This window comes from Macaca mulatta, chromosome 7 (assembly GCF_049350105.2).
Source record: "Macaca mulatta isolate MMU2019108-1 chromosome 7, T2T-MMU8v2.0, whole genome shotgun sequence".
Lineage (NCBI taxonomy): Eukaryota > Metazoa > Chordata > Mammalia > Primates > Cercopithecidae > Macaca > Macaca mulatta.
Window position 1 is genome coordinate 151,442,855 of NC_133412.1, and position 1,072,894 is coordinate 152,515,748.

The following is a 1,072,894-nucleotide window of genomic DNA, read 5'->3' on the forward strand; positions in this document are numbered from 1 at the left end:
CCCTAGTGAGATGAACCCGGTACCTCAGTTGAAAATGCAGAAATCACCCATCTTCTGTGTTGCTCACGCTGGGAGCTGGAGGCTGGAGCTCTTCCTATTCAGCCATCTTGGACGTGCCCCCGGTTTGTTTTTCTTTATTTACCTCTTGGTTTTTCCTTTGTCAATGTAATGCAAAAACGCTAGATCTCCACCCTAAGAAAAAAGGTATATCAAAATATATTTAGGGATATTTCTCACAGTTTTATTCATAATGTTACTGTGAGAAAAGTTTTAGAAAGTTGAAATAGCCTAAGTTCTTAGGATAGGGAATTACTTAAATTAATGGTGATAATGAAATACTATGCAATCATCAAAATAACGTAATGGTATAGGGAAAAATCAAGCTATAAAATATGTACATTATGATCTAAATTAATAATGTGCATAGAAGAAAGACTACAAGGGTTAATGTTAATCATTTCTAAATGGCATAATTGTGCTTTTTCTCTTGCATTTTCAAAAGTTCCTAGCAGGTACATGTATTATTATTACTATCATACACAAAACAAATGTTAGCATAAATTCTAAAATATTATACATGGCAATAATGAGCTGTAAGTAACTGGGTTTTGGGTCACTTAGATTCTACTGAGGACTTTGTGGGTTGTGGAGCCTTTTCACATTCTTTGAGGTTTGTGGAGCTCTTTGGAAGTTTACAGGACCATTTCATAGGAGGGGCTTCTAAGGAGGCCAGAGTCAAAGTGCGGAGACCAAGAGAGTAGCTTTCCATCTGACCTTCTGCCCTTTGTGTTGATGGGGGCGCAGGTAGTGCAGGAGAAACCTATTTCAGTGTCCGCTGCCCCAGCCCACAGGACATGCTGGACATGCCACCCAAGGTACCAGTGGATCTCAGGATCACTGCAGTTAGTGTTTGGAGACTGAAGGGTTGGGAATGCCAGAGGGTTAATGTCTAAATATCACTGTGGGCACTGATTGGATGTATTTAAGTATTTCTGATAATGACAAGTATCGTGGGGACAGAATTCTATGCCAATCCCCTTACCTACTGATGAGGAAATGGAGGTCTGGGGGGATTAAGTCCCTTGCTCATGCAAGCATCTTTATTTTTCTTCCCCATCCCAGTGTCCCACTGGCATGGTGCAATATGTTATGTGTTGGGTCTTTTCAGATTGGCTGACATGATGCACGGCATACTTGGATGTTGTTGAAGTACTTACACATTGCTTGAGTAGAGTTTGAATGAAAGAGGATTATTTAACTCTTTGAGTAGTAGGATTGGGCTTCCTGGAGGAATTGAGGTGAAAGATCAAAAAGTTGACTGTTGCTTGGCTTAGGCCAAGAGGGTAAAGAGGAGTATTCCGGGTAGAGGGAACAGTCTGTGCAGAGGTAGAGGGACAGCAGGGTGCACTAGAGACAAAGATTGCTGAGGGAAGAGCCAGCTGCATGATGAGAGGGATGCATCTAAAGAGGTGGCAGACAGCTGGGAAAGTGCCTCGCCTGCCAGGCCAGAGTTTGGACTCCATGTTGAGAGTCACCAAAAGTCACTGAAGAGCTCTAAGGAAAGGAGTTGTGTGCTCGAACTGAAATTATGCCAAGACCATTTTGGCTCCAGTTTAGGAATGGGTGAGAGAGGACCAGGACTGAATGCAGAGAGATAAGTGTGGAGTCTAGGTCAACTATTCAGGTAAGAGATGGTGATGGAATTAAGTGGCAGTGAGGATAGAGAGGGGTAGGCAGGCAGAAGGGAAGAGTTTGCATTTGTGGGTGCCGATTGATGAGGCCAAGAAACCAGATCACAAAGCAGATGTGGGGGCTGCTGGGAGGTTGATGTATCCAGGTTGCGGCATATTGTGTTTGAGGTACCTGTGGGGCACAAAAGTGGAGATGCCCTGTCTTTTTGTTTTGTAAAGTACCCAGTAGAGGCTCACTTTTGTCCTGTGACACCATGGAGGAGTTTCTCTATGTACAATGAAGCTTTTCTTCCAAAACCTTTTCATGACTCCTTCTCCCAGGTGTTCACACCATTCCTGTGAAGTGGACGAGGGGAGCTTCTCTTAATGCAAAGCGTTCAGACACAGTATCCCATGAAATGGCGTTCATGTTTTCTTGGAATACAGCCATGCAGGGGTTTCCCACACTCTGCTTGGATCACTCATACCCCAGGAATGCCAGGTTTCTCCTCCTCCAGTCTGCCCAGAGGAGGGTGACTGGAGTGGGGAAGAAACTCTCTCTTGTGCCCTGAGAAGAATGCTTCTCTCTCTGTAAGTAAAGAGGAAGAAAGGCCCAGAGGGCCTAAGAGAGAGAAAAAGAAAAGTGAAAGGCTGAGATGAGATTGCTCCTATTGCTTAACTAGTGGCCTCCTTGGTTGGTAGGGCAACTGGCAGGACTACTGACTGGACTCCTTCCCCAAAATCACTGTCCTGAATGTTCTCAGGGTGGTTACACAGACGCATCTTGAGGTCACTTCGTGGTCCCGTTTCATAACTGGCAGGGATGTTGGAGATTATTTTTTATTTTTTATTTTTTTGAGACGGAGTCTCGCTCTGTCACCCAGGCTGGAGTGCAGTGGCGCGATCTCCGCTCACTGCAAGCTCCGCCTCCCAGGTTCACGCCATTCTCCTATCTCATCCTCCCAAGTAGCTGGGACTACAGGCGCCTGCTGCCACGCCTGGCTAATTTTTTGTATTTTTAGTAGAGACGGGGTTTCACCAGGATGGTCTCAATCTCCTGACCTCGTGATCCTCCCGCCTTGGCCTCCCAAAGTGCTGGGATTACAGGCATGAGCCACTGCACCCGGCCGGATGTTGGAGATGATTAAGTCCAAACTGTGGCTCAAAGTGGGTGGCGAGCAACTTGTCCAAGGCTACACAGTGAATTGGCCTCCAGGCTTCTTTTCCTATTTTGCCACATTGGACTTTCTTTTTTTTTCTTTTTTCTTTTTTTTTTTTTTTGAGATGGAATCTTGCTCTGTTGCCCAGGCTGGAGTGCAGTGGTGCGATCTTGGCTCACTGCAACTTCCACCTCCTGGGTTCAAGTGATTCTCCTGCCTCAGCCTCCTGAGTACCTGCAATTACAGGCGTGTGCCACCATGCCTGGCTAATTTTTGTATTTTTAGTAGAGAAGGGGTTTCACCATGTTGGACAGACTGGTCTCGAACTCCTGACCTCAAGCCATCAGCCCACCTTGGCTTCCCAAGGTGCTGGGATTACAGGTGTGAACCACTGCGCCTGGCCTTCCCACATTGGACTTTCTAAGGAATATTACCTAGCCACAGATCTATAGGGTGTGTTTGTTTCTTCTCCTTCTTTTTGGTTTGTTTCTTTTATATAACCCTTAAATGTCTTTCTCCAGAGCCCTGCCACCCACCTTCTTCCTGTGCACTCTACCTTTTCTCTCTCTGATATCTTTTCTAATCCTATGCTTTTCACTGCTATTCAAGGGTGGATTACTCCCCAGTTGATATCCCCAGCCTTGAACTCTCTCATACACCTTACATTGCCTGGCTTCTGGTCCTCTCTACCCACAGGCACATCAGGATTGACAGCTGCAAAACCAACAGTGTTGGCTTCAGAGCTACACAGGCAACTCCTACTTGTTCTTACAATTGAGAATCCATAGTAAGTTGAGAATTAGACTTAACACACTCAGGTCTGCGTGTCATCATTTCCTGCATATCTGAGTGGGTAGCATCTCCATCTATCCAGGAATCTGAGCTGGAAAGGTGGAAGCCAACTTCAATATCCCTCTTTCTCCACCACGTTAGTCATCACGCCCTTTTGGTTCTTCATTTAAAATATCTTTGAACTCTACTTGTTCCTCTGTGTCTTTCTTGCCAACAGATCATTATCAGCTTTCAACAGAACACTTTAGTGCCTTCTTGGGGGGGTCTTCCTACGACCCATTCTTTTTTTTCTTCTGTTTTATGTTTTTCTGACATATGGTGGTAGAAATCTTGAGGAAATAAAACTAAGCACAACATTCCTTGTGTGAAATATTGCCTCCCCTGTAAAATCTTGTTAATGTAGCCTAGGTAGTGGCTAAAAGCCTGGACTCTGGAGTCAGACTGCCTGGGTTTGAATTTCATCTACTTGCTGAGTTAGCATAGGTAGGTTATGTAATCTTTCTGTTCTTCAACTTTCTCACCTATAAAATGGGCGATAATATTAATACCTAATTTGTCGGGTGTTAGAAGGATTCAATGAGTTAACATTTGTGATATGCTTAAAAAAGTGCTTAGCACAGAGTAAATACTATATAAATAGTATTTACTATGTGCTTTGTTAGTGTGTGCCTTGTTAAATAAAATAAATATATATCCTTAGCTTGATCTGGAGGCCTTTCAAAACTGGACACTGTTGACTTCTTCAAGCTCAAGTTCTCTATCCTCCTGCTCTTGACACTGTGCCTCCAATAAAAGTCCAGTTTGCCGTTGTTCAATACCACATTGTTTGTGCTTTTCCTCATGTTTCTTCCCTCTTCCTTCCCACCTCTTCCCCCCTTATAATCCTTCAAATCAGTTATTCATATTTTAAAATCCAGATCAAATGTCTCCTATCTGAGGCCATCCCTATACCAGTGGACACAGGTAGCACTTCTTTCCCTGAGCTACTTCTGTGCCCATGTGTATTTTATTAGAGTGGTGAGACTGGAGCCTCTGGAATGGGACAGATGTAATTCTAATTCTGATTTGGCCACCTTCAAGCTCTGTGACTCTGGGCAAGTTACTTAACTTCTCTGAGCCTCATCTGTAAGATAGGAGTAGGTTATCTACTTGATGAGGCTATGTGAGGATTATATGGCTGTGTGTGTACTAAATGCTGGGTCCAACTCTCAGCACATGGTAAGCTCACAGCAAGTACTGTGTTGTTATGATGATTTCCACTAATACAGCCATTAAGTGCTATTTAATTTGTAGTTTGCATATGTGTCCCCATGATGGTTGGGGCCCTGTTTTACTAAGCTTTATAATTCCAGTATCTCCTGTAGTAAATGATCACTAATATTGACGGTTACCTGAACTTCTGGGCCTGGACACTCATCATCCCACTTGAGATAAAATCAGTGTCTTGGCCACACAGACCTCCTAAGCCTTGTCCCCAGCAGGTCAGTTTTGTTTTCTTGAAACTTGTCTGAAGGAGGTGAGTCTGCACCTGGGAGGTGACGAGATGTTCTAAACCAAGCAGGTGGTGTGCAGCAAGGTGTGAAGGCTTGCCTGGGAGATGTGACTGGAGGTGTGAGGGGGGCCTGAGACCTTGGTGGGCAGGACTGTGCCAGCTGTGGGAAGAGAGGCAGGTGAAACAGGAAGAGCATGGAGAACCTGAGGTAAAGGAGAGGGCAGCCAGAGGTGGAGGATTGTGGAGCAGGGCTGAAGGAGAACACAGAGGCTGGACAGGTCTGCTCTTAGGGCAGGTGCGATTACCTCACCTGTCTTCCTCTCTGCTCATGTGCTATATTTGTTCTCACACTGCTATAAAGACATGTCTGAGAACAGGTAATTTATAAAGAAAAGAAGTTTAGTTGACTTACAGTTCGGCATGACTGGGGAGGCCTCAGAAAACTTACAATCATGGCGGAAGGGGAAGAGGCACATTTTACATGGCATCAGGTGAGAGAAAGCTAGCAAGAGCAGGGAAAACTGCCTTATAAACCCATCAGGTCTCGTGATAACTCACTACCACAAGAACAGCATGGGGAACCACCCTCATGATACAATCACCTCCCACTTGTCCCTCCCTCAACACGTGGAGGTTATGGGGATTATAATTTGAGATGTGGTTAGGGTGAGGACACAGAGCCAAACCACATCATGTACCTTGCTAAGAAGGGGGCTTTCCCTGAACCCTTTGTTTTAAATTGCAGTCCTCTCCCTCAGCACTCTTAATTCCTTCTTCTCTACTTTATTATTTTTTCCAGAGTACTTGTCACCATTGGGCATACTATTTGTTATATTTATGTATTTGCTTATTATCTGTTTCTCTCCACTAGAATTTAAGAGCCACAAAGGCAAGTATTTTAATCTGTTTACACTGATGTGTCACCAGCACCTAGAACATTGCCTGACACATGATAAGTGCTTAATAAATATTTGTTGAATGAATGAATCCCACCACACAAGGATCACTGCTTGTCTTAGTCCATTCAGGCTACTATAGCAAAATACCTTCGACTGGGTCATTTAGAAATGACAGATATTTTTTACTCATGGTTCTGGAGAGTGGGAAATCCAGGATCACATTGCCAGCAGATTCAGCGTCTGGTGAGAACCAGTTCTTGTAGGTGGCATCTTCAATGTGTGCTCACATGGCAGAAGGGCCGGAAGGGATAAATAAGCTTCCTCTGGCCTCTGCTGTAAGGACACGAATCCCATTCATGAAGGCTTCACCCTCATGACCCAATCACCTCCCAAAGACTCCACCTCTTATTATCACACTGGGGATGGTTTCAGCATATAAACTTAGGTGGGGGAATGTGAGCATTCAGACCGTAACACTGCCATTTATATTTTTGTGTTCATTTAGTAAGTAGGTTTCCAAAAATTTGTTTGAGGTGTAAGCTATGTACAATAAAGTACCTCAATTTTCTAAGTGTACAGTTTGAGTACTGGCAAATATATACATCTGTGTAACAAACACCATAGTCAAGATAGAGAACATCCCCATCACCCCCCAGAAGTTTTTCTGTGCCTCTTGGTGGTCTCTGTCCCCACCCCTGGCCCCAGGCAACCACGGATTTAATTTTTATCATTATTTATGGACTTTTCTGTTTCTGGAATTTTATGTAAATGGACTTATGTCTTGTTTTGCTCAGCATAACATTTTAAAGATTTATTTATGTTGCAAGCAGCCGTGGTAAATCTGATTTTATTGTTGAGCAAATCATTTTTTCTTAAATTTGCCTTGTGGTGTTTTGTGACCACGAGGGAGCATGTGCTCTAGATCCAGACTGCCTGGTTAGTTTTGGCTCCACCACTTACCACCTGTGTGACTTTGGGCAGGTTTATTCTCCCAGTGCCTCCAGCCTCTCATCTGTTAAATGGGGTAATGATCATACCTACCTTATAATATTCCAGAGAGAAGAATTAAATGAATTAGACACAAAAAGTGCTTAGAATGGTGCCTGGCACATAGTAAGTATTCAAAAATTGTTAGCTGTTATTACTTCCATTTTGCAAATGAAGAGAAAAACTCCTGAGGCACAGAAAAGTTGTTTGTCCAGTGTTATTTGGATTGTAAGAAGAATTAGAATTGAGATCTGTCTGATTTCACTCTTTGTCCTGCCATCTCCTAGAGTCTGGTCTTTCTCTTTTGGGCTAGGCTGTTGTGGGTAGCACACACAGAAGGGGTATAAAGGGAAAAAGCAAGTGCTCAGCTTGGGGGATGTCTGAATCCCCACCTCAGTGTTCACTTAGTTTTTCTCTACTGTTTCACCCTCTCCACCACTGTGGGTAGAGTTTCACCCCCTCCTCTGATCTGCCAAGGGAGTGGAGTTGGGCCTTCTTGCCCTTTGCTCCCCTCCTGGGCCCTCTCAGGCAGCTGAGCCTTGCATCAGGAACACCTCTTGCAATCACACAGCATCAGCCCTGTGAGAAGCTAATTTGATAAACCCCACTTCAAAGCTCATTGAACCTGTCTATAACGATGCTTAATTAAAGTGCAGAAACTTTGAAGAGATAGCAAGTTACTGCTTAATGCAATACCAGAGTGCCAGTATTCTACCATCTGCCTCTTTCTCTGCAGTAATTGCTTCCTGACATTTGTTTATTTTAATTAGGAGAGCAGTCTTGATCAAGAGGGAGGGCAGGCAGGGTCAGAACTGTTAGGGAGGAGGAAGAAAGTGGAAAAGGGGGGCTGTGCTGTTGTAGTGGTGACCTAAAGGGGAATCACTGTTGTCTTTATGGTGTAAATGGTTTTATCTTTCCATAGGAATGGAACTGTAGAACTTCCTACCAAGAGTGAAAGCATAAGGCTGACTCTGGGATCATATGCTTAGGGTCTGGGGGTGTCCTTTCAAAAGTATGGGAACTTCTTGGCTAGAAAATGGAGCCTCCTGCTTTGTTAGAAGGGAGAGTGTAGATGGAGCTGGCAGATCTCAGAGTGGTATTCTGAGCACAGCTAACTAGATTACTGTGACTCAGTGGAGACACTTCTAGTACCAATAGGGTCTCAGAGCTGAGAGAGAGAGATGCTCACTCATATCTGTTAGTTTTAATGGTTCTCACTAGTGGTTTCACAGTGTGTCTGGTTATCTTTGATTGCATGCTGGTCATTGTACATGAAAATGATTTATAAGTATAAATTAAGCCTGAGATGAAGAAGGTGCCTTCCTCTACAGAACAATTTTATTTTAGTTTTCTGGCAGACACTTGAGGACACTATAAATCTTGCCCCCTGCCCCCACTTAAATGAAATTAATGGCTTGAGGCTTCCTCAAAAACAAATGATTCAAACCCAGTCTATAGATTATCTTGAGGACTAGTCAATTTCTGATTTATCCTCACCCTTAGGGACCCAGGTTGTTGTGAGGAGGGTCTACTTTTGGTCTTCCTGTTTTATGTGGGTTCTGGTTGTGGATTTTTTTTCTCTTTTGCCCTGCCAGGCTGTCAAAATAAAGATCAAATTTGCTAGACTCAGAAGATGTCTTCAGGGCAAAAGTGATTTTCATACTTGTTTGGATTCCTGTTTCCTTTCACTTTTAGGCTAGTCTTTTCTTACTATCTGATCAGCATTTTGGTGATTTTAAGAAGATACATTGTGCTTTTTATCCAGATCTTTAGTTGTTTTTAATGGTAATAGCCTGCCATTCCCAGAAAAAAAAGTCCCCTGGTAGCAGTTTTTCAATTAGATATATTTTTACTTTTGGCAGTGGAACCTTTTTTTTTTTTTGATCAAATGAAATCTTACATAGAATCTCAGTACCAAAAACAAAACAAAATGAAATAAAAAAGATAAAAGTGGAGCTGTTCTGGTTAAAGTGTGGTTTTGGGGGTCTCCAGAGCCTGCCAACTAGGCCTCCCTTTTGTTAGACCCACTTAGAGCACCTCTAAGGCCCTGGGTTTTATGGACATGGCTTAAAAAACTGTTCTGAGGAACTCCCTGGTTTGACTGATTTTGAGGAACCACAGCTTTGGCAAAACTCATCTAGTGCTTTCCTTGGAAACAAATAGTTCTTGATAGTTTAGGATGGCTGGAAGCCTAGGTCTTGGGCAGCATGCTATAAGAAATGACAGGATGTGCTGCCCAAGTCCCAGAGAGCCCCCGTATGAGTCAGGCCAGGTTAGTGGGAATCATCTTAGTCCTCTTAGGAAGACTGATCTGAGATGGGGGGAAGAGAATGGAAGGGGAATTAGGATGAGTTCTCCAAGAGGCAGACATCAAAACAAGATTGATTAGACATGCAAGAATCTTACTGAGGGAGATGCCTATGTAAGATTAAAGGGGAGGGAGAGTGTTCAAACCTTGATGCGGACCTGAGTTCGATGAAAGGAGAGCTCAAGGAAAGATTGAATAGGAAGAGCCTCCTCTGCAGCACAGCTCTGAGAAAGTCTCAGCCAGGCTGATGGGAAGTCCCCAAGCAAGAGCTGATTGTTAGAGGAATCATGAATTGGATGGGAATGGATTGGCATGAGTACTCCAATGTGCTTGGTTGTTGGCTGGAAGCAGCTTTTGGGGGAGTGGCTGCAATGTGAATGCAGTGATTGATCCAAAAGGTGGTAGCTGTGCTGTTGTAACTCTGCTCTCTGCAGCATGTCCTCTTGAAGGAGATCTCAGTGGTACACTTCCATGGCTACCCTCATAGGGGAGGGCCAGGCCACCCAGAGAGCAATGAGGCATTTGCAGAAACACAGCGAGAGGGAAGGGAGAGCAAAACATATTTTTCCAGACCAGGGGACAGCTATAGTGAACTGTTGTCTGTTTATTCGCCAAAAACTCAGCGTCCAAGCAAGTGGGATTTGCTCAGCTCATGTGAGCACGTTATCTGAGTTTGTTGGAGGCAGGCCTATAGTAGCAGATCCCTCTTCATTACCTAAGGATACCCTGATGTGTCTGGTCCTGTGGTCCCTTCTACTTTACCTCCAGCTTCCTAAAACCTTCCAATGGTTTCAACCGCTCTTAGCATAAAGTCTATACCCTTTATCCTGGCCTTCTGGGCCTGGTCTGGGCCTTTCCTAGCCCTCTATTATTATTGCCTACTATGCTTTCCTCCCTGTCCCTGTTCCAGCCCCACTGGCCTTTCAGTCTCTTGCACTTGCCTTGCCCATTCCTACCACAGGGCCTCTGTCCATGATGTTTCCTCTGCCTGGGGTGTTCTTCTTTCCCCTCTTCTCTTTCCTTCATGTCTCTGCACAGGAGTAACTTCTTCAGGGAGGTCTGGAGTCCCCTCCTAGTGCTCTTTAAGTACTGTGTTCAGGCGTGGTACATTCTGCCTTAGTGACACTTGTCACAGTCAAAGTTTCACATCTTTCCTGGCTGGAATCAGAAATTTCCAAGAATTCCTGATTCTTCTAATAGGCTAAAAGCTCCACAAGAGCAGGGGCTACCTGATGATTGTCCCTCCATGCCGGACACACTGGGGATGCTTAGTCATGATGTTTTGGTCTGGTGGATAATCTACAAAGAGAGTGGTAAAGAGAATAAATGGATATTTGATAAGTAAAAATAAAATAAGTGTAGAAACCAAATAAAAGGCAGAGGGAGGCACACTCCTCCAGAGGTGGGAGTGACTTTCAAAGTCCTTGTTTGCCCAACCTCCTTGTCTCGCATTAGGAGAGACCAAGCATCGGGAGGCCGGTGACTTCCCTGTGTTTACATGGCGAGGGGTGCCAGAGCTGGGGCTCACACCTTTTTTTCTCAACTCTGACTCTCGTGTGCTCTTTGCTGTGGGGGGTCTTGCATGGTCATGGAGCATGAGATTTGAAGGCAAATGCCTGGGTTCCATATGGGCTGTCTTCTCAGAGTTGATATGATCTCGAGTAAGCCATTAACCTGTTGGACTCTTTCTTCATCTGTAAAGTGGGGGTGATCATGTGCATTTTAAATAGAAACTTTGAAGATTAAATGAGATAATATATGAAAGAGTGCTTTTTTTGTAAACTCTTAAGTATTTTACAAATGTCAGTACTGTGCCACATCTTAGTGTTTTCAAAGAAGCCTAAACCCACTGGAGATGGGGGTGGATGGGGGTACCGTCCAGACCCTGTTGCTGATCCTGTTCCCAAGCCCTCTCTGACCCTCTCCCACTGACCCTGTAGATGAGATCTTTTTAATGTATTTCTAAAAAGGAGCTAAAAAGTTTTTGGAGCGTCAGCTCTATGGAGGAGAGAGGAGGCCTGTGGGATGGCCCAGTGTTTTAGCTTCTGGGTCCCGGCTCCCTCATCAGTGGAAGGAAGGGGTTGCCTCATGTCTAAAGGCTCCTTTCAGCAGGAAGCTCCATCAATCCTCATGAACAGGTTGAGCTCAAATTAGGAAGGCGAGGCTATTACCAGACAGGCTCCCAAACAGGGCACAAAGCAAGAGGCGGCGGCATGGCTTCCAGCTTGAGAGATTTGTTAGATCCCAGAAAGAACTTTCTGGCATTCAGAGTGGTTAAATGCTGGAAACAGAGAAGGCAACAAAGGTCGTGGAAACTGCGTTCTGGAGGTCTTTATAAAGAGAAGAAAAATTCAACTGGAGCTCTGTCAGAACTGGGGAAATAGACTAGGAAGCACCCACAGCTGTCTCCTGCCACTGCTTGTTGGTGCTGGGGGTTTCGTTTGTGCTGTGGGAGAGGGGTGGGGGTTCATTTGTGCTGGGGGTTTTGTGCACCTAGGTGGCCATTCTTGGGATCTCCCACATCTGTTCTGGGTTCTAAACTTTGACCCCGTTTCTACTTCTTCCTTCTTAAGGGCATCCTTCCCAGGGCTTGGTCTGGGTGCCATAGCTCCACATACTAAAACCTCGACATGGTGATTGATAGACTGCTTTGTATGTAATGATAAACATGGGGAATTTCCTGCTAAGATGACCAATCAAAGAGAAAACAGAGGAGCAAGTTTTATTAAAAATTTTTAAGGAGCATGGTATAAAAACTTCCATTGGTTTTATTTTTGCTGCCATTTTTTCAGTGTGTATCTGTCTCCCTTCCTCATTTTTAACCCTCTTGAGACTGGATAGAGATTTCCCAATCTAGTATAAAAGTAATTATATTCAAAGACAGATTTTTTTTTTTCTTCCTAAAGGTATCAAGTTAATTGTCTTTTCTGGGGCTGATTGTCTTTTTTTAGTCCAGGTGTGAAATGATAACTTGGTGCTGATGATAGTTTGCATTTGTAAGTCCTTTTCATATACATGATCTCATTTTGTCCTCCAGATGTCTCTGTGACTTGTTCTTTTTGTTCCATTGCTCAGATGAGTAAACTGAGGTCCCACTCGGCAAAGCTCACAGAACCAGTGTCAGCTCTGCTGTGAATACTGCTCTTTTCCCATCTTGTTCTACCACTATACAACACAGCCCCAACAGTGGGGAAGCTACAGGGTTCCTTGTTCTCTAGCTGGCCGGATCCCCTGAGCTTCCCTGTGGCTGGCAAAGGCAAGCTGGCTTGAGACAGTGTTTTCACTGGTTGGTAGGAGAATGAAGACCTCCTCAGCAATGCAGTGAGTTTGAAAAGGAGCATAGTTTTATGCGTTAGTTTCCTGGGAGAACTCTAACAAAGTACCAGCAACCGGGTGGCTTAACACAACAAAAATGTATTAGCTCATAGTTCTGGAGGCCAGAAGTCTGAAACCAAGGTGTTGGCAGGGCCACACACCCTCTGAAGGCTCTAGGGAAGATTCCTTCCTCGCCTCTTCCCGGCTTCTGGTGTTACCGGCAATCCTTGGCGTTCCTTGACTTGTAGTGGCCTCACTCCAGTCGCCACTTCCGTCATCACATGGTCATCTTCCCTGTGTCTGTGTCCATATCTCTCTCTCCGTCTAAGGACACCAGACATTAGATTTGCAGCCCAGCCTACTCCACTATGACCTCATCTTGACTTGATAACATCTGTAAAGACCCTGTATTCAAATAAAGTCACATTCACAGGTACCAGGTGTTAAGACTTCAACATGTCTTTTTCAACCCACAACACCTCATCTTAGTCTAGCCTTCCTGCTTGTTTGATTTAAAAATTACCCTTTTAATACATGAAATTACAGTTCTCATAGATGGTAGTTTTTATTTTATAAATGTATGAGACTCAGAAAAATAACAAACCGTCATATTTCTATCACTCAAGTGAACAATTGACATATATTTTCTTACAATATTTTTTAAGAACAAAAAATTACAAATATAGATTTAAAAATTATTGTTAACCATCTTCTCACTTACATTATCTTCTCTTTTTGCTGAGAGCAGTGGTTCTCAACCAGTGCAGTTTTGGGGGTGCTACTGTCATCTAGTGGGTAGAGGCCAGGGATGTTGCCAATCATCCAACAATGCAAGGAGCGCCTGCAACAAGGAATTATCTAGTCCCAAATGTTAATAGCACTCAGGTTGAGAAACTCTATTTTAAAGAGAAGAAAAATCATGATACTGACCTACATCCTTCTAGAAATATTCATGCTTTTTCATACATTTACAAGCCTGAATGCTGAATGTTATTGTATTGTGCATGAGTATTCTCTTAATGCATACAAATAGTATTTTTTTTTTTTTTTTTTGAGATGGAGCCTCACTCTTGCTCGGGCTGGAGTGCACTGTTGCAATCTTGGCTCACTGCAAACTCCGCCTCCTAGGTTTAAGTGATTCTCCTGCCTGAGCCTCCCAAGTAGCTGGGATTATAGGCGTGTACCACCATGCTGGGCTAAGTTTTGTATTTTTAGTAGAGATAGGGTTTCACCATGTTGACCAGACTAGTCTCGAATTCCTGACCTCAAGTAATCTGCTTGCCTTGGCCTACCAAAGTGCTGGGATTACGGGTGTAAGCCACCACATCTGGCTTAAATAGCATTCTCTTAATGTGTATAAACAGTGTTATCACATATTTTGCATCTTGCTATTTTCCTTTCTTCAACATTTTTAAAGATTTATCCATGTTCATATATGTATGTGTATATAATATACTTTTGTGATTTCTTTTAACTGGTTTGTAGTTTGTTGCTTTATAAAAAGGCCTTTATTTGAGGCCCAGTGTTCAAAACCAGCCTGGGCAACATAGCAAGACCCTGTCTCTACAGAAAAAAAAAGTTACCTAGGCATGGTGGTGCACACCTGTAGTCTTAGCTACTTGGGAGGCTGAGGTGGAAGGATTACTGGAGCCTAGGAGTTTGAAGCTATAGTAAGCCATGCTCACGCCACTGTACTCCAGCCTGGGCAACAAAGAAAGACCCTATCTCTCTCTCTTTTTTTCCTAAAGTCTTTACTTGATGAAATAAAAAATTAATCTTATGTCCTTATTAGGCACATTCTCTTTTTGGAGGGATCAAATTTTACTTCCCCATAACATCTGTAAGTCTGGAAACCTGGCCCGATGCCACAGGGTAGACCCCCAGTCCTGGTTAGAAAGCATCTCCATTTTCTGGGATATTAATTCTCTCTGAGAACTTAATCCTTCTAGAATAAAGCAATATCAAAGGCCCCAGGAGTCCTCAATCAGTTGCTAAGAAGAATGAAATTGCATCACAATTCTAATGTGTAGCATCAGTAAGGCATGGCCTTCCTTGGCTTTTCAAATTCTCTACCTTCCCTCATTTCTTTTTCTTACCTTTGGGATTGGAAGAGTCAGAAGTGCCGGAGTACCTAAGCTGTGAGAATTTCCTTTAATGCTTGAGGATTTCTGAAAGAGAGCCCCTCTGTATTGGTTTGAAGGCTGCCATAGTAAACTACTACAGCCTGGGTGACTTAAACAGCTGAAGTCTATCTTCTCACAGTTCTAGAGGTTGAAGTCCAAGGTGTTGGCAGGACTGATTTCTTCTGAGGCCTCTCTCCTGGTGGGCAGATGGCTGCATTCTCTCCGTGTCATTACATTGCTTTCCCTCTGCGTGTATCTGTGTCCAAGTTACCACTTGTTATAAGGACACCAGTTGATTGGATTATGGTCCACCCTAAGGGCCTCATTTTAACTTAATTAGCTCTTTAAATAATCTAACTCCAAATACAGTCACATTAGGTACTGGGGATAAGGAATTTGGGTGGGAGAGAGGATTCAGTTCAGCCCCCAACAATTCCTGTCCAATATACAGGGTGACTATTTCCAGGGGATAGGGAGAATCACTGGAAATTTTATGTGACATCTGATGCTGAGATTTTTAACCCAATGTTAAATTTAAGGTTAGTGGGATTAGAAAATTAGACCTCTTAAAGTGAGGTCCACTGAGATTTTGGTTTCCAGGAGACACTGAATAGCGTGAGAATTTGAAAAAGGCCACTGTTGAGAAACCTCATCAGATAAACACAGACGACCATGTAGCCCAAGTCCAAATTATTAATCTCAAAGGCTGACCAATAAAAGACTCAGTGGAAAGCACCCTGATCCAAGTTAGAAGGCTTGGGTTTCATCTTGGCCCTGCCTCTTGGCCGTGTGACCTCGAACAAGTTACTTAGACTTGATGTCTTAATTTTCCCCATCTCTAAAGTGGAGGTAATAATACATCAGTGGATTTATGCAAGGATAAGATGAGCACAGTGCTGGGTATCTGGTGAGTTTTCAAAAATGTTATTTGTTCCTAGAATCTGAATCTAAGGAGCTTGGACTCTTTCCTATTGGCAGCAAGGAGCTTCTTTAGAAGCCGGGGAGTGATCTGCTTAAATGTGAGTTTTAGAAAGTTAATTCTGGCTTGGAAGCAGTACATTAGGAGAGTTGGAAGGAGAGAGAGGTTGGAAGTACAAAGATCAGCTATTAGGCTTTTGAAATAATCCAACTGATGAAGACCTGTTTGAACTGAGTTACTGAGGTGGATGGGGATGGAGGGTAGAAGGGGAGAGGGGTATAGATAGAGAAAAGGAGAGAGAAGGAAAGGAGGGATATTGAGGAGATAGCTTCAGAACATAAGAAAATTGATTGGATGTGAGAGTATGAGAGAGAGGAGATGAGGAGAGTGGGATAATGCCCAGGTTGCTAGCTGGGCCTACTGAGTGAATGAATGAGAATACTAAGGAGGATAAATTCAGAAGGAACAGTTAAGAGAGGATGTGAAGGAGGAAAACAATGAGTTTGGTTGTAGTCAGAGTATGTCTGAGTTGTGTGGGGGGCATTCAGGACTAAGAGGGTCAGGGATAGTGAGTAGTTTGTGAAGAGATCTGGAGATGGAGCTCCAGGGTCCCTGACATCTGAAGGGTATCTGAAGAGTGACAGGGAGAAAAGGAGCACCTGAGAGTGACTTTCAAAGGTGTGCAGAGAGGGAGGAGGGGGAAGTACCCAAACATGCCAGGAAGGGGGCCCGACAGCAGCAGATGCAGCAGGAAGGCCTGGGAGGTGGGAACTGAGAAGAAGCTCTGGTATGGTATTTTGGAAGCCACTGGTAACTTTGGGGAGAGCTGTGTGAGTCAGGGACATGTGGGGGCAGAAGCCGGAATGCAGAGGATGAGGATAGAAAGGGAGAAATGGAGATGATGAGTTTTGATGGAGAAAAGGATCACAGAGAATATCTTTAAGGCGAGGGAAGAGGGAAGAGTCCCGTTTTCTTATAAGGTAACTGGCATGCTGCTGGGGGAAGGGGGCGAGTGGGGAACCTGTAGAGGTTTGAGAAAGTGTTGATAGAACAGGGTCCCAGGGAGGTCGCAGGGCTGGGAGAAGGAGCACTGGGGAGAAGTCAGTTTTAAAGGGACCATTTTTCATTGAGAAGGGAAGTAGGGAAGGTAGGTAGGAGAGAAAGTGAGTAGCCAGAGGGGAGAGAAGCACAGGCCTTCATGCCTAAAAGCCTCATTTTTTTTTTTTTTCAGTAAAAAAGGATCCCCTGTGGCATCTGCTGAATGAGGAAGGGGAAAAGGGTTTGGAAGAGCTGGAGAAAGGAGCATATTGGGGAAAAGTTGAAGGATTGCTAAGTAGCTGAGGTTGAGAGTGACAGAACCATACTGTAGTTGCATTTGTTGGCGTAGATGGGGTTTTGATTTCTAGTACCTATTTGTTTATCAGGAGCAGGGGAAGTGGTTGCTTAGATTCCTCAAGATAGAGAACCAGAGGGTGGTGGAAGTTCAGGGGGTGAGGGAATGATTGACTATGAAACCTCTTCTAGGTAAGAAGTGAAGAGAATGGAGTATGGGAGGGGTGATAGACTGTGAGTGAAGAGATTAGGGTGCCATATAGCTTTGGTCAGGTTAGCAAGGAGGGTTAGGAAGAGACAGGACATAGAAATAAGATTTTTCTGAGATAGGTATTTGTTGGAGAGGTAATTCTGGGTGGGGTTGAAGTCCAGATCGGTGATAAGGGAGTGGGAAAAAAGGTGCAGGTTACTGGAGAGGAGGCACAAAGGCCATGAAGCCAGGGCACTGAGCACATGGACATTGATCACCATAGTGGGAGTCAGGGTGCAGAGGGAAACATAGCCAGTTACATATCTCAGTGGATGTGGGAGAGTAATCTTGGGGTGATATATGCAGATATTACTGCATAACAAACAATCACAAAAAACTAGGTGGTATGCAATACTAAGCCTTGGTTTAGCTTCCACATCTGGAGGCAGTTGATCTAGGCCATACTCGTCTGGGTAATTCCACTGATCTTGCACCTGCAGTTTGGATGGGGTTTGACTAGGTTGGTCATAGTTGGGGTGGGTGGCTGGAATAGCTCTGGTCATTGACCTCTTGGGACTGGTGGGCTAAACCAGGCATGCTCATCTCATCATGAGGACAGAGGTACCACAGAGCAAACACTTTTCAAACTTTTGGTCATGTCATGCCCACTGATATTTCCTTGGCTAAAGCAAATCATGTGGCCAAGCCAGAATTCAAGATATGGGGAAATAGACTCCACCCGTGCAGGCAGAAGGGGACCATGAGTGAATATTTCTGAACAGTAACATAATTGACTACAAGTGGTAGGTGAGAGCTGTGAAGAGGGAGAGAGGTGGGGTTGCAGATGGCATGAGGCCCTTGAATGATGACATAAGCGCAGAGGGGAAGAAAGGATGCTGTCTACTCTGCTCCCATCCTGGGATACACATGGCCCCAACACAGAGCGTTTGGCAAAGAAATCATTTGATTAGAGAAGACGTAGCTTTCTGTATTGCAAGGAGTCAAATACGAACAGTGGGAACTCTGGAGGGCACAGAGGGAAGAATTCAAAAGAGGCATCGGGAGGCGCAGTTGGCTACCCAGGGCCAGAGAGCAGCCGCTGGAGCAGGAAGGTCCTAGCCTTAGGAATAAAGGACACACACACACACACACACACACACACACACACACACACACAGCTGCTAGAAGAGCGTGGGCTCACCCGAGGTAAACTCTCTCAAAGCCTTATTATTTTGGGAAGGTGTTGTAAAGACCAGCCGCCACGTTGCCTTGAATGAGACTTTGGGTGCTTCTCTCTTCCGGACTAACTGAGGAGGGCAGATGCTTCTCAGCGAGGAGATAGTTTTAGGGGGAGGTGGTCACAGATCCGTACTATACTTGGGATTTCACAATTGCTTTTACTCTGGCAGGGTGTTGGGAACTTTTTTTTTTTTCTTTTTGGCACTACAAATAAGGAAGCCAGAGGGTGAGTGTGGGAAGAAAACTATTTAAATGAAGATACAGTAATAGAAATAACATCCATCCTTGGAAAGAGAGGCTCTACAAGAAAGGTGGATGGGGTGGGGCACATCAGACCTACACTTTATCTCTTTGCAGAGCCTCTCACTACTTTTTGAAGTTCTTGATCTTTACTTTCCCACTAAGCTCTAAGCTCCTTGTAATCAAGGCTGGACTTGTCTTATTCATAGCTTTATGCCCAGTGCTAGCAACACACTCAGAACATAATAGGTGGATGAGTAAATGCGTGATGAAAAATTTACAAGTTAGTATATCCATCTCCACATAAAAGAATTCCAAACTTATTTTTGGTAATGTCACTCAACAAATATTTAGGGTCCTCTTGAATATTAATCAGGATGACTAGGCATTCGTGAAGTGTGAGACACAGTGCTTGCCAGATGGTTGCTTGACTTCACTTGCAGCGTTGGGAACACTAACTAACAATGCACAGCCACGTGAAAATGTTTCAGACCTCAGTTTGTCCACCTGCAAAAGGGGGAAGCTGAAGCATTCATTCAGATTTCTTTCCTCCAGGGCCTCTTGGAATCTTTAATATTCTATTGTTCATTGTGATCTCTAAAATGGGGAAATAGTTTGATGCTTCTAAAATGTATATTTTTCTTTCTTTTCTCTTTTTGCCTTCAGAGCATTTTGTGGGACTGGTCTTCTGTGGAGCACATGTTTGGAAATGTGGGCTTGACTAATTTTGCTGGATCAATTCTTGTCAAATTTCTTTTGAAGGTCATTCCCCTCCCACCCTCCTAGATGTGCTTGTATCAAATGTAGTAGTACTTTTTTCTCCTTATGCTTAAAATGGGATGGCTGCTTTTTAGAGCACCCAGTGGATTCAAACATCTGGCTATCTTTTGTTCTGATGATGTTGGAGGTGGATGTTTAGGTTTCAGTGCTGGGTTGTGCCTGCTAAGCTTCTACTTTGGTCCACTATCCCCAGAGCACCCTGAACTCCATGGAGGAATTGAAACATCCAAGATAACTCTTTCCCTGAGGGACAGGGGGACAAAGGGACTGGCTTATGTAGAGATGTGGCCAGAGGTTGGGAGGGCGGGACATGCTGACCGGGGACAGGATCAGGAATTCTGAAATTCAGGCAGTTCCAAGGTAAGGTACAGAGTCTAGAAAGGAGGCTATTTGCTGTGTTCTCCGTTCTCACTCTTTCAGATTATGTATCTGGATAAGATGCGGCCTCAGATATTGGGACACCCTGGCTGCCCAGGTGTATGGAGAATGGCCATGGATAGTTGAGAACTAGGCATGGGGATCAAGCTCAGGCCCCTGTCCTGTCTCCCCTGGATATAAGCCATGGCCTCCTTATTAGTCTTTCTGTGTCCTGCTGTATTCCTTTCAAAACCAGGTCCCACACCATCGAAAATACATGGATGGACTTTGTTCCATCACTCCGTCTGTTTAAAATCTTCCAACAGCTCCCCAAGACTTTCTTAGCTTGGCATCCAGGACCTTTGGAACTCTGCCCCCAACATGACTTTTTAGCCTTACATTTTTTTCCCACTATTCCTTCCCACCCATCCTACGTTCCAGCTAGATAGAACTTCTTATGGCTTCCTGAACACACCATGATCTTTCCTATCCCACTGTCTTTATTTGCGATTTTCCTGCTGTTGGGACACCTACCCTGTGGCCGGGTCTAGCAAAACCACTCGTTCTTTAAGTATCTATGATATCCTCTTATGGTTATTGCTCACACGTCTATCTCCCTTCACCCACTAAACTCTGGCTGGGATCTTTGGGACTCCAGGAACTTCTTACAGGGTGCCTGGCAAGTAGCAGGTTTTTTTTGTTTTTGTTTTTCTTTCTCTTGAGATGGAATCTTGCTCTCTCCCCCAGGCTGGAATGCAGTGGCCTGATCTCGGCTCACTGCAACCTCTGCCTCCTGGGTTCAAGCGATTCTCCTGCCTCAGCCTCCCGATTAGCTGGGATTACAGGCTCGTGCCACCATGCCCTACTAATTTTTTGTAGCTTTATTAGAGACGCGGTTTTACTGCGTTAACCAGGATGATCTCGATCTCCTGACCTCATGATCCACTCACCTCCATGTCCCCAAGTGCTGGGATTACATGCGTGAGCCACCGAGCCCGGCCCAAGTAGCAGATATTTATTAGAGTGTTGTTGATTGAATGAATAAGTGTGTGTTGTGTTGAATGAAATGGAGGTTGTGACTGCTTAACTCCCTCTTGTTACCTTCACCTTTCTGCATGTATTAAAAGATTTATCTAACCTGGAATAACAAATGCCCATCCTGGCATAGCAGAAAGATGGGTATTTTAAAAAGAAAGGCAGTTTTGTTACCTTTCAAGCATAGCAGGTTTTTGAAAGCTAAGGTATAAATAGGTACTAATAAGGAAAGTGGGACAACTAATGGAAAATTACAGGTTGTATTAGTCCTGATTGTATAATAATGGATCATAAACATTCCAGAATTATCCAGTGCGCCCAGAAGTTGAAGCCATGCTGATAGAATAATTTTTTTGAGACTTGGGTTTGAAAAATATACTGACTTTTTAATTTAAAAAACTTTGAAATACTTTTTGTTGTTAAGTAAAACCTGAAACTTGGTAGAGAAAGATATAATTGGGACTTCTATCTTTTGAGGATCATGGAAACTGTATTCAAATTATTACAATCCTGGATAAGCAGCCCTAGATGAGAAGGTTTGATATTATATAATAACTCACTGTTTCAGGGCAGAGTCTGGCATAGGTGGGCCCATTGTGTGCCATCCAAATGCATTTAATTACTGCAGGATGAGCCCATAGGTTTTATTTCGTATGCCCGTTGCAACTGATGGGAAGGTAGCACTGTCGGACTGTTGGGTTGAGAAGGATTCTGAAGCTCCCTCTGGGCTCAACATTATGGTACCATGACTAATTAATGATTGATTATTGAAATGTGCTGTGAACACGTGAAGGGAAGATTCATATATTTTGCCACCTTATCTAACATATCCCAGGAACAGTGGTATAATAGTAACCAGTGTGATATATGATAGAAATATGGGGCTTATCATTCAAAAGCTTGAATTTAAGATTCAGTTGCATCACTTACTCTGTTGTGACCCTGAACGAACCATGTTCTGTCTCTGAGCTTCAGTTTCTTCATAGGTAGAAGGGAGTTGAAAAAAAAAATAACACCTTATTTGTCATATGGAGGTTAGATGAGAGAGAGTTACTTTATATACATTAGTGCCTAGCTTTCCTAATCAGGCTTATGAGATAATTGCTGCATGCAGTTAGTACTTACTTGTTTGCTCTGTGCATGTTACATATGATGGTTTCTGTGCGTATTGCCTGTTTTCCATTCTCAGCTCACAGCACAGGAAGCTGTGCTGGCTCACTGACTTTGCACACCCACTAGCCTAGGGCTCTCACCAGAGCACCTCCCACCTCTTTGGTTCTCTGTGGTGACGTCCTTCAGCATAGGCAGTTAACACTGAAGCAGATGAGGCTGAAGTACATCGTGGCACTTATAGGCTTGGAAGTTCCATTCTACTTAACTTACTATGTTAAGTGCTCGTAGTAAATTTGGAGCTAAGACTTGGACTTAAGTTTCCTTAGCTGCCTCAGGACTGCGTCTCTAGAACGTCATAAAGTTTAAGCCTTGGCCAGGAAAACTGGGATGACAGTTCTATTCTATGTGTCTCATCCTCTAGGAGGCGAGCGTGGGCATGTTCTCATGGCAAAGGAGCAAGAGTGAGCAAGCAGAAAATATGAAAATGCTTTTCAAGCCTCTGCTGGTGTCATTTTTGCTAACATGCCATTCAGCCAAAGCAAGTCTCATGTCTGAGCTTAGTGTCCAGGGCTGGGCCCCGTGATATTAAATTGCCAAGGGTGTGGAGATAGGGAGAGTGAAGAATTTGGGATATTAATACAAACTACTACACAACGTTATGGGAGAGATCTCTGAATTGTTTTTTTTTTTTTTTTTTTTTTTTTGAGACAGAGTCTCACTCTGTTGCCAAGGCTGGAGTGTAATGGCGTGATCTCGGCTCACTGTAACCTCTGCCTCCCAGGTTCAAGCGATTCTCCTGCCTCAGCCTCCTATGTAGCTGGGATTACAGGCACCTGCCACCACACCCAGATAATTTTGGTATTTTTAGTAGAGACAGGATTTCCCCATGTTAACCAGGGGGATCTCAAACTCCTGACCTCAAGTGATCTGCCTGCCTTGGCCTCCCAAAGTGCTGGGATTGCAGGCATGAACAACTGTGCCCGGCTAGATCTCTAAAATCATAGTGTGAGTAAGGTGAACAGAAAAATAGTAATGATGATAATGGGCATGGCTAACATTTATTGAATGCTTGTTATCTACCAGTCTGTGCTGGGAGCCTATTGCGTTTTATTCTATACTGAATCCTAACAACACCCTTTTGATGTAAGTGCTAATATTACCTCTACCATTTTACAAACGAGAACACTGGGGTTCAGGGAGATTCGGTAATTGTCAGAGGTTACAAAGTGCCTCAGTGGTAGAGCTCTGGAATGAGGATCCAGTTTTATCTGACTCTAGTCTAGCTCTTAACTGAATCCCAGAATACCAGAACCTTGGGGCAGGGACACCCCTTGAAATGTACTGCAGAGGAATCTAGGCCAACAATGAGTAACTCCATTTCATGCGGAGGGTGATAACCTCAAGGAATGTGTCCCCCACATGAGTATTTACCGATGGTTCCCTCATGCTCAGACCTGTGAGGCTGGTAAAAGTTATAAGACTCAGTCTTGAGCTAGTATGAGTAAAAAGGAAAAATCTGTTTAAGAATTTTTTTGCACATTTGTGCAAATGACAGGTCCTCTGTGGCTTTTTGAGGGGAAAGTAGGAGATTCTAGGGATGGTCCCTTAAATGTTGAGGTTGGTATAGGTGCAGTGGTTTTGAAACTGTTCTTTGGGACTCTGTAGGGTTTCACACTATAAAATCTTGAAGACCACTGTGGTTGTCATGGTGGAGGCTGAGAAGCAAGATCCACCTCCTACTTCTGCAGAGAAGCTCTACTTTTAACTGTCTTACATTTTGTGGTTTACTTCTCCTTTTTTGTTTTTTTCTTTCAATCAGAGTCTCAGTGGCTTCAGAAAGGAAAGCCCTGTTATAATGGAAGGAACCCTGGTCAAAGGGTCCTGACAGTTGAGCTCTAGTGCCACTTCCACCACCATCCAGTCGTGTAATCTTGCACACTTGCTCGATGATCCCTGGGGTTCTTCTTTCTTCATCTGTTGAATGAGGGGTTTGGGCTGGTGATCTTCTCTGTCTTCTCCAGCTCTGATATTCCTCATCTTCCAGGAGGGGCATCTGTGCCCTATTCTACTGCCAGGGGTGAAGTTCTAGAACTGGTCTGCTGGTGATCTGAACCAGAATCCCTCCCTTGAATCCTTCAAACTTCCATCTGCTTTCCCCCCTTAGTCCAGTCAGCAAGCACATGTCTATGATCGACTCTGTGCCAGGCACTAAACCTGCCATCTTTCTAAGCTCTGCAGGTCCTAATACTTGTCCTGGCCTGGGAGGGTCTGAGGTGTGATCTCTTGCTGTGTCTTTTCTTTGCCACTATCTTCCTTCCTTTTCTTTCTGCCTCACATGTTTATGTCTTCCTACAGGACACAGTGTGAGGGTTGGTAGCAACATATACTTTCTAGGGGTTAGCAGTGGAGGGGATAGTAAGTGGGGACCTAAGGATGTTGCAACAGATGGGCTCACTGGGTCACTGTTCTCTCTCCAGTTCTCCTCAGCCATTGACAAGGATGCTAAGTTCATCTGATCAAAGTGCTTTTCCAATGTAGATCCCTTTATTTTTATATATTTTGTATTTTTATTGAGACAGGGTCTCCCTCTGTCACCCAAGCTGGAGTGCAGTGACACGATCTTGGCTCACAGCAACCTCTGCCTCCTGAGCTCAAGTGATCCCCCCACCTCAGCTTCCCAAGTAGCCAGGACTACAGGCATGAGCCACCACACCTGACTAATTTTTGTATTTTTAGTAGAGACAAAGTTTTGCCATGTTGCGCAGGCTGGTCTCAAACTCTTGAGTTCAAGCAATCTGCCAGGCTTGGCCTCCTAGATCACTTTCTTCTGGCCACCTCTCTCTCTCTCTCTCTCTAGCAGTGACTTCCTCAGCAAAGGGCAGAATTGAGGTCTAGTTGTTTGGTGGGAGGACCTGCATCTTTTATTCTTATTTCCTAGGTGATGGAGAGGCTGGGGTGACATGGAGGGGCACAGTTTCCCTACAAAGCTATGGAAGGAGAGAAGGCTGGGGAGTGCTAGCTGGTATCCCCAAACAATTTTAAATGGAGGAGACACTGGAGTGGGGACCCAGAGAAGAGGGAGTCAGCCATGAGAAGGTTTGAAGAAGGGCATTTCGGGCAGTGGGAAAAGCAATTGCAAAGACTGTGAGGTTGGGTTGCACTTAGTGAGTCCTGAAAACCCCAAGGAGGTAGCATGGCTGGAGCACAGTGAACAAGGGGAAGAGGAGAGTAGATGAGATTGGAGAGGTGGCTGGTGCCAGACCATGGCCATGTGGGGTCTCATGGACCACAGGGAGGACTTTGGATTTCATTCTGAGTATGCTGAAAACCACTGGAGGGTCTTGGATGGGGGAGTGATGACTTCCATTTTAAAAGGTCATTCTGACTGCTGTATAGAAAATATTCCATAAGGAGCAAAGGTGGAAGCAGGGATACCTATTGGGAGAACAGTATGTAGTCCAAGAGAAAAAGAAACACTGGTATAGTATAATTGATCAGAGTGCAGCTTACACCCTCCCCTTAGGAGGTCTTGGGACGTAGGGCCAAACCTGGAATATCCTGTCAATGGGTAAGAAAACCCTGGGGAGCCTGAAGGTAGAGAAGGAGAGATGGTAGATTGGGTGAGGGGCATGGGATAAACTCTGGAGCCACACCCATTTCTGCTGTTATTCATTTATTCATTCATTCAACGTATAGTATCCATATTCTTTTTTTCCCCAGAGAATAGATTTTCTTCAGCCCTTAAGGACTCAGCTTCTTACATGGACTTTGGCAGAGGTCAGGGGTATAGTGCCTTGGCTCTAAATGGGGTGAGGGTGTTTGGTCCTTCTAGGCATCACAGTGATTCCTGACTACCTTGCTGTGAATGGCACTACTTACGTAGTACTGTTGTTTCACATACAGCTTGGGAGGCACAAAAGCCTTGAAGATACATGGTTCACACATGTCCCGATGGCTGCAGCCTCTGCTGTGTTTTGGATGATGAGCTTCTTAATGGCCTTGTCCTTGGCTACAGATAGGGCCAAATTCGTGCAATAAATAGGCTGAATATGGCTGTGGTTCTTTTTTGCCATGACTGTTGTTCCTTCTCTTCATTGTCATTTTGGAAGCGAGGAGCTGAGATCTGCACCCTTATTAGCATGTGACTTTGGAAAAATGACTTAATTTTCCAGAGGCCTCAGTTTACTTATCTCCAAAATAGAGATAATAATAGTCCCTACTTCACAGAGGATTAAATGACTTCACGTGTACCATACTTGGCATAGCACATTGCCCAGGGCAAGTGTAATATGCGTGTTTGCTGTTGCTGCTGGTGTTGTAAGATGTGTGTGCTGGAGGAACTGTGTAGGAGCCTTTCCAGTGGCTTTCCAAAGTCACAGAAGGTCCAAATTGCCACGGGGTTTGGGTCCTGAGCACACTGATCTACACTGTCCCCTTTCTAGGGGCTGTGTGTCATCTGCTCCTGGCTCCCAGGCTCAGCCTTCACCCTCATTGTAACCCTTCCTGGAGATACCTTTTGTGGGCAGGAAGCAGGTCCTGCCCCTGCTTCCTGCCCCCTGGCATTGCATTGCCCTGCAGGAGGTGTGGTCTGTGCCTCATACCTGTGAGGTGTGCCTTGTAGATGGGGCTGTGCCAGGCCCCATGTCTGGTCTGGGTTCACACAGTTCAAGTCTGTCCAGAGCCTTGCCAGTTTGTTCTGTTCTCCTCGCCAGCTCTGGCACCTCTTGCTCCATTAATGGAGAATTTGTCAAGTAATGGGAATAATTAGCACAGTGGGGGCTTTACTGTGTCCTGGAAAGAGAACAGAGAGAGCCCTCCCGGCAGCCCCAGGCATGATTGCTGGGCAGGCTTATTTTCTCTTGTCTGTGCCTCTCTCCCCTTCTCTTACATGTGTTTGATTTTTTTCCCCCTCTTTGTGTGGAGAGAGTTGGCTAGGAGAAAAGACTCGTAAATTGCACTCTTGCTGGGCTGGTGCTGCGAAAGCTGGATAAGATTGTCTTCTAGGGCTGAATAATTTTCCTCTCCCCTTACCCCCTTTGTGGGGAAAGATCAGCTAGGCACCTAGTTCATTTTCCCCTCCTTTTCCCTCTCCATTTTTTTCTCTCCCCCAGCCCTCCCCGCTTCCCTTCCCTATCCCCTTATGTAAAGAACTCACTGGCTTTCAATTGAATCTTTTTTTAATGGTCCCAAGAGGCGAGGATCTTGAAGGGTGATTATCTTCATTATAAATTATTAACTCTCCCAGCAGCCAGATGGCTTTCCAAACCGTGGCTGGGAACTCCAGGCTGGGGAGGCCCACTGGCCAGAGAGGAGGGGATGAGAGAAGCCGAAGAGTAAATGGCCACAGCTTCTTGGGTCCCTGGCTGTACTGAGGTTGCTGGGGAGCCTGTTGGCACCTTACAAGACCTGAATTCTTTGGTGTGTGGGGGAGGAGTTTGTTGTTGTTGTTGTTGTTGTTGTTGGATTTTGCCCACTAGATAACTCAGGGTGCAACAACTAGGCTACCTTTGGGATGCAGTAGAGGTGGTAGGTGGAAAAGAGACTGTTGCCATGAGTTGCTTTTGGTATGAACCTTAGAAGATTGTCAAGGTGTGGTAAGAAGGCATGATTATTTCTGTCCTTTGTGTCGTCTTTGATGTGCACATCCTGGAAGGTGTATTCATTGTTCTTCCTAATTTACAGGAGAAGAACAAAAAATTGAATAGGTCCAGAGGTATCCATATGGTCGCTTGGCCAATAGTTAGTGGAAAGACAGTCTGGTTCTGACTTCCAATCTAGTGGTCTTTCCCTGACACCAGACTTCTCTTCCCCAGTTGCTTATGCCCTACTTGTCCTTCAAGTTTCCTTGCAGGTTCCTCTCCTCTGAGAAACCTCTTACCACGCCAGCCCTGAGTCATCTTGTTCCTCTGGACTGTATTGTGCTCCCTGCATAGAACTACTTAGTACTAGACATACAACCCCTAAAGATGTCCGGTCTCTTCTGGGTCATCCCCAGTAACAGGGAGCCCACTTCATTTGGAGGTAATCTGCTTCTAAGATAAAGACATAAATACTCTTTGTAGAACTTCCATTCACTAGAGAAAATTCTATCCTGGAGGTCAATAAAGAAACTGTGGGATCTTTCTTCCAATTTAAGAATGCTTCCTTCTCCTGCAGACACTGATCCTGCCACTGCTGCATTGCCTATGTTAGCCCAAACACCCTGACACCTCCAAAGATTTCTCCTATAGAGACTCACGTCTGACTCTGCACATTGTCTGTGACATTGGAATGAAATTTAAAAGAAGTCCATCTACCCCGCTTACTCTCCCTAAGCAGTCCCCGTGATATGGTTTGGCTGTGTCCCCACCCAAATCTCATCTTGAATTGTAACTCCCATAATTCCAACATGTCATGGGAGGGACCTAGTGGAAAGTAATTGAATCATGGGGGCAGATCTTTCCCATGCTGTTCTCCTGATAGTGAGTAAGTCTCATGAGATCTGTTGGTTTTATAATGAGGAGTTCCCCTGCACAAGCTTTCTCTTGCCTGCCCCCATGTAAGGTGTCCCTTTGCTCTTCCTTCATCTTCTGCCATGATTGTGAGGCCTCCCCAGACATGTGGAACTGCAAGTCCATTAAATCTCTTTCCTTTATAAATTGCCCAGTCTCAGGTATGTCTTTATTAGCAGCTTGAGAACGGACTCATATACCCCATGAGACACCAACATTAGCCATGCTGCTAGCACGAAATAATAAGCATCAAGGACAACAGTGGACAGCAACAGTAGATAACATTTATTTGGTGTTTATTTGTGCAGAGCATTGTCCTAAGGGCTTTCACTTGTACTAAGTGCCTACATATGATAATTCATTGTTATCATCTCTGTTTCACAGAGAAGACAACGGAGGCACAGAGTGGATAAGTGACTGGCTCAAGGTCACATAGGCGTCAAGTAGCAGGTCTGAGGTTTGAACCCAGGAAGTCTGGCTCCAGAGTCCGTACCTTTAACCACTACATTATCCTGCCTGCATGAGAGGGGCACTTATCCTAGCACCAGTGTTCCACTTTGGACCCTAGAGGCTAACCATCACCATATCAAGTCCACACTTGGCAGAGTCTGCTTCTCACATTTTGTCCACCTCCTTTTATTATTTAGGCTCATGTCTTTCCTTTCTACTAATATATAAGTGCCTTTCAGGGCTTGAGCTATTTTTTTTTTATCTTTATGTCTGGAACATGAGTGCTCCATGGTTAGACAAAATGAACGAAAAACTTTCTTTCCATTCACTACCTTCTGGCTTACCTACACCTTTCTCAAAGAGTATGACTCAGAATAAAAATTCGGTGACCGGTGTCAGATTGACACAAATGATGATCTCTTTCTTCCTGTAAGTTATATTTCAATTAATATAGTCTAAAATTATATTTGATTATCTAGCAGCCACAAATGCTTCTATATATATGTGTGTGTGTGTGTGTGTGTTTTTGTGTCAATTTAATTTCTCAATTCTTATTTACTGTATAGTTACAAATTGTACCTTCCATCCCTATGGGTTGTTTATATTGGGGGATCAAGTTGTATTACTTCCATTTATCTCCATCAAATTTTGTCTTATTAGATATAGGGTGTAGTTTTAGCCTACCATGATCTCTTGGGGTCCCTTCAGCCTCACCCGGCACACTCATAACTGTCAGTGTCAGTTCATCTATACACAAGACTATTTGACTCTCTCCCTCTTCACTGGTGCTCTTGATAAACATGAAAGATGAGATCAGGCCTGACCTCCCACAAGAGCCTGTGTCCTAATGGGCTCACACCTTCTTTGAATGCTGTTCTTTAGCCAGTGACAAGTCTTCTTGGTCTATCTGCCTCACAGTCCTCATATCATGAGAAGATCTGCTGAAGTCCATATATAACTCCTGTGTATCTCTACCATAACAGATCAGTATTCTTGACAGAAAAGGAATTTAGGTTAGCCTGACATGACTTCTTAGTTCTTGTGAAAAACTTAGTTTTTAGTATAAAAAAAAAAGTGTTACAGGTTAAAGGTTTAAAAAAAAAAGTCTCTTCCTGTCTCTCCCCATCTCCATCCGCCTTTCAGCACAATATAAACTTCAAATGCCCTTTTCTATGTGTCCATTTGTTAAGAACGGAATTAAGGTCCTTGGAGGCTATTTCCCCTTCTTTTTCCTAAAGGGTAAGGATGATGAACTCAGGATGGTATAAACTTGGTGACTAAGACTAGGTTCAGCTCCGCAGATTTCAGGAAAAGAAGAGAAGATGCAAGAAGGGTGGTATTCCTAGACATGACCAAATTATGGGAGAGAGGACTAGGGTATAGAGTGGGCTGAAAAGAGAGGACAGTGAGCTTCCTATTGCAAAGCATGGTGGATATTTGCCCCTAGTTTTCTAGAAGAGAGGTTGGTTTTGACTTGGGGAAGTGTAAGAAGGAGATTCCAGCCTAAAAAACAGGAACTAGTAATAATTTTCTTTAAAACCTTTCTTCAAGTGACATAACAAAAATAATAGATTAACATGTATATGTATCAGGAAGCGTATTAAGTTGCTTTTTTTGAAATATAGCATACATATAGAAGAGCACATACATTGTAAGTATACAGCTCCCTTGTTGCAATTTCACAAACTGAACACATTATGCAGCATCACCCAAATCAAGAAACAGGATTCCTTCACCCCTTTGCCTTCTTCTAGTCATTAACCACTATTCTGACATTTAACAGCATAAAACAAATAATTTTGCTTCTTTTTATGGTTTACATAAATGAAGCACATACAGTTTGTGTTCTTCTGTGTCTTACTTTGCTCAATGTTGTGTATGTGAGATTCATCCACGCTTCTGTCTGGAGATGAAGAGCAATCATTCTCAAAGCTGTATAGTATTTTGCACGAATAGACTACAACTTATCCACTCTACTGCAGATAGACATTGGGTGATTTTCTAGGTTTTGGCTATTATGAATAGTGTTACCATGAACATTCTCATGCATATTTTCAGTTGGACATTTGTAAGCGTTTCTGTTGGTATATACCTAAAATGATAATTGTGGAGTCCTGTGGTAAAAATGTTCAGCTTTAGTAGATACTGCCAGCATAATTTTCCAAAGGTAGTTACATTTTTATAGATTTTTAAATTTAATAAAGTTCAAAACTGCCCTATGAGATAGGTATTATTCCCCCCCACTTTTTTTGTTTTGATGAACAAAGACTCAAGAGAGTTGCCCAAGGTTCAGTAGCTATAGAAACGAGACTCTGGGTTTAAATTCAGCTCTGCCTGCCTCCAAAGCCCATGTTCTTTCTCACTACTGTGAACTACTTTTGTATCTTTGAGAGAATTCATGACTTAACCTCCCCCACTACCTGCAGTAGAGTCTTTGCTGTTGTATTAAGGTAGATAGTGCTGACTATGTTAGGTTGCCCTAATGGTGTGGTGTCTGGAGAGGTATAGTTTAGTTGAGGGAGCACATTTCTGAGGTTCTTGTATAAGAACAAGCCTCTGTCCACCTCCAAAACACACAAGGAGAGAAGGAACATGCCCGTATCCTATGCCTTTGTTCAAGTGCATGGGCGAATGGGTGTGGAGAGCATTGATGGCGAAGGTGGGTAAGACACGAGGCTCAGGTTACAGGGAGTCCTTCTGGGTGTAGGTGGCCATATGAGATGGAAGCTTCTGCTAGTTTGTCAGTGACAAGAGTTTTTTTTAATGGTTCAGTATTAGGAGTGTATGAATCAGGACTCTTGGTCACAACCCAACTCAAACTTGCTAAAGGGAAAAAAGTTTTGGTTCATGTAATGGAAGTCACAGGATTCATTGGGCTTCAGGTCTGGCTGATCTAGGTGTTAAAACAACATCACTAGAAATCTGTTTGTATCTATTTCTTGGCTCTGATTTCTTCTTTGTTGTTTTCCTTATTAGACAAAATCCTCTCCAATGGTGGAGATGGATCATACTCCACCAGTAATGATGGTGTCTGTCAAGTTTGAGCTTCACTCTAATAATTTGATGATGTGGTAAGAAGAGAGAGAGGATCCTTTTCACAATAATTCCAGTGAAAGTCCCGGCATTAACTCAAATTCAACTTCAAGTTTGGGTGAGAGACCCATCTTGAAACTAATCATTGTGACCAGGAGATTGGAATGTCCCAGTTGACTAAACTGAGATCATATGATTTGGGATTGGGATGAACCTTATCTTGAATGACGCAGAGCAAGTTTGGTGGTGAAAATCATTTACCTGCAAAGTGGGGTGAGGGGTGCAGGGAACATGGGGCAAAACCACCAGAGAGCCATTGGAGAGATTTTCCAGTTCTGGTGAGGGCAGGTCATAAGAAGCTTCTGGAAGAAAACCTGGTAAGCCCCGCCTGGGGACTGTGGGATGCCCACAAAGGCAGGGCAGAAGGTCAGTCATCATCATGACTTCCTAAATAAAATCCACTTCTAGACACAGTCCGACTTCCTTGAGTCTGTCTCGAGCTCAGCTAAAGCTCCAAGCAGTTGGAAAAGGGAGCAATGGAATTGGGAGGAGGATGGGGAGGGCAAATGGCAGCCAGATCTTCTGAGCCACCCTTGTGGCAAATAGCCCACATGTCAGAGTTGTGTGAGCCCCCCCACTGCACCACCCTGCCGCCTCCTAAGCAGCCGGCTTATGAGACATTTGCAAAGATGTTAACCCCACATAAAAAGTGTGCCGTTCGATAATTATGCAAATTAGCTGGCAATTAGATAATGTCACTCACTTTCCCTCTCTTGCTTGATTCCCACACAACAGACAAGTGTTCTGAGCTTCTGCACCAGCCCGGGCCCTGCATGCAGGCTCTGGGGCAAACCACCTGTGTGTGTGGCTGCCTGCATTCTCCTATGGCTCAACAGAGGGTGGAAGTTGTCTGGTCAGGTGAAGAGGGCTCCCTGGCTCCTGTTTTGCCATTTCTTGAGTCTGGCATGCCCTACCAGAGGGCCAAAGAAGGCTGAAGCATAAACGTTGGCAGCAGTTGGAGGCTTGCGATATTTAGTGTAAGGGCATCTCTAGCTTTTGGCCATTTTGGCAATTTCCCAGAGGCAGCATGAATGTCCAAAACCAAGAATAAAATGGAAGGGCTGTAGGAAAGAATGTGGATAGACCATCGAGGGTTAAGTCTACATAAGCCCACTTCTGATGTTATCACTTCTGAAACTGGATTCTGCCTGTGGGAAAGAAAGCCTGGGTTTCCTCAGTCAGCCTTTTCGATCCCCCACAATGCAGGGCAGGGAACGGTGGTATCTCCAGTGCTGGTCTGGGCTGGAGGGGAAGGACAAGGGACTGAATGAATGGAGAGGCTCAGCCTGGAAGGGGTGTGTGGCCCCAACAAAGCAGGCTAGGTAAGTGCCCAAGATCTTCCCCCACAAGGGAATGTTTCTCGGCAGCACAGTTTTTCATTCATGGGTTTCCCCAGGTCATTAAGCATGTGCTGCCTTGCTCATTGGGGTCATGTGAGGTTGGCATCCAGAGAGGCATGGGGGCTCAGGATTGCCGTCTTTGTGTAAAGTTGGGTTGTATGGAGGCCACTGCATGGAACAGAAGTGAAATAATCCACAGGGATGCTTTTCCACTTCTGCTTTTACTGTTCATTCTGTCTATAAGTGCTTCCCAAACTCCAGCTCCATGATGAGGCCCTGTGGCAGGCACTGTGTTGAAGCAGTCATTGCCTCCAGGGAGCCCCCCATAAGCAATCTGGTTCCAGAGCCTGGGCTCTTAATTGCCATGCTTTACTGTCTCTGAAGTAAACTTGTCCCTCACTAGTTTGTGATGCCCTGGAGGGTGAGATTGGTGTCTTTATTCTGCTTTGATCCGGTAGTGCCTGGAATGAATTGGAACTCAATAAACAGTTGAATTGAAGGGTTTTCTTTTTTCATTGAGATGTTGCCCTTTGACTTGGTTGGCATACCTCACCTCATACAAGGGTCATATTCATAGAAATTGAGTCACATTTCATGTCCTAACCTCCTGTTATCCACGTCTGACTTCATGTCGTCCACTCACTCCACTCCAACAGCAGCCACCTCCTGCTGTTCTTCAAATATACCAGCTTACTCCAGCCTCAGTTCTTTTGCATTGACTATTGCTTCTGAAACATTCTTTCCAGATACTTACATGGCTGGTTCCCTCACACTCTTTCAAGTCTTTTCTTTTTTCTTTCTTTTCTTTTCTTTTGAGACAGAGTCTTGTTCTGTTGGAACAAGTGGATGGAATACAGTGGCACGATCTTGGTTTACTGCAAACTCTGCCTCCTGGGTTCCAGCAGTTCTCCCTGCCTCAGCCTCATGAGTAGTTGGGATCACAGGGTCCTGCCACTAGGACTAATTTTTGTATTTTTAGTAGAGATGGGGTTTCGCCACATTGACCAGGCTGGTCTTGAACTCCTGACCTCAGGTGATCCACCTGCCTCGGTCTCCCAAAGTGCTGGGATTACAGGCGTAAGCCACCGTGCATAGCCTCAGGTCTTTACTTAAATTTCACCTTCTAAAAGACTCTTTGTGGTATTTGCCTTTTTTTCTGGGATGTAGATACTCCTTGCTTGTTTATTTCATGCTACCAAAGTCATGCCGACCAGGTCAAAGTTTTTGAAGTTTTAGCAGTTGGCTCTCACAAGCCTTTGTGAGTTGGCACCAGCACACTCCTGTGTCCATGTCTCAACTGAGCATCCCTTGAACCACTGGGGGTACCTGTGTGTATGGTAAAAGGACTTGATAATAACTTGAGCATACCCTGAGAATGACGCTGCATGGCAGATGCACTTGAATATATGTCCCAAACTAGGGAAGCTGGGAGTGGCCAACCAGAAGATTCATTCCTTCTCTATGAGCAACATATGAGCCCCTGGCCGGTCCCATGGAACACTGGCTATACAGAGGATCAAGGCCCTTTGTTTTAGGGTAAATGAAGGTTGCCAGATAGGGGCTGTTATGGGGAGGGTGCTAAGTAAATATGCTGTGTAAACTGCATGCTTTTGCAAGCAGTTGCAGCTCTCCTACCCGGTTCTCCACCACTGGACTCTCCTCTGGATGTAAGCTCCCAATAAAACTCCATGTCTCATTTGCTGGCTCTGGGATTCTTCTTTTGCCTCTTGAACGTGGTACCTTCCTTGTCGGAGTCTATGGAAGTTTGGCACAGCACCTGTGCCACACTTTAGGGAACATTGCTTGGACAAAGGCTTTTATAGAACAAAGGCTTTCCTTATGATGGATTTAATCAGCCTCTTGTTGGTTGGGTTTGTTTGTTCCTTGGGAATAGGTGTTTGTTCCTGGTTAAGGAACAGCAGCTTCCTCTTCAAAGAAGGGGTAATAACTAGCTTTGCTGATGTGGTTATCATAAAAATAGTGGATAGCAATGTTCTGATGGAGACCATGGTGAATTATCAAATGTGTCAGGTAATAAGCAACCTGCACAGCTCCTAGAAATCACACTCACTGTTTGATCTGAACAGAGAACTCAGTTAGGTGGGCCAGAGTCTGCCCTCAGAAACCAAACTGCATGCTGGTACATTTCTAACTGTTTCTGAATAATCATAAAATACATGTAAAATACTCTAGGTCATTCGGAACTATCCATTATAACTCTGGGAATTTCTTAACTATTCAGTTGTCATCCATTCTGCAGTTTTCATAATCTTTTTTAGTATTTTTGTTTTTACACATTGCTCACTCTATAGCCATACATACATCCACACATACACAGACATATACAAATAACCCCTCCTCCTGTCCCTTCCCACTTCAGAAATAAAGGAAGAAACCTAGGATTTGTTGGTCACCTACTATGTGTAAAGCCTCATGTGGCCGGCGGCAGTGGCTCATGCCTATAATCCTAGCACTTTGGGAGGCCTAAGTGGGCAGATCAGAAGTTCAAGACCAGCCTGGGCAACATGATGAAACTCCGTCTCTACTAAAAATACAAAAATTAGCTGTGCATTGTGGCACATGCCTGTAATTCCAGCTACTTGGGAGGCTGAGGCAGAAGAATTGCTTGAAGAGGTAGAGGTTGCAGTAAGCCCAGCTCATGCCACTGCATTCTAGCCTGGGCAAAAGAGCGAGACTCTGTCTCAAAAAAAACAAAAACAAAAACAAAAAACAAGAAAAGCCTTATGCTAGGATTGATTCCTCTCTTCAATCTTGGGAAGAGGCTATTATATTCTCTACTTTACAAATGAGGAAATAGAAGCTCAAATAGATTAAGAAATTTTCTCAGAGTGCCACATACAGGAGCTAGGATTCAAACTCAGCCTTTTTTTTTTTTTTTTTTTTTGATGGAGTAAAATAACCCTTCTCTCAATATTCAGTAAGAGAGGAGGATTATTTTACTCATTACTCACCTTCCAGTTTATTTTCACTGATTTTTATGAACATTTCTTTCACAAATTTAGGGGTAGCACTCTGCCTTAGGCTTCCTACAGTGAGTTGTCAAATTGAAAAGGAAAAATCTAGAAAAAAATTTAATGTCATTTGCATGCTTTTAATAGGTAAATAAGTAAAAATCAGGTGTGAGCATTTGAATACATAAAATGTTAGCACTTATCTTAAAAATACATTTTGGCAATGTGACCTTGTGATGTGAATATTGTAAAAATGTGCTGATACGGCTTTGGGGATTTTCATTATTTTTACATATGGAAAACCTGAGTGCATCATTAGGACCTGGGTTCGGGTCTTATAGTGGCTCTGGAAGAACCCAGGGCCTCCCTCCTGTTTGAAGCACTAAGCGCTGTAGCAATCACTAGAATAGCTTGGCTCGAAGTCAGCTTTCCATCAATACTTGTGAAATAGGATGCAATGTTTTCCTGATATATGGCCCTAATCTTCCTCTCCTTCTCCCTCCCCTTCTTCCCACAGGTCTTTTCTCTGGAGTCCTGGGAGGCAAGTTATGGGCAGCACTGCCTCTGGCCGCACCATGAAGCCTGAGTCTGCTTGCGCTCTGCCCTGGGCCCTGCTCTGTCTGAGCATTGGGCTTCTAGCTGCCCCCCTCCCCACAGCCTGCCGCTGCTAGGAGGTAGAACTTTAGGACTGGTCCTTGGCCTATTTCTACCTGTCACCTGGCTCACCTCACCACTCACTCCTCCTCCATCACAGCAGCCCGGCCTTGTCCCTGGCCTCCCTGGCTAGGGCGTTTGGGGGTCCGTTGGGAGGAGTGCATCGCTAAAGACTTCTTCCTACTCTCCTGCACCTTCTCCTCCTTGAGTCAAGGCCTCCGGATCCACATGGATAGCTGAGATCTTTTCTTGGAGAAAGACGCTTTCCTCTTTACTCCAGTCCCTCACTTCCCCGCCTGATTTTCCTCCTCTTCTGCTGGTCCTATCTTTTTCTACTGCCTTTATTCAATTTCTTGCTTGTGTGCCCTTTTGGGACTCTCTTGTACACTTTCCTCCCTCTCCACCATCTCAGGATCTGTGTGTGTGCTGCCTTCCTCCTGTGTGCTTTCTGTCCCTTCATCTCCATCTTGTCTTCCTCTCCCACTTCTATTGCCAAAGGGAGAGATCCTCTCTGGGCTGTTCCCTGGCCTGTCTGCTCCTCTGGGCTCTGTCCCAGCAGCCACAATGAGTTCCACACTCCACTCGGTTTTCTTCACTCTGAAGGTCAGCATCCTGCTGGGGTCTCTGCTGGGGCTCTGCCTGGGCCTTGAGTTCATGGGCCTCCCCAACCAGTGGGCCCGCTACCTCCGCTGGGATGCCAGCACACGCAGCGACCTGAGTTTCCAGTTCAAGACCAACGTCTCCACGGGTCTGCTCCTCTACCTGGATGATGGCGGCGTCTGCGACTTCCTATGCCTCTCCCTGGTGGATGGCCGCGTTCAGCTCCGCTTCAGCATGGACTGTGCCGAGACTGCCGTGCTGTCCAACAAGGAGGTGAATGACAGCAGCTGGCACTTCCTCATGGTGAGCCGCGACCGCCTGCGCACGGTGCTGATGCTTGACGGCGAGGGCCAGTCTGGGGAGCTGCAGCCCCAGCGGCCCTACATGGATGTGGTCAGTGACTTGTTCCTTGGTGGAGTCCCTGCTGACATACGACCTTCTGCCCTGACCCTTGATGGAGTACAGGCCATGCCCGGCTTCAAGGGATTAATTCTGGATCTCAAGTATGGAAACTCGGAGCCTCGGCTTCTAGGGAGCCAGGGTGTCCAGTTGGATGCCGAGGGACCCTGTGGTGAGCGTCCCTGTGAAAATGGTGGGATCTGCTTTCTCTTGGACGGCCACCCCACCTGTGACTGTTCTACCACTGGCTATGGTGGCAAGCTCTGCTCAGAAGGTAAGACCCTCTCCCTCTCTTGCTAGAGACCCACCCATGGGATAGCTGAGGCTGGGGCTCCTGATAGAAACCAGTTCTATATGGATGCACATCTTTAGCTTCATGTTAGATCACTGGGCCCCTTGCCCTGAGGAGGCAGTGGAAATCCTTTGCCTACTCTCAATGGAGAATCGAATCTGTCAGATCTCAGCAGGAGGAGAACACTGGCCCCTGAACCCTGGGCTCTGTACCCTACTCAGAGGGTTAGATGAAGTAGGGTCTGTCCCAGCTTGGCCCCTCTCACTGCAGCACCGTTTATCACAGTCAACCCAGGGCAAGAAATCAGATAGAAACTGGCAAATTTCGGCTAGGCACGGTGGCTCACACCTGTAATCCTAGCACTTTGGGAGGCTGAAGTGGGCAGATCACTTGAGGTCAGGAGCTGGAGACCAGCCTGGCCAACATGGTGAAACCCTGTCTCTACTAAAAATACAAAAATTAGCTGGGCATGGTGGCACATGCCTGTAGTCACAGTTACTCACAAGGCTGAGGCAGGATAATGGCTCTAACCTGGGAGGTGGGGGTTGCAGTGAGCTGAGATTTCACCACTGCACTCCAGCCTGGGTGACAGAGTGAGACTGTCTCAAAAAAGAAAAAACAAAAACAAAAACAGAAATTGCCAAATTTCTACCTGTGTCCGTCCTGACCCCTTGAGGTTTGGACCCTTAGGGATAGTTGGGAAACTCCCCATCACTTCCTCTTAATCGTCCCTCACATGAAGAATGCCTGTGTAAAGAAAAATGAACCCAGTTCCTTTGTGGCCCGCCCCACCTCCCAGCCCTCCAGGAGGTGTCTGAAAGGTGGATGAGGCATCTGGGCCAGGCCCTTCTTGCCTCTTTGTTTTGTCAATGAGGATTTCTCACATGAGGTACCTCTTTAGATGTGGTTCCCTTTCCCATCCTCTCCAAGTACTGAGAACATTGCAAAGAGGAACAGAGATTGACTACAGCCTTGTTCAGCCAAGCCTCCAAGGGAGCTGAGAGTATACAGCATATCTGGAGAACCTCCCAGGTTCAACTGTGACTTCCCAGGGAGAAGCAGGGAGGCACAAAGGCTTAGGCTGCCCTCCCTTACTCACCAAATCCTGACTGTTTGGGATTAGATCTAAGAGAGGTGACTCAAACTTTCATTCGACAAATACTTAAAATCCAGACTCCTGGATTCCTAGACTCACTCACAGCTTAGATTTGGGTAGCAGAAACTGCTGGAGAAGCTGAGAACGGACCATACAGGTATGTATGTTGAGAGGTTAGGGTGACAGGAGGCAAGGAAGTCACATTTCTTCCTATTCTTTTTGGGTTAAGCCCTGGATTCTCTTAGACGGGTTTTATGTTGCCATCCCCTACTAGTCTCTTTGTGGAGGTGATGTGAGGTATAGGGCAGAACAGTGGTTCTCAACTTAGCTGCATGTTAGGATTGTCTTGGGGGAATTTAAACTCCAGACCACACCCCAGGCTAATTAAATCAGAATCTCTTGGCATGGGATCCAAGCATCTGTACATTTTTAAAGCTCTCCACATAATTCCAATGCACAATCAAAGTTAAGAACTAACAAGTACAAGATCAAGGGAGGCCAGATGGCTGGTGCCAGGTGGGTGGTGCCAGGTGGGTGTGGCCAGGTGAATGCCTTGCCACTGACTCCCAAGATCTCTTCATTCAGGTAAGGCCCTGCTACCTTGGGATTTGTAATTAAAAACTGCAGGTGTTCCTTAAGTGTTTCCAGAACATCCCAACCCCTAAAGCAGGTTGTGCTTGATGTGAACTTTAGCTATCAGTGGCTATTTAAGAATATTTTAAAAAATTAAAAGAAAATTTATTTCCCAGGCGGTACCTACTGGAGACTAGAACACGTCAGAGGTCTTGTCATGCATGGGCTATTGCAGGAGCTGCCTGGGTCTCCACTCCTTTCTTCTAATGGGTTAGGCATCACATCTTTCTCTCTTCCTGTGGGTGGGCTGTCAGAGCCGGAGATGCCAGGCATCTATACTGTCCTTATTTGGCTTCTGTTTTTCCTCCACTGAACCCACTGGGAGAAGGGGTGGGGAAGAGGCAACCCCAGTCTACAAACCATTTTGGGAATGTGGTTATTGAAGTGCTTCTCACAAGCAGGTGCCTTCTGGAGCTGACTGCTGTTCCAGAGCTTCTTGGCTTTGGAGAAAGTTCTGCCTGAAGACGCTGACATGATCACTTGTTTTCTTATTCGCCCAAAGGATCTGTTCTGTTCTCAAAACTTGTATTGAAAGCTGGCATTCTTCCTTTCTAGGGACCAGGGTGTTTGCAAGTATGTTGTTAACTTGCTGATTATCCCTGATTGCATTTTTGTGTTTAAAAAGAACTCATTTCCTTGGGGCAGGTTTGGATCAGCACTTTTCTGCAGGAAAAAAAAAAAAAATCTCTATACTGTATATGTATACAATTTGCTTTTCTCTTCTTTTTCTTTTTATATTTTGTGTGTGTTCCAGTTCCCAGTGGAATTTCTTCAGAGCAGATTGTGTGCCGTTGGTTTTTAATAGCTAAATGCAATATGTATATTTTAATAATTGTTTTTTTTTTTTTTCCTACAAGGTTCAGATCATCTCCTGTCTACGGACTGATACCCCTATCTGTAGAAGGCAAACACACAGCGTAACTCATTTATTCTCCCGGTACATACATAGAGTAAATAAACTGCCATAACAGTAACACTTGGCTGGCTTGGAACACAGCAGTGCAAAGGTTGAGGTGAGAGGATGTCGCAGGAGGTAACAGAATCTCCTGTTGATTACTTGGAGCCTGTTGATCCTGGTAATTGTCATCATGTCTAATCAATCACAAAAATGGATCGCAGGCTATTAGAAAATAACCGTTGCCTCCACACATAGTTAATTTTTAGAAAGTACGCAGGAAAAACCCACCTGTAAAATGTGAAGGGAAAGGAAATCACAGCAGCTGCTAAGTGTCAAACAGCTCTACACAAAACAAGATAATGTCTGCCCATTTTTCCAAAGATAATGTGGTGAAGTGGTTAGAGAGAAATGCATCCATTCTCCCCACCCAACCTCTGCTGAATTGTCCATGTCACAGCACTGACTCCAGGGGGCTTATTCCCAGCAGGCAGAATGTGCACCAAGCACCTCTTGTCTCAATTTGCAGGCTAGGACCTGCTATTTGATGGTGTTAGGGTTTGCACCTGGCATGAAAGGTCCGTTTTGTACTTCATGCTTTAGCAGTTCAAAGAGCAGGGAGAGCTGCGAGGGCCTCTGCAGGTTCAGATGGATGTGGTCAGCTCATTGGAGTCGCCTTCTGTGGTCCATTAGCTCCTAGCCCACCTGCGGTGTTGCTGTTTGCTTGGCTTGTCTGGCTCTCCATGCCTTGTTGGCTCCAAAATGTCATCATGCTGCACCCCAGGAGGAATGTGCAGGCCCATCTCTTTTATGTGCTTTGGGCTATTTTGGTTCCCCATTGGGTATATTCCCTAGGTAAGACCCAGAAGACACAGGAGGTAGTTGCTTTGGGAGAGTTTGGACCTATGGGTATGAGGTAATAGACACAGTATCTTCTCTTTCATTTGGTGAAAGACTATTAGCTCTGGCTGCAGACTGAATTCCACACAGCTTACTTGGGAAAACTTTATTTCAAATAATAGTCACATTGAACATTGTGGAGAATGATGGACAGAGAAGAGGCCCTAGATTTTTACATCTGGGTGTTATGTCTATAAATAAAATGCTTTGGTGGTCAACTAGACTTGTTCATGTTGACATTTAGTCTTACCTTTTCAGTGGTGATTTTAAAATTATGTATATCTGGTTTGGAATATAGTGGAGCTATGGTGTGGCATTTTCATCTGGCTTTTTGTTTAGCTCAGCCTGTCCTGTTATGGGCAGCCTTGAAGCTCAGTGGCTAATGAAGAGGTATCCTCAGCTCCCTCTAGAGAGTGGTCCCCTCACGGGTCATTGAGAATTTGTCAGCACCTTGAAATGAGTTTAAACTTGTTTATTTTTCAAACATTCTTGGTTATGAATGTGCATGTATTGAATTACTTGACAACCTTATGGTTGTGAAGAATTGATTCAGTGCTAAGGTGTATAAATTTCAGGACCAGTGTCTCTGAAGAGTTCATTTAGTATGAAGTCAGCCTGTGGCAGGTTGGGTGGAGCCAGGGAACAATGGAGAAGCTTTCATAGGTGGGTCTCTACTCCCAAATCTACCTATGTCATATATCACTCATGCCAAAACATTTTATATTGATTCAGTAGAGGGATAAGGTTGATTCGTAGAGGGATAAGGTTTTAGTATACCAACAAAGAAAAAGTTGATTACTTGTCTTCTGTCTTGTCCTGCAGACTTGAGTGGGTGCCCAGACCAGAAGTGGTTTGTCTCGAGACTTAACTGTTACATTTTCAAGTATTGGAATCCTCTAGTGAAGTGTCGTGGTGGGTGTTGGTGATAGGGACCACAGCCTTGTTATATGCACACTGTTGTGTGGTCCTCAGTAGTGACTGTCCCCGCTCCCTCCCACTGCCTGAAGCTCAGATCCTACTCAGGTCCGTTTGATTGATGGCTCAACACCACTGTGTGGCCTTCACATGCCTTCCTGAAAGTGAATTTCAATTACCTTTTTTTTTTTTATTGAGAATTTATGACTCTTGCCCCATCTCTCAAAGCCAGGACTAGGATGGAATGGCATATACCAAGAGGAGGCTGCTTGTTCCTGAGCATTTGCTGAGATCCAGAGACATCAGATACTGTAGTGCAGGGACCAGTGGTTGCCTCAGTTGGATCCTCCTGGTTTGGGCACTTGTGTAAGGACCGGGTCATTTCCTCTTCCTCTCCACAGTGCACATGCTGCTTGAATTATAACATGGCATTGTTCCTAATCTGTGTCAACTCTGAATGGCTTTGAGGAGGGGCGGTGGACTGCAGGGAAGTGGTGCGTAATCGGAGAGTAAAGGATTACTCCTTTCTAAGTCTTCCCTGGTTTGGGGAGGAGAGAACAGAAACAAGGCCTTAAAATGTACACAAAGGAGGGACTGCTGCTTCTGAGACTTGATTCCCCACCCAGCATTCAGGCTTTCCATGGGACCAGCCTGCCTCTCCACCAGCCCAGCCAGCAGGGGCTGTCACTAAATGGAGCCTGAATAGGGGTCTGATTGCTCCTTTTTCCTCCTTTCCTCCTGATTACCAAGTGAGATTTCCTGGGTATACTGTATGCTAAACGGCAGAGCAGCCGCCTGCCACTTGCTTCAATTATCCCTCTTTTAACTGCTGAGGGAAAAGCAGTTTTTTAAAATCTCCCCCTCCCCAACATCTCTGCCTCCTTTAACGAAATAAGACCCTTCTTCCATGTTCCCCCTTCAGTGAGGTGAAAGCAGCCTTCTCCTTTTGCAGACACTGCACACCAGCTGCAGGCTGCAAAGAGGGTGGGCAGTGGATAATGCTTTGGTCCAAATTCAGCAAGGCTGAGGGTCAGGCAGGCATTTTGCCAGGAGCCTCAGAGTAGCACGTGAACTTGCATTTGCATTTGGTAATAAGATACCACAGGCCCAATGCTGGGGGCTAATTATTTTCAAGACCCCTATCTCCCTTTGCAGCCTGCTCCAGAAAGATGGTTTCCAGTTTCTGGGGCAGCTGTCCTTCAGCTGGGTCCTCTTTCTCCTCCACAGGGCAGATGAGGTGGGGTGGGGTTGCAGGTTGCACTTGGGTGAAGGGACTAACATCACCCCCTTTACTTGTAGTCACTGGCGCCACAGTGTGGGTCCGTCACAGTGAGGCCCTGGAGGCAGAGCTGGAGTAAGGGAGGCTTTAGGGCAGGGCTCCAAAGGTCGAGTGCCCTTCCTTACACAAAATAATAATGATATTATTACCATTGCTCTTATTAAATACCACCCTGCACCTGACATTCTAGGTGCTTTTTGTATTCATTGGCTCATCTGTTCCTCACAAAACTCCTATGAAGTTAATATCATTAGCTCCATTTTACAGATGAGGAAACTGAGGAACCGAGAAATTTGGAACTTGAACCACGTTTAGCATAGTGGATAAGGGTATGGCTGCTGGAGGGAAAATGATCCTAACTTAAATTTGAGCTTGTCTCCTTACATGTTGTATAGCTCTGGAGAAGGTTTTTGAAGCTTCAGTATCTTCTTTAGTAATAATAATAGCTAATAATCACAGAGCACTGGCTCCAGGCCCACACTGTCTTAGGTGCTTTTCATTCACTAGCTCTTGAAACCCTCACAACCACTCTTGACATGCTATTATGATTCTCATTTTTTTGGATAAGGAAACTGGAGGGCAAGAGGTTAAATAACTTGCCCAAGATCATGCAGGTATTAAGAGGCAGAGGTGCGATTTGTGTCTAGGCAGTCTGGCTTCAGAGCCTACACTGTCAACCACCATGCTATCTTGACTCTCAGTGAAATAGGAATCATAAAGAAATCATACATCATGGAGTTGTTGAGAGGATTAAATGAGATAAAACTTGAAGTTATCTGCTTACACTCTAGGAAAGAGCAAGTTCTGACTCTGGGCTGTTGGTCTCCTGGCCTGTGTAAGAACAAACTGCACATCAATTTGGTTTCACAGGAGATTTGATGCTTTCTTTTGAGCGACCCCTGCCTCCACCAGTTTCCCTTATCCCAGTCTGAAAGGTGGTAGAGATAAAAGGAGGGGAATTTTGGAAGTGTACAGAATCCAATTTCATTGCCATTTGCTCCTGCCCAAGACCACGGGGCTGCTGACAATGGTTGTGACTGCAGGATCGGATTCAGGGCTCTGCCTGCAAACGTATGGTATTCTGACCTCAGCAGCCACCCAGTGAGGCAGGTAGGGCAGGCCTTAGCATCTCACTGAATAGATGAGGAGACCCAGACCCTGAACTTGTTGTGGGTACAAGGGTATGAGGGCAAGTGTGGATGCTGCCTGTTGGACAGCCGTCTCTAGGACCTGAGAGCCCAGACCCCCAATGTGGCATTTTACCTCTGCCCGTGGGCTCCCTTCATGAGCACAAATGGCCTGTGTCTCTGTTGTGAGGTGGAGCATTGCCTCCGTGGATGCAGATGATAAGCAAAATGTCAAGTTCCTGGTGCAGGAGGCTATCAGCTTGGTCTGTCCCAGGGGCCTTGTTCCTTCTAGCCAGAGAGAGAGAAAGAAGGAAAATAGGAACGAAAATGAAAATGAATGAATATGAGTACAGTGTTCAATTCCCAGCCTCAAGACTCTGGTTTTAGTGAAGTGACTGGGATTGGACCCAAGGGTCTGGAGGTAGTTGGGGCACAGATACACCACACCGGAGCTTCACTGGACAGGATGACCTCTTCAGACTTACCTTTGGTTTCCCAGGTACCAGGCAATGCCCATTACCTCACTCAGGGTTGGTGGTGAGAGTTGGAGTTCCTGGATTCCTCTGTCAAACTCTTCCTAGCTTTCCTGCCTTCAGCTTCTCTCCTCACATAATAAAACCAATCTTTCTCTGTGTTTCTTCTTGTCTTTTCTTTTGTGTGTGAGAGAAGGGGAGATGATTACAGAGGTGGATTTGCCATGAAACTAAGCCTTTCATACATTCTTGGTTGCACGGGTCCCTTCTAAGTCCCCACACCTAATTTCGATTTGCAATTTCTTTTTCTTAAGGAGTCCCAAATATCATGAGCACCAGGTCCCACCTCTGTGGATCCCCCTCTGTTAACATGACTTGTTGCTGTCCGGTAACAGCAATGTTGCTCTGGGTGTATGTGTGATTTTCTTTTTTTCTTCTAACCAGTGACCATTCATCACAGACACATTTTCCACTTCATAACCACCATAGGTGGACGAATCAGAACTAGGGAGTACAGGAGGGTGCAGGGAATATAGGAATGTCATTTGGGAAGGTGTGGTGGGAAGAGGAGATGCCTAGGATATCCACTGGGTAAAGGGAGGAAATGTTTGGAAATATTTGCTGTAGATTTAGAGGAACAAGGTGGTATTTGGACAGAGGGATCACTCTAGTCATCCTCCTGAGGGTTTTTTCCCTGCTAAAGTTGGGAGGTTTAATTTGCTGTGGCTCACAAGGTAAGAGGGAGTGGGGGTACGCTGGGAACTGTGTTGCAGGTGTCAGGCTGTGGCTGGCAGAGGAGAAGGACAAAGTGTGGCTCTACAGGCCTGTCTCCCTGGTCTATTTGGGAACTGCACTGCCAGTTGGTTGTCATTATTACTGTTGTTCTCCAGAAATTGATGTCTTTGAGTGACCTATTTAAAAGCAATACGGGGCTCCCTTTAAATGTGTCATGTCTGTATCTGCTCTCAAATCTTGACTGTGGCCACAGTGTTCCTAAATAATGTATCTTCCAAAGTTTTTTTCTTTTTTCTTTTTGAATCCTGGAACAGGTACCAGTAGCTTTTAAAAGCAAGCTGACTTCATAGTCATCCAGAGAAACTACCCAGTTGCACTCTATGGCAAAACTTACTTTGTATCTAGTCCTAGAAATTGTGAACCCTTTGGCTCTTTGGGGGAAAAACAGTGCACCATGCAAAGGTATGCAAGGGCATAAAGAAGGTAAAGATGAAAGAGAGGGAGGGACAAGAACTGTAGGCAATGTAAAGCTCCCGGCTCAAGTTTTCTAGCTGTGAAATTCATGTAGGATCCTTTTGGTTTTACTGAGAGTCTAATTTAAGTACAGTGTCTTTGTAGCTAAGAAAATGACTCTGGGGAGTTTTCCTTTAAGTTTCTTGATGAGACGCTATTCATCCGATCCTCTCCTGATGCTTTTGCCTCTAATCTGCCAGTTTGGTTCTCCTGAAGTTGTTCTGTTTGCCTGTGTGATGTCCTTAGAAGACAGAGTCCCAACAGCCCTGTGGTTGGTTGTTGGTAATATAGGACTGGTGTCTCCACTCTAGCAAGCAGTACATTTCAGGCAATTCTGCAGTCTCTCCTCCAGGTATAATTGGAAATGTGTTGCCTGCAGCTCCTGGAGAATAGAAGTACAGGGAGAATGTGTACAGCTCATTTACTTAATAAGTTGCTTTCAAATAGAAAGGAGTACCCCACTTGTGAGGAGGGATACACTGGAAAGCAAAGCTGAGATCACTTCTTTGTGATCCACATCATGGAGAAAGCGCTGGACAGGCTGGGAGGTTACCAGACACTCAGTTTCTTCCTTCCTCCTCATTCTCTCAGGCTTCTTTTCTTTCCAGACAGGGCCCTGTATCTTGCATGGTTAACCTTGAGAGTTAAGAGAATGGGAAAGACTGGGCTTGGAGGATGCTGAGCTCTGACCTGTGGAATCCTTGAAAGACAAATCCTCCCACAGTCTATTTGCTCTGTCTGGGCCAGAAAAGACAAGGCTGGAGTTTAGGCAGAGGTGTTGTACAATCACATGGTGTAATTTGACTCACTGCTTATTTTAAGGAAACACACTGAAATTTGGGGAGATTCTGGTGTTGCAGGAGAAGTCTGTGAGGAATGAAATGTGGATCGTGTGACCCTCTTAGAGGATGCTAAGACATTTAGTATAATATATTGCTTTCTAGCTGTGACTTTGCCCTAGGTAATGCACTGGAAACCAAGGTACATTATAAGGTATCATGGGAGTCTGGATGCTGTGGCCCATGCCTACAATCCCAATACTTTGGGAGGCTGATGATGGAGGATTGCTCGAGCCCAGGAGTTTGAGGCCTGCCTGGGCAATGTAGCGAGACATCATCTGTACGAATAATTGAAAAATTAGCCAGGCAAGGTGGTGCATGCCTGTGGTGCCAGCTACTTGGGAAGTTGAGGTGGGAGGATTGCTTGAACCCAGGAGATTGAGGCTGCAGTGAGCTGAGATCACACCACTGTACTCTAGCCTGGGCAACAGAGTGAGACCCATGTCAGAAAAAAACCAATCATGGGATAATAAGTTTAAAGGGAACTTCAAAAGTCATTGGATCTAACTACTCATTTCTCATCCTCCTCTGTACTGTGTAAAATGAGCCTCCCCTTGCCCTCCTCCCCGCCCCCCTCCACAAAAAAAACCTCCTAGCCAACTGCAATAATGGGAGCTTGGTGCTTTTCAAGGCAGCCTGATGTACCTCTCAATTCTGAGTATCAGGGAGCTCTTCTTTATATCAACCCCAGCCACTTTCTCAGTGGTCCTCATTCTATTTAAAGTAATCTGACCTTTGCAATGGGCCATGTGGGTGAAGAGGATGGGTGGGTTGATCCTAACAGTTCTGAATGATGCTTTGCAGGAATTAACCCTTGTGCCAAAGTAAAATTCATAAGGGATTCTCTAATATGGTGCTAGCAGTACATATACCACTGAGTTATTTAGAATTAACTGCTTGTGATTAATCTGAAACAATGTGGGAGGGCTTGATGTAGGAAGAGATTTGATGTAAGCAGGTGACTCATACTCCAGTCATTTTGGTTCTGGGGAGCTTGCACTGTGAAAGATTCGTGGTTAGCCCCATCTCTGACTCTTTTGTCAGTGCCTCATTTTATCCCTCTGTGATGTCCCATCTTCCCCCATACCCAAATAGGTTTTTAGCATCTCTGAATTTCCAAGGAGCTTCCTGGAAATCCTGAATTTCTCTGCAATGAAAAGATGGGGGCTGGGTGCAGTGGCTCATGCCTGTAATCCCAGCACTTTGAGAGGCTGAGGCAGTCGGATCACGAGGTTGGGAGATCGAGACCATCCTGGCCAACATGGTGAAACCCAGTCTCTACTAAAAATACACAAATTAGCTGGGTGTGGTGGCGGGTGCCTGTAATCCCAGCTACTTGGGAGGCTGAGGTAAGATAATTGCTTGCACCCGGGAGGTGGAGGTTGCAGTGAGCCGAGATCGTGCCACTGCACTCCAGCCCAGGTGACAGTGTGAGACTCCGTCTCAAAAAACAAAACAAAATAAAACAAAAAGATGTGAAGTTCTGGAATACAATAGAGAAGATGAAAAGGGGATGGGGTTAGACTTGCCTAACAAGCCCATCCTGGTAGCCAGAGTCAGGCACGCCAACAGAAATGAAGATTTCGCTAAAAGTCCTAGCAGTTTTTTTTTCTTCATTTTTTTAGAAGATAAGGACATGACATGAAGCAGTATTGAGTACCTGCTCCTGGAGACAGGCCTTGGAAGAATATGCCCTTTGTGAAAATGCTTCCTACTCTGCCAGGTTGCTCTGGGTATCTCATGTTTTTGGCACTGTTGGTCAGGAGTCTCCCAGGGAAAGGGCTTAGGCAGGGCTGGAAGATCTTGCTCTCACATTGGCATAGACTGGAAACCTGCCAAGCAAATTCACTCCTGCACCCTAAAGGGGATGAGGCTAGTCTTGGCCGCCAGCCATCTGCCCATTGACAGTCATTTTCCTGAAACAGTAGCAGAAAAAATAAAAAAAAGGAACTCATCTCATCATTTTGTGGTTTAAAATAGTTTACTTTTAAGAGCAAAGCCCACAGACATCATTTTGAGTCCAAGAACCGAAATGTAGCGAGAGTCACCAACTCGTCTGTGGTCTCATTGTGCAGCCAGGCCTCGGACCACACACGTGTGCTGGGAAGTGGGTGTGACCACCTCACACCATCATGTGGTCATTGCCACGTGGGCAGAGAATGGTTGAGTTTCAGTTGCTGTGGAAACTTTGCTATTTGCTCATCCTGATGTTGAGTTTTCAGCCTTGTGTTAACGCAGATTGGGGCTATTTTTTCCTTGTGTAGAATATATAACCAGTGGCTACATTTTAATGTGTCTCTTGTCTCCCTTTGGCTTTTCTATCCTTAATGCAAGTTGCGATTGCTCAACTGGGTTTCCTGATTGCTGTGGCAGGAGTATGTGAGGAGGTATTCTCTTTGGGAACTGTGATACATGAAGCCAAGGGTGGGGGACTCTGTTTCCCTTAGTTAATGCACTTACAGGCTTGTGTGCTAAATGTCATGTCTCTGACAAAAAACAAGTACTCAATAAATGTTTGTTGCCTTAATCACATTGTGTGTATATGCATGTTTTGTACGTGTACATACGTGTCTGTGTTCATATATGTGTGTGTATGTGCTCCCTAATGTGTGGTGGATGGAGGCGGTTCCCAGGAATATGAACTCAAGAATATCTGTTGAATAAATTGGTCAATGAAGGCAAGTCCAATCGGACCACACTGGCCACTGTTGGAAACACCTTCTTTCTTTTCATGGGAAAAGCGTCAGTTTTGTTGTGGGACAGATTTTGTTGAATCTGTGTCAAGCACATACACATTCCACTTGGTTTGATCTAGTTGAGGATGAACTAGAAAGACTTTTTTTGGTTTGTTTACAAACCAATGATCTCCTATAACAATTATAGGCAGTAGCCAGCCTGGGACTGTGTCAGTGCAGTGGAATGGCTGTTTGAGGCAGGCACATTGTTGTCACGGGAGATGGAGAGGCCCCACTTGCTCATGTGCATTCCCTGGGGAAGATGGAGCTCACTAGAGACAGGATAATTATCCTCAGATATCGGAAGTGCTGCCATGCAAAGGAGGATGATGATACACTGGCGGGAAAGCCGAAGGAATCTGAGCCACAGAGGAAGAATTCTCTGATGGTTAGAGGTGTTGGACCACAGAACACACAGCTTTGGCAAGCTCTTTTCCCAAAAGGGGCATAGCAGGTGCTTTTGTGAAGCTGTCAGGAGCATGTGCCAGCATGTGCATACCTTCAATCCAAGGACTCTGTGGTTTTGGGGTCTTGGTAGCCAGGCCCACCCTCATGTTTGATCATGCACATCATGCATCCCCTTTCAGGGGATGAGGAAGATTATTCTCTAGATCAGTGGCCTCCAAATAGGGCACAGGCCAAGACCATTTTTTGGGGATGCAGGATCTGACTTCATTGATTAATTTGTTCAACAGATGATATTGAGCTCGTATTCCTGGGAACCTGCATCCATCCAACATACATAAGTTAACAATGCATTGATAACTCATATGCAAGTTTTTTAATAAGTAAATATGCATCTGTTGTGAGAGCGTAGTAAATTTTTCTTTCTCATGGGGAATTTGTTCAGAGAGAGTGGGAGGCCACTGATCAACACTCAAATCTACCTTTATCTCTCTTTAATTGGTTATAGTTACTCATGACTGCCTGTAGCAATCCCTTACCCCCAGGGCTTGCAGCTTTCGGGGGCAGGTGATACCTAAGGCATTCCTGCTGCCAGTGGTGTATGTGTTGGGCTCCTCACCTCTGCCTTCACCTCTGCCTGTGGTGGTCTTGATTGACCTGCCAGGTGGCTCCGAGGGCTCCATGGGGAGATACTCCAGTCACAGTTCCTTCTTTAGAGGCCTCACTCTGTTCAGGATTACTAATGCTATCATTTTTAGTATGAAAACTATGGTATGAGCATTTGCTGGGGCAACTTCGTTTTGTGTAAGAGAGCAACGTCTCTGAACTATCTCCAAGCTTTTGCAAAGCAATCTTTGATGTGTAATCATCTGCTTGTTGCGACAGGCCATCACTTTATTGGAATAAGTTTATTCATCTGACATTCACTGCATGGATGTCTGTAATGTACCAGTGTGATCCCTGCCCTTAAGGGACTTATGGTCTAGTTGAGAAGCTGTATAGCACATATCAGAGTTTCTGTAATAGCAGGTAGAATGTTTGTAAAGCAGCTTAAAAGGGAGCGTGTTATCCTACCTGGGTGTGGATATGCGCATGTGCACTTGGGGTGAGAGTTAGGGATTGGAGGCAACTTTGCAGAGCAAATTCTTGGGCAGGGCTTGGAAGCTTTAATTGGGAGACTGGGAGGAAAGGACATTCAGGGCAGCTCTATGAGAGAGCAGCACGCTGTTTCCAGTTGTTTGCAGTAGTTAATGTGGTTGGACCAACAAATTGAGGCCAACAGAATGGTAAGGAGAGGATGAGTTAGGGAGAGAACGTCTTAACTGCTTTGTAGGAATTTTGGACATTATTTTTTCCACAACTGGGAACCACTGGAATGTTTTCAGTTGAATTGTGACACAGTCAGATTTGAATTTTAGAAAGATGACTCTAGGACCAGTTTGTACAATGGACTAATGATAGAAAGGCTTGAGCAGGGAAGCTAGATAGAAGCTATTGTGTGGTTTTGGTGAGAGAGGAGTCTGTATTAAGGGGTGGGTAGTGATGGAAGAAGGGCTGATTACAGAGATATCAAGGAGAGGAACTTGATAATTAGACAGGCATTAATTTTAGTTATAGAATCAGATTGCCTGTCACACTAAACTGCAAATTTGGGCAAAGAATTTCACTTCTCTGTATTTCCATTTTGCCATTTGTGAAATGGGGATGATAATAGTGTGTACCATTTAGGACTATTATGAGATTTCAATGAGATAGTGCATGTAGAGTGCTCAGGACAATGCTTGGCACATAGTAAACCCTTAGTGAATGTTAGCCATTATTGTAATTGAAAAGAGAAAGACAGAACTTCAGTAATATGCCCTTCTGGTTGTAGGAATATAGCACTGGAAAGCCATTGTGAGGAGCAGGTTTGGGGTGAAGATGAGAGAGAAGTAAAAATAGATTTTGATTTGGCCATATCCTGCCTTCCCTTCAGAGCTTATAGGACTCTTGTGGGGAGATGTACAGGGGCAGGTGAGGGCAATTATTGGCATTGACTGGGGGAGGACGGGGGCTGCCACAAGTGTCAGGGTGGTGGCTGTTGTGGTGGGAAAGGCCTGGACATGGATAAGGCTGCCCAGGGAAGGAATGTAGTTTAGAGGAAAAGGAGCCTAGATGCAGAAACTTTGGGAACTGTAATATTTAGGATGGTAGGGGAAAGGAATCCATAAGATAGACTACAGCAGATACCCAGACATGTAGAAGGAAACTAGGAGTGAAAAAAATGCTTTAAAATTCTTCACTGGTGAATACGTGAAAGAGTATACCTTCTTAACCTGGTTGAAATTGGGGCATGCATTTGAAAACAATAAAATGATAAAGAATTGCATCATTTAGTTTCAAAAACTATTCACTTTGGTTTTTCTTCTACCTTCAATGTAGTGAGGTCTGATCATTTAAGAACATTCCTGGCTGGGCATGGTGGCTCACACCTGTAATCCCAGCACTTTGGGAGACTGAGGAGGAAGAATCACAAGGTCAGGAGTTCGAGACCAGCCTGGCCACCATGGTGAAACGCCGTCTCTACTAAAAATACAAAAAAATTAGCTGGGCCTGGTGGCGGGCGCCTGTAATCCCAGCTACTTGGGAGGCTGAGGCAGGGGAATCGCTTGAACCCGGGAGGTGGAGGTTGCAATGAGCCGAGATTGTGCTACTGCACTCCAGCCTAGGCGACAATGTGAGACTCCATCTCAAAAAAAAAAAAAAAAAAAAAAAAAAATCCTACGCATAGAAACTTGTGTCTTATATGCAGGTGATGGTGAACCTGAGGGTTTTGAATGTTTTTGCACATGACGGAGTTTCTGGCTCTTAGAACATCAGGGTCCCATAAGAGCAAGAACTCAAAGATCTGAAAGAAACAAATGCAGAGAAATGAAGTGACTTACCCAAGATCAACAAATTGGTATTCTAATTTGAACCTTGCACTTTTTTGAGACCATGTGAAATGCTTTGGCTAAGTTTTTCTTAGGGTCTGGTGTAGAACCCTTGGGGGTGCCAGTGCTAAAGCTCAGCTCAAAGCCATACACCTCTAGGGATCAAGGGAAGAAATTCCCCTACCTCTGGTCTCTGTGGGCTGAAAGAGCGAGATGCCCACTTAGGAGATGCTGGAAGCCCTGGCTCAGCTAGCAATATAAGTGCTGGTAATTAATTCACTTGTGGTTTCTTTATCTCTGCCCAAGGGTGGGATGCTTGGAAAGACAGTAAAATAATTTAAGAAAATTGAGGCTCAGCTCTGGTTGCCTGCTTGCTGCCCTTCCTTCTGCCTTCAACTCTCTAGGACTGGGGGTGGGGGCTGTGTCTGTGCTCTGAATGCTTGCTGTGCATCAGTTTTCCAGGAATTTCAGGACACAGGAATTATCACCCAGCTGTGTTGTGTGTTGCTGTTCAGCAATCTGAAGTTGCTTATCTAGCGTAAGTCAGAATGGGGAGCCTAGGGAGGAGGGGGAACGCCTTCATTTTTTGAAGCAGAAGAAATTGAGGTATTAGGGGCCCAGCTGGTATGCGATGAGAACCAAGAAATGGAGCTTACATGGACATGCATGCTTTACACAAACTCTCTTACTGAAACTTGGCTATGTTATCAGAAAGGTACCTCTTTCCACTTCATCCAACAACAATGCACACTATTTGAGGTTCACTCTGTGTCAGGAGAAGCATCGGCGGTAAGACTGGTGAGCAACACAGGCACATCCTGCAGCTTAATTAACCAAGCAATTATAGAGTGGTGTATGCTTTAAAGGAGACATATGTATAACAGCGGTCTCTGTGGGTTTATTGGTCCCTCTTCACATATGGCAGAGAAAAGACCTCGTGAAGTTCAGGAGTGTGATTAAGATACTCCAAGGAATCACACACAGGAGGTCCAGAGCTTTTGCTGGAGTCACTGTTCTCAGACTGGCTCTCCTAGTCTGGGTTTGTTGGCTGAGGACCACAGATGAAGCCAGTAGACTTGGGACTTAGACTTCTTAGTGCCCAGCTCTAATCATGCTCCCAAGTAGGCCTTGATGATGCATTTTAGTTTCATGCAAGTTGATATGATATGACTCTGTGTCCCCACCCAAATCTCATCTTGTGGCTCCCATAATTCCCACATGTTGTGGAAGGGAGCCAGTGGGAGACAATTGAATCATGGGGGCAGGTCTTTCCCATGCTATTGTCATGATAGTGAATAAGTCCCCCAAGATCTGATGGTTTTAAAAATGGGAGTTTCCCTGCACAGTCTCTTCTCTTGTCTGCCGCCATGTGAGATGTGCCTTTCACCTTCCACCATGATCGTGAGGCCTCCCCAGTCATGTGGAACTGTAGGTCCAATAAACCTCTTTCTTTTGTAAATTGCCCAGTCTCGGGTATGTCTTTATCAGCAGCTTAAGAATAGACTAATACACAAGTCTTATGATTTATTACCTTCTTATTTTGATTAGGTAAATTTAATAATAATGACAGTTAACTAATTCTCATGAAGCAGTTACTGTGTGCTGGGGACTGGTCTAAGTATGTTCATATGTGACTTCCTTTCATTCTCTCAGTTGCTCCTACCCAGGAAGCAGATGATGGTTGTCCTGGTTTTACAGATGAGGAAACTAGCTGAAGAGAGAAAGCAGTCTATCTAAGGAAAGAGCCCAGGCAGTGGATGTGGAGTTTGAGCTCTTTACTCATCTCTCTCTGCTACCCCCTATTCAATCTGGCATTGAATGGGGGCTCCTGTGGATATCAGTGACCCAACCCTGTCCTCGGCTGGCCCAGCTGGGGTGTCTCTAGCATGCAAAGACACTGCCAGTATTCATTGACCTGTCTTTTGACCTTCTCCCTCTCTTGCACATAATTGATGTGCTCTGCTCTGATCCTGATTCAGACACATGTTCTGCAAAGAGAAACATACAAGCTGCCCTGGACCGCTTTTTATTCTATTGTCTTATTCCATCTCACTGGCCATCACTGAGATGGATCTAGAACCATGCTTGGGCTAGAATCCCATATTCTCTCCATCTTTTAAAACTTATGACCTCCAGGTAATTTTTGTTATTGTTTTTATTAGTCTGTTGTCCACCACTATCCAAAAAGCTTTTTGTCAAGCTTTAGTGAAAATCTTTTACTTGTATTACATTGTAAAGTGAATATTATTTCAATTACATTGTACAGTGAATATTATTTCAATTTGTGTATTTCCCCAACTCATGCATTTTGTTGCTTTACCCCTTCCCCCTCTTAAGCATCATAATCCAACCCTCTTTTATGAAACTGACTTAGGGAGGCAAGGTGACTTACAATAGGTCACTCAGGTAGCAAGTGCTGGGGACTGGGACTAGAACCCAAATATCCTAACTCCTAGCCTAGCACTCATTCCCCTATATCACTCTGAAAAAAGATTTTGGCTAAGGAGAATTAATTGATTCAAAAGAACATCAATTGCCAAGCACAATCAGGGGTGATCAAAACAGTTATGGTGCCTGTCTGCAATGAGCTTACAAACAAGTGGAATCTTTTTATGGAAAACATAAACCAGTAAGTGTGTAATTACTTGTAATGAGTACTGTAGATGGAAGAACAGAGTGAGGGGAAATCTAATGAAAACCAGGGTAGTCAGGGAGGTCTTTCTGAGGAGGTGACATCCAAAGATGAGAAGGAGCAGGGAGAAAGCCAGGGAGCGGGGCTGTATGTGTTCATTGTCATTTGCTTGGCTGAAGAACAAGATTGGTTAGTTTAATACCCTTGGCCAGAACTATGTCTTTCACTTTCATGTATTTGCTTGGAGTATGGTTGATAGGTAGTGATGGATGGATGGATAGAGGGATGGGTGGAGGACTGACTGGGGATGGGGAAAGAGAGAAGCCATCAGTGTGATAGGATGAAGGCAGCTGACCTTGGCTGGTAAGTGGACACACACATGGCCCTCTCCTTCCAGAGTGCAGAATCTTGGAGGTGAGGATTTGGGGGTAGAATGTCTATGTAAAGGAAGCTCTCTTGTGGGAGAAGGGTAAAAATGAAGGGCTGCTGGGACAAGAAAGCGATAGTGTAATTTGCCACCAGCCTTGAGAAACTTATTGCTCGAATAGCTGCACCATGTGGCTCCAATCCATAGTGCCATAGATCAACCTGAAAATTCCCAGATAGCTTCTCCTTCTTCTTAATGTCTCAGTCCTGCCCTCCCAGGTCCTCCCACCTGCCACAGTGTATTTTCTGGGTACATGAAGAGAAATGGGATGTTATCTTGATAGATCTATGCTCTTCAGCTGTTGTTTGCAGGGACATTTATATTCCAGAACATCTAAAGGGTTTTCAACTTAGAGGAGTAGTGGAAAATGAGGCTGGGGAGTCAGCCTGATTCTCGATGGGCCATTCTTCCTTGGTTTTAGGCCAACATCTATTGACCTATTACTACACTTCGGGCACTGTGAATAGCTTCACCTTTTATTCCCATTTTACAGATGAGGAGACTGAAACCCAGAGACTTCCCAATCTACCCTCCACCCAGTAGTACAAAGATACACAAGGAGCTAGAGTGAAGTTTTTCTATTCTGCATGAAAACAATAAAAGTAAACAAACAATGTAGTACATTTTTGGTGAAGTCACTTTTTTTTTTCTTTGTTTCTGGGATATGCCCTTTTATTTTTGGGGCATGAAAAGACCTTTTCTTTTTAAGATAATATGATGATATAAAGTGTCAGATTTTAGTTTTTGTTCTTTCTTGGTAGTAGAGAAATACAGTTGGCCAATGTTAGTTTCCAAAATTGCTTTAGATATATTAGAGGTAAATAAACTCTATCAATCTGAAGACCACTGTTGCAGATGTTAGCTTAGATTCCTTTAGGAGTAAATTATTTGTATGATTTTATTCACTTTTTATTCTGATCTTTTATCAGAAAAACTTGCAAATAAACAGTAGCTCCGAGACCGTATAATTTATTTTTATTCAGCATTTATCAAGATATTTTGATTGTACAGTTTTGACCCTGAGACCCTTTACCTCTATGTTGGCATAATCAGATTTAGACAAAGACTGTAGCATTTTTATCAAGGGAGTATTTTTCAGAAGCAAACAGTGCAGGGGTCATGTAATTCCTCAATTCATTTTTTCTTCAGCACAGTTAAACCATTCCTTATTTTTTCAATTCAGTTTTATCTTACTGAATTATCTTTAACAAGATCAATTCTGCTCCATGTGCATTCTATAATGAAGATTTGATTCATCAATCAGTTATTTTTTCTGTGCCTATCAAATTTTACCTACACAGCTTCTACTATTGTGAATGTTCTTTTGTGGCCATTATTTCTACCACATCCAATTTTCTCACATCAGATTTGCAGGTCTAGATTTTGTCAAGAATGTTTGATTCTTTCTTCAATTTTTTAGTCAATAACAAATTTCACGATGTGCATTTTTAGCTGCTGTCAGTTCTATTTTGTGTGTGTGTGTGTGTGTGTGTGTGTGTGTGTGTGCGTATTTTCCTGACAGGTCTAATTTTTTTTCGGGTCAGTTTTTGCAGTTTGAAAAACCAAATCTTTTTCCTACAACTAAAGTCAGTCCCTTTCCTAATAGTTTCTCAGGAGTGTGTCCAAAACATATTCAAGGAGTCAAAACATCAGGGTCAAAATAGCCTGTGTTGTTTACAGAGACCAGCCACCCAGAAGGATTAAGAAACTTACCCGAGGTCGTACATAAAGTGGGCAGCAGATGTCTGTTGGGTCACTTTAGAATATACAGCCCCTCTTGTTCAGTGAGGGGCAGAGTAAGGATGTAAAACTGGGATGAGCTTGACCTTGTGCCTTCCTCCTTCTAGCTTCTACTTCCCAACCCCTCTGCTGAGCTAACAGAATTTCCACTGACCCAGCCTCCCCAAGAAATGGCAGCTGGGGCCACAGTTCCAAGCCTCTTGACTTCTCCGTGCTTCCTAGCTAGGTCCGCCTTAAGCTGTGTGTGCACTGGGGTGGCATGATTTACAAATAAGCAGGACCAAAAAGGAAAAATCCTCTCTTGTGGAAAATTAGGTCAGTGGCAGAGTTGGGGAGGGGAGGGAATCCGGGCCCTGTTCTTCCATCCTTCAGTTCATTCCCTTTTCCTGAAGCCAGCAGGGTAGAAGCCGATGGTGCTGTTGGGAGCAGACATCTGGGGGTGAGGGAGTGGGGAGCAGTGCCCATGCACATGTTCTTATGTGGATATGTGCGAACGTGAAAGTGGTATGTTTTGCAGCCACTTGGGACTCCCCTGTCTCTGAATGTATTTGTCTGGATTACTCTAAGGGGGATATTAGTGTTGTCTAATAACAGCCTTAGATTTATCAGGGGATTTGTTTGATTAATTCCAAAGCAAAGTACAGCAGATAGATTAGAGCTCAGCCAGTGCAGTGGGTCTATACTACCCATCTCTGCCCTTTCTAATTCCTCTTGCGGGGGGTCCCCTCTCCGTCTTTGTTGTCCTGACGGTTGAAGGCTCTAATGTTTAAGACCCCACTGTGTGATAGGTAAAACCATTTCCCACTGCTAAAATGCATGAGTGAGTGTCTGGGCTTAGAGATAAGTTTCCAAGTTCACACTGTTGTTTCTCTACAAAAGCTGGAGAAATTTGGCTACTTGCTTTTCTTTCCCAGTTGCCACTGCCATACTCTTTTTTTGAATACTAAAAATATTTTATTGCATTTATAAACACAAGCTTTTGGTGATAGATTGTCACTGAGTCCTTTCTTTATTGAGAAGTTGTAGGGCAGGAGCAGGAGTAGAGAATCCTGTAAGTTTGCTTTACAATTTTTTTTCAGGGTGCACCTGTTTAAAGGTGTGTAGAGGATAATGAACTAGGGGAGGTAGAAGTAGGTTAGACTTAATAGATTTTCAACAAGTTACCCAAAACCAGTGGTGGTAGGTGGCATCCTGATGCCTGCTAGAGTTGTGGAGAGGGGAGAGGACACTGATGAGGCAGATGATATATTAAGAGTTAGCAATAAAACACATTTGTATGGTATTTTGTATTTTTAAAGCATTTTCATATACATTATCTCATTTGAGTATCAACCCCCTAAAATATATTCTTCTATTTTATATAGTAGAAAATACTGGCACAAAGAGTTCAAGGTCATTCAATGAACTAGTGACTTTTAGAACTGACACCACCTCTAAATCCAGTGCTTGCTCCCACCATACTCTTAATGCTGGGTTCTTCTCCCAGACCCCCAGTCCAGGGTACCGGTACCCCAGCAGAGGCACAGTGGGAAAAGCAATGACCCGGGATGCAGATGACCTCAATTCTGATTTCAGCTCTGACATTGTCCAGCTGAGTGGACATGTTAATTCCTCTCTCTTGGATCTGTGTTTCCTCTTCTGTGCCTAAAAGTGTCCTAGACAACTCTACAGCACTGATCACAATTATAATTAATTAATTGCTTGTATGATTATTTGTGGCCCATCTTCCTGGCTAGACTCTAAGCTCCAAGAGTGCAAGACCTGTGTCTGTCTTGTTCATCTGCCATCACCCCAGTGCCTAGCACCGTCCCTGGGACATAGATAATGTGCAATGAATATATGTCAATGAAATGAACCTGTACAATGAAAGGAATGAACCTTACTTGAAATCCTAAGACTCTTCGACTTTTCAAATTCTCTGCTTTTTCTCTATTATCTCTGAAACAATCTCAGAAACACCCCCTTTTTTTGTTTTCACTGTTTTTAAACTGTCTTTAGAGTACAACAGAAGTTATAAGATAAAAATAGTGATTAATAAAAATCCTAATTATAACTCACAAAGCATATTATTAATATGTGAATGTGAAATTGAAATTCTTTTTAGGGACTCTCTCTCCTCTTAATCTGTGTTTCTTTCTTTCTTTCTTTTTTTTTGAGATGGAGTCTCACTCTGTCGCCAGGCTAGAGTGCAGTGGCATGATCTTGGCTCACTGCAACCTCTGACTCCCTGGTTCAAGCAATTCTCCTGCCTCAGCCTCCTGAGTAGCTGAGATTACAGGCATGCACCACCACGCCCAGCTAATTTTTGTATTTTTAGTAGAGACAGGGTTTCACCATGTTGGCCAGGATGGTCTTGATCTCCTAACCTCATAATCCACCCACCTTGGCCTCCCAAAGTACTGGGATTACAAGCATGAGCCACCGTGCCCAGATTAATCTCCGTGTTTCTTGGAAGCAGAATGTCTCCTTGTCTGGGTTTCTGAGCTCCCTCTGAAAGGGCCTGCCGACTCCTGTTGAGCCTTCGGAATGGGACTGGTACTCATTAGTAGGCAATATGCATGGACCTCAGACTCAAAAAAGATTATTTTAGGTCCAGAGCTTTACAACACCTCCTTACTTTACAAAGGAGAAGAAATCAACCTTGCTCTTTTTTTTTTTTTTTTTCTTAAATGGGGGAAATGGAGGGGTACAAGGGAAAGCTGAAAAGCTGCCAGGGGGCTTAGAAGTCAGAGAGTCTTCTAGTAGGGCTACTTGCTTTCTTCTGGGGTTCCCTAGGTCACTAGAAACTCATTCTGTCAGGGCAAGGACCCATTGGGAGGCATTCAGTTGAATGCTCTCTTGAGCCAATATGTTACCCCTTCCTTCTCAAGTTCATCACAAACCGTGCTAATCAACCATAAACTTCTTTTTATCCCAGGCCCATGTGTAGCTTCAAACTCTTTCTTAACACAGTATTCCAGGATGACAGCAATCAAAGAACAGGGAATTAATGTGTGCTGAGCATGGTGTCAGGCAGGTCATTAGGCATTTTATAAACAATTGCCTCTTTTGATAAGCTTGACAACTCTGGAATTGATATAATGACTCCCAATTTACAGATGAAGTTTAAGGGACTTATCCAAGGTCAAATAATGAATAGCAGTATTGGCATTTGAGCTCAAAACTTTCTACATACCTCTCAGTGAGCCCAGCCCTCAGGGGTGTCCATCTGACCATCGGCCCATATGGTGAAATGTCTTTACAAAAAATTCCTCAGCTAGGTGCAGTGGCTCACATCTGTAATGCTGGCACTTTGGGAAGTTGAGGTGGGAGGATTGCTTGAGGCCAGGAATTTAAGAACAGTCTGGGCAACAAAGTGAGACCCCTCTCTGTACCAAAAGATAAAAAGAAATGTTAGCCAGGGTGGCATGTGCCTGTAGTCCCAGCTACTTAGGCTGAGCTGGGAGGACCAGTTGATCATGCAGCTATACTCTAGCTTGGGTGACAGCAAGATACTGTCTCTTAAAAAAATAAAAGATTTCTCTCCACTCAGTTGTTGCTGTCCATCCTAGGGGGACATTTTAAGGTTTCTCCAGTCAAAGACTTTGAAGCATTCTCTGTCAACTCTAAACTCCCAATTAATGCTAAGTATGGTAATAGAAGACCATGTAGAGCCACACTATCATGTTGACATTGTCTCTTGGTTCATGAGATTGGTGACTAACAGCATCAGAGCCGTCTTTTTGAGTCTCTAGTGCCTAAGTCAGTGTCTGGCATGCAGCTATTTTGAGTAGAACCAGACACAAAGGGTCAGGATGAGGACGAAAAAAGGATGAGGATAAAGGCTTGTGGTAAACTGTAAACCTTCCCAGCTTTTCTGAGAATCCCAAAGCCAGCCTTTCTCAAACTGTGTTCTGTGAGATGTTATTAGATTTTTAATGGGGAGATTGAGGGAGAATTTTCAGTGACCTAAAAACATATATCCCCTATGGACTATATCTCCTCTTGGACTCCACAGTGTACCTTAGTATAGATGAAGTTTTCTGAAGACTTGGGATATTAAAAAACAAACTTGGTGTTTTCTAAATTTAGTGTACCACAGATTTTTTTTTTTTTTCCAAAGAACACCTGTTCACATCTTGCTGGATGTTGTATTTTTATGGAATTTAGTTCTGGATATGCTACCCCAGCTTGTAATCCTTTCTCTGAAATGTGGCTCCTGAGATCCCACGCAGCATCGGATGTTGCACATACAACAATGCACATTATACTCTAAAATACTTAATGACCATCAATTCCTTCTATACTTTCCAATGGTCTCAGCAAGCACACACTAATTTCCTGAAATTTGTCCTTGTGTCCTAAAGGATGATAGATTTGGGTGGTGAGACCAGTAAGAGAAGAAATATTTGTGGTTGGAAGTGTGGTACTATGGGAAGGAAAAGGAGTTTGGAGTCAGAGAAATCGGAGTTCACAAGCTGACTATTATTTATGAGATGCGTGAACTTGGGCATATTAACTTCCCTGAGCCTTAGTTTCCTTGTCTGTTAAGTGGAATAACAACAGTATCTACATCAGTAGGATTAAATGAGGTTATTTACATACACTGTAGTTGTAGGGGCCTGGTATACAGGAAGCCCTCAGTAAATGGCAGGGATTATAATCGATAATAATCCCTGCCCCACTGTCTTCTGGATCATGTTTTTCAAGTTTCTTTTATGATGTTATTGTGAATAGGGATCCCACTTAAACCTTTTTTTGACACTAAGATCTAGCATATTGGCTAATAAGGAATTGCCCCTCATTAGTATTTCTGGACTGAATAAATGAATGATATAGCACTCTGTTGTTTACAAAGCACTTACATATTTATGCCTCATTCAAACATCGCAGCAACCTGGACATGCACTTAGTGTCATTCTTCCCAGTAGTTGGGGATATGGAAAATGAGACTCACAGAGGCTCAGTTGGTGAAAGTCACACAGCTAGTAGGAAGCTGAGAAGTCAGGCCTCAAAGCCAGGGCTTCTGTAACTAAAATGTGGACTGTACACACAATGGAATATTATTCAGGAAGAAAGACAATTCTAATACATGCTATAACATAAATGAACCATGAGGACATTATGCTAAATGGAATAAGCCAGTCAGAAAAAGACAAACACTGTGTTATTCCACTTATATGGGGTACCTAGAATGGTCAAGTTCATAGACATTGAAAGTGGATTGTTAGTCTTCAGGGGCCAGGGGAGGGGGTGAAGGGAATTAGTGTTAATAGCTATAGAGTTTCAGTTTTGCATGATGGAAAGGAGTTGTGGAAGTGGACAATGGTGGTGGCTGTACAACATTACGATTGTACTTAATACCACTGAACTGTACACTTAAAGATAGTTATGATGGTACATTTCATGTTATGTGTATTTTATCATAATTCAAAAAAACTGGGAAAGCAAAACTAGTACCAGGGCTTCTGACTCCAAACTGAGGGCTCTGTCCCACACCCTGTATCAGCACCTCCTACAGAGGAGCTATGGTATGCCTCCTATTCCAAGGCACTTTATTTTGTACTGAATTGAAAAGTTTGCAGAACTCACCTCCATTGAAACCCTAGGAGACCCACCTGCTTCTGCTAGAACATTCATCCTATTGGCCTAAACTCTGGGAAGTCGGAGTCTTTCCAGAGAGTAGGGACTTCTTTGAAAGAGGGCAGATCCTCTGTCTCAAGGAAATCACTGGGGTCAAGTAATGCAATAATTATGATTGCCAACCTCAATGACTACTTCCTGTGTGCCAGACACCTTGCTGAGTGCTTTTGCATACATTAGATCTTTATAATGCTTACATCAGTCCTGCCAGGCAAGTAGACTGTCCCCATTTTACAGATGGGGAGGTTAGGGCTCGAAGGGGTTGATTAACATGCCTGAGCTCATGTGTGCAAGAGCCAGGATTGTCATCCAAGTCTACCTGACTCTGGAACCTGCCTCTTAACCTCTATGCGATCTAAGAGGAGGGCAGAGAAATTGGAGATGTCTATGTCTAGAGTGTTTTCCAACATAGGAATTGACAGATTTCTCTCCCCTCCTATGATACACTTTTCCCTCTCCCACCAGATGATGGGACATCCTCTGATTTAGGCCAGTTTCTGTTTTGATTTCCTGGTGTCCTCTGAGATGCAGATGTGTATTCCTTTCCCTGGCGGGTCATGCTGCAGTGTGAGAAGGACAGCATCCATTTCTTTCCCTAGGAAGTTGATATGTGCATCCTGTTCCCTGGCAGTGCCCATCTGCTATGAGGACTTTCCCAAGGCCCTCACCCTGTTGTGTGGGAGACTACTGCAGGTGCCAACCTCACGGCCTAAGGCTGGGAAATATTATTCGGCTGGAAATGCCTTTTGTTTGCAAAGCTTAAACAGGTCAATAGAAGCTCAACTTGTCATTTTCAGTTTACAAGAGATGAGTCAACAAGCCAGCAGAAACAGTAATAATTTCAATAAGTTTCTTGAATGTTTACTATGTGCCTGGCATTGTGCTGAACAACTTTATATGGATTATTTCACTTAATCCTCACAATAGTCATATAAATTAGGGACAATCAGTTCTGTTATAACACTTGTTTTGAAAATGCAAATTTGTTCAAATGCAATTGATATTAGGGAACATTTTGAGCATAATAATTCTGCTTTTGATTATGCATGATTTTGTCCATAAGAAACACTAGGTGAAGGCAGAAAACTAGCCAGCAGAAGCAAGCTGTGTAGGAACACTCAAAGTGTACACATCTCAAACCTGTACCAGCAACTTCAGCTACCATGTGTGTTGTGAGTCCCACCCCACAACTGATGTTTCAACTTTGTGTCCAATTCCAGGAGATCCTCTTCCTACACTTTACAACAATTCATAAGCTTCCCACTTTCACAGACAAACTTCAGGTCTGTTAAAAGTGCCATATTTATTGTAGTACTTATGTACTTCTTAGTGATTTAACATGTATAAAACTGCTTCCTCTATTTTATTATATGTCACTGATGAAGTTTATAGGTGTTGCACCCCAACTTCATCTTTCCAGTTAAGCGCTGTGATTTTTACTGTATGATTTTGCACAGCAAAATGACTTTTAGGATTGCATCTATGCTTCTGGAAGAACTGACTTTACTACCATTACTCCTGTGTGGCAGAAGAGGACCAAAAAGCTAAGAAATTTGCCAAAAATATTTTAAGTGACAAGTGGCAAAGCCAGGATTCAAACCCCAAGCTACCTTACTCCCATGCCTGTACTCAAAATTTCTAAAGCATTAAAAAATAAAAAAATTTTAAAAAAAAGGCTGTCTGCACTGGTCTCTGATTATATCTGTAACAACTAGATTGCCTCTTCTCCCAACTGTCAGTCAAATCCTGGTTCCTCAAGCCAGAGCCACTGCAAGTATGTGAGAACCCCTGAAGGTGTTTGAGTACAGCAGTGACCCGGCCCACAGAAATGCTTGCCTTGGTCCTTCCTCTTCCCCTCCTGGCGGCTGCCTGCCCAGGCTGACTGGTGCCTGATATAGCTGCTACTGATGCTCTGTCTTGCAATCCGGAGTTATTAGCATCAAAGAACAAAAGCAAACAGCACCAGGGCTCTGGGGCTCAGTCCTCTACGAAGGTAGATGAATGGACCCTTATGTCGGGGATAAAGCTAACACGACCCGGCCTTTTATGGAGACAACTCTTCCTGTGTTTGAAGAGCTCAGATACTGAGAGCCAGAAAGAGCCCTAGAACGAAGGAAACAGCCTCCTCGCTGCTGGAAGTTTGCTTTAGTTCTTAACTAAAAAAATTGTTTCTGTGTTTGTTCTTGGAGAAGAAGGGAAAACCTTATGTTCATCTTCCCCGGGGGCAGGAGTCAATAGGCCATTGGGGAGGTGCAGTCTTTGCCTTTTTCTTTTTTTTCCTTCTAACGTTATGGCTCAGTGTAATCCTCAGTGGAAGACCTGCCCTGCTATCTGAGAGCCTGAGGCAAGACTATACATGGAGGCCAGTGGCCAGCCTCCCTTGTCTCACTGCTAGCACCAGGAAGGCCCTCATGCATGTTTATGTGATGCCCCAGCCTGTAGAAGCCCACAACTCCTGCAAGCAGCTTCTTCCTGGCCACTTCTTGACACTAGAGTGCACATACCAGTAGGCTGGTCTGCTTTGAGAGAATGGACCCTGGGAAGAGGCCCATGTGGATTTGGAGCAAGTGGGCGAGGAATTCTGGGTACCAGAGCATATTCTATAAGGGTGGGGGCAAGTGTTGCTGGCTGTAGGTGGAAACATCTATTTGACCTGTGGACTCTTCAGTTCCTGGGCTGGGATGTGAGTGCAGAATGAACACAGTGGGCCCCTCTAAAATATATAGCCCAGGGCAGGGGCTCCAGTTGCTCAGGCCTATGGCATTACTGCATTTCACCCCTTTCCTCTGACTCTTGCAATACCTTTTTCTTACTTCCGTGAGATGCCCGATATTCTCATACCTAATTTGTAGTTCCATGGGTCAAATGGTTTCTGTCCTGGTTTGCTCTTACATTGAAAAATATAGTTTGACCCTTACCTGATGCGCTACTGAGTCTGAGAGGTATAATCATAGTGCATCCTCTCTAGATCTTAGTTTCCTTATCTGTAAAACAGGATGAATAATGTTTCTACCTGTTATAGGGTTATAATGAAGATTAAATAAGATGATGCATATGGCTAGGGTAGGATGCCAACTCCTTTAAATCAATCTTATTTGGCTGTAAACTGTCCTTTCTTCTGCAGTTTACCCCCACTTTTTGTCTCTTAAAAAATCAATATGCACATATGTATATACACATATTTACATAGATATTTCCTCAGGCCATCCTGGGGCCCAGTGCTGCTTCCCCATACACAGACTCCAGCCTGTATAACAGCACACAGAGAATGCTTAATAAACATGAGCTTTATTAGGATTAATATTGCTTTTATCCCATTTTGTCCTCACGTTCACCCTCTGATGGGGTGATACTGCCAGGACGGTAATTGACAGAAAGGGGAATCCACAGCTGGGTTTCCAGGATTCAGGCTCTGGCTCCACAGGCTGTGTGACTTTTGACCAGTTACCTACGCTTTCTGTGCCTCAGTTTCCTTATCTGTAAAATGAATGTGGCAATAGTTCCTACCTCATTGGGTTGCTGTGAGGCACTTAGAACAGTGCCTAGTACATAGACAGCCCTCAGTCAATGTTAGCTGGTGATTTTATTACCTTCATATATGAGAGGACAGGAGTATTCTAAAAATCGACCCCAAGCCCTTCCTCTTGTCACGCAGAAGCAAGGCAGACAGAAGGGATGCAGCTGCAGGTGTTTCTGACCCCTTGCCTTGCTGCGTCCCCATTTCCCAGGGTCTCATCTGTACAGCTCCCTCTGCCTGTGGATGCTACTGTTAGACCAGCTGGAGTCTGGGTATGGAGGAGCAGCATAGGGCCCCAGGACTGGCCAGAGGAAATACACAGGTTAATATGTGTGTATACATATGTGTTTATCAATTTGTAATAGACGAAAATGGGGGCAGATTGCAGAAGAAAAGGCAGTTGACAAACCAGGTAAGATTGATCTAGGGGTGGTAGCATTTTCCCCTGTGCCAGCACACTCCTCAGCTACCTCTTGCTGTTTTATTTTCTCATACTGCTGGGCCTGTAGTTTTCCAGAGCGCCACTGCATTTAAATCTATATTCTATTTTCTCTCCTAGAAAATAGGTCAGACTCAAGGCAGAGTTCACCAGGTGGGGTCCCGGAAGGTTTGACTGGGACTCGCCTACAGGAGGCTGGCTGTGCAGCCTGTCCCATGTTCCCCAGAGCTCCTCCAGAGGCATGGGGGAGTTGAAGTAGCAAGTCAGGGAAACTTGGACTCATACCTGTCCAGATGATCTAGTACAAATGAAGGGTGAGGTGGGAGGACTACCCCGGCTGAGCTAGATTCTGCAAGTGCAATAGTGGTGAATGATGGGTCCTTTCTTTTCCCCCCAGTGGTAATGTATTAGTCTGTTCTCATGCTTCTGTGAGGGAATGCCCGAGACTGGGTAATTTATAAAGAAAAGAGATTTAATTGACTCTCAGTTCTGCAGGGCTGGGGAGGCCTCAGGAAACTTACAATCATGGCAGAAGGGGAAGCAAACATGTCCTTTTTCACATGGTGGCAGGAAGGGAAGTGCTGAACAAAAGGGGGAAAAGCCCCTTATAAAACCATCAGATCTCGTGAGAACTTATTCACTACCACAAGATTAGCATGGGTGTAACTGCCCTCATGATTAAATTATCTCCCATTGGGTCCCTCCAATGACATGTGGGGATTATGGGAACTACAATTCAAGATCAGATTTGGATGGGGACACAGCTAAACCATATCAGGTTAGAAGAACCAGGTTCCCCAAACTGCAGAAAATTGTTTCCCTTGGACTTGAGGATAACCATGCTGAACATATGCACTTGTGGCTGAAGTTATTGTTGAATATGCAATAAGTGTCCATGGGGCTCTGAGTGGAGGCAGGAATGCCCTAATTTACTTCTTCCCTGGTTGTGATGCTGAACAGAGTGGGTGAAAGATGGAGGTGGGTTTCCAATTCTTTCTTTCCTGTTTTGTTCCTACTGTTTAGAGCATGGAGATCCTAAGGGAGATAGCTGCAACTGGGCCAGAGCTAGTTTTCATCAGGATTACTTTTTCCCCCGAATATTTATTGAGTACCTGTTACCTACTGAGGACGTGTGTGAATGGTAGAGCTGGGAAGGTGGGAGAGGGAAGGTAATGTGAGCCAGTCCTCGGTTTTTCTATCATAACGTAGAAATAACTAACTGAGCAGATACAGCCTAGATATTTTGCATTTGCTGTTCCCCTGCCTGAATAGTCTTTGTCAGGTATACATAAGAGTGTTTCTCACCTTCTTCAGGTATCAGCTCAAATACTACTTCCTCAGAAACACCTTCTTTAACTACCTTCTCTAAAATGGGGATACTTTGCTGGCACTTACTCTACTTTTCCTTTCTTCATGGCTCCAATCACTATTTGACTTTATATATCAGTTTTTATTCCCATTAAAACCCAAGAGTATTGTCTGTTTCATTCGGCTTATGTCTCCAATGTTTAAAGCAGAGTTTGGCCTATGATAGATGCTTTGTCAATATGTATTGAATGGTGAATAGATGATCTTCATTGATAAAACTCACAGAAATAGATACTTTTAGTATCTCCATTTATACATGAGAAGTTTGAGGCTCAGAGAAGCTAAGATACTTGCCTCTAGATGAGGGGGTGGAGCTGGGATTTGGTTCTAGGTCATCTTAATCCCCTTATTAAGAAAAGCTGTTTTCTTCTATGCTCCCCACATTTTTAGGTAAGCTGTCTTCACGTGGTAACAAAGATGGAATATGGCAGCTCTAGAGAAATGAAAGCACCCCATTTCCTGATAATTCCAGTAAAATTCCATGGGTCGACTCTTGTTGGTTGGGCTTGGGTCACGTGTCTGTTCCAGAGCCAATTATTGGAGATAGAATATTCTCAAGACCTGGACTGAGTCACATGACTACTACCCTTGGAGCTCAAGTGGGAGTGGGTCACCTCTAGCAAACCACGTGGGCTAAGGCTGGGAAGGGAGGCTTCCCTGGGAAACAACTGAGGATTGTTACAAGCAGAAGAGGAAGGGGATGCTGGATAGGCAGTCTGGTAGATGGACACTGCTAAGGTTTTGATCTTTACTTGCTAGCCATCCCCCTCCTTCATCTACCTCTTGCCTTTACCATTTCATGCTGTTAGTCAGAATTGAGTCCCGAGATTCAGGTCACTCACTGCTTCTTGGGCCAGGGGCCAGGTGATAATGTGTCTCTAGTCCTAAAGTTGGAATAATGCTTAGACCTGCCTCCAGGTCAGTGCCACAGCTAGGAACTGAGCTTGGACCTTGATCCCCAGCCAGAAGGTTTTGTTCGTTTGTTTGTTTTTGGTGGGATTGTTGCCCCTCTTTGACAGGAATAGGTGTAGTATTTTTACATTCAGGACTAGAACTATGCCAAATTGAGACTTGAGGAGGGAAAACAAAAGAAATAAGGATGGAATTTGTTTTGATCCTTGCTTCTGTTCACTCCTTCACTTCGCACTGAGGAATGGGGTGGGAAAGAACCAGAGGGAGGGGAGATCAGGAGCAGACATCCTTATTCGTAAGCAGAAAAGTGGAACCAAAATCACTGGCTTCATTCCTGTGATTTCTTAGTGTTTCCAGTGAGCCATCTGGTCAATATTTTTTTGTATTTCTGTCTGTGGTAATTCAAACTGATAACAATCAGAGTCACTAACATTTATGTAACATTTGCCTTGTACTTAGTTCAGTGCTTTACAAGTATTTAATCTCATTTAATTCTCATAACACCCCCATGAGGGAGGCTCTGATATCATTCTCATTTTATAGCCAAGGAAGATGACTCTTAGAAGTTTAATGATGAGTCCAAGGCCACAGAGAGGCTGGGATTTGAACCCAGACCTGTCTGTCTCTGAAGTTTAAGATCGTAATCACATCCCCAATGGGCTAGTAACCGGTACTGAAAAACCTTTGGAGTTCCAGGGAATTCTGTCTCCCTGGGACTTGGTGTCCCTAAAGAGCCTGTTTGTATGAGCAATGGTGTTGACATTCTTCTGCCACAGAACTCAGCCACATGTAAATAGTTTGATATCCTGTTTAATTAAGGGGTATTTTAATATCTATTCTAGGCAATCCATCAGTAACAATTAATGGCCCTGCCTAGTTATTTATACAACACTTTTTCCCTTTCCACCTCTTCTCTTCTTCCTGCCACTCATCCCTAAATCTAACACACTAGAAAACCTGAAGTGGGGGTGTGGCTGAGGCATGATTCAGAGCTTTCTAGAAGTTTCTTTGGGCAGATACAGCTTCTAGGGGAGGCATGGTGGGGGCTAGAGAAGTGCTCAGCTGTTGCTATGGGTATGTTTCTCTTTCGTTCTGGACCACAGCTTAGTTGGTCAGCACCTGGATTTTCCTGCGACAAGAGCCCTAAGGATACACTGGAACTTTACAAATCTGATTGCAGGCATTTCATTATTGGTTGGCATGAAGAACATTACCCATCCTGTTCAGGCAGCAAATTAGAGGCACAGAGAATAAACCATGACCCACTCATAGGGTAGTTGGGAGACGCTCACCCAGCTTCCCCAGGGCTTCAGCATGATCGCTTTAATCTGCAGACCAAATTCAGTTCCTGTATGCTCTTGAGGGACCTAGGCTTCAGTTGAATGGAATGATGGACTGGGTGGGATTCAGGAGATCTAGGATATTTTCTAGTCTCTGCCCCTGAAGTAGCTGTGTGACCTAGTACAAGTCTCTACTTCTTTCATCCTCCATCTTTACAAAAAAGAACTAAACTAGGTACTTAGTGTCTGTGGCTACTCCAGATCCACTGTTCAGTGATTCTAAGTGAGCTATCCAAGACTGCCGGGTTGGTCAGTGGTTTCCTGAAGCAGCCCCTTGTTCCTTCTCCTCTGCTGTGGTATATCCTCTCAGATTGGGCCTAGGGGTTTTAACAGTGCCTTGGGATGCTCTGGGTTATGCTTCCCCAGCCCAGTTCTATTTCACATCTGAGGAAAGGATGAGGAGATTATGTTGTTCATGGAGCTGATAGGAGTGAAGCGTTCTTCATTTTCTGAAAGTTCATTGGCTTAATTCAAATATCAACCTTTCTAGGGTTGGGTGTTTATTCGTAGTTGTCAAAAGTGATTCCAAATGGCAATTTCTGTCATTAGTGATGGGGTGAAAAGCAAGGAAAACAATTAAAGGAGGAGGCAGGATTTCAATTTGTATGATGAATGATCTACTCACACACAATCTCATGCACACACACTGCTGTCTGTGATGAAGCGTGGTCACTGGGTATACTGGGGAGGGGGGGATTTGTAAATATTTTGTGATCTTATGTCCTTCAGTCCTATGTGGCGAATAAATCTGTAACTTGCTCTTAATTGTTATGCCTCTTTTGCTTGTTTCTCAAGGGAGTGGTCCATTTTTACTTTTTCTCTCTGCTGGGAAACCTTGCTTGACTTCATGTCCAGTGTTTGGTATCTGAAGAAGAGGAGGAGGAGGATTTTCTTTGGTGTCAGTGTGCAGAAATCAACCAGAATATTTTAACCAATATTCTTGCAGGATTCCAGTCTGCTTGGCTGTTTGAAGCCCTATCTGATTCCAGGATGATGTCTTTCCGGACAGATGTGAAGCTTACCTCTCTCGCTACATGCAAAGTGAAAAGGGAGCCTGGCCCCTCGGCTTGCATGGGTGGTTTTTGGGTGAAGGTAGAACTAAGTGCTCAGAAGCTGAGTACCTTTGGGGCTTGCATGAACTTGATAGTCATGCAAGTGCATATTGCATTGTGTGTGTGTGTGTGCTGCTAACACTCTTCTTCCTTTTTCTCCCCCTTTCTCTCCTCTCCCTTTCCCTCCCTTTGAAAATGCTGCCACAGATGTCAGTCAAGGTCCAGGTGAGTCTTTGTGTTTGCACAGCTGCTGTGGGAATTTCCCCTCTGCTAGATTGTGCATGGTTTGAGTCTGAGTGAGACTTTTAGAGAGACAAAATTCTGAGTATATTGCATTTTCACTGATCTAGGTTTAGAAGAAGAAATGCTTCGAATTAATGGATTTGTATTGGTTTTGAAGAACCATTTTAAAACCAAAGGAATATGGGTCTCATACTTAATATAATAACTTCCTTCTCCTTAGTATTTCTGGGTGATTCAGAAAATGAGCATTTTTGGGAAAGTATTTGTAAAGATGTTCTTAGATAAGTATTCTCCAATTTAATGAACAGGTTTTGCTTTGTCTTCCACACATCTGCTTATCTTTTGTAGCTTCATATGGTTGAAAGCAGAAGATATGACATACGTAGCATGGAAAATATGATGTGGGTGAAAGGAGCTTTCTTTCTGTTTATTCTAAGAAATGTATTTTTCACAAGGAAATCAGCAATATTTATTGTTTTTCCTGGTTATGTAAATAATACATGCTCACTGTGGAAAAAAAAGTGGGATGGTTTGAATAAATGGTTTTTGTCAATGGAAAAAATAAAAGAACCACCTTTATAATAATTAAGCATTTCTCTTTTTAAAGTGTGTCTTCATCCAGAGTCCTGGTTTTAAGCATTGTGTGTGTATAGACAAATATATATGCACACACACATACATAGAATCATGTGAACTGATGCAAACATTTATGGATAAGTGTCAGATGACTTAGAATGGTTTGGAGACTATTCTGAACTGGCTAGAACTTTGAGTTAAAAAGAATAATTAACTTGACCAAATAGGAAGGGAGCATCATCTCAGGTGTTTTCACATATTTTCTTGTTTAGTCCTTTTAACATTTAATTTTTTTTATAGCATTAATACAAGATAAGTATCATTATATTCATTTTAATGTACAGGAAATTTAGGGCCTGTTAGGTTAAGCAGTTTTGCCCACAGTCATAGAGCTTGTCAGTGGTAGCACTGGGATTTGAACTTTTGACTCTCCATTGGAACATGCTAGGACTCATGAGTGAAAATTCTCAGTGATTAAAGATTTTGTAAGTATTTCCTAATGAGACTATTGCTTATTTGTTTGTTTTTGCTTAGAGATAATATGACATTTTCTTTATTAGCAGCCTTCTTTCTGAATGAATGTATCTTTTTATTGTTCTTAAATATCTAAAATAACCAGACTTAAGTAACATTCTTCTGATCATTGTTCTATGTGGGATCGTACACCACATAAAAGTAGAATACAGTTATTCTACTTATGCAGAGAGTTTCTCTCCATTTTTTCCTGCCTGCTCCCTACCTTTGAAAATAATTGGTGTTTGAACCAAAGCCCAGGACAGCATTTCCTAGGAAGATGCCATTAAGTTTATTATTTCTATTTAATAATATTTTAGTTCAATCACTCACTCAACGAATATTTATGTTCCAGGAACTGTTCTAGGCCATGGGGACAAAACAGTGAACAAAACAGAAGACAGTCAGTACCCTCATGGACCTTTTATTTTGGACAGAGGCAGACAATGATCTAAAATGTACACACAGACACACACATATCTATGTATATATACACATACTTTATATGCATACATATATACATGCATATATGCATGTTATGTATATATTACATATATATAGTGTCAGGGGGTGGGTGAGAAGTGCTGTGGAGAAAATTGAAGCAGGATAGAGGAGAAGTCCCTAATTTACAATAGGCAGTCAGGGAAGTATCCTCTGATAAGATGATATTTGCTGGGAAACCTCAAGGAAGCGAGGGAGTAAGCCCAACACCTTGTTTTGTTTGTAAAGTGCCACGTGGCTTCTTCTCTTTCTGGTTCCCAGTAGAGATGTGACCAGGGGTCATCACATAGAGCTGGGCCCTGCTTAGGGTCTCCCAGCATGGGGGTATGAATCCAGCCTTTGTTCCTCTTGCCAAGCTGTGTCCATGCGGCTGCCTCTGACCAAAGGGGCATCTTTTTCTAGTGCTCATACAGGCGCCATATTGGTCCTGGGTGAGATAACATGGCGGAGTGAAACACAGTGGACCAATAGGCCTTCTGCCATCCTTTCAAAGGGGTAGAGGTCTGTGAGTCACCCTTCCTCAGATAACAGCAACTATGATCAGCCTGACCAACACCATTTCAATTTCATGGCTATTGTCTCATTTTGTTCTCTTATCCCTCTGAGGTGTGTAGCCTGAGCGCCATTTCAGTGCTGAGGAAGTTGGGGCCCAGGGAAGTTAAATGATGTGTGACGGTCACCCAGCTGTTGAGCGGCAGGGCCAAGAGGGGATTGCAGCCTAATTTCAGATCTTGTGCTCTTCATTCTGTCCTTGAGGTGTCAAGGGCTGATTACCAATCTTGTTGCCCTACCAACCCCTTGCTTTTTCGTGGTTTCTGAGCCTGAAGCAAATCACTGGTTTGGACCCTTCCCTTGTGACCCTGGACGTGGCAGGAGGTGGCCTGAGCATGCCCAGCCCTGGCTGAGGTCAGCGGGGGCCTCCTGCCTCTCTGAGCCCCTGGCCAGGCATTCTGGAGCCAGCAGCACTGTGGTTCTGAAACAAGAAGCCTTTAGTGGTTCTCTGACTTTTTTTTCCTTCCCCTCAGGAAGACAAATTGGGGATTTTATGAGCTAATGTAACTATTTACCAGAGGCCACTGGAAGACTATAAAGGGACGATTGATTAATTGATTAATTTTACATGTGGAGGAGATGAGTTAGAAGTAACCCTAATGTAAAAGTCTGAGATGGGGCCTGGTGGGCAATACCTTTCCCAAGGTCCCAGAGACAGGCTGGAGACTTGGAGCAAGAGCCCAGGGCACCCAGGAAAAAGGGGCAGGCACATTTTCTTCGACTTCATGGGGTGAAATCCACATTCCCTCCTTGTAGCCTTTGGGGAGGAGGTTCAGAATAATAACAGTAACAATAAGCACTTGGCAGGTGCTGAAGAGGGCCTGGGAGCCCAGCTCTGACATTCTCTTAACCCTCCATGTCAGCCCCTCCAGGTTGGTGTTACCATCCTCAGCACAGAGGGAGAAAAGTTGCTGCAGGGAGTTCAGTAACTTGCCCAGGTCACCTCCTGCTAGTGACTAGGCCAGGATCCCGGATCTGTCTGCCTTCAAAGCTTGTGCTCTTGTTCTTCCAGACCCTGCTTTTCACATGACAGAGCTGTGGGCCAGGCTGTGTCCTATTTGTGTCTGCATTCCCAGCTCTTTGCATGGCACATGGCACAGAGTTTAACCTCAAAAATTTCTATTGAACAAGAAGTATGGCCACAAGCACATGGGAAATTTTGAGTTTGTAGGGTTCCAAGACATGGTGGAGCTTAAAGGGTATCCTGTCCAAGGAGTGCAAACTCAGGCCCAAGAAGGCAAGGGACTTCTCTAAGGCTATGTAACCCATTTGTGGCCTGGCAGGGACGCCTGTCAGGTGCTTTATCCCATGCTTTTGTACATTGGAATTTGTCACTGGTCTTCCTGGGCTGCTTGTAGGGCAGAGATGGGCATCTCTGCCCTGTCTTAAACCCTCCCCTGCCTTTTGCCTGTTCCAGAACTCTCTGGAAGCCATTTGGAGGTGACGAAGAGACAAGAGTAGTCGAGTAGTCAGTTAGAGCACAGGGAACAATTCTGGGACCTTCTTCTCCCCTCCCTCAGTGCTTGTCCCTCCTGCCTGGAGGGGCTGTTTATGGTGCTCCAATGACAGCCTCTCTCCTCAGAAGGGATAATTTCTCAAGCTCTGTCTGCTGATTAGACCTGGAATTTAAATGAATAACTGTGACCTTGTGGAAGTGCCCTAGTTATTCAGAGGCCCGATGAGGAAATAGGCCTCCTGCTTCCGTCCATCAGAGCCCTGGCAGGCACGGCGGGAGGGGCTCCTGTCTGCTGGGCCCCCAGGAGGCCTCTGTCTGCTGTTGCCAAAGGAACAGACGCCTTTGCTGGAGCCTTCCCCTACCCGCTCTTGATCTCCGCCCCGTATTGTCTTCCTCCTCCATTGTAAGTCATCTCAGGCTGTCCTTGGGGAGGGGACCTGATTATATGTCCTGGACCTTGCCCTGTCTCCAGGGAGCCACTCAGTCCAGCCTGAACCCAAAGCCTGGAGGCAGTGCGAGTCTGACTTGTGTTTGTGGACACAGAGGGGATGCCCTTGAAGCTTGTTGCTCACAGGGTGACCTGCAGGACCGACCAGCAGATTCTCAGGCCTACTAAATCAGAATCTGCATTTTATCAGGACCTCTAGGTGTATACTCATTAAAGTTTGAGCCACACTGAGCTCAAATTCCCACTCTCTCCTCCCTTTTGGGACACTCCTCAGTAACTTCTTTACTGAGAAGTTGCAGTCCACCTCGCTAAAGTCCTCGCCTTCCTCTCTTGTGCTGGCCGCAAAATGAGATATCTGATCTGGTTGTGGCGAAGAAGAAGGAGAACGAGATTTGGGAAGGGAACGAGAATGAGCATTTACTGACCACTTAGTCTGTGCTGGTCACTGTTCAGGCACACTCTGTCTGACACCTTACATCTTTCACGTAGATGTAAGGTGAGATAGCATAGGATGGAGCAGGAGTTGGCGAACTATAGCTTGAGGGTTAAATCCAGCTTGCAGCCTGGTTTTGTATGGCTTGAAAGCTAAGAATGGGCTTTACATTTTTAAGTGACTGGAAACAGTCAAAAGATGAACAATTTGTAAGACAAAAATTTTATGAAATTTGAATTTCTATGCCTGTAAAGTTCTTCGGGAACATAGCCACACCTATTCCTTTATTCCTTTATGCGTTGTCTCCGGCTAACATTTTTTTTTTTGAGATGGAGTTTCACTCTTGTCACCCAGGCTGGCATGTAATGGTGCAATCTTGGCTCACTGCAACCTCTGCCTCCCGGGTTCAAGCAATTCTCCTGCCTCAGCCTCTCAAGTAGCAAGGATTATGGGTGTGTGCCACCACACCCAGCAAATTTTTGTATTTTTAGTAGAGACGGGGTTTCACCATGTTGGCCAGGCTGGTCTAGAACTCCTGACCCCCTGTGGTCCACCTGCCTCGGCCTCCCCAAGTGCTGGGATTACAGGTGTGAGCACCTCACCTGGCCTGTCTTCAGCTACTTTTGAGCTGCACAGGCAGAGTTGCATAGTTGTGATAGAGCCTCACAGCTCCTGAAGTGTTTACGATCTGGCTCCTTATTAAACAAAAGTTTGCCACCTCTGTCTCTATCATGGCACTATGACCTATTCAAGTTACTTTACCTTTGTGGGGGTTCTACTTCTTTCATCTGCAAAATAGGGAGAATAAGAGAACCTGCCTCACGGAGTTGTTTCGAAGATTGTGAGCTTGTGCATGTAAAGTCTTTAGAACAGTGCCTGGCACATAGTTAACCATATATGAAATAGCTATTATTACAAATGTGAAAGGAAAATAAATCTTGGGGCCCTCAAATCACTAAGCTAAAGGGAAAAGTCAAGCTGGGAACTGCTTAGGGGAAACCTGCCTCCCATTCTATTCAAGGTCACCCCTCTGCTCACTGAGATAGGTACCTATCTGATTGCCTCTGTTGGAAAGGCTAATCAGAAACTCAAAATAATGCAACCATTCATCTCTCACCTATCTGTGACCTGGAAGCCCCCTCCCCACTTCCTGCCTTGGCTTCAAGTTGTCCCACCTTTCCAGACCGAACCAATGTACTTCTTACATATATTGATTGATATCTCATGTCTCCCTAAAATATATAAAACTAAGTTGTTTTATATATTTTGGGCACATGTCAGCAGGACTTCCCGAGGCTGTGTCCCAGTGGGTCCTTGGCAAAATAAACTTTCTGAATTAACTGAGACCTCAGATTTTCGGGGTTCACATAAGTTATCCAGTTGATCCTTTAAGCACATGTTTCCATTTTATAGATGAGGATACTTTGGCTCAGAAAGGTTTTTTTAAAAACAGAAAATCAACTCACCATTGTAGCTGTCTTGGTCTCCCTAATCATCTTGAGGCATGCTCCTGCGCAGCGCTGTAGAACCTCCCCAAACACATCTGCTGTTCTCTCCTGCCGCATATTCTCTCCTATCTGTCCTGCCCTTTGTGCTTCCAGTGGAGAGGTCCCTCAAACTTAGATCCCAGCCATTGTTCTCAAGTGGGGCTTAGGAACCAGTAAAAGGGGGCAAAGGAGACCAATATTTTGTAGAGAACCCACAGTGTGCCAGGCACCTACCACTTCACCGATGAAGAACCTTGAGTTCCAAGACATTGCATCCTTTGCCCAAGGTCGGAAGCAGGTATGGTAAGTTTCAGAATGTAAATGCAGGTCTGGAATTTCTGCTTGGTAGTTCTGCCACTCTTCCCAGGAGCTGTACGCCCTTGGGCAAGTCATGTAACCTCTCTGGGCAAATAGGCTTCTTTTCTTTAACCTGATAGATTAAATCAGATGACCTTTCAGGCTTCTTTGACTCTGAAGCTGTATGCTTAGATCATCTGACTGAGCTACCTTGGGGAATAGCAACCAGGAGAATGCCTTCTCCATTACCAAAGACTGAAACCTTCTATCTCTAGTAGTGCCTATGAGATATTTGTTTTTTCTTTGCTATTCTTTGGGTCAATACTCCTACTTACTGTTCTTCCTTATTACCTTATGAGAAAAAACACTTGAAATTTTTGAGCTTGTATTTTAAGCCAGGCATGGAAATATTAAGTTTTACATGCCTCATTTAATGTTTTTGACATCCCTAGGAGGTAAATTGCTATTTGGCCCATTTCACCCATGAACAAATTGAGGCTCAGGTACAATGAGTACGTCACTGATATAACCCAGTAAAAAGTGGTGGAACAGAATGCAAACCCTGGTAGGTGTGGCCCAGGAGACATCTCCTAGGGAGTTCCACTAGAGTGTACACTGCACAAAGGTACACTGCTGTTTACAACTGTGTCCTCTTAGCCTAGCACAGTGCCAATACATCGCAGGCACAGAAAAACGCTTACTGAATGAATCAGCAGTGCTTAGGACTCAGCTCTTTGTTTTATCCCACATCCCGCTGAAAGAAAGTCCGCTTTTTATTGGGGTTCACCCTGAGACAGAAGGTAATTGAATGAATCTTTATTCAGTGCCCATCTTGGGCTTGGCTCAGTGGGAGATGGAGGCTGCAGGGAAATCTACCTCCTTTGCGTGTAATTAGATTGGAAGGGGGCCCTCAGCTAGGCTAACAGTGCTCAACTCCCAGCCAATTGCCCGGCTGGGGCCCAGGAAGACCCCCCTGGCTGCTGTAGCTGTTCTCAATGAGTAAATGTGAGTAAGGAGCTGCTTCTCAACCTGCCTGCAGCTTGGGCTCACTCAGGGATGCAGATCACTGGACCTTGGTGCTTTTTTCTAGAGCAGTTAGAAATCCCTCCTTTATTATCTTAGGCAGGCAGACCCACTGGGGTATTGGTTTTGGTCATATTTCATTTCCCAGTTCTGGAGGGCAAGGCCAGAATTTTAGCTGGAAAAATCATTCGTGATATCCTGCCCCTGACCTTGCCAAATGGGCGGAGGTGTTTATTTGTTGCTCCAGTGTGGAGGGGCAGCAGTGGCATTTAGAAGGAAGGGGCAATGAATGCTAAATGCGCTGTGATATGCAGGAGAGCCTCATTCAAAGATTTGTGCTGCTCAAAATGTCATTGATGAGGCCATTGAGAGACTGTTCCAGAGCAGTTCCTTCCCTGTCCAGGAGGGGGAAATGAGGCAACAGACCTCCCGTGTGACTCAGCTAAGCCACACAGCTAGTTTGGGACAGCCTTGGAGACCCTCCCAGTCTGCAGACCTGCCTAGGAAGGTCTGGTAAGGACGAGGCTAAGCTTGTCAGTTTGCTGGGCTAGGCCTCAGGAGGAGTGAGGAGGTAGAAAGCAGCTGAGAGTCGAGGGCAGTGGGTCCTTTTATGGGGTAGCTTAGCTGACTGTGACCATGTAGGGAGCCATCTGAGGATGCAATGGGCAGGTGGTCTGCTAGTGCTGCCAGCTTATTAGAGAAATGGTGTTGGCAAGAGATGGAGGGCAGGGCAGAGAGAGGACCTAGATAGACCAGTCCCCTAAATAATGACAGCAATAACTACATGCTTTTGAGCCCTTCCTGTGTGCTAGGAACTGTGCTAAGTGTATTCCGTATGTGGTTACGTGTGACTGTCACAGTGATTCTGAAAGGATATTTTGCAGATGAGAGGCGGGAAATTATACAGATATTTTTCAGATGAGAGGCAGAAGGAAGTGCAAAGTTAACTTGCTCAGAAGTCCCACAGTTAGTGAGAGGTGGAGCTAGAATTTGAATCCAGGCTTTGGATTATTGAGAGCAGTGGTTTGCAAACTCTGGTATGCATCAAAATCACTTGGAGAGCTAATGAATGAGATCCAGGCTTATTAAACTATGATAGTTCTCCCAGGTGGTTCTAATACAACTGAAGTTTGAGAATCACTGTTTTAAAATAAAGTCATCTTGAAGGTGAAGGGACCTGAAAGCTTCGCTCTTCACTGCAATTTTATACACCCACATATATTATGAGTAGTGTGGGAGATTGTGAAGAGGAGGTAGAAAGGAGGATGGGATGGTAATCTTCCCTTGAGTTTCCCATGGCTTTTAGGACATAGGGCTAGTAAAGCCATCATGATGATGTACCATAGTCAGCTGTGTATTTTCTGGCCCCCTGATCTGCTACTATGGGAACTTGAAGGGCAGCAGTGTCCTACTCTTTGAGAACGGAGATTTATCCATGCCTGTATCCCCACTACCTGCCATATTGTAGGTGCTTATAAACCTGTGGTTAGAATCAGCATTTCAGGGAAGGAAGAGGCCCAATAGATTGTCAAGGCTCTCTGTGCACCTAATTTTTGAATCTCTTCTGTAAGAGTTAATTCAGACTTGGCTTGGACCCCTTCAGAGATGAGCAACTCATTGCTCCTTTAGCTTTTCCATTCCATTCCAACAGCACTGAATGTTTGAAAGCTCTTTCGTATCCCTCGTTGCTATAGCCTCCACCACCTGTATGGCTTCCAGCCCTTAGAGACACACAGAATAGCTCTAATTACACTCCTAGTGTTTGAAGACAGGGCTTTTGTCTTTAAGGATCTTCTTTTCTAAAGGCTAAAACATCTCCAGTTTTTTTTTTTTTTTTTTTTTTTTTTAAGCATTCTCCTACAAGCAGTTTTAATTCTTTCTTCCAGGTCACTGTTCTCTGAAAAATGACACATTTTATTTTCTGCATCCTTTCCAAAGAAGGATGCCCTCACCACATACAGTATTCTGAATATGATTGGGATCAGTTCAGTTCATTGTAGAGTGGTCTCAGGATCCCTTTTTTGTTTGTTTGTTTTTCTTCTTTTTTGAGATGGAGTCTCGCTCTGTTGCCCAGGCTGGAGTGCAGTGCCACAATCTCAGCTCACTGCAACCTCTGCCTCCCGAGTTCAAGCGATTCTCCTGCCTCAGCCTCCTGAGTAGCTGAGATTACAGGCACACACCAACACACCTGGCTAACTTTTTATTTTTAGTAGAGATGGGGTTTTGCCATGTTGGCCAAGCTGGTCTCAAACTCCTGACCTCAGGTGATCCACCCGCCTCGGCTTCCCAAAGTCCTAGGATTACAGGCGTGAGCCACTGTGCCTGGCCTAGACTCCCTTTTTCTAGACTAGATATCTATTAATGACAGCACCAAACATCTTAGCCTTAATAAAAAAGATTATAGTATTAATTGAACTTAATGCCAATGAAAGTCTTTACTATTGTAATGTCAATGAAAGTCTTTACTATGTTTGTGCCCATTTCTCTCCCCTTCCTGGACTTGCGCAATTGGTTTATTTGACTAAAGCTTGGGATCATTCTTTGACTTTGTTAAATCCAGCACACCGTGATCTATTTGGGTGCAGTGCTTTTATCTAGCACCTCAGCTGTCCTTTCTAGCTTCATGTTATTCATGAATGAAGAACTGTTTTAGGGAAGTTCATGACAGCTGGAGAGCAAAGACTTTCTTTCCTTTGGAACGATTCTTTTCTAAAAGTCATTACTGCTGCTCCTTTAGCCCTTAGAGTGATGGGCATAACTACCTTTGTCTCTCTGTCTTCCATGGCATGAATGCATAAGGAAACCTCACCACTCCTTCCCCACTAAGAGATGGAATAGCTTGGGAATAGGCTGGAGACATTCTTTCCCCTACCCTGTAATAATTAGGCCATATAGAAGCTGTTGGTTACTCATGGGCATGATAGGAAGAAACCCTTTCTGTTCAGTTCAGCCACCATGCCATAAGAACAATATTGGTCTAGTGGCAAACAGTGAGTTGGCTGGTATGATTACATACCACAAAAGGCTTGGTGGTGAGGACAGAACATGGTAGTATCAAGGAAAGACAAAACTCAGAGGCTGGAATCTGGGCAACCCCTATCTTGGAGAATTAGCAGCAGGATCTCTCTCTTCTGAGTCTCTGGAAATCATCATCATCATCAGTCCAACTATTCAATCCATTCTCAGTGCTGTGTAAAGCTTGCAGAAAAGCCAAAATCCTATATGTAAATCCTACATGATTATCCTGAGTGTTAGCTCATAATTGCTGTTAGGTGATTATTTGAAGCTTTGTGTAGCTTGGCTGTAGTGGTGGCAGGCTGTTGTTGAAGCCTGCCATTCTGATTATGGGTAGTGTTCTCAGGGGATTTCAACTGTATTAAACCACCATTTTTATGGGCCAAAGCCAGTCACCTATCAGCAGTTTGATACAGTTCAGCCCAATATGTTGCTTGGTCTCTTTGGAGATCATCTGAATTCATAGAGGCAAAGAATCTTAGAGTTGGGAGGACTTTTTGGTAGATTTCTCGTACAACCTCATTCTGACTCTTTTTTATGGCCTTTCTGGCAAATAAAATTTCCCTTATTATTTTACCCTCTGTTCATGGCAAATGTACTTGCTTTTTATGTTTTTCATCATGCATGTACACCTTTAAAAATGCTCGATGGGGGCTGGGCGCGGTGGCTCACGCCTGTAATCCCAGCACTTTGGGAGGCCAAGGTGGGTGGATCATGAGGTCAAGAGACCGAGACCATATTGGCCCACATGTTGAAACCCCGTCTCTACTAAAAATACAACAATTAGCTGGGCATGGTGGTGTGCACCTGTAGTCCCAGGCACTTGGGAGGCTGAGGCAGGAGAATCGCTTGAACCCGGGAGGCAGAGGTTGCGGTGAGCCGAGATCGTGCCACCGCACTACAGCCTCCGCAACATAACGAGACACATGCTTGACGGCAGCTCTCATGTTCTTCCATGAGTTTTTTACGAAGTAGCTCTCTCTTGTTTGGGCTACACATAGTGGTTCCTTGAGCTGTTCTGCATGTCAACATGTTTTGGGTCCCTCACGATCCTAGGTATTCTCCTGTGGAATTAATACCCCACTTGACTAAAGCCTCTTCTAATGTATGGCAACATACACTGAACCAAAGCCCTATGTCTGGTACAGACAATGCTGAGAAAAGGCGAGGCTATTGAACATTTTTATTTTGGTGGATTGAGGGTAGAGGATGGCACTTAAATGCCAAAATTTACATTTAGCCCTTAACATTAAATTTCACTTTTGCCTGTTCTCATCCTTTTGGACCCTAATTCTAACAAATCGGTTATTTTCAAGTTGAGGTCATCACAACATCCAGACAGCATGCCGTGAATGTCTTCAGACACATCGTTGATCCAAATGTGGAGCAGGCCCAGGCTCTGCTGTGAGGAACTAGCAAACCCTGGGCAGAAAAAGTAGATTTAAGTTCACAGTGAAGGTCAGGGAATTACTCAGGGAAGGGCTGGTCTGAGACAAAATTATGGATTTTGCCTGTAATCTCGGCTACTCAGGAGGGGATGAGGTGGGAGGATCGCTTGAGCCCAGAAGTTTGAGGCTGCAGTGAGCCACGACTGCACCACTGCACTCAACAGAGACCTTTTTTGAGACCTTGTCTCAAAAAAAAAAAAAAAGAAAAAGAAAAAAAAGGGAGGACTTAGGTAGAAGGTTTCTTCAGACCCTTCTCCTTTCCTGTAAGCATTCTTCTCAATCCCACCCTGTCCCCTGTGCTCTCCTCCCACCCATGGTGGCAGACTTCTTCAGCCTGTATGTCTCTGACTTTCTCTATTCAAAAGCTCCTCTGCATGCCCGTCTTGGATGAGAGACCTTTAGCCTGGCTGCCCTGATGATCTCACACATGACAGTATCCATGACTGGGGAGTCTGAGTGTGTCTCAGGTTTAAATTTGCATTTTAAAGAGAGAAGTGGCTTTATGCCACTAGATAACTTGAGGAAAGAAGAATTTCAGGTTTTAGTAGATTCTGTGGATGAGGATTGAGGAAAGGGAGAAGACAGCCATTTAAAAGGGCTTCTCCTTAACTCGTCATTTACATTAGGTATATCTCCTAATGCTATCCCTCCCTGCTCCCCCCACCCCAGGACAGGCCCTGGTGTGTGATGTTCCTCCAACATGACACATGTATACATATGTAACAAACCACACGTTGTGCACATGTACCCTAGAACTTAAAGTATATAAATAAATAAATAAATAAATAAATAAATAAATAAATAAAAGGGTTTCCCAGGGCCCTTTAAGCCCTGCTGGGCCAGGGTCATAAATGAAGCTGATGTCTAGGCACTATTTTCTGCTTCTGGATTCTCTGAGCTATGTCTCCTTTCTTCTCCATTAGCACTGAACTAGAGGGGGTAACTGGTGTCATGGTTACCATCACAGGCTGTAAAGTCCATCTGCTGGTGCAGAGTCCTCACTTCACCCCTCACTAAGGTAGTGTGACTTTAGCTCTTAGCCTCGGTTTTCTCACGTGTAAAATTAATGGTATAGCAATGTCTTTCACATAGAGCTGTATTTAATGAGATAACATAGCCATGTCTTGTCTGTGATAAACAACCAACAGATATTAGCTGTTGTTGTAATTCTCTTTACCAAGTTAACTGAATTTCTTCTCTTTAGTGCTCAGAATGCTAAGATGTGTATTTCAACTGGAAGATGAAATTCTTCCTTTCCCAGGTCATTTTTGGGAGAGTTATCAAGCCACTTCCCTCTTTAAAATGCAAATCTGAACAACATGAGATTTTCTCCCCCTTCTCTCTTTTCCAAATTCCTGGTCACCCTACGGACACTTTTGGCTTCTGTAAATTCAGGGGCCTACCCTCTTCCCCCTTCAACATCTCCCTAGTTCTTCCAGAAACGTCAGGTGGATGTTTCTATGACCTTCTGATTTTATGTAATTACTCTTTTAAAAAGTCCTTGTGGCTTCGTAAGAATTCATCGTTGGCACTTGGCACTTGCAGCAATTAGTGACATTTAATTTCTCTACTTCACTATGAAAAAAAGAGATGATATATGTGGATTTTTCACTGAGATAAAAGTTACTCTGAAAGCGAGTGAAATAAAAGTCTTGGCAGAGATAACTTTTTTTTCTTCTTTTCTGAATCTTTTTCTTTTCTTTTCTCCCCCTGAGTGACTTCCTTCCTTCCCTGAAATACTTTTGCCAATTACAAGGCCGGGGTGAAGGAAAGAAGGATGGATTTGAAAACCATCTGAGGTGGGTGGGATATTATAGATTTAAGGGGGAGACAATATTAGCTTAAATGATGGAGGCCTTCAACTTCTGGCCTGGTTCCTGAACATTACATCTTCCTCTTGCCTGTTTCAGTAAATGGTTTCTATTCTCTGTATTAGTCATTCTCATGACAGGCTTCATGATGGCCACAGCTGCTTACAAATGACTTTGCTTTCATAGCCATTTCCATTTTCCCGAGCTGAAAAAGCAGCTATAGCTATCTCCATGGGGATTTTCCCAAAGGGTGTAACATAGTTTAGAGGGCCTTACGTGTACTTTGCATATAATTTACATATGATTTGCAGTCTATTCTAAGGCAGTTTCAACTTTGTATGTCTTATCTCCTGGTGATCTTTTTCTTCTCTTATTCCTCTCTGTACCCTGAGAACCTGTGCGCCACAGATAGGCAGGCACAAGAAGGGTGGACTATATTAATAGGACTAGAAAGAGGGAGGCGGAAGGGTCAAAAGTATCAGACATCCTGTTAGGATCCAGCTGGAGTAGCACTTTTTCAAGGTGTGACATCAAACAGGAGACATTTCCGTTGCTTTCTTATATTTCTGTAATTTTTTTTTTGAGAGGAATTATAGTTCCACAAGAATTTGACATTGGCAATTCTTAATTTCCTGCCTATCAAAGGGTTATCACAGCCCATCTCCTGTTCATCCTTAGGTGAACTTTAATGGTGCTGGATTTTGAGTCACAGTTGAAGATCTGTTCAAGGCCAGAGCTGGTAGTGAGACTCTTTTGGAAAGATGTGGTCCTCTCGGCTTCCATGAGCCCCTGTTTTAGCCTGTGCCTTTTCTTTTGGCAGCCCTGGAATATCAAGCCCGGAATAAATGCCAAACTCCAAACCCAGCCAGGGTGCTGGTCCTAGGGCTGGCAGTGTGGCCTGGGAGATTGCTGCCCATGGGCATGCATTTTGACCCCCTGTTTCTGAGATCGACTAGAAGGTCCATCTTCATTTTTACCTCTTCCTCATGAACAACATACAGAATGCATACCTCGCATAGACTCTATTTCCTTTCTTGCTAATTATACCCTCCTCAGTTAAGATTTTTTGAGCATTATTTTCTATAATTTATGTTGGAAAACCATATAGTTCCTTTTTCTTTTTTCTTTTTTGAATGTAAAATTATTTCAACATTTATATCTTAATGTTGAATATACTTGGGAAAAAAGAACCTCCAGGATATCTTAATATCTCCCCACTCCTCCCAGGTTAAGACTCAGGGCTCCAACCCCCTTTCCTTTGGGGTGTCATTCACTGACACAGGTGCTGACCCTCTCGTCCATGAAGGAGTTGTGAGAAGCCCTTATATTAATATTTGTCCTGACTCTCTCAGACTGTAGTCTTACATTGTTAAGGGCACACTGGATCTTTTGCTTGACTGATTCCTCCTTTCAGCTCTTTATATGTCAAGTAGAACTCATTATCCACACCACTTTGAATCCATCCCCCTACTCCATCCCACCTTCTTATTTCTGTTACTGTTTCCCCCAGTCTCCCATCCACCCCTCCTAAAGCATCTCATCCATCACCAAAGCCTGTTCAGTCCTCTTTTTCTTTTTCTTTCCCACGGCCATGATACTAATTTAGGCCCTTCCCCTGTAACTGATCTCTGTGCCTCCGTCTCTTTCCCTCTAATCCATCTCATCCACAGTATTGCAAAAATAATCTTCTTCGATATCTTCCTTGGGTTTTTCTTTTGCCCACGAACCCTCGATGTCTCCCATCAGGGACAAGATCAAGTCTACTTTGCTTAGCCTTGAAACCTAAGACCTCCATACTCTGATTCTTAGGATCGTCTTTCACTTTTTCCTTATATGAACTATGCACATGTATTCATTCCTTTATTTGTATGGCATCCTATTACGTCCCAACTATGTGCCTGGCAGTGTCCTGGTTGCTTCTGAAAAACTGAACAGAAAAGTGCTTACCAATGCACGTTGTGATCATGGGATCTCATGCTGCTACCTGGAGTGTCCTCCATCTAAACCCTAAACCATTTTCCAAGACCGTTAAACATTCCTCTGTCCTCCAGAAACCTTTTCTGAGTACCTGGGACCCTCTTTATAGTCCCTACTGGTCTTGTTGTCTGAATTAATCATTTGACACTTAGCAATTATCCATTCACTCCTCATTCAGTCATCAAACACACACTGAACACCTATTGTCTGTCAGGTACCATAATAAGTGTTGCCTTACATGTCAGTGTATTTTCATAGCATAATAAAAATAACATCAACAACAACTGTTATAAAGCTCTTGTCAGGCTGGGCATGGTGGCTCATGCCTGTAATCCCAGCACTTTGGGAGGCTGCGGCAGGCAGATCACCTGAGGTCAGGAGTTCGAGACCAGCCTGGCCAACATGTGGAAACCCCATCTCTACTAAAAATACAAAATTTAGCCAGGCATGGTGACACACACCTGTAATCCTAGCTACTCAGAAGGTTGAGGCAGGAGAATCACTTGAATCTGGGAGGCGGAGGTTGCAGTGAGCTGAGATTGCACCATTGCACTTTAGCCTGGGCAACAGAGTGAGACTGTCTCAAAAAAAAAAAAAAAAAAAAGAAAGAAAAGAAAAAGCTCCTATGTGTAGGTACAAATTTATATATATTAATCCTTAAAATAACTTTAGAGGTAGGCATTATCATTAGTCAAAATTTATGATAGGAAAATCAAGGCAAAGAAATGTTTAACAACTTTGCTAGTGTCACAAGTTAGAAAGTAGCACAGATGGAAATCAAATCTGGCTCTGAAGTCCTTGATCCCCCATGCATCACTGTCAGGTATCAGTATATATGTCAAATGTGTATGTGTGTAAATATAAGCACATGCATACCTTCCCAGCTAGACTGAACTCTAGAGGTCAGGGATGATATTCCACACTTACTTGTATCCCCACTAGTCTATGCATGTGGTAGATACATGAATTGTTTGGATAATTGGTTGTTGGTACTTCCATTCATTGTTGAGGGGCTTGAGATTTTTAGCAGCAAGTAGGAGTGTTTGAGGTAGAAGGCGGAGAAGCAGAATTTCAAAATAGACCTGGGCATGATGGAATTCTTGGTTTCTAGTTTTTAACTCTGCAAGCTCTGAGGACAGGTTTGTGCAAGAAAATGTACTAATTTTGTAAAAGCCCTTGAAAGTGGAAGAAAATTCTTTTCTCAAAAAGCAAAATGAAACAAATCATATTATGGTTACGTGGTTTCTCCCCCCAGTCCTGTTTCCTGTCACACTGATTCATATCCATTTTGCTTTATTGGCTATAAAAACAAAGTTTTGGCATCAGGATCGCATATCTCGTTTTCTGGCCTAGTATTTCTATTTAAGGGTTTTATAAGTCGAATATGAACATTTTATTTGAGTGGCAATACTGCAACTACATATGTAGTTTAATAAAACCTGATAAGTACATATTTGAATTTTTAAAACACAGGTGGTGAGTTATTTGCATTTTAAAAGGATTCTTCCCTTTATGAAAGGGTCCACTGCAGGTTTCTATTAAATATCCAATTCCCCTTAGTGCATTTATTATACGATTTAATTTACCAAAACGTGATTTGTAGGCCACTCTAAAGGGGTGGCTCTCAAGTTCCAGTAAGCATGGGAATCACTTGGGCAACTTGTTTAAAATTCAGATCTGGCCCCCATTCCTTCCCCAAATTCTGATCCATTAGGTCTTGGGTGAAGCCCAGGATCTTTGTTTTTAAATAATCATCTCCAGGTGGCCGATATAGATCGTCAGTGAAATACACTTTTTGGGAAGCACAAGATAAGGTGCAACTGTAGGGGTTTTTATGAGGCTTGAATCCCCTCTTACTACGAAATGTCCTGTTCACTCTTTATTTGGTAAGTTTAAAAAATATTAACATGGGTCAAATAAAGACTCTTCTACTTCTTCCTGCAGCTGCCAAACATCTTTAATCTCAGGAGTGAAATGTTTGCCCTTTTTAACGCTGTATTTGACTCTTAGGTAGCTCTTCAGATCTTCCTTATCCTTGTTTTTCTTTTTTTTTTTCTCTCTCTCTTTTTTTTTTTTTTTTGAGACAAGGTCTTGCTCTGTCACCCAGACTGGAGTGCAGTGGTGCGATCACAGCTCAATGTAGCCTCAAACTTCTTGGCTCAAGCGATCCTCCCACCTCAGTGCCCACCCAAGTGGCTGGGACTACAGGCATACACCACCACCCCAGCTAAGTTTTTAATTTTTATTTTGTAGAGATGGGGTTTCACTATGTTGCCCAGGCTAGTTTTGAACTCCTGGACTCAAGCTATTCTCTTGCCTTGGTCTCCCAAAGTGCTAGGATTACAGGTGTGAGCCACTCTTGTGAGGGTCACCTACTGAATTCATACACCTGTTCTGTCCCTATTTCCCTTGCCACATACTCCAACAGACATTTTAAGAACAGTTATTTCTATGGAAGTTTCTCTTAATCAAGTCTAGGGCCTTTTCTCCTGTCTTCTTACTATACCCTTCCCCCACAAAGACACAAAATGAATTTTTTGAACAAAACAAATCATGAGAATGACTTGTTTTGTCATGATTTCATTCTTCCATGAATATTTATTCTGGTTCTAGAGCAACAAATACTAAAATTGTCTATTTAAAATATTATTATAGTTTAATGAAATTTGTTTAAAAAATAGACCCCATGACATTCGTGGCATGTGTATGTGTGTATTTAATATATCATTGATCTTTTAAAAGTCGGTTGCTTGACCTATATTTTGTCTCTGATTACTTTTCTAAATCTCTAGTAATCTCCAAAAACATTTAGAGATTTCCATACTTTAGAGGTTTTTTTTTTTTCCTTTATTAATCCCCTATATCCCTGAATGTTGCTCAGAGTAAAGGTTCTCTGGAGTGATTTGGATATTGTCAAATATCTCCAGTAATAACCAATACAAGAGCAGATAACTGGTACAGTTGGTTCCTGGTTGAAAATCTTTTCTTTTTAATAGATTTATCAAGGCTTGTGCTTTCCTGAACCAAGGAGCTCTTAATATACCTGTTTACCTTCCATAATAATATAACCAGAGGTTCTCTTATCTATTTACTTGGAATTTACATAGCTTTTATAACCATTCAGTGTTGGGCTAGTCCTCCCTGATCAAGTGTGGAGGCCTTTCCAGGAAAGATGGTAGGGGAGAAGTGGAAGAAGTGGTGTCGTTGTCCCTGGGCTAACATGACAGTGATAGAAACAGTTCCAGGCTGTCTGAGCAACTCTTGCAAGCAGGAACTTATTTGGTACATTCCATAGGATTCAATTTTTGTAGAAAAGACTATCTAGAGGAAAAAAAAAATTGGATGGTAGTCTCTGGAAGGTGGGATTGCAACTGATATTTTTATTTTTATTCTGATGATTTTTCCCAAGTTTCTACAGTGACCGTGTATTACTATTATAAGTAATTTAAAAGAAAGAAACCAACTTTACCTGGCGTCTTAAGTCTGCTTCCCAAGGGACTTAATCTTTAACAGATCTATCACAAATCCTACTTTTTGCACAGAACAGTGGTAAAAGGAAAGTTCTGGAGATGAGGCCCAGAGCAGTTCCGCAAACACAAGACTGTAAGCTAGAAAGCCAGGCTTTCTGCCCAGCAGCAGGAAGGCTGGGGTGTCCATGCTTGTTGCGTGTCCCAGGATATGTGCATGTGGAGTCTGTGACGTGTGAGCAAGCGCGTGGCCCTTGCCACTCCTTTTTCTACTCAAGAATTAAGATTGTATTGCTTTTGAGATTTTAACTTTGTCTTCTTTCTTTTTTTCCTTACCCTTCCCCGCTCCTCTTCCCTTTCTCCCTTTTTCTCTTCCTCAGGCCTCTCCCACCTCATGATGAGTGAACAAGGTAGGTGCTTTGTGCTTGTGGTCCTGCAGCTGCCTGAACCGCTTGCCTCCCTGCCTCTGGCTGGTCACAGAGCCTCATCGTCACTGGCAGGCCATTCGCTGCGCTGCCTGTCCTTCCCGCATTGGGCCAGGCTGGCTGCAGGACCCTCCTCAGTGGGGGTGGGGGCACCTTCCTTGATGCATCGTGGTTTCCCATCCCCATTGTCCCCTTGGCTTCTCCATTCTCCACCGCCATTTGTCATTTTGGGCGCTGGCCCTGCTGGGCTGCATCCAAGAGGGAAGCATGAAACCAGGCATGACGGTGTCGATAATGGGGGTGAATGAAGCTAATTTCAGAGCAACCAAGCGGTTAACTTCCTCCTGCTCCTCCCTAGGCCCCATGCCGGGGCTCCAGGATGGGGGAGAGGAGCTGGGCTCCTCCCTGAATTTCCCTCTGAGGAATGGTTTGCTTTTTGTCTTCCCCTCCATTCCACTGCCCATAATGATCTGCTCTCCATGGTCAAAGGAAGCCGTTGGGGGTTTGACTGTTTTCAGTTTTATATAAAAGCAAAAACCACCTAAAGAACATGTTAATGTCCTCATGGCGGAATTCTAACTCATTATACACCCTGAAGAAAACTGCATATAAAGATCTGTAAATTCAGCATCTGCAACCTAAAATATTCAAATATGCAAGGAATGAACTGTGCAGGAAATTCAGCTCAGCTAAGCACAGGGTGGGCTGTGAATGAAGCCTTTTTCTCCTAAATAAAAATTTTCCACATTATCAGCCTAAATCAGGAGTTGAGAGCTGAGCCTACTTAAAATTGTCTTTTCCTTCACAGTTCAATTGCTGCTATTGTGTTTCTTCTGAGCCTTGGGGTGATTGCAAGATTGGTCTACCTGCCTTGCCCTATAACCAAAAACTCTAATTTTTCTTGACTATGTCTTGTTGAAATATACATGGGACTCAGTACCTCTTTCAGAGGACCAAAGAAAATGGGAAAGAGGGATAATTCCATATTTTCCTGTTTTTCTTGATCTCATGAGGAGGGTGGGACTTCCTCTCCCCTGCTCCCTGACATTGAGTCCATCAGACATTTTTGACATAAAGGGCAGTATCATCAAATCAAGGAACTGCTCAAGGCTGGAAGAAGTTTGTTTATGGTATGCAGTTAGCTGTGGAAGTGGGCAGTCAAGGGCATCCTGAATTGACAAAGCAAGGTAAGGAGGAAGCCTGCTTTTCCAATGTAAATGCATCCTCCAGACCTAAGCCAAGATCAGTGGTGTAGACTTCAGCAATTTCAATAAAGAAATGATTTGGTAGAGAGCATATGTCAAAAAATAGAACTGGGAGAGGAGATAGGTGAGTTCTCTAGTATTAGAAGGCGCTCCAGAAGAGGCTGAGATCAAGTTTCTGTTCTTGCAGTTTAGCCAGGGAGGGAAGGGCCAACAGCAAGTGATTATGAGGTGGACATGAGTAGGGGATGTGCCTGACGTTGAGCATTGTCCAGGTAGCTTGAGAGGGTTAAGCACATCTCTTTGAGGAACCGAGCTCTATGAATTGCTGGAATTTGATGACTCAACTTTGGTGACAAGTTACACCAGCAAAAGCAGACTCTTAGAGTCCCAACCTCCCCCTACATTATTTTTCCCCTCCTATATTCTTTAGCCTTATGCTCCCAGGTGCCCCTCAGGAGTCCTCCAAGCTTTATAGTAGCCTGGAGAACTAAGTGAATCACATCATAGGACAGAGTGTGGCAGGTGGGATAAGCTGATGGGGAATTCCTTGATCTTGATTTAGCTTATTGCAGACACACTGATGCAGCATGGATATCTTGGAAGGTTAAATCCCAACACTGGTATAAAAAACATTTGGACAGCCTATATTATATTCCTTATGCACAACACAGAGCTTCAAATACAACCATGCTCTGGGGGAATAAGTCTGGTACCTTCTAGAAAGAGAGAAAGAAATAATGACAGACATGGATGTTGTGAATTCCTCTTTCAAGAGGTTTTCAAGAAAGGATGCAGAATTCTTCTGGGTGACTGGTGCTACTAATATTTTAAGTTGCAACTTGAAGTTTAATCTGTTTTTAAGGCGGTCCTTTGACTGCATTCCTCTTCCTTTCATTCTTTTTCATTTCCTATCCCCTTATCTGTTCTCACCCATTTGATGATTACCTAAAAAACTGATACTCTTCTTCTCACCAGTACTCCTTTCCTTTTCCTTATTCCTTCAACATGAAAAAAGGAGGTTTCTGTCTGGTTTCCACTGAATCTTATTAATTTGTTTTTGATGCCCATAAATATGTGTGGAAATATTTACATATGTTGTGTGTACACCACCTATACATGTATGTTATACTCTTGGTCCTCATAACTCATATTAATGTTAGGAAAATACAGGAGAACCTATCTTCTCTGAGATGTTCCCTAATAATTTTTATATTAAGTGCATGCAATTTCACGTACAGTGCAATTTCAGGCTGTGCAGTGCTGTTTGCATGCAGACTTTGTCATGTTTCTGAGGATGGGACTGAGAAGAAATGAATGGGATGGAGCTTGAACATGAAGCTGAGGGAGCAGCCTTGCTGGTCACAGCGTTTACTGCTTGGTTAAACTTCCACGTTGTATGTTTGTTTTGCGCTGCCTCCTCAGGATGTTGCAATGCTACTGCCTTTACTGTTGCGAGTTTTTGTTTTGTGTGTTTTACGTCTCTTTGTGTGTCTGCAGTGTGCTGATGTTTGACTCTCCTTGCTCTCTCTCTGTCTCTCTCTCTCTCTCTCGCCGCCTCCATGGTGGGACACATGCTTCCTCTACTTACTTGGACCTTCATTTCTGTAGGTAGAAGTAAAGGTAGAGCTCACTTTACTTTTATCATTATAACTATCAATCTGCGTCTTGAAATATTCATGCATCCAAGAGGATTGTCGATTCTGAATGCAGTCCAGATTATAAATTAGGATTGTTGATTCTGAATACAGTCCAGATGAGAAATTAATGATTTTAACAACAACAGAAAAATAAGAATAAAAATAAAAAGCCAGTGCTATCATTTCCCTTCAGTGCACTTCACGTTCAGTGTTTGGGGATGATTCTGTATTGGCCTGCCTCCCTCTAAACTGAGGGTGGGCCTTCTGCATGATCTCGTACTCTTTCTAGCAGGAATGGGGGACTCTGAAAGTGGTTACACAGTGTGGGGAAGATACATGTTACTTCCATGCAGGGTGTTCTAAGATCCCCTCCTAGTAAATATATTGAGGGAACAGGGGAAGTATGAAATTATGCATCATTATTGCTATTACTTGAAATAACTGAATTTGGGGATAACATTGGTGGGGGAAGGATGGTAGACGAGAAAGGGAGAGTATTGGTGAATTGCCTGAAATTTTATTTAATGTGGAATTGCGAGGGGGGATATTTATTTATTTATCTTTTTTTCCTGTGTTGTATTTCCTGTATATGTGGGATTTGGAATTTTCTGATGGGGTAATGGGTTCAGAAGGGTGGGACTGGGAGGGTGTAAAAGAACACAGGAATGAAAATGTGTTATACAGTCAGGAGTAAGAGGAGAAAGAGGTAATGTAGGATTTTTACTTACAAAGCCAGCCTTTTGCCAGGTGGGCAGAGAAAAGTAGAGAGGCTGAGTGCGCGAGCTTGTGCCAGCACTCTGACATGCCTTTCATTGCATCACACCTTTGGGTAACGCATCCATTTCTAATCAAAGCTCTCAGAGACCCAAGCCTAGAGAACCTGGCTCACTAGCTCAAATTGGATTAGTTGTTCAGGAGTGAAGGGAGAGGTTAACTGATAAATTATAAGTATGTGTCTGCATCTAGTCTTCCCTGCTTCCTCCTTCACTCTGCAGCCCCTATCTCAATGAGTATGTGTGCTGTCTCTTCCTTCAAAGACTGGCAAGTAACAGAAGTAGGAAGTGTGTTTTATGCCATGAGGATGTTGAAGAAAGAAGGGGCCGACAAGTTATTGAAAGCATGGATTCAATGACGCGTCTGTGAGCTGGCTATCTCTTATTTGAGTTTTATGCTTTTCTGGGTCTTTGAAAAGTTATGTATGGTTGCCTTGGAAGCAGTTCAGTCCTTTCCACTTTGGGGTTGGTTGATTGCCTGTTCCTTTTATGCAAATCCCAGGTGGCTTCATTCTCAGAAATCTGTCATGGGGAACCCTTACCCCATTGCTAAGTTGGTATCTTTTGAAAGGAGGTAGGTGGAAAAGCGGGGAGAGGAAGAGGAATAAATGATTACAGGGCTACATCTGGCTGTATCTCCACCTCACCACTGACGCTACTCAGTGGAAGGCACTGGTGACCTCAGAGGCACAGCCACCAATCTGCCTAGGACTCAACTTTTCTGATGCATGTGGCACTGTTGCCTCTTCTCTCAATGGCAATGCATTAGAGTCAGTCTCTGTCTCCTTGTCTTTCCCTAATCCCTTACAACATCCCATAAAATAGATGTTTTAAGTGTTTTTTAGATTTTGCACGTGAGTATCTTCTTTCTCTGAGTCACTGCTACTACCACTACTAGAAGCTGTTAACACTTACGGAGTACTCGTCATGCACCAGCCATTGTGCTATATGGTTAATGGACTTGTCACACTTAATGCTCATAACTCGTCTGTGAGGTAGGTGGTGGCATTATTCTTGTTTTATGGATAAGAATAAGGCTCAGAGTCAGATAACATAAGTTGATGACTACTAAGTGAGAATCGAGCCCAGAATCTGTGCCCCTAACCCCTACTCTACACTGCCTCTCCCGGATACAAAGGTGCCCTCCATGTTTAAGCCTTCTAGCTACCTCTCTGCACTGACCTGTCATAAGTTCCAGCCTACCACCTTGCATTCTCTGTAACATACGTCTATGTAAATGCCCCACTAAGGGAGGCACTTCAGTAGGCTCAAAGTCAACCTTCTTATCATCTGCCCACAAACCAGCTTCCCTTTATGATGTCTCCCCGTTTGTTAATGCAGTTCCCACTCGCCTTATCACCGGGTGTGAAACCCAGGAATTACTTTCTATCATTCTCCTTCCTGAACCTTCCTACTCCCAGGCAATTGGTAGAGAGAGAGCTTGTTGAGACTCTCCTCCGGAAAGTCTCTTGCATCTCTACTGTCAGCTCCCTGGATCAGTTTCCAGTTAGCACTTACTCAATTATTGCCCTCTCCTAATTAGTCTTTCTGCCTCTGTTCTCTTCCAGTCTATTCAGTGGTTGAGAATTGCTTAAACTCTGCCACCCACCAAATGGAGTGCAGGATTAGTTATCCCACTTTCAAAGCCTTCCCTTATATGGTCCTGTTTACCTTTATCCTGCTCCTCCGTTAAGTTTAGCTACAAAATTGCTGCTCCAGCCAAGTGGAATACCAAATAACCTCTCTAGAATTTCCTCATCTCTTACCTTTGCTTATTCTGTTTCTCTACCTTCTAACAGCCCCTCATCCCCTTTTTTCTGCCTGTTGAAAAATACATATATTTCATTTCTTATGTGACATTTTCCTTGAATGCTCCATTCAGAGTTGGGCTCGTCCTCCATGTACCTCTCTAACAATTTATATGGAAGTTAATTGGGAATTGGACTGCTCCCCTCTACTAGATTGCACATATTTGACAAACGTATTCATTTGTTAACATCCAGATGTGTCTGGCATAGTGTGTTCCATGCAGAAAGGACTCAGAATCTCTAATCCTCTTATTCTGCTGTCGTTTATCTTCCTGAAAGTGAAAATAAAGCAAAATTAAAATTAAATCGGGTCATGTAGCTCATCTGTTCCAAAATTTTAGGTAGATTCTTGTTGTATAATTGTCAAGGTGCCTTCCCTGCTTTATTTTCAGTGGGCATACCCCCTCTGCCCACCATCACTCCTGCCAGCTCCTCCATCTCCCAAAGTCCCCAGGTCACTCTGCTTGCATCCACACTGTGTTCTCCCGCCTTCGGACTTTTGCTCAAGCTCTACTACTCTCTTTCTTGAATGTCCTTGAACATGCTTCTCCCTCTTATCCTTGAAGATCCAAGGCTCCTAGGTCTGCCAGACTTTGTGCTGTGTTATAAGGTAACTATGCCAAACTGCCTTGAGTCACATTTACTCATGTGTTTCAATCCACTCCCCACAACCTGTCCCACAAAAGACCAAGACCTGTGTCTTTGCTGTCTCTGTCACTCATTCTACACAAACTCAGTACTAGGGCCAGAGTTGTACTTAATGAATGCTTACAAAATTAAGTAATGGTTTAACCGAACTAAACAACTGATTTTAGATATGGGGGAGGGGAGATGGACAGGATTAGATTTTCAATGCTGATATTAGTAATGAAATCACTCTACTTACTAACATATGTTCCTTATCACAACCCTCATGACCCCTAATCACTGAGCAAAGGAGCCCCAGTGGGTCATGAAGTGAGACCACGTGTTCTGGCTCCAGTTCCCTCCTCACTAAGGCCTTCTCTGGCCCTGTGTGTGCAAGTGTCAGAGGGAAAATTTTATAGATTACACCAGAATAAACATGGGAGAGGTCTTGAATTTATTCTTAGACATTTGTCAGAGAAAAGAAGGAATATACCTCAGATGTTGTCATTCTTTTAAAGCTGATTGATGAAGTAGTAAATCCATAATGGAAAGAATTGTCAAGTTAAATCTACAGAACTGAGCAGGGTGGGTAGGCTATAACAAAAACCACTCTGTTCAGGAGGCTGTTAGGCAGGACATGGCCAAAAACAAGCGCGAACTTACCTAGAAGTGGCTCGCACAGAGGACTTCAGCAACTAGCCTTGGTCAGCTGTTCTGAAAGCCCCCATTTAAGTGTTGAGAGTATATTTTGGCCTTCTTCCCCTTCTTCTAGTCCATTTAGGGATTACCCATTCTGGATGAGGTTACCAAATACCTTCCCTTGAAACTGAACTCAGGGCAGGGGTCACAGACCCAAAAGCCAGCAGGGTCCTGACCAGTATTATGAAGTAGACCTGGGGATAAATAGTGTCCTAGTGTAAGAGAAGCAATAGGTCATGGTGGGAATCATGACAAACTGGAGAGCGCAAGTGCCATCAAAGGCAGCAGCCTCCACTCTGCTCCAGCTAATCGCTGCCACGCAAGGATGCAGGCACAGTCACCAGATGCTCAAGAAAAGCCAGAAGTGGACGTGATAAAAATGTCATCTCAAGGTATCTTCTCCTCTATACGTACGTATGAACACACACACAGGTGTGTACCTGCGTGCCAGATGATTTGGTGCATGAGCTGTAAGTTTTTTACCTTTGGTTTGAGAATAAGGGAGGAGAAAAAGATGCCTTCAAAATTTCTTACTGGATGTCAGTAGTGGGAGGTAGTTTGATTAATTTTCTGTTTGACCATTGCTGTGATCAGTTACCAGGAATCCTTCCTACCCTTGGCACTACCTTCAGAGAGGCTGGTCTGTGTTGGGTAAAGTTGCTTTTGTAGAGTGGTGTGGGAAAGTGTGGGGAGGGTATGGAGAATGCAGAGCATGACCTGGGAGAGAGGTATCTGACATCTTCAACAATGATCAAGAACGGATTTTTAAACCTTTAGGGCAGCCGGGGCAGCAGGGGGATTTTGTTTCTTTTTCCCTTTGCTCTACAGAGTTTTGTATTCACTGGATTAGATAGTGTTGACCCTAAGATCTCTTCTAGTCCTTTAGAGTTTAGAAGGCCCTTTTGATTTGTTTATGTGTATTTTTCGCATGTAGATTTGATCACTGGCCTTCTAATGCTAAGCTAATCAACACTGGCCAAACTGGAAAGGGATAATCAAGCTACATGAATTTGAACATGATTTCATGTAGATTGCATTTTACTGGTAATAACATTAAGAAAGCTGATTTAAGGAGTTGAACCCTGTCTTGTCCCTGCTGGGACTCGAGAGCCCTGAAAATAAGTTACTGCCTTGATAGCCAACTGTGTATGCAAATTCATTTACTAATGCCAGCTACTAATTATGAAAATAAACTCATCTGTGCTCTATAAATATCTAATTATAATAAAATAGGGGCAGTATTACATTTCCATCTCTTGTCTCATCTGTTTCTCATCCACCACTGATTTGTCCTCTTGACAATGAATATAAAATCGCTTTGTTTTTTGAAGAAGCCTGTTTTCCATGTATGTTTTCTTCTTCTAATGTTTTGAAAGTCTGTGGGGGAAAATAGATTTATTTTAAACATAAAAAGTAAATTGCTTGATTTTAGCAGCTCTGTATTTTTGGCAGTGATGTCTTTGAGATGGTGCTTGAAAAATATGAAAAGTGTGTTTTTTTCTTGTTTAGAAATTTTCACTGGACACCAGACATTTTTTGCATGGATGTTTCTTGGAGCATTCAAAAAACTGTTAATGTGAACAGAAGATTTATTAATAAAATGTACAATGTATCAGTAGAATGTTTTAATTAAATTCCAATTGACAATACATAAAAGAAATTATTTCTCAGATTTTGAAACAACATGTCTGTCTCCTCCTCCTCAATGATCAATTTGGATTTATTGATTACTTATAGATTTTATGTCTGCGTATATATGTCATAAAAGACTTTCTCCTCTAAGGTATGAATAATGATCTATCCTTTGCTTATCTAGTTGAGTTGGTTAACCTTAGAAGATATATAATTTTCAACTGTAGATCAATATGTATACACACATAAATCTGACTTTGATAGCACCTACAGGCAAAGAATGTTTGGAATTGTGTTGTCTTTAAGATACATCTCATTTGCAAAGACTTTGAAAGAATAGTCTGATGGAAAGATATTTAATGAGAGAACAAGCACAGTGCATTTCCCTGTGTGCTTAAGCTTGTATATGCTATCATCTGTTTCTTAGTTGTGTAGGGCAGTGTATATCTGAGTATAGGTACAATTTGTGCAAATACATATTAATAGGCTTATACTGGTATATTGTGTTTTTATATGTAGTTGCCATTTGTAGGTGTACTGAAAATAATAGATTCCAGGGTGACATGTATCAGAATTTAGCAGATCCTCTGCTATAATATTAGAAAAGCAATGTGTATTTGGCATTCAACAAATATTGATGGAAAGCCAGCGATATGCTAGGTACTGAGTACACAGAAACTGAGCAAACATAGACCCAGCCCTCTGACACCTTGCTCACAGTCAATGGGAGTTTGAAAATAGCTTTCAGATGTAACAAACACCTCTCTTCAAGTAAAAAGTCTTAAATGCACTGTTTTTAATGTATTTTTATATATGCAGTTTTTAAATTAATTTTTTATTTTAAAGGGAAATTGTTAGGTAATCATTTAGTCAGATCACCCATGCTTTACATTATCAGAATCAGAAAAGAAAATGTGCTTTGTGTGTGAACACATAGGGAATTTTTTATTTGCTTGTCATTTATTTGCTTACTGGGGATAGCATACACAGTGCAAAGTATATAAAAGGCATGCTCTTAAGCATACAGCTTGAAGGTTTTTTTTTTTTAACCTCTGTATAGCTATGCAAATACCATCCAAATCAAGAAATAGAATATGCCCATCACTATAAGGTTCCGTTGTGACCCTTTCTGCCATTTTTCTTTATTAATTGATTTTTTTTTAAAATTGCCATTTATCTTTAATAAATACATGTATTTTCCCCACTCAATCCAAAATTGTGTTTATCCATGTAATAATCAGTAGGCAGGCTCTAGGTTGCTTAACTTTCTTTAAGAAGGATTAACCTTGTGAGACACCCAGGCAGTGTGGTTTTTCACTGTGTGTAAATAGAAGCAAAAATATTGTCCTCTTGTGAGGTAGCTTTGCCCTGTTTTTGATTAAGCACAGGTTTCCCTCTATACAAAGAGAATATCTAATTGATATTATTGAGTTTTTCTCTTTTTTTTTCCTAAGGCATTTAGTGGTAAGCAGAATAACAGAGGTGGAAAAGACCATAAGCTTTGTAAAAAGCCAGACTAATAACACTTTTTGATGGACATCTGATTGTAAAAGTGCTGCATCTTTCATTAAAATTTACATGTAAAGCAAGGGCAGGCGCGGTGACATGAAACCTAATGCAACTTGCACATCTTGACATAATAACAATCACAAGAAACTGGAGATCCCAGATGGCAGCTTGGCCTTTGCCATCCTTTTAATAAGCTACTAACTGCTAATTATTTCAGTCTTTTGGGCAAGTTAATTTACTGTTGACTCTTAAAGAGATACTGCTCTTTTTTTCCCCCAACCCACACAAAACCGAGACCTTCCACCTGGAGCTTTGAAAAGTGCTTCCGTGCAGGTTGGAAGCTTTCCAGCCAGTTGTAACAATGATGGCAAGTATTGGGATGAAAATGTTGCTTAATAACATTTTCTTGTTTTTTTTTTTTAAATGAATATAGATAATTTAAAAAATTTGTTTGAAGAGCCATTGTGTGCGTGTGCATGCATGTGTGTGCGTGTGTAAGAGCAATAGATGGAGCAGCCAATGCAGGGAGAAAATGTGAAATTTGGAGCCTATTTAAGAGTGAAAGAACAGCTGCCTTTTAAATGGTTGCTAATTCTGACAATTAATGCTGTTCTGTGAGTGTGTGATTTTCTGTGATAGCAGTTAGGAGGGATGATGGTGTGTAATAGCTCATTTCCTAAGCTTTATGGTAATGTAGCATAGTAAAGACCACAGAACTGAAAGAGAACTGGGTCCCCCATGCTCTGCAGCCCTTTTAAATGAAACCCCTGCAAAGCCTGCTTTTCTCTGTACTTTGACCTCCTTGGGATGATTTCATATTTTAGCACAGACACAGATTATTAAATGAATGATGTGCAAGTGGGCTTGGATGCATCAGATCTGAGTTTCGAAAAGAACCTTATTTGCAACGAGCTGCCTGACAATCAAAATATTTACTTAAAGATAAGCTAAGGACTATGCCTCACAAATGCCTGCAGATCTGTTATTGAAATGAGAGTCAGTACATTGGCTTGATACTATACAAAAATAAATCTCAAACCTCAAATACTATTGTGTGTGTGTGTTTGTGTGTGTCTATTATACTTCTCTCCAAATAAAAGTCTTTCAAACAATAAAGAAATACAGAAAAGTCTCTCAACCCATTTTCTTGAAATATTTGAAATAAATTTGTTACTATAATCCATTGTTCCTTGTTGCTGGTAATAATTGCTAAATGGCAAATACGCATTGAGCAACACACTCTTCTATTATTAGTGATATCTCTGAACCCGAACTTGATAATGTGAGTTTTGTGGTCCAATATTTTACCTATAATGGCTTGTGTGCTATGAAGTTGATGAAAGGACTGTGAAACTCAATCAAATATTAACCTCTTGCTTATTAAACCTAGACTTATTAAACCTATTTGTGTATTAACCGGGGAAGTTTTAAATGTTCTGTTTCTTTAAAAACAATGCATTATATGATTTCAAAATAGGCCCAAGGAAAAATAGAAATCTGGGTGAATTTGAGGAAGTTTTGTTGTCTTGTAGAACCTGGTATTATATAGCACGTTCAGCCAGATTGTCATCTTCCGAAAAAATTTTGAGAAATGCTAATAATGTTTATTGTTTTAACTTTTTCTTTAGGTTTGGGGTATATGTGCAGATTGGTTATATAGGTGAATTGTGTGCCATAGGGGTTTGGTATATAGATTATCTTGTCACCCAGGTAATAAGTATTATACCCGATAGGTAGTTTTTCCATCCTCTTTCTCCTCCCACCCTCCATCCTCTACCCTGGTGTCTTATTACCTTCTTGGTGTTCATGTGTACTCAATGTTTAGAAATGCTAATAATATTTCAAGGAAAAAAAAACTGGAAAAAGTAAGTTCTGAAAACATAGTTTTAAACTAAGCAGGTTTATTGACCGCGGGACTTCTCAGAGCCTTTGTTTTGACAAGGCAAATTACAAACTTCTGAGAAGGAAAATGTACATTTCAAAGTTACCAAAATTTATTTGACATGAAACCCTTTTTTATGATTTTCATTTTGGATGAAAATCGCTAGAATTAGAACTAGTTAGTGTTCAGTTAAAAAAAACTTTGGACGGTAATTTTAAAGTAGCTACCAAAGCTAATATTATAAGGCTTAATGACTGTAAAATTTGAAGGAAGCTTTTGGCTTGGCTTAACTCAAGAATCCTTTTAACTACATTGTCTGTTTTGATTGGGAATAGTTTTTTTGGAAGGGTTCATTTAAATAGGGAAATTACTGCTTCCTGGTAAAATACACACCACAGATGTTAAAACAACTGCAGTTTTAAAGATACTAGTCTGGTTAGAACACTTCCAGTTTGTATTACCTGAGTATTTAAACAGATACCCATATAGTGTGTGTAAACAATACTTCTGAGAATGGCTGCTTAATGCTAGGAAGAGCTGATCTCAGCATAACATGAGAAAACTACTAGGAACTTTAGTCTTATTTGCTTTCAAATTTGGAGCAGGTCAACAGTCATCATGGTTATTTCTCTATTGTCTATCTAATGTCATTCATCCTGAGAGTCTGGTTATGAATGACTTTTTTTTTTTTTTTTTTTTTTCCCCCAGACAGTTCAACATGTAGGTGAAGGAATTGCTTTCTGGTAGGAATTACTTGTTTAGAAGTCATTGGCTCAGCTAAGGATTTTGTGGGCTGTCTCAGTGCACAGCTGAGGACTTTGTCCTATTTATGTGCTGTCTGTTCAGTATGAAGTGGCAGCCATTGATCCATCTGTAGTACACCATTTGCCTGGAGCTGTTTATCTGGTCTTGGAGATGTAGTTTGCTGAGCCAGGCATACACTCCCTTGTTTCCCCAAGTGACCAATAATGAGTCTTTACAAATGCCTTGGCCCAAATTGTTATGAGTGAGGTTCCGCAGTTCTAAACTAATTGAGCCATGTGACAACTGAACCTGAAATACTAGATCTCCAGGTATGAATAATTCTAACCTCGGGTCAGCATTATGGAACAAATAGAACAGTGAGATATATGTGAGGACCTAATTCAGAATGCTGGGGAATAAAATATAGTGGGTTAAAGTACTGATGGTAGTGTTTGACCCTCACAAGCTATACAACCTTGTTGAACTTCATTATCCTAATAAGCAAAATGGGAGCAAGAATACTACATACTTCGTAAGGCTGCTGAGAGGACCTATTGAGACAATAATATTAAAGGCTTATGGTAGAGCTTAGCCAACATACATAAGCATTAGTTTAGTTATCTTAAACATTAACAACAAACTTTAATTATTATAAATATATCTTGTCAATATCAGCATCACTCATTAAATCTGGGAACTTTGAACATATTATTTCAATCTTTTTGACCATCTGTGTTTTTACCTGTAAAATGCCTACTTGGTAGGTTTGTTCTGGCTAATAATTGATACCATGCAGATGAAAGTGCTGTGCAAATTAAAATAGTACTACACAATGTTAAATAATAAGCAGTTCATGAGAATACAAGCTCCATAAAATCAGAGGCAGTATCTGATTTTGTTTGTCTTGGTATATCCAGTGCCTGTAACAGTGCCTGCCCCATTGTGGAAACAACTTAGTAAATATTTGTTGATGAGTTAAGTAACTTCTTAGCAGAGTTCTGCAACAGGGCCAGCCCCAAGCCTTCCTGAGATCCCATTATGTTTTCAATAGAAAGAGTCTGTGTACCTCCATTGCAAGAGGGAATCATTAGTCTCTTCCTTTAGAACAAGTTCGTCCAACCCCCAGTCTGCGGGCTGCACACGGCCCAGGATGGCTTTGAATGCAATCCAACACAAATTCTTAAGCTTTCTTAAAACATTGTGAGATTTTTGTGTGTGTGAATTTTTTTTTCTAAGCACAGCAGAAATCATTAGTGTTAGTGTATTTCATGTGTGACCCAAGTCAATTCTTCCTATTCCAGTGTAGCCAAGGGAAGTCAAAAGATTGGACACTCCTGCTTATGAGCCTCCCACACTAAAAATAGTAATCCTCATAAAACCTGTTCGTTCTTAGGTTTTTGATAGATGTGTCTGCTTTTTTTGTGCACACAAAGAGCTATAGGATTCCTTATATTACTTGATGGAACTATATGAGCCGAGAAGAAAACAAAGACATTTGGTTGAGTTACTTTTAAAAAATGCTGATTTGCTTCCTCAAATCTTAGAAGCATATAATTTCGGAGCTCAAAGGGGACTTCGAATTCCTTTAGTTCATTCCACAGTGATTTTGTGGATGACAGAACATGCTGAGAGGGCATGAGTGATGTGTTTGTCACTGCATGGAAAATTTGTAGCACAATCAGGGCTTAGACCAGACTTTCTGACTTCAGATGTTGTTTTCTTTCTCCTCCCACCAAGTTGCCTCTAAGTCCTGCCCATCTTCACTGTTGATGGTATTTGTTATAGATCATTCATAGGCTGCTGAGATCATTGTTGATAATGCCATATAAGGAAGATTCTGGAAGTCTCAGTGTGAAAACTTTCTAAAAAAGGTTATCTCTTAAATTACTCGTCTTCCTAGGAACTGATGCGACTCCAGCTTTCAAAGTTGTCAGTAAGCTGCTTTGAATTTTAGTATTTTATGATGCTTTGTACCACTTACGTACTTGCTTTGTTGATGGCTTTGTCTTGGCTGAAGTAAGATGGTGACACCAGTTGACTTTTAAAAAGCTTTTATACCCATAACTTTTTCTTTCTTGCTGTCCCATGTTGACTATTTGTAACAGTGTGGATGCATGTTGAGTGCAATAAAGATGAGCTGTGATGATATTCACTAGGGACTGATTTCCAAACTGTTGCTTAATAGTTGTTTGCACTTCCTTTATTCCTTTAAAAGTGGTTGTCATTTTATTTGTAATTTTTTCGACTAAAAAGAAACTTTTTTTTTTTTTTTTTTCAAATGAGAGTATTTATCTTTAAGCCAGTATCATTTCTGGGTTTTCTTTTTAAAAAACAATTTTTTCAGGGTTCTACCATGCATCTGATGGGTTAAGTTTAGTGCCCGTCCATGAGGCAGCCTTGGGGGATGTTGATGGGTGCAGGAAATCGGTTCTTAAATTGTTGCAAAATTGCCTCCCTTCAGACTGTTTTGATCACAAGGGCTCTCAAGTGTCAAAGTCATTTGGAGAACTAGATAGATAAAACGCATGAGCACTAAGCTTTTTTTCCAGGATAGAATAAATAAGTGTGTTTTCTACTGTGTGCTCAGCCTTTGATAGTGATTTGTTAAAAGGAAAAAAGAAAGGCAATGATATTAAATATTTACAAGAGTGATTTAGTTCTATTATCCTGTGCGCTGCATCTCTGTTTAATAGTGAAATCAGCTACTGTAGAAATAAATGCCATTAAACCAGTGGTGGTGTGAAGGTCACTGCCTAGGCAAGGTCGGAGTAATTTGTGGAGAATATTGACTTTTGTCAACATTCCAGATATCTTCCTGTTTTTAGCTGGCTTCCCTCCAAAAATTATAGGAAAAAAATACATTTGAGGATTCACAGGCTTACTTTCTCTCTTGCATCCCTTATGCCCTTTCTGGCCATCCTAACAGTTGGAAGACTTTGGTGCACTTTTTCGCTTGTTTCATCTGTTTAGTGGACAGAGACAGGTCTGTTCTCCCTGGAGATGAGTGGCTGCATCCCGTTTACTGGCTCTTCTGTTGGTTCTTGCTTGACAGCTTGTTTTGGAGAACCAGCACTACTTCTTTCTTAGAAATGGTTTAGCTTGTCTGAAATAATCCTCAAGTTTCCCTACTTTTACCTCTGCCTTTCGTTAAAGAAAAGTTTTTTTAAAAAAACTTTATTTCTCATATCAGTTTAAATAAATTTCTGAATAATTACATGGCGTTATCCCCATTTTCACAGGCAAAAAAACCAGAGGCCCAAGGTTACAAAGCTGGTTACAGAGCTAGCAGCAGTAGCAGCAGAACCAAGATTAACTGAGTTTTGTTTGACCCCAAAAGCCTGAGCTGACACTACATGCGACACCATCATTTCAGTTAAATTCACTGAACCTGTTTTCTCTTCTGTAAAATGGGGATGCTAATATAATATTCTAATATATTTTTAATTCATATAAATAATATTACATATGATGTATTATAAATAATACATTATTTTACTTTTGGTAAAATTGAGAAGTATATAATCTAACATATATTAAGTGCCTAAAAAGATGTCTAGCTCTCGTTATGGTTTTAATAAATATATTCCCTTCCCTCTCGACAGTAACAATAAAGTGTAATTGAATTTAACAAGTATTGAGCACAAGAGATACACAAAATGGGTAAAAATCAGTCTTTGTTCTTGAGCAACTCACAATAGAGTAGGAAGAAAACCCCTATATAATGAATTCCAAAAGCAATTCATTTTTTTTTCTTTTGTCTTGGGCTTTGTCTTTACCAAATGCCACTTAAAATATGAAAGACCTTTTCTGGGTGCAAGTAGTTTGTTTTCTATAGTGTTGAGATAGCATGTTGACATTGCAGTGGTAGCGACTTTTGGCTTCTCTGTTAGTCTGTGTTTACTTCATCCTAAAATCCAGAAGAGTGGGTTGAAAATGGCGGGGGAAAACAGGGAAGTAGCAATGTATATTAGTGAGGGCAGGCTAACTGCTATGACAGTTCCCAAATCGCAGTGGCTTAATACTAACAAAATTTTCTCACATTCCAGGTTGCAGTACAGATTGGTGGGTGGTGAAGTGGCGGATCTCTACTCCACACAGTCATTCAGGCACCAAGACACCTTCCGTCCTGTAGCTTTGTCATTTTCTGGAGCCTTGTCCTTCTTTGCAGTCTACTGGCAAAGGAGGAGAGAGCGAGCTTGGAGGATTTTTCCAAAAGGGCCCTGCCTGGACATAGTGTGCATCACCTATGATTGGCCAGGACTCAGTCACATAATCCCATCCAATTGCAAAGGAGGTTGGGAAATGCGATTTATCTCTGTGCTCAGGAGAACAGGGTAAGGGGCCTGGTGACTACAGTGACAGTCTCTGCTCCAGTGGATGAGTTGTGTTCTGTTCTTCTGTGTTCTGATCTTGTGTCATGCCTGTTAGCTTTCTTCAGCTCACCTTCATTTGAACAAAGGCAAGTATGGTTTCTATGAGATAGAGAATCACTTCCCATTCCTTTTTCTATAATACACATGAATGTGTATTTTGTGTATTTTTCTTTTCTTTCTTTTTTTTTTTAAGACAGTCTTGCTCTGTCACCCAGGCTGGAGTGCAGTGGCGTGATCTTAGCTCATTGCAACCTTTACCTCTCGGGTTCAAGAAATTCTTCTGCCTCAGCCTTCTGAGTAGCTGTGATTACAGGTGCTTACCACCACACCCAGCTAATTTTTGTATTTTTAGTAGAGACCCTGTTGGCCAGGCTGGTCATGAACTCTTGACCTAAGTTGATCCGCCCACCTCAGTCTCCCAAAGTGCTGGGATTACAGGCATGAGCCACTGTGCCCAGCCTGTATGTGTATTTTGTATTAAACAAAACTCTTCAGAGTTACATTATTGTTTTTCAAATTCATGAGAATCACCCAGGGAACTTGTGAAACTACAGACTCTAGTTCCTGCCTCAGAACTGTAGGACCTGCAGCTCTAAATTATTCTACGATCAGGTAAATTTGAGACACACTGTGTTATAGCAAATTTCAAGGAATAAAATGAATGGAAAGGAAGTGTATGAGACTTTAGTAAAAGTATTTTGTTGTATTTTAAATATTTAAAACAATTTGCATTTATGTATACCAAACCTATTTGTTATACATAGATTTTTGTTGCAGTTCTTGTTTTAAGGGATGTAACCTCTATCTTGCATCCATAACCCAAAAGTGATTGGGATCTTAGCTTGAGTTGACGGAGTGGGGCCAAATGCCTGATTCAATAGGATTTTGTTTTATTGTGATCACTGGATAAAAATATCTCAGTATTTTTTTTCCTCTTTATCATCTAAAAAGGGACACTTTTGATTAAGATAATTTTCTTGTTGCATTAAGACAATGATAGGAGTACATGTTTGATAGGCCTGCTTATTTTTTGTGACTGACTTGTGAACAGTTAATTGATGGCAACTCATTTTAGTTTGTAGATGTATCTTAATCTCTTGTATGCATAGGAACCATTACCTCCATGATATTCTGAAATGAAGCCCCTTCCTTTAAAGCTGTGCTTTTTTTCTCTTGTAGCAAGAGGTTGGCCCATTGTACTCTTGGAATGGATGTCAGAGTGTGGATAATTCTGGGCTTGTGATTTTTTTCTTTCTGCTATTTTATCTGCCTCTTTTTGTGTCTTTGTGAGCAAGTCTGTGATTACTATTGAGTTTTTTTTCCCTAAATGCCAGCAATTATCTCACAGGTGGAGGGATTAGGAAAGAGCTGAGAGAATTGCACTGGGTTTAGAATAAAGGCTCCCTGCCCCCACTTTAAATATGGTGACAGGAGGAAGTGTAGAGTTGGGGGTGGGGGTGGCAGACAGCTGTGGGGGTAGGGTGGACAATTTGCTTCTGATACTTAAATCCCTAGAAGGAGTAAAGGAAGAAATTCCAAACGAAAGAGAGAGGAATTAAAGATCTGTAATAAGATGCTTTGGGGTTATTGTTTCAGGGAGCTGGAGATGAAGGAAGGGAGGGGCAGCTACTTTTCTTAACTTGCCTCACCTGTCTCTTTATCTGAAAGGTGTTTGTTTGTTTGTTTCCTTTGGTCTGACCATTTATTTTTGGAGGAGAAGGGAGCTGGGAGGGTCCAATATATATGCCCAGGCCAAGGGAATTTTGGTGAGACATTCCCTTTCTTCCCAGCAGAGAATGATTTATTTACTTGATCTGTCAGAATGCTTTCAGCTGCAAAGAACAGAACTTTCAACTCAACTGCCTTAAACAACAAAGGGAACTTATGGGCTCAGTTTCTAAAAAAGCCCAGTAACTCAAATGATATGACCAAGACCTAGTGTCTGTCTTCCCCATTTTTTTGGCTTGACTTTCTTGGTGTTGGCTTCATTTTTGGCACCTCCCGCCCGTGTGATTTTAAGATGGCCGATGGCCACTCCCAGGATGATTTGCTTTGTGGTTCTTGTAAGTGAGGGAGAGTAACTCTCTTCCTTGGCTGTATTAGTCAGGGTTTTCCAGGGAAACAAAACCAAGAGGAGATATATATGGACATGTTGATTTTTACGAGGAACTGGCTCACGTGATTAGGGAAGCTGAGAAGTCTTATGATCTGCCGTCTGCAAGCTGGAAGGGAAGCCAGTGGTATAGTTTCAGTGTGAGCCCTAAAGCCTAAGAATCAATGGTGTCAATCCCAGTCTGAGGGCAGGAGAATACTGATGTCCCAGTGTAAGCAATAAGGCAGAGAAAGCATATTCCCCTTTCCATAGGTTTTTTTTTAAGTCAGGTCCTCAGTGGATAAAATCAGGAGTCTCCAGCCCCCAGGCTGTGGACCCATGGTGGGTGGTGGTTTATGACCTGTTAGGAACCAGGCTGCACAGCAGGAGGTGAGTGGCAGGCGAGTGAGCATTATCGCCTGAGTTCTGCCTCCTGTCAGATCAGTGGCGGCATTAGATTCTCATAGGAGTGCAAACCCTATTGGGAACAGTGCATGTGAGGATCTAGGTGTGTGTTCCTTATAAGAATCTGACTAACGCTTGATGATCTGAGGTGGAACAGTCTCATCCTAAAACTATCATCTCCTCCCTCTTCTCCCTTCCCCCTGCCACTCCATCTGTGGAAAAAGTATCTTCCATGAAATTGGTCCCTAGTGCCAAAGAGGTTGAGGACTTCTGGATTAGATGATGCTCACCCACATTGGGGAGGGCAATTTGCTTCACTGAGTTCACTGATTCTAATGCAAATCCCATTTAGAAATACCTTCCCAGACACACTCAGAATAATGTTTAGTCAGAGTACCAGGACTCAGTTCAGTTGACACGTAAAATTACACGACACAAGTCCACCCCTTGTCAACTTGACACTCATCTGTATCTCCTTAAATGATACTTAATCTATAAATAAAGATAATAAGATCATAATTTCACCTAACATGATACATTTATCCTGAGTATAACTGAAAATGCACTAAAGAGTTGATTTTTCTCCTGCAGTATATTGGATTTAGGGGGAGGCTGGATATTTGACTCTAAATTTTGGGAATAGGGAAATGGATATTGAGTTGCAAATGCCAGCTCCTCCTTGATAGAAGAACTTTAAAAATATGAAACCAAACTCAACTAGGTTCTTAATAAGGAATTGGGAAATTTGGGGGTATAAATTTTTCATCCTCACTGTCTGACGGTCAAATAGTCCTATTTCCATGAGGAGGGGATGTCAAAGAGGGAGCTTGTGCACCAGCATAGGTAACATTTGGAAGCAGAGAGGTGAAAGGGAAAGGCCATTGGTATCCTAGCATCTGTGGAATCAGGGACTCAGCATCTTAGGATCTTAGTTCATTGATATGAAAAGAGGCGGGGAAATGTCTATGGGAATGGAGTGAATGCCAGGCCCAACTTTCTTAAGTGGAAACTGCTCTGATGGCATCGTTTCCTTCTGCCTTGATCTCAGGCCTCCACTTAGGTCACCTGACATGGATTGCTATTGATGGATAGCTGAGTGAGGCAGCCCTGTAGTCTCAGGTGTGTTTTTAACAGAGTGGCTCTCAGTAAATACCTGTTTCTCAAATTCCTCACCTCATTCACAGAGTCTTTCTTTTTAGCTGCTGCCTAATCAGCTGCTGTTTCTTAGCACACTGACCTAATTTCCAACCACACATTTCATCTAGGATTTTGAGGCAGCAACATCTCCCCCAATTCCCCCAGTGTCACTGCTAGTGTTAGCTCTATCTTGACCTGTGGCCACAGTTCTTATTACCTGCTTTAGCCCTCAGTATAACAAGGGACAGCCAGTATGGCAGGTAGAACAGAATGAGTTCCCTAGGGTGCAATAAGTGGAAGGATGTGGTTATCAGGTTCTTCAAATACCATGAGAGCAAAGACCCTTCTTCAAAGGGCTAGAAGCCTCTTAGCACCAAGGTTGCATTTGACCTTCTCAAACCGCTTTCTAGGCCAGTGTGTCTCACAATCTAATGTGCGCATGAATCATCTGGACATCTTGTTATATGCAGGTTCTACACGGGGAGGGTTGAGGTGGAGCCTGAGATACTGCATTTTTAACAAGCTCCCAAGGGACGTCCATGATGCTGCCGGTATGTGGACCATACTTTGGAGGCACAAGTCTTTGAGGCCATCACCTTGAATGATCCTGCAAGTGAGGGCATCTGCTTCTTTCTCTCTAATAAGTCAGAATGCAAAGATCCAAAGGAGGAGAACAGCACTCCTTGGAAGTAGATGGGAGAGCTGGGACTCAGATTCTTAGGAATTAGTTGTTATCTTCAGGCAACCACGCAAGTGCCTGCTGAAACTCAAGCCTTCTCATCCCCCTTGGATAATAGAAGTGGGGTGTCAGTCTTTGCCTCTGTCTCGTGTCTGTATGGGGCATGATGACATTGACTTATTTCCCAGGAGCCTGGGAAACATGGAGGTCATGGCATATGTGACAAGTGCACATGTGCTGTTCCATTCCCACAAGGAGAGAAACATGGGGAGTAGCCTATAATTCTGTCTCTACGAGACTCCTCTTCATGCTCCTAAAAAGGCCTGTTTCTGTAACAAATCATCACCATGAGGACACATTTCTGGGGCCCTACATGATTCACAGACTGCTCATTGTAAGTTGCTTGTAATTATCCATAGGTAGGAAACTCATGTGACCCGTAAGCCCCAATCCCACCCCCTTGCCCAAATTTATCAACCACCTTACACACTGGTGGTTGCTGTGGGCTTGGGTGACCCTCAACAGCGATGACAATATACATTCTCAGTAACCTGGATCTGGCACTTGAGGCTGCAGCCCTGGACATGGGGTGTCCTCTGGGTATAATCTCACTTAACTTTACTCCACAAATGCAGTGTTGGTCTCGCCATCCCTGTGTTGTGTTCAGCCTTATTTGATCTCACTTTCCCTGTTTCCCGTCTGTATAATCCCCTGGGAAGAATGAGATCTAAACAAAAACAAAGGAGAAAATTCTTAAGAAATATAATCTGACTGTCTAACAAAGCAGATTGTTAACTCTCTGGTGGACTCCTTTGTTTTATTTGGATTAGAGGGAGGAAGAAAAAAGCTTGGAACTGCTGCTAGAGGAACAGAAATGAATTAGGAGGCTCATATTTCACAACTGGTTGCCAGTGTCTATATTGGCTGATGGCTCTGGTTTCCAGCTGGCAGTGGCCTGGGTTGAAATGTTTACCTGGTGTCTTCAGGGATGCTGCATCAACAGCTGTAAGTAGAGCTAGTTATTCAATCTCCTCTGAGAAAGGTTAAAGTGTGTGTCTTTGGCTTCCCCAGGGACTAATCCAGTAACAGGAGAGTCAGAGAGAACATGTACCACTTGGGAGGGGGGGCCTTCACTGGGATTTTCGTTGTTATTTTAGTTACAAATGGAAGCGTTTAAAACCTAAATCTGTATTTAGGCAGCGAGAGGAGAAACAGGGATGGAAATGAATTATTTATTTCATCACTGGGGTCCTGAAAGCGTGGAGTGGGCGTTAATCTCCTTTGAACAGGAGCCTCTGGGTCGGGCTTGAGGTCGTCTGTGTGAGATCTGACCTTATCTGCTCCTGGCCAGACATCTCGGCTTTGATGAAATTGACTTGAGAATATTCCAAATAAGACCCTTTACCTTGTTGTTCAGAAGGATGTGAATATTTACCTAGCATATAGTCAGAGGAATCGAAAGTGCTTATGTCTGTGATTTCTTTTAATCCCATTATTTCCCAGTAGAGCTGACGGGAGATCTAGAAGCAGGGGAGGAGTGCCTCACAATGGTGGTCAGCTGGGAGTTGGAGGCACTGTGTGGCTTTCCTGTGTGTTGTGCCCAAGGAATGTGTATCAGCTCATTTAATCTGCACATTTATCCAGTGAGAGAGCTGCTTTTGTTCCCATTTCACTGATGAAATTGAAGTTTAAAGAGATTCAGCATCTCACCTAAGATCACCCAGCCCTGGCTGGGTGCGGTGGCTCACCCCTGTAATCCCAGCACTTTGGGAGGCTGAGGTGGGCAAATCACGAGGTGGGGGAATCACGAGGTCAGGAGATCGAGACCATCCTGCCCGATATGGTGAAACCCCATATCTACTAAAAATGTAAAAATTAGCTGGGTATGATGGCATGTGCCTGTAATCCCAGCTACTTGGGAGGCTGAGGCACAAGAATCACTTGAACCCAACAGACAGAGGTTGCAGTGAGCTGAGATCGCACCACTGCACTCCAACCTGGCAACAGAGCAAGACTCCGTTTCAAAACAAAAAAAAGATTCCCCAGCCCTAAATTATCCCTGCTAGGATTCAACTCCAGGGTGCTCTTCAAAACCCCATCTTGAGCTCTTTCCACTGTCCCATGCATGCTGCTACTTTCCATCTGCCCCAGGCAGCATATCCAATAAACACATTTAAAAACTTTCCCAAGGCCAGGAAGGGAGAAGTAAATGGGTCAGGGGTTACAATCACTGGTAAAGACAGAACAAAATTTACCTTCATAAAGAACAGTGATTTGCCCTTTTACACTCTCCTGTCCTGTTTCTGTTTTTTTTTTTTTTTCTGGATTCACAAATATTTGTATGTGTATACTCTTGTATGTGTATACCCTGTCTTTCCTTTCCTCTTCTCTGCTCTTTAGAGGGCACAATGAGTTGTTGTTGTTTCTTAAATGTTCTTGCAAGGCTTTCTGCTGCATTAAGTTTATTCTTGCTAAAACATTTCTGAGACAGCTGTTGAAAGCAACTGGTGCTTTGTACATTTCTGTCTTCAGTCATCAAGGTGGGGTTCTTGGTTCCATGGCAGAGAGAAGGAAGTGTTGGGTATACTTCTTCCTTTCACAGTTGAGAAGTTTCAAGATCCCTAAACTGAGTCAAAAGAGGTATGTATTTGAAAATGCTTTATGCCTCCAAGGTCTCATAGGCTTCAAGATGTTGCTGGCTTCCCCTTCCAGATCCATTGCTTGAGTGTCTATTGTGTGCTGGACATTGGAGATTCAGAGATCATGTTCCTTGGTAACCAGGAGTTACCTTCCGAATGGTACCTGAGTGCAGATGAGAAGGGCTCTGAAAGCATACAGGGCAGGGACTTCTGATACACACTCCCTACTTTGGACTGTTTATCACCTTCAGTAAAACTACGATCACATTCTCATTTCTTCCACAATTCTTACTCCTTTCTACCACACTACCCTCAATCTGCATACCAGTCCTTTTTTTTAATCAGCTCTTAAATTTTACTCTAATCCCCACGGGTTATTAGGGGCAGGGGGATAGCATGAATAAAATAAGCCAAGCCCTCACCTTCTGAATCTTTACAATCCTTTGGGGGAAGATGGCTGTCAAATGTGTAATTGGGAAAGCCACAGATGTTAGGAAAAGGTGCAAAGTGTACTAGGAAAGTTGAGTAAAGAGGTTGCACTTCCTGGCTATTCGGAAAGGGGTGATCATTCCTCCCGGACTTTAGTTCTCTTTGAACATCCTTTGCCTTGCTCCTGCTACTCCATGGAAATGTGCTCTGAAGCCCAAGCCCTCCAGTAGTAGTATTGTGTAGTGTTGTAGCCTTATTCGATGCCTCTTTGTTCTCTGATTGTCATGTTGCTTGCCTTGATACACCACCTTCTGTGGGACTGCAGACAAATTCTCCTTAAACTCTGTGCTCTATGTGTCACTCTCCCAATGAAAAGACTTTTGATGACTGCCCCCATTCTCTAGAAGATAAAGTCCAAGCTCCTTAGCCTGGCATTCAGTACTTCACAGTTTGGCTAACCTCAGCTCCCATCCCACTTGCTGAAACCTTTGCTAGAACCCCACCCTGCTAGTCCATGATGCTTCACTATCCCAGGTGCCGTCTTATCTCTGCTCGTGCTTCCCCATTTATCATGGACATTTCTCCCATTTCTAGCCATATCTTGAAGTTTAATTTGAGCCTCACACCCTCTGTGACACTTTGCCTGGCCACCTCAGCTCTTTAGAATGCTGTACTGCTTTCTAGCTGCACCATGCATTAGCTGTCTGCCCCTCCTTTCTGCAATGTATGTCACCTTCGTGTCTCCCCAACCAGTCTGAAATGAGGCTGGACACCTTATTTCCTACTCCTCATGGCCACCATAATGCCCCTACAAATAAAGGCTTGATGTTATAGGCTAGCAGATTGACTGTATCTGATTAACTAGTGTTGTACAGGGTTTAACACAGTGCTCTGGTAGGGGATAAATAGGAAAAGAACTTGAAGATTTAAAGTGAATTTAAAATTGTATGTATCTTCTCAAATATCAACCTATAAACATGATAAAGGTATTACTTTCATTTTTGTGAGGGATGAGGTACCGTGGTACGGGGCTACAGAAATTGAGATTGGGGCAGAGGAGGAATAGTAACACAGAAGGAGGTGAGTTGGGAAAGAATGAAGAGAGACCTGAAATCAAAGTGTCCTGCGTGTGGATTGAGAAGCCTTGGATTTAAGTCCTAACTCTGTATTTCTGACTGCGTAGCTTGGGTAAGACGCAGCATACCTGGAACCTCATCTGTTGAAGGGGAATTTAAACCCTGCCATGCCTGCCCCAGGTTTGTTGGGAGATTAAATGTGTGCAGTTTGTAAACTGTAAAGTGCACTGTGAATGGAAGGGAGTGGTGTTACTATAAACAGCATCATCATTTATCAGCTAAATCGTCCCTGAGCCACACTGTGGCAGGGGAATAGATCAATAGATAGGTCTGTTGTGACAGGTAGGAAAAGACCAGACTGGAGGGAGCCTGTGGTCAGATCCTGTAGGCCCCATCTGTACAAATATTCTCATGCCAAGGAAGTGCTTCCCTAGGCCTCGTGAATAAAGATAAGCTGCATAGGTCCTAACCTTACCTGTGACAGGTACAAGTGGGAGCCCAGTCCCAGGATCCTGATGGTCAGATATCAGGTTGTGGGGTATGAATATGAACACTAGAACTAGCAGGAGAAGTGGGTTGTGGTCCTAGATCTGTACTTACCAGCCATGAGCAGTTTCTCCAAATGTAGTATTAATACACCAAGTGCCAGGGATGGAGTGCTTCATGGCCATTATCTCACTTCATCCTTGCAACAACACTATGAGCTGGGTGTATAGCAATATGTGTTATTATCCTCCTACTACAGATAGGAGAACAGGGTCAGGGATTGAGACTAGCCCAAGGTAACTAGCTAATGAGAAACAGGAGCTGGGATTGGAACCCAGGCCTGAGCTCTTAACCACTATGTGCTGCAGCCTTCAACCTCTTGGATCCTGTCTTTTCATCTGTATTATGGGGATAAACCCACTTACCACATGGGGTATGAGGATCTGATGAGAGACTGGACATGGAAGGACTGTGCATACTGCAAAGTGTCTATGGTACATTCACTGAGCACCTACTGCATGCCTGGCATTGCTATGGGTACTGGGATACAGTGGAGCCTAGGACAGCTGAGGCACCTGCTCACAATGAGGTGTGTTCTACCCATGATCTGTTCACAGAGGAAGCTGTCAGAAAGTGGGAAGAAAAAAATGCAGTGATCTGAGAATGTTTTTGTTTTCAAAAAGGAAGAACTCATGTTAATGGCCAGTCATTGCCCTTTAAGTCTGCCTTCATTCATTCTCAAGTATAAATAACAAAACCAAATTAAGAGATTAAGCAATGTGGGAAATTTACTGAGCTATTTAAACAGAGAAAAGCAAAGTGAGTGCATTAATAAAAGGACAAATCATGTCAGGACATTCTGATCACTGTAGAAAAGCAAATCACAGTTCTAGAAGGTGAGAAGTATGCAGTGGATGTAATATATCTAGAGTTTAGTAAAATCACTTGAAGGAGAAATGGCCTGAAATCTTGCCTGAGAAATTAATTCAAGTTGGCCAGGGGGATAGCCATGTCACTCAGAATGACAACTGGCTGGGAGATGGGAGTGAAGGTTGTGATGACAAATGGCCTTAGCTTTTGGGGTGTGATGGGGTCAGGTGAGAAGACCCAATTTAGCCATCATCACTTAATGATCTGGAAGAACAACTAAACTCCTGGTACTGACATTCATATGTGATGCTAAATTGGGAGGTGTCATGGTGATGGCTTGTGGAAGAAAGCATAGTATAAGAGGTCAGCAGTCAAGGACAGGAGGCCGAGGCAGGCAGGAAAAATGGGGGAGAGTACAGGCAAGGACAAATGGAGGGAATTTCCTTGAGGACAATCTGCAAACATTAAAAAATTTATAAATATATAGGAATTAGCATCAGGACAGGAATGAGACAAAAGTCCAAGGCCATCCAAGGATCTATCCTTCCATAATTTGAACTGAACGTGAGGGGTGGACAGGGGTTGTGTTTCGGGGAGTGGGAAGGCACCTGAGCCATGGTGGTCCTCATAGCCAGTGTTGCGTAGGACTCTCCCTTCCTCTGTCTTCAGTGTGATAGGCTCAGAGGCAGAAGTACTCTGCCTTTCACAGTGTCACAGATCGCTTGAATGAATGTACACTGTGCACATTTGCATTCTGTCTCTACTACCGAATCTGTAAAATGGGAAAATAATAGTCCTTACTTTGGGAATTTTATGAGGAATAGACAAATGTGATACACTAACACCATGCCTCACACATGGTAAGTGCTTGATAGATGTTACCTATTTTTATCGTTATTTTTATCATTATCCCCATCATTGCTCTGTGTGCCCAGTCTATACCTGATGGAATGGCCTTTCTCATTAAAGTGGGGGAAGAAACATCCAGAGAACAGTTTGAAAAAAAAAGCATAGGGTATAAAAAAAGCATAGGGTCAGGGGGTCTGGATTCTTTCCTAAGCTCTGCTACAGGTGACCTTGAATGAGTGGTTTCATCTCTCTGCCCCTGTTTCCATGTGTACAAACGTCTGGGGCTTGACCTGGTGATCTCTGAGGTCCCTTCTAGCTGGAAAAGTTTTCATATCTATACAAATATACAAAGTGAGTTGAGCTTTGTGTTATTCAGGTTGTCATTTTTGAGGGATATCTTCTAGCACATCTCGTTCTATAGACTTTTTGCCCAGCAGTTGCCATCCTAGAGAGGATGACAAACTTGTATACTTTTAGCACTGAAAGCCCTGCCTCTCAGAAACCCCCTTTGTCCTGGGCAAACCAGGATGGTTGGTTAGCCTGCCTATAGGATAACTGCTAGCCTGTTGGAGTGTTGCATGGAAGTCCAAATGCACATCTGCAAGAATGCAGGAGTTTTACTGAGCTCAGGGGAGTCATCCCTAGAAAGCCACCCACCATTTTTTATGCGGTGTAGACTGATCAAAGTTGGGGAAGTGTGTGCATTGGAGGTGTCAGAGACATGAGTACTTATAGAATGATCTCTGTGGCCATACCTCATCTCTACACTGACCCAGTCCCACTTAATATTTTCACTCAGGGTTCTTTTGGCTGCTAGCAGACTTAACATGTGCTGAGAGGAGAGTCATGAGTCTGAGAGGGGCACCATTTCACAGAATAAGTAAATGTGAAGCTACTCTGTGGAAAGAATGAGCTGAAATGAGGAGTCGGTCATGTTTTCCACAGCTCCGTCTGGAATAACATGTTCCCTTTTGGATTCCTCAGGGACCAGAAAGGTGACAGGTTGAAGGGACTGTGAGGGAGTCACGCATGTGATTGACAATGTAGAGGAAGTAATTGAAGGAGGAAAAAAGAAAAGAACAAAAGATATGCATCATGGTGAGGTGCACATGTTTGTGCAGGGAAAGAGAAGTTAACTAGGACACCCAGGAGCAGAGGGTAAGGTGAAGCATGGTGTTCACAGATCAATGGAGATCGAGGCAAAAGTTGCTCTGAAGTTACACATTTAATTCTGCAAATATTTATTTAGCATCTACTTACTCTGTGCTATGATCTGTTCTAGGTGTGGGGAACACATAAGGATGACTACCATCCTGTCCTTGTTCTAGTGGAGGAGACATGCAGTGTGTGTAATTGTGAACAGAGTGGATCTGAATTTGAATCCAGTTAGTCTGCTTACTAACTGTGTTGCCTTGAGTGAGTTACAAAAATAAAAAAATGCCCTGTGCCTCAGTTTCCTATCTGTAGAATGGGCATAATCATAGTACTGCCTATTATGGTTGTGAGGATTAAACTAATTTATATATTTTAAGTACTTAGAAGAATACTTGGCTCATGGTCCATGTTACTAATATTAAGTGAACTTACGCATTCAAAGTGCTCAGTGTAAGACTCAATAAATGTTAGCTATTATTAGTTATTATTAATGGTATATCGAAATGAGGCATAATAGACCTATGTTTAAAGTGCAAAGGCAACAAAGCCAAGGGAAAATCAGGTGGGGTTGGGGGAAGAATTAATATCACAGAAACCTACTGTCAACTTAAAGGTGATATTTGAATGGGGGTAGGAAGGATCAGTAGAGCTTTGCCTGCTGGGAAGAAAGGAATCCTAGGTGAAGCAAACAACATGAACACTGGCTCATCTCCTGAGGTTGTAGCTGGCAATTTGATCTTTTATTCTTTAGCTCCTTAGGAGCTTTTTGTAGCAATTCCTGCTGCATTTGCTGATTAATACAGCACCAAAAACAGTAAGTTATTTACCCTACTTCCTATTTATAGCTCAAACTCCAGGCTTGAACCCAACACATTACTTTATTGTTCTTCAACTACAAGGGATTTTTGTTGTTGTTTGGCAGACGCATTGACTGATTCGTTTATTCAATCATTCAGCAAATATTTATGGAGTGCCTATTATCTGCCCACCGCTCTTGTAGATACTAGGCATACAGCAGTGAGCCAAGAAACTGCTGCTCTCATGGAGCTTCCATTTTAGAGGAGGAGGCAGGCATCAAAAGTATATACTACATTATGCAGCGATAAATGCTACAAAGAAAGATTAAAAGGAGTGGGAGCCTCCCTCACAGAACTGAAAACATACACTTAGCCTAGGCCCAGGCTCAGGATCTGGAGGTGCTAAAGGAGGATCCAGGGGAATGTGGAGCAGTTGCAGGTCCAGACGCTGCTTCATGTCAGTGAGACGAATCAGCAGATCAGCAACAATGTGTATGGGCTGCAAAATGACTAGTGCTTTTCTTCTATCCTCCAAATTGCCCAAGAATCTCCCTTAAGGCCCTCTCTAAGCAGAAGCATTCAAGAAAGAGAATTCTGGGAAATGTAGTTCAGCCTAGCCAAGTTGACACATTACAAAGCCACCATACAGGGGATGGGATGGGTGGAGGCTCCTAAGACTCATTTTGCTCTAAATCATAGCTCTCTACAGGGAAGGCTTCTGTGAGTTAAAATCCCAATTGTTCCTAGGCAGTCTAGGAAAAAAAAATTCTCATGAGACATTTTTGACTGTTCGCTCAATAGATGATGACTCTCCAGTTAAAGCTGTTTCTCAGAGTAAGCTTCTTTTGATTTTCCAGCAACTACTCAAGTACCCAGATGGTAACTAATAGGAGATTTGATTCATGTTCCCTGGGGTGGAAGATGTGAGTTGCATCAATCATCATTAACCACAGCATCATATTCAACTATTTGACGCAATAGAATCCAATTGACATAATTATTCCATGTAATAGAACTAAAAAATGAAACAAGAGCTTGTCTCTAGGAAATAAAAAAAGCTAATGCAAATGTAAAGACAACTATCCAACTGAATTTGATCATTTATTTAGTCACTCATTTCACAAGTATTTGTGTTCAACATAGGCACATTAATGGGCTAAGCATGGAGGTGATGCATAAATATCCACACCAATCCTTCTTGGTATCAAGAATTTTCCAGATATGTAATTTTAATCCAGCTTAAGAGCTATGGATGGAGATGCTACAAGAGGAAGTGTGTAAGTCTCTCTGGGCAAAGAAGAAAGGCTTTGAGATAATTTCTTACTTGCATATAAGATGATATCCCCACTTTCAAAGAACTTAAAATCTACTTGAGGATTGACACGTATAGATGGCAAGGTACTATCTTACAACTGCAAACCTAGGCTGCTGAGGAAGTGCAGCAGGCAGTTGGGGTAGGGGTGGAGACAGGATTCTACCACATGGTCTCCATCACAGCTTTAAAAAAAACAGATCTTTTTGTGTTCGTTCCAGAAGCTGCACAGTTTCTAGAGACTTGTCTTTTCACAGGAAATATCCTACTCAGAAATAGTGTATTTGGCAGGAGACTATTCTCCTGCAATCTTTGCCTTTGTCTACAGCATGTTAAAATGAGAGAGCTTCTGATTCATAGGAGTTATAAAAATAATATAGTAATTACAAAGTTCACTTTCGTGACTCACTTTGCTCTAAATTATGGCACTCTACAGGGAAACCTTCTCTGAGTTAAAATCCCACTTGCTGTTTCTGGTTTGAAAGTGTCAGTGGGTCCACAATTTTGAGGTTGAATCATTCTGCAACATGAGAGCTTGGGGGTGAAGCTTGGAGGCCTAAAGAATGACAGTTTTCAAGCTTTGTATATGTCTCTTTAAAAAAGTAGGAAATAAATTGGCTGATTTGTCATGATTACATCATGTGTAATACTTGATCACAGAGTACCTTGTTTTGGATTGGTATTTATTTTTCTTTTTCTCCCTCCTGCTCCTATCTAATTGCCCTCTCCAGAATGAAGGCTTCCACTGCCTTTTGGCTTCATTAACAGCTTTCATTTTCATTAAGAGCTTTGCGCTAATGGACTATTATAAAATGCACAGTTGTTTCTTGCAGTCACAGCCAAATGCCTCCCATCCTGACCGTTTTGTGCATTAGGCCAAAAAGAAGGGAGAAAAATCCTGCGGGAATTAGTATCCAAGGGGAAGATATACCTACCTCTGTCCTTGAGGTTTTTTGGGGAAGTTAGGATCAGCACCTGGAAGCCCGTGTTTTCTCTCTGCTCTTTAAATGTCTCTTGATTTGGCAAATGAAAGAAGACAATGGGAAGCTCATTTTTTCTCATAATGTTTTGGAATTGGAGACTTGTTGAGAATTAGACTTACAGAGGCTTCACAAGAAGGAACATTGATAGTGATTAGATTTCATCAACCTGGCTCCAATTACACATACATTGGTTATTATTGCAGTTATGAGCATCAAAACAGCAGATACTCCCAGGGTAATACTTGGTGTACTGTCCACCATATGCAATGGAAGGCTCAGCATTGATGTATGGTTGCAGAGTTTGATTTCTTTATACAGTAGGGTGGTTTCTGTACTCCTAGTAACACAGTTAAACAGAGAATATTTTAAAATCTGAGGAATTTAAGGAAGCTTAGAGATAATTAATCCAATCTGCTCACCCTTTCATTTTCTTGAAAGAGAGCTTAAGGAAGGGGTAAGTGTGACCTAGATGTCAGTGGCAGTCACCTTGACCCTAAGAGATTTGGCTAAGCTTGACAGGAGCCACCACAATGTGCCTTATGAGTTAAACTCTACCTTGCCACCCCCATTCTCTTTCCTGTTCTCTCCTTCTGATCTTTTTTTTCCCTCCGGAACACTAAGAAAATTCTTCCTCTCATTTCACATGGAAGGAGCCCACCTAGTTTAGGTGGGCTTGGTAAACTCTTTCTCCACTCTCACCCCTTTCCCAAACAAATTTAAATCTTTCTCAGACAATTAGCAGGGAAAAATTTGCTCCCAGAGTTAATCTAAAACTCAGGTTTTGAATTTTGGAATCCATGCTGTTTCTGCAATATAATATATTTCCTTGACAAGGAGTACAAGATATGCTGTAGTGCTGAAAGCCATTTCCATGTATGATATACTTGGGTTTTTTGAAGTTGTCAAATCGTTTCTACTTTGTTGGAGGGGTCTAAGATTAGCCAGCTCCTTAATGGACAGATATCTAGAATCAAAGCTTAAAGTTTTTGCATTAACTAATTAAAATCTTTGTAATTATACACTTTTATGTAATTGATGTGGATGTTAATATAACCTAATTAATATCTTTGCAAACAAACTGATACTATATACAAATTTACTAGCAGTTTTTCATTACTGTGTAAGTACATACCTGTTGCCCCTTATTAAATAAAAGATATCAGTAAATTTCCTAACATTTCCCAGTTTTATGTTCTTGTGTATTTGAAACATAGGAGTCAGAATCTGTTTGCCTTTGTGTTTGAGCATGCAAATTTTTAAGGGTCAGGGCTCTAGTTCTTAGATTTTATGCAGGATATTTTGCTCATCATGAGTCTATAATGTCAAATAATAACCACAAGGATTTACAAAGCCCAGTTTGAGAAAGGTCACCAAAATATATGAGTTGACTTTTAGAGCTGATACTCTAGGCTTGAAGTGAGGATGATTAAATCTTAAACCTTCACTAAAGTTTGGAAAAGCCTGGCTGGATTTGAGTTTTAAAGACCGAGGCATGATTAGCCTTCTTTTTCTATCATACCCTTCTCCCAGTTTAGCTACGCAGCACTGTCTTTAAAAGTACTGTTGTTTTGATAAAAAAAGGAACGAAAGTATTACCTCATCAGCATTTAAAACATGAAAAAATGGGATGGGGAAAAGATATGAGATGAAAAGACTAGTTTGAAAATGTTCCAAGATCCCAAGATGCAAAGATACAAAGCATCATGGGGGCAGAGTACGTGGCTGCATGAGGTATCTCCAATCTCAGCCACATAAAAAGGCAGAGTGTTTACCAAGTCTTTATTTCCAGAAAGGACCAATTATAGTTGAATATAATCCAGAAAATTGTGATTGAAGGCTACTTCCTGGAACAGGTAGCCTCAGAGTTCCAGGATGTGTGAGCTGAGGAGGAAATGCTGTTCACTTCCAGAGAAATGACTGGTGAGTCGAAGGCGTCTGAAGGACAATGACTGACATCCTAAAGACTGGAGAGCGTGCAGAGGGCAAGCTGTTATCATTTGATGTATTGGAATGAGAGTGCTTGCTTACTCCATATAAAAATAGTTTTGTCCTGAGATCTGGAGTTTCACTCTGCTGCACATCAGTATACAGTTGTATAACCTTAAAACGAGGACCACTTAATTATGGCCAGCCAGGCCAATTAGAGAGAAAACAGTGAAACAGCTGAATGTTAACTATCTCTGGAGGTTGATATTGAGAAAAAAACCCATGAACTTCAGAGCTCAGTAGACTTGAGGTTAGAGCTCTCACTCTATCCATATCAACTGTGTGACTTTGGGCAAGTCATTTAACCTCTCTGAACCTCAGTTTCCTCTTCTAAAAACGGAGTAATAATGAGGACCTCAGCATGGTGTTTTCAAAGTAAATGAATTGGCACACATAAAGCAGATAGTGGAATACCTGGCATAAGGCAAACCGTTGATAAATATCTTTTCCCTTATTTCCCTTCAATTCTTTTCCTCCTCCCCATCATTGTTGCCCTCTTTGCCTTTGGCCCCTATCTTGTACCATATTTTCTTTTCTTTTCTTCTTCTTCTTTTTTTTTTTTGATGGAGTCTTGCTCTGTCGCCCAGGCTGGAGTGCAGTGGCATGCTCTCAGCTCACTGCAACCTCCGCCTCCTGGTTTCAAGCAATTCTCCTGCCTCAGCCTCCTGAGTAGCTGGGATTACAGGTGTGCACGTCCACACTTGTCTAATTTTTGTATTTTTAGTAGAGATGGAGTTTCACCATGTTGGCCAGGCTGGTTTTGAATTCCTGACCTCATGATCTGCCTGCCTCAGCCTCCCAAAGTGTTGGGATTACAGGTGTGAGCCACTGCACCCGGCCTGTACCATATTTTCTTAGAGCCGTCACATTGCCCCTTCCATGGAACTGGCTGACAAAGGCCTTAAATGTCATCTAACCCAAGTGTACTACCTATACTGATCTTTTAGAGGCAACTTTGAAAAATTTAAAAATTATTGTGACTTAAAGGAATCAATCTCTAATGGTAGAATTCTAGTTCCTGGCTTACTGGTATGGGAGACAGTTTTGTCTGGGGCCAGTCCCATCTTGCTATCACACTATATAATTTTCTGAGCATTTGACCTTTTCTTCATGTGGTCTTTGTCAACCTACTTGTAAAGCCAGCCTGCCTATAAAATGGAGGACTCTCCAGGACCACTTTAATCAGAGGTCAGAATAATTTACTGTTACTGTGCCAGTGGTCTGTGTGCCATGAGATCGTGCATAGCTTCATTAGCGAGTTTACTGTGCTGGGCCTTTCTGAAGATTGTGTTTCTTGATTTGGTCCCTGGATAAATTTGCAAGTGCTAATCTAGTTGTTGCTGGAGAGCATCCAAACCTAAGGCAGAACTCTTGCTCCTTGGATTGTTAGGCATTAGATTGGCAGGGTCTTGGACTCTGGTAAATTCTGCAGGCCTAAGGGAGACTGGTCATCCAGCCAGGTGTAGGGTAAAGGAATTATTGGGAAATATGCAGTAAGGGAGGCCTGTGAGGTCAGTACCATGAGGGATTTGTGCTGTGATTTCCAAGTCCAAATTCAACGGAGATTTAGTGTGTGCCTACTCTGTGCCAGACACCATTCTAGGAATTGAAGATGTATCAGAGAATAAGATGAACAAAAATATTCCTGCCTTTGTGGATCTTATATTCTACTGGAGGAGTAGGGCAGAGAAGTACACACATAAAGAAAAATCACAATAAATACACTTGCTAGATACATAGATAGATGTTGGTAGGTGATATATGCTATAGTAGAAACAAAATAGATCTGAGAAAGGGGTATTGGGAATGTGGGTGAGAGATGGAAAACAATTTCCTATAAGGCAGTTAGAGAGACCTCACTGAGGATATGCTATTTGGATATTTGAATGAAGATGACATAGGGAGGGACATACAGATTAGGAATTAGAGTGGGAAGTGGTTCAGGTGTGTTGAGGGGGGCATATTTTATAAGCCTTTGGCATCTGTGAGGACTGTGGTTTCTACCCTGAGAGAATGGGGAGTCAACAGAGGGTACTGGGTACAGAATCTCTCTCGTATTTTAATAGGATCCCTCTGGCTGCAGCAGGGCCATTTGGGAGGCTCCTGCAGTAATCCAGGTGAGAGATTGAGGGGGTGGGTGTTGGGCTAGGGTGGCTGCAGTGGACGGCGTGAGAGTGGTTCTATTCTGGTTTTGTTTGGAAGGTAGAGCCAGCAATATTTGCTGCTTGATTGGATATGAGTGTGAGAAGAGAGGGATCAGTGAGAACTCCAAAGTGTTTATCCTAAGCAACAAGAAGGAAGGTATTGCCTTTCACCAAGATGGGGAAGACTGGGGGAGGAGACAATTTACAGGGAAAGGGCAAGAGTCTAGCTTAGTCGTATTAAGTCTGAGATGCCAGATTTGGGTTTGCTAACCAAGAGGAGATATTGAGGAAGTGGTTGGGTTTGAGCTTACAGTTCAAACTCTAAGAGGGTCAGGCTGGAGGGTCACCAGCATACAGATGGTGGTTAAACCAGGGCACTTTCCAGAATCACTTCTTTCCCATGGCAGTTTCCTATCTTTGTGTCAGAACTCATACTCCCTAAGGGTGGATTCAGGTCAAGCTTCTAGCCATAGGTCCCTTCCACTTGCTTCTCCATCCATCTGAGGTTCATACCTGGATGGATTCCATTGTCTTCAGAGGGGAGGGCTCCTCCCCAAGGATGATATAAGGTGATCCCCTGGGATGTAGGACGAACACGTCAGAATCCCTATCTTTGATCTCGTCCAAAGTTGTGTGTGTGTGTATGTGTTTGTTTTTTATTGTGCTTAATATGTGGTTATATTTTATAAATTATTCATTCATTGAGAATGTATATTTAAAAAGTTCTTACTAGCGAAGTGGGAGATTTGAAAAGTTTGCATACCACGGTCTGAATGGAGAGGGAAACTTTGTTAATTCTGGACCTCTCCGTGGGGGTGGGTAGTAATTAGGGAGTCCTATTTCTTTGTCCCTGTTGGAGTAAGAGGGACACCGAGCTTGCCTATTGTAGAAGAGATGCCTTTTTAATGACTCTGTAAACACTTATTGAAGCACCTACTAGGGCTGGACGGAGCAGTGGGAATTTTTGCCAACCTTATATCCTCAGAGCAACCCCAGGAGTTTGGACCAGAGAATCACTTTCCATGAAGGAAACAGGAATGGGGAGGTGGATTGAAGGTGGGTACAGGGAATACCCCTCACTTCATAAATGAGGGGAGGCATCATTCCAGGCTCTCACCCCAAGGCCACTCTTCTCTAGTTTCCAGCCCACCCTTACCCCATGAATTCCTCATTTGAAATGTTCAACTTCTTTCCCTCTAAATCCCTTTTGAGTTTCAGAAAACATTCTCCTGAAGTCTGCACTTGAGATGATAAAGATAATTGGGCAATGTTAAGTGGTGGGCAGTGGATCCCCTGGGAGGAAAAAGGCTGTTGCATTTTTTTTCCCTTTTTTTCTCTCCCTTTTAAGACTTTTATAGGAAAACCTCAAGTTTTACCCATTGTCTGTGGCCCTCTGGCACTCTGTCAGCTCTTTTAAATCATCAGTTATCTTTTCATATGTTGATCTCTTATTTCTCAAGGTAGATTGTAAAAGCCTTGAGGGCAGGACTCTGCCCAAGCTGAGCCAGGCTCCCTTTCTATCACTCTCTCCTCTCTTAGTGCCTTGCACCTGGTGGGTGTTTAGTAATGACTGATTGATTGATATTAATGTATAATTAATATATTAATTACTAGTATTAGTTCAAAAGCTTTGATTATGAGTAAAATAAAATAGACACATTAATTCAGCAGTTCCCAATAGCCAGGAGCTGAAAGCAAGGCAGCCATGGCCTGATTCCTTCCTCCCACCTGCATTTAGTTTGCTAAGTATAAAGGGGAAGTGTTGTCTGCAGCTCTTGGAGGTCTGCTGAGGTCTCTGAGTCATGACAAAAATGACTTCAGAGACCGAAGCACTCTCTCCATGGAAAGCCCTGTCTCTAGCTCCATGGAATGTAAATCTGGGAACTGTTGGTGAAGGCACAGGCAGTCAGGTGAGGCTAATGGGAAGAGCCTGAGCCTAGAGAGAGCATCGCTAAGGTAACCAGAACCCCAACTCTGAAGGTTTTGCTTGGGTTCACAAAAGCCTTCCAGCTTTCCATTTTAAAAAGGAACTCCACAAAGTAGACTCAGGAAAATGCTTTGGAGCTATGGTCTTCAAAATCCAGAGCTCCTCAGAATCATTGGAGAAGCAAGGTAAACTCAGATTCCTGGGTCCCATCTCCCCACCCTCATAGAGTATGATTCAGTAGGTTTGGAGTTGGGGCCCAGGTATCTGCACTTAAAATGGAAGTCCATTTATTTATTTTTGGGTGTGAGTGATTCTAGAGATCACACTTTAAAGAGTTCCCGTATTTGACTTGGAGTTGCAGTGAGGCTGGGACCTGAGTTCTTGGAATTGGTCTGATTATCTTTAATGTGTTAATAATCTCTTTTTGCCAGTAGCTGCCTTTTCTTATGCTTCCTTGGTCGTGAGTTGACTTGAAGCTGTGCCTCCCTTCCCAGGCCTGAGTTTGAACTGGTATTTTAGAAGGAAGAAAGGAGACAAACTCATTATTTAGCAAGTGTGTACTGAGCAGCTACTTTGCTCCTGGCAGTGTTCTAGGTACTTGGGATGAACAGGGGATTGAGGTCAAGACCCTGCTCTCATGGAGCTGCTTCTATTCTAGGAAGCTCCTGGGTTTATATTTATGGTCAACAAGGAGTCCCTTCTCTGAAATTGAGCAAGTGTATGCTCCACAGGTCTTAAGTGGACATCCTCTACTCATTGTTTGATAGCTGAGGAGAGTAAGTGCCTCTAGAGGTTGAGTGACTCATCTGAGATGATTCTTAGTAACAGAGGTGCAATGGGTGGGGTGTATTTTCAGCTCCCAGCATACTCAAAGGGTCAGTATCCACATATGACCACCCCCAGGGTTACCTCTTATCTGCTCTCCTATGAGAAGAGTTTTGGGGAAGATGGCTAGGGAACAGCATCCTGTTGTGATACGATTCACTGGACTGGGACAATGACTTTCTACTAGGTTCTAAGCCAGGTCATTGAATCCTATGGGTCTCTGTTGCTCCTTGTGCAAATTTTGGTAGTCTTTGGATCGTATATATGTTTATAGCACAGGTCCTTTCTGATTTTCTAGAATTTCTAATTTTTTAGAATTTTCTAGAATTCAGTCTAAGCCCCTTTCTAATTTTTTTGAATTTTCTAGAATTCAGTGCCCAGACTTTTGTCTGAGCATGCCTGGTGTCTGCCTCAATTTTGTCTTAAGGTGTGAAATAATAACTAGCAGTAATTTCACTTATTGGGGGAGATATCAGGCATGTCTTCACAGTAATGGACACGTATGGAGGTGGAGAGCAAAGAGCCAAATGGAGGAGGGAGATGCAGTTTCCCTGACTGTACGGAGGGAATGACATGACCTCCCTGCCTTTGACCTCGAGCTTGGGTATACCACTTATTTTCACACCGTCCAAATTCTAACATTCTGGAGCAAAGAGTTGCTCACTTACCCTAGTTATGGGTTGTGTTGGATTGTAGGTACCAGGGATAATTAGTGAAGGTGGCAATGGGGGTTATGAGAGAAAAGGAAGGTAATGGGAACGGCAGGCACAGAAAGGAAGAGAAAACAGCTAACCAGCTTTGGGGATGATAAAGTAAATGCTCACCTGGGCTTAGGGACAGCCTCCTGCCTCCATCACAGTGAGGGAACAAGGGAGTCTTTAAGATATTGGTGGCTATGTGCCTGTGTATAGGGCTTGCTCTGGGTTTCAAAGGCTGTCTAACCCTGTGTGTTAGGCAGAGCACTGGATATTTTCTCTAAGCACTTAAGGTCTAAATGAAATTTAGCTTTCTCAAACATCCTAATTATTTCTACATTCCTAAAGCTCTGAGAAGGCCGTGTATATAGTACTGTTATTGTTCTCCCAGGAGTTTGGCGTCATGATTTTTAAACTTCCTTTGTTTAGAGGACCCAAAGATGAATAGATGAATCTGGAATGTTTGGGGCAGCAATGAAGTATAGAGTTGGGTGGACTCACAGTCAAAAACTCTAAGATCCTGAGGGTCATGACTGACAGCTTAGGCTGTCATGGCACTGAGTGACTTCAGAGTACCCAGCGGGAAGGTGTGCTGGAGGTACATGGATGGGGGGATGGAGAATGGGGTGTGGGTATTATGTATTTCTCTCTTCCCTTTGGTGCTTAGGTTGTTATTGCTAGGAGTGAGCCAGGTCTTTCTGTCCTCAAAGACTAAATTACTCCCAGCAGAGTAAATGCCATCCACAGACATATTGGTGACTTCCACTGAGGCTGCCCTTGATGCTGCATCTCTATAACATTTCCCTCAAAGCAACACCATCTGACACGGTAGCCATTAGCCACATGTGACTATATTTCAAATGATTAAAATGAAAAAAAATAAATAAAATTCACTTCCCCAGTCTCACTAGTTTAATGTGCTTATGACCACATGTGGCCAGTGACTAATGTGATGGGCAGTGCAGAATGGTAGAACATTCCATCACTGAAGAAGTTCCTGCTGAATGGAGCGGTCTTAAAGTCCTTTCTAGTCCAAGGGTCTAGAGCCCCCTTGGGCCAGTGTTTGCTGGTGGGGGAATGGGGACTCTTCCTTATCAGTGAGCCCTGTAGTTGTCCCATAGCAAGACATCTGATGGATAGCCTAGAAGTGGAAATGACAGACAGAGAGGGCAGAGGGTGGTACAGACTAGCTAGGTTTCCAAAAGTGGATAAAATAAACTACAGTGCAAGTGGGACAACTGAACCACTCAGATGCTTTGGGACCGGGGAAGTATATCAGTTATTTATTGCTGCACAATGAAGAGATGGCTTATAACAACAATTTATTTTTCATGATTCAGTGGGTTGACTCAGAAGTTGGCCGCAAGTTAGATTGAAGAAGAAATGAGAGCGGAATCCAGGACCACGAAAATTAGGCTTTGGTACTTTAGGTGAAAATTTTGCACTTAACACTTTAACACTTGAAAGGGCTTCTTCATTGTGGTTTCATTCACCTTATTTAGAAATGAGGAAATCCAGTTTCTGAGAGATTGTGTGACTTGCCCAAGGTGGTGGAGGTGGTAAGGCTGAGCCTAGGACCTAGGCTCCTGACTTTGAATTGTTGGCTTTTTTATTGGACCAAACTACCTCTCAACAAAAAGGAAATATTATGGCCTCATTGGGTCTGTAGTCCCCTGTGGTCAAACAAGTTGCTTTTCTTACCTGAGAAGGACAGATAAGGGCAAATAGACTGTTTCCCTACGGGCTGGCTGGTACCACTAAATCTTGTGACACCTTAGTTGGAGAAGTTGAAGGAAAGAGGTAAATATTATTTGTTGAATCTTTACCACACATGAGGCACTTTGCCAGGCCTTTTAAATATATTTTCGCATGGGAGCAGGCATTATTTTTTCCTTTTAACTGATGAAGAAACTGAAGCGCGGAAATGTTTAGAATCTTGCTTAAAGTCTCAAAGCTAGTGAGTAGATGGGTTACAAATCTAGGTCCATGCTACTCTAGAACCTGGTGTCTGCATCATTCCACAGCTCTGTGACAAACAGACACAGGCCCTTAGAGAGGAGGTACACATATAGCATTGACTGTGTCTGGTGGTATGTTGGGGAAGGGTGTCAGCAGAGCCTGGGTCACCCTTCCTTAGACATAGGATTCTTCTAGCCGTAAGTGTGAGGAGAAAAAATAACTTTGAGGTAAGGTGGACAAATAGGACTGCCAATTTCTTTGGAATCCAACTGCATGAGTCAAGAAGGGATTGCCTTCTTGAAATCACTGGCAGACAGGAGCTCCCAGCTGATACCTCCTCTGTACACATGTGGACCCTTAAGATGAGTTCCTCGGATGCTAGGATTCCAGATAGAAGTAAATATCTTTATGCAGCCATGTTGGCCCTAGAAATTAGTGCCAGAGACTTTCTTAAAGAGAATTCTAAGATTTTCTGGAATTCCTGAAGAAAAGTAGATGGGGAGCACTGAGAAGACAACGTACATCTTCTTCTCAGGACACCCAGTTAAATTTGAATTTCAGTGCTCCTTCTCCTTCTCAGTGACACAAAGGGAGACAGGAAGAGAGATATTAGACTCTCCCTTTTAATCCAGAATCTTCGGTAACTGGAAGACAAGTTGCTTTCTACCAACAGCCGAAATTCATGGAGGCAAGAATGAGTGAGAAGATAGCAAAAAAGAAAGCTGTTCATGGCTTAGAAAGCAGGTCTCATCCAATGGAGTGTACTAGTTTCTGGGGGAGAAGCATGCCTGGGAAATATCAGTTCATCAAAAGCATAGTTTGCATCTGCAAGCCTGAAGGGAAACAGAAAACCAGCCACCAACTTGGCAGGCAACAGAATTGTCTCCTCCAAGATGGTGAGTAGAGGAGAGAAGGCTGCCTTTTCCCAAGAGGACCAGTCCAGCCCTTGTTAGGCCATCTCTGAAGAAGTATGTTTCCTTTACCAGGTGTAGCCTTACAAGGAAGGGACTCTTTGGAGTGAAGCCAAGTGTCTACTTTGGGACAGAGGAAGTATATCAGTTATTTATTGCTGCATAACAGATGGTTTATAACAATTATTTTTCATGATTCAGTGGGTTGACTCAGAAGTTTGCCCCAAGTCTATTGCTGGGGTCACTTATGCAGCTGCATTCATTTGGCAGATAGGCTGGGTTTCATCAAGGTCTCTCTCACACATCCAGGGCCTTAGTGTTGACTGGAGGCTGAGCCCCTTGGTTCTCCTCCCTGTGGCTTCTCATCTTCCAGTGTCTCTTCTTGTGGCTCTTCAAACCAGAAAGATGGCCTGGGTTTCCTGATAGCATGTTGACTGGGTTCTAAAAGAATGAAAATAGAAATTGTTAGGCTTCTTCAGGACGAGGCCTGTAACTGACACAGCATTACTTAAGCCCACTTCTATTGGTCAAAGCAAGTCTAAAGGCCCGGCCAGATTCATGGAGAGGAGAAATAGATTATATCTCTTGATTTGATGGGTGGTGTGATTGGCAGCCACAATTGAAGGCAAACTGCCATAGGAAATACTTTTATACCTGCTTAGCCCAAATAAACGATAGCAAGCTTTCCCTTTGGTAGGGTTGCAATATTTAGCAAATAAAAATATAGGATACTCAGTTAAATGTGAATTTCAGATAAGTAATGAGTCAGTTTTTTATTGTAAGTATATTCCATTAAATGTTTGGAACATACTTGTAGTAAAAAAGTATTTGTTATTTATTAGAGATTCACATTTAACTGGATAGTTTGTATTTTATTTTGCAACTTTGGTAACAGTGGCTCTCCAAGGGCAAGATTCTCATGAGGGCATAAGTGGGGGTTTTGGAGGGAATTGGTTCCCAGTATTTGTAGTCCAAGGCATGGGTAATTTGAAAAAGCCTCCTAGGGTAATGCTTTTCAGACTCTCATGTGTACAGGAATCACCCGGAGATTCTGGTTTAGAAGTTTGGGGTAGCGCCCAATATTTTCCCTTTCTAACAAGCTCCCAGGTGATCCCCATGCTGGTCCATGGAATACAATTTGAGCAACAAGAAGTTAGGTCTGTAAAGGCCCAGATAGGAAATATTTTTTTTTTTTTCAGTTAACTTCTTTTTTTTTTTTTTTTTTAATTTATTTATTATTATTATACTTTAAGTTGTAGGGTACATGTGCATAACGTGCAGGTTTGTTACATATGTATACTTGTGCCATGTTGGTGTGCTGCACCCATCAACTCGTCATTTACATCAGGTATAACTCCCAATGCAATCCCTCCCCCCTCCCCCCTCCCCATGATAGGCCCCCGTGTGTGATGTTCCCCTTCCTGAGTCCAAGTGATCTCATTGTTCAGTTCCCACCTATGAGTGAGAACATGCGGTGTTTGGTTTTCTGTTCTTGTGATAGTTTGCTAAGAATGATGGTTTCCAGCTGCATCCATGTCCCTACAAAGGACACGAACTCATCCTTTTTTATGGCTGCATAGTATTCCATGGTGTATATGTGCCACATTTTCTTAATCCAATCTGTCACTGATGGACATTTGGGTTGATTCCAAGTCTTTGCTATTGTGAATAGTGCTGCAATAAACATACGTGTGCATGTGTCTTTATAGCAGCATAATTTATAATCCTTTGGGTATATACCCAGTAATGGGATGGCTGGGTCATATGGTACATCTAGTTCTAGATCCTTGAGGAATCGCCATACTGTTTTCCATAATGGTTGAACTAGTTTACAATCCCACCAACAGTGTAAAAGTGTTCCTATTTCTCCACATCCTCTCCAGCACCTGTTGTTTCCTGACTTTTTAATGATCACCATTCTAACTGGTGTGAGATGGTATCTCATTGTGGTTTTGATTTGCATTTCTCTGATGGCCAGTGATGATGAGCATTTTTTCATGTGTCTGTTGGCTGTATGAATGTCTTCTTTTGAGAAATGTCTGTTCATATCCTTTGCCCACTTTTTGATGGGGTTGTTTGTTTTTTTCTTGTAAATTTGTTTGAGTTCTTTGTAGGTTCTGGATATTAGCCCTTTGTCAGATGAGTAGATTGCAAAAATTTTCTCCCATTCTGTAGGTTGCCTGTTCACTCTGATGGTAGTTTCTTTTGCTGTGCAGAAGCTCTTTAGTTTAATTAGATCCCATTTGTCAATTTTGGCTTTTGCTGCTGTTGCTTTTGGTGTTTTAGACATGAAGTCTTTGCCCATGCCTATGTCCTGAATGGTAATACCTAGGTTTTCCTCTAGGATTTTTATGGTATTAGGTCTAACATTTAAGTCTCTAATCCATCTTGAATTAATTTTCGTATAAGGAGTAAGGAAAGGATCCAGTTTCAGCTTTCTACTTATGGCTAGCCAATTTTCCCAGCACCATTTATTAAATAGGGAATCCTTTCCCCATTTCTTGTTTTTGTCAGGTTTGTCAAAGATCAGATGGCTGTAGATGTGTGGTATTATTTCTGAGGACTCTGTTCTGTTCCATTGGTCTATATCTCTGTTTTGGTACCAGTACCATGCTGTTTTGGTTACTGTAGCCTTGTAGTATAGTTTGAAGTCAGGTAGCGTGATGCCTCCAGCTTTGTTCTTTTGACTTAGGATTGTCATGGAGATGCGGGCTCTTTTTTGGTTCCATATGAACTTTAAAGCAGTTTTTTCCAATTCTGTGAAGAAACTCATTGGTAGCTTGATGGGGATGGCATTGAATCTATAAATTACCTTGGGCAGTATGGCCATTTTCACGATATTGATTCTTCCTATCCATGAGCATGGTATGTTCTTCCATTTGTTTGTGTCCTCTTTGATTTCACTGAGCAGTGGTTTGTAGTTCTCCTTGAAGAGGTCCTTTACATCCCTTGTAAGTTGGATTCCTAGGTATTTTATTCTCTTTGAAGCAATTGTGAATGGAAGTTCATTCCTGATTTGGCTCTCTGTTTGTCTGTTACTGGTGTATAAGAATGCTTGTGATTTTTGCACATTAATTTTGTATGCTGAGACTTTGCTGAAGTTGCTTATCAGCTTAAGGAGATTTTGGGCTGAGACAATGGGGTTTTCTACATATACAGTCATGTCATCTGCAAACAGGGACAATTTAACTTCTTCTTTTCCTAACTGAATACCCTTGATTTCTTTCTCTTGCCTAATTGCCCTAGCCAGAACTTCCAACACTATGTTGAATAGGAGTGGTAAGAGACGGCATCCCTGTCTTGTGCCAGTTTTCAAAGGGAATTTTTCCAGATTTTGCCCATTCAGTATGATATTGGCTGTGGGTTTGTCATAAATAGCTCTTATTATTTTGAGGTACGTTCCATCAATACCGAATTTATTGAGCGTTTTTAGCATGAAGGGCTGTTGAATTTTGTCAAAAGCCTTTTCTGCATCTATTGAGATAATCATGTGGTTCTTGTCTTTGGTTCTGTTTATATGCTGGATTATGTTTATTGATTTGCGAATGTTGAACCAGCCTTGCATCCCAGGGATGAAGCCCACTTGATCATGGTGGATAAGCTTTTTGATGTGTTGCTGAATCCGGTTTGCCAGTATTTTATTGAGGATTTTTGCATCGATGTTCATCAGGGATATTGGTCTAAAATTCTCTTTTTTTGTAGTGTCTCTGCCAGGCTTTGGTATCAGGATGATGTTGGCCTCATAAAATGAGTTAGGGAGGATTCCCTCTTTTTCTATTGATTGGAATAGTTTCAGAAGGAATGGTACCAACTCCTCCTTGTACCTCTGGTAGAATTCAGCTGTGAATCCATCTGGTCCTGGACTTTTTTTGGTTGGTAGGCTATTAATTATTGCCTCAATTTCAGAGCCTGCTATTGGTCTATTCAGGGATTCAACTTCTTCCTGGTTTAGTCTTGGAAGAGTGTAAGTGTCCAGGAAATTATCCATTTCTTCTAGATTTTCCAGTTTATTTGCATAGAGGTGTTTATAGTATTCTCTGATGGTAGTTTGTATTTCTGTGGGGTCGGTGGTGATATCCCCTTTATCATTTTTAATTGCGTCGATTTGATTCTTCTCTCTTTTCTTCTTTATTAGTCTTGCTAGTGGTCTGTCAATTTTGTTGATCTTTTCAAAAAACCAACTCCTGGATTCATTGATTTTTTGGAGGGTTTTTTGTGTCTCTATCTCCTTCAGTTCTGCTCTGATCTTAGTTATTTCTTGCCTTCTGCTAGCTTTTGAATGCGTTTGCTCTTGCTTCTCTAGTTCTTTTAATTGTGATGTTACAGTGTCAATTTTAGATCTTTCCTGCTTTCTGTTGTGGGCATTTAGTGCTATAAATTTCCCTCTACACACTGCTTTAAATGTGTCCCAGAGATTCTGGTATGTTGTATCTTTGTTCTCATTGGTTTCAAAGAACATCTTTATTTCTGCCTTCATTTCGTTATGTACCCAGTAGTCATTCAGGAGCAGGTTGTTCAGTTTCCATGTAGTTGAGCGGTTTTGATTGAGTTTCTTAGTCCTGAGTTCTAGTTTGATTGCACTGTGGTCTGAGAGACAGTTTGTTATAATTTCTGTTCTTGTACATTTGCTGAGGAGCGCTTTACTTCCAATTACATGGTCAATTTTGGAGTAAGTACGATGTGGTGCTGAGAAGAATGTATATTCTGTTGATTTGGGGTGGAGAGTTCTCTAGATGTCTATTAGGTCTGCTTGCTGCAGAGATGAGTTCAATTCCTGGATATCCTTGTTAACTTTCTGTCTCGTTGATCTGTCTAATGTTGACAGTGGAGTGTTGAGGTCTCCCATTATTATTGTATGGGAGTCTAAGTCTCTTTGTAAGTCTCTAAGGACTTGCTTTATGAATCTGGGTGCTCCTGTATTGGGTGCATATATATTTAGGATAGTTAGCTCTTCCTGTTGAATTGATCCTTTTACCATTATGTAATGGCCTTCTTTGTCTCTTTTGATCTTTGATGGTTTAAAGTCTGTTTTATCAGAGACTAGTATTGCAACCCCTGCTTTTTTTTGTTCTCCATTTGCTTGGTAAATCTTCCTCCATCCCTTTATTTTAAGCCTATGTATGTCTCTGCGTGTGAGATGGGTCTCCTGAATACAGCAAACTGATGGGTCTTGACTCTTTATCCAGTTTGCCAGTCTGTGTCTTTTAATTGGAGCATTTAGTCCATTGACTTTTAAGGTTAATATTGTTATGTGTGAACTTGATCCTGTCATTATGATATTAACTGGTTATTTTGCTCGTTAGTTGATGCAGTTTCTTCCTAGCCTAAATGGTCTTTACATTTTGGCATGTTTTTGCAATGGCTGGTACCGGTTTTTCCTTTCCATGTTTAGTGCTTCCTTCAGGGTCTCTTGTAAGGCAGACCTAGTGGTGACAAAATCTCTAAGCATTTGCTTATCTGTAAAGTATTTTATTTCTCCTTCACTTATGAAACTTAGTTTGGCTGGATATGAAATTCTGGGTTTAAAATTCTTTTCTTTAAGAATGTTGAATATTGGCCCCCACTCTCTTCTGGCTTGTAGAGTTTCTGCTGAGAGATCTGCTGTTAGTCTGATGGGCTTCCCTTTGTGGGTAACCCGACCTTTCTCTCTGGCTGCCCTTAAGATTTTTTCCTTCATTTCAACTTTGGTGAATCTGGCAATTATGTGTCTTGGAGTTGCTCTTCTCGAGGAGTATCTTTGTGGCGTTCTCTGTATTTCCTGGATTTGAATGTTGGCCTGCCCTACTAGATTGGGGAAGTTCTCCTGGATGATATCCTGAAGAGTATTTTCCAACTTGGTTCCATTTTCCCCCTCACTTTCAGGCACCCCAATCAGACGTAGATTTGGTCTTTTTACATAATCCCATACTTCTTGCAGGCTTTGTTCATTTCTTTTTCTTCTTTGTTCTTTTGGTTTCTCTTCTCGCTTCATTTCATTCATTTGATCCTCAATCGCTGATACTCTTTCTTCCAGTTGATCGAGTCGGTTACTGAAGCTTGCGCATTTGTCACGTATTTCTTGTGTCATGGTTTTCATCTCTTTGATTTCGTTTATGACCTTCTCTGCATTAATTACTCTAGCCATCAATTCTTCCACTTTTTTTTCAAGATTTTTAGTTTCTTTGCGCTGGGTACGTAATTCCTCCTTTAGCTCTGAGAAATTTGATGGACTGAAGCCTTCTTCTCTCATCTCGTCAAAGTCATTCTCCGTCCAGCTTTGATCCGTTGCTGGCGATGAGCTGCACTCCTTTGCCGGGGGAGATGCGCTCTTATTTTTTGAATTTCCAGCTTTTCTGCCCTGCTTTTTCCCCATCTTTGTGGTTTTATCTGCCTCTGGTCTTTGATGATGGTGATGTACTGATGGGGTTTTGGTGTAGGTGTCCTTCCTGTTTGATAGTTTTCCTTCTAACAGTCAGGACCCTCAGCTGTAGGTCTGTTGGAGATTGCTTGAGGTCCACTCCAGACCCTGTTTGCCTGGGTATCAGCAGCAGAGGCTGCAGAAGATAGAATATTGCTGAACAGTGAGTGTACCTGTCTGATTCTTGCTTTGGAAGCTTCCTCTCAGGGGTGTACTCCACCCTGTGAGGTGTGGGGTGTCAGACTGCCCCTAGTGGGGGATGTCTCCCAGTTACGCTACTCAGGGGTCAGGGACCCACTTGAGCAGGCAGTCTGTCCCTTCTCAGATCTCAACCTCCGTGTTGGGAGATCCACTGCTCTCTTCAAAGCTGTCAGACAGAATCGTTTGCGTCTGCAGAGGTTTCTGCTGCTTTTTTTTTTTTTTTTTCCGTTGTTGTTGTTTAGCTGTGCCCTGTCCCCAGAGGTGGAGTCTACAGAGACAGGCAGGTTTCCTTGAGCTGCTGTGAGCTCCACCCAGTTTGAGCTTCCCAGCAGCTTTGTTTACCTACTTAAGCCTCAGCAATGGCGGGCGCCCCTCCCCCAGCCTCGCTGCTGCCTTGCTGGTAGATCACAGACTGCTGTGCTAGCAATGAAGGAGGCTCCGTGGGTGTGGGACCCTCCCGGCCAGGTGTGGGATATGATCTCCTGGTGTGCCTGTTTGCTTAAAGCGCAGTATTGGGGTGGGAGTTACCCGATTTTCCAGGTGTTGTGTGTCTCAGTTCCCCTGGCTAGGAAAAGGGATTCCCTTCCCCCTTGTGCTTCCCAGGTGAGGCGATGCCTCGCCCTGCTTCAGCTCTCGCTGGTCGGGCTGCAGCAGCTGACCAGCACCAATCATCCGGCACTCCCCAGTGAGATGAACCCAGTACCTCAGTTGAAAATGCAGAAATCACCGGTCTTCTGTGTCGCTCGCACTGGGAGTTGGAGACTGGAGCTGTTCCTATTCGGCCATCTTGCTCCGCCCAGGAAATATTTTTGGCTTTGCGGGTTGTAGAGCCTCCTTTGCATCTACTCAGCTGGTGTTTTATCAGGAAAACAGCCATAGACAATATGTAAACAAATAAGTGTGACTGTGTTCCAATAAAATTGTATTTCCAAAAATTGACAGTGGACAGGATATGGCCTGTGACTGGCTGTCATTTGCTGACCCTGAGTTAGATGATTCTTATGTGCTCCCTTCTCTGAAGATAATCTCTGGTGCAAGGAAGGGAAGGCTTGTACTAGAAGTCTATGATTTCAGGAGTTCAGAAAGGATTGCACTAAATCCCTTACTGCCAAACACAGATTTCTTTCTGCTCATAATTATTCAGATCTTCAGCTAATATTTTGTTCTCTATTGAAACGCAAATTCCCCGAACTAGGAATCCTGTTAAGCTGATAAACGGTCTTTACATCCCAGAGTAAATGTATTTAGGATCCCTTCTTGAGGGGACAGAGGACCCCAGAATAGGGAAGTTGGGCTCTCACTCGTATGTTTGCCTAGAGCAGGCCAGCTCCACACTTAAGGTGTGCTTGCCAATGTCAATAACTAAAATACTCATGTTACTAAAAGGTATTTAGGTGTGTGAACAAGATGTTGCTTTATCAACTGTCCAGGTTTGCCTAGGCCTGCAGGATTTCCTGAAATGTGGGACTTTCGTTGCTGAAACCAGGACAGTTCCAGGCAAACCAGGATAGAGAGAGGGAGGGAGAAGTCATTGAGCTGTCAGACAATTCCTACAATAATGATTTGGTGACCAGCGTATTTCCATTGAACTCAAAGGCGGTTAGAAGAGTCTCAAAGGAATATCCACTTTATTTTAGTTGAACTTGAGAAATACATGCCATTCTGTTCTGTACTTTTAGGGAGGCGTTGTTATAGGGAATACAAACACAGAGTTGGGAAGTGCTTGTAGGGCTACATTTAGTGGCCCTCTGTAATTAGGTGCCAGGCTTGCCAAGGGCGACATTCGTGGAGATGGTGGTAGTAATGATAATAGTTAATAAAAATAATCACTAACATTTCTTGGGTGCTTACATATATGTCAGGTAAATTGTATGTTTCACATTCATTATCTGATTAAATGTTCTCTCAGCAAACCTGTGAGCTAGGTACTATTAATTTTCTCAATTTTACAGACAATTACCTTATGGTTTAGAGAGTTGTGTTGACTTGCCCATTCACACAGCTAATACATTGGTGTTCAAATGCTTAAGACCTTGACTTCTTAATTACTCATGCATCCACAGCACCAAAGCTTTTCCTAGATTTTCTCTTGCCTCTAGGACCCCTTTCCTGGTCCCCACCCATCTCTGATGTGATGGGAAGCACACACTTGCTATGTGTTTTTGATAGGATATTTTACTTCACTGAGCCTGTTTGCTCATATGCTTAAAAACAGGGGGTAGTTAATAACACTTTAGATTGTTCAATTCTTTATTCCCCCTGCCTCCCACTTTCTGCCACAGTCATAATTGTTTCATTCTGCAGGGTGATTCTCTACCATCAGAGAAAGTTTGGTATAGTTCAGTGGTTCTCAAAGTTTGGCTACCAGACTAGCCACAGCTGGGAACTGTTAGAAAAGCAAATTTCTTGAGCCCCACGCTAGAGCTACCGAATCAGAAAATCTAGAGATGGGGTCTAACAATCTGTTGCATGGTAAAGCTTGAGAACCATGAGTATAATGAAAAGAGCTTGGGTTCTTAAATCAACAGAAGAAAGTTGAATTTTGCTTCTACCTTTTGGGTAATGCTCACATCAACACCACACTATAAGCTTTTTGAGCCTTTGTTTCTTCTTCTCTAGTATGGAACATCATAATCTCACAGTTCTATCTATGACAAGGGTCAAATAAGAAAATGGCACAAAACTGAATTTAAACATTAAAGCATCAATGTTGACATTATCCATCTGTGGGCACCTCTCCCAAATCGCTCATGTTCTACCTTCCTACTGATATATAAATCCTTTAGAAACTGATTTTTGGCTAAGAAAGGGTAAAACAGCCAGATAAGTAAGATTTATATAGCAGGCCGCTATCTTTACAGTACTTTGAAATGATTTTATTTAATTCTTACACCAGTTCTGTGAAATAGAGTTTTAGGGAGCTCTAAGGTTCAGAGTGTTAATGACTTGCCTGAGTTGCCACTGCAAGTGTGTGTGACAAAGCTAAGGCTTAAATTCAGTCTCAATTAAAAATCTGGTCCTTCCTCTAGATCACTCTGGTTAAAACCAGAGAGAAAGGTCACGCAGCTGCCAGCACAAAACCTCCTCCAGCCCACCGTTCTCCACCTTGGCTGCACATTGCAATCACCTAGGGAGACTTTAAAAGTCTCACAACCAATTAATCAGAATCTCTGGGCATGGGACCCCAGCATCAATATATTGTAAAGCTCCCCAGGAGATTCAGTTGCAATGAAGGTTGAACACATGGCTTTAAGCTCCCTGGCAGTTCTATTAGGCAGTGATGCTTGATGCTTGCTGCACATTAGAATCATCTGAGGAACCCTAAAAAAGTACCTGTGCCTGGCCTCATCCCACGGGGTTGCAATGTCTACGGTGGGTGGCTATTGTGGCTATTGTTATTTTTAAGTTTCTTGATGATTCCACTAGATATCCAGGGTTGAGAAGCACAGCATGTCTTTGGCTCCAAGCAGGCTTGCTAGCCCTCAGAATGAAGCCCACCTTTCTACTTCTGGCTTTATCACTTGGCAAAAAAGCACTTGTTAAAAGTGCACACACATGTGGGTTTGTCCTCTTCATGGTTCGACACCAGAATTTAAGCAGCTGATGGACAAGACTTATCCTTGGAACAACATCCAACATTCCTACCACAGGACATATTGGAGTCTCTCAACCAATGAGGGCCTATAAATAAAGCAGTCAGCATATACCTCCAGCAACTGCATTTAGGATTCTCTCACATGACAAAGTTTCCTAAACAGGTAGCCAAAGCCAGAGAAAGAGATGCTGACTTCATTAAAATTCCTCTGGGCATGTCCAGTGACTCACAACACATGCTCATTAATACAGCTGAGCAGGCATCCTCCCTTCCTCCTGCACGTGAGGCACATACACAGAGAGCTGGGCTGCCACCGGCATTCAGGATTGGGGAGCTGCTGCTCTGACGTGGCTGCTTTTGCTTGAGACCTTTTGGGGGCACTTTGATAACCAAATCTGAAATGAGCACTGATTCTACCTGGCCTTGTTCTGAAGTCCACTTTACTCTGAATGGTGGTGCATGGACACGACATTGCTTATCATTCTGTTCACTGTGCACCTGCTAATATAGCGTTCATTGCAGTATGGTTTTTTGGACCTCCTGGGAGTGCTTGTTACAAATGCCGGTACCCAGACCCCATCTCAACTCTCAGATTCTTTGAAAGGGGGTTGGGGCTGGAAATTTGAATCCTTGGCAAGCTCCCCAGTTGTTTCCTAGGCCTTTGAAATTGTGAGAGTCACTGCATTAACAACTTTGGCGTGATTTAGAAAGCCTGGTTCCACCAGTTCTTAGGAATAAACCAAGTGAGACCCTTGTACTGTAGAGAATTGTGTTGGGAGGGTATGAATCAGGTAAGTCAGGAGAAAAGGGAATTGTGAGATGTCTAGGGAATGGGATAAGGGAGGGCATGCCTGTGCGCATGTGCGTGTGTATGTATGTGTGCCTGTGTTTGGGTACATGTCTGTGGCCCATACTTGGGGGGCAGCTGTTATATTTGCTGCTTAGGTATTCATAGCCAATTGCTTTCACTGTTCCTTGCTTTATTAGCTTTTGCCAAGTAGTTCAGCTTTTACTAAGGGCACCAGGGTTTATGGCAGCAATATTTCTTGCAGTGTCAGAGATAAAATATCAAGCTAATAACAGACTCCCTGCTAATGTAAATCGCAGAAGGAAGGCAATCTTGTTCAGGAGGAAGTCCTACCAGGGAATTCTAAGTCTTAAGATTTTTGAAACAGCAGTCGGTGGGATTGGATACACTTTGCACTTGCTAAGAAGATAAAATAAATGATTTGTGTTAAGTGGTAGCAGCTGCAGAAAAGAGCATTTTCCTACACCTGCCTCTTCCCAAGGGACTTGGGGGCTTCCAGAGGCTCAGGCAAAGGGGCAGGGGCTTAACTGTGGGACTTAGGAAGAGATTTCCTTTCTCTCTTCCCCCTGTCTTTTATTACCACTTCTCAGTCTCAATGGATATAGCAAACCAATTGGTTTCCCTTATGGGTTATAAAGAGGAACCCATTTTGGGATGATGAGGGATCTGGGAAGTAAGTCTCCTGGCAATTTCTGAGATTTCCTGTCTTCTTCCTGGTTACATTCAGGCACCTGATGGGCAAACCTACTGCTGCCACTTGTTGCAAAAAAATGTTGATAAGATCGAGGGAAGCTGAGACTTGAAGGAACCAGAGGGAGCAAAGATGCTGCTTTTCTGTGGTGTCAGGTCCCTGGGGACAGGCCCTGAGTGTTGTGCCTACTCTAGCTCTGAAGGGCCTGGGGCAGATGTGTCAGGGACTTCTGAGAAGATGGGGTTGTTTTCAAATGGGAAGGCCATTAAAGGCTGTGACTCCAGGCTTTGGGACACCTGGGAAGCTGAGAGGAGATGCTCAGGAGAGGGAAAGGCCATGGGTGCTGGCTCAGCAACAAAGATCTGAAACTGCTGATGCTCTGTTGAGACCTGAAGCACGGGTGATGGGGAAAAGCAGGCATCTTCTGATGCACAATTTCCCCAGCAACCAGAAGGCCCCACAACCTCTGGCTGATCTCTGACTACAGTCTTGACTGCAACTCTTGTCCATCCTGGGTTAACTGGAATCAGATGTCCATCTTCCCAACTCCAGAAGGTTGGCCTAACTCTCATGTCCTTTGTATTTGCTCCTAAAAGAGGCCCCGCCCTTATGACCTCCTCCCCACCTGGTCTCCTGGTCCGCCTCAGTAACTCACATAATCATTTGCTATTTCCACTGGGGAAAAATTGGAGGAAAATGTCAGGCTCTGTGTGAATCAAGTCAGCCTCAGAAATAATATCATTGACTCCTTGAAACAGTTGCAGTGGCCCTGTGGAATAGGGGGCAGGTATTAGGGCCCCTGTTTTCTGGGTGAGGAAACAGGATCAGGGAAGTTAAATGGCTTACTCACATTCACACAGACAATACAACTGGGGTGAGATGAGCTCTTCTGACTTCTCAATCTGTGATCCTTCTAACACCCCACCTTACCCAGGGGAGCCTTGCACTGTTACTGCACTGTCTGCACCTGCTCAGATAACTGCCCAGACCACCTAACCCACCATGCCACAGGACATGTGGTTGAGACTCTGACAGCTCTGAGACTAAATGCCTGCCCCCAAGTGAGCAAAGACAATGAAAATCTCTACCTGGGAACGCAGTGGGAGGGAACAGGAGCAGGTGGCATGTGGGCAGAGGCTTGTCCACTAAATGTGGAAAGAGAAGCAGTCATGTTTTTGTGTGCAGGGAAGGAATGAGGACTTTGCTGACAGCCCAGGGTGATGGATGGTGTGGGAGACTGCATGGGGCGTGAGTAGTAATGTGATAGAGGGTGCACATTACAGGCAATTACAATTTGAATAAGTTATCAATGGAAAGAAGTAGAGGAGTGGAAAACTGTTTTATTAACCCCCTGAAGTTATGTTCACAGCATTTTGAAAAAGTTATGAATTGCCATGAATTACAGTCCTGGCGACAAATGTGGATGCTGGGAGAATCCCTGATTGCAGCTTCTGTAGCAGGCAATGTTTTATGGGGACGATTTAAAACAACAGTCTTATGTATTTTAAAACATCAAAGGAGGAAGAAAAAGAAAGCGCTCAGGGAGCATAGTGAATTTACCTGCTCGTGAGCAAACTTTGCTATAAATCTTACCTATGATTTTTCGGTGTTATCTGTTTTTCTTCTTTTGATGGTGTACATTTCTCCAGGCATACTGCCTGGGGCTAAGATGTGTCCTGTATGTTATCCCAAGGAGTGTTTTACCAAGTCACTCCCTGGATGAGAATAGAGCTCCAAATAGAGACTTGACAATGTATACTTTCTAAGCTGTTGCCATGCTGAAATTTCCCCTTCATTCCCCTACCCATATTCCCATTTCCAGAGAGCAAAAGGTAAGGTGGAATACAACACATGCATCCCTGCTTGAGGACTCCCACAGAGCTCGATTGTCCTCCAACAGACCTGACCCTGTTGTGCCACAACTCTCTGATTATTTATTATCTTCACCACCAAACTAGAGCCTCTTGAGGCCTTAGTCTCTGCGATGCTGGGAACAGCATTCAGCTTGGAATCAGGAGTCCTTGGTTGTATTTTGAGAGCTGCTGCAGGCTGGCTGTGTACTTAGTATATCAGAAGCTCGTGATTTCCTCGCCATTGAAAGGTTGATAAAATTGCCCAACCTCCCTGGCCCAAAAGGTTGGATAATAGGAAGTGAGAGAAGGGAAATACAAAGAAGTATGGAGTTGTTGCAGAAGGGTTTGTAGAGGGGCGAGAGGGTACTAGGGTGCTATGTAGTTTCCATATATTATCTTATTTAGCTCTTAAGTATATGGAGTAGGTATTCCCATTTTGTAGATGAGGAAACTGATGTTCTGAGAGGCTAACGGAATCACTCTGAAACATGTCGGAAGTCAGTTGAGCCCAGGTGTGCTTGGCATCAGACCTCATGTTTTTCACCATGCCGGCTCCTCTGTGTTTTCTTGGATACAGAACTATTCATTACCGTCACCTGGAAACAGCTTGGAAATGCTAATTCTTGGCTCAGCCTACACCTATGAGTTCAGAGGCTATGGTTAACAAGATTCCCAAGGGATTCCTATACACATTCTAAGTTGAGAAGCATAAAACTTGGGGACAAAAGCCTCCCCTATTTGAATCTGACCCCTTCATTTGTTGGCCAGTTGACACTGAACAAGTCTGTACTTTAATTTACTCTTTCAAGGGCTTGCGATAAGGATTTCTAAGATGTGGAAATGCCTAACACAGCATTCAGCTGAACACACGAAACATGAAGTTCACTGCCCATCTCTCTAGGTGTGGCCTATAAAGTTTGCTCAGGAAGCATGGGAGAAAGGAACATCTTTTTCTTAATCTTCACTCTTCCCCCATATGGTTCTTGGGGATGAGGAAAGTGTTAGCTTGGAGTGTAAGACTGGGTATCATTCTTTGGGGCAGTGCTTCTTAAAATGTGGTCCCCAGACCAAAAGCATCTGTTATCACTTGGGAACCTACTGGAAATGCAGAATCCCAGGCCAGTACCCCAGACCTGTTGAATTAGAAAGTCGGGGGGTGGAATCCGCCTCTCTGTGTTTTCATGAGCTCTGTGAGTGACTGGAGCACCACGACTTTAGGGGCTTAGAGGTCAGACCCCTGAGAAGTAGCTGGTGAGGGTAGAATATTTACAGGTGCTTGACTCCAGAGGCTGTCCCTTGTGGCAGACCTCAAGTGCTCCAATGGGCACTGAGGTCATGTTACAATTAAACGATCATGTAAAGGTGGTCACTGTGCAGAGGGCACACAGGCAGCCAATTCATTAACCAAGAGCAACTTTCTGTAAATTAAAAATTGTTACTGATCAGTTTTGAAGCATTGAGAGCCTATCAGGGACCACATGCCTGGAATGAGCATTTACCATATGGTGCCTTTAGAAGCTAATATTGATTCTCATTATTTTAAACGATTACAAACATTGCAGGTGTTTTGTAATAATCTCCATTGTCTAATTAGAACATGCGTGAAATGAGCTCATTGTGCCTGCTAACGAATATTGATTCGAACAGCAGAGCCCTGGTGCAGGGGGAAGACTGGGACTGTCTGGCCAAGTTGTCAGCCAGTATCACCCCTTTTTCTCTCTAACTTATGAATCCTGGGGATACAGGGCATTCTGACAGGCAGTCATTCATGGGGGAGGCCTAACCTGATTTGGACCTGCTCCAGCCTTCAATGCCTGTTCCCATCAGGATATTAGCTGGGAAATTTGGAATGAGTGTCAGCAATTTTGGAGCCCTTTCTTCCTTTCCGAGTCCCCATTTATCTTTTTCCCCAATTTCTCCCACGTGTTCATTTTAAAGTAGCTCTCCATCTGAATGCTTTAGGAGAAATCTGGATTGTGTGTCACTCATTTTAGCTTTCAGTTACATGTGGTCCAGTTATAGGCTTTCAGTTGTTTCATGTCTCAGTATTATTTCTCCAACAAGACTGTAAGCTCCTTGAAGACAAGAGATACGTCCCATCCTTGCTTTGCATTCCCCTTCAAGGACTAGCAAGTGCTTCATAGACACTCAATATAGGGTAGCCTTTGTTATCAGTATTATTCCTGGTCATTGTCAAATGAATGAATAACACAACTCAGGGTGCTACTGTGTGCTCAGTGGGTGTTTCGTATGTGCATGCATATTTTAATTTATTAATTGAACAAAATTTACTGAGCACTAATTATGGCATGGGGAAAGAGCTTTAGGACACCTAGGCCCTGCCAACTTGAAGCTCCAAATCTCCCTGGGGAGAAGGCAGTTAGAGTGTGGTATGGTAACTATTGAAATTGTTAAAAGAGGGGCGGGGCACGGTAGCTTATGCCTGTAATCCCAGCAGTTTGGGAAGCTGAGGCGGTGGATTACCTGATGTCAGGAGTTCGAGACCAGCCTGGCTAACATGGTGAAACCCTGTCTCTACTAAAAATTCAAAAAATTAGCTGAGCATGGTGGTATGTGCCTGTAATCCCAGCTACTCCGGGGGATGAGGCAGGAGAATTGCTTGAACCAGGAAGGCGGAGGTTGCAGTGAGCCGAGGTCACGCCATTGCACTCCATCCTGGACAACAAGAGCAAAACTCCATCTCAAACAAACAAACAAACATACAAACAAAAAATTGTTAGAACAGGATTCTCTGGGAGGCTGGAAAAGGGGCCCCCGAATGCAGGCTAGGGTGACCAGGGAAAGGTTGCTGAGCCCAGTGCCAAAGGACAAATAGTAAGGGGATATATAAGGGGAGAAAAAGTGCCCCCACAAAAGCATGTAGGAGTTGGGGCTTTGGGGCAGCGAATGTGGCCAGAGCAGGGTGTGTGTGGGAGAGAGGCAAGGACTGGCATTTGGGGCCAAAGAGGGAAGCAGAAGCTGGATTATGGAAGGTTTTGTCTACCATTAAAGAAGCTAGGATTTTATTCCAAGGGTGAAGGGTCTATATTAAGAGAGTTAGATTTGCATTTTGTTCGACAATTTTTAAAAGATTTATGTTTCAGAAAAATCACCCTGGTAACACTGTAGAGGTGGAAAGAGGAGGCAGGGAGATTATTAACGACCTGTATGAGAAGGGATGAAAGTCTGAGCTCAGGCAGTGAGATGGAGGGAACAGTGTAGACATATTTAGAGTGTAAGAGTTTATATACAATGTGAGAACATTTATATGCTTTTCATCCCTTGCTTCTGAAAAAATTAAAATAGAAAAATCTGGAGAATAATACAAACTCCTAAAAACCCATTACCCAGAATGAACAAATATTTACGGTGTATCTTACGTACTTCAGATCTATTTTTATTATAAAAATTAAAAAATTACAGATAGTCTCTCCACTTAGTTCCATCCACTACTCCATTGCCAGAGGCAACCTTTGCCAAGAATTGGCATTTATCACTGTAGTCCAAACTTTCCTATGTTAGTCTCATACTTAAGTGTTCATAAACATATAGTACTCACAGAAATGGTTTCTATAGTTTTCTGCAAATTGTTCTACATAGTGTTGATACGTTTAGCTCTAGGGCTTCTATTTTTGCCTGCTGTATAGGGTTCTATCAATAAATATACTACATTCCTTTCTTCTAGTAGTAGACATTTAGATTGTTTACAGTTACTAACTTTTGCAAACATTTCAGTTACTGTGAACATTTTTTGCATACATGAATGAGGACCTTTCTAGGATATATTACTAGAAATGGAATTTTTAGTCTTAAGGAATACATATTTTCAAATTTATTACATACTGCTGAAGACTTTCTGAAGTGATTGTATCAACTAAAATTCCCGCCAATAGTAGACATTCTCTTTGTCCGTCTTCTCCAACGCTTGCTATTATGGGCCTTATAAATTTTGCCACTCTGATGTGGGTGATTTTTCTTTGCTTTTCCTTGATTACCAGACAGAAAGAGCAACTTTTTGTCTGGGTATTGGTCTTGACATTCCCTTTTCTGTGAGTTATTTGTTCATATGCTTTGCTCATTTTTCTCTTGGGTTGTCATTATTAATTTTTCCTAGATTTGTTGGAATTCTTTATTATTCTGGATAACCAATCCTTTCACTGGAAAGGATTATATAATATCTTTCCCAGTGTATCTCTTGTCATTTAACTTTTTGGTATTTTTTTTTTTTTTTTTTTGCCAAAAAGAGGTTTTAACATTTTGATGTTGGCAAATTTATTAATTTGGCTCTCCATAGGTTGTAATTTTTATGCCTTATTAAAAAAAATCTCCTATTTCAGTGTCATAAACATAGTAGGCATTGCCATACAAAAATTAGCCAGGCGTGGTGTCGAGCACCTGTAGTGCTGGCTATTTGGAAGGCTGAGGCAAGATAATTTGCTTGAATCGGGAGGCAGAGGTTGCAGTAAGCTGAGATTGCACCACTGCACTCCAGCCTTGGCAACAGAATGAGATTCTGTCTTGAAAGAAAAGAAAGAAAAGAAACGAAAAAAAGATAGTAGGCATTTTGCCTTGTATTTTCTTCTAATAGTCTTAAAGCTTTTCTTCTGACCATTAGGCCTCTAGTGCAGCAGAATATATTTTTGTGTGTGGTGCAAGAGGTAGGGAATATGATTCTCTTATTTATTTTCTTTAAAAGCCAATTACCCCACAGCATTTGTTGAATAGTCCATCCCTTGCTCACTAACTTACAGTGCTCTTTTCATTATGTACACAGCTCCTCTATATGTCCTTATCTCTGGAAGGCCTCTTTCCTTTCTCTTGCTCTGTGTGTTTCCACTGGGTAAACACCGCAAAGAAGCCAACACTTTACCCTTCCCCCGTGCCCATGTAGCACCATTGGTGACCTTCTCCTAGTAACTCTAGATAGCTGTAGTTGAGTCTGAGCCCACCATGACCCCTGGTTGAAGAAACCTGGTCTCCTGGCTGGGCTCCTTATCAGAGGGATTTACCCTCTGCACTGTCAACAGGCTTTGTGTGGACATCAGGGCACAAAAAGCAACTCCCTGGATTTTCTGCCATCTCAGAAATCGCTTTGAGATAAGAGAGATTTGCATTTAACTGAGAGACTGAATGAGGACATAAGGGGAAAACATCTCAGTGGTTGCAAGCTTTGTGGCACCTGAGACCTAGATGTAAGCAGAGAGCACGGCTGTCAGCTGGGCAGGCCCTTCAGGGGCTTGCTGTCATCAGGAAGGCTCTGCGAAGCCACAGAAGTCAGGCTTCATCTTTCTCTAACTTGGGGAGAGAAGCTGTTTTGCTCCCCTCAAATCTGCATGTGCAGTCTGCTCCTGTCAACACAGTGATCCAAGAGCTTCAGCCATTGAAAGGAGGATGGGATTGGGTTGGGAATTTCTGACTCTTCCTTAAGATCATGAGCAGGGAGTAAGGATCGATCACATTCCCTGCAAAAGGTGTAAAATTCTAGATTCTTAGGACTGGAAGGACATGCCAGATGATCTTGTCCAACATGGATTTTTATTGTTATGGATGAGGAAACTGGACTTGAGAGAGGCTGAATAGCTAGTGCAGTTTATAATGCCAAGGAAAGGCTGGGAAAGCACAAGACCCCAGGTCTCCGTTTCCCACACACGTTCACTCTTCACTGCACTGCTCTCTTTGACTGGATTGTCTCAGTCCATTTGGGCTACTATGGCAAAATACCATAGACTGAGTGGCTTGTAAATGACAGAAATGTATTCATCATAGTTCTGGAGGCTGGAAAGTCCAAGATCAAGGCACCAGCAGATTCTGTGTCTGGTGAGGGCCTGCTTTCTGGTTCCTAGCATTTTTCTTGCTGTGTCCTCACATGGTGGAAGGGGCAAGGCAGCTCTCTGGGGCCTCTTTTATAAGGGTGTTAGTCCCATTCATGAGGGTATTACCCTCATGATCTAACTACCTCCAAAGGCTGAGGTCACATTGGTGATCAGGTTCCAACACATAAATTTTGGGGGAACACAAACATTTAGACCCTAAGAAAAAACAATTTTGAAGAAAAAAAAATCTGCAAACATTTTAAATGTATATCCCTTCCTCTAGTGGCCTGAAAAGGATAAAGAAGTCTAGGCATTTGGGACTAAGGGAGAGACAGCAATTCCAGAGATGTTTGTACCTGGAAATAGGCAATTTCTATATCCTCGGAGATGAGCCTCGGGGGAGGTACAGATTGAACTTCGTAAGGGGATAAAATAAACCTACAGTCCTGAGCTTCTGGTTCCTCATAGAAAAAGGCAGTCAGAGTGCACTGTGTAGTTTATGAAGGCAGACTTCAGTTTATTATTATATTCCTTAAAAAGGCCATTCATAAACCAGACCTTTAAAAATGAAGTCCTTTTTTTTCTCATTGACCTGCACTATTATTTCAAAAGTCTTCTAGCTTCATTTCTGATTGATATTTACTTGTAAGTGACTGTTCACACTGTAGCTTTAGGTTCTTTTGTTGCCATCTAATAGATTTTCCCAAAAGGAAAGCTACTATTAATGAAAATCTGTTTGAAATAGGAAGTATCCATTTGAAATACGGATGATCATCTAACTTACTTATCTCTGTATCTTCAAAAGGAGGAAGCCTCTGTAGACATCTGGAGTTTGGAAGAGAAAATGGCACAGTATCACATCCATTGTATTCCACTGGTCAAAGCAGCCATAGGACCCAAGGCAGCCATAGGATCCAGAGGACATAGACCCTGTCTCTTGATGAGAGAAGTATGAGAGAATGTGTCGTTGCCACACTTCCTTTCCCTGTGAAATTTAGAGCAGACATTTGCTCCAGACTGTTGTCCCAGCTTCTCCCATCTAGTTACCCCCAGTCTACTGAAACCAAATCATTCATCTTTGAGAGATGAGATGCCAAATTCTCACTGACTCTTTCTGCTCCCTGTGCAGCTGAATGGTTAGTACTCAGTCCTAAGACAGGTACAATCTTGAATGATCGTTGGGGCAATTTTCTAAAGAATTGTCCCTCAGCTGTTCGAGTACTTTTGGATACATGAAAGGTTCTAGGACTAGGTTTCCCTGTTTCTAGAAGAGCTTACATCACCTTTTGGCATCCAGTGTCTTACCATGCCTGAAAGATGTGTGTTTGCTCAACATTCTCTCTCTATTGCAAGTGACTGTTATAGAATAAAAATTCAACAACCAGTAAGAAGGTTTATGTGCTCTCTGAAGGAACAAGGACTAGAAAATCTCTGCAGGGACAAGACTTTTAATTGAGTAAGGCATCAGTGTAAAGTAAGAAAACAGAGGCGGTGGTACCAAGGGACAGAGGGAATCTACTCTCCAGGTTGAGACCTGAGTGGTCAGCACACAAGTCCCAGGGAGTGACACCGAACAAGGTGAGGCAGAGAAACAAGGAGACCCTACCTTGAACCAGGTAAGAAGAAAGAGGCTGCAGCCATTGTGTACGTGTGAACCCTCCCCACCTTTTGAAAATTATCCATTAAGCCGACATGATCTATTTGCCTGGATCACAGCCATAGACTCCTGATTGGTTTCCTCACGTCCTTAACTAAATTCATGTTTTCAAAATAAAATCTTTTCATGTTATATCCACCTTTCTCCCCTGCCAAAGTTTCCCAAACTCTTAGGATGAAAACAAAACCATATAAGGCTGCCTATCTTGTTCCCTCATCTCTCCCTTTGAGGGAGCACAGTGAGAGATGGGAGAACAAGATAGGCAGGTGCAATAGGCTCTAACCATATTGATTTTAAAAAAAATCCGGTCTCATATGAACCCATTTCTTTCAGTCATAGAGTCTTTTATGTTTTTGTGTTTTTCTCCTGAGACAGAGTCGCACTCTGTTACCCAGGCTGGAGTGCAGTGGCACAATCTTGGCTCTGCAACCTCTGTCTCAAACTGGGTTCAAGTGATCTTCCCACCTCAGCCTCCCAAGTAGCTGGGATTACAGGCACATACCACTATGCCTAGCTAATTTTTGTATTTTTTAGTAGAGACAGGGTTTTGCCATGTTGACCATGCTGGTCTTGAACTCCTGGCCTCAAGTGATCCACTCAGCTTGGCCTCCCAAAGTGCCGGGATTACAAGCATGAGCCACCACGCCCTGCTGACAGAGCCTTTACAAACGCTGTTCCCTCTACCTAGAATGCTTTTCCTTTTCTCCTTTTCTGAGATTTCATGGATACATCATTCATCAATCTTTAATGCGTGATTGGTAAGGAGAGGTGAGGCATTCAGAGAATCCTATAACCATAATAGGAAAAGGGCTAACTACAGCTGCTTCCAGCTCTAGGCAACAGTTGAGCTCCTTCATTCATTGTAGCATTCAGTTTTGTTCCATTTGTGGTGGAAGTTGGCTAAGTCTGAGGGCAACCTTAAACTTTCCCTCAAAGGCAGCCTCAGAAACAGGTGGTGAAGAATCTTAACTTAGTTCTGGAGAACGTTTGATGAGAGAGGAGAATTTTACAAATGTGATTGCAAAGGGAAAGGACAATTGTTGACACAGAAATTCTCACCCACATTGCCTTCATGGGCTGGGTTGGCCCTCTCTCTTCTCAGATGATCTTACAAGCCTTAAAAAATCTCTGGATCTGAGCTTTCTGGATATTACCTAGATATGATTTATCCAGGGTAATCCAGTGAGTTAATAAGAGAGATGGGACTAGAATCCAAGCCTCTTGACAACCAGTTCAACTTGCCCTTTTTCTCCTGATGAGGAATATGGAGAAGTCAGGAATAGATATAAGATATTTCAATTCTATGACTCACCTCAAACATCCACAAAGAACCAAATATATGTTACTTTCCTCAATCCTAGAAAGGATCAAACCTGGGGCTCCTCCCAGGTCTTCAGTGACTCCCATACCCCTTTAACCCCTGCTTCCACCTTTGAATTCTCTGCTTTTGCATTCACCCAGTCTCCCTCCAAGTGGAAACTCATTCCTCGGGGTAATCAATGTCCCTCTCAGCCAGAACCCCGTTACCAGGGAAACCATTCCAGGCAGCCGACTTCGGCTCATTGAGATGCAGCTGCAGAACCCAGGGCCTGTGTAAGGGCAACTGCTATCAGAGTGGGCAGTTTTTGGCAACTCTGGAGTGTATTGTACCAAATGGGACATAGTAATTATGTATTTGTGGCTTTCATTATATGCCAGTATAATTGTCACAAATTCATTGTTGTTTCTAAGTTTTTATTTTATTTTTTTCTGGACTACTCAGCAAAAGAGGGAAATTGGTGCCATAGGGCAGGTGTCTTTCTTGAAGAGACACTCACTTGGATGAAAAAATAAATGCAGTGACTTAATGTCATTTGATTGGTCAGGAAGTTTTCCCTGTATGGCAGGGGAACAACCCTGACATGGGTGTCTCTGGGCCCTCACCAAGGGCCTAGAGCTGTGTCAATATGAAAATCGACAATAGAAGGTGAGTTGGGTTTGACATGATGGGCTGTCATCCCCCTTGAAGAGAGGGGTATATTAGTCAGTTTTCATGCTGCTGATAAAGACATACCTGAGACTGGGCAGTTTACAAAGGAAAAAGATTTAATGGGGAACTCATGGTTCCATGTGGCTGGGGAAGCCTCACAATCATGGCAGAAGACAAGGAGGAGCAAGCTGCATCTTATGTGGATGGCAGCAGGCAAAGAGAGAGAGCTTGTGCAGGCAAACTCCCTTTTTATTTTGAAACCATCGGATCTCATGAAACTCATTCACTCTCATGAGAACAGCGCAGGAAAGGCCTGTCCTCATAATTCAATCACCTCCCACCAGGTTCCTCCCACCACATGTGGGAATTGTGGGAATTACAATTCAAGATGAGATTTGGGTGGGGACACAGAGCTAAACATATCAAGGGATCTTAAAAAGACATGGTCCCTTTTCTTTTTAGGCTTTGTTTCCCTACTGGTGAATTTCTGACTGTGGGACTGTAGGTTTCTGAAGTTGGACTTTTTTTCTAAAATCATACCTTTGCCCTGTCCCTCGCCCATGACAGCTTGGAAGCATGGCTTCTCTTATTTTAAGCATAGCCAATACAGAAGACTCTCAATGTAGGTGTGGAATAATTAAACTAGGTGATTTTAATCATTTCACCAGGAAGAATTCGATTTTTACCAAAGGGCTTAACATTGGATTCACTAAGATAGCCAGCTCTTCACATGAATCTATGATATGGTGAATATGGTCATCTTAAATGCAATTTTTCTGGAAGTTTATCAATTATGTGTTAACAATAGCAATAATAATAGCAATAGCTAACTTAGATTGAGTATGTGTGATATGACAGCATTCTACATTATCTTCTTCAGTCTTTACTTAGAGCAAGGTATGGTTGCACTACATTTCATACATCCCATAGAAAGGCTGCAGAGAGAGAGAGTCTCTGCTCAGTTCTCAAGTCAGGTGAGTTGAGGGGGTTGAGAATATAAGACAGAAAACACGGGTTCCAGCCCTGGGCACTACTCTTACTGGTTTTTGGGTCCTGGAGCCCATTGCTTAAGCTCTTTGAACCTTGGTTTCATTTTGGGAAAAGAGAGAGAGAAAGTCAAAAGTGTTTTGTGGAGTGCCGTGGGGATGGTGGTAATGAGGATAGTAGCTAGGCTAACATTTACTGAGTGTTTACCATGTACTAAGCATGGTTGTAAGCACCATGTGTGGATTATCTCATTTAATCATCATGGTAATTCCATGGTACTTTATTAGCTTCATTTTCCTGATGGGAAACTGAGGCACAGAGTGGTTACACGGCAACTAAGTTGTGGAACCAGAATTCTAACCCATGAGATTTACCTACAAATCATTCCCTGTCTCTCCGTTGCTGATTGAATCAGAATTAATAACTTTAGTCCTTGCTGCTATTCTGAGAGGGCTGGTATAACTGCTTGCTTCAAGAACACTAAAAAGACATTGGCTTCTCCAATGCATGTTGAGTCTAAGATTCCTGGGGAGATGTCTCATTTCTCCTCTCTTTACTACGTCAGTTCATCTTAGTGGCTGCATTTGTGGCTAAGAACGTTTGGGTAGCTATGCATACAGCTGGTTGCTGCCCAGCTATGATGCTTGGATGATCATCCTCATTTGATCCTGTCTCTTGGGATAAATCTCAAGCTTTGGTCTTGGTGACGGTCAGATTCTCCTGCCTTAACTGAGCATTCTGTTCAAAGATCGATGTTGTTTGGAAGGACCTTGTGTCATACATTATTCAGAAGGGTAGACAAGCTCTGGGCCAGTGCCCAGACCTTGGAAGAATGCATCTGGTAGAGCCAAGAAAATTCAGGAAGGGGCCTTGCAGGAATTTAGCATGGTCTCCATTGCTCAAGCCATCTCTTATTTTTGGTTTGTATGGTAATACATGTATTTATTATAGGGAGAGATTTACATTCTTTTCTTTTATACTAATAAGCCAGTTTATGGGAATAGGTAGGTGGAGAAATGTAATTCATTACTGTGTAAGTGGGTCTACAGCCCATTTTGTAGGGCCATTATGTATTTTTTTCCATATAGAACTTATTTAAAGAAAATGATTTCAAAGCTGATATTAAGTCAGATTCTATGACAAGTATGCAGTGGTTCTCAACCTTGGCTGCACATTGGAATCAGTGGGGAGCTTTAAAAAATTCTGATGTGTGGTTCTCACCCCCCAAAGAGTCTGGTTTTAATTGGTCTCAGGTGTGGCCTGGGCACTGGAATTCTCAAAGGCTCTCCAGGTGATTCTAATGTGCAGCCAGGCAGGGCAGGCTTTGTGGGTAAGCAACTGTGCAATCACAGAGGGCCCCATGCTCAGAAGGGCCCCATATTTGGCTTAATGCTCTGCCATTGCCTTCTTAAAATTCTTCATAATTTTCCAACAAAGGATTACATATTTTCCCTTTGTGCTGAGTCCTGTACATTATGAAGACTGTTCTGCAGCTAGAGTTGAGCTACTGTATTAGAATAACATCCCCATATAAGAAACACTCCTTGCACGCCAGCTGATTGTCCTCATAGAAGCAACATATCAATCAAGCAAAGTCCAGGAGGGTGTGGACGATGCCTTGATAATATTGTACCTAGAGGTACTTACTTTTCAAGAGAGTTTGAAAAACTGTTCCTAAGATAGTTCTTAACCTTGGTCTGAAGTACTGGTTGAGAAGTACACACTTGTACTGCTAGACACAGTGCCAAGGGCCTGGTGTGAGCCTGTCTATCTAGGCGGGTCTCTCTTTCTGTGGAAGTGTTGGCAGGTGGACTCGCTGTGGTTGCCCTGCACCCTCCTGCCTTCTCCAGAACCTTATTCTGTCATCAATATCCCCCTGTCTCTCTTGAATGTTTAATCTCTCCTTTTCTTCTGGCACTTTTCCCTCACCTAAAAATAACTTTTCTCAAAGTACTATACCCTTCACCAATGAAGTTTTAGGAAGAAGAGCTGCCCCTCACCAACTCCATGACCTCATAACCATTCCTTAACTCTTTGCAGCTTAGCTCCCAACACCCCAACTTCCTGAAAGGGCTTTCTTCAAGGCTTCTGGTTCCGTTCTGATTGTGAAAATTCCTTATCTCAGACCCCAGCCTGAGCTTGTCTAGGGAATCTGACAGTGTCAAATGACTTTTCCATCTTGTTAAAGATGCAAGATCATGGGCCCCATCCAGGCTACTGAATTAGACTGTCTAGGGGACCGGGTCCTTTCACTGTTTAAACAAATCTCTTCCAATGAGTCTTGTGCATACAAATATTTGAGACCACTGCTTTATATATATTTATTGAATAAATTGCACCCTAGCACTTGTAAGGCTTGCTTTTAGTTTTTAACATAAGGTGTTCACTTTATGTCTAAGTTATGCACTACTGATGGGTTGTTAAGAGTAATGATTAAAAGCATGAGCTCTGGAGCCACTCTGCCTAAGTTGGAATTCCAGCTCTGCCCTTTACTACCTGTGTAGCCCTGGGTGCCTAGTTTCTTTATCTCCACAATGGGATAATAATAGCACCTACCCCATGAGGTTATGCTAGGTTTGGGTAAGTTAATACACATAAGGTCCTTAGAATAATGCCTGTGCATAGTAAGGGTTCAAGAAAAGTTAGCTTTTAGATTGTATATGTATGCTTTTTAAAATATATTTACATTTACATTTTCTTTCCATCCAAAGCTAAAGTTAAGATGATCAGCAGAGGAACTCCAAATCTGATGGGTTTCTATTTTTGGCAGCTCTCCATGTAGTCAATTGCTCCTGATGCAGTTACTTGGGAAAGTTGTCTTTTCCCTCTGAGTTTAAAGCCATAAACCTCAACCATTTTTTTCCTGAGGTGCTCCAATCCACTGAGGTAAATCCTCGCAACAGTGATGATGATTTCTCACCCCAGTGGTTCTCAGCTGATGCTCCTTAGCCAACTGGGATTCACTGATTTATTATCATCTATGATATTACAGAGAGCCTGGTAGTGTTGAGTTAATTTTAACATGCCCAGTAAGAAAGCATTCAAAGCTGGAGAATGAATAACTATCACTGAATCTTAGCCCTTTCTGAACTAACCACTTTAGGATCACTTGACTATTACAAAGAAAGAAATACCAGTAGCATCCAGGTCCCACCCCAGATCAATGAAGTAAAAATCTTTGGGCATGGGTCCTGATATAGTTATATATCAAAAGAGTCCTGAATGATTCTAAAGTGCTACCGGAGTTGAGAGTCATTGATGTAGAGTAAGACATGGGATTCCATATTGGGAAGGAGGGAATGGGACTAAGTTTCTTGGGAAAAGGAACAAGCCCTGTATCTGTTGACCTGTACAACTTGCTTAGATAAAGTGGCTCAAATATATTGAAAGAGAATAGTCTGCAAGGGACCAAGAGGGAGATGGGGATGAAATGGATGATTTAATGGGTCATCTCTCCTGTAGTTAATTTCTCTAAATCTCTTGTGCTATATTGATTTTGTAAATAGCTATTGTCACATCTGCCCCTTCTGCCTGTGGGAACTAGTGGGTCTTAAAAAATTGAATTGGGTGAGAGTGTAGATTAATCAATACCAAGATTTATTGACTCGGGACATTTATATTAACTGTAGTGAAGTCAAGAATAATTTGAACCTTTTCAATACTTCATTAAATGGCATAGTGTATTATCTATTGTGTATTTTGAAAGTATCCTTCATGGATTTGGTGCAGTTCTCACCTCCACTTCCTAAAATGGCTCCCTTTATTTGTGAAGCTATTAGGATTTATATTATAATAGGAATCACATCAAGGTACTTTTCAAAGGCTAAGTGAAAATCATAAGAAGAAACTGTAGTTTCTGCTTGCTCATAACTTCTTTCAGATTCCTCCCTTTGAAACACATTTTTTTTTTCCAACTGGGGTTAGGTTTTCAGTGAGTTTAAATTCAGGCATTGGAACTAGAGATACGCATATCTTAATATTTTGTTCTTTGTGAAAAATTTGCCTATTGGTTTTTAAAAAGTCAACAATAATTTGTTTAATTAAATAATTAATGTCTCTCCTTTTAACAAGAAGGAGTTACATCATCTTTTTCCAAAGGGCCTAAATTAGAACACTTCAAACACAACCTGTTCTTAACAGGGATGTTTTTCGTATCTATTAAGAAGGAAATAATTTTGAGTTGTATAGTCATGGTGAGAAGGATAGATCAATAATTATTAACTTATCCTATCTCTTTTGGTGTACTTATAAAAAAATTGAATAAATCTGTAAGACTTTGGTTTTGTTTTAGGGATATAGTTCATGGCTATCAGTTAGATCAAAGCTTACTGTTTTCCCTAGGAAACAGTACACACGACTTTGGACTTGGTAAGCAGCTCATAAGACCCTCTAAAATGAGGAAAAGATGCTATATTCACATGAGGGATTGTGGTAGTGGGGGAATACTGTTGAGGGAAGACTTTCAGTTGTTTCCTCAAGAGCAGAGTAGCACAACGTAAGGTGTGGAGAGCCAGGTTGCTTGGGCATGGCTTGAGTCCATAGGTATTGCATGAGAAAAGTTAGATTGGTGCGAATGATTTGCACCAAGTGAATCCTGTTTGTTGACAAAGAAGTAAGATCCTCTTGTCAATCTGCCAGGCCTCCTGTCTTCCTCTTTGCCCTTCACCCACCTCATTTAGGGAATCCGTGAGTCCAGAAGGTCATTCCTACTGCAGGCTGCCAGCTGCCTATCTGCCCCTCCTCCAGCCTGGCCCGGTTTGTTGCTTTGTTTTCACTGCTCATCATCTGTGACTTCTTGGCAAAGTCTTGCAGGGCATGAGCATCCACTCTGCATGGCCCGCCATGAAGCACTCCTCTAACCTCTGATGTAGATAAGCACTTGCCAAGCCTAGCTCTTAAGTACTTGGCAAATGATAGCTATGCCTCATTTATTTCCTTTTAAAGATGGGCTAAGCAAGGGCAAAAAGAGTGAATAATGATGGTGAAGAAGAGAACTTTTTATTGAGAACCTATGACTTGCCAAGTCCTGAATTCTATCAGGTATAGCTGCTGTTTCATTAAATGATCATAAAGATGACACAAAGTAGCTGTTATTATCCCCACTTTAGTTATGATAAGACTGAGGCACATACAGGTTGATTAAATTACTCATACAGTTAGTGTCAGAACCTCAACTTGAACTCAGCCCTGACTTCCAAACCCATTGCAGTGCTCCACTCAGATATTTACTATTCGGCCTATGACTAGGTGCTATCTGGCTGGAGAATCTGCTGTGTGTTCTGCCCTCTGAGTGCCCAGGGAGGCTTGCTCTTCCATGTATCCACTGTGAACTTACCTTCTCAAGGCTCCTGATTAAGGGCATACAATTCTGAAATCGTCTAGGGCTTCTCTTATCCTGTGTTGTCCTAAACTGCCCTCAAGATTTTGCTGAAGGATAAAATACTCATCAGATAAAATGCTTATTGTTTTTGAGAACCTCCCTTCTCAAATTCTTGCCAAGATTTCCTCTATGGAGCCCTCATGTGGCCCACTCAAGCTAAGGCTCTCAGGAGCCTCTTCTCCCACAACACTTTATTTTTTCTGAAATACAAGGACTATGTTGACTTCACTGAAGAGATAGTCAGGTCACATCTGGATATCATAACTTGTAGCCCTGGGGCCTTGTCACCAGTCATACTGCCTGCCAGTCACCACCATCTTTAGCATGTGTATATACTTGAGTGGATAAGATAGACCTTTATTTCTTTTATGATTTGCCTTAGGGCAAATCAAAGAGAGCTTCACTAATAACTTGTAGTGTTACTTGGAAAAGAGACCAGGGCTTCTAGCCCATGTTAAGAAGTAGAACTCTGGCCTTGGGATAGGTAAGGTAGGATTCTACAGTGGGGGAGAGTTTAGGCAGAGTGACATCTGCCATTTTACTGTATGCACAGCTGGGAGGCAGATCATGGACTTCAAACTTCAAGAGTAGTAGAACTTGCTGTCCAAAGCACCTGCTGAACAACAGTCTCAAAAACAAGGCATGCCCATTTCAGGGTTCGTAGGTGCTAAAACTTCCACTTATTTTACAATGAAAAAGAAAAATTTTAAGATGAACATATTTTTATATGTGGATTGACACTGGCATTTTCAAATAATCTGATGTCAGGTGGATACATGTGGCAGATGGATACCTATGTCATATGTATCCTGACAGGAGGGCATGTTTGATGTTAGTACTTTCTTTTTTTTTTTTGAGACGGAGTCTCCCTCTGTCACCCGGGCTGGAGTGCAGTGGCCCGATCTCAGCTCACTGCAAGCTCCGCCTCCTGGGTTTACGCCATTCTCCTGCCTCAGCCTCCCGAGTAGCTGGGACTACAGGCGCCCACCACCTCGTCTGGCTAGTTTTTTTTGTATTTTTTAGTAGAGATGGGGTTTCACCGTGTTAGCCAGGATGGTCTCGATCTCCTGACCTCGTGATCCGCCTGTCTTGGCCTCCCACAGTGCTGGGATTACAGGCTTGAGCCACCGCGCCCGGCCGATGTTAGTACTTTCATATGTTCATTGGCCTTCAGTGAACTGGCTCTCATCCCATTTTAGTTGTGCCTAGGTAAATGGATTTATGTGTTAGATGATCTAATTTTCATGAAACAACATCCACAAAATAGACAGGTGTCTTATACAAACTCTCCCAAAGAAACTGTGGGTGGAGGAGAAACCAGCACTACCTGAGAGCAACAATGAAGTGGCCGAGCTGTCACTTCCACTCCTGATTTGAGTTCTTTGTCCAGCCATATTCCATGGTGAAAACACTAACAGTACATTCAAAACTGACACAAACTCATCCCCCACAAATATCAAGGATACCATTTGAAATAGAAATTTGTTTTCACTATTGTGAATGATGGACCTTTCCCTAAGTTCCACCGTGCCTTGAAATGTTGCCTCGGAATGCAACGGAACCAACAGGATTAGCAAGAAATTTAAAAAAAATTAATCTGCCTCTCATTCTTTTTACATTTTATATTTTGATATAGGTTTTATAGTTAATGTTATAGTAGATGTACATGATTTATAAATTTATATATATATGTGTGATTTGAGCAGGCTCTGTATAAATTTCTTTGAATAGGCCATATATATACAATATACACAAATAATTTTTAACTGATATGGATGTACATTAGTTGAGGAAGACCAATTGCTTTAATAAATGACACCGAGATCTACTGAGTTAACAAAACAAAGGTTTATTTGTTGCTCACGTCTTGTCCCAGTACAGGTCAGCTGAGCAGAGTAAGGCTTTACTCCATGCAGACATTCAGAGATCCTAGATTCTTTCATCTACCGTCTCTCTCATGCCTCCAGCTGATAAATGAAAAAACAGAATGTGGAAGATAAGGTTTTGCAGGCCAGATTCGGAAGTAGCTATATCACTTCTGCTCAGATTCTATTGGCTAGAACTCAGTCATGAGCTCATTCTCAGCTGCAGGGAAAGCTGGGACATGTTGAGTGGCTGTAAGTCCAGGAGGTAAAGAAAAACTGGAGAACATTCACCAGTCTTGATCAGAGTGGAAGATGAAAAAAATGTGGAGACTAATATGCTCATATGAGGTTGAAAACGCAAGGATAGAATATTGTGGTTAGAATTTGATGTACTGAAGTTTGTTCATCAATCCAACAAATATTTACTGAGTATCTATTATATGCCAGGCATTCTTCTTGGCTCTGGAGATGTAGCAGTGAACAAAACAAATAAAAATTTCTACCAAGAAGCTTATGTTTGAGAGCGTACCCCAAATGAAAGAGAAACAACCAAGAGTGGAGAAAAGCATAAAAGATAATGTTTGGGAAAGTTGCTTTGATTTGAACCAAGTGGTTTAAAACTATGGACTCAGACAGATCTGGCTTTATATACTGGTTTTGATAGTCACCTAATTGCCGTGTGATCTTTTAACCCGTTATCTAACCTCTCAAGCCTCAGTTTCTTCCTCTGTAAATGGGGATAATGATAGTGCTTATCACATAAGAATGTTTTGAGAATAAAGTAAAGAGATTAAACGTAAAGTACTTAGTACAGTACCCTAACAGACTCAGCTCTCAGTAAAAGCTAGCTATTATAATACCACCAATAAATAGTAACAATTATTAAGAAAGATGCTTCCATTTCCCATGCAGGTTTCCTGGGTTAATTGTTTGTCAAACCAAGGTAGCTCTGAAGAGAGCTTTCTCTTTCTTTTTGCCACCCAGATGGTTATCAGGTCATTATTGTGCTCGATATTTAATGTTTTTTATTAAAATGCACATTTAATAAAAAATTTGTATTCGAAATTAGTGCCTATCTGCTGAAAATATTAAAACTTATAGAAAAACATAAAGAAAAGAAGTAATTTCCTATAATTCCGCTATTCAGACACAATGACTTTTATCATGTTCGCTGTATTAGTTTGTTTTCATGCTGCTGGTAAAGACATATCCATGTCTTTTCATGCTGCTGGTAAAGACTGGGAAGAAAAAGAGATTTAATGGACTTATAGATCCACATGGCTGGGGAGGCCTCACAATTATGGTGAAAGGCAAAGAGAAGCAAGTCACATCTTACATGAATGGTGGCAGGCAAAGAGAGAGAGCTTGTTCAGGGAAACTCCCATTCTTAAAACTACCAGATCTCATGAGACTTCTTCACTAGCATGAGAACAGCATGGAAAAGACCCACTTCCATGATTCAATTACCTCCCACTGGGTTCCTCCCATAACATGTGAGAATTGTGAGAGTTACAATTCAAGATGAGATTTGGGCGTGGACACACCCAAGCCATATCATTGGTGTATTTCCTTCCTGTCTTTAATCTACTTGGGCTCAAGAGTGAGCTACTCAGCTTGGCACCACCTCTGCAGTGATGACAATCAATGTTGTCTTTTGTCCCTTCAGAGGCCTTTAGTGAAGAGGTTCTCCATAGCAATAGGGGCAGTCTATAACCAATCAAATGGACTCATTGCCCACTCTCTGATTCTCACTCCTGATGCTCTCTGATTATACAATTTCAGCTACTTTATTTTAAATGTGCTGGAAACTTCTGTCCTCTGAATACTAACTAGGGTTTTTCTGCTGCTTCTGTGCTTCTGGGCAATTGGTGGAACCAGGTGCACTCATAAAAATATGCATCTCTCAAAAATCAGAGGTATAGTTTCCTGGCTTTTTCTTGCTTAGTCTGTGGTTGTCTAAAACTTGCATTGGGCTGTGGGTCTGCGTGTGAAAGGAGAAAACCACCGCCACCAAGAAAACCTGCATTGTGCCCTGGAAGTTACTAAGTTCCATGAACTAAATTTAAAAGTAAATCAATCAATTAATCAGTCTTCTTTTGAGGAATGAAGCAGCCCAATACTTAACAGTGGTCTGATAGTGACCTTATTCTCATCCTCCAGTAATACTGATTTTATGCTTACAATTCACAACCAACCAGCATTTATTTGCATGTCACCTACTCTGTGCTGACCCTGTGTGTGAGGTCTTTCTCATGTATGTGGCATTATCTCCTGAGAGAAACAGAGACCACAGGATAGAGGATTTTGTTCCCTTGGAACCAAACCTGCCTTTGGGAAGGACTTTTTGGAGGAGAGATTTTAGGAAAAGTTTTGGAGAAAGAAAGAAAAGAATAAACTGGCAACTGTGCCTTGGGAGCTCCTTGGCATTTTTCTGAATCTGATTCTGATTTCATTTAGATTTCCCCTATCTGAGCTGAAGTTTACTTTTGCTTCTCAAAGGCTTGCTTCCAGGGTCTGGATAATGCAAATTAATAATGTAAACAAAGCTGTGGGAGAAAGATGGGTATTTATTATAATACTTTAAAGACAAATATTTCCTTCATTTCTATCACTAAGTAGGTTTTCAACAAAAGTCTAGGGGATGACTTTAAAAGGCCTGGTAAGTGCTTATTGCTTACAAACAATTCATATGCTAATTGAAAGCTGCTCCTATCTATTCATTGAAGCCGTTACTTCAAAAATTTTACTAATGCTTTGGCAGTTTTAGCAATGGGAAAGTAAGAAAACTACCGTTTAAAATGCCACTATTTAGTCTTTTTACTAAATTAGGCTGGCCTTCCTTATCCCCTATCCCATTAAGCTTGCTTGAAGATTTTATAATTGAACGTGCAAAGTGAAACATGTTTTACACAGAGAAAAACTCAAGAGCGTTTAAAACCAACGTAGAAAGTAACTGCAGTTACTGAGGTATGGAGCATGGAAATAAATTTTACTTGCAGGCACAACACCAGATTGTGGCCAGGGTTGTCTGGGGTTAAACGTGGGTGCCCTGGTGGGATTCTATTTCTGTCATGCACATGCTTTATAAAATGGGATGTGAAAAATTGGAGACGGCTGGGCTCAGTGGCTCTCGCCTGTAATCCCAGCCCTTTGGGAGGCCAAGGTGAGAGTATCACCTGAGGTCAGGAGTTCAAGACCAGCCTGGTCAACATGGTGAAACCCTGTCTCTACTAAAAATACAAAAACAGTAGCCAGGCATAGTGGCAGGCACCAGTAATCCCAGCTCCTTGAGAGGCTGAAGAAGGAGAATCGTTTGAACCCAGGAGGCAGAGGTTGCAGTGAGCCGAGATCACACCATTGCACTCCAGCCTGGGTGACAAGAGCAGAATTCCATCTCAAAACAAAAACAAACAAAATGGAGATGTAAAAAGTCCATGGGTATGGCCACATGCTATGGATTTAGACAATATTAAACTCTTATGAATTTTTAAGTCCCTAAGAATGGATTTATGAGGTTTTAAGGGGTCCTAAGAATTATAATATGGTCATGAGAGGTCACATCCTGACCACTAGAACTCCTAGTTGAGCTGAGAGGCAGGGTTGCCGAGTGAACACCATTTGTCTGTGTTCTACAAATTATTCCTTACCTAGGGTGGGTTACTGGTGTTCTGGGATGGACCAGCTCCACAGATGAATGGAAATACTCACTGAATTGGGAATCAGAAAATCATAGCTCCAGTTTTGTTTCTGTAGGTTCTTGGGTTTCTGGATTAATTGCTTAATATGGGCATCTAAATTTATCTACCTGTGAAATGAAATTGATAAAGTTTACTCTATGAACCTCACAAGGATTTTAAGCATCAGTCTTCATCTCCATTTTATAAATGAGAAAAATAAGGCTCAGAGAGATTAAATCATATATCCAATGCAAGTGGTGGAACTACCAGATGCAATAGTGCTTTGCCAATAAAAGTTTATGCAAAAAAAAAAAAAAAAGGTGCTATCACTATGTATTTGAAGACAGCCTTCAGTCCTAGACTTCTTTGCACATGGTCCTATTTCCTACTTTCAGGGATTTGTTTCTTCCCAAGTGCCTCATGTCCAGTTGCTGTTCCCATCTTTTTCCCTTCCCTCATCCCATTCTTTTACCTACCTTTTCTTGGATCTACTGCTTGGAAAGTTTTTGGTGTTTCTAATCATGTTAATGAACTTATTCTGTGTGTTCCTTCAATATGTATCCTCCTGGCCTCCTCTTTGTTTTTCTGACACTTGTTTAAATGGTCTAGTGTATTAACCACCCTAGGCAATGTGTTTTAACAGTTACTTATTGGAAAGACTGCTTTGATACAAGGTCTAAGACAGAACTGTTTCTTTTTGGGAAGTGAAGATTACATTGAGTACAGTCAGTTTATAAGCTAGTGTAGGTTCTGGTAGAGAAGAGGGTCTCGCTTTGGTGTGGGGCTTAATTAAGTGTTATTAATGGTGTATTGAGACTGGGTCAAAGAAGAAGAATGTGTAAGCAAAAGCCAAAGACACTGTGGAAAAAGTAACACTCAACAATCCCAAGTGGCAAATTTTAAGACCAGCTGGAGAGGGATTCTATATAGTCATTAGCCTGGTGTTGAGGGAAAAAAAAAAAAAATTCACTTCATGTGTCTGCTCAAGTTAAGTATATTACCAAGAATGGCAAATTAGGGTATTTGAGGTTCATCTTTTTCCCTGGTCACTGCTTATTTATCACCAATCCAGCCAATGCCACTTACTGAAGATCTGTCATAGACATTCCCTCCTTTCCAGCCACAATGCCAAGGCTGAGATCATGCCACTATCCTATCACCTTCCCTGGTCTCCTCACAAATTTCCTTGTCTCCAGTTCATGCTTACTCCAATCATTCCAACATAGTGATCTGGAACCCAAACCTAGCTTTCTGGCCTCAACTCTTGAAATCCACCCAATGTTGCCCATGCACCAGCCACACAGAATTTCCCAATTTTACCCAGACACTTTTTTTTTTTTTTTGAGTACTGCATACTGTTTCCTCTTGAAATGTCCTTTGACCTCTGTTTGGTGGATACTTCTTCATCCTTCCAGATGTTGCTCAAATATTAGTTACTTCTTTAGGATGCTTTCCTTGAAGGAGTTGAAGAATTCTTTAAACTTTTACTTCATTTGTGATAGCACTTATATAATGTTGTAGTTTCATTATTTATTTATCTTTACTCATCTCTAAACTCTAAGTCTTTCCTAGTACACATCATAATGCTTACTAAAAAGCCAGTGTCCCTTGAATGAATAAATGAACATGTGAATGAATGATGAACAGTGTCAATTTTATACCATTCAAATACTTTGAGCAATGTCAATTATATTGTTATTGCCATGCTAAATTTAAAGTTTATGATCTTTACATATAAGAAGAGGAAGGTAATGGGAAGGGTGAGAATCACTGGTCTAACTTGCTTAACTATGGATGTCTAAGATTGAACTTCACTGTAAACTTTGGAAACAATGCTTGCAAGCCTGACAATAATGGTCTTGATGGATGAAGCTGTTTCTACATTGTGTGGTAAGGGCATTAGTCAATAAAAGAATTAATTCATCAAACTACAGAGTACCTGTGTGATACTAGTATGAATACAAAAAATAGATTAATCTGATTTTCAAAGAGCTTATATGTATCTGGGCAGCAATATTTACCAAAATGATGAATACTTGTGATATGGGCAGGAGGCAGGGAAATACTGGGTAGAAGAGGGGAGTTCTCCAGCAAAGGCCCCACCCTCAAGCCTGGAAACTGTGGCCCTAAATGAGAACAGTTATCCCTGTTTTCCTTCCCAAATCCTACCTTTCTGGCCTGCCTCGCCCCCTATCCTGTGCCCCTATAAACCCCAGACCCCAGCTGGCAAAGAGATAAGTGGCTGAACGTGGAGAGGAGAAGAAGCAACTGGGTGTTAAGATACTTTGGATAGATGTGGCTTAGCTTCAGATGGCACAACTTCAGAGAGAAGCTTGGCAGTCTCTGGCTGGGCTTCGGGAAAAGATTACTTTCTTCCTGCTCCATCCCCCTTCCACCTCCCCTTCTGCTGAGAGCCACTTCCACTGCTTAATAAAATCCTCTGTATTCATCACCTTTGAGACTGTTCATGTGACCTGATTCTTCCTGGACACTGGACAAGAATTCAGGATGCCCTGGATGTGGGAACCAAAAAAGGCTGTCACGCTGACTGTTCACTGAGCTGTTTAACACTTAAGCTGTCTGCGTACAGCAAAGCTAAAAGAGCATTAGTTGTAACACACCCCTAGATTGTTGTGGAGCCAGAGCCCAAAAGTGCTCATCCTGGCCCTGACACCCACTCACCTGTGTGCTCCATGCCATGAGGGGTTGAGTCCAGAGGGTTTGAGCAAGTGGTGTTTGTCCCTGCTGTAGCCGAAGTGGCCAGATGGACCAAGAGCCAGTGTACTCCAGTTCCTGGCCATGAAAGGGTCAAGGGAACCATTCTGTCTCATTTGTATAGTGCTAACTATGCAGTAGGTATTGTTCTAAGCCATAATTTATGTTAACACTTTTGGTCTTCGCTGAAACCATAGAAGACAGGCATTAGTATTATCCTCATTTTACAGAACACAGAGGCACATTGAGTGACTTGTCTATAAGTCATGTGTAGCAATGACTAAACATTCTGGCTTCATAGTCTATCCTCTTAATATTGTACACACAATGACAGAATTACACTCTACAGAATTGCAGAACAGTATGAGAGAGTTTGTCTTAGAAGAAAGCATATTTATTTTCTTTCTTTCTTTCTTTGTTGGATGGAGCCTTGCTCTGTTGCCCAGGCTGGAGTGCAGTTCACTGCAGCCTCTGCCTCATGGGTTCAAGCAATTCTCCTGCCTCAGACTCCTGAGTAGCTGGGATTACAGGCACCCACCACCATGCCTGGCTAATTTTCTTTCATATTTTTAGTAGAGATGGGGTTTCACCATGTTGGCCAGGCTGGTCTCCCACTCCTGTCCTCAAGTGATCCGCCCACCTTGGCCTCCCAAAGTGCTAGGATTACAGGCATGAGCCACCGCACCTGGCTGAAAGCATATTTTCTATGAATTAGAAAGCCTGGATTTAATTTCTGACTCCATTACTTGCAAGATACTGGTGCTATGCATGTTATTAGAGTGATTTGTGGTCATCTAAAAATTAAGGATATGATAAGGTATGTTTAAAACATCATGCACGGTTACACATAGTAGGGTTCAAATATTCATTTCTAACTTTTCTTTCATTAAAGAGTTTCTCTTCCTCTTCCTCTTGAATAAAATTAAGTAAAATATGTATGCTATAAAAAATAAAAGGGAATGTATCATAACACAGTAGACATTAGAAGAAGGCAGTTGTCACTAGTAGGGCAAGAAGCCTAGGTAGAATAATGAAGCTGAGGTAGAGTAATGACGTTCTGGGTTGAAGTACCAAAGGCTCTCAAATATTCATGGCATCACCATGGCTCTGGGCTTACTGGAAGGGAAGTATCTAAAATTGGTATGCAGGCTCAAGACTCAGATAATCTTGCCCTGTTTAAACCTTTAACACTTGAAGTATCTCAAATATATTAAACATTGGAGGTCAAGAATGCCAAGTCAAAAGCAAAAGGGAGCCTTTTACAGTGGATATGTGTGTTTCTCTGAAGTCTAAAGTCAGAGGGGACAGTGGTTGTAGGTAGGTTGGGAATAAGGAAGATGAGGTGGGGAAGATGTCATTTAGAGTGTGGCAACCTCAGACAGCCTTAAAGCATTTATCAAAGAGGAAGAACAAACACTACAACAGTAGCCCAAGGAAACTTTTCTTTCTGGATCTTCATTTTGAGCTGCTGAGCTGATATTCCACCTGTGTGGAGATAGCTTAGTGCAAAACAGCTGGGTTTTGAATATGTAAACACTCACCGGAAATCTGTAAATCGGGGGCAAAGCCATGTGGTTGTGTATCTTTTCTATGGTACCTGCAAACTACCGCTGTTCATGGAGCCAGTGCTTGTATTATGTGGCTGTGGGTGTCTCCTGATGGAACAGAGATAGATAGCACCTATTCTTTCCTCAATGTGGTGATCCAACAGCAAAGGAAGGACTGCTGGATGTGTAGGAGTGGGAGGAGGAGAAAGTGGTGTGATGGAAATGCAAGGCAGAGAGGGAATGGCTAGTGCCATCTGCAAAGGAGATGGAGCCCTCCTGAATTCCTGGCAGAGCTATTGAGATGAAATTGATAAGGAAAGTGAGAACTCATCACCCACATATACTGTATTTTCTCTGAGACAGAAAAAAAGACCTGTCTGTAATGAGCTTTTAGCTTGCATCTGAAGGAGTCGGCTAACTTGAGCTCCCAGAATAATATTTGCTGTATTCTTTTAAAAATATATGGGTTTTTATTTTGTGCTTTAATTCAGTGTTAAGTGAGTTGTTGACTGTTTTGGTTTGTTTAAAAAAGAAGTTAGACAGTTTGAATCCCATCTAGGTATAAAAGTGGGGTTGTAAAAATTAGGTCCCTCCTGGGTCCTACCACTTCCAACATATAGATACATGTTTAGTGACAGTGGGCATTAGAACAGCTAATTAATAACTAATACTGTAAATATTATATATTAGGATCTAGGATTCTTTGGTCATGTACCATGTTAGAGAAACAACTTCTGAAGTGCTATAGGTTGAGCTAGAAGTGTTTATGTGCCTAAGTGTGCTTTAGGTACTCCAAGCAAACCTTTAGTATAAGTTTTATGGTTGTCTACTACTTAAAATAGGAAAGCTTCACTAATACAGTGATTGTTATAAGTAAGGGTTAGTGAGAGCATATTAAATTATAACTGGGAGTTTATAGTTATTTAAATCTTGTCAAACTGTATTATTATTTTAAATGTGTCATATGACACAGTTTATAATTATTGTGAATATGTTAAAAAGCTGGTAGTGAATACTTTAAAATACAGGTGGCTCACACCTGTAACCCCAGCATTTTGGGAGGCCAAGGCAGGTGGATCACTTCAGGTCAGGAGTTTGAGACCAGTCTGGCCAACATGGTGAAACCCCATCTCTACTAAAATACCAAAATTAGCCAGGTTTGGTGGCATGCGCCTATAATCCCAGTTACTCGAGAGGCTGAGGCAGGAGAATTGCTTGTACCTGAGAGGCGGCGGTTGCAGTGATCTGAGATTGCGCCACTGTATTCCAGCCTGGGTAACAGAGCAAGCCTCCATCTCCAAAACAAACAAACAAACAAACAAAAAAACCCGCGCTGCTTAAAGACGTAATTTTCAGAAAAATTGTGCTCAACTAGGATGTTATATTTAATTATTTGAGATGTGTTCTATAATCACAATCACCACTGATTAGTAGTCAACCATGTTGAAGTTATAGTACCTGTGAGGAAATAGACTTAAACACTGAATCATATAAATATCAGAGCCATACTGGGAAATATCTTTATTAATTAGAAAATGTTTGCCATTCTGGCTTCTAAAAAAATCCAACTATTCTTGAGTTGCAGCTGTAACATACCCTTAAGTAAAAACCAGTTAGTTCATACTTCACAGTAGCAATCAACCTTTTGATAGACTTACTTTTCCTAAATTACCTTTTCCTAACTTACCTTTGATAGAACACTTCAACCTTTTGATAGACTTACTTTTCCTAAATTCCCTGCAATTAAGCCTCTACTTAGTCTTAGCTTAACCACCTTCAGTGATTGGGAGCTTACTCTTTTGCTGTTAAAGTGTTTCTATTTATTAGAAAGTCGTCTTTATAGTAGGGGAAATTTGCCTCTTTGCAAATTAACCATAGGGATGCCATTTGGAACAACATGGGACATACTTATTTACTCCTTCTTCCGGTAAACAAAATTTTAAATATTTTAAGAGAGCCATCATCTCACCTTTCAATATTTATAGTCCCAGATTCCTCAGTTGTTTAGCAATTCCGTGATTGTAAGCTTTTTAATCATCCTATTTTGGATACTTTCTGGTTTGTCAGTGTTCTGATAAAGACATTTCAGGACATGATCCATCCATTCGTTACATACTTAGTAAGCTCCTATTATGTGCCAGGAACTGAGGATTCAATGGTGAACAGGACAGACAATCCCTCCATGCTCAAAGGGATAGGCAATAAACAAGTATAAATATGTATTGTGTTTTCAGGTAAATGTTAAGTGCTGTAAAGGAAAATACAATAAAGGTGTAGAAAGTGTTGGCAATGGAAGAGGTCTATTTTAGATAGGGTCATTAGGGAAGATCTTTCCAAGTAAGTGGCATTTTATCTGAAAATCTGAGTGCAATGCAGTGCACCTGCAGTGATCTCAAAAAGGAGGTTCAAAGAAGGAAAACAGCGATTACCAAGGCTGTGAGGTGGGGATGATGTGACAGTTTATAATAAATTAAGGTCCCCAGCTTTTCCCTTCCCATGACTCCCAAGGAACCCTAAAAAGGATAAACCTACATGATTCAGTCTTAGTGAAAATTCTTTCTTTAAAATTTTTGCTGGTTCAACTTCTTCCTCCTCGACACACACACACACACACACTCATTCTCCTAAAGATAATGTCATCTCTGCTAGATCAGTTCTTTGAGATTTGTGATACAGAACTGAAAGACTGAGAAGAAAGAGAGAATTAAAGTAGCAGGACTAAAAATGGGCATGTTCAGCCAGGGAGGCATCATTGAAAGTTGCAAACTCAAAGTCCTACAGGAACTAGAACTAACATAAATGAGTGATGCAGGATGGGTAAAAAGCAATGAAGGATCATGGCTCACACTGTGGCATACCCCATCTAAAGAGGTCAGCTCCTACTCAGCTACAGCAAATTGTTGGAATGCATTATACAAACCCACTGTTGCCACATGTCCCAATTTTTCAAGAGTAGTAACAGATCTGGTTTTTACATTATTCAATTTTAAAAACACTGCCACAGGGACTCCCACTCCCAAAAAATAGGGTAGACATATTGGCCCCTGTTTCATCCTTAAGTACAATTAAAACCCATTGGCATTATATTTCATTTCAGAGAAGACTCTGAAACATGAGAGGGAAAAGGGAAACCAGTTAGGAACATGGTAGTAAGTTCCTTGAGTTTTCTTTTGCCTCCTATATTCCATATCGGAGCTAAAGAAGCTGAAAAGCTGGAAACATCAATGTACACAGACAAAAAAGCCCAAGAAAAGCCTGTTTTCTCTGGCCCCAAAACTGGAAAGGGGATGCCTACAGGACAGAAAACCCTATTCCAACTGAATAGCACAGAAATATTTGACAATTATATAATTAACAGGGGTGGGTAAAGGGAGATACATTTCACTTCACTGGAACTGGTAAAATGATGACACGAGTAGATTGTGATAAGTTATGTATATATAAGGTAATAACCAGATAAACTATTAAGAAAGCTACACAAAAAGATATATGCTTTGTATGTAAAAACATGGACAAATCAAAATAGAATTCTAAAAATTGTTCAAGTAATCAATAAGACAGCAGGAAAAAGAAAACAGAGAAATAAAGAACACAGAAAATAAAAAAAAATAGTAGAGTTAAGCCCTAACATATCAATAATTACATTAAATGTAAATGGCTTAAAAATTCCAATTAAAGAGATTGGGAGAAAGGATTAAAAACATGACCCAACTCTGTGTTATCTGTGAGAAATACACTTTCAATATAATTATGTAAACAAGATGAAAATTATAGGAAAGTATATATTATGCCAACATTAATTGAAAGAAAATAGGAGTGGTGATATTAATATCATGTAGACTTCAGAGCAAAGACTGTTGCCAGAGACAAACAGGGACGTTTTAACTGAAAAAACAGTCAGTGTACCAAGAACACTGCAATCCTAAATGTACATGTACAAAATACAGAGTTGCAAAATGTGTGAAGCAAAAATAGACTAAAAAGAGTAGACAAATTCACAGTTATAGTTGGAAGCTTCACACTCTTCTCAAAATTGGTAATAGGTAATAGGTAATAAATTGATATAGGAAATCAGCAAGGATATATGTATGAGTCTGCTAGGGATGCCATAACATAATGCCACACACAGAGTAGCGTAAACAACATAAATTTATTTTTCACAAAATAATGTGGAAGCTGAAAGTCCATGATAGAGGTGTCAGAAGTTTGGTTTCTTCTGCTGAGCCCTCTCTTCTTGGCTTGCTTTCTCAATATGTCCTCACATGGCCTTTCCTTGGTGTGCATGCACATCCCTGGTGTCTCTTCCTCGTCTTATAAGGTCACCAGTCTTACTGGTCACCCTGAACACCTCATTTAATCTTTTAAAAAATCTTGTCTCCAAATAAAGTCACATTGGGAGTTAGAGCTTCAACATATTAACTGGGGTTAGGAAACATAATTTATTCTATAACAATATAAAATAAAACCACTACCAACTAATAGGAACTAACTGACGTACATAGAATACCCAACAGCAGCAGAATACACATTTATTTTTTTGCAAGTATCTATAGAACATACACCAAGATAGACCACATCCTGGGCTGTAAAACAAACCTCAATAAATTCAAGAGAATTGAAATACACATTGTGTTCACTGACCAAAATGGAACCAATCTAGACATTAATAACAGATTGATAACAGGAAACTCTAAATACGTAGACACTATACAAGAGACTTCTAAATAACCCATGAGTCAGAGGAAGTTTCAAGAAATCAAATAATAGGCCGGGAACAGTGGCTCAACACCTGTAATCCCAGCACTTTGGAGGCCAGGTGGATGGATCACCTGAGGTCAGGAGTTCGAGACCAGCCTGGCCAGTATGTTGAAACCTCGTTTCCATTAAAAATACAAAAATTAGCCAGGCATGGTGGTGCACAACTATAGTCCTAGCTACTCCGGAGGCTGAGGTGGGAGAATCACTTGAACCCGGGAGGTGGACGTTGCAGTGAGCCAAGATCGTGCCATTGCACTCCAGCCTGGGCAACAGAATGGGGCTCTGTCTAAAAAAAAAAAAAAAAAAAAAAATCAAATAATACATTAAACCAAATGAAAATATGACATACTAAAATTTGTGAAACTCAGCCAAAGCAGTGCTGAGAGAGACAGTTATATAGCTAAATACATATATTAGAAAAGAGGAAAAGTCTCAAATCAAAAATCAAAACTCACATCTTAAAAATCTAGAGAGCAAAGAGCAAAATAAGTCCAAAGAAAGAAGAAAGGAAAGAATAAAGAGAAGAGCAGCAATCAATGAAATTTGAAAACAGGAAAACAACGTAGAACATCAATGAAACAAATAAATGATTCCATGAAAAGAAATTGACACAACTTTGGCGACACTGATAAAGAAGAAAAGAAGACAGAAATTGCCAATATCAAAAATGGAATACAGGATATCACTATAGACATTGCAGACAATGAAAGGCAATAAAAGAATACTGCAAAGCAACCCTACACACAAAAGTTTGATAACTTAGAACAAACAGATCACATTCTGAAAAAAAAAAAAAAATCTACCACAACTTGGCTAATATAAAATAGATAATATGAGTAGCCATATAACTATTAAGGAAATTGAGCTCATAATTTAAAAACTCCCCCAAAAGAAACTCCTAGGCCCAGACGATTGTATGAGAATTCTACCAATCAGCAGAGTTGGCACTAATTGCATATAAGCTCTTCTAGAAAATAGAAAAGGAGAAATCTCTTCCCAATTTATTTTATGAAGTTGGTATTACTCTGATACCCAAAACCAGACAAAGATAGTACAAAATCCCCAATACATACTAATGTCCTTCATGAATATGACACACAATCTTTAAAAAAAATTAGCAAGTCCAATTCAGCAATATGTAAAAAGAATTATGTACCAGGTACAGGGAATGCAAGGCTGGCTCAGCATTCAAAAATTGATATATCCCACAATATTAACAGGCTAAAAAGAAAATCATGTGATTATATTAATGCAGAAAAAGCCACTTGACAAAATTCAACACTGGTTTATGATAAAAACTCTCTGAAAAATAGTAATAGAGGGAAACGTTCTCAACTTTATAAGGAGCATTCACTGAGCACCTACAGCTAACATTATAATTCATGGTGAATGACTAAATGCTTTCCCACTAAGATCAGAAAGAAACCCAGAATAACTGCTCTCTCAGCTCTTATTCAAATAATGCTAGAAGTTCTAGCCAGTGAAATAAGGCAAGAAAAGGAATAAAAGGCATATAAGTTGGAAAGGAGGAAACAAACTGCCCCTATTTTCAGCAGACAGAGAAATCCCAAGAAATCTACCAGAAACACTCCTAGAGCTAACAAGTAAGTTCAGCAGTGTCACAGAATTCAATTTAAATATACAAAAACCAATTGTATTTCTATGTATTAGCAATGAACCACGTGGACATCAAAATTAAAATATGATACCATTTATAATGGTTCAGAAAGTAAAATACTTCAGTATAAATCTAACAAAACATGTGCACAACTTGTATGCTGAAAATTGTGCAATGCTAAAAGAAATAAAATCTGAAAGAAATAGAGGAAATTAAAAAAATCTAAATAAACGGAGAAGCTAACGTATCATGACTTGGAAGACTCAAAATAGTAGAGATTTTGGTTCTCCCTGAATTGATATCCAGGTTGTAATGGGTTGACTGTGGCCCCTCAAAAGATGTGTTTACATCTTAATCCCTGGAATCTGTGAATGTTACCTTACTTGGAAAAAGAGTCTTTGCAGATGTAATTAATTTAAGAATCTTGACATGAGGAGATCATCCTGGATTATCTGGGTGGGCATAAATCCAATAACAGTGTTCTTACAGGATACACACACAGAGGAGTACATAGACACAAAGGAGATGGCAACGTGAAGACAGAGCAGAGGGAAATGCAGCCACAAGCCAAGAAATGTCACCAGTACCAGAAGCTGGAGGAATTAAGAAAAGATTCTTCCCTAAAACCTCCAGGGGGAGTACAAACCTGCTTGATTCTCTGATTTCAGACTCCTGGTCTTTGGAACCGCGAGAAAATAATTTATTTTCTTAAACCATCAAGATTGTGTTAGTTTGTGTTAGTTTCTTACAGTAGTCACAGACACTAATACACAGGTTTAACACAATGTCTTTCAAATCTCATCAAGGTTTTCTGTTTTTTTTTTTTTTTTTAAAGATATAGACAAGATCATTGCAAAGGAAATGCTACCAGAATAGCTAACCTAATTTTTAAAAAGAAGAATGCCATGGGAGAAATGAGACTACTCAGTTTTAAAACTTATTATATAGATACAGTAATCAAGACTGTGTTATTGCTATAGGGATAGACACACAGATGAACAGAACAGAAGATCCGGATACGGCCACAAGAATATGTCCAATTTGTTATTGAAAATAGTGCAGAAGTAATTCAATGGAGAAAAGGTAGCTTTTCAACAGATGATGCTGGAACAATTGGATATCCACTGGCAAAAAAATGAACCTCAACGTAAGTATCACAACTTATTAAAAAATTAGCTCAAAGTGGATCACAGACATAAATGTAAAATGTAAAAACTTTTTGAAAAACATAGGAGTTTTTCTTCAGGATCTAGGGCTAACCAAAGAGTTCTTAGGCTTGACCCCAAAAACATAATTCCTAAGGGGGAAATTAATAAACTTCATAAAAATTAAAAACTTTTGCTTTCAGAGAACCCCCAGTAAGAGGATGAAAAGACAAGTTATGGAGTGGGAGAAAATATTTGCAATATCCTGCAAAGGATTATTTTCTAGAATATATAAAGCACCCTTAAAAGTCAACAGTAAAAAAAAGCTGTAGTGAAACTGGATCACTCGTACATTGCTGGTGATATGTGAAATGGTAAACCACTCTGGAAGAGAGTTTGACAATTTTTAAAAACTAAACATGTGGCTGGTGCAGTGGCTCACATCTGTAATCCCAGCACTTTGGGAGGCCGAGGCGCGGGAATCACGAGGTCAGGAGATCGAGACCATCCTGGCTAACGCAGTGAAACCCCGTCTCTACTGAAAATACAAAAAATCAGCCGGGCGTGGTGGAGGGTGCTTGTAGTCCCATCTACTCAGGAGGCTGAGGCAGGAGAATGGCGCGAACCTGGGAGAAGGAGCTTGCAGTGAGCACTCCACTCTAGCCTGGGCGACAGAGCAAGACTCTGTCTCAAAACAAAAAAAAACAACACAAAAAACAAAACAAAAAAACTAAACATTCAATAACCGTATGACCCAGCAATTGCAGTCCTGGCCATTTATCCCAGGGAAATGAAGGTATTACAAAATCCTGTACACAAAATCCTATACAAGAATGTGTATAGGAGGTTATATTATAATAGCCCCAAACTGGAGATAACCCAGATATCCATCAATGAGTGAATGGTTAAACAAACCATGGTACATCTATACTTTGGAATACTTGCCAGTAATCGAAAGTTAAATTATTGATTCTGTAAACTGGATGAATCCCCAGATAATTATGCTGAGTCAGAAAAGCCAATTCCCCAGAGTACATATTATAGGATTCCATTATTTATTCCTTCTTTAAATGACAAAAATATAAAACAGTGAACAGGTTCGTGGTTTCCACTATGTAGGGTTGGGGAGAGGGAAGAATGTGTGGCTTTGAAAGGGCAACTTAAAGCATTCTTGTGATGGAAATTTCCTGTATCTTGATTGTATCAACGTCAATATTCTGCTTGTGATATTGTACAATAGGTTTCACAAGATGTTACTGTTGGGGGAGACTGGATAAAGCATCCTTTGGAACTCTCTGTATTATTTCTTACAACATTCATGTAAATGTACAATTAACTCAATATAAAAATATAATAAAAAACTGTCAGCCAATCAGAACGTGTGTTCAGGCCAGATATTGCCTACTGGCTATACTTTGCATACTTTGATACGCATAATAAAGTACACTGAAGGCAGAGATAAAGGTGAGGAAAAAAGTTCAGTATGATGAGGTGGAAGAGAGGATTTGTGGGCTGATGGATAGAGATACTCTATAACAGCTGTGGGACATGGTGAAAGTAGATAGAACAGAGAGGATTTTTGTTAGTGATACATGTTGTGTATATGTTACAGGGACCTTTCTTGTTTCCAAGAACTTCAGGGAAAGACATTAAACAACGTGTTTTCTTAAACAGTGCTATTGCAAGGCTACTGAGCCACATAGATCTGGCGTTGCAAGTGTTACAAGTCAATGTTAGGAAACCCTTGTTGTTACCTGGAAGAGCCTAAACTAGTGTAAATAGGAGATTTAAGTGAGATATGGCTAAATGTCCATATACTAACAATAGTGCATGTTGCTTGCCTTGCAGGTCCTGCTATCCATTTTCTCTTGGCATGTAGTCATGGCTACTGGCACCTATTCCTAGTAAGGGGAAGCTTGGCTCTGAATAGACCCCTATTCCCTCTCCTTGTTTCCAATTTGTACTTAGGATTCTAAAGTAAGAGTACTCAGGATATGTGTGGAGACATTATCTCCTGGAGCTTCTGAGGCTGGATAGAGCGATTTAATAAGGTGCTATAAGGTCTGTACGATCTCTCTGATCTGAGATCACATTGCGGGAGTGTGTGTTGGGGGGAGGGGGGCAATCTCCCTCTGCTTGTTATGTTCAGTTTGGGTGTTCTCATGCCATTTAAGCCACCAACTGCTTATTCTGGGCCAAGAGCAAATGAGCTCAGGTGCATGGAATTGAAAGGTAATGAGAATGATTAATCAAATTCCTTCCAGTAAAGAATGCCACTTGCCAGACTCTGTCCTGGATAACCCTCCTACAAGTGAATCAGGGACTGGGCTCTGCCCTCAGGTATTTGGTATCTGAGGGTAGACATCTGTGCTTGGAGTGAACTCGGAATGACTGGAGGCCACTTTTGGCATGGTGTCTTTACTTTATCAGGCTTCCCTGCCAAGGTCTGCTCACAATCTCTTCTGGCCATGCTCATTTAGTTATGGAAAATAGGGTGAACATGAGTAATGGGAAATGCGGTTAGCTGTTGGGGCGAGATGGGCCCAGTGATTTCCTCCTGTACCGTGGAAAGCTCTACGTGGTGACTACAATGGTTTTAAACCAGTTCAAAGAGATACCTGGGGAGTGAATCATTCTGTTGTTAGCATATTTATTTATCTCATTATATCTATTTATCTACCTTTAATCTAATTTTAGGTAAATAGATAGAAATGAGTTGATCTCGGAAGACTGGTATTTTAACTTTTAAAATTTCTTGATGTTTACAATAGGTATATCATCTACTGTACAACTCTTAGTCAACAATATAAAACTGCATAAGATGCATGAACTTAAGTGTCTTTAGTTTTTTTGAGTTCTGTTCCTGACTTGGCAACAAATGAATTAGTCACTCATTGGGGTGTAACTTTCCTTACCAGTAAAATGGGGCTCATAATGTCTACCTTGAGAGTGGATAGAATGGAGACTGATGCCTGATACATAGCAGGTACTCAGTAAGTGTTAATCCTTGCCTTTACCCAACTTCCCACCTAGGATAATTTTTGTACCTTGACCTTATACAATTCCCTGATGAAGACGATCTATTCCAGTAGCAGTACATTTTTCCCAAATGAAGGTATTGCTTTGGTCTACATGGGGTCTGCATGGTAAAAGCCAATTGGCCCTGTGGCACAGAGAAAAGAGGAGTTGATTATCTGTGAGGAGTAATGGGTTCTCATATACAGTCTGTGTACCAGGAAGTGCTTCTTAAGATAAACATTGATTTACTGGAAGAAGACAGAATTAATGGGACCTCAGAGGAGCAGGTGTTGAAAACAGATAGGAACCAGTGGGTCTTTGGAGGACTATGCAGAAGGAGCAACCTGGCCAGATCTCTATCACTCTGAATATATTCGAGAATTATTTTCTCTAGATTTAGAATTAGGCAAGAAGTATCCAATTGGTTGAGCCTGTCACTTGTCTATGCCTTGGCTGCTTGAGCATGGGAAAGGGAGATTCTTCCCAATTATGCTTCTATAACATACTCGTACTCCAAGATGAGGAGAGGCTGGAATGTTGGATAACCATCCCCAACCCCCAATGAACAGACATCCACTAAGCTCTACATTAATTAGCTGTGTGACGATGGATACATCATTTCATATTTTTGACCCTCAGTTTATTCATCTGTAACATGAGAGGTCTCAAACACATCAGCAATTTTCAACTTTTATTTTTTAAACAATTGCTTACTTTCATAAAATGAAATTTTATTTAGATATCCAAGATGTAAAACATGAAAAATGTAGACCCACTGTAACTGGGGGAGTTCTTGAGGGTGGAAAGAGAGAACTCTGCTCAGCCTTCCTATTCTGCCCCCTGCCCAGATGCCCTTGCCCTTGATACTGGCTTTCCCAGCCTTGGAAGCTACTGGGGTACGTTAAGGATCCTCCAGGATTCCATGGAGCACAATTAGGAAACGACTGGATTCTGCAATTGCTCAGGCCTCTTTCAAACACACCATTTGGTGATTCCATAGCTTTAAGATTTAGAATACTACTAGTTTTACCTGTATTTATTAGCACCCCACTCTAGACTTCAAGACTTTGAATCTTGATTCAGCATGTAGCTAATTAAGAAGTTTGATTAAACTTTATTTTCTTTCACCTTAAAAAAAATTAAACCAGAGAAACCAAACACTGTAGAAGCCTCAACATTTTCTCTGTCATTCTTTATTAGTTAATGGTTGTCGCATATGCAATCTGGCTGGAAAAATCTGCTAAAGAATTGAGAGGAAATTTGCTTGAGGTAAAACAAGGACTCGCTCCCTTCTAAGAAACAACATGCTTTATACATGTCATGTAGTTTCACACACACAAATAAAAAAATGAAACGAAATAAATCAAAATGCTAACAGGGGATACTTTTGGATAATAGGGCTATGGGCAATTTTGAATTTTTTTGAAATTCTTCCTATTTTCTGAACTTGAAGCAACACACACATACACACACACACACACACACACACACACACACACATATAAAACTTCCCAATCATAAAAAATTATGAAAAGCGAACACATTTTCAAGCCAAAGTAATTAAGTTAATTTAAAAAATTATTAAGTCAGCACAAAAAAATTGAAATTAATTGTGTTAAAAGTAGTGTTCTATTGACTTTAAACCCAATGAGCCAGCACAGTTATAAATCTAAGCACCCACAATTCCTGAACTTACAGAGAAGAACCTCTTACCCCTTCATATGATGAATGTGCCTTATTTCTCCAGGGACAGAAGGCCAGTGATTGGAAAATATTCTGTGTATGAAATGGCCATTCTACTGGCCACCCACACAGGAAAGGATTCACTATTTTGGATGACATTTGGCTTAGTGCAGTTGTTTAAATCGGTAATAGATTCAACTTACACATCTAAGAATCCTCTTGTTTCTTAGTACCATATCCTGGACCTTCTCACAAGGTTTAGAAGGTACGACACTCTTTATTCCTCTATTTACTGCAGTCTTGTCCTAGTGACACCTACAAGGAAGCCCTTGGTAAGTGCTATGAGATCCAAATGTCAAGACTGAACCTTTAGGACTGCCTGTGACAATTGTTAGACCACAGCTTGCCCTTTTGAGGAGCAACTGAAGAAAAGTCCTCTGCTTTTTATTCCTTTTTCCTTCTATAAGGAGCTCTAAGGTAATTAGATTTTTTTTTTTTTTTACCAGCAAAACAAAAAAGCAAAAGAAAGTCCCATTTTCAGTATCTGATTGTCTCCTTAAAGAGAGATGGGAGGATAATAGATGGTAGATAGATGGGGGCAGACAGAAACAGTTATAGTGGCCAGACAGATCTATATTCAGTTTATTATATTTGATTTTCAGAGTTAATTGAGTGTTTTGCCTTAAAATTATCTTTTTCTTCCTCTTTCTCTCTTCGCTGTAATTTAAAAGGAGATAGATAAAAGCAAAGTCAATTTAAAAGTTTGCTTTTCAAAGTTGTTCCATGGTCTCAGTGGTCGTTAATTCAAAGCTAGCACCAGGTAGTCAGACACAGCTGGCTTTGTTGTACCCCTGTGATGAAGGCTCTTTGTGACTGTAGGTGAAGGGAAGAACAGGAAGGTGGAAGAGTGTCACTTATAGCATCTTATCAAGGGACCCAGAAGTCTTATATATTGTCTCTCATGGGTCTTAGTTTAACATCAGATCTTCATGTTCTGCCTAGCATGATGATGCCTTACATTTGTTTTAAAAAACACATTATCTGCAAGGTAGATATAATTATTCTTACTTTATGGATGAACAAATCGAAGGCTAGAATATGTAAGTGACCTGTGTCACACAGCTAGCAAGGGGCAGAGGAAGAACTTGAAACCTGGACTTCAGATACTAAGGGTGGTGCCATGTTCACTGCACTCCTTAGCCATGCTGATCAGGTTATAGTTATATTGTTTTTCTTTTTTTTTGAGATGGAGTCTTGCTCTGTTGCCCAGGCCGGAGTGCAGTGGTGCCGTCTCGGCTTACTGCAACCTCTGCCTCCCAGGTTCAAGCGATTCTCCTGCCTCAGCCTCCCAAGTTGCTGGGACTACAGGCACGCACCACCATGCCTGGCTAATTTTTTTTTGTATTTTTAGTAGAGATGGGGTTTCACCGTGTTGGTCAGGCTGGTCTTGAACTGCTGACCTCAAATGATCCACCCTCCTTGGCCTCCCAAAATGCTGGGATTATAGGTGTGAGCCATCGCACCCGGCCTATACTTAATATTGTTTTTGAGGTTATCTGCCATGCTGATCCCCAGCTCACAAGACCAGTGTAGTACTTTATGTATAACAAATGACAATAAAATGACATTTTATACTTTAAGTCATTTCTAATTTAATATTGAGGGAAATAATGATTTACTTGGTTTCGAGAATGTCTTTCATCCTCATAAAAAAAGTACCAAAGTATTTTATTTGTTTTTGGTTAGCGTCATGATTTCTTTTTTGAGTTATGCTGGGAACCAGGTTATAGGGCAGCAGATGGTCTTGAATATCAAAGAAAAGAAACACTCATCTAGAAGACCCTATGTGACCTTGGGGTGACCTTAAATAAGCGATTTAACCTCTTGACATCTTGTTTTTCTCCTTTCCATAAAGAGCTTGAAAATACCTGCCCTACATCCTGAAGGGGCTGTTTATCTAGAGTCACAAATCACAGTTGTAAAGCATTGCTACATGTGAAGTGTGATTCCTTGTAGGACTAGGGCTCCTGATTGAGATGTGGCCTACTTGGCCCCTCTCTTGGGAATGAAGACAATCAGTCTATGAATAGAGAGTTCCTGGGAAATTCTACAACAGGCTTCTTTCTTGCCATCTTCCATCCATATTCCTTTCCCTCCCTACTCCCAGAACATCTCTGATCCAATAAGGACTTCTTAAAGAGTGATATGGAAAGTGCAGCTGAGTCACTGCCTACTTTCCTATGGTGATAATGCTTATAATGTAGTCTTATGTTTTTGTGGCTGATATAAAGTATTTGGCCTGGCAAGTAAAAATACATAGGCATGTCATGGATGTGCCAGAGCTGCATTCTTGGACCACATGGTGGCTGTGTGGTTCAGGAAGAACAGGAGGTTTCTCTGCCTTTTGTACCCCTGTGCCACATCCTCCCTCCTCAACAAAGTGTAACTGCGGCTCTAAGCAGAACTCACTCTCATACTTTTCAAATAAAAATGTCACAGATCTTTAATGAGTACCTAATTTGTGTCAGCCCCGGACAAGATACTCCCACGTGTGACCTCATTGAATAATTGCGCAGGTGGGATGGATGTTACTATTGCTGTTTCACAGGTCAAAAACCTGTCACTTCGGTTAAATAATGTGCCTGAAATCACCTAGAGAGTAAGTGATTGAGCCAAAATTGAAATTCGGGCTTCTGACTCCAAGTGCGGGGCTCCTTTGACTACATTTAGGCTTGTTGTGTGTATGCACAGCCACAGGAAAATGGAGCCTATAGTGCCATAGTGAGCCATTGTCTTAGTCATGAGTGAGAAACCAGTTTGTAACCAACACTGAACTATTGATAAGGAAATTTTGAGGGAAAGAAGAGAAAGTTCTGATAAAAGATTAGTAAATAAAATCCATTAAAAACATTTTAATAAACACAAGATTATTTTTTTCTTACTAAAAAAGTAATTCATGTTCATATGGAACAGGGGTTGGTACACAGAGGTCTGTGCAAATAAAGTTTTATTGGAACACAGTCATGTTCATTTGTTTCCATATTGTTTCTGGCTACTTTTGCTTTACAATAGTAGAGTTGAGTGATGACAATAAAGACTGTGGCCTGCAAAGCCTTAAATATTTACCATCTAACTGTTTATAGAGTTTGCTGACCCTGATATAGATCACTTGGAAAACAGAAGTACAAAGGAAGTAAAAAAGGATTAATCTAGAAATAAATCCTACTGCGTTTTGCTGGGTTCACTTCTTAATTTTTCCTTACCAATCATTAAGTTTTTGGAGAATTTAACTTTAATGGTTGAATAATAGTCTTTATCATTAATATATCATACTTTAATTTGTCCTTTTTATATATATTCAACTTATTTCTATTTTTTTCTGCTATAGATAATGCTGTGATGTACATATGAGTACATAAATCTTCGTTTTGATCTTTGACATCAACTTGTAGCAGTGAGATTACAGGGTTTAGTGATATAAAAATGTTTAAGGTTTTTTTTGTTTTTTCTTCCCGAGACAGAGTTGCTCTGTTGCCCAGGCTGGAGTATAGTGGCACCATCTTGACTCACTGCAAATTCTATCTCCTGTGTTCAATCAATTCTCTTGCCTCAGCCTCCCAAGTAGCTGAGATTATAGGCACCCACCACCATGCCTGGCTAATTTCTGTATTTTTAGTAGAGTCAGGATTTCACTGTGTTGGCCAGGCTGGTCTTGAACTCCTGACTTCAGGTGATCCACCCTCCTCAGCCTCCCAAAGTGCTGAGATTACAGATGTGAGTCACCATGTCAGGTCTAAGGTTCTTGAAATATATTGAAACATTTTCTTCCAGGGAAGTTACAGCAATTCACCCTTAACTTACCTGCAGAGCATGAAAGCCAATGCCTGTCTCAATAAACCTTCATTAATACTGAGGGGTATGATTTTATGTTTGAAATTTTTATCACTTATAATGTGAACATATTCTCCTTTTAAATTTATTGTTATATAAAATGTTTATGTCATAGACCTATTATTTTCTATCAAGGATTTTAAGTTTTCCCTTTATTATTTTGATGAACTTTTAATTGATTAATAGTATTATTGCTTGGTATTATGAATACACACTCATGGCAAACATTTTTCTTTCAATTTTGCCTCTTAATTTTGTTTATGATGTTCTTTGAGGAGCAGAAATATTTAATGTTTTTCTCTAGTTAAAACTATTGAGACTCTTTCCTTTTATGATTTCTTCAGTTGCTTTTTTAATATTAAAAACTTTTCCAATTCAGAGATTAGATAAATATTCATTTGCATTGTGTGATTTTTAAGTTTAACTTTTTAATCTTTGAAATTGATTTTTGCATAAAGTACTAAACAAAATTACTTATTTTTGCTTTCCAAAGTATAAACTTTTCCAGCATAAGTAATTCATCTTATCCCTCACTGATTTTCAAGGATTCCTGTATTACATAAACTTTTGTATATACAAGGTTCTCTACTGTGTTCAATTAGCCTTTCACTGATGTTTGTGTCAGTATTACACTGTTTTAGTTATTGTAGCTTTATAGTACAGACTAACAGCGGGTATGGCAAGTCCTCCTTTATTATTCTTTATTTTTATGCATGCTATTTTAAAACTGTAAGTGCTTATTGGGCTATACCGATAAGTATCTAGAGCGGTGGTTTTTAACTCCTAATGTGGCCCACCACCTATTTTTGTAAATAAAGTTTTATTGGAACACAGTGATATTTTTTTCTGTATTATGTATTGTGTCATTTGCAGTACAATGGTGCCGTTGAGTAGTTGTGTCAAAGATTGTATAGACCACAAAGTCTAAAATATTTACTATCAGGTTTGCTGCCTCCTGATTTAGAAGATTTAGACTAGGAATTCAAGTAGACAGGAAACCAGTGTTACAAGGTCTAGACCTTACTTCTTGGGACACCCCACTCATTCCAAGTGGGACTTTAGCTGTTCGCTCCAACTTTTTGCATCTCTGCCTTTACCTTATTAGTAAGGAGAAAGTCAAGATAGGGAAAACACTCTCTAATCTGCCATTGGCCTTCACATTAGCTATATTGCTGTATTGACAACAAGCGTTTCTTCCTAGTCTCACTTCTCTCTACAATCCTAAGCATTTTTGTAGGGGGTAACAATATATCATGTTAAACACTTCCATGTACATCTATTGCTTGAAAGAAAATTATTTCATTGCTGGTTAAATGCATATTTTAGAAAATCTTTTTAAAAGTGTTGTTATTATTTTTAAGTTCCACGGTACATGTGCAAGATGTGCAGGTTTGTTACATAGGTAAATATGTGCCATGGTGGTTTGCTGCACCTATCAACCCATTACTAGATATTAAGCCCAGCATGCATTAGATCTTTTCCCTAATGCTCTCCCCACCTCCATTCCCCGACAGGCCGCAGTGAGTGTTGTTACCCTCCCTGTGTCCATGTTTTCTCATTCTTCAGCTCCCACTTAAAAGTGAAAACATGTGGTGTTGGTTTTCTATTCTTGCATTAGTTTGCTGAGGATAATGACTTCCAGCTTCATCCATGCCCCTGCAAAGGACATGATCTCATTCCTTTTTATGACTCCATAGTATTCTGTGGTGTATATGTACCACTGTTCTAATGATCTTGTCACTGTTCCTCTGCATGTACACAGGAGTGCAGAAGTTGACCACACATCTGGATTAGCTGAGGGCTCAAGAAAGTCTGAGAAGCTTTGATGGGAAGAGTAGGAGGTATGAGCTCATGAAAAGCAACAGTGTTTACTAAGAAGGTCAATTCTTCAAGTATGAAGGTGTATCTAAAAGTTCCTTCATGACCTTCTTTGTGGTAGGTGTGGCCATGTGCTCATGGGGTACTAAGTGGGGGCTTCAATAGATTTTTTAAGAATTGGATAACCATATCTCTCTAAGGACAGACCGTTTCCCACAGAGAACACTCACTCAAGCCTGTTTGGTTGTTTATTTTTATGACAGTTTTGGAACTGTAGCATATCTCGATGGGACATGCTAACCTTCTCTTTGTGTGGTCTGGAATGAGCTTTTATGTACTCAGCAAGGAGCTATATAAAGGATTGCTGTAACTAGTCAGGGCTCCATGAGAGACTGGCAGGAACACCTAAAAAGTTGCTAATATGTGCACACATGAACACACACATCCAATGAAGAGAAGAAAACAGAAAAGCAAAATAATTATTTTAAAAGTCATATATATTTTCTCATATAATCTCAGAATGATATAAAGAAAAATGTATTGGGTGCTAGCTTCTGTAATTCTCCTATAAAAAACTATTTTCACAACAACCAAAAATAGAGAAAAGTGCTTCTAGTATTATTTTTCACCTTCTCAGAATGGAAGGATGAGGTGTGGTTTCTCCAGCCTCAAGATATTTCATCCCTTCAAACTGTGCAAAGATTGATTCAATAAGGATGTGACAACTCCTCTGCCAAAGGAAAAAAAAAATCTAGGATATGAAGTAACGAAGAGAAAGGAAAAAGTGACTATAAACAAGGAGAAAAGGAGAAACCAATGAGAATGGGAAAAAGAATAAAAATATTGCAAAGAGCTACCAATGAGAAGTGTGTTGATGACAATCTTTCAAGAGAAGTTTGATCTTAGAAGAAGACTGGCTATGTCATGCTGACAAATATGTCAAGATATGCAACAGAGGTGGCTTAACCACTCATGGCTCCACTGTGGGAAGGTCAGGCATTGTTGAATATCTGTGCTCAATGAAATATGTGTTTTCCTAATTCTGCCACTCACTGTTATTGCAATGTATACACACTCCTCAAAGATCATAAGCCCTAAAAGTTGATAAGTGTTCAGAGAACAAGCTCTCACTCAGCACAGGAATTCTATCCTGTGATATTTCTTGACAGAATGGAATTGTTGAATTCTTAGATCTTGAAAGCAGTTTAAACCCTAGAGTAATGGCTAAGACTGGGGGTTACGGGGCCAGAGGGCCTAGATTTAAATTCATGCTGCCCCAGGTCCTGGCTGGTTCTTTGGTTAATTCAACCCTCTGAGCCTAAATAAGACTGTAAAATGAGGGTGATAATAGCATCTATCTTTTTGAAATGTAATGTGGATTTAGTAAGATGATATAAATCATTTAACATAGTGCTCTATACATGTAAAATGGTTAATAAATGTTGGCTATTATTGTATTTTATATATCTATCATTATTATCTCTTGTAGTCTACTCATTTTACAAATGAGGATCAGTCTGGAGAAAACAGTCATCTGCAGTGGATTGTAGCAAGAAGACCCTTAAAACTAGAGAAATCAAATAAAAATGTTTAATGCCAGGTACCTCTTAGTTGGTTGGATAAATTTTGGGTACTAGCTCCTTTTGCAGGCCCAAAGTGCTCATCACATGGGATAATAGATTTACTGCAAGAATAACTGTGATTTCTAAAGTATGGTAAAGTGGGTAAAAGGAGGGGAGATTAAATTAGCTTTATCTTTCAGAATCCAAAAGCTGGTGATGAGTTAGAAGAAAGGAAGTTCTGATTCTCTGAGCTCTAGAGTTTTCACTAATCTACTAGAAAAGAGAATACCATTCTTCAGTGATTATATATTGTAAACAGGGGCAAGGGCCATTTTACATACAGAGAATTCAAAGGAAAAGGCCCAGCATGTGAAATAAAAAGGGAATACACGTGATTTTTTTTTTTTTTTACTTTTTTAAAAATGAAACTTTTTATTTTGAGGTAATTGTATATTCATAAGCAGCTGTAAGAAATAATATAGCAAAATCCCAAGTACACTTTATACAGTTTCTTCTGTAGTAACATCTGGAGAAACTATTGTATAATGTAACAACCAGGTTATTGACGTTGATATCGTCAACATACAGACCATTTCCATCACCACAAGGATTCCTCCTGTTACCCTCTTATAGCCATACTCATTTCCCTCATACCTCACCCGCTACTTAAACCCTGGTAACCACTAATCTGTTCTCCATTTCTATAATTTTGTCATTTCAAGATGTTATACAAATTAAATTACATTATGCAACCTTTGGGATTAGCCTTATTAACTCAGCAAAATATATGTACCACAGTTTGTTGAACCAGTCACCTGTTAAATAATATCTGTGTTGTTTCTAGATTTGGCTATTATGAAAAAAGCTGACATAAATATTTGTGTACAGTTCTTTTTGTGTATGAATGTACATTATATCCCCACCAGCAATGTATGAGGGATCTACTTTGTCCACATCCTTGCCAGTGTGGCATTGTCACTTAGCCATTCTGACAGGTACACTGCAATATCTCCTTGTGGTTTTATAATTTGCATTTCTCTAATCACTAATGATGTTGAACATCTTTTCATGTGCTTATTTGCCATCTGTACATCCTCTTCAGTGAAATGTCTCTTCAGGTCTCCTGCTCATTTTCTAAATGAATTTTTTAAACTGTTGACTTTTGAGAATCTTTTCGTAATATAGATACTGGCCTTTTGTTAAGTATGTGTTTTGCAAATATTTTCTCCCACATGGTAGCTTGTCTTTTCATTTTCTTAACATAATCTTTCACAGAACAACAGTTTATAATTTTGATGAAGATCAATGTATTCATTTTTTCTAAAAAACTGTGCATTTGGTATCAAGTGTAAGAACTCTTCACTGAGCTCTGTATCTTGAAGATTTTCTCCTATGTTTTCTTCTAAAATGTTTATACTTTTACATTTTACTTTTAAGTCTATAATACATTTCGGGATAACATTTATATAAAGTGTGGGTCTTTGGTTGAAGTTCAGTTTTGGCCTAGACATAATTGATGTATAATTGTTCCAGGACCGTTTGTTAAAAAGGCTATATTTCCTCCATTGAATTTCTTTTGCATATTTCTCAAAAATCAGTTGAGTATATTTTTGTAGGCCTATTTATGATATCCCTATTTGTCTTTTTGCCAATACACTGAAGTATTTATTACTTTAGCTGTACAATAAGTTTTGAAATCATGTAGATTGATTCCTTCTACTTCGTTTTTCTTTTTCAATATGGCTTCAGGTATTCTAGTTTCTTTTAATTTCCATACACATTTTAAAATAATCCTGACTATCTCTACCAAAACAATCTTGCTTGGATTTTGACAGAAATTGTGTTAAATCTGTATATCAATTTGAGAGAATTAAATCTTCACTATGTTGGGGTTTCAATCCATAAACATATTGAGAGCTTCTTTGATTTTTAATAAACATTCCATAGTTTTCAGCATGCAAATTGTTTATATTTTTATATCTAAGTGCTTTATGTTTTTGAGCAATCATAAGTGGTATTTTTAATTTTGGTGGCTACCTGTCCACTGTTCATATAGAGGAATACAGTAGATTTTTGTATGTTTATCTTGTGTCCTATGACCTTGCTGAACTCACATATTGGTTCTAGGTGTGTGTGTGTATGTGTAGATTACTTGGGATTTTCTACATAGAAATTATGTCATCTGCAAATAATGACAGTTACATTTGTTTCTTCCAGAGCTGTATGTATTTTTTTTTTTAATTTCCTTATTTTACTGGCTAGAACTTCCAGCACTGTGTTGAATAAAAACAGTGTGAGCAGACATTCTTACTTTGTTCTTGATCTTAAGGGCAAAGCATTCAGTCAAGCACCACAGTTAGCTGTTGGTTTTCTGTAGCTGCTCTTTATTAAGATGAAGAAGTTCACCTCTATTTTTATTCTTCTGAGAGTAGGTGTTAAATTTTGTCAGATGCTATTTATGTGTCAACTGATATAACCATGTGTTTTTTTCTTCTTTAACTGAAGAATGTGCTGGATTATATTGATAGGTTTTTGAATGTTGAAACAATTTGCATCCTTGGAGTATACCCCAGTTGGTCATGGCATATAATTCTTTGTATATATTGCTAAATTCTGTTTGCCAATATTTTGTTAAGGATTTTTGTGTCTATATTTGTAAAGGATATTGATGTGTAGTTTTCTTTTTGTACTGTTTTTGTCTCATTTTGGTATCAGGATAATAGCTTCATAAAATGAATTGCAGTATCTCCCTTTTCTCTATTTTCTGAAAGTTATTGTATAGAATTAGTTAATTAATTTAAATGTTTGGTAGAATATTCCAGGGTAACTATCTGTACCTAGAGATTTCATTTTGGGAAGTATTTTAATTATAGATTTAGTTTCCTTAATAGTTATGTAGCTATTCAAATGATCTCTTCCCTATTGAATGATTTGGGGTAGACAGTGTTTTTTTGAGGAATTGGTCCATTTCACTTAAATTATCAAATTTATGTATGTATTATCAAATTTATGTATGTATTCCTTTATTATCCTTTTGATATCTTCAGGGGCTGTAGTGATATCCCTTCTTTTATTTCTGATATTGATAATTTGTGTCTTCTCTCTAACTTTGTCAGTCTTGCAAGAGGCTTGTTGATTTTATTGAGCTTTTCAAGGAATCATCTCTTTGTTTTATTAATTTTCTAGATTTATTTCATTTTTATTTTCATTAGTTTTTGCTTTTGTCTTTATCTTCCACTTGCTTTGGATTTATTATGTTTTTTTTAGGTTTTTGAGATGTGGCCTTAGATTATAAATTTGACTTCTCCCCTTTTCTAATATATGAAGTTAGTGCTATAAATTTTCCTCTCAGCACTGTTTTAGTTATGTCCTATAAGTTTTGATATGTTTTATTTTTATTTAGCTTAATGCACTCTTTGGTTTTCTTGAGACTTCCTTTTTGACTTATATATTATTTAGAAATATCTTATTTAATTTACAACTGTTTACTTGTTTTTGTTGTTGTTTCATTTGGTTTAATGTTGGCTGGCAAATGCACTGCATATGATTTCAGTTATTTCGATTTTGTTGAGGTTTGTTTTGTGGTCCAGGATGTGGACCATCTTGGAAAAAAATGTGTATTCTTTTAGTGTTGAGTGGAGTGTTTGATAAATGCCAGTTATTAATAGATACTGTTAGTGGATGGTGTTATTGAGTTCTATCTCTTTGTGATTTTCTATCTAGTTGTCCTATCGACTATTGAGAGAAGGGTGTGAAGTCTAAAACTCTGATTGGATTTATCTTCTTTTTCAGTTTAACAGTTTTTGCTTCACACACTTTATAGATTTGGTGTTTGGTACAGTTACATTTAGGTGGATTGACTCTTTTATCATTATATGTTAATCCTCTCTGTTTTTATGATTTTTTTTGTCCTGAAGTCTAATGTATTTGGTATTAATAGAGCCACTCTGATTTCTTTTGATTATCTTTGTGTGATATATCTTTTTCTATCATCTTATTTTCATCCTGTCTGTATCACTGTATTAGAAGTGAGTTCTTTGTAGATAGCCCAAGTTGGATCGTGTTTTTAATCTATTTTGCTATTTTCTGTCTTTTATTTTACATATTTAGACCCTTTATATTTAATGTCGTCATTTATATGTAAGGGTGTAAGTCTACTATTTCATTGTTTTCTATTTGTTCTCTGTGTTTCTCTTTTCTTTTTCTGCCTTCCTGTTGGTTACTTGAAATTTTTTTAAATTTAGTATTTTGATTTATTTATGATATTTTGAATGTATTTCTTTGTATAGCTTTTTAAGTGATTGCTCTAGGTATTACGCACACATGCCACACACACTCATACAATCATAGTCTACTAGTCTCATTTTAACAGTCCATGTGAAGTGTGGAAACCTTTATATGATCCTCCCTTTATGACTCTTTACCCTCTTCTATTTATAACTTTAAATATTTTGCCTACATGTACTTAGAACCATGTCACATAGTGTTATAATTTTTATTCCAATCATCACACAGAATTCAGAAGGCTCAAAGGAGAAGAAGAGACTATTTGTCCACATTTTTGCTTACTGTGTTGTTATTCCTGATGTTTTGATTTCTCTTTTAAAAAGTCATTTTCTTTGTTTAGGGAACTTTTGTTAGCCATTATTTGAAGGTAGGTGGTCTGGCAATAACTTCTTTCAATTTTCCTTCATCTGAAAATATCTTGAGTTTTCCTAATTCCTGAAGGACATTTTCACAGATAAGAATTCTAGGTTGACAGTCATTTTCTTTCCGCATTTGAAACATGTTGTGCCACTTCCTCTGGCCTCTATGGCTTTTGATGAGAAATACACTGTCATTCAAATTCTTTTTCCATTATAGGCAAGATGTCCTTTTTCTCTGTTTCCATTTTTTTTTTTTTTTTTTTTTTTTGGTCTTCAGTTTTGGAAGCTCGTCTATGATATGTTATTGTAGTCAGCTCAGATTACCATCACAATATCATAGACGGGGGTGGCTTAAACAATAGAAATTCATTTTCTCACTGTCTGTAGGCTACGAGTCTGAGATCAGGGTGCCAGGTGGTCAAATTCTGGTCCGGGCTCTCTTTCTGGCTTTCAGATAAGAGAGTTCTCTCTCTCTTCCTCTTCCTATAAGGCTACTAATCCTATCAAATTAAGACACTACCCTTATGACCTCATTTAATCCTAATTGTCTCCTAAAAGCCCTATCTCCAAGTACAGTTACATTGGGAGTTAGGGCTTCAACATGAATTTTAGGGGTGTACAATTCAGTCCATAGCATGTGCCATCATGTGGATTTAAACATTTTATTTAACTTGCTTGCATTTTACTAATCTTCTTGAGTCATTTAGTTTGATGTCTCTTACCACAGTTGGGGAGTTTTCAGTTATTACTTCTTTAAGTACTTTTTAGCCATGCCTTCTTTGTCCTCTTCCTCTTGGACTTCATTTACAGAAATGTTACATCTTTTGCTATAGTCCACAGTCCCTGTGGCTCCATTCACCTTCTTCTCTTTTCTTGCTGTTGTTTAGATTGGGTAATGTCTATCTTCCAATTAACTGGCTTTCCCCAGCCTCTGTGTCCTCCATTCTGCTGTTGTGGCCATCCACTGAGATTTTTATTTTGGTTATTGTAGTTTATCAGTTATTCTGGGTTTCTTTTCCATTCTTAAAATGTCATTTTTGTTCTTATTTATAGTTTCTTTTTAGTTGTGGAGACTTTTATTTCATTGCTGAGACTATACTCTTTGAAGCACCTTGTTTGTTTGTTTGTTTGTTTGTTTGTTTGTTCGTTTGAGACAGAGTCTGACTCTGTCACCCCGGCTGGAGTGCAGTGGTGCAATTTTGACTCACTGCAACCTCTACCTCCCGGGTTCAAGTGATTCTCCTGCCTCAACCTCCCGAGTAGCTGGAATTACAGGCACATGCAACCATGCCCGGCTAATTTTTGTATTTTTAGCAGAGACGGGGTTTCACCAGGTTGCCCAGGCTGGTCTCGAACTCCTCTGCCTGCCTTGGTCCCCCAAAATGCTGGGATTACAGACATGAGCCACTGCCCCTGGCCTGAAACACTTTTAAAATGACTGTTTTAGGGCTGGGGGCAGTGACTTATGCCTGTAATCACAGCACTTTGGGACGCCGAGGCGGGCAGATCACCTGAGGTTAGGAGTTTGAGACAAGCCTGGCTAACCTGGTGAAACCCTGTCTCTACTAAAAATACAGAATTAGCCAGGCATGGTGATGCATCCCTGTAATCCTAGCTATTCAGGAGGCTGAGACAAGAGAATTGCTTGAACCTGGAGGTTGCAGTGAGCTGAGATTGCACCATTGTATTCCAGCCTGGGTGACAAGAGCAAAACTGTCTCAAAAAAAAAAAAATGTAGATAATTTCAACATTTCCATCATTTTACTGTTGGCATCTATTGATTGTCTCTTTTTATTCATTTTGAGGTCATCTCAGTTCTTGCTATGACATGTTTCCATTGAAACCTGGACATTTTGGTTATTATTTTGAGACTCTGTATCTTATTTAAACTTTCTGTTTTACTTGGCTTTGTCTGACACTTCTCTGTCAGGGAAAGGTGGTTGGAGGAGCCACCTCCTTACTACTTGATTCAGGTAAAAAGTCTAGGTTCTCTACTTGGCCAATATTGATACATGAGAGTGGGGCTTGTTACTGTAGGGCAGAGTTTGGAGGTCTGGCTTCCTATGAGGCCTCCATTGATACCTCCCTATCTAAGAGTGAAAGAAATGCCTCATTACTACTCCCCATGTGGCTTCCATTGATACTGTGATGATAATGGTGGAATTGCTTCATTATGTTGGGTGTTGGGGGAAGTCCTGGCTCTCTAGTAGGTCTCCATGGATATAATGCCAGAGGGGTTGGGGAGTGGTGATTTGTTCCTGCTGAAAAGAAATAAAAATCCAGTCTCCCCATATGGTCTCAGTTGACACCATGGAGGTGGAGGGTTTTGTTGTTGCATGGCAGAGATGAAAGTCCTGGCTCCTGGCTTGGCCTTATCTGATACCACTCAGGCTGGCAAGTTGAGAGCCTATTATAGCTTGATAAGTGTGAGGGTCTAGGTTCCTCAATTGTTCTTCACTGGACTGGGTAGATGTGGGACCACATTCTTTCTGTGATGTTTGGCTGGAGTATGGAAATTGCTTTGTGAAAGTTTTTGTCTTCCTGGTTCTTTGGCTAGAGATAGCAGGCTTTCTATGGGGCTTTTATTCACATTACCAAATCATTCAATACTTAGTCTGAGAGATGCGATACAAAACAAAAACACAGAAAACTTATTGCTGTGTCATTCTTTAGGTCTCAAGGTCCTGAATTAGTCTACATTCTCTCTATCATTTCTTATGGTTGTTTTTATATTATATATAAATATATATATAAATATATATATAAATATATATATAAATAAATATTTTATATTATATATAAAACAACCACTTACATAATAAAAATACACATAATAAAATATTTAAAAATATGTTTGTTTTATATATAATATCTAGAGTTTTTAGTTATACTTAATAGAAGGAATAGAAACAAGCATCTATACTCTATTCTCCCTGAAAAAGAAGTCTGTGCACTTCTTTTGAAAACACCAAAACATTTGATAAGTGTATAAGAAATGATGGTCAATTACAGTATAGGCTCATTTTAGAAATGCAGTGTGTCCCAGGGAGCTGTCCAGGGTACTGGACTCTCCTTAAAGCTCTCAGACTCAGTGCATGAGAATTTTCCATTTCTCTGTCTTCTATTTTCTTCTTCTGTTTTCACCTGTTTTAATACCAGCCTCTAACTATTCTGCTCTACCCTTCCATATGCAATGTCTAAGTGCTGCCCGGTGAATTCGTGGTTAGTTGGCCCTTAATAACTAGCAATGCATTGGCTATTTTTGACAGTAATTTTTATTTGCTGTCCATTCTAGATATTCCCTAGTCTGGCTGAATCCTTGGGAAATTCATGACATTGTCATAGTCTTCAGTTGCTGTGTCACTGTTACTTCTAGCCATTAAGTCGCTCTGTTTTGCAGAATGGCAGAAAAAGTCCTCTGGAAAAATGCAAGGCAGCAGAGAGGCCTCTCCCTCAAGATGTTAATAGTTTCAGAGGAAAACTAGAATTAGCTACATAACTAGGGGAAATTTTCTCACATCATTTATCTATACTACATTTATTATTCTTTGTTTTTACAATCTATGGAACAGAAAATAAATAATTGACCATTTTGAATTTTGTTTTCTTTTCTTTGAGTATTTGCAGAGAAATAACTGTAAAACATTTTACTTCGTTCTATTAGAAATATTGACAGGGGATGAGGCAACCATGGCAGAAAAAGGCATTTTTACCCTTTAAGAGAAATTTCTCTCAGACATAGAAAAAATACAGCAGTCTCCTATTATGAGGTGACCTTGGAGCCAAGAAGTAGTAGTTATTCCCTCCATCCATTCCATTGCTAATACAACAGGTAAAAGTCAGAAAGATTAGTTTCAAAATTTCTATAACCTCTAAGTAAAGTTTCAGCTGTCTTCTTTTATCTGATAGTGTTTTTACTGGTGGTACTTTTAAGACTTAAACCCACTTTAGGCAACTATTTTCTCTTCTTGAGCATTATGGGCATCTTTTATAGAAACTTTACCTAGCTGTCAGTCTATTAACCCCCAAGTATTTACTTTGATTCATCAGATTGCAGATATTTCTAAAAGGTATACCCCACAAAAATACATGGGCCTGAGAATCCTCAAGGGGGTTGGAATCCAGTGAGCTAGTGAAGGATCTTCAAGGTGTTTATTGAGCACTTACTTATTCCCTGAACTTTGCATGATGCTATATAGGTATTATTAAGTTAAACCTGACAATTCTCTAAGTTATGGACTTAGTATATAAATGATGATCTCTGTCTTCAAAGTGGAGATACTCTTTCCCTGTGTTTATGAAAATCATTAAATGACTGCCGGGCTGCATGTATGCAGTGAGTTGTTCTCTGATTACCAGTGATAGATTATCATGATTAATCTTCACCATTTCCCATTCTCCTCTGCAGCCTCCCCCAATTTTTATGATAAAGGCCTTCTTCATCTGTTTGTGCTGCTATCATAACATACCTGAGACTGGGTAATTTATAAACAAGGGAAATTTATTTCTCACAGTTCTGGAGGCTGAGAAGTCCAATATCAAAGTGCTGGCAGATTCAGCATCTGGTGAGGACCCTGTTCCCTGCTTCCAAGATGGTGCCTTGTTGCTAATCCTCCAGAGGCGACAAATCCTGTGTCCTCACATGGTGAAAGGTGGAAAAGCAAAAAGATTTAAGTTAGTTCCCTCCAGCCATTTTATAAGGCACTAGTGGGGACCCAAAAAGCCACCTTTTTTTTCTGGGGGAATGGAGTCTTACTCTGTTGACCAGGCTGGAGTGCAATAGCGTGATCTTGGCTCACGGCAACCTCTGTCTCCTGGGTTCAAGTGATTCTCTTGCCTCAGCCTCCTGAGTAGCTGGAATTACAGGCACCCACCACCATGCCTGTCTAATTTTTGTATTTGTAGTAGAGACGGGGTTTTGCCATATTGGCCAGGCTGGTCTTGAACTCCTGACCTCAGGTGATCTGCCCTCCTGAGCCTCCCAAAGTGCTGGGATTATAGGTGTGAGCCACCACATCTGGCCCAAAGGCCACTTTTTAAATACCATCACAATGAGGATTAAATTTCAACAGTGGAAGGTGGAAAAGCAAAAAGGCCTAAGTTAGTTCCCTCCAGCCCTTTTATAAGTCACTAGTTGGGTCCCAAAAGGCCACCTTTTAATACCACCACAATAAGGATTAAATTTTAACATAAATTTTGGAAGGGACATAAACATTCAAGCCATAAGTCAAAGGCAGATGTTATGCTCCTTTGCTTACACAAATAGCCAGTCTCTGGCAATGGACCATTTTCTAACTTGTATAAAGCTAGCTGGCCCGCATGAGGATTCAATCCATAACTCATACTTAACTTCTTGATCTAACCAGCTAAACTACTCGTTATAGTTAAAAAGGCAATACACAATAGAGGGACACATTCTCTCGTTTTTCAGTTTTAATAATTTTTAATGCCTTGACTAGATCAAACTAGTAAGATACAAAGCCTGCGTTTGATTCCAGGTTTGCTGAATTCCAATGTTGTACAGCTTTAAAAAGGGAATTATTGCATGCTTTAAAATGGTGTTTCCGTCTCACTGCATGTGGTGAGTGATGAATCACTGAATGGATGATGAACTGTTCTGAATGGTGCGGTTTATTATACATTGTACATTGTGTGCTGTGCACCACTGACCTGCATAGGATCTATGCGTGTTCTTCTGAATATTGAAAAGATGAGGCAAATGGTACTTTTTATCTGCCCTGAGGATGTTATGTATATTAATAAACTAGCATCTATGAAGAAAAGGTCCACATGCAACGACCTTTTCATTTGATAGCAAGAAAAGTCTGAATTAGTGAAAAGTCAGAATAAGTGATTACTTGGAATTTTAAAAAATCACCTTCAGGAACATTCAGTAGTGAAAACAAAGATTTATTAAATGGATTGATGGATATTTTATTGAATATATAATAATTCTTAGGAAATTCATATTTATATGAATTATAAGTGAGTAGGTGCTGCCCAAGTGCTTAAAAACAGTTTGTTCTTTTAAGAATCTTCACCATTCCTTCTAAGACTTTGCAGCATTTGGTGATGTCCTTAACAAACCATTGTATATAGCAGAGGATTAAACTGGAATCACACACAAATGGTCATATACTCCAAATATGAAGATGTAAACAGTTTAGAGTCTACTCTGAGCACCTACTTAGTGTAGTAGAGCTGAGCAGTTGAAGTCATTTGTTCTAAAATCACATAGGTCTAATCCTGAAATCCCCTCTTAACCATGTGACTTCGGACAGGTTACCTAGTACTTCTAACATCACCTGTGCTCATTTCTAAAATGGAGAGAATACTGATTAGTCATATCTTATATGATTTGGGGGCTACTGAACAAGATACTGCATGAAAAGTACTATAAATCATATTTACAACATATTAAAGATCAGCTGCTTCTATTATTAATATTAACACTATTAATAAGAAGTAATTTTACAAATGATGCTCTCTCCCTGTGAGAGGTTATGGATAACAACTCAGTCTATATTTGTTAGCATCATAAGAAGACAACTCCATATATAGTATTCTGCTCCCAGATTTCTGCTTCTTGTTTAAGGTGGGAGCAAAGAAATGACAGGTTCAATCCAAAATATCTTTGAGTTGTTCAGCTAACCCTGGGATTGGGTGAAGGATTTAGGACGGCTATGTTTTGTGTCTGAAATAAGGGGATTTCAAGACTCCTGTATTTACTACAGAGTATTCCAAACCTTTGCAGCTACCTTGAAACTCTCAATCATAATCAGCCAATAGGAAGAAGGGGCCCCAGGTAACTGTTGTAGAAACACTGCTGGCTTTTGCCCTGACTTCTTTTCTGCTCACTGCAGTAGCAACTTAGCTTCAAAATGTCCTCTTTAGTCATGCACTCTGATCAAAGTAGTTATTTAAAGATTGTGGCTAATGGTAGAGTAGATACCCCTGGTATTTCCCAGAGCAGAGCTCGCATTCTGGGAATCTTAGGTCCATGTGACTTCCTGAGTCAGTGATTCACACTGAGAAAAGAGATAGGTTTGGCATGACACAATCTGCAGATTCAAATAAATCCCCTGGGAGAGGATGAGGCTGCCGAGAGTCCTCTTTGCTGGCTCAAGCTCCCAGTGTATGCACAAAACACCCTGTCCCGGGCCCCAGATGTGTGCAGGTTTCTAATTGCCGGTGCTGCACTAAGATTTGAAGGGTGAGAGAGTTGCAAAATCACGAACACCGAGGGCGGTGTTAGGAAGGCAGCTTCCTGCACACTGTTGTAGGTGTTAGTGAGATTATCAATTGCTCCGGGAGAGACACAGGACTGGAGGGCTTGAGGAATGTGGTGGTCCCTCTCTTCGCTGTTTCTGCCCCCTGAGGTTGTGCTTTCTCAGGGATATGCACTCTGCACTTCCATTCCTGCAGTGAAATTAACTCGAGCTTGGCAGGTAAGTCTTTCAGCTCACCTTTAAAAAGAAAAGATATGTGAGCTGCGGTGGGGGTGGGCTGTACCCCATTTTCCTTACATTGGACGTATTTTATTGGTGCAAAGTGGTATTTGGAAGCTTAAATGTGGGGCAGAGGTTTGAAGTAGACAGATGAACTCTGTGGCCCTGAGAGAAGAGAAAGGATAAACAAAAGGAAGGGAAGGGGACTCAAGCATTTTTCTCCTAATAAATCTCTCATTTTTCTTGGAAATTTTGCCTCCAGGCCAATGCCTGGCCCCAGAACAGGGTCTTTGGCATGAGTTATAGCTGTGATGTTCCCTATTTTCCGTTTTTTTTTTTAAGTTGTCGCTGCATGGGAGCAGGCAGACAGAAACAGTGTTGCATGTTGTCAATACAGGCTGCAGAAGTCAATAAGCAGCCAGACAGAGAGTGAAATTGGAGGAGGCAGCTATAGATTTCTTAGGTTATTTCTTGTGAGTTTTTCAGAACTTGTGTGATTCAGGCTTGTCAGATACTATTTTGAGCTGGGCTGAGACAAACACATTCCCCTAGTGCACCAGATGTTGCCTGCAGCTTCCCAATTTCTAGAGGCACCTGGGTCGGCTTTCTTGGGGACAAGGGGATATCCAAGCAAGGGTCAGGAATGAGGGAATTGGAAACTATAATGGGAAAAACGACTGTTTTACTGCTCTAGAATCTAATAGCAATCATAATGTCACCCTGGAGATAATTATTATGCTGTTAGTGATCGGCTTGAGATCAGGGACTGTGCCTTATTCAATTCACTGCTTGGATCAGAGTGAATACTCAACAAATGTGCAATGATTAAATGTTAGTATCAAAATACAAACTTTTGGGGTAAGCTCAGATAGATATTCTGGGCTCTGCTTAGGATGATAAGATGGAGTAATGAGGGAGACTAATGTTGATTGGTGGATAATTATGAAGAAATGATTTCTGTTAAATAGTAGATTAATATCTGCAAGTGGAATTATTTGATAAGGACACACAAACACAGGGTCTGTTTGCCTGCCTATCATCTGTCTACTTTCATCTCTCTCTTGTGTTTTACCTGATTCCAGAAGAATTTCAGGAAGCTTATAGGACAAGTTTAATGAAAATTAGCATCATTAGGGATAAAAATGACAAAATATATAGGCTTCATCCAGCAGTCGATCTTCTGTGGTTCTACGGTGACATGGAGTACAGATAATTGAAATGTAAGGGTTACTGTAACTTAATTTGCATTTATTTTAACCTCTTCCACCAATCTCATGCTTGATGCTGCAAACCTAGAGTAAAGTAGATGAATGTTCTGGCCCTGCCCTTGGTCCTAGTGAGGTAAAACTAGCAAAGGGCTGGTAACAGTCATGCAGGGGATTGAGTCATACATGGAGGGTTGGTTGAACATTTTGCCCTTTGGAGGTGATAAAGCAGATAATTGGATGGCTCTTCTCCATTCTGTGGGCTGGGCTGCTCTTTCATAGCTTCACAGTGCTTTGCTTACTTTTTCTTCCCCTATTTGAAACTGAATCAGGAAGATCATATTTCCCTTTCAATCCTGCTTAATAAAATATTCTATTATTTTCTCAGCTGCAAAAGTATCCTATTATCACTGATCATTTCCTCCTCATCTCAGAGTGTTTGTCACTGGCCACAGTTTATATACAAGCTACACAGGCTGCCTGGAACTTGTACTGGCTTTATAGTGGATGCTGGGGAAGGGGCGGGGTGTTCCGGGTATCTGATGAATTCCTGCAACTGCAGGGCTGGGAGCCTGGCGGGGAGCCAAAGGGATTGTGGACAGATGCTGTGATTGTGGTCGGCCTGGCTCAGCTAATATTCCCAGACTTGGAGCTGGGGGGACACATTCACTTCATTCAACTCATACAAAAATATGGACTTAGTATCGACTATGTGTTAAGGCATGGAATTCTTGGCATACTCAGGGTGTCAAACCCGGGAGTCCATTTTCCCCAAGTAGCCGACTATGCTACCCACATAGCAGGTGCTGTTACATTGTCTTGTTTATTTCTGTTGGATGGGGAAAGAATTTTATCCTATTCACAAATGAGGAAACCGAGACTCACATATTATGCACCATGCCTAAGATTGCAGGTAGTGAGTGGATGAATAATGATCGAGACTGTTTACTTCAACCGTACTGCACATCTGTAAGAAAAGACATTCAGAAAAGACTCTTACAAGGCAGCACATGCTAAGGGCTAGAAAATTTGGTGAGAGATGACTCCCATGGAGAAGTAGAAATTAAGATGGGCTTCAAAGCATCAGCAGATGACAAAAAACCCAACCCAAACTGGCTTAAACAGTAAGGGGTTGGTTATTGGCTCATGCCGAGTTGGCTTTATCCTCAACTCAGCTACCTATTGTCCTCTGGACCCTATCCCCCAGAAGCTGAAGGATGACTGCGGGAGTTTCAGACTCCTACATAGTTCCTGTGGCCACTTTCTCTCATTAGCCTCAACTATGACTGGGGGTAGGCAGGAGATAGTTTATTCTGTATCCTCTACTAAATAGCATAGGTAAGACTAATAAAGAAAACATTTTGCAAAAGGAAAATCTGAGTAGGAGAAGGGCAATGAATGGTTGGTAGCCCACTAACGTCCCATAGCAGAGGATTTAGAGAGGCAAGGGGGAACAGAACTCCTCACAGCACAAGCCCTAGTAGCAGTGGAGGGTGGGTAAGCCTGGGTTAGGAGTTATGATGTCAGTCTTCTGATGTTCCTGAGAATAGATGTTTTGGCCAGCTATGTGTTATTACCAGTGCCCTCTGACCCCAAAACCACATTGCTGCATCCTGATAGCTTCCTCCTAGACCTCAGAGGTTGGGGGTGGGGGTGTGGGAGTCTTAGTCTACTAAGGTAGAAATCAGTGAACCAGTAGGGTCAGATCATGTCAGTGGAAGTGATCCCAAGATTCCCTGTCTAGTCTGAGGCTGCATATACCCTGAACTCTAATAGCCCATTGATGTCAGCTCTTGGCTACCTGCTCCAGTGAAACTTTGGTCCTAAAAGTCAGCAGGTGCTCAGTGATAAAGCAGGGTACAAGGAGACAGAGACAGGGTCTTAGGGACTGGGATCCTGTTGAATGGCCCTAAGATGATGTGACATTTGTTGTTTCACTAACTCCTACCAACTCATGCCTAGGTTTGCTCAAAGGGCTTTTGTTTCTGGAGGCGTATCCTGAGGTCATGAGTGGGAAGCTTAGTGCTTGGCCCATCAAAACAGAGAACTCTTGTTTTCTTTTCCAGAAAAGCAGAGAAGCATCATGGGTAATGAAAAAAAAAAGACTGCACTAGAAGGAATCAGGAGACATGAGTTTGACCTGGGGTCCACATGTACTGATTCCTGTTTGACTTTGTATAATCTTTAATTTCTGCTACTAAGTCCCCTATCAAGGTGTTTCTGTTGTTGTTGCTTTTTCTCTTCTTTCCTCAGGTAGAATTTTTATAGTCAAGCTTTGTTATTCTAGCAAAGAAATCTGGGGTTATGCTTTGGAAGGCCATTTCTTCCTGTGTTCGAACCAAATTGAATTTAGCAGGTGCAAAGGGCTACAGAAGAGACTTGGTGGTTGATAGAATTATAGCCAGGATTCAGAGGGCCATCAGGAGTCCTAGGCATTGACTCTTTGAGCCCTGTGCTGAAATCACCCCTCAAGGTTTCCTCTATCCAGGCTCTGCTCTTCTGTGTGTAACACCATGCCATGCCCAGCCACACTTGGGAATAATCTCAGATTCTGGATCTTTACCTCTCTTTTTAATTTTGCTGCTCAGCCTCTCTGTGCTGCCTTCACACATCCCATTAGTCAACAAAGTCCTATTGATTTTATATCCAAATTCCTCTTAAACCCACACTATCTTGTTCATCCCCAGTGTTTCAGTGCTATCCCTCCCCCATTGGACCCTTATAATTGCTGCCTTACTGTGCATGGGATATGAGAGGTCCTCCACAAATAGCATTTGAACAAATGCAGAATGAGATAATTACACAGGTGAAATGGCATGAAACAGGCCTGGAGTTCTCAGTATTCTACTTATATAAGATAAACATGGGTTGGTATTTCTAGAAATAATTATAGGAAAGAACTAGGTCCTTTTGTAGCCAACTCACCATGTGTCTGAAGTTACCTTATTTCCATCTCATGAAGATGTTTAACAAGTTTACGTGAAACAAACAGTTTCTACTGAGAAGACAATGCCCAAGTCTTCCCACATTCTGACGATGTGCCACACCCTCCCCTGCTTCTCTAAGGTCTCATTTTACCTTCCTCATTTTGCCAGCCTCTGGGAAACTTGATCTAAGCCTATGCAATGCTAAAAGTGCCTGCTTAACAGCTTGGAAAGGAGGAGAGGCAATTTATTTGCTCAATTGAATTACCTGTTTACACTTCTGATCTCCCAAGCATATGTCAGAACAAGAAGATAATAGAAGAAATTGTTAACATTGCATGGAACTAGGGAGTCCACATATAAGAGAAATTTATCACATGAAAATATTTGCTTTCTTTGGAGGTGAATCTCTTTCACCATCAGAATTGCCTCCCTCCTGTCATTTGCCTTGCAACAAATTTTCCTTTACAGTATCTTTACTCAGGGTGCTTTCCCTCTGAAAACAGAAACACCTAGTTGACATCTCACCACTCTGCTGCTTTGGTCGCATCCTAGTGACAGAATGACAAGCCCACTCCATAGGTGCCTCTGAAGAGCTTATTTCAGGGAGCTGCAAGACAACTATTTGCTCAGAAAATTCTCATGAGGGATGGTTTTCAAGCAGGAAGGAGAGGGAATTCCTGGTACACTTCCCCCTCTGCATGCTGGAGAAATGAAGAAACACTTGAAGGCAAAGTCATAAGTCAGGTTGAGGATGGCTTCTGGTGGAGTGGTTTGGAGATTTCATCTCAAGTTGAGAACTGTTCCGGAACAGCTTCTACCTGACTTGTTTATTTCTCAGCTATTAATAGAACTAACAGAGTGAGGATGGTCCAGGAATCTCTCCCATAATGTCCTACTTCAGGGCTTGAAATTCTATTAGAAATTCAATTTTAATATCATGGGATAAAACATAAATGCATGAATCTCTTTGCAGAACCCCTGCCAAGGGACACCCTTCAATAAATACTTATGAAGCTGGACACTGGGTTGGTTGCTACAAATACAAAGAAAAGCAAGTCATATCATCTCCTACCAAAGAGCTCACAACCTGGATGATGATGCCAATTCTAAGAATAACAAGAACAGGTGTAGATGGTGGTTGCTATATGCTAGGTACCATTCTATGTGCTTTACATGCTGAAGTCATTGCATTATCACAAGCCTATAAAACTCTTATCACTATTTTGTAGGTGAGGAAACTGGGACACTGGCTTGTTAAGTGTCTTGCCTGAATCACAGGATTAACATGTACAAGGCACTATGAGAGCAGAGAGAAAAGAGGCGTGGTCAGGGAGTAAGAGAGACACATGTATAGACCACTGATGTGGACTCATCATCTCCATAACTGGCCCTTTGCCCTTCCTTTGCATTCAAAATTATTCTCACTCTCTCATTCAATTTAGCTATTCCTATGAAGGGGTGAAAATCCCTAACCTCTTGATATGAATTTAGCATTCAAAGGCACCTGAGATGAGAAAGACAAAAAGTATTCAATATAATTTGGGTCTGCTTGTTGATTTTTCTCAGGTTTGGTCAAGAGGCTGAGAAGCAAGTATAATGCAATGACACACAGATAAGCAGCATATTGAAAAGGTAGATCTCAATTTCTACTATTTCCACCAGACATTATGACCCTTTTTCAGTTTTGGTAGTCTTTCAGGATTATTTTGATTATAAGTGACAGGAAAACCCAACCCAAACTGCCTTAAGTCAAAGAAAATTTTAGAGGGTCCCATAAGGAGAAAGTCTGGGGGTTGCTCTGGGTCTAGGAATAGCTTGATGCAAGGTCTCGTGTAATATTGCTGGGTTTTCTGTTCTCATCTTTCAACTTAGTTCTACTCTCCTCTTGCCTCATGATCACAAGATTGATGCAGCAGCTCCAACCCTTACTTTGCTTAGCTTCTGTCTAGGGGGAGATATAAAAGTTACTTTTCTGAATTATCAGAAAGATTCCTGGGCTTTTCTATCGTTGGCCCTATTAGGTTGCCTGCCTATTTCTCGATCAGTAACTGTGCCCAGGGAAATAAATTACACTGGTTAGCTTAGGCCAATGGGTATAAGAATAAAATGAAAGTGGACAACCAGTAAGTCTCTGAGGAAATTCAGTTTATGTTGGAGACAGGTAGTGACATCTTCAATGGAAGCTTCTCAAGTGATCTATATTGTAGCTCTGTTAGATGGCTATACAGAGCCATCCCTCCAGGGCTGACAGCATCTATAATACCTATGTTTCCTTATTCTCCTCCTTACCTATCAATATGTCTGCTCTATGCTCAGGAATATTCCAAAGTGGCTCAGTGGCATGAAGAATAGGAAATAATGTCTAAATGGACTATAGGACATAAGCTGGGTTTTTCAATGACCTTTAAGTTTCTTAACTCCTGAGCCAGGGTTCTTCTTCAGACCAGAGGGACCCCAAACATCTTTGGTCCTACAGATGGTGTTGGTTGGGTATCAGCATATGGAGAGATATGTGGGTGGGAGCAGCTGATGTCAGAAGGCCTGAGTTGGAACATTGGAGTAGAATCAAAGGAAAAATCTTGAGCCTTCAGCTGATGAAGAAAAAACCTCCTTAGCTGAAAAATGCAAAACTCTGGCAGACTCCTTGTAAGGATGATGAAGAAGAGACACAACTTCCTGAAGTAATTAAAACTCCACAGGAGGGATATTATTATATATGGGGGTTACTAGAAGGAGAGTCAGGATTAGGGTTAGGATTAGGGGAGTTATTAGATGGGGAGTCAGGGCCTCCTGCCATGGGAACTTCTTGTCAGTGATTTCTTCCCTTGGCCCTCAGATAGGCAGCTTGGTGGAGAAGGCTTATACTTCTTAGCTGGGTGACCTTGGATAATTCACTTAATCTCGTTGAGTCTAGATTTCATAATCTGTAAATGAGGATAATAGAAAGACCAAGTTCATGGAGAAATTATGAAAATTAAATGAAAATGTTATGTTCAAACTCATGCAAGCTTGGCCAATAGCCAACAATTTGGTCAACATTAGTTTCAGTTATTTTCTCCCTGTCTGTAAACTCTAGAGTTTACAAACTCAGCAATTTGGAGGTTTTTCTCCCCACGCAGCACATGACTTCACAACACTAAGCATGTCAATAGTGAGTTAACTTGTCATTAATGTATGGGTTTTGTTATGTTTGTTTTTGAATTAGTATTTTGAGCAGTTATACCAGATCACAGAATAGTGGAGGGGTTCTGATTAAGCTGAGCCTTTCCCTGCTGCAGCACAGACCCTGGGTGAGGGCCATTTGTATTGGGATCCCTGCCTTGCCCCTGACTAACCAGATCACTTTGGTCTGTGACCTCAGTGTACTGATTATCAAATGGGGATAATAATACCTTCCCACAAGGTTATTGTGAGAATTTGAGACAATTCATAGAAAACCTGGCTCTTTTATGAACTGTGCATTCATTCATTGTTAGTGCCCACTCTGTGGGATTTTTCAATTTAAAACATCACTTCCATGCATAGCTGTCTCTGGAAGCCTATGGGCCCAGAGTACCTCATCTGGTGATGGGGAAGCCCCCTAAATTGCTTATACGTATACATGTAAAATCAAAATCCACCAGTGCAGTTCCCCCTGCACCTCCCCCTAGCCAAGCATGGGACCAGGGTAACTGCCAGCTTGCTTTTTCCAAGGGATGACCCTGTTTTCATGCTTCTGTGATTTACTTACAGAAAGGATTATCACATTGGATGAGAGGTTGAATTTCACAGACCTCAAATGTCCTTTTCCAACTCTGAGATTTTATGTGTCTGTGTTTTCATTTCCAAATAGAAAATAACCCTTATCATTGCTAATGGTATTCCCTTAAGCAAGTTATTTAACCTTTCTATTTCTCAATTTCTTATTTTTAGAATGGAACTGATTATATTCCCTACATCCTAGGATGGTTGTGAGATTTAAACAAAGAATGCATGTAACCTGTTCAGCACAAAGAAGTAAGACATTAGTGGTGCTCACTGATAGACATTTCTTATTTGGGACATAACAGAGTGACATTTCCTGACTCACTTGTCACTGGAAGGGGCTGTGTGACAAGTCTGGCCAATGAACTGTGAGCCCAATAAGGTCTGTGATTTCTGGATCAGGGCACTGAAGTGTGGATGGCACAGCAGCCATAACATTCAACATGGTGGCTGGTCAGTCAGCCTGGGTCCTGAGCATCCCAGCCAACATAATGGCAGGTACTGTGAGAGGGAAATAACTTGTGGTGTACTAAGGTGCTTGAAGTTTGGAGGTTTTTTTTTTTTAACTGTTCCATAACTTCACCTACATTGATTGATACACACATTTTTTTACTCAAGATAACAATAACTAATATTACTTGGGCATTTAGTATGTGCCAGGTGAGTATTGGTTCACATTTTGTAATACTCTAAAACATATGTGTTATTATTAATCTCATATTTAGATGGGAAAACTAAGATTAGAAATGTTAAGTAACTTACCCAAGGTTACCCAGCCAGTAAGGGGAAGAGTGGGGATTTAAACCCATGTCACGTGACTTCAGAGTTTGAGCTCTTAACCACTGCTCAGCCGACTCCATAGACCAAACCTGTGGTTTCCTGGTATGATCAACCAATATTAATTCTGCTTTCCCTTTCTCTTGAACTGCATCCCCTCTAGTTGCATTTGGAAGTGATTTTCTTTGTTGGCCGTTACTCTTCAGAGTGGTGGTGAGGTTGGGAAACCAGCAGAGTGGCCTGCTGTGGGGAATGAATGCTGATGTTGTCATAGGAAGTCTCTCATTTTCTTTGCTTTGCTTGATGACTTTTTGGTTTTTAACCTGTTATTTAAGCCAAAATCTTTGATATGGGAATAGGAAGCCTCTTAAGAGAAGGAAGAAGTGTTATCTTCTTACCTTTGCTTGAAGGCATCAAGAGGATCGTCATGGGTCAAAGCCAGAGCCTGAGATGGGGATTCTTCTTTAAGTGATTTGTTGAGGGAGTGCTCTTGGGGAAAAGCTATAAGGAAGTGAGGGAGGCAGAGTAGGGCGAGGGAAGCTAAGCAAAGATGTGGTATAGCTGAGGTCTAGCTCAGCCTGATCCACGGAGGAGCTGAGCATGACTTGTGACAGAGTTTGCTCTGCATTGAGGCAACAGGGCTAAGCATTTTTTTTTTTTTTTTTTTTTGGACAGAGTTTTACCCTTATTGCCCAGGCTGTAGTGCAATGACATGATCTTGGCTTGCCGCAACCTCTGCCTACTGGGTTCAAGCAATTCTCCTCCCTCAGCTCCTGAGTAGCTGGGATTACAGGCATGTACCACCATGCCCGGCTAATTTTGTATTTTCAGTAGAGATGGAGTTTCTCCATGTTGGTCAGGCTGGTCTTGAACTCCCGACCTCAGGTGATCCACCTGCCTTGGCCTCCTAAAGTGCTGGGATTACAGGCATGAGCCACCATATCTGGCCTGGGCTAAGCTTTTATACCCCTGCATCAGGTGGCCATTGGCCTTGGGTGTAACCTCCCAGATGTCTCCAGGTGAAGTGGCTCCCATTAGCTAAAGACAATTCTGCAGAGAAGGATGATGTGCAGTGCAATTAGCAGCCAACACCTGTAGCAGTTGGGGGATGAGTGCACTTGAAGGTAAAGGAGATCTGGAAGGGGCACCAAAAACATCCACTATAGTGTTTGAGGTCAGTGGCCCATCTGATACGGCTTAGCTCTGTGTCCTCACACAAATCTCACCTTGAATTGTAATAATCCCCACATGTCCATGGGAGGGACCTTGTGGGAGGTAACTGAATTATGGGGGAGGCTTTTTCCCATGCTGTTTTTGTGACAGTGAATAAGTCTCGCGAGATCTGATAGTTTTATAAAAGAGAGTTCCCCAGCTACTCGGGAGGCTGAGGCAGGAGAATGGCGTAAACCCGGGAGGCGGAGCTTGCAGTGAGCTGAGATCCGGCCACTGCACTCCAGCCTGGGCGACAGAGCGAGACTCCGTCTCGGGGGAAAAAAAAAAAAAAAAAAGAGTTCCTCTGCACACACCCTCTTGCCTGTCACCATGTAAGATGTGCCTTTGCTCGTCCTTTGCCCTCTGCCATGATTGTGAGGCCTCCCCAGCCATGTGGAACTGTAAGTCCATTAAACCTTTTTTCTTTGTAAATTACCCAGTCTTGGGTATGTCTTTACTAACAGCATGAGAACAGGCTAATACACCATCCTTTTTGGATTTGTGATTTTTTTTTTCTGGGGGTGATATTGTCAAGTTGAGAGGAGGTAGTGAAGTGTGTAAGGTGTAAGTGTAGTGGTGACATGTGGCCTTGTCAAGGCCTTAGCATATGCCTTTTATTGACACTCAAGTGTTGTGTGTGTGACTGTGTAAGGGCAGGGTGGGTGTTGTGCACACTGTCCTGATCTTTAGACCTAGAACTGACACATTGTGTCTAGTCACCAGGGGAGTTGTCCCTTTCTATCTTTTTAAATGGGCAAGTTGGATGCCAAAAATGTTTAGGCAATTCTGGTGGTGTTTTCCTTTCTCATGAAATAGGCAGTTTCAACCTCATAGACCAAGAATCAGCCACTCTGCCTAACAATACTAATACTAACACCAATGCCCTTTATTAAGTGCCTATTAAGTGCCAGGGGATTTATTTGTATTACGAGATCTATTCCTCTCCACGACCCTGCAAGATAGGAATCATAGGATCTGTTTGATGGTCCAGAATAATAAATATTAGGAAGAATCAGCATTTTGTCCAAGGGCACACCATTTAAACAGTTTGCGTCAAAGTAGCAAAGAAAATAAATCACAGCATCAAAGAACAGGAGATTAAGAGAAAATGATGAAAAACCACACGATCATGGAGGGGTAGAGAATACTATATTTATAATGGAGAAGTCTGACTCTTTGGATTAATATAAAAATCTTGCCATGTAGCATGTGGGAGAGGAGAGCAAGGGTGGCTCACATGCTGGAGACAGGATTTGGTTCCAAGCTATCTGACTCTAAGGCTGATGCATCTTTCTGTGCCATGGTATTTTAATAAGCATGTAATTTAGAAATGTCCACCCACTTACTTCTGAACCATAGATTTCATTACAGGAGAGTGAACACCCAGGTTTTGGATACAGACAGACTTGAGAAACGACTCTAAGACTTGGGCAGGTTATTAATCCTCTCTATGCCTCAGTTTCCTATTTGTTAAATGGGGATACTATTTAGCTTGTATGACTGTCATATGGATGAGATGTCAGCATATATACAAATTGTCTATCACGTAAAAAGCACTCAGTCTATGCCAGTTATTATAATATATTCATGAGGAAGTTTCAATTTTGTCAAGGAGAAAAGATGCTGTGTCAGTTCTTTACTCTTTCGTAACAAACTGTCACAACATTTGGTAGCTTAAACAATAACAATTTATTATTTCCCATGAGTTGATGGGTTGACTGGGTAAGCCGTCCAGTTAGTTATATTTCATGTAACGTTAGCCTGGTCATTTATGTGGTTGCATTCAGCATGAACTTAGCTGAGCCTGGGATGTACAGGAAGGCTCCTTCGCAAGGTCTCTCATTGCTCAGTTGTCTAACCCAGCTTCTTGCATGGTGACTAGATTTCAAGATCTCCAAAGTGGAAGCATCCCTGCTGCTATGGACTGAATGTTTATGTCCCCTTGAAATTGATATGTTGAAGCCTTTATCCCCAGGGTGATGGTGTTTGGAGGTAGGGCATCTAGGGGTCATTAGAGTTTGATGAAGTCATGAGATTGGAGCACTTACGATGAAATTAATGTCTTGAGAAACGAGGAAGAGATGAGATCTCTGCATGCATGCACCAAAGAAGGCCATGGGAGGACAGATCCAGAAACATGGCTTTCACCAAGAACCCAACCATGCTGGCACCCTGATCTTAGACTTCCAACCTGTAGAAACATGAGAAATAAATGTTCATGGTCTATTCTCTGCGGTACTCTGTTATACAGCAGCCTGAACTAAGACACTTGTCTTCTTAAGGCTTAGCCTGGAATTGGTGCACTGTCAATTCTATAAGTAAAGCAAGTCACGTGGACAATGCAGATTCAAGGGGAGGGAAATTAAACTCAGAGTATTATTGGCAGAATGGCATGATGGTACTTGAAAGGGGAGGAGTGATTGGCAGCCATATTTGAAGACTACCTTTCTTGGATACACTCATCCTAGATCATTTATAAACAAGGTGAGCTTATGAGAAGTTTAGTTCTTACTGCTCTGCATTTGGACTGCAGACATTTACCATGATGACTGCAGAGTGGGTTAGTGTTTTTAGACATGACTTCAGAGGACCAGGGGCTTCAGTTGAGCCCTGAATAAAGGACAGGAAATTGCTATGGAAGGAAAAGAAAAGAGTCTGTTGTATGCTTTGTTTTTTTCGCTCACATGAACCAGGACAAACTCAATGTACCTTGGGTAGGGAGGGTAGGGACACTGATTTTAACTGTCAAATTGATCTAGAGTTGTCAGATGGGATAATTTAACCCTCAAATGAAGGTGATTTATCCTATGTATTGTAATCAAATAGTCATCTAAGTCACTCCCCATGAGCTCTGGTAAATCACTTTTAGTACATATCAAAAGTGACAGTATTGTATTTTATTGCAGAATTGCGTCTTATAGTAATAACTAATGCATGCCATTGGCTTTTGCTCTAGCACTGAATTACACTCACTCGGAGGCACATGGATCCCGGTGGGCGCTGTTGCTTCCATTTGCTTGTCCACAGTCAGAACTGAGAGGCAGGTAGAAAAACTGTACTGCCGCAGCCTTTGTAGATTAGCTCAATTCAGAGACACCTGTGGTCTTGTGAAATGCAAAACTTTACTCCAGTGGCATTTGGATCAGTGTGAACTAGGATGGGCCTAGTAATTCTATTAGGTGAATGATAAGTGCTTTATAATGAAACGCAAGGACTTTATTTAAACAGAGATATAAGGACTGGACAGGAGTCAGGCTTAAATTATATCTTATCTGGGCTCCTGCTGTAACCTTGTAACTGGTCTTACCACTTGTGGTCTCAAGACTATTTTGTCCTGCAGCCCCCAGAGCAATCTTCCTGAGATGCAGAGACAACTATGCTGGCCCCCGGCTTAAAGCCATCATAGCTTCCCAATGCCTGTGGGATGTTGTCCACACTCTTAGCTTAGCTTAAAAGGCTCCCCATAGTCTGGCTCCTGCCCACCTTTCCAGCTTCATCTTGCACCACTACCCATCTTGAACTTTCTGCTTTCCTACATACCGTGATTCGCTTCTCCACGCTGTTGTTCATGTCCTTCTCTCTGCCTGAGATGCACTCTCCCAGTTTCCTGACCTTGACCTCCTTTGCCTGGCCAACTCCTCCTGGGGCTGGAAGATGCACCACAAACATGCCCCCCATGGGAGCATTCGCAGATGCTCTCAGGCTGTGATCATAATTTCCTGAGTATCTCCCCTCATCATTTCACTTCTCACATAGCATTATTATGACTTATTTAGGCCTGTAGCTCTACTACTAGACAGACTGTGAGTTCCTTGAAGGCAGGAACCCATCTTAATAATATGGGTATCCCAATAAACCAGCACAATAACTGGTTGGCCCAGAGGAGATGCTCAATAAATGTTTGTGGAATTTGTGAATTTATGAAAATACCTCTTTGGGTTGTCACAGAAACACATGAGCAGTGGAGACTTAGAATTCTCATCTTGAATCTGAGTTTCCTTTGATCTAAGGAGCTTCCTGTTTTGAGGTTACACATTTATTTTATTTATTTATTTATTTTTGAGACAGAGTCTCACTCTTGTCACCCAGGCTGGAGTGCAATGGCACGATCTGGGCTCACTGCAACCTGCACCTCCTGGGTTCAAGTGATTCTCCTCTCTTAGCCTCCAGAATAGCTAGGATTACAGGTGCATGCCACCATGCCCGGCTAATTTTTGTATTTTTAGTAGAGACAGGGTTTCACCACATTGGCCAGGCTGATCTCAAACTCCTGACCTCAGGTGATCCACCCACCTCAGCCCCCCAAAGTGCTGGGATTACAGGCGTGAGCCCCCACACCTGGCCTGAGGTTGCATATTTAGATTGGAATTAGTGTGCATGTTCTCCATGAAGGTGAAATTTGTATGGCTCTGGGACCTAAAAGCCTAGGCAAGGACACAGAGATATATTAGCCTGGGGGAGATTGGGGGCTGTTTTACTATTTAGCATTAAGTGAGAAATTAAGCAAGTCTTACACACATGGATTTGAGTTCTGCTCCATTTCTGGGGCTTTTGTGTGTTAGAAATAAGTACAGGTGATTAAATCATTTACGTTGGTGGATTGGGGGCTGCCAAGCTTCTCTGAAGGGCCCACATTTTCCTTTGGTACTCCATTTCTCATTTTGCCCTTAGAAATAAAGAATCTGGGAGTAAATTCCAGAGGTGGTAGGAGAAGGGAGAATGCATTCCCACGTTGGTGGCTAAGGTTCATAAGACCCTAGAAAAGAAGGGAAAGATCTCTGAGCTTAGGACATGGGACTCCCCTTTCTTACTATAATTTGTAGACAGATTGGGGCAAGTAACTCCGTGCAGGTTTGGAAACATGTCAGAGTGCGCCTTACAAGGAAACAAAGCAAATACAGGAGGAAAAAGGTAGGCCGTTTTTTGGTCTTTAGAAACAAGCATTTTCTTACATCCTTTTTTTCCCGGTATATGTCCTATGACATTCTGGTAGCAATGGTAATAGTACTATTAATAATAATGATGTACATATATTGGATGTTTTCAACATGCCAGGCACCATGCCAAGCTTTTTACCTGGCTTATTTCATTTCAATTTATAAGTTTATGAAGCAGATATATTTTCATTTCTATGTTACAGATGAGGCACAGAGAGGCATAGAAACTTGCCCAAGCTTGGAGGAGCTGGGATTTGAACTTAATCTAACAGCACTGTATGTTCTCAAGTTGGCACTATATTACCTTCCAAACAACATTTACACTAACAAGTGCAGCTAATGTTTATTGAGTGCTAACTCTGTGCTGGGCACGTTGCCAACCTCTACCTGAAGAGCCTCAGTTACCCCTCAGCACCATCTTTGGGGTAGGTTATTATTATCCTTATTTCAAAGATAGAACAACTGAGACTTAGAGATTCAGTAACATGTCCAAGGTCACATAGCTAGTTCACAGACCTGAGTTCGTTCTTAGGCTGCTTGTCTCCTAAGCCTCTAGTCCAACTTTTTTATTTTTTAAATTTATTTTTTATTTCTATATATATATATTTTGTGATAGGATCTCACTCTGTCACCCAGGCTGGAGTACAGTGGCGTGATCTTGGCTCACTACAACCTCTGCCTCCCAGGCTCAAGCGATTCTCCTGCCTCAGCCTCCTGAGTAGCTGGAATTACAGGTGCTTACCTCTACTACCTGGCTAATTTTTGTATTTTTAGTAGAGATGGGGTTTCACCATGTTGGCCAGGCTAGTCTTGAACCCCTGACCTCAAATCATACACCCGCCTCGGCCTCTCCGAGTTCTGGGATTACAGGCATGAGCCACCATGCCTGGCTATAGTCCAACTTTTAAATTTTGGTTTAGGAAGTGTTTTTTATCCAGATCTCCCTCTCATAGTCAGTTTTCACCTCTTCCCTGAGGATAGGGCTCAAGGAGAACTTTCATCATCTTCAAATGAAAAGACCATGTGGCAGTTAAGAGTGTGGGGGATTCTAAGCCCCTTCTGGTGATTGTGGACTTGAAAAACAATAGTGGTAATGAATAATTAAAGAGTTAAGCAAAGGGAATAGTTCTAGAGACTGGGTGAAGGGGGGCCTGTCTTATTCCACTGTGTTTGAAGCCAGAACACTGTGTCTTGGCACTGACATGCCTTGGAGACTTCGTATTGATGATCATGGCTAACCAACTCTTTTTCGGCTCATTCGCAGTCAGGACTTTACATGTGTGTGTATGTAATGAATATATATCTGTGCGTACATACACACACATACGTAAAGTCCTGACTACCAATGGTAATAATACATAGTTTTTTGGGGGAAGAAGGGATGCCTTTTGTATGCACAGCACTCAACTTCTGCTTTTGGGCAGGGAAGATGGAAAAAAGGTAAAATTGGGTTATTTGTCCTAAGTTGACTTGACAGTCTAAGCAGGGAGATAAGGTAGATGAGTATGTGAACAATATTTTGTTAGATTAGCTTGGTTAGTGGATTTTCAAACTTTTTGAAATTATAAAACCTACAAATATAGATTTTTAAAATCACAAAACCAAACCTTAATGATTCAGTAAAATTCTTATAATCTTTATACTGGAAAGGTAGTAGAGCAAAGTTTATATCAGTTTGCAACTAGAGATTTATGCCCTTACATATGAGTGACAGATGTATGAAATATGATTATTAATAATAAAGTGAAGAGGATGTTATAGAGAGGGATACAATAAAATTTATCTTTTTCATCATGTTCCTTATCTGGGTCACCATGAAACTAATGTGAACGGTTTCCAGCTCCAGGCAAAACATTTACACTGCTCACCTTTCAGTGCTATCATGTGTTGCACTTGGGAACAAATGTGCAGCTTCAGGGTGAGAATGGAAGAATATATAGGCAAAAGAAGAGCTAGGAAATAGATTAATAATGAATATTCTCACCTAAAAACTATGAATTTCAAGATCACACTTAAGGTCCACCTCAATTTAAAAAATGTCCTGAGGATCTGAACAGTGATAATTGGAAAATTAAAAGAGCATTGATAGCTTAAATGCCAATGAACTCAAGGCCAAGATCTCGGTTTTCATGCAAACTGGTGGCTCTGACTTTGTTCCACTGCTATAGGCTTGGCTTAGGATCTGACAAGTGGGTTTTTGAAAATGGATTCAGGTGGAGGCTCATGGAGAGCACCTGTTACCTCCATGGGGCAAAGGCTCGCTGTAGGCAACTTATGAGAGGTGGAGAGCGTGATGTGTGTTGTGTAGACAGCACAGCATGGGGACCCAGCACTGCCCCCATCAACATTTCTCTTAGAAAATGTGATTACAAGGCGGGTGGATCACAAGGTCAAGAGATCGAGACCACCGTGGCCAACATGGTGAAACTCCGTCTCTACTAAAAATACAAAAATTATCTGGGTGTGGTGGTATTACCTGTAGTCCCAGCTGCTTGGGAGGCTGAAGCAGGAGAATCGCTTGAATCCAGGATACAGAGGTTGCAGTGAGCTGAGATTGAGCCATTACACTCTAGCCTGGTGACAGACCGAGACTCCCTCTCAAAAAAAAAAAAAAAAAAAGGAAAGAAGAAAGAAAACGTGATTACATTGTAGGAGCTGGAGGATTGTTACTAAATCATTCAAAATAGTGACCAGTTAAAAATATTCCACTGGTCTAACAAGGGGGATATAAATAGTTAAATTATGATGCCTAGTAGATAGAATACTAGGAATATTTTTCAACCATTAAAAACTACATTTTAGAAGAATATTTAATAATGGGGATATTATAGATAAATAGAGATGGATGTAGGTATAAAAATGGAGAATATCTCTTTAAAGTACTATGTTGATTTTTTTAAGTCACTATATCCATCTCTCTTTCCCTAGCAAATATTCTCTAGAGAAACAGACAAGCATTTTTGATTGGCCATCTCTGGGTATAAGGTAATTTTAGTTTTCTTTCTTTCATTTTATTTTTTTAAATAGTGTTGCAGCCTCGCTATGTTGCTCAGGCTGGCCTCAAACTTGTGAGCTCAAGCAATCTGCCCATCTCGGCCTACCAAAGTGCTGGGATTATAGGCACGAGCCACTGTGCCTGGCCTGATTTTAATTTTCTTATCTGACTTTTTTTCTTATATAATCACATATCGTCTTTGCAACCATAAAAAAAGCAGCAAGCACCAGCTATTTCTATGGTGGCAAGTTAATCTCATGCAGTACTATAATGAGGGCAAGCAGAGGGCTTGGTCCTAGATGCTCCATTTATTATTTGGCTCATGGAGGATAAGCCTGAGCTTCTGAGATTCTTGGGTAAACAAGTGGCCCTGCCTTCCTCACGGGTCCCTGGAGGATTGGAGGAGTGGTGCGTGCTGTGCAAAGGTGAAGGTCTCTAGCCAAGGCCACTGCTGGACTTGCACTTCTGCCTTTCTCCTGGGGGTTGCTTTTTCTCTCTTCAGGGCTTGGCTCAAATGGTACTTCCCCAGGTAACCTTCCCTGGCCCCCCACATACCATCAGGTTTCCTCTTTGAATGCCCTTGTAACACTTCAGAACTCTTACCATTGTTACTATTTTGCATTTATTCTTGAGGTTATTGGATGAATGTGTGGCTTCTTCTCTGAACGGTCTGTATCTTCACTTTTGAACATCCCTCCATTACTGGCATAGAGTAGTCTCTTGCAAACATTTGGTAAACACATGAATGAACTCTTCAATGCAAAAGTTTAGAGTCAGCTGGTGGGGAGACAGATCTAGTATTTTGAGGTGGTGTTTGGAGGGACCATGGTGTTAGCCAAAAAAAGCTCTTAGCAGAGTCACTGTATAATTTTTTTTTTTTTTCTGGGAAAGATTATGTGTTTCAACATGGCAGAGAGCTAAGGCTTTGCATTGTAATATGGGTCAATGAATCAAGAAATCAATCAACACATATTTATCCAGTGCAGTCCATGTGTCCAGCACATGCTAGAGGTACTAAGACTTTTGGGAAGTGGCTTTGCCTCTTTCTTTCAGTTCACAAAATGAAGTGATTAAGACTTGCAGAAATCAGAAGTGGAGGAATGCAAACCGATCAGTGATTGCAATGACTGGAAAAGGGCTGTGAAATGCCAGTGCCTTTGAGCCCAAGCATTATGATGATGGAGTCTCACATCCTGAAACCCAGGGCTAATCCTCCCCGAAAGAGACGTGGATAGGAAAATTTCCCCGATAATTATTGCAAAAGTGTCATCTTAAAAACAAACATCACAAGATGTGTACCCAAACTCGAAAGCATGAAACACAAAAGCAAACTGTTTCTAATCAGATTAATTGTAGAGTTAGTGGCTCTAAATTGTGTTGGTTTTGCCAGTTTCTGCCTTTTGGAGGTGGGGACAGGGGAGATTTGGTTTAGCTTCATTAGCATTTCTTCCTGGAAATGTGACGATATAACCACCCTGAACTGTTGCTCAGTAAAAATGCAAAAAGAGAATTCCTCCTCAGTCACATTTATATGGAAACCAAGGACAGGAAGAGAAAGAAGACATAGGCTGTTAGGGGAAGGAATATATGGGCTACAGATACATTCAGATGTCAAAACCTACTGCTCGTTTTCAGCCTCTGGACTAATTTGTTTTCTCCTCCTGGAATCTATGACTATAGATTCATATCTAAGGGGCAAAAATCAGCCCATGCTCACAGCCTGCTAGGAGCGCTTATACATCCCCCTCCTCCAACCTCCCACTGCCTGGGACATTATTTTGGAAATGTGAGCAGAGTTGTCTTTGGAATGACAGTGCCTCATCGATACAGAATTTGTGAAAATCTGGTCCTTGGGTGGGGTTGAGTTTGTCCACATAATGGAGGTGGAGTCGGGAGACAGAGGTATATTAATTAAGACTAAAGGCCCACAAACTCTTTTCAAGTAAAGCAGCCTTGGCTACAGCTGATTCTTTTCTCTTGGTACAAACATTTATAAGTTTACCAAGACCCCTTGCATGTTCTCTGTTTCCACAGGTGCTAGAAAGTATTATGGTGATGTAAAAGTAATTGTACCAATAATACATCTGCATTTATTAAGCGTCCTTTAATGCCCACTTCACTATAGCTGTCCAGTTAGGGCCTATTAGCAAGGGTTTACCGTATTATTATGAAAGAATCTGGATACTAGCAGTGAGAGGAAGACTTTCCGCTTAAGGAAATATTGTTCCCCTAGGGGCAAAATACGTGAACAAGCATCTGCAAAAACTCCAGGCTAGGGTCAGAGCATCCTAAGTGAATTCCAGGAAAGTGGTTAATAGTCTAGATGGAAGAGAGAAATGCATTCTGTGGGGGTTCTTGACCAAACTCACGGCTCCCTCTTTGGACCAGAGTATGAGGCCTACCTTGAGGGGTGCAGGGGTTCCTAGGCAGGTTGGAGGTCTCTATTCCTGTTGAGGATGCAGCTGTCTTCTTCTTCTACATTTTATCTCCTATGTTTTTGCTACCATCTGGTTGTTTTCTCACCAATTTGTCCTTGCCTTTGGTCTGCAGTGGGCACCCTTAAGAAAAGTCCATTTAGATGTCTTCTTTCCTTGCTAGTCTTCATGTCTGTCTGTTCTGATTTTGCATCCAATGTCTGCCCTCGGTCCCTGGGCCTTCCCCTTGATGTCTTCAATGTGAAAGCTATTCAGCAGTGGGGACTGTGCTCCTCCCTTCACCCTCCTGTCCTCCAAGGGAAATCGGGAAGTATCTGGACAGACTGTCGGAACAAAGCAAAATATTTAAGTTCCCGTCGTCCTCCCACTGTGGGTTTTGATCATTTCTTTCAGTAACCAGTTTAGTTTAATTATTTATAGAAGGACATTCATAGTGCTAGAGGAAATGTCCTATAAAGCATTTATCAAAGAATCAGTCTTTGTAATCTGAGACATCCCCAGAGCAAATGCAAAGTATCTGGGCTGATGATTCAGGTATTACTTTTGGAGGGAAGCAGGATGAGATTTCTAGAGTTGGTGGAGTTTGAATCATCAGGCTGACTCCATGGATAAGCCTAAAATCTGTAGGACATACAATGCCTGTGCACGGTCCCAGTCCTTCCAACAACGAAATGGGGGGGTCATTGCCATGTGATCATTATACATGGAGAAACTCAGGCACAGAGAAATAAAGTGCATTGCCCAGAGTTTCTAAAATACATAGAGAAGTGGAATCTAGATTTAGAGAGAGGCAGTCTGATGTAATTGCTGTGTTATTAATACTCTGAACTCCTGTTGTGGACATGCTGGTGCCTTGGTTGCTCAGTGTCTGAGGACAGTGGCTTATCTGATTTTCTCAGCTTCCTCGAGATGGATCTACAAATTGTACTGAACTACAGACTCAGAAGTTTATAAGGAGTTTCATCTTGATAATTTGGTGGGACTGGAAGAGGTCTTTGACCGACAGACCAGCATCCAATGTACTCAAGATGGACCAGCCTGCTTCTGCCACTTCCTCGATCTTTAACTTACCCAAGCTATTTAATTTTTGAAAGTCTCTGTTTTCTCATTTATAGTTTAACAGTAGTCTCTGTCTCATTCTGTGTTGTTAGTATAAAAGAGAAGAGGGAGCACGTGGAAGGCACTTGGTACATAGTTAAGTGTTTCAGAAATGTTTCTAGATTTTGGCTGAGGTCCTGCAGCATCTTAGAGTATTGTCCAGGAATCCTGGTGGCAGTATTTCCCAAATTTTAGCATGAACAGGAATGACCTGTGGGGAAGGTGTCAAATCTGCATATTCCCAAGGCCCATCCAAGTGATTCAGGTTGGACCAGGTGGTGCTACAGTGGATGCAGCCGTCCAGATGCCACCACTGAGAAAGCTGGTTCACAGGCCAGCAGGGCCCCCTCCCACCCCTTAACTAAACCCTCTGCATTCCTTCAGACTCTTCTTACCCTGAGTGAAGAGTGCTAGAAACGTTCTCAGTAGCTTCCTAAAGTCTTTATAAGGCCAACAAGTAATAATTTGGTGATTTCAGAAGCAGCCCCCAGAATAATGTATTTTCTACCCCTTCCCCATCCACTCTTGGCTCCTGGCCCTACCTCCTACACCCCTCTTCGATTTGTACTATAGTCCGTGACATTTTTGAACTTCAGGGCTCCTGTCTGGCTGGTTATTTATTTAGCTGAGGAACTGCAGCACCTAATTAATAGGAAATTAGCTGTGAATGTAACATTTGGCCCATAGTCAAGGCCCAAGAAGTTATAAATATGCACCACGTGAGTGGCCTGGGCACCTGATTCCTGGAAGATCCAGAAGTGGTACTTCCTGTGCAGTTTCAGGAAGTGAAGTATGTGCTGCATAGGTTGTGGGTAGCCAGGAGCAGGCATTACCCACCCTGAGGCCAGCAGGACCATCCTGGGGTGCACAGGGGCCTATCTGCTTCTCCCCATTTCCCAGAGAGCTCATTGACTCTTCTCAAGTTAACTGTCTTTTCAAAGGCCAGGTGGGAGAGGACACATCAAGGAAATGAGAGCAGAGGCTGGAGGGGACTTAGGAGAGGGTATAGCGTCCCTTACAGGGTGGCCCAAACACTGTGATCCCCCAAAGACACTATGTCTGCTGCTGTTTCAGATACTTGCATTTGGCTTCTTCCAGGGGCATGTGAGGTACAGCTTCATCTAACACCTTGACAGCAGGGACTGTGCGTTGAAGGAGATCTCACTGCCATTCACAGGTTGCAGAGGAAGGGGAAAAATCTTTTCCTTCTACTCTTCTAAGTTCCTGGCTGAGGCCCGTATAACAAAAGATGGATTAAGAAGAGAATAGAACACAAAATTATTTACTATGTTTTATGTAACAGGGGAGCCTTCATAAGGAAACCAAGATTTGAAGAACAGTTAACCCTGAGTGTTTTTTATGGCAGGCTTGATGAAGGGTGGAAAGGCATGGAGAAACTTGTTAGGACAAACAGTGTGAGGTAAGCATAGTGAACTCCAGGAAACGTAGCCGGGCTTGTCTGGATTCCTCCCTGGGTCCCTGGTCTTGGCAGATAAGGGTGCTACCTTCCTCTGGGAACCTCTCATGTGAGGGTCTTATGACCTGCTTGAGGGGAAGGTCAGAAAATTCTTTCTGGGTTTTCTCAAATTATTTTAGATTAAATATTCAGCGTGCCAAAGTGCCGTATTTTGGGGTAGCATGTCCTGAGCCACATCACAGACCATGGGAACCGAGCCTTGAAGAGGTTAGAGATCCTGCCCAAACCAGAGAGAGGCAGAGTTGAGATTTGGAATAAACATGTTCAACCCTCAAGTTTGAGCTCTGCAGAATCTCATAGTTTCCTGATTACCTCAAAAGGAAAATCAGGCTGGGAGGAGAAAACTGGTTTTAAAAGCCCCAAGGAGGAAAAGACTGAAGGAGAAGGAGCAAAAGGGTCAAGGGAAAAGTAAGGGCAAGTTTAGGGGCTCCTAGGGAGGCAGCGGTGCCCCCATGGAAGGAGAAGGCGGTGTCTGTGGGTCACAGGCAAAACTATTTTCTCTAGATTTGCTTGATATCAGTTATCTCACTTTCTTTTTTCTCAACTTCCCCTGCAGGGAAATAGGAACTGGGCAACCTGTCTATTCCCTTGTGAGAGTTAAAAATCTGCTGATAAAAGGACCTGTTCCAATTCTAAGTGTGTTTATTATGAGCCAAACCCTGGGGCTTGGGAGGAGAGAGGTGCCTGGTTCCATGGCAGAGCAGGGCTAGGAGATAAAGCTTGTTGGAGGACATGAGGGAACAAAAAACACAGAGTAAGTGAAATATTTTGCCAGCTTTGTTTAAAAGATCTATCGAAGCCTCTTTAGCACAGGCTTCTACCTTAGAACTGGTATAATGAATCTGGCATTTATGTGACTCTGGAAGGAGTCTTCCGAAGAAGGAGAAAAATGTAAAAGAAATTGCATCTTCAGGTAGGTCCCAGAAGGGGTTGATATGAAGAAAGAAAATAACTCATTGCTGTTGTCTCAGAGCAGAAGACGGACATGGAGGCTGCTTATCACTTAGACTAAGGGGGACAGAGTCTCCCCTGGAAAGAAAGAATGCCCCTAGTCTCACTCAGGGAAGCGAGTTACAAATCAGAGCCCAGGCTAAGAACACAGGTATCACTGATGCCCTGAAAGAAAGATAATACATCTTCCTTTTCCCACCTCTACCCACTAGCCAGAGGCATTTCCTGACCTTCTACTGAGGAAGAAATGGGTCCCTCCTGGTTTCTTGTCCTTTGGGGGACATTACCAATTCTTTTTTTTTTTATACTTTAAATTCTAGGGTACATGTGTACAACGTGCAGGTTTGTTACATATGTATACGTGTGCCATGTTGGTGTGCTGCCAACATGGATACAACAAAGATACAACATACCAGAATCTCCGGGACACATTTAAAGCAGTGTGTAGAGGGAAATTTATAGCACTAAATGCCCACAACAGAAAGCAGGAAAGATCTAAAACTGACACCCTAACATCACAATTAAAAGAACTAGAGAAGCAAGAGCAAACACATTCAAAAGCTAGCAGAAGGCAAGAAATAACTAAGATCAGAGCAGAACTGAAGGAGATAGAGACACAAAAAACCCTTCAAAAAATCAATGAATCCAGGAGTTGTTTTTTTGAAAGATCAACAAAATTGATAGACCGCTGGCAAGACTAATAAAGAAGAAAAAGAGAAGAATCAAATAGATGCAATAAAAAATGATAAAGGGGATATCACCACTGACCCCACAAAAATACAAACTACCATCAGAGAATACTATAAACACCACTATGCAAATAAACTAGAAAACCTAGAAGAAGTGAATAAATTCCTGGACATATACACTCTCCCAAGACTAAACCAGGAAGAAGTTGAATCCCTGAATAGACCAATAACAGGCTCTGAAATTGAGGCAATAATTAATAGCCTACCAACCAAAAAAAGTCCAGGACCAGATGGATTCACAGCCGAATTCTACCAGAGGTACAAAGAGGAGCTGGTACCATTCCTTCTGAAACTGTACTGATTATTTACCATCCCAGGCAGTGTTTAGGCACCAAATGACTTTGGAGTCAGAAATAGCTGAGTTCAAGCATCACATTCCCACCTTTGAGTTTGGACATGTTTGATTATCTCTTGATGACCTCAGTTTTCTGATTTTGTTTAAAAATATAGGGTAATATCTACTTTACAGGGTTTTTAAAAGGATTAAATGAGGTAAAAGTCAAAATCACGAAGATAACACCTGCCATGTAGTTGAGACTTAAGAAGAATAAGTATTGCTGATATTGTTATGCAAGTAAAAGAATCAAGAATAATACTTGGCAGCCACTCAATAATCAGTTTCTGTTCCCGTGTTAAAGGTCACATCAGTAATAGTGATGCTAGACATTTTGTCTCACTCCACAACTCTCCCCTAATTCAACCCTAAGCCAAAACTTAGGCCAGCGCCAACCGTATTCCCAACCATATGCCCAGCTCTGTTCCCCAATCCTAACCCCAACCTAGACCAAACTATAACCCCAACTCTATCTCGATTTCCAACTCTATCCTAACGATATTATTCAGGGTTCTCCAGAGAAACAGAACCAATAGGATGTATATATGTGTGTGTGTGTGTGTGTGTGTGTATATATATATAGAGAGAGAGAGAGAGAGAGAGAGTGAAAGAGGGAGGTGGGAGAGAGAGAGCGAGAGAGGAGAGAAAAGAGATTTTTATTGCAAGAAATTGGCTCACATGATTATGGAGGCTGACAAGTCCCAAGCTCTACAGGGTGAGTTGGCAAGCTGGAGACCCAGGAAAGCTGATGTTGTAGTTCTAGTCTAAAGACTGACAGGTCTGAGATTGAGGAAGAGCTAGTGTTTCAGTTCAAAGGCCATTAGACAGGACAGATTCTCTCTTACTGGGGGAGGTCAGCCTTTGTGTTTTATTCTGCCCTTCACCCGATTGCATGAGGCCCATGCACAGTCAATCTGTTTTATTTGGCCTACCAACTTAAATGTTAATCTCATCCAAAAAAGCACCCTCACAGAAACAACCAGAATAATGTTTGTTCAAATATCTGGGTACCTGACAGCCCAATCTACATTGCACATAAAATTAATCATTTTAATCATCACACCAATCTTATCCTTAACCTGATTCCCAGTGATATTACAACTCTAACCCTAAGTCTAACCCCAACCTCAGACCAGTAATTACTATTATTATTATTGTTATTATTTTTTGAGACAGAGTCTTGCTCTGTCACCCAGGCTAGAGTACAGTGGCATGATCTTGGCTCCTGCAACCCTCCACCTCTTAGATTCAGGCAATTCTCATGCTGAGTAGCTGGGATTACAGGTGTGTGCCACCATGCCCAGTTTTTTTTTGTTTTGTTTTGTTTTTTTTGTTTTTGTTTTTTTTAAAGTAGAGATGGGGTTTTGCTATGTTGGTCAGGCTGTTCTCGAACTCCTGACCTCAAGTGATCCACCCACCTCAGCCTCCCAAAGTGCTGGGATTACAGGCATGAGCCACCACGCCCAGCCAGTAATTACTATTAAATATACAACATGAGCTACATATTGTTGGTTCCTCAGCTTTCTTCTTTTTAGTGTGGATACAAATCTGACTCTAGCTGCCAAAACTTATTAATCAATGTGATGAATCTGTATCATAAAGTCAACTTAATCATATATCTTCAGAGTATGGACTTGAAAGGGAGATGTGCTTGGAAAAGATTTTAGTCAGATAGTCATACAAAATGATTAGCACCTGCTTTGGCATGAGGAGCCACTCAGACACACAGAGACTTCTATTTGTGGTGCCAGCTCCTGCTCCATTCTCCTGACCAAGCCCTGCTTTAATAGGGTCTGTGTGGAGTTAGGATGGCGAGTGATGGAGGCCCTGGGCACAACACCCCAGAGATGTCTTAACTCAGAGAATACAGATTTGTAGACCATTAGGAGCTGAAAATATGTGTCAGTATTATTACTCATATAGATCACTTAGTTTTCTGTCAGATTTTTGTATCAGATTTATCCCCTATGATGAAAACGAAACTTACTGATTTCTAGAAAGATTCCTACAGAATCAATGAGCATTAGAATTGAAAGGGATGGGCTGGGCATGGTGGGTCATGCCTGTAATTCCAGCACTTTGGGAGGCCAAGGCAGGAAGATTGCTTGAGGCCAGATGTTTGAGAGCAGTGCGGACAAAATAGCAAGACCCCATCTCTAAAACAAATGTTTAAAAAAATTAGTTGGGTATGGTGTTGCATGCCTACAGTCCCAGCCACTTGGGAGGCTAAAGTGGGAAGACCACTTGAGCCCAGGAGGTCAAGGCTGCAGTAAGCAGTGATCACACCCCTGCACTCCAGCCTCGGTAACAGAGCAAGACCCTGCCTCAATTTAAAAAAAAAAATGAAAAGAATAATTATTTTATCCCATTGTTCTCAACTTTAAAATCACTGATGCTTGAGTCTTGTCTTGGACCAATCCATCTATCTGTGGGGTGAACTGTGGGTATTAGTATTTTTAGAGGCACTCTTCTAGCATTACTATGGCTAAATGTTTCCACCAATCTGGCTAAAACTTCTCATTTCATGGATGGAACAAGTGAGACTCAAAGAGGCTAAGTGACTTTCATAAAACCAGACATGCAGGGACAAAGCCAGCACCTAAGGTTTTATAAATACTGGCCCAGTGCTCTTGTCCAGACACCACATTCCTTCTCATCTTGTTTCCTTAGATTTATAGCCAAAAACAGTGGGACCATCAGGGACCCCCCCCCCAACTTAGGACTCTCATAGCGAGTGGTCCTCCAGCTCAGTCCATGTGCATCCAGCTGAGAGGCTTTCATACCTCTGCCCTGCGTAGCGCTCATTCAGAGAAGTAGGTGCACTGTGGTAGAAACAATTCTCTACTAACCCATTTGGAACAATAAAGAAATAAATCCTAATCCACCAACCTTGACCAGAAGGCTGAAGGTTGTGCTCACTTGGTGCTGACCTTGTAAAGATGGACTGCAATTTTGGGGAGTCGATTTTATTTTGTTTTTATTTTTTTTTCCTTCTGGGCACTTAGAGTTCATATTCATCCTAGAGAGTTCTGGGAATTGTAGGTCCAATGCTATTAGCATCTACTTCATTCCTCCGCCTTTCTGCCCAACTCCCTTGTTTTCTAATTCTTAAAAGATTTTTCTAAGACAATTTATACTGAATGAATTGTTATTTTAAAATAGGTGAGTGAAATCCACCTTAAGTACTGATTTGATGTATTTAGAAAACATGGAAGCCTTTGAAGCCGACCAGCAAGGCAGCCTGTGTATTTCCCCTGGGTGTGGTTCCTTCTTTATTACCAGAGGGTACACAGGAGAGTCTGCACTCATTCAGTCATTCATTCAAATAATGTTTGTGGATTTCATCCCCTTTAGGTCCAGGGAACTTGACTGGCACTAAGGGAAACTAAGGTGAATTACTGTCATCACTTGACCTCAAGAAGCTTAAATCTAATGGGGAGGGAAGAAGAGTATTCTCGAATACCCGTACTGTACGCAATGTGATGTTCCCTAAGGGTATGGCAATAGGAGTATAGGAATGACTGGGATTGTTTCTAGTTGAGGATCAGGGAAGGTTCTGTTGATTATTTGACATTTTGGCTCAGTTTTGGAAAATTGATGTGATTTTGACAGAAATAAGTATAAATCTTTTGTGTAGGCAAAGGAACAGCAGAAGCAAAGAAAGACAAAGGGGAAGGAAAGCATGTGCGTGTGTGTTGGGGAGTATGTCTTTGGTCTTCGTATGATAGGTGGGAGGGAGCATCTGAAAAAAATTACATGTAGACCTCATGGATGCTTATGGGTTGAAATTGGCTTTAGTGACTGGTCTACTTCCTCAGTTTTACAGATTATAAAGTAATAATGATAATAGCAATATTGGAACTTAACTCTCATTGCATGCTTTCTATAGGCAGTTACTAAGCTACATCCATTACACGAATTTTCTCATTATTTTCTTACAACATTTCCTTGGAAGTAAGTATTATTATTATCCCCACTTTGCAGATGAGGAAACTAAGGCTCAAAGGTCAGTAAGCCAGTAAAAGGTAGAGTTGGAATTTGAACCCAAGGCTACACTCTTTCTGTGGCCAGAGTTTTTAACCTGGGTATTCAGTGCTGGTGACATTATAGGGGAGGAAAAGATGATGGATTCATTTTGGACATGAGACCTCCAGAAGAAGAGGTGAGTCTGGAACTTGAAGAAAGAATAATTTGAAAGAAAAATTTGTTTCTGAAAGTTGTATCCTAACATTGGCATATTCAGAACACCAGTCACGTTGACTTGCCCTGAAGAATTTCCAGATGGGAATTCTAGCAGCTCACATGCCAAGGCTGCTCCTTAGTGTGTGTATGGCTTGCCAGACCCATCTTCCAAAGCTGCACTCAGGTTTTTTTTTTTTTTTTTTTGACATGTCTCAGCTCCTTTCTCCACCATGTGTGCCTGCAGTGCTGTCTCCTTTTATCTAAAGGAGTTTTGCAACTTGTCCCCTTGCTGCCTGCCAAAGTTTACCTCTGAGAAGTATCGAGCTGTTCAGCATTGGCTAGAACAAGCTCTCCTGACCCTGTCGGTCCAACGGTGAAAAAGTGTCAGTGTAGGGGAGTGGAAGATGTCAAGCATGTGCATGAGGAAGGAAATAGTTTCTTTTTAGCAGGTGAGAAGCCCAGAGAGCTTTGGTGGCCTGGACAAGCTCCTGTGCATCAGGTGAAAAAGAGACGTTCAGTAAAGCTGCCTTGCCTGGTTTTAAGTTATATTGTCTTCTAATTCCTTCTTCCCTCACCTTCCTCTTATCCTAATACCTTCAATTCCAAGTCCCTTGTGATTTCTTGACATACTGGCAGGTATACCTGACAGACAGGTATAATTGTTGGAATCAGGAATGTCTGACCAGTGGGGAAACTGTGGCAGTAAGGAGTGGAGAAAACTTAGTGAAGGGCTTGCAGTCCATGACTAAGAACCCAGAATTCACATTATCCTATAAGAAAACCCATCAGGGAAGAGATCTGAGGGTTGGAGTCTATATTATTCTGCTATTGCTGCTGTCACAAATTACCTCAAACTTAGTGGCTTAAAACAACATACATTTATTAGCTCACAGTTCTGTAGGTAAGAAGCAAAAGCAGGCTTTGATGAGTCCCTCTGCTTAGGGTCTTACAAGGCTGCACTCAAGGTGTTGCCTGGGTGGGCTTTTATCTGCAGATTCTGGGAAGAACCCTAACCCAATCTCATGCCTATTGCTGGCCAAATTCCGTGCCTAACAGTTATGGGATTGAAGTCCCCACTTTTTTTCTTGTTGTCAGCCAAGAACCACTCTTGGCTCCTAAGGGTCTCTTGGATTTCTTGTCACGTTGCCTACATCTTCGAGGGTAGCAATGGCGCATCAAAGCCTACTTATGCTTCAAATCTCTGATTTCTGCTACCTGCTGGAGAAAATGCTCTGCCTTTTAAAGGCTCATGTGATTTTATTGGGCCCACCTAGATAATCTTCCTTTTGCCATATATGTTAGCTTGCTAGGACTGCCATAACAAGCTGGGTAGCTACTGTGTTTGAATGTGTCCCCCAAAGTTTATATGTTGGGTACTTAATCCCCAATGCAACAATGTCGAGAGATGCGACCTTTAAGAGGTGATTAGGTCACGTGGGCTGTACCCCATGAATGGATTAGTGTCATTATCAAGGGAGCACATTAGTTATCATTGAAGTAGTTTCCTGATGAAAGGACGAGTTTAGCTCCCTTCCCCTCTCTCTTGTGTGCATGCTCTCTTCTACCTGCCACTATGGGATGATGCAGCAAGAAGGCCCTCCTGAGATGTAGGCTTCTTGACCTTGACTTTCTTAGCTTCCAGAAACTGTAAGAAATAAACCTCTGCTCTTTATAAATTACCCAGTCTCCAGCATTCTATTAGAACAGTACAAAATGGACTAAAACAGTGGCTCAGAAAACAAAATCTTGTTGCCTCCCAGTTCTGAAGGCTAGAAGTCTGAAGTGAAGGTACTGATGCTCCTTGACTTACAATGAGGTGATGTCCTGACAAACGCATGGTAAGTTGAAAATGTTGTAAGCTGAAAATACATTTAATACACCAAACCTACCAAACATCATAGCTTAGCCCAGCCTACCTTAACCATGCTCAGAACCCTTACATTACCCTACAATTGGGCAAAAATCATAAGGCAAATCCTGTTTTACAATAAAATATTGAATATCTCATGTAATTTATCGAAATGTTGTACTGAAATTGAAAAATGGTTGTATGGGCACTAAAAGTAAGGCGACTACTGAATGCGTATCACTTTCACACCATCGTAAAGCTGAAAAATTGTCAGTCAAATCTTCCAAAGTCAGGGACCGTCTGTATTGACAAGATTGGTTCCTTCTGAGGGTTGTGAGGGAGGGATCTGTTCCAGGCCTCTCTCCTTGGCTTGTAGACAGATGACTGTCTTCGTATTTGCATGGTGTTTTCCTTGTCCAAATTTCCTTTTTTATCAGGACATCCAGTCATATTGGATTTAGGCCCACCCGAATGACCCCATCATAACTAATTACGTTTGTAACCATGTTTCCAAGTAAGGACACAGCATCCTGAGATACTGGGGTTTAGGACTTCAGCATATGAATTTGGGGGGATGCAATTGAACTCATAATACCATATAGCATACATAATCACAACAGTCACATCTTATTTGCTCACACTCAAAAGGGAGGGATTTGGATAAAGGTGAGGGTCATTGGAGGTCATTCTTAGAATTCTGCTTGTCACACTGCCTCTGAGTCAGGATAGCTGCTCAGAGAGATGCTCAGGTCAGGATGTGAGGACAGCCATGATGAATAAAAAGAATACTACTGACCATGGTGAGAACAGCTACAGAGGAGTGGGTGAAGGCCATGATCAATGGGTTGCAAGTGAACAAGAAGTGAAGAAAATGCAGAGACTGCTCCACTCAAGAAGCAGCTGTGACCAAGAGGAGGCCAGGTGGTGAGAAGAGAGGGAAACAGAGATGAATAATAGTTCCACTAAAATCCAAGAGACCTGAGCTTGCTAGTTGTCTAGAGACAACTGACAGAGAGGGGCTTGCAGGCAGCTAAAGCTGTGCAACAGTTTCTGGTTGTCCACATGCCCCTTCTGTGGGAACTTGACTTAGTACCATGTAGAGGATTTTGTAGAACTCCACATGTTATTAAATGGCCTTTGCAGAGACATATGTGCAATCTGGCTGAATTATAGTTAATTTGGAGATTCATGTTTGCTTACTTGTGGCTCTGTAACTCTCAGCCTTAATATAACAGAAATGCATTTTTATCTGGTTTTCACTTTCCTGATTCTTTAAAAATTTTATGTGATTGTTATTGGAAGGAAAGCTTCTCTGGAATCCAGAAATAGTATTAGCCACTATTGATTGAGGGTCTGCTGTATGACACGCCCTGTGAGAAGTGTGCATGTGCATTTGTCCTCATTTCCTTTTTACCAGGTAGATTGTTACTTTCATTTCACAAATGGGGAAACTGAGTCTCAGAAAGCTTCAGGGCTGTGGCTGTTATAGTGCTGCTAAGTAGTATTGCTCTGCCCCCTGGCTTAGTCACCACACTCACATTACAGACATTTTTATTCTGAAAGTTGGCAACTTTCTTTTGTCTTGATAAATGTTATTTTCCTAGGACGTACTTAAAGCAATAAATGTTCTGTGAAAACAAAAGTGTAGTGTTCACATTCTATTCCCCTCCCAGTCCCAAACTTCTGGGCTTCCCAGTTCACCTATTTGAGAAATTACTTAATGAAACATTTTCATCTCCACCCAGAATAATTCATTGCCAGGCAAAGAACAATGCAGAGACATTTCAGCCAGTGAGACTTTTTCCAAAGGTCACACATCGACGTCCAGGGATTTGTGATGGACACAGTGCCCAAGGCACAACATCACATTTGCTTCTCTTTCTGGATGCGTTTTATCGTGAAAGGGTTTGCAAGGCTCCATCTGCTGACTTGCAGTGGGCTGTTCCCCAGAATGCGGCCCTGTTCTCATTTCCAAGGATAATCGCAAATCTTAGTTGGTATTTCAAGGGAATATGACAGGAGCGGGAACCCAGAGCAATCAGAATTCAGAATGGTGGAGTGAAGAATCAGCAGGCATGGCTGCCAGAGTTTGTAGGCTTGAGAAGCAATGAATTCTGCCAGGAGTGAGAGTGCTTTGGTGAAAACCATGGAGAGAAAATCACAGGTTAACTGGGTTTTAGAGGGAGTGTAGGAATCTGTCAGGTGGGCAGGAGGTAGAAGGTGGGAGAGAAGAACATCTCAGGTATAGGAGAGATACACAGGTTTAAATGTCGATGCTGTGGTGTCAAGTGGCTCAGGTACAATTGAGCATATTAGCAATGATGCCAACCACCCCCGTAATAATAAACACACACATTTTTATGTCACCTACTGTATGTCAGGCTACATTAATTATATTCTAAGCACATTAATTATATTAACTCATATATTCCTCAGTGCAACCACACAAGGTGAATACTATTATTATCCTTGCTTTACAGGTCAGGAAACTGAGGCACAAGGAGGAAAATAACCGTGCCAAAGAACTATCAGTGAGCAGATTTGGGATTTTATTCCAGCAGTTTACTCTGCAGCAGCCCTGTCCTGTGGAAATTTCAGTGATGATGGACATGTTTTGAATCCTTGCTTTCAGTAAGGAAGCCACCACCCACATGTACTATTGAGCACTTGAAATGTGGCTCGTGAGACACATGAATTTTACATTTTATTTAATTTTGATTGATTATATTTAAACTTAGACAGGCACATGTGGCTCATGAGGGCAGTATTGGACAACACAGTTACTTAGAGTCTGCTTACCTATAACCCTCTACTGCCTTTCAAATTGGGGAGTGTCAAATTGGTTCTGTCAGGATAGTTCTAGCATTGAAAACCACCACAGGAATCATGGCCATCATTTATTTAGCTCTTATGTGCAGGGCAACATGCTAAGTGCTTCCTGTGGGTTATTTCATGTAATATCCGTGACAATCTTATGGGTGATGGCTAAGAGCATGAACTCTGGTAGGTTTGAACTACTGGTGTTCAAAACCCAGCTCTGCTATTTGTTAGTTCTGCAGCCTTCAGCAAGTTGCTTATCCTGTCTGTGCCTCAGTTTCCTCATTTGGAAAATGGAGTAAATAATAGCACCCACTTCATATGGTTGTTATGATGATCAAGAGGCTATCCTTTGGAAGACAGCACAGTGCCTGACATGGGACAAATTCAGTATCTGGAGGTATTGCTATTATTAGCTTTATACTTTCGATGAAGAAACCAAGGCGTGGAGTGGTAAAGTATCATGCTGAGAGGTACAGCTAACTGAGGGAGAGTTGGAATTCAACCCACAGGTAGCCTGATTTCAAAGTTCAGGTTCTTAACAATTAAATAATGGTTTCTTTTTTTCTTTTCTTTTCTTTTTCTTTCTTTCTTTTTTTTTCTTTTTTTTTCTTTTTGAGAGAGTCTCACTCTGTTGCCCAGGCTGGAGTACAGTGGCATGATCTCAGCTTACTGCAATCTCTGCCTCCTGGGTTCAAGCGATTCTCTTGTCTCAGCCTCCTGAGTAGCTGGGATTACAGGCGTGTGCCACAATGCCCAGCTAAGGGCATCGTGGTTTTAGTAGAGACAGGGTATGTAGTTTTAGTAGAGACAGGGTTTCCTCATGTTGGCCAGGCTGGTCTTGAACTCCTGACCTCAAGTGATCCACCTGCCTCGGCCTCTCAAAGTGCTGAGATTACAGGTGTGATGAACCCAGCCCATCCTGTGGTTTCTGATCAGAGTTTCTAAAACTGTGGTTTGTGGAGAACTGGTATTAAAATCCTTCAGAGTGCTTGTTGAAAATATGATCGCCTAGACTCACTAAAAACTGTTCAATTAGACTTTTGGGGTCAGAGACCCCGGAATCTGCATTTAATAAATTTCCCAGGTGATTTTTCATGAACACCTTAACCAATAAGAAATCAATTAAAAATTTAATGGTAAGAGAAGTAGAAGGAGAGACCAGGTTTTCAGATGTAGAAGGTACCCTGGAGAGTGGGGTTATTCTGCAAACGGACTTAATTTTAGAAAGATCTTTCTGGTGGCTGGTGTTGAAGATGGCCTTGATAAAGAAGGTCCTGGGGGTAGATGTGGGGTGTGGAGATGGGGCTCATTAGCAGAGTGACAGAGTGGACCGGGAGGCAGGGACAGATTCTTTGGATATTTTATAGGTAAAATTGACAGGATATGGTAGATTACTAGAAACTGAGGAGAAGGAAAAATAATTGAGAGTCAAAAATAATCCTCAGGTTTCTATTTATAATACCTGAGTGGGTAATTATATTATTAACCAAGATGGACAAAGAATTTTGGAGTTTCAGATATACTTGAGGACTTCTTTGGACATCCATGTGGAGAGAATCATTAAACAGCTGGAAATTTGGTTTTGAGTTCAAAAGAGGAATATATAGCAAAAATAAAGTTTGGTGTCCCATCAGCACGAGGGGCGGTGTGTGACCTGTGCAGTGGGTGAGATTGTCTTGGAGATAGTAAGTGCTTAGCAGCTCAAATATTGCCAAGGGTGAGGGGTTGACATAAGTGTGTGTGTAGTGGCCTGGTGTAAGAGAACAGGTGTTAAGCTGCTTTTGTTGCAGCTAATCTAATAACTGCCCAATCACATAGTTTTTGAAAACACTCTATCAGCCACTCAGCCAGACAACACTGCCCCAAGCTCTTAGCCTCTACACACCTGGCACCTCGAGGTCAAAGCCTACTGAGTCTGAGCCTATTGAGAGCACTCAGGTGCTGCCCGTGCCAGAAGGGAAGGGCATCAAAGCCCAGCCCCTGAGGGACAACAACACTCAAGGGCTAAGACCAGGAGCTACTGAAAGAGGCACAGTAAAAGTAGATGGAAAAGAAGTAGGAGAACAAGGACAGAGCTGTGTTGGAAAGGCTGAGGGAAAGAAGGATTTCAATGAGAGGGTTGTCAGCAAGCCACATGCCACCAAGAGCTCAAGCTGAAGCCTGGGGAGAAGTTTTGGCATAGACTTGACAAGCTGGACATGCTTAGTGTCTTTTGCCACCAGTAAAGTAATGGGGGATGGAGCCACAGAGGGAATGAGAGTCGCAAGTGGAGGCAAAGGACATAGATTACTTTCTTCAGTGGGGAAAGGAGGGTGAAGGTTGCTGGCTTGACGGGGAGACATGGTTGGCACAGGGTTGTTTGTAGGATAAGTAAGGCCTGATCATGTTTGTAGGGAGAGGGAATACAGAGCCACTGGGGTAGAAGGATCTGAAGATAGCTTAAAAAATAAAAATAAAAAGACTTTTGGATCAAAACCCCAGAGGAGGGAAGAATGGTTTGTATTTTGAAAAAAACCAGGGTACATCTTTCTTTGGGATAGGAGGAAAAGGTAGAGAAAAGCTTAGATCTAGGGGCAATAATCTGTAATTGGAATTCTTGCTAGTGTAAATCTAGGTTGTCTATTTAAAACAAGGGCATTGGTGAGGAACAAGGATAAACATGGTAATGTCTACAGCACATTGAGCATCCGCACCTGTGTGCCAGGCATTGTTTAGTGCTCCTTAGGAATTGTCTTTTTTATTCCTGAAAGGTAAATGTAATTGGCATACCCATTTTACAGCCCACAAAGAGAAGTTAATTGCCTGTGGTCACGCACCTAGTAAGTGGTTGAACTGAGATCGGATCCTAGGAAATCTGAGTTTGGAGCTTGCTCTAGCTGCTACACAGTGTAATAATAATGATGACTTGCATTCTCATAGTACTTTTTTTTTTCTTAAAACTTTATCCCTATTTTACAGGTGTGGAAACCAAGGCAAAATTTGCCCAACTTGTCACCCATCTTGGTAGGGTCAGAGCTAGGATTAGAGTTGGGATCTCTTACTTTCTAGTCCTGTTCTGCTTCTCAGGAAGTGAACACCCACAAGTAGCTCCTGAGTAAACTGTGTTGCATTTCTGACATCTCATTCCCTCTCTTCCTGCTTCTATTCCAGTCTGCCTACTCCTACCCTGATCTGGACCCCAGGCCCCAAATGCCAGGAAGGTGGCCTGGCACCTGCTCCTTCCTTTTGGCTGGAATCTTTGTCCTCCCACATGAGGGCACTGCCCGCATTCCCCACCACCACTGCCTTGCTTTACTATGAGGGGCCTCGTACAAGCAGGCAGTGGGGTGGAAGGCCACATTTGTTTTGCTTTTTTTGTTAAATAATATAAATATCTTGGCTGCACCACCCACTGGTACATGAGTTGTGTGTCTTCCTGCATAGTTGCTAATGAGACAGTTAATCATTTGTTTATTCTGTATGAAGAGAGGTGGTGGCCATATCTCTCAAACCAGACATTGGACTCCAGGACCCTCAGGGAAGCTGCCCGCCCCTGGCACATGAGTCACTCACAGTCCCAGCACAATCCTGCCCTGCAGGCCCCATCACCTTCCCTGAGGAATGGCCAGGATGCAGGCATCAGCTGATGATGATGATGATTACTGTTATTGCAGCTATTATTTTTACAAATACTCCCTTCCCTGAGATCCAAAAAAAAAAATGTAATTTGCAAAGATGCTTTGTTGGGAGATAAGTAGGCTTCCTCTTGGGCTCGGAGTTTATCTCACTCGTGCACAGGTTCCTAGAGGTCGTGCAACTCACGAGATAAAGCTCCAGGATCCTCCCTAGGGAAGGCCAGAGTCAGTGTTCTGCTGTTTTCCTAGATCCAGGGTTAAAGAGGTGAAATCAGCTATGTTCATCCTGTAGGCTCCCTGGGGCCGAGGCTGCTTTTATTAGAGCAAATCAGGCCTGTCCAGGAGCTGTGCTATGGGGGAGGAGAGAGCCAGGAGGAGGTGAGGAGGGGTTGGGGTGGGGTGTGCTGCAGGGGATTGCTGTCTGCACCTGGGCTGCCCAATCTGAATGATTGTCTTAAAGGGCTCCCATCTCATCGATTTGCATGCTGTTAGCATCCTCCTGCTATTTTCTTGGTGTTTGTATAAATCCTATTGCCTGAAGCTTAAATTTCAATTAACTGGGTCCAACTGTCTGTGTCCTGAGGCACAGGGAATGCACTGGGGTTGCTGTGTTTTCTGCTGTAGTACTCCATCCTTGGCAGTCTGTCTGTCTGTCTTCAACCTCCTGTCTGGAAGGCTGCACCTCTCTGTGAACTGTTTGCATTCCACAGTCAGGGGCAGAATTACCCAGGGCAGGGCTTATGTTTTAGGAGTAGTTGACTGCTGGATCAAGAAACAAAAGCATGCAGTGGAGTGGAATCAGCCCCTTACGGTCAATTTCTAGCTTTTTGCTTCCCCCTGTGACATGGTGAAATACTTTTACTTTTACTTCCTCATCCAGATATATTCTTGATCTCATCCTTCTTTCTCCTCCTTATTTTCTTCTAAATATGTCTTTTTAACCTCTGCATCTTTGTTCTTGCAATTTCCTTCATCAGAATTTTCTTCCCTTCCTTTTCCTACCAATCCTTATCAAAATCCATCCTTCACAGCTCAATTCAAGCGCCACTCCCTCCAGGAAACCCTCCCAGTGTCCTTCCCAGGAGACTTGACCTTGCTTTCTGTGCTTCCGATTCCTTGAATCTCACAATTCTTCCTTCTTAGAGTCAGGGCTAGCATCTCATTCTGCACATCCCACAGTACAGTATCACACCATTCATTTTTTTTTTTTTTTGGTTTTGAGTTTGTTCTGGTTGGGCTTTTTGTGGATTGAATGGTGGTCCCCCCAAGAGATATGTCACATCTTATTGCTGGAACCTGTCAATGTTACCTTATTGGAAAAAAATGGTCATAGCAGATGTAATTAAGTTAAGGATCTTGAGAAAATGGAGAGATCATCCTGAATTAGCCAGATGGCCCTAAATTTAATGAGAAGCGTTTATATAAGAAATACGTAACTGGGTGCAGTGGCTCACACCTGTAATCCCAGCACTTTGGGAGGTCTAGGCAGGTGGATAATCTGAGGTCAGGAGTTCAAGCAGCCTGGCCAATGTGGTGAAACCCTGTCTCTACTGAAAATACAAAAATTAGCTGAGTGTGGTGGTGCATGACTAGTCCCAGGTACTTGGGAGGCTGAGGCAGGAGAATTGCTTGAACCTGGGAGCCAGAGGTCACAGTAAACAGAGATCATGCTGCTGCACTCCAGCCTGGGCAACAGAGGGAGACCCCATCTTCCCCCCAAAAAAAGGAAAAAAAGAGAAATACACAGGGAAGATTTGACAGAAAGAGGAGGAGACAGTGATGTAAAGATGGAGACAGAGATGAGAATGATGTGGCCACAAGCCAAGGAATTCCAGCAGCCACCAGAAGCTGGAAGAAGCCAGGAAGGATTCTCCCCAAGAGCCTTCAGAGGGAGCATGGCCCTGCCAACACCTAGATTTCAGACTTCTGGCCTCCAGAACTGTAAGACAATAAGTTTCTGCTGTTCTAAGCCATCCAATCTGTGGCAATTTGTTACAGCAGCCCTAGGAAAGGAAGTTTCCTCCTTCTCTGAAAGGGAAGACAGGGAGAGGCAGGAAGAAAACAAAATACCAGCATGAGGAACCTGCACCCTTCCTTCTAGACTTTATTACCGGCTTGGCTCCTTCCATTTTATTTCATACAATCCAAGTCTTGTTACTCCCACACCAGACCTTGGGTTGTCTAGGCAACTGGGTGAAAGTTCACATTTGTTTTGCTTTTATTGTTAAACAATATAAGGACAGGGCCTTGTCATAGTGAGAACATCAATACTGAATAGATAATCATATTTATAATACCAATAAGAGCAATTGACCTTTGTATAACCTTTACAATTACAGATTACTCTGACTTACCTCATTGCATTTTGTGTTTATGGTAAACCTGAGAGGTGGTTGTTGAAATCCTCATTTTACATTTGCGGAAATGGACAGAGGTGGGAAGGGGCTTGTGCATGACCATACAAGAGATGTGGTTGAGCCAACACTAAAAACCTTCATCTTTTGGTTCCAAATCTATATCCTTTAACTGTGCACATAATATTCTTTGATTATGAGACCCAGTGGATCAAATCTGTTTTTAAAGTTCTTTTCAAAATGGGAATATCCTTTGCCTGAGTTAGGGATACCTGGTTTCCTTCTTTTCCTCAAGATGTGCTCAAACTCAGCAGGGTTTGGTACTAGTGGAGAGGCTGAGAGAAAGCCCTGCTTATTCAGGGGTCTTTGTTTTACAAGTTATCTCTGTATGTCGATCCTCTATTATTGTTTGGGTAGGCACTGGGAACCTCTGTGCTTGCATGTGAGCATGTACACACATGTGCTGTCCGCTCTGCCAGATGTTACCCCCTCTGGTGGTCACTGGCATAAATCTGCCACCTGAACATCTAAAGTCCCAGTGAAAGGCAAATTGCTAGGCCAGGAGGGTCCAGGGGAAAATCAGTATATAGTTAGCATAGTTTATAGTTGCATCTTCTCTCCTTAAGAGTTACAGTGGGTGATTCTACTCCTCAAATGGAGCACCTCTCTCCAGGAGAGTAAGAAAATCACATAAATGAAAGAAAGTGAGCTTTGGGCTCCAACAGACATGGGTTCATATTCAACTCTGCTACGTAGTATCCATATTGGTTTGAGTTATTTAACCTTGACAATCCACACTGTAAAATGGATAAATAATAAATTCCCTCCTCTCAAAAGTGTTACAAAGTTTATATGAAATAATGTGCTTAAAAAGCTGGGTACATAGTAGGAGCTTAGTGATTGTTTATTTTCTCCCTCCTACCCACATACGATTCATTCTACTGTTAAAATTCTGCCTCTATTGTAACCACACTTTTATCAGGGAGCAATTAGTAATGTTAGGTTGGTGCAAAAGTATCTTTTTTTTTTTTTTGTAATTAGTTTTAAAGGCAAAACCAGCAATGACCTTTGCACCAACCTAATAGTTTTGTCACATTGTCCTCTAGTAATGATGCCCTTTTTGCAAAAGTGAAACCAAGGGCTTGAAGAGAGGAACTGAAACATTAAGAGATCAGAGTTAAGGCTTAAATAGAAATAGGGGTACTCATTTTCCTACTTTAGTGAGAAGTGAAATAAACCAACATTTATTGACCTCCTAATACAAGCCATGTCCTTCCCTCAAATATTTTATTCTCACAAGAACATGATGACATGAATAGTGATATTATCCCCATTTTACAGATGAAGAAACAGGCTTAGAGAATTTCAGTTGCTGTAGGTTACTCAGCAGAGAAGCTGCCCTCCTTCCCAGGGTTCCTGGCCCCAGGGTGCCCAGCTCCTGTGTTTTTCTGCCCCACCACGCAGCTTTCCTCGGAGTCCTGGGGAAAATACAGCTCATGGAGGGTCCATGTGTAAGGATTAATCAAGAAGAGCATCTCATTATCATCCCTCATTGCCAAAGAACAGAATCTACAGCCCCATTTTGCTTATTTCCTCCCAGTCATTCAGCTCTCAGTGTGGAGGAGTTAAGACGGAACCTGACTGGTAATATAAAGCAGGACCCAAAGTGTTTCCCTTAGGTCCTGTTGTTTATGGATCTGATGTCCACTATCATTTGAAGGAGTGTTTGGCCAGGTGCAGTGGCTCATGCCTGTAATCCCAGCACTTTGGGAGGCTGAGGCGGGTGGATCATTTGAGGTCAGGAGTTTGAGACCGGCTTGGCCAACATGGTGAAACTACATCTCTACTAAAAATACAGAAATGAGCTGGGTTTCATGGTGGGTACCTGTAGTCCCAGCTACTTGGGAGCCTGAGGCAGAAGAACCACATGAACCCAGGAGGCAGAGGTTGCAGTGAGTCGAGATGGCGCCACTGCACTCCAGTCTGGGCAACAAGGGCAAAACTATGTCTCAAAGAAAAAAAAAATGAAAGCGTGTTTGAGTAAGGCCACCCGAGGCAGATTGTAAGTTTACGTGAGTATAGTTGGAGTAAAAATAGAAGAAATTATATCTGTTCTTAAATTAAACTCCAGGGCTGTGTTTTGTGAACCAATTAACTAAAAGTTGGAGTAATCTTGTTAGGCTTTGCAGAGCAGTGGAGGGACTTGTGGGGAAATGTGGTTGCAAAGGAGATAGGAGAGAAGCTAAGGAGGCCGAGGAACCACAGATGAGCTACGAAGATGCTTGTAACAGCACGTTTCCCTGTTTGGTGGTTGGAAAACCTGTGTCCTAGTTCTTGATCTACTAGCTCTGCAGCATAGAAGTCATTATCTCCCTGGAACTGAGGTTGTAAAATATAAAGGTCCAACAAGATGATATCTAGGGTTCCATTCAGATATAAACATGCGTTGTTTTTTTTGAATGTTAGTGCAGCCAGAGGGCCTGAAAAGTGAGGGGAGGCAAAGAGCCTTATCAGATAGAACAAGCAGCGTTTCAGCAGGGTGTGGAAAGAGCTTGGGTAGCTGTCTCTGTACATGCACTGGGTCAAGAAATGGGTGTGGGCAGTGTGGTTGCATTAGGCCCCTCCCTGTGTTCTCTGTTCTACAGTGCCTTGAGCACAGCTTTATTATCTTAAAGCGTTTACCAGGTTCTAGTGTCTTTGGGCAGCAAATCCCTCCTCAGACTGTGAGCTCCATGATGGGAAAGACCGACTATTCTTCATTGTGATAGTTGAAAAAATGAATGCATCCAAACGCTTTTGGATTCCAGTTTCTCTAGAGATTTTTTTTTAATGCATGATTTTTGTATTTTGGTCTCTTCTCAATGGGATAATAGATACTAAATATCGAATTAGGATGGGCAGGTGAAAGTGAGTTGGTGCTTGTAGAGATAGATGGACATTGGAAGCTGTTCTTGAGTTTCTGATCAGAAAGCCTGCTCACTCTTAGTCCCTTTCCTGCCTGTGGGGGAGTGGGGGTAAAGCTTCCCTGCAAAGTGTGAGTGGCAGGCAAGGTTAGCTAGTCATTGGCTCACAGCATTGGCACAGACCCCATGCCCATTGCTGGCCTATGGCCGGGCACAGCAAGCTTGACAGTGCATGCACCCGACCTTGCCTATAACCATTAACCAGCCATTGTGTCCATAGTCTTCCCCACTTCTATAAACTACTGGGACAGTCACTGGAGGAGCTATCATTTTTTAACTCAGCGCAAGTTTTCTTCTCTTTAGATTTTTGGGCTACTCCAACAATTTAGCCTATTGCCTCTCTTTCTTCCCCAAATTTTATTTTTATCTTTGTAGCAGGTCAATGAGTTGAGTGGGGCCTGGGGAAGGATGATGAAAAAGGCCAAAGATATACATGCAAGATGGGGGCACACTTATGAAACTGTCCACTGGACACCCATTATGTGCTTTACATTGTGCTCTAGGCTTTTTTTTTTTTTTTCATTATCATCATCATTTCCCAAATGCTTTCCTCATGGCCTCTCTATATAAGGTATACTTCATACTTGCTATTATAGTTAAAGGATCAATTGATGACATAACATTTAAGTGTCTAGCCCAGGACCTGGCACAAAGTAAGAACTTAGTAGACATTAATTGATGTTGTTGCTATTGTGTTCACATTTGATAGTTTAGGGGTCTTCATGATATTCTGGAATGTAAAAGGAGAAAACAAACTTGGTTAATTGGAGATAGTCCATCATTTGTAGAGCAGGATAAATATTGCTGGTCATTAAATCATCTCAGACTTTAATTGGTGGAGAAAGAGTAGCTGCCTTGGTTAAAGACTGCATTTGCCTCAACCTATGTTGGGGATCAGAAGGGGAGGGGAAGGTGTCTGTTTCAGTCTCTGATTTGTTTCTAAGTGATTTTTATTGCCATCAACTTCAAGTTCTCAGGGTGCATGACATGGTCCCTCATTCCAGAATCCAGCCTCTGAGCTTTACTCGCCATTTAAAGAATGGTGTTGGGCCTGAGTGTTTCTGTCCATGGTGCTAAACACAGAACTCTGGGACTCAAAAGCAGATGGTACTACATGGTCGCTCTCATCTCCATCGCCTGCGAGATGAGACTGCTGTGAAAAGAAGGCTGGTTTGGGAGTTAGGAGATCTAGTACAGTTTCACTCACTTGCTGTGTTGCCTCAGGCAAACCACCTAACCTCTCTGTTGCAGTGTTCCCATTGGTAAAATCGAGTTGCTACATCCTGTCATCCATATTTCAGAGTGCTGCTGATTTCTGTGTGAGTAAATGAGATAACAGATGCTAAAGTGGGATATGAATGCATAGTATGATTATGCTGCAATTGCCTCTCAGTCTTTTAATCATACATTTTGACTGTAGCGTTTTAATTTACGGAGGCACCCTAAGGCCTAATAACATATAATGCAGTGTGCAGGAAATCAAACAAACAGATAAATGCACTGGAGGAAGAAAGAAATAACTTTTTAAATATGTTGTTTGCAAGTGGCTGTATGGCTGTAGACCTTGGGGTGTGTTTTTAAGAGGAAAGATAATGACCCAGTGAGGGGTCAGCCTTTGTCTGGAAGGAGAGAAAAAGACATAAAATCTCATCACCTCTCCAAGCCCCAAAGAGGAGACCCACTTTACTGTCACAGGCCTGAAATCTCAACATTAGCTTGATTTATTTTTTTAGCTTGGTTTTCCTTGTCCTTTACAGAATAATCACAATCTCCCTTTTGGAGTTAATCATGCTTGCTATGGCCTGAGATTTGAAGATGGAGTCTGTGGGTTTACGTTTTTCTTTTCCTAGTTATAGAAACTTCATAAAGCAAGTGAGGCTCTTATAGCCTAACCTTCTTCATCTGTGAAATGGGCTCAGTAGTAATACTATCTCCATTTGGGATGATTGAAAAGATGTAAAAATGGGCCTTATAAAAAATGTATCAATAGTTGTCATCGTTATTCCCTGACAGGCTCTGTTCAAAGTATGGCATGAGCAGGTTTTGCCTTTTCCCTGTGTGTTCTATTCTTTTCACTGGGTGTATCTTCTTCATCTCTTCTTTTCAAATCTCACTCCTTTAAAGCACAGGTCAAATACTACCTTCTTTGACCTCCCCAACCATGATAATTTTTTCCTTTCTAGAACTCCTAGATAGTCTATCATCTTTACTGTTCAACTTATGATCTCCTTGCACGGTGGCAGCTAGTCGAGTACATTGTTTTTACTTTCCTAAATAGATTATAAGACCCTGAAAGATGGCTGCTTATCTAGCACAGTGTGTAGCACAGAGCAGTTGCCCAATACCTGTTTTAATTGGAATGCAGGATGAATATTACACAGCACTCATGTCCTTACGTTTTTGTAAACATACAAGGGTTGCTGGAGGAGGTGACTCAATAGGTCATGGGTACTTGTATATGCATTAAGAGCATTGGGTTTGGGTAGCCAAATGAAGGTAGAAAATCTGGAGAGAACAAGTTAAATAAGGAAGCAGGAGCTGCTAAAACACGTTTTTTCACTGTAGCAGTTTTTCCTAGCCTGGTCGTGGTCTTGGAGGTGCTGTGAAACCATTGTATTGACTTGGAAAGATCCCTTAGGATCTCTGAACTGGGACAAAGGTTGCAATTCACGGACACCGGATATTGTGCAATATGCAGGCCTGCCAGAAGGTGGCACACTATCACTAATTCCACGGTCTGGCAGCTTTGCTCCTGGGGATCCCCAAAATTGATGTGGGTATTCTGATGGGTAGCTCTCCTCCGCATTTTGTGTGGTTCAGAGCTTCCTCTCTCTTATCCCCTCCCCTGCCTGCATTCCACTTGTAGAAAGATGAAACTGACCCCAGTCTTCAGCCTGAAGAGTGCCTTCCTTTGGGCTTCCACATTTGGGAAGATTCCCGCTGAGATGGGACAGAAGTGTCTCAGCAGTCTCTCAGTTCCTGCACAAGTTCAGAACCAACTCAAATCACGCTCTCTGCGTTGGAATCTCCCCACCCTGGGCGCGGAGAGAGTGAGCACTCGGTGCCTTTTTGGATAAACGAGGTAAAGAAGAAAACAAATGACTTTTTAGTACACTCTTTTATTCCTCATTCCTTCTGCAGCCTCCTATGACTTCTGATTTCTTGTCTGAACTTCAGGAACAGCACCTCTCTCTGTGTCTTCCTCATCTCACTCCTATATGGTGTTTCCTTCTCTTTATGGTGTTGTCACATTTATTATTTATGTATTTATTTATTACTTTTGAGATGGTGTTTCTCTCTGTTACCCAGGTAGGAGTGTCGTGGTGCGATCTCGGCTCACTGCAACCTCCGCCTTTCAGGCTCAAGCAATTCTCATGCCTCAGCCTCCTGAGTACCTGGGACCACAGACACACGCCACCATGCCTGGCTAATTTTTTGTTATTTTTACTAGAGATGGGATTTCACCATGTTGGTCAGGCTGATCTTGAACTCCTGGCCTCAAGTGATCCACCTGCCTTGGCCTCCCAAAGTGCTGGGATTACAAGCATGAACCATCGCTCCCAGCCTGTTATCACATTTATTATCTTATATTTTCACACAGTATCTCTAAAATGTGCCACAGATATTTTTCTCTATTTTTTTATTAGGAGAGCTTTCACGTTTATAGTTCTTTGTAATTATGGAAGCTGTTTTGCATGCACCGTTTAATTTGACTCTCACAGCAGCTATGAGAAGTTTTGGGGCATGAGCATTAACATTCCCATTGTACAGATGAGGACACTCACACAGGAAGAGTAAGCGATTTTCTCAGAAAGTATAAGATGTTCAAGAACCCATTCATCTTGTTGCTAATGTACTTCACTCTTCTTCTCACTATGGATGATGCAAACAAATCTCAAAAGGAAGATATGACTTATCCAATGTCCTAAAGTCAATGATAGTATAAGTGGGGCTGGAATTAATATCTCCCAATTCTCAATTCAGTGTTCTTTGTATCCCACTAAGGAACCCTTCTCCATAATCTAACAAACCATTGGCTATCTGTCCATCCAACTCATTTCCTATGTCTTCAAACTCTTAAGCGCACATCAATCAGCATTTGACAGAGGGTCCCAAAGGTGAATGCCTGAGGCATATGGAAAGCTCATCAGGAATTATTATTTTCAGTTTAAAATGGATAAAACAAGGACTGGCAAGAAAATTCATCAATCTGCTAACAATGACTGTACAAATGACTGGTTACAGGTATTAGAGGTATACTGCAATGTCTCTAATACTGTTACCCAGTCATTTGTACTGTTATTGTTAGCAGATTGAGAAGAGTGTTTTCATTTTTCTGTTCTATGTTTTCGAAATTTTCTTCAGTGAGAATGTTTAACTTTTAAAATGGAAAATAAACATTACAAAGTGAAAATAAAGAGTTTTGTGCCACAGGTTTGGGGTGTGTTTGTGCAGCTGTGTGCATGGGAGTGGCTGTTGCCACATTGTGTTAGATGGGACTGAGGCTGGGTAGGGCAGGAACTGTGTTCCAGTCTTCTTCAAGGACAGGGCATTGTGTCATTCTCTGGTTCCCATTTCTCCCCTAAAGCCCCAGCTGATGATTTTCGCATGTTTTACTTAATAACTTTCCCCCTACTTGGAGCCTGGTGGAATCCACAAAGCCATAAGCACACACCAGTCTGTTAGGTTGGGGCAGGTGGGAAGGGGCCCTGGGAGGCTGGGGCATCAGAGCTTCACCCTCTCTGGTCAGAGCTGTGGGCTCCTGAGCTTCTCCCTCTGCCTGCTGTGGACTTATGTAACACATTCACAGGACTTCATTTTCCAGTAGATTGAAAGCAAAGCCGCTGTTGATTTTCTCCAAAATGATCTATTTGGAAGTGCAATTGCCTGGAATTACATGGTGGCGCGAGAGGTTAGACCTTGCTGTAAATAACTTTCCTCTCAACCACACAGGGGCTCAGCTGGAAGCAGTGCCTAGGCTTTAGATGACGGTGTGTGTGTGTATGTGTGTGTGTGAGTGTGAGTACATGTGTGCATGGTCTTGGGGCCTTTGCTCACCTTGCTACCACTTCTACTTTTGGAGTTTTGCATTAGAATAAGCAATGAGGGCAGAGATGGGGAAGGATGGGGTTGCGCTTGTAGTTTCTTTCATCAACTGGTTTATAGGGCCTGTCTGTGGCCACCAACTCTCCACCTTATTGCTGCAGGGTCCTTGGGTCGTGTGAGGTTGAGTAACTCAGGCACACAGTGTGGAGTGGTGCAAAGAACAAGCTTAAGAATTGGACATATCTGAGTTATAACACCAGATGTGCCAATTACAACGTATGGGACCTTAGACAATTGCTTACAATATGACCTGCTATCTCTTTATACATTAAAGCAAACAAACCTAAACCAAACAACTGGTATTAGGTGTGGGAGTTGAGAGTACCTACTTTTCAGTATTGTTACAAGGATTAAAGGAAGTAATGCTGGAGAAATCACACTGCACAGTGTCTGACACTTGCTATGTGTTCTATAAATTTAGTTCCATTCTGTGCCCTGCCTTGCCTTTCATGACAGATTGAAATTAAAAGCAAAAGCAATGGGCTTGGAACCAGGATGGTCTAAGCCAAAGTTGTGAAACATGCAAAGTCTGGGGTGTTTCACTTCTTTCTATACTCCCTTCCCATATAGATAGCCATAGCATACATACATGATTCCCCCAAAGAAAGACTGTAATAAACGAACTCTCACTGTAGCAGATGGGACTTAATGCTGTCTGCTCCTGGTGGGCATTTGTATTTTAAGAGTCCTGCGTAGGCACGTAGAGGACAATGTTTAACCCAAAGATGGCAGCATTTTATGCAGGATGGCATTTAGATGGCGGAGCTATTTTTAGATTAGAAAGTCTTACATTTACTCTGGCCATTCTTCAGACCAGCCTTATCTTGCAGGCATTAGAATGGGATTATGTGCTAGCTCAAGTGGACATTTTTCTCTAAACTTACCTAGTGTTGTCCTTTTCACATTTCCCCATGAAATTTAGAAAACAATAAAATCTTATCAAATATGGACTACATCCTCAGGAGAAGACTTCCAGACAGTTCTGGAGAAGGCATCTAGCCACCCACCTACCTAACATTTTTTGGAATCCTACTCTGTAATATAATAAATATAGCTGGCATTTATGAAATATTTTGCTAAACTTTTATGTGCATAATCTCAGTTAATTCTTTCTACTTCTGGTGATACTGTTATTATGATGCTATTATTATAGCATAGTGGCCAAGAGCAAAGATGCAGGTTACTTGGCTCATATCTCAGCTCACCAGTCACTAGTAGTGTGCCCTTAGGCAAGCTGATTCTCTGTGGCTTGATCTTCATATATTTAAAGGAGGAATATAATAGTACTACTTCATAAGGCTGTTTTGGGCATTAAGTGATTCAATGTATATGAAGTGCTTAGAAGAATGTCTAGCTATTATTATCACCATTAAACATCTGAGAACATTGAGGATGAGAGGAGGGGAAGTGATTTTCCCAATGACACCCAGATGGTGACAGATCCAGGTCAAGATTTCATGTCTTAGGACTCCCAGCCTAGTGCTTTTTTCTTGGTATGAGGAATATGTGCAGGATCTTTTATTTTTCCCACATTATCATCTCTCATGACAGCTGTCAGTCATAAGTAACAGCATTTCAAATGGCTGAAAATCTAGATGAGAACAATTGAAAAGTTGAGAGCTTGTTTAATTAAACTCTAGTCCCTGAAAGCATGTAAAAAGAAGTTTCCTTGTAAAGTGGTGACCAATTTGGGTGCCCACCCCAGCTTGGCAGTTGCAGCTTAAGCACTAGTTAGTGGACTTATTAATCAATGGCATCAGAGCCAACATCCAGGCTACAGCTGGCCTTCTAGAGAGGTGGTGCTGCCAGATGCAATCCCAAGATGAGAGTCAACTTGTATGATAAGCATAGGTCAAGCTTTGAGTTTTCATTAGAAAAAAAAAGTGGCTACTTTATAAAATATGATAATTAACCATTGATGGAGTTGGGATAGAATGTGAAAGTTACATTTTCTTTAGAAGGTGTAAAAACGCTTTAGAGTTTTTATTTCCTAGAGTGACCCAGAACAAGCCTTCAATGGACCAAGTCCAATAATGCCTGATGTGTTTCAGATGGAGAGGATGGGCCAGATGAGGAGGGTGGTCACCAGGGAGTTCTCCTTTGTCTTCCTCCCATTTCTCTTGACCTCTCTTGTCATAATGACTACACTTTCACTGTTAGGGATGTATTATTTTGGGCATTGATAGTGTTTAAAGAGAAATTTAATTTCCAACATCTCCAAGAAACAACAAATTATGTAGCATCTTATATGGAGCTGTCTTCCTCCCTGTTCAGATGCAGTTGCCAACTAGCTACCTTGTGGCCAGCTAAGAACTGGAATATAAGGCAGGGTGCCTTGTGAGGAGAGAGGGTGGACAATATTTGCCAATTCACCATTTTGCTAAAGCCCAGGTCTACTTTATGTCATTTTGCTCTGCACAGAGCTGCTGGAAGAAGTTCTGACTGGAATTAAGTTAGAATAGGGAGCTCTGATCCAACATAAGAGAGCATCCCACTCAACCAAGATAATTAAGAGTTTGTCCTTTCTTCATTCCTTTTTCCAGCATAAGAAAGAGCATCCTACTTGTTTTGGATAGAATTTTATCCTCTCAAAAGATGTTGAAATTCTAACTCCCAGAACTTGTAAATGTGACCTTATTTGGGCCTTTGCAGATGATCAAGTTAACATGAAGTCATTAGGGTGGGCCCTAATCCAGTGAGTATGTCCTCATAAAAAGGGGACATTTGGACACAGAAACAGACACATATCCACAGGGAGAATGCCATGTGAACATGAAGGCAGAGATCCAAGTGATACATCTACAAGCCAAAGATTGCCAGCAAACCACCAGAAACTAAAAAAGAGGCATGGAACAGACTCTCCCTTAGAGCCCTCGGAAATAACCAGCTCTGAAACACTTGATCACAGACTTTTAGTCTCCAGAAGTGCGAGACAGTGAATTTCTGTTATGTCACCCACTCTGTGGTACTCTGTTGCCCTAAAAAACTAATACACCACGGAACCAAGCTAATTAAGAGCTTATGTCCTCTCCTTTCCTTCAGTCAATACTAGATGAGAGCCTACTGTGTGCCAGGCACAATACCAGATCCGGAGAACAATATTTTAGATAAGATCTTTGCTTTTAAGGAGTTCATAGACTGTCAGGGATACAGATAAGTAAGCAGGCCATTACTGGCTGTATAATAGGTATTTAATGTCTGTTTTCACCTCTAGACCAGTAGCTCTCAACCTTCACCATGCTCTAGATTCTCCGATAACTTAAAAGAAAATAACCTATGTCCAAGCCCCATGTCCAGGCATTTTGATTTACGTACCCTGTGGTGGGAACAAGGCTTTGGTATTTTATGAATCTTCCTAAGAAATCCCAAAAGGCTCTTATTGATGAAAACCACTGTTTTCAAATATATCCATCATCATCATGGCCCCAGTCCACACTAATAAAGTTGGAATGGTAGTGGTATTTTTTAAAAAGCCTCCCAGGTGATTCTAATGTGTAGCCAGGTTTGAGAACTGCTGTCTCTCCTGAGAGGTAGGGATTTGGTCTGTCTCGTTTAATGCTGTGGCCTCTCTACAGTGTCTGTCACAGAATAGACAGTCAATAAATAATTGTTGAGTCAGGATCTATGATGAGAAAAACATAAGGTGCTATGGTGCATAGAAGATGAGTGCTCAGGGCAGTCGTTAGAGAGCTGAGACCTGAGACCTGAAAGATGAGTTGACTTATCCAGGCAAGGAGGGAAGAGAACAGTGTGTCTGGCAGAGGGAATAGGATATGTATAGAGCCAAGGAGCTGGCTGTAACTTGGCACAGCTGTAGCAAAATCTGTGGGTGGTGAGGGGTGAGACTGGAAAGCTGAGCAAGGGCTGGGTCATGAAGAACCTTGCAAGCCACGAGGAGTTTGGATTCTGCCATAGGTTTGTTTGTGTTGCCCAGGGGCATAGTCATGAGCTCTCAAGGCTGATTTTTGTTTTCTTGGTCTTGGTGCTCACCCAGGTCCAGAGTAGAATCTTGTAATTTTTCTCTTTGAAGACAAAAGCCCAGGGAGGGTTGTTCCATTTTGATGCCCAGGCCTGTAGGCCCATCTCATGAGAGGAGCATTGCCATCTTTCTGGAGAGACCATCAAGTATCGCAGCTGCATTGCACCCCCTACATGGGACCTGCCATCACCAGGACTTGGGAGTGAGATCCCAGCCCTCTTTCTACACTTCCCCATCTTGGGTGGACCTTTGGGGAGCTTCCACATCCCTCTTTACACATCGTTCTCATTCCTTTCAGTCCAATTTTACCTGGACACACATGGTGAGGATGGAGAAGGAGGAGAAGACTCAGACTCAGTGTGATCTGCCCCAAATGGTCCCCTTAGGGAGAGCTCCTGGGCAGGGCAGGTTGATCTGTGCAGGAGGAACCTAACTCTCCATCCCAGAGGCTTGTGCACATATCTGTTGGGTGTTTGCTTGTCTGAGCTGTGCTGTTGGCATCGGTGCCCGATTTAGAACTCTGAAGATTTCATTAACAGCCTGCCTGTTCCACTTTGAGTTCTTAATGAAGATGTTAAATAAAATTTGACATTAGTATTGCCATTTGTACAGCACTTCATATTTACCAAGCGCCTTTAGGACATTTTTATTCTTTTCCAAGTGATAGCCCCAAGAAGTCGATTAGTACTGCTGCCCCATTCTACAGAGAGGCAGGCCCTTGGGAGTTCATTGATCTGTTGGAAGCCAGGTAGCCAGCCACCACCCCACCGTCTATCATCATGGGCATTACTCACCCTCTTTTGCCCAGAACTCAATTTGTTGAGCCGCTCTAGCTCCTCAGGGCCCAAGGGCCTCTCACATTCCTCCCTCCAGATTCCAGACTTTTCTCTCTAAATATTATTCCTCTTGTTCATTCTTACAATGTTGTGTTTTCAGTTTGGGAAAGCCTTAGTCTCCTCTCAGTCAATTTGAATGAATTTGCAAGTGAAATGTCCTGACACACATCAAATGTCTTGCTGACCGTCTAAACACACAGCGCTCCGCAGGGCCCCTCTTGCCCATCCTGCCTCTTCCCAAAGCCTGTCAATGGCGCTGTGTTTGTGTCTGGCATGATCTGTCTTCTGTAAACAGTCGCAGGGCAAACAGTATTGTTGTCTTCCTGAATATGACAGTCAACTCCCCCCAACCCTTTTTACTTGGGAAACCACAAATCAGAGGCTCCAAGTGGCAGCATCTCTAAAGAACCAAGAGAAGAAATAAACCTTGTAAAGAAAAGTACAAAAAATAGCTCAGGTTCGCTTCTATGAGCCTTGTCGGAGCAGTTGAATAAGGCATATTAATAGGTTTACTTAGCTCTCTGTGCCTTAGTTTTCTCATATGTTAGATGAAGCTATTAATGGAACACGGATATGTAAAGGGTTTTCTGCTTTAATGACATAAGCATTTTGGGAGGGACTTCTTGCAAGACTATTTTTGACTTCACACTTTTAAAAACCTATCACTAACTAACTTTCTTTTTCTACTATGCTATGCTGTCTTCATGTTGCCTTCTTTGCATGTACTCCATTTCTCTTTCTTTCTTCGTCTGGCTTTCTCTTCCCTTCTTATCATCTCTGTCATTGCATTCATTTATTCCTTCTTCCACTGCCCTAAATCTCATCACCCTCTTATTCTCTTCCTTATCCTAGCCCATGGAAGGGTCCCCTCTGCTGTTACTGACTGGCTTATCCCACAGGATTCTGCCTTTCCTCCCCCAACAGGCTCTGCAGGATTTCTTTCCTTCCCTTCCTTCTTTCCTTCCTTCCTTCCTTCCTTCCTTCCTTCCTTCCTTCCTTCCTTCCTTCCTTCCTTCCTTTCTCTTTCTTTCTTTCTTTCTTTCTTTCTTTCTTTCTTTCTTTCTTTCTTTCTTTCTCCTTCTTTCCTTCCTTCCTCCCTCCCTCCCTCCCTTCCTTCTTTTTTCCTCCTCCTCCTCCTTCTCCTTCTCCTTCTTCTTCCTCCTCCTCCTCCTCTTGTTTGTGTTGCTCTCTTCCTCTTCCTCTTTCTCCTCTTCTTCTTCCTCCTCCTCCTCCCCTCCCCCTGCTCCTTCTTCTTCTTCCTGTTGTTTGTGTTGCCCTCTTCCTCTTCCTCCTCTTCTTCTTCTTCCTCCTTCTCTTCCCCTCCTCCTCCTCCTCCTTCTCCTCCTCCTCTCACTCTGTGGCCCAGGCTGGAGTGCAGTGGCTTGATCTCACCTCACTGCAACCTCTGCCTCCTAAGTTCAAGTGATCCTCCCACAATGGCCTCCCAAGTAGCTGGGATTACAAGTACACACCACCACACTCAGCTAATTTTTGTGTTTTTAGTAGAAACTGGGTTTTGCCATGTTGGCCAGACTGGTCTCAAACTCCTGGTGATCTGCCCATTTGGCCTCCCAAAGTGCTGAGATTATAGGTGTGAGCCACTGCGCCCAGCCAGGATTACTTCTTGATGGAGGATTTGTGATGTGGTGTGGGAGTACACAGAGCGAGGATGATGGTAGAAAGATGCAAGGCTCCCTCACTTCATTATTAGGTGATAAGAGGAGAAGGTGACAGTGAGGTAGTAAATAGCTAAGGGGATTCTGAGTTCTTTGACTTAGGGAGCTACCTTCTGTTCCAGGATCAGGTGGTACTGAGGGGGTACAAAACAGGTCAAAATGGTCTGGCAACACATTAGAATGAAAAGAACATTGCACTGAGAATTAAGATTGTTAAGTCAGAAATTGTGAAGGGTCTGAGACTGCAGCCTACTTGCAAGCTAACAAGTTAATCTGCCACAGGTAGATATTATATATATGTATATGGTGTATACAGATATATATGTGTGTGTAGATATATCTGTATATGTGCATACACACATATCTACACTGCTGTCAGGTTACATAATGAGAGAAGATATAAACTCTAGATAAAACACAAAGATCATTGATTATTTATGGCAAATACAGCAATCAAGGTGATCTCTTGCATTAGTTCTCTGAATCCTGATGCCCATGGGTGATGTGGTAAGGGCCAGATGGTAACTGCACATATAGTGGAGCCTATTAAGCAGGAGACACCCCCACTCCAGTTTAGAGAATGCTGTGACCTTATCTAGGGCCTCTGGTGGTCCGCTTGTACTCTGCCCTGCAGAGAGAGAAGACCTTATCTTTACTCTAGAATGTGAGCAAATCTCAGAGAAAGGAGGGGGACCTAACTGTCCTGGAATGTCTCTGGGGAAGGAGACAGTCTCTATCTTTGTTATACTGGTCAGGAAACAAATCTGCCTTCTGACCTGGAGAGAGACACTCTATTTCATTTCCGAGAATTTTTACAATCCAACCAACCTAGAAAAATCTGTCAGTAGAGCCCTTTGCTCAGAGGACTCAGACCATACAGAAATGTGAGATATTCACGGAGAATTGTCTTCCAACAAGGACCCTCAGGTGTAAAATGAGGGGCTTAGACAACATTAGAGGCTTGGAAAATGTGGAATGTATGTACCACTGCTCTCCAAATCTATGCCCAAGGCAGCCATTGCTAATTAATTGGGGTTTTTTGGTACAAAACCCTAGGCAGTCTGTACTACACTGATTATTACTTGAGTCCCCTCTAGCTGTGTAAAATTATATTCTTCACGTTTCCTCCTGTGTTCCATCTTTTCTACTTTTGTGAATCTGTATATCTATTTATATCTTTATCTCTCTCTAAGTTGGGGAAAAGGAGAACATCTCTTCTGAGGCAATTTTGTGGTTTAAGATTTTCGTACAAAGCAAGTTCTTAATCCTACCAAACAACATTCTCAATTTAATCTTTAATCCAAGAGAACTGTAGCTATTAACTTAGAGATGTTTCCCTTGCAAACAGGGATTAATAGAAGAATAGGTTCCTGTTGTTATATTTCCTTCTCACCATTGGCTATGATAGTATTCTCCAAATTCCTCTAGATTGATGTATTGGAACCATCTACCTAAGGAGAAGATTCTAAAAGAAATATGGTGCAGGTGAACATTTGCTTGGAGAAGGGAATCCTACATCAGAATAGTTACGGTCTGAGACTCCTTCCAACTCTGAGATTGGACCAACAAGGTCCCCTGGGCACTTGGAAGATGTCCCTTTACCCTTTGAGTCGATTTGGACTCTACTCCCAGCACAGGTGATCTTTTCCTTCCTGTGCCCTATACTTCAAATTCTGCATTTATTCAGTGGGTAGATGTGGACTTACATGGCTAACATACTGGAGTTTCTACTGAAGGCCTGGTTATATTTTTTTATTGCCACTGAAGTGAAAGGAATCAAGAGAATAATGGGAAAAGTGTATGAACTGTGAGTAGGGCATCAAAAGATAGAGGATGCTGATTAGCTATGTGACCTTGGATACATTACCTAACCTCTTCGTGCCTCAGGTACCGGTACCTGTCTTGAAAATGAAGAATATAAGGCCTGCCTGGCTGTCTATCTCATGGAGATATTGGCAGAGCAAATGAGTTCATGTTCAGTGTATGAGGTGCTCAGAAAAGAGATGCCGGTTGAATACAAAGTTGGCCTTTGCTGCCCTGAATCTCATCAGCTTCTCGTCCCGCTCCAACCCATGGAAAGTCTTCCCTCTGCTGTTTCTGACTGGGTCATTCCACAGGATTCTGCCTTTTCTCCCCAGCCCCTGTAGGACTATGTCTTATAAGGGACTGACGGGGCACTTGTGGTGCAGTGTGGGACATACGAAGTGATGGTGGAAAAACCCAGTGTCCCCTCACTTTTTTATTGGGTGATGGAGTTGGGTGATGGTGAGGTGGTGAATAGCTGAGAAGATCCTGGTTTTTTGACTCAGGAAGTATAAGCCTATTAAAAAAACACACTCACTTTCTCGTGCTATATATTCACAACACAGTACTTCTGTGACGCCTGGCCATCAAAATGTGTGAGGATTTCTTCCCACCAAGCAATTCTCCAATAGACACCAGCTGGGTGGCCTCTAATTAAATTCGATTCTGATGCTGTCTACCTGGAGATAGTGTCCAATCCTACAGATTAAGGGCTCAGTCCCACAAGACTATCCTCCACTTCAGATGCCAGTTACAAGTAGTAGGTTGCGAACTGCTTCTGACCAACTGGCTATCAATTGGGGATTCCCACAACCCCCTCCCCAGGTTTGATTAATTTTCTAGAGCAACTCACAGAACTTAGGGGAACACTTTATTTACATCTACCCATTTATTATAAAGGATATTACAAAGAATACATATCAACAGCCAGATGAAAGAGATGCAGAGTGGGAGGTAGGTGGGGAGGGGTTTGGCGCTTCCATGCCGTCTCCAGCACACCATTCTCTGGGAACCTCAACATGTCCAGTTGTCTGTAACATCTCTAAACCCTGTCTTTTGGGATTTTTCTGGAGGCTTTATTCCATAGGCATAATTGATTACATCTTTGCCATCGGGGATCAGCTCAATCTTTAGCCCCTCTCCGTTTCCTGCAGGTTGGGGGCTGGGTAGAGGTGAAAGTTCCAAACCTCTAATCATGCCTTGGTTTTTCCGGCCCCCATCCAGGAGCTATGGTGGAGTCCCCAGCTGCTAATCATCTCATTGGCATTTAAAAGACACTATGGAGATTCCAAGGATTTTAGGAGCTGTATACCAGAAATGGCAGCTTGGGAAGGGTATAGAAAAATGTTGGGTGGGTTGGGGTGGAGAGTGAGGAGTTGGCAAAGACCAACAAAGACCAAATACGTTTTTCACACTGTCACAGGGAGCTGCTTTCTTGTCAGGAGCAGGTGGCACTAAGAGGTACAGAACAGATAAAAATAAGGCTAGCTTCGCACACAGATGAAGTATAATGGAAAAGGTTCATGGATTAGGTCTGAGACTCTATCCCTCTTGGGTCAATAATTAGTTGGTATGTGGCCAATGTATAGGGAAGATGCCCGGTGGTCTATGATATTGGGATTTTTTTTTTTCTTTTTGTTTCTTTGGGCCGCTGAAGATAATTCAGGAATTTACCAGAGGAGTACCCGTTCTGCCTGCTCCTTCCCTTTCTAACTTCCTTTTTCCTTCCCTCCACAAATATTTATTTGTACCTTGTTTGTAACTGAAGATAAGCACCTCTGAAGTCAGGCCTGTTGGTATATGTCTAAACACTCTTTAACTGAGAGATATATATTCACAGAAACATTTTTAAATGTCCATAAACTAACATATAGATTGTCGAATCCCTAATAACAAGGTTCAAATTGGAATCCTGACACTAATGTTTTTGAATGTTCTAATGCAGGCCACCGTTTTTCCTAGTACTCCTGTGAGTCTCATGTGTATGCATGTGTGTGCATGCAACTGTGTGAGATGCTTTCTTAATTAGCATTGTGAAGCTAAGTGCTCAGTGAAAAAAGTATTAGAGAATTGCTTATTGTCGTTAGAGAATTGTTTGTAAACACAATCAAGTAAAAGCTGTATTGAAAGAGGTAGATCTTGTCCAGAGCCATGTTACTAATCTCAGGTCTAGGGGTTTTGCTCTGAGTGTCTTGGTGGCCACATGGAGGTTCCTTTACTCTGCTTATACATATATCTACACACACACACACACCATGTATACATGTATGTATACACACACCATGAAATATTACTCAGACATAAAAAAATGAAATCATGTCTTTTACAGCAACATAGATGGAACTGGAGACCATTTATCCTAAGTGAACTAATTCAGAAACAGAAAGTCAAATACAGCACGTCTCACTTACAAGTGGGAGTTTAACAATGAGTACACGTGGGTGTACCAAGTAGAATAAAGACAAAGATGGCTTGGATGAAAAATTCCACTGCCATGGCTGGTATGCAACTCATTTTGCATGGATGTTCTCTCAGGTTCTAACCTCGTTTGTGTTCAGGTAATTCTGGTAATGGGACATTTGCCTCTTCCCTGGGAGACCATTTTTAGTATCTATCCATCCAGCCAGTTAGTCAGAGAACAGAGCCCTGATGTAAGTAGGGGAAGAGGTATTTGTAGAACTGTGGGAAAAAGAAAAATATAACACACTGACCTGTTTTAAGAGTGCAGGGTGGGTTCAAGGCTTTTAAAATTTGGTTTCCCAAGATGTTGGGGTCACTATAAGCTTTGAGAACTGGCAAGGCCCAAATCCTAAAAATTACTTTCATCTCAGAAAATTTGATTAGCAATCAGAATAATTGAAGTGTACCTTTCTAGATACTACTTCCTAAATAAAATGTATGTATAGGTGAAGTCAGACCTGATCTAAGATTAATCTTTCTTCCATTGGGCAGGCAGTGCTTTGGGGATAAAGGGAACTGGTTCCCAACTCCAGCTTTGCATTTAACTGCTGTGTGATCTTTAAGTATCCTCCTAACAAAATGAGGAGAGTAATACTTTCCCCATGGGCTTGCATGAGAGATAAATGAGATAAAGCCCCAAGCACAATGCCTGTTGCAGTGTATTCAGCACATGGTCATTTGCTTTCCTTGTCTAGGAAGGAGACCCAGCTTCTGGTCTTCTGCTGAGCTTACCCTGGGTTCCCAGAGGCTCCTTTGGATGCCTTGATCCATGGATATCTTCTAAGATGGTCATGATAACGTCAGTCTTCAAAGTAGCTGCTTTCCCTCCTCTGTATTGCAGAGACCAGGCACATACAGAGGCAGAAGGGTGGCTTTGTCTCTTAGGGTGGCTGTCAGCAGGTCCCACATCATTCTGTGTTTATGGGTTTGCTCTGATAAGCAGATGGGCGGGGGGGCTCATCCATTTTTTAAATTCAAGACATTCAAGTTCAATGTATGAGACACCAGGAGTAATTGTACTATGAACTGATACAAACTGCAACGAGGAAAGACCTTCTCTCTTCCCCTGTCTTAGATTTCATGCCAGGATGTGCTAATTAAAGCATCTGTCTCTCTCCAGCTCCCCTTATCAGACATCTTTATTTACTTGTTAAAAACTAAGAGGAGAATTTGTGCTTTGTTGGTTTTCCTCTTTATTTTACCGTCATTGTTATATACTAAGTGATCACTTGGCAAAATGAATAAATAAAATGGCTATAATTAAATATAATTCTATTTGATGTTTCCCTTTCAACCATTGGCAGTTCTTCTAATGACAATGACCTTGTAATTTAAAACATATCCTAGGGACATCTGTTTTTATTCTGGACTGCTCTGACACACTGGTTGAGGAATGACAATAGCAATGGCAGGAAATGGGTACCAGTGCAGTTTTGTTACATGTGTATATTGCATAGCAGTGAGGTCTGGGCTTTTAGTGTATCCATCACCTGAACAGTGTACACTGTGCCCAGTAGGTAATTTTTATCCCTCACCCCCTCCAATTCTCCCACATTTTGGAGCTTCTAATGTCTTTATTCTACTCGGTGCACCCACGTGTACTCATTGTTAAACTCCCACTTGTAAGTGAGACGTGCTGTATTTGACTTTCTGTTTCTGAATTAGTTCACTTAGGATAAATGGTCTCCAGTTCCATCTATGTTGCTGTAAAAGACATGATTTCATTTTTTTATGTCTGAGCAATATTTCATGGTGTGTGTATATATATGTATACATGGTGTGTGTGTGTATATATATGTATGTATATCTCAAATTTTCCTTATCCAGTCATTAGTTAATGGACACTTAGGTTGATTCCATGACTTTAACTTTGCTATTGTGAATAGTGCTGCAATAAACATATGAGTGCCGTTGTCTTTTTAATATAATGGTTTCTTCTCCTTTGGTAGATACCCGGTAGTGGGACGGTTGAATCAAACGGTAATTCTATTTTTAGTTCTTTGAGAAATCTCCATACTATTTTCCATAGAGGTTGCATTAATTTACATTCCCACAGTGTATAAGCATTCCCTTTCCTCCATACCTTGTTGTTTTTTTGACTTTTTAATAATAAACTATTTTTTTCTTTCTTCCATGATGGTGCACACATAATAGATTATCAATTTACTCTTACATGTTAGTTATATTAAAGATACAGATGCATACTAGGTGCAACACAGAAGAAAGATGCCTTGTTTCTGGCCATAGATTTGAGAGAGAGATCAATGAAGGCCGCAGAATTCTCTTCCTGAGTATTATTATGGTTGTTGCTGGGTTTATTTTTTAGATATAGCAAGTACTCAGTAAATTTTTGCTGAATACATTTACTTAGAACCAAGGGACACTGGCCTCCTCCAGCCAGCCACACATTATTTTATAGAGATCATTATGCAAAACACAGTTGTTCAGGATTGCCCCTTTACAAGATGCTCCTTGACGTTTATCTACGGGAAGTAACTGTTATTATTACTACTCATTCTTCTTTATGCTGCCTATTTATATATTTTTTAAACTTGAAAAGGATAATTTTTATTTATTTATTTATTTATTTATTTATTTATTGAGGCAGAGTCTGGCTCTGTTCCCCAGGCTGGAGTACAATGGTATGATCTCAGCTCGCTGCAGCCTCTGCCTCCTGGGTTCAAGCGATTCTCGCACCTCAGCCTCCCAAGTAGCTGGGACTACAGGCATCCACCACCATGCCAGGCTAATATTTTTGTATTTTTAATAGAGACTGTGTTTCACCATGTTGGCCAGGCTGGTCTCAAACTCCTAACCTCAGGTGATCCGCCCGCCTCAGCCTCTCAAAGTCCTGGGATTACGGGTGTGAGCCACTGTGCCTGGCTGAAAAGGAGAGTTTTTGATGAAGCACAATTGTGGCTAGGGAGTAAGGGAGGAGGGTGATGGGATGACTGAGAAAAGAAATCAAGAGTGTCTTAGAATCATATAGGTGAGCGAATTCAGAAGTCATTGATGTATACCCATTGAAGGGATTAGATTCTCTGAAGGCTTAAACTAGACAGTCTGACTTAATCTCCCTCTTAAAGGAAAAGGATTATGTTTTTGTTCTTCATACTTTAAAAATTATACAAGAAAAAATAAAAGCAAAATTTATAAAAGCCATTTGTATACATTGTAAAAATATTCAAATATTTACAAAACAGCATGAAGAGTAAAATTATCTCCTCTGAGTTCCATTTGCTAAGGATAAAACTGTAAAATGATTCTGTTCTTGGCTCTTCTCTTCACTACTAGGATTCCAACATACTTTTTATAAAATTTAGACAGTAGCGTCTGACTTTTTGCTATGACAGATTAGGGCCATATACGTAAATGCTATCTTCCACTCATCATTCTTCCTCCAGAATTCTCAGTCATACTCTTATTTATCCATTATCAGGGTACAATGACATTCATATTCTGTTCCCTAAAAGTAATTAGATTTTCACATGCCTTATAATTGATTCTAAAGAGTTCGTTTGGATAGAATGCCCACTATTCATTTTGTCGTTCATTTGTTTATTTCATTCAACACACACTGAGAGACTATTTTGTGCCAGGTGTAAGCCTATGCGCAAAGTATGTGCAAGTGTTCACAGAATTGTGTATAAGACAATTGAATGAGTTTTGTGCAGGAGAAGACACAAGATGCATATCTCAATTCTGTTTCTGAGGATGTATTAAAAGAAAAATTTAGATGAAAAGGCTTACATATAAGGACACTATCATACTTTTATTTAGAGAAAAAGCCCCCTGGAAATTGTTTAGATACCTAAAGATTGTCAAGTGTTAAATAAATTATGGAAACCAGATGTGTTGGAATCAGTCATTAAAAATTAAAATTTTGAGAACTATTAAATGATGTGATAAAATGTCGTGATCTAGCAATTTAATAAAATAAGAAACTGGGTGTAAAACTAGATCTATAACATTATCCCTGTTCTGTTAAATTTTAAAAAGATGATAAGGGAAAGAAATATCACAAGTGATAACAGTGATTTAAGGTTTTTTGCTTGTTTGTTTTTTGCATTTGTTTTTGTTTTGAGACGGAATCTTGCTCTGTCGCCAGGCTGGAGTGCAGTGGTGCGATCTTGGCTCACGGAAACCTCCGCCTCCCAGGTTCAAACAATTCTCCTGCCTCAGTCTCCTGAGTAGCTGGGACTACAGGCATGCACCACCACACCCGCTAATTTTTGTAGTTTTAGTAGAGATGGGGTTTCACCATGCTGGCCAAGATGGTCTCAATCTCTTGACCTCGTGATCCGCCCGCCTCGGCCTCCCAAAGTGCTGGGATTACAGGCGTGAGCTGCCGTGCCGGGCCTAAGGTATTTTTTTGTTTTTATTTATGTTTTTGAGAGGGAGTCTCCCTCTGTCGCCCAGGCTGGAGTGCAGTGGCCGGATCTCAGCTCACTGCAAGCTCCGCCTCCCGGGTTCACGCCATTCTCCTGCCTCAGCCTCCCGAGTAGCTGGGACTACAGGCGCCAGCCACCACGCTCAGCTAATTTTTTTGTATTTTTAGTAGAGACACGGTTTCACTGTGTTAGCCAGGATGGTCTCGATTTCCTGACCTCGTGATCCACCCGTCTTGCCCTCCCAAAGCCCTGGGAAGATTTCTTTCTTTATATTCACTTTCAATGAGAAAGTATTATCCTAACTACAAAACAAACAAACAAAAACCTATTATCTTCAAAAAAATTAAAAGTAACCATAGAATCATTGCCTTCAAGGACGAGATTTTCCATCTGGTGAAAGAGACATTTTAAGAAGTTGTCATAATGTAAAATGGAATAAAATCAGTGTCTGAGAGTCTGTACAAAGCGATAAGGATGGAGTTTTGATGGAGTCTGGGCATCAGAAAAGACTTCATAAGTAACATTTGAGTTGTGTCATGAAGACCGAGTAGGATTTCTATGGACGGAGGAGAGCATTCCTAGGCGTGAAGGGATGGAAATGAATGATGAGAAGTGAGCTATCTGAAATTGCTGGAATAGAGAGTGGGCTAAAAGATGTAGAAAAGAAAGTGGTTTAATGACTTGTGGAGAACCTTGGATGCTTTGCTGAAGAATTAGAATTTAATTGAAAGGCAATAGGGGCTGGGCGCGGTGGCTCACGCCTGTAATCCCAGCACTTTGGGAGGCCGAGACAGGTGGATCACGAGGTCAGGAGATCGAGACCATCCTGGCTAACACGTTGAAACCCTGTCTCTACTAAAAATACAAAAGTTAGCCAGGCGCGGTGGTGGGCGCCTGTAGTCCCAGCTACATCGGAGGCTGAGGGCAGAGAATGGCGTGAACCTGGGAGGCGGAGCTTGCAGTGAGTGGAGATTGCACCACTGCACTCCAGGCTGGGCAACAGAGCGAGACTCCATCTCAAAAAAAAAAAAAAGAAAATAAAATAAAAAGGCAACAGGGAGCTATGGAGGACTTTTTAAAGAGAGGGGTGGACTGTATTTTAAGATGCAAATTAAAGAGAGCAATCAGACAAACCTGGAGTCAAAATCCCAGCTCTGCCAGTTCCTTGGGATAGGTTCTTAGGCAAGTCAGTTAACTCTTCTCTATTTCGTTATCCATTAATTGGGGGCAGTGATTTCAACTTTACGGTGTGAACATAAGGATAGAACAACTTAATACAGAGTTTCCATGTCGTGAATGATGAATAGATCTTTTTTAAAGGTAAGAAATAATACCTGGCTGATGAAATAATCTGTACAACAAACCCCCATTACACAAGTATACCTGTGTAACAAACCTGCACATGTACCCCTGAACTTAAAAGCTAAAAAACAGAAAATCTTTGGATCCACCTATGACCTGTAAGCCCTCTCTTTGAGTTGTTCTGCCTTTCTAGACTGAAGTAATGTATGTCTCACATGTATTGATTGATGTCTTCTGTCCCTCTAAAATGTATAAAACCATGCTGTACCCCAACCACCTAGGTCACATGTTCTCAGGACCTCTCACGACTGTGCCTCAAGCCATGGTCACTCATATTTGGCTCAGAATAAATGTCTTTAATTAAAAAAGAAATATTTGCAGAATCTCACCCCCTAGTCTGTGTTAAATTATTTCTATTATAATTTTAAATATTTACAACAATAAACTTTGTTATAAATTTCTCAAGTTTCATGCTCTGCTACAGGTATAAAACCAAAACAAGTTTAAACATTACAAATAACACAAGCATAATAAAATTAAATGAAGCAATATTAATTTAATGACCCATTTGTAATCAATATGAAAATAAATGTTTGTGAATGATGTGAATATAGTACTAACTGCTACAGCCCAGGTTATTAAAGTTTGGCCTTTCCCATACTCTGTGTAGTATGTTGACTCAGTCTTTCCCCACTTTTCTCTACTCCAACTTATTGTTTATGCAGTGAACAGTGGTATTATTTAACCTTTGCTTAGCATGAACACATCTTCTATGTATCAGGTCCATCTCTCTTCCTCACTGGCCCATCACTATTAACATCTCACCACTGTAGACATGTATGCAGGTGCAAGCATTGAAACTGCATGGCACGACTCAATTATGCAGTCGTTATCTAGATGATTTAAAAAAATGTTATCAGTATGAAAATTTAGATCACACAGACACACACACACACACACACACACACACACACACACATTGTTCTCAGCCCTCTTATGGTTCTACACCTCCTGTGTGTAAATACATATATCGTAGAAGTCGTATTATTATTGTTTTATTGTTGTTGTTGTTTTTTGGGGTGGAGCCTCATTCTGTCACACAGGCTGGAGTGCAGTGGTGTAATCTCAGCTCACTGCAACCTCCGCCTCCCAGGTTCAAGCGATTCTTCTGCATCAGCTTCCTGAGTAGCTGGGATCACAGGTGCCCACCACCACGCCTGGCTAATTTTTGTATTTTTAGTAGAGATGGAGTTTCACCAAGTTGTGTCTTATTATTATTGTTAATGACAGCTTTATTATTGTTAGTGATCTTGGTTAGGTAGATGTGTCAGTTGGCTATTATTGTGTAATAAAGCACCCCAAAATTCAGTAGTTTAAATCAACCAGCCATTTATTGTTTCTCATGAGAATTAGGTTGGCTGTACAAATCTGCTGATACGGTTTGGGGGCACAATGGGGCTGTCTGTCATCTTTGGTCAGTTGCAGGTGGGCTCGTTGGCTTTGCTGATGTGGCTGAGCTTCCTCACATCTTCGAAGCCTTATCTGAGATGGCTTGGCTTTGCTCCATGTGTTTTCTTCATCTGCAGCAAGTTAGCAGAGACTTGTTTTTAGGGTATTCTGGACACATTCTTATGCTGATCACAGAGAAATAGGGAAAGAAATGGACGGTGCAGGGTCTCTTTAGGCCTCATGTTAGAGCTGGCAGACTACCACTTCTGTGGCATTCTATTGATTGAAACAAGTCACAAGGCCAATCCAGATTCATCAGCTGGAGACATAGACTCTATAGTCTATTTCTAGATGAGAGAAGCTACAAACTCAAAATTCAAAGAATATGGTTATAGGTATGTGTGAAGAATTGGAGGCAGTTTTGCAATCAATCCAGTAGAGCAGATAAGAGCATTGAAATCTATTAGGAAGTGACACAGACCTTCTTGGTAAGAGGGATCCTGCCTTAGGAAATAATGAATGTGTGAGATGCTCTGTCAGTCTTTGGTGTGGGAATGAGGGAGAGGGAAGTCAAAGATGACTTTGAGGAAACTGGGCTTGGGTGACTGAGAAGATGATAAAGCTACTGAGATGAGCTCTTCAGCAGGAAAAGTAGGGTTTATATTAGGGGGCCTGGGGCATGGGAGAGGCCAAAGATGGAGGGAGAAAATAAGTTTAGAGTTGAACAAGGTAGGACTCTTCCCACAAGCAGAAACCTTCTCCACCTCGTTACACATTAAAATCACCTAAAGAGCTTTTAAAATTGATAATTGAGTCTCATCCAAGACCAATTAAGCTGAAATTTCTGGGTACAGGGACTAGTATATTTTTAATATTCACAGGAAATCTAATGTATGGCAAAATAGGAATCATTATCCAAATCAGTGTTCTCCTTGTGCCCATACATTAGAATCACCTGGAAGCCTTATGAAAAATACTTATGCCTGGGCCCCACTACCGAAGAGTCTATTTGGTGAGTCTGGGATAGGACTTGGGCATCTGTATTAAAATAAAGTCTGTCTGGATAAATGTGATGTGATGTAATGTAATGCAGCCAGAGTTGAGAACCACTGACCTAGATAGTTAATTTTCACCGTGAATAATCAATGTTTTCAGGATTGCAAGCCATGGCAAAGGGACACTATGACAAAGTCTCTTTAAGCTCTTGGCAGGTCCAGAATTAGCATGAAATTGCTGGGTGCCAACCGGGGCATGGGGACAGGAGCAGTCAGAGGATGAATTCTATATACTTTGAAGACCCAACCTGGATCAACACCTGGTGTTTGAAGCACAAGGGCTTGTTAGTGCTAATCGTGCATCAAGTAGAGATGGTGGGAAATCGCCCTGAAAAGGTCTATAGAGTATTAAATGTCATGGTGCCATCTAAACCCCTGTTGTCCCATTCACACTGAGCTTTCTCTACAGTAGCACCTGAAAAATACAACTTCACCATTTCCTTTGAGAAGGTGAATTTGGTCTGAGATCTCAGTATTTGTTTTCCTTGACTGGAAAGCTAAAACTGCCTCTTCCTTGATTTTGTCCCATTAGTCTGAGTTTGACCTTGTTACATTTTAGATAATTCCTTGATATGCTTGTTGCTAATGCCTTATAAATATTTGCAGACCAATTATCTGTCAATAGGCAGCCACTGAGTCAACAACAGAATATCTGGGTTTTTTTTTTCTGTGTTCATAAATCATTCTTGGCAGCCCTTAATCATTTGGGTTTTTGGCTGGCCTCTCTGACTTTCCTCTAGTTTATTTTTATCCTCCATAAGCCTCATCTATTTTGGAGAAATATTTAATTGCATAAGACAGAAGTTGACTCCTGTTAGGTATGACACTGACAATCTTCCCTGGGTTCAGGGTTTCTTCAAAGTGGCATGAGAATCCCTTTGGGGGTGGGAGGAGTCTTGTGAAAAGGACATATTTGTGAGTCCCACCCCAGATCTCTGAGGGTGGGACTCAGGCATCTGGTATTTTCACTTTTTTAAAGGGTGGGTGATTCTTATGTAAACAGTTTTAGAACAATTGCTAAAGTTATTACTTCAAGTATTACACTTAGAGGAGAAGTTGGGGCAATTTTTTTCTTGATGGGAGAGGCTTTGCTCCATAATCTTCATCTATAATCAAGACATACACCTTTCCTTAAAGAGTTCCCAAAAATGTTCTACACGAGGAATCACCATTTCATGTCAGTGTTGAATATCAGTGGGTCTGGTTGGTTAATACATATGGATTGTATTGTGTTCATCTGACATTAAGATATGAGCAGAGTCAAAATAAGAGAGGAGGAAGAGTGAATACAGTGGATAAATAGTAAGATAGAAAAGAGAAGAGAAACGGAGATGGGGAGGAAATAAAGAAGAGATACTTGTGTAAATATGGTTTCATCTATGACAGTGTTTAGGATCATACTTTTTTACATTTTGAATCACTTTACAGTATAAAAAATCCTTTTATATGCAATCCTCACAACTGTCCTGGGGTACTGGAGCAGGTAAGTTTTAACATACCCATTTCACAGAAGGAAAAATTGAGACTTCTGAGAGCAACCTTCCAAAGGTCAGATAGCTAGTGTCAAAACCAACAATGGAACTCAGGACTTAGTTCTAAAGCAGGAATTTTCTGCCAATCCTAATCTATACTCAGCCTGGGTAACCTAGACTTGTTCTTGCTTGTGTAATGACAAGGCCTTCATTCTGGATGAGTGCTTTGATGTGATTTGATGTAGAGTGTTTCTTTGGGGAGGGACATGGCATTGGCACAGTGAACAGAGTAGAGTTGGTATCCTGAGGTCCTTGAAAACTCACATAAAAATCAACAAGCTTCTTGAAAGAGCTCATGTTACATCTTATAAACAAAGTAAAACTGGTACATGATTCATGAGTATCTTCATTCTTCTCTTTCTTCCCTTTCTTCTGTTCGATACACTCAACACACACACACACACACACACACACACACACACACACACACACACACACCCTCCTCCCCCAAGAAATTCACCTCTGGCTCTGGGATCTGGAGGAATTTCAAAGTCATGCAGCAATGACCATCAGCATGATTAGGCCTAATGGAATCAACAAGATAAATTCAGGGCCTCATCACCATAGGACATTTTCTTGGTCTAACCTATTGTGGTCAAAGGAAGGGAAGTCTCACTCAGGTCTGCTCCCCCTCCTTCATTTACTTACTGAGCAGGCTTTTTTGCTTTAGGGCATGGTTGGTACTGACCCTCCTGGGGCTATAATAAAAACTAACCTGGGTACCAGGGTTGAGTGTTGATGAGCTTTTTTACCCTCATTTTTTCTCTTGATCATTACAACAGCCTGGTTATATAGTTAATGATAATATCCAGGCATAATTACAATACCATTGGTCTAGTCATACTTGTATAATTCTCTGGATCAGCTACCTCCCTTAGAAAGTACTAAGGTAAATTTATGCACAGAGAGGGTGAAACAATGCAAAGGGACACTCTATTGCTAGTTGGGGCTTAGGTCCCTCAAATACTGAGCAGGATTCTGGTGAACTGGGCTGCACCACAAAGAGAAGCTGGGTGGACTTGACCAACCTAAGAGAAAAGTCAAACCTACCTTTCTGATTTTGGTTGGTAAGGGAAACCAAACTCTGCATCCCTGCTGAGAGTCCCCAGAAGAAAAGAGAGTGGCTATAAAAGATGGAACCTAAGCCTTTCCAAGGCAGAATTCTGTGCTTTGTAGGAAAAGACAGGCATCAGAAGAGAAAGCCTCAAAGACCTTTGAAGAGCAAGATAGCAAGATCTAGGCCACACCTTACTTTTTCAGACCTGAGTTCCCCTCAGTGATGGAAACTCCCATCATTATGGCCCGATGGAGTAGTTTTGCCTCTTCCTTGGTCATTGTCTTTGGGATATGGATGTGGTGTAGGTGCTGGAGAGAAGACGTGATACCCTGGGGTTACGTTTTACTGTGAGGAACTTAAGGATCAGGGAAGTTAAGTCGCTTACTCAACCAAAGTCATTTGTTTAGTGTGTGGGGAAGCTCAGATTTGAACTCTTGAATCTTGGCAACAAAATTTAGTGATTTTCCCATTTTGCTACCTATCCTCTCTACCAAACACCATTTTGTTCTTATGTGGAAAATTGATTCTACCCTCCTGGGCTTCCTCTGGCAGGAGCAGTGTCATTAAAACATTGAAAAGAACCCAAAGAATGTATTTTTCTCCACTTAATACTTGCTCAGGGAAGACATCCATGTCCATGGGAGTTGTCTGGCTCACAGTTTAGGAAGTATATTGCACATGGAGATAGTCTGCTAGCTGGGGCTTAGATCATAATCTATTTCATTTCACTGTTCCTCCTTAAAAGTTCGGATGATCCAAATGGCCACACTGTCCTCTAAAAGAAGCATTGGAGTTTATTTTGGGAAAGGGGCCTATTTTAAGATAAAGGACAGGGGCTCCCTGTTCTGCCACTGTGCTGGCTTTCTCCACTCCACACTCAGCAAAAACTGAATATTCTCTAAACAGTAGGTGACTCAGCCTTTGCAAAGTCTCAGGTGAAATGGATTTAGCCAGCAAAGACAGAAAATGTCTTTTTTTTTTTTTTTCATTTTTCCCTGTTCCTGTTTGATGATAATTCTCAGTGCTCCGTGCTCCTTTCATCCAAAGATCTGTAATTAATTAAGCCTCACAACTCCCCTGGCAAGTAGAGAGAGGTACAAGGATGTTCATTTAAAACAATCCTGTTTGATACAGTAGGACTGTTAGTAAGGCTCTTTAAAAGAAAAACCTTTCTATTGTGAAACTTCTTTTTAATGGGACTAAATTAAAAGAGAAAGGGAAGAAGTAATTTTATCTAGGATGTCTGCTCAGTTATGGCCGCAGACAGAGTCCTAAGTCTGGAGCTCTGATGTCATTCTTGGATTAAACTAGGTGTTTAAGCTACTGCTTTGTAACAAATCACTGTGAAACTTAGTGGCTTTAGACAATAATAAATATTTATTGTTGATACAGTTACTGTGAATCAGGAATTCAGGAGTGGCTTCTCTGGGTGGTTCTGTCTTGAGATCACTGTAAAGATGATAGCAAGGGCTGCAGTCATCTGAAGGCTTGACTGGGGCTGGAGGATCCACTTCGAAGATGGCTCACTTAGATGGATGGTGAGTTGGTGCTGGATGTTGGCAGAAGATTTCTTCTGTACATGGACTTCTGCAGAGGGCTGCTTGAATGTCCTAATGATGAGGCAGATGCTTCCCTATTGCAAGGGACCCAAAAGAGCAAAGGTGTAAGTGGCAGTGTCTTTTGTTACCTACCCTGGGATGTCACACTCTGTCATTTCCTTAATGTCCTGTTGACTACACAGGTTAGCTCTCAACATTATGGGAGGGGCCTACAACAAGGGCATGAATATCAGGAAAAAGAGTCACCGGAGGCCTGCTTGGAGACTGGCTACTGTATGAAGACATATTAAACAGATGTCCATCTGTAATATTACTGGTGCATCCTCTGAAAAGCCAGCTTAGAGGACTAAATATCATTCATCTGATAAGAAGAGAGAGTAAGAGATAGGTAATGGTGCAATTAACTTTATGGTTATTTGTAATTTTAGAAAAAATAGCCACCATTCTTCATGGTTAAGTGATTAAACCTATATTGAAGTGTATGTAACAAGGGGTGATGCTCCCATTTTTAGGAGCTGGATAGCTGTCCCAGACCTTATGCCAGGTCACTGGCTCCCCATTGTTGGTCCACGGACCAATGTTATATTAACTGCTAAAAGGCATCCCTGAGGCATTTATTAAAAATGCAGATACCAGCTTTCTACTCCTAGGGATTCTAAGTCAGTGCATTTGGAACCCACTGTGCTGGCTCACCTTATCATGCAGTGGTAGCTTCAAGTTATGAGGGGTGAGAATTATGACTTATGGCAGTTGTATTTGTTTGCTTAGCATCTCTCTATGATCTTTTTCTTGGTCTCAGAACACCAACTAAAAATAGGTTCCTGATTGCTAAGGCCTGGAATTGATAGTTGCCAATGTTGTTTGCATGCCATATTAGTTCAAGAAAGTGCAGAGGGTAGAAAGTTCCCTATTATAAGGGCTACTAGAAAGGCAGAGAGGAGATAGGGTTGCTGACCAATAGCAACAGTTTGGAGGATTATCATTATACAGAATCAATATATGCAAGTAACTGGTCTAATGACCAGGTACCGAAGTACTTTTGCATGCTGCATACATTTTAGTCCAGTGATTCTCAAGTACTAGTATCCAGAAGAATCACCTGGAGAGTGTTTAAAGGTACAGATCTTTAGGTTGGCCTCTGGGATTCTGATGCAGTGGGTCTAGGGTACCCCAGGTGGTTTTGATGTAAGCGATCTGGGACCACACTTTGATATACACTGTTGTAGGTGCAGCCTAACTTAATTGCAAGGTATTGACTTCCTATCTATTTAATCTCCAGCAGCAAGAGTTTAACCTATAGAGTGGGTGACATATAAGGGGTACTTTATAGAGTTTTCGTGAATGACAGTTGCTAAGTGAACTGATGACAGGCATGAGGGGGTACAGTGAGATTGGACAGGTGTGAAAAAGCATTTTATTAGTGTTATGTTTGTGGATGTTCACCTTCCTTTCAGATGATAAACTCTTAGAGGCAGGACCTATATGCTATTTAATATTGCAAATCCCGCAGAGGTTAGCATGGTACCCTGCTTGCATCAGGCTTACAATAGATGTGTTAACACATAGGGGCAAGTTCATCTGAAGTGGCCAGGAATTCTGCTGGGATGGGAATTGATTCATGGTACCCAGAGTATGTTGTATGTTGTGGTGACTGCTTTATGACTTTCGAAATTGAGTGACTCTAGGTTATTGCCAAGCTCTCCTCTCACCTCTTCCCTCTTTCTTTCAGGTATCTCAAGGTGGTATTGATAGTAAAATAGTCATGGCATTAATGAGTGTCTCCAGTTTGTGACTTTGGAGAGTGAAATGTAAATAAGAGTTGAACAGAGTACATCCAAAGCCTACAAATTACCACTGACAAATAACAGGGCAGACAAAGAGTATTTCAGCCCTACCAAACACCTCTGCTACAATCAGCTAAGAACACCTGGGCATGTCAGGTGGCAGACACAGAGCCAACAACATGATCAAGAAGAGGACATTTGATGGCAAAGAGCAAAGCAACAAATTGCTTGTGCATTGCTTAGAGAAGAAGGGGAAGAAGAATGATAGAACTACTGGCTTCACTCAAGAATAAGTTATTGAACTTCTACTATGTGCCAGTACCTATTCTAGGTACTAGAGATAAGGTATACCAAGTACACAAAAAGCTTATATTTTAGCAAAAGATATAGAGAATGGATAAGCAAATACTTAGTACATAATACAATGTTACATGGTGGTTAGTGTCAGTAAGAAGCATAAAGCAAGGGAGGGGAATAGACGGTAATATTAGAGTAAGTATAATTCCCAATGAGATTGCTATATATAATAATTTGACAAATCCATTAAACTAATACTTATTGAGTGCTTACTATGTGTCACACAGTACTGGGCAATGGAGATACAGTGGTAAGACAAGTTTTGTAATTTCATGGTGCCTTCTTATTTTTTTAGGCCAGGAAAAAGACTATAAACAATCCAAGAAAGACACATAAGAAATGTATGAGATCGTGATTTGTGCTATCTAGAGAATTAAGATAAGGAGAACTGGTAGAGTAACTGGGAAGGCTGCTTCAGTTTGGTTGAGGGAATTCCTCTGCAAGGAGGTGATATTAAATTGAAATCTGGTTGACAAAGAGGAGCCAGCTATGCAGAAAGTATCCCAGGCCAAGTGGGGAGGGCATGTGGATGAAGGCCCTGGACCTAGCAGATCTAGGGATAGGAAGGCCAATGTAGCTTTATAAACCAAGAGGGATTGGGGCCTGGTTAGAGTAATTAAGAAGAGAAATAATTTTTTGTTTTTCATATATATGACCTGGGGAATAAATATAACTCCTAAAAAACTATCATTCTTTCCATTTAAATATTGTCTAGTTCTTTCATCAGAGACAGGTGTAATTTTAAATCAATTGATTTATAATATGAATTTCTTCCTGTAATTAGTTCTCTTTTCCCCAGCACCCCTGAGATAATTCAAAATGCAGGGCAAGTGTTATTATAATAAAATTTTATTAGATAGTATAATTAACAAAAATACCACATAGTAATATGCCAGTCATTAAGCGTGTTGATTCATGTAGTAACTGGGAATTCTTGGTTAATATTTGTCTGCAGACCCATTTATCTTCCATAACACCCTACATGCAATGTTTCTTTTTGGGCTCGTATTCAAGATCTTGGGGTGATCTTTTTCTGTGTCTAGTTTCCATGCAATCTGAGCTCTGCAGCCGCCAGTGGAAAATGCCCTTAGTTGTCTTCAGTTTCTCTTCCTGGGTGCTGCAATCTCTTTAACCCCTGTCCATAGAGGAGCTTTGTACACTCTGCTGTGCTCTCCATCTAGGGTTCACATATCACCCAAATTCTCTTCTATGTCTCTGGGAAGGGCAGCAATTCTTTTTGCAGGTCTTCACTATTATCTTTTTCTTTTTTCCATTGCTTTTTCTGTGCTGTCTAGAGAATCACTTTCCATAGCATTGGGTCTTCTTTTCCCCAGTTAATCATACCAGAGCCTTTCTGCTCATTCATTCTCTACATTTCATGCCTCTCTGAAGTATTAATACCTTTCTCTTTACACTGGTAACAGATGTATATGCAAAGATCAAGTGGATAGATTATGTTTGCTGAGAAACTTTAGTGTTGAAAATGCAATGCAAATCTTTAATGTAAGTTTACTGTATATTTGAGTGTACTGTATATTTATTCTCCAATATAAACTTAGCAACTTTCACATTATGAATCACTAAGCCTTATGTTTCTCCAAAGAAGGGAGCATGACTTCTCAAAACACAGTATTGTTTTTAGAATGAAAATTTAATTTGTTTCATGACTAATGCAAATCAGTTCTGAAATTCCAAATTCCCTCAGCCTTGACTAGCTTTAAAATACAAATGCTACCCATAAGGAACAAATGTATTTTCAATTATTAAAATTGAATTTCAAGATTTGGTTTCCTATGATAAAAATGTTTGAATATATCTGAAAAATATTTCTTAAATTCTACTAATAATTAAAAAGGATAAAAACAGAAAGTTGAAGGCAATAACAAGAACAAAGGTTGAGTTACAAAAACCAAAATGTGTTTAATTTTCATAGAAGTTCTAAGGCATTACATTAGCAGCATTAGGGTAGGGAGACAGGCTTATGTCTCTCTCTGTGTCACACACACACGCACGCACACACACAGGCTAACAGGAGACAGACTCTCTCCTGTACACACACATACACACACACATAGTTGAGCCAATATGCTTTATCATCTGTGAAAATTAGGCTCAACATAGTGACTGAAATGAGAGACAGGATGCTGATCATAGTTTTGCTTTCTAACTTGAAGAATACAGCTGAGAAGCCGGGGTTTAATGGTTTTGATATTCTGGAAAATAGGTATCATGATAGTCAAACGTTTCTGCTGTGTTGGGATACAACAGAAGTATGATGTCTGTCCTTGGGAAGTTTACCAGTGATGTGGGGGGAAAATGGCTGTATATTATACAACTCATAAACAGTATGAGCCAGTATACACTTAAGCACTAGATCCTGCAGTGCATAGAGACAAGTAGTTATGAGAATCGAGAGAAAGGAACATTATTAATATTGTGTGGGGCCAAGATGGAATGCTTCATGCAGGAGAAGTTTAACTTAATTTGGAGGAAAATACAGAATTTAGTATCATTTTCTCTTTAATGATAGCAAGTCATTTTTATTAATAATATTGATTATCTGTTGACTCACAGATTAGAGGATGGAAATGCATGACAAACCCACAGGGTAACTATGTTTTAAAGGATTTTAAAAAAGAAATCAGAAAAAAAGAAAAAGCCTTTCTAAGAGCCTAGTCTTGGGGAAAATGTAGGAGGTGCAGAAGAGAATTAATGGCTAATGCTTATCATTTTGTATAAAGTAACCTTGACACAAATGGGGCAATTTAAAGACGGGTAAGTGACTCCCAGCCCACTCACCAAGGTTGATGGAGGAAATAATCATGGGGTTGAGGGCCGATTGGATAAAGAAGACGGAGGATAGCTTTCCCTTCTACATTATGTGTGTTTCTGATCTAGAGGTAGGAAGATCATAGCTGAAGGAGCATTTTAGAAACTCGGTCTCTTCCACTCTCCAATCTCTTTAGGTACTTAACTTGATCTAGCTGCAAGTTAGATGTGTCTCTTTTTTTTTTCCATCCTCCCTTAAGCTCTATGCAGAGATGTGATAGCCGTCATATCACCAACGTCCAAGAAGTTACAGTGAACAAGACACAGTTAGAGAACTAGAATAATTGTATATATTTTTTAATAGCAAACCAATGTGCTACAATATGTAAGTTAGGGTGTGAATATCTCTGTGCTTCATGAGTGAGAAAATTATTATTGCTCTAAGTCAATTTTCCATCTTGGCTACACATTAGAATCACCTGGTGAACTTTAACAATTACTAATGCCCAGGACCTTCCCCCACCTGCTCTCCCAAGAGACATAGTGAGTGTGAGAAGTGGCCTGGGCATTGGGGTTTCTAAAGCTCCCCAGGTTATTCTAATGTTCTGCAAAGTTGAGAACCACGCCTCTAACTGCTGATATCAACAAAGTGCAGCTGGAGAGTTTGTTAAACCACAGACTGTTGGATTCCATCGACAGAGTTTCTGATTCATTAGATCTGGGATGGGAACCAAGAATTTGCATTTCTAACACATCCTCAGGTGATGCTGATACTGCTGGTCTGGGGACCACAGTTTGAGAAACACTGATTTAGACTATTGAAGTCAAGACATTTCAGGTTGTACAAAGTCAGCATTTCCTAAGGTTTGTCCCCAGAACATACTTGTTAAAATGCAGATTCTGGGTACTCCCTAAACTCACTGAATTAGAATGTCCAGGAATTTGCAATTTTAAATTAGCTCTTCAAATTTTTCTTTTGGACGCTGGTGAACTATTGTGGAGATTAATAGTTTTATTTCTTTTGTCTCTTGCTCGAAATATTATTTTACATAAATTGAATGTTTGACCCTATGAAAGTTTTTGTAATTATTTTATGGTTTGTGTATATGTGTGTGTGTGTGTGTGGAAGAAAACCTCTATAGATTGGATTGCACTAGGTACCCTGAGGAATATCAGTAACCAAATTTGGGGAAATAAGGCTGGGCGGGGCGGTTCACGCCTATAATCCAAGGACTTTGGGAGGCCAAGGCGGGCAAATTACCTGAGGTCAGGAGTTCAAGACCAGCCTGGGCAACGTGGCGAATATCTACTAAAATATACAAAAATTAGCCAGGCGTGATGGCGGATGCCTGTAATCCCAGTTACTCAGGAGGCTAAGGCAGGAAGAATTGCTTGAACCTGGGAGGTGGAGTTTGCAGTGAGCAGAGATTGCACTACTGCACTCCAGCCTGGATGATAGAGTGAGACTCTCAAAGAAGCAAACCCAAAGAACAAACTTGGAGAAATAAGCTTCGTTATGGGGCTTATATTATAATAATAGACTCACCTGTTTATGTAGTGGCTGCAATTCTAGTTGCATCTGAGATGTTCAAGAAGTAACTTTCAAAACCATGCTTGGCACATTCAACATAATTAGGTGGTTGCACACAGCATAGGTTGTATAAAGGTTAGAGGAGCATCTATCAAATTTTAGAGGATATTGGAATTACCAGGGGTATTTGTTAAAAGTTATATTCCCAAGTCAGAGCTCCAGAGAGTCCCAGCTCTGGGTGGCATCCAGGAATCTTTATTTAACAAAAGTAGATGATTCTTATACAATGGGTCCAGGAATCTCATTTTAAGAAATAGTGGGTTGGGGAATATGAAGTAGAAAAATTGTTTTCACAGTTGGCCTGAGTTGCTCATAAACAATTTGCTATATGTTTACTTTTTTTTTTTTCACGTTAGTCAGTGTCCTAATAGCTAGGTGTAAGTGTAGGCTAAAATGGCAATGTTCAGGATACATTCTTTAAGGGCGTAATATTATTACATACATCTGTCTCCTTCTTTCTCATTTACATATTGTGCAGCTTTTTTTTTTGTCTCTTTCTATATTATTCCACCTTTTATTAAAAAATGGAGCAGACACGTGATTAAAATGAGGACCAGGTCAAATTTGCATTTAGCTAAGTATTCTTCCCTTTTATTTCCCTGTCTTGGCCAGCTTATTGTCATCCTCTTTTTCCCTTTGTTCTTTTGTCCAATTTTTTCCCTGCCAGTCCATGTTCCATCTTTCCTCTATGTTATCTCTTCTTTGTGACCTCTCTCTGTGGTCATTTCAGTGGGCATGAAGTGGGGGGGGGTCACTGGAGACCTTGCCAATCCATGGTTCTCTCTCCACAGCCAGATAGTGGTGGTAGAAAGTTAGTAAAGAAGACTATGCAAGTCTATTATATTCTGGTGTGCACGTGTGGGGTTAATAGAACTGAATAAAATGATTTTTAACTGAAACTCAGAGTCCATAGGTAAGACGGAGAGAGGTCTGGGCAAAAATTGTACAACATTTTGTTGGTGAATGATAGGCTCTGTAGGGGAACACTGTGCAAAATGAGTCTTACCTGATTTACAATATGGCTGGACATTCTTACCAAGTTAACTCTCCACTGTTTTGGATCACAGGGGATAGGATAGGATTATTTCTTTTTCTTTCATCTTTCAGACTTCCTTCTACCTGCGAAAATATTAGCTTTCACTCAAGAATCATCTCCCAGGCAGAAGGAAGGAAAGAAAGTCCTGCTAGAGGAGAAATCTTATTAAGGCTGGTGGTGATTCGGGAGTGACAGGCGGGTCTTTTGCGATGGACTCATCTGTTGTCACGGAGACCCACTATCCTGGAAGAGCCCAGGCAAAGTCTGAGGGTTTTGGCCATCAAAATGAATGATTGCAATATGTTTTGAATTGCACAAGCAGGAGGAGAAGTGATAGGTATTCTTTATGGAAAATCACAAAGAGAAAGAGCTAGCAATCTTCAAGCCTTTTTATCTTCATACCAAAAACAATACAAATACTTTCTATGGAGAAAAATTGTGGCAGCAACCTCAGCTGAGCATAACTACAAACGGAAAGGATATCATATCCTCTCCTACAGCCTTCAGAATCATCTGGCATTTTGCTTATCCCACCCCTGAACTCAAGACTCTTACTTTTATATTATAGAGTTCTTTTAGGAAATATTTCTTGAACTTCCCCTTATTTTTTAGGGTATCTTCCCATCTTTTTCACCCAAGAGCCTGAATCACTTGAGCAAGATATATTATCCATGTAAATAAGATGATAAAGGGATTCCTTATATCAAGGATTCAACTAAAAGCTTATCCCCGTGAAACAGAGAAACCCACCACAAATTGTAAAATCCCAAGAAAAGGTTTTGAGTTTTGACCAAAGAGCTAATTTCATTTCCCACAAATGCAAAACTTTAGATGTATTTATATCAGCTGACTACTGTATCTTTTCTCAAACTCCAAAGCCCACATAGCTGATATACTCTTGTCAACTGATATTGTTTCCATGGTACAGATCAGGAAACTGAGGATATTCAAAGTTACTGTATATGCATGGTCTAAGTGCCATTTATATACTTGTTTTTCACTCCCGTGATCTGCCTCATTGAGGTAGACAATGATTCTTGCTACTTCTTGGCTCTCCTATATACCCAGGGCTATCCTGTCTCATAATAGAAGCTTGATAAATATTGTCAAACTAGATCATATGCTTTGTTTGAGTCCTCAAGGGGAGACAATGAAATCGCTGGGGCTAGACCCTCCTCTCTCAGACATCTTGAAATGCAATCAGGACATAGCGGTGCTGAGCCCATTGTAAGACCTCAATAAATACCTGTCAGTGGCTTGACTGAAGGACTGATTCAAGACTATTATATTCTTTAGTACTTGTCTCATGTACTTCAACAAGGACTTTAGACTTAACTGATTTGATTGGTTATATTTTTAGACTTGTTGTTTCTATTTTGACAGAAAGAATAGACAATATGACTACAAGCATAGTGACCTTCTGGATTTGTTCCTGTGGATAATCTTGAGATACTTTGAAGGAAGTTTCCTAACTTTTTAAAGGCACAGGTGTCAGAAGTGACAGGCTTGATAATTAGTCAGCATTACCCCCCTCACTTCTCTTAATGTTGTTTCTCACGCTTTGCATTGGTTACTAGTCAATCTGGGTTGTAGTTCTGATTTAGATGTCACCTTACTCTGCTTTAAAGGTTATTTTGGATCTTTGCCTGTCTTTGATGTGTTCTAGTACCCATCTTCCTGTCTCCACCCCCAGCATCTGAGAACACTTCTCATTTCCCCACTAGATTGTTTTTTTTTTTAATTTTTGAACATGCTCTGTTTTATTTTCTGATTTTGAATGGCATTTTCTGTAGTCCTGGGAAGAGTGAGCTCACAAAAGACAGCTAGAGAACTAGCGATCATGACTATTATCACATCAAGTCTTTGGCTTAAGCAAAACAAAACAAAACCCCAAAAAACTCACAAAACTGGAAAGTGCTTAGAGCCCCTTCTACATGACTCTGTCTGTATCTGCAATAGGAAAGTTTACACTTACTGTTAACCTGCTGTTCAACTTGTTGGGAATGAATTAGCAACTCTTAAATTTCTCTGCATTTCCTATTTCTAGTAATTAGTTCAATGTCGCAGCTGAGGTTTTCTTACTGACTTCAGCATGGAGACTTAGCAGCTATGGAAAACAGGGGCTAGAGCTTTCCATCAACTGCATGTCACTGGTGACTCCAAGAGAGAATTCAACAAATCAACTACAATAATCCTTGCTATTTAAACTGTGTTCTCTATTATCCAATAACTTGTCTCTCAGTTATATCTTTTTAAGAATTCTAATAAGGCATTTAGTTTATACAAAGGAGGAGTCTGATCTATGTAGTAGAGATGAGAGACAACCAAAGTTTTGCTCCTCTTTCCAGTGGCATAGAGAAAAAAATAAAATTTAGGCAGAATTAGAATTCAGAACACCTGGGAGTTTCTCTAGCCTTGGGAAATTCCAGGTGAGAGGGGAGGACTCTGGAGCTTTTTAAAAAGACCGTAGAGTTCATTTTACCCAACAATTTTATTTCATAAATGAGGAAATTGAGGCCTAGAGAAGTATGGCTTGTCAAGGATACAAACTAAATTATGGAAGTTTTAGCTCATGGCTTATGTTAGCTAAACTGCTGGTTTGATTTTTCAGTGGAAGCCTGCTTTTGAAGAAGGGCAAGCCATTGGTTTTTCAATATAAACCAAGGCATGCTCTTACACACACACACACACACACACACACACACACACACACACACGGCAAATAAAGAATAGCCATCATAAAGATACATTTCTGTTCTGGATTCAAGAGGCAGAATTATTAATACAGGTAGACTGCCAGGAATGCAGAATGTTAATGCAGCTGCAGAATAATACACTAGTGCCACAGAGTTTAATAATACATGATGACAAATAATACAGTTGGGGAATTGTGTAATTCAATAACAGAGTAAATGACAAGGAAACAAATACACCAATGAATGTTTCTAGCGGGGACGCTTAGGTATTTTCAATTTAACTCACCTCTCCAGCCCTTTGGCCTACCCTTTTGAGAGGCAGGCAGGTCATGCAAAAATGTGCCCAGCTGGGGTTTTTAGTTTGTTTAGTGAAGTTGCAGGTTTCAGTGGCTGAGTCAGGAAGTATGAATTGTGCTCCTGGGCAGTTATCAGCTCATCCTTTTAATGCATGTATTACTTTCCTCCATGTCATGACTGGATACAGTTTCTTTTTTCACTGGGGGAGATGGGGCCTGGAAGTGTCCCAGGTTGGCCATTCTCTCCTATCACCACTCTGTAAATCATTGCATATGAGGGAGTGGTACTGGAACATGGAGCTTGAAGATGGGAAGAGACTGGGAGTTGGGGTGTGGGTTAAGGGTCATAATGGGAGGTAAAAGCTTTAGGCACAGCTATGGTTTAGTAAGCACACCAGTGATCTGGTGTGTACTTCCCTGTCCTCAGCTGCACTAGAGAAAGGCAGCCGCTGATCACTGTTAGACCTGTATTCTTTCTCTAAGAGAATGGGATATTTCCCTCTCATTCTTTTAAAATAAGATAAAAAGCAAGGGGTGGGGAAATTAATTAATGTCAGTAAATGAAGCATGAGACACTTGTCTGGATATGATAATGACTGTGAATTAGTGCAGAATAAATAAAATGGTATAAAAAATGAACCTTGCCAGCATACTCCTTTGGGATGGGCTCAGTCACCCTTATACTGCATTAACTCTTCCTTTGCTTTTTCCTTGGTCCTGTCTATGTTACTCTGTCAAGGCTCCCCTACAGTAGAGTCTCAAGGCTACAGTATTATAGCCTGAGGTGGCCAAAGGGAGCCCTGGCTCCAGGAGAGATTGAACCAGCTGGTGACTGCATACTTTATAATGTAAATAGAAGAACTTCACACCTATTTATTAATGAAACCACACTAAAAAGAAGCAATTGTTGTGTGTCCCCTGGTTGGGAGATTCAAGAAGGCAGACAGAAAGCCACTGGAGGAAGAAAAAGGGATGAGTTCCTCAAAATAAGTTGCTCCCCTTCCCCCAGAGCCAAAGTTTACCTTTGCGCTGTTGGTAAGTTATCTACCTCCTGTCTCTACTTTTCTGTAAGGGCCTCAGGCTGTGTGTCTTTTATATTGTCTTCAGATGACTACAACAAACACACACTAATTGAGTACTTCCTGTGTCCAAGCATTGTAGAATAAACAGAGAGAAATAAAGCAATCTCCATTTTCAAGTTTTCTCCTTCAAGGGTGTGGAGTAGTGCTTGACATGTAGTAAACACTCAACAAATTATTGCTATTACATCAGCATTGTTTCACTGAATTTAATCCCTATGAAGTCTGAAGACAAGTTCAAGAGGTTCAGAGAGCCCTTGGCCACTTTATTTTACTTTTGTTTCTTTGCTTTCCTTTTCCCCTTCATTTTCTTATCTCTTCTATGTTTCAAAGTTCTTAGATTATTGGCAAAGTAAATGCTAAGAACATGGTCGTAATAATCTTTGAATGTTAACACTTAAGAAATGATTTGCTATTAACAAAAACTCAGTGCAGTGTAGTCACCAAATATGAATCACTGAATTCAGAAATGTTATTAATTCACACTACAGTATGGGCAGGTAGACAAGTGTTGGAACACTAGTCTAGAGTTGTTTGTTGACAGCTTATATCTTTTTGTATGCTCATCAGTGGTGACTGTATTTGCAGAGTGATTTGGAAATAATACCAAAAGATTGAATTTGTGATGTTTGGTGTTTTCTTAAAATACTCTGGAACCACAACAAAGAGAGGCCTGGATGAAACCATGTGGACAATTATTGTTGAAGCTGAGCAATAGGCTTGTGGTGATACTTACTATTTTTGTGAATGTTTAAATACTGCTGTAATAAGGAAGGCTAAAGTGTTGAGGTATCCTTTGGGAATGTAAGCCTGGATGAGTGACCTCTTTGGGCCTCTACCTTTTTCCTGCCCCTCCAAGTTTGGAGGTAGATGGTGAATGTTTTACATTCCTGGTATGACTCAACATAACATTTTAAGGACAGTGTTAACATGAGATGCTTCCTATTCCTTTGGGAGGTCTCTAATTTTTCTCAGAAGGCCAACTTATAGTCCTGTGTGTGTACTCTGCCCATTCAGTCTTTGCCTTTGGTTTTTCTTTGGTCTGGAGGATCATAGGAGGCAAGTGTAGAAATACTTCTTCCTGGAGACAATGGCAGAAGAGAGTCCATTTATAGAAATGGATTTGCTAACCCTTGCAATGGCCTCCCTCTCCCCTCCTGGGATGGTGGAAGAGATGCTACTGAGAGTCTGGGCTTGTCTGGTGAAAGAATGGGCTTAAGGAAAAAGCAACAATAGGATCACAAATAAGACCCTAAATCTGTGTTTTTCCTTGTCCTCACTAGCTTATTAGAGATAACTACATCACATAAGCTCTATCCATGACTGGGAAATTTTGTGGTTTTGTCTATTTGAGGGTGATATCAGAGGCTGTTATCACTGGCATGAATGATTTATTTGGGCACAGGTAGACTTATAAAAGTGGGTGGGGGTGTTAATTAGAGGCAAGAGAACAGCCACTCACAGGCCAATGAGATTCTGTTTCATTTCCTAACCACCAAACAGATGTAAAGGACTTCTGTGTGCAGACCTCAAGATTACGCAGCCAAGGGGCTTCCAAAGGAATTTACAATTTGAGTGGAACCTATAAGAATCTAGAGGTGCCCAAGAGCAGACATAGGCCTGTATGTCCCCGTATGGTGGAGTTTTGATAATCCTCCATTTCCAGTCACTGCCACAGTCTGGCTGACCTTTTTTATGTACCCAACATTGGCTGGCTTTGGATCTATGATATAAGCTATTTTTTTTTTTTTTACTCATTAACATGTTTGAATTTCTGTGCTTAGTTTCTCAAATTCCTTTTTTTTCCATGTGGAATCTGGTTGATATTTTTGGAGAATAATTTAATTCAGTTCTAATTCCACCCTGTAGAACTCCTTTTGACACACGAGTGACTTTGTGTCATTCCAACTCTGGAGGAGGCCACTGCAGGCTTCCTGGGTGCTCAGAACACTGGCTGCCCTTGGAATTATGACTTTATCTCTGGGAGATAGTACTTCAAGAAAAAATGCCAAGGAAATGTGTGTCTTGGTGTATTTTTGTCCATTTTGCCTCAAAAAAGATTTGTCCTGCACAGGCACAGTGGTTCATGCCTGTAATCCCAACAGTGTGGGAGACTGAGGCAGGTGGATCACTTGAGGTCAGGAGTTCGAGACCAGCCTGGCCAATATGGTGAAACTCCATCTCTACTAAAAATACAAAATTAGCCAGGTGTGGTGGTGTGCGTCTGTAGTCCCAGCTACTTGGGAGGCTGAGGCATAAGAATCGCTTGAACCCAGGAGGCAGTGGTTGCAGTGAGCCAAGATCATGCCACCACACTCTAGCTTGGGCCACAAGAGTGAAACTCCATCTCAAAAATAAATAAATAAATAAATAAATACAGATTTGTCCTGAAACTTAAAGGATAAAGACTTGGTAGACATGGATTTTTTTTTTTTTTTCCAAATTTCAAAATGCAAAAGAGAATACAGGTAAATACTTGTATTTACTTCATAAATGCCCTATTTTTCACACGGTGTATCAGTATGCTTTGGGCTGCTATAGTAAAATAGCACAGGCTGGAGGACTTGAACAACAGAAATTCATTTTCTCACAGTTCTGGAGGGTATAAGTCTAAGACCAAGGTGCCAGCAGGTTTGGTTCCTCCAAAGGCCATTCTCTTTGTCTTGCAGATGGCCATCTTTTTCCTGTGTCCTCACGTGACTTTTCCCCCATGTGTAAATCCCTGGTATTTCTTCGTATCCAAATTTTCTCTTGTTATAAGGCTACCAGTCACACTGGATTAGGGCTCACTCTAATGACCTCATTATAACTTAATCAACTCTTTAAAAATCATCTATCTCCAAACACAGTCACATTCTGAGGTCCTGAAGGTTACAGCTTCAACTTATGAATTTGGGTAGCAGGCAGGGACACAAATCAACTCATAACACAAGATAAGGAATATTGTTACATGAAGAAAATGAAAACACTTGATCCCTACAATCTAAAGCCCTGCTCTGCGATTCTAGAGATTGCTTTAGAAGCTTGCATTTAGGTATAGTCGTAACATCCTAGAAATTAATTTAGAAAGCTGCTTTTACATTAACAATCAAAAAGAATCATGGCTCTGTACATTTTGTTTTATTTTGATGTTTCAAAGGACATTATTACTATTACCGAAATATTGTGGAGAGGGAAGGAAAGTTGGGAGTAGGATGAGAAAGAATCAAGCGTTGAGGGAAATTTTTCATGTTTGTTGGAGGAAAAGAGAAGACATGGGAAGGAAGAAAGATGAAAGAAAGAAGGAGATGGAGAAATAAGGAGAAAGAAGAGAAGAAGAAGGAGAAAGAAAGGAGGAAGAGGATGAAGAAGAAGAAAGGGGGGGAGGAAAAGGGAGGAGGAGATAAAAGAGGAGAGGAGAAGAAATGAAGAGGGAATGGGAGGGGAGAGGTGGAGTGGGGAGTGAAGAGAAGTGGGTGGAGGAAAGAGATGAGGAAAGGGAGAGGTAAAGAAGAGAGAGAAATTAGTGTAGGCAGCATTTACCCTGGGTTGAAAAAGAGAGTTCACGCTTTTCCTTCTCTTAGGAAACTCCCAGCTGCTTTTAAGAAAGTAAGAGTGACTATATCAGAGAGATGCAAACAGGAGCAGAAAGTAAATGGTGGCCCTGGAGAGGGAGAGCTTGGGTGTTGAGGTTTGATGTGGGTAGCTGAGAACCATCCAACATTAATGAGCACAAATGTGTGCACAGGCTGAAAATGTCTCTCCAGGGATGCTGATGACTCGAGCTTTGTGTGTGCCGTTGGAAATCATGAATGAGAAAATAACTGACTTGCTCTCTCAGACAATCTGGTTTATGGACCTAAAGCTCTTATTTGCTGTCAGGTCATTCATCTCCACGGTGCCTCTGTGAGATATTACTGAAACAGAACCCAGCACTGTCCTCCTTGCCAAAGTAGTTGACGTTGGCCTTAACTTTCCCCAGTTCTGAGACAGGGACAGACTGACTAATGTAAGTGTGCCCCATGGATGTGCAATTTAGAGGGACGGAAGGGAAAGTATGTTGTATGCAGCTAGGGACGCACACACAGAGGACATTTTCACTGATTCCTCTCTGTGGGCATAATTACTGTCTTGAAGGCCTTTGCTTTTCTGGTTTTATGATTTCCAAGCCTCTTTCCTGAATCTTAGAAGTCAAAACTCAAGCTAAACTGCAACAGAAACTTCATCTTTTCTCAGAATAAAATCTATTTTCCTCCCCTTTCCATGGTAAACAAATTATGTTGACAGACAAATGAGGGATTAGGTGAGGAAATTTGTGATTTTGGAAGCTCAGCCAAACAGATATCAGGATTCGGCTGAGAGGGAAGGATTCGGGTGGGGTGGGAGGGTACATGGAGAAATCAGAGGCTGTCAGGAGGCGCTATCCGAGATGAGGCATGGTGGTGAGATGGAGAAAGAAGCAGTTTCTAAGATGCCACTCAAGAGCTCTCTGGAGATTTACAGAGAGCTGGGCTTTTTTTCTTTTTCTTTCTTTCTTTCTTTTTTTTTTTTTTTTTTTTTTTTGAGATAGAGTCTCACTGTATCACCCAGGCTAGAGTGCAGTGGCACGATCTTGGATCACTGCAACCTCCTCCTCCTGGGTTCAAGTGATTCTCCTGCCTCAGCCTCCTAAGTAGGTGGGATTACAGGCACACGCCACCATGCCTGACTTATTTTTGTATTTATAGTAGAGACAGGGTTTCACCATGTTGGCCAGGATGGTCTCGATCTCCTGATCTTGTGATCCACCCAACTCGGCCTCCCAAAGTGCTGGGATTACAGGTGTGAGCCACCACCTGTGTTTAGAAAACACAGGCCTGAGTTTTCTAAACGTCTAGATAAGGCTGTTTTACTTTGGACATGACGCTAGACTTAACTGAGCCTCTATTTTACCTTCTGCACAGTGGGCATACTCTTTACCTTATTTACTTCACAGGTTGGCTTTGAAAACAAAATCATACAGGAAAAATATTCTGAATGTGCTGATGAGCCAGAAAACATAGTATTATTACTTTCTTGGTTTTGCTGTACCCAGGTACGAGTCTTTCTGGCAGCATCCCTGCTGCATGCTTGTTTCTGTGTCCCCATGTCCTGCCTCAGTTGAATGCATCTAGTGGTGGGGAGCTTCCTACCCTTTAAGGAAAGTCATTGTTAAAAACATATATTTATAATTTTTAATTTTTACAGAAGAATGTTTGCATTAAGCACAAGTCTGCCTAATAATAATAGCAATAAGCTAACTCTCATGTAAGGTATACTCTGCAGCAGACCCACTTTAGGAACTTTACATATATTAACATTTATTACATTTATTATTCTTGGCAACACTATAAGGTGGGTACTGTTATTATTCAAATTTTACATGCAAGAAAACTGAGACACAGGCAGAGTAGGTGACTTGTCCTAGGTCACGTGGTTAAAATTTTTACCTGCTGGCTCTTGTTTTTCTGTCCATAGCTGACCCAAAATATTTGATGACCAGTATTTTGTCCTCTTCGAGTGCTCCCTTTGCCGGGCTACCGTCTACTTTCCCTTGCTTTCTTCTGCATGTACCTCCTTCTGGAGTTTTCCCAAAGAAGGCCCCGCTCTCCAAGGGTGTTTCGACCTATTTAGAAAAGAGTTGCTTTCTGGGTCCCCTTGGGCCTGCTGCTGCTGGTCGGCTGGGGAGAATTATAAAGAAGAAAGGCCATTTTCAAGCTAAGCTCCCCTGGAAAGTGGTAGGATGGCATGAGCTGGTCCACAGGCCCCAGCTGCCAGATGATGGGAATTGGGATCAGCTGTGACCTAATTATGAGTCTCGTAAACCTGCATTGTGCCCTTCATTTTCCAGCTCATTGACCACTCAGAGGGGGAGGGAAAACGGATGAGATTCTGGTCAAGTCCTTCCTGCCACTACCATGTGGCCAAGGTCACAGGCCAATGATGTCCAGAGGGAGTTGGGGCAGGGGATGCGCTCTTTGTCTTCTCTGAATGAAGCGAGCGAGGAGTGAGGCAGAGAGGAAGGAAGATTAGCAGACAAGCGAGCCTCCCAGGAGCTTGTTGGATCGGAATGTCTTCTCAGGTCCATTGTAGAGACAGAAATTCCAGATTTAGCATTCTGTCATTGTCAGAATAGCAAATTCATATGTCTTATGCCCACACAACTATATATATGCAAATATATAGGCATGAAACTCTGAATATCTGGTATATATCATGTATTTTATGACTCTTTGGGGACAAAGACCATGCTGAGAATTCATTTTTATACTGATAGAGAACCCCAGCTCCCCACCTCCAAACTAAACACATAAACTCCACATCACATAGATGTGGGCGATTCAAACAGCTTTTTCCTGTCAAAAGGTAGCATCCATGAGTCACTAAGTAGAGTCTATGAAATTCTCAGTTGAGAATGTGTTTATAAAATTTCCTCCTTTCTTACCTTTTTAAATAAAATTATTAATTTCTCTTTCAAATCTCACTGTGGAAGCCTTAGGACTAGTGGAATATTGCAGAAAGAATGTGACGTTTGGGACCACAAAGGTGCTGAGATTTGGATTCTGCCTCTGCTGTTTACCATTTGGGCAACGTTGACTCTGGGCAAGTTACTTAGCTCTCTTTAGCCTCTGTTTCCTCATGAGCCAAAACTGGGAATAAATAATAACCATTTAGGGTTGTTTTATCTGTATGATTAAACAAAATAATAGATATGACATACATTATAGGTCTGTTACATGATAAATGCTTAAGAACAGAGACTCCTTTTACCTTCCAGTTATCCAAGGTATAGAGTATGAGAGGGGCAGATGGCTGTGCAGTGGTAAATCTTAGTGCATAATCCCTAGATTTTTGGATTTTTTTATATTGAGAAGTGGACTGCCAACATTTTTGTTAAATGAAAGTATTTTTAAAATAATTACCATCAATTAACATTAATTCATGAAAAAGACATTCTAACATCCTAAAGAAAGCCTTCAAAGGAGTGTGTGAAAATTAAATAAGGTCATGCATATGGTACTTAATAGTTTATGTTAGTTCCTAGCTTTGATAAGCATTTTTAAAAGTACTATGTATAGTTTTTAGATATATTAGTTTTAGTATTGGTGTAGTATAAATGTTATTATTCCAGATTCAAGTCCAAATTCTCTAATATGACATGTAAATGGCTGTTCACACACAGATATGCCATTTGTACCCCACAACCCAGTATAAAGCTATTTACAGACACACTCTACTCCAGCCAGGGGTCCCAGATATAAATGCTTGTAGGGGCTGGGTGGATAATATCATTAAGTAACATAGATGGTAGGTAGGAAAAACTCTGGCATAGTATTAGTCTATCTTTTGTCCTTCATTATTGTTTTAAACATGGATTCAAGCAAGCTCTGAATAATAAGAGCCAACATTTATAATGGCAAAGAAGAATATCATCTTGTTATATATTCAAGCATATGTTTATGTGTAAGCATAGCTTTGCCAAGTATAAAAATTAGTTTGGGGATCCTGTATGGACTCAATCAGCTTGGTTTTTACATTTTTAACCCTCTGATTTTGTCTTTATGTTTATCTTCACCAGTTCTGGCTCTGCATAGAAAGTCTTTAGAGGAAGGTACCCTCTCAGATAATGCTTCCAGATCCAAAGAATGCCTAGAAAGTGACCAGGAATTGCTTCACATGATTGAGTTTTACCCAGTTGCCAACGTTCTTCTGGGGATGCTGTGCATTTTGTGTCCTCATCCTAACTCCTAGGCACTTCAGGTTTTCATAGATGATCTTCAGACAAAAGTAGATTAAGAATTAGCCAGGAGGGGCCAGGCATCGTGGCTTATGCCTATAATCCCAGCACTTTGGCAGGATGAGGTGGGCGGATCACCTGAAGTCAGGAGTTCGAGACCAGCCTGGCTAACATGGTGAAACCCTGTCCCTACTAAAAATACAAAAATATTAGCCAGGTGTGGTGGCACACACCAGTAATCCCAGCTACTCAGGAGGCTGAGGCAGGAGAATCACTTGAACCTGGGAGGCAGAGGTTGTACTAAGCCAAGACTGCGCTGTTGCATTCCAGCCTAGGCAACAATAGTGAAACTCTGTCTCAAAACATAAATAAATAAATATTTAAAAAGAATTAGCCGGGAGTAATGACAAATAGATTTCATCATTTTACTACCCTCTTTAGGGGAAAGTTGTGATTCTTCCTCCTGCTGGTATTTAACGGATTCAGCTTCATATAGGGGATACTATCTTGGAAGGGGAGATACTTAGAGAAAAAATGACTTTCAGTGCTATAGCAAAATGGAAATTAAAAAATTTCAAAAGCCCCCAACCTCAGTACATTCCAAAGCAGGACGAAGTAAATACAAACAAAAAATCAACACCTAAACGAAACCAGGGTAATACAAAACAAAACCTACTTAAGGTCCAGATGTTTTTGTCCCAGCATTTAAAAGCAGTGCCAGCATGGATTGAAGTAAACACACTGCAATGATTTCTCAGCCTGGGAAACTGTCCTTTCTTACATGTGAGATGCCTACCGAGGAAGCAAAAATATAGTGATTTCTTTCCCTTGCTTTTCTGGGAGATGAATCTTAGTGTTTTTGTCCCTTGGTCCTGGCCATTTTAAAGAGACTGCTGCCAGAAGAACCACTTAGTGCAATTGTGAAAACCTAGTCCCCATCCATAGCAGAGATGCTTTCCTTTAAGCTGTACTTTTTGAGATATTATTGACGTCAATGTTTGTTAAAACCAACCTTCGTGGAGCTGTTGCTATGTAAAATATATTACACTTAGGTCACCAAGTCATTACTCCAATATAGGTATTTGGAAGTTGGTTTTTAGCCATTCTCTTTAATTCAAATGGAAGTAGAGTCAGAAGAAATGCTCAAGTCCTAATCACTTAGAAACCCATATTTGGCCTATTTTGTTGCTTGGGTAAAGGGAGTAAGACCTCATGGCTTGAAAGAGGCCTACCAGAGGTGTTTTTTTGTTTTGTTTTTTTTTTGTCAGATTTCCTTTTTCAAACTCGATAAGGCAGTAGGCAAAAAATGTCTGAGTCACCACAACAGGGGTTTCACAAATGAATGGTCTTGCTATAACCTAAAGTAAGGGTTGAAGTGGGGGAAGATAAAACAATAGGTGGCTGTAGCACTGGAAGAATATTTGCAGCCCCACAAACTATGCCTGGATGACTTAGGATACATCCCTCTGTCTACAGCCAACCCAATAAAATATGTGATTCCTGCCCTGATTCAGATAGAGATATCTCCAGGCTACTTATTATATGTATTCATTATAAAGTACATGAATAAATCACCACCCAAATACAGTAAATGCATTGCTATTAAAAATTAACACAGACTTTTTGTTGTTTGTCATCCCATCATTTTCTCTTTAATGAAATAACAGTCTGGAATACCACCTAATAGCCTGAGATGCCTCAGAGTGAGGTGTATCTTACCAATTCTTTAACTTAATCAGACTGGCCTCTTGATATGGGGCCAGGTTCTTCTGAGTAACTCACTCTGAAGTAAAAGCAGGATGGATTGATTCATGGAATATGGAAGTGTTTGCCTAGTGGGCTTCTTTACAAAAGCTCAAGAAACTTTTCTAAGGTCCCTGGTGTATCCTGAGGAAAAAATATTCTTGTCTTTTTTTTTTTTTTTTTTGTCAAACTGTATATGCGGGGTGTGTGTGTTTGTGTATGTGAAGTTGCATGTTGGTACATACTTGAGATGTCACTATAGCTTTTCTTGCCACTTTTTATTCCATTTCTACTGGGATGAGCAAAATTGACAGCTTCTAGACACCTAGAAAGAGGCTTTTGATCTTAGGAAGTGAAGTACATAATTGTGGCCAGTATTACCTCTGAGGAAGATAACTAAGTGGTTTCTCAAATGCTAGAATAAAAAATGACTTCCTGTTTTTCAAAACAAGGCACAGAGATCCCAATAGCAACACTGAATTGTTTCTGTTACGTATCAGAGCAGGAAAAGGGGAACTGAGGTCACCTTGGTTGATCACATACTGTGTGTCAGGCTTTCCACTCATTTGCTTGAATAACTTAAGTGAGAGAACAATGTTTCCACTAAGTTGCAACAAAAACTACAAATCTTAGACTTTCCTTAGTGACATCTTGAATCTTCAGGGGAGGCAGGGGGTGAATAATTGAAATAACTCTTGATTTCTTATATTAGGGACTAGGAATATGCCTTTGATAGGAAATCTGTCGTTTGGAGGTCATTTTGGCCCTTTCTGGAAGAAAAGGAGGCATTGAGTGCTTTGAGGTTCCAACCTTACCACGTACCGCGTAGTGAAGGTGACAGTCTTCTGGATCTCTGATCGGCACCCGGGCTGTTGGCCCCTTGTTGCTGCCCCCATCAGTCTGAACAGACTCTTTTCCCAAAGAAATTTGCTAACATGACAAATCAGTTATCACTGGCTATTAGGACATCCACTGCATCCATCCATCCTAATACCTTCCTCACTTATGCCTCAGCAGCATGTTTTACTTCTATTACTGATGCTACAGTCTTAACAAAAGTAGCACATTGATTATAGGAGTTGTGAGGCCTTGAGCCCTGACAAATGGGGACCACATTGAATAAAAAGGAGGGACAAGATACTAATACAGTTTCCATTAATGACCTGGATAGTCCCCAGGCATTGCTTATGTATTTAATTTTTGTTCTGATTCTTTTTAACATTGTAGGCAGAATACCAGAACGCCAGCCATCTTAGCTTCTTCAACAACATACAGTATAAGCCAGAGGGAAACCTAATTCCTCATATCATAGTTGAAATTGGGGGGAATAAATAAAGGTCAGCCTGCAAAATTTCTTCAGACTTTGATTAATACAATTGTAGATTTGAAAAAAATGTTTTATTTGCGTTTTCTTCCTACATATTTTGAGTTTGATGTAAAATATTTTCTTTTGAATTTGAAAGACCACTTCTCTAAGAATGGAGAGTTAATTAGATGATTTTCTTTTCTTTCTCATTGGCAGTATAAACCATGTTCATTTATTCAATAAATATTAATTGAGTGTCTGCTATGTGCCAGACACTGTTTTAGGAACCTGGAATACTTTCATGAACAAAAAGAGAGGAAAAAATATCCTTCCTTTTGTAAAGGAAGAAAGAGGCAATGCAATAAACATTACAAGTAAATTCCTTTTATAGTATGTTAGAAGATGATGAGATTATAGGAGAATACCAAGCTGAGCAGGGTAAGAGGATACAAGTACTGTGTAGGAGGATAGGTGACATGTGATCCAAGGATAAAGTGGTTGGTCATGTAGTTATTTGGGGAATATAAGACCAGTACATCTGGAGTGCAGGGAAGAGGGGGAAGTTAACTACTGGGAGCCAGAGCATAGTAGGTCTTTTTGGCACCTGGAAGGACTCCAGCTTGTACTTTGAGTTAAAATGGGAGCCACTGCAGAGTCTTGAGTAGTAGAGTCTTAACTCATGTGACTAGCATGAGTTAACTTGAGTTTTAAGATGCTTGTGTTGGCTTCTGTATCCTTAATGTACCAAGAAGAGTTTTTTGTCCTGTGATTCCAGTTTTCTATAAGTTAAGCCATCACTTGCTGCAAAACAGACCTCACCCACCATGACACTGGGCCAGTGGCTATTCATTCCTGATGAGGCATTGTAGGCTAGATCAACCTACTGTTCTTTCCAAGCTTCCTGATTGCACATTTTCATGGAAAAATGCAAGGGTATATAGTGCCTAGGAAAAGGACAGTAGAAACGGTAATACATTTTACTCCTGAACATAAGTTTTGATTACCTTTGTCATTATTTCAAGCCAATACAGCCACAAACGTAATTGGTGGTTATGAAATTATGCAATCACACTGTCTGAGGCCTCATTACTCTTTAACTCGTAAATCTGCCTTGCCGTCTTTCCATGATCCTCTTAAAGAATGTACCTACCCACCACCTACATAATAAAAGAAGCCACAAGCCCCACCCTTGGGGGAATTGTATTGATTTGTAAAGAGAGAAGCTATCACTTGCTGTTCTCATTAACCTGGAAATAGACACCACATTTTATCTGCTGCTCTGTTTCCTACTGTAGATCTATGTAGTAAATCCATTAATCTGTTGTTCATTCATCCATCCATGCATCCATCCATCCATCCATCTGTCTATCCATCCAAATTTCCATTTATAAAGTGAATATTTTGTGTCAAGTGTCATATGTGAGGCAATATATTTCATAGTTAGATGTATAGGCTGCATGTAGCCTCAGACTGTCTGGAATTAAATTCTGCCCATTACTTTAGCTATATGACTTCAAGTAAATTTTATTGTTTGAGCCTCAGCATCTTCCTCTATAGGATGAGAACAGTAATCAAATGTATCAAAGAGTTGTTACAAGGATCACAAAGTTAATTAATTCGAGGCCTTTTCGCTTTGTCCTGGAGGAATAGTTTTAGTAGTTTGAGTTTGCATTCAATCATCTCTCCTTTCACTTTTTCATCAGTTAATTCCTTTGCAGTTCATCCAGCAGCCTATCAAGGACCTAGTATATGTTAAGTATTATGGAGAGGTGGATATTTTTCTGAGAAATGGAGACTGTAGGTGTGTCCCTATCTCCTAAAACAGTGCTTGGCACATGGACAATGCCCTGTATGTATTTCATGGAATGGATGCAAGTCCCTGCCCTTGAAAAGTGTTTAGCGTGTCTATAGAAGGCCAGTGCCAGATGGGAGTATCATTGGGGCAGCCAGCTAGGGACAGGGAGCAGAGAAAGAACAATTGAGAATATCAGAGGGAGATGATCCTCCGGCTGTTTCTACCAGTCTGGACATTTGAAGGAATTTCTTACTGGGACTGGCTCTTTTGTTCTGTGGTTTGTTTTTCTGCCTTTGTACGGATGACTTGTCTGACGTTTCTGGGACTCCATCCTGATATGCAGGCCAGACAGGTGAGATCCCAGTAGGGAACTAGGTATGCCTTTCTGTGTATTCTAGAAAGAGTTTAGTCTTGGACAGACAGGGCTAGTCTTTTCGACTTTATGGTATGTTTAATATCAACACCTGGTTGGGGGTAGGGGTAATAAATGTTTGGCTTACAGGACTTGCAGTTTGGCAAGATATAGTGGTGGTGCATACACTTATATTTGTTGTGACTCATCTTAGTGCAAAGGCAATGGAATACCTCTAGAAAAATTTCACATTTAAGGGGATAATTTTAGTGGTGACGTTAGTGGGTTTCAGAAGCACGTGAGAAGTGAATGTGGGGGATTCTGGAGCTAGAATGCCTGGGTTCATAGCTCTATCTTTTCTTTTTCTTTTTCTTTTCTTTTTTTTTTTGAGATAGGGATCTCACTGTATCACTCAGGCTCACCTTGAACTCCTGCGTTCAAGTGATTCTTTGCCTCAGCCTCCCAAGTAGTTGGGACTGCAGGCATGAACCACTGTGGCTGGGCAGGTCATAGCTCCATCTTTTATTGGCCATGTTACCTTGGGCAATGTTGTTAGCTTCTCTGTACCTTAGTTTTATTGCTGTAAAATGGTTATAATAATTACAGCCTACCTCATTAGAAGTTGAGAGGAAAGTGCTTAAATTCTAGGCTTATAGTAAGCATTCAGTAAATGTGAGCTATTATTTCTCTTCCTCCTCTTCCTTTTTAATTTTTTAAATACTACCTCTATTACTATTTTGAATAAAGTCATTATAAAGGTGCAACTAGATCATGTTTGTAAAGGTAGGTAATTGCCTCACACAGGCCTGGCACGCATAAGCACTGAGAAAATGTTTTCTTTCACATGGGTCATGAAAGTCCATCTGTAAAGTCTCAGGGACTTTCTCATCATTTTCCCCAAACCTAATGCAAGATATTCACATTTCTTTTTGTGCAAAGAAGAATCTTAATTCAGCTGATAATCTGGGCCTTCCTTACCTTCCCACTGCTCACTATAACAGAGAATAAGTACTAGCTCATAACCTTTTATGATGTATTGAATTAAAATTACAATGCTTTATTAGTTATCCTTTGCTATTTAACACATTTCCACAAACTTGGCAGCTTAAACCATTATATATTTATTATCTCATAGTTTCTGAGAGTCAGGAATCTGGGCACAGCTTAGCTGGATCCTCTAGTTTATGCTTTTTTATAGGTTGCAATCAAGGTTTTAGCCAGGGCTGAGGTCTCATCTGAAAGCTTGACTGGAGAAGAATCAGCCTCCAAGCTCACCTGGTTGTAGGCACAACTTCATTTCTGGAGTGTTGTGGGATCGAAGGTGTCAGTTCCTATCTGGCTGTTCACTAGAGGCTGCCCTCAGTTTCTTGCCGTGTGGGCTTTCCCATCATGGCAGCTTCACCAAGTCACGAGAGAGAGAGGCAGAGCCTACTAACTAGATGGAAGTTGCAATCTTTTATAAGGTAATCACAGAATTGATATCCCATCAACTTTGCTGTATTCTGTTTGTTACACACAAGTCACAAGTTCAACACACACTGTAAAGGAAGGGATTATGTAAGGATGTGATACCAAGAGGTGGGGACCACTGGGGCTATCAGAGTCTGCCATAGCATGCCTGACCTGTGGGTTGTCTTTTAGATGCTTTATTTTGCCTAATTTTATTTTATTCTTTAACCTCAGTTCAGGGAATTCAATTTATTAGAACAGGTCTAAATGGTACCAAGGTGCTTTAATTACTCAGCAGAATTCTGGAAATTTTAAGTTTTCCAGAAATGTATAGTTTTGCTTTACTTTTTCTTCCCTTGTAAACAGAAACCTGTCCTTTCATGAATGAATGCTACAATTTCAGAGATGCTTTGTTTTCCCCCGATTGATTGTCAGTGGGCAGTAGCTTCTAATAAAGGAACAGTTTAAAGTTTCTTTTTCTTTTCAGCTTCACTGTTAAATGGTTAATGATCTGGAAGCAAGTACTTGGAGGTGCTTGGGGAGCTCCTATTTAAAGGAACACAGTGAAGAGAAGTTGCCCTCTACAGTAAAGAAGTGGGGATGATTAGTCCTTCATTTACATGTTTAGTAAATCTGAATATTTAGACTTCCACAGTTACCCCACCCCCACCAACCCCCACCAAATAGAAGAGCTGAAAGTACAGGATAGTACGCTACATGCATCTGATTGAGAAAGGCTTTCACTATCTCACCTTAGGGTCCTAAGAGAAGACAGCTGGATGGTTGCATGGTGGTAAAGGTGTCAGGAAAAGCTTCCTTGTAATTATTTTCATTCCTATGTTTCTACTCAATACTATTTAAACTGAAATGGGGCTTCATCTGCTCTTTTTGTTTATTCAGCAAATACTTTTGAGCATTTTTCATGATCCAGCCACTGTGCTAGGTGATGGGGTTACAATAAGATACAGTCCCAGACTTCAAAAACTTATTTGCTCAAACGTTATTCTCCAAATCTTTATTCTGTTTCTCATCTATCATTAATGGAAATAGACAGCTCATTTTTTTATTGTTCTGGGAGGCTAGAGAGTATAGGCAAATGCAGATGATCAAGCCTCTCTTATTGCCCCACTCCTAGTTGATTCCCTCTCCCTTTCTTTTACTTATGACAGGCAACTTCCACAAAGGCAGTTGATGTTAGTTATCTATGGCTGCATAATAAATTACCCTTGAACTTAGCAGCTAAAGACAATAACATTTATTATTTCACAGTTTCTGTGGAGGAGGAACTCAGGCATGCCCTCGCTGGGTCATGTAACTCAGAATCTCTCAGAAGGTTATCATTGAGGGGTCCCCTGAGGCTACAGTCATCCTAAAGGTCGACTGGCGAAAGGTCTGCTTCCAGGCTTTCTCCTGGTTGTTGGCAGGATTCAGTTCCTCACTGGCTATTGACCAGATCCCTCCCTCATTGCCTCACCACATAGACCTTTCCACAAGGTGGCTCATGGCATGGCAGTTTGCTTTGCTAGAGAGAGCAAGTGGGAAGAGCCAAAGAGTTATAAACAAGACAGAAGCTATAGTCTTTGGTAAGCTAAACTTCGAAGTCATATCACATCACTTTTGTTGTATTCTATTCAAAAAAAGCTGCTTACTAGGTTTAGTCCACGCTCAGGTGGAGAAGATCATTCTTGGGCATAAATACTAGGAGGTAGGGATCATTGTGAGCCATTACATAAGTTGTCTATCATGGGCAGAAGAATATTTCAATTCTGGAAGGTATCTGATATGGAAACTCTTAAGACACAATGAGTTACCCATGAGCTACCTCTTGTACATTTGTAGCTGTCCGCTCTTTTTATATTTTCTGTGGTCTCAGCACAGAGATTGGCAGCAGGGGGTGGAAGCATGGAATAAAGGATTAGATGCCAAAACTAAGAATTTTATTTTTTACAAAGCATTATTACATATTAATTCTGGAAAGAATATTAGAGGGCCTTATGCAAATGAATGAACTGGCCTAGAGGTCTTCTATGCAGTCCCCCAGGGTCCATTCTAACTGCTGACCCATAACAGAACACTGGATCTCCACAGAGAGCCAAAAGGCCCAGAGATGTGTTCACAAACATGTCATCATCCCACTTCTAGTTCCCACAGGAGCCTCATGGGAGATCATATGATCAGTATTTCACAGCTCTTTCCCCCAGCACAGAAACATCTGCCATTTTGAGAGGCCTTGTCCCTCTTCTAGTCCCTGCTAGAACCTCATGAGCGATCATGTGAACAGTATTTTCTAGCTCCTTCTCCCAGCACAGGAACACCTTGCCATGTTGAGAGCCTCATCATCTGCCTGCTACCTAGCAATACCTTCGTTACATAGGTTGATTCCGCCTTGTGCCTAGAAAAGAAGTCACGTTTAGGATTAATTATAGTTTATATAATTAATATATCTGCTATGCTTGGGCCAGCACATTTCATCACTTATCTGCAGGCTGGCTGTCTCCTGGGGGCCACTAGGTCTTGAGCTGCAGGCTGAGCATGCTGGGTAACAATGCTATAGGTTGCTATAAGTCTGCTTACTGGACCCAGTCCTATAGTCTATGAATATTCTTTTCTGTATTTGAATAGTAATAGCTGGAGATGCATAGGACTTGATAAAATAATTTTACATTTTTTATGTTCACTTTTTTTCTTGCCTGCCAAAAATGTCAGCTTTTACTCTCTGGCTTGCAATCTAAATGGACCCAATTGTACCTTAGCTACTTTGATATGGCATTAGCTGCTTAGGGCAATTGCAAGAAATGCCATACGAGAGTTAATCTCCCTCACCCTCCCATTCCTTTGATATGCTGTTGGAAATTTCAAAGTGCTCAAACACGGAGATGAGGGGGCAGAGGGTAAATGGATACAGAATGACTGGGAAAGGGAGTAGCAGTGGTTGGCTGCTCTTAAGGTCTCTCTCCCATGGCCAGGTGCCATGAGACTGTGTTCAGTGTGATTTTTGGCAATTTCCACATTCTATGTGTATTTGTGAAGTAACTGTTTTTGCATCAGACGATTTCTAGGAATAAATTATGCGTTACAGGAGTGTAGTTACTTGGGAGGGAAGCAGTGCCATATTATTTTATATTTAACATCACTGGCAGAAATATGAGGATGACTAAATGTCTCTTGATAATTTAATAGATTTTACCTGCCTAAATGACATTATTTGCAATCTGTTTATTTAGTTAGTAGCAAATCCTGGCATATTAGAATAATACCTAAGGGCAAAATATTGGATTGACTGTTTGCCCTTAGGTTATTTTTAAAAAGCTACTTGTATAAATTATAAAATAAAGCAAGGCTTGGTTGCTAAGAGGATGGTGGGATTTGTAGACTGCACAGGAGACTAATGCAAATCAAAAAGACAAAGAAGGAAAGGCCAGGAGAGCAGCAGACAACAGGTGAATATCCAGAAACCAGCAGATTCTAACAGGTAAGAGGTAGAGGCTCAGGGGGAGACAGATGATTGATTGGCTTCAGGGAGGTCTGGCAGGGGTCTAGGTTGTCAGCTGGGATTGTGATCTTCAGAACGGACCAGTGTGGGGCAAGCCTAAAGCAACAGCTTGGGGTCAGGCATGAGGTCAGGGCAAGGCAGTGGGAGAACTGTAAGCTTTGAGGTATGTATAGGTTAGGAGCTTGGTCAGGACCACCATCCACAGGATCAGGATTACGGCTCATGGGTCTTGAATTTCTCTCATTCTTCTTGACTAGAGGCAGGGCTAGTCCCAAGGCCTGGGGCAAGGATAAGCCTGAAGGTGGATATTATGTGACAACCAACAAAAGGAGGAACATCATGCTAGAGTCACCATATGTCCTAGTTTCTCTAGGACAGACCCACTTTACGTGTGCTGTTCCAGCATCATAATCAGTGGTTCTCCCCTTTCACTTGAAAGTGACAGACTTGGGTGAAAAGTTACACAGTTACCCTAATTATTTTCCAGAATGTGTTTCATAAAAATCTTTTTAGCAGAATGTCATCCAGAGACCACAAAAGCAGAGTTCTTTAGTCACATAAGTATGGCAAATCCAGAATGAAATGGAGTTTAATGGAGGATTCTTTACTGCAGGACTTCTCACTGCCTTTATATGCTAAATTATAATAGGAATGTCTGAGAGGGGAATTGAGTTCTTAGTTTCCCATCCTTGGTTGATCTATTGGTACACTTTAGTACTCCTGAGACTACTATTAATGTGGAACACACTTCGGAAAACCCTGGTTAATTGAATATGGGTTCAGAAAGGGAAACTGGTCATTGTTCCTCCTGTACTAAGGGTGCTTGTGAAGTCAGCAGTCACCAGTTAAATAAATAATTCTGGAGACAACAACTGCAGACTCTGACAAAATCTTCAATTTGCTGATTATTGATTGGCATTAGCAGAGGTATATGTGACTAACCCTAGCTGAGTAACTTTCTGAAGGATGACTTGTTCTCTAGCTTGTTGGCAAAACCACATACTAGTTAGGGCATGGGAAGAAAGAGAATTTTTTTTGTTAAGTCTTTAACTGCATGATGTTCTTAAAGGAGAGGTTAATGAAGAGATAATGGTGTGTATGTTAATGAAGAGATATCTGTGTACGGGGAAGGGGCCTCAGGAACTATGTATTTTTCACCAGCATTCCAGGTAATTCTGATAAAGGTAGGCCTCAAACCATTTATGGAGAAACATTTCCTCGGAGTTCTGTTGAGAAACTCTTAGTGATAAAACACCATTCATAGTGATCATTTCTTTAATTATGTGAGTCCTTTGATAGGATGGCCAGTGATCTGATATTTGCTAAGTTCCCACTATGTGCTACACCCTGTGTTACGTGCTTTCAGTGTTTAATGTATACTGTGCAAAATAGTCTTCATAGAAATTTAGCAATAGCCCCATTTTACAGAATATGTCTAAAGATAGACTTTTAAGTGGGCCCGACTTACTAGGCCATCTCATCCAGGCCCCACAAGAGGGTCATAGCTCTTAAACCCACCCCTCAGCAACTCCCTAGGACAAGGACACAATGAGGCAAATCTCTGAGCCTTTGCCCTAAGGTTACACAAAGCTCATTTGGAGCCTTAACAAGCGTTAAGAACATTCCATTACAAACAGGACCATATGCTGACACGTTTTATCTCTCTGCCTGGTGGAATGGGTCAATATCAAACAAGATAATCCAGGAGGGAGAATGATGAAGCATTGATTTCCTAGGCCGTACCAAGTGTGCAGGCTGAAGTCAACCTACCTAGGAAGGTATTTTTTTAAGATGAGGTGGAAGAGAGAATATATCAAGAAACACGGAGAAAGATTTGCTTTGCTTTTGTCATGGAGTTACAAATCCAGACAAGTGACATAAGCAGCTTCTTGTTTTTAGCTGGGCCAAAGAATGTTTTTCTTTTTTAATCTTATTGAAGACCCAGGATCTTTGTAATTCCATCAAGGATTTCAAACTCAAATGCTTACAGGGGCTTGGAACATGAGGAGTTTCAGAACTGCCTGCTGGATGGGATCTATGGTGACCTAAAGAAGACATGCCTCTTCTAAAGGGGAATCCTGAGAATAATGTATTGCTTATTTCAAAACAACCAAGAGTAAATTTCAAATGTCTTACCATAAAAATGCTAGATGAGCAAGATGATAAAGATGATAATTAGCCTGATTTAATCGTTTCACATTGTATATATACATGTATCAGAAGATCACATGATATTCCATATATCTATATAATCATTTGTCTATCAAAAATAATATTAATAACAAAAATAAAAAAGCAGACTGCACTTTTTAGCATCCAGAGAATAGATTGCCTACAGAAAATATGGCTGTTGTTTTCTCAGAAATTTCAACTTTTTAAACAAAAATTGAAAATCTATATTTTATGAAAATTTTTCTGATTTTTAAAAACAGCCTTATTGAGGTATGATTGATATACAAAGAGCCGTACGTATCTAATTTGATGAATTTGGACATATGCAAACACCGATGATACCTTCACCATAATCAAGGTAATAGACATATTCAACACCTCCCAAAGTGTCCTGTGCCCCTTTCTTTTTTGTGGGTAAGATGCCTAACCTGTGATCTACCCTCAAGAAACTTTGAAGTGCTCAATACCATATTATTAACTGTGGGTACAATGTTGTAGAGCAGATCTCTAAAACTTATTCATTGAGTCTATATCCATTGAACAATTCCCCATTTCTTCCTCCCCTCCAGTCCCTGGAACTAACATTACATTCTCTGCTTCTATGAGTTTGACTATTACAGATATGTCATATAAATGGAACCATGCAGTATTTGTCCTGTGACTGGCTTATTTCCCTTAGAATAATGTCCTCCAGTTTCATTCATGTTGCAAATGACAGGGTTTCCTTCTTTTAAAAAACCAAATAACAGTCATCTTTGGATGGCACCTTGGGTTGTTTCCATATGTTATTGCGAACAGTGCTGCAATGAACATAGGAGTGCAGATATCTCTGAGATCCTGGTATAAATTTTTTAGCTATATGTCCAGTCCAGAAGTGGGATCGCTGGATCATATGGTAGTTTTATTTTTAATATTTTGAGTAGCCTTCATACTGTTTTTCATAACTCATACTACGTTCCTACCAACAGTATACAGGGGCTCCAATTTCTCTACATCCCTACTAATAGTTGTTATCAGTTTTTTTGGATAATCACCCTGAAAGGTGTGAGGTGATATCTCATATCTCATTGTAGTTTTTTTTTTTTTTTTTTAGAAGATGGGGGTCTCACTATGTTGTACAGGCTGGAGGGCAATGGCTATTCACAGGCACAATCATAGCATACTACAGCCCTAAATTCCTGGGCTCGAGTGATTCTCTTGCCTCAGCCTCCCAAGTGGCTAAAAGTACAGGTGCATACTATCACACCTGATTCTAATTGTAGTTTTGATTTTTATTTCCCTGATAATTAACAATGCTGATCATCTTGTATATAATTGTTGGCCATTTTTATGTGTTTTGGGAGAAATATCTGTTCACCTCCTTTGCCCATTTTTTAACCAGGTTTTTTTCTTGCTATTGAGTTGTGGACATTCCTTATACATTTTGGGAATTATCCTTAATGTCGCAATTAATTTGAGTATTTAAAGTGTTCTATAGGCCAAATAAGACATACAAGCTTCTGGTCAGTGACCTCTTTCACAGCTACATGTAGGAGACGCTATGTCACTCAAATAACGGGACACTCATTTACTGGGTGTCTATGGTGTTGTAGACATTTCGTAAGCTACCTTATAAAGTTCTCAAAACAAATCCATGGCTTGAAGTAATCCTGCCCATCTTACAGATAAAAGTGAGGCCCAGAGAAGCTAAATGGTTTTTCCAAGTTCTTCACACAGCCTACCTGTGGTTAGTGCAGGTCTGAATTCTGATTGGTTTGACCAGAAAGAGCTCCAGATTTGGTGAAGTTTTGTTTTTCTCTCCTCTAGGAAAAAAGAGTCCCACTCAGGGTTATTCCATTACTGCCCTGGGGCCAGGGCCATGCCACTTTTCTCCAAAGGTTAGTCCCACGGGTATGTGATGCAGTTGCTGGACTGGCTCTCCTTTGATTAGCATGAGCTACAAGTTAGTAATTGATCATCTACCTTTCTGAGGTTGCCAAGCTTAGATTTATTATATTTTGTAACATCATCTTTCCACGTCCTTAAAGTCCACATGCATAGTCTATCTAGATTCTGATATTTCATGTGTGAAATTAATTCTCTTGGACTGTAATGAAAATGTGGCTGTTAGCCTCTAATTAGGATGTGTGTATACTGGTTGCAGTGGTCAAGTCTGTCCACTGATATATTAAAATAAATAAGCATCCATTTTATATTGGGAATTTTGTGACACCTCTTGAGACACCTTGAGTTTCTCTGAGTTGTTACAAAACCAGAGCAAACAGTCAAAGCTATAATTTCTGCCTATCTCTAGCTTTTGAATAGCTTATGAACTCTTAGAGGATTGGGTTTGTATCTGTATAGTTCTCTTTATAGAGAGATGAAGGCTTTCACAGCAGTATCTATAATTGGGTGTTTAATAAATGCTTTTTGATGAGGATAATGGTATGGAAATAAAACTCTTGAGATCCAGAGTTTGCTTGGATTTCTTGCCTCATTAGGGAAGAAAAGGTGAATGGGAATGCACGGGTAAATGTGAATGCCAATCTCAGGCAGGAAACCACATACTCTTCTAGCTTGAAATGCTGAAAAGAGAGAAACCAGAAGGGTGTGACTAAGACAGAAATTCTGTTGATTGACACTAATACTGGTATTTACCAATCTTCTGTAATGAGGCAGACTCCATTTAGAATCTGGTGATGTATCACATACAACTTAGATTGCTTGACAAGTCACACCAAGGTTTACTCAAAGTCACTGCCATTATGGTATATAATCACAGGCTCACCAGTGTCCCACAAGGGTGAAGGCGGAGGTTAATGGTTTTCTTTTTATTTGCATTATTACTTGATCTCTGGCTTTCCTGGTGAGATGGGTTTTCATAAGCTCTTCCTATCTCGCTTTTTGAAGTGTTTTAAAGCTATTTTAAGGCTGTTTTATAGGTGCCTTTTCTTATGTTTGTTTTGTATGCTAGAAAATAAGTAAAGAGGATCCAGGATATGAGCTATTGATAACTACCAGGCACACTAAAGTAAGTATTAAGTCTTTTATTAAGCTTTCTAAATGGCAAAGTATATTTCTTTTTCATTTAAAATATTTTTTAAAAATGTGATCAATTCTAACTAACTGCCCTAAATGTATCAAAAGGCCCTTAGAAGTTTTCTTCTTTGCTACCATGGTAAATCTTTCAAGCAAATTGATTTTAAGCTTGTATAACAATGTGAATGCAATGACACTGAAGTATATACTTAAAATGGTACATTTTATGTATGTATATTTTACCACAATAAAAAAATAGATTTTAAGCAGCTAATCAACCATGAGGTTATCAGACTGATTCGTAGAGAATGAGCAATATTTTGTATTCAGTACTATAAATATATGGGTAGAGAATATTACTCCGTTTTAGTCAAGTGCAAAAAATATCATATTATTTTGTTTTCCTTAAATCAAATTAAATTTGGGCTGGGCACAGTGGCTCACGCTTGTAATTGCAGCACTTTGGGAGGCCGAGGAGGGCAGATCACTTGAGGTCAGAAGTTTGAGACCAACCTGGCCAACATGGTGAAACCTTGTCTCTACTAATAATACAAAAATTATCTGGCATAGTGGTACGTGCTTGTAATCCTAGCTACTTGGAAGGCTGAGGCAAGAGGATTGCTTGAATGCTGGAGGCAGAGGTTACAGTGAGCCAAGATCATGCCATTGCACTCCAGCCTGGGCAACAGAGTGAGACCCCATCTCATAAACACACAAACAAAAAATTAAATTTGGCTCTGAGTTCTCATCTACTGGAAAAGTGTGTGAGAATCAATTGTGTTATATTTAAGGAAACCCATTTCTTAGGGGTCTTTGAAAATCTGAATGAGACTTACATGAGATCAGGAAAATGGGAGAGGACAGCTGCATTCTTCCCATGGGGAACTTTGTAATCATTTTTCTATTTGCCACACGGTGGAACTCTGCAATTTGGCTTTTCACTGCCTGTTAGGTTTATATGCTTGGAAGTCAGGGAGAGGCTCCTGTAATTGACCTCTCTACTGACCACATACTTGGCCAGTGGAACACCTTCTGTTCTTCTCCAGGCTGCAGTGTTGTTTCCACCTCCAGAGGAACCTGCAGCAATCCCTTTCACCTTTGGCATTGCTTCAAAGGGGACATGGGTCTCCATTAGTCACAGAAACTCAGCAAGATCTTATCTCACTTCAGAAAACAGGAGTTTTCTCTGGGTGGACTCTTCCACCTACTTGAACCCCAGCATGCAGCCAGCTCAGATTCTCAGACAAACCTTTGGATGAAGAAGGTGAAACTCTGGGTGCCAAATGACTTTGACTTGTCTGCCCTAAGAAACACAAATTGTTAGTGCTCTTGAAAGTAAAGGTTCTGAGACTCAGAACAGGATGGCCTAAGATCTTTTCTATATAGGGGAGGAAAAAATGCTTTTCTGTTTTCTGAATATCCAAGGCAGCCAGAACAAGACAAAAAACGTTTAATATATATATATACATATTTTTGGCAATGCCTAGATGAGTATTAGTAACATAATAGTTGCAAGGGTAGCTTTAGAGACAGAGAGCTTGGGTTTGAATCAGGTTGAAACAGGTTAAGTTCCCCATGCCTCAATTTTCCCCATCTGTAAAATAGAAATGACAGTAGTATTTTTTAAATCATGAAGTTACTATAAAAATAAATTAAATACAAATTAATATGTGTAAAGTACTTTAGTCTGGCACGTAGAAAGTACTCAATGAGGAAGCTATAATAATGATAACAATTAGTTAACATTACCAAACTGGTCATTCAGAGTTTAATCCTCTGGAACTCTATGCTTAGCTCTAATCTCAGGGAGTCCGGGGAAGCAGACTAATCCTCACTATTACATTTTGTATTGATTCTGGGATGTTTTCAAAGAATCCTACGTCCACATATCTCAAAGGACTGCTATTGATTTGATCATTTTATGAAATTCTTACCCTTTTGCTTTCAGAATTCTAGCTAGATGACAAAAAGAAAATAATTCACACATGTAAATTAATCAAACTATTTTGAAACTCAAACATTACTTGCAGAAGACTTGCAGATCGAGCCAAGCCCTGTTCCTTATTAACTCTGGATAATTTGCTTTCTTTGTTTGATCCCTGGCCTTTAAGTGAATGTCAATCTCTTGCTTTTTTTCCTGAAGGCCTATAAGCCCTGCTGACTAAATTTCATGGAAATTTTTTGAGATTCTTAGCTACAAGGGGCTGTAAAGGCCAAGTGCTATGGGTACTAGCGTCTCATTGTTTACACTGATATTTTACCTTGATAGTAACTTCCAACTTGACATGAAAGCTTGTAAGCACCAAATCTTTGCCTCTCCCCATGGTTGTGTGTGTTTGATTTCTTTGTAGAAAATTTTATTGGTTGCATGGCTTAGGGTTTCATAAATTATAAAAACGTTTTATTTCTGGTTTGAATAGAGTAGTAAAGCATATCCCTGATTTCTCACTTCTTCCACACCCCAGTATCTTCTCATTTCCAATGCCTCCTAATCTGATGTCACTGAGAAGATGTTTATGGCCTTGCTTGCCAGAGAAGTGAAAAAGAAAACAACAACAACAGCAGCAGCAACAACAACAATAAAAATCTAACAATAGAGTCAATACTTACTCATGCCAGTTCCAGGATTCCATATATGGGGACACTGGGCATGTTTTAAGCCATATGCTCATAACCTTTGTGTCATGATTCAGTTGGTATGTCTTGATCAGTTTCTTCATCTGTCATCTCTTGGAAAGCGTGTAAAAAATTAATCACAGATATCTGCTTGTATTACCTAGGTTAATGCTAGATGATTAGCAGATGAACCTTAACATCTCAGTGGCTTAACCAAAAAAAAAAAAAATATGTTAATTTCCCACCTCTTTATGAAGCCCAGGTGGCAGTAGGGCTGTGATCCACAAAGTCATTCAGGGAACCAAGCTGTTGAAGGCTCTGCCATTTCTAGTAAATGATCTCCAAGGTGGCTCTCAGCAAAAACATCTATTCACAGATGGAGAAAGAGATTTTGCACATATATTTTTTTAATTTTCACTTTGCAAAATGTCATAATAAGCAGGTAAGGTGGAGCCTCAGTTGGAGTTGTGGTTAGCCGTGGTGAAACAAGAGTTAAACAGTAAAATCGACACATTTTCTATCAGCTATTTATCCATTATTATTAAGAATTATGGAGTATTAGGCTTAGAAAAGGTTTAGGAATTGACTTGCTCATTTTCCTACTTCTAGGAGATCTGGTTCTAGAACTCAGGACTTCCAGCTCCCAGGCAAATTGAAGTGCTTCTTCTTCCACATGGGATCCACTTCTGTGAGAACATCAGTCTGTTAGGGTTAAGTCTAAGCTCCACCACTTAAGAGCTGAACAAGTTATATTAACTGCAAAGGGATAATTTTAGCAACTTCCTCATTAGGAGGTTGTATTAAATGCACAATGCCTGACACACAGAGCCTTACTATCATTATTAATATCCCAGTTTTTTTAAATGGTCACAATAATTCCCCTTGCAACTTCTGCCATATGAAAAAGCCCAGGATCGCTTGATGGATGATGATGAAGGATTCATGGCCAAGTCATCTCTACCACCTCAACCAACTTTGAGTCAGTCACCAGATAAGCAAGTCATGTAAGTAAGACCATCCTAGACCATATGACCCCAGGCAAGCCAGCCTAGATCAGAAGAACCACCCAGCCTACCCACAGAGCTGTGAGAATGACCAATGTTTGTTACTTTAAGCCATTAAGTTTGGTGGTGGTTTATTATCCAACAAAGGCTGACACAGAAAGGATCACAATTGAGGAGTTTATGTGAGCTCAATCCGAAAGTTTATATGAGCTAGATCTGCCAATTATTTCACTAAATTCATAACATGGCCCCACCTAACTCCAAAAGAGACTGGAAAATATGAAGAACTCAGAAAGAAAGGGAAATAGGCTCCAGGACAGCTGGCCAATATCTGCCACACTGATTTACCTTGATTTTGTAAAACAAAACCAAACCAAAACCCTTAGGTGGTAATCAGAGTGTAACAACTTTCCAGGCAAGTTCTTTGGGCCATGCCACTAGACAGTCACTTTTAGTTTATTTGTTTCTCACAGGAAGATAGAGAAAAGGAAATGCGACAGATGTGATGCTTTCCTGAGAGGCTGTCTGGTAAATCGATTCCTGCCAAGGTTCTCCTGCAACCCTGAGAGATAAAAAAGGAACCTGCAGGCAAAAACCATGAGGTAGGAAGAGTTTGAAGCTGTGATCTCTTAGAATAAGAGCTTTTCATTTATTCTGACTGAGAAGGAAGTCTAAAGCATCTGTCATTGAGAGTGTTATTGATACAATTTTGCTTTCTGCCCCATAGGATCTGAAGCAGTCCTGCCCCAGGCTTAGAGAAGTAAGGGCAAGCTAGCCCAATTCTATTTGCTCCAGCACATCTCATCCCAGACCATTTGTTGTAAGGCCCTCTTCCTTTTGATCGAATGTCTACATTTGGATGTCTGGTCTGGGAGGAGAAGTCTCAGAGGCTACGAATCTGATGAGGAAGGCAGCCTGGCAGTGCAAAAAGCACCCTGCTTTGGAGTCAGACTTTCCAGCTCCCAATTCTGCCTCTGCCAGATTAATTAGCTCTGTATGATCTCGCACAACTTCTCTAAGCCTTAATTGTGAGAATTAAAATTGTATTTATTAGAAGTATGGCACACGATAGGTACTTATTAGATGTTAGCTATCATCAACATACTTTGATTTTGCTTTTCTTATTCACTTTGATCTTGCCTCCTAGTCTAACAGGAGAAACATTACAAGTTGGTGGAGACGGCCTAGAAAAGGAAGGGTAGATTAGAGAGCAGGAGATAGTGAAAAATTGCAATTATTTCACAATTTAAATCCTATCCCATGTTTGCATTGTTAATTATAGTTTTCAAAAGACTGTCATCTAGGCAATCTCATTTCATATGACCGTTCTATGAGACCCAGGAACATGCAGTCTATTTTGGCAGATAAAAAATAAACACATGAGGAGTTAAGTAAAAACTGAGTTACCAAGACTGCAGTTACTTTTACAAGTCAATGTGCAAAATACTTCAAGTTTTTGGAATCAGATTTGTTGGACTGAAATATTTTATGGTGGTCTCTACCATCAGCTCATGAGCTCATAGACCAAACCCCACTCCAAATACCTGGTGTTCAGGATTATCAATGTAAAAATTGATTTAAGATCCCCATAATTCATTTACTCCTATTTTCTGACATGTAGAAGGCTTACTGCCACTAGGTTATTTCATCAATTTTCTCTGTCTTTCCATTACTAGTCTACCTCTGTACACTTGGCTTCTATAGCATTGCTTACTGGTCTGTCTTAAGGCATGTTCTTTTCTGAGTCAGTTCTCTTTAATCTATGGCCAAACTCTTGCTCAGATCTAGAAATGTGTCATCTATGTGCATCTTTGTTCTAAGCTGAACATTTCTCAGCACTATACATGAGTTTCTGCTGCCACCCTTCATATTCTTTTATGATTTGCAAAGCTAGCAGGAACCTGAAGGTGACTTTCATAACCAAATGTCCAGGGTCTCCAGGAGTTCAGGTTCTCTCTAGTAAACAGTTCTAAGACAGCAATGAAAGCGATGTCACAGAGTTGTATATAGTACAACATTAACTAATATTTGAATGATAAATTATTGCTATAACAAACTAGAGAAGGAAAGACACTTTGGGGTGGAGAGGTTAGGGAAGGTTCTGGGAGATGTGAGATCTGAGCTGTATTCTATTGGGTAGCTAGGTTGAGGTAAAAAATGCCATAGCCAAGAGATCAGTGGCATAAATATGCAAAGAGTCTTGGGTAGAATCACAAAGTTTAGCAGATGAGTACATGAAGGTAGACCCTTTGTGCCAGGAAGTAATTTTGACAGAATGTTGGAGATAATTTTGCCTGGAATGGTTTCTGATTGACAGTTTATTCGTTCATTCAATAATTTAGTTCAACAAATTCAATTTATTAAGAACCGACTATATTTCAATAACTCTTCTAGATCCCAGAGATACAGCAATGGACAGGAAAGGTTCTTTCCCTCATGCTGAATACATCTTAAGTGTGGAGACAAACAATTTAAAACAAGCAGATACATACAGTAATATCATATAGTCATAGAACTATGAAATGTTAAAGCAAGGAAACACAATAGTGACTATAAGGGTCCAACACCATTGTAGAGAGGAAAATCAGGAAAGACCACTTGGGTTGGGTGATATTTAAGCTGAGATTTGAATGAAGAATGGAAGCCATTCTTGTGAAAGATTTGGGTGATGGGTATTCCTGGCAGAGAGAACGGCTAATGCAAAGCTCTAAGGTGGTAGTGAGCTTGGTAGAGTCAAGGAGCAGCATGTCATTGCTCTGTAGTGCACTTGGAAAATATGTTCAGGTCTGGTCCTACTATTGACACATTAAGCCAGATTCTCTGAGATGAGGTCTAAGCCACAGTACTTAATAACACCTCTTCAGGTGATTCTAACAGTTAGCCAAGGTTGAAAACCATTGTATTAGAGAAAAGCCAAAAGATGAAGGGCTTTTTTTAAGCAGACAGAGAACACTTACTAGGGGAATTGATGGAGGAGTGAAGCAAAGAATGTAACTGTGCAGGAAAGGTATGCTAGGGATAGAGGGACAATCATCTTTGACCTGGTAATCAATGGCATCCAGATTAACCTATTACAAGAGTGGGGTCCCTGTGCTCTTTACATAGTCTCCCTTGTCACTTTCCTGAAATGTATTGTGCCAACTATGGTGGGAGTAAAAGCGTTAAGATTTGGCTTGTTTTGGGCAGATCGCAGAGATCCAAGACTCAGAGCTAGGGAATAGGCAGCTGACCCCAGGCTGGAAAAACTTTCCCAGATACTCCCTCCTGCCTGGGAAGTGGACTGTGAAAAAGCAGTTTAAATAATGGCAGCCTAAAATGTAGTTCTACATGCAACATTTTATTTCTATGAAAACTAGCTATTGCCTTTTACAACCTGTTAAAAAGTGGGAGATTTCACTAATAGGAGGGCAGGAGTTGAGCACAAATCCAATAGAGGAAAAGGACTGTCTTCAGGTAGATAGGGGATGTGCCACCTGGGCCGAGATGATGAGTTTCACAAAAAATAGAGTTCAAAAGAGGAGGCTCTTGAGTATAAAGATAATTTGAGGGGAAAAGAAAAAGATAAAATGTGATCGGAAGGAACGGAATAGGAAAAGCAGCGTGATATAGATGGAAATCTCCTCATTTCTTTGACATCCTTAACAAGAACATCAAGTGAGGCAGAATAGTCAAGAACTTTGACTCTAGAATCCAAATTGAATGAGCACCTTAAGCACTTTAATCCACAGTTTCCTCATCTTTCAAATGGAAACAACAGTGCCTAGGATTCGTTGCTGTGAGGACTAATGACAAATTGCATGTAAAAGGCTTGGCACAGTACCTGGCACTTAGTACAGGCCACACTCTATGGTAGTTCTCATTGTAGAATTAATCACCAACGTCAAAATAACCATAATAATTAACATTGCCTCAATCACAAAATTCATGTTATGTTCACCAACAGCCAATGGCTTCCAGATAAAAGTGAGAAGGCCAATATGGAGCTGGGGTTAAACGTGTCAAGAATTAAAAGCTATAGTGCCCCTGGCTATTCAAAAAGAGTAAAGATTTGACTAAATTCACGGCCAAATGGCATTTACCCCAGGTCTACCCCATACCAGTCACTGGTTCCTCTCTAATAGAGGTTATCCCTTTTAATTCTGTAGAGTAGAAAAGAAGGAATTGGGGCTAGGCTGAGCAGCAGAGGAAAGATTGGCTGCACAGAGTATAGATGACACATTAGACCAGGTGATCTCTCAGAAAAGTTTCTGTCATCTGTTGCTTAGATTGCCTGTTTTAGAACTCAGGAAATCAGAGATGGCTTTAAAGATAATGATGGCATTGAGAAGTAGTGAGATTGCTGGGGGTTTTCACTTTTCTGCTTGGGTGTTGGTGGAAAGCACCAAGGTCAACATCCGTGCTTGCAGTATAAAATTCTAGGTCTGTGTCCCCAAAAAGAAAATTGGTGTGAGCTAATGTGAAAGATTCGGTGAAAATTTGTGTAAAAAAATAACAACAAACACCAAATGCGTAGTTGAGTTCTCTGATGGGTAAGGTACAATATTTGAGAGAGTTTTTTGAGAATATTTCCCACTGAAACTTGGGAAATAACTATAGTCAATGAATTTTGAAGAAAAGAGTTAGCAAAGGTGAAAATAAGTCTGAGCATTAACATTATATACAATAAACTGAACTGGGAACCAGGAGACCTGTGTGCTAGACTGGATTACATTGAGTAAGCAATTTGAATTATCTAGGTCTCAGTTTCTTCAGTCTGAAAAATAAGGGGCATTAAATTATATTATGGCGAATCCATCTTTTGTTTAAATTTTTGTTAAATTCTATGGAGTACAGATAAGTTGATGGCTTCAGACCATCAAGTGAGAAAGTATTTTAATCTTGTTACATTTTTAGGCCATGTTCAAATCATTTGTTTATTCACTTTATTTTATTTGAATATAATTTAGGTTTTCTTTCTCATGGGGTGAATGAAAATAAACACTGCAGAAATTTATAAATCAGTGTGCATTTATTAGAGTATGGCCAATAACTTTATAAATAGAAAACGAGAAGAATGATTGAGCTATTTAATATGTTGATTTAAGTAATACTGGGTGATAAGTGGTAGTGAGAAGGCTCTTCTCTTACTAGGATATCACATGAACAGGTTCTGTCCTAACTCTGCCTTTGCCTCATACATATGGGTGACTAGAATTTGGTGAGAGGGGGCTGTCTGCTGAGCTACCCCAACTGTGGTTACAGCACAGTTACAGAGATGGATTTTTAAGTACACTTGTTTTCCCTGTCATTTGTCATGAAACAGACTCCCTATGCTCATTATCAAAAAGCCCTATGCTATCTTCAATTCACATTTTGCTCACCTTTTTCTCTTCATTGCATTAGTCAAGTTCGGAAACTAGACTGTCAGCTGCCAGACAGACTGCTGTTTCTCTTAGAGATAGGTGAAAACCATTTAGGAATTCATTATCAAAGTGTACAGCCCAAGAAGGTGTTTTTGCCTTCAATTCAATTATTCCAAAAAATCACACGATAAAGAAAAGCACCCAGGACAATTAGATGGACTATCTAGATGTCAAAAATCAAATTTTTACCTTTGCAAATGCAGGTTCATATTCTGTTCTTAAGTAATCAGAGGGAAGCATGTGATGTTCACCGTCAGTTTAGATTGTCAAAAAAAGCATGTTCAGAATCTGTAAAGTTGTCACTCCTCATGTATTTTTACTCAAGAAACTAGGGATCCAACTTCCTGTGCCTAAACTCTCTGACTAGACAAATGGACCTTTTGGGATGATAAGTGTGCCTTGGAGGAACATCTGAGCTGGAGCTGCAAATAGAGGAATCATCTTTTGTTAAGTTGTTAGAACCTAGATAATATAGGATATAGATATCTATAACATAGATAACTCTATGGAGTTTGAAAAAACTAAGACATGATACCCTCTCATGAGACCTTTGCAATCTATTTGGGGCGTTAAGGCATATATACCCAGACCTTATTTTTAGTGGTTCTTGGCAATTTTAAAGTTCCTGTAATATAGTACACCAGGTACCCAAATGTGATGCCCACAATGAGGGCTGTGGCAGGTCAGAAAAGAGGCTGTGTTTTGGTTTCTTAGGAAATGGTATTTTACATGGAGTCTCACCCACCTGGAAGGATTGCAGTCTTTATGTTTAGAATCACTTTTTGTTATTTAAATTTCTCTCTAGGCAGGAATCTAATCCAGTCCAGAGTTACAGGAGTTAGAGGTGGTTAGGAAGTGTGCCTAATTTTTCTTTTGCTTCCTATGTGAAATAAAATAGAAAAAAAGTGAGGGCCCCAAAGAAAAGGTAGCTTGAGAACCAATGAGAGTGTCTCCATGAACTTTCAAAACCTCCGGGATCCAGCAGAAACAGGGTTTGATTTAAGCTGTTTCTGGGTACAGAATGAGAGCTCTTATTTGGCATTTATCCTTGATATATATGGGAGCAGGCTTTACCAGAGGCAAGATTTCAATCAAAAGTCAGGCTTTCTGAATTTAGGTCTTTCTCTCTTCTTCTACTATAAAATGGTGAGGTCATAGCCCATGCCCTAATTGGTTCACAGATGGATATATCCTGAGGCAGGCGGGGGTAATCCTCAAGTTTTCCTACACAAAAGCATACCCCAGAACGAAGAACTATTCATTCTGGAGGTGAAGATAAGGCTTGTGATGGGTTGTCCCATTTGATCACTGTGGGTTTCCTGTCTGTGATATCTTCTGCTCCCCTGGAACCTAGTATTGAGGAAAAATAACCTTAACCAGGAATTGTCACTCTTCTCCAAAGAGTAGGAGAGTCAACTGGCCTCTAGCCTATAAAGAAATGTTCCTTGCAGATAGATTCTAGTATATAATGTCATTCTATACTAGATGTCAGGAAGTATATGTCAGGAAGTAGCTGAATAATTTATTATGCAACTTGTCTGTAGATCAGAGTAAATGAATAATAAAATCTTTAGTATGTAAAAACCTTACAGGAAAGTTGAGATTTATGGTAGCAAAGGATACAGAAGGGTTGGATCATTTTGTAGTTGTTAATAAACATATGCCTGTGATAAAGACCACTTTGGCAAACCGAGGTATCGGTCTCCCCATCATCCTCCCTCAGGAGAACTTGGGCTCTGATGAGCATGTATGTAATGATCAAATCCCCCACATTTCCAGTCTGCTCCAGTCATCATTGTGGTACATGCCTGCATGAGAAAAATGTTCATTTGTTCAATTCCTTGTCCACTTACATTCTCTGCATGTTTATTTAGGAAGCATTTTATTGAAATTATTCCTCAATAAGGTATTATGTGTAACTTAATACCATTTATTCATTAATTTATTTACTCAGTACACATTAATTGAGTACATACTATGTGCCTGGTGCTGGGAAAGCAAAAGAAAAAACCACCATACTTATCCTCAAAGTCATCTCAGTCTATTTGTAGAGATGAATAATAAATGATTGTGATATCTAGTGAGGAATACCACCACTGAGTCAGAAATTGCTAAGGGAGTTAGCAACTAACTGTCTAAGATGGTTGGGAGCATTCACAGAGAAGGTTATGTTTGTTGAGGACCTTGAAGAAGGAGTAGGAGTTTTCTTGGTAGATCAAGGAAATAAAGAGAATAAATATCAAAGGACCCACACGTATGAAGACACAGAAGACATAGGTTTAGAGAAGTTTAGAGATGTTTGCAGAGTATGCTGGAACACAAGAAATACTTTTGGAAAGACTCTGTAAAATATTTATATCCTAATACTAGGTATGCAACAGTGAACATTTAAAGTTTATTGAATTAAGTCAACCAAAGAAGACCCAAGTTGTGGGATTCAAGAATAAATAGCAAGGCTCTTTCAAATGCCTCTGAAACGGTGGAGGGTGGACCTCTCCATGGTGCTGAAACATCCCCTGTTCAAGTCTTTCTAGCTATCTGGATTATTGGCTCCTTTCCATGTTCCTAACCCTCATTCTGCATGCAGTAATTACCTGACTGACCATTTCACTCACTGACCCTACCAAAACCTTGCCTTGAATACTATTCTACCCAATGGTGAGCTTATTATTCTTTCCTTTAACCTGCACAAACCCTGGATGGGCATTTGATCAACTGAAAGAATTTATGGGTAGAAACAGATATTGTCAGTGAAGTCCTTTAGTTTCTTTCTGCTTGCTTTTCTCCCAGATATTTTAGCATTTAATTAATCTGGATGCAATTTATTAATTGCTTGGGTCTGAATTTATTTAGCCTTTTAGCCCAGATCACATATATTTATTATGTGTTTATTGGAATTTTCAGGAAACTGTAGTTCAAGGTGAAACTTTGCAGACAGACTCAAACAATGGGCATGTCTCATAGTGATACAGAGGACCAGATAAAAGCTGGTTGAATAGAGTAGAAAGAATACCGGATTTGAAATTACAAGTTCAAATCAGGGTTTCACCACTTAGAAGCTGGGTAAAGTCATTTAGTTTATTTTGAAGCCTCAGTATCCTTATTTGTAAAATGTAGCTAGGTTATTCCCTATATACTTACAAACTTGTGCTGGGACTCAAATATTCTCATGCTTATGAAATTAGTTTGAAAGTGATGCAGTTGGGAATGATTACTGGATAGGTTGGAAGGTTGTCCAACTGGTGTCCCTCATGATGGGAAGAGACAGAGCACTGCTAATTAGCACAGTGAAAGTTTGGGGCTGTGAAGACCCTAGGGGGAAGAGAAGGTACAGGCATTAATTTGATGGTGCTGAGAAGTTAATATCTTTCTTTTTAAAAAATAGCTCGGCATATAGCCTGTCAGTGGGGCTTTCTTCCCGGTCAGATTTATGACTTCTGAATAACATTGTTTTACTTTGCCATTTGGAGGATAAATAAAGCTGGAGAGAACAAGAGTTTTATTTTCCTATCGGTGGCAAATACATATCAATCAATGTAATTGAAGTTCCAGTGGAATAATTTATGGGGGATCCATTGCATGCTCCCTTGTGCTTTCTGTCTGTCTGTCTATCTTCCTCTCTCCCCACTCTAATTCCTTTCACCATCATTTCTTCCTGCCTCTTTCTGGTATTCAGTCTTGTACATATGAAAAGCATAAGCCAATCAGAAAATAATTGCTGTTACTCTGCTCGGCCCATCTTTCTTGATGTTTAGGTTAATTTGGCATTTTATTCTCTCCAAAGCACATATTTATTTAAAAAAAAGACATCTACCACATTTAATGCGGGGCATTTAGATATTAATCATCAAAGGTAAATAATGAAGAAAAATTTTAGTCTTTAATTGTTTCCTTAAAAGTCACATACACAGAGAGCTAACTGACCCATGCTATGCAGAAGTGCTCTGCCTGAAGCCCAGGGTTAATTTTTACAATGGCCACTTACCCAATTGAGGATGGTAAGTGAGCAATATTTTATAGACTCTTGTATTAATTATTTTGGGGGATGGATATAAGTTTGTAGATGGGGAAAACACTCTCAGATTATTCTAGGGGAGATGAATCATATATCTTTACAAACACTTATAAAAACCTTAATTTCAGTGAATGGTTTATAACGTAAAATACCACAACGGCATATAACTGGATAAGAGGGCTTCTCTGTGAGTAGAGCTTATCTGTATATCCTGATGAAATTTAAAAAAATATATGGAATATATGTTTTTGGAGGTTAACAAAAGGAAACTTGGGAACCAAGAAAAAGGAAGGATGTAAATTAACTTATTGTTGTCCTTTATTGTTTGAAAAATTCTTATTACAAAGGATGATAGTCCACTGATTTTTAATTTCACTGATAAGTGAGCAAGAAGGAATAGGTAAGAGATGAAGATGAATGATTTAGGTCATACTTCAATAAAATATTTTTATAATTTATTTCCTGTATCACAGGTTTTTCAAAGTAGAGCATTTCTTATCTGGTTGGTATGATTTAGGCATTATCTTATCACTAGAAAAGCCATAATGATGAAGGGATGGTATGTTTAAAGCAGAGGATTAATATTTACTACATATCTACTGTAAGAGAGTTATTATGCTTTTTTACATATACTTTTTTACATATCATTTAATCAACAGTCTTGTGAATTAGGCTATTCTGACAGATGAGAAAACTGAAAATCAAAGACATTAAATAACTTGATAAGTGTTACATAACCATGATATATCAGAGCTAGGACTTAAATCCAGGTGTGCCTAACTCTGAATTCTATACTCTTTACATTACAATATGAAGTCTAATATGTAATTTGGTTGAAAGAGTCGTTTTTATTCAAGATAGGAGGGTAAACTCATTGATTTCTCTTAGTCTTTTCTATGAATCTGTTATCAGAAATAGTTGACTATAATTAAAATAATTCCGGGCACTATTACACTACTAGACATCTTCGTGTCATGTAGCCAACATCTTTTTTCCTTTGCACAACATAATTTGTTTTCCCTATGGATAAAAATCACATTTTAATGATGGCGTGGAACTTCCTTTATTCCAATAACGTATCTGTAGTCAGAGTTGGGCACATAATTTAGGTCTGATCAGTCAGAGTAGCCTATTCTTCTGTCCACAGCTATTCAGTTTTAAGGTTTTCAAGCTGACTTTACCTTTCTGCTAGAGTCATCAGGGAAGATACCCTCTTTCTACTGGGGTTGTTAAGCAAGTAGAATGCAAGGCTAGATTACTAGCAGGCATCCTTCTCATTAATTAGAGAGAGAAGAGCTTGTCTGAACTATGGAGGGAAAAGTAGAGAATCAATACCTAATAGTATTCTTTAAGACCCTGGATCCAGCCGCACCTGAACCATTTTTCTAAAGGAAAGTAAATCCGTAGTGGTTTTCTTTTACCTTGGGTTTATGTTATTTGCAACCAAATTGATTTTAAAATATATTAAACTCTGGCAATGTTATTTTATTTGTGGCTGATACATTATATATCCATAGTCAAGGAGATAGCAGTAATCACATACCGTGACAGTAGACACAAGTCTGATCTAAACTCTGTATAGATATTGGCACTGCCCTTGTTTCCCAAATTATCTCTGGAGTGCTCTGAAGGATCAGTTGGTTGGCCAACAAATACCATTTGTGCCTCAGGCTCTTTGTAAAACCTAGGGGAATGTCTGAATTTCCCTCGATTGAGACATTTCCATTCCCTGTGAAGTCCTGAAGGGGCTGTAAACTCAAGGAATAATGCCAAAGGAGAAATTAGGTTCTGCCTTATTATCAGTTGTACTTGTGTTCATAACTCTCAATAACTTGGTTGGTGCATAGGGCTTAGCCTCAAATCTAAGCAGACTTTCTCTGCCCTGCAAATCAAATCTTAACTCTAGCCAGTGGTAAAACCACAGTGCCCAGGAATGGTTAGTAAAGAATACAAGAGAGTGTGATCCATAGTTCAGACTACTCAAGTCTAAATGTAGGTCTGCTTCCTGAACAGCCAGTAAACAGTGTAGAAAGGCATACTCAAATGAATTTCCTTTCACTTTCAGTGCATCCTTTCACTACAAAGCAGCCCAATCAATGTCCTGGATTCTGTTCACTCAGATTGAGAAAAACAAGTAAATCATCCATAGATTTTGGCATTTTTTTATTATCACAAAGTATGCTAGACATACACCTCATAAGTGATTTTGATGCAAAGATGTGCTGCAAGCACAGTGCTTGAAAAGTGGTCACAATTATGGATATCACTGTACTAATCTCAGAAATCTTAGTGTATTTTTTTTTTGTCTTTACTGGATAGTTACATATTTCTACCTGTATGTGGAGTTCTGTCAGGGCCACATTCTTCCAGGATATATCAGCGTGGAGAAAAGTCCTTACATTGTGGTACTGTGATTCACTGGAGGAAAGCCCTATATCTGTGCATTTTGCAAGAAGTCATTCTATAGCATGTGTATGTCTATTAACACAATCCCTGAACCAGAGCCAAGGTTCCAAAGGGACTACTTGAGATCATCTTTCTAACCCAGTGATTCTCAAGTTCAGATGCATGACAGAATGCCTGGAGGGTTTATTAAAAATACTGATTCCTAAGCTCCACCTAAGACCGATTGAATCAGGATGTTTCAGTGTAGGGTGCAGGAATATTTTTTTTATAACAACTTCCCCAGGCAATTTTTCTGCCAGTCTATAAAATGGCCTTTGGGGATCTCTTTACCTTTTAACTTCAAGTTAAAACACATCACTCTGAATCTTCATGAGCCAGATATGAATCTAACCTATATTCAAAGAGGTTTAGAAAAAGATACCTGCAACCTCTCTCAGGACATTTTTTTTTTTCCTAATAATCTCCCTTTTCAAAATACTTGAACTCCACCTGGACCTAGGTAAAATGTTTTAAAATGGCACCAGAGTAAATCAAATCATATTAACTTGAGATAGTGGGCGAGGATCATGAAAAAGGACAGAGCGAAGCCTGAATGTGAGTTTGTCTGAAGAGGAAATGATGATTCCAATAAGTGCCTTTTCTTTCCTTTTGCATTCTGTGGGTAGCTAATCCACTCGGCATAATCCTCTTAACAGCATGTGTTCCATCAGTATTTTATCTGATCTACTTCTCTGACAATCCTACGTTTGCTAGTTTCCTCTTATTTTTGAGGAGCTCTAGATGTTACATGGAAAATTCAACCTCATTTCTCTGTTTTCATACCAAGTTGGGTTCTTGAAATTCTTAGAAAATGGGGATGACCCTTTGCACAGGCTGAAGTTGTGTGAGAAGTCTGTGGACAGAGTTTCCAGCTTTCAAAATTTAGTAGGGGGAGACTAAACAGAGGCTTTCTTCCTTGTCTCAAAACTGGATTTTAATTTGCACACTTCTGGTATGGGTCAGGGTACTGTTGTGCTGAATCAGAGGACGTAGGATACAGGGAATCATGAAAATAATCATTGGCCCCCGTGCCTAGGTGATGAGAACATTCATCAGTAGATGTTAAGGTTCCTTTGTAAGCTTGACTATTGCTTTTATTTGTGTCACCAAGAAAATCAGAATAAGATGAGGGGTGTCCTTCATTTACCATAGATAAAGACAGGGATTCTATTACTGTGGACCCAGCCCTATCTGTGCACTTCCTCCTATGGAGAATATTCTGAGGGCTAAAAGGCATGACCACTTGCCACGGTACTAAAGTCCCTCAGCTGGACTTCATGCCATAATCACTTCATCCCATTGAGAATTCAAATCCCTCTAAATTAAAATACCTCTGAGATGGGTCTAACCTTAATCCCTTTATCAGCTTACTCTGTAATTATCAATTAATACTTTAGGAGAGATTAACTGGCAAAAAATGGAAATCAAGATGGCCATGACATAGTAAGTTCTCTTGGTTTTGCTCCTCGTTAGCAGAGTGACCTTAATTTTTAAATTTCTCTCGGTCCTGGGTTCTTCATGTGTGCAGTGAAGGAACTAGGTGATAGAATCTCTTACCTCTCTTCTGGTTCTGTTTTAGCGACCGAATTCACTAAATTCAGTTTCTGGATTCCTGACTGAAAGGGGACTGATAAGAGCCTTGCTTACTTCATGGCTTTCCTCATTATGTCCATGGAACTCAGGCCACATGATTGTGGGTCTAGTGAAACAAAGAGAGTGTGGCCAGAGAATGAAAGCCATAGGAAACCTAGATAGCCACAGAATTGCTTAGTTGAAAGCCTTTAACAGCTACATTCCAGAGATAAGTTTGCAAAAGAGGAGTATCGTATGGGATGTCACAGCTCAACAGCAGAAAAATAGGCTGATACGATCAGAAAGGATGCCAGGCCATTGTGGACATCTGCCATGCAGAATGACATCAAGTGGCTGTCTGAACACCATCTGAAATCTCTCTCTCTCTTGACGTTGAGAGACCCCTGGGCCTCAAACTTCAAATCTGCAAAGATAGCACTATAGCCAGCAGGCCTGGCTTTCTCATGTCAACATGATGCAAACGTTTCTGGGGATATGGGATATGGAGTCAGGAGAACTACATTCTAGTGTGACATCTAGCCAAAAACAAAGAAAACTAACAATGTTATTGTTAACTTTGAGCTTTCCTCTACTTTAAGCACTGGGCTAAATGTTTCATGTACTTTCATTCAAATGGTGACCTTGGGTTCTTCTGTGAGTCTTCATTTCTTTATCAACAAAAATGGAGTATTTCTGCTTTATTTGATAATGGTAACTAACAGCTAACTGCTTACTTGTGCACCACGCACTAGGGTAAGCACCTTTTGTGCATTATTATCTTTATACAATAATCCTAAGAGGTAAGTAGGGATGATGTCTATTTATAGATAGGAAAGCTGAGTTGGACTAAGCAAAATAAACAGCGATGAATAAAGTCTGTGGAAGAAAGGGGCGTCATATTTTCTATTCTTCCTGAATATCCAAGTCACCCAGAAATACACTAAAGAAGCTTTCAGTTTTCACACCTGGCTATATGAAGTTATTCCATCTCAATGAGGGCCAAATGGAAGACTATTTGTACCGGGCTATGTGGATTAAGGGAGTGAAGTGGCAATGAGAAACAGAATTCAAGTAATCTAGAGCTGGATAGAAACTACTTATTTAAGAGAGCACTTGGATTCCAGAGTTTGAGTAAAGGCTTTATTGACTAACTTCCTCAAGTTACAAAGAATATAATTATAAATTTAGTATTTATATAAGTTTATGTAATTATAAACTAAATTTATAATTAACTAAATTTATCCCTTTATTTATCCTTACACCTTTGTATTAGTCCATTCTCACATTGCTACAGATAAATACCTGAGACTGGGTAATTTCTAAAGAATTTCTAAAGAAAGAAGGTTTAATTGACTCATGGTTCTGCAGGCTGTACAGGAAGCACAGCAGCATCTGCTCTGATTCTGGGGAGACCTTAGGAAACTTATAATCATGGCAGAAGGAAAGGGAGAAGCAGGCACATCTTACATGGCTGGAGCAGGATGAAGAAATGAGGTGAGAAGGTGATACACACTTCTAAACAACCAGATCTCGTGAGAGCTCACTTGCTATACAGTACCAAGGAGGATGGTGTTAAACCATTCATGAGAACTCCACTCCCATGATCCAAGCACCTCCCACCAGGCCCCACCTCCAACACTGGGAATTACAATTGAGCATGAGATTTGGGTGGGGACACAGATCCAAGCCTTATCAACTTTCTTTTCTGTGTTATTTTTATGTCAAGCCTTACTAACTTTGTAAGCTCCAATTTTTTATGATCTGAAAAATGGGGCTAGTAGTAGCTTTAACTGGCTAGTGGTGGTGAGCGGGGGGTAATTATGAGAATTAAATAATATATCAGACATTAAAATATTTTGTCAGTGGCAAACTAATATGGATAGCTATTAGGCCTAATAGTGACTGTGTTGATGGCTGATTTATTATTTGTCACTGATGACAGGACAACATCTCTCTTATTTAGAAGAAATGCCTTCTTATCTTTATTTTCTTCTTTAAAAGATTATCATTTGCTTATTTTTTTCCTCCTCTGTGAAGTAAAACTATATCAAGAAGAATTAAAAATTTAAAAAAGATGTGCAGTAATTGGTAGGGAAGGATAACGAGAAGAAAAGCAGACAACTGTCTGCTGCTTAGCATATCCATGAGTGTGTTAATTTAATTAGAACTGCCCTGTATAAATATTAAACTCAATTCACTTTCATTATGATCCTTTGCTTTTCAAAGTATTCCCAGTTACAGATTATCTTTTTCAAATTATTCTGTGAGTTTGAGGGAGTTAATGGAAGTAAAACAACCCAAATTGGGATGAACCGAGAGAAGTTTTCGTCTTATCACACTTTGCTTCTTTCTGTTATTTTCCTTTGCCTAGTTCCTGGCCCAGCGGCAAAGGAGGTGATTGATTTTCAGCAGTTTTGCCTTTCAAGATGTTGGCAATGCAACAACTTCCCTTCAGTGGAATTCCAATTTTATGTAGTATTTTGGGGTAGAGGATTGAATTGCTTTACATCTCCACACTCCTGATTAAATGTGAACCCTCACCTGACTTTTCCAGGTCAGTAGCCAGGATGTGGGATGTAGTGTGGGGTGGTTGTTTCATTTGATTTTCCCCATAACTATGTGAGGGCAGGATATCATTGTCCCCATTTTACAGTTAAGAGTAGAGTCAGTAAGTCACAGAACCAAGCATGTTTGGATGCAAGTATAATTTCTAACGTTAGAAATTATGGGTTTAGTACCTAGATTCAGATTTTGATAGGTTCAAGATAAAGGTTGTGAAACAGTTGCCCATGGAATTGACTTGAATTGAATTAATGGGAATTATAGACTTCTATAGGCAGAAGGGATCGCTCTTAGAGTCTTTTTTCTTTTTTTGGTAAACATCTTTGTAGACAAATTTTAAAAGAATCATAGTTTGTCATGGTTTTATGTATCACAAGCATTACCATTTCAGATGCTTCTCAATATTCTCTGTAACTTACTCATATTCTTTCATTATTTATTTATTTATTTATTTTTTATTATTATACTTTAAGTTCTAGGGTACATGTGCATAATGTGCAGGTTTGTTACATATGTATACTTGTGCCATGTTGGCGTGCTGCACCATTAACTCATCAGCACCCATCATCTCGTCATTTACATCAGGTATAACTCACAATGCAATCCCTCCCCCGTCGCCCCTCCCCATGATAGGCCCCAGTGTATGATGTTCCCCTTCCCGACTCCAAGTGATCTCATTGTTCAGTTCCCACTAAGAGTCAGAACATGTGGTGTTTGGTTTTCTGTCCTTGCGATAGTTTGCTGAGAATGATGGTTTCCAGCTGCATCCATGTCCCTATAAAGGACACAAACTCATCCTTTTTTATGGCTGCATAGTATTCCATGGTGTATATGTGCCACATTTTCTTAATCCAGTCTGTTCACTGATGGACATTTGGGTTGATTCCAAGTCTTTGCTATTGTGAATAATGCCGCAATAAACATACGTGTACATGTGTCTTTATAGCAGCATGATTTATAATCCTTTGGGTATATGCCCAGTAATGGGATGGCTGGGTCATATGGTACTTCTAGTTCTAGATCCTTGAGGAATCGCCATACTGTTTTCCATAATGGTTGAACTAGTTTACAATCCCACCAACAGTGTAAAAGTGTTCCTATTTCTCCACATCCTCTCCAGCACCTGTTGTTTCCTGACTTTTTAATGATTGCCATTCTAACTGGTGTGAGATGGTATCTCATTGTGGTTTTGATTTGCATTTCTCTGATGACCAGTGATGATGAGCATTTTTTCATGTGTCTGTTGCTGTATGAATGTCTTCTTTTGAGAACTGTCTGTTCATATCCTTTTCCCACTTTTTGATGGGGTTGTTTGTTTTTTTCTTGTAAATTTGTTTGAGTTCCTTGTAGGTTCTGGATATTAGCCCTTTGTCAGATGAGTAGATTGCAAAAATTTTCTCCCATTCTGTAGGTTGCCTGTTCACTCTGATGGTAGTTTATTTTGCTGTGCAGAATCTCTTTAGTTTAATTAGATCCCATTTTTCAATTTTGGCTTTTGTTGCCATTGCTTTTGGTGTTTTAGACATGAAGTCCTTGCCCGTGCCTATGTCCTGAATGGTATTACCTAGGTTTTCTTCTAGGGTTTTTATGGTATTAGGTCTAACATTTAAGTCTCTAATCCATCTTGAATTAATTTTCGTTTAAGGAGTAAGGAAAGGATCCAGTTTCAGCTTTCTACTTATGGCTAGCCAATTTTCCCAGCACCATTTATTAAATAGGCAATCCTTTCCCCATTTCTTGTTTTTGTCAGGTTTGTCAAAGATCAGATGGCTGTAGATGTGTGGTATTATTTCTGAGGGCTCTGTTCTGTTCCATTGGTCTATATCTCTGTTTTGGTACCAGTACCATGCTGTTTTGGTTACTATAGCCTTGTAGTATAGTTTGAAGTCAGGTAGTGTGATGCCTCCAGCTTTGTTCTTTTGACTTAGGATTGTCTTGGCAATGTGGGCTCTTTTTTGGTTCCATATGAGCTTTAAAGCAGTTTTTTCCAATTCTGTGAAGAAACTCGTTGGTAGCTTGATGGGGATGGCATTGAGTCTATAAATTATCTTGGGCAGTATGGCCATTTTCATGATATTGATTCTTCCTATCCATGAGCATGATATGTTCTTCCATTTGTTTGTGTCCTCTTTTATTTCACTGAGCAGTGGTTTGTAGTTCTCCTTGAAGAGGTCCTTTACATCCCTTGTAAGTTGGATTTCTAGGTATTTTATTCTCTTTGAAGCAATTGTGAATGGAAGTTCATTCATGATTTGGCTCTCTGTCTGCTACTGGTGTATAAGAATGCTTGTGATTTTTGCACATTAATTTTGTATCCTGAGACTTTGCTGAAGTTGCTTATCAGCTTAAGGAGATTTTGGGCTGAGACAATGGGGTTTTCTAAATATACAATCATGTCATCTGCAAACAGGGAAAATTTGACTTCTTCTTTTCCTAAGTGAATACCCTTTATTTCTTTCTCTTGCCTGATTGCCCTAGCCAGAACTTCCAACACTATGTTGAATAGGAGTGGTGAGAGAGGGCATCCCTGTCTTGTGCCAGTTTTCAAAGGGAATTTTTCCAGATTTTGCCCATTCAGTATGATATTGGCTATGGGTTTGTCATAAATAGCTCTTATGATTTTAAGATACGTTCCATCAATACCAAATTTATTGAGCGTTTTTAGCATGAAGTGCCATTGAATTTTGTCAAAGGACTTTTCTGCATCTATTGAGATAATCATGTGGTTTTTGTCTTTGGTTCTGTTTATATGCTGGATTACATTTATTGATTTGCAAATGTTGAACCAGCCTTGCATCCCAGGGATGAAGCCCATTTGATCATGGTGGATAAGCTTTTTGATGTGCTGCTGGATCTGGTTTGCCAGTATTTTATTGAGGAATTTTGCATCAATGTTCATCAGGTGTATTGGTCTAAAATTCTCTTTTTTTGTTGTGTCTCTGCCAGGCTTTGGTATCAGGATGATGTTGGCCTCATAAAATGAGTTAGGGAGGATTCCCTCTTTTTCTATTGATTGGAATAGTTTCAGAAGGAATGGTACCAGCTCCTCCTTGTACCTCTGGTAGAATTCAGCTGTGAATCCATCTGGTCCTGGACTTTTTTTGGTTGGTAGGCTATTAATTATTGCCTCAATTTCAGAGCCTGCTATTGGTCTATTCAGGGATTCAATTTTTTCCTGGTTTAGTCTTGGGAGAGTGTAAGTGTCCAGGAAATTATCCATTTCTTCTAGATTATCTAGTTTATTTGCATAGAGGTGTTTATAGTATTCTCTGATGGTACTTTGTATTTCTGTGGGGTCAGTGGTGATATCCCCTTTATCATTTTTTATTGCATCTATTTGATTCTTCTCTCTTTTCTTCTTTATTAGTCTTACAAGCAGTCTATCAATTTTGTTGATCTTTTCAAAAAACCAACTCCTGGATTCATTGATTTTTTGGAGGGTTTTTTGTGTCTCTATCTCCTTCAGTTCTGCTCTGATCTTAGTTATTTCTTGCCTTCTGCTAGCTTTCGAATGTGTTTGCTCTTGCTTCTCTAGTTCTTTTAATTGTGATGTTAGAGTGTCAATTTTAGATCTTTCCAGCTTTCTCTTGTGGGCATTTGGTGTTATAAATTTCCCTCTACACACTGCTTTAAATGTGTCCCAGAGATTCTGGTATGTTGTATCTTTGTTCTCATTGGTTTCAAAGAACATCGTTATTTCTGCCTTCATTTCGTTATGTACCCAGTAGTCAATCAGGAGCAGGTTATTCAGTTTCCATGTAGTTGAGCAGTTTTGATTGAGTTTCTTAGTCCTGAGTTCTAGTTTGATTGCACTGTGGTCTGAGAGACAGTTTGTTATAATTTCTGTTCTTGTACATTTGCTGAGGAGTGCTTTACTTCCAATTATGTGGTCAATTTTGGAATAAGTGTGATGTGGTGCTGAGTAGAATGTATGTTCTGTTGAGTTGGGGTGGAGAGTTCTGTAGATATCTATTAGGTCTGCTTGCTGCAGAGATGAGTTCAATTCCTGGATATCCTTGTTAACTTTCTGTCTCGTTGATCTGTCTAATGTTGACAGTGGAGTGTTGAAGTCTCCCATTATTATTGTATGGGAGTCTAAGTCTCTTTGTAAGTCTCTAAGGACTTGCTTTATGAATCTGGGTGCTCCTGTATTAGGTGCATATATATTTAGGATAGTTAGCTCTTCCTGTTGAATTGATCCCTTTACTATTATGTATTGGCCTTCTTTGTCTCTTTTGATCTTTGATGGTTTAAAGTCTGTTTTATCAGAGACTAGTATTGCAACCCCTGCTTTTTTTTGTTCTCCATTTGCTTGGTAGATCTTCCTCCATCCCTTTATTTTGAGTCTATGTATGTCTCTGCATGTGAGATGGGTCTCCTGAATACAGCAAACTGATGGGTCTTGACTCTTTATCCAGTTTGCCAGTCTGTGTCTTTTAATTGGAGTATTTAGTCCATTTACATTTAAGGTTAATATTGTTATGTGTGAACTTGATCCTGCCATTATGATATTAACTGGTTATTTTGCTCGTTAGTTGATGCAGTTTCTTCCTAGCCTCGATGGTCTTTACATTTTGGCATGTTTTTGCAATGGCTGGTACTGGTTGTTCCTTTTCATGTTTAGTGCTTCCTTCAGGGTCTCTTGTAAGGCAGGCCTGGTGGTGACAAAATCTCTAAGCATTTGCTTATTTATAAAGTATTTTATTTCTCCTTCACTTATGAAACTTAGTTTGGCTGGATATGAAATTCTGGGTTTAAAATTCTTTTCTTTAAGAATGTTGAATATTGGCCCCCACTCTCTTCTGGCTTGTAGAGTTTCTGCCAAGAGATCTGCTGTTAGACTGATGGGCTTCCCTTTGTGGGTAACCCGACCTTTCTCTCTGGCTGCCTTTAAGATTTTTTTCCTTCATTTCAACTTTGGTGAATCTGGCAATTATGTGTCTTGGAGTTGCTCTTCTCGAGGAGTATATTTGTGGCATTCTCTGTATTTCCTGAATTTGAATGTTGGCCTGCCCTACTAGAGTGGGGAAGTTCCCCTGGATGATATTCTGAAGAGTGTTTTCCAACTTGGTTCCATTTTCCCCCTCACTTTCAGGCACCCCAATCAGACGTAGATTTGGTCTTTTTACATAATCCCATACTTCTTGCAGGCTTTGTTCATTTCTTTTTCTTCTTTGTTCTTTTGGTTTCTCTTCTCACTTCATTTCATTCATTTGATCCTCAATCGCTGATACTCTTTCTTCCAGTTGATCGAGTCAGTTACTGAAGCTTGTGCATTTGTCATGTATTTCTCGTGTCATGGTTTTCATCTCTGTCAATTCGTTTATGGCCTTCTCTGCATTAATTATTCTAGTTATCAATTCTTCCACTCTTTTTTCAAGATTTTTAGTTTCTTTGCGCTGGGTATGTAATTCCTCCTTTAGCTCTGAGAAGTTTGATGGACTGGAGCCTTCTTCTCTCATCTCGTCAAAGTCATTCTCCGTCCAGCTTTGATCCGTTGCTGGCGATGAGCTGCGTTCCTTTGCAGGGGGCGATGCACTCTTATTTTTTGAATTTCCAGCTTTTCTGCCCTGCTTTTTCCCCATCTTTGTGGTTTTATCTGCCTCTGGTCTTTGATGATGGTGATGTACTGATGGGGTTTTGGTGTGGGTGTCCTTCCTGTTTGTTAGTTTTCCTTCTAACAGTCAGGACCCTCAGCTGTAGGTCTGTTGGAGATTGCTTGAGGTCCACTCCAGACCCTGTTTGCCTGGGTATCAGCAGCAGAGGCTTCAGAAGATAGAATATTGCTGAACAGCGAGTGTACCTGTCTGATTCTTGCTTTGGAAGCCTCCTCTCAGGGGTGTACTCCACCGTGTGAGGTGTGGGGTGTCGGTCTGCCCCTAGTGGGGGATGTCTCCCAGTTAGGCTACTCAGGGGTCAGGGACCCACTTGAGCAGGCAGTCTGTCCGTTCTCAGATCTCAACCTCTGTGTTGGGAGATCCACTGCTCTCTTCAAAGCTGTCAGACAGAGTCGTTTGCGTCTGCAGAGGTTTCAGCTGCTTTTTGTTGTTGTTGTTGTTTAGCTGTGCCCTGTCCCCAGAGGTGGAGTCTACAGAGACAGGCAGGACTCCTTGAGCTGCTGTGAGCTCCACCCAGTTCGAGCTTCCCAGCCACTTTGTTTATCTACTTAAGCCTCAGCAATGGTGGGCGCCCCTCCCCCAGCCTCGCTGCTGCCTTGCCGCGAGATCACAGACTGCTGTGCTAGCAATGAGGGAGGCTCCGTGGGCATGGAACCCTCCCGGCCAGGTGTGGGATATAATCTTCTGTTGTGTCCATTTGCTAAGATCCTTGGTAGAGTGCAGTATTGGGGTGGAAGTTATCCGATTTTCCAGGTGTTATGTGTCTCAGTTCCCTTGGCTAGGAAAAGGGATTCCCTTCCCCCTTGTGCTTCCCAGGTGAGGCCTTGCCTCGCCCTGCTTCAGCTCTCGCTGGTCGGGCTGCAGCAGCTGACCAGCACTGATTGTCCCGCACTCCCTAGTGAGATGAACCCAGTACCTCAGTTGAAAATGCAGAAATCACCTGTCTTCTGTGTCGCTCGCGCTGCGAGTTGGAGACTGGAGCTGTTCCTATTCGGCCATCTTGCTCCCTAGAGTCTTTTTTTAAGAATGAGGTGAGTGAGGCAGAGTCACGCAAGTACAGATTTGGGGTCCTGTCTTTATTTAAATTTTTGATACTTTGTTTAGCATGGATATGTCCATTCATTTTTATGTTTTCAATGTTGCATTAAAATTATGTATCTAGATTACCAATTCTCTTGGTACCCCCTTAAATTTTATGCCTGATGCAAGAGAGGCACTTCCCTCACCCTATTCCCAGCCCTGTATAGCAGGCACAATGCTAGGTTGTTTACCAGTCATAGCCCCTTATTTTTCACATGAAGAAACTGGGGCCTGAGATCACAAAGCCAGCACCAATAACACATGGCTCTTGACTCACAGTACTATTCTCTTCTTGCTAGTGGAGCTAAAATAATAGGAGAGAGAAACATCAGGAGATTGTAACCTCATAATAGAGTCTGACTAAATGTGCCAGGGAAAAAAGTGTAATGTCCTCAAACTGTACAAGTCAGTTTAGCACCAAATCTTTCACTCAGCCAGCAAGTAGAAATAGCTGCACGTTGCAGAAGGTGGAATTTAGATTCAGTTCAAAGAAGAATTACTTGACAACGTGGGAAGTGACGTGCTACATTGGTTCCTAGAAAATGGCGTGAAATAAGAGTGGGAAATTCAAATGCCTTGAGTTGGGTGTAAATGGTGGCAACTGTGACAAACTGGAGAGAGAGATCATAGTAGAAACTAAGTTCTGTACTTAACTTGATTACTAGAGAAGCAATGTCTTTTCTTTCTTTCTGGGTCTCAGACATTCCTTTGATTTCGGGTCAAAATCATTTTCTTGAAGCAACATGAACCCCAACATGGCATCATCCTCTTCTCCCTCTCCATAGAACCTCCTTGATTCTACTTCTTTGTTTTGTTTTTGCAGCTTTAGTCAACAGAGGCTGTTCCCACAGTTCCTCATCCTTCCCTCAGTTATCTGTTTCTGTAGCTCTGGGTCCTGAATTACAGCATTTTCTAACCGTTTGATTTGGCTCTCTTCAGCTCTGAAAAGCATTGGCTCTTTCACAGTTACTGTACAGTATCCCCACTGTGGCATTTTCTGACTCCCATACTGGGCCATCTCATCCCCCATCAACAAATCACCTTACTACCACATGGCCTTTTGTTAACTGGCTTTTATATAGAATAACATACATGTAGAATGTGTGAGAGAATCATGCAGGCAGGAGCTTGGCATTGCTCTGCACTAAATACTTAGCACTAGCATAGTTCTCTGCTGTACAAGTAGGAAGTCAATAATACTTGTTGAATTAATAAATATTTACACAGTGCAATTTAATTAATTCCAAGTTTGACATCTTCTAAAATTCGTATAGGAATTTTCAACGTGGCCAAAAACCCCACATTTCATAGCAAAATCATGACTTGGCTAATCAAAGAGATAAAAGAAAGAAAGAGTAAAAAAGCTCTACTCTTTGCATGTGGCCTGATAAACAATTATGCTCTCCAGACACCAGGGCTGTGAATTCCATCTTTTTAAACACGCCCAGAGTCTGCTTATATGGAGATTTTCAGCACCGTGGACAGAGGTGTCAGGTTACTTTTTATCTGTCACTCCCTGAACAGCAGGATGAAGAAATATTCAGTTTGGGACAGGGTTCTCAGCCACTGTGGTGAAAGTCACCCCCTTTAGCAGAAGAAAATTTACTTAGAACCTTTTTATTTTCTCTTTCCCTTGGAAAAATTACATTTTCAGTTGTCAAGGCACTTAGGCTTCTACAAGTTATTTTTCAGGTACCTGGAGGATGGAGAAGGGTTGTCCTGGAAACTGATATCTTCTTCTGAGTTTGACTTAACAGGAGAACCACCAGTGCTCTTGCTGATGGCTGAGGTGTCTTTTATGCTAAGTGTGGCTCTCTTCCAAGTAACCAAGTGTAGACAGGAGTAGGCCCAGCTGTTCATGGAGCATTGGTTTTAGGACTTGACCTAAAACCTGGGTCATACTATTGCCAGGGCAAGAATTACAAAAGCAGGTAAACTCTGCCAAGATTTAACTAGTGGAACATACACATTCATGGGGATGAATCCTTCCCAAACTTTCAGGTTTTACTGTATTTGGCTGTAACATTCAAAAACCAGATTGACTAATTCTCAGTGCCTGTTAAATTCTTTTAATTTAACAGGCACTGTCCCCACCTCTGCCTTTCCTAAGAACTCATTTTTCCCCTTCTCATTAGCTGTATTCAAATGCAGAGCTTTACTAATGAACAGCAAAATGGCTTCTTGACCACTGGGTCTCTCACTTTGTCTTCTCCTGGACTCTGTAAGTAGCACTACTTTCATTTATTTTCTAACCTTTGATGCCTTTCCTTCATTTTCTTGAAGCACCTTTACTTTTCATAGTCTGTCTCTTTCTTTTTGCCCCTTTTATGGCCATCACACACAAATCTGAGCCAGCCCTCTTCTCATGGCAATAGACATCCTGGGCTACTTTCACTAGGAAGCTTAGGACAGGAGCTGATGGAGATTAGCCAAAATGTCAGAGTTAGCCTACCCTTTGACCTGGGCCTGGAGGTGAGGTTTTCTTCCTACACTTACTTTGGAATGAGAAATGAGAGAGTGAAGTTTTCTTCCTACACTTACTTTATGTCAATCTCCTTCTCAGTGTCTAATTGCTATGATCAGAATTTCAGAGTTATCCCAGGCTGGGTATTTGCATATACAGTGAGAATCACTACAACTAAGGTTGCTTGATGGAAGGGCGGGAGCTGAAATTTTACCTGAGCCAGCAATTTTCTCAAAACCTTGGCTTGAGAGAGAATTCAAGTTTTACCCAGAAGCATCTACATTTTGTTTTTTACAAAAGGGCTCATGATAGAACTCAGATACCTTCTGCTATCCATCTGTGCCAATCTGAACTGAATCAGAGTATCATTTCCTTTTTTGCATGTGCTGGTGTCTCCTGTGTTGACGTTTTAGAGTCTGACATGGTATTTGAGACTCTCCATGAGATTGGAAGGAGTTCTATTAAGTGGTAGATAAAGATGTAGCTGGTAGAGGCCAAAGGTACTCAAATACTTTTTATTTAACCTTCTTACTATCTTTCTGTCCTTAGGGAAACTGTAGACACTTTGAGACTAAGTTTATTTTATGCTTCTTTTCTAGGAGGTAAACCTTTTGGGGGAAGGTTTTATGCTTTCAGAATTTTCAGTTAACGTTTCTACTTTGTGGTGGTCTCCCAGTCCCATCTCCTTCAATGACGGCTCCAAAATATCACCACTTTTGTATTTTTCTTATTCAACTCTCAGTTTTATTGAAGAACCTTATTCCTGCTTCAGGGAGAAAATTGGCTGGGCATGGTGGCTCACGCCTGTAATCCCAGCACTTTGAGAGGCTGAGGCAGGTGGATCACCTGAGGTTGGAAGTTCAAGACCAGCCTGACCAACATGGAGAAACCCCATCTCCACTAAAAATACAAAAAAAAAAAAATAGCCAAGTGTGGTGGCACATGGCTTTAATCCCAGCTACTTGGGAGACTGAGGCAGGAGAATCGCTTGAACCCAGGAGGCGGAGGTTGTGGTGAGCCAAGATCACACCATTGCGCTCCAGCCTGGGCAACAAGAGTGAAACTCCCTCTTAAAAAATAAAAAATAAAAAATTTTAAAAAAAGAAAGAAAGAAAAGAAAAAGAAAATTGATGATATTTTGTGTGTATGTGTGTGTGTTTTTTTTTTTTTTTTTTTTTTTTTTTTTTTTAGTTCTCCAGCCCCCTTCGAAAGATTCTTTCTTCTATATCAATTCTCATTTCCTTTTCTGCAGGCTTAGAGATGACTTCTCTCATTCAAGACCAGTTCCTTCTCTCCTATCTTTCAGGAGATTTCTCTATAATTCATTCTCTCTCTCCATATTCACCCCACCCCACTACATGATCTTCAGCCTCTCTCTCTCTCTCTCTCTCTCTCTCTCTACTTGTCTTAATTCTGTCAGCTTAGAATCACCTTTCCTGTTTTCCACCAAACTTGCTATTCTTCGAGTATTTGCCATTTCTGAATGTGACACTCCTATCTGTCTCAGCTAGCTGTCTCAGAAACTTCACATCTTCCACACCCATCAAGCTCTATTTACTTTCTTCCTCAACAGGTCTCAATTCCCTGTCTCCTCTATTTCTGCTACCACTGCCTATATTCTGAGCTTTGTTGTTTCTTACTATGCCACTATATCAGCCTTCCAACTGATATCTCTCCCTCCAGCCACTTTTTTTTTTTTTTTTTTTTTTTTTTTTTTTTTTTTTGAGATGGAGTCTTGCTCTGTCGCCCGGGCTGGAGAGCAGTGGTGCGATCTTGGCTCGCTGCAATCTCCGCCTCCAGGTGATTCTCCTGCCTCCACCTCCCAAGTAGCTGGGACTACAGCCACCATGCCCAGCTAGTTTTTGTATTTTTAGTAGAGATGGGGTTTTGCCATATTGGTCAGGCTGGTCTCAAACTCCTGACCTCTGGTGATCTGCCCGCCTCGGCCTCCCCACCTCCAACTCTCTTCTAGTTGTTTATCCTCCCATATCACTAGTGTACACCCTCACTCATATTCACTGTGTAAAATGCAAAGCTGACCTGATTAAAATCTTTGTTACCTTCCTAGTTCCTGTAGGGTAATAGTCCAATTTTCTATGTAAGACTGTCCACAATCCAGCTCCTTCCATTTTTCCTGTGTTTTGTTCCAACCATCATTTACCTTGCTGTTCACCCTCCACAACACCCAGTTGCTAGTGGTTCCCTGTGTTTGATCCGTTTTTTCTCAGAAAGTTTGTGGTTTGTGGGAGCTTTCCCCTTTGCTAATATTGGCATTTGCCTATTTTCTTAGTTAACTCCTGATCATCTGTTGAAAATCGGCTCAGTATCATCTTTCCAGGAAGCCCTCCCCAACATTTCTGCACCCACTTTCTCCATCCCTTACCAAGGTTGAAGCACCTTCCCTTCTGTTGGTATAAAGTACCATGCATATGGCCACTATAGCCATTGCACTCATGGTACTGAGTTATGATCTGTTTTTGTATTTGTTTTCCTCAATGTGCCTCCATACTCTTTCAGTACATCATTTGTATCTGTAGTACTGAGCAAGGTTCTTGACACACAGGAACTGCTCAATTAAGTTTAATGAATTTATGACAAATTTAGAGCAGGTTTGAAGAAATCCAGGCTTTCCCCCATTAAGTAATGGTGTACCCCATTAAGTAACAGTGCACTGTGGGAGAAATGGGCTGAAAAAGTTTTAATGATAGCTTTTGCAGCCTATTTGCCCCAATTATGTAAATACTAATTTAAAACCAAATGACTTCTGGAAAGTCTGTAGTCAGTCTTCGCCATTGGGAGATAATGAGTCAACATGTATTTTGCTGTCTGTCTCTTAAATAACATGAATCTACTGTGGAGACTTTTAAGCCTATGATGATATTTTGTATCAAAACTGAGATAAATAAAAAATGTTCACTGACAATAATGACTATAGATAAATGCTGTCAGCTGTAAGGAAGTGTCAATCACAGACAGACGTCAGTGGATCTGTGAGGGCCACACTGAATTTTTGCATGTGTAAACTGTATAAAATAAGATTTTAAAGAATGTCATAATCATATTCAGAAAGTGGAATAAGCATGAGTGTGCATCTGAATGGCTGCCCAATCTATAATGAATATTCTCTCTACAGGGTAATAAGCAGAAAAGGTGATGCAGAGCAGCCAGCCAAATACCATCATCCTCATTTCTTTAACCTGTATTTCTAGATCCTATTTTGCTCAGAACATTATTATGGCATTCCTCAGAACCCTTTTAGTCTCTCCCTTTCTCTTTTATACTTAAAATTCTAAACCAGATTCTGGTGTAGAGTTCTGAGATGATCACTGTGCCACAGTGCCATTCAACATTCCTGGGATTACATTTTTCTTTACAAAAGGTAGCACTTTGGTATTCCCCTAGGACCCTCAGATTCTCCTTTTTTTCCCCCGTTGCTACTTACCAGAAACAGGTGCTCCTTAACCTGTATTTGTGCAGTGTTTTTTGCAATAGGCAATTATATGTACTTTTAGTGGTAATAGTTGTTTGTACATTAACAATAGTTTCACTTTTAAAATTGGTGTATTTTCCCCTCCCATATATGTGTATGTACACAAATGAATACAAACAAGGACAGACATGATTGTTCCTTTGTTATAAGTAAAGACCATCTAATTATAATGAAGCACAATTAATAATTGTGTATAATGAGCAAATTAGAGCAATAATACAAGAAAATGAGAGGCAATTCATTGAAATGTTTCTGTCTTATCTTTTAATTGAAAAACAAAAAGCCTTCCATTTCCCTCAGGTAGCGTGAGACTGACAACTGAGCTGCCCTGCTTCTGCCAAATATGAAGATATCTAAGATTCTGCTTCTCTGTTTACTGGGCAAAATCCTGGAGGGAGGGTGGGGAGGGGAAAGGAAGAAGTCTGTTGAATTTGGAGCTTAGTTTCACTCTGGATTATGTGGCAAATTGATTTTGATAACAGGCACCTACCCATTCATACCTGTGTTGTTTTTAGGATTATGCAGTAAAATAGTTTAATAATAAAAGGACAGAGCTTTGGTGTTAGGAAGGCCTAATTTCTGTTCCTGACTTTGCCACTTTACTAATTTGTGGTTTTAAGAAGCTACTTAAGTATTCCAACATTTAGTTATCTCAACTGTAGAAGGGGATCAATGATAGTGGCCAGGTCACATGGTTTTTGTGACACTTAATGGGATAGTGCTTACTTCAATGCCTAGCATGTAGTCAGAGCTCAGTCAATATTCTCTATGAGAGAAAGAGGAGGAGGAAGAGACTAAAAAGTCCAAAGGATGATATGATGTAGTTGAAAGAGGAGGCATTTAGACATTTAAATCCTGTATTCGTTTCTTACCATCTGTATTGTGTTGGTAAAGCAACTTGAACTTTCAGACTCATCATTTTCCAAACCTATAAAAAAATGGATAATCATGCTTAGTATAGAACAGTTCTGAGGATTAGGTAAGAAAATGTAAGTGCCTAGTGCCACATCTTGCTGTTAGTAAGAACCAAATAAATGCTATTTGTGGTGGGATGCCATTGATGTTGGGTAGAGCTTAGCTGTGATTTATGATACTCTCAAGTGACTTTTTTTTTTTTTTTACTTGTGTGAAGCCATGTGTTCTATTCTGCTCAAGTTTCTCATCAGACTCATGATTACTAATTCTTAAAGCAAAGAATAGTGCCTGAGAGTATTCCATGGTATGGCAGTTGCTGTCAGAACCCCTCCCATATTCCCTTATCCTCACCATGTCAATGCAACTTCAATCAGGCATGCATTTTTCTCTCTGGGGGCTTACTCTTTGCTAATAGATCCACTTTGTATCCTGTGCTATAGGCCAAAAGTGTAGAGAAATTAATGTTCCCTTTCCTCAGTATTCATCAAACAATGGCTGGTGGTGTTTTCTACTGGCTCCTAGACCTTCTTCAGTGAGCTAAAATTCTATTTTCCCTTGATAGTAGCTGGCTTTTGCCCCATCTGTAGGTCACATCCCCACATCATGTTTCAGATAATCTACCTGCACTTTACTCTTGGTCTGAAGGTTTGCTTCTGAGGAAACCCAAAGTAGGCATAGGGCTACTCTAGTAAGGCAGCCTGGTGATGTTTATGGTGAATTATCATAAGTAGATCTCAATACCAGGATTTTTATTATATTATACAGAACTGGTTGTAATAGAACTAGCTGTAGCTGGTCTGAGGCTTAATATGTAGGTTGAATATGCCTGAGACCTACAGATATTTTTTTCTTTTTAAAATTATACTTTAAGTTCTAGGGTACATGTGCACAACGTGCAGGTTTGATACATAAGTATACTGTGCCATGTTGGTTTGCTGCACCCATCAACTCGTCATGTACATTAGGTATTTCTCCTAATGCTATCCCTCCCCCAGCTCCCCACCCCTTGACAGGCCCCAGTGTGTGATGTTCCCCGACGTGTGTCCAAGTTATCTCAGTGTTCAATTCCCACCTATGAGTGAGAACATGCTGCGTTTGGTTTTCTGTCCTTGTGATAGTTTACTGAGAATGATGGTTTCCAGCTTCATCCATGTTCCTGCAAAGGACATAAACTTATCCTTTGTTATGGATGTATAGTATTCCATGGTGTATATGTGCCACATTTTCTTAATCCAGTCTATCATTGATGGACATTTGGGTTGGTTCCAAGTCTTTGATATTGTGAATAGTGCCACAATAAACATAAGTGTGCATATGTCTTTATAGTAGCATGATTTATAACCCTTTGGGTATATACCCAGTAATGGGATCACTGGGTCCAATGGTAATTCTAGTTCTAGATCCTTGAGGAATCACCACACTGTCTTCCACAATGGTTGAACTAACTTACACTCCCACCAACAGTGTAAAAGCATTCCTATTTCTCCACATCCTCTCCAGCATATGTTGTTTCCTGACTTTTTAATGATGACCATTGTAACTGGTATGAGATGGTATCTCATTGTGGTTTTGATTTGCATTTCTCTGATGACCAGTGATGATGAGCATTTTTTCATGTGTCTGTTGGCTGCATAGATGTCTTCTTTTGAGAAGTGTCTGTTCATATCCTTTGCCCACTTTTAATGGGGTTGTTTGCTTTTTTTTCTTGTAAATTTGTTTGAGTTCTTGGTAGATTCTGGATATTAGCCCTTTGTCAGATGGGTAGATTGCAAAAATTTTCTCCTATTCTGTAGGTTGTGTGTTCACTCTGATGGTAGTTTCTTTTGCCATGCAGAAGCTCGTTAGTTTAATTAGATCCCATTTGTCTATTTTGGCTTTTGTTGCCATTGCTTTTGGTGTTTTAGACATGAAGCCCTTGTCCATGCCTATGTCCTGAATGGTATTGCCTAGGTTGTCTTCTAGGGTTTTTATGGTTTTAGGTCTAACATTTAAGTCTTTAATCCATCTTGAATTGATTTTTGTTATAAGGTGTAAGGAAGGGATCCAGTTTCAGCTTTCTACATATGGCTAGCCAGTTTTCCCAGCACCGTTCATTAAATAGGGAATCCTTTCCACATTTCTTGTTTTTGTCAGGGTTGTCAAAGATCAGATGGTTGTAGATGTGTGGTGTTACTTCTGAGGCCTCTGTTCTGTTCCATTGGTCTATATATCTGTTTTGGTACCAGTACCATGCTGTTTTGGTTGCTGTAGCCTTGTAATATAGTTTGAAGTCAGGTAGCATGATGCCGCCAGCTTTGTTCTTTTGGCTTAGAATTGTCTTGGCATTGTGGACTCTGTTTTGATTCCATATGAACTTTAAAGTAGTTTTTTCCAATTCTGTGAAGAAAGTCATTGGTAGCTTGATGGGGATGGCATTTAATCTATGAATTACTTTGGGCAGTTTGGCCATTTTCACGATATTGATTCTTCCTATCCATGAGCATGGAATATTCTTCCATTTGTTTGTGTCCTTTTTATTTCATTGAGCAGTGGTTTGTAGTTCTCCTTGACGAGGTCCTTCACATCCCTTGTAAGTTGGATTCCTAGTTATTTTATTCTCTTTGCAGCAATTGTGAATGGAAGTTCATTCATGATTTGGCTCTCTGTTTGTCTGTTAATGATGTATAGGAATGCTTGTGATTTTTGCACGTTGATTTTGTATCCTGCGACTTTGCTGAAGTTGCTTATCAGCTTAAGGAGATTTGAGGCTGAGGTGATGGGGTTTTCTAAAGATACAGTCATATCATCTGCAAACAGGGACAATTTGACTTCCTCATTTCCTAATTGAATACCTTTCATTTATTTCTCTTGCCTGATTGCCCTGGCCAGAACTTCCCACATTATGTTGAATAGGAGTGGTGACAGAGGGCATCTTGTCTTGTGCCAGTTTTCAAAGGGAATGCTTCCAGTTTTTGCCTATTCAGTATGATATTGGCTGTGGGTTTGTCATAAATAGCTCTTATTATTTTGAGGTAATGTTCCATCAATACCTAGTTTATTGAGAGTTTTTAGCATGAAGTGCCATTGAATTTTGTCAAAGGACTTTTCTGCATGCATCTATTGGGATAATCATGTGATTTTTTTCATTGGTTCTGTTTATGTGATGGATTACGTTTATTGATTTGTGCATGTTGAACCAGGCTTGCATCCCAGGGATGCAGCCGACTTGATTGTGGTGGATAAACTTTGTGATGTGCAGCTGGATTCAGTTTGCCAGTATTTTGTTGAGGATTTTTGCATTGATGTTCATCAGGGATATTGGTCTGAAATTCTCTTTTTCTGTTATGTCTCTGTCAGGCTTTGATATCACGATGATATTGGCCTCATAAAATGAGTTAGGGAGGATTCCCTCTTTTTCTATTGAATGGAATAGTTTCAGAAGGAATGGTACCAGCTCTTCCTTGTACTTCTGGTAGAATTCAGCTGTGAATCCATCTGGTCCTGGACTTTTTTTGGTTGTTAGGCTATAGTTATTGTCTCAATTTCAGAGCCTGTTGTTGGCCTCTTCAGAGGTTCAACTTCTTCGTGGTTTAGTCTTGGAAGGGTGTATGTTTCCAAGAATTTATCAATTTCTTCTAGATTTTCCAGTTTATTTGTATGGAGGTTTTTACAGTATTCTCTGAAGGTGGTTTGTATTTCTGTGGGATCAGTGGTGATATCCCTTTTATCATTTTTTATTGCGTCTATTTGATTCTTCTCTCTTTTCTTCCTTATTAGTCTTGCTAGTGGTCTATCAATTTTGTTGATCTTTTCAAAAAACCAGCTTCGGATTCATTGATTTTTTGAAGGGTTTTTTGTGTCTCTATCTCCCTTCAGTTCTGCTCTGATCTTAGTTATTTCTTGCCTTCTGCTAGCTTTTGAATGTGTTTGCTCTTGCTTCTCTAGTTCTTTTAATTGTGATGTTAGGGTGTCGATTATACATCTTTCCTGCTTTCTCTTGTGGGCATTTAGTGCTATAAATTTCCCTATACACACTACTTTAAATGTGTCCCAGAAATTCTGGTGTGTTGTGTCTTTGTTCTCATTGGTTTCAAAGAAAATCTTTATTTCTTCCTTCATTTTGTTATGTACCCAATAGTTATTCAGGAGCAGTTTGTTCAGTTTCCATGTAGTTGTGCAGTTTTGAGTGTGTTTCTTAATCCTGAGTTCTCATTTGATTGCACTGTGGTCTGAGAGACAGTATTTTTGTGATTTCTATTCTTTTACATTTGCTGAGGAGTGCTTTACTTGCAATTATATGGTGAATTTTAGGATAAGTGAGATGTGTTGCTGAGAACAACATATTTTCTGTTGATTTGGGGTAGAGAGTTCTGTAGATGTCTATTAGGTCTGGTTGTTGCAGAGCTGAGTTCAAGTCCTGGATATCCTTGTTAACTTTCTGTCTCGTTGATCTGTCTGATATTGACAGTGGGGTGTTAAAGTCTCCCACAATTATCGTGTGGGAGTCTAAGTCTCTTTGTAGGTCTCTAAGGACTTGCTTTGTGAATCTGGGTGCTGCTGTATTGGGCACATATATATTTAGGATAGTAAGCTCTTATTGAATTGGTCCCTTTGCCATTAGGTAATGGCCTTCTTTGTCTCTTTTGATCTTTGTTGGTTTAAAGTCTGTTTTATCAGAGACTAGGGTTGCAACCCCTGCTTTTATTTTTTTCTTTCCATTTGCTTGGTAGATCTTTCTCCATCCCTTTATTTTGAGCCTGTGTGCATCCTTACACATGAGATTGGTCTCCTGAATACAGCACACTGATGGGTCTTGACTCTTTATCCAGTTTGTAGTCTGTGTCTTTTAATCGGGGCACTTAGACCATTTACATTTAAGGTTAATATTGTTATTTGTGAATTTGATCCTGTCATTATGATGTTCACTGGTTATTTTGCCCATTAATTGATGCAGTTTCTTCATAGCATCGATGTTCTTTACAATTTGGCATGTTTTTGCAGTGGCTGGTATCGGTTGTTCCTTTACATGTTTAGTGCTTCCTTCAGGAGCTCTTGTAAGGCAGGCCTGGGGGTGACAAAATCTCTCAGCATTTGCTTGTGTGTAAAATATTTTATTTCTCCTTCACTTATGAAGCTTAGTTTGGCTGCATATGAAATGCTGGGTTGAATATTCTTTTCTTTGAGAATGTTGAATATTGGCCCCCACTCTCTTCTGACTTGTAGGGTTTCTGCTGAGAGATCCACTGTTAGTCTGATAGGCTTCCCTTTGTGGGTAACTCGACCTTTCTCTCTGGCTGCCCTTAACTTCATTTCAACCTTGGTGAATCTGACAATTATGTGTCTTGGGGTTGCTCTTCTCTAGTAGTGTCTTTGCGGTGTTCTCTGTATTTCCTGAATTTGAATGTTGGCCTACCTTGCTAGGTTGGGGAAGTTATCCTGGATAATATCCTGAAAAGTGTTTTCCAACTTGGTTCCATTTACCCCATCAGTTTCAGGTACCCCGATCAGACATAGATTTTCACGTAGTCCCAAATGTCTTGGAGGCTTTGTTCATTGCTTTTTACTCCTTTTTCTCTAACCTTGTCTTCTCACTTTATTTCATTAATTTGATCTTCAGTCACGTATACCCTTTCTTCCACTTGATCCAATTGGCTATTGAAACTTGTGGGTGTGTCATGAAGTTCTCATGCCATGGTTTTCAGCTCCATCAGGTCATTTAAGGTCTTCTCTACACTGTTTATTCTAGTTAGCCATTCGTCTAATCTTTTTTCAAGGTTTTTACCTTCCTTGTGATGGGTTTGAACATCTTCCTTTAGCTTGTAAAAGTTTGTTATTACCAACCTTCTGAAACCTACTTCTGTCAACTCATCAAAGTCATTCTCCATCCAGCTTTGTTCTGTTGCTGGCGAGGAGCTGCAATCCTTTGCAGAAGAAGAGGTGCTCTGGTTTTTAGAATTTTCAGCTTTTCTGCTCTGATTTCTCCCCATCTTTGTGGTTTTATATACCTTTGGTCTTTAATGTTGGTGACCTACAGATGGGGTTTTGGTGTAGATGACCTTTTTGTTGATGTTGATGCTATTCTTTTCTGTTTGTTAGTTTTCCTTGTAACAGTCAGGTCCCTCAGCTGCAGGTCTGTTGGAATTTGCTGGAGGTCCACTCCAGACCCTGATTGCCTGGGTATCACCAGTGGAGGCTGCAGAACAGCAAATATTGCAGAACAGCAAATATTGCTGCCTGTTCCTTCCTCTGGAAGCTTTGTCCCAGAGGGGCAGCCACCTACATGAGGTGTCTGTTGGCTCCTACTAGGAGGTGTCCCCCAGTTAGGCTACACGGGGGTGAGGGACCCACTTGAGGAGGCAGTCTGTCCATTCTCAGAGCTCAAACACCATGCTGGGAGAACCACTGCTCTCTGCAGAAGTTGTCTGCTGCCCTTTGCTCAGCTATGCCCTGCCCACAGAAGTGGAGTCTGGAGGCAGTAGAGTTGTGGTGGGCTCCCCCCAGTTTGAGCTTCCTGGCCACTTTGTTTACCTACTGAAACTTCAACAATGATGGACGCCCCTTCCACAGACAGGCTGTCACCTCGCAGTTTGATCTCAGACTGCTGCGCTAGCAGTGAGCAAGGCTCCGTGGGTGTGGGACCCACCAAGCCAGGCATGAGAGAGAATCTCCTTGTCTGCCAGTTGCTAAGACCTTGGGAAAAGTGCAGTATTTGGGTGGGACTGTCCTGTTTTTCCAGGTAGTCTGTCATGACTTCCCTTGGCTAGGAAAGGGAAATCCCCCATCCCCTTGTGCTTCCCAGGTGAGGTGATGCCCTGCCCTGCTTCAGCTCATCCTCTATGGGCTGCACCCACTGTCCTACCAGTCCCAGTAAGATGAACCAAGTACCTCAGTTGGAAATGCAGAAGTCACCCATCTTCTGCATTGATCATCCTGGGAGCTGCAGACTGGAGCTGTTCCTATTCAACCATCTTGGAACACCCCCTCCAGATTTTTTTCCTGAAAAGAATACCTTTCTAAATACCTGTTCGAGTGCTTGAGTTGGTAGGGGCCATGGGAATGTTATCTGACTGATTTTGTCAGAAGGCATTGTGGATTTGACGCAGGGTGGGTAGGAGAGGATTATCACATTGATTCCAGAACTAAACTTACGGCTTGAGTCACTTTAGGTGGGGCAGAAGTGGGGATATCTGGCATACAATGAGATTTAGAGGGCCACTGTAGCCCCATAGGTACCCAGACTTTATAGTGTTTGTCCAATTAGGGATTTTCTTAAGCTGGCTGCCCTGATTTAAGGCGATGGTTATCTGAGGACCAGGTAAGGCCTGGGAAGGGTGGAGGCAATATGGCTAGATGTCCATTTCCTATAATCTCTAAATTTGGCCAGTCTCTAAATTTGTATGAATTGATACATTCATGACCTGAGATTATGAATGGAGTCCACAGAGTCCATAAACCTCCTGATATTTTATGTAAAACTTAATGTATATGTACACTTTTCTAGAGAAGTCACGAGCTTTTGGATTTTAATAGGTGTCCTCAACATATTGAAAACTACTTCAGCTTGATGTCCAATTTCAGTGCTAACAATTGTTGCGGAAGTGTTTTTGAGCACTAATCATATCAATTCCAATAATGGAGCTCCTTGGGGTCTCAGGTGAGCTGAGACTTGGAGCCGTGGGATCCAGAACTCACCTTTAAATAAGCATAGCGTCTCTCTTGGTGGGGGTCTGTGGAGGTACAGAAAGGTTGGGGAGAGTTGGCATTACCCAATTTAGTGAGGTTAAGATAAACACTGCAGAGTAATCCATAGCTGACCTCAGTGATGAGGTATCCATTCTGCAATCTGGTCTTTTATTAGATTGCTGTTGACTTTGTTGTTGTTACTGTTACATATTTGTTTTTCTTTGGATATCAATGCTTTTATGGGAATTATTTCTCATTTCCTTCAATCCTAGCCTAGTTCCCTTCAAAAGGGTCTTGAATGCAGGTAGCCTATTCAGGGTAGAGTAAAACAACAAAAAAGGCAAAGCCAAAATAAAGGGTGTGTTATCTATCACACAGAATATTATGATGAACCACTGAGGCTCAGTGCCACTAGGGACTCTCTCAGGAGTTGCATAGAATGAATCTTCAAACTGTCTGCCTGAAAGATGGAATAAGGCACAATGTATTTACTGTTCCCATTTCTGCTTGGCCAAGGGTTATTTCATGGGGCATTAACTGTCTTACATTTCCAGGTTTCCTCAGATGCTCTGCAGGTTCCCACAGGCTTCCCACATACTGATAGCAGAGGAACCCTGGGGCACACCATGAGAGATACATGATGCAGCTCAGGCAAAATGCTATCGAGTTATACCAAAGGCAGCTGTTTGCAGTAGCAATCCCTGGAGTGCAAAAGTGAACAGAGAGGATATGAGGGCACAAGAGGTGTCTCATACACCTTCTCCATTCTGGCGTCTCTCCTCATTGAGACCATGGTAATCTTAACTTGTAGGTATACAGTGTTAATAAATGAAGCCAAAGTGGTGGATCTGATCCCTGTGTAGGTCACTTAGCTGCCCGCAGTGAAAAGTAGCACCATGGACATCAAGTGAACAAATTCCTGCCTGAGTACTTATTTCCACGGATCAAAAGGATGGGGAAATGCGGATGGAGAGTTGAACTTTATAATCAGGAAAAGTCCATTCCCATAGGCTATTTTATTCAATTCCCAAATAGCCCTAGAGTTTATGTAGGTTACATGGTAGAATTCATGCTTTTACTCACAAGTAAGTTAAGGCTCATAGAGGCTGCGTGACTTGACTAGGGTCTCATAGTTAATAGACTGTGGAATATATTCCTTCTTTCTTCAAACTTGTTCACATCATCGAGCTCTCTGGCAACACATTACTGGACAAGAAAAATGGTTCAGAGAAGGATGTACTCATGAGGACTGCATAGAGTTGCAATCTTCTTTGGAGGGTACACATGCATGACCTGCCAAATCTGAAATATTAGGAACTTTTGCTTGCAACTGGTTCCATCTACAGCATGGATAGAGGTGGCAGCAGAGAGGTGATTGGGGAGAGGTTGCCCAAGAGACAGCAGGGAGATTCTGGGAATAAGCAGGAGTTGGGTTCTCAATTTGGCAGCTAAACATTCTTTTGTTATTACACTTTCTCAGGCTGCAGTGGAGCCCGGTTAACTTTAAAATTCATTTCCACTGGTTTCTTCTTTCATGATAGTTTTAGATGTTGTTTTATTGGCATTGCTATAGATGTAATTTAACATTGGTGGTACTGATGAACTGGTTGTTCTCTTGTAAGTTTTAGAAGGAAGGTGGAGAGTCTGGGAGAACCAGGACTGACAGGAGCAACAGGGTGCATTGCTAACTGGCAGCCTGTGCTCTGAGGTCAAAAGGAAACAGACAGGAAGGTGGTTTCTGAGGGCAAGACCTAGGCTCCTCTCTCAATTCTCTTTTGATTTCAAATTTTGTTTCTTAATTTACTTTAAACACACACACGCACACACACGCACACACACGCACACAACTTTACATAAATGTATACATGTGATTTTAGTATATTTTCCTAAGTATTCTTTTCTTTCCATTTTTGTTTGATGTCTTCCCTCTTCTCCTTTATGTCTATGTTGGTACCCTAACTCTACTCCAAGATAGTTCATGTTAATAACCTAGTATAAATCATGGCACATTTTTCTCTATGCACATATAATTTATACATATAGAAATATGTACAAGTTTTTCAGATCATTGTTTTATAAAATGGGATGTTATATACTTATTTTGCATCTTGATTTTCTTTTTAGAAAAACACTATTGTGTAGCATAGAATAAATACAAAAAAGTTTAAAACATATTTAGGTAATTTAAATAATAATAAAGCAAACATTCGTAATATATCTATCTACCCACTGTATTAAAGAAATAGGGAATTACCAGTGCCTTATAACCTGCTGTGTGCCACTTTGCAATCTCTTTTTCTTCTTTCCCTCAGGAACTCTACTTTCTGGAATTGGTCCTGTGTTTCTCTTTCTGAATTTTGCTTCTGTTGCTCAACATTACATTATAAAAATCTTGACTCTTTTTAATGGGTGCGTAATGTTCCAACGTGATGATATGTTATATATGTGGTATTCTCCTTCCTGTAAATTATAATTTTATTTCCATCTTACTTTTTTCTACCATGCACAATGTTGCAATAAATGTCATTGTGTATTTGCACTGGTGCTTTTATATCTGGTGCAGTCCAGATGTGGGGTTGATAAATAGAAGAGGATATGTATTTTAAATATGAACAAATACTATATGGCTTTTCAAAACATTGTAACACTTTACATACTCAAGCAATGTATGAGCATACCCTTTTCACACATCCCCGACAGTGATACAAATTATTGCTTTTTTAAATTGTGCCAGCTGAGAAGTGTAAAGTGATATCTCATTGTTATTTTAATTTGCATTTCTCAGACTATTAGTGAATCTGAGCATCTTTGCATGTGTTCGTAGGCCATTTAGCTGAGCACTTCTGCAAATGGGCTGCTCATGACTTCTTGTTTCTACAATGGAGATACTGTCTTTTTCTTGTCTTTCCAAAGTATTATTTGTTTACCTTGTTTAGGGTATATTTTGCCATCAAATATGTTACTTTTTAATGTACTTAGGTGTCTGTTTTTAACTTTCACATCTTCTAATTTCCAGTCTTGGTAGAGAATGTTTTCCCTGTCCCCACCTTTAAAAATTGTGTTTAGTTTTTTAGATTCTTTTAAAATCTTCGTTTTCATTTTTTATATTTAAATCTTAATTCATTTAGAAATTTTTTTGTGTGTATAGATGCTAGAGGTCCATGTTTACTTTGTTCCTGATGATAATGATAATAACAATAGCTAACACTTTACTGCTGCTATGTGGTAAGCACTGTTATATAGGCACTTTCCACGTATTAGATTGCTGACTTGGCCCTGGTCCCTCACAACTCTAAGACATAGATTTTCCTACCATATCCATTTTACACTTAAGGAAAATGAGGCACAAAAATATTGAGTAATTAGCCCAAAGGTCACAGAGAGGAGGTCAAGTGGTGAATGTGGGATTTGAACTCTGGGAATCTGGCACTGAAATCCACTCTTATTATAGTTGTTCTTATTTGTTAGGCCAGGACTATTTATGAAAAAAACCATTCTTTTCTCACTGAATAACATTAATTTTCTTGTCATTTATTCTCACATATACCAGAGTTTATTTCTAGATTCTCTATCTGCTCCCTGATCTTTTCATCTATTCCTAGCATTTTTTGTTGAGTTGATGATCATGGTCTTATAATGTCTGTTATCTATGAAGTCCAGTCTTCTGTCATTGCTCTTCCTTTTTCATTTCTTTTTTTTTGAGACAGAGTCTTGCTCTGTCACCCAGGCTGGTGTGCAGTAGCGAGATCTCGGCTCACTACAAGCTCCCCCGCCGGGTTCATGCCATTCTCCTGCCTCAGCCTCACGAGTAGCTGGGATTACAGGCGCCCATAACCATGCCCGCTAATTTTTTTGTATTTTTAGTAGAGATGGGTTTTTACCGTGTTAGCCAGGATGGTCTCGATTTCCTGACCTCGTGATCCACCCTCCTCAGCTTCCCAATTTCCAGGCATTCATACTTTCATGTAGAATTTATGTTTATTTTATTCATTTAAAGTAGCCAATGGGATTCTAATTGAAATTGTATTAAATCAATATATTAATTTTGGGACAATTGCCATGTTCATACTAATTACTCCATAAATTTAAAATATAGTATGTTTTCTCTTCATTCAGAAATTAATTTATATCTTTTATATATTTATATTTTATTGTCTTTTAAATTTTTTGGTGAGATGTATTTATAAATATTTTAAAGTTTTTGCTGATATAAATAAAAATATTTTTCTCATTTCTATTCTTTGGTGGTTGTTACTAGAGTAGAGAAAAGGTATTGATTTTGTATATTTTATATATAATCAATAGGAAGAAAACTATCAATATAATCTTTTTAATTAATTAAACAAGACAAATACATTCATGTCAACATGGGCTGACAGCTTTTTATAAACTTCAGCAGCTATTATTAACACAATTCAGGTAATATTGGAATAAAAGATGATTGCTTAGATATGTAAAGATTATTTACTAAAAACAGCAAAAGATTTAACAAACGTGGAGATCATTTCAGTTAAAATTAGAATGCATTTAGGGATGTCCATTATTACCTATATTAAACGTTGCTTTTGCAATAGCCTCCAAGGCCATAAAACCCAAAAATAAAATAGTTGGTGTAAATATCAGAAGAGGTAAAACTATCTTTTTTGCTAATGCTATAATTCCATATCAAGAAATTTAAACAACTCTAGTTAAAAACTTACAGAATGAATAAGATAATTTGATAAACTGTCTGGATATAAGTATATAATATCAATCACTTCTTTATTCTATCAATAATTAACAATTTTTAGTTCTCAACGTTCAAATTTCAGAGAAGGTGGCTTTGAGCTATATGTTGGATCATTTTCCACGACTTGGACAGGGAGAGAAAAGCTTCTTAGGACGGCCCCACTAGACGCTACCCAGTGGAACAAGGGCGATTGCTCAAATTTGAGCTGGAAAGGGAAATGGATGATAGACAAAAGTTTTTTTTTAAAAAAATAAACTCCACATACTGTATGTAACTGCACTTCAGAAGTCAGGTGTGTAGCTTTTAAGAGGATAAATCTAAATTCTTTGCCTGCTTCTTCTCAACTCCTTCCCAAATGCGTTTCCATTGCCCCCTCCCTGTTTACCTTTTCTACACTGCATCCCAACTGGTTGTTACATTGTCTCCTGCTCACATTTTGCCCATCCCTCTGTTGTTTGCCCATCCATTCCCCTCACTAGATATATTCTATTCCTTTTTCTTTCATGTAATTCTGATTCATCCTGTAGGGATCTCTGCACGATCCCATCAAATGCTTGTTCCATTATCCAAGCCCAGGTCCCTTCTCCCAAACCACAGGGGTTCTAGGAGCCCACTCTACCAAAGACCTGAAGTCCCTCCAGCTGTCACAGTCTCTTCACTCCTAGGACTGAGGAACTCATTCTTTTCTCCACATCTGATCCTGCATCCTTGTGACATCTGCCCCTACAATCAGACCAGGACTCTCACCTCCCAGACTATGCATTGTTCAGCTTCTTCTTTCCCCCTTTCTGACATGGAAATAGCGAGTGAAGATTTGAGGGCCAGTTTTTTTCTGTTGTTGTTTTGGGGTGTTTTTTGGTGTGCTGTCAAAGATTTTATTTTTTCATTCAGAGAAGCCAGGTCCAACCTAAACAGTTTCATACTCTAACCAAAAGGATGCTTTGTGTCCTTCACTGTTTCAAGTTTGTACAGGATTCAGGACCATGTTTTGCACCTAATAAATGAGTCTTCGTTTATCCAAACTATTTTGAGTTCTCACCTTTATGCCTTTGCTGTTGCTATGTCATTTCTCCTGAAGGCCCTTACCCCCTCTTTGTTCACTTGATTACTCTTAGTTTTTACGTTTCAGCTCAGGTGTCAACTGCTCCAAGAAGCGTTTCCTGAGCCCATGCTCCCCTTCACCAAACTGCCACAACAACCGGTGTGCATCTTGTTCACCAAGCTTACAGCGCTGTTTGAGATAATGATCTGTTCAAGTTTTGTTGTTTCCATTAGACTGTCAGTGCCTCATCAATGTGCTCAGCCTCTAGCTGTGAATGGTGCACAGGTGACCCCAGTGAATATTTTTTGAATAAAAAAATAAGTGTATGAATGAACTGAGCAATGTTTTGTTAGCATGGATGTTGGTCATATCATTTCATAATTTGCTCTCTAATTTTGCTGTTTCTCCTCTAATTCCATTACCCTCCCAACTCTTGTCTCTCTGTGTGAGCATGTTGTGTGAATGCCGAGTGAACTTTTAGTTTTCTATGCCTTCATAGTACATTCATTCCAGTATGCATTTCTTCCTTGCGTCCTGGCCTACTCCTTCGTTTTCTCTCATCTATTCATTCTAATCTTGTTGGAGCATCAGGCTCCTCCCACTGTCCATACTTTATCATCATTACTCTCCCTGTTAGTAACTTAGTAAAAAAGCACCTCTAGGATCTTTCAACTTACTAAAGACTTTTCCTAGAGGAAGAGACAAAGCTGATTCTGCAAACTTTTTTTTTTTTTTTTTTTTTTTTTGAGACAGGATCTCACTTTGTCACCCAGGTTGGAGTGGAGTAGTGTGATCACAGCACACTGCAGCCTCAACCTCCTCAGGCTCAGGTGATCCTCCCACCTCAGCCTCCTGAGTAGCTGGAACAACAGTCACAGGCCACCATGCCTGGCTACATTTTGTATTTTTTGTAGAGATAGGGATTCAGCATAATTCCCAGGCTGGTCGTGATCCACCTGCTTCTGCCTCCCAAAGTGCCGGGACGATATGCTCCAAGCCACTATGCCTGGCTGGCTCTGCAAACTTTTACTTCTATGACCCTTTCTTTCTCTTGGTTTCTCCTCGATACTTCTCCCCAATGAACCCATGGTGCAATATAGGAGTTGATGCCCCAAAAGTGACTACCTCCTCAACACTCACATCAATTATTAGGAAAATTCAAATGACAACTTTTTTATGGTAATTGTGTTTTAAAAGAAAACCTGAGGGATAGTAAAAAAAAAAAAAAAATCACGCCAAAATTTCAGGCAAGCACCAGTTGAGAATGTATTTTTGTGTGAGCAGGGTATTATCAGTAAGATTCAACATGCTCTGTAAAAGGGACTGGAAGCTCTGCCCAGTATGCATGGGGACAATCTTGCCTTACCTAAAGGTTGGACTGTAGGTAGCACAGGACTTCTGGGTTTGGAGATTTAGGCGATAAGTCTAGGCTTCACCCAAATACCAATGATAAGAACTTGAGTAGTTCCTGGGACCTCTCTGAGCCTAAGTGTAAAATGAGGACAGCAACACATATCTATACTGCCATGCTGTTATAAGAAATAAATGAGATAAGAAATATAAAGCCTTAGGAGTCAACATAGTGCCATGGTGGAGCATGAGTACGGCAGAGTCCGATTGGTCGGGTTCAAACTCTGGGCCGGACACTAATTAAGGGTTAATGACCTTGTGCAAGCTTTTAATCTCCGTGTGCCTCAGTCTCTCTATCCATATGATAAGGGATACAAGACCTTTCTCATACAGTGGTTTAAAGGTGAGATTAAATAATATATGTGAGAACATACATAGAAGAGCATACATATGAATAGCATTTAATGCTCAGTTAATGAGGCTCTTATCAAAGACACAGAGGAATATATGTCAATGTAGGGGCCTCCATGTAATCAGGGAGGGTCTGCTTAAGGCTCTATTGGCATTTGCTGAAGGATCAAGGCTTGCTATATTCCTATCTATGAATAGACCTATGGAATTAAAACCCAGTACAAGGGTTTGTTTTTCTACTTATACTTATGTATGTTCTTTCTCTCTTGCCTTCTTGCTAATTCAGAAGCAGAACTTGGTTTTATTACTGACTTCCAGAAGAAATTTCACAACTATCATAAAGCTTGTGATTTCTGTAAACTATACTGAACATTTAGGGACTCCCAGGGAGGATCATTTTAGTCAGCATACAGTAGTTTGCTCTTCCTCTTCCCTCCCATTTTCTTCTTTCCCTTTCTCCCCCTTCTCTACTTTCTTTATCTCACCTCCTCTCCCTGCCCCTTTCTATCCTTCTCCCCTCTCATTTCCCTTCCTATCTTCCTTCTCTTATTTCTACTTTCCCCCTTTCTCCTTCCTTCTCTCCTGCCCTCCCCCGCTCTCTCCTTGTCTCCTCCCCTTTCTCCTTGCCCTTCCCCTTTTCCCATCCCTCCTTCCCTCCTTCCACTTCTCTCTCCTCTTTCATCTCCCTTTCTAATCCTCCCTCCTCTCCCCCTTCCACACTCTACCTCCCCTGATTCCTCCCTGGAATTCTCCCTTTTTACTTTTCTTCAAGTGGGCTTATCAAAGTATTTTCTTTTTTAATAAAGGCAAGTCTTTCTGTAAGAAAAAAAGTCAGAAAAATATTTTCTTCTCATTATAGGACCAAAAGTGCCCTTAGAGATCAAGTATCCCAGTGATCTCCAGACTTGACTTGTTGGTCACGATACCCTGGGCAGCATTTGAAAGCCAGGCCCTGCCTCCAGTAGTGGTTCTGAATCAAAAGATCAGCATAGAGGCTTGGAGTGGCATTTGTGTGGGGTGTGCCAGAATATATTTATTTTAATTCAGGAAGATTTGGATTTCATTCCTAATTCCATCACTTGCTAATGGAACCATCTTGGCTGAGCTATTAAAACTTCCAGGACCTCAGTAACATTTGTAAGAGTATGGAAAATAATATCTTCCTCAAATAACTGCAGTGATCAGCAAATTGGCTGGCACATAGTAGGTGTTAAAAATTGTTTCTTTTCTTCCTTCCTTTTGGGTATGGTACAGAACCTTGGTTATCTCTCTTAACACACAGGTTGGTGATAAAGGAAAGCCTGCGTATTTTTGTGCCTTGTAGCATGTCTCAGAAAGGGAGAAGGGCTATTCAGCAGCACTGTTCATGCTCAGACCCCTGCCCAGCTGCCTCTAAATTTGGTCATGAGAAGTCTCAGACACTGGCATGAAGTCAGCAAATAAAAATAAACAACATAGCCAAGCATGGTGGTACATGCCTGTAGCCCCAGCTACCCAGGAGGCTGAAGCAGGACGATTGCTGGAGCCCAGGAGTTTGAGGCTGCAGTGACCTATGATCACACCACTGCACTCCAGTGTGGGCGACAGGGAAAGATCTCTGTCTCCAGTAAATAAATAAATAAATAAATAAATAAATAATTAGAAATAAATAAACAACATTTTTGAGGAGAAGGGATGAAGTTGATTAATGGGTACAAATACACTGTTTGATAGAAAAAATAAGAACCTAGTGTTAGAGAGATCAGTAAAGTGACTATAGCCTATAATAATGTATTGCACACTTCAAAATAGCTAGAAGAGAATAATTTATTTCTAGCATTAAGAAAATATTAAGATAAATATTTAAGTGATGGATATCCTAAGTATACTGATTTGATCTTTACAAATTATATCAATGTATTAAATTATCACATATATCTTGAAACTATGTATATCTATTATACATCAATAAAAACTAATTTTAAATCCCACTTATTGTGAATTCACTTTCCTGGTACTATTTAGTCATCATAACAACCTTATGAAATAAATGCTATGATTATCTTTAACCACATTGACTTGGTAAAATGTCTGTAGGCAGTTTTTTGATTTTTTTAAATTTTGGCTACTATTTGCAAGTCTGTATCATTTATGCCATCCTTTGTCTGTGTTTCTTAGATCCGAAATAAGTACTGAGAGGTTTTGTATTCATTTCAACCATACTGTATTGAGTACCTAATATGAAAAATCCAGCCTCTAGTTTGAGGAGCTGAGAGAATGAAGCCTGTGCAGTCCTGATGATCTGGGCTTATTTTCACTTGCTCTGTGAGGCACCCGAGCCCTGGTTGGTAAGCCCTGCTACAGTCCCCACTGAGTTCAAGACCCACTCTTTTCAAGGGTCCCCATGTTAGGTTTGCCTCCACACCTTAGCTCCCAAAGCTTTGTTCCCCCATGCCAGTGGGGCACTTTAGCCCCATCCACCCGTCCTCTCTCAGAGTTGTAGAAAAGGCTTCTATCAGCAAGAATCCAGAGAGGTTATTCATACATGGGACACTTGATAGTGGTTCTCATGCTTTGAGGAGGAGGAATACTTGTGATTTAATGGTAACAAAGTTCTAATTTTGGTAGCCTCAGTCCAGGGATCTGAGGCTAGAGCTGCTTTGTCACAAATCTTGTTTGCATATGTTCTGTATTTCTACCCATACCCTAAGTCAACTTATCTAAATCTTGCTCCTTTTCTTCCATTCTTGCTAATTTAATTTTATCCCTCAACTCATGGTTCCAAATAATCCCCTGTGTTAGTTGTGCCTACAGCAACTGGTTTAACTCTTTCTAAAAGGCAATAAGGTGGAGGGGCAGGGGAGGGATAAATGCAACCTACTTGTGTTTTATCACAGTTGGAAAGAAAAGGGAAAAGACATGCATAACACTTTTTAAAAAAGAACCAGAGAGGCAGAGAGAGAATAGTGTGTGGAGGGAGATGAAGGGTGCACTCTGATGGGAACAGATGGCCCAAAAGGTAAGTGGGTGGCAGAGAGTAAAAATAACCAGGGAGTGACCAAGGCTTCATTTGCTTTGAAACACTCACACTTTAGGGATATATTGAAACTGCTAATTTTGTTGGCACTTTGACACCTCCTCCTAATTAATAAGAAATTTATTAGGAGGATGACTGAGGTGAGCAAGCTGCTTACAGACAGAGAAGGGAGAGAATAAATTGAACCTATTCAGCTTGGCGGTCACGACCAAGTGAGGTGCCATTGGGTGTGTGGTTACTTGTGGGCGAGCTCAGGCAGAAGCCTGGGCTGGTCTCCTCTCCTGGGATGGAACCCTTCTACTGGTGGGCTCCTTTCCTCCTGGCTGCATGTACTCACTGCTGCCCTCTGGTTTACCAGCATAGCGGCACAACCCTAAAACAGGCTGCTTGGGGACCAAATTGGCTTTTGGATCTCAAGTGTGTCTCTGAGTCACTCCAGTGAGCACATTACAGGGCACTCTGTGCAGGTTAGTGGCCCCCAAATCTGACCTTCAAAGGAAAAGAAAAGTGAAATTCTCATGACTTTTACACTCTTTGTCCAAACTTCTGCATAGAGACCTTCTGAATTGGCTACATCTAGTCTGTGATTCAAAATCTCAAGCATCACCTGCAATTGCCCACATTTTTCACCCACAGGATGCTCAAGTTACCAGGAACTTAACAGAGTAAACTTGGGTGCTGACATTTTAGCGTTTGTGGGCCAGTTTTCTGAGATCAACATGGCGGGAGGTACCAGGGAGTGTCTTCCAACACTTTTCAGACTTTGAACAACTAACTCCATTTTCTGGGAGCGCAGGGTTACTTGACAAGTATCTAAATCCCCTGTGCCAGCCATCCACCAAGCCACCTGTTTGCCCTTCCAAATCCCTTATGCAGTTCATTATCTGTGCAACATAGAACACTCAAGAGCGTGGGCTCTGGAGGCCTATTGGGAGCTTATTCACTCCTCTGCTCTGCCATTCATCAGCTTGGGTTTTCTTAGGCAAGTCACATACCATCCTCTGTGTCTCTATTTCTCCTTCTGTAAAATGAGATCATGAATGGCATTCACTAATGGATGGTTGTGAGAGTTACTGAGGTAACAGTTATAAAGACGTTATTACTATGCTTGGTATAAACTAAGCACAAAATAACCAGCACTATAACAACTAACTTTCAAAATGATTTCATTAGCAATTTTGTGGCAGTGTCTTCATACACTGGGTAGTACAAAGTTTTAAAGAATATCCTTTAATAAATGGAAAATTGAGTCATGCAATGGATTGGTGACTTTCCCAAGGTTTAGAACTACAGAGGGATAGCATTGACTCTAGAGCTAGGTCTTCTGGTTCTAGTTTAATTGTTTATTCATTTGTTTCTATGCAAACATGTTCATACTCTTCCTGAGCATCTTCCATCCTATCTCTACTAGTGCAACAAGATGCTGAGAAGAGGGAAGAATGCCACAAAGCTGCATACACCAAAGATGTGTGGCTCAGAGGATACAACTTTTGACTTGGACAGTCACCATGCCTTGTGATCTTGGACAAATCATTCTACCTGCCTAAACATTAATTAATTCCTCAACTTTTAAACGGGGCATGATGATTATTTCCCTTTGTATGTGTATCTTAGATGTAGGCATGGAGCTAAAATAGAAACTCAAAATGAAATAACAGGGCTGACAATGGAATATTATTGATCTCAGAGAAAAAGAAAAATTTTCTTTCCAACATTGTGCTAAGATGGTGGCAAGGGTGGGGAAACCATGTGTTCTAGAAGAAGAAAACAGAAGAGGTTAAGTTGCCTCTTTATTCTTTTGTTGTTTCAGATTCAAAGGTTGTCTTTTTAACAAAATGAATAATGCAGTGGTGATTATGGAAAGATGTTAAATTTTGATGATGTTGAAATGTGAGATTGGGATCCTCTGAGTGAGAAGCTCTTGTCTCCTTTTTTCAAAGGCAAGGTTCCTTTGAAACCTTACACAGACCAGCCCTGCCTCTGTTGCCTGGAATCTCCCTTCTAGCACAGGCTGTTGCTGAAGAGGTGGTTCAGACCATTTTCCAAGGCAAATCCAAAGAAAATGATGGTTTCCGTTGGCTCTTCTTATTCTTCAGCCTTCCCAGCTTCCCGCACCCCCACTCCAGTCTTCATGACGTCACTCATTCATACATCTATTATGCAACTCATGCCAAGAGGCTGGTTAAATTGGAAATTACTTTGTTAAATAATAATAGTATAGATGGCGTTTCCATTTTAATCCAAAGCTCTTGAGATTCCAAAATCCTTCAAAAGTCAACTAAATTTTAAAAGGTATAAATCAAGCACTGCATTTTACTGACGCTAAAGGAAATGTTTATGTGAGAGTGACCTCCCTGGAGCTTCTTAAACTAGCCAGTGTTAATCTTGGTGCTGAGACATATTGATGGTACGTCACATGTAATATGTTACTAAATAATAATTCATATACTAAAATTATGCTAAAGATTTACTAAAAATTTAAATTAAGGCACATCAGGCTTATGGCTAAAATAACATCATTTCCATGCACCTGCATTCTGACATGCTCTCTGGAGATTCTTTGCTATGGGAGTGTGCCTTGTGTATAAATAGCATTTATGATGTTGGTTGCACTACAAAAAAAGAAATTTATCAACTTTAAGCTCCACTGAATTAACAAATACCTGATCTCCATTTTTGTAGACCATCAAGAAATAGTATTGTGGTCACTGGGCTTCTCCCTAGCAGTTGATGGTAAAATAAAAAAGACATCTAGGAGATTTCTTCCCTACCCTCCCCTTTCCTCCCCTCCCCTCTGCTCTCCTGCCCTCCTCTCTCTTCTCTTCTCTACCCTCTCTCCTTCCCTCCCCTCCCCGCCCCTTCCCTCCCCTCTCCTCTCCTCCCCTCTCCTCTCCCTCTTCTCTTTTCTGAGACAGGGACATACTCTGCCACCTAGGCTGCAGTGCATGATTGTGGCTGAATGTAGCCTCAACCTCCCAGGCTCAGGCTCAAGCAATCTTCCTACCTCAGCTTCCTGAGTAGCTGGGACCACAGGTGAAAATGATCACACCTGGCTTTTTTTTTTTTTTTGAGATGGGGGGGGTCTCCCTATGTTGCTCAGGCTGGTCTCGAACTACTGGGCTCAAGCAATCCTCTTGCCTTGGTCTCTCAAAGTGCTGGGATCACAGGTTCAAGCCACTACGCCTGACCGAGATCTTCTATCTTTACTAGTCCTCTTCCCTCCTGCTTAATTGAATGAGGAAGGGGCAGTGTCATACAGTGGAAAGAGCGTAGTAACTCTAACATCGATAGGTTGCGTGGCCGTGAACAAGTCACTCAACTGCTCTGAACTTTAGTGCGTCATCTATAAAATGGAGCTAACTGTAGTGACTAATTTGTTTTGAGGATGAGAACCAAGATGCCTAAAGGTCCTGACACAAAGCCAGGTGCCTAGTGGCCTTTAGTTCTTATGACAGCTACAGGATTACCATTGTCACTGTGATTTTACATCTTCTCCAGTGCCTGGTAAGAAGAGTTTATATATATTTCATCTGTGTAAGAACACAGGCTCAACTTCTAACTGTTAACAAGAGACAACTTTGCCTCCCTCACAGCTGGTACTTAAAGTGTCAAAGAGTATCTACACTCCAGATACTTGTTAAGATAATTCAGTGAGAATCGACTGCAATCTAGCACCTGCCAGAGGCTTGCTGAAGGCATGTGATATTTATTTATTGAATACATGATTACATAACTCTTGTAGTGTTTACTGTACACCCAGCACTGTTCTTAAGAATATGAACTTATTTAATTCTCACAACAAACCTGTGAGATAGGCACTATCATCCCCATTTTACAGTTGAGAGAACTGAGGCACAGAGAGGGTAAGTAACTTCCCCAAGATGACAGAGCTAGTAAGTGGTAGACCAGGATCTGAACCTAGGTGGTTTGGCTCCAGAGTTTGAGACCTTACAACTATACTATGTAAGAAAGACTGTCTAATTGTTATGTTCACCAGCCATTCTTCCAGATTCATCCGGTTCTTTCTCTGAGCTTAGTGAAATTATCAGAAAACAAGAGACCCAAACATGTGACTTCAGCACTCCCTTCCCCCTTCCAACAGCTTCATAACCATCCTTCAGTTCCTGAGTCACCTTTCTAGAAGGATATTCTGTGTCTTCGCCAAACTCCTGGTAGGCATTGTCTTCCATGTCATCCAACAGTTCTAACATGAAAACCCATGTGTTAAAGTATCTAAACAAAGTGTGTTTCTGCAAAGGACTTTTCCAGCTTTATTCGCTATGAAATGAAAATGTTGAAGTCCGTATAGTTTTATTTTCTATGAATATTTCCATTGATATGACTCTGGCTAACTTCTGTGCTCAGGTGTAGTCTCCATTTCTGCCCAGATACTTACTGATATTTACTTTTTCTGCTTCCTTTAGAGGGCATCTTTTCTGTTTTTATCCCTGACGGTTCTGTTTTCTTATTGATTAATCTTATATAATACCTCTGAATCTCTTGGTTGCAGGGAGAGTATAAACCATAAGCCAATAAGCAGCTTATGATGATTTTCTTACCATGTAAAATGTTTCAAGGTGTGTGGACTAAAGTAGAGGGAGATGAAAAAAAAAATGATAAATTATATTATCTATTATGGATAGCTACCATTTGCTCATTGCTTACTTTGCACTCGCACTGTGCTAAGTGCTTTACATACATTATTGTTTCTTAATCCTTGCAGACGTGGCTAATAAATGACAGGGCTCTAATTCAAAACCAGGTCTTTCTGATATCAGTGCCTGTCCTTGTAAACTACACTGTATATGAATTTGGCTCAGACACATATCTCACATTTTGCCCCAGTGAAACAAAGTGCATTTTCTCCTTTTGACCTCGGGTGAAGAGAGTTGAATATTAGTCTTTCTGTTTGTAACACACTATCATCAGTAGTGCAAGGCCTCCCTGGTTTTATTTATTTTTTCCTTCATCCCTGATTATATCTTCAATGGCCCTTCCCTAGAGATACCCATTACAATAACTTTTATATATATATATCTTTAAAAATGCATATACCCTTGTAAGATATGCAGCATGCTTTTCTTGTTAGGCATTTAAAACATATTTTATCGGCAGCATGCTATATATCTTGATGAAGTTTTTTACCTTTTCCATTCAATATTGTGTTTATGAGATCTTTCATGTTGCTATGTTTTCATTTAGTTGGTTCTCTGTAACTTCAGCACAGCATTTCTCTGTATACATTCACCACATCTTTGCCTCTGTTCCTCTAGTGCTAAAACTCTGCTTCAATTCCACAATTACCCAGAGTGTGGTATGTGGCCCTGAGCAAAAATTGCTGGGGGATATATTCCCAAAAGTGGTGTTCCTGAGTTGTAGGGCAAATAATGCTTAATCATACCAAATACTTTCAGATTGTTTTCCAGAAGGGCTGTACCAGTTCAGATTACCACCAGCCATGCACAAGAATAGGTTCCAAACTGCCCCTATTTTTGACAATACTCGGCATTATCACCTTTGTACTCATTGCCATTTGACAAGTATAAAATTGTATTTCATAAGTAAAGTTCTTCTGCAAGTTTGGAAAAAGTTGATTTGAACTTGAACATTCCACTAAGGCCGCCTAAAATGTCTTAGATGGGATGCTCATTGAGTGAATGCAGAGGCAGGGGAGGAGTAGGCTCTCATTTGAGCCCTCCTTGCAATTGATTTATGTGTCTCTTACGACAACTAACATTGTTTTGCAATATGCAATGATTATTTGTGTCCTTGTCTCCAGTGAGCACCGTATGGACTGTAAATTGCCTCTTTCTTCCTTACCTGTGTATGCCCTGCAATGCTTTGCTTTTAGCAAGACTCCAGTAAGTGTTTTCTGAAATAAATTGTCTGATCTCTGGAAGGTCCTGCCTGACAATAAGGGGCCATTGGCTAGGAAAGGGTGGGTAGGATCCAGGAGTAGAAAGTCACAGATGATTATTTTCTATTCTAATAGGGTGATCGGTTTATTTTTTTCTTTTCTTGACTGTTTTCCTCCCTACTTTAACCAGACGTGCTTGCATTAGGATAGATGAACTATATGAAACTGCTCTAGTAAAACCAAACTTTTGAACATACAGGATTTTTCCCCCTAAATTGACAATTAAAAATCATGCCGTGCTAGTGACTCATTGTCCTCTTCAGTAATCTTCTGGTTGGGATTGGGAAGGGAAATTTCCAGAAGTACAAACACTTCTCTTAGGGACTCAGGTTCCAGCCTTGCTGGGCAGAGTGGATGATGTGTTTCATAATGCATGAGTGTTTATTTAACAAGTAGCAACACTTTTTAATTAAATTGTTGTTGTTGAAGATACAGACTGTATAACCTTTCTCCAAGGCCTGGATGCTCACTGGCTCTTCCAAGATGCTGACCCCTCACTAGCCACAGGCCTCTGGGGCAGTACATGCTGTGAGAGTTATTAAAAGCCAGCTGGATTACAGGGCCACCTCTGTTGAATCATTCAGAAGCTGAAGTGTAGGCTCTGGGATGGAGAGTTTCTCAATATGCCAAAGCTGTTGGAATGCAGGCAGGTCTGGAGACACTTAACTGGAACCTGGGGGAAAAGAGTGTTCAAGATAACTTCATAGAGGAAACTCCCTACCACTTTTGGCTTTAAAGGATAATCATTGGTTATTGCTGGTCTTGTCCTACCACTTCCTGAGCTACTCTGAAATAGAATTGCTTTTAGGTTTCAGGTCTTCATTTATAGAAATATATCCCTAAAAGATTAGATACGTTTCAAGGGTATGTTTTTCAGGATGATTTTTCACATCATGGTGATTGTATTAGTCAGGTTAGACTTAATTATACTGCAGTAATACATTACTTCCCAAGTTTTAGTGACTTAGAACAGCATAACTTTATTTCTTACTCATTCTACACGTTTAACACTGGTAACAGTGGGGCTCTGCTTGTCACGGACGTTTAGGGACCTATACTCTCAGAAGATTGGCTGCTTTTTGATGTGACCATCTCAACATGAGTCTTTAGGGTTTTCTACAGCAGAGAAAGAACAGGAAATAAATTGTCTCTTAAATGTTCTTACCACTTTCATTGGCCAAAGCAGGTCACATGACCATGCTTACCTATAAAGTTCTAGAGAACTATAATTTTTCTGTCTTCCCAGAGAGAAGGAGGACTGGAAATGACAGATAATATTAATAATATCTACCACAGTGACATTGGGCATGAAACAATGGTGACACTTTGATAGATCTCAGAAAATTATATACAATGAGCACCATATACATGCCCTTGAAGAGAAGAGAGCTATAGACTCTTAAAAACGTACGTATCTCAGAGGAGATTTTGGCCAGTGAATCCGAATTATACAACTTGGAAGTCTACAGGTTTATGCCATAGGGGATACAGAGGGGAACAAGTGAGGAGCTGAGATGGGAATTTTTTTTTTTTTTTTTTGAGATGGAGTCTCTGTCACCCAGGCTGGAGTGCAGTGGCACAATCTCGGCTCACTGCAACCTCCGCCGCCCAGGTTCAAGCAATTCTCTTGCCTCAGCCTCCCAAGCGGCTGGGACTACAGGCATCCGCCACCATGCCTGGCTAATTTTTATATTTTTACTAGATACAGAGTTTCACCATGTTTGCCAGGATGGTCTTGATCTCCTGACCTCACGATCCGCCCGCCTCGGCCTCCCAAAGTGCTGGGATTACAGGCGTGAGCCACCGTGCGCGGCCTGAGATGGGAATCTTGCCCACACAGCTCCTTCAAATAGAGCAGCATAGGAAAGCATATACTTCCAAAATGATATGATTTTCAGTCCAACACTACCTTGAACACTCTTCCTGGAACATACTCCAATTTGTCATTGACTCCTCTTAAATTCAGCACTCAGTCATGAAAATGTTATTTCATACCTGGTCTCATCAGTGTAGAGGCCAGAAGACCTGTTGGTTTTCCTTGCTTTGGATTTGTTATTTTGGCAATTAACATTTTATTCATATTTCTGATGATCATACTATACCTTTGACTCATTATAATCCTCATATGGGTTTCTCTAATCCAAGGAGGGATAGGAGTTTAAAATAGGAAAACAGTAGTAGGTTGTGATGGATTGTATTTTTCAAAGAAAGTCACAATAATATTTCCTATCCCATGCACTCTTCTGCAATGTATCCTTGACATTCTGTCATCAAGATTAAGAGGTAGACTCTCTGTCTACCCTCTTGAATGTGGATAGGCCCTATGATGGCTTCGATCAATAAAATATGGTGGTTTAATGCTGAGACAGGCGGGGCGCGATGGCTCATGCCTGTAATCCCAGCACTTTGGGAGGCCGAGGTGGGTGGATCACGAAGTCAGGAGATCGAGACCATCCTGGCCAACATGATGGAACCCCGTCTCTTCTAAAAATACAAAAATTAGCCAGGTGTGGTGGCATGCCCCTGTAGTCCCGGCTACTCAGGAGGCTGAGGCAGGAGAATCGCTTGGACCCAGAAGGTGGAGGTTTCAGTGACCGGAGATCGTGTCACTGCACTCCAGCCTGGTGACAGAGTGAGACTATATCTCAAAACAAACAAACAAACAAAAAAAGTGCTGAGGCAGTGAGGCAGCTCTGGAAGTAGCCCTTAACTGGCTTGGCAGCTTCTGTTTTGTGACTCTTAGAAGCCAGTTGCCATGTAAGTAATGTGACTACCAAAAAATGACCACACTGTGAGAAGCCGAAACTTGGTGGAGAGGCCTTGGGGAAAGAGATAACCCATGAAGCAAGAAAGAGGCCAAGGAGGTCCCAGGCATGGGAGTGAAGAAACCAGCTTGCACATCCTGCCCAGGCTACAATGCACGATAACCACATGAGAGACCCCGAGATTAAACTACTCAGTTGACCCCAGCAAACTCATAGCACCATGAGAAATAACATTGTTTTAAACCACTATATTTTGGGATAATTTTCTTTAAAATATAAAATAATGGATAACCATAATAGAAATTGGTACCAGAATAAATTCCTTAAGACTCTTGAAAGCCATTTTGTCTAACAAAGAGTGTAAATACCATATGGCCTTAACAATCCTAAGTAATTTTTCTAGTTGAGAAATAACTGTAATCACCTGAGTGTTTTTCCACTCTATGCGACATCACTTGGGGCTGCAATCATTTGGTGTCTTGACGAGGTGGGACATTCAAGGTACCTCATTCACATAAACGGCTGGCAGTTGATGAGATAACTCAGTCAGAGAGAACCTATGCGTGATCTCTCCATGTGACCAAGGCTTCCCACAGCATGGTGACTGGGTTCCAGGAAGAGCTATCTAAAGAACAACTATTCTGAGAAAACCAGGCAGAAAAAATAAAATTTCTTATGACCTAGCTTCAGGAGTCATTCAGTGTCACTTTTGCTATATTTTATTGATTAAAAACAAGGCAAAGGGCTCTCCGATATTCACCAATTAGGGGACTACACAAAGGCAAATATTAGGAGTCATGGTTTATTGGGGGGCTGTCTTTGGAGACAAGCTACCTCGATGGATAGAAAAATGATAACAGAAATAGGTTTGATGAAAAACGTGGTTAATCTGAGTTGCAGTAGGTCTAATGGTTGGTTGGCAAGTTGTCCTTATTCTGGTGTATGGGTGAAGGGAATAAGCAGTGAATTAGCTCTTACCTAGATCCATGCCCTAGAAAGTAACTATGTCCAGTTACCAATGGGCAGGGCTTGTTGGGTGTTAAGCACAAGTAACCTCTATTTTTTTACTATGTTTCTGTGACAGTGGCATAAAACAGTTTTTTAATGAGACCTATTGAGATGCACTGACAGATCCCTTCCTTTCCTTTTGTGTCTAGCCCATCCACCTTCACGTAAATGATTTATCAAGAATAAGACCTAGGATTTTGAGATGGGTACATAAGAGCAAAAGAGAACTAGGATGAGATCATTCTCTTTCACCTGCCCTTCAGCATTCTCAATGCAAACAGGTTGGGGTTCTAAAGGCAGAGCAGGGATGACTGGAACCCTACAGCAGCGAGTCTGAGGAATGGGACCATGGGGGACCCAGAAGGAGGAAGCAGAGCTGGAAGATATTTCCATTCGGTGAAAGTGGCTTTTGGCTTTGAGGCAGCAACAGTAATATTTCATGTCTTCCGTGGTGTCTCCTACCTTTAAATGTCAGTCTCTGCAGCTGCCTTATCTCCTGTAGCACATTTCAATTAGGTATTCCAAATCATATTCTTTTCTTCCAGGACAAATATGCCAGAGGTGATATTTACTGTTACAGCAGCATTTAAAATACTTAGGGGGAAAAAGCCTAGTGAATAGCAATTTCTTCCTTATAATAATAATAAAGAACAATAATAATGGAGAGAGGAAGTGAATTCTGGCTTTGATGCCAATAACTGACTGACTTAAGTGAACATCTTTTGTCTCCGCCCTCTTTTGTCCCCCTCCTATTCCTGCCTCAGTGCGAAGGTTATAGTATTTGGCTCTGTCAAGAGCAACCTCACACATCTTCACTGGAGGCTCACAAATGCTTCCCAGAATGTTTATTTAACTAACTAGAGATAGTTAAATAGGGCTGGGCTCTGACTGGGCTCCTACTTCACCTATTACCTGTCTCTTCCTTTGTCTTCAGAATGTTTGCATGAAGCCAGAATCTCTGTTTGTTTAGAAATTTACCAGGCACCACTGCTTACTCCTCACCTGTGGGACACTGCAGCTCCTGATGGAACACCCTAGCCTCCCGTCTAGGAGGTATATGGGTTAGAAACTTATATACTGCAACTTTCCTCCTTGGAATCAAGTCCTTGGCCTGGTATGGAAGGTCCTTCGATCTGGTCTGCATTTACCAGCTCCATCTCCTACTAATCTTTCTATCCTTATCTACTGTTTCCCTAGGCTGTTGTCTTCATGGCCGCCATGGTAAGTTTTGCCTATCATCCCAAACCTTGTGCAGGCCTACCACAGCACTCGACATATGGTGGAGGTGGGGGTCTCAGTCAGTATTCTCTCCAATATTTAGAACGCTTCCACTAAATCTTGTCTTCATATTTTTGATTCCTGCTCAGGGATCAGATTATGTTCCACGTCCTCCACTGAGCCTTCTCTGACCTCCTCAGCACTCAGTGCCATTCCCTCTCTGAATTTCTAAAGTGCTCAGCAGCAACAGCACTCATTTGGCACTTGGTATATACTACCTTATGCTATTTTATATGACCATATGTTGTCTATACAACTAGATTATAAGCACTGGACAGGCAGGGATAACTGCGCCCTGTGTGTTTTTCATACCCCTTTGATTCTAAGATAGTTCCTTGAACATTGAAGATGCTCAGTTAATATTCATTGATTAAGTGGACAAATCAAGGCATAAATGAAAGCAAGGATCCTAAGAAGCCTGCCTTTTGGTGCTAATCTATTTAATTTGGAATTCACGAACTTGCCTAAAACAAGGCCTTTTATTTTCCTGTTTCCCCTATAAACAGGGCTGTACCGCCAGGATTTCTCAGAAGCTCTTTCTCTAGACTGAACCCTAAAACTGATGGTTTAGGTAGAGAGCTTTTCCAGTGTGAGAGAATTTTTAAAGCATCTGGGGTTTGGCACATCCAGTGCTTTGAAAATCAAGGTGTCTTGATCATTGGGTGAAGGGGATTAGAACAGCAGGCTGTGTTTTCAAGTTCAAGTCCATAAGCAGACAGGAATAGAATCCCACAAGAGTTTGTTCTGTCTCTGCCATTTACTAGTTAGTTAATCTCTCTATCCCTCAATTTCCCCATTTGTAAAATGGATTTAATAATGGCTGTCTACCTTATAAGGTTGCTATGAGGTGCCAATGTGATAATAAATGTAAAAGCACTTTGAATATTGCAAAACACTGTATGAATGTCAGGAATTAGGCAGGCAACAACTATTTCTTGGGGGTTTGTTCTGTATGTAGTCCTGCACTATGTGTAGATAGAGGCCTCTGTACATTCTAATAGACTGGCAGAGGCATTTGAAATTCATTATGGCTGGAATTCTGGCTCTCAGATAGATGAAAGCTGGAAAAAGTGTTATAGCCCAGCAATCACATCTGAAAAGTTAGCAGCAACAATTAAGTCAGAGAAGACGGGAGGTGAAGTATTGGCAAAAATTTGACCCTGGTCATTCTTTGAACACTTCGGATTTCCACAGATTCTATCCCTTTGAAGACATTTCTGAACGTTATGATTTTGTTCCCTCCTCACACTGGCAGCTCTGCCTCAATGAAACCGTGTTGCTTTTTTAGTTGATCAATTGTGCCCAACTTCCTGATCATACTTGTCTTGAGAGCCTGTGTTAAGCTCATGCCCCCACTCCCCCACCCCTCTGCCAAAAACAAACAAACAAACAAAAAAACAGACTCTCTAAAAACAGGTGCCCCGAAGGGCCAAATGGTGACTTCAGGTCCAGGGAGACTACTGTCCTCAGCTCTGTTTTCATGTAAATGTCGCTCCTGCTGAAAGGAAGTGGATGCAGAAAATATCTGCTGTGGAAGCAGAACTACCCCAGACTAAAATGTTGGGCCTTTTTTTTTTTTTCTCTCTCTCTCCCTCTTTTCTTTTCCTTCAAGTTTCCGTGTGGCATCAGCAGCTGAGTAAGGGAAAGCTAAGAGGTTTAAGTGCGCTGGGGCTGGCTGGGCTAGATTAATAACCCAAAGCCTTCCAAGCTGGCGGTGCGGGGTGAGACAGGCCAACCAGAAAGCGTTAGGTTATGGGCGCGCTGGTCATAGAGCCAGACCCTACCAGGGTGGAAAGTGAAGGAGCAGCGAGCCCTGGGTGCTTGCCCCGAGCCCCCACCTTCCTTCCTTCCTTCCTCCGCCCTCCTCCCTCTGCTTTCCTCCCATTTTATCCAGTCCCTCTGAGATGGCTGCGCACCACTGGCTGTAGCCTCTGACTGCTGCTGCCCTCTGCTGGGAAGAAAGCTTCGCTCGGTGTGAAAAGTGCTGAACTCTACCAGGGACCAGCTTAATGCAGACCAAGTCCACTGTCTGAGGCTAGTGTGTGATTTGGCCTGGAGGAAGGTACGACAATTCAGAAAGCCCTTGCACCACTGTGTTTCCTTAGTGGTTTCAGGTGGGGACAGAGCTTTGGAATCTATTAGGGAAGGATTGCTTGAATCCTTAGAGTTCTCTGTTCAAGAGGAACGTCCCTGGGAGAGGAGACTCCTGGCTCCTCTTTACCTGGGTCAGACATGATGTATGGAGACTCCACTGTGGATGACCCTTAAACATGATAGATGACTTTGGTTACTGGACACAATTCTTTCTCAAGGGAAGGTGACCAAAAGAAGTTGAGTCTTGAAAGGGCTGCAGGATGGGCCTGGAAGTCTCTTGGCTCCAAAGGAACCATCATAGAATGGGGATTCTGAGCAACCAGGAAGCAGCAGAAAAATATGCAGAGCCAGATGGGAGTGGGGAATATTGCCCATTAGTGGGGAAGAGTATATAGAAAGGTAGATAATAAACTGGCTTCACCACTTCTCAACTTTCCCCAGAGCTGGCTGTGCCAGTACACTGTGCTCAACTGGCTTTGGAAGAGAGAAGAAGAGGGTGCATATCTCCAGCATGGCTGTGGGGTCACCCTGCTCCATCTCTGTATCTTCAGCCTAGAGTGCAGCCCAGCCAGACAAGAGTGATGACCTCACTGACCACACGTAATGCTACTTGAGGGATTTATTTTCTTCCATGAGCTCCTGCCAAGACTCTTGGTTAGAGCTAATGGGGCTCCCCCAGCCAGTGAGTGTCTCCTAGTGATGTGTGTAAATAGTGCCAGGCAGGAAATAGGTTTCCTGTTCTTAATGGGCTTGTTAAACCTCTTATTGAGTGGGGTTTAAATGGCTTTATTATGAATAATAATAATAGTAAATATGCATTATTATTATTAGTAGAAAAATTATGATGTCAGCCCTGACTGCCCCTTCTTATTTTAATCTTGCCAACGTGGAGGCCTTTAGCCTCTAAGTGCATGAGAATGATGGTGAGTGACACTGGGACCTATAACTGGAGAAGATGGCAGAATTCATCTTCGTTGCCTGCAGCTTCCCAATCCTGAGCCCTTTTCCACTTTCATCGTGTTTCCTCCTCCATCATTCCTTTCATTCAGGGTTTTCATGCTCTTATTCTAGCCGAGAAGATAGAACTACATATCCCTCTCCTTCTTAGTTTTATTTAGGGTTGAAAGCCATGGACAGAGGTTCTGAGGTTAAATTGAGGTATCGGGTAGAGGGGGTTTTGGAGAGAGCAGTGGATGCCGGCAGGGGAGCTCAGTTAGAAGTGGGGTTCATGTTCTCATCTTCAGTGCTGAACGTCCGTGTCCCTCCCTCAGATTTATGTGTTGAAACCTAATCACCAATGATGAACTTTAGGAACAAATAGTTAGCTGTTAGGTATTCATTTCAATATGTAGTCAGTAAAAAACCTGGCTCACACATTGAACCCAGGATTTCAAAGACATTGCTTGTAAGAAGATGTGTTAGGGGGTGTTAGGAGGGGGGCCTTTTGGGAGGTTACTAAGTCATGAGGGCTTTGGGATTAGTGCTCTTATAAAATAGGCCCAAGGGAGCTTGTTCACCCCTTCCACCATGGAAAGACAGAAGAAGAACTAGAAGCCACCATTTATGAACCAGGAGGTAGGCTCTCAGCTGATGCCAAATGTGCCAGCACCTTGATCTTGGACTTCCAAGCCCCCAGAATTGTCAGATATAAATTTTTGTTGTTTATAAGCTACCCAGTTTATGGTATTTTGTTGTAGCTGCCTCAACAGATCAAGATAGCCAGTTTATAGCTGGAACTGGAGGTATACCATGTATCCCAGACTTTAGTAATTTATGTATGAGGTTCACTATTTTCACCATCACTCCCTACAACAGTTTTGGTTTTCTTTATACCAATTCTCTTGTTTGACTTAAGTAGATTTGACATCTTCTTACAAGCAATGTCTTTGAAATCCTGGGTTCAATATGTGAGCCAGGTTTTTTACTGATGACATATTGAAATGAATACCTAACAGCTAACTATTTTTTCCTAAAGTTCATCATGTGGCAAATGTGTCACACCATCCAGGGAAAACATACCACAACATCTGGAGACACTGTTGTGGGGTAGTGGTTCTCAAACTTTAGTGGGCGTAAGAAACGCTGGCAGAGCTTCTACCAGAAACACTGGTAGGTGACTGGGCTCTTCCCCAGAGAATCTGATTCAGTGGGTCTGTGGTGGGACATATGACTTTGCAAGTTTATTTTATTTTGTTTTATTTATTTATTTTTGAGATGGAGTCTCGCTCTGTCGCCCAGGCTGGAGTGCAGTGGTGCAATCTCTGCTCACTGCAAGCTCCGCCTCCCGGGTTCACACCATTCTCCTGCTTCAGCCTCCCGAGTAGCTGGGACTACAGGCACCCGCCACCACGCCCGGCTAATTTTTTGTATTTTCAGTAGAGACAGGGTTTTGCCGTGTTAGCCAGGATGGTGTCAATCTCCTGACCTCAGGTAATCTACCCGCCTCTGCCTCTCGAAATGCTGGGATTACAGGCGTGAGCCAACCACCACGCCCAGCCTTTTTTTTTTTGTTTTTTTTTTTTGAGATGGAGTCTCCCTCTGTCACCCAGGCTAGAGTGCAGCAGCGCAATCTCAGCTCACTGCAACCTCCACCTTCTGGGTTCAAGCAATTCTGCTTCAGCCTTCAAGTAGCTGGGACTACAGGCACCCGCCACCACACCCAGCTAATTTTTGTACTTTTAGTAGAGATGGGGTTTGACCATGCTGGCCAGGCTGCTCTCAAACTCTTGATCTCAAGTGATCTACCCGCCTCGGCCTCCCAAAGTGTTGGGATTACAGGCATAAGCCACCATTCCTGGCCAACTTTGCAGTTCTGACCTGGGCCAATTCACCCCTCCTTAGGCAAACCTGGTGGTCCCCTGCTCCCAGGAGGTTATCACATTGATGCTGATCTTAGTGCGTGTGGATACCCGATTGGCATAGCACACCACAGCCCAGAACTCCTGGACTCAAGTGATCCTCCTGCCTCAGCCTCCTGAGTAGCTGGGACTACAGGCCCATACCCAGAAGCTTTGCAGTTCTAACAGTTGCTCAAGAGATGTTGATATCCAGGGGCCACACTGGCAGTGGCACTGGGCCTACAGGATAAGGGCCTGTTCTCCATTTCCACATGTTAAAGTTTCCTCATTTGAAAATGGGGATAATGGGTGCTGTATAAAATGAAATAATTTTTTATTGGAGCCAATCTGTCTGTGCAATGGACCAAATGTTTGTATCTCCCCAAAATTCACATGTGGAAGCCCTGACTGCCAATGTGATATTAGGAGATAGAGCCTTTGGGAGACAATTAGATCATAAGAGTGAGGTCCTCAGAATGGAATCCATGCCCTTAGAAAAAAGATCCCAGAAAGTTCCCTCACCCTCCTTCTGCCATGTAAGGATACAATGAGAAGTAAGAAGTTTGCAGTATAGAAGAGGGCTATCACCAGAAGCTGACCATGCTGGCACCATAATATTAGACTTCCAGACTCCAGTACTGTGAGAAATAAATTTCTATTGTTTGTAATACCACGAAGTACCCAGTCTATGATAGTTATAGAAGCCCAGATGGAGTAAGTCAACCTGTTTGGCGTATTTTTGAGCTGTCATGCTTTTCAGGTTCAGCTTAAAGCTCAGATGGGAAACACAGGAACTTCTGCAGGTTAATTCTGGTTCTAAGTTCAAGTCTTAAGAATAAGCCCATTATGCAACTCTGGGTGGCCAAGCAGTTCTCCAGCAGCACCCAGGAAGTATTCTATCTTACAGAATCCTGGCAAAAGGAGACAGTGGGGGCCTCAATCTTCTCAGTCTAGTCAAGGGCTATGTCGAGGGTGAGGGAACAGAGGTGAATGTTCCTTGCTGTGCTCACCATGTTCTGAGAGACAGGCAGACAAAGCATAATTTACAGTTTGATTAAGTGATTGCGTTGCCGACTTTTTAAAGCCGCCCAGTGGTTGAGCCCCCTTTCTGCATTTGGAAGTTTACCAGTATGAGTCTAAAAGGGAGACAGTGCCCTCATTCCATGACTGAGTCCCCCAAAGCCTAATCTCACTTTCCTCAGGCTCAGTGAGCCACAGAAGCCAGGCTCAGTGTCTGGGAGGAGAAATCCCCTCTCATCGTGGCAGGGGTGGGGACAGCAGGCCCGCCGGACCCTGTGGGGACAGTCCCAGCAGCAGACCTTCCCAGTTGGGCTTATCCTGTGATGTTGGCCTCACTGTCTTGGCAGCCTCTGGCATTTCTGTTCCCTGTTCATCTTCCACGTATGGTTCTCAGGCTCACTCATCAAATCCCTTCCCATGTCACCCAGTCAATGATGCTGAAGCAATAATGGTTTTTAGAGCAGGGAAGTGACACAATCACAACTTACTTTAAAGGTAACTGACCACTCTCTGGAGTATGGATTGGAGGATGAGTGACTCAAGGTGGGGTGACTAGTGAGGAGGTGACGATGGAGATGAGAGGAAAGAGGAAGAAACACAGAGTAAAACTGGCCATGTCTAAAGACTGGAAGCCTGAGTTTCTCTTCAAACTCAGAAGACAAAAATGAATTTGTGGTTTTGGGTGCAGCTTTAGTTTTGTCTTTGGGGATGAGTATATATTTTGTTGACAAGGTGGATGCCCTGAAGCAGGGTTGGGAAACAAGATTAGAGGTTTTTGAATAAGACTGTGTTTGCATACAGCTTGGCTATAGTCTTCTCTATTTCAAGTCTGTTCAACTCAACAAATATTGAGCCCTTACTAGATATCAGACATTCATGGGTATTTAGAATACAGTGTATTTTGATTTTGGTGTTGAAAAAGGTGTGGAGGTATACAGGGAAAAATCTCACATGATTTTACCTATACACACACACATTCACGCAACACAAAGTACATGCATGTATTGGTCTTGAAATTCCTCAAGAACCCAAATGGACCTATGTGTTAGAACAGGGAATCTACCGTAGGTTCTTGGCTACCTTTTGTGAACCTTCTGTCTTCTTTCCTTCCACTTACAAGTAATCCCCTGAATTTTTGCCTCCTGAACCCTGTGATTTCAGGGGTTCACAACTAAATGCTTCTTATGCTGAGTGAATGTATACACTGCTAAAACCATGCACTCGCTCGTTGTGGTGTGTTTATTAGGAAGCTGCCACTTCTGTCTTCTCCATTCTTTGAAAAAGACTGAGTAAACACAGAGCACTGGCTATTTACATACCTAGCTCCTACCTGCTTTTTCAAAGCTCTTTGTTCAAGTGTCAGTGCTGGTTTGTAAAACATGAACAGAGTTGGAGGAAAAAAAGTAATTACAGTTCACATCTGGTGTTTCTACTGACATGATACGGAGCTGCCTGACTGCACTTCTTTCTTATCCCTTCTCTCATTCTGTCTTTTCAGTTGCAAGTTCACTCTGTCTGTGCCTCCCCTGTCTCTCCCTTGCTCTCACTCTCACTCTCTTGCTTGCTCTTCTGTGTGTCAGAAAGCTACACACATGAAAGTTAGCTGGCCTCATAGCCACTGGGTAGCCCATCCTTGAGAGCCTGGCCACCTTCAGTGTGTCGAGATGCCAGGGCCCTCTATGACTTTTTGCATAGGGACAGCTCTAGTATTTTCAGTTTCCAGAGCCCACGATGAGCATTCCTCCAAATCTAGATCTAAAACCAAACTTTCTCTTGGATCAGACAAACCCAGAAGCATTCTATAGTTTCAGGGCTGTCCAATCTTTTGGCTTCCCTGGGCCACAGTGAAAGAAGAAGAATTGTCTTAGGCCACACATATAATACACTAACCCTAACAACAGCTGAGAGCTAAAAAAATTGCAAAAACATCTCATCATGTTTTAAGAAAGTTTATGAATTTGTATTGGGCCACAGTCAAACACATTCAAAGCTGTCCTGGGCCCACATGTGACCCACAAGCTGTGGATTAGACAAGCTTGTATGGTGGAGACTTCTAATCTCTCTAGAGGGTATGTTTGCTGCTTGGATGCTATCCTAATTTGTCTCTCCATTTAACAATTCAATATATCAGGACTTGGTTATAGGCACATCCACACTCATACCTAAGCTTATCAGTAGAAACCTTTTTCTATGGTTATAATTCCATTGTTGTTGGTGGAAATGGGGGTATCATGTAGAGTAGTAATTGTCTAACTTACAGGTTTCAAAATAATATTTTAAAATTAATCATGGTGACCAACATGGCATTGCCAACTAAGAATCATTTTTTTCTTAATGTTTCATCAACTTTATCACCACCATATCATAAAAGAAAGAGACATTTTAACTCTAAAATATAACAAAGACATTCAGCATAAAGGACAGTTCTTTACATTAACTAAATGTACTTTTAAAAATCTGACTGTTTTTGAGAGGGAGAATGCTATTTCTTGAAATAGTGAAAATGATGCAATGTAATTTCCTACCCCTTACTGGGGGCAGGGTGGGTGGGGGTGAGCAGCAAAGGAATGTCTCATTTTTCTGTGTCTTCTGTAACTTTCAGCATAGTACTGGGCACCCAGTAGCCCAGCCTATGTTTCATCTCCCTTCCTGATTGAGAGATAATTCCTTCAACCTTAGGGGCTTAGTAACTGCTTGTCATTAATTGTCTTGTGCAGTTTGCCATTATTTTATGCTTGTTCATTGAACACAAATGTATTGTCTTGGACCATTACACCCACATGCACACACACACACATATTCTTTATTTTTCCACCACACAAAATTCTTTTCATTTTCTTTCTTATTTCTTTATTGGTTAAAAAAAAAAACACCATGATTTATCTTTCTTATGATTGCTGATTATAATCAATGTGATCATTAGCAAAATGTTATTCACTAAATAATAATGACATGATTTTATTAAAACAATTAATATTGAATGCATGTCATTTTTATAGCAAAAAGCTAAGGAAGAAGGCTTAGTGGATATAGAGTAAGCTCAGTTGTGGACATAGCAAGTTTGAAATTACAGCAGAACTTCCAGAAAACATCACACCAGAGTTTTGTTTCCTTCTAACTATATTTTACATTTTTTTGCTTTCAGAGGCTATGCTTTTTCTTCTTTGTTCTTCTCTTAGTCCAGCAATGAGCACATGGTAGATTATGAATGGATGCTTTAGGAACCATGTAGATGGAGGTTTGTGAAAATTTCCAGGGAACAAGACAGTTGAGAATTGGTGACTGATATGGTCTGGCTCTGTGTCCCTACCCAAATCTCACCTTGAATTGTAATAATCCCCATGTATCAAGGGTGAGACTAGGTGGAGATAACTAAAAAATGGGATTGGTTTCCACCATTCTGTTCTTGTGATAGTGAGTGAGTTCTCACAAGATCCGATGGTTTTATAAGGGGCTTCCCCCTTTGCTTGGCACTCATTCTTTCTCCTACTGCCCTGTGAAGAGGTGCCTTCTGCCATGATTGTAAGCTTCCTGAGGCCTCACCAGCCATGCAGAACTGTGAGTCAGTTGAACCACTTTTCTTTATAAATTACCCAGTCTCAGGTACTTTCTCATGGCAGCATGAGAACAGACTCATGCTGGTACCACAGAGAGTGGAGTTCTGCTATAAAGATACCCAAAAATGTGAAAGTGACTTTGGAAGTAGATAACAGGCAGAGGTTGGAACATATTGGAGGGCTCAGAAGAAGACAGAAGATGTGGGAAAATTTGGAACTTCTTAGAGTCTTGTTGAATGGCTTTGACCAGAATGCTGATAGTGATAATAGACAATGAAGTCCTCAGATGGGGATGAAGAACTTGTTGGAAACTGGAATAAAAGTGATTCTTGCTATACTTTAGCAAAGAGACTAGATTTGTGTTTCACCCCTGCCCTAGAGATCTATGGAACTTTGAACTTGGGAGAGATGATTTAAGGTATCTGGTGGAAGAAATTTCTAAGCAGCAAATCATTCAAGAGGTGACTTGGGTGCTCTTCAAATAATTCCATTATATGTATTCACAAAGATATGGTTTGGAATTGGAAATTATATTTAAAAGGTAAGCAGAGCATAAAAGTTCGGGAAATTTGCAGCCTGATGATGCGATAGAAAAGAAAATCCATTTTCTGAGGAAAAGTTCAAGTCAGCTGAAAAAATTTGCATAAGTAATGAGGAGCCAAATGTCAATCACCAAGACAATGGGGAAAACGTCTCCAAGGTATTCAGAGATCTTCATGGCAGTCCTTCCCATTATAGGACTAGAGGCCAAGGAGGAGAAAATGGTTTCATGGAGTGGGCCCAGGGCCTTGCTGCTTTGTGCAGTCTGAGAACTTGGTGCTCTGCATCCCAGCTGTGGCTAAAAGGGGCCAATGTAGAGCTCAGGCCATTGCTTCAGAGGGTGCAAGCCCCAAGCCTTGGCAGCTTACATGTGGTGTTGGGCCTGTGGGTGCAGAGAAGTCAAGAATTTAGGCGTGGGAACCTCCACCTAGATTTTAGAGGATGTATGGGAATGCCTGAATATCCAGGCAGAAGTTTGCTGCAGGGGCAAAGCCTCTATGGAGAACCACTGCTAGGGCAATGCAGAAGGGAAATGTGGGGTCAGAGCTCCCACACAGAGTCCCCACTGGGGCACTGCCTAGTGAAGCTGTGAGAAGAGGAACAGCATCCTCCAGACTCCAGAATGGTAGATTCTCTAACAGCTTACACCATGCACTTGGAAAAGCTGCAGGGACTCAACACCAGCCCATGAAAGCAGCCAAAAGGGGGGCTGTGCCCTGCAAAGCCACAGGAGTGGAACTGCCCAAGGCTATGTGAGCCCACCTCTTGCATCAGCATGCCCTGGATGTTAGACATGGAGACAAAGGAGATAATTTTGGAGCTTTAAGATTTAACTGCCCCACTGGATTTTGGACTTGCATGGGACCTGTAGCCCCTTCGTTTTGGCCAGTTTTTCCCATTTGGAATAGGTGTATTCACCCAATGCCTGTAACCCCATTGTATCTAGGAAGTAACTAACATGCTTTTGATTTTACAGGCTCATAGGTGGAAGGGATTTGTCTTGTGTCAGATGAAACTTTGGACTTCAAATTTTGAGTTAATGCTGGAATGAGTTAAGACTTTGGAGGACTGTGGGAAGGGCATGATTGTGGTTTGAAATGTGAGGATTAAGCATAAAATAATGGCAAACTGTACAAGAATTATTACAATTCAAGGTGAGATTTGGGAGGGGCCAGGGACAGAATGATATGGTTTGGCTCTGGGGCCCCACCCAAATCTCACATTGAATTGTGGTAATTCCCACATGTCAAGGATGGGACCAGGTGGAGACAATTGAATCACGAGGGTGGTTTCAGCCATGCTGTTTTCATGATAATGAGTGAGTTCTCATGAGATCTGATGGTTTTATAAGGGGCTTCCCTGTTTGCTTGGCACTCATTCTCTCTCCTGCCACCCTGTGAGGAGGTGCCTTTTGCCATGATTGTAAGTTTCCTGAGGCCTTCTCAGCCATGTTGAACTGTGAGTCACTTAAACCTCTTTTCTTTGTACATTTATGAATTACCCAGTCTCAGGTATTTCCTCATAGTAGTGTAAGCACGGATTAATACAATGGCCAAGAAGTGATCATAGGGTGGTAATATAATAGACACACGGAGGGGAAAGTGAGTGTAGTTGAGGGTTTTCAGGAGAAAATCTGAAAGGGGTGATCAAAAATGAGTACCTGAATGACGCAGCTTTTTGAAAAAATCCACTTATAGGTCATTAATAAATTGGGATTCAGGAAATCATCGTATGGTTTAAATGGGATAAAATTTTTCACTAGAACACTTGATCTCTGGGGATTTCCAGAAGCCCATTCATGAAAGTGGTTCATTCATTCAACAAATATTTTAACAAATGCCGACTATGTTGTAGAATTATTTTAGGTGCTAGGAAAACAGCAGTGGATAAAACAAAAATTCCTTAGAGTTTATATTCTAATGGAGAGTTATAGGTAATCTACAAAATAAATAAATATACAGTATTCTTGATGATGGTAAGTGTTTTAAAGGAAAAAGAAAACAACAAATAGTGATAGGACAGGCTGGGTGGTGGTGATAATTTCAAGTTTATGAAAGGTAAAGAAGAAGACATGGATAGACAGGAAGCCCAGGTATGGCATAGTATTCCAGGGACCAAAGCAAGATGTTCAGGAAGTGAGAGGCCTCAAATTCTCCAAGTGCAATCTGACTTTGCACCCCAATTAACAGTGACAGCATACTGCTTTAAAATAGGAAATAAAGTGGAAGGAAAGCAAACGCTTGATAGTTGACCTGACATTCACTGTTGCAAGATTGGAAATGTACAATAAATGTCACTGATGGAGCAATATTCATGAAGTAAAAATGTCAGTTTTCAATTTGGCATGAAGACAGTTTGACATGTATTAGCCATGCACAGAATATTATCATAATTAATGCATTAATAATGCAGCTGTCCTTTTTCTCCCAATCCTAAGTTAAAAGGGAAGAAATAGAGGCAAGTGAAAGAGCAGCTCTCGCCCTGATCAGACCTTTTCTCCTGGCATTTGTCTCTTCCTCTGCCCAACCATCTCTGTGGCATTGGCTTCTGATCAGTATCGGTCCTGATTTATCCATCTCAGTTCTTCCTTCACCTTTCATGAAAAATACCAGTGGCTTTGTCTGCTGAGGGCTTTTTCCTTAATTTTCAGCAATACTGAAAAAATATTTTAAAAGACAGAGAGAGATATATATAGTAAAAATGAGACATAAGCAAAATCAAGAATATAAAAATCTCCCATAAGCTCACTACCCAGAGAAAACTACTATTACTATTTTGGTGTTTGTACTTCAGTCTTTTTTCCCGAATTATGCATATCCACATTAACAGACATCAGATTATTCTATATATAATTCAGTGATCCATTTCATACCTATTAAATATATATTTTTATCTTAGTAAATGCTTTTCTGTAATATTCAATGGTTGAGTGGTATTTTGTTATACAGATATAGCATAATATAATTAATTTTCTCTTCCTGTCATGTAAGTTGTTTCTATGTTTCTGATATTATAAACAGTGTAGTAATAAGCATACTTATAGCCAAATTGTTGTATCTATCTATGATGATTTATTTTGGACAAATTCTTAGATATGGAGTGAATAGGAGTACTAGTTATCTACTGCTACAATAATGCTACAAAACAAAACCCCCATAATAAACATTATTGCTCACGTGGCTGGGATCTGCTGGATGGCTCTGCTAATCTTAGGGGGCCTGGTTTCATGCTTGAGGATTGATTGGCTGACTGTTGGCTGATCTCGGATAGCTGGCGCTGGGATGACTCAGGGGATTTGATTCTTCTCCACTGTTTCTCATTCTCCAGCAGGCTGGCCCTAGCCTATTCTCATCTCGTTGGCAGAGGCATGAGCAAGCTTATTCTCACACCTGCTTTTTAAGTCTCTGTTTGTATCACATTTACTAACATCACAAAGCAAATCATGTGACTAAGCCCAGTGTCAAGGTGGAGAACGTTCTGTCCTACCCGTAGTTGGAAGGTACTGCAGGGTTACATGACAAAGGTCACACATTTAGGAAGGGCAAAATTTGCGACTTCCTATAGTGGGTCAAGAGACACCCTTGTTTTCAAGGCTTGTGATAGGTATTTCCAAATTGCTCTCTAGAAAGGCTGAACCAACCCCACTAATAGTGTAAGACTTCCTGGCTTTCCAGTTCTCTTTAGTCTTGCTGATTCTGGGAATGATTTATGACCTTCCATCTGGGCTGTTTTGATTGGTATCTCTACCTGTCTTTTAAGGCTGCACAATTTTTCTTTGTGGTGATTCTTTACTTGCAGAATACCCCCAAAGCTCCCTAAGACTCTGGTTTACTTACCTTCTTCATCCTGATTTCTTCATCCTTCTTTCTTATCTAACACTTGTACTGGCTGACTCCCAGCTATCTGAATATTCAGTAATCCATGTAGGCCTACTCCCCAAGTGTTCTAAGTTGGTAGGAGTTACTAAACATCTTTTAACTTTGCTGCCTACACCAGCAGTAATGCAATTGTTGGTCCTCATTATTCCCAGAATATTGGAAATTTTAGGGTCAGAAAAGAGTTCAAAATCCAATCTCATTTTTATACAAGATTATTCCAAAGATATATGGGTATTTGTGTAGATGAAGATAAGGCTATAGATAGAAATTTGCATAGAAAAAAGGTTGAAAGGCATTGGCCACTGTTAACATGCTAGTATACATCTGTGTATGGGAATTATAGGTGCATTTTTTTTTTGAGATGGAATTTTGCTCTTGTTGCCCAGGCTGGAGTGCAATGGCACCATCCCTGCTCACTACAACCTCCACCTCCCAGGTTCGTGCAATCCTCCTGCCTCAGCCTCCTGAATAGCTGGAATTACAGGCATGTGGCACCACACCTAGCTAATTTTGTATTTTTAGTAGAGATGGGGTTTCTCCATGTTGGTCAGGCTGGTCTTGAACTCCTGACCTCAGGTGATCCACCCACCTTGGCCTCCCATAGGTGAATTTTTAAAAATATTTAATGTTGCATACAGAAACTGAGGGTCAGAGAAGTTAAATAACTCACCTCATATCCTAAATATAAATAATAGCAAAACTGACTAATGCCCAGTTCTGCTGATTCCTGGTTTAATGCTCTCTTGAGACAATACCACAATATGATCTCTGAGGCCTTGCTGTCTTTTGTTTGACTGATTGTATCCAAGCTGCATTGGCAGTTTGTTTTGGTTTTACAAGAATGCTCTGCTGATTGTGGATTCATAGAGAAATAAAGAAAATTTTTTAAGTGGTTGAGTCATCTAAGTCAGCTATGTAAATGTAGTGTGTGTATGTATATATATGTATATACATATGTAATATCTGTATGCATAAATTACCATGGCTTCAAAATTTGACAAATGCTTCAGGTAAATACTGGATTTTATATTTTAAATCACATTAAGGCTCCCAAGTGGATGCATCCTGAGTTCTGGACACATAATTTATCATAGGCATCATGGATTTTATGTAATTGTATTAATTATTTAGTACATACAAAGGTAAGCTCTGCAGAATTAGAACAGAATCAGATAAGCTTTTTAGGGACATCTAAATTGGTAAGATTGATTAATTTTCTTGCTATGAGTAATTGAGGGTGGGTCACTGTGATGGAGTGTTCTTCGCTGGAGCTAACCTTCACTAGAGCTATTCGGAGTAATTGGGAACTGGTTAGGAGACCAATGCATCAACATCTGTCCATAGGAAGTATGGATTCATCTGCTTTGAAATGAGTCTTTAGTTTATTTCCTGCTTGTTCTTTATCTCTTTTTCACCTGAACACTCTTTCAAGAATATTAAAAAACACAAAACAAAAACTTTTCCCCTGGAGAGTGGGTATGAGCTCAAGTATCACCACGATGATGAGAAACAGAAAACCTAGTTTGGAGAGTCCTGGACCTGGAGAACACCAAAAAGATGTTAGCATCTTGAGTATATTGTTCTGATCTAAAGTCAGATGTTAAATTTTTTACTCACCTAGGGCTGTCTGTGAGACTTCGTGGATCACAGAGGGAATAGACACTGAGAAATGAACATGAACTAGTGGGTACAAAGGAAAGGGGACCCGAGGCTGCTTCATCAAGCTAGAGGAGTGGGAATCTCAGCCTCTGAGAATGAGCATCTACAGGCTGTTTTTTCCTAGTGCTTCTGTGGTGTTTGTTTTTCATTGTGCCACTTGGTTTGCAGGAAATAAAAAAAAGGCTGCCCTGGAAGCTGAGGTTTTACGAGTGCTGAGAGAACGGTCAACCTATTATAGAATTCAGACAGAGACTTTCAGCTAGAGAGGGTTTAGGTATTCTGTGCCTGGATGGACTCTAGGGACTCATGCTTGATCATACCAGGATTCAAGAACAACACAATTGTTACTGTTAGCCCATGATCCCACACGTACCCAGACACGTGCTCTTACGGCATGTACATCTGCACCTGGACACCTTCTACCAGTATGACACACTTAAAAGTATCTTGGATAGGTCTTAAAGATCATTGTTGGCTGCTTCTTGATGGCAAAGTGCTCACTTAGAGCCAGTTTAAACAAGCATGTCACCAGAACTGAATAAATAGATTTTGATAAAATTGATTCAGTGAATATCTCCCTTAGGGTGAAGTTCAGCCTTCTCCACTTCACTGGTGCTATGAAAAGCCCTCGTTTCCAAGCTGTGTCTGAATTCAGATTTAACTGCTAGCCATTGTTTAAGACCACAGTGAGATCCACAGCGTAGTCTCAAGGTGTGATTAAGACATTTGGGAGTGGTGGTGGGTAAAAAAAAAAAAAAAAAAAAAATAGAGCCAAAGAGTAAGGAGGCAAGCTGGAGGCACATGGTTATATGAGGACAGAAATTGCAGTGAGGCCTTCTCGTCACCCTCTTCAAGGTCAATGTGATGGCTTCATAGAATCAAGTGTAAGTCTGTGGCTCCATCATCTCAATTGGCCAGAAGAGAGTGCTACTAAGGCAAAGGTGGGAGCATGAAAGTTCATCTAATAGCTTAGTTTTATTAAGTCTCATCGCCACAGTCTGCACCTTATCCTGATGTTCTCACTGGAAAATAACTAGCCTAGTTCCTGAGAAGGAATTCTGAACGGGGCATTGCCTGTTTGTTAAAAAGTTATTTAAAGTCACCCCGGCTCTTCACTCAACCTCTCTATGCCTGTTTCATCTTCTCGAAAATTACGGTAATCGTTATTATAGTAATAATAGAATAGTATCTATCTTATAGGGTTTTTGGGAGGATTAAATGAGTTAATAATCTGAAGATATTGAAAACCACGCCTGTCATATGGTAAGTGGTCTTCAAATGCTAATTGTTGTTATCTTTATTAACTGCCATACCCGTGTTGGATTGGCAGCAGCATCTTATATTAGTCTTTAATATTTCATCTGTAATTTCTGGGTTGCTCCTGCCACGGAGAAGGAGCACGGGAGCCATTGGTACTACTGTTGAATATTAGGAGGTGAAGACACGTTGACAACTGCTGAAGTGTACTCATGCCTGCCTGCTTGCCCTAACTGCACTTAGTGGCCTGAATTTAGGGGCTGCCAATCTCATTACACACCAGTGTTCACGACTATCCTCAACTTACTCCTTTCTTACCACTGCTCAGCACTTGTCCTCAGTTGACACCAGGCTCATTTGTAATTGTGGATTCACTTCTCCCATCTGAAATATTCTTGAGTTGGCTTCCAAGAAGCATTCTCTCTTTATCTCCAACTCAAGGGTGAGCTCCTTTTTGTGGAGGAACTACCGTGTGTATCCTTTCCCTCCCTCTCTCCATCACCACTGGCACTCAATTCAGTATTCTGCACATACAGGAATTTAGTCTCAATTTAAGGTAGGTCAGGTTTCATTCACCCTTGAGCTCCCCTTAGCACCCACCACAGACTCACTGGAGAAGTGACTATTAGAGATGCTTGTGGAAATGAATCTCAAATAGTGTCCTTCTGCCTGAGTCCTTCAATGAATACCTCACTTGTATACATGATTCATACTCTGGTAGCTTTGATCATTGTACAGAAGAAAAGTAGTAACTCTTCTTTGGGGCCAGGCCAGGACTGTGGGGCCCAAAGGGCTTTTTTCATCCCTCTTGGAATGGAGTTACCTGATCTGGATATTGGAATGTTTACATCCCTAGTCCTTGAAAAGGGGAAAACTTATGCTTATCCTCAATTTTTTAGCATGACCCTTCCTGTCACATCATACTGTTCTACGAACACAAGAATCATGGCTAACATTTGTAAACCATCTACTATATGCCAGGTACTCTATAACGGAAAGTATTTTACATAAACTTTTTATTTAATTCTGTGAATTAGGTATAATTCACTGCATTTTTAAAGTTAAAGAAACCGAGGCATAGAGAGCTACTTGACCAAGATCACAAGGCTACTAACTAGTACAAGCCATTTGATCTAATACTAACTTGTTATAACTAACTTGTCCTGCTCTTAACTTGTCATCTCAGTCCATTTGTGCTGCTGGAACAAAATACCACAGACTGAATAATTTATAAATAATGGAAACTTATTTCTCACAGTCCTGGAGGCTGGGAAGTCCAAGATCCAGGTGCTGGCACATTTCATGTCTGGTGAGGGCTGCTCTCTGCTTCTGGGCTGAGAGCTTGTTGCTGCTTCCTCCTAAGGGGAGGCATGCTGTGTCCTCACATAGCTGACCTTTTATAGAGGTTGTTAATGCCACTTATCACATTGGTGATTAAGTTTCAACACATGGATTTTAGAGGACAATCAGACCATAGCATTTCTTCTCTACAGGTTTATAAAAATACTTTTTCATCTTGTATATCTTTTCATTATTTTTCCTGCTTGAGCATACATTTTCATCTCTGAAGACAGGGACCCATTTATGGGCATTCCTTCCTCTGCTCTCTAAGGCTGCAGTGATTTTATGTGCACATATATACATTGAGAATGTGTAATTGGCTAGATCCTGGACCCCATGTAATAGCTTACTGGTTACTATAGAGCAGGAGGAACTGAAGAGAAAGAAAGAATCAATATCAAAGGTGCTCATACCTGTTGCAATGTGTATTTTGCTCACACCCTAGTTCAACCCATCCAAGGGCCAACCCTGATAGGGCTTAAATGTTCTCAGCATTAGCTTCTTTTCATTAATATCTGTTTGTACTTTTCTTTGATGCCATATCTATCCTCCATATGGTACTTATTAATTTTCACATCATCCTACTTCATGTTGTTTTGTCCATTATCTGTAAGGCTGGAATATAGAAATAAAGTGCATCCTTATCAGTGAGAGACAGCTCAGAGTGATTGTGGGTGAGCTCATGGTTTCCTGCAGCTGCAGGACTAGAGAGAGCTACTTCATGATTTTGGAGATCTGGAGTTTAGGAAGCCTAGGAGGTATCAAGCACCTGTCAGTCAGCTTGCCTTGCATTTTTAAAAGCATGACTGCAATTTTATGGTGTGCTCTCCTCTCCCACCTCTGTTCTTTTCCTCCATTACAGGTTAGGTCACTACCCTGAGAAAGAAGCAGCCATACTGATTCTTTATCTTTTACCAAAGGGGCAGCAGTAGCAGCATCTCTTTCTAAATTGTTATTATTAATAGAATAACTACTGTGGTTTGAATATCCCCTTCAAAACTTGTGTAAAATGTAATTGCCATTGTGACGGTATTAAGAGATGGGACCCTTAAGAGGTGATTAGACCACGAGAGCTCCATTGTCATAAATAAATTAATGTCATTATTTCAAGAGTGGGTTGATATAAAAATAAGCTTGCCCCCATCTGTGTTTCAGTCTCACCCTCACTTGCCCTTCTGCCTCTGTCATGAGATGACATAGCATGAAGGCCCTTGTCAAATGCCAGCACCTTGCTATTGAACTTCCCAGCATCTGGAACTATAAGAAATCAATTTGTTTTCATCGTAAATTATCCAGTCTATGGTATTCTGCTATAAAACAACAAAATGGACTAAGACAATAACCCATCCACACGATACAATACATGCTGTAGAAAGTAAATACACTGAAATAAGTACAGTGCAAAGAAGATCTTTGTTATCCAAGACACTCTGTGCTGTTCTGCAGAGCTAACAACCATCATATCTTTCAGATGATACTTCCTACTAGAAAATTCCCAGGTGTACACAGACATGTGTGTGTCACCCCGTTTTGCCTTTATAAATGGGATTGGCTGGAATGCTGCTGAGATCCCAGCTGCTGACTCTCCTGCCAGGTGCTTTGTGGTTCTCATTAGGGCCTCTGGGATACTAACATTCACATAGGCAATGTACTTTCCCTTCCTGTCACCTCTGGGGCCCACCCAGGACCATCAAACAGACCCTGCAAAGCTTAGGAGATCAATTCCCACAGAAGTCCAGAGACATGGTACTCTTGGAAAAATGACAAACCAAAATATGGAAGTAAGACTTTTTCTAAATTTTAGGAAGAATAAGAAAATTTAGTGGACTTATTTGTCCACTAAAATATTAAATGTGAGGAGAGGGGAAAGCAAACCTATGGATGATTATTTTCTTCTTTTTATATTTCTGTAACTTTAAGGATCATATATTTATAATGAAAACATTTATTTATAATTTAAAAAACCTCAATCTGTCAAAAAAACAAAAAACAAAAAATAAAAACGAAAAGTATTGCCAGTTCCCACCGAAGGGGAATCTTAGGCTCTCAACTTATTAAATGTACTAATAAAGTTTTTATTGGTTAGAAGCAGATACAAAATCTCTTTATAAGAAACCCAAAGGAACTACTAGCATTGTTTTCTAATAGTAAAATTGGGTCCTAATGAGGAGAGTGGTAGAAGTCACTGTCTGCAGAAATTAGAAACGAAATAGAGTTGATTCTGGGTATGTCTGCATTGAATTAGCAGAGTGTCTTGGAAAGTTTACTGGACTGTGATGTGCACGGTGGGTAACAGGATCTCCCAGGGTGTTCAAAGCAGCACATGATTCCATACCCAGCATGCCCTGCTTCTTGAAAATCACTCTCCAGGACAGTATTTCCTGTGCTGTGGGTTTTAGCCTCTGTGGGCCTGGAATATTACTGCTGCTGAACTATGGACCCTTCCAAACATAGCATACTGTCTGCCACAAATAACAGTTACTATTTATTGAGTGTTTATTATGTGCCAGCCACCGTTCTAAGAACTTTCATGCATTTACTTATCCAGTTCAGCAATCCAGTAAAGCTGATGGCATATTGATCACCTTATGATTGAGGAAACTGAAACACAAAGAGCCAAAGAAGGTTGTCTAGAGTCTCTCTTCTATTAGGAGGTGGGGTCATGTTTAAAAACAGCCACCTCCTAATCACTAAACCACGTCACCTCTCAGATTAGTGGATGACATCTCCTGTATGTGGACTGTCTGTCTGTATGTGTGCCTGTGATTGTTTTCCAGATATTTGTAGAGGTTGTTGAGATTAAACAAGCAGAAATTCATCTAAGAGCCATACTGAGTTTACATCAGCTTTTGGTCATCAGTATTTTCTCTGTCAGTGGATCTAAAAAGCCTATGGTCCCAAAGTCTGAACGTCACTGTTCTAGAGCAAGGATTTGGTCATCAAACATACACTATCCCTAGTTCTTTCTGAAACAGCTCTCCTCCAACTCTGTCAGTCTCCACCAGGATCAAATGGCATGGTCTCTCATTCTTTGTGATGTAGACAGACATTGGTGAGATAAATTGATAAGCACTGCTTTGGGAGTCATCTGTTGAAATACAAAAATAACTTTGTAACATAACCTCCTTCTCCTTAGAAGCAATTATTGGATGGAATTTATCAATTTTATATCTTGTGTGAGAGGCTTACAAAACCTCCAATCAGAAAGACCATGTTCTAGCATCAAATCATCCATTGTTTGTGTAACTTTCAGCAAGTCACTTTACCTCTGTACCTCTGCTTTTTCATTAGCCAATTTGCAAGAGTGGTTGCAGAGTTAAACAAAATGATGATATTATATATTTGTTTTTGGTTTGTCTATTTCTTTATTTTAAAGAATGTTCAATATCTACTCCATAACAGGCACAGCTTTAGCTTCAGGGATTCCAGCAGTGAGCTAAACATACAGAGCCCTAGTTCTCATGGGGCTGATTTCCTATTTGAGGAAGACAGACAAAAAGGAAATATATAAATACATACATTATCAGGTGGTGATAAATGCTATGGAGAAAAATAAGAAGAAATAAGGGGGATAAAAAGAGGGGTGATTAATTTATATGGACATTCAGGAAAGGCCTCAATGTTGAAGTAGTATTCAAGCTCATACCTGAGGATATTAGAGCCTGAGCCAAAAGGCTATCAGGGGAGATGGTCACAGGCAGCCAGTGCAAAGGCCCTGAGGTGGGGATGTGCTTGGTGAGTTGGAGGCACATGAAGGGGCCTGTGTGGCTAGTACAGAGGGAAGAAAGCTGAGAGTAGAGATGATATCTGAGCTTCCAAGGGGCCAGAGAATGGAAGGTTTGGGAGTGAGACGGAGCCATGGACAAATTGAAGCGGAGTGAATATGCTCTGATTTATACTGTTAAAGGTTGATCACTCCAGCAGAGTGCAGATAGAAATTTAGGGACAAGGGATGGTGGAGGGAGACTAGTTTGGAGACTATTGTCATAATCCAGGTGACTTGGCCATGAAGTTAGTGGCGGAAGAGGTCTGATTCTGGGTGTATCTTGAAGCTATGCTTGATAGGGTTATTGATAATTGGATCTGGGGTATGAGAGGAAGGGAGGGGCCAGGGTGACACCAAGCACATGGTTAAGGCCTGAGCACCTGGAATGATGAGCTGTTGTTGTTTGCTAAGATGGGTAAGGCTGAGAGCGATGCAGTTGTGGGGGAAGGGTTGGAAATTAGGGGTTCAGCTTTGGACTTGCATTTCAGTGTCTAGGAGACACTCTAGTAGAGATATGAAATAGGTGATGGTATGAGTAAGGTTGGAGTTTAGACAAAAATCTAGACTGGAATTATGGATTTGAGAATCTTTAGCATACACATGCTATTTAGAGGCTTGAGACTGGATGGAAGCATAGAGAAATTGAGTGTAGCTAGTAGGGGCCAAAGCATTGATTCTCTTCCCAGATGCTAGGGAGCCCTATTACTTGGAGCAGGAGTTGTCAGACAGTGGCCAGATTTTCATCTCTTTTTGTAAATAAAGTTTAATTGGAACGATTCATCTGCATTTCTTTTCTATTGTCTGTGGCTATTGTTAAGCTACAGCAGCAGAGCTGAGTAGTTGTGACAAAGACTCATGGCCTGCCAAGCCAACAAAATCTACCATCTGGCTGTTTACAGACAGAGTTTTATTTTTATTTTTTGTTGTTGTTGTTTTTTGACCCTTGATTTAGAGATCAAGGAGATGAGAGGCATCCAGCAAAGGAGGCTGAGAAGGAATAGCAAGAGAGGAAAGAAGAGTCCCAAGAGTTCTGCATTACAGGCAAGATGGTGCCAGGGTTTGAACCCACAGCATCAGAATACGTGAGGCTGGGCAAGTTACTTCCCCATGAGGACAGTAGTATCACAGGATTGGCATGAAAATGAAAGTAGATGATGCATGCAAAACACTTACAGCTGTGCCTGGTATCCAGTAAGTATTCAGTAAATGCTCCTACAGCATCTATTTCTATTTGCTTAGTCTGTAGTCCTCAGCCGAGGCTCTGTGCTAGAGACAAATCAGGATGTTTGAGGATTAGCCCCACTACCTGATCAGGTAGGCCCGTGATCTGTGCTTAGGGACCTGAGGAAGCAAGAAGGTGAACTATGTCCCCCCACTCTGACCCTGTACACCCTGTCCCCCAAGAGGACCTTGAAGGAGAGCCCTTCAGCATCTGCTTTTTCCTTCCTATCTTTGACAAACAGTCTTTATGGAAAGCTTTTGAGCAAACGGCAAATCCATCTTTATGAGATTACTAATGTCAACACATTTTGTGTATCAGGATTTTATAGGCTCCTGCTGGGCTGTGCCTGTGACAACATTGGCTGGCAGTGCTCGCCTGAGGAATTATGCAACATGCCCCTGATGCTGGAGAAGGATCTTGATATCCCACCGAGGCCTGGGACATTTTCTCCCAGGAAGGGTCTTGAATGAGAAGCTTGAAGAGGGGAGTTAGGTTTACTGGGGCTTTTCTAAAGATTCTGTGTCCAAAGCTTGAATAGGGAAAGAAATACTTTGCATCCATGTAGCAGGTTCTGCATTCAACGTAGCAGGTTTGCTCCTAGTTAAGAGTCGTGGAGCCCATGGGAGTGTTTGTTCTTTTGGGAATGTCATAAAAGAGAATTTGGCCTCTTCCACTCACGTGTTCTTGCATTTCTTATTGGTCCTTCTCTTACTATTATTGCTACTTTCTCTGGTCAGCCTCTAGAGCAGTGGCTTTCCAAGTGCCTTCTGTGGACAAGCAGCATCAGCATCATCTAGAAACTTGTTAGAGATGCAAATCCTCGCATGGAATCAACCGTTTTTAAAGTGTGACCTTTGGCAGGTCTCACCCTATGGAATATGGGAACATTAATAGCACAGGATTATTGTAAAGATTAAATGAGATGATTTTAATGAGTCTTCCAGGGGATTCTGATTATGCTACAGTTCCATTCCTCTAAAGATTCTTCTAAAAGATTCCCATTTTTGGACAATTAGAAGTTCCTGTTAAGAGAAATTTTCAGATTTCATCCCTCTACACGTTCTCAACTATTTTTAATCTGAGCTAATCTGCCAATCATCTTTCCAAAATGAATTAATACTCTCCCATTTTCTTAAAAATCTTGTAGGATATCAACCATTTTAAACTTTTTCTTAAAGACTCAGGGCATCATCATGAATATAATTATTGTTATATTGGATGTTAGGCCTTTGTCATATTTCTATATTTTGGGTTGTTTACCAGTTTTTTTAGCTTCTTAAAAAATGAATTCTTTAGTTTGCTGTCTTCTTCATTGTCTGGATATCAGCTGTTTTTTTTTTTTTTTAAATAGGTATATCTAATATTATCCTCATCACTTTCTATTTTTTTACTTTTAACTTGATTTTGCACAAGGACTGAAATAACCAAGATAATTATGATATACACAAAGCAAGAATAAATCAGTAAACATAATAGTAAATAAATGAGAAGAATTTATTGAGAGGATTTTTTTAAAGTATAAGCTTCTGTACCTGAGTTTTGCATCATAAAGTCTGGATTCTTGGGTGCCTTACTATTTACTTCTGATCATGTCCTAGTTGTCTTGAATAATTGAATAAGTGAAAATTTTTGTACCATACTCACCACTCAGTCATTCTCCTGAGTGTCCCGTGCTCATCATGTTATACCTTTCTATCCTGTGCATATATTGTTGACGTATACATTTTCCTAGATGATACAGTTTGTAACTGATATCTTCCAATCACAAGTAAATTAATGCTCTGTGGAATAAAAGGTAATAACTAAATGGGACATGCCCCCTCTTTCACTCCCTTTTTACTGTTGTTCCACTTTCCCTGGGCTCCTGATGAAGTCTAGGAGTATACAGGGCTGAGATGTGAACAACCCTAGGATCTAGGCTTGGCTCTGCCACTAAGTTACTACGTAGAACTAGGCAAATCTCTTGGCCTCTCTGGGCCATGAGCTGCAACACTGTAAATCGGGATGATAATGCTTGCTTCTCCTTCCTTACAGCAGTGGAACAAGAATCCAAATAAATAGTACAAGTGAGAACTCAACACAATCTCCATCTGTGAAGCATCATTCTTAAGGTATATCCAGGGCATTTGGCTCCACGTAGACCCAGAAGTTGCTTTCTCAATCCCTTGTCCCGCCATATCCAGCTGCCTTGGCTCAGAGAGTTTGGGACTGTGCTGTATTTTCTGTCATGCTTCAGAGTGTATCAAACCAACACAAATATAAAGCCACAAAGAGAAGTCTGATATTCACCATAGAAAACGTTGGAGGGAAAGACAAAAACACTCAACGACAACTTCACAAACAACCCTTATTATGGCTGTGGAAGACACAATAGTATGTGTAATGTGGTGTTTTGGCTGTATTTGCTGCTTGGGAATCTGGTGCATTCTGAGATGGAGGGAATGCCAAGTGTTTAGACAACATGCTGCTTGGCGCCTGCAGGTTCCTGGAAAGGACTGGGGTCTCCAGATCTAGGCTGCCAGCCAGGAGTCTCAGGCAGGGACATGCATTCCACTGGTTAAGGCCTTTGTAGACTTCAGCAGTGAGCTGATACAGGAGCCCTCAAGAAGCCCTGCAAAAGCCCGCCACCACTGAGATCCAGGACATAATATACATTCCTAAGAAGGCTGCTGCCTTTGGCTGAGTCTATTCGGGGGCTTCCTCTCCACAGGAGAGGATGCTAACAGCTGCTGTTCCTGAAGGACTCGTAAGAAGACTTCTGTGCACTTCCAGCCTCCCACATGAAGCTTCTGGAGGGGCTAACCCAGTTCATTTCATCTCCTTGCTGCCTATGCCAATCCTATCCACTCTTTAAAACCCAGTTTAAGTCTGACCTTCCGCCATGAAATCACCAAAGCCTTTAGTCTTCATGACCCTTCCTGCTTCTGGCGGCCTCTTGCACTTATTGCCTGAGATTCTCTTAAGCTCTTTTCATCTGCTGCCTTGTTAGTTAAATTTACTCTGAGTGTGTTTTACCTTGTTTCCTTGGCTGGACTGTCTGCATATTGGGGGAAGGGCAAGTTCTTATAAATCCTGGTTCTGTTATTGTGTCAGGACATGCCTGGGGCAGCAAGTGTGTCTTCCCCACCTAGACTGAGGAACTGTGTCTCAGGGGCTGGGCTGGACTCTGCAGGAGGGAGGCCAGGGCTGCCAAGGGCAGGAGAGCCAGAGGAAAGGATCAAATGGCCTTAAAGGAGAATCGCTTGAACCTAGGAGGCGGAGGTTGTAGTGAGTTGAGGTTGCACCATTGCACTCCAGCCTGGGCAACAAGAGTGAAACTCCCTTAAACAAACAACAACAACAACAACAACAAAAAACCCAAAAAACAAGCCTGGCAACTGCTGCCAAGTGTCTCATCCAAGGAAGGAAAGGGGATAAAAATTAAAGAATTGTGAAGTCACAGGATCAATAGTCAGGCAAGTGGCTAAGGACTCAGGCTGTGAAGGGTCCTCTGCCACAGTTAGGTTTCTTTGTTGTTTTGTGGTGCTCTTTGTGGTGTAGAAACAGATCATTTTTCTGAAAGGATTCATGCAGGTTGGACAGTTCCATCATGGCCTGTAGAAGGAATGACTTTTCTCCTGGTCCCAGGCCACACAGAGATCGTGATCCCATTCCCCTTACCTATACAATGCAGAGGTGAGACTCAATCCTTTCTCACTCCAAGGTCCCAATATATGAGTTGAGAGAATTGTGAGCAGACCAATCTCTTCTGTAATGACTAGATATTCCAGGGAATACTTTCAAAAAGCATCTTGCACCTACAAACATTTTTTTTTCATCAGCAGTGGAGGCTTGGGGTCAAAAGCTAGATCATTCCTAAAGGAAAGTTTGATAGTTTCTTCTTTGGGAGTGAAAACTCTATGCATTTAAGAACAGAAAGGAAAGCTTGCATGGGTCTGAAAATGGAGAATAGGCCTACTTCCTTTAAGAATAGTAAATTCCAGGCCGGGTGCACTGGCTTATGCCTGTAATCCCAGGACTTTCAGAGGCGGAGGCGGGCAGATCACTTGAGATCAGGAGTTCAAGATCATCCTGGCCAACATGGCAAAACCTTATCTCTACTAAAAAATACAAAAATTAGTCGGGCATGGTGGCACATAACTGTAATTCCAGCTACTCAGGAAGCTGAGGCACAAGAATCGTTTGATCCCAGGAAGCAAAGGTTGCAGTGAGCCAAGATCAGGCCACTGCACTCCAACCAGGGTGACAGAAAGAGACTGTCTCAAAAAAAAAGAAAAAAGAAAAAGAATGGTAAATTCCAGTTAATTAACAAGAGGAGATGGAACAAATGGTGGACAGCGACTGTCATTGGAGAAGTAAATGCTATGCCTGCAAAAAAGAGGTAAAGGCACAGTGATGCATACAGACCCCTGGTTTTAATTATCCTGTGCCTTGGTGTTACTGGTCCTCTGGAGATCTACTTAACAGGAAGTGGTGAGCTATGTCCCCACAAAAGCATCTTAGAGGCCATTTCTGAGCAGGATGGCCTGTGAGAGTAGAGTGGTCAGTTGCTATGGCAAGCAGAGATTTCCTCCTGAGAAGTCGCCCCTGTCTGTGCACGTGTTGGGTAGGGCGATGTTCCTCCAACTTTAGTGTGTTTACCATCCCCTGGGGATCTTGTTGAACTATACATTCTGATTTCATAGACCTGGAGTAGGACTCAAGACTGTGTTTCTAACCAGCTTCCAGGTGCTGTCCATGCTGCTGGGCTGTGTACCATGTTTTGAGTAGTGTGGTGTAGTGAACAGTGGAGGAAGAAGTGTAGACCTGAGCTCTAGCCCCAGCTCAGCCCAGTGTGTGTGGCCTTGGGCATGTCACTGACACTCTAAGACTCACAATTATGTTAATAATAGTAAAAAAGGAAAATGAACTAGAAAGATTCTCCCTGGTTCTATGATGTGGTGTTTCTGTTACAGTCCTACAGAGAATTTAGACCTCTATTTTCTTCTTCCTTAGAGTAGACTGTTGGCCCTGGAGATGTGCCTAGTGGTCATGCAACATGGGGATATGCTTGATAGATTTACTGTGCATGGGTTGTTTGACCAGCTTCTACCCAGTGCCCGTAAGAGTGGATACCAGACTCTATTTGTGTGTCATTTGAAAGAAAAGGGTAGAAGAGACAGCAATTCAGTGACACTTGCGCCATCTCCATTCCTCTAATGGTTCAGAAATAGCTTCCCCTCTTCCCCTGTGAAATGTTTAGATTCATACTTTTAACCTGTAGCATTTTCCTGTCCTTCCTGTCTAGGAAGCAAGTGCATTGGACCACCCTAAAAAATGCGTAGGCCTCAGACTTCTGAACTCGTTTCTCTGAGATGAGATGTCCAGTTTGTTCACTACAACAATAGTTGCCAGACCTATTACAGTTATGTAATAGGCTTCTTTTTTTAAACAGGTCTTGAAAATGTATGCATTATTCTTTAGGTAATAAATGAAATTAAAAAGGCTGAAAATAAATCAGCTTTGCAAAGTGGGGCTGAAGCTTTTCTACTAACTGCACCATCTTTTCTTTTTTATTCTTGCTACTTTTTAAGGAGCTGATGGCAAGTGATTTCTTTTTAATGCATTTTAAGGGCCCAGTTCATCTTGTACAATTCTTGTGCAAAGTCTCTACTGAGACTTTGGCCTGATGCTGAAGAAGAGGCCCTTAGACAATTATTCTGGGCATGGAGTGTGATTCAATAAGTTATTATCGTGTGTTCTCTGACACAGGGTGACTCTTGCTCCTCAAGGGTCCAACACAGAGGGGCCCAGGCATGCAGAATATTGCATGCCTGCCCTGTTTCCCCATCAGAGAAACCCTTTCCAACTGCCATTGTGGTTGTAGTAAGGAAGAACATGTCTTTCTGCCTGGATATATCAACTGAGGGATGAACGGTGAGAGAATGTAATTGTCTAAGGATGACAACAGGATCAATTTCCCTTTGACACTATAGGCCACCACCTCTTTGTCTCCATAAAATTCCATTAGCACTTGAATTTAGCAGATTGGCTTAGCTGTTGTGCATTCTGTTCTGTGTGCAACGGGCCCATTGTTCTACTCTAATTTCACTGGTTTTCTGATGGATGTGTTTATGATACCTCCTGCTGCGTATAGTGCATGACAACTGGGGACTCGATAACTAAACAATATCTGAACACAGAATCCCTCTGTCCAGGGAGGGGCTAAGGAAGTCACAACAGTTAATCTGTAGTAGGACTCACGTCCTCCCATCTGCAGGGATTGCTCTGTTGGCTTGCAAAGTGGAAAGATCTGGGAGGCTGAGGTCTGATGTCATCGTCGTCGGCAGAGCGACCCTGCTCCTCATTTGTGCGCACAGGCACTGAATGGAGGGAGCCTTGAATCATCTGATTTTGCTCCTCATTAGTATTTCTCTGCTGTGTTCCCTGACCACACTTTCCTCCTCGATGCCTGCAAAGCTATTAGCAACGCACACACGCGGCACATCTGTGGAGCCATTATTGCTGCTGGATAGCTGTGTTTGTGTAAAATATTGAACACCCTGTGAAGATTTATAATGGTTTCCCGCCCTGTCCCCTATCCACCTCCTCTTCTCTATTTAAAGACATATTAACATCTCTAGCTCTACCTGGAGGAAAAACTCTTTGAAGTGAGACCGCATGAAGATAAAATGCCTTCTCTGAAAGTGTCCCTGTAGAATGAGCATGGAGGGGCCTTCTGAGAGGCCAGGGAGCCACTTGAGGCACAGCGGTGGGATGTCTCTGCTGGAAGGCCTCAGGCCCCTCTCACCCTGCTTTCTGTCCCTACTTGGAGTCAGCTCTCCCAAGCACAGGCTGAGCAGCCTTGTGACCACACAGTTATCCGGTCCTTGTGAGACCTTGCTGGTGCCTTTCCTGAGACCCGAGTCCCGAGGCTTTAACAATGTGGATGTGCCTCGGCCAAAAGACATCCTCTGGGTTCCTTAATAATTGTCTTCACTCCTCTGTTTTGTCAGTGGAGATGCCAGCAGCTGTAATTTAGTCTTGGGTGGGAGAGAGCCAGAGGTCGAAGAGAGGGTGGGGAAACTGTCATCCTAACCCAGCAGAGAGGTCCTGACTTAAAGAGGCTTAACAGACCATTGCTCTTACCAGCAGATGCACCTAGGGCTCTGAGGGTGACTTGGGGCCTAGCTTCTTCAAAGGGTGCTGAAATCTCTCACCACCCCTGCTCAACCGTCTTGCTGCCCCCACCCCAATGGAGAGGGGCCCAGGCGTGCAGAATATTGCATTCCAGAGATGCTAGATTCATGTACATGATATGGAAGGGTCTGGAGGGAAGAGGCTGCTGGTGCCTATGGCCCTGAGGACCAGCTTGCTCCTTCCCCCACATCCCCAGGACCACCCCACCCAGAGCATGCCCTCGGCACACAACAAGCGACATGTTCCAGGGCCAGAGAGAGTGACATGAGGCAATGTCTGTGGCAAAGGGAAAAATGTGTGCTGAGCCTTGGGAGGCGCTGATTGGCTGGCAGTGAGGTAATGCAATGCAGTCTAAATGTGGAAGCAGCAGTACCAGCATCGAGGGCGTGCCTCCTCAGCAAGCCTGAGTCTCCTGCCAGCCGTCTGAAGGACAAGGCGCTGAGGGGTGCTGCAGACCTCGTGCAGGTGGCTGGCTCACATGGCAGGGTCTGGGTGGTAGAGATCAGATGGCAGGATCTGAGTTGTCACGTCTGTTCTGTATCCCTGAACCCACCAAATGCCACTACAATTCTGATATCTGTTCTTCAATGGGGATCTCTTAGTTGGGAGGGCAAAGAAGCTTGAAAATGAGGGTCTGGACCTCAGAACCACCTACCCAGGTCATGGTGACTGACAGTCAATATGACTACTGTTGAGGATTAGAATGGTTTTCTCGGTAACTGATGGCTTCCTTTTAATGATATAAAACTTCTCGGGGTCCTTCCTAAGCACAATTGTAGATTCATATTTGGGCCAGATGTCCACACTCAATCTCCCTGTCCCAGTCCACTTCCTATGACTTTGTGTCACTGGCAATGTCAGCTGGAAAGGATGGAGGAACTCAAGAAGCCCCTGTGGGCTATGCTTTCTTCTCTTTAATAAGACTCCTGTTCCAGGACAAAACTGGCCTCTCAAAAAAAGTCTTCTGAGGCCTAACAGCCTCCAGGGATCACAGTTGGTGCCCCATGAACATTTCAGGTCAATTAAATAAATAATAACTACCTATTGTCTTCCGGTGTCAGGACCACAGGAGTAACTCCACATCTTTGAGTTAATAAATAACTTTACTTACTTATTCAGTAAATATTCTGGACTATTTATGGCAGTTCTGACACTGTTCCAAATGTATAGGCTATGGTGGTGAGCAGAACAAAGTCCCTGGTCTCATGAAGCTAACATTGTAAAGGGAGATACAGACAAAGAGCAAGACAGCTAAGAAGAAAATGAAAGAGGGTAATGAAGTAGAGGGTGGCTAGTGATTGAGGCGACTGTAGTTGGGTGGTCAGGGATGACCTCTGTAAAGAGGTAACATTTTAGCTGAGATGTCAGTGAAGCCAATATGGCCATGAGAAGTTCTAGGAGAAAACTGCCTGTTGGCCTCAGAAATTAATTACAATATGAAACTTTAGGGAAGGCCACAGGGTTGAATACCTAAGGAGAAATATTCCAGTGCTTAATGACAACTTTTGCTTTGCCATCCAGAGAGAAGCAGAGCTTGTCATTGAGCTAGTACAGTCCTGTACACTCATGGGAGTAAGGTCACCTCGTTTCCCCAGGCACACAGTAATTCTGCTGGAGTACTGACTCCTGACAGTGTCTTGTAGCAAGGTAGACTGGGGGGTGGCAGATGCAAACTTTCCCTAAAGAGGTATCATCCTCAGTTATTTGCCATTCGCCCAAACCCTTTCTTTCCTCCAAATCATACTGGCTATATATCTTTGGATGTTTTCTTTGACCCAGATCCTATTCTCGGCTTCTATATACATTGTCTTGTTTGATCCTTGTAAAAATCTGCAAGATGGATGCTATAATTTGCATTTGACTAATGAGGAAACTGAGGCTCTAAGAGATAAGGCAACTCTTCCAAGATGGCTCTTTTGGGGAGATATAGAATTGATGTCCAAACTCCTAAGAAAGATGGAACTTTGACCATCTCCGTTGAGGATGAATAACTCATCAAACTATTGCTGGGGAAGGGGGTGGCAGAGGAGAGAGAGTTATTGAGACGGGCTAAATATCATAATACCATGGGTTAAACCAAGAGCAATTTTAGACCCCAAGGGGACAATTGGCATAGCTGCAGACATTTTTCCTTGTCACACTGGGGATGGGTGGGGAGCGCTACTGACATCTAGTGGGTAGAGACCTGGGATGCGGCTCTAAATGTTCTATGACGCACGTGACAGTGCCACAGCAAATAATTATTTGGCCCCAGATGTCAAAGGTGCTGAGGTTGAGAAACCTTCTGTTAAAATCTTACAGTGCTCACTGCTCTCTGCTTCCTCTGTCTTCCTTCTATTGCTACCCTCGGGGTTCCTGACACACTGGGTCTCTAGATACAGGACTAAAGTCAAAATGGAAATTTAAGATTCCATCAGGATGCTGCTTTTTTTCCCGAGCTCTCTTCACTATTTAAGTGGTTAGTGAAGGGAGGTGGAAAGCTTGATCTCTGGGCAAGTGAGTCCCTTGGGCGTGGGGTGGGGAGGGTGAAGCTCTGGTGTGGTACTGCATCAGCCCAATGGGAGGTACTTGCTAACCCTCTGTGCTGCGGCTTCCCCATCTGTAAAATGGAGGGGATAATACCTCCTCCTGCCACCTCTCAGGTTTGCTGTGAGAAGTCCGTGCTGTGTAAGTGCTTTTATAAAAGTACTATATACGTGTGTTATTACTAATTCTTATATCATGAATAAAATGAAATCATCATTATTCTGCCCCTGACAACACCAATTTGCTGAACCATTAGAGTTCTGTACATTACAGTCTTAAAGAGCCATAGAGAGAGCTGTAAGGGACCTCAAGAGGTCATGTGGTAGAAAATGGCCAGTGAGACACCTGGGAAAGATTAAAATGAGGTCAGAAGACACATGACATCTTATTCAGTTACTCAACTCTCCTTTGTTCACTTTCTTGCATCATCATTGCCTTTAGGAGTAATATAATAGCTGCATTAATAAAGTTGTTATGCTCTTCCCACCCTTGCCAGAGCTCTGAGGGCACAGTCTAAACAATTAATTAATTAAAAGGAAGAGAAAATAGCTCAAGTGATGGCTATAGGAGATCAAATAACAAGGAGGAAACTGCAAAAATGTTCCTTGTTATTTGACATTGAACAGTGCAGAGAGGGCTGGGAGAGTCCCAGGATCCCTGATCAACAGGGAGAGAGAGTATTCTGGGGGTTTCCTCTTTACTTCTTCCTTTTCTGCTCTGAAAGGTTAGGAAAGATCCTGAGGGCATGCTCTGACCATCTGGCCCAGGCCAGCATAGAAGACTGTGTGGGGGATGAGGTGGTCTGAGAAGCTGGGATAAATGCAGGATCAGCTGACGGGGAGGGTGAGGAAAAGGTGAGCTTAGTGTCTGACTTTAAAAATATGTAGATGAGCCCCCTAAATAAAATATCCCTCCACACTGTTCACTGGTGACTGAAATTCCTTTAAGAGAAAATAAGTATTTTCTTTCTACAATTAAAGATAAGAATCCTGTTTTTTCCAGGGAGAAGTAATATTGTCTTAAATTTATCCTACAGTATTACATGTTGATTACAAAAACTGAAGAATCTATTTTCTTCATTTTTTTTCCAGTTTCTATCTCCATCCCCATCTTGTGTCTCACAAAGGGCCTGATAGAAGCTTCATGCGGTACAGGAAAGAATATAGCAAGGACCTTGGAGGCCTCAGGCCTCGACCTGGCTCTGCCATTCAACAGTTTGACCTTGGAGAGCAATCAGAATTCTCAGGGCCTTAGATCCTCTGCCCGTGAAGCTGAGGTGTTGGGTTGGATATCTCCAAGGGCCCTTATAACAATAAGATTGTGGATTGGGGATGGCTTTTCTTCTTTCCATTTTGTTCAAGGAAGCCTCCCCTTCATCAACTCTCACCTACCACCCAGCTCCATATTTTCCCATATTTCAGTGTCCTTTCAAGAAGACATATAAACAGTGGCCATGAGTCAAGGGGATCCAAGGGTATGCCACGGCTAGCTGACGCCTCTTGGCATATTGTTACCACCTCAGAAAGACAGGAAGGGTGGGTTACAGACACCAGCTTCATCAGGGTTAAAAGCATGAGGACTTTAAGACTCACCCTCGAAGATGCAGAACTCAAAAGGTCTCTGCTTCACTGCTCTGGGCCACCTTGAAGGGCAAGTTGACAAGATAAAGCAAGCCCAGACAGCCTTACAGAGTAGCAGATTCTGAATTCCTCATTTTCATGGATAATTACCGTAGCCTTCAATTTGAGGAACATGGCAGTGATTTGTGTGCAGTTTACTCTTCTTTCAGGTGATGGAACCAGAGGGGGAGGCGTCGATGTGACTCTGTTGCCCTCTAGTGGTTAGAATGCAGTAGCATGCCCAGCACCCCCTCAGACTTGGCTTGGTGGTGCAGCTGACACGTGTGAGCAAGGGTTCCTGGGACACTGACTGCCAAGGGGGCTCAGGGAATCCTTTCAGCACAACTCCTGACCTGAGATTCTGCAGAGAGAAAGACACACACACACACACACACACACACACACACACACACACACAGAGAGAGAGAGAAAGAGAGAGAGAAAGTGCATCATCCTTTCTATTTCTGGGAGTCAGATTTGTAACAGAGAGAGGTCCTGTTTCATCCAGAGTAACAATGTACCCAGCTGCAGAGCTGGAACACTCCTGCCTCTTCTGCAGTCACATGTCCATGTTTTGGGGCAGCTAAGGCACCTGGGGTCTGCTCTCGCAGTCACACATTTGCTGTGTCACTTCCACCTCAGTTAGATATTGTCTCTAGCAAACAGATATCATTATGTGGTTTTCCAATTATCACTTCCCAAAGGGAGCTGGTTAATATGGATGAGGCTTTTTAACATTTGGCTTTGAAGACAGGGTTACATGTAGTTGTAGCAGAGGGAGCCAATATCTCAGTAATTGGCTAAGGTTTGCAGAAGAGCAAGGCAGTCTGGGGTACGTGCCATCTCTGGGACTCAGGGTCTTTGCAGAATGTGTTACTGTGGTGTAGTCTTTAAGTGAGTTCTCAGGTAAACTGGAAGGTGGGTCTAGGTGGGGATTATTTCAAGAAGTTTGAACTCTGGTCTCTGGTTACAACAAAAAAGACTGGATTGCTGAACATCATACAGGCATTGTTGATGTTGGGCTCAGGCAGAGAGTTCTTAGTAGGGTCTTCTTACCCTGACAGTTGCCCTTTGTTACAGGAAATAATAGGAGAGGATTAATTTATGGAGAGGCTGAAGAGGTTAATGGAATGAGAAGAGATGCAGCATGCAGGGACAAAGCTCAGTTTAGTACATCCGCTCCTTTTACCCTTTGGGACAAGAATCCCCAATTTACTTGGCAAAACTTCCCTCCTTCTACTTCCTCTTCCAAGAGTTTAACTCATGGAAAGGAAATGAGGGGAAATAAGACATTTCATGGCATTGAAGAGGGCGTCTTTGAAACATAGCGGCTTTCCACCTACAGACATTTGGAATGCAACTTATGCTGGCAAAGCTATTGAGGGTTTAAATGATTTGCTTTATAGCGTGTTGCATTTCTTCCTTTGAAAATGAGGAACTTGAATTACCTTTCTTGCTTCATAATAGAAATTTAGTCTTATTCCTTAGTCTATAGTTAACACATAGCAATCTGGTGCCTTCAAGTGACAATTTGCCTAAAAGTCAGTCTTACATAGATAGTTCTACAAAATCCAAACTCACATGCTTTGTCTGTACACTTCTTGGTCTTCCAACCTTCAGGATCACCATTGATTCCTTTTCCTGTACCCCTCCAACCCTTGACACTGGTAAACTCCATTTCAGTCATTCACCCAGTCCTGCAGACTTTTGCCCCCTACAGCCTAACATCAGCTTTTAATCAGATCACTCTTTTTTCACTCTATACCAAAATCTCTTTAGCCTTAAAGGCCCTCATGAGCCAAAGTGCCAGAGATACTTATGGTGTTCTAAAGTATTTGCTGGGACAGGTTAAATGGACAGGGAAAATAAAGAAATAATAGAGAGGAGGGAAAAGGGTCCCATGAAAAGCTTGCTGTCTGGTGGTGGGGAAGATGGAATACCACCAGCTATCATTATAGGCTGGGCCAGGCGATAGGTGGAATAAAGTGACTTAAGAAATTTCCAGAAGCACTTCACTGCACTGCAAGTCATGCCACTCTTCCTCAGCTCACAGGTGGCAGAAGTACCACTTTAAACTGGGTTCAGGCAAGTGTCCCTTAGACACATAAGAGAGGGGGTGCCAATAGGGAGGACAGGTGACCAAGGGGGGCAGAGGGACACATTCACTTATTACCCAGTTTTGTCCTGGATTGATGCTGGTCTTAGGTGTCCAACAGTGGAACCACTCTAGTGCCTGATGCACCTACTCTTTGCCCAGCTTTTTCACTCCCGATTGGGTTGTTATACAGCACCACAAATAGGGAAAGATGGCTGGGACTTTGAAGAGAACAGGTGGCTCCTATCAGCTGGTGCTAAAAGAGCCCCACCTTATAACAATGTATCTTACACTCATATGGGCCTTCCCTACTACAATACTGTCATAAAGTCAAAAATGTGTATCTCTTGTCCCTTTGGGCTCCCCCCAGTTCCATTTAATACTGTTCCCAATGTTTGTAACTAATTACAGAGTGGAGAAGTCATGAAACCACATCTCCCAAGAGGTAGATCTACTTTATTTTCCTTTGGCTTCTGTGACACCTGATTGTCCTCTTTCTTCATTCACCTTTAATGATTTGCTTCTTTTTGTTGCTTATCAAGGACTTGTGCTCCTGGAGGTTCTGTCCTCAACTCCCTTGTCTTCCCTTAACATTATCTTTCTTGGCCGGGCGCGGTGGCTCAAGCCTGTAATCCCAGCACTTTGGGAGGCCGAGACGGGTGGATCACGAGGTCAGGAGATCGAGACCATCCTGGTGAACATGGTGAAACCCCGTCTCTACTAAAAAATACAAAAAACTAGCCGGGCGAGGTGGCGGCGCCTGTAGTCCCAGCTACTCGGGAGGCTGAGGCAGGAGAATGGCGTGAACCCGGGAGGCGGAGCTTGCAGTGAGCTGAGATCCGGCCACTGCAACTCCAGCCCTGGAGACAGAGCGAGACTCCGTCTCAAAAAAAAAAAAAAAAAAAAAAAAAACATTATCTTTCTGGACAGTCTATACCACCTGAATGTTAATGAGCCTCAAATCCAAATTGGCAGCCCAGATCACCCTCCAGGGCTCTGGACCATGTCCCCAGCTTTCTATTAGACATCTCTACCTACTTGTCCCACAAGAACCTCAAACAACAAACATCTAAACCTGAATTTATCCTCTGTTCCACGAAAGTCGCTTCTCTATTTCTCATTAGAAGTATAGAAATTAGAAATGAACGGGAAGAATGAAAAACTTCCATCCAGGCCGGGCGCGGTGGCTCAAGCCTGTAATCCCAGCACTTTGGCAGGCCGAGACGGGCGGATCATGAGGTCAGGAGATCGAGACCATCCTGGCTAACACGGTGAAACCCCGTCTCTACTAAAAAATACAAAAAAAAAGCCGGGCGAGGTGGCGGGCGCCTGTAGTCCCAGCTACTCGGGAGGCTGAGGCAGGAGAATGGCGTGAACCCGGGAGGCGGAGCTTGCAGTGAGCTGAGATCCGGCCACTGCACTCCAGCCTAGGCGACAGAGCGAGACTCCATCTCAAAAAAAAAAAAAAGAAAAGAAAAAAAGAAAAAAAAAAAAAAGAAAAACTTCCATCCCTTCTATCACTTGGTATTAACCTAGACTTTTTCCTCTTGCTCAAACCCATCTCTTCTTTTGCCTTTTACCACAAATCTGTCACCAGATCTTACAATTCTACTTCTCAAATATCTTTCCAGATAGACTCTTCTTCTCCATGTCTACTTTACTGCCCTAGTTCAGGGTTTCATCACCTTGGTCTGGCCTTTGGTAGCTGCCTCCATGTGTCCAGGACCTGCATGCTAATCCCTGAAAGAAAACTTAGATACAGTTTTGCAGCTGAATTTTATTTTAATGAAATCTGCATTGTTATAGACAACCTTCCAACACACTACTTCAGTAATATCAATGACTATAGCAATAATAATAATATCAGTGACTATAACAAAAACGTTTGGCTTTAAAAAAAATCCATTTGCAATGACCTCACTTTCCGAAGTTCTCTACTGATAACCAGAGCCATTCTTTTTGGTCATATGCCAATTGTGTGAGTAAAATGTAGGGTTTCTTTATGGCCATACATTTCCTATGATGGCGAGCTTATGAGGGTGGTCCTTCATGCAAGTTTCTTGTCTTTCTGTAGCCTGAAAAGTACTGATTCTTTGAAAATGAACTCTTTTTGGCACCCTCATCTTCTGCCATCTTGGTCCATTTTGCCAATCAGAGTAGATACAATTGGTAAAAAGGTTTATTCTATTTATTCTCCCTCCAGTCTTGGTTCATAACGTGCTCAGTTAAATTTCTGCCTCCTTGAGTGTCTCCTCAAAGATAAATATTTTACCTTGGAAAGTCCGGTCATTTCTAAGGTTAGAAAAATGCTATCAGTCACTTTGAAGTTGCTTGCCTATGTCAGGTTGGATGAACTACAGGTTTAAGATTTGCTGTTCTGGATGCATCACAATGAAGTCATCTGAGATGGGCGCTGACCTGTAGCTCACAAGGAGTTTCAAGGTCTTCTGTCATCCTCCTTTCAAACACTCACAGTGATTAATTCTCCAGAAATCACTCCTGGTGCTATCACCTTCAGGAAACAATTTTCTTTCTGAATACATATAGAGTATATAGGCTTCTCTGTGATAGAAAGTTTGGTTTGCATTTCACATTAGCCTTTTTTTTTTTTAATTCCAAGGAACTCTACCTTCAAAAGCAAGCAAAGCATTCTCCTCCCAGGTGGCCCATGCACACTGAATTTTGGAGCCTGAGTTGTTATTTCCTCACTCCTGCCCTCCTCTCTTCTTGGTTTTCTATCTAGGGCACCTGATGTCCTTCCTTATTACTGATGGCAGCAGAGACTGATCCCCTGGGAGAGGAAAGTGAGCTGAGTAATTGTTTTGCCTTTTCATGTCTGATATATCACTCTGGGTCAGTGTAGCTTTAGTTGAAAGAGTAACGTAGTGACCCAGGAGCAGCTGTGGTGTCTCCAGACAACTCCAAGACCTCTCCGGTCCCACAGAGGTCAGTTTCTGGTCTGGGCATAATGGTCTTTTTTCCAGGGGTTGAAGCCCCACTAGAAGCAAATTCCTACTCTGATTTCTCAAGACTCTGAACACCCCCATGAGGGCAGAGAGTGGTGGCTGACTTTCTAAACCAGCCTTGTATGTCTTCAGAATCCTTGATCAGAGATAACTTGGGGAAAGTTGTGTCTCATAAATCCACTTTGCTACTGGGTCAGAGAGATGCCTTCAGAATGACCTTAGCTAGGGGAGGGATGGAATGTTGGTTTCCCTTTGTCCCCTGCCCTTCAGTTCATGGCATAGGGTTAAGGGAGTGTCAGGAGCCTGCAGGCCTGTTCTGTGCTTAGCATGGGGAGACATGGCAGCAAGTTGGCAAGCTGGGGTCCTCCTGTTCCAAATTCAGCCATTTCTTGGCACTTTTTTTTGTTTATTTTTCTGAGAGGTAGTAGACAGTGGAGCTAAATAAAATTTTCTCCCAAGAAAAAGTGTTTAGAAGCAGTGTGTCCCCTGCCCAGGCCTGATACCTCTTCATTCCCTTTCCCCAGGATTCCCAAAGGTCTTCTGCATTGCCCGCCTACCGTTCTCTTTCCTGCCCTGTTGGTTTTGATGGCATTAAAAGGCCTGCCTGCCTACTTTGAAAGGACCTCATTTCTTTACCCATCGTGTTTTGATTCTTATTTATTTATTTATTTTTTATTATTGAGGTTTGCAATCAAGGGCCCTTTAACTGAAATCCTGGGCTGCCTGCGGCAGTGGTGGGGTTCCCAGCCAACTGTCTCGTCCTCTGAGGAATAAATTCCCTTTGACAGTGCCTCTTGTGAAAACACAGAGCAAGTGTAGAGCATCTTACAAATAATTTAGAAAGAGAGAGGACTTATCGGTGGGTGGTAGGAAAGGACAGGAGATGGATTAATAGTTTTTCTTTATCACTTGGCATGTTAAACTTAATTATATTTCTTGAGAGACCTCTAAACAGTCATAATCAGAAATTATGGTAATAGCTGCGGTTGTCTTACACATGTTCATTTTACTGCTTGCTTCTTTGTGAATGTGGGCTGTGATTAATAACCACCAACATCACTAGGACAAGACTTCTCCTTGCCTGCTGGGACCACTTTGACTATGGATGGACAGCATCAAGGATCAGGAGCACCTAGACCAGCCCCATGAGCCATGGCCTTCATGGGCTAGATGGTCATTGGAAATGAAGTTGTTGGCACTGACAGTCACAGTTACGAAAATAAGAATTTGGATTTCAGATTTTTCTGCTCCCTCTTCTCCTGTGTATTAGTCCATTCTTATGCTGCTAATAAAGACATACCCGAGACTTGGTAAATTATAAAGGAAGGAGGTTTAGTGGACTCACAGTTCCACTTGGCTAGGGCGGCCTCACAATCATGACGGAAGATGAAGGAAGAGCAAAGGGATGTTTTACATGGAGGCAGGCTAGAGAGAATTAGAGCCAGGTGAAAGAGGAAACCCATTATACAATCATCAGATCTCATGAGACTGATTCACTACCACAAGAACAGTATGGGGGAAACTGCCCCCATGATTCAATTATCTCCAACCGGGTTTCTCTCACAACACTTGGTAATTATGGGAGCTACAATTCAAGATGAGATGTGGGTGGGGACACAGCCAAACCATGTCATCCTGTCTTGGTCTTTTTTTTTTTTGTTTTGGACTTACAAGTATCATTTATTCACTCGCTTATTTTTGTGCAGAGATGACAAGAGAGTCACGGGAATATCCCTAAATACTTATGGTATCGTTGTAAAGAGAAATAACCCAAGAAGAGAGTGAAAAAAGAACCCAGTCCCCCAACTGCTGCAGTTGAGTACTAACTACTGTGTGGTGAGAAATAGGAAATTTAGTATTAAGTTAAAGCAAAATCCTTTTTAACATTTCTGAGGTCTGTTCTCATGTTGACTGTAAATGGGAAAAGTGAGAATTAGCTTATTTCTAACCTAGCTGCCTGTTTGGCCCTACAAAGGAGTTTAGAGATCCCCTTTATTCTGTTTATTTTATGGAAGAGGAATTTGAGTCTGGAGGAGTTAAGACATTGATTGGGCAAAGAGGCCCAACCACTCATGTTCAGACCTCCCTGTGAGACTCCATATAAGAATATCAAGAGAAACCCTTTTACCCTCTAGGCTGCAACCTTAGAAATTTGTAAGAGCCCCCTTAGTAGTCAGTTATGAATGATAACAATAAAGATCCATGTTCAAAGTATTGAAAGCACTGTTTCAATAACGTTCTTACAGCATGGGTGTATGACAGACCAGAGACTAAATACAGAGTCCTAACTTTCAAGACAGTCTCAAAGGATATTCAAGATCAAGTTTAGAAAATACATTGTCAGAAGCCTGTCCCCCGGTGTCAATTCAAAGATTTTTCTCGGAGAAATTTTCCTAAAGGCATGATTCTAAAGAGATCTAGTACAAGGCAAAGGATTTTTATTTTTATTTTTATTTTCCCTACTACTTCCTCACCTCCACCCCACAAGTTGACCTGGAGTCATCTTCGGTCCTTTTGAGTTTTAGGTCATAATCTTACGTTTGGCCCAAGAGGAAGCTTGCTGTATTTTGATGAGACAAGTCACCTTTGATGTCACAGTTTTTACTCTTCAAGAACAAGGATTAATATCTTGACATCTAATTGTATAAGTTAAAGCACTTCCTGGAAGCTCAAAGGGAAACACTGAACTCTTAACACGCAGATTCTGCTAGAAGTAAATGACTATGCCCTATAAAAGGGGAAGAGAGAAATTCCATTTGAGTAATGCCATTGAAATCTTAAATTCAGAGGGAAAAAATCCAAGTGAATAATATATATTGGATCTCTGGCCTCTAATTTGACATTCAGGTCAGATCAAAACTAACCCTATGAGATCCTGGAATTTAATGTCATATAAAAATGCGACTGGGCAAGGAGCTTTATTACACATAGTCATAAAAAAATATGGGAGGTGCCATCTCTGGGTATTTTTCTATCAAATCTTTACTCATTTCACACTCTTTACAAACAGAAGCTAGAAGTGCTATATTTGAACATCTACATTTGTTGGGATTTCTTTAAAAAAAATAAAACAAAAAGAAGAATCACATTTTATACGTGTTAAATGGTGTAGTAGTAAACCATATTTAACAAGTTAGGAAAAGCTTCAGTTTTCATTGGTGCACAAAGCTGCTACATGTAAATGTTGGAACCACTTTTTAAAAGAGGATTGCTGCAGTCAGATTTTTTAAAATAATAAAATAATCACAAAGTTCAACATATGGTGTCTTCATGTGATTATAAGTGTGTGAGTGTGTATACATGTTTTTAATTCCTTAGGATTAGCAGAATGACAAAATGTGTGAAGAAGGATAGATGATTGCTATTTCAAGCAGCACAAAAATTTGAGGAGGAGGTGGAGACGAACAAGAGAGAGAGAAAAAGATTGAGCAGGACAAGGGATATGGGTATAAGACTAGAAGAAAGGCTGAATTTCTTTAAACTAGAAAAATCAAAGTAATCTGTTCCCCTTATGGCAGTAACCACATTTTTCTAGAAATTTACACATTAACACCTAAAAATGGATTTGTGCTATAAATACAAGCTATGCTCAATGCATGACTCTTGAATGACTTTCCCCTATGATTCCTCTGTAGTCATATGTCAAGGCCATGCCCTCATCTGACATTTTTTTAGTCAGGAAATACCAACTTCAGTTTTCTTTGATCATATGATTTCCTTTGCCTGGAAACTCTTCTCTATCTTTCCCCCTAACCAACTCTTATTCTTCTAGACTAACTCAGCTCTTTAATCACTGAGAAAACCTTCCCTGCCTATCTTGGTCCCTTCCTTAGTGTTGCTGAATTTGCCTGCCCTGTACTCTGAGAGCACATTATATTTAAATAAACACTTACAGTCTCTCATGCTAGGCTGTGAACTTACGTGAAAAGCCATGTTTTATTCAAATCTGTATTTCTGGAGCCTAACACAGTGTCCTAGATGCTCAATAAATATGTTTTGGACTAAAATGTGCTGCTAGTTTGATGAAGCCAGGGCTTTCTTTCCCAGGAAACAGTCAACTCAGGGGGCATGTTTGGTTTAGTACCTGCCAGCGTGTTGTTGACAAACACCATATACTCTCTGTTGCAAAGCCAAAACATGACCTTTTCCACAAACGGAGCAAGCTTTTATTGGGGAATAAAAAAGTATGATGATTGTTTTTAAGTAGCGTATGAACCTAAGTGTCTCAACAGAAATTGTGAGAAATATTTATTTACTGCAAGAGAAACATTTTTCTTAAGCTTTCATTGTTTTAGGTAGTCTTCATTTTCCTGTTCCCCATCCTCCTAGGATGAATTCCCTGATTCTGGTTGGCATGCTCATAATTTCTATGATCATAGCCCCATTGTCTGTTGGAGCTGAGGGCGTTGTAAGTTTTTGTAAGAAGCCTTTGATAAGTTTTAGAGGTGTAGAGGAAGAGCTCTATCTCCTCCCTGGGAGAATACTCCTTTCCCTACACCTCGGAGGACCAAATCATATCTTTATTAATATGAAGCATTCACTCCAGTGGCATATTTTATTCATTACAAGAGGATCAGTAGTTTGAAGAATCGAAGATGAATTCTAATATATGGAGTCCTTTCCCGCTGAGCTTCCATGAAAGCATTTGATCCTTTTTGGCCTGCCCCCTTTGAGCTGGCTCCTTTATTAATCCTAAAGGACCAAGGTCTAAGGACTCAGGCAGGACAACTATCTCTTTAGGCAAACCTGGGCTCTGATCTGCTTTCCTGACACAATGATCTCACCTCCTTCGGCTCAGTCATCTCCTTCATCATTGGCCTAGCTATGAGTCTGGAAGTCCCCACAGTGCCTTCTTTGGGTCAATACTATTATCGTGCACCTGCTATGTGCCTGGTGCTGTGCTGGAGACTCAGGATACAGATGTGTAGAGAGAAGAGTGTTTATTCTTGTGACCTTATCATGGAGAGCTTTCAGATGAGATTTATTCCTACCAAATTTATTATTTGAGTGAAACTGAACAGTTCCATTCTGATAAGTAAAGGAAGAACCAGGCATACTATGTTGCTATTCTCCACTATCTGTGTTAAGGTTTCTGTGGATGTGTGTGTGTGTTTACGTAAAGAAATGGCAATCTATCCCTCTTACATCCTCAGATATTCACAGAGCCCCTCAGTGACATTTTTTGGCCTAGGCTTTTTAACATTCTAGAGTAGAAGAGCTGACTGGTAGGAACGTTTCTAAGTGCTCTTTTGCACCATAAAGCAAGAGGAGTGTAGCTGTTAGGGGAACTTGAGATGTTGGTTAGTGTGTAAGTGATGTGAGAAAATTCTAAGTTTTCCAGTTGAAAAATGGAGACAGGAGGGAAATGGCCCTTTGTTCAGAAAACAATGTTAAGGTATAAAGAAAACGAGAGACATGAAACAGAAGTTGGACTCTGAGAGTCTTGGTGGAGATGGTGGTAGTTTTAGTCTGCAAAGGTCTAAAACCTGCTGTCCACTGGCATCAGAGGACACAATGGAGTCTTTGATGTGGGTCTGAACTGTTACAACTTCCCACCCACTTAAGGATGCTTGGATGGAGAATGAGAGATGTCAGTTGTGTTCTGAAAACCCTAACCTAGCTACACCTTCAGCTAAAAGAGAGACATGCTACCATGGTTATCATCTGAAGCCACTCTATAGAATATAGCTCAAACATCATTGTGTATTAAAACATTTCTCTTTACTGTTTTCACAAAAATAGATTAATTTATGCAGATATGTATTTATGTACATATTTGTGTATATGCCGCACTAAATCCTACCTAATGGGACATTGTTTAGGAATCCTGGCACAGGGTGTAGTGCCGACAAGGAAAACCTTCTTATTGAGCTCAGTGTCACTTGATCCATTATATTTAATGCCAGGAAGGGTATATGTACACGTTTAGAAATAACCTTATTTATTTGTCGACTGAGATGGGTAATCTACTCAATAACCATTTAATGACAATGCACAATGTTCCAGGATGCAGAATTGAATAGCCTAGCCTGTGTCCCTCCCCTCAGAGAAGATTGCAGTGTAATATGATAATCATTACCATAGTGCTACTCCTGGGGCAGAGGACACTCAAAGAAGGGGCATCTGATTTAGACATGGGGATCACAACAGCTGCCTGGAGGAGAGGAAGCTTGAATTGTGTTGGGAAGAGTGAGTAGGACACAGATTGGTAAGGAGGGGGTGGAGAGGTGTTCCAGAAAAAGGCTGGGCATAGGGAGGCTTGTAGCAATCTACAATATTTGGGAAGCTATAGGTGGGTTAATACTACGGGCATTAAGTGTGCTTTGGAAGGGAGTGAATGGGGATGAGGATTCAGGGGACAGCTGGGCCAGGTCACTAAGTGAGTGAGATCAGAAAGACTTTGAATGGCTCGGTCAGAATGGAGATTGATCTTGAAACTAATAGCTGGAGACCTTGATTGACTTGAGAAGGAAGAGAATGAGGTGATCCTATTTACACGTGGAAAGATCATGCTGGCTGTCATTTGGAGGAGGAAGTAGTTAAGGGCAGGGTAGAGATAGGCAGATATAATGAGATAACCTCCATGAAAGAAAGGGTAAGGTGGCAGAGGTGAAAGTAAACTTAGGAAAGTAAAGCCAGGATTATAACGAAAGATATTATTAATTAAACTTATTGTTTATGAGGATGATGGAGAAAGCTATGTCCTGGCAAAAATGGTCACACTGCTTTAAAGTTTGGGACCAAGAAGGAAATGAATTGGATATCATAAAACTAGGCTCTGGGATTTTCTTAGTTTGTAAGGAAATGGTAGAACTTAGTGGTTAAGCACTTGAGCTTTGAGTTCTGAAAGATGTGAGTGGATTCCTGGCCTGATATTGTACTGGCTACATGACCTTGGTTGACCCTCAGCATTCTCATCTGTTGAATGGGATAATAATAATATATGACTCCAGGAGTTCTTGTGAGAATTTAATCGGAAAGTACATGTTAAGTACTTTTTGGCACCTAGTAAGTGTTCAATAAATGACCACTTTGCTTATTTTTATAATTAGTAATTAAAAACCAGCAAAAGGATGCTTGTAGTGGAAAAGGCACTACAGGCGCAAGTACTAATGGGGCTTGGACTGCCAGGAAACCACCCTGTGGTCTCCTTCTGATACGTGGCACACAATTTTCAGGGATCTTGGAAAACGTTTACTTCATATGCAAATTCATGCATGGTACCAGCCAGCAGGGATCCTTGAAGAAGTGAATTCACAGCTGTCTTTACCTTCTACTATGTAACAGAATGTGAGATAGAGAGAAGGAGAGTGGGGAGGGAGGGAGGGAGAGAGAGAGGCAGGGAGAGAGAGGGAAAGAGAGAGAGAAATTAGATTATGGAATGGAAGGTTACATTTGGGAAGGTGAAGAGTTTTGTCAAGTTTCTTAGCCTTTCTTAGCCTCATTTTAAAATGATGTTGGACTAAGTCCAGCTGCAAACTGACAATCCATGTAACTAGCACGTGGAAATATTTTAAAAAGCTGAGTCAAAGTTTAAAAATTGGAAATTTGTCAATTGAGGTAGTTTATTCAATAGTAAGTTCATTTTTATTGTTTATACAAAGCTAAATAATTTTATTCAAAAATAGATTTCTGGATTCTGTTGAAAAATCCTAAGACCTGGCCAACCAGGCTCCTGCTCTTCCAAGGGCACAAGCGTTGCTGCCCCTTTTGGGCAAAGAATCAGGTTTCTAGTCCTCAAGGCTCATCACTTGGGGTCTGTGCTGGTCTCTCATGCCAGGTCCCCTACTCTTATTTGTAAACTGTCTTTGATATTAAAATTTGTGATGGGGGAACACTCACTGGTTTCGAAAACCCTATGTAAATTTAAATAATTGATGATTCTCTGAAAAAAACAAATACCTTCTAGAGAAAACATATAGGTTGGGCAGAGCCCAGGTATTGATGTCCTTGATGAAGCTGGTTTTTGTATTCTGAATGTTGGAGATTGAGAGATCCAAAGCCATTCTCTAAGGTTGACAACAAGGTGTGGGTGAAACCATGGGGGGCAGGCATGGGGAGAAAGGGAAGGAGCTGAAGGAAGAAATCTACGATTATCTCAGAACTCCACATCCACTCAGCTGCTGTAGAATTTGAGTTGAAAGGAAATGCAGAGAGAATCCGCTGTGTAGGACCACTGGAATATAGATTGTGTTTTGGAAATGGCTGATTTATCAGGTGAAAACAGAGAATGGTAAGCCAGCTCCATGCTGTTCTCTCCTTTGTCACGTTCCCCTGCCCCTGGCCCTTGGCCTTCCTCTCACTTCCCGCCCTGACACCCCAACCCCCTGCAGCATTTGCTCCCCCTCCACCCAACTCCTCCTTGCTTTCCTGGCAGGTTCACCAAGAAACAACCGGGTCTCCATGGCAACGTGAAGACAGCTGAAAAATGGCAGCTAAATGCAGCTGCCCCTCATTTAATATCGACTCTGGCACTGACAGAACAGATAATGGGCAATAACACACCATTATATTGTGGGAAAATGAAATGCTTCAGCAGAAGGCTGTCATGCTGGGGGGATTTATTTGTTACTGTACCAACACCAGTTTCTCTTTACTTCCCTTCTGTTCTTTTTGTTCCCTCATTTCCATGTCAGTTTCTCTCTCTTCCTGGTTTCTCTCCCATTCCTCCCTTCTATAGCTTCTCTTTATTGTACTTCCTTTCCCTCCTCTTTTTTTTTTCCTTCTCTCTGAATCACTTATGGGTATACCAGAAAGCATACGTATATAATGCGATGATTTGTACGATGACTTACAAGTTCCAAAGCACATTCAAATCCATTGCTTTTTCATTTGGAGGGTGAAGCAACCCTATGAAGACAGGTAGGGCATAGATGCTGATGTTCATTTTGCAGATTTTTAAAGGGGCTCAGAGAAGTTGAACCCAAGATCAGGCAAGTAAATGTCAGCAGCTGCATTCCAAGTCAGATTTTCTAGCCCCTAGACAGGACTCCTTCCTTTCTACTACATTAAAAACTTCAGAGTCACCAATTTCTACCCACTTTACTAGCACCCTGTTTTCTTACTGAATAATCTGCAGGTGCCAAAGAAAGTCTTCCAGGCTTTGCAACTTCAGAAGGTCTTTAGATCACTACTTATATTGCCAGTCACTTACAGATTCTTCCAGACAAGTGAGTTTGAATTGTTGAAAAGATTGGTTTATTTTTGTTTTCATTTTTACTCTTTAAACCCAAGACATCTATCTGCTCATTACCTCCTATTGCATCATTGTATAATCATGAAATGTTGGTACGCAGAAGGGCGTGGTGTGCTCTTTGACTTGAAAGTGGGGGCATTTTGGTGGCCAACAGCTTTCTGTTTTGCAAAAAATCATGGTACATTGAGGTCTAGAGGACATCATTGATGGACTTGGCATGAAGAAAACTCTTCTCTAAGTTGCTGCTGTAGTTTAAACTTACTTTCTTACATCTTCTTGGTTGGATCCTCATGGAACCTTCATCTTCTGTTGAAATATCATTTAGTAGACTCAATTCTGGAAAGATCTGAGATCAAGTTTCTTAGTTCTTGGGGCTTGAAAGGATTACAAATGGAGTGAGAATGGCTATTCCAAATATGTTTTTATTTCTAGTTATGGCTGATGAGGAAAGAACTAAATGACAAAAAAATACATGTGTACATCTGTAGAAGGTACACTATGAATAATGAATATAGTGGTTTTCGATTATATGAAAGAATGATTTATATTGATAAAGAGATCAATGTTTGCACTTCCCAGCAAAGATTTTTTAACCTGGGATCTCTGATCCCCTTGAAAACATGTGCAAAATTTTGTATGGATAAGTCAGTACAGTGTAGTGTTTCAACCCACTGGTGTTGAACATACTGACCAGGATTTTGGCTCTGCCACTTGCCATATTTGTCACTTTAGAAAAATTACTTACACTCTTCAGGGCTTAGATTTTTGAACTAGTCTGTGACTCAATTGAGATTTGCTATTCTGTATTGTTTCTTTTTTGTCTATAATGCTTTATTCTCATTCCCGCATACTAAAACTCTTCCTGCAGGTTTTTCTCTCTGGCAGCCATCCCCAGTTTTAGCTGTGGAAACTCAAGTAGTCCTCTAACAAAATGTTCTGTGGTGATGAGAAAGCTAAAAAAAAAAAAAAAAGCAGCTGCTAACATTACAGCTAGTCTCCGGTTGCTGTTGCTTGGTTTCTCTCACTGTGCAGTTAATTCCCATGCATGGTTCCTCAAAGTGAATGAACCTTAGTGTCATATCACGTAATCATGGAATGTTAGAACTGGCAGGAACCAGAGATGATTCCATTTCTGTGGTCTGCAAGTTCAAATCTTTGCTGTGTAGAAAGCAAGTCCTTGACCAAAGGCCTGCCTTGCCAATCAGCCTCCTTGCTATTAATATATTGTCCCTCTCACTCCTTTAACTTGTTTAATTGTGTTAAATTCTTAAGTGGACTTACTGCCATTCCTTATCCAGATCTGAGGCTGTATGATATAAAGATAAAAAACTAGTGTTTGTCTAGTACTTGTGCCATTTTAGTAGTTATATTTTATTCTTAAAAAGTAAAAGTGACTGGTTCAGGAAATAAGTACTCTCAGGATTGAGAAATATTTTTAAATGTTTTACTATTTTGATAAATTTTAAAATTAGATTTTGTATTAAGAAGACTGTTAAGAAATTATCCCCATTATCTCATTTTTATTCATTATTCAAGGAAATGTAAGAAAATAATAAGCCCTTTATCTAGCTATTGGAATTTTGGAACTTCCGAGGCAACCGTGAATCTAAAGTTAGCCAGAGATAAGGGGGCAGAGTCTTTAAGCAATAGGAGAAAACTGTCTCACAACCATGGGTTTTTTTGTTTGTTTGTTTTGTTTTTTGTTTTGGAAAGGAATAGAGCTAGCCAGAGGACTTAGGATCTAGTTTTCATACCAGGTGGGAGGGTTAGAGACAGCAGGTGAAACTGGTGGAGAACTTTGGAAGTTGTCAAATCTTCACTGAGTGAGAAAAATAGCAGCTGGAACAGAAGTACCCCAAGGGAGACCACAGAAGAAAATTCTAACAGAACATACATAGCTCAGGAGACCAGAAGCTTTTAGGTCAAAAGCAACAACCTCAAGATAACTCAGGAAAACCAACGGCATTCTTAAGCAAGAAAATTACACTCAGAAATCACGGAGAACTCAAGCAAAGGACTTTCAGGCACCAACCTCTCTTCCAAGCTCTATTATAGTACCAGTGAAATAATTGATATTCATGAAGATCATACAATTTTAGACTCTTTGGGTTGGTTGGATCTTAGAGATTATCTAGTTCAGGGCTGCTCAAAGTGTTTCCTGCAGATCAGTGCCATCCAAGAATTGTTTGTTACCGATCCATAAGGATATAAATATGGAAACTGAGAGTAAGCATTTAAGCACTTTCGTAGTAATTCCATATGTGGGAACATACAGGTGAGGGAGAGTTGACTGGTCTCATTCAAGAGGGTGTCAAACACTTAAGAATTTTCAAACTTACTTGGTGAGTCATTTGTGGCATGAGCTGGTAGTTCTTCACAGTAGGGCATGCATTCTTCTGAAAGGATGGAAAAATCTACAAAACAAAAATCAAACAAAATTGGCTGTTTACTAAAAAGATATTGCAAAGCCCCTATCGAGTTAAAAAGCCTCCTTTTACATATGAAAAGATAGATGATTTATCCAAGAAAATATAAAAAGATGATGGCAGAAACCAGAATATGGGATTAACAAAATTTATTAATTAAGCAAATTATTCCCAACATACTCTGCTTCTTAAGATAGGCAAAGCATGCAACACGTTTTAGAATTTTTTTTTTTTTAAAAAAACATTAAACATTTGAGATCTATGGGCTCTTAAAGGTTGAATCATTCCTCCATGGACTTCACATTTCAAATGAGATTTTGCCATATATACACACACAACTGTATCACCCCACAGAAAACATTTTGCATTTGAAGTTTGTTGATCTCTTGGGGCATTATTTTGTTTCTGGGAATTCTTAAAGAATATAGGGCTATATTGGATGGCAATTTTCTGGGTCAATTGTGCCCAAGGTACTCCCTGTAGTGAATTAGGTAATGAAACAACTCTTGTGGGCCCTTATGATGCAGTTTAGGGCACTGTAGTGGTAATAACTAGCTGGGGGCTCAGCAGCTAGTGGAACTCTAGGGACCTCAAAGCATGACTAAGCTTTCTTCAGTGCCCAGTTTTCTGCTGTGGGATGGTGTTGGGCCCAGGAAGAACAGAACCTAAATGCACCCCTCTACCCACTTCCACTGGGATCTTGGCCAGATACAACCTGAAGGTAGGGATGCTCCTCCTATTTCCATGGTTAGATTAGACTAATTGTCCCTTACAAGTTGAGGTTTTGAAACAACTGGAAGTAGATAGAATCACAATGGTCATATTACCATGATATTACAATATCTTACATGTATACCATTGAACTTTTATCTCATTAGGTCCTCACTATAGTCTTATAGAGTAGGCCAAGCAACTACTATTAGCTGCTTTGTAATAAGTAAGCCAAATAAAAGCTCAAAGATTGAACAGATTTATTGATTTTACCCCTCAATGAAAACTAAGATCCAGGGCCGGGTGTGGTGGCTCACGCCTGTAATCCCAGCACTTTGGGAGGCTGAGGTGGGCGGATCACGAGGTCAGGAGATCGAGACCATCCTAGCTAACACGGTGAAACTCCTTCTCTACTAAAAATACAAAAAAAAAAAAAAAAAAAAATTAGCCTGGCCTGGTGGCGGGTGCCTGTAATCCCAGCTACTCAGGAGGCTGAGGAGGGAGAATGGCGTGAACCCGGGAGGCGGAGCTTGCAGTGAGCTGAGATTGTGCCACTGCACTCCAGCCTGGGCGACAGAGCGAGACTCCATCTCAAAACAAAAACCAAACAACAACAACAACAAAAAACCTAAGATCCAGGCTGGGTACAGTGGCTCATGCCTATAATCCCAGCACTTTGGGAGGCCAAAGTGGGAGGATTGCTTGAGGCCAGGAGTTTAAGACCAGCCTGGACAACATAGTGAGACACAGTCTTTACCAAAAAAAATTAGCTGGATGTGGGCACGTGGCATATGCCTGTAGTCCTAGCTACCCAGGAGGCTGAGGAAGGGGGCTAAGGCAGGAGGATCACTGGAGTCTAGTAGTTTAAGGCTGAAGTAAGCCATGATTAAGCCACTATACTCCAGACTGGGTGACAAAGTAAGATCATCTCCAAACAAAACAAATCAACAACAACAAAACCCTCAGATTCATCCCCATGTCTCCATCTCCTCTGTCACTATCCAAGTCCATGCCGCCATCACCCATTACCTGGACAACTGCAGAAGCCTACCAATGGTCTCCCTGATTCACTCAGCTCCTCCAGTGGATTATTTACATAGCAGGCAGAGTGATCTTTTTAAAGTATAAATCATACCCTGTCTCTCTAAGCTTAAAAACCCTTTAATGGTTTCCATTTTTCTTATGATAAAGTCCAAACTTCTTGACAAGGTTTGCAAAGCCCAGCAGGTAGCACTTGGCCACCTCTGCAACTTCCTCTTACGCTGTTCTCTTGTTACTCTTGGTGCATTTGCCCCATTAGCTTTCAAATTCATCAAGTTCTTTTCTGCTCTCCCTCCCCTCCCAGAGGCTAACTTGTACTCATTTGCAGGTTTCAGTTTAAACCCTGCTTCTTCAAGAGCTTCCTTAATTCTTCATCTAAATTAGCTCCTTCTACTTTCTCTTTCCTCTCATTCCACCCTGATCTTGTCTCCAGAGTTTTTTGCACAATTCAAAGTTACGTCCATCTGTAGCCTTTTCTTTGTTTGAGGGCTGTCTCCCTCACTACAATGCAGGATTGATGAGGACAAGCCCCATGCAGCTTTGTTCACCGGTGAATATTCACACATAGCTCTCTGCTTCAGAGCTCTCTTGCTATAAATATGTGCTAAATAAAAGATGAGGGAATGATAGGCCCAAGAGGGCACAGATGGGCAAGGGTGATGTCAGATAATGCACTCTGCTTATGAAATAATTCCTAATTCCCTTTGGTTTTGTTCTTACTTAAAACATAACCGGGGTTCTTAGAAGAATATGCAAATAGGCAACCTGGCATATAGTAAGGGCTTAATAAATGTTTGAATACATGAATTAATATGTAATGAAAGAATGAATGCCATCGTTACAAATTATGCTGAGTTCTCCGTGTGTTTGTAGCGTTAGGATATTACTGTCCCCAGGTTGCACTACTGACTTCCTGGCGTTCAGTGGGCTCAGTGTCCCCAAACACCCACTCCTCACTGCACTAACCTAAATATCCTCTGATTGTTTTCTTTTTCTCTTGCTACTACCAAATTCTGTTCTGAGTGAGGAAGCAGCTTGGTTAAAGAACAAAAGCCCTGATATATATATATTTTTTTTCCTGAAGAATACCATCAGGACGAAGGCTATGATTAATACATATAATTGCTACAAATGGCAGCTTACTGCAGAAAACCACCTCCCAGCTGTTGGAGGAAGGAAATTGCTGACAGCCGCTCCCCATTGGGTGTTTACCAAAAGAGAGGAGCTCGCAGGAGCAGGAGAGAACACACATCACCATCCCACGTAACCCACAGAGATGACCCACAGGACTCTGTCTTACATATGAGCTTTGCCATAAAATGGTAGTGTTATCAGTTTTTAGGGCTGGGGATTAGAGCCAGGCTTTCCATGGCTAGGACTGGTTTTATAGGACATGCTGTCCTGCAGAATGAACATTTAGAATCCCTCTGGCCCAGCTGGTATTACTGCAAAACCCAGGCTGAATCCCCTTAGAAGGAGACAGACGATTCTTGGTTGGTCAGATTTCTTCTCTCATCCTTTCCTTGTTCATTTATCCCATTCTAATGGGATGGGGAGCACACAAACAAGGAATAAGACCTGGGTTACTTTGTGGAGTCTACTTTGTGACCTGAGCTTGACCCTTCACTTTCCTGGGCCTCAGTCTCTTCAGTCTGTAATATGAGGTGTTAGACTAGAAGATCACTGTTTCCTTAATTTTAAGCATCTGTGTTATGAAACATATGTTTAAAGTATGTGTACATATCATATTAAAATGTATATAAAATTATATCTATATCCATCTATCTATCATCTATTCTCTATTTTCTATTAGCTTGGTGCAAAAGTAATTGCGGTTTTTTGGCAAAAACCGCAATTACTTTTGCACCAACCTTATATTAATTATCACCTATTTGTCTTTCATCAGTTATTCATCATCTATCCATCCATCTATTTATCAATCAATCAGTCATTCTTATGTATCTCCATACCCTCATCTTCTCAGTCTACCGTTTTACAGTTAGCACCTGAAAAGTTATATGGACTTGTGTCAGTGTTAACATGTGTCTGGCTTAACTAGTCCCTTGTTCAGGTGCAGGAATTTATCAACATATAAATCAGAAGACAAAAAACTTCAAGCCTAGCACAACTCAATGCACATAAGCTTCTCCAGGCCACCACGTCAGAGTTGTGCATATACTTTTTTTTTTTTTTTTTTTGATATGGCAAAAACAAAACAACTTACAGCTAAACAGACAAAAAGCAAAGCTGCGGGCTATGGTATGCATTTGACGAAGCTCTCTGTCCTCTGGATCTTTAGTGGGAAGAGTTTTGCCGCTTGACACATATTCACCCAGCAAACCTACACTGGCAATGCTAAGGCAGTGAGCACAGAACCCAGGTCTGAAGTGTGCTGGAAGTTAGCTGAAGGGCAATGTCAGTGCACCAGCTTCGAAATTATGTGCAGTGCAGTTACCGTCCCTCTGGAAAACTGCATTCTGTGAATGCTGACTCTGGAAGTGCACACGCTGAGCATCAGGGCTGGAAAACAGCTGAGAGAGAATGTTCTCCCAGGAGAACAAACTTTAGTGAGCTTCCTCCATGTGTTCTGTACGTTTGCATCATCTCATTTCATCTTCAAACAATCCACGAAGTAATGCGATCTTCTTTATATGGTAGGAAAACTGAGGATCAGAAAAATTAACTGATTTTATTCAAGGATACCCCGTTAGTTGCAACCACTGGTAGTAACATTTTTTAGTGCTTTGGTGCCAAAAAAGAAAAAAAGAATTTTTGTTCTCCAAATGAAAGAGGACTTCTGTAGAAATTAATCAAGGCATTATTAGAAGTTTAGGAATTTTGCGTCTTTCTCTGCCCTCTGATTATTCCTGTGACTTTATGTATGACCCCCTAATGCAATGGCTCTGTTCTACCATTTGACTTGGAAATGTACACAATAGACCTTCAAACCCATTACCGCTGCAACCGAGACTACTCCCTTGAGGAGTTCCATCAGGGAGAGAGGAGCATCATCTAGACGTCAGAAGTCTTTGCCTGCTGTTAGTATTCTCCACAGAGCTCCTCCTCTCCCTCAGTTGAGGGTCACAGGATGTTAGAGAAATCAGAAGCCACTGGACATCAGGGAAAGATTGAGGAGCCTGTTACCTGTCACCTTTTCATTTAGATGACCTTGCTTCTAAAATTATATTCTGAATTTTCCATTTATTCTTGCTGCTATAGACTGAATGTTTTTCTCCCTCCCACACCCACTGTTCATATGTTGAAGCCCTAATCCCCAATGTGATGGTATTTGAGGTTGGTAGGGCCTTTGGGAGTTAATTCGGTTTAGGTGAGGACATGGGGATAGAGCCCCCTTATGGGATAAGAAAATGATTATAAGAAGAATGCTCGATATGGTTAGGCTTTGTGTCCCAGCCGAATCTCATCTTGAATTGAGATTCCCATAATTCCCATAATCCTCATGTGTCAAGGGAGAGACCAGGTGGAGGTAATTAAATCATGTGGCGGCTCCCTCATACTGCTCTTGTGACAGTGAGTGAGTTCTCATGAGATCTAATGGTTTTGTAAGGGGCTCTTCCTCTCTCTGCTTGGCATTTCTCCATCCTGGTACCTTGCAAAGAAGGTGCCTTGCTTCCTCTTCGCCTTCCACCACGACTGTACGTTTCCTGAGGTTTCCCAAGCCATGTGGAAATGTGAGTCAATTAAACCTCTTTCCTTTATAAATTACCCAGTCTCAGGCAATTCTTTAGAGCAGTATGAAAACAGACTAATACAATGCCCTTAGAAGAAGAGGAAGAGACAAGAGCCTTCTCTTTTTCTTGGCGATGTGAGAGCACAGGAAGAAGATGGCCATCTACAAATCAGAAGGAGGGCCCTCACCAGGCACCGAACCTGCCAGCACTTTGATCTTGGACTTCCTATCCTCCAGAACTGTGCAAAACAAATGTTGGCTGCTTAAGTCACCCAGTCTATGTATTTTGTTATAGCAGCCCAAACTGGCGAAGATACTGTCTTGTAGGTGAAACAGGGCTAAGAGTTATTTTACAGTCATAAAGTTACTTGTTTTTACTCTTGTGAGAATCGATTAGTGGGTTGGTATACTAATGGTAGGGTCTAAAAAAAGAAGAAAAACACCAAATGCATTTGAAGCAATTCCAACTTTGGGACGTTTTTTATTATTTCAGACAAATGCAGATAGAATGTTTACCAAGGTGTTGCCCTGGCCCTTTATGTAATATTTGGATAGCACAGTCCTTAGCTGCATGCAGATAACGTGTTAGGCAGCTAGAAAAATAACCTGCTTGAACTGCTTCTGATTTATTCCCCCTCCCCCTCACGTCTTTGTTCACAGTAAACACATCACTACAGAGTAGCTAGCAAATAAATGCCTTTTTATCAGAGGTGCATGCCCAGTTGGTGGATGCGACATAGAACACCAGATATGGCCAAAGGGGGAATCACTGACAAAACAGGCAGATCCTCACCAAGAGTGGATGGTGATTTTGGCGTTTGGGAGTCAGAATATAGAGGAAGATGAAAGCATTGTCATGTTTACGGTGATGGAAATTATACTGAAACTCAAGTAAAATAATGATGATAGTGATTATGATGATGATTTGTTGAATGTTTACTACAGGCTCTGATCTGGCATGCTTTCCATGTATAATTTCATTTATACTTTACTACAACCTCAGGTGAGAGCTACAGTTATTATATTATTATACCTATTTTATAGGCGAGGAAACCGAGATGTAGAGAGTTTAAATAACTTGTCCAGTGTCACATAGGTTAAGAACCAGGATCAAGATAAGAGCTTTCCTCAACTACCCAGGAAGGACCAAACAAGTTAAGAATCTCCATCAATTTGAGAGGAGGAATTATGATTCTGGAAGTTCCAATCTTTCTCTCCAATTTCAGAAGGATCAACCAATATTTTAAAGGAATGTTTAATCCTTGTGGTATGAGCTGTTGGGGTAAGAAAGAATATGGGCTGGGGTGAAGATTGAATATGAGCCAAGTTCAGTCTCATTACAGGACTAGGAAGACAGAGAAATCACAAGATCTAGAGCATTGAGGAATATTTTGATGAAGCTCTCTTGGCTCTTGCATGGTCCACATGAAAGCATGAATGCAAATCACCTAGAGAAATTTATTTTTTCCTAGATGAGAGGCACAAAGAAATGACAGCATTTTTCTTTTTTCAATAAAATTCCTTTAGTTTTGACTGCACTAATTCTATATTTTTCTTTTTTTTTTTTTTGAGACGGAGTCTCGCTCTGTCACCCAGGCTGGAGTGCAGTGGCCGGATCTCAGCTCACTGCAAGCTCTCTCTCCCGGGTTTATGCCATTCTCCTGCCTCAGCCTCCCGAGTAGCTGGGACTACAGGCACCCGCCACCTCGCCCGGCTAGTTTTTTGTATTTTTTAGTAGAGACAGGATTTCACTGTATTAACCAGGATGGTCTCGATCTCCTGACCTCGTGATCCGCCCGTCTTGGCCTCCCAAAGTGCTGGGATTACAGGCTTGAGCCACCGCGCCCGGCCTTAATTCTATATTTTTCTAATTTAGTCATGTTAAGCTAAAACTTACCTTTATACCATGTAGGTTGAGAGGAGGATTTATAAAACAAAAAGAGAAAGTGGTCAACCTATTCTATAGGATCAAGTCAGTAAATTACTACCAATCTTCACTACTTCAGGACAATTATTTTATTCAAATAATGAATACTCTAATTACAAAAGAATGTCCATTTTTAAATCACTTGCAAGAGTCCCATACACATTTAACAGAGTGGTTTTCTTGTCTTTACCTTATGTTCTTGGAGATAATAAATCAACATTTCCCTCAGAAAGCGTTTGTTAATTTTTTATTCAATGATACCAATCTTATGTCCAGTTAGGAGGCATTAGTGCAATTTTTTCCCATTAAATTGTACATAAGCACTGTCATCCTTGTTTGAATAATTAACTGTCACCTAGATGCCCTATGTGTTTTGGTTGATGTATTTGCTCACTTGCATCTATTGTTTGCTATAGCTTTGAAATTGCTGACACTTTCAAGCAAGATGGGCTAATTTCTCTGAAATGAAGCTGGAAATTTGGGTTTGTGACAGTGAGCTTGACACTTATTACCTTACTAATAGGTAGTAAGCATATACCCTCTATGTCCCACAAAGATTTACATAGAGGGTATATGCTTACAACCTATTAGTGCTAAGACATTGGTTCTGTGAGATGAGGCTTTTCTGGTTGGCAACTAAGGAAGTTATGTTCATAATTTAAAGTGAAGGGATGGGATGGGATAGAGCTAGATCAGTGCCCCATGGTGCTGCAGAATGAGTGATAACTTGGAGAATATTGCCCCCTACTCCCCGCCCAGCTGCCAGTTTGACTAGCCTTTCAAATAGCATTCACTTGTCCTCAATTCTCACCCAAGACAAAACATGCATGACTTGGAACAATAAAGCAAACATATTTCCAAAATGGCCAGGGCAGAACAGTGAAAAGGTACTTTGGTGTATCTTATGCCACATTTCACAGATCTTTTGTTCTGTGATGGTTTATGGAAGTGAAATACTTTATTATGTAAAATTCAGCCTGTTTTTGTTTGTTTGGCTTTTTTTTGTTTTTGTTTTTGTGATACTGCAGATCCATTTCACTATAGCCAAAGGACACGCGTTTGGGGTCTGGGGATCCGTCAGAGGATTCTCTCTTCTTCTGGTCCCACAAAGCAATCTTGAGCCTTAGAAAGGAATCCTAGGAAAAGCGAACAGTCTTCCACTGACATCCATTCTTTCTTATAGCTCACAATGAATACTGCCTCTTAAAGTGTCTTCTTAAAGTGGTACAAAGAGAGCACCTCTGTGAGTGCAGGGTGATTGGGCACGCAGTAGGAGAAGCACTCAGGGTTAGCAAGTGATTTTCCTGACACAAAACCATTTGTTGGCAAGATTTGTGAGAGAAACATTCTGGATTTTGTATTTCTTGACCTTTTCGTGCTTTCATTTGGTAAACTTGGCAAAGCAGAAGCTTTATCTTAAAAATTGTTGTGGTTTTGTATTAAGCTCTTTTGAAATAACTGATATGACTTATTTTGCTTTAAGACTTAAAGTACAATTTTTAATAAGCTGGTACCATTTATTAATTACTTGCTAATGATCCCAGCACAGTGCTTTCTGTATATTATGTCTCTTTGTCTCTATAAAAAACCCCAGGACTTATAAATTATTATTTTTCTCTGATTTGCAGATGACTAAACTGAAGCTTAAAGAGATTAAGTAATTTGCTGAAAATCACATGACTTATAAGGAGGGATGAAATTCTTTCTGACTCCAAAGCCTGAGCAATATTTCAGCACTGCCTTCCTTTATACATTCTGTATGTTAATTCAATGTTTTCCTCCCTTTCAGGCTACGGAACTCAGATTTCATGAGAAGTTATAGTTCTATTCTCTAGAATTTTTCAGTAACCCTTCTGTCTTTTCAGTAGAAAGGGAGAGTTGTTTCAAAAATAGGTAACTACTTATTAAGAAAGGCCTTTGACAATCTCTAATGTGTGAAAAATTCTTTTTGGCCCCTGGCATCTGATGACTCAAATTGTCAGTTGACTTGTTTGCTAACATGTTTTAGCTTCCATCACTCCCTTCCACAGACAGCATAAATAATTGGCCATAGTAGATAACCATGCTACAGTAGATGCCATTCATTTATAGCAATAGCCATTCTATAACAGATGCCATTCATTTATTTTCTTTTCCTTTATTTTTTTTTGAGACACAGCCTCACTCTGTTGCCCAGGCTGGAGTGCAGTGGCGTGATCTCGGCTCCCTGCAACCTCCACCTTCCAGGTTCAAGCGATTCTCCTGCCTCAGCCTCCTGAGTAGCTGGTATTTATAGGCACATGCCACTACGCCTGGATAATTTTTGTATTTTTAGTAGAGCCAGGGTTTCACCATGGTTGGTCAGGCTGGTCTCAAACTTCTGACTTCAGGTGATCCGCCTACCTCCGCCTCCCAGAGTGCTGGGATTACAGGTGTGCGTGAGCCACGGCGCCTGGGCTGATGCCATTCATTTAGAATAGTCATTCTTTTATAGTAGATAGCCATTCTGTAGTAGATATTATTTTCTATACTAGCATTACCCCTTACCATCTGACTAGAAGAAGAATAAGTAAGTGATTAGAAATAAGGCTCCTGGTTATAGGGTTGGTTACCCAATGAACAAGATGACTTGATTATTGTGCCCTTTCAGCCCAATGTAGGATTTTCTATGGACTGTGATTGAGAGCAGACACCTACAGATTTGTTTGCTTTACATATATAGCTGAATAGTCAAAATGCTATATTCACCTCAAATGGAGTCAGGATAAGCATTATGAAAAGTCAGAACTGGCAGTTGCTAGGTGATGTAATTTGAGGGACTCCATGGAGCATACCCTCCAAAAAAACTGTTTCTGATGCCTGAAATTCCACAGTTATGTCTTGATTACATTGGATTGAGCAACAGCTCCTCCTTTAAAAAATGAAAATTCTTCTCACACATGGAGGTAACTATTATGCCCCTAACACACTGGGTGCTTATTAAGCACTTGAGGCAGAAGAAAGGCTATGGATGAATGAAGAGATGGAAAAGGTTGTGCAGTGAACAATTTTGCTGAGAGCTGGCATGGCAAGAGGCGGGGCAGTATGCCCACTGCACAGGGGCGGGGCCAGGTGCTGGATGCTGCACAATGGGAACATGCTCCCCTCTGCCATCTCTTGTTGGGAAGAGGCTCACACAGCCTTTCCAGAAGAGAATTGCAGGACCAAGCAAAGCGCACTGGGAAACAGAAGGATCTGAAAGTCTAGGATGGCAGGATAGATTGGAGAGCAATAAGCAGACAACCTGGGGAAGAGCCCTGGCCTGGGACTCAGGTGATGGGGTGAGAGTCCTGGCTCTGCATCTGGCTAGCTTTGTAACCCAGTCCCAGGTCTCCTGACCTCTTGACTTCCTGTTCCTCTGTGTGTGTGTGTGTGTTTGTTTGTTTGTTTGTTTGTTTTGAGAAGGAGTCTCGCTCAGTCGCCCAGGCCGGATTGCAGTGGCGCGATCTGGGCTCACTGCATCCTCCGCCTCCCAGGTTCAAGCGATTCTCCTGCCTCAGCCTCCCAAGTAGCTGGGACTACAGGCATGCGCCACCATGCCTGGCTAATTTTTGCATTTTTAGTAGAGACGGGGTTTCACCTTATTGGTCAGGCTGGTCTTGAACTCCTGACCTCATGATCTGCCCATCTCAGCCTCCCAAAGTGCTGGGATTACAGGTGTGAGCCACTGCACCCGGCCCCTGTTCCTTATCTTTAAAATTAGGGCATTTGACTAAGGACATATCCAAGCTTCCTTCTAGTTACGAATAATACAATATTTTTAAAAAATGTGCTTGAATCTTATGAGAAACACGAGGGATTATTATCTTTGCTTTCAAGATTTATCTGTTATAGAGTATAAGATAAGCCATGGGACTTGCTTCTCTCCCAACTCACCACACCCAAAAGGTATTAATCTTGGTAAGATCCCACAACCAACACTATGCTTTGGCAAGAGCTTGTGACTAATCGAAGACCAGAAATACTAATCTCTTACGTCAAAGGAACGTTACTGGCAACCTCCTTGTACTCTGCAGGGAGGCATGGTCCTCTTGGACTTAGCCTGGGTTGTCTGCATCTGGGAAGAACTTGGACAGGAAAGACCTATGCACAGGAGCTGAAAGGGAACCTTTTTATCTTCAGACTGGGAGGACACAGGTTAATTCCTCCACCAGAGGTGCAGGAAAAATGATGCTCAGCAATCAGTCACAGCCTTAGAACTTCCCCAGGCTTGCATCCCTGGAAGGCTGAAGTAAGCTTTGGAGCTTCAGAGCAGGCATCAGTTGATGGATCTGAGTCCATGTGTGCATGAGGCTCAAGGTTACCTGGTGAGGCAGTACAGGGCAGTAGTAAAGAATGAATAAAGGATTTGGGGTCAGCAAAACCTGGTTTTGATCCTCAATGCTACCTCTTACAATGGACAGGTTACTAAGCCTCAACTCCCATGTCCGTAGAAGAGACTATCACAGCACTTGTCTCTGAGTTGTGACGGCTCCATACAATAGTCCAGGCAAGGAGGTAAGCCTGGTGCTCAGCATTGACCAGCTATCTAGAATTGGTCATTGCCATTATTATTAAACAGTGCAGCCCTATGGCCAGTGAAAAACAACTTTTAAGGCAACAAGGCACTTGTAGCATCCAATCTGGGGAACCACTTAGAACCCAGGAAAGGAAATTGCACTCCAGCAACACCTGACCCTTCTCAGATTCACTTCCCTTTACATAGCTTGTTACTTGGTGAGCTTTAACTACCGTGCACAGCTCTCGTCTCTTCAAGGGTGGGAGGATTGCACTGCAAATATGTCTAAAAAGGCACCTGTGTCAGTATAGTTTGTGTCATATTCAACAGGGAGAGCAAAATGAAATGCATCTTTCACAGATCTGTAGAAAACAATCATCATGGGTACTTCCTAAACTCCATCCAGAGAGTTAAAGGGATGAATCGTTATTATTTTTCCCTTCAAAATAAATATCAAGAATTTAAAACTACATATATTTTTTTGACTTCAGGAATGTATGTTTGCTGACAAGTAATTTTATTGCAAAATATTGAGAATGTTCTGACCTCTATGTGAACGGATGTACATATATCTCCCCGAAGTGGTCTGTGTCAATGTTAGATAAAAGTTATTCATGTATTTTAGATGAGATGGAAGAGGAATGCAGTTTGCCAAGGAGTGATGACATAAAGGAATGTGCTTATGGGGTCTTTAGAGGGCTATTCCTGCCTGGAGGGTTTTTGAGGGTAGGTATGAGGCCAGGTGGGTGGCTCCTCTGTGTTATTGAAAAAAGGAGATTGTCTTTCAGAGAGCACTGAGGCCTAGAGCACTCTTATCACTTGGAATGCCTGTCAGGCCTCACAGAGAGTGGAGAAGCATTTTATATATCACAAGCCATTGCATGCCATAGCTTCTCCTTTTCTTGTCCCCTTTATTTTCCCCTACCAGCATAGCTCTCAGATTCATTAACAACCCTTTCATGCCTTCTACAGCCACCAGGAAGAGAAATAAAGAGGTCTGGGAGAATCCAATCTTCTTCAGCTTGTCCTTTTTCACTCTCTTAGCTTTTTTTGTCTGTTTGTTTCTCTTTCCCTCTCTCCCTCCCTCCCTTCTCTCTTCTCTCTCTCTCTCTCATTTTTGTTAGACTGCTCTGCATCAGGCTAGAGTTTCTTTTTCAATTTCCCTCTTCTTTCACTGTTTTTAATTGTTTCAGTGCCTTTGTTTTTCCCTAGACTTGAGCACAGTGGGAAAGGTCAGCTGGCAGAAGAGGGGCTGTACACAGCTGATAAGGCCTTCAGGAGACTGGATTGGAGTCATTAGGCAGCATTCTCTCCCTGAAGTGGTAGAGGCAACACTGTTGCAGGGGGAAGAAAAAAAGAGCTCAATGAGTAGAAAAGGCAACTTATATCAAGTGAGCAGCTTGGCTATGTGAGTGCTAAGCAGTGCACTGCTTACCCAGAGCCCTTTTCCAGTGGCAGGTGCTGCCCAGTGCCAGCTCCAGTGACTCTGGGACATTGATAGAAATGTGAATCTGGATGAGGCACACATGCAGGAGGCTTGGAGGAAGGACTCAACTAGGAATTAGGCATCTAACATCCTGGAAATCAAAGCTGTCTCGTTAATATATCTGCCTCATGGTTATTTTACAACTAATGCACTTATATAAAAATCAGAAAGCCTGGGTTCTGGTCTTGGGTATATTGCTGATTACTTTGGGAAAGCATTAAACTATACTAGCCTTATAAAAAGAAGTAGAAAATGTGTGGTTTTTAAAGCACTTTCCATAGATAATATCTAGAATTCATCTTACTGATTTCATTTGCAAAGTAGAAGTGAGGAGGATACCCCTTCTTGGACATGGCTGTGAAAACCAGTTAATTCCTTTTTATGTAAGTACCTTGAGGTAAACCCAAAGTCAAAGCCCTTGGAACTCATCCAAATAGCCTATCAAAAAAATTCATGATGGGCTACTGCAGAGCTTTTAAAGAAATGGACATCTTCCAGAATGGGAAAAAGAATAATTGATATGGATAATACCATGGCATTGCATAATTCTTTTTTTCTTTTTTTAAGAGACAAACTCTTATGCTGTCACTCAGGCTGGAGTGCAGTAGTGTGATCATGACTCACTGCAGCCTCGAACTCCTGGGCTCAAGCAATACTCCTGCCTCAGCCTCCCAAGTAGCTGGGAATATAGACACATGCCACCATGCCCAGATAATCTTTTTATTTTTTGTAGAGATAGGGTCTCTTTGTTGTCCAGGCTGGTCTAGAACTACTGGCTTCAAGTGATCCTCCTGAGTCACCAGGATTGCAGGCATGTCAATATGGCTCAGCAAATTCTTTATGTTTTCAAAACTTTTTTTTTTATACTTCACAATAACCTGATTTAAAGATACTTCCTACCATAATGTGCCTGAAAAATATGACATGCTAAAATCTGACAGAACTCCTATTTTCACTGTCCACCTGGCACACAACAAGTATTCTCAATAAAGGTTTGCTCAATGAATGAATAAAATGATTGAGTGAATGAGTAACTTAAAGCCTTCAAGTAACACATAGTTAACTGTGTGTATTTGGCTCTCCTTGGTCAAGCCCAGTAATGGTTGGGTACAAGGAGGAATTGGGGTAGATAATGTTGGCCATAAAGGGTATAATCTGGTTATATTGGTAGTTCTGCTGTCTTGCCATAGAAAAGGGAGCCAAAGGGTAATAACTAGAGCTCTGTTACCTTGGGAGGCCCTTGGGAAAGAGCCACTGTCCAGGCTAGCAACCACAGAAGCCCTAGAAGATCATATAGTGAATTGCTTAGCTCCTGCTCTCACTGCAGTGCCTTTTACCCAAAACAAACTCTTGTTTTAGTAGGAGAAGCAACAAGGTTGGAGTTACACCCAAGTCTAGCTTCATTCTAAATTCCCTTGTCAATTATTATTCTAATTGGATGGCCCTGGACCCCTTAATCTCAGCTCCCCTCCTTGAAAACTATCAATAATAATACCTAAATTGGTTGTTGTGAAGATTCTATGAAAGATTAATACAAAGCCAGAGATAAAGCCCTGATACACAATAAGCTTCAAAAATGGTACCTGGCATCATCACTATCATCACCCCCATTTCAGGGGCTCTGGGAGTTTCCTGGTATGAAACAGTGATCGTGATGCTTACTGTCTAAGGTTATAGAATTGAGGAGATGATATTTGTAAAGAGCCTCTTGCAATGACAGGCATGTAGTAGAGAGAAAATAAGTATTGGCTCCTTTCCCTCTCCTTTCTTCTATGATGTCTTCTTTCTTTTCTACTTTAGCCGAGGTAGTGGTACATCATTACTCTTTCACAAAGTGACACAACGTCATTGAGGAATGCTCAAAAGTCCCCAGGAGATGAATGCTCATAGCTGGTTGAAGCAGACGTAGGAGGGTAGCATAGAGGGGAAGGAGGAATGAGCAGCACTCGGGAATGCAAGACAGATCTTTTCTGCCAAACCTAGGTGCACCAGAGGCTCCCATCCTAAAGCTTTTGTGAAGTTTCTGCCTGTTCCTGGAGTTATCCATGTAATCCTTGAGAGAACACTTCTGTTTGTACAAATCATTCCATACAACGTAATTAGCTACTTATAATACAGAGGACACTTGTGATCCCAAATTCAAACAATTGAAAAAGCAAACTCAGTTTATTCATGGTGGTGTACAATGATCATTGATAATGAGCTAGATGACTGTGAGGTGCTATGGAATCTCAAAGACTCTTCTGAATTCTCAAAGGGAGTTCACCTTATTCATAGGATGACTTTAGGTTAGTAGAAAATAATGGCTTTAAAAAGTGATATACCATAGCAATGAATACATTACTTATATTGTTCATGTGATTACTAGTTCTTCAAAAACCAAAATGCCAAATTTAAAAATGATTAGAAATTAATAGCCAACAAAAACATCCCACTAACTCAATGCCTGTTCTTTGCCAATGATTGTAGCTAATGGAGAGTTTTTACTTGATGTGCTTTATTTTTTTACCTTCTGACATCTGATCCATGTAGAATGACCAGCCATCCTGGTTTTCTAGGAACCAGCTATTCTAGTACTGAAAGTCCTGGTGAACTTCTCATTTCTAGGCAAATTGGGATGGCTGGTTACTCTACTTGAAGCACCTGGTGGACCTCTTTTCAGGACAGCACCATGTTTAGACCAACATCTGACTGACAACTCACAAAGAAAAGAATCTCCGGTCCCAGATTATTTATAACTTTTGGATCTTGTTGACAAAGAAAATTTTTATGAAAAAAGAAAATACAGTTGACTACTTTTCTATTTATTTAAATAATAACATTAACAAATTTTGTCTATCATCACTGTCGTTTTATAAGACAGGAAATTACAAAACCAAAAAAGTAGAAAGGAGTAGAATGTTAATTTTACAAGGGTTCTACAGTGATGTGTTTTTCACTATGTTCCCAGTGCCTATCACAGTGTGTGGTGTGGCATAGATCCTACATAAATATTTGTTGAATAAATGAACAGTGTATAAATTTAGCTTTTATTACAAATGTACTACACTCTTCTTATTTTTCTTTTTTTCTTTTATTATTTTGTTTGTTTTTGAGGCGGAGTCTCACTCTGTCGCCCAGGCTGGAGTGAAGCAGCATGATCTCGGCTCACTGCAAGCTCCGCCTCCCGGGTTCACGCTATTCTCCTGCCTCGGCCTCCCGAGTAGCTGGGACTACAGGCGCCCGCCACCACGCCCAGCTACTTTTTTGTATTTTTAGTAGAGAAGGGGTTTCACTGTGTTAGCCAGAATGGTCTCCATCTCCTGACCTCGTGATCTGCCCACCTCGGCCTCCCAAAGTGCTGGGATTACAGGCGTGAGCCACCACTCCCAGCCATTTTTCTAAATGTATTATAGATTGATGAAAACTTTCCCTTAGACCATTGCTTGGGAATCAATAATTGAAATCTAAGTCTGTGGACGGTAGAGTTTTTTGATAGTAAGTTTTTATTGTAAATTATTTTAATGGCATTCTTTTGTTTATGCTAGTCTCATGTTCATTATAGTTGGTGTGGTCCGCCGCCCGTGAGATAATCACTTGGATAAGACCAAGTTTCTGGGCCTTTAAATCAGAGAATCAAGTTCATTTAACGTCCTGTTACATCTCAACTTCTATCCGTAGCAAGATACATCTTTGCAGATACCTACATGGAGAGTTCGCTACATCTGGCAGGGATGAGCCACTGGTCCTCATTTTCTGAATTCCTGGACAATGTTTTTGTGTATTCTGACCAAGTGCTCTTGCTTTTCTTTGTTCTGTTTCATTCATCTACAAAGTATGGTCAGAAACCTTGACCAACTGCTGATATGTACAAATATCACAACCTCTCCAAGTCTGGGATCTCCTACCATAGTTGAGATATCCACATCATTCACAGTTTTGTCATAACTCATGGATAAAAAAAAAATCATTGATGAATCATACCCAGTATTTCTGAAGAGGTTTAGAATTTTGGTTTCATGGATAGTATAGGAAATGTAAATATCCATCATAAATGTCTCTACAAGCTACAAAACTAAACCAATTTGAGTCTTCATGTCAGAGAGTCTTAATATTCTCAGTTTTGTTGTTCTTTTTAATCACAAATCAACTAACCATTTCCCTTTCTGCAGCTACCTTGGCACAATCCCTGAGCATATTTCTGAACTTAGCCCTCTGGGGTCATTGCTCAGATTCTAGCTGTTTGGTCATGGATGGGGTTATTGGGGTGTTGCAGCATCTGTAAATGGTTAAAGGAGAATTAGAGTCAGTGTATCAGGCTCACGCCTGTAATCCCAGCACTTTGGAGGCGGAGGTGGGAGGATCGGGAGGATCAGGTCAGGAGATCGAGACCATCCTGGCTAATTCGGTGAAACCCTGTCTCTACTAAGAAATACAAAAAATTAACTGGGTGTGGTGGCGGGTGCTTGTAGTCCCAGTTACTCGGGAGGCTGAGGCAGGAGAATGGCGTGAACCAGGAAGGCGGAGCTTGCAGAGCCGAGAGTGTGCCACCTCACTCCAGCCTGGGCAACAGAGCAAGACCCTGTCTCAAGAAAAAAAAAAAAAAAGTGGATTTCCTTATTTATGCTCTCATAATTAAGATTATTTTAGCATTTATATCATGTAGTGAATATACACAATTCCCATGATTTTTCCTATTGTTTTATGATCCATATTTATATCCCCAAGTATATGGTTAATACCTCTAAGTATTTGCAAAAATCTAGCCTTATTGAGCAGATAGAGGTTCCTTTAACAGCTATTGAAGGGTGCTTATACTTTACAAAGTCAGATAATGTATGTGAAAGTGGTTTGGAATATGTGACATGCTATGCGAATGTGTATTTTTTTTTTTTTAAAGAAATGAATAGCTCATCTCCCATAGGCATATTATTGACAGGGGGCTTTTCAAAGGATACACCAACCTAAATAGGAAGCAGCATGATCTAGTGGAAAGCATGTAGTCTTTGGAGGTTAACATTGGCTTGTATTTTGGATCTGCTTCCAACTAGAAATTGTAGAGGATTTAGTCCCTTCTGAGCCTTAGTTTTATCATCTGAAAAATGGGCTAGTAAAACTTTATTTCACAGGGCTTTTGTGAGGGATAAATAAGAAATATACCAAGTATCCTAATAAAAAATTCTCATTTCAGATGAAATATGAGCATGTAGATATGCTATCTCTGTTAATAATTCATTTGTTCTGTGTTGTTTTGAACTCTTGTAACTTTAAATCACTAAAACAGGTTAATTCTTGTCCAATGCTATGTATATTGTGTTTGTTTAATTGGATCATAATACAGGTTCAATAAATGTTAATTTCCTGTTCTTTGTATGCTATAGCAAAAATAAAAAATCTTCTGATGCTTAAAAAGACTGGTAATAGACTGAGATGAAGAAATGACAAAAATGAAATAAATACTTTCTTCTAGTTTTATGCACAATATCAGTACTATAATTGAATATGCAATCACTAAAGATTTTCTTCTTTATTTAGGTTTCTTGAATCAGGTCACTGATTTTTAAGTCTGCGTCCATTTTGGAGAACTCTCCCTCCACACTCCCTTTCAACATATCCCATCCTCTTCCACCTCTCCATTCAGATTCTTTCATTTAATTATTCCAGACCCCGGGAATTAGCAGTCCCTTCTTGAAAGCATTGGAATGGGGCAATTTTAATTTTTATCAGTATCAGCTTCCTCCTCCTCACTGCCATATTTACCTCTTTGGGAGGAAAAGGAAGTGCATATGTAGCTATAAAAGAAGACATAGCCCAGGTTTCTAGAATTTGCACCTCCACATTCTCAGATTTCCCCAGTCTGTGTCTCTGAACAGGGTTTTAATCACTTGGGCTCTTGTCCTTGGCACTGAAAGCTTTAAGAGTACTGCAGAAATGGTAAATTAACCACATTTAACAAAACAGAAAATTTTCATTGTGTCATAAAAAGCCTTATTGATCTTGTCCAGGCATTGACTCCAGGTCCTTTTAACAAGCCACTCTGTCTAGACTTGCAGGCTAGAGCCCACCATGCTAACAAAGGAGGAACTGGGCTGCCCTCCCTCCCCCTGCAGGGGAAGGCTAAGAGGGTGGGCGCAGATTTAGGCTTCTCAGGGCTGATTTTCTTAAAGAGCTAGCATGATTTTATTCTGCTGTGGAAAGGAAAAGCATTAGGAGGCTTGTGGCAGATGTACCTGTCACTTATTCCAGACTGCAGCCTTGTTTGACTCTCTGTATCTGCCGTGGAACTCCCCCATGGTAACAGATTAAAGTGTCTTCCATATCCCTCAGCTTCCAGCAACATTTCCTCCTGTTGCCCTTAGGAATCTAGACTGAACTCTGATGCCAAGGTACTGAACAGTGGGTCTCCAGAAAGAGCAGGGAAAGCAACGATGGGGCAGGAGGAGGAATTGGCAACTGTAGAATCACTGTGACCAACGCAACTTCATTTCAATTCAATTCCGCAGATCTTTACTTAACAAATTTGGGTAAACAGGAGATTTTGAAAAGGCAAGAAAAATTGTAGCTCACAGCGTATGGTTAAAAAGTTGACACCCATAAATCAAGTAACCAAAGAATCATTCAAGATTTATTGGGTGGCTAGATGTTTTATTGGCAGCAGAGATTTAACTTTTCAAAAAATGATAAAGTATTTCAAACATAAAACATATAGAACCTATAGTAGAGGATATTACATATGTTGCTTTACCCATCACTCAGATTGAACAAATCTTAATGTTTTGCCATTTTTGCTTTATATCTTTTTGTAAAGACTTAGTCATGTTCGAATACCTCCCTGGTTCCATTTATTCTCTTCCTCCTCCAAAGTAACCACTACCTGAAGTTGATGGGGAGATTTTCTGTATACATATTTCTTATTCTTGTTACATATGAATAGAGCTGTGGTATCTAATAATTAGTGATCACCGTATAGCTATGTGTGTGTATGTGTATATGTTAGTGGAGGTCAGTTTTATCAACCCCTCACCATTTATATTCATTATTTTCCATATATTCTGGGCTGAAGGAAGGACATGTTAAGTAAAATTCTTTAACACCTTATACTTCCCTGTTCACCACCCAAGCAAAGCTTGGTACCAGTTCTAGATCCCACTTTCCTATTTTAGGATCAGGAAGGTTCACATAATATCTGGTTGTCTTGTTTTCTCTAGATACTTAAAGGTGGGGAGTTATACTGAAAATATAATTTAATTGCAGATTTATTAAGGCAGGAGGTAGATTACATGATCTTCTAAGATTTCTTCTGACACTATGGTGATAATTGTTACAGAGAATTCTTGTTTTCATCTTGGACTAAAGAGATATTTGATAGAAATAAATATTGTAAAGTTCATCTGGTAAAAAATTCATACTTATTGCTTTGAAATATCTAAATATCTGTACGAGTTTTCCAAAATTCTGAAACCTTCATGACTTCTATATTATTTTCTAAACATGTATGTGTGAATATAGTGAGTATCTAATTTTGGTAGCAATTAGGGTTGGTATGTGTGCTACTATATATAAAAAAAATTTCAGATGCTCTACTTCCTGCTCTAGATTCATTGTGGATATTTTTCATTATTATTAATTTTGTTCATATCAAAATTATACAAAAATATACAGTGTTGCTAGGGACACAGACCTCTCCTTTCCAACTCTGTGTCCTTCCTAACATTTTTTTCCTTATGAAGTCCACAGAATGTTGTGTGACAGTGTGGCATTTGCTATTTTGGTATAATAGCCTTAGTTATTGAGTGCTTTTGATGATTCTTTTTGGTCTTGGCCAAGAGTGAAAGGATATGTAAGTTTGTGGGTATGTGTATATTCCACAACTTTTTGTTCAAAAACTTTAAAATTCAATGTGAAACTTATTTTGTGGAAGTCAATTCTGGTTAAGTTCTCCACCATCCTAATTACTCATATACTCTGTGTAACTTCAAGAAATGTATTTTTAGGAAACACTTTGGGCTAGAGCTGGCTTTGCAATTATTGATATATTTTCTTGTCATCGAACTCACGTGGCTCCAGATGTGCCTGTTATCCCTCCAGTCACAGTGAAAGCAACCCAAGGACCAGTTTGATATCCTGAATTTCTCCTAATACCTTTATTTCGGTGCCTATTTCAATGTTTGTTGAGCGCTGAGGTGACAGCCATAACATTTCCCTTTGATTTCTGAACTGATTGTGTAAGACATAAGAGTCAAATCATAATTGTGTCAAGGATCCAAATATCAGTTCTACTGCTGGTAGAGTTAGAGGATGTGGCGTTTACTGCAGTCAAATTGGGCTTCTTTATAATTTTTCCCTTGAATTAAACTCACCTACTCAGCAACAGGTAGAAGAGCCAGACAACTGCAGGCCTTCTTCCATAAGGGCTGAGTTTACTGCGATAAGGATTACTGCTTGCGACCGCCTAAAGGAGATCTCACAAGCCTTGTAGAAAAAAGTAGAATAAAAGGCAGGTCACCTGGGAATACTGATTATCTAATTAGGAAACGTAGAACTAGTGTATCAGACCCTTACTACAGCACCAAGCAGATGAATCACTCAGGAGAATGAATAAAGGAGAGATGGTCAAAGTGTGACTCCAAAATTATTCTCTTCTGGGGAATGGGGAGGAGATGTTCACATGGAGTCATGGGGGCAGGGAAATGGATTCCCTCTGTAAGATGGACTGCACTATTTGTGTTCAATGCTTGTTTGATTGACTGACCCAGAATTAAAATGAGAAACGAATACTGAAAGAAGCATAATTACAGTTTTGTTTATATGGATCTGGTGGTTAAGGGGAAGTAAAATGTACAGTGCATTGCATAAATGATTGTAAGTGGGAAGACAGGTGTGTAGTACCATTGGCTCAGGTTGTGTATTTATTTTTTCATTTTTAATTTTTTTAGCAACATCCATCCTATCTTAGAAATGTCTCCTGGATCGCTATATTACATAAATTATTATAAGTGGGAAGATAGGCAGTACAATTGTGTGCAGTACAATTGGCAAACAATTGGCTCATGTTTTGTGTTTTTTTTTATTTATTTTTAATTTTTAGCAATATCCATCCTATCTTAGAAATGTCTCCTGGCTCCCTCTTCACATCTCTAGTCATTTGTCCACAAACTGGACCCCTGGTACAATACAAGTATAATTCTGCCACTCATTAGCTGAATTTCTTCTCTGCTAATTCCCCATCCCCAGTGCTCAAGAATGTTGTAGAGAAGGCCCCAGTCTGCATCTTGAACCTATACACGTGTCCATTGCTCTAGCCACCTTGCACTTTTCACCTTCTCCTAAATACTCTGTGCTCTTCTAATGACCACACCAATGGATATGCCGTTTCTTCTAATGAGCATTTCATTCCTCCCTTTGTAGGTAAACTCCTATTCATAACTCAAGACACATTTTAAGTATGACCTCCTGTATGGAACCTTCTCTTATGCCCAGGTTCAGTTATTCTCTCTTCTGTGTGCCTATATCACCTACCAAACACTTAACTACACTGGTAATTATTTGCTTGTGCATGCCTTCTCAACAACAACAATGATAGCTAACACTTCTATGGCTGGGAACTGGGCCTAGAACTTTATTGTATTCCTGCCTCACAGCAACTCTATGAAATATGTACTATGGTTATTCCCATTTTGTAAATTAGAGAAAGAAGGGTTAGAGAAGTCAAGTAATAAGCTAAAGTTCCATAGATTTAGGTAAGTTTCAGAGCTGGGTGTCAAACCCGCGTCTGTCTGATTCAAAGCTTTTATCATTACAGTTCATACCGTAAATCCACTGTTCAGCCAGGCAGAGTGCCCTGTTAACATGAATCTGTTGTCAGGGCCTGGCACATAGCAGGTATTCAAAATTTTTCAGCTTTACAATTCCTTTTTGTCTGTAAAATGTCAGCTAATGATTTATACTTACAAGGTTGCCATGTGACTTAAGTGCATTCAGCACTGAACACATTACCTGGTGCATAGTAGGCACCTGTGAATCTTTACTTCTTAAGTGAATAAACAAAAATGTAACTTTTATTGTAATGCAGTTGACAGCAATTCAGTCTTTAGGATACCATTAGCTTTCTAGTGATTTCAGTGAAGCGTGGTTTTCCAGGCCATTCTTCTGTGGACGGAGGCAGCTTCCCTCACCAGGATGCTGGCTGTTTATTTTCCAACTGACAAGTTGATTTACTATTTTCCTTCTCATCACTTTCAAGAAGCATCTGCAGGCTAGTGAGTGACCCAGGCAGTGTGGAAAAGTCCATTTATTTCTCTGCTGCGTCTTTCCTACAGAGAGTCTGAGGATAAGGGTTGGAAATGGCCTCAGGAGGTCAGATTTCCTGTGTGTTTTCTTTTGTAGTGCAGGATTGCTCAGGGCAACACAATTTCCTGTCTGCTGGTACACTCTGCTTTTAAAATACCTGTGTGATGGGATGTGGCAGGTAAAGGATTTTGTTGTTTGTCCTTGGGGGATGGCTCTGCAGTTTGATCTCTCTTAATGCTTTCTTTGGCCCTAAAATACATTGTAAGGGAAATGAGACAGGGAGAACCAAGAGTGCAGTTCACTTGTGCAATCTTTTGCCTTTCAACACAATCATTCTGTTCCTCCCTAAATTCTAGCAGGAAATGTCGTTAAGTGTACAATAGAATTCACTCCACTAAAAGGATTTCTACTTTCCCCTCATTTTTGCAAATATGATCATCTCACAGCTCAGCAGATAACTTGGATGTCTGCTCACAGCTTCCTAAGAGGCTCTTAGAGGTAGGTGTTCCTGTTCAGTGTATTGGATTCTTAGCAGGTTGGATAGTAAGGAAACAGACTTGTAGAGGAATGAACTCATACTTGCCATATTTTTTTTTTTTTTGCCAGCAAAAATACTCAAATTGCTGTTTTAGCTCAAGATACCTTTCAGCAATAAGGGTATATGCAGCCCCTCCATCCCCCAGGAATGAGTAGAATTGTGCTATCGTGGACTTATTCCCTAGACATTTATTTCTGCAGTTGTGTACCCTTTTGCCTTGGACCCATTACTTCTTTTGTCATTGCTGAGGCTTCTTTGCCTGGAAAGCACTGGCCAGAATTGGGTGATCTGTGAGTTCGTGACTTGAGAACCTTCAACCTCTGATTGCAGTTGCACTGGTGGAGAAGGCACAATATAGCCCCTGCTGGGTTTGTCTTCACCGAGAGCAAATGAGTTCACAGGGTGGCCACAAGACCACAGGCCATCTCTTTGCCTAGCAGGCAAGGCAATAGTAGTCCATGTGTTTTTTTGCCTCATTAGTTTCCAGGTGGGCCAGGCCAGGATGGGCAGCCAGGTTATCTTTGCATGAATACAGGCTAAAGTACTGCGCTGTGCTGCTGTTTGAGGCCAGTTTGAAGGACAAAGGCTGCATGCTACAGTGAGAACAATTTCGCTGTGTCTCTGAGGCTCATCATCAGGAAGCTGGCTCCCACTCCTTTTCTGGAGCTCAGCAGGTGTTCTTCACAGGACCACTGACTACAGCCACTTCAGAGGGGTCAGCATTTTAACAGGCTCTTCTAAGTATCTAAAAATTCCATTTCTAAGGCTCTCTGTTGGAGGTAAAGAGTGTTATCTTCTCAGATTGGCTTTTTCTTTTCAGTTTGGTGCTGAGAATTTGGAAGGAAAGTCAATGTACTCCCCTACTTGCCTGCTTGGTTTCCTGCTGCCTACCAGGGCTCTTGCCTACCATTGTCACTAGTTTTACCTTTCAACAGATTTAACTTCATGCAGCTGCAGAATATCAGATACAGGGTGCTAGGCATCTGCTTTGGGAATCTGAGTTTCTGGCAAAGTAGTGGTATGGTGTAGTAGCAAAAGCAATGGAATGAAAATCATGGCATTACAGTTTTGGAAATGGCACTCTGTAGTACCTTGGACGGCCCCTGTAAACTCTGTGTGTCTCTATTTCCTCACATTGGTGTAATCATAGCAAAATGACCTCACAGAGCATTGAGAGAATACCAATAATAATTAAGAAAGCATTTGGAAATCCACGACACATCTAGATACATGTAAATGCCTGCTTGCAAATGGTCCTAGAATCCTTCTTTATCAATGCCTGACGTGTTTTCATTTTCAGTCCTTTCTTGACTAATTCTTTGTCTTTTCCTGTCAAATTTTACCTTTGGTCTTCGGCTTTCCAATGATTGCACTTGGATCTTAAGTATCCACACTTTGGTTTCCTCCTGTGTTCTCTGGCTTGCTGGTGTCTCTGCCTCTCTTAGGTTGTTCTGCAAGGAACTTCTGCTTACATTCTTGCCCAGTGAAGTGCAAACCTCACTATATCCGGGAACTATATCAACATCTAGGCTGAACCAGTTCCAGGCAACCCCTGAAAAAGTAGTTCAAATGTATTTCTAAAAGATTATGCAATCTCTTAAAAATACAGATTGAATCCTTCTATCCCTCTCAGTAAAATTATGCAGTGGTTCCCTGTAACTTATAGAAGTTCAATTTTTTTGCCCTCAAAGCCCAGTCTGGGTTTTTAAGACACCAAGCCATAGGAATGGCAGGCCTAATTAAACAGTTATATGCATTTTCCCCACACTTCTTAGATTGCATAGTAATAAAATATAACACTGAGTATTTTAATCTGCTTTGGAATTTCTCAGAGAAATAGAGTGATAATAATATATAAATTATAAGTTGGGTGTCTTTTGGGGGAAAGGAGTGAAGAACAGAATTAAGTAAATGCTTATTAATACTAAGTATGTATCAGTATTGATTTATCCAGCCATTTGAAAGATCAGTACTTTATATATCTTATACAAACTGATTTAAAATCTTGAATTATACATATCTAGATTGCATCTAGTGTTTAATCAATTGGACGCTTACGAATAATGGATAAATGATTTTTTTGTCATACAGAATTGAGCTCTGCTTTTCATGCAGTGAGAATAACACTTTTCATTTTTACACTTATGCAATTGATTGTAAACTTTGGGATAATATAATTTAAATGGAGCTAAACAGTCCATTAGCTATGTCAGTGCCTCCTCTCTTGCCAAGCTGTAGTTTTATGCTAAGCTGTTGTGTACTGTGTTACATAATCCCCTGCATTCATTTTCTCCACCTGTTTAGCTTGAATATATACAAGGTGACTGCATTGTCTCTTCAACCTCCTTCTCAGTATAAACACCAAGTATAAACAGATTTTGGGTGCTATTTTGTTTTTTCTAATGGAGGATTCAAAGGATTGAATAAGGTTAGAAATGCATGTTTGTCACTATTTGGTTTTGCCCGTTTTAGTTACCCTTACTGTCAACTTAGTGTGATTTTCAAGGTGATAAGAGAGTGGTTGAGTCTCAGCTACTAGAAGGAAATTAAGATAGATTGGGGGTCTTATAAGAAAAATCATGTCAGTTGTGCAAGTGTACAAAACAGTGATTTCTTCAAGGTCCTAATTTTTTTCTCCTTCTCCTTTCTAGCCCTTGATATGCTCTTTTAGAGACTGGGTTATTGGGAGGCGGAGGTTGCAGTGAGCTGAGATCGCGCCACTGCACTCCAGCCTGGGTGACAGAGAGAGACTCCATCTCAAAAAAAAAGGCTGGGTTATGCATTTCTAGTGCCTCTTACAACATAACGTGTAGGGAAAATTATTTTATCACTTGAAAATGATATAAATTTGCTTATGTAGGATACGACTTAGAGAGAATATGTCAGTTGTCTATTGTTTGTTGACCAATGGAGGAGATATCCCGACAGGGTAATGCTGATCTTGGTAGCCTCCTCTGACTCAGGGATGAGGTAAACTGAGAAAATTCTTCGTTGGATGAAAAGATTGGGAAGGTTGTGAATGGTTACAGCAATTTCTGTTAAATATTTGCAAAGGAAGGCACTTCGCCACATAAAATCTTCATCGGTGTATTTGCATGGAGATTAGCATAAATATGCATGTGATTTGCATAGGCCTTTTCTTCCTCACATTGGTTTTAGTTCTTATTTATTTATGGTGATATTCTCTTCTCTACACTGATGCCATTTTTTCCCTCTATGGCCTCCCACATAAAAGAAGTGTTTTTGCTTTAAATACAGATCTAGGGAAACATTTCTTTTGGTGAATGAGTGATTCATGTAAGGTGAGAGGAATTGGTTTCTGGCTCAGTTTATTCAAAGTTTGGGATGGTTTGTCAGTCAATGTACCGTTCCATGGAATCATTTGTGGCCTTTGACAAGACAAGTAGGAGCATCTGGAATGTCCAGAGTGATGGGCAAAGGGAAGATAATGAGTGTTTAGACTAAGAAAAGCCCAGACATGCCCCAAGCCCAGAGTACCACAAACTAACTGTGTTGTCTCGGGCAACTCACTTATTTCTAGTCATCAATTTCTTCCATAATAAAATAAGGACATTAAATCAGGCCATCTCTAAAATCCCTTATAGCTCTAAAATTTATTATTTTGACAGACTCCTTGCTCTAATTATATAAAAAATATTAAGCACCATGTAGCACATTAAATAATATCTGGTGCCTTGCTGTTCTGTGTCAAACTTTTCCCCTTTGAAGGGTACTGGATGATTAATTTAAGCTTCTCTTTATAGGCACTACTTTCCTTGCTCATTTATCTCAGTTCAGTGGGCACACAAGGTATAACTTAAATGTTTATAGAAGACACCCATTAATATACCACTTGTGGTGCCAAGGACGTGCACAGTAGTTGGCTCTGTAGAAAAAGAGCTTAGTTGTGATAACGCCGTTTGATTTGTCACCTTCTACTCTAGATCTGGGTCACCTCCAGGTCTCCTGAACAGGGGCTTATCCAATTGCATTTTAACAAAGATGTTTCTTCAGAAATGAGGGGAGAGATCATGACAATAGACAGAACACTAGGGGATTGGATAGATCTACTTCAAACATGCAGACAGTGTTGAATCTCTGCTTTATTATTTTGGGGGGGCTATTTCTGCTAAAATCCAGCATGCGTTATGTGCTCACTACTTAAACATGTGCAAGCTACCCTGTGAGCATTTATAGGTGAACAGGTCTCTTTTGCTTATACCAGTGTGTGTGCAAGCAGACATATGCAGGTAGACACATATGACTGGGCTGCTCTGAAACACACAAGAGAAATTTGATCTCTTCTTTAATTCCCTGGAGTATGAAGCTGAGGTTGATGTTTTAATGATCTCATAATGCTAAGATTAATTTAACAATATGTAGTGGCTAGTAGTCTCTTCACATTATAAAAGCGTCTCCTTTTTACAGCTCTTACTTTATGATGAGAAAATATTTATTTTGCCTAAGAAGTTTACCTGGGGCTGTGATGGTTGATACAGATCTGAGCTGAAGCGGACTTGGCTTTGGTTAATAAGCCTGGATTGTAGTTCCGGCAGGGAAAATAGAATTCTTTCAACCTTATTTTGTAGCCTCCAATCTTTAGAGGGAAACTGTATATCTCAACTATTGTTGCCATTTTCTTTTGGTAATGAGGTACGTTTGATAGCTTTTGACCAACTCTGGTATGAGTTAGACCATTCTAAGTAAGGCTATCTGGCAAGAGGACAAATGGAATTTCATAACACTGTGTGTCAAAATTATAAATTGAAAAAACAAATAATTAAAGAAAATATATTTCATCCTCTTACCTTGACAAATATACCTTTATAACTACTTGGAAAGCCAGGTTCAAATTTAGAATTTTTGGATTCCTTGGAGTTCTGCATTGGGAAATAGCAGCACAGGGGGAACCAGCCAACCCCTAGTCCTCAGCCTATGGTCTGCTCCCTTCTCTTCCCACCTTTGGCTTTGTCCTATATCATGCCCCAGCCTCATGGACAAGCCCTATCCACATTTCTGCAAGTAGTCCCCCATGGCTGCTCCTCAGACCTTGCAAGATGTATGGTTTGCCTTTAGAAAGATGGATCCAGGGCTGGGCGTGGTGGCTCATGCCAATAATCCCAACACTTTGGGAGGCCAAGGTGGGCAAATCACAAGGTCCAGAGATTGAGACCATCCTGGTCAACATGGTGAAACCCTGTCTATACTAAAAATACAAAAATTAGCCAGGCATGATGTTGCACGCCTGTAGTCCCAGTTACTTGGGAGGCTGAGGCAGGAGAATCGCTTGAACCCGGGAGGCGGATGTTGCAGTGAGGTGAGATCACACCACTGCAATCCAGCCTGGTGACAGAGCAAGACTCAAAAAGAAAAGAAAAAGAAGGAAAAAGAAAGATGGATCCAGGGAAGAGGCCTGCACAAGCCCTGAAAAACAGGCTTAAGGTTTTTTGACTGGGCAATGAGAAGGTCCCAGTCTATGAACTATTGTCTTGAAAGAGAATATGGGCTCCAGTAGAATGCGATCTTGGCCCCGTGGAACCCTAGTTCCGTGGGGAAGGATAGTTCTGTGGGGAAGAAGAGAATGCCATATTAGCCCCGTGGAACCCTAGTTCTGTGGCCATAGGATAGTCCAACCAGGGTCATCTAAAACAGGATACCCTAGAGCAGAGAGTCTTGAGTTTAACAGTGGTATTGCTGTCTTATCAAAACATACCAAATTCATTCTCTTCCCTTCTCCTTACCTGCTATATCACCTGCTCAGGTCTAACCCCCTGCTTAACAACCCAGCCATGTTCCACGGGGCTTGGGACTGTACTATAGAAACCAAAGTTAGCTGAGTTATTGATGGATGAAAATCAGAGCCAGATCTTTCAGGGTAATTGATTTTTTAGTTATTGGTCAATAAAAGCTACCTGAAGCTAAAGAGTCCTTTGTCAGAACAGTTAATTATCCATTCGAAACCAGCTCTTCTACGAGCATTTAAAAGCAATTCCTGAAGCAAAAGCAACTTGAGCCTCACTTGATCATTTTGCATGAAACGTCCCTTTAGGTTTTTCTTTGAGAAAATGTGAAAGAAAGGCAGCAAGCTCTTTTGCACCATCTTGTTTGTCTTCTACCCTCGTGTGGACACGTCGTTTCTCTGCAGTCACCCCTGCTGCTGGTTTCCCGGGTGTTTCGATATATGACTTGCGGAAGAATGGAAGGGAGTGCTGTGTTGGTATTAGCACAAGAACAGGGGCAGTACCCCTGCGGTGTGTTCTCTTTGGTATTTGCATAGATCTGACTCTTGCCAGACAAGTGTTGACTTCTTTCCTCTTTTCTTTTCCTATAGCTCGAGAGGAGAATGTGGCCACTTTCCGAGGCTCAGAGTATCTGTGCTACGACCTGTCTCAGAACCCGATCCAGAGCAGCAGTGATGAAATCACCCTCTCCTTTAAGACCTGGCAGCGTAACGGCCTCATCCTGCACACGGGCAAGTCGGCTGACTATGTCAACCTGGCTCTGAAGGATGGTGCGGTCTCCTTGGTCATTAACCTGGGGTCCGGGGCCTTTGAGGCCATTGTGGAGCCAGTGAATGGAAAATTCAATGACAACGCCTGGCATGATGTCAAAGTGACACGCAACCTCCGGCAGGTAATGGCTGAGGGGAGAGAATGCCTGGAAGGCTCATCCTAGGTGGCTGGGTAGTAAGTTTGTGAAGCAGGTGACGGGTGTGAGGTGGAGAGGGGTGGAGATTCAGGGATAGAGATGTTAAAGTCTAGCTTTCTCCCAGTCTTCGCAATTTCACATGGAAAATTATTAAAATATGTTTCTCCGCATACTTCAATTCTCCCTCTGTGCTTGTTATTTAAGAAAAAAAAATCAGTTGTATAGATAATAAAAGTTGTAAGTACTTTCATTCCTTTTATTCTGCTTTCCTTTTATCATTTTCTTAATTACATTTGAATCTTATCGTATTATTGTTAAATTCAATTAGGGACGGCATTTTGTTTCTGCAGTTTCGTAGATTTTCCTCATTCTTTGAATATATGTTTTTCTTTTTAATTAAGTTAGCCATTGCCACAATGCCATAATTTTAATTCCTTCCAGAAAAAGTCTTCCTTTTTCTCTTTTAATTTACTACCCTTTCCCAACTATTTTTTTTTTCTTTTACGTTAATCTCTAGCTTTGGAATTAATTAGCCGGGATCTTTCTGAATTCCTCTGTTTCTCTGTTCCTTGATGCGGCGGTCCTACTCTATTGCCCCTGTCTCTCCCTCCGAGACTCTTCAGTTGACTGGGAGGCCTGGAAAGTGGAAGGACCCAAATAAAAAAGTCAACTTTGGAGCAGCCCTTCCTGGTTCTGTCCGTGCTTGGGAAGTCCCATCGCTTGCCGATTCTAAGCAGGCACCTCCGTCAGGTGACAACATTCTCAGAAAGCCTTAGCCAAGTGAAGCTGTTTTCAATTTCATGACTAATAATAATGATAACAATAATAATACCTCATCAGCCCACGTCAGTGAAAGAAAACCATTTCCTATAAAAATCAAAGTCTGTGCTGAGGCTGACTTTTCCAGCTTGCCATTGTTACTTGGTTTTCCTATTTGCTAATCTGTCATTAAACCCAGTTGGATGGTATCCAGGCTTTATTAACCAGAAAACACTATACTTTCTGAAGTGCTTATCAAACAGTGCTTACCAAATTTCCTTCTGCCATATGATTGATCTAATGCCTTCTAATGTCAATGTGAAAGCATAAGAAATGATAGGTGTTTGCCTATGTTTTCTGTTTGATAAAAGTGTAACTCCTTACTAATGCTAAACAAATGGTATAGGCTGGCACACATTTGAAACACATTTCCACACTTAGGTATGTCAAGGAAGCCATCCTGTTGGGAGATTACAGTTATCTCAGGTAAAAATACCAAATGACATAAGACTTAGAGTCCCCAATCATCTCAACATTCATGAATCTGATATTTTTGAATATTGTTCTGTGTTTTTCCTCTAAGGCCAAAGAACTCTATTGCTAATATCTTCTTTCATCATTCCCCATCCATACTTACCCAGGAGAGAACGTCTCAACTGTCAAGAGAACCCAAATCAAATATCCATTTGCTGATACATAAGGGCTTGTTACATGTGAGCTGCAAAGACTAGATCTGAAAGTGAAATACAACCTTTTGCTAGTTTTGATTGGCAGGTACAAAATAACACCCTTTAGGCATTAATCAGTGGAGGAGAGACTTTTCATGTACTTCAGAGCACAATCAGGTCATGGTTCTCACCAATTTGTTTCTCTAACTCTCTCCCACCACCCTTCCTTGCCATTCTGGAATGATTCCAATTCTCATGTGAAAGGCTCACTTTTGTTTCTACTAAAAACACTTTTCTAAAATAGTATCAGGCCCACTTAAGTCCTTTAAATGGAGAGAAGATAAACCAAACTGTAATTCAAATATTGTTTGTGCTGTTTTAATCAGAGCGGCTAGAGGAAAACCACCCTGGATGTTTTTCCCGCCCCTGCCCCTCGTGCTCTAAGGCCCAATTCTGCTCTGTGCCCTTGGGCAAGCCATTTGACCTTTCTCCACCACAGTCTCCATTTGCAAAATGGTGATTACAATCTTCTGCAGCCATGTGTGGTGGCTAAATATGCAAAGCACCTTATGTTCCAGAAGGATTATGAGCTCATCCGTGGTCTGGGTATAGACGTACTGTGACGTGCACATGATCTACAGGCTGAGCATTCTGTTTCAAAGGTGACTGCATCTGTCTGGTGCCAAGGATGCAGCTAAGTGCAATTCTCTGTGCTAGACAGGGGTACAGAGGCCCTACAGTATTGGGGGTATTTCTTGGCAGAGGGAGTATTAATCTTCTGTGAGAAAGTGAACCTAAAATTGAACCTCATTGAAATTCTGACTAAATTTTGCAACCAAATGCAATTTATTGAAAGAGGAAAATCTCTGAAAAGCAAAGTTGATTTTGCAAATTCAATTATTTTAATGTGAATAATGTAAGATTATTATTTTGCCCATTAAAATAATATTTATAACATCTGTTTGAGTTCCCTAGGATACATTTGAATGGTGGGACATTCCTGTCTATTTCAATTAAACTATAAATAGCTCCATAAATATTTGACAACAAACTTATAGCAGCCTTATTCATTCATATTTTTGGTAAGATTGAATGGCTTTTATGGCAAAAATTCATCTGAGTAAAGTTTACCTGGGGTTTGCTGGAGTACTTACTACCAAATGGAGCAGAACTCTCCTCATTTCTTCCTTCATGATCATCTATTCATGGGTTTGCCTTTAAGCCAGGTCAGGACCAAGGCCAGGTATTTTATTATGGCTTACAATTAAAGGAAGGAATGTGGACTACCTGTATCTGTTGCAAACTATTACTGGGATTAGGGACCAAGGTAGTGAGGAATTCGTGTGTTTGTATGTGGTAGTGGGTGGTAATTGGTCCTTGACCTTGCCTAACTCCAAGGTCATGGCTATAACTTTCATGGCTTTACCTCTACGTGTTAACTTTTGTTAAACCACAAACACAAAACTGAGGTTACCAGTCTTCCAGTCTTCCAGAGGGCTTTTCTAATCATGTTTAACCTGCCAGTCTTCCCTCCTATCCATACAATAAATTACATAAAAGCTTGAAAAGCATTGTTCAAGAGGAATTGGGGGAAAGAGATTCCAAAACATTCTGGCAAAGTAAACAAATTGATGACCTTATTGAGTAATAAAGAAGATTCTAACTTTTTTGATGCATTCTATTAATTCTAAACTGAAAGAAAAATGTTCCTCTCTGGTTGCACATATCCACAAAAATCAAGTAGGTTGTAGATGTTTAATTATCCATGGAAACCTAGAGTACACTACATAAGGCAGACTTTCTGTGCTAGGTTTGATCTGTAAATGTTTTAAGTTTTTTCCTTTTTGGGAGGAAGTCATGATCATTTATCTACCTTGTAGTCATAGTCAGATGTGAAAAAAATAAACCCCAAAATATTTGTATTTCAGTTCTTTGTATCTATTTATCTACATGTGGAATGGTACCTGTTGGGGTCTTTCCTTTCGGAAGAGGTGGAATGGGTTTGTGTTAGAGGGTGGGAAGGGAGTGGGCGGTATCCATTCAGAAGAGTCCTTGGGAAGTAAGTATGGTGCTAATTGTAGCGGGTGAGGTCTGGTCTGAGAGAGGTTTGGAAGAAGCAGGGAGCTGCAATGGCATGTAGACTGCAGCTCCTTTTCTGGCTGTGCCCCAGGTGGCATGGTTTTCCATAGAGTCCTGGTCTCATTGTCTTCCCCCCACTCTCTTTTTCTGTGTCGGGTGCCTTTTTTTTGAGAAACTAACACAAGATCATTCATGCAATGTGTCATTTTACTAACCGACTAATGTACTAACACCCTAACGACTCATCTTTGTTTTTAGTTTTTTTAATTAACAATCGTTCTGTTCACAATTTTTAATTTCCTTTCTTCCCCCTTCTCCGCAAAGCACTCAGGCATCGGACACGCTATGGTAAACAAACTACATTGTCTGGTAGATATCATTCTTATTGTCTCTTTTTTTGGGTTTGCCGTGTGTTGCCCCCGTTTTCCTCTCCAACCCCCCCTTTTATCCTCTTTAGACTCATTTCTTCTTTTAAGATTTTTGTTCAATTAAATGCAAGCCTTTCTTTTCCTTAAAAAAAAAAAAATGGAAGGGGATGCACTGTCCTAAAAATGATATTTGGTTGAATTTTGTGGGGAAGGTTTTCTTTTCTCTAGTTTTCAGTTTTTTCCCCCCCAAAAATGCTTTTCTTTCTTTCTTTTTTTTTTTTTTTAAAGTATCTCCATTTGGCTAAATCTGTTTTGTTTTGTTTTCTTATTTTACAACTTCCAAGTTACATACTAGAGACAACAGAGATTTATAGTGAGAACTTTCTGCTTTCTGTGCCTTCCTCTCCCTCTTACTCTTCCTCTTTTCTTTTTTTCCTCCTTTCCCACTCCTTAGTCCCTTTTCTCTTTCCCTTTTATGTGGCCACGGCTGCCACAGGTGATCTGGGGAGGAAAGTACTCAACTTCCTAGACTCTTTCTTACCCTTCTTTTACCTTACTCCCCTACCGTGGCCAAAAGGATATCCACGAGTTTTGTTCTCCATACAAACTCTGCATGGCATGTTCCTGTCTCGTGAATCTTCCTACCTACATCAGAATTTGTTTCCTCATTTTCCTCCTCATTACTAACAACTTACCAACCATCAACCCAATTTCACTTTCTTCTCTTTTATTTTTCCCCACTCTTCATTCTCCTTTCATCTTTCATATATTTTGGGGTTGGGTTTGGACTTTTTCTTTTCTTTTCTTTTCTTTTATTTAGTAAGGGAGGTGGCAGGCAGAGAAAAGACTACCTTTTAGTTTTGAATGCTTTTTTTTTCACTTCCATCTTGTTCTTCAGTTTGTTCAATGCATGTAAGTGTGAAGTGGATTTTTATTCTTTCCCTAATTTCTCCCCACCCTTTCCCAGTTTTGTTTTTCTTCCGCCTTCTCTCTTGGTTCCAGATGATTTCTGCATGGGTGTATCGGTGTATGGTGTGTGCATGCTTTGAGGCCCCATCGTTTCTCTCTGCCCTCTGCTCCTTTCATGGATGTTGGGTAAAAGGGTGCTATTTCTTTTCTGTGGGCATTATTATTTTTATTGTTTTGGTTATTATTCCTCATCATTCCTTTTGTTGTTGTTGTTAGAGTTGCCTTTTTGGTTTGGGTCATTTCTTCCCTTGGAGGTGGTGATGGGAGCCAAGGGAGGGTAGGGGTTGGTGTCCTGGGGCAGTCCATGGCATGTATCATCCATGACCATATCAGAATCAAGACCCTTCTCCTTCCCTCCCTGAATGCATGTTTGTCAGCGTGGTGTGAGCCAAAATAAATATATTAATAACAATAAAGATAAAAGAAAAGAAAAAAGAAAAGAAAAGAAAAAAGGAAAAACAAAACCATCAACAACCAAAGACCAACCCCTAACAAACTTCATCATCAAATGTCTTCTTTGCTGTTTTTCACTACCACCATGAATAACAATCATGTAACAAATAAGCAATCATTTTAGCAATGAACTGAGACAAGTGATATCGTCTGAGGATGGTTCCATTTTCTAGCCTGACTGTGTAAAGATTGCAATGGGTAGAACAAGGTGCCCGGCTTGGAAATTCTAACAAAGTCTTCCATGAGTCTGCAGGGAAATACTGAAGGCTTGAGACCCAGGGAGGCAGACCAGAAAATGGAACTTGGCTGCACATACCAAAATCAAATCAAATTAGAAAGTATACCTCATGAAAATCTTAATGAAAGTGATGCCACAAGTAGGGGAAGCCACTGCCTTATGTTAGGATCGTAAGGTCATTGTTGGGATTTTTTTTGTCCCTATGTCCCTCCACCAGGTGACAATCTCTGTGGATGGCATTCTTACCACGACGGGCTACACTCAAGAGGACTATACCATGCTGGGCTCGGACGACTTCTTCTACGTGGGAGGAAGCCCAAGTACCGCTGACTTGCCTGGCTCCCCTGTCAGCAACAACTTCATGGGCTGCCTTAAAGAGGTAAAGTTCACCCAACTCTATTTAATGCACCATGTGATTGTTTCATTTATAAACAAATGACATGTCTAAATCAATGACTGGATCTGTCCACAAATCTATGAAGTGATAGATTGCAGCATAAATGACCTTGGACTTGAAAGTAGGTATCCTACATTTTCATTCCCGCTTAAGCTGGTTGCATGACCTTGGGTTTGTCAATTTAGTACTGTGTTAGTCCATTTTCACGCTGCTGATAAAGACATACCCAAGACTGGGTAATTTATTAAGAAAAGAGATTTAACTGATTCCCAGTTCCACATATCTGGGGAGACCTCACAATCATGGCAGAAAGCAAGGAGGAGCAAGTCACATCTTGCATGGTGGCAGGGAAGAAAAACTTGTGCAGAGGAACTCCTCTTTATGAAGCCATCAGATCTTATGAGACTTATTCACTATCATGAGAACAGCATGGGAAAGACCCGACTCCATGATTCAATTACCTCCCACTGGCTTCCTCCCACTGGCTCCCTCCCACAACAGGTGGAAATTGTGGGAGCTACAATTCAAGATGAAATTTGGGTGGGGACACAGCCAACCATATCAAATACCCTGTGGTTCTCTTTCCTTATCTAACAAATTGAGGCTCTTATCCCACAGATGGCTGTGCTTATAAATTAAATGCAATCACACAGGTGAAAGGCCATTGAAATCACAAGGAACTAGATGAGTGTAAAGTTTGATTTTTGTGAGTTTGACCTGGCAAATAGGAAAGCTCTAGCTAAAAGTAGCTCAATTTGTTGTTGTGTGCCCTGTCTAAAATATAACATATGTATTATTTTACCTTCACTAAGCCTGGTGTTCCCAAGGGTCTCATTATTTGAGATGAAAGAAAATTCTTATAATGTAACATTAAGGCTCAGAAGACTGGTTTTTCCTTTTCTTCTTCTTCTTCTTCTCTGAGAGCTAGTAGCTGTGAAAAAACAGTGGGACTTTGCCATTACTCATTTATTACCATTGTAGCTGATGTGTTGACACCTCTGTCTGAGAGCAAAAGGAGCTTCAGCCAAGTGTAAGTGCAACCTCTAAGGTCAATTGTTGAGGCAAAAAGAATCAGATTTAATTTGGTAGAGCTCTTTCAGAACACTGTGGCATCAAAGCAGTGCATTGCACATTTTGTTTAAGCTAAGCTTGATTGCGTAAGTTATCTATACCATCTCCCTCGGGACATTTCTTGAGAAGCAAACAGTGTTCCTTCTTGTAGATAACAATCCCTTGTGACATCTTATGAGTCTCCTCTCAGGGCATATGTTTTATTCTTATTACGGTTATTTGAAATTTATTGAGCATCATTTGTATATGAGATGGCACTGTCCATGCGTTCATTCATGCCACTGCCCTGTGAGCCTTGTCCAGGCAGAAATTGTGTCTGTTAGGCATGGCACATAGATGCATAATAAGAATTTGTTTGTCCATTTATCTAATAATCATTGGGTACCTTTTTTTGTGCTGTAACTAAACTTGGTGGCTCTTTTAAGCCATGATCTGCATGCTCCAAGGCTTTGTCTTGTAGGAAGGGAGATGAGATCAGTGAGTGAGTAAGTATAGCATAGGAGAGCAAGTGCTCAGTGCCATAGACTAAATGCTGTAATTGAGTAGAGGAAACATAAATTTTAGGTGGAAGTCAGTTTTAGAGAAAGAGTGACATTTGAGGCAGGCCTTGTTGTAGAAAATCATGTGCAAATTGAGAGGAAGGGGTAGAAAAGAGAGACAATAAAGGAGGGAAAATCCAATTATAGCTTTGTATTGTTCTCAGCCTGTAGAATGAAATAAGAGGAGCACCCAAAGAGTGCTATTATCTCTCTGCAGGATGTTACCTAGGCTTCTGCTGGCTTCAGAGATTTCATCGTCATTTCTGATGGAATTATGGTAGGCATAGAGCCCTTCCTCCCTGGGATTTACTCCTATTTGGATAGAATAAAGGTATAGACTATGCACTGTCTAATGAACCCTGAAAGTCTCTTAAACATTGTTAAATCACACTACATTGGAACTGCATTCTCATCAGAAAAAGACTGCAACATTCTTGTTACCAAGGACATGGCTCAGGAATGAATGAGGCATTGGTTGCTGTGGAGTGCTCATTCAGTTTTGTAGTGCAACGGTCCTGAGCATGAAGTTTCTCCATGACAGGATTTAGGTCTGGCCTTTAGGATTAATTTTCTCCTATACACAATTGTATTGAGCTACCTCTCTATTATATACTTAGAGACAAAGGAACAATTTCCCAACCACGAATCTTCTATCTATTAATCAGGAAGGAACATTTTGAAACAAGTCTCATAAAAACACAAAGATGTTTCTGATGACTTTATCCATGTGGAAACTAAAGAAAATAAAATACACACACACACACACGCAGACACACACAAACACAGACAGACACCACACACACACACACACACACACACACACACACACACACACACACACACACACACACATATTTTTGCTGTCCAGAGAACAGAAAGCTTCAAAAGTCTGTCAGAAGTATTACTGAATAGCTTAAAAGTTAAAGGCAGTTCTGAAAAACAGTGTCGATAATAGAAATAACTATAATCAGTGATAACAATATATCCTTATCTTAGCTAGCAGCACAAATATGCATTTAAATTCAGACCAAGTTAGAAAAAGGAAAGTTCGAAACACTAACGGAAATGATAGGCAAAGCTAGAACTTGATAAACTCCTGCCCCATCTGTTTTCCCTGTACAGCATGATAGTCTTTCTAAGGCACTCGGAAGGCTTGTTATTTGTCTGAGTACCTTGAACAGATCACTTTGAGTCTAACGTAGTGCTAATATGTTATTTCTTTGCGTTTAATAATTACACTTCACTTTTCTGTGGGCAGGTCTATGGAGATACTTCTCTTGTTCTTGGTATTTGTTTTTGATAAATCAGTTAACATCAAAGGCTTCCAGATATGTTAAGATTCAACTACCTGATAAACCCCACTCACCCACTTAAACCATAGAACAGTCTCTAATTATTTCACACTCCCTTCTTCCCCTTCGTTTTCCTCTTGCTGCCTTAAAAAAATCTTCTCTCGCCATTTGTGGCTTTAAGTTGTTCTAAATGAAACTAAGTGATTTTATGTGTAATTTTCTTCGAATTAGGGACATGGCGAAGGGCCTATGCAATTTCTGCTCCAGATCATCAATATTGCTTTGTGTGTGGCACAAAACAGGTTTTGTTGTTGGGACTGTAATTACTTCACACCTAAAAACTAAGTTCTGGCTCCATGATTGTGCCAAAGGGACTGGATATTACTCATGTGCGTACTTCCTAACCTCATACCCATGTGAAAGCCACAACAAAGCATCCACATTGTCATCAAACTATGATAGTTCTCTGCACACGTTGGTTATCAATATAAGATTTGTGTCCACTTAAATATCACGAAGTCAGCATCTTGTTCCTTTTCATGTTTTAGTGTGTCTGTCTCATATTTGTTCTTATTGTGTCCCCAGCTCCTAGAATGGTTCTTGGCACTTGGTGGCTCTCAGTCAATATTTGCTGAGTGAAATCACATGATTGTACATTAATAAATACCTTTCCTAAATGAATGCTCTTAGGTACTATTGACCACTTGACTTACCTGGGATGATTAAAGAACATCTTGACATGGCAGTGGGTGAATCTTTCAAGAATCTTCTCTCCCTCCTCCTGAGCTATCAGATATGAGAAAAAGATTATATTGAAAGCCTCAGCAAGGCTAAGAGGAATGATTGGAAGTTCCTCTATGAAAAATGGGATAGAAAAGGCTGTGAGGGAGGCATCAAAGTATAATGAAAAGAATACTGGGCTTCAAATCAGAAAATCTGCTTAGGAATGTTAGCTTTATCACTGGCTATATAATAAGGTCACTGATCTTACTCCAGTCTCAGTTTTCTAACCCATAACAAGGAGATAATAAAACTTCTTTTGCATTCTTAAGAAAAAAAATGAAATGATGTACATAAAAGTGAAACCATACAGCATTACAAAATACAATGTTTTTGCTTATAATAATTGTTAAGGATTATATATTGCATTGTATAAAATAGTTTATAAATAGAAATATAAGTGTAAGTGAATATCCATTAGCACATGGAATCTCTATATTTCTCATATGAGCAAGTCATTGTCAGGAAAAAAACCCCATTATTCTGAGGTTTGCCCTACATAAATTCTCTCGTAATGCAAAAATAGGGATAACTCATCCTGCCTGCCCTCAATGATTACTTTGTTTTTTGCCTTTGGCCATTTATTTGACACTATGTTTTCCTTTCTTAAAATGTGAATTCCATGAGAACAGAGGTCTTATTTGCTTATAAATGTTTCCCCAGCACCTAGAATGGACCTTGACATTAAAAAAATGCACTCAATAAGTATGTCTGGAATAAATAAATAAATGAATGGAGCTCTGAAATCTGGTGGAGTTTAGATGAACAATGTATAAGTCCAGACTGCTATTAAAAAGTATCATAGGCTGAGTGGCTTATAAACAACAGAAATTTATTTCTCACTGTTCTAGAGGCTGGAAGTCCAAGAACAGAATGCCAGCCTGATCAGGTTCTGGTGAGGGCCCTCTTCTGGTTTGCAAACTGCTGTTTTCTTATTGTGTTCTCACACGGAAAAAAAGAGGATAAGAGTTCTTTAGGGTCCCTTTTATAAGGGCACCAATCCCACTCATGAGGGACCTTCATGACCTTCATGACCACCTCCTGGAGGCCCCACCTCCTAAAACTGTCACATTGTGGGTTAGGATTTCAACATATGAACTTTGGAGAACACAAACATTCAGTGCATAGCAAACAATATATCCCCCAAACCTATAATATGCCAAGGGCTGTGCTAAAATATAAATATGAGTCAAACATGGTTCCTGCTTTAGAAGAACTCACATTAGTGGGGAGAGGCAGACACACACATAATTGCAGTAAATAGCGGTTAATGCACAACATGAGACATTCTTAGTTACAATGTGGCTGCTGAGGAGAAGGACCTAATACATCCTGGGGTTCAGGGAGCATCCCAAGGTGAGGTGCTTGATGCCAAGTAGAGGGGAGCATGGAAGCATGGGGAAAGAGGTGCTCCAGGATGAGGGGCAGGGTGAGAAAGGCATGGAGGTAGAGCATGTCCTGGTGTCTGGGTGAGGAACATACAAACAGCTTGCTAATTTCAAGGCCCAAATTATAAGACTGGGAGCTTTGGACTGGTAGCTGTGGTGAGGTAGGGACCATGTCATAGAGGTCTTCATTTCATGCTATACCCTTGGACTTTGTTCTCTAGGTAATGGGGGAGCCATTGAAGGACCTTAAGCAGCAGAACATAGTCAGATTGGCATCTTACCCATCAGGCCTTCATTCTTTGAGGAGTAATGTTAATTCATCTACCACTTTCCGCTGATGTATGTTTTTGTCCTAGGAAGTTGAAGATCAGGGATAGAAAAGGTGGTCCCTTGGCTGGGCGCGGTGGCTCATGCCTGTAATCCCAGCACTTTGGGAGGCTGAGGCAGGCAGATCACGAGGTCAGGAGATTGATACCATCTTGGCTGACACGGTGAAACCCCATGTCTACTAAAAACACAAAAACAAAATTAGCTGGGCATGGTGGCGGGTGCCTGTAGTCCCAGCTACTAGGGAGGCTGAGGTGGGAGAATAGCGTGAACCCAGGAAGTGCAGCTTGCAGCGAGCTGAGATCGCGCCACTGCCCTCCAGCCTGGGTGACAGAGCAAGACTCCATCTCAAAAAAAAAAAAAAAAAAAAAAGAAAAGAAAAGGTGGTCCTTGAGCTTCAGCATTGGATTGGAGCCTGCCTCTCTGAATTTTAAAATTTCTACACAAAACTGCTACCTTCTGACTCCAATTTCAGTTTCCAAAGACCCTGCCTGAGAGGACATGCATTTCTCTTTTCCTCTGTCCTTGGCATTACTGAGCTGTTCAATGACAAATGAAATACAGGAAGGCCAAACCAAGACTGAGCTACATGAGTAGGGTCCCCATTAGGCTATTCAGGCCCATCACAGTATCCTCCCACGTGTTGGACCTTCTGTGTAGTTTGATTTGGTTCTTTCCACACCATCCTCCTTTCTCCTCAATCTGACACTCCTCCATTTGCCCATGTGGAGAAGCGTAAGTGCCACTGAGACCTCTGGGACAGACTGGACTCTCTCATCTCTCTATTCTCATGGCATCTCTAATGGGGAGGAAGGAAGAGCAGGAGAATTGAGAGAATAGAACACATATTTAAAGGAAAAAGGATTGGATAGAACATCATTGTGCACATTACATTCCACATCCCTTTGTGATTATTAGCCATTTAAAACCGAATGGAGTTTTGCAGCCAGAGATAGTCTCTGAACAGATGATTAATGGCTTAATCTGTAATAACTTTACATTTTATAGAACCCTGATAGGCGTCCACATCTGGTGAGCCAAGCTATTTAAGGCTGTGTTAATTCTGTTAATTGCTATACGTTTATTTGAATTGCTGGCACCTGCGGGCTTTGGGATAATGTGTTTGTTGTTGCTTTTTTTCTTCTTTAAAAAAATACTCATTTTATTTTACCCTGTCTTGCTTGCTGTCTCTTGTTGCTATCTCTCATGCTATCACTTAATTTCTTCTCTGGATTTTCTTTTGAGTTGTCCTCTTGCTTCCTTACTCATTGTCCTTCCTCCTCCCCTTCTCTGTTCCCTTTTTCTTTAATTCATTTGTTTCCCAAGCTGTTGTTTTGGTAGCCTTCCTGATTGCTCACGTGGTGATAAATGTCTCTCTGTAAGCAGGTGAATTCAGGTCATAGCATTGGGCCTAAATATTCCTTTTTTTCTATCATGAAGACTACTGTGCAGCGTAGGGCTAGTAAAGCCCAAGGGAGGCTTTTAAAATCAACATGAGACATGAGAAGAGGGTGGGCTTCAAAAGCTGAAGCCCAGGGTATGAGTCTTGCCTAGACTTGTTCCTTGCCAGTTGCATGGCTTTTAGCAAGCCACTCGACTGCTCTGAGCCTTGGTTTCTTCATCTATAAAGGGAGCGACTAATACTGATTTCATGTATTTTTACGTAGGGAGCAAATGGGATTAGACAATGGAGGTGTTTTATAAAATACAAAATACTATACAAATGTTAATGAAGTTGTTATTTATGTTATTAATTGAAACAAAATCAGTTAGTTCAGGCCAAAGAACCACTTACTGCTCTTCACCATTTCTGCAATTAAAAACGTGCAGAAGTTAGGAGTCCAACGTAGTTTAATTAAAAAGGCCTGCTACCAGGTCCAGTTCTAATGTTAATTAGAAAATTATACAACTTCTCTGGATATCCTTGTCTTGATCTGTAAAATGAGGATAGTAATCCCTGCTAATCCAAATGCACACTACTGTAGAGACCTTCTTGTAAATGTCGCATAGAAACACAAATTATTGCTCATTAGATTTTGGGTAGCAAGGTAAGTTTTATTCCATTAAGGAAGATGTACAGAAAAGCACTCTGTGGGTTTGGAGATAAGACCGTTTTGACAGAATGGGAGAATCAATACAAAAAGCTGACCAGAGAAATAAGAGTTGAGCAGGGTAGAAAGAAATGAAGTTGCAAATCAGAGGAAATGGAGGAACGTGGCAGAAGAAGAAAAGAAAAAGCAATTACTGCATCTCAGGAGCTATCTATCGGCTTGTCATAGGCTCAGTGATGTCCTCTGCAAATTCATATGTTGAAGTTCTAACCTTTAGTTTGTGACTATTTTTGAAGATAGGGCCTTTTAAGAAGTAACTGAGATAAAATGAGGTCATATGGATAGGCCCTCAACCTATATGATTGGTGTCCTTACAAGAAGTGATAATGACATGGATATACAGAGGAAAGACCATGTGAAGACAGAGGGAGAAGATAGCCATCTACAAGCTAAGGACAGAGGCTTCAAAAGAAACCAACCTTGCTGACACCTTGAACTTGGACTTCCAGCCTCCTGGAGTGTGAGAAAATAAGTTCTGGTAGTTTAAGTCACCCAGTCTGTGGTATTTTGTTATGGCAGCTCTAGTAAATTATAGAGCTTTTTTATGGGTTGACCATAAAAAAAATGGCCATTTTTGGCTGGGCATGGTATTTCACGCCCATAACTTTAGCACTTTAGGAGGCTGAGGTGGGGGGATTGCTTGAGTCCAGGAGTTGGAGACCAGCCTGGTAAACTTAAGGAGACTGTGTGTCTACAAAAAACATTAAGAAAATTAGCTGGACATGGTGGCACATGCCTGTGGTCCCAGGTATTTTGGAGGGAGGTGGGAGGATCACTTGGGCCTGGGAGGTTGAGGCTGCAGTGAGGCAAGATGGTGCCACTGCACTCCAGTCTGGGCAACAGAGCAAGACTCTGTCTCAGAAAACAAAACTGCCATTTTTTTGTGTGTGAGGATTAAAAAAAAAAAAAAAAGTCAAATATTGGCAATGTCGGGTGACTTAATTTCAGAATGAAATTTTTGTAAAGAAGATAGATTGAATCTTCTGGAAAAGAGATTACTTTCTGGATTACAAGGAATTTCTGTGGGCAGGAAAGAGAGAAAGAGAGAGATTGGCAATGTGAGTCAATTCCCATTCCCCTGGTCATGGCTGTTTTCTTTATAGGTGGGCTTCTAATGCAATTTGGACTCATAACATACGGAGGCACAGAGGAAGAAGGAGCAAAACCCTGAGCTACTGGGGACAGGGATACATTTGAAGCTTATTTCAGTAGGAACCAGGTGCAAGCATTTAGCCAAGGGTGGCTGTAAAAAAGTCGTATGGGCCTAAGGAAGAATGAGGAGCATGGAGGTCTCAAAGATCTTTGGTGTTTCAGTGCTATGACAGAGAGTAGTTCTTCAGTTAGTGCCACAATAAAATTACTAAAGAAGGATTTGCTGCATTTGTTGATGGGTTGTTGATGGAGAAGTAGATTAAAATATATGTATTTGGCAACTGGGTATTCATTATGCCTTCATCTGATATGTGTTTCTTGATTTTTATTCCCTTCATACTCAATCCCATGATTCAGTGGCACCTGCTCCACTCCCAGCTCCGTTAGTGAGCATGTGATCCCTAAATCAATTAGGGACTCCTATTCACCTGGTTATGGTTGCTTTCTTCATAGGTGAGCTCCTAAACCAATTTGGATCCATAACACACAGACTCAGGACTTTTGTCTATATGTTGTAGGGAAACAGCTCTCTCCTGTTTTGGGCTAGAACTTGGAGTGGTGTTAAACTAAGCTTCTAGCCACTATCTTGCCACCACAGAGACCAAACACAAAGCCAGGATGGAGAAAATCAGAGCCAAAACATGGAAGAAACTAGGCCTTAGCGACATTTTTGAAGGCCCTGGGTTAAACATTTTTCAAATTAGACTACCGCTTAATTTCCACTCGTGATTGAATAAAGTACCTCTGTTGCCTAAACCAGTTGCGGCTCTGTTTTCTATCATTTGCAGCAGGAAGCCCTAGGTGATGTAGCAGAATTCCTCATGTTCCTATTTTACTCCTGTTTTTTGCTGACAAAAAGATAGGTCCTTGGACAAGGAAAGACAGACAAAAGTAGGAAATGTAATACTGGAGCATCTTAGAAATCAGATAATTTGCTCTGTATTAACTCAAATTTCCTGCCTCAGATGAATGCTATCCCAGGATACAGAGAGAATTTGTAAATACAATTTTTGAAACATACTTGGTGGTTTTTGAGGAATGCTAGTGAATAGAGAAGGTTCCTAAAGACTAGACAATTGAAAAATGTGGATAATGCAAACAATGAACTTATGAGTTGAACTGAAATCTGGGTAGGATTTTGGAGTGCAATATTAACAGAATATATAAGCCCACAGCAGAGAAAAGAGTGATCAATATAACTGCCATCACTAATTAGGAGCACTAAGAAAAAGCTATATCTTATCAACCAAATTCATATATTCATTTAGTAGTATTACTGATGATTCATAAAAGTACCATGGACCTCATCTAGTTAAATAGCAGCAAAGTTTTTGAAGACACATTTTGTGATATTCTCATTAATAAGATGGAGCAATAGGGTTTGGATGCAAGAGCTATCAAGCTATTAAAATACCAACGGGCCCTGATTAAGTGGAATTTTTTGGTCTATATGAAAGTTTTTGTAAGATGGTACAAAGTTCTGTCTTACATTTATATTAAGGACTTGAAGAGATATAAGAGAACATGGCTTGTTAACTTTGTGGATGGTGGGGACAAAAAATGATAGAAATTGTGTATCTGTGTTATCTGAGGTTGAATAATAGAGGTCTGACCTACACAACAAAGGAGGTAACAGTTCTGCAGTGTAATTTATTGGTTAAGAAAGCAGGCTTTGGAGTTAGAGTGTCTGGCTGCAAAGCCTAACTCTACTCGCAGTAGCTGTATAATGCTGGGTAACATACCGAACCTTCTGTTACTTATTAAATGGGAACAACCCTACTTGATAGGGTTGTTGTATTGAGATCATGCATGTCAAATAGCTGACATGTAGAAAATGTTCAGAAAATTTTATTTATAATTATTATTACCATTGTGGTCACTATGTGCTAGTATAATTACTGGAAAGGGAAAATAAGCTTTTTTTTCTTTTGAGACAGTGTCTTGTTCTGTCACCCAGGCTGGACTGCAGTGGTGCTATCTCGGCTCACTGCAACCTCCACCTCCCGGGTTCAAGTGATTCTTATGCCTCAGTCTCCGAAGTAGCTGTGATTACAGGCATGTGGCACCACACCCAGCTAATTTTTGTATGCTTGAAAGAGAAGAGGTTTTGCCGTGTTGGCCTGGCTCGTCTCAAACTCCTTCAAGTGTTCCACCCACCTCAGCCTCCCAAAGTTCTGGGATTACAGGCATGAGCCTTTAACATGATAACTAATTGACAGATTAGAACATCTTTAGAGCTGAGCTCTAAAAACAAACAAACAAACAAAACAAAACCACACACACACACACACACACACAACAACTAAGGCATTCAAGTTCCTAACGTAAGAAGGCTTAACTGATAGAACCAGGGTCATTTAACCTGAAAAGTGAAGATGCCTGTGCCCAAGGTTTGAGAGTTGTCTTCATACATGAAGGACTGTCCTATGGAAGTGGGATAAAATGTGGCCCATATATCCTTAAGAAGAGAACCTAAGTCTAGTGAGTGGAAGCTGGGTACTTAACATAAGGAAGAACTTTCAGTGAGAGCTGTCAAAAACTACCTTCAAAGTAATGAGTTCTCCAACACTCAAGGCATCCAAGTAGAGACTGGGCAACCATTTTGCTGAGGTTATCGAGGGGATTCTGGAATCATATGAGTGGTTTTGATTTTATCAGTTCCTTTCTGATAGATCTATAGTTCTACGATGAATGACCTATCTGCAAAGAAAGAATAAGGCTAATTGATTAGCTCAGGTTCATCGTGTGAAAGACTTTCCTCATTAATCTGTAAATCAGTTGGCTTTACATGTCCCACAGACATTTACTGGGTTGCCCTTGTGGTAGGAGTTGAGGTTCCCAGCCACTATCATCACCTATTACTCACTTACAATAATTTATCTTTACTCAGTCCTTTACTTGATCATCTCGAAAACCATTACAACCACAGCAATTATAATCATAGCAGCAACAATAAAGACTAGCAATTATTGAACACTTAATGTGAACACATGTGAATTGTGTGTCTACATGGTGCTATGTACTTCAAACTTATTCCCTACTTATTCCCCAATTTAGTTCTCACAAAAAAACTTATAGGTTGGATTATATGATTGTTACTAACTTGAATTTAAAGAGAGTGACTGTCTTTCCCATTTACAACATTCTAAGTGTTGGAGTTGAGATGTAAATACTGTCAACATCCTGACTTTGCTGCCCTTTCCACCAAGTCAGTCATAAGAGTTAGTGATGAAGAAAAGGAAGCTCCTCTGGAAAAGGTTGGTGATTCTGTGTTTAAACTTACTGTAAGGAGTTGTCTCTCACTACCACTTAGAGGCTCTACTTCATAGGAAAGGTCGTTTAATCAGGCAAAAATGTTCTGTTGGGAGACTAGATACAATTACCTATTTCTTTCACCTTGCCATTGATTGTTCTGAGAGGAAGGCAGTTTTTGCTTGATTTCCCACTTTGGGCAAATTGATATTGCTCAACCTGCTAATGGAGGAATGATTTTCATCATGGAACCTGAGAGGGAAGTTGCTGCTCTTGGTATAAATGTCAAGCAGTGAAATAGTTTCGTCTTGAGATGGGCAGCACATCTTTTCTTTTTGTTCCAGCCTAATATTTTCCATGAAGTTGGAGCTATTCGCCTTTAATGCCTTCAAAACACCCAAATGAGGAGCAGCTACTATTTAGACTTCTTATGAATTTTCAGTCTGATTTTGGGAATCACTTATTTAGCTTTGCTTTTTTTTTTTTTTTTTTTTTTTTTTTTTTTTTTTTTGCTCGTCAAGATAAATTCAGTGGAACTCATTGCTTTCTAAAAATGTCACTTATTTACAGCAAATGTAATCTACCACAACATTCCTACTGAGACAGAATCTCTTGTGTCTTTGAATGCCTCAAAGGAGATTAAAAAAACACTGGTTCTTGTACACATATACCTACAGGGATAAAGCAATCATTGAGCTAATTAATTAGCTTATGTTTTCAAAAATTGTTTTGCAAATGCAGAAATGACTATTCCATTAGTGTTATGGTACTTTTGTAACCTTGTGTTCTGTTCCTCATGTAGAGAGTGTGCCACAAATAGTTTCTGCATAGATTTCAAGAGAGATACAAGGACACATTTTTCACTTCACAAATCAGTGAAGATGCAGCTTAGGGCAGCAACATTGCACACCAATTATCAACCAATAAAATTCTCCTCCTTCCCTCTCCTTCAGCTTTTCCCTCAACAGCCGATATCAGCAGATGTTCTAGCTCATACTCTGTAGGGAAAATATAAATTGTTCAGGTAATGCTTGCTAAGCTTCTTTCTCTCCACTTTAAGACTTATCATCAAATATTTTCATTGCTACCTTCTTCCCTGCCATCTTACAGAATGAACTTTCCCCTCCTCTTTTGCATCTTTTGAGATTTAGCCCCTTTAAAGATTCTGTTTCTTAATCTTCGATCTCCCTTTCTCCTCTGCTCCATCCCTTCAGCTAGAGACATACTCAAAATCACTTCTTTGATACTGTCTCCTGCTCAATTTACACCTTAGCTCATTCCTTACTTTCAATGAAAAACTTCTTGGGAGGATGGTACATACTTCTGATGTCTCCCACCTCATGGTTACTCTTTAACCCTCTACATTTGCATGTCAGACTCTGAACTCTAGTATCCGTAGCACTTTAGTGGAATTGTTTTCTTGTTTTACCTTGCTTAAATTAGAAGTACTTTATTATATGCTCCTATAGCCCTCAGTTCAAAACTTCAATGCATTGCAATTGTTATTATAGTCTTCATCACATTGCACTTTAATATGCATTGTGTTCATATGTTTCCTCAATAGACTGAGCTTCTAAAAGACAAGAACAAGGATTTATATAGATGATTGCACGTTCCCTTTGAAGTTAAACATAGGTCCTGACACAGGAATAGATGGGAAATATTCGTCAATAAATTAATAAGTATTTGTGAACATCAGTGATAGAATTATTGTTCCAAAGTTCCAATTTCTGCTTATATTCATTTTGTCAACAGCATGCCACTCATTTACTTATTCATGAATGCAGTAAATATTCATGGAATGCCTACTCTGTCATAAAATCTGTTCAAAGAGTGGGAGTGTGTGGTGAATGACAGCATGTATAAAGTCTATGAGCCTATGGAATTCACATTATGGTTGAAGGAGACTAAGAATAAATGCAAAACAGATAATTAAGATACTTTCAGATAATGATAAGTAGCATGAAGGAAATGAAAGAGAATAATGGGTGTATTAGTCCATTCTCACACTGCTAATAAAGACATACCTGAGACTGGGTAATTTATAAAGGAAAGAGGTTTCATTGACTCACAATTCAGCATGGCTGGGGAGGCCTCAGGAAACTTACAATCATGGTGGAAGGGGAAGCAAACATGCCCTTCTTCACATGGCAGCAGCAAGGATAAGTGCCAAGCAAAAGGGGGAAAAGCCCCTTATGAAACATCAGATCTTGTGAGAACTTACTCAGTATCATGAGAACAGCATGAGGGTAACTCTCCTCATGATTCAGTTACCTCCTACTGGGTCCCTCTCCTGACACGTGGAGATTATGGGAACTACAATTCAAGATGAGACTTAGGTGGGGACACAGCCAAACTGAATCAATGAGATAGTGAGTGTGTCTTCAGGAGACTGAGTGGTCAGGACAGGACTCCTCGAGGATGTAATAATTGAGACTTGAGATGAAAGAAGGACTCAGTCACACACACAAAACCTTGGGGAGAGGTCATTCCAATCAGAGGAAGCTACTAGGACAAAAAGGACCTAAAGCAAGGAAAGCTTGGCACATTCAAGAAAAGTCTAGGAGGGGATGGTGGCCATGGCTCAGTGAGAGAGGTAGTGAGAGGAAATAAATATCTAGGGCTGGATATACTGCTTTTCCAAAAAGATCCAGGCTAGGAAATGTCAATTTATCAAACTTAGCTCTACTTCAGGGTCTTCATCTTCCTTTTATCCCATATCTAGGTTGATTTTCTCTTTCCCTTTATCCTCGAAAGTGAGGTGTCCCTCTATCTTTGTAAGCTCATGTGTTACCTGTGCTCAGCATCTCCTTCTCTCCCTTTCAACTCCTGAATTCCTCAGTTATTTCCACTCTTTCTTGCAGTATATGTCTGTATTTTTTTTTGTTTTACAAATTGTGGTTAAAAAAACACATAGTCCAAAATCTACTCCTTAACAAAATTTTAAGTGTATGCTACAGTATTTTTGACTATATTCACATGGTTGTACACAGATCTCTAGAACTTTTCTCTTGCAGCTTTGATATTTGCCTATTTGTTTCTTCTTCTCAGAGTTAAAAACTAGTGTTAGTCTCTCTTTTCATAAAACCCTTCTCTTGACCTGCACTTTGTTAAGCTCAGGAAGATAAAAAAAAATTACTCTTTCTAGGAGATGGTAGGGAAAAAGGCAAAACAAAATGGTTATAAGGTTTGAAAAAGGAAAGATAAGAAAAGCAGCATTGGATGACCCATAACTTCTATAAGGGAGAGTGGGTACAGTGTGCTAAATGAGAGAAGGATGGGGCATGGTTATGTAGAATTCAATATGTTTAGAACAGCTCATACTGTCATTACCTATTCACTTGAGTTAGAAACCTCAAAGTGAGATGCGATCTTTCCTTCTCATTCCCCTTCTTCCTTTTTGCCCTCATTTAATCAAACACAAAATTCCCTTGGCAATTCCCTATATATTTCTCACTCATCTCTGTCCTCTGCTTCCTGGTCCCTTCACTCCTGCCTCTCCCTCTGCACCATAGTACTTCGCCTATCGTGGTGTCATGATGAGTCTTTCCACCTCTGTTCTCTCTGCTTTCTCTCCATGCTGCATTCTGCCCCGTTTTGCTCTTTGTGCCATTCTTTGGACACATCCAGTGCCCACCAGAGCATGTCTTCTTCAGCCTCCCACTCAAGGCCTTCTGCAGTTTGTCTTCAACTTGGCTGCCACCTCCTCATAGTTCCTCCCTACATTTAACCGGGGTAGTCTTTTCCTATTACTCTAAATGTATGTTTTCAGTTCTTTCGTCTATAACTTGTTTATTTGATTCTTCTAGCCAAGAAGTTCTCCCTTTCTCTTTTCTGTCTGATGCTTACCTTTTCTTCTAGAACCTAGCTCATGGCCACCTGCTTGACTGGTCACTGGGTTAACAGTGGTCTTTTCTCACTTCTGAATTCCAAACACACTTGTGTAATACAGGGTGTGTCAGCTCAGATTTAGGAGGTAGACTTCCAGGTTCAAATTTTTGTTTTTCCACTTACTACCTATGTGCCTTGGGCAAGTTAGTTAGCGTCTCTGAAACTCAGTTTATTTATCTATAAAAGTAGTATCTTAATAGCACTTACCTCAGAGACTTTTCTTATGAGGAGCAAATGAGATGATGCAATAAAACCTTTAGCTGAATCTGTTTCATAGTGAGTACTCAAGAAATACTAGCTATTTTGTCATTCAGTTGGTCCTTACAGAACCCATAGTCATTTGTTAGCTTTTCTGGCTTGCATACAATCCCTTTGAAAACACAGTTTTTGTAGTTACAGCAATGCTGTATATGATATCAAATTGTTAAAGACAGTGGAAAGGAATTTATATCCTCCAAATGAATTTCTTGATTGACTGTAAGAAAGCTGCTGTTTCTCCATATTACATTTTGACCACAATTGAAATGATCCCATCTGCCAAAGGAGAATAATTTCTTCTTTATGGACATTGTAAGAAAAATCTCACTCATGGATAAATATGTGTGCATATGTGAAATATGAATGCAGTGATTTCACATTTTTAAAATTCCTGGCAATCAAATGAGATTGTGATAGATTATCTTCTTTTTTTTTTTTCTGAGATGAAGTTTTGCTCTTGTTGCCCAGGCTGGAGCACAATGGCACGATCTTGGCTCACTGCAACCTCCACCTCCCAGGTTCAAGTGATTCTCCTGCCTCCGCCTCCCAAGTAGCTGGGATTACAGGTGCCTGCCACCACGCCTGGCTATTTTTTTTTTTGTATATTTAGTAGAGACGGGTTTTACCATGTTGACCAGGCAGGTCTTGAACTTCTGACTTCAAGTGAGCCACTCACCTCGGCCTCCCAAAGTGTTGGAATTGCAGGCATGAGCCACCGTGCCCGACAAAATTATCTTTCTTAGCATAACTTTTTTTTCATAGATATTGATGTAACTGTTCTTATGGATGATGTTTAAAATGCTTAAGGAAGCAAAACTTAGCTGTAAAATTGGGTATTGGCTTGATGATCACCAATGTCCCATTCAGGTCTAAAATGCTTATGAAGTTTAAATTGCTTTGCCGTGTCTTATGATCTTTCAGTTACCTTTAAATGATTGATTAATGAGCTTCTATGATTATATTTTAGGTATGGTGTTTGGAATGCAAAGAGAACTGGACAGTTTCTTTCCTGGAAGATCTTATAGTTCAGGGGTTGACAAAATTTTCCATAAAGGGCCAGGTTAGTGGCTTCTCAAGTGGAGACAAGTTTGACCCCAAGAAATATTTGACAATGTCTGGAGACTCTTTTAGTTGTTAAAACTGGGTAGAGGCGTGGTTAGAGGGGAGTAAAGGGATATTGAAGGGAAGATGCTGCTGGTGTGGGCAGAGGCCAAGAATGTTGCTACACTGTAGGCCTACAATGCACAGTACAGCCCTTCTGTGATAAGGAATTATCCAGTCCTGGGTCTCAATAGTGCTGAAGCTGAGACTCTCTGAACCAGAGAGTAAATAGTTTTGGTTTAATGAGCCGTATGGTCTCTATCACAACTATCAAACTGTCATCAAGCATGTGAGCAGTCATAGATACTATGTAAACAAGTAAGTATGTCTGTGTTCTAATAAAACTTTATTTAGAAGAGCAGGAAGTGAATTGGATTGGCCCCAGAGGGTTACTTTGCTGACTCTTGCTGTAGTTAAATGGCAGGCAAAACCTGATGATTATAATGCAACATATTAAACTCTATCTACCTACCTACCTACCTACTTAGATCTGTCTATCTACCTAGATAGATAGATCAAAGTTTTCACAGGTTTACAATGAAGCCCTAGATAAGAGCACTGAGCCTGATCTGAGATGTTAGAGATGGCCTCCTGAAAGAGAAAGAAAATGAACAAAAGTTTTAAAAAAATATTTTAAGAGTGAGGAGTTAGACAAAAACAATAATTCCATGGAGAGGGAATAGCATCAGTAAAGTCACAAAAATGCAAAATAACATGATAAGCGTAGAGAACTAATAATAAGAATAAAGGAAGTAGAAGTGGCTGTAATGGTAGTAGTAGTAATAGTATTGTTCCCGGAAAGGGATCCTGATCCAGACCCCAGCAGAAAGTACTTGGACTAAGAGAAAATTCAGGGTGAGTCCATAAAGTGAAAGAAGTTTATTAAGAAAGTAAAGGAATAAAAGAATGGCTACTCCATAGGCAGAGCAGCCCTGATGGCTGCTGGTTGGCTATTTTATGGTTGTTTCTTGATTATATGCTAAACAAGAGGTACCTATTTATTAAGTATCTGCTAAAGACCAGGCTCTGTGCTACCACACTACAGGTGTAGTTTGGCTTGATTATTATAGAGCTGAGGCCTGTTTGTGTGGATGTTTTTAGTTTCACACCCATAGTGACACATGGGTCTCTTCTTGCTTCATAGCTTTTTCCCTTTTTCTGGGAAAGGGAAGAAAGGGAGGGCAATTCCTGGGACTGAGGGTTCCTCTCTTTTTTAGACCATATAGGGTGTCTTTTAGCATGCTAATAACTGTAATTAGTGTATGATGAGCAGTGAGGATGATCAGAGGTCACTTTTGTCACCATTTTGGTTTTGGTGGGTTTTGGCCAGCAGGTTTTTTTTTTTTTAATTCATTTATTTATTTATTTTTAATTAACTGTAAGTCCTGGGTTACAGGTGTAGAACATGCAGTTTTGTTACATGGGTATACGCATGTCCTGGTGGTTTTCTGCACCCATCAACCTGTCACCTACATTAGGTATTTCTCCTAATGTTATCCCTCCCCTAGTCCCCCACCCCCTGACAGGCCCCAGTATGTGATGTTCCTCTCCCTGTGTCCATGTGTTCTCATTCTTCAACTCCAACTTATAAGTGAGAACATGTGGCGTTTGGTTTTCTGATCTTGTGATGGTTTGCTGAGAATGATGGTTTCCAGTCTCAGCCATGTCCCTGCAAAGGACATGAACTCATATTTTTTTATGGCTGCATAGTATTCCATGGTATATATGTGCTACGTTTTCTTAATCCAGTCTATCATTGATGGACATTTGGGTTGGTTCCAAATCTTTGCTATTGTGAATAGTGCCGCAATAAACATACGTGTGCATGTGTCTTTGTTGTAGAATGATTTATAATCCTTTGGGTATATTGGCTGGCTTCTTTACCATATTCTGTTTTATCAGCAAGGTCTTTGTGACCTATATCTTGTGCCAACTTCCTATCTCATCCTGTGACTTAGAATGCCTAACCTGGGAATGCAGCCCAGTAGGTCTCAGCCTTGTTTTACCCAGCCCCTATTCAAGATGGAGTTTCTCTAGTTCAAATGCCTCTGACAGTAATAGCGGCTAACATTTATTGAGTGTTTACCATGTGTCAGGAACACTAAGTATTTTAAGTCTGCTAACACATTTCTTAAACATAGAGCTCAGTGTTGCTGGAGTAATGTAAAATAAGGTTTAAGATGTGTGCATGCACAAGGGCTAGGGCCTTATTTTTAGGTGGGTATAACTGGGTATGAGAAGATCAACAAGAAGTGATGAGTAAGATTTGTTAACTGATTGGATGTTCCAGGTAAGGGCAGGAAGAAACCAGAAGTTTCTGGCTTGGCAACATTAATTGAATGTAGGTGTGCTGGAGGAGAGGCAGGCCTAATGGGGAAAGTGTGGTTTTTGATGTGTTGAGTGGGAAGTACCTGTGTTAGCTGGAGAACAAGGTCAAGTTGAATAGCTGGAGCTGTAACTGTAATTAAAATATAAGCAATAGAGTTAAATTAATTGAAATTGATGAGATCAGGTAAGAAACCACATCAAAAGGAAGAACAATGTATTTTAAAGAAGACTTCTGAGAGTAACTAAGATTTAAAAGAAGCCTTAAAAGGGAAAATTAGTGAGGCAGGAGAAGAACTAGAGAAAATGTTGTCATAGAAGCTAAGAAAGTAGGAAGTTTCCAGTTATATGGCATAGTCAGCAGAGGTCAGTGCCAAAGAGAGGACCAATACGTTGAGAACTGAAAGTGCCCTCATAGCTGGGAATTTAAACATCGTAGATAATCATTTTGTTTTGCTTTTGAATGACAGAGATAATCATTTTCAAATTCAGAGAGAAAAAAAGGCAGTGGAAGTGGAAAAGCTAAAGATATAGGAAAACTAAATGTTGAAACAAGATCCCAGTGAATAATTTCAAACTTCTGAAAACATATTTATTAAACAAAGTGCATATAAGAAACGTTGCTATTGGGTACTATGCTCAGTATCTGGGTGATGGGATCAATTGTACCCCAAACATCAACATCACACAATATATCAACCTGCACATGGACCCTCTGAAACTGAAAGTTAAAAGTATAAAAATAAGTAAATAAAGTCAAAAACATGAAAAAAGAAATATTTCATAGGCGTATTTTCAGTTGCTTTAAATTTTTTAAAATGCATTTCTTTTTTTTGCATTTTTCCTATAATTTGTGTTTTGCATTTATATTATCCTCTAATTGATTAGCTCTATCATTAGATTTAACTGATAATGAGAGTTTTATTGGCTCACCATCTATTTATCATAATACATTAAAAAGTCACAGTTGAAAACTATAAAACCTCAAGGATGTATTTATATGTTTAGCGAATGGAACACAAACCTCATAGATTTGTAACTTTGGGACACCGAAGAATATTGGGAGACACTATCAATGCAGTTGAGTTCAATTCAGTTTAAGGCATTTGTTGAATGCTATGCATTTTTAAGCGTGATATGACAGGATTTTTTTTTTCCTTTCAAAGCAGCTTGCCATCTTATCTGTCTGTATGTTTATTGCATAAAGAATTTACAGCAGATAAAGATGTAGTTGGTGCAAAAAAATACACAGAACTTGAAAGATCTAATCATAAAGAAATATAACAAAATGCTATATCATATGGCAGAGTCAGTGATACAAAGCAATTTGTACTAAAGACTTTGGGAGGGAGAGACCAACATGAACTAGAATATTGTGAGCATCTCCATCTAATGTTTCTGCCTAAATGCTATTCTTCTCCAGACAGAACTCAACCAAATTACTCTTAACAGAAGAACAAATGCGAGTGAAGAACCAAGGGACAAGCAAAGGCATCCAAATATTGTTTGCTATTTGAGGACCAACTGTATTTATTTATCTTTGTATCCCCAGGGCCAGGCACCATGGCTAACATGTATTAAGTGCATGCAGTCAGTGTTGAATTGATTACTTCTGGTCATTAGATTAGCACAACTGAGGTAGGTTGGACCATGTGCTTTGTGGATACTTCCCAAATAATGATGCTAATGACAAAGAGATTCAGGTCCAAGAGATAGTGAGTTGGGAGTATGCCATCTATAGAGGACTAGGAGAGAAAATATTCTTGAAAGAGAAGACTAAATGCTAGATGCACTATTAATGGGAATTGGTCACACCCATAGGACTCTTCCCTCTAGCATAACATACTGATGTATAAAAACATGCTTCCTGTGTGACTGAATGAGCCAATCCTGGCTTAACATAGACAAACAAAAAAGAAGTTGCCAATGCCTTCATCAGTTCCGTATCCCATGAAAGAAATGTAAGGTGAAGAGAAAGCTTAAATGAAAAAAATAAAGTGAAATCTGTAAACCTGGTTCTCATTTCTAAGGGCTTATTATACTGGAGATTTCATGAAAATAGTATTGAAAATGACTACTCTGTGATTTTTGCCAGCTTTTAGTCCCTATAGACAGAAAAGCATTTCTAAAAGAGATTTGAAAATTGTGGTCTCTGATAACACTGCTAGTTGTCATGTTTTTCTCTAATGAACAGCTTATCAGTAAATGTGCTCAGTGGTTAATTACCACATTAGAGTTTATTGGCATCAAATGTAGTAGAAAGCCCATTATCCTTATGCAAATTTGGATTTGCTGCAGGTTAAATCCTGTGACCTGAAATCTAAGTCACCTGTCATAAATTAATAGGCCCAGGTACTAGCCCTGCTGGGATTGGCAGTGACAAAAGACCCCACGAGTTGCGGGAATGAATCAAACCTGCATGGGTAAGATTCATTCTTTGGAATGTCTCACAAAGCCTGGTGCAGCCAATTGTGCTGCAGAGGCTGTGTGGTGTTTTTGTGTTGTTTTGATTTCGTTTCATTTTACAGGGCAGCCAGGCAGTCCAAGCAATGGTTCAAGCTACTGTTGATGCCAGTGGTGTCATCCATGAGGTGGCACTGGCACTTGGAGGTTATAGGAGTCAGGTGGAGCTGTATATGGTTCCAAAACACATGTCAAGTTTGGGGTGTGGGTACGAAAATAAAGACAGATTCCCAGGTGCCTCAGTCAGTTCAGGCTGCCCAAACAGAATACCGTAGACTGGGTGGCTTAAACAACAAACATTTATTTCTCATGGTTCTGGAGGCTGGAAAGCCCAAGATCAAGGCCTGCTTCTTGGTCTGCAGATGGTCTTCTTTTTGTATCCTCACATGGTGGAAAGCAGAGATCATCTCTCTTGTGTCTCTTCTCCTAAGGGCACTAATCCCACTCATGAGGGCTCCTACTCATGATCTAATTAGAACCAAAGATCCCATCTCCAAATACCATCATGTTGGAGATCAGGGCTTCAGTATATGAATTTGGGGAAAACGTGAACATTCAGTCCATGGCACCTTCCATAGGAAGGCTTGTCATGGCCCAATCTAAGCAAACTAAAGTTCTCAGTTGTCTCGGGTTTTTTGAGGAGAGCGGAATGTAAGGCTGCATATCCAAGACTATTATCCAAAAAGGTATGCCTATAGTGGGCCCATGTGACAGAGCAGATACGGCTGCCACCCAGTGGCCACATGGCAGCCCACAGCTCATGAGTGCTCTCTGAGTTTGCAGACTGAACTGCCTATCAGAAACTGGGAAACTGAGACAGAAGCAGCTATTATGCCTCCTGTCCCTGTTAGGACTGGGTCAGGAATGAGGGCATTAGGGCTTTTGTGTGTCTCTCAGATTAAACTCTGTTCACTTGAGGTTAAAACAAGGCAGAAGCTGGCCTGAGATAATCAAAGCCTCTTTCAAGTCTATTTGCTTATAAAGGCAAGGTGTTTTTGGTGTCTACAAATTTCTAACACATTTGTAGGCGCTGATTATTCTGCAAATAATGGGGGACCTTTCTGAAGCCCTGGATCCCTGGTCAATGCACCCTACTCCAAGCACATTGAAATTTTTAATAAAAATGAGAGATCCTCAGCATCTCAAGAACAGGAAAATCATTACTTCAATTGTTTCTTCAAATGAATCATTGGTGCTCATAAGGGAAAAGTCTTTCATGCCTAGGGCATGTATCTGGGTAATTTTGGTGGGTAATAACATTTCTTACCACATTGTGAGTGTTTATGTGGCTGGGACAAAAGAATTTGTGGTTTTGGTGCTGATCCATTAGCAGTGAGTGTGGTGGGTGAAAGTTCCTTAATAGGTCCCCAGGGTAAAAACATCGCGGTATTTATAGACTATTAAGGGAAAGGGGGTTGCAGAGGCAGGTGGCTTTTCAGCCCTACACTGATGACTTTTATGTCTTCCAGGTCATATTAAAATGTTTTGCTTGAATTAGAATAAAAGTAGTCCTTTTTGTCCATTCTAAATTCAGTGTCTTAGTTGGAAGTATCCACAGAAAACATTCCTCAGTCTTCGTAATTTCCCATTTACAATAGAGAAGCAAGGCTTTCTGTACTTAAGAATAGTACAAGCTATTTTCGATGTCAGATGTAGTCTAAGAATGATCGAGTCAACAAAAGAGCATGATGACAGTGATGAGTTCTCCACACAGCAGGTGCTCAGTGTAGGGTGATAAAGAACTAGAATGGCAGCTAAGTAGGTGGCACCAGACTCTGAAGAAGCACTTAGTCATTGTATAGAATGTGCCAGACCAAGTGCAGTTTTAAAGCTTTCTCTGGTCTCCTTGTCCTGTGAACTGACATAAGGCCTAAATAAGAGGCAGAATTGGGAGGCTTTTTCTTTGCACCTCACGTTCTTTTCCACCTGGCCTTCTAGGCATTAGAGACAGGAGAGAATCTCCCACATGCAAATCATCCCCCAGGTCATATAGCAACCAAAGCCTGGGCAAGAAGTGATAAAGGAATGAGTGGAATCTAGAAGTCTCTAAACATAAAGAAAGACCTGTAAGATGTCTCTCCTGAGAACGCATTATATAGAAAGGAGTCAAAGAAAGAAGGGAAGCCAAGTGCATGGATCTGGGAGAGTAACTGGTCCAGTGCATTTCTGTTGATCGTATCTTTATCCCTCTAAATTTTTTCAGCACTTCTGGAGTAGCTCCATTATATCCTTGATGAGTTAATTTTGCCCTAGAAAAATTTCAAAGCTTAAGGATACAGTGAGAAAAGAAGGTTTGAAATACCTTAGGGAAATTACAGGATCAAATAAGTTTTATTATTATGCCAGCTCAGACAGATTGGTAGTGTTGGGAAAGATTCTAGTGTCACAGGAAACAACTATTCGGAAGTTTCTGTGGAGTCTTCTGGGCCATATTTTAAAATTTGACTATTCAGGCATACTTCATTTTATTGCTCTTTACCTTCTCGCACTTTTGAGATACTGAATTTTCTTTTTTCAAATGGAAGTTTTGCCGCCACCTCGCATCAAGCATTTTCCAACAGCATGTGCTGACTTCATGTCTCTGTGTTGCATTTTGGTAATTCTGGGAAGATTTCAGACTTCTTCTTATATCTGTCCGTGATAATTTATGATTAGTTATCTTCGATGTTACTATTGTAATTGTTTTGGGGCGCCATGACCCATGCACATGTAAAATGTTCATAGATACATGTTGCATGGGTTCTGACTGCTCCACCAACCAGCTGTTCCTCCAGCCTTCTCCCTCTCCTCAGGTTTCCCTATTCTCTTTGATACAATAATATTGACATTAGGCCAACTAATAGCCCTACTGTGGCCTCCAAGCCGTCAAGTAGAAAAAAAGAGTTGCACGTTTCTCACTTTAAATCGAAAGCTAAAAATTAATACGTTTAGTGAGAAAGGCATATCTAAAGTTGAGATTGACTGAAAGCTAGGCCTCTTAGGCCAAACAGCCGAGCTGTAAAGGCAAGAGAAAAGTTCTTGAAGGATATTAAAAGTGGGCAGATGAATGATAAGAAAGTAAAACAGATATTGCTGATGTGGAGAAAATTTTTCTGGTCTAGGTGGAAGATCAAACCAGCCACACATTTCCTTAATTCAGAGCCTAATCTAGAGCAAGGCCCTAATGCTTGAGTTTTATGAAGGCTGAGAATGGTGAGGAAGCTGCAGAAGAAAGGTTTGAAATTAGTAGAGGTTAGCTCAAGAAAGCCATCTCCATAACATAATAGTGCAAGGTGAGGCAGCAAGTGCTGATGTGGAACCTGCAGCAAGCTATCCAGAAGATCTAGGCAAGATCATTGATGAAGATGGCTACACTAACCAACACATTTTCAATGTAGGTAAAAAGTCTTCTACTGGATAAGAAACCAGCTAGGACTTTCATAGCTAGAGAGGAAAAGTCAGTGCCTGGCTTTAGAGGACAGGCTGAACTTTCTTTTTAGAATCTAATATAGCTGGTGACTTTAAGTTGAAACCAATGCTCATTTGCCATTCCAAAAATCCTAGGGCCCTTAAGAATTATGCTAAATCTACTCTGCCTGTACTCTATAAGTTAAACAACAAAGTCTGGATGAAAGCCCATCTGTTTACCGCATGGTTTACCGAATATTTCAAGCCAAATTTTGAGACCTACTACTCAGAAAACAAAGGATTTTATTCAAAAACATTACTGTTCATTGACAATGCACTTAGTTACCAAAAAGCTTTGATACAAATGTACACTAAGATTAATGTTTTTATGCCTGCTAACACAACATCATTCTGCAGCTCAAGGAGAAATTTAGACTTTTATGCCTTATTATTTAAGAAATGCCATTTGTAAGGCTATAGCTTCCATAGATAGTGATTTCTCTGATGGATCATAAAACCTTTTAGAAAGGATTCACCATTCTAGACACCATTGTGAACATTTGTGATTAATGAGGAAAGGTCAAAATATCAACATTAACAGGAGTTTGGAAGAAGTTGATTCTAGCTCTTATGGATGATTTTGAGGTTTGGAAGAAGCTGATCACAACCCGCATGGGTGACTTTTAGGAGTTCAACACTTCAGTGGAGGAAGTAACCGCAGATATGGTGAAAGTAGGAAAAAGAAAACCCTGGAAGGAGTGCCTGAGGATGTGACTAAATTGATGCAATCTCATGATAAAACTTGAGTGGATGAGGAGTTGCTTATTATGGATGTGCAAAAAAACAGCAGTTTCTTGAGATGGAATCCACTCTTGGTAAAGACGCTGTGGACAATGTTGAAAAGACAACAAAGGACTTAGAATATTACATAACTTAATTGGTAAAGGAATTATAAGATTTGAGAAGATTGACTCCAATTTTGTAAGAAGTTCAACTGAAGGTAAAATGCTGTCAAACAGCATCACATGCTGCAGGGAAATCTTTTGTGAAAGGAAGAGTCAATCAATGTGGCAAACTTCGTTGTTGTTTTATTTTAGGAAATTGCCACGGCCACCCCAACATTCAGTAACCACTAGGCTGATTAGTGGTTATGAAAACTGAGGCAGCAAAAAGATTACAACTTGCTGAAGGCTGTCAAGTCAGATGACTGTTAGCATTTTTTTTTAGCAATAAAGTGATTTTAATTAAGTTGTGTACATTTTTTTTAAACATAATGCTATTACACACTTAATAGGCTACAGTATAGTGTAAACATAATTTTTGTATGCACTGGAAACCAAAAACATTTGTTTAACTCACTTTATTGGGATATTCGCTTTATTGCAGTGGTCTGTCACTGAACCCACAATATTTTTGAGATATATCTGTAGTGTTTATGTTCTTAAGCAATATATATTATACTTTGAGTGTTTAAAATTCATGTAAGTGGTATAATACTGTGCATATCTGTACAGCTTACTTTTTAAACATAATGTTTTCAAGATTTATCTATGTTGATTTCAGTCATTCATATTAACTACTATTACTTCATGCTCCATCCTTTTTTTTTTTTTTTTTTTTTTTGATATACAGGGTTTCACTATGTTGCCCAGGCTAGTCTTAAACTCCTGGGCTCAAGCAATCCTCCTGATTCAGCTTGGATCTAAAATCATCTCCCGCCACACCCAGCCACTGCGGTATATTTTTATCCACATTTGTGCCAGAGTTTATCTAGTACATATATCTAGAAGCGCAATTTCCTGCTAGGTCATAAGCTGGATGTTTATAACTTTACCAGGTATTGCCAAATTGCTTTCCAAAGTGATGTACAAATTCACACTCCCACCAGCAGAATATAAATATTCCAGTTTCCTTGCATCCTTGACAATTTTTGGTATTGTCAGTAAATCAAATAATATTGTATAAACCAACTCAATATAGTATAAGCCAGATTTACCCTGTAAAACATATGCCTAAAATTCCCGTTTCAAGGTCCTTGTTTCTGTTGAGAATCCAGAGGCCTCAATATGCATATATTGCACATTACCTCCCTCATTTCCTATTCTACTATGCCCCCGTGAGTGGCCTCCCCTAAAGGTGTCAGCTTGGAGCTGGTCTCTTCATTAGCAGCAACTTGCTGTCTTTTTAATTTAGAACTGTTGCAGTTCTTCTAGTCCTTGCAGAATTTCATTACTCTGGCCTCAATTGCTCACATGTACCATCTTTCAAAAATGTCAGGATAGATGAGAAGATCACAGGGCCATACTCTCCTTCAGATGATAAAGCAGAACACAAATCCTCAAACCAGATATGATTACTGCAGCAACAGGAAATAAAGGCACAAAAACTGTTATAAATGGTTGTTTTCATAGAAAAAAAGTATTACCAAAATACATTCTTTTTTTTTTTTTTTTTTTTTTTTTTTTTTACCAACTTTAGGCTTTCCTCGTTAGAGGCATTGATGGATATATAGGAAATCCTTATCATCTCTCTAGGTTTGAAATGTATAATTAACAATGGAGTCTGTCAGACCAACAATTCCCATCACAGAATGTCCTGTGTTTTAGTCTTTGTAGATCATATGGTTGACTTACCTTATCATTGCTATTAGTGTGGACCCTTTTTTGTGTTAGTCATTTTCTTCCATTTTCTACAATAAACGAAATATTTGCTTTTGTTGTTATATGATTTTAAAAACCTTATATTGTTCAGCTTAGCCTGAAAGTCCAACTGTGCAACAGAAAATGGCTCTGCTCTTAATTAATTAATTTCAATTTGATGAATTAACTTTAATAACATGCTAATGTATGGAAAGCTACTAAATTTTTCAGAATAAGTGTGTTGAGATTTATTTCTTTTCCAAGAGTGATGCTAGCTTTGCTTCCTTTATTTGTGACTGGGAAGTGAGGTTCAATGCTACAATGGCCTTATAGAAAACCCGAAGCAGTAGTTTGACAAGGATGGAAACATTGAAATCGTTGAATTATTGAGCTCGAGTAAACTTCTGAGCATTCATTGATTAATGTATCAAATAACCATGTATTAAACACTTCCATATGTCAGGCACTCTGCTAAGTGTTGGAGATAAAATGATGCTCAGGTAGAAGATATCCCTCTCCTGTTTCAAATCCATTGTCTAGTTACCATCAGCTTTTGAGTCAATGTGATGTTTAAGTACATGAGATTCTACAGCCAAATAGAAGGATTTCTATTTCTCTACATTTAACTTGAAAAGTAACATTAAGAATGACTAATCTATAATCTAAGACTATATAAATATATGTATAATTACATATTTTATATTGTGTATATATGCATATGCATTGTGTATCTACACATATTTTATATGTATATATAGTATCTAAAATATGTACATAATATATAGTATACATAATATGTATGTACTATATGTATATACAGTACATAGTATGTATGTTATATGTATATTATATATTACATATATATACATCTTATATGTATATATACAGTATATATAATATACTGTATATATATACAATTGTCTCTCATACTCATGGGGAACATGGGAGATTTATTCCAGGACCTCCCTTGGATGCTAAAATCTACAGATGCTCAAGTTCCTGATTCAAAGTGGTAGAGTATTTGCATGTAACCAACGCACGTCTTCCGGTATACTTCAGATCATCTCAGATTACTTATAATACCTAATAGCATGTAAGTGCTATGTGAATAGCTCTTGTCCTGTATTGTTTAGAAAATCATGACAAGAAAAACAAGTCTGTTTGTACTCGGTACACATGCAATTTTTTTCTGAATATTTTTATATGTGTTTGTTTGAATCCATGGAACCCACAAATATAGAGGGCCCACTGTATATATTCTTCTATTAAGTTCTAAATATTTTAACTGTGATAACAATTTATATTATAAATGTGTCCTGTATTCAATGACTGAAAAGAGGAAGATGGAGAGAGAGATGCAGAAATACACAGAAAGAAATCATAGCATGGTGTGGACATTTTAAAAATTCAAGTACATAGAAAGAGTGGTTGAACTAAAGGCTAAAAATTATTATAAGCATATAATTTTTATGAGAAAATGTCATCTCATCTTCAAATAGTGTTAAGAAGCTAGAAAGACATTTTTCCTGTGGTGATACTCTCATTGTATCTGTCTCCATTTTAATTCAGTTCAGTTTAGCCAACGTATATTAAATATCTATTATGTGTTAAGCACTGTGCTAGCCATAGGGATCCAAAATTGATACTGAATGGTTTCTTCCTTCATGGTTTCTTCCTCAGACCAGTTAGAAATATTGGCAAGTTGGATGAAAATAATTATAGTGATTTGAGGAAGTACAAAACATGTTATATTACAAAGATATTTAAAATACTATGGGAGATTTCTAATTATGATGGATAAGCTTGTACCGGAGTGACCCTGTCACTAAGAACAACTAGAAAAATCTGGACAGAGCATAAAATGATCAATCTGAAGGCATCATGAATCCACCAAAGCAGAGAGGACTTGACACCAAGATCCCAAGAAAAGAGAAGAGGACCACAAAGAGGTGGGATTAAAACTCCGGATACATTCTCCCTGCAGGACATTTCCAAGAAGTTAAGCAGAGAGTGGTGTCAAAGAGGCCGAAAACTTGAGTCAAACTTTCAGTTGTCTTAGGGAGCTGGGGGACAAAAACAGAGTCTGGATCTATCCATTGAGAAAGGCCCTGATAAATACCCCAGGTTTTCATTTGTGATCCTTGAAGGGATATCACCTAGGAATAAGAAGAGCTAACACAAATCAACCAATTCCTACAAAGATAGAAACATAACTTCGAATCAGTTCAGTTTTGGAATGGATTAAGAAGATCTACCACTATTTTTTGCCAGAAGCAAAAATATTTTCCTTCCTGGAAGAGATAACATTACTTAGAGCCTCAAATTATTATTTTTTGTTTTTATACACAGGGTCTAGCAGTTAATTAACTATTGCCAGGTATACCAGGAGATAAAACAATTACCAAAAACTAGGAGAAAAAATTAATGCTAGAAGCAAACCTATAGAGGAACCATATGTTAGAGTCATCAAAAATAGACTTTAAAATAACTGTACTAAATATCCAGGACAGGATAGAGAACTGTGGCTGAGAACTGGGATCAAGATAAAAGTATCAAATGATTGAAGAACATAATAGCGAAAATTGAGAACTCAGTAGATATGTTTAAGAACATAAGACATAGCTAAAGAGAGGATTATTATCTAGAAGACAGATTATAGAAGATTATTATCTAGAAGACAGATTATAGAAAATACAAGATTGGAGAGGCAAAGATGAAAACATCAGAAAAGAGAAGAAAATACATATGCAACATAGGAAAAGGTCAAATATACAGTGAATTAAGGTCAGAGGACTAGAGAGAAAGAATAAGGAATAAATAATAGTTGAAATCAGTTCACTGAGAATTTTCCAAAATGGAAAAAAGACAACAAGCCTCTGATTAATAATTGTCAGGAAGAACAAGCAGGATAAATACTAAAGAACACCTTAGGACATCTTAGAACACTTTAGTTCAGCTCGTACAAACATAACAGAGAGAAACTCTAAAAAGCAACCAGAGAAAAAGATGCATTAACATCAGGGAAGAAACAATAAGAATTGAAGTTGACCTCCTAAGATAAATGATGCTCACCAAAAGACAAGAAAACATATTCGGAATGCTAAAAGAAAATAATTGCACCCTGTTTTAGAATTCTACAATCAGTGAAAATAGTCTTTAAAAAATAAAAAAGAAATATGCTTTCAGACAAACCAAAAAATGAGAAAATTTATTGTTGGCTCTAAAAGAAATACTAAAATAAGTTATTTAAGCAGAAGTAACATGATCCCAGGTGGAACCATGGAAGTACAAGAAAGGATGAACAGCAATAAAACTTGTAAATGTAAAGAATTATTGAGAGTATAAAATTATAATATCTGATGGGTTTTAAATATATGTAAAATATCTTAAAATAAAAACGTGTCAGAAAATTGGGAAGAGGGTAAATGGAATTAGAGTTCTTAGGAAAGTGGTAAAAAATAGGGATGATGAGAAAAACTGTCAGAAGAAGAAATGGAAAATCTATCAAAGAAATTGAATTTGAAAATGAAACTTTCTTTCAAGGAGAACTCTTGGGTATATGGACTCACAAATGAATTCTTCCAAATGCTTAAACTGTAAGATGTTGGCATTAAACTAGATAAATGGATCAGGTGGACAGAGAGTCCAGAAACTGGCCCACACATGTGTAGACATGAATTATATCAAAGGTGCTACTGCATGACAGAAGGGAAAGTATAATCTTTCTATATATAGTTTTTGGTCAACGGGATACTTTTGTGGAAAAAAAATGGATATTAACTTCTGCCTCATACCATACACATAAACCAAATCTAAGTGAATTGTAGATTTAAATGTAGAAGGCAAAATGGGAAAGCATCTAGAAGTAAACAGATGCAAATCTTCATGGACAAAAATTCACAAGCAGGGCATGAAAAGTACTAACTCTGAAGGGAAGAACTAGTATGGTACTAGTATAGAAGTACACGCATAGACTAATGGAATGGAATAGGGAACCCAGAAATAAAGCCAAAAATGTACAGCCAACTGATCTTTGACAAAGCACACAAAAACATAAATTGGGGAATGAACACCCTATTTAATTAATGGTGCTAGTAAAACTGGCAAGCCACATGTAGAACAATGAAACTGGATCCCCATCTCTCACCTTATACAAAAATCAACTCCAGATGGGTCAAAGACTTAAATATAAGACCTGGAACTACAAAAATTCTAGAAGACAAAGTTGGAAAAACTCTTCTACACATCAGCCTAGGCAAATAACTCATGACAAAGACCCCAAAAGCAAATGTAACTAAAACAAAAATAAATAAATGGGACCTAATTAAACTAAAAAAGCTTCTGCACAGCAAAAGAAATAATCAGCAAAGTAAACAGACAACCCACAGAATGGGAGAAAATATTTGCAAACTACGCATCCAACAAAGGACTAATATCCAGACTCAAATCAGCAAGAAAAAAAAAAATCCCATTAAAAAGTGAACAAAGGGCCAGGCACCGTGGCTCATGCCCGTAATCCCAGCACTTTGGGAGGTCATGGCAGGCAGATCACCTGAGGTCACGAGTTCGAGACTAGCCTGGCCAACATGGTGAAATCTGGCCCCTACTAAAAATACAAAAATTAGCCGGGTGTGGTGGCATGCACCCGTAATCCCAGCTACTCAGGAGGCTGAGGCAGGAGAATCACTTGAAACTGAGAGGCGTAGGTTGCAGTGAGCTGAGATCATGCCGTTACACTCCAGCCTGGGCGGCAGAGCAAGATTCCGTTAAAAAAAAAAAACAAAAAAAAAAAAAACAAAAAAAACCGAAACAGCAACAGCAAAAAAACGAGCAAAGGACATAAATAGACATTTCTTAAAAGAAGATATATAAATGGTCAACAAACATAGAAAAAAATGCTCAACATTACTAATCAGAGAAATGCAAATTAAAACTACAATGAGATACTACCTTACTCCCACAAGAATTGCCATTATTAAAAAGTCAAAAAACAGTAGTTGTTGGTGTAAATGTGGGGATAAGGAAACTCATGGTGGGAATGTAAAGCAATACAATTTCTATATAAAACAGTATGGAGATTACTTAAAGTGCTAAAAGTAGATCTACCATTCAATCTAGCAATCCCACTACTGAGTATCTATCCAAAGGAAAAAAGTCATTATATGAAAAAGACGCTTGCATGGGTATGTTTATAGCAGCACAATTAGCAATTGCAAAGATGTGGAACCAATCCAAGTGCCCAGTGACTAATGAGTGGATACAGAAAATGTGATATGTATACACCATGCAACACTACTCAGCCATTAAAAGGAATGAAATAATGTCTTTTGCAGTGGCTTGGATGGAGCTGGAAGCCATTATTCTAAGTGAAGTAACATAGGAGTGGAAAAACAAAAACTGTATGTTCTCATTTATAAGTGAGAGCTAAGCTATGAGTACACAAAGCCATACAGAGTGATATAATGGACTTTAGGGACTCAGAAGGAGGAGAGTGGGGGGAAGCTAGGGATAAAAACTACACATTAGGTATAGTGTACACTAATGTATGGGTGCACTATAATCTGAAACTTCACCACTATATAACTCATCCATGTATCAGAAAACCACTTGTACCCAAAAGCTATTTAAATAAATTAATTAATTTAAAATACCAATATAAATACAAGAAAAATAAAGGGAAGAACTGAAAATTACATTATAATTAAGCATATGAAAGAATACCACCAACAGAGTAAGAAGTAAGTTCCAGAGTGGCAGAAGATATTTGCAATATATATAAGCTACAACAAGATATTGCAATATATATAACTACAACTCATGACCCAAAATATATAAAGAACTCTTATAAAACACTGACAGAAAAAAAAATCAGTGTTTTTTCTTTAAATTTACAAGAGACTTAATCAGGTTAAACAGATACATCACAAGTGAGTAGATTCAAATGGCCAGTGAACATAGGAAAAGATGTTCAAATATGATAGTCATGAAGTAAGTGTAAATTAAAACACCATGTAATACCACTACATACTCATTAGCATGGTTACATCAAAATCAAGTATTAGAGAAGACAAAATATATACACCATGGAATACTATGCAGTCATAAAAAAGAATGAGATCATATCTTTTGCAGAGACATGGATGGAACTGGAGACCATTATCCTTACCAAACTAACACAGGAACAGAAAACCAAATACTGCATATTCTCATTTATAAGTGGGAGCTAAATAATGAGAACACATGGACACATAGAAGGAAACAACACACACTGGGGCCTGTAGGAAGACAGAGGGTGGGAAGAGGGAGAGGATCATTAAAAATAACTAATGAGTACTAGGCTTAATACTTGGGTGATGAAATAATCTGTACAACAAACCCCCATGACACAAGTTTCCTTGTGTAACGAACCTGCACTTGTACCCCCGAACTTAAAAGTTAAATGAAGAAAAGAAGCACCTATTCTATTTATTACTGAAAAAAATACATATTGTAACCCTTAAAAAAGTAAGAGATGACAGGTTATTGAGCAGAAACTGTGATTCAGAATTTTGGATTGGCTGCATTTGAAATACTAACATAAAGACTGGTTTTGCCAGTGGAATCTGAGTTCGGAATTTGACTCCTTTTTTTCCTGCTACTCCCTTTCCCAGCTTGTACATGAATGCAGTCTTCTAGCTCATTTAAATTAGTTCTTTGACTTATAGCAACTGAAAGTAGACTGGTTTGATTTTATCAACTGGAACAAACAACTGAACAGTTTTTGTAGTTTTTGCCTGTTGCTGTCCCTCTCCTTTTCAGATGTCATTAAGTGACTTTCCTGGGCTTAAGACTCTACCTCGAGGACCTGGTTACCCTGGTTGGTTTCTGCCTGAGATGTCTGGTCTACCTCCTGAACCAGCGGGTCTACAATTTGAGGAAATGCAACCTAAATTGATACCCTGATATTTTCAGTGGGCTATGGATTGGCAGGAAGAGACCATAAACACACACTTTATTTAATTTCTGAGTTAATTACCCAGGGATAACAGTATTATCAGAAACATGGTGGCTACACAGGAAAGGAACAGATGTAGTATTCGCTAAAACAGCTTCATTTGGTACCCAGAGTCCTTCAGAGCAGCAAGCAGCTGATAGAGACACTGTCCATATGGCGGTTGAGTCCTTCCAAATCTTTCTGGAAAGCTCAGTTCTTTCTATGACACAGTCTTATGTGCTTGGGGCTTATGTCACATTCTAAAATAATTGACACTGATAGTCGATGCGTGCCCATTTAAAGGATTGTTTTTGAACACTGGAATCTGTCGGTTCTTGATGCAAATGTAGCATAGCAAGGCCACATCTTTGTCTGGAGCAGGAGTTAGAATCCACGTGCAGGTGTTTTGGACAAATGGCTTTGCTTCCAGATTTGCAAAATGTTCTTGAAAACCCTTATCCCTATGGGCACAGATACCATAAGAGAAAAAATAGAAATAAGTAGGAATCAGGATTGGGATTTGCTTGAATCTTTACAGCAAGACCCTCTCCATATTTTCAGTTTTCAAAATCAGTGAAATACTTCAGGTCAGTGGTTTGTAAATTGTTCTGTGGAAATCTCAGGTTCTTTGGTAATGCCAGAAGAGGAAACAGAAGTATTTTTCATTTGTTAGGACCTCAATCATTCCTGGATAATGAATTTTCAGAGGGGAACAGACTTGGTTTATTTTATAAACTGTTTGAGCCTAAAGGAAAATGACTACACCTCCCAAAGCAGATGACTAATTTTCAGAAATTGTTTTTTTGGAAAAGAAGGTCTCCTGTTTAATTTCCCATTCGCACCCCACGTATGTTCTCTTATCAGTGAAGGAGATGAGAAGCCACTCTGGGGAAAAGACATGTAGAAGATCAAGAAAGTTTTTCTTCATGGCATGACTGATACTCCGTTTTTGTTTTTTTTTTAAGACGGGAGTCTTGCTCTGTCATCAGGCTGGAGTCTATTGGTGCGATCTTGGCTCACTGTAACCTCTGCCCCCTGGGTTCAAGCAATTCTCCTGCCTCAGCCTCCCCAGTAGCAGGGATTACGGGCGAGTGCCACCACCATGCCCAGCTAATTTTTGTAATTTTAATAGAGACGGGGTTTCACCATGTTGACCAGGATGATCTCAATCTCTTGACCTCGTGATCCACCTGCCTCAGCCTCCCAAAGTGCTGGGATTACAGGCGTGAGCCACTGTGCCCGGCCGACTGATACTCGTTTGTTCGTTCATTCCAGTGCTAAAAATTGGGCTGGATTTGCCAAAACCAAACTGAAACTGGCTTTCTATGCCTGTGGATTCTGTTCCTATTGTCTGTCCATTCACTGTTCTGTTTAGTTCATGGATGGATTAAGCCTGCCAGCATCACGAAGTATCAGCAGTGGGAAGTTTGGTGCAGGGAAGATGTGAGCACCTGCACAAACATCTGATACTTTTTTTGAGGACATAAAAGCCCCAAAGAACCAAGTATGACACCTTGACAATCATTGGGTTTTTTGAGCCTGGGCCTTGTTAAGGTAGCTGCCTGTACCGCTATGGAATCACTTTAGCTACAGTCTAGCCCTCAGTGCATCAGAGCATCGATTTTAGCTAATAATAATTGTCAACATTAATTGAGCATTTACTATATGCTAAGCTATATATTTATAGCTTAGCTATATATATAATATATAATATTGCTTATATATAAACTATAAGCAATATATAATATATAATATATATATAAAATATATTTACTATAAGTGTCCTAAGTGCTTACTTGCAGGAACTAATTCAGTCCTCACAGTAACTCTAGGAGATAAATACTACACTGTCATTGTGGATGAGATGGGGGTTGGGTGGGGGATTGGGGTGGGGCTGGTCAGCGGAAAGAATCTAAAGCACAAAGATAGCTTTCCTAAGGCCATGCTGCTGATTTGGGTTTGGAACTGGGATTAAAATCCACATTCTAATGGGTTCCAAGCCCATGATTATAGTCATTATGTTCCACTTCCTCACTACCTCTTCACCAAGTATTATCAGAAAGCGAGGAATTATTTTTCAGACTAATGGAAATTTACTAGTGACTTAGTAATGCATCAGAATATCATGGTAGAAAATCATTCCAGAGCTTTGCTGTTTAGTACAGTAGCCACAATCCACATCTGGCTGCTGAGCACTTGCAATGTGCCTGGTCTGAATTGAGGTGTGTTATAAGTTTAAAATCACACTGTATATTGAAGACTTAATACCGAAAAAGTGAAGGATCTTACAAAAAATTTCTTATGTTAGTTACATGTTGAAATGATAAAATGTTGGATATATTAGATTAAGGAAAATGTATTATTAAAACTAACATCACGGGCTTCTTTTTACTTTTTAAAAATGTAGCCACTAGAGAATTTATAATTATATATGCAACTTATTTTATATTGCTATTGGGCACTATTCTAGAGAATTAAAAATGTACAGATTATCCACAGTAGACATTTCCTTATACCTGTGACACTCATTCATTCATCTGAATTAGCTTGTGGTCAGTTTGAGGCAGTTTGTCTAACGTTTGAGTTACGAGATCAGAGCACGAGGTGCTGGTCCATTTTAGAGGTAGTTTATTTAGCTTGTAGAAAAATACACTGAACCATCCTATTCCAATACAGAGTGCCCCAGCTTCACAAAGCAGAACATGGAAGGGTAGACTAGTGAAAATAAGTAAATACAGATAAATAGGTTTTGACGTGTAGTTGAGATTCAGATACATGGAGCAAGATTCTGCAGATTGCACTGTATTAGTGACAGTGAGTGTATTCTAAGAGAAGAGAGGATCTTTATGTGTGGTCAAGGTAGCTGGGGACCAAGTTGTTGAGAATTTTGTATGTCAGGAAAAGGAATGCCTTTGGAGTGACAAACTTTTGTCACTTTCCAAAGAGTCCTTCTTTTAGAATTCTTTATTGATCAATAGAATATTTTGTCGTGATTTACTTCATGATTTATGATATGTTAAAATTTCCAAATTTTCTGTTTATTTTATATTAGTTACATCTTAGATTGATGGTTCCCTGGTGGAATTTGGAAAGACATCTTAATCACACCAGCAGTATTTATGTAAACAGTTTTTAAGGATGGTTTACTTCTTAGTTAACTCTAAAGGATGGATAATGCCATCTGTTGAATAAAGATTCTCACTTTTCTACTTGGGGATCATATTGTCTTCTTAAATCTTTGTCCCTTAGGCTTTGATAATGGACTACATCTCATCTGGGGGCCTCTCTTCTCTGACTGTATTAACCATACTTATCTTGGAGCTGAAAGACCTTGGAAGGAAGCCAGGATCTAATAGTCAGGGTCTATGGATCTTTGGCAAGTATTACAGGGAGGCCCTGGATGTATGGAGTAACAGAGGTCTCTAATGAGGGGGCACAATAGGATTGGCTTATGTGGACATTATATTCTGAAATTGACACATGAGGTTAAAAAATGCTTATAATCAAATTTGGCCTGGATAAGGCTTTTAAACTACTCCGAAATTAGGGTGCTTGAAAGCTCCAAAGTTAGGAGTTAGCATTGTTGATTTTCTTTGTATTTCTTCTGAGACAACCCTTTCCAGGAGACATGAAAGTCAGGTCTACTTGGAATGAGGAAAAGGGTTATGTGGTACATAGGAAATTCTCAGGCCAGGCACAACGGCTGACACCTGTAATTCCAGCATTTTGAGAGGCTGAGGCAGGAGGATCACTCAAGGCCAGGAGTTCAAGACCAGCTGGGCAGCATAGTGAGTTCCCATTTCTACAAAATAATAGAAAATAAAATTAGCGTGCATGGTGGAGCACATTTGTAGTCCCAGCTACTTGGGAGGCTGAGGCAGGAGGGTCCATTGAGCCCACGAGTTCAAGGCTGCAGTGACCCATGATTGTATCACTATACTTCAGCTTGGGAGACAGAGCAAGACCTTGTCTCAGAAACAACAACAACGAAATATCCTACTCCCTCTCATTTTTTCCCTAAGAGTATTGAAAGCTGAATTTGTGTAAGTTATACATAAATATCATGCAATTGCATTGTACTGCTTATTTTCCTAATATGTTAATTGACTTGTATTATGCTTTACATATTTTGGGCTTGTTATTTGTTTGCGCCTAATATATGAAAGGCAGCTAGAACCTATCTTTTTAAATTGAAGAGCTTTAAATCAGTTAGGGAAATAGACAACTAAACTAAGGGTTATAATGCAAATTGAGAAGTACTTTAACAAGGCCTTTCCTCAGTGCTTTAGGACCACAGAGGAGGAGCCATTCAAGTGATCTGGGCATGAGTAAAGGCTGTAGTGTGACACCCTAGCCCAAGCTACCATCATTTCTCATTACATTGGTGCAACGACTTTCTAAATGCTTTCTCTGTTTCTGTTTTTGCCCTTGGATCTCCCTCTCTCCCAAGTCTATAGCTCCCTAGCAGCTGCAGTATTCCTCTTAAAACGTAAGAGGCACATATGCGCCTATCTACTGAAAACCCTCCAGTGGCTTTCCATCTTGCTCAGAATCAGAGCTCAAGTTCCAAAAGGCCTATAAGACCTTGTACAATCTGGCCCTTGCTGCCTCTCTATCCTCATCTCCAGTGTGCACCTCCTCGTTCACCCTGATTCAGCCACACCACCCTCCTTGATGTTCTTTGAACATGTTGCTCGCATGACTGCTCGAGACTTTTGTCCTTACTGTAATCTGTCTGCCTGGAATTCTCATTACTCAAATGTCTACATGGCTTGTTCTCCCATGTTTCCAAAACCCTGAAGAAATGTCACTTTTTTTTTTTTTTTTTTTTTTTTTTTGAGATGGAGTTTCACTCTTGTTTCCCAGGCTGGAGTGCAATGGCATGATCTCAGCCCACTGCAACCTCTACCTCCTGGGTTCAAGTGATTCCCTGCCTCAGCCTCCTGAGTAGCTGGGATTACAGACATGCACCACCATGCCAGCTAATTTTTTTTTTTTTTTTTTTTGTATTTAGTAAAGACTGAGTTTTACCATGTTAGTCAGGCTGGTCTCGAACTCCTGACCTCAGGTGATCCACCCACCTTGGCCTCCCAAAGTGCTGGGATTACAGGCGTGTGCCACCGCGCCTGGCCATGTCACAGTTTTATAGGCCTTTCCTGAATACCCTGTACAAATAAAAACAAGAATAAGCCTCTACCCTATCCTAGCACTCCTTCCATTTAGCTTGTCCATCACCATCTAACATGCTATAAATTCACTTCTTTATTTGTCCCATCCCCTTAGATTTTAAAGTTCATGAAAGTAAAACTTCATCTGTTTCATCTACTTTGGAACAGATCCTGGCACTTAGTATTTTAATTAAATAAATGTTTGTTGAATGAATAACTTACTTTTCGCTCTGGCATGGCTTCCACATTTATTTTGCCTAATGAGTGGATAGATAAATGAATGATGACTATATTCTCTTGGCACTAGCAGAATCTGTTATTTGCCAATGTACCATTTCTCTGGAATAACTTTACAGTTCTTTATTGGAACAAAATACTTTATCAGGACTTGTCATGAGCTCTTGGATTCTGCCAAGACAGCATCTCACTCACAGATGGAAATTGCCATTAATTGTCTGCTTTGATGGTGGAGCACAACATTGGAAAAGAAGACGCCTCCTGGAAAGCAGAGTTTGCCGTTGGTGAGAGACAATAAGAGTGAATTGGGCTGGCCACAAACAGCCTCCCTCATATTGAGAAACTCAATTGGTAATACTCAGCTAGCATACAGATTAGTAATGTTTGAGTGTCTGCATGTATGTGCATGCTTCTGTGTTTATATATTACAAGTGTACATGTGTACCTTTGTATATATAAGTAAAAATATATATGATGTAAAAAATCAAAATCTAATAACTAAAAAATCCAAAGACTGAACACCCCAAGGGAACACTCGGAAGTCTCAGCAGAACCTTTGATGCTTGGGGAAGTAGAAATATAGGGAAGCTTTGCATAATTCCCTGTGTTCACTACTAGCTCAATGAGTATGACTTTCTGCTGAGCCTAAGCATACAGCAATGAATGACAACAATAGTAACAACACATGGGGTCCCTACATTCATAGAGCTTGCATTCTAGTAAGTGGGGAAAAAAGTAAGCAAAGAAATCTAAGTTATATATGGTGATATAAATTCTATGAGGAGAGGAAATAAAGCACAGCGAGGGAGTAGGAGATGATGGAGTACATTTTAGAAATGGGAGTTGATAGAATCTGGGATTTGCTCGACAAAAAGTTGAAGGAGAAGTAGATGCAAAGACCTGAGATTCAGGTGCTTGTTGAATTCAAGGGACATGAAAAAAAAAAAACAAATTAGGGAAGATCAAGTTATATAAAGCCTTTAAGCTATGGTAAGAAGTTTGGATTTTATTCTGGTTACAATGAAAAAGCCATCAAGCACTATTTAGCAAGGGAGTGACTGGTCTGAATTAGGAAAACCCCCCGACTGTTCTATGGAGGATGGAGCGTGGTGTGTGCTAGTAGAGACAGAAGACATGTAGATGGCTCTTACTGCAACCCACGAAAGTAAACACAACAATATGAATTAGAGTAGCAGTGATGGGAATTGTAAGTAGATGAGTGTGGGATATATTCTGGAGGTAGAGTCAACAGGATTTATTGATGAATTGTACATTGGGTATGCAAGGTGAGTAACTGAGGATAACTTTATTAGTCAAGATAAGCTAGGCTGTGTTGTGGCAACAAACTGTTCCAAAATCTCAGAGGCTTAATACAAAAGAGGTTTATTTCTCAGCAATTTGTATATCCCTGTGTTTTGGCTAGTGGCTTTGCTTTGTTTATTGTTGTTCTTACTCTAGGACATGGGATGGCAGGGTAGCCACTAACTGGAACATTGCTGGTTGACATTGAAAAAGGATAAATAAAATTTAAAGGGTTTCACACTGGGAACGATTAAGCATTTGGTCTCGACATGACACATAACACTTCTGCTCAAACTAATTGGCCAGAAGTAATCATATGGCTCCGTCCTGCACAAGGGGCGAATAAATACAATCCTGTGTTATGCCAGGAGACAAAGGACTAGAGCCTACTCAGACAGCAACACTAATGACTCTATAATATCTTCCTGGTTTGAATAACTGTTAATGGCATTATCCAAGTGCGGGTATTCGAAAGGAATGAGCTTGTGGGATGTGAAATCCATATTTCTTTTTTAGCCTTTTTTAGTTTAAAAGCCTATTGAGTGGAGATGTCAAGAAGACATGTGGAGATATGATTCTTAAGATTGGAGAAAATCTAGGGGTAGAGAAATAAATTTGAGCATCCACAACATGAATATGACACTTAAAGTATCAGGACATATAGGTACCTGCTGAGAGCCCTCAAGTTCTATCTTTGGACTCCTATAAAGAAGTAATTCCTATAGAGAAGTAATCCAAAGACAGAACATGAGAGCTCTCAACAGGTAGAGGTCTTACAGAGAGAAAACCAACAAAGGAAATAAAAAGAGAGAGGTTCTCATGGTAGATAGAAACACAAGAGAGTATTGAATCTTAAAAGGCCTCAAGAAGTAAGTATTGCAAGAAAAAGGGAATGCTGACAGGTCAAGGAAAATGAGATTTAAATATTGGATCTGGCAAGCTATTGATCCTTTTACTGGTGTGGTATAAACAAGAGGCTAATTTAAAGGGGGCTGAGAAGAGAATGAAAAGTGTGGAATTGATGAAAATGGTCATAGACAACTTTTGGAAGGGTTTTGCTGTAATCAGATCAGTAAAGTGAGGTCAGTAGTGAAAAGGAACATGGTGTCAAGAAGATAGGTGGTCAGGAAAGGGAGCAGGTTCGTGGGCAAGATTATGGTTTTGTCTTTTGAAATATACTGACTTGATAAAAAAGTATTCAAATGAAAAGTACTCAGATATTAGTTGGAGATATAAGTCAGACATAGAGAAACACCAGTGCCAGCATAAACATGGAGGAGCCCTCTTCATAGAGAAAAGAGAACAGGGAACACAGATGGGCTCTGATAGGAAAAGTATAGAGAAAAAAGAGTCAGGAGATGAAGGCTGAGACCTGGGAAGCACTCACATTAATAAAGTCGGGAGAAAAAAGCAGATTATGTCCTAGAAATCAAGGAAAGAAAGTTTCAATACCTTTGCAAGAGGTTTTTCTTCCATTTCTATGTTCCTGGAAATATGTAGTCTATATTCTGTACTCTCTGGACAAATTTGAAGGGGACTATACTGTAGTTGATTAAATATATAATCTAAGAACTATGGAATAAAGGTAGGATTAAAAGTTTTTAAAATCTCAAATCAGTGGGGTTGATGCTCTTTGCTTTTCTGTTCTTTTTGTTATTGTCTTCTCTTGTTATTTTGAAATTTCTCTGAAAACTACTTAAATATACAGTTAGTGCCATACTCATCATTGTATTTTTCTTCTTTTTTACCTCCTCCTCCTCCTTCATCACCGTCCTCATTAATGATTATCATTAGCAAAATAATCATCACCATCAGACTTCGTTAAATTAATTATTTGGTATTTTAATAACTCAGAGCTATTTTTCATAATTTGGTTAGAACTACTGAGGGACATTCATTTTAGTATAATAGAGCATTTTTATAGCACTTCTAGTTATTTGAGTACTTATTAAATGCTTACTTTAAACATGGTCATAATTTCTTCCCTAAGTCCTTTTCAGTTAAATTTCCCAGGAAAGATACAAGAGTTCCAGGGTGAAAAAGAAGTGCTCAGAGGGAATACAAGAGATTAAGACCACAAATATATGGTGTCACTAGAATAATCTGGCAGAAGTTTCTATTTAGGTTAGTTGACTGTAAGAAACATATGTAGATAAATAGTATAGGAATATAGGTGCAGGGTAAAATGGTGACTCAATATCTTAATATCAAATGAAAAATGGACTGCTCCCTCCTTCTAGCCTGGAATAATGTCGTATTATTGACACCCCTTCTCTGGAGTATAATTTGGCTTAGTTCTGGTGGTCTGTTGAGTGACTTGGGGTCTCTCTCTCTCTCTCTCTGTCTCTCTCAACCTCTCTCTCCTCTCCCCCTTCCTCCTTTTTCTCTCTGCCCATCCATCCTTCTCTCCCTCCTTCCCTCCTCCCCACTATCTCTCACTCCTCCAACTCATTTCTTTCTATCAGTGACTTGACATCTACCTAGTTACCCTAGAGACCTCAAAGCAATTATTCTTTCCTTAAACATTCCTTCAAAACCCAGTTGTTCCTGAGGCCTATTGACTTGAATCATGTCTATCTTTGCCATTGCTACCTTCTTAGTTCAAATATTCATCATTATTTTCTGGGTTACCTCCATGGCCTCCTAACTTGTGCCTGCCTCTTTTGTTTTATTCCACTCCAATGATCCCTCCCATTCACATGCCTCTCCTCCAGCCTTCTCCCATCTTAGTTATTGTGCTTAAGAAAATTATGGCTCATAGACCAAGTATAGGATAGCACTGTGAAGAAGTAGATTGAGGGAGGGAGACATTGGAGTTGGAGTTAGAACTAGTTCGGAGGTTAGACTGTACTTGTCAATGAGAGAATCCAGATTCCATCTCTCTAGGACAGAATAGACCATTTCTATCTATATGGAGTATCCCTTACATGCTATCCATATTTCTCTCTTAACATCATTGTACACATGTTTACATGTGTAACACTTCTAATAAATTGTAAGCTCCTTAAGGTCAGAGACCATGTCCTAACATTCAGTAAGCTCTCCATGGTTGTTTGTTGGGTAAATAAATAAAATATGGTCTTAAATAGAACCAGTGTCAGAAGGAATAGGGTGGAGGGTGGAGAAAATGAATATAAAAAAGATTGTATATGGAATTACATGGACTTAGTAAAATATTAATTCTGTGACAATGAAGAGAGAAGGATCAGATATATCTATACAAATTTGAGCTTAGGTGACCATTAACAGAAATAAGGAAGTCGGGAGGAGGAACTGATGAGTTTGCTTTTAGGCAGATTGATTTTAAGGTTCTGTAGAGAATTTTAATTTTAAGTAGATGAATTGTTCCAGCAGACAATTCAGATTTGAAGACTGAAGCTGTGGAGAGAGTTTTGATCTAGAAGTAAAGATGTGTTAGTGAGTGAAATTACCAAGACACCGCAGTGAAAACAGGAAAGAGAGCCTTCATCAGATGCATGGGGAAAGCCTCTTTTTAAGAAATTCGGAAAAGGAGCTGATGACAGAAAATGAGTCTGAAAATGAGAGGCAGAAGTGAGTCATCAAAGAGTTACTTGGAAAGTGTACAGTCAGGAAACCCAGAAAAAGAGGATGTTGAGGAAGGAGTGATAGAAATGCCAGCTATTGCACAAATATTGCATACTATAAGAATGGACGCCTATTTAAATTTAAGTAATAGAACATCAGTAATATTATTTTAGAATTATTTCCTCATGAGTTAAATATGTTTTCTCTTAGGAAGCAACTAAGTTAAAACACGGTATTTAGAGTGCTGCAGAGACAAGGTTATAAAAATTCTCTCCTATATCATCAGTGGTTGAATAAAATTCCTTTATTGGTTTTTCTTGGACTGTACCCTCTAGCCAAACAGCCCAGTGGAATCCAGTGATAGAAGCCAAAGAAATAAAAGCTAAGTGTCTCAATTTATCCTGTTGTCACTTTCAGCTTTCTCTGCTCATTATTAGATACCAAGATAAGCAATAGATTTAGGTTTTTTGATGGAATTCAAGTGGGTGCCTTGACTCTCTTTGACCTGGATCTAGGGACACTCTAGTCAGATTCCAAATTTTTTTCTTTTTTCTTTTTTGCACATTCATGGCTTGAATAAGGGTAAGAGACACCTGGAGAGATACTAACAATCTTTCAGGTATAACAGGGCATGCTGTTAGTTAGTATTTTCTTCAAGGCAGCCCATGATTAGGCCAGAGGAGGAGGATGCCACTATTCACTTCTAACCTCCATCCCTGAATTATGGTAAACACAGAAGATGCTTGCTGGTCAGAAGAGAGTTGACTCATTATGTCAGGCAGTAAACCAAAGATTTTATCCCTTTATGATGAAAGAAAACTCAGATAAAAGCAAGACCAACAAACAAGCCATGAGAATTGGGGAAAACAGTGATGACGTGGGGTTAGTGCTATGAAAGTTCCCAGAAAGGTCTTTGAAAACTCTGGGCCTATAAATTTAATTATGTACTACTATTTGCTAATATTATATACTAATATTTACTTTGTTTGGAGGTAGAAACACTTTACTATCCACTTGTCTTTAGTATGAACACCTTCTTAGGAAGCATTAATGAAACACCTAATACTATCTACTTCCATGCCAGTCCAAAATTAAGCTCTAAAGATCGAGGAGTCAGAGGTAAGGGTCAGTAGGATTTTCTGTGGTCTTGACTTCTTCTCAAGACATCTATTTGATTTCCAGTAATAGGAAGTGGCTCCCAATTACATCTATTCCCAGGGTCCCTCGCTATTCTCTTGTCATCTTGATTTCAGTTTGGTCTGATTAGATGGTACTAAGTTTTCTATACGGTGATTTACATTACAAGAAAAATTGGTAAATGGTGTTATACTGCTTCAAATCTGCAGCAATATAGGTAGGTGTCTTTGGTGAGGTTTTGTTTGCAATTATAGGATTCCCTAGATGGGGACTCTTTCATGAAAAATCATAAGAGCAAGTGGTTGAATAAAGGTTATTTCTAGACTGTTTTCTCCAGACTAATTAGATTAGTACAAGGGCCAACCATGCAGCCTCATAGTTTCAAGAGTGCATTGCGAGTCAGATGGACTTGAGTTTAAATCTTGCCTCTGCCACGTAAAAGCTTTGTGAGCTTGGACAAGTCATTTACTTCTCTCAGCCTCAGTTTTCCCATCTGTAAAATGAGATGATTATGGCATCTTATAGAATTGTTGCGGTAATTTTTGATAGTCTAAATATAAAGTATTTGGCAGGCCACGCACAGTGGCTCATGCCTATAATCCCAACACTTTGGGAGGCTGAGGCGGCTGGATCACTTGAGGTCACGAGTTCGAGACCAGCCTGGCCAACATGGTGAAATCCCATCTCTACTAATAATACAAATATTAGCTGGGTGTGGTGGCACACACCTGTAGTCCCAGCTACTCAGGAGGCTGAGGCAGGAGAATTCCCTGAACTCAGGAGGCAGGGGTTGCAGTGAGCCGAGATCATGCCACTGCATTCCAGCCTAGGCAACAGAGTGAGACTCCATCTCAAAACAAAACAAAACAAAACAAACAAAAATAAAGAAATAAAGCATTTGGCACAGTTCTTGGCACTTAGTATCTATCCTTCATTATTAGTCTTAGATGGAAAACTAGATGCCTCAACAGACCCGGCCAGGACAGCATTCCCACAGTCTCCAACAAGTCAGCAAGCTTTATCAGCTTTATCTCTGATATTTCTTTCTAGACAATTCCACTCCTTTTTCATCATTACCACTACTGCCATAGACCTGGGCGCTACCTTCTCTTATTTGGATTTTTTGGCTATATATATATATATATTTGTTTGTTTGTTTGTTTGTTTGTTTTCCTCCCCACTGCTCAAATACCTGCTCTAGAGCCCTGGTCCTCAGCTTTGTACTTAAGATTAAGATTTGGTATGAACCAGTTTTATCAATTTAATCATCTATTTTTTATTTTCTTCATGCATTTCTCCCCAAACACACATATCATCCCCAAGCCAATAATAATTCCTTTCAAAGTACTTTTTATACTTTTGGTCTTATATATGTCATATTGCAGTAGCTTTTCAAGTTGATTTGTGTGTGTGTGTGTGTGTGTGTGTGTGTGTGTGTGTGTGTGTGTGTGTGTGTGTTTTCTCTGGCTTTCTTTTAGTTCATTCCCTATGTGGCCACCAGATTAATCTTTTATATAATACCAACCTGACCTCATCACTCTTCTGAACCAGAGTGATTTCCTAGTGCCTTTAGGATCAAGTTAAAACTTCTGAGGCCGGGCTCGGTGGCTCACGCCTGTAATCCCAGCACTTTGGGAGGCCGAGGCGGGCGGATCACGAGGTCAGGAGATCGAGACCATCCTGGCGAACACGGTGAAACCCCGTCTCTACTAAAAATACAAAAAAATTAGCTGGGCGTGGTGGCAGGCGCCTGTAGTCCCAGCTGCTTGGGAGGCTAAGGCAGGAGAATGGCATGAGCCTGGGAGGCGGAGATTGCAGTGAGCCGAGATCGCACCACTGCACTCCAGCCTAGGCGACAGAGCGAGACTCAGTCTCAAAAAAAACAAAAAAAACAAAAAAAAAAAACCAAAAAAAAACAAAAAAAAAAACTTCGACATCAGCTGGATGCAGGAGGTCTTCTGGGGGCATTATTCAGCCTCAACTCCACTGTCACTCCCACTCTACTCATGCAATTCAGTCATATTGATTACTCTTGAGACTACACATATGCCAAGATTTCTTACCCTCGTTTCTCGCCATCCATGCTATTTCTCTTACCTTCCTCTTTCACCTGACTAATGCCACTCATTTATCAGATCTCACCTTAGTACTCCATCCTTTGAAAGACATTTTCTGATTGCCTCTTCCATCTACCCACAGCTTGAATTAAGAGCTCATCCCTGATTTCATGGTAATTTAGAAATATCTTTTTAGAAACCTTTATCATGCAAATTGCTCATTTTGATTTTCTGACTGTCTCCTCTTCTAAAAGGAGGCTTACTTGCAGTATTTTTTAATCTTTGTATTTCCACAGAGCATGACACTCAATAAATACATGAGTGTCTGAAAAACTGAATAAATGTGTGTATGTCTGTTTCTTTTAACAGAGTAAATTATTTTTGGGAAGGGCCAATCACTCTTTTCTGCTTGTTGGCTCCACATTTCCTAGCATGGTCCTTTGTATATAATAGTTGATCAATAAGTAGTGTCTGAATAATGATATATGTGTCTATCTTCCCCAGATCATTCTAAGTTCTTCAGCAAAAAGATTGTGTCATAAGAATTAGATAGCCTCCGGAACAATGAATTACAAATACTTCATACTCTGTTTAATGCACATGTTTAATTTTTGCTTTGAGTTGAACTCAAGTTACAGTGCCTTATGAGAGAGTCAGGCAGCTTCTCTGTACTACATAAGCATGTACTTGATGAAGCTTGGGGTCAGAAACCTGGAAACTAAGTTTAGTAGGAAATTTAAACGCCAGAGACTGGATGCATCCTAGGAGTGGATTACCAGTATTGATACTTCTAGAGAATTTTCGATTCTTATTTGGTTCTCCATAAACCTGACCAGTCCATGTATCGCAAGCCTCAAAGGATGCAAGCCTTATTCTGGTGTTTTTTATTGCAAGTCAAAGTCTAGCAGGAGCTGAGGAATGAGCAGCAGAGGGAGGGTGTATTAATTTCCTGTGGTTACAGTAACAAATTATCACAAATTTGGTAGCTTAAAAACAGTAATTTATTTTCTCATAATTCCAGAGGTCATAAATCAGTTTCACTGGACTAAAATCAAGGTGTTAACAGGGCCTCTTAAGGGTCAAGGTGAGAATCTGTTGCTTGACTCTTCCCATTTCTGATAGCTGCCCATATTCCTTGGCTTGTGGCCCTTGATCTCTACCTCCATATTCACATTATCTCTCTGTCTGTATGTGTGATCTTCCTTTGCCTTCATCTTACAAGGATTCAAGTGCTTGCATTTAGGGCCCACCTGGAGAATACATGATAGTCTCATCTCAAGATCCCTAACTTAATCACATCTGCAAAGACACCTTTCCAAGTAAGATAACATTTACAGGTTCCACGGATTAGGATATGGTATCTTTGTGGAACATTATTCAGCCTGCTACAGAGATATGTTTCCCTTTTTGTAGATCTTCTAAGAACATTGTTTGCTTACAGACATACTTCAGAAGCAAATGACTTCCAAACTGATGGTCCATTGAAAAAAATCCTGGGGCTGCTTTCAGGAAAGGTCTAATTTAGGTCAGCCCAATGCCACTGAACAGATGTATATGGCAACATTCCCAACTCCCATTATGAAAATAAACCATTAATTAATACTTATTGAGGAGCTGATGAGTAACCGGAAGAGCTGGTCTGAGTTCTGGGCAAGGAATCAGTGACAGTCAGTTTCTACCATCTGGCTGCTGTGGGTAGATTGTGGTCCATATCTGTAGAATAAGGTGTGCACAGTTGGCTTGGCACTCGCTCTTCTGTGTCCAGCAGTAGCTCTTGCCATCTGTCTTATCAAAAGAATCAAAATGGATCTAGGTTGTCACTGGGAGATTACTGAGTATCAGTGGACACTATGAGCTCGAGTCGGCCACCCCATGCAAGGTTAGAGCAGGAACTTCACTGATGTTTGAATTAGGGAACTTCAGGACCTAAAATTGGGATGCAGACATTTCTTGACTCTTTCATGTCTTTTCCACCTCTTTCATATAATCTAAGGGGGATATGGACCTTGGAGAAGTCTTCCTCAAGGCTTTGGCAGGGGCTCCTAAACATGCTTCATCCATGCCTACTTGAGTGTAATCTGCTATCTTGAGCCACAGGCAGGAGAGATCAAATTTTCTAGTAATATTTTTTATAATCCAGCTAGCTGAAGAAGTGTGATCAAAGAATCTTAAAAGTGTGATCTTGAAGAATCTTAGTTTCTCTTCTGTTGTAGAGACAGGATAGTAATAGTTGCTGAGCCTATAGGCTCTGAAGCCAGACTTATCTCTATTTCCATGCTGGTTCCACTACCTAATAGCTGTGTGAGCTTAGGTAGATAATAAAATCTCAGATTCCCAGTTTTCTCAATTGTAAAATAAGGATAACAGTAACCAACATATACAAGGTGCCAGGAGATATTCTAAGCATGTTACATATATTTAATCTTATTTTCACAACAACCCTATGAGATAAATGTACTATTGTTATCCTACTTCAAAGATGGAAAAACTGAGGTACAGAGAGATTAAGTAACCTGTCTAGATCACATAGTAACAAGTCACTGAACAAGAATTTCAACTCAGAGTATATGCTTCAACTCAGAATATACTTCAACTCAGCATATTTGATGTTAACTGTGTTTTATGCTGCTTCTTCTGCCTCAGGTTGTAAGGATCAAATAGGATGGCCATCTATTCCAGGTCACCTTGGAAAGTTCTGGGTAATATCTCCTGTCCAGGTGAATTATTAATAGTGTCCCCTTCTTTTATTCTCAAAGGTAGTGTCACATCTTGGTTTGAATGTATTTCACATTTGGATTAAATAGTTTTTACATGTGAAACACTAAGAATGATGACCAACCCATAGGAAGCTCTCTGTTAATATTAGCTATCGCTGTTTCTACTACTGCCATCACCACCACCACCACCATCACCATCACCCACATTCATCCCAACTCTGGGACCTTTAGGGTTAGGGGGTTAACCCGAGTTCTGCAAATGCATATCATGGGAGCCACTGTTCCCAGTTCCCACACCCACAGCAGACATTGCTCGTTGATCACAGTACAACAGTCTTTCCTACTTAGTGTCATAGACAACCATTTTTGATTGATCATACTTGACGTGTGAAATGAAAATTATTTATCACACCTAGTTTTATTTAATCTCAGAATACAAGATCCCAGTGTATGGAGACTGAATTTAGTCTGAGCTTGTGGTTTTATATGAAAACTTATTTGATTCCTAGAAGTGATAATGAATTTGGGACCTCTTTAGACACCCTATGTCCCTTTTCTCCAATATTTCTTTCTACCTATTTCCCTATTATTTCTACCTCTTCTTTTATATAAATATAAAAGAAATTTAATTCATCAGTTTCCTATTCTCTGCCTATAATTTTATGTGTTATAATAAAAGACTATTGAAATACTACCAAAGTGGACACAATATAAATAAGGCAAAGGAGTGAGTCATCATAGGAATTACAGTTGGCACCCAAGATCAAAGGCTTAGAAAAGCTATCTTTAAATGTGATTTGTGTAACTGGTAGTGAAATTCATTTCAGGTTGATTTTGCATGGCATAAGGGACATCTAGTGGTTATCTAGGTCTCTGCAGATTTACTAAAGGTAATGCAAACTCGTAGGTATAAGTATTAGGGTTTATATACCATCACCTTGAAAGGGAGTCCCACGAAAGGAGGGGACCTTTTGTTGCATGACTACTTTTAAGCTAACAAAGTGTAAAGAAACCTTTTTCAGAAGAAAATTAATTCGAGTCCTAGCATTTCTATCTATGTTATTGTCAGTTTGAACCCAACTCTTATTTGCTGCCTTCTGTACCAGGTTGGAAATCATTCTGTTATCAGCTACCTGCCAGCCTGGTATATTCTTCCTATCACTTTCTCTACCTCTTTTGCTGATTGCAGAGGGACTCTTTGGACCACTTTGAAAAGCCATCTGATTAAAGCCTTCATTAGGCTAGAAGCAGAACTACTTCACAGGCCAGGCAAGAAATACTTTGAAATTGCTCCTGATGGGCAGATCTCCTTTGGAGGTTGCTCAGCCATCAGGAAGCCATATAGCACTGGTCCACGTGTATTTTGTATAAATTAGTGGGCTTGACATTATAAGAGATTGCCCCTATGGGCACTTAAAAGAGTTCTCCTGGAACTTACCTATTGGCCTGCGCCTCTTTATGGAACCCGTCTTACACATGGTTCTGAACTAACTGCTTCTGTCATCTGGATTGCTTTCAATACCTGCTTGCCTCATGTGCTACTATTGTTTCCAACCAACTATGCTAGACTTCTTAAAGGTTGTGTTTCATTGAATCTTTTTACAGTAATTTCTATGACTCTTTTGTCTTTGAGACTCTCATATTAGCTTTTTCTACAAAAGCTGTTTGGCATGCCTATTGTCAACTATTTTCTTTCAGAGTAGCTGCTAACAGCCAGAAGCTGCTAGTTGTGGCCAAAGGCCTCATTGTTGGAGATTCATTCTTGCTCTTTGACTCTAGGTACAGAGGATGAAGACTCTGAGGTACTGTCTCAAAACATCCATGTGTTTTCTATGACAAGTCAAAGCTACATTGTCATATTAGAGGTGTCCAGTAGCCCCTTAGCATGCCTCAGAGTGGGAGGTAGTGTTGGCACCGAACTTTGTCAGCCAGTCTCTTAGAGGACCTTACTGGAGTTTGTGATTGAGCTTTTACTTCTTCTGTTAGTATTCTGCTGAGACATATACTCTAATGATAGCTGCCACTCTGGGGTGCAGAACTTTCCATATAGATTGCCTTAAAAATAAAAGCGCATTTTCTACACATGCATGCTGGGGAAAACTCTACTAAATATTCAGTAGTTCCATCAAATGCCTTTTATCCATTTGTAATACTTTAGCTTTCTGCCTTTTCATCTTATTACTTATTTTCAGGCAGAATAGATATAGAGGCTTCTTTCTGCGTTATAGTCTTCACCGACTTAAAGGCATCAGGAAGTGGCCCTTGTGATTTTCCTTGCTATTATTCTTCCCATTTTTCCACCGCCTCCTGTAAGCACATACTTTGTGTCAGGTATTGAGAGATACAGAGAGAAAAGGCATAGTTTTCTCCCCTTGAGAGGCTCCTGGTCTACTGGAGGAAACAGACAATTCCAGCACAATATGATAAATACAATGATAGCAGTTAGAACATGAAGCCATGGGGGCAGAGAGGAAGAAATCAGCTTTGGGTGGGAGTGGAGTGGGTAGAAATATTGGAGAAGGGCTTCTCAAAAGAGGTGATGTCTAAACTGTGCCTCAAGTGACGAATAGTAGTTATCCAGGTAGAGAATCCAGGCAAGGCTTATCCCTGGAATGATAAATTGGAGGACCTGCTGAACTTTTGTCAAGGCTGGTAACAGTGAAGTGAGGACTAGATCAGGAAGAGGTTTTTATATAATGCTTCAAAGTTTGCATTTAATTCTGAAGTTGATAAAGAACCACTGAACAATTTGAAGCAGAGAATGACATGTTATTCCCAGACATGTTAACAGTGAGACAATTAGAGTCTTTTCTAGTCCTTGGAATAAAAATAACAGTAGTTTCCTAGTGGTTCAGCAAGGTATGTTTTAAATTTTCTCATCTTTTTAATGAAACAGCTTAAGGCTTCCTTTCTAGTCTGTTACCTTTTCCCCCTAATTGCATAATGTATATATTTTTAGAGCTTTTCATAATCAGGTACCACCTATTCATCTGATCTTAGTTCCTCTGCTTTGTGACATGTAACTTTTACTCTAGTGGAGTTGGTGCCCTCATCAAATATTCTAAGACAGAAGGAAATGTAGGCATTCTCTGGGTAGGTCTGTTTAGTACCTAAGAAAATGCAGGAAATGAGAGTGTGTATATATTGAGCTTCTACTATGTGCCATACACTTTGCTAAATACAGGGAATGCATTGGTTACCATATCAGAAACACACAACCCATGTGTTTATGATGCTTAGTTTAGAGAATCGAAACAGTGCCATCCCTGGCAACCAGAGGGTACAGAACTACAATTTCAATCAAGTTTATGGTCATAGGTTCTTGTACATTAATTGACATGACAAGTATATCTCACTCCAATTTTGATATGAAAAAATGTTCCCCCCTTAAGTATCCTTCAACTTTCTCTGTGCATGTTGGTGGCAGCAATTATGTCTCAAGGTCTGTCCTCCATGGTCTACCGCTAAAGATACAGTGGTTATTTAGTACATTTACATGGGCTTTTGTTTCTAATATTCTAGTATAGCTAATCAATTCATATTAACTTGGCTTTTGCATTAGAGGATAAGAAAGGTGGAGAATAGGTTCATCTCAATTTCTGGCTCTCAGTGACTGGTAGTTAACTTCTGGGAGCACTACCTTGAGAGGATTCTGAGGCTTCATCTGGGTTGAGTGGGAGTAGAATATAAATACATCGATTGATGATGAATGCCATCTGCTGGGAAAGGAGGATAGAGGCACTTATTTGCCGACATGGCTCTAAGAAATGGGAGAGCTGCTATCCAGTTGTGTGTGAAAAGATTAACTGGCAACTAGAAACTTAGAAACTACCCATTGACTAGTTCTGGCTTGGAGAACTATGGCCTATACTTGCCAGTTCATATCTTATGTCTCTGCCTGGGTCTGTCTATGTCAAGTTATTATTTATTAACTTAGTAGAAGCTTAGTAGACTCTGTGAAGATGATAAAGCCTGAAACAGCAAGCCTGTGATAGACTGTGATAGACTGAGCCTTTATAGTATCCTTAATGCTCCAGAAACTTGATTGACTGGAAACTTTTTCTCTTTCTTTTTATTTTTTATTTATTTATTTTTTTTGAGGTGGAGTCTCACTCTGTTGCCCAGGCTGGAATGCAGTGGCATGATCTCTGCCACCCGGGTTCAAGCGATTCTCCTGCCTCAGCCTCTCGAGTAGCTGGGATTACAGGTGATTACCATCACGCCTGGCTAATTTTTGTATTTTTAGTAGAGACCAGGTTTCACCATCTTGGCCAGGCTTGTCGTGAACTCCTGACCTCATGATCTACCTGCCTTGGCCTCCCAAAGTGTTGGGATTACAGGTGTGAGCCGCTGCGCCCAGCCTGGAAACTTTTTCTCTGGGATACACAAATACATTGCAGCCTGTTCCTCATCAACTGTTTAAGTGGAATAAAAGTCCTAAGAAAGTTCTTCTTGAGAAGAATAAAATTGAGACCTCTACTCTGAACAGGTATGGAGCATTCAATAAGGCAAAGGGTCGGAAATCTTGCTTAACTTCTTACTGTTCCCATCTGTAACTGGGCATAAACCTATATGATCATTTTCCTTTCACAAAGAATCCATCAAGTAAATACTCGTTAAAGCCTATGCTTAACTTGAGCACCAGTAGTAATGACTCGCATTATCAGTGGGGCTCTTGGGCTGGCACTCATGGCTCTGTGATTCATGAGGGCAGAGTAACTGACTGGCTTACAGCTGTCTCTCTTTTTCTGGCTGGACTGCCTGCATGCCTAGATGACTGAATGGCTTTTTTCAGAAGGAGGTATGGACTAAGGATTTTGCTATTTCAACATCAGTTTCCTGGATCTTTTCTTCTACTCCAGCTTGCCATATGTCCCTTTTATCTTTTCCTGGCCTCTCTCTTACAAATAGGGCCATAGATCAGAGAGGATGGCCCCATCTGGTGAAATCTAGCTTTCAGATATGCTTCATTTGACCCATAGAGTGTTGGATTACACAGAATTTTAAAAATTTAATTAACTGTCAACATTGTACTATTGGTTTCAACTTTATCTGGAGTTTTTTTAACCTTTATTTTGAGCTCTAGAACTTGGACATTTTCTGGCTCCTGCCTTGCAAGTCTGAACCTCAGTTCCAGTTTTCTACTTCTGGTGCTTAGTCTTTTATCTTTGGCAGATCCTGACCACTGTTAACAAAATATAAAGCATGAAAATGGTGGCATCCATCCGATGCAGCATTTGGGACTTTGAGCCTTTGAGCCCCAGGTTGGGTGTCAGCTGTATCTCAGCAGGTGGAGTTAGTTTGCCGACCCCTGTTAGCAAGACCAGAGATGCAGATGTGGCTCTGTTCATGCCAGATATTAGGTTCTTCTGACTTTGGGATCTAAGAGGACCATCTGCTGCCACATTTGTTCTTGGACTTCACTGTCGGAGTTTGATCAATGGCATCCTGTGATAAAAATTGATGTTCATGAATATGAATCTAAATCTGAGCAAGTGTTTGCTGTGTGTACATCTCATAAATGTCACATTAGGCAATTAAGTATATACAATTTATAAATAAATATATATAATTTATAAATACATATATGAAGTTCATAAATAAATATATATGACCTATAAATAAATGTATAAAGCTATGATTTTATAGTTTATTAAATCCAGAGTTTTTCTTTTGTTGTAGCCCTGCCTCTTAGGCTTGACAATTGGCTTAGAAATTATCCTCAGTGACAATCTTTCTTTTTCTTCTTCTTTTTGTCTCACTCTGTCACCCAGGCTGGAGTGTAGTGGTACGATCTCAGCTCACTGCAACCTCCATCTCCAGAGTTCAAGCGATTCTCCCACTGCAGGCTCCCAAGTAGCTTGGATTACAGGCATACCCCACCACACCTGCTAATTTCTGTATTTTTAGTAGAGATGGGGTTTCATCATGTTGGCCAGGCTGATCTTGAACTCCTGGCCTCAAGTGATCCACCTGACTCGGCCTCCCAAAGTGCTGGGATTACAGGCAAAAGCCCCTTTGCCCAGCCTGAATCTTTCCTTCTTAATAACTCCATGCTATACTGTCTGTTGGTTTATTCTGGCTTTTCTCAGTAAATAACAAAATTAATGGTGATCACTACCACTTACTGAGTGCTTATCAAGAGTCAGAAACTATGTAAAGTTCTTTTATATGTGGGACCATCATCTCCTTTGTTTCTTACAATCCTATGAAGTAAGATATTATCTACATTCTACAGTAGAAGAACATAGGGTGAGACAAGTTAAATATCATGCCCAACATAACACGGTAAGGTGTCCAAACTCTAGTTAGGGTGCCTCCAAAGGTCATGATCTTAACCATGGCGCTATACTGCTACTTCAATCTAACATCTAATTTAATAAAGATATGAACATTTGGTAAGCACCTATATAGTTAGGAGCCATTTCAGATTTTAAAAGGTGTAATTAATATTTCTTATTCATAAGGTGTTTGAAATCTATTGAAAAGACCAGACTTGTGCTATACAAAGATAACAAAGTTGAGAGTTTTAAGTGACAGGGAATGGAGTGGACAGTTTAGAGGAGGGAGAAATCACAGCAGGCCCAAGTCATCGGCTGCCTGAGGGAAAGAAGGGAAGTGGGGCAGAGACAGTGGGATGTGTGATTCCATAGAGACCCCAGAAGCAAGATTCTTTCACAACACTTCTTAGTCATTATTTTACCCTGAGTAGGAACGTTACACAATAATAAGATTAGCCCAAAAGTTTTATATAGAAGCTGTATCATCCTGGAAGCTGAAGAGAAAAAGTTCATTTCATTATTTTCTATTGTCAAAGGATTCAATTTGGGAGGGAGATAAGTATGTATTTTTTGCTTGTTGTGAGTAAACTACTTTGCAGTTAGGTGTACAGTGGAAAAGCTTTATTGAGATTTGTTGCCAACTCTGCTCCACTCACAAGTACCCCAATACTGGCTTCTCCACCATTCCATTTCTCCAACTTCAGAAAATGTCCCCAGCGTCCTTACTTTCAAACCTTCTCCACTGATGTGGAGTGGATCATCGGTGCTCAGGCCTCAAGTCACAAACCTGTGAATGGCATGGTCTTATCCGCTGACCTGGTGTTTTTTATTGAAGTTGTCTTCTATGCAGATACTTTAAAAACAAGAGAAAAGAAAGACCAGGTGGTAAACCTCCTATTCCTTGGCGGGAGAAATACTGCCAAGAAGCCATCTGGGTACTCTAGGGCACATGCCTACATCCCCTCATTCTTTCTAGTTCCCTTGCTGGAGTGCATAGGGATGGGGCATTTACAATAGAACATGTGGAAACACATTCTCAGAAAGGTGAGAACAGAGTGGCTTGGGATAAGATGGCAGAGGGAGAGAAGAAAATATTTCTCTGAGTGGGGACTATCTCCAATTCTTAGTTTATTCTCATACACCTGCCTTCTAACTCAAATACCTTGGAAGAATTTGAAGTAATAAGTGCATCATGTAGGGTTAGAATACTCTCTCTTTTTCCAATCAAGTGGGTTGGGCAATAGGGCAGACAGCTTCCTCATTGGTAGGTAATAAAAGGATTCTGATTTATCAGATTGTGGGATCACCAAGTACCAGAGTAGCCCGGGAAATTCTCAAATGGATTTGAAAATCTTGGTGAAGAGGCATCATTTAGAGAGGCTGGAGAGAAGAGAAAGGTACTGCAGCCTAGGAAACCCAATAAACAAAAATACAGAAGCAATAACACCTGGGTTCATACGGGAGCCTTTGAGGTGATACCTAAGTGGGGAGGTATAGATATCCATTAGAAATGGATTGTACAGGAGGTGAAGGGCTTTGCACAGCAAGATGGACTTGGGTGTGGTTTTTGTGCATGACTAAGGGGTTTCTGCTTTGTGTGTAGGCATGGGCTACAGGAGGGCCTAGAAATTGCCCTCTCTGGAGCATATCCTTACCCCAGTGCAGTCAGAGAGATAAGGGCTCAAGTCCTGTTTATGCATTTAATAGCCTACATGATCTTGGGCAAGTATGTATCCCTGCTGAGTCCCATGTCTGTAAAATGGGGCTAATGCTACCTATTTCATTTGCTTATTGTATATGATATAAAACAGTGTTTGCAAAGTACCTGGCACATGGTAGACTCTCAATTTTTGTTACATTGTTCCGGCTCTCAGCTTGTCTTACTCCTGGTATTGTTCCTGTATGTCTCTGTATTAAAGATCATGGAGGAATACAAGTATATTTTTTTTCCTGAGAGGCTTTGTCTTAACTCTGAGATTCTTTCCTCAGCTGTTTTACTGTCTGGTCTCCTAAGCATGAGTTATGTGTCCAAACAGTAGTCTTTACAAGCCCATGGGTGGGATAGTAAGACCAGCTTGTCACTGTTTGTGACTCTGTTTCTGTACCTCCCAGCCTGTGTGACATCTTCCCCCATAGGGAGTCATTTCTACTTTGTCTTTAATTTCTCCTCGCCGAGGCAACTTGTCAGCCAAGGCTGCTTTCTGTCACTTGATGCCACATCTCTTCCTAGTTCAGCCAGCCATTTGGGGACATTCATTTAGTTGACAGTCTGATTTTACAGACAACATTGTACCAGACACTAATTTGCCTTGTAAGGGGGTCCAGCAGGGTTTCCTGCCTCCATGCTGACCCAAGGTGCCAGTACACTTCTGCATGGCTGTGGCTGTGGTTCTGCACAGAGCAGGTGGGGAAGGTGAAGATATTAACAATGGAGAGTCCCAGTTGAGCATCACTGGGCTACAAGTCCCTTACCCTCCTGTCCTTTTCCTCTTGGTAGAAAAACCTTCACAGAACCTCAGTTCAGGACCCTGTCCATTTCCAACAGAAACTCAACACCACAGGCGATGAAGATATAGGATTATTTCTTCCTAGTTTTGTGTGCCAGTTTAGAATTGTCGTGTCCTACTATGTCTAACATCCCGTTTGATCTTGACAACAGCCCTGTGGGGTGGGAAAGAGGGACAGTTTGTAGAACAGATATCCAGGCTCTTACCTTTGGAATAAATAAAATGGAACTCAGAAGGGTTATTCAGCTGTCAGTGAGAGTGATGTTGGCTTTTTATTCACAACAGTGAAAATTCCGTATAAATAGACAGGTAATTTCAGGGCCATGGAGTAGATACAGCACTCACCTTCAAAGAGCCTTTGAGAGAAGTCTGGTTATCTCTGTCTGGCCAGTTTCTGGCCCTTGATTCTCTTACCTATCTCTTCAGAAATCTTCATTCCAGCTATTCATCTTCCCTCCCAGTCTCAGTCAGGTACCCTTCTCGCAGAAGAGTTCCTCTTCACTGCTCTTGTATGTTGTTAAAAGCCTTTTTTTGTTTTTCCTCCTTTTTATTCTGTCCCCAGCCTCCTGTAGGAATGCCTGATCTGTCTTTCTGTGTATTGTTCCATGGAGCCAAGCCTCCTTCTGTCCCTTTGGGATGACCTATTGTTATACATTAATAATTAACCTTTACTAGGAACTCTAGTCATAGGCATTTAACCCAAATGCAGAAAAAGCCAAAGTTTGTTTATGACAAAGAGATCTCACACGCTGAGGTATAATAGCGAGGGTTAGAAAGGAGAAGCTGACGCTCATTAAACTTTTATGATTTCTTTTCTGGTTTACTCACTTGAGTGACTGCCTGAGGATCCTGCAATATTTCCCTTTGCACATGGTCAGACCAGTTTAGCTAAAATGAAACATTCCGCTTTTGAATTGTGAAATTGAGCATGCATGACTTTCCATGTAATGTTAAAGATAAGCTTCACAGGTGCTGCTAGTGGGGCCTGGTTCAGAGCATGTGGACCCTGGGGCTCAAATGCCTAGGTTCGAGTCCTGCTCTGGCACTTATCAGCTGTGTGCCTGTGGGCTGGTTCCCTAACTACTCTCTGTGTTCGTTTTCTGCATCTGTAAAATAAGGGAATGATTACAGGTATCTCAAATGGGTGTTGTCTGTATCTAATGGGATGGAGAGGTGTTAAATCCTTACTACGGTGCCTGGTAGTAGGTGCTGAATAAGGGTTAGTATCATTATTTTCAATGTTATTGACTATGGTTAGGTCCATGGTCAAGGTTACATAATAGCGAGTCATTTTCAATGCTTCGTCATGGTTATATATCACTCTTACAATACCCATTAGAATGCAAACTGCTTTGCTTGATTCTCTCCTGCTGATGGGAGATGGGAACTAATTCTAAACTTGGATATGAGGGATTATATGATATGTGCTGGAATGACCCATCCAATTAACTTTCTCTCACAGATATGGACAGATGAGGCTTATTTTAGAAATTAGCCGTTGTTGTTTTGGAGATGATAATATAACCTTTTCAGGGCCGTGGAAAGAACAAAATGAGATTAACAGTAATGCTCCAAATAGCTGTGACTTTTGTGCCCTGATGATATCCCATTCCTAAGTGCTTTACATGTTTTAAATCATTTTATTATTACAAAATAGTTTGTTTATTCCTATATTCCCAATTTCAGGAGAGGAAACAGACACAGAAAATTTACTTTGCCAAAGTCACATAGCTTATAAGTAGTAAATGTGGAATTCAAACCTAAATCTGGGTCCTGACTTAGAATTTGAATAAGCTAATATAAAGAAAATAGCAAAGTAGTTGATATGCTCAATATTCAGATCCTTGTCTATTTCCCTTCCATTGTTTTCTGCTTATTAAGTTTTTATGGATATGACATTGCTCAGAGATCAGAGCACCAAAAACCATTCTAGGGTACTATATCAAATTTCAGTTCAAATAAGAGTAAAACTTTTGTGAAATTCTAATTTCAGGGAGAAAGATTAATTTCTGCTTTTAGATGGATTGTACCTGGTTTAGAAAATCATAACAGACTTTTTTTCATAGGTTATTGGGGTTCAGGTGGTGTTTGGTTACATGAGCAAGTTCTTAAGTGGTTATTTGTGAGATTTTGGTGCACTCATCACCCAAGCAGTATATACTGCACCCTATTTGTAGTCTTTTATTCCTCACCCTCATCGCACCTTTTCCCTCAAGTCCCCAAAGTCCATGTATCATTCTTATGCCTTTGCGTCTTCATAGCTTAGCTCCCACATATCAGTGAGATCACACGATGTTTGGTTTTCCATTCCTGAGTTACTTCGCTTAGAATAATAGTTTCCAGTGTTATCCAGGTCACTGCAAACGCAATTAATTCATTCCTTTTTATGGCTGAGTAGTAGTCATATATATGTGTGTCTGTGTGTGTGTGTATATATATACACACACATATATACACACGCATATATATACATATATATGTATGTGTGTGTGTGTATATATGTATGTGTATATATATATCACAGTTTCTTTATCCACTTGTTGATTGCTGAGCATTTGGGTTGGTTCCATGATTTTGCAATTGCAAATTGTGCTGCTATAAACATGTGTGTGCAAGTATCTTTTTCATATAATGACTTCTTTTTCTCTGGGTAGGTACCCAGTAGTGGGATTGCTGGATCAAATGGTAGTTCTACTTTTAGTTCTTTAAGAAATTTCCACACTGTTTTCCGTAGAGGCTGTTAGACAGTCATAACAGATTTTTTTAAACTGCCATCCTCACTTTCTCCACCTACCTACCCACTCTGCAGGACAGTGGCCATGGCTTTGCAGCAGTGTACACTAACCTTGGGTAGGGCACGGAGGCAGAAAGCTCTGCTGGACCTCCTTACAAGGTGAATTAGTATCTGGTTCAGTATTCTTTGTAAAATCAGACTCTCAACTAAATCAATGTCCCTGACTGACTGACTGACTGAAATAGGGCTTCAGGGTGTCTCATTCTACCACTATACAGAGGGCACATGCAATGTGGAAAAAATAAAAACAAAAACAGACCTCTGTCCCCACCAGCTTTTAACACTTAATCTTTTCTTTAAAGTAACACATCCACATGGTTGGAAAAAAGTCTAACACTATAAGAGGGCACAGTGAAAAGTAAGTCATCCTCCCATTCCAGAATATTAATCCCACAAATATACTCCCCAATGACAATTTTATAGTTACAAAGAGACTTTATGCTTACTGGAGCATATATACATATAATGCTCCCACACCCCCACACTTTTACACAATGATAGCATAATGCACCCTCCATCCTGTTCCTTGACAATTTCACTTAACAATGTGACTTGGAGAGCTTCCACATCAAAACCAAAAGCAATACCTTGTTTGCAAGGCCTGCCTAATATTCCATTATAAAGCTGTGCTGTCTGCTGTTGATGGTCATTTAGGTTGTTTCTGGTGTTTTACTAAGGATGCTTCAGTAAATCACTTTGTATGAGGTATGTGAATCCATGCAACTCAATCTCTCTTGATTTTTATTTGCAAGCTTATGTTGTATAACTATCTGACAACACAAGAAATTGGCCAGGAGACAAGAGAAATTCTGTAGAAATATAGAGGCTTTTTTAGAGCTTGTGTGCACATCAGATGTTTCTTCAGATACTTTTTTGATTCCTGTGTCTCATTGTTTCTCATGTTGTTTTGAACTACGTCCTGAAGCTTCTTCTTGGGTCATTTTTCCAGGTGCCCAGTGAGTGATGGATAGATACTGTTTGCAAGATTGATTCACATGGCACTTTTGTTTGGCTTTTGACAGGTTGTTTATAAGAATAATGACATCCGTCTGGAGCTGTCTCGCCTGGCCCGAATTGGGGACACCAAGATGAAAATCTATGGCGAAGTTGTATTTAAGTGTGAGAATGTGGCCACACTAGACCCCATCAACTTCGAGACCCCAGAGGCTTACATCAGCTTGCCCAAGTGGAACACTAAGCGTATGGGCTCCATCTCCTTTGACTTCCGTACCACTGAGCCCAATGGCCTGATCCTCTTCACTCATGGAAAGCCCCAAGAGAGGAAGGATGCTCGGAGCCAGAAGAACACAAAAGTAGACTTCTTTGCCGTGGAACTCCTCGATGGCAACCTGTACTTGCTGCTTGACATGGGCTCTGGCACCATCAAAGTGAAAGCCACTCAGAAGAAAGCCAATGATGGGGAATGGTACCATGTGGACATTCAGCGAGATGGCAGATCAGGTGGGAAGAGGCAGGATGTGTGACTGAAACTAGACAAAAGCTGTAGCTTCTCAGTTTGTTTTTTGGCTTTATATTTCTTAATTTTTGCTCTTGCATGCTTGTTGATTCTTTTGCTACTCTCTTTAATGGCTGTTGTAAAATTATGTTTCTGAAAAGATGCCTGTCTCATAGATGGCTCACATTCTCCACTTCTCTCTCTTGTCACTCACTGCACAATTGTCTCAGTGATAGCTCTATAATCCTGGAGCTAAGGATGGTTTTACAAGTAGCATTTCCAGTGTTACCAGAGCAACTCTCATGTCACTGGCGTGATCTGCCCCCATTCCCCCATTCTTTGCTTCTCTTTTTCCTCATCACCATGGAATCCGATTGTGACGTCATTATGTGATTATTCTGTAGGATAAACTTCACTGTGCAAGAGTTTATGCAACAACACACCCTTCAATAATTGGCAAGAGTCATGTTGCACGGAGAAATTATGACAAGAAAGGAAAAGGCAAATTGATTTTTCCTGAAGATACATTCAATTTAAAGCCTTCCTTTGGTGTAAAAGCCTATATTTCACTCTTTGTTCAGACCTCACTAACTCTCTCTTCCTCTTCATAACCTTTTACATTTTGTTTAAATAGCTTCATTTCTGCAGCTGCAGATCAAACAAGCTAGCCCCAGGCAGTACATAGCTACTATGGAATAGTAACAAAGTGGGGGTAGGGGTGGGGCAAAATAGTCAGGGATTTTTGAATGCCTGGATAGTCTGCCTAGCTTTCTCTGGACCATGTGGCAATGAAGGTCACATTCTGTGCTATCGGAAAGGGCATTTTCCCAAGAGCAGTAATTAGAGCATTAGCATTTCAGACTCATTTCTTGGTTCTCCATTTAGGTAGGATGTGTTCAAGAAGGGTCTTGGCTTCATGTGCCATATTTATAGAGATTCACTCTCCTGATGAACATTAAAAAGTCTTTATTTGGGTATTTTCTTTCTAGGTACATTTGGCCAGTAAGAGAGAGCAATAAGTTCCCCAAAAGGCTGAAACTGGGAGTGACTGAGCTTTGGTGGGTTGACTTTTCTGCATAATTCCAAAGCTAGGCTGATGGCAGAGATAGCAACATTGCCCTTAGGAAGAGCTGGATGGATTCTTTGCAGAGGGCAGACGGGTGGCAGATTGCAGCCCTGGCTATTTTATTGCCCCGTAGAAATCTTTATTGGTTGTCTGAAATCTGATCAGAACCAAGAGCCTTCAAATTAAATGTGCTCGTTAAGCAAGAATGGTGTTCTTTTTACACGGAAAAACACCCCCAAAATTAATTTCTTTGGAGGCTAAATCCCGCCACACTCCCCATCCTTCTTCGTCTTCTTTTCTTTCTCTTTCTCTGTTTTTCAGTAAAATGACAGCAAGGGCAGAGTCAGAAAGCTGTTCCAGAATTATAAACAAAACATTGCTGTTGGTTTTTAAGAGCATGTGTTTGGGATCTCTGAGGTTAGGTCATGGTGGACGGGTTTTGTGTCTGACTAACCTAGACCTTGGCACAGCATAAAAGTTACCTACCCATGTCAGAGGTAGGCTAAAACACATAAAATTGCCACATGTTCATTTCTGTCTGCTCCTAATACAATATATTTTTTTCAAGTAGTGGAACAATTTTTGTTGTTTGAACCACCTGTGGACCCAACTTCAACAAATATGTTTGAATTTCAGAAGTCTTAAATTTCATACCTGGGAGCTAAAGCACTGGCTAATTCTTTTTTTTTTTTTTTTTTTGAGACAGAGTTTCTCACTTGCTGCCCAGGCTGGAGTACAATGGAGCAGTCTCGGCTCACTGCAAACACTACCTTCCAGGTTCAAGTGATTCTCCTGCCTTACCTCCCAAGTAGCTGGGATTACAGGCACCTTCCACCATGCCTGGCTAATTTTTATATATTTAGTAGAGACAGGGTTTCACCATGTTGGCCAGGCTGATCTTGAACTCCTGACCTCAGGTGATCCACCCACCTTGGCCTCCCAAAGTGCTGGGATTACAGGTGTGAGCCACCGCGCCCGGCCTGGCCAGTTTTTTGAACTACTGATGAATTTGATCAAAGCCTATAAAAATGTACTGAGTAAACAAACAACTGTCCCACGAAAGCAGTATAATCTAAAATTTTAATACAATCTGTTAAACTTTCATTTTTTTCATGAGAATGTTTTCTGGTAACTTGTTTTAGATTATAAATCTATACTAAGGGGTAGTTATAAAAACAAGTGTATCTAAATGTGGTGCCTCCTTCCCTGCTAATCTTGAAGAATAATATGACTAACAGTGATCTAGAAAAACTTTTATAATCACTCCTCACCTGGGCAAGTGAGTCTTAGAACTTGTTAAGTGCACTCAAAACTGTTGTGGTCACACATTCAGAGGACAGATTTTCCTCAGGTTGTCTTTAAGGCTCTAAAATTTAAATTGATTCTAGTATTGTCTTTACTTGGCAATAGATGTCCCCCCGTTTTAGTTGGTGATCAGATTAGCCCTGTGGACATGTGAGGGGTAAAGATAGAAAACTATGCAACAGAGAAAATAGTAAGAGATACAGACCTCAACTTCCCCCTTTGTAAGATAGAGAAAATAATAACTCCTACCTCCCAAGATTGTTTTGAGGATCAAGTCCAAAAATGCACCTAAAATAGTTAAAATGGTGGCCAGGACATTATTGTTGTTATATGTGTTTGAAAGATTAAAAAACAAAAAGCGAAGCATATTTCTCTAGGAGAAAACTTCTAGGAGGGAGTAGGGAAGCAGATTGTTAAATTCCCCTTAATATCCTTTCTATGTTTCTATTCTTGTGTTGACTTTGTACTTTATTTATTTTTTAACTTTAATTAATTAATTAAATTTTTTGAGTGCTAGTCTCGCTCTGCCACCCAGATTGGAGTGCAGTGGCACGATCTCAGCTCTCTGCAATCCCCGCCTCCCAGGTCCAAGGAATTCTCCTGCCTCAGCCTCTCGAGTAGCTGGGATTACAGGTGCCTGCCACCACACCTGGTTAATTTTTGTATTTTTAGTAGACACGGGGTTTCACCATGTTGGCCAGGTTGGTCTTGAACTCCTGACCTCAAGTGATCTGCCCTCCTCGGCCTCCCAAAGTGCTGGGATTACAGGTGTGAGCCACTGCGTCCAGCCGACTTTGCACTTTAAAGTGTATATGTTTTATTCTTGATGTCGTTTGATTTTCACAGCCCTTCAGGTTATATACCCTTCATAGCTGAAGAAACTGAGAATGAGACAGAGGTGAAGGCTGACTGATGGATGGCATGACCCATTTATCTTGGTACCAATAAAGCACATCAAGAATAATAAATACCTATTTTTAAATTTCTGACAGGATGTTTAGATATCACCTAGTCCATTTCCTTAATTTTCTAGTTTGGGAAATTGAGCCATAAAGTGGTTCAGGGACTGGCCTAGGGTCATAAAGACATTTAGGACTAGAATCCCAGTTCTCAAGGTCCCAGGTTAGCTTGTGGAGTTTCATCTTCTACAATCTCATTCAATGCTGTCCAAACTCCATCCCCTTCCTGGGTCTGCTTATCTCTGACTTGATCTCCTGCTCACCTCCTCTTGCCTTCTCTGTTCTAGCCACACTACTTCCTACCTCAGGGCCTTTGTAGGTTCCATCCCCTCTGCCTGGCATGCTCTCTCTCCTGGACTTTGCATGGCTGCATCCTTCTCAACATTCTGGTTTCAGCTTAACTTTTACCTACCTAGAGAGACCTTCAGTGACTCTACATTTTAAAGTAGAATGCGTGAGTAGCTAGCACACCACCCATTTTATTCTTTTCCTAGCACCTGCCCTTAGCTAATTTATTTCATTTATTAGGTTACTTATTGTATTAGTCCATTCTCATGCTGCTAATAAAGACATACCCAAGACTGGATAATTTATAAAGGAAAGATGTTTAATTGAATCACTGTTCAGCATGGCTGGGGAGGCCTCAGTACATTTACAATCATGGTGGAAGGAGAAGCAAACACGTCCTTCTTCACATGGCAGCAGGAGAGAGAGAAGTGCAGTGCCAGCCAGAGAAATGCCAGATACTTATAAAGCCATCAGATCTTGTGAGAACTCACTCATTATCATGAGAACAGCATGGAGGCAACTGTCCCCATGATTCAATTCGCTTCCCACCAGGTCTGTCCCACAACGTGCAGGGATTATGGGAACCACAATTCAAAATGAGATTTGGGTGGGAACACAGCCAAACCATATCATTTATTTTCTGTCCCTCTGTTCTGGAACATCTGCTCAATGAGAGGAGAGACATGCCTATCAAGTTCATCTCAGTGCCTAGAACTATACCAGAGACAGAATAGGTCTTCCATACACCTTTATTAAATGATTAAATAAGGAATAATGTTTCAGTTAAAATGTATCACAGGGAATGCTCAAAATATTCACTGGCAGGGTTGGTAGTGAATGCCCAATCTAGAGAGTACCAGTGCATGGAGGGAGAGACAGAAGAGGAAATTCCATCTTTTGGGGGTTGGTGAGCCCTTGAAGAAAACCCAGGCAAACATACAGAGGCCTCATTCTGTCTCAGTCACTCTTAAAAGTACTTTGCATATATTTGCTCATTTAATCACATCAACCTATGAGGTAGGGACAGTTATTTTCCCATTTTACAAATGAGGAAACTGAGGCACAGGAAGGTGAAGTCACTTCTTCAAGGTTATACAGCTCATACATGTTAGAGCTGGAATTTAAATACAGGCAGGAACTGTGCTGCTTTCAACCTGTATGGTCTCAGCCAAGAGGGTTAAGTAGAGAAAAGATACACTAGATGTCAGGTTAGTGAGACTTTCCTGGGTCTTCCTAAGCACCAGGTTGACTTACCTGGCAGAGATTGGAACCAAGCGGCCTACATTGTCTTTTCCATTGTCTTGTAACATCCAGTTTTCTTGCTTGCATTGTTCTCTCCTGGCCAGCCGATGGCTGGTCTCAGCACTCACCTGTTAGGCTTCTTTCATTTGGTTAAGCAACTGGCAGACTCACCTGAGATCTGTCTTCCCACCCCAGGTACTATATCAGTGAACAGCAGACGCACGCCATTCACCGCCAGTGGGGAGAGCGAGATCCTGGACCTGGAAGGAGACATGTACCTGGGAGGGCTGCCAGAGAACCGTGCTGGCCTAATTCTCCCCACCGAGCTGTGGACTGCCATGCTCAACTATGGCTACGTGGGCTGCATTCGCGACCTGTTCATTGATGGGCGCAGCAAGAACATTCGACAGCTGGCAGAGATGCAGAACGCTGCGGGTGTCAAGTCCTCCTGTTCACGGATGAGCGCCAAGCAGTGTGACAGCTACCCCTGCAAGAACAATGCTGTGTGCAAGGACGGCTGGAACCGCTTCATCTGTGACTGCACCGGCACCGGATACTGGGGAAGAACCTGCGAAAGGGGTGAGTCAGCCTGGAGGATGGCAAGTGAGGGCCTGAGTGGGGCTGGTGTCTTATAGTTGGATCCCTGGACAGTCCAAGCCTTTGCATCTACCTGCGCTTTCTTTCTTCAAAGAGTTTTTGGGTTTACTGATTTCCAGATTGCACCCTTTCTAGTTTTGAAAGCTTGGGTTTGTTTGGCTAAGACTGAGTTGCAGAAAGGGAAGCTTTATAATAAATATTACTGTGATTCTGATACTTTTTGATTAAATATTTTTTATTTAGAGAGGATAAATAGTTCTCTTTTAGGACTCCAAGCGGGGCTAGCCAAATGGCTGTTTTATTCATTCATTTGACTTGTGCTTCTTTAGTGCTTTCTACAAGCTAACTCCTGGGTTCGGCTTTAGAAATACAATGTTGAACAGGACAGATTCATCTCTGTTTTATGGAGCTTGCTGCCTAGTGGAATACTTAGCCATTAAATAACTGATTACAAACATGGTGAGTTTTATAAGAGGCAGAGTGATGTATTGGTTAAGAACATAAACTCTGGGACCAGACTGGGTGAGAAATCTGGGCCTCATACAGTGATGGTAATTTCATCATGGTAGTCAATATCTCTGAGACTTGACTTCCTCATTTGTAAAATAGAAATGATGAGGCACCTACCTCACAAGATACTGATGATGATTAAATGAGTTAATATGTTCCTGAGCATTTAATGTTAGTGATTATTAAAGTCATAATTATTCTCATCAGCATCATTAAAGAGAAGGTATAGAGAAGCTTGGGAGGCCCTTGCAAGGAGACCCAACATACTATACAGGTTCACCGTATAGTGAGCAACCCTGACACAGTTGAGGACCTGAACAAAGTCCAGAATGAACTGGATGCTTTGTTCCTTTCTGAAAAATGTCCAGAATGGAATTGGGGAACTGTGGGGATGGGGAAGAGGGGCATGAGAGGGGACCAAAGAGATGAGGGCTGACCCTGTAGGCCAGGTCAGAATGGTGGGAGGATTCCCTTTTCATTCACCACGTCAGTATCTGACAGTTGCACCTGATTTACAGTTTAAGTAAAGGGCAGAGATAAAGGCAAGAAGAGGGACAACATCAACACAAGGAGATTCCTGTCAAGTTATTTGCAGATTGCAACTTGGTCTATTTTTTTATATGCTGAGCACACCGAATCAAGTCCACAGGCTGTCAGCTTCTAAATTCTATGAAAGGATAATTTGCATCAAGACCAAGTTTTTGCTAAGGGTATAGCTTTAGGGCTTTGAGAATGCTGTACCTGTATAGACATAGTTCTTGCCCTTAAGAAGTTTATCATTTATTTAGCTGAGGAGTTCAGACATCTATATAATAAGCTGTAATAAGATGATATAAGACAGTAGCATGTTAGTAGACAGAAAAGAAGGACATGGAGATTCAGAGAAGAGAAAATAAGAAGGTTTTGAGGAGAGACCTGCAGGGTCTCATCTCTACAGACCAATGGCCAGTGGCCAGAAATTGTCCAAGTATCAGAAGATAGGTGATGTGGATGGATCCTGGGCCAGGCCTGGAACAAGGGCTGAATGACCAGTTTTCAAGGCGTGGTTTTTGTGAGGCCAACTGTGGGGCCAACTGTGTTACTAGCGAAGGTATATTTCAAGAGAACTACAAACCTTCTTACAGTCAGATCAGAAATAGAATACAGGACACGAGGACAAAGGAGGAAAAGAGAGCTTTCTTAGAGCATATGGAATTAAAATTAAAATTCACGGAATTTTCAAGTCAGCAACCGCTAGAACAGGACCTATGATGAGGAAATACCCATCCAGGACAGAAATAGACTACAAGGGGCTGGTCAGTCTTTCAGATGCCTGGGCTCTTTCCAAATATCTTTGTAGGGTAACCTATTCTGGTGCTGGTTGGGGAAGATAGAAAGGTCATTTTGTCTCTGAGATGCATGAGACAGTTTTGGTGTTTGCCAAAATGTTGCGGATCTTCTGTTATCCATGAAGGCAGTATAAAGGTCATCTCAGACATCTCACTTCTTCTTCTTGGGTCTCTGCTTAACTCAAGGGCCTTGTGATTGTCAGAGGCAGGACACAGTGACTGTAGCCAGCTGTACAAGGTGTCTCTGAGCTCACCCATTTCAAGGGTGAATCAATGGGAGCTGGTCCAAAACTTGCCAAGAACAGTGAAAGTCACTGCAACTTTTACATTGTCACTTATGACTAGTCATTAGAAGGCAGCTGATTGGGGATATATGAGGGACAATTATTCTTGGTGCAGTGCAGCCAAGAGTTATCCATTCTGGCCAAATGAGAAGAAGCTTAGCAAATTTAAGATACTTGATGTATACATCACTCAAATCCCAGACAGTTCAACTGATTGTTTTGTTCCCCTACTAATTGTTTTTTGCCCCTGGATTGTTCCTGACACCATGTTCAGAATGAATCAGTGGAGTGTAAAAATTATAGGACTCTTCTCTGCTAGCAAAGAAAAGTTGAGATTCCCAAAGACATTGTTTTTCTTTATTGAAACTGATTCCTTAGTGGAGACTCTTTTGAGTATCTTTTGTTCATTTTTCCTACAGGACGTTGACATAGATTGAAGCCCTGGTATGTTCCAGGCACTATGTTTGAGGTTAGAAATGCAACAAACAAACAAACCAAAACAGAAACACCAACCTGACACAGTCTTTACTTTTGAACAAGGGGTGTATAGTCCTCCCAGAGAAGCAAAGGGAAATGTGAGAAATGTTTAACATGTGGTTGATGTTATGGCAGATATCTATAGGGAAACAGTAGGACAAACAGGTAAGAATGGCCACTTCTACATGGAAGGAATGACGGCCCAGAGAAGGGGATCCAAGGTTTCTTGGATTTTAGGTCTCCTGTTTATAACTTAGGCATCCACTCTAGGCACTTCTGAAGAAGAATGAAGAAAATGTGTTGGGCATTCTCTATACAGGAATGGGATCCTTTTTGGATTAAGGAGCCCTGCGCCATTCACCATAACAACGTCAACACAGTCACTCAGTTTGCCATTCTCTCTCTAATTTTTATCATGTAGAAGCATTCTAGAATCAATTCTAAGCCTAGAATGGATCATTTGTACTAAATGTGTTAAGCCCAAGACAGTTTTTAAGGCTGTGTGTCCCAGTAGCTCAAACTGTGTTCTCTACTGGAACTTCCTTGGGGGTGAGTCCCTTGGTATCACCGGACCTACACATGAATGGGAGTGTTAGAAAGAAGCACTTGTGTATATACACTGAAGAAAGCGTAGATGGAATGCTGAAAACTGGAGTTTTCATGGCCCAGGTCAGACACTAGACACTACATCAAAATAGCCCAATGACCCAAGCAAAGTCAGCAACAGATACGTCTAAGAGACAATTCCTGGACCAAAGTCATCAGCCAAAGATAAGAGAGTCAGAGAATAAGGCCTGGGAAGTAGAAAGTGTTTGTGTATATGATACTAAGATTAATTTGCATGGGTATATTTCTCTTATAGTAAAATTGGATAACTCCTGCTTCTACCCTCGTAAGAGTGCTTCTCCTGCTTGCGAAGATGAGCTACTCTAAATCTTGACGTCTACAAATCGGCTTGATATTGTATTTAGATTTTTTCATCATAATCTGCTGCTATTCTAAGATGTAGCTGTCTCTACCCATCCCAACTGTTTAGCTCTAGTTATTTTGGTTGGCTATTCGTAGTGATGTGAGAGACGTCTCCATGACCTAAAAAGCAAAGGCCTGTTTTAACTACTTAATTCTAATCAGATAGGTTGAAATTCTTTAAGGTTCTGGAAGACCACCTGCCATCCAGTGAAGTCCTGTTGGACAGAGGAAACAGTCTAGCTGGTCTTTAGCCTGCTCTGGAGTTAGTTCTACTTAAGGAGCTATGATCACTTGACCTGGGACAACATCTTATCTTTGCTGGTATAGCCAAACTGTCTAGTTCGATTGGTGAGTGTCAAGTTCCAGTAAGGCAAAGCCAAGGGTCTGATTTATTTGAAGGTCATGGAGCTTAAATTTTAGAGCATTGCTGAATCTATGCACTTTCCTGAATGGCTTTTTCTAAACATATGCTGGCATTCGTTTGGCAAGAAAGAAAATAAAGCTCAGCACAAGTTCATCCCAATGTCAAGAAAAATAACCTACAGTACAGCATTTATCTGACGTATGCACCAGCTGAACATGAAAAATACAAATATTTTCACTTCTCTCCAGTGACTCTTGTTCCAGTGGGAAAGGCATGCAGCTGCTGCTCCTGTCCACTCAGGGCCTCCCTTTTTAGGCAACCTCCTGTGTGATTCTGGGTAGCAGAAGCAGCAGCAGCAGCAGCAGCAGCAGCAGCAAATGATTCTGCCTGGAAAGGGTGAGACACCAGTCTTCAATGAGGCTGGATTGTGTCACTGAAATGCTACATATATGCCACATGGAAATCCTGGCATAGGAAAATGGCAGGGTTGGCAGAGGCCAGGTGTGGTGGCTCATGCCTGTAGTCCCAGCACTTTGGGAGGCCGAGGTGGGTGAGTCACCTGAGGTCAGGAGTTCAAGACCAGCCTGGCCAACATGGCAAAACCCCATCTCTACTAAAAATACAAAAATTAGCCGGGCTTGGTGGTACATGCCTGTAATCCCAGCTACTCAGGAGGCTGAGGCACGAGAATCACTTGAACCTGGGAGGTGGAGGTTGCAGTGAGCCAAGATCATGCAGTTGCACTCCAGCCTGGGTGACAGAGTGACTCTGTCTCAAAAAAACAAAAACCAAAAAAAAAAAAAAAAAAAAAAGAAGAAGAAGAAAAGAAAATAGGGAAAATAGTAGGGTTGGCGGATACCATTAGTGTTACCTGTACCTCATTCCTGTTTTGGTAAATGAGGAATTGGAAGCCCTGAGAAGTTAAGTCAATATCAGTTTAACTTGGAATAGCTATAGAATGGTTAGAATTCCTGATTCCTAATCCATCAGGCTTTCCATTACATTGAGAAGCCTTTCCCTCATATGTACTGTGATATACATATACTAGATGGTTTTTAAATGTTGGAGGGCTCCAGAGTTTCTGTTTTAGGTCTCTCCTTGGCCTGCACAATTCCCTTGGTGCTCTTTGCCATGATATTAAAGGTCATGCATATTTTAGTGACTTCCAAATTGAGGTCTCTAGCCTGGAACTCTCCCTGAAATCCCAGATTCTTATATCCCTAGTTGCCATGATATTAAAGGTCATGCATATTTTAGTGACTTCCAAATTGAGGTCTCTAGCCTGGAACTCTCCCTGAAATCCCAGATTCTTATATCCCTAGTTGTCTACTTGACATCTCCATTTTGCTATCTGATAGATTAACTTAAGCTACTTAATTAATAGCTACTTAATACATAGCTACTTAATTCTAAACAGATAGTTGGAAATTCTTTAATATACTGGAAGACCACCTGCATCCTGTGAAGTCCTCTTGGACTTAATCGTATCATTGAACAGCTTAATCATATCACTGTAAAGCAGAAATGGTGAGGTCTTCCTTCCTGCCCCAGACTTCTTTTTCTTTCAGTTTTTCCCCATCCTGGTAAATGGCATCCCCACTGTCCTTGGGCATTTTCTTTTATTTTTTTCCTATGATATTCAATCTATCTCAGCAAGTCTCATCCATTTCTCATGTAAACCCATCCTACTTCTTTTTTTTTTTTTTTTTTTTTTTTTTTTTTTTTTTTTTTTTTTGAGACGGAGTCTCGCTCTGTCGCCCAGGCTGGAGTGCAGTGGCCGGATCTCAGCTCACTGCAAGCTCCGCCTCCTGGGTTCACGCCATTCTCCTGCCTCAGCCTCCCGAGTAGCTGGGACTACAGGTGCCCGCCACCTCGCCCGGCTAGTTTTTTGTATTTTTTAGTAGAGACGGAGTTTCACTGGGTTAGCCAGGATGGTCTCGATCTCCTGACCTCGTGATCCGCCCATCTCGGCCTCCCAAAGTGCTGGGATTACAGGCTTGAGCCACCGCACCCGGCCAACCCATCCTACTTCTTTCCACTCTCTCCTCCATCACTATCATTTTAGATCAAATCATGCTTATCACTTCTTTGGACAACTACACAGCATGTAGTATATGATTATGAAAAATATATATTCATTTTGCATCTTCTTTAGACTATTAAAGTTAAATTATTAAAATTTCTATATTCTCAACACAGTCTACTTAAGTGGCTTTAATTTCAGTGGCGTTTGGTCCACAAAACTTTAGGAAATGAAGCTATGATGCTTCTTTGGAATTAACTTCAACATTAACATAGAGATTCCATAAACAGGTATTTAGCTCTTTTCTGTGTCAGGCTTTGTGAGCTAATGAGGATATACATTTATGTTAATAGGAGACACACTTTCTGTCCTCCATGAGCTCACAGCACAGCAGAGGGGATAGAGACATAATCTGCAAACTCTAATGCAATCTACCAATGTTAATGATTCAAGGAATAATCACAGGAAAGAAAAAGATAACAATTAGAAAGCAAGATACGACGCATATTATATACTATTTTATAATTAGTTCTGGATTCGCTGAGGTCTTGCTCAGACTATCTCACTGGTGTGGGAATAACAGAAACCTGGGCTTCCAAGGTCAAATATAACAATGATGGTTGCTTTTACTGGTCTTAATGCTATTGAGGAGGGGAATCTGTGTTATGGTTGTACCCTCATCCCTCATAGGTTTCCAGATCCTTTATTTAAATGTCTGACCTGGAGATGGATCCTCTGACCTTTCTTTTCTGCAAGAATATAATGATGCAGTTGGGTTTCATGCTCTCTCTGGGCCTTTTCAACTCTAAAACTCTGATTCTCAAATGTCATCAGCTTGGCAATGTCTTCCCTTATCCCGAGGAGAGAGAGAAAGGTGAATGAAGGGCAGGACAGGAATGTGAGTCCTTGTTCCTCGCAATCCGCAGAACTGTCTGGATTAGGACTCAGCTTAGTTATATCAGCACTGCAATGAAATTTTCATCTCCCTGATTCATTCATCTAAGAAAATGAATACCTTGGCGTACTGAGTACACTTCAGGCTCATCAGACCTGAGTTTTAATTGATGGATTAATGAATAGAACATTAGTTTTCTAAAGAGCACTAAAAGGCTGTTTCCTCTTTGGTCCATTGTTTACTGTTTTTGATAGATAATGTCATGTATCTGAGAAAGGGGCTTCCCAAGAAATGTACAATTCATTGACATAAATCAAAGTGTCTCCATATTTTTTTCTTTTCTGTCGTTGCTTAAGTCATACAAGTGTATCCCTGCTGACAGCCACAGCAGAGCACAGATTCAGCCTCTTTTTTTTTTTTTTTAACTTCCAGTTCTGCAAGTTTCCCTTTCCATAAGCACAGGATTTTATGATTCTAGGAAGCTTTTCCATAGTACATGAACCGTAGCTGAGAGTTATCCCACCAGGTGAGAGTCTGAGCTACCTCCGATCACAGCTGGTCCTGTTACTCTAAAAAAGAGTATCAGGGTTGTAGATTCTAGTTATTCTAGAGTCTTGAAGGCTTGAGGTCTAAGAAGGACAGGCTGGGGACTTTGGAGATCTTTTAAGAATCAACACCTATACCTACATTCAACCTGAGAATGTGAGGGTCAGCACTTTGGTGCAGTGCGTGACAGCTGCTTATGAACCATAGCACACCTGCTGCTGACTGCAGTGCTGTCAAATGCGGGGACTCGGTGGCCATTTACATTGCCTCTCTGTATCTTTATTACTGTGTGTGCTCAAAGCAGCTTAACTGTGAGCAGACATCTGCCCATAATAATGCAATAAATTGAAATGTGGCTAAATTATGAGAAACAAGTGCTTTGAAACACAACACAAGGGGATTGTTGCAGGCTTTTCTAGCATCTCTGGCTTCATGTTTCTTTTCACAGAGAGATGAATCCTTCTTCACTACAGTTTGGATTAAGAGGAAAGGAAAGTTAAAAGACCTAGTATTTATTGAAAAAAAAATGATGTGCCTTCTCTATGTTTGGTTCTTAATATATACTGAGTCATTTAACCCTCACATCCACTCTGCACACTGCATATTATTATCCTCATTTTCTACATGAAGAAATCAAGGGCCACCCAATTCATTCTGAATACCTACTGAGTGCTACGTGCCAGGGACTGTGTTGAGCATGTGGGACACAAAGGCATTGATTGTGGTTCTCATAAATTGCCATTATATTCTGGTATCCAAGGAATGGTGATATCAGTGCCGGGAGAAATATCATGGAAGGCATCACAGACTGGTGCCACTAGAGCTGAGGCTTGGTGGAGAATCAAAGATCTCCCAGGCAGACCAGGCAGTGAAAAAATATTCTAGGCAGAAGGAACAGATGTATAAAGGTGACTTCAATAAACAGTAAGTTTTCCATGTGGGTGGCATGTAGGGCTTAAAGAGTGAGGAGGAGAGATTTGAGGGGAAGTTTTCGAAGGTGCAACTGTAGGGGTGACAAAGCCAGTCATGAAACATTTTGCTCTCCCAAGAAGTTTAGGCATTATCTTATAGGAGGCATACCATATTTAACAATGGGATAACCAGGTCAGATCACTGTGGCAGAAGATAAATTGAATAGAGAAGACAGAAGACCAACAGGTCAGCATATAATAGTCCAGTTTGCATTGGTATTAATTCAGGATTGAGAGATAAGAGCCCTCCCTGAAGGAAGGAGAGAGGAGGTCGAGTTTTTGAACATATCTGATAAATAAAAAAGGGGCAATGTCAATAGGACTTAGTTAGTAATCAATTATACACAGCTAAAGAACAGCTGAAATTGGTAAGAGCAAGTGTCTGGCAATAGAAGCCTTTTGCTTCTTGCTTTCTTCTGAGCCATCTTGAATCAGTGGCAGATTCTTAGGAGGAGTGGAGAGGACTATGGTGACCATTAAGCAGATGTAGCTGAGAGTCAAACCTACACCCACTTTGGTCCCACTCAGAACATATATTTACCTTCTCTCTGCCTCCATTTCAATATTTACCACTGACAGTATTGGTGGTGGGTGTTTAACTGGCTTATTGTGAGGCTCCATTGTAGAATCAAAGTGTATAATGTGCTCATGTAGATAATAAAGCCAATATTCCCCTTTCAGAATCTGGAATTTAGCAATGCAAGAATTGAAAAAATGATCTGGCCGGTATTTTTATTCCATTTTTTTTCTTGTGTGGTGGAAATGACCCAGGTCTTACTTCTATGTTTAAGGCATATGATACAGGTTAACGTTGAGAAGGTTGAACCATAAGAGAACATACCAAAGCATGCTTTTCTTCATACTTTAAATGGTATATTTGGAATTAAATGTGACTCTTTTGTAATCCCGGGTTTTAAAGAATTGCATTAAGTGGATCTGTTGTAACTGTGGTGATCTCAGCCAAGCTTTGGCATGTATTTGGTAGAAACAATGAGTCGTAGTTTGTCTCTCTTTGTCTTGTAAAACTGGCTGTATTTGAAATTAAGCTAGAAGATTTTTTCCTTGGAGATAGAAAAATCGTATTTTGAACTTCTCCCTATTCTGGTCTCTCATTTGGGATTTATAGTGATGACACCCGATACTGAGTATTATATATGTGTCTGTGCATAGAGCACATGTGGATAGTTTTCCTCTAGCTTCTGAGAAGTTTTCTGTTTTATCATGGGTTTTGTTTTAATCCCACCAAGGATTGTTAAGAGGAAAAAGCAGCAAACATGTAGTAATCATGAATAGAAGTACCAAACTTAAAACCTAAAACTGGCCTGACCCAATGAAAACCAGGCAGAGTATAAAGGGTTGTATAATTACTTACCTTGCTAGTAGAATAGATGCTCAGATACTATCTAGCAAAACCACCCACCCCCAATTATAGATGAAGAAACTGAGGCCTCCAGGTAGGAAATGAGTGGTGAATAGAATAGAATAGAATAGAATAGAATAGAATAGAATAGAATAGGTTTTTGTTTTTGTTGTTGTTGTTGTTGTTGTTGTTGTTGTTGTTTTGAGATGGTGTCTCACTCTTTCACCCAGGTTGGAGTGCAGTGGTGCTACCTCAGCTCACTGCAAGCTCCGCCTCCCGGATTCAGGCCATTCTCCCACCTCAGCCTCCCAAGTAGCTGGGACTACAGGCACCCACCACCACGCCCAGCTAATTTTTTGTAGTTTTAGTAGAGACGGATTTTCGCCTTGTTAGCCAGGATGGTCTCAATCTCCTGACCTTGTGATCCACCCACCTTGGCCTCCCAAAGTGCTGGGATCACAGGCGTGAGCCACTGCACCCAGCCTAGAATAGAATGTTCTTAGTCCCTCACTTTGGTTCCTGTTTATTGGATTTTTCAAAGAAATACATATGTATCTGTGCATCTGTGCATATTTGTGAAGATATACTTTTATGTCTCATGATCTTCTAGGCAGTAGTCATGCCATTATAGCAAACCCATTTGGTAAGTCTCCAGTAATTTGTTCTAATTGATAAATTTTATTTGAAATGTTGGCAACTGATTTAGAGACAGGAAGTGTAGAAGGAAGAGATACGTATATATTTCTCTTCTCTTTCTCTTTCATCACTCATCCCATCTTACCCCAACAAATAACCCAGCCCAACAGAGAGGATATTGGAGTGACAAGTACATCTGGAACTTGAGGCTGGACCTCTCAATGTAAGTGGCTCTTGAAAGACCCCCTTCTGTGGGCTACTGGACAGCTATTTTTCTGCCAAGCCGATGCAGTCTTTCTTGGAGAAGATCATTTCATGCTTCTTAGCATGTTTAACCTTTATAGCAAGACATTCTCATCAAAATGACAAACCCCAACAGAGCCTACTAAGAGGCCAGTAAATCAGAAGCCTCATGAAATCTGTGGGATTAGCATGCTCCCCCTCTTTGTTTCTGCAGGGTAAGAAAGACCTGTGCATTTCAGATTTCAGTCTTTTCTGCAGGCCCCTTGTCTGAAACCTACTGCTGTGGCTCACTGGTATTTGAATATTGTTTTCATTTAGTCGCCTGGAGCCACATACTGACACCAGCTAAGGCTGGCACGTTGTTTATCTCCATCAGCAACGTTGTAAAGAAACGATAACTGCTCTGATGTTTGTTTAGTTGAATTCTCCCCATCCTGGAAAACATCCTCTCTGGGTCTGAAGATAGCCATTGATTCCTAATGTCATCATTCCTGTAGTAGCTCGCTGTTGCTCAGCAGGAGCTCATCACCAGCCAGTTAGTTGTTTCTGATCTCCTTGTCCCATGGCTCGGTCTGTAATGAAACTTTCACAAGCAACCTAGTATCTTCAGCCACTATAAGGTGGAGCCTCCTTCTGTGGAAATCCACAAAGTCAAGGCTGTATTGAGAGTAGAGGTAGAAGAAGAAAAAAAATGATGAATAACAGTTCTGTTATCTGTATAGATTATAAAATATTTATTAGGGGTTGTGGGGGGTGACTCTTTTATCGGAGTTTACACATTCATATTTTCAAGTTGAAAAGGACCTCGGAGGTTGTTGAGTCTAACTCAATATCTGATGCATATATACCCCTGGACAAAATTCCTAAATTGCTGTGTAGACTCTTTAGGAATATGTACTCTTATCTCCATATGATGTACTAAATGCTTAGCAGTAGTTAGCTTATTTAATCTTTGCAATAACTACATAAGATACGTGCTATTTTCATTCTTAATTTATATCTGAGGAATTGGGGTCAAGGATAGGTTAAGTAACTTGCCCAAGGTCACCCAAGAAAATGTTGAGGTGATCTCTGGGTCTTCCACTCCTGAGTCATCTCTTTTGTGATTGATATACTTTACTACTCTCAGTAACAAGGATGCTCACCTCTTCATGAAGCAGCCATTCCATTTTTGGATGTTGCTAAGTAGTCTAAAAATCTTCCTTTCACTATAGTCTCTTTTTTGAAACACTCTTTTTATTTTTTTTTCGCTTTTTTTTTTTTATTATACTTTAAGTTCTGGGTTACATGTGCAGAACGTGTGGTTTTGTTACATAGGTATACACGTGCCATAGTGGTTTGCTGCACCCATCACTCATCACCTACATTAGGTATTTCTCCTAATGCTATCTGTCTCCTAGCCCCCACCCACTGACAGGCCCCAGTGTGTGATGTTCCCCTCCCTGTGTCTGTGTGATCTCATTTTTCAGCTCCCACTTATGAGTGAGAACATATGGTATTTGGTTTTCTGTTCTTGTAAACACTCTTTTTTATTGTGATAAAATACACATAACATAACATTTACCATTTTAGCTTTTTTTGAGACAAGGCCTGGTTCTTTTGACCAAGTTGGAGTGCAGTGATGTAATCTCAGCTCATTGCAACCCCTGCCATCCTCCCAACCTCAGCCTCCTAAGTAGCTGGGACCATAGGCATGTACCATCACACCCGGCTAATTTTTGCATTTTTTGTAGAGATTAATTGTCACCATGTTGCCCAGGATGGTCTCAAACTTGTGAGCTCAAACCATCTGCCCACCTTGGCCTCCCAAAGTGCTGGGATTACAGGCATGAGCCATTGCACCTGGCCTCATTTTAGCCATTTTTAAGTGTATAATACAGTGGCATAAAGCACATTTACATTGCTATGCAACCATAGCCATCATCTATCTTCAGAATGTTTCTTTTGGCTTTTGTTCAGGCTTTGGGAGCTATACAGGATTTATTCACTCAAAAAACAAACAAACAAACAAAAAAACCTTCACTAGGTGCTTATCGTGCCGTGGATCCTAGGGATGTCCAGAACAGATCAAGCTAAAACCCTCCTCTACAATAGACCTTCAGTTATTCAAAGACAGCTATCATGTTTTTCACTGAAATGTTGTCAGTCATTCTCAGGATAAACATCACTAGTTTCACTAACCAGTTCTCATCTATTGTGGTTTTAAGTTCCTTGCTGAGTTAATCCAGCAGTCATTGAGAGAAGTGGGGGTAGATAGGAGAGGGTTCTGTGTTCACTGAAAGGAAGGATGGCTTCCAGTACTTCACAGGGGTCTTTGTGAAGCAGGCCACGCCCTTCCAAGGAGAAAGCTTGTATTATCAATGCAGTAACTCACATGAATATCAGATGTTGTGACACATATGGACTATGAGTTTGTGTGACTGGCAGGATTCACTGGTACATTTATGGTGGTGGTGGGGTTAGTGCTTTTATTAGTTTCTTATCCTGTAAAAATGCTTTGGGCCAGGCATGGTGGCTCACGCCTGTAATCCCAGCACTTTGGGAGGCCAAAGCAGGTGAATCACCTGAGGTTGGGAGTTCAAGACCAGCCTGACCAAAATGGAGAAACCCCATCTCTACTAAAAACATAAAATTAGCCAGGCATGGTGGTGCTTGTCTGTAATCCCAGCTACTTGGGAGGCTGAGATAGGAGAATCACCTAAACCCAGGAGGCAGAGGTTGTGGTGAGCCGGGATCACACCATTGTACTCCAGCCTGGGCAACAAGAGCGAAAACTCCGTCTCAATAAAAGCTTTGGCCCACTTCAGGTACCATCACATTTATCACCTCATCTTATTCCTCAAAATAGTCCTAGATTGAGTGTGTTAAATCACATATCTCAAAAGCAAAGCTAAATTTATTTTTGACCATAGGAACATCTTAGGGTACCACTAGACAAGGAAATCATGATTTTGACAAGTGTCAGCTGACACAGAATCATCGAATGCTACAGCTGGTCAGGGCCTTAAAAAATCAAGTATTCCAAGTGCTTATAATTTACAAAGAAATAACTGAGATTCAGAGTGGTTATGTAACTTTCCCAAAGTCACAGAGGTAGTAAGCAGCCACGGTGGGACTTATCACTCAGTATTTTGAATCCCCAACGAGAGCTGTCTATCCTAAAGCAATTTCAGAGGTGCTCTTGCTTTGTGCCTTTGGGCTGGTCCTTTGTAGCTGAGAGTAAGATGCTCTTGCTGTGTGGGTCAGAATATTTCTTCACAAGCTCAGTGGGTCCTTGTGATTGTTTTTACATGTAATCATCCCTTTATTTATTACAAATAAGCTTGTCGATTAATTTAGTTAGCAGCTTATGGTCTGGAAAATCTCATTACCCAAACCTTACGTTATCAACACATCTGTTAAAAAGAGATGCTTAAAGAAGTGGTCTAAATACGCAGATTCCTGGTCATCTTCAAGAAGGGAGCTACTAAAAGGCAACCTGGGAGGGAGTAGACAATTGTAGTGAGGCCACGAAAGTCACTGACATTCACACGTCAGGGAGTATAAAAAGGGAATTCACACTTACTGAGTACCTGCATGTGCCAGGTATAATTTGGTCCTTAAGTAAAATACACCAGGTTTGGAGTCAGACAAAACTGGATTTGTGGGGTGGGGAGGTGCGCGGTGGCTCATGCTTATAATCCCAGCGCTTTGGGAGGTCGAGGCAGGCAGATCACGAGGTAATGAATTTGAGACCAGCCTGGCCAACATGGTGAAACCCCCGTCTCTACTAAAAATACCAAAAAAAAAATAAAAAAATAAAAAAAAAAATAGCCAGACATGGTGGCAGGTGCCTGTAATCTCAGCTACTCAGGAGTCTGAGGAAGGAGAATTGCTTGAACCCGGGAGGCAGAGGTTGCAGTGAGCTGAGACTGTGCCACTGCACTCCTGCCTGGGCAACAAAGCGAGACTCCATTTCAAAAACAAACAACAACAACAAATTGGATTTGAATCCCAATTCCATTGCTCACTATTATGTGATCTTGGATGTGTTTTTAACCCCTTTTTAGCCTCAGTTTTCTGATCCATCAAAATGCCATTTTGGGGTTGTTATGAGGCTTAAATACATAATTGTGTAAAAATCTTGGCACAATGCCTATAATTTTGTAAGTGTTCGGTGCATGGAGGAATATTATTATTCTTCTCTCATTTAATTTTTAGAGCAGATCTTATAAAGTTTGTGGTATCATTCAGATTTTTAGATACTTAAACCAAGGATCAGAAAACTAAAATAAATTTCCATAGTCACAATGTTAGCAAATACTAAAGGTGGGACTTTTTCACCCAGTCTATCAGATTTTCTATTATTCTTTGCCATTCATTAAAACAGGAGGCCTTAGAGGTGGGATTAGGTACTGTGGGAGGGAGAAAGAGCTGTAAGAAATGAGATGGCTTTTTTTGTTCCTCTTCCAACCTTGTCAGTTCTCTGTTTTAGGACTTTCCAAGGGGCAAACATGAGAAATACATTAGGATGGAAGCTGTCATTTTGGAGTAAATTCAGTATTGAGAAAAGCAGTCAGGATCTTCCACATCTTTTCGTTCATACTCTTTGTTCCTAGGTGGAGGAGAAGAACTGTAAAGTTTCATGGGGCTGGTCCAGAAAAGCATGAAATGAGTATAGCTCAAAACTTAGAAAGACCAATTTTGCCTCATCACAATTTATCCAGGGCTGCAATATACCTTAACTCATACCTGCATCTTTACCCATGTGTACAAACACACATGCACACACAGACACGCACATGAATGCACTGACACAAATTCTTCGGCCATAAATCTGGACCTCTCTAATTTTTGCTTTGCTCATCTCTCCTTCTCTAGATGGGGATCCATAGACTACGTATCCCCAGTGCCAAGGAAAAGGAGTTCAATCCGTGTTTGTGGAGGAACAAATAAAAGAATGAATGCAAAGCAAAATGAAATGAATGGGACTATTTCTAAAGTTAACTATACTTTAGTTAGAATTCTGATTTATTATCTGACAAATTTGAAGAAACTTAGTACACCTGCTAGACATCTAAACTGCCCACCCTCACCCCCAATAATAAGTTAGGATTTTCATAGTTGGGGATGTGCCTAGAGAAAAATAATGAGAAGCTCCCCTAGGCTGGGGCCTAGCCTCTTGGCCCTGTAGCAACTATTCCTGTAACTCAATATTAGCTATAGAGTGGCAAGATTCAGTGTTGCTTAAAGTGGACAGGTGGGCAGGCATGGAATGAATGAATCTAGAATAGAGGAAGAAGCAGGCTTATGCATCCAAGGCAGGCATTTCTACCATCTAAAACAATGGGGTGACTTTGCAGCTCTCCTTGGTGAAAGAAGCACTTCGTGGATGATACCCTTTTGTTCCCATTCACTCCCTTTTATTCACCCCTCCCCTGTCCTGCTTACCTTTTCTTTTTCCTGTTTTCTCTTCTTTATTCCCTTTATTCTTCATTATTTTTTCCCTGATAAACCCCACACAGTCCTTTCTTCATTTCTATGTATCTTTTAAGCTTGATGCAGCAATAATTTCTATTGTTTAAAGGGCTTTTCCCTCCCCGAGGGATGAAATTGACCCTTATTTATTCAGAATGACTTGACTCAGAGCTGTCATAAAATGTGGGCTGCACAAAACTGCAAGGTGGCTGGTGCCTACCAGCTACCTAGGTAAGTGGCATCTGGTTGAAGGGGAGGACAGGCCCCTAAGGCCTCTTGAGCACGTTGTCTAACCTGGAAGTCATCTCCTTTTGAACTACAATAAATGAGAAAGGGTCTTAGCCAGACAAAACAATGACTATAAAACCAGATGGCTAAAATATGACTGAGGAATGCAGAAGAGTACCCTGGTATATCAATTTCTACTTGAGGAAATGATTTGGCTGCAGCACAAAGGAGCCTCTCTCTGTCTAACATTGGGTTTGTCCCTTGAGCTTTCTGCAAATGGAGATTGATGGTGGTGGCATGATGGTCAAGGAATGTGTCCTCAGATGATGCTGAGCAGAATTATTTCTTTGTAAATTTTCCTTTTGCCCTTTCTTCCTCCTTCCTTTCAGATATCTCACTTTCTCAGCTTTCTTTCACCTTCCTTCTTTTCTTGCCCGTGATCCCTTCAAAACACTTTAGTTTTTTTCTTATGTGGAGAACATGGTTGACCCATTCAATTTCTTTTCACTACAGAGTAGCATTCCTGGGGGCTTTGATGGGACAATTGATATAATGAATCTTGACTTTGGTAGGACTGTTATTCTGTCTTCATAAAATGCTACTCAATAAACCAATCTCTGGATTATAGCTCTGTTAGGAGTGTTTATCACTGTTGAAAAGAAGCCTCATAAAAATTGTCATCTGTGGGTTATTGCTAACATTATAGATTATGAATGTCCATTTAAAAAATAAACATTGATTTTTATAATTCTAAAATTTATATATATATATATATTTACTGTAGAAAATTTGGCACATGGAAGTTTATTAATTCAACTTTTTCTTTGGCCAACATTAACTGAGTACCTGAATACAAAAACCTGTGGTGGTTCTACAAAACCCATTGCATGGTAGACAAAAATAAACATAATTGAGTATAATTATACCAAGCAGAAATGGTTATTATTAACATATTGTTATGATTTATTCTATTATTTTGGGAATGTGTATATATATGTGTGTGTGTGTGTGTGTGTATGTGTGTATGTATATATGTATATATATTCTATTCTTGAATATACACTATTCATGAATATATGTACTCTATTCTATATATATATTTTTTGGAAGACATATGTGTATATATATAACATGTTAATGTATTTTGTAAGTAATTATTCTAATTTTTCCAGTTGCTGTTTTTTTCAAAAATTATCTCATAGTTGCATAATTATACCATAATTGCAATTCAGTGTTATATGATCTTTGTCTCAAATCATAAAATCTTGAAAAACATTATTTTTAATGACTTCAAAGTAGCTATATTTGCCAGCTATTGCCTCAGTAATGTTGTGAACAAGCCACCCCACACCTTTGTGACTTATAACAAGCAGTATTTAAATTCTATACTTATAGATTTATGGATAGGTTAAGGTGGCTCTGTTCCAAGCTGTGGAGGGCTGGAAATAGCTGCAAGTTTCAAGTTAGATTCAGATCGGCTCCCCCATTACCACATTCTTTTTGGACCAGAGGCTACCCAGGGGATATTCTCCTACTAGCAAGTGAAAGGAGTACAAGAAGGACCATGCAAGCACTCAGTACCTCCTTCGACCTAAGTCTGCATCTCATACGTTGTCACTACTGTCCACATTCTCTACATCAAGGCAAGTCATGTGGCCAAGCCCAACATAGGGTGGTTTAATACACTACATCCACTCTAGTGGAAGGGACTGCGAAGTCATAAGCAAAGGGTATGGGTATATAATTAAAAAACAGGGGAAGCATGACTAATTATGAACAATAAAACAGTCTACCATAGTAGACTACCTGATATTTTGTTATCACTAATGGTCATAGGTTGATAAAAGAAAACTAGTTTTTTATCCTTTCTGTTAACCTCTAATATGCCCCAATATTAATAAATACCATGAGACCTTTTTCCAAACACATAGGCTTCAGAAGACATCAGAGCCTTCTCCACTGCCCATTTTCTGTTTTGTGGTTCTAATGTATCTTCCTATTGATACTTCAACTCATCATAATCTCTAGGAGTTTGGTTTCTTGCTTCACAGAAGTCACTTAGACCAGGTAAGAAACTAGCTCTGATTTTAATGCAGAGAATGCTTATGACCATTATTTTAGATGGGTTTAACACAATGAGACCTGAGACCTAAAAGGGCCAGTTCCAGAAAATCATCAGCTTCAAAATCTAGACATGAGAGAAAGAGTTGATGGTTTGAGGGTGGTTCTACAAAATATAATGAAGGGAGGTCAGAAAAGGTTAGTTGGACAAGGTTCTCAGACACTAGATTCTGTAGGAGGAGTAAGGAGTGAATTTAGTTTTTTGTTTTATGGAAAATTTAGAATTGCTGAAATTTGCTCAAGTATGGGATTCTTTTTCTACTTGAAATTTTCTCAAAGCTTTGAAGACTATGCACTGCATAGAGTCTTGGTATATAGGCTTCATTATTTTTGGTTCCATTCTTTGTAACACTTGGGGTCCTGGTTCTTTGCTGACAGACCTCTTAAGTTTGTTTCTTTTGTTCTGTACCTCAGCTTTTACTTTGTATTTATTTTTTGAAATAATAATCTAGTTACCAAATTAGACACCATGCTTTTGGAAAGCTTGGACCATGCCTGCTTTACTATTTTCTGCTTCATGCTTGAAATAATAGGATGTGCTCAACACATTGTTGTTGATGATGATAGGTTCAGGTCACAGGTATCCTGTATCCTTGGTCTTTGCATCCAAAACTTGACAAATCCTTTTCTCACCCATTAGTCTCCCTCTCATGCAAACCTTCTTACTTTAGACTTATTTTTTAACAGCCAAACATTTCCTCTAGGACACCTAGTCTAGGTAGCCATTTCAAAGATAATTTTCTAAGGAAGAAATGTGACCTTCTAAGCAAAGTGTACTAATGTCAAGGAATCAGTGAGTGCTAGAAAAACCAATTCAGAGTGGTCCGAGGTAACAAGGAGACTAATTAAATTGATTAGGTTTAATAACTTGTATTGTTTCCCAAAAAGAAAGTAATCCTGGCCAGAATTTTGTCAAGAGCTTGTTGCTCTAAGTCAACTATATTGCATGAGGACTCAGAGAGTAAGTGTGCAGGAGGAGAGAAATCTATTTGGGAAGGTTTTGTACTGGAAGGGATATTATGTTAAGCTAATATTACAGAATGTTAGCTAATATTACAGAAACCATCTATTACCACTGTGGTTTACTACCATTTAGCAATTATTTATTGAGACCCTATTATGTAACAGGTACTGTGATAAGAAGAGAGGATACAAAGGCTGGCCTTCAAGGAGCTCAAGGTCACTCTAAGAATAACAGGTGGCTGCCTCCAGGAAGATAGATTGAACATTAAGTCTATCGAACAAAGATCCTTCTCTTGCTGTTGCATGAATGACCTTGTTTAAGATGCCAGACTGACTGTAGGTGGCAGAGGAGGGGGAAAGAGAATGGCCCTAAATCTCAGTCAGAATACAACTTCAATTTCTCTACTCTCAAATGCAATGAGCATAGTAATACTTTTCTCTAAAGAGGCAAAGAAACTTCTACAGTTGGATCAGGGTTTTAGTGTGAAAAACATCTAGGTTTAAAAGAGCCAAACACATGTACCTGCATCTGAAAGACACACACACACACACACACACACACACACACACACACACACACCCTTTTCATCTTACTAATTCCTTTATTTCCCATTACTTGAGTGATAAAATGAATTTCAGATGCAAGATCAAAAGAAAGTCATTTTATCCAAAGGGATATTATTTCAAAGACATACATAGATGAGCACTCCTGCATATCATGCTGTTCTTCACAATGCCATTTTAAATGATACTCAAATATTAGTTAGTGATGACTAACTGCCAGATACCATGCTAGTCCTTGAGAGGTACAATGGTGGGCAAAAATTGACCCATCTTTGGCCTCATGGAGTTTATAATCTAGTGACAGGAGAAAGACATTTACCAAATAATCAACAACTAAACATGCAGTTTCAAACTTTCAAACTTGAGAAGTATGGAGAGCCAGCCCTAGTTGAGGGGTGATCAGGGAAACAGCTCCAGAGGGAATGATGCTTGAGTTAACATTTGAAGAATAAGAAGGTGTTACCAGACAAAGATGGATGCAGTCTTCTAGGAAAAGGTTGTTACAAAGCCCAATAGGTAAAAAGAAGTATGGCAAGTTAGAGTTCAAGGAACAGAGGGTAAGTCAGGTTGGAGCACAGAAGGTGGAAGTGGGGAGGAGAGGGAAGGGGAGACAGGGCTTGGTCATGCCATCACCTACTGGTAGAGTATAATACTGATTTAGAATTTATCCTAAAAGTAATGGCAGACCCTTGAACAGCTATAAGCAGGAGAATAACATGACCAGATTTGCTTTTTTAAAGATCATCTTGGCTGTAGGATGGATAGTGGATTGGAGAAGGATAAGAATAGATGTTAAAATACTAGTTCTCCAGGAAGGAGTTGACGGTGGACTAAAAATTTGGACTAGGACATTGACTAGGGCTGGGAAGGGAAGTCGGTGAATTTGAGATATTTATAGAAGATCCTATATTTGTAGCACTTGAGATGTCAAAGAAACAAATCAGGACTTTGTAAGAAGAAATTTTTATTCAAAACAATTCTTGCAAGAGAAAGAAAAGGACAATTGCAAAAGGGAGAATCCTGTAACAATAAGGTTTGCAAACATCTCAAAATCAAACAGTAACAAAAATGTTTTCCTTTCATAGGGTAAAAGAGGAGGCTAGCAGAGATAAGCAGAATCTTTGGGGTGGGAGGAAGCTGGACAAGCAAGGGGAAATAATCCTTGGAGTCTGACAAGACCGAGGGTCTCACTATTGCCAGCTGATTCCCAGGAGAAACTGGTAAGGAGGTACATGTTCCCCTTTTATGTGTGTGCTCAGACTTGGGGACAAGCAGCATTCAGGAACCTGTAGAAATGACTGGTTTGGTCAAGGCAAAGCAGAAGGATGAGCAATTGTGAACACTAGGCTAGAGAATGTAATTCATCATGACTTAAAAGATGACTTCAAAGGGGTCAAGCAAGAGAGGTAGAATCTTCTCAGTGGATCAGTCAATTCTTATCCTCCTCTCTCTAGGGGACAATCGATATCTTGAATTCATATTAGGGGTTTATTTTAGGGGTTTCAAAGTTTTCTCACATCCTTGAGTTCGTTTACCTTCACAAATTTAGAGAGGTCTTTTAGAATTGAAAGAGATAAGTTAGAAGTCAGTTTTCTAGTCTTCTTATTTTACATATGAGGAAAACAGTCTAGAGAGGGAAATCTATCTAAGACATCCCATTAGATGGAAAATTGTGACCAGCATCCAGGACTTCCAACATCCAGTCTGGGAATAATTCCTCTTTCAGATGGCTGTTTCCTATCTGAGAATTCTCATGACGCTTCAATGTAGCATTGTAGATTCCCCCTATGGAGCAAACAAAGGTGATTTCCACCCACCTTATCCCCTATACAGCTACACACATAGATATTTACTACACACATACACATAGATCCATGTATCTTATTCTGAAAGCTGCCAGATATCAATCTGAAATTCAATTTAATTGCTTCCTTGAGTTTTCGGTTCCCCATCATCCTGCTTCACTTCGCTTAGCGTGGCCATCCTGGAGTTCAAGATATAGTTAAAAGGCAGGATGGTGGGATGGATAGACTGTAGGTTTTGGGGTCATGCAGGATTGGATTGAAAGCCTAATAGCTATGTCATTGAAGTGAAATTATTTAAGTTTTCTGAGCCTTATATTTTTTTCACTCATAGGGTTGAATAATCATAATTGTCTCTCTTGCTTTTTGCAACTATTAGATGGGGGTATAATAATATTAGCCACTATTTTATTGGGCATGTACTATGTGCCAGGCATTGCACAACATGCTTAAAGGACACTGCCCCATTTAATCCTTATGCCATAACCTGATGAGGTGGGTAATATTAACCCTACTTTAAAATGCTTGAGTTCCCAGCTCTAATAGTAATAATGACTATTATTCCCACAATCATTTATTTACACTTTTATTCATTCGCTTATTATTATGAAGTGCGTACTCTGTTCCAGGCATTCTTCTGGGCACTAGGGGTACAGAGAATAAAAAACTGACAAAGCTCCTTGCCCCCATGCAGCTAACAATCTAGTGAGGAGAAATAAAAAATAAGCAGAATACAGTAAAATATATGTAGCTTATTAGATAAATGTTCAGGACAAAAATAAAATAGAGAAAGGGGATGGAGAAGAGCCAGGATATTGCTGTGTGTCGTGTAGGGAGAGGTCATGGATGTGACCATTGATTGAAAATATATTTTATCATTTCAGAAAAGACTTCCTGGTAGATTACATGGACTGTTAAGCTAATTTGCTTGTTGGGAAAATTTGGCACTTGGTAGATCCTGTCATTCTTCCCTTTCATCTTCCTCCTTCCCTTCATCTCTTAATGCCTCACACATTTGTGATATTGGTTGTGTTAGTTGCTGAGAATGTAAAGAGGAATGTTTGTTTTATCTGCTTATCTACCTACCCTTCTTCCTACTTAATCCCCTATTTGTTCCACAAAGGATTAAGACACGTACAAACAAATATGAATGGTCCAGCCATTTAATTCCTCTGCTCGAGTTGTGCCCATCTGCTGGGGGTGATTTGGGATTTGGAAGCTGAATTGTCCTATTGGTACCCAGGGGTCCAAACACAGTTCCCAAGTGCACTACCGGAAATCCGGATAGAATTGGCACTAAGGCACCTTACCCTGCACCCCTGAGATGAGCACTAAAAATCTGCTCAGCTCATTAAGGGGCCTCCCAGCAGGGTGGCTCCAGTCTGTGATCTTTGCAGAGCAACGTGATGGGTGCCCTCATTACTGATGTAGTAGGCTCTTGACCCATGAGCTGCAGCTGCACACAGAGAGCTCTGCTGCCCAACACCCTCTCACCCCAGTCCTCAGGTGGGGGAGGGATAAAGTTTACCAGGAAACAGCAAAAAAAGGGGGGGGTAGGGGTATAAATGCAAACATTTTCAAATTAATTTCAGAAATCCAGTCTTAGCTCTAAACGACAGCTGTGAGTTTAATCACTGAAACTCTCTTTCTATTCAAGAGCAGCATGTGTCTCCTGAGGAGTGGGGGCATTATCAAGCAGTTAAGTCGTTGGAAGCTGCTTAGGGGCTGGTAGGCAGTCTGCAAGGAAGGGGAGGTTGGCTTTGCTTTTGGCAGTGACCTTGGTATAGTAGGCACTGCTTACCTGCTATCGTATCACCCTATCTCCAGCAGTCCCTGAGGATTGCTCTGCTGTGTCTGTCACTGCATGGGGTGGGAGGTAACATCTTGTACAGGGGAAGCCAATGGGGCCAAGAAAACCCATGCCTCAGCATCCAGCTAAAGATGTTAATGGACTTCTTGATTTTTAAGCGTTGGGGATTCAGGAGGGAATTTTCCTTTCCATCTGTTACCACCACCACAACAGTAACAGCAGCTGCAACTACAACACACTCCACCAACTACAAGAGCTAATTCTTATGAGGCACTTCCTAACTCCCTAAACATTCACGCCTTCATTCATTTATGATTTATTGAGCATCGACTATGTGCCATACATTGTGCTAAGCACTGGGAATAGAGCAGGGGCTAAGGCAGGTATCATCCTTCCCCTTAAGGAGCCAGCAGTTTAGTGGAAAAGACTAAATGGGCATCTGATGAACTCAAACCTGGTGCTCAAAGATGTCAGCTCACCTGTTCGAGGCATGAGCCTCAGCCTTGGTACCTCACTCCCAGGCTATGTGGGGGAATGTCAGCTGATATGAAAGTTTTATTCTCCTTTCCCATTTACCTGTCAGACCCCACCCTCAGAGTGGTGGTGTCTGTCCATGGCTCCCATCTGTGTGTCACTGCCCATCACTTCAAAGGAACCAGAAGCTTAAAGCAGAAAGCTTCATGTCATCAGCCATGGAAACTTCTTCCATGCTATTTGTTGCACTGGCCTATTTTAGGGAAAACTCTATGCACGAAGAGGGAAGCTGAAAAGACACAGGGCAAAAAGAAATACTCCCCTCCCCATTCTTTTTCCCCACTATGATTTTCTTCTTCTTTGTCTTTTGTTTTATCTATTTTACAATTTTGCTTTTCATTTTAACACTGTGGTGAGGGGTGGCAGTGGGGGGTACTTTAAAACCAAAGCCAGAAGAAAACAGGAATCAGATCAGGGAAATAAGAAGGCAGACGGAAGAATGATTTTTGAGTATAGCCCAGGCCCAGTGAAATCTGCCGTGACCATGCGGTGCTGATGTGGGCCCACAGAAAAAAAACAAAACAAACAAAAAGAACAACCCAGAACATTGCAGTCACAAAGTGAAAGTTCTGTGGACTGTGAATGCAGATTAGAATTAAAAGATGTGCTTGCCACACTGTCTCTATCTCTTTCTCAGAACCTGCCTCGGAACGCCAAACCTCCACTTTCTTCCCCAGATCTCATTCTCTGTCATAAGTTGTCCATCACACATTCTCACCTCTTCCATTCGAGTCTGGATTAACATAGTAGATGTTGCTCCTTTTCATCATTTTTCCTCTACCATGACCAAGAATAGTAGTTTAGACAAATAAAGATACTTTCTTCTTACATATCAAGAAGTTCCAAGCGAGGAAGCCCAGAGCTGGTAACAGCCCAACAACGCCGCTAGGGAATATAGTCCATATTTTACTCCACCACACATAGCATGTTAGCTGCGATCCTCAGGTTTGTTACCTTATGATTACAGTATGGTTCCCACACATCCAGGCATCATAACCTCTTTACAGGCTGGAGGAAGAAGAAAGCACAAAGAACTTTGGTTGCCCTCCACAGAGGCTTGGGTAGTCCTTCACAGAAAACTCTTTATATCTTTTACTTATTTATTTATTTTTGAGATAGAGTTTCATTGTTGATGCCCAGGCTGAAGTGCAATGGTGTGATCTCGGCTCACTGAAACCTTTGTCTCCTGGGTTCAAGTGATTCTCCTGCCTCAGCCTCCTGAGTAGCTGGGATTACAGGTGTTCGCCACCATGCCTGGGTATTTTTTGTATTTTTTTTAGTAGAGATGGGGTTTCGCCATGTTGGCCAGGCTGCTCTCGAACCCCTGACCTCAGGTGATCCAAAGTGTTGGGATTACAGGTGTGAGCCTCCACATCCAGCCATCTCCTTATATCTTATGTTCCCATCCCAAAACCAATCACTGGAGGAAGGGATACAATTACCAGGCCTGGTATGGACCAATCATGCTTCATCTTCTGATCTTCTGTGGGTATGGTAGGGGCCTACTTTCACTCAGAAGGACTTTCTAACCCTACCTTAACAAACCAGGCTTCTGTGGTTGGAGCAGAAGGGGAAGCAATGTAGTTGATAAGTAATGAGCAATGGGTGCCACTTGCCTTTGAGGTCCTCCTTTTACCTAGGTTGGGTGCCCTGGCATCTCTTAAGTTGGGGGTGGATGTGAGAGAGGTATCTCTTTATGCCAGTATTAATATTTTTGATGTTCAAAAGAAGCCCACATGCAGTTTCTGACATTCTGTTCCACTTTTAAACTCTCAGAGCCCTAGTCTCTGAATTATAATTCTAGTTTTAGAAGTTTTTCTGGGCTTGTTTTTCTATTAGAGACCATTTGGTTTTGTGGCCTTGTTTGAAGGTGCCATTGCTCACTGGTTAAACTGACTCCGTTTGCCTGAATGACTATCACCTGATGTCTTGAGGCTTACAGACCCAGAGAAACCTTTATTCTTTTCTTGTAACAGTTAATAATAAAGCACTTGTTCCCTTGTCTCCTTTTTTTTTTTTCTGCTACAGTATTTCTCAACCTACTATCTTTCCATCCTTTGCCAGCTAGTAGTAAAATTCTTCTAAAAGACACCCAAGTTCACCACTGAGGCTAATATCCTCACTTTCATCATATAGTAGAGCTCTTTTATTTGCAAAGAAACTTTTTTTCCACATTAGCCATTAACCCTGCACTACTGCCCTCCACATCTTTGTCCTCTACATGAAACTCCTGTAAAAAATGTCTGTTAACAACTAGTGTTCTCCTCCTGGATAATGGGGACCAAGGAATAACCCAACTTCTCTTTGCATGTTGGCTTACAGGAAACTTAGAGCTGAAATACACAGCTCAATCTTGTAAAATCTTATGCCCTAATTATCAGTGATAATTTTCTTCTTTGAGACTGTATCTTATATCTGCATTTACATTTTTTCTGGTTATGACACTTTTTTCTTTTGGGTAGCTCTGACATTTTAATTTTATACGTTTTCAATAAACATATAAAATCCTTTGTCAAATAAAATTATGTATTTAAAAGAAAATATCTCTGTGCAGTGGGCTTTGCTGTTCTTATTTTACATATTAGGATATTGGGAAAACTGAAAGTCAGAGGTGGCCAGGATGTTTTCCTATTAGGTACCCACTCTGGCTGATGGGCAGATTTCACCCTGGGATGTTATGTAGAGAAACATTGAGAATCTGCATCCCTCACTGGGATAGAGACTGTAGTTATCCATTAGCAGTGACTGTTGTAGGTTTCATGGAAGGAGGAGAAGGGTGATATCTTCTAAGGACACAATTTTCTGCCAGGAAAACTAAGCTTTACTTAGTTTACTGCCTCCATTATTGTCTGAGAGGAGAGCTCGTATATTGTCTGCTTTATGCAGACAAGTGTGGTTTTAAGAAGAAGTTGGGTCAAAAATCAAAGCAAAAAAGATTTGACGCATTTTATATCCATGCTGAAGGCTCCTACAGTAGCATTCCTCTTCCTCCCTCCCTCTCCCTCTTTCTCTTTCTACTGTAACAACACATGGGAAGACATGATGGAAGCAAAGAACGAAGTGAACTCTTCAGCTCAGTGGAAAGGCATTGACATTTCATTTGATTTGGAAGCCAAAGAAGCAAAGTCTGAAAACCTCACCAGCAATGCAAGGGAATGAGAGAAATATATAACTCACAAATCATTATAACTTCTCAAAGTCTCAGTTTTTAAATATTTACTCTGTATTTTCTTTTTTTTGTTTTGAATCACTTTATTGAGGTATGACTGACATACAAAAAGCAGAACCTATTTAAGGCATACAACTTGATAAGTTCAAGAAAAGTACATACTCATGACAAGTATATATTCATGAAAGCAACACCACATATCCATCACCTCCCACCTTTTTATTTATTATTATTTTTGCAATAAGAACACTTAACATAAGATATGCTCTCTTAGCAGATTTCTAAGTATACAGTACAGTATTGTTAACCAAAGATCACTATCGTGTACAGTGGATCTCTAGGACTTATTCATCTTGTATAACCAAAACTTGGTACACTTGGACTCAGCTTTTTTTCTGAATGATAGGTTAGATGCTAACTTGCCTGCCATACCTACAGAAGTTATCAGTGACAAAGGGGAAGATAATCTTCCCCTAGCCTTTCTCCCCTGTCTGGTGTTCAAATTGTAAAATTTTCTTAAACTGGACTAAATGCCATAAAGCCCTGGAATGTTGGTGTCTTTGAACCCTTATTTTGAGCTCTGTGGAGACCTAGGTTGTCCCTGGAGGTAGGGCAGCCTCGTTTCAACAAATCAAGTTGTCAAAAGGGCTAATTGTTTCCTTGCATTACTCTCCCTGAGAATTACCTTTCTTTAGCTAGCTCCCCATGGGAACTGATGGCATCTGGCAACTGTCGACTTCCAAATCTTCCTCTAGAATATTGCAAGAATGTCTGAAAGCACAACATTTTTGGACAGGCCAAGATGCCATGGGAGAAAACACACACACAAGCCTACATGCTTTCTCCAAAACTTGGCTCTGAAGACAGTCATATGGCAGTCACACCACAATCCAATGAATTGTTTTACTTCAGGTTTTGGTAGTTTCACTGTTTGCTCCCAATAGCTTGCATTAGGCCCTAAATAATAATAATGAGGAAATTCTATTAAGAATTATTTCAGAAGCTAGAGAATGTAATGATTATAAATAAGAAAGGGAATAAGCCACATCAATTGCTGCATGTATATTGTATAAATAGCTTGTTTTGCTTCAGCATTAGTTAAGCAACATTAAATTTAAAGAGTGTTTCTATTAGCCAAAGGTATGTAGCATGTGATATAGAATGATTCTTGGAACTTTGACCAGATTTTATGTCTGGGATGGGAGAAAATCTGGCCAGTGTGCCTTGTAGGTTGATCACAAATTCCTAATATTCATCAAGAGTGGAATAATGACTGTATAATGAAAGCCTATCTTTAACTATGTAATACTATTCTTATTCCATTATGTAGGTAATGAAAGTTTATGTGCAAATGAAAGTTTAAGCCTCTCTTTATAATAATTTATCACAGGAACTGCCTGCAAATAGACTCTAACGATAAGAATGTTCTTCTTTTAGCTATAAATCCTTAGTTTTCTACTTCTTGCAAATAAACAGCTTAGTTAAATAAACTCAATACACCATCATTAAACAATTCAGTAATTAAGGTCTAATACCCCTTTTATTATTAAGCATAATCACTTCTTTATTTGAATTGAGCTTTACTTAGTTTACTGCCTCCATTATTGTCTGAGAGGAGAGCTCTTATTTTGTCTGCTTTATGCAGGCAAGTGTGGTTTTAAGAAGAGCTTGGGTCAAAGATCAAAGCAAAAAAGATTTGACTATAAATCCCAGCTTCTTCATTAACCAGCTTGGTCACCTATCACAAATGATTACAGCCTCTCAAAGCCTCAGTTTTTATTTTTTTGAAAAATATGTTAGATACTGATTTTATATACTTTGTTCATAGTAGTTATTGCTGACATGGGGCAAGATGATCTTTATGCCCTCTGGTGTTTGAATTATAGAATGCTTCATGAATTGGATGAATTAATGTAAAGTTTTTGAATGTTGGTGTTTGTTTAATCAGTATTCTATAATACCACCAATCTCTTACTCCTTGCTATCCACATATCTTCCTGGGTGATCACTTCCACTTGCATGGAGTCACCTTTTGTCTGCCTGGATGACTCCAAATTCTATTCCTTTTGCGTAGAATTTCCCGTGAGCATTAGGCACACATAGCTCATTGGTTACCTGACATTTCCAACTGGATATTTCATAGTCAACTCTAAATCCACATGCCCAAAATAGAACTCTTATCACATATCAAGGTATCAAAACTAGATATCTGGGAGCCATCCTTAGCTGCATATAGTTTCTTAAGACCAAGGCACAAAATATTTGTGTAGAAGAGACAGGTGGCAAAGGAGAGAAGAAAAGCAAGAACAATGTTGTAAAGAACCTTGTATGCCAAGTAGGAAATGTTCGTCTTTATTCTGAAGGCAACGGAGGGATCCTTCATTGAAAGCTTTCTGAACAATGGTGTAACATGGTCAGATTTAAGTCTTATTAAGATTGCTCTAGGATCATCTAGGGGATGCAGTGATGAGAACTTTACTGAATTCAGGCAAGGCAAAGAGAAAGCTATTGCAGTAAACCTAGCATTCAAAGAGAACACTCCACTGTGGACAATAAAATCCTGGTTGTTTTAGGTCTAAACCTCGGCCTAGGAAGGACTTTTTATATAATCTAGTAAATTTTCCTTTACAAACCAAGCAACAGATACTCCAAAAGTTTTTAAGCTTGCCCAAAGTGACTCAGATGGCAGATGGCAAATACCAGGCTGATACCTGCAGGTTTTTTGTTTGTTTTGTTTGATTGTTTGTTTGTTTGTTTGAGATGGAGGAGTCTCACTCTGCCACCCAGGCTAGAGTACAGTGACATGATCTCAGTTCACTGCAGCCTCCGCCTCCTGGGTTCAAGGACTTCTCCTGCCTGTCTCCTGAGTGGCTGTGATTACAGCATACCTGGCTATTTTTTTGTATAGCTAGTAGAGGCGGGGTTTCGCCATGTTGGCCAGGCTGGTCTTGAATTCCTGACCTAAGGTGATCCACCCACCTCAGCTTCCCAAAGTGCTGGGATTACAGGCGTGAGCCACTGCTCCTGGCCTGATATCCTGCAGTTCTGAGATACAGTTTTGTGGGTTTGCCTTGGAGAAAAAGAGAATTTCAGTTGCCCATGATTCATACATTTTTATGTGGCAGTTTCCTTGAAAGGGTACAAACATTGAAGGGATTCATTTGGCAACATTATTCCCATTTTATAGATGTGGGTTTCTAGACTTGAGGAGGTTGTGACTTTTCTAAAGTCATGTAATTAATTACTGGCGAAGCCATTATTTAATGATAGCATCTCTCAATATCCACTTCCCCACCTTTTTTTACGATACTGCACTAAGGCAAGTGCCTCCTCTAGGATAGTTTCTGTTCTGTTCACTGCTATAACTGCACAGAGGCCTGCAGTTTGAATGAAGATACACACAGAGATAACTGAAGTGTCAACTAGGAAAGGGCAACTGGGGCATGCAGGGACAAGTGTCAACTAGGAAAGGGCAACTGGGGCACCTTACCGTGATGACTTCTTCATGGTTTCAGCCTGGACAGTAACCTTGCAGAGTCAGAATCCTGATCAGCAGTTTTGACCAGCACATCAAGAGTGTCTTTACCTCCCAGGCATTGACCCAACATTAGTCAGCTACAAGACACTGATAGAGAAAACCATAATGTCAGTTTACTAATGTACCTTAAGAAATAAAATCTCAGGAGACCTGAGCTCTCCTGTCAGCATGACTTGCACTTGTACTTTTCCTTTTTGCAGAGAAGCTAAATTATAATCAGAAAGTTGCTTTAGTGATCTTGGAATCAGAAAATAGGAGTTTAAGTCATCTGTTCAACATACGGCTTTCCTCAGCTGTGATAGCTTTTTCCTGCTGTCCAGTCTTCATGTGGAGCCTGATCAATAGCACCAGCATACTAAGTCTGCTGGCCAAGGTGCTGCCTCCTGCAGAGAGAGGAAGCCCATCAAAGCTGACTTCACTGACTCCCCCTTCACTCACCCGCCATCTTCCACTGCCAACCAACTCCCTTTTTGATTGGCGCATCATTTCTTTAGACACATTAATGACCTCCATATTACCACAGAGAGTTTGTTAGACTGGGAATCATTTTATTTCTTTGATCTGCTTCATCTTTCTCTGCATTGAGCCTGTGTGTACTAATTTAGATCTATTTTCTCACAAGATAGTCTATTTCCACTATATCTACATTTTCTAGTGGTTCTCTGTGTTTGCCTCTTTTCCAGACTATATAGTGTATAGTGCCAGGCACAGTTCATTTGTTTTAGTCTATATGCTGATAGGATCATCTTTTCCATCTTTATTCTAGATGTTTTATCTCATCCAGAGTGAAAGGGGGCACTTGGTCACTCCTTTTTGCATCTCAACAGTTGATCTTCTTTTGATTAAAAAATATTTAATTTCTAATAATGTGTGTGTTAGAGTGAAAATAACAGGAATTTATTAGGCCAGTCAAGATGAACAGTTCTTGACTCATAGTTCCAAATCATAGTTCCAAGATTTCCTTAATCTTTCTGAACCTCACTTCCCTCCCTAAAAAGTAAGAATGGCTATCATTACCTACCTCACAGAAATTATAAGGCTTCAGCAAGATTAAACGTACTAATTTAACACACATAGTAAGAACTATAAATGTTAATTTATTGTTACTTGCATTAGGATACTGATTTATGAAACATAGATTAAACACATTCTGCAAAAGGGCTGGTATTGACAGGCTCTGATTCTAATAGCTCAAAAGATAGGCCATGGCTTGCTAGAGAAAATGAAAAGATACTCAAGGCTCATTAGATTAAAAGGCGGCTAATGTTCTCTAAGCTGTAAGTAGATTTTTGCCCACATTTATGAAGGTTGATTTCTAATCAGATCAGAAATGACATAGGTTGCTGGCATCATCTCTGAGCTGCCACAGCATTCTTAGGAGACTAAGCCATATCGTGTTGGGTTGCTCTGAGAACACATAGAGACCTTATTGCATTTCACAAAAGCATGCGCTTTCCCTGGAGTGTGTAACTCTATGTGTTGACCTTTAGTGGGATAAGTTCTTACAATGGAGCTATTCTGGGTACAAAACATCACTACTCTGTGGGGCTTAGGAAGATAGCACTGTTAGCTGATTTTACAAGCCCACTCTGAGTGTCCTGATGCATCAAAATGGGAGTCCCTGAACGCAGAGGAAATTCACAACATCCTAAGCAATTGTAACAGATGAGCTTATCTAATGAGAACTGGGGAAGTCCTCTCTTTTTAGGGAAAGTGAAAAATGTGAACTAAATAGGACTTTCTGTAGGAGAGACGCCTGACCACCCATGGGCGTGCTCATTTCTACTTGTGCAGAGGGTCTGCACAACCCCATCTCATTTGGTTCTCACATCTTCTTTGTATTTAGTCACTCAACTAGGAGGGGGAATGGAAGAACACATTCTCCAAGAGTAGTGCCTTTGCAACATATTTTTCAAGTAAAGTGTTGATGCAATTTTTGTTAAGACTATGATGAAAAGACAATTTAGAAAGAATTGTGAAAGCCAGATCTTGACATATGCGTAAAAGTGCATGGATGCCTGGCCCTGGGCTGATTCATGATCTTTGGTTGTTAAAATCTAGTTATGCCTCCACTTGGGAGGAGTAGGTAAGCTCCCAGGGCAGGTATGAACCTCACCATTTTATAAAGGAAGAAATCTCAGTGTCAGGATGTTAAGTTAGTTGCCAAGACCTCAAAACTCATAAATAGCAGAGCCAGGACCAAGGGTTGAAAGTCTGGTGTTTCACATTCTGCCACATCGCCTCTCTGGCCAGTGTTGTATGTAAACTTCAGGACCAAGACTCCAGTTCAAATCCTGTGTGGATGTAGGTCAATTTCTTAACCTCTCTAAGCTGCAGTTTTCTCATCCGTGATGTGGGGATCATAAATTTACTTCTTACGAAGATGAAATGAAATAATATATGTGAGCAGTGTGTTCAATAATTGTTAGTTCCTTTGCCCTTCCTATTTTCTCACCAAGGAAATCAGGTGCAAAAACCTTTAGTGATCTGCTAAGGCTAGATAACTGCTAAATAGTGACAGAAGAGTGAGGATTCAACAGATGATTCTGCTGCTTATTTCACGTGCTTTAGTGGTATTTACAGGGCCCCGGTGCAAGAGTTTCTCTTTGTGCTTAGAGAAGTTGATTTTCTTTTTCCTAATTCCTTCTTATTTGAACTGAGGACCCTCTACTTCTCTCCATCCCATCTGTATTTTTTCTGATGAGTTCTGTAGAATATAGTATTGCATTCAGGCTTCATCATACTTTTGGTAGCACCTTTGCTTTCTACATGATAACTGTCATTTTAGCTGCAATTTCTCAAAAATCTCCTGAAACACTCTTCTCACACAATCGGCCTCTCTTAACTAACTTGTAGACAATTTCTCCCTCCTGCTCAAGACCTTTTCTGCCTCCTTTAGATTTCCTCCTTATCCATTTCTGTCTCTTCTCCCTATGCCTTGATCTAAAGTTTTGTGTACTATGGGACTTTCTCCCAATCCCTTTTGTAGTCATTCACTCATCTGGGATAAATGCACTTATTTAAGCACTTTCATTTTCATTTTCCATGAAAGAGAACCCTTGGGTACTGGTGAAATGCTTGGGTTAGCAATCCTCTGGGGAAGATATACAAGAGGCGTATTATGCATCTTGTCTTTCCCTCTTTTCAACATTTTCTAATTCAATTCTGTATAATAAATATTTACTGAGTATCTACTCTCTGCTGGGTATTGTGCTAGGTTCAGGGGATATATAGCTGAATGAGACAGAATCCCTTTCTTTACAGAGCTTATCTGATGATGTCATCTCAAGGGGAGCCCAGGGTTTCAGGTCACTTGTGTATAAAGTGAGAAATAAAGGCTGGCTATGAGTCAGCCATGGGAAGGGAATAGAATAAGAGGAGCATTCATGGTAAACAGAATACTATATTCAAAATTCTAAAGTATAATATGTTTGGAAAACAGAAAATACAGTATGGTCAGAAGGCAGAACTCAAAGGAGAATGAGAACCAGGGGATGAAGTAGGAAATGTGGGGAAGGGTATGATAAAGAAGTTAGGGGGTTTATCCCAAGACAATGAGAAACTATCGAAAGAGCTAAATGAGGAATTGGTATAATACGAAATTTTTAAAAAACAACTATCCTGATTGCAGTGTTCAGATGGGACAGGAGGGCAGGCAGCAAGTGGAGAAACAGAAGACACACAGTAAAGGAGCCAACTTAGACTCGGTGGTAACAGAGATAGCGATAAGTGAACAGATGAGAAAGATCTGGGTTTAGAAATGGCAGTACATGCTGATGATTGAGCTACAGAGGAAGAGGAAGGGAGGGGACTCAAATACCTGTCTATGCACTGTTCTTAAGAGAGTTAATCTAGTCAACTGTTTTGAGCTAAAATGTGAAAATACAAATGCTGTGGCCAGAGCAACCATAACTAGTAATTAGCAGCAACCCTTGGCATCTTCACCCAAAGCAATGACTACGCTGGGAATATCAGACTCTGCAGTAGAACCAAACCCAGGAGATCCATGTGCAGAGCCTACTCACATCACAGCGTCTAACTTTACTCACATAAAAGGCAGCATGAGGCATAACAAGCCAACTCAGAAATGCCTTTTTTTCCGGATGTTCTTTTCCTCACAAAACACCAAATAAGAGTCTGGCCACATTCTGATGATTTCTCTCAGAAACTTAGAGAAGGAGAGAACAATAATTTCCTGAGGAAGTGAACCAATTAAATTGTCAGATAGGCTGAGCAGTGACTTCTTCCTGGCTCTACTGTGGGACTCCTGATGGATGGACATGGGCCCTGTGGTAAAGAGATGGCTCTAGAAATGCACAAAAACTATCGATTCCAAGTTGACAAATGAGAAACAAATCCAATCTCACCAGCCAATCAGGACTCATCATTTTGCCAAAACAATGCCTATAGATTGCCTACCACTATTATTAAGAAAAGCTTTTATGCTCATTTCACTTTCAGTGCCCTTGATCCAAGGTCTCAGATTTCTCCTAGTTTCATTTTCAGTGAAGTATTGATTTGATAAAAGAAACGAATCCCTGCTTAGACACTTGTTAGTTTCACCTGCATATGTAAGGTGGCGTCGGCTGTAGTTCAAGCAATAGAAAGAAGAGGTACCATTTTAACAACAGTTTTCAAATCTGAAGCTGATGTTCTGGAAAAACCAGAGCCATTGGTTTATTTTATTGTTTCATTAATAATCTCAGTGTGCATGTATCTTAATTCTTTGGGAATAGAGAGATGGCTTCAGAGAGGCTGGCTGAGTGGGGAGGCAGGAAACATCCAACTCTGTCCCTCTGGGCTTCTATCTCCCTGGGGTTCCTTTCACTTCTCCTCCAACTTTGTTTCTTTAGGCCCTGGAGCTGGTACAGGAATTGCCAAAAACATACCTACGGGGTACACAGGTCCTGCATGTTCATGTTCTAGTAAGTGGTGTGAACGTGCTGTCTCTAGAATTCTCTTGTCCTATATCATCAGGAAAATTCCCTGCAGGTGTGAAACCCTCAAGCAATTTTCTCTATCTGAAGATCAGGCTGCGTTATTGATCTATAGTTCCTTCAGACTCCAAAAGCCCTGGCTGGCCCTCAGTCTTTGTTTAAGAACAGCATCTCTGTAAACAGATCAAAGGGATTCCCTGTCTAGAATGTCATGGAGGGTTCCTGAGTCCAGCTACCGCTAATACCAACCATTCTAGAGGATAAAGCCTGCCATTGCCAAAGAGTGATCCAGCCTCATGCATTGCCTTGCAAATATTCTTCAGGCCCACTGATGGGTGAAGGCCAGGTTTGAGAACAGCACCTTTGTAGCCCATGAAGTTTCTTGCAGGTTGACACATTTAGCCTCAAACACTTGCAGAGTAGATATAGTCGATATATCCTGGGCCCATGAATGAGCAAACTTTTCCTCATGCTGAAAGGCCAATCATAGGAGCCTCAGATTTGGAGGAAGTCCCAAATGTAGGAGAGTAGGTGATCTTGTTATGCTTACTATCTAGTGCGATGCTGGAAGAAAGACAGCCAAATTGGAAGGTTGGGGTGAGATAGGATGTGTCTTTTCTTTACGTTTAAAGGATAGTATACTGGCAAGATATTATTAAAGCTACAATAAGGCTACTGAGGAAGCTGCATGTCAATAAGGTTTTGAGATACTCAGAGAAATTAGACAAATCAGAGTAATGTTTTTACCTGCTTAATCTCCTCTTCCCCCAAACCATACCAATGAACAACATGGGCCCCAGCCCTAAATTCACAGTCTCTAATGTAAGAGCCTGACTAAGCATACTGGCATTAAACATAAGGATGTTTGTGTAGGCAAAAACCCCCAAACAATTATTTTAGTTATCTCACCATGCTTTCATGTCTGTTTATGAAGACTCTGAGGCTTCCTAGGCTCTCTTAGGGCCAGAGCTCTCAGAGCTCGGGAAGTAACCAGCATTGTACCTTTCTTTAGTTTCTCTTTGATAGCTTATTACTCAAGGACCCCAGGGGAACAATTTCCCAGAATTCTACCATGACAATTTTACAGTATTGAAAATATATTAAACCGACATTAACAGTGACATGCATAATTCCTACCAGAGCGGGGAGGTGGTTTTGTCATGCAGCTTAGCTGGAGGAGAGTTAGTAAGAGCTGTTAGGCTCTTTGAAGCCTCTTAGAAAAAAGAAGTCCTCAGCTTTTGACTATAATACCAGCTATACTCAAGCCTTTTTTCCCCCACTATATTCTTTACAATTTCACAGTTAGTCTCTGCACTGTGGTCTCTGTAGCCCAGAAGATGTTGCAGACAGGGAATTGAGAGGATGCTTGAGTTAATCTGCAGGGTCTAAGGTGGTAAAGGCAATTCAGCTGCCCTCACAGCATCCCTGACGTTCCGAAGAAAGGAAGCAGAGCATATGTTTTACGTGGGTATAAATTATCTTTACAGCTAATTAATTACCAAATGCCCCCAGTGTGATGATGCACATTTGGGGATAGATGAACTCAGGGGAGGAGTCCAGCTGCTAATTTTTTTCTCCCTTCCTGTCCCTCCTTGTGCTCCCCTCCTCCTTGCTCCCTATTTCTTGGAGGCTGTGTCTCCTATCTCTGTGTTTGTACAGCTAGTGCTAATCTAAAATCACAGTTATTAGATCACATTAAGCTCCTCAAAGTGGGTGAAGCATCTATGAGTGTCTCCTTAAGTCCTGGACACACATAGTCTTGCCACCCCTCTCTAATTAAGAGATCCCCATTCTTCCAGCACTGCTGGCTGCTTCCTAAAGAAAGTGTGCCTGCCCTGGAGGGGACAGAAGAGGGAAGGAGTGAGGGAAGTAAGGGCAAAGCTTCTCCATAGGCTGTGACCTTGCCCAGCAGTGTGGTCTGTTGGAGGAGCAGCAGTAGCACCTGGGAGCTTGTTAGAAATGCAAAATCTGAGCCCCATCTCAGACCTATTCAATAGCATTTTGTAGTTTAATAAGACCTCCAGGTGATTCATGTACTCGGCAAAGCACGAGAAGCACTGGGCCAGGAAATGGATAGACGAGGGAATCCCAGGATGCAAAGTGGCAGAATCCCAGTTGTTAGGTGAATCATGAGTCACTCCACAGGCAGAATTCATCTCGGCAGAAGCTGAAGCCACCAATGGCAAGTGTTGGTGTATTTGTGACATTCCTTGGGAATTGTGTTTGTCAGTGTGTTTGTTCTTGCACTTGCGATTTTACTTTTTAAAAGAGCATTTTGGGGCCAGGTGCTGTGGCTCATGCCTGTAATTCCAGCACTTTGGGAGGCTGAGGCAGGCAGATCGCTTGAGGCCAGGAATTTGAAACCAGCCTGGGCAACAGGGTGAACCCCTGTCTGGTTTCATCTCTACTACAAATACAAAAATTAGCTGGGTATGGTGGCACATGCCCGTAGTCCAGCCACTCGGGAGACTGAGGCACCAGAATCACTTGAACCCAAGAGGCAGAGGTTGCAGTGAGCCGAGATGGCACCACTGCACTCCAGCCTGGGCGACAGAGTGAGATTCTGTCTTTTACAAAAGTATTTTGAAAGAGTAAAAGGAGAATAATAATGTCATTGGACACATTTATTTAGAACCTGTATATGCCAAGAATTGGGAGTAGAATGCAAGGCAAACAAGTGTCTTAAGAAATTTACAGGGAGGGCAGATTCTGAAATAATATCTCTGTCTGCTCAGGACTCTCTGGGGATTCTTAAATATTGGGCTTATATATCTTGGAAGAAGAGATGTTAAGCTGAGATTTTAAGTAAGAAAAAGTATAGGCTTTGGAAGGGTGTAGCAGGCAGAAGCAGCTGTGTGGATAGAGGCCCAGAGATAGGAAGAGCCTTACCTCAGGGCTAGTTCAGACTGGCTGCGATGTGGGGCCTGACCAGAGAGAGATGGTGCTTGGCTGTAAGGGTGGGCCGGGGTCAGTTCATGCAGGGGGTTGTAAGCCTGGTTATTAGAAGCTTTATTCTGAGAACATCAGGAAGTTGATGAATTTTTAACAGAATTCTTAGCAGGAGATGTCAATGAATGTCCTGATTGTCATCCAGGTGCTGGCTGCATTGACTCAGTATTGGCCCAAACACACTGTAGTCTGAGGGTGTGGTGTACACACTCTGCTGCTTCCCTGGTGACAGCATTCCACTGACTCAGACGTTAGATACAGTGACCCCAGGTATCAATTCAGAAACCACACACCCACGTTACACTCTCCGTAAGTGACCAGCCGCTCAGGCAAAACAGGAGACTTGAGTGATGGCAGCAAAATGAATTGCCTCCAAATTCAATTGAATATAAAAACATGGATGGATTCTCATTTCCATTCAACAAGGAAGTTCTAAGTCTCACTTGGAACTTTTTAGGTACTAGGGACACAACAACAGTGAGCAAAACAGAAAAAAATATCCTGTAGGTCTGGAGCTTCCATTTGGGTTTAGGGGCTGGGTGACTTATATCGATTTCTGTCATTATGTCCTTAATTTCACAGACACTGAAACTGCTCTGGTTTTTGGCTATTTAGAGATTCCACTCTCTTCCTTTGTGGCTTAGGCTGTTGTCACCTTTACAGTAAGATATGTTACCTGAAAGAGCTTTTAAGAAAATTAAATCTATTTTCTTCTGCCCCCGTGGAGTAGAGGAAAACTTCCTATTGCCCGGTAGCATTTTTTTATGCTCTCAGTGAATAATGTGATAATGGCAGCTGAGATTCGAATGGTAACTTGGTGCCAGACATGGGCCTAAGTACTGCATGCGATAAATTTAGTCAGTCCTCACAAACCTGATTAGAAAGGAATTACCTCCAGCATTTTACAGAAGAGGAAATGGAAACTTAGAGCAGTGGGTAACTTACTGAGGTTGTAATTGGCAGAGCTGAGGTCCAAATCAGAGAAATTCAGCATCGATAGTGCAATAGACTCTAGGAAGTGGCTTCGTATATGGTTCTACTCAATAGAAGAAGCTAGAAAACGCTTTTCAGAGAATGAGATCTAGTCTTGTCACCTTCCTCACTTACCATCTTTTCTTGGCTTCCCAAGGCTCAAAGAATAATACACAGGAATGACTAAAAGATAAACTCAGGCACATTCAAATTTTAAGGAGTTTGAGTATTCAGCAATTCGTGAATCAGGTAACATGAGACTTGGGCTGTTCAGAGCTCCATGACAGGGGCGTGAGGGGAAATCTTATAAGGTGTTCACAGAAGCACAGGAAAGAAAATGTTTGACTGGTTAAAATGGAAGTTTGTAGTTCGAGGTTTGGCGTTAGTTTCAGATTGTTAAGCTTGAGTTATGCTTTTCTAGGCTATGACTCTTCACTCTGAGTTGGGTTTTGGTTTGCTTGGGTAGGAACCCACAGCACTGGAGCTGACGCAGACTAATGGTCTCCCAGTTAATTATTTTAACACTGTGGTGGGCTTACAAGGCTCTGTACCAGTTGGCCCCCATTTCTTTGTTCAGCCCCAGTCCTGGGTACTCCCCACCCCATACCGTTGTCTTCACTCCCAGCCACACAGGCCTTCTTTCAGTCCCTAATTTTTGCCCTGTTTCTTTCTACTACACAGGCTTTGCACATTCTCTTCTCAATGCCTAGGATATGTCTTCTTCACATATTTTCTCAAACACAAACGCAGATCTAGTTTCAAGGTAATTTGTTCTTGGAAGCTGCCTCTAACTTCTCTAACTACATCAAATCCCACTCTTCAGTTAGTTCTACCTTTCAGTTGCAATTAACAAAATTTTAATTTTATATTTACTACTGCAGTGGTTTTCAAAGTGCAATTGCCACATCAGTGACATCAGTATCACCTGGCAACCTGTTAGAAGTAGAAATTTTCCCACCCCACTCTAGATCTACTGAACCAGAAACTCTGGAGGTGGGTGGGGCCCAGCAATCTGAGTTTTACCAAGTTGTCCTATTGATTGTAATGCACTTGTGAACTCGATAACCACCATTTCAGTACACACTTTTTTTTTTTTTTTTTGAGACAGTCTCACTCTGTTGCCCTGTATCTACACCTTTTTAAAATATGCTTTTGGAGGTTTTTCCATCAAGAGGTGGAATATATTTCTCTATTTATTTAAAATACCTGACTTTGGACTTGTGTTGTCTAGTAAAAGGCAGCAAAGTTACATTGTGCCAGTTCCAAGCCTAGATGTCAAGAGACTCTATGCTCGTCCATTTACTCTCATGGAATGCCCAGGCTAAAGTGTAGTGGCACGATCCTAGCTCACTGTCTCCCCCAACTCTTGGGCGAAATTCTCCTGCCTCAGGCTTTCAAGTTGCTGGGACTATGGGTGTGCACCACCATGCCTGGCTAGTTTTGTACTTTTTTTTTTTGGAAATCGGGTCTTGCTATGTTGCCCAGACTGTTCTCAAACTCCTAGCCCCAAGCAATTCTCCTAACTTTGGCCTCCCAAAGTGCTGGGATTACAGGTGCGAGCCACTGAGCCCAATCTAGCACACGCCTTTAATTGATGCCATTCTTCCCTCATAGTTATTGGTTCAATCAGGACAGAGACTCAGTTGTTGTTGATTCTCTCTTGATACCCTTACTTGCTATTCAGTACATGTTAGCTATTCACTTAATAATTGTTTAGTCAATAAATGAATGAGCACCTTTGACTTTTGTAATGTCTTTTTAAAGAGGTATTATTTTACAGATAAAAAAAGCTGAGGCTTTGGGAGTTCTGTTGACTGCTGGGCATGAGTTATGTTGGGTCTTGTGAATTTACAAGTTTCTCCTTTGGAGAAGATAGCAACCGTAGCAGCTCTAGGTGCAAAACATCTTTGTTGAAGAGATTCCATTGATATTTCATGGATAGGCTGAGGAAAGGTATTTAGTAGCAGTCCCCTACCAACCTGAAATAAGCCTGTTTTGCTTCCTTCCTTACTCAAGCATTTCTTAAGGATACTGTAGCTGATCTTGGGATTACCAAAATGAATACTATCCTCGGAAAGCTTAAATTATCTGTATGTTTACCTATCTGTGTGTATGTAGATTTCCTATAGATATACATTTTTCTAAAAAATGCTAGGCAAGCAGTGACATAATACCAAATACTTCCAGTTGAAAAATATATATTGCTTTATGTATTTACATGATGTTTTTGGACATGGAAAATTTGAGAGATATTTCTCACAAGGCTACTTATAGCAAGTAAAATAACATTAGGGGTATTCTCTTTTTCATTGAATTATTCATCCAGAGTCATTGAGGGCTTCCCTAGACAATGTTTATGTATTTTGTGTGGAAAGTATAATAGCCAAGGAAAACCATTTTCATATTTTTTAACACTTCTAAATGGTTTACTAGCCAGATGCAGTGGCTCACGTCTGTAATCCCAGCACTTTAGGAGGCTGAGGCAGGCAGATGACCTGAGGTCAGAAGTTTGAGACTAGCCTGGCAAACATGGCGAAACTTTATCTCTACTAAAAATACAAAAATTAGTTGGGCATGGAGGCATGCACCTGTAATCCCAACTACTCAGGAGGCTGAGGCAGGAGAATGGTTTAAACTAGGGAGGCAGAGGCTGCAGTGAGCCAAGATCATGCCACTATACTCGGCTCTGTACAAGATTAGCCTGGGTGACAGAACAAGACTCTGTCTCAAAAAAAAAAAAAAAAAAAAAAAAAGGTTCACTGTAGAATGAAAGTTTGGTTGCACTTGCTTTTTTTTTTTTTTTTGAGGTGGAGTCTCACTCTGTCGCCCAGGCTGGAGTGCAGTGGCCGGATCTCAGCTCACTGCAAGCTCCGCCTCCCGGGTTGACGCCATTCTCCTGCCTCAGCCTCCCGAGTAGCTGGGACTACAGGCGCCCGCCACCACGTCTGGCTAATTTTTTGTATTTTTTAGTAGAGACGGGGTTTCACCGTGTTAGCCAGGATGGTTTCGATCTCCTGACCTCGTGATCTGCCCGTCTCGGCCTCGCACTTGCTTTTTAAAATCATGTATTCCATTCTCCCTTACCTTCACTCCAACTTTTAAAAATTGTCTTTGTTTAAAAAACAAAAAACAGCTGTACTTGGTAGCTGGTTTGGAAACATAGCTTTGAAGAACTGAGGAATTTGCACAATTAACAGCTATACATAGATACTGGTTCTAGGATGAGAATGTTTAACGGTGTGCCACCAACTCTGGTCTGTGTGATAGACTGATTAAATTCTTATTTACATTTCTTCAAAGTTCTTGCAAATCCTATATTTCTCCTTAATTTTCATTTGTTGGGTTATTAGATTTGGTTGAAGGAAAAGCTAATGCTGTTTAAGTGTTTAACAGGCTGTTTTCTTTACTCAGCTGATGACTATTATATTTCACATTTACTCTGAATTTGAAAAGTAGCTTTGCAATCTCAGCAGAACTTGTTACTCTCAGTCTGAATGTGCCCTGCCTCCACCTTAAAAGAAACCTGAATCTTAAGACTGATGGTTCAGATTTTCATAACAATGATTAAAATCGGATTCTGGGTGGGGAGCAGTGGCTTATGCCTGTAATCCTGGCACTTTGGGAGGCGGAGGCAGGTGGATTGCCTGAGCTCAGGATCTCGAGACCAATCTGGGCAACACGGTGAAACCCCGTCTCTACTAAAATACAAAAGAAATTAGCCGAGTGTGGCAACATGCACCTGTAGTCCTAGCTCCTCAGGAGGCTGAGGCAGGAGAATAGCTTGAACTCGGGAGGTGGAGGTTGCAGTGAGCCGAGATCGCCAGTGCTCCAGCCTGGGCGACAGAGTGAGATTTCATCTCTTAAAAATAAAAAAGGATTCTGCATGGCAAATTAATCATCAATCATGTACTTCCTATGTGCTAGGCAAAGCTCAGCGTTAGGAAAGGCTAGGCCTCAGGTAAGGCATAGTATCTGTCTTCAAGGTATGGTGTCTGTCTATGCTAGGCCTCATGAAAGGCATGGTGTATCTGTCTTCAAAACACTGAAAGTTTACATTTCCCAAAGGAGGATGGCTAAAGGATGAGATTCACATAATGACATTGTGAATGCCACATAATGACATTGTGAATGCAGTGTGGTATCCTGGGTCTGCTCCTGAAACAGAAACAAGACATGAGTGGAAAAACTGTGAATAAAAAATGTGAATAAAATCTGGGGTTTGGTTAATGGTAATGTGCCATTGTTAATTTCTTAGTTTTGACAAATGTACCAGAGTTGTGTAAGATGTTAACATTTGGCAAAATTGGGTGAAGGGCATATGGGAGCTTACATTAGATTCATAACGTTTAGATTCATAACTTTTCTATAAATCTAAACTTCCAAAATAAAATGTTTATTTTTAAATAAAAGTGAGCCTCATGTATCTGAGCCTCAGGTTTTTTTTACCTGTACAATGAACATATTGTTTTGCTTATGCAGACAATGGGACTACTGTAATGGCAAATTTAAAATAAAGCAATGTTGTAAAAGTGCTGTAATCACTGTGCTCTGAAAATGTAAGAAAGGTACTTAAACCTTCCAGCCATGGCCAACATGACTAATGACAGCTGAGTGGTACTTCTAGGTACTTCCCAGATTTGAGCCTTCGACAACCTGAACTCCATTGCTTTATTGAAGATGGAGAGACAAAGCTTTCCTATGAAAAAAATGGCTAAATGTGTGCTTTATCCTCCTCTGGTGGGTAGTCCAAGAATTGCAGCCTTTTATTGGACTTGCGCGTTATCTGCAAGAGCAGTTCCAGACAGCTCTTATGTATTGCAGTATCTCTGCTCCCTACATTCCACCTTCAGGGCAGCTCTATCCGTTTTTCTTTCTTATGGTGCCTCAAATGGCCTTACAACAACACTGTGCTATTAAATGTATCATTTTTTGAGAATGCACTAATGCTTTTCCCCTTATACCTCTAGGGTTTACTTTGTCACTCTGTCCTTTTATGGTTTATTTCAACATACTTAGCATAAAGCCTAGAGTGGTGAGATGCAATATCTTACCTTAGCTGAATTGTGGCCTGGGTCATCAATGTCCTTCGCAAAGAGGTATATATGTAGATTCTTCCTGGAGGAAAACCCCATCTAATATTAATTTTATCTCCTTTCATTTTGTTCTTGGTGTACCAGAAAAGCAGCAATGCTGGCTCAGGAAAGAGGGACTTTTCAGCAATTCATTTACCTCCTTAGTTTTGACCTTCCTCAAATGGATGTAGGAAAAAAAGATGTTCTCATTCTGACTTCACCCACACCACAAATATACATTGAGTACCTAATCCTCTGGACCAGATGTTAGGCACTTGAGGTTCAAAGGGTTGCTGCCCACAAGAGCTACTAACTGTGAAGACTGAGGCAATGCATTAAAAAGCTCACACTCTGCCTCATGTAATCAAGGCCCATCTGGTGGTATTTCCAGTTGGTGGTAATAGATAGTGATAACAACAAGAATAATAACGACAAACATGAAGTCAGCTCTGTGTACCAGCCTCTAATTAGGTGCATTATATACAATATATCTTTTGATATGTCCAACAATACTAGAAGGTAATACCTTTTATGATATTTTTACAGATGAGGATGTTGGGGCTTGATGAAGTTAAATAACTTACTCAGATATAACCATTGTAAGCAGAGGAATAAGTATTTTGGTTACATAAATATATCACTGAGTTCTGTCACTCAGTCTTTTCTTGTGACTTTTCCTCATTTGTGTCACACATCACTCATCAGCCTTGGCATATCATTTTCCCTCTGGAGATTCTGAAATTGGCCTCACATTACTTCTTAGCCCTGACTCTAAGCAGCCATGATTTCTTGATCAGGGTTGGCATAGAAGATAAATCCTATTTTCCATTCAGCAAATAAATGTTCGTTGAAAGAAAAGAGGAAAAAAATTCCTGGCTGAGGTGTTTAAGGAAAAGCTTCACAGAAGGAGTAGAAATTTGTCTCAGCCTTGGAAGAAAGGTGTAGGGCCTGGTAAGCAAAGTTTATTATGATAGTAGATTGATTATTGAGTTCTTAACTTTCCGTCAGCTTTTGACTATAGCCACCATCAATCCATTTAAAGCCACAGCATTTCTAGATGATACGTACTATTAGTATGTCCACTTTACAGATGAGAAACAGAGTTAAGTAGCTTGTGCAAAATCACATAGTCTACATAGTCTGTTCGAGGCAAAGCCAGGACCCAGAGCCTTCAGGCTTTTTTTTTTTTTTTTTTTTTTTTGGATGGAGTTTCACTCTTGTTGCCCTGGCTGGAGTGCAAGGGCACAATCTTGGTTCATTGCAACCTCCGCCTCCCAGGTTCTAGTGATTATCTTGCCTCAGCCTCCCAAGTAGCTGGGACTAGGCGCCCTTCACCACGCCTGGCTAATTTTGTATTTTTAGTAGAGATGGGGTTTCTCCATGTGAGTCAGGCTGGTCTCGAACTCCCGACTTCAGGTTATCTGCCCACCTCGGTCTCCCAAAGTGCTGGGATTACAGATGTGAGCCACTGCGCCCCACCTGAGCCTGCAGTCTTAATACACCATACTATTTTAAGAGGGCAAAGATGTCTGTTTACTGATGTATTCTAAGGGTCTGGAACACAGTAGGTGCTTTATATATAGCGAATGACTAAAAATTTCCTCTTTCTTTGGTAAAAGAGGAAAGGTATTCTAGATAGGGAAAATAGCAAAAGCAATGACAAAGAAATACCAATGATTTGTTAGTGATAAATGGATTTTTATACAACAAGAATTGAACATACATTTGGCAAGGCGGTTTTTGTTTTGCTCTCATTATCAGAAATCATCACTCCCTCCCTGTCCAGGTTTGCATAAACCATGGATGCTCTGTTTTATGGTCCCATATAATGAAGATTATGTGTAATTACTTCATAGTGGATTGCACTCTAGCAAAATTAACTGTCCACATTTCTTCTCATGAGCCCTTAGCATTAATAAATGATGCATTTGAGGAGGCAAAAATGGTTGGGATTTTCTGTGGGGGAATTCCTCATGAGGAGATAGGAGGAATCATGGAAAAGAGTTGGAAAATACCTGGTTCTAACAAGATCTTGAATTATTGACATCTGTTTCTTTGGCTTTTCAAAGTAGTAATTACCAAACAGAGTAGTATAGATCACTGTAGTGACATATTTGGAATTTTCTAAGAAACTCATGTTTCATATAAATTGAGGTATTTCAATGCGTTTCATTATATTAGCACCATAAAATGCCATATCTAGAACTGGGGAAAGGAAATTATTCATTAAAAACAATCTTCATGGAGAATTCAGCTAGAGGAAAAGATGGAAATGAATCAAAATTCCCTGCAATCACTCTTTTCCACCCACCATTCACAATATGTATTTCTTCTTGAGACCTCAATATCCTGAAAGAAAATCCTCTGTCTCTGAAAATGGAATTAATTCAGGTAATATTTTGACTGCTGTTACCAATAAAGTCAAGAGTAATGATTCCTGGGCTACCAGTGGGCTGAGTGTGTGAAAGTCAAAACCTGTTAGAAACCAGGGGAATTGCCCATGAAATAAGATGGCTTTGTGAATGCATAGGTGACTCTGATTTCCAGAGGGGATTTTGCAGTAAATCAATCTCTTCAAAGATATTTAGCTTGTTGAACTCAATGATATTTTCATTCATAATGCTTTTATTTCTCATCTCAAGCAGGAGAGACAGTATCATTTCTGCACAAAACTGAGCTTGAAGTTTTACTTGATTGTATTTTCCCATCTATAAACTCTTATCAAGGTGCTAAAACTGGGAATAAAACCTAGCAGTTTGAAAAAATGTAATCATTTTGTTAATGCAAGAGCCTGTGGCTTGTGGTAAAGTACACATTGGGGCCTCATTTGAAGAATTAACAAGGATTAAGGAAGAGCTGCTTTTCATGAGTGCTTCTCTCAGGAATATCTGTATGTAAACATATTAGAAATGAGGGCTGATGAGCACTTTTTGGACAGCATTTGATGTAAGCCCTGGGAGAGAGATGAAAAATAACAACCTGATGGTATTTAGAGTTTATTCATACATTTTTGTATATATTATCTTATTGGAATTCTCATAATAGTTTGTATCAAGCAGGGTGTTATTATCCTCATTTTACAGATAGGGAAATTGAGGCTCAGATGGATTCATTTACTCACCTCGGGTCCTGCAGAGGAAAAGTGAAAGCAAGTGTTTGAACGTTTAAACTCAGATCTCTTACTCCAAAGACCATTCTCTATCGTTAAACTATTGATTAGTAGTGATTCACAAAGGTCTGTTTTGTCTCTTACAAATGTGTCATTGTGTATGCATGACTGAACCTGTCTTCTTAGGACGTCATGATGTATTGGTGGTTCCTGATTTCCCTTTTAGCACATAACATATCTTTCTGACCCTGCCACCTAACACAAAGTGTACTACCATTCACTCATTCTGTTCTTGCATTTTGTAGATTCAAAAAGCATTCATTTTCATACCTACCATGGGAGACGGAGTTAGGTAAGCGAACGGACGAGCGTAGACTTGAATAGCAGCTCTTTTTCTTACCAGCGGGGACTTTGCCTCTCAGAAAGCTACACGATCTCTTTGAGTCTCAGTTTCCTCACTCATAATATGAAACTGAGAGTAGTACTGACTGTATATTTTTGTAAGAATAATGTCTGCCAGCCCCTAGCCCATTGGAAGTGTCAACCCATGGGGATGAGTTAAAAAGAGAAGGGTAAGACAGTCTCCATCATGAATAAATACTTAGTCCAAAGGGCAGGGGAAGAAGAAAAGTAATTGCAATCAGTGCAGTTTCCTCAGTTGAATAATTAATGTAATAATACTCTTTACCCAAAAAGATTGCTATGAGGATAAAATGGGATAATGCATGGAGAACACTTAGAATCGTGCCTGGCACATAGTAACTGCTCAATAAATTTTAGCTCTAATAATAGTAACTAGTAAGTGCTCCATCAGAGGCTTGCACTGGTACTATGGTTGCTCTGAGGCAAAAGCTTCAATCGTTGGGCTAAGTCAGAGGAGGCATCACAAAAACAGTGCCATTTGAGCTGAGTCTTGAGGCAGGTAGAGGAGCCTTCCACGCTGTCCAGAGTTCTTCACCCTGATGGCTAATTTCGTAAATAAGCTTAAGTGCAACGTGTAGAAAAACTGGAGTGAAAGTTGGCAATGACAAGAGTGCTGATATGTGTTGGAGTAAGGGTGGCAGGGACTACAATATCACTGCCAACAAATGGCAAATTTTATAGAAATAAAAATATCCTGCAAAGTGCGGATTCAAGGCAATGCTGTCCCCTTTGCTACTGATCCACTGCATTAATCACATCCTTTATTACGAGTGTCAACACATGATTGGGAGCAAAATTCTTTGAGGCTTAATCGTAAAGGAAGAAAGGGATAATGGCACAGATGCTGACTTCCATTCAAATCGTGCCTTACCACTAAGTAGCTGGGTGATCTTGGAGTAATTGCATTGCCTTTCTGAGGTTTCATTCCCCAGATCTTCAAAGGAAGTGACAATTATATACCTTGTAATGTTGTAAGCATTTGAGATAATAGGCATACAGTGTGTGGTGTTTTGGTAGATTCTCAGAAAAATTAAAATACTGTACATAATTATAAATGATTCTAATTTATATTTATAAATTATAATATATTTACAATTATAGCTAAATACCAAGCACTGTGTTAAGAGCTTTATAGGCACTATCTCCTGTAATGATGACATGATTAATAATGACACATGATGGTGATATGATTAGCAGAAAGATGCCAGCAGGCCCAGATGGAGGATATCAAGTTTCTTTAATGACAAGGATGCAGAAACATACAGAGATTGTATAGTACATAGTTTTAAAGCAGCATGCACCTAGAGAGAGGTGCAGCTTTCCAGGTCTCCCAGTGTTTCCCGGGGGCACACAGCTGGGGATAACACCACCTACCTAGAGTAAGGATTCTATTGGGTGCAAGAAGCTCCCTTTGGTGTCACAAGGGTGGTTTAATTCCTTGGCATTTCTTCCTTCACATCTGACTGTTCTGGAGATCTGTTGCAACTTAGAGTTGCAAGTAATGAATGCAAAGACACCCTAGGACATTTCTGATAGTTGACTGTGACACTAGGTGATGAGCATGTCAGTTCCCCAGGATCATTCCTTGTGAGAACTGGTTATAGGTCTGTCTAATGTTCACCACTACAGAACACTCAGTAACTTACCCAAGATCACACAGCCAGTACATAGAAACATTAGGATCTAAATGTGGTTTAAGTGTTCCTAATGACTGTCTGTCATTGTTCCCCGCTACAGAGCACTCAGTAACTTACCCAAGATCACGCAGCCAGTACATAGAAACATTAGGATCTAAACATGGTCTAAGTGTTCCTAATGACCATGCCATATCCAGTTAAGATTTGAATTGTGCATACAATTTGCAAATTAGTTAAGAGTAGAGGGAGGAAAGCCAAACATCAACTTCCAAAGCAGCAGAAGTTAGATACTCTATAATGAAGTTATTGGTTGCATGCTGCTGGCAGAATGACCAAAGGAGTTAAAGAAGACAGATGACCAAGGGCTGGAATAGCTGTTGAGGAGGAAGAATATTCCTGGCATGCAAGTGATTCATTGCAGGAGGGCTTACCACATCTGATATACCACGAGGCTTCCTTGCTTTCCAGCTGAAATACAACCACAACTTCCCCCTCACTTTCCTTTCCCATTAAGCTGCCCACCTATCACACTCCAAAACAACATGTGGGAAACATACCTTAAAAAGCTTTTAAACTTTTCTTAATTCTCCCCCCACCACCTCTTCTGGCTCCGTAGGGAATAACAATTGCTAAGCTTAAAACATGTTATAGAAATGTTAAGAATTCTTTTCTCACTTTGCCAAAGTGACTACTGGCTTGGAAGAAGGAAATAAGTGGTGAAAAGCAGCTTAGCAGAGAGGAAATGCATGGTCATTTCCTGAATGTAAAAAACACCTAGGGTTGGGATAATGTGAAAAAGAGGCAGTGATTAGATCAGGCTTCCAAGAGTTTTCAAGTGGAGTGCACCTTTAGACCTTGCTCAGTTAGCCACCATCCAAGGCTCCCTGATCAGTCTATTTGGCTAAGAGAGAACTGTGCCAACCGCCCCAGCCTCACTCAAGGACTGAGGAATCAATATCTGGGGGCATACTTGCAAACAATTCATAAATCTTGTGTAAAGTGATTTAGACAAGATTTGCTTTGCTAGTGAAGGGAGTGGGTAGAAGAATTATTTGACCTGCAGCTGGGCAGGTTAACTAGAGAGAGGAAGCTGAATGTATGCTATGGTCACCTCTGTAGAGGAAGAGAGCATAGAAAAATTTACCTTTTCCTGGATTACCCTCCCTTCTTGTTTGCCTGGTGTACTTTTAATTATTCTTGAAGACCCAAATAATTGCTTCCCTTGGAAGCTACCTTTCGCAGGCAGACTTCATAGCTTCCATATTTGTGCTTGAATGAACTCCTTAGGTTACAAGGGTTTCCTCACAAGTCTGTTTCTCCTATTAGAGTCACTGCGATTGTGATGGTGGACAGTGACTTCTCATCTTTGTATTGCTGCTGTCTAGTAGAGTGGATTTATTGGTTAAAGCATTTTCATTAAATGTTCGTTAAGTGAATAAATGTTGAAAGATATATGTATTCTCACCTTCCCCCATCCATTGTTTCTTTGGCTAAGGCAACCTGGGTTTTCTCTGTTTTGGTCTCTGTATCTATAGACTGCACAGACCTCTCACACAAATTTGCATTGCTAGTTGAGGTGTTCTTTGAGCTTCTCAGTGGTTATCACAAAAAGGACTTTAACAGTTTGTGACTGTGACCTGGAATCCTTCGGCAGACTGAAATACCTTCAGCTGAGGGAGACAGTATTTGTGCAGAAGCCCAGCACGTAGCCCATCAAGCAGTCTGAGGTTTCAGTTGGTGCCAGAGATAACTCCAGTGAGAGAATTCGGCCTAAGTTTTTAGACATTCTTCCCCAGCTAAAGATGACATCTTAATATAAAGGTTTTATAATCATGGATGGTCCTTTGTGGACATCTATTGCTATGGAAACTCTAGTTCTCTTTACCTTGAGTAGCTTCTTAAAAAGAAAAATAAAGAGAAAAACTAGCAGTGGGAGGGGAGAAAGGGTATCAGGTTGTATAAGCAAAGTGATTTCTCTGGCTTATGCTTCTGTAAACTTGTTTATAACCATAAACCTCTGGTAACAGGGCATTTGCAAAAGGAAAATATTTATAGAAGTCTACCTTGCCAATTACATTGCAAAAAATAAATTGCCTTTAGGGTCCTTAAAAAAATTCATATATGTTTTCCCTCTCCACTGCCACTCCCACATCAATAATTTGCAGCTTGAGGTCTATGTTTGAAGGATAAGAGTTTCCACAAGTTGATTGTGGATATCTGAAATCAAATTTAATTACATGTGATGGATCAACTTCTTGAACTCCCATATTTCTTTCATTGCCTTCTTCGGATTCCATGCCTCACCTTTGTGGAACCTGAAATATAGAGAAATGATAACATGATTCAGAGCCAGCCCTGCAATCAAAGGGGAGTCATCGAACCCAAATTGGTGAGTTCAGGTCAGCAGCATATAGTGTGTTGGAAAGAACATGGACTTTGCAGTCAGATAGACCTACTTGAAGCCCAGACTGTTATCAATTATCATTTTGGGCAGAGTTATTGAACTCTCTCTCACTCTCCTGATCTTTTAAAATGGGGTTTGAAATTCATCATGGAGCTAGCATGATGATTAAGGAAAATTTATCTGATATCAAGGTCCTCAACACTCAGATTGCAGTTGCCCTCCAACAGAATTTCCCAGTAATTCCCTATTCTAGTTTTCTTTTGCTGCATAACAAATTACTAGGGACTTAGCTGCTTAAAACAACACACATTGATTACCTCACCATTTCTGTAGGTCCTAGGTCCCTGTAGTTGGGTTCTTTGCTTTAAAACTGCACAAAGATGCAATCAAGCACAGGGTTGTGATCTCATCTGAGACTTGGGATCTTGTTCCAAGCTCACATGGTTGGCAGGATTTAATTCCTTGAAGTTGTAGGACTGAGGCCCTTAGCTCCTAGAAGCTGCTCAGTTCCCTGACATGTGGCCTTTCCATGGTGTTTCATAATATAGCAGCTTCTTCAAAGTTAGTGGTTAAGGCAGTAAAGAAATACATTTACATTCATATTTATTAATGTAATCACAGGAGTAACATCCTATCACGTTTGCCCTATTGTATTAGTTAAAAGCAAGTCACAGGATTCCCACCCATCCTCAAGGGAAGGGAATCACATGAAAGTGTGACTATCAAGAGGTGAAGAGGACCATGTCACCCTAGGGTCTATCTACTACACTGTCAAAGTGCAATAACCCTGGCACGTGTCACAGAGTGCCCTCCTGTTGGTGTTGGTTAATCATTGTTTCAGTGAAGTTAGACTCCTCTTTCCCAAGCAGTCAGAGTTGTGAAATGCTTGGGAAACTATGAGCTGTTTCCCCATCCCTCACTGGTGTACACAAAAAGAACTGATACAGGGCTTTTATTTCCTGTGGGTTCACACTTAGTCTCAGAATGCTTCAAAAGCCACCACACTAGACAGAAGCTAACATTTGGTCAGTATTAGAAAGTGTTATAAAACCTATTGGCCATTCTTGAACTATATTATATCCCGGTGGGCTAGAAGCATGGGTTTATCTAGCACCATTTTAAGCTTAGTGGAGAGAACTCATCTCAGCCCTGTCCCTGGGGCCCGTGATGTACAGGTGTCTTTAGTAAGGACAATGACAATTCATGTGGAATTTGTTAGTAGAAATTCCCACATATAAAATTTGTCATTCACTCTATTTCCTAACAGCAAAAAAAATCAAATACATTAAAACCAATTAGATGGCAACACAATCGAAAACAAATATGTTTACAAAAAAAAAAAAGTACAGACAGGTAACTAGGGAAATTGTTAACACAACAAAGAGAGACTGCGTGAGTCTGAGTCCCTTGGGAAGGATAAATATATTTGTAAATAAATTTATTTCTCTGTCAATGTTTACTTTCCTTTGTGTTCCTCTCCATGTGCTGAGAATTTCTTCTCATGCCTTCATGATTCTGTGAGTGAATTACTAGAAATGCTCATTCTTTTCTCATTAGTATCATCATTTTCATAAAAGAACACCTTATGCCTGTTGTTGGGCTCAATTTAAGTTAGAGAAAAACAAAATTCATGCACATGAAAAAGTTCTTATGAGATAGAAGAGACATACTATTGATCTAAGTCTTATTTGTTTTAATGGGGTCCTTAGTCATGAATTATCAGTAAAAATCATTTTATAGTAAGTGCAATTTTGGCAAGACCTTGCTTTTCTAGTTGCATAAGGAATCACTACATGATAAGAAACAACAAGAAAAGTTTACTGGCAGAAATAGAGAAAAGATATATACATCTATTTTATCTACCTAAACGTAAGTAGATAAAAATATGTGTAAATAGTTCCTTATGTTGGGAAACTGTGTCTGAATAGCTTTCTATCCTTAAAGGCCTGGCACAGTGCTAAGTACATAGTACACAGTAAGCATGTAGTAAATGTTTACATATTTCAGGGACTGAGTTTGGACACGAAAATGCCAGTATTTGTTTGGCTATAGCGATTTAATCCAGGAAAATAGAAATTAGTTTCCATGCTCTCTCTGGAACTTGCACACCAGTCTCCCAGCACTTTCATCTATTCACCAATCTAGCAGCTCTCCAGACCGCATGGTTTAAGGTTTTTAAGGAGGATCCATTACAAAGGCATGATTAATAAAATAATTGTCCACTGGTAATTGACTCAATCTCCTCCAGCTCCATCTCCATCTCGGAAGTCTTTTGGGGGGAGGCATTTAAAGTTCCAATCCTCTAATCACATGGTTGGTTTCTTTGGCAGCCAGTCCCCATCCTGAAGCTATCTAGGGTCCACTAAGAGTCACCTTATTAGGATAAACTCAGATTATGGTTGAAAGGGGCTACTTATGAATAACAAAAGACACTATCCTCCTGCCTGTCACTTAGGAAATTTCAAAGGTTTTGAAGCTCTTGTGATAGCAACTAGGAACAAAGACCAAATATATATTTATTATTATATCACAATATCACAGGCTGTCTCTGTATCTAAATTTCCCCCTTCCTGTAAGGAAATTAAATTAGGGCCAACCCTCATCCAGTATGACCTTGTCTTAACTTGATTATACCTGCAAACATCCTATTTCCAAGTGAGGTCACATTTATAGGTACTGGTACTAGGACTTAAGCATATGTTTTTGAAAGACACAGTTCAACCCACAACAGTAACTAATTGGCTCCCTTTCTCCTGAGCTACCCTGTGATTGAGTCACAGCAATTTTCTCCAAGGACATAGCACTTCAAAGATAGAGCCTATAATCAAACATCCTAGCTGCTCTTTAGGAGCTCAACCCAGGCCTAGCCTGCTCAGTTTAGTATAGTTCATTTCTACGAATAATACTGAATCCAGAGCAAGACTCTGACAAGGATCCAGGAAGCAGTGACATACCTAATCATGCTGTAAGGCAGAATAGAAGAGATATAACGGAGATGAAATGTGTAATCTAGAAAAGGGACATATTGATTATGCTGAGGAGGTAGGCATGGGAGGCAGGAGCCTTTTGAGAGGCAGAAGTAGCATGAGCAAATGCATAGGGACAAGAAACTTCCATCTATTAAGTGACTGGTTCCACTTAGCTGAAGTATAAGGTATGTTTGGAGGGACAGGGATGCCAGGATGTGGCAATACAGGTTTTTGCCTGTAAGTCTTCAATGTCTGAGAAAAAACAAAACAGCCACATGGGATGTTCTTGTCTATTTTTGCTGTTAGGTGATAAATAGGCAGGATATATCTAGGTACATGTGTGTGTGTTGCCAAGGGATCTGTATCTATACAGATTTAGTGACAACATTTATTAACACAATGGGGTGATAGGCTTTGGCATCAGGGTGTTGTAACAGTTGTAATTTGGCTTGTATCAATATCCCTATTTTTGCAGATGAGTAAACTGTGGCTTTGAACAATAAACACCTCACCCAGGGTCACCCAGCCCTGGTAAATGTTGGGTTTAGGAACTGAACCCAGGTCTGGTTGGTTCCAGAGTACACATTGGTGCTTTCTGTGCCAAGGCCTGTAGGTGACTTCTGAGGGAAATCACCTCCTTGGTGCTGAGGGCTTAGCCATGATTCCTTTTAGAGTGAGTTCTCCATGTCTTCTTGGGCCAGGTGCCTGTGCTCAGGGGGATTTTCAAAGATAATAGTGTCCACTGGAGGGAAATATATCTTGGAGCAAAGATGTGCAAGGACGGTCCCAGATTCTGCATTCCTATTTATGAAAACTGGCAGATTTGCTGACTGGGAACATAATGGCCAAAGGACTGAATAGATATGAGCATTTGAGAGTAAAATGTGTTTTGGGAAGCTTTAAATTCTTATTTTTGAAATAAGATAATAAGTGTCCAAATCAAATGGGAAATTAGTGACCAGGTTAAAAAATAAATTGAGGTCTTCTAACTCCAAGTTTAGTGTATTTTCTATTTTGTTAAAAAAGTAAAAGGAAATTGCAAAGAAGATACTTGGAGAGGAGGAACAAAGTAAGTAAGGCAAGGACATGATGGATACAGAGGGATTAATTGGGGAGGGAATGTCTGTTAAGTGTACAGAATTGGGGATTGGTGCAGGTGGGTGCAGCTAAAAGCTAAAAGGTGGGTGCAGCTAAAAGGAGCTGTCCTAAATCCTGGCAAAGGCCCTCCACTTTAATAAGCATTGTAACTTTCTCTTTCATTGCTGGAGGTAACACGGATAAAAGGAAAGCAGCAATCAGAACAATGCAGTTTCCCAGAGGGCCCTTTAGCAGAAATCTCCTGTGGTTCCATGCTGTTGTTAATGTTTCCCTCAATGTAGTCTCCTGGGCTTCCTAAATGCTTTGGACCACTTAAGCAAGGCCACACTGCTAATTGTGCAGAACACCTTCAGAGGTGGCACCGTGGAGCAAGACGAGGCAACTCAGGCTCTAATGGGCCTTGATTGTGGTCTCTGGAGCGAAAACCACCTCTTGAAAGCTGCTGGGAGACAGCTATTGGGAGGTCTGGTAGGAAGATTTAGTGCCGCTCTTTGAAGGATCGATGTCTAAGCTCTTTAGAACCTCCTGACACCTCAGATGGATTCTAGGTGGTTCCCCAGTGGTCACAATCTCACTATCATCCATGTAGATTTATCTATCTCCTAATAGGGCCTATCCCTGTATTATGAGGGCCTCAAAGCCTAGTTACGGGGGTAAAACAAGCACACATAAAGCAATGAATGAGTATTAACTGCTGGGTTGTATATTTCTGATGGCCTCTTCAAGGTGCAGAGAAAGAAGATCTCCTCCAAGGGAGTTAAATGGTCAGAACTGGGGAGGTAAATATTAGAATCTGAAGAAACTAAGCATGCTTTAGAGATACAGGTGATGGGCATCAGAATGAATTCCTGGCAGTGTGGAACAACCTGCAGACACGGAATAAGAATGTACACAGATTGACCTGAGTAGAATAGAAAATGTGTGTTTCTTTTTATTATAACAAGGAAGAAGTCAAGTTTGTTTTTAGTTTGTCTGTAACACCCACTCATTCTTACCAATTTCCCTTATTTGCAAAGAGATAGCAGTTCCCAGGCCTTTAGAGAGGAACAGTATCTACCTGTAATTTATTGGTATTTTATTTTCATTCTATAGATTGAGTATTCCTTATCTAAAATGCTTGGGACCAGAAGTGTTTCAGATTTTGGATTTTTTTGGATTTGGGGATATTTACAGGTACATAATAAAATACCTTGGGGATGGGACCCAAGTCTAAACATGAAATTCATTACATTTCGTATATACCTTATATACATAGCTGGAAGGTAATTTTATACAGTATTTTAATTCTGAATACCTGTCACATGAGGTCAGGTATGAAATTTTCCACTTGTGGCATCATGTCAGTGCTCAAAAAGTTTTGAATTTTGAAGCACTTCGGACTTCAGAGTTTCGAATTAAGGATGCTCAACCTGTATTTATTTTTACAGTCAACTTCTATAGGCAAGTGATACTGGTTTCAATGAAAATATATGTAAACAAAAAGAAGTGAAGCAGTTTAAGGAAAAAGATGAAATAATAATTCAGGCAGTATATAGATGGGGTAAAAATGTGTGACATTGATGCACCATTGACCAAAGTTTGGGAAAACTGTTGTTGACAAAGAGGAGTCATAATAAAATGTTGATCCTTGTGTTGAAATTTCTCATCCTCCTTGTACTACTCACCATAGATCCTCCAGAAAAGTGGAAGAACGAGTCAATAAATAAATCAGTCATGACTTTTCCAAAGGGAAAAATCCAACTATCTGCTAATAAGGGTCAAAACTAGGGTAATGACAATGATAAAAAGGAATCAATCCAGGTGACACTTGAGAGTAAGAAATAACAGATAACAGATCAGAGTTAGGTAAATGTTTCTTATACTTTAATATGCACACAAATCATCTGGGGATTTTATTAAAATGTAGATTCAGATTCACTAGATCTGGGGTGGGGCCTGAGATTCTGCATTTCCAGCAAGCTCCCGGGGAATTCCAGTGCTGCTAGTCAGTGTACCATATGTTGAGCTGCAAAAGTTTTAGGTGGTATCAAAGAGGAGAATAGTAGTGAACTCTGAAGTTTTGTGCTACTTTAAAATTTTGATTAAAATGCAATTTTAAATAAGAAATTAAAAAAAAAACTTCTACCCCTAAACATTCTAACTCGAAGGAAGTTCTTTTCCCTGTAAACGTTAGTAATGTCCTTCAATTCTATAATCTCTTGTTTGATTTCCATAACTCATTTTTGGTTATGTTTTGTTCTTCTCAGAAGCATAAAGTCCCAACTGGCCCATAATAAACTCTGAGTAGAAGAGCCCTCTGAAATACTGAAAATCATGATTTCATTAACATGGGTTGTTTGCACTTGAGGATGAAGTTGCCCAATGTTACACTGTAAAGGTCAAAGCTGCTTTGCAAACTGAAGTCCTCTAATTTTGGATGCTTTTGTGTGAAGACTTGTTGCTATTCTCATGTCTCTATACCAATAACAAAACCTTTCAACCCTCTGAGTTTGTCCTCTAGCTCCTGGGACTATGGGTGGGAGGATCTAAGGGTCATCTATTGATATTGAGTGTGGCAGGAGTGAGATTCCTACTCCTCTCCTTTCTTTGCCCTTCTTTTCCAAGGGCATAGAGAAGAGAGCATGGAGTGTCAGCCAGGCTCCATGGAGCTTCCTACCAGCCAGAACCTGCTAATTCTCATTTTATGGAAGTGCCTGTCGTGTTTGGCCAAATCTCCTACTGAAGGATAAAGGAATCAATACAGAATTCAGCTCCCACACTCCCCTGCAGTTATAAAACTTGTAGCTTTATTTAATTTTTATTTTTTTTTAAGTTCAGAACCTTCAGTTGAGAACTGCAAATTAAGTTGCGTTCAATAGTCTTTTCCAGCTCATATGCTGCTGCTAGGTTGCAATTATTGCTTGACACCCTTCCTCAGCATTGACATCTTCGCCAGCCTGAGAAACTAAAACACAATTATTTATTAATTTTAGGTGAGTTTTCTTCAATTTTAATAATTCCTGTAATTCTTTTATTTATTTATTTATTTATTTGAGATGGAGTCTCACTCTGTCGCCAGGTTGGAGTACAGTGGCACGATCTCGGCTCACTGCAACCTCCAACTCACGGGTTCAAGCGATTCTCCTCTCTCAGACTCCTGAGGAGCTGGGATTACAGGTGCCCACCACCACGCTCAGCTAATTTTTGTATTTTTAGTAGAGATGGGGTTTCACCAGTTGGCCAGGATGGTCTTGATCTCTGGACCTCATGATCCACCCCCCTTGGCCTCCCAAACTGCTGGGATTATAGGTGTGAGCTACTGCGCCTGGCCACTTATTTTCTTACTTGCATGCTTTATACCTGGTATTACTTAGTTCCTGTGATGTTTCCCAAAAATATGGAATTAGCTATGCCAGACACTATAGCCAGAATACTCAATAGTCACACAGCATTATGATGGTTAAATGCTAGGATTGAATGTTGAATAAATTTTAAAGTAAATTTTAAGTGGCTGCATAATAATTTATTGTCTATTCACTAATAATAAATGCTGAGAATCTAATATCCCAAGATAAATGAGCCCAAGAGTTTATTCAGACTATATTCTGTAATATTCTTTCTGAACAAAGGGAATAATTGGGTAGTTTGAGGGGTACCATGATTCCTTACATGTTGTACAACTTGAATATTATAAATATATCTTAGATCACATGCTACAAATTTCTGTTTTATCATCACTATTAATAGCTATCAGATATTGAACTCTATTAAGCATCATGTACTTTAGTCAATATTTGAAACCACTCATTGAGGTGGATGCTATTATCTCTACTTTATAGTTGAGGAACCTGTGAGTCAAAAATTGATGTTAAGACCAGGTGTGGTGCCTCACTCCTGTAAGCCCAGCCCTTTTAGAGGCTGAGGCAGGCAGATTGCTTGAGGCCAGGAGTTCAAGACCAGCTTGGGCAACATAGTGAGACCCTTGTCTCTACAAAACATACAAATACAAAATTAGCTGTGTGTGGTGGTGCACACCTGTAGTCCCAGCTACTTGGGAGGCTGAGACAGAAGGATTGCTTGAGCCCAGGAGTTTGAGGCTACAGGGAGCTATGATCATGCCACTGCATGCTAGCCTGGGTGACAGAGATAAACCTTGTCTCAAAAAAATAAAAATAAAAAAATAGAGGTTAAATAACTCATGGTTAATGAGTGGCCAAGCTTAGATTTTAACTTTTTAATTCTACCATCCAAGTTCTTAACCATTACACTATACCCATTTAATATTATCAGTAGATTTATCTGTATCTATCCTGAATGTATTTATTTTCAGCCTGTATACTTCTTGCATAATGTGATATATAATCAATATTTTTATTCCACCCCTAATGGGTATAATGCACTATGCTCACTTCTGTTGAGAAATGCACAGAAGTAAAAGCCATGGTGCTTGTTTAAGAGCATTTTGCAATCTTGTTAGGGGTGTGGTGTCTACATCTATACAAAGTTTAGTTTAGTAGAAGGCTTCAGCATCTATACAAGTTAGTAGGATAAAAGCTATCCCATACTCAGAAAAAAAAATTTGAATTCGTATCATGGTTAAAAGCAACTTGTCTAACCTGTGGTTCACAGGGAACACGTGGCCCAGGACGGCTTTGAATGTGGACCAATACAAATTCATAAACTTCTGAAAACATCGAGTGTTTTTGTTTTTTGTTTTTAGCTCATCAGCTATCATTAGTGTTAGTGTATTTTATGTGTAGCCCAAGACAATTCTTCTTCCAATATGGCCCAGGGAAGCCAAAAGATTGCACACCCCTGGAACTTTAGAGGAATGAGGTGCCATTGTGGGATAGGGTGGTCTGAAATATTCTGCTAGGTCAGTAAATATCTCTGATGTGGAGTATAATCACAGGTTATCATAAAATATTCTCTTTTTAATTTGAAGACATGTTCCTTTCTTTAGGTATTTCTCAATTTGTTAAACAAGGCCGTGTTTGATATCTGTATTTTAAAATACACTAGTCCACTTTTATCCAAGATTTCACTTTCCTCAGTTTCAGTTATCTGAAGTAATTCCTGTATGAAACTATTAAATGGAAAATTCCAGAAATAAGCAACTTGTAAGTTTTAAATTGTATCTCCCTCTGAGTAGCAGGTTGAAATCATGTGCCATCCTGCTCTGTCCTGCCCAAGGTATGAATTATTTTTTGTCCAGCATATCTACACCATGTATGTTACCACTTGTTAGCTGCTTAGTAGCCATCTTGGTTATCAGGTCAGCTATTGTGGTATTTCAGTGGTGGTGTTCAAGTAACCTTTATTTTACTTTGACCCCAAGGTACAAGAGTCGTGATGCTGGCATACTGTTATAATTGCTCTATTTTATTATAAGTTATTGTTGTTAATGTCTTATTGTGCTTAATTTATAAATTAAACTATCATAGGTATGCATGTATAGGGGAACAACAACAACAAAAAAAACCAGAGTGTATACAGGGTTCAGTAAACCTGCAGTTTCTGGCATCTACTGAGGTATTGAAACATATCACCTGAGGATAAGAGGGGCTAGTGTAATTCTATCTGGCCAGTTATTAGATTGTGTTAACTTTTCAGGAGTCACCAAGAACCAATGTTATATATGATCCAGGAGTCCACTTCAGTCACACACTCACACTCAGAATGCCAGAACTTGAAAGCCACTGTGTAAAATATAGTCTGGAAATTATTTTATGGAACATAGTTATATGGCATTACATGAACAGTTCTTCAAGCATGTATACATATCATGATAGCTATATTATTAAACTGTGCCAATTGCTTGCCCTACCCTTTCCACATTTTAACTCTGATTCCTAAACTGTTAGTAAATTCAGATTTCTAACTTAGTGTTGTGCAATTTCAAAGGACCTGCCCTTTTATCATACTGTTCTGTCTCTGATTAAATACCTTCTTTGTGTAGATCTTTATGTAACATAGAGACAGATATAATCCTTCTAAATGGTCTCGTAATTTTGTATAAACCCGAGAGGATAATCGTATTGGGGGATATAGGATTTAGAGAAATTTATTCTGATAACTATGAGAAGAAATTTATAGGTCAGTGTGGCATTATATTAATCCTTTTTCATCTTTTACACATTTGACTCAGGATATAAAATGTGTGCAGACATGAGATCTGTACATTAGGTAGTTATTTATTTTTCTTTGAATAATTCCTTTCTAAAACAAAATGTTGGCCAGCAGAGGTGGTAAAAATGCTAGATTGTTGGTCTTGTTTGCTAGGATTCATGACCTGTTTCATAAAGGACTTTGCTAGGATTTGTGACATGCTCCATGAAGAACTTAACTTGATTAGAGACATTAAACTTTGGAACTGAGAGAAATATCTAAGCCTGTTGAGCCCAGAGGTTCTCAAACTTCAGTGTACATCAGAGGCCAACTGGAGGGTGTATTATAATATAGTTTGCTTGGTCCCATCCCAAGAGTTTATGATTCAGTAGGTTGCGGGTGGGGAATGAGAATGCATTTTCACATGTCAGATGATGCTGATGTTGCTGGTCTCAGAGCTCTACTTTGAAAACCACTGCTCTATTGTAAGGCTTTCTTTTTATCTATGAGAAAACTGAGGACATGAGGGAGGCCATTCATGTACATGTATTAATCAAATCCTGTTCCTTTCCATCCAAAAGCCCTCGTGTGGTATCCTGTTGGAGTTTGAATAAAATCCCAAATCCTTATTATCTAGAAGATCTTGTAGGCCTGTTCTCTGCCCATCCTTCCACATCAGAGTCTCCATAGAGCCTTACTTGCCTTCACTGCAGTTATTCAGTGGACACATTCTTATTTCAGCATAAAAAACAACTAATATGGGCACATGGCACAGAAAAATGTGAAGGTTTGACTTACAGAGACTTTCAATTCCATTTTTCAATTCCTGCCATTTTCTTGGGGGGTCCAAATACAGCTAATATAAGCCACATGCTGAGTGTCTTGTCAGTGTGGTGGGTCCATCTTGATTCCTCTATTTTATCTATCAGAGAATTTGATCCTCATTATAATAGCTATTCATAACGTGTATTCATCAGCCGTGTGCTAGCTACTGTGTCAAGCAGTATTGAGATTTAGATGCTGACTGCTGAGGCTAGAATCTTCATTCTTAGAAAATAAACAACACTGCCCCTCTATTATATACTGAAATAATGCTTATGTTTGTCTAAAGAACCCTAGCTGGTCAAATAATTGCAACCCCTTCCCCTGGCTGCTGTTTTACTGACCATTTAACAAAAAATTAGTTGGTGCCTTTGGAGGAAGAGAAGGGAGATTTAGGTTGAAGGACTTTTTAAAAAAATTTATTTTTGAGACAGAGTCTTGTTCTGTCATCCAGGCTGGAGTGCAGTGGCACCATCTCAGCTCACTGCAACCTTTGCCTCCCGGGTTCAAGTGATCCTCCCACCTTAGCCTTCCAAGTAACTGGAACTATAGGTGCGTGCCACCATGCCCAACTAATTTTTGTATTTTGAGTAGAGACAGGATTTTGCCACGTTGCACAGGCTGGTCTCAAACTCCTGGCCTCAAGTGATCTGCCTGTCTCAGCCTCCCAAAGTGCTGGGATTGCAGGTGTGAGCCACTGCACCCAGCTGAGGTTGAAGGGATTCTTACAAAGACATGTGAAGAGAATAAATTGAAGATAAGTATGATTACATTAAAACTAAGCCCAGTACTTCAAGGTGTCATGTTCTCTGACTTGATGGCTGAAGAATTTGTATGAGTCATTGGAAGAAAGTAATTTGTTGTACTTTATATTCTATGTTTCAGCTGTTCTTGAGAATGATTTCTGTTTCTCATGTTCTTAATAATAGAAAAGTCTGACACATGGAGTTTACTTTAAAGGGTTAAGGAACCCCACAGGTTGTGGCCCATGGGGTGATAACAATAGAATTTCCTTTTGTCTACCTTAAAAAAGGATATCAGATAAATACTGATTCCTTGGTGCAGTTAATTTTAGGCCAAAATACAATTATTGGTCAGATGCACAAATTATCTCTTTATTTCTTAAGGATTAGAAAAAATTTTAAGGAATCTTACTTTCTTCTTAGATCAGATCTGAAATAGAATGAATTTTATACAAGCTGATTTTTCCAGGATTTTTGTTTGTTTCTTCCTAACAAACTATTTTACCAGAAAATATGAATACATTCTGAAACTTTACCATAAAAAATTCTCCCTTCTTCTCTTTTCTTCTTTCTTTTCTCTTCTCTTTTCTTCTCCTTTTCTTTTCTTTTCTTTTTTCTTTTCTTTTCTTATCTTTTCTTTCTTTCTTTCACCACTTCTTATTTTCTTTCATTCAAGCATTAATGACCTATCCATTCTACACAATTAATTCACACTTACAATGTGCCTGGCATATTTATTTTAAATATTGAAACTCACTAGAACCAAAATCCAAAGATGGATGCTCTGTAGTGGTGAGTCCACTTGTTACAAGGACCCCGGAAAATGAAATCAACTTGGATAGAAATCAACACAGACCCAATTTAATGCCATTAAACCATCTTCTATTCTAAAGTACAACTGTATGTGTATTAAATATATGCTTCCAATAGAATTTCTGATGGACATACCAGCAAATTTAATTTGGTATTTTAAAAAATACATGGTAAACAAAAATAGATTTTTCTCAGGAGTGTGAGAATGATACAGCATCAGATAATAAATTTAAGATAATGATATTAAAGATAAAGGAACAAAAGCAAAATGACTTCAAAAAAGGTAGAAATATTTAATACAGTCAGCATATTTATTAAAACTAATCTTAACAAGCTTAGATTGGAGTAGGACATTTTTACTTCAAAAACAGGAAGCTATCAAGTAACTACAGCAAGCATCATATATATTTACGTTAGTAATGAAGCAAGAATGAATACTATCATTGTTTCTATTGATTATTGAAATGAAAAAACTAGCCAATGGAATAAGACAAAAAACAAAAACAAAAATAACAACAGAAAAAAACCAGAAGTAAAAAGATTGGAGAGGAATCTACAGTACTTTTATTTGCAGAAAGTCCATAAGGGTTTATTAGAAGTAAAAATAATTTCCACAAGTTTGTTGGGTACAAGGTAAACATATAAATGTAATTAGCCTCTTCCTACAATTACAATTACCAATTAAAATGTAGAACTGAAAAAAATTTACATACAATAGTGACAAAAATGTAAGGAAGCTAAGAATAATCAAATAAGAGATTCAAGACCTTTATGGGAAAAATGACAAAATATTATTGAAGATTATAAAGTCCTGAATAAGCCATCAACATTGACCATATTTATGTACGGGCAGACTCAATAACACGAAGATGCCAGCTTTTTCTAAATTCTTCTATAAATCCATACATTTCCACTCAAAACTCCAACAGAATTGTTCATGGAATTTGACAAGCTAACTCTATAACTCATATATGATCAAGGGGCCAAAAGTAGCCAAGACAACTCTGGGGGGTGGGGAAAAACCCAAGAGAAAAGACTTGCCCAGCTAGACATCAAGGCATGTTTTATCCCCAAATTAATTAAGACCGTGGGACATAGATACAAAAGAGGCACACCAGCCTGTGGGACACCATAGAGCCCAGTAACTATTCCTTGCAGTATGGAAAATTGATCCCTGACCAGGTAGACATTGAAAATCATTAGTTCATAGACAAACTAGTTAACCCATGGTGCTGGAATAATTTCTTAGCTATATGGGAAAAAATGAAATTAGACTTCATTTTATATCATACATGAAAATACATTAAGGATATATAAAAATTTAAATGTAAAATGCAAAACTTTAAAATTTTTATAAGAAAATAATGGTGATTAGCTTTATGACCTATGTATGGGAACGATTTCTTAAAAGAGGGGTAAAAAGCATAGATCATTAAAAAAATTGGTACATCTGATTACAATTTTAAAACTTACGTTCCAGGAAAGATATAATAAATTAAAAGACAAGCTACAGACTTGGAGAAAACATTGGCAATGCACCCAGGACACAAAGGATTGATATTCTAAATTGTATAATGACCCCCTACACGTGAACAAAAGAGACAAATAACCGAATGAAAAATGAACAAAGGATATGAATAAACAAATGACAGATGCCAAAACCGAAATGGATAGTTAACATATAACACATAAAAGCATGTATAGCCACACTAGAACCTTGAGAATACAAATTCAAACAGCACTGAGATATTACTTCAAACCACCAGACTAGCAAAAAATGTACAATTCTGACAATATTAGGTGTTGGCAGAGAGGAGAATTGAGAGCTCTCATATCTTAAAGAGTGGGAATGTGAATTGAGGCAGCCATTTTGAAATACAATTTAGCATTGAAGCTACACATGACATGTGGCCTCGCAATTGCATATTTAGGTAAACACTTAAGGGAAACTCTCAAGCGATTCACATTGAGTTAGTTATTAGAATGTACACTGCTTGTTATGTGAAAAAAAATCTAAATCAGAAAAGTGCATCAATAAATTGTGGTATCTCTGTGTAATATAATAACATCCATTACTGGAGCAGAACAAACGAGAGCTATATGCAACATTAGTGAAACTCACAGTCATATTCTTGAATGAAAAAAGCAAATTACTGAATATGCAGAATGATACTATTTAGATAAAGCTTGTAAACACTGAAAATAATCCAAAATGTTTCATGTGTAGTTTCACATATATTAATCACATAAAAACATGCATGAACATGACAAATGTCCCTTTTAGGAGGAAGAAAGTGGGATTGCTAAAAGAATATTGACCTATGCCGGTAATATTTTATTTCTTCAAAAAGAATCTGAAACAAATATATCAGAATGTTAGGAATTAATAAAAGCCAGGTTATAGGTACACAGATATTTACTATGTTATTATTTCTACTTGTTTCAATGTTTGAAATATTTCAAAATTAAATAAAGAACCACCCAGCCTCACTGAGAAGTGTGTGCTGAGTGCTCTACTAGGTTTATTCACAAAGTTCTTACACTCCCTGCTCTCAATGGCACTGATTAAAATTTATGATTCAACCAAATTATATATGACCACATAGCATAACTGTTCAGAATCATTTGGGAAATGTCAAAATTGTGAATGTTAAATTCTAAAATATCAAGGGTCAACTGTAGACATACAAAACCAACTAGGGACATAAAGAATAAAAATGAAAACAAAATTAAAGCTGTTTAATAATAGAGTTCAAAGCAGTATAGAATCTCTTCTTCCCTGCTAAAATCAGACCAGAGATTGCCATTTGCCTTCCTGAAGGATTGTCTGTCCATATGAGTAATAGCTAGCAGGAAAAACCACACAGGTTCATATGATTCAAACCAAAATGAAACAACCTTCTCACACGAAGGGAAAAGAAAACTTCGCAAAATGGCTGCACTTTCCCAAATACATCCTTCAGCTCCCCAAACAGATTTTCCATCCTTGACCTTCTCGTTGGAAACCTCTCCTTAAGCAGTTACACACAGCTCTGCAAATGTTAGAGTGACATTTGGACTGGGCTTGCGTGATCAGCTTGCCCGCTCTTCCGGGCTTCCCCGGGGGCCTGCCAAGCTCCAGCTCGTTGGTATTAGCCTTGCAGGCCTCACCTCCCAGAGCTAGCAATAACATTTACCAGCTACAGTTTTCTCCATTTTCAAATATTTCCTCTGGCCCACGTGACAGTGATCCAGCCCCTCTATAGAGTGGAACCTGAAACGAGTGGTTTAAAGAAAGGAGAGCCCTCCTGTAAGAACTTTTAACATTTACCTTTCATTAACTGTTTTACTTGTGGTTTAATCGAGCTCTCCCACTAGAATTCTGGTATGTTTGGGAAAAATTAATTACTAAAGTCTTACATCTCTGGGAGGCGGGACACATGTTTGAGCATTCTCGTGTCAGTGAAAACTCTGAAAAACAATGCATCTGGTTGGAAAGGAATCAAATCTGAGCTTTTGCCAAAAGCTTTTTGCAATCCCAAGAAAACTGGAATGACCAAGAAATTCTAAATCATAACTGTGGAAAAGAGTTTCAGAGCCTTGTTATGTCTAATATGTGACAGGAACTGGGTCTAAGGACCTTCATAAAGTGAGGTGCGTTGTCTCTGTCATTTGTTTTATCTCCAATGCCTGAATGAATGGATGAGGAATGAACTGAATATTTTTCCAAAAGCTAATGAGTCATGAACTAATATTATCCTTATTTCACGAATGAGAAACCTGAGACTCAGCTGAGAGATCAAGTGACTTGTTCAGTCACAGAGCTAATAAGTGCCAGGCCTCATATCGAGGCTGAGAACTTTATTGTGCTGGTGTAATCTGTACTAGTAGAGATACATATGTGTTCAAATGTCATGATAAGCACTGGCAAGGAGAGTTAAACATGAATAAGAACACAGTTGAGTTTCAACTCATAAATGTAGGAGGAAACAGGAAAACAGAGGATCACCAGTAGACAAACACCACATTAATAAATGTTGCAAGCAAGATCACTGATGGATACTAACATTAGTGGGTAAAGGTTTGAGGAGAATAACATTTGCATAGGCTCAAAGTATCTTCTCTAATACATGTATCAACTACAAAGGAAAATACAATCATTTAGAAGTGGAGAGACCTGGAACCTGGAAGATACTGACTTTATCAAATAAGCAGGAAATTATTACCAGGAACAAGGCATATGGATATCATGGCCCCCTTGACAGAATGCACTGAAAAGGACCCAATATCATTTTTATGGCGTTCTTGCCAAAAACATGTAACTTCTCTCCAATCCTGAAAAAACACTGGACAAAACCAAAATGAAGATCTTTGATACAATATCTGACTAGTTCCCTTTAAAAAGACATGAAAAACAAGAAAAGACTGAGGAACTATTGTATACTGGAAGAGAGCATAGCAAAATAACAGCTATTGTGATGTAGGATCCTAGAACAGAAAGAAAGAGAAAAGCATATTAATGGGAAAATAGTAAAATTTGAATAAGGTCTGAAGTTTAAAATATTGAATCAATGTATATTTGCTATGATTGATAATCATACCATGGTAATGTAAGAGGTTATTAGCATTAAGGGAAGTAGGATGAGGGGTATAAAAACTCAGTATAATTTTTGTAACTTTTCTATAAGTATGTAAGTTTGAAATAAAAAGTTTAAAACAACAATTAAAGCAAAAAATGAGCAGAAAATACATTTGTACTTCCAGTTTGCTTATAGAATTGAGAGGCAAACATGTAAACTAAAGTACACATACAAAATAGTCCTGTAGGCACTGCTGATAATAAATGTATGTACCAGATAGAAGGCCATGGAAAAGGGTGGTCATCTTACCTGGGAAGAGAGCACAGGTAGCCCTCAGGATAGGCTTCATAGAGAAGATGATGCTTAAAGATTTTTTATTTATCCACCTTCTGTTTTATTGAGCACCTACTATGGACCAGGCACTCTTCTAGAAAATAACTACATCGTGGTAAACAAAAAAGAAAAGGTATCTGCATTCATGGAGCTTACAGCCTAGAAGAAGTCAGATAACACATGAGCAAAAAACAAAAACAAAACCCCCAAAAATAATTAGATATTTTAGTTATTTTCATGAAAAATAAATGAGCTGATGTGATAGAATATGCTCAGGGAGATAGGGGATTGGGGAATACCTTTCTGAGAAGATGATCATTAAGCTATTTGGGCTAAGGCCTGAATGGGAAAGAGCCAGCCATGCGAAATGAATAAGGAGCAGGTAATTCCATACCGAGGAAATGGGTTGGCTGAATGCCCAAATGCAAGAACAAATTAGTATGTTTGTGTTTAAGGAAACAAAAGTAGGCCAGCATGCTGGGCTGTAATGGACAAGGAGGCAATAGTAGATGATGAGCTATAAAGTAAGGTCACCAGGCGGCTCTAAGTCCAATCTGGCACACTTTTGAGAAAACGGTGGTGCTATTAATAATTACACCAGGACAACAGAAGAGAAATGAGACTGTCTGGCCAAACCTGGACATAAGATCATCCTTTAGCAAGCAAACAAATCATGTAGGACTTGGTGAGCCAGCCAAGGAATATGAAGTTATTCCCAGTGCATTAGGAAGCATGGGAAGTTATAACAAGGGTAAGAGGTGATTGTTCTGGCTGCCATGTGGAGAACCCACTATTGAGAGTAAAGAACGAATGTAGGGGAGATCATTAGGAGATGGTTTCAGAAGTCTAGTTAGAAGACAGAGGATGGGGGCTTGGACTACAGGAGTAGACCTGGGAGAGGAGAGAACTGGACGACAGTAGAGTCAATGAGCCTTGTGTGTTCTTAGAAGATAGGCTGAGAACATTTTAGACAAAGGGAGTGGCTTGAGCATAGTCACAGGGGCAGGGCACATTTCAGGAGCCAAGAGCGTATTCTATGGTCAAAGTGAAAGGAACAGAAGGAGCAGGCCATTGGGCTAGAGATATGACCAGGGGCCAGATCGTATGTGATTTAGAATTCAAGGCTACATAGTAAGAACTATGGTGCCAGTGAAAGTGATATGATTCGATTTGTTTTAGAAATATGAGTCTAGTCCAACTATAAGAGAAAAATAAAAAGATAAAATGAAAAGAAAAATACAGTGAAAACAGATAGAGATAGCTTTTGCCAGTTAGAGAAATAAACAAGAAGCAAGACATTTTGAGGATGGTACAACAATGTGGGAGACATTTTTAGTTTTACTGGAAATTGCCCACCCATTCATCAGACACACCCTCTATCATCTAGTGTTTTACAATATAAATATTTGTTGACTCAAGGACTGCTGAACAGTGTCACTGAGTCATAAAGACGGTTCCAAGAGGAAAACTTTGGGCACAAATTAATGCTATGTACCCTTTACTTTCCATCATCTGCTCCAGTGCTATTCTTGGCCCACTCATTTCTAAGTTTTAGCAATATTTCTCAGGCTGGTGTGCCTCACATGCAATTCGGGCAAGCTAAACATGGTGACGGAGCCAGATAACTTGTTCACTGTAGACTCATAAACTCATCAGCTGTGGGCTGGTAATATAATTTTCAATATACTTTGCCAGCCCTATAAAACAGCTTTCTGCTTGCAGAGAAATGAAGCCCTGACAAGAAGTGTTTATGACTTAATTTTAGCTGTGTTCTTCATTGTTGCTGTAGTAGTAGCCTGTGTGTGATACATCCTAGTTATCTGCCAGACAGTTACAACTTTGTTGTTGTTGTGTTTGGCAAGCTAAGGACAACATTAGACTTTGCTTAATACCTACCCCACAATCCTATTTCAATGGTGGCCATAGCATATACCTCCATGTTTATGAAGAAATGAATCAAGACACAGTTGTTGGATACCTCATGGCTATGGCTCATACCTTGATGAAACTATCTGATACCTTATCCTTCTAGATAAAGTTCCTGTAAAATGATATTGTTAGACGGCTTGAGAATGGAAAAACCTGAGATATGCTACACCTATATCCAGTCAAATGATTATCCTCCTGTTGACTAGTTGTTCTTTATTCTTCTCCACAGTGTACTACAATAACTATTTACCATTCATATTTCAGACTAATAAGGTTACTTCTCTTCAGCCATTGTATAACATGACTGTAGCTAAAATTAAAGCTCTACAAAGTAGGAAATTTCTTTTATTCATCGCTAGATCCTCATGGTCTCGAACAGTGCCTGGAACAATAGTATGTACTCAAAAACTACGTGTTGACTAAATAAGCTCAAATATTGACATATTAAATTTACCCTAGTGATTTGGGAACTAATACTACAAATAGTTAGTCATCTCCCAAGAAGGGCATATTCTCCTGAGGTTGACCAGGGGGTTGATGAATTGATGCACATGATATAGTGTCCCACAGTCATTCCAATAACATTCTAAGATCTGTAAAACTATAACTACATATTTGAATTCAAATCCAGGGACAGTTTATTAACCTGGGTAACTCTAGATTCTACTGTACACAAATTTAGAGTTGTGAGATTTCTCTTTATTAATTCTCTTTTTTCTCTTAGCCACATTCTCTAAAAAAGATATCTTTTATTTCATGTCCTGTATGAGTTGTATGTAATGTCTGGCTCTGTCACCATTCCTTTGTATTCTCATTCCATAGCTAACTCTCCTTAAGAAGTGTTGTAATAGCATATATTTCAGTGTTCACAACAAACACAAAAGCAATGTTCTGAACCAGGTGACTCAATAGATCTTTATGTGTTTTATATATACTTATGTATATTATACACACATGTATTTAATCATCTGTTTCAGAACATTGTTGATTTTGTTTTACCTGATTTTGGAAGCAGGATCCCAAATAAGGACAATAAAAAGCAAACTTTTTCATTTCCCTTCTTTTCATATAAGAAGGGAAATCAAGTCTTTAAAATATTACCTCAGTTTCCTCAGGTATGAAATAAAAGGTATGAATGCAGGTAAATTTCAACTTTCTAACTCTAAATTTCTATGCAATTCAGGGACAGTAATATGACAACTTCTATGCTTTTTCTTTTTATAAAGTGACAAGAAACCGATTTTACTTTAATCAGTTTATCAGACTTCTTAAATTTTCTTTGTTGGCTTGACTTTTCTAGGAAATTTATCCTATATCCTAGACAACATAATTTTGGTTCATGTTGTATTTGTGACCCAGTTTGTCCTTGAAAGAAGTATGTATAGAATCGAGGTCTGTTGAACTGGTGCATTGTGAAACAATTGGTGGGAAGAAAGTGTATTTTCTTCTGCCACCCTAAAGAATTTCTCTCTCTGATCTGGCCTCAGATAATATGAAAGCACCCACATTCTAGTGAGTACAAATGTATGCAGACCAGTTCAGTTATCTAGCCCTTCAACATAGTCATTTGGAAATAAAAAACGTTAACAGCTAGATTAGATAAGACAACAATATCAAACATTCAGTTGACCATTAATCGTTTTTCCAAAATCAGCTCAATGATGTTGTGTAATAATATTTTAGAGTAAAGCAAAGGTAATGGGTATAAAAATCCATTCATTTACAGATCTATACCTGCAGTAAAACATCCTTCTTGATGGTTCAGAGCTAAAGCCTTCATTCAAATTTTACTAACCAGATATTGTCAACAATAATGAGAGAGTAAATATGTTTTTGGAATACTGAGAAAAGGAATATGGCAGAGTGAGGCAGCAAACTTTGAGCAAAAAAAATGAGAATGTCTGCAGAACAGTGCTGTTCAAGATGAATAGCATAACCGGACTATGATATCAGGCTCAATCACTAAACATAGTCTGCCCATGACTGTTATGAGCCATTCTTACCCTCAAAGAAATATAAAAGATTTAACTATGGGTTCTTGAATGAAATCTCTACCATGATTGTGAAAGTAGATCCATTGTGTAGGGAATTTGAGAACAGAAGAAAGCAGAATGTTGCCCTCATTTCTCTAATCAAAGTAGACTTCATAATGATAAGGAAGACTAACAAAGAATTGTAATTAACCCTTTACAATTATGTTCCACTTTACAGTTTGAATTGCAGAGCCCTTTCAAACATATTTTCTTATGCAGTTTTAAAATATGGTTCAAGATTTACTTAAGGGAAAATCTTGGTTGCATGTCTGTGAGAAGTGGAGCTGGGACCTCCTAACACCAAGGCTCTTTCTACTGACCAGTGCTACCTGTAACATGGAGGTATCCTCTCATGGAAGCAATGGGCCATCTCTAGACATCAAGGAAATTCAAACACATATGTGTGTGCATATATATACACAACATGTACTGAGCATGGATTATTATCAGGCATGGCTTGGATATTTTCACATTCATACTTCAGGGTTTGCCTTTGTGCTGGATACATTTTCTTTGCAACTCTGGATCCATTTCCAATCTTTCTCTACCCTTCTTCATTCAGTTTTGCACCTTGGAATGTGATTCTATATGGATTGCCCTGACAGCTCCCTTGCTTTCTGTATTTCAGTTGAATTTGTCCTGTGAAAAATACTCACGGAAGATGAAAGGAAAGGATGAGAATGAGATCTGGGCATTTAATTTCCTGGCTCATGGAAAGGCTGCCAACTGGCTTGTCTCTTGACCTCAAGGTCTCCACTCACTCTATTTCTTTCCTTTCTTCTGAACTCTAGCAATTGGCCCTCCCCTAGACCCATTAGGGAAAGTAAAAGTGTCTGCTCTTAATAGACCTGAATACTGCATTGCCCCTAGAGGGCCCACTATCTCTTACCCATACCTTTTAAATCTTACCTTTATTAAACTTTCTTCAAATGGCACAATTCAAATGGGCCATCTGTTTTTTAATGGTTTCCTGACTGATTCAGTATTATTATTACACTTGGGAAACTGAGTCCCAACAAGTTTTACCATGAAATAACTTGCAGACCTGGAATTCCACCCAGATCTTCTAACTCTAAGCTTATATGCTTACAGTGACAGCACACCAAGCAATGATTCTCAATGGGAGGCTGACCCATATGTGTGATCACAGCTCTGCACAATAGAACTTTCTTGAATTGACTTAGAGTTAGAGCAATTCTCAGAAACATACACTGTCATTTATAATGGTTGTATTTTGAAATTTTATAACATGTTTGCACAATAAAGCAATGGCAAAAGTATCTGGAAGAAAATTGGAAAAGATTACATCTAGTCTCTCACCACACCACTCAGTCTTCCCTGAATCACCAGAGTTAGTCTAAAAAGCAAGTCTGATCATGTCACTTTCTATCTAAAAATGCTTTCTATTGACTAATATCTAAACTTCCTAGCTGTGCTTTTTAGAGTCCTTTATGTGTTCCCCCATCTCAAATTTTACCATTCCTTTCCATATGCTCTAGTCAAGGGGTTCTCAGCTGGGGGTGACTTTTCCCCCACTGAAGGGCATTTTGCAACGTCTGGAGACGTTTTTGGTTGTCACAACCAAAGGGATTGCTGCAGATTCCTAGTGGGTGGAAACCAGGGATACCGCTGGATATCCCACAATACACAGGATAGCCTTTGCAGCCAAGAGTTATCTGGTTCAAAATGTCAGCAGTGTTGCTGTTGACAAACTCTAATCTATTCCAGCCACACCAAATTCCTCCTGAATCTTGAATTTTGTGCATGGTATTAGATTGGTGCAAAAGTAATTGCGATTTTTGCAATTAAAAGCAATGACAAAAACTGCAATTACCTTTGTATCCACCTAATAACTATCATTCACCAGATTCTGTGCTTAATGTATGATTTCATTTCATGCACTTGTGAAAGCTGTGCTTGTACATATGCTGTTTCCTCAGCCAGAGTGCCTTCCCACTTTTCTCTTTGCTCTTTAATCTTATATTCTTGAAACACAGTTTACAGGTCTCCTTCCTAATAATTCTCATCTATACCTTTGTATAGACACCTGAGCTGAATTCTCACATTTTCTTTATTCTTGAAGTATAACAGTTTGCCTGTTTGAGTCTACAACACGCACTTGCTATATTCTCTTAATGAGAGAGAACATGATGCTATTTGTGCTTTCCCCCAATTTCAGCACAGTATCTGTCACATATTAGGTATTAGTCATTGAATGAGAGAACAAATATGATTGCAAGCAGTTTGATAGAGTTCTGAATAATTGTGTTATATTTAATTTTGATAAATTAAGTCATATTTTAAAATTCAGTGGTAAAAATTGCTATTTAAGAAAAGGCTCTATAAACTTTTTGGTAAATCAACATTCTATTAGAAGGTATACATTTATAAACCAGAGTCTCTCTATTCCATTTTTTTCTCTTTTGAATATTAAAAACATGAAAGAGTACATGCCTGCTTTTCTTAAAGTGAGAAATATCAATCAAAATTGTTGTCATCCCTTTAGAGTGCTCTAGCTTTTGGGGAATGAGAAGCCAGTAGGACCATATGTAATGGCAGCACGCCGTGGAGAAGGTAAAGTTAGTTTTCAGCCTTGTCCACAAGAGGGAGGACATCACCCCACATCCATTTTGTTGATTCCCTGCAGGCATTGGGTCTGTTTGGAGCTGGAGATTTATGTTGCTCCTGCTGTTGCAAAATACAGATTTAGAACCTGGCAGGCATTCTTGCATAGATTTGCACGCAGTTTAAGATCAGCCCAGTTTGGGTGGAGGGAAAGCAATCTGAGTATTTTGGAAGCTTTGTTAGAATAAAACACACTTAAGCAGTGTGTGACGCCAATTGCTGCATGAATGAGCAGGAGAGTGTCTTGAAGGTACAAAAAGAGAAAAGGGTGAGGGATGTGATAATTTAGTGGTAATTTGCTTACAAGGTTGACCAGGAGAGTGTCTTCTTTTCAAAGGAGATGGCTTAAGGGCTGGTGGGAGTATAGTGCTAGGAATGAATGTCAGCTTGATATGCTAAAAGCAAAATGAGAGCAGCAAAGTCCACTTCGTGAAGTTACGGAGCTAATTGCTCATAATACTGTATCACTGCCAGTGGGCCTCCTGCATTCATTAGCAATATCACATGAATTGCATACTCTAGTACTTTTGCTTTACTTCTTTCCTGTTACTACCTGCCAGTCTGGCTTTGTCTTTCAAGAGTCTAGGAGATGTCAGTGGTATCACTTCCTTGCAGGTGTAGGCAAGAAGATCCTGGTTATCCTTCTCTTCCTACAGTCCATTTTCCTTATAGTTTTCACTTTTCTTTTTGATTAGGACTTTATCACGCCTAAAACAACATATGCATTAGTAACATTAAAGACGTTTGAGCTCTAAATTTTAGTTATTTTCTGTCTCTTCGGATGTTCAGATACACTAATTTGATTAAAGAAAGTGAAGTGGGAAAATGGTAGAAAGGAAGAAAAGTTGCCTGCTAGGGGTTTTCTCTTTCAAGTTAATCAAAAAAGAGCATGCCAACCAAATAATCATTAGCCCAAAGTAAGAAAAGGGGCACAACCCGATGTCATAAGTCTCAAAAATTAGGAGCAAGACAGAGAATTCTGAAGCCAACCCAGGAGGAATGGTCAAGCATGATGAGCCTGCTAGCCCCACCTATGTTCCTAAGGTACAGTATCCACTTGGTAAAAATGCTGAGAATTATACTAATATCCTTATATATGAAAAGAAACTTAGTATATATTCTTACCTGTTCCCACTGAAAACTGAAGAGTAGTGGAAATGGCTATAGGAGAAAAAAATATATGTAATAGAAACAGACAACAGGACTGAGAATCAAAAGAAAAGTCACCAGGAGCTGATGAATTCCCCTCCACTGCCTTGGGATGTTCTTTTTAACCAGGCAGAGTTACTTCTGGAATAGGACACTTAACGAAACTTCAGGAATAAGACCACAGTCCAGATAACTAAATGAAGCTTCCACACAGCCCTGACAGAGCTCTTGATGTCTTCCCTCCATTTCCTGAACATATTCTGCCATCTCTGAAGCTACAGAAAAAAAGTATATAGGACACAAAATATTATACAATTAAACTGTAGCTAATTCGAGGTGGCAAGAAGTCATTGAAACTGTGTCTGAACAATTAGGAACTCAGGACAGACATGACTGAGTGTAAGCAAGGTAAAAGGGAATTACATGGCAATACAAATGCAAAGCAATGGAACAATAAAGTTAAAAATAAAAAAAAAAAAGGAAAAAAGCTTAGAGAAGTCAAACAATTTGATCTAGAGAAAAAGCAAAAGAACAGAAAATATCCCATGAGCTACGTTCTGTAGCTCAATTTGCATTATTGAATGGCTTAAGAAAAATTGAATTAATGCCACAAGAAAAAAAGTTATCTGAAAGGAAAAGGGAGATTGTAGACTAAAGGCAAAAAAAAAAAAAAAAAAAAAAAAAAAGAGCCAAAACAATGTGATCACATAACTTGAAATAATTAGTAACAACAGGGGGTGGAAAAGATATGGCTAAAAACTGAAATATTGCCAGAGGGAAAGTGCTGGAGATCATCACACTTAATGCTGACGAAAAAACCAGGGATTAAATTCATCATAGAGAAACTGAGATATAAAGAAGGCAGATGGTATAATTAGATCCCTGAAAGAGAAAACCTAAGAACTTCAACAAAGAAACTACTCAAAGGTATCAAACTGGAAATTTTTCTTCATATAAAGAACTGACTCTGTATGCCATAAATAGGTGCACCTATATTATTTACATAATCATTAATTATATACTCACAAAAATAAAAAACAACCTGGGTAAACTAACTTATTTTTAACTTGATAAATCTACACCCCCCCAAAAAATAAAAGACATTACAATAAAATTCAAGCATTTAAAAGATGAAATAAAGTTACTCAGAAATGGAAACGCTTGGTGAGAACAGTGACAGCATTTAAATACACAAGAAATACATGGTACACATTATAAATATAGAACAAAGTATACATGTGTCAGAGGTCCCCCAAACCACCCTCAATCTGCATCATCCTCTAGAAGGACTCATAGGACCCAGAAATTAGAATATTTATGAGTATGGTTTATTACAGCAAAAGTTACAGAGTAAAATCAGCAATGGAAAAAGGCACATGTGGACAAAGTCTGGAGGAAATCAGGCACAGGTTTCCAAGAGTCCTCCCTAGTTGAATCACAAAGGATGTGCCTAATTTCTCCAGCAATGATGTGTGGCAAGACACACGAAGTGTTGTCAACCAGGCAAGCAACCCTGGAGTCCAGTCACATAGGCATACGATGCTTACATGACTGACTTAGTTACCGAGGCTCCAGACCCCCATTGGGAAAGCAAGTGTTCCTCGTAAATTATATGCTTAGCATAAGCTATCTAGACCAACTGGTACAGTCTGATTCAAGGCCCTAGGCTTGCAAAAACACTCTTATTACTCAGAAATTCCATGAGCTCAATACACAGGAGCTGGTGAAGGGCCAGTCATGCAAATAGGCCTTTCTTGGGAATGCACAGTTTGAACAACTCAGATCTTTTGAGTTAACCCTTTCTTACACAATATGTGATCAAAATAGCAAAAAATCATAGATGAAGGAGAAAATGTCAAAGAATAATGTTCTCATTTTTCATAGGAAGAAGGCAGTTTTACTGGGTAAATTTGCAGGGGGGAGTTCAAATGATAACACCAGGCTGGGCATGGTGGCTCACACCTGTAATCCCAACACTTTGGGAGGCTGAGGAGGGTGGGTCACCTGAGAGGTCAGGAGTTCAAGACCAGCCTGGCCAACATGGGAAACCCCATCTCTACTAAAAATACAAAAATTAGCCGGGTGTGGTGGCATGTGCCTGTAGTTCCAGCTACTCAGGAGGCTGAGGCTCGAGAATTGCTTGAACCTGGGATGCGAAGGTTGCAGTGAGCCAAGATTATGCCACTGCACTCCCACCTGGGTAACAGAGTGACAGAGCGAGACTGTTTCAAAAAACAAAAAACAGAAACAAATAATAATGCCAATCTTTTTATGTGTTTAATAAGATCTTTTGTAAATTTTAGTGAGTTTTCTTGGAAGGTAGTACCTCATAAAAAAATAGTTGAAATTCGGAGTTTTTTCTTTTGCTAATTCGTGTAATATTAAAGTTTACTTTAATTAAAGTAGCACATACAGATTTTTCTCTAAAGAGTTTGTCTATTTATTCTTCTATTTGCACGTGTGTGTGTGTGTGTGTGTGTGTGTGTGTATATATATATATATATGCATGCACTTAGAAAAGTACGTAGAAATATGCCTCTCTACTGTTAATGATGGTGGCATGATTTGAAAAGCTTAATTTTTTTTCTTTATGTATTTCTACATCTCTTATATTTTAAAATGATGAACAAGTACTATTAAAAAAAATAAAATCTCTGGCTGGATGCAGTGACTCACATCTGTAATCCCAGCACTTTGGGAGGCCAAGGTGGGAGAATCACTTGAATCCAGGTGTTAGATAACAGCCTTGGCAACAAGGCGAAACCCTGTCTTTACAAAAACAAACCCGAAAGTAGCCAGGTATGGTGGTGTTCCTGTAGTCCTAGCTACTTGGGAGGCTAAGGGGAGAGAATTATTTGAGCCCAGGAATTCAAGGTTAAGTGAGCTATGATTGTGCCACTGCACTCCAGCCTGTGTAACAGAGCAAGACCCTGTCTCAAAAAAATAAAGTTATTAATTTGATATTTGATTTTTCTTTGAAAAGGGAGGAGGATAATGAAAGACTGAGGAAATCATAACTCTCTGAGACAAGTTTAACGTAGACTGGGAAGAGTGGCCTTTATTTTGAAGGGAATTTAAGCATCTTATACATAAAAGAAACATACATTAAAAAAAGTGAATACTATGATTTTCTTTCTCCTTGGATTGCTTCTTTACCACAATAATTTTACAAAAGACTTTTTCCATTCTAAGTGTTATCATATAGCTCAATTTTCCAGTGCCAATCCCTTCCTTTATTTGGAGGAGCCTCTGAATGCCAGTGGGGAGGTAGCTTTTCCCCTTACTGGTCAGAAGATGGAAATTTAGAGAGAAGTCATTGATTATGAGATTGAAAAGCAATCACACAATAAGTAAACTATCAGACAGTAAAAACAAAAATTGGTACTAAAATGTGTTTTAAAATGGCACAATGATTAAATAAAATTAATTACTTATAACCTCAAGAAATAGAAACGGGCTTACTATGACAAATACAGATATATACCATTTAGGCCTAAGAAAAATTTTATGAAGAAAGGTATGTGAAATATTTTTAATAGTCAAAAATAGAGGAACTCTGGAATGGGTGGGAAAGGAGCTTAGCAGGCCTTCTCTGTGAAACAGTCGTTTAGCTGGTGAAAATTATTAAAACACACACACATAAAAGAAGCTAAGACACACATTTAAAAAATTGTCATAAGGACACACAGCAAACGGAAAAACATTTATTCAAGACATCTATTAAATATCGATTAGAAATATGGGAGGTGAGACATTTAAACCATAACCTGCTCCCATCCCCTACCTCACCCCTGCTCCTTGTTTTGGAAGCCAAAAGGACAAGAGCTTCCTTACCTGCCAGTTACCAGTCTAGGGCTACAGTTTAACCCCAGAAGGGGCAGGCTACTGGTGCCTCTCATTTTCCCCAGATCCATATTGCAGAAGCAGTATTCTGGGTAGGCATAGCCAAGAACATTGGGCTCACTTCTTTTATCCAGCCCCTGTTTGTAGGGTATAAGCTCTATCCCAATTGTGGGTGTCCAATTGCCTCTTCCTCACCTTGCTCACAGGGCAGAGGTTCCATGCTGGGAAGGGCAAGCTGAAGAGGCCTGAGTCTACCATCTTTCCCAGCTGCCCACTTATACAGTGGTAGTATCACCCGGGTGGAAGTGGGCCACTATTTGTGCAACCAACTGGGCTGTAATGGCACAGAAATTCTGCCCAGGGATAGATTCAGACTGTAACAATAAGAGTTTACACTTTGCCTGGAGTCACTGACTATCTGAAACAGAAATTAGAGAAGTTCATGGCTAAGGGTTTTCTTAAACAATGGAGATCTCGATGGCAAGCAGCTTATAGAGAGCAGGCAACTCTATGATACCAGTAGCAATGAGCAAACTGGTAAAGTAGCCAGAAGTGGAGTAGACAGAATCAGGGAATGAGAAAGCCCTGAAGAGCCCTCTGGGGATCACACTTATCCCTGAGGGTCTGGAAAGTTGTACGTATTTGCAAGGCTATACCATTCAGAGGTTATTAGAGTAAGACACAGGGCAGATTTAAAAGCATTCTCAAGCCAGACACAGATGCATCATCCAGGAGGAAGAGTCTTGTTGGTTCAGAAGGCTTAGACACCATCTCTCAACCAACACTGGCTGAACAATGAGCTACTCTTACCCAGGTGCTGTTCCTAGGAAAACAAACTTAAAAACAAAGTCATTCATTCTTGGTGGTCTGGAAGACTGTGTTTATTCTGAAGGCTGAAACTTCTCAAGAGTGATGGGAGGGTAATTTCTAAGCTAACAGTCCTTGACTGAACCTGAGGCAAGATCATAAACTTCCTCAAAGCAGTCTCTAAGTCACCCATGTCCAACAGACAAAGGGAAAAAATCTGACCAAGGGGGCTTAAGTACAATATTTGATCAATAAGTTACTTATATTGATACAGGGCCAGTACTCACAGGAAGGCAAGCCAAAAGATAGGGGAACCTTTCTGTGGGGGGATACCAGAGTTGTTTGCTGAGAAAATACAAGTCGCAGAATTATCTCTATCAAATCACTAAATAAATGAACACACAAACAAACAACAATTAGAAATAAACCTAGAGGTAACAGGGTTAGTGTCTAGACTTGTTGCCATGAATTATCTAAAATGTCCAGCTTTCAACAAAAAATTATGAGAATGCAAATAAACAGGAAGTGTTACCCATACACAGAAATAAATGCAGGCAATAGAAACTGCCTTTGAGCAGGCTTATATATTGGACTTAATAGACAAAGCATATGTTCAAACAACTAAAGGAAATTATGCTTAAAGAATTAAAGGAAAATGAGAACAATTATTCATCAAGTAGATAATAAAATAATAAAAATTGTAATATATATTGTATATATCTATTCATCTATCTTCCAATAGAAATTTTAGAGTTGAAAAGCACAAAAACCTAAATGAAAAATTCACTAGAGGAGCTCAATAGTAGATTAGAGTTGGCATAAGATAGAATAATTGTATTAGTCTGTTCTCACACTGGTGATAAAGACATACCCGAGACTGGGTGATTTATAAAGAAAAAGAGGTTTAATGAACTCACAATTCCACGTGACTGGGATGCCTCACAATCATGTTGGAAGGTGAAAGCCGTCTCTTACGTGGTGGCAGACAAGAGAGAAAATGAGAGCCAGGCAAAAGGGGTTTCCTCTTATAAAGGCATCAGATCTTGTGAGACTTATTCAGTATGATGAGTAGAGTAGGGGGGAAACTGCCCCCATGATTCAATTATCTCCCACCAGGTCCCTTCTACAAGATGTGGGAATTATGACAGCTACAATTCAAGATGAGATTTGAGTAGAAACACAGCTAAACCATATCATTCCACCCTGGCCCCTCTCAGATCTTATGTCCTCACATTTCAAAACCAATCACGCTTTCCCAACAGTCCCCCAAAGTCTTAACTTATTTCAGCATTAACTCGAAAGTCCACAGTCCAAAGTCTCATCTGAGCCAAGGCAAGTCTTTTCTGCCTATGAGCCTATAAAATCAAAAGCAAGTTAGTTACTTCCTAAATACAATCAGGGTACAGGCATTGGGTAAATATAGCCATTCAAAAGGGGAGAAATTGGCCATAACAAAGGGGCTACAGGCTCCATTCAAGTCCTGAATCCAGTAAGTCGGTCATTAAACCTTAAAGTTCCAAAACGATCTCCTTTGACTCTATGTCTCACATCCAGATAATGCCGATGCAAGAGGTGGGTTCCCATGGCCTTGGGCAGCTCCAGCCCTGTGGCTTTGCAGGGTACAACTCCCCTCCTGACTGCTTTCATGGGCTAGTTTTGAGTGTGTGTGGCTTTTCTAGGTGCACAGTGCAAGCTGTGGGTGGATTTACCATTCTGAGGTCTGGAGGATGTGGCCTTCTTCTCACAGCTCCACTAGGCAGTGCCCCGGTGGGGACTCTGTGTGGGGACTCACACCCCACATTTCCCTTTGGCACTGCCCTAGCAGAGGCTGTCCATGAGGGCTCTGCCCCTGGAGCCCATCTCTGCCTAGACATCCAGCCATTTCTATACATCCTCTGAAATCTAGGTGGAAAGAAAAGTTAATGAAAATAAATGAACGAAGCCTTGAAGAAATATGGGCACCATTAAGTGTACCAACCTATGTCTAGTAGGACAACCAAAGAACAGGAGAGAGAGAAAGGGACTGAAAAAATATTAAAATAATTACGAGAGAAAACTTTTCAATTTTAATGAAAAACACTTATTTACACAGACAAGAAGCTCAGTGGATTCTGCATAAAATAAACACAAAAAGATCCACATCCAGATGCATTACAATCAAAATGTTAAAAGCCAAAGATAAAGAGGAAACCTGGAAAGCAGCAAGAGAAAAAAAATGACTCATCATGTACAAGGGCACCACAGTAAGATTAACAGAGCTGACATCTCTTCAGAAACAAAGGAGGCCAAAGGCAATGGGGATGGCATTCAATGGGCTGAAAGAAAAGTAACTGTCTCCAGTCAAGAATTCTATATCCAGCAAAACTGTGCTTCAAAAATGAAGATAAAATTCACACAGTCCTAGATAAACAAAAACAGAAAATTCATTACTAGCACACTTACCGTACAAGAACTGCTAAAAGGACTTCAGGCTGAAAGAAAGTGACAGCAGACAGTAATTTGAATTTACATTAAAAAAAAAAAAGGGCTCTGTAAAGGTAATTAGGTAGGTAATGACAAAACACAGTATAATTATACATTTTTTCTTATCTAATTCTAAAAGCAATCACATAAACAGTATCTATAAAATAGTATTGTAATGCCTATAATATATAGAATTGTAATATATTTGACAATAAACCATGAATGAAGCTCTACTGGAAAAAGGAAGTGACAGAAGGTGGTAAGTAGAATACACAGGAAGAAATGAAGAGAGTCAAAGATGATAAATAATAAGCTTTATTTAAAAAGTCTCTATGTATTTGAGCTCTCTTTTTCTTTTCTCTTAGCTTCTTAAAAGAGACATAAGTTGGCTGGGCAGAGTGGCTCATGCCTGTAATCCCAGCACTTTGGAAGGCCGAAGTGGGTGGATCTCGAACTCCTGGAGGTCAGGAGTTCGAGACCAGCCTGGCCAACATGGCGAAACCCTGTCTCTACTAAAAATACAAAAATTTACTGGGTGTGGTAGCAGGCATTTGTAATCCTAGCTACTCAGGAGGCTGAGGCAGGAGAATCTCGAACCAGGAAGGCAGAGGTTGCAGTGAGCTGATATCAGGCCACTGCACTACAGCCCGGAGGACAAGAGTGAAACTCTGTCTCAAAAAAAGAAAGATATAAGTTTTTATAAAGGAATTATGACAATGTATCATTTGGTTTGTAATGTATATAGACACGTGAATAAGAGAACAGAAAGAGTGGAAGGGAAGAGAGCTATATCTATGAGTAAACTTTCTTTGTCTTACTGGAGTTGAATTAGTATAAAAATGAAGTAGATTCTGGTAAATTAACATGTATATTGTAAGCCCTAGAGCAACCAATAAGAAAGTATCACAAAAACATAGTTAAAATTATTAAAAGAATTAAAATAGTATGCTTGGAAGTATTCACTTGAGACAAAAGGAGATAATAAAAGAAAAAAAGAGGAACAAGATAGAATAACTATTTAAGTACCATTAGGTAGGCATCCCATGATGTGGTCTCTCAATACTCAATAATCTGATTGATTTAAGATTGAATGACATTTTATTAGGCTCATTTCTTCCCTAAAATTAATATTCTATTCATGGCTCTCCTTGTGTTTAAAATTTTTTTAAAAATTAATATGAATCCATATAACATTTTGTTTCAGTTGACTCCTATATTAAATTTACTGCTTCATCATTCTCCTCTTAAAGATATTACTTATAGAACACATTCACAGAAATGCACAAAGATACACATTGAGATACACACTTTATTTTGTATCATTAGTTGTTTAACTACATGCTCACCTGATATTTATTCTCTGATGCTACCAATATTGAGGTAAGGATGCATTAATTTATATGTATGTTCTGGCCCTACACATATCTAGAGGAAAAAAGCAGCCATTGATTTTGAAATGTATTTCAGTGGGATGCATCAAAGCAACCATTTCATGGCTCACTTCGTATCCTAATATCTCTTAAAGAAGAGTGTGTTTGTATGTAGAAGTAGGTGCATACTAATGATTAATGGTGCTCACAATTACACAGAGAGCATGGCATATCCATATATAGCAATATGTTTAGAAATATTTATATGTTTATACAATTTTGTATATTTATAATATATGACTTTAATGAATGGCATGTTTGTATATGTGTGCACATACACACACAAGAACTATCATGAAGCGTCATGGACGTGCTTTGGTGCTTGGAAACATGGGTGTGCTCTAGGCATAGCACTATGACAACTTGGCAGGACTGCTAAGTATACAGCTGGGAGAATCAGACTGCCTGCATGCAACTCCCAGCTCTGCCATTCATTAGACATGTTACTTGATATCTAGAAAATGTGATAGTGCTTCATGGTGTTCTTGAAAATTAAATGACTTCTTAATGCATATAAAGTCCTAGAAAGCACCAGGCAAATAGTAAATGCTCAATTTTAGGTATCATTCTTGATCTTCTTTTGATTCTGCCCTTCCAGGAGATAAAAGATTTGTTTTATTTTGTTTCATATCTGGATCATGTGTTAAATTTAGATTGCTTCCAACCTAAGAAGAGATCTTCATAACATGTCTTATTGTAATAATGTTTGCAACTGTCACACTTTTATCTGTAATCCCTTTACAGTTTGCAAATTGTAATGTGCAGCTATTAGCATGTTATGAGTTTTACCTGGGAGATGGCTGATTTTCAGGCATATCATAAGTGCATTTATATTACTTTTCATGGATCTTTTGTGTGGTATCTAAACAGGGTAAGGGTATGATAATAACACAGTATTTTGGGACCCTTCCATGTGGTCTGCCTGACTCTTGTTTCTTCCTGTTTCAATTCTTTCTAGATATGAGGGTAGGGGTGTTTTTCTCTTTTGTTCACTATTATGTCTATCACCTAGAATTGTGCCTGGCAATCAGTAAGCACAGAAGTATATATTATTGTATCTCATAATCTAAAACCATTTACTTACTTTCCAGTAGATGCCCAAGTTCTTTGATTTTATTCTGGTCTCAAACTACCTTACATAATAACCATTTTAAAAAATACATGTCTGATGCTGTATTAACCTGTTTTCACACTGCTGTCAAGAAATACTTGAGGCCAGGCACGTGGGCTCACGCCTGTAATCCCAGCACTTTGGGAGGCCAAGCTGGATCAAGAGATCATGAGATTGAGGCCATCCTGGCTAACACGGTGAAACCCCGTCTCTACTAAAAATAAAAAAGAAATTAGCTGGGCATGGTGGTGGGCACCTGTAGTCCCAGCTACTTGGGAGGCTGAAGCAGGAGAATGGCATGAACCTGGGAGGCAGAGCTTGTAGTGAGCCGGGATCGCGCCACTGCACTCCAGCCTGGATGACAGAGTGAGACTCCATCTCAAAAAAAGGAAAAGAATTACATGAGACTGGTAATTTATAAAGGAAAGAAGTTTAATTGACTCACAGTTCTGCAAGGCTTGGGAGGCCTCAGGAAACTTACAATTGTGATGGAAAGGGAAGCTGGCATCTTTTTCACAAGGCGGCAGGAGAGAAAAGAGCACATGAAGGGAGGAACTGTCAAACACAATACCATCAGATATTGTGAGAACTCATGAGAACAAGATGGGGGAAACCACCCCCATGATCCAATCATCTCCCACTAGGCCCCTCCTTCGACACATGGGGATTATGAAAATTACAATTTGAGATGAGACTTGGGTAGGGACACAGAGCCAAACCACATCAGATGCTTCTGTTAAATTGAATAGTTTGTCATAATCTGAGCATCCTCTTTCTTTCTTTCCTTTGTGTCTGTAGAGATACTACCTGCTCTACCTGTTGAAAATGGTGCCATTGCTTCTTTCATTACAAGCCCTCCCCATCCACCAAGACCAGCACAGACTCTATCCCGTTTACCTTAATCGCCTTCCTCCTTCAGCTCCCCTCCTGTGAATGTTACTTGCTTTATATTTATTTCCTGTGTCATTTAACCACTTGTATGTTCTAGTACAGTTACTTGTGAATTCTATATCTGCCTTTGGAACAGGAACCTTGTCTGTTTCACCATTGTATTCTCCATAGTGCATGTAGGTAGCAAATATTTGACAAAAGCAAATATTTAATGAAGACCCACTCAATGATACTGAACCCAATGACCGGTTTGCTTCCTAGGAATATGAGTGATATTCTCTTCCTGTGTTTTCTAAAAAGATTTGCCTAGTGAATGTTTAAACAAATTCACATGTCGAACATCATAGTATTTCATAATAGTCCCTGGACTTGGTATCAGATATACTGAGTCTAATCCAGGGAGGCTGTGTGACTTTAGGATGATAACATACCTCTTTAAGAGTCTTGGTTTTCTTGTCTGAAAGTAGGAATAATAGAATCACACTATAGCATTAATTGAGGTAACATATTGTTGGGGGAGGTCTGGAGGGGATCCTAACCAAAGTGCTTAGACTGAGGAAGGTATCAAATAAAAGTGAGTTTTCAGCCAGGCGTAGTGGCTCATGCCTGTAATCCCAGCACTTTGGGAGGCCAAGGTAGGTGGATTGTTTGAGGTCAGGAGTTCAAGACCAGCCTGGCCAACATGGCGAAACCCCATCTCTACAAAATATCCAAAACTCAGCTGGGCATGGTGGCATGTGCCTGTAATCCCAGCTACTCAGTAGGCTGAGGCAGGAGAATTGCTTGAACCAGGGAGGCAGAGGCTGCAGTGAGCCAAGATTGCACTGCACTCCAGCCTAGTCAACACAGTAAGACTGTCTCAAAAAAAAAAATAATAATAATAATAATAATTGAGTTTTCCTCTTTCCCTATTTGAATAAAATAAAATGAGTTTTTCAAGGGTGTCATTAGCTTTCTGTTATTGTTCTAGCTCTGCTTCTATCAGATATTCTTTGAATGGGCCAAACTCTTACAATGGCTGGACACTGGGGATGTTATGATGCCAGACTATGCTGTTACTTTTTCCTTCCTTTAAAAGCTCTCTGGTAAATATTGATTTGTCTGCTCTGGTGGTTATATACTGCTGCTCTCCTCCTCTTCTTCATGGAATAGAGGGATTCTAAGTTTTGCTATATGTACTTGTGTTTTATCTATAGCATACAGAATTGCAAAGAATACTATCTGTGGGGGCATTTTCACTTTTTCAAAATATCTTCATATCCATTATTTAATTTGGTATCCTTCACAAGTCTGTGAACCTGGTAGGGCAGGTACCAGTGTCATGATAATCCCCTTACAAATGAGGAAATAGAGCCTCAGAGTTTAAGTGATCTGCCCAGGGTCACATAGATAAAAAGGGGGCAACAACAAGGGTTCATCAAACACAAGTCACTAGGCTACAAATCTGGCACCCTCTCTACTCTGCTTAGCCTGAAAGCAAAGGGGTATTTGGCAACTGTAACATCCGTCATCCTAACGATCTTCTCCATTCTTCTTTGGCAGAGGCATCCATCCTGAGTTATGATGGTAGCATGTACATGAAGATCATCATGCCCATGGTCATGCATACTGAGGCAGAGGATGTGTCCTTCCGCTTCATGTCCCAGCGAGCTTATGGGCTGCTGGTGGCTACGACCTCCAGGGACTCTGCCGACACCCTGCGTCTGGAGCTGGATGGGGGGCGTGTCAAGCTCATGGTTAACTTAGGTATCGTATGAAGTACCCTCTGCCACTCTGTTTGGGCTTGTCTTCCCTTTCTTTTCTGATTTTCATTGGTTTGATTGAATTCTTTGTTTGTTTCTTGAAAGTTAGCTGCTCACCTCTTGTTTAATAGACCAAGGATAAACCCAACAGCAACAAACACCTCCTTGTTTCTGCATGAGGTTTTGATGTCAATTTCTGGTTTCTGACAGTGGTGATTTCTTTACTAGATTATTTGTTTTCTAAGTTTCCTTTCTTGGTTTTTTGGAATCGTTTAGCTTTGTGTAAAACACGCTACTTTGGTCCATCTTTTGATCAATCATATTCCCATAAGTCCAACTCCTCCGTCACCACTCAAAACAGTCAAAGCTCGGGACAGGGACAGGGCAGGAAGTGGAGGCAAAATGTGGATGGTGGGGTTGTAGGAAATTAAACTATGTGGGTAGAGTGAGAAGTACATTGTTTCTAGCTCCACAGTTACTATGCAAATGGAGAATTCTGGTGGCCTTGATGACACTGATATCTCCTTTGACTTTCTCCTAGAGGGAGGACAAATCAATTGTTGTTCCCTTGGAAAATAATGCCCTAAGTTGAGAGTCTGTGACACGTGAAGGAAAATGTGACTCCTGATACCTATACCAATTTTTCTTCTTGAGATTCTTAACCATCACTCAGCATCCCCTTGTGCAAAGATTGTTACCTCGTACTGTCACTCACTAATAACTCTCTTCTCCTCATATAACCCATATCTATTTTACCTCAGAGTTGAAAAATTGTGACTTCAAAGTTGTAGCTTTATCGGAATAGGATTTTCTCTTTCGTTGTAATTACCTATAACAAAATCTTTGGAAATTTTCCTTTTTATGGCCTCATATTCTCTTCTGCTATTGACCTTTACTGAATTCTAATTGATATTCTATAGAGATTGGGGTCCTCTTAGTTTTTGGCAAGAAAAAATAAACCTCTCCATTTCTGCTGTTTCTAATCAGCAGAAAGTCAATACCCAGCATTGATAAGATTAGTGAGATAGCTGGGTCCAAACTTTCTAAGCTAGTGAATTTATTTGGGTATGTAGAATATGTTTGAATATAGCGATACCTTATAAAGATTTCAGTGAAATGGTTTGTCAGAGCCATGGAGAAAAAATGATGAACAAATGTACCAGATGTGAGATCATATGTAGGCCTAGATGTCCTGGTGGGAAGGTGGGGTTTTTGAATCCATTCCAATCTTATCTACTGTCAGGTTAACTGGACATACTTGGAAAATGCCTACACCATAAACCTAAAATCTCTGGGACACAAAGGACTGTTTTGAGCAGTGACTTCTTTAGTTACGTCTTTTTTTTCTTCTAGTTTGCAGTGTTTACAATACTGTGCCCTTTTTCTTGTCCAACTTCATTTGACTTCTGTTGTCAGTGTGTCTCTTGGTTTTTCTTTTGTTTGTGTATGTGTGTGTTTGGTCATTTTAGGTTATATTTTTTTCTTTTGCTGGATCTTTTTGTGTGCGTGTGTTCCTGAGTTTCCAATCCTCCCTGCCATCAACCATGGTAAATCAAAAGATGGTATTCAACCCTTCAAAGGCCCAAAGCCTGCGGCCCGCATAGCAAACAGCCTTGAGAACAGAGTGTACTGAGCAGCCTACAGAGACTGGCATACCCCTGACCCTACTACCTTCCATCCCTGCAACATCCTCCCCACCTTAAATCAATGTAAGAGTGTGTTACCTAAAACCAACAGCCAGCAGCTGATTATTTCCTTCTCAGAAAAAACAACAGAAGAAATAAAAAAAACAGAACCAAATGCCACCCCCTAACTAGCTCACTGAAAAAGATGATGAAGACAATTTTTATCTTTGGATCTATTTCAAAGTCAGAGAGAGACAAACATATGAGAATGATTCAGCCCCACGGGATCCTGAGGGAGTGCACACTGTGTCATTCAACACACATTTTTTCCCCGTTAGATGTTGTCTAGTTGAGATTAGAGTGTCAACTTTGACAGCTCTCACATCTTAGAAGGAAAAACTGGGGTCAGTGGGGGTAGAAATAAAAGGGTATGAGAAATAAGGAAATAAGTGTACAGATTCTCATCCTCTCTCTCACACACACACACATACACCTTGAGTTAGTCATATATCCCATATGCATTCCTAGAAGCATTATTTTTGTATTTTAAACTCTAGCCAAAATCTGGAAGATGTGCTTTTCCAATAGACTTTGCTTTGTTGTTGTTGTTGTTGTTGCAATTTCAATCTAGCTCCTGCTGAGTTGAACCGTCTCAGGCAAAAGAGAAGTAGCCCCTCTGTAGAGGGCATTGTGCTTGTCCAGAAGCCACAGTTAATTTTTCTACCCCAAAGGATATGGTTCATCATAATTACTGGTTTGAATTTATTTAACTTTCTTTCCAACCTGACATGGAAAGCTGAACTTAAACTCTTACGCTTGTGTAGATGCAGCTCTTCCTATCTATGCCCTGTTGAAAGGTTTTCCTTCTGTCCCCTCCCCAAAATATACCCCTTTGTAAATATTTTCTTTTCTTTGTCATGAATTTATATTTCCTTTTTCTCAGTTATAGAAGAAAATGTCTCCAAGTAGAGTTTGCCTTCGCATGCATTCCACCAAAACTAAAGTCAGATGATCACTCAAGTAGAGTTTGCCTTTGCATGCATTCCACCAAAACTAAAGTCAGATGATCACTCAAGCAGAGTTTGCCTTTGCATGCATTCCACCAAAACTAAAGTCAGATGATCACTCAAGTAGAGTTTGCCTTTGCATGCATTCCACCAAAACTAAAGTCAGATGATAACTCAAGTGGAGTTTGCCTTCGCATGCATTCCACCAAAACTAATTTCAGATGATCTCTGTGCTCCTTCACTCTATTCAAGTTGTGCCTTTTTTCTAGCCCATGCACTGCACTAATAATATTTTAGTTTATTTCAAATTGATCACACATATGCACTCATAATTTAAAAGCCTAGTATATATTTCCCTGATGTAACATATCTTCCAAATGCACTCATGATTTAAAAGCCTAGTATATATTTCCCTGATATAACATATCTTCCAAATGTTAAGGAGACTATGGTTTTCCAATGGCTTTGTCTTCTGCAGGCAGCCATATGTGGTGCTAATGGGTAGGAGAAATATCCTATAACTCAGCACAACTTTTAAAAAGTTGAGAGGTTGACTACTGATCAACCATATTTTGATCCTTCAGAATTATAAGCTATAACATTTTATTATTACAGCATATTTAAAGATTTTAAAGACCTTGTCTTATTTTAATCTCATGATCTCATGAGATTAATGATAATCTCTTGATAATTTTGTGAGATATATCAAGCAAGTGTTTTTATGCTTACTTTTACAGATGTGTAGCACAGAGAGAAATATATGACTTTTCAAAGCTTACATAAAAAGTTGGAGGCAGAGCTGGAACCAGAACCCATGTCTCTAAACTGCTAGATCAGCCTGGGTTATTTGTTCCCTCCACAGATCAGCACTATGGGTCAATGATGTGTCAGTCTTAATGGCTTCCAATTGTTTTCACGATGGTCACCTTTGAAACACACACAGAAAGAATCTCCATTTTCCTCAGTGCCCAGTTTGAATTGAGCTGCACTAGAGAAAAGACAGTTGATATGGACAAAGCCTTTAAAAGATCCTTAGCAGAGTGCCAGGAGCCCTTCTTCAATGGCAGACTCTGAGGGAGTGGCATGCAGTTTGGTTAATTGCATTTGAATTCTCCAGATGTTCCCTCTCTGGAAATGTGGACTTGCTACTACTGTTTACCATATACATTATTGAAGACACACAGCTCTTAGAAACATTTACCTCTTCCATGCTCCACCCAAAGTTCAACAATGAGATAAACTTTCTTGGCCAGGCACCTTAATCTGTTCTTACAGGCACTTATGCCTGTAATCCCAGCACTTTGGGAGGCCAAGGCAGCGGATCATGAGGTCAGGAGGCCAGCCTGGCCAACATGGTGAAACCTCATCTCTACTAAAATACAAAAATTACCCAGGCGTGGTGGTGCACGCCTGTGTTCCCAGCTACTCGGGAGGCTGAGGCAGGAGAATCGCTTGAACACAGGAGGTGGAGGTTGCAGTGAGCTGAGATCTCACCATTGCACTCCAGCCTGGGCAATAGAGTGAGGTTCTGTCTCAAAAAAAAAAAAAAAAAAAAAGAAAGAAAAACTTTCTATCATTTACCATAATTAAAAAAAAATTAAAACAGGCTGCATAGAAATACGAACACACACACATCAAAAGATATGCCAAGACTTAGGTGGACTTTTTTCAAGCAAAAAGTCTGGCTGCTACCAAAAGTAGATTTAAAGGAAATTGCCCTCCCAACTCAGTTATTTGACTGATGTTTTTTATTAAAACAAAAAAAACCACATATATAAATGTGTATGTGTGTCTATATACACACGTACACACACACACACACACATATATACACACACGCACACATATATATATATATACACGTACACATACACATTCAGTAACAAGAACACCCCCTCAGAGCCTATCAAGAAGGCTCTGGGATAGATTTTCCTTCTCAAACCACTTATTCTTCAGGTAAAATAACAAAGTAATTCTTCACATATTGATGTGAAGTAAACAAACAGTCTGCCATCTTGAAAGCGCCAAGCCCTCACATTGGTTTAAAGACCCCATCCACTTTACATGAAATCATTTGGGTGACCCAGAAAGATGAGCCCAAGCCAGCACCTCTCAGTAGGCCAGCTTCTCATCTAATAGTAAAATCCTCAGCTACACAGAAGCCGAAGACAAAACCCACTTGTTGTTTACAGGCCTTGGGATTGTTGTTTTAGGCTCACTCTTCCTCTCTCATAAGCATGCCCGTACATCAGTTTCCTCTCTCTCTTTAATATGTCAGGAAGGGACATTTCTCCATCTTTGGGTGATGGTAGGTGCAGTCAGTAGCTGAAGCCATCACCTCTTCCTCCCTCCCTGCCCTCCCTCCTTCCAGTCCTCACCAGGGGCATGGCCTCCTCTGTCTGGTGATCGTACCAGTTGCTCCAGGGCTGTTTGCTCCCACTTTTCTGTTGCGGTTGACGACACATGACAAACCTAACTGCACGAAACCAAACCCAGATTTTTCTCAAGAGATGTTCTTCTCGGGAACAAATAAGCATTCTGCCTCCTTCCTCAGGATAACTGGGTGCTATAAATCACTCCTCTCCAGATTTCACTTAGCTTCATTCTCCCCTTTATTCTTGCTCCTTTAAAATGATTCACTTTGGGGAATTCAAATGGTGGCATCATCCTTCACAAGTCCTCTAAAAACTATTGGGTTTTTAGAAGAGTACTTTGTGACTTTGTGACTATATTTTCCCCTCTACCTTTCTTCCTTTAAAAAACAAACAAACAAAAAACAAAACAAAAAAAACCCCCATCATTTTGCTTCTACCTTTTGGGGTACAACAGTAAACAAATCCTTATTGGAATTTTCACCATGGTAAACCAACCTTAGGCTGAACTGGGCAGCTTGGTAACAACTAACCTGAGACCTTTCTCCGACCTCTTCTGCCCAGTCCCCTATTACTGCCCACTGATTCTACTCAAGGACTTCTATGTTGTGTGTCCATGACTCCCAAGCAGAGATTAATACAGTGATAGATATGCTGATCTCTGGCACAGAATTCCTTGTCTGATTACTAGCTCTGGCCAGTTGGTCACTCTTTTCTTCCCTCCCTTTCCCATTTAAAAAAGTGAAACCAAAACCAAAAAATTTTCTCTCCTCAAGATGCAGAATCACAGAGTGAAATACTCAAGATGTCAAAGGTGCCGAGACCTCCTCCACACGTGCCTGTCTTGCCTTCTCCCTGAATGCTGAGGGCACTTGATTCAGTCTGAGCATTCAGGCAGGAAGACAGAGATGGGCTGCTCGAGGGGGTTGATCTGGAAGCCTTTGAATCCTAGCAATCAGATAACCCAATTCATTGTGATAACATCCTACAACTCCTTTGACCCTACACCCGACCCCACCTCTCTAAAATCTGGGATGGGTGTTTGTGCGGTTAGCTGTTTGCAAGTGGCCATTTTATGACAGGAAATGACCAGGTGGTGTTAACCCTTTCCTTACCTCTAAGGAAGATGGCAAGTCTGCCTATGCAAATTTCTGTAGCATTTGGGGCCCAACCTAAGGAGAGGGTGGAGGGAGTTTGGTTTTAGAAAAAGAGAAAGGGTTAAATACTTCACTGAGAAACTTCATGGGCAGAGTTTTAAAATGATACAGTGAGTCAGACTGGTGATATATCTTTGGAATACTAATACAAAAATTGTGCTAATGCTACTTTAAAAATGAATTTTAAGAAAATAAATTATAGGGGAAAATAGAATATAACCTGCATTTGGTGGGGGAATCATTGCCTAATTTTCCAAGTTTAACAAAATTAATATTTCGAAGTCCAGGTTTGAAATCCTTTATATAAATGAATAGCTTTTTTTGAAAAAAAAAAAGAAAAAAAAGAAAACATGCTTGGTGTCTACTGTGGATATATATGTATACCAGTATATATCTCTATACATATGTGTATATATATGTGTGTGTGTGTATATATATATGTATCCAACTTTACTAATATACTGTACATATACACCCACCCTTAAACTTGTACATACTGTATATATATAAAATGGCCACATTTCTTACGTGTGTCTGTCCCCGGAAGGGTGGACTGATTGTTTTTGGATGTCTGCAGCTGTTACCTTGAAGGATGCAATTTCATCTTTCATTTATTTTTCCCCATCTAGACTGTATCAGGATAAACTGTAACTCCAGTAAGTTTTCCCTCAAGTTTCATTTTGTTCTTAAAAAAAAAAAAAAAAAAAAAACTGACTTTATTTTGTTTACTGTTTTATGAGCTGTTTTTATTTGAATTATTTTTTTTTAACAATGGAGTTGGGGGGATCTAGGGCTAAGAAAGTGGGGGGCTGGGTGAGGGTGAAGGGCTGAGTATGGTTTGGGGTATGGTTTCTGAAGTGAGGGCGGGTCCTTTCTTCTTTCCTTGCATTTGCTCTATATGAAGAAAAGAAGGCAAGGGTACATGAATAATGAAATAATGAAAAATCAAGTTGAAATGATGATTTACTGTTTTGGGGAGGTAACTCTGAGAGTGAACAAAAAGCTTTAGGGCAACCAGTATGCACTTCTCCACTACCAAACACTTCAGAAAATAAAAGCATGGTTCTTGACCCACAGGTGGCTACCAACTCTGACATTTCTTTCCTGGTATTTATCACTGTTGGGAACTTCTAGCAGGGTGGGCAGATCACTGCTATTTGTGACAAGGCAACGCTTTAACCAAAGACTTGAGACACACTCTGTCTCTGCAAAAGGAAGAATTGCAGTATTATTTTCACCTTATGCCATTCAGATAGCCTAGTTCTTAAACAAGGGTCCTAACAAGGCACAGGATGAAAACTACTCATGTATTTCTTCCTCTTCCTTAGAAGTAAACATTAACTTGAGTCAACATAGAAGGGGAATATGAAGATAAATAGGAAGAATAGGCACAAGAGAAAGAATAGGCCTAGATGATGAAAGGAAAAAAAAGAAGAAATATGCTTTGAGTACTATAGCATATTATATTAAGCTTATTAATACTACTTTAACAAGCAATCCCAACATTATAATGGCTCAACAAAAGAAAGGTTTATTTCTTGTTCAGTCCAAGTCCAGTGCTAATTGGGCCGTTTTCCCAGACAGCTCTCTTCAAAGAGGTAATTCAGAGATCTAGGATCCTTCCATGAGATGGGTCCACCACCTTGGAGTTCTTTACTTCTGGCTGTATCCGTAGGGAAGAGAGACAGAGACCTTGGCTGGTTGTGCAGTAGGTTTTATTGCCTTGCCTGGAAGTAACAAACATCACTTCTATCTATATTTTGTTTGCTAGACATGACTCCATCCTACATGCAAGGGAAGCTGGGAAATGTAGTTGGCTAGTGCACCCAGAGGAAGAAACACTGGATTAGTTGAATATCTAGTACATGTCATTCTCCATAGTATCTCATCATTTTTTAAATTCTTTCCTCAATAGGGTCTTTCTTTAGGAACAAAAAGGAGAAATCCAACTTTTATATTTGGTTTTCTTGTTGATTCTATCGTAGTAAGTCTTTTATAGGTGCTAAACTTCTTTCTTGGTGGAAGATATAGGCGTGACAAACTAATACAGCCCAATTCTACTTTTTGGGGGGCAAATGTTCCATCTAAGTTAACACAAAAAGAAGAAATTTAAAATATCGACAGAAGCAACTGCTTACTAAATAGAGTGCTTTTCCTTGTCTTGGCATCTCTTACAGTTATTTTAAGCAATGCCCTATTTTCTGTGTTTAAATATTTCTAATTAGCCAGAAATTTGCCTGATATTTAGATCATTAAGAGCCTAATTGAAACATCCTTTCTTTCCAAAGCCTGGAGTTTTCAGTTCCTGTTTTTTTGGTTTGTTTGTTTTTTTTTAAAGCAATTTTATTGAGATATAATTTTCATACCACTACATTTACCCATCATAAACCTACAGTTCAAAGACTATCATTAAACTTATAAAGTTGTCCAAACATCACCACAATAACATTTTAGAACATTTCCATCATCCCCAAGATTTCCTTTCTGCTCATTTGTAGCTAATCCCTGCTCCTACCCATGGTCCTAGGTAACTATTGGTGTGCTCTGTTCCAATAAATGTGCCTTTTTGGACATTTCATGTCAGTGGAATCAGATAAATTGTTATATAGTCATTTGTGTCTTCTTTAAAAATTTTTAATAGCATTTCTATGGAAATATTTTCTCTTTTCCTTTTACATTGGTTTTCAGAAGCAAATAAGGTGGAAACTCAGCATGAAGGTGGAAAGCCTTGTATCCAAAGCTACATCTAGCATCTTCTAGCTTCAGAGACTTATTTGGAGAACAGGGAACTGAGGCAGTTATTTAATCAGGATGTCAGGATTTGCTTTTGATGCTCTATCCACACTTTCTCAGGAAGTCAATCCCACATATTTCACATGATCAGCCATGGAAAATCATCATAAGACAACTTCCAGGATTATCTCTGTTGGGAAGACAGTGACACAGATGACAGCAGGTTTTCTTAATCTGATAAAATATTTTCTATTTACATCCACCAAAAACAGCATTGAGAGGAAAATATGTCAGCAACGTTATATTCCCAGCTTTGATCACAAAGTATAGAAAGAAGATACCTTTCAATTGGAAAGATTTCAATTCAATACTGTCATAAACAATCAAGATTAGATTTTGGAAATTATTTTTGAGATTTTCACAATAAACCTTTAATGTATTAAGAACATTAATTTTGTTGGAAATTTAATATCAGAGAAATAATACAGTGCTCACTGGTTGAACAGTGTTTGACTAGAAAAAACAAATGCACGTGGGTCTTTTAAACTAATCTAACACCTTTAGAGCTAAACAATGTAACCATGTATCTAGGGTTAGGTAGAGTCACAAAGCAAATATAGTACATTTTTTTCTGAAGCTAATTTTAATTGTTAATACGGAGTAAAAGTTTAAATTGAAACCAAACTGATATATTATGCAGAAGAATACAAATAAGCATAAATCTTTAAGAAAAAAAACGTAAGAATTCAAAGACATTTCATTTTTTTTGTGTGTGTGTGAATCTTCTCCACTTCCATCCCTGGTATTATTGGCATTTGAGTGGAAAAGTTTGAGAAGACTATGCAATTAAATTTGGAGAGAAAGGGTATATGTGATTCAAATTTCTAAGCCCTTCATCTTATAGACTCCATGCCAGATTTCATAGCTTGACCTGTTACAGGATCTCAAGTTGTCTCTGTGATAGGTGTGCAGGTCCTTACTCTTGTCTGATTTTCAACCATGAGAGTATTTGCACCCTGGGTTTGAGAGGGAGGAGGCTTTCCCTCAGCCTTACCTCTTGCTGTTATTTCAGTAGAAGTCATAGGGTACCTTGCTTAATTTTCAAAACAGAACTTCTTTTTTTTTCCCCCCTTGAAGGGAAATACTGAATTAAATTTGAATCAAGGTGGATTATAAGTTTGTGAACTTTTTCAGTCATTCTTTTTTAGAATGCCTGTCCTCTGAAAAGTCACTTGGGTAAAATACTGAATGACATCGGCTATTTTTTTTCTCTGTTCATCTGCCATAAAATGTTGTTTGTTCTGGGAAATGGCTATTTCCAAGGCATTCTGTGATACTCTTTAATGGAGACAAGAGCGTGAAAAAGAAGGATGATCTTCCAGTATCAAGAGAAAACAATGGGCCATGAGAGAGAACAGTGATCTTGAGGGGAAAAAAAGCAGTTTTCTTCTAGCCTTCTTCCTTTTGACTTCGCTTCCTGGCCCTTTTGTCAGAGACTATGGCCCAGTTCCATGCCAAGTATTTCCTACCGAGAAGCAAAAACAATTTTCTAATCAGCTGTTCTTTCTCCCTTTCTTAACTTCTCTTTTTTTAATACTTTGTCTTTCCTCATATCTATGATATATTCATTATTATTCATTACAAATCCTACTACCCCTGCTTTCCAAATCCTCCAAGAATACCACACCATAAATTCCTCTCTAGTTACTATCAATAAACCTATATTAGAGAATGTGCAAATCAAGGTCTTTGGATGAATCAAGTTCATTGCTGAATTTTATTCATCTAGCAGGAATGTATTTAAAGACACTTAATAAATATAGTTCTAGCTTAGAATTTATTTTTAAATTGCAAAAGAACAACAGAGTTGGCAGCCATCATGGTGAATTGAACTCCAGGGTGACCTGGAACACTACTAAAGAAAACAGGGCTGGCTGGGTATGGGGGCTCACGCCTGTAATCCCAGCACTTTGGGAGGCCGAGGCAGGTGGATTATGAGGTCAAGAGATCGAGACCATCCTGGCCAACATGGTGAAACCCTATCTCTATTAAAAATACAAAAATTAGCCGGGTGTGGTGGTGCACACCTGTAGTCCCAGCTACTCGGGAGGCCGAGGCAGGAGAATCGCTTGAACCAGGGAGGCAGAGGTTGCAGTGTACCGAGATTGCACCACTGCACTGCAGCCTGGCGACCGAGCGAGACTCCATCTCAAAAAAAAAAAACAAAAACAAAAACAAAAACAGAAAGAACCAGGGCTGTTTTCTGGGGAATTTCTGGAGGAAATGACCCATTCCTATGGCTCTAGTTCCATAAGGCTGGCAGTAACCTAAGAGACATGCAGTTCTGAAAACAGGTATGAACTGCTCATTGGTGTCATGAGTGTGCAAGTGAAAGTATGGAAAATGACTTTTTGTCTTTGACCTTGTCTGATTGTGCCTCTGCCCTGTGCTTTCCTAGTCACTATTTATTCTATCCCTTTCAAGCCATGTGCAGTATGAATGAATATAGAGAACTAATAATAATTAAATATATGTATAGCTTGAATGAATGTAGTAAACACATATTAATGAATTTCAACTTTTTCTTTCCTTTTCTATCTCTCTTTCCTCTCAAACGCTAATTCTTCTGTGTCGTGACCATCTTCATTATCTTTCTAAAATGGAGTGTATATGTGGCATGGGAATTGTGAGTTTGTGTATATGCCTGATTATTTAGGTATATGTAACAATGCCTCTCTCACTAATTACTTTGAACCTGAAGACTCACTAATTTATCTGTGACAAGGTTTATTTTTTCTTCTTAGACACAGAGGAGAAAGGAAATAGGCTGCTGTACAAAAATATATTGATCTTAAGACACTCAAGTGCCACAGTAGATTATCTGTGTCAGAGAATAGCTTTGATGATCTAGTCTATTCCCTATATATGCTGATATCTTTGATTCATCATAGAGGTGCACAGTAATCTCAGAGATGTATGAAAATAATATCACAAGGATATGATATCTGAAAATTTTATCTCCCAGTGCTACTGGTGTTTGAGTATTTCTCCTCTTGGACTTGCTTGGATAATTTGTTTCTTTTTTTTTTTTTTTTCCCCACCTTTTCCCTTAGCTTCTCTGCCTTGAGTTTCTAAGCAGACTCCATTTCCAGTGCTTTGGAAAAGTCAACAGTATGTGGGTGGTTATTGCTTAATTTAGGCATAGTTTAGTGAGCTGCAGTTTGTTATACTGGACTTTATGGTTTTCTTCTCTTTTACTCTGTCTTTCCTCTCCATGGTACTAGAATATGTTATTTCATCTTTAGAAATGGTTTATCTGAGAATCTCAGAGCTGAATTGTTTAGCTCGTTCCTTTAACTCAGAAACTCTTGCCTCAGACCAGTAAGGAGGGCTGACTTCTTCACTACTAAAAGCCATTCTCAAAGGAAATTGTAGAACCCTTTTTGGTATCCATTTTAAAAGTCAAGTAATCATTACTGTCAGCTGTTTGCCTGGAGATGCCACTTATTAGAATCTTAGCAAAGATAGAAAAGCAAGAGCCTATGTATAATAAAGTATTCTCTGTCAACCTATAAGCAAGCTATAAGCGTTACACTTGAGAGTTTCTATCTTCATAACGCATATTTTTGCTGCTTTTGGTATGTTTTATATTTCTTGTAACACATAGAACACTTCAAGTGTAAGAATATTTATAGTATCAATAACAGCCAGATTTTAGTATGATAGTGGGATGCTTCCTAAAGAGATAACATTAAACACTTCTTAATAAATATTAATTCAGATTGGTTTTATTTTAAAATAGTTAATAAGATTATACATGGAACAAAAGGCAAAATAGTAAAAAATTCTTCCCACTCATCGTAGTCCTCAGACTCCTTTTCCCAAAGGCAACCAAATGTATCAGGGATTTTTGTATCTTCTTTCAGGAATAGCCTATGAGTGAGTATACAACGTATAATTATATCCACATCCTTCTTCTCTTTCTTCTCCTTGTCTTTTTGTTCCTCATCCTTCTTAACACAAATACCAACATATTTTTCCACATCTTACTTATTTTTCCACTTAAAATGTCTTAGAGACTATTCCATATAAGAATATACAGGTTTGTTTTATTCCTTCTAATGGCCACATATCATTTCATTTTAGGGGAATACTATATTTTAGTAAATCAGCACCCTATATTTAAATTTTTCTCAACTTTTTCCTATTAAAAATGTAAGAAGTATATACTTTTGTTCATTAGTTAATGCATACATGTATAAAAAGGTCTATTGGATAAATTCCTAAAAGTAGAATTGCTGAGTCAAAAGACAAGTGCATTACAAATATTGATATACATTACCAAATTGTACTTCAAAGGGGTTTTACAAAGTTATATTTCTACCAGCAATATATGTGTTTGCTTCTCCTCACACTTGCAACATGCATCATATTATCAAACTGTATTTTCATTTTCTTAAGATAGCTCTTAGAAATGTTGCTGTCAGATATTTATTTCCCATAGATCTTTTCCTTCCATCCTTTTACATCTTCAAATACACTTAGGGATCATTGTCATTCATGACTTTGTTGACCACTTATACCAGAAATCTTTTAATAGCAATCTGCTGTAGCAGCATTTCATATGTTAACCTTGTTTTAATAAACAGGGATATTGTAGAAAAGTAGCAATATGTTATAGTAATTTTGTGTGGTTTATCTCCAATATTATTATTGATTTGTATTGAGATCTCAGCACAGACAGGCATTTAGTGCAATTACAAAGAGCAAGGAGGGCACTGGAGCCAAATAGCCTGGGTTCGACTCTTGTCTACACCGCAAATGAGCTACATGTCTTTGACAAGTTACTTCAACTCTTAGTTTCCTCAACTGTAAATTTCATATGAAATTTAGAAAGAATAAAGGGAATGGGATCTAGCACCAAATTAAAAAGTAAATGTGATGTGAACTAGAGGCATTAAATTACAAATAAGTGGTTTCCAAAAGAGAGTATGCTTTGTCTGGTCAAAGGGAGAAGCAGAGGAAACAGCAAAAGAGGAGAATAAAAAGAATTTAAGTTAAAAGCACAAGCCCTCATAAGTTATGTCCTAGTCCATTTGGTGTTGTTATAATAGAATACTTGGGGCTAGGTAATTTATAAAGATAAGAGGTTTATTTGGTTCTTGATTCTGGTGGGTGAAAGATTCAAGATTGGGCAGCTGCATTTGGCAAGGGCTTCACGCTGCTTCCACTCATGGAGGAAGACAGAAGGGGAGCTGGTATGTGCGAAAAGATCACATGGTGACATTTTTTTGTTTTGATTTGCCCTCCTTCATCTGACCACTTGCTTGGAGCCTTGCAAGCTGTGTTTCTGCTCCCCTTTAAAAGGCTGATATTTCAGGGACTGTAATTTTGAGTAAAAATACTGTTTCTGTTTTCCTTCTACCTTTCAAAGATTTCTTTATGTATGCCAATCCTTTTTTTTTTTTTTTTTTTTTTTTTTTTTTTTTTTTGAGACGGAGTCTCTCTCTGTCGCCCAGGCTGGAGTGCTGTGGCCGGATCTCAGCTCACTGCAAGCTCCGCCTCCCAGGTTTACGCCATTCTCCTGCCTCAGCCTCCCGAGTAGCTGGGACTACAGGCGCCCGCCACCTCGCCGAGCTAGTTTTTTGTATTTTTAGTAGAGACGGGGTTTCACCGTGTTAGCCAGGATGGTCTCGATCTCCTGACCTCGTGATCCGCCCGTCTCGGCCTCCCAAAGTGCTGGGATTACAGGCTTGAGCCACCGCGCCCGGCCGCCAATCCATTTTATGTGTCTAATTGCTGTAGTCAGATATACAAGGTGACAAAGTCAGGCAGTACAGTTCTTCCTTTATAACTGCTGGTTCTGCATCTGCAGATTCAACCAACAAAAAAATTGAAAATAATTTTCAAAAACAATAAAAAATAACTAACAATAGAAAATAATACAAATAAAATACATATAACAGCCATTTGCATAGCATGTACATTGTGTCAAATATTATAAGTAATTTAGAGGTGATTTAGAGTCTAGGAGGATGTACACAGTTTATATGCACATACTACAGGACACCATTTTATATAAGGAACTTAAGCATCTACAAATTTTGGTATTCACAAGGGTCCTGGAACTAATTTCTCATGGACACCGAATTAGGATCGTATTAGTTTTAGGCACAGTTTATATTTTGAAAATTAGGAGGTATTAGAGTACATTTAAATGGAAACAGCCTGAGAAATCCCTGAGCAGAGCAAAGCCAGTTAGGCCTCGTGAATGACCCTAACCTTGCTGGATTTGCAAATAAGAGCAAAAGTTATTTTGCTGGATTTGCAAATAAGAGCAAAAGTTATTTTGAGCTACAACTCATAAATACCTATATTCAGAGAAAACAGAATGTAAGCTCAACCAATCAGAAGCAGCCAACAAATTTATAATTATATAACTAGGTACTTTCCAATAGGATAGGCCAAATAAGGCAACAGTGTAACTGTAATCAATCGAATATTTTCTTTACTTTACTCCCCTATTTGTCCTATAAAAGCCTGCTCTTTGCATTCCCTCAGTGGAGCTCCTGAGCCACTTTTGATTTAGAGCTTCCCTGTCCAATTCATGAATCACTATTTGTTCAATAAGGTCTTTAAAGTTTTTATTGTGCCTCAGTGTATCTTTTTAATATTTGACCTCTATGTGGTATAGGATGTACAGTGACCATTTGGTAAGCTAATATTATTAACCTAAATTCTTTATTCTTGTTTGGTAACAAGGTAAATGTGTTAATGGATGCATTTCGCTTTCATTATGCCTAATGTATATAACAAGTACATATAAACACATATATAAATTACAGTTGTTTTTATGCATATCATAAAAGATAATATTATAATGTGAATTCTGGAGTTTCCCGAATAATTAGCCACAAAAATAGAAGTCTGTTTACTGATTCAAAGCATCTCAGGAAACACAGTTTTCAATTTTAGAACCGATTTTGGGAAGAAAACTTTACAGACCAGGAGATGTTACTTCTAAAAAAAAAATCGAGTAATTTTCTGGCTGTTCTGTTGACTTACTAGAATCACATAACTTTTTAACTCTGAGTTTATTAGAAGTTAGGGAAATAAAACTAAGAAGATTTTATACATTTCCTTCTCCAAATTAAGCTGTTTCAGAGGAAATCTGACTACGTAATATCTGTTCACAAAATCATTGTCATCCCCAAGCCTGTGCCAGCCCTCTGTCAGCAGCACTGTCCTCAGTGATTCCTGGAAGGGACCCTGTTGAACGATGACAACAAGAGAGAGGCTATCAAGGGGTGCAAGTAAGAGGTGCAGTGTTGAGTTATAATAATCTGTGTCCTTCCTTCATGGCTGAAAGTATATTTCAGCAGAAAAGTATTAAAATGTGTATGTGTCCCAGAAAAGGGCAAAATGTAATGGAGATCATGTCCTCTAAAGCAAAATATTTGGATGGTTACGAACTCAGGGTCCTCCAATAGGCCTGCTGGAGCACATTTTTTCATATCAACATATTACAAAATGGGGAAACCACGGCTCGTGGACACAGAGTGCTTAACGTAAAATCTCAAGGTGATGAATGGCAGGCATGAGTCTTTATACATTTAGTTTTAGAATCCTTCATCATGTGAGTACTCTTTTGTCCCCTAAATCAAGCTGTCTCTTAATTATTGACACAGGACTTTGTTTTTAAAGGATTAATGGGGTAAAAAAGGGGTCACTGCAAAGGTACCAAATTAGAAAGAATATTTTTACCTAAACCGATGAATAGGAATGGAATGAAATTTATTTCTGAAATCCAGGAGATGACAGAGAAATGAAATTGGTGTTATCCACAAGTGTGGGCAGGATAAAATCTAAAGCAATAAACAGAGGGTTGCTCCTCTGTTCAAGTATAATAATAAGTAATATTTGAAACACAAAAGCGAGAGAGAGGAAGACCTGCTTATTTCCTGGGAGGGGGTTTCCTGTGATAGGAGGCACTTTCTTTCCTTTCCTCCCCAGAATCTGAGGGGAAGGAACTGCCCCACGGACCAGAGTGACAATGCCCATAGGACTGAAGGGGTAAGAGCAGCAGACGGAATGCTCTGCTTGTTTGATAACAAGATAAATGTGTTAATGGATGTATTTCCAACAGCAAATGTGTGTCAGATAGAAAGACAAAGGGAAGGGGCACAAAGTAGTATTCACAATGGAGCAACACATATGTAGTATGTTGTATAACTCTGGAAAAATTCTGTACCTTTTCCATTTCACAGAGAAAAGAGAACACAAAGGAAGATGGATTAAAAAAATATGATGCAGCCACTGGGCCGATTATCACTGGCTAGAGAAGGATTACCATTTCCTTACAAAAAGAAATTGATAATTGAAATTAAACTCAGATTGCCTAGGTATACCTGCCAGTATTTGGAATGTTTAACTTAACTGCTTGGTTTACTTATTGTTATTGACAAGCAAACTCCCTTTTACTAATAGAACCAATTTACAAAACTTTCTAGTCGCCAGAAATAGAAAAGCCAGATACTGTAACACCCTGATGACTAGTTAAGTACTCAGGTACTTATCCATGACTTGTTTATCCACCCTCCTACATATCTGATAGAAAACACAAGGAGGGCCTGGTGCAGTGGCTCAAGCCTGTAATCCCAGCACTTTGGGAGGCCGAGACGGGCAGATCAAGACCATCCTCGCCAACACGGTGAAACCCCGTCTCTACTAAAAAAATACAAAAAACTAGCCGGGCGAGGTGGTGGGCACCTGTAGTCCCAGCTACTCGGGAGGCTGAGGCAGGAGAATGGCATGAACCCGGGAGGCGGAGCTTGCAGTGAGCTGAGATCCGGCCACTGCACTCCAGCCTGGGCGACAGAGCGAGACTCCGTCTCAAAAAAAAAAAAAGAAATAAAAAAAAAAAGAAAGAAAACACAAGGAGTAGGAATCTCATGGTTAACATTTGGAAGGCATGAGTATTGAATACTAAGTGAAGATACAACTTCATTCTTTCCCCTCTCCATATCTTCCTGGACCCTTTTTCTCCTTTGTCACAGCAAAAAAATTTAGGCTACTAAGTCCATGTACAAGGATATTTACAATAAACTTTGACAATCTTTGCTATTGCTATAAAAAGTGCATGCACTTGACAGGTGGCTACTAATTACTAGAGTAAAAACAATAGCATTGAGTGATTTCTGCCACTATAGGACAAGAAGTTTGCTCACATTTTCTTATTTAATCTTCACCATAGTCTTATAAGGTAGGTGTCATTATCCTCATTTTAGAAATGAGACTTATTCATTTGGAGGCTGGGTGTGGTGGCTCAGGTCTGTAATCCCAGCACTTTGGGAGGCCGAGGTGGGTGGATCACTTGAGGCCAGGAGTTTGAGACCATCATGGCCAACGTGGTGAAATGCTGTCTCTGCTAAAAATACAAAAATTAGCCAGGCATGGTTTTGGACACCTGTAATCCCAGCTACTTGGGAGGCTGAGGCAGGAGAATCGCTTGAACCTGGGAGGTATAGGTTGCAGTGAGCCAAGATCGTGCCACTGCACTCCAGCCTGGGTGACAGAGCGAGATTCTGTTTCATAAAACAAAACAAAAAAAAAAAAAAAAAAAAAGAGAGAGAGAGAGAAAGAAAGAAACGAGACTTAGTCATGTGGAATGTTTTGCCTAGCTTTGGATTCAGTCTGCTTCATTCCAAAGCCTCTGCTCCTCACCATTGTACATATTGTCTCTACCACTTGTATGAGGAAGTGTTGATGCCTAAATGAATGAAATTCATTACTCTTGAGCAAGTGCTGATGGTCCCAATGAAAGAGATCACTTGTAATCACTAATACATCCTATCTCTATAGGTAGTCTTTCCGAAATCTTGACCTTCCAGAGTCAAGCTCCCTCAGCTCAGCTCTATAGGCATATTGGTGCCCCATGCTTGTCATAACCAGTCTTGAAGGCATTGTCTATTTCAGTGACTGAAAGGTACTTGGCATTTAGAGATGCATAAAAGATGAATTAGGAATTATTATTCAGGAACCAAGATAGCTAAGAAGAGGGTAACATTAGAATGCAATAATTCAACTTATGTTTATCACTGATGAGTCACTCTCCACGTGACTGATGCTTTGTTGACCTTCTCATAGTAATGTTGGTACTCTCTCTCTCTTATCTCCTTCCATTGTACTGTAGCCCTCTAGTCTTAGCCAACAGGTTGTGGCTGCTGCAATCCCCGAGGCTCTTCTACACTACCTCTGTGTCCATGCTTTGCTGTATGCCCTATAGACCATTCCTCTCTGTATCTGCCTTCCCAATGGCTGGCTGCTCATCCTTCATAACAGCTCCAGGGGGTCACCACCTAGATGAAACCTTCCTTCTACTCCAGGCAGGTCTAGGTTTTTCTACCTCTAAGTTCTCATGGAACTTTGCACATCTTTCAGAACTCTCATCACAGTTATATGCTGTAAACAAAGAATCATGGGTTTTATAAATTTGGAAAGGAGAACTTTATTTCTCATAAAGGGTTGCAGCTTGCAGGCTGGCCATCCCAGAGGCTGGGAAGCATAGCCTCTGGCAAAAGCTGAGAGCAAGCACATTTGAGGTGATCAGGGGTAAAGGGAACAGGAATTTATGCTGAGCAGGGTGGCTGAATATACATATTTAATGTGCTATAGAAAGAGTCATGAATATTTATGGAAGGAGAACCATGAAAATGTACAATTGAGCTTCATGCCTCTTCATGGGTTACACGTTCAAAAAAAAAAATAGCAGTGTTAGCATGATCTGAGGATGGAGTTTTTGGCTCTCTGACATCAAAAACTAAACCAGAGGATATGAAAATTGCCAGTGTTTATCCCCCACAATTCAGCAAAAACTGGTTCAGAGATGGTGGTTGGTTTTTAGGAAGGGATGCCTTGTGAAACAGATGAACTGTCACATCAATACTGTAAAGAGGGAGGGAGAATCTGGTTGTGGCTAGACAATAAAAGAATGGATCAGGCCGGGTGCAGTGGCTCACGCCTGTAATCCCAGCACTTTGGGAGGCCAAGGCGGGCGGATCACCTGAGGTCAGGAGTTTGACACCAGCCTCAACATGGAGAAACTCCATCTCTACTAAAAAATACAAAATTAGCTGGGTGTGGTGGTGCATACCTGTAATCCCAGCTACTCGGGAGGTTGAGGGAGGAGAATTGCTTGCACCTGGGAGGCGGAGGTTGCAGTGAGCTGAGATTGCACCATTGCATTCCAGCCTGGGCAACAAGAGTGAAACTCTGTACCCCCACCCCCGCCCAAAAAAAAAAAAAAAAAAAAATGGATCACCTGCTTCTTTTTTTTCCAGAGCTGGTTTCTGTTGCTCCTTAGGAAAGAATTCTGGTTAAAAGTGAATAAGGAAGGGGTATGCTAAGGCATGAATATACTAAGGCATGTCTACCCTCCCTGCCCATCATGGCTGGAAACTTAGTTTTTAAGGTTTCTCTGGGTACTCCTTGGCCAATAGGGGATTCTGTTCATTCAGCCAACAGGCTTGGGATTTTGTTTTTAGTTCTCCATTCTTTATTTGTTTCCATGGGTATCTTCAGAACCAACCTCTGGACTCCTCCTGATTTGGGGAAATGTAATATTCATCATTGTATCTTCACCATCTAGCACAGTACTAATCATATAGAAGGCATTAGTGAACACTTATTGAATTAACAATTGTAAGTTTAATGACTTGAAGCTTTGAGCCACAGGAGAAATCTGTAGATAAACACAGATTTCTTAGTAAGAGGAAAATTATTCCATACTTACAGAGACAGAAATCTCAGCAGATCAGATGAAAATACCATAGATTATCATAATGAGGGCATTTGTCCAACTCTTGAAGGGAAATATGTTTTTAGAAACCCTTATTAAATACTACAATGTCAGAAGTCTAAATTTAAATAAAGAAAATGTGATTCCAAAGCAACCTGAGCACAATGGGGTGACCACAGTCAACAATATTTCATTGTGCATTTAAAAATAACTAAAAAAAAATACTAAGATTGCTTGTAACACAAAGCAATGGTAAATGCTTGAGGTGATGGATACTCCATTTACCCTGATATGATTATTAAACATCATATGCCTGTATCAAAATATTTCATGTACTCTATAAATATATACACCTGCTATGTACCCACAAAAATTAAAAAAGTAAAAATCGGATCCATCCTTTCCCTAAAGATTGATTGTTCAAATAGACATTTAAGGCACAAATGATGTTTGTGCAGTATTGTTTTGCACATATCAAATTCTACCCACCCTGGATAGAAATTTTATACCCATTCCAGAAAGTGGAGGTTGCAGTGAGCTGAGATTGCACCACTGCACTCCAGCCTGGGTGACAGAACGAGAGACTGCCTCCAAAAAAAAGAAAAAGAAAAAGAAAAATTGGTACCCATTCCTGTATTCTTTTTATAGGCTTCTGTAAGCTTCAAAATGTTCCTTAACGAGATTGGAGATGATGACTCAGAGCAGAAAAATAAAACAAAACAACAACATGGTGGAAGAGTTGTGTGATAGAAAGAATGGAACCTTCAGGTCCAGTTAAACCTGCTCTGCTATTAATTAGTTTTTGGTTTTGAGGTGATTTTTCCAAGCCGTCATTATTAGTAGTAATAACTACAATATCACTGAATGAAGAAGAAAAATTTCTGAACAGAAGCATAGCTCCCTACCATATGTTTTTCATCTCAGCAACTAAACAGGCATCAAAAAACATGGATGTTCTTATGGCCTTGTGTCATTGATCATTTGAACTTGTAACAATAGAAACATCAGTTTTCCCAGGCCTCCTGGGCACTTGTCTGACCTTTCTGATTTGTCAAATGGAATTGCTTCTTTTGTAAAATGTTTCATAGGAGATGGGACAACAATCTCTGTTTGACGAAGGTGAATGTACCCAAGATAATTTCTGGGGTTTTAATGGAAGAGTTTTGTGACAGCTGGTTTAGCATCTCATGTGAAATAAATTCAGGGCCTTTTGTCTCACTGAAAGTAAGGTCACACTATTAAGAGAGAAGATCCTCCTCTACCAAAGTCACAGGCATTGGCTATTCAGTTGAACCCCAGAGGGGTTATTCTGTCCCTGATAAAGTTGAGTTGGATGAGTATTATGCATTGCATGTGTTTGCCTATGATGAAATATATGCAGAAGAAACAAGAACAATAATATAGGCCAATATTTAATGAGGACTTACCTTGTACTACATAATGTTTTCAATTGACACATGTATTAGATCCCTTAATTCTCACAAAGATGATATGGAGGATGTAGGACCATTTACATTATTTGTGGGATCTAGTGCCAAATAAAAATGTGAGCTCCTTGTTCTAAAGGAAGAATGAAACCTTTTTCCTTTCTTTCTCAATCTTTTCATTAACCTGTCAAACATAGGGATAGGCTCAGGGAGAGACTGTAGACCCTCACAGGCACTCATGACCCCATGCCGTGATTCTTTGTGTGGAGATAGAAGACTGCAGTAGTTGCTAGAGGGAGGCAGAAAAGTGGATGAGCAAGAATCTGTCTGGGTAGGCAAGACCATTTAAGCCAAGGCTCCAGGTCCCTGGCTCATGTTCCATTGTACCACTGAACTTGAAAAAACACGCACACACATAAATTCACAGATAAAATTCTTAAGCATTTCAAGACAGTGACTAGAAAGCACTGAGCCTGAAACTCACAAGGTTCTAAGTGACTGCACTGGTTGCATACCTTTGAATATGGTTCTAAAAGTAGGTAGTAGTATTATCTGAATTTTACAGATAAAGAAGCTCCAATTACCGAAACAAAGGTTTTTTGTTTGTTTGTTTGTTTGTTTGTTTTGGTGGTATATTTGTCTACCATATAATCACTAAAGCATACTATGCCTATTATACAAAATTTAGTTTGTTCTATATTTTGGTGTACTGTTAATACTATCATTTAAAAATTCTTAATTGCTCCTGCATGTCTTCCCTCATGGCTAAAGATAAAGTTGGTATCCTATGAACTATGTTTTCCATCAAGGTTTGCACAACGACATAAAACAATCCATCACATTTTCCTGGCCAGTAGACACATGCTTTATTTCTGAATGTCACCGTTGAAGAGACTGAAGTCTGTGACTAGTGTTAATTTTGCAAGTAAAAATAAGTTCTCCCTGATTTTGGATATTATCCATTGAAGACGTTATCTTCAATATTTATCCACGCCTATGTCATGATATCTTCACTTCTTCCCAAATGTTATCTTCCTCAGGTGCTCAATTGTGAATGAAACGTCAGGCTCCTTGCCCATTTTTACTATACCTCAGCCTTCAAAGGCCTAAATTACCGTATCATTTCTGTTGCTGATCATCAGCAACTAGAAGGCAGAATTTGGATATTCACACACCAATGTACCATTGTTACAGAAATCCTTTGGGCTGAGAGGACCAAAAAAAAAAAAAAAAAAAAAAAACGAAAGAACATTCCAGAAATAATTACCCATTCACCATCTTTAGTACAGTGCTATACAAAGAATTAATTTTTGATTTGTTATTCTATATTCACTTTTTTCTAACATATGGACACGTATATATGGGTCCAATGAATCCCATTCAAAGAGAATAGATGATGGGAAAACTATTGGATGCCATCAGAATATTTTAAAGAAAAAACTGTCTTTTGAAGTAAATTCTGCAGAATATTTGGAACAGAATAAGAGAAAATTGGTTTCAAGTTAGTAAGTGAAAGTGAAACACTTGCTGAGGTCATAATAACTGCCATTCCTAAGGGCTGGCAGGCCATGCCATTTTTCAATGTTTTGCCGAAGAAAGTAATTTGTGTAGGCTACCACTGAGCAGCCATACTGGCTTGCCTTGTTCCTGCCTTCCCTCTGATTCGGGGCACTGCAGTGGGAGCTGACATGCTGAGCTACTTAGCTGTCTCAGCCTCATGGCCACGCCTCACTCAAAACAGTGTCCGAAGAAAATGACAACATCCCTTCGGGGAACTGAGCTAGACCTCATATAGTATTTGCATTCATGGAAGAGCTTTTTCTTGTACTTACAGAACACGTCGTTCTATTTAACAACATACACAGTTGTATCTGATTTTATTGCCATTGACTTTGAAGGCACACATTCATTGTGCTATGGTTTGGTAATGTTCTGCCATTCAAATTGATTTGTACCAAAGAACGGGTTTACTTGGACCCTCTGCATCTAGTGTTGGTTCATGTCGCAATTACCTGCAGCCAGCAAGTGTTTATTGATGAGGATTTTATCATCGTTTTATGTGATTACATGTTAGTTTAGCTTTCCCTTCTAAATCACCACTTAGTTTATAGTTCAATATTATTGATCCAAGTGCTACCAAGAGCAATTCTATTGATGGCATGTTATGTGTTTGGAAGGCAGGCTAACTTTCAAGCCTATACTCTCGTTTGGAGAGAATGTTGCTTCAACTAACAATGATGAGGTTCTTGCTTAAATATTCATCTCACATATTAGAGTAATTGGCATTAAATAAACTTCATATCTGAATATTTTCATTAAGAACTGGAGAGTTGGTGGTCCACTCTAAAGTGTCTATATGGAAGTTGGCTTTTTCTGTAGATGGCCAGATAGTGAATATTTAGGTTTAAAATTCATATGGCCCTGTCACAACTACTCCATTATGCTCTTGTAGCACAAAACAGCCATAGACAGTATCTAAATTGATGGGTAAGGCAGGGTTCCAATACAACTTTATTTACTAAAACAGGTGGTAGGACAGATTTTGCCCAAGGGCCGTAGTTTGCTAATCCCTGTTCTAGGACCATAAGAGAGATACATTTGTAGAAATTATGTTTGGAAAGCAGACTAGCTACCCAAGATTCCAAACAATAGGCACACGGAAGTTTGGAAAACTCTTCATTTAAAGCATTTTTTAGTTCTAGATGCCGGTAATGCAGTGCTGAACAAGACCAACATGGTTCCTCTCCTTGAGACTTGCATTAACATTTGTGAATGCATAAACACATAAGTGAGTTCAAATAATGCCAAATGCAATGAATACAATTAAATAGAGTAAAGTAAATGCCTGGGGGGTGGGAGGAAGTATAACTTTAGATAAAACTGCCCTGGAAGCTTTTCTAAGAATGATATTTGAATTTTGGACATTTGATACTTGAATGATAAGAAGGATCTAGTCTTGGAAGCGTTTGGAAAAGAGCATTCTGTGCAAAGACATTGACTAAAGTGAAGGGCTTATGAAAGATACATACTTGGTGTGTTTGAGGAATAGGAAAACAGCAGTATGACTGAGAAGGGAAAGGGACTGTTATCTCTATCTTGAACTGTCCCCATTAAACTGATCTATAATTAGAATTTTAAGTGAGTTAAAAAATTCTCTTTCTGATTTATAATCATCCTTTCTTTTGTTCTTAGTCACTTGTGGAGGCAAATTCGCAGGTTATCTGCAACCTTTCATGTCACAATGTAAATGTCTACAAATTCCAACTCACCATTATTAAACTGGAAGCAAGCCAGTGCTTCAGTTGAGGGACAGTTTGAACCATGTTTGAAGAAATGGTAAGACCAGTGTATTAGTGGTAAGACTTGTGGGGTTAAGGATACATAGGTCTAATCATTTGTAGAGAGGATTTCACCATAGTCAATGGTCTTCAATTCCTAAATTGGGTAAAATAGCTCAACTATTAGTTTCACTATGGATATCTAGAAGCCCAAAACTCATCAGTTAATTGAATACTGTAGACTGGGGGAAAAAATGACTATCCAATCCCAAAAGAATCAACTCAGTTTATTTTACAGAAGAATATTGCATCTAGTCCTATATTATATTGTAATTTTCTGAAGCTTTGAAATAAAATTATTTTAAATCCTTTGTCGCTCATGGTTGTAAAAACACTAATCCAAAGAGAATTGCCAGTATCTAAATAAAACACCCTGAGTTAATTTGACTCCAAAAATCAAGTCATTTGCCTCAATTAAGTAGAATGTGAGGAAATGGTTGTAACAGAATTAAGTTCAGCTCAGGGAAGTTAATTAGAATGTCTTGCCTTGGAAGACAAGTTAGTTTTCTAGGCAATGGTATTTGATAACAATGTTTCACATGAATGCAGAAAAAATCTGTGCTCTGTTAAGAATTGCTGAAAGAGACTAAAACTCTGTGAGAGAGTAACCTGTTGCAGTTTCAGATAGCCAGAAGGGCAAATCAGTCTGAATTCATAAAATAGTATATCATGGATTTTTTTAAAAGATAAAATTACTTTGAAATACATATAATAACTCGCCCAAGATGTGTATGGGTGCATGTGTGTGTTATTTATCTCCATCCTAATAAATGCTATTGAGAATATATAAGGCTGACATCATTTTAGTTGATTAAAATAAAATATCTAAGTTCCTTGTAGCATCCTTAACATAGTTTTATAAGTAAGGTAAGTAGGCTTGACAAACTGATGATACCTTAATTTGCTTCTCATATCCATTTTTATGGATATTATAAAGATACTCATCAGCCTAGATTTTGTTACAAATTCTCAATTTATGTTTGATTCTAAATAAAATTTTATTGAAGATGTCTAAATGCAGCATCTCTGCTAACATAGGATTTCCAAAATTTTAGTTTGTCAGGAAAATGAATAAGAGATTACATTGTGTAACATGGGGCATTTTTTTCCCGCCTCATCTCAGCACAAGATATTACAGGGATTTTTACTTTTTTTGTAAGTTTTAAATCAGGATTAGTATACTCATTTTTTTTTTCTTGGTGTTTCCTACATGTAACCGATATAATACCACAGGCGTGCAAGGTTTAAAGAAAATTATTTAATAATAAAATAGTATTTGGGGGCTCTTTTTTTTCATTTTCTGAGAAGATATAATGTATTCCTTTAAGCATTTTGAATCTCTTGGAGTTGGCAGCAGCAACTGTTACAAGGGAACATTTTTGAAATATGGATCTTAATCACATCTTCTGCCATATCCATCAGAGTTTCCATTTTATATGCCACATTCAACTTCGTTCATCTGACAACAATGGAAAAATGTTACTTTAGACATCAATGGAAGTTTTGCTGAGTATCATCAAATGCTTAGCAAATATTTAAACCGTTTCACATATTCTTACAACCAGAAATTACACATTGAAAAATATTTCTTGGTTTGGGAACTTTACTGTAGTAAAAAGAAGTGAGAAATATATCTTGGTCTGACATGGAAGGTAGAGCAAGCTGATGACTTTACTAAGTGACTCGCTACGTTCTTATAGAACAAGGTGGTGGGAGTATTTTTCATTGAACTATTTATGGGACCAAGGTCACGTGACTTACTCTTGTTGCCTAAGCTGTTGATAAAGCTTGGACTTTTAATTTCCAAATTATTGCATTCAGGTATTAGAAAATTCATGACACAAGCCATGATTCTCACTGAAAAAGAACAGAACAATATCACACCTGTAACCCCAGCACTTTGGGAGGCTGAGGCGGGTGGATCACGAGGTCAGGAGTTCAAGACCAGCCTGACCAAGATGGTGAAACCCCGTCTCTACTAAAATTCAAAAAATTAGATGTGGTTGTGGGCACCTGTAATCCCAGCTACTCGGGATACTGAGGCAGAGAATTGCTTGAATCCAGGAGGCGGAGGTTGCAGTGAGCCAAGATCGTGCCACTGCACTCCAGCCTGGGTGACAGAGGGAGACTCCATCTCAAAAAAACAAAAAAACAGGAACAGAACAATAGCACTTTCACTTATTTGCAATTTTAGCAGAGTTTTCATGGGTGAATATCAACATCTGTTGCTCCATTTCCTGAAAAGTCCTGTGGGTTGGAATGCCAGTGCTATCCCAATTCACTTTGTCTTTTGCTTTAGTAATACCCCAAATCAATGTAATTACCATCCCTATTCACAGTTTTTTAAAATAAATAGTGGAACCCTCATTTAAGTGCATAAAATTGTTCTGTCTCATTCTTTGCCTTTGTTCAGGATCACATATGAAACTCTTTTCTGCAAGGTGGTTTTCTGCCTCCATGGACCTTGAAATGAAAAATGCTTTCAAAATAAATATTTTACAAAATTATTTCTAACTTGAAAAAGATTTAGCTTTGTCTCTTGAATCAAAAATGGTTGTCAAGTTTTCTGGTTGCATATACTTACACCTGCCAAAGGTAATGATGGCTACTTCAAGAAGTCCACATAAGATGTTGATACAATCAACGACTCTGTTTAGTTGTTCTTGCCAAGAAAGAAAAAGATCATTCCAGATTCCAGGTGTTACTACTTAGCTGGATGTTTTACTTTACAAGGAGGCAGCCATTCATGAAAAACAGCTGTAATTACACAGCATTCAGGTATTTCATAATTAAACAGCTGATTATAAGGTGGCACATGGCGTGAGATTTTGCAACTAGGCTGAGTAAGAATGAAAGTGTAGCTTAGTTCTCTTGCTGTCAGCTTTGGACAAATCCTCTCTGTGCCTTGGTGTACAACAGTGGGTAATACCAGCATGTTTCTCAGTGGGGGAAAGGAGGAGGACAAGAAGGTTAATTAATGCATAAAAGTGCCTAGATCAAAGGCAGCCCCCACTGTAAGCAAAAGACATCTCCTTGACTATTTCCTGCTAACTTTCAAAAACAAACGGAACTCAGCTGTAGTTTAAATAATACAATGCCAAACATTGGTATCATAGAAAACAGTATTCTTATCAGTATCGCTGTGACTCAGTGATTTTGGTTCCTTAGAGAACGCATCTTGTTATGTAGGACTGAAGAGGAGCCTGGATGTCAGTTGGATAGCATTGATCCTGTCGAAGCTGTACCAGGCACTGTGTAAAATACAAAAGTTGTAGAGTCATCTGCAGGTCTGGTATATGTGGAATTTACAATCTAAGTTTTACACGTAAAACATCTTTCTGGGGAAGACATAAGCTATTGCCCTTGAAGATTTGTAACTAAGGGGTTGGAGATAGACTTCCATGAGGCTGAGGCTCCTCTCTTCCCCATGCTTCAGGAGAGCTGCTCAAGTTAGTTATGGTTGTGCCTTTGCTTGTCTCTCCCAAGTTCTCCTATTTCTATTGCTTGGTAAGTAAAACAGCTTATTTTCAGGGCTCTTTAACAAATTATGTAATTAGTACTCTGTAAACTGTTCAGTGATCCTGACTGTCTTATTTTTCACTATTGCCTAAGACCTCATGTCTTTTGAGTGACTTCTTCCTTCAGGAACCCTTAGAGCCTTGGTTTTGTGAGCCTGTAAATGCTAGGAGGCCTCCAAGATTTCTAGCTTTGTGAAGTTTACAGACCAGTCATTTCTGCAGTCTCCTTTTCACCTCTAGGGAAATTGCAGTGTGTTCATCCACCCTTAAGGCATGACAAGGTGAACATCCCTTGGACTGAAAACTGAATGCTTGGTTTTTGTTCCCATATTTAATCTGAGAGATTCAAATAAGTCTTTACTTTGCTGCTTTCCTAAGAGTATTTTAATAGGAAAAGCATCAAAAGAACTTGGTCAAGATGGGGAATCTTGGGTCAGGAAAATTTATTTGACGAGAATATTTGAAAAAGATTCAAATATTTTGAACTATCAGGGTAGAGGGAAGTTGTTTCTGGTGATTAAAATGGTAGGAAGTAGCTTTCAAATCTGAAAAAAAAATCTAAATGTTTTAAGGTGTTCCAGGCACTGTGGTTAACAATTTATATTCATTTTCTTATTTAGTCCTCCCAATAACCCTGCCAAAGAGGTATTATTATTCCTCTTTGAAGTGAGGAATCTTAGTGTATTCAAAAACATTCATCTACTATTTATTGAGCACCCATATTTCTAAGTGCTGATAATGTAGTTGTGAACAAGAGCTTATATTTTAGAGGAGACGGGTCATTAGCAAGTCAACAAATAAAATTGTAGCATAATTTTCCTAGGAAAATATGTTGTGCAGAAGGTAAGGCTAGGTTACAGGTCATGACAATTGAAGGTGGGAACACAGTAAGTGTGTTTGCAGGACAGAAAGAATGTATGTATGGCTGGTCAGTGAACAAGGGAGGGGTGGTGGTGGAAAAAGATGCAAGGATCACGCAGGGTCTTGCTGGCCAAGGCAAGGAGTTTGCATCTTATTCTAGGAGGCACAGGAAGCTGGAGGAAACATTGTAAGTAAATGAGTGATGTGATTCCGTTATGTACTGCAAAGTTTCCTCCAGCAGCTGAGAGGTTGAATAATTTGTACAAGGTGAGGTGGGCACAAAGAAGAAAGACGGAGGGGGCTAAATGACTCACCTGCCACCTGGGCCCCTCTGCCTTGAAATCCCTTTCCCGAATACTGGTCTATTTTACTCGACTACTAGTATTAACAGACTGGAAAGAAAGAATGCAGGTAATGGTCAGAGAAGCAAACCAGACTTAAAAAGCTAAAGCAAAAAGTTGGATTATTTTAGGAAAATGAAGCAGGGTCATTCATGCTAAATCCTGGGAAGCTGGCCTTTGAGTGACTGGCTTGTGTGGCCCTTGCAGTGTTGCTCTGTAACCCAGGTAAGCAGGTGAGGAGGCTCCTTTTTAAACATACCACTGAGAACAAAGCTTCGTTTTTGGGTCCTCAGGTACAAGGAGGACTGATATATTTGGGTCCCCGGAACTCTGTTCCTTTATTTCCTCTGCCTTCTTGCTAATAACCTGAATTGTGCAGACACTGCTGCGGCTACCAGCACACACCAGTGTTGAAAGCAGCAAGCTTTGGAAGGTTAAGGAGCAAGTTGTGCATGAAACGCTTGACCCTGCCCTGCTAAATAAAGAACCCACATATAGCCTACAGTGGGAAGAAAAGAGAGAGAGGATGCTCCTTGAGAAATTTTTTGTGTGTTGCAGACTCTTTTCCCCTCCCCTTCCTCCTCCCAACCCACCCCCAGTCCATCTGTGATGCCTGAATTCTTTACAGGCTGTCTTTCTAAAGACATGCTAGCCTTAATCACCTTCTCTGTATTGTGTATCACTCCTGTATCTATCTACTTATGTCAGTTGTTTACCAGTTCCCTTCAGCTGTCTGCTTTTTATCATATTATTGATCAGTCAATCTTGGGCGTCTCAGGTTGGAGGGGAGAGAGAGAGCCGGCAAAGGGAAGCAGGAGTAGAGAATAGCGGTGGCGGACAATCAGTTAAGATGGTTCCAAAAATAGCTCAGCCCTGCTGATGATAGCTCTGCTTGCGGCCACCCCGTATGGGATTTACGCACTTCACTAAGATTCTCTGCTGAAATGGATTCGACCAGCTGTTCCTGCAGTTGGTGGTGGCTGGTGGTGGTGGCGGCAGCAATGGGCCGGCTACATCTTCAGAGAAGGAATTGGAAGCGATAGGTTTGCGGCAAGGCAGGCTCCCACACAGGGACGAGATTTATTATCAGAGGCTATTAGGACTCAGGTTGTGGGGCATCTGTGTTCTTTGTACGGTATCCAGTTTCTTTTTGTCCTTTATCTCTTTTGAATGAGATGAGGGAATAAGTGATGAGAAATGGTTGTATTTCTCACCCACTGTATGTGTCTATGTTGTTGCTTTGCTCTAGTTTATTTTATATATAGGCTTTTTTCTCTACTGCACTTTCTGTTGGGAGACTCAGCTGTGTAAAGGTCCTAACTTTATAATTCTTTGGTCGTATCCAAGACTTAGATTTGTCAAAGAACCTCTGCAAAGTGGCTGGGTCTAAAAATGTAATATAAGTAAGTATTCATAGAGGGCCCCTGTCCCTCAAAGACTCCAAGTCTATGCTATGTGGAAAATGCAGTATTTCTTATCTCATCTAGTAAGGTGATCCTCTCTCAGAAAAAAAAAAAAAAAAAAAAAAAAAAAAAGATCTGGCACAGGCTCTCAGGCTTTTGTAATCAAGACTCCTTCCAGCCACAATACCTCTAATTACAGGGTTTTTGGCATCCTGATTGTCCCCCAAAGTACTATGTGTAGGGGCACTGTGGGAGTGCCCTATAATTTGTCAAGCTTATTGTCTTGCTCTGACACACAGAATACACTGAATCAATTTTTAAGGTCTCTTTCAAAATGTGTCTACCTCATCTAAAATCCATAAATATTAAAATCATATGCATTAGAAACAGTTAAGATATTTAAATTTTCCAGAACACAGAGACTTAGGAAATAGGCAAGACACAACATAAAAGCAAAAAAGGAAAGAGAATGTTACTTGTTCTATTATCCATCATGATGGGGAAAGGGGAGAGAGAAAAACAACTTTCTCCTTACAAATCCCAGCTTCTGCTGTTGCCTTTACTATAAATATTGTTATTCAAAAGGTTTTCACCTACTTCTTGGGAGGCTATTCGGTGAAGTATAAGATATAAAGAGCAATTTTATTGTCTAAATGAGAGGCTGGTCAAAGTGTAGTTTCCTCGGCTCTGTGCTCAGAACATCTGATTCGGTAGGTTGAGTTGGGACTGAGGATATGCATTTTCATAATCATGTGCAGTAATTCTGATGTAGCTTGTCTGCGGACCACAACTCAGAAACCTTAGTCTTTTAAATATACATTTTTTAATAACATGGTGCTCTAATTTGGAGCCTTCAGAAAGAAAGGAAAATAAAACAGCCTAACCTGTGTCCTCCATGATAGTTTAGTGGGCTCTAGTATTAGTTTATTTCATGACATGTAATTTTTATTTTCTTTGAATTTGCTGCACAATTACTTTTATGTATAATCCATGTTGAGATGTGAATGGGACAATTTACATTATTTAAAGACTTTGTGCATTGGCATACCTGAGGAGGTAATACTATGACTAGGGAAGATGTGGGCTGACGTCCTACAGTGTTCCAGGGTTGGCCATTTTTCTTGCTGCAAGTGGGAGAAGATCCACACTTCCTTCTGTTCTGTTGAACCTGAGAGTGGCCACAAGGAGTATCAGCTGCTCCCTCCTTTGAAGGCTGGAGTCTATGAAGGCAGTGTTCAAGTTCACTTGTTAACCCACATCGCCACCTACTGTCCACCCCTCATCCTTAATTAAAAGACTTTTGCTTGGGAGTTGGATGATAGTGTGAGAAGCTGCAGCATGAATGCAAAGCGAGATTGTGAATGCATCTCTATCGACCCTTATTCAGAATGCTTGATTTGCAATAGTTTATTCAGAATTACAGCATTTCTATCCTTAATTCTAAGATCCCTCTCTCTCTCAGTCCAGAAGCAAATTACGTTTGGGTTAGAAATAGCAGCCAAGTTCCTGTTAAAATGAAAACAAACCTCTGTTCACCTTGTGTCTAAGGCCTTCTTTGTTGGCTTTAAAATGTTTATTGATTTGGGGATTTGATGTTGGATCCAACTGTGAATAGTGGCCACTTTGGGTCTTGTGAGTGATACTGGAATTTGTCAAGCAATTTTATGGAAGGAAACCTGAAAATGCTTCACCCTAGTCCTTTGCCTCTTTATTTTTGTGGGTTTTTTTTTTTCTCTTTGAGAATGTTTTCTATTTGAGTGGGGACTACTGTCATATAGTACCTTTCTCTGATCCTTTTGGAAAGAGCAAGTGTCCTTTGAGAAGTACCTGTTTGTGGCTGTTCCGTGCTCCCCATCCCCATGCCTGTCTGTACCATCTCTAGAGCAGGTGGAAGTCACCTGTGGGTTCCTCTGGTCTCAGGCTTTGACTGTTCCCCTCGACAAATATGTTCTTAATTCGATTTTGTGTTGAAGCACATCATTATTTGGGCTTCCATCTTTAGTGAAAAGCCACCTTTGCATGTTGTCATGTCACATGATAGTGTTCCAGAAAACATACTTGGATAGATGCAAATTCTTGTCTTCATAATTTTTAGCCTTATGTTGTATTAGGGAGCATAATTTCAAATTGATCTCTTGGAACCTCAGCATGAATCTGTATTAGAAGCCCAGAGAATGCTAAACAGAGTTTTCACTGAGCCATATTAGATGATAACAAATTATTTTAGCTATAAATGAGATATTAATTCTATAGATTAGATTTTTGTTAGTAGGTATCAGCTATAGAGTGACTGCCAAAGACAATAAAATAGGACTAGTATAATCTCCTTTGCCCCCCTTTAACTCTACTACGTGGGGAATAAACTGAATGTTTTACAACCAAGTCTTTAACCCTCTTTACTTTCCCTAGCAAATGTTCTTCCATTTAAAAGTCTTTAAAATACTTGTTTATTTTAGCAGTGCTTCAGAAAGTCTATCTTAGACCATTCTATGCTTTTAAATCTATGATAAGATTAATTAAGTAGGCTAACAACCTCACTTAAAAATATTAGTATATTCTTGTAACGTAAATTTCTACAGATTTTTTTTTTGTGTAGAAGTAGATACATACATATTTCTAATAACTATAGTGTAATATAAAATTAAAATCCTATGTGTTGAATCATTATGTTAATAGCTGCCATTTCTGGAGCACTCTGTCTTCCAGGCCTCTGGTAAACACTGTTGCATACATTATTTTTCTTAGTTCTCAAAATAATCTTGAGAGGCTTATACTATTCTTTCCATTTTACGCATGCAGAAGTTGAGGCACACAAAGAGAATTCTTAGGGTCCTAAATTTTCATAAATGCCTTCAGGGGGATTTGCCAATCAATCTCCATTAGGATCACATTCCAGTAGTTTTGGCCAAGGAGAGTAAAGGAAAAGCTTGTCTTTCTTGGCTGGAGGTTTAAAGGTCAAATCCTCTCTCTAGCCATCTTGCAATTCTGGGGACAGTTCCTATTGATTGGGCAGTTCCATCTAATGTGCTGTTCAACTGAGATTCTTTCTGGCCAAGAGCTTTACAGGGGCGGGTGGCCTCAGAGAAGGAGCTGCTGGAAGGGAGAAAAAGGTGACTTTGTCCAAAAGAGATGAAGCTCATAGGCACGCTGTGCTTCATACCCTCTGCTAGCCTTGCTCATTTAGGTTATTTGCTGAAAACTATGCCTGTCTCAGGGAGAATAGTGGGTGCTGGAGATCCGATGGTGAGTCGGTGCTGTCTCTTCCCACATATAGCTTAATTGTTAGTGCTAGAGACAGACACCAAAATAAATGTACTGATGCAAAGTTAAAAACTTGACTTCATAAGAGCTGTAAGGGGAAATTTTAAATTGTGTGAAAGTATATGACCAGAAGAGCTGCTCTATTCTGGGATGGCCATGGGAGCATCAGGGAAGGCTTGACTGAGCACATTTGTGCTGTACTTAGAATGATGGCTAGGAGTTACTAGGCTAAGAAAGAGGGGTGTGCCAAAGGTCTTTAAGAAACTTAAAGTAAATATGGCTGAGGAAAAGTGAGGGATCAGCTTAGAGAGTGCAGAGAGGGTCAGATAATGGAGGACACAGTCAGTCATGATAAGGATTTTGCTTTTTATCTTAAAAGCAATGGAGCTCATGTCCTTTCCTCTTGATCTGCCCAAGTACTTCAGTCTTCTTTTCCCCTTTTATGCTTTTCATCTCTCCAAGCTGTTCAGCTGATCCTCACTGATGACAGCACCATCTGGAGTGAAGGAGGTGCGGATCCTGAGATGGACTGCACACCCCTTGGGGCTGGACGGACAGACCACTCTTTGAGTGAGATAAGGGATGCAAGTGTAAAGGACGAGCATGTTGCCTCACTCACATGTTCACCACCCTCTCTGCCAACCTTTCTGCCCCCTGCTACGCCCTGCCTAAGCCGTGCTGACCAGCCTTGTCACTCTGGCCACTCACTTGCCTCAGTGGAGCAAATAAGTCTTAGAATGCTGGAGGGTTCCTCAAGAATAAAGAGAGCCCACCACATCTGCGTGCATAAACACTACACAACTAGCTCTTGCTTATTTCTGAGTCCTGCAAATATTGTTTGAGTGTTTTTACACATCACTGATCCAATAAGGAAAACTTGTATAAGGACTAATGTTTTTATGCTTCCTTTGTAGAACACGAACACATTTGAGGTTTTGTTACTTATTCTGGAGCATTAATGCAAGATCCAAGAATATCAGCTTTAAGATTTGTTTTTCTATTCTCAGAATAGGTTTGAAACAGAGAGCAAAATGGCTACCTTCTTTAGTGACAGTTGTTTTTAAAATATCTGTCTTTCTTCTGAGAGAACTATTTGAGTAGTGACAAGTAAGTAGAAATGGACATAAAGAGATTATCATGAAGATGGTTTTGTGATCATCACTGTCATTGCCATTGTCAAAGAGGCATCTATTAAATGCCAGATCTGATTTTAGTATTGTTTTGAGTTCTGTTACCTGAAGATAATTCAAAGTCACAGTCTTTGTCCTATAGGAATTTCAATCTATCAGGCAACCTTGCTTTAGAAACATTTGAAGAGGGTGTACATGTAACAAGAATGAAAAGAGATTGGATCAATATATAAAAACCAAAAGCATTTATATTACTTAGAAGTTAAAAGTCAAAACAAATCTAGAACACTGTTGTAATAGTCAGAATAGGTTAGGTTGTGCTGTGGCAACCAACCAACCCCATACCTCAGGAGCTAGCAGAATGGAGTTTATTTCTCACTTTGTACTTCATGTTCATCACAGGTTGGCAAGCGTATTGCTTTGTGTCATCATTGTTAAGGGATCTAGACTGAAGGAGCCTTTACTATCCAGAATGTTGCTGGTCACCATGGAAGCAGGAAGGAAATAAGGTGAATTCTGACTGGCTTTGAAATGTTTCTGTTCGGAAGTGACCCTTTACTTTCACCTATATTCTGTTAGCCCAGGCAAGTCACGTGGTAATGCATAACTCGAAGGGAATTAGTAAAACAGTAAAGAAGCACTTCTGATCAAATTTAGTAATGATTCTAGCCACAGTAATCAATCAGTCTAATTTGATGATAATACTATTAGTACTTGTCAGCAACAAAACGTGCTAGGTATCAAATGCTTTGTTAAGCAATTCACGCACATTACTACATTTAATCTTTACTGACTTATGAGGTAGGTTCTATCATTATTTCTATTTTCCACATGATGAAATTAAAACTGGGAGTCTTTAAGCAACCTGCCTCAGACCACACAGCTGGTATTTTGTAGAGCTACGATTAAAACCCACTTACTCCTAATTTAAGAGTCTGAATGTTTTTTCAGGATTCCTATCATGTAACAGAAGTCCACTGACTTGTTTTGATCGAGCTGAGAAGAACAGAGTAGAGTCACTTCTGACCTGGTAACTTAGAATTATTAAGAAGTGTCTCTGCTTTGCTAGAAATCTGTCTTTGGCTTTGTTGGTATTTAGAACCAGATGGATTGTTATTATTATTGTAAACTATCTTCCACTTGTCTTCTGTTTCTTTTCATTGTTGGTTAATAATTCTTTCTTTCACCCGGGTTCCTGGAGCTCCTAGGCTCTTTCATGTTTTTCTGGCACCATCTTGGATGATGAGGGCTTAGAACATTTTGTGACTATGCCCACTGTCTGGAAAGGCTTGTAGGTGAAGGATTCTTTAAGAAAACTCAGATACTTTTCTCAAATTCACTTATGATGATGTTTTCCCAAATCATTTTTTATCAATTCTAGTTTTGGTTTCTCTCACTTAGGAATTGTTTCTTTCTCCTTTGTTTTGGAACATTTTTCTAGTTCATTGTTTTTTTCCCCTCCCTGCCCCACTCTCCCTCTAGTGTCTAGCAAAAGCCTAACACACATTGCTTGCACATTCATATCTTAAAAATGATAGAATAAATTAGTAAAGTGGTGGATTCAGAATTCTAGTTCTTTTTCAGCTCCTCTGCCTTGATTACCTCTCACCAAGATTTTAACAAAGAGTGCTGTGTTAACCACTGAGCCACTTACTTTCTCCATTACTATGTAATTTTAATAAGTTTGGTAGCCTGTTTTCTCACCTGTAAAGTGAGAATAATGATAGCACCCATCTTTCAGGGTTAGAATGAGGATTTAATAATTTCATGCTGCAAAGTACTTACAATACTGCCTGACACACAGATCTCTTTATCAGCAACAATCTCTTTATCCTTTGCCTTGGGAATCAAATATTTTCTACAGATTTCACTTTTCAGGTTTTCTTTTTTTTTTTTTTTTTTTTTTTTTTGAGACGGAGTCTTGCTCTGTGCCCCAGGCTGGAGTGCAGTGGCGCGATCTCGGCTCACTGCAAGCTCCGCCCCCCCGGGTTCACGCCATTCTCCTGCCTCAGCCTCCCGAGTAGCTGGGACTACAGGCGCCTGCCACCTCGCCCGGCTAATTTTCTTGTATTTTTAGTAGAGACGGGGTTTCACCGTGTTAGCCAGGATGGTCTCGATCTCCTGACCTCGTGATCCGCCCGTCTCGGCCTCCCAAAGTGCTAGGATTACAGGCTTGAGCCACCGTGCCCGGCCACAGGTTTTCTTTTTACACTGAATTATACCTAAAATTTCTTGTGCCTCCTATAAGAGTTCATCCCAAGGAGACTGGTTGCATTATTACCATATATTTAGATATTTATTTCCTTTAACCTGGTCATTTATTTTCTGTTTAGGTTATTGTCCCAGGGAATCACATTTTGGTAAGACACATATTCTTTTTAGCTTAAATATTTGTTGTTATAGTATAATAGGCTTAATGACTTTGGCTACATGTATAGCAATGTTTTCATTTGTTGATTTCTTTTATTCCACACATATTTATTGAGAAAAAGAAAAATAATTACAGAGACTCTTAGAGCTAGAAAAAATCTTAAAATCTTTTATGCCAAATTCACCCTCACTTATACAGACGTAATACTAAGCATGCAAAAAGATCAGTGGCAGAATTTGCTTCTTCAGTGTCATAGTAGACTCAGTAAGAGCAGCAGAGGAAGGAACATTTCACTTCTTTTCATCTTTTCCTTGGGTAATTCTATTTCCCTCAATAAAGAAGGGAGGTTCTTCCATGAAATTAGGAGTTTCTGCTTCTGTAGGTTTGCTTTAGTATTAGTTGAAACATTTTGAATCAAATATGAAGAATAGTAATTCATATATAGGCTGAAGGACCTAGATTTTAAGTCATTATGGCTGGCCCCAAGTCCATGTTGACATAAGGAAGGTCTAGAGTACATTCTGAGGTCTGTGGCCTTGCATTCTGATGTCAAGAAGCTTGAATGGTGTCACAGAAAGGGTATCCGAAGATATGGTGCATCGGTTTCCTGTGGCTGCCAAGCAAATTACCACCAACCTGGTGGCTTACAAAAATACAAACTCTCTCGCAGATCTGGAACCTGGAGGTCAAAACTCAAGGCACTGGCAAAGTTGCAGTCCCTCCAGAGGCTCTCAGGATGACTCCATTCCTTGTCTCTTCCAGCTTCAGGTGGTGCTCAGCATTCCTTGGCTTGTTGCTGCTTCACTCCAGACTCCACTTCCATCCTCACATGGTGTTTGCTGTGGGTCTCTGCTTCTCTCTGTGTCTAACTTATGCGGATACATGGGATTGCATTTAGAGAACACGTGGCTAACCCAGGATAAGCACCTTCTCTCCAGATGCTTAATTCAATAATGTCTTTTGTCATATAAGGTAATAGTCACTCTTTTGCCAATGAGATAACATTTATACGTTCTGGAGATTCACAGGTTCTGGGGATTAAGACACGGACTCATCTTTTCCGGGGGCTGCCATTCAACTCACTAGAGCTGAATTTAAGTTCTTGTTCTTTGACTGCTTTTCCATGATTGGGCAAGTTATTGCATCTCTCCAAAACTAGGATTTCTCCTCTGTAAAATGAGAATAGTAATGCCCAATTTACAGGGTTATAATAAGAAATAAAAGTGGTAAATATATGTATTTATATATATGTAAAGTTACCTAACCCAGTTCTTAGCACAATTAGTTGCCTTAGTTCCAGGCACTCAATAGGTAGAAGAGATTGTAAACTACTTTAAAGAGTAGTGTAAGGTTGGCCTATACTTAGTTACGAATTGGTTGCAGTTTGATTTGGTTGAAAAAGTATTCTTGAGTGTGATGGTTAATCCCTCTGGAGAACCCTGACTAATACAATGAGTAACTAAAAAATGATTTTATATTTAGTTCACCATTATGCATAGAATAGCCACAGAATGGTTTTATATTCTGATAACCATTATTTGTTGGCCATGCCTCATTTAATAATAATTTCCTCTGCCTGCTTTCCACTGCTTCATAACCACTAGCACATTTTGAAACATATTACTATGTGATGTCAAATTCTTTAAATAATAATGAGTTTTAGTTTGAGTAACAAACCAGTGATGTCTGTGATGTCACAGGCCTGAAAAAAAAAACTGTTGCAATAATCTTCATTGGCTAAATTAAAATATAAAGGGTAGTATAGAATTTATCATCCACGTTTTACAGAATTATTGTTTGAGTCATTTAGGGTTTCTATTCCTGTTTCTTAATTGAACTGTACTTTCTATATACGCAAGTCAAAACACTCATCAAAAATATGACTTCAAATATGATAGCCAACTTTTGTGTTACTGCATAGTATTAATTTTACAGTTTTTAAATATGAAATAATTATCTGAGTTAGGAGACAACTAAAGAAATGTTGCCAACATTCGTAGATATGAATAACATAATTTAAGGCATGTTTCAAAACATAACTTTTTAATATATCCCTCTATCAATTCTTACTTTTAGTACTCTTAATTCTCATGTATTACTCCTTTTCATATGATTGCATTTATCTTCTTGTTTAATTCTCTTTTTTCTACTTATATGATTTTCTCCCCACTGACTTCTGCTCCTCCTTCCTGCTTATAGAAGGAATGTTGACCTCAAATGTCTATTATTTTTTCATTCAGTGAACTACAATAAAGTTGATTTGTAGGTGACAATTAGAGTAGGCAAAAGGTAGAGTAGTGTTGCTTTACATGTATCTTCCAACTCTAATATTCTATGGACTTACATACTTGAGAGTATTCATTCTGCATATAAGATCTCACACTTCTATAGCTGATACATTATATTCTGCCTATGTCTCTTTTTATCCAATCTAAAGGAAAAATGTTATTTTTATATCTTCATATGTTTTGGGGTTACTTTAGGCTATTAAAACAAAAATAATGAAGATGTTAAGTTTAGATATTTCAGGACAGTACGAGTATGTTGGGGTGTGTGTGTGTGTGTGTATGTGTGTGTGTGTATAAAAGATTTTGGTTCTTACTCAACCAACTGAGGTCTTCTGAGTTTCCAAGTAAATTTATTTGCTTAAAATGTGTCTGTTTTCTTTCATACAGCCATTCCACATCTTCCAAGAAATGACTTCAAGAACATCTGCCTCAGTACTCATAAACATCCTATTTCCTCATCATTTTCATTCTTTTACAACACCCCCACTTCCAAATCACATCCAAAATGGCAAAAAAACCCCAAAGCTAACATGATTTTAGATGTCAATTGTGTCCTCTCTGAATGTTTTCCATATTTGAAATGGCTGTGGAATTATCTTGCCGCTACCCGCAGTAATTGAGAACGACAGGAATCGGAAAAAGGGTCGTTTCCTCTGTCTCCTGGGATTCCAAAAGCTGTGTTTTCTTTTATACCTGATCAGATCTGCCAGTTGCAAAGCTATACAACGTAGTGGAGAACTGCATACGGTTAATTATGACAATTACAATCAGTTCTTTACAATCTCTGCTGCTGTTATGGGATTTAAATACCATAATGTATGTCAAAAGGACAAAATAATGTTCCTATGTTTTCTGCTTACAGCTGCTTTTATGATTGGGTTTTGCTCATAAACAGGTGGTTATAAAGATGCAATCCTTCCATGAATTCCTTTATCTTTCCTGTCTCCTAACCTGGCTTCCCCGGTGTGTCATTGAACACAAGTGTTGAGATTCCTAGCATCTAGGACCTGAGGTCATCTCAGTTCCTAGACAATGTCCCTTGAATATGCTGCAATAAAAATGAAACCACTTATGGTCAGCAGACATAGGTAGATGAATTTAGTTAATTATCAAAGGCTCCCTTGCTACTCTCAGACCTCTGTGGTCTACCTTCCCACTGCCTCCTGCACCTTCTCTCTATTTTCTACCCTTGTTTAATCCCCACTTTTTCAGTTTTACCTCAGTGAAACACCGTGCCTAGTTTTTCCTCACCGTTTTGGTCTCCAGCTCATAGCATGTTATGAAGACTATTGCATATGGACTTGAGTTTATGTGCTGTTGATACCTGGGTACTTGTCTCTGATGTTACAAGTTAATCCACGCAGTGCACATGTGGTCCCTCACTGCTGCTCGAGGCAGCTGGAAAATAGGTAAGGTAATCTTTTTCTTTCAGCACACCTTCCTTCTCTGCAGCTCTTACCTCTATATGAAAGGTAGGTATAAAGAGGATTATGGCCAATGAAACTCCCTATGAGAGCCCTCCCCTCCTCCCCAGAGTATATCTTGCTTAAACAACACATTTACAGTTAATGACCATCTGGTAAAGCTGACGGCCTTTAGTCCACCTAATTCTCAACTGTCTGAAAAAATGTGCCCAACCTGCCATGGCTTGTGACTGAATTATAAACCATGAAGCATAATAAAGTCATTAAGTTTCAACATGTCAAAATGGACTCAAATTGCATCTTGCCCAGAATTTGATGGCCTTTCCCCAGCACTTAATAGAGCAGGGCTGTGTACTGTTCAAAAAGCACTTTGTCATTTCTTGAAGTACTCTTAGCTTTGTGTGGATGTCTAGACACAAGCATCAGCAGCTCCAGGAGAAGGAGGAAATCGAGTGAAGTGAGAGCATGGAGAGGCCAGTATGCCACTTCCTAGGGAAAGGCAAAGCCATTTCTTCCCAGGAAAAGAGCAGAGAATGATGCTCTGCATCACTTGGGTATTGCTCACCCTGCTGAATATATGATTCATTTTACAGTGGGAAAATTTTGGATAAAAGCTTGTGCTTTACAATTCCTATTACCCTTCCCCTTTTGTCCCCCACTATCAAAAATAATCATATTCTATAAATGTCAGTGGAAAGTGGTGAGAGTGCAACTACATTTTGGAGAACCAGGTGTCAGCTCTGTCAGATTTCTATGAATAGGCACATCTATACACACTTTTTCAAAGAAAGAAAGGTCACTCACCACCCTACTTGTAAAACTGTCAGAGGATTTAGGAAAGAACTAAGTTAGGCTGTCTTTTCACATGGGAAAGGAAATCTGGTTCTCAAGATATTTGGGGCATTGCAGTGAATAAAGGATATTATTAGAATTCCACCCCCGGCCTCTGGCTAAGAACTGATCTGCCTAGAATCTGAGGAGGAAAGGAATCTAAGGGTTACCCAAGGCTCAGTCTCACTGCAATAGGAGGGGGTAACGCTGAACATGGTGGGGCAGATGTGGGTATCTGTTGCTAGTTTGTCTTCCCTTCACCCACCAGCACAGAACTGCCATCTCTTCTTACCCCTGGAATGCTCTATGTTTAGTGAGCAGGTTGAAGAATGGAGGATGCTCAGGGATCGTCTTCTCTTATATAGAGACTGGGATAATTTGAGTGTTCCATATTCTGACACAAGTGGCATGGATGAAGGGGTGTCACCAAAGAAGCTTTGGCAACAGTCGATTATCCCTTTCCAAAGGCTCTTGTTTCAGGTGCTGGATAGCCTTAAAAAGAAAGGAAAGCAAGCCCTCTGGTGGCTGGCGTGCAGAAATGCACCCGCTAAGCCACTGAGTCATTACAGGCCATACCTTCAGATTAGAGAAGGAAATGTCAAATTAGTTGGAGAGTTTTAGAATACTTTATTTATTCCAGCTTATACATGAAGTTATCAATGCATCTGCCACTTCAAGCATGTTCAGATGAAATAATAGAGGAAAGTCTTTAAGGTATTAAGGTTCATCTTCTGAAATTGTTCAACACTTCTTAAACTACAGTGGGCCCAGTTGGGCACAGATAGCAACTTAAGCTGTCATTACTTTGTGGGATCCAGATCTCAAGAATATTTATTTAGTAAGAGGGAGCCAACCATTTGTTTCTGTAGGCAAAAGGAGATTACAGAAGAGAGACCCCCTTTTTTGCTGAATTGAGTAGCTGGGAGGAGTTGCTGGAAGTGGTGAAGTTACCCCAGGCTGTGAAGGATGGGTAAGATTAGAACAGATAAAGGAAATGAAAGTGAACTTTTGAAATGTAGGGGCCAAGGGAGCAAGAGTGGGTTTGTTTTTGAAGTCAGTAGCAAGCAAGAGTTGAGAGTCAGTGATAAATAATTATGCACAGAGAAAACTTGGCAAATAGATAAGAAAAAAATCACATTAATATTTAAAGTGGTTTAATATAAATGGAATCACAAGGACATCTTAGGTACTCATTATGAAGCTAGAGACAGTATAGCCTCTGGACTTAAGGGTCTGTATTCAAATCGTAGTTCTGACACTTCTGAGAGTCCTCAGGCAAGTTAGTTAGCCTCTCTGACCATTTTCCCCAATCTCTTCACTTGGGATGAGAAGAGAATGTATCTTTAGACTCAGATACACCAGTATTATCTAAATCCAAGATGTAGAAGTTGAGTGCAAGGAAAGTCTCAGTTGTCCCCAGGCTGCATATCATTCTAGTGGTGAGTTTCCAGCTGCTTAGTGTGCACAAACAGAAGCTGAAGGACCATTGGCAGGAGAATTACAAGGGAAGTTTATGAATCAGATGGATATTTGGACCAGATGACACCCAGGGGCCCTCCAACCTAGAGATCTGGTAGTTCTAAAAATTCCATGATGGCCCACAGAGAGCTAACTGAGATGTGGGGATAATAATGACATAAGTTTACATCTTACGCTAAAAATGTTGTTTAAATTTAGTTCAAAATGTTCTGTTCTATGTGAAAAAAATACTATCATTTTATTTAATGCAGCCTATCACTGAAATGACTATCTCAAGCTGTTTCTCTCTATCTTGTGGAGGGAAGGAGTGGAATTTGGGGTAGGTACAGGGTGGAGAGAAAGGAGAGGTGATACTGTTACTCAGAGTCAACACGTTGCTCTTCAAAGGGGCTTAAGAGAACAGAGCAAAGATTCCAGCCTGAATGAGAAAGGAGGGGGCAGAGTTTGGGGAACACAAAGCTTTAAGTGGAATTTACTCCGTCTAATTATTTGCAAAGGAAAAGGTGGAAAGAAACGTTGACAGCAGAGATTTCATGGAGAACAGGAACAATAAGACCCTGTGCCAGAGCACCATATTCTTTGATGTACCACATATGGAGAACGGATGTAGAACTTGAGTTCAGCAAGGTTTAAAAGGCAAAACGTAATTACTTCCCTTTAATTAACTCAAACAATGCACAGCAGGTTCTGTTAATGTACCTGTAGCTGAGACAAGGCGGTAGGCTGCCACTAATACCTGAGAGAGAGAGAGAGAAAGATAAAGAGGCTCCTGTAATGCTAGAGCAGGAAGGGCCTAGAAACCATATAGACTAATTTTACAGATGCGAGAACAAGCCTAGCAAAATTACAGAACTTGCCCAAGGTTATATGGTCTCTCAGTGACAAAGTGACCGTAATACCTCAGGCCTTTACCAAGTTAGTATTCTCTCTAAGACGCTGTATGATGGAGTCCATAGTGATTTCAAGTTAGCCTAGGGGATAAAACTAACCATAGTACATTTTAATACGGATTAAGATTTGGTGTATCTGCATGTTCTCACTCATAGGTAGGAATTGAACAATGAGAACACTTGGACGCAGGATGGGGAACATCACACACCAGGGCCTGTCGTGAGGTGGAGGGAGTGGGGAGGGATAGCATTAGGAGATATACCTAATGTAAATGACAAGTCAATGGGTGCAGCACACCAACATGGCACAAGAATACATATGTAACAAACCTGCACGTTGTGTACATGTACCCTAGAACTTAAAGTATAATAATAATAATAAAAGATTTTGTGTATCCTTTGAACAAAAAGTTAAATAGAAAGGTAAAATGTAGAAAGGTATCTGCCCGTATTCATTTCAATCAATCTTTACTGTTAAATTTGCTTTAGAATATTCTTATTAAAACCAGTGGTGATTTCCATGCAGCTGTTTTAATTAAAATGTTGAATGTTTTTTATAAACAAAGTGATGAAAATTTCTGGTTATGGCCCTGTAGGAGACTGAGCAGGGAAACCATCAGAATTGCAAGTGGAGCAAAAATTTTATAATTTAGATCATGTGACCGAAATACCGCCACCGCTGGGTAGAATCTGCTTAAACTGCAGCTTTAGATTTTTCAGGGGTAAACAAACCTCTTGTGAAAAAGAAAGCCATGCATTAAAATTATCAAGGCACATGAAATATTATAGGAAAGAATGAGAAGAAGGAAAGAAAACTAACATTCTTCTGTTTTACTGCTTTCAAGGAAGAGTTTTTTGAACAGTTTCCAAAAAGGGTTCTTAAATGGTTGTAGATTTCATTTTGCTTTAGAATTTGATAATATTGTAAGATTTTGTATTTATTCTCTTTTTGAGCTGAATTATGCAGGACTAGACAGATATCTTTTCTAAAACCTTTTATTTCCCTGACAATTAGGAGAAATATGAAGTAGGAAATTCTTTGGTAATTGTTGGAGGTTGGTATAGTACAGTAGATAATGTCCCTTTACTGAATTTGTTATCAAAATACACAAGTTAGAGGGAAGGAGATCAAAATATAGCTTCTATTTGGTGATATACTGGTAAATGTTTAATTTTCTTTCTTTTAGAAGAGAAGAGACTGATTTATAGTGTTGGCATATTTTTATGGTATAAATTCTCCCTCCCTGGTGAAATTCAAGATGCCTATGAGATGTCGAAATTGGGCAGAGGTTCATATATTTGGCTCTTGCAAGGCAGTGCTAACAGTCTTGGGACAGCACTGCCTGAGTGCATCACTCGTAAAGGCTGTATTAGAGAGTGGGGCCTAGGTCTCATAGCTAAGCAGGCTTGTTAATATAACACTTCAGAATCAGTCAACCTTCAACCACAGGTCTTTTCTTCTTTGGGTGCCTGTACCAGTAAAACTTTCAGCAAGAAGGAGCAAAGCAAAAAGTGTGCCTACCACAGGCAGATTGGCAGCCAGGAGAGTTAGTCATCTCCCAGACTCTACCAATCCCATGAATCAACAATCTGAATCAAGCTGGGGAGGCCAGGCATGTCACTCAGATAGAAGGAAACAATGAAAATGAGGAATAAATGTTAACTCTTAGCAACATCAGAATTCAGAATGATTCTTAGAAAAATGTTACAGGGTTTGTGTCAACAATAAGGTCAGGGACAGAACTGTATTTTAAATCTCCAGCGTTTTGGTGTATGGCTATTCATAGCAAAAGCATCTTTGAGGCCATGATGTGGCAAGAATTGTGGTTATCAGAAAAAAAAAAAAAATAGGAGGTTTTAGGTTGTACTTAAAATAGAGACCTTCAAAGACCTTTGTTTCGTAGAAAGATACAGAAGAATAAATTCATATTTAGTTCCTTCAAATTAAATTATTTTTTCAACTGGGTGTAACTGAAAGAATTAGGGCAGGCATAGGAATTTTACTTCAACAACTTCATTGCCTCAGAGAGAGCAGATGATGAACTATTTTAGTGAATATATGAAATGATATCTGGCAAGAGAAAAATACTTGATCATCTCACTTCCTTCTAGTTGATGTGCAAGAGTCCCTGCATCCAGATTTACAGCTCTTTGCTTACACATCCATCATTGTTAATATGCCAATACCCTGACGAAGCAAGTCTGGAATTGGCTGCATGAGTCAGTTTTTCCTGGTAGAGAGTGGTTTATTATTCTTGTTGCTGCTGTTGTTGTATTATTTAACATCTGACAATTTGATAATTAACAACAATTATAAATTAGCTTATTACTATAATGACATGGGCCTAAGTAGACATATTGACATAGCTAATTTTTGAGTGTAAAAATTCTGGTTCTAAGTCAGGTGTCTGGAAGTATTTTGTTATTATCACTGTGGTAGAAGATAAAATCTAAGTTCTGAATCAGCCTGCTTTCTTATTCTGTTGCCTGTGACATTGAATATCATGTTCATATGTTCATATGTTTTAACATTTGCTTCCCTTTGTTAGAATTTCTGGTTAGGTGTGACCCAAAACTCGTAAGTCAGGTGGAGGTGAATTTTAGGCCTGGCTCTGCCATTTAACTTAAATAATAAATTATTAAGTTATTATAACTTAAATAAGTTAATGAATCTTTCCAAATCTGAGCTTTCTCATATATAAAATAAGAATGATAATGCATCTACCTCCTAGGCACCAGTGAAGATTATGTGGAATTGTGTATGTAGTATGTAACATATTTTGTATGTGTGTGGTTAGTTTTTTTTTTTGTTTTTTTGTTTGTTTGTTTTTTTGTTTTTGGAGTTGGTTTTAATTCTTAGCTTTCTCAAATAAGAAAACATGTGGCGGGCACCTGAGGCAGGAGAATGGCGTGAACCCAGGAGGCAGAGCTTGCAGTGAGCCGAGATTGGGCCACTACACTCCAGCCTGGGCGACAGAGCGAGACTCCACCTCAAAAAAAAAAAAAAAAAAAAAAAAAAAAAAAAGAGAACATGTGAAGTTTGTCTTTCTGTGCCTGGCTTATTTCACTTAACATAATGACCCCCAGTTCCATCCATGTTGATGCAAATGAGAGTATCTCATTCATTTTTATGGCTGAATAGTACTCCATTGTGTACATGTGTCATACATTCTTTATTCATTCGTCTACTGATGGACACATAGGTTGCAGGGGTACATGTGCAGGTTTGTTACATAGCTAAATATGTGTTATGGGCGTTTGTTGTCAGATTATTTCATCACCCAGGTATTAAGCCTAGTACCCATTAGTTATATAGTAATTTCTTAATATATATTATAACATTTGTTAATTATATAAGTTAAAATTTTATAATTAAAATATTTGTTAATTTGATAAATTTTGTATTATAAAATACCTGTATTACATTCAATGCATGGCTATAATTAGTCCATGTTTAAGGACTGACTGACTTTATAGAATTTGGCAATACTGTGTCTCTCAAAGAAAGTTTTCTTAATAAAATAAGCTATTTATCTTTCCAACCCACAGCTCTTCAGGTTCACATCTATTTATTTGCTTTCTCACTGCCCTGACTTCTACCCTTCCCTTTTTGTCTCCCTAGTACCCAAAGTCCTCTTCCCCGCCACCCCCGCCATTCTTCTCCAGGTGAAAGTCTGGTTTAGGAGAAGGGTATGAGAAACTCTTTCATAATAAAGAGTGCATTTGTATTCTTAAAGCATTGCAGCAGAGCTACAGCCCAGTAATATAATTTCAATATTCAAGCTGTGGGTAAGAGAGGTATTTGCTTAGCCGTAGATTCCTTTCTATGCCTCTGAAATCACTGTCATATTTGTAACCATCTACTGTACAGTCCATATGGCAACCTTTAATTATACCTGTTGGAATAATCTACTTAGCCGAAGTCAAGCATCTTCTGATTATGTGTTCTCTTGTTATTTCCTAGTTGTCATAAATCCTTGGCAGCTGTCATTGGCCAAATTTGGTGTTTCTGATTTTTAGTGGCTGTCATCCTGTCTCAAGTTTCTGTGACACATGCTTCGGCCTTTCCAAACATGCTTTGCTTTAACAGTCAGTCATAATTGGCCAGGCGCAGTGACTCATACCTGTAATCCCAGCACTTTGGGAGGCCAAGGTGGGTGGGTCACAAGGTCAGGAGTTTGAGACCAGCCTGGCCAACGTGGCGAAATCCCATCTCTACTAAAAATACAAAAAAAAAAAAAAAAAAAAAAAATTGGCGGGGAGTGGTGGTGTGTGCCTGTAATCCCAGCTACTCAGGAGGCTGAGTCAGGAGAATCACTTGAACCTGGGAGGCGGAAGTTGCAGTGAGCTGAGATTGTGCCACTGAATTCCAGCCTGGGGGACAAAGCAAGACTCCATCTCAAAAAAAAAAAAACAAAACAAAAATAAAAACAAAAAAAACCCAGTCATAATTTTATGGGCCTTACCTTGGTGGGCTGGTAGTCACATTTTACTGTAGGTTATCTTTACAAGTGACTTCAGCTCCCTCTCCTAGCTTTACCTTTTATTTGTTGCACAAAATTCTATGTAGCATGTCAATCAATAAGCAAAAAAAGATCTCTTAGATTCCACTACCCAAGAATAGGCCATATTTTCAATGGTAGATAAATTTAGTCCAATTTAGTCCAACAGTTATGTTTGAAATGCCAACAATGAATAAATTAATTTAAAATTTATTGAGCACCTACAATGTTATAGTTATTTGCTTGCTAATTTGATTTTATGTGTGTGTATAAGTGTGTGTGTGTGTGAGTGTGTATAATAGAGGCTAGTCTCTTCAAGGTCATACAGCTACTAAGTGGAAAAGCTATGAATTAAATGAAAAGTTTATTGCTTTAGAAGTCCCTACTTTGTCCCCAAAATAGGTTTTTACTAAGCCTACATTAGATAGAATGAGAAATACGAAAGAGATATATGGGCCAGGCGCGGTGGCTCACACCTGTAATCCAAGCACTTTGGGAGGCTGAGGTGGGCGGATCATGAGGTCAAGAGATCGAGACCGTCTGGGGAATATTGTCACTGAGGTGGAGTAAATTAAGCGTATATAAAAATATGGGTTGAGAAAAGTTATGAGAGCTACTGAGTAAGGTTATGATAGCTGGCCAACATGGTGAAACCCCGTCCCTACTAAAAATACAAAATTTAGTGGGGTGTGGTGATGTGCACTTGTAGTCCCAGCTACTCAGGAGGCTGAGGCGGAAGAATCACTTGAACCCGGAAGGTGGAAGTTGCAGTGAGCCGAGATTGTGCCACTACTCTCCAGCTTGGAGATAGAGTGAGACTCTGTCTCAAAAGAAAAAAAAAAAAAAAAAAAAAAAAAAGGAGGTATATGACTATAGCCCTTTTTCTTCATGAGGTTTATAGTCTTCAAGGACAGAGTGACTTTTATGTTTTGCTACCAGAATATTTGAAGTTCTGCAGAGACAAATGTTTATGACATTATTACTTTAGTAAAGTTCAGTAAAGCAAACAAACAAGACAAAAACTTGCCTGCTGAGGGTTGGTTAATCTCTTCTGAAAAAGGTGCACTTTGGTATAATGATTTATAGAAAGCATGTGGGCAGTTTACAGCTTTATTTTTATAATAAAACCTGTAATCCCAGTGCCTGTTCTATGTGTTATACCTGTATTTTCCTGAATTATATGTCTGTGTACCTCCTCTTCATGTAGTGTTTCATCCAAAAGGGTGGCATTTACTGCTAGAATTTGAGATCATGAAAAGGAATGACTTTAGCACAGAAAAAACTAAACCTGTTTTCTGTCAAATCCTAAGAACCCAGAGGCAATGAATGCTACTGTCAAAAATAATTTGAAGAAAGTGTATCTGATAGTATTTTTCAAATTTAGCTACAATTTAAGTTTTACTTTGGGGTATTGCTCTAGTGGAAATTCATTCACGATTGCATACCGTCCTAGAATATACGGATTTTTCTTACTAGTCATTGTAAGGAGTACTTGTTACTGACATTCCACAGAACTTTACAGTCATAGTATTTCATCTGTAATATTATCTTATAGAATATAAAGATTTTTCTGTAAAAATGGAAGTGTCCCCAAGCCTGTGTTTCTAGTCTTGATTCAATCACTAAGTAGCTGTCTGACCTGGTCAAGCCACTTAACCATCTTTCTGGGTCTTCTTTCCTCATTGGTACCATGAAAGGGTCAGAGTGTTTGAACCTTAATGTCTCTTCTTAGTTCCACCATGTTGCTATGCACAACTCTTATCTGCTGCTTACGACTGCTGTATAAAACACTCCAACCACAGTATACCTACAGGCATTCCGTAGGAGGTCTATGAAGCTTTTCACAGTTGCAAAGTCATTTTTCCCCTGTGGAAACTGGACTTCAATATCATTTTGGTTCACCATGTGTTTTCTTACACCTTTAACAAGAATGGGGGCTCCTAAAAGCATAGATGCTCTTTATGACATCAACCACAAAAATGTAGAGGATATATTCAAAATATAACTCCTCTAAAATAAGTAACCATTTATCCAAAAGTTTAGGGGATACATTCAAAATATAATTCCCCTAAAATAAGAAACTATTTATAAACTAACTAATGTAAATCTTTCTGGATCCTAAAATGTATATTGGGTTCCTGGGAACTTGAAATAGCAATTATTTTATAAATCCTTTGTAATAATCAATAGCAAAGTAAGATCATTGATGTGTGTTTACTCCTTGTTGTTTCTTCTTATATGTTTTTCCAGAGGATGAAGTTCAGTACAGTAATAAAGCTGCTAATATATTTGTAGACTTCTAAAGTCTTCAAATATTTATTCTGCCCTGTTGAGTGTCTTGTGGATAGGTAATATTATCTTTAAAGGTGATGCTCAACTCTTGTGCTGTTTTTTGTTTTGTTTTGGTTTAGTTTGGTTTTTTTCTTGAGACAGAATCTCAGTCATTCTGTTGCCCAGGCTGGAGTGTAATGGTGCGATCTTGGCTCATTGCAACCTCTGCCTCCTAGGTTCAAGCCATTCTCCTGCTTCTGACTCCCAAGTAGCTGGGATTACAGGCGCGTGTCACAATGCCAATCTAACTTGTATTTTTAGTAGAAACATGGTGTCACCATGTTAGCCGGGCTGGCCTCAAACTCCTTACCTCAAGTGATCTGCCTGCCTCAGCCCCCCAAAGTGCTGGGATTACAGACATGAGACACCACACCTGGCCTGTGCTGTACTATTTTTTTATCCTGTGGTTACATATGTTATGCAATAAAAATGTTTTCATGCTACACATTAAGTATAAAACTCTTCAAGCAAGACTGCTATACAGATTATGATGGTATACATGAATTGCTTTTTTTTTTCTTCCTCCCCAAAGCATAGGTTAGGCATATTTACTGTCTTTGCCAGGACTTTTCTCACGTTTTAAGACATCTGAATATGTAGATTTCCTTCCTTTTCAACACGTACATTGGAAGATGAACATATTTAGGATAAGCCAAAAGAAAAAATGCTGCATAAAGCTGTGTTGAAGGAAGTTATTCTGGCAGTTTTAGGGTTGAAATTCACAATCCATTACAAGTATGGAAGCTGTAGACCCTTGGATGAGGCTCTACAAAGATTGGGATTTGTAGAAATTTGATGGGTCCAAACTCTGCAATTACTTTAAAGAAATCCACGCTTTCTGCAATTAAAAATGTGTAATTAAAACTCATCCAATATGTGTGTTTTTGTGTGTGCGTGTAATTCATAACCACAAATATGCATCTACTATGTGAAAAATCTCTTAAGGGATACGAATATATGCTGAAATAATTCAGCTAGTGTAAAGAGGAAAGGAAAAATAATTTATATTACTGGAGGAAGGCAGTCAGATGAATATAAATGGGGAAGCACCATCCCCAGCAGAGATAATAGGTTGAGAAAGGGCTATAAATAGGGAAAATCTGGGTGCGTATGGAAAAAGTGACTTCAACATATGATTAATTAGAGGTGGTGGGGAAAACAAAGAAATATCAATGCGCAGTAAGTTAAAAAAGTGGAAGGTGGTGGGTAGAGGAGCAAAGTAAGTGAAGGTTATTGAATGCCCAGAAAAAATAATTAAACTCTTAGGTCATACCCTTATCCAACATTCTGAATTAGTTTCTTCTACTCAGCTTTTCTGGGGATGGTTAGGGCTTCTACAGATAGGAAGTAGAATGCTATGAAAAGAAGGTACACTTATGAAGAAAGGTTTCTGAAAACAAACCAGAAAATGAATTTGCTATGGGAGTTCCCCAGTGGCAGAGAGTTTATACCATGAGTCGGCCTTTCTCTCTGCAGTTCCAGGAATTCCATCTGCAGAAGGTGAGTGACAGGCCAGTGGTGCTGGTAAAGTCTGTGCTGAGGCAGTAGGAGAGCTGATGTCAATGACAAGGCAACCAGTGACTGCAGCCCTGACACCTGTCTGGGGAATTTAGACATTAGTGACAATGCTTGACCTGCCATGCAAATCTGGAGCTATGCCGTTGAATTATTTCCCTTGATTGGGAGTGGAAATGGAAAGTTTTGGGGACCAGGAAGAAGGCAGTTTGTAATGTGTGGATTTTTAGCCTAGCAAGCTGGACGTTCTACCTTCACCAGAGTACTTTTAATTCATTCTCTTCTGAAGAAAGAGGCAAAGATGAAGGTTGTCTAGGTAGGAGGAATCTCAATATTTTTCTTCATTAGGACAGTTATAATGTTGAGACCAAAAAGATGTAAGTAAAGATAATTAACAAAGGGCAGTCTACTTCCTTTGGAGTCTATAAATTCCTCAACTACTTAGAAATGCTACTGTGTCTCACCCTGACATTTGATCTTTGTACTTCAGATAGGATTTGACAGTACATTTAAGTTCTCAGCGGACTCAGGTTTCCAGATGACTTTTTTGTTAACTCCTGATTGAGCCTTTGTTCTCCTCCACATGATTCTTTGCCAGCTCGTTTGAAGTGTTTGTTCCTGGGGGAAACACAACAAATATGTGAGATCATTTTCTTTCTATTAGGTAAGGTCTTTAGAGTTTGGGATTTCAAGTATTCAGTGTTTCATGCTTTCAGTGTTCTTTTAGAAATCTGTATATATCCCTACATTTTTCAGAGGCAGTAATCCAGAGGATCTGATATGGTTTGGCTGTATCCCCCACCCAAATCTCACCTCACATTGTCATCCCTGTTATCCCTATGTGTCAAGGGCAGGACCAGGTGGAGGTAATTGAATCACAGGGGGTGGTTCCCCCCATGCTGTTCTCATGATAGTGAGTTCTCACAAAATCTGATGGTGTTATAAGCATCTGGCATTTCCCCTGCTTGCAATCACTTTATTCTGCCACCCCGTGAAGAAGATTCCTGCTTCTCCTTTGCCTTCCACCATGGTTGTAAGTTTCCTGAGGCCTCCCAGCCTTGAGGAACTATGAGTCAATTAAACCTCTCTTCTTTATAAGTTACCCAGTCTTGGGTACTTCTTCATAGCGGTATGAGAATGGACCAACACAGGATCAAATCTGGCTTATATAAATCTGGAATGAAGAGTAATAAAACCAAACAGATGCTAATAATATGACACCACCTCTTTTCTCCCATCCAAGATGTGATTCTCTAGATTTTCCAGTCTGATGATGTTGTGGAGCTCACAGTTGATTTGTATCTTCTTGATATAAGCCCTATGTGGTTGAGCTTGGGGTTTATAACAGAAGAGCAAAAAATGGGATCCCTTTCATCAGAATTCCCCTCCCTGCCCCTACACTTTGTAGCAATTCCCCGTTTGTCACTTTCAACTCTTTGTTGATCTAATTTTTTGTATGTCTACCCAACAAAATCATAAGCTTATTTGGGGACTGTGGTTTTGTTATACATATATCATCTCCCAAGATACTAGAATAGCTTAAGTACCCAATTATTATTAAGTGCCTGTTTACTGTTGGATTTTCTTGAAAACTCATATAGAATACCTTCATTTTCTTCTCACTTTGGTCTGTAAACAATGTGGAAGTAGTGAAGAAGACACAAGGTCACTTTAGACATGTTTGTCACTCTCACTTTTATCCTCTCCCTTCCATGGTGAAGTCTCCTACTTGCCATCTTTCCTCTAAAGATCTTCAGTCCCTGAGAAGCAAGAGCTACTGAAGATTATATCCTAATAAGCTTCTAAAACTCAAAACTTTTCGTAGGAAAGAACATAAGGGCTTAATTCTTTTCTCTTTGACAATTTGGCCCAATTGGATGCTCAGGTGTAATATGCTATTATTAGCCCTGAGATGAAAATTTCAGGGTCAAAATACTTAGTAAAACACTTAACATTTGTTAAATTTTTAAACTACAGAGTATTTAATGTGTAAATATTTACTGCACTGAGTGGCTTATATGTATTGTTACCTTTAATTCTCATTATAATGATGTATTAGCTATTGCATAGGTATTTTTACTATTATCCTTGTTTTTTTATATATATATATATCCATATGTGTGTGTGTATATATGTGTGTGTGTGTGTGTGTGTGTGTATATATATATATATATATATGGAGAGTGAGGCTTAAAGAGGTCAAGTAGGTAGGCCGGGCGCGGTGGCTCATGCCTGTAATCCCAGCACTTTGGGAGGCCGAGACGGGCGGATCACGAAAAGGTCAGGAGATCGAGACCATCCTGGCTAACATGGTGAAACCCCATCTCTACTAAAAATACAAAAATTAGCCAGGCGCGGTGGCCGGCGCCTGTAGTCCCAGCTACATGGGAGGCTGAGGCAGGAGAATGGCGTGAACCTGAGAGGCGGAGCTTGCAGTGAGTGGAGATCGCAACACTGCACTCCAGCCTGGGCGACAGAGCCAGACTCTGTCTCAACAAAAAAAAGGTCAAGTAACTTGCCAGTGTCTACTAGCTCTTAGACAGTAAATTTAGCGTTCAAATTCATGCTTAAATTCTACCCTTTATGACCTCCATCTTACATAAACCTTAACTCTAGGAAAAATTGACCTGTCTTGTACTAATTGTCATATATTTGGTAGGAGAGGCAAGGAGACATTTTTCTTATCACATTCTTTCAGTATGTGTTGGGATATATTTCAGAGGTTGGAATTTCCATCAAGTGCGCATGTACACCTCTTAGAATTGTCACTTTGGGTTATGACAACTAGGATGCATTTTTTTTAAAGAAATGTATTTTATATATTATATGTATTATATACTGTATTCTTACAATAAAGTGAGCTAAAGAAAAGAAAATGTTATTAAAAAATGTTAAGAAAGAGAAAATATATTTACTGTTATTACATGCAAGTGGATCATCATAAAGGTCTTCAGCCTCATTGTCTTCATGTTGAGCAGGTTGAGGAGGAAGAGAGAAGTTAGTTTTGCTGTCTCAGGCTTGTCAGAGGTGGAAGATATGGAGGAGGAGGAAGAGAGAAGTTAGTCTTGCTGTCTCAGGCATGTCAGAGGTGGAAATATGGAGGAGGTGGAAGGAGAGGTGAGGGAGGCAGATATATTCAGTGTGAGCTTTATTGAAAAAAATACACATATGAGTGGACCTATACAGCTCAAATGCATGTTATTCAGGGGTCGACTGTACCTCGATGGTAACATCACTGCCATTACCATTTTCTGAGTCGGTGGTATAAATGGCATTTTTCTAGGTGATCGTTATACATGTGTATCATGCATATCATCAGGTATAGTCCTGTAATAGCTTCTACCTTTCTGCATAAAAGTCTTCACAAAGCTAAATTGAGAGTTATAGTAACTGTAATTATGGAAGGTAATCACAACAGAAAATATGTTTTATGAAATATAACTTTTACAAGTTGTTTTACAGTTTATATTATATGAAATAACAAAATTATAGGCTTTGTTATTCTGAACATTAATTTGCATTAGCCAAACAGGAGATTTATTTTAGGCATATTTGTATCTGTATACTCTTTCTGTTATCTATATACACCAATAAACATTTACAAACATTTAAACATTAGAATTTTTGTCTCAATTGAATGAAGCTTTCAAAGATGCTTTTTCTTTTTTTCTTGGAATCCTGTTGAATTTCCTTGAAAAGTAAATAAGAGTTCACACCTTCTCAGAGTTTGGTCTGAGGTGTTTTGATAATGTTAACATGACCATCAAAGTAATACCGACTCTTAAAATACCCATATTTACTTAACTATCATTGTATTTCTAAGAACCCTATTATATACACCCTTCTTATTTTATGCTCATGTTGTAAATAGACATGCATGATGCTGGGCTGTCATAGAGAAACCGTCCATATTCACTGCTTAAAGAAGTGAGTGTGAGTTTGAGAAGTGAGTCTGTGATGTATGTTTAGTCTGTAATAACAATTCTATTAATTCAATGCTGTTTTAAACATGCACTCACATCCTGTCATCAGTAAAACCAAGTGCCAGTTATCCACACAATTAATCAAGTTCTCACTCAGGCTTTCTAGTAATTCAACTAGCTTCCCATTTCCTTATTTCTTCTAGTTGATATAGTCACTTTTCCATCTGTAAAGCCAGTATAGGATATTTTAATTATTTAGTTACCAATGTTTTTATTAGGCACTGTTTTAGGCATTGGTGGTATTAAAGTGAAAAAGACAGATAAGTCCCTCTTTCCATGTGAACTAGAGTTTACATTGCAGTTGTACTAGTAAACAAGTAAAAACTCTACGTAAGGCAGTTTGATATAGTGATGAATGTCCCGAGGAATATGAATCAGAACAATGTGGTAGTGGGGTGGTATAGGCATACTATTTACTTAGGGAGACTTTTCTAGTTGGTGACTTGAACTTAGACATGGATGAGAAGTAGCTAGTCACAAGAATATCTATAACGAGATTGTTATAAATAGTAAAGATAGATAGATACATAGACAGATAGATAGATGGCAAAAACCCTAAAGTATGTATGAATGAGCTTGGCATATTTGAAAAATAGATTGACTAGTAGAGAGTGGATATTTGTAAAGATTTATTACTAATGATAGATCTTTAGATATCCACATAGCTTTAAGGGAGCAGCAAATTTAACTTAAGGTTAGTAAAATGTTCAGTACCAGCAGGATATCCCTATAAGATTTTTTTAGGACTACAGGAATTGGATGAATGGTATATTGGATCAACAGCATGCCAATTAAATTTGTTGTATGGTCTGTTTTATTTAATCTCTAATTCATATTTTTATAATGTATAATTATAACTTCCTGCTTATACAGAATGGTTACCCATTTAGTACTTTATCTGTTCAACAACCATTTACTAATGTCCTATCATATGCAAGATAGAGTACTAGGGACTGAGTATACAAAAATAAATAAGACTGCTCAGTCATGAAAACATGTACAAAAAAGTAGATGACACAGGATTTAAGTATATTTAGTGGGAAATATACTTTCTCAATGTAAGCATATAAAATTATACAGTGGAATTTCAGATGAGAGTGGCATTGATAGATATAAGTAGGCATAGCTGATGCAGAGAATGTTAAAATATAATTTTGCAGGTCTAAAAAACCATTTGACATTTACTTGTAATTCTGGATTAATGCTTATGTGATGATCTCTGACACGGTGGAAAAGTTTATAAATTTAAATTAATGGAAATTGCTGTTGATGAAACCCTCTAGAGGATAACACATTTCTGATATGCCTATAGGGCCCCATATTTAAGCTAAACTCCTGCCCAAGATGCAAGATGATGAAGTCCTTTATTTCAGCCATCAGACCTATTAAAACCATCAGTATCCCCGTGGGTCGACAAGTCAGGCTACAATACAACATCCTCAATCTGACAAGAAAATCAACTGATTTCCTGAATTTATATGAGCTAATTCCTATATGTATGACAACCAAAAAAGTTCCAAAAAGAAAACAAATTCTGCATTAGTCTGAGATTTTGAGGTTAGGAGCCTCCATTCACACGTTTATCGGCTCAGCCCCCACATGGAGCTATCCAAGGTTCTGAACATGCTCTGCAACTCAGTCCACTTAGTCTCTGGGCTTGACCTATTTTCTCCATCGTTGTTTCTTATCTTTGCCTTTTATTCTCTACCCATACTGCCTGCTCTGATTGCTCTTTGTATGATCTCATCAATCATATGTGACAAATTTTTGTCCCGACTCTTGCTATGCCCTACATTCTAACCTAGTACATTCTTCAACTCATGTTTAGCCAAATTTCAATTACAATTTGTACCTACAGCTTCCCCAACAAGTGCCTTGACTCCCAACTTTGTTTCTTGAAACAGTGAGATCATTGATTTTATCTCTAATTGTAAAGTAATTAAAAACAATTTTATTTCAGTCCACAAATATATAAATATTCTAAAAAAGCCTTTAATTCATTTAATAATCTATAAAAATAAACTGAAAAATCAAGCATGGTCTTCTTCATCATTTTCCTCTTTTTCATTGTGGCCTTCTCTCTCCTCCCACTTCCCCTTCCTCCTCATCATCATTATATATTCAATGAGTCAGACTGGTTTAACTGAAATTCTTCATTTAAAAAGTAGGATCTTGGTAAAATGTAGGTTCAAAGACAATTTTACAATAGTTTAACCTTAGTAGATGAAAAATGGCAAAATTACAAACAACTCCTGTGAACGTATTGTCTTTGAAATTGGTAAAATAAATAAAATTGAGATCACTTCTTACTACATATCTCCAGTTTATTTTAGGATGTATCTCTTCCTTTCTGACTGGAAGACTCAAAATACATTTAGAGAGTTGGAGCTGGTGTTGACAGTCAATGATTAGGGCAAAGGCATGTACTTCACCTCTGTATTTCTCCCTAATTTCATCCATTGTAATTTCAGAAGAATGGCATGCCTGAATTGGTTATGAATGTGAACTTTTGAATAAACAGTCTAGATTTTTATCTTAGGTCCACCAATTCCTAACCATGTAATCTCGGGTAAACCTTTAACTGTATGGATCTGTATTTTTTAATCTGCTGAGAATATTAAAACATCCTCACACTGAAGATTGCTGCCAGAATTATGTGAGATAATGCATACCCAAAGTTTAGGGCAGAAACTGAAAGCTAGTCAACATTTAAAAAATGTGAATTATTGTCATTAACCTATCCTTTCTGTGCTTCACCTCTCCATACATTTTAAGATACTCTGGTCATTATGAGTGCTTGCCACAAGTATATAGGAGATAAAAGATTTATTTTCCCACCCATTATTAGGTTCATGGCTGAGGTATCCTATAATAAGAGATTAACAGGAAAAAAGCATACAAATTAATATAATTTTTATGTGACATTGGAGCCTTTGAAGGGAAGACCCAAAGAAATAGGGAATCTTGTGTATTTTAGACTTTGGTTTGATAAAGAGTGGACAGTCTTGGTGAAGTATGGCTGGACAAAAGTGGGGCATGGCCTGATGGTAATAAGCTGGGGGAAACTTAGCAAGACCTATTGTTCAGATTCTTCTTGGTGTCTTGGTGTCTTCAGCTGCTTTTCTCTAGTTCTAGAGATAATATCTCTTGAATGAAGGTCTTATAATTTGCTTTAAGTGAAAGTCAGAGAATTATTTTATGGTCTGCTTCAGGGGAGAAGAGTGAGAGAAATTCAAATAGATCTTCCTGCTTCTGCTGCTTTCTCAAATGCCAAGTTGCTGTATTTTGGGTTAGTATGTCCTGAACCCCATCAGGTACTTGACATTTCGTGAAGGTAAGTTGATCACTCTTTCATCCATGGCACCCATTAATGTCTCAATTTGAAATGTTGTGAGCTCTGAAAAAAGACAAGGAAGGTAGTACTTATCCACTCATGAACAAACGTTCTTAACTCACTATTAACCACTGATTACAATTGATCTATTGGCCATGGTATTGTTGTGAACTTTGAAATACATTGTATTAACATTTCTATTAAAATGGTGGTTGAAATTCTGTAGGCAGATAATGCAGTGTTAACATAATAAATAAAATAATGATAGTGAAGTTGTAGAAGTAAGAAGGTTCAATGTGCTTGAAAGTCACAGAATTTTGAAAAGTGCAAGAGATAAGAAAAACTGATGAACAAAATGTGACAACTTGAGACTGGCTATGCATACAGAAATGAACCAATGACTTTTAAGCTAGTAATTGTTAGCGTGTACAGCCTACAGAAATGTAAATATGGCGAACACAGGTACCTTTCTAATTTAAATACCTATCAAAGCTTCTATTTGGAAGAAAACTAGATTTATACTTTGTGACATGCTCAAAATCCTTGTCTTCTCCAACACCATCTCCAGTAAAATACTCCTAGCTTAAAATATATTAAAGTGGATATCTCTAAAGTTATGTTCTTTTGGAATTAAACAAAAGAGACTATGGTTTTCCAGGCACTATTGTAGATGTCATTTTATAGTAAGACAGATAAGGCAGTCAACATACAGAGGTTTTGTTTTATGGCCAGAACTAACATTTATTCAATCAATGAGAGAGATCAATTAGAGCAGCATTACTTCTACAGTGTGAAAATTTCAGAGCCCCTGAAATAGAACATTATTGTTAAATTATCAAATATGTTACAGTTGTTGCTAGTGTAATGACCCTTTGTCTTTATCAGCTCAGGGAAGAAAAAAGCCAAATGGTGACTATTTTATCACCAGATTCATAACTAAGTTACCAAAAGACTGAAACTAATTAGGTCTGATTTTCAAACTAAGCAATAACACTTAAAGCATATTTGAATATACAGATGTTTGGATCACTGATATCCTTAGAATTCTATAGTCTATGCTGATTTGAAAGTTGAGATTAGTTTGTTCTTCTATACCCAGAGAAGCATAGCTCTAAAGGGAAGGTGTTCTGGGGAAAGAAAAGAAAAAAAATGACATTTTCATCATCACACTGAAAAGGTGCCAACAAATCCTAAGTAATTTTGTGTTGATTATACTAAATTAGAATAGTGATGGCTATAATCATTTGATCCCTGAGGCATTAATGAAAATTCAGCATTATTTTGTGTGGAATATGTATTATTACCCTTGAGCTTAGGAATGATTATTAGTAAGTCTGATTAAATCTGGAAGCAGTGACACAAGCTATCTTTAACCCACTAATGACAGGGCCATATTGTAATTTTATGATGAATGAATACAGTTTAGCATTTTTAGCACTTGGTGGGGAAAATAAGAAGTCTGCATTCATTTTCTTGATTAGACTGCAAAGTAGTACAGAGAAGCTCATGAGAAATTCTTCGTAATGAAATAGTGTTTCTGCTGATGGATTAACCTATCATAGCTTCCAAAATTTACAGGACTGGTTATCTTTGTGTGATCAGAGATATTATTCAGCAACATTGTGGAGATCATGAATTCCTAGATACAGAAGTACAAACAATAAAAATACTACCATGTTGCATGCATGTATGCATGTATTACTCTTATCTTTTTTTTTTTTTTTTTGAGATGGAGTCTTGCTTTGTCACCCAGGCTGGAGTACAGTGGGATGGTCTCAGCTAACTGTAACCTCCGCCTCCCAGGTTCAAGTGATTCTCCTGCTTCAGGCTCCCAAGTAGCTGAGACTACAGGCACATGCTACAATGCCTGACTAATTTTTTTGTATTTTTAGTAGAGATGGGGTTTCACCATGTTGGCCAGGATAGTCTCAATCTCTTGACATTGTGATCCACCCGCCTCAGCCTCCCAAAGTGCTGGAATTACAGGCGTGAGCCACCGCACCCGGCAGTTTTACCCTTCTCTTTTTAAATGCTTCCACATTTACTTTATGGTGTTCTCATCATAGTAACTTAAGTGAGTTAGACTTTTTACCACTTGTTCTATCAGTAAGAAAACTAAAGCACAATCCAGTGGAGGTATTTGCCTAAAATCACACGGGTTGTCAGAAATACCAGTATTGGAACCCCAGTGTCTTGTTTTCAAGCCTAAGATATTTTTGGGGCCTCAGTTTAGTCATTAATTTTATAATTACAGACAATATTTTTGCTAACATCTTGAATTCTTTCTTTTTAAAAAGATGTCTATTCTGTATTCATAGAAAATATTAGAGATTCTTACTGATCAAATGGATCACAGCAATTATTTAATTTTAATTTTCAGTGGTAGGTAATGGAGCTCAGAACACACCAACTCAAAATTTGGCATTTGAGGAATCAGCAGAAGGAGGCCATAGAAACTAGAAAGAAATCCACTTGCCCCTTCTTCCCTGAAGCAGCCACGGAAGCTAACTGACTTTTCCCAGAAAATAGGTCATAAGACCATCATATCAGAGCAATTCTTCTTGTACCTGGAGGAAAAGAATGTCCTTATCTCTGAAGACATAGGGACACTGAAAATAATCTGAACGAGTAGGCCTTGCCGAATTCCCCCCAGTTTATTAACATTAGATTGTACTCTTTTGTCCTCCAATTAGACTTCTGCACGGCTGTCCACTCTTCATCAAACCTAAACATAAAAATACCCAGATTTCCCTGTTTCTTCAGGTCTTCATTTCTGAAGCCTCTTGTGTATAAGTTTTATGTAAGTAAATATATGCTTCTATATGAATTAATGTAAATTTTACTTAATATAAATTTATATAAATAAATGTAATATTTTATAATTATAAAATTATAAAAATAATAATTTAAAATATATAAATTTATTATAAATTTATATATAAATTTTAATATAAAATATACTTAATTTTGCTTAATATAAATTTACTTAATATAAATTATTAAGTAGATTTGTTTTATCTTATAAATCTGTCTTTATTACAGAAGCCTTATCCAGGAACCTTGTGATGTGTGAGGAATCTTTCTCCCCTATGTAGGCAAAATTGTTTCTAAAATCCCCATATAATTTAGGACAAGTTCTGATCCTTGCATAGTAGCATCCGACACTCAGTACTAGCTTGATAAATCTTAGTTCCTTTTCTCCTAATTCCCATCCCAAATGCTGTGACCCTCTCTGCACTCAAAAGAAGAAATCTTTAAAATTCTTAGTTGATCTGAAATTTGTGTTGATGGCCTACATTATTTTATTGTTAAAACTATGTTTACAGGTGACTAGTCAGTAACAAAACATAAAAATTAGTGAAAGTACAGCCAAACCCTGTTTTAAATGCTAGATGGAGTTAGTGGTTTTCTTCCATCAAAGCCACAATATTTCTGCTTGAAACAGGCGGGGCACAGTGGCTCACGCCTGTAATCTCAGCACTTTGGGAGGCCGAAGCAGGTGGATCACCTGAGGTCAGGAGTTTGAAACCAGCCTGACCAACATGGAGAAACCCTGTCTCTACTAAAAATACAAAAAATTAGCCAGGTGTGTTGGCACATGCCTGTAATCCCAGCTACTCAGGAGGCTGAGGCAGGAGAATCTCTTGAACCTGGGAGGCAGAGGTTGCAGTGAACCAAGATTGTACCATTGCAATCCAGCCTGGGCAACAAAAGTGAAACTCCATAAAATAAAATAAAATAACAAAATAAAATAAAATAAAATAAAATATAATAAATCTTTGTAACTGAATGGCATCCCATTTACTTAGCATCATAATGGCATTCTGTTGAATAGCTTAACTGTAGGGCAGTCGGAACTAAACACTCAAAGTTACGGAGTCCTGCAGGCCCTGCTTGGCATGTAACAGATTAGGTTGCTTGGAGAAGATAAATCCAGAAATGAATCATTTTAATAAAGCAAAACACATGATATATAGAGTATGGATAAGAAGCTATGAAAGTGCCTAGGATAGACAAAAAGAAAGGTATCCTGGGATAGGGAAAGGGACATTTGAACATCAAATTAAGCAAAGTCATGAACTTTGGAATTTTTCTTGGCATTTTGTTCCCTTTCCCTGCAAATGTTAAATCAATTGTCAATCAATTGTCAATTTTGCCTTTAACCATTTCTCTTCTTCATATCTTTCTCCACACTATCACTGACCTGGGGGAGCTCTTACCATCTTTACTTATAATAAGCTAGTTTATTCACTATTTCTATTTCCAGGCATATCACTCTGAAAATCATCATCCAGATTATTTAAAACCTTAAATCTAATCACATCTCCCACTTGCTTGAAACCATTCAAAGTCTCCTAATTGCCTACAAGATAAGATCTAAACTTAACGGTTCTCTATGGTCTGGCTTCTCCTTACCTGTGAAGCGTCCACTCATGATGAGCCATTCTGTGATGGTGCTTTAGGCTGTAAAAATTGTTTGTGGTTTCAAAAACATTGCATTTCATTTCATGCCTCCATACCTTTTCCTCTTCTTGTAATGCCTTTTCATATTCATCTCCGACAGGGTAAGTTCTGCACATAATTCAGTGTCCCTTTTCCAGTTTGATGTTGTAGCTCTTCCACTGGATCAGGTACATCTGTGTGTACTTCATCTTATCCATCCTGTTAAAGAAAAAATTATAGAGGGACAATTGTTAAAGCATGGTAGGGAAAGTTTATTCAGGACCATCATGATAAATATATGGGCCACTGCAATGGAATTGTTTGCAATGTAGGAGAGAGATTGGGCTCAACTTTGTATATAGCATGAACAAGTGAGAATTTTTAACCAAGCAACAGCGTAGAGGTCAGCAGACAGACAATGACTAAGAGGTAACATCAGGAGTAAGGGGAATTCTGGCTAAACTGACCTAACAGAATTCTTGCTGAAGACAAACTAGCGTGATCAGGTGTCACCTGGGAGTTGGGGGAGAATGAAAAATTAATCAGGTATCAAGAGTAAACAGATACCTAAAGTGGGGGAGTTCTTATTAAATTGACTTAGCAGACTTCTTGCTAAAACCAGATTTTACAAGGAAGTGCGCAGATGAGCCTAGGAGAAGGTAGAGCGGCCTGACTAAAGTTTTGATCAAGTAAAAAAGTCTTTATCAATCTTGGTATTTCCCATTAAGCACAATGCTGGGCACATAATAGTTGCTCAACAAATGTTGGCTGATTTGATTATAAGAATAACATGGATAGATTATCCTTTGCAACCTATAAGTTTTTTAAAAGTTTATTTTTAATTATTATCAATACATTCCAGTTGTACATATGTATGGGGTATATGTGATATTTTGATACAAACATGCCATGTGTAATGATCAAATCAGGGTAATTGGGGTATCCATCACCTCAAGCATTTATCAATTTTTTGTGTTATGAACATTCCAATTCCGCTCTTTTAGTTATTTTGAAATATACAAATCAATTATTGTTAACTATTGTTGCCCTGCAGTTGCTACTGAATGCTAGATCTTATTCCTTCTATCTAACTGTGTTTTTGTACCTTTTTTTTTTTAAATTTATTTATTATTATTATACTTTAAGTTGTAGGGTACATGTGCATAACGTGCAGGTTTGTTACATATGTATACTTGTGCCATGTTGGTGTGCTGCACCCATCAACTCGTCATTTACATCAGGTATAACTCCCAATGCAATCCCTCCCCCCTCCCCCCTCCCCATGATGGGCCCCTGTGTGTGATGTTCCCCTTCCTGAGTCCAAGTGATCTCATTGTTCAGTTCCCACCTATGAGTGAGAACATGCGGTGTTTTGTACCTTTTAACAGTCCCCTTTTTATGCTCTTCTCCCCCACTACCCATCCCAGCCTCTGGTAGCCATCATTCTACTCTCCATCTCCGTGAGTTCAGTATTATTTTTAGCTCCCACATATTGGTGAGAACATGCAGTATTTGTATTTCTGTGCCTGGTTTATTTCTTAATATAATGTCCTTCATTCCATTATTTCTTAACATAATGTGCTTTAATTCCATGTACGTTATTCCAAATGACAGAATTTCATTTTCTTTTTTTTTTTTTTTTTTTTGAGACAGAGTCTCGCTCTGTCGCCCAGGCTGGAGTGCTGTGGCCAGATCTCAGCTCACTGCAAGCTCCGCCTCCCGGGTTCACGCCATTCTCCTGCCTCAGCCTCCCGAGTAGCTGGGACTGCAGGCGCCCGCCACCTCGCCCGGCTAGTTTTTTGTATTTTTTAGTAGAGACGGGGTTTCACCGTGTTAGCCAGGATGGTCTCGATCTCCTGACCTCGTGATCCGCCCGTCTCGGCCTCCCAAAGTGCTGGGATTACAGGCTTGAGCCACCGCGCCCGGCCCAGAATTTCATTTTCTTAATAGCTGAATAATATTTCATTTTGTATATGTACTTAATTTTCTTTATCCATTCATCTACTGATGGATTCTTGGGTTGATTTCATATCTTGTCTGTTGTAAATAGTGCTGCAGTAAACATGGGAGTGCACATATCTCTTTGATATACTGATTTCCTTTCTTTTGGGTATATACCCAGAAGTGGCATTACTAGATCATATGGTAGTTCTATTTTTAGTTTTCTGAGGAATACTCCATGCTGTTCTCCATAGTGGCTGTACTAATTTACATGCTGTTCTCCATAGTGGCTGTACTAATTTATTCCCACCAGCACACTAGAGTTCCTCTTTTTCCGTATCCTCATCAACATTCATTGTTGCCTGTCTTTTGGATAAAAGCCATTTTAACTGGGGTGAAATGACATCTCATTGTAGTTTTGATTTGCAATTCTCTGATGGAAATCTGTAAGTTAATATGCCTGAAAATCTCTCAGTCATACTATCATGTTTCTACTCTTAAATGGGGAAAATTAATTTATCAAGCCAGGTTGTCATCTTTTCTTAAAAAATTACATGATATGAAATTCACAGCCTTCCTATTCAAGTGAGTTTTTCTTATGTCCAGCTAGAATCCCCTTTGGTTAATATAAGTCTTTAGTGTAGGAATTTGAATCTTTGCCTAAGGTGCTACATTATTGGTTATCTTAAAAATTTGTGGCATTATTTAATTCAGTAAAATTTGTGTGGATTGATTTGTATCCTTTGAATATTTAGTATTATACAAATATCTCAGTCTATAAGACTCATCCAAAACTTTGGAATTGAAAGTCTAATTTCCTCTCCGTTAGAAGTCTTGGCTTGGACATACAGTCTCTATTTAATCCAATGATACACTCCCCAATTTATCTGCTCAGACTTTTCATTGTTAGTCAGGTTTATTCTTTTTTTTTTTTTCTTTATTTTTATTTTTTGAAACGGAGTCTCACTCTGTCACCCAGGCTGGAGCACAGTGGTGCGATCTCGGCTCATTGCAAGCTCGGCCTCCTGGGTTCACGCCATTCTCCTGCCTCAGCCCCCCGAGTAGCTGGGACTACAGGCGCCCACCACCATGCCCAGCTAATTTTGTTTTTGTATTTTTAGTAGAGATGGGGTTTCACCGTGTTAGCCAGAATGGTCTCGACCTGCTGACCTCGTGATCTGCCTGCCTCGGCCTCCCAAAGTGCTGGGATTACTGATGTGCGCCAACGCCGCTGGCCTTATTCTTTATTTTAAACTGAAATCTGCCATCACAAAAGCCATTCCCATTTACCTATTGTCAATTGCCCATATTGCCCTGGTTATATGTTACTGGATTTTGCTAAATCTTTACTATCTTTCCTTTTAAGTTAAAAATTTTATGTTTCTATTAGATTATCACATATAAATGTATAAAAATGTAGATATTCCTGGAAAGCATATAAGGAAAATAATAAAACAGAAAGGACTTGATCTAACTCCTCCCCACCTCAATCCAGAGCTATTACTTTAAACTCTTTTAGTTGTTTCTTCTGATTTTACTTCCATATTTCCAAACAATGTGGTTATGGTGCTATTTTTGTGTTGGTGTCTTTACATTCAATACATTAATGTTGAGTTTAGGTTTTATTTTATAAATATCCTCAACTTTTCTTTTGTTGAATAAATCTTTGCTAATAAATATACATATATACATATATGTACATATTTTTATACGTGTATATATATTTTGTTTTCTAAGGGCTTTATGTTGTATTTCTTATTTTGATAGCATTCAGATTGCATTTTTAAAAATACACAAATTTTATTTCTTTTATCATATTAATGATAAGGTTTTAAAATCATTATTCTCTGCATTGTATCTCTTTTTTATTACATTTTCTTTCTTTCTTTTTTCCTTTCTGTTTACCTTAGTCTCTGGTTTTCATAGTTTTATTAGAGGCTATCCTACATTGTCTAGTGAATCTTGGCTGTTTGTCGTCACTTAATAATAAAACTCTAACAAGCCATTAGAAATGGTGTAATTATCGCGATTTTCAAAATTATTATTAGTGGGTGAAATTCACTAAATCTAAATAGGTGGGGATCTACCCATTTTACTGAGAGACCACCCTCCGAAATGTCAGATCTTTTCTCTCAAGTCATTTTTTTAGTAATTCAATTTCTGAAGTCTTAGTTTTCTCTGAGTGTGTTTTCTGCATTTAAGTGGATAGCATCTTGATAACAGAGGAGAAAAGGGAGTCTGTTGGGCAGATTGGTCTCAGGGGTCAGTATATAAATTTACACATAATCCTACTATTTTTCTTACGATTTCACACTGCTGTCACAGCCTGAGCCTCTTCAAGTCAGATTCCAATGCTCTTCTTAGACAGATTCTCTGAGTATGTTTGCTGATTTTTGCTACAATGGAGAGGGTACCTCTCAGTTGATGTGATCCTTATACAGGTGTTTAGTCACTCTGTCTGTTTTCAGCCCCATTGCTGGCCCCTGCCTTCAGAAATATGTGATGCCTCCAAGTTCTCTAACTTTATAGGGTTCTACAGCAAAATATCCTTGTTTACCACTGACTTCTTTCTCTGTAAACACTTAAGCTTTCCACTTTTTCTGCCCTACTGTCAATTACTACACATCTATACACTTTCATCTTCCAAATCTTGTTGACATTTCTCCTCTGCTATTGTCTTTTCATCCAGTCTCTTTTGCTACTGCGAACTATACAGACTTTATTTTTTTTTCACAACCATTTTGGTAGGATTTTGAAAGAAAATACAGATAAAAAGCTTGTGTTTAGTGCACCATACTTAATGAGAAGTTGCCATAACATTTCCAAGATTGAATGTACAGTATGGAATACAATCATTATCTCAGTACCTTGTTTGGACTCATAAAAATAAAAATAGCAGACATGAGTGTGGCCTTTATTCATTTGTTCAGCAGGCTTTTACTGCTTGCCTATCATGGGAATGGCAAGAGACATCATTTCAGTTAACTCAAAGGACAAATACAATATTCTTAGTGATCTCCTTCCTTCAGTTCCCCACAGGAAATTCAAGGTTGATAAAACAGCAGCAAAAACATATTTTTAGAAGATAAAGATATGGTTCGTATGATGTACAGAAGTCTACTTAGTACTAAAAGTGTGATCAGTGGTCTAGCAGCATGCATCCCTGGGAGCTTATTGGAAGTACAGATTCTTAGTCTCCTCTCTGACCTACTGGAACAGAACCTACATTTTAATGAAGTCCCCAGGGTAGTCTTAAAATTGGTCCAAAGGAAAGGATTTTATTAGAAAAAAAGTGAATCTTCTTTTATCCCACCTAGGGTTAATGCATAGGAATTTTATATGTAGTCAAGATCATAGGTGCCATGTGAAGTGATTTTCTTTTTTTTGAGACAAAGTCTTACTCTATGACCCAGGATGAAGTGCAGTGGCATGGTCTCAGCTCACTGCAACCTCTGCCTCCCAGGTTCAAGTGGTTCTCCTGCCTCAGCCTTGTGAGTAGCGGGAAATACAGGAATGCACCACCATGCCTGGTGAATTTTTGTATTTTTAGTAGAGTAGGGTTTCACCATGTTGGCCAGGCTGGTCTCGAACTCTTAACCTCAAGTGATCCACCTGCCCTGGCCTCCCAAAGTTCTGGAATTACAGGCATGAGCCACTGTGCCTGGCATGAAGTGATTTTCAAACAGTTGATCATAAGAAGCTTGAAGGGGATTATTTGTTTAAATATGGATTCTTCTTTCTTTTACATTGTCTTAAGTAAATTAATAGATGTGGAAAATAGATTTTAAGGGCTTCTGAGATGCGAATCAGGTTTTGGAACTATCATGGAAGACTTTTCACCCCTTTTCATCATGATGCTTCTCAGGACCAAATATCTTCCATTTGCTACCCACCACTTCCTGCAACTCCTACCAGCCATCACTACAGATGTACCATATCGGATCCTATTTTCTTTATCTTTGTTTTCTCCTCAAATCATGTATAGTCCTGAGACTCATCTGTTCAGTTGGCAGAGTGTCTTCCTTCTCCCAAGACAACATCCCCATTTTCATTTTTCCCATTCACTCTGTGCCACTGCTTACCTCCATGCCTAAATCTCCAGCTCTCCATTTGCTGGCAGGTGTCATGTTCTGACACTGACTTTGGGTCAAGTCTGGGGTTCTGAACCAGGAGCCTGTGTTTGATGGGGAAGAGATGCCAGAAGGCATCGACAAGTGGCACTGTTCAAGCAAATAATGCAAGAACAGTCACCTTGTGGGAAAATTGATGCCTGATAGTCTGTCCTACCAGGGTGTCAAGGCCAAGAGTGAGAATCCATCAATTAAACTGTTGACAGACTTCAGAGAGGACAGACTTGAGCACAGGGGTGTGGAGAATTGGTTATGGAAGAAATTCCCAAGCTAAATGAATATAGTTGGAGGAACTTTGAAGAGGGTGGGGAGTTTCCTGGGCCTCTGCTAGAAGAGCAGAATGTAAGAGTTGAGAATGTTAAACCAGCTTGCATAACGTTTTGCTGAAAAGTTTAATTCAGAAGCCAGTTGAGATATCTGTTATTCCTGACAAACTTTAAAAGGTTCTAGAACTGGCAAAACAACTAGGTCTGAGCAAAGTGAAAAGACATAGCGTGACCAGCTGGGACAGGAACACTGCAAACTTGCTAATTAGTCTGGAGGAAGCCAATTGCCCACATTTTTACGTACTGCTAATTACTAAAGTAGCAGCTTGCTATAAAGACAAAAATAACAGCATGATAGTTTCTTGAATATAGGATAAAGTGGCCTTTGGGATGTAGGCTCCATCAACTTTAAAAATATTCTGTAGTTTTTAAACTTAAAGCATACAGTGCTATTAATAAAATACATTTTAGAAGTCACTTATTCACTTTTTTCCATAGGCTGTTAGATGAGAAATTATAGAATATATGGAACTCGATGTTGGGAATTTATACTAAAGGATTTTGTTTTAAAGATACCAACTCTCCATTTGAATACCATTTCTCAGCTCATTTTAAACATTTACCCAATTAAAAAAGCTAAATAAGTGATTTAAAATGTGTTTTATTTTAAATACACAGTGTTTTTCTCTGAAAATGCTTTCTCAACCCAATTATATTTGTGAAAAGATAATGTCCTTAGGGATTTACCAACTTTTGATGCAGTTGTAGCATCATTGTGGGTGTTCAGTAAATATTTGTAGAAAGAGTGAGTGAATGAGCAAAGGAATAGATGCACAAACCTTGTGTGCATGAGAATGATAGGATTTCACACTTCTAAAGAACAATTGAGAACAACTATTCCCCTTGTATTCTTTTGAGGATGAGGAAACTGAGGCAGAGGACAAGTAATTCCTCTGAGGCCTCACAACTGGTTAGGGGCAAAACTGGGCCTGGGCCCCATTTCTTATGTCTATTACCCCAGCACTCTTCATTCTAAGCTTGTCTGTATACCATTTAAGAGAAGAATGAATGAATTCTGCAGGGCTAATTCTGACCTGAATCATATTAAATCACCAAAGCCTGGTTTTCTTAAAGTTTCAAATGCAGAATGACAAAAGTAAAGCATCTTCTAAAACAAAACAAAGCCAAAGCAATTGGAGTATCTGGTTTTATTGAGGAGTGATGTTTTCAAAGGCAGAGAAGGGAGAAAAAATGGAAACTCTGCCATGGACTTAACTTGAAAGTCTGAATGTCAGACTCAATGTAAAGGAGGAAAACCAGCCCTGAGGACCTATAACTGCATAAAAGAAAAAAAGCAGATTTCTATTGATTGCAGCAAATCAATAGAAGGTCATGTATTTGCGAATTTATTTATTACTTGTGTTGGTCACTGAAACCTCTAATTAGATTCATAGTGTACTTAGTGTATTGTAATTATATGTGGCAGAGCACATTTGATGAAGGTGGATATAAGTAGATGAATATTAGACCCAGTAATACCATGAATGACTGACATGCCAGCTAACATTTCTTCACTTGTAGAATTTATTAAGAAGTGGCTGTGAATTGTCTTCTTAATTAAAGATTTGGTTACATGACCAAAGAGTTGTTAATAATGGTGTAGTCACTTATCAAATGTGTGATCCCACCTAACTTATTTCTAATTCTGAACCTAGTGTTTCTCATTTGTACAGATAGGTTCCTAATGGCACTTACCACATGGGGTTGTTGTGAGGATTAAATAAGAGCATGCAAGTAAGGTTTTACATAGTGCATTCCACATAAAAAGCACTCAATAAATGTTAGCTATTATTACTGTTATCAGCCACCCCAGGCGAGCTATATTGTAAAAAACCATACTTCCATTGCTTCTGCACTAAAGCCTAGCAAAGCATTGTTTTCTGCTGGTCTACTATTTGTGGATATTTTTACCCCAAGGTCCTTTCCCAAAAGGACAATGCAATATAGTTGAAAGATTCTTCTTCACTTGGTGTTCAGAATATTTGATTCAAATTCAACGTTCACAAGTGTAATTTGTACCTGATATTGTAGACTTTCCAGAAAGGTGAGATTCATTCATTCATTCAATTGCTTCTTGGCTGAGCAAACTTATATTCTCTTAAATCTTGATAAGTAGTTAATATTCTCTAAAATTGAGGAAGTTATGCTCATTCCACTGGGATGCTATGAGGATTGGATGAAGATACATAGCAAAAGTGCTTACTTGTAAACATCATGCTGTTGAATGAATATTGTTTATTGATATTTTCTGAAGGTCCCCATTCTATGCCTTATTCAGGGCCCAGCATAAAAGCCATCCCTTCTCTGAAGCTTTCCCTGCGTTCTCTACCTTCCAGCTAGATGTCAACTCTCCTCCTTTTCACTCTCACTCCATTTCAGTTGATCTTCCTTGCAATCCAAAATACACACTGCCTTGTAGAGCAGTGATTTATATTTATTTCATTCCTGCTTCTACACTTTCAGAAGGAAGTGTCTATATCTCATTGACCTCATTGTCCCACACAGTGCGTAACACAGTATCTTGCCTATAATAATGCTCAACAAATATTTGATTAATAGACAAGCTTTTATGAATCCACATGTAATGTTAAGTTCTATGAATTATGTAGAAATAGTAAAAGCAAGTAAAGACTCAATTACAATTTTAACTCTTCAACAAGATGATCAAATCCTTGAAGATTAGAAATTAATTAAAAATGAACTCATCCTTTATTCATTCATCATTATTTAATAAATAAACATGAATTGAGCACCTTCCAGGTGCCAGGTACTATGTTGGATTCGAGGAATTTAATGCAATGAAAATAAATAGTTTCATCCCATAGAGGTTGCAGCTTGTAAATAATAAGAAATAAGGAAATAATTCCAAACTTGATTTTGCAGGATGAATATTTAGAACTTTCTTTATTAAAAGAGGTCAATAAAAAATTCTTAACTGCTTTTTTTATCCATTATTAATTCCAATAATTTGGTCACTGTTCATTAGTGAGATTAAATTTGGCTACTGAGAGTAGGTCATGCAAATCATCTTTCTGGTTAAAAAAAGGCCTATAGCTACTGGGTGAAATTTGCTTTGAATTATTTTTCATAATCACAAGTAATTGGGCATGTCGTACTCAGTTATAAATAAATATACAAAAGTACACTGATCTACTTTCCTTAATAATGAGTTTTGAAAACCATAGCTATGTTACTTAAACTTACTTCTCTTCACTATTTAAAAAGTCCAGAGGGCACAAGTAACCTTCAGAGAATCTTTCTACATTACAAGGCAAAATTATTTAATAAAATTTCTGAACATACATTTTAATTGAAAAGTCATAAGCAATTCTACACTGATGGGGAGCCAGCCAATGTGGTGCAAAATAAATTTCTCAGTTACTGTATTGTGTGTAGGTAATTTTAAGTGAAATAAATTTTTTTCTATTGTACAAACAAAGACTAATTTATTCGTTGTTGTTCCAAAGCAGCAGAAGTCAATAGAATGTCACATTTTATTTTATTGTTAATTCACAAAATTATATATATGTATGGTGTACAACATTGAGTTTTGAAATCCGTATATACTAGAATAGCGGACTCAAGCTAACATATGTATTACCTCAAATACTCATTTTTTTCATTGTGAAAACAATTAAAATCTCTCTTTGCAATTTTCAAAGTTATTAACTATAGTCATTATATTGTACAATGGATTTCTTGAACCTATTGTTCCATCTAACTGAATTTTTGTACCCTTTGGTCAAACATCTCTCTAATCCCACTCCCGTACCCCACCTCAGCACCTGGTAACCACCGTTCTACTCTCTCCTTCTATGAGTTTGTTGTTTTTAAGATTTCATGTGTAAGCGAGGTCATGCAGTATTTGTCTTCCTGAGCCTGGCTTATTTTACTTAACATAATATCCTCAAGATTCGTCCATATTGTTACAAATTGGGAGATTTTTATCTTTTTAAATGTTCAATAATAATAATAATATGTTTATTATTTATCTTTTTAAAGGTTCAATAATAATAACCAATAATATTGGTTGTGTACATATACCATATTTTCTTTTTCCATTTCCATTTGTGTGTTGATGAACACTTAAGTTGATTCTGTATGTTTAGCCAAGGTGAATAATGCTGCAGTGAAAGTTGGAGTGCAGATATCTGTTTGTCATTCTGAATTCTTTTCCTTTGGATATATACCCTGTAGCGGGATCACTGGATCACATGGTAATTCTAGTTTAATTTCTTGAGGAACTTCCATACTACTTTTCATAATGGCTAGATTATATATCCCCAACATCAGTGTACTAGGGTTCCCTTTTCTCTACATCCTTGCTAATACTTATCTTTTATCTTTATGATAACAACTGATCTATGATAATACCTAATCTATAGCTACGTATAAGGTGATATTTCATTGTGGTTTTAATTTGTGTTTCCCTGATAATTAGTGATGCTGAACATTTTTTAATGTACTTGTTAGCCATCTGTATGTCTTCCTGTAGGAAATGTCTATTTAAGTCCCTTTGCTTATTTTTTAATTGGGTTACTTGTTTACTTGCTATGAAGTTGTTTGAGTTCTTTATATATTTTAGATATTAACCCCTTATCATGGAATGACAGATTTTAAGACAAGGAGTGAATCTTCTTGTGGAAGCTTAATTCCCTGTCCTAATTCCTCACCCCTTACACCTCCTTGCACTAGACACCCTCATTTACAAACTCTATACTTCTACTGTTTTCCTATGACTGGGGGGTTTATGAGAAAAACAGGTGAGCCTTAGAGTACCAGTATGTCAATTTTTTTTCCACAGTAGGTTAAGGGATTCATGGAGGGACCCCCCTGTCCTTCAAACTGATTTGCCTTTTGCATTAGTCAAGGTTCTGGCAGGAAAACTGGTGACATTCTCAAATGGGGGTAATAAGATAAGAATTGACCCATTTACAATAGTATAGGCAGGATAAGTCTGTTGTCAGGGAAGCCAATAAAGGATGGAGAAGCACCATTTTACCCATTACGTCTCTTAGACCTGAAGGGGGAAGGGGAGGGAATATTTACTGGAACAAAGAGACAGAGATGTGACTATAACTGGGAGAGTACCTCCCAGTAGGATCTGAAAAGTTCAGTAGTGAAATGCAAGCGCTGCAACCCGAGGCCTGGCAGGGAGGAAACCAAAGAAACTGATACCCCAATCTCACTTTTCCCACTCCCTGGCTTTCTGCCAATGCCTCCCATTTGATGCAGTCCAGAAAGATGGGTTTCCTAGAGAGCAGAGTTGGATTCAGAGGGCCAAGTAGAGTATCAAGTATACCTGTTATATAATAAGGATTATATGTGTATATATGTATTTATTCATATGGTACATGCTTATAAGCAGAAAGCCATTGTGTGTGTATATATATGTGTGTATGTATTTATGCATATGGTACTTGTGCCTACAAGCAGAAAGCTCTTAATCCTTTCAAGAAACTTTACAGGCATTATTCATTTAATATTCATAAAACCATTTCAAATGAGTTGATATGGTTTGGCTGTGTCCTCACCCAAATCACATCTTGAATTGTAGTTCCCATAATCCCCATGTATCATGGGAGGGACCCAGTGAGAAGTAATTAAATCATGGGGGTGATTACCCTCATGCTGTTCTCATGATAGTGAGTGAGTTCTCACAAGATTTGATGGTTTTATAAGGGGATTTTCCCCCTTTTGCTTGGCACTTTTCCTTCCTGCTGTCATGTGAAGAAGGATGTGTTTGCTTCCCCTTCCACCGTGATTGTAAGTTTCCTGAGGCCTTCCCAGTCATGTGAAACTGTGAGTCAATTAAGCCTCTTTGCTTTTCAAATTACCCAGTCCTGGGTATTTCTTCATATCAGGCTGAGAATGGACTAATATAGTAAATTGGCACCAGGTAGTGGGATACTGCTGTAAAGATGCCTGAAAATGTGGAAGCACTTTGGAACTGGGTAACATACAGAGAATAGAACAGTTTGGAGGGCTCAGAAGAAGATAGGAAGATGGGGAAAGTGAGGAACTTCCTGGATATTTGTTGAATGGCTTTGACCAAAATGCTGATAGTGATATGGACAATGAAGTCCAAACTGAGGTGGTCTCAGATGGAGATGAGGAACTTGTTGGGAACTGGAGTAAAGGTGACTCTTGCCATGCTTTAACAAAGAGATTGGCAGCATTTTGCCCAGGCCCTAGAGATCTGTGGAACTTTGAACTTGAGAGAGATGATTTAAGGTATCTGGTAGGAGAAATTTCTAAGTGGCAAAGTGTTCAAGATGTGACTTGGGTGCTGTAAAAAGCATTCCATTTTATATATTCACAAAGATATAATTTGGAATTGGAAATTGTTTAAATGGGAAGCAGAGCATAAAAGTTTGGAAAATTTGCAGCTTGCTGATGTGACAGAAAAGAAAAACTCATTTTCTGAAAAGAAATTCAAGCTGGCTGCAGAAATTTGCATAAGTAACAAACCAAATGTTAATCACCAAGGTAATGGGGAAAATGTCTCCAGGGCATGTCAGAGACCACGACAGTCCCTCCCATCACAAATCTGGAGGCCTAGGAGGGAAAAGTGGTTTCCTGGGCTGGGTCCAGGGTGCCCTGCTGTGTGCAACTTGAGTCCCAGCTGCTCCAGCCATGGCTAAAATGTGCCAAGGTACAGTTCAGGATATTGTTTCAAAGGGTGCAAGCCCCCATCCTTGGCAGCTTCCACTTGATGTTGGGCCTGTGGGTGTACAGAACACAAGAATTGAGTTTGGTGAACTTCTGCCTAGATTTCAGAGGATGTATGGAAACACCTGGATGTCCAGGCAGAAGTCTGCTGCAGGGGCAGAGCCCTCATGGAGAACCTTTGCTAGGGCAGTGCAGAAGGGAAATGTGGGGTTGGAGCTCCCACATGTAGTCCCCACTAGGGTACTGCCTAGTGGACCTGTGAGAAGTGGGCCACCATCCTCCAGAACCCAGAATGGTGGATCCACTGACAGCTTGCATTGTGTAGCTGGAAAAGCTGCAGACACAAAACAGCAGCCATGAAAGTAACCAGGCGGGGGACTGTACTCTACAAAGCCACAGGGGCAGTGCTGGCCAAACCATGGGAGCCCACCTGTTACATCAGCATGCCCTGGATGTGAGACATGTAGTCTAAGGAGACTTCAAGGTTTAATGACTGCCCTATTGGATTACTTGCATAAGGCCTGTAGCCTCTTTGTTTTGGCCAATTTCTCCCATTTGGAATGGGTATATTTACCCAATGCCTGTACCTCCATTTTATCTAGGAAGTAACTAACTTGCTTTTGATTTTACGGGCTCATAGGTGGAAAGGACTTGCCTTGTCTCAGATGAGACTTTGGACTTGGACTTTCGAGTTAATGCTGGAATGAGTTAAGACTTTGGGGGACTGTTGGAAGGGCATGATCGTGTTTTGAATTGTGAGGGCATGAAATTTGTGAGGGGCCAGGGGCAGAATAATATGGTTTGGCTGTGTTTGCACCTAAATCTCATCTTGAATTGTAGTTACCATCATCCCCATGTATTATGGGAGGGACCCAGTGGGAGGTACTTGAATCATGGGAGTGGTTACCCTCGTGCTGTTCTCATGATAGTGAGTGAGTTCTCACAAGAGCTGAAGGTTTTATAAGGGGGTTTTCCCCCTTTTGCTCAGCACTTGTCCTTGCTGCCACCATGTGAAGAAGGACTTGTTTTCTGCTCCTTCTGCCATGATTGTAAGTTTCCTGAGGCCTCCCCAATCCTGGTGAACTGTGAGTCCATTAAAGATCTTTCCTTTATAAATTACCCAGTCTTGGGTATTTCTTCATAGCAGTGTGAGGATAAACTAATATATAAGCCTTATTATTCTCTTGTGATATAAAAAAATATGTTAATGTGGATGTGTTTACAGACATCTTTTGTATTCCAGCTCAACAGCCCAAATTCTTTTCTTTTCACCTTCTATAAAGAAGAGTGATTCTTTCTTGCTGGAAGAGAGAGTAAGTTAATTGAGATAATGAATAAGTGAGTGAGAGAATAAATGAATTATGTAGGAGGAACCAAAAGCACACAGCTGGAAGTGGAACAGGAGGTTCTCAGCAATTTCAAAAACGAAGGCACCATAGCAGTTGAAATGTATAAAGGGAGTAAACGCAGGTTGGGAAAACAGAAGGGAAAAATAGTGTTCATCTAGACTGTGTGTCAGATTACTTCTAATGCCCTTCAAGGTACTTGAGTGAGGAATGTAATTTCCTCTTATGTTTCTATTGGTATTGGGTTGTCATTTTGGATGAGGCTCAGCTCAGAGACTGAACCACATGGTGTCTGCGTTTTTCAGGGTTACACTCACTTTGCATTTATTTTAACTGAGATTTAAAGGGGTTAAGCGCCTTGCCTAAGATCACATACTCAGAAAATGCAGAGAACTTACTCCAGCCCAGGTTTGTTGATTCCAGATACATTAGTCTCAATTCAGCTTTGGCTGAAGTCATCTGTGATGAATTTGTTGCATGATATAGTTTTCTTTTAATACATGGTAAGTATATAGTGTAACCCCTTTTGTAGCTGGGTAGATTAGTTATTTAAATTTCTTTTGTAAAGAGGATAGATTAGTAATGGTCAAGTGTCATTGAGTGATTCAGATGAATAGTTCCATGATTAAATCTTGTTTCCTTTACTTTTTGTATAATGCTACTGTATCCCTTAAAATAAGAATTCCATTTATTTTTCTTCAGTTCATTTAATCATGGCATTGTTACCGTAAGAAAATTCTTATCCTAATGGTTTCTTACTGCTCTTAAAACCTTTTTTGAATCCCAGACCAAATCTCTGTGTTGTATGTCACCAGTGACCCACCCTTACTTTCTCTCATTTACTGCCTTTGATAAGCAGAAAGCATTTATTTTTTGGATATTTTTGCTTTTTTTAAAAAAATAAATAACATTGATTTTTAATCCTGGGATATAGAAGATAGTTTAAAGAAAACAGCAGTGTAGGTGGATAGGAATTACCACCAACAAAATATCTTCTGGGTATTTGATCTATGAACTTTGTTTACACTTCTGCCCACATCAGTTTTTGTAACCCTTCCAACTTCCTCCTAAGGGCAAACTCACTGACATTTCCACAACTGTTCACCTTTCTGATCCTGATAGGAGTGCTATATATTTTGTTTAGATTTTTAGACATGATAAGACTATTCACCTATCCAACTTGAATCTGTGGCACTTTATTTTCTCATTAATTTTAAATTCAGGATTTAAAAGAGATACATACATAGTGATAAAATGACTTACACCCTGCATTATTCTAAACCAAAATTAAGTTTGTATTAATACATTCTCTTTAATCAAGGATAAATTCACATGCCCCATTGTAGTTAAGGAGGTGGTGAAGAGAAAGTTGAAGCCAAATAGCCTATATCTTAATTCTAGATCAGCCACTAACTAAGTGTGCAATCTTGGACAAGGCAGTGAAACTCTCTGGGTCTCAGTTTTCTCATTTCTATTAAAAGGACAATAATAGTACCTATTACTTAGAGTTAGGAAGATGAAGTTAACAAAGTAATAGTGTATAAAAGCATACCTGATGCATAGCAAACATTCAGTATATATTGTCTGCTATTATTAAAGCTCCTACACTTATTAGGTAGATGAACTTAATCAGATTATTTGACTTTAATAAACGTCAATGATCATATTTATAAAGTAGGGATTGTAAAATATAATGAGGTGTGTTTACATGCGTCATAATGTGAAGTCTATTATATGTAAAATATATAAATATAAATCACATATGTAAAAAGTACATAGCCATGTTTTGACTCATAAAGAGCATTCATTAAATGTGGTTATAATTTTTAAAAGACATTATCAGTAATATTATCAGTAATAAAACAAGACCTACAAGAAAGGGTAAGGGAGAGAGTATCATGTTGTATAAGGGGAGTGTTGATTTAAAAGCCTTAGATTAAAATCTGCAAATGAAACTAAATTAATGGTGTTTTGAAATGATTTTAACCACCAAACAAATTGCATTTAATACATAGTAATTACTTTATTATCCCATTAAAATAATTACTTTTAAGTGGCTAACACCTTCTTTGACTACCCTACCTGTAATTGCAGTAACAGGCTACCAATTGTCTTTCCAAATTTCTATGAAGTCATTAGCAGCTTAATAGAGCATTAGATGAGAACGTCTGAGCGTTACTATGCTGACTTTGTAAAATTGTAATCCAAAAGCAAAGAATCTTGACAGGTTAGACAGTTGGTTTGATCTTATTATTAATGCACATAAGATATATCTTAAGTTATTTTAAAAATGAATTTATAGTAAGATTTCTACTTCTTATGTCAGCTAGAGTAAACACTAGCTAATGAATAACCCTCCTAAACTTCAGCAAACTAACCCAAGAAAAGCTTAATTTTGGTATTAGTATTGCTCACTCACATAAAGCCCAAGCAATTAGGAGCAGAGGAAGGGATATGAGGGTTTGCTCTATAGAGTCATACAGGATGCAAGGTGACAGAGGTTCTGTCATCTCCAACACAGGGCTTCCAAGGTGGTTTTAGCCAAATCCAGCTAGCCAACATCTCTGGAAATGACAGGCATCACTTTTGACCATATTTCATTGGTCAGAGTTAGTCATAGGGTGCCTAGTTGCAAGGGGAGTTGGGAAATAGTCTGGCTGGCATTGCTTTGTTGCAATAACTCAGTCCTATGGAAAAGGCGCACAAATATTTGGCGGACAGTAAATGATCTGTGTCATATCCTTATTACACAGATCCACGGTAGTAATGTCTATTTTTATCTCCTTTTCTAATTCCTAGTAAATAAGCAATCAAATAAAAAGAAATGAAAACACTGAACTGTATGTCTTCATTTGTCTCATCCATTATTGTATGTGGTGCCTGATACAGAGTTTAATATATATTAGATATTCAATAAATGTCATGAGTTATCAAATGAACATCTATTCACTGCCTTCTTCTCTTCCTCATTTCCTTTTTTCTTTTTTTCTTGCTTCCCTTATATCTCTCTTTCTGTGTTTTTCTGATCCCAAACACTTTAGAGGCTTTATTTTCAGCTAGATGCTATGATAAGTGATTGAAGAATCAAAGATATATTTAACCTTGGGGAAAGTCATAACGAGAATAAAGGAAAAACCATTAACATAAAGTATTAGTAAACATTTTTAAATTACTGATTTCATTAAAATATTTGACAGTCTTAGGAAAGACTAAAGAATCATTTTGGGTTCATCTACTAGACATGGACAAGCCACTTCAGGAAGTTTAACCTCCTTCTGTGTGCCTTGGGGTTTAATCTGTGCTAGTGATACCCCAGCCTTGACAGAATTGCTGCCCCCATGGCCCAGGCTGTGGGATTCTGCACAGGCAAGACCACTTCATGGTGAAAATTCTCTCAAGTTTTGCTGTGAATCATACCATAACCTAAGATCTATGTTATGGTAAACTGGATACTGTAGTGGTGGAGGATGTCTAGCTTTGTTTTATGTTACGCAGAGTTTCAAGAGTTTTCCTATAAGCCTCTTTAGTCTTTGTTTATTTAATATGCTCCAATCCTACTTACATCCCAACTGTATTCTTTCTGATGGCGATGGAGATGATGGTGTCATTTATTTAGCACTAGCGACTGTGTGCTCAACACTGTACCAATAATTTTAAAACTATTATTTCTTTTATTCATCACATGAGCCCTATTGGGTATTTAGAGATTTGGAAAATTATGTTCAGATAGATTTGGTAACTTGCCTAAGGTCAGACATGTTAGGAAAAGGCAGAGCTAGAATTCAAATACAGATTTGACTGACCTCAAAGCTTGTGTAATCACCACTTAGGCTGATGATTTGTTTAGGCTATTGAAAGAGAAAGATTATTTTATCTTTCTTTTTTTTCTGGAAAGAGGGATGTTCACAGATCTTTTAGTAGTAAAATTTTGCCACTACATTCGATGACAAAAGCAGCAGTTACTTTTGTACCAACCTAATAACTTTTTTCAAAAAGTATGGTGAAGCTTGACTAAAACTTAAGTGTGTGGATGCCTGATTTTTCCCCAGTGTTCAAGAACCTCAGGGTTTTCCTGAAAGTGCTATAGACATTCCAGGGACCTCCTAAGTTTTGAGCATTGCATTATGATGAAGATTAGGTTCATAAGTTGTATCAGATTTTCTAAAATATGAGTAAACATTTTTTAAATCCAAGGTTTGCTGCCAAGTTCTCTCCTCTGCAGATCCTGGAAAGAAGAAAGAAATGGCTTCTAACAAAAAGGAGGGGAGGGTTTCCAGCTCCTTTCTAATTCAGGCTCATTGGAGGAGGAAGTGGCATGGGGGGCGATAGCAGCAGTTTTCATATCTGAAGGAAACTGAAAACAGCATCTCACTAGGGTGGCCAGGAGCTCTTCTGCTGCAGTCTCTGTGTATCCAGAATGCCTGGGATTGGATTCTTGTCCTGTTGCCTCTGACTTCCTAAAAGTGGCCTCTGGGCCCTCTTTATTTATTAAATCATCTGGGTATGATCTGGCTCTGATATTTTGGCATTCGGGAGTGGCAGACCAAGCTCAAGTTGCAATAGTCCTTTAAAAAGATGTTTCTAAAAGCCAGTTATGCACTGACATTTCAGAAAGAACATTTGTGCCTAATTTCCAACTGCCAAGTGATAGTTCATCATTCAGCTTTATATTGCAGGCCTTCAGGCTTTGATTTATTTAGGAAACATTGGTGAACAATGGGATCATGATCTGCAACATGACAGATGTAGAAAGTCCATGTTCCCTGAAGGAGGTTTTCTGGAGACTCCTAACAATTAAGAGAATCTGTTCTGTTTCTAAGTTGACAGCAAATTATTGAATTCTGAGTATCCAGAATGAGTTTGGGGAGTAAGAGTTGTGAAGGGCAGACATTAACTGCTTATTTAAGATATAATGCCTGTCCTTTAGAAACTTATAGTTTGTTAGGGGATAGTGTCCTAGAAACAATGTAAGACAATTTGTTACCAAATGATAAATAGAACTCTGGTTTAGTACAATTTAAAGTTACAGTCTTTTAAAACAAAAATTTTCTTTCTGTCCAGGAAACTAAGTTTTCCTCTTCTTTGAGGGCATGGAGAAGTGCTGAGCAGTGTGTTACTTTTCCTCTGTTCCCTGGTTTGTTCCCCACCCACCCACGTCAGTTTTTCCTCATGCTTGTCTTTACTGGAACCCACAAAGCTTATTCAAAGTTATTATCAGTTTCTTCCTTTTTGTGAAGAAAATTCAATTTTTATGAATTAGATTTTTAAGATGGCTTATAATATACCCATACAGCCAGGTATAAGAAAATACCTGGTAGCTTCACTGATGCAGATGACAGATACCTGTAGGAACTTACAGTCTAGTTGGGAGAGTAATCACACACACACACACACACACACACTCTCTCTCTCTCTCACACACTCACACCCCAGATTTGGCATGAGAAGAGCAACACTGAAGTTGGTATCTGCCTATTTTGTTTATACTCGTGTGACCTTGGGCATGTCACTTAATTTTTCAATGAATTTTCTCATCTATAAGATGGGAGATATCTTATATCCTAAGGCTATTGGTTATGTCATATGGAATTTCATCTGACAAAATACCTTAGAAATTGTAAAGTATGATACAAATATTGACTTTCATTTTCTAAATCATACATAGCAAGATGCAGGTCTAAGTTTAATTGTTGTCACTTTTAGAATTGGGTTTTCACATCATTCCGTTTCTTATGATATGTAATATGACAAGCAAAAGATCTTATTCAAAGGGGAAGAACAAATAAGATTAATTTTCTGCAAATCCTTTAAAATTTTATTATCCATCTCTTCACTGGGGAAATTTGTCTAGATACATCTTCCTAAGTTGTTCCATCTTTCTGTAAATGGCTATTGACCTGCTGCGAGCAGTTTTGCTTTCAGAGAAACATTGCGCTTGGTGTGTGATTTGATTTTGGCATCATGACCTTATTTCCTTTGTACTTGACTGCTTCACTTCACCAACTGCATCCCTGATTTTGATATTATCTGTGGCTAGCTCCTTTCATGATTTTGGGAATGGCTACCTCTCAGTTTTCTGAATATTTTCTAGTATCTTGCTGTTACAATGTAGACATTGCAATAATGTTCTAAAATTATACTTACATTTACTTACTCAACACAAATTTAAAGAGTACATGGTAAGAGCTGGTACTCTGAGTACTGAGCACTGAGTACCTGGTAGAATCATTAATACAGAAGACAAAGCTCTGGCCTCAAGGATTCTGCAGTACAGCAGCAGGAGGTAAAACACACATGCCACATTTATTTACTACAAGTGTGGGGGGTAGATGGACATCCCCTAAAAACATGTGTTCCCAAAACCTGTGACATGACCTTACTTGGAAAAAGGGTCTTTGCAGATGTTTAAGTTAGTAATCTTGTGATGAGATCATCCTGGATTGTCCAGGTTGGCCCTAAATCCAATGAAAACTTTCTGTAAGAGACAGACGAGAAGACACAGAGGCATGTGAAAGAGAAGGCCATGTGAAGATAGAAGCAGAGATTGGAGGGCTATAACCAGAAAGAATGCCCATAGGCAGCAGAAATTGGAAGAGGTAAGAATTGGATTGCTCCCTAAAGCCTTCAGAAGGAGTGTGACCCTGTCAGCATCTGGATTTCAGACTCTGGCCTGAAATCTCTCTCTCTCAGAGAGAAAAATATTTCTGTTGTTTTAAGCCAGTGACCTTGTAGTAATTTTTTAATGGCAGCCATGAGAAACGAATACAGCGAGGAACAGGATAATCTACAAAATACATGAATTATACAAGAGCATCAGAAGTTTGTGGAAGCTTAGTATAAAATACCTGTTATTGAAAGTGTGATTGTTATTATGTAGTCAGTCTGGAAGCACTTAATTATGAAAATATCATTGCCTGGTGTGTATCAGTTATGTTTATAATAATATAAATAATAATCTAAGCACACATTATGTCCTATAATTTTAATTTTGCTCTAACATCTCATGTTAAGGTTTAACTGTAGGTTGCCATTTCATGAAACAAATGCCAATTTCTCATGGAGCAATGTTTTCCAAGCAGAAGAAATTTATCTTTCTACCCACACTGGGCTGCAACCTCACTAAAATTACAAGCAGAAAGGAGGTCTGTATTTCTATAGCTTCTTCTTGTCTTATCTAGTAGTAAATGCTTATAAACTTGACATTTTCCAGTTACAAACAGAAGTAATAATATCGTAATAACAAAAGGGAAGATCCAATCCTATAGATCCTACTGATGGTGATAGAGTAAATCAAGGAATTTGGAAGAAGTGGTATCTAGTTTCACAAGTTAAAAAACCAAAATTATCTTCAGGCGTTCATAATTTTAGTGTCATGGGTTAAGGTGTTTGGGGGCATAATGAGTTTCTGGCTGTGGGATGGATTTGAGTGGTGATAGCAATCATTCAATAATAGAAGCCACTGAAGCAGCATTGCTCTCCCTAATCAAAATGCTGCCATCATACCATTTTGTTCCCAAAATATGCTAAAGGTAAGGCACCAACGGTAATGAGGAGTAGAGGTAATTTTTAAGTACCATAAAAGTTTACAATATTAACATTTACATTTGTTAGTTTTGTCTGGCTTAGTTGGTGGTGACTTCAGATGGTAACTGCGTGAAATAAGATTTCTAACCCCACATAAGACAGGGTGGTGTAATCTTTCTGGGAGGGTGCCATGTCTGTCTAATATTAATACAATAGTGCACCAGTGGCAGCTTCTTGGTTGGGCCAAGTAAGCCTTCTCAATGTATTTACTCCTTCAGTCTTTATAACAATCAGGAAGCTGTAATTATTGTCCATATTTTACTAATGAAGTAACTAAAACTTAGAGAAGATAAGCAATTTGTCTGAGGTCATGCTTTAGAAGTGAGCAGAGCCAGAATCTGAACTCTGGCATGATGACTATAGCATCTGTGTTTTTATGCACTACTGGTAGGTATGGGTGGTACACTGGAGACTTAGTAAGGATCTAGATGTGAGTAATGTCTACAGTGATGTCAGAGAGCTCACTGCACATCCATGACATGAGAAATAAAATTCCCATGCTTCCCTGTCTTGAAGCTGAGGCAATATATTACATGGGTTAACTAAAAATTCAGGCAGAATGAGATATTCATTACATTTACCACAAATGAACACAGATGGACACTCTTCAAATAAAGCTTCCTATTGAATTTTAATAGTGCTTTCCTGCAGAACGCATTTGCAAAATGGATCATAGCATATTCATATTTTCCTTTAGCTTACCAAATGTGAGATGATTAAGAAACCTGCTTAAACTTTAAATATTCTTACCATACGCATGCATTTTTCAAATGTACGTGTCTGCAATAAATATTTGTTGAATGAATATGAATGTATATACACAAACATACATGAAGCAACAGGTACACACACATTTAATTTGACAAATATTTGTTGAGTATCTACTGAATATAAACTTGGGCTGAAGAGTTATGGAAACACAAAGACAGAATTCCTTTCTATTCCCAAGGAGCTTTCTAAGGGGAAGTGAGACATGCTCACTCTTGTTCTGGTGGCAGTTTTCAAAGTGTGGTCTCTGGCTCAGCAGTGTTGGCATCACTTGTTAGAAATGCAAATGCTTGCGCCCCACCATACACCTGCTAAATCAGAAACTGTGACTGGGGGTCTAGCAATTTATGGTTTTAAAAGTCCTCCAGTGAATTCTGATGCACATTAAAGTGTCAGGAACATTGGCACAGGAAAGCGTTAATGTGCTAAAGATTACTTTCTCATGGGGACGTCTGAGAAGGCTTGAAGAAAGAGATTGTATTTGAGCAGGGTCTTGAAGAACAAGTAGATTTTGGCTAATATAAACAGAGAAGGGGAATAAAATAAAAGACAACAGAGGATGTCAACTTAGTTCATTTGAGTTGGCTTATAGGCTGCCCATGGATGAAAACCCAGATTAAAGTCAGGCAATGGAAATCCCTGAACAACATGCTTGTGAGTTTAGACATTATTCTGAAAGAAATTGGTAGTCATTGAAGGTTTCTGAGTGGGTCAGAAGTGTGATCAAAACTACCTTCCTTTTTTTTTTTTTTTTTTTTTTGTGCCCAATAAATGTAATTCAGCACTTCTACTGAGTTCATATTAACAACACTTAACAGTTGTAAATACGTCTTTTCTTCCTCATTAAAAACACTTCAACATTAAGAATTATCTATAGGTTTTGGCTGGAATAATGTTATCTCTGCTCTTTCTTGACTATTCTGACACAGCATGCAACTTAATTTCAACAACTCGATAATGCCCACATCTTCTGTGTATGTGTGTGTGTGTGTGCATGCGCGCGCGCACGCGCCTATGCATATGTGTGTGGTGTTTGCTAAGAAGGAGTCACACGGCTGCGTTTGAATTCAGCTGAGCTTTAGGAAGCTGCATAAAAACAAAGAAAAAATGTTGCTGCTTGCTGGTGCATTCTTTGTTATGTAGCAATCAGAAGGATGACTGTGCTCTGAAGTGGTGCAGGTGGCCTCTTCTGATACTAATTCCAGCATCTCAACTAGTTCAGCATCAAAATGGAGTTCTCTGGAAGGGAAATAATTCTGTCCCTACCCCTGATTGCTCCTATTTGTCCAGCATTGTGGGCACCTGCTTGGCCACCCACCTTCCTTTTCTTTGCCATCCACTTGTATCATCTTTCTCTTTCCCTGGGTCAGGCTGTATATTTCAATCTATCCGCACCCTGCACAAGCTCATTCATTCATGGGCTTTCTCTCTGCAATTTTCATTGTGCCTCACTTTATCGGCATAATTGATTCCCTGCTTTGCAAGAGCAGGTGGATGCGTTGGTTTATTGCTTTAAAAAATCCCCCCCTTTTCTCTTTTATTGCACTGATCTTTAGTCAATCTTTGGTTCAGCCAGCTTGTTCTCCTTCTATTGACAAATCTCTCTCTCTCTCTTTCATAATGGTGGTGGGAGAGTCTGTGCCAAATCTCCTGTTGGTTGAAGAAGGTGAAAGTCAATTGATAAAGTCACCGTGATTTATAATGTTCAAATCTGGGAGGGACTGAGTCATGAAGACCAGAAGTACTGCTTATCATTTAGCTTATCTGCTGAAAGGCTCCATTAGACACTAATGAAACAATCTTATTTATCTTCCCCACATCCTAATGGAATTGCAGAATTGATAGTAAAACCATTAAGCCTTCTTGAGCATGTCTCATCTAATGCTACAGGATCATTGTTACACATTTTTATTTTTCTCAATTTTGGATTTTTTGAGGGTGCAAATTTACTTAGCTGAGAAGTTTAAAAGTCCTTTATTCAGTCTAGTACAAAGTGTCCAGATAGAAACATACCTTAGTGATATTGTGGGTGCAGTTCCAGACCACCACAATAAAGCAGATACCACAATAAAGCAAGCCATATAAATTGTTTGATTTCCCAGTGCATATAAAAGTTATTTTTACTCTATTCTATAGTCTATTAAGTATGCAATAGAATGATGTCTAAAATACAATGTGCGTACCTTAATTACAAATATCGTATTGCTAAAAATTGCTGATGATAATCTGAGCATTCAGGGGGTCATAATCTTCTTACTGGTGAAGGGTCTTGCCTTGATTTGATGGCTGCCCACTTATCAGGGTAGTGGTTGCTGAAGGAGGTTAGGGTGGCTGTAGCAGTTTCCTCAAATAAGACAACAATGAAGTTTGCTGTATCAATTAACTCTTCCTTTTATGAAAGATATCTTTGTAGCATACAATGCTGTTTGATAGCATTTTACCCACAGGAGAACTTCTTTCAAAATGAGAATGAATTCACTCAAATCTTGCAGGTGCTTTATCAACTGAGTTTATGGAATATTCTAAATCCTTTGTTGTGATTGCAACAATGTTAATAGCATCTTTACCAGGAGTAAATTCCATCTCAAGAAACTACTTTCTTTGCTCATCTATAGAAGCAACTCCTAAAATCATTCCAGTGTTATCATGAGATGGCAGCAATGCAGTCACAGCTTCAGTTTTCACCTCTAGTTCTAGTTCTCTTGCTACTTCCACTACATCTGCATCTACTTTCTCCACTGATGTCTTGAACCCCTCAGCTATCCATGAGGGTTGGAATCAACTTTTCCAAACTCCTGTTAATGTTGATATTTCAAACTCCTCCCATGAATCAGAAATATTCTTTATGGCATTTACAATGTTAAATCATTTTCAAAAAGTTTTCCATTTGCTTTATCCATATCCATCAGAGGAATCACCATGTCAGCTCTAGCCTTACAAGGTGTATATTTTAAATAGTAAGACTTGAAAGTTGAAATTATTCCTTGATTAATGGGCTAGAGAATGGATGTTATGTTAGCAGACATGAAAACAACATTAATCTTCTACTCTCCATCAAACTTATGGAATGACTAGGTGCGTTTTCAATGAACAGTACTATTTTGAAAAAAAAAATCTTTTTTTCCCCTTTGCAGTAGGTCTCAATAGTAGGCTTAAATTATTCAGCAAACCATTTTGTAAACAGATATACTGTCATCCAGGCTTTGTTGTTCCATTTATACAGCACAGGCAGAGTATATTTTGCTAAATTCTGGGGCCCTAGGATTTTTTGAATGGTATGTAAGCATTGGCTTCAACTTGAAGTCACCAGCTGCCTTAGCCCCAGATAAGAGAGTCAGCCTGCCCTTTGAAGCCAGGTATTGATGTCTCCTCTGTAGCTATAAAGGTCCTACATGGCATCTTTTTCCTATATAAGGCTATTTCATCTACAGTAAAAATCTCTTATTTGGTGTGGTCACCTTCATCAGTTATCTTAGCTAGATCTAATGGATAACTTGCTGCAGCGTCTACATAAGCACTTACTGCTTCACCTTTTACTTTTATGTTATAGAGATGGTTTCTTTCCTTCAGCCTCATGAACCAATCTCTTCTAGCTTTAATTTTTTTTTTTCTGTAGCTTACTCACCTCTCTTATCCTTCATAGAATTGGAAATAGTTTGGGCCTTGCTCTGGATTAGGCTTTGGCTTAAAGGAATGTTGTGGCTGGTTTGATCTTCAATTCAGACCACCACAACTTTCTCCATATAAGCAATAAGCTTGTTTCACTTTCTTATCGTGTGTGTTCACTGGAGTAGCACTTTTAATTTCCTTCAAGAACTTTTCCTTTGCAATCACAATTAGGTTAACCGTTTGGCACAAGAAGCCTAGCTCTCAGCCTATCTCAGTTTTCAACATGCCTCACTAAGCTTAATCATTTCTAGCTTTTGATTTAAAGTTAGAGATATGAGACTCTTCCTTTCGTTTGAATATGTAGGCCTTTGTGGGAGTATTCACTGGCCTAATTTCAATATTATTGTGTCTCAGAGAATAGGGAGTCCCAAGGAGAGGAAGAAAAATGTGAGAATGGCCAGTAAGTTGAGCATTCAGAAGACACAGAACATTTATTAAGTTTGCCATCTTATATGGACATGATTTGTGGTGCCTTCAAAGAATTGCAATAATTACATCAAAGATCACTCATCAAGGATCACAATCTCAGATATAATAATAATGAAAAAGTTTTAAGTATTGAATTACCAAAATATGATGTAGCGACATGAATCAGGCACATGCAGTTGGAAAAATGGTGTGGATTGACTTGCTCAACCAAGGGTTGCCACGAACCATCAATTTGTTTTTAAAAATGCAGTAGTTGTAAAGTGCAAAAAAGTGAAGCACAAAAACACTAGGTATGCTTATGATAGGTTTGTCTCCTATTCTTCGAAGAGGCTTTTAAAATAGAGTTGATTGCATGGCATTTCCTAGTAAAATCATTTAAAATTAATATGAAATTATGTAAGTTCCCAACAGGGCATTTGATGTCCACTAGAGAAAGTAAAACATAGTTTTTATTTCAGCATAAGAAGCTTATCTCTTCTATCTTGTAAAAAAATATAATAATAATAGAATCAGTTAAACGTGATGATTATTATTACAGTATTTTATGATTCCAATAATTCAAGCACAGCCACTATCTTGAATGTGTGCTAGTATATTCAGCTCCACAGCAATGCCCAGGGTTTCATGTTGAATGCTGCGAAGTTAACAAAGGAAAATGGAGATCTGATTACCATTTCCCAGAGATTGGTTGAGAACTGAGGGAGGAGAGAGATCAACATTATATATTTCACATGACAGAGGTTAATAGGAGCTTTTATAGAGAACCAAAATGTATTGGTAGAAAAGAGAGAGCCTAAGTCCACTTGCTAAAATCTATAGAGGCCACTTAAAGGAAGTATGAAGAATTGAATGTTTATCAATAAGTTGGAAAGAGGAGAGGAACATTCAGAGCAGAGCAAACAGCATAGAAATGGAAGAATACATGAAGTATTTGTGAGCACTGCATAGTTCAGAGGGAATGGAGATGACGGGAAGTGGTAGAACATAGTTAGAAAAGTAAATTGGGCAGAATTGGTGAGCAATGGGTAACTATTCATGGCTTTGAGCAGAGTTTGGCAAACTATGACTTGTGGACCAAATCTAGCTCATTGTCTCATCTTGTAAAGAAAGTTTTATTTAAATACAGTCATACTCATTCACTTACGTATTGTCTGTGGCTGCTTTCATGCTACAATGGCAGCACTGAATAGTGGTGACAGAGACTGCCTATAAGCTTAAAATATTTGATATCTGACTTTTTACAGAAATTTTACCGATGTCAGGATTCACGATAATAAAGTGTTTCATGAAGTGTTTGTGCCATGATGGGCCATCCAAGATTGTAATGGACAATCATTGGAAATAAAGATTCTTATAGAGCAGCATCTTGCATGGCACAAATATTTGAATGAATGAAAGAATGCATATTTCTGTTAAGACATCACAGTATCAGTAGGAGGTATTGTTTTTTGTTTCTGGTTTTGTTTGTTTTTGTTTTGTTGTTGTTGTTTTTTTTTTTTTTTTGACAAAAGACCGATGTGAAAATAATCAGAGAGTGGTTCTCTGTTTGAACCACATCCTGTTCTTCAGGGGAGAGACATTGAAAAACATCAGGAAAAGTTTATCCCTAGAATTGATTCAGAGGACAAAGCTACAGTTATGAGAAAGGGCATGTTGGAGAAATGTTAGATAAGATGTCCAGTGAGGCACAGAATGGGGTGACACTGGGAGTGAGAATATCTTTATGGACTCTGGCCATGGCACTTCTCAAATGTTTTCAGTAGTCCTATTTCTATTTTCACAGACTCCTCCACCTCCACTCTGTCCTGGCCAGCACCCAGTTCTCAAGCATTACACACTTATCCCAAGTAATGCTTAGGGAGCTTCCTTTATTGCACCTATAAATTATTCACTAGTTTCAGGTTGCAGTGAAAAGAGGAAAACATAATTAATCCAGAATTATTTCACATATATAAATTTCTTGCTTGGTTTTATTTCATCATCAGGGCTTCCTTGGCCCTCCATGGATGGCATATAGCATATTATTATGCTTAGCAATCTTTTAAACATAATTTCTACATGGGTAACTCACTGAAACATCATGGCATTTATCTCACGTCATGTAGTTTTGTCAGTTTCGATGTTAGAGAACATATTCTGCCTTTCTTTTATGTAGCAATGTGACCAGGAAATCTCATGTAAAATCTATGCCTCCCTAATATGTAAAAATACTGAAAATGAGCACCAGTTCTCCCTTCCTTTTTAATAAATCTAGTAATAATAGCTGGAATAACCACAGGATTTCTAAATGGAGTCAGCATGGCAAAGGAAAATATTGGTGATATATTTATTAAGTCCATGGAAGTTAAACTTCCAGAGAGCTCCCAAGCTAATTGGTACCCCTTGTTCAGGACTGGGGACTTTTAACAGAGAATTCATTGGGTGTTTTAATATCTAGCCTTTTAAAATCTATTTTAAACAAGGACTTTGAAGGATGACTCAAATGCGGTTAAATTTCCACGGAGAATCTGCAACTCCAGCAATGTGAATTCCCCAGGTACAGTGATGATATGAATTGTGTTGGACTTCTTGAATTTCATCTTAAAGGCACAAGAATGAGAAAAGGAAGGAGACAGGAACTGTTTACATTAAGCAGAGATGCATAAGTTTCTTAAGTGGTGCTTTCCAGAGCACAGCTGAGTTTGTGTGTGTGTGTGTGTATGTGTGTGTGTGTGTGTGTGTGTCTGATATATCAAGCTGTTGGTTATATTCCATAGATTCACAGTGTTTTCCTCCTCTCTATAGTCCATCTCTACTTTTTTTATAGTAAGTTATTTACTTTGCCTATCTATCTTTTGAACAAATTATCTTGACTGGAAATAACTAGAATGCTTGATAATTATAAAAGAAACTTAAAATCCTTGGCCTATTCATTTATTGTAGAATTTTAGGGAACATCTTGGTCTACCATAGGCATTCTCCACCATCATACTGAAAAAAGTTGTGGGGCATTAAAGCAATGTTTGAAAATGATTTTTTTTTTAGACTGAGTCTTGCTCTGTCGCCCAGGCTGCAGTGCAGTGGTGCGATCTCGGCTCACTGCAAGCTCCGCTTTCTGGGTTCACGCCATTTTCCTGCCTCAGCCTCCCGAGTAGCTGGGACTACAGGCTCCCGCCACCACGCCCGGCTAGATTTTTTCTTTGTATTTTTTAGTAGAGACAGAGTTTCACCCTGTTAGCCAGGATGGTCTCAATCTCCTGACCTCGTGATCCACCCGCCTAGGCCTCCCAAAGTACTGGGATTACAGGCGTGAGCCACGGCGCCTGGCCGAAAAAGATTTTTTAAAATTAGAATAGGTTCATAGTAGCCTCACGCTCTATGTTCCAGCATGCTTCCTGGGGGCGGGGCGGAAAGAGAGAGAGAGAGAGAGCGCGCGAGAGAGCGAGAGCTGGCCCGGAACCCTGGCTTTGACTGAAGAGCACTTTCTGCCTGTAAGTATCATTTCTCAGCTCTAAGCCAGAGAAAAGTAATGGGACTCTTTTCTCTAGGAAATACAGTCCCCATAGATAGAATGAAGCAGAATTGGTGACACATAGGAAAACAATTATCCCTTTGTATTAGTTTATCTAATCCTCTGCCTTGGGAAAGAAGGAAGAGAGGAAAAGAAGAGGGAGGAGAAGGAGGGAGCTAAAAACAAAGGAAAACACTTCACAAGGGTTTGCCCTCTCCCCAAAAGTCAAGACATAAAATAGAATCTATCACGCATGATTGGCAGCCTTGTGTTCTGGTTTTCTTCAATCCTAAGTCAAAGAATTTGTTCCTCTTGATGCTGTAGATAGTTTCACCTGAGAAGATTTTACTCACTTCCGCGTCTCATTTATGAAATGGGAAGCCTGGCTTCTGCCACATGGGCACAGAGTAGATACCCACTAGATTTTGTTGGTTTGCATGTATGGTCGCCAGGGATGATCAGTGCCCCAATATTCTTGCTCCATCAATATTCTTCTTAAGGAGCATTGCCACCTTTTAAGCATTGGGAACTTAAGGGTTATTATGAATACCCATCATTTTAAGCTAATATACATTCTTTACAGGATAAATGCAAAATTTTCACACTCATGAGGAAAAGGAAGAAACTTTTAGCTGACACATACCATTTTGCATGTCATATAAATGCATTCTGCTCAGTACAAACATTTTTGTGAACTTAAAAAAAACTTAAATGTTTCTATAAAAAAACTCTTAAATGTTTCTACATAAACTACTTCTTGAAGTTTATATTTGAATGAAAATACCTCAAGTTCTTTTCTACCCTGATTTACAACTATATAACTTTAACTCTTTTTCATTTTTAAGATGTGATATTCCTCTGAATGAGATAAGGTGGAGCTTTTCTCTAAAATTTTCTTGTGTTCAGACCTTTTTTTTCGTCTTCCTTCTGGTCTTCAAAGAGCTACAGGAATCCAACCTAGGAACATTGTTTCCTCAATAATTGGCATTTTCTATTTTCACTGTGGTTTTCTCCAACTTAATTGATGAGATATTTTGTCTTTCTCCATCTAAAAAAACTACAATGACTGACACATTTTTGAACCCATCTTTGCCCGTTTCCATTTTTAGTTCTACAAATGGTGTTAAAAATGACACCATTTTGAAAAAAATCACAACACCTCAAACAGTGGGTTCTTCTAATTTTTTTTTCTATTGTTATAGATGAGTAAACTGAGGCCTAAAGAGGGCCCTTAGCTTGTGGCTGGCGTCTCAAGACCAAAACACCTGCGTTTGAAGCCCCTGGGAATTTGGCCTTTGGAGCCGTTAGCAGCTTCTGAGTCTAGTGAGCTTGTGGCTTCAGGTCCTGTTTAGGTCCTGTTTCTCGTTTAGGTCCTGTTTCTCATTTATGGAGAAGTTTGTCTTGTTTTGAAGGCAGCATGCTCCTTCATTTTTTAATTTATTTTTATTTATTTATTTATTTTTACTATCTGTCATTACTACGTTTGGTGCCAAGTTGGGGCCTCAAATTTTGAACTTATGACATGTCTGGAAAATCCTTTTCTCTCTCTTCTGCAGGGTGCCCATAAAGCCTGGGATGCAGACAAATATATGTAATGTCATTTAAATTTTTACAAATCTGTAAAAAATAAGATAGTATTATCAACGTTTTCATACCTTACAGATACCCTTTACTTTAAAGAAAGTTTTCCTGAGAACTAAAAATAAAAATACCATGTTCTCAAGTCCAGGGAGAAGGGGAAAGGGCTGAGAAAGAGAAGGATAAAATTGTCTATTCATGACATCACTGTGATAAATTGATTGAACTGTACTGCTTATTGAACGCTTGATCTTACTAGGGTCTCTTCATACATCATCTCATTATTCCTCAAAATAAGCCTGGTAGGTTTGATGAGCCCATTTGACAGTTGCACAAGTCCAAGGATATCAAATGGCTCGCCCAACGTCACTAAGACGTGGGCTGAATAGGCTGTTCAGTCTGGTCACGTCAAAAGCCCTAGTTCTTTTCCCTATAAGCTAGAAATAATATTCCATCCATTTTTTCACCTACCTCGCAGCAAAACCAAATGACATAAAAATACTTTTTTCTATCTGCTTCTGCTCATGATACATTTAAAATGCCTTATTCATCAGTTAATTCCCCATCTCAGACTCAGGTAACCCTTGATGGGGATTTGTATCTACTTTTCTCTGTATTTCTTGAATCACTTATTTTTCCATGTATCAGTCTCTGTGGATCCAACTTTATGATTTCCTTGACCATTTAAATTGTCTTTTATTCTTTCATTTTTCTCTATCACATATCTTGGCTCTGACTTACCTGCTTTCCCTTTGTATTTCTCTTTTAATATTTTACATGTATGTATTACCCCAACTAGACAGTGTTTTCAAGGGAGAACTTAAGAATTTTTCATTTCTTTCTACCGTGACATCAGACATCTTTCTGATGTCATAGCTTATGAAATAAAAGTCTATAAGTTTGTGACCTGGGTAAAACGTAATCATTTTGAGACTTAATGATATGATCTCTATCAAAGTTATTGTTAACTGCAGTTCATTCTGCTATTTTTATATTTGATGATAATTCAGAATTTCATGTCCCCTTCTATAATACTTCACATGCCAAACAAATTAATTATGTTAAAGACAGGCAAGGAAGCTCCTGGTCACCTTCCCTGCTTCAGACCCAGCTTCAAGGTGGGCCAGATGGGGAACAGGCTGTCGCCTCTGTCTGAGTTCGAGTTGCTTGTAGCCATGCCTGACTGTCCTGGGGTGCCTCTTAGCTCCAGTTAGTTTCTGAATCCTCAGCAAGTCTTAAAAGTCTGAACAAGAATTTCCTTTCTTACTCTGTTGCTTCATCTTTTTCCTTTCTTCCCTCAAATATTCAGGATGGAGGAGAAATGGCAGGCTGAGCCAGCAATCCATCTCACTTGAAACCTATTTGAAGGTTGTCGGGTACGCAAGGGGGCTAGAAATAGGGACTGAGAGTTTGATTCCAGCATGAAGACCAGTCATCAGTACCGATCTACCTTGTAGTGTGGTAAATAGACTTTGGCATCAGCTAAATTATTTCTGTGAGACTGAAGTATTTTGATCGAAATAGACAAGTAAGCAAAGGGATTTGCAAAAGAATTCTGTTTTCTGGCACAGGCATCTCAATGAGGCCTTGTGCAGAATCTCACATCCGAGCGCCCCCTGATGGCAGCATATAGACACGCCTCACTTTCTGTGGCCAAATTACTCCATGAAAGGAATAGTTCCTATATTTGACTTTAAGACCTTATTTCTAATTATGTTTTAACCTGGGATGTGTTTGGTCACCACTTATGTATTTGTTTTTCATATTTATTTGATTTCCAATTATCTGTGATAACAATATTAGATTATAAAGTGCATTTTATGAAGCTATTTTAAAATAAAGTATTTTAAAATGTTTTGTTGGAGAGATTCAAAGTAGTAGAGTGCTTGAGGAGAAATAAAAGCAGGGGAGGAATAGCAGATAAAGGGGGAGGAAGGGGAGGAGGAGAAGTTATAAATATAAGATTAGCTCCTAATTCTAAAACATTTTTCTTTATCTAAATATATGAACAATGAACTCCAAATTATTTAATGGTTTCCCATTGACTACAGGATGAAATTTAATATTTTAGCCTGATGTACAAGGTTCTTAAAGATCTATTCTTGTCTACCTGAGTCCAGAGCCCCCAGCCCTACAGCTGCCCACCTTGAATTTTATGCTCTGGAAATACTAAAGGATTACAATTACCTAAATATAACATAGTTATATTCAGGAAATACATCTGTTAAATACATATAATATGTAACTATGTTGCTCATGGATCTGTGACTATGCACACTGTAGTTCCCTCTGTCTGGAACATATGTACTGCCTCTTATCCTCCTGAAAAACTCATCCTTTTCAGGATCATCCTTTCATTTCAGATAAAATGTTATTCTCTCTGTGAAGCTTGGCCTTGATTTCCCTCAACTCCTGCTCTCCACAAGTTTCCACTTTATACTGAGCTCTTACATTGCCTTGGTCATTCTCTTTCTCTTCTCCCTACCTATATTCTGGGGGAAAGAAACAATGAAGTTTCATCTTTTTTCTTTCTGGTTTTTTTTTTTTTTTTTTAGACAGAGTCTTGATCTTTCACCCAGGTTGGATTGCAGTGGTGTGAGTATAGCTCACTGCAGCTTTGATCTCCTGGGCTCAAGAGATCCTCCTGCCACAGTCCCCCGAGTAGTCGGGACTACAGGCTCATGCCACCACAGCTGATTATTTTCTTTGTAGAGACAGGGTTTCGCCATGTTGCCAGGCTGGTCTCAAACTCTTGGGCTCAAGCGATCTGCCTGCCTCAGCCTCCCAAAGTGCTTGAATTACAGGTGTGAGCCACTATGCCTGACTGAAGTTTCATCTTTCTAGTCCAGCTTAGCATAATACCTGGTGCAGGTGCATAAAACTTATGTGTTAAATTGCATATATCTCATTTCCTGAATGGAGCTGAAATAAAGGAAACAAAAGTTAAATATTTTTTTCAGGAGATGCAGAAATTTGTAACTCGCTGAAAAAGTAACTTTTTATTAGGACTTTGCCTGTTAAATAATTACACACTTTAGTCTTTCCTCTTAAGCTAAATTACTATTTATTATTGACTTTACAGAGGAATAAACTCATGTCACACTCATATGACTTTTTGGACCCTAGTGACATGTGACTAATAGGTAAAACAACATATAACGCTGGGAGCAATTTGTCCAGTGGCCCAATTTTATATTATGCCTCAAATGAAGTGCTATTTAAAGAAACATGCATTTCTTGATTTGTTAGTCGTCACTGAGCCTCTGCACATCTAAATGTGTAGGGAATGACCATTTAGAGGCAAAGTCTGTGTGATGTTACCAATTTATAGGGTATATCAATAGTTCACATTTACGGCACACTCCCCTGATGCCAGGCACTTTACACACACTGTCACACCTTATCCTCGCCATCACTGTATGACATTAGGACAATTACTATGTCTATTTGCAGATGAAACTGTGACTCAGAGAGATCAAGTGATATGTCAAGATTATTCAGATAGTAATAGGCAGGCTGGGGTTCAAAATCAGGCAGTCTGGTTACAGAGCCTGGCCAATTTTTAGGGCAGTGGTTCTCAACCGGGGGCAATTTGGCTTCTCAGGGGATATTTGGTAATTTCTGATGACATTGTTTTGACTGTCACAACTGGGAGAGAGGGTGTTGCTGGCATCTAGTGGTAGAGTCCAAGGATGCTGCTGAATATCTCAGAGTACACAAGACAATCACCACAACTAAGAATTATCCAACCCAACATATCAATAATGCTGAGGTTGAGGAGACCTGTTTTATGGTAATAATCTGGGTAGAATTCATGGCAATTGAGTTTATACAGCTACCAGTCCTTAGCCTTTGCTGTTTTCAGCCTGTTGCATTTCTTTAAGTGTCATTTATTTTCATGGCTTTGACTATTAACTCTATAGAGATGATTTCCAAAAATCAAATATAGATGATTTCTAAAGAGAACACTGACCTCTCCCTCGAATTCTAGCTTCTTATTTTCAACTCTCAGGAGACCATTTTTATTTGGATGATTTGCTGACAGTTCCAGTAAATTCAAAGTACCTGTCGCTCCTAATTTCTCCCTCTGTGTCTTTGTCTTTTTTGTCCTAGATACTGTTATTCTTTTCATTAGCCAGGATTGAAACTCTGATTTATTTCCTCTTCTGTTTTCCATAGTTCTCCTGACTTCATCTCCAATCAGTTACTGAATATGAATGACCTCTCCCTACATGGCTTTTCTTAATTTATTCCTATTTTCCCTGCCACAATGCTGACCTAGGTCTTTCTCACCTACCATGTGGTTTTACTGTAATTGTGTTCCAGCTAATCTTCCTGACTCTGTTATTTTCCTCTTTCAACGTGATCCTGCATAACCACCCAGTTAATCTCCTAAACTAACTCTTCAGCCATGTATCCTTTTGTAGTGCCTTTCTGCCATTGAGTTCAGGGTGGATTGCATCTTGCATTTAATATTTTTCAGGATTTGGCCTGCACCCTGCCATCTTCACTTGAACCAACTCCTCACCTTCTCTCAAATATACTGTGCCTATTTCTGCCTCCGTTCCTTTGCCCAGCCTGTGTTCTACAGAGGATCACCCTAGCTCCTCCACACCTACACAAAAATATCATATTCTTAAGACCTAATCTTGACCATTTGCCTTCTCTTTAGTTCTTCCTGTTTACTGTGCCACTCACCCTGGTCCTAAATCATATGTTCTTTCTTTGTATTTTTATTTAAATATTTTATAGGAACATACTTTGTCATCCCAACTGGACAATTCATTTTTGCAAAGGAGAACTAATACATTTTTCATGTTCTTTCTCAACACCTGATATCATAGCTTTTTTGAATAAAAGTCTAACTGTTTGATCTTGGTAAAATGTAATCATTTTGAGAGTTTATCATGTATAAAATGATAAAAATTGTTATGTTCTACAAAGCATATTAATATTTTACCAATTTTCAAAGGAGAACTAATACATTTTTCATTTTCTTTCCCAGCACCTAATATCATAGCTTTTTTGAATAAAAGTCTGTTTGATCTTGGTAAAATGTAATCATTTTGATAGTTTATAATGTATAAAATGATAAAAAATGTTATGTTACTCTTATACGCATATTAATATTTTTCCAATTTGAAAGATAATCCATAATCTGTAGATTTTCTAGAGAATACATGAAAATACTAAAACTAAAGTGGGTAGAGTTTATGTGAGTATTATATTCAGAATCAGTATTAGGGGATTACCAAAATTGTTACTTAAACCAAGATAAACAAATTTAAAGCAAATACAATTTGGTGGAATAGAAAATTGTAAGTTTAAGGGCAGTGGCTAAAACTGGAATAGTTTATGTTCTGTAAGGGGAATGGCTAAATAAAATTTAAAAACACATTTTTAATGTTATTGATAGATAATTAACCCATAAAAATTGGTGCATTGGTCATTATTTAGACTAATCTGTTAAAGTTGATGATCACACAATCATATTTTCTCTTAGAAGATAAAATATTTATGATACTTAGTAAAAATGGAGCAGAGATTTCACCTTTATATTATATAATTATAATTTCAATGAATCAATGGCAAATTCATCAAAGGCTATTTACATTCTGTTCCACTTAAATTTTCCAGTTTTATGTTTCAGAATTTTTCTTTACCCTGTGCCCTGCACTCCAACCAGACTGAATGAACTACCACTACTTTCTTCCATGATTTCCCATACCTACTGCCTCTGTTATTTCTTCTATCCAGACTGCCCTTTCCAATAGTTTTCTCTGTGTCTACACCCCTTCCTGACACCACTCAAATATCATCTCCACCACCAACTTGCCTTGATCCCTAGAAATAATCAGGCCTTTTTCTGAACACCCTTAACCATTTATTACTATTTTGTGGCACTTACTTCACTGCCATGTCCGATCCGTATGAATGGGTATGACATAACTTTTCGACCAAACAATATTTCACTGGGGAAAGAATTGTCTCCAGTTATCTTTTTTTCCTCTGGTCCTAGGCAAGCAACGCCATTGCAATTGCTGCACAAAGGGTGGAAACTGAGCTGGTTTCAATGACCAGGTTCAGAAACTTGAATTCATTTTCTCTGTGTGGTTTTTTCTTTCAAACTTGCTTTCCCCACTTGGCTGGAGCTGGGGCCTAGGTGGATTCAGGCTTATATATAGCCATATGAACAGAAAGGAAAGAAAAATTTTTTTCTGCCAAAACTTTCCTATTTTAGAAAAATAGGGAATGGCTTTGTTAACTGTGACTTGGGGCATGTGCTCATTTCTGGAGCAATAACTGAAGCCAACAGAATATGGTACAATAATTCGCTCAATCTGGGCTGAGACACTCCTCAAAGTCAAGGACTCATATCTGTTACCAGAAGTAGGGAAAACAGTGCTGGGCAGACAAAGCAACTACCCCCTTCAAAGTAGAAGATATCTTTCAGAGTCTCAGTGCATACAATTATTGGCATTTTCTTTATTATTTTTCTATTTATTTTATTTATTGTTGAAATTGGACTGCATATTAAATTTTGGTTTTAGTTTTCTTATCATTATGGTTAGCTTTGTTCCATGGCTCATACATTCTTCTTAACATGTATGGTGCTCTTCATAAACATATGAGGTGCTTTGGAATAGTATCTCCTGAACACATCGGAGATATCACCAAGAAACAAATTTGACTTTAGGTCACATGATGACTTTTCTGTCTCCATCACACCGGTTTTTTAGCTGGTCAGAGTGAGGATGAGTCTAAAGGGGAAATTAAGTATCAAGTGAGCTTTGAATTATGTAATGTTAACAAATGTTTGGCATTACCATTTTCTAGAGTGGATTTTTGTAGGAACACTTTCCAACTTGTATGCATGTTTCCCATGACACATAGAGTTCAAAATGTGACTACTTACAGATTGCTTTCCAGTTAGTATATTTAAGATAGCACAGCCTACATTACATGCCTTAAGAATGTAGGCTATGTCTACTTAATAGGAAGAACATATTTTTTAACTTTTAAGTGCAGGGGCATAACTGTAGGTTTGTTATATAGGTAAACTTTTGTCATGGGGGTTTGTAGTACATATTATTCAGTCACCCAGATATTAAAGCGAGTACCCATTAATTATTTTTTCTGATTCTCTTCCTCCTCCCACCCTCCACCCTCTGAAAGGACCTAGTGTGTGTTCTTCCCCTCTATGTGTCCATGTGTTCTCATCATTTAACTCCCACTTATAAGTGAGAACATGTGGTATTTGGTTTTCTGTTCTTGCATTCGTTTGCTAAGGATAATGGCCTCTAGCTCCATCCATGTCCCTGCAAAGGACATGATCTTGTTCTTTTTTATGACTGCATAGTATTCTATGGTGTATGTGTACCACATTTTCCTTATCCATTCTATCATTGATGGACATTTAGGTTGATTCCATGTCTTTGCTAGTGTGAATAGTGCTGCAGTGAACGTACGCGTGCATCTGTCTTTTGATAAGAAATAACATCATACACGCAAACAGCTGCTAGTGTTTCTTTGTTAACACTTTTTGTGCTTAACATCTTTACAAATATTTATGATTAAATTCAATCCTCTTATATCTTTCCCAATACAGAAACAAGTAATGTAGAGTTGTATGAGACTCCTGAATTTGTCTAGTCCAATGTTTCAAGCTTTTCAGAGGTTTCTTTTGCAAACCCATAGTAGTCAGTCGTGATACTTTGGTTTAAATACATCTGATTCTATCTTCATTTTGCTATGGGGAACTTTCTGTCTCACCAGTCAGCTTTTTCCATTGTCAGGTATTTCTGATTGTTGGAACTTCCTCCTCCCACCAGTCTTTTTCAGAATCTGCTGTCATATCTGGTCTCATATTAATTATAATTTTTCTTTCAGAATTATATTTTTTAAAATTTGCACGTTTATGAGATGTCTTCAAAAAGTTCCTGGAAAATGTGCATTATGAAAAAACTGGGCATAACTTAAAAATTTTCACCAAGATAAATTTGTACTAACTTCTTGTAATATGTCTGAACAGGATCTAGTTTGAGATACTAAGAATGATAAGACATTAGTTTGAATAGAGGCCCTATCAGAGCAACATGAATTATATTAATATTTCAGCAGAACAAACATCAAATTTATGGTGAGGCTTGGTAGAAGAATGGTGAGATCATTGATTCTTTATGAAAAGCTTATGGAGACAATGCCCCAAAGAAATTAGCAGTTTTTAAGTAGAAAACTCATTTTAAGGAGGGACAAGATGATCTTAAAGATGAAGCCTACTATGGCAGACCAACCACATCGATTTGTGAAGAAAACATTCATCTTGTTCATTTCCTGATTGAAAAGCCTAGGTGATTAACAGTAGAAACAGTAGCTAACACCATAGACATCTCAATTGGTTCAGCTTACACAATTCTTACTGAAAAATTTAAGTTGAGCAAGCTTTCTAGTTGATGGGTGCCAAAACTGTCATACCTGGATCAGCTGCAGACAGGAGCAGAACTTTCAATGAAAATTTTAAACAAGTGGAATCAAAATCCTAAAGCATTTCCTAGAAGAGTTGTAACAGGAGATGAAACATGGCTTTACCAGTACGTACCATCCTGAAGACAAAGCACAATCAAAGCAATGGCTACCAAGGGCAGGAAGTGATCCAATCAAAGCAAAAGCAGACTGGTCAAGAGCAAAGGTCATTCCAACAGTTTTTTTGGGCTGCTCAAGGCATTTTGCTTGTTGACTTTCTGAACGTCCAAATAAGAATAACATCTGCTTATTAAGACTGTGTTTTGAGAAAGCCACATTTTTAGCAGAAAAATGCCCAGGAAAGCTTCAATAGTGAGATATTTTTCATTATGACAATGTTCCTTCTTGTTATTCTCATCAAACAAGGGCAATTATGTGAGAGTTTTGATGGCAAATCATTAAGCATTCACCTTGCCATCGTGATTTGACTTCTTCTGACTTTTTATTGTTTCCTTCTCTTAAAAAATCTTTAAAGGGAATCCATTTTTTCAAGTAATAATGTAAAAGAGATTACATTGGCATGATTAAATTCCCAGGATGCTCAATTCTTTAGGGATGGACTAAATGACTGGTATCATCTCTGACAAAAGTGTCTTGCCCTTGATGGACTTTATGTTGAGAACAAAGTGTGTATTTAAAATTTTTATCTACTAGACCATGAAGTTCATGGAGTGGTTTTAGATCTGTCTTTCTCTGTGTCTGTTTATCTGTTTATCCATCAACCTATCTACTCACCCATCCATCTACTATCCACCTACCTACCAATCATTTAGTCATATAAATTTATTTGAACATCTGGAAAAATGATTATATCTCCCTCTTGCCTTCTCTTTACATATAGCTAACTATACTCAGATATTTGAGTCATTCTTAGTATAATAATTTTCTTACTGCTGTCCATTCCTATTTTATTTTTTAATGTGTTCATGTTCTTTTAGAAATATGCTATCCAAAGTAAACCCACTGTTCTTGATGTAGGATAGAGTTCACTGGGCCTTTCCATGCGGTGGTGTGGACTTTTACTTCCATTATAGACATGGCAGGAAGAGCCCAGTGACTGAGAGCCTGACTGCTTGGATTTATACTCTGGCTCCACCTCTCACTGGCAATGTGGCTTTGGGCAAGTCACATATCCCTCTGTACATAGTTTTTATCATTTGTGGGGTGCAGGTATAAGTGGTGGCTGTCTTGGAGGGTTGCAAAGAGGAGCACTTCCTTGGCCAATAGTGTGCCCTCTGTCGTGAATATTTCCTGCTATCATTGTAACTTAACTTTTATTGCTATTTTAACAACCAAATCATGACTACTTGTTATCACTCTGGGCCTTTAAAGTTGCTTCTTTTCCCACCTAGAGCATTTTTCCCTGAGATAGTCACAGGGCTGGCAACCTCTAATCTTTTAGCAGCTTGAATGTCATTCCTCAAAAAAGCCTCCCTGACTGCTGTTTCTGCCCTTGCCCTGGTCACTCTCTAGCCCTGGGTTTATTTCATTTTCTTTATGGATCCTATCACTGTCTGAAATTCTTCACTAATTTGTTTATTAGCTTTCTCCCTCTGCTGAAATGTAACACACGTGAGACCAGAGCCTCCTTAGTCTCATTTGCCAAATGTTAACAGCAACCAGAATCATGCCTGACATATAGCAAGTGCACCAGAAACTTTGTTGAAAAAAAGTTTTGGGTCCATGAAAACTTCCAGACATATTTCAGATGACTTTTTCTTTTTAACTTAATCTCTTGCATCCCATATCAATGCAATGGATATTTGAAAACCAAATCCGGAACCTGAATTTATCCTCAATAAATTTGACTTATCATATTCTGTTCAGAGTTCTGGTATTCCAATATTGTTTGGAATTTAATTCTAGACTTTATAGTAATTAAGATAATTTATGGTAACAATAATATTATGCATGCATTGAGTGTTTGCTACATATGAAGCACTTATAAATTTTTACATATAATCTCAAATAATTTTTAAAACAATCCTATGAAATACATAACATTTTATTCCCATTTTTATAAATGAGAAAGCTGAGGTACAATGAGGGCTGGTAATGGGGCAAAGTACCACAGCTAGTAAGTTACAGAGTTGGGATTTGAACCCAAGCAATCAAATATCATCAACTGAATAATTCATCAGTGTCATGAGGAATTTTCTGAGCTTTGTATGACTTGAAATTTTGTGATGTTTTATCTGTATCTATATACAAGTAATGATAAGATGCCTCATAATAATACTAAGCCTCTGTGATATTTCAGTACTCTTTATTCTGGTTACTACTGAATCAACAATCATTATATTTTTGTCATATTGTCAATGAGTTCACTATCCACAGAGTTGAGCACATAAGGCTGCTGTGGAAAAGGGGGTAAACGCTTATTAAAAGCCAGAATAGGCAATGTGGCATTCCTGTGAAGCACTTATTAGTATTTTCAGCAGAAATATGTTTTACCAAACCCATTTTGCTATCATTTGAAAGCATGTTATTTTCTGCATGTTCACATTTCACCTTATTTCCCAGAGTATTTACAGCAACTTGCCACAGTTACACATACTAAAATAATGGCGTGATATACAAGTAAGAATAAAAAGTCTGATCTAGAGAAAAATAAGAGTTAAACACGAGATCCTGGAGTGGAGGATGGTCTGAGAGAGAGAGAAATATTTAGGCCTTAAGAAAGCACACAAGGAAGTTCCCTTGGTTGAGTCACAAATTGGTATTTTTTTTAAAGCTTCCTGGTGGCCAATAAAGGAATAGAGAAACAATCAGTTCTTACTGTCAATTAGAAAAAGCTCTACCAGTTATTCAAGAGAAACACAGTGTAGCTTGAGACTATATGTCTCCATAGGCCTTTTTGTAAGAAGTGTTTAGTGATATAATTTCCTCTATAGCATACCTACAATGAACTGCTTAGTTTCATGTTGCTGCATCTCATATTGTCCTTTGCTGAAAGCTGAGAGCATGACACTAAAACTTGATTCAAGGAAAGAAAATCTGTAAATGATGGAAAACGCAGATAGTATGGTCAAAAGGTTAAAAAGAACGTAAAGGACCATTTATTCTTCTTACATCCTCCATAAATACATAGCTTACCTGGGATTTTGAATAAATGTGGGCAGCAGACCATTCAAATTAAGATTATATGGAAAGCGCTTGGAGTTTCTGAGTGGGTTGCTGTTGGATCCATTTGTTTTAGAAAATGAATGAGAAGACATGGAAGATTATAGACTTTTCTGGAAATTAAGAACCTAACCAAGATTTTTTTTTTTTTAAATTAAAGGGCCCTGTCCATATCTATACATAAGCGAGAAACTGACTTTATTGGATGTCTCTAGTGTTTATTCATTCCTTGTTCCTTCATTTATTCTTTCAACAAATATTTATTGAGCACCTACTATGCCCTGGATACCTAAACTATAGAAGTGAATAAGACAAGTGTGATCTCTCCTTAAACAGACTATACATTTTCAGGGGGAAGGCAAACACTAAACACGATACTAATTATACAGTTACAATCTTGATAAGATCTACTGAAGACAAGTACAGGTTGGAAAGTAAGCACATAAATGAGAAACTCAATTCCATTTTTACAGTTTCCTTATATTATAGACGATGTTACTGCTAAGATTTTTTTCTTTTTCTTTTTCTTTTCTTGTTTTATTTCTTTCTTCTTCCTTTTTTTTTTTTTTTTTTTTTTGAGACAGAGTCTTGCTGTGTTGCCAGGCTGGAGTGTAGTGGCGTGATCTCGGTTCATTGCAACCTCCACCTCCCGGGTTCAAGCGATTCTCCTGCCTCAGCCTCCTGAGTAGCCGGGACTACAGGGATGTGCCACCATGCCCAGCTAATTTTTGTATTTTTAGTAGAGTTGGGGTTTCACTATGTTGGCCAGGATGGTCTCAATCTCTTGACCTTGTGATCCACCTGCCTCGGCCTCCCAAAATGCTGGAATTACAGGTGTGAGCCACCATGCCTGGCCACATCTAAGATATTAACAGCCTTCTAGTAACTAAATCAGATGTCCTCTTCTAATCTTTACCAGTGTTCATATTCATTGGCATGGGAATGTAACGATGAGGTTTAAAGTTTCTGCTTGTGCCTTTGTTTGTAGCAGTGAAAATCTTTTGTTTAAAGCCTACTTGAAGTCCATAAATACAAAACAGATAAAATCTGCACTGCTTTGTTTGGAGATGCCTCATGGGGAGGTGGGAGCTCTGGCGTTCCCTACACTTGGCAATCACAGGATCATCTTTTCTTGATCCCCATGGTGCTAGTTTGGAAACCACTATTCTAGAAGTCTCGTTATTATCAACCATTTATGTGTTGGCTCCCTGACAGCCGTAAAGACTCTGCCTGGGCTGACACGTCCCAGTCCTATTCCCAGTTCTGTGCTGGAGTCTCTGAATACTTCTTGAACTGATCTGAGTCAAGAAAGAAAGTCAGGAATCTTTGGATTTGTGAAACCCAAACTGGACCCTCTTCATTTGCTGTGATTTCCCACCGATGATTACAGTTCACCCTCTACTTCCTACCAGGTCTCCAACCGCCACCTCATTTATTAGTCCATCTCCTGTGTGTGCATGGATTGGTGAGAGAATTTAGAGAGAAAGGAAGGTGATTGCATCCATCAATTGAATCAATGTGTTCTGGGCTCCAAATATGTGCTAAGCATTACCCAAGGAAGCTGAGGGTACAACAATGAACAAAAGACACAAAAATACCTGCACTCCTGGAGCATACATTCTAGTGGAGGATATAGACAATAAATACATAAGAAATTAAGACTGTATAACAGGTGGTGATAAGTTCGTTGGGGAGAAAATAACCAAAGAAAAAAGATAGGGTATGTTAGGGTGAGGAGGACCAAGGTTTACTATTTTAAAGAATGAGGTAAAAGATTGCCTCACTGAGAAGGTGGCATTTGAGGAAAGATGGGTAGGAATGAGTGATACAAGAGTCTGCGAGAAAAACATTGCAAACAGAGGAAGCAGAAAGTACAATGGAGCTTAGTTAGGAGCCTGGTATGTTTAAGAAACAACAAAGAGGTTGGTGTGGCTAAAGCAAAGTAAGAGATGAGACTAGAAAAGTGGCAGAGGAACAGATCCTGAACGGTCCTGTAGGCCTTTTTTTGGACTTTGGGTTCTACTCTCAGGAATGACTGGGAAGAAAAGTGACACCATCTGTCTTCAGTTTTGAAAAGATCACCCTGGCTACTGTGTGGAAAATGGAATGAAGGGGGAAGGGGAAGTGCAGGAACATCATTTGGGAGTGGTTGACACAAAACAAGTGAACAATAAGGGGCAGGAGAGGGGATAATTTTTTCAAGTAAGTCTGTCTCTCTGTTCCAGTTGATAGGAACAAATGGTACAACTTAGCAGAATGTCCAGTAATAGAGGAGAAAGAAAATAAAAAGTCAAAGATAGTGAGATAGTAAATGAGTGATAATTGAATTAACGGAAAAGGAAATCTTGGAAAGAGATGTTTTTGTCTAAGGGCCAGTTGTGAAAGATGACCCTGAGGCTTAATAAATAGTCTTCCATTGTCGGTGATATGTGCACATGCAGATAATTAAAGATGTGAGAATAAAAATAGAGGGAAAGTCAAGGATTGAGTTTTCAATTTGAGAGTTTCTATATATGGAGTGTACTGTGTGGTTTATAAAATACTGGTATTTAATATATTTTATTACTATATCAATGAATGAACCACCTTTCCAAAACATCTTTCTACATGTGAAGCAAAAAAAAAAAAAAAAAAAGTGAACAGAGGGAACAAGAGTTTAGAGAAGTCAAAGACTAGTATTCAATTTTCTGTTTACTACCATTTATTCAGTGTTCAGTGTCCATGAGGTTATGAGAAATATTCTAGATACTGGAGATGCAAATATAAATGAAACACAGTTCTTGCCCTTAAGAAGCCCACAGTCAAATGGAAAATATATAGAAATAAATAGCACTGTAATGTGATAGGCAGACAGGATTAGTTAATTGTCACTGAAAGATTCTGATCAGAGTTACCCTCCATGCAGCTTCTTGATGGATGATAGGGAGGGTCAGCAACTGGGGGGTGGAGAGCAGAAAGGTGGGTCTCAGGGAAGAAGTTCCATGTGCCAAGATACAGAGGGGTAAAATCACGTGGCCTTTTCAGTATAGGAAAGCAGTGATTCACAGAACTTAGATGATACCCCTTGACAAGATACAAAAGACTCCCCAGACAAGACACTCAAGAGAGTATCTTGAAAATAAGATCTTTAAGGAGTAATTCAATAAAAATTATGGCTTTAGGGCGGACCATAATTCAATATGACTGGCATCCTTGTAAGAAGAGAATGGCCCTATAAGAAGATACTCAAGAATTCCAAGATAAGACACTGTTGTGTCTTGGGAGACATTCTTGTCTTGGGAATCTTGAGTGTCTTGTCAAGGTATATCATCTGGTATAAATAGCTCGGCTGGGCATGGTGGCTCACCCCTGTAATCCCAGCACTTTGGGAGGCCGAGGTGGGTGGATCACAAGGTCAGGAGATCGAGACCATCCTGGCTAATACAGTGAAACCCCATCTCTACTAAAAAAAAATACAATAAAATCAGCCAGGCGTGGTGGCGGGCACCTGTAGTCCCAGCTACTCAGGAGGCTGAGGCAAGAGAATGATGTGAACCCGGGAGGTAGAGGTTGCAGTGAGCCAAGATCGCGCCACTGCACTCCAGCCTGGGTGACGGAGTGAGACTCCATCTCAAAGAAAAAAAAAAAAGAAAAGAAAGAAAATAGCTCAATAATTGTAATAGCCTTGAGAATATATTTTACATTACTTACTGTCCATACTGGGACTGTTTTGATCATGAAAGGGGCACTATTAATAATTACACTGGAATGGGTATAAATTAAAGCAGTCCTGGAAAACCCAAACGTATGGTCAACCTAATGCTACCTGTTTTCCTGCATAGAGGGGTTATAATTGTATTAATTGATGGTGCAAACTGGGTGCTAAAGGTAGTGATAAGTTTCTCTGCTAGAAAAATGTTCCAAAGGAATGAACCAAGACAGTTAATGCAAAGTTTTGGTAGACGGGAGAACTACTTTTAGATGGTAGGTCATAGAAGCTTGTCTGAGGTGAAGACTTTGGGCTGAGTCCTGAATACAAACAGCCCGCTATGGGAAGCTCCATGGCAGGAGTGCTCTAGGGAGAGGGAATCCCAAAAACCCTTTGTGGAGGTCCTTCTGTTAGAGAAGACCTGTTTGGATGGAGAATACAGAACCAGGGGGCTTGGGAGATGAGGTCCGAGACATAAGGAGAGGCTAGTTCATGTTCAGCCATGTATGTATGGTGGGGAATTTGGGTTTTATTCTAACTGGTGGAAGCACAAAAGGTGACAGAGCATACCTCACATACTAGTTTACAAGGGCTGCCTTAACAAAGTACCCTGGACTGGGTGACTTAAACAATAGAAATTTATTTCCTCACAGTTCTGAGGGGTGGACCCAAATCAAGGTCCTGGCTGAGTTGGTGCCTTTTGAGGGCTGTGAGAGAAGGATCTGTTCCAGAACTTTCTTCTTGGCTTTTAGATGGCTGTCTTCTCCCTGTTTCTTTACACTGTCTTCCTGCTGAACATGTCTGTGTCCAAGTTTCCTCTTCTTATAAGGACACCAGTCATATTGGATTAGGGTCCACCCTGATGCCATAATTTTAATTGAATTACTCCTTAAAGACCCTATCTTCAAATATGGTAAGCCTCTGTGGTATTGGGGGTTAAGATTTCAACATACAAGTGTTTGGAGGGACAGAATTCAGCCCACAACACCTCATTAAGCCTGGAAGGCACTGTAAGAATATTCAATTAACTGGATAAGAAGCACTTAAACCCAATTTTTAAGAAAAGAGGGATAAAAAGGTATACCATTTCCAGGTATAATATGAAGGTCATGATATAAAACAGAAATAAGCTTTATAGAAGGGGACAAAAAACACTGGGGCTTACTTCAGGAGGGAGGGTAGGAGGAGGAAGAGGAGCAGAAAAAATAACTATTGGATACTAGGGTTAGTACTTTGGTGATGAAATTATCTGTGCAAGAAACCACCATGATACGAGTTCACCTATACAACAAACCTGCACATGTGTCCTTAAACCGAAAATAAAAGTTAAACAAAAAGAAAGAAGACTTATTCAGAGGTCTATATATAGCCTTATATAAAGGACTATATTAAGAATTCTTGTGAGAAGTCATTCTTTAGGCGTCAGGCATCTATAGACATTTAAACAGAGTCTGTGTGTAGCAGTCTTGAGCTGCTGATGAAATAAGGTGTAGAAGAGTGGTGGTGCCAAGATCTGGAGTGGAGTGGTAGGATCCTGACTGGGAGCACCCAGGGATGACTGTCCTTTGTGCACAGGTGATAGACAAAACAGGGGGAATGAGGGGTTGAACACGTAGGTACATGAGGAAGGCTCATCCACTCTTCAGAAATCCAGAATCCTGAGTGTGAAAACAGACTTGAGAGCCTCCACCTGACTTGGTGGGATGCCCTTCATAGGAGACATTTTCCTAATGTACATTACAAAGTCAATCTAGGAGCAATGTAAAAGTGATCATTATCTTAACCTGAATATTTTCTGGATATGTGATTAAAAAAAAAAAAAAAAAGAAAAAAGAAAAAGAAAAAAGGCATGGTGGCTCATGCCTGTAATCCCAGCACTTTGGGAGGCCAAGGCAGGCAGACCCCTGAGGTCAAGAGTCCAAGACCAGACTGACCAACATGGAGAAACCTTGTCTCTACTAAAAATATAAAATTAGCCGGGCATGGTGACACGTGCCCGTAATCGCAGCTACTCGGGAGGCTGAGGCAGGGGAATCACTTGAACCAAGGAGGCAGAGGTTGTGGTGAGCTGAGATCGCACCATTGCACTCCAGCCTGGGCAACAAGAGCAAAACTCCATCTGAAAAATAAGTAAATAAATAAATAGATAAATAAATAAATAGAAAAGAAATATCTTTGTTAGGACAAACACTAGGACAAATCTGCTAGCTTTAATTTCTAAAAGTCCTCTTGAAAGCTAAATTCTAGTCATTCCATGATAAAACAAGTAATGAAACAAACAGAAAAACATTTTATGCAGAAGAACAGAAGAGAGACCTTGGGCAGAAGTAACCATGACACGTTGGGGTTTGTATAAGTAATAAACCCTGAGATACATGCCTTAAACTTTAGATTGTCTGAGATCAGTTTAAGGCAAAGATAGAATATTATGACTAAAGAGTGTAAAATGAACTGCTGAGCATACAAGTACCATACAAAGGCCCTTCCTTCAGAATAGAGCTGATCTATATTCTTTCTCTTGATTTCATTTTCTACTTAGGAACTCAGTTCTCGACAGGCCACATATACGATGAAGGTCCCAAATATTACAATATTGTATTTTTACTGTATATTTTCTATGTATAGATATACAAATATTTTCTATTATGTAACAGTTGTCTGCAATATTCAGTACAGTAACATGCTGCACAGGTTTGTAACCTGGGAGCAATAGGGCATACCATATAGTTCAGGTGTGTAGAGGTTACACCATCCAGGTTTGTGTAAGTACACTCTATAAGGTTCACACAAAGATGAAATCACCCAATGATGCATTTCTTAGCATATTTCCTCAAAGCTACGTGAAGCATGACTATATAAACATTGAGAATATGAATACACATAATTTCCACCAAAGGAAAGCATGTAACTCCAAATATAATTGGTAAACTAGTATTAAAACTTTTTAAATGTGGTTCTCAGTATCTGTTATATGAGATGCACTTGTTTTACATAAAACAGAGCAGACGAACTATTTGTTTCCCATCACTAGAATATTTTTCTTCTAAAACTTTTGGCCTATTTGGGATTGAAATAGATGACTTCTAAATTTACATCCATTACTAATATCTATAATTCTGTGTATTACAGATAATTGGCTAATTACCTGAGTATGGTGTTGCTTTTTTCAATTTATAACAGTTTAGACCTTTTGGGATACAGTTGTTGAAATATGGCACCAAAACACTAAACATCTCATATTGATCATGTGTCAATTTACCTAACCTTGGCAATTATTTTCAATATCTATTTTCTGAGGAAAGAGATGAGTGGTTATTATCAGATTACACAAATAGAAAAGAATTGGAGTTTAAGTAAATATTTTGTTCTAAAATATCAAATGGGCATTTAAGCTAAATTGGGAGAAAACAATCCTTGTGAATTTTACTGGATGGACAACATAAATGACAGCAACCCTGTTCCTCTATTTTCATCATAGTCAAAAAATGTTTTAGAGTTTACTACTTCTACATATCTCATTTAATTTTTGCAATGGTTATTTTCTAATGCATGTTTTATAGATGAGCAAACAAATTGAGAAGTTAAGTGACTTGTTCAAAGTCATATATGTGAACACATGTTGAACATAACTTATTTGGCCTTATTACTATAATGCTCATTAGAATATCTTTAAAAATAGGGGGCCGGGCGCGGTGGCTCAAGCCTGTAATCCCAGCACTTTGGGAGGCCGAGACAGGTGGATCACGAGGTCAGGAGATCGAGACCATCCTGGCTAACACGGTGAAACCCCGTCTCTACTAAAAAATACAAAAAAAAAACTAGCTGGGCGAGGTGGTGGCGGGCGCCTGTAGTCCCAGCTACTCGGGAGGCTGAGGCAGGAGAATGGCGTGAACCTGGGAGGCGGAGCTTGTAGTGAGCTGAGATCTGGCCACTGCACTCCAGCCTGGGCTACAGAGCGAGACTCCGTCTCAAAAAAAAAAAAAAAAAAAAAAATTAAAAATATATTTTTTCTGTCAATTGACATTACACGATTTTTATTTGAAGCTTTCAAAATTAACAGTAATAATAACTTATTAAGCACTTATTATATTTCAGTCACAGTGCTAAGGATGTCATAGTCATCATCTAATTTATTCAATTTGAAGGTATGCCATTCTCTGAAAACGGCAATGTACACTTATAATTATTTGCAGCATAGCATTCCACACTGAAAAGATGAAATAAAGAAGTTGAATTTTACTGTATCAATTCGGATAGCTTAGGATCTTCTGTGGCAACAACCAGCATGTCTTACAGCTTAAAACAACAATGTTTATTTCTCATCTACCTTACATCCCATCTTTGGTGTACCTAGAGTTCTGTCTCATGTCGTCCCCATTCAGAGACTCACGCTAATGGAGCAGCCACAATCTAGAACCTGGCCAGCCACAGTGGTAGAGGAAAAGACAGACTGGTGAACCATTCTGTGATCCCTAACACTTCTGCTCAGAGGTGATACCAGTCACCTTGATCAAAGCAAGTCAATGGCTACACCAAATATCAAAAAGTGGGAAGTGAAATTTTACAACATTGCTGAAAATACTGGAAATTTTTATTTTATTTTTATTTGAAAAAGGTATAAATTTTGATTTTCTGTATTCAATCACTTATTCATTCAAACAATGACTTATTCACCCAAAGCATTGAATACTGTATTTTTTTCTGACAACCACTTCTCCAGTTCTCTAATACCAACTGGGTGCCCAACAATTTCATTCAATTCTGATACTACCTGGAATTAGCATAGATCCCACAGGATAAGGGCTCAGTCTCACAAGACTTCTGGTACTCTAGACATCAGCTGTAAATGGAGTGCCCAGGCTACCCACAGTTTTGTGCAGCTGACTACAAATTAAGGGTTCTCATGACCCCCTCCACCCCTCAGTTTCCATAATTCAGTAGAACCACTCACAGAACCAAGTCATGTTCTTTATTTGCAATTATTTGGTTTATTATAAAGGATTCAACTTAGGAACAGCAAAATTGAAGATATGTATTGGACAAAACATGAGGAAGAAGGACCAGAGCTTAGATGCTCTTTCTGGGCACACTGCCCTGCCAGCATGCTGATATGTTCACCAACCTGGATGATCCTCAAACCCCATATTTTACAGTTTGGTGTCCAGGATTCATTAAGGTAGACAAGATTGATTATACATTGCCCATTGGTGTTTGAACTCAATCTCCAGCCCTTCTCTCCAGGAGGTCAGGGACTGGGACTGAAAGCTCTGTTCCTCTAATCCAATAGATTTTCCTGTAATCAGTCCCCATCCCAAAGCAAAAAGCTACCCTTTTCTCCCCCATGAGTTATTTCATTAGGGTTCTTAAATAAAAGACTATACATTGGGAAGATTTTAGGAGCTTTGTGCCAGGAAACTGGGAGGAAGATTTTTTTTTTCCCCCATACTACACACAGCCACATGCTGAGCTTGGTGCAAGGCACAGGGGATACAGTGGTGAATGGAGCAGACACAGTCCTTGTCCTCATGAAACTTCAAGTTAGGCAAACTTGTTGAAACAAAGATCAGTCTAGAGAAGTTAGTAAAGCTGAAACAGAGATAAATAAAACATGAACTTGATTCACAGAAACATTTACCTCCATATATGAATAACATCAATTCGTAAACTGGGAGGAGGAAGGAGGTGCTGGGTGAGGAATGGACAGGAAAACTGGAGAAGTCAACACTGAATTTCTAATGACCTAAATCACTATAAGTTTCATCTTTTTGACATGGTGATGGTCAAAGGTTGGCACATTTTTCTTATTGAAGGACAGGATAGGGTGGTAGGTGGAGGAACCAGGAAAGATTAGTCAAACAGAGAAGATGCCTTGAAATTCTATGTTAGATTGTCATCTAGGTTATACAGCTCATGGAAAAAAAATACATGCATAAAATTGTACCCACATGGATTAATAGATACACAAATTTTTAAACTCCTAGACAAACATATGAATCAATGATTTATTAAGTTTATACTACTTATATATGGGATGATTTGATATTGCTTACTTTGTTCTTTGAATTTTGCATTTAGGAGATTTGTAGTATGAATTTCTTGCAGAAATCTTAACATTTCCTTAGAAAACCACCTCCCTAAAATAATCCTTGAGGAAACATATTTGTCAGAAATGTTCACATCATATTCCTTTTGTTCTGGTTTATCTCATCCTCCTTGACTTCTCCACATCTCTAAGTAGGAATTTATTTATTCCTGCTGAAGTTGTAACCCTGGTGATTTTGCTATCAACTTACAAGTAACTTCCTTTCCATATGACCACGGCATGTAAGAACATTGAGGTTTTCTTTTCTCTAAATAAGAAACAATGCATCTGGAATATTTTATTGTCCTATATGGATATTCTATACTGAGTGAACACTTTCCTCTATTAAAACATTAACAGTCATAATGAGATTCAGTCCAATTGTACCGACCTTGTGAATAAAACAAGATGCTCCAGTCTGTAGTTCAAACATTTTGAACTTCCCAGAATATAATTAAGTATAGAATATAGTTCTTGTCTTTCCTTGATAACTTTTTGAATTTTTGTTATAGTTTCTAAAATATCTTTTCTACTTTGAGGGTAAGGTCACAAAACAAAAAAATGTGTATCAGAGTATGTTAAATATGCTTACGTTTGTCAGATCAAATTTCTGCTGTGTATGGGCCTTCATCCAATTTAGATGCAGATGATATAAGGGACTTTGAATATGCTATATTATTATTCAGCTGACTTCTCCAGTAAATAATAGTGCTCTTCAGGAACAGAAAACCAAACACCATATGTTCTCACTCATAAGTGGGAGCTGAACAATGAGAACACATGGACACAGGGAGGGGAACAACACACACTGGGGCCTGTGTGGGGAGGGGAGCAGGGAAAGGGAGAGCATCAGGATAAAAAGCTAATGCATGTGGAGCTTAATACCTGGGTGATGGGTTCATGGGTGCAGCATACCACCATGGCACATATTTACCTATGTAACAAACCTGCACGTCCTGCCCATGTATCCCAGACCCCAAAATAAAATAAAATAAAATAATAATAGTGTTCTTTAGTGTCTTTCATGTGAATGGAAGTTTTGCAGACATTGTCACAGCAGCATTTTTTCCTGTAGGTTTCTACTAAGTGGTACCTTCGTCTTGTGGGAAAGGTGTCTCAGTCTTATTCCATTCTGCTTCATTTATTGTTGATGTGATGATTGCTGCCTAGGTAGTATGTGACTTTCTAGGGACAGGGGGTCAGATTTGTCTGGACCTCTCTTTCTCTGAGGATCTCCTCAGAGGAAGAGCCTTTGACCTTGAGTGCTGCCTCGAGCCCACAAGCACCTTCTCAAGGTTGAGCACACCCTATTGCTTGACTCAGTGAAATACATTGAATATCCTGCTTACACTTTTTGTTGTACATCTCTTTGCCCTCAGACTAGCTGCAGAAAGAAAAAGAGAGAGATAATACATTTTTATATTTCCTGTTCTTGATGTTGAATGAGGCAGTTTATCTTCTAAACAGCTGCTTTGAAGGTTTGAGTATGTTAGATACACTAAACGTAACAGCATAGAAATGAAAAAAAGGAGGTTGGCAAACTGCCCTCTGATCTTCTTTTAAGGCTTTTGAAGAATATAGGTTATTTCACCTTTTAGTGGCATCCCACAGAGGCTGAGATTTCACTTAGACAGAAAGGCTTTGATGCGCTATTTTGTATATTAGTGAACAGGTTCACAAAGATGTCATTCTCTAATCAATGCTCCTGCTCCCACAAGACAGAAGAGAATTGAGAAATTAAGGAAATGCCAAGAGGTAGAAGAACATCCAGGATCTTTGGTGGAGATCTTGCTTTGCTATGTTTCCTTTCTTCAAGTTATTTGATCTGTGAGTGTGCCTGAGCATTTATTGTACAACAGATACTGTGCTAAGGTTTTATAAGCTTTGTATTGCTTAATGTTCATGGCAGCCTTGGGCAGAAGGTACTATTAGAGTAGGAATGCTACTATAATCTTCCAACTGGGTTGATATTAATTCCTTAACCTGCGCTTTTTGACTTTTCTTCTTTAACCTATTGATAATCTAATTGTCCCATATTTCTGTAAGGCTATTCTAAGGTATTTTTTGAGATTCCTTATTAAGACCATTAATATGACTGGGCATGGTGGCTCATACCTGTAATCCCTTTGGGAGGGATCCCTTTGGGAGGGAAATACCTTTGGGAGGCTGAAGCAGGTGGATCACCTGAGGCCAGGAGTTCGAGACCAGCCTGACCAACATGGTGAAACCCCATCTCTACCAAATATAAAAAATTAGCTGGGCCTGGTGGTGCATGCCTGTAATCTCAGCTACTTGGGGGGCTGAGGCAGGATAATCGCTTGAACCCATGAGGTGGAGGTTGCAGTGAGCTGAGATTGTGCCATTGCACTCCAGCCTGGGGAACAAGAGTGAAACTGTATCTCAACAAACAAACAAACAAACAAACAAAAAATATCTTTAATGCGTGTGAGTATAGTAGTGAACAGTTATTATGGGCTTGATAAGTACCAGGTTTTATCCTAAGTAGTTTATATGCAAACCTGATAACCCCAAGCAACCATGTAAAATAAATATTATAAGCCCTATTGTTTTTTTAAATGAGGAAGAGATAATAAGAGACATCCCCAAGCTCCCACTGATAGAAAATACAGACACCAGGATTTGAATCGGGCCCATCTTACTACAGAGCCTAAGGATTCAACGTCTACTTTTCCAGTTTTCTTCATGGCCTATTGTCAGAGTAGAAACACTAAGAAACATTATTTATATTCTGAACATGAGCTGTGCTCAAGAAATTATTACTTCATCTTCTTGATGATAACAAACCATTCTGTTTCCTAGCAGTCTTTTCTTAAAAATTTTAGACTAGTAACTTCAAAAAAAAGTAAAGCAGTAAAATATGTCATCCTTTAAAGTCTAAAGATTTGAATTTTAAAAGTTTTCAGGCTAGAGAACAGAACTTAGTGTAATTTCTAGAAGTGAAATAACTCTTGTTAACATCAGATGCTGCTGATACGCAATCCAAAAGGGATTGTTTAGACCCTAGAAGCTTCAAATAAATTGAGTCTCAGAAATAGGGGGGAATTGAGTCACACAGTTCTGATTGTTGTTATCAACCTACTGCAGAGGAACAGGAGCACCCTTCTGAAAGAGTTCAGAGCTGAGTGTGCGTATTCACAGGCATGAATCTCTGGCACAGCTTCATCTTTATAATTCCAATAGCAATGGCAAACAAGAAGACTTAGCATTTCACTTCAGATTTCATTAGACAGAGAGCCGTGTTTACAATCAGCTGACTCATTTGAGCATTCTGACAAGCTCTCAATCATATCTGGATCTGCTAGGTTGTCTTTTAAAAGAGGAAATATTCGGTGGCTCACGCCTGTAATCCCAGCACTTTGGGAGGCCGAGGCAGGCGGATCACAAGGTCAGGAGATCGAGACCAACGGTGAAACCACGTCTCTACTAAAAATACAAAAAATTAGCAGGGCGCGGTGGCGGGCGCCTGTAGTCCCAGCTACTCAGGAGGCTGAGGCAGGAGAATGGCGTAAACCCAGGAGGCGGAGCTTGCAGTGAGCCGAGATCGCGCCACTGCACTCCAGCCTGGGCGACAGAGCGAGACTCCGTCTCAAAAAACAAAAACAAAAAACAAAAAACAAAAAAAACAAAAAAAAAAAAGAGGAAATATTTCAAAAGAGATAATATTCCTATAAGCTGTGAAAGTCTGTCTAGAAATCAATTGTTAAGCGACCTATAGAGTTTAGAGCAGAAAAAGCTACAAAATGAAGTAAATTTTTATAGTGGTTTCTAGTGAGAAACAATGTATGCCCTAGGTGCGGTGGGCCATGGAGAACATTTATTATGTTCTTTTTGTGTGAACACTGATATATGAAGAAAAGAAAACCCAGCTTTTGCTTATAAGACTGCACTTGCCATGGTACACTTCAAAATTCACACATGCTTAGGGAGATTATTTACACATATGTGAAACAAGGAAAATAAAATAATGTGAAAACATAATAGTTAAATTTGATGGTGCAGCTCTTTTTTTTTTTTTTTTGAGGCGGAGTCTCGCTGTGTTGCCCAGGCTGGAGTGCAGTGGTGTGATCTCGGCTCACTGCAAGCTCCGCCTCCCGGGTTCACGCCATTCTCCTGCCTCAGCCTCCCGAGTAGCTGGGACTACAGGTGCCCGCCACCTCGCCCAGCTGGTTTTTTTTTTTTTTTGTATTTTTAGTAGAGATGGGGTTTCACCGTGTTAGCCAGGATGGTCTCGATCTCCTGACCTCGTGATCCACCCGCCTCGGCCTCCCAAAGTGCTGGGATTACAGGCTTGAGGCACCGCGCCCGGCAATGGTGCAGCTCTTTTACTTCTATTTTGGATTAGTATTTTTGCCAAACCCTCCCTGTGTCAACACAGGTGACCCCTCTGAAAGGAACGTACCAATTATAGTTGACAAAGGGGCTTGGTGCACTGAATCCTGAGAAATGATCTCAAATGACCTCCAGGATTTAAATATAGTCATTGAAAGGGGCTGAACCAATGAGATGATTCATAGCTTCCACATGGAGCCATCTCTATATGCTAAGTACGAGGCCAGTCCTCATAAAAGTCCTCCAAGGAGGGCAATAGCACCGCTGTTACCAGCACAGATTCCTCCATTTCCTAGCTGTGTGACCTTAAGGAGAAATATATACTCCAGAAATCTGCTTCTTCATCTCTGAAAAGGGCACAATAATAGGCACCCATTGTAGAGAGGATTAATGGGATAATTATTTAAAAACTCACTGAAGTATTTTGTTTACATAGGGACTATTCAATAAACATAAAAATTATAATTATTATGGTGGTTATAATTCGCCTTTTACAGCTGAGGAAACTCCCAAGACCACAGAGTAAGTGGAAAAGTTGAAATTGGAACCTACCTCTTTTGACTCCAAACCAAGTGTTCTTTTTAATAGGTACAGTAGTTCCCACCTATTCATGAGAGATACCTTCCAAGACCCCCAGTGGAAGCCTGAAACCGCAGACAGCACCAAACCCTATATACACTGTGTTTTACCTACATATAACTATGATAAAGTTTAATTTATAAATTAGGCAGAATAAGAGTTCAACAACAATAATTAAAAAATAGAACAGTTGTAAAAATAATCTTGTCATAAAAGTTATGTGAATGTGGTCTTTCTTGTATATTTCTGGAATATTCTATTTAATATTTTTGGACTGAAACTGTGGAAAGCAAAATAGTGAATAATACTGTAATTAGTGTTCATTGAAAACATAATTTTGGCCAAGTGCAGTGGCTCACACCTGTAATGCCAGCACCTTGGAAGGCCAAGGTAGGCTCATCACTTGAGCCTAAGAGTTCAAGACCAGCCTGAGCAATATGGCGAAACCTTGTCTCTAAAATATATATTTGTGAATCACCATGCTTGGCTAATATATTTTATGCTTTTTTATAAAAATATTTTATATTTATATATATAAATATATATTTATATATTATATATATGATATATTTATATATCATATATATAATATATTTATATAATATATATATATTAACCAAGCATGGTGATGCACTCCTGTAGTCCCAGCTACTCTGGAGGCTGAAGTGGGAGGAGCTCTTGAGCCCAGGAGGTTGAGGCTGCAGTGAGTCGTGATTATGCCACTGTACTCCAGCCTGAGTGTTGGAGTGAGACCCTATCTCAAAAAAAAATTATTTTTTCAGAATTCTAACCATATGCCAAGCACTCTGTTGGGTGCTGATCAACAAGGTAGACTAAGTCTTTCCTTATGGAACCCACATTCCAGCTGCCTCTGACAGTGCTTTTCCCTATGGCACTCAGCATCACGATTCCTGAGTCCTCATCGTGCTACAGAACATTCTGTAACTTGGAAATCCTGAGGCTGCCTTGGGGAACAAGCGTAAGGAGGAGAGTTTCCTCAGAGCAAAAAGGAGGGAATGTTTTTCCTGCAATTAGAGAGTGCAGTGACAGTGGCAACCACAGTAGCCTCATAGAGCACCAGGGATGGCAGGGAAGAAAGTGAATGCTGACCTCAGCTGCACAGTGCTAGTAGCTTCAGCAGATATTATACTACGTGGTACTTACCGTTATTTCATACAGTGTTGAGAGTTTTGACTCTTGACCAGAATTTCTGGGTCTGTATTTTACCTATGCTGCTCATGCATTTTATGATCCTACGTGGGTTAAGCTTTTTGTGCTTCATCTATAAGATTGAGACAGTTATGATATTGATTTCATAGGTACTTTGCAGACAGGATTACCTATCTGAGAGAAACTTGATTTATTTCTTTGATGCATGCAAACTTAAGCTTGCCCATGCTCATATTTGTGGGTTTTTCCCTACACAGGACAGTGCAGTGGTTAAGGCACCACAGTTAGTGTCATCTCCACGTGCCTCAGCCTATCTCAAGGTCTCCTTTGGACAGTTTTCAAATGAATGTCTGCCTGAGTCTCTATATCTGGGGGAGTCCTCTGCCTGGGGAAGCTTATCTGGCCATGCTCAAGACATGAGGGCTAGAATTTGTAGATAAATAAAACAGCTTCCTTGCCCCTTGGAGGTGATTCTCAGATGTATTACACAGTCTCTCAGAGGCTCCCTGGTGGTATCAAATCTCAGTTGTCCACAGCAATAGAAGGGCTGTTAACCAGGTTTCCTCCCTTCTCTATCTCACTGCCCCACTTCCTCAACTTGCTCTCTGGTATCTTCTCCCAAATAAATGCCCTGCTCCCAAATCCTTGTCTCAAGATCTTCTTTTAGGAGGAACCCTGGGTAAAGGGTTACAGATTTTAGAGCAGGACTTCCTCCTGCAAATTCTGACTTCATTACATACAGGGATTTTTTTTTAATACTTTAAGTTCTAGGGTACATGTGCACAATGTGCAGGTTTGTTACATAAGTATACATGTGCCATGTTGGTGTGCTACACCCATTAAGTCATCATTTACATTAGGTATTTCTCCTAATGCTATCCCTCCCCCCTCCCCCCACCCCAAGACAGGCCCCAGTGTGTGATGTTCCCCACCCTGTGTCCAAGTGTTCTCATTGTTCAATTACCACTTATAAGTGAGAACACGTGGTTTTTGGTTTTCTGTCCTTGTGACAGTTTGCTCAGAATGATGGTTTCCAGCTTCATCCATGTCCTTACAAAGGACATGAACTCATCCTTTTTTATGGCTGTGTAGTATTGCATGGTGTATATGTGCCACATTTTCTTAATCCAGTCTATCATCGATGGACATTTGGGTTGGTTCCAAGTCTTTGCTATTGTGAATAGTGCCGCAATAAACATACGTGTGCATGTGTCTTTATAGTAGCATGATTTATAATCCAATACCCAGTAATGGGATGGCTGGATCAAATGGTATTTCTAGTTCTAGATTGAGGAATCACCACACTGTCTTCCACAATGGTTGAACTAGTTTACAGTCCCACCAACAGTGTAAAAGTGTTCTTATTTCTCCACATCCTCTCCAGCATCTGTTGTTTCCTGTCTTTTTAATGATCGCCATTCTAACTGGCATGAGATGGTATCTAATTGTGGTTTTGATTTGTATTTCTCTGATGGCCAGTGATGATGAGCATCTTTTCATGTGTCTTTTGGCTGTATAAATGTCTTCTTTAGAGAAGTGTCTGTTTGTATCCCTCACCCACTTTTTGATGGGGTTGTTTGATTTTTTCTTGTAAATTTGTTTAAGTTCTTGGTAGATTCTGGATATTAGCCCTTTACTTAATTTTTGTTTTGAGTTCAGGGTACATGTGTAGGTTTTTTATATAGGTAAACTTATGTCATGGGGGTTTGTTATACAGATTATTTCATCACCCAAGAATTAAGCCTAGTACCCATTAGTTATTTTTCCTGATCCTCTTCCTCCTCCCACCCTCTACCCTCCAAAAGGCCCCAGTGTGTGTTGTTCCCCTCTATTTATTCATATGTTTTCATAATTTAGCTCCCACTTGTTAGTGAGAACGTGCAGTATTCAGTTTTCTGTTCCTGCATTAGTTTGCTAAGGATAATGGCCTGCAGCTCCATCCATGTTCCTGTAATGCACACGATCTCATTCTTTTTTTATGGCTGCATAGTATTCCATGGTGCATATGTACCACATTTGCTTTATCAAGTCTATCATTAATGGGCATTTGGGGTGATTCCATGACTTTGCTATTGTACAGTGTTTCGGCGAACATACACATGCATGTGTCTTTATAATAAGATGATTTCTATTCCTTTGGGTATCTACCCAGTAATGGGATTGCTAGATCAAATAGACAAGCAAACGCTAAGGAAATTTGTTACCACAAGACCTTCCTTACAAGGACTCCCGAAGGAAGCATTAAATATGGAAAGAAAAGACCGTTACTTACAGTTTTTAAATTAAGGAAACAAGTAAACACTTTGTTATTTCAATTTTCTCATGTCTAAGGAAGATATGATGATAAAAACTACATGACATTTTTTGTAAAGCTTAACTGAAATAGTACCTGTCAAGTGTTTCTAGACCATTGTAAGTTTTCAATAAATGTTAGCTTTTATTATTATTATTATTATTAATGTCAGCCTACCTTAAAACTTCTTTAAATAGATGGCATGAACAGCTGTAGATAACTGCAGGGTGTAAAAATTCTGGCAGCTTTTTTTATACCTGTTTAAACTCTTTGAGCTTAAAGCTCTTCAAGTTCCCTGCTGGCCTGTAAGTAATAGACCCATGTCAGTGGAGGAGACGTGTAGATGTTAAGAATGAACTAAGTTTGTAAGGTAAAAAGCCAGGCTTCCTATGCCTCAGTAGATGGTCTGATGAGGACGCTGAGAGAGAGTATCATGAAATGGAAGTGAAGTGGATTAACAAGAAAATTCATGTTCCTGGCACACTAAGGTGATAAGTAAATGGTTTTCTGTGGCTTTGCTAAAACTTTGAAAAATTCAGTTAGCAACACTGTTGCCTAAACATAGTATGGTATGTTAAGGAGGATTCTAACAAGCATTTGTTAAGTGCCTATTATAATTAAGACAAATATGATTTGATTTCTGCTCTCAAGTCTGGTGGGAGAGATAGGTGTGTAAACAGATGAATTACACCACGAAGTACCACTGCTGCACCAAGACAGGCAAATAATTCACTTGAGCTAAGGCAGGGAAGAAAGACAGAAGGGGATTTTTATATACTTTTATCTGCACTGAAGGTGGCTTTACAGATGAGGAACCTGAAGCTCAAAGAATGTATGTCAGTTCACTAAGGCATGCAGCTGCTAAGTGGGGAGCAAGCATTTGAATCAAACTTTCTTTCCCCAGGGCTGCCTCTATCATGCCAGGCTGTAGTGGTGACAGGGGGAAGGGTGTAGTGAGCCATCTTCTAGGTTTATCTACCCCTGAGAGCAAGAAATCCTGGTGGTTCTTTCTGTATATAGTCACAGAGCTCCAGGGCATGTAGTACTTAGAATTTTCTATTTGCTCACTGCACAGGAAATGGTATGAAACTGAGGTAATTCATACGCATATAATTTGAATATAAAGAAGAAAAGGATAGAGGCATCTGGATGACCTGATATTTAAAATAATAAAAGGAAAATGTTTTCCTAAGCAAGATCAGTGGTATACGATGAATAAGTTGTGGTCAGGAATCATGTCCCCAGAATTTTGACTTTTATCCTTTCATTGATTCACAATATGAATTTGTTTTTGTTTGTTTGTTTGTTCCTAAATATCCTTCACTAGAAGGCAGAATTAATCAACCCTTGTAATTTAATAGATTATTTGGATAAAAAACTACTGATATTTTTATTCAAACATGTCAAGACCTTGGGGGTATAGCATGGGATTTGGGGAGCAGGTTGGTTGGTGGGGGCAGTCGTCTAAAGAATCAGTAACATTTGAGTGCCTAAAATATTAATTATCATCCTACCAGCAATACTGTTTTCTGTCCTTAATGATGAAATAGGAGATTAGAATATAATAAAAACAAAACAAGGACATAATTTCTATGCAGTAATGATAGGACTTCGTGATATCACATTTAAAAAATAGGTGACTTTTTTGAGAGAGGAAGTGAGGAAAATAAACCAGCATTTATTGAATGCTCGCTGCAGGCTTCTGTACCATGGGTATTAATAGTCCCATTTTACAGATGAGGACCCTGAGAATCATATATTTAGTGTCAAGTGCTTTACCTAAAAGGGTAGAGGTATAACTAGAACGAAAGTTCAATGCTTAACTCTGAAAAAATCTGTTCTCTTTGCTACAGACCATGTCATCTTGTTGAAACTATCCCAAAAGATCTGGGGTTGAATTACGGTACCAAAGGGGAGAGGAATGTAATATTGCAATTAGATGATGAGAGATTGTCTTAGGAACACTGAAGTACACTATCAAATTTTGGGAAGCAGAGATAAATTATGTTGCTAAAAGCCAAGGAAGGCTGGGCGCAGTGGCTCACGCTGTAATCCCATCACTTTGGGAGGCTGAGGTGGGTAGATCACCTGAGGTCAGTAGTTCAAGTCCAGTCCGGCCAACAAGGCAAAACCCCATCCCTACTACAAAATTAGCTGGGCATGGTGGCAGGCACCTGTAATCCCAACTACTCAGGAGGCTGAGGCAGGAGACTCGCTTGAACCCGGGAGATGGAGGTTGCAGTAAGCCAAGATTGCACCATTGCACTCCAGCCTGGGAGACAGATCAAGACTTTGTCTCAAAATAAATAAATAAATAAATTAATTAATATTTTAAAAAACCAAGGAAGCCATTTGGCTAGAAAGCGTGAGCTTGAGAATTGGATAGAAGTGGGGGAAGTTAGGCTCTGTGGCACTGGCTGGTGGAAAGTCTGCAGTCAGCACTTTGATCAGGTCAAACCCAATACTATTTTTGAACTCTTATTTTTCTGTGTCAGGTGCTGGCAAGCAAAACTGAGTAAGGAAATAATAGTTTTCGGCCTTAGATTTTAGTTAGTTTGAGGACCTATTGATAAGTGGTCCAATTTTTGTGTTTAATCTAGAAGAAACTGAAGAATGCAGTTTAATCATCACAATTGAAGTAGCGGATATGGGATCAGGGTCTGATTGCATTGGATACAATATTCCAAGATCACTGAATGATACAACTCCTGCAAAAAGAATGCTATGACAATATAAACATAAAGCCGCAGGGAAGTGGACAAAGGTCTTAAGGGTAGGAAAAAGGTGTGGGCACATTTGTGAAATGTAGCAGAGCAGTGGGATTTGGACTTTGCAATATACTTGTGCTATAGGACTGAAGCAGATAAGCATAGAATGCATGCCATTAATTCTTAGCTTTGAGGCATACCTTCCCAATAATGAGGAGAATGGAAAGAGGTATTTTTAATATATCCCTTCCGCCTTTATATATATATATTTTTATTGTTCAGTGAGGTAGAACCCTGTATAAAGAGGAATTCAGGGAATCTATTAAGAATCCAGGGTACCGCCGGACACGGTGGCTCACACCTGTAATCCCAGCACTTTGGGAGGCCGAGGCGGGCAGATCACGACGTCAGGAGATCAAGACCATCCTGGCTAACACAGTGAAACCCCGTCTCTACTAAAAATACAAAAAATTAGCCGGGTGCGGTGGCGGGCGCCTGTAGTCCCAGCTGCTCGAGGGGCTGAGGCAGGAGAAGGGCGTGAACCCGGGAGGCGGAGCTTGCGGTGAGCCGAGATCGCGCCACTGCACTCCAGCCTGGGTTACGGAGCGAAACTCCGTTTCAAAAAAAAAAAAAAAAAAAAAAAAAAAAAAAAAAAAAATCTGGGGTACCTTTCATGTTCTAGTCAGAGTTCTTGGAGTTATTGAATTATACAAATATGACATCCCAACACGTACGGTAGGTATTAAAATCTAGGTGTGGGGCAGGAAAATAGCTCATAGGCAATTCCAATTTTTGCAGTTGAAATTTGGCCTGAAACACTGACTATTTGCATCATCTGTCCCTCCTTTATGAGCTGATGATGCCCACTGCTTCTCTCACATGGCAGGTTTTACTTCGTGCTGAAATAGTGAGCATATATCTCTGCCTCCAACACTAGATTGTGTGTTTCCTGAGGGCAGGAGCAGTGTCACCTTTTTGACTTTCTAGCACTTAAAACAGAATGTGCCTCATAGTTGGAGGTCAATACGTATTTGAATAGAAGAATGCATGAAAATATAAATGTTAGACTCTTCCCTTATGGTTATTGTTTTAGTTTATAAAGGTGATGTAAACATAACCCAAGATCACATAGCAATTTGGCAATTCTCTATGAATTTTCTATAATAGAATATTTCAGTAAGCACAATATACTTCCTGTTTTAACTCTGTAGCTAACTGACCTTTAGTTATTTGACAGATATTTTTCTGGCAGGCAAGGTGCTAAACATTGGGGGTTGTCTGCAACTGTTTTTTATTTTAAGGGTAAAGTTTCTCTTTTAATTCAAATTTGTTTTTCAATTGACTTATACATTTGTCTGTATTTATAGTGTACAACATGATGCTTTGAAGTGTCAATAACAAAATGGTTAAACCTAGCTAATTTAATCATAATTCAAAGAGCTAGATTTAACCATTTCATTATCGACACTTCAAAACACACAAACACACATAATGAAATGGTTACATCTCGCTAATTAACAAATACATTACCTCACATAGTTATTGTCTTTGTGGTGAGAACATTTCACATCCACTCTCTGTGCATTTTTAAAGACACAGCATATCATCATTAACTGTAGTCTCCAGGCTGTACAATAGATCCCTTGAAATTATTTCTCCTATCTAACTAACTGAAAATATGTATCCCTTGACCAACATCTCCCCACTCCCCACCCCCAACCACCCCAGCTTCTGGTACTCACCCATCTTCAGCTGTTTGTAAATACCTACGGTTGATATGGAAATGCATTTGCTTAAATATACTGAAGGCTGTGGATTATTATAATATAGTCCTTTTATGCTATCAAAGAGTTACTGTTCTCTGAGCTTACCTTAGTTGGGTCTTGTAAATTGAGTGTTATTTGAGAACAGAACACAGGAGGGCACCAGAGAACAAGAAAACAACAACCAAAAAACTCCCAAAAACCAAAACACTGAACTTCTGGCTCTAGAATAGAGACCCTGCTAAATTTATCGTCTCTCAGCAGTCCATTTCCATTAAGTCTTGTTCTTTAAATACCATGAGGTATTTTTAAACATGAGAGCTTTCCAAACTTTCATTAAAGGAAACTGTCCCTTTCCCAGACAATGCCTCCGGCTCAGTCAGATGCCCAAGCATGACCAGAAAGAGACATGGATGAAGAGAACCCAGGGGACTCTTTGCACACATGATGCTCTAAAGCATTTTCAGGTCTCCCCTATGGACCCAGCAAGAGTGCTATCTCTGAGGAGGAAGGCAGATTGCTGGACAGATTCGCAAAGCACAGCATCTCCAACTCTCCTACAGATGCCTTTACTCCAGTGCCTCAGCCAGCAGCAACAGGTCTCTCTGTTGGTGATACCCAAGGGTGCCATTTAAGAAGAAATAGACAATGGGCTTAAGTGTTCACTCACCTCCCTGTGCTTCCCTGGGCCTACAGAAATGGCTCCTGGGCAAGTGGGAGAGGTTGAATTAGTCACTGTGGCTTAGAGGCTGCAGTGCCTTATCAATTTCTGACACTGAATTATGACTAGAATTTGAAAAACATCAAACATGGCTTCCACGACATAATAGTCTCAGCTCAGCATGTCACTGGGAGGTTGTAGTAGTTTGCAGATGACGGTGATCAATGAAAACTCAATTTATTTGACTCAAAGGGCTGTGGATATATGTACGTGAAGATGTATTATATAGCCCCAACCTGCTGCATCTGGCTTTGGAATTCTAGGTCCACATTTCTGAGTATCTGCTAGTCATTTCCATGTATAGAGCCATCCCTTGGTATCTCCAGGGGATTGGTTCCAGAACTTCAAAGGAATCCAAATTTGAGGATGCTCAAATCCCTGACAAAATGGCATAGTATTTACATATAACCTATGCCCATCTTCTCACATACTGTAAAATCATCTCTAGATTACTTGTAATACATAATACAATGAAAATACTATGTGCACAGTTGTTACTGTTTCGGGAATAATGACAAGGAAAAAGTTCTGCATGTGTTTAGTACAGAGGCAAGTTTTTGAGAATATTTTAAATCCGGAGCTGGTTGAATCCACAGATGTGGACCCCTCAGATATGAAGGATCATCTGTTTATCCTACCATCTCATACTCAGGATGTTTAAAATAGAGTTAATAGGTGTTTCTTTCTCAAACCCAGCTCTTTTCTTTGTTTCATCTAAATTAAGTAGGAAGACCAAGTTTTCCAGGCTGGAAAAGTGTAAGTGATCCTCAACTTTGTCCCTCCACCTTCCATTCCTATCATTCAGGGGGTCACCTCAACCATCTCTTCTATTTATACCTTTCATTCATTTCACTCTGCTATAGAACACTTTGAATTCAGGATTTATTTGCCTCTTTTCTTAGTAAGTTCAATGGCCTTTCTGTACTTTTTCTGTTCTGGTCTTCATGTAATCCACTTCACATTCTTTTTTAATTCAACTTCCCAAAGATTCATCATTGCTTACAGGACAATGTCCAATTCCTTAGCATTACATAACAGTCCATCTATCTTTCCTACCTTAGCTCTCACTTCACAGCTTGTAATCCCTCTCCTCCCCAGTGCACACATACACACCTACCTTCCCACTGTGCTTCGTCTTCTGGCTACTGGTTATATTTTGCCTTCAATTATCTCTGCTGGATATGGAATAGCATAGAAGTTATGCACGTGGGCCCTAGAACTAAACTAGGGACCTGCAAACTACAATCAGCAGGACAAATATTCCCCATCACCTCTTTTCATAAATAACCATTTACTGGAACTCACCCAGGGACTATGGAGAAACAAGGAAGAATTTCACAGTAAAAGATGCCAGAGGAAAAAAGAGTACATATTATATGGTTACATTTATATAAATCTAAAAAGTGCAAACTAATCTCTAGTGACAGAAAACAGATCCCTGGCTGTTAGAGGAGCAGGGAGAGAAAGGGATTGCAAAGAGCCATGAGAAAACTTTTGAGGATAATGTATACGTTGCTTATCTTGACTGTGTTGATGTTTTAATGGGTCTACTCATATATCCAAACTTATAAAATGGTACACCTTAAATATGTGCAGTTTATCATATTTCCATTGTACTTCAATTTAAAAGAACACATGGAGAACATTCAGCATCCAGTGTTCTCATAGTCTCAGCAACAGTTAGCCTGAAGAGTTGCTTGTGTCTTGATAGCGAGATCACTGAAGTAATTTCCACAGTTCAGGGTTATCACTCCATTGCTAGTTCTAAGAATCTTACCCTTTTCATGCGTTTGGTCTGTCATCAAAGATGTAGGATGGCTGGACTTAATCATCTTCAAGGCACTTTTCAAATTTCTAGAGTCTCTCTGCAGGGCACAGTGGCTCACACCTGTAATCCCAGCACGTTGGGTGGCTGAGGTGGGTGGATCACCTGAGGTCAGGAGTTGGAGACCAGCCTGGCCAACATAGTGAAACCCCATCTCTACTAAAAATACAAAAAACTAGCCAGGTGTGGCGGCAGGCACCCGTAATTCCCGCTACTCAGGAGGCTGAGGCAGGAGAATCACTTGAACCCAAGAGGCAGAGGTTGCAGTGAGTCCAGAGCACGCTATTGAACTCCAGCCTGGGCGACAGAGTGAGACTCTGTCTCAAGAAAAGAAAAGAAAAACAAACAAACAAAATTTCTAGAGTCTCTCTGATCTCCATTTTACAGGTTCAGTCTACAGATATTTTGGTGGTACCTAAACTTATTCGGGAAGTATGTTAGTGGTATATAAATTTACATGCCCAACCTTTGCTGTAGTTGATGCCTCTGTTGCTAAAATACGTTTCTTTTGTAAGTGTTGCATCCCTCTTTGAAACAGCAGGGGCTCTCCTGGCAAAACAGTCCTATAAGCAGTAGTGGAGAAACCGGCCTGCTCACTGTTCTTGTTTTGGGTAAATTGCCCTTCTTAATTGAACATTATATGATTTGGCTTCCCAAACTTGTGTTCTCCTTTTCAAAAATCTAACAGTAATAGGGTGTATTTAGTTAGGTTCAAAATCATAATTTTTAAAAAGAAATGCAGGAAAAAATTCAAAGAATGTTTAATGAGAATATGATAGACTTTGAAATGGAAGATATCACCAGGAAATTCTCCATTTCTTAGTACTATGTGACACTGACTTCACACAGTGGTTTTAAGGTTGAGTGTACTGTTACAGGAATATGTAAGCTGCTTAAAACATCTCACAACTCATGGTCGGACAATGTTCCCTTGAGAGGAAAATTTACTGGCGTTTCTCAAAAACCTGACTGCTTAAAATCCAAGTGATACAATGCTGGCCTTGCTTATTTCTAGGGAAGTTGCCTTAGCAACCTACTAGCATTAAGTTGCTTAAAGGAACGTGTGTTTAACATTGTTATAAGTCAGAAACAGAGAAAACAGTTAACATTTAGACAAGTAATTATTACTGGCATCCGGGTAGGCTGTTGGAATAGCCAGGATATGAGTTGCGAATCATTCATTTATTAATCTTCATGGAATTAAATATGGAAAGGATGAATACAGAGGAGATCCTATGCTGGACACATTCTCTATGCTAGTTCACTTATTCCTTACCATATCCCCTTGATTAAAGTGATTATGAGTATTTCCATTTTGTAACTTTGAGAGACTGAGCCTGGAGATATGTAGATGTCTGTCCAAGGTCACACAGCGAGTACCTAGTGGAGAGGAAATTTGAAGCCATGTCTGGCTCACTCAAAATCCTATGTTCTTTCTCACACCCTGCTGGCTCACTACTTACTGTGAGGCATTTGAATGATCATTCAGCTATTTCCTTTACCTGGTGTTTTTAGTTTGCTGGCTTCAGTTTCTTAGGGGCACCCTATTGGGCCACATGAGAGATTATAGAATTATGTTGTAATCATGGTGGGCTATTATCTCTGCAAACTCTCCTGACACCATCAGTGCACCAGGAAGGTTGGATAATCCTATGTGAATGTGGAGAAATCTCAACCTTTTTTTTATTTGACATTAGGATTTATTTTCCTCTAGGTGGTTTTTGCACTGACTTTGTGGAATTTTAAAAGTTGAGTTTATTTTAGTGTGACAGTAAAGAATTTGGTTCTTAGGACATTTTCTCTTTTGTGTGCCTGGAGCTTCTAAATCTTGTTTAAACCTTCTTTTTGAAATAGATGTCACATATCTTTGGCTGTAAGAGGAAGTCAGGAGTTGTTCTCTCTGCTTCCAGACCCACTCCCCAGCCACATAGACTTTGTATTTGAAGGTCCAGAGTGATTTTTCTAAGACAGTAATCTGACACTGTCATTCCCAGCAGCATGTAGAAAATCACCTTGACACTCCAGGTACATTCAAGTGGGCTGCCCCAGAGGTCATGGAACAAAAAGTCTCCTACACCAAACTAAGATGTGAAATTATAAATTCTTTATTAAATCAATTTAAAGTACACTTTAAGCGTAAATCAAGAGGAAAGTGATTGGTTCAGTGAACGTGGAAGAGTGTGCAAATGTGATAGAACGACTACCATATCTCAATCCTTGGTTACACAATGTTCAACTACCTTGCTTCCCCCTCTGCCGTGTTAGTCTTCCCTGCTGATGAAGTAGTTACAAGAGCCAGAGTTGAGATTAAGAAAGGGATACGACAGTTGGGAAACACTGGTTCTGTTACACCATTGCCCTCCTGGAGAGACACAAGGGCAAGTATGTCTGGCCATAGCTATCACTTGCCAATTAGCCTGGTGACCAGATATGTTTTATCTCTATGTATCAACCAGAGCAAATGTAGGGCCAGAATGGGACCAAAATTAATGTCACCGATGGGTTGACCCACTTAGGGATGAAGGTGTCAACAGAGATGGTCTGAGCTTCATAAATATTTAAGATGTACTCTGTACTTTCATCCCTTTCTATGGGCAAGTAACTCTCTTGTTTCATTCTTTTTATCTTTGTTCAGCACACGTGCTCTTTTTATTTTCTCTATGTCTGACAGGTCTCAGAGATTGTCAATTTGATCCCTACACTTTAACCCATTCTATAAGTTCCATCCAACTTTTTGTTGCTTGCTATAACAAAATCGAATAATCTTAAATAATGCAGCAAACACACATTGCAGCCCGTTTAAGATATTTTAAGAGTTCCTTTTGATCTAGGAGATAAAATACAAAGTTTTCAGGACAGCAGGTTCTTATAAACAGGTTCTTACAATCTCCTCCTGGCTATCTCTTTAGACTTATTTCCTCCCTCTGATAAAAATGCCCTCCACTTCCCTACCACATGGAACTATTCAACATTCGCTGAACTTGCATGCTCTCTTAATCTTCATACATGGTCGTTTTTAAAACCTCTTGTTTACCTGGAGCACTAGTTCCTGCGCATTCATTAAAAAGCATAAACTTTGCTTTCTCTAACAAGTATTATTTGAACACCATTATCTTCCTAACCCCAAACTCAGACCCAAATGTGCATGTGTACATGCACACACACACTCCCAAACAGCTTCCTCTTTCCCTGTGTTCCTTAGGTATAATGTAAAGAATTCATACTAGTATTAAAGCACTTAAAACATTGTATTCCATTTTTATATCACTCTCTACTCCGTTAGACTGTAAGAAACTTTGATCCAGGGATCATAATATATTTCTCATTTTATCTCCAGCCACTAGTCAATGTCCAGTGTGTTATAAATAAGCAGTAAATATTTGATGAGTTGTTGAGTTAATGAGTAATAACAAATAAATGTTATTGTACAACAGTTTGGCAGATATTTGTTCCTTGAATAGAATTATTTTTATAATTGTCATTTAGAAATTCAGTTTATATGGGATATTTTCCCCCTTATTTCTTCCCTTGAACATTTTCCCCCAACTACCATGTACTCCCATTACTAGATTTTTATAAATCACTGAAACATGTTTTCATAAATTATTAATAGCAGCAAGTAGCACTGATCGGTTGGGTACCTAATGTGTATCAAGCCATGAATTAGAACTTGTTCTCCACTGGTCCCAAGAGAACTGGATCAGTTCACAACCCTGCATAAATGGTAGCTAGGATTATGATTCAGTAGGAGCATATGTAGCCTCAAACAGGATAATTAGTTGTAATAAGCACATAACCACATTTTCTCCCTGTTTCTGTGTTAGGGGATGGCAGTCAATTCACACTTTGAATTTCAATGTCCATAAGCTGTATTTAAATACATTCATATAAATGCATGTCAAGTAACTACCATGTCTAGGCCTTGAACTAGATTCTGAAAAAAGCAGGCACAATCACTGGCCTCGTGGAGTTCATAGCCAGCATCACCTTAAAATCAATGAGAAGTAGAAAGTCAGGTTATTGAGACAAGGATGACCCACCCTGCATCTAACTGGGGGACATTGAGTTCTCACAGACATTACAAGCTGATCCCAGTCAATATAAGCTCACTGTATAATCAACTACCCCCATACACAAATGTCCCCTTCTCCAGTGGCTTGATCTAGGGCTGGCAGGGATTCACCCTTCCTTACTCATGGTGCTTCTCAAAATTCCCCTGCTGCCTCACCCAGCCACCCCCATTCTCACCAAGTCTAAATATCAGTTCCAAGAAGCATTTCTCGTTCCTCTACCAGTTTGTTTTTCCCAAACCTTCACTCCTGCTCCCTCAGAAGCACCACTGGTTATGGAGGTCTGATCTGAAGTCCTACCCATCACTCACACATCCGTCATCCATCCAGAAGGCAGTTTTATATAAACCCAGATAAGCCTGGCTTTGGATCTACTTACTAGCTATTTACTGTTGGCTGACATAACTGAACATCCCTGTTTCTTACTGCTGTCATCTGTAAAATGGGATAATAATGCTTACTTCCCAGTATTCTGAGGATTAAATATGAAGTCTCAGTACAAAGTGTAGCAATGACTTTATGCCTCATTATCCCCACTGTCTCCCATAGTCATTCTCTCTAGCACCCCATGCCATCTTTGGGATTGTCCAGTTAGCCCCTGAAGTGGCGAGGACCCTATTTCAGTGCTTGTATTTAGAAAGAACCACCACCAGCTAAAGGGGGGTAGAGAGGAGGCATCATTTAGAATCTCTGAAAATCTGAAAAAGCTTGCTTCTAGGCCAGAAAGTAGAGAGAACTGTGAGACTGTGTCCTAGCCACAGTAGACCAATGTTGGACTGGAGATGATAGGTCGTCTTAGTGGAAAGTGTGGTGGGGAACCAATACGGCACAGTAGCTCAGAGTGTGGGCTCTGGAGCCAACATAAGAAGAGTTACCCTAACAGAATATAGACCACAGAGTTCTTCCCTTCAAGTATGGATTCACCATACATCCTTCAAACCTCCCAAGTACTTCCCTTTCTTCCTCTCTACCAACCTGCTTCTTACCAACCTTCCAAAGTCCTGTTCTTGATTCACCCTAGTCTCACCTATAACCTTCAGAAGCCCGGTCTCTGACTCTTAACTCTTCCTATTTTGACACTGAGCCTCTACCTTCAGCTTTAGGAGCCACAGTGAGTGTTTCAGAGCTGAAGAATATCGGAGCCCATATGTCAGACATGAAAGATTTGGAAAAACAGGGCCAGGCACAGTGGCTCACGCCTGTAATCCCAGCACTTTGGGAGGCTGAGGTGGGTGGATCACGAGGTCAGGAGATTGAGACCATCCTGGCTAACAGGGTGAAACCCCGTCTCTACTAAAAATACAAAAAATTAGCCGGGCGTAGTGGTGGGCGCCTGTAGTCTCAGCTACTTGGGAGGCTGAGGCAGGAGAATGGCATGAACCCGAGAGGCGGAGCTTGCAGTGAGCCGAGATCGCACCACTGCACTCCAGGCTGGGCGATAGAGCAAGACTCCATCTCAAAAAAAAAAAAAAAAAAAAAAAAGAAAAGGTTTGGAAAAACACATAAAAATATTCATTGAAATATGTATTTGAAATGATTTATTCGAGTAGGATTGGGACCTAAAAATTTTCCGAATATATCAGAATGGGGCAGTAGTACCAGGAACATATAGAAAGGAATAGAAAAGTTGATCTCATAGAAATCAAACGTAGAACAGAGGATACTAGAGGCTGGAAGGGGGAGGGGGAAAATGAGGGATAGGAAGAGATTTGATAAAAGATTCAAAATTACAGCTAGATACAAAAAATAAGTGCTAGTGCTCTAGAGAGCTGCAGGATGACTAAAGTTAACAATAATATACAGTTTCAAATAGCTAGAAGGAACATATTACATATTAAATGTTCCCAAACAAATAATGATAAATATTTGAGATGATGGATATGCTAATCACGCTGATCTGATCAATATATATTATGTGTATCAAAACATCACTATTTACCCTGTAAGTATGTACAATTATTATATTTCAGTTAAAAAAGGAAAAGAAACAAATATTCTGAGGGGATGACCTTAAGAGAGATGTTGGAAGAGAGGGAGGGTTGGGGAAATAGGAGATGTCTGAGAGATACCGTAGAGGAAATTTGAAATAGAAAAACAGAGCCGAGGAAAGAAAAAAAGATGAATCAAAAATTAAATTCAAATTATATGATGATGGTTCAGGGAGCAACACATGTGTAGAGAAGGAAATGAGAGGCTGGAACTTTGGGGGAACCCCAGAATTAAGTAATAGACAGGGGAAGAGGCAGGGAGGGGAGGTTGCTTATGAAAGTTCATACATGTGGGGCGGGGTGTGATGGCTCACTCCTGTAATCCCAGCACTTTGGGAGGCCCAGGCGGGAGGATCACCTGAGATCAGGACATCGAGACCATCCTGGCTAACAGGCTGAAACCCCGTCTCTACTAAAAATACAAAAAGTTAGCCAGTCGTGGTGGCGGGCGCCTGTAGTCCCAACTACTTGGGAGGCTGAGGCAGGAGAATGGCATGAACCCGGGAGGCGGAGCTTGCAGTGAGCCGAGATAGCGCCACGGTACTCCAGCCTGGGAGACAGAGTGAGACGGTCTCAAAAAAAAAAAAAAAAAAAAAGAAAAAAGAATTCATACATATGGGAAAACCATGAGACAGCCGTGTCACTGAAGATGGGAGTGGTTGCTGAAGCGTAATGGTGGTGAAGAGGACTGGAAAATGTTCCTTATGCTTGGCAATTTGCAGATTACTAGTAACCAGATAGAACAGCAGAGAAAATAACTAGCTGCCAAAAAGATTGGTGGGGAGGGCTTGGAGAGCAGAGGAACCTGGGCTCAGCAGCAGTCATGGGGGGCTCTGTGAAGTCTGGGAGGGGGGGAGCACTCTGGTGGGATACTCTAAAATGTCAAGGTGAATGGAGAAAGCAAGGGAAAGAGGCAGGGTTATGAGAAGGGCTTCTGTGAGTGGTGAAATTTGAAGGTGCCTAAAGAAAGCTAACAGGAAAAGTCTGAGGTTTAGAAAAGAAGCAAGATCACTGTTAAAATATACATCTCTCTCAAAGAATGTAGAAAAAGGATAGGAAGTGGAGTCAGAGGAGAGTTTAGTCTTGGACAAGGTGGTGGGGTCCTTACTCTAGTAACAGAAGCGAAACTTTGGGTTAAGTTTGTAAGGAAGGGATTTCATTTGTTTACTCAACAAGCGTCTGAGTGTGTAGATGCAGACATGGGCGTTTTAGACCTGGTTTTCAAGGTGCCTCCAATCTGGTTGGGGATGTGGATAACTGAAGAATTAGTTTACAACAGCCTGAAGTGAACCATGAGGGATACTGACTGGGGTGTCGAAGGGTGAGAGGATGGCAGGTGGTGAGCGAGACATTCCAGAGTTTCCCTGTGAGTTACAGGTTGGGTTAGGACGGAAGTGGAACTACCTGCAGAACAATAAAGATTGGCCAAATATCTGGAATTTCAGAAGCATCAACTTTGGGAAACGGAATTTGCTAATGGAGTGGAGTCTGATGCAGTTCAGTTCTTCACTTAATTTCTCCTGGTATGCAGACCCAAATTATCTGAGAATGATCTTTTCACTTCTGTTTACAAAAATGCAAGCCACCAGTAGAACCACAGGCACCAGTTAACAGTGCAGAGAGCACTGGACTGGGAGTCAGATCTCGGTTGTACTTATGTGGTCATGGGAAATTCCTTCCCCTAGGTGCAGAGACTCAGGATTTGCTTTAGTAAAATGAAGGATTATTCTTTATTGTTCTCAGAAAAGTGGTCTGAGAATCGCCTGTGTGGTGGGCTAAGTATTGTTTCCTAAAAATTCGATGTCTACCCGGAACCTCAGCCTTGTGACCTCATTTGTAAATAGTGTCTTTGCAAATGCAATTAGTTAAGATGAGATCATACTGGATTATGGTGGTCCCTGATTCCTATGATGGTGTCCTTATCAGAAGAGGGTACACAGAGAAGAAGGCAATGTGAAAACAGACAGAGAGTGAAGGAATGCTTCTATAAGCCAAGGAATATCAAGGATTGTGGGAAACCCCCAGAAAGTAGGAAGGGACAAAAATGATTCTGCCCTAGAGCGTTTATGACCTGCTCACACCTTGATTTTAGACGTCTGACCAGAACTGAAAGAGAACATATTTTTGTTGTAAGCCACTAAGTTTGTGATAATTTGCTGCAGCATCCCTAGGAAAGTAATACCACCTGCATCCAGAATATCAGGAATCTTATTAAAATGCCACTTCATAGAATCCATCCCAGATCTTGTGAATCAGAAATACTGAGACTAGAGCCCTGAAATTCAAACTATTAACATTATTCATATGTTTCTTATGAAGTTTTAAATGTGAGAACCACTGGCCTAGATGATGCGTTAACAGCTCTGAAAAATCTTTAAGTTAAAATGACAGGACTATTTTATGCATTTAGATGACATCCTCCCGGGTGACATGTGTTACTTCCCATCCTATAGTTATCAGAAACAGAAGTATTTATTTTATTATATACAAAAATAAGCAGATTGCTTCCAAACTACATGCTTCTAAACATGTTCATAGGTTTTGTGTTCTGGCAGCATTTTAACGATAAAAATATTAAGGGTTTTCTTTTTTCCAGAAGAGGTATTTGTCTCTGAGCAGTTTGACAAATATTAAAATTTCTTTTAATCTGTGTTCTCCCATCATTTTCTGGATATGTTTCTTTCTTATATCATTTTAGCTGGCCTTTTTTTCCTCTGCTTTTATTCATTTTCTGTGCACTCAGAAGTTAAAGGCATATCCATTGTATGTATTTATTTAATAGTTTTGTACTCTTTATCCTGTAGGGCCTGTGGAAAACATTTCACCATGATAATTAGTCATTGCATCTCTGAACCATCCCTGATACATCTCTTGGCTAATGGAGGCTACATAGTGTAGTAGTTAAGGGCAAAATGGAACGAGGCTGCCCAGGTTTAGTCCGCAGAAATTAGGTTATGCAACATTGGGCAATTGACTGAACTTCTTTCTGTGTCAGTTTTCTCAAGGGTAAAATGTGGTTGTTAATGGGACCCATGTGTTAGTCAGCTCTGCTCAGTTATGCTGCAGTAACAGATGCCTCCCTGGAATCCTCGTGACTTAAATGAGCAGAGCTTTATTTCCCACCAGCATTAATATTCATCCTAGTTCTGCTGCAGTGCTTCTTCTTGCCTCTTCATTTCTGGACCCTGTCTGAAGAGGCAGCTCTAATTTGTCACATCCTGGATTTGTGGCCAAGGAAAGAGAGCTAACAGAGCCATGTGGTGGCCCTCAGACCTTCTAAGTGGTTCACACTATTTCTGCTCACATTTTCTTGGCTGTGAAGCACGTCATGCAAAATGCCTGACATAAGAGGCAGGAAATGTAACCCTCCAGAAAGGGTGGACCTATTTGGAAGAGGCTGATAGGAAAGGACAGCAAATATTGTCAAAAATAATATAATCAACTATAGCAACTTTATGGGATTGATGTATTAAGTAAGTTAATATAGGTAAAGCACTTAGAATAGTGTCTTATGACTATTGTCTGGTGATCTGTTATTGATAGGGTCTTGTGCAAGTATGTGAAGACATTAATTCTTTATTTGAGAATCCAATGTGCATGCCAAGGACAGTGCTATTTAGAGTTCAGAAAGATACAGAAATAAAGGTCTTGGTCTATACCTTATGGAATCTATATAATCCTACATGAAGAATGTGAAGAGGAACAGACAGTTGATGACTTCCAGATGGCCTGAGTGCCCACCAGCATGGTATCTAGTGGATACCTCTGTACCTGTTCTTCCACATGATTGGTTTTTATTTGTTCAACTCCCGTAGTAGACTCTAAGCCCCTTTAGAACAGTGAGTGTATCTTTTTCATCTTTGCACCCTGGAAACTTTCACAACACCTGTCTAGTAGGTCATCAACTTTTAAATTAAACCCCTCCTTTTTTATACAGTCTGAAAGTGGGGTGGTAATTTCACTCTCTTAGGTAGGAACAGTTTTCTTCGCTTGATGTCCCAAGTTAATGAGGAATTCAGGGTGCAGGGAGGAGGCAGTCAGCAGTTTGAAGTTTACATCTGTGCTATGCCCAAGCTGTTGCCAAAAGGCATGAAGACAGCACATGGAAATTAGTCCTGTTTGCCAACATAGTCAATTTTGCATGTGTCATACATGGCCAGGCTTGCTGCATTAGGAGCCAGTTGCATTTAAGTCTTACTTAAGGGGAAACAAATACATTTGAATTGAAAGACACTTGATTTATTTCTGTTGATGTTCTGGTTTTAATTATTTTCTCTATGTGCATGTCTTGCAAGTTTTATTTTTGTGGGAACTATAAGGATATGATATTTCTAGTGAGATGGAGAGCTATAATTTCTCAACTTTTCAAACCTACATACATATTATTTTAGGAAGGACAAATCTCATCATCTTAGTTAACAAGAACCAGAATAGAGTGATAGTTCTGCTAATCCAGCCTCCTGGGTCTTGCAGTTGCATACAGCAGATATTAAGAGGATAAGAGAGTTTATCCAGGAGTAAGACCATTCTGTGTGGCAGCTATCTCTGTCCACAGTGGGTGATCAGCTAATGCCATCAAGCTCATAAGCTGATAGGCCTTGTAATTACCATGCCAAAGAGGCTGCAAATATCCCTCTTTTCCCATTTTTACCTTGTATTTAGTACTTTCTATTGTAGGAAGGAGGTACTGTAAACACCATGGAGGTTGATCTGAAAATGCCATATTCCCAGAACTTTTTGTCTTGGGATACTTCTAAAGTCCAATGACTGTATTTTTTTTTTTTTTTTTTTTTGAGACAGAGTCTCACGCTGTTGCCCAGGCTGGAGTGCAGTGGCGCGATCTCGGCTCACTGCAAGCTCCGCCTACCGGGTTCCCGCCATTCTCCTGCCTCAGCCTCCTGAGTAGCTGGGACTACAGGCGCCCGCCACCGCGCCCGGCTAATTTTTTGTATTTTTAGTAGAGACGGGGTTTCACTGTGGTCTCGATCTCCTGACCTTGTGATCCGCCCGCCTCGGCCTCCCAAAGTGCTGGGATTACAGGCTTGAGCCACCGCGCCCGGCCATGACTGTATTTTTATATCTATACATAAAGTCCCCCATCCAGACGGGATATTCATCCAGAATATGTCAGATAGAGCCTGAAGGGTCTTTGGGTATCAAGAGCATATCTCTTAGATTCTCGCTTGAATAGACTTACGCTATTTAAGAATGATGGTTACCTCATTCTTGGCAGTAGAGTGAATTAGACAAATTAACAAATTAGAGTTCTCAAAAGTCCTCCATGGTTCAGAGTGAAGAGCTGTGCGATTGTGCTTAGAGACCTATGCCACTTCCTCACAACCCCAGGAGTCTAGTCAATTTTTGGTAATTTACAACCATGGTCCCTCAGCCTGCCCTGAGTGCTGACAGCAGACTACTGCCTTCTGTACTCTGTGGGCTTCATGGACTCTAGGCAGCTATTTAGGTTAATGGGAAGTGATCTATCTGTGGAGTCAGGACAGGCAGATATCTAGGTTAATGGGAAGCAATCTATCTGTGGAATCAGAAAGACTGGATTCTTTATTTAATTTCACAATTCAATAGCTTGTGATCTTGGGCAGGTCACTTAACCTCTTAATCTCATCCTAGGTAATTGACGTTACCTACCTCATGCGATTGCTGTAACATTTGAGTTACTGCGTGGGACATGATTGAGTGCTATGTAGGTTTTATCTTAGTTTGAGTTCCCTTGAGAGCAAAGCCTGAGACAAAGACTTAGGTGAGAGAGTTTATCCGGGAGTGGTCCCCAAAAGCAGAAGTGAAGGAGCAGGGAGGGTAAGCAATGCAGAAAGAAACACCAGTGTGAGTGTCCACTGTCAAGATTCCTGCTCTAAGCACTGCATAGGTGGGAGAGATGAAGGCGTTGCTGTGAATGCCTCCCAGAATTTTCTGCTTAAAACATAGGAGGTTGGAGTATTTATTCATGGACTCCCTCCCACTCCCCATTCTTTGACATTTACCCCTAGGGTATTCTCACCCTCACTCCCATTTCTTGGTTGCTCTTTCTTGCAGGCAGGGCAGGTACCCTAGTTTTAGAGAAGGCCCAAGGACTGGCCATGCTTGAAGTGGGGGACCATCAAACTTTGAGCTCACAATAACTGTGAACTGCTGCAGTGGCTGAAATCTGACATTGGCTGAGGGAATATGATGCCAGGCGGCACGTGATGCAGGGTCTGCTGCAAGCACATACAAATATGATGATATTTTTCATAGTCACTTTCATTTATAATATACACATTTAACTTTCTTTTTTTTTTCTTTCTTTTTTTTTTTTTTTGCTGTATTAATAGGTTCTGTATGGTAGGCCTGTAACCTGGTCTTACAAATACTTAAAAAAAAAAAAAGGCCAGGTTATATTCTTCATTATCCTCCTAGAATTAGATTTTCTGTTTCATAATTAGCAATAGTCTCCCATATCCTCCATGCCGTTTACCCAGCCTCACCCTATTCCTCTTTCAGTCCTGAGACAGAACAATTCAGGGATGTAAACATGGAGAAACTGTGAGAACAAACCCGAGTGGAAGGATTTTTTCAGACAGGCTGACTAGAGTTTGAGTCCCACAGCTGCTGAGCTTGACAGGTCCCAGAGCTTTGTTCTGCCTCTTGATTTGTAAAGCTAGGATATAGTATATCAGCTGCATGCTACAAAACTAAATGAGACTACGTGTGCAGAGCAACTGGTAGTTCTTTATACAGGCTACTTTCATTCCCCTGTCACTTCCCCAGAAAGCTGCGTTTTCTTCTGGCCAGGAAGAATATATATTAAAAGGAAAATTAGTGACTTCACTTATATGTGCTGCCTGATATCTTTCGGTTCCAAATTTGTCTAATTCACTCTACTGCCAAGATCCTTCTGCTCCTCTTCCTTCTCCCCCTCTACCCTCCATAAATTTACTCTCCTTTAATTTATACATCCATTTCTATGTATTCACTTATTAATTCAATTATATGTATTTACCACTATATGGACTACTTTCCTGAATTGGTTGAATCTGTCCTATTACTAAAATACATTTCGCAGCTCCCTTCAGCTCCCCTTCCATTTCTTCTCTCTCCCTCAACCCACCCACTCATTTGTTTATTTAATTTATTCAGTTTTATTTATTCGCTCACTAGTTTTTTTCTAATACATTGGGCACCTTCTTGGTGCAATGTACCATACTTAGTTTTTGGGGATTACAAAGGTAGCATATTCTACTTCAAAGGGCATATAAGCCAATTTTTTTTTTTAAACTACAATACAAGGAATAGAGTGGCCATTTGCCAAATAAAATTTTTATTGAATTACTGAAGCAGTGAACTCTCAGCTGGGAGGGTCAGGGAAGGCTGAGAGGGATGGCTGCAGATAGAAAGGTTATAAAAGCAATAAAGGGAGACAAACGTAAGCTGTATTTTGCCTTCCTTAATTCCTATTTAAAGCAAAATATTAATATTAATGTACTAGACCTTTCAATTCATAATTGGATATATATTTTTTTCTGCATGCTAGGGCAAAAAGGTCAATTCACAAGAAAACAGACAAATTAGAAATTTATTAGGGGATGGTAGGGAGCAGGTCTTATGGCATGTCCTGGTTAGAATCTCTTTAGCTCAATCACCTTCAGCTTCAAAATCTGTGACTTTAGTGCTAAACCGTAAGATCACACAATCAAACTCAAAAACACTATAATACCTAAAATCATTGTAAGAAATCTAATTTGTATTAATTGTACCATTGGAAAAGTGAAGAAAGTTCTAGTATATTTTATAACATTTTTTAAAAACAAGAGTAGAATCAATATCCACAAAGGGATCTTTCTGCCTGTCCCTGAGAAAATTGCCCTTATCTCTTGAAAAGTGGTTTCATGGAGAGAGATTATCATAAGAAAGCTTGAGCCTGTCCACAGCTTACCACTGCTGAGCACTGCTGTAAGTTTATGGCTTAAGGTAGAGGTTTGGGAATACATTGCGGACAATATTCTTTCTCATTTTTTGAGGAGCCATTTGTTTCTTTGGAGATATATCTGCCCTAGATTCATTCCATTTCAAAATTGAGATGCTCCATTCTCTCAGCCAAGATGAACGGATTCATTTTACACTGTGATCACAATTTAGAGATGCTATTGAATGGGCTGCCAGTGTTTGCTTTGTAATGTTAGGGGCACTCTTTGTTCTTAGTCTTAAGGCATGGGTTAGAGCACATAACAGAAACCATGCAGGAAAGACAAAAAGAAGAAAGAGAGGGGTGGAAGGAAGGAAGAAAGAAGGAAAAAAGGAAGGAAGTTAAAAAGGAAGAAAGGGAAGGAGGGAGGTGGGTGGGCAAATAGCAACACTCAACAATCCTGCATCATCAATAGATAGTGGTGGCCTGAGGTATAAATTAACACTATTCTAAGAAAAATCAGGCAAGCAGTGAACTTTGATTCACACGTCTCAGCAGGGGGAAGCTGCCAGGAGCTGGTTATCAAGTGTGACTCACAGGAGAGACACGATACCAGAAGTAACCTTCTCTGGCTAGTAGGATCAATCATGTCTTACTTTTTCCTGGAATCTTTCCCTTTTAAGTGAGGCTGTTTTCATCTACCCAGTTTGGCAGAACAAACCCTAGGAATCAAAACTGATTTCTCTCTTTACTTCTCCTACTACCAATTCATCTCCCAAACCAATCTCCAAGTCCTGTTGACTCCACCTCTAAAATACATCCCGAATTTTACAACTTTCATTTCTACTGTCTCCTAGTTTTAGCCTAAATCATTTTCATCTCTTGTCTTTAACAGCTTCCTAATAGATCTCCTTGTTTCCATTATTTCACTTTTGATCGAATATACCTATAGCAACCAGAGTGATTTTCAAAACTTAATTGAGATTATATAATCTCCTTACTTAAAACCTTCCAAGAGCTTCCAGTACGTGTTGAAGAGCTTTCAGGTTCTGTGCCATGTCATTAGGACTTCATGTGGTCTGGACTCTGCCTACATCACCAGCTTTGCATGACTGGCTCCTTCCTAAATGCACCTTCTCAGAGAAGCCTTCTCTGATCATCTCATTTCGTACCTTTCTACCCAACCAAGTGTTCAGCATAAGAGTAGAGAAGTCACCTCAAAGAGGTCTTCCTGGAACATTCTACAAAGTAGCCAATCCTCAATCCTCACTCCCCACCCCAACTACTTTTCATCATACTACCCTGTCTTATTTTAGATAGGGTTGACAGAACTCAACCCTATCTAAAATTATCTCATGTTCCTTAATTTGTGTATGGTCTATCAGATTTTCTCACCCCAAAGTAGACTGTAAACTGTGTAAGGCAGGACGCTTTCTGTCTTGTTTATCGTTTCAGCCTCCACAATGAGGATCAGAATGAGCATCAGAATGTGACCACTATGCCTGGTTGCCTTCTGGTGTTCAATTAGCATTTGTGAAAGATGTGAATAGATAGTCTTGCAAAACTTTGGCAGAGGTGAGTAACAGTACTCTATTAATACCCTGGGAGGCTGAAGCAGGGGATGAGGTGCAGAGAAAGGGGTGAGTAGTCCGTTGTTGAACTCGTTATATGTGGCAGTCTCAATGGTATGTTTGCTTATTAAAGCCTGATAAATATTGGTGGTGTTTTTAGTAGGTTTTAAGTAGAAGCAGGGGCTCCTGGAGGGTGCTCAGGCTAAATAGCTGGGTCGCTTGTCTTTCTCACACCTCCCGGGGAGACTTCTCAGTAGAAGACTTCAAGAAAGCTCCCTGCACCTTCCACACCTGTTGTAGGAGGTATGACAGCTATTCCTGAGCCTTAAGTACTCCAGTAAGAATGAAATGATCTATTTGAGGTGTTTTGCCAAACTGGCTCTAAAAAAAATTATGATTTAAAATGTTTTCTCCAGTAAAAATGAACGCTTTAAAACGAAGTTTGTAAAAGCAAAACAAAACAAACAAAACACCTCCTCAATCTCTGTTGGGTTAGACACCCAAAGAAAACAACCAGAAGCTGAAATTTTGTGGACAGAACATAAAACGCCTTTTTCCTTCTCTGTCCTCCTCTTCTTCGTTCAGTCCTGTTCTTTTTCCTTATCATCCCTGCTTTTACTTGTCTGATCTGTTTTGTCTGGGGACGATGCCTAATACAATGTGTGATGCTATGGGCTTAGTGAAATGCTTGTCACAGCTCAGCTAGCCTAGCCAAAGGTGCTGGTGGAAGCAAAGGTAAGTTTTCTTTTTTGATTTATCTTTGATGTCCTTCGAATCTAACATAGTCCATCACTTTGAGCATTTATTAACCATATCATTTAGATGTATAATTATATGCATCTTTCACTATGCCTTTCTAAAGGGGTAATTTTCATATATTTTACACACTGTAGAAATTTTGGTTCATGTGAAACATAGTTTGATGGGAAATCAAGTTACCATTTCATTTCCCTCCTTGAATAAATAGAAAGATGGTCAGGTAAAGCAAAGTGATTGTGATAGAGATATCACCCCCTCCCTCCCCAACCTCCACCCAAGCAAAAAAGTTTCCAATAGTTCAACATACACTTTTGGAAACAGAGCTTTATGGCATATGGAAGGAATTTCTACTCCCTGCGTATGAGCAAAACCATCTGGTTTAGTTGGTTCGGTCAGGTCTTAGAAATACATTGACAAACACATGTATGTCAGGGGTAACTTGTAGTCTTGCTGCTTATATTGCTCCTGGGGGGAATAACAAATTCATGTAATATGAACGGTCTAGTTTTTAAGAAAATTGAAATAAATTAAAAATAATTAAAATCCACAGTTCACCTTATGAAGGTGTATACTTTTAGTAATGCTCAAATATAGATTTTTAACATACACTCCGATTTTCTGTCTGCCAAAAGAGGGAAAAATCTGATAATATCTGAGGTCATCTTCCTCCAAGCAATCAGCAATGCATTATCTCCTAATGTTTCTGTTTGATTTCATTATTGGTTCTGGCTTCTAAAAGAAGGGTTCCATAGGGTTATTGTAGGATAGGTCAAGAAAAACAATCTAGTCTTTGTATTTCATCCATGATATCTTATTTTGTATCCTCCATTCAACAAAGAATTAGGTCATCTTCTGTGAAACAAAGCCTTACCTCAAAGAGATGGTGTTAGATGAGTTTTCAATAAGGATAGCTTGTGTGAGCATTTGGCTGGTATTACGCAGGGCATTCATTAGAGGCTCTCTGTTCTACAATAGTGAACAATTCAACACTATTTTTACGAAGTTCTGCATCCCAGAAATCTTTTGCATCTTTATTCCAGGCATGAGTGTCATTACCTGGGAAATTCAACTGAGGAGTCTTAGGTAATTTATTAATATTCTCTACTTAGATCCATCAGTGATAGTTTAAGCAGCCTCAAGAGAATCAAAGGATTTTTTGTGATCAATATTTATTACTTAAACTATAAAAGGGAAAAATACATGTAATACATATATCTAATATGTACCCAGTTGCAGATCATAACTTTCCTAGTTATAAAAATACAGGAAAGTTGATGGTTTTGAGATCTTTCTTAAGTTCCCACTAGTTTCATTTTGAATTTCAGTGTTTTCTTCTTTTTGTCTGAACTATCCTTTGCTTACATGAAGAACTCTTTACATTCATTGTTTCACTGATGCTACTTCACTGGGTTTTTTGCTTGAATAGACCAGAAAAAGTAATCCCTAGACCAGATCATCCTGAAAAGTTTGTATATTTCAACCTTCAGCTTGTGTCTGCATCTTGCATTACTTATCAATTCACTTTTATTCTTGGGCTACTGATTAGGTTTGCTCCTCCTCTCTCTTTGCCTAGATTTCCTGCTGAGTTTAAACATCACTTTTCCTCTGTAGAATGACTTGACCTTTTGACTTGATTAAAGATAAACGCCATTGACTCTCCACTTCTGGAGGCCAGGAGTTTTACAAAATTCCACTGGGACTTACTTATTTATTGTTTGAAAATGAATATCAAATACCATTCCATGTCATTTTGATGAGATAAGTATGAATCTTGTTTTTTCTACTCTAAGAATAATAAGAATTGTTGCTGTTGGAGGTATCAAATGCAACTAAATAGTAGGGCATGAGAAGCTTCAGTTTTGTGGGTTTTCTTTTTTCTTTTTTTCTTTTTCTTACATTTTTATTCGTTGGCCATCACATTCCAAAGTTTTACAGCCAAATGGACAGTTAAATATTTGTGTTTGAATCTGACCACTGTGAATATCTCAAGGATAGCATAAAAGCTGACGGACCTCCAAACGTTAGCATCATTGGGCTGAAAGAAAGCTTGTTTTATAACTATATAGGTAATGTGACACGAATGAAGCAATGTTCCCAAACTACTATGTTTGTGTTAGTCATTTTCCCTTATCTTGTCCCCAATCATAAAAATTAAGCGATGTACAAAAATTGCCTAAAGAACAGATGCCACCTTATAGAAGATGTTTTAAATAGCCCGTACTTGTAGCAGTTCTGCCTTCATAGCTAATATTCTCCACGTCTTTCTTTACTTTTTTCTTTCTTATTGAAGCATTTGCATGTAGAATAAAGAGAATAAAAACATAAAAACCAAAGACAGATTTGTTTTTTCTGGGAACATCTGTTCTTTTTATAAAGTATCCACATGATGTGATCCATTTTCTTTCAATGCCCTTACTGTTGGCTGTTGTGAAGGCAACTGTTAAATCAATCTTAGACCTGAACTTAATAAGATAATGAAGAGTGGTATCTAATCAGTTGCAAATGTAGGGAAATTCTGTTATAATACATACGTTTTATGTAACATTGCGACAAACATATAAAGCAAGAGAAGCTGAGATGGAATCTAAAATGGTTTATTGTAGAGTTACTTTATTCCTAAGATTCATTGCTCTTTTGGCTTCACTCCCTAATTTTGAAGGCGTTTGGTCCTTTAGGTTTCCTTACTAAATGTTCAAGATTCTTGTCAATGTGGGTTGCACTTGAGGTTTGGGTACATTCTGAAAAATTATTAAATATAAGTTATTTGCTGTGCTCATTGTAATTAAAAGAAACTTTTTCACTCTGAAAGGCTGTTTATTTTTCAAGAGGAGAATTCCTCCAAACTTGAACTACTACCATAACTCTTATAACCAGCAGAAAATAGGAATACTAATTACTCAAAATTAAAAGGTGTAGTTTGAAATTACCTGGAGATTTATATTCCCCCATATAAAATATCTTCAGTCTTGAATGTATAGGAGGGAGGAGAGTAGCTAGTGACAGTTACGTAATAAAGCTTTCAAAATTACTTAGATAAATACATATTGACCCTAATTGATGGTTACCATAGAAACAGACCTATGTAGACATTGATTATTCAAGCGCTCATTAAAGCTCCTACTATGCACTTGGCCCTGTGCTCAGTATATGTTGGAGCCAAGTATATGGTTTTCCAAACTATTTCACATATATCCATAGGGAAATATTAGCCACTTATATGCTGTTATCTTTTTTTTTCCCTAGTCATTTTCAGGAACGGGGCTTTCCACATATAGACTGACTAATCCAAAAATATTTAATCAGCATCTTTCTTCATGAGCTCAGCTATCCTCCTAGAAAGAGCAAACTTGGTCTATCTTCTGCTTCTATGTAATCTTCTTTGTCTTTTAAATTTATACTTCAGATCAATAACGATATACATCCTAAAAGAATGTGACATTTTCTTTCTTTATTAACTGGATCGTTTTAATGCCTCTGTGTCTCTCTTGCCATCTTTTGCCCCAAGTACAATTCCTGTTACCCCTGATTCTTTATAGGGTTCAGTTGAACCTTAGCTTCAGCGTCTGGAGCATGGATCTCTTGGGACAACTTGGTTTATTCCTCTATTTAGTGGCACTTTATATTAGTCATACTTTTGTCCTGAAAAGTTTCAGTTTTGGAACTTTGCATCATTTCAGGTTTTAGGTCTTTGGATCCTTTTGGAGGATGATGAACAATGGGAAAATTCTGGGGGCCCTCATATTCCCTTCAGGAGCATTATTTATGATGGGGTTTAAAACTTGACATTATTACTATTGTAATGCTTACTATTGTGATTTCTATGGTTGCAAATCCTAGTAGGACCCTGTGTTAATGGAAATGTCAAGTTAAGGCAGTATGTGTTGCAAAGTCCTTTTCTTGTCCTATTGGTGGAAACTCTCTAAAAGCCAGACTGGTGTATAATGCCAAATGGCCAAATTATTCTAAAGAAAAAATATTACAGTAAATTTCCTATTATCTTAAAGAAATGCATCTGGATTCTAAGACTTTGAGAGATTAATGACTGCTAACTACAGCTTCCTGTAAATGATTGCTTACTGCCATTGGCATTTGAAAACCTTATATCTGAGATAAAGGAAGGCGCAATTTTTTTCATTACTGTGCCATTATCCTTTATGTTTGAATTGAGACTTTTGCACATGGGGATTCCTACGGAGAATCCGTTGGATTAGTAAAATTCGAATGGACTTTGGGTGGAATATAATTCCTTGAGTGTTGCTGGCTCATGTGCACCAGTGTGGTTTTGACAGCCCTGATGCATGAACAGTACTTTGAGAATTGATTCTAACTTTGGCACTTACTACCATCCTTAGGCAAAGGACCAGAGACCCTGTATGCAGGGCAGAAGCTCAATGACAATGAGTGGCACACCGTTCGGGTGGTGCGGAGAGGAAAAAGCCTTAAGTTAACCGTGGATGATGATGTGGCTGAGGGTGAGTATGACGGTGGTGAAATTTGTCTCTCTTTTCTCTCATGGTCCTCTCAGTCATTCAGTAAGCGAACAGTGTTTTGCAAAACCTTTTATTTTGCATAGTAGAAGTCACAAATCGTGTTTTCTGTAGACCAACTCAGGCAAGGCTAAGAAGGTCTTCCTCTGTATTTTACAATCCCTTTTCATCAATGTGCGTTATGGAAATTACCTGCTAACTATAACTACATATTTATGGGTCTCTCTCCTTAGGCATAGAGTATGTGTCTGGAGAACAGATGTAGGGTTCTACAGATCCTTTTATTATTCAGTCATTAAAAAATCACATGTCAATCATCCTCCCATATGCCAATTCCTTCCATCAGTGAGTGAATCACTCTCTAGCAGAAGAGACGGACAAACCAGAAATTCAGAACATTACAGGTAAAGTACTAAAACAGTGCATGATACTTAGAAGGTGCTGAATAAGGTTTGGTTTAATTAATTACTTATTTAATCATTATTAATTATTTATTCTGCACCACACACCATTTTATAAGGCACTGAGAATACAGCAGTGAACAAACAAGCAAATCTTTGGCCTGGTGGAATTTACATTTAAAAGGGTAAGGAAAAAATTAATGCACCCATTCATATGGAAAGAAACATTCAGAGCTCCACACAATCAATAAGTATTTCCTAAGAGTCTGTTGTATGTCAGCAGCATGCTAGAATTGCAGAAGATAAAATGGAGACAGACGAGATTACCTGTTTCCTCAAATAATGAACCAATCAAGCAGAATACATACGGTTCTGGTATTTGAAAATAGGACCAAAATATATAATGAGATTCTAATTTTGGTGGGTGAGATTATAATTTGTCAATCAGAAGACAGAATTACCCATTTGGGCTGGAGAAGTCAGAAGTGGTTTATAAAGGTAGATCTTCAGCCTGAATTTGATGGTGGATGTAATTGATGAAGGCTGAGGTATGAGAGAGACTATCATCAAGTGCCATTTTACATGCTGTATCTTATAAGTCTTCCCTCTCTGATATTCAAGAGCAGGACACATCTATGAAGCAGAATTCTTATCCATATGGGAAAGAAGACTTGGGGCAGCATGGGGTATTACATATAACACTGTTGGCATCAGATGTGGGCCCTGACATTAACTTGCAGGATATTAGGAAAGTTAACATTCCTGAGCCTTGTTAAATGCAGTCAGTGTCCTAAGCCATCTCGATGGTTTCTTCTGTGAATAAAACAGTGAGGGGCCCAGGGGGTCTAATACAATCGTTGCCAATAAAATGTTTTATGCCTTTGGGATAGATACACTAAACCTCTTTTTCCTAATTTCCTCATTTTTAAAATTGAAATTCTGTTATTTCTATGGCCTTTTCCAGCATGAATATTCTGTAATTTGGGATCTTGTGATTTAATTTTATTTTCATGAGCCTGAGTTTCTATACTTCTGGAATCAGGAAATATAGTAAGATACGTATGTGCAGGTGTGTGTGTGTAGAGATGGATAGCCTGTGGATTAAGGAAGAGCATCTAGGCACATATCCGGTGCCCAGTAGGCATTAGAAACTGTTAGCTGTGTTAAGCATATCAGCTCCTTTAATCATCTATCATTCACTATAGCCTTTAAAGGTAAGTGTTCGTAATGTCACTTACCTTTTACAGAAAGGAAGCGTGAAACTTTGAGAATGTTGTATAATTAAGCTCCAAATCCATGTTAGTGTGATTCCACAAAATCATTCCGCTTGCTCTACTTCAAAATCCATCATAAGAAAATAATTTGTCTTACAATATGGGAAAAATATAATGGAACGGGTTGGAGTGAGGTGGGGAATGTCTCCTGAGAAACTTACAGGAGGTAGACCACAACACTTGACCTGTCCCCCACAAAAACAAAGACAAACAGAACCACCACCACAATTATCCAAAACACTTCCATTACACACAGACATAACTTAGAAGTGGGAGATGAAGTTCCTGGTCTACATGCCTGAAGCATAAATTTGCATTCTGAAATGAACATTTTAAAAGAGATGTACAAATGGTTACACTAGGTAGCGCCCACAGCCAACCTGAATTAATTATTCAAGAACTGTATCAACTGTTGGTGCATCTGGATCCTGCAAAGGCCCTGGTAATAAGTCACACATCTCTTGCTCACTCCTCTGGGCTTGTCTCTGAAGGGTGACGGGATTCACAGCCGCTTCTGAAAAGCAGCCACTAGATGGCGACCTCACCCTGATCTCTCCTGACAGTGAGTTCCTTTCATTTTCCCTGGAAAATAAATACTCCAAAAGTATAGTCATAAAAAACGACAGAGCTGAGGGTACTGTAATGTGTCTCTCTCAGTCATTATTCTTTTATGAAAACTTTGGAATAAAGGTATTTGTAAATTGCACTTTCTTTTACCACTAATAATTAAAAAGCAGGGCTAAGTTGCGAAATGCCGTTATCCAGTAATTTGATTTTTTGAAATTAATGAAACTTTCATTTTCAGACATGTCCCCTTCCCCACCCCCTGAACTTCACTGCTGGTGGAAGAAAGCAGCCAGGAGGATAAAGAAATTTGGGAGAGGAAAAGGGCTGTTTTGCTTATGAGCTACAATCTTGGATTGCTTTTTACAGTGATAAGGGGTTGGGAAATTTTAATTTTTATTCACAGAAGTCATAAAATCAGGCAATGAAACTAAAATACCCACAGTCCTCAAGTTATTAAGTACTATCTCATTGGCTTATTTAGTAATCCCTTTAATGTTCTCTAAGACCCCCCAGTGTGTCCAATTTCAACTAGTTTATAGAAATGATGCAAAGAATAGGTCTGACTCACAAGAAATCAAAAGCAAGGATAGAAATATTCCTCAACCTTGTGTTTATCATTTATTGTAATGTGATTGTATTCTTGGAAAAGCATTAAGTTCGGTTGACAATTAATAATAATGGATTGATCTATGTTTCTATTATTAAGAATACATTACTATACCAAGCATAACTTGAGTTATACTCCTCAGAATTGGGGCCTAATGCTGCATGAACTGCTTCCTCTGCCTAGAACTTCTTGCTAGTACAAAAACTTACCCTTGCTAATATAAAAAATTGACTACACTGGTTTTTGCTGACTTTTCCCGTCCTTATCTACATAGCATATATAGCAGCAAGCTGTACAAAGTCATTTTGCAAATTTTTCCATTTAAAATGTATTTCTCATAGTAATTTTTAAAAACTTGATAAAACGGAATTGAGGAGTGTTAAGTCAAACAAAATGAAATGGAGTTCTTTATTGCAAGGCTTATTAGGAGACTTTAATAAGCTAATGTACATTGCAAATCATTGATAAGTATGCAGTATTTGCTAATTTTTTGGGGGGGGTTCCAGAAACTTTTTTAAATAAAGCATTTTATACCATACTTACACACTTTTAAAAATTGCTGATATTATGGAGAAAGGGATGTGGGACCAGTAGAGCTAGGGAATTGTGGACAAAATATGAAGATTCTTTACTGGTACTCTATAAGTCTTCGTTTTCTTAACTTCTCTCCTCAAGTCTGGGAGCCATGAAAGGTCAGTTTGCTTCCTCTCAGCATTTCCCATTATTATTCTTTTTTGCTGAGCTCTTAGTTTTGGCCAGGAACCTCATGTGTAGAAATGGTGAGGACCCGAGCCTTGACCCCAAAGCAAATGTCTCAAGCACAAGCCCCTCCCCCGGGAGTTAGGAAAGCTGGTTGTGCTCAGACCCCTCTGGTAGCCACTGTGGGACATACGGAAGACACAAGAGGTGGCTTCTACTTAAAAAGAGCCCATATTCTCACCAAAAAAAAAAAAAAAGAGAAAAATAATAAGTGAAAAGAACATGATTCAATCATTTCAGGGGAAGGGAGGGAAATGAATGTGGCATAATTAGTAGCGCAGTTTAAGCCATATGTACTCTATGAAGTACTTCACATGAATTGATACATTTAACCCTGCTAACTTCGTGCCTGTTTTACAGATGGGAATCTGAGGCATAGAAAAATCCAATAACTCCCCCAAGGTAACCTAGTGAAGAAGTCTTGGAGGCAGAAGGCAAAGTCAGGCAGTATAGCCCTGGACTCTCCATGCTCATGCACTAGATGCTGTTGCTTCATAGGAATAGGAAGCTACAGCTTGAACGTGGCCAGAATTTTCCATAAGTATACATCCTTCATCACTCTAAGTGCTGGTTTGTGGACTGCTTGTTGGCCATCAGTGAAATATGGAAGTGAATGTGTGACAAGGAGGCAAGGCAACATTGCTGCTTTAGGGAAGGTGCTGGATATATTACCCATGAATTAGATGGAGTGACATTCTGATACTGGGCCATAGGGAAGAAATAAGAACTCCTTACAACAGCTTCTGCATGAAAATTTCACCAGTTAAATTCTACCTACTGCTTTTCTTGGGCAACGATGTGAGGAATAAGTCAAACCTTTTTTCCAAAGACAGTTCATTGTACTAATAAAGATATGGGCTTTGGAATTAGCAGACCTGAGTTCAATGTAGGGGTCTACCATTTACCACCTGCGTGAATCTTGATCAAACTGCTTAACCTCTACAAGATAAATGTCCTAACCTCTAAAGCAAGAGAAAGATACTTATCTACACTTTTATTGTGATAATGACATTTCATAGTGATTATGCAGTATTTAGCACACTGCCTGCCTTATATGGAATTTTCAGTAGTCTTGGTTTTGCCTTGTTATCTTTCTCCCCAGTTACTTCTCTTTCCCCTGAACTTTGAAAGAAGCTGCTGTGAAGTATGAATATATTTGCCCCTTAAGTGGAAAGGAGGTTCAGTTTGCAGACAGCATTCAGAGGAGATGAGTGAAAGGTTTATGTCACTACTATTGATTAAATGGCACACAGATTTTAAAAAACGTATTTTGTTAATTTGGCATGGGTTTCAAACTTTCAGCAATTGCTCATGCTTTGCCCGGGTGCAATAATATACTTATTTTTTGAAGTCTCCATCAACAAAGGAATAAGTTCCTTTAGCACACTGTGAAGCCAATTTATTTATTTATTTATTTATTTATTTATTTATTTATTTATTTCCCAGATGGAGTCTCGCTTTGTTGCCCAGGCTGGAGTGCAGTGGCATGATCTCAGCTCACTGCAAGCTGTGCCTCCCGGGTTCAAGCAATTCTCCTGCCTTTGCCTCCTAAGTAGCTGGGCGCATGCCACCATGCCAGGCTAATTTTTTTGTAGTTTTAATAGAGATAGTGTTTCACCATGTTAGCCAGGAAGGTCTCGATCTCCTGACCTCATGATCCACCTGCCTCGACCTCCCAAGCAAATTCCTTTTCTAATTTGATTCCACATGGCCTTCTCCCCATCCCCTAGCCAACTCTTAGTTGTGGCTTCTGTGTGAGTTGTCGTGAACTCTCAGTTTGTGTTCCTGGGCTAAGCTCTTAAATCTACCATTAACTTTACTTCTTATACTTATCCACATCCACGCTCAGTCTCTCTGCTATCTCCTATCTCATTAAACACTTTTGTTTGCTGTAAAAAATTAATTTTCTAGTGAGCAGAATTTCCCAACCCCTCAATCCTGGAGGTCAATTCATCCAGAATTTCTCTGAAAGCTCTCAACTTGACTTTAAAATTGTATCTTCAGATTCCTTATGGAACCCCAGTCTTCACCAGAGATTCTCCATTCTCACTTCTTAGTTCTCATCTTAGGTTTTTCTTTTTCTTTGTAAAATAAGAATTAGCATGACTAGCAGCATCATCATAGTTCAGTTTCTCTGTTTCCATGGCTATTGACTATGACTCCCCATCCCCATCATTTTCCAGCCCAGCTCCCCATCCTGGTAGGAGTAGCTATAGCCAATTTGACAGTAGATGTTTCTTTCAGTCACTCTATTAATTTAGAGCATGTGAATTTAGGTTATCTTGCTTTGCATTTTCACAACCGGTCTGATTTTTAGCACTAAGCAATTTTATTTCCTAGTTATTTGTTAGCAGATTTATGTTGCATTTTGATATTTATATTTAAGTTAACCAACATCTTTTTTTCTTATATTAAGAGAGTGATTTGTCACTAGTTGTCAAAACACCACATAGAAGCTCATAACATGTAAATCTAATTTTTGTGCTTATAGGGAATATGAGAAATTTTATTTTTATACTTTAGAGACAGTGTCTTGCTGTGTTACCTAGGCTGGAGTGCAGCCTCAAACTCCTGGGCTCCAGTGATCCTCCTACCTTAGCCTCCTGAGTAGCTAGCACTATAGGTACACACCTCTATGCCTGGCTAATATTTTCTTTTAATTTGTAGACACTAGGTCTTGCTATATTGCCCAGGCTGGTCTTGAACTTCTAGCCTCAAGCAATCTTTCTGTCTCAGCCTCCCAAAGTGCTGGGATTACAGGCATGAGCCATTGTCTCCAGCCAATTCTTTAAATTAGGTCTGAGTTTTTTTCCCAAAGAGATAAAATCAATATTGAGCACTTAAGGGTATGGTCTGGTTTAGTCTCCCAGACATTAAAGTTTAAGAGACCTAAGGAAATACAGTCCTCCGTTTTTTTGTCACTGGAATTCTGAGCCAGTAGAGAAAATATTACAATGAGGATGGAAGGCAAATATCATTTAAATTAGTAATAACACACATTAATAATATTGCTTATACCCACTGAACTTCAGAATTAGACAGAATTGCCCACTTGAATAGTAGTTCAGAACTGGGCAGGCATCCTTTGTGGAAAAAAGGATTGCTCCTGTAACACCCATTCTATGGATGCATGCAGTAGAATGGACATTTCTGAAGGCAGCTTGCTCCAGCAGAGAGAAACAGGAGATGTCAGGGACTGAGCTAAGCATACACAGCTTATCTTTGCAGATTATCCTTAATATTTCTGATTATGTCACTTCTTCAGGAAAGTTGTTAAAGAGAAAATAAAGACATGCTATCAGCCTTGCTAGTGGAGTTTCTTCGATGTAGAAGGTAACAAGAAGAGAGGACAGGAAGAAAGAATTCCCCCTCTAATGCTTGGCAGTAAAACATGGTTTGTTATGTTTTAACATGATTTTTCTGTATAAATGTTGAGGAAGCCAGTTTCTACTCTGGCCACATTAATGATGTTTTTCTTTATTTTGTTGTTAAAATTTCCAGTCTCTTTGTATTTATTTCAAGCCCCCCTTGTCCCCTCTACCCTAGTCACTCACCACTTCTAAGTAAAATAGGCAATGAAAGTTCTAAATAGTTAGTTTGTATCAGCTGAAGATACTTCCCTTGTGAATGTCAGAAACCCAACTCAAATGCTTTCAGCATGAAAGGGAGTCTATTGCCACACAGTTTGAAAAAGCCCAGAGGTGCCTGGCTTGATCCAGAGTCTCAAAGGACAGCACAAATATTATTTGTGCTGATTCGCTTCATTTTGTAATTGTCTTCTGGGTTGCTAGTCCTCTGATCCCTCTGATTATCTTATAGCCTCCAGGAACTCGAAGCTTTCTTCTTACCCCTCCAGCAATCCTTGCTTGCAAGAGCTCTGGAGCTGAACGTGGCTGGGCTGGCTTGAGTTGTTGCCAGTTCTAAGGGTTGTGCCTAAATCAATCACAAGAGAATCACCTTGGAGCTTGTTAGAAATGCAGATTCTCAAGCCTTACTCCAGACTTTTGAATTCTAAACTCTGAGGGTCTAAGCCCCCCAGGTGATTCTGATACACCCTAAAGTGTGATGACCAGTTTTTTAGTCTGTAGTCCAAAGTCTGTGACAGTTAGGGGGGTAAAATACATTGAGTGGTCTAGGCTGAGTAGCTTGATTAGGGTCAACTTTATCCAGTCCAGGTGGTTGAAAGGTCAAGAGGGGTGGGTAGCTTCCTAAAAAAAAAAATTACATTTTATTATAAGATAAAGTAACAGTTGCTGGGCAGGTGAAGTCAACTGATACTCTATAACAGAACCCTTCCCACAAGTACTAGGTGGTGAGTTATCACGAGAAAAAAATACTTGGTAGTGAATGCCCAAGACTTGTTTGCTGTGTCTTTACAAGGGTCAGAGCAAAAAGACCTCTCTTCTTATAGTATGTATTAGTGTCCAGTGATTCTCCTAAATGGAGAATACCAATAATTTTATCCTTTAGCCTGGGTTACTCATGACCTCATATTTCCCCTTACATGATAAGCCGTGCTGAGCAGCAGCATGAGAGCATGGGATTCAGGACATGTAATTTGGGCAACACTAGTCCTCAGTGCCCTGATTGAGGCCAAGTAAGGTATCTACCATATTGAATATTTGGTTTTCTGGAACTCACCCAAGAAAACTGAATATTCTGTGTGGAAATGAGTTACACCCAAAAAATATACTTGAGGGTGCTGTGCTGAATGATGGTAACTTTTTCTGTTTGTACCTCATTTACAATTTCCACAGGTACAATGGTGGGAGACCATACCCGTTTGGAGTTCCACAACATTGAAACAGGAATCATGACTGAGAAACGTTACATCTCCGTTGTCCCCTCCAGCTTCATTGGCCATCTGCAGAGCCTCATGTTTAATGGCCTTCTCTACATTGACTTGTGCAAAAATGGTGACATTGATTATTGTGAGCTGAAGGCTCGTTTTGGACTGAGGAACATCATCGCCGACCCTGTCACCTTTAAGACCAAGAGCAGCTACCTGAGCCTTGCCACCCTTCAGGCTTATACCTCCATGCACCTCTTCTTCCAGTTCAAGACCACCTCACCAGATGGCTTCATTCTCTTCAATAGTGGTGATGGCAATGACTTCATTGCAGTTGAGCTTGTAAAGGGGTAAGTAGAAGGGATCATGACTTATGTTGGACACCTTTAATCTGCTGAAGCTCTACATAAAATATAGGCATAAAAATAACTTGTCTATTCTACTCCCTACCCTCTCCATTCCTGACATTCCAGCATCTTCCTTGATTAAATAGATCCGTAAAATTATTAGGTCTGAAAAGGAGAGAGACTCGTGCTTTAATTTAAAGGTCTTCACTAACTCAACACTAACAGACTTTTTACTATGAAATCTAGCCCTTTAAAACTATAGAAGAAAAGCTTATTTTTGCAAAAGAGGACTATGATTTGTATTGCATCTAATCCTTGAGTATTGCTAACTACAACCACCCAATTTATAACAAAAGATGAAACATAGATATTTTTAATCCTACCATTAGCCCATATATGCAAGTTTTTAGAAGTTGCCCTTTCTTCAAGACATTTTACTACCATGTATTAGAAAACAGTCAAAACAAAAAACAAAAACAAAAACAGATTAATGGTTGACTATGAACTTAAAGGTCACCCCCTTGCATTTTGTAGTGTACAACCTGTGCTACTTTGAATCTGCAGAGTATTACTAGGTAGTGTTAATGAAATGGACTCGATGAGTATGGAATTAAAGTGAAGCATGATAGAATAAAATCTGACTATTCTTGTAATCTCATATCAAGATTTAAATTATTCCTGCATTATGCCAGTTTAGCATGGGGGATTTGAAGCCCTCTGTCAGTTACACACACATAGCCATTAAACCACTTCAGGGATTTTCCAATTATTGGGTGTTTTTTTTTTTTTTTTCTCTTCCTAGGTATATACACTACGTTTTTGACCTCGGAAACGGTCCCAATGTGATCAAAGGCAACAGTGATCGCCCCCTGAATGACAACCAGTGGCACAATGTCGTCATCACTCGGGACAATAGTAACACTCATAGCCTGAAAGTGGACACCAAAGTGGTCACTCAGGTTATCAATGGTGCCAAAAACCTGGATTTGAAAGGTAAACCCTGTAAAGAAGTTTAGTTTTTAATAGAGCTTTTCTTACAATAGATAGACTGTTTCCAGAGGCAAACCACAGGTTCGGAGTGCCATGTGTTTTTGATACATCATCCATATCCTGTTTTAACAATGTTGAATTATTCTGTAATGCAATTTATTCTGTTTTCGCTTAGACGACTCATCAAGGAATGTTTCATTTTCTCTGATAACCTTGGGAATGTCATGCTGTGGGGGCTGAGTGGTGACAGGATAATTGGCAAAGTGTGGGAGGGGCCGTAATACAGAGGAAGGAATATAGGCTTTGGAATTTCAGCTGAATCATTTAATGTCTGGTGTCATGGGTAAAATGTGTTCGCCCTTGTTCAGCTTACATTTACTTTTCTTTGCAAAATGAAGATGATAATTGTTAGTTTCTCTGTAGGTTGTTAGAAGTTTTGATGAAATGTCTGTAAATCCCTCAGCATATTATTGGTAACAAGCACATGAAAAGCACTCAATAAATGCTTGCTTTGTTGACAGTATTGTTAATCTTTACTCCATTTATGATGATTAAATTTTTGAGATGATATATGTAAAATGAATGACACGTAATAAATGTTGGTTTCCTTTTTTTGCAGGATAGAAACTCTGGTGCTTATCTCATTTATGCTGTTTTTCCCCCAGCTGTCTTATCCCTTATCTGATGAATTATCTCAAGTGTATCAAACTAGTTGACATAGTCAACACATCCTTTACTCATTCTCTTTTGCTACTGACTTTCCTTTCCAGGTGATCTCTACATGGCTGGTCTGGCCCAAGGCATGTACAGCAACCTCCCAAAGCTTGTGGCCTCTCGAGATGGGTTTCAGGGCTGTCTGGCATCAGTGGACTTGAATGGACGCCTGCCAGACCTCATCAATGATGCCCTTCATCGGAGCGGACAGATCGAGCGTGGCTGTGAAGGTACAACCTATTTTTTTTTCTTGTTAAGCTACAGCCTTGTTGCAAGCACCAACCCTCTTTGCTGCCTCTGCCAGTGCCTCCTTCCTCAGTTGACCAGTCCTGTCTCATTCTCGTTTGCCATGTGACATTGCATCACCATCAGTGTCCTCTTGTCACCGGTTTAATATGTCAAGACATGTGCCACAGGCTCCAGGAATGTATGTTGGCAGATGTTTTCTGAGTATCACATACTTGCCAATAGAAATAATAAAAAACAAAACTTCCCTGGCATTGACATCAGGCTTCTTCCAGTGTGTACCTTGGCTTCCAGAATGGCTGAAAGAGCACTGGGGACTTTTATTTATACTTTAATACGTGATGAGGGGAAACCAGAGATTTTATGTAGGTGTCACTAATTAATAAAATGTGTCTTATTTTGGCTGGTAGTGACTGCATTATTTAATGCAAATCTAGTAGGTGATAGGAAAACGATGTCCAAATGCCATGATGATGGAAGGGAACTAACATTTATTAAGTACTTACTAGTTATCAGGCATTGTTAGGCAGTTCTTTAGTGTGGTATAATGGAACATTATGGGCTTTGATGTTAGAAAGACCTGGATTCAGCTCCAGGTAGTAGCTCTTGTTAGCTATGTGACATTTGGAAGGTGATGTAACGTCTCTAAGCTATGTCTTTCTTAACTATAAAAGAGGGCAATAAAACTTACCTTGAATGTAAGGAAATCAGAAATACATATAAAATGCCTGATATGTGGTAGGTACTCTATAAATGGTAGGATTATTGTTTACAAATAGTATTTTATGTCAAACATCTAATAATACTGCATGTCTACCCATGCAGCACAACAAACCATGCTCAGCCTGTTCCTATAGATGATCCACTGTCTCTTGAGATATTAAATGAATTTTACAGGTCTTCCTGAATCCAGCAATTCTTTGCAGTGTAAACAATCTAGTTTTAACCAGCAGATGGCAGAAGTGAACAGATTCAGCCTTCCCTAGTAGCCTTGGGTTGGCTGAAAACGTGACTCTTACCTCACTTGAAAGGCAAAGAAGTTGCCTGACCCAGGATCTATGTAATTATTTCCTTTTGTTCTTTTTGAGCCTTTTGGTTGAGCCTTATGGTCCTGTGTTTGTGCAATATATTGTGTTTCCTTGTATCAGTTGTTAATTTACCACATCAAATCTGTTCATTCCTCTTCTGTGTTCAACTTCATGTATCACTTCTGTTCTTAAACAGCTTCCATCTGGGTTCACTCATTGTCATAAAGCACACTTTTATAAAAGCTTCCTGTCAGCTTCTCAGGCTGACTTGATGTTACGGAAATTGTTTCCCTTTGCCTGAGAGTTATTTTTGTGTTTTGCGCTAGTAATAAGAGTATTCATTCCTATAACCCACTCCATTTTTCCTTTATCCAGAAATATTTCTTAAATTCTCTTGGCCAAATATGGTGTTTGTAGTATGTAGTGTGTGTGTGTGTGTGTGTGTGTGTGTGTGTGTGTGTGTAAAGGGACAGGAGGTTGGGAATCACTAAGCCCTTAAAGCAGCCATTTTGCTCCTAGAAATGAACAATTTCAATCAAGGATTTTTATCTCCTTGGCTTGCTTTTAGTTCTTTTGTGTATTAAAGGGCAATCCTGGGATAGATGTAGCATTTGGAATTAAATTGAATATAGTAGTTTAGAAGATTGTGGAATGGCAGTAATTCAATTTATCCTGGAATAATTAATCATATGAAGTCAAATCACAATATAAGAGCACATATTAGAAAGCATAAGATACTGGTCAAATGTTACATATTTTTTATCATGCCATCAGTTCTTCAGATTGAAAAGTTAACAGGAATCATACATTAAACTCTATGTCAAGGTGGCCCAATAGATATATATGTAACACATGCAATTATAAATTTCCTAGTAGCTACATTTTAAAAAGGTGTAAAGTAAGGTCAAATTTATTGTAATTTTGTATTTTATTCAACTTAACAAAATATATCCAAAATATTATTTCAGAATGTAATCAAGATAAAATTATCAATATTTCACACTTTTTTTTTCATATTAAGCCTCTAAACTTGAGTGTGCATTTTATACTTGCAGTACACCTCAACCCAGGGGCTACATGCATTTAAAGTGCTCAATACACATGTCAATGGCTGCTGTATTGATAGTACAGGTATACAGAATATAAAAAGGTGTAAATAAATAAAGCTATAGTATTGGATTAAAAGGAGGTCTAAGCTTTATAAAAGGGTACTAAAACATATAATATAAAGGGAAAATGACCTGACTTAAGAGAGTTTTAAGAGAAGCAGTAAGAGCATCAGCAAAAAGAAATTACATAACGAGTTGGGGAAAATGTCCCTATCCCTACGTACAGCTCTATGTGCAGTCTGGCATTACTCATCACATGCATTACAGAGGGCTCCGACCTTCTTCTGAGTATGGTTGATTGTTCAAGACCGGATATTGTGGCTTGATGGCTCCACCATCTGAATCTATGGTGAGTCCCATGAGCCTAATAGCACTGCACTCTATTGCCATGGAGATAATTACAACGGTTACCCACTGAGCATTATGCCTACCCCGCTGGGTGGGATGAAGTGGAGGGTGAGTGCTGAGGGAAGAAAGTCCTTGTTGATTGTACACAAATGACTTGGATAATTAGCCTAAGTGGCCAGGAAAAATGGCCCAAAGTGGGTTAAGGCATAAATTACTGTCATTGGAAGTTTGTACCACTGTGAGTAAGCCCTTGCAAGAGATCCCAGGAGCATTTTAGGGTTCTGTGTAAGATGGTGGGGAGGTAAAGAGAGTGCAAAACACTGGAGAGGCTGCAAAAAGGCATGATTTGTATCCTGAATCTCTTGTGTAGAGCATGAGACCCCCAAGAAGGTCTTTGAGCGTTAGGTAGTATGAGGACCACAGGAAACAGAACACATTTCTTAATTTATCATTTCTTTTGTATAGAATAGTAAACAAGTAGGGGATGAGGTTTTATAACTAAGAACTAAGACCAGGATCTCCTCAAGATGTGTTTTATTCTAGCAAATCTAGAATACACAGATAAACATATTTATATACACACAGAGAGATAGATAAATATCTGTATCTATCTACATTTAATATATGTTTCCATCAAAGTCATCGACAATGACACTTTAAGATCCCTAGTTAGTAAATGTATTACCTTCCCTATTATATCAGACACATGACAGCAGGTAAAATAAAAGGTGAAAGAGTCCAAAATTATTTTTATTTATTTTATTGATTGATTGACTGATTGATTGAGATGGAGTTTCGCTCTTGTTACCCAGGCTGGAATGCAGTGGCGTGATCTTAGCTCACTGCAACCTCTACCTCCCAGCTTCAAGCGATTCTCCTGCCTCAGCCTCCCGAGTAGCTGGGATAACAGGTGCCCACCACCATACCTGACTAATTTTTGTATTTTCAGTAGAGATGGGGTTTTACCATGTTGGCCAGGCTGGTCTCGAACTCTTGACCTCAGGTGATCCACCAGCCTCTGCCTCCCAAAGTGCTAGCAAAATTATTTAAAAACATAGTAATTTACTACTCTTCAGCTCTCAAGCATGAGTAGCAAAAAGGAAAAAATTCTTGAAACTAATATTTGATTTTATGTCTCTGATAGATGCAAAATGTATAATTTAGATATGAAGTGCAATTTCTGGGCAACTCCTAGTCAACATTTAGTTGTAACTTGATACCTCTCAATTTAAGCTAGGGTTGTTTTTTTTTTTTTTTTTTTTTTTTTTTTTTTTTTTTAAATCATACCTGATTTAATACTTGACTGGTAAATGTATCTTCCTATATTGAGGCCAGCTTTGCTGCAGAGGCCAAGGCATGATCAGCTAGAAATGTGGTTTAACAATTGCAGATGATAAACATCTGAAAGAAATACACGTGCTCTGTTTTGAAACTGGCATGAATAAATAAAAATGACATTAATCTGGTGCCCTTTTGCCCACAAGTATTTGGGTTTGGATATATTTTTAAAATTAAACAAATTGAGATTTTTGGTGTTCCCAAATCACCATGATCCAAATGTCTAATTCTGGTGCCAAATTCCTGGGTGGCATTTGCAAGAGGGCACAAGGGGTACACTCAAGTGACTCTTCCATGCTCAGCTCCTAATGTTTAGAATTGTTTCTGTGGGCTCCATCTGATTGCACACACGTGTCTTTCAGTCTGACCATGCACTCCCCGAGGTTGGCTGTGGATGTGAGAAGGCTCTTGTTGCCTGTTTTGCCTGTGCTTTGTCAAGTCTGATGCGCCCCTGCCCTGCTCTGCTGACTTGGCTCTGAGGAGGCCGGCTCTGTCCCTAGTCTGCGCGTCCACCCTGCCCCAATCCCCATCCCCGTCTTTGCTGTCTCTGGTGAACCTGTAGAGCATTTCAATTGTCTGTCTGAGTGATGTTGGTTATGCAGATTGCGTTTTCATTTCTGTAATGTTATCCTGGTTTATTCTACCTCTTACTAACCTCTGGTTATTGTTTTCGCTTTTTCTGTTCTTTTGCTAACAAAGTTGCGTTGACCAAAGCTGACCTGCAAGGTAGAGAAGGTTCTTGTTCCCATTACCACTTTGGACTGAAAGATGCCCTGTGTAACCCTTGGTATCTTTTCTTTAGAGATCTTCAAGCTGTCACACCTCTTGGACAGCAGCAATTGTGGGGAGGTGGCTGAACCCTGTGTTCTTCTGAAAGGGTGACAGATAACCCAGATCAATGCATGAAAAATAGCTATCAAGAGGAGACCTCATGGGGAAAGAAACATGATTCCATTTTGGGGAGGTACCAAAGAGGTTTGACAGCATCCCATACTGTGACTACCCACAAGCACATTAATTTACTCTGGAAATGATGAATACCTCTCCAAGCAGTTGCCATGGAGGGGTTGGCTCCTCTTAATTTATTCACCATAGATAGAGGAAAGAACTTGGAAGGAAAAAAAAGGCCAATTGAGCCCTTAATTTATTATTTGCTGGGTCAGGGAGGTCATTTCCTAGAGCAGGACATTTAAGTGCTTGGGCTTTATGAAAGAGAATGTCATTTTCTCTTAACTAGTTTTAAAGTTTTAAATATTTCTGGGCATTTGGGAGACATCAATGTCATTAAAATGTTTCAGAGATTTATATTTTCTATTGGGGATTTTGGTTGAGCACTTTAATTTCCTGTTTTGTGATCTCAGGAAAAAAGTACTCTTGGGGGAAGAAGATGATCTGTCATTTTAATCCTGAATACCCTATAAAATACTGCATGTGAGATGTTAGTGAATGTCTATTGCAGAAACTGCTTTGTCCACTATTCAAAGAGGCATCTTACAAAGTCAGTAATGGCCCACTGATCCTATTGTGCCAGGCTGCTATGACTCAGAATAACAAAGGAGGAACAAGCATTTTAGCTGTCTTTTGGCTGATTGTCAAACAGGAGACTAGGCCTCATGACCTCTGTTGAGTTTGCAATCAGTCCAAGTTGTTAGAAGTGGTTAAGGCAAGGGTAACATTCAAAAAATTACTTTTCATCTAAAAAATCATTGACTTTGCTGTGACTTAGTTGTTATACACCATGTAACTAACCAGTACAAGCACCTATCTCTCCAGAAGATATCCACCAATAAAGACTCTCTCTCATTATTTTACCATAACTTTGTTTTTCTTTATTGCCTCTTAGCAGGTTCACATATATTTTAATATATATTTAAATTAAATAAAAGAATATACACTAGTTAGGACTTAAAGTCAGAAGAAGCTTTACGATAGCTTTCAGTTTCAAAGTATAGAGGGCCCTTGTGGCAATACTGTTGTTTTAGACATTATGTTTAATTGTCAAGAAAGATCCACTATATATTATTCTGCAAATGGAAGGGAGAGAGAAGGGGACAGGATTCCATCTGCAATGCAAGACAATCCAAGGAAGTTGAAGCTCTTTAGGAATGGATTTAGCGGATTAAACTGGACAACTACATCTCCTCCATGACTTTACTATTACTCAGGGTAAGAACTATATGGATTTTGAATTCCCAGAGCTTAGCATATCCTCTAACCTAGAGAATCCAGACATGGCAAAATAATCTGGAAGTTCTCATCCAAAGGAATGATGGTTTGTAGGGAGAACTGAGTGATTGATTTCCATCCTAAAGTAAATTATTTACCAAAGTGTAGATACAGATTTAGGGACAGAGTGGTTTGGAATATCTTGATGTTTCCTTTTATGGAAGCAGTCTAGGCATCAATATGATTTTAACATTATTACTCCATTGGCACGAACTTTCCTCCATTCTTGTAACGACTTGACAGTCTCTTTGTTTGTGGAGCTACTATTCTTTTTAATTATTTGGGGCCATCCTACTCTTTCTCTGTTTTATAGGAAAAGCTTTTAGTTTTTTGTTTCCTAACATTGGGGTATGGACTATTACTCACAAGCTGGCTTTTTCAGCTACAACCTGTGAGTACAGATAGTACTAATTACCATGAAGTACGAAGGGTAGTGAAGATATATGACAAAGAAATGAGGCAGTCGGAAGCCTAGACAAAAATGTATTCAGAAGGAAATATAACAATGAGGTATAAGAAGTGACATAATGAGTCTAGATGAGTCAATAGCTTAAGTCCTCTTGTTATTGTGTGGTTGGGGTAGTGTTTTATTTGTATTTAAACATTTTTAACTTCTCCAGTGAGTGTGTTGTTCAATTTAACAGGAACTTAGTGTCAGCTATGCCTGTGTGTCAGGGACTAGGTACTAGGGCTGCTAGGATACTGCAGATGAGATGCGGTCTCTAACTTCAAAGAATTCCACAGATGATCAGCCAATACTTACAATGCAAAGTGAAAACTGCTATCCTAGAGACATGCATCCTGCCATGTGAGCATGAAGGAAGACACTGGATCATGTAGGGTCGTGGTGGTCATGGGGAGCGCTCAGGGGATATCTTCTCAGAGAGAGTTTGAGCTGAGTCTGAAGGACAAGTAAGTTTTAGATGGATGAATGATGGAAGCATATTCGAGAACTTGGCTTATTTGAGAATCTACAAGAAGCTCAATGTGGACGAAATAATGTGCGTGTGGGGATATGATAGATGATAAAATGAGAGAGGTAGGATAGAGACAGGTAATGACAGACTTTTCCTGTAAGGAGTTGTACTTTATCCCAAGGATGCTGTAACGAGGACAGAGATTTGGGTTAGATTTTCATTTTATCAAGATCACTCTGACACTAGAATGGAGAAGGGATGATGCAGACAGAAACTAGAAACAGACAGCAGAGTCAGGAGTGAAGCAACATATTCCAAGACAGAGGGAAGAGACATGCCCCCAGTGCCTGTTACTTTACCCGGCCAAGGAGGTAAACAAGTTTCCCTTTTGCATGAAATCTCAAAGAACTAGAAAGAAAGTGAACTCTTTCTCCTGTTTGCTGCACACCCCCTCTCTACTGCTACACTGTTGTTCTGGTTAGTAGCACATATATTTTCATATTATGACAAAAAATATCAAGGAAGAAGTTTACCAACTTCCCTGGTTTCAGGTCAGAATCTACATCTCTCTAGGTCAAGAGAGGAGATAGGAGCTCTCCATGGTACTCCCGTGATCCACAGCGGGGAGGTTGCCTTGCTGAGCAGTGCAGTCTTTGTATCAGTGTACCTCTGATAGAATGACAGTTTCTACAGAACATTCAGAAGTAACTTTCTAATTCCTTTCTGTTTTTAAGAAAGGTGTTAGTGGAAGGGAAGAGATTCCCTAAAATCCTATTCATGGAAGAAAGGAGCTGCAGAACTATAAAAGAAATATTAAGATTGACCTGTTGGTGTGAGGCAGATGATGTAAACTATGAAATAAAAAGAATAAGTCTTTTTTTGTATTAGGTGGTAAATTAGAATCTTCCTATTCCACCTTTAATTATAACTTCTCTTAGCAGGCTTTATTTCTGAAGTTTAATGACTTGTTTCTAGAAATGTAAGGTGCCCCTCTGCCCAGATGGTGAACAAGTGGTCAGGGTATCCAGGATCCATTGGATCTGGGTGCTAAGTGCTGGCTATTTTGAGAAAGTCAATCAATGTATTGGATTCAGATGCCTTGAAAATCTCAAGATTCTTTAAAAGTATTTTAGAACAGAGTTAGAATTAGCCAAACACCTTTAGTAGGTAAAAGAAATTTTAATACCACAATTGTCTTTACTATGATGAATATTGTCCTCCACCTCATTTTCTCCCAAACTAAAGATTGTATCAAATTCTCCATTGTATTTTATGTTATAAAATATAGTATTTGACCTACTATAAATTCTTCAAAATGATTTCTATTATGGAAAATAATAAGAGAGACAGACATTACAGTGAACTTACCATTATTGTTCTTGTGTCCTTTTCCTCCACATTATACAAGAGAGGCATACAAAACAACTGTGTCAGTGTGGCACACTACCGTAATGCATCTTGTTTCTGGACTCCTCATAAACTGTACACTCAACCTAAGTGAGAGGAGGAAACCTGATTATTGTCCTTTCCAGCAGAATTGCTGATGACCTTTATTGAGAGTCTCTTTGATTGTGGCATACACTAAGGACTTGGCAGGTTGTATCTCCATTGTGACTACAACCTTACCTGATAGATATTGTTATCTCTGTTTCATAGGTGACTTTATAGGTCTTGCGTATGTTCTCTCATTTAATCCCCACACCATATGATGCAGTAGAAATGTATATCTCCATTATGCAGATGGGGACACTGAGGTTTAGAGTTTATATCACCAGCCCAAGGTTACATTACTAGTAAGTGATTAAACTGGATTTTAAAGTCCATGACCTTTTGCCTATTATGCCATATGGTGTGAGCCTGGATTTACTTATTTCCAAAGCAGAAAGAGTACATGGATGACCAGAGAGTATCTGAGAGTATCAGAGAGTATGTCCTCCATGCTGACTTTATGGTAGATGGTTTCCATATCACCACCATTTTGAAAAACTCTGGATAAAATTTGCACAATGTTAGAGCAATGTATTTTAAATTACCTCTTTTTTTTTTTTTGTTGAGACTGACCTTTGAAACTCCTTCTCCTCTTTCAAAGTATATTCCACTGCCCCAGCAGACCCCTACATCAGTGCCTAGAAAACAAGGAAAAGCAGATAGACTCCTCAGTTTATATTTTCTAAAGAATCATTGACTTATGAGGGATTGTGTATCACTTTGAAAAGAGTTATTTGACCTTTGTGACCCAGGTATCCCCTGAAAATAGGGTGGGCTGAGGAAGAAGACTTCATGCTACCAGCCATCCTCTCACTCTTACAAATACCCTACCTGCAGCAAGTATCAACTCCCACCTCTCTACTGTCATGGGAGTGTGCTGTGGGTAAATCAATTTACTCTTAAGCTGTAACTATTCCTTTTAGATCATTGACCATCAAGAGTAGTGCTATGCTAGAGCTGGCACTGGCACAGGAATTTCTAGGAATTTTATAAGCCAGTTTATACGATGTAACATGTTGTAACTTGAAATTGACTATGAGTGGAGTACTAATAAAACCAACACATGTTACAAATCAGTTTTATTTTCCTTTTCCTGGGATACTGGTTGTTAAACATTTACTAGTGATATATCACCAATAAAAGGCCATTGGAGATAAAGACACCATGAAGCCATCTCAGTCAACCAATTCCCATCCATGGCCATAACCAATTTTACATCCAATGTATTATGAGAGGGTTGAAGTGGCTGAAGAGAATAAGGGTGTTAGTGAAACTGTTGCAAATGTTAGATTTTATTGTTTGTCTTTTTCACTGATGACTCTAGTCATATGGCCTTTTAAAAACCTCCGTTTGAGAAGAGGAAGCCATAAACATCTGAACATGCTTGAGAAGAGTAGTTTTGATGCCTTCCTTATCTTTGGTAAGGCATAGGTCCTGACTTCACGACAAAAAGAACGATCTTGGGAATAAAACCACCCTTAGGTCTCTCTGCCAATGAAATTTTATAATAAGATTTAGGACCCTATTCTCTGGCATTGCCTTATTTTCTATAAAATGGGACCTAGCGTATTCACGTCTCAGTGGATGCACTTGACATTTTTAAGGGATTGTTGCTTTCTTCTTTTAAAGCTAAATATAAGTGAATTTGGCTTCCTCCAGTTAAAATGAATAGATCTTATGTTGTCTGTAAATGACTCTCTTCAGAAAAGCCAAGGGGACTCAACACTGTAAATTTAGAAATACTCTGAAAGCTATGGAAGTAGCTTTGCTGAAGGGTCCAAGACATATATTCAGCTAAGTAAATAGGCTATCCTTATTATCAGGAATGCCCTCTGTATTACTTAGGGTTCTCCAGAGAGCTATCCTATCTATGCTATATAGGATATATACATCTTATCTTTATATATATAGGAATTTATATATGTATAGATAGGAATTGGCTCACATGATCATGAAGGCCAAGAAACTCCACAGTCCACTGTCTGTATGCTAGAGAACAAAACGGTTGGATTCTGGGAATGGAGGTGACAGGGGCAGAAGTGGCATGATAGAGTAAGTTCTGCTCTGATTTGAAAAGCCCAAAAGCTGGGAGCACCAGTGTCCAATTCTCACCTCAAGCAAAGAAAGTGAATTTCCCCTTCCTCTGCCTTTTTCTTCTATTCATAATAGGACCACAACAGATTGGATGATGCCCACTCACATTGGGGACCATCTGCTTTATCTCTTTACCAGTTAAAATGCTAATCTCATTTGTAAATGCCCTCAAAGACATACCTGGAAACAATATTTCATTATTATTATATATAATGACCAGGTATCTGGGCATCCCTTAGCTCAGTCAATTCGACACATAAAATTAGGCATCACATTCTCCTGAAGCCTCTCAATTCTTTAATTTTTATATTTTAGCGGTAGAGACTATAGATTGCTCAGGTAGGCAGTAAGAGTCTTTCATAATTCATTTGCATTTTCAAAAATTTCCCTTTAGGGTTTCTATAGACTTATTTATATGAGACTTATATAAATACACACACATACACATATATCTACGTATATTCATCTTTTCTGTGCTTTTTTCCTTCCACCCAACTACTGTTCACTCATTTTTTCCCTATAAAACAATGTAAATTTAAAAATGTGAAAGTAGAAAGATTAGGCACTTACCAGGGGTAGAAAATTAAGTCGAAGGTGGAAGATCTCTTTAGACAGTTCATAGCTTGTATTAGTCTGTTCTCATGTTGCTAATAAAGATATACCCAAGACTGAGTAATTTATAAAGAAAAAGCACCTTAAAGGACTCAGTTCCATGTGGCTGGGCAGGCCTCACAATCATGGTGGAAGGCAAAAGATGAGCAAACTCACATCTTATGTGGCAGCAGGCTAGAAAGAATTTGTGCAGGGGACCTCCCCTTTATAAACCCATCAGATCTCATGAGACTTATTCACTATCATGAGAACAGCATGGGAAAAACCCACCCCCATGATTCAGTTACGTCCTGCCGGGTCCCTCCCACAACACATGGGAATTATGGGAGCTACAATTCAAGATGAGATTTGGGTGGGGACACAGCCAACCATATCACCAACTCTCATAATGCTTCTTCCCATGGAAGCTGTGGTTTGTTGGGACAGGCAAACCCGTTGGTTAATACAGAGTTCTACTATGATAATTTCACATTTAGGTTACACCCATAGAGTCTAAGCCCTTTGACTTAAGCCCTTCACTCCTTGTGGTTAAAGTTAGTGAAGGTTGATAGATCAGCCTTACCTCATCCTCACTCCTGGGTCACCAGCCTCGGCCCTCTAAAGGAATGCACATTGGGAAGACAAACTTGATATGGTCTTCAAGTCTGTCACTTCTCCTTTTCCCCCTTACCCCCTACCCCCTGCACCCTACATTTCTCCATCCACTTCTTGTCTGGTTAGAACTAGCTGGTGCTGCTTTAGGGCTATTTATGAATTTCAAATTGGGATGTTTGAAACATAGGTTTGGTTAAGTCTCACTTGGGCAATAACAGGGAAAGTGCATTCTGATACTAGTGTTGTGAGCTTTAGGAAGAGAGTCTATTTCAAGGACCTACAAACAACAAAGGATACTCTATCAACTTTTGATTTTCTAGGCCATGAAGAGGAATTGACTAAATCAGTGCACATGTGCTGCAAGGGTGGATTCTTGAGCAGTGACAAGCATAAAATGGTTGTATCAGACAATTCTTAATGACAGAAACAATCCCACATTCAAGAAAAAAGATAGGAAATTTGTGGCAGCCATCAGAATTATCTGAGAAACAAAATGATAAGGGAATGAGATGCAGTTTCATGTTTTCCAGTGAACTAAAAGCAGAGCTGGAAATTAGAAACGAAAGTATTACCACCATTGACATCTTATTTAGTCTTTCCAGACACATTTCTGTTGTCTTGTCATTTTCTCTAGTATACAAAGAAAGTCACCATCTTTTTTCATAGGGATATGTGACTGGGTCAGTGAGAGTTAATCACATATCAAGAGCAAAAGTAATTTATACCATTCCTATGCAGGAACTTCCTAAGGCCTTTCAATGTTTAAGATATTAATAATTAATAATGACAATGCTAAAAAAGACTTCGTAAATATGTAATTATATAGATTTGTGCTATCTTAGAATGTCTGGAATTTTATGTTGATTTGGAAGAGTGTTTTAAGAAAAATTATAATTGTTAAGTCCCTAGGATTGTCTGTTATGCTTATAAACATATTTATTTGATACAGATTTCTGTCCATAAAATTGGACAAAACTAGATCTTCCTGTTTAGTTTTAATTGAATTGAAATGGTATTTGAAAGTTTTCCTTGTAAAAAGCGAAAACATAAACAAATCCTTACATCAAGATGTCACCTTTTCCCAGTTGTAGGTTAGAAATACCTTAAGTTACTTTTATTAATCCAATGACACCACACGTGCACATACCCCACTCTGGCTTACCCACATCCATGAGAGTTTTGGTGAGTGGGCTGCACAATTAGCAAGCTTGGGTTTGAGACCTTACCCTCTCACTTGCCACCTATGGATTTTGGGGAAAATTGTGTCACTTTTCTGTGCCTCAGTTTACTTTTCTGAAATCTTTGCCTTTTGGTTCAATCAACAGTTTAAAAATTATTTAAATTTGAAATTATGGAGATCTCCTATGAGAAAATAATTTCTGTTTCTCTGATGCTTTACTACTTTAATTATATTTGCTTTACCATGTGCTTATGAAGATTAATTGAATCAATATCTTAAAAACATTTAGTATAGTGTCTTGTTCATAATAAGCACTAGGTAAGCTGCGTCCATTGTTATATCCTCTATCCTCTTTCTGATTTGCATGAGATTATTTGATATCAATATATGTGTTGTGGGAAGCACTGTTGAAGCTTTTGTTTTTTCCCCCCAAGACATGTTTTTTCCAATTTTTTTTGACACACTGCTGTGTGAAATGCATACATTAAATATACTGACATAAAATAGACTCTGTTTAGGAAAGGATATACTTAAATAGGTTGAAGTAAGAATAGGAGCTTATAAAATGATCATCTAGAAATTGTTCTAGAGTCTAGCCCAGACTGTTATTCATTCAATAGTTATTACATACTGTACCTGGGCTTGGGAATATCAAAGAGTTCTTGTCAACATCTGGTGAGACTGAAATCAAGGGACACATGGCCAATTAAATACCACCACCCCACCCATCCTAAGAAAAAAATATAAACAAAAACAGTTTCAAGTAAGAGATTACTTATGTGAGCTCTTATTGGTAAATTCTAGGGATAAATTGCTATAAGAACCATTTTGCTTTAAATTCTAAATGGATGGCTTAATTTCTTTCTTTATTTTTTCTTTGTTATTTAGTTCTTTCTTTTATTCAATAATGTTTTGCATATTTTGAATAGAGCCCTCATACTATACCAAATACAATATCAGAAATTAGAGATGTAAAGGCGACCAAGGTAGACAAGGTTTTTGCCCTTGAGAGGCTTACGGTTCACTAGGATTTGAAAGACAGTGAGGAACTTAATAGTACTGACAAAAACCAGACACATTGACCAGTGGAACAGGATAGTGACCCCCAAAATAAACCCATGCATTATGGTTAACTGGTTTTTTTTAAACAAAGGTGCCGCAAGTATACAATGGAGAAAGGATACAATAAATGGTATTGGACAAAATGGATATTTACATGCAGAAAAATAAAATTGGACCCCTTTTTATACCATATACAAAAATTATCTCAAAATATATTAAAGATTCAAATGTTAGACCTGAAACTATAAAACTACTAGAAGAAAACATACAGGAAGTGCTCCATTACATTATTTCTGGGCAAGGATTTCTTGGATGTGACTTCAAAACATAGGCAACATAAACAAGATTGCATGAAACTAGAAAGCTTCTGCACATCAAGAAAACAATTAATAGAGTGAAGAAATAACCCATAGATTGAGAGAAAATATTTGTAAAGTATATATCTGATAAGGTGCTGTTATCTAAAATGTATGAGATGCAAACAACTCAATAAGAAAACAAATACCCCAATCAAAAGATGAACAAAGAATCTAACTAGACACTTAAAAGAAGACATGCAAATGGCCAACAGATATATGAAAAAATGCTCAACGTCACTCATCTTTGGGAAAATGCAAATTAAAACCACAATGAGATATCTCCTCACACCTGTTAGAATAGCTATTATCAAAAAGACAAAAAAGAAAAAAAAGTATTGGCAAAGGTGTGGGGAACAAGGAACACTGTGCATTGTTGGTGGGAATGTAAATTAACATAACCATTATGGAAAACAGAATGGAGGTTCCTCAGAAAACTAAAAATAGAATTACCATATGATTCAGCAATCCTGCTTCTGGGTTTCAATCCAAAAGAATTGAAGGCAGTACACCAAAGAGATATCTGCACTCCCATGTTCATTGCAGCATTATTCACAATATCTAAGAATTAGAAGGAACCTGGGTGTTCATTCTCAGATGAATGGATACAGAAGACATGGTATATGTACACGATGCAATGCCTTTGCTCATTTTTTGATTGGGGTATTTGTTTTCTTATTATGAGTTGTTTGAATTTCTTATATATTTTAGACAATAGCCCCTTAACAGATTGTTTTATTAGGTCTTAAAAAAAGTGGGAAGGCCAGGTGCGGTGGCTCCTGCCTGAATCCCAGAACTTTGGGAGGCCGAGGCGGGTGGATCACGAGGTCAAGAGATTGAGACCATCCTGGCCAAGATGATGAAACCCCATCTTTACTAAAAATACAAAACTTAGCCAGGCATGGTGGCGTGTGCCTGTAGTCCCAGCTACTGGGGAGGCTGAGGCAGTAAAATTGCTTGAACCCGGGTGGCAGAGGTTGCAGTGAGCCGAGATTGTGCCACTGCACTCCAACTTGATGACAGAGCAAGACTCCATCTAAAAAAAAAAAAAAAAACAAACAAAAAAAAGAGTGGGAAATTCTCTCTCATTTGCAACAACATGGATGAACTTGGAAGATATTATGCCAAGTGAAATAAGCCAGACACAAAAAGACGGATACCACATGATCTCACTTATATGTGGAATCCAAGAAATTTGAACTCATAGAAGTAGAGAATAGAATAGTGGCTATAAGAGGCTGGGGGAGGGGATGGATGGGAAAATAAGAGATGTTGATCCATGGGTACAAAGTTTCAATTAGAAAAGAGGAATAGGCTCTGGCAGTCTATTGCATAGAATGGTGACTACAACAAATAATAATATATTTTAAATTTCAAAATCGTTAGAAGAATAAATGTTAAATGTTTTCACCACAAAAAAGTGCTAAGATTGTGAGGTGATTGATCTGTTAATTAGCTTGATTTAACCATTCTGTGTGTAAACATATATTAAAATGTAACATTGTATCCCTTAAATATAAACAACTATTATCTTTCAATTAAAAAGAAGTTAATTTAATTACAGGCCACGTAATTGTTATGAGTTAAGTAAATAGGGAAACCTGATGAAGAGTAAATGTCCTGCTAATGGGGGCTTCCTTCAGTAGGATAGTTTGGAGAAAGCTCATTTTGAGCTGAAACTTGAAGAATAAAAATGAAATTTGAATCTGGAGAAAACACAATTAAGGCCATGGGTCCAGCAAGAAGAACAAAGGAACTTGAAGGTAGGGGTGGGCATGAAGTGTTAAGGCAGTGGTCTAGGAATATGAGCAGACATCTGAACCACCCACAGGGCTTTTTACAATGCAGATTTCTCAATTCTGCCCCCAGCCAGTAGGTCTGGGTACAGCCTTAAAGTGTGTTTTTCTCATAAGCTTCCAGGAGATACAGTTGCTGCTGGTTTAGGAGCAACACTCTGGGAATCATTGTGTTAGGAATTAAAAGCAGGAGAGGGCTGTAGTACTATGAGCTAGGGACATATAGTAAGAAATAAGACTGGAGAAGGAGGCAGGGGCTCTTAGGAGCTCAATCGAAAGGAAGTTCAAGGTTTGTTCCAGGTTGATGAGAAGTTGAAAGTTCTGTTAAGTCCTTAGTGACAATACTGTTGTTCTTGAATGCTTACAATGTAGTCAGTCTTCCAGTACTATCTGATTCTACATGGCCTTTGCCCCTTAATGCAAGTGAAGCAAATTCAGTGGAATTAATAAATAACCTATAATCCCCGCCCTGTATTTGGTACCTGATGAACTTTTGACAAACGGAAAAGATTGCTCACTTTGCAGACTGGAGACATGCTCCTACATTCAGGTTTTGGAATCATGGTACAGCAAATCAAGGGTGGTTACAATTCAGGTCCCCCCAACATTTACTGATACACCGTTTCTGCACCTGCACAATAGACTTAGTGCCACAAGGACCTAACCAGAGAATATTACCTGATTTCTAATAGCAAGCAGCTTTCAAACTTTTGATGATAAAATAGTATAAACATAAAGCAATTAGAGGATCATATGAGGAGAAGACAGTGCAATGTGTAATAAAGTGCTAAATTGAATATTATATACAAAAATTAATGATGCAGATAAAAATTGCTATGGCCACACAAAAGTGGGAGAATTATTGTTTGAAGTTATTGACTAATGTTTCATTTGAAGAAGGCATTCAGGCTGGTCCTTAGAAAATGGTTAAAATTTGGCAGTTAGAGGGAAGGCAAAAGACATGGAAAAGGCTTCATCTTTAGATTCAATCAACATTCAAAGAATTATTGTGTTTTCCCAGAGTTTTTGCTGTTCTACTGCCATTGACAGTAAAACCTTCCATGTGTTTCTGATTATTGAGTACAATTGAATTACTAGCCAATTGTATGGTGAGAGTTGTTTGGCCAGGGAGCCCCTGTGGACTTCTCAGAAGCTTTTATCCTTTGAAAGAAGCTGTCCTGATTTACCATTGTTAATGAAACTTGTATAACACAATGCTCAAGTTTAAGACCCACTGAGAACATGACCACGTACCTCCTTTCATCTCTACATGGGGCAACCACATGGCCAATAGGAGCTGCAGAAACCCAGCAGCAGTGCGGTAACCCCAGCGTTAGTAATTGTTTTGAACTTTCTTATGTCATGTCCTCATAGCATTGTATTATGAGTGATGGCCTGCCCTGCTTCCACCCTTCATGAATAAATGCAAAACGCCTTGCCACCCAGAAGACGAACCCTTTGTAGTCGTGCATCTCTTTTGAACGTGCATCTTTAGGACCCTGTGTTCTTTCATTTCAATATTCTTGCTTTTGTGAGGCTTAGGTTAGAAACTGTGAAATATGCTGTTATTGCAATGGTTTTATGTTTTTCTCTGTGATGTGCTTTTATGCATTAGTTCCTGACATATATTTGGTGAGACATGTATTTGGTGAGTCAATCTCCTTTGCTGAGATTCTCTGGGAAATTCATGGAGTTATCCTGAATATTAAGATATTTCCTGTGAGTCCAGATACTCCTAAAGGTATAGATTTATCTTTAATCCCAAAGTTAAGGCAGACTATATCAGAAAAGAGAGAGAATGTTTGGAGAGAAGTGCCAGTCTGACCAAAAGAGAGAGTTTAATGGCAATCTGTAAGAGACAGATCATCAAAAAAATTTTTATGCCCCCCTCATATCAGTGAAAGATTTTGAGAATACCTTCAAAATAAGTAAACTTATTTATAAGTTATATACATGTACTATTATTCTTATATATTAACATATGAAAGACACACAGAAATAGAAATAATTTAGAATTAAAAGAAACACAATTTCTAATATTTTCTTTCTATAGCACAAATGATTCTCTTTTGCATGCTCCAGCACACGCACACTCCATTTAAGAGAATTTGTTTTTAACCAGGAGCAGTGGTTCAATCCTGTAATCCCAGGACTTTGGGAGACTGAGGCAGGCAGATCACGAGGTCAGGAGATTGAGACCATCCTGGCCAACATGGTGAAACCCTGTCTCTACTAAAAATAAAAGAAATTAGCTGAGTGTAGTGGTGTATGCCTGTAATCCCAGCTACTAGGGAGGCTGAGGCAGGAGAATAGCTTGAAGCCAGGAGGCGGAGATTGCAATGAGATGGTGCCACTGCACTCCAGCCTGGCGACAGAGTGAGAGTGTCTTGACAACAACAACAAAAGAATCCATTTTTAGAATACCTGGAGCAGCAGTGTGCTGTAGTGTAATGGCTCTCAAACTTCAGACTGCATTCGAATGTTCCGGAAGCTTATAAAAACAGATGTATGCCTCCCTGCAAAAGTTTCTAATTCAGTGGGTCTGGGGTGAGCTCCAAGTGTTTGCATTCCTGACACATTCCCAGTTGGTGGTCATCTGAGAAATACACGTTGAGAATCACTGGTATAGTTGACAGCATGGGTTTTAGAGTTAGTTTACCTAAGTTGGACATCAGCATCCTTCAATTAATATGTGACCTTGAGTAAATTACCGTGCCTTCCTGAGCTCAGCTTTTTAAAATCTGTAAATTGGAGGTAATCATAATTACTTAACTCTTAGAGTACCTAGAAAGCTCAGTGAGATAATGTAAATACATTGTTTAGTACCCAGTACTCCCCTCCTACAAAACATCAACACATGCTGGCTGCTAAATCCTCCTTCTTCTCCTTCTCTTCATCATTATCAATATCATTAAACATCTTTTTTATGTCACAAGGTAGACATAGGGACTTTTGGTTTCAGGATTAAAAAAACACTGTGCCTTAATTTACAAGAATCATGGGAATGAATTTTTTTTTCTGTGTTAGCATTCTACATTAAAAATACTATAATCCAAATGAGATATCTTTCTAGTTGAAAGGTAGAGATGAAGCTATTTTGCAAAGTCAACCCAAAGGAGAACAGTGTGTTCAGCCTTCTCCCTTCTGTGTGTAACTGTTGATAGTTTGTGGCTAAGTATGTATTTCTGTCATCTTTTGTATATACTGAGTTTTTGTTGCATGAGACTGAGTTGACAATTTTGGTGCTGTGTCTTCAAATGTTTGGGGGCATGAGAATGGTAAATTCAGGTGATTTCTTTGAATCTAATTTTTAACATTTCTTCTGTCTCTCCTTTTTCTTTTTTCCTCCTCTTCTTGTGCATCACTAGGACCCAGTACCACCTGCCAGGAAGATTCATGTGCCAACCAGGGGGTCTGCATGCAACAATGGGAGGGCTTCACCTGTGATTGTTCTATGACCTCATATTCCGGAAACCAGTGCAATGATCGTAAGTACAACAGCCTTTCATACTGGAACTTTGTCAAGGTGTTCGGAGATTTGGAGAATCTTAAGGGACAATGTATAAAAGAATGATTCTTCTGAAAGATTCATAAGTAATTCTCTCCTCCAGGAACTTGGGAAATAAATGACTAGTGTTCTTATGAGACGAGTGAAGAGATGTGTCTTGCTTAACAACACTAAATGTTCTCCCACTTGCTTACTCCCTGTGTTTTTTTCTTTAGATTAGAATAGCGACTGACAAACAATAACCACAGCAGCAAAACCAATTCAGGCAATATTTTTGTTGTAAGGGCTTCAGGTCTTCATGAATTAAATCACCTTATCTTATTGAATTTAACTCCAAATTGGTAATAATTTTGAGACTCTCCCCTTTTGCATTGCCTAGAATGTTGAGGTTATTTAAAGGGTATAGCTGTTTTCTCAAAAGGTTTGAGTTATCTGAATTTCTTAGGCCTTCCAAATGACAAAGATATTCAAGAGTTTACTTTTTACAATTAGCAAAGTTTAAAGCATTCTTGGGTATCTTTCAGGTATAGGGCAGAAATTCTCTCTGACTAAATTTATTAGTATCTGGTTTATATACTCATAGCTATTCTGCATGTTTGTGTGTGTATATATATGTGTGTGTATATACATGTATGTATGTATTTTCTATTTTGTGAGTGTGTGTGTATATATATATATATGTATATATAGTATATTTGGTTTTTATTGGAAGAGAGTCTTGTGATTGTTAATTGTGTCCACTAGTGCTGCTTCTGGTTCTTGGGTTTAGTTCTGACTTCATGAAGGTGCTTCTAGCACTGGAAAGACGCTTCAATGCTGTGGGCATCTATAACCTGTGTCTCCACTTCTTTCTCATGTTGTTTCCTTGATGTGGCCATAGTAAAGGTGAGCATACACTTTAAATTTCTGAATGACTACGTCTAAGTGATTTGTTGAAAATCCCTGACTTAGTGGGTCCTACTAACCTTCTGACTTTCTAAATGCAGCCTTGGTTTTATAATCCAGACTCATTTGACCTCTTGGTTTTAGAAAAATGATGTATGACATTATCTGAAAAAATAGTAAAGTCACATTATGGCGTGGCCACATGGGAACAGACACCAGTTATAATGCTATGCCCCCCAGATCTATGTGGTTTTCTTGATTCTTTATTTCTCAGTTTATTATCCGTGTGCAGCTGTCTGTTGTTGTTCTTTTTCCCATTTTTCTTAGTAGTTTTGGTCCCATATGCTCTTTCATTCTCTTGAGGTACACTGAGGAGAAACAAGTGGAGAAGTTGGCAATATAGAGAGAAAATTATGTAATACACATTCATCTAATTACATAAGCATATGCCTCTGTATCTGTCATGCGAAGGATACAATGTCTGGAGAAAGTTTTGGCATAAGATTGCTCTTACCAAGTATTTTGGTATTATTGAAAGTCACGTTGCCATACTTATGATGTGGAAATACTGTTTCACTCTGAAACAGGTAGTTATAAACCTGAGGAATTATACGCCATGGTCTTTCTTTTTCCTCCAATTTGTCTGTATAGCACTCACTAGGAAGGCTTTTTTTCTCTAAATGGTGGCATAATGCTTCTTTATCCTCACAAGTTTATTTCTTGTCACACATACATCCCACTCTGGGTTGAAAATGGTCATGAAGAGACTCTCCACACAGAACAGGTATAAAGGTAAGTTATCCTAACATGGTGAACTTGCACAATCTTCAGAAGGTAGGTGTGTCTTTTTCTATCTTTGACAAGTTCCTGTCTGTTACCCAATACCAGGCATTATTTTCTGGTAAAACACAGGAAGGATTCTTTCTAGCATTCTGTGACTGTTTCTGGTTTTATCAAGAGCAGATTATGTCTCAGTCTGGGATGTGGAGTATTACATTGTCCCACTTGGGGAATTTGTTGGGATATAATGAAGCACTAGAACTTACATTGGGAAAATGTCAGCTTTCCTTTGTGGCAACAGTTTATCATAGTTCAGAAATATTTCTAGTAAATCTAGGTTTAGGGCAATACATTTTGAATTTTGTTCTTTAACAATGCAGCTAAATCTTTTCATTGTAGCAGACTTGGGAACCTGCATCTCTAACAGGAGCTACTTGCCTAGTCCCCCACCTGGAGATTGGACCACGGCTTCTGTGATTGGATAGATATATGCAAATGATGAAGTACACATCTTTTTGTTTTTTTTTGAGATGGAGTCTTACTCTGCTGTTGCCTCTCTGCTGTTGCCCGGGCTGGAGTGCAGTGTCGCAATCTCGGCTGACTGCAACCTCCACCGCCCAGGTTCAAGCGATTCTCCCATCTCAGCCTCCCAAGTAGCTGAGATTACAGGTGCCCACCACTATGCTCTGCTAATTTTTTTTGGTATTTTTTAGTAGAGACGGGGTTTCACCATGTTGGCCAGGCTGGTCTTGAACTACTGACCTCGTGATCTGCCCTCCTTGGCCTCTCAAAGTGCTGGAATTACAGGGAAGTACACATCTTAATTGTGGAGTGTGATAAATATATAAAGTTAAGACATAAAGGATGTGACTGTGAAGTTTGAATATAAGCTTTTAATGAAATTCAACCAAATATAGCAGAATGGTAGATTGCTTAAAATGATTACATTGGACGTTTCTGTTTCCAATAATTGGTATTCAAGGTATCTGGAAGACCTTCTCTTTTGGAACTAGCATCAAAGCCAGTTTGTTCTACCTAGAATAAGCAGTCTCACTATATCATAGGCCATTATTTTCTATATCAGTCTTGACCCTTAGAATTATAATTGGCTATTTCATCTCACAAACATCTTCAAAATGAAATTCCCTGTATGATATTCTATGTGCTTACCTTTGTTGATAAATTTTTGGTGGTGTATCCTGTATCAGGATTCAAGTATCAACCTTCACTGTCACCAGCAGACTTGAATAGGCTCATGCTTATCATCAGCAAAGAGCAGTGGGGGAAATTGCAAAGAAAGAAGATATAAGTTCATGGAGGAGGAAGAATAATGACGAGAAGGAATATAAAGAAAATCAGAAAATGGGTCACATATGGAAGAGCACAGAGGTCATTAACAATTGCTTTGGTAACATGCCTGCCACAAGTGGCCTGCCTTTGACCTAAATAACAGAAATGGGTCACGGCATTAAAAGTCGAGTGCCATCAAGGAAACCTGTCCTTTACCTAATTAATTCCTGCAAAGAGAATATTCTATAGAATGTTGCATATAGCTCAAATAAATTGTATCCATTTAAATGCTATCATAGGACCATGCAAATAGGTTAGAGATCAAATTTAATTGCAAAAAGCATTTTGTGGGGAAAAAGAAAGGTTATGGATATCTCATTTTCCAGGAGCTGTTTCTCAGGGCAACAGATTGATCCTCAATTAATGAACATGAAAACACTTCAGTTTATTACTGTGTATCCAAAAACTGAAACTTACTCAACAGGGAAATAGCTAGGTCTTATATTTTCCAAAAAAAGGTACTTGTTTCATCATGTGTAAAAACATTAATCATATCTAGGCATGACTTGTAAGGCTCTAAAAATGTCTACATTTTAGGGTGTTGCTTTTTCGTAGCATTGGTTCTTTTATGACCTTTGTGTTTTTCTTGCCTATTTACCAAATATGTTTGCCTGACAATTTTAATGTGCTGTTACATAGATGTTGCCTCTGTGAGTAGAGTGTACATTTTAAAACTTAGTCTCATTTAGTGTGAGTAGGCCAAGCCTGGATGTTTTCCACTGTATTTCTTTATTCTTTGTGTGACCCTGGTGTGTTGATGGAGGCAGTGGGGTGACTTTCAGTTTCACTCTTATAAACATAGCTGTGCAAAGCTGATATTCTTTAGAGCTGATTGTCTTGTATAAGCGTGATTCCCTTGTATGGGGTTAGGAAACAAAAATCCTCTGATTGGAAACCCAAGTGTAATTGATTTGCTAATTTTCTTACGTAGTTTTAGATATGACCTTCCACAGTGTTACGTAATGGTAAAGTCATGGGGAGTTTCTTTGGGGTTGACTTTTAGGGCTGTTTTGATTCTACAATCTAATCATCCCAGAAGAAATTTTGAGTTAATGTAGAAATCAGTATGATCTGTGGAAGAACACGTAAGTAACATTTTCCAAGATCATCTTCAGTTCTTGTGAAACATTTAAAATTGAGGGAGTTGGCTATTCAGAGGGTGAGCACCACCTAAAAATCAACTTAATAAAAGCTGTCTTGGACTACATTTTAAGAACAACAGAGGAAATGGAACCTTACCAAGGTTCTTATAGGAATATTCTTTTTTGATATTGGGTTCTTATTAGTATTTTAAATCAGGACTGAGAACCTGGGAAATTCTAGCATGTTGTAGCCATGGCAGCACCAGGCAAATCCAGAATCTCCTTCCCATATTTTGTGGTAATATCACTGTCATTGTCAGCCTACTGTTGAGTTTTTCTTTCCTTCATAACATCGAAAAATGTTGTGTAGAATAGAACCCTCCTGAATGCACCCACACATGTACAAAAGGGTTGTCATTTTTATGGACTTTGTGAAAATAGCAGTTTTAAACTTTTCATACCTATCCTTAACAGCATTGTTGCCTTTTACCATGTACATGACAACTGTTTTGAGTGTCATGTAATTTGGGGGTCTCGTTATTGCTGCTTGTGCCCGTAGAAGCACATATAGGACAGTCTTCAGCACATGAGTCCTTAACACACCTGAGTTTAGGAAGTGGGTGCTCATCAAGGCTTTGTGGGGTGAAGTAAAGGGAATGAACATGGGTCCTCAGCCCACTCTTAGGAGCCGGCCACCCTGTGCTACATTGCTAGTCACACATTGCAGACTGCCTGTTGGAGAAATTGCTAGGTTCACACTGGCATGTGATAATAGATGTTCTTTGCTTGCAACAAATCAATAGCAAGCAGCTGTGGATCGTGCCGATAGTGGAGTGTAAAGCGCCTTTTTCAGACAGTTTTCTACAGGAGTGGCTGTTAAGCTGCACTTTTGGCTATTGATTGGCCTTTTGCTTTTTATTTATTGTGTGGGTTTATTTTTTAATGTAGGTTGGTGTATTGATTAAATCTGTTAAAAACACATTTCCCATTCAAGCTTCAGAAACAATCAGCAATGTATGCATTACTTAGTGTGCAAAGAAGGGGACAGACATGTGTTTAATAATTCTGTCTCTTGGGTCCGTATAGGTACACAGACATGATGTTAAGAACTTGTGTTGTTATGAACCTCTGTTGTTCCAGACCTATTGGTAGAGCATTAATTCTTAAGGAGATCAGAGTATAGTACATCCATGTTTTTGGTTATGTGTTCATTCCCCGCCTTTGTTTTCAGACTCTGCCTGCTCAGCGAATAGGCCATGTGTGAGAAGCTCACTTGTAAAACATTATTGTTTGTTGCTCAGAATGCACTTTATCATTTATTGATGGATTCACTCACCAAACATTTCTTATTTGCAGATATCATCATGAATAAGAGAGTTTTGTTCTCAAATACCTTCTAGTCTAATGGGGAAAGATGCATATGAAGGTGCTTCAGTAGAAACGTGAACGGTGTATAGTAAGGAGTCATAAGGTGGAGTAATGGCAACTACCCCAGGGTTGAGACTCTATGAAGAGCAGCTGCTTTTAGGACAGTTTTCAAATTGAAAGTGAGCCTTGAAAAAAAAAATTTTTTTTTTGAGACAGTCTCTCTCTGTTGCCCAGGCTGGAGTGCAGTGGTGCAATCTCGGCTCACTGCAACCTCCGCCTCTTGGGTTCAAGTGATTCTCTTGCCTCAGTCTCCTGAGTAGCTGGGATGACAGGTGTGCACCACCCACCACGTCCAGCTAATTTTTGTATATTTAGTAGAGACGGGGTTTCATCTTGTTAGCCAGGCTGGTCTCGAACTCCTGACCTCCTGATCTGCCTGCCTCAGCCTCCCAAAGTGCTGGGATTACAGGCGTGAGCCACTGCACCTGGCCGCCTTAAAAAATTTGTAAGTATGTTCAAAGCAAACATGACATGGAAGAGGACTGCAAAGGAAAGGTAGCGTCCAGCAGGCAAGCAGGGAGAAATATGCTGCAGCCACTGTTAACATTATGTTGAAATCATTGCTGGGTCCTAAATGTAGGCCTCACAGGGCTCAAATCTTGATTTATTTCATTGAGTCATTGGTAGAGATTGATCTTGAAAATTTATTTATAAAGAATCCAATTTTTAAAAGGCTGATTTGTAATGTGTATAACTTATTAAATGATAAAAGAAATCAGAGCTTAGTCATTAATTTAATTGGCTCTAGAATCAAACTGCTTTAAATGCCAGTCCTGAATCTATCTGTGAAGTTGAATTGTTCACTTAGTTTCCTGAAACCTTGGTATAGCATAAGGAGTGTAATAGGTATTTGGTAAATAGATGTGGTAGATTTTATTGTAATAATTATAATATTTGACAGCTGTTAAGTCCTTATCATGGTCCTGACACTCTACTAGGACCTTTATAAGGATATCATCCTTTTAATCATCCCCAAATTTTTAAGAAAATATTATAGTATGATATTCCTGATTTTAATTATGACAAAAGTGAGATCACACCATTAGAATATAGCTGATCGAGGATTTGGTCCCAGGTTTTTCTGGCATAAAAGTTCACATTCTTATTCGATTTGCTGCCACTTAGTCATATTAGAAATCACAGTTTAACATCTGTACTGTTAGACTAGGATGCTTAATTCCATGTGGGCAAGTCTTCACAGACAATCACATTGCATAAAAACATAGAACTGGAAAAGGGAAATTGTGTTCTGGATGATTAATTGTATCATATTGTGGAATTCAGAACATTTTGGGTGTGCCTTCTTAACACTCAGATGAGGCCATTTAGAATTAAAATATCTTTAGCCATTGTAGAATTAGAGTATCTTGCCCCATACTCCCAACTGTTTATATTTTCATTCTCTATTGACCTAGATCTTCTGATTTTTATGTGTTTGCTTTATTTCAATTCCAACATATGTCATATAGCACGGTGGACGAGACCTCTAATGTGTAATGGGGTGGCCTGTGTTCAAATCTTGACTCCTTCCCTTAATATCTATATTACCTTGGACATGATAATTACCGTGCTTCCAAAATGCAGATATTTTGCAGGTCCTATCTTGTAAGAATAAATTTGACAAACATAAATAGAATAATAATAAATTGAATATGTAGTGGTGAAGTTTAGGAGATATGGCACATAATGGCTCTACAGAACTGTTGGCTACTCTTCGATATTACTTTCAAAAAGTAAAAAGATGACTCATACAAATATAATTATTTTAAACTTAAGAACAAAACACTTATGCAAATATAGAGTGAATGTGTGTCAAATTTATTTAACTCCATAACGAGAGAAACAAGATGGTTAACAGTGTAAACAATAAGATGACAAAAGACTGTTTGAAGAACTAGATATTTATAGGCCTTAAGAATATTAAAATACAAATTTAGGATAGATTTAAAAGTGGTAAATGTCCTACAAAGCAAAAATATCTTAACCTTTGGTGTTATCTTTTCTACTGAACATCTGTGCTGAACAAAAACCTACAAGTTCGGAGGGCATCTTCTGTATTCTGGGCCCCCACTAACAATAAGTGTCAGTGCCAGACACAGGTACTTCTCCCATAGAGCTAAATGTTTCTTGGGTGGGCCTGTTAAACAGTGTCCTTATGTAACATTGAAAAGACATATGATTTTTCCCCCTAACTTTTGCTGTACATTTTGAATAATTTTTATTAATTTATATTCGGTTTCATTTTTTTTGTACCTTGAATACCTCTTTCATACACAATTACCTTTTTTTTTAACCACTTAAGAGTATGCCCCAATGTGCTGAATTCATGGTCATTGAAACCACACAGCAACCCTAAAAGTAGATACTATTGTGATACCAGTTTCATAGATGAGAGAACTGAGACAGCAAAGTCAAGTGATTTGCTCAAGGTGACAAAACTATTAGGTTGGGGAACAAAGATTCAGAGTTATGTTAGTCTGACTGCAAAGTCTGGGCTCTTGACTGCCAGTGTCTTCTTAATGCCTCAGGGAAAGTTTCTTGATGAAAATTCATCTGAATTCATAGGGATTTAGATTCACGTTAGCCACAGAGCTTAACGACTCTTGTTAGCATCAATTATACTGTAATTTCTAGTATTTGTGGTGTTCTTTCGGAGGGAATGCTATTTTATTTTATTCACTTTAAATGAGGGTATTTAAAGTAGGACTGATTTGCTCAGGGAACAAGATCAGAATCTCCATCAAATAAGTGCCATTTTGCAGGTTTGGTACATCTAAGCAGGTAGGAGGCTGAGTCCCGAGAAGTCAGTGAGGCTGAGAGGGGCAGCATAGCTCCATGATAGCCAGGACCCAGAAGGCGAGACAGATGCAAAAGAAACATCAGGAGTGGCAGCACCAAAGGTTATTTCTCTGCATCTGTTTTTATTCTTGGGCCCACAGATATTCCACAGAGCCAAAGGGAAGTCAGAAGATAGCAGGGAAACCCAGGGTCTTCTAAGAGCAGAATGAAGCTAGTGGTACTCTTAGGAACAGTTATATAGATGTGGGTTGTAGTTTGTTGCCCATGGGAATCACACTTGCTTTTAAGTTCCATCAGTATTAAGAAGGAATGATTTGGAATATCCTCAAGCTATGCCAGGGCTCATATTAATATGTGTGCAATACTAAAACGATTCAGCAAGAGCCAGGACTGCGTGCAGCTCTGTTTTTCACAGCTCTCCCTGAAAATAAGCTGGAACTCATAGGTGACACATTGGTTTCTACAAACCCCAGTAGACACTTGGTCCTATGGTTCAAGAAAAAATAGTCTCCATAATTCAAAGGTGTATAGCTTATCATGGATTATCGTAAGCTGTTGGAGTTTGTGGCCTCAATAATTTCATTTCAGCCATCTTCCACATGCTGTATTTGCAGACCATTTTTATTACTGTGTTTAGTTATAGCCCATTCATTTCTGGTGTCCTTGGCTAGTTACTTACTCATGGTGATGGCAATAATCCACTTAGAGCCTATTGGTTCACAGAAGACAATTTTTATATTACCATGTTAGTCACATGCAGGTGCAATTTCAATATATTTTTCAATATGGACATAATTTCCTTTAGTTATTTCCACATCTAAAGGCACAAGAAAGATCTGAATTACTGTACCTTGTCTTGTAAAATAGAAATAATAAATATAATTTTGTTCTCTTCATTTATTTTTCTCCTTTCTTTTTAGGGAAGGAAGAGGTCATTTTTTGAAGGTGGCAAAATTTACATCCAGCAAAATGCATAGATCTTACATGCTCTATCACAAATGCTTATAGCCAAGTAACCAACACCCCAGTTAAGATAAAGGATAGTTTCATCTTCTCAGAAACTTTTCTTGTTCCCCTTCCAGTTAGTTCTTCTCTTTAAGGTCATCACTGTTTGAATTTGTATCAGCATTTGTTACTTTTGTCTCTTCTGGAATATATATAAATGGAATCATACAATATGTGATCTTTTAGGTCTGTTTTCTCCAGCTCCATGTCAGCTCTGCATTCTAGCCAGCTAAGAGTCTCTCCTGAGTCTCAGCTCCATCTATATAACTGCAGGAGTTGGCTGGATTCCAGCTGGAATCTTTCTGCCTGCTCCGTGGTGCAGAAATTCTCTCCAGGCAGTAAGCTGGGGCAGTCTTAAATCTCACTTAGTTTATCTTCTCTATTTCAGAAACCACTGCCTTTCTTTGCCTGATGCCTGGTGTCTTAGGAGCCATTGTTTCACGTGTTGCCATTTTCCTGGTTGTATCAGGTCAGATGTAGTTCCAGTCTTTGTTATTCCATTTAGGTTGAAAATTGATGCCATTTCTTTTTTACCTGACTTCACCTTTGCACTGTGAGATTAGGGTGAAGGTAGCGGGGGAAGACATAACAAGCTGCAAATTCTAAGGGTTTTCTGAGGCTTTACCTCAGTCCCAGAGTGACCTGGCAGTATGAAATTATTCTACAATGGTTTTATTTATTCGTTTATTTTAGGGAAAAGCCTTCAACTCCAATGATAGTCTCTCTGTAGTCAAATAACCTTCTTGGCCAAAGAAAATGTTGCAAGGTTGCAAGAAGCTGCGCAAAGCTAGTTAAAGACTTGCAAATATATCTCTATCAAGCATTTCTTAATTTGAGTGTTTCTGCTGTTAGGAGGTCTACATTAATTTTTGTTGTTGCTGTTGTTGTTGTTGAGAAGGAGTCTTGCTCTGTCACCCAGACTGGAGTGCAGTGGTGCCATCTCGACTCACTGCAACATCCGCCTCCCAGGTTCAAGCAATTCTCCTGCCTCAGCCTCCTGAATAGCTGAGATTACAGGCACCAGCTACCACGCCCAACTATTTTTTTTTTCCAATAGAGATGGGATTTCACCATGTTGGCCAGGCTGGTCTTGAACTCCTGTCCTGAAGTGATCCACCCACCTCTGCCTCCCAAAGTGCTGGGATTACAGGTGTATATTACTTTTTACTTCCACTCCCTCTGAAAACACTTGATTAAGCTCAGGGGTTTCAGGCATTGATTTGGCTTGAAAAGCCAGTGATTCTTATTATTTTCTTTACTTAGAATTATTGTTTATTTTCTCAACCTACCCTTTTCTTGTGGATCTTTGCCACTGATTCATGTCCCTTTGCCAAGAGATATTAACAAATGTTTTCAAACAAAGAATCTGTAGACTTCAGAAAAGAGGAGGTGCTTCTATACCTTGGAGTGTTTTGGCCATTGACTGTCCTTATTTTGATCACCAGGCAGTGGTCTGTACTTATGATTTTGCTACATGCCTACAGAAGAAATGAAGGAACCTTGCATTATTGGTACCTTTGATTTATCTGAGTTTTTTTTTGGATATGGAAATTATAAAAGCTCACTGTTGAAAATGTGGAAAACACATAAAAGGGTAAGGCAGTAGGAAAAAACATGCTTAATTTCATCAATTATTAATATGACCTTGTTTCAGAATATGCATGGTATCACGCACATAACAGACATTCAAAATGTATTTGTTGGTTGAATGACTGAGTCTTGCATATTTTCAGCATCTGAGTTGTGCAAAGATCTTAGCGTTCCTTTCATGAAAAGAACACTAACAGTTTTACTAGGACTGGGTGTTCTCTTGCCAGAAGAAATGCTTTTAGGCATATGGGAATTATAATAAGTATCCCAATATGCAATTTCCTTCTTCAGATAAAAAATGAAAATGTCAAGATGTTTCCATTTCTTTTCACTCTTGCCCTTCTCCTTTCTCAAAGAAAGGCTTGCTGTTTCTGAACAGTCATTCATATATACATCTATATAAAAGGGAAATGGTTTTACAGTGGATCGTGGTTGGAGGGAAAAGACCGCTATAACATAATAAGGAAAAAGAGCCTCTTGGTCCCAGTTTCTTCTGTGGCACTCACTTCCAAACTGATGTTGTGGTTTATTTCACAAGATGAGATTTCTTGTAACAGTCTTGTACTCTAGAGATCGAGTGAGACAGTAGAACTTTATCGTCAGTCGTCAAATCCCACAGTTTTATGTTGACCAACATCAGAACTATATAATTGAAGAAGCTGGATACGTTATATACTGAAAATGTAAAACACAAAATTTCCTTGATTTTTTTCACACCCCGGATTGCAAAATTTGTATTTCCCTGCAGGAGGATTCAGTCAAACCTTGTAAACTCTAACAACTCTGAGGAGCATTGGTAGAAAACAATAGCATCTAACTTCAGACATTATTTCCCGGTAAATTCACTACATGCTCTTTGAAATCAGCCCTCTACTAAATGTAAAACTGCAATTTTACTCAGATATTCTTACATGAGTGAAATCAAATGCATGAATGTGCATACATACGTAATATAAAGAAATATAAATTTTCTTTAGGATTTTTCCCAATTGTTCTGAGACGATTTTTTCTATCCAAATACCTGTGTTTCTATGTCTTATGGAGTTAGAGCTTTTGGTTGCATCTTAGTTCATTGGCAAGACTTGTATTTCTGTAATTTCTGTAAAGGTAAAATGTGTCTACCTGGGCCACAGATCAGGTGTCTGTCTGCCTTTACGGATGTTTGGCAGAAAGCCCCTTTATTCCACCTACATTCTCGACATTTGGGGTATGATTTTGTTTCTCTAAAAAGGGATTTAGGCAGGGAGGGGTCATCTGGATTTTATCTGTCCTTAAGAGTAAGTGTTCTTTCTCCTCTCCCTAACTGAAATTTCCATGTGATTCCCTCATACTGGCACTGAAGTGTCTCATCTGGTTAGAGCTCACATCAGTGCCCTGCTGCTGGTGGAGGTTGCGGGAGGCGAGCTTTAGAAAAGGACCTGCAGCTCAACATACATGTTGTGGACACAATCTGATTGTCCCCGACTCATGAAAATTCCTGAGAACAGGGCAAATCAAAAAGAATATATTAAAATAAGAAAATTTAGTAAAAACAAACTCTCAGTACTGTTAGAGACTTTATTCTAGTTCCTACAACACAGAACGTGTATTCTCAACATCCAACTTATTTAATTTGCATTTGGATTACTTTAGCATATTTTCCCATTATATAAAGTTTAATGAACAATAAACACAGCTATAACCAAATTTCACAGCTATTTCTCAGTGTGGGGTAACATTTTGCATTTAGTTATATTTGGTTTCTTAGGTAATATTTGACTGTGGCTATATTTCCTGAAGCTGCATCTCTTGTCACATAGAATCTTTTGGTGGTGGATTCTGCAGAACAAGAGGAAGCCAGGAAGGAGTAAGTTGCTTTGAAACCACTGAAGCCATGATAGTGAAGAAGACTTCACAGTCCTTGACAGTTTTTGAGTTCTCCATTGTTGGCCTCTGGCTTGTATTTCTGAAATCTACCGTATGTACTACTTCCAGATCAATCTCCCCCAAATACCATTCTTATCCTGTTACTCCTCTGCTCATGAACCTTCAATGACTTCTTCTCAATGTAGTCCAAACCCTACACTTGGCTTTCAAGGTCTTCCAGAATCTGTTTTTCAAAAGCTGTCCCTTGAACCACATTTTCTTGAATATTCATGGCTTTCTGTCTTCTAATAAGGTCAGGTTTCTCGCTGTCACTAGCATATTCTGCCATCATTATGCTCCATGCCCTTGCAGCTGTACTTCTTTCTCCCTGGAAGCCTCTCTTCTCTGGATCTATACACCTTTGGAGTTCAGACCAAGTCTCACCTATTTTCCCAAGTCTTCTTTGGTCACTTAAATCCATACTCATGCCTTAATCCCAAATCCCACTGCATTTATATTCAGTGCTGAGAGACACTGTGACTTGGCATCTAAAGGGAATTAGTGTGGACCTGAGAGTAAAAGGTCAATTCAAATCCTGGCTTCTTTTCTTTCTAACTTTTGTGGCATTTGTCAATTAATACAAGATGATCTCACTATGGAAGTCTCACAAAAGTCTCAGCTTTGTTAACAAAGATTATAAATAGTGGAGGCAAAGCAGAGTATTGGGCCTGGGAAAGAGTTTTTATAAAGCTTCAGGTAGGAGCTTATATTAGAAACGTAAAACCACCTCTAAAGAAAAATGCTACCAATAAATAAAACAAGTAGGATTTTGAGTAGATTATCACTTTTGTTGTGTATTCACCCTGTTTCCTAGAGAATCAGTTTTCCTACTTTGTGCTGACTATAGTTTCCTCTAGAGTAGAGGCTAACTGTGTAGAAGAGGTTGTGTGTGGGTCGTATGGTTACTGGGATTAGACTATTCAAATAGCACAAATGTTCTGTATATTCTGATTTGAAATGTAAACATATTCCTAATTATAAATGTGTGTATGTATGTTTAATTTTTAGTTCTGTGTCACATGTGCAGGATGTGCAGTTTTGTTACATAGGTAAACATGTACTACGGTGGTTTGCTGCACTTAACAGCCTATCACCTAGGTATTAAGCCCAGCATCCATTAGCTATTTTTCCTAATGCTTTCCCTCCTCTGATCCCACCCCCTGACAGGCCCCAGTGTGTGGTGTTGCCCTCTCTGTGTCCATGTGTTCTCTTTGTTCAGCTCCCACTTATAAGTGAGAACATGCAGTGTTTGATTTTCTATTCCTGTGTTAGTTTGCTGAGGATGATGGCATCCAGCTTCATCTATATCCCTGCAAAGGGCATGATCTCATTCCTTTTTACGGCTACACAGTACTCCATGGTGTACCTGTGTCACATTTTCTTTATCCAGTCTATTGTTGATGGGCATTTGGGTTGATTCCATGTATTTGCTAATGTGAATAGTGCTGCAATGAACATGTGCACGCATGTATCTTTGTAATAGAATGATTTATATTCCTTTGGGTATATACCCAGTAGTGGGATTGCTGGGTCAAACGGTATTTCTGGTTCTAGATCTTTGATGAATCGCCACACCGTCTTCCACAATGGTTACACAATTTACATTCCCACCAACAGTGTAAACGCATTCCTATTTCTCCACAACCTTGCCAGCATCTGTTGTTTTTTGATAAGTCCATATAATTTAATTAGAAACCTAAGTAGGTTTTGGATAACCTACTACCTTTACGGTAAATATCCTGAATTTTATTTATTTGTTTATTTTAGAATTGGGGTCTTGCTCTGTCACCAAGACTGGAGTTCCATGGCTATTCACAGCTGTAATCATAGTGTATTACAGCCTCAAGCTTCTGGGCTCAAGCGATCCTTCTGCCTCAGCCTCCCAAGTAACTTGAACTATAGGAATGCATCACCGTACCCAATATATCCTGAATTTTTAAGGCAGCCTTCCAAGAACATTCTGAGGCATTCTGGTGTCCTTAGTAATCTTATCTCCTAATTTTGGTTCTTGCCTAGAATGAAGAAAATTACTGGGCTGTGAATCTTTGGCTCTTGTCACTTATAAGACCAAGGGAACAATGCTGCAATATTTGCAGCCTCTCTTATGACCAGAACTTTCAATATATAATCTTAATTTTGTAGATATTAACTTATTTTTAAATCTACTCATTTAAAGCCATAAAATGTTACCTAGTTTAGTCTTTACAATGGAATATTTATAGTAGATAATTTCACAGCCACGGGTCCCTAATTCAAAACACTTTGAGCCTGAAGCTCTAAGGCCAGGCCAGCTTGAGTCTGATACTGATCTGCTTTAACATGAAATGTGAGACCAGGCAGTGGAAGACCTGTAGCCAAACTCTCATCCTTATTCACAGCAAATTTCTTGACAGAAGAGACCAGAGAACTACGGGGTTTCTGGTTTATTATCGGAGTGGTGTAATGTAGTAATTATTTCTTGCCATGGGGAGATGGCTGCAAATCAATCTCCGGTGGAGTTTGAACAAGAAGCCACATCCCAGGTCTCAGGAATATTATTCCACACCCTCCCTGCTACCCAGGGGTGCTCCATGAAGGGCTCAGTTGCCAAACACTAGGGGATTCGACCAAAACCTTAATCATGGTGATTTTGATAATCAATTCCAATGAGCAGAATCCTGTGAGCTCTGTGAAACCTGTGAAGCTGATAGTATTGAAGGAAATGAAATATGATAAGTGTGACTGCTTGACATGCCAGAAGGGTGTTGGTGGAGAGAGAATTCAGAAAAGAAAATTTAGCCATCTTAAAAACTGGCACTTCTGAGAATAATTATGTAGGGAATTTTCACTTTCATACTTTAGGTGTTTCCGAGAACAAACATGTCTTAAGAATTTAGTTAACAATATTTAGATAATAAAGATTTAAACTCATTGCCAAGGGTCCTCACACAGAAATGATTTTTCTTTTATAGTTAATTTATTAATTTGAGAAAAGTGTGATTCATTTACTTCTGAGCCTTTGCATGGTGTTTATATAAATAGTGTTGATAATTTCTTTCGTTTTTCTTTCTTTCTTTTTTTTTTTTTTGAGACAGCGTCTTACTTTATCATACAGCGGCATGATCTCGGCTCACTGCAAACTCCACCTCCTGGTCTCAAGTGATCCTCTCACCTCAGGCTCCAAAGTAGCCGGGACTACAGGCACATGTCACCATGCCCAGCTACTTTTGCATTTTTGGTAGAGATGGGTTTCACCATATTGCCCAGGTGGGTCTCAAACTCTTGGACTCAAGTGATGTACCTGCCTTGGCCTCCCAAAGTGCTGGGATTACAGGTGTGAGCCACCATGCCCGGCCAATAGTGTTTGTAATTTCTGATGACAAATATTTCATGCTAAATAAGTAGCAGATCAGGGATGAACAAATAATTACCAACAGTGGGACACACTGTTGTTTGATGGTATATGTTTTCCTAACATGAACAAACTCCCTTACAACTTCAACATCTATGCCTTAATTAAAATCTGGACATGCTGCATTGAGAGAGCATCTCTTGAAGTCTCCTTTAGTGAAGGATGTATTTTTCCTAATGTTTTAAATTTCTGGAGTCAGATCTTGATTCTACACTCATTCTTCAGTGATGTTTCTTCTTTTAAGGTCACATGTTTTTTATGTGCTGTCGCCCCATCCTCATCATTAGCATCTGTTGAACTTCAGTATGTAAAAAATACTCCACACTTGTAGCCTTCTTCTTGCTCCATCCCTTGCATTGTCCTTGGTGACTTAAATTTTCATGTTATATTTTTTCCTAATAACCTGATTTCCTTAAATGCCTGGCCACATAGCAACGGGAGTTTCTATTGCTGGTACTGTTTCCTAAGTTTTCAGTTCTCCCATACCTTAAACCTCCAGACACTACTTTCTGTGCCAGTAATCTCAAATGTTTCACTAGTCTCCATGTGGCAGTTAGGAGTTTCTAGTCTAGAATATAAATGGTATTCCCACTAATACACAGGAACCCTTGCCTCATGACCTGATACCCACCATCCAAATTCCAAAGACACTCCCCTGCTTGGTTTCTTGGCCCCTGCCTTACAGCTAGAAAAAGTCATGTACTTAGCAATTACTTCCTGCAAATCTGTATCCTCTTACTTTAGCAATGCCATCAGTATGTTGTTTTTTGTGGCCATCTGAGCTTTGTCCCTAAATTGTGACCATTTTCTTTTCTATTCAATAACATCTCATTTTCTACGTTGGTAGTTAGTACTTACCCAGTAGAAGTTATCTGATGAGAGCCTTTCTTCATATTTCCTCATGTTAAAATGCATCTTTATGTTTAAACATCTCAAACCTCCCTGGCAATTCAGACATTTTAGGACTTGTCTCCACACATAAGATTTCATTTAAGTCTGGGACTCACGTTCATAAACCCATGCACCTGTGGGAAAACTCTCTTCCCCAATGTGCCCTAAACTTGATTGATTTGGGTTTACCTTGTTCATCTACATATGTTCAATGGGCCTTGTACTGAATATTTGTGTGGTGTTTACGTGTTTATACATGTTTACCTGTGTGTGACTTTTTTTTCTAATTTGAACCAGGATTATGTGATTACTTTCCTTGTACATTTCTTAGAACAGCGTCAGTTCTCAAAAAGAAAGAGCGGCTTTTTAAATGTCTTTCCTTTCTTTCACTTAATATTTCTCCTTTGTGGCACTGATCTTACACATATTTGTTAATTATTCTGGCTCACTGCCAACTCTGAGTTCTATAGGGTAGATACAATGCCTTATTTATCTTTATATTCCCAGTCTCTATATAGAACCTACATAGGATTTGCAGGAAGAGAACCACTGGGAGTTTTTAAGCAAGTGTGTGATATGCCCAAAGCTATGCCTTAGAAAGATTCCTCCTGGCAGAGTGTGAGAAGTAGGTTGAGAGAAAATAGTAAGCTTTGTTGAGAGAAGATTGTAAGCCTTGTGGAGAGAAGATGATAAGCCTTTCTGAGAGCAGACATCATGTGGCTGCATAAACAGAGCCTAGTGCAATGTCTGATATATAGTGAAGATTCAATTAATATTTGGGGGAATAATGAGCAAAATCAAGAAAGCTATTAGGAGGCTCTTGAAATAGGTGTGGTAAATGGCAAAAAAAAAATGCATGAACTAAAGTGTCAGCACTGGTAATTTTAGGGTTAGCCTCAGCTTTAAAAATAGAATATAAGCTGCTACATGCACATGGGCACAGCCAATTATAGTAGTCAAAGTATAGTAGTCAAATAATTGGTGAAATGGCAAACATTTAAGAAATTTGCTCCATTTTTAACTTTATAATATTTGATTATTATTCCTTTATAGCCTTAGCTTTTTTTTTGTTTTTACAATTAAAGATATTTTTAAGTTAAAATAATCACTTATATTAGATCCTCTTTTTCTTATATTAGACCCTCTTTTTCTATTATCCAGACAGTACATATTATTCTAGCCATTAAAAAATGTGACCATTAAAAATGGCTAGAATAGCTTAATAATATAATATCATATTTATTATATGATTTCCAATGGAATGAACTGTTATGGTCTCCCTGATTGATTATAATTTAAACAATCTTGGTTGTGTGTGGCTAAGAACAAGTTCATTCCAAGTTCATTTTTTTCCCTGCTGTAGAAAAAATTATGTCAGCTAAGCTCTGCTCCTGTGCCCCATCTCCAGAATTCTAGTTAAATGAAATACTAGAGGGCTCTGATTCTTGCTGAAACTCACTGCTTCTAAATTGAAATGCTCGAGGTATCCAAAACTGTTATTTTCTGCCTCAATTTGACGTGTGTGCAGCTTTTCTTTTTTAAAAGGACATGTTCTGAATGTTTAGAGTGTGTAGACAACCACTCCCACCCCACAACACACACATACACATGTAACAGAAGAACCTTTGGATACTTTTATTTTTGTAAACCTTACAGAATTTGTGTCAAAGAGGTTAATGTAGCAAAGATGTAAGGTATATCAAATATTTTAGTGGTTTTGTTTTAATTCAGAGTGAGAATTAACGAAGCATCTACAATATGTATACCTGTGCTGTATTCTAACCCTTTTGTTCATGGCACGCACATTAAAACATGTAGCTCCACTTCGCTGCGTTATTGATTGCAGTGGATGAGAGTTGTCGTTTCTGTCAACTGTTAGTATTGAAGAGAGGCCTCACGTGTAGTGATGTTAGGGACAGTTCAGCTATGTTACATACCTGGAATTGTCTCTCAAAAAAAAAAAAAAAAAAAAAAAAGCTGTGGACTTTATTTTATTTTATTTTTTATTTATTTAGACAACAGAAAGCAATCAACCAACCAACCAAACAAAAACAAAAAGGCCGGGTGCAGTGGCTCATGCCTGTAATCCCAGCACTTTGGGAGGCCGAGGCAGGCAGATCACGAGGTCAGGAGATCGAGACCATCCTGGCTAACATGGTGAAACCCCATCTCTACTAAAAAATATGAAAAATTAGCTGGGCATGGTGGTGGGTGCCTGTAGTCTCAGCTACTCGGGAGGCTGAGGCACAAGAATGGGGTGAACCTGGGAGGCAGAGCTTGCAGTGAGCTGAGATCATGCCACTGCACTCCAGCCTGGGTGACAGAACAAGACTCCATATCAAAAAAAAAAAGCAGAAAAATGTGTTGATTTACCACACCTGAGAAAGTAGGTACACGGTTGGCTACTACTTACCTCTTAATCCTATGATTTTCTGGTTCTGTGGCTTAGAAGGCTTAAGCTTTGTCAAGTGGCTCAAGCAGGACAGCCCAAGGTGACTCCAATTCTCTGTGACTTTGTTTTCCCATGTGGGAAGTAAACCCTACCACTGTGTTTTAAATTGTTTAGATATCCACATAAGAAGGGGTTATTCAGTGTTTTTTTTGGGGGGGGGCTCAAGATAAAAGCTATCTCCATTTGAGAAATTAGAAAACCATTTCTGCAAATCAACTCTGTTAAACCTTCTCACCCCAAATCAATTTAGAACAAAAAGCAGCAACATGTTACTTTTTTAAAAGCCCAATTCAATTTTAAAGTTTTGAAAATGTTCAGGCATACACAAAGGACAGAAAATGTTAAACATCCTTGTACTCACGACTCTTGTTAACAAGTGTCAACATTTTGCCACATTCACTAAATACTATAACTTACTTTTTTTGCTTTTTAAGGTTTTTTTATATAACACAGACAAGTATTATATGTTAATATGTACAATGTACAAGAATAATAAAATAGGCATATATCTACTACCCAGCTTAAGAGTTATAGATTTATTTTTTAAAGGAAAAAGTATAATTACTTTGAGCTTGCCAGTGTGTTTCCTCCTACTGTCTCCCTGCAAAAAAAAATGTTGTATACAAAATAAAATTCTTGGGGTTGACATTCAGATGACCCCATTGAATCTGAAGTTGTGTTCTTTTCTTTTTTTGAGACAAGGTTTTGCTCTTTCGCCGAGGCAGGAGTGAAGTGCACAATCTCGGCTCACTGCAACCTCCGCCCCCTGGGTTAAACTGATTCTCCTGCCTCAGCCTCCCAAGTAGCTGGGATTATAGGTGCCCACCACCACCAGGCTAATTTTTGTATTTTTAGTAGATACGGGGTTTCACCATCTTGGCCTGGCTGATCTCGAACTCCTGACCTTGTGATCCACCTGCCTTGGCCCCCTAAAGTGCTAGGATTACTGGCATGAGTCACTGTGCCTGGCCTGAATTTTTTTTTCTATTGCTCTTCAAGTTAGATGGTATAAGTAATGATGATTGCCGGGAAGAGATTTGAGGACCTAACCACGAGATGGTCCTGCCCTGTTCAGGTCTCCTGTGTTTCCTCATTAGTCCTTCCAGCTTATTCCTGGAAAAGCATTCTTTTCTCCACGTTTTAAACACCTATTGAGTATGAATGTTTTAAGTGCTTATTAAATACTGGCTTATAACTCTTTGTAAGACTTAGGGAAGAATCATCAGTATCCAGAACAACACCATTCTTCATGATATTGGTTGTGAGAGCCATGTGGACAGAGAGATAAATTCCAGAAAAAAAGAAATGGTAATCTGGCATGCAGACCTGTATTACACACATGGTCAAAGGTGTACTTAAAAACAAGATATTTTGCTTCTTGGTTAGTGTTGCTGAGAAACCAGGGACCAAGTGAAATCATTGCCATTGGTACTGATGGTTGAGAGTCAGTGTGATGCTAAACCACAGGAACTCCTTACTTCTATGCATGATTAAATCCAGTTGTCAGGTTTGGGCAGAAGAGAGCCCTCCTTTTCCTTAAGTCTATAGGGAGGTGCTGCAGGGGGGAAGTTTTCTCATTTTGCACAGTACACAGAGCAAGGATCATCCATCATGATCAGACAGGAATATTCCATTTCCAGTGAGAATAGTGGTAAAATTTTGTCCTTTTTCCCATTTTTGGCTGCTGTGATTGAAATTCATCTTATAAACTGAAAGGGTCGTTTGAGGTTATTTTAAAAAAATAAGAATCCTTCAGTCTCTGTTGCCCGTTTTCTCCTCTATGAATGATTTCTGCAGACAGGTGACCAGTTCAACCATCTGTCTCTTTGTTACAAATGCCTGTGGTTTGGTCCACTCCCTTCGGCCTTGGAGTAAAATAAAGACTTCTTTTGCAAGATCACGATATAATTCAGCAAATACTATGGGACTATAAGATATTCCTGCGTGATCACCTTTTCTTTTGAAGAATATGGAGAATATGTTTTTCTTCCTCTAATTCAAATACATAGATTCCTTATGCTTGTATAATGAATGAATAAGGGCTCATATAATTGAACTAAAATAGAGCAACTATTATCAGTATTAGGCAATTTAGAAAAGAAAAAATAAGACTTCAGAATTTATGTCATCTCCTTCAATACTTCATTTAGCTGGATCCATTTAAATATTTCATTTTTAGCCTGTGTTGTAGTAGATTGCTTGATTGGTCCAAGGTAGACTCCAAATCCAATTAGAGAAAATGAAATTCAGGAAGCACATCACTGTAGATTTTGGTACAGTGACTTGAGTATATAATTGCCATCTCTTTCTATGTTAGCTCGGGTGGGTTTTGTGCCATAAACCAACCATCCAACCACCAATCTACCCACCCACCCACCCAACTAACCATCATTTGGGCTGTATCTGCATATCATACATGGTATCCTTGCAGGAGTTAATCCAGCATCCATACCAGTGTAACTCATTCCTAGACTGATAAAATCTGAAATGTTTTTCACTGAAATATATCAGGTGACTAAATAATTTCACAATCCAAAAGAGGAGGGTGTATCCATCCTAGTGGAATTCTATTTCATGGATTTTGTTCTGCATTTATTGACACAGAAATTAAAGAGAATAAGTATAATAACAAAATGTATAAGAAATACTTATGGAATATTTTCTAATTTTAGCTACATTGATGGATTGTTTATATTCTGTGGTTTGATTTTTATATCAATCTTTAAGCAGTTTTTATCATTACCCAAGCAAGTAGATATTATTGCCCCTTTAATAACAGTGAAGGAAACTGGAATATAAGAATTGAGGTAACTGGCCCACACACCACAAAGCGAGGAAGTAGGAAGCTGGAATTCACATCCAGGTTTGTCTGTTAGAAGCCCATCCCCTTGACCTTTCTGCCATATTATCTTTCCATATGCTGTGGCACAAAAAAGAATTGTGACCATACCATCTTCCCAGGGAGGGATTAGACAAAGTCCAGAGCATGTCTAGATGGTCAGGAACTCTGGTCATGGTGATGCTAGTTACTATAAGAGGATGCTTGGCAAACAGCATTGCACCCAGATGGTGCGCAACCCACACGTCTCTATTTACGTAGAGGCCTCAAGTGTTTGTGTTAACAGGTTTGGAAGATAATGAAAAGGAGTTGTTGTTTGTTCTTTCTTTGTAGGTCTGAAATTAATTTTTAGCATAAATTTAAAAGGGAGTTTGTAAATTCACTAGACACTGAGAGACTGGAGATCCAAGCAAACATTTGTCTGTTGGGTTTAAAAAGATCTGGTGTAAAAGTGATTGTTTTCTATTTTGCCCACTAGGTGGTGCTTTAGTCTCACAGGTTCCTTTTAATGGGCTGAATTTCCCCCCACCCCGCCGCCCTCCCCGTCCCAAAACCTAGATGTTGGTACAGGAAAAAAACAACAAAAAGCAAAAAACAACAACAACAGTTCGAGACTGATTAATAGGACTGTGTCAGTTGAGTTTGTTCAGTTTGGGTTTTCTCTATCATTATCCATGTTAATAACAGATAATTAAACCTATTTGAAAATTTTGGACGCTCCTTTTTCAACCTTCTTGCAATAAACTGTATTCACTTATTTTGGAAAAGAGCATCAATAAATGGAACTAGTAAGTTATCTTCTCAGCATGTCTCAACAGGCTACACTTACAATAGTCTTTCCTCCTACAGAGCAGGGCAAGTCATAGGAAGGGACTAAAACCGTGTCGTTTGGGTGTTTACATTAAGCACACTGGCTATGAGATTGTCCTGGAACATATGCACAGTCCAACATGTCATTTTCATCTTAACACTTTAACATCAGTGTGGACAAAAACAGTAAGGAACAATGTTTTAAACATGTTTACATCAAAGAGGACTGGGGTCATAAGGAAGCAGTTTGATGGGAGAATAAATAACATTATTCCAAATTCAATAAACCTGATCAGTCATTCTACAAATACACACTGATTTGACTCATTCCATTACCATGCAAGAATTTTATTTGTTGACAGTTGTGAAGGCATTCCTGTCGTCAAGAAGGAATTTTCTAAAATTATAACCTGAGATAGTAGTGAGTGACAGAAACAGAAAAGTTCCCTAAATGGCTTTTCCATGAAATAATATTTATTTATACCTACTTCTGAATGCCTACTATGTGCTGAGCAGGTGCAGGGTGATGTAAAATATATATTAAATCTCTTAAGGAGCCTACGGCCAAAGATTAAGGGATGGCTGAAAGATAGTGTGTTCAAGGCCCTGTTGACACAGATTACTGAAGTGAGTGGGGTGGCCTGGAAGAACATTAAGTGGACATTTAAGATGGAACAGCTAATAAGACACAGGCGAAATGAGTCTAGAAGAATGACTAGACTGAAAAGAGAGGAAAGGAAAGAGCTAGACAGAAGTAGTAGAATGTAGAAAAGCTTTAGACCCATGGTGATTGTGGAGAATTGCAGAAGTCCAGTAACCTACATCGTAATAATGTATATGTGGAAAGAGTGGGAAATTGGGGCCATAGGTAGAAGCCAGAATCAGGGACTTTGAGTACCAAATTGAGCATGAGCTATTTTCTAGAAGATGTAGGAGAGACTTTGAAGAAGGATGTCACTTGCTCCTCACATAGCCCTCTAAGAAGGCATGGCATTCACTTCCACTTTCCAGAAGACACAGGTGTGTTTCCCCGGGAGACCATCTGGATCCAGAGTCTGTTCCCTGACCATCTATCATGGTCTTTCCCTGTAGAAATTTTAAGTCTTGACTTTCCTTCTGGAGTTTCCACGCTACCGAGGAAGTGATTATACAGTAGCAGATGAGATCCTTGGCGTAATTAAGGATTACTTGTCATTTTCAACATTCCCTCCCTCAAACGGTGGACAGGGAGGCCTTGGAAGGGTTTGGTTCTGATACCATATTCATTTAACCCTGCTAAGCATATTTTATTCAGCATTTTGCAAGCAGAAATTTATAGTAATGTTTTTTGACGCTAACTCTGAGTCCTGCATTCTCTGCCTGACTTGCTATATTTGAAGGTGGTAGCAAAACACATGGTGTATGTGTATGTATGAAGAAGGAGGCATGGTGGTACAGATTTAGCTATGGGACTTTGCCGCTTTGCCTGTATAAAATTTGCTTACTAAGAATATGTCAGTGAAATTCCAGCAAGTCAGAAAGGGTTCTGGAATTGCTTAAAGCCCATCACTGCTTGTGAATTCTTCCCAAATTAAAATGTTGTCTTACAGGAGGTCACAATGTCTTTCCTGCATGAATATAATAATGACTTACACCTTAGACTGTAACCATTGTGCATTTATTCCATGTGTATCTTTGTCTGGTTTTCTTTGTTGGAATGGCAAGATTTAAAGCAGACCAATTTTATGCCTAATTCTATGTGCACCAACACTACTTACACAATGTTGGTTTTCAGTACCTGCTACAATAAAAACAAAATCCCAGTAACAGCCCACTTTACTTTCTGTGGGTAGACAATGCCCTCACAGGGGTTATTAACATCTCCCAAAGAAGGTTTTGTCCTTGCAATCCTGAATGCATTTCTCTTCACGTTAGATTTTACCAGTCACCTTGTTGATTATGAAATGCTAAGTCAGGGTCTTTATTAGAATGACTTTGCTTTCCCTTTAATAATTCAGGTAATTATTTTATTTACAGAATTTACCGATTTTTTGAAATCAACACTTTGTTAATCATCAAACCCATGACAATCTATAAGTAGCCACTTTACGTGGCTTATATATCTAAAGTGAATGTTGGTTTTCACACATTCATTCATAACTATTATTTTTACTGATATATAAGGCAAATTTTAAGATTCATTTATGAGTTTGTTCATCAACTAGTTAATACAATTCCTACTGCATGGTAAGTGCTGTCTGTATTTGGCAACAGAGATAAAACGGGAAACAAAACACAAATCTTCCCGACTGTCATGGGGTTTATGACACCTGGACTTCTCAAAGGACATTGAATCAAAAGTTCTTCTCTAAGACTTTGTATGAAAATCCATTTAGTCAGAATCAATGATGGTTGGCACCAACATTCACTAAAGTGGCCTGAGAAGGAAAAAACCTCCATATGGCAAGGAGCAGTGGGACCTCTCTTTTTTAAAACTTTTATTTTAGGTTCAGGGGTGCATGTGCAGGTTTATTATTTAGGTAAATTGCATGTCACAGGGATTTGGTGTATAGATCATTTCGTTAGCCAGGCGATACGCATCGTACCCAATAGCTTTTCAATCCTCACCCTCCTCCCAACCTCTACCCGCAAGTAAGCCATAGTGTCAGTCATTCCCTTCTTTGTATCTCTGTGTACTCAATGTTTAGCTCCCTTTTTTTAAGTGAGAACATGCAGTATTTGGTTTGCTTCTTCTGTGTTAGTTCAGTTGGGATAATTGTCTCTAACTCTATTCATGTTGCTGTAGACACGATCTCATTCTTTTTATGGCTGCATAGTATTCCATGGCATCTATGTATCACATTTTCTTTATCCAGTCTACCATTGATGGGCATTTAGGTTGACTCCATGTCTTTGCTATTGTGAATAGTGCTGCAATGAATGTATGTGTGCATGTGTCTTCATGGTAGAATAATTTATATTTCTTTGAGTATATATCCAATAATGGGATTGCTGGCTGGAATAGTAATTCTGTTTTGAGTTCTTTGAGAAATCGCCACAACCATTGGTGGGGAACTAGTGCAGTTGTTTGGAGATGAGAAAATACTCTGACTTCTTGAGTTGCCAGAGTTCTTGCAAAGGTTCTTTCTCATTTGTGTAGGTGAAAGTTCCTTCAATCTTTGAAGCTGCTGTCTCTTGGATGGATTTTTTTTTTTTTTTTTTTTTGCTTTTATCTCCTTTGATGCCCTTGGGGGTTTGACTATGGTATAAGGTGGATTCAGTCAACTCATTTCAATTCCCTTTTCCAGGAGTCACTGGGGACCAGGAATGAGTCCTGGTGCAGGCTAACCCCATGCACAGTTCCCAGCCATCTCTCCATCAGCCGAGCACCTGTGTCTTCCCTCATCCACTGTCAATGCCTTCCCTCTGAGATTTGTTCAAAGTGTGCCTGCCTTCCCAATGTGCCCATCTCTTGGTGACAGATGTTCCTCCTGGCTGCGTCTAGTCAGCCATCTTGAATCAGTCTCTGGACCTCTATTTATTATCCCTGAGAATCTCCTTCTCTGTTGTCACCGCTGCACCAACTGCAAAAGACACAATTTTTGCAGTGTTTGGTGGGGGTTTGTTTACCTCTACAATTGCCTAACTGAATGACTCTGAGCAAACGGTTTAACCTTTCTATAATTAATAGGATTTCTTTTTACCTCCAAGCTCTCCCTGCTGCTCTGACCCAAGTGTGGGTGATAGATGGTTTTTTCTTTTTTTTTTTTATTTCTTTTTTTTAAAAATTTATTTATTATTATTATACTTTAAGTTGTAGGGTACATGTGCATAACGTGCAGGTTTGTTACATATGTATACTTGTGCCATGTTCAATTCTGCAAACCACAGCTGAGAAAGATGGCAGCGTGTAAGGCTCCTCTGATAGATTAGGAATCACGGAAGGAAGGGACATTGGCTACTAGCTATGGCTGCTCAGACAGACAGCCCATGGGTCTTGGTTCTCTCTGGTGGAGCTCTACAGGGCTTCCTTAAAGTCAGAGGCTGGCTTTGCCTTAAGATTCTTGAGCATGACTAGAACTCTGAACCCAAAGCAAAGAGAGCAAAATCCAGAGAAGGACTTTTCTCCATTCTAAGGCCCACCTCCCAAGTCCTTAATTTCTGTTTTAAGATCTGGTTCATCTCGAGAAGAATGACACTTGGAATTATGACATAGAAGGACCCTGTCTTCTACCCAAAGAGGTGTGGCATTGTCTGGTGATATGGGCTGCTGTAGCACATTTAAGCACAGTGGTCCAACACTGGTAAATGATACCCTACACCAGGAAGATGTTTCCTTATGGTTCTGTTGAATTCTCTGGCAGAATGTGAATTCTATCCAACCTCAAGATGTGCTGCTTATCTAGTATGAGTGACTGCCTTGTCCACAACATCCTAATGGCCCTCTACTCTTTTCTCTTCAAGGGCACTCTAAAGTGTGTAGGACCAGGACTGAAAGGGCAGTTTTTCTTGGCTGCTGGTGACTTTCCAAAGCAAGTGTCTTTCCCTTCTCACCTCGTGCATGGCCCCTTGTGCCCTTTATTTGCTCTGTCTGCCTGATGTAGCAGCCACAAGCTGAGAGGGCTTTCTGTGAAGTGGCAGGACCTGACACAAGCAGCTTTGTGCCATGGGAAGGAAATATTTATGTTATTACACACCTGGGACCTTTAAGTCCACAAGGTTCACTTTTTGTTGTACACCTGGGACATCCTTATCTACACTTGTGGCTCAATTTGTTTTTGGTTTGGTTTAGAAGGTTTTCTTCTCCCTAAAATCTCCCTTACATCTTAGGCCCTTTTTATGCAGAAATGCCTGATCTCCAGACTCAAAAAAGCAGCTTGTGCAAGGGAAATTGTTTTAGATTTAGGAAACCTCTTACACAGTAAATTTGAATTTTCAAGGTAACTGAAAACTTAAATTCAACAAATATTTTTATCTACCTAGTTTATACTCAAAGTGTGCTAGATGCAAGGGATAGCATGGTGGCAATGATAAACATGGTCCCAGCTCTAGTACAGCCTGTGATCTGGTGGAGAATACAGGCACTAAATCAATAACGACAAGAGTGATGAATGTTACAAAAGAAGAGATTCAAGGTGCTACAGGTACATGGAGCAGGAGGATTTAACCTAATCTAGGGGATTTGGGGAGTTTTCGTTTGACTCTGCTGTTGTCTAACTGAATGACCCTGAGCAAATGTTTTAACCTTTCTATAATTAATAGCATTTCCTCTTACTCTCCAAGTTCTCCGTACTCCAGCCAAGGCTCCTGGGTCTATGAACTGTAATGTCAAGAGAGAATATTGTCAACAACAGTAAGCCTGACTGCAGAGAGTAAACACAAGGAGAAAATGGCCTTGGAACCACACAGTAGAGTCCAGAGTATCAAGACCATTTGGAGTAGGGAATGGGGAAAAGGCTCGTGGGCAGACAGTAAACCCCATGATAGACATTCCATCTGTCCATTAGTATAAACCTGGCACTTAGCCCAGTGATCCTCAAATATTTGTGGAACGAATGAAATGCAAAGCAATGTCAGTTTCTGTCCACAACTGCTTGAGTCTTAAGGTTAGTGTTGAGCCCTTTGGGGAATATAGGCAGTTAGTGTTGAGCCCCATACATAGGCTAACTATGAATTGAGTCGATCCAATGACCTCTGCCCTCCTAGTGCACATTGCCCCATGGACCACCGGGTGGGAGCCCATCTACCCCTTTCTACAAGAACTTTTCTAGCCCTGCTAAGCAACTGGTTCTGTTCATGACACTGTGGGGTTACCACAAAATATGTAATAGCTCCATTCACTTAGAAAGACTCATCCTACATAAGAATTATCCTGCATCATCTACCCTGCCTCATCTACCCCTCCCTCATAGTTTTTCATCTCATCCGTTCCCTCCTCCCCCCCATGCCGTTATCAACTTCATACGTTGGAACCCATCCTGGGGCTCATACTCTGCTAATCCTGTCAGTAAGCTTTGGAGTTAGGGAGATTATTTAAGTGACTTGGAGGGGAGATGGGGAAAGTCACTCTAGACGAGAAACATTCAGGCTCTACCTAAGACTAAGGTCAACCACAATGCTCCAAACATTACTGAAGCAAATTATAACCATAGTTGGGTCAGCTTGCACATTCTGTGCTATATATATATATAATGAGGGAGATATAGTTTTCATGGAAGGTTCTCTGTTAACAATGGACAAAGACTTTGGGGATTGATGTCTGCAGGGAAAGGATAGAAGGAATTGAAACTTCTCTCCACAGAAGCACCTGAAACCCAGTCTGTGGGCCTTTCCTGTCAGAATCTGGTGAAATGATTTTGACACCACACACAGCAAATCTGTGCATGTTTTTCTATAACAAAGAACTGAGAAAATCAGAAGTCCTTATCAAAGGGAACCCTTTGATGACCCTCTGGTAAGCACCTTTTATATTGAAAATGTTTGGTAAATAGAGAAAAAGGGGCCAGTCATGATGGCTCATGGCTGTAATCCTAGCACTTTGGGAGACTGAGGCGGGAGGATCACCTGAGGTCAGGAGTTCGAGATCAGCCTGGCTAACATGGTGAAACCCCATCTCTACTAAAAATACAAAACTTAGCTGTGCATGGTGGCGGGTGCCTGAAATCCCAGCTACTCGGGAGGCTGAGGCAGATCAGTCGCTTGAACCTGGGAGGTGAAGGTTGCAGTGAGCCAAGATCATGCCACACACTCCAGCCTGGGTGACAAGAGTGAAACTCTGTCTCAAAAAAAAAAAGAGTGAAAGTTATAAATGAAAACAATAAAAAAAATCCAAGAAACTCAAGGAACCTTTAATGGGAAAACTGGGTTTTTCTCTGACCTTACTACTTTCCCTCAGTCGTCATAGCCCTGCCACCTCTACATGCATTGGAGAAAGTGATTTCTCCACTTTCTGAGATCCTAGAGTACTTAATTTGCATTTCTATGATAAGAATTTTACCATTTTGATCTTTTTATTCTCATCTGTTTTGTTGCTACAGGATTATGGGCTCCTCTGGACAGTGTTTTATTCATTTTCCTCTCTCTCACTCCCTTTTACAGAGAGTAGGCCCCTAATAAATGCATGCAGAATGAATAAGTGAATCAATAATTAATAGGTAGTAAATACATTCATGCTGACTTCTGTGATTCTTTTTTTCTTTTCTGTCTTAGGTTTTTAAAAGTAGTACAATAAACCTATTGCTAGTGTCTCAATATTTGCCTCCAAGAGAATAAATTGTCCTTTTAAGAGACAAAACCATGTTTCTCTAAATCAAGGGTGAAAGAGGTATCTAGGTACTTCCAAGTTTCTGAGCACCCCTGCCCTGGCTTTCAGGAATTATAGCTGTTGATTAAACATCTGTTTCCCTGCCTTTTCTCTACTTATTGAAACCTTATTCATCCTTCAAGACTACTTGAATGTTTATCTTCTTACTCAGTAAAGGCTTTCTCTGTCTACCAAAGCTGGAAACGTTTTTTTTTCCTTTTCTGATATCTAGTATGACTCATTACTATTCCCATTCATTCACTACAGATGATGTAGGGACAAGCACTTTGGTGACAATACCTTGGTTCAAGTCCTAGTGTGCTACTCAGTGATGGTCAGAGACCCTCTGATCTTGAGTTTCCTCATGATGTTGATAAACTCCTGTGTTGGGATGACTGGTCTAGAGGGTGAGATGAGGATATGCATAGAATATGCCTATTCCAACACCTAGAGCCTATTGAGGGCTCCATTAAAGGCAACTGCTCTTACTATTTGCATATATCTTCTGCCATGCTCTAGATTGTAAATTCAAGTATTATGCATCTTTCCAAATAACAACATCTGGCTTACTTGCTTTCAGTGAGAGAGATAGTCAATCAATAAACATATTATATCATGAAAGATAGTTATTGGGGAAAACCCCACCCCCAATATTCAACGTGGGTTCTTTTCTATTTCCCTAAGCGTCGGCTGGTCTGAGAAATAAAGGGAAAGCGTACAAAAGAGAGAAATTTTAAAGCTGGGTGTCCGGGGGAGACATCACATGTCGGCAGGTTCCGTGATGCTCCTTGAGCCGTAAAGCCAGCAAGTTTTTATTAGCGATTTTCAAAAGGGGAGGGAGTGCACGAATAGGGTGTGGGTCACAGAGATCACATGCTTCACAAGGTAATATCACAAAGCAAATGGAGGCAGGGCGAGGTCACAAGACCACAGGAGGGGGTGAAATTAAAATCGCTAATGAAGTTTCAGGCATACATTGTCATTGACAACATCTTATCAGGAGAAAGGGTTTGAGAGCAGGCAATCTGTCTGACCAAAATTTATTAGGCGGAAATTTCCTCATCCTAATAAGCCTGGGGCTTATTTCATCCCTTTGGTTTTGACCATAAAAGACTGCCACCCCCACAGGGGCCATTTAGAGGCCTACCCTCAGGGGTGCATTCTCTTTCTCAGGGATGTTCCTTGCTGAGAAAAAGAATTCAGCGATATTTCTCCTATTTGCTTTTGAAAGAAGAGAAATATGGCTCTGTTCCACCCGGCTCACTGCAGTCAGAGTTTAAGGTTATCTCTCTTGTTCCCTGAACATTGCTGTTATCCTGTTCTTTTTTCAAGGTGCCCAGATCTCATATTGTTCAAACACACATGCTCTACAAACAATTTGTGTGGTTAATGCAGTCATCACAGGGTCCTGAGGCAACATACATCCTCCTCATCTTACAAAGATGATGGGATTAAGAGATTACAGTAAAGACAGACATAGGAAATCACAAGGGTATTGATTGGGGAAGGGATAAATGTCCATGAAATCTCCACAATTTATGTTCGGAGATTGCAGTAAAGACAGGTGTAAGAAATTATAAAAGTATTACTTTGGGGAACTAATAAATCTGCACAATTTATGTTCTTCTGCCATGGCTTCAGCCAGTCCCTCTGTTCAGGGTCCCTGACTTCCCGCAGCAGGTAGTGTTAAGGGCTGTGAAGACAAATAAAGCAGGGTAAGGAGAGAAAGAACAGGACCAGGGATAATGTGATTGAGGAAGACTTCTGGGAGAAAGGGACACTTGAATAGAGATTGAATGAAGTGAGGAAAATAATTATGTCTGTGCTTGGATGGAAGCAGTGCTCTTGATAGGTACAGAAAAAGAAGCTCCAGAAGGTATAGAAGAGTTAGAGCATCCTAGTGACACAGAGGCCCATGGGGTAGAGTTTTGCAAAGAGCAAAGTAATCCTCAGTTTCAAATGCAGTTGAGTAGACTGGGAGGGAAAATGCAGAGAACACTTCCTGGATTAAGTAAGTAAGAGAGCAAGACCAATGACAGTGGATTGATGAGAACAGCAGACTCGGGGATGTCCTGAGTAATCCAATGAGGGAAAAGAAGACAGGGCTGTAACCAGAGAGAGAAATGGATTGAAACGGGGATTAGAGTTTCATCTGAAAGACTTGGTTATGTGTCTGGTAGAGAAAAAAAGAGAAGTTAAAAATTTAGGAGAGAGATAATAACTGACAGCATGGTCTTGAAGGAGGCAGGAACTGATGGTTTAGTCTTAAAAAAAGAAGTGATACCACAAAATGCAGGGTAAAGAGGGAAATACTGAATATGGATAAGGCTAGGAATGACTTTAAGGTTGCTTTCTTTTTTTTCTTTTTTTTTCTTTTTTATTTCCAAGACGGAGTTTCGCTCTTGTTGCCCAGGTTGCAATGCAATTACTTGATCTTGTCTTACCACAACCTCCGCTTCCTGGGTTCTAGCAATTCTCCTGCCTTAGCCTCCCAAGTAGCTGGGATTATAGGCATGCACCACTGCACCCAGCTAATTTTTTTTTTTTTTTTAACTAGAGACGGGGTTTCTCCATGTTGGTCAGGCTGGTCTCGAATTCCCAGCCTCAGGTGATCCACGTGCCTCAGCCTCCCAAAGTGCTGGGATTACGGGCATGAGCTACCATGCCTGGCTGACTTCAAAGTTTCTGATTAAATATATGGTAGAGTTTTCAGCTGAGACTGTGGGTCAGGGTGGTGAGCTTGATTAGAGGGGTGGAAATTTAAGCTGGAATGAATAACAGAAGAAACCCATCAAGGAATATTTAAAAAACAAAGTTTGTTCTCTTTGATCTTGGGTGAAGTAAGCCATGTACTCCATTTAATACAAATAACAGCCCTAACCACATTGTCCATATTGCAGGGTTTTCTAAGTTCACATCAATGAACCAATCTCTGTTTAAAAAATGCACTCTGCCTGTGCTTGCATTTTACACACACACACGCACACACTTACCACTCTACATCTTTGCCAATTCATAACCAATCCCCTCAATTATGGAGGGTGATAGTCTTTTCTTTCTTTAATTAATGAGTTTCCCAATTTGATATGTGATTGTTACACAGTACACTGTGCAGTCTAGATTCCAGTAATACCACAATGGAACTTATTTCTAGTAGTAGGGGTGATTGTTAACTTTTATAGACATATGCTCATTGTGACCAGGGACTGTTTTGGACGCTTGATACCTATGTTATCACATTGAAAATCCTTACAACCATACTGTAAGCTGGCTGATGGGGAAACTGAAATGTATTGATATTGAGGAATTTGCTCAGGGTCGCCTGGCTTGTTAAGGTAAACTTTGAGGTTGCAGGTGCAGATCTGGGACCTTAAACACCATCGTGTCACCTAGCTACAGCAAGAGGCTGCAGAACAATACTCTTCAGCCTGGTTTTGATATGGAAGATGCTCTTCAGCTTCATGCTGGCTTGAATTTCCTTTGCAGTGAAGGGAGAGGAGAAAGTGCATTTTAATAAGCTTCAATTAAATTAATTTCATTTTACTTCTTTTGATGTATGGTCTCTTCAAAAAATCCAATTCTACTGATGTTTATTAAGTGCCTCTACTCACTTGGAGAGTGCCAGGCACTTCAGGGGATCTATGGATGAGTGTGATTCAGCCCTGCTTCAAGAGCTTACAATCTAGTGGAGAGGATGGGAGTGTGCAATTTGCTCTAATACTAGATTGAATGTAATAAGTACCATCAGAAGTGGCCCAAACTATGGTTTTTTAATTCTGAAATGCAAGGTTATGTGACTAATTAGAAAATTGGCTTGGCAGTGCCTAAACACTGGAAGCATCACACAACAGAACTCTTATAAAGGGTCTTTATTTCAAACACGATTTTGCATTTGTTCAAATACGTGGCATGCAATGAGAGAAGAATGTATTGATGGTGATGACATCATCTGCCAGGCTGTGAAGGTCAACAGTGTCAGCCCAAGTTGTGGCATAGTGTTGGGTGATTTAAAACTGAGGGGCAAGACAGTAAACTCACAACAATCCCAGTGGTGGTGCATGACCTGAAGCTGTTCTTGGTTCTTTGTGTGTCTTGGCAAACAACAGCTGTTCAAGACCTTGAACTGCAATTGCACAAAAATATATGTTATGTGAAGTTGTTGGTTTTTATTCTTTTATTATTATAGGGTGCTTTTTTGAAGTTAACTTCAGAAATATTGTGAACTCAGAATAGGTCAAGTCCTATATATTCCGGCTAAACAATTGTTTAATACATTTTTAAGGAGATTTAAAACTAGGGCAATAGATACTGCCATAAAATTCTTTTCCAGGTTTACTGCAAGCTTTTGGAAGAAACAAATAGGAGCTAGAGAGCATGAGCTAGTACAATGTACCATGTGCAAATAGGAATTCAATAAATGCTTCCCAATTCTTTTTTTTAATTGGTCTCTTAGATGTGTTAGGTTCTGTAATAGTCACTTCCAAAATACACAGCTGAAAAAAACATTGCTTCTGTCTTCTAAGATTTTATATTTAAATGGAAAGGCTGGGGAAATGGTCCACTGATAGGTCAAAAGCAAGATTTCTAGTGTCATATTATTGGGAACACACACCTAGCCACAAAATCCATCATTTCATAACTTTTGTAACACTTCACACTGTTCTACCACCATGTAGATGTTTACTTCCGTATTTGTCTCAACATACTTGCAATTTCTTTGCCACACTCCCCTGCCGCAATCAGTCCATGCCTCCCTGATGGATTGGTTGCAGCAGCATTTGGTGTTGCTTGGATGAGGTGATGGATGCTTCTCTCTCTTCTTCAGCTACTTGGAGCCAAAATACAAAAGTGCTGGTTAAAAGGTGATTAATCTTCCCTAATGGTTTTGTGCATTGCAAACAGGACTGCAGCCACCATGTCTTCATTAGCCTTATTCAGGGCCCACATTACCTCAGATCAGGTAATTGGTTATTTATTATAGAACAGCGGGCAAAGGCCTTTTGAGCAAGTGTCAACGGTATAAAGTCTATTTGGAGAGGAAAAATAGTGGGGTTCCAGTTGCCAAGAATCCATAGGGAAGGAATTAAAGCTGGAGTGTATTTCTCGGCATCTCTCCTGCTAAGCACTTTGTTTGATGGAGGGTACCGGGTGGCTTTGAGGTCATCAGGATGGACAGTCAGCAACAGTCCTTTGCCTTTTTTATTTTTTGCTGCTTCTTTGCTTCCTGTGTGACATTGTCTGGGTCTAGGGACTGAAGCTGTTTGGGAAATGTTGTTTTCTAAAAGTGGAAGATGGATTTTTAATATCTTTGGGGGTTTGGTGTGTTTCTGAAAATATGAGTTTAGAACTTGTTCAATGCCCAGTAATATTCAGGGTACTGGGGATACAGAGATGAGCATAACAGACCAAGCCCCAAGCTTTTGAAGCTTACATTGAATGGAAAAGACAGGTAATAAGCAAGTAAACACATACAATAGAATAAAATATAAGCACTTTCTGAAAAAAAGCAAAGCAGGTAAGGGGAGAAGAGCGGGACAAGGACTGATCAGGGAAGCCTTCCCTGAGCAAGAAACATTTGTGTTGGGATTAAGTGAAGGGAGGTGTATTAGTCCATTCTCACACTGCTACAAAGAAATACCTGGGACTGGGTACTTTAAAAAAAAAAAAAAAAGATTTAATTGGCTCACAGTTCTACATTGTTGGGAAAGCCTCAGAAGACTTACAATTATGGGGGAAGGTGAAGGAGAAGAAAGGCATCTTCTTCACAAGGCGTCAGGAAGGGGAAGTGCCGAGCAAAGGGGAAAAGCCCCTTAGAAACCCATCAGATCTCATGAGAACTCATTCACTATCACAAGAACAGCATGGGGCATCTGGCCTCATGATTCGGTTACCTCCCACCAGGTCCCTCCCATGACACATGGGGGTTATAGGAACTACAATTCAAGATGAGATTTGGATGGGGATGCAGCCAAATCATTATCAGGAGGGGTGCCCAGGGTTGTAAGAAGGGCCTTCTGTGCAGATGGGAGAGCCAGTGCAGAATTCATTCTTCAAGTGGCCTATGTTCCTTTTATTTATTTTATATTTTAGCACTTCCTAAGAATCATTCCATGGAATCAATCCATTCTATACATTCCATAAAGTGCAAGCAATGTTAAATGAGCTGAAGTAGGTGAATCACTAGAATGGTGTCTGGCGTATCATTGGTGTTCAAAAAAAATGTGACCTGCTTCTTTTCTTTTTTCTTTTTTTTTTTTTTTTGAGATGGAGTCTCGCTCTGTCGCCCAGGCTGGAGTGCAGTGGCCGGATCTCAGCTCACTGCAAGCTCCGCCTCCCGGGTTCATGCCATTCTCCTGCCTCAGCCTCCCGAGTAGCTGGGACTACAGGCGCCCGCCACATTGCCCGGCTAGTTTTTTTGTATTTTTTTTAGTAGAGACGGGGTTTCACTGTATTAGCCAGGATGGTCTCGATCTCCTGACCTCGTGATCCACCCGTCTCGGCCTCCCAAAGTGCTGGGATTACAGGCTTGAGCCACCGCGCCCGGCCGACCTGCTTCTTTTCAATTTGCAACTCAAGGAAATGACTTGCCATCCATTCTTACATGCAGAAGGTGGCTACCATTTACTATCTAAACACCATATCCTACAACTTCAGGCCATCAATGGGAAGCATCTTCCTTTTCTTCCCTCTCTCCTTTCTCTTTTTTTTTTTTTTTTCTTCTCACCTGTGTCCTGAAACACAAGTGCCTCAAATTCAGGTTTTTAAATAAATAAAATAAATGTAATCCTCAGATCACAGATTGAACAGCTGATGACTCTGTGATAACATCATGTCACATCCACATATTCCATGCTATGATCCTTAAACACCACATCCACTCACAGAACAGTGGGCACGTCTGAATTAGGTATTAAAGTGGAGTATAAATAGAAATGGGTAAGTTTTGTGGGTAGCTGAGAATTTAGAGCATTTAGCAGTTCAGAGCATCATTTTAGTGCAGGAGTGTTGGTCTTTCTTGCTAGGATCTGTAGAGACACACATGGTAATGATGCCTTCTCGGGGCTTGGTAAAACACTGTAATCTGTATAATATTGTAATTATCTCCAAAGCTATCCTTAAAATGTTTGGGGCCCTAATATCAGTGTTCTGTCAGTTTCTCAAAAATTCCAAAATATTATTCTCATCAGCAAAATATTGCTCCTACACACAAGGTACCTCTTCTTTCTCCACTTGCTAATAATAATAGCAAGTATTAATACAAAGTATTTATTGAGCAATTATTAAATATGTCATCTCTCACACAGAAGTCCAAAAAGACAGGCCTAAGTTCTACTTTACAGACTTTGAGACTCATAGAGGCATAAAATCCTACAGTATAAATGAGAAACTGGGATGGCTCCTGCCAGTTCTTCACTCATACTATTCGTTATTTTTCAAAACATTCAACCATTCTCTTCCCTTTGAGAGTTTATCATTTTTCTTCCTAAGTCCTGGAGAATCTTTCTTGGCAATGTCCTGATAATCTATTCATTATTTTCCTACCCTAGTTCTTTCTTTTCATAGTCTTTATCCTTTCAAATCTAGACTACTGTCCTTTTCTGTTGGTCCTCTAGACTCCAAATACCTTCGAGTATCAGCTAGTCTTATGCACTTTGATCAGATAGTTACATACTACTTTGACACAAGGCTGCCATCTTATTGTTGGAACTCTCCACTGTTATTATAGTAATTACGAGGCTCTGGACACTGGCTTCCCAGCCCTGTATAATCGACCCCACTTTATTTATCCAAACTTATTTCAGCAGCATGGCTGAAGTCACTATTCATGGAACTCAGTGGGTGTGTTCCCCCGATACCTTGTCTCAAACTGTATGGCCTACTAAAAGGGCCTCCACCTTTTACTTTCTAAAAGGTCCAGATCAATTTTTCCCTCTACCATGAAATTTATTTTCCCTTCTCCTGGCATATTGATCTTTCCCTGTGAACACTTTCTCTAAACTTGAAAAGTCTATAAAATGGTCCTTTTTATATAGTCTTTCAATAGAAACTGTTTATCTTGCAGAAGATGCCCCTTACTGAAATTGGTTTATTTTCTTTGGTGATTGGTGACTGTGTTCAGCTGCAACTAACAGAAAACACAACAAATGTTGGTTTAACCAGTTAGAGGTTGAAGATCTTAACTAACAAAAAGTTAAGTATGCAGTCCAGGGTGAGGCAGCTGTTTAATGATGCCATTTGGGAGCCACTCTCTTCTATCTTTCTGTTTCTTCATCGTTGATGTATATGCTTTCAGCCTCCAGTTTGTTGCCTCTTAGTCACAGTATAGTTGCTGCACCTCCAGGCAGGAGGAATGGAACAGCAGAAATCCAGGTATGTCTCATCAGTCAGCATTGGTCAGAATTATATAACATGTTACCTCTAGCTGCAAGGGAAGCTAGGAAGTTGAGTTTTGAGCTTTTAAGCTTCTATAGCAAAAGTAGGCCTGGAAAAATGTGGTCAAGAACTGATCTTAAGTAAACAAGCCTTAAGTATCAGCCACAGCAAAGCTTAATGAATAGATTTTTATATTCATATAATTCTCTATTCTTTTATGATGGGAAAGACATTAGAATGAAGAAAATTGAATACTGGAGTCAGATTCAATTGTTACTGAATATTGACACTGTCCTTTTGTAGTCTTGAGTAAGTTACTTTTCTTTCTGAGACAGATTTCCTCATCTAAACGTTTGGCTTAATAATAACACTGCCTCTTAGAGTTACTGTGATGATTAAAAGAGGCGACACCTGCAGCTTATGATGTGGCACATGTCAATTCTTTTTCCCTCTTCCATTTGAGGCCCTGGTAGGGGCGGAGAGAATCCTAAAAACAATACAACAAACCAACAAGCAAACCAGAAAACTTGAATCAATGAAGACAATATCTGCCACCAGCTAGTCCCATAAACTCATTTCAATAAGGAAAAATATCACCCCAGTAACGGAACTGCGGGAGTGTTTTAGATTTATTCATCTTGTAATTGAGTTGAAAGGAAATCTCTGAATGTTTGTGAAGGTGTTGACCTGTGGATACTGAGGTATGTGAAAACAACTCACACGTATGTGAAAACAACTCACACATCTCAGGTGTTTAATGAGGATCAAGAACAATTTGTGGGCCCATCAGCTCTACAGTTCCATCACCTCAAATCACACACAGGAACCCTGCTTCTGAAAAGTGACACTTGGTGAGAGAGAATGGCAGAGTGAAATCCAATTAGCAAGATCTGCAAAAGATGCACATGTGCAAGAATCATGCATGATCCCAGAAAAATATATATATCACAGCACATTCTTAGCCTACCTACCTCCCACTACCCCAAAAAGCAGGACAACATTTTCCATATATTCTATTGAAGTTTTTTTTTTTTTTTTTTTTTTTTTTTTTTAACTTTTTGGCACAGAAGCCTGTATCTGTAGATATTTTAAAAACTTTACTTATATTTATTTGAAATGTGTTCAAAAGCCATATATTCTTTTTTTCTTTTGATAAAAGGAAAAGCAACACCCTACCAGATGTTGGGAGGAATAGTAAGCAAGTGATTCAATCAGAATTCTCCTATGGGGACATAGACTCTCTCGGTCAATGTCACAGAATGAAATAGTCTCAGATTCACCCAGCAGTGAGTTATTCCATCTGGTTGTGGCAATTAGGAGCTGAAGATGACGGGAAGTTAAATGACTATCTTTATGAAACAAAGCAAAATAGAAAAGGGAACAGCTGGGGGACTGGATGGCTTGGTGATGCAGAAATGGATCTCGAATAAAGAATATGTTACTTCGAGTTGCTGGTTATAACGCCAGTGCAGGTTAATACGAAGTGAAGGTTGCTGCTGTGTGCTAGCAGTTTGCTGTCACTTGCCTGAAATATGACCATAACATTTACAGTACTGTCTGGATTGAGGTCTCTAGAATGTAATGTCCTTTTTACTTAAGGGCCAAGCCACCAGATTAACTACATAGATAAGGGGCCATTGAACTTCAGCTCTGGAAAGGATGTTGTTGCCAAGTTCAGTCTGTGAATTGCCAGGAATGTTATGTGTCTTTTCTTTGCGTGTGTTATATTCTAAAAACGATGCATAACTTTTATCAAATCCAAAGGAAAGAATGTGGATCCACCAGCCCTCTTCTACCCTCTTCCCCCACAAAATGTTAAGAACTTGCTTTAGACCTTTTCTTTGGAGTTGAGTAGTCTAGAACATAAGCTTTTTGCTTACCGCTTACTAGCTGTGTGGCCTTGGGCAAGTTATTTAATCTCTGCTAGACTTATTTTTCTAACTTATACAATGGAGATGATAATATTGTTTATCCCATTTCATAATGTTTTATGAGGAAAATTTGAAATAATATATGTGAATATTTTTACTGTAACATATACTGAGGATCCAATAAATATTGGCTCTTATTATTATGTTGAGGTATCCTCAAAGTTAATGGCAGAAACAGGACCAGAACGTTGATACCCAACTCACTACTCTGGTCTTTGGAAAACATGATGACCCTATCTCTCTTCTTATTTGTCACACCCTTCATGTTTTGGCAAGACTCAAGAGCTAACATAAGGTACTGAAATCAAATATTTACTTCTACCATTACAGTGCCAAGTGGTCTACTTCTGCATTTTGAGCTCTTCTTCAGAATTCTTTAAACATCTTATCTGCACTGCAGTCTGGAAAGGGAAAGCACAGAGAGAAGGGAAATCATACTTTGGCTTTGCAACACCCTCTACCCAAGTTGCCCAAGACAAAACTGTGAGCAAGGTTAGACGTCTGACTCATTAGCAAGAGGAAGTCTTTTTAGGCAGTTCCTCTGTTGAATAGATAAAGTGAATCAAACAAAAGGGATGACAGATTAGAAACTGTCTGGTGGCTAATGTACTGTTTACTGCAGTATAAATGACTGGTGTTTGGGAAATGACAGATGAGAGAAAACACAAATGTGGACATAAATAATTTCCAGGTTTCTACAGTGCAGGAGAGTCATGGTTGGTTAGGATGTTGACAGGGAAGGGGGAACTCACTGGTTGGAGTTTCAGGGAAATGAGAAGAGCATGGAGAGGACTTTTGAATTAATCCATTGATTCAGGAGTTACCATAGCCTCTGTGCTGCATACAGAAGGTACCATGAAGGGGTATAGTTCTTTTGCTCTTTTCTCACTGCCTGATCCGTTCTAAATGTAACTCTTGTTCCAGTCCAAGTGCAGCAATCTTTACAGAGAGAAAGCATGGGGATGAGGCTATGCTCAGCCAGTCTGGGAGATATCTAAGGGAAAATGACATAGGAAAAAATAGTAATAAATATGCTTGAAAGAAGGCAAGGAAGCAATCAAGGAAGGAAGAAATAAAGAAAAAGAGAGAAAGGAAGAAAGAGAGAAAAGAAGGGAGTTGGGAGGGAGGAAAGAAAAGAAAAAAGAAATGGAAAGGAAGAAAGGAAAGAGAGAGGGAATATGGTATCTCAGTTATTCTGCATATGTTTGAGTTGAGTTTGTGATGGTGTTACTTGCCCCCAGGGGATCAAAAGAAGTCTCCAATTAATTTGTAACTACTGTAACCATCTAGCATCCATTTGCTTAGTTTTCAATAAAAATAATAATAATAATTCTGATTAAATAAGGCATGTAGTCAAACATTATTTGCTAACATATTACTATTGTAACTGGTATTTGCCTTGTGCTTTGTCAGAGGTTTTATGTCCATGCATTCATTCATTTCTCTAAGAAATATTAATTGAATATCTATTTTGTGCCAGTTCTAGGTACTGTGGTTACATGCATGAAGAAACAAAAATAACCTCATGTATGTAAATTGGAGATAACTTATATGTAAATTGGAGAGAACAGACACTATATATGATATCATATCAAATTATATACAGTAATAATATATGAAAAAATAACTAATGAGTTATAGGCTTAATACCTGGGTGATGAAATAATCTGTGCAACAAATCCCCATGGCACAAATTTACCTAAATAACAAACCCATACATGCACCCCTGAATTTAAAATAAAAGTTTAAAAACAAATTTTTCCTTTAAGTTCATTTCTTAATGATTTCTTAGTTGTTTCATAGGCTTTTCTCATTAGACTTCGAGGCAATCATATAAAATTATAAGTTGAATTAAATCAAATTATTAATAAATTGTTAACTATCTAGGTGGTCACAAAATGGCCTTTTTGTGGACTAAAATTAACCTACAAACACACTGTATTTGGCTCATCATGTTTTAAATCTTTAGGCCAGTGTGTAAAAATCCAGATATCTGAATTCTTTTGAGAAATTGTGAAATCTGGAGTAAAGAAAGATTGGTCAATAGATACAAACATACATGTAAATAGAAGTAGTAAGTTCTATCTAATGTTTGGTGGTAGAGTAAGGTGAGTATTATAAGCAACAATGTATTGTACATTTCAGAATAGCTGGAAGATAGGACTTGAAATGTGCCCAACACATAGAAATGATAAATACTTGGGTGAGGTACACCCTAAATACCCTGACTTGATCATCACACATTCTATGCATGCAACAAAATTTCACATGTACTCCATATATATGTATATTATATAATGTATTAAGAAGTAAATTTTAAAAGAGAAATGAGTCCAAAGAGGAAAACAGTTTTAATCGTTTAATTTAATGAAGTAAATTGTAGTTCTTTTGTTTGTTTGGAAACAGAATTTTCTTTTAAAAAAAAGAAAAAAAGGTATAGACATTCTCATAAAAGGCAGTCATTTGCTGGAACTGAGTGGCAATTGCTGTCTTTAGAAGGGGGGCAATTCTCCAATTCCTCACTGGTACAACCTGAGTTTATTTCCCCATCTCTTTTATCTAAATGGCCTTGATGTCATTTCTGTTCCTTGCCTGTCCCTGCTCCCTCCCAGGTAGTTAGCCTTAGAGAGATTAGAAATAATCATAAATGTACTTCCATATGAGTCAAAGACAGAGATCTCAGAATTATTGTATGTAATCTATAAATCCAATGTAACTGAAGTATTGCCTGTGAATTCAATTAATAATATTCTTTGCATAACTAGAATATATAAGTATATACGTGTGTTTGTGTGTGTGTGTAAAATTTTAGAAGGCTAAAATAATTACAAATTATAATGAATAAATACATATTTGAATCATACTAAATTTCAATCATCTGTATTTTGTTGATTAGCAGATATTAAAAATATAATTACTGTCAAACATTTGTACCTTAAAAAAAAATCCTTAAAAAGGAAACCTTAAACTCAGAAAGGTTGGAAACAGCTGTTCTCTTCCCCTTACTGATGACAAAATAGAATCCAAACAGGGACAGTTATGTGTTCAAAACTACTCAGCCAATTAATGGTAGCGGGATATATGTCTGCAAATAGGCTGCCTCAGATATCTTTCAGTTCTTGCTCTGATACCCAAAAGTCAAGAGGGTGGAAGGTGACCCTTTCTAAGACTTTGACATGGAAATTCTTGATTCTGTTTCAGGAATGGCAAATTCCAATTTACAGATGAATGGAAAAGGTTTCTTCCATGTGAGAATAGAATGCAGGACAACATTTCTCACTAGCCGTGCCACTGATATTTTTTGACTGGATAATTCTTTGAGGGGATTGTACTATGCATTATAGGATATTTAGCAACATCCCTAGCCTCTACACAGTAGATGCCAGTAGTAGCCTCCCCAACACTAATTGTCACAATAAAAATATCTCCAGACATTGCCAAATGCCCTTTGTAGAGGACCACAAATGCCCCTTGGAGAAGGCTATAATTGACATTTTTGACTGGATAATTCTTTGGGGCAATTGTATGGTGCATTATGGATTATTTCTTTATTTATTTATAAAACAGGGACTAATTTTGTCACCCAGACCCGAGTACAGTAGCATGATCTCAGTTCACTGCAACCTCTGCCTCCGAGGCTTAATTGATCCTACTGTCTCAGCCCCCCAAGTAGCTAGGAGTATAGGCATGACCACTGTGCCTGTCTATTTTTTTATTTATTTTTATTTTATTTTTTTTTTTGTAGAAACAGAGTTTCGCCATGTTGCTCAAGCTGGTCTTGAACTCCTGAGCTCAAGCGACTCACCTGCCTCAGCCTCCCAAAGAACTAGAATTGCAGGCATGAACCACCATGCCTGACCCATTATAGAACATTTAGCAGCATCCTTAGCCTCTGCATAGTAGATGCCAGTAGTAGCTCCCCCACCAAAACACTAATCATCACAATAAAAACATCTCTAAACATTGCCAAATGTCTTTTGGAGAGGGCCACAATTGTTTCCAGTTGAGAATCACTTCTTCAGGATAGACTGTTGTTAAACCATTGATTCAGCGTCCCAGGGAAAGACTTTGGACACTCAGCAGTCAAGCATCCTGCTGACCCCCAGAACCCTGCCTTAATACCTGCTCACAAATCCCTCCTCTCCATCCTCAAGGGCAAAGTGTAATTTAGCTACAGCCTTTTCCCAGATGCTTGTAGCTTCCACAATTCAATCTTTTTTATTTGTAAGTATCTTTGCACTTTTCTACTTTCAAAAGACTCTTAGTGATTTCTGATACCTCAAATTGCACAGGCACATGGCTTTTTGTCTCTCTCTCTATTTGCCTGTGTCTTTTTTTAACTTTTCATTGTAGAGTTTCCCACTTTTTATTTTTTTTTATTTTTTTTTATTTATTATTATTATTTTTTTGAGACGGAGTCTCACTCTGTCGCCCGGGCTGGAGTACAGTGGCCGGATCTCAGCTCACTGCAAGCTCCGCCTCCCGGGTTTACGTCATTCTCCTGCCTCAGCCTCCCGAGTAGCTGGGACTATAGGCGCCCGCCACCTCGCCCGGCAATTTTTTTTTTGTGTATTTTTTTAGTAGAGACGTGGTTTCACTGTGTTAGCCAGCATGGTCTCGATCTCCTGGCCTCGTGATCCGCCCGTCTCGGCCTCCCAAAGTGCTGGGATTACAGGCTTGAGCCACCGCGCCTGGCCCACTTTTTATTTTTTCTTTCCATGTTTATTGCTTTTGTGTCTCTGTCTTCTTGACTTCATTTTGGTGTGGAACCTGTCTTTCTCTGCTTGTATCAATATCTTACTACTTAGATCTCAATTTCATTTTATGGTTTAGCCTTTTGGTGTTTATCTCCCCAATCCCTATCATCCTTTTAATGACTGTTTGTGTTTCTGGGTCTTTTTTCATGTGGTAGTTTGTCTTTTGGTCGGCCTCTCTCTGCATCTCTCCAGCTCTTTTTTATGATCTCCTCCTACTTTTGGAGAATAGTGATATGTTGTTATGACATTTCTATTTGTGACTGCCTTTTTCTCTATTGACTTCCCTTCCCTTTTCTGCCTTTCTTTTGAAAATGGTCCATCTGGACTAAGTTTCCATCAAGATCTCTTTCTATTGATCCTCAGGCATGTAATGGAAACCTTTTACTTCTGTTGAATGGTAATCCTAAGGGGAGGTCAGGGAATGGGCTTTTCAGTAAACTGCTCAGAGGCAATTGTTTGTTTTACTTCATATAATCGAACTCTTATAAAACTTAGAATATTAAATCCAGCAAGATTAAATATTTAGCCTTTTATAAACTTTGTAAAATAAAAATACAACTTAAATGATTCATCATAAAACAATTATCTTAGAAAATGAATAGGTAACACATTATTGGAATCAATTTGTTCCCAAAGCTATGAGAAATAAAATCAATAAGTTTTAGAGATAGATAAGATGTTTTATGTAATGTTTGGGAATAAGAAACTATAAGAGTAGGATTTGGCTATTTGCAAAGTACCTGCCTTTTCCCTTGGTTCCTAAAGAATTTTGAAACCAAGAATGAGGGCACTATAAGGTTCACAAGGACTGAAAACTATTTGATCTTCTCATTTTTGGAAGAAAGTGAGAATCATAATATACTTGTGAAACAGATTGCATTCCATCTGCTGTAGCCAAATTAATCCTTCTTTAATGATTGTTTATATTGTGTATCCAAAGTCAAACTCAGTATCAAGAGTTAATCAATTACAATTTATAATCATTTTGGCTCAACAAAACAAGAGGGAATTGTAAACAGTAAAATTTATTTTATAGTATAAACATGTTAAAAACATGGATCTTCATTGGACCATATGTAAATTAATCAAATTATCTCTAGTTTTTATTGTTGTCTGTTTGTTTAGATGTGATGCAGGAAAAAGCAATGGATGCTGAGACTGCAGAGGTTTGTGAGGAAGGCTGTTAAGTTTTCTGAACATTCCTCCCCTCTATCCAAAAAAATAACCCAATCAGACTAAGACAAAAACGTGAGAAAACCAGGATGGAAATTTGACAGGGGTGTAGGAACTAAACAAGGAAAGGGAATGTTTCTCTTCTCTCTAGTGCAGGATAAATTACATCAGTACCCTGTCTGAACCTCATTAACCTTAATAATACACTATCAAAAAGTCAACTCCATGCAATTAGTATTTAAAGGTACTTGATATTTTAGGTGGGAAATTTATTTTCTCTGAAAAATCACACATGCCTCCAACAACTTGAAGCTTACTAAAATTTATAGCAATGATGTTGAATTCAATTACATTCAATCAAATTCCAGGCATGAAGTCATTATTAAGTATCTACTTCTGTGGTCATTGTGCTGTGGTTGGGAATAAGAATAATACTAAGGCAAGATCTTCTTCCCCTTTACAAAGCTCTCAGTTCATTAGGAATCCCCTAAAGTGTCAGATGTCACTGTTTCAGCTAACAATGTTTCTGCCATAAACAGAACTGACTCAAAGGGGTAAAAAGTAAATAAAGTACATGATATGGGAGCATACTCTCACCTGAACCTTAGAGAGGAAACTGACATCTGTCAATTCATTTGTTCTGTTAATTCCACTTTGATATTTCTTAAATATATCCACTCACTAGGGCTAAGCCATACCATAACTGACTTCTAGGCATTCATCTTTCTTCCACTTAAATTCATTCTCCACTTTGCAGCTATTTAGTTTGTTCTTCTTTCCCAAACAGTTCAGATTATGAAACCTGACTTTAGTAATATATTGGAAAATCCAATTATAGTGTCCTAAGGAGTTGTAATAAGAAACACAGTTTGGAAAATACAAGTCTGAGTTAGTAACCAAGATGTCTTTTTTTTTCCTCTTGATTCTAGGATTATTTCAGGAGGTCGTGAGAGACACAATGAGGCCTTCAGCTCTCGTAGACTAGTTTCAGCTGGATTTTTGAATGGGCATCAACCATTGCAAGTTGAAGCCATTCAAGGATGAGAATTATTTTAGCTATTAGAACCTTTCTCCATATCAATATTTCTACCTCTCTCCTCCAGTGGCATTCTCTGAGCAGAGGAGATGGGGGGCATAGTGACCTTAAAAGGCAGAGCCCCGAATTTCAGTGGTTATATGGACACAATATGACTAGGATTTCTTATCACCTCCTTCAAAAAACCCCAGGGTCACTTAATTAAAATGACTGATTCCTGGAGCCTCAACATGCACCTACTAAATCAGACAGTCTTTGAATGTGAGACTAATGACCAAGGTTTGTACTGAGTTCTCCTGTGACTCTTATGCTCCCTCATGTTTAAGATTCTACCCTGAGTAGAGGCCACTTCAAAAATAGAAACTTTTTAATAGGTCTGTGGTTTACAAGGTCAATTCTGTTAAGCCAGAAACCATCCCATTTGGAATTAGTACTACAATTATGGTTCTTATTTTTTACAAACACACGCACACACACACACACAGGTTTTTTGAAAAAATAAACATGTTAAGAGAAGACATTTAAAAGTTTAAAGAACTTACATGTTTTATTTTGTGAGAAAAACAACTTTGGGGCAAGTCACTTAACTGTCTGAGCCACATTGTACCATCTGGGAAATAGGAAAAGTGGCATCTGCCCTTGCTACACACTTGAGATGGGACAGTCAAATGAGAAAGATTGAAAGCAAGTGTAAAATCTAAAGTACGATGAAAAACAAGGTGTTATGATGTCTTCATACACATTTGGTAAGATAGGAGTCTTGTTATACATAATATTTTTCTGAGTAAACTAGTTTGGTTAATTTTTCTGTAGGGTTTAAGAGTATATTTTGATAACTGAGAGTTTTAAACAATAATTTCAGATGTATTAAAAATTGAACGTGATTATTAGAAGTAACGAAAACTTCTGGGATTTTGTAAAATTGAGTTTTATACAACATTCTCCTTGACTTTAACAAGAGTTAAATGTTAGGAATCATTGATTTAAACTATTCTTAAATGATTCCACATTCCAAGCAAATGCTCTGGAGAACAAATAGGAGAATCACATATGAAATTAACTTTTTCCTGATGCCATGTGGAATAAGATTATCGAAGCATCTTACACTTAAGAATTTTACCTCCGAGTTACATAGCACATTAAAATAAACAGGTGGAATTCACAAATCCTGATATCAACTTTAATTTCAACTTTAGCTCTTTTACACTTTTATAAGGCCCTTTCCTCTTATAAATGTAAGCCTCTTTTTTAAACGGAAGCTAATTTGTCAAGTCCATTCTATCAGAGGTGAGTTGCAAAATGCCAGCATGCAAGATAAATTTGACAAAAAATAGGTAAAATCAAAGTTTTATTCATGTACAGTGGTTAAGAATGAAGATATTAAGATAAATTATTTTAAGTGAGGACTGTCCTTTTAATAGGCCTCACTCTACAGCCTTGTCTCATTTTTCATTTTCACAAGGTTCTTAATGTATTCTTTTCATTATATAAAACATGCCATATTTGGCCTTTTCATGAAATGTATCTGATATTCTCCTTTGACAGCCATTCATGTGAAAAGAACAGGTCCTATTTCTGTCCATCGCCTACATGCACGTATTCATAGAAATCATAGATTTTTTGGTAAAATATACTATATACTTATACAGCATCTTAATCTCAGAAACCCAAAGGGTTTAGATCCATGAGTGTACCATATTTCCTTTCTGTATGTTGAGAGATACACATGGTCAAGTTTCCTAAAACCTGAATCTAACTCAATCTAAATTATGTGATCTCCATTTCTACACAGGGAAACAAGTGTGCATGAAATAAAATCGCCAGCCTAGAGGCATTTGCCCAAATAAATCTTGGACATTTTCTGTACCATTTCATCTCTCTACTTCTATATCTAAGTATTACTTTTAATTGGATGTAAAATGTATCCTTCTCAATTTGTTTTTGTTTGTGGGAGATGGGTGGAGCTAATTGTTCCCCTGCTACTTTATAAACAAATATAAAATGTGTATGTGTATGTATTTTATATGCTAACAGTAGAATTTTCATGTCTAGTTAAGAACTCTATTGGTCAGAGTTTAAATCTTTTCAGTAGGAAAAATTAATCATCCATGATATCATTCATCTTGATGTTATCACTTTCTTCTTGAAGTCGGAAAAGCATCATAGTTTTCACATGGTAGTTTTTCCTTGTTGGAGGGCAGTTACATTTTACTCCACATTGTTAAATGCATTAGGACATGTAAGAGAAATATAATTCTGTAATTATTCAGAACTCGGTTGTTTATATGGTATTCAGCAATATACTTCCCCCCCCACCTCCAACTTCTTATAACACAATTTCAAACACCAATCGTCTTCCTCTTTTAAAGTAACACCATGAGTGATTGATTGCCTTAAATTTATTTATGATCTTATTCTAATGTCCTTACTAAAAATAAGAAAAAAATATTCTAAAAGTAAAATGAGAGTGCGATAGATACTTCACTATTGTGCTGGTGTAGACTTGTGGGAGGGGGAGGACATGGAATGATATGTTCTCCATTCATCTCTAGTTTTATTTCCTAGATGAGTTATGGGTGAATACTGTGACAAAAACAAGACAACAGCTAAAACGGAAAAGTGCCAGGATTAAACAGAAACCAGGACTTAAACTGCTTCATCATTATTTTATTGTATTGTTTTTTGTTTTGGGCTTCTTTTTTAAAAGGAAGTTACAACAAGGAGCAGCTAAGGACAGATAAATGGGTAGCAGATTGTAGTTTATGATAATGACAGTCTTGAAGGGACTTGGCTTTCTTGGTGACATTGAAGTAAATTGCATTATTCAAGATGTATACTAAGAAGGATAGATAATGAAGTGTATAGGGGAAAGGCATGGTGACTATTTTTATAGTATTATTGACTACCAAAATGAATGGAAGGGAAGACGGGACCAGGTAGAGTTCCTTGGGTTAATTTTGATGTACCTTATAAATGACAAATTTTCCACCCACTGCTCTTCTAGAGGGATAAAAATATTTCAAAGTGTCTCAAACAATTGCTGACCACTATTTCAGTTCCTTTTCCTAACTTCTAGTACCTTTGATTTACTCTAAATTCCTAATTTCTTGTTAAACGAGACCACATTTGTTTTATTTTTTTATTTTTATTTTTTTTAGAAGGAGTCTTGCTCTGTTGCCCGGGCTGGAGTGCAGTGGCCAGATCTCAGCTCACTGCAAGCTCCGCCTCCCGGGTTCACGCCATTCTCCTGCCTCAGCCTCCCGTGTAGCTGGGACTACAGGTGCCCGCCACCACGCCCAGCTAGTTTTTTGTATTTTTTAGTAGAGACGGGGTTTCACCGTGTTAGCCAGGATGGTCTCGATCTCCTGACCTCGTGATCCGCCCATCTCGGCCTCCCAAAGTGCTGGGATTACAGGCTTGAGCCACCGCGCCCGGCCCGAGACCACATTTGTTTATAATTCCCCTGGGTTAAAAATATTTCCTTTTGAGAAGAGGAAGAAGAAAGGGAGTGCTCTAGCTTCTTCACCCAGAAACAGACTTACTCTTATGTAAAACCCCCAGGAGATTCTATAAGACATGAGGGAAGATTCACCTAAAGATTAGGACCCTTCGAGCTTGACAAATCTCTTATTGAGTGCCTTTGCTTTCAACCAAAGCTGAAATAAAAAGTACATGCATGTGCACACATGCTCAAACACACAGGCAGAAAGCTCTCAGCTACAAGATCTGTTTCCATAGTTTGCAGAACACCTGTAGCCCATTTCCCCTGTGCTTTTTAGGCAAATCTTTGTTATAGTGGTATATGACATCCACATATAATCTGAGTACCACTTCCTCCCTTCTTAATTCTCCACCATTTATGCCAATTAGAAGCAAAATAAAATGGATGATATCTGGTCACTTAAAATCGGGGTGAAGCACGGATGGAAGTTGTCCTACAAAGGCATTTTAATTCTAAAGGAAAAAGAGACTAGTGGCCTCTATCCATCTTAGAGAATAGAGTGTCCTGACATCTTCCCTTCCTCCTTTCTCTTTGGTATTCTCCCTCTTCCTAGTGCTACGTTGAGAGGAGATTCACTCCTAAAAGAGTGTGTCATTTTAAGTTAACTTTCTTGGAGCTGAGCTAAGAGCCATTGCCAAGGCCAGTGGGCGTAAATTCAGTCCGCCTGACGGGAGATGAAGGGTTGTGGGATTTATGACTTATTTGAGTTCTCATATATCACCCTCTGTGTCGCTCGCTTATGATGGCCCTGCCAAAAGATAAAGAAGTGTAGGACGCTTGGTACGGGCTCTGGTGACAGGCCAGGGACAAATGTCTCTGTTGGGTAAATTGATTTCAATGGCTCTAGTGAAATATCAGGTTAGGCGGAAAATATGATTGGGTTTAATGATCCTGCTGACTTGGTAGACTGTCAGGATTCCAAATCCTGGACAAGTTAATTAAGGCACTCTGTGAAGGGGGTGTGTATGAATATTTGTAAATCCATGTAATTATTAATGTCAATAAATACCACCGTGTAAAAACTGAGACCTGTTCTTACACATAATATATTGAATCTCCATACAATACAGGGAACATTACAATTTATAGAGTATTTATCTGGGAAAAACTGTTGAGAATATTATTTTTTCTCCATATCCTAGAGTCAACAAGCAGAGACCAAAAGGCATAAAAATGTGGAATGAAAAGATAGAGAAGAGATAAGCAGTTTGTTCTCTCCTGGCAAAATTTAGTAGACTTACCCTAATAGTGGAGAAGAAATTTTTATGTGAAATTGGGGTTGTGTTAGGCCACTAACCCAAAGATTAAATGGATTACCTTTTCAATTACAAAAACCCTATATTGTTACCTTCTTTTTTGAATGTGACTGTTCAGTTAAAAACAATAGAGTTTAGATTTCTTTGTAGGACCAAAATTTTTTTAGCAGATTTCTGTTTTTCCATTTACAATTGCTTCCAAATTTCTGAGTTTACTTCTAATAATGGGTATGCTTTCCTTGCTATTTTTATCTCCAGATAATTTTTGACTGCTTGTAGTTTTTTATTGTTGGGCATGAATGACTGGCTTCATCTTCCAAAAGTGTTACAAAACACCAGTTATTTCTTTGAGCTTTACACTTTTCCTTTGCAGAAAGGGGCCTTATTTACATCAAAATGATTTCCAAGGAGAGTTTTCCACTAATGCTGACTAGTTAACAGAACTGCAGGTGAGCAGGAATCCCTCGTTACCTGGCCTTCTGTTTCCTGGTTCCATCTAGATCTCTGGGAAAGTTTTCTATCTTTATTTGCCATAAAGTATGATATATTTATTTCAACGAATGGCTAAGAGCCCTGGAATGCCATCTTTAATGAGTGTAGGGAGGATGGTTAATTGGGTATTGGGAAGAATATTATTAAATACATTCAATTTTTAGAACCCAAACAAAAACACAACAGTGTCAGTGTTTGAGAGTGCAATACTATCTGTGAATATAACAGAGAGGAATGGTGTCTCCGAAAGAACTCTTCATTCTTAGGAGAGGCCCCAGCATAATCACAAAACTTGGAACTGTATCTGTGGAATATAGAGGTTTCCCTGTCTTGGAGTGGATTCTTAGAGTAAAACATGCCTATATTCTTCTGCTCTTTTTTCAGCTTCAACTGACTGTGAATGATGTACTCACTGAGAAAAATCCATTTGCTCAGGTCTAATTTTAGGTAATTTCTCTTTCTCTATGTTAATGGAACCCATAACTGTTTTCCCTACTGGTTTTCAACTGAGGACTAATTTAACAGTTTCCATTCAACAATTGTATTGCTTTTTTTCCCATTATTTCCTTTTCTTTCTTCGTATGAGAATATTGAGAATAAGAGAGATTAAGAAATTTACACAGCTTGTAAGGGACAAGGCAGCTTTTGGACCCAATTATGCATGCCTCTAAAACACATGTTCTGCACCACACCATTTTTTCTGTTATGTTTAAGAGATAAAAATTTTTCTGTCTATCTACCTCTCCAGGCTAATGTCTCACCACATTCAATCTAACTTCTCCTTCCCCATGCCAGGATTCATGCAGCCCCTACCTGTAATGTGCTTTTTCATATTCTTTTTTATTTTAAATAGAGACAGGGTCTTGCTCTGTTGCCCAGGCTAGAGTGCAGTGGTGCAGTCATAGTTCACTGTAATCTCAAACTAGATTCCTGGACTCAAGCAATCCTCTCACTTCAGCCTACCAAGTAGCTAGGACTATAGGTGCATGCCACCATACATGGCTAAATATATATTTTTTGTGTGTATTTTTTGTGGAGACAGGGTCTTGCTAGGTTGCTCAGGCTGGTCTCAAACTACTGACCTCAAATGATCTTCCTGCCTCAGCCTCCCAAAGTGCTATGATTACAGGCCTGAGCCACCTTTTCATTATTTTCTTCAGATCTCAAATTATTTGTCACTAACTGGAAGTGTACAGCTAATCTGAAGTGGCCTTCTACAGTTCCCCTCTCCCTCATTACCCAGATAATTTCCTTCATAGCAGTGACCACATTTTGGTATTGTTTTGGATATTGGTTGCCTTGTTAAATGCCTGTGTCTCTTATCTCCTCCAATGAAAAAGTAAACTTTCTAAGATCAGGAATCCTGCCTAAGTATTTTTTGCCTGCATATCATCAGTGTCCTGCACATAGCAGGCCCAATAGTTGTTCCGGAAATTAATGTATACCTGAATGAATAAAAGCTCTCAGAGAGACAGAAATGTAAACAAATACTTCTAACACTAGGAAAAGTTTGTTACATGTTCTAACAAAGATTTAAGCAAAATATGTGGCTACAAAGAAAAAGATGGGTGAAGAAGAATGAACAAACACTAGGGGAACATGAGAAAGTTCCTGGAAGAATATTGTCATATATGAATTGAGACTGGTGCATGGTACAATTTCATATATAAAGATAGTGAGGAAAGCATTCTTGGAAAAGAGAACAGCATGGGCAAGTACAGGAAGATAAAAATGTGTAGGGTAGATAATTGTGATAATCTCGCCCATGCACCACAATGTAACAATCTCTTGTTGTGAGGCATTACCCAGAGTTCTTTGTCTTACAACCAAGAGAATTAAGGACCGTGGATACAAAGGGTGAGGTTGGAGTGAAAGTTTAATAAGTGAAGAAACAAAGCTTTCCACCACGGAGAGGGGTCCCGGAAGAGGGTTGCCATTTTTACAGTTGAATGCAAAACAAACTGTTGAGTGCTGGGTGTCTCATTTGCATAAGGTGTGAATTTCTGGTAGCTCCACCTTGTCCTCCTAATGAGCATGTGGGCTCTTAGTTTGAGTTTCTCCATATTGCTTTGTTCCCCTTACTGCACATGTGTCGGGATGGAATTTTCCATTGCAGGCATGTCTGGGCAAGTCACGTGTTTAGCCTTTCTTATCTGTATGGCTGTGGGCATGTCCTAGGTAGGCAAATCCCACTTAGCAAGTTCTCTTATCTGTGCCTGCAGGCTGTTCTTTCCATTGAGAGAATTCAGCCAAGGACCCACCCTAACTGCCTGCCTGACCGCTTTCTTCCTTTTTCCTCTCTCATAATGATATAACAGTAAAAATACCTGAGTTCAAATCCTGATTTTTCCTTTTAATAGCTGTTGATTTTGGACTATGTGCTTAAAAAACATTTTTTTGCAGAGCTTTCTCAATTCTTGGCGCATTATTGTCACTGTTTCTCCCTGGGTCTTAGTTTTCTGGGTTGCTAAGTGAGAATAATCCATAGTTCAGAAGTTTCTGTGAAGTAGTGTATGTCAAAGAGCACAATTTTGAGCAGGTACTTTCATTCAGAGATCATAGCTGAGTTTAGGTGACTTGTTATATTTGGGAAAGGATTATTTAAAGTCAAGGAACAGATCCGTTAGGACACCATAATTAGAATGGATAACCACATCTGCATAAAATGGGCTGCACTATGATTAAATGTAATTTTATTCATAAAGTGCTGGGTCTGGGGTTAGGGGAGATAAGTTCTTAATATAAGCCTTAATATAGCCTTGGGGTCTGGGATATGCTAAAAAATTATTCAATTCATTAGTGTCTCAGTATCCTTGTCCTTAAAATTATTATTATAAAAATACCTGAATGTGAACTTAACCTCTTCTCGAGAGTTTCAGTAAGGAAAGTGAGGATCACTTCTTTCTAGAACATTAAACTTAAGCAGGAAGGTGCCACATGAAATATTATATTATAATGGAAGCAATGTAAAAAGAAGAGTGAGGCACTTCATCAATTTCACGATGCAAAGGTGCTACTGTAAGTCATAATTCTAATACAAAGATTTATATAAATAATGATTCTGGGATTAGCTAGATCCCCTAATGTTCTAGGGTTTGTCATCATGAATTGTGGTGTCACTTAGTAAGTACATACTTAAAGAGAAGAATAGGAGGGGAGGGAATGTTAGAAGAATAGTGAACAACTAAAAAATGTGAGAGATAGCCTGGAGAGAAAAGCAAAAGGACAAGAGAACACAGGAAAAAACAAAGTGGGGAAACAGATTTGCCTAGCAAGAGGAAACCAAAGTTGGCCCAGGGGGTATTGTTGCAAAAGGAAAGCCGGCCTTGTCATTCATCTAACTAAACATTCCACTCCTCAGTGATGGGGTAGCTGCTCTTTGAAAGACAAGCAACTGTAATGGGGACCTGTCAGTCTTCCTTACATGCAGCTGGTTCCCTAAATATTCCAAGGATCCCTATCATTTTCTGTAAGAGTACCTGCAAAATTGTAAGGCTTGGCTGATGGCTTTTTCTCCATTAAGCAGTAAACACGTTAAGCAAGCTTGAGCCAGGTTCTGCAGGAGGTCGTCTTGCAAGGAGAAAAAACATTGCACTTGTTGGATGAATACTTAATGCATGGTTTGCCTATTATCCTTACCTTAGAGATGAGAAAACTGAGGCTAAGACTAGCTAAGTAATTTACTCACATTTACATGGCTTGCTAATAATGGATCTGGATTTGAATTCCATTTTGTCTGACTCTATAAATCATACTCATGCTAGTACACTGCTCTGGACTGGACAGGCCATTTTACATTGTGTTTTTCTTTTACAGACATTAATATGTATAATAAGTGGAATGGGAGTATGCATTATTAAATGTTAATTTTGAAATATAAGATTGTTTTCAGACAGAATATCCTTTTCATTCTTTATGATCCTTAACGTTGATTTGAAAATTAGAATAGGAAAGGTATGGCAAGTGTGTATTTGTGGTGGGAATAGCTAACACTGCTCACTTTAACAGTAAAGCTCTGCCATCTGGGTTATTGCAAATTCTTGTAAATTGGTATGGCCTGTCCTGCTGTCTTGGAAAGGGAGCAACTAGCATAAGAGAAACCAATCAAAATGTAGCAAAAGGATTTTTTTTTTTTTTGGTAAGATTTTGCTTAATTATCACTGCAGTAGAATGGCTAGCCAAAGTCAAAAATCTTTTATTTCCGCTCAGTGAGCAGTCCAATAAAGCTTCAGAACATACAGCACAAACAAATGCCATTTCATTTTTCTGTACTTCTTAAAAAAAGTTAATCAGGAATTTGTTAGAATAATCCTGTGTTAAATCAAGCGGCCAGACAATGAAATAGGAATTAAAGAAAATGAAAGTGGTGGGAATTATCATAGAAATATTAAATTATTTCAAAAACCCTACCAAGTGAATTGGTTAATAAGCACATACAATTTATTGCCCTCTGGGCCTTGTTTTTACAGGCATCTTTATGGTTCATCAGTTTGCTTCTGTCAACACCACTTGCCTATAATTCTTGAAAAAAGTCTGTTTTAGATACTGAGAGTATCCACTAGATTTGAGAACAAAGCAACCCTATAGTGTGAGCCCAGAGTCCAGAAGGGTGTGGGTGGAGGCAGATTAGGATCCAAGATTTTAGCAGGAGATGGCTTGCTTAAGTGAAGCAGTTTGCACTCTGCCTCTTTATTCAGTTAGGCCTGGTGTTCCTTCCAGTGAGCAAAGCAACTGGAGGTCCTAAAATTGCACACTCACCCAATTTCCCCAAATTCTTTACTTTTGAGGACTATTGAATCATAGAGATACAGCGGTAGACTTCATGAGTTCATCTGGCACCTAGGATCTTGGGATCTGTGGCCTGGGACAGTTCCTGCTGTACAGGTCTTGGGTAGGCTGCCATCCTCTAGGATGTGGCGGCAGTGCGGCTTGTGGTTCTTTGTGAGTGTACACTGGCTGCCTTACTTGTGAGATTCTAGTTCTATCAAGTGTCAGTTCAAGGCCGTTTTTGTCTCTGCATAACAGGGTATGTTTGAGAGAGACATCCCTGAGAGAAATTCAAAGCTACCATGTGAAGATCCTTTCCTGAATATAACGTGGCTGCCTCAGATCAGGATTCTCAAGCTTGGCAGTTTTGACATTTTGGACTGGATTCTTTTTTGTTGTGGGGAAACTACCTGTTCACTGAAGGATGCTTTGCAGCATCTGAGGATGACTCACTAGATGTTAGTAGCACCTTTCTCCCATGGTAAAAAACACAAATGTTTCCAGACATTGCCACATGTCTTCTGTAGGGCAAAATCCCACTGGCTAAAAGCCAATGACAGAGTTTGTACTCTTTGAAATGAGACTACTGACTTTTTGTCTTCCTCCTAATTATGCTCAGTAAGATAAGGCCTTCTTTTGAGATAGACTTTCAATATCTATCTCTGATTCTTTTTGAGAAAACATGTTGCATTTTAATCTTTTAGTGACTGATTGTCCCCAAACGTAAAATAGGAAGTTGAAGAAGGCAGTAGTTATATGCACATAGTTTTTTGAGCCAAAGTTCCCTGAGTTTGAGTTAAGGTGTCCTGAGTTTTGAGTTAAAGTTCCCTGAGTTTGCTACCAATTAGCTATGAAACCTTGGCCAAATTAAAAGTTAGACCTTTACAGTTTTAAGTCTCCCTTTTTCATGTGTAAGACAAGGGAGAATAATGATTGTACCTTTTTCATAGGTTTTGTTGATGGTTAAATGAGGTGAAGTAGTGAAAGCTCATAGCGCAATGGCTGGCCCATGTTGAATGCCTAATGAATGTTTGCTATAATTACTACTGTTGCTGACAATACTTTTGAAAACATTGTTGGCTTGTTATAATTAAGCCAGTGTTTACTTCTGCTTTACCAAATACTTTCCATGTTTTTTATCTCAGAAAATAGACTCAAAAGTGAACACACACACACACACATGCACACATATGTACCACACATATGTACAACCCACATTGTCTAATAAGCTCAGTGGTTCCATATGCTATATCTTTGGCCAAATCCAGGGCTTTCTAATGAGCACCTCTAGTTTTTTTGGTTTTTTTTGTTTTTTTTTCCCCCTCCTGCTATTACCATTCTCAACATTTTCTTTCTGTTTTTTCCTTCTAGAACTACTGCCAGGTGAACTACAAATTATTTTCTTGATTTGCAGCCCATGCACCAATGAGAAAATGCCTATGGTGTCTTTTGACTATTTTATGGTTCATTGCTTAGGCCTTGTTATAAAAACCATGGCGTCTCTAAAAAGAAAATATAAAACAAAAACAACTTTCTCTTGGCCAGAGTTTATCAAACCTATGCCCATAATGGCATAGAAATATAGGAAATGAGAGACTACTACTCCCCCAATCCCCATTTTTTGTTTGTTTGTTTGATTCCTGCCAAAGCAAAGTGACCTTGAGTAGGCACCGGCTCAGTGTTTGCTTTTTCTGGCGTTACCCACACCCCTCCTTCTTCATCTCCTACTGCTCCCCATTCAGCTCCTCAACAATCGGCAATCACTCTGCCCTCCTGCTCCAAATTTATGACCAGGAACAAGCCATAAACAGAGAAGGCCAATCCTGATCCTAGGCACTACACCTTCCTGTTTGCCAGAGGTACGACAGCTTGATGGGACTGTAAAGAATAAGCCTGCATCCCCACAAGCCCCATGAATCATGTCCTAGGATAATGACTAGCAAAGGCTGCTGCAGAGACTGCAGGTGACTCAGAACCCTGAGGCAGGGCTTCCCCTAAACCACCTAGAACAACGGGTCCCCATGGATGTTCTGTCTGTGGCGTCATCTCACAACTGAGAAGACCTCACCCACTCTCTGATCCATAGAAGCAGCTTTTTTATTCCATGATCCATGTGAAATGGCAAAGATCACTCCAGCTTATTGATGCTCAGAGAATTATGAAGGTGCTACCTGAATGATACTCCTATAGGAAATATTTGGTGAACAAGATCACGTTTTTTCATGGATACTATCTGCCTCCTCCAGTTGCCGCTTAGTGTGTATATTACTGGCCGGTGATTGACAATGCCTCGGGACCACCTGGTGATCTTGTTCAGTTTCTAATTTAGTTGGTCTGAGGTGGGGCCTGGGAATTTGCATATTTTACAAACTCCCTAGTGATGCTGATGCGAAACATCTAGAAGAGAATAATAATTCAAATAAATGTTCCTAGTGTAAAGGAAAGATAAATATTTCAGGTGATAGATATCCTAATTACCCTGATGTGATTGTATGAATGTATCAATTATCCCAGGTACCCTGAAAATATGTACATCTAATGGGTACCAGTAACAATAAATAAATAATAAAAATCTGCTTCCACCAACTGATTTAGGTTTAAGCAATGGAGTAACATGATACCAATATAATACCTTTTGCATTTCTGGAAGCTTCCTTCCCCTCCTTTTTCCCCTTCCCTCCTCTCCTTTCCTTTCCTTCTAGATCTGACAGTAGTAGCTGCAGCATATACTTTAGATTTGAGATACACAGTTGGGATTTATGATGGTCCCTGAGAAAGGACAATGAGTAGAAGACGCAAGGTGCAGAGAGGATCTAACAATTTTTGCATGGACATGAGATTTGGAGGGGGTAAGTGTATTCTATCAGCAAGCTCTAGAAGCTCATATCAGCAAGGAGTAAGTATGCTTGTGGCTTAAAGATTATGGTCTTCAAGACTTGTTCCTGGACTGGAAACATTCCCCTAATTGTTTGCCTAAATGAAATGTGCTACAGGCCTGAGTGTACCTAACTCAGCTTCATTTTTCTATCAAATCCCTCCCTGTGTGCTTCTTCCAGTGATATGTCATGCAGATCTCCACAGGGCGCACAGGATCTTGCAGTGCAAAAAACATGAGGCTTTCATCAGACAACCTGACTCGACTCTCAGACTCACTGTTGATTCTATGACCAAGCTCAAGCTACTTAACTCTCTAAGGTTAAATATCCTCCTCTGTAAAAACCTGATAGTATGTACTAGAGAAGATAGTTTTGAAAATTACATGAGATAAAACAGCCTAGAATGCTATCTGATACAATATTCATTCAGTAAATTTTAATTTCATTCTACTTTGAACCAGGTTGTTTATATTAAATTTAACAGAATTAAGCAACATACGGTAGCAATTTCTTCTGTGGGCTCTAGAGTCTGCCTGTAAGGCTTTGAGCTCTGGCTCAGTGATTTCTTTACTGTGTGAACTTCGATATGTTTACTTTAACCTCTCTAGGCCTTAGATTTCTGGATTTTGAGGATTAAATGAATTATTACTTGTAAAACACTTAGGAGAGTCTCTGCTCTGTAATAAGTGTTCCTAGTATATAGATTTTATTTCATCTAGTTGAATTTAGAGAGTAGCAAGCAAAAACAAGCAACTCCTTTCCTGTCCCTCCCCCGCCAAGAAAAACAAAACACACCACCAACAACTACCCACTTTTAGTGTGGCACCATGTCTAAGAAGCTATTCTCCAAGACTTCTTTATGTGAAGTAGTTCAGATTTGGCAGATTTAAAAGTTCTGAGTTATAATCTTGACAAAAATTAATTTGGGATATATCATCAATCTAGACAAGAGCTAAAATTATAAAGCTTTTAGGAGAAAACATAGGAAATATCTTTGAAATCTTGAAATATGCAACAATATTTTAGAATACAAAAGCACTAAGTGTAGAAAAGAAAGTATCAATAGATTCAGCTTAACGACAACAAAAATTCTGCTCCCCAAAATATATACCTAAGAAAATTAAAGGGTAAATTTTTAAATTTATGTTCCCCAGACATAGACTTGGAGAAAATATTTTCAGGGTATATATCTAAAAAAGGGCCTATATTCACAATATGTGAAGATCTGCGAATCAAAAATAAACAAACAATAAAAATAGGCACTTTATAAAAAAGATATGTGAATGGTCCGTAGTCCCGTGCAAAGATATTCCACATCTTTAGTATTCAAAAAATTGTATATTAAAATCACAGTGATGTGTCGTTTTATACCAACTCAAATGGTTAAAATTAAAAAGACGGACCACACCAAATATTGGTGAGCATTAGAACTACTGGAATTGTCATACTTTGCACATAGGAATGTAAGATGATAGAACCACTTTGGAAAATTTGCAGTTTTTAATGTAGTTAAACATAAATCTAAACTAAGACTTAGTAAGTTTGCTTCTACATATTTATCCAAACGAAATGGAAACATATATACACAATGACATAAAAATGTTCATAGTAGCTTTTTAATAGTCTCAAACTGAAAACAAAACAGGTATCCATCAAGAGTATGGATAAACAAAACACGGTATATTCCTGTGATGGAATACTAATATCCAACAAAAATAATAAACTACAGGTAAATGTAACAACATGTATGCATCTCAAAAACAGTATATTTTTGTGGAGGAAAAGACACAAAAGAGTACGTACTATATTATATGAAGTTCAAGACTAGGCAAAACTAACCTGTGTTATTACAGAAATCAGAATACTAATTTCCTATGAGTATTGGCAGGAAGGGCCACGAGAGAGATTTGTGGGGTGGTAGAAATGCTCTACATTCTGATGGGAGTGTTGGTGTCAGGGATACATTGATTTGTTAAAACTCATCCAATTGTATGTAGGCATTCCTTGGAGATATTACAAGTTTGGCTCCAGACCCCATAATAAAGAAAATATTTCAATAAAATGATTGACGCTGATTGGCACCAAGCTTTATTTCCCAGTGCATATAAAAGTTATGTTTACACTATTCTGTAGTCTTTTAAGTGTACAATAGCATTATGTCTAAAAAAGCAACATACACACCTTAATTGAAAAGTACTTTATTGCTAAAAAAAAAAAAAAAAAGCGAATGATTATTTGAGTCTTTAGTGAGTCTTATTTTTTTTTTTTTTTTTTTTTTTTGCTGGTGGAGGGAGGGTCTTATTTGGATGTTCATAGCTGCTTACGGATCAGGGTGGTGGTTACTGAAGGTTGGGGTGGCTGTGGCAATTTCTTAAAATAATACAATGGAGTGTGCTGGATGGACTAATTCTTCTTTTCACATAGAAAGGTTTATCTGTACTATGTGATGCTGTTTGATAGCATTTTACCCAAAGTAAAAATTTCAAAATTGGATCTAATCCTCTTAAACTCAGCAGCTGCTTTATCAACTAACTTTATATAATATTCTAAATTATTTGTTGTTATTTCTAAAATGTTCACAGAATCTTCACCAGGAATAGATTCCATCTCAAGAAACCCCTTTCTTTGCTTATCATACGAAGCAACTCCGCATTCGTTCATGTTTTATCATGAGATTACAGTAATTCAGTCACATTTTCTGGCTGTACTTCTTATTCTAGTTCTCTTGCTATTTCCACCACATCTGCAGTTACTTCCTCTGCCAAAGTCTTGAACCCTGTAAAGCCATCTATGAGGGTTGGTATCAATTTCTTCCAAAATCCCGTGAATGTTGATATTCTGACCTTCTCCCATGTATCATGAATGCTCTTAAAGGCATTTAAAATGATGAATCCTTTTCGGAAGGTTTTTAATTTACTTTGCCCATTTCCAATAGAGGAATCACTACCTATATTAGTTATAGCCTTACAAAATGTATTTCTTCAATAAGACTCAAAAGGTGAAATTACTCCTTGATCCCTTCAATTTGTAAAAAATACAATATATGTAAAGCACGATGAAATGAAGTGCAATAACATGGGATATGCCTATACCTAAAATCATGGGCTTCACTCTGTATAAATTGTACCACAATTTTAAAAATGTATATCATATGTATATTTAAACATTATAATAAAAATAATTTTGAATTATTCTTGATTCTAGGCAGTCTCTCTGCAGGAGTCTCACTCTGTTAGACTCTTTTCTTCTATCAGAATTTCTGTCCTGCAGCTCACCATTATCTAGAAAACTGAGAAACAGGACTATCATAACAGTAAACAAAAGCCACTTAGTTAATTATGTGCATCTCTCAAAAGCTTGTACCTTCTCCTACGGTTAGATTATTTCATGTGAAGCCTCTTCTGGGGGAATCTCTTACATCTGCTCTTCATCTATGGGATTCTGCACTTTCACCTTTCTGTTTCTGTCTTGTCCTGAGATATCTCATGTAGAAGTGAATTGATGGCCCTTTCTACTGTGGTTGGACTCTTCATTCATATTTTTTCAAAGCATGTTATAAACTCTAATTCATTAACGTCATCATAAATGGTAATGTCCTGTGAAAAAGAGAGGTGGTGGCACCAATTAAAATAATCTTCTTGTAGTCACACATCAGATCAATGTCAGTGCAAACACTTGAACCACCAATTAATGCAGCCCCATTTATTTTTATATTGATAACAGCACAGTGGTTGAAACTGAAATAGAACCTCAGTTCATACTTATAGAATATGCCATGCTGCACTTACCACATGTATCTACAGGGAGAAGGAAACAGAAGTGAACGTAGACTAGAGGAGAATCTGATAGATGATATGTACCACGTGCTTTGAAATAGTCATAAGGATGTCTGCATAAGAATATCCATGCATTCATTCTTAGAATTTCAGGGCTGGTTGTAGCTCAGTCATTTTGTCATTGATTTAATTGAAATCCAGATCAATGCAGACACTTGCTCAAGGTCACATAACTTGTTCTCTCCCAGCTCCCCTGACTGCCGACCTCAAGCCACTGCCTCCGCAGACTTTGTGCTCCAGGTTCCCTAAGAGATTTCCTTATTCCCTGGATTCTCCTAAGTTTGCATAGCAGAAGTACTTAAATGCATCACTTCATTTGGTTATGGGATTTTAAATAAATAATATGGTACAAATTCTCTCACACTGCAAGAAGTCTAATAATAGCTGACAGTAATAGAGTGAACACTCTGTGCCCAGTACTCCTTTGAATATTTTACATAACATTAATTTAATCTCCACAATATCCTATGAGGGGATACTATTGTTATCCTCATTTTATTGCTGTGGATGCTGACGCATAGAGAGGTTTAAAACCCTGCTCCAAATAATGCAGTTTGCTAGTGATAGAGCCAGAATCAGAATGTTGAAGGTTGGTTCTAGCAACCACACAGTATTGCTCTGACCTATCTCCTTTCTGTAGCAAACGGGGTAATAGAGATTTGTTTCCTCTGAAAAAATAGCTAAAACCTCAGTGATGAAAACCTATGAGTGACTAGTGTGTATGACAGCTAATATTAAATGGACAATTGTCACTGTGTTAAGTGGTTTATCTTATTTGAATTATCACAACTCAACAAAAGCAAAAAATTATTTTCATCTTTCTCTTACACACAAAGAAACTGAGGCATGCGGTGTTAAAGAACGTGTCTTAGCCACACAGGTGGAAAGAGCATGAACCCAGACAGGCTGGCTCCAGGGACTGCGGCAATGTTGTAATAAAATGGCATTTGTTCAGTCCAGCTTTAATTGATGAGATACTAAACAGAGTCGGCACTAAATAAAATTTCATCGGAGAAACATTTATGCTTAGCTATTTCAGAGCTGGAAAGTCCCTTTGGTTTGATATAGACTGCCTTCATTTTTATGGAGCTGGCATCAAAGTGATTTTAGAAAGAACTGGCTTTTCTCCAAGGTAGCCCTGGTCAGAGGAACCTAACACATTTCACGGTTTAAACCAGTAATTATCAACGAAGGGCAGGGTTTGGAGAGAAAGCAGCGCCCCGCTAAGGGAGGTATCAGTACCTGGAAGAGGGGAAACAAATGCTTGTTCAGAAAACAAAACATTACTGGAAGATGGATATCAAACTTGACCTAAGATTTTCTTTTCCATCTCCCCTGGCTAAGATGAACAAATTTTCATTGAGTAAGTAGAGTCAGCATTTACACTTGTATCTTGTGGTTGGAGTGAAAAGCAAAACAAAACAAAAAGAGGTTTCTTTTCCTAAAATTGTTTTGGTTTTGATTTACGTTTAGTCATAATTCTTAATTTATGTAATTTTTAACATTTCGTAAGACAGCATGAGGATTTTGTTTTTGAGGAACATCCTTTTTAAGTTTGAAGAAAATTCTTTTAAATGTAGTTGGGCAGAGTTGCCACATGCCTATCCCATTCCTGTTCTGATGGTGACCCTAAGACATTTCAAAGAGCTTGGATTCTACTTATCCAAAACTAATTCTGTACATTTATGGGATCATCAGAATCATCGGAAATGTTTCTAGGGATTCTAGGTTTTTAGGAGAGAGAGGAAATGATTTCTAGGATAAAATTCAGATAAGCCTTGGACTAGGAAACTTGTAGTTCATATTGTTACAAAGAACTAAAGCTGATTTTTCAGAGTACTAGCTTCTCAGAGGACTTGAGACTTGTGGATCTCATTTACAGATTCTAAAACACCTCATAGTTACACTGGACTGATTTTTGGCTTGGAAAGAGCAGTGGGATACATCCTGCAATAGCTCTTGTCCTGATGGATTGAGACAGAAAGTTTGGCCTGAGCCTCTGTGTCCCCAGTGTTAGAGATGATCTTTGTTTCTCCTGTAGGGAGCTTTCTCACTGCCAAATGACATGGGGCTTTCTTAGCTTTAAGATGAAACAAAGAGACTGCATTCTCCCATAGTCTTGTCTCATAGACTCCCATCTCATGAGGAATTCTCTCAAGTAAGTATCACTTTCTAAACAGGTTGCAAAAATCCGTTAGACAGGTGGGATTCACCTCGCCTGCCCATTAGGGATCAGAGGCTGCCTGCTGAGACCCATATCTGCAGTGTTTTCTGGGTTTCCTTTTTTGCACTGGCTCTCATACCCTGATGTCACTTGTTTGGTGTGTGTGATTGTACTTAACTAACAAGAATGTGTGGTAGTCCCTTGGCCTTTAAGCAGCAGGTAGTGAAAGACAGCAGGGAGAGTGTAATGAATCTTATTCTTTCAGAAAATTCTAAGATTATTTTATTTCATGTTTCACTCCTCAACTATTTAATTACATCCATTCATTAATCGATTTAAAACTCATCATGTTGCCACCGTTTGCCTGTTCTATGCTAGCACTGGAGATCTATGGGTGAAGAAGACAAACAAGGATGCTATTCTCATGTGCATTATGTTTAATTGTGGATATGAAATTAATGCAACTAAACTCCCTGAGAATCAGAGCTAACATTTGCCCAGCACTTAGTACATGGCAGGTGCAGTTTTATAGCTTGATGTATGTTAACTCATTTTATTCTTCTAATGAGCCTATAAGGCATAAACTACCATTATCTGCTTTTAGAGGTAAGAAAATGAAGGACTAGAGACTTTAGTTAACTTTCCCAGGGTCACACAGGTAGGAAGTGACAGAGCTGGGATTTGATCCAGGGCTCCCTGGCTCCAAAGCTCATGCTTTTAGCCATGATGCTATAATGCATTGAGTAACAGGCGATATCTACTTTATCTTGGATGGTCAGGAAGAAAGGTCAAAAGAAAGGTCATTAGAGCTAAAATCTGAAAGAGGAGAAAAATTTTTCAGATGAGGTGAGTGTGCATGTGTATTTTGTATGTGAGTATTGTGCCTGTTCTATGTGTGCTGTATGCCGTGTGTGTATATTGTGTTGGGATAGAGTAGCAACACAACAGTGTCCCTAGCAGAGGAAGTAGCGTCTGTGATGGTAAGGGAAAAGAGGGCAGAAGTGAGCAAAGAGTGAGAGAGAGGCTTGGACAACTCAAGCACCTGGAAGGCCAGCAGGATAATGGTTATGATAGATATGGAGAGAAATATGAAGTTGGAATAGGATGGGATCAGGAACACATCATGCCAACTCTTCTATGCCACATTGGGAATGGAAAGTCATGAAAAGATTTTAAGCTAGAGAGTTACCTAATTTATCATAGATTTTTAAAGAGATTCATCTTGCAGCTGGGTCTTAAGAATTAGTGGCTCTTGCAGTTGTTCAGGCAAGAGATGAAGGATGCTTGCCCTTGGATGAATGGCAAGACTCTGTGTGTGGTATGAGAGTCTAGAGCTTCCTCGATGAACATCTCCTATCCCATGCATTTACAGCTTCCTCTCCTTACAAGAGGATTTTTGACAGAAGCAAAAACTTTTCACAAAAATATTTGTGTGAAATCTTATTTGGGGATTTGCTCTCTGTGCAAGGAGTCCTACTCCAGCAGGTTTCCTAGTCAAAATATGCCTTTGGGAATGTAGAGAACTGAAGGCCCTGACTGAGCAAACCCCAGCTGGAGAGACAGACTGGGGATTCTATCTGTGTATAGCATGAATAATTTTTTCTAAACATTTGGATATAGAGCCAATGCCACTTATAAGTATTCCTTTAAGAACACTGGGCCCATTGTTAACAGTTTTTAATCTCCTTGATTTCTTTATCCATATACCTGGATACCTGACAGAAACAGTTTGGACTGTGCAAAGACAGGAATAGCCCCTTTCTGAAACAGTCTCCTACTTGCTGAAGGCTATTGGAATAGAAGAGAAAATACAGTATTTTCTGAAAATGTAAACAGATGTTAGTTTACCATTTGTGAGCTACAGGGTTCAGTTGAAGTGGATGTTGTATGTAAATACAGTGGTAGCTTGGGAGCTGCAGATGTCTCTAATAAGCATTCCTAAGTACACTGTGTTCCATTAGTATGTGGGATTCCATTACCCTAATCCCACTACTGTGGCTTACTCTGGGCTCCTTCTGTTTCTATTACTGTAGGACACATAAAGACACCTTAGGCGTTAGCTGTCTCTGTGTTTCCCTTCCACCAAATCAGAACTTCATGACTTTTTCACCTTCTCTCTCAGTCATAAGAAGACTACTTTTTAAAGGATGCCAAGACAGGTGGATCATGGTAATAGTATACTCCATCATAGCAGTTGTTATTCATTGAACACCTACTGTTTGTCAGGATTGGGCAAGTGGCAGTATACATCATCTTACTTAGTCCGCACAGCAGCTTTAAAGGAAGATAATATCACTCCTACTGTACAGATGAATAAATGGAAGTTAAAATAATCTCAGCTTGGTAGTGATTGAATCAAGTGATGTAATTGCCTCATTGTGACCAACTAAGGACAATTCTGTTAGGATCTGTGTAACACATTTTAAAAGAAACACTGGCAAATGAAGAAAGGTCAGAGGAAAACATCCAAGATGATTTAATTATACCTGTATACATTTCTTTCATACGATATGACAGGCTTGAAAAATCACACAGCTCATTAGGAACAAGAGAGCAGTATATATACATTAACGTTCTCATCTTAATAGGAAGAACTAAAGGATGCTGTGGGAATAAATGGACAGATCATCATACCTAGCCAAGAAAATGATAACTTATGTCCTGGATAAATAAATTTTAAGTAGGGAAAGGTGGGCTGGAATTGGGGGCATTCTAAACTCAATGAACAACATGCACATGAGCTTGGAGACAGTGCAGGTCAATTTAGGAACTCACGGGCCATTTAGAGTGACAGAAGCAGAGTGTGCAGGTCAGGGAATAATAAGACATGAGGCTGGAGAAATGAGTAGGAAGCAGATCAAAGGCCGTGAAATGTCAAAGACTTTGTACTTTATGTGTAGTTAAGAAGTGAAAAGTTTAAAGAAGCCGAATTATATTATTTCATTTGACTTCAATATGGAAAATACATGTGGATATGAGGGGAGAAATTAGGAGGTTCTTGCAGTAATACCAGTGGCAAATGATGGTGGTTTTCAGATAATGGCAGTAGGAATAGATAGAAGAACACAGATATGAAAGATTTTAGTCTGGCAGACACCTGGAAGCAAGGGTGCATAGGAATAGCTAACAGTTAAAAAATTATTTGGAGGGCTGTCATGTGAAACAGAGAGATGATTTATTTTTTCTGTGCATCTACAAAGGGCATAGTAAGGACTAATTAGAGAAAGTCATAGGGAAACATATTTTAACTTCAATAAAATATGGCACTCCAAAAATTGAAAACATAACTTACCATTCATCTCTGAATGTATCCATGCATTGTTTTCATTCAAGTTACATTTTTAAATGATTTGCAAGTTCTATAGACTGGGTAACAGTGTACATAACATTTAACAGCTAACTAAAATCAGTGAAACACATATTGTCAATATAAACAAAGAGCTATGGAAATTAATCCTATCTGGAGTTCAGAGGAATTATTAATTAAGATGGTGAAAACTGGCTGAAGGGATGATTAGAGGGAAGAGTTGTATGGTGACTACAGGATATAGAAGTGGAGTTGTCCAGGGAACCTTTAGATCTTATGAGTCTGGAGCTTAGAAAATAGTCAGGGCTGGAGAAGTGTATTGGGGAGTTTTCAGTATAAGCAAAGACCATCAGAGCAAATGTCTCTAAAGAATAAGCAAGCAATACAAATAAGTGAGATGGACAAGGCATAAGGCAATAAGTACTGGGACTATGGAAAATTGCCAAGCAGGTGCCCCTTCCAAACGGCACCACTGCCAGTCAGCTCCAGTAAATTGTTGCTTTGTGCTCTCAGATCTCCACAGTTTCTAAATAAAAACAAAACATTGGATATTTATGTGATGCTTCTAGTTAATAAGATATCTCAGAGCATGTCCTTGATCTAACTATAGCCCAAAGGCTGTCAGATTGCCTCGTATGTTGTAAGATGATTTTGAGTAAGAGTGAAATTTTCTCAAGTGAGTAGACCACTGGAATGTATACACTGGTAATCTTTCTCAAGTGGGTAACCAAATGTTATTTGTTATGTAAACTTTTCTATTTCCACATCTGAGGATTCATGCTGCTATAGTGATGTCTGAGAAAGTCATGCGGCACATTAGCCTGCAAGTCACAAAAGGCAAAGAGAGAGATAAAAACGATGGTGTTAATCTAGAGCCTAATGAAAATGTGGGAAATCATAAGGAGTGATCAAGTACATAAGGTGATAATTGTGGATATGTTTAGATATCAGAAAACATTGCTCTTCTGTGTGATAGTGCTTCCTTTATAATTAATGTGGATTTAGTGTGTGTTATTTTTAGCCTTTTAATCCCTGTAAATGTGCCACTTCATATTCCACCACTCAAAATGGCACTATAAATAAAATGGTTTAGGAACCAGTGTAGAGAACAGGAGCCAACGACGGAATCGAGAGTCATAGCATGAGGGATGAGTAAGGAAGATAACTAAACTGGTAGGTTTTAAAATGAGCTACAGCAGTATCACCAAAACCAAGAGTGGAGAGAACTTCAGGAGGAAAGACAAATTTGGACCTTTTATGTAACTGAAAAATGTCAAGTCCATGAGTTTAAAGGTAGAGGCTTCTAATGACCTCCGAGAGGGCACTCTAAGGGAAGAGTCGGTAAGAATCCAGTTTGTGCGCACTGGGCAGTGAATGGGAGGTCAGTGAGTGGAGTGATTGCCAACTGCTCCGTGGGCAAGTTTGACAGTAAAGGGAAGGAGAGATGTGGCACCATTCCAAGGATGAGATGAGGTTAAAAAAAAAGGCTTTACTCATTTTTTTTTTCTAGTGGAGTAGAATTTATAATATATTGAGATTAGGAGTGATAATTGATGAAGTAAGGTATGGAATGAGGCATAAAATGGAGAGGTCGGAGTTAGAGTAATTGAGAATTTCTTTTTTTCTTTCAGATAGGTTAAAAATATGAATCTTTGGATATAACCGAGAGGAAAATTGAGGGAGCTTATGCCTGATGCCTCTATATTTTCTCTAAAGTAGGAGATGAGGGAAGGGGTCAATAGAGAGGTGTGGGCTGGAAAAAAAGGTTTGGAAGAGCTGCTGTAGGAAATTTAACAGGGGCGATTAAAAGGATTGCTGAGGTTCAAACTGAGTTTGGAAACTATTAAGCAGTAATGATCGGTATAGCTGTGAGCATTTCTCCAACAGTATCAGGAAGTCCAGGAACAGCAAGGGCAAAAAGGAGGGTCTGTGTTGCTCCAGGTTTTGAGAATAACAAATCAAATTCAGCAGAAGATCGAAGTGAAAAAGATAAGCAATAAGTAAGTGGAGAAATAGACAATGGAACACAGGCTTGAGAAGGACATAAAAGGGGTAAGGAGAAGACTGATTTTCTGAGAGCAAAGAGAATCCCTGAGATAAGTATTATTTTTTTTAATATTAGAATGAGAGATTCTTGCACTGGATAGAACTTTGACCTGAGTAAAATTTGAGGTTCCTCCTAATCCCAAGATTCTTTGATTCTAGACATGAGAAAACAAAGCTAGTTCCTATGCTGTCGTCATAACTGTCATGATATGCGATATGGTTTGACTCTTTTCCCCACCCAAATCGCATCTCAAATTGAAATTCCTACGTGTCAAGGGAGGGAACTGTAATCCCCAAGTACTGACGGGGGGAGGTGATTGGATCTTGAGTGCGGTTTCCCCCCATGCTGTTCTCATGATAGTGAGTGAATTCTCAAGAGATCTGATGGTTTTATAAACATGTGACATTTCCCCTGCTTACACTTCTCTCTCCTGCCACCGTATGAGAAGGTCCAAGCTTGCTTTCCATTCACCTTCCGCCATGACTGTAACTTTCCTGAGGCTTCCCCAGTCATGTGGATCTATGAGTCAATTAAACCTCTTTCCTTTATAAATTACCCAGTTTGGGTAGTATCTTCATAGCAGTGTGAAAATGAACTAATGCAGTATGTAAAAATGGAAGTCCTGTATACACTTGTGTCTCTCTCAGGATTGGCCTCAATGAACCTTACCAAGTAGATGGCATTTCTAACTTGTACTTCTCACTTCCTGTTGTAGTATCATCTTCTATTTATTCTTCTTATCACTAACAGATTAAAACAATGAGGGTATTGATCTATGATAAGAAGACTGCCTTCAGGCCCTATTCTAATAAAACTTCCGTGTAGATACTTGTTCTCCTTTTCTGTGAGTCCAAACAAGGTCTCCAGTTATTTATTCTCATGTTATTGCAGCTTCTACAAATTTCAACCTCAAGTCAGCTTTTTTGGCTTTTCTGACTCAAGTAACAAGATAACCATCCTTTTGTTTTGTTTTTGTAAATTCTCCTAACCCCAACTGGATGGAATATGAATATGAGGAAGAGGAGAAATCAAAGGAATGAGAGCAATGAGCCTGTTACTCTTGAGATGAACAGAGGAAGAGATTCAACACCAGATGCTTCCCTTTTCTGAATCTCATCTCTCCAATCAGAGAACATGTGCGTCCCAATATCCATACAAGTACCAGGAAACTGATTTCACTTGCCTCTGGCCTTGGTTTGTGGGTTTGGGGAAACACTGGAGTTAAACAATTTTTTTGGGTGAACCCACAGATTTCACTCTGAGGAACAGTTCCCTTGCTGTTGAGACAGCTGAGTGCACTAAGCAACACATTTGAAGTATGCCTCAGATTTTATGGAACCAGGGAGTCTGAAATCTTGCCAGGGCTTTAGTTCCTCTTGGGATACTTCTGAGATAGGGCAAAGTCCCATTCAATGTTCTATTGGAGGAGAGAATCTTCAGTGAGATCTCAAGAGTGAAAGCCAAGAAGTCTTAAGATAAGAACAAGAGATTCAACAGCAAGTACTATCTGTAAGAACTTTGATTTCATTGCATTTAAACTTCTTTTCCTAGTGGACTGTCTTTAGTTGACAGTTTAGTTGATTTCTTGAGGATAAGTGTTGTGTTTTCTAGACTTATATCTGCAGCTTAGCACAGTTCTTGCCCTATGGTCCATGTCCCTTATATGTACATGGAAATTAGCCAAATGTCAGGATGCCACTTTTTCATCTCCATCTCTATTCCAATGATGGATGTCTGGTAAATGACTTCTCTCACTATGTATGTGTAGCTCAAATACTCTAGTGTTTTTTTTTTTTTTTAGCATAAAGTGCTGTGAAATCCCACCATCAAAAGAGCCAAAGAAATATGATGAAAATAATTTGGTTTCAGAATTTAAAAAAAAAAAAACATTTTTGAGTCCTCGCTCAAAAACATATTAATTTTGTGAGAGTAAGTTGTTTAACTTCTATGTGTTTCAGCTTCCTATAAAACTAGAATTATGAGATCTCTCTTACAGGTTTGAAATAGGATGAAAATTTCTCCCTCTTTTTTTTTTTTCCTATAACTTCTCTCAAAACCTTCCCCATGTCTCTATGAGTGTATTGTGTTATAGTTATTGCTATAACTTTTCTACTAGATTAGGGTGGAGAAGTTCCCATTGCTGTTCCCTCTCTCGGAGGTCCCTGGGCAAAGTTGGTGCTCACTGTGTATCATTGATTGTATCAAATACTGTATGGCATGTTCAGGCCTTGTTGGTCTCTCTGTACCAGTGTCTATCATGGGACATAATTGATGATGAACAGTCAGTCATCTACTTAGTGGCTTACATGTAGAACTGGTTCTCCTTTCAGAAGTCAGAAATTGATAAATGGTCTGCAGTCAGAAGGAGATCCTTAATTGATTAATTAATTCAATAAGAATTTATTAAGTACCTTCTATGTTCTAAACACTGGGGAAACAACAGTGCATAAAGAGGTCCCATCTTTGTTCATATGAAACATATATTCTAGAGGAAGAGACATGCACTAATTGGATACTCTCACAAGCAAAAGTACTTTTGTAACAGTAATGCATGCTACAAAGCTGTAGACCTTGGTGCTGTCTGATACAGAGATCTGACGGAATCAGAAAGTTCAGGAAGAGCTTGTCTGAGAGTTCCTGGCTAGAGATAGGAAGGAGGGGCAGAGTTAACCAGGAAGGGGAGGCAAAAGTATCACAGTCACAGAGAAGAGCGTGCAAAGCACCCATGGCATGGGGGAATGTGATGAGGGTGTGGAGTGAATGAAGCCATAGTGACTGGAACATAGGGGACAAGATTGAAAGTAAAACTTACAAGGAGGACCATTGCTTGGGAGTTTGGGTTTTATTAGCGCTGCAGTGGAATGCTGTGCAACAATGATCTGGCATTGTAGAAGCTGGCATAGCCTGCTTTTTTGAGGACATCCAACACCCATGACAAGGTCTATGGTATCAAGGTTTACCTCGGTTTGTCTTTGCTAACCAAACTGGGTTATACACAAGCTACGAGTTGTCCTTGTCCCAACTCACACCCTCACCTTAGGAGAAGAAAGAGGAGTGCCTCTCCCCATCCCGGCCCTGTCCCTTATGTCCATGGACTAACGCAGCATGCCTTAATGCCAGAGTGCGCAGAAAGAATAATAGCTGTTGTTTCAGTTTACCTGCACAAATTTATCACACCTCACCCAGAGACTCCAGCTCCACTTTCTGAGCTTTCTCTGTCCTGAGGTGAAACACATGAGCACATAAATAAGTAGGAAGCTGTTAGGAAATCTTCTTTGTCACTACTGAAGCATGTTCATTTATTTAGTAAAACGTCCATAATTTTTAAATTGCTTGATTTAGCCACTGGCTATTTAGTATCTTCAAGGGGTCCCCATTAGGAGCTGTACCTCCGCATTACCTGCAAAAGCAAGGCAGGCTTTTGATCCCTGAATTAATTGCATGCAAACATTTTTATTGCTTGGAGCAGCAAGCAGCTGGTTCCTACAGGGCCCAGGCTGAACTGTCTTGCCAATTTCCCTCTCATGCTTGTCCCTCCCTCCACACCTACACCCTTTCTTTCTTTCATTATGCTCAATGGGTTCAATCCAATGAGGGAAATTGTAATTAAACATTTACAGAGTTCCAGTTTTCTCTGTGACTGCCCTTAAGACTGTGAACATTCACATTTCACTCTTTTTCCAAATACAGCACAATGGCAAAGTTTCCAGGAATGTCCTTACTGACTCAGGCCCCCCAGAATGGTATTAATCCATTTGAAAACAACTTCACATGAGTTATTAGAGCAGGGGCAAAAGCAGGGAGGGAGAGATCTGCTCGTTAGGGATGAGGGAGCAAGAGCAATGATGACTAGCTTTTGTCAGGACACAACATGCTTCTCTGGTGCTTGTGCAGATCAGTTGACAATGGTTTATAGCTTTTCTATCTTCCTTCCTTTCCTATTAATTATTCACACTTCTCCTACCAAGAGAGGGGTCTTGTTTTCCTTTTAGGCGTAGTTAGAGTAATCAAAGGGTTTGTAACACTCATGTGTTTTATTTCTCAGTCTCTATTCAATTTTGTTTTTCGTGCAGGAGAAAAATATAAAACACAAAACAAAAACCCAGAGTTTCTGGGTGTTGTGAATTCTTGCAGGGAAAATTGGTTTTACCATATTAGCAATTGGCAGCAATAATTCTGAGGTGAACAACCTGAAATTACTCGCTTAAAGGCAATAATTTGTATAGTATGTATTTTGAGAAGGTGGGGAAGGAGTAGGTGATAATTTAGGTGAATTTTAGCAGTTTATCTTTATATTTTGTGATAAATGAGGAAGCCAAGTGTTGCTGTATTCAACTGTGGATATACATTTGCATATGGTTTTGTTTCTATTGAATAGATTTTGGGTTGAATGACAAATTAAACTCCCAGCTTCCAAACACTGAATTCTTTTGTTCAGACTTTACACATTCTTGAAAGAAAAGGTGCCCACATGCACTTATCCTTTAAAGGTGAGGAGGTTAGGCAAACAATGAAGTGACAGTTACTTTATGGTTTTTTTTTTTTTTTTTTTTTTTTTTGAGACGGAGTCTCGCTCTTGTTGCCCAGGCTGGAGTGCAATGGCATGATCTTGGCTCACTGCAACCTATGCCTCCCGGGTTCAAGCTCTTCTCTTGTCTCAGCTTCCTGAGTAGCTGGGATTACAGGTGCATGCCACCATGCCCGGCTAATTTTTGTATTTTTACTAGAGGTGGGGTTTCATCATATTGGTCAGGCTGGTCTCAAACTCCTGACTTCAGGTGATCTACCTACCTCGGCCTCCCAAAGTGCTGTATTTTACCTTTTATATTAACAAAACCTTCTTCTTGCAGTTCAGAACCCATAGGAAATATTTGAAAGGTATTTCACCACATCATCACAGGCATTTCTATGGTTACGAAGTGATGTACCATGAACAAAGTTATGCCATTTTTGAATACAACAAGCTGAGGAAAGAGTTAAAAATCAAGAGCAAGCCACTGCTTCAGGGATTGGCAACCTCTTTATGTTTGCTCAAGACAGAGAGACAACTCCTAAGGTTTTACCATTAAAGAATCAAATAAAATTGTTTAACATGTTGGAATTGTGGGTCCTTTGTGTATACTGACTTGAAAAAAATAAAAATATTGATACAGAAAAAGAGAATGCATATGATCTTATTATTTATCTTAGCCAATATATTATGTTTTCTTGTTTTTGTATATCTACATATTCATCAAAACAAATATCTGTGCAGAAGTTTATATCACAGTAAAAATATGATCCTTCATATGAAACTAAACCAAGTGAGGATGAATTCCTAATGAATTAAATGGTAAATTACTTGTGTTTGTATGAGCTCTTGAGCCATCTTAAACTATTAATCAATTTCTCATAATCATCAGTGCTTTTCATCTGGGAGCAGGTTATTTGGTCAAACCTGGAGACAATGGCACAACCGTGAGTAGAACCCAGGTGTTTTTCTCAGATTTCTCCACAGAACTATAATGCTAGCAGAAAGGTAGAGTGGAGTAATAATAATAACCAGGTTTAAGAGAACACGAAGTTTTTTTTCAGTGTTGTTCACTGAACTGCAAGTGGATTAGAGGTTCAGGAAGTCATTACAGTCTTATTAGGGGTACAACAGGTCTCACTTCTCCTTTCAAGAGTTGTAATGGAATGTTCAGGAAGAACTGTAGGGACACAGGGACAGGTGGTGTCTCTGACTGGTCATATTCCACAAGTTATTTTTGGTCTGTAGTTGGTTCCCTAAATCTCACTTCCTCTCTTCCTCTAGCTTTAGGAACTGGACTCAGCATTTTGCTTTCATTTCTTTTTCAAAAAGTGAAAAGAAAATTCACAAAACTATAAAACAAGTTATATATATATGTATATATAACTAGCATATTAACAAATATAGATAATTATTTATATGTAATTATTTATACATATATAATTACCCATATATATTTCATATATATGTAACTACCCATATATATGTATGTGTGTATATATGTGTGTGTGTGTGTATATATATAATTACCCAGAATTAAACACTTTTAGGTGTAATTAGAGTACATTAAAATTTGGCATACTTTCCTTTAGTTTTTTTCTAAATTATAAAAGTAACATATAGACATATTTTTCTTCTCTAAAAAAATTGAAAACTTCAATTTTCCTCATCCACTTTCTCCTCAACCAGACCTGCTTCTCCCAAAGCCCCAAGGGAATCACTATTTTGAGTTTGCTGTAGATACTTCAAATGTTTAAAATATGTATTTACATGCATCTATGTATACATCTAGAAAAAACTAGCGTATGCTCTTTTATGTAGTTTATTCAATTTACTTACATAGTACAATGCTATTTGCACTGTTCACATCTTGCTTTTTTCTTTCGACACTACATTTTTGGTGTATAGGTCCCTGATACACTGAGTATTCTTCAGACGGATAGCATTTGAATTAGATTCTGAAAGAGAGAGAAGATTTTGCCAGGTCAAAAAAGGAAAGGGTCAGGTAGAACATTAGTTTATGTATTAGCACTTACTTCATAAAGGCATGGAATAGACTGTGGAAAATCAAGGTTGCTAGACTTCAGGGTGGAACTGGTGAGAGATGAGACAGGAGACTGAGTAAAGGCAGAAAGGGTGGCCATGTAGCCTATGGCAGAGATTTTGAATTTTTACTGAGAGGCAGGGATATTATAAGTGAAGGTGAAGTGTATTGGTTTGCTAGAGCTGCTGTGAAAAAGTGCCACAAACCAGGTGGCTTAAACAGAAAATGTGTTGTTCTGGAGACTAGACGTCTGAGATAAAGGTGTTGGTGGGGTTGGTTTATTCTGAGAAACATAAAGAAGAACCTGCTTTGTTCTCTCTCCTCTTCTTATGGTTTTCCAGTAATCTCTGCCATTCTTTATAGACATGTCACCCCAATCTCTGCCTTGATGTTTTTGTGACATTCTTTCTGTGTGCATGCCTGTGTCCAAATTTGCCTTCCTTTATTTTTTCAATTTTTAAGTTCAGGGGTACATATGCATTACATTCAGATTTGTTACCTAGGTAAATGTGTGCCATGGTGGTTTACTGCACAAACCATCGCATCACCCAAGTATTAAGCCCAGCATCCATTATCTATTCTTTCTGACGCTCTCCCTCTCCCTCCCCTTTTGCTGTGCAGAAGCTCTTTAGCTTAATTAGATCCCATTTGTCAATTTTTGCTTTGGTTGCAATTGCTTTTGGCATTTTTGTCACAAAATCTTTGTCCAAGCGTAATTCCTGAATGGTATTGCCTAGATTTTCTTCTAGAGTTGTTATAGTTTGGGATTTTACATTGTTTAATCTATCTTGAGTTAACTTTTGTGTATAGTGTAAAGAAGAGGCCCAGTTTCAATTTTCTGCATATGGCTAGCCAGTTTCCCCAGCACAATGTATTAAATAGGGAATCTTTTCCCCATTGCTTGTTTTTTGTCAGATTTGTCAAAGATCAGGTGGTTGTAGGTGTGCAGTCTTATTTCTGAATTCTCTATGCTTTTCCATTGATGTGTTTGTCTGTTCTTATACCAGTGCCATGCTGTTTTGGTTACTGTAGCCTTGTAGAATAGTTTAAAGTCAGGTAGTGTGATGTCTCCAGTTTTGCTCTTTTTGCTCAGGATTGACTTGGCTATTCAGGCTCTTTTTTGGTTCCATATGAATTTTAAAATTTTTTTTCTTATTCTTGGAAGAATGTCAATGGTAGTTTAATGGGAATAGCATTGAATCTATAAATTACTTTGGGCAGTAAAGCCATGTTCATGATACTGATTCTTCCTAGTCATTTATTTGTATCCTCTGATTTCTCAGAGCAGTGGTTTGTAATTCTCCTTAAAGAGATCCTTCACTTTCCTTGTTAGCTGTATTCCTAGGCATTTTATTCTTTCTGTAGTCATTGTGAATGGGAGTTCATTCATGATTTGGCTCTCTGCTTGCCTTTTGTTGGTGTATAGGAATGCTAGCAATTTTTGCTCATTGATTTTATATTCTGAGACTTTGTTGAAGTTGCTTATCAGCTTACGAAGCCTTTGGGCTGACTATGGGGTTTTCTAGGTATAGGATCATGTCATCTACAAACAAAGATAATTTGACTCCCTCTCTTTTTATTCAAATACCTTTTAGTTTTTCCTCTTGCCTGATTGCCCTGACCAGAACTTCCAATACTATGTTGAATAAGAGTGGTTAGAGAAAGTATCCTTGTCTCCTGCCAGTTTTTAAGGGGAATGTTTCTGGCTTTTGCCCTTCAGTATGATACTGACTGTGGGTTTGTCATATATGGCTCTTATTATTTTGAGATATGTTTCTTCAATATCTAGTTTGTTGAGAATTTTAAATATGAAAGGATGTTGAATTTTATTGAAGCCCTTTTCTGCATCTATTGAGGTAATCATGTGATTTTTGTCTTTAGTTCTGTTAATATGATGCATCACATTTATTGATTTGCATATGTTGAACCCACCTTGCTCCCGGTGATGAAGCCAACTTGATCGTGGTGGATGAGCTTTTTGATGTCCTGCTGAATTCAGTTTGTCAGTATTTTATTGAGGATTTTTGCATCAATATTTATCAAGTAGATTGGCCTGAATTTTTCTTTTTTTTGTTGTGTCTCTGCCAGGTTTTGGTATTGGGATGATGCTGGCCTCATAGAATGAGCTAGGGAGGAGTCCCTCCTCTTCAATTTTTGGAATAGTTTTGGTAAAAATGGTACCAGCTCTTCTTTGTATCTCTGGTAGAATTCAACTGTGAATCTGTCTGGTCCTGGGCTTTTTTGGTTGGTAGACTATTTTCTACTGCCTCAATTTCAGACCATGGTCTATTCAAGGATTCAGTATTTTTCCTGGTTCAAATTTACCTTTCTTATAAGGAAGGCAATCGTATTGGATTTGAGTCCAGTCTAATGACCTCATTTTTACTTTGTTACCTTGGTAAAGACTCTATTTTCAAATAAGTTCACAATGTCTAACTGTGAGTTAGGAATTTAACACATGAACCCATTCAACACATGAACCTTTGGGGGCAGGATTTAATTTGACCCTTAACATGAAGTGATAAAAATAGTTTTTAGAGATGATAATTGTAGCTCTTGTTTGATGGCTGAAGTATCAAGAGGATTATGAGAACAGATATGAGGCTGTGAATATGTTGAAGGTTTGGAATTTTGAATCACTCAAATGTGATCCAAACCCTTTGGACACCCTTACCCTTTCAAGATATATTTTTCCCTTTAAAGAACTCAAAGGAGAACAAAGACCTGGAAAAATATCTATGGATATCTGGAAGTAAGTACTGTACTAGAATTTATCTTGTATTTGTCTATAGTTTCTATGTTGAATTCTTAGAGGCAGATATTTCATTGTATCAGGTACAATAATTATGGAGTATACATTTTACTTAATCACATAGGGAGTGGTTTATTATAAAAGAAAAAGAATACTTTAAGTCTGTTGGACAAAAGGGTTAAGTATAACTTTCTCAATTACTTGGGCAAATATATTCTTGAAAACAAAACGTTAGAAGAGAGGGAAAGACTGAGACCCTCTATGTTAAATAACATTTTATAATGATCACATGCTGAGTCAAAGGCAAAATCAATTTCTAAGTTGCCTACTTAATTCTCTAGACCATGCCTGCTATCTTATATTTATATCTTAATAACATGTACATACACAGCCTAGTTGTTATGGGGACAATGGGAAGTATAAATTTGATCTTTCTTGAATTCTCCACTTTAAAGTCTCCACTTGTCAGTTGAATTAACATAGTATTTTAGCATTTAAACTTCCCGGGGGTACCAGATGTTTTATATTGTGAGTTTGTTTTATTTATGGTATAGTTGTTGGGTTGTTTAAAATGAAACTCAAAAAAGGAAAGAATGGCACAACCCAATAAATATGTAGTTTAATAATATTCAGTGAATACATATGCACAGTGAATGGAAGTCTAAATAAACATACTCCAATGAAGACTTATTAGATGTTGCCCATTTCATCTGGATTTTCAGTTACACTATTGAAGCTGGTGGGAGGTTTCAGGGGAAGAACAGGGGAGAAGACAAAGCAGAAAGAGCTTTAGGCAGTATAAATTCTGAATACCTTTAATTTTATTAACATGTTAATACTAGCAGGAGAGTTACTTTGTTGTATTCTGGGGATTATAACATGGCATCATTTGAAATGATATGGTTCCCAACGATAAGGGGAGGATGAATAGAAGCATACATGAATTTCTCTCCAGGGCACTGAGCTCCTTTGGCAACAGGATCGTTGGCTGAATATGAAAGGCTATGAGATGAAATGACATCAAGAGAACAGCAGAGGAAAATGTAGGGCAAGGATGGGAAATCCATGAGAAGTTTATACCTGACCAACTCTTTTCTATCACTGGCTTCCTATCTCTTGTTCTTCTTCTTTGTCAATCTCCATAGCTTCTGCCTTTGGTCAAATTGACTCAGTGATATGATTTTAATACTAAGTCCACATCCACTTGGTATGAAGACATTAAGTAATTAATTAATTCAGTAACTATTTGCTGATCTGAACAAGGTGGACAAAAAAACCCTGTCTCTGTGGAATTTTCTTCCAGGGTTGAGGGGCTTGGGAATGGTTAACAAGTAAGTAAATTATGTAATTTGTTAGATAGTGCTAACAAAGAGAAATTAGGTAGATAAAAGAAATAGGGACTTGGGAGGTTGAGATTTTATAAAAAAAGGTCAGAGAAAATACCACTTTTCTGATGAATTAAAAAGCTATGACCTTGCTAATTTTTATGTATTTATTCTGTGTCTATTAAAACTTCCAGAAACTTTCTCTTGAAGTGACATTTGAGTCTCAAGATCTGGCCCTGGTGGTTATATTGTGACACACTGTGATCATTACAAAAATTTTTATCATGTATAACTATGATGCTATTTTGCTTGCGGCCCAGACAATGTGATGGATTTATTAAAACATTCTGATAATCATAAGACAGTGATTCTAGGACATATATTATCATGACCTTTTCCGGACCTGTGTTTGGAGTTGCCATAGATGAAAGTCACATGATAAGGGAAAAGCAATATGATAATTTGTGAGAGAGCTGCTCATGATAAGCAGGATATGACAGTCAACTTTTTCCCTTTTTCTCCTTTCACCTCTTGTTCTTTGTTACAGACTTTGAGTTTTGTATGTGTCAGGTTTCATTCATTTGGGAAACCAATGTCATATCAAATTAGGAAGGATGTTATGACCCTCTAATTGGCCATTGCATTGTACACAAGCCGCCTATGTTTGTTCGGGATAGCACCAGGCATCCTTTTAAATTGGTAGTTTGACTGTCAGTTTCCATAGTGCCCTCGACAGTAAAACAAACACAACTCTATGTGATTCTATTATGAAACATTAATCTTCTGACTGTATGGTAAAAGGAAGGGGTGGGAGTTTCTCTCCATTTCCCCAAAGGAAGGAAGAGTAAGAAGGAAATTTAAAATGTAGGAGCACTCCCAATAACAGGTAAAGTCACAGCTTTTCCTTGCAGCCACTCTTTGTCAGCTGTATGTGTGACAAGAAACAAATCACAGCTCCATGGTATTTGATAGCCTTGAGTAATTAAAGAGTCTTCAATGCCTTTTGGAAAATGTTGTCCAATATTCCAGCCATATGCAGTGCTCCCTTAACAACTCAATAACTCCACATTTCTCTCCCCGTGGGTGTTTGACTATTGCTATCCTTTTAGAGATATTTGCATGTAATCAAGATAGAGTTCAAAGATTACCCTTTTCCTTACTATTATTCTATAATTGAATATGCCCCCCACTGACATTTTTTTCTTCCAACAGGGGAAATAAGTTAACCAAAATTCAAACAAAAATCAGTTTTAAATAAATCTTCCTAATAAGTAAAATTATTATAACTACTACCACACATACATTTATGGTAGGAAAATTTAGAATCTGTGCTGGAAAAAAAAATCCAAATTATTTACAAAGGTTTGCTTTTAGAATCCCTCTTGAGATAAATAGACATGTTGGGGGGTGATTCTGGGACAGAGCAAACATGTAGTTTGGGTCTCAGTTTAATAATGTAGCCATAGTGTTTTAAGGCTACTCATAGCAATTTCTCTTGCCCTGGAGTAGTTAATGTCAAAATATTTTTACCCATTAAACATTTGAAGTAGATTTATTAGCTCTAAGGATGCTTGGTTCTTCCTGAAAAAGAATTGAGGATCTTTGGACAGTGGACTTCTTGAAAATGCTATCAAATATCCCTAAGTATGTTTCTGGTAGCCTCTAGGTTGTGCTATTCAGTGTTGAATAACACAGCTGCTTGATTGTTCTAATTTAGCAGGAGAAACACATTTTTAATGTATTTTTTGCCATTTTTTTCCTTCTATTATACTTTAAGTTCTGGGGTACAAGTACAGAATGTACAGGTTTGCTACATAGCTATACACGTGCCACGGTAGTTTGCTGCACCCATGAACCTGTCACCTACATTAGGTATTTCTCCTAATGCTATCCCTCCCCTAGCCCCCCACTCCCCAACAGGCCCCAGTGTGTGATGTTCCCCTCCCTGTGTCCATGTGTTCTTGTTGAGAAATACATTTTTAAAAAACATAAATAAATATCACCCTTTTGTCATGTATCTTCATAAGCATGGATTTGCAGTCAGTGAAAACAACATTGGATAGATGGGTGGATGCATGAATGAACGGATCTCATTTTTTGTGGGAGCTAAAAATTAAAACAATTGAACTCATGGAGAGAGAGAGAGTAGAAGGATGGTTACCAGAGGCTGGGACAGTTAAGGAACTTGGAGGGAAAAGTGGGGATGGTTCATTGGTACCAAAAAATAGTTAGAATAAATAAGATCTAGGATTTGATAGCATATCAGAGTGACTATACTCAATAATAACTTCATTGCACATGTTAAAATAACTAAAAGAGCATAATTGGATTGTTTGTAATAGGATAAATGCTTGAGGTGATGGATACTCCATTTACCCTGATGTGATCATTACACATTTATGCCCATATCAAAATATCCCTTATACCCCATAAATATATACACCTACTATATACCTACAAAAATTTTAAACAATACGAATGGCTGAATAGATAGGCAGATAGATAATAAAGTAATTACTATTACTATTTCCTTTTGCTTTCAGAAGATTTTAACAGGGCCCTTGATTATGATTCATCTGAGATCTACCCTTGTTTGTATGGCTTATTTGGGTTGCAGGTAAGAGTCATTCTTGAATGAATGGGGGTTTCTGATTATTTTTAAATAGCCATTCCAGACCAGTACAGACATCTAGGAGGAAAATGTTGCTGATTTTTATGAATGAGTATGAAGCTGGTAAATATTCATAGCATAGCTACTGATATATGCTTCTGCAAGCCAATCTCAACAAATTGCCAGTATCAAAGATTCTGTTGATGAGGAATAGACAGCCTGTGTTTGCAGCCTTGTTAAGGTGTTTAACAGTGGTGTCCTGATTTTTTCCAAAACTTTCCAGATTTGGGCTGCTGAGTAGATGGTGCTGACTTCAGATACTACTTGTTGTTGTTATTTAAACCATTGAGCAGGTTACAAACCTCTGAACTTAAAGAAATAAGTGGTTTCAGCTGGAATAAAAAGGTAATACTATGGCATAGCCTAATGTAGATAAGACAATTTTTGTGGTTTTGAAAGAGAAACAAGTCTCTCTTTTAATGCAAAATCACCTGTAACCTTGAATGCATCAAGCAGTGTGACTTAGCTGATAATTAGGCCTATTTCATAGAGCAGTTATGAGAACTAAGTAAAATAATGCATGTACAAATGATTAGTTACTTTTAAAAACTGTAAAATACTTGCTTTTATTATTGCTGAAGAGTTCGTTGTGATGGTGGAGTTCAATGACAATATAACTAAGATGATTATCCTTTGTGCTCTGTCTCCCCATCTCTCCTCCATCCCTTGTTTTTCCATGTGATCAGTATGTGTTTAGTCTCTATGTTATTTTCTCTCTCTCTCTCTCTGTCTCTTTTTTTGAAACGAAAAGTTTCACTCCTGTTGCCCAGGCTTCAGTGCAATGGCGTGATCTCGGCTCACTGCAAACTCCACTTTCCGGGGGTTCAAGTAATTCTCCTGCCTCGGTCTCTTGAGTAGCTGGGATTACAGGTGCCCACCACCACACTGGGTTAATTTTTGTATTTTTTGTAGAGACGGGGTTTCACCATGTTGACCAGGCTGGTCTTGAACTTCTGACCTCAGGTGATCCACCCACCTCCGCCTCCCAAAGTGTTCAGATTACAGGCGTGAGCCACTGCACCTGGCCCGTCTCTATGTTATTTTCTAAGCTAAAAGTCATGCTACTGCAATCAACATATTCCCCCTGCCTTTTTTTTTTTTTTTTTTTTTTTTTTTTTTTGAGATACTAGGGAATGTAGAAACTATTTCAGAGAGTCGAAGTTGTACGGATAGATTTTAGAATGCACAAAATCTAGACGTGGCATCGAGGCATCTAGATATCGCCTTTCCCTATTTCCTGTAGGAACTTGCCCCAGATTGGTATCTTAAAGACAAATTGGCGTTTATTTTTCTTACACACGTTGCATTGGGCTATGTAAGAAAATTGCAGATTAAATCAGCATTTTCCTCCTGCTCGATGTGAATTAAATCAATGCTGAAATGGGAGTCCTAGTTAATCTATGTGATAGAAGTTACTAGGACCAGTCTTTGGTGGCTTAGTTCCCTAAAGAAATCGGAAAGCTCTTTGCAATACAGAGTGTTAACAACAGCCTTTTCTTATTCCCTTCCCTTTGCAACTGTTCCCGACCCTTCTTTAAAAATCTAAGTCAAAAATACATTGAAGGGCTTTATTTATATCCATTTTTTTTTTATCTGCACATGGCTATTGATACTAATTCACTCTCTTGGAGCTATCAAATATCAGTCTTTTGTAAAGTAGCTTACATAGTAAAGTATCAAGAAAACATTTTCTCAAGCCAGACTGCCTGTGCTCAAATTACAGCTCTGCTACTTACTGGCTGAGTGACCTTGGACATGTTATTTAACCTCTCTGTGCCTAGTAACCACCACATAGGTGGGCATTTTATAAGGACTAAATCTCTGTAAAACATGTAGAAAAGTACCTGGCACATGGTAGGCACTGTATACGTTTTTGTTAAATAAAATGAAGCTTAGTAGTTTACCTGCATTGCTCACATTATCTAATACATTATCTTCCACATAGTAGGTATACAATGAATATTATATAATGACTAAATGTATTCTTAAATTGGAGTGGTACAAAGAGCATATGGGTTCATTCCACATTCTTACAAAATAGCTCTGGAGTCTTGCACATCAAATTTTAGCATCTTTGGAGCTTCCTTTTCATCTTTAAAATAAAAACAATATTTGCCCAATGTATTTCAAAGGGTAATTTTAATGATCAAAGTGATAATGTTCTTCCAATGAGTTGAAAAAATTTATTTTTCTGTATGAAAAGTATTATAACATTTTTATTTATCAAATTACTACATCAGTTCTAGGGGAAATATGCTAGTAAAATAGTTAAGACTTAACAGACATACCCGGTCCAGAGGTTGGTAGTAAGTATCATGAATACTAAGACCTAGATACTAGGGGTCTGTGTTCGTTCCTGAGAATATAACAAAGTGTTTCAAGGCCCCCCATCTCAGTCAAGAAGGAGGCTTCTTCACTTACCAGGTCTGTTCAGCCGTATTTGGCTACTTCTTGTTATGGAAGGAAACCTGAGCAGACCTTGGGAATCCAGTGTTCCTTGATCACATTCCTCGACTCTCTTAGGCTGGACATCAAGGACAGTAGTTGGAAGCTGTTTGTCTTGATGCTGATGGATGTTTCAGTCTGTCATCCACGAACTGAAACAGGGCTTCTCTTCCATTGCAGCTGGCATATCTTGTTGTGTTTATGAGTCTGACAGGCAAACATATCTGAAGCATATCTCATATGTTGATCTGTGAGGGAGATAAGCCCCTTGTTTTGCTTGACTGGAAACAAAAGAAGCAGGTGGCAGGCAGAAAACCCTGCATTGATTTCTGCTTGAGCTAAAACACCCAGGATAAGAACAAGTCCCCCTTGGGCACACTCCAGCCTCTGCTATTTGATCCGTTGATCATTTGACTTAAGTTTGCAAATTGTTGTAGGGAGGGGTAAGTTTCTTTCTGCTTTAACAAAGCTACTTCTACTTATTATTATTTTATAAGCTATTAGCACTATTTTATGATAGAAAAAACTAAAAATCAAACGGTGTCAGAGCTTAAAAATCTCTTACTTCATTTGCCGTGTAATCTTTATGCATTTGATTTTTGCTTCAGGATCCTTACCTATAAAGCATACCTATTTCATTTGACCACAAGATTTTTACAGAATAAAAATAGTTCCTTTCTGAAAAGAAACGATGAAAGTGTACACATGGGCTAGGACATGGAGCTGAGGACTCCAAAGCAATCAGTCCCTGACAAGAACTTGAGCTTTGATGCACACATCATTGCATTTTAGAGATCTTGGTCTCCCAGTTAGATTGTAAACGTATTGAAGGCAGTAGGACATTGACAATGGATAAATATTAGCTAGGAAAATGAAAAATAAGTGTTGCTTACCAATTTAGAGATTCAGAAGAATGTGGATGAGATTTTTTCCCTCTCACCTGAAATTTCAACTTTGCAAACTCTTTTTATTAATGTCCTTCCTTTTCTGATCCCTTAATGATTATTAATTGGTTCCAGTGGTGTATATTTCAGATATTTAATTAAGTCTTCCTTTCTGTCTAACTCTCTGCCAAAACATATTTTTCATTTTTCTACCTGCAACGCTCAAACATAAGTTGATGCCAAATGCATGCTGTTTGATTGCGTTCCATCCAGGTTTACTTCCAAGGAGGACGAGGCCTGTCGCATTCATTTCAAGTCGCTTTACAAAGAGCCGTTCTTGGCCCTCAATGTGTGTGGCAGGCAGGGAGGAAGGAGAGGAAAATGAGGTAGATGTCCTTCCCAGACCTTAACTAATTTATGAGAGAAATGGAAAACGGCAGATCAGATACCATTGGCTCGTTGCCTGATAAAGCCATAGCAGTGTTAGCTAAGATGTGATCAATATGGAAGACTTGGTCTTCTGAGCCTTTTTTAGCTGTGCTCCTGTACTAGTCAAGCACTTCCTGCAACTTCGTGGTAAAAGCCAACCTCATGAGTTAGAGCCTTGTCTTATAAGGAAGAGGAGGACAGCTTCCGGATGAGACACGTGCTGGCCATCATGCTGTTGCCTAATCTGTCACCTCAACTATTGATTCCCAACTCTTGATTCTTATTGTTCATTCATGGAGTTGTTTCTAAATAATGGTGACTAGAGAGGAGGAAATGGTGTTATATTAGTTTTCTTTTGCTGCATATCAAATACTCCAAAATGTAGCAACTCAAAAATCAACAAGGCATTACCACCTAATTTTTGCAGGTCAGGAATCCAGATGTGGCTTAGCTGGGTGCCTCTGGCTCAGATTCCCTCCATAAGGCTGCAACCAAAGTGACAGCCAGGGCTTCGGTCCCCTCAAGGCTCAACTTGGGAGGGATCTGCTTCCAAGCCCTTACCTATGGCTGGTGGCAGGCCTTAGGTCATTGTGGACTGTTGGCAAGAGATAATACTTCATTGGCACAAGAGCCTTTCTATAGGACAGCTTACAACTTAATAGCTATCTTTGATTGAGGGTTGGGGAGAAGGTGGAAGCCATTGTCGTTTTCAATCTAATCTTGAAAGTGACATCTGTCACCTCTGCTGTATTCTATTCATTACTTAGAAGTGAGTCAATAAGTCTAGGACAATTAAGGGGGGGAATAATACAAGGGTACGAATACCAGGAGGCTGGGACAATTGGGGGCCACCTTATAGACTGCCTTATACGGTGTAAATAGCATCAAATAGACATTAGAATGCCCATATTGCTGGGTCTGCTGAGATGGCGTGTAAAAAGTACTATCACAGGACTTGTCACAGAGTAGAGAAGCATTGCATTTATTTCTTGCCACCCCCAGCACCGTTGCCTGGTGCATTGTGGGCACTCAAGTACCTACATGCCCATGAAATTGTGTCTAGTTTATTAAGAACGGAGAGTCTCTCTGTTCAAAAGAGATTAATGTTTGGTGTTATCCTTTCTGGACATTTTCTTCCTATGTTTCATTTCTCCAGTTATCATCAAGGGAATGGATTTAAGTCTGAAATAAAATCACTCAAAAAGAAAGAATAGCTGAAGCAGACCTAGAATTACCTTGGTTGAATTATCTTCTTAAGCACAATTAGAAGTTTATTCTTTAGGTCAGGAATGCTGTTGCCAATCTTCCACAGCAGGTGATAAGAATTAAATTCCCTCATGACCTCGGAAACATTCTCTCTGCTAATCTGGTTTCACCTGGAGGTTCAATAAATAGAAGCGAAAGCTCACAGTGTGTTTAGTCTTAACCACATAGCCCGAGGCACTGGGGAAGTATCCACATGATGTTTGCCGTCTGTGAACCTGGAAAGCAATGTGTTTCTAGTTTTCCCTTTTTTTCCTCTTCTTTTCCTATTTCATCTGAATTCTTCTGTAGTTAAATTATTGCTCTCTCTCCCTACAGAATATAATAAATTAGTATCCTTGTTAATTCTATTATCAAAGATATTTATTAGGCTTTTTGGCTTCCACATGGGACTTTTCAAAAACAGTGCTTCATATGATCCCTGACCTTTATGGCAATTATAAAGAGAGATCACAAATGAGTAAAGTTGAAAATTAAACTATAACTGAAATGAAATATCCTATAGGATTAAACCTATCAGTTGTATTGCAGATCAGCCCCTTATAATTGGTGATGTGATATGAGATGTTTTATATAACTATAATATATAGGCCATAAACTATTATACCAGTCTGTGGTATAATATTGCACCTTAGGGTAGAATTTGCTCCATTTACATTATATTCAGGCAAAAAAAAAAAGGATGAAAACATCTGTCAGGGACAGTATAGCCCTATTGATCAGGGATATAAAAGTAAGGTTTACCAAGGCTGAGAAAAGGGGCTTTCCATTTTATTTCAGTTGTTTTATAGACAAGTTTCTAGTTTGAGGGAGCTATTTAGAAATGTATGTAGCCTTATGTAGAAATTCCAATAAAGCTTTCAAAAAAATAAAGCTGATATTTATATTGGTAGAAATGGCAAGAAAATGAGTCTGAAAGATTTTCCCTTCTGATGTGATTTTGTTGTTGTTGTTCAGAATGACACTTGAAAGATGCCTAGGATTTCTACTGCTGCTCTTAGAATCACAGGATCTCAGGGTAAAATCAGACTTTAGAGGTCATTAAGTTCAACCAGCCATAAAGGTCTTTTTGTCAAAGTTATGACCATTCAAGGCACTTTAGTGTCAAAGTAACTCACAAGATAAAATAAATCACTCGCATGTTAACCCATAGGAGGTTAAACTTTTGACAGCAGATCTGTGGTGGCAGATACCACGTTTTCTACTGTCCTATTGGAAATGAGTGTTAGAGACCCATTTCCACTACAAATACTGCCTAGTGGCTGACTTACATGGTAAAAATCCATCCAACCTTGCTCTGCATACATTCCAGAACTCGAATGCAAAATGATGCCTAACCCATTTTAACTCTATCCATGCATGAGGATACTAAGTAAGATGAAGCTTGGTTTTTTGATATATACACTTTTTAAACAGGTAGAAGAACAAGAGATGGTAAAATAAGTTATTCGATTTACTGACTATAGTAACAACTTGGCTCCGGTTGTTAATGTTTGTCCCTGCCATGTGATATATAGTTGTGTCAGATTAAAAACCCCCTTGGGTATAATTTTATTTACACCTACACATATATTTCGAAGAGATGAATGACCAATTCTGGAAACAGTTAGAAGTAAAGAATTTGAATTTTCTGCGGCACTGCTACAAGTTAGGTAAGTATCTTCCTCTCTTTGGGCCTCCCTTTTAACACCAATGAAGAGAGGAGGTTGTACTAGATGTTCTATAAGCCCCTTCCAGCCCTAACATGCTATTAGCCCATGATTCTTGTGTAGGGATGCCAGGAGACGATGAAAGAGAGAAACTAACTTCTTTTCTGTCACCAGTCTTTATAATTCATGGCATTGGGTGTTTCTCCTTGAGTCAACATTGCTTCTTTTAGTGACACAAGCAAGCTTGAATTCTCCAGCTCCTTAGGAGGCAACTCTGCTATTGCAGAACAAAGATCATTCTCTTCCCAGCACTCTTCTGATTCCTGGTACCTGTATTCAGTTTCATGTTTCCTTTCTTGTTGAGGATGCCATTGCCTATAGAAAGATACTTTAGGTGAATTACCGGGCAAATGTTACCAGTGCAAAGCTAACGGATAAGGGGGACTGGAATCTTGGAATTTGTGTAAATAAATTCATTTGTTTGTGAAACTGCAGACTGATTAGAAAACTGTCATGGTAAAATATTTACTTTAAGCATGTCCTTTTTTCATTTTAAAATAACAACTGGAAAGAAAACATAAATATGTCACTGAAATAATGATTTCTCCATGAAGAAAAAGACATTTAGACAAACCAAAAGGATATATTCTATGGTGTAGTAAATCATTAAATCATTACATTACTATATTAGGTTAATACTTGACAAAACCTTGTAGTGAGATAAACAGTAATATGGAGAATTTAAATCTTCAAATGTGTGTTGTAAGCCCCATTATAGCTGTTTTTTTTTTCAGCCTTACCTACTATAAAATTTTGTCAGAGATATTCGAAAAAAGAATAATAGATGGGTAGTAATGTTTCTGCCTCTTTTACTCTTTGGAAGGCGTGCCAATAGGCAGGTAAAGAGATCAAAAAGAAAAAAGTCAGGCAGGATGTGGTGGCTCAAGCCTGTAATCCCAGCACTTTGGGAGGCCGAGGCGGGTGGATCACAAGGTCAGGAGTTCAAGACCACTCTGACTAACATGTAGAAACCCTGTCTCTACTAAAAATACAAAAATGAGCTGGTCCTGGTGGCACGCACCTGTAATCCCAGCTACTAAGGAGGCTGAGGCAGGAGAAACTCTTGTACCTGTGAGGTGGAGGTTGTGGTGAGCGGAGATGACACCATTGTACTCCAGTCTGGGAGACAGAGTGAGACTCCGAAAGAGAGAGAGAAAGAGAGAAAGAAAGAGAGAAAGAAAGAGAGAGAGAGAGAGAGAGAGAGAGAGAGAGAGAGAGAGAGAGAAAGAGAGAGAGAAAGAAAGAAAGAGAGAAAGAGAGAAAGAAAGAGAGAAAGAAAGAGTCAAACTAGATCACCATTTACTTAACAGGTAGCTGTTAGTGTATTAAGAGTATTATGCCATTCAATCTGATTAAACCACCTGAAGGAATAGTGGACCCTCTTCCTAATCAGTCTCACATGAGACTTCCTGGGAGACAGCTGGGGGCAGCCAGAAGCAAGTAGCTAGAGGGATTGTGGTTTTCTTTGTAAGGAAATCTGAAACTGGCCACTTTAAGGGCCCTGGGTTCTACTGAGGTTAAGCCTCTAAAGTGTCCTTGACGCACTCAACTTCAAAGCAAATTCAATTTGATCTCTTGCCTAATAATAAACACTGGGCAGAAGCAGACATAGAAGGATTTGAAAAATGGTGTTAAAAGATCAAAGAGATCTAAATAAACTATTTTGTTTGAACTAGAGTTACCAAGTAGAGTAGATCGTTTTACCATAGATGGAGACTCTTTGAGAAGGATTTAAAATTTGTGGGAGATCCCCCAAATAATGGCAGTTCCCACGCACACCACTTTTTCCCCAGAGCGTATATGGGGGATATATACCACTTTCTCACCTCCTTTTCCACTTCTCATTATTGTTAGGTCTCTAGATAGTTCACTTAACTTCTTTCTCCTTTGTCGTTATCTGTTTTAGATACCTCACCAGCTTCCTTTGCTTTCTTTCACCATATCATAGTGGTAATTTTCTCAATTCCTATATCCTACAAGAGCTTGATGAATGAAAAGAAGGAAGCCAGTGACAATTATTTTATTCAAGGCTCCAAAACAGAGTTTTGCCAAATGCTTGTCCTGCTCCTCCTCCATGTGCCTGCCATGGTCTTTGTTTTGTTTTGCCTCTTTTTCCTTTGGCAATTACCCCAACTACAGCTGGAATTTCCTGATTGATGAAGATTTAGTGGTCCAAACACAGTTAGTTGTCTTTTGGCCAGAAGGAAATACATATTATATAATCTGGTGGTTTATCTTCTTATCCCCCCCCATCAACATTTTTTTTGGTTTTGGTTTTTGAGTCTCTGCTTCCCTTCTCCATCCTCTAAGCAAAAGCATAACGAGCAAGTCTTTCAGCATTTAGTAGATACAAGCCTAGCATTGTGCTAAGTATTTTGCATCTATTATCTCATTAACTCTTCAGAACCATCAATGAAGTTGGTTCCTTTATCATCCTCATTTTGTAGATAATACAATTGAGATCCAGTGGAACTATAGTTAGCAAGTGTGAGTGCACAGACTAAAACCAAATGAATGACTTGAGATCCCAAGTGGTTAATAATGCTTTTTGCTGAATACTTTCCTAATCTGTGCCTGGCACTGCACCAGTTAATGAAAAGATATGTGTCTAGCTGGGAGTGGTGGCTTACGCCTGTAATCCCAGCTCTTTGGGAGGCCGAGGTGGGCGGATCGTGAGGTCAGGAGACCAAGACCATTCTGACCAACATGGAGAAACCCCGTCTCTACTAAAATACAAAAAATTAGCCAGATGTGGTGGCGTGTGCCTGTAGTACCAGCTACTCACGAGGCTGAGGCAGAGGAATCACTTGAACCCTGCCCGGAGGCAGAGGTTGCAGTGAGCCAGGATCACGCCGCTGCACTCCAGCCTAGGCGACAGAGCAAGACTCCATCTCAAAAAATAATAATAATAATAATAATAATAATAAAATGATATTATGTGTCCAAGCTCTTCGTCTAATGAAGGAGACAGATGTCAAAAAGATAAATTACTATACGGTACAAAAATGCTTTCACAGAGGTATGAGCAATGTTGTATGGCAGACAAAAATGAGAAAGAAGACATCCATTTTCCTCATAGTAAACCAAGAATGATCTAAAATACTCCATGTTTGTTAAACAGCAAGATTTTTGTGGTTACTATTAGGCACTATGGTGTGCCTCCCTGGGTTGTTGATACCAATGCCATATGGATAGCACAAATAGTTTGAAAACACATGAGGACAAAACAGTCTCCCAGTCTCCCAAATAATAGATCTAAAGAATTCTTTGGATTTGAATTTAATGTTCAACAGAGGGGAAGACATGTATAAACATACATATATTTTCATACATATGTATATACATATGTACACATAAATATATACACATACATAAATATATCCATTTAAAACATATACAAAACTACCTATACATATATACAGCTATATATCACGTGTTTCAAGGATCTGTCTTCTATTAGCATCTTCGTGTACAGTATAATTTAGGTGTTTAATAAATTTATTTGACAGAGCACCCCTAAACCTTTTATATACACAACTCATCAGATGGAAGTAATATATAAAGGAAAGGCACTGGCTTCATTCTTCTATTTTTAAAAAGGAGTGAAAATCCAAACTCCTGTGTATGCAAACTAATTGTGTGTGTGTGTGTATGTGTGTGTGTGTGTATAGACACAGCACCATTTTTGGTGAGGATGGAACAGGGGCTCTCAAAAGAAGGAGTTCTCAGAATCATGGCACCAAAAAGTTGTGAGTTTGCAATAATCGGAGTCATGGCGAGCATCATGACAATTTAGAACTAAAAGAGATGTTACAGATTATTTCCAGTCTGAGTCCCTGCCACACATGAGAAACTAAGGCCAAGAGATGTTAAATGGCTTGACCACAAAACGATCAGTGGAACCATATGTACAGCTTCTGTCTTCCAAATGAGTTCTTTTTCCACCTTATCATGCACTTGACATCAGGCATGATCACTGGAAATCTTTCTAACATAGACTAGTTGGAGGGACATCCAAGCAAAACAAGTTGCATACATGTCATTAAAAACTTTAAAAAATTCAGATTTACTTCTGGCAAATGCATTCAGGAATTCAAACTCAGATAATTAAATTAATTTCTTAATATTCAAATAAAGACCAGATACACATTGGCATCGCCTCTTGTATATTCAGAGTACCAGATGAATGGCATTTTTCTCTAGGGGGACGGGATTGCTACACTACACCATTGCCATTTGCATTCACAACACAGGAAGGCAGAAAAGACATTGATACAACATTTTTTCTGCCTCCTTCATTTTTAAATGGACGGTGACATGCTTCACAGCAGCATCTCCAAGCAAAAGATGACAAATTCCCATTTATTTTCCATCAGTGGCACTGTATGAGATGTTGTACTAAGTCTAAGCTTGATGTTCCTGAGGCACAGAAGTGTTCTTTGTTTTTTGTTTTTCCTACAGCACATAGTATTCCTGTAAAAATAACCATTCCATTGCCAGTCATTCTGTCAGGTGTATTGGCAGAGTGGAGAAGACTTATTTGATTTCACTAAAGCTATTAGTCTGAAATTCTGATCTGTAAATCTGGATGGGGAACCACACAAGAGAAAGGATGCCTGCCAGAAGCAGTGGATCTTGTACATTCTCAAAAACAAAGGTCAGATAAAAACACTGGATTGAAAATAGAGCCCTAGAAATGAAGCAAGAAGGAAGGAAACTTATATTGAGCGTTTGTAATGTTCCAGGCATTCTGCTAGGCTGTTTACATTATTTACTTGAAACCGTCAACTGGCTTTATCTTTTTCTTCTTTTTTCCACCATCACTGGTGTGTGCGTGCATGTGGGGGACCCAGGGAATGGAGACTACAACATAAAAAATGGTTTTGCTGTTATCGTTGTCATTTTTTCCTATGTAAAAATAGGATAATGTGACTTTTGCTATTGATAGATGTTTCTTCAAGATCCCAGTAGAGTATTTTGTGACTGGAAAATTTCTAGAAACTTGAAGGCAAAAATAAGTGAAACTGTAGAGAAGTGTAGAAAAGGCATTAGGGGTTTTACATAAAACAGTTTTTATTAAATCTCCTTTAGAAGGGAAAATTATAACTATCTCAATTAAGTTTTGTTATGATATGAATGACTGTGACTCCTAAAAGGATACCATGGGAAAGTTTTTTGTTTGTTTGTTTGTTTTTGAGACAGGATCTTGCTCTGTCACCCAGGCTGGGGTACAGTGGCAGGATCACAGCCTACTGAGCCTCGACCACCACCCCCAAGCTCAAGCGATCCTCCCACCTCAGCCTCCTGAGGAGCTGAGACTACAGGCCTGTACCACCATGCCTGGTTAATTTTTTTTTTTTTTTTTTGTAGAGATTGGGGTCTCTATGTTGCCCAGGCTGGTCTCAAACTCCTGGCCTTAAGTGTTCCTCATGCCTCAGCCTCCTAAAATGTTGGGATTGTAGATGTGAGTCACTGCACCTGGCCAGCAAGGAAGTTTTGAGGAGTGATGGAAATGTTCTATATCCTAATTGTGGTGATGGTTACATAAATCTATACATGTGTTAAAATTCATAGAACTATACACCAAAAGGAAAAGGAACCCTTCAATTTCACTGCATGATAATTTGCAAAAATAAAATTTCAAGAATTTCAATAAAAATATGTTGGCCTGTGTCTAACAAAACTGATATTATTTAAAAATATTGCCAACTGACTATCATTAAAACTTAATAAATAATAAAAAAAAGTACTGTCACTCCTCACATGAGATAAAATTATCATCTTTACATTTATTTCTTAAAATTATTCTTTCTTGGCATCTGTAATCATCTATGGCTACTTCATTGCCTATGCCTCTCTGCTGTTTGGAAATTCAGGAAATAGAAGGCATTTTGGGATTCAGGGTGATAGGTAAAAGCCCCCATTGTACCTTCAAATAGGTCAAATGTGGTGACTTTGGTTGGTTCTTATTTTTGTTATTTCTCCAGTCATCAATCGTATTGATTTTTTTTGAACAAAGGTGAAGCACATGTTTGTAGGTGACACCAATTGCTTCAGAGAGTTTGTCCCTTCTCCTTACTGTTCTGATTTAAACCCCTTGTGGCATTTTCTACTGCATGGATAGTGATAAATGGGGTTGATAGTGACATAGAAATGAACTTAGAAGTAAGTTTATAGCACTGTTGGGGACCATCTGTTAATGTAAATGTTTAAGGTAAAATGCATTAAGGCTTAAGAGCTGACGAGACGTTTTATTTGCCTCCTGCTTTGGGGATTATGCCTGGGACCTACTTGAGTCTAGAAGATTCCTGGTTAAACTTGGGAAACCTGGTTTCCTCCTTTATCTGCAGCTATTCATTTTCTGGGATGGAATCCTAAGCACTTATTTGAATTGTGTTGTCGAAGTCACTGGGTTATACAGTAAAAATAAGGAGTCACGTTGATTTTTGTTGGAAGTTTTAAAGTATGTAAATTAAATACATTTATATGGCTAATAGTCATTTATGATAACCTATTGTTAAATAGTTGTTTAATTTGTTGTCTTCAGTATTTAACAGTTAAACACTATCCCTTAAGACTATCAATGTCAATCAAGATAACAGTTCATTTATTTCACAGATTACTTTGATTAAAATCACTATTAAAGCTATTTGAATTATATTGTAATTTTCTGGTGATGTCATAATAAAACAGTTTTTGAATATGCCCATTTTATTTTTAACCCTTGAAGGCTTATTACCGGAGAAGAAATTGAAGTAACATATTTTTACTGTTAATGGGAAAATGGTCTTCTTCAAAAAGGAAAAATCAAATTTGCCTCCTAGACAAAAATCAGTAATTTTCATTTGTAGTGTAAACTTAGTAGTTTAATGAGTTGGGCTTAAGGAATGGATTTTTTAGACTACATCAGACTTACCCAAGGGAAAGGAAACACAGAAAATAGGGAACAAGACGGAGAATCAGATGGTGAGAAGAAATGAGGAGAGAGAGGGAAAAAGTGTGAACACAAGACTGTTGAAGACACTTTTCCAGAAAGGATTCATATTGGAGGTTTCTTTTCTAGGAGCTTCTGAGTATGATAAGGAAAAAGAAGTGATTAAAATTTGAATGGTTTCCTTATGGGTGGATAAAACTACCCGTTCAGCTGGAATGATTCTGATGACCTTGCCTCTGAAGCTTATCCTTTGAGATCAGCAAAAAAGTTCATGTTCTCATCTCTCATTTGAGCTGGAGTTGATTGATGCATAATTAAGATTCCTAAGGAACAGGTGTAAAAGCTGCAGAGCTTTGAGATTCATCCATTTCTCTCGACCTTTTAAAGACCAGTCTCATGATTCTAATACTATAAACACTTGGTGGCTTGGTATTAGGGGCAGAGAACTTCCGGTAGGATGACATGAGATAGGATGTCATCTTTCCACAAGGAATAAATTCTTGGATGAAATTCTACAGGTCATTTAGCCCATCTCCTGTATTGCCCAGGGTAGGGAGCTGGGCACTCCTGAGGCAAAGTCATTTTCTCAAGGCTGTGTATCTGGTTAGAGGCAGAGGTAGGAAGGAAACCCAAATCTTTCTATTTTTAGACCATTTTCCTCTCTACTAGGCCATCCCTCTGTTTAACTTGGGATCTTAAGCTTCCTTTGTAATTGCTTGAGAGTAGGTTTTAATCTTCCTACTGTATACTCTAGAAACTATATGCTAGGGGAAAGCTGAGGGGATAGCATAGAGTAATATCCAATCTTGAATCCTTTCTCTCATTTTAAATTGAGGATGCACATTGTGGAGTTTTACATTAGCATAGGTAACATAGAGATTATTACTTAGTTGACCACTTTGCACTTGATCTGATGGACATTGCAGAGCCATCACAGATTCTTGAGTTATGAGGTCAGTATTTAATGAAAGGATATGTTGAAGGCTTTTTTCCTTAACTTTCAAGGACCTGTGGGGGTAGTTTCTACTCAATGCTTCTTTTTATTTGCTTTCCTAATAAAACTAATATTTGATTATAAAAGTAAAATTAAAGAAGTTTGGACTTCTGTATGAAAAGTCTTATACTTCATCTGTAACTACAAGATGTTAGATGTTCTTCATGGAGATGACAGGCAAAGGTTACTTTTGCAGTTCTATGAAAGTAAAAAGTTTTTAAAATATTTGATTGGGAATTGGCAAAAGAAATAGTTCTTAATTATATAAATTGACTATAAGAGCTCAGGTGATTATGATAAACACACCTGATAGCAATAACTTAAGATAGCAAGACTGACCTTTATGGCATACACACCTGAATGTGGTTGGGAGTTCTGAGCTAAGGAACCTAGAAGTGGCCAACCCTAAGATCAAAGGAACGTCTGATTCCCTGGCCTGTCCATTGGAACATGGGCCATACAGGGTGTTGAGGCCCCTTTGTTTTGGATTAAATGAAGGTTTCCAAGTGGACGTTGTTAGGAGGAGGGTGCTAAGTGCAACTGAGATGTAAACTGCATGCCTTTTGAAAGTGGTTGTGGTTCTCCTGTTTAGTCTGCTACCTCTGGACTCTCTCCCCTGTATGCAAGCCCCCAGTAAAACCCCAGATCTCATTTGCTGGCTCTGGGTCTCTCCTTCAGCCTCTTGAACATGGTGCCATCCCCTCTGGAGTCAATAGGAGTTCCTCACAACAGACGAGGAAGAGCTATCACCTTACCTGATAAAATCATATTCTAAAGGGGAAAGTACATATTTATAACAACTGGCAAGGCTTATGACTTTGAATGAACAGAGTTCTGCTCTGTGGTAACATAGAACCAACAGTGCCAGGTACGAATAGGGAAAACTTCTTGGTAGTGGTGATACCTAAGTAGAGTCTTGAAGAGGGCATATGTCCTGGTTCAGAGAAGGGGGAACACTCAAGTAGAAAAGTAAAGCAGAAAATATATAACTCTCCATTTTCTCAGGGGGTCTAACTCATTACAGTTCCATTTAACCCAATCAAAACCAATGCTCCCCTTTCCTTCACGTCTTTACCACATTCTTTTAAAGAAGCGTATGCACAACTCCTTGAGCAAGAAATATCAGGCAACCACTGCCATCTTAGCTAAAAAAATCTTTTATTTTAGAGAAATTACCTGGAAGAGTCCTCTGGAGACAGAATAAGAAGATGCTTTCAGTTTCACTTGGAGAGAATGTGAGAATTAGTCACCTGCTTGTTTGGGACATAACAACTAGTTGTTTCTGGTTAAAGCAACGCCAGTATTCAGATGAGTTGGAGCGACATCTGAATGATTGGAAGTTGCTCAAAGCTAACAATGCTACTTGAAGTAAAAGGATGAACCCCTTCAAGAACAATGCTAAGTTCTCCTTTGCTACATGGAGCGAATTGGGGCATGATAGGCCAGGGAGAAAAGAATCAACAGATCCTTTGCCTACTTCTGCCAAATCTGTTGCAGTGTTTCAGATAAATCACTTGAACTATCTGAGCTTTGAAGTGCTTCAGCTTCCACTCTATAAGAAAAGTTGTTTGAACCTCTGTCTTTCTGCTCACCATCTTACCCTTCTCCTTGAAGATCAGCTTAAAATAAGAGGAGTTGAAGCCCAAGGTGAAATGGGAGGCCTTTACTACCTCCTGCTAATGGTGGTAAACGACTGTGCCTAACTTTGACCTCCTCTAGTTGGCAACATCATTCTAAACTTAGTCAAGACAAAAAAGGATGACAGCAAAGGTTTGAGCACTTTTAAGGACCTCCCACTTTTCCCAAAGTTCTTCTATATCTATGCATATGTGTATAATATGTTTGAATATTATAATTATCCTTCTTAAGAAAAACAAAGTTCTTGGATTTTCCCTTTGACCTGAGCTTAAGAAGTCTCTTAATAGTTCCTCAGATGTAGTACCTGTGGAAGGGAAGGATTAGAATATACTCAAAGTTTGTGTAAAATAGAAGGTAGTCACTTAAATGTAAACATGTAAACACTTATTTTTTACTGTGTTGGCTTTGCTGTTCTTTAATTTCTTTGTTATATCAGTCCTTTTTTATGCCATGTGGAAAATGTGCCTTCCTGGTTAAAAGGCTGGATATTTGGAAACAAGGGAGTTTGAATCACTGCACAGCTATTTAATTTTAAAAGACACTTTTTTTTAACCTATATAATTCTTTTTTTTTTTTTTTTTTTTTTGAGAGGAGTCTCGCTCTGTCGCCCGGGCTGGAGTGCAGTGGCCGGATCTCAGCTCACTGCAAGCTCCGCCTCCCGAGTTTACTCCATTCTCCTGCCTCAGCCACCCGAGTAGCTGGGACTACAGGCGCCCGCCACCTCGCCCGGCTAGTTTTTTTGTATTTTTTTAGTAGAGATGGGGTTTCACCGTGTTAGCCAGGATGGTCTCGATCTCCTGACCTCGTGATCTGCCCGTCTCAGCCTCCCAATAACCTATATAATTCTTAATTGTCCTGGACATGTAGGCTATTTCAGTGAAATTTAGAAAGCAAGGCCATTTCTTACAGCTAAGCCTTTTAATAATAATTATGACACCAACCCCCAAAGACATGGTTTCATGGTTAAAGGATCACTTTCAGGTTTTGGGGGGATAGAGTGTTGGTAACAGGAAGCGTCAGAGGAATTCAGCTCCTTCTTGAGCTTCTTGTGTTTTATAATCCTCCTTATTTCCCACCTGTTTTGTCTCAGAGGGGATTAGTCAATAGAGCTGCTGCTGTTCACAAAGCCATGCAGGTAAGAGTTATGTACCCCTTGCCTCAGAGTCTTAGTAAACTTATAGAGAAAATATGATTTGATTGCCTAACAATATATTTATCATTTACATACCAAATAAGTGAAACTTAAAGAAAAACTGCTTTGAACTCCCAAGAATGCTGATTGATAGCAAACAAGGAAGATGCTTTGGTAAGAAGGTTGTTTGCTTTGAGCTTCTGTGGATGACAAGAAATCAAGTAATCAAAGAGGAGGAATAAAAACATAGTTGAGAACGGAACAGTCAGAGGCATGTGGGCAACTATCTCTTCAGATAGGAATTTTATCTTTCTTCCTTGTTCAACAGTTATTTCATACACGAATGAGAAAGGCCAAACATAGTCATGAGCGTTTGCTTTTTACTTTCTGCCTCTTCAGTTTTCAAGAAACACTAAACTCGCACCTAGGAATATTTTGACAAGCTTAGAAACTTTTTCAAAAAATAACTCTTGTATGTGGCAAGATGTTACTAAAATCAGATTTTTTTTTCCCATGGAGACGATGACTGCAGAACTTTTCATTCACACCCTCAAACTCGTGCAGAGAGCGGCCAAGATCTTTCTTCTTCTGCACATTTTTGGCATCATTCAGTGGACTTGAAAGAAACACAGAAAATTCCATGGAGAAATATCTTAAACTCCAACTCACCTCTTGGCTTCTTTCAGGAATGCTTATTTGAACTGAATCAAGATGATGACTTTTTGTATCTCAATCTGAAGCATAAATAAAGTAGGAATTTTGCATTAGGATTGTGTTTTTTAAATAATCATAAAACTCATATTCAAGTACTTCCTTGAAGCCTCTAAAATAACACATTTTGGATTTCTATATAGAATCACCTTTCTTTGCTAACATGGATAGGTATTTATATGTCAGTTTTATAGGGGACTGACTATACTGTAACTTTGGAAACATCATCTCTTTTTAATAATAAGAAATGTTGGCTAAGGGCTTGTCTTTCCTGATTCTAGATTAGCTATGATAATACTCATCCCCTTATGCTTTTAGACTTCTCATTGCTTCCCAGTTAATATAACATGGGGATTATTAAAGTCTCTGTGTAGACATGTCTAGATGTGTATAGCATTCGATGAAAATTCCTTAGGCCTTTGGAAATTCTTCCTTTCCCTTTTAGAGAAGAGGATATTATCCTGGCTACCATACATAGCAAGTTATATGCATATAAGATATGTTCCCTTTCGCCATGAAATCAATCTTCCAGTTACACCCTGGGTTTGGTCTTTGTCTTTGCTCATCTTGTTCCTTTGCTTTTCACTTCTCTAATTTTACCCGTCAAGTGATTATGCATCTGTTTTTCACCTTGCCCCACAAACCTCTCTTAGTTGTTTTGTTCTCCCTTCCAAATGCTTCTGTCACCATGGCTTCATATCTGGCCCCACCCCTACCCCATCCTATGCACTGTTCAAAATCTTCATTCCCAGCCATCCAACAACTGTCAGCAGAAGAAAGTCCAACTCTCCAGCCTCTTTAGAAAGCAGACTTTATTCCCCACACTACATAATGCATAGTAAGGGCTCAGTGACACTGAATATGCAGATCACATAATTAAGTCCATAGCACTGCCTGGACATACATGGTATTTGAAGGAAATAAGGCCTGTTGTGGATGTTGACTGAAAATTTCCCAGCATTTACAGCCTAGAAATTTTAATGGAAACATAAAGCCCAAAATTTGGAAATAAAGAAACTAGAGAAAACAGCAGATGCCCTAGAGCATACAAACCCTGTGGCCAAGAACAAAAGGGAACTCACAAGGAGGTGTCTGTATTATGAGGGCTTGCGCCCAAATTCCTTTTCTGTGAGAAAACAGTACCATATAATCCCTTTGTCTCAGTTAAAAAAAAAAAAAAAGTGGTCCAAAGCAGACAGAATGGAATATGCATTCTTCCTCCTTTACCCCTAAAGCATTCTGTCTTGATCAATTTCATTTTTTGTCAGGTGCGCTAGATGTTATAAAAGCACTTAGCTTATTGCCTGGTACATAGTTGTTTGAAAAACTTTGACCTGAAAAAGGCTGAAGAAAGCTAACAGTATACTATATAAGACCTGGAATGTCAGGATAAGAAATTTGCATTGATAAAACGGGTAATGAGAAGCTCTATACCACATTCTTTTTACCTGTGTGTAAAATCAAGAGGAGTTAATAAGAATAGTATTTTATTACCAAAATAGAAGTTGCATCTGGCTCAGATTCAGCCTCTGATCCCTCAGGAGGTTCCCCCCCCCCCGCCCCCTTTCCCTGTTCCTGCTTTCCAGCTGATTTGACAGAAGGACAGAAGGATTAAGAAATCAAGTAGCTTATCTGAGAGGTTCCCCATGGGGCGCTTTGTCCCAGGTGTTCCTGCTAGCAGCTTATATAATCAGGAGCCTTCTGCATGCTGAGGGTATTACTGCAAAGGTGATTGTTTAAGTCAGTGGGTGACGGTGTCAGGATAATTACAGCCAGGAGATGTATGATCATAAAGACCTAGTTAGTACCCCAGGAGACCCCAAGACAGGGCTTCTGCCCATACTTTTGCAATCACACATTCTGAAGTAAGGTGGCACCATTTACCAAGTAGGAACAAAAGTGAATGACAGGGAGAACTGTTTGTTCCAGTGCTCTGGGGACAAAAAAACAATCCACGTTAATCTTTTCTAAAGTGTCTCCTTTTGTTATGTTTATATTTTCGTCGAGGTTCTTTGTTCACTTGGAACTAAGCCAACACAGAATTGAATGTGATTTCTAATGATCTAGAAAAAAATAATTAAGTTATTAAAAAGGAAATCTAAAGGATGATAAATTAGCTGAATATCTTTCTGTTCATCTATTGTTTTCTATTTTCTCTAACTTAAGGTTGTTTATAATAGACAGTTCTACATCAAACTTGAGATGAAATTAAAGTTGTGAGAGATTTATGATGTTTGGTCCAGTTGTGGCCACCAGTTCTAATATGCAGGGAATATATTTGAAACGGGATCACAGTTGAATATTAGGGTACGGGACTATTCTTTTCAGCAGGACTAATGAGAAGATCAGAGACCTCTCTATTTTTTCACTCCCTGCCTCTTCTTTTGTAATCACATGATTAATACATGCTATTGAAAAAGGTTTCAAAATGTAATGAAGAATATCAAGAAAAACATAGAAGTCCTCTCTGACTATCTCCAACCCTAGTCTCCTCTCAAGTGGGAACCACTGTTAACATTTCCATGTGCAGATGTCAAAAACCATTTGCTTTGACTTTACAAACAGGAACATGCATGCACACACACACACCCTTGCCCAAAATGTTTTAGTTTCCATAAATGGTGTATACAGTCAACATATGTCCTGGATATCTCTCCCTGTCTGTACTTGTAGAAATATATAAGTTCCATTTAAATTCAAAGTCAAATACAATTTGAAGTTTTGCAGAAGCTTATTTCTTAATGCAGGCTTCTAGATTGTAGTGAATAAGTGACTGAAATTAGCCAGCCGGTTGTTACCACAGCATGATAGCTTGGTTTTATGGCTAAATGAGCTCCTGGAAGGAGTGTGGGGAAACTCCCTTCATGCTCCATTGTTCCAGAAGGACTTGCATGGTGAGAGACCCTTGGATCTCCTTCCATCCCAGTTTTATAGTAAAAAGATCAAAGATCTTCCCCAAAGTCTCGCCCAACTGGGTCCCCACCCTGTTATCTTCTGAGGAATCTAACCCTGAGTGCTGCTGGGCTTTGCAGAGCCTAGAGTTGCAGGTTATGAGTGTGTCCAAAGAACCAGAGTATGTCATCTGGATTCACTCACTCCTTCACACATTCATTTATTCATACTCAACAAATATTTATACCATTATTCCTAGGGCAGACAGTGAACATTAAAAATATGAAACAATCATATTTAGTCCACTCTTTGCCAAAGAACACTACAGATCAAGGAAACGGGCAACTTCAAGAAAGTATGAGTAGTACATTGACCAGCCAAGTGTAGAACCTTCTGTGTCAGACTTGACGGGGTGAGGGAAAACTTCCTGGACAAGAAGACATCTAATTGAAATATGGAAGGATGCTTAGAATCTAGCCAGGTGTGGGGACTTGAAGGGTAAAGCAAGTGCTACCCAGAAAGTGTGAGTAAGTCAGATCTCTTTGGCCTGAAGTCCTCATCAAGGAGTTTAAGCTTTATTCTGCAAGTCACAGGAAACAATTGAGAAATTTTAAGAAGCAAAGGGACCTGATTTGTAAGATTTATACAATGGAGAACAATATGGAAAAGGAAAAAGACACCATTAGGATGCTGCTGTGGTTGCTGGGGTGAGTGACGATGATGGCTTTAACTAGGGGAATGGCCCTGGGACCAGAGAACTGTGCATGTTTTCGTAAGTCATTTCTTGCATTCTGTGAGCAAGCCTGCACAACTGCCTAAGCACCCAAGTTAAGTGTGGCAACTTTAAGAAACAGCATAAACCATGGGTGACATTGCAAAACTGAATGCATGCGGTGCAGAGGTTAGATCAATACGGTTCTGGAGGGATATACATGTGTACATTCTTTGTTTTGTTTTCAACAGGCAATTGTGCTTGAGGCTGGAGCTTGTTCACCCTATCTTTTGGACTCAGAATATGGTGCCTGGTCTATTTTCTACATGACTGGGCTTTAGTTCAGAACTGACGAGTCATATATCATTCTGATTGATTTTTTTTTTCCTTTTTCTTTTTTTCCCCTTTCAAATAAAGGGGTTGCAGGGGTGAAATAGAGATTGCTATGAAACATCAGGGCAATGCAACCCAAATATGCAATTATCAGGAGCCCCCTAAGTCAAGCTCTCCTGTCCTCTCTTGTTTTGTCTACTCAGAGCTGAGATAAAGAAATAAAGGGTTAAATGAGGTCAGTTAGTGGGTAAAGGACAGAGAAAATAGATGAGCAGCCCAGCTCGGACTGCTCTGATCTCAGTCGGAGAGAAACGGTTAGAAGGGGACATGGCAGAGTTACAGGATTACCAATCAGCGTCCTAAGCAGTGGGGTAGAGCTTACCCCTGAGTTGCCTACCACAGCTTACTTTGCTTCTGAATTCTTGGGTTTGGTTTCATCTATATCCTCTGTTTTAGCCTTCTTTTTAGTGGCACTCCAAAGGCAAGGACCACAAAGCCTAAGCATCCATTTTTATTAAAGCAGAAAGATGAAGATTTAAAATGTGCTTCTGTATGTGTGCATTTTAAAAGCAACCCTTTGTAAGAATGAGTGGATTTAGCAAAATATTTGTGATTAAATCACAATGGAATATGTGCCTCTTACTCCGTCTAAAGTCCCTCGGTTCTGCAAAGTTTTTTATTCTCTTTTCAAACCTTATGCAATTGTGACTTCATCTAATTTATTGATACAGTTCTAAGGGATTAGTATCTTCTGACAACAGTCTTTTCAATATATGTGTATTTTTTTACCTTTGAAGGAACTTGGGACTGTTAGGGTTTTAAAAGAAGTCTGAGTTTTGTTTTTGTTTTTGTTTTTGTTTTTAATGACAGTAAGTACCCATTAAAAAGCTGTAGATTTACATGCCTTGATGATTAGCTCTCTCTTAGACTTCAGCAAGCCTTACTGAATTTCCTCTGGAGAGCAAGTATTGAGGGACAAAATACTGGGCTAGAGTTTAAAGCAATAGAGATTTGTTGACAATGTCGATGATTAAAAATGAGGCTTTTTAAACAAGAAATTCCTGCTCATACATTTGACTTCTGAGAGAGAGAGAGAGAGAGAGTGTGAGAGTGTGTGTGTGTGTGTTTGTGTGTGTGAAATGGGGAAAAATACCAATGCATCAAAATGGACAGGTCATTTTGTTGAATGTAACTGGACTCCTAAGCATTCAGAGATTAGGAGTCGTCATAATTTCTGACTGCCATGCATTATGCTAATGTGGCTGTCCTCTGTTGTATGCTTCTGCTGAGACAGCCACTTTACTCCTGCTTAATTTTCTCCTTAATGGTAGCAGTAGGGACTTTGGTATCTACAGTCAGCTTTTACCAATTTAACTGGCTGCTACTATAGGCTATTATAAATTATTATTCTTATTTAACACTTGAATCTATAATTTCTTTCTTTCCCTTATGTTCTATAAAATGTAGACTTAGGTATAAGTTAGCTATGCTTTTCCCTTCTTATAAATCTAAATCTTTCATTTGCAATGAGCTAAAGTTTTGGATGCTAAACAACTGTAACCCCTGCTCTACAGATTAGAGAGTTATCAAGGAACTTCATTCATTCATTCATTCACACGTGCCTGCCTTCATACATTTATTCATCCCTGAATGCAATAACATATTTACGGAGCACTTACTTTTTTTTTTTTTTAACCAGGCAATACTTTAGGTGTTGAAGATAAAATGGTTAACAATATCGATTGGTGGGAAGAAGTACTACCTAGAATGTCTTGAAAATACAGATGAGATTTGAAGAAAAATAGCTTCTCCATACTGATATTCTCAAAGTAGTTTTTCTCCTTAGTTATCTATACACCTCCATTGGAATTCTTGCAAAGGTTAGTTTGCCTTCTGGATTTTGAAAAGTTGTCTTTGATTTTATTACTTTCTCCCTAATGTCCTAGGGAAAATATTTCCTTCCTTCCTACTGATTATTGTTTCCGAATTTGAAAATTACTGGAAACCTATATATGAATATTTTGTTATAAAAATTCTTGTGCATTTGAACAAGCACAGGATTACTTACTATGCTGGATGCTAGATTCCAGAAATTTTTTGAAATTTTTTACCAGTATCCCAGTTGTGATATTCCCAGTTAGTTGATTGCTTTTTCTGTCTCTTTCTGTTTCTTCCTGAGGCTCCTCCTCCTTCCCTGCCTCTCTCTCTCTTTTTAAAAATTTTATTATTATTATTTTTGTAGAGCCAGAGTCTCCCTCCATCACCCAGGCTGGAGTGCAGTGGCACCATCTTGGCTCACTGCAATCTCCACCTCCCAAGTTCAAGCAATTCTCCTGCCTCAGCCGTCTGAGTAGCTGGGATTATAGGCACACGCTGCCAAGACTAGCTAATTTCTTTTGTGTTTTAGTAGAGGTGGGTTTTACTGTGTTGCCAGGCTGGTCTCTAACTCCTGAGCTCAGGCAATCCGTTCGTCTTGGCCTCCCAAAGTGCTAGGAGTACAGGCATGAGCCACCATGTCGGGTCCCCGCTCGTTTTTTTTTTTTTTTTTAAATGAGCAATCATAAGTTAGCATCAACTAGCATGCAGGTAATACTTTTCTTATCTTGTTACTTGTGTTCCAGCACTAATAACTATGAGACTGCAGACAGTTTTTAACTTCTCTGAGCCATGGCTCCTTCCCTGTAGAATTATGCAGTACTTCCTGTGAAAATTGAGATAATGTGTAAAAATAAAAAAATAAAAAAAAACCTACCAGCACTGTATCAGCCACCATACTTGGCTTTCACCAGCATTCTCTGTGGCCCAATTGCCAGATCTCTGATACTTGTTCCAGACTCCTGGCACCATGTTTCTATTGCTGCTGCCCATATTCCCCTCCCCCAACAGATCCCGATCACCCTTCTTGCTTGAGCCTATTGCTCAAGCTTTCTGTTTTGCCTTTCGTACCTGTCAGGTCTAAATCTTCTCCAGGTATTCTTGATCTCTCATGTCGACCCCATTCTGCCACTGACAAATCTAGTTCTGAAAGTGTGCTTCAGAGAAATTTAGATTTTTGAGATAATTTTGATATATAGTAATGAGAATCTCAGCCTTATGGCAGGCTTTATGCTTTCAGCCGAGGTGGAATCCTGGCCAAAATGATTTTTTTTTAACTTTCTGCCATGGTGCCTGGAATTTCTTCAATATAGACTCATTTCTCAGCTCTTCAAAGGCTTCCAGGTTTTTAGATTTTCCTTCTAAGCCTCAAATCCTCTTGGTCAGCACCCTAAATAATCTGTCACTTATCACCTGCAACAGGCTCAACTGAGATAGGTCTTGTAGAAATGAAGCATAGCCTGAAGTTGGAGAACAGAAGAAACAGGAGGAGAAAAAGCACCAGAAGCAAATTTATTCTCATATCCCAGTTTTGAGTAAAGCTAGCCTACTGTAACCCTAGGAGTTTGGCGGCTGCTAATATCTAAAAATGCCCTGGTTCTGTAGCTTGGAAGAAAAAGAGGAATAGCCATTCTCTTTCCACTTTCCAAGGGTGAGCATGGCCAACTTAGTGTCCTGCTATTCACCATGAACCATCATCAGGTGCAAATTAGGAAATGAATTTACATTAAGTTTCAAGAAAGAATTTCTGACTATGTAAGCTGAATTGACAAGAACCAAGTCCAGAAGGAAGAGGCCAAACTATCACTGAAGGGGTGATTTGTGGCTGAACTGGATGAACCGATAACATTCCATGGCTAGAATTTGTGTCACTGTTTCATTCTGTGTGTCCTCTTATTTTCCAAACTGCATTCAATCGATATGGCAGAATGAATGCCCCCTATATACAATTCTTTCAATATATCTCATATAAGTTTAGAAGGTGAAGCTTGTGTGTATTTTTCATGTAATGTAGTATTCCCCTGCAACTGAGTGCAATAACTACCCATAGTGCTGATACACAGGACTCTCTCAATTTGTGCCCCATGTCAGAAATGCTGTGCAGAATCCCAATAGCTGGCTTCAAAACCTGCCCTGAAGATCAAATAAAGGATACACATACAAGTTCCTCATAAGTGCTCAGCAGGTTGTTTGGGCTTATATTAATCTCCTACAGGTGCCTCTCAGGGAGGGATACCCCAACAAAGTGTTTGTTAATGCTTGCCACCTTTAGAGAAGTCTCCTGGGCTGCTGTCTAAACCTACACTGAAAGCAAAGTGGAATAACAAGCCCTTTGAAAAGTCACTTGGGAAGATGACAGCCCATAATGGTCACTTTGGCTAGGATTTAAAATGCTTTATTATTGTCGAATTAAAGCACCCCTAGCCATATTGCTCTGGATATACCCCATCTTAGCTGATCTCAGGTTTACAATACAAGAACAATCTCAATGTGATTTGCTTAATGAAAATGTATCCCTTTATTTTAAAGCAGGGAGATACCCCAGTTCCTTAAAAAGTATTTGTTTTATTGCATATGCTTTAAAAAACCATTTACATAGCAGTTTCATTTTGTTTGCAGCCTCATTGCATTTTCTTCTCTAATTAGCAGATACATGCATCATCTCTTGGAGATAAAGCAAATATTGTTCTTTTCCTCATTGGGTACTTTCCTAGGAAAGAAGCTCATGGCATCACTCTGGCTGTGGGTTTGCTGTGTGCTTTCCCACACATTCTCACCCTACCACACTTTTCCTGTAACGTTGCTGAGTTCGGCTAATTTAGATCCTTTCTCTAATTTAAGTTGCTTTCATTTAACTTGGCTTGAGAGTGTCTGATACTTACACTCACAAATAAAACTATAGAGTTTTAGAACTCAGAGCAATGCTTCCCATTGAGATTTCTGATGCCACCATGATGCCTGCAAGAGGAAGCTCATCGGAGTGCTTTCATCAGCAAGGAACTGGAATTCCTGACCGCTGATAAGACAAGATGACTGTCACAGCTTCAGATATATTTACAATTTGACATTCAAAAGCTCAAGGGGAAAATAGATTTTCCCCCGTATCTCACTTTTTTTGAGGGAGGAAATTTTTCAGAAGCTTCCTATCCTACCCAACTTCCAGTAGAGTTCTGTTTAGGTCTCCTTGGTTAAAACTGGATACATAGTTACCCCTTAATCAATCAATTGCATAGGAAAATTGAATTTCCATGATGACTATAGCCTAATCATGATGCATCCCCTGGGACTGACCCACTTTCCTGAGCACAGAATTTGTCCAGCGTAACAAGTTTCTGAGCTAAATGAAAATACAGTTAACAGGTAGAGAAGAATAGATGTGGGTAGGCAACCACAAAATAGTGTTTGTTTTGAGAATAATTATGAGGGGGTAGTTTAGATATGTTGTATGTTACTTGCAAGTGTACAAGCAGAGTTTGCTATTTTTTGAGATGTTTTTTGAGTAACTGTCATTTCTTTGTGAGATTTCATTCTAGATCCTAATTCTCTCACTGTACAGAGAGGGAGAGGCATGAACAAATACATGGGAGTCCTGAGGGAAACTGTAGGCAGAGGAGTGTAGGGTGGCCATACAATTTATAATTTAAAGCAAGACACTTCTGAGAGTCAAAAGGAGAGCTGCGAGTAACTCTACCAAATCAACAGGTATAAATTATCCTAGGCAAACTAAAATATATGGTAAAGTCAGATTTATATAAGGGAGTATATTTTTAAAATGTTATGGGGAAGCTAAAGTTAATTTTTTAAAGTTTTTGTAGGTGGAGAAAATGTCACCTTTATTTAGGATCATAAAAAATTCCAAATTTATATGAAACTTTTTCATGTACAATTTTGTTTAAATCCTAAGTCTTATGAGACGTGAGACATTGACTATAATAAAAAGTGCAAAAACCTCTCAGATCTTGCAGGTCTTCTATGGTAAATTTGGAAAGTGTAATGTTAGCATCAATAAAATCAAAATATTGCCTATTGGTTTCTGTTCACTGGAAAACTATAAATGTTGATCATTTTATTTTACACAATGCCTGTGCCAAGTCTTCCTATTGTCTTCCTCAAGGCTTCTAACTTGCCGGACTTTAGTTATCAGTGATATTAGTAAGAATCTTTTTGGTCTTGGCCGTGATGGAAGTCTGAAAAACAGCATTTGGCAAGGGAATAACCCAAACAGAATGATTTTCCATAGACAAAATGTGTTTAAGTTAACGAATGAAAGATATGAATGCTCATGCTAGGGGAAGGGGAAAAGCATTGATATTTCCCTTAAAGAGAACATACCAGGGTATTTTCTTTCCTGTAAGTGGTTTAATTTTGTACATTGCTTCTGTGCTCACAGAATGTTCTCTGCCCGTCACAATAAAGGAGAGCCTTTTCATTGAAATAGACCACTGAATCTGTTTTAGCGACTGCAGTGACAGTCTGTATGTATCTGAAAGAATGAGAGGCATAAGACAGCTTCACACGTTCACATCTAGGGTAGTATTTTCAAAAAATGGAGTTACTTTGAAATCCCCAAATCATCTCTTTCTTTTACTCAATTTCAAGTTAATATCTAATGTAAAACTTTTATAAATAGCAAAGAGACTTGTACTTCTCTAGCTTTGTGATATTTAGTCTTGCCTTTTCTTGTTGGTACAGTGTGCCCTTTATCAAATGATCCATCCAGGTGATTGATACTAAAACGACTCATTGATTTCGAGTTTATGTATCTAGATCTTAGATCCTAGAAATGAGTTGTTAATAAATATCAGCATTATATCAAGAGTTTAATAGAAACATATTCCTGAACAAATTTCTATTGCCTTCTAAAAGGGTTATTTCTTGGACTGCAGAGCTGTTAATCTGTAGGTTGCATTCAGTCTAGGCTATCAGAATAGGGTACCCCATGGGCCTTGATGATATTATTGTCATTTAGATGGCAAACAAGGCATGAAATACCTTTTCATGGAGCTAAACACCCTAAAATGGGGACATGAAGCCCTGTATCTTTGGGCACAAAGGTTGCTGTATTAAGTCATGTGTTTCTGGTACTTCTGGGCTCATTAACCCAGGGGTTGTTTCTTGCTCCCAGGGATCATTCTTTTTGGTCCAAAACGAAATTAAAAAAATAGATGGATCTTATGGATTGATGTGAATGTTTAAACAGAAGCTCTACTGCTAAAACAGTAGTTCATAATTAATAATCCCTTGATCTTTACTTTGTTTTTTTCCTAAGGAGCAGATAAGAAAGCAGGTACAAAGCAAACTTAACACTTTGGCAGAATGTAACATATCCGACTTTCTAAAATTCTGTATGCCAGAATACCTGGCTGTTTCCCATACCTTGCTCTTGATATACAGCCAACAGCCCAGCCAGGAGCCATGTAGAAAAGGAGGGGAGACACTCAGGGCAGTGGTTTTTCATGGCCTCATTCTTTATAGTTAGTGTCCCACTATTGTACTTGTAGAATGACTCTGAAATTGCCACACTATTTATATGTAAGAACTGCTACTTCTCTTTATTTCTCCAATTCAAGTTTAAGTTATCCTGAAGTTTCCCCACCTTCTGGTGTGGCAGGAAATTTAGCGATTTCCTTTTCTCATAATGGAGCCACATATGGTTCCCCAGCTAGCCACAACAGAAAAACGTAGGGATGAGGATGGTTCTTCAGTCATGGTGGGGGCGTATTTTCTGTGGGTCTTTTGGCTGTAGTGCTTTGGGCCATTCCCTGTGTCCTCTGTTTGAAGCACTCCCACTCCAGGTGTGTTCAGTGATGTGTGGTCAGCCTCGTTTCCTCTGACCACAAGACAGCTTCCGCAAAAGTCTTCTCTATCCTGCGTGTGGCATGAAGCCAGAGCACTGGACTGTGCTACCTTGATGTTTGCTGTGGGTTGAATTGAGTCCCCCAAAAGGATATGTCAAAATCCTAACCCCTTGTACCTGTGAGTGTGACCTTATTTGGAAGGAGAGTCTTTGCAGATGTGATTAAAATATAAGCTAAGAGAGGCCCATTCATAAGATGGGGGAGCATTGTTGGTCCTCAATCCAATATTACTGGTGTTCTCATAAGAAAACAAGGTAGACAGAGAGACAGACAGGCACAGAGAAGAGAGTGCCATGAGAAGCTATGGCCACACACAGGGAAAAATGCCATGTGAAGGCAGAGACAGAGACTGGAGTGATGCATCTATAAGCCAAGGTATGCCAAGGATCACTGGTGACATCAAAAGCTAAGAGAGAGTAATAGAACCAATTCTGTTCTGGAGCTTTCAGAGAGAGCATTGCTCTGCTCACATCTTGATTTGAGACTTCTGGTCTCCAGAACTGTGAAAAATAAATTTCTGTTGCTTTAAACCTCCCAGTTTGTTATGGCAAACACTAAGAATATAATACAGTTCCGTTCTGTGCTGGTGTGGTTCCTTACATCTTTCTCACCCAAAGATGTGACTAGGATCATTTAACCTAATTCCTCTCTATTGAGTATTTGAGAACATAATGTGAACCTTCCTGGGACTGGAGAAGGTAAAGAAAATGCTACTTCAATTTATATTTTTCTTGTTATCTCACCCTGCTAAGCTTACATTTTCAGGAGGCAAGTAGGTATTGACAGTTCCCAAGGTCAGACTTTCTGGCCTCTTGACTTTGTTCACTCTGGCATGTTCTTCATGTAGAATGTCTCTTAGAACACAGGCTTTTCCATTATTTTCAGCAAATGTTTACTGAGTACCTCCCATGTGCAAGGCAATGGGATAAGATAGTCTAGATAGTCTTAGGCTTCAATGAGCCAACAATCCAGAGCGACATAAATATATTTACCAAGTGTTAGAGGAGCTCAGTGAAGGTGTGAATAATTTTTATAAGGCAAGAGAAGTGGTGGGGTCATAAAAGTCTTTACCTCTAAGGGTTATTTTGAACTGTGTCTTCAAGGATAGAGAAGATTGTATCAGGCCAATTAGGCAGGGACATCCTAGGACATGGGAATATTATGATAAATTACATGGTAGGTTTGAAAAGAGGGGTTAGCATGCATGATTAAATTAAAGGTGGGGTGAAAAAATGGTAGTAGGTGAGAAAAAGGTGAATTAAGATCAAATTGTGAAAAATTTGTGAATGCCTACAATGGGCCAGGTCCTCAGCTAATTATCTTTAATACATTGTCTTGTCAGGTCTGAGAAGTAAATAGTTGCATTACATAGTGGATAAACCCAAAAATAAAATGACATGGATAATTTGTTCGAGAAATTCAGATGGCAGGTAGTCAAGGCCAGAGTTCAAGGTCAGCATACGTCCCAAGCCCCTGTTCTTTTCTGTACAGCCTGCTGCAAAAATAAATGAGGAATGCTTCAGGGCTCCTGAGAAAGATAGTGGCAATGGGTTGGCCCCAGTGGAGGATTCATTGAACTTTAGAGGTTATATGCAGAGGGCTGTGGCAATACAGGAAGGAGGTGATTTGGGATTTAAAAAGAGGAATCCTGTTGGAAAGGAGGGGACATATTTACCTAGATTTGATGATCAATTAATTGATTGATGGTTGAAGGGAATACGAAAGTAGTGCAATGACGGTAACGTTCTTGGTTTGAGTAATGATTTGAGGATGGTGCCCTTCCCCAAGGTGAATTAGAGACAGGAACAACATGTTCTTGGGAAAAGATCGTGAGTTTGTTTTTAGCTTCTTTAAGTTTTAAGCGCCTGGTGGAAGATATCCAGCAGACCATTGTAAATTTTGGCCTGGAGTTCAGGAGGAAAGTTGGGGCCAGAGATCCATTTGTGATCCATCAACACGTAGGACAGTCAGTGACTTTTCCTGAAATACAAGTCTCATTTGTGGCATTCCATTGCCCAAGTTCCTGCAAAGATTACACGAAGCTATTAGGATAAAAAAAAAAAAATCCACATTCTTAACATGACTTTGAGGCACTGTTTGATCTGGGCCTGCCTATGTCTCCAGCCTCATTTTGAGGTATATTCTCCTTCTGTATTTCAGTTCTCAAACGTATATGTGAAGGTCCTTTCTGACCCAGTTGCCTGATACCAGAATGCCTTCTCAACATACATATACATCAGTACACAAATGCATGTATTCACACCAACACACACATGCAAATCTGCACACATACATGCACACCTGCACACATGCACATCTGCAGAAGCAATAGACACATGTACATATGTGCACACATGTGAATAGATTCATGTGTACACATGTGCACACAAATACCCATGCCTGTGCATGCACAGATGTGCACATTTCATCCAGTAATTCCAACTAATTCCTCAGATGCTCATCTGAAACATTTTTGTTATCAGGGAAGTCTTCTGTGACCTCACAGTCAAAGAAGATTCCCTGTTCCTTCTATGCAATAGCACTTATTAAATTGTGTTGAGTGCTTAGTTTTCTGTCTTATTAGAATGGAAGTTCCGTTTCAACAGGACATGTGGAAACATTCACATATTTCCCTTCCTCTGGCACACTACACAGCATAAGTGGGCAGTAGTCTTTGTATACTACAGGAACACATGAATGAACTGATAGATGAATGGATGAATGAGTTAATGAGGCTATGAGTATAGATGAGATATAGTAAACAGGTAGGGAAAAAACAGGGCACAGGAATATCCTCCCCACTCCACAATGGACTTCCAGCCCACTCGTTCTCTTCTATGGTAAAGACTATGACTTTGGTAAACTTTGAAGTCTTTCTTTCTAACTTCTTGACCTCTAAAAGGAAGATGGCGTTTTCATTAATGCCCTGGGTCAGGCTCTATGGAAAATACAAGAGGAAAACCAGGTAGTCCTTTCTATTAATGTCTGAACTATCTCATTAATTGATACCAATGTTGAGGTAATCAACTTCTCATTAAGACTTCTCATTAGATGGCTATTTCTCTCTTTTACCTGCTGGCATGGAGTTTAGAACATTTAATCATCACTTTCCCATTTATCACTTAAAGGAAATTCACCTTTCCCCTGGTTATCACATCCTAATTTTTCTGGGGTTTGTAAAATTTTAATCTTATGATAGGGTTTTTTTTCTCTTGAGTAAGCCTTTAGCAATTGCTATATCCAACATTTCAAAGCTGTGTTTTAGTGAACTGAGGAATTTACTCATCAAGATTTTATTTTGCCAACACTCATTCATTGCATGGAATAATAATTAGGCAATTTTCATGATATTTCATGTCTGGGCCCAGTTGCTCATTTAGTCAGAACACACTGAGACTGAAATAGCAGTTTATTTCTTGCTTAAGTAATATGGTTTTGCTTGTGACCAAAAGCATATGAATATTTTATTTAACTCCAGACAGACACTTCTCAAGTTTGTGATTTTAATTATAACAAAAACTGAATGAAAAGAATGACTTGATCATGGCATGGATATGCCATTGTCAGAGAAAATAATCCACAGACAGATCAATAGTATCGTTTTCATTTATGAATACTATTTTAATGTCTTATGCACAGGTATTATCTCTACAAACCATCTCTAGCTAAGGAAAGAACTTCTTTAGTCACACGTGAATTGTCTACCTTTCCATAAAAATGTTCTGTCAAGAGCTTTCTACATAAGAGAGTACAATTTTTCAAATAACTTGTAATTTTTTATTTTACACACAATATCTGCACTAAAGAAAGTGCATTAAAGCAACTTGCATCTCAAAACAATACATGTCTCCGGTTGAAGTTTTAGTGAAAATTCATTTATTCCTCCTCTGAGTTTTACCCAATTGGTAAAGCTGTCTAAATATGGGCTTCCTTAGAATCCATCTTCCTTCTCAAGCATTTCCCTATGTTTCCTTCCACCCCCAAATTCTTACCCTATTTCAGGCAGAGCTGAGCAAACATAAGCCTTCTCTTAAGTATTGAGGGAAAGTCTGCTAAAGGGCTAAACTACTTAAGGAGCTAACAGAAAAGGCTGTATCAGAGAAACTGGAGAAACACAGGTTTCTAATTATATCTGGAGAGAATGTCAAAGGTATTGGGTCTGGGGCAGGTTCACAAGAGTGAAAGTAAGAGATTTAAAATAGGTTCTCAACTCCTGATAAAAACATGAATATTTATTTATTTATTCTAGCTTTTCTTTCTTCTCTTATCGTTATGATTATTATTACTACTACTACTTTTCTGACTTTTCTCTTCCTAACCTACTAGTATTTAAGCTTCCTGAAGACAGAGGTCAGTTCTGCTTTGATCACCACTATATACTCAACAATTAGCATATATTGGGTGCCGAGTATCTGCAGAAAGACTGTTCTCTATAGTTTTAAACATTTTGAATTAATCTCTCCCCTTTCTGACTTCTAGCCTCTTTTCTTCCCCTTCAGTATGGTAGCATAGACTGTCTTTTCTATGTTCTTGAGGTCAGTACATTTCAGGATTATAATCTCTCAGATAGTATAATATCAGCTCATAATCTTCCAACAAAATGGCCTTGGATGACTGTAGGTAGCAGTATGAAGAGAGATTGCTTGGACTGAAACCTGATTCAAGAGATGGAACCCATGTTGGCAGTATAGATGTTTTATCTTGAGAATATTTCTTTTTTTCAATGAAATGAAAAAGAATAAGCCAAAATAACTGCTTTACCTAAGCCCAGATTCTTCAAATGTGGTTTCTCTTGAATCCTGTAGGAAGATACTAGAACAGAATTCTGCATTTCTAAGGAAAAAAAAAAAAAGTTAAGTGCATAAGAAAAAAAAGTGAGCAAAACAAACAAAAACCCACCAAACTAATAAAATGCTACAGTTGGACTATACCATTTGATCCTGCATGATTACTTCACCTTACTTTCCTCTGGACACATCCTATAATTAAAACAAACAAATTTTTAGGCCGGGCGCGGTGGCTCAAGCCTGTAATCCCAGCACTTTGGAAGGCCGAGACGGGCGGATCACAAGGTCAGGAGATCGAGACCAGCCTGGCTAATACGGTGAAACCCCGTCTCTACTAAAAAATACAAAAAACTAGCCGGGCGAGGTGGCGGGCGCCTGTAGTCCCAGCTACTCGGGAGGCTGAGGCAGGAGAATGGCGTAGACCCGGGAGGCGGAGCTTGCAGTGAGCTGAGATGCGGCCACTGCACTCCAGCCTGGGCGACAGAGCGAGACTCCGTCTCAAAAGAAAAACAAAACAAAACAAAACAAAAAAATTTTTAAAAGTATCTTTCTAAAATAGCCATTAATTTGGGGACTATTATATAAATTTTACCATAATTGAGTGTGTTTAGTACTTCCCTATACAGATAATTCTTTTAATAAGGCTGACTGAAAGGCTTATAAAATATACCAAATAGAATCTCTTTATGCATGATAACTGGTGGTTTCAAGCAAAAGTATATAGGAGTGAATATTTAAAATGAAAATAAACAGTTAATGAAGTATATTTTGCTATTTGTTTCCAAATAAAAACAAGCCCTGGTGTCTAAGACTTAGTTATCTAACTTGTGCTTTTTTCTTAAAGTATAGATGAAAGGTAGCTAGGTAGAGATAGAAATAGCTTAGATGGATAGATACACAGATGGCTTCCTTATGCAGATGTAGGAAGCAAAGTAAATGTATACTAACTAAAGAATAGAAAAGGTGAATGACAAGCTCTATGTATCATGACTGACTATGCTAATTATAGCTTATTATATTCTGCTGGACCTATGAGCCCTCCTCAGCTAAAAAACACCATAAAGTTCATTTAATACAACCTTCCTATTTTACTGATGAAGATACTCAGGACTTGAGAGAGTAGAGAGCAGACACACTTACTTCCTAAAGCCAGTAGTATGGTCTTCTCTGAGGACACTGAAGTTGAGACATGAAGGATGAGAAGTGGCTGATCGTGTGACGAGTATGTGAACTTTGAGGGGGATTAATGCTTGGCAAAGGGTGAAAATGGCATGAACAAAATTGGTAAGGTAGCTAGCCAGACTGCCAGCATCGAAGGCCATAGTAAGCAATTAAGATATAATTCCCAAAGCAGTGGAAACATTGGTGGGTTTTAACTTAGGGAACGATGTAATCTGATTTATATTTTGAAAGGGTACTCCAGCTGCCTTATGAAACATGGATTGTAAGGGAGGGAGCTAGAGAGGAAGAGGGAAAATTACTTAGAAGGCTTTTAATAGGGAGGTTGGGGAAAGTGGAAATATTGGATGTATTTTGGGGGTAGTGCTAACAACATTTGCCAGTGGTTCTTGGATAGGGAGGTAGAGAGAGAATTAATAGAAAGGGAGGAATTGAGGGCATCTACTTTCTTTTTGACTTGAAAGGCTGAGTAGGTGATGGTAGTGTTTGTCAAGATGGAGAAGACTGGGGTAGAAACAGAAATATGTTTTAGATTAGTATTCATATTTTATTTGACTTGTATTACCTAATCCAAGTTGAGAAAGATTAATTCTCACCTAGAGCCAAATATATATTTTATTTTAGTCAGGACCAATATAAATGTGCCAAAGGAAATGATGAAATATGGTTAGTATCTGTTCCCTATATAGTAAACAAAATAATAATTTAATTTTCACAGTGGTCAGAGGCCATCTTAGGAACTATATGTGAAGGTAGAATTTGTGAATAGGGAAGGGGTAGTAGATGTGTGTCACTGTGTTTTATATGATAAGTGTGTATATGTGTGTTAATGTGTATGAGGACAGAATGCCCCTATGAACTTAGGAAAGTGAATCCCATTGGGTTAGAAGACAATGTAAGGTAGTCCTGTATTTTCAAGGGTGATTTTTAGAAAATCCTAATCATTTTTCCCCAAGTAGTTTGTGTGAATACTCATGAAATTATAGACAGACAAATGCTCTTTTGCTTAGGATGAAAATCATCTGTTATGCCTTCATCATCAGTGAATGTTTTGGGAACTTCAAGACTATATCCATCATCCAGAGTTTTGGCACACACACAAAAACATCATCTGTGCTAGCCTTGGACTTTGCTACCTGACAAATATAGTAAAGCACTCAATGGAGAACCATACATTAGCCGGATATGTAGGACATCAAATTTAAATGTTATGTAAGAGCTATGAAGGGCACAGTTTCTCTTATAGTTTTAAACATTAAGGAGTCCTGTCTGAAACTTGAGACTTAAAATTAAAACTAGTAAATGGCACTCTTAAACTGTCCACGTCCATGGTAATCACAGTGCAATACAGCATGCTTTTTTGAATGCCACCAAATGGAATAAAAATTTTCCTAAAATGAATGAACTCTCTGCTTCTAGTTTAAAATAGCATAACAATACATACATACTCCAAAATCACTTAAAGGGAGAAAAAAAATTTCCTTTCTAGAGGAAGGGGAGGCAACTTGTGATGGACAGTAGAGGGAGTAGAAATGGGAGAATTAAATTTTTTATGCCACTGTCAGAAAACTGGGAGAAAAATTAAAGAGAACTAATGGGGAGATATTATTAGAGAAAACAAAAACTCAAACCAAATCTCTAAATGTTTGAGTTGGACAGCATTGATTGAAACACTCATTTCCCTTGTAATCACTCTAAAAAGTAAGCCACTATCTATGATAGATAACATGATAGTTTCTGTTCAGGTAGAGCATACTATTTCAATGTCCAAAGACGTTATTCTTTTAAGTAATAGATATTCAGTGAATGTTACATTGGTTTTTAATGGACTTTCCCCAGTTGGTTGCTTATTTCCTGATATTTTTATGTTGGGTATTCATAAGAGTGTGGACTGGCTTCAGCTAATCCTCATAAATTGCCTATCCATTAGCAGATTTAAACTGGACTTGGGGCTGCCATGTTTGTGGATTCAGAAGTAACCTTATCAATCAATCAGCCTTACCTTCTTGTAAGTTCAATGATTCGTTAATCAAACTCAGAACTAGATAATTCTATTTCTAAAGTTTTTATTTGTTGTATTCTGCCTACAAATATTTCAGAATAATTTTCCCCTGAGTAAACAAAGGAAAAATCTTCAGCAGAGGCAGAAAGGTTTAAAAACTTGGCAAGGAATAACTCAGTATGACAATATTGGCGAACCTTCCTTTTATTGTCATACATGAAATAAATGAATATTTAAATAGATTTTTTCCAGGCTTTTGGGGATCTGGCAACCCCATGCTCTATCTGTGATAAAATCTCACTGGCCTGAGAGTCCTGCCTAGATTAATTAAGAATTTCTTTCTGTCTCTCTCTTTCATACATTATGTATTTTTCAGGTAACCATGTTAGCAATTGTACACAATATTTTTAATATTAAATTATGTAGCCTCAGCTGCTTATAAGGAGAGTTTAAGGGAATATTAGATACATTTATAAGTATAATTTGTCATGCAAGTGCTAATTAACCTTGAAAATAAGCACTGGCCCACCTTCCCAGTACCTACAATAAAGCACACTAGGCCAAATCTCTATGAGGCTGTGGTTTTCTGTTAAAAAAAAAAAAAAAAAAAAAAAGGTATATAAAGCTACTAACAACCCTGCACTTGTTCCCCTGAACTTAAAATAAAAGTTAAAAAAATTATAAAAGAAAGGCAACATGGCTAATAGGATATGTAAATTAAAAATTTCCTTCTCTTCTTTCATTTGTCATTATGTTTTGTTTGTAGGTAGATTCAAAGAATACCATACTTGTCATAGATAATTATTTGTATAATGTTACATTATTTTAATTTACTCAGTTCTGTTGCAATGGGAAAAGAAATTCAGGAAAAACAATAACTATCAATAATAAATATAAAAGCATGCATTTTCATAACAACAACAACAAAAAAAACTGAAGAGAGTTAAGACACATTGTAAGTTCCAAGAAGGCTGGAAAAACACACATAAGAAACTACAAAGAACATCTGGGAGATGGCTCGTGTGAACTGATGGTGTGGGCCAACCTTCAAATTGCACTGTCCTCTACAGGTCCTTTCTAGATCCATTCCTCTGTCATCTCAAATGATGTGCAATAATAATGCTGCTTGCAGAACGAACTGATTTCTCATCTACCAACTAGGATGTGAGTTCCATGAGGCCACCACTGTCATTTTTGTCTTTTTATTCACTGCTTTGTTCCAAAACCTTAGAATGGTGCATAGCATGTAGTAGGAACTTAATAAATACTTGATAAATGGGTGAATGAATTTGGCATTTGATGTTTTGATGACGAGTAATATGGTCTATGGTTTAGTTCATAGGATTGCATTAAGGTCAACTTCCTGGTTTGGATCATTGTTCTATGGTTACGTTAATGTTAACATGAGGAAAAGATGAATAAAGGCTCCGGGAATTCACTATTTTTGCAACTCTTCTATCAATAAGAAGTTATTTTTTAAAAAATATTTTTGGGAAATTGAGAATGGAGAAAGGAAAAGGGAGTAAGGACATGAAAGGCTGAGGACCACTGACTCTGGAATAGTGCAGGAAGACAAGGTATGGGCAAGAAATTGCTGATGTGAGTGCTGGCAATTTGCCTCTGGAAGGCCAAATAGCATTTGATGCTACGCAATCTTTTTGGAAAATCTTGAATTAAAATCTCAAATATTCACTGTCCACTGTGAAATTTTAATTTCATCAGTATTCTTTTACCTGTGCTGCTTTTCTCTACCCGCTGATGGCTGCCAATGCTAGCTGCACAAAGCCCTGAATTCTAGACCTTCTCGCTCTGCTTAAAGTTTATTAACAAGGGCCTGGTGCAGTAACTCAAGCCTGTAATCCCAGCACTTTGGGAGACCGAGGCGGGCGGATCACCTGAGGTCAGGAGTTCAAGACCTGCCTGGTCAACATGGTGAAACCCCATCTCTACTAAAAATACAAAAATTAGGCAGGCGTGGTGGTGCACGCTGGTAGTCCCAGCTAATCAGGAGGCAGGAGAATCGTTTAAACCTGGGAGGTGGACATTGAAGTGAGCTGAGATCACACCATGGTACTCCAACCTGGGTGATAGAAAGAGACTCCATCTCAAAAAAAAAAAAAAAAAAAAAAAAAACAAACAAACAAGTTTATTAGCAAGTATTAATGTATCAGAACTTAACAGGGCAATTTCTTGTATTATTGGGAGACTAAAAAAAAATTGGGAATAAAGGAAAGCTTTGAAGAGAAAAAAATGGGTAGCCACCAGAATCATTTTGTGAAAGGAACAAATACTTATGAGTTAATCTATTGTTCTTAACAACCTGTTATCCATAATAGGAAAGGAATCCAGTATGTGCGTGACTAAGTTAACTACTCAAAACTTTCAAAACCAGAAGCCTAAAGAAGTTATAGTGGCCGGGCGCGGTGGCTCAAGCCTGTAATCCCAGCACTTTGGGAGGCCGAGACGGGCGGATCACGAGGTCAGGAGATTGAGACCATCCTGGCGAACACGGTGAAACCCTGTCTCTACTAAAAAAAAAAATGCAAAAAACTAGACGGGCGCGGTGGCGGGCGCCTGTTGTCCCAGCTACTCGGGAGGCTGAGGCAGGAGAATGGCATGAACCCGGGAGGCGGAGCTTGCAGTGAGCTGAGATCCGGCCACTGCACTCCAGCCTGGGCGACAGAGCGAGACTCCGTCTCAAAAAAAAAAAAAAAAAAAGAAGTTATAGTTTATTTTAAGGAATATCCACAAAACCTAATATAGTCCACTTCTGAGTAATCATTTAATTATGGTATTTTATCATTTTATTTTTAAAAAATATGCTGAGGACATAAACATAACTAAAATATCAACACATTCTTTCTTCCTACACATAACTATTAATCTCAAATGTTCCAAGAGAAGATGTTTAAAAAGTAACCCTTTGCAGAGCTAGCCCTTCTTTCTGGAGCTGTAGGCCTCTCTTCTTCCCAGCCCCCTCCTTTTCTTTCATTTTGTCTTACTTGCTACCTTGAAGTAATGAGTGTTCTAGTTTGTAGGAGTGAACTGCTGAGAGAAGGGAAGAAGGATGCATTTTGCATTCACTTGTATATCAGCCTTGAAGCCTGGCTGGTGGCAATATTGTGGACAATAGATCTTTCAAACAAATACACCCTTGTCTGTTCCTTCCTTCTGTAATTGTTAGCAGAGTTCTTTGTTATGTGTCTGGTTTCTTGAAACTTTGAATGAACAAACTAGGACACGGGATTAATGTAAAGTACTGGCATCTTTGTTGACTTATTCAACAGACTGTGTGTACACAGAAAAGAGAAATAAGCACTTTCAGAAGTGTTGTCTGCACGTGCCTGGGATTATATAATTTAAACAATGTGAAATGCAGTACCTTGAAAAAAGCCAGGCTAGTCCCTAAACTGTGTAGTTTACTTTCTAAATGAAAAATATCCTATTGACCATAAGCAAATGAACAATTCACCTGTTAGCATATGGACCAAATATAGACCAAGATGTGTAGTGGTAGAGTTACAAGTAAATTTTTTGATGCGAAGTGTCAGAGAATTTACAGCCAAACTATGTGAGTACCTCTTTGTAGCACGGTAATGATGAAAAAGATTAGGCAAAGTTTAAAGTTGAGATGCAATTTTCCCACCTGGAGAGAACGGCCATTGTTACCTAAAATTCACGTGGTACAATGGAGTGATAAATGAGTCGTTCACAGTAGACCAAGCTTTCTCAACCTCACCTCTATTGACGTTTTCAAATAGCGACTTACTGTTAGGGACTGTTCTGCACATTGTAGGATGTTTAGCACCTCTCATATCTTATGCCTGCTAGATACCAGCAGTACTCCCCTTCCAATTGTGCAAATAAAAAATGTCTCCAGACATTGCCAAATGTCCTCTGGAAGTCAAAAAAGCATTCCTGGTTGAGAATCATTGCACTAGACCAAGGCATGGATCATATTGACCAGAAGGAAGTTGTATATGATTTAAAAAAATTATCCAAATCCAGAAGTAGTACACTGGGACAGTCTAACTTGGGGACCTTTTGAATGTCTCCACCATGGGAGCAAAAGCTAAGTAAAACAGTGTCCCATTACTCAGTCCAACAATACTCCTCCATCAATTATCCTCTCTTGAGTTTTTGTGTCTTTAGTCTCTTAATCGGCCTTGACTTCTTTTCGTTGACCTTTAAATTATCTCCTTTATCCTAAAGCAAATCAAAATTGCTTCTGGTAATACAAAGGTATAAAATTACTATGATGTCTTCACATTACTACTAACTTGTTTGAAAAGTAGTCTTCGTTCTCTACCTCTGCTTCCTCGCTGTCTACTTTCTGGAATACATCCCAGTTTGCTTTTTTCCTCCACTATGTCACTACTTAAAGTGGCCGCCCAAATGCTGTAAACCAACATCTCAATGATCACATTAACTGAATTTTTTGTATACTTACCTTTGACTTCCATGCAACTTTTTATACTCTTAATGGTTCTCAAACATTTTTTGTGCATCAGGATCACTGGTGAGTTATTAATAGTTAAAATACAGATTTCTGAATTCAACACCCAGAGATCCTAATTCCATCGGGCTAGGATGTAGACTGAGGATTTGCATTTCTATCAAGTTCCCAGATATGTCCATGCTGCTAGTCTGGGGAATCAGTTCAAGAGCCATGCCTTGATTCTTCTCTTCAGTGCTTCAATTGGCTTTTATAATACCATAGTTTACTGATCTTGACTCTCATTGACATTGTTAGTCACATTTTCTGGTTTCTTCTACCCCTTTTCTCTAAAACAGGGCAATGTTGCCCCTCAGAGAACATTGGTCAATGTCTGGAGATGTGTTTAGTTATCACAAATAACTAGGAGGAGGGGAGGAAGGAAGATAAAAGGATCCACTGCTACTGATGTCTAGTGAGTAGAGGCCGGGGTGCTGCTAAATATCCTACAGTGCACAAGACAGTATTATTCACAGGACAAAATATTGTTCATCTCAATATGTGAACACTGCCAAGATTGAGAAAGACTGCCCTGGATGCAGGCATTCTCTCCAAGGAGATTTTTTTTTTTTTTTTTTTTTTTTTAAGGTAGGGTCTCCCTCTGTCACCTAGACTAGAGTGCAGTAGCACATTCATAGCTCACTGCAACCTCCTGGAATCAAGCCAGGAATCAACACCTGTTGATATTTTAGTCATGTTTATGTACTCAGCATATTTTAAAAAAATAAAATACCATAATTAAATGATTACTCATAAGTGGACTATATTAGGTTTTGTGGATATTGCTTAAAATAAACTATAACTTCTTTAGGCTTTTGGTTTTGAAAGTTTTGAGTAGTTAACTTAGTCATGCACATACTGCATTCCTTTCCTATTATGGATAACAAGTTGTTGAGAACAACCTGGTCATTTTTTGGAGAGATGAGGTCTTGCTATGTCGCTCAGGCTGGTATCAAACTCCTGGGCTCAAGCGATGCTCCCACCTCAGCCTCCCAAAGTGCTGAGATTACAGGTGTGAACCATGGCACCCAGCAAAGAATGCCCTTTTTATTATCTCTTCAGTCTATACCTCCCTCTTGTCGACCTCAGACATGCCCAGCACTTCAACTCTCACGTCTCTGGAAAAGACTCCCAGAGGTGCTATTTTTAAATATGACATTACTCTTGTGTCTGGCCTGAATTTGCAACTGCCTGATAAATATAAGCTTAATGAGCCACCAGCATCTTAAGTTTAAGATGCCCAAACTAGGCCGGGCACAGTGGCTCATGCTGTAATCCCAGCACTTTGGGAGGCCGAGGCGGGTGGATCACCTGAGGTCGGGATTTTGAGACCAGCCTGACCAACACAGAGAAACCCCATTTCTACTAAAAATATAAAATTAGCTGGGTGTGGTGGCACATGCCTGTAATCCTAGCTACTTGGGAGGCTGAGGCAGGAGAATCGCTTGAACCTGGGAGGCGGAGGCTGCGGTGAGCTGAGATTGCACCATTGCACTCCAGCCTGGGCAACAAGATCGAAACTCCATCTCAAAAAAAAAAAAAAAAAAAAAAAAAAAAAGCCCAAACTAAACATATCCTTCCAGTAAGAGACTGCTTTATGGTCAGTAGTGGTAATTTTTTGATAAGGTATGTCTTTTGACCTTCATAACTTGTAAAAATGGTACAAGATGGTTCTCTTAAGAAAGTATAAAATCACATGTATGGTTCAGAAATATCACTCTGGTAGGAATTTGAGGAGGTCACAGATATTCAAGAAAATTGAAAGAGAAACTTTCCATTCCATGTGAGATTATCTAACCTTTTGATTGGCCAGGGAGAAATGTGTCTTCTTATTCCAAGTGAAAGTAAATGTATCCACCTGCCTAGAACTCAGCCTAGTATTGATTAGAGAAAATACTAATCTGATGTTTTATGCTTCGGAGAAAGAAAGCATGTGAGTATATGATCTTCTCACAAATACAAGTCTTTTCATTAGATTTGTTTTACCAGAAACCATTATATATTTTGTTCCTCAGTAGCATGCCATGTATGTGATTGTTACTGGTACTAATAGTAAATCTAATAATATGCACCATTTTTAGAGCGTTTACTAAGTGTCAGAACAAGTGCTTTGCCTGCCATCTTATGTATACTAAGCCTATGGAGTAGATTTTATTATTGTACCCATTGTGCACCCATGGAAGCTAAAGACTAGAGTGAGTGAGGGATACACACAAGGTCACCTAGATCACAACTGATAGAACTGGGATTCGAAGACAGACTGTTTGACACTTAAGCTGATATGTCTAAAGACTATTCCAATAGTACAAAATTCAATTGCTGTGGGACATGGTTCTCAGAACCTGGTCTTCTTGAATCAGTAGACCCATCCTCCTCAGAATTTAAGACCTGGGTGGAAAGGGAAAGACCATCCAGCTCACCCCATGTGCCTCCCAGGAATGGCGGGGGTGGGGGGGTTGTCCTCCATTACTGAAAGAAGCAGTGCAGCTGGCTAATGGATGGCGACGCAGGGGAGAGATTTTCTTTGTGGGAGTTCATTACGGAGGCATCTGCAGACCTCTAACTCTCTCCTGCATGCCCTTTGTCTTTCATAGCTTCCATCTCTAGGCTGTAATGGATGCAAAATTACTGCAGCATTTTGTTCTGCCAGGCTGACCCCATTACGCATACACCACAGTCATAAAGCTCCAGCTTAGTTACCGTTTGCATGTTCAAGACTCCTGTGAGGCAGGGAGGTGTGAGGTTTGGCTACATTTTCAAACAGAGTGAATGACTGCTTCATTTTAAAAACAAGGAAGCCAGCCTCTTTTCAGAGTGAATATTGTTTTGATTACTGCTGGACTAATCCATACTTATTTACCCCTTAATGATGATGTTCCTCTGGTGCATGAAGGGTCTTTAAATAAATGTTAGGGCAGCGATGCTAGGAAGGCATCATATCATATGCAATAGTTACAGAAGTTTGGGAGACTTCGTTTCCACCCCAACTCCCCTTGTCTTGACAATATTTTAGTAAGACATAGCAAAAGATATAGCAGGGTCGTTAGATAATGGTTAATAAAATATAATAATTTGGAAAGGTAGTGATTCTCAAACATTATTCTCAGTCTTCCTTCTTCTCCATGTCTTGTCAAAGATTTCTGCAACTCTCATCTCACCACATATAGTGATAATACTTATCAGAGAACGTGAACAAACTGTTTTTGGTAATAATCGACATACCTTTATCTACTAGGAGATTCTGATTTTAATTCACTCAGTAAAAAATATTCTGTTTGTTCTATGCACATTTCTAAACACTTGAGACATATTCGAGAATAAGACACACACGGTCCTTGTCCTACAGCTTACATTCTGGTAATATTTGTCAGAAAGCAGTCACATGATTATGAGAAGGTTACCCAAGTTTCCATATATTCTATAGTTTATCCTATATCTTCTTCCACTGTTTCACACATTTCATAAAAGATCTCAACATATAAATATTGTTTTTAGCCTGTGATATTTTCTACATGGAGGGAAGGACTCAGATGGAAATAAGGTATCACAGAAGGGTACAGAGTGTCTTTTCTTTTAAAGTAATTGCAAAAATAGTCATATTTGTTATCAGAACATGTTTATATTTCATTATCAAGCTGGTAAAAAGAACCATGGATATATGGACATGTTCTGGATCCTAGATACTTAATAGAAATGATCACTAGCTGTCCCTAAAGAAATTCTATTATACTTCCTAAAATCATGGACTATCTCTTCTGAGGTATGCCCCCCAAAAATGTCAGTAGCAATAAATCTGTAAGAATATTTTTAAGGCTGCACAGACGGGTGTGATAGGTAGAAGTCATGGTGAGTGGGAGTGAGGAAGGGCTAGTAGCAAACAAGAAAAAGAAAAGGAAAAAAGCATTTTCAGTCTTGGGCAGCACTTCTCTCTCTTCTGGCATTTGTCAGAATCCAGTTATTAACCTGTCAGCCTCAGACAGATTGAAGGAGACACCACCTTTCAAGGTGAGCCCTTAAGAAAAGAAAAATAAGAAACAGTCGTTGTTGGGGTTCACAGAGACATGATCCCACCAAGGTCTGGGCTGTGCTTGGAGAGGAAATGATACTCAAGCCTGAGTGTGTGCTTAGGGGGCAAGGGATTAGGTTAGGGGAGTAGGGCTATGGAAGTAGTAATAGCAGTGAATAAGGAAAGCTTTCTGTTTGAATTTGCTTGTGCAAAGAGGCAGAACCATTTCAAAGATACAGGGTGCGATTTTAGTGAAAGAAGTTAGATCTGACCCCTGCTGGGACTGTGGCATTTCAGTAGAGGAATGGTGAATCCCTTCCTAGTGGGGAACACACATCATCCACATACATGAGGGGGAAAATAAAAAAAAAAGAAAGAGGAATGACTCTTTTTATCAACAAAAGCATGCACTTATCTATGATTGTGGTGTCATTTTCTTTTAGCAAACATAGATAGTTTGTAGCCTTAGTTTTCTCACGAAAGCTTCAGCGAAAAACAAGGGTCATCAAATATTTCTGGATTTCCGTGTTCTGGGCACACAGTAGGCCCGTGCCTTCTGAAACTTCCTGTATTGAATGGAGCCACATGATCATTTGCAATCAATGAGCTGTGAAGGGGAATGGCATGTGTTCCTTACAGGCCAAGCATTTACGTGTTGATGTGTAGAGTCCTCAGAGCCCCTCCCTTTTTTTTTTTTTTGCCTTTGTCATGGTGCCATGGCTACCAGAAGTTTCAGACAGTGTCCATTGCATCAACCTCAACCCTGAAGTGAGGAACTGTGGCAAAATGCAGGCAAGCCTCAAGCCCACCCACAGTAGACAAAAATATACCTTTATTGTTTTAAACCATTTTGGACTTGTTTGTTACTGCAGCATAATCTGGCTGTTATAATGGACACATTTGGTTAGATATGAGTGAAAGAAGTTTTATTTTCCTTGATGAATAGTTGGAAAGTGTGTATATAATATTGTTAACCTTTTTCAACAACCCAGATTACCACACCTCTGTACCCAGAGTCCTATCTCTGGGCTGCAGTATCCTCAAAGACATTTTGTTTGTTTTATTTTAGTCCTGTAAGAATTAAGGTCAACTTAAAAAAAAAATGCAGTGCGAAGAGAGACACGACAGAATTGAGACACTTTGTTATTGGATTCTTCCGTATCTGAGGGGCCTTTGTGCATGTAGGAGCAGCCATTACCGTCTGTAAGGTGTCTAAAGCTCAATTTATTTAAATCATATATCTAAAGACCAAAACTTTTAAAACCCAAATTTTGTTATTTAAAATGTTGTAAAAGGTGATAGATTCCTCTTCAAAATTTAAACTTCAACTCCAAATTTAGTATGGGTGATTTTTCATAACATTTCCAATACCTTATAAAATACATACCTTTTACACTTAAACTTTTATAGTTAAATCTATAGTAAATTATGACTTTGGTTCATTTTATCATTACATTTCTATGTGTTTTTGTATTTTCTGAGGATTAGATTATGTCAATACCAATGAATCTATTAAATAGTTGTTGCTTCTCTAATATGAATCAAATCTAAGCTGCCGATCAGGCTGAGGTTTTTCTTTTTTTTAATCATTAAATTTATTTGTTGTGTCAAAACATAATTGCTTTTCCCAAAAAGTCTAAATGTTTTCCTATAATTTGCTGTCTCTCCACAAGTAATGTATTTTTAAAAGTCATACTTGGTGACATTATATGATCCTTGTTCATTATTAAATATTGTCCTTTATTTAACACTATTAAAAAGATATATTCTTATAAACAGCTTATTAAAAGTCAGGAACCATCTGGCAGTTTCATCTCCCAAAAGATGAGGATGAATCCGAATAGTTCTTTCTCTTTTTAGCATGTCAAACTAATGTGTCGTCCTAGAATGCATCGTTGAGCCCCATTTCACTAGGTTATTAGGTGTGAAGCCCAGATCAGACCAAGCCTGTCTGGTCATGGTAAGCCTCTTTCTTTTTATATTTTTTCTAATACTGTTTGATGTATTTCCTGTTATTTTTATTCACTATTTTCTACTTATCCAATAGTAACATGGTCATGACTATACTTTATTACTTTGTAAACAAGTACCTAAGTAACAGCTAAACTAAAGCATACATGTTCATATATTTTTGCATTCCCCTAATCATTGAAATCAATAACAATGTAATATACTCTATTATATTCATATTTATTTTATATTACCACTGGTTTATATAATATTCTGTATATTAACTTTTCTGAGCATCACTATGAATCTTTCACAAACTTAACTTGTTTTAATCAACAGTAAAAATGAAGAGTGATTTTGTTGTTAGCAGTCTTATTTAGTGTGCAAATTATTATCAAATGACCAGCCAGATCTCCTTTAAATGGGCTCCCTGTTCTTTCAGCACGTTATTTGATATTTGTGGCCACATAGTTGTATTTTGCAATAAAAAAATTCTAGATTCTTTGCAATTATTTTCTTCCTCTAAGCAGGAAATCAACAAAATTCCAGAGAACCTTGTGCAAATGAATGTTGATAATGGCCACGGTGCACCTGCACTTTAAGTAATAACAAAGCTGAAAAATACAATCCTGTTGGAGGTCATGAGTTCACACTGAATGTTTTCCATGAGAAGGACATAACTTTAGGTAATTTATTGTAAGCTCATTGTCAGCTATGTAAACCAGCTTATGATTCTTATCTAGATGGTCAGTATACTATAAATATCAGTGAATATTCATAATAGAAGCTGATAGAAAAATCAAACCATAGAAAAGCAGGGAGAGTGTGAGAATATATTCACCATGTATACATATACACCCCTAAAGAAAAGCCTGAAAATATCTGCTCTAAAATTGATTTATCCTCCTCACTATCCTTTTTAAGTTTTTTGTATTATTCACCTTTTCTTCTTTGAACATATTTTATTTTTGTAATGAGAATGCAAAGAGGTTAAATTTTTTAAATAACTAAAGAAACACTTCTAGCAGGAAATAGCATTACGTGTTGTTCAACATACACAGTGAATCTTGCATACACAGCATATTAATAAAATCTAAAAAATTGCTTTACTCTTTACGACTAGGAGATATTTTGCTTTTTGTGTCCATACTTTCCCTTTAGAATGAGGAGGATTCTACGTAATCTTATTGTATCATATTTCTACTTCATTGTATTCTCTCCAGGGGGGAAATTAACAGCAGAAGACTTTTCACTTGAGTTCTATACATGACCTCTCTACTGTGAGTATTACAGATGGAATGCAGCAAAGAGGAGATACAATTCCAGGGGAATATGGGCTCATAGATCTTTCAAAACAAAGAAGAAAAGCTTTCTCACAATTGCTATAGCAAATAATGCTTTTTACTGCATTAGAGTCATCACTGTAAGAACATTGGATCCAGAAGTGAAGAACAGGACTATATTCCAAATGGTTTTTCAAGGCGACTGAGAGCACCTGCTCCTTAGAATCCTTCAGCCACATTGATATGTGTGTCATAAAATTGTGAGATCATGATCCCATTGATGTGATACAAATCAAGAAAGCAATATGCTCTTTGCTGGTATAAATGATAGCTGCATGAGGGCTTACCTATAAGTGAGGAATGAAATTTGAATTTTGGAAAGAACTTTCTAGCTGCGTGAATACCTTGCAGCCTCTCTTTTCAACAGTCTCAACCTTTTTACTGTCATGCGATTTCTCCTATAGCTCCATTTATATCCAACTTAAATTTTACTCTAAACATTTTCATTTTTTATTTTTTATTAGACAATTCTCTTTTGATTATCTAGTTTTATAAAATGGCACATGGGTTTATCACTTGGAGACAAAGAAGCAATACCCTATATGCGGTGTGTGAACTGAGCAATATGTTCAGTGACCATTAACTGACAAACTTTAAAAGAACTCATGAGATTGGTCAATGATCATGAAGTGCATCTGTAATTCATGTAGCTAACGTGGACTGAAAACTAAGAGCAAAACATATACTGCGTGAAAATACCCACAGTTAGTATAATATAGAAACAGAAATGTAAGCTCTATTGTTAGAAGGCTAGAGTTATTAACCAAACCATAGTAACTAAAATTCATGCATATTAGAACCATGCAAAATGCAGACTACCTGTGCATGTATGTGGATTTTTTTTTTTTTAACTTTATAGCTTCAGCACACCATGCCACAAACTTTGTGCCTTCTAATGCCTTGGCTGAATATCTTCTCAGAGGATGATTATTCACTTTTACCTTTGTTTGCCAACTTATTCCACTGTGGCTCTTTTTGTCCTGCAATGCATTCTGTGTACTGGTGAAGAAATTTTGACCACAAATAGCTGACAAATATGTGCAGGTGGTCATTCACAGAAGCAGAAAGAAAGTTCCTCTGTGGCTGTTAATGTGAAGATTTTCCAGGGGCTTGGGGCACTGGTTAAGGAAACAGATTAATGAGTAGCAAACAGGGATTGATGGGAGTCCTCTGACATTTTGAGGATCTCTCTACACATCACTGCAGCCTGAGGGAAGCTTGGCTGAAAGAAACTGGCCAGAGGCATGTTCTGACTTTGGCTGACTTGGAAAGAATGGCAGTGCTATTAACAATGTACATATAGAGAATTTCCTCCCAGTGGAACGATGATGCTTTAATGGTCCCATGTAATGCTAATGCTATTAGCATTCTCCATTTCCAGATACTACATGGGATACATAAGTAGAAGAGTTAGGAGTTGTTTTCTGAAAAGATGTTCTAATATTATTCGGATATTAAATAAAAATAAATACCTTTGTTAAGATATTCAGACCCAGTGTTAGTGTAAGTGGGTATAGTAGAAAGAGGCCTTAACTTGGAATATGTAGTAATTAAGTTTAACTCACAGCCCTGCCAATTATTAGCTGTGTTTGCCCATTCATTTATTCATACATTTGTACCAATTCATTTATTTTCTTACAAATCTTTACCAAGTGCCTATTACATGCCAGATCACACACCAGGCTTTATGCAATCAGGGTCAAATCACTTCACCTCTTCAAGTTTCTCACCTGTAAAATTCTAAGACTTTTTTGAAAACTATTTTTTTAAAAATACATACTTGATTCAAAAGGCAGCTTTATAATTTGAAAACCTCTATTTTACTCCTGCTTTTCTTTGGAGGCCAAAAGTGACTCTGACACAATTTCATGGAAGTAATGAAAATATAATCTTTAGTGATTAACTTCAGAATTGAGAGAGTAAAAAGTATTTTTCAATTCATCTTCAGCATCTTATGCCATCACCTCAGCAGGAACAATGACTGTGCAACAATTCACTGTTTTGTAGGATGCTAATTAGAGGGTAGACTCCTCATGGAAAAAGCCCAATCCTCTGGTTCACTCCTCTCCATCCAGATGGAGCTACAATGAAATGATTTTCTATGGCTGTGTGTGTGTGTGCGCGCGCATACACACAAGCCTGGGAAAGAAGAGCCCCCTACTCTGTCCATTATTCAACTCAGTGTTTACTGTCAAGATGAGTTTTCCAATTTTCCATTGTTTCCCCTAAATTGAGTCTCTCATGTAGAGTTTAGAGCTGGTATGTCTGCTAGGAAATAGCTATATAATAAAGCAGCCATATAATAGCACTATAATTCATCCAGTTATTCATTCCTTCCCTGAAAAATAGGACCTAAAATGCATCAGTATGTGTAGGTTTCAGTTAAATTCAGAGGACAGTTATTGAGTGACTACTGCATGCAAGCTGACTGGACTGAGACTTTTGCGATGGATAAGAAACTGTCCCCTCTCAAGGAGCTTAAAATCTAGAGGAGAGAGAGGTGTATAAAATATGTAATTGAAAATGTTTGCTGTAATTTCTAAGAGCACACACCTGGGGATGTGAAAATGGACAGAAGGGAGGATTTAGCTCTATCTTGGAGGCTGGGATATAAGTCAGGGAAAGCATTTCAATGGAGATTACGCTTAAAGTGGGAGTACTGTGTACATGAATAAGCAGAGCAGGCCAGGTAAGCAAAGTTGTGGGTGGGGAAAGACGCATTCCAGCCAGCCAAAATGTTTTGCCTCATTGGAAGATTGTTTTTCTCACCTTTAGCACCCTGTGCTTATTCCTCGCTTTGTTTTTAACCATTTCTAAGTTGTATCTTAAGTCTCTGATCAATGTAATGGGATGGCTGTATCCCTCCCAACTCCATCCCATATTACACCACTGAATGAGCAACAAATCTTGGCTTCTGAAAAATGTAGCACTTGCCTACAGCTCTAATGTAAGTCTGGGGGCTTTTCTGTGTTACTTGAAACCAGTATTGATTGTGTCAGCTCTCAATATAATGCCCCAAGAGTCATCCTTGCTGCTTTAGATGAGGAACAAAAGGTAAAATCAAGCTAAATGAAATGAGGTAAATGTAGGATCAGAAAAACCAGGAGTCTTCATTGCCTGCTCTCAGGCATTATCAAACCAAAAAGCTCTCTGGCTGGCAAGGTCAGTGAAGGAGACAAGAGAGGATAGGAGTACTCGGAGACAATATGTTGCCCTGCTAAGAGCAGGTCATGGTCCTTAATGTAAACCACGTCATTTGCTTACTGTCTTTATTGTTTAATCTCTGGCAGACGGAAATTGGTTGAGAACACGCAATGGTACGGAATCTTCTGTGTGTGCTTGCATGCCAGTGAGGTCTATTGGGAGAATTAACCTCTACTCTCCCAGTGCAATCAGTGGTCATTTTGAGTGACCATATTATCTATCTCCAAACCAGGACACCTTAGAGAACACAAGAGAATACTGTTGAATAAACATGCGTGTATAATGCACACATGGCCATACTTCCCCAGGCAAACAGGTACTCTTAGGGGATGTATGATCACCTTAACATGTTTTCTGTCTGGAGGGAAATTTCCAAGGAGAAATACAAATAGTACCTGGAACATGACTCTGGAGGTAGGCTAAGACTGCAGGGAATTAATCAATGCATAAGTTTAGAAGTGTGTAAGCATGTTAAAACTTCAAATTTCAGCAATGATTCTCTAAATTTTTTTGCTGAGACAGATAAAATAACTGTTTTTTTCTCACACAGAGTACATTCTCATAGGAATATCTGAATTATTTGCAGTTCCTAGAAAGCAAGCTGTGAAAGCACTGCAGTTCAGGCTAATGTTTTTGTATATTTGTTTTGTACATTTTGTACATGTTTTTGTAATTGTTTATACATATGTACAAAGATAACTTTACCTTTGATGATCAGTATTTAAATTATTTAAGTTCTTAAACTATTACGAATACACTACTACTTGGCACACTCCTTCCCCAGATCTTCATCTGGCTGTCCCTTTTCATATTCTACATCTCGACTCAACATCTCCTTCTTAGGCCATTTCTGACCACTATAACTGATCCCTGTCCTGTTCTATCACAATGTCCTTTTGCCATTTTCTTAGCACTTATGAGTGTATACAATTATCTTCCGTATTTACCTGTGAGCTTTCCTCACTAGAATGAAAGAAATTACGGACGATAGTTCCACCTACCTTGTTCAGCAGTACCTCTCCAGCACTTCGAAACCTGTAGGGATGCAACAGGTACTCAATAGATAGCTGTTCATTGGATGGACTCATGAGAAATAGGCCATCTTGTCTTCATTGAACAACTTTTGCAGGAAGCATTCTCCTCCCTTCATGATTTTTGTGCCTAGGTAAGCACCTGCTTAGACAACCCCAGTTCCTGCTCTCACCACTTCACCACTAGATTGTTACAATGCAGCCTTAAATAGCCCTCAAATGCGGACTCAACTACATCTTGTAACAAGATTGTCATCAGCACCCCTTTCACTATGCTTGGCCTCTATGTACTTTACTCTTAGCCTTCTCCTGAATTAACCTTAGCCCAGTAGCATCTTGTGCCGATGTCGATCTTCTGGTTGACCAAGTAAACATATTTTTTCATTCCTCTTTTTTTGCTCCTCTTTTTCATCTCTTGTTGATGACTGTCAACTGCAAGGACACCGCACTTTTATACACTGCATGATATATACTTATTCAGAATTTTTCTTATTGCCAAATAAATTATTTCATATGCTTGTGCAACTCCTTTCATTAAAAGAATGTTTTGTACTTTGTTTTCGTTATTAACAGAACTGTTTTTTCAGTTATCTTACTCATTGCTTTTGCACTGATTGGCCATCACAGCATTCAAAATGTTCATAAAGTACCTTAAAAATTGAACACAGAGGCCTCTGTGGTTAGTGTGATTGAAAAACTTAACTGGATTTTTAAGTCAGTCTAATTTTAATTAACTTAACTTTAAAAATTGATATTCAATTCAGTCACTGGAAAACATAAGTATGTGTGGAACTACTCAGATATATGAATTACTTTTTTAAGTGTAAGTTTTGTGAAATTTATATACAGATAAAATATTTCTAATAAAAAGTGTCTGAATTGAGATGTGCTGTAAGTATAAAATATACATCAAATGTTGAAGACTTCATATGGGAAATAGGATGCAAAATAAAACATTTACAATTTTTAGTTTTGATGACATTTTGAAATAATATTTTGAATATATTGGGTTAAGTAAAATATATTATTAAAGTTAATTATAGCTATTTCTCCTTTTTGGGGGTGGTTGCTACAAAGTTTAAAATTATCTATTTGCTCTGCATTATATTCCTCTTGGACTGTGTTAGCCTAGATCGTTTATTGGCTTAGGCCACATAATGCAAATTTACATTAACTTTATTTGGTCTTCATTGTATTAATAATAAAAGCAAAACAAAACAAGAAACCACCAGGTGCTAATAGTCACAGGCTGAGTTCCCTAGGAACAGACTCTGAGATGAAGTTTAATGTGCCAGATAATTTTTAAGGAGTTCCCTGGGGAAGGAAGCAGGATTGAGCAGAGAGAAGTTGAGCGGCGATGCAGGCCCAACAATGGCTCAGCTAACCCCATGAGCACCTCTGACTCTAACATGACCTTTCAGTTTGTCCTGAGTTGGGCCAAGATGACCAAATCTTTCTACCCCATCATCAATAAGTCATCGAATGTGGGTCACTCTGGGAAGAGCATGATCTTAGGCAAGGTGGTGCTCTGTGTCTGAGGCCAACCCTGAAGGGGCTGGCAGCTGAAGGCTGTCTATGGACAGCACTCCTTGCAGCTCAGGTCAGGCAGTAAGTCCTTAGTTGCAGGGTGAACTGGGCAGCACATTACAATGTCTACTATACTAACATTTTTTATTAAAGATTTCCCATGAAGATACTGATTATTGATTGTCTTTTTCAGTTTTTAATCAGATGCATTGGCTAATACCAGTTTGTAGCTCGAGCTAAGTCTGTCCTCTTAGGCCATGGTGTGAATTGTGTGTTTCCCTTTCTTCCTTCATCTCTGGCTTAGCTCCTTTCATTACCTTCATGGCCCCTCTAGATGTTTATGTTAGGTTTTTAAGGCCAGACCAGACTGACTTGAGCCCAGCCATAATTGGGGACCAGATTCAAGGCTCTCTCTTGGTGGCAGACAACATTGGTCAGACTTTATTCTTATCTATGTAAGTTCATAAGTAAGTGAGCTTTTGTGTTTTTCTGTTTAACTGTCATTACTACCTGTTATCTCCTTGAAGACAAGGGATATGTATAAGTACATATATGTGTGTAGATTGTGTATGTGTTTGAGTATGTTTGTATGCTTAAAGCCTTGTTCAAAGACTGGTTTATATTAGAAACTAAACAAATACAGCCGGGCACGGTGGCTCACACCTGTAATCCCAACATTTTGGGAGGCTGAGGCTGGTGGATCATGAGGTCAGGAGATCGAGACAATCCTGGCGAACACGGTGAAATCCTGTCTCTATTAAAAATACAAAAAAAAAAAAAAAAAAAAAAAGCCAGGCGTGGTGGCGGACACCTGTAGTCCCAGCTACTTGGGAGGCTGAGGCAGGAGAATGGTGTGAATCCAGGAGGCGGAGTTTATGTTGAGCAGAGATCATGCCACTGCACTCCAGCCTGGGTGACACAGTGAGACTACATCACAAAAAAAAAAGAAGAAGAAAAAGAAAAGAAACTGAAAAAGAAACTAAACAAATACATTATTTACTGAAGGAGTAAATATATGTGACAACCAGTGGTGTCCTTATTCCATATCTCCATCTTGAAAGAATACTTCTGTGTCTTCAGATTCATGACATTTTCCTCTCACCCCTTAGTGGTGAAGAAACTGAAATATTGATCCCATCCCCCAAAATTAATAAGTTGAGTGTAAGTGGTACCTGTGGTCCATTTGAAAGGGAATATCTGAATGGAATGGGAGGGCAGGCACCTATTCTCAGCAGGCAGAAAGGGTACTTGTCAACAGGTAATATGGGAAAGCTAAGAAGGATTAAGACTTTATTTTTCCCTATAGTCTGCCTTTCTATGTTCCCAATTCTTTACACTGCTGTGTAATTTTATGGAATATGATTCTCAATTAGGAAACTTGAACAAAGAAAAAAATGGTAAGAGACTGTCTTCTAAATATATCCTTAGTTCTTCAGGCAGCAATTTAATTTCAGTTAAAAGAAACAAAGGCATGTCAATGTTTTGGAATGAGGCTAGCCGAGGACTTTCACTGGCACTCTTTTTAGAACTAGACCATTGGGGAAGTTGCAATGTTACATAATGCTATGCTTCTCATTGCCACAGAGAAGCAGCAGCTGCTTTGAGACTTTAGAAAATCAGCAGTGGCTTGAACTCTGTATTGCTTGTGTCCAGAAAATTCCAGGCACTTTGTCAATTTTTTTTCTTCATTTTCAAATTATCCTTTTGAGGAAAATATAAAGGAGTAATATCATTATCTCTATTTTGGAGATAATTAAGCTGAATTTCAAGAGGTTTGTTGTCTTGCTTCAAGTTGTCCATGAGCAGAACGGAGAAAATCTTGCTTTCTGTCTTTCCCAGACTGATTCTCTATTGTAGCTTCTCTTTGGCTGTTGATACAATATCAAATATTTTGTATGAACATGAAAAATTTGAAATTTCCTTTATTTCACTAGTTTACTGAATCCCTGCCTTTCACGGCTGACCAAGGTTAGAACTAATATAAAACTATTTCCTTTAGAATGCCTAGTGAATATTTTTTGCCACTCAGGCTAAAACACCACTGATAATTTTTACTCTCTCTTGTATATGTATAAATAACTGAGAATAGAAAGGAATATGGGAGGTACATGATATGGAATGAGACACATCTTGACTAAATAGTTTAGAGCAAATTTGCTCTGATCATGGTTATTGAAAGGATCTGTTTATCTGTATGTGGCATGATGGTGTGTGTAACCTCATAAACACATGCAGAACCTGGGAATAAGAAAGATGACTTATGGTCTTACCTCCAAGATTTTGACTCTGACAAGGTCGTAGAACCTGTCCCTTTCATAGTTGCTCTCTCTCTTTCTCAAATATATGTATATTTGAGAAATACATGTATAAATATATATATTTCACAATAATTACTTGAATAAATCCTAGTTACCTCTCCTAGAGTTTTGAAAAATAAAGACGTAGATATGAAGGAAGATGGCACAATAGAAAGGAACAGTGGTCTGACTATCACTGTCCTCTACAGGCTTGTTAAGCAATACCCCAAGGTAACTTTCAAGCTGATTTTGATGTGAATGCCCGGGTTCATGTATAGGAGTAACATAGACCACTAAGAGGGGTTTCTTGACAATCCACAGTATCTCTTTCCCCCTTACAAAAGATAGCTTTTTAACATCAAGAGGACAGTTGTTGACTCTAATTTGAATTATTAAACCAAATAAGTGGCTGTTAAATTCAAGGAGCAAAGATCTGAATAATAATTAGTTATCATTTGCAGAGATTATTCAAATGATAGCTAATTATTGGGCAGGCACTGTACATAAATTATTTCCTTTCATTCCTATGAGATGCGTACTTTATGAGGAAAGAGAGAAGTTCAGAGAAGGCATGTCAGTTTTCCAAGATCACACAGCTCATTGTTGACTGAGCCTTGACATGAAACTACAGCTGTGTTTAAAACCAGTGCTATTTCTACTGTATTATCCTGCTTCCTTGTAATGATCCAACATTTTCCTTCTTTTTCTCCTTTTTAAGAATCATGTAGTATCTGATTGACTTTGTCTTTCTTTTCCTCCAAGGGTACACTCACCAACTGCTATCCAGAGTTAAATTTATAGTCACAAAGCAAGAGAAGAGTCTTTGTTTCCAAGCCAATGGCTTGGATTTCCAGAGGCATAAATCCTAGGAATTAGTAATATCCCATATAAAATCACTGAAGAATGGTGCCTATGGTTATGTCAGTGGCCTCTATGATACTCCCTAAAGGTGTAATTTATCCCGCAGTCCCTAGACACATTCGTTCATGTTCTTTGGAACAGAGCACACTTGCGTTTCCCAGAAATTTTTCAACCAAACAGGACTAGGACATAGATCAAGGTCTGTCAGCCTACGCCCAAAGTGTCCTCTGCAGACTTTGTTGCTACTAAACTAGAAATAATCCATAGTTTCTCCTGTTTCCTTTTCCGTTAACGACCAACTTTATATACACTCAAAATGAATAAGTGATACGGCTTGTTCTTCTCCTCTACTTCTCTGCTTCCCAAAGTAATTTGCAAGTTAGAAGAGGAAATCCATTAGGAGAAGCTGAATGGATTAAAAGATAATAGGATTTGGAGAACAGGACCCCGTGAATCACAAATAAATTCATTACATTCACAGCTGACAATTGCTGAGTCCCAGCCTGCTCCTCTCACAATGGGGCCAAGGTCTGTGCGGCATGCTGGTGTGCCTGGTGAAAGGAGAAAATGAGCTTCATAAATAAAAAACTTTAGAGTTAATGGTATGTTCCCCAGGGACTGCCAGTACTTTACTTAGCAAGAATAGAAAAGGAATTCTTAAGGATATAAAGGCAAAAACCAACACTGTAAAACACAAAGCACAACAATGGAAAACTATAGCACCTTGCTTCCAAAGCTTAGTCATCCATACTTTTCTGAAATGCCAGGAATTGGGTTATGGAAAAGAGCTCAGAAAACTACAGGAGCCATCCATGGAATGACCACAGAATTCTCATTCTGGAAAGCTTTGGCAGGGCTATATTCTCATCATTGTACCTTAATCGCCTTTTACCCCTTGGGGCCATTTGAGGACCATGAAACTCCAAGAGTGGATAGAAAACACTCCCCCAACCAAGAAAGAAATAAGATTCTTTTGTTTCTATGTGTCCTGGATTCTGCATGCTGCCTGCTCGGAGAGGAGAGCCTTACACTGGAGTTTGCAGGCATTTGCTGCTGTCTCAATAGGTAGATCTTCAATTAGGTCCCAGCTTCATGCCATCTGTTATTTCTAAAGTATTTTGGCCTTCAGCTGGAGGAAGGTGACAGGAGAGTGTTCTGTTCCTGTAGAAAATTTGCTTGTCATCAGAGTAACTGTGTACTGTTGAAACAGCCACTGCCTACATTTCGCTGCCTCTTGAAAGCTAGCATTTTGGTGTGAATCAATTATGAAAAGTGATGCGCACTGCCCCAACATGCACACCGCCCCAACATGCACACATACATGTACACCCTGCCTAAAGACCTGCCTGAGACATAACACAATGTCTAGAATTGTGGGCAATCATGCAGAGCACTTCAAACAATATTAAAATCCAGCCACTTGTAAAGAGTGAGTAATAAAATAAGTTTAGGGTTATATAAATTGGGTCTAATAAAATAATTCAGATTCCTATGGTACTTTACAGTTTTATGGTAATGCCTTTATTTTCTCTTGTCCTTCTACAAATGCCTTTTTGAACATTTATTCATTACCCATTTCCTAGATAAAGAAAGTAAGGCTTAGACCTTTTACCAGGATATCATAGCTTAAAAAATGGCAGAGCTATTAAATTCATACTTAAAATTATATTTTTTGTTTTGCATTTTTCTACTTTCTGGCATATGTTTTTTCTCTGATATTAGGGTATAGGACAGGACAAGGGATAATTAAAGTCCCTCGAAAGATTAGGTCAGAAAGGGACCATAAAAGCTTTTCCATTAGGAAGTTGGCCTTGGCATTTCATTGTCATTGGAGAAGGCCCGTCTATACCTATTGCATGTGTTATGCTAGGAAAATACCTCCTGAATCCTTTTGTAGAAAGCAATAAGATAGCATTTCTCAGAAAGAAAATGCTTTGCTAAGCAAATACTTTGAAAAAAACAATAAATGATTTATTAAATGGCATTACAGTGTTCTTTGAATAGAACATGGGAACAGGAATCAAACTTGGATATATTGTATTATTTTCATCTTATTTTATTAGAGACAGGGTTTTGCTCTGTCACCCAGGCTTAAGTATCGTAGCGTGATAATAGCTCACTGCAGCCTCGACCTTCCAGGCTCATGATCCTTACGCCTCATCCTCCTGAGTAGCTGGGACCACAGGCATGTGCCACCATGCCTGGCTAATGTCTTTTATGTTTAGTATAGACAAGGTCTCACTGTATTACCCAGACTGCTTTCTAACTGTTGGGCTCAAGTGATCCCACCACCTTGGCTTCCCAAAGTGCTAGGATTAGAGGTATTATTGCATAGTTTTACAAGTATCAGACATGTATGTTCTGAAAGGTACTAGAATCATTGAAAATAAGTCACTGTGGAGTGCAGTGACTCTTGAAGATAGGGGATAGCAGAAGGGTGAAACTTTGTAGGCTAATCATTAAGGCCATTGCCTAATTAGGATTTATAGTACCAAGGCCTGACCAAAGTCGTAAATTATCAGACAAAATTATTGGACAGAACGTGAATGACTGCAAATCTTGCTAAAATCACTAGGGATCTTAGGCAGAAGGTAATGACTGAAATGAGAACTTGCCTGAAACGTCAGGATAAAAATAGTTCTTGATATATGAAGATGATCTGAAAAATGAGCCAAAATTTGTGTTGCAAAGCAGCAATTCAAGAATTCAAGCTTAAAACACTGCCTATTTTTTTCTTCAGGAAACAGGATGCAAAAGTCAGTGTGAATGAGCAAAGTCATTGAGTTGCTCCCAAAGCAGAAGGAATTAGACAAAGCTATTATGGAGATGGGGATGGATTTCCACAAGAGAGGGCAACCTCTGTGTGAGGGGTAACTTAATGAAAAATTTGCAGGTGATGTACCTGTCTTTTCAAAGTTCTTTTAATCCCTGCAATTTCATACTTTTTCACCTTCAAGGCCAATGGCTTTGTCAGTTCTACCTGAATTGTGCCTTTGACTGAGTAATGACAGATTTGAAATAAGAATATTGGCGCATTTTAAGTGTCCAGTAATATTTGCTCATGGATCTACTTTGAATGGTGGATGTGTGACGACTGGTCTCCATGCATGGGATCATCTAATGCCTGTTAAAAATTAAAGACATGGTGTCATTTGGCCTTTTTATAATGCAGTACTATCTTGTCACAGAAGACTTCAGGAGTTCTCTTGGTTAGCAAGTCAGCAGAGACCTGCGTATCTAGGCCTGCGTATATGCATGCATCTTGTCACTTGATGTATTGGGTTGTACGAAAAGGAAGTCAGTCCTAGTAAGTAAAACCATCCATATGAGATTTATGGGTTTCATTTATAAATATTAAACTGATAAATAAAATATTATCCTATCATACTTAATAACAAAGGCATAAGGCTACAATATTACACCTGTCCTGTAACTTCACAGATATTAAATGAATATCTAGAAAACATCTCTGACTTGCTACGAGTGTGTCACTAAAGCCCTTTGTTGAGCATACATGTCTTTATTCTCTATCTGATAATGTTGCAACTTTCACATTATTTTTGAAAGCTCTTAATTGGTGATTAAATTCCTGAGAATTTCCAGTAATGCATACCAAATGTCCTGAGACATTTTAGACATAAATCTGACTCACCTTCAAAATCAAAATAAAATATCAGTATTACTATGATTTCAAGTCATAATCTGAATTTAAGTCCACTTTTGAAATTAAATGCTGTCAGGATCACATGCTCAAAGGCTTTCTTGGAAATATGGCTTATACAAATGGCATATGCATATATGTATCATATGCATGGTGTATATACATATATATGATATATACGTATATAAGATATATATATATATATATAATTGGCAACAGAAACACAGGAAACGATATGAAAAAATGATTTCGTTCGTTTTGAATGCTATATTTGTTGTCATTTTTTAAGACAGCAAAATTGTCATTCGAACCAAACCCACTTGTTTCATTACCTATTAATTTCTGTCTCTTCACACTGCTTGGATTGGAGATAGCAAATATGCCATGAAAACACCTTGGGAAAATAATTCTCGCACATTCTCTAACAAAATTGGAAAAATTACTGATAGAGTCTTGGTTTGGTCACATGGTGCTTACATAAACTGGAGAACTTTGATTTGAGCTAGTTCAAATTTTAACATACTATCCTTACATACACCTGTGTTTGACAGACTGTTGTATGGGACCTGAGAGATTTTGAAAACATGGCCTTTTCCTTGCCTTTTGTGAGCAAGGAGAGATGTAAGCTGTTTACCTCTGTACACAGCAAAATACCTTCCAATGAAGTTAGAATCACTAGGGCTTTTTTTTAATGTTATACCTCCTGAGTATAAGAGGATAATAATTATCTTTAGCCATAAGAGTGCCATGTTGCAATTGTTATTATCACTCCCCCTCACTGTGTGTGTGTGTGTGTGTGTGTATGTGTGTGAAGTTAAATGATCTTTAATAGTGGTTTGTTACCAAAAAATCAATGTAAGCGCAAGTCACCTAAATAAAAACTGCGGTATAAGAAGGAGGCACATGTATGGAAAACCTACAGGAAAACAAGAAACATTTATTTTTGGCCCTTTTCCTCTTTTAGGGCCATTTCCTTCCTTTTTCCTCTACCTTGGACAGCTAGTTTCAATAAACAAAACCTTGTCCTTATTACTACCACTTTTAGAATGCCTTAATTTGCCCTTAATTGCTTAGCCTTTCAACAGGTGCATTCTTGTATGTCCTGAATAAAAATGCAAACACATAAAAACACACATACACACATACAAATGTATACATATTTTGTATAGTATGTCTTTATATATTAGGCACATATTTTAAAAATAAACACATTCAACTAAGAGAAACATTGTGTGGTAAAATAAAAATTAGCAAACTGATATAAGGTGTAGCAATCTTATCAAATGGAACAGGTGTCTTTTTCAACTTTAGTTGATGCCTTTCATTGGCCATTTATTCCTCAGTGTATTGGGCTCAGTAATAAATGATATGACAACACAGCTCATACCAGAGGTGGACTTCTACAGCTAGTAGAATAGTCAAGAAGAGTCAAGCTGTCTCTATTGATTTGGAAGTAGATTATACCTACTTATCACAGGCACCTTAGCTTTCTTATCCTTCTTTTCTATCAAGGATTGTCCCCTTGTCCATATAATATGTTGTCTGTCATCCTTAATGTCACTAATAAAGTAGATTATTTATGGAATGTGCTTAGCCCTGTGTCTGGCTCCTTGTAAGCAGTTGATAAATGTAAGCTACTATAGTTACCACACTTTGATCCTTACCATGTTTCCTCGATATATTGAGGGCAAATAATTGAATCTGCATTTTATTAAAAGAAAACTGAGACTAATGGAGGTGAAGAGGTTACCTGACTTCTCTTCGGCTCAGGATTAGTGAACAATATTATAGGTACTTGAACTAAGAATGCCAATCTTTTTAGGCTGATAATTGTTCCTCAGTATCAAAATTTAAAAGTAGTTAGTTATTCTTGTTTTCTGAAACCATCCTGAGAAAATAAAGGAGATACCACTTCTGTCTTTTCTCTTCTCCCTGGTTTTAAACCTGTGCCTGGTCATAATGCAAAGGCCATGTATTTATTTAAAAATTATAAACACATTTTACCTGAAGTGACAGCTGAACTGTGGTTCCAAATAGCCTCTATTGGTGGCCTCAAACTTCTGTATATATTCAGTATATTCCATAAAGTACAATTTTATGAAAATGTCATAAATCAATCACTCTTGACTTAATTTTCAGCCACCATCAGCTTCTATTGAGAATCTCAGCCATCAATGTATCCATAAGACCGTATGATAAAGTACATATAAAGTACTGTGTGAGCACACTGAAAAAGCAACAAGATTCTTTTTGGGGGTACAGGGAAAGCCCCTGAGTGAGGGTGCCATTTGAATTGGGTACAAAATGATGAATAGACATTGTCCATTGAAAAGGGCAGACAGGCTGGGCGCGGTGGCTCACGCCTGTAATTCCAACACTTTGGGAAGCTGAGGTGGACGGATCACAAGGTCAGAATATGAGACCAGCCTGGCCAACATGATGAAAGCTCATCTCTACTAAAAACACAAAAAAATTATCCAGGCATGGTGGTGAGCACCTCTAATCCCAGTTACTCGGGAGGCTGAGGCAGGAGAATTGCTTGAACCCGGGAGGCAGAGGTTGCAGTGAACCAAGATGACACCACTGCACCCCAGCCTGGGTGACATAGTGAGACTCCATAAAAAAAAAAAAATAGTAAAGGGCAGACAGAAGTAGGAGGTAGAGGGACCCCTATCAGACTGAGGGGGACATTTGAGCAAATGATCCAATATGGATGAATTGGATGAGTGGCAAGAGTGGCTGTTGGCAACCTGTGAAGTGGCATGCATGCCAGGTTAAGAAGTTTGAGATAATTTGGTAGTATTTGAGCTGCAATAGATGGTTTCAGGGAGAACTATGCCCTGAGAAGTGGCATGCATTCCAGGTTAGGAAGCTGGAGATAATTTGGTAGTATTTGAGCTGCAATAGGTGGTTTCAGGGAGAACTATGCCATGAACAGATATGTGACTTAGATAACCCTGACAGTCATGGGATGGACAAATGGCTAGGGTTGAGACTGCAACCAAACTCTTCACAATTTCAGGAGAGAAATGATGAGGCATGAGACTGAAGAAGTGGCCGTGGAGGTGGGAGAAAGAGAGCAAATTCCAGAAAAATATTGTGGATTTGCTCAGTGGAACTTGGCAGTGGATGAAATATACATAATAAGTGCAACGGAGGAGACAGAAGATTAACTTGGATAGATGGGTTGATAACTGTAGCCAGAACTAAGGGAAATATATTAAGCTCCTCTTCTCAATAAAGATTAGATTTGTATGAAAATATCATCTATTTATTTGCCATTGTTTTTACAATAATATATCTTGTATCTTCATATAAAAGCAGTTACGGCAGCCCTCTGCACTGTATTTTCATAGGGTTTTGTTTTTATCTTACTTAACTGTAAGCTCCTTGAGGGCAAAAACAGTCAAGCCTATCTCATTCATCCTTTGTAAACCCAGCACCCTGATTCCCAACAGAGTAGAACTCAACACATATTTGATGAATTAGATTGAATTTAAATCTGCATATAGTTACAGGAATAAATGCTTGGAGGATTTTCCTGTCTCTGTTTCAATTCTTTGGTTTAGCTCAGTCTTTTTATGTTGGCTTCTGTGAGCATTTTGCAGTGCTGCAAACACTTCTAGCTGACAAGAGAGAAAAAGAAAGTCAGTGAAAAGGAGGAGGGGGCATTGCAGCATCTAGATTGAACTCTGCAGGCTTGCCTCTCTCATAATTTTCACCTTTGGTGGGGAACTGTCCCAGATTTCATCCACCAGGCTAAGGTTCTGACATGGTACCTTCTTAAATCAAGCTTGAAGGGAAATTGATTGAAAAGAAAACACCATTATGGGAAAACAATCCATTTTCTTCCCCATGACAGAAGGTAGACTTTTGTCTATACTGTAGAATAAATATGATCTGGCTGATTGCTTTAAGATCTGGAAGCTCGGAGGAGTCATGAAGGCTTCGCTCACTCTTTAGAGGGAAATTACCTTCCATTTCGGAGACATTTGATACAGAGGTTTTGGTGAGCTTTCAAAAAGTAATATTTTTTCTCCCTGTGTGATTATTTATATTAACTAGATATAGGTGCATGAAAACTTGCAAATATTTCTGTGTGCAGTTGTGTGTTTCTACCGAAGTACCCTCCAGACAGGGAGTAAGCAGATTTTTAAAATTTCTTTATTTTTCTATAAGCCCCTTAAATATTACAGTTGTCCAGTGCTTTCTGTGTTAAAAGAAAACAAGTTTAAACTCATAAAAGTGGAGTGAAGGCAAAAAGGTAGAATAATGTCTACCTGATGTTTCTAGTAGTAGAAAACACTTCATTGTTAGAAATAGCCAAGAAGGCACTTATGTTGTGAGACACCCATCCTTCCATTGACAAAAGTTGTATTCATTTTATCTTGCAGAAATTTCAAACTAGCATCCCCTCAGACAAAATCTAGCCCTGATAATAGATATTTGGCCAACACAGAAATTATGTTGGCAAGTCTTCTCCACTTCAACATAGGCCCCACCGTGCCCATTGTACAATGGTTGGCCTAATTCACACATTTAAGTTCCTAGCTCTCAAAAGACTTGAGGTTGACTGCCTTGCTAAAGGTTTTTAGTGTAACTCTGCTTTGCTAGAAGATGAATTCCCGCCTTGCAAAAACTCGGATGCATATCTCTGGAGATTGGAATGGACAAGGAACAAATGTACTTGTTTATAGTACTTCTAGAATGTCTCCCTAAATCACCTTAGAAGCAGAAATCTTACCCAAAATATCATGCTCGCCAATATATTCTTTATCACCTATCATGCTCTGAACCATCATGCCTCTTGTCTGGGTAGCCTTGCTCTATGAGACAATTTGTGGTATAAAAGTTTTTGATTAAGTTTTGGCTAGTGAGGATGTTGTTAGTGTACAAAGTAAGTAATGCTTTTTGTGAAATGATCGCCTCTCAAGTCAATCTTGGAAGCATAACATTTTCTTGACCACTTTAGTGCTAATGACTTCACATTTATCCTGAACTAGAAATATGGTATCTTCTTGGTTGTTTATGTTCGTTCTTCTTCTCTCTTTATGTCTCTCCATACTTCTTTCTTCCTTCTCTCTTTTTTCCTTCCTCTATTTCTTCCTTCTTTCCATCATTCTTTCCTCTTTGTTTCTCTCATTCTGTTTCTTCCTCTTTTTTTGAAAATCTTAGCAAGAGTTAATGGACTTATGATCTAAACATTACGTTATTAGAAATCTTTGTCATAAAACCTGGATAATTGATGTTTGAATTCTCCTTGGCTTGAGTCAATCCTTTATCCTTTTTAGGTAAATGAATTAAGTCTCATGCAATTTCCTGTGTGGGAGACTCTTTAGATGAATCATTTAAATGGAAAGCCCTGTCTGCTCATCAAGTGGCACGATTTTAGAGTTTTCCTGAGTATTATATGCACACTTAGTACAGTCACTGAGACACATAAGGCAACCATGTGCCTTAATCTATATGAATTCTCAGTTCATATGTGACTATTTAGGTAAAGTATATAACTGAAATTTTACATCTTTTGATCTCTTTCCAAAATTTCCCTGAGTCATTTTAAAATAACCTTTCTTTACTGCTTTTTGTCTGGAAGCATTTTTATTGGAAGACTTCAGACCTAACTTTAGTACCAGAGACCGAAAGTCATATCTCACTTAGTTCTACAATCTCTATTCCATTTTTGATACACAGAATAAATAGTAAAGGTGCTATTTTTTACCCCCAGAGTGACAGACTGTTATAAATGTTGGGATCCTATGAAGTACTGTGGAGATTATTTAATGAGCCATTGTAGAGCCTACACGGATATATTTATATGTGATATTGTTTTTATACCAGCCTCAAATGCTCCCAGGATCAGCCATACAGGTCTTCCTTAAAAGGATAATCTGGAATCTTTTTTTTTTTTTTTTTTTTTTTTGAGACGGAGTCTCGCTCTGTGGCCCAGGCTGGAGTGCAGTGGCCGGATCTCAGCTCACTGCAAGCTCCGCCTCCCAGGTTCACTCCATTCTCCTGCCTCAGCCTCCCGAGTAGCTGGGACTACAGGCGCCCACCACCACACCTGGCTAGATTTTTGTATTTTTTAGTAGAGACAGGGTTTCACCATGTTAGCCAGGATGGTCTCGATATCCTGACCTCGTGATCCACCCGTTTCGGCCTCCCAAAGTGCTGGGATTACAGGCTTGAGCCACCGCGCCCGGCCGGATAATCTGGAATCTTTACCTATGCAGTAGTTCTATGATACTTGTTAAATCTGCTCACAGTTCTCTTCTCTTTCAATGGGAAACTCCCAATTAATTCCTTGGTACTCCTTGTGATAAGAGCAAATTAAAAGGGATTCATTTGATATTAGATGGGATCATACTTATATACCCATTGCATTGTATAAGTAAGCATGAGTATCATTCTGTTGTATAGTCCCAAACTTTTCCTTGAATTAATTTCCAAGAGGATAAAGGAAAGACAGCCAAGATTTATTAATGCCTTCATGGTGCTAGTTACCTCTATAAACTAGTGAAACCTTTTCCAAATATTGTAGATAAAGAAATTGAGGCACAGAGGTGTTACTTAACTGTTTCAAGTTCACACAGCTAATAAACAACAGAGGCACAATTCCAAACCAGCTCTTCATGTCTCTAAAATCTGTGTGTTCTTTCCATAATAAGCTGCCTCACTTATTGAGCTTTTATTGTGATAATTATTTTACAAACATTATTGCATTTAATCCTCATAGCCTTGTTATGTTAAGTCCTCACTGTCCCCATTTTTGCTGATGAAGGAAGTAGGATTCAGAGAAATCAAGTAGCTCTCATGTTGTCTCACAGTGAATAAGCAATAGATTCAAGATTAACTCCAGAGCCTGTGCTCTTAATCACTACAGAAAATTATGAAATTACAAGGCATGGTTCTGCCTTGTGGCTGTAGCATCAGGTTGGTAAGAAAATACAACACTAAGACTCTTAAGGAATCCTCTGGACTTGAGTGTATGTATGGGAGAAGAGGGTATTCTAGATAGGATAGTAACATGACAAATTCAAGGATATGGGAATGGCATGTTCAGCTTTATTTTCATTTTAGATAGAGTTATAGTATCTGATAAGATAGCATGGAAGGAAGGAACTTCACTCTTCTGGAGTGTAGAGTTGTCAGGAGTGGACTTGAAAGGAGAGTGACAACCATGAGGTCTGATAGGCTTTAGAACGCAGGTCTTAAAGAGCCTGGAGAAAAGAGCGTGAATCGCAAACACTGCATAGACAGCAAAACCACTGCCCAGGTAAACCAAGGCCGCAGTATAATCTTGGAAGGAGAGAGTAATTTAGGACAGCAAAGCAGAATACATCTCCTTGGGTAAAGCTTTAGGAAAGCCCTGTCTGAATCTAACAGGGAGCTCTAGGAAGGAAAGCAGAAAAAGGACATTTACAGAAGGGAGAGAGGCAGCCTTGGCCCTTAAGAACTCTGGGGGAGGTTCCTCCCCCTACTCTTAACTGAACGTGACCGTAAGTTGAACACCAGTGAACACCAGCAACTGCTGAGACTGAGGAGAGCAGCAACAACTGAGCAATTAACCTTTGGTGATGGGTGTGAAATTCTAATTAAGAGCAGAGTCTCTTCTATCAGATGGGAAGGGGAACAGCAGAAAGATGTATGAGGGGGATGAAAAAGACCAGCATGTTAGCAAGTCAGATTTAAAAGACATCCAAATGGATGTAAGAGGGTGAGCGCAAAGAAGGAGATCACTGACCAATTAATTTTTCTGTTTCCCAGTCGAAGTTTCTTCTCCTTTCTCTGAACCCTGCAGTGACTGCTGTGTGCAGAAGCCAGCAGCTCCGCGAGGAGCTGACGTTGAATGCTTATGCTCCTCTCTGTTGTAAATTCCTTTCTTCATTTGCTGAGTATCATGGGTAATTTCTATGTAAATTTTCTCAGAGTAGCAATTTAGCAGCTTTTCTGTTGACAAATGAGGAATAACTTAATAGTCAAGTGACTGCATGTCATCTTTCGCGAGGAGGTGGAAGTGGCGCCTTGTAGATTGCAGGGATGGATGCTGGAAGTGGGCGATCTCGGGAAAGCCTCATTGCCTCAGTGCCCTATTTAATTTCGCCCATTTAAGACAGGAGAGAATAAGCTTCTATACTTGGGGAACGTAGTTTCTTGTGAAGAGTGATTGTTATGACTCTTTTCTCTTTTAGCACTTGGTTAATGAATACCTTTCAAACCGAATCAAGAGGCAAGACCCCTCCAACTTTGTACAGAATCCTTCACAAGCAGAGGCATATTTTGTTTTGTATCAAATGCTTCTCACTGTCCATATTCAGGAGGCAGGCAACAGTGGTGTCCTTTTTGAAGTGACCAGGGATGGATGCAGGCAGCAAGGCATCGTTGCTTTCCAGATGCCACCTTTACTGTAAGAATCGAAGTCCTTTAAAGTGGACTTTGAGAAACCTCACCTAAATCATTTCCCAAGGAGATAGCTCTCTATGCAGTTTTTTTCTCCTAACTAGAAAGCTTCCTCTTGCCACTGTGCTGAAAATGGGAAAGGTAGGTGGATGGGGAGGTCTTTTTTAAAGCCCAGATTTCTAGAATTTGTGGTACTTCTACTTTCCTATCTCCAGCAGCGACCTTCTCCTCACTTATTCATGACAGAATCATATGTATAAAAATTCATGTATACTGGTCACCGTTCTAAATTCTGGATGGTGAAAAAAATTATACAGGGCCCCTCCTTTTATGGAACTTTCATTTTAGGAAGGAGAAAACAGTAAGCAAGTGAACAGATAAATAAGTGGTATAAAATTGTTTTAAGAGTGACTGGATGGGAGGAGGGGTTACTGGAAGCTCAGAGAGTTCATGGAAGCCCACTCTGCAGAGATGAAGGCTAAACAGAGATCTGGATGATCGGAAAGAGCCAACCATTCACAGATCTAGGGAGCATGCTCCCGGAAGATGGGACAGCTGAAGCAAAGGCCTTGAGGTGGGAAAGAACTTAGCTTGCTGATAAATCAGATACAGAGCCAGGCTGCTGTTGTATTCTAAGATTATTTCAGACTCGGGAGTAGGGATGCGTTTGCATGTCTAGCTCTATAGGCCCTCATGAGCCTGTTGGACACATTGTTAAGTTGAGGTCAACTAGCTCAAAGCAGAACCCAGCCCCTTCTCCGTCATCTTGTTTCTGCTGATTCATAAGAACGTGGTTCACTTTCACTGCCTTCCTTTGTGGGCATACTGTCTGAGAATTAAAAACAGAACTAATTTTCTCATCTCCCTTGGATCCTGGGGAAATTAAAACCTGCCTAGGCCTCAATTCTTTCCCTAGATTGAAATTAAAATAGCTTTCCTTGCAATCATCCAGACACCAATTTAATAAACATCATCTGGCCCCCTTCACATATAACCCCTGGACTGCCTTACTAATTTCTTAGCATTCTTCTCCTTTTCTCCATAAATCCTCCCTTTAAATAGTTTTTCTTTTCCTGTGCCTTTCTTATTCTCTTTGTGGAAAACCCAAATTAGTGTATTTATTTTTGTCCTTAAAGTCCACCATATCCAAATGAGAAGTACAGAAGCGATTACCTTAAAAGTAAACAATTAGAATCCTAAAATCTTTTTTTCCATCTCCACATTCTCCTCTGTAGGTTCCCTGTCCTTTGATGCATAAGAGGGTGAAAACCTCACTTATGTATTTTATGTACCACCATTTTACAAGTGTTTCTGTAAATATCACTTCATGTAATTCTCATAAAAACCTTGGGAGATCAGCAACACAAGAACTGGTAGGAAACTCTGTAAGGGGGAAAGCAGGGATGCAAGGGAAGCCAGATCACTTCCAAAGTCCAAAGGTGAAATCTTCACGTTGACACCCAACCTGCGCTGACCTTTGACATGGCATCACTATTCCATAGCTATTTGTTGGTGTCAGCACCCTGGATAGGGGAATTTTTTTTTTTTTTTTTTTTTTTTTTTTTTTTTTTTTTTTCCCAAATTGTAATGCAAAGGCTAACAGAAAAGAGAAGGTAGGCTTGAGAAATCTCTAGTTTTTCGGAGAGTCTGATTTATTTTTTGGAAGAAAATTGACTGAAAGCATAGGTGATTATTTGTTTCTTATATCTTTCAGAAAAAAATCAAGTGCTCTATGACATTACTGAGTATATACCCAAAGGAATGTAAATCATTCTATTATAAAGATACATGCATGCGTATGTTCATTGTGGCACTATTCACAATAGCAAAGGCATGGAATCAACCCAAATGCCCATCAATGATAGACTGGACAAAGAAAATGTGGTACATATATACCATGGAATACTATGCAGACATAAAAAGGAATAAAATCATGTCCTTTACAGGGACATGGAAGGATCTGGAAGCCATTATCCTCAGTAAACTAACGCAGGAACAGAAAACCAAACACAACATGTTCTTACTTATAAGTGGGAGCTGAACAACAAGAACAACATGGACACAGAGAGGGGAACAACACACACTGGGGCCTGTCATGGGGAGGCAAGGAGGAGAACATCAGGAAAAATAGCTAATGCATGCTGGGCTTAATAGCTAGGTGATGGGTTGATAGGTGCAGTAAACCACCATGGCACACGTTTACCTATGTAACAAACCTGCACATCCTGCACATGGACCGTGGAACTTCAAATAAAATGACACATTACTTTCTCCACTGTTTTTTTTTTAAGCAAAAGTGTTTTCACACAGAACACAGGCAAGCATGTCTAATATGTTCCATTCTAAGTCTTGCCCTTGCATGTGGTTGAAAATGACTATGGACTATCCACATCACAAATTATGGGTTCCAGTGTGTATATAGACACTTCTGAATTCACTCAAAATTTTTCTTACTGATCCCTATTGCCAGCTAGAGGAGATCAGTTTCTATATTAAGCAAGACTGTGTCCAACTTTTGAAATGGAATGAATAGTTAAAATTGTGCATTTCTCACTCTGGTGGTTGCCTATAGCTGTCTCCGCCCCCACCCCAACCTCTCTTCCCCACCACCTTCACCAGCAGTAGAAAAGTATGTCATATGTGTGTGGGGTGGGTACAGATAGAGAAACTTGGCAGAAATAGGGTGAGAGATGTGACTAACACCCTCAACTAATTTCTGTGCATGTTCCCAAACAGAGATCTGCAGAGAAAGGAGCAAGAGCTCCTTGCATTCTAACCCAAGCCACCCCTTCACACTTTCAGCTTTAGTTCACTTCTCCACCTTCCATGCAGGGTTGCCATCTGACCTGGCTACTGAGAAGATCAGACCTCCCAGCAGGAGATGCACCACATGAGCTAAAAATAAGAGCTGCTACTTCTCTGTGGATACCATTAACCCAATTAGATTAAAAAAAATAAGAAAGAAATTACAGCTTCATTAAGTACAAGCAGAATAAACTCCAATAAGGTAAACCAAATCAGTTATACAATTTAAAACTTTACTCAAAAATCAAAGTGATTTGAAATCACTGGTCACTTAAATGAAGGCAGAAGCTGCATGGCAGCCATTATTTGAGCCAGCAATTCAGCAGAAGTCCAAGGTTCCAATGCAGCAGTACATGTGACAGGTGATGTTTCCTGCATACACAAAATTAAACGGAGAACTAGTTTTCGAGGGTCTGCCTGTCTCCATGAAGACAGAATGTATCCTTCTGAAAGCCCTTTTGTTTAAAAATATGATCAGGCTCTGAAAGAATTTTAGGTCTTGATACTAACGAACAGAAGGCATTTATTTATTAAAAATTGTATCACAAGGGGGTGAACTGGGGCCTGGTTGATTGATTTTGAAATTTGATTTATCCTCAGTAGAAGGTGCCAGGATATTAAGCCTCTATTACTCCACAAGTGACACCATTTTGCCTCTGGTGGGTGAGGTAAATCTTCAGATTAGAATTGGTAAAGCCTCAAGACTTTCAAAAACACACAGGCTCCTATTGTATACTTGCTGAAGTTCCTGTAATTATTTACAATTCCCTGCAAAGAATATTCTTGGGGGTGAGTCCCAGAACAGAGGTGAGCCTCCAGCTGCAAAAACCATAGCAAGTATGGCAGGGAGCATCTTTGATTCAGAACAGAACTGCCAGTCATCTTTCCATCGGAACAGGGGCAGGAAGTTCCTGCCAATACTGATTGATGCCATGAGTCAACTGGAGTTGTTCCATGATCCACCTGGGTCTTGGATTTGGTGCTATCCTGGAAACTAGATTCATTGCTCAAGGAGCTGACATAAAAGAAAGCAGCCTAACCAATGGCCAGCTCAAATGAGCAGGACCTCAAGGAAGTCAGCCTCTGAGAACCTGAGATTTCCATCCTCTGATAATGGGACTCTCACCTATTTGTCTGCTTTTGGGGTAGATCTAGACACCATGATGTGTCAGCAGCCTCTTAGTTGCTGAGACAATTGTCCCAGAGTGCACAGACTCAATCTAAATCCCTACAATATGTTTTTAATGAATTTATGCCATGCTAATTTTCTAATTTGCAATTTTTAAGTCAATATACTTTATTTCCTTTTAAAAATAGGGTTTTATGTTTTCATACTATATTTCCATTATATTAAAATTGGCAAATAAAGAAAATAAAGTATGTAAAGTCATTACTCTCATCCTGCCAGAAGTGATGTGCTAACAATTAGACATATTTCATTCCCAATTTTTTTCTACAGACACATTTACTTGACCATATTGTGTACTTGAGTCTATTTTCAACTCTGAGACACTTGCTATATTGAAGAGTGTTTCTACAGACACCGTGCTGTTTCTTCTTTCCTTCCTTCACTCAACAATCATTTACTGAGCATTTTGAGAAGAACTGGGAGGACAGAGATAGAATTTTGCATTTTATCTGCAGCCAACTAGTTAGAAACCAGAAACAACTATCTTGAATCTCCTTATCTTGTTATTTGCACCTTTAAAATCCCTTAGCAGAACAGGTACACAGTCTTAATTTGGTAACTAAATGAAAACAGAATGGAATTCATCAAAGTGGATTCATTTTGAATTGGCTTGGAGTTACTGGCAGTCTATGATGACATACACTACTCCCCACCATTGACACAGGCATTCAAATGCAGATGCCATATTAGTCTGTTCTCACGCTGCTAATAAAGACATATCCAAAACTCGGTAATTTCTAAAGGAAAGAGGTTTAATTAACTCACAGTTCCACGTGGTTGGGGAGGTCTCACAATCATGGCAGAAAGTGGAGGAGAAACAAGACACGTCTTACATGCCAATAGGCAAGAGAGCTCGTGTAGGGCAACTCCTGTTTATAAAACCATCAGATATCTTGAGACTTATTCACTACCACGAAATCGGTGTGGGGGAAATCACTCCCCGGATTCAATTATCTCCACCTGACCCCACCCTTGACATGTGAGGATTATTACAATTCAAGGTGAGATTTGGGTGAAGATACAGCCAAACCATAACAGAGGCACTCACAATATTATGTATTTGTGAAGAAGAGGCAATTGTGGAAACTTTTTTTAAAAAGTGTAATGTCAATCTCATGAGTTGAGGATAGTTAGGAGACCCTGGAATGATGCCTGTGGGCTTGCCTTTTATTCTTGATCACTACTAAACCGTTTTTCATTGCCCTCTGTTTCAGTAACCTAAAAATATAGGGTTCATAAAACAATGAGATTAACGAAGCCAGCTGATAACTATTGTGATAGGAAACCTTTCCTGATTTGGGAAAGATGGGTAAGGAGATGGAGAATGAGCTTCCAAGGCGCACAGTTTTAATTTTCCGGAAAAACTCATCTTAAAACTGATTATCTTCCCGAAATGAGGCCTACCAACTGACCTGTATCAGCCTAACTGCAATGTATCTGTCTAAAGCTGTTAAACATAACTATTTTCAAAACATTTATCCATTTTCATAAAAGATGTCTTAAAATTCAAGCTAGAAGTTTTCTTCCTTTATTTGAAAAAGGAATATGACAATTTTAGGAATATGATTATATATGCATATAAGGAAGAGAAGCAGAATACTTAAAAGACAAGCATTTCCTCTTTTTATTTGAGATAGAGAAAGACAGAGAAAGAAACTCCTAGGCAGTCAGAGAAGAACATTCCTAACTTTACATTTGATCCACCTGTTGAGCTACTGAATAAATGCTTAATACGTCCGTGAGCCCACAGGTTTCTTGTCCTGGGTCCTTTAAGCTGATACATCTCAATCACCTTTACTGAAATGTTATCCTGAGAAAACTGTAAACCCAGGGCTGCTCACCACTGATTCTTCGTTTATGAGAGTTTCTCAGGAGAACATGAAAGATCTCTAACATTTTTCTTGAGTAGACCTCTTCTTTCTCTTCGTGAGGATATCATAATAAATGACTCACTGGTAATTTATCAGAGCTTTTTCCTTCCCCAACCTATTCTCCTTAATGCATTTTTTAAATTTATCCAATATTTGAAATGTGGAAGTCCAGGCTTGGTGGGAACCCAGAAGAGAAGAAGGTGAAAGAGCAAAATGACAGTGAAGCTGAGAAATCCAGATTTGGAAGTAGTAGCATCCTCACAGATGCTCACGGAAGTCCATACGACACTGCTTGCATTGCCGGGGGCTTTATGAAAGAAGCAGGGTCACACAGGATTAGTCATTGTCCAAAGAGCATGGAACTCACCAATATCCTGCAACCTCTTTCCTTTTGGCACCTCTAGCACTTACTACTCTTTTATGCCTTTTGCCTTACTTAATTAATTTTCTTATGTACCAGAAATATAAACCAGGGGAGTTGGGGGCCATTGTGTATTGAGTGTTGCCCCAAGCTAACTCAATTCACTTAGCTTGCAATGTGAATGGCTCCTCTCTTCTAGAGGTGCTCAAGGTGCACCCCACATAACCACACCTGATAGTCATGTTGTCAATGCCCAATCACATTTTAAACACTTGGAGGGCAGAGACTATGAAATAGAGAAAGATTTGAATAGCTATTCACAGAATTCAGGTGAGGTGAAAAAGTCAGAAGAGGAGACTAGTTTCACTGACTCCAGAAAGAGTGATTTGGTTTTCCAAGAGTGAAATCTTCCCCCACAAACATGTACTGTTTGGCAACATGTTTTTTTAAGCCTTTAGAATTGTAATGCTTTTTGCTGGGTCATATGTTTTCAAATTTTGCCTCAATCCCATCATTCCTTGTTTTATTATGGCAAGCTTATTCACACATTTATATACCTGCCAGGCTATTGTAGATATTTTGATATGTGGCTTGGCCTTTCTGGGCTTCATTTAACCACTGTAGACTGCAGTTTTCTCAACTGAAAAAAATTCACATCATATCTGCCTTGCCTATGTCATGAGATCTTGTGACGATTCAAAGGAGCAATTCAGGCAAAAGCTGTGTAAAGATTACAAAACACAATATAGACTACATTATCATTAAACTACTTGATAGTCTTATGACTATTTTTATGGTAATGAAACACAATCAAATGCAACTTCGTATATGTAAGTAAAACTTTTTAATTCTTGTCTTGTAAAACTGAATCTTCATCCTTTGACGGATCAGCTGACCAGCATAAACCTTGGAGAATCTTAAACTTCTGAACACATTTTACTTCTCTCTTTATGTTCCCCTGTGGATCTCTATGAGTATACAGAGATTGAGAGGCCACCCTACGAGTTACATTTCACTCAAGGGGTTGTGGCATCCTATTCATTGTCAATTTCTGGACTCTTTCCCCCATCGTGGAAAATTGGTGTTGCATTGCCACATGGAGCATCCCTTCTTCACTTTTGACCCTTGCTTCTTCAATGGTGGAGCAACCTTCTGAAACTGGAGAAGAGAAATATAAGCTGTGTGTTTCAGAATGAAAGGACCGATCACAAGAAATTCCCAAGCCTTAAAATACTTTTAGCTTTTGAATATAATACATCACATCCGTATTTGTTGGTAAAATATTAAGCAAAATTATAGACAAAATTTTAAGAAAAATGATAGACAAAATATAAGAACCTATGTAATTGACATGATTTAGATACTCATTCAAAGATGAATCATGAAAAAGGTGCAGTATTGTCATTGTACAGTATTTCCTATCCTTGTGACATTTGAACACCACCTCCACCATTTTCCATTTTCATCATATTCACTTATCACTTGCACTGTGATTTACTTAATAGTCTTCTTTAAGTTGATTTATTTTACTTAAAAATAAATATATTTATTTTGAAAGCAAAATGTATAATTCTAAAGTAAATGAAAAGTTGGTATTACTTCTCATAAATAAAAGATAATTATAAAATTAAAGCTTTAAGACCAAATTATGTTGTTCTATTTTAGCTATGTATTATAGCCTAACAAAAGACAAGAATTAGTCCTCATTTTAAAAAAATAACATAAAGGAGATTGGCAGACTTTAAAAAGGCTTTTAAAGATCTATAAGTGCCTATTTTCTCTCTGAGGAAATAAAGATCAAAAGAAAACTTAAAAGTTAATAATTTTGCATAATTGTGATTTGGAATGATTCAGTATATTTTTTCATTATGACTTCACATCATTTAATGTATCAAAAACATAGTCATAAACATTGGGGTCATCATCTATTTTGATTGTGGAGATTTTTTTTTATACATAGATGTTTTCAACAATATAACCTAAATTTCTGGGAAGTTACATCTTTTACATTTTATTTTAAAAATCTCTTTCTTCCCTCACTTCTTCATTGAAGTAATAAGGGACTTAACTTCTTTAAATCAAAGTTTCCATTATAGATAATAAAACAACCATCACAACAAGAAACTACTAAATGATTATTTATTCAGATCCCAGTAGAAGTACTTTACATGGATATTCTAATTCAACCCTCACAACAGCTCCATAAATTAAATGCTATTAGAGTAATTATTTCACAGATGTGAAAAAATAAGTCTTAGAGGAATTTCTTAGTTTGCTGTGATCACACAGCTAGTATGTCAGGCAATCTGATCTGGCACCTGCGATCTAAACCTTTCTTGAAATAATCTTACTCCTTACAAAAAGTATTACTAATAATTGTAAGAGGCTACGTTTCATTATTTTTTGAAAAGTATGTTTATGGTCTTTGTCACAAATTAAGAGTACAATCAGAAACTCCTGTACCATTGGAAAATGAAATTTTACAATTTGGATTGCTTTTCAGGAAGCAAGGTTAAATAAACAAAAATAAACAATGACAAAAGCCTTTTAATGACCATTCTGGATTTTTTTTTTCATTTTAAAAATGAATGCTCAATGTTTCTTCCTCCAATGTATTGCTTTTACTTCCTTAACAGAATCCTATTTTATTAACAAGACTGTGAGGACAAATTTTAGAGTGAGGTTCGGAGAGATGTCTTAGAGCCAGAGAAAAGTGAAAAATTCCAGAAATCTACAGAACCCAAGTGAGGAAGATTTTGTTTGGAATTGGCAGCGATGACTTCCTACTAGTATCTTACCATGCTAGTGTGATTAATCCCACTCCCATTTCTACTTCTTTTTATGGCAGAATTTCTTAACCTCCGCACTGCTGACATGGTGGGTCGTATACTTCTTCATTGTGAATGGCTGTCCCGTGCGTGGTAGAATGTATAGCAGCATTCTTGGGCTCTATCCACTAAATGCCAGTAGCATCCCCCAAGTTGTGACAATAAAAAGTATTTCCAGACTTTGTAACATTACTCTGCTAAACCACAGCTAGAGATTACCTCAACTTGTGGTACTTTCTGCTTATTTTGCTGTTAACTGCTATCTGCCATTATTGCTGGTGGTCATGTTATTGTTGTTGCTTTGTCCTTTAGTAAAGGTTCTTTCTCTGCTTAGAGAGAGGACATGCTTAGAACCCTTTGGGTCTTAATAAAATCTCTTTTAATATTCAAGGTATAGCAGTGAGATACAAAAATGATTGAATATTGACATATATCTAAGTATTTTCACCTTGATTTCAGCATTGCATCAACATCAATATCAGCTTGTCTTCCTGGAGAAGGATAATTTTTGGAGGTTCTAGTCAAGCTCAGTGGTTACCAAAGTGGGCGGGAGTCTTACCGCCTTGGGATCTCTGTGGAAACCAGAAAATAAATGGACAAAGCTGGGATTGCTTTTTGGCTAGTATAATATTTCCAGAATCCCTGAGGCTTGTTTTTAAATCAGTATAAGCTGGTTTTATGTCTCACTTTTGTGTTGTACAATTACAGAAAGCAGCAAATTCTTATGTTGGCATGTCCTGTCATGACATGAGCCAAAAGCTGTCATCCTCATAGATTCCCTAAGGGAATAGATGCCCTCTCAGCATTTGAAGGAAACACTCCTGAAACCTTTTGGAGACCCCAAAGTTATGTACTATCATTTGATCAATAAGTGACTCAAAATTCACATTGATCACATCATTTCAAATTCTTACCTGTTAGACTGTTAAAAGAACTCTAGGTACTGTGTTGGGAAGGATGATGGAGAAGGGAGAAGTGAAAATACAAAGGATTACTTATAACAAAAGACTCGAGAAGAATTTTATAAGGGAAAGATATTTGTGATGGGGCCTAGTAAGTACCACTTTTCACCTATTGCCATTTGAAAATTGCCTGCTCACGTATTGTTTTTTCTGAAATGCTGCTATGTGAAGGCAGGGATGAGAAGGGGATTGTGATTGAGTAAAGATCCTTCTTAGAATCAAGTCCTCATTTGTAAATTGTGATTTTCTGTCCATTCAGAAGATAATTCATTTTCCTAACATGGCCTTGTATTTTTAGCTTCTTGCTCCACCCTTATTCAAATGCAGGGTGATTTATTCTCCTGTATGCCAGGTGACTTCCTCCTGTGTGTACTCTCTTTTGGAAGTATTTCTATCTCCCTAAAATCAAAACCAATATTCACCTTATGTTGTATAGAAAAGTCTCTGCTAAGGTACCTCACACCTTTGTAAAGCATGTAAGTTATAACTTATTTATATATTTACTTTGAAGTCCTATTCCTGAATATCTAATAGTGAGATTAATGAGCTGGTTAATGTGGTATAAATTTAGGGTAGAAATCATTTTGAGAACCTCACAAATACCTACTACTATGATGTATGAAGCTTTAGGTTTTTATGGCTGCCACTCAAACAAAGAAATATTATTTGGAAGATGTGATTTGATGTTAGTATTTAATAAAATGTACTTATTTCACCTACTTGCTGAATAAGCACCCTTCTTTACTACCATCACTGGTTTTCATATTAAGGTATGTGGATTTATCCTTTATCATTGCTCACCTTTGAAGATGGTGGCATAATTAAAGAGTTACAAGGGGGTTTCAGAAAGTTGTAGATAAATTGAACTAAAAGATAAAAATTTTAAAATAATAATTATTTCTCAACATAAGCTTGATCAGGTTCAAGACATTTTTGTAAGCTATGATACCAGTCATTTAGTCCATCCTTAAAGAACTGAAGGTCCTGAAAATGTAACCATGCTAATGCAGTCTTTTTGATATTATTACCTGAAGAAAACTGGGTGCCCTTTAAAGATTTTTTAAGATTAGGAAACAAAGTTAGGAGGAGCCAAATCAGGGCTGCAAGGTGGTTGCCTAATTATTTCCCATCAAAACTCTCACAAAATTGCTCTTGTTTGATGAGAAGAATGAGCAGGAGCAATGTTGTAGTGGATGAGGACTCTCTGGTAAAGCTCTCCTGAGTGGTTTTGTGTTTTTGCTTATGTTTTGCAAAAGCTTTGGCTTTCTCAAAGCACTCTCATAATAAGCAGGTGTTATTGTTCTTTGACCCTCCATAAAGTCAATGAGCAATGTGTCTTGAACATCCCTCAAAACTGTTTCCATGACCTTTGTTCTTGACTAGTCTGCTTTTGCTTTTATTTGGCCACTTCTACCTCTTGGTAGCCATTGCTTCGATTGTGCTTTGTTTTCAGAATCATAGTGATGAAGCCATGTTTCATCTCCTGTTACAATTCTTCAAAGACATGCTTCAGGATCTCAATCTCACCTGTTGAAAATTTTCATTTAAAGCTCTGGTCTTATCTTCAGCTTATCTGAGCACAGTGGTCTTGATACTGATTGAGTGAAAAGTTTGCTCAACTTTAATTTTTCAGTAAGCATTTTTAGTGAACCAATTTAGGTGTCTATGGTGTTGGCTGTTGTTCATGCTGCTAATTGATAGTCCTCTCCAATTAGGGTACAAAAAGATTATTTTTTTCTTCAGAAATTGAGTGGATGGTCTGCTGCTGTAGGTTTCATTCTTAATATCATTTTGTCCGTTCTTAAAAATATCCATTTTAAAGCTGCTGATTTATTTTGGCCATTGTCCCCATAAATTTTTGTAAAGCATCAGTGATTTTACCATTCTTTTACCCAAGCTTCACCATAAATTTCATGTCTGTCCTTGTTTCAATTTTAGCACAATTTGTATTGCTCTGGTAGGAGTGCTTTTTAAATGAATGCCTTATTTCTCTTTCTCCCTCAAACTAGATCACGTTCAGACATGTTGTAACAAGTTAGTACAAGCTTATTTTGCTACAAAACCAAATAGAAATTTATGCATTTTTTTTCTTATATGCGTTTTCCACGAACTTTTTGAAGACCCCTCATATATCCATGTACATATATGGCCAGTGCTAAATCTCACAGTGGAAATTGAAGACACAGGTTTACTCATTGGAGTGAAATGGCTTACAGGAAATTCTCAAAGCTGTCTAGAAAGAGTTGAGGTAACCTCTTCCCTCTCCAAGGTTCCAGTATCACCCAAAGCTTTTCCTCCTCAGCACCAAATCTTTGCTGCAATACTCCTTCTTCAAAGGTGCTTACGAAATGGCCTCATTTCAAAGAATGAAAGGTATTTTAACAGTTAGGTTGCAGCAGGAATTTTAAAGCCCAGAACTTTAACATAAATAGTTGAAAAGAGGAGAAATAAAAACTCTTTATACAAATTATTAATCTTAGTTTACTCTGTGTGTAAAATTGTCATTGCTCTAATGATTTTAGTCCTTTCTCTGACCTGGATTCTCCCACTCCCCAACTTTTAAAGTTAGTCCATTCTATGTAGTGCCTCTTGTAATTCAGCACATTGGAGGTGCCCCATTACTTTTGTTGCTTTATTCACTTGCATCCTCGCACATCGTGTGATTGTGCTTGCAGAGCACATTGAACTACAACACATTCTCTCACTCTAAAATCTGTCACCATAAAGCAAAGCAAAATCCTTCCCTCCTTTACTGACTGGATGGCTGGGTGGATAGCTGTTCTTTGCACATGTTCATGTTGAGTAGGTGCTGTATAAAATCGCTTGTTCTTTTTTTAATGTGACTCATGACAGAATTATCCCAGCTTTCAGTAATCTCAAGGAAAAAAAAAAAAAAACACTTGCCATCTGCAATTTACTGCTTTTAACCTGAAAAATAGGATCTAAAATGATACTCAGAGACTTAAGAGGCTTCACGTGTTGTAGGCAGAAGCTGACAGATTGCACATGGTGGTAGGCTGGTGCCTCATAAGGAGGGAAGGCAGAGGCAAGTAGACAATGGTATGGAAAGCTTCTTGGGAGAAGGTCATGACAACTCTTCAACCAGAGATAATTATTTCCTATATTCTGTAACTAGCCTGTTTATACAAAGAGCTGGTGTACTCAGTAAAACACAGCAGTGAAGCTATGGAAAAGGAATCTGTAAATAATAATGCAAGGGAACTTCTCTTATGTCTATTGCTAAGGGGATTATCTTAGCATTCAATTTTAAGCCATGTAACCTGGAATGCTTACTCAATGTGTACTTCTTGTTCTTCCTCTTCATGTAATGCACAGACTTGAATTCCTATATTGGGAGAATAACTTACCTCTTCTAAATAATACCACAATTTGCCTTGAAGATAGGGGAGAAAGAGAGTGAAGTGGAGAAATTTTCAAAACTCTGTCTTCCAGGGAGCATATTCCTACTCACCTGTGACATCTAACGTAATAGATTTTCAAGAATTATTTGTAAGATAGATACTTGGAGAAGTTTATACTTACTTCTTAATCTCAGACTATAGAAACTTCTGCATTCTAGAATTTCAGAGAATGTGTCTCTGTCAACTGTATTCTGAAGGTAAGAGACATTTGACATTTGATTGCTTCAGTCCACATTTTCCAATGCAGATCACTAGGCAGAAACATCTTGACACGGCATATATTTGATACATAATGATTATTTGCATTGACTTTTAACAAAGTCCCATTTAGAAAGATTGAAAGAAAAGGCAAATGTGATTGGATGTATGCTAAAGCGTGTTCAGTATGTGTTTTGAAATATCTGTAAAAGTTCACAGGATGTGGCACGTATCATTCACTCACAGCTGAAAATCTCTCAGTTGAACAAAAACAAGTATTTGCTTTGTTCCATGATGCACTCCACGTGTGACTAAAACGGCATAGTGAAGCCTCTAGTTGTAGACGTTTGCTTTGGGAGACAGGGAGCTGTCCGTGGTCCTGAATGGGTCATGCTTTAATGAGGATAGACACAGGGTGCAAAGGAAAGTGACTGGGATCCCCTGACATGCACTGACTTTAGCAATAAAGGTTCTGGAATAATGAGATCCCATGGAATTTAGCAAAATACGAGTAGAAACAAGTGGTAAAGACAGCCTAGACTTTAGTTCAAAGTCTAAGAACATCTAAGTTGCAGGTTCAGGTATAAAATTAGAGCTTTGTGGTTTATCTCAAGGCAGTAACTTTCAAAGGGGGGTTTGGATAGTCTTTCCAACTGTAGCTACATTACCTGAGGCAATTAGTTTACCTATTTTTTAAGGCAAGCAAGTTGGGCCTGATTGTTCATGAATTGCCAAATCTAATGACGAAGCCAGATGCCCTGGTACAGAGGCTGTGCCTCCTCTACTCCCCATTTCCTCCCCTTTCCGTCACTATTTTCTCCACCCAGCCTATCCTCACTTCTCTTTGCTCCTCCTCTTTTTTCTTCTACTCTCTACTATCCTCCCATTCGTTTCTCCTCTCTTACATCCCTTCCATCCCCTTTCCTTCTCTTCCTTTTTTTTCTTCTCTCTCTCTCTCCCTCTTTCTGCATGTGTCTGAATTAACTCTTGAGTCAGCATTTAAATTTGGTAATTCAATGTTATGGTTCTTTATGGGCTTCACTTTGGGAGAACTACTTTTCAAACAGAGAACCTGATCGGTGGTGGACCTTAGGGTTACTTTGACATGGTTTACAAAACTAAACTCATCAGTAGTTCTAGAGACTGCCATTTGAGCAATTATAGTCTATGCCCACAGAGGCTTGGTAGGCTTACCACAATTCAACCTCTCTCTTCCATCGCTGGTTCTCTGCTCTGTGAAACAAGTACTGTACTCTTCTTCAAGCCCAGGTGAATAAGGCTTTTCTAGGAAATTCTTTGGGATTATAAGAAAGTAATTCCTTCTATGAGAAAGGAAAAATTGGTGCCTTTTGGTCTTAAGTAGATTATTTACCATCTCTCTCAAGAGAGATGAACTATAATTCTTAACGAAACCATATTCTAATGAAGTCATTGGCCACAGTATCTTCTATCCCAAGGGATATGCAAATCACTAAATTCCTGTCCTGGTGCACATATAAGACATCCAGTGATGGCCTGACAAGTTTTGAATTCCTTCTTGTCCTTGATATACTTTGCTTACCCCCATTTTAATTTATCTCTTCCTTATTCCTCCATATTATTTAATTTAGTAAGCAAATGTCCCCTGGTATAAGCTGTGTAAATATTATAACTGAATTACTGTCTGTTTACTTAACTCATTACAGAAAACTATGATAAGGTTTTTAATTACAAAATTAGCTCTGCCAAATCAATTTCTTTCATTTAATGAACTGCAGAAGTTGGTACAATGAGGATAAAAATCATGCCCTTTCCCATCTTATTTATTTTTTTCTAAAAATAATTGTTATAATAAAAAATAATGCCAACAGCAGCAATAATAATATTTGCTTCCTTTCTGTTTTTGTGTGATTCATTTAAACTGTTAATTTATGCTGAACTTGTTCAAGATTCCATAGAGTAATCCTCTTGAACCTACATTTTATTCTCAGCCTTTTCTTGAACATCTTACTCTGTCCTCCCTAGCTCTTCACTTACCAATTTCTCATCTTCTCCTTAATAACCTTATGAATAAGTTTTCTATGTAGTCCCTTGTATTGCTCTTTATACCTGTCACTTATCACTTCTTCTTCTTAGGATACTCCTCTCCACTATAATTTTTATGTCTAATCTAACTATGTATCTTTGAATTATTTAGCATACATAAATATATCTGATAAAGCAAGATCAAGCACAAAGATGCTGTATCTTGCCTGCATCCGACAAACTGGGATTATCCTGAGCTCTCAAGCAAAACATGGTTAAATCCTGACAACAAAATGAAGTGACATTTATGCTTACATATATCCTTCCTTGTTTTCTCCATTTTCATTCTGAAAGTAAACATCTAGTCCATTTTGTTTATGTGTCTAATAATCATTTTAATTTCACTTTAATTTCTTTGGTAAAAGCTATGGACTATGGCCATGGCAGAATTATAATTTCCATGGAGAAACTTCTGAGATATTTTACCAAATATTTTTGAAATGCTACATTCAGAGTTAAACCTAGAGAGGATTAATTTGAGAAAAGGAACTACCTTATGAAAATGTAGGAAATTCTTTCTATTCTTTCCCTTTTCTCATGCCTGTTTCCTAAAATTAGATTCTTTATACTATACAAATAATTAAACTTATTTCAAAATCTAAAGCTAAAAGAAATTAATGGGTCACTGCTCAGAAAAAAGTGTAGTAATTGTGAGTTTTCTAGGACTGTGACAACATTTGACGAACAGTGTCCTTACTGAAATTTTATGGTTTCTTTCTCTAGACAAGGCCACATGTATATGAAAGCAGACTTAAAATATTTTTACCTATAGTTGAAAATCAAATCATAAATGGGAAACTATGTAATACTTATACAACGCCACATAATTTGGGAGGTATAAAACTTATATAACGCCACGTAATTTGGGAGCTTTTTTCCCCACTAATATTGTAGTATTAACAAAAAATTCTCTTAATGTGTTTGCAACTAAATTGGCATTAATTTCATGAATTCTTTCTTTGAATAGTCCTCATTTTTAGACAGTGGTTGGTGGTTGAGTTGCAAATGGTTATTGCCTAGTAAGAAATGGCCTATGAAGAATAATCTATTTCACTGGATCCCTTGGTTGGGAATGTAGCATATGCTTGCCCAGGTCCACTTCTGATGACCAGGTCTGTTGGTCCTTGCTACTGCCTGAAATAGCATAATAATTAATTCAAAAGTTGGCTGCTTTTCTCTAGAAGTCTTTAGGACATTGTAAAACAATTAATTCTGTAGAAGAATGAGAAGGAATCTTTGATTTATTTGGGGTCTAGAGGTGTCATAACTGTGAATCACAAAGTTGTGACACAGTGCACTCACCTCAGAAAATTTTCTTCATGAAATTAAAGTTTCTTTTTGTCTTAAAGAAAAGGTTCCACTCTCATGCGATTTAGTGTGTTCTCATCAAAGCAAGAATCCAACTTCCTGATCTGGTTACTGGGAATCTATGCAGACACACACAATCCAATCTCTGGGGCCTATTTTGCAAACAGTCTTTATGTCATGACTTAGAATACTGCATGAGAAATTTCTCCTTGAAGAGAGATGACTGCTTTTGACAGTTAGCTTTTCCCAGTGCAGTTATTAGACTGCACATGACTGATGTGTGTGCATGTACCAGGAGGGGGCTTCATTCCCTGAAACTATAATGTCAGGTTTCATATTGTCTGAGATCAGCATCTCTTCAGAAGCAGCCATGTACTACTTTCTCCCCAAACCACCTTCCCTTCTGACCATAACCGGTTATATAATTCTGCATCTTCTATTACCCTGACTGCTGATCCGTGCCTGATGGCTATGCCAGGTCTCACAACACCACGCACTTTTGATTGCTGCACTCTAAGCTGCTTAATAAGACAATTAAAAATGATTTACAAATGGCCATCACAATGCAACTGGGGATCAGGAAGAGAATGTTCTATTTGCTCCAATATTAAAAACGCATGTCCTCCTACAGTTCCTTCTGCAGCTGCCTTTGATTCCAGTACTGGTTTACTTCCTTTTTAGAATTTATTTATTTTTTTTCGAGTATCATTTTAAAATAGTTCCTCCTAAATAATGCATAGCTGGAAAGAATTCAAGGGATGTGTTACAAATGCTAGATTGGTCTGAAATCTTCCCTTTAGTGGGGTGAACACTGCGTAGAATTCTGGAGTAGTTAAGAAGTAGTACAAACGGTCTTTCATCATGTCGGCTCCTTCTGAGTTTGAGGGTCAAACCTAATTTAATCACTGACACATCCATCTTGATCATTTCCTCTTTCCTCCTATTGTTGCATTGATTAAAATGGGCAAATCTCCCAAAGATTCTATTGTGAGTCACATAAACGTTCGTCTATAAAAAGTGGAAATTTATCAGAAATGATGACCTTGATATTTTGAATGTAATAACTGAGAAATTCAAGTAGAATCTTATCTAGTATGTGTTGACAATGCTTATGTTTTGTTTAATTTTGTTTAGTTTTTTTTTCTTGTCCAGAGGAATGAAAATTGATATTGGCCCAAATATTAAGAAGATTCTCTATTTTTAGTGCTGAGTCCCAAGGAGAAGTAAAATGGGCATTGGCGGGGTTACCATAACTTTTCTTAGGAAGGATGTGTGGAATAGATTTTTTAAAAAGAACCATCTTTGAAGCCAGATATCCCTATAATTTATTCTTGCCTCTGTTACTTAGTAAAGTGTGGGACTTTGAGCAAGATGCCACATCTATCTGAGACTCCATTTTCTCATCTGTAAAGAGAATACACTAATCTTCACATCCAGGTTTTCTATGAGAATTGCAAAAGGTTATTATGTAAATAAAGTACCTGGCACACAGTAGGTGCTCAGAAAATACTGATTTCTTTTAATCCTCTCATTCAGGAGTACAGATGATAAAACATTTATCGCTGTTAGTGGTGTTGTCCCTGGTATATCCTGCCAAATGCAGTGAGATACTAAGCACGTTGATGCTGAAATTACTTTTTCAGCACTAGATTATAACATTTTTATGATAATTTGAAAATTAACCCATCCTGTGTGTATCAATAGCCCAGTTTTGTGCTATTTTCAAATAATATGAATGCTACAGTGATGGTGGCCACATGATATGCTATGAGGGAATTTTATTTGCATCAGACTTCCCACAATATCCTTTTTATCGAACCATCCCTGAAATAAAACCAATAAACCTGTCATTGGAAACCAGTGACCACTGACCCACTTATGTGATATGGGTGGTTTCTTTTCTGATTGCCAGTTACTGTGATTAGGGGTAAGGAGGAGATAACTGGTGTGACTACTTCAGTGCTCCCCTTGCACTCTGTGTGTCTTCCCTCCCTAGCTGTCTGAAGTTCTGTTCACTTTGAAGAGCCTCCCATATTTAACAGTTTATGATGGATGACCAGCCCACCTTGGGGCACTGTTCAAATTTCAGATACTGAGGAAGGACAATCCTCAGTAAGTGCTTCTGATCAAAACATTCTTTCTTACCTATTCTGCTTTTTTTAAATTGCTTTTACTTTTCTTCCTTTTTTTTTTTTTTTCCTATCAGGCTTTTTTTAAATTGTTTTTTTTTTTTTTTCTTCAATGATGTGTAATTGTAGATTAGCATTTCATCTGCTACTTTATTTTTTATGCCTCAACATTCGGTCTTCTCACCTCTGGTTCACTTCTTATGGGATTTTCTTCACCTAAAGGTACAACTTATTCTTACTAGTCAGTCCCAGCTCTCTGGAGCTGCCCAAAACTCCCTCTTGCCCCTACCTGCTTCAGCCAGCATTATCTGCAGATATATCAGGTACCGTCTGGGTCCTACCTTTCTCATATAGATCCACCCCAAATCTGCCTTTTCTTTTCTTTCTTTTTTTTCTTTTCTTTTCTTTTTTTTTTTTTTTTTTTTGCCTTCAGGACTTATCATTCTCAGAAAAAAGAGATGGAGAAACCAGCCCATAACTTATCTATCCGAGCTGAAACAGAATCAATGACAATAGTGGCATAAGTACCCAATGATTTTGAGCTAGGTCTTGTGTGTCTCTGACTATAAAGTCACCTCCTTATCTCACCAGTGTGCTGAGCCTTACCCAATTCTCAGCATACTGCACCCATGTGCTGAGTCACTCTACATCAATCCCACATTGGGGAAGAGAGCAAATCTATTGGCAGGGGATAATACAGGATGGAGTTAGCACAAAGGCTCTTCTAGTACTACAAAATGGCTTTCTTGCCATCTACTTGACCCAGCAAAACTGCTGTGTGAGAATATTTACCTTAAAGTTAGTCGTTAGAGGGAGATAGTTGATATTCACATATTAGATCTCAGTACACAAAATGAATAGTATAGGGGAATACTTTTTTACTCCATACTAAACTTAATAATTTATCATCTTCTATGAAAGTGTCTTACATTCTACTTCTGTATTTTAATAACATGTTAAAATTATGATAAACACATAATGTTTCTAAATTTTTTAGGTGCTTATCTTTTTCTACCATGACAAAGCTAAGTTTCTCTTCCTGATTATTCTTTATAATATTCTCCCCCACAAGGCCAATGTTATCTCCTGTTTCTTCCCTCCACTCTACCTAGGCTGATTTCCTCACTGTTGACTGTCCTATCATGCGTGTTCATCTTTGCATTCTTCATGAAGCCTGAAATGACTTTCACTATATCCTCTACCTTTGCAAATACAGCATTTCCCTCAAAAGTCAATTCCAAGTCTTTCCCGGACACAAAAATCACCACTTATGTTTCTCTATATGAAATTTCTCATGAAATATAATACCTAAATTTATAATGTGTGGTATTGTTTCCTATTCTACTAAGTGTATTACTTTGCCTCCTTTGTTAGAGTACAAATTCCTTCAAGTTAAGGGAACATGAAGACTATAGGCACTTCTCTGGTTCATGCGATGTTCTCACAATATTGAACATAGCACATGAATGAATATGTGATTATCAGTTGGTTAGTGGCTGGCTTGCTTTGGATAGTCATTCATTCATTCCTTAATAATGGTTTTCTAGATTATGGGTTACAGATGCTCCCTTTCATCCTCAGTCACCCTTGAAAATATGTTGAATTATATCTTATACTTTGCCTTAGATTAGTGTTTGTTACTATGAAAGAATTGATTAGAGTGCTAACAACAACAACAACGATAGAGTTCTTTGCTGTGGCAATAGAGATAATCTGTTAGGATCAATTATCAATTTATCTAATATTTATTGAGCACCTACTATTTGCTGGAGCTGCGTTTACTGTAATATAATGAGGGAAGATGTATCCTTGAATCTTAAACTCAAAGGCAATGATGAGAGAGGAAGAAAAGTACTCTCAAAGCCCATGTGACAGGGAGGTGGATGAAAGCAATTAATATGGTGAAGGGTAAACATTTAATCAGAGGGACACCTCAGAGAAAGTACTTGGAATTGCTTTGGGCTTGTTAGTTTAACCTGACTGGATTGATATCTATGCTGGCGTGTAACATAAAGTGACAGTAGGCATCTAGGCCTAGCAAAAGTTGCTTTTAAATGAACTGGAACTGAGAATGAAGCCTTAGTTGAACTTCTGCTTCAGTCCTACATGTCTCTTGTCTTGGTCTCCTTTATTTACACAAAAAATAAAAAATAAAAAAAATAGGTGTTAGCTACAGAAGACATAAAGTAAGGTCTGAGCTCTCTTGGTCCATGGGACTTATGAATTATTTTTGCTCTTATTAATGAATTGCACTGCACTTTAACTCAGGTTGAAGTAGTGTCTATCTCAATAGAAAAGTGACCTCTATTTGGAATCAACCCAGCTGATACAGGTAAACATGGGGCTTTTTTTCTCCCCAAGAATCACTGTAGTAGCTTTAGGTCATTCTCTACCTTGCTTATCTTTCCTATGCTAATTCCTCTCCAACTCATCTCTCTGCCTCTCCTCAGGCACTGAAAGTCACTGACTCTTCCCCTGTGCCGCTTGGAATCCATCCTCTATTGTACACACATCCCCTATATTCTTTCCCCTGTAATTTCCACCTTAATTCAATTTGGCTTCTCCTATTCATTCCACTCCCCTTGAAGCTCTTGCATGTTATGATACCAAGTGAACTCTGCTTCCCATCGCCTCTTCCATGCCTGGGATAGCCATTGTCAACAAAGCACACCTCCCCACCGTTGATATTTGTGCTGACTAAACTACATTTTGGAGGATAAATGCCTGTTCTCCACAGTGGCATCAGAATTTTGACTCATGAACTTTGACATTCTTTTCCCCATGACACTACTCAGACATGTCAGCATTCATGTGAGTGACTCTTCTAAAGTCAAGGTTCCATGACACACATTTACCTGTGCAACAAACCTGCACATCCTGCACATGTACCCCTGGACTTAAAGGTTGAAGAATGAATGAATAAATAAACAAATAAATAAAAATAAAGTCAAGGTTCCTCTGCCTCCCCCATCCCAAGGTCGTCCCTTTAGACATTTCCTGTTCCTCATTTCATCACTTCTCATCACTTTTGTCTGTCCTCACTTTCTGCCTTTCACAGCCTGGATCCAATTCACTGAGACTATAGGCTGTCAGGATGCTACATGCTCCCAGCCCTTTAACTATTTTCACTCTGCTATGGCCACAACTGGAATACACCTTTTCCTCAATTACAAAAGTCACACCTGCAGCCTCAGTGCACTTCAACAATTCTCTTATTAGTCCTTTTGTAAACTTACTACCTAAGATTTTGCAGTCGCTTTGATGTCTATTTATATCTTGCCAATCTGTATCACTTGAAGGTGCCTATTATACTCAAATGACAACAAATTCCAATCTGATATTTTTTCACCTTTTCTTCCTCTGCCTCAGAGTCGATAATACTAATCCTTTGTCACTTTCATCTCACCTAGGTCCAGGCATGAGCATGGCCCTGCTTCATTTCAACTTAGCCTATCATTATAGCCTTCAGGCCTCTTCTCATTTCCTGGAATTGAGTTCTGTAGATTTTATCCTGTATGCTCATAATCCACTCAATAGTGTTCCCATTGTTTTCAAATATAACTCAAAGTGGTAAAGATAGAAAATATATATTTTTAGGGCTTCTTCTAACAATTATATGTTCCATGGAAGGCTGAAGTCCTCCAAGGAATTCTGAGGCCCAGATAAGGAAGAAGAGATAGGGAAGACAGGCCAGTGGGAAGTAGGGCACACCAAACCATTGCAAAAATATAGTAATTCCAGGCCAATCCACAGGTGAGAATGAGACTAAAGACTACATTGTTCTTCTGTTAGAATTGGCTTAACAAGTCAAGACCAATATTTTATATATATATATATATATGGCATCAATGACCTAAGCTAGGGTAGGCATAAGCTGGCATGTCTTATCTCTTATGCAAAATTGCAAGTTCTCTGAGAATAGAATATTCCTCACTTAGCATATTACTTCCATTACATATTTTAAAAGATAATTTTGATTGCACTGGTTATGTTAAATTTACTCCATGCTCAATGTTAATTGATGAACATGTATCTATTGAGCACTATTATGGAGAAGTTATTTGGTGAGGATACACAGGAACTCCAAGGAAGGGTAAGACCTTTATTCTGCATTCTAGGAGTCTGTAACATAGCTGAGGAGAAGCAACACCCAGTAAAAATGTGTTAATGAGACTTAGACAAATTATTTAACTTTCTTGAAAAGTAGTTTTTAATATGAAAAATGGGAGATTAAAGTTGGTCTTTGGGGTTCCTTAAAGTTCTAGAACTCCAAGCAAACTAGATATACATGTGTCCATACTTATGTCAAATGGGTGCTATCCACAGTAGGTGCTACAGGTATGCAGAAAAGAAAGAGGTATCTGGAAACTGGGGTAGATATATATTCATAGAGGTGTTGGAATTTGAGCTGAGCCTTAAAGGAATAGTCTTGGAAGGAAACATTATTCTCCATCACTGAATAACATGGGCAAAAGTATGGGGAAAACACACCATCTAAATATTTTTTTGTTGGGGCAGGCTTCAGCCAAAAGAGCGTTTGGAATTGTCTCGACATTTCCCTGCTCTAGATTTCTCCTGTCTTGCACATTTGTTTCTACATTTTCAGAATCTAGCTATTTTAGTGTACCAAATCTCTTAAAAGGACCTGTATTCATTGTGATACAACCCCTACAGGAACTTGAGATAATCAGAATTTCAACAGAAAATTACAGTTTCTTGGTGCCTGAACTGATCCAACTCATGGGTTTAGGATACTAATCAGTGGCTCCCTGGAACAAGTATCTGATCCTGTCACCAATCAAAGACAAGACTGTCATGTTTCAAAATACAACTTTTCGAGGGGAAAAATATTTCTCCTTTAAAGTACGTTTCCAAGGAGGTAGAAAATGCAAATAACCTTTTTAGGAGCCCTTTAAATACATAGACTCCTCACTTAGGGCCCAATTACTAGGAACAACCAATCCACTCTGCAAGGTTTTACTCTGCCCTTGAAATTACACTTCAAAAAAACATGCACTGACTCCCCCCAGCATAGAAGCAGGATCCATGTTTTCATTCTGACCTTAATTAAATATTTACACAAGCTCACTATTTGGCTGTCCAATGAAGAAGGCCAAGTAGAAGGAAGGAAGTGAAGAGCATTTGCTCTTCTTCTCTCTTCCTTGAGGGTTATGTACCCAAAACTCTTGTCTTAATTTGAAATAGGAAGGATTAGATTTTGTCATAAAGTCATAAGGGATGTGTTTTAGGATTACGTGTATACAGTAGTTGAAACGAGTGCCCAGAAATCTTAGTTTCTTCCCCGCCTCTCGTGGAGTTTCATTGTATTACCTTGCACTTAACAAAGCCAAATCATTGAAAGACACAATTCCTCCATGAACAACAGTCAATTCTGTAACTGATCCTTACCCAGCTATTTCAATACCATGCATAATGACACTATTCTTTGGAATTCAGGGGAAAAAATTCCAAATGACAATTTGTCTTAAATGTAGGCAGTGCTTTAAAATATATGCCTGATTATAAGAGTGGATATGGTATTTAAGTGTGTCAGAACTTTCTTGCTCTTCTACCTTCCTCCTTTTGAGTTATTGTTGAAAATATATGGAAAAAAAATGGCAAAAGAAATAGGCCTTGCATTTGAATTTTAAGTTCCTGTTTTTTGAGAGAAAGACATTTTTTTGTTTATTTTATTTAGTTTTTTTTTTTCTTTCCCCATTAGTAAAATAATTCCAACTAAGGTAAAGTTTAGTAAAGTTTAATGGCCTCTACTGTGTGCAACTCTGACTTTCAACAGTAAAAGGAAGGTAAATGTAATATGCCAGTACACCTAAAACCAGGATTAACATTTCACTTTATCTTGCAACAGTACTAAAATTAAAAGCAAAACAAAACACATTTTAGATATGATACAGTGAGCACAAGGAAAAACCTCTTTTATTGATGGGAACATATTTTAAAATATCTTCTCACCTTTAGTCTTTGGATTAGTCTCAATCCCTCTGCATAGGGAGCAAACAATAAATGAAGAAATAGTCGAGGGAAATTGCTATAAAGAAACAATAACTTGCTAGGAAAAAAAGCAATTAACTGTGAAGCATGTATCCCTGAATTTTAATCATGGTCATAATACTTACTAGACCCCCAAATTTGTGCTTCCATTGCCTTACTTGTAGAATGGAGGCAAAAAAAAAAAAAAAAAAAAAAATTGCCCTTGAGGTGTCAGTGAAAGGAGATGAATGTATCCCTCATGTTTATTCTGATCAGTTTATTTTTTATATTTTGCCTTATGGCATTTACCTTTAACAATTTTGAATATCTCTGAAAGAAAGGAAGAAAGGATGGAAGGTATGAAGGAAGGTGGAAAGGAAGGAAGGAAAGGTCTTTGTTTTCCTTACCTGGCATAGCTAAATATTGGTAAATCACAATAGATAACAATTCTAAAATACCTCAGAGTACATTTAACAGGAATTTATATTTTTTAAACTGTAAAAAGGAATAAATACTATCTAAATCAAATACTATGGTTTTGGGTGGTAACAATTTAATATCAAAATAATTCCCCACTACATTTCTAAGTAAAATCTCCCTCTGGTGGCTTTTTCTTAATTTCCCAGAGTGTACTCAAAATTCCTATGGAAGAATAAATATCTGAGGATAGCCAAGGAAAATACAAGGAAGAAGATTTTGAGGAAGAACTATGCTTTATAATTCTAGTATAAAACCATTGTAATAAAAAATAATGTATGAACCTGGCATGAAAAGTGGGCAAATAGATTAAAGGATAAGAATTGTAGTTCAGAAAATTTCCCCAGCATACACAGGAATTTAATCACTTCCAAAGCTGTTATCACAATTTAGTGGAGAGATGGAAAGTGTTTTTTTTTGGCAAATGGTAGAAAGATAACCAACCATCCATATAGAAGAAAATAATGTTGGTGACTATCTCACATCATAAACAGAAATAAATTCCAAGTGAATTGGAGACTTAAAGGTTAAAAAATTATGAAACATATTGGAAGAAAATTTGGACTAGAGGTAAAATCTATTGATTGGTCGAAACATTGCTAATCAAAACAAGACTCCTATATGCTATCATCTTAAGAGAAAAAAGGTCAACATATAAAAATTTTAAGAAAAATTTAGGCCAGGCACGGTGGCTCAATCCTGTAATCCCAGCACTTTGGGAGGCCAACGTGGGAGGATCAATTGAGCCCAGGAGTTGGAGACCAGCCTGGGCAACATGGTGAGACCCTATCTTTACATGCCTGCACACACACAAATTAGCCGGGCGTGGTAGTGTGTGCCTGTAGTCTCAGCTACTCAGGAGGCTGAGGTGAGAGGGCTGCTTGAGCCAGGAGGTAAAGGCTACAGTGGGCTGTGTTCATGCCCCTGCACTCTAGCCTAGGTGACAGAGCAAGACCCTGTCTCAAAAAAAGAAAGAAAAAAAGAAAAATTTACTGTAAAAGATATCATTGCCAAATTCAATATGTAAATTATATATTTGGAAAATGTTGTAATAAAATGTGTCCATGAGAATTATAAGCAGTTATAACCAAAAACCCAAGTAACTGTGGCTTGGACAAATTAGGTGTCTTAATTTTTGACATATAATAAGAAGTTGGAAGGTAGGCAATCCAGATCTTGTACAGTGACTCCATGTGGTAATCACAAACTGAGCTCATTCTACCTGTCTACTTAGCTGTTCTGACTATATAGGCTTTCATCCTCATATTTGTCACTTCATGTTCACTGAATGGCTTCTCCACCTTAAGGCAGGAAAAAAAAAAAAAAAAGGAAAGAAAACAGGTAGGTGAAAGCAAAAAATGTATATGTGGGCTAAGTATGTATTTTATAATTTACTAGAAGTCTCTTCTAGTAAATTATGGTTATATATCCTTATCCATAAATGTGTCCATCCCAGGTGCAAGGACAACTGGTTAATATGATTTGTTTGTGGTTGTTTTTGTTTTTTTAATCTGGGCATATTTGCAACTTTAGCATTAGAGTTCTTTTACTATGGGGAGAAGGGCAGTATTAATTCCAGAAAGGTGGCTAGCAGTGCCTGCCACACAAATGAAAGTAGCATTAATGTCTAGACTCCACCTAGAATTTTTGCAAATTGATAATTGAGGAGAACAATCCAATAGAAAAATTGGTGATAAATATGAATAAACAATTCACAGAAGAAAAAATTCAGATTATCCTTAAACCAATGAAAAAATGCCCAACCTCCTTCATGGTCAGACAATTTCAAATTTAAGTAACAATGAGATGTTTTGTATTCATACGATTGGCATAAATTTAAAAGTGTGGTGACTCCTATTGCTGTTTGAGATGTAGAAAATTTTTAAATTGTTACAGCTTTTTTTTAAAAAAAAAGATTAACTTTTGAATGGCAGTTTCTATTGAAAGTTATATATATATATAACTATATATATATATATATGCTTTGATCAGAAATCCTAATTATGAGACTCTCCTAGAAATTAAAATACCAGTATCTAGCTATACATACCCAATATTGTATCATATTTTGCAGTGGTTTAAAAAAATGTGGAAAGATTAAGTAAATGTTCATGAATAGAAAAATGGAATTGTTAAGTAAATTATAGTAAATCTCTATCAGGGACTATTATGCAGTCACTTTGCAGAATGGACTTGATCTCTCTTCATCTAAGGCAGATGACTTAGAAATATTTCCACAATGTATTGTTAAGTGAGGAAATGAGATAGTAATGGAGAAAGATAAGAATGATGCAGGTTATTAATCTGCATTGCCAAGGGTTGGAAAGAGGAAGGGAAGAAATAGGGAAATATGGAATGGGGAAAGCAAAAGAAATCAAATTTTAGATATGTACATAAGTAAAATAACTTAGAATTCAGATTTCTTTTTTAAAAGACCTGAAATAAGGAAGAGAAATCATAGCATAAACTAAGTTTAACAAGATCAGTGTGGGATAAAAAACAGAAGATTGAGAATTTTTTTGGAGTTGTTCCTGATTAGATGTTAGAAGATTTTGGTTATCACTGATCCTTTTCAGAGAAAAATTTATAAACTTACAAGGATCCATTGCATGTGCTTTATATTTGTTTTATATCAATATGACTAGTAAACTTTATAGAGATATTTTTAATAAATGAATAGAACATCTTATTTTTTAAGCAGGTGAATGTGCATTTTCTCACTTCATCAAATAAATTATATCCACAAGCTGAATAATGAGAAGGGTACATCATAGTGTATCACACTGCTGAATTACATGTTCACTGTTTTCGTCCTTGAAAACCGTGGGCTGCTTCAGAGTGGGAAACAGTCTTCACTGCTTATAACTGAGTTCCAGAATTTTCCCAGCCATCTGATACTCAAGCCCAGAGCTTCAGCTTCTGGGTTCTGTTGCTGGCAGTGAGGAAGTGGGATAGCACATTGTTTAAATCACAGCACTTCTCTGTTTCCTGGCTAAGTTACAAAACAGTGTTGTAGTCGTGAAACTGAATATCATCAGCACACATTTGTGGCATGCACAAAGCATGCACAACTCTGTAGTAGCGCTTTAGGCAAGCTTATGATTGCATTTAAAAGAGGTGTTGTTGCTTCCTTTAGGAAGTTTATGAACTAAAGGAAGAGAAAAACAAAACCAAACCAACACAAAGCAATGCATTGGACTTTCATCACAGCAATTACAATGTCTGATTCTGAGCTTAGCTCAGGGCTTTGTGCCTTTTAATACTCAGTAATGTCCATTGAATATGTGAACAAACCAACCACATTAACAGGAACTGTACTGTTATAGCAATTCTTAACTGGTAGTTTTGCCTTCTGCATCACTCCACTAGAATCTATCTCCATCCAGTTGAATGCAAATCTGATAATATGACCCTCTTATTTTTTCCCTATGGTTTCCAGATAGCTTTAGGAATCAGAAAGAGGCACTGATTCTAAACCTGAAAATGTGCTTTGTGGAGCCGCATGATGTTTTAAATAATTGAATTAGAATGCCTTTTAATGAGCTGCACACTCTCTAGTTTTTGCACAGAAAACCTCTAGCCTATGGTGTTGAATAGGTGATCCCCCAGCTACAGGCTAAAATTCCAACTCCTCTGTGATGTACAGATTCTTCCCACTTTATCCCTTGCTTATTATTTCAGTCTTGAGTCCCACCATTTTGCTGTATGCAACTAGCACTCTAGCCATGCTGGATTGTTTGCTGTTTCCTGAGTATGCTGTGCTCATTCAGTCCTCTGCAAATGTACCTATGCTACTTCTTTCTCCTGAATTGCTTATTCTGTCTCATTAACCTAGTGTACTCCCTCCTATCCATTCATGTTCAATTAAAATATTACTACCCTCATAATATCATTTTTAACTGACCTAGAAAAACAAGCTAGATATTCACATCTTCAATATTCCATCTAGTTATCAATTGTTGCACTTTTTATATTTATACTTATCTGAGTCTTCACCCATCAGAAAGATGGAGTTCTCTCTTTGTACACCTTGAACCTATCACTGGCTTCATCACAGGATCCCTATCATGGTCTTTTTGATGAAGCATTTTTAGATGGAGAGATGGATGCATGGACTAGGTGATAAATGAATAATGAACCATTAAGTGAAATAAGGCGTGGTATAGACTTGGAAAAGAAAAGTTACTGTTGAAATAGCTCTAGAGAAAAATATTTTTTAAGAGTTGTATAGGATAAGATGAAGGTGAGGATGACTTATCTATAATTTTATCTTCAGAAATTGTTGAGTTAACATTTGTAAACAGGGTAGATATTTTGGAGAGAAGGTGCTACATAACTACAGCACAATTATTTATTATTCTCTAAAACTGTCCCTTTCTTTGGCATGTTTAAAACCTAAAGTCTGGTTGGCATTATAAATATGCATGAGCTGTTGGGGGAAGAGAGCATAAAGTGTGAATCACACTTCAAACAGACCCACCCGCTCACTCCTGACTTCAAGTTTTTCAGAAGTGTGAAATGAAAATGCTTTAAAATTAGAAAATGTGCCATCAGAACTTTTATCAGCCCTCGGAGAAAATAAATAATCTCTAAATTTGGGGAATGCTGGGGATATTTATTTAGTTAGTTTCACAGCTAAGATGCTTTGATAAGTTTTTGTGTCATAAAATGCACAAATTAATGTTAATGAATGTGGAAAAAATAACTTCTAAAACAGCCTGAGTACCCAAGGCTGCAATCTAAGGTTTCTGAGGGATTATTTAAACCTAATCTATGAAGAAATTGTCTCAATGGTGAAAAGAAACTCTTGCAGGTGTCTTTCTCTCTGATACCTTTGCATTTGAAGGGTGATCTTGTAGCATTTGAGGAGTGGGTGAATTTCTGGAAAGAGACACTTGGATCTTAAATTGCTAAATGTTAACGAAAATGAGAGAAAATACTATAGTTAGCTGTTTGCTTTCAATTTTGTGGAAAATGATTTTTTAATCAATGTTACTCTTGATTTCTTAAGCATAACAATATTAAAATGAGTGTGAATATAAAAGATCATGATAAAAAGTAAAATAAAGGATGGTGACCTGAGATCTTTATTTTTTATTACTAGTTTGTTTAAAGAATAGTCCATCATTTCCAGTAACTTTATGACCAAAAAAATGACTATGTGGTTGTTCTCATCAAGGCCAGTAATAGAGAACAGGGAGAAAGAGAGAAGTGCTCCATTGATATCCTCAACCTGTATGTAGTACATCGGCATCAGCAGGTGGGCCGGAGGCAGCCCGGATTGCTGAGCTCCACCCAGGTTTCCTGATACAGTATGTCTGGGGTTGGACAGCCCGAGTTGCATTTCTCATACCCTCCCAGGTGATGATGATGCACACTTTGAGAAACACTGCTCTGTTCCAATACTTACATGCAATTTTTAAAAAAATTATGTAATGACCATCTGTGGTTAAATGCTGAGCTCATTTTATAAACCTTAAGCGTCTTGGCAAGTGTCTCTGTCTTTCTTTGTCTGATAATTTAAAATACCATTTTATTAGCTTACTATTGTGGAAGTTGAAACTCTATTATATTCACTTTGTTATTGTTAACCACCTCACATTTTCTATGGTACTGTGGAACAGAAATTGTTTTAAAGGAATGAAAAAACAACATTTACTTTCGTCAAATTGTTGTCTAGCCTCTTGATTGAGTTATAGCTCTTGTTACTAATTTATTGCTATTTTTTGCAACATGCCCATGATTTTTTTCTGTTTCAGACTGAAAGTAAATCTGAATAGATAAAACCTAATTTGAGTACATGCTGTTAGGTTCTGTTTTTGGGGGGATAGATTAAAAATACAAGAGAAAGCACAAGACAACATGATCTCTCACATGTATGCGTATGTTCAACTGCATATCTTTTGTTGATAATCTCCAAAACATGCATATTTTGATTTCAGTACCATACCAGATACTGGAAACCAAGTGATAAAATGACTTTACTCTGGGATGTGAATGTCATTGAGTCAGCAGCTTTCTACCAAATCATTAATCTCTGCCCAGGTCCAAATTGCTTCAGTGATTTCCTACCACTCAGCATTTTCCTTGGTGAAGGACCCTTCCAATACAAGTCTTCTAGCTTTTCTTTCTACTACAGGGAAGGCTTTCTCTTAGCAGCTATTTCTAAAATGAGGCTGATGATGAGACTGATAGATGAAGAAACTTATCTCTGAGGTTTGTCTTCTTCTTGTACCTGCTGATAGCACTCATTTCTCAACTCCTCTTTACACCTAGAAAATGTACTTCTCTATTATTTTAATAATTCTGATGCTGCTCATTCTTTACTTATTTTCAGAGATGTTTATGAGATTTCAAGCTCCTTAACTAGACATATACAAAGAGCAAGAAAACAACAAAAAAATTCTCCCTGGTCTTTCCTGGAACTAACAATAGAATACTTGACCAAGAACCAAGATTACAGACTATCTCAGTGTTGGTGGAACCATTTCACTGATCGAAGTTTTCTTTTAAAACACACAGTTTGCACTGTATTGTTAATCTACTTGGAGAGATATTATTATTTTTAAAAAATAAATATCTGCTGAGATGAGTATCAGGCAATGGCTCTCAAAGTGTAGTCCCAGGACCAGCGACATTAGCAAATTCCCAGTTCCCACCCCGAACCTGCTGAGTGTGAAGTTCTAGGGGAGGAATCCGGCAATTTGTGTTTCAACAAGCCCTCCCAGATGATTCTGATTTACGCTGAAGTCTGATAACCACTTGCTTGAGAATTTGGAAAGTCTTGGAAATAAGGGCAGGACTGGGTGGAGAAAATGGGGAGGTCTGATTATCTTTATGCTTGCTACTCATGTAATCTCCACATAAATTGGTGTCTGCAGGAGACACTTTTATTTGTTTGTAACAAATAACTGGGAGCTTGCCAGTGGTGAAGAAGATACCCAGAGAACATTGTGAATATATACTTGGTTTTTCCAACCTGGACAGACCGAGAGCCTTTATTTCAAGATCCTGCATGGGTAATTCCCCTCAGGTGGAGGGCTGTTGGTTTTTCCAAGCACCCAGCCACAACTGCCACTGCATTCTATTCTCTTTAATGCTCAATCAGTGCCCCTGACCATTTGATGATCATTCCACCCTAATGTTGTGAGGTATTTAGTCCAAATAGTACAATCCACTTTTGCTTTCTTTCTCTTTTAGTAAAATTTATAGGTTGCTGTAATAGCCTGTGTCTGCCCCAGACCACAATTATAAAAATAATAATAAATTACCTCGCTTTCTCTGGGTTTTCTTTCAGGCTCAACATGTGGTTTGTGGCTTACAGGGTATTGATTGTACATTATCAGTTTAGCTCACACACTGACAATTACATGTAGCGCCAAGGTAGCCGTGACAATGTAGTCCAGTTGCCATAGCAATGAAAGAAGGCCTATTGCTGCTACCTACAACCTGCTTTGTAGTGATAAATGTGCTGCTCATTTCATTTTAATTGAAATTTGAAATCATAGTCTCTAGCAAGGAATAAATGGACTCACTCCCCATTTTTCCCCCTTGGCCACACAAAAACAAGTAGTAATAGGAAATATTTGAGCATTTTTAAAAAGTAAATATCAGGTTTTTGAGAGTATGTTTTCCAGTAGTTTCATGGGTACTAGAAACAGATGAAGAGTGATTCTGTGCTGAATAAAAATTGAATTAGCTCTCATGTTTTTGCATTCTTAATTAACTGCTATTTTTTATTTCCCTAAGTCCCTCATCTTAACAGCTTACCCTGCATGGTATACTTTATATAATAGAGACTTTAATGGATTTACTTGCTGAGTTTAGTTCATATCTAAAAACTCACAGCAGATATCATAAGGTACTTGAAAATTAGAATCACAGGGCACTGTGGAAGCTTTTACATAATTGAAAAACTTGATAATAAATATTTATCCATGTATGGTTTCACTTCTATGCCAGTGCCTCATCTATGCCTTAGAGCTAATAACCTTTACGTGATGTCATGACTACATACTACAGTCATATACAATCTATAGTGCTATATGTAGCAAAGAGAGAGAGAGACACTGTGAAATATAGCCAGATTCTTAGTCAGTTCAAAAAAGAAGTTTAGTACAGAAAACCAACCAACTATGGAAATGAAGAATAAGAAAGTAACTAAATATATATAGACAAGTGTGTGTATGTATGTGTGTGTGCATATATAGATATATACATGTAGGCATGAAGTGCCAAACTATTTTTAAAAGTATGAACTTAGTCTATAAAGATTCTAAATAGGTCAGTGGAAGACTGGGTCAAATCTGAGATTCCACTTTGACCTTTTGATCTTTATCTGAAAGAAGTCAGATGATTTCCCTTTTCTGGTACAAGCCTGTAAGTTAGAACAACATTTTGTTTCCCTGGACTATGTGGAGTGTATAGTAGATATTTAGGACAGAGGGAAACCTATGATGGGAAGTAAGATTTAACTAGGGTAATATGAAATATAGGATCTCCCCTTAAAGAACTTATGATGACATGTGGCTGGGCACGGTGGCTCACGCCTGTAATCCCAGCACTTTGGGAGACCAAGGCAGGTGGATCGCTTGAAGACAGGAGTTCGAGATAAGCCTGGCCAACATAGTGAAAATCCGTCTCTACTAAAAATACAAAAATTAGCCACGTGGATGTGGGTGCCCATAATCCCAGCTACTCGGGAGGCTGAAACACGAGAATCTCTTGAACATGGGAGGTGGAGGGTGCAATGAGCCGAGATCGCGTCACTGCATTCCAGTCCTGGGCAACAGAGTGTGACACTGTCTCAAAATTAAAAAAAAAAAAAAAAGAGGTTATGATGACGTGAAAACTTATTTTTTTATAAAGTGACCTCAGCAACTGTGCACAGGGTGGGGCATCTCATGTGAAAAACATCTCAATCATTGATTCCAAAGCTCTGCTTTTAGAAGGAGTAAACATTACTTGGGAATTAGATGGCTCCCATCTGTGAAAAGAGATTCTTATCAGTGGTGTTTTTTGGGTGGTTGGGTTATAATAAAAAGGAAAGTATGATTTCCCTTATATTTTAGTCCTTACTGTTACTTCTAGTTATAATCATGGTCCTCCAAATAATTATGATGATAATAAAATGATCAATATCAGTTTAGTTTATTTGTATGTCCTTATTAATACCTACCGAGTACCTAGCATGTGTGAAGACAATATTCTAAGTCAGCAGCCACCAGCCTTTTTGGCACCAGGGACCAGTTTCACCAAAGAAAATTTTTCCATGGACTGGGGTTGGCGGATGGTTTTGGGATGATCAAGTACATTACACTTATTGTGTACTTTAGTTCTATTATTACTATATTGTAACATATAATGAAATAATTATACAACTCATCATAATGTAGAATGAGTGGGAGCCCTGAGCTTGTTTTCCTGTAACTGGACGATCCCATATGGTGGTGATGACAGACAGTGACAGATCATCAGGTATTAGGTTCTCATGAGGAGCATACAGCCTAGATCCCCAGCATGCATGGTTCACAATAGGGTTCACACTCCTATGAGAATCTAACGCTGCCACTGATCTGACCGGAGGCAGAGCTCAGGCAGTAATGCAAGGAGTGGGGAGCGGCTGTAAATACAGATGAAGCTTTGCTTGCTCACCTGCTGCTCACCTCCTGCTGTGTGACCCGGGTTTCCAACAGGCCACAGACCAGTACTGGCCTTTGGCCATGGGTTGGAGACCCCTGTTCTATGTGTTAAGACAAGACTGGGGCCTTCATGGAAACTATATTCTAGTAGGATTAAGACAGACATTAAACAAGTAATTACACAATAAATTACTTAAGTTCAATTATAATGAAGAAAAATATTAGATTCTACAAGAGATTATAAAATCTACTATAAAATTCTTTAGTGTTAGCAGATAATTTACTCACCATTTAAAGATTGCATCATTGATTAAATCAATTTTAAAATGGGAAGTGACTTTGAAAAACAGACTTACTACAAACAGACACATAAAGAAAAATCTGGTACACATTAAAGAGAAGTATTTCTATAAAATCAGAATAGATTAAGTCTACATTTGAATTACGCCATGTATCAAGTTTGTTAAGCATATAGATAAGATGTAACTATTATTTTGCTCTTGACCTACTTTTATTTTTTATACACTTAATTCTAAACCTTTGGATTGTATTGAACTTTAAAATACCTATATTTGATTCATTTAAGTTTAAATAATTGAAATTATTATCAAAACCTCATTGTTCTGCTTGAAGCAGTAGCTCTACTTTCCCATACTTCAGTTTTTCATGTGTTATAGCAAGATTTGTACTAGAATTAGCCAGTTCAGCCCAACCACATCTTTCTGTTTCATCCTTGCCTTGACTGTTAATTAACTCAGTGGACTTTTATGTCATGAATGCATTTGTTTTCTAATACATCTTCATTTTAATGCAAGATGGTTGAAAAGAAGGACCAAGTCCTCTGAGAATCCCAGAGCAAGAAGTAAAATGTCTCACATCCGACGAAGGCTCAGTAACATGTGTAGTGGGAAATCTTGATTATATGCTCATTAAAAAATATATCTAAGTATTTAAAGTAGTAAGTCTGGCATTCAAAAGGTAAAACTTTCAAAATTCTAACACAGTTCTTGTTTGGACTAACTCTAGTCTACAATCACAACTCTGCTGTTTTCTTGTCTGCACTGTGCTTACATAATGGCTATGTCTATTACCGCCAAAGCCCGGCTCATGGCCTACAATGGCATCCTGTTTCGTCACTTGTTTTTCTTTTGCTTATCTGACAAGCTCTTGCATTCATAAGAGTCGAAAGGATTCCAGCTTAACATTTCAATCCCACAAGGTCGACTTCCGTGGCGCAGCCTGGAACACCTTGTCTGTGAATAGATCTGGAATCCTCAAATGGATTTGAAGCCACTACCAGCAACAGGTCTGAGATCATAGTACCCAAGAAGAAAATTGAGGCTAGGGAACCACAGAGAGTCTTTCCACAATTCAAAGTAATACCAAAGCAGCCACAACAGCAGAGGTGGGGAGAGATGTGGGCATCAGATTGCCTAGAGCTCTGACAACCTATCTTTCACATAGAAGTGGCTCTCGACTTCAGGCTTCAGATCCTTAAATATGGGTAGGGTCCTTCATTTAGTGTCAAAGAATTGATCAGAAAGCTCCTGTAATGTAAGCTCATTAATGACACCATTTTGGCAGGCCACATAATATAATTAGCCCAAACAAGATATGAAATCTACAGTGTTTTAGGCACCTGTTCATTAATTTTTAATTTTGTAATAAAAGAGACAAAGAAGGAAAGGAAACAGCAAGAGAAGACGATTCACGCTTATCGGTGAAAAAGAACAAGATATAAAGAAAAAGATTCCAAGATAACATTTGCCAGATATGGATAGTACCTTCAGATTTCCATTATCCTTCTCAAGACAGTAGCATTTACAAAAACGGTATCATCTCTACCTTTACAAAGTAGATGCTATGTCAATAGTGTCTTTATAGGATGCACGGATAGTCCTCAAACTAAAGTAGAATCACAAATTCTGGTCTCATCACAGACATTCATTTAAGGAACATCTCCCTCCCCCACCCATGCTAACCTGAGCTTTCTGGAGGATGATAAAAGCGACCTGAATAATGCAGTACCTAAGTCTCACTAATGAGGAGAGCCAAGGGTAAAGAGTTTAGCACTGAGTGACTGAGGATACTTATCAAAGGAAAATGTCATCCTTGGGACTTCTCTGTAAATACCAGACTATGTTTTGTTTTGTTTTGTTTTCCTATCAGAGAGGTGTCTTTATTGGCAATCCCCAAGGGAAATTGCTCTCTAATTCTCCTTTAGTCTTCTTATTTGTGTTGTTTGTATATGAAAAGATGAGATGAATAGTTAAGGATGCTGCACAAATCCTTTGGCTTGGTCCTATAGGCTCTCAGGTTTTTTTGATATCATGTGGCATTTGTGTCAAATTGAGTTGTGCTGTAATTTTATTAACAAGCTTCACATCTCAGAATATTTTACAGAAATGCACCTAACACAGTTGACATGTTGTTTATTGAGTTACATCATCTTAACAAGTTATTATTATTATTCCTTTTAAACATCATTATCATTCTAATAAGTTATTTCTTATTTCTAATAAGCTCATGTCTTAAGCAGAAATACTAATACCCAGGAAATTTTCTGAGGACTGGCTCGCTTATAATGAAGGGAAGTCACTCCACACTCTAAAGTGTCTTCTTTCATTTTCTTCATGTGAAATCCCGGACACTTGCAGATTCATGACAATTCAGAGATTATTAATCCAATTGCTTTTAATAAAGACTGTCCTGAAAGATACACATGGTGAAACATTCTAATTGTAAAAGGTTCATAGAGCAAACAATTCTGAAGTATCTATTTCCATATGATTTTAACAATTTCACACTTGGGATTTTTGTTTTTTTTTAGACAGAGTCTTGCACTGTTGCCCATGCTGGAGTGCAGTGGCACAATCTCGACTCACTGCAAGCTCCACCTCCCAGGTTCACGCCATTCTCCTGCCTCAGCGTCCCAAGTAGCTGGGACTACAGGTGCCCGCCACCACACCCAGCTACTTTTTTGTATTTTTAGTAGAAACGGGGTTTCACCATGTTAGCCAGGATGGTCTCGATCTCCTGACCTCGTGATCTGCCCACCTTGGCCTCCCAAAATGCTAGGATTACAGGCATGAGCCACCACTGCACCCGGCCCATACTTGGGAATTTTTACTACAGCTAATTTAAATTTTTTATTTGAATCCTGTTTTATATATGAGGATACTATTACTTCTTTTCAGCATTAAATTTTCTAGATGAAAAAATACTCATTTCCCCCCAAGATTTTATAAAATAATTTCTGGCACTTCTCTAGGTTTTCTAGCTGTATGCTGTTTTGAGATGACTTGGATTCAAACTCTCTAGGTGGAATCAAGGCTGTCCCCACCACTTACTGTCTGTCTGACCTTAAGTTATTTAACCTCTCAATGTGGGGATGTTCATGGTACATATCTCATAGGGTTTCTGGGTGGATAAAATGTTCTGATACATGCAAAATAGTTAGGATAGTATTTGCCTGGCATACATTAAGCACTCATTAACTTATAGCCATTCTATTTTATTCCATTCCATATTAATGGTTCAACATGAAATAGAATTGCCTGCAAACAAATCATGACATCAAGGGTGTTACCTGAAAAAAAAAAAAAAAGGTGTTTCTTACTTAAATATATTAAGTAAATATAGGGCTGTGTACACATTTTAAAATTTTGCCTTACTGTGGGACTTTTAGACCTTTTCATATATAAATATGTGTAGTGTATATCCAACATGGCTAACATGCCATGTCTCTCTCTTTTTCATGAATCACCCACTAACATCTCCAGTGAATCAAATTTTGAAAACCATGGGTGGTCACAATAAGACACGTGTCTGAAAACCCCAAAGTTGATTTTTTTCATGCTTTCAGTAATTACATTGAAATTGTCCCAAAGGCAGAGAAAAGAAAAAGAATAAAGTCTCCAAAATTTCTCTATCATTTAAAAAGAAACTCCACCTTAATTTTTGGTGAGGAGTAAAAGATCTCACTTGGATGGTAGTTACATTTTGTGATGTGAGGGTGTCAGCTTTTTCTCCAAGGATGACCTCCTAAGAAGGGCAGGGTCACTCACTTCTACTACACTTCCCAGCTGTCTCTGTTGGCTTTGCAGATTCCTGTCTTATGACTCTACAGGGAATCTGTGATGTAGATGTTCCTGTATTCCAGCAGGCAAACGATACCGGTCAAACATTTAAGGCCGTTAACAAGAAGTTAAATCAGCAACAACACTTATATAGAGGCATTAATTCAGGGTAAATGCAAAATCTGTTGCAGCATCGATTCTGGCATTTTTCTCTGCTCCTAATAGATCTGAGCATTTGATCTATATGTTATATGGGCCTAAATGAAGGGAAATAAACATCTGGACAGATTCCCTCCGATCGAGTTTCCTTCTCACCATTTTTCTGCTTTGGTAGTTAACTAAAGCCATGGGCTTCGTTCACCTAGAACCAGCCTAAAATTAAGGATGCTGGCCAGAGTACCAAAGTGTGGTGCTTGTAGCATTTAAGCATACAGATAAATTATTTTTCAAAAATTTCAAACCAGTGTACCATGAGCAGAGTCAGAACCCCTCTTAAAGGCAGGTTGGTAAATTTCCAGAACCACTTAGCAGTTTTCATAGGTGGCAAGTCATTGTATTGTTGTTTTTATTATTGTTAGGAGCTAACATTTGTTTCCAGGAACTGGGTTAAATGGTTCAAATTCATTATCTCATTTAATCTTCACAGTAGTCCTGTGAGGTAGAAAGTATTGTTATCTCCATTTTAGAGACAGCACTTATAGAAGAGGCATCTGGAGCTAAAACAGATTAAATGACCTTTTCCCTTAGGTTCAGAGTAAATGTCATATTGCACCCCAGAGTAATTCAGTGCTCACCATAATGATTTACCCTTCTAAAAGGTAATATAATGCAATTTCAGAAATTAATCATTCTTAAAAATGTGTAAGCATAAGAAAAAAATAGCAAATGTCCTTTTCTAGCATCACACTAGATTTTACAGGTGATTACAAGAAGACCCTTTTGAGATTTTCAGCAATGGACTTTCTTGGATAAGATGGAAGATGCTCTCAGCTGGTGTGACTAAATTTTCTGTGACTTGAGGACATGGGTCATGCCCTCTGTGTGTACCACTCACTATATACCTCATCATAGTTCATGCATAAAGCGGAGATGCAGAAGTGTTAGTTGAGAACACGGATGACAACCCAACAGTGTAACCCAGCAGGTGGTGTCTTGGTGTAACATTGGTAGGTTTTGTTTGCCTTTGTACATTTTTACCATAAGAAGTCGACTAGAGTTTCTATCCTGTTACAAGTTCATTGCACAGGTAACCCTTATTCCTTCATTCGACATTGCAAAGAAAACATTTGTAACATGCTTTGAGTCATTATTAAGAAACATTGCATACAGTCAAAAAAATAGCATGAATGTATTAAATTCAGTACTTTGGGTGATAAATTGAGAGAAAACCTTTATTGCAATTTGGTGGTGATAGTGGAGAGTCTCTTTCCAAATATAAGACCTAGCATTAAGAAGTATTTCCAAGTCTCCTATTTGAGGAACCTGAAATCTCTAAATTTGAGATATGTGGAAAAAAATAGGCCATTTTCAAGCAAATGTATATTCCTGTTAACCCTTTGGCTTGTACAATACATATTTCTTTTTTTTAGAATATACTGGAAAGATGAAATCTCTAATAGGTATCTTTCTGGAGAATAGTCTTTATAGCAAGGTTTTCTTTACACAGGGCAACCATGCACATGTGGCTAATGGATCTCCAGACAAAGGCCATTTCTTCCCTAAAACAAAGCCAACAAGGCAATTGAGTCAAATAACTTCAAACTCCCCAGAGGGGACAGCAGCCATTCTTAAATCCACCATACTTTTGAATAGCTATCATTGGTCATTATCTTCCAAATGGCTTTTTAAGTGTCTGGGCATCATGTGATTGCTTTGGAAATCCTCCGTTTTTCAGAATGCTGGGACTGCCGCTTAGTCCCTTTCTTCTTTATCTCTTCCTTCCCGTCCCTCTCACTGTTCTGCCCAACACAAAGTTCAAGTCATCTAGAGACAAGTATGGCTTTTACTTTTGTAGGGACTTTTTCCTGAGTCCCTTCCTAGCAGGGTACATGCAATATACGCCTGTGAGAATAACTTTCTGCAGTGACACAGAACAGTGAAAACTATAAGTCAATCTATGGTGAGTGCAATCCTACATTATTTCATGCATAAAAAAGTCATACATCTGTATACCTATATAATCTGTTTCACAGTAACAATAAAAACATATTTATCGATTCATCAGAAGATAGACAGATTTGTGTGTCTATCCAAATGTATTACACTGTGATTTTTCTCTTCCTTGACAAAGATTTCCCTGAAGACAATATTTATGGCAGGGCAGGAATTTATATTACACTTGAATATATGTTCTGACAAAGAAGCACATTGCATTTTGGAATTGGGCTATACTGGACATTCTTCAAAAATTCTTCTAAAGGGAAGTAATGTTTCATCTACTCATTTGTTCAGATTTCCCTACAATTATTAGCCAGCAGTCCTTCATGGATCAGATATTGCATCAAAAAAGAAGAGGAAAATATTCTTGCCATGGAGACATTTTCAGATTAAGTTGAAAAGGCCCGTAATCCTTACTGAAAAATTTTTTTTATCATCATCAGGCTATTCTTGACAGTCAGTAAAATATCAGCTCTTTCTCATTTAACTGACAGATTTCCTCTTTTCGCTTTCTTTCTTCCCTCTCTCTATCTACATTTATTCTCTTTCCAGGGCTCATGGCATTTAGTAAGTATTGAAAAAATGAATTTAAGTCTAATTTATACATACTTGTGAAACCTCATTCCTTATGACAAAGACCTTAAGCTTTTCTAAATGCAGAATCAGCCACTGGTTATTTTTAATGGACACGTAGTGGTTGCTATTTTCTGGGGTGCAGGATTCATTAGGGTCATTGCTGGCATCCCAGTATGCTACTGAAGGCGAGTGTCCAAACTCCAATAATGTTTGGTTTCTCTCGATATTCCAAGGTTATATATTGAAAGAGGCCATACACATTCCAGTTACCCATCCAGGGAATTCCTGAGAAAAGCAAATTATTCTTAAGATCCCCTGGAATTCTGAATCTCCTGGTGGAGATGCGTGGTAAGGAAAAGGGAAACTTGATCTGGTTTATTCTGAACCCTTTCTTGTTATCTTAACCTTCTACTAAGTCACTTGAAAACTGTTGAGAAGGAGAACATATAGGCATTATGAAAGAAACTATGCTGGTAGCAGAATTCTTCAAGGTCTCAGGATTTGCCCTTATAAAAACTGTACATAATCTAGAGCATAATAGCCAAAACAATTCAGTATGAATCAGCCGTACACATACATAATTGTCCCATTGAGTTTCCCATCTCCACTAAGTCATGGTCACTGTGGGTTATGGCAACTGAAAGCCAACGGAGGTTAACGGAAAGCCCCCCAGGAGAAAATACTCTTTTGTGGTGTTTGGACGAAGGCCTTAGTATCAGCAGGACTGGAGTTCTAAAGATACTGCTATGCCCATTGCATGAGACACATGAACTAATGAACTATAGACAAGTCATCATACCAGTATTTCAGAAAGTGAAACTGATATAAGGACACAGGCCAGACACCAACTCAAACTACGGAAGCAGGGAGAGCAAACTGAAATACAAAGGTAGTAGCCAGAGCAGGAGTGCCTCAGAGATTGATGATAGGTAAAGACAGTTTATGTACCAGTTGGTCTAAGGGCAGTTCTGCAGGGAGGCAGCCTTTTGAAGGTGATGGCTCAGGTTGGCCTACGTGTTCCTGCCCAGTTTTAAAGGTGTCATAAGCCAGTGGGATTGGGGATCTGTCTGGCTTCTGACTTCTTGAATAACTATGTCCCCACTTACATTGGGGTCTTGGGATAATTCATAATTTGTCTCCTGACAAAGAGAAAATAGAAAATATCCAAATATTGCAGCCTTATAACATAGATGGGTAAATAAAAGACCTTTCTTTTTAGCATTGATGACAGTAAACACTATTAATAGCTTTCTATTTGCCAGGCATGTGACACATGATGCTGAAATCTTGCAACAACCCAGTTAGAATGACTTACTGAGACTTGAAGTTAAGTCTGCCTAAATGTATACAGCAGGTGATGAAAATATGGACTTAACTGCTAATTTGTTCATATTTAAGATCCTTGACCTTTCCACTTTGTTATAATAGTACATATTGATATTCTACTGGCAATGAGTAAGCATGCCTTACCACTTCACACACAGAAAAGCTGACTTCTAAGAAAATCTCAAATAGAGGTGGTCAGGAAGCCACAGGACCAAAACAAGAACCAAGAAAAGACAATACTCACCAGATGCTGCTTGCATTCTACCCTGTGGATATAATGAGTAAAACTTAGGTACTAAAGTCAAACAGAACTGGATTGGGATCTTAGCACTTACTTGCTGTATGACTTCTCTAGGTTAGTGATCATCTCTAAGTCTTTGATTCTTGTTCTGTAAAATATGATAATAGTAGGGATAATAATAGTGCCTACTTTAGAAATAGTTGTCAAGATTAAAGTGCTTGGCTCAGTGCTTGACACAGGGTAAACATTCAACCTATAGTCAATCATCTTCGGTACTGTTGTCTCACCAAAGAACCAAGCAGGAGGTGTTGGCCATATGCAACCTTGAAATAGAACATTAGATGTGATAAAATGGACCCCACAGGAAGTATTTGGGGATATTTTAGGCGTATTTTCTAGTATACATATGCAATATTAGATAATATTTTCCAAACCAATGCTATTTAACCTCAAATCCAGCACAGTGAAAAAACATTGAAAGGTAAAAGAAAAAGTCATTTCACTTCCATAGTTCTCAGAATTACCATGTAGATATCAAAAGGTCTCTTCCAGCTCTGAAAGTCTGTGCTAATTTTGTTAAACCCCTACTATGTGCAAAGTTTGTCACTGGGACGAATAAGGTTGACACAATCAGAGAAGCAATATGTAAAAAGACATGCACAATTCTTTTAATTCTTTTTTATTTTTGAGATGGAGCCTCACTCTGTCACCCAGGCTGCAGTGCAGTGGCACAATCTCGGCTCACTGCAATCTCCACCTCCCGGGTTCAAGCGATTCTCCTGCCTCAGCCTCCCAAGTAGCTGGGAGTACAGGCGCCCTCCACCATGCCTGGCTAATATTTGTATTTTTGGTACAGACAGGGTTTCACCATATTGACCAGGCTGGTCTCGATCTCCTGACCTTGTGATCTGCCCTCCTTGGCCTCCCAAAGTGCTGGATTACAGGTGTGAGCCACCGTGCCTGGCTATGTACAATTCTTAAAATTAGCTAAAATGATAAACTTACCCTATGCCTTTGTCATAGAAGAGTTTTAAAGACAATAATAAAAAAATTGAACTTCTGAGAAGAATGGTAATATTATAAATATGCTGTAGCCTCTAAATAAGAATAGTGATATTTAAAGGAATATAAATTAAAGAGAACACTAAAGGGAAAAGAGAGATGGATTTTACCCTCTGGATCTGACTTTGGTTTTAAATTGCATAGGCAAGAGATTGCTTAAAGAGATTTATTTCAAACTTTAGTAATGTATTGGCAGTGTCACAGAACAAGGGATATGGTTAAAAGAAAGAAGGTGAGAAATACGAACAAACAAGACAGTGTCTTGGAATCTGATTTATTTAAATTTAGATTATATTGCTGTTGCATTAATCTTTGTATAAATCATAGTTCTAAGCACATTAAGCTTATGTTGTAGTCAATTTTTCATTTTGCAAACCTTAACCAATGTTTATTATTATAAGCTGTGAACTTTTTTTTAATCATTGAGAAGGACCTTCTCAAGTGAAATTTAGGTTCCAAATGTCCAAAGTAACCAATGGGTAGGGGAAAAAAATCTGCTTAAACTCTCAGTTCATAGTTATATGTAAACATCTTGAGGACAATAGTAAAGGAAAGATAAAGAAATCAGGTGGATGGAGAAGATACACTAGAGGAGTGAGATCCTCACATGAATAGTGTTTTCTAACACATTTTTCTTGAATGATGGCATCTTGGAAATCCTATTAAGTATGGAATAGTTTACTTCTGACTAGCACTGCCCTACAGAACATTGTCAGTTTATTCTAGGACTGCAGTGTTCAGAATGCAGATATGATCAATTCAATCCAGATGAGACAATCCTATAAATGTAATAATAGAAATAACTATTTGAAACTTGAAAATCAGAAGTATTTTAACTTTCTTCAAACACTTAGACTATAACAAAATTTTTAGTCTAATGTAATTAGTGCAATTTTCAGAGGATATGCTTATATCTAGAATATTCCTGTGGGAGAAATAGAAACTTCTAAGGAGAGGTTTCTAGGATTCTTAGACAACCAAAATTTCGTTTGACTCAGACCCTGATATTACATTTTCCCAGGATTCCTCTCACTTGTGCTATTTTCAGTGATTGCTCAGGTTATTTAGAATGATGGCATACATATATCTTCTCTGGCATGCAAAAATGCCAGAACCTTATTTTTCCTCCCTCTGTTCCCAGAAAGAACTAAGAACGGCCTAGCCTGGAGCTAAATTGTACAGCTGACTGTTTGTTTTGGGAACTTCCATATGAACATATTTGGTGTTGCACTGATGCATCCCAGGAACAGAATTGTCTGACTGGAAGAACAATTCTGCTTCTGGGAATTTCTAGCACATGAGAAGATAACTGGAGGGTATGTTTGTCTGGGTAGTTTGGAGGCTGGCTGGTGATATAAAGGAAAGTAAGAAAAAGGCAAAGATATCCTTCAGAGGACTCTCCCAAAAGAAAGCAGCAGCTATGAAGTTTTATTCCTGAGGTAGGACAGGCAGTCAGACCCAAGAGGTCTCAGTGTCTCTCTCTGTGTTGGATGTAATTGCTTTTCATTGTCAATACTGAAAGAAGGCACACAAGAGACAAAGGAAATGTTTGTGTATAAACCTGGCTTTGGTTTTTCAGAGACAGTCTTCTTACACCTTCAGATCTCCTAGATGAGCTGGGCCTTACAGAAAATACAAGTCTTGAGCCCTGTTTGTTTATAGTTTTCAAATTCTTAGCTTCTGCCTGTAAGATATCTCATGTGATTAACTGATTTTTCTAATTTAAGGGAGTTATTTTCTGTGAAGGAAGAGGCTATAAAGTCACATTTTTATCTCATTTTCTTTTTTCTTTTCCAACATTTCTGCTCTTTTTTCCACATTCCTTGTCACTGTCAAAACTGGTAATTAATCGAGAGTCGGTCATGGATGGCTCCTTTTCCCTCCCCTTCTTATCCTTCCTTTTCCTGCCTGAGTGATGAAGAATGATGTCCTTGTCCTGTACCCCTGGCTTTCTCTCCTAGAACCATTCAAGCCAGACCCCATGACAAGATGCTCCCAGTGAGGGGAGAGCACTGGGAATGACAAATGTGACTCCGGAAACCTGGGCATCAAGGGGTGGACTTCCTGATCTCTACCACTTGCCATCATCTGTCTCTCCATGTCAGGAGGCCTTTGGGAAAAGCAGAAACAAAAGAGAAAGAAAAAGTTCTCATCCCTGCATTTTAGCATCATGAGAAGCCTGGAGGTACCTTTGCAATAGCACTAAAAAGTGATGAGTCTTGAGTCTTTCCCAAGGTTTTGATACCCACCAGTCCACGAGTATACATGCAGGCATACTTTTACTCTCTACTTTCTCCAGCTTAACTTTTTTCCAAGTGTCTGGAGAAAAATAAGAGCAAACATCTTTTGTAAAATTAGACACATCTCTTCTTTCATTATATGATTGGTTTATGTCTCTGAACAACTTAGGACTCAGTCTTTACTCTTATTTAACTGAGGAGATTAGGGGAAATACTTCTTCACCCACCATAGAGTCTGAAATTCTGCTGTTAGAGACTCATGCCTTTGGGTGAAAATGTTGCATCTCCAAGCAGACCGATGAAAACAGAAGTGATTCTAGGTAGAATGAAGATACAATATAAGCTAATCAATGATACCCTCCTATAAATTCCTTTAGCAGATCTATTTACTGTGGAGATCCCTAGTGGACAGCATGGCCTTAAGGAATTGGGAAATAAAATAGTTAACTTGAGATAGGTTGGAAGAGAAAATAATTCCTGAGAAAGGAACACAATACCGCCTGAAAATAGTACTAATGTATTTTTACAGATTAGTTTTTGCTGGTTCCTGGACCAAATGACTAGATGGGAATTCTTATTCTGAGATTTGCTTCATAACCACTTAAGAAAAATGCCAGATTGACATTCTCAAGTTACAATCTAAAATCCCAGGGAGGGAGCACACTAGTCAGGGGTGAGATTAAATGAGACAAAAGTGACTGCATCGCACTTCACTGTCTATAGAGGCTATTGACAGATTTATGCAGGCTGAGTTAAGTGAATGACTTGATAGCCTGGATCACATCTATCTGTGTTTTTCACAGCCATTAGTTTGTTTTATGCTGCTATAACATAATGCCCCAGACTGGGCAATTCATAATGAACAGAAATTTATTTGGCTTACAGTTCTGTAGGCTGGGAAGTCTTAGCACATGACACTGACATCTGGCATGGGCCTTTGTGCTGCATGATCCCATGGTGAAAGTTATCACATGCAAGAGAGCATGGGAGAGAGCCAAACTCAATTTTATAACCAACTCACTCCTGTGATAATGACACTGATCCATTCATGAGAACAGAGCCCTCATGACCTCATCACCTCTTTAAGGTCCCATTGTTCAACACTGTTGCACTGGGGATTAACTTTCCAACACATGAACTCAGGGGGACACATTTTAACCATACCAAACACCCGCTCTGTAGAATGTTGCCCTTAATATGCTGTGATGTATCCATATATATGTATGTTTCCTTTTCAGTGCCTTTTAGTATATTAGTTGGCTCTCATTTAAACTTACTTAAACTGTTATATGAAAAAAAGAAGAAATACGCTGCAAAGATACAGAGGTATATTGTGAAGCTCAAATTAGATCAGGAATGTTATTAATTTAATTAGTTATCCGTGCAGTATGCTGCATAACAAAAAAACACAATATCTCCAGCAACACAGGACAATAAACACTTATTTCTTATGGAGCTGTGGGTTGCTTGAGGGTCAGCTATTGCAGCTTGAGATTGGCTAAATGGCTCCACTAATCTCAGCTGGGCTCACTCAAGGGTCTGGGGGTCAGTTGAGGTTCAGGTTATATAGGCTTTGCTCAGCTCGGTTAGGTCAGCTGTATTACACATCCCTTATCCTATTTCTGGGTCCAGCCTGCTAGCTTGGGCATATTCTTTTCTGTTTTTACAGGTTAGTTTTGGCTGCTTACTGGACCAAACGTCTCTATGGAAATTCTCCTTCTTAGGTTTTCCTTATATCCACTTAAGAAAAATGCCATATTGACATTCTCAAGTCCCAGTCTAAAAACCTGGGTAGGTGCATGCTTGTCAGGGGAGGAGGTCAAATTAGGCAAACATGACTTCATAGCCCTGCTGTAACCAGCTGGAAAATAAGAGAATGAACAACAGACAAAAATAGTCTTGTACCACATTAATGACATTCGGATTATTTGAATTAGTTAATTTTGCTAGGAGTAGAGGTAATAAGAGTGTAGTTCTCAGTTGCTGCTTACCCAGAACAAGATTCTTAGTAAATTTGAACTAGATTCTTAGTAGGAAGACTTTTGGGTGGCTTATCTATAGTTTTTCTTCTCTTTTTCTTTTCTTACTGTATCTGTAATTTTTTTTTTAATTCCATGACTTACTGGAAATCTCAAAGAATGTTTGAATGAACTCTGATTATTCATTCTCTTTGTTGTCACTAACTCCACTGTCAAAAACTCAAGCCAGGCATCAGCTGGGTTTGGTGTCCTTAACCACGTTTTGAAGGCTGCTGACTGATCAGGGCAGTGGTTGCTGAAGGTTGGGGTGGCAAACAACAAAGAAGTTTGCCACATGGATTTTGACTTCCTTTCACGAAATACTTCTTTATAGCATGCGATGCTATTTGATAGTATTTTACCCACTGTAGGACAGCTTTCAGAATTGTAGTCAATCCTCTCAAAGCCTGCCGTTGCTTTTTCAACTAAGTTTATGTAATATTCTAAATCATTTGTTGTGATTTCAACAATGTTCACAACATCTTCACCAGGAGTAGATTCCATCTCAAGAAACTACTCTTTGCTCATCTGTAAGAAGCAGCTCCACATCTGTTTAAGTTTTATCATGAGATTGCAGCAATTCAGTCCCATCTTCAGGTTCCATTTCTGATTCCACTCTGCCACACATTTCTCTGTGAGTCTGTTAAAATATGGATAATCCAAATAACTTCTTTCTAATGTGATTTATATGAAATGGAAGCATGTTCTCTTTCCCCCTTATGTGCTCTTGTTTTGAATTGCAAATATTCAGTTTTGCATATATTTAAAAGTTATTTTGACAGTATGTAATGTAGATTTAAAACATTCTGAAGTTGGCTGTTTTCCCTTGATCAATTCTTTTTTTAGAAGAAACATTGTAAATAAACCAACAAGTGTTAGAGCATACAGTATAGTGAACAGCCAAGGACAATCTGTTATGATATTCTGTGTATTAAAAACCAGTTTGTTTATACCACTAGGAGGATTTCATTTTTTAGTATTTGGATTTGATGGATTTAGTGAGAGTGATATAATTTGCTTCATTAGACAGCTATGCCACAGCTGAACGATGTGCATTACTCTTAATGCTAAAGGGAGATAAATGTAATGATAGAAAAAGTTAAGGGAACCAATGAGGCAATTTTCCTAGATGAAAATTTAACTATGATGCACAGAAGTTAAATGTCAATAATTCCATTCAACTAGGTCAATGTAATGGGGGCAGGAACTTGCTTTATTGTAGAAGTGAAGCTGTTAGCTGTTTTACTTCGAAATCTTGAATCTGAGGAGTCATCTCCAGAGAACACCTGATATGAGCTATGCTTTTCTTGACTGATATTCTGAAATGGGGATTGAACTGTGAGAAAGATTACAAGTAATTTCTGAGTTATCAAACTGAGAAAAAGCAAAACTGACCGGGCACGGTGACTCATGCCTGTAATCCAGCACTTTGTAAGGCCGAGGCAGGTGGATCACGAGGTCAGGAGATGGGGACCATCCTGGCTAACACAGTGAAACCCTGTCTCTACTAAAATTACAAAAAATTATCTGGGCTTGGTGACATGTGACTGTAGTCCCAGCTACTCTGGAGGCTGAGGCAGGAGAATCGCTTGAACCCGAGAGGCAGAGGTTGCAGTGAGCCGAGATCGTGCCACTGCACTTCAACCTGAGCGACAGCGAGACTGCATCTAAAAACAAAACAAAACAAAACTAAAAAAACAAAAACAAAACCAAGCAAAAACTTGGGACTTCTTTCTTTCCCTTCTTATTTTCACCTTTGTCTTCCTTCTCTTTCTGTTTCTTCCTTCTTGTCTCTCTATTTTTACCTTATTCATTTTGTCTCATGCCTTTCCATTTTTTATATCAGGAATTAAATACCCTCTAGAGTGAAAAGATGAATAAAATCTACTAGTCCCATGAGAAGGACAAAATTTAATGTGTTGGCTTTTGTTTGTGATTTCCTGATGACAGCAAAAGAAGTCACACTCAGGATCAAAGATGAGAAAAAACAAACTACAATGTTCACTAACGTAATTTTTAAGGGAGAAGATATAAAGATTACCAGAGTTCACACTTTAAAATTGTTTGCAATCAGTTGAAAGTCGACAAAAGCTATATGTTGAAAAACATGTGAGAAAAAAGCAAGTGACCATTTAAGGTGATGTGTTAAGAGAAAATCAACTGATAGAGGTAGAAATGTGGATGAGGAAGACAACCACTATTCACTGGGGTAATCAAAGGAAAGTTGACCTGGAACTGGATTTTGGACAACACTGAATAAGATTCAGACAGACAAACCATGACAGGGGCCCAGCTTGAGCAAAGATCAGAAGCAGCACTATTCCAGACATGTGAGAATATAAATTTGGCTCAAGTAGAAAGATGTCAAATGGCAGATAACTGTGGAAAAATAATTTGGGGAAAATTTATAAAAGGCCTGGAATGCTGAGGTAGAACCTTGGGTTCTATTGAGTACATATTTTGAGAACCACTGACGGTCACTATGGAGATGTGTGCAATATAATAGAACAAGAATTGAGAGGTCATTGGCTGGGGGAGTTTCCTAGACCCAGAGAAGGGTAAGAAGGGAGACATTTTGAAGGCTGGTACATAAAGAGAATGAAGGTATCAATGAGACATATTTTAAAATCCAAGAGAAGGAGAGGAAACCTTTAGTTTTGAAGGTGAGAGTTTTGAGGTTTGGATGACTATGAAATAGTTGAGTGAGAATACCCATTTATCAGTGGGAAAATCCTGAACTAGAGTTTGAGAGAGTCTGCTAAGCTGAAGTTGTGGATTTGCGAGTTAGTCTCCCGAAGAGGATGGTTGAATTCATAAATATGGACAATACCCCACAAAAAAGAAGTTTGCTTAGAGGGTTTGGTATATCCATGATGAGAGTATAACAGGGAAGCAAGGAAACACTGAATAGGGGAGGTGTGGTCAGAAGAACTGTAGAAGTGGGGCAATATGTGGAATAGCGAGGGTCTCAGCACAGACAGAGGACCTGGGCCTTGAAGGCCAGTTGGGTCATCTGGAGATGAAGATGGAAGGAAATGGTGATCACTGGGGATGAAGAAGAAAAGGAGTACTAAACGTCTCTTAGAGTCATCATTTTGTCCATAGAAACACATCTCTGGGAAGGAATGAGTTAGGTTTTTCTTATTCTTCCTTCATTAATAAAAATAGGAAAACAGGTGGTAAAACAAATTGGAAAACAATGTACATACAACTAATACTCTTGAAGAAAGAGATTTCACACTGTCTCCTGCTAACCTGTTCTGATATTCAGTGGCACTTGTTACCCAGGAGTTCTTTTTTAAATCATTATCTGAAATCCCCATTGCTCTCCTGTGAGCTGGTTTTTTTGTTTTTTTGTTTTGTTTTGTTTTGTTTTGTTTTTTGGCTTTCCTCTGTTTATCCTCAGGGGACAGAAAGAACATATGGCAACTATCTCTCAAGTAATAATCTTTCAATTTTGGAAATACGTATTATACAAAATTTTTCCTCTCTAGCCTTTTATTCTTCAGGCTAAATAATACTAAGAAGTTTAGGCTTTCTTTATGGTCATTTCTTCCCAGGACAATGACGCAGACTGAGTCAAATTCAGCTCCTGGGAGTTGGTTAAAATTTATATTGAAGTCACTGCTTTGAGTCAGTGAGCAATATTGATACCAAGTTTGCCTATTTAGGAAAACAATTCAAGAATGAAATGATGATGACCCTTTTGGAAACAACTATGTGCATCATTTGTATCCTGAGAGCACTTATCAAAATTAATAGCTGAATAATAAATCTTTCCAAAAAAGAAAACTGATGGATAAAGTGGTGAAACTGTAGCATTTATCTCTTATTGCCAATGCCTGGCACATACCAACTCAATTCATATTTGCATGAATTTATGAAAGCAAGGATGAAAAAATATGTACTAAGATATAAACTTAGCAATATTATTTTTAAAATGTTGTTAAAACTCAAGGCCTTTTGGGCCACGCTGTTGGGCTGTTTCTTAAGGATATGATATTTTATTTATTTTAATATATTCAGAAACACCTAGTGATATTAAAAGCTCTGAGATTGGCAGGATTTGGCCTTTTAGTGAATGTTGCCTCCGCTTTCTCTAGAATTTATTCTATCATTTTTTATGACAGTCTTAATAAAGATGATTGAAAGACTCTGGGTATTAATTCATCAACCAGTATTTGTTGCACGCCAACTAAGAGTTTGGCACTGTGTTCCAAGGGGAAGTTAAGTAAGCAAAAAAAAATAACAAACTACTAAAGTTGATAAAGCTGCTGATTTAAGCCAAAATAGTAATTCTCTTGACAACATAAGAGTGAATGTTTACATAGTATTGACTTTTTGCCAGACACTGTTCAAGCACTTTCTACATCACTACATATTTCTTTTAATATTTACAACAACTCATTAAACAGGTACTATTCTTATCCTTATTTTACAGGTGAGGAAGCACATGAGAATTGACTAAAGTCATACAGTTAGTAAGCCATAGAGTTAGGATTTAAACCTGGGTCCAAACCCTGTATGCTTAACCATTACTCCATGAGAGAGGTCTTCCAGGCTTCCCTTGAGTAATCTGAGGAATAAAGTGTGCATTATCTTTTTTTTTCCCCCCCTCAATCAATCGAGGTTTATTGAGCTAGAGCTTGAGGGTGTGCCCAAGATAAACATGAGTCACAGAAATTCTCTGTGGCTTGTGTTGTCCCTGAAGAGGTTTTCAGGAGGCTCAGTTTTATACCTTTCCTTAGGGGGAAAAAGGTGTGTAGGAAGAGTTAGGGGATAGGCAGAAGAATGATTGCTCTCATATTGTCTTTGTTCCATACCTGAGAAAATAAGGATTCTTAGTGTGAAGTCTAATAGTCATGTACCTGTTTTGTGGGAGAATATACATCTTTTTTAAGGTATTAACATTATTTTTTTCCATAAGTTATTGATGGTACAGGTGGCATTTGGTTACATGACTAAGTTCTTTAGTGGTGTTTTGTGAGATTTTGGTGCACCAATTCCCCGAGCAGTATACACTGTACCATATTTGTAGTCTTTTATCCCTCACCCTCCTCCGACTCTTCCCCCAAGGTCCCCAAAGCCCATTGTATCACTCTAATACCTTTGCGTCCTCATAGCTTAGTTCTCACATATTAGTGAGAACATACGATGTTTGGTTTCCCATTCCTGAATTACATCATTTAGAATAATAGTCTCCAATCTCATCCAAGTCACTGCAAGTGCTGTTAATTCATTCCATATTTCATATATATATATTTCACAATTTCTTTATCCACTCTGATTAATAGGCATTTGGGTTGGTTCCACGATTTTTGCAATTGTGAATTGTGCTGCTATAAACATGCGTGTGCAAGAATCTTTTTCGTATAATGACTTGTTTTGCTCTGGGTAGATACCCAGTAGTGGCACTGCTGTATCAAAATGTTGTTCTACTTTTAATTCTTTAAGGAATCTCCACACTAGTGTACATTCCCACCAGCAGTGTAGAACTGTCCTGTGTTCACCGCATCCATGCTAACATCTACTGATTTTTGATTTTTTGATTATGGCAATTCTGGTGTCCATTATCTTTTACTAGAAAACTCCTCCTGTTGAAATGGAATCTTTCTTCCCATACCTTTCCTTTATTGGTCTAATTTCACTGCCTGGAGGAAGATGGAGATTATTTTCTACAGAGCAGACTCCAGATCTGAAGACAGCCTTCAAACTCCTCCAGAAATTGTTTCTTCAGGATTAATACTCTTTCCTTCAATTGCTACGTATGACATTTTTCATTTATTTATTTAGCTTTGCAAAACTTGCCTGTTCATAAAAGGGTATTAGATAGTTCTCATAGACATACACAATAGACAAGCAAGATAATATATATACCTCCAGGTTTTGTGGCATCAATAGATTTGATAAACATGCCTTTTGTGTCTTCATTAGAGCAAGAGATAAATGAATTAGGGCTGTACAGAGTATAAATCCCTGCAGCATGCCCCTACGTATGCCCCATCTAGAATTTCTCAAATATACAGGCCACATCTTTCTGTCCCAGTCACAATGTTAATTGTCAATTAGCATGTTTATGTCAAGATTTCCTATGATAGCATTTTTCTCTGGGATCTAATAACCCAGTAACCTTGGATGCCAGTGTTATATAGTGATATGGAGGTAGATTTCTGATTCAAAATGTGTGCTAAAGCTCTGTAATAATAGACAACTCAATTTCTGAGCTTCAGTCTCCTTGTCTAGCAGAGATAACAACAGGTACCATGCACCTTCTTAAGGCTAGTTGTGAGGACTAAATATGATATACATGTAAAATTCTTAGCAGATAGTAGGTGCTTAGTTATAATTGTAGATATTTGTCAAGAATGACTCATTTGACCAGTGGAGTGCTGGCAAATGTTCACTTAGTAATTAATTGGCTTTCTGAGAGAAAAAAGCTCTAGTTTGGAGCATTTGATGATTTCTCTGGTTAAACACTCCCACCAAAACTTTTGAGCTACCACCATGGCATCATGGAAGGCAGAGTTGGGTAGCAATATATCCAATCAAATGGCTCTTGGGAGCCAGTGCCAGCCAGTGCCAACATCCCCCTATGTGTGACCCATGCTACACTCATACTCCCACTCACAAGTAAGATTGCAGCTTTAATATGTAAGTAGAAAAAACAAAGAAAAAAGATTTCCATTACAAAGAGCTCCTGTCAGGTGCTGATGGTGCTTGAAAAAGAGATGGTTATTTTAATTACATTTATAATTGTGAAGCTTCTTTTGCTTGCTCTGGTATGTGGAAGTGCCAGTTATTCTTTCCAAATGTGCTTGGTTTTGTCTTTCGTTACCTCTCTCTCCCTCACCCTCCCTCTTCCAACAAATGCTTCATATGGCAACAGTTACCAGGCAAAGTAAGGGATTTTATGAAAAATTCCAAGATTTGAGTAGAAAAATGAACACCAAAATACCCATTTTATTAGTATAGGGAGCATTCAGTTAAGGGTTGTGTATAAAAAGAAACATTTGCCTTCCCAAATAAAGCAGCATCAGAATCTTGGCATAAGAGAAATGGCCTTGTTTAGTGTTTGGGTGTTTACATATTCCTTGTGAGGGTGATTGTCTGAATATGCTCATTTTCATATTTTGAGTCATCATCAATTAAACATTTGTAGGAGTATTTCTTGTGGGCTGCCTCCAGTGACTGTCCATGAATCCAACCAGCTGTTGGGTAGATATGGAAGAAAAACACCCTGAATGTTACACTCCTGATTGCTTCTCCTGGCACAGGTAGAGGTACTTATGCACAGGGAAGGAAATGAAGGGCGTGCGTCCAGGTTCCTTTCTAGCGGTCTCCTTAGAAATCACTGCTTTTTGGACAGTCCTGAAAGCATGACACAGCTGAGACTTGGTATATGTACACACACAGCATCACATTTGATTTTGTTGGTCGCTTTCTTCTGGCAACCCTTTGGCAGGTGGTATCACATTCTTCTCTCTAAAGAGCATTACCAACTGAGATTTCCCTTTGTGCTTACTAAATATTTCGGGATTGTAGATTGTGTCAGCAATGATTCCTTTTATGTTTCAAAGGCTGAAAAATTTTTCTTCCTTGACACTTCACTGTCGTTGATTTGGGGAAGTAGTGCGAGCCAAGTGGACATTGGACAAGGAATTAAAATTTATAATTGCCACAAATAGTAACTTTTCCTTAGCTGCTGCTTCGTACTTGAAAATGGAATGCCCTGTAGCTTGGGAACCGAATTTTATGGTGGCTCTGCTTTTGTGATACTTCATTCAATCCGTTTAACAGTTAGTTGTATTTTTCAATTCTAATTAACATTGGTGTTGTTAATGTATATCTTAAAACTATAATTTTGAGCTAAGAAGCCTTACAATAGATACACCAGCAAAGATGACTAGAGGTCTACAAGAGTGCATCATAAGTAGAGCAATTTAGATGGACTTCCTTCTGAACTGCTGCCTAAAAAGTTTGTTATTCAATCTTATCACCATAGTTCAGCAAAAAGTTAATGAAAATAGGGCAGTATAATTTTGATGTAAAACATCAAGTACCTGATAATTATCATCACCATTCATCTTTATCCACCATCATCCATCACCATTATTATTGTATTTTTATTGCTTGGATTAATTCAGTCCTAATAGAGCATAATGGTATGGAAATTATTTAATTACATTATAAGTACAAACTCTATCAAGTCAGAAATCATTTAGTCCTATGACAGAAATCCAGTAATACCACCTCCCGGTAGGATTAACTATATATGCATTTAAGATATGTAACTTATACATGCAGAGGGATATGTAGATTGTCTGACAACTGACTTTTCTTCTATTTCTCCATGTTGCTAGACTTAATTCTGCCTCTATTTCAAGGAACTTCAAGCACAGTGTTTAAAAGAATCACTTAGGCTCTTCCTGAGTATACAAATTTTGGTACCTCATCGTTGTAGGTCTCTGATAAGGCTCTTGGAATCCCTATTTTTGACAAGCATGCCAGATGCTTCTAATAACTTGTCTGGAAGAACATGCATGGAGGAACACGCCATTCTGCCCTTATAAAAGGCATTCATTTTTCTGTCTGTTTTTGTTATATCACTGCCCAAATGGAATGTGACTATCAATACATAATAATTTCAGTTACTAATATATAAATTATTAGAGTTAATTTGTATCAAGTTATACTCATCATTAGTAATTAATAATAATGATGATGAATGATAGCAAATGTATATATGATGTCTACCATGCCAGACACTCTTAAAGTATTTGCACGTATTAATCCTTACAAGGGTCTTCTGAGGCAGGTAATATCATATCCCCATTCTCTAGAGAGAAAACTGAGCTGAAGGAGGCTGGTCACTGAATCACAAAAGGAAGAGAGCAGGCTGTAGAATCAGATGGCATGGGCTCTAGGTCTGCCTGTGCCACTTACTGGCTGTGTGTCAATGACAAGGGTCCTTCATCTCTTCTTGACCGTAAAGAAAAACTGGGGATACAACTGCTATTAACTCCAGAGAGGGGTGGTGAGAATTCCATGAGCTGAAGTATGCAAGTGTTTAAAGGCTAGCCTGGAGAGTAGGCATGCTCTAGAAATGTTAACTGTTATCACCTTCTCTTGTGACAGCCCTGCCTTTCCAACACCTTTTCTAATGAGTTATTGTCAATAACATCCCAGTGCTGCTTTCGGAACTGTGACTATCTTTAGCTAGTAAGGAGTGTTTGGTGTCTCTTTTTTAAAAATTTTCTTTTCTTTTTGAATGTTGAAGAATGTTCAATTTTCAATTAATCTTAATAAGCACACATACAAATATTAGGCCTAATTAATAACCTTATTATCTCATTAAAAAGGCAGAACACAATGCACATAACCAGGAAACTAATGTACAAGTCTTAGTGTTCATTACTACTGTGAAATTCATTCACATGTTTAGTAGAAAAGAAAAAAAAAAAAACACTCAAGCTCCTTTTCCTACCAGATCAAGTTATAGACGTTAGCCTGTTCATAAACTTTCCCACATCTAGCGGGGATGTCTCCCAACACACCATCCCTCCCCAGCTGCTTCCTGGCCCTCTTGCCTCTGAGGTAGGCTCACAAACCCTGTGAGTTTTGAAAGTATTTTTGCCTGCTAGCATCAATGAGAAATCCTCTGCAAGTCCCCTCCCCATGTTCATTTCTGTCAGTTCCTTGGGTTATGGTTCTCAGTACCTAAGTGTCATTAGCTTCACCTAGGATTGTTTAAATAAATACAGATTCCTGAGTACTAAATTCAGATTCAGTAGGTCTGCAATGGAACTTGGGAATCTGAGAACCCCCACCCCACCCCAAGTGAAGGTGACATAGCCAGTCCTCCAACTTGTCTTCGAAAAATACTAGCTTTGTAGAGAAAATCAAAAGTGCACGTGAATAGAAATCTGGGATATAATAAGACAAAAGAGACTAAAGTAGGAATAGCAAACATTTCAGAGGAAAATGAGGCTCCCCTTCTGAGGATTTCATGTTAACAACTGGTGCAAGGAAAGGGAATTTACAGCAGAGTTCAGAATAGGGGCAGTGAGAAAGCAGAGTTGAATCTGAGAACGTGAATAAGGAAACCACTCTGAAGATGAGCAAGTGGCATAAGGGAAATTGCCACTGGAATGTACCCTCTCTACTTCCCTACCTCCTCTCTTTACTTCTTTGACCCATTCTTTCTGCTACAACCTACCACTAAAGATCCCGCTTAGAATGAACCAAGGTCCCAGGGGATTGCTGCATATGCATAAGAGTTGTTCTTGGAAGCCTCTGAGTTTGTTGATGCAGGGGATCCCTATGGCTCCTTGATGATAATTCAGTTGTGAAGGTATAGTACTGAGAAGCTGGTCTAAAGTTTTTATGGGATATATATTTTAAATTTTATTTAACAAATATATAAAAAGCACTGTTCTATGTGTTTTAAAAATATGAACACATTGAATCTTCTTAACTTCTTTGTGGAGTAGGTAACGTTATTATTCCAGTATTACAGATGAGGAAACTAAGAAGTTAAGTAACTTGCCCAGAGGGTATAAAGAGGAAGGGACAAGGTGATTGTTTCATACCTTATAGGAACCAGATTATCGTATTTGTAGAAAGAAAGACTACATTTTGGGTCTGTCCCAAAGAGTGTTATTTGAAGTAATTAGACTGTGTATTTCTGAAAGAATTGGAACCCACAGCTCAAAACTGTTTAAACTCTTCTGAAGGCAAAGCTAATTCTCTGGGGCTTTCTTTCTTCTGATGATAAATTTTGGGGTCACTTAATCCAGGACAGTTCCTCCATTTATGGAAATGAGCATATGAGGTAGGATTAAAGAATGGGAATTCATTCATTAGGCTGTATGCCATTGTGGTTCATTTTTTTCTAAAGCTGAGCCAAGAACATCTGTACCCCAATTTTTTACTTTCTTGGCCAAAAGGGCACAAATAACATCTCTCACTAAGAACATTAAAATATTTACCAAAGATTTTCTAGCCAAGAATATTTCTTCATTACAATGTCTCTGAATATCTTCCTGAATCACTTAATATTCATCTAAACTTTTATTTTCTATGACTAAGTAACAGTAATATTAATAATAGTAACTGACATTCAGTGAGCTCTTATTCTGTGTTGTTTCAGGTGTTTTACCTATATTCTATTATATGAAATAGCACAACTTACTCTGATTAACTCAATGTTATTGGATATAACAGTTATTTTTCAATTTCTATTGTGACAAAAAATGATTTATCATATCTATAGCTAAACTATGTAAAAATGATTGTAATTATATCCTTATAATCAATTTTCAGAAGCAGAATTGCCAGTATAAGAGTATGCTTTAAGAAAAAAATTCAGCACATTTTACCAGTTTTCCTGCCAAGAATGTTATACCTATCTATATTCTCACTAACAACATAGCAAGACTTTGGTGAAAAGTTTTGTTTGTTTTTGAGATGGAGTCTCGCTCTGTCACCCAGGCTGGAGTACAGTGGCACGATCTTGGTTCACTGCAACCTCCACCTCTCTTGGGTTCAAACGATTCTTCTGCCTCAGTCTCCTGAGTAGCTGGGACTGCAGGCACGTGCCACCACACCTGGTTAATTTTTTGTTTTTAATAGAGATGGGGTTTCACCGTGTTAGCCAGAATGGTCTCTATCTCCTGACCTTGTGATCCACCTGCCTCAGCCTCCCAAAGTGCTGAGATTACAGGCATCAGCCACCGCGCCTGGTGTGAAACGTTTTTAAAGTAATTAACTGCTAGTTAGCAACCTCTGAGTTTTTTAAGGTGTTGTCTAGCCGTCTTTAAAAAAAAAAAAAAAAAGCTGAGGTCCAATCACCTGTTTCCTTACAAGAGGGAATCAAGGGTATATTTCAGTCTGTCTATAATGCACTGCTATGTAATTACTAGGGAAACTTCTCCAAAAGTCACAATGGGTAAAGTGTTGTAAATTCTCTGAGCCATAAGTAAAGTTTCTAGTGTTTGAGAGAATCTCATTCCATGTCATCATTGAGATCATTAAGGTCTCAGTTCACATGTTACCTTTAGAGAGAAGTTTTCCTACTATCTTATCTAAAATAGTCTTCCCAAGGTCTATCCCATTACTCTGTCTTGTTTTCGTAGCACTTACTAATTATCTTTGTTTATTGCTTTATTGCTTGTCTCCCCATTATAATATATGCTTCTGGGAGTCAAGAGCTCTTTCTTATACCAGCCATTTTACCCCAAGACCTAAAACAGTGCTTGGCACATGAAAGATGTCTATATATGATGAATCTGTGAATGAGTGATGAATGAATAAATACTGGTCCTCTTAAATCCCAAAGTCCTCTATTTGCTATTTATGTACAGCTGTTAGTCTGTAGTACAACACTGTTAAGGGACAAAATCTGCATACAGGCCAAAGAAATATTTGTAACTCTAAGGTACTCAATTTTGTAGATGAAGATAAGCGAGGAAGAACCAATTATTAGAGTATCAGTGGCATTGGTCCTTTGGTTATAAGCGTAAGTGAATTGCCCCTTGATTTTGAGTTGCTATTTAATGGTGTTGGACAGTTACAGATAAGTTTGTTAGAACTTTTCTCTTTGTTTCCTTAAGGGTTTTGCCCTTGGGTAACCATCTTAATCAATTTCTTCAGTCCCTGTCTTCCATGGATAAAGTCTTAGCAGAGCTATTAAAGATCCTAATGTCAACTTCTCTTAAGATTATATTGTCCATTAATGGGTGTTCTGAGAGATATTTTGAGATCAAGTGCTAAAGATTTACAATACACACTTTAACTAGGAGAATATGCTTGTTTCACTAGGACAGATATGTTTCTCTATGGTATCCCCAGCACTTACAGTAACTGGCATGTAGGAAGCATTAAGAAAATGTTGAATAAATGAACAAGATAATCAAATTCTGTCTTGTCAAGAAACCCATTTGGGATCTATTATACGTTCTGGGTAATTCCTCGGAGCATCAGTGAGAATCTGTGCAACGAACAGTCTAGCTTATATCTAATTTGAACTACTGAGTGTGGGCAGTAGAAATTATTTCAGTAGAAACTTAGCTGGCTTGAATTTATGAGATGTTATTTATTAGTCTCATTAAGAAAATTGTCTACCAACTTCTTTAGGAAGCTCATGTCTTCAAAAAGTTTATTTGAGGTTTCATATAGAGTTCCTTGGTTGTAATAAACATTCCTGACTTCTGCATGTTTGCTATTTATGCAACAATGATGATTGGATCTAAGTTACTTTGTCACTTCCTAATTCATTTATTTTAAATTGCTCAGCTAGTACAAAACAATAGAGATACTTTGATGCTGTAAAGTCTCTTTGTAGTATCTGGTGGGATTGTGCTATTCTTTGGTGGGCTGGTAGTCCCTATACAGCTTGGAGAAACACAGGGCTCTTTAAACGATCCTTTTTTTCTTTTCTGTTTTAAATTTCATCACTTGGTTATTTTTGCCACCTGCTCTCATTGCCTTCTTACCCAAATCTAAAATTCCTATTGCAAAATAAATAGAAAATGTGGTCTCTACTCTCCTTCAAAATAATATTTTCATTTCTTTGGACAAGTATGTTAATTTCTTCATATGCAGTTGTCAATGGTACAGGTTTCAGAACCAAATAGCCTAAATTTGTGTCCGGACCCCACTACCTGCTATTACGGACTTTGGGTAAACTAGTTAATCTTTTTGTGCCTCAGTTTTCTCATCTTTAGAATGGGGCTATTAAGAATACTTCTCTATATTGTCATTGTGAATTATGAATTATGAATCAATACATAAAATGAACTTAGAAGAATGACTGGCACATCACAAGTGCTTAATGTTAAATTGTTTTTATTGGGAAGAAATGAAAATACTTCCTTGTTTAATGCTGGAGAAAAGAATCACTAACCCATCGCATCTCTAAGATGATGAGAATTGCAGTTGCCATTTATTACATGCCTACTGTGTGCTAGGCACTGAACTCAATGCTTTGTCCACCTTATGTAAGTGAAATCTCACAACACAGTGAAGTATTATTATTATTTCTTGTTATCAATGAGGAAACAGGAGACCCCAAAGATTGAGTTCTTTCTCTAGGGTTAAACATCTTGTAAGTGATGGAGTTCAGAAGTAAATCTAGTTGCATCTGATTTTAAATCCTGTCCTCTTAATTGTTATGTCACCTCTATAGTCTTCAATAATTGAGGCTTAATCTTCTTTGATTACTAACATGCAGTAGCTATTCCAAGGGAATTCAAAACCTTTGTCTTCATGAATTTCAAAAGCAACCCAAGTCCTGAAAACAAAATTTTTGTGAAGTCTATCAGTGTAATCCAAAACAAGATAAACACGTTTTAAAGATATTTGCAGATAAGACTCTCCTACCCTCACTGTTACAATAACAGTGTAATTTTCCCTGGTTTTGCTCTGAACATTAAGGAATTAAAACACTTGAGGTTGGACTTGTCAAGAGACCTATTTTTGTTTTGTTATGTTGTAATAGCTGTTGTTTACGATATTTTTCTTTTTCCCTCATTCTACTTTTTCTTTCTCCAATCTTGGCTTCAAGGGTAACTTCCTGTGCATGTTCAGGAATCTGTGGCAAAGGGAACAAGTACGATAATTTGTCTGCTACCATTTGGATGTTAGTATTGTCTCAGCAGCCAGGAAAACAGACAGAGCCCCTGTGAGCATCATTGTGTTTGGGCTGCGGCTTTAGTTGCCAAAGTGCAGATTTTACTGTTGGCATTTCCACCACCTGCTATGGGTAATAACCACCGAAAGGACAAATCCCCTTGTCTGTGATTTTTCTTTCTAGGCTTCTTTGGAGAAAGATTGTGAAATGATTTATTCCTCTGTACATATGAAGCTACAGTATATTCTCCAGTGCATAGTTTTGGCCTCTGATACTCTGTGTTCTTAGGTTAATCCATTAACTTGCCTGGGGGGAAAAGGGACAGGAAAGATGGATGAAGGTGTTATGAAAACAGAGATGAGAAGGATCTTAAAAAATCCCAACCACTGCATCTTCTTCCCTGTTCCCATCTGCTCCTGAGAAGTCCTTTAGAGGAAGCCAGTCCTGTTAATACCTATACTTTATACCTGTTGTTTTAAATGAGGCAGTTCTTCCTCACTATATGGATATAATAAACAGTTAAGCTGGCTTCCTATATGCCCCTCAAAAGGAGACAAACACATAAACCATACACAAATGGTTTTGTGCTCAAATGAGTGTTGGAAATGCTGGATAAAACAAAGGTAAGTAGGTCTTTTCATTGCAGGCCTTCTCAGAGCCTTAAAAAAAATCCTCACATTTTGAATCTCTAGGAGAGACATATAGTATACAACTATTTTCCAAATTTATTTGACCTCGGAATGCTTTTTGTTTTAGAAGCAGTTGAGGGACAAAAGTTCTGTAGAATACACTTCAGAGAGTATTGGGCTAGATTACTTTCATTGCATTTTTGCAATTTGGTTTGTAAACTTACCTTGGAGTTTGGGCAAATTGACTAGTTAGTTCAGATAAAATGTTTTTTCAGGTTGCAAGTGTATTTTTACAGTAGCTAGCAGAAGTTGTGGTTCTGAAAAGATACTATAAGAACATTATCTTGTGATTTTTTTTTCCCCACCTCCACTTTTCCCCTGTCTTTAGAAAAATTAAAGTATACCTAAGAAGAGAAAACCAAAGTGAGTGGTAAAGGTGTATGCCTCTATAGATGGACAGGTGTGTTATTTACATTGTATCCAAGTAATGTCTAAGTGGGCCTTATTGATGAGATACTAAGAAACTATAAAAAGTGAACGTACCCCAGATTTCTCTTTGTGTACACTTTTCCATTTCTATTAACAAGTTTAATTTGTCATGCTCATGAAATCAACATAAATTTATGGAGGCAGAACATAATACAGTAAAAAGACAATGTGATCCTTTTCATATGGCATTTTTAATACATCGTATCACAAACTACTTCAAAGAAACAATTAAAAGAACAAGGAAGAACTTAGGAGATTCTTAAAATAGTATGCAGCACATTTTAGAACTCATGTGACAGAGCTTCCCTGATGGGCCCAAGTCCTGTCTCCTCTCACTCTTTCAAAATGTCAGCACCAGTTCCAGAAGGAGAGACTGAACCTTGTGATGGTCATAATGTAAAGTGTTCACAGGACCAAGTAGCATTTCCATTCTTGGAAAGCTACGTTACTTGGTTCTAAGAGATCAGTCCTACAGACGTGTTTTTAGTCCCTTCAAAGTCAATTAATTTCATGAAAAAATGCTGAAATGAAAATGCTTTACAGTTAAGCTTGGTGTAGTCATAACCACACATAGCTGTGTTCTGTCGTAATATGTAAATTGAACTCTGTCATAATATCTATTTTTCAGGAGGCTCTCAGTTAAATTTTCTTAAAAAGTCTTTCTGATTATGAAAGTAATGCATGCATTGCCCTGTGGCACATTAGATATTACTACATATTACTGTCTCATAGAATATAGAGAGAGAAGGTGGCAGTGAGGACAATTCTGTGGTCACCTGGAAGGTTTACCACTGGCATAGGAAAAACAGCTGTCCCATCTCTAGTTGATAAAGTGCCCAGACTGTGCATTAGAGGCCCAACGTGGAGGGAAGTCAAATTGCCTTTTTGTTGATTCTAAAGTGGTCTTTGTATCAGAAAGCAGAATCTGAAGAAATATGCTGCAAGTTAGGATGACTATAGTTAACAGTAATGTATTATATAGTTTCAAATAGCTAGAAGGAGGATATTGAATGTTCCCAACACAAAGAAATGATAAATATTTGAGATGATAGATACACCAATTACTCTGATCTCATCACTATACATTATATGTATCAGAACATCACCATGTGCCTGATAGATTATGTATAATCATTTGTCAATTAAAACTAATTAAGAAACAACTTACTTGTCTTTTTGCTAAATCTGGATGTGGATCCAGCTGCATATAATTTCTTCCCAGTTCTGTGAATAGGATATAAGTCTTGGTTTCCATGGTGTTGTGTGACTTACACTTTTGCTTATCTTTGTCAGTGCTTTTGTGGGAAGAAGACAGGGGCTCTATCAGAGGTTGTTAGCTTGGTGATATTTTCAGTCACAAATTCATTTGTTCTTAGAAGTTTTCTCATTTGTTTGAACTTTCCATTAACATTCAATCTTTCACTTGTATGAAAACTATTTTCCTTCCTCCTATTTTTCCTCTTTCATACTTTCTCCAAATTCAGGAGGCAGATAACGGTAATTGAAAGTTCTAGGGACACATTGTGAGCTCAAGGTCCAGAAAGGTTAGGGAAAGTCTTTATTTTGAACTGTAGATATGTTTTAATTCCTTCTGGAGACTAACACTCCTCAGAGATACTAAGACTGGCACTGGTGCTGCTGGATATTAAACAGAATGGACCTAAAATATTCTCCTGTATTAAGAAGATTCTTTTCAAAAGAAAGCTCTGTTTTGTAGTTATTGTTGCTTTCCTAAAGATAGAGCTTTCCTGGAACTGTGGAGCTCCACAATATTGATGGCTCATCCCAGCACTATTTAAAGGCAGTGCTTTGTCATATTTTTTATATTTGTACCTTTGCCAAATAATATTTATTAAATGATTAAATAAATTCAACTGCACTTAGAAACAATAGAGAGGGAAAATGAAGTTGTGGAGTTGGGGTGTGTGTGTGTGTGTGTGTATGTATAATTAGTACATTTTCACGTGGTTGATAAAGACATAACTGAGGGCGGGCAATTTGCAAAAGAAAGAGGTTTAATGGACTCACAATTTCATGTGGCTGGGGAAGCCTCACAATCATGGTGGAAGGTGAAAAGCACATCTCACATGGCAGCAGTCAAGAGAAGAGACGAGAGCCAAGCAAAAGGGGTCTCATCTTATCAAACCATCAGATCTCATGAGATTTATTCACTACCGTGAGAACAGTATGGGGGAAATCACCCCCATTATTCAGTTATCTCCCACTGAGTCCCTCCCACAACATGAGGGAATTATGGGAACTACAGTTCGAGATGAGATTTGGGTGGGGACACAGCCAAACCATATCATATATATACATAGGTCAGATTGGTAAAAGTTATAGAAGTAAATGTTAGAGAACTATTTTGTAAAGTTGGAAAGTAGAAACAATAAAAGAACAAAACTCAAAGAGATAAACGTTTTCACTGGTGTTTTTTTCTGGTGTGACTCCTCCAGAGATTATTCTGGTTTTCCATTGCTGTGTCACAGACCACTCCAAATTTAGTGGATGAAAATGACAAGCATTTTATGATGTCATGGATTCTGTGGACCAGAAATTTGGACAGGGCACAGTGAAGATGGTGAGGACGGTTTGTCTCTGTTCCCTGATGTCTGTGATCTCAACTGGGAAGAACTGAGGAGCTAGAAGTGACTGGCATGGCTGTGACCCGGAATTACCTGGAGGCTTCTTTATTCACGTGTCTGTGTCTGAGCCTGGAATGGGATGATTTGAAGGCTGAACTTAGCTGAGACAGTGTGGCTTTCCATGTGGCTCAGGCTTTTCATGCATGGTGGCTGGGCTTCTGAGAGAGAAGTCCTGAGAGGAAGTATCTGGAAAGGGAGCCTTACAAGAGAACCAGGTAGAAGGGTAGAAGTTGCATTGCCTTTTCCGACCTAGCCTCTGGAGGCACACAGTTACATTTCTACCACATTTCATTGGTTCCATATGAATCACTCAGACCAAACAGATTCTAGGGGAGAAAAAAATGAGCCTCACTTCTTTACGCAGGAGAGGCAAAGTCACATTGCAAAAGAGCATGTTGGATGGAAGATGTTACATCTGATTTTGAAAAATATACTTCTCTACAATATTGTTTGGTCATCTTATAAAAGAGTAAAAAATAGTGTACCTTTATAATATTTCATTGAGAATTGTATCAGGCACTTTATCTTGCTAATGTAAGATGGTTCACTTTAAAGTGGTCTATGTTTAAAACACTGTCTTTCTTCACCTTTCTAAAAAATGCTCTAAGATAATATATGGGGATCAATCAACATTACCTTTTTTATTTGTGTAGCTTATTTAACTATAACTATTTAATAAATGTTATAGGGACATTGTGTTAGTCCATTTTGTGACCCTATGAAGGAACACTTGAGGCTCAATAATTTATTTATGAAAAAGAGGTTTAGGCTAGGCATGGTGGCTCACACCTGTAATCCCAGCACTTTGGGAGCCTGTGGCGGGTGGATCACAAGGTCAGGAGATCAAGGCCAGCCTGGCTAACATGGTGAAACACCATCTCTACTAAAAATACAAAAAAAAATTAGCCAGGTGTGGTGGTGCTTGCCTGTGGTCCCAGCTACTCAGGAGGCTGAGGCTGGAGGATCGCTTGAAACCGGGAGGCAGAGGTTGCAGTGAGCTGAGATCACACCACTGCACTCCAGTCTGGGCAACAGAGCAAGACTCTGTCTCAAAAAAAAAAAAAAAAAAAAATAAGGAAGAAAGAAAAGAGGTTTAATTGGCCCACTTTTCTATAGGCTGTATAGGAAGCATGGGGTTGGCATCTGCTTAGCTTCTGGTGAGGCCTCAGAGAGGTTTTACGCATGGTGAAAGGTGAAACAGGAACAGCACATCATATAACGAGAATAGGAGCAAGAGGAGTGGTGGCGTGCCACACTCTCAAACAACCAGATCTCATGTGAATCTGCAGAGAGAACTCACTCTTTACTAAAAGGAGGTCACCAAGCCATTCATGAGGGATCCATCCCCATGACCCAGACACCTCCCACCAGGCCCTATCTCCAACATAATGGATTATATTTCAATATGAGATTTGAAGGGAACAAAATATCCAAACCATATCAAATATCATAGAAGAAAAAATAAGAAACATATGGGAACATATAAGTGAGAAGATAAGTTAGTGAATTATCAAAAAGTGGAAATAGCAATATCCAGGCAGGTTAGCATACACAAGTGATGTTCTAGTGGTTCTCAATCTTTATTGCACAATATAATCATCTACAAATTAAAATCAAAACAAAAAAATATGTTACCCTGCTTCATCCCCCAGAAACACTGATTTAATTGGTCTAAGGTATAGACCAGGTATCAACATTTAAAAGTTCCCTAGGTGATTCTAATGTGCAGTCAATCTTGAGAACTATTGCTTTAAACAGTTTGTAAAATGTACAAAACAGGGAAAGATGTTTAATTATAATGTTTAGTTACATGATTGAACTTTCATCAATAAGATCTAAATTCTGATCTAAACAGAAATTCATTTGCCTCTTCATTCTTCAACAGATTATTTCCCAGAGGACACTGTTGGATTCATAGCTGACGTGTAAATAGAGTCCACACACAATATCCAAAGCAGAAAGCTGAAAGGGACTTGTTTCCTTGATAATATCATTGAACCATTGAAATATTGACCCCATAATTGCTCTAATTTTGACTTCTAAGAATGTAGAATGTTTTTATTTTGTTTCAACCAGGTGTTGGATAATTCTATAATTTGCACCCGAAAGCATTTGAAACGTTCCTGTGTATAAACACATTTTCTTGATTGTGTGGTCAATCTGCTGGACAGATCCGGTGTGATTTCAGACAGATCTGGGTTTGAATCCTGGCTCTGCTACGTTTTAATAACTTTAATAATCTTATTTCATGATGCCTCCAAAAACAGGGAGAAAATAGAGTACCTGTTTCAGAAAATGATTATAGGAATTAAAATCATTCATTCTTTCATTCAGGAAACCTTTGAGCACATGAGTATTCCAAGATTGTGTTCTGTACTTGGAGTATATAGGAATGAACAAGACAGCCACACTTAGCAGAATGGGAGAGAGAGGCAATAAGAAAGTTAAAGAAGAGGAGACAATGTCAGTTTCTGATAGAAGCTGGGATAAAAAAGGATGTAGCAAAAAAGTGTGAACAGGACAATTCTAAGACTCAAACGATAGAAGGTAGCTCCGCAAGAACCAGACAAGCACATCTAAGTCAGAGAACTATTAATGCAAAAGAATCTTATGGCAAAAATAAGATTGGTTTATTTGAGGACAACAACAGAAAAGGCCAGAGAGCCTGGATCTAATCAGTAGTGCAGTGGAGAATGAGAAAAGTAAGATTGGATGGGTAGAGAGAAGACTGATTATGTAAGCCAGGAAGAGGAGTTGGGATTCATTATAAGTCTCAGGATCAGCATTTATAAAACTTGTAGCAAGGTGGTAAATGATCTAATTTTGTATATAAACAGGCAAGAGTGAAGGGGGAAACCTGGTTAGCAAGCTCTTATAATAGTCTCAGTGAGCTATGATGGTGCCTTATTTTAGGGTGGTGCTGGTAGAAGTGAAAAAATATATTTTTAATTTTGCTGTGAACCCAAAACTGCTCTAAAATATAAGGTCTACTTTTTAAAAGTATATAAATGTAAGTAAAACACATAGATTTATATGGTGGGCACTCAGTAAATGCCACTTCATAGCTGGAATGCAGTGGCATGATCATAGCTCACTGTAATCTTGAACTCCTGCACTCAACCAATCCTCCTGCCTCAGCCTCCTGAGGAGCTAAGACTACTGGCACCACATGCCCAGCTGATTTTACTTTTTTTTTTTTTTTTTTTTTTTTTTTTTTTAAAGAGACAGGGTCTTGGTATGTTACCCAGGCTGGTCTCAACTCCTGGCCTCAAGCAGCTGTTCTTCCTTGGCCTCCCAAAGTGCTGGGATTACAGGTGTTAACCACCATGCCTGGCCAGTGAATGCTATTTTATTCATAATGTTATCATTACCATTAGTACAACCTGGAAGCAAGATCTGGCTCTGTCATTAGCATTGCTTTGGTGGAAAGATTTACTAAGTAAAGCAGAGAGACTTTTCCAAGTTGTATTTATTATCTTTAAAGGCTTTCCCCTGAAGGTACACTGAAATACTAAGAAGACTGGAATAGCTTGAGATCTCTACAAAGGGATTCCACATACCGGTTTGGGACTTCGAAGGGAAAATGCGAGGATTCACAACTTTTAATAGGCAGTTATTTTTGTTTCTATATCTGATGGTCGTATAATTATATTTTAGCATCCCAACACAGTTTTGCCAGAATGGTGTGGCTCTATGATTGTGTTGCATTATGTACCACTTCAACCCAAATTAGTTTAGTGATGTTATAGAGGCAGAGTTGTTTTCCCATCAAAATGGGAACAAGTATGCAAAAGCAAGATAAACACTATCTTTCAGAGTGTTACATTCAAGCAGCATTGGTTTTAAGCTTAAGCAAATTCCCACTGCCTTGCTTTATTCGTATACTTATGAGAAGTTATTTTATAGGTCATATAGCTGAAGTGAGTTTATAATTACGGCAATGGATCTACATTGGAATGTAGTTTATAGTTACCAGCTCAAATGTCTCTACCTTTCACGTTATGTTAGAAAACTGCATGCTATCTTTATTTCTTAGTTTCACATCTGCAAACTGAGATTAAGATCTGATTTTCTGTTTAAAGCCTATTGCCTACATCAGAGAAATCATTTTTCGGCACTTGAAAGACTTTGAAAACAGAGGCTTCCTAGGCAGCTAATATTTTGTTTACTATGGTTTTTTTATTCCTTTTGAATAGACTTTATGTTGTAGAGAAGTTTTAGGTTCATAGTAAAATTGAGCAGAAAGTATAGAGTTCTCATAAACCTCATTCCTATACCATCACACATAATAGCTTCCCCCATTAGCAGCATTCCATACCTGAGTGGTACATTTTTTTGCAATTGATGAAACTGTATTGACACATCATCACCCAAAGTCCATAGTTTACACTAGGATTCACTTTTGGTGTTGTACATTACTTTCATGTGTCACCATCATAATATCCTACAGAATAGTTTCATTGCCCCAAAAGTTTTCTGTGCTCTGCTTCCCCATTCCTTCCTAACAACTGTCAAGTAATCTTTTTACTGTCCCCATAGTTTTGCCTTTTCTAGAAAGTTCTATAGTTAGAGTCATATAGTATGTACCTTTTCAGATTGGCTTCTTTTACTTAGTAACATGCATTTAAGTGTCCTCCATATTTTTTTATGTATATACATATATATTTTTTATTATACTTTAAGTTTTGGAATACATCTGCACAATGTGCAGGCTTGTTACATAATTATATACATGTGCCATGGTGGTTTGCTGCACCCATTAACCTGTCATCTACATTAGGTATCTCTCCTAACGTTATCTCTCCCGTACCCCCATCCCCCAACAGGCCCCAGTGTGTGATATTCCCCTCCCTGTGTCCATGTGTTTTCATTGTTCACCTCCCACTTATGAGTGAGAACATGCAGTGTTTGGTTTCCTGTTCCTGTATTAGTTTGCTGAGAATGATGGTTTCCAGTTTCATCCATGTCCCTGCAAAGGACATGAACTCATCCTTTTTTATGGCTGCATCATATTTCATGGTGTATATGTGCCACATTTTCTTTATCCAGTCTATCATTAATGGGCATTTGGGTTGTCTCCAAGTCTTTGCTATTGTGAACAGTGCTGCAATAAACATATATGTGCATGTGTCTTTATAGTAGAATGATTTATTATCCTTTGGGTATATATCCTGTAGTGGGATTGCTGGGTCAAATTGTATTTCTGGTTCTAGATCCTTGAGGAATTGCCAGACTGTTTTCCACAATGGTTGAACAAATTTACACTCCCACCAACAGTGTAAAAGCGTTCCTATTTCTTCACATTCTCTCCAGCATCTGTTGTTTCCTGACTTGTTAATTATCACTATTCTAACTGGTGTGGGATGGTATCTCATTGTGGTTTTGATTTGCATTTCTCTAATGACCAGTGACGATGAGCATTTTTTCATGTTTGTTGGCCACATAAATGTCTTCTTTTGAGAAGTGTCTGTTCATATCCTTTGCCTACTTTTTGATGAGGTTGTTTGTTTTTTTCTTGTAAAATTTTTAATGTCCTTTGTAGATTCTGGATATTTATCAGATGGATAGATTGCAAAAATTTTCTCCCATTCTGTAGGTTGCCTGTTCACTCTGATGATAGTTTATTTTGCTGTGCAGAAGCTCGTTAGTTTAATTAGACCCAATTTGTCAATTTTGGCTTTTGTTGCCATTGCTTTTGATGTTTTAGTCATGAAGTCTTTGCCCATGCCTATGTCCTGAATGGTATTGCCTAGGTTTTCTTCTAGGGTTTTTATGGTTTTAGGTCCTACATTTAAGTCTTTAATCCATCTTGAGTAAATTTTTGTGTAAGGTGTAAGGAAGGCGTCCAGGTTCAGTTTTCTGTATATGGCTAGCCAGTTTTCCCAATACCATTTATTAAATTAGGGAAGCCTTTCCCCATTGCTTGTTTTTGTCAGGTTTGTCAAAGATCAGATGGTTGTAGATGTATGGCATTACTTCTGAGGCCTGTGTTCCTATATATCTGTTTTGGTACCAGTACCATGCTGTTTTGGTTACTGTAGCCTTGTAGCATAGTTTGAAGTCAGGTAGTGTGATGCCCCCAGCTTTGTTCTTTTTGCTTAGGATTTTCTTGGCGATACGGGCTCTTTTTTGGTTCCATACGAAATTTGAAGTAGTTTTTTTCTAATTCTGTGAAGAAATTCAATGGTAGCTTGATGGGGATAGCATTGAATCTATAATTTACTTTTTATGGTTCAATAGTTCATTTCTCTTGATTGCTGAATAATATTCCCTTGTCTGGATGTACCACAGTTTATTTATTCATTCACCTGCTGAAGGACACCTTAGTTAGTTTTAAGTTTGGGCAATTATGAATAAAGCTGCTATGAACACTCCTGTGTGGAGTTTTGTGTGAATATAATTTTTCAGTTCCTTTGGGTATATACCAAGGGGCATAACTGCTGGATTGTATTATAAGTGTATGTTTAGTTTTGTAAGAAGGTGCCAAACTGTCTTTCAGTGTGGCTGTACCATTTTTCATTCCCTCAATCCATAGATAGGGCTTTCTGTTACTCAACATTTAATATTGTCAGTGTTTTAAATATTGACCATACCAATTGATGTATAATGGCATCTCATTGTTGTTTTAATTTGCATTTCCCTAATGACAAATGATACGGAGAATCTTCATATATAATTATTGTCATCTGTATTTCTATTTTGGTGAGGTGTCTGTTCAGAGCCTTGGCCATTTTTCATCTGCTATTTTATTATTGTTGAATTTTAAGAGTTTTTAAGATACTTTGGATAACAGTCCTTTATCATTATGTCTTTTTCAAATATTTTTCCCATTCTGGCTTATCTTTTCATTCTCTTGACAGTTATATCATGCTTTTAATTGTAGAATTAGACAGTGAAATAACCAAAGCCTTAGTAATCTTACTTAGAGATTATCTTCTATTTTTCTTGTTTCATCTGGGTTAGAAAACTGACCTGCACTTACTTCCTCTTTCACAATAATTCCAGTGAAATGAAAGTGATTAGGAAGTCTTAGCAAATTCACCAAAAGTTAGAGCCAGAAGACTTGCATCTCAATTCTCTACCTAAAGAGAAGGACAGGCAGAAGCCAAATATGTAAAGAGTTTGTCAGAAGTGTACCTTGGAGTCATGGGCATGGTTCATTACTCTGCTGAATTTATCTTACGGATTTTCCCCTCTACATTAATGTTTCAATGATCTTGGTTAGATTGTTGAAGTACAGGTTCCTGCTAGGCATTTCTAACTTTTTGTTTCAATATTCTCCTATCGTGTTCATTTACACTCATTTTTCTTTTTAGAAATTTACTGCCATCTTCTCTTTTAGAAATTCTTTTGACAATCTGAAGGAATGCAGTTATTTATCTCTATGAGCAATTATATACTTTTAATGGGAATGTCATGTTTTAAAATCACATTTCTTACAAGAAAAAAATCATATTTACTCAAGTGAATGTGGTCTGATGGTGATCCTGATCTATGAGCGGTAATTGAGATCATGGAAATAAATACAGGACAGCTGGCTTTCTGCTCCCTTCAAGAATCAAATCTATGGTTTAGACATTTTTTAGCACTTTGCTGCAACCTGTTACAGATTATCAACATTATACATGATGATAATAAATCAAAGCACTATTTTAAAACACAGAAGGGATTGCCTATGGCAAACATAGACTTTTGAATTTTTTGTATAACTGGTTTTTTTAAGCGACTGTGTTTTAATAACTAGCTATCGCATGTGACTTTACGATGATGTTCAAATATGTTCTATGTATGACAGGGAAGGAGGAATGATGTTACCATATGTTGGTTCTGAATTCCTATTTTATTTCATTCTCAGATAGAAAAAAAGAATGAAAAAGGAATCATTAGCAATAGGGCAACTTAGAGAGGACATGTAGGTACTATGGCAGTGATAAGAGATGAGATAGATCATCACTATGCCCTTTTCAATTCTTGGGAACAGTCTTCGTTAAACAGTTGTAGAGGCAAGGGTAATTTTTTTTCCTACTATGATTGTAGAAAGAACACTCAGAGATTGGGACTAGAAGTCAGGATGTCTTTAGTCTTACTTGGTTGTCAGGTAACTCTGCTCTTTTGGACAATGCATTCTTTTTTGGTATGTTTCTGTTTATTCTACTACAAAATAGAGATAGTGAGAATTGGATTGCCATTGTCAATGTGAGGCACAGATGAGGTAAATGTGAATCACTTGAGGATATATAAAGTCATTTGTAACTTTAACAATAATAATATAATAATATAGTTATCGATTTAGTTTTTTACCTATGATATTCTACATATTGTTATTACTTCACAGGGCAGCATTGACTGGCCAAAATAATGGTGGACAGAGGGAATCACTTACCTTAGCTTAAAGAGATGCCAAAATCTAGGACCTATTCAGAGTTATGAATTATACTTTGTTGAGTAGTGTTCCTCCAAAATTCATGTCTTTCCTGGAACTTCAGAATGTGACCTTATTTGGAGGTCACACTGGAGATGGGTGGGCTCTTACTCCAATATGACTTGTATCCTTATAATAAAAAGAGGAGAGACACAGAGATGGATGCACACACAGAGGAGAACATTGTGTGGAGACACAGACACATGAGGCCAGTGATGATGAAGGCAGAGATTGGAGTTACTCCGTAGGAAGTCAAGGACCACCAAGGATTGCTGCCAACTACCAAAAGTTAGAAGACGATGGCCATGCTCACATCTTGATTTCAGACTGTGACCCCCAAAACAATGAGAAATGGTGAGAAAATTAATCTATTAAGTCACTCAGTTTGTGGTTCTTGGTTACAGCCACCCTAGGAAACTAATACAGGAGTCAAGGAGGCTGCTGAGCCCAGCTGGCCACTGAGGGGCATCCATAGAGGTCACCAAAGTGGAGTGGCCAGAACTAGATTTCGGAAGCCAGATATGGAGGCAGGAATCCAAGAAGCAGGGAGCCTAATGAGGAATAGTCATAAAAAGAGCTCTTGGCAGCCGCCTGTTCCAGATGTCAGTGTTGCTGCCAGTTTCTATCTGCTCAATACCCAAGGCACTTTAATGGACTGAGACAGGTTGGATAGGTTCTGGTTTGAAAAAAGATCCTTACATGCAAAGTAACCTTACATGCAAAGTATCTTGCTTTACATTGAAGAAGGAAGCAACTGTCCCTCATCACAGAGCTTCCCTCCTTGGCTATAGATAGTCTCATGTGCACTTGACTCAGTGTTACTCTGGGTTTCTTTCTACTCTGTCTTTCTCGATATAGTACTAAAAGGTAGGGATTCCCAGGAATTATCATGGCACAATTGGCTTATGTTTTAGTTTCCTAGCACTGCTGTAACAAATCACGGCAACTTTTGTAATTTAAAACAACATAAAACCTATTATCTTAGACTTTTCAGGTGAGAAGTCTATTATGGGTTACACTAGTCTAAAATCAAGGCATCAACACTATTTACCCCCTGAATCTAAAAGAAAAGTTGAAATTATTTTTATAAATAAAAATAAATTAAAGTGTTCCATAAACCACTTTGGGTTCCTTTCTGGTGTCTCTGAGGCACGTGTTTTCTACTCATTTGAGTTGTTGGCAGAATTTAGTTTCTTGTGGTTGAAGGATAGAGATCTGGGGTATTTTTCCTGGCTGAAAACTGAAGGCCATTGGCAGCTTCTAGAGGCTTGCTCTATTCCTAGCCCATGGTCCCTTTCTTCCATCTTCAAAGCCTGCATTCTTCTGCCTCTTTGTCCTTTTTTAAAGACTTGTGTGATTAGATTGGGCCCACCCAGATAATCCAGGATTATCTCCCTTTCTTCAGGTTGGCTGCTGAACAACCTCAATTCCACCTGCAACCTAATTCCCTTTTACCATGTAGCCTAACATACTTGCAGCTCTGGGGATCAGGATGTGGACATCTTTCAGGAGCCATGATCCTTCCTTCCACAGGTTATCTGCAGCTAAGCAACATGACTCTCCATCAGGACAGAGTAGAAGGAGAAACTGAACTGTGAGAGGGGAAACAGCTTTATCAAAACATAGCAAATGTCAATTATAAGCAAAAAGAGAAAGTCAAGCTGCCTATAATATGTGCAATATATATATCCTTTTATAAACTTGCTGATTCGGAAATTAAAAATTAAATTTACTTAATGGAAAATATTTGATATAAGAACATCTGATATATCTTTGATAAGCAATAAATTACTTTATAGATACCATGGAGGACCATATAGAATCGTTTAGCATCTTATCTTCAGGGCTATTTTTTGGCCCTAACTTTGAGCGCATTAATTGTGAGTTCCTCTTGTTCCTCTTCTATTTGTTCCCTTAAACCCAATGTATCAGAAGTTATTTTAACTTAAGTTTTCCTTGCTTAATTCCATCCACTTATCCACAGAATTGTTTCATCTCATGTATTTATTACACTGTTCACATATCACCTTCTATTTTCATGCCCCTTATAAACAGCCTAAGAGGCACATTACTGGTAAAGCCTCAGGGTAAACAGGCATTGCCTGCCATTTTGATTTCAGCTTCGTTTAATGACTTTATACCAAATGTGGACACATACTCATTTTCAGTTTTCCAATGCAGATTTCAGCCATATTTTGGCTTTCTTCCTCTTTTTTTTCATCCTTTTTTTCTCTCTCTCTCTCTTTTTTTTTTTTTTTGAGATGGAATCTCACTCTGTTGCTCAGGCTGGAGTGCAGTGGTGCGATCTCAGCTCACTGCAACCTCCAACTTCCAGGTTCAAGCGATTTTCCTGCCTAAGCCTCCTGAATAGCTGGGATTACAGGCATGCACCACCACGCCCAGCTCATGGTCCACCAGCCTAGGCCTCCCAAAGTCCTGGAATTACAGGCATGAGCTACCATGCCTGGCCTACATCCATTATATCCATTTTAAACTGAAAATATATATATATACACACACGTATATATACAAAATTTATTTGAAGAAAGTCTATTCATTTATGTAACACTTGTTATATATATATTAAAATTTATTTGAAGAAAGTCTATTCATTTATGTAACATCATTATACACACACACACACACACACACACATTTATTTGAAGAAAGTCTATCATTTATGTAACACTTATCACTGAGCACTTGGTAGGTACCTGGCATTGTTCTAGACACTGGAAACAAACCACTGATTCTGATGCTCAAGGGTCCTGTTTGGTGGCATTGCCTTCGGTGCATCGTTTTCTTTTCATCTCTTATACCTTCGTGTTAATACTTCCCTATGTGGATTAATGTTTAATACTTCCCTACATGGATTGGTGTTTTCTTACCTTGTCACATGTACACTTTTTTTTACCCTTTGCATTATGAAATTTTTGTATCCTAAATCTTGTTTGGCCGTGACTCAACTTTTTAGCTTACTCGATTTGGAAAGAGTCTGATTAAAGAAAATGTCACCAAATGGTTAAATGTGTTATTTCTGTGCATGTTTGTTATTTGTCAGGGGGTTTCATTTTAACCCAAATGAATAACTTTCTATTGGTGGACTGTACCCATCCTCATTAGATCACCAAAGGCAGTATGTATTCTGATAGGGCCACTTTGTTGTGCCTCTCTGATTTCTTTTCTTTTTCTCTTTTTCTTTTCTTTTTTTCTTTTTCTCTCTCCTTCCTTCCTTCCTTCTTTCTTCCCTCCCTCCCTCCCTCCCTCCCTTCCTCTCTTTCTTTTCTTTCTTCTCTTGCCTCTTTACCTAATGTCTCAAATGGTAAGACAGGCCCTGACCTCACATGTGACAGTTAAACAGATTCCAGTGACATCTTTCCCCAAAGCAATAGAAAGGATATTTTTCAACTAATGATTTAAATAGGTCAAAGCAAATAGGATACTCACATTAAAGGAAGAAGAAGCAGCATATCATAGAACGACCTATGCATTCAGATACCTTTGCCTGCCCTGAAATTTCTTCAAATTAATTTGCCTGTTAGCTGAGGACCTTTTTAAGGGAACTGATGTTAGTGATCTCCTAGACCTCTGACAGTTCTTGAGAGATAGCAAAAGCTTTCCCTGAAGTGCTAGCCATGTAGCTTATCCCTTTAGGGGCTCTGTTGTAGAAGTCTCACTGATAAAGCTTCCTGTGCTTGAATTCTTAGGGGCAAGGAGAAGGGATAAACAATTGGAATACTTTTTTGGGATGTTAAACAATTGGTTATTTAAAAATCTAAAAAAATATATTAAAAATAATCATGTGAGGAACTCTGTTCAATTTTTTAAAAAGTGCATTAGGTTTAGATGTGATGAACCAACAAATACAACAAATGTTGCAATGCCAATCAGATACTTGACTAAAACAAAGGTTTAATGCCAAACTGCTTTACCAGAAATAGCTTCCTACCTGACATTAGAGGACGCTGAATTGTGTCAAAGTATTAGAAGAGGCAAATGGTAGGTAAAGATAATTAAAGGGACATCCAACATGTTTTGAGTTCTTTCTCCATATATATGGAGAGAGATAAAGGGTATATTTGTGCCTTGGATTCATTAGTAAAATGCGTTAGCTATAGCCGACTGATTTGCAGCTGGTGCCTGCCTGAGGTCTCCAAAGAGAGGAGATTTACATTTAGGTGTTACGTTTGGGAAACTTTGAAAGTTCTTCTTATTAAAAATTAGATAGTCATTTAGAAATGTAAACATACCATATTTCTTTCTGCATTACACATTTGCTGAAATTCACCTTTTAGTTTTTTTAGAAGGGAGCAGTATTGGCATACGTGTTACACTTTTTTGCACATCACTTTCGAAATGAGGTTGCAGATGGAGTTTCAGTCCCGGAACGTAACAAAGAGATCACTGGTTACAAACCCCTTCTTATAGACTAACACACTAAACCCCATAGAAGTTAAGGAAGAGATTTAAAATCACACAAATATTTAGCAGCCTGGCCATCCAGGACTTGGACTCAAGTTAACCAAATTTCCATCATAGTCTTTTTTTTCCTTCCCTACATCAACATTATACTTGCTTGAGTAAACATCTTAAATATAGAATGTTTCTTCTTTTCATTAAGAGGTCATCTAAAATAGTATGTTCTCTATTCTCCATTAAGCATAGTTTATAAGATTTCTGTGCCTTTAAAATCAGTTTAATTAGGGTAAAATTTAATACTTCATTGATCACACATCTCCAAGTTGAAGCATCTATTCTGGTTTTAGGCTTAGCTTAGTCATTTCCCATTTGTTTGATTCAAAGTAGGGTTGAAGGGGCACACAGCCCCGGGAAACTTCAATATAAAGTACCATCCAACTCTAGCCAGATTCTTTTATCTAATCACCACACTCCCGGAAGTCTCTGATAATTATCAATAAGTTGGGTGGTAGATAAATAGCAGTGTCATAAGAGAAGGAAAAAGCTGAAGGCACACTAGCGGTGACTCTTTCTACCTGTCAGCGGGATGGAGGAGTAAAGACAGATCCGTCCTGTTTGTCGGGAGCAGAAAGTATGTTGGCGAAAACTAACTCTTGGGAAGGGGAGGTGTCAGGAAGATGAGTTACCCCAGGAAGCCAGGACTGCTCTCCCAGTGGACAGCAGCCTACTTGGCTATAATTTGCCAGCTGTCCATCTTGTCCTAGTGTGTCTCTGTCTTTTTCCTCCTTTGCGCTGCCAGCAACTAGCCTGTGCCGTGTAGATCTAGTGCAGCCACAGAACCCTGGGACTAGCTGAAGGGCCGCTAGACCTAATGGCAGGGGTAACTTTTTTGCAATTGTGAATATTCAGCATGCACACGCTTCCTATCAGCACTCCCAGGAGCTCTCTGAGAGATGGACCCTGTGGGGAAACATCTTTAAATGAACACCTTAGTAGAGAACGATCCTGTTAGGTGAATAAAAGGCTGATTACATACCCAGAGGTGAACAATAATGAGACTCGGAGTAACTAAATGAAGCAATCTGCTGCACTTTGTATCTGGACTTGAGCCTGAGCATTTCAAAGTAGCATCTGGAAAAGAAAAAGGCTCTGGGGAAAAATCACACAATAGACTTGAAGTATTTCATTTTTTTTTCTCCAAAGGGAATTTAGGGTAGATTTTTTAGGTAATGGTTTTGAAGAAAGAAGGCTGGTGTGAGAGGAACGTGTTCTGTTGGCATCACCACCTCACATAACCAAACCAACACTCTCCTATCATTGTTGGGAGCTGAGAGACCTGGTGGTCCCTGTCTGTGTCTTTAAATGAACGAGGGTTGCCTAGCCTGAAGATTCTAGCACAGCATCAGCATCTTAGCTACATAAACTGAAGATTTCTCAAGAAGGTCGAAGCAACAGTCATTATGTTCACTACAGGAGTAAGTGGGGCATCAATCTACCTTCTACCTTGCAAGTTAGCCACATAAAGCAGTGCCATCGGTTGAAACAAACCTTCTTGGTCTGGTTTAAAATTTAAATTCTCCATGGAAGTAGCCGCAGCTTGGAAGCTCATTCCATTGAAAAGTTCACTGGCTTTGGTGATTCACAAAGGAACATTTCTTATTTGGTGAATTAGTATCCTAATTAATTCATTGCATGCAGCAAGCGTCTTTGTGGTTCTCTGTTCTGCTGCCTACTTTCTCTCCGGCAGGTACGGGTAGAATTCTAAAGTATAAAGAGGACTTTCACCTGGAAACCAGAAGGCTGTGTTCTCAAAGGGGTCATGATACTTGCTCGTAATGTGACCTCCTGCTATTCAATATTTCTGAGTCTCCTTTTACTCATCTGTAAAGTGGGGAGAAAAATAACTGTCCTGCCTTTTACCCTTTTCTTAGCACACAAGAATTACTGAGAATGCTTCAGAAGCTGTTATGAACCACTGTAGTATCAGCTATGTTTATTTAAGACACCTATTTTGTATGTTAAAATATTCTAGAGTATCTTATAACTCTTGATTAATGAAACCTAAGGACTTTCTCACTCCTTAGGTAAAAAAAAAAAAAGTAGTGTTTATTTCAGAGCAAGATGTTCAAAAGCAAGACTAAACATTTTGATTCCTGGGATCATGCCATCAGGCTGTCTTGACTCTCTCTGATTGCTTTCAGTATTTTTACTTTATTGGGTAGAAGAACTTGGTAAAATGTTACCCTGAGGCTAAAGAGAGTTCTTTAAAATGACTTTAGGGATCTGAATAGACCAGTTGCCATTTATTTCCTTAATATGATTAGTTTCCTAATAGTCAAAGGCTGAGATAGCATTTATTTCTCCTAAGTTTTAGTCTAAGCCAATGTGGGTGCCTATTAGTGTCATAGTGATGAGTGGCACAGATGAGAAAACAGATAATTAAGGAAAACCAAATATCCTTCCCATCCCCCACCTCACACCCATTTTGTAGTTAACTTTGGTATAAAATTGTCTCCCTGTTTCAGTAGGATAATTTGGTGCTCATCTGTCAGATAGATGGAGGATGGCAATGCTAATTTGTTTCTCCAGGCATACTTCCCTCAGACTTAAGGACTAAGGTTACCATGTAGCTCAGAACTGAAAGGTAAGTAAGAGTCAGAGGCATTCAATGATTAAATAGTCAATATATTCTGATTTCTCTGCTAATTTAGCAAAAGGAAGAACTTCTCAATTTTGTCACTACTAGCAGTTGCTTAGCTTATCGTAGAAACATGCTTTGATTTGAATAGATAATCTACTTTTAAAGTGTAAGTCAGCAGCCTTTTGTTTTATGAAATAGTAGTCCTCTATTTGGGGCAATTAAAATGAACATTTCCTTGGAAATAAAATGTTAAACTGGTGATGGTAGGGTAGGTCTAGGGAGTGATAGGAGAGGGAAGTTAAGATTTCAACAGCTAAGTCCAAAAGAAAATTTTAAAATACTTAGTATTAAAATTTTTAACTAGCTACTACTTTATTGGTCTCATATAAGGGCATGAACACCTGGGGAAGTAATTGGAAAGGGAGGGAACATAAAAAATATTTGATATGCTGTGAGGTAAAAACTGAGGCTTGAGAAACATAAGTAATTTGGTCCAGGTCACATGGCAGCAGAATATTAGAATCTGGATTTGATTCTGCATTTGTCTGGCTGTGGCTGTGAAAATTGAGCCTGTCAGTTTTGATCCCATGGCATCCGGAATCATTGCCCCTTGCCACTTCTGTGTGTGTGGGTGGGTGTGTGTGTGTGTGTGTGTGCTCCAAGTTCATCCCCATTTATTTAATCTAGCCTTGTTAAAACACGTTTTAAGGTCAGTTTTTAAGGAACAAAATGCAGGATGAGTGAGTTGATATGTAGGTGTATATTAGCTTGAAATTGTATTCAGAACAGAATCTCATTCTTAAAAGTTTAAAAATCCATATCAATTACCCAGCCCCAAATATAGTTTTCTTCTCTTTTGAATGTTGTGGAAAAAAAATGCTTCATATTTCCTGGGTATCAAGCTTCTTAAATATATTAGAGTACCACATCTTCCTACAATTCCCTTACAGGTTGCTCACTTTTAGTGACATTGGCTTTCTAGTTTGAGAAATTCCTTAAATTTCACGTACCACATCAGAATTTCTTTCAGTTAGGGTGACAGATCGAATATACTGCATGTGTGTGAAGTACAGATAAAGGCAATCAGATCTCATGCTTCAGGGAATAAACTGATTACCCACAATGGTCAGGAAGGAATTTTCACCATCAGCATCCTGCAGATACACAAACCAAGTGCAAGAATCCAACTTTCCTCTACCTTAAAGTTTTCTTGTAGCACCTCATCAAGTACAAGGCATAAAATCTAAACCTATGACATAATGTGCTAGGTATAATGGTTGTCATACATGCATAACTATTTATTATGCACCAAAATAAATACTGTAGCAGTTGAGACAGTCTAGTTAGATAACTGAGATAGTGATTCATTAAATATAAACTACTTAAAATCTTTTCATGTTTCCTCCAGGGATCTCAAAGTACGTTCCCAAAATGAGCTAATTAATCCTCATGAATATTCTGTCACATAAATTCTGCTACATTTCTCTGAAAACATAGGTTAGTCAATCTTACTAGTAAGTTCTAGCAGCAAGTCTTCACAGCACTCCAACCACCTTTATTGCCTTGAAATCTCATTAGAGATTTAGTTTCTAAGACTGTTAATCTAGGTGGAATTCTTTCATCCCTAGTTCATGACTACATTTACCCTTCAATAAACATATGGTGAGGTCAACTGTGTGCAACGTGCTGAATGTGAAAATTTAAATGGGGCTCAGGGTTCAGTGGGAAAGTGCTGGTAAGTTCATTCACATACAGTCTAGTACAACTTGATATGCCCAGTGCTGCCTAGCCTAGCAAGATCCTCTTTAATCTACTGTTGCCTTCTTGTGCTGGTCTTTATATCACGTGGGCTTTGACACAGATAAACATACAGTAATCCATGATTTGCTTCTAAGAGCCTATAATGAACTCCAGTTAATTCAGTTGCCATGTAGAGAAACTTGATCATATTCTACCTCAGAAAACTCTTGGAATAACTTCAGTTCCTTTGAAAATTGCAGTAGTCCAGAAATTTTTACTGTAGTATAACTGCTATGTGTGTGTGTGTGTGTGTGTGTGTGTGTGTGTCTCTGTTGATCAGAAACTTTATAACAAGAGGATTAGACTTAAATTTGGCAAGCTTTTCCAGATAAATTCTAGAGAAAAGTCCCATGGTGTTCCTAGAAAGTTTAATTAAGAGTAACAATTAAGAGACCCTTTTGAAGTACCCATGTTTAAGTTTTATTTGTTTGGTTTTGTGTTTTTTCTAAATATTCTTTTAGATCAAACCAAGTCTGAACTGGATGCTATTTGCCTTAATGAAAGGCCTGACATGAAGGAAGGATGTAAATAATTTTGAGAGAAAATACTTTTGTAATGTTAAAACATTTGTTTTGAGCAATGTTATTTTTGTTATAAAGGAAATAGAACTTTCAACTCTGGGAGTGAATGGGGCCTTCTTAATTTGATACCTAAAGGATATTTCCACTCATAACAAACAAACAAAAATGTGCTTACTGGGACTGCACCTTCAGGCCAGCATTGGATACATTAATTGCTGACATATTTGAGGTATCACTAAGAGAAAAAGATCTTTAGACTGCTGGTTCCCAGTATACATTCCCTTAAATATCTGTCCTATGGAGTGGTCCTTGGGAATAAAAATCAGGGAACATATTCAATGGTAAATAAATATATATATATAAAATATATTTATACATAAAATATATTTATATGTTATATAAAAATATATTAAATATATTTATGTTATATATAAATATATATGAAATATATTTATATGTTATATATTTTAAATATATTTTATATTATATATAAATATATAAACATTATATATTTAATTCTATACATATATACAAACATATATATTTAATTAATAATATATATACATATTAGGTAGCTGTTTATTTTTTTTATTTGTTTTTTTTTTGAGACAGAGTCTGGCTCTGTTGCCCAGGCTGGAGTGCAGTGGCATGATCTCAGCTTACTGTAACCTCCACCTCCTGGGGTTCAAGCCATTCTCCTGCCTTAGTGTCCCGAGTATCTGGGATTACAAGCACCTGCCATCACGCCTGCCTAAGGTTTGTATGTTTAGTAGAGACAGATCTGCCTTCAACCTCCCAAAGTGCTGAGATTACAGGCGTGAGCCACGGTGCCCGGCCTGGGTAGCTTTTTAATACTGCTCCCTCTCTCTTAAATATTCACAGTGCATATTAGCAAATTAAATGTTCTGTGAAGTCTTGTATTAAATACGTCTTTTAATAATTTATTTAAGACTTCCCAAATTCATTTGACCATTCACTTTGTAATATTCCTTTACAGAATACTTGTTAATATCCAGCTCCTGGGAACACAATTTGGGAAATACTACACTAGGAAAAAAAAATGTAGGTTGGGGAAATCTAACTAGAGTGTTTATTTACATTAATGAGTTACTTTGTACTTTATGTGAGTCTCCTTTTCATTTGAGTTTCTCAAGTGTCTTCAAATATTATTTTAAATAATTGTTTAAAACATTGAACATTTTTTGAAAATATATTATGTACGTTTTTAGAACTTGAAATTGAACGAATTCCTCCTTCTCCCTTGTCTGCCAGTTCTGTTAGTCTTCTCTTCAGTATTTGATTTATGAGAGATCAATTCACATCCAACTTTTCAGAGCATGTCTCCTGTCATGTGAAAGACAGCATACCTATATTTGTGTAAGAAAGGAGAGAAAACCTACTTCTGAGTGTAACATAAAAACTATGTGACAGTAAAGTAGATAAAAGGAAAATACTGGTGATAGGGTCAAGCAACCTTATCTCCTTTTGCCTTGCTGTGAGATTTGGGTCAACAAGTAACCTCTCTGATCCTGCCTGGATAATTGAAATGACTATTACTTCCCTCCACCAGAGAATGAATGAAATGTGGATTAAAGCCTGACCTTTGGGCAAATGCCTCCTAGTGACTTGAAAGAAGGTGCCCTCATTTCTAACCCATACCTTACATCTGTGTCTATGATCCCATTCACTGACTGGTTCTGAATTGATTCTGTCATTCTTGCGTTCTTGCACTTGCCTTCCTGTCACCTATTCACTTGCATTCTCTATCTACAGTTAGGACATTGTCAACACAGATTGTGCTTGAGTAAAAAAGTTCATTCAGAGAAAAATAATTGTAGTAAGGAAAAGCATAGGTCAGGAGACAAGTAAAGACATACAGTGAATCTTTAATCCAGAGTTGATTTACTCAAGCCTTATTGAAAAATAATCATGAAGCAAAATGATTAGATATAGATATGTAAATCTGTAATGAATGACTCTGAGTAAAGACTATACTCATCATCACCAGATTTCTCTCATAAGTGCATTGGGTTAAAAAAAAAAAAGAGTTACCTAAGATCATTTGAAGTGCAGTAATAAGATTCTTTTCAGAAGATCTTTTGATTCTGTAGAGAATTAGCATATCTAATTTTTACCTGAAGACCCCAAACACCAGATCCTCCAAAATAATGTTCCTTCTGACATTTTCAACTTGTTTAAAATTTGGTTATCTGGAAATTTACTGCACATAAGGCCCAGCAAGAGAATAATTACACTTTATTGATATTTTCTCACAATGCCATGAGAAAATCTGGCTGAAGCTGTGAAAAAAATGAGTTACATTTATAAACCGGAGATGTCAGCTTTCCAAAGTAGTTTCAAATCCAGACACTAAATACACATACTTCCACTCACCTTCACATTCTCACAAACTTATACAAGAAAGTACTCAATTATGTATTTCTAGGCATTAAATATTTATATAGTGTATATAGGTGGGTATATGTATGTGTATTTATGTGTGTGTGTATGTACATATGTTCACATACATTTATGTATATATGTATCTATGTATGAATCATAATTTGCTGATAAGCATTAGCCACTGTTATAAATTTCCCTTAATACACAAATTTCTCAATAACTTAGAAGAAAATTTTCAAGTTATATGAAAACTCTTCTTTCCATCAGCATAGGTGATAGCATTAAACTGAATATTGGCCGGGCGCGGTGGCTCACGCCTGTAATCCCAGCACTTTGGGAGGCCAAGGCGGGTGGATCACAAGGTCAGGAGATCGAGACCATCCTGGCTAACACGGTGAAACCCCATTTCTACTAAAAATACAAAAAAATTAGCTGGGCATGGTGGCAGGCGCCTGTAGTCCCAGCTACTCAAGAGGCTGAGGCATGAGAATGGTGTGAACCCGGGAGGCGGAGGTTGCAGTGAGCCGAGATTGCGCCACTGCACTCCAGCCTGGGCAACAGAGCCAGACTTTGTCTCAAACAAAAAACAAAAAACAAAAAACAAAAAAAACTGAATATTAACCATTCCCCAGGATACAGAAATTATATCTCAGGGTAGAAAAATACATATTTTTGTTTGGAGGTTGCTTCTTATTAAAGTGTGTTAGATCTGGCCAGGCATGGTGTCTCACACCTACAATCTCAGCACTTTGGGAGGCCGAGGTGGGAGGATTACTTGAACTCAAGAGTTGGAGACCAGCCTGGGCAACATCGTGAGATGCTGTCTCTAAAACAAAAATTTTTATAATTAGCCAGGCATGGTGGCACACGCATGTAGTTCCAGCAACTAGGGAGGCTGAGGTGGGAGTCACTCTAACCTGGGGATCAAGGCTGCAGTGAACCAAATTGTGCCAGTGCACTATAGCCTGGGTGATAGAGTAAGACCCTATCTCTAAAAAAATATATATTTTATATATATATTTAAAAGTGTGTTAGATCTGCATATTATAAAATGACATGAATTAACATTCTTCCTCATTTATTTTTGTTAAAAAATTTCACTGCTTGCAAACATGTACATATATATATATATCTCACTGCACACTATACTATGTGGTGTCACAAGGGTGTTATTTTTTTACTTATAATGTTTTGCCTAACTTTAGAGAAAGCTTGAAAAAATTAATTAAAATCAACTTATGTGTCAACATTTTGTTGCAGTAGAGCAATTTGGAAGAAGGGAAAAGAGAATAGCAATGAATTCATTGGAATGAGAGGCAGCCACATGTTTTTAAAAAAGGATCAGAGCTTGCCCAGTTTCTGTTTAAAGTATTGTAAGGACCTAATGTAGCTAGCTATAGTGATATATTTATTAAGCTTAAAATGTGCAGAATTGATGATACAGGAGAGATGACAGCTAGCTGGGGATATTAGAAACAGAGCTATAAAAATTCAACACAACGCAGAAAAATGCAAATGAATACAACCAAGGGTGGGGTGCAGGGTTGGTGGGGGGGGACAGGTGTATTATCTTAGATGATATGCTCTGGAAGGCGTGGAGTTTGGCTGCGGGGCTGGGTGGGCACCTAGTAAGAAGGATGCTTTGGCTACTTCCCTTGTCTCTTGGAAATCAGAAGAGACACTGGGCCTTTTCTCCTTTACTCCAAGAAGAAATGCTCTTTTTTTCATGTATCTGTGTTGAATACCTATTATGGGCCATATGTTAAGAGATGGGGAAGCAAACAGATACAACTCATCCACCCTATCCTGAGGAGCTTGTTGCAAAGACCGTCAAATGCAGTATGAAGGAAATAGTATGAGATTTGAATTAAGGGCACTAAGATTTTATTCATGGATTAAAATCCTTATTCTGTTTCTTAATGATTTTGTGATCTTGCACAGGTCCATTAACCTCTGAGCATTAGGTATCTGTGAAATGGGAGTAATCATCATGTCTGCCTCATGGGAACACTGTGATGATTAAGTGTGAAGGTTTATGATAATGCTCTGAAAATAATCAAAAGTGCTAAAATGATTTTGTTTTTAATTCTGAGGTATTTTTAAATTCAAGCTTGATAGGAGAGTCAGATTATATACAAAGGGATCAGAGAAACAGAGAAATATGGAAGGAATGATAAATATAGGAAGAAAATTATATACATCACAGATGAGTTCAGGTGCGTGGGGGTCCTGGACTTAGAAGTGGGTGTGCTTAGTTTAATGCTCTCCTGTCACCACCTTGAAAGTTTTAATATTTTTTAAACAAAATGCTTCACTTTTTTTATACTAGGCCTCACAAATTATATAGTTAGTTCTGGTTGTAGACATATTGCGTGTATACATACTTAGATTAGTTACATGCCCACGATATTAATCATTAAGTTATTTGTGTATACATTTAACAGTTACCCATCTATTTATCTATCCCTATATACAGACATATTCTCCCATGTAGGATGTGGGGCACCTGCGGAGTGAAACTTGCTTGAATGGATTTAGGGCCCAGGAGAGAAGATGAACCTGAAAAACAATTGTTCTGTCTAATAGTTATCACTAGTTGGAAGCCTTCTACGTTCCAAGGTCAAGCGCTGTGATGTGATACATTACATACACACACACACACACACAGACACACAACACACAATATTTATTTATATCATGGAATAAATGTATAAATATTACTAATGTATGTTAATTTTCTTTTTTACAAAGATCGTATAATATCAGTAGCTCTAGAATTAGGTCAAGAATCTGCATTTTTTAAAAAGCATTCCAATGGCTTCTAAGGCAGGTGGTTTCTAGACAAACTTTCCAAATACTGAGTGAAAAGTTCATTCATGTTGTGTTTCTATTATTTGTGTGTAATTTGGAGAATTGGGTGATCTTTTTTCCAGGAGCCTCTAGCAACAGATCCAGAGAAAGAATGTCATAGGTAGCATTTCTCTGTGTTATTTCGGACCAGTTTCAAAGTTACAGTAAGATGTTTGCTTCACCAAGAGATATCCCATATCCATTCCAGGCACCATTGGATGCCAAATGTCTTAGTGTACAGAATCCCCTACTTTTCCATGGGGGAAATGATCTAAGACCCCCAGTAGTTGCCTTTAACTGTGGATAGCACCAAACTCTATATATACTATGATTTTCCATACATAAATACATATCTACATAGTTAGGATAAAGTTTAATTTGTAAATTAGGCACAGTAAGAGATTAATGACAATAACTAATAATAAAATGGAAAATTATGACAGCCAGCTGTAATACAAACAATGTGAATGTATTATAGTCTCCCTCTCTCTCAAAATATCTTATTGTACTCTACTCACCTATTTTTGGACCATGGTTGACCAAGGGTAGCTGAAACTGCAGAAAGCAAAATCGTGGGAAAGGGGGAACTACTGCACATAAAGAAATAGTGGATAATAACAATGAGAAGATAGTTTGGGGCCCTTAATTCTGGAGGGCCTTTAATTCTGGATCTGAGACTCTTCTCAGAAGGCAATAGGGAACCACTGGTCGTACAGGATTAAATAAAGGAGAAGGAAACCAAAAGTAAGGAGATCACTTAGAGGCTATTACAAAAAAGTAGAGAAGAGGTAACAAAGGCCACAAGTGGTCACTAAGAGTAAAGATTAAGAAAAAATATCTTTAATTACGGAAAATGTATGGAGGTTCCTCATAAAACTAAAAATAGAGCTACTATATGATTCAGCAATCCCACTACTGGGTATATATCCTCAGAGCTTGAAATCAGTATGTCTAAATGGTATCTGCACTCTCATGTTCATTGCAGCACTATTCACAACAGCCAAGATAAAGAGTCAACCTAAGTGTTCATCAAAGGATACATGGATAAAGAGAATGTAGTAATGTGGTATATATACAATGGAATATTATTCAGCCTTAAACAAGAAGGAATTTCCACCATTTGCAGCAGCATGGATAAACATGGAGGACATTATGCTAAGTTCAGAAATAAACCAGACACAGAAAGACTAAAACAGCATAGTTTCACTTATGTGGAATCCAAAACAATCAAATTTATAGAAGCAGAGAATAGAATAGTGGTTACCAGAAGCAGTGGGTAGGGGGAATGGAGAGATGTTGGTCAAATGGTACAAAATTGTAGATAGAAGGAGTTGATGATAATTATTTAAGATAATGGATATGTTAATTAGTTTGAGTTAATCATTCTATACTGTATAGATATAACATCACTGTGTACCATACAAATATATATATATGCAATTATAATATGCCCCAAAATAATAATCTCTAAGTCCTCTTTTTAAATTTTACTTCCGTAAGAATGGTATCCATTTGATTGAAGACCATCTTCTTTCTTCTCCATATGCAAATATATTCCTTATAGAAAAATGCACTCCTGCCTCCACCCCAGCAATCATGCTTCAGGCCCCAGAGAAGTTTTCCTCCCTGTTACCTTGTAAAGGTAGCCTCTCTTGGGAATGGCTCAGTAATTCACCTTGGAATACTCTTATGTTAGTTTCCCTTATGGTCCCTAACAGCCTTTATCTGTTACTCATCTCCCAGGTACTCACAGCTTGCTGAAAGGCTTTTTCTAATCAGCGTTGTTTTATCTTCTTTAAAATCCTTGATCATGGCCACTAGCATCCTTGACAGTCTCCGGACACTTGGTGAGAAAAGAATAAACTCAGTGCACACCAGTGAGAGATCATGCCCTTTTCTTCTGACAACTTTGTGGCATCTTTGGCTGCCCTTTTTATGTGCTTGTCTTTGTGTTCCCCTACATCAATCTCATAAAACATCCTTTTTTTTCCATGCTTGACATATTGATATCATCCCACCACAGATAAAACGCAGAGCAGTGTAATATGGGCAGATGTTGGAATTATTTGCAATGCACAGAAATCTCTGGTGATGTTTAAGACTAGGACAATATTAAACACATTACTTTCCCTGACAGGCATTTTAATTACACCCATGCCATGCAGGTGCAGAATCTGGAAGTGATATCTTGTTTTCCCCAACAGGGTCTATGCAATACAATTTAGAAGTGTGTTTGAGTGTGTATCTGTGTGGGCATGTGTGTGTCCTTCCCCCTTTGTATCTTTATCTTTGCAAAATCCACAGTCTCTTGTTTAAATCACATCTGAATTCACTTGGGGAAATGACACACATTCCAAAGAACCTGTAGTTAAAATAGTTGCCATTTACCAGATCAGTATTCTTATGGTTGGTAGTGTCACGTGTGCAGGTTTGGAGGGCCACTTTGAGATAGGACAAGATGAAAAATAGCCTAGAAAAGATCAAGAAATACCAACATCAGAAAGCCAAATAGTCCTCCAGAATGAGTTACTATGTAGCTTGGTCTTATCAAAAAGAGAATCATGGCCCGGTGGCTGTATTAGTCTATTCTCACACTGCTAAAAAAGACATATCCAAGACTGGGTAATTTATAAAGGAAAGAGGTCCAGTGGACTCACAGTTCCACATGACTGGGGAGGCCTCACAATCATGGCAGAAAGCAAAAGAGAAGCAAAGGCACGTCTTACATGGAGGCAGGCAAGAGAGTTTGTGTAGGGGAACTCCCATTTGTACAACCATCAGATCTCATGAGACTTATTCACTACCATGAGGACAGTATGAGGGAAACTGCCCCATGATTCAATTATCTTCACCTGGCCCCACTCTTGACATGTGGGTATTATTACATATCAAGGTGAGATTTGGATGGGGACACAGCCAAACCATATCATTGGCAAATTCAAATGGTTACAGTAATGAAAACAACAATAGCAACAACAAAAGGTAATATTACTTGAGGATTTATCTTGTACCAGAAACTTTTATATGCTTTACATTCATGTTGAAAATTAAATGCTGGTCAGGTGTAGTGGCTCATGCCTGTAATCCCAGCACTTTGGGAGGCTGAGGTAGACAGATCACTTGAGGTCAGGAGTTCAAGACCAGCCTTGGCAACATGGTGAAACCTCACTCTACTAAAAATACAAATATCAGACAGGCGTGGTGGCAGGTGACTGTAATCCAAGCTATTTGGGAGGGAAAGGCAGGAGAATCACTTGAACCCAGGAGGCAGAGGTTGCAGTGAGCAGAGATCACGCTACTACACTCTAGCCTGGGTGAAAGAGCCAGACCCCATCTCAGAAAAAAAAAAAAAAATTAAATGCTCATAACAACCCTGTCAGGTAAATCACTGTGATTAGCACCTATTTATCAGATGAGAAAAACAAGACTCACAAAAGTCATGTAACTTATTTAAGGTAACACAGCCAGTAATTCAGGCCTGGGTCTATCTGATCACACAACTTGGGCTCTTACTTTTTTGGGATTCTATACTCATGGAGAAGTAAAACTCAGATCCTAGAAGATCAGCTGCAGAAGTTAGTGTATGAAGTAGGCAAGCTAGATCTGAGGTCAAGCTAAGGACAGAAAACAGGAGTCCTGGGCCACTCAGCATGCATGCTGGCTCAAAGAAGCATGTTTCTGAGGCTAGAATCGTCACTGTCTCCTGCTCCTGCTAAATGTTAGAGACCTCTAAAATAAATAATTGCAGCAGTTTTGTGGTGTGTTTTAATTGGCTACACTCCGGGTTCCATTAGTAGGTTTACTTACTCTACCCTGAACCTAAAGCTGCAGTGGCGGTTGTTACCTCCAGTGAGGAGAGTATTTATCATGCCCTCTCCAGAGGTAGCTGCAATTTTGCTCAAGTGTACTAATGGCATCTGCTCTCAGTTCTGTGTGTTTCCTCTCTGGGTCTTCTGATAAGGTCATTAGGAAGTGTGAGGCAGACAACCTGAGGGCCAAAGTCTCATTCAGCTCCATCAGTCAGATTCTGCTGGGACTGCACAACCCAAGGATCCTGTTACAGCATCTGCCTGGAAGACTCTTAAGAAGGAACTCGCAGTTCATTCATTACATATGTTCTATGCTGAGGCATAACAGTGGGGGCTGTTTTACAGTGAATCATGCCACCAGTACATCCACTGCTGGCAATTATACTACTAACATATAAGACCTTAAGAGCTCTTCCTTCCCATAATTTCACTGAGAAAAACAAACAAAAAATATTCCCAGAAGAATATTAGTTGACATTAATATGACACAATTAACAATTTATTCAATTGGCCTTTCAACCTAGAAGTTTAAACATTAGTCTTTCCTGATTTCAGATGAACAAAATGAGATAATGCATTCTTATACTAATTCAGCAAACATTTATGACGACTTCCCATGTAGTGGGTACTGTATAGATATGGGAGATAAAAACAAAGAAATACAATGTAAAAATTCAGATTCTTTATCTTTAAGGATTCCACAGTCTACCAGGGGAAACAAACACAATGATACCATCTATAATATAATTTTCTGTGTTGTGATCGAATCATATGCTGGATAGCATCCAAATAGAGCAGATAAGCAACTGGCTCAGCTAGATTTGGCGTGGCGGGGGGGGGTCAAGACTTCATGGGGGATTCAATACCTGAGCAGGGTATTAACTAAGAGTGTAACCTACGTAAAAGGAATCTTTTTCTGAGCATTTACTGTGTGTCGAACTGGATGCTGAGTGCTTTATGTGCATTGTCATAATCCTATGCGTAAAACAATCCAATGAAATGTGGACTATAGCCACGTATCTCATAATGATGGGGATACATTCTAAGAAATGTATCCTTAAGTGATTTTGTAGTTATCCAAAAATCTTAGTGTGTACTCACACAAATCTAGATGGTATAGCCTATTGCTCTATGGTATAGCCTATTGCTATATGGTATAGCCTGTTGCTCTATGGTATAGCCTGTTGCTCTATGGTATAGCCTATTGCTCTATGGTATAGCCTGTTGCTCTATGGTATAGCCTGTTGCTCTATGGTATAGCCTATTGCTCTATGGTATAACCTGTGGCTCTATGGCTATAAACTCATACAGCGTGTTACTGTACTGAATATTGGAGGCATTTGTAACACAGTGGTAAATTTTTTGTGTGTCTATATATATCTAAACATAGAAAAGGGATAGCAAAAACATGGTATTATAATCCTATGGGACCATAATCATATATGCAGTTTATCATTGATGGAAATATCACTATGTAGTACATGGATATATTATTATCATCATGTTATAAAATTTCCAAGTGACAAAAAATAATCTGAACCCCTGCTCTCAGGCTCCAGATCCCAGCTTTTAACAGATATGCCACACTATCATTAACTATGGTGTATCACTTAGGAACATCATCAAACAAAGCTACTTGTTCTTCAGGGACCCAGTAATCATCCTTACCCTTGGACAATTAGCCTGGGGCTATTGTTTGATGATTTTCTCTTTGCAACTAGAAGTTAATGATTTGGGTAGAGAGAAAACCTGCCGATGGTCATCTCTGATATTGACTGGTCAGTCCCAAGATCTAGGCATTGAAATTTCTAAGAGTCTCTCTCCAGTCCTCTATATTGTTCTCAGCATACTCCTCCAGTGTGGTACTGTACTGTGCAGATAAGCACATGGCCATGACCTGATGCTCCTCAATCCTATGCTCCCTGGCATCTAAAATGGGCCCAGAAGCAAGACACCTTGCCTGCCGATTTGTGCTTTTCAGAAGACGAGCATCTTCTTTTGTATTCTGGACACACACACACACAAAAACATTTTTCTCTCATTAACCTGCCACAGCCTTATGGAAATTCTGAGAAGTCCAGTTCAACCTCATAACATGTGAATGTTATTTATCTTGAATACTGCAAATTTGGCATATTGGTGGGGGGTGACAAGGTTAGGTAGATTTACTAGCATCCTGTCAGGAAATTTCCCGTGAGCGGTAGAGGTTTGTCAGAAAATTCAGTATAATTGATAGGAGCAAGGTAGACTAATTCTTAGTGCTAGATCTGTACTGGCTCTGTTCACACCTTTCCTTTGCAGACAACAAGATGTGCTGAGGAGAGCTCATTAAGAAGACCTTCCTGCAAACCCACTCTTTGCACCAGGTTTCTTTTTCCTTCCTTTCTTTTATATAATCATTTCAGTTACTGGAGAAGATATAAGTGCATATTGGAGGCATTACTGAATAGGCAATGATTTCTACTCATTTGTATGTATCTTTCAACTCTCCAAGGGAACACTTAAACTCCAGGGAATAAGGATTAACAAGAAGCTGGTATCTGTTCAGTGTTTCACTCTGTTTTCACTAAAGGATTAGAGGCTTCAACCGTCGAGTCTAAAAGTCATCAGGGCAGAGATATAACAGTGGAAGGAGGTTAGCCTTTGAATTAGGATTCTTGAGTCCCAGTCTCAAGTCTCCAGCCTGTGAGTTCTTTGGCCCTGGGCCAGTTATTTAAACTTGCTGAACTTTGGTTTCCTCCTTTGAAAGGTGAGGTTAATGATACCCATCTCACAGGGTTCCTAATAAATATTAAATAGAATGAAAAATGTCACAGCTACTTGACCTAAGCATCTTTCAATTTCTAGTTCCAGCACTGCTGCCCCTGAACAACCATCCTTGATGTGGCCAAGTAATAACGGCCACCATTTATTGTGACTTTATGATGTTGCCACACTCTATGCACCATGCTTTGCATACTTCATGTCATTGACTCCTCAGAACCCAGAGAGACAGGGAGAGACCGTAGGAAGAGAAAGGGAGAGACCATGGGAAGAGAAGGAGAGAGAGAAGAGAGAAGAAGGGAGGGAGAGAAAAAAAACAGAGGAAAGAAAAAAAAGAGAAGAGAGAAAAAAAAGTGAGATGAGAGAGAAGAAAGAATAAGTTCTCATGTAATTATGTTCAAGATATCCATCTTTCCTAAGCCTCAGTTTCCTTATCAGTAAAACAGTAAATAATCACATCTTAACTGTTTTGATGACCAAATGAGGTGATTTCTGTTACATATAACCCACAGTGCGTGGAACATAACAAATACCTAATAAGTAGAATACAATATTGTTGTTTCTGATGGTAAGTTTCATTTTTGTTTCAAGCATTCCTGGCATACATTGCATTATAGATTCCATCCACTGATTTGCCATTGTTCATTTCAATTTCATCCTCCTCTACTAGTCTGCAAGGAGGCCAGCGTCCTTTTTAAAAAATAATCACTGTGATACTGTCTATCACACAGAAACACACACAAATTGTTTTTAAAGGAAGAAAAAAGGGAAAGAGGGAGGAGTACAGGCGTGTGTTTGGTAAGGTGTCAGGGGTCATAGGTCCTTAGGTTCTAGTCAGATTTTTCTTCATAAATATGCCATTCCTACTGGAAAGTGACGGCTCTGAAGACATTTTACAAAAACCAGAAGAGGAAAACAAACCAAAAAGAAATATTGCTGCAGCAGTATAGTGTGTGCACTTCAATGTATTTTTCCTATTCCTTATATTTTTCCATAGGTGGAATTGACACTGTAAGGGACACTTTTCACAAAGTGGCATATTCCCATGGCTGGAACAAAATAACCAACTTTGCAAAAGGAGTTGAATTACTTCCATTCCTTGTTAGGCTAAAACGATTTGGCCTAGCCAGGGATAATTTTGGCCTGGAAAGCTCAGATTTCTAATCTAGCCTGACTGACCTATTCCCAGTTCCAGGATTTTCCACATACTTTCTTCCCTCACTCATGGAGTGATTACATGGAGTTAAATACAATACCCTTAGAGGGATTGTTTGGTACAAATGGTGGTGGCATTGACACTGTGCGAAGTTCTGCTTACATTCTGTATGCCTGGATGCTAACCGATCCTCTCCATCCAGTAGAATCCAACCTTGTCTTTATCTAGCACAAACCTCACCCTTCCCTTGTGATCTCCAAACATGTGAACAGTCTTTTTTTTTTTTTTTAACACACACACACACACACACACACACACACACACACACACACACACACTTCTCTCTCTCCTCACATCATGGCCTTCTTTAAATGTCAGGTGTTTTGAAAGAAGTTAGAGGTCTTTAGAAAGTGCAAGATACAGGTTAACTCTGTTTAAAGTTTAATGGCAAAAATTAGAATAAAGCAGAACTGGATCTGGCTTACAGATCATAGGTTTTGTTTTCTCTGCAACAAGATTAAAAACTTTTTGAGACAACATTTTTAAATGGAATAGTGTAGATAAAAATGAAAATTATTAGCTGTCCATGAAAATTATTAGCTACCCTAGGCAAATCAGAAGACATTGCAATACTAGACCTGCATTTCCATGTAGCAAAAAATTTGCTGGCGATCATTACTGATTGTTTTAGACATTCTTTGTATAGTTACAGTCCCCACCATTGCCTATCATCCCACTAACACCAAAGCCAACTGCCAGTTCTAGTAATAACAACCAAATATGAAAATGCTTGAGCACCAGAATTTGTAAACCCAGCCCATGAACTTGCATTACCTGCTTAAACTCTGGGTTTTGCAAACCATAGTATGAGGGAAAGAAAAAGGGAAAACCAAGTTAGATGTGTTACATAATACAATTTCATTATATCTCTTTTTTCTCCCTTCTACACTTTTCATTTACCACCAGTCCCCACCCCCTGCTACCTAAATATCTTTACTCTCAATGGAAGGTGCATTACCAAAGACTTACAGTTTATGGACCAGAAGAAAAATTGGGCTTCTAAGTAAGTCCTGCAGTCTTATTTCTTACTTCTGTCATTGACAGCCACTAAATCAAGAGGAGGTTAAGTGAAAATTAGCAAAATATGTATTGCCATACTAACAGGCAGTAATAGAACAATCTGTTCATGTCCCCACTTCACAAGTCCACTTTCCCAAAACTAATCAAACCCTTCCATCTGTGGAACTTGCCACAGCAGGTCTTTTTCAGCAAAGAAAGAGCAACAAGGTTCCCTGCACATATTTTCCCTGGCAGAAAATTATCACCTTATTTTTCTCCATTTCAAAAATAAATATTTTCCCCTTATACCTTTCCCAGTCTTATTTTAAAATGGAAACAGCCAAAAGCCAGGTAGTTGTCTTATTCTCTTTTATTTTCATTGAAATCATTTCCTAGACTGTATACATACACATTATGTGTGTATTTGATGAAGTTTTGTTTATATAAGAAAGCTTCTTTTATTTTTTTTTAACATGCATTTATGTCGCTTTTCGTGCTAATGTCCTTAACCTTTTCAAAACCCAGGAGTTTTTCCACCTCTCTTCTTCTGCATCACAAGATCTTACATTGTTTGTGTGTTTACTGGCCTTCTTAAAAATAAAAATAAAAACACTCTAAATTCACATTTCACCACTTGTTACCTACCACTCTCTCTCATAGCTTGTGATGTTTTCAAATGTTTCTGAAGTATTCAGTCCTCAGAGTGAGCTTTCTTTGACTGGTGGGCACCAGTGCGATCATAGCTCACTGCAGCTTTGAACTCCTGGGCTCAAGTGATCGTTTTGCCTTAGCTTCCAAGTAGCTCAGATTACAGGTGTGAACCACCATGTTCAGCTGAGGTCCACATATGATAACGTTTCTGCCTACACTTAAAACCCTCCAGACAACCCTTCAGTGACCTCAGCTTACAATACAAATGTGCTGTGACTTTCCAGGCCCTTCTTGGTCTGCTCTCCCTTCCTTTGGAGCATTATCCCATTTTCATGCCCCCCCCACACAAATTCTAGCCATACCCCACGACTTACAAGTTTCCACAAAGAATGCACTATGGCTCCACTCTAGGATTTTGCCCATGCCGGGTCGCCTTCCTGAAATGCCTTCTATCTGTTCTTCTCTATTCCCTGCTTGCTGCCATTTCTGTCGACTGACTATACTTGTCTTTCATGTTCTAACTGCTCTGAAATATACCTCTGACCCCCCAGATTTCCTGCTTCCCCCTCCCCTGTACTCCTTCTAGTTTTCCTGTGTTTCCATGGGACTTCTTCATCCTTTTTGAAGCATCTATCACGCTGAGCCGTAATTGCGTAGCTTTCTGGATGTCTCTTTCAGTGCACCATAGTTGCACAGTCTCCTTGTCTTCGGAAAGTGTGACTTGCTTGTCAGTGAATCACCAATGCCTTATACTGTAACCAAAATGCAGATTCAGTCACTTGCCACCTGCAGAGTCCAATTCACAAGAGCAAGTTCTAGTATAAAGAAAGTGACTTTTTATTCCAAAGCTAGCTTAAGGGAAGAAGTAGAGGCTTCCTGCCTTAAGGGTACTGCTTACTTCTGGAGCAGAAAACAGGCACTTTTAAAAGGCATCTTGGCATGAATGGCTCACAGGGGAGGGAAATGCAGGTGGGGGTCATGTAACTCACTTCAGTGCCTAATCTACTGTGTGGTTGAGCTGGTGACAGCTGGTGCCTTCATGGGCCGAACTAGGTTGTAAACATGGCCGAAGCTCTCCTGACGGGAGACAGTTTTGTAGCAGGCATACTTCGGGTGGTAGATTGACTGTTGCCTCTTGAGGTGATCTCCTGGTGAGAGAGAGTTCTGCTCTGGAGCTTCTAAGCACATAGTTAGATGAACTTGCCCTGTAGGGAGTGTCTGGAAAAAGGAAGGTAAAAGGTTATAATTGCATTTCTAAAGAGTTAAGTAGGAAGTAGGGAAAAAAGAAAAGAGAAAAAATACAGTATCTCTTAGAAAAATGGGGGTATGTATTACAAAACTGTGTCTGGCACAGGAATGTTCAGTGATGTTGACTGACCAAAGAGAGTTACAAATCAAAAACTTGGAAGTGGGAGAGGCCTATCAATCAGGGTCCCAAAGGAAAGAAAGCATACACAAAATGGTTAGATGAAAAAAACTAATGAAGGAATTTATTTCCCAGGTGAGAGAATTAGCAAGTGCTGGTGAAACACTTAGGGATGAGAAAATATGAAAGTCTCAATTGTCCCTAGGTTTGAATGGCCACAGAAGACAATTGGATTCTATGAACATGGCTAGTGTTGTAACCTTGTGAGAGCAACTCAGTTATCACTTTGGTCCTAAATAAAATAACCCAGCTACTGACACATTCATAACACATCGGGGAGGGTTCTGGAAGGAAGAATGAATAAATGCCCAGTGTCTCTCTTATTGAGCTCTCCTCTGACCAAATATACAAGAAGTCAGAGTAAAAGACAGTCTTATGATGTGATCTATAGAGCTTATAGCACTCAGTCTTTCCAGTGGGGCAGAGAAGGAAAGGAAATGAATCTGGGAGGAAAGTGAGAATATCTATCCCAGTGAACATGCCTAACAGCAGAGGGGAATCTTTGACTATAAAAATGTTTCATTGTTAAATTTTGAAATAATAAATGACTATAAACTTTTCATAAAATGTATACCTGTATGATTAATGTTCTTATGCTAACATTTCTGGTTATTAAAAATGGTGCATATGCACTAATAACCAATCAATGTACAGAGAGCTGTCAAGTCACTTATCTGTAAGTGCTACCAACTGTCGTTAATAAACAGAATTGTGACATGTGAATATTTCCTTCATGTAAACATAAACAGAAATTTGTTTTATTTTAACAGATAGAGGAATTCTAAATACATAGTAAAAGTAGTGTGTATTCAAGAAAATCTTAGCAAAAAGTCAGCACTAAGTAAATGAATAATGAATGAGTGAATGAGGTAATATAATTGGACTACAGAGACTAGGCGATGTGAAGGAGAGAAATATGAAGTAGGCTTTGGGAAAATGAAAGGTAGAGTTTGCCTAAACTGAAAGAAAAGATAGAGAAAATGTGAACAATGTGACAAGGATGGATATTGTTAAATTTTCATCCTAAATTGTAAGATTCTTGTCCTCAGAGAAGGAAAGAAGGAGAAATACTAATATTTATTGAGTCTCTATGATATGCTGAGCGCTTTTACAAACCTTTGCTTGTTTAATTCTCACAAGTCACTAAGAGTATTATTATCTCATTTTTACAGTAAGGAAGCCAAGACACAAAGCAGTTAAAGAACTCAGTGATTAGTGGTAAAAACCAGGAAATAATCCCAGATTCATCTCTCAAAAGCCCATCCTGTGTCTACATACCATGCAACATTTAAGAATCTAGTGAAGGAGATAACATACCTATCAATAATTATATATCCAAAACAGAATGTAAAAATGCTATCCCAGAAGTAGACAGTGCCTTGGTAACACATAGGACAGAGAAACTCTAATCAGGAATTCTGATCCAATTTCAGGCAGTGGTGGCATTTAAATAAGTCTTTGAGAGATTTTCAAAATTTGAATACCCCATAGACAACATGACTTAAAAGAAAAAATCTTTTTTTTTTTTTTTTTTTTTTTTTGAGACGGAGTCTTGGTCTGTCGCCCAGGCTGGGGTGCAGTGGCACAATCTCGGCTCACTGCAACCTCCACCTCCTGGGTTCACGCCATTCTCCTGCCTCAGCCTCCCGAGCAGCTGGGACTATAGGCGCTCGCCACTACGCCCGGCTAATTTTTTGTATTCTTTAGTAGAGACGGGGTTTCACTGTGTTAGCCAGGATGGTCTCAATGTCCTGACCTTGTGATCCGCCCGCCTCGGCCTCCCAAAGTGCTGGGATTACAGGCGTGAGCCACCGCGCCCGGCCAAGAAAAAATCATTTTATTTATATTTAACACCTGGTACTTGACACAATGTCCATCAAATAGCAAGTTTCAGTAACCCAATCAAAAATGAAAATGGGAAAAATGATATCAGGTGTGTTCAGGGAAATGGTGATTTTTTTAAAGGTCTGGTAGTGAGTATGAGGGATGGGTTAGAGTGAAGGCTACAGCTGATATGATATGACAGGGCTAGTTTGTAGAGGATTTTGAATACTATTAGGCAGAGTTAGAACTTTCCATAGGTGTGAAATAAGTAGCCACTGAAGGATTTTGTGCAAAGCAGTGAAATTATGTGGGCTGCACATTAGGAAGATTTCTCTGGGGAAATGTAGCAGGCCCTATGCTAGAACAGTGTTGGCAGCTAAGAACTGCATTAGTATGCTATTGTATTCATTCAAAGAGGTATTAGGAAATGAATAGCACTCTGAGAATGGGAAATTGGGGCTGAGCTGAATGATGCCGTGGAGATAGTCATTTCTGTAGTTTAGACAGGGAGAGGGAAGGGAGCCTTCCAAGGAATGACTTCAGAATTTTGAGCCTGAATAAATGGAAAAATTATGATGTCATTAACTACGATATGCAACACACAATAAGTAGGAGTAAAATGAGGGGTGAAAAGTAATAAGGAAAGTGATGAGTTTGGATCATCTATAGAAAGAGGTCCAGTCGGTGGTTATAGTTCAGATTATTGGATGACATCACAGATATTGATCTGGGGTTCCTCCACTTAGACAAAGTAGCTGAATCCATGGGAGGATTCACAGGTGATGAACAATACCATTGAGAATAGAGCCCAGCCCTGGGAGAACACATTTTTAAGTGATGGGTAATAGGAGACAAACTAATGGGATATTTGAAAATGAGAAATTGTCAGGTTCATTGCACTATTACCCCCATTTTTCTCTCTTTTCTTCTTTCTTTTATTTCTTTTTTTTTTTTTTTCGGGGTCTTGCTCTGTCACCCAGGCTAGAATGCAGTGGCATGATCATGGCTCACTGCAGCCTTGACCTCCTGAGCTCAAGTGATTCTCTCACCTGAGCTTCACAAGTAGCTGGGACTGCAAGCGCACACCACCATGCCTGGCCAATTTTTTATTTTTGGTAGAGACAAGGTCTTCCTATCTTCCCCAGGTTGCATTTTTCCCTTTCTGATAGTACCTTTATCTAGAACACTAAGTAGCTAATCCCTTCTACAAAATTAAAGATAGTTTCTTTAGTTGACAGTTAAATATCCTATTGTATTTAACAAAGTTCTTGTGCATTCCGACGGGTTAATCAGATGCCTCCAATTCCACCTCTTTCAAATGTGGTGCATCTGAATGTCAAGGTGACTGGTATAACACTAACGCAAAATAACCAGAAACCGAGTTTATCTTCCAAGATCTTAATAGAGGATCCTCCTCAAGAGAAAACCTTTCAGACATATCAGGCTTACAACTGGAATCTATTTACTTTTCATTTGTTTTTCACCTTATCTATTTATATCATTTTCCTTTTTAATTACCAGGGATATTTATATGGAAAACAGAGTTCCCTCTTCTTATTCCTGTCAGATCTTGTAGTTGACATCTTGTTTCGTTCCATCATGCCAATGATTAAAGCTACAGTAAAATCTCCATTTTGCATATGTGGCTTTCTAAAGATCCATTTGGAGGAGATGAGATGTTAAAAGAGAGGATGTTTGTTGGGGGCAGTTGGGGGGCAGTGGTGGGAGGTGGCCAGGGATAGTACTTTAGAAACTCTTTCAGATCTAAGAAGGAATTAACAGGATTTCAGAGGGTGCGAGAAAAGTGGGATAATGTTAAATATTACACTGAAAGCAGGGAATGAGACCTTCCAAAGCAATGACAAATACAACAGAGGAGTGAGGGCCGGGGAAGTCAGCAACATGACTGTTCCACTCACTTGTGGAGCTAGAACATATTCCCTCTGTTTTGTAAAGATGAGCCTCCTCTCTTTCTTAGAACATTTGGAGAACTTCATAACTTTCAATATAACATTGAAGACATACTGCAAGAGTTGCCCAGCCACATCCATTAATCTATGTGACACCTATGAGGTTCAGTTACATCTGTATGAAGACTTGAAGGCCCCCAAGGAACTTACATCAGAAAAAGAGAAAATGGGGTCCCTCATGGAAACTTGCCATGGATTAAGATACAACATGACCCATTGACTAGACCAAGTAGTCAAGTAGACCTGGATGTTGAGGGAAGGAGGTGGTTCCAGGGCAAGTTTGAAACTGGTTCTGAACATTCCTAGATCTGTTCTCCTGCCTTGTCTGTGTGTTTTGGGGAAGAGATTGTTTGCAAAAGAAAGAATCCGGTCACTTAGGTCTTTACTGTTCTTCCATGGGAAAGGGCTCTGAAAGGATTGCATTTTGACAAGAGAAAGGTGTTAAACCATGAGTCATAGACAGACAAGGGACCCTGTGAGGCTATAGTCTAGGTATGGTTGCCAGTTCCATGGGGAACACAGTAAAAGCTTTCAAGGACAGTGACATACATGGCCTCCAGAGCATGAGGCTAGAAATTTGACATATGTGAGAAGCTCCTCTCTCACCCAAAAACTTTTACAGAAAATAACTAGGGAGGGACATCCTAGAGGGCAATGTCAGACTTCTTGCTAACCAAGTGCATTAGTTTCTTCTCATACTGTTATAAAGATACTACCTGAAACAGGGTAATTTATAAAGGAAAGAGGTTTAATTGACTCACAGTTCCACATATCTGGGGAGGCCTCAGGAAATTTACAATCATGGTGGAAAGTAGAGGAGAAGCAAGCACCTTTTTACAAGGCAGCAGGAAAGAGAGAGCAAAGCAGGAGCTGCCAAACACTTTTAAAGCCATCAGCTCTTGTGATGAACTTACTCACTATGATGAGAACAGCATGGGGGAAACTACCCCCACAATCTAATCACCTCCCACCAGATCCCTCCCTCAACATGTAGAAATTACAATTTGAGATGAGATTTGGGTGGGAACACAGAGCCAAACCATATCATCAAGCAAGTGGGTGCCCAAAACATTGAGGCAAATTGTGGAGTTTCTCTAAGTAGAATACATTTGTAAGTTCATGGTTTCAGCTTATGAATCAGGTCTTATTTGATCAGCATGAGAGCATCTAAAAGAGAAATAATAAAATAAATGGATCCATCTCTCATTATTTCCATTCCATGGTCTAAATTCTTTTTTTCTTGGCTACCTCTCTTCCTATAAGGAGAAGAAGAGAAAGGTCTGAGAAACATATGTGCCCCCATAACACTCTGGGGCAACCTGAAGGCCATCCTCCAAAAGTCCCGTCTGTCCTTCTCAGAGAAGAGATTGTTAGGATGATCCATGCTTCTGTAACACAAGCATCCACAATCCACAAGAATGCATGGCATGCAGTGACAAACCAAGAATATTCTGATAATCTCAGTTGAATCTAAGCATTCTATGGCAGAAATTCACTTTTAGTAATCTGCTATCTGTTAAAGAAAGAACAATTTGGTCTCAAGCAGTGGGGAAGATCAGCTCATTTACAAGACTGTCACTTAGTGAAGCTCCTTGGTGACTTTTCTGTGATGAATTTAGACATTGAAAAGAAATATTTCACCTCTTCACTCTGCTCCATAGGCTCAAGCAGAAAAAGTGGAACACATTGTATTTCTTGTTTCTTTCATCCAAAGCTTTGCTTGCTTATGTTGACATTGTGCTGAACAGGTGATGAACATGTAGGCAGGCCAAGGAGGATACTGTCTTACTATTGGACTCTTCTCTGGACAAAGTTCATTATTATGCTGGCCTCAGACCACTTTAGCTGCCATCAGTTGAGAGGAAAAGAAAGAACAGCATTAAAAAAAAATGTCTTGCATTACAGGCTTTAGAGGGGAAACTAGTGAAAAACCTGCTGGTGCTTTGGGACGCACTTCCTTCCCTCCCTCCCTTCCTCCCTCCATCCTTTCCTCCCTTGCTTCTTCCTTTCTTTCCTTCATTTCTCCCTACCTCCAACTCTTCCTCCCTCTCTTCCTTTCTTCCCTCCTTTCTAGTAGATGTCACTGATTCCACCTCTTTTTTCAATTTATTTGTGTGCTTTTGCTTGGCAAGTTTGCCTTAACTCCCATAACTGCTTGGAAGGATGGTGTTGATTTAGGCCCTGTTTCATGGAAGGAGAATAGCATTCCTGCTTTCATGACAGACCAATTAAAAGACGACACAATGACTTCTTTCTGTAAGCCTTCTTTGATTCCCTGAGCCAATTTTGAAATTAAACTCTTCTTCTTCAGTCCTCCTAAACTCATTGCACAGAAACAGTCACAAACTCACACTGTCAGGGGTGGCCCAGGTCATCTGGTTCCACTGTTTGCCAGCCTCCATAGTGCCCTCATAGAGGCATTTTCCACAGCATTCTAGAGACACTGTAAACCTTCTCCCTAGTAAGCCAGATCTTCCTAACACCACGGGCTAATACTAGCTGATAATAGCTAATAGGTACTGATTGCTTACCCTGCCTGGTGTTTTACAGATAGTGTTTAAATGGCAGTATAGGGTTAAGAGTATGACAACCAGAGCCAGAGATATTGGATTCCAGTCCTACTATTTAATCCCTGTGTGACCTTCGGCAAGATGTTTTACCTTTCTAAACCACAGTTTTCTTCTTTGTAAAATGGGAAAAATTTTAGCTACTGCAAGTTGTTGCATTAAATGAGATAATCTAAAGTAGAATGCTAATTGCAATACCCAGAATGTTCTAAAAATTAATGTTAATTATCATTCTTATCATCCATGGCTTATCTCCAAATGCTTAAGTGTAATTTTCAACATGGTGCTACATAGCAAGGATTATGCCATCTGAAATTGTCACACAGCAAGACTGGTGGCTGAAGGCCACCTAAATGGTAATTGTGATCATTATCTAGCACATTTTCTTCTCTAGAAGATGGATTTTAAGTCTCTGCTCAAGAAGCTGATTGGTAGTGCTGCCTTAGACTGGTATCTTCTGTTTTGGGGAAAGAAGGTGATTTTGCCAGATTTCTTCAGTTTTGATCATTGGGAATATAGAATAATGGATATTTGCCATGGGAGGCTGGGGACCCATAAGTAAACAGTCCATGATAATCCTATACCCAACTCTTGGAAAAGGGAAAAACATCACTTAATCTCAGGATTGCTTCAGGGTGAATACTGTGCCTTCTACCCATATTAAATGCATTTCTTTATGTCCATCCCTCCTCTCTCTCTCTCTGTTTCTCTCCCTGTCTCTGTCTCTCTCCCTCCATCTCTCTGTCTCTCTGTCTCTCTCTCTCTCTCTCTCTCTCTCTCTCTCTCTCTCTCTCTCACACACACACACACACACACATACACACACACACCCCCACACACCCCAAAAGAGCAGTTTGGCCACTTAAAGGAATGCTGTGAGGAATTACAGATTTTGACTGTATAAAATAGCATGCATTGTTCCAAGCAAAGGTAAAATTCTCAAACTGTTGACATTGTTTTTACCAGCACTACTCCTAATCATAATTACTGTTGTCATTAGTCAGTGTTGGGTACCACTGCCTTCTGTGATAACACTTACCACATTGTTAGCAATTACACAGAACTTCCCAATTCTGCCAGCTCCATGCTACATCATCAATGCCATTTCCTGTAGTAGAGTGCCCCCTAGCACCTCCACACTCCTCTCAGTTTAATTTGCTTTTTGAGCCCCCCAAAGAGAGACTACTAAATATCAAAGGCACTCTTCAGGGACTTGGGCTTTCCAAGTACTTAAGTGCCCAGCATTAATCTCCTGAGATGTGTTCATCTGACTTCACAGCAGCTGGAACAGGGACAGAGATCTTTTGGACAGCCTGTTCTGCCAGAAGCAGAGCAGGTGGCTTTCTCTCGGGTCACAATTGAATTTAAAAATCCCATTAATTCTGTCAAGTCAACTTAATTCTCTTCACCTGATAATTATCTTCCTTTGGAAAAAGAACATTAAAAGAGTAGGCAGACTTCTGTTAAGCAATGTTTAAAGCATGTGTATGTGTGTGTGCACGTGTGTGTGTGTGCATGCATGCATGCGTGTGAGAGAAAGAGAAAGAAAGGCTGCCTGACTGATTATAGGTTTATAAGGTTCACTTCCTAGTTCATCCCTGAAAACAAGAGATTTTGGCTGCTGTCTTATTTATACTTAAATAATTTGGGTGATCCACCTGGGCATTAGGTCACAGCCTTGGGTCCTCTTTTTAAAGCACTTGTATGCCTGGGAATAAGGTGGTAGGCTCTTACAGCATCAAATAAGAGTGTATTACTTAAACCTCTCTTTGAAGGCAGGGAGGGCGAGGGGGAGGTGTGAGATATTTTAAAAATAAGTTGTGCTGCTAAATTCCCTGCCAACCTCCGTTCATGCTGAGTGGAGTGTAAGTAACAAGTATCAGATAGTTCCTCCAGATGTCAGCTATTTAAAGAGTCACATGCTTAAAGTTCTGTGGACAGAAATTGTCTTATTCCTGGTGGTGATAGTGGTGGTGGTGGTGATGGTGGTGGTGATGGTCGTGGTGATGGTGGTGGTGATGGTGGTGGTGGTATTGGGAGGTGGATGCTGCCTCACAGAAACTTTTATCAGCAAGAAACTGTGGGAATGTGTTTGTGCATTTGAGAAGTAAGACAAATTAGAGCAGAGAAAATAAAATGACGTAATAACTCAGGAAGATCATCATATCAACCTTTGTACAAGTAACATTTTATTTTTAAATGTATAAAGCAAGAAGAATGTCCAGGAACTCTCAATTCCTGTAAAATTATTGCATTTTCCTTAAGAAATTAACTTATAGGCCAAGAAATTATACAATGAGGAAAATGATTCTTATTCAATTTTAAAATTTTCTCTACTGCTTTACCTAAAATAAACAGACTAGGAAAAAAAAAAGTTGTAACTGTTCTCTTTTGTTATCTCTTTGAATCCCAGTGGTAAAGGACTTCTTCCTACAAGACCAAATGAATTGAGTGGTTTAAGTTAGTAATCACTGCGAGGAAATGGTTAGTAATCACTGCGAGGGTCAAGATTGCTTAGTCTTCAGAATTTCCCTACCAGTTCAAATGATGTTTTCTTACGTTCATGCTTAAAAGTTCTGCATAAGGGTCACAAAAATTGTGAAACTTCATTTATTCTCTTCTCTTCTTTCTTTATTTTTTGGGGACAGAGTTTGCTCTGTCACCTAGGCTGGGGTGCAATGGCATGATCTCAGCTCACTGTAACCTCTGCCTCCCAGGTTCAAGTGATTCTCAATTCTGGTGCCTCAGCCTCCCGAGCACCTGGGATTACAAGTGTGCACCAACACCCGACTAATTTTTTGAGTTTTTAGTAGAGACCGGGTTTCACCACGTTTGCCAGACTTTTCTCGAACTCCTGACCTCAAGTGGTCTGCCCACTTCTGCTTCCCAAGGTGTTGGGATTACAGGCATGAGCCACTGCACCTGGCCCATTCCTTATATATTTTTAAAAATAACCTGTTCTTCAGTTTCTACAAATTCTAACTTCATTCTTTTGCTTAATTTGAATTTCAGCTGTGTTAATAACCAGAGAGACTCCAAAGGATGTAGTTTTATAATTTCTCTGAGGGTCAGTTCCTCTAGTTTTTTGTGGAAGAGAAATAAGATAGCTCCCAGCTCTTGGCTCATTGTTGGTGACAAACTTAAGTTACAAACACTTCCTTTCTAGTGGGAGATAACATTATGCTCAATTCCTCCTAGTGTCTCTTCTAAAACAGATAATTAGATAAAACACTTACCTCTGGGAGAATCAGGTAGGCAGAGAAAAGAAGAGTATGTGATTAAGTGAAGGTAGCTTTTCTAGAAATGAAACTTTGTCTTTTCCTTCAACTTCCATGGACCTTTTGAGTAATAGAACAAAGTAGAGATAGGTTTGGTTGTGTCAAACACAGTGGGATCAGATGTCCTTCAAACAGACTTTGAGAGACACTGTGGTCATGGGTTTTATTTTTTTCCTCACTTTTTCTTTTCTGGATTCTTCTGCAGGCATCCCAGGTTGAGACACTTGCAAAAAAAAGATAAGAGGCAGCTATACAGGGGAGAATTGCAACCTGTGTAACCACCATGTGACCACTTGTAAAATGGTCCCAGCATCCCATCTTAGTTTGTCCCTTGGTAGGGC

General features: G+C 39.6%; 1 protein-coding gene, 1 long non-coding RNA gene and 1 pseudogene across 3 annotated transcripts; 2 read left to right on the forward strand and 1 right to left on the reverse strand.

Annotated features, from left to right (window-relative positions):
• The first annotated feature begins 16,533 nt into the window (after positions 1-16,533).
• LOC144330375 (neurexin-3 pseudogene) lies at positions 16,534-40,075 on the forward strand (annotated as a pseudogene). Its single transcript, XR_013396474.1, has 2 exons — positions 16,534-16,645; positions 36,815-40,075. The product of XR_013396474.1 is annotated as a neurexin-3 pseudogene (transcript).
• Positions 40,076-205,247: 165,172 nt separating this feature from the next.
• On the forward strand, positions 205,248-805,934 carry NRXN3 (neurexin 3). Its single transcript, XM_015144213.3, has 12 exons — positions 205,248-205,407; positions 454,956-455,257; positions 461,024-461,185; positions 524,921-525,359; positions 530,410-530,793; positions 620,354-620,557; positions 627,344-627,370; positions 775,313-775,432; positions 783,813-784,194; positions 784,994-785,184; positions 785,952-786,125; positions 805,658-805,934. Exons 3-12 carry the CDS (start codon positions 461,084-461,086, stop codon positions 805,861-805,863), a joined length of 2,229 nt encoding a protein of 742 aa, XP_014999699.2. The 5' UTR covers positions 205,248-205,407; positions 454,956-455,257; positions 461,024-461,083; the 3' UTR covers positions 805,864-805,934.
• On the reverse strand, positions 519,204-525,664 carry LOC114679727 (uncharacterized). Its single transcript, XR_013396475.1, has 3 exons — positions 524,486-525,664; positions 520,423-520,505; positions 519,204-519,439 (listed from the first exon to the last, which is right to left on the reverse strand). It is a non-coding gene; the product is annotated as an uncharacterized LOC114679727 (long non-coding RNA).
• Positions 805,935-1,072,894: the final 266,960 nt, after the last annotated feature.

Bases quoted from the DNA above. Each gene is read 5' to 3' on its own strand.
- NRXN3 (XM_015144213.3), top strand. From the start codon at position 461,084: ATGCTGGGCTCGGACGACTTCTTCTACGTGGGAGGAAGCCCAAGTACC. The intron at 627,371-775,312 runs GTAAGTTTTCCC...TACCATCCTTAG, and splicing joins CAGGATAAACTGTAACTCCA to GCAAAGGACCAGAGACCCTG. The intron at 786,126-805,657 runs GTACAACCTATT...GTGCATCACTAG, and splicing joins GATCGAGCGTGGCTGTGAAG to GACCCAGTACCACCTGCCAG.